A 971,938-nucleotide genomic window follows, 5' to 3' on the forward strand; every position below is an offset into this window, starting at 1 on the left:
TAAATATATCTCGTGTGTTTAGTACCTAAGCTGTATAATTACCGTTAGAGCGAAATAGACATATCTCTTGTTTCTTTCGCAATTGGCGATGTAGGTAGTACATCTCTGTCGTGCTATTCATGTTACATTTAACCAGGGTATACACTAGAGTACAGGTGCAGCACTATAATGTCTAGACTAGACCATATGTAAAGTAATTACTCTATAACTTTCATACTAATGATTATTACAAGGTCGTCACAAAACTTGTAATAATCATTTACAATTACATTTACGTGTTTATTACTCATTTATTAGCTATTAAGTATATTACTCTTTTTAATGGAAAATGCTTGTGGTGCTTCTATTTCAAAGGACCTGTGGCCCATTAATGAAGCTGAAACACGTTTTTATCAGATTGTTTACGAGTCAAAGCCACTCGGTTGCAGAGTATCTTACTTTTACTGTACTCCAAATATAGATTAGCGACGAACCGAGAAAAACAAAGAGAAACCCAAAACGGGAGCTGTCATGAGCACAGGTGGATTTGGAGAACAATTTTCACCTAATATTGACTCTATAAGTTTTACACCAACCGTATGTGAACCAATATAGAGTTTATTTTAAGGTTTCTACTTTCAAATGTAGCTGTAAATATAGCTTTGTTACGGTATAAGTTTAGTTTACTCAAAGTCAAGCAAATGTTTGTGAAGAGAAGGCAAACAGTCATGTAATCTGAGCAATGTTGGACTTGGCAGATTATCTTATTCACAGGGAGATGGGCCGGAAATGTAAATACTTATAGTGCCACTAGGACAGGAGGGTTTTTTTTTAATAATATTCTATTTTAATGGAGTAAATTTTACTGGGGATCCAAGTTAAGGAAACACGTTACGTGAAAAGCGTTAAAGGAACAGGTACAATGTAAATCGCATCTATTATTTATTGGCCGATCAGTTGCATTTTATTGATATATAGTAAACACATTTTATTTTATATAGCTTTTTATTTTTTATAAGGTCACAACTAGATGGTTCCCTCCAATTACCGTATAAACACGTTTCAAGGATTTCAGACGTGACTACGCATAGTTTTATGTCAGTTTAGTATTCCATGCTTCGCTTTGAAATAACATTCGTTAATGATCCTCTTTGTTTTCATAAATATCTGTTACTTATGTAACTGTTCCGTACTTGAGATAAGTACTTACTTGAATTGTTTTAGAACACGTAATTAAGTATAAATGATGGCATTGAAGAAGTATGAAATGGAATAATGGATAATGGCTAGGCATGGTCTGGTTGCTAAATATACGTACTTACGTTGTTAATTCTGGAACACAAAACTTAAGTTTAATTTAACTTTATCGTTGTAAAAAATAGTGCTAGAAAGAAGTAAAGTAAAGCTAGTTTTAAAGCTGGCAAAGTAAATAAAAATTACTTCTCTTTCTTCCCGAATCGTCATCAATGTCCAAGACAGTCTTAAGCTTGAAGATCGCACAAAAACTGAAAAGATGATGAGACGGAGTTTGCCTAGTTAGAATTCAACAAACTAAAAACATAAATTATTAATATCCTTTTATAAAACAGCATTCTAAGAATCTTACAATTCCACTTCATCATAAACCTACGCTTTTTCATCGTATCGTCAAGTCACCTGTCTATCTACACCTCACTCATCCATTTTAAAGCGAAGTACAAATTACTTTTTTGGTCTTCAACCCGACAAAGTTATGTAGGTGATTAATCATTAATTCTTATCATCGGCGGGTATCGGGATGCAGGCACGAGTGTCTTGCTCGTGTTTTTGTGTCGTTGCAATGTGCGTAGGTAGTTGGGTACTTGGTCCGGCTGCTTATCATTGCGGCCAGGTTGATGTCATATGGATCACGTTGATGTGCCATTCCCGTGAATATTCCCAGAGTGAACAGTAAAAAGGCGCAAAAGTTATGTAAAAAAGCGCTTTATTGCGCCTTTAGGCAGATAGGATCAGAGTACAAGAAAAAACAATTTGGAAATAAAAGAGCAGCCTATTATTAAAGAGTTTTTACAACAGGACATACCGAACTTGGAAACATTCCCGAGAACGGCACATCTCTATTCGTGACTACATTATGATGGACGTACCTATATGAGTTGGGTGGATAACCTGTCATCATACAGTTCATCACATTTATTCGAAGATAAAGATAAATAAAGCTACAGGTCTGTCTTTAACATGTTGTTCTGCCATCTCTAATATGAATTAATATGAGCATGAATTGAAATGTACTTATGTGTTCCCACAAAGTGCGTAGGCCATTTTGTTCAAGTGGGCGGAGATGCCCGTGCATTGTGAAGCAGTTGGGATAATGAAACGTTTTAATTAAGAGGTGAAACGTAAGCGGATTGCATGCAGCCAACATAATAAGGGAGTACAGAGTATGGAGAGATGCAGACAAGATCCAGTTAGATGTATTCTGTGTGCCTACACTCTTTTGTTTTAACATAAGAAAGAAATGTTAGTGTAGGTATATGGTGGGTAATTGAACTAATTCGTAAGTAAATGGGGATGGTAATATACACTATTGATAAGTATTCTTAGTTGTGTTTTAGCACAATCCCGGAAGTCTGTAATCATCTTATTAATACAGTTTTAGGTTGAACTTTATTTTATGATTACTTACAGAACCTGTTCGCTTGGTAAATGTACCTAGGTCTATTTCTATCGCATTGGAATATTATCGAGTATAATTTATAAAGAGTTCTTTCACATAACTCAACATCGGATTAGGGTTAATCACAGGAAGCTAAAATGTGGCTAGATAACGAATGTTGTATTGTAAGTTTCCTGGCTTAGAGCCGTCTTCCTTTCAATGATTGGAGCATAATTTTTTCCTCGGCTTTCGTATTGCCACAATAATTTACGGCTCATTCGATTTGAGAACTAATAAAATATTCATAAGGCGATAAAATCTCTATTCTGAGAAGAAATAAAACGTAGAATTGCCGTGTCGCATCGACATGTCGCCTATAACTGGCACCCTGGGCCTGTTTTTGATATTTAATTTGTATTTTTTAATATACAGGTTGGTAGCCGAAGACTTTTATAATCACACCTAGTCTGTAAAATGATGATTGTAATAATAATAATAATGTTACAGATCATAGAATTGTATTGGTGAGGAAGTGTCACCGCTACTAATTGGCTAAGCAGTATTGTAATATAATACTAATCATAAATTTAACATTACAGGCGAACACATCCAGTAAGGGAGCACCTTTATATTCGTGGAATTATACTTTGGCCAGCATTGCCAATGGCTCATAACCGATGCTATTAATATTTGCTTCAGGTATTTAACTAATTTAATAAAGTCGAAAAGGACAACCATAAAAACGACTGTACAAAAAAAATATGGTCATATTTTTTTCTACCGCCGCATACCTACCTAACTATTCCCAATACCTACCTACTTACTTATTAAAAACTATGACAGTTCCAACTAGCAGTTATTCGTTGGAGCTACTTCTGAGAAGCCGGAGTGAGGTGTCGACGGCGACTGGCTCGATACAGGGTGATTGATGATACACTTATGGTGCCCTGTATTACACAATAAGAACACGAACTCACGAATAATGTTGTAATAAACTTGTCGATAAAATTGATCTACTCGCTTGGAGATAAAACGTATACTTATACCTACCCATACATACAGGTATTACCTACGTATTTATTTACAAAAAATTAAGATCGATCTTCTACTGAGTCAAATCGTATAGATGCATGTGAGTTTTTTATATGATTACCCCACTAAATGCACCTTACTTATCATATCTATTTACATTTTCTGTATAATTTCGGGTCAGTAGTTTTCGTCTACCTACTTTAATAGGCCTATACGTTAACACGTCTATATTTTTAAAATCACACTGGATATAATCTTATCGGCAACGAGATGCGGAGAGGAAATAAAAAACGTGAGAATAATATAAATTAAGAGTGGTCGTTCCCCCTTCCCCTCCTCGTCTGTCGATAATTGAGACGTCAATTTTTTCCAAAGCCGCTTCGGCTTGGGACGCGTCTTTCCAAACTGTGTTCTATTATCCTTCTCTGCAGCCATATATAGTTTGATGCCAGATAAAGTATACGTGAGAACAGCGACAGGATGTTATAATATGTTACGGTGGATGATAAAATGTCTAATCACACTCACTCACTAGTTAGGTACACATTTTTAGTTACCTACCTAGATTGGCGATGACTATGCACCATACTACAAAGCTTTGATTAGGTAGCGACATCTTCGATTAATTAGGATAACATACCTACCTATTTCCTATCGAAGGATAACATATTTTGCTTAATTTATATGAAACCCCTGATAAATCACATTTTTATTAGTTCGTTAGTTTTTCATATAGGTACGACTCTTTAATGCGTATACTCAGATCAGCCTGATCAAACCCTACATGCTTTCAGAACACTTTGAGACCATGTTACACTATAACCCTCCAACGCTTTTTGAATATTTATAACGTGAGCGGTCCGTAATTTAAGTTTGCCTCTCTTTATCTGAGAGGCTTTATCTAACCCGCTCCGGCGATTAATGTGGATTCCATCATGTTCTATTAAACAACAAAACACCATTCGGGAACCAAACTTGTTACAACGTTTGGTAGTTAACTGGTAAATGTTTGGAACGGTTCGGTACGGTTAATCCTACTCCTTGGCTCGCCATAAGAGATATAGGTACCACTCTCAAGTTCCCTTGTATAGTTAATAAGTTACCAAAAGTTGATAGCACTGAATATAATATGGAGTAGGCAGAGACACGCAAAATATAACCAAATGACTTAGTAAGTAGGTACCTACATACGGCCAGTCTTATCTAAGTTTACTCAAGTCTAATTTATGATCTGTATTTATGCACTATAGCCCAAGACCTAGGTACCTAAGTAGGTATATAGATTTAGAATTATGTGAACTTTTAAGTTAGGCTATTGTTCAATCACTGGTTTTCAGTCTTGAACCTATGATGCAAAGATGTTCACAGCTTTACAGCGTTTATAAACTTTTCTTTTCTCATTGTAAAATAAATCACACTCACATATTTTTTCTAAAGGTTGAGCTTCAAAAACCGTAGTGGATCTTAATCGCGATTTATACCTACAATACAATCGACGGCAGGTAACTCGACCGAACGACCATTTGTATTGAGCCATCCATCGGTCCTTAGCTCGTGAATAGATGACATTTATTATGAAAAAACCCTTACATTAATTTCGTGTACAATTTAGACGTCAATCAGGCTCTGTGTAGCCAGCTTTTGTTGCATTTCCATGGTGTTTTGTTCAATGCGCATGCGACTATTCCCCGCGACGCTATAGTCATTTTTCATTTATACTAAAACTTTGGCTTTGTATTGCAAACGATCCGTAAAATTATTGCTCCTGGTTACTGAAGTTGTGCATTATATTAACATGAACTGAAGAGTAAGATTGGTCAGATTGGTACTTACCTATAATAATCAATTTAACTTAATTATCTTATTAAATTGGTAATTTAGGTACGATATCGAAAATATGTAGGTAAGTAGGTACCTAGGTTGATACTTATCGAAAAAATAAATCTGTAGCGAATGTACTGCTAAATGTGCTGTAGCTAGCTGGTGAAGGTAGTGAGCCGATAAATGAACCACATTAAGTAGGTACTTAAGGTACCTGCTTTTAGTTTTGTTACTTAATAATAGGTAGCTACGTTACTGTATGTTACAGTCGTAATCCGAAGCCGGCGGCTCCGTGCTGCGGAAGGCACGTTAAGCCGCTGGTCCCGGTTCCTACTTACTGATGTAAGTACGTAGTCGTCACATGTGTCATGTCAGGGGCCTTTGTTGGCGGCTCAGTAATAACCCTGACACCAGGGTTTCTGAGGTTGGTAATCCACTTCACAACCCACACGATAGAAGAAGAGTCGTAATGTCTAGGTACAGCGAACCACAAGTACCTAATCAGAAGTCTGATCCAAGGTAGGTTACAATCCATTAGGTATGTTAAAGGGACCCAATCCTTCTACCGGTTTTTGGGGAGTCTTCCTCAACACAACAAACTTTTTCTTTGCAATAAGTTAGTTGAACTAATAAGTTTATTGTAGTGGTTTTCACTAACAAAGTTGCGTTGGTCTAACAGAAAGCTCGGTGTGAGATGTGGGTGCATAATTCAGCTTGCGATGGATGTACCTCTGATTTTTTTTATTTCAGTGCGATTCTACACATATTTGATAACAAATAAAACTTAACCTAGGTATTTTAAAGTACATGCGTGAGTAGGCATCAAATACGATCGAAACTTATTGAGATATTTAAGATGTGATGTCGACTGAAATAATAAGTAGGCACCGAAATTATATAAATATACACCAAAATGATATAATTAAGATAAATGGTGTCCCTTAGTTAGGGTTTCGTACTACGTTAGGTTCGATTATACATTCCTATATCAATAGTTTAATTTTTAAGATAGTTTGTTGTTGCTCGTTTCTCACATTTTATAGAGAGAAAGAAGTACAGAAATAAGAGTTAGACAGAAGGTTATTTGATGTATTTCAATCACCTAAAAATGGTTTTGGAAAACTATGACATCAACCCGAGGAAAAATAAATAGCACCACAGAACTGACTAAAACGGCCCTTAACAACAATGCGAAACTATGATTCAAAATTAGACACACACAAGTTTGTAACAAATCTGTACGGCGTCGTCTGTATATTTTTTGGGGAACGTAGCGTGAAAAGTCCCTCATCTGACATTGCATTACTGAGCATTACTGCGAAGTTTCAAAAACCTTTTAGTTTTTGCGTAAAAGAGTAGGTAACAAATTAGTTCTAACAGCGCCATCTAGTGTTGAATACTATAACTTTTGTAAAAGAAGAACTTCCTCTTCGGAAAATCCATAGACAATAGCCTCAACGACCTTAGATAGAACACGCATGGTATTATAAATAATAACATACTAGAGTTCGGGCCACGATCCACGACCGGGGGCGCTAGCGTCGCGTCGCATCTCTGTTAAATCTGCATTACGTTAGGATGATTTTGGTGCTAATTCCTGTAAATACCATCTAATTTTATTTTAAGTTATATCTGTCATTTTCTTATATATAATCGACAAGCATAAAATTTATGGAACACACGTCAATTTTAAGCACAAATCTAAACCAACCGTCTAAAAATTTTACATCCGTCAATTACCCGACACAGTTAAGTACACAGCACGTCAAACGGATTGCATACCAGCGACGTACCTTTTGATTCGCCCGGGTTATTCATTCATTTACTCATTCTTCCTAAAATTAAGAGTTGTGAATCATCCGTCCGTACAAAATAGTGTTCGTCTAACTCAATTTGAATGGTGTAATGAACGCTTATGAAGTATGAATTGATAACAATTTCTACCAAAGGATGGCGGTATGAGATTTTAGAATTTAATTTATAGTCATTTTTAAGTGTCTTGCAAATCTATTTATATTTTTTACTCTGTTACAACCTATAGACAAGGTGACAACTTTGACTTTGACATAAAGAAAAGAAATGACATGTCAAGATTTTGACAGTGAATTTTTCAGTTTTATTTATCCAGAATTTTATTACGGAAAAGTGAACTGTGACCTTAAATTACGTTCAATTGTTATCAAAATAACAATTATAAGATCGCTGTGAAGTATCACCGGTAGTTGATTATAAATATCATAAAAAATATAGTTTACGACATCCAGCCAACAGTATGTTGTTGATTGCTTTTACCGTAATTGGCTTATCAAATTTATTTTCTAGCAATCCTATTGACCTAAAATAGTGTATATTTTGCGTTTGTACTCTAACTATGATAATATCTTATCTCTTACAATGATTTAATTTTATTGTTTTCGTCACCATTACTTTCTGCGCTTTCGTTTACATCTTGATCTAATATCTTATTGGTCTTAGAAGCAGTCATTTAAAGTAGCTAGTGTTCCGGTTGTGCTATCATAGCAATTTGGCATGTTTAGCATCCATGTCCTCTGTGGTTGACATTTTGCTAGAGGTTAAGTCAGTGGGCAATAACATTATGGTGTAACTTTCTCTTTCAGATCACATTACATAAAATGTGAATGGAGTAAAGCGACAGGCATAGCACGTGAGATCCAGTCGAGTTTAGTTGTGACCTAGCTTAACCAACTACAAAGAGATGAGTAATGCAGCTGGACCGATTGTGAATAATTTGCCACCTGGAGTGAATCCTGACAATAACTTGATACCTGGTGGTCCTATCATACCACCAAACATGAACCGAAATAGGAATAATAACCAGAATCCATTATTTAATGTACGGGAAAGGTTATTCCATGCATTATTTTTCAAGTTTGCTGTGGCATATGCACGAACTTTCCCAAGGCCAGTGCGAAGGTTCTTTGAATTCCTTGTACTTTTGAAGGCATTGATTGCATTCTTTGTGCTAGCATACATACACATAGCATTTTCAAGAACACCAACAACATGTTTGAATCATGTAAAAGAGTCATGGCCGAGGGATGGCATACTGAGGGTGGAAATATTAAGGAATCCAGCTCATGACTACTCTATAGAACAAAGTTACGCTAAGGAAAGGAAATTGAAAAAAGATAAAGATGAATTAAACTCTATGATTAGTATGTTAGCTACTGAAGGGTAAGAAATTGTTATGTATTGACTTTTTTAATATCAGCAAAGTCTATTAGGGACATTCTATAAGTGACTGTCTTAATATGGTGCTAAATGATTGATACACTTCATATCTTTTTAAAAGCTTCATTAACCTTTATATAGCTTTTACACACTTTTAAATGATAATTTAAAAGATAATTAATATACATACAAGTAATTTTATTTGTTTGTCTTATGTATTTTTTTCTTGTTTATAAATATTAGTTCTAGGTTACATTGATATATAACAGGTTAATGTTTTTATATTTTTTTTAAGTTTTTTGAAAAAAAAAAAACTTCATTAAACTGTTCTATAAATGAATTATTATTTGCATTCCAGATTTATAAATATAGAATCGTCTACTATTAAAGAGGAGGATGCTGAAGAGGATGAATATATCCGCGATGGCACTGACTACGGCAACATTACAAGGGTCCTTGACGACATAGAGACTGGCAAGGTTGTAGAGACACCTTACCTGGAGAGTGTAAGCAAGAAAACACAACCATCTCCTGGAGAAGAAGAGACTGACTTGAATGCAACAATAGTTGTATCTGGAGATTTGGTAGAGCCATCATCTTCCATATGGGAAGGCATCATGGGACTTGTCGAAGATATGGACAGGGATGCGAAATTAACTGATGTGAGTATGAATATTCTTTCAAATAAATTAAGTAGCTTGTGCTTTCTACATCCTACTCCAACTGTGTTGTTGATTCCCAAGTTTTTATAAGTTTGGGAATCTGGGGGCTTTGTAGGTATGTCATTAAAGTGTAATAATAAAGAAAACATACTTTAAAAGTGTCTAACTCATAGAAAAGACAAAAATTCCGCAACCTTTTTATGTAAAGCATTACACACGTATATAGTACATGAGGTATGCAAATTACAGTAAATATCTTTGCATATTCGTTGTGTGGTTTGATCTACATACAATGACGCATATAATATGGCCATTAAAATATGCCATATACTATGTAATGCTAGAAATTAGTAGATTTTTTGTTTTCTGTTTATTTCTTACATACGTATGTAAAATACGTATATATGTATATAAAATTACGCCAGCAATCCTCGATGGGGTGGGCAGACGCACAAGTAAACAAAGACACCTTACAGCCATTGCTTGTTAATACTGTTGCTGTTTATTTATTAGATAGGTAGGTACATGAAAAAAAAGGTTGATTTATTGTTGGTGTTCATAAATCGGATTCCAGTCGAATTTTCGTCTCTGCTTAGTCCGAAGGGAAGTAAGCGTGAGCTTGTGTGTGTTAGAGAGGTGTGGAATTCAATGGTATCTATATTAAGTAGCTATAACTATGCAAAATATTTATAAAATATTTTTTTGGTTTCAGGAATCTGTGGATGAAACAGCAGTGACTGAGGGAAAAGGTATGTTAATTGTTTATTTTATTATTATAATGTGTTTGATATGTTATCAGTGATATTTTTCTGATATAGTTTCTGTGGGGATTCTTTTTCTAAAATGTTGGCTATAAATTAAAAGCCTTTCGATTTGATAGACCAAAAAGGGTATATTGTTAATGCACATCAAATTATGTAAACTAAGATAAGCTGTAAACTGATTGGGGTAGTCAAATATCAAATCATAACTAAATACCCACGCCTCACCACTTTCTGTTAGACCAACGTGATAGGTGGTGAAATGTTGTTCCCTATAACTTTTACATTATGTTCAGTTAATAAGCCACCTTGAACTTACCCTAATTGGATTGACTGCTCTAAAACGACTGTAGGAAGGTAACAAGTAAGACTTTCTTCAACCTATAATAAAGGTCTTGCTTAGTGGGATCAGTTCCCTTATACCCTTATCGGTTTGTGAGTTTATTATATTGTTAAATAATAATAATAATTTCGTCTAATTATCAATAACATTTGCCTTTTTGTAATCATAAAGTATTTATAAAACGATTATCATTAAGAAAAGGATATAGGCATACATTACATTTTAGTAAGATAAAAAGACAAGTTTCATAAAGGTAAGGTCTACCTACCACCTACATTTATTATGTTTATGCAGTTTATTCAATTTTGCACTTTCTGTGAGAACTTCTCACTACAAATGTCAACAAAATTTTATTATTAACATAATAAACATACAATGGGATAATCAAAAATTTGCAGTATAACTTAATTAAAACAAACAATAATTATAGCTATGGTTCGGAAGTAAAACTAAGACTTATGCAAGTGTTCATCATCCCTGGCTTTGTCGCACCACAAAGTTCTTATTATAGAGAGATGCTGCGGGAACATAGCTGGTGGGACCGAAATATGTACAAAACGAACTGTATTTCTGAGGCAACGATCGTATTATAAAACTTTCCACGTCATTCATTGCTTCTTTGGTATCGTGCAACCACCAATAGCGCTTGTGTTACTCCGCAATAAACGGCGGGTTAAGCGACGTAGCAGTCTAGCCAGTAACGTCTTGGTGCGATCTATTCACACGCCGAAGTGAGTTAACAGGCGCCTTGTGGACTCATGAAATTCAGTGCTGAGGGCATATCTCCTTTATTTCTGTGGGTCGCATTATGGACGCGAAAACGTGTCTTGAGCGATTGTAGAACGTTTTTTACATAATCGAATATACGCTATAGTTTTGCAACATTACATAAAATCTGTTTACTGTTTTGGGTAGAACCAAAAGTGCGATTAATTGTAAGACGCATATGCTTCGTGTAAGTTGCAATTTATAAATGTTCTCTGGCGGCTATTAGCTGCATGACGCATGATGCCAAATACGATAAACTAAATGCCATTTTGATGTGTCGCGTAGCGAAAAAACGTTCACACACAATGCCAAATACGCATAATGCCAAATAAGATAACCAAGCGAAGAAATAAAAAAAAGCAATATTTTTTTAAGTTGATCCTGTTATATTTCAGATGATGATTACATCCTTGAGTATTCATTGGAGTACGGCTTCCTCCGTTTGTCACCGAACGCGCGGCTCCGTCTCAAGATCCCCGTGAAGATAGTCACGTTGGACCCTCAGAAAGACGCCTGCTTCGGAGACCCATTCTCCAGATTTGTCCTCGACGAGTTCCTGGGCTATGACGACTTGCTCATGGCGTCTATAAAGAGCTTGGCTGAGCAGGAGGATAATAAGGGATACTTGAGGTGAATGAACTGTTATATTTATTTCTCGTTTTAAGACATTGACATTTCAATGAAATGAACGAAAGTTTTCTTGACACAACCAAGTTGTCTTCTGGTGACGTGGGGCTTGTTCTCCCCAAATAAAGTATAAACACGCCATAAAGTATATACTTTATTCGTATTTCTACTGATACACCAAAACCCTTTGGCTGAACGACGCTTGATAGTGAAAATCACGCTTATTTGGAAAATATCATTCGAATGTGGTTTTTATTAACATGACCTCGCAACAGATAAGCAAGTTTCAATTCGGTAAAACTTTTTACCCTGAATGAAATTAATGAAGGAAATATTATTATAATTTTCAAAAAGACGGTTACATAGCTTTGACTATAAGGCAACGTTATTCCATGACCACGACTTCGTGAGGATGGTGCGATCGTAGAGATGTTGGCGTAATTGAACAAAAACACGAGTGTATCCGAAATTTCACTTTCACATTATTACATAATACGACATGACTACAGTCCACTTCACACTGTATAATGCGACTTGTTTTTGTTATAAGTACTTAATGTTTATATATAACACAAGAAAAGTTGCGTGTCCTTAAATCGGTGACGTAAACGTTGCCGCTTGTGGTATAATTTATAGCAGTGCAGATTTCATTACTCTTTAACATAACATATGCTCACGACTATATTCTAATTTGGGGTAGTCAGAGGTTCATCGCTAGATGAACTAAGTACCTATCCATAGTAGGTAATTAATATTCCGAATAGACACTAATAATGTTAATTAACGTCGAATGAATGATAAATAGCCTAAATGGGGTAATGGATGGTAAATGGAAGCTAAATGGGAGCCCAATTTCATCTTTCGCAGACTGTCAAGAAATGATATAGAACTTACCAGTTCACTTCCTTTGTGGTTATTTTAATCACAGATAAAGTTAACTAAGCCCAGTCTTCTATTTATGAATATACGAAACACTTTATTGCACTCTTAAACAACACAATACATACAGGAGAAAGTTGCAAAAGGCAGCCTAATAACTGACAATCTCTGTTAGGCCATCCCAATGACGTAGAGATAATATTATGTTTCTTGAAGATTCGTGGAACACCTCAATAAGGATTATGTCATTGTTCCAGAAATGTGATCACGGGAGAACATTATCGCTTCGTGTCGATGCAGACTGCGCGCACTTCCTACTTCGCGGCGTTCTTCATCATGCTAGTCTTTGTAAGTAGCCATCCATTTTTTATTATTCAAGTCATTTTCAAATTTAACACAGACTCCGTGGTCTACTGGTTAGAGCCGGGCTCACGATCTGGAGATCCGGGTTGAACTCCCTATGGGGACATTGTCAAAATCACTTTATGTTCTTTGTTTGGTAAGGACATTGATGGCTTGAATCACTTGATTGTCCGAAAAAGTAAGATGGTTTCGTGCTTCGGAGGGCACGTTAAGCCGTTGGTCCCGGCTATTAGCCGTTGGTCCCGGCTATTAACCGTAAAAAACACCTCCACCAACACGCAGTAGAGCAGCGTGGTGCAGTATGCTCCATATCCTCTCCGGTTGATTGAGGGAAGGCCTGTGCAGTGGGACGTATGTAGCCTACATACGTTTATGTTATGTTTATTTTCCAATTGACTCGAATCAAATAATTGTCTGTTGAGACGCGGAGCGCTGGGTGTTCTCGCTCGGGAGAACACCCAGCGCTCCCAATGTGTTCGGGTAAATAATGAATGTTATCTGAAGAAAACTTACAGCAACTCACGTCAAAAAAGAATTTAATAATTTGTTTTCTATTGATTTTTTCTGTGTGCGTTATTACCATACATTATGTCCCCTTGTTATGTACACCGTCACCACCTAGCGGTGAGTAGCAATTCATAGTTTTGGGTATTCAGCGATTAATTCGTTCTTTGGCAAAATAAATATTCTTAAATCGCCATCTATCGGCGAGTAGCGAAACTTCGCGCTATGAGATTTCGGGTTCACGGGAAGAAGTCATATTTACTCAAGACCGTTTCAGGTTCAATAAAAGATCAGTAGATGTCATGTTTTAAACAAATGGAAAAATATATTATAAAAAATTATAAAGTCGTATCCAAGTGAAAAAAGGCGAGATGGTTGTTTCATGGTTTCATGAATCATATCACCTATAAAATTTGGCGTAATGCAGAAGTTTATACATTTTGTGGTGTGTTTGCAATTTAAGGCCATTAGAATTTTGAATATTAAACTCGCTGCTCAATGTCTATATAAGTAGTACTTACCTACCTTTTTCGAACTAAATCTATAACGGCGATGGTATTACAGATCAATTAATAGGTAACGTGCGAGGCGCGGTCCCTCGCCACTAAAATCAGGGCTCTCCCCGAGTTACAGTTATAGCCCTTTTACAGCCCTTTCAAACTTTATTGCGGCTCCAAATTCCACCGCGCCGTCTACCCAGCTTGCTAACAGCACCTTATGTTTGTTTTACAAAACTCCTTGGGCAAATACTTGTATGTGTGAGCTGTCAAAAGTTGTCTAAACAATTTGCCCAGTCTGCAAGCTTCTGGACGTCTGCTATTTTGTTGCAAGAGTTTTCCCGTTGAAAATTGCGGTGTTGCAAGATAATTATCTAAGTTGGCAACACTGTTTAATTAAAATTGAACATTAATATTGTTGAGGTTGTTATAGCCTGAGATTCTATATTGATGCATATTTGCCGTCGTCATCAATTCATGGTGACGCGATCCGCCATCATATGTGTTACTAGACTAATCCTATATCCCGTCAGGAGCCAGAGATATTGCATTAATCAATTGTCAAACGCGCGCATATTGCCTAACATATCTCCGGTTTCATACGCCATTCGCTGTCAAAGCTCAAAGTGAATTGAGGAATTCTGCCACCGGGAACTATTTATTATACCCCGAAGCCTTTGTTTTCCGAAATGCATGATCATTAATACGTTGAAATAAAGTTAGAATTTATTGTTTGCATGATATTTATTTTTTGAATAATATAGGTATTTTCCCTTTTATAAATGGTGCGGGTTAAAAAAAAACTATTATTTTATTCAATCATACTCGTAATATATCGTGGAAATTGATCATTTGAACGATATTTGATACGAATTATGAAATTAATTAAATCCTTATACACCTTCGGTATAGTGTTTCCTAATCTAAAGGTAATAATTAGGTGTTAACTGCGACTCACACAAACAGCCGTACGCAGTAGTTTATGTAAGTAGATTTTTTAACTATACCAAGTATTTAAAGTAGATAAATGTGAATATTTTTGCTATTTTATTCGCCAAAACTAGTCTCGGATGAATTTAAAAAATGATTTAAGTCGAGTAGGTAGAATTGTCAAACTCGGATCTGGAAGGTTTTTCGACTTTTGTGCCTAACCGTAACCAAAGCAATATTTGATTGATGATTTAAAAATAATTCTTATAAGCTCTAACCTAACCTAAAGCTAGTCACTGGTTACCAGGAATTCTTTCCCGTAAATACATAAATACGTGTAATAAGTTAAACTTGCGTTGGTAGTGCTTCATCAAGCCAACTTGTAAGTATGGCCAACTCGAACAGTTTCGTAATTCGACATTCGAACTTGAGTGGATGGAAACAATAAGTGTTTGTCGGGGCTTGATCGATTACCGCCGCCCGATAATAAAAGCAAGGGATCACTTATTACCCTACAACTCTGGCCATTTTGTATCGTGTAACTAAGCCTAGGTAACTTATTTATGAGTTATATACTGTTTTTTCTGAAATTCATCCCAAAATTAGAATTTGCATTATTAAATAAAAAGTTTGATAAGCTCTTTTATAGAAGCTACAATATCCGAAAATTAGGAAAATAAAACTACTTCTTATGAAAATACAGTAATTTAAAATTAGGTTATTAATTAAAATGGTAAACTACAGTATATTTGCAAGAAGAAATAGTGAATAACATTTCAAGGTATAGGAATACAGGTAAATTATGTCTTTCTGTATAATATTATACGTTGAATATCTATCTCGTCACGTAGGTCAGCTGGAAGAAATCTCTTTGTTTAGAGAAATCCTTGTGTCTGTTATATAATGTATAAATAAAAGATAATAAAAAAATATATAATGATTTTTCAACAAAGGCAGATGACCGAGCCAATAAAATTTCGATTTGCCGACGGACTCAAAATCTTATTTATATGTTAGTTAGTATATTCTTTTTTGTTTTTATTATTGGTATTGGATATACGAGGCAATGAACGTAAACTAGTCAAAGATAATATAATATAATGAAAGATATTTCAACCAACATTGCAATTTCTATATTGAGCGATAATAATGTAATTTTATTGTATTAGCTAACTGTATGCACTGCGAACGACATTATCACCCTTCGGCAAAATGATTGATACGATTAGGGGTGCATGGAATAAACTTCTCAAAAGGATGTTTCTTTTCTTAAATATTTTTATTAATATACCAGAATATATAACAATTGCTCTGCTAGAATGTCATCATTGTTTGTAAGAATAGTACGAACTATTAGATACTTGAGGGTGGGGTTTTAGAACATATGCAACTATAGTGACGAGTTAGAAGATAATTCAACTCGGAAGTTTTTAGCATAGCCGTCATCATCTCCCTAGCATTATCCCGTTTTTCACAAAGTCCGCTTACCTAACCTAAAGATTTGACAGGTCCGGTTTTGACAGACGCGACTGCCTGTCTGAAAACCAGCCCAATACAGGTTAGGTCACATACCCCCGAAAATGCATTTCTCGGAAATGTGCGTTTCCTCACGATGTTTTACTTCACCGCTGAGCACGTGATAATCATTTATGGTGTAAACTTGAATTCGAAAACAAATTGGGCAAGCGTTCTACCAACTGGGCTACCACGCCTCAGTTTTGAGCCTGTATAGAATTAAAAAACAAAGAAATCTTGTACATATCTACCTGTGTCGCATGTGTCCTATATCATTTAAATCTTTAATTACACAATACCCTTAAAAATGCGGTTGAATTGCCGACCTAATATGGTTAAACATAAACACGTTCGACTAAACTTTAGTCTTGCAAATAAAACGTGTTAAAAGCGTATTATCAGCTCTTGGTTAGCTTAAGGCGACATCAAAGTGGTCCTCGTAGTGGCTTTTAATATTAAGAGCGGTGTATCGACCGGTCGGCCGTTAGTTTACGGGCACGTAAAAACTAACTCCCGCCGTCGGGGATTACGCACGGCCCATTGCGTTGGATTGCAACGCACGGGTGCTTGCTACAAGCCTCCTAGGCAGGCCCCTAGTTTAGGTTAGTGTCGCTTATTCTCATCTAACGTATGCAAGCTGCATAAACTGTTTAACTTAATAATAATCAGTCATGAAGCCGTTGAATACAATTAATTTGCAAAAGGCACTATTGCGAGTTAATATGAAGAAAACTTAATTTAACGTAGCAATATCTTATGGTTCATATTTTTGATAAGGAACTTTCTTTGCAGTATATTCGTGTGCTCTAGGAAAGGATGACGCACATATTGTATAAAAATGGCATAATCCCAAGAGAATTATACTCGCTCCTTGTTCGAGAGGTTTTTAACAGTGTAGTCTACGTCTTATGCTCCAGCATCGTCACAATTTTCAAAGCTCATATCCAAAGCTAAAAAAAAAAGTTAGTTTCCTGCTTCCTGAACGCAGCTGTCAACTAATGTCATTACGGTTTTTGTGCACCGGCGCGTTATTTCGCCTCCTTAAATAAACTAATTGAAAACCAATATTTAATACAAAAACATGATTGATATAGTGCGAAAAATCTGTTACTTACATAATCAAGTGCTTTTTTCTCTAAAAAAGCTAGAAACAGTACCAAAGAAAAAATGTGGATGACGACGAGCGTAAGTTCTTTTTGATAAAACAAAATGTGGATTAAACTGGTAAGTCTTAACATTATCCATCTACTAAAACAAGAGAAGATATAATTATGATCAATTCCATTTAATTCCTTTTATTGTCGAAAACAAATTACTTTTTTTTGAGGTTATAATTTTATAATCCTAACATTCGAAGAAGTAACTTAAGTTGGTACTTATTACTAATAAAAGTAACTAGTTTTATTAACATAAATAATAATATTAAAATTGTATCGTGTTCGTGTTATAACAGTGATTTAAAAGTTATACTTTATTCCGATGTTGATGTTGTTTAAATTCGCCTTATATAAGGCAGGCAAAGATCTGAAGACTATACAGTCTTGACTTTAGTAATTTAATATTCGAAAATCACGATCAAAATAGGCCTAAGCCTTGTCTTCAGTCCCTGATTGCCGCGTTTTTATTTTCATCTGTCAAAAAAAAAAAATATTTTTTTTTTGTTTCTTTTTGTAATTCGTGTTCTTGGCTTATGTTGCGGTTGATAACTTACTATCAGCGAATGAAATGAGCAGTTTTATTATTTAAAACAAAGAGAACCAGTGAAATATAACCGCAGAATGGCATAGAAAAGTAAATAATTAACTCGGAAATAATTTGACAAGTTCAGATAATTAGATGACAGAAGCACTTCATGTTTACCCTGTTCATCAAGAAGTACCCATGACACAGTAGTACTCGATATCACAGAGGTCATCTACACCATTGGTAGACAAGATACATAACTTATTCAAGATACTCGTAACACTTAAAACATTTAGAGAATTATAATTGGTTTACTACAAGATAACCATACTTAAAAATGATATTATATATATTATAACAGTACATAATCCCTTCTCACAGTCTCTGTTAAGTGGTGTTAATAATGTTATCTTCTCCGAATGATACTTACAATATAAGATGATGATAATATACCCTAACAATAAAAACAGAAAGAGTGTTAAGAGAGTACAGGCAAAAGATAGCCTTATTATAGTAAGCAATTTCTTCCAAATTACTCTAATCTTATTATAATTCAAGCTTCCAACGTATGGGTGATGATTATTGGTACCAACCTAACCAACAAGAGAACACCACTTGGAGAGTCACCTAGTTAAGCACTAGTAGTGAACTGTCTGACTAGAGAATAGACAGACTATTTGTTTCCTTTTAGAGCTATCACAATAGAGGATAGACAATGGACTTGATGTATCAACCCTATTAACATAAAAATCAACCACTAAGACTGTTGCAAAGCGCAAATATACCTATGCCTTATTTTAATACCTGGAGCTATCATTTAGCGGATGGACAGTGGACTTGATGGTACCAACTTAATGTACATAAGAGCTATCACTAGGAAGTTTGCCATTGCTAAGCGCTAATATACCTATTTTACATTTCCATACCTAGAGCTATCACTTAGAGGATAGACAATGGACTTAAAGGCACAATGCACATAAGAGCTACCATTAGGAAGGTCGCCATTGATATAAGCGCTAATATACCTATTTGTCATTTCCATACCTAGAGCTATCACTTAGAGGATAGACAATATACTTGAAGGTATCAATGTAATGAACATAAGAGCTACCACTAGGAAGGTCGCCACTGACAAGCGCTAACATACCTATTTCTCATTTCCATACTTAGAGCTATCACTTAGAGGATAGACAATGGACTTGATGGTATCAACCTAATTAACAAAAGATCTACCACCAGGAAGGTCGCCATTGCCAAGCGCTAATATACCTATTTATCATTTCCATGCCTAGAGCTATCACTTAGAGGATAGACAATGGACTCGAAGGTATCAACACAATGAATGTAAGAGCTACCACTAAGAAAGTCGCCATTGACAAGCGCTAACATACCTATTTCTCATTTCCATACTTAGAGCTATCACTTAGAGGATAGACAATGGACTTGATGGTATGAACCCTATTAACATAAGAGCTACCACGATTATGGTCGGCATTGGCAAGCGCTATATACCTATTTCTCATTTTCATACTTAGAGCTATCACTTATAGGATAGACAATGGACTTGATGGTATCAACTCAAATAACATAAAGCTACCACTACAAGTATCGCCTTTTGCTAAACGCTAGTAGATAGCTAGAACATAGACCAACTATTTTTTATACTTTTATTTCCATGTTTGGTTTGTCACTTGAGGAATCGAAGATAAACCATTGAATTGTCGGGGCTTACCTACCCATGTTGAAACTCAAGATTAGACTAATGCTGAGAAACAATAGACTATTATGTCAAATTGATTATTATAAAATAATGAGAGTACAAATTCTAAAGAAATAACCGACAATTCAAAACCTAAAAGCCTCTGTTCTATTAATCAACCTCATCATCACAGGCCTTTACATCTTTATCAGATGATTCAACTGTGCTAGAAATCAAAGTATTAATAGTATGTAATGTCAGAGATTACTTTCAAAAGAGATAACTGTACACAAGACATGGTTAGAGAATACTGCTATTAAATTCTTTCAACCAACATCATAAAATTCAAATAACACATAAATAATAATAAATAACATTGCCCGAAGAGTGAGTAAACGAGATAGCAACAGGATCTGTGGAACAGAGACTACAGTATCAGCAGGCAGCCCCACAGCCAACAGCATGAACAGAAAGCCCACAAGGAACAGTATCAGCAGGCCGCCCCACAGCCAGCAATAAAAGCAGTGATGCAACCAGTCATGATCAGCAGTGCCATAACCAGCAGTACCAGCAGCCCTACAGCCAGCAGTAGTAGCAGAGCTACAACCAGATGTATTAGCAGTCTCACAGCCATTAGTATCAACAGTGGCCCAGGCAGCAAGGCCGTTTAAGAATGAGGAGGAAGAATTCCCTATAAAGTTATAATGGGAAAATTTGCACAAGCAAATACTTTCATGATATTTACTTTTTAAAAATTCTGGTAAAATTAATTCCGAATGTCTATCACTAAAAGTTTTAGCATTATCATTAAGACATGGGATTCAAATCCTGTCTTTGTTAATCAGGAATAACAATACTAATCTCAGTATAAATTGAGGTACCTACCTGATAATATTATAACTTCAATGAAAATTTCCTTCAAGTATTACATTCGAAATTGTAAAATATTGATACCTAGTTCGGTTAGATAGAATAGTTGCCCTTTTTATTATTAACTCATAGGTGAAAAGGAAGGAAAAATAGTTCATTATTAACATATAACTTACATCACCATTAGCGTTTTCTCTAAATTATGTTGTTGTAGATTTATTATATTGTTGCTGATCAGCCCAAAACACAGTTTACAATTAATATAAAAATTACAACAATAATGTCCCTCCACTTAATCAATCGGAACCAAACTGCAGTGGAGAAGTAACAATAATATTTTCATGATAAATATATATTTATCCTATTTTTCCAGTAAATAATAGGACGTTACTATTACTGTCCTAAAAACAAATTCAATAATTATTACACTAAAGAGATAGCTGCGTAAACAATGTTACGTGTGTTAATGTGTTGTGTGTACGTTGTTCTATCATCTGATTGGTGGGTGAAAGGTTGCATAGAGGAATAGGAAAAATTCCACAACAAGTTATATTTATTATTACCACATAAATGTTATTACCAAGCCCATATGGTCGATATTAGGTAATACACAATAACGTGGGCTCAGGTAATCTATTTTAATAAAAACAAAATCTTAATTATTCCGAAGATAATTATCACACAAGTACGTAATGTAAATGCACTTCCCCTCTTTATACTTTCAGCCTCATTTAATAATATCTTATAATAAAGAGGAAAGTTTAGTTCAGTGGTTCTGAATATTTTAAGGAAAAAGGTCATTTGAATAAATGTATCGAAATTCTTACTTGCACTTATATTTGTATTTTCTCTAATCAATTTGACATGTTGTCTTAGGATTCATTTAACTACTCAATGTCGACAACAATTGCCAACTTAGCACAGGATGTTACAATCAATCTTGTGTCTGGGTGCCCTCGTCATTACCCGTTCTTCTTTATGTATTTCTTCTTCTTTTATGTATGTAAACAAATAATGTGTAACTTTGATAATTATTGTAGCCCTTGGTGTGCCAATGAAAAATGAGTGTTATACTATATGATGAAGTCTCACAGTCCTTTCGACTATAACTATCGTTGTTGTTCAAGAGCTTCGGAAATGTGCTCTATGGTGAGGTCCCTGTGAGGCTCTTATAGCCAATCTTGATGTTGAGCTCCATCAGAAATTTGTTCTTGTGTAGTTCTTTTGTTGTGAAATTGATAGTAATGTGAAATAGGTATTTAATGTACTTGCTCAACTTCAACTTTATTATTTAGAACTATGTATCTATTCTAGTACAGTATAGTATAACCATATATAACATACATAATATCGATTCCATTCTTGAGAACTGGTGAAACTTGTTTAGCGAACAGTTATTAAATTCTTATTGTTTTTTACATGATAATATCAAAACGTTTGGTGGAACGCCGCGCTGAGTTTATCAGGAGACGGCTGTGCCTCTGACTGCCTTTATTGGGATTAAAGTCATGGGCAGCTTAATTAGCTTTTGTGATAACAATGTATGTACTTTATTCATTAATGAATAATCATATTATTGGTACTCGTTTCAATTTAAATGTTTCATTCCCAACTAAACTTTGAACATCTACGTACACTGTTAAAAACCTCTCGAACAAGGAGCGAGTATAATTATGAGATTAAACGAACTTACCTGTAAGTGAAGTTCTATCTCAATTATACGAAGCTCCTTGTTCGAGAGGACTCCCTCCCTTCAATTTTAATATCCCGCCCTAAAGCTTCCACAGGTGATGGAGTTGTCCATGAAACATGCTTTAAACATAATGACATTAGTTGACAGCTGTGTTCAGGAAGCGGGAAACTAACTTTTTTTTTTAGCTTTGGATATGAGCTTTGAAAATTGTGACGATGCTGGAGCATAAGACGTAGACTACACTGTTAAAAACCTCTCGAACAAGGAGCTTCGTATAATTGAGATAGAACTTCACTTACAGGTAAGTTCGTTTAATCTCATAATTATTTTAACGGCATCAACGCCTCCAAATCTGTCGCTGAAAATAAGTTTTACTCGGTCGTTTCTTATATTGCGCAGATTTCTCTTAGACAAACTACATAAATCAGTTGGCCGGATAATTTGAGGGCGACGTTGTTCTTGGTGTTTGAAATGAAAGCGTGTGAGGTTGTGTAGGTTAGGTAGGGTGACTGGCGTCGGTACAGCCGCTATCAATCTTTTCGCCACATCATTTGATCCCCGCGCGCTCGCCGCGATTGAATTTCATTAACGAAACGCTTAGTGCAGATTGAATCCATTTAAGTAACAGTGCGATCGGCCCTCTAAATGTACCTATGCAATAACTGTTACGGGAAAGGCACGGAATTTTCAATTTTAGGTGTACCTTTGCGGCTTACGGTGTAACTGCATTTTCTGAGTGGATTCAATTGGTCAGAGTATTTTTTGTTGGTTGTAGGTAATTTGATTTGAATGTCACCTGAAACAAAAACAAGGGCAGTATCATGAACATCAATTTGGTACATCATAATGTAATCGTCCCAACTTCTTTCTAATAATTTAATTTTCTAATAATTTGTAGCTCTATCTCCGTCTCTAGTCTACTAATAATAAGTTGAAACATGTATGTAAACTATGAGGTAATAATTATTTTTTCATCAGCAACCCTTCGTCGTAGCAAGAAGTATTGTTCTGATGTTGAATATTTTGTTACAGACCGTCTCCATATCGATGTTGCTGCGCTACGCACATCACCAGATATTTGTTTTCATTGGTAAGTACTTTACTTTTACTTACAGTTTTTGAATCATTTTTTGGAACAATTTATTGTATATCGTTGCCGGTGCTCGTGTCTCCTAAAGACATGACGTCTTTTTGTTTTCTCGGTACACATACATTGAAATTTTGTGTTGTTGGAATGAATTCAGTGAAAAATTCTCGAGTCGTGAGCCGGCTCAGCGGCAATCTCTTTGTAATAACAATAATTGCGAACAGCGCCCGCGGCCGCCCCACCCCGCCCTACCCGCGCCTCTTCGCTACTGAAAAATAAAAATAATATAACGGGTCGGATTTACCTAGCGCTCCCCCCCTTTGATCCGTCGACAATTAGCCAGATAGAGATAATTTGTTTCTTTCCCTATTTACTCGGTGCCGGCACTTGGCTTAGTGTTTCAATTCGATGATTGTTTTGAATTCTTTTTTCCTGGAGAAATGAAAAATAACAAATTTTCCCGCTCCAGCTATTATTAAGTTTTGTTGGAGATTTCGGATGAGCTCGGATTATCTGGGTGCTTTTTATGAAATGGAACATTGGTGTTAACAAGTAGTGTAGCGTCTGGAAGCCGGCATTGCGGAGTGCGAAGCGTAAATTGATATCGAGGAAAGGTGACTGCGCTTGCACTAATGAGCTTGTTATTGATATCCGGGATTCACGTGAGACTGAGCAGCGCTAGTCGGATCTTGTATTAGCAATATCTCAGGTTGCTGCTTCGCTTTAACAACTTCCAATATTGCTACATCCGTCGGTTGACATTTTGTCAAAGGTCATAATAATGTTTTCGTATCAATTAACTGAGACTAAATAAGCTATTTGAGTGTTAATAAGAGCCACTAAGAGCCTTAAAAGTAGTTTAAAAAAGTAATAAAAAATAAAAATATTTTTTATGGATCATCGTCACTAATTTTGACGATTATATGTACACGTGCAAAGCTTACAGGAACCTAAAGTGAAGAAGAACAACATAACGAAATCTGCTACAAGCTATTAATATATTAAGCTTGGTAAACTAAAAATTTAAACAATTTAATCCTATGGAAAGAGATTCCTATTTTAAGAGAGGAAGGGGTAGCCCTAGGAGAATATTTGGGAAACAAAAGAGAAGGTGCAGGTCGGGTCGCATCAGCAGGTGAAGAATTTTGCGGTAAGGAGAGAGGAATGGCGATTACTCCACTGATAAGAGCTCTTAAATAATGAGAGATAGAATCCTATGGATACCGTCAGGTTATGTAACCGGACCCAGACATAGGCGAACACGTTAAACGCTAGGGAAATGATACGGGGCTATTGAAATGTAACAATGTTCTAGTAAATATCCTTATAATAATGTACTTCTCTTTGGTCGGGCTCACAAATCGAACCAAATTTGTATCGCGTGGAAAGCAGCTCTTAGCCCGAGTTTGTAGAATAAACTATTCAACTCACAATATCGGATGAGGGCGCGTCTCTTCAATAGGATCCGTTTGGTCTCTATGACGACTCATCCCTCTTGGAGATATTGAAAAATGTACCAACAAACAGGTAAATGCCCGGAAAATTCTATATAATCCTTTCGTTTTGGATTTTAGAGTTCAGCTGTGTATACAAGGACTAAGTAATCGCTTCATCCGCGTGGTTATTACCACAGCGAGAGGTGTTTAGCATCACTAACACTATCAACTATAGTTAGGAATTGCTGTTCACTTAATAAAACATTTCACATTACAAAACAGCTTCCCCCAATGTAAAATAAATAGTATTTTAAATAATAATAACATACGAATGCCATCCTTCGTTTTCGGTTGTTGATTAAATTGCCGTAAAGTACCGAACGAATATTTAAATAAGAGAATTACGGAACCCTTTTTCTACAAAAAAACCTTGTATTTCGTCGGTTTTAATCCGACGCCTATTATAACGGACGCTTCATCGTGGTATTTGAATATTATTTTGGAAAACATTTTAGCGAAGACGAAAACGTTTTGGAATGTTTCAGTATTTTTCTTTTGTTCCCATTCACCTGCGGGCCGGCGGAGCGGGCAGACGAGGTGGATTACCCATTGTACACAGCCGTATTGAACCTACGACCACGCGCCAATGTCCCAAATACACACGCGTTGTTTTGTTCTCCGCCAAGAATTGATCTATTTCCTCGCATTCGCAAACACGTAAACATACTTTCATATCACATACATACATAAACAGCCTATATTCGTCGCACTGCTGGGCACAGGCCCCCCCCTCAATCAACCGGAGGGAGTATGGAGCATACTCCACCACGCTGCTCCAATGCGGGTTGGTGGAGGTGTTTTTACGGCTAACAGCCGGGCCCAACGTCTTAACGTGCCCTCCGAAGCACGGAATCATCTTACTTTTTCGGACAATCAGGTGATTCAAGCCTGAAAAGTCCTTACCAAACAAAGGACAGTCTCACAAAGTGATTTTGTCGATCCCGGACCTCCAGATTGTGAGCCTAACGCTCTAACCACTAGACCACGGAGGCTGTTACATATCACAACGACATATTTTTATCATATGTATTTTATTTTACATATTTAGATGACTTTTAAAACAACCATAATGTTTAAAACTTCTGCAAGCCGGCTGCATTACCGACCCAACTAATTATGCTTGAATTTTGACATACAGATTCAATCTTTTATTTTTATGGTACATAGGGAAGCAAGGTATTGCTTGATTCGCTCTAAAATAAGCGTGTGATATTGATGTTTTTACCAATATCAATATCACACGCTTATTTTAGTGCGAATCAAGCCAGTCATCGCATTATTATTGCAATACAGTTCAAAAGAACCGCGCACTGGACCGCCAGGCACGCGGCTAATTAATTAGTTCCATTATTTTATTATTTCCAAATAATAATCATCAAAATTGTTCGCCTGGTAAACTGACAACCGCAGATTTAATTGGGCCAGCTTCATAATTGTGCGATGTGTTGCAACATATTTGCTAACAAAAGAGTTCTGTGAAGTGTACATTCAAAGTCAATAACAGAAATTAATCAGATTTTGGAATTTATTGGTACTGAATCTCGTGAATTGCATTAAAGTAACTTTGCTATTTAAAGCTACCTTTTGCCGATCAATCATCCTTCAGACGGGAGGCATGAGAAATGTTAAATTTAATTACAGGAACGTTATTCCAATGAAAGTCGTAAAGTCGATTGGTTTTCAAGTAGCGAAACCCCGCGGAATCAATCGCGCGGGCGAGTGATCACTAAATGATGGCACTTGTGGTGTTTCCTTCGATTTACTCAATTAGACCGTTTGATGCCATCCAATGCGCACCTAATTAATTTTCCTCTTTGAAATAGCTGGACAGATTGAAAGTTAACTTTATGTAAGTTATATTTTTTACATAATAAATCTTTTCGTTTCATAGAGCGTAGGTGTTACTTAGCCTTTTGAATGTGTTTTTATAACAGTTTTCCGCTAAGTATAATGTGTACATAGACTCGGTACCCTGCCGTTGCCTATGATACTTACCGATTGCTTAGCATAACTCCATATAAGCAGATTGGGAGCAGTGGTGTAAAGCTTTTGTTAGTACTCATTCTTTTCCGTGGATAAAGCGTGTAAAGGTATGAAATATTGTGATTCCAACATCCTTGTTAAACTAAAGGGAACGCCTGACGCCAGCAGTCAATTCTCGTAAAACATCTTAAGAATTATTCTCTCATCTGCCTCACTAACCTTAATTAATACCTACTAAGAGGTTTTCATAGAGTAACCCGGAAAAAAGGCTTCGGCATTTGCATAATTAAATATCGGAATTAACTCCGCGATCCCGGCGAAATAATTAACCGTTCAACAATGGAGCTCCAAGGTATTTCTTTCTCAATCTTTCTTTTTGATTCCAAGTATTTTATACAGATGTTTATACTATGAAAAGGTAAATCCTTCGTGTCGCTAATGGATGTTAAGATAAACAAGATTGTTTTTCACGATTTTATAACAAATGTTTATTTTTTCAAATGACTGCTAAACAAAATGTTTTTTTTTTACTAGAACTAAAGATGAAGGTATATTTTTTCTATCCAAAGGTACGTTTAAGGTGGTTGTCACGACCTTAGCCAAGAATAAACTGTTTTTGAATATTTTCTCAAACAAGATTGGATATTCCATCATTACTAAAAGAACTTTCTTTAAGATAAAACGATCGTGTAGTGGTGCGGCAACGGCCGATAACAACAAGAATAGTTAGTTTTCTAATCGTTCCATAAAATCAGAATAGTAGATATAAATTCTAAATAATGCTTCTCCGTTTGTGACGTAATGGCATTAAATCCTCGCAGCCACTGAATGCGGTCGACTTTTGGTTAATTAGCCCTTAATTCGCGTACACCAAGTGCGGCTTACTTCGGATCTCGTTACTTTTGTAATGAAAACCTCTCGTGAATTTTTAAACAAAAAACAAGAAGCCATGCTCTAGATAAAAATATAAAAACGCTACGTACCTAGGCAATAATCTCATACATTACGAGTAAGTCTTTTTTAATTTGAATTCTTAGATCGCATATACCAAAATCCGTGTATGATCACTATTCAGTACACAACTTCTAATTATATCAATAAAATCTAATAAGAAGTTTTGAACTGTATTAAAGTAAAAATCCAACAGTGGATAAATGTTGTCTTTTGATACGATGTAGAAATGCTAAGTTCATCTTCTTAGGAACGCGGGCGTACTTATTTTTGAAAACCAGTTGAAAGCTGCACTATTCCCGAGCTTTTTAAGATAATATTTCATTTGAATAGAAGGTCGTAAGCTAGTAATTTATACAGGTATAAGATTGGCTATTAATTTTTTAACGTAGAAAATATTGACGTCAGGTAGATTTAAAAAAAATGACAATAGCACATTTTTCTCTATGTTCATAAAAGTTCTAAAGGGTTCACTCTAGAACTATCGATTAAGTAATAAACTATACAGAAGAAAGTTCTAGAGTGAATACCCTAGAATTCACTAGGTTTCCATCTTAGGTTGCTCTTTACCAGTAGAAGTACAAATTTTAAACTCTCAATTCAGAATAATTACAGCAGATAACTCATTAGCTCATTACTTTGCTTTAATTTATGACTCACAATAAATCTTGAGTACTAAATCTATAATTTTTTTAATCGATAGATGAAATTCGCCGCTGCATTACCGAATGAAAATGAAATCAGTCGATTTCTATAATAAATTGGGGCCGTAAGCTAATAATCATGCTCACTCCTCTGCAGTGTAGTCCATTTATGAACTAATACCTGCACGCTTTCGCCCTTCTTGTTAGTAGCTGTATTTCTTTTTCGATGACATATAATGCGCATCGAAATGTTCAAGCTATATAGGAAATATACAAGTTACATAGTAAATGTACTATGTACTGCAGCGACTGTAATTTGGAATGGTGTCGCGACGTCGTTTGTCGCGCATCGGTTGCACGGCTTCCGCGCCACCCACCTCGCTTCCAGACAAAATTGCTCCGCTGACTCCTTTAGTGAAGTTGCTCCGGTTGCTCCGCTTGCTTCGTAACTGCATTGATGAAACGACGTGCACCCTATTTATTGACGACTCCATTTCCATGAAACCTCATGGATAAATGTTATTTTACACGAGTTCCTTTTTGATAAAACGTGTTAGAAATGTGATGTAAAGATGTTCAATATATTATGGCACAGGACACGACTGTCGACTTTCTTTGCTTGCGCCTCGTTCGTAGGTCTCCTTGGAGATCGTAAATTTGTGTTATGCTATAAACATATCTTAAGTTTATTTATTAAAACAAGAGCTTTTCTTTTTAGTAGACTCTGAAATCTTTTAAGTATTCAATTTGTATATTTTTTGATCCTTTAAGGAGATTAATTTGGCAATTTGATCAATTATTTCGCTCTTAATTTGAGTGTAATTTTCCATAGCAATAGGGTATTAGACGGTATCGAGGCGAAAAACGAAAATAAGCAGATAATAATGATGTGCCGACGTCAATAAAATCTGACTTCTCCGCGCCCGGCCAATTCATGTGACAGGGGTCTTAACAAATTGATCATTCTAATTTTGTTTATGACTTTACTGTACAGCCATTTCGCGATTATTGTATTTTTATTGTGTAAGAAATCGTATGTAGTGTAAGAGTTAAGGTCGGAATAGGAATTCCAATAGTTCAAAAATAAACTTAGGTAGTAGCAAAGTTAATTTTTTCTCACGGTACCTAGGCGAGCGTGGGAGATCGCTCGGGGACTGCTCATTTTTCCTCTTATTTCTCGTATTTCCACCTAATTAGGACAAGCGAGCGGTTACACCCGGCCCCGCCTGCCCTCGCTGCGCTAACAACCATTTGGAGCACGGTTTAATGCCAATTACCTGCGCACTCTATTGTTTTTAGCGTCAAGTATCCGGCAACAGCGCGCCAGACGCGGCGCCGAGAGCGATTTATTCGAGACGCTTCAAAACAAATCCCCTTCAAAAGGCTTACCTTTATTAGCAATACTAGGTACTTGCTTTATTTTAAAGCGTAATCATTCCCTTTCGAAATATTGCCTTTTTAAAAGCGCTGCACATGAAAAATTGTTCAAGAAGCAAGGCATATTGCACAATTTTTAATATCGGCGTCCTCTTTCGCTACCAATACTTTACGGTAATATGAATCCGGGCAGCAGTAAATCGCAGAAAGTACGCAACGTAACGGCAACGAGCAAAGCGACGGGAAAAATTAATTTCTTGTGATGAATGATGAACGATGACGTTGCAATTTACAGTTCACTGGAAACTATACGTTATCACGACGAATCTCACATTGAAAAGATAAGGGGTTTTTTGCCACTAACATAGTATGTATATAAGTTTATACTGTTACTAACAATTATGGACACATGGCCTGAAATAAAATTATTGATTTGATTTAATTCGATTCGTAGGCAGCCTCTACTTATAGTTAGCTGTTTGTGATACAGGCGCTTTGTCCTATTTTTATTTATTGTATAGATATCATCAAAGCAAGTAGAAACAACTTCTTTCGTAGGATTCGTTTTAGGACGCCGCACGTCAACCCCTTTATTCACTTAGGCGACATCAAAAGATGTGGCGACAGAGAGCGAGGGCGCCTACATTCGATACGGAAACTGTACCGGGATTATCCCATCGTAAGCAAACAACCGTCCACAAAGCCCTTGTGAACTGAGAGCACACGTGAACTATGCTAACGAAAAGACGGTAAAACCTTTATCTTATTACGGATCTGTTCGGCTGTTCGTGTACTTGTGACGCGCGCGACGTGGCACTTCGCTCTCAATCCCATTTATACTTGCGCTTTTTCGGACATACAGAGCGAGGCTTGAAAAACATTAAGCTCTTTTTATTTTTAACTCTTAACACGTTTTAAACCAGACTTGAACATTCGAGTGCAGTATCCGAGGTGTTAGACAGCGGAATGGATAAACTATATATTTTTAAAGGTTTCCGTTGTCGGCTCGTAAAGAATGATCCGACGTCTCGGGCGACACCATTACTTCTCGTGGCGCATGAAAAATTCATACAGCCGCCGTTTGATCGCGTTAACGTGCGGTGTCGTCGCGCGCGCACGCCTCCAGGGGGCGCTAAGCACGGCTTATGGCACACACCTCGGCAACATGTGCCAACCACTCGCCGTAACGCTCATTTTAAATTAAATTTATCTGTAGTGCCAACGCTAGTATTTATCCCCATGACTATAATAGCTACTGTTAAAAATAAATGTATTTTTGTTACAGTGGACCTCCTGCAAATGCTAGAATTCAACGTCACCGTTTCCTTCCCAGCAGCGCCTTTGCTCACAGTTATTTTGGCACTAGTCGGTAAGTCATATTAACGAACACGAAATTCTTTTAAAACTAGCATTTCTTACTAGGGAAACTGTTTAAAGCCATACTAATATTAGTATTCCGTCAGAGAGAAGTCTCGTAATTTTAGCGAGTCGGGTCGTACAAACATACCGCATGAATGATGGGGCGTTGAGCACTCGGCGCGAAGAGTTCTTGTGGCGGCGAAGTCGACTTGTCACGTCTCAGAATGTTCTCGCTTAGCGCCGTCGTGAACTCACTACTTCTGGATATGCAATTTGACTATTCGCAGACGCTGTAATGAAATGCAGTAGGAAATGGCACCTGAATTTCGTTCGGTTATGTCTAAAACTTCCTTTTATAGTATAGATCGAGGCATGAATATTGCAAAGTTAATTGAGTTTGTTATTTTGTTGCTTGGTTCCATTTTCATCATCTCAAGGTCTGTCCCATTTTGGGAGCTATTCGAGCTCCCCCATTCAGCCAATCTGTCACGCGTATCGGATTTATTTATGAATCACTCCAGTAACGGGTGACGGTTGGGTAATTTTTATGTAGCGAAATTTCACGTCTCGCGTCTTGATGGCGTTAGTAGGTCGGTCGATTCAACAAGTAAGTCGGGCGCGGTGCCTGTTGCGTGGAGGGGGGCGGGGCGCCTGTTGCGCCTGGCAGACGCCGCCGCCCACCAGGACCGCCCGACCAGGGGTACTTGGACCTACTTCTGACCCACTTCCACGAAATTCTGTTTTTCTTCGAATCGACTGGCGGCATCGCACGCTAAAGGCTTGCGAGGTTTCCTTTATATTTACTAGTCTATGTATAGAAGCAATAACTGTTACAATATACTTATCCAAGACAGACTTGCAGTCGCTGAACGCACTTCGTCGATCGTTCTTTGTCGACGTCTGACATTATGCACTCACTATGTTTGGCAAGCGACCGACTTCACTAAAGACAGATGGCGATCATTAACAATGGCATTTGTCCGTCTAACTTCTAGTATAATACATAGACAAGTACTTTTTTTAATAAGATGACGGCGACGGTCGATGACCCCACCATGCTTGGCGTCCTCAAATTGTGCCATTCCCTACGATGTCGCTATCATTTGACAGAATCAAGTTGACATCACTTTGTTTGCCTGTTTTCTCTAACGATTTGTTTATCGTTCTCTTCACCAAACAAAAACAAAACTGATGTTACGGTTGTATTCCAAACACATGTAATCAGATCTTTTTGCCATTTCTTAGACTAATTGATGTTTAATGTCTATGATGTTTAGCAGTAAACATTAGCATTTAGCTTCTCAGAAAATATCAGTTATATTAAACAAAAAATGATTGGCTTTAGGACGACAATGGACTGGAATCGATAATAACGACGGAAACTTCACAATGATTTATTCAATTCTCTGTTCTTGTAAGCAGGGCAGTGAAATTCTGCCCTGCTGAATGTAAACAAGCAAGAGCTTCACTGTGTCTCTCGATAAACAATACCAAAGTAAGAGAGCGAATGAGGTACAAACAGGTTGAGTTTCTAAATGCCGGAGGATGATGGGGGCTGTCTGATTGCGTTCAACAATTTATCGCAGTAACACTGGCAACTTATTCAATTCTATTTGTATGATGAAAGCTCGGGATAATATCTTTTTGATTTGCCGATAAGTTAATACTCATAAATTCTGAATATTCAATTCTTTGTTTTGAATCTAATCAAGAAAATTTTACTGTAGAACAAATTAATGCTTACTGGGAATTGGCAGGTTTTATTGATTTACTTTACAGAAAATATATTTTCTATAATCATCTTTGTATTTGCTTTGCGAGCAAATTTTCTCTTTTGCAAATTATTTTTCTTTTGCAACTTCTGCTTTATTTCTGTGCTGCCTCTTTATTAAATAGAGAAGGGAAACGTCTATAATAAACTGCTGTCATGGTTTGCAAGTTGAAGTACGAATTTCTGTTGGCCGACTCAATTATTGTTACGAGGCAGCTTGGAAATTCTAATCTTGAAGTTGTGCGGGCACGTGTGCCTGTACCCGCATTGCATATCGTCTGATTAATATCGCACGAGTCCTGTGGCTTCGCACAACTTTCGAATCCAACCACTACATATCGTCGTGAAAATACCTTCCATTCTACGTTTCTGTCAGCGTGTGTGTACGTGTATGTATTGGAACTTGTGAGGTCACCCAACCTTTGTTTGCGAGGTGCGGCCATAAATAAAGCACAATGGTGCTCTATGTCGAGGCTCTATGTGGATGGAGACAAGCATCATTATTGATTTTAATACGTACACCTAGTAATAAAATGATCGTGTTCTATTTTCAATGAAGACACGACCTATTAACACTTTTAAGTCGCACATGAAACTAATAATTAGGTATAATAATATTATTTAATTGAAGACTGTTTAAATCATTTATTTCGAGTAGGTTTTTAAATTTCAATCTGGCTTACAAGATGTATCGTGGCGTCGTTGCTGAAACTTGAAAAATGTCTACCCAAGAGATTACATCCAATCCGTTCTCGGCCATGAGAGGTTTGGCATAGGTATTTAAAAATGTATGTGTGTTATCTATAAAATTTCTCTAGCACGTTAGGACCAGACTATCATCTCTGGGTATACTGCACACTGCATTATTATGACGTTTTTATCAAGAATGTATTTATTTGCCGTGAAAAGTCTCTGAGATTGCTTTCCTATTGGCCAAGCTTTTTTTAATCTTAGAATAAGTGCATTTGTGCTAGCTAACTAGTGAGTAGAAGGGTACATTGAACTAAAGGACTAAAGGATGTATTGTAATGTATTTTAGTGTGAAAATACATCTGTGTGATTGTCATTTTCTCTTATTTCATATGACGTGACGTGAAACCTTACCCTCGTCTTCGCTTGTCCCAACGTTTACAACGCTATAAGTTTTAACAGTAGCTCACAATGAGTATGCATGGCGTGCTTTCCACTAAGTCAACGAGGGACCTCCCAAAGTAAAACAAATCTGAGCCGCTCGGGGCATGCAGGCGTTTTTGACGCGGAAAACAATAACGTAACATAAAGGTGACGCGACGGGATAGGCCCACCCAGCTGCTCTTGTGTTTTTGTTGGCATCGCAACACGTTTTCCGCGAGCACGTACGCCAACATGTACGCCGAATACTAATGCCGGCGACCGTACCCCCACCAAAGTAAAGTTGCAGTGGGGAAACTCAGTATACACAGTGTGCGACGCACCTACGTCTATAGTTAGCAAGAAGTCTTTATGGTCCTGAATATCGTAGTGTAAAATAGCGATCACCACGAGGTTATGAGCCTCTGTCTGAATGTGCATATATATGGAGTTGCCTCACTGAACTGCAATCCGTTGTTTATACGAAGTGTTTCAACTGTATATCTCTACACTATATACAGAGCGAGCCCGAAAATTGGATTCGCATCGCATGTTGTGCACACCGTATTAACGTCTGGTCGTCCGAAACAATGCCCAATCAGGTGGAGTGCGCACCTATGCGCTTCGATATTGATATATCGGAAGCCAGATTTCAATCAGGGCCATTGTAGTGGAAACGAAAATAGATTTTTAAAAGTAATTTTATTACGGTGCTTTTTACAGTTACTTTATGTCCCTGCGGTTGTAAATGTAGAAGTTATTTTACAGTGGGTCAGATCGCACACACTGCATTGTCCATCGATCTTTTGTTAATTTATGTAGTAGTAAGTGACACGGCAAGCCTTATACGGTGGCTGGGTTCATTGAATGACATGACTTTACATTTTTACAGACCATATCCATCAAACATTCATCGAGTTTTTTCGGGACCTTGTTTATTCAAGGCAATGCAAAATTAATCAAAAGAAAAAGCAGAAATATTTGGTTTTTGTTTTGACATTGAAAACATTTCTTTATGATGACGTGCAACAATAAAGATAAATAAATATTTAGAAAACGAACATAAAAAACGGTTTTTTACGGCGTGGTGCCTAGCTGTTCTGCCCACTAACCGCACGCAGCTAAGACCATGATGAACGTTAGCTTTGACCATGGCGCCGCACACGCATGGATGGCTGGTAAATGTTTGAGGCGAAGTGCCGCAGCCAATCTTAAGGTATTGTTATCCAATAAAGTGTCTAAGTGAAGGAAGACCGTGAAGCCATGCTCCTGACTCGGACTTTACGGCCTCTGTCGCTTCATTCAAAAGGTGTGAACTAATGTCCTAAGACATCCCACTATCTTTGGATTTCCGGGTGCTTAGGTAAATTCGTTTGAGGACATAAACCGACCACGCATTTGTGTTCACCGACCTATGCGACCAGAAAATATCGTTAATAGTACAAGGCATGGAGAGGATGGTACCGAAGTTAATTACATAAGAATAGAAAGGATGCTGATATAATCATACCAATCTACAACATGAGGAATTATCAAATTCGAGCCGTTTTTGAGGGCAATTCGGGGTCTAATTCTTACCAAGAATATATTTGATAATATTTTATTGGCATGTGTAAATGTTTAGTGTATATTATGGCGGATGCGGCGCGTGACGAATTATAATCTGTGAGTCGGGATAATCCCCGCGCACCGGCGCACGGCATGAATCCACGCTGTTTGTACTATGCACCGCGCCCGTGTTTTAGGCTCGACCATTTCGTTTCAAACCTTTTTATACCTGGTTTTAAACGACTTTCAAAAGTGCTTTTAATACATCACATTTGTATTTATTGTTTAAAATGCGTTCATTTTTTAAATCACTATGTAAGTGATCATACCTGTTTTCAAAAACTTAGAGATTCTGATCCATTTCAGCACTGAATTATATTATCACAAGCCTAATGGTTTAAAATATGATTCTGCTTGGGACTTAAACATTTTCTGCACTTATATTTTACAAAGTCACGACATTTTTAATACATTAAACCTAAAAATAAAGTCGTTAATGAGCGCCCACTTAAAATGTGCCTGTTGAAGCAAATTCCCGTTTAGTATCGATATTGTTGAATATCGAGACGATCGGTTATTAATTTGCAAAACGCTGGACGGTCGTCTCTGAGCTCTTAAGCTGGGTACTAGCGAGTTGACAATGGAGGCGGACAGACTGGATTACCCACCCTTGGACACCGGGCGCGAAGCGACTACGCGAGAGAATTGTTTCTTTAATATATATTTTGTGATTTATTACGCATCTTTTGTGCTGTTAACATAGCATAGTATCACGTGTGTATCTCCGAAGAGCTAGGCAGAGGTATATACTTATACATGCACGCTTCGCCACCGACGTTACAGTCCCTTGCTATAGGGGGCGAGTCTAGTTATCCTTTACTTCTTATCACCACCACCATTACCATTATTATTGTGATGTGATAAAAAGTAAAGGATAACAAGAACGGAAAGATGACGGTAACAAAATTACTTAATAACAAAGGACATATTTGTTGTTCAATAAAACAACTCAAGAGACAACAGTGCCCTTGATGAATCTAAATTGAACGAATACACTGCCCTGATGTGTCTAGCATATTGGCTAATCGCTACTCGCGCACAGTCGGTCAAACGCGTTATGTGTTCTACGTCTACAAATGGGGATTTAATTTGCCGTATCCGTAAACACAGTGTACGGAAATTCGTTTGCCGGCACTCGCCACCAAGAAGGGGTCATCGGTTTAATTTTTTTTCTTTTTGACACCTGTCCTTAGCTCCCAGTTCTGTTGTTCTTGTTGACACGGAATAATATTATCCGATATCGTTTGCATTTATTAATTGTTTTTAATTCTTTCTCATTGTAAGATTTCCGTAATTTAAACAGTGTTTTGTTTAATGGTAACCTTTCCATAGCTTAGAATTCGTAAAAAGTATTTTTTAAATAGAAGATAGCTTAAATCCGTCTATAAAATTAACTGTATCTATGAGCCCCTAATATAAATAGAACATTATCGCTTAATTAAATTCTGCGCTATGCACCCAGGAAAATAAACGTTCTGTTTTCTTCTAAAATCTCATTCAAAGCTACGTTTCTTTGCGACATGAGACATGACTTGATTTAAAAGTTTACTGACCTTTAAGCTGAAACTGTTTAGAGTGTGTCATCGCTAATTATGTCTAACTAACCGGCGGTGGCGTGTCGGGACGTAAAACAATAGACTCGGGTTGGGATGACGGTGCGACGCGGCCATACGAGCCGCCGATGACGTCGCATTAAAATGAAATCCATACTGGGATGATTGATGAGCTGCAAACACCGCACCCGACTCATTCAATTTGCTGTCATCGCTACCATACACTGCACTTCTGTTATTATAAGCTCCTGTATTTTTTCGGGTGGTTGCTGCGGTTCTGTTTTTACCCGACTTCATCATCTCCCCAGCGTTATCCCGTTTTCACAGGGTCCTAATTTACAGGGACCTAACTTGAAGATTTGACAGGTCCGGTTTTTTACCGAAGCGACTGCCTGTCTGACCTTCCAACCATTTGTTGGGTATATGTGGGCTCACTATGTTTTCCTTCACCGCTGAACACGTGATAAACGTGCGCGAGGAAGGGCGCCTACGAGGTGGTCTGACATCGTGAAGAAGACGGTGGGCGGCAGCATACAGAGGGCGGTCCACGCAGCATATAGCCGTACCGAGTGGAAAGCCATAACCTGTGGTCGCGATCCTCAGCAGTGAGGGAACGACGAAGAAGAAGAAGAAGAACACGTGATAATAATTTATGATTCAAACATAAATTCGAAATACTTCGAATTTTTACCCGAATTCGGTGGAGCAAAAAGAGAGGGTTGTGTGTTTGAACGCTATGTATTGCATACATAGCGAAAAACGAAACGAACGAAAACGAAAACTTTGAGGGTGATTCAATCATGATTCTGAATTATCAAGAGTTTACATCGCAAAAAAATAATAAATAAAAAAGCACTAAAATTTTCATGAATTTTCCGATAGGAAATTCCACTTGATATCAACTCTGAATCTTGGTCTGAGTAATTCCCCTCAGTATTTGTGGCGGTGTCACTAACACCCTGTATGTATGTGTCACTACTTCTACTTACCACCTTATTTGTTAAATTCTGACAAGTGGTTTAGAAGTTAGGTTGGAACAGACGTGCCTACACACATACATACATACATAACGGTCAAACACATTACCCTCCTTTTTGCTTCGCCGCAGTCGGGTAAAAACACGTCATCCTACACGAACATGATGACATAAAGCTTCCTTCGGTTAACGGATATTGAGGGAATATGCACCTCCATCCTGCATGCACTGACAAATGACAGGCGTCACGTTACGAAGCCAATATGTAGGTGACGCTAGCAGCATCGTTACGTAACAGGGACGACCTAAATGTAACCCTATGCCTAGCCGTTAGTACGGTTTATCACTGTCCTAATATATCGATGATACTTGTCATGATTCGACCATGTAAGACCTAGTATGGTAGATCACTCAATGAAAAGTAACGAATACTGGGATCCAATACAATCCAGGCTGTAAAAAACACTTTCAAAGATTCTAACAATGGTTAAGGTTTCAATTTTGACTCTCACCGGCTAGTGAGGTAAACTAAACCAAGCATCCTTTCATATTATCACCATCTTCTCCTTAGCGTTATCCCGCTTACCTAACATGAAGATTTGACATGTCCGATTTTTTATAAAAGTGACTGAATCCCTGCTGTCTGTCTGTATCCGTTCAGATTATGTTAAAAAAGTCCACTTACTAAACTTTAATGTAGAAAAAAATCAAGTTTTTTGTATAAAAACTGAAACCGTCGGAAAAATAACGCTCTTAAAAGTATGATACATGAAAATAATCTACTCTAAACAGCGCTTTCGAGTTTTAGTTTTGAAACTTATTTTTTTATTTTAATATATATGGTGTCGAATAGCAGAAAAATGTTGAGGTTGCTTTGACATTAATTATTTATTTAACTCAAATAACCGAGGAGCATGCAGTACTATACCTTAATCGAAGAATAAATATAATATTGTACCAAACTATTTCGAGAATTTCTTCGTCTTTGCCTGGCAGAAGCCCGCATTAAGCAGCTCTGAGCTATAAAATTAATTATGTAACGTTTTCATTTTATTTATTTTCTTATGAATGCTATAGTGTAACTTTTAATAATTCAACATATCTAGTAATAAGAAAGAATCCGAAAGAGATAGTTACTCGTGCGTCGCAATTTCGCAAAGTAGCTAATATTCCATGAATACAGCTGACATGTTCCAAGATATCGTTTTTCTAGTTACTTATAAGTTAAATGTCTAAAGTTTGTAATAAGAGTTAGAGCTAGGCAACAACTCACCGGCAACAAGTTTTAAGAAGTTCGCCTCGTTTGTCTGATTCTTCTACCGTTCGCTACCCGGCGTCGAGTGCCATCGATACTTTTATTATTTCCTTAAGGACTTAGTGCAATCAAGTTTGAAACTTGTTCCTCATAATAGAACTGTTGTGTAATTTTCTTAGCGCTCGAAATGTTTGTCTGTTAAGACTTATTCGTAACGTCGTTACTTAAATAATTGTGCTATTGAAATGAGATTTTCCCCAGAAGGTAACGTTTGCTTTCTTAAATAGTGCTTCTACAAAAGTTCCCTTTTTGGCGATTTCCTTTCGAACGATGATGCTGAAAAAATTGTAGCCAACTTCGACGCCAGATGAAGTTTCGGTGGAAATTTCAAATCGGAACTTCAACTAAATCTCGTCTATTATTAATCCACACCCGATAGGAACTCCTCCAGACGTTGGGTTTTATCTGAGATGGAAACTGAAACTTTGCCCGTACGTACTTTCCCTGAATTTAATTGAGAAAACTTCATTTTTACCCCGCCATACTAGAATACTTTAAGAGATTAGTGACTATCCATTTGTAAAACGAATTTTAAAATTCCATTTCGATATTAATTGATTATCAATCGTAAATTGAAATGTTTAAATACTGAATTGATAAAATCACTGTGATGGAATTCTGAATGCACATATTATGAAGACAAAACGCATTATACTTTATTACTGTCAGGAAGTAATGGATACGACAATTTTATTACCAAAATGAACTCGCCATTGCACCGGCAAATAAATTTGGGGCCTTATAGCTATAAACTTTTAGGGCTATAATTGTTTACGAGTCCCTTTTTTGTTGAAATGAAACGCCGTAAAATGGGAAGAAGGGTCGAAAGATAGCGTTGTCGGATAGTTTTAAATTTGAAATTGATTCTGGTGAATTTAGACGAACTTATTTTCAGTATAGGTGATATTAATTTCGTACTAATTATACCCATAATTAACTATTTACCAGTGCGAATCGTGCGAATTTTAGAGAAAATAATTTGTTGGTAGCAGTCTGCTACGATCGGCTACGGCACGTAGCAATATACTACGAAAGACGTGTAGTACTTTTGATATTAACAAAAATAAACCTTTTTCTACACAGATTGAAATCCGTAAACGATATAGTATAGATTTAGTACGGGCATTAGGGTGGTTGGTAACGTCCGGCGGACTCACGTTCCGAGGTGTAAAACGCCGATTGCGTCCGACTCAATCTTACTAAGTGAATTACTTTGCCCGGCGACCATCTTGCTCTCGCCAGGGGACCATTGATGGAGAACTACAGTTTCTTTCTAATCACCATCAGCGCTATTGGATTTCGTATTTCGAATGCTGGTTTAGATGAATCGGTGTTTATTTCGGTATAATCACAAAATTGTATTTTTTATTTTAATGTCTTGCTTGCGTAGCAAATGATTTAATGCTTTGGTGCTTTATTTTGCTCGAGTTTTTTTCATTCAAATAAATAGGATAATTATATTAATTCAATTTTACGTATTTTCATGTTGAATATAAGTTTATGTTCACTTTACTTTTAAATTAGCTTTTATCCATTTCGTTTTAATACTGCTTCTCTGATTACTTTCCCGAGTCACAGTTGCGGCTGCAAATCAAAATCGGGGGATTATTCAGTGTCACTAACACGGTTATCGGCGTCGAAATAATCTCGTGGCCTGTAATCTGACACGCGGCAGTAAACCGAGCCTCGGGGCCAACCACTCTGGACCAATCACAGAAATCCGAGTAAAATCCTAGTTTCGAAAATGTGCCTCAATTGGAGATCCGACATTTGCTGTTTCATTAGTTTCGTCAGTAATATATATGTAGGTGGCATAATCGTATGAAAATGTTCTTTGCCTTGTTATTAAGTCTAGTATTTTAACATTGATACCTATACACGCGATAAGCTAATTTAATTTCTCAACATAATTTCATAATGCTAGTGTATACAGAATAATTATTACAGAAGTTAACAAAGAGTTGGGACGCTTAATCTGGAAATTCTTCTAGTATAACAAGGAAGCGTGTTTCCGATTAAGCCGTCCGACGGCCAACAGGGCAATAACGGGGCTTTATGATAAAGTTAATTAGATAGAACATTCGTTCCCCCGAGCAAGTATACAGATGAGACGCTGCACAGTCTCTTGAAAAACGCAAAAGAAAATGGAAACGAAAATCAACGGAGCAGCTTTCCGCCACTCAGGTGTGTAATCAAGTTTAATTCAAAAGTGCAACAGGTTTTACAAACGTTAAAACTTCTCAGCTAGATTACATTTCTTTTAATATAGTTTCGTTGTGCAAATGGTAATCTCAAACGTGGCTAATTTCGTTAACGTTTTGTTTTATAAAAATGTACGTAAAAGTTTGGTAATCTGAAGTAAGTTTTGCGTTCGTATAACATTCCATAAGCGCATAAGTTAGGAGAACCCGTGACCGCAGGACAGGCCACACACGAGTTTAGCGACTCATTTCAGAGTTGGCGAAGAACGGACGAGATGCCGAACGCGCCCCGAGGTATAATTAGTTCCGCGATTGCCCGGACGCTGGTCGACGGCGAAACTCAAACAAAACACCCATATCGACTAAGCGGCTGCTTGTTCGAGACACCACTTATAACTTATATCTTTATACCACTTTTTATTACATTTTACACACAATCCTGCAAAATCAAATGATAGCACCATAGTGAAGATAGGTATTAATATATGTTCACAGTCGGCAAGTTTATCTAAAATCTGAAGAATCTATAGTCCTATGCAAATTAAATGTATTATTGAAACATGCTAACTATTTATTATATTTAACAATTAATTATTAACTAACTTTCTACATTGAAATTTAAACATCGCAACGATACAAGCGGCACGCTGGGTGAAATAAAACGACGTTATCGTTGTAGAGCGGCCCAATTAGGGTTCAAAGCTTATAAGTGGGGCAGCGGTATCGAAGTATTAAGCCAGTTTGTGTAAATTGGCAACATCCGCCACGGTCCGGAAGCGACAAGCGCCGAACAAGTTTGATTATATGATGACAGACTCATGACGCGGAATTTTATTCATGTTGTGCTCTTTTAGCGACTAGTAGTGTAGGAGGTACTGAAGTAAGTATATAGTGAATAGGCGTGAACCACCTTAGGCCATATCTTTACTTACCATAAGGTGAGATAGTGGTAACACGTGAAACTAATTGAGATAATAAAATTATATTTATTTTTACTTATGCGAGTCTTTTATTTAGTCAGTTATTATATGCAGTTATAATAACAAATATGTATTACTTTGTTTTTGTGCAAAAGTATTTGTGTTTCATTATTGGTTGGTATAAATAGGATCGCTGTGTTGAAACCTGTCGTAGTTTAAATCGAATCGAGCGATATTGCTTGCATTCCTCTCCCAGGTGGGTTCAGTTGTTTTTCATTTCGAAATGCATACCCTAGATTACTTTCATTCTTTTATGAAGCCAATACAACTTTGTTGTCACATCGAATTGTGTCCAGTAAAAGTTGCCGCAGATAATATATTTGAGTTGTGTTCCATACTCTGGTTTTTCCATTTGTGAAATTATTTTCCTTTGCTGCCACTACGTATTGGTATTTGTATTGAAATGGTTAATATATTATTACAAAACATAATATCAAACAATATTTATATTCAATAAATGTGTCTAGGATAAATAATAAAAATATCTGAGAATAAACTAGATATATCCTTAATAATCTTAACATTTCTGTTCTCCGCTTGCAAGTACCTACATTTTTGTCTAGTGTGTTCGTTTCGAAACTACGTAATATTCAAAATCCACTATCTGTTTCTCAATACCAAACATACAAATGCAAGCGAATGAAACCGTCCGTGAAACACGTAGTCTGTTCATACACGACATATCGGATGCAATACGTATGCACCTTGCTATTGCGAGCTGAGCCGTCGAGGGCGTTCCCTACATTTCTCGCGTATCTGTTTCCACGTCGGATGCTGTTCAATTGTACGTACCATTCTGCGTTGCACTACAAGATAACCTTCTTATTCGTCTGTCAAGCTCACATGTAATATAAATTTGTATTTTAATGTATTTTTTGTTTAACGAATATCTTTTGCTACGTTGTGACGTAGCAGATTTAAGGTAGAAGTCCGTGCTACGAATAACTACGAACATCCAAGAGCGTAGAAAGGGTATAGCGAGGTAAGGAAGACGAAATGGCCCCCATGGCCCATGACGGAATTATCATTTGTACTGGTATTGGCACTCTAAAAGAATACGAAATGTAAGGTCGTTGACCCCTGACCTTGACCTGTCTTTGAGATATTCGAGAAAGTTCGTACGCGCGCCGAGTTTTTTCAAAATTTTTTTTCCGAAAAACTATAAAAGCTAGAAGTATGGGACCAATTGCGTATAATTAGGGATACTTTGAAAAATATTCTGAATTTTTTTCAGAGTTCTGGTGAAATGACAACTGTGCAAAATAATTAAACAAAATATAAATATATTTTTTTAGTACTGTTCTATTATGTTTACCGCGCCAAAAAAAATATATAATACTCTTTGATTTATATACTTACACCACACAAAAACTGATTAAAATCAAAGAGGCGCTTCTTGAGTAATTATGAATTTACTTAGTGTGCGTACGGCTGGTAGGAACTAATTAAAGAGGTCGTTTTTAGATTAATTATTATAATTACATGTTAAACATAATTTTAATCATCATCATCACTGTTTTCATTTATTACAACATTGACTGCATCATTTAAAAATATTTTCGACAGAATTTCAGCAGGACGTAAAATGCGAGATAGATATCTCGCATGAGCTAAGTAATATAATTATTACACTTGCGGCATATGAAAATCGACTTGCGAAAATCGTATTTTGGGCAAAAGAAAACCCATTTATGCAAACCGTTTACAATTTGTACTACGAACTAGAGTTTTAAGTTTAGCATCCTGTAGCACTTTCTTCATAATAGTGGCATCATTTTCCGTACCATAAATTGGCCCAGCAAAATCAACTATAAACCCGTTCGTAGTACAGATTGTAAACAGTTTGCATAAATGGGTTTTCTTTTGCCCAAAATACGATTTTCGCAAGTCGATTTTCATATATCGCAAGTGTAATAATTATATTATTTAGCTCATGCGAGATATCTATCTCGCATTTTACGTCCTGCTGAAATTCTGTCGAAAATATTTTCAAATGATGCAATCAATGTTGTAATAAATGAAAATAGTGATGATGATGATTAAAATTCTGTTTAACATGTAATTATAATAATTAATCTAAAAACGACCTCTTTAATTAGTTCCTACCAGCCGTACGCACACTAAGTAAATTCATAATTACTCAAGAAGCGCCTCTTTGATTTTGATCAGTTTTTGTGTGGTGTAAGTATATAAATCAAAGAGTATTATATATTTTTTTTGGCGCGGTAAACATAATAGAACAGTACTAAAAAAATATATTTATATTTTGTTTAATTATTTTGCACAGTTGTCATTTCACCAGAACTCTGAAAAAAATTCAGAATATTTTTCAAAGTATCCCTAATTATACGCAATTGGTCCCATCCTTCTAGCTTTTATAGTTTTTCGGAAAAAAAAATTTGAAAAAACTCGGCGCGCGTACGAACTTTCTCGAATATCTCAAAGACAGGTCAAGGTCAGGGGTCAACGACCTTGCATTTCGTATTCTTTTAGAGTGCCAATACCAATACAAATGATAATTCCGTCATGGGCCATGGGGGCCATTTCGTCTTCCTTACCTCGCTATACCCTTTCGTTGCACTATGAACCTTTGTATAATTTTCCGTATATTATACCTATAAAGTATCTTAAAAATAAAATCTACAGTTTTTTACCAGTAATCTAGGGTTATTTACGTTAAAATTATTTCGCTGCAGCGAATTTTACTCAAATTCGTTTACCGCTGCCAGCTGAGAACGCCTGGAAGTGTGAGAATATTGAATTAGTGGTCGGATTTTGCATTTTTTTCTAGCTGGGAGACAAAAAAAGGCTTGCCGGCGCCCGGCGGACGCTGAATCAATTACGTTACGTTGACGCGGCGGAGGTAATTCGATCCGTCGGCAAATGTTGATTCGACCGCGGGGCACGTCCGGCACAGGCCCGTGACACAGGCCCGCCTCACTGATCCACTTTCGCCATTAGCCGCTAAAAATGTCCCTAATTAAATCACCTGGGGGCGCCATTAACCGAAATCAATATAACGTCCCTCATGTATGAAACGTGGAGTGTACGATTTTTTGTACCAGCCATTTACTTCGGAGAAACATCTATCCACGTGTTGACATCAAAAACATTAAAAGCTTGAACAAAATGTGTCCATTTTGTCGTTGGAATATATCCGTTGTATGGACATGTGGATAAAAAGCCGCTCAATGTCGAAATACGTTACAGTGTGTTGTGTGCACTTAATGCTATCAAACACATTGCAGGACATGACATGTTCATTTACTTGTCATGGTTTATGGAGCCTATGAAAGCCTCTGGGAGGATATTATGTACAGTCATGAGCAATATAATTTACCCACTTTAGAACCCTGTCGCATTAACATACCTGTTTTACATTTAGTGATACTTTCAGTTCCATTGACAATTTGTTGTTCAGTTGTGTATTGTTGTCACATTTTTTTTTAATACATTTCGTCGGTCGAATAACGAAAAGGCGTAACCAACAAGATGACGATATTGAGTTTTACATATATACACCACTGCATTGAAAAACATCCCTTTCATAATGTAACAAAAGACTTGAATTCCTTTCCTACGATGCAATAATTGCAATAGCGAAGAGCGGTATGTTACATCTTTATACTTCAAAAATTTTTTTCACGTATAGTTGTATGCAGTTACGACTATCAAATTTTACTCATCAGGCGGTCGAAAGTTCAGATATGTCTATTTTATACTAAAGGACGAGTGGCACGAACACACATTATGGCTAGTAATATTTTTTTTTTATATTTGAAATCAATTATTTATATAATTCCTTGTTCCAATATTAAATTATTTATTATAACTTAGTATTTGACAAGAGGTTCCTTAAATGAAGTAGAGATGAAATTGTGAGGATTGAGTCATTTCAATTCTTAGTAGGTCTATGTAGTAATTAATTTTATTATTTAAAATCGGATAATTATTTTACATCGATCATCCTCTCATCGATTCATATACTATGCAACATTCTGTCGGGAAATATGTTTCTCACAGAACCAGCTGTTGGCAGGATTTTACCCGAGCGGCAAAGCGGATTATCGAAATTAACCTCTTCAACGACTAATGATTAACTTCGCTTCCACTCCAGTATCAGGGGTTCGATACCCGCCTCTTAAAAGTATCTCCTTGTTACCTGAAATGTTTCATTATTCAAGGAATTAGCTCGGCATTTAGAGAATTGTGTTGATGTACTACAGTTTTCGATAATTGTAATTTGTCTGTGTTTTATTGGGTTATTGCCTTATTCAAAAATATATTAATAAGTAAATAGCAATAAACAGAGAACTATGAAATAATCAGTTCCAATTACTTTTTCAAAAAGTTCATAATATCTTAATAGAATATCGTGGTATAAACTTTTAATTTGGAATGAATCGGGAATTGTGTAGGAGTAAGTGTTATGCTTTTAAAGTCTACGAGTTTAAAAATCCGTCGAACATGTTTCCCAGTTCAAGTAAGGATCTATCTACTTTTGTACGGTTTAATATTTCGTGTAGACTTTTCGAGAATTTACCAAAGTGCACGTTATAAATTTAGGGAAGGGCCTCTTCGGCTCTACACCAAGAGGCTTACAAGGGTTATATCCTAAAAGCTCGGAATCTGCCTATTTGGAGCAATTAGCAATTTAACACAAATGGACCGTGGGTGTTGATTTTCTTGGATAAAACACATGGTAAATATTTTACGGTAAACAATATATTTTCTACATATTAATAGTATAGAAGTATGGTATGACTGGCAGTTCTGACAGAAGTGCGCTTACATGGAGGGTAGGTCAAAATGTCTAAGTATGATGCTACGTGTATGTTGATGAAAATAATGAGAGAAATATACTTTATGTGAAAATCGGACATTTATACGTACAAGTATCCAAATCACATGTAGATATAGGTACAAAACACTTTACGTAAATGTTTTAATTATTCGTAATTTTAAGTGACAAATTGTATAAATTATTAAGTGATTAGAAACAATAAATTATCTCTTTACGTAAATATGCATATTATAGATATCTTATCCGTCTAGTTTCATCGGAAAAGCTTACCTACTTTAGGTATTTACGTTACTTTGACTACCTCTACCCATTTACTGGTGCATATTTCTACTCATCATAATATATTATTATTAGATATTCTTCCAATGTTGGTTGATATTTTTCCAATGTTCTCATTTAATAAGGTGGTTTGATAAACTCTGTAATCTTCGAGAGTGGTCTAGCGTTGCAGGTTGCATAGATTTGGGTGCCATCAGTTTGGATTAGGGCTACCCTATATAGCCTTTCTGTGTTAATACTGTTTTCATGCTGAAGTCCAGTTTATTATTATATCCGGTAAACAGAGAGATTTAATACATTACATTAGTAAGTAATTTCCAGATTTGTGAGTTTCAAAGAACAGTATATGTCCTTGGTAAGTATCTTCTATCGTCGTCTGCAACGCCACTTATAATTTAATACAACAATTGTGGTGTTGACTATTGTACGTTATTCAGAATCAATCTACTAATTAAGTAAATAGTGCACCATAAGTTAGCCACTGTTAATAAAAAAAAAAACAATCTCTTCAAAACGCGTAAGATGTATAATTAAATATTAAAAAGTACTGTAAACACTTATTAATTAGATCAATTTTATTTGACAAAATGCATACCCCCTGCTCGCCAAGAGCAAGACTCGCCCCCTATTACATGAGACTTTAACATAGCTGCCGAGGAGTGGGTGTTCTAGACACCTCTGTCTACCCCTTCGGGAAGCAGGTGTGATGCTATATTGGGTGTTATACCTGTAGGGTAAGATTTCTTATTACGTCATCACTGCCTAATTCTCGAGAAAATCACTTATCTACTCGTATTTATCATTTAGGATTAGCGTTACCCGCTGACAAACATTACGTAACGCAACTAATAGGCCGTGACGTTGATCTCATTCATTAGGTACTGCTGAGCTAGTGGCCTCTAATAATGCACCTGTTATCGCATCGCCCTATTTAATGCCCGAACATTTCGCAACATGGAATTTCTACGCAAGAGGACAGCAACCCTACCCGTGTGCTAATCTTCAGCACAATAGGCTTTATTAACATGCATACGCCCCGTCCGATACAAATTGCCGATGAGTCGCCGTATGAGGCGACAGCAACTAGCCGTCTACAATGTCGCCTTCAGTTGCTGAGTTTGCATAAACCTTAGGAAGACAATTCCAATTTGATTTTGGTGCTTGTCATACTTGTTAATGGTAACTCGTAGATACTGTAGAATAGTATTCTCAACAGGCGCGACGCTGTGAGACTTTGCCGAGTGTATTCGGTCTTCTCTACAAATTATACCACATGATGTTCTCCAAATGGGAGTCGATCATAATATAAATACAGACTTACTTTTTTGCTCTCTGTTTAAAAAGTCAGACCCACACTATAATATTTTACTTTCGACAAACGTCGTGTTATATTAACTTATCTTATTATAGACGCTATTCAAAATAAATGTGCTTTGTTGTCGCGTATTGAACGTGAAGTCGTAAGGTTTCCGTGTAATAGTTACGTGAATGGGTTAAAAATATCATAAGGCTGCCGAAAGTTTCACATATCGAAAGCAATTAAATTTGTAATGCCATCATAGAGTGTTACTAAGAACGAGACGGGCTTCCTTAAATATTATATTGTATCAAGCAGTTCTGAAAGCGAACAAAGAAGTTGGTATACTCTACCGGGAAGGTTTCAATTACTTTGTATTGCGGTTTCATATAAAGAGTATCGAATTTCATTATGTAATGAAAACATCGCGTCAAAGGTAGTGTTTAAAAAGCTCGCGTGCTTTATAAAATTGATTAACAGGAGTGCTCGACCTGGAGGTCGAGGACGAGTGGCAGGTAGAATATGAAAGTATTTGAAATTGGTATATTATTTGAATTGACGTTCTTTATTTTGCTTTCCGTCGTACTATAAAAAGGCCGTCTATGTATTGAGAAAACAGAAAGCCCGTTCAGTGCCTCTTACAATGTTTTACTGCTTTTACGAACCTGTACAGGTCGCACTAAGGTTTAATTTTACGCGTGCTAGTCATTGAATCACCCTTAAGATCTGGATCATTAAGTGGGTAAATGGTTAATGAAAATAGAATGAGCACTAAACATCGAAGCGGAATTTTGCCAGTCACCTAGCCGTCGTTAAATGTTGTTATCGTCGCGATTAAGTAACAAAACAAGTGGAGTGGAGGAGCGGAGCGGGTCGCGGGCGGGCCGCGGGGCGTCGCGAATAATAATCTCAGTTTACGACGGCAGCCGAGTGAATCAATAAAAACACTAATAATGCACAGGCGTAATCCGGATCGTGCAACGGCGCGATTACCGACACTAACGAGCTCGTAAAGACGGATCTCCAATGCACGGCTCAGCCGAAACAGCGCCGCGGGGCACCTCGCCATCTCACTTTGCACCCTGAACATGAACATTCACTTCCACTATTTTTCTTGCAAAACATAAAATATAATATAATATAATATATAATAAAAAAATATAATAATAATAATATATAATCTAATATTCAATCATGTTTTTTTTCATTATAAATTAATCCGCAGCATAGAAAAAAAAATTATAAACCTGAGGGACAACAAAATAAAAACGTATTATTATCCAGTAGGATTTTCCAAACTGATTGTTCTTTGAAAGTGAAAAATCTACTTTAACTAATTGAGATCTATTGTTTGATGTTAGCTTAAGAGATTAGTGAAGAAAGAAGCACTGACCAATTTTAGTCTCGCAACGCAAAGCTGTTAACACCTTTTGTTGCTCAGGGAAAAGCAAACAGCGAACAAAGTCGACTATCAGATTTTTCTAAACCCTAAAATGGCGGGCAAGATCCATTATTCTCAATTTGCGCCAAGTTCAAGGAAGCGCGGACGCCTGCAGACTCGGCGGGTGTCCCCCTTGATTAAACCGGCGAAGTAAGAAGTAACAATTTGTGTGCATTTCCCAGTCCGCGTCGGGTTTATGTAGACTCCTGGATTGCACTTGAGCTCACTAGATTCTCTCACGTTTACAATCTTTACCGCCGCTACGTTCTTATACCTCTGTTTTAAGTCCTCTCTAGTTGACTGATTAAAATGGTTATTACATTTAAACCCGTCTTTATTTGATGCAGATAATTATGACAAATTGTTATGTCCGTCTACGTTTGCAGATTAAGGTTACTAATTTGTCACTTCTTTACCTAGACAATCCTATTCGCTAGAATTTATTTTATTGAGTGTGTGATCCGGCGTATATCTGTCAGTGGCATAGCTACGACCGAAGTGAACTGAACTGAACTGACCACCTGCAGCCATTGTGTGTCGTTGACAACCCACCGTAACTCTGCCTGTCACCTGTCCATTGGTTCCTATGCATTTTTCTTTTACTTCACGCTTTGAATTTGAACTTATAAGTTCGTAATTCTGACAAAATATTTTTTACAACATTGAGTCAGCAAAAAACATCGATTCTCCTTCCGTATCAAATATTCATTGAGCTTTAATGTATTTATTTTTGAATTTCGCGTTAATATACATTGATTTACTTGGCGCTCGCGTATCTGGGCATGTTTATTAAATTTCAATCATTGTACGTCGGTCGGAGTCTGCGCGCGTGCTTGGTGGCGATGTTCGGTGATCTTCGCCCGTCCCGGAATTAAAATTAATAGCGGAGGAGGGCACGTCGTGGACGGCCCGGTACGGGTAATTTGTTTACTCGTCTCGCTCCGGATTACGTCGCATGCTGCTCTGAATAGGTAACCGGCAGTGACTTTACTACTTTACTACCTCTCTCTTCATCGAGCCTCGCTTCTCTCAATGTCGATAACATTCAACAAAATCAAGAGGCTTTTATGACGTCCACCCAGGTACTTAGATTCGTCTAAGGTTGTAATTTAAATAACTTCTATTCCTGTGCAGCACAGAAACCTTTCAATCTAGTTTCAGAAATACCTTGCACTCAATAACTTTTCTATGCTCTACTTTTTGCCTTGTAAGTATTAAGCGTACCTGCCATTTATATGGACTCTTATAATGACGTCAAACTCCGTGCGCCTTTCGTTCATAGAAATAATTCAATACGCTACGAAAGCTGATAAATTTCATCAGTTCCTCTGAAACGAATTGCATGATATACATTAATATTAATTCGAGAGACTCAATTAGATATGGTCTGGGTCCAATTCAACTTGAACGAAGTTTGACGCCCGTGGCTATGTGTACCATACGTGATACCTATCCATGTCATTAGACGTGACCGTACAAGGGGGTATAATTCAAAGAGCGAGTTAATTGAGCGAACATGGTTATGAATGACGCAGTTAAACGTCGCCGGAGTTGGGTCGCTGGCGTCGGACTTCCGAACAGACTCTAACGTGTTTATAGTATCACAGGCATCCTCATCAAAATGCTAATAAGGAGGGCCCAGTCGCCGGCCGGACACCCCGAGTCGTATTGAGTTATTATACTCGCTATATTCGCACGCCTATATGATTCAATTCATAAGTCTGTATTACAGGGATTTCTTTACTATAATCCATAAAGAATTTGAAAATAATTTTCCTCAAAAGGTAGTTACCAACAGTCAATCATTCAAGTTCAGTGACTGGGCTACCGTAGGCATTCGCAAAAGTAGAAATACTCTTTATTCTTTATATGAGGAAAAAACGTATACACACACTGATAGTTTTAAAAGCTACGTCAAAAATTATTCTAAAATATTTCGAAGAGTGTGTTATACAGCCAAACAGATGCATATTAGTAGTAAAATAAAGACCGCGGATAATAAAATAAAGGCAGTTTGGCAAGTAATAAATAGTGAAACAAAGGCTTCGAAACCGCGTGAATTAGAATACAATATAGAATCGGGCACTGGGTTAGTTAAACAAGATAAAGATGTAGCTGAAGTTTTTGATAAATTCTTTACGAACATCCCTGTAAAAACTACAGAATCTCTCAGGTCCTCTCCTGTTCAAGCTGATATATTGTTGAAAAGTAATGTTACTGCTTGCACTGAATTATTTGATTTTAAACGCGTTGATCCGAGTAGTATTGTTAAAGTATTCAAACAGCTGAAACTTAAAACCTCGAAAGATTTATGGGGATTGTCTGTCAAATTGATGAGCTCTGTTATTGATATCTTAGCACCATATCTAGCATACATTTTTAATATGAGTGTTGAAAATGGCACTTTTCCAAATTTAATGAAAATCAGTAAAGTTATACCTCTTTTTAAATCGGGCACAAAATCAGACCCCACCAATTATAGACCGGTTTCTATTCTACCAGTACTTAGTAAAATTTTCGAGAAAATTATTCTCGACCAACTGCTATGTCATTTTAATTTAAATAACTTACTTCACAGCCAGCAGTTTGGTTTTACTAAGGGTCGGTCTACAACAGACGCGAGTGTCACATTTGTTCGACACATTTTCGATGCTTGGGAGGAGTCGCAGAATGCCGTAGGAGTATTCTGTGACTTGTCTAAGGCGTTCGACTGCGTGGATCACGAGACCTTGCTTTTGAAATTGAGGCACTATGGACTAAATAATGGAGCTCTCAGTTTGTTAAATTCATATCTAGGTGATAGGATACAAAAGGTACAAATCAATAGTACAACTTCTTCGGGCTCTCATGTTCAAATGGGAGTTCCTCAAGGATCCATTTTGGGGCCGTTTCTTTTTTTAGTGTACATAAATGATTTACCTTATGTAGTACAGAACCAAGCTGACATTGTACTGTTCGCGGATGACACTTCTCTTATATTTAAAATCGATAGAAAGTTAGAGGAACTTGACGAAGCAAACAGCGCTGTGTCGCAGGTTCTGAGCTGGTTTACAGTAAATAACCTAGTTCTAAATGCTAAGAAAACGAAGTGTATTAAATTTGCTCTACCAAACGTAAAGAAAGTAAATAATAACATTAAAATTAACGACGAGAATTTAGATTTTGTTGAACACACCGTTTTCTTAGGAATTACTGTAGATTCAAAACTTCAATGGGGCCCACATATTGTATCACTAGCGGGCAAGCTAAGTTCAGCAGCATATGCCGTCAGAAGAATCCGACAACTCACAGATGTACCCACTGCTAGACTTGTCTACTTCAGCTACTTCCACAGCGTAATGTCTTACGGTATTTTATTGTGGGGTCGAGCCGCTGATGTAGAAACTATTTTCATCATTCAAAAAAGGGCAGTTCGCGCTATTTATAATCTGCGTTGTCGGGACTCTTTAAGGGAGCTGTTTAAAGAAATAAATATACTGACGGTCGCAAGTCAATATATTTATGAAAACATTATGTATGTGCGTAAGAATGTATCTCTCCTTCCGAGAAACTGTGAAAGGCATACTTACAATACAAGGAATAAAAATAAAATTGTTGTTCAAAATTCTAGATTAAGTAAATTAAATTCATCTTTTTTGGGGTTATGTATACGTTTTTACAATAAAATACCAGATAATATTTTAAATTTGTCAGAGAATAAATTTAAAGCTCACGTGAAGCTTACTTTATGTAAAAAAGCTTATTATAAGATTAATGATTACCTAAATGATAAACATGTCTGGTATTAAATGTGTTCCTCTAGTTATTAAATAACTTGTAATGTACCCTCATTGATTTAAAAGATGTGTTGCTGTTGCAGTTTCTTGTCATTTCTTCTCCTCAGCCATAACACCTTGCGAAATGACGTAAATTCAAAATGTTACATTGACCTTCAACAAGTTTATCCATGATAATTACGTTGAATAAATGATTCTGATTCTGATTCTGATTCTGTCGGTGTTATACTACAGATCAATTGCTTTACGACTACGAATTTCTGTAACTGTCTAACAACGAATCAGTTATTTTATGTATGACTTTGTTGTTCGCCTTATGAAATATCCGAGCGACACACAGATGGATTAGCACACATAGACGAATTCGAGAATTCATCCCAGATATAGATCTCACTACGATGCTCGTATCTCAGTGATCCTCTACTTGAACTTCGAGCGACGGTAGTTAATTTAGTCACAAGACACAGGTTGTATTCTTGTTAACACTTCTTAGTAAAGGAGCAGACTGCTCAGCTGCACTGGGGCATGTAAATTCGGCGCTAGATTACAGCATTCAAAGATCGGGGGTGGCGGGAATCATTCGCCGCTGCATGTCGTCGGTTAATAAGCTCCGGGCGAGTCTCGGATTTCGGTCGTTAGCGCGTAATTGTCGACACCTAATTAGTCCGACACTCGAGGACGGGGCTCCAGTGTCGCTTCATGCATGACCCGCGATATTTAATGCGCGATGTGAGCTGCCCTTGGGCTGCACTCGGCGGCTGAATGAAATACAGCTTGCAAGCGCCGCTAGAGTACCTTTATTACAACTTTCTTGCAGCAACGATTATAATTCAAATGCTCGGAAACCTCTTTGTTTTCACAAACGTTCGATATTTAATAAATTCTTTATTTTTGTTTATCCCAATCTTGAAATTCAGTATTTATTCAGACAACATAATGGCAAAGTATTTCCATTGACTGTTTATTCGACATTATTTGCTTAGGCGATATCGAATAATTCTTACACAGTGATGTGCCGTTCCTGGGAATATTCTTAAAATGGGAATGTACCCTTTGTAAAAAACGCTTTGACACTGGCTGCTTTCCTTATTCGTATTGTTATTTCTTGTACTCCGGCCTTATCTGCCTAAAGAATAGGTAATAAAGAATAAGCCTTTTACTACCGGGAACGTTCCACGTCACTGTTCTTACATAAATAAAGTATTTTATGTCGTTATGTTTTCGGCAGGTATGGAGGCAATAATGTCTGAGTTCTTCAACGATACGACGACAGCGTTCTACATCATCCTGATCGTGTGGATCGCAGACCAGTACGACGCTATCTGTTGTCATACTTCCATCGCTAAAAGACATTGGTTAAGGTAAGTCCTTATTTTATTCATATCCATCAACTTGCAGAATATGATCTACTTTCGTTTTTCGACTACAAAGCACGTTTTAATATGGTCACGTATACAATTTCAAAGAAAAAAAAAATGAAAATTCAATATTACTTACCTGTAGCAGACCTATCAAAGCTTGTAACTTTCGTGGAAAAAACTGAATACGTACAAAAAATGTTTTACCTCTTCCTTTTTGATGCGAACAGCAAAGGACTAGAACTGACTCTGTCGTGTGTTTTTCAAACTCTTTATAAGTAATCTGGGAATCTTCAAGGCTAGAGTCAATAGACATTTGCTAGGTACGCGTGATCCATCCTAGACCACATCGTCACTTACCATCAGGTGAGATTGAGGTCAAACCAGAGCATATTTAAAAAAAAAACCGCATATTGTATGAATTTAAACAAAAATATGTTTGTACCAATTAGGTAGCGGTAGAGTGCATCAGAACCGAGTGGGGAAATTAATTTGTTTATTGAAACCGTGGCCGGCAGTCATTTTGACAAACCACCAACACGGATACCTGATATTTTAGTATTTTGCTGATATTTTTCCGGTGAGCCCATTTTACATTCATTTATACTTACCGACATTTTCCACGAAAATACTGTCACATTGAAATTCGAATTATGCGATCTGTTCACCTCTGTTCCTGGTACTCAGTGTAATCCAGTAAGCTAATTTTGGCTAATCGTGACGTAACTGGGTGTTGTACATTTGAAACCCCGTAACCTGTTTCGGGCTGAACAGGTCCGTCGTCTAACGTCCAGGGTCGGCAATTGTTATCGCCGCATAATAAGCGTCCACATGTTATAGTGAAAAGGCAGTAGGAACATTCGCTAGAATATGAATTGAAGAATTTATTGACACCTATACTATGTCGTGTAGAGTTGCCTATTTGATGAAACTCCAATAACGCAGTTCACTATACCACGGGAGATGTCTGCAAACGTTTTTACACACACAGAGAATTACTGTAAAATACCGTATATGTACTACAACTCAACCGTGGATATTTTTATTTGTTACTTATACATCAAGTTAGTCTGAAAATCTGGGTTTATTTTCAGTTCCGTGTAATCCGTGTGTGTGTGTGTGTGTGTGTGTGTGTGTGTGTGTGTGTAGTTCATGTGTTCCGTGTTATGTGTGTGTTTCGTGTGTGTACTGATAATAATGTGAAACATAGATTGGTATATTTTCTGACTTTAGGAGTCTTTCCGATTTTTGAACTTTATCATACGTGCTGTTAATAAAAGCTGACAATCAATTCGGTCGTTGACTTCGATTGATCCTGAGTGTCTCTACTGTAGTATCTACCCTGTGGCCACTATTGACACTGACAGACATGAAATGGTCTCCACAAATTGTACTCGCATACGTCGGTGACATAAAACTGTTTATTTTATATTTTTCCTTCGTGTTTGTTTTCAGCTCATTATTTTGTGACATGTTTGATGTGTCTGTTTAAATAACGACTGAGTTTCCTTCTCTTAAATATTCGACAGTTATATTATGCATGTCGTAATGTTATTTGTAATTACACTAAGAACAAATTAAAGTAGAAAATTTACTTCCTATATTATATTAATTTCCTAACAAAATATTTAAAAAAAATTGAAAGTTTGTGATTGTACGCAATTCAACATTTATCCACTATCCTGTTTTAGAACAAAAATGATGGCTAGGAAAGTGTTAAAAACAATGTCAACCAAATGTCCTATAATGCCCTAATGTTTAAAAAACCTTTTACTGTATTTAGAACCGAATCGAGTAAACCAACGGCTCACTTTGTTTTTCCGGCTGGTCCGTCGCGCGTGTGCCTCCTTAATCAAAAGGCGTCCGAGCACGAAGCAATTTGGCTGGTCGTCCGTACGGGCAATAAGGAGTGAGCGCTATTAAAACAAGCGCAAATAAAGCAAATTGAAACCGGCACTCCCCCCGCGGGGTAGTTCCCCACCCCTCCGGCCGCAAGCCCCCGTAAAAACAACGCACCGCCGTCTCGAGACCCCCGCTTCGTTTAAGTGCCACATATATTTTAACTATCGATTGTTGTCTGTAAGGACATATTAAATAGTCGGTGCTACCTTTCTAGCGGAACTTCGAGAGGTCTTCCTTCAATTTTGTGGGTAAGTAAGACAAGAAAATGAAGTTGAGACTGCATATGAAATAGATCTTAGTGGTGACTATAAAACTCGTTGTTTTCACGTTAGTAATTATTTTTTCATACTAGTAGGCTAGTTTCCAACAAGTCAAATCAGTTACTTTTTACTAAAGTCAAAACACGAAATTACTATGGAATTTGTATGAAAAAGCAACCTGTTACGTCATAGAAAAACGTGACAAAATGTCGCACTTATTTTTACATTTTTCTTTATTAAAATTTATAAAAAGTTAAATAGAAATAAGAAAACACTTTTTTCTACCTTTATTTAATAATCAGAATTTCATAATTAATCTTTTACCTAGGAAACTACCCAGTTGTCCCATTGGTTTTTTAATGCTGAATTCTTATTTATGAAGTTTATTTATCAGGATAAAATACAAAACAAACAGATGAAGGCAAGACACTGACTAGTGTTTAATTGTTTGCATCCAATTTTTCGCGATCAATTTATTGAAGGAAACATTCTGTATACTCTATGAAGAATACAATTATAGAGTTTAAATCAAAATTGGAAAATAGAAACAACTATTGTTAGGACAATCAAGCGCTCAAATTATATTAATAGAAAACTAGGTTAAATTATTAAAAAAAAAACAAATAACGGCAGAACAAAAGCGGAATCAAATAATATATTATTTTATCGCACAATGACATTCATTAGTGAAAATACTATTAAATTCACCTACTGGCTGTTTTTTTAAGTTATAATTAACATGGTATAAAATATTACTGCAATTTAAAAAAAAAAACATTTATGAATTAAATCATTAGAAATAATAAACTCACATTTTAGGCGATCCTCGTACTTGCTAAACCTAACCAAAGTTACAGTCTGACCTACACAATGTTAATTAATAGGTATGTGTATTTTGCGGCGGCTTGTGGTTTTGCGGAGGTCCGTTCTTAACACTTTTAGAATGTGTTAATAAGTATGGGACGGTGTTTGCAAAGGGCTGACCATCGAACTGGCATGAGCGACCATAGACTTAAAGACATTGGCACTTAAATTAGTCGTAATATACAGAAATACAACATATTTTTGTCATGTATCTTTTGGACTTGACAAATAAAATATAACGCTAACTTCTAGAGACTATACAATACAAAAGGGCGGTAGAGACGAAAAAAAATACTGTACGTGTAATATTTAGAGGTGCTTCTTACGCAGTACACGCAGTCGGGTTTTGCTATTTTTTAATAATAAAACTGTTATATCTCCACTACTACACAAGACGCAAACCCATTTTCGGGCGAATATAGCATACAGATTTTACTACCACATGTAAGCATTACGGAAATGAACTGACGGACTACAGTGGCGGTAATCGTACTCTTTTTCAATCACCAAATTTTCATTGTTACTAAAGACAGTTGCAAACGCAAATTACATACTTAGATGAAAATTAGATAGCTTAGGGCAAATATAGACGTTACAACCAGATATACCTAAGCATTACGGAGATGTCGGCCAACATCCCGAGCTCTATGGCTGCGGTCGTCGCCGGGTTGTGCGGTCATGCCAAATCGGCGGCCGCATGACGAGCGGCTCCCCGCATAAATCTCCGCGACCGCCAATTAAGGCCCGCCCCGACAGTTTGTCTACGACGCTGTGTTGATTGCTTCCCGCGACACACTCCACGGAGAGATCGATAACCGATGACCACCGATGTTTTCGTCTTGAAAGGCCCGTGTTGCGTTATTGGGAATTCTGGGGGTTTAATTATTATACAGGATATCAAAAAATATATAAATAATATTACTTATTGCAATTGTGTCTAGAAAATAACTTATCGGGTTGCCTACAGCATATACGCCGGCGTGGGTTGCCTGCAGCGTATGTCGTATTAGTCAGGTGTGAACCCTTACCTATTTGAACGAGGGACTATCCAGCCTACGTTCCCAAAAAAATATATAGATGACGCTGTACAGAGTTGCCTTCGTTTAACCTTTAAATTTCATGGATAACATATATGCATCTTTTATCTTTGTTTTGGGTATAAATGATGACTCTTGTTACTACACCCAGGAACAACACATCTTCCACCCATTATTATTCTGATCAAAATAAAGAGAAGCAATATAGGTAGCAACATAATTCTATACATGTCTGATCCAAATATCAAACAACAATTATTTTTATATATGCCTCTGTCATTACATTGTATTTTTGAATAATTATGTACCCGAGCAATAAGAAAATAGGTAATTATCATTAAATCTGTACAACGCAACATCATCTATAACGTAGCTTGGAAAGTCCCTCATTCCATGGTACCTTCGTCATAATGGTATCTAATACTCATGTATTTAGATAGATAGATAACATCTTTATTTAGGTTACATTGACTTCTTAATATTAAAATTTGAACATATTTGAAATGTAAGACTTAAAACTAAAAATGAATTTACGAATACTATTTTGTTTGTATCTATGATTGCTTCCGTTGACTCAGATTGATTCAGCTCAAAAAATGAGATATGAGCAGATAACAATTCGGCTGAGAGATAAATCAATCGTTCAGTTATTCCTTTTTTTTGGATTTTAAGAACATGGACGATCGTTCTTCTGTGAATAAGAATTAAGAAAACTTTGCATGCCAAGCTACATGTTGAGTATGTACCTACTTGTCTTACGTCGCCATTTTATTCTAGAAAGAATGTAGAATTATATATTTACTTGCTCTTCTATTATTTGCCGCATCTATCAACCCTGTTTACCGTCACCGTCATAAAAAAAGGCGTTTTCAGTGTAAGTAATGATAATCCAAAGCGTGTAATGTGTGCGCGATTTATTTATAAGCTTGGCGCGGGAGTTGACGCCGCGTCGTTAGGGGCGCGCTTCTCGTGTGTCATTTTAAGGATGTGCCAAATTGAAGGCTCCGGCGGGCGTCATCCAGAGGGGTGGCTGATTTATGCCCCGGGCCCCTGCGCCTCGATCGCTGGTTTATTCACTCGCCGAGGTCAGTTTTCTTATATGTACGTGCCCTAATAACGTCGCCCTTATTATGAACCCAGCGAAAATAGCACCCCGATAATCCCGGGGTAATTTCTTAATATTATCCCCGGCGATATTTTGATATCACTCGTAAAAGGCGAGACATTCTTTGCTTAGCCGCAAAACGTACAAGTGTAGTATTTATGGTGTCCGATGAAGTTAGGAAAATAATTTAGAAATAGGAACTAAAGATTGTTTCTTTTTCTGCTATTTATTTTCAAAATAACTTGTTCTAGTCGAAACCTGCATTTAAAATAGACATAGGTACATGACATAAAGGCGAGTCAGTACCAGCAATTTAGGGTAGTTGCTTACAAGGACGCCTGTCGCGGCAGTAAACCTCGTGTCCGAGTTTGTAGCTGAACTCATTGTGAGCACATCTCGCCTCGTTGACGTTATGATAGTTTTATATCCAGTACACGCCCATGGTTTCAATTGTTGCGAATGTCTGCAATAAATTCATCTAACCCTTTATTTTGTCTGTGGTAATTGCAGTAAGCTAAGCTAAGTTTTTAAAACTATTACACTATAATCCAATAAATAACATAAGATAACGCTTGCTTTACGTATGGGTGGGTGAGATTCTTGGATTACTACCTTCTAAGATTCTTATGTACTGCCATATAACTCTCCTTACTTCTTCGAATGTCTAAAATGCATAAAAAAGTCTACCAGCTAGCCTAACCATGACGACGCCTCGTTATTGGAGAAGTACCTCCTTTACCTTATGTAAAGTTATTACAAGGAATAAATGAATATGAATAGTGTGTTTTCCACGATTTCAATGACCAAACAATAATCCATAGAAAAATATGTAATAACGCACATGGAGAACAAAATCATCCATCAGGCACACGTCACTGACATGGTAATTTATGTCACATCCGCCATCTGTGCAACTCTAAAAACTATTTATTCTAAACATTACTAAATTCTCTTCACGATTTACGTGACTAAATCGTGGTGATCAGCAAAGACAGACTGGCAGGAGCCCGTGACAATCTCGACTGTCGCTTGTTCAGCGGAGCGAGCGGCCAATGCGCGCTGACGGCTGCTACCACTCGTTAATTACGCCTGACCGAATGAGCGCTCCCATATAAGCCAACACAGGTGTGTGTGTGTTAAAGTACGCGACAAGTCTCGTTCGAGTACCTGGAGAGTGTGGAATATTGAAAGCTGATAGTGACCAACAATAAATAATATTGCTAATAGAACTCCACGAAACTTTGAATCGTCTAAATATATGTATATTCACTGAAAAGACTACAAACATAAATATATGTATCCCTTACAGTAGCGGAAAAACAAGATGACACTACTCCTGAAAAGAGATACGAGTACCTACCTACTTGTTGAATACTTCCACCTACACCTAAGAATAAAGATTCCCATTTCAAGACATTTGCTCACAATTCGGCAACAAGTGTTTAAACAGTTTCGCTCTAACTTCATTTGGCAGCGTTCCCGTTGCAAATCTGTTGATAATATATGTATAAGTAATTGTATATAAAACAATTTTCCATTGTCCACGCCATCGTGACTCCGGCAATAAATTTTGTACGGGTAGCTTAACTTCCTAAATTCTTCAATTAACGGCTCCCAGAACACCATGTAAATGAAGGCGAGTATCGTCGTGGGTACTGCCATACTGCCATGAACTGGTGGCAAGAGCGATTAGTCGCGAGCACGACGCCCTGGCGCCGGGGCTGGCGCCTTGTGGCGACACAGCCTCATTTGCATCTCGACATTGCGTCGAGTCAAAAGACCGAAATTGCTTTCACGGCCGAAGACTTAGAAGCGAGATATATGGTTTGTTAATAGAAACTGCGCGCAGTAGTTTCTTAATTCCCTTGTACTATTATATCTATTGTTGTCTTTAGTATATCTAACTATGATATATTTATGTTTCATGGTTTGTATCGCTTTCTTATTCTGCAAAAATAATAATAATTATTATTATTTTCCAATGTCCACGGATTCTAAACTTCTTTATAGCAATGTAGATACATTATGTAACACTAGTAATTAGTGCCTTCTAATTTTGATCCCAAAAGTAAAACAAAAAACAAACAAATATCCAATGTCCCTTCTAGAAACACGGTAAACCGTTGACTTGTTGGTAGCTTAGTAATTACCTAGTTTGAGTAAGGAGTACTCGTAAGACATCAGTGAGCGGGATCACTTTACCAAACATCGGTGCGAAATTGTTTAACAGAGCAATTACATTAGGTAACGTAATCGTCGACCAGCCTAATGAAGTTAAGGGTATCTGTCGTCGGATCAGCGCGGCTACGCCCTCAATTAAAATCTCATTATGGTCGATGTGCCATAGAGTTGACGATGTAACGAGATGTGGCCTACTGGATCTGAATATTTCTTAAATAGGATGGCACTCTCACTCCAGTGTAAATGTAATAAACATGAGGTTGTCAAAAATCTACGGATAAAATCTGAAGCAGACCACTTATAATATAATAACAATCTGTATGGGTAAAACAATACTTACCGTTTTTATTGTGAACGTATAATTCTAAAATAATATTTTGAACTCATGTACGAACCTCACGTTCTTTATGTTCTTAGTTGAAAATACTCCTTTCAAAATATTCAAAACCTTCTATCACAATCCAAACTCTAGATAGCGTGACCGTTTACATTAAAAGACAGACTCGTTTACTCATTACGTCATTAAATCTTCCAAGGACCCAAAAACATTGGCTTCGCCACCTGATCCATTTAGTTTTGTCCTTAATGCAGCCTGGAACGGAATCATTCATCATTTCTGCCTGTTATTTATAAAACAATATAAAAAATAATATAAATATTTGACATTGTTTTGACTAAAGTTTTTTTTATTAATATCATAAATAGGTTTGGTTTATGTTTGCCAATCATAATCATCACTTTCGAATCATTCAAAGTTAATTTGTTACTACGTATAATTTACTACTTTAGCGTAGTGTCGACTCATCATCACTAATTTAAGAGCTCTTGTCGTGTAGCATTCTTCTCCATGCTACTTTTTAGGGAAAAATAAGGCAGTGGTTTCCCTCTTGCCTTCTGCCCCGCAGTACTCTGTCTGACGCGTGTGGGATGGCGCCCAGAGCCGTACTAGGACTCCTGTTTTCCCCCTTTTGAATACTACTGACAGTTACTGCTGTCCTCTGTCAGGTTTCACGTTATCATCCCTGTGACTTGCCCCTTCCGTCCTGCATTGCTGTACCGTTGCCCATCTCCGCCTCTGCAACCGTTAAGGTCTTCACCCGTATCCCTGGACAAGGGTTCTACGTTATACCCCGTAGCTCTGGGTCCCTACCCGAACTCAGCCACCACTTCACTCCGGCCTACTGAAGTAAGATGCGCCCCACCCCCGCAAAGGAGATGACTGTTCCCCCTGGGGCCGGATCAATGGTCTTGTATGAAACTAAAACCAAACATGTGTAGACTACTAGACTATAGAGAATCCCGAACATTACAGTCGTATCTATATTTAGTTTATATTTTTTCTTTCAATACTTGACGAGGATAATTTTGTAGGAGGGAATAGTAAGTGTAGTTTTGCCCCATTTCACAGTTGTACATGAGGTATACCGGCTTGGTGGGACCGAGGGTCGTCATAAAGAAGGCGGCCAAACACACAGCGCAAACACAGGCGCGCCGCACCTCGCCCGCTAAATAAACACGACTTGACCGATCATCTTTTACATGCCCTAGCCATATTTTATGTAAGAAATTGGAACAAGATACCTTAGCTATATTGCACGTCGTTTACTTGTGTACATCTGGAGAATAACGACAACTTACCCTATAAGTAAATATATTACTTCTGAAGTTCAATTGCTTTTTGTAAAAAAAACAAACACTTCGAAACACTAACACCCGATTTGGATTCTCAAGTATTAAAAAAAACATTATCGAGACAATATGCACCGCCTCACTAAACTTGGAGCGTCGCCTTTAAACATTGAAGAGTATCTGTGCAGACAGTTGGGTTCGTGATCGTTGTTTTAGTTTCGTCGCCGTCGATGTTGTCGATTATGAAAATGTCGTGTCAGTGCGCCGTGAGGCGGCGCGGCGACGCGCGTACGCAATGCTAATGATATACAAATGAAGCAAGACATTCTGCCACCACACTCGATAAACACTAAACTAACAAAACATGCATTTTAGATCAACATGCATACGTAAGTTTAATTTATGAATAATATGGTAATCGATGTGACAGTAGCTCACAGTAGCGACAAATAAAGAAGTTGTTGTTTTCCACTAAAAGGGCCTACAAAATTGTGTGCTGCAAACAAAATAATTTAAACTATTAGACGCTTGTCTATATATTAGCAGTAAAACCGGAATTGGACATGGTCCGTAAACTATTGTTTGATATTAGAAAATGTAAATTACCTACCCGAAATATCTATAACACACAAATCATTACGTCTAATGGTTTTCAAAACGAGACGTAATACTCACATATTTTCATATTAATCTTTTACACGTGAATATTGTTATTTGAAGTACCTACTTTTTATGTTGTACGTAATATCAAATGGATACTATAAGTTTCTCGAACAAAATTATATAAAATACATTCGTGGAATATTAAAATATCATGTATATTACTTGTAATAAATACCAATAGTACAAGAATTGTAAATATAGCTCCTGCTACATATGCGTACCTATAAAAGTTATTTAATTTTACTCAACCCTGTATCTACGACTAGCGTAGCTGCTACGCCGTAGACGCACTGGTAGTTGAATATATCGTTATGTGACGGTATTTTTGTTATCACTTGGAAATTTCGACCATAATTATCTAATCCATTTGGGTACCTGTATATTGTAATAAAATAAAACATTTCTTTTTTATTATTTCATACGTGCTCACAAAAAAATCGGTATTAATAAAATAATACAATGTTGTTACATGCTTTTTTCCCAATGTTAACGTCTTCAATGCTAGTGAATTATTGTTTGATTTGGTAATTTGTTCAGATCATAAACTACTTAATGATGAAAAATAAAATACCAACTTTATAAGATGTGTTATTATGTCTTCTGTGGAGTATCTGGGGAGGTCGTGTCATCTCGGTCGGGTGGTCTGAGCGACGTCCAAAATGCGTGAATACCGCTGCGGTGACGTCCGTTTTTCGTTAGGGATTAGAAGGGACATGGTGTCAAAATAAGTACGAACAGTAGCAAGAATGAGATTCCATACAAAATAAGAATAATTGCCAAGCGTTCTTGTAGCATTTTGAACAAATATTATTCGTTTCCACAAAAGTATGACATGCAATGCCCGGTTTTGTTTGAGCACTTTACTTTTTGTTACAAATTGATTTACTAGCCAGTAAAAAAAAAAAACTATTCGATATCTCGTAAGTGAGCGAATTTTCCGGTGACCTTTTCAAGTAAGTATACATTTTTTTGGTATGTTTGTGTCTGCACACTCGTATAAAAACCGTGTATTTTATATAATATTCAGAGCAGGCAAAATGTTTAGTATGTCTTAGATTGTCTAGTGCTTGCGCCGCTCCGGGTGTGCAATTTTTCACGGTATTTGCGAGGGTGGCCGAGGCTCAATACCCTATGATTTCATTATTTGCTTTCAATCAGCATTGTGAGCTGGCAACACTGCCCCGCCTCCACCACCGCGCTCGTGGACCGGCCAGCCGAGCGAATTTTTGTTTGGTTTCGTTTTCGGATGTTGTTTGTTGTTCACTTCTATTTTAATAATTTCCGAACACTTTCGCAATCTTTCCCCTTTAAATTACGTACTATTTTATATTTTTTACTGGCCTCGATATTTTGAAATAACGAAGCAGAAATATAAATTCAATAATAATCCACAAGTTATGGTGGAATATTGGATATGAATATGATAATATTGTGTGCGTTCATGCGAGATACAATTCTTGACAATATTGCTACCGCTACAAACATGTGCTTAGGAAAATATTAAGTGCGAACTCCGTCTTACATGTAATAAAATATCATCTCTCAATCTTATTTGAAAAGTTATAAACTTTTGTATTAGGAGTAAGTATTACTCCGCTATAACTTGTATAAACCTAAGTTCTATATTAGTTAAACTTTATTCCAGTCTTGTTTTAATAAAATTAACCGTTCTGCTACATTCAGCACAATATCTAAGTCTGCTTGTAAATATATTTTTGTAGAATTTAAAATTTAGCTTTATGATAGATATTCCGAAGATTCCGAAAATACTCACTTAGCAATTTCGTAATAAAATATCGTCTTGTATGTACGTTTCCAATATTCAGAATATGATGTCGCATCCAGACACATTCTCATACTTCGACACTAAACGTAGCGTCCCCAAGAATCCTGTCAATATTCCCGCTTCGCGGTACGTGAGTTTCTTTTAACGAAATGTAATTGTATAACTTTATAAAAATGAGTGTTCAAATAACGTAATTGTTTGTATTGTATGCCGAAAACCACTTCACAGTAAAATATAAAAAAACCTAGTATACTGGCACAGAAATGGAGCAAGAAGGTTGGATCGTTTTGATGTCGTTGCCGCAACCACTTGCCAAAGTTGAAAGGCGAAGCCCTATGAAAACGCAATTGGAAAGAATCCATGCAAAGTGGTCGCCTTTTTTGCTCTTTCAAACAAAATTTGAGTACCTACTCGGTTCTATGTACGCGGGGTCATTGCGAAATTATTTGAAATCTATGTTAGCGAATTCATAGGATTCAACACTTCAAATGTTCCCAACATGACTCCAATAGTTAATTTATATAAACGAGTGAGTATCTTTTTATAACTAAGTAGCATAAAAATAAAAATACTTATGTCGTTTGGAAGTCATATCATTACGTCACATCATCAAATATGGCTGCGATTCCGTGAAACTTATTATGTCTGATTGCTAATATTCCAATTTTTGAAGACTTGCTTGCAACATATTTTAATCATCGGCTTAAATTCTCCTCATTCGATATGTTTTCTTATTCATTTCATTTATGCATGTTTGGTATAAATACGTTATAAAATATTAAACAGAATACGCTTCAGTCTGAAGCGCAAATCGTAGTTTATATTATGTTACAAAAGATTTTTAAAAACAATTTTCATACCTAATTATAAGATAATGTTATTTATATCTTTAAGTAAAAGAAACGAACATAAGTTTATTCTTTGCATGGTATGACAACTGATTGACATAAACGATGATCGCTGATAGCATCTTCTCCATTATTTCCGACACATTTTACAGGTCTAGACAAACGTAATTGCTTACTTTTGTTTATATAGACGACAATCTCGACGTACAATCTACAGAGGGACCAGTATGCATAAAGCCGGACTATCGGAAAGCAGGACTATTATCGGGGAGGCAAGCAATTGTTGCCGTTTAAGGATCGGGAGTCGCTTGCGGTACCGCGGTTATCGTTTAGCGTTATGTTCGACGACAAGGAAAAGCTCTCCGGTGCCTCCCGCAGGGTGCCAAAGTGCTCAAAAGTAGCACTCTTCGATATAAATACTTCGGCACCTTATTTTTAGTATTAGTATATTCGGCCGGCATTATGATGTTGGACATTGACCTCATTTGTGTGTAGTTTTCTCTTATTAGGAGTGGCGTGAGTATTCTTTAAATGAGAAAGGAACATAACATAGCATTTGACGGTATGACTATAGCATCGCTCTTTCTACATCAATGGACTTTGATAGAGTCGTGTTAATGGTAGAAATACAAAAAAATCGCAGCCGAGTATCTGAAACATCAACACAAAACCCAAAATTAACGCTAGATACTGTATATCATACATCTCCACAGTATACCCTGTTGAGATTTATCTTAAGGGGTTTCTTTTAAAGTTTCCCTGCAAGCTTGGTGAGGGTAGTTTCGGTGTACAAACAATAACACTGTGGCGCCCGGGGCACTCTCTGTTTGTGTTTTCCATTTAGGAGCCATCGTGGCTTCATTTCTGTACTTAAAGGCATCTGATTTCCGGAACGTTAGATTAAGACTACAGGGTAATACTCGCCAACTCTTATTACTTTTCAAGTCATTGGTGTAATGTGATAAGTTGAGCTTGTTTTTAATATCTACTAAACGTTTATTGTACTTGTAACGATCATAATCGCGAGGGATAGAGCAAAATTTAGTTTAGTTTAACTAGGGTTGAATAATGATAATTTAAATTCATACGCGTCGAATTAAGAACCTTTTTCAACACGAGTCTCGAGCTGAACCTCGACTTAAAAATTAAGTCTGTTAATTTGAATGTCACCTATTTATATCAGCCACACGTTGAACCGTATCCTTTGTTATAATTTTACAATAAAGGATTAAATCAATACACGTGAGCTAACATCGATAAGTAGGTAATAAATACGCTTCATTTTCCCACATCGTCGATGAAGGCACACATAACAGTTATTAGCTAGGATGTCGCCAGTAGATTGGTCGGTGAATGAAACGCAGCGGGCGCTGTGCGTCACGCGGCACGCGGCAGCACCGGCCCGGCGGACGCCCGCCGCGCGCCGCCGTGGCGCCGCCCCCCACCAGCGATCATTGCTTGCCATTATCCCGCCCGTATTAAGCCACTTAGCTCAATCATGATTAATGTTTTACCGAACCCGACCCGAGGCAAATAGAAAAGTTATTTACTCAGAGTCGTAATTAGGCATTCACGTCGAGTCGTCGCACTGCGGGCTGCCTCCGCGTTGTCGCCCAGACCGTCTGTCTGCGTGAGCTCTTTCCGCTCCTATCATCTAGGCAAACATCAATGTGGTATTTAATCACGTACAGAGCACAGCAGTTTTGTTTGCTATTTTTTCGCCGTCTCTGACAGAAAGTACTTGAGTATAAATATACTTGCGAATAATTCATCCGACGACGTACTCATTGCTTCTTTCACTGCAGTGTTTTTATATTACCAATTATTTTGCAAGTTTGTATCGATATTTCGTTGAATACCATGAATTGTTTTAGCTAATTTTATTTGATTTGTAAACTGCTCCTTCAAAACATAACATATTTTCGATATCAGGACTAGATCAAAAGACATTAGTGCACTGATAGTTAGGGGAACTTTGATTATGGCTATTCCGCTGAATAACATCACAGTCTAGCAGCGTATTCACCTCAATTATACTCAACTCATTATAGGTATGTGTGATAGTGGCCCCGAATCCTGCAGACACCTCCTAATTTTACTTTACCTGTCATTTTCTTAATCGCCGAAAAGGAAAGGGACGGACGATTGACAGCTCTAATTTTAGAAAGAATGAGTAAATTAATGAATAACCCGGGCGAATAAAATAGGCATCTTGCTGGTATGCAAACCGTTTGACTTGTGTCGGGTTATTGGCCGATGTAAAATTTTTAGACGGTTGTTTTAGATTTCTGCTTAAAATTGACCTGTCTTCCATAAATTTTATGCTTGTCGATTACCCGTCACTTTCCTTTTCGGCGGATAAGAAAATGACAGGTATAACTTAAAATAAAATTGGATGGTGTTTACAGGAATTAGTACCAGTGTAAGACTAGGGTACCTACTAGTAACAACCCACGATTTTTACGATTTTGTCGTCATTAGCATATTTCGTAAGCTTTACTGGTGTAGCTCTTAAGCTCTATTCTGCTGAAAGCTCTTTTGTAGTCAATATCTATTTTAATACTCGTATCCTACCCGGCCCGAGTGATTAGACAGAGTTTAATCTGTGATGTTAATGGACCTAAAGTAAAAACATTTAAATAGTGTTTTTATGTGGGTAGATTTCTTTATTATCAGTTTATATTCTAAGTATAGTTATTTCAAAGATTTCATTAAGGTGATTCGTTTTCCATACAAAAGTTGATGCAGTGCTACAGGAAAACGGATAGAGGAATATTGTTATAAAACCGATAAATAGTAATATTTTGGTGTATTATTTTCGCAAACTAACAAAAATTTAGGGTCCGAATACGAGAAGTACCATATTTCAGACCCTCAATTTTGATCAATTCTACATTTGTAGTGGTGCAGATTACAGTGTATTTGCTGAGCGTGTAGTGGTGTCAATGTTAGTGTGTGTGCGTGATAGTTTTTTTTTTCTCTAAAGGCTTTGACTACTAACTTGACAAGTGTAATAGAATGTCAGTGACAATTTATAAAGAGATTTTGTATGAATAAATAAAAAACTAAAAATATTACAATCTGAGAAAAGGAATATTGGAAAAATATTTTTGTTTTAACGCATATTTTTTAAACATTTTTAAATAATGGGTAACAAGTACCGTGTTTTAAAAGAGGACATATATTATAATAAAAAATCAATACATAAAATGACATGGCTGTATGGGCATAGTTCCCTTTGCCTTACCCTTCGGGGAAAACCAAATCAAAAAAAAGTTGTTGCATTTGCCGGCCTAAATAGTAGTCATTTATAATTAATTGTTTTTCCATCCAACATACAGATTTATTTATATTCTCTTTGCCGCGGACTTTTTGGTGGGACCGGGAACGGGAAGGTTGCTTTCTTCATTGAATAATCTAAATAATCAATACGAAGTGGTGTTTTGTGGTTAATGATCACATTAAGTTAGTCGGAAAACATTCCCGATAGTAGATAGGTAGTTGAAATCGGAATATTCAATAAACAAAGTGTACCTATCTATTTTCGCTTTGCGCCAACAAGCCGCTTACTTCGTTTGGGGTTTGGAGTAAGAGTCTGTGTGGGGGCTTAGGTTTCATCATTTCATTAATCATCATCAAGAAAAAAAAAACACAAGACATGGCTGTATGGGCATAGTTCCCTTTGCCTTGCCCTTTGGGAAAAAAAAATAAGATACATTTTGAAATTCTTATGTATAATAAACAAACATCACAGACATCATGACAGATCTAAAACTAACGAAAATCTTTTTTCTTTTTTCTATTTGACTTATTTATGAATTTTAATCAAGAAAACGTGATAATAAGTTCGACAGCAACCAGTTCAGGTCCCCGAAACAACCCATTTCAGGCCGCGTATATATGGAAATACTACTTCAACACGTCCCAGCCTCGTCATTTTTTAACGTCCTCGTTAAAAAAAACGTCCTAACCTGAACTAATTAACCTAACAATAAACACCACGCGTAAATATAAGTCCAGAAATGCGCTGCAAGTCGTCTGGACTGGGCGCGAAAACAACATAAAATTCGATTAGCTGCTAAGTGTCCCGCATGCTATCACCAGCTGTCACTGACATACGTATGAAGTCCTGCGGATTTTATTGGAACTAAATGACAAGTCATAATAATTATATGCGGATACTGCGACATCAGCGCCGTGCTTGCGGGACGTCCTGAAGCGCTATTACATCTTTCAAACGCGATGCGTCAAAGTTTGAACCGACGCAATTTAGGAAAAATGTACCTTATTATTACTGTACTGTGATCGTTATTTGTAAAATCATACAATACATATACACAATTCTTTATACACAATATAATTATTATGACATATTGTGGACTTTCCGGTAGACCTACAAAAATGGAACAATTCAACCATACGTTGTTTTGTTATATCTCAATGGGCTCAGGCAGCGTTTTCGCCGAAAGCTCCAAGTCGGCTATATTTGTAACGATAATTATGTTTGATATTCATCATCATTTTTGAACCATTTTATAAAAAAAAAATACTTGTATAAATTATATACCCTAAAGCACGCCCATGAATCACTCTACTCATTGGTGAAAACCGTATGAAAATCCGTTCAGTAGTTTTTTAGTTAGCCGCATGTTCACTGATGCGATTAATGCCTGTTAGAATTTTACAAAATAAAAAATACGGAAATTACGGAAGGTACTTTAGTGCAAAGTACATTATTGTATAATTATAATATTACTGGTAAAAGTGATACTTTTTGAAAATTCCGTAACAAATAAACGGGTTCGCCAAATTCAATTGTAAAAAAAAATACAAAAAGTAAAAACAATTAAAACATGCACTTGGGTTTGAACCGTGAAACTTAAGAATGGCGGCGACTGCTTTACCAAATGCGCCATTTAGAAGTTAGAAGTAGACTTCAAATTATGCATCTCTTTTAATAGCTAACCCAGTTCGCATGTGTGTGTGACAGCTTCGTGTTTGTACACAAATTGAAATGACACCAACTTTTGATGCAATGTTTTAATATGATATCTGCAGTAAATACTTCAAAATTGTAGCTTAACTTAAAGATAATGTATGTAAGATTTCGCCACCTAACGTTTCACTGGGTCAGAACTCAACACTAAACGAATAAATGGAAAAAAATACGAAAAATGCAGAAGTAACGCCATCTGCTGACGCAGCGTTACCTAGCTGACTGACACGCATCACCTTAACGGCCTACGAACGAGTGTTGTTGCTATAATGATAATGATGATATTTTCTTCAAAGGTGTTTTTGCCCGCCTTAACGTTATTAAATGCTAATTTCTTATTTATTTTCTTATTTACTTATTAAAGGCTTAGGAAAATAAAGTTTTAGTAACTCGCTAATGACGGCGAATAATCGGATTTTTATAAAATAACATTTGTTTTTTAAAGAATGTTTTATTTTCTACATTTTCACGATGTTATTCTAATGCTTCGTTTCCAATTATAGTTGTTTAGAAATCTTTTCCAATTAATTGTTTTTTTCAACGGAATAAATGAAATAAACAAGTTGATTTAAAAAGACTTTTAAAATTGAAGCTTTAGAAAATAAGCTGCCGTTTCGAGAAGAGCAGCCCGTGTCGTTATTGATGTTATTTTAATATCATGTATTCAGGAATAAAATATTTTGCGAGAAATGAATTTTCATGTAACTACGAATGATAAAATGCGCTGAATTTTAATTTCGATATACACAGTTATGATAGTTGGTCAGAGTAATGAATGTTTTGCAAATAAAAGTGCTGGCGATATTACATATTGCCTGGCTGAAATTATGTTGACATCGCGTATTGATTCGTAAGTATACTTTTTCATGTAAGTACAGGAGGGCCCAGAAGTTGACTTCCAAAAAGAAAAGCTACCAGAAACACCCCCATGTAGTAAATATTTTTTAACCAAGTATCTGAAGTCACGTTAGCCATTCAATGCGACGAAGCATGTTTAGTAAATTGTGGTAACATGAATGATAAATGATTTAATATTTATTGTTATTAAGTAAAAGAGAGTTAAAAGCTATTGCAAAACGCATATTTAATTAGAGTGGCGATTGTACCTGAACATTGGTACAATATGACATTGTTTACGTAGTGGGCCGTCGCCGTCCGGGGCACGCCGCGGCAGCCGGTGCCTCGTTGAATTCACGTCACGAACACGGCCGTTTTGTTTGCGCTTCCACTCGCTTTAATACGTAATTTGTTGTGAATGCCGCGAAATTGGCACACTGACAGCTGGCTGCAATTGAAAACGTATCCACCGGTACAATCGCTCGCATCTTCCGGACCTCTGTTTTGACGGGTGCTTACAATTCGTAAACAGGAATGTACACGATTATTTCTATAGAAAAGGACGTCGTCTAAGGAGGCAATTTTCCGTAGATATTGTACCTATGTAAAATCTCGCGTTGCGTATTTGTACAAATAATAATATCAATAGTATTTTTTGCTAAAATCCGAGATCTTTAGGTGTTTATTATAGCATAAGCTCTGGACTGGGTTTATAGTTACTTTTATTTAATCTACTTTTATCGTTAGACCAAGTATAAATTCTTTGTGAACCGCCTAACACGTGTTTTACTGTGCCGCTATAAAACTGGTCTTAAAACACGAGCGGACATAACGCTACCTATATCACGTGAATCCACTAAAAGAGCTGACATATTTTTTGATAGACTGCTCGTAACAGAGCACCGTGGAGGTCACTACACTTGATAATAATATCGCAGACGGGCCCTTTTGTGCGGCCCCGGCTCGGAAGTAGCAATTTTTCCATGACATCCGGCCCCCCGGCGCGCTGTCCCCGCCACGCTCCTCCCTGCCTGCCTGCCTGCCCGACGACGACGGAACGCTGCATAAAAATGCTCCAACTTACAATCCCGCTAAGAGACACCCTACACCCGGTCCTCAATGATCAGCAAACGTTTTTAATTTTAGAACATTTTCTTTTTTTAAAGATGACAAGCTACCAGAAGAAAATCTGCAGTCCCACTTGTTAAAAGACTCCTCATATACGCTTTTAAAGTCATATTAGTATTTGATGAGAAATAACAACTTTGGGTGTTTCTAGACTTCCTTTTCTCTTTAGAAAAATATTTTCAATTTTTATACTAAAACTATAATCCAATCAGCCCATGATGTACTCATATGTTTCGACTGAATCTACAAAATAAAAATAATATATCGTGTGTCATGATTACCTCCCACTTCCATGTGTAAGTACCTACTTTTATTAAAAAATATACATCTGTTTCTAGGTATGTCGCGTATATGTATAGTGATGATGATGATATTTAAACGATAGTTTCTATAAAAACTATTTAAAGGATTTAAACTTAATAATAGTTTTATTCATTATCGACTGACCTTTATCTTATTATTATTGTAAGAAAAGTGTGTCAGGATCAAAGCAAATGGAATTCCATAGTGTCTACTTACCCCGGTAGGTAATAGGCGTGGGTCTCTGTATGAATGTATGTATTCTAAGGGAAATAATTACCTGCTTTAACCTTGCTCACTTCAACTTTTAACAACCCCCATAAAGAAAATATATTCTTTTTATAATTAATGTTAACAGAAAGCTCTCGCGTCTTCATTAAGTATTTTTGCAGTAAAACAACTCTAATGCATTTATCGGAATTAGCTTTGTTCGCATCTTATCCTATCGATCTCAACTTACGTTGGATTTTTTAATGTAATTTACAATATTTTGCTGGTTTTCAATAAAAAGACGCGGCCTTTTGTCTCTTTTGTTTATTCCTGCAGTAGCCTTTGACAAGGTAATGTGATTTGGCATTTATTAAAAATATCCATTATTTTTATTTATTTATTTAAAAGTTTATTGTACCCAGAATAGGATTAAAAATTTTGGAAAAACCCACGACGGTAAAAATATCATCGAAAAAGAATAAAATAAATTGCTATTATAAATTGAAGAGGCGTTTCGAATAATATTGACTCTAAACTCTAATATTGTGGCGCCCCCTAGTGAGTTACAGACATGACACCTGTCTAATAACATGAACTCATTAAACACAAACCCGTTATTGAAAACCGCATCAAAATCGGATTATTAGTTTAGAAGATAATTAATAACATTTCTTTGCACAAACGCACACACAAACATCTCTCACCCTAAACGCATATACCTGCTCCGTTCCGTCGTGGGTAAATAAAAAAAGCGACCAAATGCGAATCGGACTCGCCCATGGAAGGTTCCGTAGCAGCAAGTATCATAATATTAACTAAAGTTCTTGTAGTTCCTTGTAACTTTCATTGATGTTTGAATATTATGTACTTTTTTTTAAGTTAAGTTATTGATTGGATGGATCTCGCACAGGATCGGCTATTGTGGAAGGATCCATAGGTACGCCAAAAATTATTGTTCTTTTTACTATTTTTGTGTAAAAATATTAATGCGGTTCACAGAATACATCTACTTACCAAGTTTCAACAGTATAGCTTTTATAGTTTCGTAAAAAAGTGACTGTGGCATACGGACGGACAGACAGACATGACGAATCCATAAGGGTTCCGTATATGTATATATATATATATATATATATATATATATATATATAATCAATATATTATATTAAATAAACAATAACATGTTTATATCATAATCATAATTTATATGGAAATTATTTTTTCTTTGAGAAACATTTGTTTATTATTTCTTTTCGATCCAACTTCGACTCACTAACCAAAGAACTAAAACACCCCTTTACCACCATTTAGAATTCCCCAAAAGTACTTTCGATTAATTTCGTTTGTTCGACAGCTCGTTTTAATAATTTACCCGAAATTCGAACAATTCTTTGTCTGTAAGTGTCTGTATCTTCAAAATATATTATCGGCTTTCTGTAGGTGCTTTAAGGTGCAAGTTGATGTTTAGAGCGTACAGTTTAAGCCCTTTCTGTCCAAGTGGTCCCGTTTTAGCGAGGGCCGGGCCAGTGGTGCAAATAAACGTACTTACTGTTAAATAACTCTCAATTGATGGACAAATTATTTCCAGTTCCTTCCAGCATTTGTTACGGGCCGTACCACTGTAGCGAATATACGTCTCAAGCAATTTAACTCAATTATCGTAATTGGTATTCAGTTACGATTTCATTGTTTTAAAAATATTTTCTAAATAACCTGACACGAAAACTAAACTTTGGTGACAATATTCCAAATAAGGTATATGAAGAGGCTACGACCTCGTTAGTGTCATAATAATATATGGAAATATAATGGAGACACATTTTGATATGTTTGAAGACGTTGGACAGGGTAAGGCCGCGACAGATGTAGTGTAGTCATGGTAATGCCCCGCGTCCTCTCGTCTCTTATTAAGCTCCTCTCAAACAATATGCCGCAAATTGAGTTAAGTCACTAATAATGGTATCGCGGTAGCAGAGGGCTCGCCGCCCATTGAGGACGCAGGCAATCTTTCCGCACCCTCCCTAGACTCTATTACCTTTTATTCGATTTGGCGAGATTAATAGCTACGACGTGTGTACGTAGCCGCAAACGTTACGTTATTTCACCCAAACACTGATTGCGTTTTTGTCCACGAAGTCTTATAATGACCCGTTTGTGAGTTTATAGAAAGGGGTTTAGAAATGTACAGAAGTTTGAAGGAGAAGCCAAAATAGCGTCAAGTTTATGTAAGAGGTTGCGGGCCCGGCGGGCGCTCACATGCGGCTTCCGCGTACCACTCCCCAGCGGAGCCGCGCGCCCCGCGCTCTATGATTTCAATTATTGTTTGACGTCGTTATTTCTCTTGTGTTTATTTGGGCCGCGTTTCTCCATTTTTTACTTTACCCTTCTTTCCCTCGTATTTGCCACACAAACACGGTGTGGAGGTGCGCCACCGCTGAGTCTCGGAAACTGATATGTTTGGCACGCCGCGTTTGAGATGTTTGAACAAGCCGCGGCTACCAGCCGAATCGAATTGAGTGCACCCATCTTGAGGACCTGTCTATACTCTACTTGCCTTCAGATGGTTGCGCCATTTCGCAAACGTTACGCAACATTAAGTACACCTATATTTACTATTCGATTACGTCACGTACAGCAGCCACTATCACGCGCAAGACAGGTTCGGATGGCACGTTAAGCCGTTGGTCTCGGGCTACCAGCTCAAACACCTCCACTAACCAGCAGTCGAGCAGCTTAGTGGAGTATGCTCCATACCCTCTCCGGTTGATGGGGAGGCCTTGGCCGGGTACAGCAGTGGGACGTAAATAGGCCATTTATATTATGTTATGTTACTTACACGTAACGACCGCGGTGGTTCAGTGGTTGAGCTCAATGCCTACGATCCGGAGTTCTCGAGTTCGAATTTCGGTGGGGACACATAGTTTGGATAGGGCATTACTTACAGGCTGTTCCAGCCAGATTACCCGAAAGTAAGATGATCTGTAAAATGTCTTTATTTAACAAAATATACATTGTAACATTACAACTTAGTGTACATTTATCCTAAGTGTACGAGACCTAGCGAAAATAGTTTGCAGGCTATATAAATCTTTACTTTAAAAAAAATAAATAGAGGATAACGACTAATTATTTACGTATGTAACAAGTAAATAGGTATGTTTAATTAGCAAATCTCGCTGGCCTCTAGCGGCTCAATAGTAACCTCGACACCAGCGATTAGGTCGATCATTGGTCTCACAACCCACCCGAGAGAAGAAGAATTTACACGTAAACTGCTAAATATCTAATCTCAATGTACTTATTTCAAATTCTCCAATCTTTTTAAGTCTTTGAAAGTGAACCTATCCTTTATCCAACCTTTTGTATCTATTTTCTGACATGTCTTGTTTTCAGACATGACATGAATGTCATTGTGTGCCAGCAGCCATAGTGTCGGTTGCGGTGATGGCGCATATCATATAATACTGATCTATAGTTTATTTATTAGTGTCGAGTTACTGGCTAGCGTCGGCCGTCCGTCGCGTCCTTTGTGCCATTGTGTGTGACATTGAGAACTTAATGGACCACCCTCACACCGCCCCGTGATAACCCGAGCTTTGCCTTTATGTACCTGTGTCGGGGGATAAATGAATATCAAGGGCACGTGTCACTTGGGACGGGAAAGCAGGTGATATGTTACAAAGCTTGCCGTTGATGTCCCATTGTGGTGTACTATAGTGTCTTGAGTTTTCAATTAATGGCTTCTAATGGCGGCGTGAGTAGCCGTTTTCATGTGTCTGTCATTTCTTACAAATCAGTAGGTGGTATCCATTATCCTTATATTAATACTGTATTGTATATAAAAGAAAATGTTTTGTATAAAGTAGACTAAGTGCATAAAAATTGCAGCAAAGAGTGACACTTTGAGTGAGACAAGATATATGCGGCGCTGCAACAAGCATGACTCACCCACGTCTCTGGTTGCGAAACTACCCGCACCTGTGGCCCAAGCGAAACATGCTAAATTAACTCTTAACTTCCAACGTTTAGGTCTTATCTTTCCGTGCATTTGTGGTCAAAATCCCAGACAATCTTAAGTTGCAACAAAGATCACTTTTGTGCAAAACATGGTCGCTATATTTCAGTGCTTTCTAAGAAATAACAATGCGCCCGAGCGATGAAAGCACTATAGCGGTAAACTAGAACGGCGTAAGTAATGCTTCATGATGGTGGATGTAGCTATGCACTATATTGTTGTTGTTTATAATCATAGAACATTTTCAGATCAGTATTTTTTTCTTACAAATAATCTTGCTCTTTAAGCAGTGTAGACTAAGAGAAAATCGAAGAATATTGCTGCTCGTTAGAAACGGAATGCGTGTAGGATGCTCATAAGCTGTTCAGACAGAATAAAAAAATATATCACGAAGAGCGTACTTGAAAAGAAATATTTTCCTCTTTGAGATTCTTTCGTGGGCGTGACGCTTAAATTTTGATATTTGAACATATTCTCACAATAAGTGGGGGCAAAGTTGCACAGAAGTTGCGGACAATAGAGCGGACAGAGCTCATAAGCCCTCGCAGGTGGCTCAACTTTCACACAATACGGTATAAGCGACAAATATTGGGGATGTGAGAAATGCAACGTGCCCAAGCAAATTCTCTTTTATTTTCCAAACAATCGAATAAAAGTTTATATTTCTGCGGTTGGCGAAATCACGTGGTAAACACGGAAACGTTGTTTCAAACATTTTTCCACTTATTTTAAGCCGGTAAAAAATTGTGACTTTGGAATGTTTTCAAGAAATGAGTATTAATATTAAAAAAAAAAACAGGCCTCACGTTACGTGGGACTCTTCCAACTATGATCGTATTACCTGCGCGATGTTTACGCACGGATTTCAAATTTACCGTTGATTTGTTTTTATTTGGAGTGGTAATATCGAATATTCTGATACCTGAATTATCTAAGGCAGGGGAAAATATTATGATAACCGGTAGGCAACATAAACGATCCTGCGAACACAATACCTGGTTGAACGGTGAAAGTAAACAAGCATCGTGTTTCATTTCATTAGCGGCTGACTTATGTTCATTCGCTTCATTAGTGTAGACATTAATAAGATTAAATTATTTGCATATTATCACGGTGGCTATGCAGTCCGAGTTAGTAGTTATTTCATTTTTTTTCAAATAAGTGAAATCACAAATTAATGGAATTGCCCGTAATAAAAGCCTCGGGCGTTTTGTTCTACCAAAGTTATTTATCCAAAAGAAATAATAATGGATTTAAAGTATGATTATAGATATGAACCTATTCTGATTTAAACGGGGGGTGTGAACGAAGTGATAGTAAGCAGCTTATTATTGAATTTAAAACTTGACGCTCCGAAGACAAAGAAATGTAAAAACGGATGCCGAGGAAATAGCTGAAATTTCTCAAACGAGAGTTTGGGGGTGGCCTCAAGACTGGTGGCGGGGAGTATCCGGTGTCCGCTCCGGGGCGCTTCGTCCGGGAAATAATGCCATTTCCGATGAGGGCCCGCGGGGCGTGTCGACAACGAGATTAGGGAAAAAAGACGGGAATTTAATAACACCACCGACACACGTCTTACGGCAAATAAACAGCCGGTCGGGTCCCTCGACAAGGACGCTGCGACGACGCGCCGCGCCGTGCGTTCACGTGGGTTGCGCGCCTACAACACTCGAAACGATCACATGTCGAAACGATCAATAATTTAGCCGTGTAATTGAGTTCTGTCTTAGAAGGGGCTTGTGTTTGACGTGCATACTACGAAGACTACTTAATAATAAGACTGAGTACTTCAGTGCATTTATGTTACTTGTTATGTTCACTAACAAATGCAAGTTATTATGAAGTATCCATGATCCATGATCTTTATCCTCAAACGTGGTCCTCTTCTACAACTAACAAACCAGAGTCGGCCAACTGGTGCCGGAATAATCATTCTTATCGGAGCCTAGTCGTCAAACAGCCGGACTATTGTAAAAAAAAAGCGAAGCACAGACTAAGATTAGACTAATAACTTACTGATTTAATTGAATTATTACAATCTTTAAAAAATGATTTAAAATTACGTACTTTCCGAACGACCTTGGAGTTGCCAATTAATTTACTTAATCAAATTGTATGTTTACTATAAAAATGACAATATTTTTTTACACCTTATGTATTATTTAGTTTATTATTCTTTTCGGAAAGGGCTGTAGTATAAAGCAGTACCTAGTTACTTATAACTACAAGATATTTCTTCTTTAATTCATTAATCTGCGAGTGATGTCAACGACTTCTCGATTGAGGTTTTAATACGTGGCAATATTAAAAGTCTCTCCGCATCGTTTTAAAATTTGCCTCGAACCGCGTGATATTACGTGGCGGTTCAAAAAGCGGAAACGCTCTAAAAACGTTTCGTGATCGCGCCGCACGTGACCGTACTGGTCCTGCTCTTTAACTGCTAAGAATTGCCATTCAAAAGTTAATATTCCCGCTGAATGCCATTTCGATTTAGCCGCTGAGTTCTTCCCGTCTACCTTCAAACTGTTTCTAAGCGGCTAAAAGCTGAAAGGTCAAAGTCACAGCAAAATTCAACAGGCACTCCTTAGACAACGACAAATTGCTCCGACTCACGCCTTAAGTATGATCATTAATATCAGTAGTTTATAATATATATCCTTTTCAATTTATACTAATTAGGGCTGAATATAAGGACGTATATTGTTTTCGGATTGTATTTATAATAATCATAGAAATCTCAAGTTAGAATTTTAAAACACAATTGAATCGAAGCAAACCTTTGCAATCCACTACCAGAAATAAACGTCAATGAAAAATTTAAGACTTGGGACTCGACAAAAATGTTGAAAAGTTAAAAGGTTTCTTGTCGGAGTTGTGGAGGGTTTATCGCAAAACAACTCAGTGGTATCGAGTCGGCAATCCGCGGCGATCCAGAACTGTCGGCTAAACTTTGCCCTCGGTTGGAAATAGACCGGAGCAACCCTCTGCCAACTTCGCAATATCTTTGTACTTGGCTTCCTTGACAAACCTAGCGGAAGCTTTAGCACTTGTCTTCTTGGACCGGAATTGCGGTTGTTACGTTACAATTGTTGCCAAATGATGTCTCTGCTCACAAAGAATATTATTATTATTATTAATATTAAATTATTATTATATTCCTAAAACATTTCATTAATACCAGTTTAAGACTCTAAACAATGCCATCGAATACATTTTTATCTCATTGTTGCTATTCCTATTTGTACCTAGCAAGCAAATAAATAGGAAGCTTTTATTCAAATCTTAAAATAGACCGGAGCAACCCTCTGCCAACTTCGCAATATCTTTGTACTTGGCTTCCTTGACAAACCTAGCGGAAGCTTTAGCACTTGTCTTCTTGGACCGGAATTGCGATTGTTACGTTACAATTGTTGCCAAATGATGTCTCTGCTCACAAAGAATATTATTATTATTATTAATATTAAATTATTATTATATTCCTAAAACATTTCATTAATACCAGTTTAAGACTCTAAACAATGCCATCGAATACATTTTTATCTCATTGTTGCTATTCCTATTTGTACCTAGCAAGCAAATAAATAGGAAGCTTTTATTCAAATCTTAAAGGAAGACCGTACCGCGGGGAAATTATCAAGCATGTTTTGGATGCTCTGCGTTTGCCCTATACTTTTCGTCGTCAGTCTTTTGTTTATAAACATATTTCATTTTAACGTTAAGTATTATTATTGACTTGTTTTAATTCATATCGTCGAGATAAGCGTACCGTAGAACGGTTCCTTTGTAAGAAGCCGAACCCTATAAAGTTCGAATTGTTTTCCCAAAGACTATGTAGAAAAGTTTGCAGATAAACCTAAACGAATTCATAATTTAAAACCAAGCAATTTCCTGCAGTGGTACTGGAACTATACTAAGATTAGGGCTTCAGGGCGAAGTTGGGCGACAGGAGCAAGTTTGTGTGTTGAACCGCATTTGTCGGATCCGATCGCAACTTCCACCCTCGATTAGCATCGACACCAACTTGTGCCGTTCACTGCCTCGGTATCCGGATTTCTCATTCATAGCATGCAGAGTAGGAGGGGCGCGACTGTTGCCGCTTGCGCTTTGTGATCAATTCCAAGATTAATTTGGTGACGTGAATACGTTTTAAGTGAGGAGATCGTACGTGTCTTTAAATCATGACAAGATAGTAATAAAATCGTATTATATTAAGGGTTGTATACATAAGGCCCCGACTAGACTTCTAATACCTGATACCATTTTGAAATTGGCCAACTTTATAACTCTTCGCAGAGGAATTTTCGTAGTCGGATGTTAATAAAGTGAGATGCGTTATTGCCGAAGCGGGTTAGTTGTGAGTTATTGGATAGTTGGTATTGTCGCAGTGGCGAGTGGCGGTGCGGCGTCCGCGGAATTTCATTTCGTTAGTGGTGGGCCGGGGTTGCGGATGCCTGCGGTCTGAGCCCTGCCAGCAGCGGCTCCATTGCCTCGCTTTGTCTTCTACTCATATGCAACGTGACATTGAAATGAGCACATTAATGTGTCACTAGCAACCTTCAATGCTCATCTAATCCATATGCCCTTAAAATTTAACTATAGCTATACATAGAATACACGGGTCCATGATATTATAAGTAGGCAGTTATTTGTTGTATTGAACACATATATCGATACTATCGCGGAAAGTGTAATTTTTGAGAGGTTCTCAAAGAAATAACTCTCATAAGTTTAAGGCATGTAGCCTTTTGCTCTATCCTTATTTCTGTATAACATCATAATTATAGGAAGGTAGCGCGTAAAGAAATTACGTAGAGATGTATAAATTATGATTCTAACGTCATAAGGTTTTCTAAGCATAAAAAAGCGTAGATAAGTGAGTTCAGAAAATGCAATTTGTGTTAAAAGGCAGCCTACGCAATCATCCTTTTACATTTTTCAGGAACCCATTAGACGCTAAGGTAAATCATGAAGTATTCACAAGGCTTAATATCGAATGCGTTGTTTGGCAAGAATGCATCATAATCCACTTGTTTAACATGTTTGATGTTAATGAAAACATGAGAATTAAATGAAGTTTAGATTTGAATTTAAAGGGATTGTTTCCCGGAAGCTAATAAATAATATTGAAGCCGGTGTGTCGCATGCGGCGTGCGACACGATGGAGCCGCCTCGAGCCGGCAGCGGCTCGCAGCTGCTCTTCGTAATATTGTGTTATACTTTATCGAATTTGCATGTTTTTACTGAATAACATTCCTTTGGCGCAGTCGAGATCAAAGGCCGAGGCGAAAGTGATTTCGCACTGAGTTAGTTCAACAAGATTCAGTTTCGCCTCTCCCCCTATCTGGCTTCTGAATAATTTTGATGTAATAAGGAAAATTGTAAATGGGCATTCGACTTTTGATATTTTATACAAGCCCGCGCCTCCGTTCTGTTTATAAGTACGTTATTTTAATGATGTGAATCGCTCCACGTGACTTACTTTATCCTAGCTCTACTTTCATAGGGTTAAATTGCTTTCAGACTACAAGACTGACGTTCTTTGTTAAAGACTCCTTTAACTTGCTCTTTTTCTTATATAATTTTTCATCTTACTTTTTACGCTGGCACATTTTTAGCATGAAGTAGAGGAAACTTTGTATTACCGTAAACCTACTTTGCGAAGGGAAGATAATACGATTATGAATACTGAAAGTAAATTGAGCGACGCGTAAGTGTCCGAGACTTGTGACGTCATTTACATCTTCCATTACTGCGAGCCGGGGACTATAAAATATTTATGGACAAAATAACATTAAGAAAACGCCGCTTGTTTCTCCTTACATGTATGTTTAATGCTTACGTAATCTGGTTGTTTGATGTCGTTGGAAGAGAACGCCTGGCCGGCTGGCAAGCCGCTTAGCACCGGACAGAAGAATCGTCCTCACCCCCTCTTTAAATTATTCCGGAAGCGATCTGCCCGTGAAATTGTTACTTAAGAACCTTAAGAACTTAATCGACGCATCTCTCTCTTTGTCTTTGTAAGACGTTTTCGCAAAGAACATTTTATTGGATTCGGTGTTTACTGTGTCCTTTTGCTTGTTATTTTGTTTTTTATATTGTTTCGCTAAAGTGTTTTTAAGACTATGTAAAATACAACACCATGCATTATTCAGATAACAATTAATTTGTAACGTAAATACGTGTATCATAGCGTAAATAACACTTTGACTTTTAATCTCGTATCTACTTTGGAAAAAGCTAATTTTATATATTTTTAAATAACTTCATCGATCGTTTAAATATGTTGACATGTTTTAATACGCTACGGTTGCGATTAATCTCGAGCAAGTAATTAGTAGCCGTATTAACATGGTAATCGCGGCTGCCGTCACGTCGCACTCACTCCATGTGACTCTAATTATAACTTTAAATGACCTAATATTTGATATACCACTCCGTTAATTGCGGTTCTCACCTCTAGTAAACTTATACTCGCGATGCATCATATTAGCGGTTATATTTAATAAAAAAAATATATATTGCATTATTGTATAGGTACTTTTGACAGGTAACGGTTGCCAATTATTTGCTAAGCGCTCATTATAATATCTCCAATGAAAAGAAGGAATTAGGTGCGCAACTTCACCAAATTCCCCTAATAAACCGTCTCGGGCGCCAACAAAGGACGACCTACACAAAAAGGCATCTTCTTACATCGTCGGCACAACACCAAGAAAAATGTGTATTTCAGTGAATATCGATTTCAAATAAAATTGCAACCTTTTCAGATAACGAGGTGACATTTCCCCTTTTCCGGGGCCCGTTTGTCGCCTTCGTCGCACATTGGGAATTTATCCACCGAAATAAGCAGATAACGAACGTAATGGTAGAAGCGGGGAATATAGGATGCCAGCAATTGGCTGCGGCGACGATTGAGTGACGAGCTTACACAGCGACGACGGTGCTCTTTTCAAGACTTGCATTGGCAACACTCTATGGATCATTACTGCGGTGTTATAATTGATTCTCGGCTGTCTGATACATCTCCTCACGATGAATTCAACTTAAGTATTTTTGAGCACATACATAATTATATAAGGTCAGGTCTATTTCCCGTCGTTGACATATTTGGATCATACGAGTAGATAGCTTATATCACGTGGTTTCCAGAATTTTTGTTCGGTTAATGGCAATACGCTCGCCCCCTTACATGGAACTTAAACATGTTGGCGAGGCGTTGGTGTATATTTATTATACACCTCTGCTTACCTACCCCTTCGGAAATGCAGGCGCGACGCTATGTTATGTTCATTTTGGATATTCACGTTTTAGGAATTAAATTCTAATTTAATACTTTCTGTATCAGTTTAAACAAGCATCGCCAAAAGACACATTCAATGTGATAACCCATTATTATCTTCCTGATAGGTGCCTAAAGTGTAGTTTTGTGTAGCCCAGTAAAATGTTAGTTTGATATAAAGCTTCTAGTCTAATAATCGCCCTATTCAAAATCTGCTATGAACATACATTGCACAATCATCATCATCATCCTCCCTCTACGAACAGCTTCTAGCGAGGGGCAAGCATCATATTACAACATAAGTAAAGACATATTACCCGATATCTTGGAAGTGAAGGCGAGTTCAATAAGCTACCAATAACGTCCGGCCATCGCGGCGAGACTGGATACTTGTTGCGCCGGCACTATGTGGTAACAAGATAGCTTCTGCTATTTTATGGCGCTCTCCAGCTTACAGCCGATGTTTATCTTCTCACAGAGTGTTTTCTGCAAACGAGACACTTGTACTGGTGGTAGTGTGGATTATTTTTAGCGCTCCTCGTCTATCAAACTGATGGTGTCGTTGACAATTTGATTTGTCAATTCGAAGTTAACCTTACAAAAACAACTAAATACCTATACATACATTTCCTTAGGGTTATCCTGTATTCACGGACTCGCTTACGTAACCAAAATATTTGTCTAGTCCGGTGACAATGGAGTATACTTATTTTTATACATGTACCTATTTGTGTTATTGTCCTCAGGTTCTTCTACTTGTACCACTTCTCGTTCTACGCGTACCACTACCGCTTCAACGGCCAGTACAGCAGCCTCGCCCTGGTCACCTCATGGCTGTTCATTCAGGTCTGTATAACTCTTTACATATATTAACATAAACATAAATAGTTTATACACGTCCCATTGCTGGGCACAGGCCTCCCCTCAATCAACCGGTGGGAGAGCGTACTCTACCATGATGCGCCATCGCGGATTACTTTATTCATTTATTAAGGATCTAGGTATATTTAATGAATATCAAACGCGCTAGACATGTGCTAATACTGTTTTATAGCATCTTGTTATTTACCGTGTGCCCACGGCTTAACGTGCCTTCCTAAGCACGGATCATATCTTACTTTCGGACAATCAGGTGATTAGGCTGTAATGTCCTAACCATACTAGGGATCACAAAGTAATTTTCCCGTGGAAGAGGCAGACCTTCAAGGCGACGGGTCGATGACATCCAGAGCTATGCAGGCCACAATTATTGTATGCTAAGGTCGCATGACACCAGAAGTGGAGAAGAGGAGAAGAGGCCTATTACCAAAGCCGGATAGATGACGGGCCACAATGAAGATGATAATTACCTACTAGTTGAGCTAATGTAACTTGCACTGTAACAGAAGTTGTTTGCCCTTGACATGCATTTGAGCGGCAATATTCAATTTAGCTGAAAAACCCGTCATTTTAAGCCGAACGACCAGGAGTGCGTGCGGATTGTTTTATTGCTGACTTGTGGCTCTGCCTAGCTCGAAAGTGATACGAGCGTGATTATATGCATTCATGTATATGTTATTTAGTCAAACGACGATGTATGTCTGAATTGACTTGTCTATCCTAGGTTTGACCAACGCTTTCGGCAAACCCCGAAAATCCCGAAATAGATTCTTATTTTCGCTTTTGACTGATGTATTTTTAGACAATCCTAGGTGTACCTACATACGATTTGTAGTTAAACGCCAGAAGTAAAATAATTCGTTTCGGCTTTAACTGAGTATATCCTAGATGTGACTAAACTGAGGTTGTCAACGACTTATTCGTTACTAGCGCTCATCACGAATGTGGTCTTATGGTGATTTAAATCGCACAACGAAATATGCGAATGTTACAATTCTCATCACTTTTTATTGCATTTGATTTCTTGCCAGACTTGAGCAATGACTAGTCTAACCTAGGAGCGACAGACCTTCGGTCTGTGACTATAAAGCCAGGTGTATATTTTGCCAAAATTATTCTGATAAATATTTTTAATTTTCACTAACCCGGGACTGAATGTGAAGCAATCATCGCTGCACGTGGCTTACCAGATAAATAACTATTCGATTCTTTAATTTACTTTTCTTACAGCATTACTTGCATAGAGAAAATATAATATAAGGTTATATCTATTTTCGTATCAACAGTGGCTACAAGTTGTCTTTGATTACTTGTGGCTCTGCCCACCCCATTTGGGATTACGGGCGTGAGTTTATGTATGTGTGTGTGTGTGTATCTATTTTAAATCTAAACGTTATACTATGTTAAGTTTCAATTACACTGTCCTATCCCGGTGCGCTATAAACAATGTTATAATTAACCCCTGAATACTTAGGCTGTAGTGTACCCCGCGGGTGGGTCAGCTGCCTACAATATTCCATTTGCCTGTGTCACCGACCATACCTACATCATAGCACCGCATACGGCATTATGATAACTCATTACAAGTGTATTTAACATGTGTAGGCTGTGTATATGTCCGGTACTCCGGTCTTTGATGTCGGTCATTCTGCCCGGGGCGGGTGACTCGCTGTACTCTTGATAAACTGTTTGTTTAAAGCGATATTAGCTCAGCCATACCACTGTTATTAATACTCGCCACTCGACACTCTGCTGCCCGAAACTATACGCTGTTGCCGACAAATTGTATGCGTGCATGAAATCTAACACGAATAGTGAGCCGTGCTAAACATAGATAATACTAAAATTTATGTACTTATACTTACGTCATCATAACGTAAAAAGTGCTCAACCTAGTTGCCGCTACTGCTCTGCTTGGCTGCATAGATAAATGAAATTGTCAACAACTTTCGGCATTCGTTTAAAACTAAGCAGGTAGCATTTATTTCGTTCCCCCATTATCTATTATCTCTTTTGGAAAACATGTAAAAATCATCCAGACAACGAAAAGTGTGCTGCAGACGTTTTAACTCATTAAAAAAAATGAAAGAAGAAGAAGCAATTTACTATATAGCCCCGTTCAGTTAATGAGGTGAAGCTTATAACCCTATACGATGCAAAACTTATAATAACTATATGTATTCAAGCGCCTAAGGGCAACATTTTAACGACGTCCTAAAGCTATCATAGTGGATCCTTGGGCTCTTGAAATATTATCTTACGGATCGGACAGCGAAAAAATAGCATGTTGTAATAAAAGGCGAGGACGACAGCGGTACAATGGTACACAGGGTCACGAGACGGCGACCGCTGGGATTCGTACGTAGTACGTAGTGATTTCACGCACTTAATTTATCTTCCCGATTTTTTTGAGGAGCTCGGTGGCGCAGCGGTAAACGCGCTCGGTCTGCGATTGTTGAAGTTAAGCTACTTTCGCAAAGGCCGGTCATAGGTTGGGTGACCACAAAAAAAAAGTTTTCATCTCGAGCTCCTCCGTGCTTCGGAAGGCACGTTAAGTCGTTGGTCCCGGCTGCATTAGCAGTCGTTAATAACCATCAATCCGCACTGGGCCCGCGTGGTGGTTTAAGGTCCGATCCCCTGTCCATCCATAGGGAAGACCCGTGCCCCAGCAGTGGGGATGTTAATGGGCTGGTGATGATGATGATGAATTTATCTTCACTGTACAGCTCCAATTCAAAAAATATCTTTATTCGGTGAGTAACATAGTTATACTTTGAATCGTTAGTTTTTGAATATTTTTAGTTAAAGGTCTTATCCGCCTAAAACTACTGCAGCTTCTCTACAGCAAAGCCGAGGTTGAAGTAGTTGACGTCATTACATAGACCCACTGAGTATTCAGAAAAATCCTGAATTAGTATTGAATTGCCAGAAATTAAATTAAAACCATTTACTTCGGAATTTAAATAAAAAGAAAATATATACGTATATCATAAGAATTTCGATTAAAATAATATCTGTTAGAAAAACTTTAATGCACTTGAAATATAATGAATCTAAATTCCGTCGACTTTTACTCATGCCTACGTTTTCATTTCGAGTATTCTTAAAACCACATGCGTGAAGATATTATTATTATTTTCCAGCTAAAGGAAAGCTTCTTAGGAGGGGCCCCGTCCGCGAGCATTTGTCAAAGAATCACGTCCCCATAGGTTATTGTGACGAGTCGTGACGGGTGTCACCTCACAAAACTCAAGTTTAATGCCGTAATCATAACACATAATATAACACAGCATTGTGCGCGAGGCCTTTTCGAAATCATAACTGGACAATATTTTTAATTTATTTTACTTATAACGATATCATTTTATCAGTTCGTAAAAGCTTGAAGACTTCTTTAACACGTCTACCAAAAATAAAAAAATTACGTATGAACCTTACGGCATAATATCATATATTTTTTAAATGCGTACAATCTCAAAGTATATGTAATTTTAATAGATCATTATGAAATGATAATAATATATTGAGGTAGAGTTATACCTGGTAACTACCACACTCCGTGCTAGAGGATCCCACAAAATAATACCTGAAATCAAATCATATCAAATCCTATTCGTCATACATGCTACTGTTGAAGTCCTTACGTATTATGATAGGAAATATAGTTGCTACATTATATATCTCTAAAATAGCGAATCAATATAGCAATATATCTGAGTGGAGGCAAATTCGCTGGCTCGCCAAACATGCGCGGAATGCGCCGCCTCGTCCCTCCAGTTGCCGTTCGCTATCCTATCACCCAGCTTCGGTTGTTGGTTTTTCAATTTATCACATTTTAGGTTCTAAGTATGTAATAAATTTTAGGAACTTTAGGTACTGTTATTTATTTTTTGGTTTGGGACCTGTGTGCCTAACTTGACTAATAATAATAAATAGTTGTAATATACAACCATGTTTTTAAAGTAGTATATCTACTGAACCATTTTAACAATGCAAAGTTATTTTTGCAAAATTGGGTTATGAATCTCTACACTTAGTTGCAGAGTTTATCATACGTATTTTTCACAATCCGCGATCCCAAACATAAAGTAGTACCAAAATATTATAATTATGGTTCCTTCGTTAACACATTACTAGTTTGCGTTATTTTTAGTTATATTAGAAAGTAAAACCTTTCCCCAACCATTATTCGTCTCTAATACGAAAGGCACAAAATGGTATAGCAAGGAAAATCGAATGCGCTTAACACGAAGACGGAGGCGTTGAGTAGGCTCTGCAGGATTACAGCAGAGGGCTGGGGAACGTGGACCCCTCCGGAATGCAAAGTGGGGGCTTATCTTATAATCATCGAGCGTGTCAACTTATTAATAAAAATCATATTTCACGAGGCCGGGGCAGGACGCGGCGCGCATACCATCACCACTCGCCACTCACTCGTCACATTAATTCTGACTCGACTCTACGCTTTGAACGAGTCGGCTAAATTAATCACTAAATTTTGTCTACGTTTCTTCAATTTGCCAATAGATTTTATATGGATATCGCAATTTTTGTGAAGCAGAGTAAGGAGTAAAACATACTCTTCCTAGGTCTCTTTCAGTTAATGAGTTATAATTTCAGTTTTGCGCGTATAACACTGTTTATGTTATTCACAATATTATTATGCATTAATTGTACTATTACGATTGATTAAATCCCTCTAAAACCGGTTATGATTTCAGGATTGTTATAATAGTTACCAAGCTCACTAAGTAAAACGGGAAACTTAAGGGTGCAGTATTAGTAAAGATTTAATAGCCGTTAGTTGAGCTAATTTCTGTCAAGTCCTAAATCAACAGCAAGAACCCGGCGTGATGGAAGCGCGGTATAGTGTAGTAATCTTCCAGATCTCTTGCAAATTATACCTAAACTAAGTCAAACACACTGAGCAGCTTACTTTGTGGTTACGTAGTTTCATGCAGAGTATACAAACGGCTTCAGCGCGGGTAATACGCTTATACATATGCAAATATATCATTAAACTATCTCAAAATGAATATTTCGATGCTGCAAAATGTAAAATCTATTGAGTTATACTTACTTCTTTTCTTTGACTTCAGAACTTTAATGTTTTCGTATCTAATTTGCTAAAATAAAATACGTAGTACTTTGTGTCTGTCGGGGGATTAGTTAAATGAAAGGGGAGTTTATTTTGAAAAAATGTCATTCCGTCCTTCGAGCACACTGCGCTGTTTTTTCTTTGCATTTTAAATCAAAATAACTTTGTTTTCGTCAGAGTTTTCTACCGTCTTTCGCATAATCAACGCGCCGACCGTAAAGTGTTCAAGACAATTTTGCGGGCAGAAATGTTATCACGACAAAGAGTTGCCGAGTCTTTGAAGTGTTGAGTCGGTTCTCTAGCAGCGTTTCACCCTGCAGTTTGCGGCTCCACTCGCGAGTCCCCTCGACTTCATAAAGTGTACATCCAACTCGCATAAGAGGCAACAGACTGGTCTGGTCTAAACTGAAAAATATCGCGAAACTCACGGACCGCTAATGAACCATTTTCATAATAAATAGCATTTGTTTAACCGTTTACTTTTTAGAATTTATATCGTTGTACCTACCTATATACTGTTTTATCATTCTCAGATCGCCCGAGGTAAAAAGTCGAAGGTTTTTTTTTTTAAATCTATACAACGAAGTCCCAACATAATCTGCTACAAACGATCTGCAAAATTGATTAAAAAGGTCCCGGTTTTTATTCACGTACCTATCTAACAGGCGCGCGGTAAATCTCAAAGCGACTGATTTTAATGGACGTATAAAAGGGCATCATCTCTGTCCATTAAATACCTTTTAAACGTTTGATCCTTTTTTGTATTTGCCATGACGATGATCCGCGAACAGATTGGGGCAGTACCGCGCCGGCTAATTAAGGCCATACTGCGGAACTTGGCGCACCCTACACCCACTCTACACTGACACCGCCGTTATGTTATACTGACAAACCTTTAAACCCGTGATCATACCTATTAATACACAACGGCGTTCATATTCCACCGCAATGTTTTATAACATCCAATTATAATTTCAAACTTATTCCGAGTTCGATACAGCGACATGAGGCGAGCTCAAAATGGATGATCAAAATTCTTTCAATTATCCGGGCAGAGCGCACGGCGCGAATAATAAATCATGAAGGTGTCGCAACTTGTCGTCGCCGGCAACCCGTTACACCCCGCCGACGACAGGAAAAAATCAAAACGAGGGATCAGAAAATATAATTTCAAATAAAAGTTGAGTCGGGAGCGGTCACAAGTTTCTTAATTAAAACTTACGTCTGACGTCGCGAGGGGAGGGAACTTTGACCCAGAAATAAATAAATAAAGAAGGTACCCACCCTGTCACGAGTCGCTCATTTATTTGTCTAAAGGAGTTTTGCTCCGTTCGACGGACGTATCTCGTAATCTGAACGTCTGTGCCCGCCGCCGCTATTAGTAGCTTATCTCGTTACCGTATATTTATTGCCACACGTTTCTATAAACCCCCAACAATGCCACGTATTTCGGTGGGTTGCAAACATTTCGTGTGGAATAGCTAATGTGCAAGGTATTTGTTTGTTGCAGCATTCCATGTTATACTTCTTCCACCACTACGAGCTTCCAGTGATACTACAGCAGGCGCAGCTGCAACAGCTGCTGCTGCGCACGCACCACGGCATGGGCGGCATGGTGGGACTGGCGGGTATCGCGGCCATGGCCAGCGGCGCGGCCTACCACGACGCGCCCGGCACAGCCACGCAGGCCACGCCGCCCACTACGCAGTCCACCACGCAGACTGTCCACAACACCGCCCAGTCTACCACGCAAACTTCACCTTCCGTCTCCACAGTACAAACCAACACCACTCACACCGGTGACGTAGCGCCCGTCCGGTCTACGCCTCCCGAAACGATCGCTACGGGAACCAACACGTCGACCGAGAACGAGGAGCGAGTCGCCGACAACAGTCTAGTTGGTAACGCCGACAAGAACGTCAGCGCTAGCGGCGATAATATTAGAATAGAGGAGATAGCCAGGAAGAATTCCAATATGGAGGTGAAGGTCGTGCATTGCAGTAACTCTGCTAATGTCGGCGACAAGAAGCGCGCTCCAAGTAGCGGCAGCAGCGTGGTGGTGTCGGCGAGCGAGGCGGCGGCGGCGGAAGGCCTGGACCGGCGACGGCGCGAGCTGGCCGACGAGGACCCGCCGCTGCACGACGCCTCGCCTGAGGCTGATGACTTAGACTAGTAACGACTATTATCCTATTTTTTGCATTAAATTATTTAGTTCGGAATCTATTTCAGCTTTTGTGAATAAAATATCGTATTTTAACTAATATCGTGTAGATTTATAAATCTCGGCGATTGCTAATAACAACAGTGTCCTCTCAATATTTACCTGTCACAATTCACAAACAAGAAGTAAATGTAGGTTCGATTTGAAGCCGGTCACCCGGGACGGTCTCGTGTTTTTGTAGGTAACGTTCGGAATGGTGATTGTAGTGTGTAAGACTATGTGCTGCCATTACAGCAAACATGTAAATATTTAGATATCGATAAATATTTATTAGGATTTATGTGTTAATATCGAATTTGTAATTTGTTACTTTAATATGCTTAGTGAATGTCTGGAGGTGGCGTACTCTTTTCAGTGATTTAGTTTATTGCAATAAAATATTTTCGTTCCCATCTGACTATTACTCATGTCTCCTATTTAGTGTGTATATATGACATAATATATTTTTCATATATATAATATTTTAACCCTATAAGGAATGCAAGCTAAAGTTATAACGAGGATCATGACAATTTTGATTTCATACGGTGAAATATTATTCAGCTGTTTCTGGTACCTACTTGCCTAAGCATTTTTCAGAAAGTACCAACAGTACTTGTAGTTGGAAAACTCGTGGAAAACACTTATTCTAAAGGATAGAAATTCTCAATAGAAGAAATATATTTCAGACCACTTATACCTAAAAGGGAATGAAGGAAAAAGAAAAAACATTACATTATTTTCATACATTTATTGTTTTTTTTTTTTATAATACTTTGTGATGTTTTGAATATTGCGGCATCGGAATCTGAAACAAAATCAAAGGTTATAAAACTATGCAAAATTACTCAACATGAAAGAGTTGCGCGTTACGTGATTGCAAGATATATATTAAAAGGTATTGTAAATTCCACTTCAATCTGCTGGGCCGTCATGAATAAACAAAAATGACAGTTAATTGGCGAGTTGGCGTCAGAAACGTCCAAAATAATATTAAAATTAAATCAATGGCATATTCGTTTCTGATGCCGTTGATGTTATTGCCTCACTTTAATTATTTTGCCTTCTCAACATCAACATTTCGGAATATTAATTAAAAATTGCTTATAATACCTAACTAAAATTATTATACAGATACATTCCATAGTTTTGTCTAAGTTGAGAAACTCGATTGATTGTCTGTTACTAGCTTCGCATGTGGTCTACGTAAGTAGATAAAATATCTGTGTATACTCTGATATTGAAAGTTGTTTTCAACAAATCTTATTTTAGCTTAATCCCTGTTCGGAAAACGCGTAACGGATTCGAACCCCGGTTCGGACTGTAAACCACTGAATTCGACTTTATAAGTTTGAATTCATGTTTGGTTTCCAGGATTTTAATGGCAATAGCCTCGCCCCTACCTGGAGCTTAAAAATAGGTGATGTTCGGCTCTTGATATGTGTGGAGTAGATGGTGAGAGGTCGAGGGTTCTACTTCCAAGTGCAAAACACCAGTTTGTTCCTTGTCACTATTTATTTACATTTTTATAATTGTTAAATACACTACCCGGGAGGCGTCGGCGTTATTGCCATGTAAAAATATTCTTATAAATATTTTATACTTGTGTTGCCGGTTTTTACAGAAGCGACTGCCTGTCTGACCTTCCTTCGAAGGGTCAACCAGCCCAATACAGGTTAGGTCACATACCTCCGAAAATGTATTTCTCGGGAATGTGGGTTTCCTCACGATGTTTCCCGCACATGACAATCATAATTTATGATCCAAACATGAATTCGAAAACAAATTCGACAATCGTTGGTTTGACAAGAGGCCTGTGCTGGATTCGAACCTGCGACATCAAAGTGAGAGGCAAGCGTTCTACGAACTGGGCTACCACGGTTGCGCTCCGCACGTTTAGCTGACTATAGATAATCTGCATAAATGGCCTACAAGCGCAGTAATTAACAAAAACTACAAATTACACATTTACGTAACTAGTGCATTTAAGAATAAACCAAATATTTTTTCATCAATTTCAATACTGTTTTTGTCTATTTTCGTTTCTATGAAAAACTGTTCGTATCCTTTAAACAATTTGATACTAACAAAGTTTTCATGTGAAACGACTGTTTTGTCTAGACAAAGCTATTGATTGATGCGTTAGTATGGTTCATCCTTGATATTAAGTGTTGCTAACTACAGTATTACATATTACTTGGCCCTTATAGGCCGTTGTCCGCAGTAGGGCACAAGTCGCTATGTACGCATGTTTCGCGGCTTGTACCGAGCACATGTATCCGCCGGTTGATTGGTGGGAGCTCTCGCAACTCACGTCGATATCATGTGCCGATACAAATGTGCCCTAGTACAGACTAGGCTTAAAACAAACGTAATTAAGTGAAATGGTTGGTGCTGTGACATCTCGTGTCTGATGTGTCCTCGCCGCCTTGATGAGTTTTTCCTTGTCAGCTACGTGTATTCTCAAGCAATAACATCTCGTAATGTGTGTTAATTCCCCAAGAATACGCGTGACCTCCAAGTAAGATGGTCTTCGTCTTCTTTCTTCCAGTCTTCTGTGCTCAGAGCAATAACTAGCATCGTCTAATTACTCTTCTGAGGCTGAAACACGTAGATACAACACGCCACTGCCTAAATGTTATTGTTAAATACCATCCGTCAAATCTATAAATGTAAGACGGAAAATGCAAAATTCGTCAGATGGTATTTTTTAGATAGTGGTACACTGCATCTACTTAGCTACTCTACATCACATTGATTTGGTAAATGTTAACTTAGGCGCTTCTAACTATAGGTTCGAAACTTAGGCGTAAGTAGATACGTCTGCTCAAAGTATATTGGGCAATGAACTAGTCTACTACTTTTAAACTTCATGGCATTAAGTGGAAGTATTATGTCACTCTCGTTACCGCCTGTACATATATAATTAAATTGACATAAGTAGATCAAGGTGAGTGGTCTGATTGCAATGATAAGAGATTATGCTAACATAAAAAAGATCTAATTTGATGATTATATTTTGTAAAGGTTCTTAGTTATACTGTACAAATTCGCCGCAGATAAGAATTGCTTCGATAAATACGTATCACTTATAATTCTGTTCAGGATTCACAAATAAAAATGGAGCTGTCACAGGAAATCCTTGTCATATTATTTCCCGCATGTGGAGCTTGGCCCGTGAAATATCAGGAAAAGAATTCAATATTAGTTGTACTTATCTTGTGTGATGGTGACCCCGATAGAGTGGCAAGAAGGGCAGAGGACTAATCGCCGGGGCGCGTGCGGCGGCACGCTCGCGGCCCGCTGGCCGGTAATCCGGCGCCCGGACCCACGGCCTGCGCCGGATACCACCGGATTTAGCTGGAACGAAACAGACGCACCGCTGATTGTCGAGATTAAACCAGCCTACGGGAAAGAGATTTGTCTCCCTCACGTCGCAGACATATATCCCTCCACTCCTCCATTGTCAGTGACGCTGACGTAAATATGGACAGGAAACCTTTGTGATATCATATTTAGTACCTATTCAACCTTTGCATGTCTTAAGCTCTTAAGCCGTTTTCAATGGAAACTTCAGACAGGTATGTGCATAAAGAGTTTTCTTTATCAAAGATAATACATATAGGTAAGTGTGCCGATTCCGATAAAAGGTACATTGTACCTATTGAATACAACAAATGGTATCCAATAGGTACAATGTATCTTTTACTCAGTATCTTTGCGTCTAAGCTTTTCTAGGCTCTCAAAATAATGTCGCTAAACCTCTTACAAAAGGCGTATAGGAGTTTTATAGCTAAAGAAAAGGTTCTGTAACACCTATTCAAGGGGTATTTGTACGGGGCGCGATCTTTAACCGACAATCGGATATCAAACGCTCACCCGACAGAGGTTTTATCCGGTCCCGTTATCTGCGGCGGCCTCTTTGATCCGCGGCCCTCTTTGAAGTTGCACGCGCCCTTTGTAGCCGCCGCCGCCCTCCGCAACCTGCACAGACGATTAAGATACTCTGAAGACTGACACTATTAGTAAGAACACAACGGGTAGAATAGAACACAGTGGAACATACACAAATCGTACATAACGTTTCGTTATAAGTACCACACAACAATAACGTTTCAGTACCTTCCGCCGGCGTGGTCGACGATTTCCCTCAATCAGGGCTTATCGCTATCGACCCACTAGGGTCGATTAATTCTTTCAAATATTTTCCCTCTCAAACGACGCGACGCCTTGAGCCGAGGTTCGCGCCCAATTTGTACCGAGTGAGAGCCTTCAGCGCTCCCATTTGTCCGGCCAAGTAGTTAATGCCATCTGCGGCAAATCTACAATAAGTCAAATCGAAAAAAATATTTCATTACCTACCTATTCATAAACAATAATATATTTTCTATTGGCAAAACAGTTGATTGAAACTTATAATTATTTGTTAAAAGAACGCACGAAATTACCACTATTTAGTTATGCTACTTTTTAAATAAGTTCGAATAACTAAAACCTACATAAAAAGTATATATTTTGTCTATTTTTGGTGTTAGCATTAATTTCTGGAAAAAATATATTAGTACTTTACACTTTTTCATTTTAAAGCTATCACATTCATTAAAATATCAACTTACCTAACCTATGTTACCCGGACCATAATAACGAATAATCGATACCTCATTAATTTAATATTTGGCTAAACCTGTAGCCCTTCCTTTTGGCTTTGCCTTATAAAAATCTGTGATATAGGTATCCCTAAATAAGTAGTTATCCGTAAAAATGCCCGACTGTTTAAAATTCTTCTAGATTGTACCTAAATACCTCGACAAAGAGAGCATAGCTTTAAAATATTTTAAAATTCAGCACTTCGCACAGTTAAAAAACCTTTTAAAGTGCCGGATGCGACGGGCTGTGAAACGTTAAATCGTTTTACATCCGACTCTGCTCACTTTTAAGCAGTGCAAAAAACGTCTGCTTCATAAATATGAACGACAATTAGTTATATAGAAACTTGGAAACCTAGTTGGCCACCTGTTGAACGGGGTATGCTGCTTCCAGACCATTTAGGCTAGTTTAGTGCACTAGTTTTAACATACTAGCAAGTTATAACATAAAATTGCCCTTCTCGGTCGCTTTATCGAGGTTATTCAATGTGGCTTCTCTGTTTTGTGATCTTACTTTCGTAGTTTCTTTTCTTTTTTGACATCACTTATCGTAGACTTGCCACATAAGCTTGTATTTGTAAATTACGTATATGAGGAATCAGATTTCACTCAAAGGTACACGTCCTCATCCGTTATATTCATATAGGCCATTAAAATTCCCTGCCATAAACCCAGTCCGCGAACGCACGCGCCTTTTCGAAAAAGTTAGTTTTTAAAAACGTGTCAAATTCTATTGAACCTGATAATTTACATTAAAATCCATTGAAAGGTGCCTCAGCAGGTTCCAGAGTATCCAGATACGGAAATCCCGTGAGTACCTATCTACCTTTCCCTTAGTCAGTATTTCCCTTAATCACAACAACACATCTTAGTGTACACAAAAGCGTAAGTCTTATATCAATAGCTTGTCTGAAAACATAGTTTTATTTTGGTGACTATCTTACAAAATATTAATTAGTTATACGTTCACCCTAGGCAGAAATTATAAATGGTTGTAACCATGCATACAGATGTAGCTATGCGGTATGTTGGTCATACCGCCACCGACCTGTAACATTTACCTACATTACGACACCCAGATTTCATTCCTATTTTACATAACAGAAACTGAACTCAGGCGCATGTTGAATAAAGCTCAAAATACCGTTCCTAGCTTACTAGGTCCCCCTGAGCTTCACCGGACATGTTTCACAGGATTTTGCAAATGTAGATTTAAATTCCACACCCGCAAAGTTCAGCTTCCACTACTAGGTATAATCTGAAATATTCTCTCAAACCACGGTTTATTCGAACGATGCGTTTTACTGCACCGACCGTCCCGTATGTTAATAATCGTACTACCATTGTATTGGATTTTATTGTTCAAAGTAAAATATTATGTATGACATGCAACAGCATGTTTTCATTGCCTGATAAATAATCTGTCGCTTTTATAAAATCCTTAACGCTTGAATTGTAATATGAAGTAGTGACAATTAGCAATAAGAGACGTTTTACGAGTTCTTAAGTAACTGAACTAAAAATGTTTTTACGATTGCTACGTAGCTACTACGGAACTGCAACGTTACACGTTACGATTCGTAGCTTCCCGCTACGTCGGAGATATACCTGTCATCAGCAGGTTATGTGCTAAATTCAGTCATATTGTGTATTTCGTATTGATTTCAAGGCAGCTTCCCCACTGTTTCCCAGAGACTCAATAAAGCTCATTGAAACTGGGCTACGCACGTAGGCTCACACAATATTAATCGCTCAAAAATTGGTTCAAAAGCTTTGAGTTTCCAAAGAGCCATCCCCCGATTTTACGCGCTATTATAACTGAAAGCTTTTCCCATTCGGCCGCTTACAATTCGTCCTGAGGCGTGCGCTCGCCACAAAAGCAAAATTAATTTTAAAATACACCAAAAGAAATTAACTTTCAGTCCGCGATGGGGAAAGGTGAAAGTTTCAAACGAGGGAACACTCGGAACGACTTAAAAATAATAAAGCAGACGTAAATGTGGTCGCCGAGGGACAATCCCATATTTCTGTGAAGTTTCTTTGGGAGACGTTAAGAGACATGCGGTGGTGTACCCCCGCCTTCGCAATAAATTGCCCCGTATTATGTTCAGCTGTAAATGTGACAATTCAGAATTAAACGAGATGTTATGAAATTGAATTTGTAGCAACAAAAGTTTGCTCGAGCGAGTACTTAAGAATTCCGTAATGTATTAAGTGATAATCTTGTGAGAAATTAAGTTTTTAATGCGTTTAGGATTGTCTAAAACAAGTAGTGGCTATAGAGCGCGAATTATATTCTCTTTGCGCGTACCTATATCAATCATGTGAAAGCCTGTTATAATAAATAGCATCCGAACATTTCTCAAGCTAAGCAGGATGCATCCAGGTTTAATTTTCCATCGCAGCCGCCAGCCGGCTCCCCGCGGAGCGCTTAAGCAGTCTGGGACATTACAGACTAATTTTTATATGCCTTTTTTCAGAGGCAAGGATAATCGAACTGCCAATCTCGACGGCGAACAAAGAAGCCTCGAACATTGAAACTAAGAACTTTAATAAATCTCTATCGGGTGGTGTCTAATTATGACGACGAATATTGTTTTAGATGTGCGCTTTAGTGGAGATTACTGTCTCCGACCAATATTCTAAGTCATCTAAGTATTTTGATGAAATCTAAAGTATTCTAGATAAGCACTTGGTTATTTAGGTATATTGAAACAGTTTAATCTTTGCCCTATGTACTCCTCTTATGGAAACCTCAGCAAAAACTTCAGATGACTTTGAGCAGAAATATGCATAATGGCGGACAAAAGCAGCGGCGGGCGCGGGCGCAGGTGGCCGCGGCGTTCAAGACAGGTAATTAATATGGTAATGAACCGCGAGACAGAACGGGCAAGACGCGAGGCACTGTGGGAACAACGGGACTACTGATGGGAATAAAACAAGGGTGGTTGTATTAACTGGTTCGTTTTTTGATGTAAGTGTCTTGTGTTTTTTTTTTTTATTGAGAGCTTTGTGAGGTTGTTTTTATGAGCTGAGTGAGAGTCATAGACATAAGAGCAGCATCGTGTTTGGTTAACTATTTTACCTATGTTTTCAAAATAATTTTATTCAAATTCAACTTTTTTGATATTTGATTTTTGATATTTGACTTAGAAGCTAGCACAGAATTGGGGGACCATTTCGATGAAAACAAACCTCCTTATTTTAAAAGCATGCGCGGAGTATAGTTTGTTTCATGAACTATATCATAATGGGAGTATGATTTATAATAATATAATAATAAGTATTTTTATTTCAAAAATAACACAAACGAACAATTACAATAGCAGTTGATCGTACAGAGTTTTGATACAGATAGTGATTCTCTGTCCCCCAAACTAGGAAAACCTGTATTTTGGGGGGTCAGCGAATCCGGAAAGTTATAGTGCTAAGGTACAGACCAAGGCTTATTATAATAATTATAAAATATAGCAGCATACGGAGTAAGAAACGGTAATATGTTTAGTCTGTGAAGTCTGTAGTCTGTATCATTTTTGACTGCACATCACTGTACCTAGCGTAACAAATTTAACAACATAAGTTTAACAAATGGATTATGATACTAGCAGCAACATAGATAGTTTGCGCGGATCATTAATCAAACTTGATTTAAATAAGCTAGCGACATGTGATTTGAAGCTGAAAACAGGAGTCGTGGGCGGGCCGCCGCCACAGCGCGACATCAAAGAGTCGAGAGGGTTGCGTACGGTCGCCGGCACAAATACCAACCGCTCCATACGCGAAATCCTACCAAAGTCTTTGCCTCAAAGTCGATACTTGCGTGTGCCACCGTATCCGGCAAGATAGCTTGAGCGCACAGCCGAAATAATCCGTAACTTTAAATGAATTCGTTAATTACACTAGTGTTGATTCGGTAAGAAACATACCCGGGGGAGCGCGCAGCAATTACCTATCAACAAATTAAACCGTTCGTAAGGCCTCACTATATCGGCTTACAAGAATTTTGATAATATTGTACGGAAATTATTTATGTAGGTACACGTGTAGGGTTAAAGTTTCACGCCAGGATTACTGCTCTTTTAAACTGCGAAATCTCAACGCATTTTCCTGTATAAAATACGTAATTTTCCAGTTTTATGGCTGATTGTACATGTCTCCATTCAAGATTTATGTAAAAGTGACGTGTTAAAGCAGTCCCAGGAGTAAAACGGTTTAACCCAATTCCATGATTACATGTAGAACTAGTTACACGGCCGTTGATAAATTAATTTTATGTAATGAAGTCGTAGAACACATTTCTGATGAGGAAATTCGATCTTAATTATATCGTGAAGTGTAACTAGTAGCGATCCCTAAAGTTTTAATTATGACTTCTAATCAATTGGAGTTAATTAGGTATAGGTATTATACGATAGTTTTGCGTACACTTTCGTTTAGATTTGCATAATGATCAAGTAGAAAAAAAGCGTTATAATTTATCTACCTACTTATATATTTTTTTTGCATTGACATAAGTTTTTTTATTATAAAAAGAAACTAAATACGATTGTCAAATTATGCTTCACATTGAAATACCTACCTACACGTAATACTGTCCACACCAGCTACTCGATCCACTGTAATCCCGATTAATAAGAATATCGGCGAGTGAGTGAGTGAGTCAGTGAGTGATATCCTCGCGCCCGTAATCTGCAGCGTGTTTGCTCTCATAACCGACTTCAAACATAATTACGAGTATCTCCCTCGATTTGGCCAAAAATTGACGATCCTCTGGGACGCGATAGCGAGACAAATTTCTTGAGCCAACACCGCGCCGATATTAGGGTCATTGTTTGGTTATCTCATTATCGGCTTATTGATTCCATCAGTCGTTCATTAATACGCTCTTTCGGTGATATTCTGTTTACTCGGAGTCTGCTATTACAGACAAAATGTTATTAAGAATATTATTATAGTATTATACGAGTAATTAGTCAATCATTATAGAAATGACTTTTCATACAGTTAAGTAACGTATCGATTCAGTTGTCACGGATGGCGTTTTATTCAGTATTGTTACTACTCGGGGGTATAAAGGCATCTTGTATAAAAGCATCTTGATTAAGGCCAGCTTGCTATATTTAAATAGCGGAAAGCGTATGTGGTGTTGAATACAATTCGCTTAACACGTTAGCACGTGGCCCAGACATGTGTAAGTCAGACGGGCGCTACCGCCAGCCGCGCCGCCCGCGCCCGCGCCGCCCGCACTTCCAATATCATTATCGTGTTATCTAGCTCCTTACATTAAGTAAAACGACGGCGTGCGTGAATATTGAACACTATGCAATTTCACGCGGCTTCGTCGCCGTTAGTGGCGATAAACGAGAAATATGTGCGTCGCGGCCTCCGCGCACCGCCGCTTGAATACCAAGTGCCCAACTACAAATTATTTTAAAACTTTTCCCTTTTTCCAACTCGTTAAGGCTATGCTTTTCCTTTCTCCGGCTACAAGCAAAGATAATCATCGCATCTATAAAAGAATATTGCGCACATAATCTTTCAGTCTTTACTGAGCTCGTAGCTGCGTTACGAATGGTGTAGCTGTTGTGCTACGAGCGCTACGAGTACGCCTAAAAGCGAAGTACCTACCTATGTAGATGAAAATTCAGTTCTATTCAATCACGAAGCGCATTTGATGCCTAAATGATACCATGAAAGTTAATTTTCCTTAATTTTCCCAATTGATGTGTTACCTGATGTTAAATTAAATTAATGAAATAACATTACCTACCGAGCCCGGCCGCGTAATGTGCCCTTTGCACGGTGTGATGACACGAGCTAATAATAATTTTAAAGAACCTGTCTTCTGAAATTAAACAAGAGGATGCCTTAGCGCGTAATCCATCAGTAAACGTCACTCCGGAGAGATCAGCCGGCAAATTTTAATTCTGGCTGAAACTCTTAGGGTGCCGTCTATTGCGAGGCGAACTTAATGTTTCGCGTGACTCGAATACTGAGATATCATTTTAATTTTAGCCCCTTCCGCTATCTGAGGTGTCTCCGCGCACTCCAGACTTTACATATTTTTGAGAGAATAAATCTTGTTTGATGAAAAAAAAATTAGCTATAAACAGAGCTGCTTAATGGAAATTTGTCTTTAGTATTCAAAGACGTTAAATTAAGAGACGGTGCGGGTTTGGAAAAGCGATGGATAACGCAATAACATTATGTGAATCGAATGGGAAATTACGGAAAATCGAAGCACGGGAATTTTAATGTGTCGACCCTGAACCAATACACGTGTTACTGTAGCAACCAGAAATCAACCAAGAATTATAACTTTGTTTAGAAATTATAATTCTGTACGTTGGAATTTCCGAAACCCAGAACTTCTGGTTCTGCCCAGTAGGAGCCCCTTATCCTTTTTAGTCAACGAATCAAAGGACTCGGCACCAAAATTTGTTACAATTTTATTATTCAATTATGTCGGCGGCGAGCAATATGCCAGCGCGAAAATGACACCGCACCGCCCCCCTCCCGCGGCCCCCGCTAAGCCCCGCATTTAAGGCTCGATGCCGCATCTCAGCCGGATAATAAACATGATGGTTAAGAAGATTACTTTATAGTGCAAACTTGTTCATGAATGAACCAAAATAAACGGCGGTGTGCGGTGTTGCAGCGGTGGCGGCAGCGGTGTGCGGCGCGCCTAATTAAATTTGGATAGTCGGAAAGTTTAAACCGTCAAGTTTGTATGCAGGTGCTCGTAATCTCGTTCCCATGGACATATGACTGCTCGAGTAATTCCTGTCGGAAACATTAGTTTGCTGTTTCGGCAAGTTAGTACTGTAGATTGCTGACTAACTTGTGTTTCGCAACGTAGTGGCTATTTAGAGGTACGAGTGACGTTATGTGCCGCAGGGGGATGTTTTGAAAAGCAGTGTCTTAGTGCGATTGGCGGCGCGCGTGCTAAGTGGATTGGAGAGGGACCTCATCTGTTCGCCGTCAGAGTCGGGGGGGGCGACACCCCGCCCGCTTGCGAATTGCGTTAAATAAAGTCAAATTGAGCAATAAAGGCTGGCTCCCCGCAATAATGCAATAGAATCGCGGTCCTCCGCCTCTATACACTAATTTACACTCGTGTAGGTGCGCCTTTAGTTCATTGGAGTTGCTCTATTACATTACTTTAACACGTGGTGTGACGCTGGCCAATGTGGACGGACATTTAAAATTACATTGTGCAATACTGTTGTAATGCCAACTTATTTGCTTTGTTTTCTTCTGTTTAAGCTTCTGAGACCAAATGTGTCTGAATGTAGTCTTAATAAGGTACGATGACTGTACGCGGTTTAGCGGATTATTTACAAGAACGCATGTATAGGTTGATACCTATGCATGAAGTTTAAAAAAAACCTTTTTGTAACGTAACAAAATAAATAGGCACCAACTGAATATTTCTCAAATCAGCAGAAGCAGTTTGAGGCCGTTAAAGCTGGAAATATTGTGGGATAAATGCACAAAATTGTACATTTAATAAGTGAAAACGAAGTTAAGCAGGCGAGGAGGGAAAGTTTGTTGTTATGAAACGGTTGTTTAAGCCAAGAAATCATCGCTGCCATTACACGGCAGGGCTGCTCACTCACTTCTTTAAAATGTATACTAAACTTAATGCTTTTCTTCATTTTGTGGAGTAGATAACAAGGAGACAAGAATGGAGGTTAATTTAGATACTAACTCTTCTACATTTTGAGCTTTAGCTGCAGTGTTACATGAAAGCACACCAAGTATTTAGTTTTAGAAGTGAATAAAAAAGTGTGTGTGTGTGTGTGTGGGGAGTGTGGCTTGACTTGTCTAGCCTGTGGCTATAACAATAGTTATATTTATTTCCCTACCTCTCTGACAGCCTGGTACATTCATAATAACAAAGCACGTAAAAATAACCTACTCTACAATTTTCAATTATCACTAATTTATTGCCATAAATCACTAGAAGCGGTGCGGTAACCCTGTAGTATACAAATAACCTGAAGAAATAACCCTTCCACGGCGGTAGGCCGCGCATCTTGTGTTCTCCGCAGATTCGGCCTCTAGGTTTAAAATTCAATTTATATCAATTTACCGTAATCAGTGGGGGGTTAGCGCAAGAATACGCGTCGGCCTTTAAACCTCGCAACTTTATGATATTAGGGAAATGAGCATTGTACCACACTTGCCAATTCTATTAGCTTTTATTTGATGCCAGTGTTTTTCTCGAATAAACGACTTGGTTTAAAAAAAGCGTCGTGGTGGTGAAATGTTTGGTATATTTAATTAGGGAGGATGATAATATCGTTGAATGTATTATGCAGTTCTCTATTTGATTAAACGATATAAGGAGCAGAAAAAAATGCAAAGCTGAAAACTCGTTGGTACCGTGATAGAGTCAATATAGCTTTATTTCGTGTATGTAGTTACTTGCGACCATTTTGTCTTGTTTCTATTTTGATAGGTAGTTTATGTGAGGTGTTAAATACTCCGTTGCCACTCTGTCAGCTGTTCCCTAAACGATTTCCCAACAAATATTCGCCGCACACCGATTTGGAGAACCAAATCCTGCGATCGCGCCCACGAAGACGTCACTTGTCACAATAAACATTCAAATAACTCGCACTCGCTCCCTGTTGTCTTTTTAAAAACGTTTTTAATATTCCTCGGCCGTCTTTGCGCGCTCTATGGCAATTTCGCCTTGTTTTAAAGCAGACAAATTGAGCTTTTTTGTTTATACAAGTTGAGAGCAGTTGGAGCGTGGGTAATCTCTTTTACGTTTGTTGGATTTGAGACTGCTCAGAGAGTATTCTTTTTCATTCGTTTCGTCAACGCTTCCTACTGTTTGTCCACGTTATTCGCTTGTTTTGCGAGAAGAAGGAATTCCTCACGGGCGGGCGCGCGCTCACTATGCGTGTAAATTTTTAAGCTCGGTAATGTTTCTTGCGTTCTTTTGCTGAGTTCTCCGGTTCTATTCAAATAATTGTTTGCAGTTGTCAGCGACGAGCGTTATTTGCTGTATCTTCGCAGACAAAGGTGCCGAGTTCGTACATTTCTTTTTGTGTTTGTCCTTTTCAGTTCACGTTGTTCAAGATGCCCTTTAATCTTATCTGTAATTTGTAGTTGTAACGATCCATAGACGAGGTAATTGCAAGGGTGTTTACAATCAGAATATAACGTTACAAACCATTATTACGTATTCAAATCAATAGATATCACACGCGCAGCAAACCGTTTCAATTACCGCTCGAGCTCACAATTAGCCGTGTGAATGGTGAAGTTAGTAATAATATGCGAGTGCTGGTAATTTAAGGCGCAGCCGGGGCATTAACATGACAAGGCGGCCTTAACAAGGCAACCATGAGACGTAAACAAATAGCTAATTTGGAGTGTCGCACTCGAGCACGCGTATTGAATACCCACGTATCAGGCTTACTGGCAATTTTGGTTTAAATTGAAATTCGTTACTGAAATTATCTTCGGAATTAAAATATTACACATATATATCCAGACGTACTACATGTGTTTGTTTTGCACATTTCTGACGACGGTTATTTCGCAACAAATATAATTCCAAGACAGGTACGCCGACCGCAATAATAAACGTGTAACGCTGCAGTATACGAACCACCTTTTATATTAATTAATTTGAAATATTCCACCGACAATTATTATTACCTTCAACATTTCACAGTAAAAGGTTTGTGTTTGAACACGGAATTCCGAACGGTGCGGTTGGAAAGAACTTAGCCCGAAGCTTTCATTTGAATTTGCCAGTGATAAAAACAACTGAAAATAATTCATAAAAGTGAGCGAAATAAAAGTTCACAATAGCAAAGACAAACGCGGGCCCGCGGCAGACAGACCAAATTATCTTTTTGCCCGTCTTTGCTCTTTAAGAATTCTCTTTAAATTGTGTTTTGGTTTTGGCCTTTTTCTGGGCACTGTCCTTTGGCCGGTCGCAGCGCTCTGCATTAATAACGCAGCCAATCTAGAGTGTTTGTCTTCTATGATTTTACAGTATGAACGAGTAAATAGAGTGGACAATTACATCCCAACAACAATATTACTGTCTCATCTTTACATAACTTATGCTACATATTGTATTTCAACTAGACTCAAAAACGTACAATGTTACAAAATCTAATTCATGATTATTCCTGTCCTGGTTATACTTTAAGCTTTTTGGGTTTTTCTGACTTACGTATTACAAAACAAAATGAGTGCCTACTTCGCTTTATTGTGCAACGAAAAACTGTCTTGGAATTTCCACTCCATCTTCCTTTCCATCACTGTCGTGCAACGTTCGCAAGTTAAAATCTGAAAATTGTGATATAAACAATAGATGAGCGTGAACCCTTAGCTGCAAGGGTCGTGTTATCAGCCGCCACCACTCGCGGTACGTTCCGCCCATTGCGCACCAATATTGCTCCTATTATTTTTATTTTATTCCTACACATACCGTAACAACGTCGGTACTATACGTACAAGAATATTCCTTTACACTTGCTTGGGTTTTAATGTCCGATTCCGATTGGAAAGGGGCGGAATGACATCTGAAACGTTCAGTTAAAGCGTAGTTTCTGTTTATGTGGTAAGATAACTTTGTAGCTCCGTTTATTCCTTTTTTGTTATAGTTGTAGATGAAAGCTACTGTTGATAAGACTAGGAAAGAGACACTAAAGGTCTTGTTTTAAATATTGCTGCTTACATATTGACATTTACCCCTTTTACCTACTTATTTCGAGTCATAAAAACTGAAATGGACGAGGGTTGGGTAGAAATACTTAAAACATGGTTATTGCTTATTCTATCAAGTTGAATTAAACTGTAAAATATGTAAATACATAGTACACAATTTGAGCTCCTCAATTCACACATACCTTAAATTTCATATCAATGTGCCAGAAAAGTTCTATAATTCTAACAATATAAAATTAAGCCAGTTTGAAGTTTAGTACAGACCGGGTTATGAGGTAGAACATATTTCTAACTTTATCGGTAGATAATGGCGAGTATAATCTTATCTTTAACCTTATGAAAGACTAGTTATACGATATTAAGGTACTTATAAATAGCGTAAAGATGTACTTATATATGAGATATAACGTGAGTCGTAACATAACACGCTGTTAGCAGGCATACGCGGGCTCCTCCTAGGGGCCCGTAAAAAAGTAATAAAAACCGAATAAATCCGGAACCCTCGCAGTGTCGCGTCTCCTATTATTATTATGTACACCGAAATATTACGCCAACATCCAGCCCCCGTGTTGGGAAACTAATTTGAAGTATTTTTTCGTGATCATCCCACAAGATGTATTACCGGGAAATGTTGGCAAGGCGAGCAATAGTGGAGGAAGATTGATACTCGGCGGAGTCTACATCAACTCATTTTACAGGGGATTGAAATTTTTATAATAGAATACGCATTTTGTTATGAGGTGCCTAAATTGAAAAGTGTTTGAAGCTTAACTTACAATATAATTAATTAAAGCTCCTTTATTCAGACTAAGTAATTACATTATATTTTCAGTTAATACGAGTATGCTAGCTTCACCACATCTTCACCATGTGTCGATCGACAAGGTCGCCAGTCCATCTACGCGGAGGGTATGTTTACCGTTAAAATGATATTCTTTTTTAATTCAAGTTGTTTATGATAACTCTACGACGTTAAAAACCTATTAAAAGCCTTTTAACGCTTAAAGTTCAAAGGTCTTTTCAGGGGGTACTTAACAGAAAATATATTCTTAATCTTTTTATATATTTTTGATTATTATATATTCACTTAAGAATACTTTATCCCGTTCCACGTGTAAAGTTGAAAAACGTTTTCCAAACGTTTCGTCACTATCGCTTGGCGGCCCGAAAATAAAGTACCCACAGCATAAAGATACGCGAGCTAATAAAGTTCTTACCAGATTAACGATCGGCTTATTGCATAATATATAAGCGAAACAAATCCGCTCTGTAGGTAAACTAAGCGAATCCCTTTTACGGCATCGTCGGGAGCAATCGAGTTGTATTTAAATTTGTTCATAAATAGATAATAAAGGGTGGCGCGTGCGGTTCCTAAACTGCTTTATTCGATAAAGATTGCCGAGCGACGGCGAAGTTGGAAGATACCTGCGACTAACGTATGCGCTGTATTTACTGACGGCAAATATTCCGAAAGTCTGTTTGAAGATTAAAATGGTATGATGTAAAAACGTCATAATACTGGTATACAACCGATAGTACACTGTTTTTCAAAGAAAGAACTAACAAAGAGGGATACGCTTACGAATGTTTTGTTCGTATTTCCTTCTCATGTGCAGTATTGGTTTCATGTAACTGAAGAGAAAATTCAGAGTTACTTAATGAAAACTATTCAAATCAGTTTTATAAATGATACCCAGTTTTTTGTTAAAACCAAGCCTTTATTGAATTTATCAAGTCTCGTGCAGAATTCAATATTTTGTGAAATTAATTAATCAGAGTGCATCCTCAAAAAGACCGAAAGAGGGCCAGCAAACATTTTTGTGATAAACGAGTATTTATGTCGGTCGCGGTATTGTGTTTCACAACTCTTGGAAGCAGACAATTTTATTTTCCGCCTTTTGGGTAATCAATAGGGGAGGCCCGACGACGGCCCGCCATCGAACAGCGGTGCCCTAGAGCCGGATGTTTTAAAATTTATCCCCCATATTTTGAAGGACATTCTCATAATTCATTAGTGTCTAAGTAAATGACGTCAATTTAGATAAAATCGGAAAGGATACTGTACCCTTTTTGGCTAATAAAATACTCAGAAATCTAACAAATCCCCACATAAAATATATTAAATTAACAATTTATATTTATATTATATAAAAAAATAAAGAAATAATATTAAATTACCTATTTATTTATAAATTAAATTCTGTATGTTTTTAAATAAATCATTCTTTAATGTATTCAGTAGTCAAAAAACATATTACCTATATAATAACTCCATAACAAGGGGTGCATATTCAAGGCTAAGATAGCCAAAGTAATCAGAAAACGATGGATCAAAACTTTCGTATGGAGTATAGCCCTCTATGGATGTGAAACTTGGACACTGACACAAAAAGACAGATAGAGACTCGAGGCCTTTGAAATGTGGTGTAGGAGGAGGATGGAAAGAATAAGTTGGACTGAAAGGGTTAGGTACTAATGAGGAAGTGCTAGAAAGGGTATAGAAGCAAATATAGAGAGTTATTGAGGACAGAAGACGCAAGATGATTGGACACTTAATAAGACACGACGGATTTATTAAAAACATCATAGAAGGGCAGCTACAAGGAAAGAGAGGAAGGGGAAGACCAAGAAGAGCTTACATGGAACAGATTAAAGGGAAAGTGAACGTTGTGTCTTATAAGAAATGAATGAATTGGTCTTTGATAGACAAGAATGGTCCACCAACCCGCAGTGGAGCAGCGTGGTCTTATGCTCGATACCCCCTCCGGTTGATTGAGGGGAGGCTTGTGCCCAGCAGTGGGACGTATATAAGCAGTTTATGTTTATGTAGACAAGAATGGAGAATGCAACACCAACAAGAGCGTGGCTCTTAAATCATTATCAGCCGTACGACGCCCACTGCTGGGCATAGGCCTCCCCCAAGGATCTCCACGACGATCGGTCCCGCGCTGCCCGCATCCAGCGGCTTCCCGCGACCTTCACCAGATCGTCGGCTCTTAAATAAATGTTAATATAGTAACTATGTGTTGTGTGTTAAAAGTAACCTAATTTCTTTTTTTATATTTAAAGCTTGTTTAGAATAAAAATATTTTCTTAAATGTCGACTCCACTGATGTCGTTGTCGTTGTTAGTAGAATCTAATATTCATTCCCGTGATAGGTAGATATTTATGTTGAATAAGCTGAGCCTTATACACGGACTTGTGGACATAATCTCAACGATGTTTCCAATTGATTTGTTTTGTCGATCATAATATTTCTTTCAAGCAAATAATATGATTTGTAAATAAAGGATACTTACCACGAATTTTCTCCTTTTAGAAAGGACTGAGTATTCGTGAGATTTGCTCCGATTGACAGTTTGTTTGTAACTAAATTCGTATAGTAAGTTTCATCGACTAAGCTTAGAGGATATGTAGAACTGACGATTTGAACTATTGACATAATTCCTAGTATTTCAGTGGTCTCTTAATTTTCGAAGGTTTCGAAACGTTCAAATCACTTTTCCCAACACCATCAATTATAATAATGAAATATCTGCTACATTTCTGAAAACTATACCCCAGTATGGAGCCGTGGTAGCCTAGTTGTTAGAAAGCTTGCCTCTCACTTTGAGGTCGCAGGTTCGAATCCAGCACAGGCCTAAATCAATTAATATCTAATTTGTTTTCGAATTCATGTTTGGATCATAAATGATTATCACGTGCTCAGCGGTGAAGGAAAACATCGTGAAGAAACCCATATTTACGAGAAATGCATTCGGAGGTATGTCACCTAACCTATATTGGGCTGGTTTTCCCTTCGCGGGTTGGAAGGTCAGACAAATAGTCGCTTCTGTAAAAATCCGGACCTGTCAAATCTTCAGGTTAGGTAAGCGGACCCTGTGAAAAACGGTATAATGTTAGAGAGATGACGACTTCTGAAAACTATACATACATAGTAAGATATCAGATATCGATCTTGATAACGTAACGTGACTTTGGGGGTGCAGCAGTTTGTTTCAAGAGCATGATCGAGTCAAATAGATTGCACTTCAAACTCGCTACTGTCTACCACGGGGACACTCGATGGCTTTCCGATGTCTAATGTGCACGAAGTAAATTCTACTTTTTTATTCTTTATGCCTACTTTGACCAGGGTGCCACAGTATAGGGAAATCATTTTGACTCATAAGCATGACTCACGGCCTCCGTGGTCCAGTGGTTGAGCGTTAGGCTCACGATCCGGACGTACCGGGTTCGAATCCTCATGGCAGCATATCACAAAAATCACTTTGTGATCCCTAGTATGTTTAGAACATTGCAGGCTGATTACGTGATTGTCCGAAAGTAAGACGATCCATGCTTCGGAAGGCACGTTAAGCCGTTGGTCCCGGTTACTACTTACTGATGTAAGTACGTAGTCGTTACATGATTCATGTCAGGGGCCTTTGGCGGCTCAATATTAGACTCCACAAGTTAAATCTACGAAGTAGGTACTAATTAAAAAAATCCTATTAACCTGTCCAATCAATTGTTTATTTATTTATTTAATGGATCATAGCTATGCACATTATAACATTTAGTTACATAATTAAACTAAATAAAGCAGTACTAATGTGCCAATCACAAGTGAACACAACATTCATCATAAAGAATTGTTAAACAGAATTATCTACTAAACACGCCAGTAGCAAATAAAGTCTTGAACACAACTAACGAACAAACCCGACCTTATTGTTCCATAGTTCAGCAGGTATCGCAGCAAATAAAAGCGGGTAGTTTGTAATTAATACAACAGCAATCGCTAATGAGTCGCTATAAAGTCATTCGGCTGACGACGGCGGCCCCATCAACACCATTCTGTCTATTCATTCATGCTATTAGCATATCAAGTTTACTGTTTTATACACTTGGCAAATTGTATAAAGATACATGCAGATTGGTAGCATTTATAATATATATGTTTGTTTTATAATAATCTTTTTGATTATCTACGTACAGTATTTTGATGTTTTTTTAGATTATTTTCAGTTCCAGACTTTTGCGACGGAAGATTCCACTTGATATTAACTCAGAATGATGATTTGAATCATCCCTTCAGGATTCGTCACGATCTCACTGACACCCTGTATAAACCGACGGACAATAATGACTATCTATTGAAAGATAGCGGTAAGCTATTTACTTACTTATGTATCTTTTGTTATATTCCATGTTGAAATGGATAAATAAATAACAAAGTGTAAAGTGACAAAAAGGGCCTGTGTTAATAGACATCTTCTTTATGAAACTAACCAATAACGGGTTAGTCTCAGATCCAACTTAGAGCCCATAATTTATTGATCTTTTCAGTCTTTGTGAGTGTCCCTAAAATGTGCTTTAACGTCATAAATACTTAACAACAAACGCACTAAATGATCAATGTTATTAGGAGCTTAAGGTGCAATTTGCAGTAGCAGCGCTGACCGAAGAGTAGATGACATAATTATGGGCGTGGACGCGGATCAGAACTGAGTAAATGGATTAGCTGATAACTTAGTTCCAAGTAACAAACAGAAAATTTGTTAAAAGTGACAAATTGCTTCATTACTTAAGCACTATTTTGTTATAGAGCATTATATAGACCTGTAGGATGGACTCGCTGCGCATTTTATTATTAGATTACAAATGGTTGATTACATTAAATAGAAGTTAAAATTGATGTATACCGACTTTATATTTATTACTATCACTCAAAGTACGTGATGGTTTAAGTTACACCACTTGCAGTTATATTTCAATAACCGAGCAAAATATACATTTTTACATGTCAAAATTATTTTTTTTAGTCCCATTCCGAGAAAATACTGGGAAAAACATGCACCTGTTAACACAACACGCAAAAGACTTGAAAAACGATAAAGAATATGATAAAAAGCCATAAACGCTGCAGTACACTGTTTTAAAAGACAAATAGTTTTAATAAAAGCGCTCGCGTGGCTCACCGCGCCTCGTCCGACATTTAAGTGCTAATTTAATTAATTGTCCTATTTCCCCACATGCCCCCCTGCCCTGCAACGGCCATATTTTTCACTTACATCAACACACCACAAATTGGTGCCGTTATTACTGAAGCTTCCCTTGGAATGTTATAGAGTAACTCGGTTGAGAATGAGGTCCAATCTTGTTGCACCGGTCCTTGAACTCAGCTACGGTTATGTACATATTAGGAATTTAATATTTAAGTAATAAGAATTTACAGTTTAATTATAAAAAAAAATCTGTTAAACATTTGTTTAACTGAGTCTCCACCGGACTTTGTATTCTTAATCTTCAAGGAAAAATTTTATTATTATAGGGCTGCTGCGATACAGGGTAAGCCCTAGTGCCTTTTATTTGGTAAATAAATAACTTTTACTTATACTTTTTTTACATGTAACTTAACAGGTTTAACGCATACTAGAGTAAAGTTACTAATAAAGCTCCACTAATATTAGTAACTATGTACTTAATTTTAGCTTGGACTTATTAAAAGAAATATAATATGAAATCAGAAAATCCTCCCTCTCGTAAGCGTTCATATTGAACTAATTTGCGAAAATTTTGAAGAAACGCTATAATGGATGTCACCTGTACTCCTACAACTTTGCCAATTTAACTTTATTTTATCGTTGCCAGAATAACTTTTTGGAAGTTTATCGTTAAATATTGTGTAGGAAATGAAAAAACAAGATAACTGATTATTTAAGAATTGTATTGGAGGGGTGCGGGCGCGCGAGGGGAGGTCGACAAGAGGCGTCGTGAAAGAGATCCGCCTCGGGCCGGATTATTGAATTATCAACAAAACATCGCACGGCTCACAGCCCGCTCTCCTCTAATTACTTTCTCTCCCGTATCATCTCAAATCTGATGAGATTTGATGAGTAATCGATCGCGTCTTAATTGCGGACGACTCAATTTGTAACGTCAATAAAAACTCGATGCGTTTTGAGTACGCGATCACGTTGTAAGGGTTGAGCATATAAATTAACAGTGTTTGGTTAGGTCAACGAACTTTGTCGATGTGATGTCACGTAATAAAATATACGTAGGTACGTACGTATATTTTATTTTTAAGTGAAATAAAAAGTCAAAGATAGAATACTTGTATAAGTACTTAATATAAAGCTGTAGATTCTAGCTCGAAATAAAGCAGCAGGTAAAATGTTATAATATGTATGCGTTTAGTGCACATGTTACGTAATTTCTAAGTTACTTTACTCATATGCATGTGCTACTAATGAAGCCACGTGCGAGGAAATAAAGTACACGAGCGCATTTCCTCCTAATTAACAGCAATTATGTTGGGAGGAACACAATAAAAAAACATGTAGAACACGAACTCCTCTCACCGCACGCACGCAACAGAATGGGAGTATTAAAAACAGACAAGCATTAAACAGAGGGCTCACTGGGATTTTCCGGGGAGTGTTTTTAAGCGATTCCCGACGGAGCGGACGATCGGATATATACGTTCGGCAAATTAAAAGCAGGCCATGCGAACCGGCATTGTGGAGAGCACAACCCGCCGCCGGCTGCCGGCCTACCAGGCACATTTGTTGTTGCGATTTGTCTGCACGGTGAGACACAAATGGCGCAAGCAGGGTTAAGCTCTTTGTTAATCGAACGCCGATACGATATCCCGACTGTTTAGAAATGTTTCAAGCGTCTGAGATTTCAATATTTATAAATGCAGAACTCACTGTAACACTGCTAGTAAAGAAAAGATTGAAATAATTGTGATAATCATTACTGACGTGGTACAGATATATCCGATACACATAAAATGGAACACAGTTTTTATTTCAAGAAATATAGAAACACGTAGGTGTTTAGGAACAAATTACATCACTCTGAAGGAAATCTTCACGAAATCCTAAGCAAGGTAACAAGGCAACACGACTTCACTTTTTACATGCTGAAATATTTAAACGGTGAAGTTGCTGAGGGTGGGGCTAGGGGGCACTCGTGTGAGAAATAGCTCTGAATATCTTGCGACTATCCGAGGGATTCTTGCCCCTATTTCCACGGGATCGCGTCGAAATGACAACAGATTTAGGGAAAGCGTGAAGCGAGGTGTAAAATGTATCCGAGCGCGTTACGCCTCCGTATATGACATTCTTCGCACCTACTCGTACCATAAATGTAAGCGAGAGCCGATTCCGTAATCTTCCTTTTATTAAAAAGTTGTCGAGCCGAGGAAACGCGCCGGAACATTTCTTTATGTGTATACGGCCACTTCGTATAGCCACTTATTTTCCCCTTACGGGCTTCCAACTGATTTTACTGTAACCGCGAATCTTGAATATAGAGGCTTAACCCGCTTTGTTTTAGTAAGCAGTTTCCGAATAACAAGTAGGTATGACTTTACGACATTTATTTCTTTGTATGTACTCTTCTTCTTATCGTGTGGGTTGTGAGGTGGAATACCAGCCTCATCAACCCTGGTGTCAGGGTTATGATTGAGCCGCCAAAGGTACTTATTGATAATGTTTGTATTGAATTTGTAACAGGAAGATAATTCGTAATTCTCTTATGATGAATCATACATAACGATTGACTCACTACGAGTATTTTGAAATGCAAATGAGTTTTATTTTAAATGGACCCCTAAATTTGAAATCAACTAACTGACTTAAATAACAATGCCCCACATAACATTTTTATTCCACAAAAAAACGACAGCTTTTAGAAAAATAAACGGCAAATCCATTGTAAAATTATTCAGTATGAAACGAGGCTGAAAATCTTTCAGATTTGCATCCATTCATTCGTTGCCAACGACTTGGCGTTTGTTTGAATATGTGATTTCCTATGCAGAGCGAACATTTTATTTTCAATTGAAATTCCAACAAGTTTAAAGTGGTAATATCCTTCTTGACGGTCGCGTCTGCCGTTACATTTTACCGAGTTCTATTATAAATCAAGAAACAACAAACTCTAAAAAACTAAAAAATATATAGTTCAGGTTACCGTACCTATACCTAACCATATCTACTACATAATATAGACTGCACATGACTCTCAACTAAATCCGTTTTATATCTTCTTTTAAAAAATGGCTTATCGTAGTCTTGTAGTCGCATGTTACGACTTTCGTAGCAAACTCCAGCGTAGCTCTTCGCCTAACACGTGTAAGAGATATAATATATTTTTCACTCGTCACGTAGTGTAATATATGTCATAAGATTTTAAACTATTTAATAATATATCTTATCTAGCCTATAGTGTCCCACTGCTGGGCAATGGCCTCCCTCCATTTCTTCCAGGACTCTAAAATAAAATATCATATTATTTATTATATTGGCCCCGATTCCTGCCCACATCGTAATTTTATTTTAAGTTATAGCTATCATTTTCTTATCCGCCGAAAAGGAAAGGGACGGATGATTGACAACTGTTATTTTAAAATGAATGAATAACCCGGGCGATTAATATACACATCTCGCAGATTTGCAACCCATTTGACGTGTGTTGTTAATTATGTCGGATTATTGCCCAATATAACATTTTGGAAGGGTTTTTTAAATTTCTCCTAAAATTGACTCGATCCCATAAATTTTATGCTTGTCGATTACACCTCCTACTTTAAATAAAATTATATGACGTGTACAGGAATCAGCAACATTGTTATATTATTTTATATTTAATATAATATATTTTTTTTATATTTCCTGTATGTGCAATATTTGTTATGTTATCTGTTATTTTTAAACGTCGAATTTTATTCGAATAGTACAAAAATAAACGACTCGAAATTGTAAAAGAGGTGAATAACTCCTATTCAAAAAGAAAGAACGGTAAAGGGGAGGACTGCAAAGAACCACGACACTTGTAATTGGCTTTGTAATCCGAACGGCTCCAAGTTGGCTACAAACCCCTAATTAAAAATTGCCTATTCCATTGTTCCTTCGGTTAATAAAGGGGTTTGGTAATTTTATAACTCCATATTTTTGTGCTTAGCTGTAAAATAACTTGTATACAATATTAATTATTGTACATAATTGTAGGTTTGGAGTTTATGAAGGTTGCGTCATTACTATCTGTGCCATAATACTTTGTCCGAATACTTTATTTCTTTTTTGATGGTTGTCGAATTATCACGTGCTCAGCGGTGAAGAAAAACATCGTGAGAAAACCCACATTCGCGAGAAATGCATTCGGAGGTATGTGACCTAACCTGTATTGGGCTGGTTTTCCCTTCGCGGGTTGGAAGATCAGACAGGCAGTCGCTTCTGTAAAAAACTAGACCTGTCAAGTCTCCAGGTTGGGTAAGCGGACCCTGTGAAAAACGGGATAATGCTAGGGCGATGATGATGACTACTAATATCCTTACTTTTTATATTATGTCATTTTTTAACCATATAAGTAAATGTCAGTGTTATTTCTATGTACTTAGATACCTACTTATTAAGTAAACTTTTACTGAATTCACTTGGAATTAACTACTAAATGTATTTGTACCAATCTATTTTGTTACTACTATAAAGTTAGGGTAGTCCTTGTTTAATAAAAACAAATGACATTAGTAATGCTAGGGAGGTGATGATAATACTTTATCCGTCTCTATGTACCCACCCTGACAATACGGCTCAACACCTATCACGTTAGTCTAACAGGAAGCTCGGTCAGGTTCAGGTCAGGTACTTAGATCATCTTGCGATGGATGCACTTCTGATTAGCTCAATTGTGATATAGACGTTAGCTTATGTTATGTTGTTATTTTGTGTGTCGATGTAACAATTTATTTCAATATTTTTATATTAAAATATTCAATATCGAAAACCGTATCGTAAAGCATTCATGTGGACATCGTGTCTACACTTGACCGCGGATATCAAAATACGAAAAATTAATTCATATTTTGAAAACAGCCGAACGGCGGAGGGCCCCGCCGCCGTCCCGCTGGGTCCCGCTATCGCCGCGCGGACGGGACGTCCCGTATCGCAGCCTCAATAGCCACAATCAGACCTCAACCCTCATTTAAATATCAAAACAACCCCGCTGAACCCGCAACATAACACAAACAAATTAATTCGAATAATCAACCCTAATAAATAGGGATCTGTTTACCCCATAAAGAATAAATGTTATAATAATTGGGGCAAGAGGCTACAATTTACAGTTTTGAATTCTAAATTGTCGGAAGGGTGAATTAATTTTCGGATGAATTTCAAGAAACAACGCTGTAATAACACAATGAAAAGTTTGCGGTGTACTAACAAGCCGAATTCAATACTTTAATTTGATGGATTTCCAATTTTAAGCTATCTCAAATAATATAAATTGAAGCCACGAGAACGGGAGATCGTAAAAAGAATATACTTACATTTATTTAGTAAACATAGTGTAAAGTCAACCGAGGGAGGGGTGAACAAAGCGGAGGTGTCAAGATTAACCGCCGTCTGAGGCGGCTGCATGAAATACTCTAAAATTGTTCACAGGCTATAAAACTGCACAAAGCCTTTTCAATTAAAACTTTCAATGGCGTCCTGGCGCTAATTATGGCGCGGGCAGGGTGCGGGCCGGCGACATCTATCTATTGCTATAAGGCAATGCGGTAACCGCGCGGCGGCGGCGCGGCACAGTGTGCGGCACGGACGCGCCCGCTCCCCTCTGTCCTCGCCTAAGTGAATTCCGTTAATTAAACCATAAAAACTTCGATAAATTAAGATCCCAGCCAATTCCCCTCTCTAATACAGTCCTGTTTCCAAGATTTCAGATGCAAATGACATCGATACAGCCGGGCGCGACATAAATTTGTTTCGGCCGCGTTGCCCCTCTACATTTGTCTGCGGCTTCGTTTAATTTTACTTATTGCTTAATAACACTTTTGTTACTTCGTAGATAATCGACTATAATGCAATGAACTCGTTTAAAATAATGCCTTGCTTGTTAAATTAACAGTAATAATCGGTGGAGGGAATAAGTATATAACTGTAGAAATCCGTTATTTTATCGTCAGAAATCTTTTTTCTATTTTGGGTACACTTACTGTATTCACCGGTGTCGATCGGGAATGTTATTTGATAGTAAGTGACGATATGGTCTAAGATGGAGTCCGCTAATTAAGCAAAATGCATCACTCTAGCCGTCTAGCCTACAGCTCAAGTTCAAATACACAATTGAAAACTTAGCAATAACTACTTCGCGAAACACCGAAAAATTATCTGATTTTCAGGTCACGATATGATAATGCCCGAAACGGTGTCATCAAATCGCCCGGCGCCGCACGAAACACATGCGTTAATTACAGTCCTGTAAGCAATAAGCTTCAGATATACGATAAGGCGCGCCCCACCAACTTGTATGGAAAATTTCATTAGTAAAATTCGAGGTTAACAGCTTGTGTGTTTTAGGTAATTGGTCCGTGCGCGAGCGGCGCCCGGCCCGGCTTATGGTACAGGTTTTTGTATAAACTACGCTCGTCAATTAATGTCAAATCGGTATATATTTAACAACACATGCGCTGTATCGATTACACTTATGACTGTAGTAACATTAATTTGTAATTCTTCTTTTGAATTAGGGAGAGAAGAGAAAGCTTCTTCTTTATTCAAGATATGTCATGCCCACAGAGTTCATCAGGTAAGTACTAAGGTCAGTTATCTGGCTCTATCTGGTAAACACTATTTAAAAAATTATTGAAGTAGCATTCATGCATATATTGCATAGGCCCGTGCCAGTTAAGAACAGTTATTTAAGTCCACATCTCTATATAAATACACTTACCCAATGAATTCTAAACACATGGAAAATGTAATACTTACCTACTTAAAATAATTTAATATTACGCTCTTCGTAAAACGTCGTAAGATTTCAGGGCCCATGCACAAGTGTCACATTTCATCAAAGTACTTACGTAATTACAAATTCATCGCTAAACGACCAACAACGGAGACAAATGTCTCTGGCTTTTACGTACAAGGCTGAGCCCTATCGTACCCCAGCGTACCCTGTTGAAATGCAAATGGTACGAGTTGGCTCGCCTTCCCTGCATTTGCAATCCACCAGTTTTTTACGTAACTTATTGTCTAAGCTTATGCCCATTGTACCTTTCATAGTACTTGTTCTTTTCATAGCTTTGCATGCATGACTTCATAAACCTGATATAAATAGCCTTTTCCTGACTGTTGCTGCTGCTGGGCACAGGCCTCGCGTCAATCAACCGGAGGGGATCATTAATTAATATTTCCAGAAAATCCCAGGGAATGAGTTAAAACAAGCACAATTTGTTTCTTAAAATGGTCTAAATTACCATAAAAAATTAAACATTTTTCCATAGGTACCCAGTAAATCGATTATTCGACACCACCACTGCACAACCCATGTTCTATTTACTTAAATAATTATCATCTGCTCGAAATATTGCTTGAGAATACACATAGCAAAGTACAAATAAATAAAATTCATTATTGAGGTGCGGAGATCCATAGAGTGCGTACCATCAGCATCGTGAATGCGGCATCAACGACAAGACTAAACAGACAAGTTAAATAATATTGTAACTATTAAATAAGCTGATATATATAAATAGGTATCTATTAACTTTGCTTTGAATTTAGTTCACATCTGTTTTTATATTGAAATAGCTTCGTAAATCAGATCTGAAATTTCATTAATAATGCAACTTTTGAAAACATGAATATAAAGACACACTGATATGGCGAAGATAAGTATTTCTCATTTCTTTCACCCAACTTTTTTAAAAAGAATTCGAATTTAGAAAGTACCTAGCTATGAATAGGTGTTGTCCCACAAAAGCTGCTTATAGAAAAGTTAAACGTCCGCAAAAAATAAGCTCAAACGCTCACAGTGTATGAAACAGTTATTCAGCTCCGAGTTGAAAAGCTTTCTCAAACAGAACTTTCTGGAGTTGAGAGCAAATCTCCCCGCAGAACATCTGTCGTCAAAACCCAACATTTTCTGCCAATAAAATCTTTTTCGAGCACATTTATTCCCTTTTTAGAGCGCATTTATTCGCTTTGAGCTCCAAGTCAACAGGTGGCTCCTTTTATCAATGTGAATGTAATTGCCGTTGGAGCATTTTGAGAAACCTCTGGGTCAGCTACTCTGTGCATAGAGTGAAGCAGCTGCAAGAGGATGGTTGGTATTAACTCAATCTTTGTCAAAGATTAAAGCGTTAATAGAAGCGAGTCGAAGCAAGTTACATCAGGCAAAAATCTCGACAGGACCTAGAGCGTTTCAAAGGACGTGGTACGTAATGCTCACTTCAGCCCACGTACATTGTGAAAGCCAGTGTGAGCCGATGTCAATCAACAGAGCTGGGAGCCGGAGAGCGAAGGTAGTGCGTTATCTGTCGAAAGTCAGTCCGGTGCAGTGTTCAATAATCCCTCGACAGACACGCGATGAATATAGATTGAGTTACGAAGCCAATTCCGAACTTTCGGAACTCAGATTTAGATTTACCCAAAGAGTTTATTGGGGTGAGCAAATCACTGCAATACTGGATCAATTCAGTTCCATTTTCGGGCGTTCGTCTTTTTAAAATATTTTACCTAACTAAACAATTGTATAATTCTCTACCTATATAATCTTTTATGTCTTCAGAAGACAACGAAACAAAAAGTACTTATTGAAAATAAAAAAATGCAAGAGAATTCCACAGCAGTTCCACAATTCCGGTACGTAATCTCTGTCTTGTCGAAATGTGGAAGTTTCCCGTCGGTGGCAGCGCGGTGGCGGCGCGGTGGCGGCGGCGGCGGGCGAAGCGTCAAGATTTAAGTAGTTTACGCCAAGTCCGCCTTGTTTGGTCCACAGAACTGCTAACTCGATCCTCCACGCTCACTTTATGCCAACTTCCTAGCCACTATTTTCGCCACCGGAAAATATTTATTATTTCTCCTCAAAGCAACAAGTTGGGATTTGGCTTTTGTTTCAGTTTAAAAGGTTTTCAGACTTTCTTTATATTATATCAAGTTTGTGGTTGATGTAGTTTGTCTGTGTAGTTTTACTTTACTGAAGATATTCGAAATTATGCCTTAGCATATTACTCATATTTCGAATAAAGCCTCTGAAGGATCTTTCAAGCTGTAGCAATATGCTGGCGAAAAGATTGTAAGGGGCGCGACTCAATGACTCAACCCCATTGCGGTGTAAAACGAGCATTAAACTGAATCATGTTCTACAAAATGGAGAAGGAAGGTTTTTGCTACTACATAAGTACAATCAATAGAGGAATACAATATATTATTCAAGAAGAAGTAAGTACCTGCTGGATAATTTACAGGTGGAATATGCCTATTAACCTTTGAGGTGAACAAAGTATTTACTGTTTATCACTCCAATGACTGTTTATTGCAGTCTTTTTTAAAAAATAATATATTGAAAACGTCTCATGTGAATGTCTGCGGGTGTGTGATATTGCAGATTGATTGTGCGGCGGAGACGGGACTCAATCTGCACCGCGGAGTAAAACGGCCATTAAACGGCACATCGTCTGCATGCTGTGTGGTACAAGGTAAGAAAAGAATGAATTCTGTCATTGATTTTGCGTACAATTCAAGCAAAATAAATAATTAATACGGTGAATTAAGGATTCAACAATTTCAATTACCGAATGTGAGTTACTATATGTATTTCATTCGAAGCTGGAAATTCTCATAAAATCACGTGTCCAGAAAATTCAGGTTGGTAGGACCCAAAAACAGGTTTTCTGAAGAGGTATTTTTCCTTCTCAATCTACTAAGTGTTGTTTTACAATCTTTTTTGTAAGTGTGTATTTATCTTATTGCATCGCCGCGATTATTATTTTTAATTCAAGTAGTGTATTTCACCCTAAGGTTGCCTGGATGAAATGGCCTAAAAAAAGTGTGAAGTGTTTTTTCTGTAGGAGTCCGAAACTGAAATTCGAATGTCAGTTGTTCGATGAATGATTATTCGACTGAAATTAGAGTGATTGTGCAATAAAGAGTTTTGTATTGTAGTGTACTTTGGAGTTTATAATATTACATCCAGTTATACCTTGGACCACCAGCAAGCAGGTGTTATTATCCCAATAATAATACGATCGTTCGCCGTTCGGTTTGCATAACGCCCCGTGCCATACGGCGGAGGTTAGCCGATATTTGAAAACTTGCAAAGTGACTCAATGCATGAGATTCTCAACTCTGTTGAAACGAGCTTACAACTTTAGGACGGTGTGTCGAACATGCTTGCACGGGATCAAGGTAATATGAGTAACTTTTACCTTTCGGATGAATTTGTACGTAAATGACTTCAGTTCTAGCTTTTGTTGTTGGAGATTAGTCTGCGGTCTATTTTACATGTAGTTCTAATTTTTTTTTTCCCAACGTAGGTATTAAGTTCTAGCTACGACTTCGTAATTTTGGTGTTTTAATTAAAAGTTTCTGGTAAGTATTAAAATTGTAAAATAACCGATTTTTCGTAACTTTTAAAACATGATATCTACTACATTATAACATGTCTCATAATTGTTATGGATGTTATTAACTAAAAAACTAGTAAACCTCTCAACTTTATATCTGAAAGTTTCAAGACAGCCGCAAACTCGATACTCGTTATCTGCAAGGTACTTCTATTTTCAGCAGGTAAAATCCACAAACTCTCGTTCAGACAGGTTTTGCTGAACAAATAGAGGTGTTATAGAAAGACACGATGGTTACAACGTGATTCGACTTTCGCGAGAAACGGAAACCACCGTAGTTGTTACCTACGCGACAAGCACTCGCTACTCGACTTAAACGAGTACTTTCGTTGCCGACTGTACACGTAAGGCTAAAAGGCAGACGGTAAAAACAAAAGAAACAAGAAACTGACTTGGTCGATTTATTCTCCATTTATTTGACAGTTTATTGGAGTATGAGAAGTTTTATTTTTATGGGCGATGTGCTAGTAAAAACTAGCTAGGTATGTGGAACATTTTAAATAATAACATGCAAATATTTTATTGTTTATTAACAAAACATAAATTGGACATGTAAAGTAGTATCAACGAAATAAAACGTCCAAACTACTTATATATAAACCTTAGTAAGTATATTAATATCTCATAACTTGTTTCAGACTGTAAATCTATGATTATACTTAGTACTTATAATCGAAATGCATATCAGAACCCTACTGACAGAATGTGTGATTTCTGTTTACTACCTGTTTCTATTATAACTAAGTAAGCACCTAAGTAGTAAAGATTTATTTTATGCACTTTGAATCTTCTTCTATCACGTGGGTTGTGAGGTGAAGGACCTACCTCATCAACCCTGGAGTCCGGGTTGACGTACTTTGAATGTGTAAATGAGAAAGCGAAACCTGTCTTGTTTTAGCGACGGTTGTAAACCAATGTATAAATAAATAAAACATATTTATTTAATATAGATAAAAGACATTATATACAGGGTGTAACGGAACGGGGGTATCAACCCGAAGTGTGCCTACTCTGTCACTATCTACAAATCACATGCGAGAGTATTGGCCGCCTAAATTCATATTTGCATTAGTTATGAGCAATTGAATTCCAGGTCTTCATGTAATAAATTCAAATTTGCACAACACTACGTAGCAATCAGCTGTTCAAGGTATTTAACTTTTGAGTGAACAGCTACCACCTCTTTTATTTATGCCTGCCCTAGTAAAGGGTAAACGTGCCAGTGATGGCCATATTAATCAATATTTTTTAAATTGTTTTGTTTCATCCTTGTGAGGCCAAGATTTCCAGACACAATAGTTAAAAAAACAATGGGCATTGGTCCCGGTTACTGCTTACTGATGTAATAAGTAGTCGTTACATGAGCCATGTCAGGGGCATTTGGCGGCTCAATAATAACCCTCGCACCAGGATTGACGAGGTTGGTTATCCACCTCACAACCAATAGGATAGAACAAGATGTGAACATACATAAATCACGGCTTTATCCCTAATGGACCAGACAGAGCTACAAGTAATTACACATATCTAATATCACACTTACTGCGCTACTGAGATGGGCAGAGTCACTTTGTTGTACAAGTTTTGTCCAAAAATGTACATTAATAGTTGATAAAGAAATGTACTTTACAATGCATCTCGTCTCCTTGTGTAGTATGCTTTATTTTATGATTACGTAATATCAGGCTCCCTTAACACCGTCATCCAGGTCAAATGGGCATCACACTAGCGGCGAATGCGTTCATGGCTAGCTAGGTACGGGACAGTTTCATTAGAATACTTTCAGAGTTTTGCAGGCCCTAAACAACTACTACTACTCATACACAGTTACCACCAATCACTGACTAAGGTGTGCAAATACTAACACCTCACTTTACAATGGATCAAAGGACACAGTGATTCAAGAGGTAACGACGCGGCGGACGAGTTGGCCAGAAGGGGAACGGGAGGTAACAGCCATCGGTCCGGAACCGATATTGCCGATCTCATTCGGACAGGTCCGCTCGCTGCTACGAACGAGAGCAGCCAACAAACACACCTTTTTTTGACGTGACTTATCGAAGTTTTGCCGCAAATGACATTAACTACTTGGCCGGACAAATGGGGAGCGCTGAAGGCTCTCACCCGGTACAACGTTTAAGACAACAGGCCTGAGGGTGCCCAGTTGGGCGCGAACCTCGGCTCAGGGCGTCGTCTGAGAGGAAAAATATTTGAAAGAATTAAACGACCCTAGTAAGTCGATAGCGATAAGCGCTGATTGAGGGAATTCGTCGACCACGCCGGCGGTGTCGGTATCGGGGTCCTGAAATGTTTGTTGTCGCGAGCTGATTGGCTGATTCTATGGCTAGAGTAATCGGGTCGTCGGGATCGTATTACATACTTCGGACGCCGATGCTATTCAGTACCGTTCCTAAGCGGGATGTATTCGGAAGCCGCAACTACCAGGGGATTTGGTTGGTGCGGAGCAGAATCAAAAAAACGAATTTGAGCCATTGGGCAATGGTTGGCAGACTTAGGTCAATGTGCAGATTTTCATTGCGATGGAACCACGAACGATTTTGTATTTCCTGTAGACGGTGGATTTGAGAGAGACTCGCGTGAGCGAAAACTACCCCTGCATAGGTCATGATCGGACGGATGCAAGTCGTGTAGATTCCAAAGGGATAATTTACTACGCTTGTTAAGGAGACAATGAACACGGCCCATTACAAACGTGGCGCGATCGCGCACACGTTTGATATGGGCCTTGAAAGTAAGACGTCTATCTAAGACTACGCCGAGATATTTGACTTGCTCCTCCCAAGGGATCGGCTTGCCAGACATCTTGATGACTTAAGTTGACAGCGTGACCGTGACGTATTATAATAGCCCTTTGAAAAGTACACCGCTGCACTTTTCTCCGGGTTTACCTTGATTCTCCATTTGCGAAACTACTTGCCCAAGGCATTGGCGCGTTGGAGAATTCCGGTCATCATAACTCGACCACGGCACGAAGAATAGATGGCTGTATCATCCGCAAATAAAGCTAGTTCGGTATTAGGGTATTTGGGAATGTACAAACACACCAGACTATGAACCACCGTAAATAAATGCAGGCAGGCTAAGATGGCACTACCCAACATCAATAGTTGTCTCTCCAAAAGAATTCTAAATGTGAAGAGGTCTCCACTAATACAGGTAACAGCTGCAGGTAGCAGGTGTAGCTGTGTGGTCACGGTGATATCAACAAACATCTGTTTACACTAGGTGTCACCGACAAGCCCCTGTGCAGAACCTGCATGGACGAGACAGCGGCCCATGTGCTACTGGAGTGTGAAGGAGCCGCCAACTACCGGGTCCGGCACCTTGGCCAGACGGGGTGCCTCCCTGAGGCGACCGGCAACGTCAGAGGCTTCTTAGAATTCCTTGGGGATTTACAACATAGTAAAAGCAAAATAAATTTCTCAAGTACCGTTGTGACTGCCTACCCCTTAGTGATACGGGCGTGATATTATGTTAGTATGTTCTGATTACTTATGGCTCTGCCCACCCCATTAGGGATACGAGCAGCTGCAAGTGATTGTGTATCTTATTAACGAGACATTAATGTTACGTTTACAACATAGTAAAGACAAAATCAATTTCTCAAGTAAAGTACCTACCTAACATAACTTTACTTTTACTATGACATGGTAAAAGTAATCTTAAAATAAGTACTTTCGTACAATACAATAATACTTTATTGCGTACAAGGAATTAAAAACACATAACAGTATTTTTTTAAATCTTTCTATCGTGTGGGTTGTGAGGTGGATTACCAACCTCATCAACCCTGGTGTCAGGGTAACTATTGAGCCGCCAGAGGCCCCTGACATGACTCATGTAATAACTACTTTCTTACATGAGTAAGTAGTCACCGGGACCAACCGTGCCTTCCGAAGCACGGAATTGCAAATTGCATTGGGACAGTTAATGGGATTTATACCCTGTACCAGGATGCCAGGGCTCGCGAATAGAAAAAGGCACGCTAGTGTTTCAAACTATCGATAGTTCGGTATCGATTATCGATCATAATCATTTTCAACTACGATTTTGATTGGTAGAAATAAAAAAATAGCTTTTCAAAAAATCTAAATCCATGGACTTTTGAGTTATTGAAATTCAGTTTAGACAATCAGCCCACTCAAAATAACCATACTATCGGAGTGTAGCAATACTACTGACTGAGGGCAAAATTATCGATAGTTTGTTATTAATCCGCAACGATACTATCGATTGTATTGCACTTAGGTAATAAAATCGAAAATGTTCCCACTTTCCGAGTTATCAATAGTCTTGCTATCGATCGACTCTCGGTCGGGATAGATTATCGATAGACATTTTTTGATCGGCAAGCCCTAGTGCACCCGAAATTCAAAATGGCGGTGCTGTTAAGGGGAAGTTATCATTAACCATGATAAAATTTTTTTTTTTTTTTGTATTTTTTTTCCTTCCTAAATTGTAGTCGTGTATTATCCAACAGTGAACAATAACATCACGCCTTTTTCCCATTGGAGTAGGCAGAGACTGCGGAATTTCACTTACCACTACACGCTCGTATCGCTACATGCCCGTACCAAACATACATACATAATATCACGCCTTTATCTCTTATGGGGCAGACAGAGCCACAAGTAATCATAACATAGGTACATAAATAATTATCATGCTCGTACCGCTAATGGGATGTTCTTGTGACTCTGCCCACCCCATTAGGGATACGGGCAGAGTGATAGTATGTCTTATTATTGACAGATTAATTTCGCCTTCTGCTATTGCGCGGGATATTTGCGAAGAAACGTGGCAATTCTGTGTTAGTGCCAGAGTGTGAGCGCGGGTGATCCTTATTAGATAAACGACTTTTTTACTTTTCTAGGTTCAAAGTAAAATACGTACCTACTTTCATAAAATACAATACATTCATTCATTCATTCAAACAATACCATAAAAATATTTTATTGCGCACAAAGAAATAACACACCCTTAAGTACCAGGATACTAGCATTCCAAAAGAGATAGAAACATGCACACGAAAGTAAACTGTCAAATTATTTGTCAGTGCTTGTTTACTATCTGTGGAGTGAAGTTCGAAATTTGGATTTGTTGTGATAACTGTGATCAGTGATAGTTCGAGGTGTCTTTGAGTAATGTAGGTTATTATGAAATGATGATGTGTGTGGGTGCCGGCGATGGCAACTTAAGTGAAGCACGGAACTTGTATCAGCGATTCATAGAAGGTAGACCAGCTGATGAAGCCAGGCAACTGCCTTCACTGCATTGCTTCAGGAAAATGGTCAATCGCCTACTGCATTTAACGGGCTCTTTCCACGCGTCATCCGAGACTGGCCGCTCGGCGACCCGTGATCCGGAGTTTGAAGAAGCCGTACTAGCCGTGCAGCCAACCCAAGGACTACCACGCGAACCTTACCACATGCAACGTACGCCCGAGCTAATTCCTGCTGATTATTTACCTCGTGTGGCATTCTGAGAATGGTACCGAGTTCAAGTGGAAAGCTCACCAGACTTTGCTTCGAAAGTGTTGTGGACAGATGAAGCGGCAGGTCTGTGCATCGAACGGGGATGACGACATTTCGAACCTTTCTTGTAAAACGTAAGTCTAATTATTAATTACCTACCTACTTACCCACACTTTCACACTTTTTTTCCTATTTACTATTAAATTAAATACCTTACCTAAACAAGTAGGTAATTTTAACTTATTTTACACGTCATAAAATAATGTGAGAATAGTTGTCAAAGCAAAATGACTCCAATTATTAGATGCTTTAGTGTCATTCTTGTTTGTTACAGTCGCCGACGTGCCGCCGACTCGGATTGTTCCAATCGGCCGCCGACTCCTTTTGACGTTGCCGCCAAAGCCGCCGCCCGCTCGAATTTCGTACCTATCGCGGCCGTGCGAGCGCCGCGAGTACCAGGCGACCAGGACGCGCTAGGAGATTTGTGTAGTGCCAATATTTGAGTGGATTAAGAACAGTGACCTCAATAGTGCTGTGCCGTGTTTTTTACATGCTGGAAATATTAAAATATTTTTTTAACTGAAATTGAAAAAAATATCAAAAGTGTTTTTTTTTAATTGAAATTTTGCAGATAAGATCTACATAAGGTATAGTTTTGTCCCCTTTCGGCTTGATACCCCCCTTCCGTTACACCCTGTATAATATAAAAACCTCTGACTAACCCATTTGAGATGTAATCGTGACCTTATGTTCAATATAAAATAGTAAGCAATAACATTCGTAGCCATATGACTGCGTTTAATACCAGTAGTTCTGTTAATTCAGACAAATAAGCGTTGTAACTTAATACAGCCCGCTTGCGTTCCATCCCAGACAAATATTTTTCCATTCCCACACCGACCCTCGAAACGGTGGATTAAGCGAGTTGTGTTCCAACGTTCGATGCTTTGTTTTGTTATTCACCGCCACTACGCTTTGTTCGTTACGTTACTTTGTAAATTACTGCATTTTAATAAGCCTATTGATTAAAATTGAAGTGAGTAATAAATGTAGTAGTATGCAGATTTTATTTCCAAGACGATGGCGAAAGAGATTATATATTGAAGATTATTTTCATATTTTTGTGATCTAAATATTTATATAGTGAACCTCTGTAAGCTAGGCCGAGGTTAAAATTTTCCCTCGTGCCTACTCACGGAACTACTCGTACCAGTTCCGTCTGAAGTAGCCATCCAAAACTATTTTTGAGGAGTGCATTAGCCAGCTTCACAAAGCGGGCACATATCGATCAGCAAACAGTCCTCAGCCGCAAGAAGTATCCAGGTGTCCCCCGCAAACACCCCGCCCCCCGCCGCCCCGCGGCCCGGGCACTCCCGCGCCGTTCGCCCCGGGGCCTACATCAAAATGACGACGGAAATCCCATATTGCCTACATCGGGGACGGAAGCACGATTTTATAAGTTAAGGGATTTGTGTCAATATTTTACTAGGATAGCGGATGGCTACCCCGCTACGCAGTTACACCGTACATTATTCCCCGGCCCGACTACGGGCTCGCCCTACCGAGATCATATCGAAAAGTTTATTAATTTAAGACGACTCCCTGAAATGTTAACAGAGTAGCACATTTGTTAATCGTTGTCGAGTTTCCAGCAAATTGTTAAGCAAGTATTTTTGTTAGGCCTTCTTGTTCGAAATTCATAAGTAAGTGTATCTTGATTTATGGAATACATTTTAACGGTTTACGCTTCACGTCTTTTGGAAGAAAAATACGGCAACATGATCGGAGTGAGATAAAGTTTGTGGGAGAAGTTGTGTCGGAATGTTTGGATAGCTGCGATATGCGAGCCACCTCCACGCCGAAATAAGGAAAACGATGAGCAGAAAATACAGCAATTCCACCGTTTAATTCTGCTCAGCTGAAAGTTTCTATTACTTTTTCAACAACTTCTGTCTAGAACTCAGCCTTATTACTTGTACCGTCGTAATTTTTTGGAGTATAATTTGAGTAGTAAACAAAAAGAACACGGTAAAACGATGTGCCAGATTAGCATTATTTAAACCTGCGCTGCTCTTGAGTTTCGGGAAAACATTACACATGCCTACTTGCCTATAACTGTAATCCATCTAAGAAAACACTTAAGTACAATCTAAAAATCAGTATATCTCAATTACGTGTAATCCACCTGAAACGCTCGAGTTTAAGTATTTACGTGCATGTACGTAAACACGGGGGTGCCGGTTAATTAAATATGTCGGCGTTTGTAAGACAAAGAAATTGAGGCCGCCGCCGCCGGCGACGCTGCGCTGTGGTGAGGTACGGACTATACAGGACGATGCATCCACTTGAGGTATTTTAAAATCAGCCGTATTATGTTAAACAACGCGACTGACATGTCGAACAATTTTTACCATATCATAAAAGTAATTAAATGCCACGCACAGAGCCGTTTCAAAGTCTAGCAAGACGGGTTGTATAGTTGTAAGTAACAGTGCCTTATAGTGAAAACCAACTGTCTTCTTCTTCTTGTCGTTTCGATGGCATTCAGATTTTTCCAGTCCAGTATTTTGCCACCTGGACAACACGAATGGAGCCTTCCCAAGCGACGTACTGATTTCCTTGCTACGTCCGGCGCACCCTGGGCAATCCGCGGATTGGCTAATCCTTTCACCAAGATGGCAATCCAGAGTCACCCTGTCAGTCCACTCTCGAAGCCGGATTTGCGCATCATCTCGATTAACATCGAAGGTTTCTCGCGAGACAAGTCGGAGATACGCTCCGAATTGTGCCGTAGTACACAATGTGACATTTTATGAAGCGTTGAGACCCACCGAGATGCCAATCAATCCCGGCCCTACATTCCAGGACTGACGCTTGTCGACGAGATCTGTCAACCAACTGTCATACATTTCTGAACAATCACATTATGACGAGATTATCTCCAACAAAACCTCGATTATTTCAATTAATTTCAATCCAATGGATAGATTTCTTGATTTTTCAAAAACGCGCTTATGTGGTTTTCCCCATAAAGCGACGATACTTATCGTTGATAAATAATACTCATAAACCAACTGTATAACATTTATAAAATAATAACAAATTCCACATAGACACTGGAGTTTAAGCTACAATTTGCACCGTTATGCTTGCACCCAAACAACAATCACCCTGTACATTTGCTTGGAGTTGGAACAAAGTTAACTTCGCTGCCACCGACAACACCATTGAAAGCCCGTGAGGAACGAGTATTTTGTGGTGCTAAGATGGGACAAACTTGACGCGGACGAACTTGTAGTAGCGGTTGTACCTAATTGAAAATATGTTGTATTTTTAGGCTTTGGAATTAAGCGTTTACTCTCACTTAGTACTTATAACGTAAGTGGTAAAGATAATTAATACCTATTTTTGATAACTTATTTCAGTTAGAAACTTACTTCAGTTTATTTAAAGGTATTGTTGCCTGAAATCGGTAACATAACGAAGTTAAATTCGGTGCCACTGACAACACCATTGTAAGCCGTTGGAGAATGAGCATAAGCAGTACTGAAGCGGGACAGATTTCTCTATGAGTTTAGTTTATTTTTAATATTTAATTTGTCTTTTTTAAATTTGTATTTTTTACATACTTAATCAGAAAGTTATCATGGATAAACTTGTTGCAGGTCAATGTAACATTTCTGAATTTACATCATTTCGCAAGGTGTTATGGCTGAGGAGAAAAAATGTCAAGAAACTGCAACAGCAACACATCTTTTAAATCAATGAGGGTACATTACAAGTTATTTAATAACTAGAGGAACACATTCAATACCAGACATTTTTATAATTTAGGTAATCATTAAGTAATCATATTTTGCAGTCACTTTTAAATCACAGTCCGCAGTTATTCTTAAATAAACTCTTTTTAACTAAACCTCGCTCCTCTAACCATTTTATAATTCCTATGCGGCAGGCTTACTTCTTAAATTATTCTCCAAAAGATTTTCTAATTTGCTCTCTCGTCTCAGACTGCTTTTACGCGAAGCAGGAACCGCAGCCACGAACACATGCGGTGGGAACGCTTCACATAACGACCTATTATAGGCCCACAGACGTACCCCTAGAGTACCTTTTACCCGTTTGCCTTTTGAGAACTTGTCAGGGCAAAATACGCCCTTACACTTATTAATACGGTTCCTATAAGAATTTGACAGGGATATAGAGTATTCACCCCGCGTGTGTCCTCTGGGTAATGTTTCGTAATAGGCAGAGCCGTGATTTTGCCAAAGGTAACAAAATTGGGTGCGTTAGCGGGTAATTTCTACGGGAAACAAAAATTATTCGCGCGCGTCGATGCGCTGACTATAATTATCGAGTATTTTTTGTAATTAAATAACTGTAACAGTAGAACGAACATGTTTTAGTAGTACTTACTTACACATTGTATAAGTTGTGTTTTGGCGCCACCAGACGACTTTATGTATTATGGGCGTAATTTACTTACAGTCTAGGTCTTCTCAACAATAGGCAATTGTTCTGTATGCTAAGTTAGTCATATTTAACAAGAGTAAAAGTTGGACTATCAAAAGCTCGAAATTTAGCACGTACTTACTTTTTTATTATTAAAGATAAAGATCTTTTATAATAATCCGGGTTAATAGATTTTTCTTACTTACTTACTTACTATTATTCCTCGATTAATTTCTAATAAGCTGTTCTATGCTTCAGAAGGCACGTTAAGCCGTTACACGTAAGTACGTAGTCGTTACATGAACTACGTCAGGGTTGCTGCGTTTGGTAATCCACCTCACAACCCACACGGTAGGAGAATAATATATTATTCTTATATTAAACCAAACTGACTTTCACTAAAAGTACTTTTGGCTTTAAAGCCATATTTGATTAAAACTTGCCTAAGTAATAAAATATTATATTTTTAATGAAATCTTCTTAATAAATGAATATTGGTTTGCTTCGATTTTTTATTAAAAAAATATATTAAATATTCTTACTTTGATTCTTGATAATGAAATGAAGCGGAGGATATTAATTTGCATGTCCATAGAGATCTAATTAAGACGAGGAGTGTCCGTTCGTATGTAGCCGTCATCAAAGGACCGGGATTTGACAAGCTAAAGATAAAAGAAGATGTAGACCGTTTTATTATGAAACATTTATTTCTCGTGAAAATCTTGTTTAGTTTCATTTTTCGATCGAAATTAAGTTACGCAACTTCTACTTAGACCGCGGATGGGTGATTGTCATTTAGGTTAACTAGAATCAGGTGATTTCTGGTATCTATTAAAAATGTGACCATTGATAAACTTACTAATTCAGCGTATAATAGATACGTTTGAAAGAAAATACCGACAGTTTTGTAGACGTCATTACAAAAACTGTACCTTCGTTGGAAGTGAAGTGAAGACATAGCGTGAGTGTTTGCATCACATTAACGAAGACCACTCCATTTCGTGTTACCTAACGTCCCTACAAAAAAGGAAAGTCTCATTCCACAAGTGGGTAAGGTTGGTAAAAAAGTGTACGTTATAATTTAAAAATTCACAATTTAATTACATTATGTGCGGTCGGAACCCTCCAAGTCTCACTTTGGTTCCGTGACCCAATTTTACGGGACCTTATTTTGCTCACTTAATTTGCCTTATTCGTGTTTGCTCTGCGAATGAAGAACCTTTGCCGCGGAGAAATTTTATTTTTCTTTTGCGCAAAACTTAATTGAGTGGGGGAGCGCAGTGGGACCACGCGTCGCGATTTTTGAGATGTCTCGTCGTTATATTCCTGAATAAGACTGTCACGATATTACGCACTAGTGACTGTATGGGTCTCGTTATAAAAGGGTCCTCTTCTTCTATCGTGTGGGTTGTGAGGTGGATTACCAACCTCAGCAACCCTGGTGTCAGGGTTATTATTGAGCCGCTAAAGGACCATAACATGGCTCATGTAACGATTACTCACTTACATCAGTAAGTAGTAACCGGGGCCAACGGTTTAACGTGCCTTCCGAAGCACGGATCATCTTCCAAAAGGGTAATAATACTACAATACGATATCAAAACGAAGGCACTCTTATTTACCGTAAGAATGATTACCATTAAAACATGGTCGTAGTAAAGCAAGGACAATCCAGCGGCATTGCACCGCGTTCCGGACGAACCCAATACCTCTATAAACATTTATTGTCGCTCTACATCTCACTAACTTCACTTTTACACAGTTTTATGTCCGAAAAATTTACGCGAGGAACGTTGGTCTGGCTTTATTGCGGGACAGGAATGCTGCGGCAACGTCCCGTAATTGAATGTAATTTCGTTAGCTTCTTTCGTTTACAGCACTAAAATAAAATTTTACGTCTTATTTATTGTCATGTCTCAAGCAACAATATGTTGGATGTTTTCTCTCATGTGAGTGCAGTAATAAAAATAATTCTTATATCTAATAAACTCTGGCAATCACTACGTGGTTTAAATGCGTATGAAATAGAAGCTTCTGTTTAAAGCACATTTTATCACCAATAAAAACTGAATTGAGCTCTTCAGTTCCATCGGACTGACAACGTTTTCGTACAGCTGCCAGGAGAATCCCAAAAGTATGATTAAGGATATCTTACGTGAAAAGCTTTTAACGTACGGGATCGTTAAGTAAATATGTTTCCTTACCCATCCCACTATTTCTCTGTAACATTTAAAAAAAAATAAGTATTCTAAAATATTTTTCCTATATCAGTCCTCTAGGTACCTAAGTACTATATTCAATGAGGAAATGCAAAATGTACTTGAATACTTTCCCAGATCAAAAATAAATTACGACATATTAATTATAAAATTACTACAAGTCAAAAACATATAAAAATATTATTTTTCTATTTCATTTCACGATATATTCACGACTTCTAATTAAGGAAAAAAATCACATCATATGTAGGTACGTTTTTAAACAAATTCCATAACAATTTCTTGTTTTGACGTTATCATAATTGACTAAATGGAAATAACCCAATTACCTACATTAAAATGAATCTTCCCATTTGTTTACATTACACGAGTACCTAGGTACATGTAGGTAGGTACCATTCTTCAATACCTGTGAACAATTTATTTGCTGACGGTGTTTAATTAATTAAAACGTCACGAAACCTTATGGAAATGCACAAACCCAATCCAATTAGTAGTTTAAAAAGTAAATGAGACGATTGTACCGTGGCTGGGGAGTTATTGGAACTCAATCCAATCTTCTGATCATGGTATGGTACAATTGTGGACTTATCTATTAACTTTAAAGATATAGGTAAGTACAAAATAGGAAAACTTATTCATTTCAAACAAGTTGTAGAAACTTTTCGAGGTATATTTAGTCTTTTAATTTCTTATCTAACTAAGTGGGTTTCTAATAAGATTATTACATCTCGCGAGCTATGTTTAAGTCCCTTGTAATACGAGCCTATTCGTATTTCCGTTAATTCATAAAACATTCATTAATTTAGTCATTTGCACAAATTGTATGTCCCCATAACGTTTCATCATAACCATCATTAGGGCTTCGGTAGGTTAGTAGCACATACCACTGATATCTTACTAACATATCTGTTGGTTTTTGATAAAGTGATTTATGTCTTATGCTTAATAAGAAACCTTGCAAACCAGTTTTGCCAAAATTGCAGATCCGTCTTCTGTTTATATGTAAAGTTCATGATTCCCGGAAAAGTAGGGAATCAATAACTTATTATTATGAACTTTACTCTCATACATCAAGTACTGGGCGTCCAGTAATAATGCATTTAACATGCGCCATTCGTCATGAAAATGTAAACGAACGCCCGAATTTAAAATTGAACGTTATTCGATTACATTATTATACGGTGATTTTGTGAGATTGGAAATTAACTACTTATTTACTTGAAATTGATTTTATTATTTTTACTGAAATCTCGTCTCGCAATATAATAAGGTATGGTTCCGTAAATATTTAAATAGATGCAGGGCGTTAGTGACATCGTAAATCGTTACGTTATAGTTATCGAACTTTGAGGGATGATTCAGACCATATTTCTGAGTTGATATCAAGTGGAATATTCCGTCGCAAAAGTATAGAATTGAAAATAATTTAAAAAAAAAACATGAATTTTGTGACGGAATATTCCACTTGATATCAACTCAGAATCATGGTCTGAATCATCCTCCTTGGTATTCGTTACAATATACGTATACGAAGTATACAGAAGTAGGTATACTTTATCGGGCAAAACGGACACGAGATTACAGAGTATAAATAAATTATGAAAGACATTAAATATAACCTCTCATAGCACTCTTATCTCGTTTAAAATAAACTAATTACCCTTCTCTAATAACCTAAGCAATTAGGCAGTAGACAGCAGCGCATAGACACGTGGCAGATTGCAATGGTACTAATGTAGCGTTTAATTTCCGTTATACCTACCTATCTAGACTATACCTACGTAGACGACAGGAATGTGAAATGTGGCCGCATTGCTAAACAGACCTTCATAACTTAGTCATATAATAGATATAGGTATATCTACACTACACGCGCTTTAATGTTTTGATACTTACAGCAGGAATACAGCAAATCCTAACTAATTGGTCGTACAAAAACTATTTTATTTGTTAGTAAGTTCAGATTATTGTTTATTATTATTATTTGAATCTGATTTAACCTAAGAAAACATATCATCTCCCTATCGTTATTCCGTTTTTCACAGGGTCCACTTACCTAACCTGAAGATTTGACAGATCCGGTTATTTCGAGAATTCGGAAACAAGTGCGACAAACAAACAAAGTGAGAGACAGGCGTTTTACCAACTGGGCTACCATGACTCTTGTAACCTAACTCTTGTGCCCTTATGACCTACGGTACGAAGACATAATTAAACTCAAATGACAAATGACTGATATTCGAATTTAACCTAAAATAAACGCATTAATGTTCTCTAAACATACACTTCGTTTCAAGCTCACTCTAATAATATAGAGTAACATCACACTTTCCCCTAACTTCTCAGTTCATAACTTGACCACGACCTTCCGGCCCGTAAACTTAGATAGAAAAAATAGGCGACAATAAAAATGTCATATAAGAAAAAACATACTCGTGAAGAATAGTACGTGTGTACGAGTGTACGCTATTCAGAAGTCGACGGTGATATTTCATCGTTATTATTTCGTCTTACGGTGGCTCTTCGAGGGTTGTCATGGCAACGTCAGGATTTGCCGAAAATGCGACGCGCAGCATACAGATTAGAGCTGCGTGTAAAGTAGCAGGAACAGGGGGATAGTAGCTCAAGGTCACTGATATGAATAGAATGTAGATATTTGTCAAACATATAAGCGAATCATGCAAAAGATTGATATTTTAGTCCTCGTCTGTTTATAGTGGTAGCAAGTATTTACACGAGTTAAACTTCAACGTTGTACTCGCTCCTACTGATATAACTGTAATTAATTCAGTATTCGAAAATATGTTGCTTTTTCAGTGTCTAGTAATGTATCCAGCAGCATTGGCTTTGACCAAGTTCAGTTGAGAGTGGTTAATAAGCCTTAATATTGCTATTTAGTATTTCACAAGAACTCCTAAATAAAATAGATGACTGGGTCATAGATAAATTATAAAATGCTAATTTAGAAATAGAAGTTAGTCTAAGATGATCAAAAATCAACCCCATTCTCTGTTTTGACTTATTTACAATTTTTTATTTAGAATTGGGTAATAATAAGTAATAATACCCACGACAACGTTTATCGATGACGTCATCGCTTTGTATTCTCGTGCAACTGCCACAAAAGTATCTAAAGTGATATGTCAATGTTCTCATCTAGTGACAGAAGTCATAAGAAACTAATTTTCATTCAAAACTTAAAGCGTATGTTCTTTCCTTTTAGGGGTGGTATTAATAAACTAATCTCAGCTTGGAGACTACCCTCAAGAACGGTTCTCTATTTTTACGCATATTTTTTATGTAATAATTTACCATGGCATAATGTTACTTGTCCTATTATTAGTTACGCATAGTATTAATTTGTCATAACTTTTTAAGCATAATTTTGCATACATATAAGCATAAGTATTATAAGCATAAAAACTATACTCCGAATAAGAAACGTTTTGGCACAACTTTGAACATTTCCGAAACTTACTTTTTCCTTGGCTGCATTTGGTTCATGATTGTGACTTTTTATATTTTTTGACTCTATTTCATGCTGTTAGTGATCATTCAGTATACTTTTCGTGTGTAAGATAAACATGCTGGTGGCGTAGGGGTGGCCCAAGGGCCACCCCCGCCGCACCCTAACCCACTACTGTTATGCCTTGTAAAAATTATGACAAAACACTATTATTCTCAAAAACAATTATTGATACCTATTTATATGCGAATCAAATTTATACCAACAAATATTAGTCCAAAAATAAGTTATACCTAACAAACCAGTATTCTTAGATGTTATTATGGGAAAGTACTATTATGCTTAAAAACGTTATGCGAAAAGGATTATGATAATTAAAATTATGACAAAACCATTTATGCATTTTAAGAGAATTCCCTCAAGAACATGTTAATGTGACAATTCTTATATAAAACAGGGAATTTAGCATGCCCTTGAGGGCAGTCTCAGCTGAGATTCGTTTATTAATACCACCCTATATTATGATGACAGAAAACGAACCATTAAAATTTTCAGTAGTAAAACAATAGTACTAAGTGACAAAATGGTCGCCCCTCTAGAGATTGTCCTTTATTCTGGCTTGGTGTTCCCAGCAACATTCCACTCGTGAAATTTGTTCACTAGGTAAATAGTTTAACTTGTAACGTAACTTGTACTCATTGTGTTGTTCTACTCAATTAAAAAAAGTTTCCAACTAGTCAAATTACTTAATATTCCTAAACGTTCGCTTCAAAAAGAAGAAATTACTATGGAATTTGTATGAAAAAGCAACCCGTGACGTCGACAGAATGTCGCACTTATTATTACATTTTTATTTAAAAAAAAAAAAAATATTTTTGTCATCTTTAGATCTATCTGTCTTTATTTATTAATCAGAATTATATAATTTATATTCTATGGTCTAGGAAACTAACCAATTTAAGTATAATTACTACGATAAGAGAAGACTGCGACCGGTATCGCGCTGTAACACGTGATAAAAAAATATCGTTGTAAAAAAAAAAAACAATATATAAATACGTATTTTTTTTATATATAAGAAGATACCACAGACTAACTGTGGCTGTAGAACGTAGTTTTTAGTCTGAATAACTTCGAGAACATCGAAAATAATTTCTAAATATTATATTAATGGTTATATTTGCCAGAAAAAAGTAATTTATTATCAAAATATTAGTCGTTTGCCTAGATTTAATATTGTTTATTTTTTCTACAAATATAAGTCAATACAGTTATATAATATAAGTGTCACTAAGCTATCATATTAACCTTGCATTACAACTATAGTAGTAAATAAACTACTATATATAGTATAATAATAAGGTATACCTTTTTATACTATTTCATAATTACATTATGTTTCTCATAAGAACGATATAATTTTGCCCATACAAAAATAACACTAGAAAATCTCAGAAAATGTTAAAAGCGTTAATATGAGGTGTATTTTTAACGTGAGTATTTGAGTCACTAAATAATCTTTGTATCAACCTTTACACTTAAATATGTTTCAACTTATAATGAGCTGTACGCAAAATCTAATTCTAAAAACCTCCACCAACAACAGTTTCCGAGGCAGTGTCGTAAGTAAGTAGGAGAAGCTTCCAGTGTCTACGAACAAAAACCGTCTCGCCCCGGGCTCTTCTTAAATCTCAATTAAGGTTGAAACCGTGTCCCGGCCGTAGCCTCACGTACTGAATTAAATTAATGGCTTCACATATTGCAACTGTACCGCCACAGGAACCCCAACAATTAATTGCTCTTTTTTTCTCCTATTCTCTTCCAGGTTAAATGTTTTATTAGCGCCATTGTGTTTGTTTATTTAGATGTAAGTGGCCTACCGCCGGAATTGCTCCTTTGTTTAGTCATTGGGCTCTGTATTTGTTAAGGTGGGCGCGTATTATCAAGCTATTCTCCTGTTGTTGAATTAATTTGCCATTTTTAAGTAAAAATAGTTTTAATTATTATTTTTATAAAACGAAACAAAGGAAGTCGTCTTATAATAAGAAAACATTAGTAGGACAAAAGTACAACGTCTACAAAATTGTTTTCTCCAATTTTTCACCGGCTGATGTTCACAGCCGCGGGCGGTTTGTATCCAAGTCAAGAAAAACATCTTCATCTCAAACATACTTTCAACCACAACGCAGTATATATAGCTACGTCAAGAAACTTCGAAAAACAGGACATTGAAAATGCTTTAAATTTTAAAACAGTACCTACATAAGTAAAGTTATTTTAAAACCACTTCATCGTTCGGGATGAAATTCACGGCAAAATATACTGAATTCTTATAAGTAATATGATATTTGAATTAAAATATTTCCAACAATATCGCGGTTAAAAATTCACCATGTAACACCGGGGAGGCCTTGTCAATTAATAAATAAAGTGTATACTTTTCCGGATGCGCAATGAGGAGGTTATTATAAAACAAACTTAATATTTTATTCTAAAAGCAAAGATCCATACAAGGCGCTTAATATCTTTACGACTTCATACAAAATTCGTTGTATCTAATTCTGGGCTTATCTTGCCATCTGTAATCTCGTTCGCCCTTGCTTACTGCCGTGGAGATACCTCAAATACCTCCCTCTCCCGCGCCTTGGCCCGCGCCCTCTCTCGAGCCTCCCCTCAAGGGCTCTCAACTCGAGTTCTTACCCGAAGTTCATAATACCCTATTAGTGGCGCACGACCATCGAACATGTTGATTTGTGTAGTTGGCTTATTGGGCCAGGGGTAGACACAGTAAAATCTATATTTTGACATTTCTTCAGTTAGGTAACATACTTTTACGTAGACCCTAATGTTAGTAGTTAAATATTCAAATAGACTCAACTCTCGCGGTAAGTGCAAGGATAAAGGGGTGGCCTGAACTACGAGTTACTAGAAGAGAATTTGAAGTTACAGTGAGAATTGAAGTTCCAAGATAGATATCACATTACAGGATACCGGCCTATCGCCCTTAGGTCAACAAAATCTATCTAGTTGGAGAGGGTATAGTAGTCCCTTTGGGTATAGTAGACTTCTAGTGAACGTCAGGACCGCCTGTGTAGTAAGGTCTTTTTATGTAAAATATCTTGCTTAGACCTTTGACATACAGATTATTGGTGGTGGTAGTCTAGACTAAAAGTCCGCCTGCATCAGATTCTAAGTGCTAAGATCCAGAATATCTTCTGAAGTACAGCTGTTTCAAGATTTGCTGCCATAGAAACAATTAAGCCACAATTAGTTGGAGATTTTTATTGTTGGAGGTCTTATTATTTTGACGTGAACCCCGATGATATTTCATTAGATGTTGCGTGCATTCTGAAGTACAAATGCATATTAAATATTTTCATATGTTTCAGAATGAAAGTTGTAGCCATTAACGAGATATAGAATTACACCGGTGGTTCTGACGTCAGGATGGCCGGTGTATGAGACATACCATTTAGCTCTCAAAGCTTTTAAGTAGGTACATATTTCAATTGTTTTAGTTCATTTCAGCACAAAATCTGTACAATCTTTCTGATATGCGATATTACACAGGCGGTCCTGACGTTTTCGACTTCTATACAACAGGTTTGGAAGGACAAGGACCCAAACGCATTCTACTTAAAACATTTATTTACTTCCAATCCATAAAAGAAGTTTAAAATAGAACACTGAGTGCAAAAAAAGAATACCCTAAGTTCATCTATAAAAGAGTCGCGTCATGTTCTTATATTGTTCGTATATTTCGTTATTTACAGAGTTAGAATCACAGCGATAATACGAAGGTATATTGAGTCCCATGGGGACCCGGCGTCGGATTCACTGGAGCGAATAATAAATCTGTTGACAATCTTTAATTCGCTCGCTTCGCCAGATCGCGGTGCTCTTAATAAAAATGACTCTCCCCCAGTGGAACACCCCCTTAATTCAGCTGTGTATTTAACTCCTTAGATACAATCTTTATGGTAGACATACCATAAAGATTGTATCTAAGGAGTTAAATACCCCACAAGTTCTGTATTATATTGAAGTAGCGAGACTTCATAATTACGAAGGGTATTGAGCAAGTCGTTGGACAATCACGAAGGTCTTTGAAAACGGCTCGCTTATTGATCCTGTAAATATTAATCACAGGATTTAAAGCGCTTATAGTAGGAGCATAGCTGTATTTGTAATTATTTGTGATGACATTTCAAAACAAGTTCGCTTTAAATCCTACCGGTGTTTGCCAGGATAAATTGCGCAATAAAAGGCCACTAGTTGCTTTTACAAGCGGCGTTGAAGCCAAACTATTTGTTAAAGCGGCGAGTGAGGTAATAACATCGTATAAAACGCAGAGAGCAGTAAAATGCACGTGTACCTCAGTCGACGGCTGGTTCCCGAATGACGGCGTCCGGTGCAAATTGTAGCCTACGCGTACCAAATGTGGGTAGTCGGACAACCCAAATTACGCCAAATGGGAGCGCTCTAATTTGTGTGTGACGATTGTGACTGAGAGAAATGGGCCTCTTATTTCCATTTAGTGAGGATTGTCCTTGGTTATTTATAAGATGCTGGTTACATTTCTTGTTGCTTACGTAGATAGTTACTTATAAAAGTCAGTTCAAGTTACTAAAAACTAATGTTTGTTTAATGGAGTCAATGAAGGGGTTTTACTGCTAACTTGCCAGAATATACACTACTATGACACAAGTTTGACGCAAATAGGTATTATAGTCGTTTTACAAGGTAAGAAAAAAAGACATTTAATAAAACCCCCCCTAAATTTGAACTTTTTGAGATTTTTATTATTTAACTGTCTTTCTAGTTCCTTCCGAATATTGTCTTATGTATTTTCGTTTTTTTTACAGAATCAGGACAAAAAGACGTTGAAAAAAGTTACAAGTGTAAGTATGAAGCCCTCTTAATTTTTCACTTTCAGATTTCTGTATTAAGTGATGTAATATCCGCTATAGTAATGCATATTGTATGCAAATTTCAACTAGGTATCAAATATGGTTCAAAAGATACAGCCTTTTAAAAGTTGAACTTTGTGCCCTCTAACAGACGAACGGAGAGACGCAAAAGCAGTAGGGATACTAATCGGAAGTCGTCTCTGTACAGAACCAGAAAAGTACTTCAAATTCATTTTTCGTTTGAATAAAAAAAAACAATATTTTTTCGTCGTCATCATCGAATCAATCAATCATCGAATTATTTATTTGTTCCATTCAAGATGTTTCTAAATGATACAAAAAAATACCCCTACAAAAGAAAAAAAATCGTCATAATCGGACCTGTCCCTCGCAAATAAGATGTTAGTTAGGAAGCTCCGGCTTTATTGACTCCACTAGTTACATCGTTTTACATCTATGTTACGTTACTTAGGTAGTCCCACACTAATTAATATTTTCATTAGGGACTTGTTTGTAATTTCCTTTCCGTTCGCTTAATGAGACTATAAATACAATGCTAACCAATAATGCTGACCAATATTTGTGTTCAGTACGATGAAAACTGAAAGGGAAGCCAAAATATAGAGAGCACTGTGATCATTAGCAGCCGGGATCTCCCTGGCTAAGCCTGCATGCAATGGTACATTAGGAATCGGTACAGTACTGTACTATGGATTTGGACCTACTTGTACTGCAACATGCGATGTATTGTATTGCCATCACAAAGTGATTTGAACTTAATGTAGGCGCAGTAGTGTATTTCAAAACGTTAGGATTAAATATGGTCATAAAACGTTCTCAATGATATAAAATTAAATTAAATTAAAAATAGATAAATAGTTAAATTATAAATAGATACGACAAATAATATGCTTTAAAATTTAGATGAAACACTCAGCTTTGCTACAAGTTCATTCCGCTACTATGTTAGAGCTACACTCTTATGTCTGTGCACTCCATCCCAGGTTCTTTATTATTAAACGCTGTTTGTCTTCGTTCGAAAATTTAATAAAATTCACCACACAGACTCCTTTGGGAATCACCGGGAACTGGATAACGTCTTAAAATGTGAAAGTTTTTAGACGGAGAGGTGCGGTCCCGGCAGACCGACATATGGAAGGGTTTTCTAGTTATCTTCGTCCAAAGTTATAAGGCTCTGCACCCCTTCGACCCCAATAAACAAAGAGCGTAGACTTGCTGACGAATCAACAGACAGGATTAAAATAAAACTATACTTTTAAATATAACAAATACTTACCCAGTTGCTACCTTGTGTAACTGTAATTCGCAGACATAAATTAAGTCTAAACTTCAAATATTATTTTGTTCTATTTAATCTACACATCAAGTCAAAATATTTACTTAAAAACATCCAAAAGTTATTACCGTCAGATTTAAGCTTAAAACACAAATTCAACTTGAAAGAGCAACCGTACATCCTCTGAGCCACTTTGGCTAAACAACTTTAGCTTGCATATTAAATTTTGTAGACAAATATAGTTTTCTGTGCTCTGTGGCGTATGTGGGATGTCGTTGAGCTTGGGGTTGGCGTATTTATTATTTATTTGGGAATTCTCGCGCCGCGCCGCCCGGCCGACGGCGTTCGTTGCCGCTCTAGAATTATGGATAAATAACTCATCTTCGACATATTGACTCGGCACACTCGGCATCCTCTCGACACACACCGGCAAATAAAGACACGTATCCTTTCGGGAATTGCACCGATACACGTAGTTTGCGACTGTTGTTCGACTGTGTTCAGTTTTGCCCGTATTGGAATTGGATAGACGTGAGCGAAACAAGTTAATCATCCTTTAGGGTGTCGAATGGATGTTTACTATGAAAATAAGGTTACTTACTTACTTCAAAATTTAATCATGATAATAATTATATAAAATTTTATAGCTAAGTAGACGAAGACCATCTTGGTAATATTATTATTTTATTTACACCACTTACATAAAAAAATGAATCAAAATAATATGTTTTTACTTCGTCGATGTTATCACTTACCAGAACGCTCCAAAGTCCTGAAACCGCATCGTGGCAACTGGCAACCCAACAAAAATGATCGGAAGCAATCAGAACACAGAATGCGGTATAAACTCCCGCCGTTTATTATTCAGCAAGAACGGCTACTTTCACCGAAACGCCGATTTCAATAACAGACGATTTCATTGAATAGAGTTACCTCATAACATTTTTATTGTACAATAAGAGTTTTTCCGACAGGGGAGCGTAAACGGGCGATATTGCTTATATATCGAACGATTGTTCGTATCGTATCGAGACGCTACTCTATCGAGCATCGAGAGCTCGGTTTTGCGGGGAAATGATTCCACTTGTTTCGGTTGCCGGGGTTTTGCATCGCATTGAGAATCATCGACTATCTTTACGAGGGTTGTAAAACGTCGCCCATTTTTCGTTGGTTTTCTTCACTTGTAATCTTTAAACATATACTTAGGTATTGGCTAAAAATAAGTTACAATAGATTTAAAGGGTAGTGCTGGACCGTGTAACTCAATTTATCGCTTCTTTGCCTCTCATATTTGCCCGACACCTAAAATTCTTAACTTATTTAGAGGTAAGCGCGTTTTTCTCCGCGTCGTCACTATAGGTACCTATTTGTTTGTATACTCTTTATTGCTTTAAAATACGAAGAAAATTTACATATAATTTATCGTTAGATAAAGCATAGGCGAGCTCATCCCTAATTGGGATATCACGCAATAAATGAGTTGATATCTATGAATTACAAGTAAACTAAATGTATACTTATTACTAATATTACTAAATACGTATATAGACTACTTATTAATAAATTACATAAATAAGTATATTACAAGATAAGTAACCTATTTATGAACGAACACTTCTTTATGTGCTCCGATTTTTGCCAATGGAAAATAACGAGACAGAAAAGATAATTTATGTAAAAGGTACTCCAAATATAAATTATAAATCCTATTTATTAATTTGTTGTGTTCAGTGTACTATAGCCACTGTTATGGTGCCTACACGCGTGTCGGTCGTTCAAGCTAAGTGACTTAGAAACTCGGTGGAAACTACGCTTATTGGCCGCGAGGGGAACGACCTCATCTCATACTATAGACCCTCGATCATATCTTATGGGTTATTACTTGAGTTCTACTATGTAGTTACTTACATTTTTAGTCGTTTAGTCCGATAAATACGTACCTATTGTTGCGGAACAAGGTTTTATTATAATCTGAACGTAGATAATGTTAATACATTGTGTATGAAAAAACGTTCGATATCAACAAATTTAGTTTAGTTCGTCCCAGATTAAATCGTCCGAATTCACGTAAAAGCATCTTAAAAACTTGTTGAACGCGATCACAAACAACTCATTAACCATTTAAGGTTTAATTCTGTCTACAAAGTGTTAACCGTAAAAACCTCCTAAAAATGGGCGTAAACTTTTATTTCTGAGATTAGAGAGGATGCGCTGCTATCGGGCACTAAACGGGGGATAAACAGAATACTGCGCGGGATCGGATTTGGGATGTTCCGTGAATTTTCTTTTGTGGAGCATAGTAAGTGTTAGTACTCTGCAAAGGCGTGTAAAGTAGTAGATTACTATTAATCAATAGTAGGTTCAGCTTTTATTATACTAAAGATTTGTTTCGAGTTAGCCTAACTAAACCACTATATATCTTATCTTATCTAGCCTAAAGTGTTCCACTGCTGGGCAGGATTCTCTCTCCGGTGCTTCCTCCGGCCGGCCTAATGAAACCACTATTAAATTATTATAGTAAATAAAATATTATTATAGTGGTTTATGATTATAATTTGAAAGAAATATCGTGAGGAAACCCACATTCACAAGAAATGAATTTTCGGAGTTATGTGACCTAACGTGTATTAGGCTGGTTTTCTCTTCACGGGTTGGAAAGTCAGACAGGCAGTCGCTTCTGTAAAAAACCGGATGTGTCAAATCCTACAGGTTAGGTAAGTGGACCCTGTGAAAAACGGGATAATGCTAGAGAGATGATGATGATTATAATAATAATTTTGTATTATGTTCAATTTTCTCCTTTGTTGTATGAGAGAGAGTCGTTTCCAAAGCAGTCTCTGTTTCTCTTCAAGCGAGCCTGTAAACTATTTTCCATGTCAGCAAAAGTGCGCATTTATGAACTGGTGAGTTTTACGAGTTATAGCAGTTGCCAGATCTCGCCATAAAGCATCTGAGTTCAGGTGATAAAGTGCCCGCGGTTGGTAAACTCTGGCTTTAACGAGCCCTCCTTTGAATTATTTCAGGGCATTTAAAAACCAGTGGTAGTGCAGATTGCCCCTTGCACTTTTATAGCTTACAACGCAAGCACATTCCCTTTTTATTTATGTTGGTACGATTGTTTCCAGCTGGTTTTTGAATCTACCTATAATATGTATTTGTGTTTTTGTTCGAGACTATGAAATTATTTTCATAGGTATTTAAATATATTTTTCTATTTATTAAATATCTAGTACGTTTAGTTTTTCATTAAACACAAAATTTTATTAAGAAAGTACTTACACTTGTAATGCTTGATAAAGTAGATTTACATTTTAATGTCAAATATATGGCTCGAGTATTTAAATTAAAAATAATCACCGACAACATTACAGCTTTTATTAATTTTGAAAACGAGTTTATTTAATATCGTACAACATTTCATTTTTGCCATTTAGGATCCACTCGAGTTTCATCTAATACCAATTTTAAATATTGGCCGTCGTCGGACGGAGCTTGGGGACCCACGGCTGCCGATTTCCGGCGTACGAACTCCATTTCCGGTTTCATACGATGTCCGGACACAATCTGTGTATCCCACGTTACTGCTCCAATGCTAACAGAAAGACAATTTTGAGACGAGACAGCTATTGAAATGGAAAAATATTTTTGAATGCTCAGTTGAGCATACCTATCTATTTCAAATTAATACTGGTTCCGCCATAACCAGCGTCCACGACACTCCCAGATGAATTTCAAATTGATTTTGTACCAATAAGTTGCCTTTGGGTTGGTGGAGGTGTTTTTACGGCTAATAGCCGGGACCAACGGCTTAACGTGCCTTCCGAAGCACGGAATCATCTTACTTGCGTGGTGGAGTATGCTCCATACCCCCTCCGGTTGATTGAGGGGAGGCCTGTGCCCAGCAGTGGGACGTATATAGGCAGTTTATGTTTATGTAAGTTGCCTTTAAAAAAAGGCTCGTATACATACTGAAATTTAAAAAAACAACGTAACAAAATATAATATCATGTTTTGTATCCCTGAATGGGTAGACAGAGTATATTGTACAATCACTCCTCGCCAGATATGTTTAAGTCCCATGTAATAAGGGGCGATCCGGGCACAAATCCTGGAAACCTCGTGATATCAAATAAGATTTTTAGTTAAGAGACTTTTTGTAATTATTTCTTTTTTTATTTTGGTGCAATAAAGTGTATTTGTATTGTATTGTATTGTATCAATTATCTATATTATGATCCAAACATGAAATTAAATTCAAAAATCGGAGCCGTGGTTTAGAGCTCGAGCCGGGATTAAAAGCCGTGACACTACGATGTTTAAAAAAAAAAATATTATTAAATATAAATTAATAGATAAGTAATTCAAAAAAGAACTCTCATACTATCTATTGGCAACATCTAACAAATATTTTTTTTGACTTATTTTAACGTGGTCAACTCAAAGTCGCTGTTTTTTTTACCATCCTCTCACCAGGCAGTGCACAACAACATCTGTATGCGACACTAGCGGTTTAGGTTCGCGGGTAGTATAAAAATAAAACTATATTTTTAAGTTAATTAATCACATGCAGTTATTGTATCAACATGACATTTTAAACAAAAAAAACAATCTACAAATCGTCTCACGCACTTTACCCTGAAGCAAACCCCGGACAGTTCATACAAAAAACCTCGTTTTACACAGACACTACACATTGACGTTATTGTACACGCGCATCTGTGTGTGTGATGTCCGCCTATACCATACATACATAAACTGCCTATATACGTCCCGCTGCTGGGCACAGGCCTCTCCTCAATCAACCGGAGGGGGTATGGAGCATACTCCACCACGCTGCTCCACTGCGGGTTGGTGGAGGTGTTTTTACGGCTAATAGCCGGGACCAACGGCTTAACGTGCCCTCCGAAGCACGGAATCATCTTACTTTTTCGGACAATCAGGTGATTCAAGCCTGAAAAGTCCTTACCAAACAAAGGACAGTCTCACAAAGTGATTTCGACAATGTCCCCATCGGGAATCGAACCCGGACCTCCAGATCGTGAGCCTAACGGTCTAACCACTAGACCAAGGAGGCTGTTACCGCCTATACCATTGAAGACTAAAGTAAGACCGGGGATGAGGTAAACTTAGCATAGCCGCTGTTGGGGAGCGGAGAGTTGCCGTTCTATACGTAGTATTATTTCTTATTCTATGCCTGAAGCTAATATTTCTTAGAAAAAAGGAGATGTCATCAAATGTCATGGCGGAATAGATTGTCGTGCCTATTGACTATGTCCTCGAGCACATTTTATTGTTCGAGACCCGCGGTTAGTTGTACCCCAGTTTACTCCAGTTTTAGGGCAAAATGGATTGTCCGCGTACACGCATTATTGAAAGCGGACATGCTTCACATTTTTACGAAGGACTTATTCAAGATGCCTTTCTTATTTATTATTTTATTTAGTAATTGGGTATCCTTTTTTAACAAAAGATCATAAGATTTAGGTTTCTATTTTAAGCAAGCAACCGTGGGTGGGGTAAACAACCTTATTTTGAAGATCCGGTATATGCCAACGTTTTTAATATACCTACATACCAAGCATACATTCATTTCCTTTGTGCAATGTGAGATACGTGCATTTCATAAAGTCCCGTCTGCCATATATCCATAAGATCTCTATCAGTCTGGTAGAAACACAAAGTCACCAATAAGACGACCCGCAGCACACACGCACATACAAATTATGAATGATTAAAATATTAGATAATAAAAAGATTACCAATAATAGAATTAATAGTAAACCCTTTTGCAAAGAAACTGACCATTAAAGATTTTTTCCCTTTTTAAATATTTAAGTAATTATAAAAAAAAATCTTAAATAAGGAAGATCCGTATTATTTCTTTCGTAGTATGATTTGTTAGTATAACTACGTGTGTAACGATGTTTTATGTTTCCTTGTGACATGAACCAACAACAAAAAAGGGATCGTATGAATAGGGTGTGTCTACTGTAAGGTTTCCTTGTTTATTTAAGAGTACGAGTAGAAGTATAAATGCAATGTGTATTTACCATTTTCGCCTACGAATACCTCGGTATTTTATTTTCTTAGCAATTATTTATATTAGAATTGTCAAGCAACGTTCAGTCAGTGACTGAATTATTAATATGTCAACCAATAATTGAAGGCTTAGCTTACCCATCAAACTTATACGTTTGTAAGTGATAGATACCGATAATCCAGGTCAACCGAACGCGCTATTTGAATTTTCAGTTTTGTATAGAATTGTAATCACTATTACAGAACCGATAAGGTCGAGAATAAGAAGTCTTGAGATATGCGTTCAGCTTTAGGGCGTGTTGACAACTCTGTCTACTGGACTTACTAAGCTAGCTAACTATCTAAGTACTTAGCTGAAATATGTACACTGCTATTGGATTGAACCAGGGTAGTGAGATTTGCTCTATAATTCGCAGGTAGACCATTTAGTTTATATGGTGGGATGACTAGGTGCGACTTAGATATATCTTATTCACATCACTAATTTAAGCGCCACTCTCTTGTCGGTGTAGCATTCTACATACATACATAAACTCACGCCTATTTCCCACCGGGGTAAGCAGAGACTATAGAATTCCATTTGCTGCGGTATATAAAGCGAAAGTTGATGGTAGGGCTGGCAGAGGAAGACCGAGAAGGACTTACATTGACCAAATTGGAGATGCTCTTAGAAAAGGTTTAATACGATCTACTCTGAAGCGGCGTGCGTGTATGAAGCGATTGATGAATGTGAAGGAAGCAAGAGAAGTGTGTAGCATTCTACATGCTACTTTTTAAGGAAAAATAGGGGCAGTGGTTTCCCTCTTGCCTTCCGCTCCGCAGTACTCTGTCTGACGCGAGTGGGTTGCCGCCCAGAGTAGTCACTTTCAAAGCCGTACTAGGACTCCTGTCCTCCGCTTCTGAACAGTACTGACAGTTACTGCTGCCCTCTGTCAGGTTCCAGGTTATAGTCCCTGTGACTTGCCCCTTTCGTCCTGCATTGCCGTACCGATGCGATGGCTCCCATCTCCGCCTCTGCAACCGTTGAGGTCTTTTTATTATTTATAAGTAATATAATAAGACTAGGTTTTCGCTTGCGATTTTGTCCGCGTGGATTTTCAGTATCGCTTTAAGTAGCTTTATTAAATAAAATACCCAATGACCGTCGCGTATGCGCAAATTTTCATACATATCGGTCTAGCGGTTAAGACGTGAAAACATAACAGATAGACAATAGTGACTCTCGCATCTATAATATGAATCTATAATATAATTATCAGTTCATTTTCTTTTGAAATAATTCGTTTAACAGTATTAATAAGCAATACACAGGTTTACGAGTGTTCCATATTTCAGTGTGACGTCATTGAAGAGAAAATCAATAAGCCGATATGGATATCGCGAGTGCGAACGCTAAAGTGAAAGAGGGTGCGATTTCACATGAATGTTGATATGGAAGGTGAAAATATTTCGTTCATTAATTACTTTTAGCTATTGTTATACTGTTGAAGACTAAATAAGTTATTTTTAATAATACACAAGTGTGGTTCCCGCATTGAATAGACATAATGCTCCGTATACTCTCCGATGTAAAGGGGCATTTTGTCCCCATATTCACACATACATTCATAAGATCATGCCTATTTTCTGTTGGGGTAGGCAGAGAAGACCGATCCCCACAGTGGAACGTTAAATGATTTAAGTTAAGTATATCAACATTTATTAAGCGAACCCCACATCCAAACTCAAAGATCCTATTGCACCATAATCTGGAAGTCCAAAACGGCTCATCATCACTAATTTAAGAGCCACGCTCTTGTCGGTGTAGTATTCTCTATAAAAAAGCCTACATTGAAGCAATTCGTCTAATTTGACATTGGCGTATATAAAAGTAAATAATAATAATGCTTTTTAGATGAATTGCATGCATATTAAACCCCCCTGAATTCGCAGAACCCTATCGGAGCGTCCCACCCAAACGCAAAACTAAAGTGACCTCCCCATTCCTCCTAGTCCCGCAATAACGTTCCCGATACCAAACCGATCAATCATCGTCCGATCATGATGTTTTGTGAACTCTTTCATTTATCTAATGAGTTTGCCGATCGCGCCCCGCTGGCAAACAGGGCGAGTCGACATTCTTGATGAATTAAACGACTGGAGAAGTGGGCGTCATGCTACTGCTTATTGAGAAAATGTTGACACCAAGTATCGGGTGTCGTCGAAGTTCTAATTCGGATTATTGGCTTGACGACATTTTAGAACAGAATTGTGTGTACCTTACTTACTAATGATTCTTTGTTATTGATACTTCAGCTAAGTAACATTACGTTACGTGTGTTCATCATCACCAGCCCATTAACGTCCCCACTGCTGGGGCACGGGCCTTCCCTATGGATGGATAGGGAGATCGGGCCTTAAACCACCACGCGGGCCCAGTGCGGATTGATGGTTATTAACGACTGCTAATGCAGCCGGGACCAACGGCTTAACGTGCCTTCCGAAGCACGGAGGAGCTCGAGATGAAAACTTTTTTTTGTGGTCACCCATCCTATGACCGGCCTTTGCGAAAGTTGCTTAACTTCAACAATCGCAGACCGAGCGCGTTTACCGCTGCGCCACCGAGCTCCTACGCCACGTTACGTGTGTTAATTTACCTAATTAAATATACTTATAATCTAATGAGTGAGACTTAAGTGGGCAACTTTTCAGCTGAAGAATTTATTTTGGTAACAACGAAAGCTACCTTATCCAGTTAGAGACATTTAGGTAGGTTACACATTAAATGAAACGAGACGAGATACTAAAAACGGTTCTGGGATTGAGGTTACAAAGTGCAGCGGAGTAATCATCCTTCAGGCTTAATGTAGGTTTCGGCTTAACCAGGTCTGAAACGCGTTGGCTTAATCCACTTAGAATAACAACGGAGCTAACGTCTGGAACCGCTCTTATTGTTTTGTGTACCGGGATCTTATTCCGATTTATATTGCGGTGGGGAGTCTCCTTAAATGATGATGTTTTAAAATGTTCAAATAAGATCGTGACAGTTTTGATCGGGGAACTTTCCATTCATATCTTGTCAACTGCATCATTTAGCATAGAAACGAAAAACATTTTTACTTTTTTGTTGGGGATTTATAAATATTTATTACTATTTACGGATATAAGCAAGTAATCGTTACATGAGCCATGTCAGGGGCCTTTGGCGTGTCAATCATAACCCTGACACCAGAGTTGATGATGCTGGTATTCCACCAAGTACAAGTCCAGTTAACAAACACCCTTTTTATTGTACTTACCTAAATCCTACGGGCTACTAAGTTCTGAATCTCATTATGACTGCGCTTTCAGTTTTCAATCCTCATAATGAACTCAGACAAAAGTGCCTGACGAAATTCGCAATGCAATGTTTGTTAAACGAAATCTCGACAGGATTTCAGCGAAATTAGTTTAAAGCGCTTTCCAGTTAAAGTTTGATGTCCCTCGGGTGGGAATCGTTTTGGAGCTTCAGACTCACATCCTGAGTCGAGAACATTCCAAACTTCCCGCACAAGTTTTAAGAGTCAATCCCAGTTTAAATTATCTACCTGCCCAGTGATTTTAAGCGGGTATTGTGCTTGAAAAGTTGATGCATTTAACGTACGTCGGCGTGATCTTATTATTTCATAAGCTGTGTGTTTTCTGCTCTTGTGACGTACTGATGAACTATCTGCACGTCGAACATAAAGCACTGACTAAACGATGAGAAAACCGTATTTAGGATTTAATATATTCAGTTGCGTATGCGCAGCTTTGCCCCTATGGATTTATATTAATGTTTGCGCTCTTTAAACACTTCAACAAAAAACTATTGTTACTAAAACTCCGTAATTCAATCCATATTAAAATCACCTTACAAGAAACTATAATTTACGTATTTTGCTGTCAATTAGTATAATATTCCGAGCAGTGTTGCAGACATTTTACAAGCAGCGAGTGAGCGATCGCTACATCGCACGTCCAACTTCGGAGCCCGGTGTTCATTAGAAGTTAGACTTATATGAATTTTCAACTTCGCCACGTAATGAACACTAAAAGGAGGCAAGTTTTGAACGCTTCAAATTTTAATACCGCCGCGCCGCGGTAAACGGACAACGGCAAGGGTGCAGGCAGCTACGTCTAGTTCAAACTCACTTTAATTACATCTTAATAGCAATTCGCGGTGAATTTAGATTATTTTGAATATATACTACCACTAGTATGGATTACCTACTATGTTACTGTTCCATAACATAAGCTTACATTTCTTTTATCCTGGGTAACATTTTAATGCCATTACCTACCTATAAGTTCCTTAGTATAAAATTCTTCAAACCCTATCTTGTCCACATAAGTATATCGTTTTGTTCACTGATATTTTTACTTGTCTCCGAGTTTTTCTTGTCTGTTATTTATTAATAAGTACCTATCTTCATATGTCTATATACATATATCTATATCTAACTGCTTTATATTTTCTTTTATTTCATTCTCTTTTAGGTTACTCAAATCTATATGTTACATACTTATCATCTGTATTCTACTATAGGTATCCTCCGTGTCCGTTCAGTTTCATGCAGAAGAAGAATTTTGATCTGCTTTCAGCCACACCCACTATACACCCACACCTCGCATATACTATACCTTTGCCTAGCCCCTCGGGGATATGTTAACTATATTATTTATAAAACTTTTTAACACCATATCTATGTTTCTACCCTTGTGACTGTGGAACCCTAATAGCCGTTCTGATCTTAAGTTTATATAGATAGCTTATTGGCTCTTTATGCTTGAGGGCAGACTTCCAATATCCGTTCCAGCTGAACTTTATTCAAAATGAGGTCCAGTTCATTGTTTGCCTGCCTCTTGACTTCTTAACTAGGGTGTTAGATCACAGTACTTACAAAAAACGTCAATTTCTCTTTTTTGTAGGCTAATGAGAAGATACTTATTACTTACACATTCTTCTTGTCCTTACAATTATACTTATTTGCTAAATACTGAACTTACTTATTTATACAATTTCCTTAAATAGCTTTACTACCATTTCCAAAATGATGAACTTTATTTTTGGGTTTGGGCTGATAACTAGTGATAACATCATACTGTCCACCATAACCTGTTGTATATCGAGGGTGGCTGACCACTTGTCTTAAAGATGACTTGTGGCTTGTGGGACTTGTGGGTAGGTAGAGACCTACCCTGATAGGAGCGTAGGCGTGACTTTATGTATGTAGGTTCTTAATAACTTTATTTTTTATTTATCTGCGTTTGAAAGTGGGGCAAAATCCACTTAAAAATGCCACATCGAAGCAATTTATCTAAAACACAATATTACTATTTGATATTTGTGTGAATTGCGCACTTACTTTTTATGTGCAAATATGAAATTGCAATATTGCTTCCTTTGATGAATTGCTTCGATGTGGCATTTTTAACCCCCCGTTTTATTTTTCTAATATTCATTATTATTAATCCACGGATATTACGCCAGTCTGAAACGCAGATAAAGAAATAAATGTAAATAAATTAATTAATTAACCACCCTCCCCCCTCTTTAAACCCCCCCCCCCCCCGGTCCAACAATGGCGAGAACGTGTAGGGTGTAGGTAGCGATCCCCGACCTTGAATGCGTCTTAAAATTCGATACCGACTTACTTTGTTCTACATATTTCTTACTTTAATTTGCGAATGATGATGGCAGCTCAGTTTCTGTAAATCTTCCCTTCTTCTATTCAAAAGTTATTATTACTACCACCTACTATCACGTTGGTAACAAAGCTCAGCGAGGTGTGGGTACTTAGTTCCTCTTGTGATACACGTACCTCTGACTATCCCAATTGGGAAATATTCGTGAGTTTATGTTATAATCATTTTTTTTATCATTTGATTTTATTACTACTGACTGATGTAAGTACGTAGTCGTTACATGACTCATGTCATGGGCCTTTGGCGGCTCAATAGTAACCCTGACACCATGGTTGATGAGATTGGTAATCCACCTAACAACCCACACGATAGAAGAAGATTTGATGTTATAGAACATTGATGCTCTCAAATTATTATTTCTTTATTTATTATATTTCTTTGTGTTCAATGTGAAACTATCAAAAGTTGTTTTAAATTAAGTACTTATTTTATTTTTTCATTCTTCAACCGTCTAGGTACTTATCTACGTTTAATTATTACTATAAATGGTTTTTTTTATATCCACTTGGTTTTCCGTCGCTAGGCCTAACCGCTCCACCTTACCTCTGCCCAAGAATGTGATACCTATTGTTACATAGAAAATAATCGATCGGACTAATCACTATGCTAATGAACGTCACAACGTTTTTTTTAATATGTAATGTGAACAATGACATTGTAATTTAATTTATTATTATTTCATAATTAATGTACTTAATTCGTCGCTGACGTCGCAAACAGACGTATCTGCAATTTTTTGCTAAAATAATTTGTATCTTATTGACATGACAATTGCAAATGGTGCAAATCAGATTCGCCAAAAATTTCAGATACGTCTGTTTGCGACGTCAGCGACGAATTATTGACATTTAAATTATCAATTTTATTTTATTTTACTATTTGTTGGTATGTTATACTTTAAATAACTAAAAATGTAGACCAATTGTTAAATGCTGACCAACTGCAGACTGTAATACCATTTTTACCATACCATTACAAACCATTACCAATACCATTTTTATTTTATTTTATTATTTTTTTATACCATTTTTATTGCGAATAAATGATTATGAATTATGAACACTGACTTCCGTACTTTGAAGGGTCTGAATTCTTACTGCGCTATTGTAAAATTTGGTCTTTAATTAAATACTTATTACTTACTAATTGTACTGAACTAGTCATCCTGTCTAATAGTAACTGAATGTTCATTTTCTACACGCTTTAAAAAATGCGAATATAAATTTAAATATTAGGCAATAGATCAACAAGCAGTGTGCATGTGGGTGGATACGTTTGCACACCCGCATCCGTGTTATCGGTAGGTAGTGATACACGGCGCTTGCTAATGAGAACGATCGATAATACGGTCACCATAAGACCGGGACAGTCCTGCCGGGTCTACATGACAACCGCGCCGCGCGCGGTGCGAATTATATCGAGCGCTTAGACCAATAAAAGATACGAATGCTATCTACGTATATGGATGTCAAACGGCTATTGGTCGAAGAGCTTTTTGTCATGGAGGTTGTTATGCAGGCCCGGCTGGTGTTTACCAAAATCTGGCGACGTATAAACGGCAAAATATATTAAAAAGATCAAAAACGTTACCAGACCAACGTTTTTTTTTTGAAAATTTATATGCTCACTTTGGTTCATTGTCAGAAAGAAAATTAAACATCAGTTAAGTATAATTGTGTTGTGAATAAAAATATAGACTAATTTTATTGAAAGTTATTTGTTTCATACCCCGTTTAGGAACGTCAAAATTAAATAAAAACTACAAATTAAAATAACCACCTACCTGTCTACTTAACTTTATTTACAATCCGTTTTTTTTTAATTTAGTGAACGTAATTTAAAAATATATTGGTCCCAAAACCCATAACGAACATGGAAACAATATCCATATACGCTTACTTATCACCACTCCAAACCAGAGTTATGAAAAGTGTCCCTTCATCACTGGATTAATATAAAAATGGCCGCCCTTATCAGATAATGCACTATATTGCCCCGGATAACATAAAAGTCCTATAAAAACCGCCTAAAAATTCAAAAGATAAATATGTAAGATATACGAAGCTTTTTTGTTCGCAAACCGAAATTTCAAATCATTCATCGAGCAAAATTTAAACGTGTCTAAGAATAAACTATACTAACCTACCCTTAAAATTCTAAGGGAAACTATAGAAGAAATAACAAACGCATAACTTCTTTATTTGCCAACTATATAAACATACTAACTTAATTAACATCTACTTATACTTCAAAATACTACGAACTACGTTGACGGCTACGAATTCTATTTATATCCATGCAGCTGCAAAACTATTTTCTAACCTTGAATTTTATAAAAAATAAGTTTGTCTGATTTTTTCCTAGAACGCATTACATTACATTGACCAAATTGGGGATGTCATAGAAAAGGTTTAGGGTTTAGGGTTACTCAGAACTGGCGTACGTTTATGAAACGATTGATGAAGTGTCAGCATCGAAGCAAATGGAATTCCATAGTCTCTGCTTACACCGGTGGGAAATAGGCGTGAGTTTAAGTATGTAAGTATGTCTGAACTTTTCTCCGGTAGTACATACAGAAAAGAAAATCCGTTCCGAGACTTTCAAAATAGGTAAACGAAATTAAGCAATTTATTGAAATAAAAAATGGGATCGAAAATTCGTTTAACTAATCCGATGTTGTTTAAACCCCAAAACTCGACGTACGGCCTCAAAGTTAATTAATAATGAAAGTTGCGTTTTCGTCAAGATGCTGCTAAGAATCCCCATCATCAATCTCGCCACCCCAACCCTCGTGAAATATTAACCCACTGATCTAAATGAAAAGCCTCTAGTGGTCCTGTCGTTTAAAATGCGATATCCGCCACGTGAAATTTAATACGCAATCCCGTGTACTACTTACTACCTAATTTTGCAGCTGAAATATTTAAAAAGGGTCGTTTAAAAGTTATTTAAAAGAACATGCATTTTTATATCCTATTTATCTGAGGTGTAAATCCGACAAAAATATTATTTTAAAATCTGTTTAAAGCTAAATCTAGTTTTACTTCAATTCACTTTATATCCGAAAATATCATGAGTGGATAAACGACCTTGAAAATAATATATTCGCGAATTTCTGGTTCTTTTATATCAAAACCCGGACGAATGAGGACTTTAAAAACGTTCCAGGACCCCATTGTTCAAGGAAACAGACAATTTAATTATCATAATAACAATTTATGATCAATTTCCGGGACCCGATGAACTTCGAAGATAATTTTCCTATATTTTTCCTGTTGCGTTGCTTGCAAAAATGCAATATTTCTAACAATATAGCTACTGAAACGAGCATGAATTTAATATCATAAGTCCCCAGGGAGTAATTAGTGCGGAAGCTGTTTCTTGGCTGTTTATTAGAAGTTAATAGAATTGGTAAAAGCGGGTGTCTCCCGCGCCTGGCTCGCCCGCTGCAACCTGTTGCCGACGGAACGCCTTCCGCCCATAGCCCGCCGCTCGCCTTCTACTACGTCCTCTTCCTCCTCACGCTCCGACCTCCAACCTTCTATTCTCTACTTATTTCTAATTTTACAAACTAATACTCACCTCATTCACAAATCTCCCGGCAGCATCAGCAATAGCAGCAGCATTTTTTAATACACAAAATGAATTACAGAAAAACAATCGTAACGGATTTTTAATTTTTTAAATATTTTGCAGAAAACAACTCAAAAATACGAACTCACTATAGAAAAAAAATTGCGACCAGAAATTAAAATAAAAGAAGAAACGAAGGAGTAAAAACGGTAATATTTGTGCGCGCGTGCGGCGGCCGTTAGCGAGTTAGAGTTTGGTGGTTTTATCAGGACGAGGAGTAGAGGAGCTAGGGAGGAGAGAGGTCAGGACCGGTGCCGCCGCCGCGGCTGACTGCGGAGTGGCAGCGGGCCGACCGACCACGGGCCCCACCCCTGGCGCACGCGCGCTGATCTTCTTCCACAGCGCATGACCGACATCCTACCGAAAAGTGGAAAAGTGACTCCTCCGTAGTAGATACACCATTATATATTAAATAAATATTGTATCGTAATAGATGCTAGCTCGAGTACATAATTTTGACTCAGTCGAAGATTTTCATACCCAATTTGAAACATATCTGCCAGAGAGTTTGCAAAGTGACACCACTACTGTGATTCCCCCCTTGTTTCGCTCTGTTTATGAATTCAGCCACCCGACGGGAACTTACATTTAAAGTGAATGAGACGAGAATAAAACGAGAAAGGAGTAATTAATCAAAACAGTTTGCTATATTTTTTATCATTGGCTATAGCATTGTAAAGCTCTCTGATTCCGCTGAAGTATCCTAATCGTAGAGAGGACTCGTATCCGCGGGGTAGTTGCTGGAACTTGGTCATGATGCGTTTGTCCTCCCCGAGGAACACGCGCATCTCGTACGCAAGCGGAGTGCCCACGTCGTACGCATAGTCCACGCTGTGACCGCAATGAGGCTTACTTTCAGTTTCATAAATACTGTGATTGAGAAACAGTTGTACACCTCCGGCTCTCTGATTAACTTTCCCCGCAACATCGCCAGCCACTTTAGTGATGTACGCGTTATTAGGAACACTATTCTGCGTGTAGGCATGTGGGTACAGAATGGCATGACCATCGCGACGAATAGATAGATACAGTTTCATATCTTTCTTATAGCGTGAAATGATGTTCTTTATAAAAATGGTCTCGTTTTCGGAAGCGCCACTCGGGCCTGGATAAATCTGTGAGAAGCCGCTCTCCACTCTCTCACATGAAGACCACTGGTATTCGAAATTCCGAGTGATATCCACGCCGTAACTGAATCCGTCGTCTGAAGGTCTTACGTTCTTTCGCCACGGTATGTTAGCCTGCAATGAAAAAGGGCAAAATAAAAAGTAATTTTTAATTAAATTTGATATTAGAACAAGTATAATAAAAATCGTCTCACATATCTACTGTACTCCATGCCGTCAGGGTTGGTAGACGGCAGAATGACCCACTTGACCTTCATTATCATGTCGTTGTTCTCCTCACACGCGACCAGCTGTTCTATAATGAATAGTGCCAGCCCTACTGAGTCTATACCGGCCATTTGGCCAGCGTCTATCAGTATCACGCTTTTTTCATCTTCATTTTTTTTATCCTTCAGTGGGATATTAAGGACAACCTGTTTAACAGTTTAATTTATTTAGTTTTTTAAGAGTAAAAATGCGATAGCAAAGTTGTATGGTGTGGGCTGGCCATTGTCTAGAAATAATTTGAGGCCTTCCAAGCTCTCTAAAAAATCTCATTTATTGCAGTTCTTCTATTTGACGATTATTATTTACTAGATTAAGAATAATATATAGAACGTTTTACCTCATAAAGATGTCGCCCTTCATAACTCAAAGCGTCTTCAAAAACGGATATAACATTCGGACAAAACTGTTTAATTGCTTTTAAAAATATCATTACCTGAAAATATAAGCAATCCATGGATGATCTTTGCACGGTATTATTAATATTATATATATATCAATCAATATGTAATTACGTGTGAACTGACTGTGTAAGTGTTTCATTCTGGGAGGCTAAAAACGCACATTGAGGCAATTCATCTAGTAAAGCAAAATTACCATTCGAAGTTTATTGACATAGCGCAAATGTCCAATTGCAGTAAGTATAGCTATTTTAGATGAATTGCTTCAATATGTTTGTTGTCGCGAGCTGATTCGCCGCTTATATGGCTAGAGAGCGCGGAGATATCATTGAATATGAACTAGTATCGTATCGTATAAGGGCTCTATCTCACTAGGATACTATGGTGGCGCTACCAACAAATTGTATGCAGCTGACAGCAGACACCGGGACCTATTTCATAAAACCTACAATTGTAAATTACAACATCACTTTTGCTTACAATTTGTTGGTGGCGCGATGGCGTGTTACTGATATATAATCCTTAGTTGTTGATGTTTGATGGTTAAGAATGCTTTTTTGGTATGTTGGTTTTTTCTACTGGCTATATAGCTAAGTTGCTTTAACACCTTGAGACTAAAATGAAGTTCAGTAGCTTACAGTGCTCACTCCGATACTAGCGTCTTCTACACACGCCTCTTCGTCCCGATCTTGGAGGGTGTCCAGCATATCTTGGTAACAAGTTCTTAGGGTTTTACACCTGAAAAGATTGAATCCTAATATAATTTTGCCTCGGATGGCGATCTCCCCGCAACAAAACTACATTAATACAATGCATACAGGTGTTTAGATTTGCGAAAACCTTGACTCGGAGTGTTGCAGGATAGAATTCGTTGAATTAAAACAATAGTTATCAGCGATAAAGCTCGAATATGTATAGTCATGAGCAATATAATGTACCCCTTTAGGACCCTGTCGCACTAACATATTAGACATTTAGTGAGACTTACAGTTCAATTTGTCAAAAAAGTTAATGTGACATGGTACCAAAGTGTATACATATTAATGCTCGTGACAGTAGGTAGAGTATCAAGGAAGTAAACCGCGCTCATTACGAGTACTTTGTAAATAAGCATAAAATAAAATAATGATTTCATACCCGCACATTGTTTGGTGACTGTTATGAAGTAACACTAAAAAGAGACAATAAAATTAATTATTATTTTTTCATAATTACGTTCTAAACTACTGATAAGAATAAAAAAGGCGGACCTGTAAAAATAAACAAATATAAAAAAGTATACATCTTCCGCTTTAAAATGTTGTTACAAGGTGCATTTATTACTTAGTTTTTTGAAAACCTGTAAGAATAAACCAAATAATAATAAAAGTCGTAAAAAAATATGAAAAATAATCATAACTTGTAACAGTATTGGCAAAATAAAACAAGTTTATCGTTTGGATTTTTTATTTCACATAAAACTAAAAAGTTATCGTTGTAGATTCCTTAACAATGTTAATGTTCAGACTTGTCATTTTCTTCTTTGTCTGCTTCATCAGATTCTGAGTCCCTTTTTGCCCTGAGTGGGCCTTTACCGTATTCTCTTCTGATCTCGGTAGCAAAAGCTCGGAACCCATCGTACAGTGTCGGCAAGGTCTTCTTGAGCTCTTCTTCGGGGTAAATAAATTCATAGCCATCGGTGAGCTCCATGGTGTATGAGTACGGTATGCCCATTCCACCGAATGCGAAGTCGTCACTGCCTCCAGCTGCCTCGTACCACTTGCCAGCACTCAGCACTTTGAACGGCAGTCCACCAGCATCCGCGACCGCCTTAGACACAATCTTCGCAAGCCTGTCTAACTTCCTCCACCGCTTGGGCAGCCGGTCCCTAGTATACCCCCACGGATACACGAGATATTGGCCATAAGAGTGCAAAGAAAGGTACAACTTTATCCTGTCTCTGTATTCCAACATGATTCTCTTAACAATTATAGTTTCTGGTTCTGAAAACGGTCTGGGACCAGCGTAAGTTTCCTTATCGCACGGATTGTGGGACACTCCGCTCACACCCCATTTAAATCCATAATTTCTGTTGCCATCGACACCGAAGCATCCCCCCTCCATGGCTGACATAGTCTTCCTCCACATTCGATTCTGTAAAAAATATCATATATTTAACAATGAAACTAAACAGGGTTCTTAGGTAAGTTGTAATCTCGATCGATGCGGGGACGATGGTATTAGATAGATGTCAATTCGCACGCTTCGCTTCCTCCTTTTTATTATTCTAACATAATATCCGCCGTCTATAATGGTCAAGGTGACCTAATAATCTTCTTCTTCTATCGTGTGGGTTATGAGGTGAATAATATTATTGAGCTAAAGGCCTAATAATAAAATAATAATAATAGTGTTCTTTTCAGTATCATGCGAAGACTGATTGTCGTTGTGTGTGTTGTATGTTGTTGTGTTTGCAGAAACAGTTTTTTGGAATGAATTAGGTGTCTGAATAGAGGACAAAATGTACACTTATGGCATGATAAGTCTGTGTTAATACTAGTGACAATATAAATATACATAACCTAGGTAATCAAACAGCTCACCGCGAAGTGAGCCCTGACCAAACGTGCCCATGATGGTCGCTGCGTCGTGTTACCCCTCTGGACTACCGGGGAAATTCTCTGACAGAGGAAATATCCTGATGGAAGATTGCCTCCTCTTTTATAATAAGAATAGTTTATTTTAATAGTCTATATTTTAAAATTTCAACCCTTTCGATCTTTCGGTGAAATTTGTATTCCGGTCTTCCCCACATTATCTACGGTATAAATAAGGGTACTTCTGAAAGTATTTTACTACTCACCGCAGAACTGGCCCTGGTGTATTCGTAGCCATCGGGATTAGCGCACGGCAGGATGTACCAGTCCACCCCATTCAGCTCACTCCGTGCAGATGGATCGGTCACAAACCGGTGGATTAAATATATCGCCATCGCAGGCGCCACCCATTCTCGAGCGTGGATGCCTGCCGTCATACAAATAATAGATTAACGCTATTGCTCACAAAACATACGAATATCATACATGGCTGTGTCAGATGGCTTCATTTAAAAAAAAAACTAATCGCAGTAACGTTAATATAGAACTTATTAACATAAAACTGGTGGCAGTAAGTGGAGATGACAATAATAAAAATAATATATTACTTATAATAGGTATTACCTGCGTCAATAAATATGATGGGGTTGCCAGCTTCGTGATTGCTGGATATCTTGACCAGCCTCATCTTCCGACCCTGATAGCTGCTGCCCACCTCTTGAATACGGATCTCCTTTGGATACTGCTTAGCTAGGCCCAGAATTATGTCTTGTATCTGAGAAAACAAAATTGTATTTGAATTAATTAAGTTTTTATGACTAGATTTCTACTCGTATGAAGTATTTTTCCGCCTCCCTTTTCATTTTCTATGGGGTGATATCCAGGATAAAGCCCATCCTGTGTTCTTCCTTCGGTCTCAAACTATTTACATTACAAGTATTAAATTTCATCTAATTCAGTTCAGCGGTTTAAGTGTAAAAAGGTTTTAGACAGAGTTTCTTTCGCATTTATAATATTCGTATGAATTTGCATCAGACGCCATTCGTTGCCGGGCGATAACTTTGCCTTTAACATTTAGAAATTTTCGTTTTTTGGGGTTATTTCAAATATGGGTCTAAAATACAATTTAGCATGCACTAGCAAAACCACCTAACTTAATTTAATTTTCGACGAAATATTGGCCCCAATTCCTGCTCACAGACAACATGCATGCAGAGTTATAAAAAAAAAACCAAAAGTAACTGCTAAGTTCATTAGTGAATATAATTATGTTACTTAAAAAGGTTATTAAATAAAAGACGTCTAATAAACAGTTCAATTAATAATAGGGGTAATAGAGTTAACAATCTTCTCTTTTGAATCTTTTTTCAGATATACCTAACACTCAATTTTGGAATCTAGTGTGTTTAGTTCAAAATCTAGTGTGTAAATTGCCTAGATGGGCTGGTTAGGTACTTGTACAAAGAACAAAGACAAAAGCGAAAGTGGTTACAAGGTGGTTTCTAGCGACCATATGTTCTAGGTTGTTACGTAAAATCATAGGGTAGTCACACATAAACTATCTACATAATTATACGTACCTAGTACATGCCATTCTTTGCAACCACTCTTGGTATAAGTTATGATGAGCTATATCGGAATGAGTATCAGCCCGTTGCCTTTATTTCACCAATTTTTTTTTGACGTCATTTATTGACGTCATTTTTATTGACGTAAATTTGCCTCGGAGAGTATATTTTCTCAGTCTCTCACCCAGCACAAAAAACAAGCTGATCTTAACACAAAAGAAGGACACAGATCATAATATACTAGACACGCATACATCTGTGTTTCTAGTACTCTATGGTCTGTGACAGTGTGCTCCTATAAAGGCTATGATCATTTGTATACTTACAGTAGCATGTGAGTGGTAATTAAACGCTGGATTCGAGTTCATTGTTCTTCTCCGAGGGGTCCGCTCTAGATCCACGAACTTCCTGAAATAGTCAAATAATATATTTCTTCTAGACTTTAAATAAAATAGTGGGTTTCCAAGTTTTGACAAAACATGCAACTGCCCTGTCATTTTTTTTTGTAAATTTGTCACGGAGAACTTTCTCTACATAGCTGGATTTATTTCGTTGTGAAGCACAACCCACATACGTATATAATTATGTTTTTTGACATAACTTATCGTATGTCTTTTCAAATGGCATTAACTTCTTGGCCGGACAAATGGAGAGCGTTGAGGGCTCTCATATAGTTAAACTGTTCCATAGAACATAAATTATATAAATAGGGCCTCCTGCCCTAATTGTGAGTTCATCACGTTGCGCGTGAATTGGAGAAAAAAACCAAAACTAAACAGTAATTCAAAGAAATAACTATGTAGTGATACATCAAATTTTCAAATTACTGAATTTTATAATAACATTTTATGTTTTTTTAAAGATTGTCTAGTAGGCGTGTGAAACGTTCGTTAGGTATGTACAACTTGACGATTCAAAGTGTAACTGTGTTGCCTACTGAATAAAAATATTTTTTTAATTTGAATGATAAACACAAAAAACATGTAATGTTATGCTGCTATATCATGCCACGGCATAAACATTCATGGCATTAACGTGGTAGCGGGCTGGTAATCCACAATTCTTCTGACTAATGTTAGAATAGAATAGAATCAGTCGGCTTTCGACCGATACCTACATCAGTATGCTAATGAACGACACAGCACTGGCTTTTGCACTTTGACAGATATTTGATGCTAATGTAAATCTTTATCTATATATTAATCAATCTTACCTCCCATAATTTCTTTCCTTCACTTCTAGTCGTAATAAGTGCGTCAGTGCGAAATCCTTTAGGAGGTGAAGTTTGTCTGGAGGAACAAGTACGTCCATACTATCATTCACTCCTCGACTGCGTTTCAATACCTCCACTCCTTCGGGGTCATTGAACTTTAGAATTGACGTCATCTGCGCCTCATTTTGGGGATACAAACGGAGAAGAGTGTGACTGGAAATAAAAATAAAAAATAAAATTGTAGTGTTAAAAAATAGATACCTTTTAGGTATATTTGCTTTCAGCGTTTTTCAAACCGACTTACTTGTCATATCGGTCCGCAATACAGCCTCTTAATAGCCCAAAGATACCTGCAAAAGACATTCCAATATTACATTAAGGTCAAACTCTATGATAGCAGTTTCTTCGATGTCTTACACGGTACCTAAATACATTGATAAAACACAATACCATGCAAATATCATTTCGACTTATTTTTAAAGTTCAACAATTTTAAATATTTAGTACCACTTCCTATTTTGTAAAAAATATGTGCATAAAATTAATTAAGCGCTACAGTTTGATATATCAATTTATCATTTTCTTTCGCCTGCACAATTTCTATAAATTTTGAAAGGTCACCAAGCATCAGATCGTCCATGACGCTCTGAAAGGAACGACATATTGTGTCGGCTAAAATATCATCATCATCATCAGCCCATTAACGTCCCCACTGCTAGGGTACGGGCCTTTCCTATGGATGGATAGGGAGATCGGGCCTAAAAAAAAGTTTTCGTCTCGAGCTCCTCCGTGCTTCAGAAGGCACGTTAAACCGTTGGTCCCGGCTGCATTAGCAGTCGTTAATAACCATCAATCCGCACTCGGCCTGCGTGACGGTTTAAGGCCCGGCTAAAATATGCTTGGAAGAAATTTGTTCCTAGCACTGATGACATAAGAGTCTTTTCTTCATTGTCCAATAATAGCATGGTCGCACCAGCAACCTATTTCTTCGCCCTCGTTGTTTACAATACAACTATACCTCCCTTCCAATTTGAGTTGGTCACGTCTCCAGAACGTTTTATTTGCGTGGAACGATTCTTTAATTTGTAACGACATTTATCGTGTTTCTCTTCCCTCAAGTAATTGAGCTGCTAGGGAACCAATCCGGCTTCTGGTAGGCCAATTTCGCAGCAATTGATGTCATTAGGCCGCCCTTTGACGCCTGAATCCCCGATCATTTTAATTTAATAGAAGTATGGTAAGTACGCTTGGTGCGGCTAAGGGTTCTATATACAATAAATACTTGACTGTCATAATATACTTCTATGTACTTGTGTATAATGACTTTTAATTACTTAACTACCGACCTCTGTGGTCCAGCGGTTGAGCATTGAAATCACGATCCGGAGGCCCCGGGTTCGAATTCCGGTGGGGACATACCACAAAAATCACTTTTGTGATCCCTAGTTTGGTTAGGACATTACAGGCTGATCACCTGATTGTCCGAAAGTAAGATGATCCGTGCTTCGGAAGGCACGTTAAACCGTTGGTCCTGGTAACTATTTACTGATGTAAGTGCCTTTGACTGCTCAATCATAACCCTGACACCAGGGTTGATGAGTGTGGTATGCCACCTCACTCCCCACACGATAAGAAGAAGATTACTTAACTGGTTGGTTTTTAAATGTATAAAACCTCTTAACATAAACACAAAAAACATGTAATGTTATGCTGCTATATCATGCCACGGCATAAACATTCATGGCATTAACGTGGTAGCGGGCTGGTGATCCACAATGTCTTATGACTAATGTTAGAATAGAATAGAATCAGTCGGCTTTCGACCGATACCTACGTCAGTATGCTAATGAACGGCACAGCACTGGCTTTTGCACTTTGACAGATATTTGAAGCTAATGTAAATCTTTATCTATATATTAATTATTCTCTATTTGTATACTATCATAGTATGTAACTACATGATGATGATGATGATGATGATGATGTCCTCCCAGACGTATCCGTCGACGGCGACACCCTTAGCTAGTGTTAGCCTGGGCTCTTGCATGGGCGCGGGCGTGACTAGCAAAACCAAATTTAGTTTTGAAAGTCCTGTTGCAAGAAGCACAATAGAGAGTCCCATTTGAGTTATAAGTGTAGTGGTAGGAGGGCTTGGGTCGAGTTTTTCGGATCTGGCGTTTGGCGTCAAGATCATCAAGACGGGTTCGTTCAAAGTTTTTTAATCCCGATTCGACAGCAGATCGCCAGTCCGATCTCTGAGTGGCAAGCTTCTCCCACGATTCACTAGACGTGCCAATAGCAGTCAGATGACGTAACATAAGTATCATTTAAGATATTATAGTTAACTAATTGTACTGAATTAGACGTTCTGTTTTATACTACTTAGGAAGGTATGGCTCTGCCCTGCCCGGCTTATAAATTATTTCTTGTAGATATGTTTACGTTTCATTCTTTATTTCAATATTCGCTCGAAGTAGCCCTAAACGCGAATGTTTTTTCTCTGGCAATAAGCTGCACTGGCAAGGAGGGAAATTAAAGCGGAGTGAAAGTAGACAACTTTGATCCAGGCGCAGACGCCAATAGACGGAGATAAATTCAAATTACATTTGTAAGACTGCCTCCAAATTAAGAGAATTGCTGTAGAAAACTATATTTTGCTGTAATGTATACCTATTTTACCTACTTATCTGAGGCTAAAGAAAATAATACCTACTCAATGAAAATTAATAACATCTAATTAGGTATAATATACTTTTTTTCTTTTCTAAAAAAGTAATTTGTAAATGTTTTCTACACTCAGCTGAACTCGGTCCTCGGCCCACTAATCAATGAGCTTTGGATCTAAAAAGGCCAGATTGAAGCAATTTAGCTAAAAAGTAATAATGCATTTTGACGTTGTGCATATTTGAAGTAAGAACGCAATCTCAACAAGTGTCAAATAGCAATACAGATTGCTTTTTTAGACGAATTGCTTCTATGTGGCCATTTTAACGCCCCTCGGCTGTACGGTTCATCATAAATGTAATCTTTCTCAGGATTTATATTCTTCTTCTTCTATCGTATGGGTTGTGAGGTGGATTACCCCATCAACCGTGGTGTCAGGGTTACTATTGAGCCGCCAAAGGCCCCTGACATGGCTCATGTAACGACTACTAACTTACATCAGTAAGCAGTAACAGGGACCAACGGACTTTATATTTTGTAGATTTAGAAATATAAAAACCGTTTTTTATATCTTTTTTCTGGCATTTTCATTATCTACGTAAGTTATAGGTATAAGGATTATCATGGTCCTCAGTTATCTAATGTATAAAATTGTGCTAGGAACAAAAAGTATCCGAGATTTGAAAACTATAAAATTATTTTGTATCGAAGTAATGTGGCGTGAGAGTGCGCATTGTCGAATTAACTGCAACGGATTGCATTTGTCGTGTCGTGCGTGTATTAGGTATGCGCATTATTTATTGATTATTAACTTGATAGATATCAGACCAGTATAAAATAGAAACTACCTTAATCTTCTCCTCTTCTTATCGTGTGGGTTGTGAGGTGGGCTACCTGCCTCATCAACCCTGGTGTCAGGGTTATGATTGAGCCGCCAAAGGCCCCTGACATGGCTCATGTAACGATTACTCACTTACATCAGTAAATAGTAACCGGGACCAACGGCTTAACGTGCCTACCTTACCGTATCCGTTGCCATATCTACCTTAATTACCATGGCAACTATTTTTTTACACAAAACTTTATTTATTTTTTAATTTTCTACAGAGTTGATTTTTTATTCGCTTGATTGAGAGGAGGCCTGTACCCATAAATGGGGCGTACCTATAAAGGCTATTTATGTTTATGTATTCTTATAGATACAGTTCCAATATAGCATCAGGCATATATATCCCCAAAGGGGTAGGCAGAGCAGGAAAGTATACACAATACACGCCCTCCTCTCCAGTTATGTTAAGTCCCATTGCATTAACCGGCCACCAATCCTAACGTTTATCCTATGAATGAAGTTTTTTGCAACTTAATCAATTATCGTAACATAATTCAATTACGTACCTACCTATTCGTATTTACATAACATAACATAACAAATATTTTTATTGCGCGCACCAAAATACAAGATACAGAAACAAAAGAGAACTAAGAGCAATAGACTGCGTTATTGCTAAGTAGAAATCTCTTCCAGGCAACCTTTGGAAATTTTTTACCCATAAATAGCTAGCTATAATTATTAACCAACTTACCTAACACAATCAGGAAACGCGCCATCACTCGCACTTTTCAAATTATAGCTATCACTGCAATTATTATGAACAATTAATCGCTGTTTTATTAATAATTAAAATTAATGAGTTTTCGAATGTTCGTTTACGCGCACGTGTTTTGCGCACGTTTTGTACGCGCAAGTTGGGCCGGTGATGCGCGCTCACTGGCGGCCCAATGCGCGGCCTGCGCGCAAGCCTGCGCGGTATTGCCAACTTTCTTTTCAAAACTATCTGTTCTTGTCTGTATAGTTGATTTTATTTACACATAAAAAATGCCTACCCAACTGTCTCATAGGCATCACATATTCCATACTTCTCTTTTATCTAAAGACTGATAAAAGCAAGTTCAGTACCTACCTAGTTACGGATTATGTGCATAAGATTTATCCTTCCAGCAGACTTGAGAAAATGTGAATGAGAAATTGTGTTTATCAACAATCATAAGTGAACCAGCATAATATATGAGTATTAAGTACGTGTGATAATTATGATTATGATAATTAACTCCACCAATCCGCAGTTTTACATTGTGGTATGCAGCATACCGTATGCTCCATACGCTCTCCAACCCATAAGGGTAGTCCTGTGCACAGCAATAGGACATATACATACATTCTATACGCGGCCCACTGCTGGGCACAGGCCTCCCCTCAATCAACCGGAGGGGGTATGGAGCATACTCCACCACATTGCTCCACTGCGGGTTGGTGGAGGTATTTGGGCTAGTAGTCCGGGACCAACGGACATAAACGGAACGGAATAGGACATATAAAAGTTGTATAATATGTTAGGTAGTTATGTGAATTGGGGAGGTTTAGTAGGAACACTCATGCGCTAGCAACACCAGCGTCTGCGCAACCGGGACACGAGGAAATCTTTACAAGCGTAACGGTACACGTTCACCCTAATTACAAGGACGGTCGTAAATTACCACAAAACTTGCCTTTAATGAGCACTTTCAAGGGCGTTTCTTATTGAGGCTAATTAATTGTGGTCAGTTGGAAATATGAACGACAATCGGAAATGCGATTCGCGTGTTAATATTTGTGTTTCGATGATCAGATTTTTTTACAAATTCAGGAATTTTGCTTTGGTGACATTAAATACCTAGTTTAAGGAGACAGAACAGTGAAAGAGGATATAAAAAAATAAATTGCTATACCAATCTAACACAAAACATAGGTAGGTGTTATAAGCTTACCGAGAAATTGAAGTAGGTTGTTTTTTTTATTTAAAAATAAATAAACATCCTACACTTAAATCGATTCCATCCAATAAAATTTAAATCTCACTTTTAATTTATTTCTGGAACTTTCCCCGACTGTGACTAAATCCCGATTATAGCGACCAACCGGAGCATATCATTCGATTTTCTGTCCAACGTATTTGCCCCACATACGACGTGTGTTCATGTGACATATAGAAAACAAGTCCTGCCGGCTAATTGATTCGAGATCAGGTTTAATGAACCCTAATGAACCGTAGTGCGCAGTCGCCCACGCGACATAACGGACCTCGGTATTGTCATCTCACAAATAATAAACGAGTTCAATAGATCTGTTATAGAAAACATGTTACCGAGCAGTTGCTTGACTTGATGGCTGGCGTAGATACGTTGAAAGTGTTAAAACGGTGCGGTATAATAGAAGAACAATCATCTAGCAGTTGCGTACTTGACGCTAGGACTAAACCATCTCTGGATGTCAAATTGGGCTCTTAGCGATAATGCCGCCTTTGCCCACCTTAGAATAAGTCTATCCTGTAAATGTTTTGTAAATTTGTGTGCAATAAAGTGTTGTTATTATTATTTATGCCGTTTCCATATCTCGGGCTTATGGAGTCCCGAACTTTCGGAAGGCGTGCGGGGGGCCGAAGCCAACATGTAGAGGCCCCTTAAGACAATTTACTCTAAATGTTGTGTGACACCAACCACCAATTATTATTATTATTATTAGGTTTTGCCTTGTGGAGTCCGTAATATTGATACGATTATACTGTTTTGTTGACAATATGCATTTCTTATGTGGGTACTTACTTGGTATTGTGTCCTTTATAGGGAATTTCGTGTCATAACTTTCTGGAGCCTGCGACTTTCAATTCTATCACCGAACAGACAAGCTACAATCACACTTGTTTACACTACACAAAGGCAACACTACATCACATCACAACAATATAGCATTAAGAACAAACGGTATATTGATGTTAAAGGATTCTCGTTTTATATATTATGGCATTCTTTTCACATATTATTCGTTCGCTTTTGTCTCTTTGTCCTCTTATGGATAATGTTACCCGTTATGTTATATTAGCCCAAATTCTTGAATAAGGATGGTTCGTAAACGCAAGTAGGTATCAAAACGGGACATTTACTTTCTTTATTCTCGCTTTATAACTTGTTTTGTATGCAAAACTAGTCGAACCTGACATATTTGCAGGCAAGCGCATTAGAACACAATAACAATACAAGAGTGCGATGTCCATTGCAGACTTTCTAAATACAATAAATACCAGCCAAAGATCTGAACTTGTAAGGTACACCTAAACTAATGTGTTTATAGTTTCCATCATATTAGCGAGCTTTCTCATGACGCGATTTAATTCGTGCGATATCCGTATAATATAAATGTCGATTTGAGTACAGAGTAGATGGCAAACTTTTAATAAATTGACAAAACTTATAAAAAAGTACATACATATACAGTTTTGGAGCCAATTGTCGTAATTTCTGTGCATTATATTATGTATTTGCATATTTTTGTAACTTGTATTTTATTATAAGACTATGGTTTTAAATTGTCATGTAAAATTATAAAAGTAAATAAATAAATAAATACATTAACTTAATTCCGATAATAGTAGGTTGTTTTCCTCAGGTACAATTTTTTTCTTCATACATTATCATGTACTTACCTACTTAATTAACATATTTTTCGGGAAGCCCACCCGGTCAAAATGCCCTCAACCCCTCTTAATTTCTACTTTTAATAGATCTGATTACGTAACCTTAATCATGTGGTGGCAGTGTCGATGTATCCTGCAATAGAGCACATACCTAGTAAACTACCAACGGACTGCTTCCAAGAGTGAAAAATCAGCAGGCAGAAAGTAGTGGGACTCTGTGGGAGTAGATAAAATTACAGCCCCCATTATATACCACCGTAGTAAAAGCAACCAATTAATAAACATGACATAAACAGCCTATATACGTCCCACTGCTAGGCACGGGGCTCCCCTCAGTCTACTGGAGGGGGAATGGAACATACTCCACCGCGCTGGGGGGTTAAAATTACCATATCGAAGCAATTCATCTAAGAACGCAATATTGCAATTTGACATTTGCGCATATCGACGGTAAAAAGCAATCCTGCTGTAAACCACACCTTGGCCAAAATTTTTTTATTTTTGATTCGGAATCAGAAAAAAAATCTGCGTCGAATGGTCCTATTCCCATGGCTCTACGACCTCTAGAAATTTCTGTACAGCATTGGGATTTTGCTTATTTTTCCAAAAAGACAACTGAATATTTGCTGTAAATAGCATTAAAAACGGCATTTTTCTGTGATATGTCTTTTACACCAATTTTGCTTTTGCAAATAATTTGATCTTTGTAGTTACAGCACTATTTAATGGTGAACAGTGCGGGTTACTGCATAATTGCATAACACATTTAAGTAACGTACTGTGTTTGCTACATTTATAAGACAATAATCTGGTGATCGGCGTTGTTTACTACATTTTAAACAAGTATGATATTACAGACAATGACAACTTACGCCAATTTAAAAACATCGTTATTTACTGGTCATGCGCATTTACCGCCATTATAATACGCGCTCGCGCGTATATGACCGCGGGTTACCGCGTCGCTCACTTACTCCGCGACAGTCGGGAAGGAGTGACATATTTGCTGTAACTATATTTCGCTACCAATATGGAGTCATTTTTTTAACTATTTATTATTACTTATACGAGTGGGTCACGGGATTGTCCATTTGGAGTTGGTCTAATCCTTATTTCTGCCACTAGCGAGGTCGAGCCCACCGGGTGGTTACCCGTTGGGGGAGCGCACGTCAGCTTGTGGCGATGGTCGAGTCCGGTGTTGGAGGGCTGCTCCGTCATATTGCTCGGTCTGAAGAAGGTGGACGCTTTGGGGCGACGACTGTTAACTACCACTTGGTAACGTCACTCACCCTCGAAGGTGACCACAATACTAACTATTCAGCGAAGAGTAGTAGATGTGGACAGCCTTATTTCAGTCGTTGGCAGTCCAATGGAGATGGTCAATACCACCACTGAACTGGATTAGTAGTGAGGTTAAGCCTCTCACTATAATAGGCACCGGGTCTATCTTGCTTCGGTTGGCGTCCAGGTTATCGTAGAGTAGCTGGATAGTCTGCTCCAGCATCTCCAGCTTATTCACTGTAGGAAGTAATGTCTCCGCTTGGTCTTCTTCTCCTATGGAGGGGCGGCGACCACTGTTGTTGTTGCGGTTGGTGTTAGTCGTGGTGGTTCGGAATCAGGCAGACAGGGCAGGTTTTGCCTTCTCGCGTGAGTGTTTCGACACAGGTCGGTTTATGCCCATCTGGACGGTTGCCGCTGCCATGTGCCAGTTCGCTGGGATGCTTCGCGACGGTAGCTGCTGCTGTGGGTTTCGAGGCTCTTGCACTCGTTGATGGCGTAGTGCCCTCCATTCGTGTTGCCATCTCGCGCATCTTTACCGGGCAGGATGAGCTGTTAGCCGGGTGAAGTCCGCTGCAGTTGCAACAGGTAGCCGGTTCCTCACGGGAAGGCATGCAGTCTTTCGCCGCATGGCTCTTACCGCATCGCACGCAGGCTATGGGACGATGACAGTTGTGGCTGCTGTGCCGGAATTATTGGCAGTGGTGGCACTGTGGCGCTTGGGTCTTCTCTATGCTTTGACTTTTATACCGGGCATGCATATAGGAGTTCGGAGGTTTCGTAGATCTTTTGGAACCCCAGTGTTTGCCGGATCTCCACGAAGAAGATGCAACCAGGCTTGCCTGTGCGGGCCTGGATGGACCGGATATACTCCTGTTCGTAGCCTCAGTTCTTCAGCTCCTCCTCGAGTTTTGCGATGTCGGTATCCTCCGGTAATTCGCGGGTCGCCAGTTTCAGCGAATGTTCCATCGGGGGTGTGTACGTGAACCAAAAGAGTCCAGTGTCTTTCTCCAGGTTGGTGACGTAACGCTGGTAAAGCCTGAACTCCTCATCGGTTTTCGCCAGGAAGCGTACTCTTTTGCCGTACGGATGCGCGAATATGGCCTAACTTATCCCACACCTGTCGGAAGTGGTGCATCTAATTGGGCAGATGATCCACCACTGTGGGCGGAACCTTCTTGCTCGCAAATGCGAGCAGTGGTTGCAAACTCACCGGAGCGAGAGCGGGCGCAGGCGTGGGCGTCATCCGCAGGGATGGATATGGAGGCGCATGTGGGGGTGAGCCAGGGGTAGTGTAAACCGCCGCGTATGAACGCGGTCCATGTCCAAAGAGGGCATGGAGAAACTGGAGATCGGTATAGTTTTTGGTGCGTTGACTACCGTTCTGGCGGTGTTGTTATCCTCTTATTCCCGACATGTTCTGCTCTAGGGAGTTGGGGTAGGGGCAGTGGAAAAGGGGATGGCCGAAGATCTCCGCCAGCGAAGTATGGCGTGGACGTCGTATTTGTTGTGCGGCAAGTTGCGGCTCGAGGCAACGGCTGGCGCCATAGGGATGCGTGAGCGAACAAATGTGCGCGTTCGTTCCTTTGTCACGCCTGCCATTGGGAGAGCCATGCTTCGACCTTAACGTCCTAGCTCCTAGGCATGGCAGGACTGTACCGGTACGAAGCTTAGCGGGCCGTCCCACAGAGCACTAGCTACCACCCCCTTCCCGGTGAGACTCGCCGGTTTAGGAGCGGTAACGGTGGTATCGTTTGTCACCGCGCAAGGGAGTACTTTAAAATACACCTCCTACTTCACGCCTCAGGTCGCAGAGTGGGTAGCGGCAGAAAAAGGTTAGCTTCCGAGTACCTTCAAAGCTTTAAGTACAGCGGCTAATCTGCCTAACTGGGCACCCTCAGGCCTGTTGTCTTATATTTTGTACCGGGTACGAGCCCTCAGCGCCCCCTATTTTTCTAGCCAAGTAAATAATGCCTTTTGCGGCAAATCTACAAAAGTATTTTCTTCAATAGATACCTAGGTAGGAGTAGTGTATAATGTTTTTGATCTCACAATTTACCTGTTAAATAGTATAGCACGCTACAGGTAGTATTTCCCGTGCTTTAAGCGGTCGGAGTACACTATTGTTGCTTAGGTGTATACAAGATGGTAATTTTTAATTTCATAATTTAGCTATTTATTAGTGGGTTTATGTTCTTTAACATTTTAAAATGACTTCATATAAATGTCATTCCATACTTACATCATTTTAATTTTATTATCATTTCACAACTTCTGTTAGTTAAGACAATTAAGTGCACCAGCTAACACAGACTTATGACATTTACATCAAAATTGCTATATAGGAATAGTTATTATAAGTGAATTACAGCAATTTTGCGTATAAATAAAGTACTTGATTTTGAGTGGCCCATACATTTACCTGCTTCATTTACAGCAACTTTGTGTAACAGAAAAAAAAGTGCGATTGCTGTAACCCACACAAACATAGGCTTAAATTAACTTCTAGTAAGTTTTAGGTATTTGACTTGATAGATAATCAAAAAATACATTTTGGTTCTAAAAATCATATTTATAGGCGTAATAGTTTAGGAGATATGATTTTTTTTCAAATTTTTCAAAAGTTTTTGGGCTCTGGTGAACATTTTGCATTTTGTGGGTTACAGCAGGATTGCTTTTTACCGTCGATATAGAAGTAAGTGCGCAATGCAAACAAATGTCAAATAGCAATATTGCTTTCTTAGATGAATTGCTTCGAAGTGGCCATTTTAACCCCCCTGATCTACTGCGGGTTGGTGGTAGTGAAGTAATAAAAACAATGTTTTTTCTATATAAAACATAATTTTAATCATTTTCGTTGTTTTTAACAGTGGTCCTGTAGATATGGTCGAATATAACGTCAAGGACCATCTGCCAAACCTCTGTCAGTGCCAAATTCTGTTCACGTTTATCAGGCGGGTTCATGACGTTGTTGTCATACAGCTGCATTACCAACTCCAATGCGTAAGGGATTCCATACACCTGTACACAAGATATAACTTTGAACGTAATATCCTTGTAAGATTTTATTTGTGTTATTACAAAGCGATGCCTAAGATAAACTAGTTTAAAATAATAATCCGCGCCACGAAAGAAGTCGACGGATTTTATTTATTTATTTGTACACAATAGAACACAGAAAGAAACACACAAAGAAATCAGACAGTACAGTGTTTTGTTTTTTTTTTTTTTTGTTCTGTTTTGGCATTCCCATCACAAGTGTCATCCGATTACTTTTAGGGAAGCCCCTGTAACTTGTTTGTTATAGATTTACAGAAATAAAACTCTTTTTATTTTATTTATTTTTATTTACCAACTTTTTTTATTCTATGTGTTCTCGCAATAAATTGATTTGATTTGATTTTTGACAAGTTGTAATTCAATGCAGAATCTGCGGCAGTAGTGCCGCCGCCGCGGGACTTCTTTCGTAGGACAGACTATAGTTGAAACCTAGATTATCTTTTAGACATCGTTTTGTAATAAAAATGTATATAATTAACGCTAGGAAAATTATGGGATTCCGTAGGAAGTGAACTCTTAGGATAGATTGGCAAACGTACACGGCTTTAGGCAACCTACAGCTATTGCTGTCCACCAACTTACCCCTCATTATCACAGGCCTTTACATCTTGATCAAATGATTTGTACAGTGTTCCTGTAGCAACGTCTTTTATGACTGAAAAGTCCAATACGGGACGCGGGGAGGAACTTACCCCTAAATCAATTTTTTCAGATGTTCATTTACTAACCACTAATAATACAACTATATACTTCAAGGTTGACTGGATGAGATTGCTACTAAGCAATGAGGCCGCCTATTGTATTCTTTCTATTTCTCTTTCGTTTTGTGTTTTCCTGTTTGTGCAATAAAGTATTTGTTATGTTATATTTATTTACTAAAAAAACCACATACCGAGGACGCGTAGTCCACGCTGGTACCAGCTACCAACCCGTACCAATTATAAAGAGTATCCACAGTAACAGAAAGAACCTTGAAGCTCGCGTTCCTCAGGGCTTCGTCAATCTCGCCCCTCAGGTCTATGTACTTATCATCATCTGACTGCGATTCCGTATATCCCTTAGGATATAGAACTGCGTCGCCCTAGGAACACGAATAGGTAGTTTAGCTTTATAGATAAGCCTGGTAGAAATTATAAACAACATCGCCATATTTTATAACAATCACCATTAAGTTTATAACGCGGTAGCGCACCCATGATACAATGTTGATAATAAGTAGAAACTACTTCGATCTATTAGGATTGATAATCGTCTATAGTCAAGTAGCTATTTCTTTTAAACTGTGGAAAATTCTGTAAAGGTATAATTTCCATGGCGCTCAATATAATTCAGTTTACCATAATCATTTTTGGCACATTTTGTAATAATAAAATCTTCAATTTAAAAGATGCTCAAATTTAGTAATGCATTCAACTTACCTTAAAACTGGATCCTTCGAATGTACCACTATGAACGTGGAAGTACCCAACAATTTTGTGTCCATAATGATGGAAAACCTCACGGATAGCTTGGGTCTCGAGCTCAGAGAAGGGCGTTGGTCCTGGATACTGCCCGTTGCAGGAATTCACACTGCGACTTACATTCCAAGCCACGTCGAAATTGCGGTCTAGGGCCACCCCCGGGCAAGCCTTTTGTGGAGACATATTCTTATTCCAGTAAGATTTCTAAAACAAATACCAATTTTTAACTTGTCATCAGATCAACTTTTGCACGGAAGCTACTCCAGATAACCTCGATGCGACGAATTGCAGCAAATCTTGGGGTCAACTATATTCATTGCTCAAGAACAACAAAAATGCATTCATCTGGTTATCATGACAATGATGTCATTAAAATCGACTAAAAGATAATCTCCCTTCCAGTACAAAACCAAAAGCTGGCAACCTATCATCACAGGGGTAACTACATCATATTATCCGTATTGGGACTACAATATCAAGTGCAACGGCTTAAGATTTTAAAACGAGTTGTGGCTTTATCCACATTTCTGAAACTGAATATTAAATAAAAAAGCACAAAACCTGTTGAATTGCCGCTACGCCGTCAGGATTTGCCATTGGTATTAAAAATATGTCGAATGAGTCCAAATTCTCCACATAATACGATACTAACGTTTCAAACTGTTTTGTTTGTCTCAAGCACGGAAGTTTGTTCCAACCCATCACACTGAGACCATGTACAATAAATATTATCTTTTTTTCTGGACCCTCATCCGCATACTTTTTATCATCACTAGCTCTAAAGTGAGCACCACTTCGGAAATATTTCTTTTCCTTCATTTTCCACATTATTATGTCACGATATTCCGTAGTACGACCAATATTTTCTTGGACTATGGAAGCATTATTGTTTCTTTTTGCAATACAAATTAATTGCCGAGCTATCTGAAAGGATACATAAATTATGAGTATGTTTTTTTCTGTTTATGTACTTCTAATTATATAATTATGGCTGCATTTTACTTACGCTGTGTGGGCTGAGATTCGGTAGATCATTTGGTCCAAGTGGCTTTATCTGCACTGCGGACCTAAACATAAACATAGTTAACGCTATACAAAAAGCAAATTGTATTATAGTATAAATAAACAATACTTAATTATTCCGGCACTATAGGATCCCTTTTTGACTTTCAATGAAAACAGCCACCTGTGTCTACATTTATAACAGTGGCAGAATCGCGGGACTGCTACCAGTGTTTGGTCGGAAATCGCCACACGGTTACGATAAGTATGCAAGGAAGAAGTGGAGCAATGCGACAGTTGCAGATGTCGATATTTTTTTGGTTTGGTTTGGTTGATGTGGTCAGTAGCCTGTTTGCGCCGACACAAAGTCTTTCTTAAGTAATTTACTTAAGTACTTCTTATTTTCTTTATTTCGTTAGAGATGGTATATTTTTTAAAGATTCAAAAATAAACAATTCCAAAATTAAGATTATATTACTTACTATTTTTGCAGTTTACTTACTTGCCTTTTTTGTTTTCGGAATTTCTTAAACTGTAATGATAACAATTAAGTATTACTTATTATTGACATAATAAATAAATTAGAGAAGAACAGTAAGTACTTAAGTATTGCACTGTTTAGAAAATTAATCACGTTGTGGTTGGCTTAGTTAGAGATGGACCGTGGTTGTTAAGTTCCACGAGTATGTGTAAATAGATATTTGATTTGAGTATGATGTGAGATATTTTGTAATTTCTGTAAAAAACTCTGGCAACAATCTGCTGAATTTTGACATCTTTCCTATTAAGTAACCAATATAGTATAAAATCGTACTTACATACTATCTTTAAACTTGTGTTTGTCCACTTCTTGACTTTCTGCCTCAGAATCTTCAGTTTCTGTCGCATAGTCATGAGCTATCTGGTAGTCCTGCATGCCTGTTGTAAATCGACTATGATGTTTTTCTTTTTTATGTTTAGCTTTAGCTGTTACTTTTATATCGTGATGTACGTGGCCATGCTTTTTAGTTGTTTTGTGTTTACTATCAACTGAACCCTTTTTTTCTTCGTTGTAAGTGGGATCACGTGCGATTTTCTTAATAAAACCGCGTTTAATATGTCCTATTTCTTTATCAGTTGGTCTATTGCGACCCGATTCACCACCTCCTTTCTTATGAATTGGCTTATTACGACTAGGTCCACGCCCTTCATCAATATCTACAACTTGTTTACCGTGACCGGGTTCTCGTCTATCTTCCATGTCAGAAATCATTCCACCGCGGCCAGGTCCATCTTTACCGTGTGACCCTGCAAACGGTCGACCATGACTTGTTGTACGTTTTTCTCCCATATATGTATATGGTCGACCGTTATGGATTCTTTCAATTCCTGGTGTAGGTCTACTACGACCAGGTTTACGTTTTTCATCTATATCTTCTATACGTCCACCACGGCCAGGCAATTCGTCTGTGTCTTTTATCGGTCGACCGTGACCACGTTTTTCATACCGTTTTTCATCTCTATCATCTATTCGTCCGCTAATTCCAGGGCCGTCGTCTCTGTTTTTTGTCGGTCTACCATAACCAGGTTTCCGTTTTTCATTTATGTCATCTATTCGCCCGCTACGCCCAGGTCTATTTTCTGTGCCTTTTATAGATCTACCATGATCTGGTTTACGTCTTTCTTCTATATCATCTATTCGTTCGCTACGTCCAGGTCGATCGTTTGTGTCTTTTATCAGTCTACCGTAACCAGGTTTGCGATTTTCTTCTATGTCATCTATGCGTCCGCTACGTCCAGATCCACCGCCTGTGTCTTTTATCGGTCTACCGTCATCAGGCTCACGTTTTTGATCCATATCATCTACCCGTCCACCACGGCCTGATTTATGGATTCCATCTTTATTCAAACGCTCGTGATCAGAGGGCCAAGTTTCCTGCTGACCTACAGTCACACGCCCATGACCAGCTGGGCGAAAATATTCTTTACTTTTCATTTGCTTACCTCGACCGTGTCGATCATCTTCTTTACTATCGTATCGTGTTTTAGTAACACGACCGAGACGAAAACGATCTTTTGCCATTGGTTTGCCACGACCGATGCGAGCATCTTGCTTATCTGAGAAAGGTCGACCATAGTCAAAGAAATACTTATCTTCTATATTATCATTTTTAGGTCGTCCACGATCTCGGTTCCTATCATCTTCAATAGGTTTTTGTCTTATAGATGTGCCACGCGTTTGTTTATTATTTTCTCCACGTGAATCTTTTTTATTCCTTGTCGGACTTCCATAATCTATATCTTGTCCACGTCCTGGCATATCTAGCGCCTTATCGTCGTAGTAATCACGATTTCGCCCCTGTTCGTTATATCGGTTGTGTTCATTTCTCTCATATACTTTCTTGTTCTTGCTAGGGATATCTCTGTTTCTGTCTCTATCTCTTCCATATTCTTCCCGATAGTTTGCTCTAGCAACTAGTTCCTTATTATCTTTGCCACTACGTTGGCGTACAAATTCCGTTTCCTGGCGAGGTTTTGAATCTTTCATGGATTTAATATCTGCCGTTTTATAGTCGCCTGCGAAAAGGCTACAACAAATGAGAAAAAGTATAAAAACTTGTTAAATACATAATAAATACTGAAGATAGTTTTAATATCTTATGGTTTTTAGTTTAAATTTAATTTCGCATATTCAAGTATTCGGACTTGTCAAGATTTTAGTTAATGAAATGAAAAATTCAGTATTGTAGGTTGTTAAAAACATCTAGTTCATTTGATCGTAATATTGCCAATAGATGTAAAATCCAGATACGTATACTTTATTTATTTTGTTGTTTAAACTATATCTACAGATTGGATGACGTACTTATCGCCATCTCTGGAGTAAGGTATCTTAAGGTATTCGACCCCCGGTTCGTGTCTTCTGCCAGGCATCTCTTCCGAGTGGGCTAACAATTTCACTCGATTAGTCGGCATAGAGTTTTCATCTCGTGTCCTAGGAAAATTATATTAAGTATATTAGTAGTTAAAAGTAATCCTCGTCATCATCTACTTATATTAAGTGCCCCTTTTTATTTCGGGGTCCGCTTACCTAAGCTAAAATTAACAAAAGCGACTGCAATCGACTGGAAGTCATTTTATAATAAACATTCTCTTCTTATAACACGAAATACCAGATTGTGTGTATGTGGCTTTCCACATTATGTTGTCCTTTATCGTTTAGCTCGTGATACCAATTTATGATGATATAGGGCTCAGAAATCAAAAAATATTTATGGATAAACCTGTAGAAGGTAAATTTTACATTCTTTGAATTTGCGTCATTTCACAAGGTGTTATGGCTGAGGAGAAGAAATTGCAACAGGAACACATTTACATTACAAGTTATTTAATACTTAGAAGAACATAATTTTACTACCAGGCATTTCTATCATTTAGGTAATTATTAATCTTATAATAAGCTTTTTTACATAAGGTAGGATAAATATGCATTATTATTATAAATATCGTCTGGTATTTTATTGTAAAATCGTATATATAACGCCAAAAAGGATGAAATTACTTATTCTACAATATTTCATTGCAGTTTCTCAAAAGGAGACATACATTTTTACGTACATACATAATGTTTTCATGAATATTTGACTTGCAACAGTCAGTAAGTATATTAATTTCTTTTAACAGCTTCCTCAGAGAGTTCCGACAACGTAGATTATAAATATCCCGACCGCTCAACTCGGTATTTGGACTGCAACCTTCAGAGTTAGGTACATTATCCAATACGAACTTGTGCCATACGGTCCTATCTAAGAAAGCTCAAAGAATTAACATTAAATTTTCGCCAAATAGGTAAATAGGCAGGAAACCTTTAGCCTCGGTATAAACTTACCAGAACTTAGGATCTCTTTCCCTGAAAATGTGAACATATGATTTTCAATAAAATCGGTCCTTATCAGAATTTTGTAAATTAACAGAACTAATATCGGCCTTATCTGTTCCGTGATACTTCCATATAAAACTGAAAATGCTGACAAAAAAATCCCTATCTGCTTTCACCTTTGTTATCTATGCACATAGACCGTCATTATTTTTATAATTCATCTTGCATATAAAAACGGATATATTAAAAAAATAGATATATTATTATCAGCCAGCCACTGGTCATGGCTCAAGATTATCTTCCTTTATTTTCGTAGACTAAGAACGGGACGTCAATCCTACCTCATCGGGTAACATAGCGATTCATCTAGAAAGTTTTTAAGTTAAATATCCACATAATAACTAGAACTACTGAATGGCACAAGTTGCATTTGGCAATTTTTTTTAATCCATCCTAATATTAGGCCGGCTTGTATCAATGGTCGACTCGTGAAAGTGGCAGTATTGAGAGAGGCAACCCTGTATATTTCGGCACGTCCCCATTAAATACTATAAAATGTTGCTACCCGATGAAATAATGACGTCATCTATATTGTTTTTGAAGAACGTAGCCTGGATGGTCCTTCATTTAAATATAACCAAAAAATGTAGTTTTGCTCGCCGTAGAATCAAAGAGCAAAAGTGCAGTCACTGAGCCCAGCGAATCATTTGTAAACAGTGGTGAAATTACGAATTATTAGTTATCATAATTATAAAATATATGTTTTTGTAGGTATTTTTGGTCTATTACAGGTCTTATGTTCAACCAGTTAATTTATTACTTTGCAAGAAACTGGTTGGACTTTTGCATCTTATCGTACAATTTTTTTTGTGTCTAAAAAAATGCTTTAGGCTACGCCTTGGCAACCTGGCCACGTATTATAAGTAACTTTTTAATATGCAACATAACAGCAACAGTCGGGGTTGCATACGGCCCGCTTTTAGCCTATCGTCGAAGATAGCTATTTTAACGTATGAGCTGAGTATATCAATTCAAAATCAAACTCAACTCAAAAATATGCTAAGTAATTAATATAATAGTAACTAGTTATCTTTCAAGGACTTACCAAAACTTAAGATCATCCTTACATTTTACTGAAATAAAAGGAAGTAGTCATATAAACGATACAACAGTAATTAATTATTAACTAATTACTTGCTTTCTGTTATCTTTCTTTTTGACAAAATTTGTGGTGGGTGCCTAGTCTTTTGGTTTTTTTTTAATAAACCTTGTTAGTAGTTGATTACTTTAATATTTGAAAATAAAATATATTTAAACTATACTATAAAATATACTATACATAAATAAATATACTAAGATAGTTTGCTTTAGGATATGATGGGATACCATTTTAAATCAGAGTTTTGTAACAAAGTGTTAACATAGACAAATTATATGAAAACGTAACCTTGAGGATAGTCAGTTGTCAGGAAGAATATTATAGATTTGTGCAGCAAAATATTACACAACTAAAGTAACTTTGAATATAATTATTAAAAACATTGAAAATCCCTTACCAAATTCTTTGTAGCTTACTATAAGAAGTAGTGATACAAAATATGACTTGGATAATACTTTTGAAAACATTTTGTCATCTGTAAGTTCTTAACCTAAATTAATTTTACACAAAAGTCGTAAAGTAAGTCAAAACACATTGTTTCACATAGTACCAACGCGTAGCTATATTAAAGTTTTATTTTTATATCATAAATATGAAAATCAATAATCACCAAAGTATGTTTTTATGTAAAAAAACATTTCATAAACTTGAAATACTTGTAATCGAAATCATATTTATGTTCGTACTACCTTTATCGTAAAAATACATAGATCCATCCATTGGCGCTGAACAGATTTGCCTTCGTTTAACCTTCTAATTTCATGGACAACAGACATAAGCATCTTTTATCTTTGTTTTTGGGTACAAATTATGAGCTTTGTTCGCTGCTTGTTTGTCGCTTTGTTTGTTTGATCTTCCGCCTATCACTATTCTGATCAAAATAAAGTGAAGCAATATAAATGATCTATTAAATATCAAGCTACAATTATTTTTATATATGCCCGTCTGGTTAGTGTAATATAATGTACCCCGAGCAATGAGAAAATAAATAATTAACACGTTAAATCTGAACAAGCCATGTATTTTTTAGGGCAGCATATGACGCGTCTATTGGTCGAAGTTGCGGGGCGCGTGTGACGCTGTTGTCGTGCAGACCCCGCAAGCAGTTTTGCAGCACTCCAGCCTTAGCATATACATTACATTCTAAGTTTTCATCTCTGGCCAATCAAGTAACGGAAATCAATAAAACACAATTCACAAGTATAACATTTATTGTGGGCTACCGGTCGTTAGCATCGGCGGCTTTGACCGAAGCTCTATACATGTTCACGAATATAACATCTATGATCCGTCGCCACACTTCCGTCAGAACAATTTCCTTCTCTCCTCTCGTGTTTTCATATTGCTGCATAACCAACTCCATTGCGTATGGTATACCATATACCTAGAACAAAGAAAAAAGCAATTTACTTTATGCTAATAAAAAAGCCGGTCAAGTGCCAGTCGGACTCGCGCGCCGATGGTTCCGCATAAACTATTGTAAATTAATAACGATAATACCTATTCATATAGAAAGAAAGAAAGTAAAGTTTATTACATAGGGATACCATAGAAACAAATATAAAACATAACACGGAACATAACTAACAATTAGAACACACAATAAAAAGAACTTACACAAGAGAGTACAAATTTATAAATAGACAGTAAACATTAAGGAAAATTGTAATTGAGTGTATGGACTGGTCATGAATGGTGGTGGTGTCCTTTATAAAAGGGCCTCAGTCAGCATAAGCCGCGGCGCGAGCCACGACGCTGGCATTCTGTGGACCCTGTGGAGGCACGGAAATCGTGTCTCCCACAAATACAACATCGACTATGAATACATCCTATAATATTTACTTAAACCATACAATAAGGAATAATAATACGCCTTAAACTATGGCAGTGTAGCTACAAATACATGGAAGAAACACTACAATAATACTTACAAAATAATGCATATAAAATAATACGATAATTAAAAAGATAGATCTCTACGGGATGCTTTGGTTTTGCCGTTGAAAAATTGTTATCTGCATACATCGACATAGGTCGGTGTTAGTTTACCATCTGCAAATAAGTTTGTATTCGCAAAAATACTTATTTTTGGAAAGGATTTTTTACTTCTGCTGCAAGACCTTCCTCCTTGCAAACTTCATGATTCTAGCTCTATGAGAACTGCTTTATAGGTTTGTATTCCCCTGTGAAATTTCGGAAAATAAGGCTATAATGTCCGTCGGGTAAATTTGGGTTGCATTAATTTAGAAACATCAGATTTTTTACAGCTTCAGTGGATTGAAGACATACATTATTAAAATCCTACTACATATGAATAATAATTTTAACTGGATATCTCCACACTTTCCCGCGAAAATGGGTCTTAACAGACAGACTGATGGACAACAAAGAGACCCTATATGGGTTCTTTTTTCCTTTTGAATCACAAAATCCTAAAAATAAGTTAAAATAACTCGACTTACGGCGAAATCGTGTTCTAAAATATATGGAATATTTGCAAATATTACCGTTGCGGCGTAGTCCACACTTGTCCCTGTAACCTTCCCGTACCAGCTGTACAATGTATCCACAGTGACCGAAAACACTTTGAAACTGGCATTCTTCATGGCCTCGTCTATCTCACCCCTCAGGTCTATATATTTGTCGTCGTCTGACTGGGATTCTGTGAAACCTCTTGGATACAAAACGGCTTCACCCTAAGGCAGTAAGAAAAAAAATGGATATATATATAAATAAAAAATAGCGATGTAATAAGTACTAGATTGAAGACAACTTGAAGAATTTTCTGGTACCGGTAATCGGGTAAAGGTTTATTTATCCCTTCTTTACCTAAAACCACCCTATGATAGTTGAGCTGATAGATAATTGTCAATAACAAAGAATTTAGTTTAAGATAAAATATTTTACTGACATCGGCATGATAATTATTTAAGAACCTATATAGTCTTCCAATGAAAAACTCAAAAATCGATTTTTTTTTCACCCCACACGCCGAGTTCCCCTTATGTGTAGACGTCACTAACCCTGAGGTTGCTCGAACACCAACATACGATGGATAATTAACAGAAGACAAATAAACCTAATGGTCGCTGGATATGAATACCTAAAGGTAGGCCCTAATATTGGGCCTTCTTTTATATACATTACATTTTGAACAGTAAGTATACTATGATAATAATGTAAGCAGATTAATAGTTTTAGATGTTTGGATATCTTACCCAAAGATTTAGGATTTTAGCGCGTCTATGATTTTATTTTATTAAAAAAATACCTTAAAATTGTCTGCATAATACGTGCCGCCATGCACGTGGAAATACGCGATGATCTTGTGGCTATACTTGTGAAAGGTGTCGCGGACAGCCTGGGTCTCGATCTCGGAGAAGGGGCTGTCTCCGGGAAAGAGCTGGTTGCAGGAGCTGTAGACGTGGCTGTCGTTCCAAGCCACATCGAAGTTGCGGTCCAGCGCCACGCCCGGACACGCGCTCTGAGGCGACATGTTCTTATTCCACGCTGCATCCATAGCCTAAGGTTTATACAGATTTTATTTGACGGCTTACTTAAATTATAAGAGCCAGAACTCCACCAAAGAGGAGATCGAGGAAATCTGTTTCGCTATTAACACGTGATATGTTCTACTGGTTGTAACGACACGTCTCTTCTCCGCTTTGGTGGAGTCTGGCCCTTAAAAATAACTTCAAAACCTTCAAAACTGTTGATAAAAAACTTCAATAATATAATATGTATAGGTATTACCAGGTGCTCGGTGGCGCAGCGGTAAACGCGCTCGGTCTGCGATTGTTGAAGTTAAGCAACTTTCGCAAAGGCCGGTCATAGGATGGGTGACCACAAAAAAAAGTTTTCATCTCGAGCTCCTCTGTGCTTCGGAAGGCACGTTAAGCCGTTGGTCCCGGCTGCATTAGCAGTCGTTAATAACCACCAATCCGCACTGGGCCCGCGTGGTGGTTTAAGGCCCGATCTCCCTATCCATCCATAGGGAAGGCCCGTGCCCCAGCAGTGGGGACGTTAATGGGCTGGTAATGATGATGATGAGGTATTACCGACTGTTGTATTATCGATAATGGATAACCTTGATTGTTTAATTTATTACTTACATACACATAACATAAGCACACGACTATAACCCAATTCTTGTGGTAGTCAGTGGTACATTCACCAGAAGATGAACTAAGTATCCACACCTCACCGAGCTTTCTATTAGACCAACGTGATAGGTGGTGAGCCGTAAACATATATGGTACGTACAATCTGTATTGCATATTAACAGTACCCTAACAAAGTAGCTACGCTTACGAATTCAATGATCGGTCAATTCAATGATATTAAGTAATTAAGGTCTAGTGAATTGTTTCACGTTTAATATATTTTATCTGCGCTATTAACCGACTTAAGTAGGGACTGACAGAACTACTTAATGGCACAAAAAATCCCAGTAGTGTTAACAGAACTGTACTACAGATCTAGTGGGAGTGAAGGAACTTTACAAACCACACGAAAGAAAGAAATACCTTAATATAGCAGATATTTGAGTCACTACGTACCGCCATTGGGTGTTTAGTTACCCCGTCAGGATTGGCCATAGGCATCAAGAAGATATCAAACTTGTCCAAATGTTTGAAGTAATATGAAGTCAATGTTGAGAACTCGTCTAATTGGCTTAGACAAGGTATTCCTTTAAAACTCATCACAGAGAGTCCATGGACTATAAAAACTATCTTTTTCTCCGGTACTTCATCCATGTACTTGGTCTTTTCTGATCGGAAGTACTTGCTGTCACTCGCTGCCGTCGCTCGCAGCATGATAATGTCATTATATTCTACAGTACGGCCCAACACTTCCATAGTTATGTTCACATCGTCAAAATTCGGTATGAAATGTTCTTGTAATATATTCTGTAACTACAATGATTCACAATTTTATTAAGTTAGGCTATACATATATTGTAGAATACATAAATATATTTGATTTGGTTAAGGATCACAACCCACCAAGACGTCAAAGCCACATCGCCAGCAGTAGTAACCCGTCGTCAAGATTTCATATAGCAATGTACTCACAACGTTTTGGCAAGTTGACGACTCTTTTGCATAAAGTCATTTAAATATAATTAGTTTGGTGACGTCCAAGGCGTCTCAGTGAGTCATGGCCCTTATTTTAAATTATATAATAGCAAACAGTTGTTCTAGTTTAGCCTATATTGTCCCACTGCTGGGCAAAGGCCTTTCTTTTATCCTTCCACCTTACACGGTTTTCGTAGAACTGCCACCAACTTGTCCGACAGGCATAAGGGTCGTCACTATTCGTCGCACCATCTTTTGTGGGGATACCTCGTTTCCGATATATATGCGATACCCACTGACCCACCACATTAGCCTACCGCCTTTGGCTCATATTTAGACAATCCTCCTTGTCGTATCCGACAACGGTAATCTCAGTCTCTTCTATCATGCGCTCGAATGTGACTGGCAAAGCCGAACTTTGTTTTAAATACCCAATCATAGAGACAGAATAGCTGTCTATCCAAGTTAAAAGTGCAGCTATGGATGGGTTTGGGTCGAATCTTGCATGTTTGGCGTTTTTTGTCGTGCTCTTTCGCTTGGCTACCCCTGTTTTCACACAGTAAAGCTACTCAGCTCTTAGAACAGCTAGGTCCTCCCAGCGTTCAGTGGAGATGTCGCAGGCGATTAGGTCTTAGCTCACATGGCTTACATGACCCACCTATCTATGACGGTCTAGGAACGTAGGGTAGAATTTCGCACTCAGTCCAATATTTTACGTTCATAGCTCTCTGGCAAACCTGAGTAAATAGATGAATAACTGTGTATGGAACTTTTCGGTGAGTAACCAAGTTCGAGCATCGTTTAGGACAGATATTTTGCTTTTCAAAAGACATTGCGTTGCATTTATGAAAGGAAAATGCATCTTTTTACAATAATTATGAAGAAATTGAGTAGGATAGGAGGTACAGGAAGTATAAGATATACTTACACCATAAGGACGGAGTGGTATGTCCTTACGAGTACTGAAAAGTAAAAGGAGAAAGATTTATAAATGGGTTTTGAAAGGTAACCAGAGCCCGCACAACACAGACCCCCTGGTAGTTGCGGCTTCGCATCAGGAACGGTCCTAAATAATATCGGCGCTCCCTATTTGTCTAACCTAGTAGTTCATGCCATCTGAGGCAAACCTACAAAAAGTCACGTAGAAAAAGTACCTAAGCATACCTACAGAATGGATCTGCTGGGGAGTATGCTACGTACGTACTAGATACTTACCTACATTAAACCACATTGTCTGCAACTGAAATGAGAGTGGTGGCCCCGCGACACCGCGAAAAATGTTTGACTATAAAATCAATTAGGTACTAATATTAGGGTACCCATTGGTTGCAGCTTTCCTGAGTTACCAATTATAATAACAAACAGTTATCAAGCGCGTTCGGGCATACATTAACGTTCCTGAATAACCCATGCGGATCATATTGACATCTCGATTACATGTAACTATATTGTACGGTAGGGATATTTTAACACGAGGGATCATGTTTACCTGCTGCTTGTACTTCCCGTAGCTCCTGATGCCGTCGTTGTCGTCGACTCATCGGCCTGCTGAGCTAATTGCACCGGTTGTCGCCTCGACGGCCTGTTAAGAACAAAAACTCATAATTACTTCTTTAAATGACCTTTATCGTGTTATACGTACAGTCTTGAACAACCATTATTTTCAAAGTTTTTAAATAAACATAAATAACATTTCTTAAATTTTTAATCTTGGGCTATGGCCGAAGGATGCCAGAAAAAGACCTTCGGAAGTCGGTCAAACACTACTACAAACGTATTAGTTATACGAGAAGGCGATATTCGAAATACACTAAAAGCAACTTTCTTACTTGAGTCCTTTGTATTCCTTTTTATTCCTGAAGGCCTTGTTGAAAGCATTCCTTAATTTAGGGAACTGGCGGGATTCGTTGTAGATTTCTGAATTATCTTTGAATAGATCGAGGGATTTCTCATTACGTTTTTTCTTTAGCTTTGAACTCTGAACGCGGTTGGGCTGCTTTCGAAGGCTTCGGCTACGTTCTTCATCTTCCTGTTCCGAAGAAGCATGTGGTCTGCGGTTCCTTAAATAAGCTTTTCATATTAATATAAAACTCTTCATTTATCGTTTACAATAATTACATAGGGATAAGCTAGTTACGTTACGCTACGTATGACACGGTTCGTAAACACATAATAAAAAGGCAGTGCTGTTCATTAGCAAGCAACGTAAACAACTACAGGCATTTGGTATGTTCGTTATCACAGTGTGAATATAGTTATACGGAAAGATACATTATACAAATTGATGGGAAATTGTAAAAAATAGGGAAAATCTAAAAGTGCATTGTATGCAGGACAACTGACGCGTTATAGTGTTGATATAAAATAGTAGTTACAACTAACTTTTTCACTTTTCTTTCCTTCTTTTGCGTAGTATTGGTCGGCGTGAAATTAAAACTCCTTCGTAGTATGTCTCGGAGGAAATGTTCCACGACGATATGCGCGTCCTCGAGTCTGAAGTCGTATACCTTGCGACTACGGCGCGGGTCATCAGTGTCTACTGTGTATGCAGGCTCCTGAGCACCTGCGTCTGTAGTCGACGCCTTCTTCTCATATTTTGGTTCTCGTTCCCTGAAAACGGTTAAATAAAAACAAATCAAATGCACTTAATTGCACAGAACTTAATTTTAACAAGCAGACATAATACACTGATGCAGTACAATCGGTTAAACAGTGTAGATACAGTTTCTTGAACTTATTATATTTTAAATAATATAACAACTTGAATCCTCTTGCGGCCAATAGGTTACAAATAAGTAAAAAAAAAAAAAGTCTTGCGGCCAATAGGTTACAAATAAGTAACTTAGCCTTAACTCCAGTTTTTCAATTTGCGAATTTTAGCTTTTTTTTGACGTGACTTATTGTAGATTTGCCGCAGATGGCATTAACTACTTGGCCAGACAAATGGGGACCGAATTTTAGCATACGTTCACTCACCAGTATGGTAAATCATCTTTTGGACTACCTTTTACTGAAAATAAAAATATGCTTATCAGTAAACTGAAGGACAATTACAATTAATTCCCACCATGCGGGGTTGATCCAGTCAACATTGGAAGAGATCTCTTTCAGAGATAAATCCACCCTATACTATTTATGTGGCCTGTTTATATGGCCTTTGGTTTTGTTTTCATACAAGCCCATTAACCCGGCCCCAGGGGGGACAGAGCCACCTTCTCTGCCCTCCACTAGGGCAATGCCTGTTCGGCGCGTCCTTGCCGCGGGGGTGCGCGCCGCTTACTTCAGTAAGCCGGAGTGAGATGGTGGCTGAGTTCGGATAGGGACTCAGACCTACGGGGTATAACGTAGAACCCTTGCCCAGGGATACGGGTGAAGACTTCAACGGTTGCAGAGGCGGATGTGGGAGCCATTGTTACGGCAATGCAGGACGGAAGGGGCGCGTCACAGGGACTGTAACCTGGAACCTGACAGAGGGCAGCAGTAACTGTCAGTACTATACAGAGGCGGAGGACAGGAGTCCTCGTATGGCTTTGAAATAGACTACTCTGGGCGCCATCCCACTCGCGTCAGACAGAGTACTGCGAGATGGAAGGCAAGATGGAAACCACTGCTCTATTTTTCCCAAAAAAGTAGCATGGAGAATGCTCACCGACATGGGCCTGGCTCTTAAATTAGTGATGATGATGACTATATTTTATGTGTACATTAAAAAAATACGTCATATTATTTTATCGTAATGAGATTGGTATGTGACCTAACTGGTATTGGGTTGGTTTTCCCTATGCGAGTTAATTGTAAGGTCAAACAGGCAGTCGCTTCTATAAAAAACCGAACCTGACAAATCTTCGGATTTGCTAACCGGACCCTGTGAAAAACAGAATAACGCTGAGATGATTTGATGGATATAGTTTTGCACGGCCATTTTATCAAATTACCAACCTATGTTGTGGTCGGGAAGTTGAGCGTTGGACTCACGATCCGGAGGTTCCGGTTCAAATCCCGGTAGTAACATATCTCAATAAATACTTTGTGAGCCCTAGTTTGGTAAGGACATTCTGATCACCCGCTTATCCGAAAGTAAGATGGTCCGTGCTTCGGAAGCGGTTACTCCACGGTTAATACTTACTGATGTAAGTACGTAGTTGATTCATGAGCCACATCACGGAGCCTTTGGCGGCGCAATAGTAACTCTGACACTAGGGTTGATGAGGTTGGTCATTCACCCCATAACCCACACGATAGAAAAAGACCAACCCATGGATAAATAACAAAAATATGTACCTTCGTTTATTTCACACACATACGCAATCAAAAGTATAAAACATGCACTATATAAAAACCCATATTTGTACATAATACTAAATTAAAATATCTACTTATATAATTTTGGAAAACTAAAACTACTCGTATATGTACTCTGTGTCGGGTTTTACAACATTTTCAAGACCGAGATTTTATAGTATAGTTTGAGAACTAAATTTATTTTTTTATGAAGGCAGTGTATAATGGAAACATTTCAATCTTATGGTAGTTTCAACCAAATTGAACTGGAAAATAATAAATATTCATATTTACATGAAAAAGTACGAATTTGACTTTCTTATCCTATATATGTATATATGGTTGATTTGATTATTATCCTACTTTTGGTGGTAAACCAACTAATGTAGTTAGTAAGGTGATCCGTGCTTCGGAGGGCTTGTTAAGCAGTCGGTCCCGGCTACTATTTACTTAAGTAAATATGTAGTCGCTTCAATAGCCATGTCGGCAATAGTAATTCTGACACCAGATGATGAATCAAACGCACGACAGAAGAAGGTAGCGAACGTATTTTAGAAAGTAAGTATTTAAATGCAAAAAAAATGTGGGTAACAAAACTAAGCTTCATTATGTTATAATGGTGGAATTTTCGCTACGAATCTATGTAAGTACCCAGGAGGGTTCCTGGGTGCATTGCAATAGAAAAAAACTCGGACGGGACTTGAACCCGAAGCTCTTGTCAAGCCGGGACGAGCTTATTAACCATTACACCGTCGGGTCCTCCTCCTGCGCTAGCGAAATTGCTAATATTAGTAAGTAAGTAATAAAATATTAGATTGCGCATCATCGAAAAAGAAAACAGACATTTCAGTCAGATTTTTTTTCGATTTTACTTTTTCTTTGTTACTTTATTAAATTTTCCTAAATAAAAGACTAAACTAACATAGTTTTTTCATGCTCCTGTCTAAGGGCGCGCCTTTAAATCTTGACCGGGAGGACATTAAAATTTTCACGAGGTCTTAAAAACGTTGTTTTACTGTTTAGGGCCATTACTAAGAGGTCTACGTACAGTACAGGAGTAAGCCAATGATTTAATGCAGAAATGTATCGCTATTTGGCTATTTATTTGGCTATCTATAGATTCGTCAGGGAGCAATTTTTAGCCACTAATTATTTCAGGCGTAGGCTAAAACTAGACTAAACTCCTCCTCCCCTTATTTATTGGAGGCGTAGACTGTCTGATTTCTTTGTATAACAAATACTTTATTGGGCACACAGGAAAAGTGTATAATTATTTTTTCTGTCGTAATTGTGTACAAATAAATAAAAAATATCAATTACTTTCAATTAATTTATTTATTTTAAAATTATTAAAAAGTCTTAGTCCAAAAATAACCCGCCGATTACTGGTGTGACTTTATGTATGTGGGTATGATTGTGTACTTTTACGTTTGTGACGTCGAGCAGAGATATATCAGCTATTACATTTGATCATGAACTGCTTATTACACACATACGGTCATGAGTACTAATATGTATACACTTTGAAACCATGTCACATTAAGTTTTTTGACAAACTAAACCGTAAGTCTCATTAAATGTCAAATATGATAGTGCGACAGGGTTCTAAAGTGGATACATAATATTGCTCATGACTGTACATACATACATAAACTAACGTACCAGTGACCACTGACAGAGTTAACATAGTTAATTATAGTTATTTACAATCGCTCACTCTTATAGTGTACACTGTTTGCTAGCCGTCGTAAAGGCTTCAAAGATTTACACCAAACACAAAAAAACTGTTAGTGGGATCTGGCTCAATCTTCTAAGGCCTAAGCTGTAAATCGAAGGTTCTAAAACTGCTCTACAATGACCCCTTCATCACTGTCGTTAGTTCCATATATCAATTGTTATGTTTTAATACTAAACTTTAAAATTGGAAATTAGAAGGTTTGGATTAAATATGTACTTAATTTAAAAACCAACCTAACATTCCCTTCTTAATCTTAGTCACTATATCGTTTTTTACACCACATCTCTGTCTTATCACACTGTTTCTCACTCTATCACTCAACTTCACACCGCAGATGCTACGCAAAGACCTCATTTCTACGGTATTAATCCTACTTTCATGCTTCTTCTGCCATAACCAACATGTCATATGTCAGGATCGAAGCAAATGGTATTCTATAGTCTCTGCTTACCCCGGTGGGAAATAGGCGTGAGTTATATATATAATAGAGAGAATTTAGAAACACCGGTACCAGACCAATGAGTTATATTGTGTTTTATATTGTGTTTTACTTATATTATGTTTTATGTTTATTTTTATTTTTTTTAAAGAACGTCTAGGGCCCTGTGCCGAGGTTTTTCTTGCAGCTTCTTTTCCCCGGCTATACAGGTTGTGAGAAGCTGCAGTAGTTTTAGGCGGATGAGACGTTGGTTATGTAAAATTGACGATTCAAAGTGTAACTATGTTACCTACTGAATAAAGATATTTTTGAATTTGAATAAAAAATTTGAATATACATTTATCTTAAGTGCACTAACACAGTTGGCTCGAACATTATAGACGGCGATACACATTGTTTTAAGTTTACGCGGTTATTATGTGTTTTAATTATGGCGATACACCTATCACGTTGGTCTTGGTCTTACAGGAAGCTCGGTGAGGTGTGGGTACTTAGTTTACCCTTCGATGAATGTACCTCTGACTACTCCAATCATCATGTATTCGTGAGCTTATGTCATGAGCAATATCATGTACCCACTTTAGAACCATGTCGCACTATCATATTTGACATTTAATAAGAGTTACAGTTTAATTTGACAAAAAAGTTAATGTGACATGGTTTCAAAGGGTATACATATTAGTACTCGTGACCGCATGTTATGTTTCATTTTATTGGTAGCACGACTGAGGTGCCGCCATCATGTTATCCTATTGAGATATTACAACCCTGAATAGCAATTTACCACAATCTAAAAAATATTACAGCTACCAGACAGTTCATCAGCAAATGTTGGAACAGGTCCTTAGCGTTTACCTTTACGAAAGTATACAAGTATACTTTTAGAAACTTAAACTCATACAAGTGCTTGACCCCTCTTTGTAACAAAAACGCTTTTCAACTTCACGAACGCGTTGCGGACTGTAAAAGTATTTTTGTTTATTTAGTCGTTAATTTAATGAGAACAAAACAGCAAGATTGTAGGGCTGTCGGAACAATAGTGGCAACATAGTATATTTTACTGTGGATTTACAACGTGCTAAACCCAACCACCACAACGCAGTCACGAAACATTATTGACTTAAAGCAAGTACAACACTCAAAACTGTTACGTAAGTACTTACTTTAATTTTGACAACCTTTGTTTGTGATTGTTAAAAAAATCTTCAGGGTTTTCTATGGCTGACTTTGCAAAATGGTAATTGCTATCTTAATGACTACAAATTATATGCCAGATCAAATCAGATTCGCCAAAAATTTCAGATACATCTGTTTGTGACGACGGCGACGATTTGTGCTTTTAATTTCAGAACGTTTATTACAATTAAAAGATTGAGCAAAACTGTTTATTGGAATTCCCATTGTTTAACTTTTGTGCCAGTAAAACTGGGCCTTATTCAAATTCAAAATATCCTTATTCAGTAGGTAACATATCTAGTTACACTTTGTATCGTCAATTTTTACATAAATGACGTCTCATCCGCCTAAAACTACTGCAGCTTCTCACAAACTGTACAGCCGAGGAAAAGAAGCTGCAAGAAATATCTAATCACAGGGCCCTACACATTCTTTAAAAAAACTTTCACACATAGAATAGGCATATAATTACTCAATATAATAAATATATCACCTATTTCCAACTTCATTAATTCACCATCGATTATTATTCATGGACATTCGCTATGGGTTTTTATTTTTTGATCAGAGTCTGTTCCATCAGAAGAAACGCCACTGGGCTATCTCCATCACCATCAACTTCTGTTAACAATAAAACGAGTGCATCAAGCCCGGTTTAATGAGTTAGAAAGCATAAAACACACGAATGACACAATTATTATCATAAACTGCACAAACTGCCCCTGACTGCAATAACTCAAAATATTACACAATTAAGTCCCAAACGCGTTTGCGGCCTACTGCGTTTTAATTCTATTGTTAGGGTTGCGCAGTTGACGCCGAAAAGCTCGCAATGAGTGAGAGAATATAATATTATGTGAGAGAGAGAATTCTAAAATGGTCATAAAATTAAACCGTTATCGATGTGTGGTGTTTCTTTTTGATGCATCTTGTTTTAGGTTTTCCTTAGATGGCTGACTTAGCTAGATTAATGGATGAATGACTATTTAATTACATTCATATATCGGACACCGTAATTATATTGAGACTTATATTCAATTCAACAAATTAGTACTTTGATAAAATCTTCCTTCGATATTATACATAAGTAATCTCATATTAACACAGGTACTACAAGTATAAGCCATGTCAGGAACCTTGGGCGGCTCAATAGTAACTCTGACGACTGGGTTGTTAAGGTTGGTCATTGTCTTAGCGTGGATACGCTAGAGAAGAAGATGAAGAACACAGATACCTACGTGAAACTAAGAATTAATATTTTTTTTGGTCCTAAATAGGGACTTAATAGCTAGAATATATACGCGGTCAAAAAATGTGCAATGCGTGAGGAACCTTCTAATTTAAAACAGAAATACAGCTTGACATTTTTTTCCCTTTCACAAAGAGAGTTTATTTTCATAACTGATAATAAATGTCAAGTCATTGCAGTAATAAAGTAATGGAGCATTTCACCCTTCCGACGGTCTGTCGCCGGCCGCCGCTGAACCATAGAATAAGGAATAACGCTCTACGTATTTTGCATAAAACAGATGGACGGTTCTGCTGCTAAGGTACTTCTACTAGATATAACTATGTAGATATAATATTTTTTAATGTACTTATTGATGTTCTATAGAAACATAAAGAGCTTACCTAAGATATAATCGTATAGGTACATTATAAGTCGACATAAACCCGACGGAAATCTATTGCTTTTTATGACAAAAACCGACTTTTAGGTATTTCTGTCTATGAATAATTACTTTAATATGTTAATAAATAGTTAATGAATTTCTTTTTATTATATAATATATATTTATTGATTAAAAAAAATAATTAGAGACATTCTAGCAAATCGAAAAATATATGCCGAAATGAAATGAAATATGAAAAATATATGTAACATAACATTATGTTATTTTTTATACATAAGTAAATGTCATTTTTTTGTAGATAAGTACCTACTTATTTAGTATTTTTTTACTGAGTTCACTTGGAATTAACTACCAAATGTATTTCTACCAATCTATTTTGTTACTATCATAAAGTTAGGGTAGGTAGTCCTTGTTTAATAAAAACAAATGACAGGAGTATGACACAATTATCACATCATCGTGTTGTCGTTAAATGTTTACCCTATTTGACCGTTAAGTAGAATTAAAAAAAAAAATATTTATTTTTACTTATAGTGTTCATTAAGTCCTTAGTTTTTATATTGATACAAGGGTAAAAGCGTTAAGCGTGTTCTGCATACCGTGGGTACGTAACTTTTACATTATTATTGTTTGGTGAATATAGGTAAGATTAAAAAACCTGCTTAAAATTTCAACAAAATATAAATTTATGGACTAAAATTTAAGTTATACTCGATACCTACAGATAAAAATTAAAGGAACTGGTCATATTTCGCACCGTCAGTCGGACAAATGGTGTGAAAACAAAATAAAACCGAAAAACAGTGTCCAATGAAGCGATGTGGAAGGTTTACGGGCAGGCGATCCAATCTGCTAACAAGATGGCGTGAACTAAATCTCTCGAGGCACTCCGGCGATTCCGATAAATTGTCAGTTTTGCTATCTACGCGAGGATGGCGCGACAATTTAGACGCTTTCCTGCAGTAAGCACTGAAGAGAGAATCCTGGAAGAATAGAGGGAGGCCTTTGCCCAACAGTCCTTAGGCCACATCGAAGCAATTCATCTATAAAGCAATATTGCATTTTAACATTTTTTGGTATTACACACTTACTTTCATATTGCTTTTTAGATATATCGCTTCGATGTGGCCTTTTTAACCCCCAATACCTATGTACAATCAAAGAGCATAAGTTCAGTCATTGAGCCCAGCGAATTATTTGTAAACAGTAGTGAAATTATGAACCATTAGTTGTCATAATTATACAATTTATGTTTTTGTAGGTGTTTTTGGTCTATTACAGAAACGTTATGTAACCAGGAGGTCTTAAGTGTAACCAGTTAATTTATTACTTTGCAAGAAACTGATTGGACTTTTGCAGCTTATCGTACCTTATATAAGTAGGTTAATAGCATTAGGCTTGCCTCTTATTATATGGGAATTAAATATAGCTAGCGAGGAGTGGGTGTATTTACTATACACCCCTGTTTACCCCTATAGAGGTGCAGGCGTGATGCTATGTTATATTATAAGTTGGTCCACGTCGAGTAATATCTTTCCGGCTAAGCAATTAATACCATCTGAGGCAAACCTACAATAAAACACATCAATACATACATACATTCATAAACTCACGCCTATTTCCCACCGGGGTAAGCAGAGACTATAGAAGTCCATTTGTTTCGATTCTGATACACTTCTCTTGATTCTTCCACATTCATTAATCGCTGAATACGCGCACGCCGGTTCAGAGTACATCGTACTAAACCTAAAACATGTCAAATAAAACGAATATTACCAAGTCGTAGTAGGTAAGTAAAATTATTAATAATAATTCATCATAATTTAGGTAGGAAGTTGCTTAATAATATGCTAAGAGTGGCTGCAAGATGTCCCTTGACAACTTATGTGTCGGCCATCGAATTTGTCGTCTGGTGTTATAATACAATACAATACAAAGACTCTCTAACTAAGTACATGGCAAATGGCGGCCTTATCGCTTAGAGCGATTTCTTCCAGACAACCATAAGGTGAGGGAAAATGTAAACATTGAGATTGCGGGTACAAACTGTATGAACAACTTACCAATAAATACATGCAAATAGATATATAACATAGATACAAATATATATAGCTAACCTATATACCTATATATATACCTACTTATATAAATAGTATGTGTTCTGGTGGCTTGTGGTTCTGACCACATATGTAAGGGTAAAGTCTGTGATGCTTGCTTTTTTATGTGTTTATTTATTTGTGTATATCCATGGGATAACAAACAATTAAGAAGTATATATGGTATGTTAACAAACGTAAGTAATTATGACAATTGTTCAAAAAATGTTGTCTGAAGGTCCTGGGTTCGAATCCAGATGCGCACATATCACAAAAATCACTTTGTGGTCCCTAGTTTGGTTAGGACATTACAGGCTGGTCACCTGATTGTCCGAAAGTTAGACGATCCGTGCTTCGGAAGGCACATTAAGCCGTTGATTCCGGTTACTACTTACTGATGTATGTACGTAGTCGTTACATGAGTAGTGTCAGGGGCCTATGGTGGCTCAATAGTAACCCTGACACCAGGGTTGATGACGTTGGAAATCCACTCACAACCCACACGACAGAAGAAGATGGAATGTATTTGAAATGTATTTTTAATTTAGATAGATAGATAGATAGATAGATAGAATCTTTATTTAGGTATAAGACGTTACATAAATTTCTTAATATTAAAAATTTGAACATAAGTATATGAAATGTAAGACTTAAAACTAAAAAGGGTACTCGCTCGGCTAATGTCGTATCGACCCACATGAGGGACAATACGACGCCGATTTTCAGCCAGACCCCTAAAAAATAATACAAAAAACTTAAACTAATAACAAATCAATTATCAACAACAGACTCTGTGCTATTAAAATAAAAACATTATGCGTACTGTTCATATACCTTATTTAAGTAATTTTGAGTTGTTTGTTTGCAGATAGATGTGTGTCTAAGAGCGCTGAGTGTGTATGTTATGTATGTGTGTATGTGTGAGTATGTGTGTTACCAACTAGCCCTACGATAACATCTTGGGATCGGGTGTATAGAGCCCACTAGGTGATCAGCGTGTGATATTGTAAATGTATAAATGCAGACCTGTATAAACTACAGGACCACATTCATACACCAAAAGAAGTAAAGACAAGATTAGGGTTAGGTAGGATATCTAAAACAGCAGAAACACATCAGCAGCATCATTCACCTGTGCAGTAAAAATAAACTTTCCTAACTTTTTCTTGAAAGTGCCAATAGAACATTCTAGAGAACGTAAAGGTGGAGGGATCGTGTTCCACACTTTTGCTGCTGTGTAATAGTAATTTGTGTCTAATAACAAATATAAGTAAGTAATTAGGATATTTTAACATTTTCAACATAAGTAGTAGGTACGTGTACAATCAACCACATTATCCACCTATTAAGTTTAAGCTTTAATATCAAATCATTTAATTTGTTTAATTGCATTGGTAAAGTTCATAATATATTAATTTGCCAATTACAATGCATGCTTCAGATAATCCAGCGGTAGAGACTTATTAAATCATTTTAATGGATAGTGTACAAAACGGATTTTCAGAGAAACTAATGTACCTATTACTCTTAATATTCTGCAAACTCACGCCCGTGTCCCTAATGAGGTGGGCAGAATCATAAGTAATCAAAGACAACTTGCAGCCATTGTCGATACGAAGTCCTAAGATGAAGCTTATGGTGATAAGAGATGCAGTGGCGACCCTAGGGCGGTGCGAACGCACTGGACGCCGTTTTAGGGGGGGCGCCAAAATCAGCCAAGACAGGACCACCCTGGCTGGCAGCCCCAGACCTACAGGGGAGTAACTGGATTGGGCACACCTACCCACATTTAATGGGTGGCTGTGAACGACATTTTTAAAAGATTTAAATAGGGATATTTCGATGGCCGTAAGTTAATCTAAAAAAGCTGTATTTTGAGTGACGCCACCACCACCTACATATTTTGCTAGGACCGCCACTGAAGGGATGTACCTATCGCCCATATCAATTGTCCATCACGTTATAAAGAACACAACCCCTCTCGGATTTTACGACATACTCTGGACGGCAAGCTGAATATGCTTTTATATATATTTAAAATAAAAACAAACAATGTCGTAATGCTTTTCGTGACGAATATAGACAGACAAGAGTCAACTACATACATACATAAACTCACGCCCGTAATCCCTAATGGGGTGGGCAGAGCCACAAGTAATCAAAGACAACTTGCAGCCACTGTTGATACGATGTCGTAAGCTGGATATGATGAACTTTATGGTGACAAGGGATCAGCCTATCGCCCGTAACATTAGTTCATCATGTTAGAGGACACAATCCCTCTGTCGGAAAAGTCAACTATTATAACTGAAATCAATAAATTAAAGTAAATTGAATACTGAGCAAACGTTCTGCAAGAAATGTACGTGAGAGTTAAGAACTGGTCGATAATATTACCATAAGACACAACCAGTTACAATGGTAGGGTCGAGAGCCCTTACCTCACATTTCAGTATAGTGTTGAGCTTGAGACAATACCTAGTAAAAATACAGTATGAAAAAAGAATGCAATCTAAATTGGGTCGTGTTCTAGGTTCAATATAAATTATGAAATTCAAATTACTAAATAAAAACAGATGTAAAACTCACCAAAAACATTATATTTTATTTAACTTATTTAAGAATTTTAATCAAGACAAACGTAATAATAAGTGCGCCATTTTATCACGCTTTTCTATGACGTCACAGTGTGCTTTTTCATACCAATTGTTTTGATGTGTTGACGTTCAGTAAAAAGTAACTGATTTGACTAGTTGGAAACAAGCCTATTAGGTATTATTATAGCATTTAACACTTTTGTTTAAGTTCTATTCCAAGTGATTATGATGAAACGTGGTGTTTGTTAAGTTATATAGATAGGTACATTTTGAAGAGGAAATCGTCTCTCAGTTGACTTTTATGTATGTGGAATAGGAATAATAATGACCTGGGGGGTTAAAAAGACCACATAAAAACAATTCATCTAAAAACCAATATTGCTATTTGACAATTGCGCATGTCAAGAAATGTCATATAGCGAAATTGCTTTTTAGATGAATCGCTTAGTGGCCTTTTTAATTCCCCCTGAACGCGTTGTATGTTGTATGTTATATAATTGTTCTTTCGTCTCTTTTTCTGCGCGCCATAAATGTCAATACAATATTGAAAAAGACAAAAAAATGTCTTGTAAGAATTTACAGATACGTTTTCTATTACTATACAGGCCGCCGCCGTCCGAATCTGCCTGAATAGTATGAACCGTACTCTAACATGTAGAGTATGGTTACCTAAAATACTATTTACCGGCGTCCAACTCTAGTGTTGGTGTTCGAAACAATCTCATTTTCGCTGTCAATTACATTAGAAATCTCACTCGGGGTTGAATTTACATACGTGCACTCGTGTTGATTGCTGCGGTTCGGATGACCGCGAGCGCTTGAAGAGTGCTACGAGAGTGCTCCAAAAGTGCCATGAGAGTGCCATAGAGGTCCGAGGGAGCGGAGCCCGGCACTTTCCACTGCAACAGGAGGGTAGATAAGAATAACGTGAAATGTACATCGCGGGCTATCGAGTATTGAATGATGTATGATGCGTAGGGAAGTAGGTAGGTATGTGCTTTGTGATTAGAAAAGTTTGGATCAAGTAGGCCGATTTAATGATATTTTATGATGTTGGTAATGTCTAATGTAATTTCTAGACGATAAAGTAGGTATCGGGTGTAAAACAAGTTAATCACTTGCATATTCCCGATTAATAAAATGAACAAGCGATTGCAATTTTTTTAAATAAGATTTACTATACATATATTTTGTTGAGATTTGATGGCCTGCCTATCTATTCCAGTGGGATTCAACAATGGATTATGTTGGGTTGCCTACAGAATTTAGTAGATATGTATACATTGAGATATGTTTAGTATTAGTATATTTAGTAATATTACTAATGTATTTTTACATAGATTATGATGATGTACTTATGTTATATTATCTATCAATTTAGTAAAGTACCTACTTACCCAACAACGTTAGGTACCTACTTAGGTATTTAAAGCAGGTATTTACTTTAATTTTACACATATTCTTATAAAACTTAAAATGTTCGGAGCGAATACATTGCAGTGTAAACAATATCCGAGGATGTATCTTATCCATCGTTTTTCATCCCCAGACCGGCTTGCTAATCGTTCAGACTATTAAAACTTTAATACTTTAATCTTAGGGTGGAATCTCATAGAACTCCATGGAGATAAGTCATTTCGTATGCAAGTTGAAATAATAGCGTGTCAAAAACAGCAATGGAGTGACGAGAATTCTTTCCGACTCCTTGGCTTTATTTAACTGTGCATGTTTTAACATTAATTGTAAGTTTTCCACTCGGATACCTCGCCGACGACTTGATGCAAATGTTATTCTGTCAAAACGATTTGCTGTTAAATTCATGGAAGATAAATCGTGTTGAATTTGAACGGGCAATTTGGTTTTGTGTTGTTATTTAGTTTATGCTAATAAATTGCTGGTTCCGACTGAATTCGACTTTATGAGTTTGAATTCGTGTTCATATAATTTTATATCATGTGGTTTCCAGGACTTGTGACCGGTTAATGACAGTATGCTGATTTCTTTTACATGGGACTTGAACATAACTGGCAGGGAGTGGATGTAATGTAAAATTTGACGATTCAAAGTGTAACTATGTTACCTACTGAATAAAGATATTTTTGAATTTGAATTTGAATTGAATTTGCTTATGCCTACCCCTTCTGGGATACAAACGTGACGCTATGCTTTGTTATTAAGTACTTACTGGTATAAAAGGCGAACTTAATAAACTAAACGGATTGCTGACAGGAGAATACCTTTGGATTATGTATGTTCAAACGTGTGATAACAATTTACTGTGTTCTAGGCAAAGTCTACGGCAAAAGAACTTTACATCCAAGGCATTTTTATAAACGACAAGGCCATGTTTTTCGATGCTAAACATAGTAGAAATTACTACGTACTTACTTACTTGACTGTAAACAGATAGAAAATAAAACTGAATTTAATAAAATAGAATAACATTTTCTATACATTTTTTATTACATTTAACATTATTAAACTATTTTAATTTACTTACTTTTATTATAATTAAATAATTATTTCTCTTCTTATACTAATTTGAATGTTAAATTAATGTCATACCAATTACTATTTACTTACCTACATTTCTTAATATAATAGTAAGATAAAATATTTATTGCATTCCTGATGTCTTTTCTTAGTAAGTACTTATTAATAAAAACTAAATAGGATATAAACGGGATTAACGTTAGAGCTATGTTTACCTACCTATTTATAGATGTATCGGTGGTGTAACAGTGTCCCCTCTGTCGGGTTTAGGGTTCAGTAGGTGAGCCATGTGACCGCGTCACGTGCGGGACCCGCGTGCCCGTGACGTCATCACTTGCCTTCGCCGATAATACACGCATTCTATGAATATCTTGTTTGTAACTGACCATAAGTAATTATTGTGTTTTAGGTAAGCATTGATATTGCAATATACATAATATTTAGCATATCCGGTTATTTAAAAAAATGCACATCCTATATCTATTATGTTTTATTTGGGCGTAAATCCTCATAATTCTTTATAATACTCGTAATTAAATAGCTTTATTGAAGACAGGTGACAATGACATAAGTGACAATGTTTTTACTTTTATTTTAGCAATTCTTTGAATTCTCTTTGACATCGTAAAACAATCATTCTCTACAATAGTTAGGTACCTACCTAGTTACCTACCTACTATGTTTCTTGCACTTACACGTTGGTATCTACTACGCTAGATGGTACGTACTTGCATTCGCATTTACCATTTTATTTTTATTCCTTCAAATCGTTATTTCGAGTCCGTAATTCGAATGGATACGAATCAACGAGATGCCACAACTCTACAAACCCACTTTGTAGATAAAATCTGACTGCGGACGGACTGACGGGTTGTTAGCGTTCTACTATGGGAAATTCAGCATATGCCACTGCTTTCATAACCAACGACAACGATATTTAGTATAAAAAGTTATATTATATAATTAACACCAGTAAGAAATATATAATGTAAAAACCAGAATATAAGTATTGTCGTAGGCAAATTAGGTACTAACTTGTTAAAAATAGACTTTAGATAATGAGCGGATATTTTTATAATTTCACCTAGGTAAAAAAATAAAACTACCTAAGTAAGGTATCTAAGTAATACTTATTAGGTGTATCGTAAATAAGTAAAAGTTCAATTTGTCTAAAAAAAACATTTTGATATCGACGGTTAAGACCGTAGTCTTGAAACTGAAATCTCAGAACGACTATTCGAAATAATTATTTGAACTTTGATTTGAGTTTATTAGCCCCATCTTTTGATAGTTATAAAAAATAATTAGTGTTTTTTATGCTAGTGACATCTATTATCTAATAGATTTATTAATTGATTCAGCGCCATCTTACGTGTATTTAGTGTACTTTAACAGTGATATCTATTGGCGAGTAGCATTACTAATTCATACAGCGCCATCTAGTGTAACTTTTATTATATTTCAAACGTACGCTAGATGGCGCTGCAAACGGTGAATTGTTTATGAGAATTGAAAAACAGATGGCGCTGTTGTTTTATTACAATGTTGCCATGAAAAATAAATATCAGTGTCAGAGGGAGTGGCTGATTGGACGAGGCCGAGAGAAATTGACAGAACAGAACGCTTTTTTTGGGACGAGAACGAGATCGCCGGGCAAAGTTGCCCGTGGGTTGTTGTGGACTGGATTTATATCAGAGTGTTGATGTGTAGTGTTTTGTTTATGAATTAAATCTGTTTTTATTTAGTTATTTTCGTTCTATATCAACATCGAAACAAACGAAGCTCAAGGTAAGCAAGTCTTATCTGTGTTTATTTTAATGAGTACAATGCCCATCTGATTCATGACTTAGGCGATCACTCATGTGAAAATTATGCAGTTTTACGTCCAATGATGGACAAAGCTGTCTTTAATTTATACAGAATATCACGCAGACGTGAATTTATCTATATCTTAGTTTAAGAATTGTTTAGATTTCCATTCAAAACAAAACGCCTACGTAGACTCTGAAGTAAACACTAACACTAATGAAGTCACCGAACTGATAAAATTGTTTATTTTACGAATATCAATACCTTTGAAGACGATTTATTCATTCCAGAACAAACATCTCAAGTATTTCGTAAACGAAATGCATCATCTGACTGGCTAAAAACTACTAAGTATTATTATACCTACTATAATATCACCTACTTACTCCACTATAATATAAATAAATAATACTATATTATCTACTATAATAAACTACAATATGCATTCAACGACATTCCAACACAATGTATATTGTTTACGGAATAAATAAAATTGGTGCATTCATAATATCTATTTTTTTTTAATAATACACAAATCTATCGTTAGCATAATTAAAGTCTCAAAAAAGGCATTTTATATTATATAGGACTACTTGGAGAAAATATCTAACAACACAAAACCACAAACAACATAAGCAACACAAAAAGCAACAAATGAAAATAACAAATGAATATTTCTGATACTTAGGTATCTAATTTAATTGTCATTACAGGTAATTCATATTGAACACTAGTATCCCCTTATCAACAATACTATAAGCAATACAATAGGTACCTATTCAATAGATTGTACCTATTATGCTGCACATAAGTATGTACATTAACTTCTGAAAATCTTCAAAAATAAGCACTTTTAGCCTGCATTTTCTACTCAATTTATCATTCCGTGCTGTCCTGTGGGCAATAAACTATTAAATCAAAATGGAAAATTATTCCTATTCTAATCTTATCATCGGTGGCAACAAGAGTATTTTATAATTTAAGGTCTAATAGGTACTTAAATTATAAAATATTTCTCCTGTTTATAATGTGATGAATTTATGAATCTTAATTGTCGGCAAACTTATAAAGATCTTCTACCTCTCACATCTACTACTTCTTCGATCTACTTCCCACAACTATTACCATTGACATCCTAAAATGGACATATGTAAATGTAATTCAACATACATGTAATGTAGCAACATGGCAGCTAATTAGTCCATCACATTAAAGTGTTCCTCTAGTTTACCTTCTAAATTTTATTTTATTGCTTGGGATGATAAGAAAAGCTATTTGAGCATCCTAAACGTTGCTTTTTGTTGAGACATGTCCTGTTGAGTACACTGAAATATAAAATTTTACATTTGCCACATTAAAAATTGCCCAGGGCCTTTATATAGTGCCAATCTCCATTTTTTATTCAAATTCCAAAACATATTAGGTGTCCGTTTAATGTTGTCATTATCACACTTATGAATTGTAGGTGTAACTGCAAATAGATAATTAATTTTTCAGAGTAAAGAATGCACCCAAGAATCATGTCTGAAAATTTCCTAATAAAAGTTCTTTAAACAATAACTCCTTCTATATCTCTCCTCTCTAACAATAATAATATAGTATTGAGTAACTGTTACGCCAGAGTTAGACCGATGACTCAAGGCTGCCTAGAGTATTATTTTAGTACCCTAGCTCTAGTCCTAACAGTCACGCACACGCGAGGTCGACGACCTCACCTGGAATCTAAAATTATTGCACGCCATGTGTTCAAATGTCAATGCTCCGAAATGGGGCGCAAAAATATTTCCAAACGGCTTAAAAATGGAGCAAACGTATTAATTTTCTTTGCCGACAATAATTGCTAAATTCCAACTAAAAAACGCTGCGAGAAATACCTAGTTGAAATTGCGTATCACAGGCGACGTTACGAAGCTTAAAATGGTTTTTGCCCAATAGCCCATGACAAAACAACAATCAGTTAAATCTATTGTTGTTACTGTAATATGGGAACAATGATATTGAAAAATTACGTAATAGATTGTCGTTTCGATTCTCAATCGTTATTCATTTATATTGCATTGTTGTAATTTGTAGTACAATAACGCACCTACATACTTAGACGATTCTATAATAACCAGATTTTAATATTTTTTGCGTTTTTAATAAGTTTTTCTAAACCTGTGCTACTCTTGTAGGTAGGTACTTATTGAAAAAGTGCTGTATAATTAATTAGTTTTCATTAATACACTCAATCTAAACGCACACTTAAGTGGTCTCCAGGCCTGTACTCAACTAGCCCCATCCTCTGTAGAGACAAGTATTCATTCATTTTACTACTCTCTGTTTCTGTACCTCGTTCTCTTCGCAGCTGTGCAACTGGGATTTTTTTTATGAAACACGTGCTGGTAAATAATTCAATCAAAGTCGGACACTAACATTAGTTACATGTAGCAATTAGGTACATCCCACTATATTATATCTCAAGCATTACCAAGACCAGCCTACGTCCCTTATTTAATTACGAAGCAGGCAATAGTATCGATTGCATGCATTACGTTTGTCTGTGTCTCGTCTCGTTTGAAAGCGCGACCCAGATCTTTTCATTTGCATAGTTAGTGTACGCGTATACCTGCCCAGAAAGCCCACGCTTTCATTAAATCTGCTGCCGTTTATGGAATTAAAAGGCTGCATTCGTTTTTATTTCATATATCGTCGCGTTAGAGTGAAACCCACTTAAGCTCCGTTTTGAAAAAACACATTCTGGTGTGATTTTCTTCAACAAAACCTCGATTTCATTCAATTAATTTCATTCCAGGTAAAAATTAATTACTAATTAGGTACAGTCATGAGCAATATAATGTACCCACTTTAGGACTCTGTCGCACTAACATTTGACATTTAGTGAGACTTACAGTTCAATTTGTCAAAAAAGTTAATGTGAAATGGTACCAAAGTGTATACATGTTAATGCTCCTGACCTTACTTGGATTGAAACTGACGTGTGCTAATCCGTGGTTTAACCAAAAATCACATCCGAATGTGATTTTGCAAAAAGGCGCTTATATGGTTTTCACTATAAGGCGACCATATTTATAGCATATTTGTATTGGTATATGCGACTATTTACTTATTAATTAGTACGCAGCCATTACATAAGGCATGACAGTCTCGGACGGCTAAATAATAACTCTGGCACCAGGGTTGATGAGATCGGTTATCCACCTTACAACCCAAACATGATAATGGTGGTGAGATATTTTAGGTTGCTGTCATTTCGGTATTCATGTTCAGATATAACTATGATGAACTATTTAGTGACATGATAGCATTCCATCGCCTATTCTTCTTCTATCGTGTGGGTTGAGGTGGAATACCAACCTCATCACCCCTGGTGTCAGGGTTACTATTGAGCCGCCAAAGGCCCCTGACATGGTTCATGTAACGACTACCTACTTACATCAGTAAGTAGTAACCGGGGCCTATTAATAGGTCCATCATAACGATTCCATCTACAAACTTAACTTTTAATACCTCAGTACTTTTCGTCCCTGGTCATACACGGAACTAACTTGATAGTTCTCAACAAAAACTTATATATAATATACGACAGCAAGCAGGCCTATGAAGTGTCACCTGATAGTTGTTATGCTCTACATTATGCTGGTATCACATTACCACGATGTCATGTTTACGCAACTTGTATATTCATACGCACGCGATTCCACATACATAAACTGTTATTATGCCGACATGGATTTGGATAGGCAAATCCACATATCGAGAAAGCTATCTCCAGGCACATTCGGTGTTTATAACATAAGCTTATGACTAAATCATATCATTTAAACGTTATTTAAAGAAAGTTTACAAGATCTATGTTTTTTTCTTTTTTAAATTTTATTTTCAATTATTGTTCTTTTTAATTTGTTAACTTTAGTTTCTACTTTTTATTATCAGTGTTGTGTGCGTCTATAATTGGCAGGCATACTGGAACTTTTCCTATATGTATTTTATTTTGTGTGTTTGTGTATATACTGCAGTTGAGGCACCATAATAAATAAATAAATCCTAATTGGAGTAGTCAGAGGTACATCCATCGCAAGATGAACTAAGTACCCACACCTCGCCGAGCTTTCTGTTAGACCAACGTGATAGGTGGTGAGCCGTATTGCCGTCATTACGGTCGAGCCAACTGTAAATGTGTCGCGGGTTGGAGCTTTATGCTTTTAGGTGTTTTATGTACTTGTGTACATCAAAAATTATAGCAAACAACAGAAATTATACAGTACGGTACCGTGGCCTACGTATGACACTTTTTACCATACTTAGGATGAAATTCGGTATGCTCCATTCCGGTCAAGTAGTTAATGATGTTTGAGGCAAATTTACAATAAGTCCCGTCAAAAAATCCATAGTCCATTCATACTCGACTTCTAGCAAGACAGAATGACGATTGAAGAATACAAATTTACTTTATTACGTATCACAAGAAACAATTTAAGCGTGTACAAGATGGAATACTGTACATTTGGCAGCCTTATTGCCTTACAGCAATTTCCTCCAGTGGTGGGAAGTATTGAGAGAAGAAAGTTTTCCTTTTTGTCGTAGTTGCAGACCGTGGCAAAGAATTTATGATATAAATAAATTCTTTACCAAACCAATCATCCTCACATCGGACAATGAATCCACCGGTCGTTGATATTCAGCTATGTTCATTTTTTGCTCTACATTGCATAGCGGTTTCGTTTTTTGCTTTTAGCGTAAGGCGCAACGCGAGCTACCCAGTATTGACCATTCGCTTTTCAATAGCAAGTGTAAAAAGTCCGCTTAAAGAAATGAATGGCGTTGGAAGTATACTTTAGAAATTCATAAACAGATGTGAAAACTTACAGTGCAGCATTTAGCGAACATACACTTGCATACTTAATGAACTGACGCCTAATTCCAAGAGAATTCCATTTTCTTCGATCATAACACAGTTGTCTTGCTTCCTCCACATTTTGCGAAACGCGAAAAAAATTGTAATATTATGGATAAATAAAATACTTCATATAATTATGGTGGTTGCCCAGTTGTTAGAACGCTTGCTTCTCACTTTGAGGTCGCAGGTTCGAATCCGAATACAACACAGGCCTAACCAATGATTTTCGAATTTGTCGAATTCATGTTTGGATCATAAATAATTATCACCGCTGAATGGTGAAGGAACACATTGTGAGGAAACCCACATTCCCGAGAAATGCATTTTCAGAGGCCTAACCTAACCTAACCTGTATTGGGCTGGTTTTCCCTTCGCGGGGTCGAAGGTCAGACAGGCAGCTTCTGTAAAAAAATGGACCTGTCAAATCTTCAGGTCCTAACCTAAGCGGACCCTGTGAAAAACGGGATAATGCTAAGGAGATGATGGCTCATATTTTGATGATGATGATGATTCATATTTTCGTCTATTGGCGTTTTGAATGAGTTATATAAATATAGGTACCCTCCTGAGGCCCACATTTCCAGCCACAATAGTAACTAATGGGGTTTGGATTTTTAAAGGAATTTAGGCCTTAAGACTATAATACAAAGTAAAGTAAGTAGAACATTATATTTAACATATATAAGATTAATTATTGTGTCACTATAGGCGGTTTTATTTACGTCCTGTCTGAGCGTGGCTAGTTCAAAGCTTACAGCATCATTAGTTGCGGTAGGTGACTCAGCTTACCTTCGGTGTTGAAGTCGAATCACCCATCCTATGTAGACATAAGTAGGGGAGTATATTATGTGAAAATAGAGGTGTTTTGTGCCTTTACCACCATCTTACATCCTCCGAGATTTCATACTTCTTTAAGTACATCATTAGACTTTAAATTTTTCTAAGACTATTTCGACCTAGGCATAGCTTTCCTATCGAAGTTTCTCTACTGTCAATCTGTTCCACGTTCATTGAATCTGGTCTAAACATATACGTATAGCGATCTTAAGTATAACAAACAATACGCATTCTGTCTGAGCTCCACAAAGAGTCAAAAGAATGAAGGTACGTTGGCCTGACAAAACCGTCAAAAAAGAATGTTTGAAAAGAATTATTTCGAGTTGGCTGCGACCGATAGTGACGTCACTCGTGTCTTTTATTCCTTTTCTAACTTGGACATAAAAGATGCAACGCCTATCTTTGGCGTGTCCGCTTGCCGTTTTGTACAATGTTCGGAGCAGGCTGTGAAAATTACACAGGAAATTGAGGAAACCAACTTTGTACTTACTGTTTAAAAAAAAAATTGAGCTTTGTTAATAGTTTTCTGTTACTAACATAATATGGACTAGTTTCCGAAATAAATATTTTGAATTTGAATTTTGAATAGAATCGACCTCGCTTTTTCTATATTTTGTTGTATTAAGAAAGTAAGTGCCACACACGTATTTCGACCGATTTAACATTTCTTGAGTACCTTCCTGGTCTCTAGGTGAGTCCTGTAAGTAGGCCAGCCAAATACTCTGCATTCAGCATGTCGCTACATCTATTTACATCGCGCTTTAAACAAAGATTTGGGGTCAACATACGCTCTACTTATTCGGAATGGAGTGGCGGCCAATCCTGCGGCCATCCCACTCGTTCGCATTGTCATCCAGCGGGCATTGTAGCCAATAAAGTGATTAATTCAGGCCATATGTGTTCCGCCGATCCATTCCGAATTAGGGCCACTCTTCACTAGGGTTGGCCGCTTGGCCACAAACGGCGCGGTGCCGCGATGTGACGTCACCACTCATTTGTACCGGGACCCCTCATCTGTCAGCCGATTGTGTTTGTCAATGTGATTGACTAATACCGTGACAGATGCTTTGTTCTGATTTTAATTTTACTAACAATGCCGGCTGCATTTAGAACGTTATGTTTGTAAGTTGACTTGTTTGTAAGTTATAGAAATTAAAAGTTATAGAAAATAAAACCAGACTAATGATACTAACTTTACGTTGACAGGTGCATTTCCAAAAAATATTTTTGTTGGATAAAATAAAAATAATAAGCCTGGATATCTACAGTTTATACCTGCAGTAGTTTTAGGTGGATGACAGGATTTCAGAGGTTCGACAACAAAATATATTTATTAAAATTGACTATTAAAACTGTAGCTGTTACTTTTGATTGAAATCTTTAATTGGATAAATATATTTTTTAGTTTGAGTATACGTTACTCTACAGTAGTTATGAAACATACCACACTGCTCCACTGCGGGTTGGTGGAGGTGTTGCATTGTGGAATATAAAGATTAAAAATGACAACCGAGACAAGATATACAAAAGAAGCCACGTATTTTAAAGTAAATGTCACCGTGCCCTAATATAACCTAAGTAGATTTTTGCTTGTGCATGTATAGATATCAGGAATATGTAAAGTAGATGGGAATCAACTTTCTAAGGGCATATTCAGATCCCCGGCCCGACAGTTGGCACAGTACAATAACCAATTTTCCATCCTTAAGGGCCAATAAGTTGCGATGTACGCTAGTAGATGTGTGTCACTTCAAACGGTTATATTACATTATAAATACATACACATACATAAACTCACGCGTATTTCCTACCGGGGTAAGCAGAGACACACATAACACATTATAACAAGCTAATATACCACTTGCAATGAGCAGCATTGATCTCTGAAAACTGATCACAACCCTAACTGCATTACGGAGTTTCGCCATCTAGCCATTTGGCAATTGAGTCTCGGATTGGATGCTTTATGATTACTCAGTGCAGCATGTATGATGATTGGTGGGTTTTACGACGCAGACAGAACAAATCAATTCTCCTCTTCCCGTATTACTCCGTGTTTTACGAGTCAGAAGCCATTTCGCACCAGGGCCAGTATTACAACTGGTACTGAAACAACCGTTTTTAAAGATCAAAGATAACCAACTCCATGGTTCGTGCATATAAACTTACTTCAAAGTGGTGCTTTCTGCTAGTATTATTAGCCTAAGGACATGCACTTCGAAAAACTTTTAAACAGCCAACCTTAAAATATTTACTTACCAAGAACTTCCGTAAGCCATATTTTATCAATACTTGATTACTTTCTTATCTCACCTACGTACTCATATGTTTACAAACAATATATTAAAGGAATGACACCTCATATTATTACAAGGTGAACTTTCACCAAACGATTTAAACAGTCTCGGCAGCGCAGTCCTACAAAAGATCTCCAATAACATATTCATTAAGTGACCGACTAAATATTATGATAACTGTCATGAGCCCTCTTCGGGGAACGTGTTATTCTCACATTAAGTTATCTTCAAGCAAGGTCAACGACCCGTAGGGCTTCGGGTAAGCCGCGTGCGCTTGCGTCTGTCATAGATTAAATCAGCTGTTGGATGATCTCGACGCTAAAATAGCTAAGTCATGACATAATGCGTAATAAAAACTGTTTGTTCGTGCTGCCTGTGTTTAGTTTAAAATGTACATTTAATTGACAAATACAACAGTTTAACCTTGTACATGACGTTTAATTAGGCGCTTGACACACGCACTTGGGACACAAGTAGGTGAAATTTTACTCCGCGTGCGGAAATAAATCCGCGTGACACTAAATCTCTTACTCTGTTTATCGTATTCATAATTTGACTGATTCTTAAAACTTAACTACTAAAATGTGTGTCAAAGTCAATATAGAAACTAGCCTCTTGATGCTTCAAACAAACTTGAACATCGTCTTGAAGTGCTCCTAATCTTTGACGCAGCGACCCACGTGCATTTCACCCACGCAGACCAGATTCTACCTAGCAAGTTACAACATAATGTACAATTTCCGTTTAAAATCCCATAACTACATTCTCTAATCTCCAGTCATACGGACCCTCGATTTCTCTAAAATTAAAAAGTAAACGTGACTCCTGTTTATATTTTTACATTTCCCACATTTTGGTGTATGTTGTTATTTCCGATTCTCTTACAAAACTAATCTTATATGTCCATTTAAAAAACCGTTGTGGCGAATCAATTCGAACTCATCTCTAATCTAACCTACATCTACTTCGTTATTTTTTATTAGTATTCTAATCAAACCCATATACTTAGCAGTATACATAAAATATATCGCCACAAAGATCTTCAAGACAATAAAAAGCTACTTAAATATCGAGGTTGTCTAGACGCATCGTAAATTAATCAAATACCATTACTTAGAAGATCGTACCAATTGTAATCATCGCTCTCCTTTAATAAACATGTCATGGGACACATTCATTCATTACGAATGAGTATTTGTCAACGCATATTGCCTCCATCTGGGTCCGAGAGAAGTATTACAATAATAATTGTTTTTTGTATTATTTTCATTCATATGTTGAAATAAAAGGGCCTTGTTGGCTCACTGATCAGATTTTCTGGTGGCGAACTCAAAGTGGTTCTTGTAATACTTCGGCGTCTGTCTGACAACGCACCATTTCTGTTTATCTATTAATTACAGACAGGAGCACCTAGCTCTAAATCTACTGTTACAGAGGTTTGAGTTTTAAATACCATCTCTATCATAAATAGTTGGCTCTCAATACTCCCAATACATGATGAGAAGTTACTAAGCCGTCGTATAATTACATAACATGTTAGACGCAATATGATTCTTTAGTCGATTCGGTGACACGTTTAGAATAATAAGCAGCACGCATGATACATTTCTAGATCGACTGTTTAGTTCCAGACCACGCGCTGAATCTAAAACAAAAGACTTAAAAACAAATTGTCTTATAAGTTATAAATTATAATACAAAGTCCGATTATTTATGTTTTGATAAATCAACAAGGCAGATAACAAATAATCATATTTCACTTATTAAAATTCCGAGATGTTTCACTAACGGTTCCAAAATTCAAAATGATGAATCTTTATTAGCATTTAACAGGGCTATTTTAATATATGTTTAAATTAACAGAATATAGTTAAATCAGGGTTATATCAACAATATAATTTGATGATTACATTTCATCATAGTAACAGCTGAGCTGGATCTGGGCCAATATAATAAAATACGTGTTAACCAGGCACGTGTGAAATCAATAGCATGTTTCCATTTAGATAGTAAAAGCAATGTAGCCGTTACTCGTTACATCGATACCCATATGCTACACGACAGGAAATAGAGGTTTGTGACTTCGTAACTACTGCAGCTTGGAAGGTGTCAATAGGAATTCAATAACCCCATAAAATTAATACGATTGTTCTTTATTTATAATATTTGAAGCTGCATCTTATAGATTAAGTTATATATTTACTTTGTTTGCTACTTATCTGGTGACTTCCTGAAAGTCACTTTTAAGTAATATAGATACACTTTATTGCTGTAACAGCACTGCAACTGTTATACCTTTTACCGCACCTATCGCCTTAACCACATGTAGACCAGCCAACATATAATATCGAGATTCATATTTCGACGCCGCATCGCATGAGTGTTACCCCTTACCTGAGAATAATGAATAATATATTATATAATTACGTATAGAATACTACATCTCCCCCCGCACCAATTCGTATCAGGCTCCGACCTCACCTCACCCCCTATGGGTGATACTTTAGCCTTAAACGCAAGCCTAAGTAGCAAGGAGTAAAACCCGAAAACTGTTCACTCGCATATTCGCGTTAGGCAGCACACGATAAGAATGTTTTTTTTTTGAAGGTGTATCTGGGGTGTGTTAGTACTTAGCTACGAAACATGAGCAATTAGTATAGTACAATTTTTGTAAGAATCTGTAGTTCTCAGAGTACATTTCTCAGTTTCCTTCCTCTCACACACTCCCATTTGAACAAATTTATTGCGGGTCGGCGTGGAGTGTAATGCTAGTAATCCAGTATTTCTGTAGCTAGCTTTCCTAGAACATCCAAATGTCTGACAGAATAATTGTTTGAATACAGTAATGCGTCTTTCGAGGCATGTTTACTCAAAAACATTATAATTTACATATAACAACAGTCTCCTGAAGACCGTTGTAGAGAGGTTGTCCTTAAATAAGAAATTGATTACAGATTAAAATTGATTAGGTACAGCAACCAATCACTCTTAGACACCTATTCAAAATAGCATGTGTCTGTTCTATAAAATAACCATTATCGATAAACCTCAAGACATTACAAACAATTTGTTATTACTAAAATATACAAAATAACTGAAGTTATCCCACATTGCAATGACGTGGGCAAACTGGATGACGTTCACCAGGCAATGTGCAACCGTGTTGCTAAATTGCTACATTTCCATTGAATACAACAAGATCAATCAACAAGCTAAGTTCTCTAAAACCAAGTGGGCATAAACAAATAATATTTTAGTTAAACACCGAAAGACTTCTTTCGATACTTCTACGATGGGATCACTTGGACTAAGTACAAGTACACATTTTGTGTCTTGACTAGCATCTGGTGCCGTCTTAGCCCAGTTCGGAAGTTCGCATCTCAGCATGGGCCTCTAAACCATTGATTTTCCAATTCGTGTTTGGATCATAAATGATTATCACGTGCTCAGCGGTGCAGGAAACAATCGTGAAGAAACCCATACTCCCAATGCGATTCGGAGGAATGTGACTCTTGTTGGCGTGGTTATTTTTTGGCGGGTAGCGGTTGGAAGGCAGACAGGCAGTTGCTTCTATAAAAAACCGGACCTGTCAAATGGTTAAGCAAGCGGACCCTGTGAAAACGGTATATGATGATGGTCAACTTGACGAAGTAACGGTAAATCTTTATTTAAAAATCGTTTGCAGAATTAGTAAAATCCAAATCTCGTCTAGGAAGGAAGTAATTTCTTAAAGGAAACGGTCACATTAGCAATATTAAATCGCTTCGGAAATCAGCATTCGAGAATTATTCGTCACCAGGCGCTTGTATCCTGTCAGAACAGCCACTCGCAATACAATGAGCAAATTAATTCTTGCATTTTTAGTCGTAAGCTCCGACAACGTATGCGTCTGTCATTCGAAATCATTTCGTATGGAACCCGAGGTGGAAGGCTTTATAAATTCAGCATGCAAATAAAGCAGGCGCCAATTCCGTCCCAAATATGTGCGCAAACAATTAATTTCATTACATACAGTGACTAGACTTGAATCGCTCTCATCATTTAAGTTTCATGACGAGAATTTTAGTACCGCGACCGAGGCAGCATTCTCTCCTTCAATTTGTTTTTATTCTCTTTGATATTTCTCCGCTCTGTTAGGTCTGTTAAATCATGTAAACTTACCTAATAATTCAGATAACACTACATTTTCGACAATTCGTTTCTTATTTCTTAGTGTTTTATCTTTCATGTGTATAAAGGTTTTAATAATATAAATGGGTTGTCTGGCTTAACTCTTGATTTGTCACTGTCGTTACTTATTTCCTTTTCTTAATTAACTTCACTCATGTGTGTTTGACACTTGGTACCTCTTTTAGTCCGTCACCAACTTATTGTTACTGTCAGAGATTGTTCAACACAAACAGAAACCGTTTATTTAGTATCGTATAGGTACAAGTATTCGAAGCTAAAGAAATAGCGTAGAGGCGATTTCAACTTGACTTTTTAATTAGTAGATAAAATTAGATCATTCATTCATCACCAGAAGCGCTCAGTTTTTATTTTATTTATTTTTTTCTCACAAATAAAACATTCGGCTAATACAATAATATGGCAGCCATCTGTTCCCAATGTATCTAAGCCAAGTGTAATAAACGTAATGTCAGACTTTTGAAGAATCGCTCTTGAATATAGGTTAGTTTTATTTTCGGGTGAAGCCGATAATATTTTTCAACGTAATATATTCAACCCGTTTTGCGTATTTGTAATGATATATGGTCGGAAAATATTTGTAAAGGATACAGCTGTGGCTTTTACGCGATTGTGTAGTTTTAAAGCTCTTAACAAACATTTGAGGCCACACGCACTGTTCGTGAGTCAGTGGGTGATTGGCGCTACCATAAGTTTACCACCATATTAACAGTTTTATTAGTGTCCATTGACTTGTCACTCCTTGATTGATGTTCAGTCCAAGTAGGTACCTATAAAACGAATTCATATCAAAGAATGTATGTTCAGAATTTAAATTGCTCTTAACTATAGTGCCATATGGCCAATGTTTAAGAGCGCACGCAACCAATTTAAGCTCAGAGACGCCTTTTGCCTTTTGTGGAAATAAAATACTGCTGGTTGTACGAGGACCTGTGATGCATAAAGATTTCTTACTTGTTTTTGGTTCTTAAAGATCGTCATTATCATAACGTAACATAACATAACAAATACTTTATTGCACAAACAGGAAAAAACAAAATACAAAACAAAAGAGAAATAGAATTAGTACAATCATCAGTTTTAGGTATATAGTTTCGAAAAGGTTGTTTTACTTCTCATTCACATAGGTACTACTAGTCTGTTGACTCCATCTTAAAAAGTAAAGTCTCTGAAATTTCATACATGTGGAGGATTTTTACCTATAGGCACTACAGAAACTACCCACTTACCTACTTTACCACCACCTATCACGTTGGTCTAATAGAAAGCACGGTGTGGTGTGGGTACTTAGTTCATCTTGCGATGGATGTACCTTTGACTCAGTTGGGATATAATTGTGAACTTATGTTAGGTACTAAATTAAGTAACTGGCTTCAAACTACAAGACGATTTGACGTATTATATTAGTTCACGCCCACGGTATATGGATGCCGATAGAAGCTGAAATCGCTGCGAATAGAACACTCGAAGGAAACTTTTTTGATTAGTCGACATGCGAACCTCACCTTACGTGATACGTGACGGAGCTCAACACGGATTACATATTACAATAGAACGCGCGTTCATTCTGATTCAGGTTTTTTTTGCAGCGCAAACGGTATTCTATACGGTTTTTAATTAAACATATATGAGACATAGAATATTGATAAATGCTACTAAATTAATTACTGTACTTACTTACTTTTGTGTCAATCCACGAGTTTTCTTATGTCTAAAATAACAAAGTTTTGGAAAGCTAGTAACTTTTATCAATCTACAAATTCTGAACTTCTTAATCTACGGTTATCAACTAAATAACTGAGCGAAGAGCAAGGATTAAACGGATGCCAGTTATAATCCAACAGTGACTTAAGTTATCACGCAATGTAAAGCGGGGCTGAAACTAATTCGAGCATTTGTTGCTAACACGTAACTTACTGAAGCCAAACACCATGGGCGGCTCCCCTACACTTATTATGTCAAGATCCTTATCGTTGCCGCGGTGGAGATTCATAAAGTTAATTTCGCCGTCGCGTGCGCAAACAACGCCGCGCTCTGCCCTACATACACTAGATAGCTGCAAAGATATAGATAGCAATCTCATCAACGCTTCGACGAAACCAAACAAAGGCAAAGACCTAGTTTCGAGACCATCTATCATTAGAAACATGTGACAGGATGTGTCGATCATATTATAAAAACAGTCAGTCAGTGTAACGAGCTTGTCTAATGAAAAGAAACCTAACCGAAAATATCGGGCTTCTAAAGAACGCACAGAATTCAACATTGAAGACTCGTGGAGAGTCCTTCAAACGGATCGTATAACATAGCGTGTCAAGCTTAACTTCATTTGTTTCTTTATGTACTTTAGTCGATTAATTACTGAAGTGTCACACGGATTAGGATCAGGATTTATTCAAAAGCAATTAGGCGGCTTTTTATCACTTACTAAACAGTTAAGTGACGACATTAATCCGGTTTTACTCGAATAAATGTTGCGCGGATTGATTGGAAATGAAAGTATGAGGACACCAAAAAGGGTTAAATGAAAGATGTCTCGACTCGTTTCTGGTCAAGTCACATCCACGTTGGAATTTGCCATAAGAAATATCTAATTTCGCAAACCGGGACACCCGCTTAATGAGGGACGCAATTATGAGCGCCGGCCTCTTATCCCGATGGAGATCAAAGCCGGCCCCACCCGTTCAAAGCTTATCTCTAACTTCAATGATCATATTCAACTTTAAACTGTGTTAATGCTACTCTACGTTCGAAGGCCCTACCATTAAGTAGAGATATTGGAGAATAGGTAATAAACGTTGCCAAGTGGCAGTTATTCAGCTCACGAATACTCGATCAAATATTCAGCTGAACATTGCGTAATATGTAAGATTATTCGGGGTGGATCTACCCTCGTGAACTCTTCCATTTTCATCCCGGGACGTACTAAAATGTGTTCTCTCGACCCTCTGCATCATTTATAATCATAACTCCTCAGCGAGCACTTTTAACTTCGCACCTCGAGCACTCGCCTGATATGAGGAAAAGGAAAACATTTTTGAAAGCTCTTTGTGTTTGTTTCTTTTGAATCCGTCTTAAATCTCCAGTGGTGTTTATTTGTTCACTACTTCAGTTATCGCAATTAAACTAATGCCCTAAAGCTGTGTTCATGGTTGTTAGATACGGCTTTTATTTTCGCGCTATAGTACTAACCTACTTTGTCATGATTCTATTCTCGGTGTCGATCCAATATAACTTTTATTGGCCGGTCGATGAGCGTGCGTGGGTCAAACGTGAATGCCGAAGGTCTTCCCTGTATCATAATGGGTTAACGCTATACTGGGTAGCTATAGGGTTAACATTCCCTGCTCTTTGAGTTATGCCGCCCGCTCGTCACTAAAATGATTACGACGAATTACTTTTCCAAGAAAAAACTTGCATCCTGTTGCGACATTTTTCATATTTTTCCTTTTACTAAAATAAAGGAAACATTTCGCCTATTTTTACATACCTAATAATGTTTCCCTTTCGACTTTAATGATTCCGCGTTTATATCCATAATGGTATATAATAACATACTCCAAATAATACAATGTAATAATGGCAAGGCAAACTCCAAAGACTATGAAAACCAAAGGATGAAGAAGTATAACATACTAAATAATGAAGTAGGTAGTACATTTTCTGTCATGTAAATTTATTTACTTCAATATTGGTGAACAGGCATTTATTTTACCTTCAAGATTTGTTTGCTCATCAATCTTGCTAGATGTTACCAGTTACCGTTTACTGCTAAACAAATGTTGCCGATAACTTACCGCAGCATTAATGAAATTCCCAGGCGTTTGATTAAAACTGTCCGAATTCGCCGGCCCGGAAACCAGTTGGGAAATTCGAATTATTTCGCGGCGCTGTATTAACCACGATATGAATGAAATTAATTATCAATTACCAAATGACTATTAGCGTGTGAAATATTAATTTAATTATGCGGTTTCCGATTCTAGTCCGATAATAATTTAAACCACGACACGATACTGAGAGAATTGTTATTACACTTACATTTTGTGTCTCGATCCAGAGTTATTCCGTGTGTAGGCAGTTTGTCTTGTCGGAGGTCTTATCACTGTGTGTGATCTTACGTGTTGCAGAGTTTATGTAACTGGGATTTTAGGATTTCATGTAACACACCTAAGGGATTACCTTAGTGGATCATGCTTCTTACTTTCATGTGTGTGTATTTGTCATGTTCACAGAGATAACAGTTTGTATTTCCTATCCTTATAATCTACATAACTAGTATACTTATATTTGAAAACAATGGTCGTTTGTGCCGTAAGTTTTGTTTTGAGATCATTCGATTACTATACAATTAACATACAATATAGGTAAAGTTGTTGTGACATTGCGATGTGACATCGTCTGTGTCATTGCTTCGACTAATCGATGGTTGCTTATAAAAAAATGTTTTTCTATTGTTACAGGTCAATTATCTACAATTTTTTTACTAAGAGGTAAGAATATTTAAATTAGACAACTAATTTTCAAGAAACAGATCTTTTTTCTTTTTTAACACGTTACTAATGAGTATCTTTGTTTGACGAAAAATGTCGCGCTGATAATAAAATCTGTCAATAAACGCACATTTAGGAACACGATCAATACTATCTGTGACGAGCTGAGACATATATAATAAACAGTACCTCAACAAATAACTACTTATTTATTATAACAAGAAAAATAAGGAAGATCCCATTATTATTGAGGATAAATTATATCCAGGAAAAAAGGAAAATAAAATCCGTTACTGATTGATTACATATAGATATCAAACTAAACGGAACCCAAACAGTGTATATTTGTCTGTTGATTTCGACGCCTCCCGGTTGCTTTTAACCTCCAAAATCTACGTAGAGCAGTGGCATTTAATTATGTATCAATAGGATCTTGGTCTCAAGACACTCGTTAATAATTCACACCTCCTTCTCTAACCAGGAACGTAGCTAGGTGACCAAGGGCCGCGGATCTTAATCAATATAACATGATGTAGCGCTACACAGTAGGTTTGAGAAGCCGAATAAGTATCACTGTGCTAATAAGCAGAACGTTCTTGGATTGTATAGAAAATAGTTCTAGAAACCTGTGATATTCACTTTCGTCGGTTAGGGGGTTCGAATGTGTGGATAGAAGACCATGGAGCTGATTGAGGCCCCCGCTGAGTTTATAGGCCCCAGGGCGCTACTTCGATAGCGCCCCGGGCGAGCGAGCTTCGTCTCCGGAAAGCGCCCCATATTAGGCTTTCACCAAAGTAATACGTACAAACATTCCGACTCATGGGGAATAGTTCAGACGTAACCGTCTTGGGAATTCATTATACTTAGCGGAGCTTTAAACGTGGGTAGATAGAATTTTAGGAGCATTCACAATGTAATGAGAAATGCAATTGAAGAGCTTCCTTGAGAAATAGTATTTTCCTACCCCGTGGAGATATTTTCTTTAGCTTTCGATACCAATTACGGTGTATCTAACCTAACCTACGTGGGCCAAAGGAATTGCGATAAGGTTAATTGCGAGGCAAAAGGTTTTAAATTCTTTTAATTAATATTCCTTTCCGCATAATATTTGTTTATGTTGTCAGTATTTATCCTGTTTAGAAAGTCTATTAACGTGAACATTGTTTACCGGGGCCTGGCATGTTGGCGATGCTCCCGTGTCTTCGCAGGCGAATATTCCGGGGACCGGGGCTCACGGAGAATTTATATCAAATACAGGTCGTGCTACGGCAACCTAATTCATTAAAGCGTAAATATTTTACATAGTTACCTACATCTAGATACTTTGTTTATTTATACCTACATCAAGCTAGATTGATGAGCCTGAAAGAAAGTACTTTATTGTAAACATTCTCACGTTGGAGACGTTTGTACAACTTTAGGCGAATAATTTTTCAGAAGCGTTCTTGGCGGAGTATTTCCAGGAATCCCACATATTTCTTGACAAGTGAAAATGATATTCAGACGGCATCCAGCGCGTTTACGTCTACGTTCTCGACACTCGTCTCTATTAACGTGTTACATAACTTAATAAAATTGCCTTTGTACAGTGAAATTAAACGCTACGATGCCTTCTGCTCGCATATCGCTAACAGGATAAGATTCTTGAGACGGGAGTAGTAATTTAATGTCTCTGCTCCACATCTCCGTTTTAATCACAGCTCTGTTAAAGTGATTATCCATATTTTTTTAAATATTGGGCGTCTGAGGAGCTCGGTGGCGCAGCGGTAAACGCGCTCGGTCTGCGATTGTTGAAGTTAAGCAACTTTCGCAAAGGCCGGTCATAGGATGGGTGACCACAAAAAAAATGTTTTCATCTCGAGCTCCTCCGTGCTTCGGAAGGCACGTTAAGCCGTTGGTCCCGGCTGCATTAGCAGTCGTTAATAACCACAAATCCGCATTGGGCCCGCGTGGTGGTTTAAGGCCCGATCTCCCTATCCATCCATAGGGAAGGCCCGTGCCCCAGCAGTGGGAACGTTAATGGGCTGATAGTGATGAGTGATGTGTAGTCTAGTCTGCTTAAAGTAACCGGTGAGGATATAATGCCTAAATCCCGCTAAGCCAATGCGACGGCACAGACTCGCTCGAACGTTTTGCGTTGATCCTGTAAGTTGCAGTCGGACGTGTACTATTACTTAGCGGATATTGAACCCGTCGTCCTGAATACGTAAAACCGGAGATCATGTCATACAGAATAATTTACAAAACCACTACAGCAAAAACAAGGGATTTCTTCCGCTCGAGCCACGTAATACTTTAACAAGTTTTAATCCGAAACTGGGAACTCGATACCTATAATTTTGTTGGAAAACATTGGAACAACTCTTTAACAGAGCTTACGTGATTTAAAGTACAATTTACCTGGCAGTTGTGAACTGATGCGAAGTTGCCTTTTGCCTTTGCCCTCCACGCCACGCGCCCCCGCCGCGGGTTCGCCCGTATCTAATGGACGGTGAAAAGAGAATTTCCTTGATGCCTCAATTTTTGGAATTTCCCTGCTTAACAAGTCAGAAGAGGAACTTAACCAAATTGCCCCCGTCTTTGACAAAAAGAAAACCGAGAAAATTACAATTTTGAATCATTAGAACAGAAAATTGTCTGTCGATTTAACATAGGAGCAATGTTGATTAATTAAATTGTTGATTAAGTGAACAGAACCTTTTTTATTATGAATCGACAATATCGACATCTTGAGAACATTTTACTTAATATGCATATTCATTTCCTAATGACATTTCCATATACATTACACAGCGTTTAATGTACTTAGGTACAAACCTACATCTGTGTTCCGCTTTTTACTTTTAAGGTAAATGTTTTTTTAATAAATCCCTTATGAATAAACTTGTATGAATTACGTAAACACAAAAGTGAAAGTAAATCGTGTTTCTTTATCATACATTTCGTTTATTTAGATGCAAATGCTTAGATAAACCTACGTCCCACTACTGGGCATAGATACATACATAGGGTATGGAGCATTGTATCTAAGTACGACAGTGACTGGTGAGGATAAAACACAAAAATAAAAAATACAACTGGGTAGTTAAGATAGTAAGGATAATATTTCGCGGTATCCAGCCTCTGCAAACAACAGCCGCTGCCATGTCGGCGCCGGAAGCGCACGCGCCTGTCTGCAAGCTCGGTCCAATAATGTCAATCGATCAACGTCTCGCTCGCCACCGGAAAGCAACCGACATCACAGCATAAGTAATACTTGAATCAAATATTATTAGTAATCGGATACTTAGATAAAACATATTCAAAAAGCTTCTAATTTATTCATAAAGTTCAATATCAAAGGATAAAAATAGACAATGGTACAGACGGACACAAACTTAACGTTTGACAGCTCTTAAATTCGTGCCGTCCTTCACACAAAATAAGTGCAAGAAAGAGATAGAGCTAATTTTAGTCCTGTCAAATCAAGATGGTTGCCGAATCGGCAACAATTTTGAATAGACATGGCAACTCTTTGACGAAGTACGCAAAAAATATTTCTCATAAAAATGTTTCCAAAGACATCTTACATTCTTATCGGACCGAAACTTCGGAAAATCTAGAACACAAATTTTCTTTTAAAAACTTTCAGCTTTGAAGAGAACGTTTGCTTTTGTAGATAAACATTGTAGCGCTTATAGACAGTGTAGTTGCTTATAGAATCAAAACAAGATAAGGTGTTCGAGCACGAAGGACTCTGGAGACTTGACATTGATACGCAGGCCGACGGGTGAGCTGCGACCCCACTCGCCAGCCAGATAAGGGCAGTGCGTGCCACTTCGCTATAAACAAGTCTGATAAACCAACGACTGCACATATTACCATTAAAATATGGCCTGCCGTCTTCATTAACAAACAAAAAACCTTTCCTTCTAACTAAGCAATCCTACCACTTAACGCAATGAACGTATTTAAAAACAATACAACTCGAAGTATGTATCCAGCTATCCAACATTAATTTTCCTCGACATCGAAAGCCTATAAAGTTTATTTTACGTGTAACAATATTTCAGCCCGCGGCAGTAACTTCACATACCACCACTCGAAACTCTCACGTAAAAATCAATTTAACGACACTCCACGGGTATTACTTTGATCACTAGATAAAACCGACTATTCAAATTTAACTAACCTAATCGTAAACTTCACTTATCTCGACTGCTAGTACACCGATCTGGACTAATAAACGCATCGAGTGATGCGTTCCCTTTCTTTTGAAACAGGAGAGAGTAAGATGGTAGTATGGGAGTGGTGTGTTTTTATCCAGTAAATGGTTGAGTCCTTATAGCTCGCCGCTTGCTCGTTAAGAGCGTGCTCTTGCTTCCATTTTAGGTGTCGGCGGCGTCAGCGGCCGCTTGAGGACCAAATAAGGACAATCTAGTGCTACTTCACTATCTCTGTAGACTAACGATTACATACAAACGATGCTATAACTACTTGGTATTGTGTTCCTGACTCAGATCACGCGTCGAATAAAAAGCAGCTTCTGGTTATTGGATGAGCAATTAATTTGCTTAAGTTGTGAGTGACTAAGCGTCAAATTTAGGTGCACATTGCGTTTCATTTATAAACAGAGTAAAACGGCACACAACGGCTCCTGCGGGTTGGCTACTGACTGACTCAGAGTTTATTTCGAGCGGCTTTGATGCGCTAATGCGGGTTTGCGCACTCATGCGCACGCTACGGTACACGGCGCGAATGAATGCGACGCACTAGCTTTGACATCTCGTGAAATGTGATCGATCAGAACTGATGCCTACACACACGCGATAATCGTAATCAAAACACGCACGCGGCTTTTTTAATCATAGAGGGTTCTGTTAATAAACATATAATGTCTAATTCAGTAGCGATTATCGTGAAATCGAGAAGTCTTTAACCGATAGATTATTAGTAACATTGTAACTACAATTTGTTGCAAAAAAGCATTGTTTCGGTGTCATTAAAAAAAGTACTTAGGTACCTATTTATAGTATCTATAGACTGGTTTTTCCATTATTTATTTTTATTACTTTATACACGCTCGTTAATTTTTGAAATATTCTTATAATTCTTAAAGACGTCCGTGGTTTATTATTCCTTATTACAATCGACGTCTCCCTGCCTTTTCATCAAACCGACAACAAACATCAAGTAATTGTCGTCGGTTTTCTAATCCTGCAAACGTTGGCTACTAATGGGTAGTAGAATGCGTCGGCGAGTGGTAATTAAAGCAATTGCAGAGCATTGGCCATCGACTGCGCGTGAGTTAATCATAACATCATCGGGTAATCAATTTGATCAGAGGTCGTTCACATCGAGTAGTACGCAAACCAAGGTAGAGGCCAAGTTTAATCCGCGATTTGTGAATGGATTAAGCGTATTTGGTCCTGTTGCTTGAATGGAATTATGGCATTTTTACATTCAACTTTTAGCTAAATAGGTCTGAAGAGTACGAGTGGTTCAGAGATAGGTCGTCTGCCGCCAGGGAGACGCTAGAATCTAGGGAATCCCGGTGGACTTATAACTTTGAATTCGTTTCCGGATTTATGTATAGATCATAAACATAATATATTGCTTTGAATGCGTAGGTATCTGGAGAAACAAATAAATTTACCCCCGACCCGTAGAGCGGCTTGGCGATTCAGTGTAGATATGCTGGTGGGGCATAGCAAAGACATAGACTATCGTTATGGTTATTGGTTATGTTGCTCTACTTTATTGCGACATCTAAAACATGCAAGAATTTCAAGCGATTAGAATCTGATCCTATTATACAATTAAGCAGAATTTGTGAACAAGAGAATGTGAGCGTTGTAATATAAGTATCCAATCCAACTACTAACCGACCGAATACAAAGCTAACGGTCGAACTAATTATACCGCCGCGATGCGGGCGCGATGTTTCAGTATTACCCCACTTAGATGTGACTAATGACTGCTCTCCGCTCATCTCAGACGTAATACGTAAGTTCCGAACGTCCACAGATAATGGTAATTATACTAATCATTGTTACACTACACTAATTTACATACCCGCAAAGTTTTAATTGTTAGCTGTCTTGATCTGGCACAGAGTTACTAATGCTCTACTCTTTAATGGCTATGCTGGGCTTTAGGGAATCTAACGGTAAGAGGTAGGAGTAGCAAGACATTTAATTATGCTTCGCCTACACGAATGTTAAGTTAGATGTTAGATATAATGAAAGATGTTTTCACAGGTACTCGCCTGAGGTAATAAATACCATTGCAACAGTTTACGGGTTCTATAACCATAGATAATGCTGCCGATTTGGATAACCACCACCTTAATTTTGTCTTACTTTGACAGGACTATAACTAGGTCTCTTTCTTGTACTTAATGCAAGTGAAGGACAACATTAGTCTAAAGCTGTTAAACTAAAATAGGGTTATGTCCGTAAGAATAGGCATCAATGTAAGATCCGCTCCTATTGTTAAAATATGCCAAACTCTCTCACATGAGTTACAGGTGAAAGATATAAGAGAACCAATCAGCTGCTTTGATCACGCAACACGACAAGAAATCCACCAACTAAACCCCAAATCCACTAACCTAGCACTACTAAACAATGTGTACTTATGGGAACAATTAGTCACGCTAGCATCATTTATCAGCACACATTTTCTGATATTTTCCACCCAACTAGTCTTGAATGACCAGACAAAAACAAGACAGTAAAGTTCAACCTAAAGCGGTCAGCGACCAATTTGAGTCAGACTCTCCGACCAACTTTTCAATTGATGGACTGTTATAAACTGAAGCTAACTCGCGAACTAATTTGAGACTTAGCGTTTTCCTGGTCAGCTGAACGATCGATGGCCTCATGACTCTTGTGCTATAGTTACATTTTAGAAGAAACTGCAGTTATTTTCAAAAATATATTGAAGTTTATTATTTATTTGGAAACTTAAATAAATGTTTTCGGGGCTACAAATGCATCTACTAACACGGTTTTAACTAGTTAGTTATTGGTTACTGAAGTTTTCAGATTTAGCAAACAATTGATGTTTAAACTAGTATTTCAAATCAGGATAAGGAATCTGTTCTTCCTATATTTAGTTGTTGAGGGAAATTATAATAGTTTAATGGAAGATGTAAAAATATATCCGGGACAATTACCATCCTTACTTGGTTGACATACCACTAATCCGCACCAAGCGCTTCGCTTCATCTTTCATAATGCGCACAGCCAAGGAATGGAATGGGCTGCCGGCGTTGGTGTTTCCTGTATCTTATAACCTGGGGTCTTTTAAATCACGGGTGAATAGGCATTTTCTAGGTAAGCTCGTTCCAACGTCGATCTCTTCTTCTCCTCGTGGAAGTCAAGAGCAAACCCATCTTAATTAAAAAAAAAAACAATATAACTTACCTAAATATAAACACATTTTCCGATTATCTGAAATCTACTTAATTTAAAAAAATATATATGTATTATTAATTTACCTATTCAGAAAATTATTCCGAGCGAGATCCGTATAAAACGATAAGTACTCTACGATTCACCTAATCACCCAACGTGTAAATCCTGAGAAAAGACTGCAAGTTAAGAAGTATCTGGGTCGCGCTGATTGCAAGCCCACAGCCTCATCAACGCTCCTTTGTCTTCTTCCCTCCGCCCAACTTTGATCGGCGCTATTTGCTCCTCCGGTCGAACCCCTGACAATGACAAAGTATCCTGATTATAATAATGTAATTTATTACTTAAAACTCTTTGGAATTACTGTGGTAATTCAAGTTAAGTAGGTACAATTCATGCTCCGGTATTTCAGTGAGATTGAAAGCTGTCGAAAAAAATTTGAAAGGGGAATCAAAATATGTAAGTATAATGTTCCATGTTGTCTATCATACTAGGCATGGCTAGACAAGGTTAATAGCATCATGTATATTCTTCTTCTATCGTGTGTTCATCACCAGCTTTAGTGTCAAGATTAATTTAGCCGCTAAAGGCCCGTCGTATGTGACGATAATTTATACCTACTTAAATAAATCTTTACTGGTATCAAATTATTGTGTTAATCTTACATTACAAACACCAATAAAAACAAGATACCTAATTGAAGCGACAATAAACCGACTTAAATGTCAAATAAAAAGTAAGAAATGAAATATAGTTAGAATCCAAATTCTGAAGCGAGCGCAAATGCAATTGATAACCTCTTTTTGAAGTCGGTCAAAATAACTTATTCAGCTTATACTTTTTTTGTTTTTGGCTCCTACAGACTTAATAACATGATTATCGTATTAAGACATGGAGTGACAAAGTGGATTTAAATATTTGAAATATATTTACGTCATAAATATCTTCAGCAAAGCAATTATTTTCATATTATTTAATAAATTATTCAGAATTAGTCTTTGTCGCCGTACCTACTTCGTTTGCCTTCTATACATAATTATATAATTATTTTGATCTAGAATGAAGAAGTTTAAAGGCAATTATAACACTGAGGTATTGTTAGTAAAATCACTTTGTGATCCCTAGTTTGGTTAAGACATTACAGGCTGATCACCTGGTTGTCCGACAGTAAGGTGATCTGTGCTTCTGAAGGCACGTTAAGCTGTTGGTCCCGGTTACTACTTACTGATGTAAGTATGTAGTCGTTACATGAGCCATGTCAGGGGGCCTTTGGCGGCTCAATAATAACCCCGACACCAGGGTTGATGAGGTTGGTAATCCACTTCATAACCCATACTATTCGGATTGCATTTCGGTAAGTGTGCTCTGGAATTGCACAAACTGATTCCAGCTGCACGTTTCCACCATCGGACGACACCACGCAGGGAGGGATTTCATCCTTCGAACCGCTAGATTAGCTTCCTCTTTTCGATTACCCGTCCCTTTCCGGATGGCGGATAATAAAATGACAGGTATACCACCTCATCACCCACACGATAAGATAAAGAAAAAGTGAAATATTATTCATATAAATGAATAACATTCTGGAACTGATAATAAGATTATGGCCGATATAGCTCCTTAGCTTTTCAGGAAAAGCGTTTACGTAAATCTCCCTTCTAGGCCCTAAAGTACCCTGTCTGTAACACAGACAACAAATCACCAAACGACGTATAATCAGCAATTGCATTTCTTAATGAATCCCGCGACTGTTCACTGTCTAGCCTGCCATTGTCAGTGTGGCTTGAAAAATGTCCCGCCATCATTTGCATACAATAACCGGCTGTGAATGGCTCGGCTTGAACGTGCCGCGTATCGCCACCCTACACGGAATTACACATTTTACTTTAAAGTCACGTGACGATTTCCCACACATTGTGTTCCAACACTCGCTCCAAGCAGCGGAAGGAAAGAATTTAATTTGCTTGAAGCGAACGGATGGAAATGAAATTTTTTGGAGTACTTTTATACATACAACTCTACTCCGTAATGCTCGTTTTGTAACGCCCGGGAAGTTATTGCTTTTGCATAGTTCCGACATCTCTGGAAATTGAACTAAAAGAATTAATCAAACCTATGAATACTGCGGGGTCGTGCGCTGCGGTGAAATTTTATGTTACTATTTTACATATTGCATGTATCAAAGCAAAACCGTCTTTATGGCCGGAAGCAATAACAAATAATAACTGCAGAGCTGAATTATTTAATATTGAATGTCACAATGAATGAAGCAATCACCGGCGCTAATGTAGACACGACTTCACAGCTTGATGCATGTGAAAAGGCCGGCAAGTTAGAATAATAACACATTCAAACTTGCACAATACCGTTATTTTGCGCAGCCTGGACGTCTCGGGTTGCGATCCGGCCACCAACCGCCCAGCCACCCGGCACATACTGGCACTGAACTAATAAAACAACCTCAACACAACTAACAAACGTTTAAAACTTTTCTGCGTAGACCCTGAAAGTTAGACTTTAATAAAAAACAAAAAGTAAACGTATAAATATAACTTGAGATTTATGCAGCTTGCTTTTATAAGTAGGTATACAAGATGCAGGATAAACAACATACTTCACATTATAAAGCGCTAACGTGCAAACGTAAAGTGCAAACTCTATGCGCAGCTTTACGAAATTTAATTTTGTGCACCTGTGTACCTACTTTAAATTAAACCGGTACCAAACTTTGACAGACTCTTGCGATAATTCTGTGTTTCTGAAACTTTGCACTTTGCATGAAGTGTTACGTAACACTCAAGGGTATAGATCCATTCAGTATAAGAAAGTGTTCTATCGGCTAACGAAGTAGCTCCGAAGTTTGAAGACATTAGAGAATACCAAAGAACCACCATTGATTGCAACACTTTGCAGGGGAGAATACCCGCTGATCCACTCGGATGAGCACTCAATTACCTAAGTTCGGGTGGATCGGATATCAGTGTTCCGTAGCCATTGTTGCCGAGCTCCTAATCCCGCAATGTTCTTGTTATTATCTCTCCACGCCCTGAGGCACGCGTCGAAATGTTTGGAACTTAACATGTCCCGTTTTCATAAAACGAATCTAATTTCATTAGACGTCTTTTATGCTCGTTTTGAGTGTGGAATTTATGGAGAAAACGTAATATACGAGGATTAAACTCTCCTTATTTAGTTGGTATATTATTATTTCCATATGAAGTCATAAGTGTAGAAATCTTACATAAAATCTCCTAGGAAAAATTTGTAGTATATAGAAACATTTCGTGCAAGCTCTCACAACATGTGGGTTCCCATCAATGTATACCGAAAATAATATTTCAATGTTATCGCGTCAGTAGATTTTCATGGTCGAATGGACAAAAGGATTCGGTCTTTGTTCCTTGTTTTACATGGAACATTTTCCAACGAATCTTTTCTGTCGATGTTTGCAAGATGAAGCAAAATATTCAATATTCTAGTTCTACACGAAACTATGCATAATTACCGACCGCCAAGTTGGGCGTTTGCGTAACTATGCAAACTTTAAAGTTCCGGGTCTCATGTGTTCACAAGTGATTCATTTTAAAATAATTGTTTCTCGGATCAATTCACTTTCGCTAATGCAGAGCTGCGCTTCAGCGCAGTGACAGTGATGAATCGAAGCCATATAGACACTGTCTAGATAAGGCTAATTTATTGCCACGTGTGTGCACTGCAACGGTAATGAGATCTCGATTGCGGTGTCGAATACAACGCTGAAATGTAGGTACCAAATAATACACTTCTCATCAAAAAAATCGAAACACCGTGCAAGTTTACGTTTTGTCAGGATTATCAGAAAAATGTGTACATTTAGGAATAATTGTTAAATGTCGTTTAATAGTGAGTAATATGAGCTTATCAAATCTTAATGTTAATGTTCTAAATTTAAATGAATTTTTCATAGGTTTCGTATTTTGTTAAATGAGTCATTTTTATTCCGTATGGAGTATAAAGGAAATGGATAAAACAACACACGTAAATGAAAAAAAAAGCTAAAAAACGTTTATTTAATAACTTGTATTCCCTCCCCGAGCTCTAATTACTGCTTCCATACGGTTCTTCATCGATCGGATGAGAGTCACGATCACATGCTGTGGTATATTGTCCCATTCCTCTTGGATTGCATCTTGCAGCTGGCTAAGTGTTTCTGGGGCAGGATCTCTTGCTCGAATTCGTCTCTTTAATTCATCCCACAGATGTTCAATGGGATTCATGTCCGGGCTTCTTGCTGGCCATTCCATAATAGAGATATCGACTTCGTTAAGATAATCTCGTACGACGCCCGCGGTGTGAGCCCTAGCATTGTCGTGCATGAATATGAAGCCGTTGCCAATAAAATGTGCATAGGGCATCACATGAGGCTCGAGACACTCTTCGACGTACCGATGACAGTTTAGTGCAAGCAGACGTTGCCCAGACACGAAAGCAAGCTCTGTCTTACCGTCGGCGCTGATTCCTCCCCAAACCGTCCACGAACCGCCACCATAGCTGACCTTTTCTTCAATGCAGCATTATGCATAGCGTTCTCCGTCTCTTCTGTAGACCTTGTTCCTTCCGTCGTTACCATACAGCATAATTTTACACTCATCAGAAAAGAGAACTTTGCTCCACTGTAGTATGACCAATTTAGGTGCTCACGTGCAAAGTTAAGGCGCGCTCTTCGATGGTCTGCAGTTAATTTCGGCCCATTTGCTGGCTTATGCGGTACCAGTCCACGATCCTTCAACCTTCTTCTAATTGTAGAGTCACTTACAGCCACCCTTCGTACAACACGAAGCCGCTGCTGCAGTTGAAAAGCGTTAAGGCGTCGATTTCTTAAAGAAGTTGTTACAATAAATCGATCATCTCGCTCAGAAGTGACCCGATTCCTGCCAGATCCTGAACGGCGCGTGAACAAACCAGTCTCCCGATAACGTTTATAGACTCTATGAACAGATGACAGGCTTAGATGCAGTCTTGCAGCCACAACACGCTGACTAAGGCCAGAATCCAGCAATGCCACAACTTGGGCGGCTTCTGTGGGCGAAGTATCCATACGTTTTAGAAAAAAAACCTTTTTTCAGACGTCCCAAAGTCACAGTATTGAAATAAAAAACAAAAAGTTTAAGGATAGGCGCCAATTTTTAGTTTTTAAACGCTAAATGTACTCCAACCCTAAACACACATTTGTCTCAAAACAGTGATTCATTTCGTTTATAAGATAAACAAATGAAATTCTAATTTTGAATTTAGAATTTTCGCTTATTACTGTAATGGCCAAACTGCCAGCTATACATTTATGTATTTTTTTTCATCGTATGAATTCTTTTTTGTGTTAAATTCGGACAGAAACAATGAAAACGGAAGTGTTTCGATTTTTTTGATGAGAAGTGTATGTGTCATGGCCCCATGCTAGATGCATGTGTCATTAAATTTCTACATAATTACTTACAAACAACAGCGAAGATCTCTTCTTAATATAAAAAAACCACAGTCATTCATAGATTTTATATTTATAACATCCACCACGTGCTTAGGGAAACAAAGATAAAATTAAGCAAGTTTTCCGTGTGTCCATGCGAACGACTATGTCCTGTCCATGGGTTCAAATCCCACCCGACTTAGACTTTTCCATTTAATTTTCTCTTTGTCATTAAAACTTGTTTACAGAAACTATCCTCTTGGGATCTTGCAGTTGTGTCTGTTGAATCCCCGCTTGAAATTCAAAACTTGAGACTAAAGCAATCGGACAATAACAAGAGAGCTCCACCACTGCGCATAGGGATTGAGGCTTGATTCAAGCATTGTCTCGATTTGAACAGTCGCTATCCAATCACAGCATGATAGTCCTAGCTCATCGATCCCCCTTGGGACATTCCCTCACTGAACCCATTTAATCTGCAAATAGGTAGAGACATCAATCGAACTTTGAATATATTTAATTTTTCTAGGTAATTGAAAATGTACCTACCTATATTTCACTTCATAGACAAAATGTCTTGGTTCTTACATAATATATCCAAACCGTCACTACATTGTCTACTATTCTGATTGACTTTTTTACCTTTAATCTTTTTCACGTTTACAAAACAAATCCATTTTGTTGGCAAAGTCAAACAAACAAATTGTTATCAAACATTTTTCGGTCTTCTGGAAAATTTCCCACTAATATAAACATTATTATATTATATCCTGCGACAATACGAATTCATTTTGTTTCATCCACAAGGCACTGAAAAGGAATGTCGACGAGATTGACAAGGCAAATAGATTGACGAAGCGATTGTTAATACCTATTTATGTGTTCTATATATAGGTCGACATGAAACGGATGATGACCCTACGGCTCATTTGCTGAAGTGTCGTGGTGACACTAATGACTAGTTTTCAGGATCTGTCTCAAAGAGCGGTAACACATCAGACATAAGTTTTGATTCTACTTAGTGAACTGTTAATAGCGTGACTGCATTAATTAGCAGTAAATAGTTCTAATTCGTTATTATTAACAAGTAATTAACAGCAGACCGCTCTACACTATCTTCCTATATACAGTGATTTATGGTCAACGGATATCTTTTACTGCAACGGTTCCATTAAGGCCAGTCCATTTTAAAACTGTGCCTGTGTTTTATCGAGTTGCCCTTCAAAGCTCAGCTTAGCTTACAATAAATCTTAGACTAATTGTCGCGTAGTGTCTGTAATAAGATTCTTTTGAAAATCACGTCGGAATGTAAACAGTTGTGCGGTGGTGGCCATGGTTATCGATAACCTCGTTGACATATTAACGAGATGTTGAAACGGATCGGTAAGTGCAGCTGACGAGAGACATGGGCCAGGGGTTTCTGGTCTATTTCTGGACGAGACGTTGACCTGCAGCTATCTGCATCTCGTGGTGATGCATCAAGGCTATTAATTTAACCGAATTTATAACTTTAGATTCTTGCATCCGCGCTATAAAAGGTTTTCTTTAACGCGAAGCAGTGCTGCGCTTAGCCGGCATACATAAGGAAGCTTAGCAACATCGTATCGACAAGTTTAAACCGCAGACTGTCTTAAAATAGTAATCTGCTCAACTAGTCTCAAGAAATGTGATTCCGGGATAATAGTACTTGAAGGTATTTTGTATTCGTAAATGAAGAAAATGTCATAATATTGTGTTTCCTTATCTCATTACTGTTGTGACCAATACTCATGAATCATCATACTTACCTAATTCGTAATTTGTCTATGTAAAATAGCTACTTCGTTTGAAAACAGTCTGTTGTGGGCAAACTAATGGTGTGGTTTTGTCGAAATGTGCTCCGTCATTGAATGAGCTACCTGAATAGTTTGTATCGTGAAATTTCCCTAAAGAGCCAGGTTAACTTCACCCGACCAAGAATTTCCGTAACAATTCTATTTTATCAGGCATGTTATTTGTGAGCGTTACAAATAAAATGTCTTTATACAAAGAGTTTCATCACGTGCCGTCAAGGGTCGCCGGTTGAGGCCCTTGTTTACCTATTGTTTGGGTAAAATGTGTTTCATCTACAATTGTTTGCGGGACGATTTATGACTGCGAGTCGGCCCTATATTCTTTTACTCTAGACTTCTATTAGTGTTTTTTACTTGCAAGCACTTAGCTCCTTAAAACGTAATTCCAATCTCTCAGAAAATATATTTGCATACCGAATGGTTATGATTTCAGTGTTTCCGTTCAGAGTTTCGACGAATCATATCTGCGTATTTAAAATGAGCCGGCAACATTTAGAAAGGCCCAGTTTATTCTTACTTTGTAGGCGCTGGGGTCGTCCGCTTTCGTCCGCACGAGTATTGATTTACCTCGCGGGGAAGAAGTTTCTGTTATTACAACAGTATCTACTTGAATATTAAACGTGAAATAATATCTACTACAACGCATTATCAATTCAAAATTATTCATTTATTTTTGAAGGTTTTTTTACTAGTGCTTCTGGAAAGAAATAGGTACCTACTTATACACCCTATCATGTTTATTTACATTCATTATACATGACGTAACTATCACCTACGTATATTTTGTCGTAAATTGATACAAAGTATTGATAAGTAGCTTCCTTCGCTTCGGTTGTCGACTTGATTGGAAAACTTTCTCCTCGTAAAGTTAAACCCCTAATTTGACAGCTAGCATTTTGTGTTAAGACTTTTGTCCATTTCCCGTTTCGTAGTATATTTAATTTTATAAAGTATGTTCCTCAATGTTTTTTTCCTAGAAACTTCGTGGCAAAACTTACAGCTCACGAACGGAATTAAAGAAAAAACCGACTAATTTTCGTCCGTTCGCTTTGATCTCAAAGACGTGAAGGGACGTCTGCTTTGAAGCGTTCCCCGTAGTTTGCAAGCATCATTTCTGTCTGCACATTTGATATTTAAAAAATTCGCTCCTCTTTTCCCCACTTTTCTCAATGGTAAAGCTGGAACACCCGAGGCGTCAACCATCTGTGTGTCAACCTCATTAAATTGAATCTCATTGTTGGAGTGGTCGTCGGGTTCTGTTACTTGGGTCGACGTTCTGTCAAGCAGTCCCCGTAATTGAATCTTAATGGTAAACTTGAAGCGCTGATTCTCAGTCGTGTCTTGAAATTCACCGTTTACCGGTCGTCGTCATTGTATACTTAGAACATTACAAACGTAATTTTGGCGTTGTAAGTTGTTTAAAATTTTCCCCGGATTAAAGTTCCAATATTTACGATTAAACACTGGTTGGTTCCGTAACTATCGTAGGAATAATGAATTTGAAATAATCAATTAAATATTGGATTCGGTACTTTAGCCTACTATTTTGAAACGGTAATCTAAAAGTCACACCTGCTGAGTCAAACGGTACTTGGGATATGCCGTCTTATACCAGCATTGCGCAAGTGCTGTATTTCATTTCTGTGGTTAGCGCAGAGACAATATGCATATGTGACTCGGATTACGAAACAAACTTACGACTGGAAGAGTCTAATTGGAAAATGTTGAAAATAGCAATTTAAAGTCTTAACAGGAAAATATTCATTAGTCTACCGACCCGAATTTATGCAGTAGGTAATAATTATAAACGCCGCTTTATCAACGCTGGATATAGTTATGTAATTAAATTGTAAATGACCTCTGATGATTGTTTTTTCAATCAAATCAAATATACTTTATTGCACAGAACTACATTTAAACAATCAGACATAACACATGAATACAGTACAATTTGGGCGGCCTTATTGCTCTAGAGCAATTTCTTCCAGGCAACCAGCAAAAGGAAATAAACATTTACAAACTTGGATGCGGGATGGTGTAACAAAAAATAAATACCTAACAGTAAAACTAAAGTTAACATAATAAATACTCTATACTATACGTACATACTATATTAATAAAATTTTTTTCATATATTCCCAAGCTCAAGTCACGTAATATTTCACAAAACAAACTTATTAAGGTGTAACAATAGGCGTGGCAGCAGAAACTCCCAAATGCTACGATTTTGCTGCGATATCTAATTCATAAGATATTCACGAGACAAAATAAAGGACAGACAGTGATGTATAGGTGAAATAGATACAAGATATTTTCCAGTGATAATAATTCCTCGTCTTTAAGCGTACCACGACCAGCTCCCACCAAACACTATTAGATTACGCGTGAACAAAACAATGAGATGTAATTTCAGTTCTGACCGCAACATTCACAACCTGCTGTACCCCACTAATAAAGTTGTAAACATTAAAACCTGCCTTTGTGGCTTAACGTTTATGAAAACCTTTGTAAGAAAAGTTACACGGCTATGATAATTTCGTCCCCTTTCTTTTTAAGTAGTTGGTAAATTTTTCATTACAAAATATTTCGTCATAAGCTTCTTGTGTGTAGTTAAACTGTCTCCTGCTTTACCGTTCTCTATTTATGGTATCAAAGTTTGTTTTTTTAAGACAGGTATCATCTCATATTGAACTGGTACTTTAATATATGGTTGGAATCGTATTAGTTCATCATCCAAAATGCAATATTTCTTGTTTGCGTCGCCTAAATCTCCGAGTTGATAATGAAAAGCTCCGTCGCGTCGCCTCGGCTCGCCTGATAATTTGACTTCAAAGCCGTCTCGGATGCCCGTTTGTTATTTTCAGTAATCACAGAGCTACGAATAATACATAGTTCTCTCCTGTGTACGTTAAACAAGTTTTCTGACAGTTAATATTTCTTCTTTTCACATAAAGCTTTTTCTTACCATGTACTTACAGGGTAAATTTGCGTTATTACATTCATACATTTATAATCTTCCCAGCAATACATTCAAATCGGGGCTTAAACGTATAATGCGACGTTTGGCTTTCCCATTTTCTAATGCGTATAATATAGCACGTTGTTATTATGTTGAAAAAATCTTTAGCGAGGTTTTTTCGTTCATGCGTCGGCTGTGGATGGTCGCCCGCAGTCGCGTGACTCCGCTTAACTTCCTTTTCAAGAAAATTCTATAAGAAGACGCCGATGCCCATAAATCAACTTTAGTGTACCTACACGTTGTTTATTTTCGCCATCATAAGTCTTGGCGAAAATACATGAAAACTATTTCTCATTTTCTTGGGCTTTCGGCTTTATAACATCGTTAAGTCCTATGACCGTAACAGTTTTCTCTATTGTTATTAACAGCTTTTCCTATTATTTACGGACATTAAAAGAACACAACAAGACTTTATGTTGTAAGGTGAACTTTAATGTCTAATCTTAGAAGGGAAACTTTCTGTTTCGAAACTTAAAACAAAAGGCTCTTGAACACCTCGTAGTTTTAAATTCTGAAAAAGGTGGCAAATCATCAATTCGCAAACTCGCCTTTCTTACTTTATTTATTTTAATGAATTGGTTACGTACGATGGGCGGTTACGACTTCTTAAGTAAGATTTTGGTCTCCAATAATCTCAATCCCTGCCTAATTAAGATGCTATTTGAGCAACTAATAAAAATGTGTAAAAGATTTAACTAATTGACAGCAAAAGATACTTCCCTTAGATAAGAGACCCGAAATTAAAGGGAATCCTAATGACATCGTATATTTCATGCGATGGTCCCAGCAGCTGTGAGGTGATTAATGGTATTCCAGACGACGCGTCGACCTGAAATAAGTGGAATTGTGAGGTCTCCTGACGTGAAACAACATGTAAAGGTGACGTCACGGTTCTCGCTCATGCGAAATGGTAATCGCCGAGCAAATCATGAAATATGATCAGTGCGAAAATGTACAGTAGGTCAAGGCTCCTTCTGAGGAAAATACGCAATTGGTCTTGTAAGAAATACTTGAACTGTTTGTTCGGTGGATAATTTTGCTGTAAAACCAAAACAGATGAGCCTAGCTAGGCACCTAAACAGTACAGCATAATATTATGTATAAAAATATCTCACAGGCTAATTAAGAATGTTAGATTCACGTGGACGTGGCAGATAGTCATTGTTTACTTTATCACGGTATCAGTCACACCGTCTATTTTAGAATCCGCCGTCGCTTGTCGCTCCGCTTCACTTCCAGCCGCGCGGACAATCGCCCATAAATTTCTACAATAATAATTGTAGGTACATCACCGTGCAGAGAGAACTCGTTAAAGAAAAAGTCCTTTTGTTGCTTGTTAACGCAAACTCTTATGTAAACCTTCATTCATGAGGAAAGGAGGACTCGTAATAATGTTTTTTTTTTTTTTTTCATATTATTCTTTTCTTGTTCCTTGTCTGTTTCTTTTCATCGTTGTAATAATACGCTCCTACCACACGTGCGGTTCTTTGGAATAAAATTAATTTTGTTAAATGTCTGTCTGCTACAATCATTAGATAATGAAAGACGAAAGTCTCTAATGTATTTGCCTAAGGTAATTAGTAGACTGCTACTAAATGTTATACAAACTGAGAACGTACAATCGTTGTTTAACTTTCCTTTACGTTTAAAATGAAATTGAAACTTGGCTCTCCTGAGACTAAAAGCTAACTTACAAATCTTTGAACGAGTAATGAAAGTAGGAGAATTGAAAATGGCATTCTCTATAGACTGTAGTAGAATCACGGTGAAGCTTGCGTGTAACTACTGCAGCAAGATTAAAACGTGAGGGGATTATCTTCACGCTGAACTAACATGAAAGATGGCACCTAGTTAGCGGCAGGTGTTGCGAAACAGTGATAAATTTCTTGTAGAGACGGTAAGTAGCACGCAGCGCTAAGTTGGAGGTAACAATGGCACGCATAGCTGGTAATAAGTAAGGAGGATTATCAGCTGATCCCATGGGGCTGATGCACGGCGCGAGCGGGGGGTCGGCGACGAGCCCGCTGCAGTTGGTCGGCGTGCTTCGCCGAGTGCGCACGTTCGCGTCGCGTTGTGCTTTCGCCACCCGGCTTCCACTTGTGACTTATGTGAACTTTTAATTGGAAAATAGTGCTTCTTCTAAGTGATCAAGTGTTGCTACCCCCAAAATTCTGTGACTTCATTGTGTCTTCAAGAACTTCTGCAATCTGTTGTATTGACACTGGTTCAAGGTATTTGAACTCGCATGTTTAAAATGTAAAGATAGTACTCTTTATCTTGTAACTTTGTAGGTAAAATGATTTAGTTGCTTAAGTTTTAATAACTTGATTTTATAATTTGCTTCGAGAACTCTTGAACAATTTTAATAAAATGAAAGTGAAATTTATTGGCTCATTACCGAATTTTGTTATTAGCATCAGGTTTATTATTAAGTGTGACTAACTGCATCGGGTGGATAGACCCATGTCGTTTTTCAATCACACAGTAGATTAAATTTGACGCTTTAATATTTATAGCTTACATAATATCTTTAAAGAGGGTTGATGTAAAGACGGCTATTGATTCGGTACCCTAATAAAAATCGCATACTGCCCTTCATATATCGAGGGTAACGCCAGCCGCCTCAGGGTGGATTTGAGAGGAAGATCAGTCAATCTGACGGATGTAATTCATAACTTACTAGCGGGCTGCTTGTAAATGTTATAGGTATTACATGCAGGTATCTACCTCCTTGTCCTATATAAATAAATACATTATTTGGGGTAAATATACTTAGAGCGCCTATGTAAAGCGTGACGACAGATGATTGATTGATGATAATGATTTCGATTGCGCCAGTTTACTGTGACAACAAGGCAATATTTTGGAAAGAATACTAAAAGAGTCTTTAAAAAGAGTGCCCGTAAACAACATGACTATTAACAATTAGTGTACTGGTAGTACAGTTAACATAGCTGTTAAATATACATTTAAATATACCTACCTATAATGCGTTTAAATTTGTAAAATTCAAAATCTCAAATGGGTTTAGTTTGTCGTTTAAGTAGGTAGGTTACAATAGGTAAATATCGAGGCAATTTCAATAGTGACAGTAAATATCTAACAGTCAGAGTTTTACATACATATGAAACCTTGTCCAAATGGAAATTACTTAAATGTAAATAATAAAACTGCTCATCAGCCAACCTTGCAGCTCAGTTTACTTCAAACTGATGACTCATGAAGACGTGACTTTCAATCGCTTCTTATGTAGGTACTTCCTATTTGAAATGATGTCAAAGACACAATTTCCAATAGTCGTTCAATGCTAGAAAGCATACCTACAAAACACCCATCACTTTTCGAAATGAGATCCATAACTGTCAAATAAATCAATAATTTGCGAAGGTGTAGGCATAAAGCCATAAACTTAAATATTTAACTAATCGTTTACCTTGCGTAAGTATTTAAAATATGATCCTATAAATCGTTTACGTTTGACATCCCGATTAATAAACTTAATTTATATTTTTTTACTCGAGGTCATTGCCCCTTAAATCTTCCTCCTCATCCGGTATTAGCGACATGCATAGTTAGAAAACTGCGTTGCCATGACAACATCTACGACACGCAATACCGTCATGCGCTAGCGCACAACACCAATACTCTGCATTAGGCAAACCACAACAATACATTGCATCAACTTTGTCAATCCGTGTAAATAAGACATTTCGATAGAGCTTAGATGAAACATTAGTGAATATTAGAGTAGGTAAGCAACCGATAAAAGGTCACCAAAGCATTATTTTCAATTTAGATGAATAGAAAAAATAAATAAAATCAACGTAAACATCACATAAAACGAAAATATTACAGAAAAGTTCAGACACAATTACTTGTGGTCGAATAAAAACATTTCTTGAAACATTGCTCTCGAGACACTGTCGACAAATGACTGTCGTTGCAGCGATCTACTGCACATTTTTATGGAGAAACGTTTCTAAGTCCCTTCACAATTCTTATAAGCAGAAATTGATACTTTTTGTAACACACTAATTGCTGTGCCATGCTCACAACGTGGTTAAGATACACGACAGCTTTAATTACCTATCTCTTAATATCCATCTTAGTTCCATGAATCACCTTTTTTGCCACTGGTTTCACTTCATGCCGCATTCCGTTTTACCAATATTTATGAAACTGATATTTTGTACGACGTATTTGTGTTTTCCTCAGAAGAATATAAGTATGAAGCCAAAGTATTTGAACAAATCCTTCAGAAGCGAGGCTTACTAAAGAGTCGGCAGTGATCGAAAACTTTCTTTGATCATTTCAATTCCAAAAAAACGACTTATCATTTTGTCCAAATTTTACTTATCCTCATTTGAATTTGCACACACTTAACTTGTCACGGGCAGTTTTGCTAGTGTAATGAATGACAATAGTGCCGTTCCAAACAGCGTAATGAAGGATTAACCCTGATCCGTCCCTTTGAGCATTTAAGAGAGTGACTTGCGATCTTCAAAATGGGCAATTAATTTGGGCAACGACGCCACTCATCAAGATCGAGGATATGGCCCATCTGTTTGCCGTCTGAGCAGCAGTGGTTTAATTTCAGGCGATGTAACGTCACGTCAATCTATCCGAGCGTGAAATCAATAGCAGCTCGGAGATCGCGGCACGCATCCCGCGGTATCGATTGTTCCCGGCTAAATATTCTATTTTATTTGGAGGCAGGTGGCCTCGTTTGTTTATTCACGGTCTAACACGCTACAAAGGATTCTCCGATTCCCCAGCGCTCGCCGTCTGTTTATCGGCGTAATGTTTATCGACAATTTCCCTAAACGACGCTAGAAACCATTTGTTCTAACGTATTTTATGTATCACAGTTATTATTGTTATTTATCTACGAATGTAGCAGTTCTTGTTAAAGCTCTTATTTTTATTTTTGTTTTAATTGATTGGGAGCTGTGTTTGTTTAATTGACTTTTACCTTTATCTTACGCGATAAATTGGGACAATATTGAAACAAGAACGCATGAAATAAAACAATACTTTATAAACAATTACGTATGTCTCAGTAATCTATTTTGCTAACGAAGGGAATATGCATCAATGAGAGCGACAAGCATACATTTTGAATGCGATTACGTGTAAGGAAGTTGTTCCGCAATTCTACATACAAGCCGTGTTATCCCAACTAAGCAAGTTAGCACGCGGTAAGCGCATTACCTCAGGGAGTGCGACCGAGTTGCTAATTACTTGTGAAATTTCCAACTTACAAGGCTTACAATCCCAAAGGAGATTGAGTAAAGTATTCAATGATAATGTGAAAGCAACATGCTTTAAACTGTCGATGTAAAAGGACAGGTATTACCTAATAGGTAACTTGGTCGCGGTTGCTAAAAAAATATGGTGTTATTTTTTTTCTCTCAAAACACGAAAGGCAAAATTGTCGACTTGGTGATTAATATTATGTTACACTTAATCGTACTTAGTGGTTACATAGTTTATAGTTAATGAGAGTTGATTGGACTCGTAAAAGAATGCGTGGAAAGAACGCATTACTTTAGAACGATCACAGTCATGGTGGTGGTATTTTAAACCAAAAAAAGTTTACAACCACTGTAACAGCGTATCCATATTAATTTGGGAACATATTTCGGGCGTAATGAAAGCGTACATTTAGAATTATTGCGAAATCTTTGTTATTGTACATAGGTAACATGACCTTATCACGATATGAAATTAAAAGCGCTGTTTTTTTTTATAATTAGAATTCTTATCAGGATATTATTTTCTTAATTAATTAAACAGTGGAACAAATTTTACCAAAAATGTTGCTATGATTATTGTGTTTTATTTAAGTATTCTGTTTAGTTTGGCTAGTTACAACAAGTAGGTACAACTTTTATAAAAACCGCTAAATAAAAGAAAAAGAAATATTCAAAAGTCAATAAAGTACCTTTTAATTAGATCCGTGTATCTTTAAACCTCCTAAAGCCGATATTTCCAGGATTTTAAAAGGACATTCAGTCTTACGATTTTAAGTTACAGTGTCGATTCCTTAAAATTTTCGTTGGGCTAAGCGAATGACCTGTAACAGGCTGAACGGAGTATTTAACTACTTATAACGAAGCGTGTACGTGAAGATAATAGTACTAGGAGCTGCACCTAAGCACGAACTAACCCGATTAACCCCTGACCGGGCAATTATATTTAACTTTATTCGCTATGCACCTCGTGTTAAGGTAATCGGACAATCGGCCGTTAGCGTGTTAACTTGTCAAGCCCCCGGATAATAAGATCACCATTCAGCTAACAAATTGTGGACTCAGGAACATTTGATACGTTGGCTCTTCGAACACTACTACTACTTCGAAAGCTCTATAAGATTATCTCTTACTTTAATACCTAATAAAAAAAATACTTACTTATCGAAAGCACATATTAATATTGAATAAAGTAATCAAGATAAATAATCATATTGGGTAGAGTATGATGTCTAAATAAAATCAACATGGTGTTGTGTATACCTAATGTTCACTGTATGAAACAAAACTAAGCAAGTATAATTGAATGCAACATCCTGAAAGTTCTCAATATTCTCATGGATTAAATTTCGATTATAATAGTTCAGAACTCGTACACACTGGATGCTAAGAGCAATTATGACGCTACCACAAGTTATAAGTTTCAGAGACTTCTTAAAGAACAATTATAAAACTCTCACTTATATTAACCTATATTCTGCATGAAGAGTAGATATTTCTCCTTGAAATTTTAGTGGATTAAAGGAGAGAAAAGTGCCTTTTTTGCGCGCGGCAAAAGGGCAAAAGCATCGTTATCCGTCGAGACTATTCAGCCGACGCCTGCCGTCCAAAGGAGGTCACTCGGTGGAGGAGTGGCTCACTGTGCAGCAATGCATTTTGCACAGTGGATCGCAAGTCACAGTTCAGTCACACCGGTTGCCGTCGCCGGTGCGTGACGCGCATGCTGATACGGAGACGGCATTCAGCATTGATGCCGATTTCTGATTGTCGATAGTCCATTTCTACAAATAATCTTGATACAATCACGATGAAATAGAAAGCTGAATGTTTCCCAGTATCACACTTTTCTGCCACGATTCTGCGGGAATGAAATTGAAAATATGTTTTCCCTAATTAGAAAACGTTAATTTTAAAACAAAAAAAACGTGGTCAGTATTAAAACTATGTGTTAGGTTAAATTAACATGCCCAGCAGGTACCATTTATCCTCTCACGTACAGTACAGACATAAAAAACTCGTTAGGTTAATTACCAGAAAGTTTTATTTTTCCATCAACTTTCCATAGAAACAGGCATTCTACATCTGAGTCTTATTTGGTAATCTCTAGATGTCCAAGACTCACAAAAATATTCTTCCAGCAAGACTTCCTGTTTATGATAATGTCCCTGCAAAATATTTATGAAAATACAAACAGATGCTGCAGCTAAAAACAACTGTAATCAAATATGCAGAAACCACGACCTTTGGTATCGTATAAGCGAAAATCGATAAAACGAAAATAACCAAAATCGGAAATAAATGGAGCAGATATGGGGGAGCAAAGAGGCTATTATTTTGAGGAATAGTCAAACCATTGTTCGCCTCGAAGCAACAAGAATTTGAGTCAGAGTTTAACAAGCACTGAACAAAATTTACTGTCAGTCTTGTTTCTCTCGTACGTGCCCATAGAGACTCGTTCGTTACTGAGCGTAACCGTTCATCATACAATATACTATACTGTACCTACGTATATCTTTGTCCTAATTGAAGATTAAAGCCGACGTTACTTTCGTCACGAGATATTCATTCCCATTCTGTCAATCAAATCGACAATCGGTAGTGGTTTAATTTTACGCGCGGTTCAAATTACCATGACATTGGCAAAAATCTCAAATATCAAAGTCGAGAAGTTATCACCTTGGAAATACACGAATACAGGTCTATATTCGTCAATTAATACGTGCATAGAAATATTACCTCAACTGTCTTTACTCATAGCAACAGCTATATTATTAGGAACGACTATTTGCCCCGATGTTTGTCAAACATCGATGACACATTTTATTGTAATGCATGTAATCAGTAGAGGCATGATGCAACTACAAGTAGTCACGTTACGGCGGCAACCATCTGTTATAGTCGTATCAATCAATATAATAGGAAAGGGCGACATCTCTATAACGTCGTTGCCTCACAAAAATGGTCGATTGCGTAACTCCATCTCAGCGTGGCGACAATTGGCCGGCCTAGATGACATCACCCATGCCCTCATACAGCGGCGATATAGCCATCAGATCGATGGTAAAACTTCGGCAATGTATTAATTTAGCCCACTCCCCTGGGTAATGTTCTACGCCCTAGTAAGCTTACCTAATGGACTGCTACATTTTTCTGTGCATTATAAACGAGAAACAAGCTGAGGTGTTTGGGATCGCAATATTTTGTAACAACGACGCCTTTGTTTTACATTGAATGTTTCTTACACACCTATAGAAGGTATCAAGTAGCTATGTATACTTAGGTATAAAGATTTCCTTTGACGATATAGCGAGATGGATATAAAGACTGATAGAGCATAGATTTCTAGAACATCAATTTCCGTGCAATATCGCTTTCTACGATTCTCGAAAGTAGGTTAAATTCTGGTTTAGGTATCTAGCTTTATTATTGACTATAACCGTAAAAATGAGCATCGGGCGACCGCTAAGTGCCTCACACTTCAGCTATAACATCCCCTATTTTCGATTCCTTTAAATTGGCCCTTAAATTAATTTCGGGTAACAGCTGTGCTATCGATTTACGAGCCAATTAAGCCAATTTAAAGAAAAATAGATTGCCACACTCTCACACGTTTACACTTATAAACTTTTATTTGTTTGTTTCGTTTTAAAAAAATAATTGCTTCTGCTTACGTTTTAAGTGTAGTTAGGTTAACTAACCCCAACTGGTAGATGATGTATGATATCATAGAAATGAAGAAACGCTCTAACGAAATATCGCAATATTGCTATTGAAGAAGTGGTGGGACTTCCAAGTTTGGATTTCCACTTGGCTTAAAATAGGTACATTATTTTTCGTAATGTTTTCGCTTCATAGTTTGTTTGTTTTATCTCGTAAGTTATTAGGTTATCTAAGTCCTGAGAATAGACAAAGTGATTCACTTGATCACACTCATTAAGTCCAATGAGGTCATGTTGAACCATTGACCTTGAATTACAACTATTACAAGGCACGTGATGATGTTTACTTTATCCATTTCGATGAGCACAGCTTTGTGAATCCATGTCTTTTAATATTTAATACCAACGGTACCCGAGAAAGTTTAATGTTACAGGCAGTGTTTAAACATGTAAGTACAGTGGAAACTAAGAATAATGTTCCATAAATTTGAGTGCGAAAAACGTTTAACATAATTTTATGAATATTTATTCACGCGAAAACTGCAAACCAAAGGTAATTGCGAAAGTTTCGAATGAATATGCGAGAAGCTTTTAACCGTTAGTTGACTGCGGGCGGGAGCGATAAGCGAAGTTGTAACTGCACGGGTTCGACAAGAGCTATGACATTCCACCCTCCCGCGATCCTCCCCCCGCGGACCTGCACTTTGCACCTAGGATCTGTTGCAGTGAAGACATACTGAGAGGTCAGCTATGGGCAAAACATACAGCTTTACTGCGCTGTAGGTAACAAACCAACATCTGCAGGTTACATTCGAGCTGGGCAGTAGGCCAAAAACATAGAACTATGCACAGACAATACCAAGGATGTGCAGAAGTAATACATCTGTGCATCGAGCAAGATGGAAGAAATAAATACTTTAATCCGACAAATCTTTCTTCATCGCATTTTCACGAAATTACTATATTCCGACTTCCGTTCACTTTCATAACGCATGCAAACCACATGTATTCATCCAAACGTATAATTAAAACTATCGCAGCGCTGCACGACCACTGCATTATTTGCTGTCTAAACAATATTTGCCTAATGTTTTTCTTGGAACTTATCCAGCAAGTTAAATCTCCCTTGACAGTCGGTTGAGTTGAATAAATTTTCTTATTTTCATATACATGAACGTCGCGGCAAACGATGTATCAATAGTTGTTTAAAAAGCGTTTTCAGAGCTTAGCGACGTTTCCACGAAAAGTTACATCATATGTTTGCCCTTGTTAAATGTACGAGTATTCAAACGAACTTGTAAAAGGTGACGCGATTCAATTAATCTTCATTTCAATTTTCACGCTGGTGTCATAAATTAATAACTTTAGTGGGTCACGCCACGCGTCATTTCAAATAGAACGAGTATGGGTCTCGCATACTGGCGATCGTTTTATATTTCACATTCCCATTGTTCCATTCACAAGTGGGTCAGTCCTGGATTGAATCAGGATAAAGTTACTGGCGACGGATGCTGCGCTGCAGACGCCCGCGGACGAAGTTAAAATTCAATAGACTGGAAAATAAAATCTGTTGTTTCAACTCCAGCGAGTAGAAAAGCACTAGGTTGCCAGTTCAGGACTAAATCAAGGACGAACTATGCATGTATTCACTTCCTGTTACAAGGAAAGTTAAATACGCTTCGAATAGAATGAAAATAAAAACTGTTACATTGGCAAGCTTTCCCATTGTTTCTAGTCTAGTGTGAAACTGTATGGTACAAGTGGGTCAGGAATTCAGGATTGAATCAAGGATAAAGTTTCCCGAGGACGGATGCTGCACCGTGTAGCGGTTGAAAATGTTGAAATCCAACGCGGACAAAGTTAGAATAAATATTTTCGCCGCAGTCAATGTAAAAACTAGTTTGTATTCATGCCCGTTTATTTATCGAAAACTGTCGCGCACATGTTGAAACTAAATAAACAGTTGAAATAAACACTTCAAATCCAATCAGCATGCCACAACAACATGCCTATTACTACTATTTTATAATTACTACTATTTTTGACATATAACTTAATTTATTGACTCACTTTAATAGCGATCTTGATTAGCGAGTGTTAAAGGATATATCTGGAATAATTGGAACAATTCAATGGTGAAACACGCTATGAATTTTCATGAAGCATTGTAATTTGTTGCGATGGCTCATTAACATGCAATCCCTTTTCTTTCAGGTCAAAGTTCCAGGGACGCCGTCCGAAGCGGCTCTATAAACTTAAAACAAGTGAGTATTAAACAAACTACTACGTGTCATAAAATCTTCAAACATCAGCTATTTCGACAAGTTTTATATCAGCTTATTGTTCAATGGCATCAGGTCTTAATAGGTTTTAAATGGAAAGTTCTTTATTTCTAGTTTATATTCGAACTTGTCTATGTTGTAGGAATTTCCTATTTGGTTCAGCTATTCCGGACTAGCAAAATTCTTGTTCAACTCTATTGTTCAGTTTGTCGTTTTCGATTGTCGCCAGCAGATGCTGCTCGCTCTATAGAAATGATGGTACTGCTCCATACTGTAGATATGGACTCGACATAAACTTACAGGTATCTTGTATCTTTGTGGTCTCACCAGCTCGCAGCGCCACCCAGACGTGAATTGTAAAACACCCACTCACGTTTTATGTTCGCGCCGCTCCAATATAGTATACCGTTTGTCATCTCTCACGACGTCTGGCCATAATGTCCGATATCAGGGCAATATCCGTCGTAATGTGCCTTCTATTGCGCTAACCATATCTGCTGTTCCTGAATTGCTGCCAACTTTACTGACATTCATATCCATAGAAATGTTTGAAGTTAGGTACATTTTAAACTAAATGACTCTAGTTTTGGTAAATCGTAATCTAGTTTGTTTTGCAAATTGTCCAATTATTTCGTATATTTTATCTGTTATGGTTCAAATGTGAGCAAGACGTACTTTTTATCTAGAAATTATTTTTTTAAATTAAAATTATCACTTGCTTCGCTTGCTCCACAAAAATATAGAGTTAAGGTTCACAGATAAAGTTAGTAGGTAGGTTGTTCATTATAAAAATCTTGGATTTTTCTGTGTTTTCATCTGAAATCTTTAACTACAAACTACTCCAAATAATAGCTGTTCAAAACCAACATTCATACTCCTTTACACATGAAGAGCTTCCCAAATATGAGAGTGGATTACACTTCACTCGGGCACTAAATTATTATGTTATACTCGTCCAAGTTCGTCTCAGGTAGGGGAAGCGTCTGCATAGTGCGACAATAAGGGGCTTCGGTTTAGTGCGTCTAGACGACGCAGGCGTCGCTCCTCGTAAATCACACCCTCTGTTTTACCACTCCGCAGTATAGCGGAACTAAAGTGTCCTGAAGTATTCGCAATGGAACAATATTTCGAGTCAGTCTAAAGGAACGATTTAATTGTCAGACATGACCGATTCGGTTAGCAATACCTATTCTAAAAATATTTAAATGCACTGCTTATAGTAAGCTAAAAATAAAATTGTTTAAGAACAAGGTATGCGGATAAACGTAGAGCAATAACGAAGTTATAACCGCTTCGTGAGCCTGGAAGCTACGTCTGTTTAAGGTGTGCTGTGGGAGACTACAGACGTATAATTAGATAGTCTAGTCAGAAGTCTAGACGAGAAAAAAATTCTAGGAGCAGGAAGAGCAAAGTGCAGTTCTCAAGTACCATTTTCTGCAAGCTCAAGAAATGTAGTTACGTATTCAACGCGCGTAGCAGGTAGACGATATTTCAGTGAATATGCATCATATAATCGATTGGAAGACAGACAAATAAATTCGGCGAATGGGTCTGCCTGGGGGAGGTGCGTTCGGCCCAGTGTAAATCACTGACTGCAGCCGGCCACACTATATCGATGTAATATCGCCCCTGAGGATGCGGTGCAAACCATAAACGGACAATCGACAACAACCCAATGAGATCACCTGCAGATAAGAATACTTTATTGCCATTTTCGGAACCGACATCTAAATTCCTCGAAACCATTGTAGCTTTTTAGTTTACTGTCCTTGGCTTAAAAACAAATGGCTGCGGCTAGACAAAGGGAGATAGCCAATAAAATTGCAGAGTGTACACAAGGTCTATTTCAAAGAATTGCGTATACGCAGCTGTCCAGTTGAAATGATGTCACATGCTTGTTTTTGTCATGTGGCGTCAATGGTTCTGTACACATGCTTATTTCCTTTTGTGTAATTGTATATTAATTTTGTAGAAGGTGAATAGCACCGGTCTATTAGGTATTTATACTGTATTTAATGGATGTTTTATTTATTACTTTGCTACTAATGGAAACTGATAAGAAGAAGAATGGAAACTGTCATTCTGAACCTGTATAATATCCATTTATTTCCTAAAGTTTTTGTAAAAGCAATATCTTTTAATAAATTCATTCTGTGTATTCTTTTAACACGACCCGTGTCTGCATAGCGTCCGCCAAAATGCCAGTCGGTGTGGCCCTGCACTGCACATGTTATTGTACGCGAGTGGCGATGGCGGAAACGTTTTTACTCTTTTTACTCTCTCTCTACCCTCCCTCGTACTGCGATTTGCTGAGAGTTCAGCCAAAATGGGGTTCAGAGTAAACGGAATAAGCCATAAAGAACCTTCTTTAAAAGGGTAAAATCTTAGCAGAGGGAAAGATCTCACTATTATTCAGCTTGTATCCTTTTTGAAGAAAGAATTTGCAACTTTCTTGTAGTTTTTTGTTGTTTGTTGTACCCTATAAGTTCATGTATTGTTTATCAGTTATATACGGGTGGGAGCTCATGAGAATTGCCACTTGGCTCGCGTTGTCTCCGATCTCCGAGTTGTTCAGTTGTTTCTTCAGTCGGCAACACAAGCCTGATATATTCATGATATCGACAGTGCGGAGTGTAGCTTGGGACGACGTTACTGCGGAAGTTTGTGTTTTATGTTTACTTTAAATCCCTAGCCTGTCTATCCTACTTTCGTGGCATTATTCCGCCATAGCGTAAATATTTATTTATGTATCATTTTACTGCGCGTTGTTAGTCTTCTTCGTTCGTTGTTAGTCTTCAGTTCGATGTTCCCGTTAATTTAACACCGCCTGTCTGCATATATCAGTGTACTAGAAAGTCAAAACCACGCAAAGTGAAGTAAAACAATAACATTAACATGATATATTGGCATTTGATGTGTATCGGCCTGTTACGCGATTAAATAAGCCATATATTTTTTGTTCGGTAATGCGGATACAATATTATGCTTTCCGACAATAGCTCAGTCATAAAGCCAGGGGTAGGCAACGCAACGGTGATAATTTACGAGTCGCCCATAAACCACGCGTGCTGCGGGAATCAGCCATTCCGAGGCTGTCGTAAAAAGCACCAGAGTCAGGTAATTACGCGAGACTAAGACATGTACAAGGTCAACAACATCACATACTTTGACTTTCCTAATGGTTTCCCCAAGTAATTTCCTTAGTAACACTAAGTAGCCTAATTGCTATTCGGTTAGAAATTAAGCTTGGGAACCTTCAGCATAAAAGGACATGGTATATTATATCTAATTATGAAATTTTGAATAGGAAGTGACACAGATATTCTTCACGTGGATGTCGTATAAGTTTTAGAAGATGGTTAGCATCTTTCTGTAAAGAAATTCCATCTTCTTAGTTAAATCACCAAAGTGACTGTCACAAAGGTCCTTATAACAAAATCGTTGTAATCTTCAAAGTAAAAATACAGGCCGTAAATAAAAGGCAAAGGAAAATTTATGTTTTAAATTGTATATTCTGTAAAACACAGTGAAATCATTTAATCAACCTCTGCAGGAACTAGGTATATCACGGACGTGATACCTATAGGCTCGTGTCTATTTGAAGGAAACCATACAACAGTGTAAAACTGTGCAAACAATCGTCCCACAGACGATAGACGAGTCACCGTCACTATGAAGCTATTGTCTTGGGGTTGGTAATCTAATTTAGGTCTTTCAAAACTTAATGTTCTGGTTTTAGTAAAAAAAAAGTACATATCTAAACTCGGGATCTAGTCTCTTTTCAGATGCAAAGCTGCAAGTAATCAAGTTTTCTCTTGTCCACACTTAGTATTAAATTGTATGCTATCAGGCATAGTTGCATTGGGTATTAATACTATAAGTTCCAACTCGTTAAATAAGTCAGGGAGTAGAAGTCACGAACAGTGTCACTTGTGTATGTCCTTGTAAACCTGTTTACGAAAGAGTACTGTATAAAAAAAAAAATTATAATAACGCGTATAAACACTGTTTTTGTAATGATAAGTATTTTGTAATGTATAACTATCTTTCTTAGGAGGAGAGTGTTATTAAAAATAAAAGGAAGTATGCATTTACAAAACACCCGAGAACATCTTGAAATCAGTTCAACATTAATCTTCAGTGGCATCCTTTCGAACGGTAACCACAACCATCTCGTTTCGGAAACGCGCGCATCTGTCCAAATGTGTCCATTTGAAACCGCGTCATAACGGTACGATAGTGGGAGAGCAATAAAGATGGATTTAATGGACATCTCCGCGTCTTCAGTTCAGACCCTTGTGGGCTCGTTTGTAAGTGATATGGTTCTTTCTGTTGCTAATACAACATAAAGGTAGTTGAAAAAAACGTTAAAAGAGTTTATAAGATAATGATATGTTAAATTTTGTACTAGTAGAATGTTGTGATAACTATGACTTTTCATTCTGTTGACATTTCTTTTACTGTTGTAGGTACATACATATTGATTGACGTTTCGGCTGACTTAGTAGCACTTTTCTACATTTTTCTCTACATTACGGTAATGTCCAGCTGGCCTAATCCCTGCATTTGCTCCGGCAAATATATTGCAACGCCCAATATTTACACCTTGTATGTAATTTGTTCGTCCTGTGAAAACCAAGGTTAGAGTCTTTCCACGTTTTTATAATTTCTTTCCATACATACATACATAAAATCACGCCTATTTCCTACTGAGCTAAGCAGAACCTATGGAATACCATTTGCTTCGATCCTGACACACTTATCTTGCTTCCATCCCAATCAATCAACTTCAATTCGATTCTTTTCTTTCCATTTCTATAGAATAAGCAATACAAAACACAAAGTAAATCACTGCCCCAAAACACTAAACTTTATTATACGCATAACCCTTAAAACTACATGAAAACTCGTAAATAGTGAGAAATTGAAATACGGCACGTGCCTGACTAGTTACGACGACTGTAATCAAAAGGTGTTTTGTCACAAACACTAAACTCCAAATATCATTTAACGACCTATCTGCTGTCACCAACATGATTTACCACAACGTCACCTGCATGGTTTTTCACCCCACATGAGAAAACAACGGACTTTTTTGTTTTTTTACCCTCATATTGCTTTAGGCTAGGGAGATGACCGAAAAAAACAATTGATTATCATATTTTTACGATAACAATATTATCTGTGGTGTGCCGTAACTAAATAGACAAATAAAGGAGTTTTATTAAGCATGAAATCGTATTTTGACAGATGCGCCCGGTGTACATCGGTTTTAAATTATTTTATGGTTCATTAAAAATAAAACATGCATCGTAAAAGAATGCTTCCGATTTCTTTTTTACTGATTTAACCGAAATTTTCGGAAACAATTGAGAAATTACTGGTAGGGTCGCACTATGTGACGTTTAGTTCTTAACCCCGATACGAGGTATGAAAACCTTTTTAATTTACTTACGTACCTACCTACATCAGAAAAAGTCTAGACATTTTACGAAACGACGCAAAACGATTCGTGAAAACTTCCAAATGGCGACAAGAGGCCTAACATGTTAACGAATGCATGGAATCGATTCCTCCGATATTAGCTGCCTGGGTGGGCCATATCGATGACTACGGTACGGCAACAAACAAACATACGTGAATATTTATAGCACCTCGGTACGGAGAACTATGACATTGTGATGCACACATGCATTCGAGCACGTGACTTCCGCTGTCGAAATAGATCGACGTCTGCGCCGCTCGTATGCGCCCGAGTTCAAACTTCTCAAGTTGCGCTCGAAGTTGTGTTGCTATGCTACTGTAATAACACCTCGTGACAAATCTGAAAGGCGCATTCTGCTTTCATAACAATCAATCTTAGGTCAATGTTCACTGGGTTACCACAACCCACCCGTTTTTAAACTTGATGAAAACACCCCAAGTTTAGTCATGCATAAGTTTCCAAAAAAATATACTTTTACAGTTTCTTTAAAAAAAAGCACCATTGGAAAAGAGTCACCAAACATCCCTTTCAAAGCTTCTTAGAAATCAAATATCTACTTCCAAATAACTATCTAAAACCTCTTTTCAAACAGATAACTTTTCATCACATCCCATTTCATCCGGTTCAGTGAATCCGAAAAATTTTACGTCACTCGTAGCGGATTTCGAGGAAGCGATTCGAGTTGCAGTCGCCGAAAAGTCTCTTAGGAACTAAATCCTTTACCGAAGCGACGTGGAAAATAGCGACAAGTAATATTTCTGAGAAAATTATTCATGGATGAGCGACTTACGTAAATATCATTGAAAATGTATTCTGCATTTTCGGCGCAATTTACCTTCCTTAGTACACTGAGTCTGTGAAAAACCCTTACACAATTCCTTTTTATATATTGTAAGGATTTTCTATGAGGTTTTTACGGAACAGATTTTCAGCAGAAAAATATCGTAACTTTACTTTTTTTCAAAAATGTAACTGCAAAAGAAATACAAATAGCCTAATCCAAATCCAGAGGGATTTGCATTACTCGATTGCCCTCATCTCTCACCGCCAGACTAACAAAATTAAATCAGACTACCACTAAGCTACCTAATTGCAGCGGCGACTAAATGAGATAGTGTTCCTAAACTGAGTTTTCGGAAGTAAAATTCAATCAGATAGTCGGGTCGTGAATTATTCAGGTTATGACGGGCCTGATTACCAGCTGACCTAAATTACTCTGCGCGGAATGTAGTACCCCTTACCTCCGCGCCCCGCTCCCCGCACCGTGGCGCCATCGTGACATTCCCTCATACACCGCGAAAATGTTAAAACTTACATACCTATATGCCTTATTCATATTCCTAAATAGGGCGGACAAAAACTAACGATCGACCACAACCACAAAAACTAACTTGCTGCACTTTAATACCTACTTATAAGATAAACTACGTTAGACCGTACAAAAACAATGTACATGCATGTAACGATCATATCATATTATATTTTCAAATATGTGTATAAAGTAACTATGTGTCGCCTCTTTAATTGGCATAGTTATCGTCAATCAAATGGAAAGGTGCCAAGAGTGGCAACCCGGAACAGAATGATTGGATTTAATCACATATCCCCTATTCAGCTCTTTGACGTGTGGCAGAAGTCAGAATGGAAAATCAAGTATCATAAGCTATCTATCATCAACAACTAGGTATTAAAATTAGGAGAAAACGAAACGCGAAAACATCCAGTTAATCTGATCTGTAGTACGTAGTAAATAATACAAAGTTAGATGAGTAATCTTAACAAGTAAAACTTGTTTGATAAACTGTGCGTTACATCACAACTTTTTGATTAAAATCACAAATCTTGCCTAAAAGCTTCTGATTTACTTGTAATGGCTGCCCTAAGCACATTCCTCGTTAATAATAAGTACCTCGGAACATAATGTAGGTATGCTGACGTAATTTTACTTGATTGTTGTGTGTTGAAACCATAATAGGTTTGTTTCGAAGTTACTTATCTACTATATACTTCATTTTAAAAGAATTATTCCCCTCCGGAGGGGCCCACCCAAGTTTCCAAATAATGTTTTTCGATTATAACCTCTCCCCTAAGATTGAGTGGTCGTCTTTGTAATTTTCCTTATTTATCTCAGCAAATATTGAATGTAAACAAAATATACGAGTACCAACATAATCACGTTAATAATAAGTCAATATCTGTTTACAACATTGATGCATAGTCTGGATTCGGGAATGGATATTTGTGCTTACTCTATCGAGGTTGTTATGTTACATATATTATGTACGTATACTATCACATATATCTGCACCAAGAATTTAAGAAACTGTGTGTAGCGTGATTGGTTTTTACCAAAGCTAATTACGAAGGATATAAACGCGCCCTTCCTTTAGTAAAAGCAGTGCGTCTGACATTCAAATTCATTCAATTATGTGACCGAATTCGCAGACAGCTGTAATGTAATAAACTTTCAACGTTAATGCAGGGCGCCAATTTAGCTGAGAGCTGTACAGCTGTACATAAACATTCCTAACAGCCACTAAAAGCAGTAAAAGCAAAGTCCAACTTTACAAATTTCACGTCTGATTCGAGTGAGAGCTATTTTGTGAATTGACGCGACATATATACAGCAGTAGGTATATACGTGTGCGAGATTTTGTCGGGGGAAAGATCCATTGTGCTAACCCTCTTAGCCGTCCCCCTGTTAAACCAAGGGTAAGCCGGAGTGGTTGGCTGCCTCCAACAAAACTTGCGGCTCGAGTGCTCACAGAATAAACTGTTTTGAGGGAAAATAACTGTACTTTTATTTTATCTCCGGATGTGTCTTAAAAAAATGAGGAAAAGTTCAGACCGTTTAGCCCTAGTCTAAAGAGACGTGGCGCCTGGAGGCTGATAATAATCCTTGCTACCTGTTTTATCCTGGTACAAAGTTTCATTGTTTAGTTATTCGTTAGGTCTTCTTTTTTATATATTCAGTTTGTTTCACGCCGTAAAACTTGAATTATTTTATAGCTTGCTATAATAAAAGTTGATTTGTTCAAGCTCGTATGACTCAGTCGTGCTCCACCATACATTTAAACGCTAATAAGTTTGTTTTATGTGATATTGGCACTCGTGCCGCTGGGAAAGTTAACCTTTTGTCGATAACAATGATTTACGTACATAATTCCATGAACTGTCTTTAAACAACTGTGTTGATATCTCGTTTAATTCTAAAGATTCTATCACATTCAGTAAGCGCAATTACTCGAACAGAGCAATAAGTTATCTTGACTTGGGTGTAAAATATTACATTGTTCACCTTTTTCCTTAGTTGCTCTTCCGGAAAATACCTAATTCAATCAAGTAATTTCTTTCCGTTGCTCTTAAATGAAGAAATAGCTGCTCAGGACGTGCTGGGCTTTTGCGTTCTCTTGGCGAAGTAAATCTAACTCAGGTTGCTTTAAACGTAGCATATTTTTACCGTTTTAATCTTTTCACTAAGCTTCGTACAGGGGAGTTTATTAAAGTACCGAGTTGTTGAGTACACGAAACACTAATTTCGTAACGCCCATGTTTATCTGAAGCACGTCCCGACTCCTAAATGTTTCTGCGTCTTTTTGAAAATAATTGGAGTGGCCGTTAGTTACGCCGTCATTTGGGGAATAATGTAAATCATTTTGACGACTTGTTTGTACATACTTCGTTTTTATATGTATCAATGTAGGATCTCCCTCATTAAAATGTGTAGGCATCTAGCTCGATTCGGTCCTTTGATCCTTTTTCGTCTGCCCTTCTATCATCCATTTTCTTTTTCAATATTTTTCAAGTTTACGGTGTATTTGTCACGAATCAAAATTCTTCATATAATAACGGCAATCATTTTTACCATGACTCATGAGAATTATACCTCCAAACCCCACAGCGAGTGGAAATCAATTCAATGGCTCTCTTAGCTTGGCGGCTATTACCCAAATTGCGTTGTTTGTATCTTTTATTGATCCGCGGAACGTTATACTTGGGTACTTGTACTCAAAACAAAAGTTTTGTCTTGTTTCGAAGTTCCTAAGTATGTGTGGGTCATGTCATTATGACAGCGGTATCGCAATAAGAAGACGAAGAAAGAAATGATAGAAAGAGAGAATGCGACACGAATTACGCCCCTGACATCTGACAATCGGTCTCTTCTTGAACCCATGGGAGTCACCTCCATCTTATCCCATAGACGTAAATTATATTGAACATTCCCACAAATAGCATTGCAGGTTCAAGTGGCCACATTATCCTAAAAGGAATGTAAGAGAATTCCCTGAAGTGGTTTCGCGACAGCATGCTAAGGAAGGCGGGGAGCGTTCAAAAGCTCATTCTATTTGCGTCTGATCATTATGCGCTAGCACGCGCCTTTAACTGTGTAACAGTACCCGAGTCGTTTCCGTTTACCGATGCCGATGCTATGCCGCCTCTTTCGAACGCCTTCTTTATTAAACCCATTGTAGACAATATTTTCAAAGTGAGATTTCGGTCGGAGTTCACTAATTTGGGCATTTAAAAGCCACGCGCGAGCCAAATTAAGGAATCGAGACTTTTCTGGCAACAACCGCTGTTTTTAGCACGTGCACGGTTTACGAGCGCAACTCGATACCAAAGCAACTTGTGCCTTTAATGATGTTGCTTTCCTCTAAGTAAAATAAATTAAGTAAAGTCACTTCTGTGTCACCGGGAGCATCCAGACTATAAAGAATTATCCGGGACTATGCGGAATTTCACGTAATCTAGACTTATTTATGTCATATTTTAGGTGTAACTAAACCAGTCTTTATATGCAAACCTCAAAACATACATGTTTGCGTGGCTCTAATTTTATTGACATGATGTTTCTTTTTTGTGTAGATGAGCAGGAGGAGTTTATGAGAGCGGTTTGCGCGACGCATGCGCGGGGTGTGGGGAACGATGGTGCGCGAGCGGCTGGCGGCGTGTGCGCTGCTGCTGCTGTGTCCACTGGCGCTCAGCCGGCACGATGACGACTTCGCTTTCGACAACAGCGAGGAATTTCAGGTACGACCTACACTTTTCATTAGCTAGTGTCAGATATAATAGAATCGATCGACTTGACATCGACTGATATCATCAGCATCTTTTCCAACGACATCTCACTATGCTAATGAACGTCACAACACTTTCTGCAGTACTTTGACAGATCTAATTCTTAGGTACTGCACATTGAGGCTATTGTAAAATGTTATCTTTATTGAAATATAATCACTAATCGTTCTGTTTAACACTAGCGACCTCAGGCATTACCAGTTCGTAAACATGACTATTATTATTATTATTTATTTATTTATTTTGAGGAAGACTTACGGCCATATACATTTTCAACATAATAACCAGACAATAACTAAAGGCTAATTACAAGTCTCCACCTAATAGTGGCTAAGTTATTTACCCTTTTACAATTATAAAAATCAAGAAGTAAGTAAATAGGTTAAAGCATGTTAAGTAAGGTAGGTACAAACATTTGACGTTCTCAAACTAGGGCTAATAACTATGTACTGTGTAAGTCCATAGGTCAGCTGGAAGATATAAGCTTGCCTGTACTGTTTTCTATGTATGTTACTGTGGTCTTTACTATTGTGTACAAATAAATAATAATAAAAAGTATTTTGATAATAAGGAAGATGCGAGCAATCTTCCTAGGCGTTTATGCCGTTTTTATTCTGGGCTGCACTTAGTTAACCTGAAGTTATATCGTGGTAATTACTTAGTTAGGGTATCCCACCCTTTTTTAAAGGGGATTTGTGTGCTTTATGAGCTTGGTAACATCCATTTATCCTAATCTATTATCTCCCTTAATGTACTGTTTAATTTTTGTCACAAGCTTTACTGTACTTTCATGTACTTTTCCCAAAATATAACCATGGCTAAAATTTGTAGGAAAAATAAATCTCACAAAACAGTTCGGAGGTGTCTGTCGAAAGTGTCAAATAAGAAACACTTATCAACAGGTGAATGAATAAAAATAAAACTCATTTCTATTTTCCGCAGGTGGAACTGACAGCGAATCATTCAGAAATAGCAAAAAATGGCCTAAGAAGGTTATGGGGTGTGCCTGACACGTCGGCCTATGTGGGACACCTCTTCCGAATGGAAATCCCTAAAGAAGCGTTCTCCGGAAAAGTGCAAACTTATAAGGTACTACAATTTACATAATGACCCGGTTTTTCGGCGTTCCCAATCCCGCATGTGATAGTATAAGTTTCACGAGTCCTCACATTTGATTCTCAAGCAATTTTCTCTTCAATATCAGCGGCTTTACATACAAATGTAGGTGCATTACTATCTCGCGTTGGGATTCACATAGTTCACTTCACAAAATTGTACTGTAGGACTGAATTTGCAAATTTCAAGTCTTCTTCTGTCGTGTGGGTTGTGAGGTTGACACCAACCTCACTCTGGTGTCGGGGTTATCATTGAGCCGCCAAAGGCCCCTGACATATTTAAATAAGTAGAGACTGCTGTGTTAATTTTATTACTAATTTATAGATGCTATGTACACTGTAATTGTCATATATAGGTATAAGTCTTAATTTTAGTAATTGTATTACTTGTGAATGTTTTTAGTTGTACTCAATAAATAAAAAAATAAATAAAATAAATAGACATGACTCAAAGACTACGTATTTACACCAGTAAGCAGTAACCGGGACCAACGGCTTAACGTGCCTTCCGAAGCACGGATCATCTTACTTTTGGACAATCAGGTGATCACAAAGTGATTTGTCCCCACCGGGACTCGAACCCAAGGCCTCCGGATCGTGAGCCCAATGCTCAACTGCTGGACCACCGAGACCGTTAATTCAAAGTGAATTCGATAAAGAAGATAAAGTTTTCAGGAAAGTTTTGATTTCTTTTATTATTCAATGGTTTTAGGTCTGAATAAGCTACATATATCGAAAAAAGACATATGATCATTTCTGTCCAAACCAAAAGCATCAATAACCTACGCTTCGCCAGTCTGCAAACAAATGCAGACCGAATTGACTCTTAAAAGCGAAAACAAACAGTAAATCAATTTATCCGCGTCAAAATTTAATAAAAGTCACCTCTACGTGTTGCTATCGAGCTTAATAACGGCAGTTGGTATGAAATATTACTTCGGTATAAAACTAAAAGGGTTTTTACCCGTCCATTAGGCATTTCTTAGCCTAGGGCAGTGATACACCTAGTTGACGTCACGCGACATCAAAGAGGCGGGCTGGCAATTAATATGAGTGACAGAATCGGACCGGGGGACTCAAGAATGAAGTGTAGTAGCTTGAAACTCATGTAATGGCGAAATCACATTACATGCTGGACTTTTAAGATTGCGCTTATAATTTTTGTTACGGTCAAATCGTTTAACGGATCTTCTCTTTGAACGTAAAATGTCAATAGGAAGGAAGCAAAAGCGTAAAGAATTTGATATAATGTAGTTTCGCCCCAAAAGCCAAAGTTTTGAACACGCGAACATGACCGTTCAATACTTGATATTCTGGAGCTTTCGATCCCAGTTTGTGAGAATAAACGAAACGAATTCACTATTAGACCTTATTTGTTTTGTCAAATGCGCTGGTGATTACTGTGGGCAACTTTGATTATTTTTTAGTTCCTTAGAACTCAAATCCCCAGAAATACCTTGAGCGACACATACTACATACATACATATAGATAGAAGATGACGTAACATTTGACATGGATATTTGTTATACTTCTTATCACAGAGCAACACGGGCCTCTGCGGACCGGACTTCTTACATACATAAATTAGAATAGAATTTTACTCCTAAAACTGAAGGTTACAGTAGTAAGTATAAACTACTCGTAAGAATAACAATTCAAGAATAGTAGCTGATACTGAACAGGGAAATGTAACCGACTCAGCATACTGTTGCGAAGACTGTACTAGTACAACATATCAAGAGTATGATAGGTATGAGTATAGTATGGTAGGAGTAACAAGTGCCATCTCTTAGCAACACTGATGTTCTATCAGTTACAACGTTGTCGCGATTTGATACGTTATTCTAAGTTCTAAGGTAGATATGATACACGGTATGGTGACCAGCACGTGGCCAATATAAAGATCCATCATGTTAGAGACTACAGAAACCCTCTGTCCTTTTTACATACCCAAAAAGATAAGTAGTTGAAGGCGTTCTACGTTATGTTTGCTCTCAATCCGGCATTTGAATTAGAACTAGTTCCATTTATAAAAGTAGAAATCTTGGTGAGTAGTCGGTGCCTAGTTCATATTGCGATGCATGTTCCCCAATTGGGATATATATAGTCGTGAACTTATATATTTACTTCTACTTCTTATACTACATATATGATTTTCGTGTCAGGTTCGAAGCGAAGACGGCAGACGGACACCGAGCTGGCTGGCGGTAGACTCTCGGCACGGGCTGATCAGCGGCATACCCCAACATGAGGACCTGGGCGCGCACACCTTCACGGTCACCGCCCACGGGCGCACACATGGGCTCACCGCCACTGACTCCTTCACCATCGAGGTGAGAGAATATAGTTTACTGTGCGGTCACGAATACTACTATAAAGTGTATACACTTCAAAGTGTATACACTTTGAAACCATGTCACATTAACTTTTTGATCAATTAAACCGTAAGTCTCATTAAATGTCAAATATGATAGTGCGACAGGGTTCTAAAGTGGGTACATGATATTGCTCACGACTGTACATGAGGAACTGGCTTTTATATTTTATAATTTAAGATTAAAGAATGCTTCCCAATCCTTCTCTCTCGCTCTCGTGTGTAACGTTTTCTTGTCTCTTTCTGTCTTAGTTTAAGTTAAAAATGTTACAAAGTGATGAGCTTAGAACAAGCAGACATATACAAACTCATTTCTGCGAATCTATAATTTACTACTTCGTATTGACAGTGGCTGCAAGTTGTTATCGGCGTCCGAAGGACGTAATATACGATCCCGACGACCCGATTACTCTAGCCATAGAGGCAGCCAATCAGCTCGCGACACCAAACACTTCAGGACCCCGATACCGACCCCGCCGGCGTGGTCGACGATTTCCCTCATTCAGCGCTTATCGCTATCGACCCACTAGGGTCGATTAATTCTTTCAAATATTTTTCCTCTCAGACGACGCCCTGAGCCGAGGTTCGCGCCCAACTGGGCACCCTCAGGCCTGTTGTCTTAAACGTTGTACCGGGTGAGAGCCTTCAGCGCTCCCCATTTGTCCGGCCAAGTAGTTAATGCCATCTGCGGCAAATCTACAATAAGTCACGTCAAAAAAAAAAAAGCTGCAAGTTGTCTTGTGGCTCTACCCAACCCATTACTGATTGCGTGCTTGAGTATATGTATATATTGTATGTATAATTGAATATTAAATGTTACTACTTACTTCTACATCGGATGCAAAGTCTACACATTACTATTTTAGGATTGAAACACTTCAGAAAACCAAACAAAGTCGTAATGTTATAAAAGCTTGGACAAAAATAAATTCCAAAGCAATTCATTCGCTGTCAAGTGTTCGCTTAATATATCTGGAGTGTAGAGGAAATGCCACGACAACAGCGACTAGACGACGCCGTGCGTGATGCACCGTCCACATTCCTACACGAACGCCTGTCTGTCTAGCCCTACCTACTCTGTGCGAAATTATATAGAAAATGGTACCATTGCATGTATTTTTTATGGTGATAGGGAACGACAAATTGCATATACACGACGAATTAAATGTCGGCATTTATATAATTATGTATATTATATGCGACACCTCGTTTGAGCGATAGACTACAGCCCACATGCTACACTCGTAAATATAATCTTATTGGACTATAATGAACCAGTCATCAAAACTGAAAATGTAGAAGAATACATTTTTCTTACTACTAATAATAAGTTTTAAATGCGTTCCAAAAGTTAGTCTTTTTCGGACCGCATTCCCCCACACCAGCAAATCCCCATAGACAGTCCATCATGTTGACAGAGGACACAATCACATCTGAAAGCATTCCATATTTAATTTACTTCCAGACCATCATAGAAGCTATTTAAATTGTATATTGGTGCTGCACACGTCAGACGGGTGAGATGCCTATTTGATTCGCTCGGGTTATCATTCATTCACTCATTCATTTTAAAATCAACAGTTGTCAATCATCCGCTCCTTTCCTTTTCGACGGATATGAAAATGACGGGTATAACTTAAGATAAAACCAAGAAAATCGCAAGATGGAAATCACAGCCCTGTTTTCCGTGAAAGGGTAGCATGGAGAATGCTACATCGACAAGAGTGTGTGTGGCTCTTAAATTAGTGATAATGAACTTAAACGTATTATTAGGAGGTGTCCGCAGAAATCGGGGCCATTGTGTTATTATTATTCAACAAAGCAATTCCATACTTGCAGGTGAAGAAAGCTGATGAGAAGCCTCACTCAAAGTACGGGAGCTGCAAAAGTGGGGAGAACAGGCTGGTGTTGACCATCCTGGTGGACGGGAACTTCCACCAGATCGCGCCCCGACAGAGGATACGAGCGCTCATGGAACTCGCCAACTTCATGGCTTTAGATGGGGTGAGAAAACCTTCCTTTAAAAAAAAATACTTTATTTAGCGCACAGGCCACATAGTGCAGAAACAAACAAAAACTTCGGAGTTTTTTGAACCATCAGCCATATTTGAACATAACAAAAATCTTGCCAGCCTGCTTAAAATGTTATTTGCCCCACCACGGGCTGGTTCTCAAAAAATATCCTTTAAGACGAAGCGACGTCCGGAGTCGAGGTTCGCGCCTAAACCTCACGCAGGCCTGTTGTCTTAAATTTTGCACCGGCTGAGATGAGAGCCCTGAGCGATGTCCATTTTTCCTAGTAGTGAATGCCATTCGAGGCAAATAGAATTTATCTTTTTGTCTACAATATAGTATGCGAAAGATTTTTGTGACGTAGTCACGTATTAAACTTAAACAGTACAAAAACTTGTGTCATTGCAGGATGAGTTCTGGATGGAGCCTTACAAGGCGGATGCTGCGCGTACGCAGACCGTGCTGATGAGCGGCGCCGGCACCACGCAGCGCAGACGCGGCGACGCCACCAGCGCCATCTATCTCAACGTTCGTATACTAAACGTATTTACAATATAATAGAATCTACATGTTGTCACACATGATACGGTTAACACTTTCAATCTTTATAAGGGCATTTACACATAGCGATAAGTCGCGAGACCATAGGAGTACAGACGAGATGACGCATTAGATATTAGAAAAGCGAGCCCTTATGAGATTTGTCTACTGTCTCGTGAGGGTCGTAACGTCAATCTAATACGATGAGGAACAATCCTAGTGTTGATATTATACCATATTTTTATTGAAAAATGATTATTGTTACTTTGAATAAATAAATAAAAATAAGATCTTTCAGTCATTCGAGGCTTGTATCACCCGTGCGAATTTACGAGACCCTGTGCGAATTCGCGTCGATAGTATAGCATGTCTAGTTAATTCGCGTCATTATTATACAGCGGTAAATGCGGAAATTAATTAAGTGGCGCCTGAGTTCCCGCACAATAAATATGCGGATGGCGCCTATGGCTGCCGCTATGTTCTAATTGAGACAGTTGCCTTAAACTCCTACTAAGATAAATCAATGTGTATTTTTAGAGTGAAAGTAAGTGTTTTGCTACAGAGGCATGATAAGTTTTCGCTAAAAACAATTGCGTCCAGATCACCAATTTCAGAGCCACCACTGGTGTATTACGCTTAGAACAATTGTCAATTTAAAGAGCTTCATATTTCAAATTCATGTGGGAAACGGAACGTAATGGAGTGAAAGAGAGGTGCGATGCGTGGGAGAGGGGATAGAAGAGGAATGGCGGTGAGACGAGTGTGTGAAGTTAACTAGAAAATACCTTTTTTTCATTTGCCCCATCCTTCAAATTTGGGGGCTCGTCCGGGATTTTCCTTTGTCCCGTCCCGTTGAACAGGTTCTCTACCAGTTCAACCTGTATATAAAGAAAAACTTAACAATGTTCTGAAACAAACCGTCTTCATGTGTAAAGGCTCCGAGTGTAACACTTTCTCAGAGACCTATTTATTCGTCCGGTCGCATGACGCGACAATTGCCGGTTACACGCCAGTAATGTCTAGCCTGTCGTTCATAGAGAAAAATGTTAACGATACACTTCAATAATATATGCGATTTTCCAAGAACGAAACGATTTGAGTCACGAAAATTGTTTAATTGTACAACAGATTTTATGAAGAAACATTGTGCAGGTTTAAAATCAGATTTGCTTTTTTGTGAATCGTGTTAGCGTATAACCCAGCGAATCAACAACATACCTCGCGTCAAGGCGGTTGCTTACTAGCTAGGTATTTAGTTGATTTGCTGGCGTGTTATATCGTAAAAGATCACGGATTTTTCAAACGGATGACTATAAATATCGGCGATATAAGTTAATACTTGTAACCGTTCACCTCAATACTTACACGAGCTACATAATAACGCGCATATTTCCTACTGGACACACCACTTTCTCTTAGGTTTAAAGATACTTCATTCTCATTAGAGACGCAACATAAAGTGACTTACATCCGAGAAAAAGTCTAAATAATTACAAATGTTCACTCGTACATCAGTGGAGTAAAATTAAATAATAGATAGATATGCGTATTCAAAAAAATTACAAATCGTTTTCATACAAAATCGGATGTTTAATATACTTCTAACTTGATTCTCACTTTTCCGTTTCAAAAATGGAACTTTGTCTTCCAGGTGGGCTGCGGCGAGAAAATGTGGACGCGGCATAAAGTGCTGGTATCAGGTCTGCGGGAGCAGTCTCGAGATGGGACGCTGGCACACACTGTACGCCTGCCCGTGCTGGGCTGGCGGCTCGTGTCTCTCAAGCCGCTGCCGAGGGCCAAGCGACAGGTAACAAGTTCGACTCCGACTCGGTAATGAAACTCCTCTACCCGTCACCTTCTTCCACTGACAAAAACTGACTGATAGAGAGAGAGAGATCTAAGAGAGATCCTTTCATTGCGACAAACATAACATATGCAACAAAAGGGTAGGAATGTGTCATCATCATCAATTTAAGAGCCACGCTCTTGTCGGTGCAGCATTTTCCATGCTACTTTTTTAGGGAAAAATACGGCAGTAGTTTCCCTCTTGCCTTCCGCCCCGCAGTGTTCTGTCTGACACAAGTGGGATGTCGCCCATAGTGAACAGGCATGTGTATAGTACGTATATTATATATACCCACTCCTCGCCAGCTGTTTAAGTTCCATGTAACATAGGGGAGTCTATTGCCGTTAAGGGCACAAATCCTGGAAACCACGTGATGTCCAATACAGTGGTTTATTTCGTCGGTAACATGTTTTCGTATGTGTATTCTCCAGTCGCCCCTGGACGACGGGTCGGGCACGTACGACACGTACGACGGCGAGGACGACGGCGGCGACTACAGCGGCTACGAGGACGACGACGATGAAGACGACTACGGGCGCATCGATATCGCCGAGCCTGATCCAGTGAGTACTTACACCTCCCTTCACCATTTTTACCCGACAGTATGTATAGGGTTATGTTTTTTGTATACGGTAATTTCTAACTGGATAAATGGCATAATTACATTATGTTCGAACATCCGTACGCGAATTGTAATCCATTCGCCATTTTTATCCGACTGCTCTAGAAAGAGGGTTGTGTTTTTTTCTGTATACAGTAAATTTGTAACTGAAACTATGTATAAATGGCATTTTGTTCGAATATACGAACGCGTTTTGAAAGCCGAATTGTAATCCTTCCTTCGCCATTTTTTATCCGACTGCACTAGAAAGAGGGTTATGTTTTTGTATACGCAGTCAGGCTAATGTATAATTGAAACTATAAATGGCATTTTGTTGGAACGTACGAACGCGTTTTGAAAATCGAATTAGAATCCCGGAATCGGCTACCGGCCAGTAACTTGACGTGTTATGCCACAGTAACGTTCCATTTTATCAGTTACTAATATAATAACGGCCTGATAGTTTATCCAGAACTTATCCGGCAGTATAGAAAATAAATTCTTAGAGAAAACAACTCGTTTTTTCTAAGCTAGAGTGAATAGATAGACAGTTACCTACTAGGTATATGTGTATGTATGCCATCTTAGATCAAAACTTCGCTTACCATCAGGTGTGGTTGGAGGAAGCGCTTAGACTAAAGAATTAATTCTAAATTTCCTAGCTCTAAAAGAAAGGCTGAACTTGAGCTCAAAAGTATGTTAAAACCGTTCGAATGAGTAACGCAATTTCCAATATCGTTTGACTATCTTTAACATTTTTATGACCCTGATTTTGCCAATATTCGATAAATTGTCTGCTTTTGTAAAACACAAGTCTATATTTCGCTCAAACCAATTTAAAACCACCGTCTTTGATGTATACAAAATTGCAGCCTATTCCAATGCTTCCTAACTGTGTTTTCGCGTGTAAAAAAGCCATGGAATCGACATTGCTTTAGATGTTATTACTTTAACAAAGATTTGTTGTTCGTGACACAATCTGCGTTTTATATAATCGGAACAATAATAATAAAGAGATTATTACTCTCGTTGTGTGTTATTAAGTTATTAATAACTGCTCTCAGTGGCTTTTGACATGCTTTTTTGTAAAACAAATGGAAGGCTAAGATAAAATATAATAAGTAACAAATTATCGTCATCATTATAATTAAGTCATCAGCGTTGGTCATCATTGGAGCTAATTCCTGTAAACACCATATAATTTTGTTTTAAATTTTATCTGTCATTTTCTTATCCGCCGAAAAGGAAAGGGACGGGTAATTGACAAGCATACAATTTATGGAACACACGTCAATTTTAAGCACAAATCTCAAAAAAAAAAATGCATTAAATTTTGGCTAATAACCCGACAGAATTAGGTAAGTAGACACACGTCAAACGGTTTGCATACCAGCGAGATACCTTTTTGAATCGGGTTATTCATTAATTTACTCATTCTTCCCAAAGTTAAGAGCTATCAATCATCCGTCCCTTTCCTTTTCGGCGGATAAGAAAATGACAGGTATAACTTAAAGTAAAATTAGAAGGTGTCTGCAGGAATCGGGGCCAGTATCCATATAACTGTCATTCCAATCTTTCCTGGTATGAACTGTCATCAATGTCCTGTTATCTAGTACCTATCTTAATCACTTGTTCATTGGAAAATTACAACAAACAACAATGATTAGTTATTCGTTTTCAAAACAGGAAATAAAATAAATATTAAGGTCAAATCGAATAATAAAACTTAATTCTTAAAGGGAAGTTTGGCCCTGTGACTATCCTATGATGCTATGTCGTTCTTTGGTCCACCCACCATATTAAATTATTCTTACAATCATTTGTAATACGAGTTACCCATATGGCTTTTGTTGTCTTTCCTTATCGTATTGATTAATACGCAGTTGTAATGTGTGTATTCATTGAAATGCGTTTCCGAGGTACGTGACCTAACCTGTATTGGGCTGGTTTTCCCTTCGCGGGTTGGAAGGTCAGACAACTAGTCGCTTCTGTAAAAAACCGGACCTGTCAAATCTTCAGGTTAGGTAAGCGGACCCTGTGAAAACGGGATAATGCTAGGGAGATGATGATTGATTACTAAGCAGTATGTTGTGAACCTGGGCAAGGTACTGAAAGGTGTTCTAAACAAAAAGGTTCCAATTTATATTTCTGGCTTTCGGACCAATTGTAAACTACACAATTTTGACTACATATTATTTTCATCTAATAAGTTAACAAATAATACAAAATGTCAAAAGTTATAGTTATTGATACACCTTAGTACATGTGAAAAGGTTTAAACTTATTTTTTGATTTGATCTTAAGTTTCAAAAAAATATTCCACAATGAAAATAGTAGGTACATAATATGGTATAACGGTAAATTTTCCAATGAACAGTTAGTGTGTCCATCAATAGGAATGCATACCTGCACCTATTTGTCACGTCATGCATAGAGCATCCGTAGGGAAACCACATATAGCATGGAATGTTGTACGAACTCTATCCTACACTACTATACTGAATTATAATTCAGCGGGTGATGTTACCTTATTTACCTATCAATTACTTTTCCCAATTGGCTAAAAACTATCGGTATTTTTATTCGGACTCATTCCAAATTTTATAATTCATTCATTCATTACATTAACATTCACTCGTGGACGCCATTCAACTACCATACATTCACATCCATACCTCAAATATGGAGTTTATTTATATTTTAAACTTTCTATTGGTGTGAGCTTTGCTTGTGGTTATCTAACGGGACTTTTTTAGCTTCGCGTTCTTAAACTATTAATCATGATTTATTTAAAATAATCTCATTGCATATGCAAATATTGTGCCCCTCTAACAAAGTACAGTAACCACGTGCAAGGCTCGCAGGGTATGTACAATGGGTGGCAGAACTAACCTAGTGTGTATGTCTGGGCACGCGCTGCCAGGTGGAGCCCACCCCCGCCACCGAACCCCCCCACCCCCACCGCCACCACCACGGCGCCGCCGTTCCCACCCCCGCCACCGCCGGCTCCAGCGCGCCACACACCACCACCGACGTATTTCAGACCGAGACCACCGCCGCGACGACTTCCACCACTACAACTACCACACCGCCTCCCACTTTACCCCCGGTCCCCCCCACCCTGCCCCCAACAACTCCTCCCCCATCCCCGTCTCCGACCCCGCCGACGGTCCCTGATACCCCCCCGGCCCCCACCACCGAGGAACCGACCACAGCAGAGGAAACCACTCCCGAGCCCGCCTCTACTAATACGGTTACCACGGAGGTTTGTCGTAACCCGCTCTCGTGCTTGCGTCCTGTGTTGTATACAGTTGGTCAACTCAACATCTTTAGTTACAGAGTAACACTATTTTGCACGCGTTCTATTTTCAAAATGTCGAATGAATTTGAACTTTTTATAGTACACACAACTTATGGACACATTTCAAAAATAGTCTCCAATACTAAGGGTCACATAAGTTACTTAGTGGTAAGTACCACAAGTCGCCGAGAAGTAAATACACAGAAACATTTTATCCAATTTGAAATAGGATTTGTAAGTTCTACATTGTTTTGTTACATTCACTTCAAACAATTTCTACTACTAAGATTCTGAGTTCGCCTACTGATCGATGTTGGTTTACGTTGCATGTGATTGTAGTGAGCGATCTGTCGCATGTTCCTATTTAAAAAAAAGCTATAATGTGTAAATATTCCGTATTTTATTAAAATCCCATATATTTAGTCAATAGATGTGTTGTCCGTCGATACTTCGGCAACTGGCATTGTAATGTTTTATTCCTTCGTATTTAGGTTGTATTTTGTTTACGATGATTGGTTTGGATATTTATCTGTTTAATGATATGAATATGTACCTAGAATACCTACGTCTATGATACTTTATTTGAAATATGCATTTTGATTTAGAAAATTTTCGCATGTCATGTCTAGTGCTAGAGCATGGTTTGATCCTGAATTTCTTGTCAACTATTCTGTCCAACAAGTTTCACTATTCTTAAATGGTTGGTGTTTCATAGGATGACAAGGTGCAAATAACGCCGTTCTCTGAGTCAGCATCAGAAGCTAGTAGTGTCAACTTGACACACTTGCCTCTGCCGGTGAACCCTCGTCGCATCGCCGGCCACGGACCCATAGACATTGTGCCGGAGGAACCTACGACAGAGCCCGAGATGGTACGTACGTTCGATGTATGGAAACTTCTAAGCTACACCAAAGCCGTACTATATGTATTGTGGTTTATGCTCCTTTATAAAGTCTATAGTAACCACCTACCTTTATAAGGTGTCTAACAAAAAGGTTATTCTTTTTCTGTTTCGGGGCTCCGACACCTAACCTAAAGATATCAAAAACATTAAAAATCAAATATATTATAAAGGTATCAGTTTTTTTTTAAACAAGGGACCATCTCTAACGTTACAGCTCAACAAATTCGGGGCAATCACTGTTACATAAACACGGAGAAATGTTTAGAAAGCAATTCCCAGAAATATTTCTTTATATGTACGTCTAACTGCTCCTTTAATAATGCTCCATTGCGGGTAGTTGTATTATTTTATTTTAAATATAGAACATAAACTATCAACACATACCCCACGGCTTTAGTATAGCATCCATCTAACCTAACCTGTCATCAACTGATTACTTACTGGTAGACTATAGTCTAATGTCAAGTGTGTGGGTTTGGTATACTTACCCGGGGTAGAATAGAGGCCTTACATCACGCCCCATAGAATAATTGTAATTTTTATAACTAATATATAGACGTAAAGACAATGTTTTGACAATCTTTGATATCCCTTGTGAACATACCGACTTGAAAAATTAAAAATATTCTATATTGTATGTGATAATAACAGGTGATGAAGATGATTCAGATCCGTATATTCCAGGTTTTGGTCTACACATTTCCACCCTTAAAAATACGAGAAAATAGTCTATGTGACTATCATAAGCATAGATGGACCATAACAATACCAATGTCTTTTATGGTTAATGAATATGTGATGTTACTAATTTAAATACTTGTACATACTGACTTGTAAATACATTGTAAAGATTGGGTTAAGTATCTTTGCATCTCATCCAGCTTGCAAAAGATTACGAAAAACGACAGTGACAGTAATAAAAATGTATGGAATTGACATCTCACCTTATGTCAATCTCGTAATTTTTTTGGAATTTAAGGTATGGAATTGACATGTCACCTTATGTCAAACTCATACATTTTTTGGAATTTAATGTATGGAATTGACATGTAACCTTATGTCAATCCCATACATTTTTTACCAAATGTCACTGTTGCTTTTTGTAATCGTTTGCAACTTAGCTAACCAAGTCTTGTACATACTACAGTTGTAACTTTGACTTTCTACAATTTTATTTTCCAATGGGAAAGGCAACTTCAATTTAAAAAAAATATTTACTATACACTTGCGCTGAAATTACATAAAAAATGCTATTAGCCAATAAGAGTGTCGACTTTTTGACAACTTGTTGCTCGACAGAAAAACACTTGCTACATTTTACACGAGAATAAAACTCAATGAAGTTACATTTAATTACATATATATAAAATCGTCACAACCCGTTGCCATCCCAACTCTGTACAATACCTTACCTTACTCCTTATACTTTGAACAAACAAAACTGTACTTGTCTTTACGTCGTCTACCCATCACTTCACATTGTGTGAGCGTCCGCATGGCACTTTCAGCAGACCGTTATAATACAAGCATCCAACGAAATCCCTCCATCGCCTTCGTCGCCCGAACCGCCCACGCCTCCCCCTACAACCGCCGAGACTATCCCGTCGGCGACCACGATGGACGTGCCGATTGTGACCACGCCGACGCCGGTGACCATTCCTACTACCGCGCCACCACCGCCGACCACAGTCGTAACTGTTCCTACCACAGTGCCCGCTACTGTGCCCGTAACGGATAGCACTGTTGAGGAAGTCACGCAGCAGGTTTGTGATTGCATCGGCTGGGGAAAGTGGCTATTGTTTTGTGTTTGCAACATTCGAAACAAATGACTACAGTTACGCCATGTTTGTTCTCTTGCCAGTGATGTTCTATTTGCGCGCGTATTAGCGGCAACTTTCCTACTATGGCGAGGTACCCGTTTCACGTATTATAATAGTTATTTCATGGTAACGCACAGTATAAAACGCGAAAATTCAAGGTCTATGAGTAACTAACTAGTGAAAGGCACTTCCACGTACTGTCACTCTGTGACAAGATACATGTGATACCACGTGATAATATGACATGGCGTTTAATCGCAGATCTACTAATAATTATTATATCCACTTAATACTCGATTAAAAATTCGATCGCTTTGTTCTCATGACCAATGTCAATATATTTATGAACACAGAAAAAGTTAAATCAGGAATAAAGAAAAACTACTACAATTAATAGAGAGATACAATAAAACTTCACTATGTTGCAAATACAAAAGTGATTTATGACTAAATAAACATTTGAATACAACAATTTGTAACACTTTCTTCGCCGATGTAAAAAGTAAATATAAAAGTTACTCTTGATCACTGTAAAATCAGTATTGCACAAGGAATGGTTAGCACAAACATTTCTATAAATAAAAACTCTTATATTATGTCTGATCAAGCGCAACTTTGTTCCATACACACACTTACATTTCTGGTACATGGGTGTGGATCATGTTTCAAACATTCAACTTCTAAACTTCTTTATCTAACTGTATGAGAATGACAGAATGACGGTTTTGGATTTGGAAACATTTGGCCTGAATATTTTGGTTTAATTAACTAACAATAACATTTTTCAAAATTCAAAATTATGAACGACCATACAAAAACTTGGTAAAATACCTATTAAAAAATTTAATTAACTGATATTTTTTCAGAAGTGATATGTAATGATAATGTCATTGGATTTAATTTAATACATTGAACTCAGTACTACATCAATAATTATATAGTATTATGTCAATTTGATAGTATAGCTTGTTTCAATATCAAGCATCCGTCTCTTACGACAATCTAAATAAGCTATAATTTGTTTACAACACAATACAGAGTCACGCAATCTTTTAAAAGGGACCACAACTATCATTCGCAACTATATTTACAGGAAACAGCGGCTTCAACGGAACGTACAAGCACCATATTCGGTCGCACCACAGAAACTGTCACATTTGCTATGCCTGTCAACCAGCCACCGACTTTGAAACATCACATGAAGAAACTCGCCATCACTGCTGGCAAGGCCTTCAGGTAACACATCTGGTTCCGTTGATAATAGTGATTTTGCCTCTGCTGGACCTAGGCCTCATCTCATCAAAAATACAAGATTGCTAAACTTCGAGCTGGCTCTTCAATATCAGTGGTGGTTCACGCAACGACTTCAATATCAAGTTCACTCATAAATCATCAGCTTACCGGATTCAGTTTTTAGCTATACTTTTCGTATGAAGTGCTTAAGAGATTATCATAATACTGAGAGGAATGATTCAATGGCTGACCTGATTGATTGTATTTTCTTTGTTGTGCCTAATTTTATTGTATTATTTCTGCAGATATATAATCCCAGCGGACCTGTTTACGGATCCTGAAGATGGAAGTAACCTGACGTTCACTATGTACGAGGCGGAAAATGTTCCGCTCAGCCGCGACTCCTGGATACAGTTCATACCTAGCAACAGAGAGGTGTATGGCTTGTAAGTATACAGTTATATGTCGTCTACATTTATATATCTTGCCCAGTAATGATGATGGTAATGTCCTGCGCGGCGTGTCCGTCATCGGCTCCCTGAAGGTAGTGCCTTTATTTGGCACGGATGTGACTCCCAAACCCAAACTTTGGCTTCGAGATGCGGTTACAGTTTAAAAGGTTTTGTCGTCAGGTGCGACAATAACATATACAAAAACATAATTATCTTTACGCATTCCTTCTGTCAGAACAGTCTTTGACACAATTTTCACTGTGTTTCATGTAACCAACCAGTCTTTAATGACCTTTCAGGCCACTAGAGGCTCACGTATCTCGCTGGAACTTCATCGTTGAAGCTGTAGACAGCGAGGGTCTCTCAGCACGGGGCCCACTAGACATCACAGTCCAACAGCACAAGAGCGGACGCACTATCAACCACCAGTTCGTCATGCAATTCAAACTCAACAAGGAATACCAGAATACCATCGGTTGGCAGATCAGAGTGCTGGAAGGCATTGTCAATCTATTCAGATACACTGATATGGAGAAGCTAACAGTGCTCAATGCGACGCAGAATGGAGATATGTGCGAGTTCGTGTGGACCAATGATACGCTGCCGAAGGACGTATGCCCTATATATGAGATCCAAAGGCTTATGACGGTATGGCTCTACTTAATATAATTCACCTAGTGTGTCAGCTGATTTAAGGAGACTGAATGGAAAACAAAATGCAGTACATGAAAAATATGCTCTATACAAATCTGTCTGACATTGTTCTACAAAGCTCTACCAGATTAGGTTTCACTTAGCTACAAGCTGATAGTACTATACACGAAAGTCATCATAACACTGAATTCACTTCACCCCAATGCTTCCATAATTATTCAGAATTAACACTTCTCAAAATTTCAGATAATGCTATCAGAGACAGAACCGGACACACCATCCATGGGTCTGATCAAGGTGATGTCTCCGGAGCTATCCGTCAAGTCCGTGTCAGTGCGAGGCATGACCCATTGCGCGCCCGCCCCCCCTGCCACTAAGTCACCCGACACGTACCCACCCGTGGCACGAAACCAGGTCGATATCATCACGCCTGTTGTTGGACATCTGCTCGTCTACAAAGTGCCTGAGGTAAGCTTTTCTGTGCGTGCAAGCGTACAAATACTTGGGAGATAAAGCGAACCACGGATGCCAAAGGATCTTATCGCAAATGGTCTAGAATACAATTGAGGAGCGTCAGAACAAAAACCGATAAATCACATTTGAGTCTTTTGTGAGAAAATGTAAAAATATGGCCAAGTTCATGGTTTTGTAATTTAGAGTTAAACGAAATTTATCAATTTATAGGTGTTAGCATCACTGTTTGGAAGCCTAAATTCTACATTTTGTGACCGTAGTACCTGTACAGTTATTAAAATAAAATAAATGGATATATCGGTTATTGACTAAGCCAACTGGATATATCGGTTTTTGATAAAACATTGTAGGATATATCGTTTTTTGATAAAATACTGTAGGATATACCGGTATTTGATAAAAGGCTGGTAGAATTATAAGAGCTTGATGAAATTCGGCTGGACATGTATTAGTGTTTCTTAAGTGAGATTAGGTCGTTTCCAATCAAACAACGTTATTCAAAATCACATCATACTAGGGATAGGGATTTATCGGTACTTGTTCGAACTGCCATCGCTGTTTAGTACGATCTGTGTAATTATCGGTTTATGTTCAGATCCGGGTATTTCACGGACAGTTTTCGAGCGGAGTTAGCACTTTTTGACCAGGTCACATTTACCACAGAGCAAATTATGTACGAGAACAACCAATTGGCATCATAAAAAAGAAAAAAGTCAAAATGTGATTTACCGGTTTTTGTTCCGACGCTCCTCAATTGTAAGTAAGAGGGGAAATTAGGTTTACCCTAAGGTAAATTGGGCTTCTCCTAAAACTAAAGCAGATTATCTACGGAGCAAAAAGCATCTATTTATTCAAGCTTATCGCTTAACACTATATGTTACAGTCAAGCACGTTATACCGTGTAAGGGCATCGCGAGGCGCTATGTGATTGCTTAACAACGCGTTTCATATCCTCAGAGTACTTTATACCTATCTAATCCCCTGTACAATTCCTTCCAGGACACGTTCTTCGATCCAGAAGACGGTGACACTCGCAACCTGAAGCTGTCTCTCCGGTACAGCGATAGCTCCGAAATCCCTGAAGGTCACTGGCTGCAGTTTGACGCCAAGAACCAAGAGTTTTACGGGCTACCCGCCCCTAGCGATGAGGGCTCTATCAATTATCAACTGGTAAATACAGATATATTTTATACCAAGCTAATGAAATGACTATTGAAGACAGAATTTATGGGAAGGTAGCTTTATGTGCCCTCCAAATTCTGGAGGAGCTATAAACAAAACTTATCAGCATTAAACGACTAAATTATCAATTTTAATTATTTTATGGCCTATTTATTTCCATTAAACAAACCTTATTGAATCTCCTTCTACATGCACAACCCCATTTCCAGAAATAATAATTTACATAAGTAGCCATGCATCCACTTTACTTGTGCAACTGTAGTGCACAAAAAAATTGAGTAAGCCGCATATTCTGCCTGTAACACTCTCCTTCTTACAATTACCCCAAAAATAATTCTAGATCGCAGAAGACTCGAGCCAGAAGACGGCCTACGACAGTTTGATGGTGGACGTGGTACGAGCGCCGACGATCCGACCGACTGTAGAGTTCCAAATGACTATGGAGTACCCATTCCCGATGCTCGCTTACAATGCGAACAACAAGAGGAAGGTGGTCGAGAAGCTCGCTGCACTATTCGGTCAAACCAAGACTGATAACATCAGGATTCAGAGCATCACTGATAGTCCTACTACTATTATTTGGTAAGTGTTAATTAGGAAATTGTTACTCAAAACCACCGGACAAAAGTTTCTAAAACAATACGTAGACTTGTAATTTCAGCGTCGTGGCTCGCGCCGCGGCTTATGCAGAGTGAGGCCCTTTTATAAAGGACACCACCACCATCGTTGACCAGTCCATACACTCAATTATTTGTATTTCTCGTGTATGTTGTTTTTATTATGTGTTTTGTTTGATTGTAAGTTTTGTGTTACTCCGTGTTTTAAATTTTAAATTATATATTTGTTTTGTATTTGTTACTGTGGTGTCCCTTTATAATAAACGTTTATTTCTTTCTTTCTTAATTTCAAGCTAAAAATGAACGCTAAATCCTATGTAAAAGATAAATTATGAAATTCTGAATACTGAATAAGTGACGAAAAACATTTTCTTTTTTTCTATTTAACTTATTTATGACTTTTAATCAGGAATAATAAGTCCTACATTTTAGCACGTTTTTCTATGACGTCACAGTGCGCTTTTTCATACAAATTCCATATTAATTTCGTGTTTTGACGTTTAGTCTTCTTCTACCGTGTGGGTTGTGAAGTGGATTACCAACCCCATCAACCCTGGTGTCAGGATTATTATTGAGTCGCTATAAGCCCCTGACATAACTCATGTAACGACTACGTACATACATCAGTAAGTAGTAACCGGGACCAACGGTTTAACGTGTCTTCCGAAGCACGGATCATCTTACTTTTGGATAATCAGGTGATCAGCCTGTAATGTCCTAACCAAACTAGGGATCACAAAGAATTTTTTGTGATTTGTCCCACTGGAAATCGAACCCGGGACCTGCAACTGGTTAACTGTGCCATCGCTTTTGGCGATTTCTTTCAAACTTGTCGTAACCCCAAACCCACCTTCACCGCAGGTACAACACAAGCCTGCCAATGGATCGGTGTCCGAAGCGAGAGATAGAAGAGCTGCGTCGCATGATCATTGCGGACGAGCGAGGTTCGCAAGGAGGCGCGCTCAAGGAGAACGTCGACCATGTCTTCGACAAAGACTTCAAAGTCATGTCCATTAGGCTGATCCCGCTAGGCTTGTGTGCCGACCAGAACACCAAGATTATGAACAAGGTATGTGCGTGTGAAGAGGCATTTATAATTAAAACACATACTATCAGTACATCGCTAACACGAAAGAGACGAAAGATATGTCACTCCCCCACATTATCAGGCTAGCAAGGCATGGAATCATTGTTCGGTACTTCTGGCGCTTTCAAAGAGTTTTTGCTTCTCCTTAGCTCCACTACCATTTCATTTGGGTGATTTTCCAACCAGTCTTTGTAATTTAAAACATTACTTTTGATTTCTCCCTTGACCGTTTTTATTACACAACAATTATTTATATATTTTAGTTTGAATGTAAGTACCATATAGGTACCTACCTATGTCTTGATATGATAGTATGACGATTCCTCAGGTGTACGTACAAACCTTTCTGGTTTTTGTTACACTTTTTTGTTTCTGTTTTTGTAATGTTTGCAGAAATAATAAATAAAGCAATATAGCATTAGTAATCAGAATAAATGCCGAGATACATTAAAAAAATAGAAGCACTATACACAACTTACTAACACTTCTAGTTAGCTTACTTCGCACCATATCGATAATAATGTATACATATAACCCATTATATAGCCGATACCAGGCATATTCCAATCTCGATTGCGACAGGTGCAGATAATCTTGAGATAAAAAACTCTCAATTCGGTCCGATAACTGAACGCTGATAGACCGGTCTATTGCACAAGCTATCATTAGTGCACTATTATAGAATATTACTGCATACTTTTGACTTTTCTAAACCTCTGGCTTGACATTTTTATGTGTGAGTAAAAGAAAATATAATTCAAGTATTTACAAAATTGTATTTAGTACTTTTTCGTGTCATTTGTAAATATCACCGATCGACTTTATACTAATAATAATAAACGGTGGTTACGACGTGAACGAAACGACAGGAAAAATAAAATAATATAATTGTTTTTTACCTTATTAAATTTTTCATATGACGCACCGACCCGTTTGTAATTATACACTATGTGTAAAGTGCGTGAACCTTTAAAAGTGACTATTGGAATTACTTAAAAGATGAGTTATTAGTGTATCTTCAAGTGATTTTGAACCAACACAGTTGGCTATCGACCATTCAGAGCGCGATACAGTTCACCTGGTCTAAGAAACGCGGGTACCTACTAAACCATCATGCGATGATGTACCTACCCAAGTGCAGAATTCAATTGTGAGCGTATATTTATTTGTATATAACATTAACTCACGAGCTATAACCATACTTGGGGTAGTCAGAGGTACAACCATCGCACTAACTAACACTAGATGGTCTAAATGTGATATTATAATGAATTCGCTTTATTGTTTCCTCTTTACAGGCCCCTCCAATACAGATGAGCCCACCCAACACCCAAGCGCCAAAGGGCGCATCATGGGCCGTGCTAGGCAACTCGGAGTACATCGTCGTGTTCATCATCCCCGCCGTAGTCATCGTGTGCATGATTGTAGTCGCTGGGATCATCGCGTATGTCTTGTACAGGAAGCGGAGGACCGGTGAGTGATTGCAGCTGATTGTGAATAGTTGCTCATCTACCAGGGAAAGTTTACTAACACTTAAATATTAGGGGTTATAGGCGTATTATAATGCCTCGCACTTCTTTTGAAGACAAATAATAGTGTCTTCTGCGAGGCGTTTTACAGTGACCGAAATCCAGTGAAAGTGAAATGTGTGTAACAAAAGTTTAATTAGTCACGTCTAAACATAATAAAGTTTTATTAAAGAACAGATACAGTGAGTTTAAAAAAGAAATGGTCTCGTTAATTAATTTGCAGTGACTTGTTTAGTTGTCGTAGACGTTTTGTAGTACTTTTATTATTGTAACTAACAGACATTTTAATTGTGTAGGCTGTTGCCGGACGCATAATGAGTCAAATACTTGACACAAACCTCAAAAAGGTGATCTGATAAATGTGGTATTTTCATGTTAGAACCAAAGTGCGCTTACACTGATGTTCACAAACGTTTCGAACTTAAAAAGATTGTTTGGATGCCTTTTAAAGCATTTAAAAAATAATTTGATACAGGTGCCTGATCCTGGTAGACACAAGCTTAATTTCAATTCAGTTTGACAATTCAAAAACAAGTTCTATCTCTTTATGTACTTGTCGTAAGTAAAAGACGGCAATATTTTGAAAACGGAAAATAAAGTTTTTGTTTTAGTTTTTGTTTACCAGAATTAGCACCATATTCTAGCTAAGCTGAAAGTTTTAATATGTTCTTATTTGTTTGAAGAGAGTACTCGATATGCCTGTTTTAAATTATTGAAAACAACTTGCTTTTGTCATATAACAAATGTAAGATTTTCTACCTATGTTTGGAAACTTTGTTGAACACCCGTATGGGCGCACTTTTACGCACTATTCTGCTTGCAAAATTATACTTAAGCCATTTATTGTTAATGTAGCCTTTGGCATTGTAAATACACTTGATGTCACAGAATACTATTCATGTTTGAATAAGCTAAATCACAAAATTATAGGTTGAGTTAGCTGATTCAAGAGTAAAATGCAAATCTTTGGAGAACGTCACCCGCTGTATAGTAAACTCTACATTGTATTCACGTATTCGCTAAAGTTTCCGCTACAGATCATTGTATTTTGTTAATTTTTTGTATATTTATGTTTGTCAGTCATACTCAGCTTCTGACTAAGACTTAAATAATAATAATCCTACACGAACCCCGGTTCCCGATTGTCTTTGGGTGCACTCCCATAGTGCATATAGGGATAATCGCCGGTTGTTGTCACACCACATTTAGATTAAACTGTCTTAAGGGGCCTCTACGTGTTGGCTTCGGCCCCACGCACGCCTTCCAAAAGTCCGGGACTCCATAGGCCCGAGATATGGAAACGACATACAAATAATAATAAAAAAGTTTATTCAGGTAAAACCTTCGGCACAGATATACATTTACAACATTAAAATATACACACATGCATATTTAGTTGGAACACATAAAGGTATATGGGTGGGTGACTTATGGGTGACTTCTGGATTAGGATCTATGTTGTTCTTAAGAAAAAGCCTAATCGAAATATAGTATATTTCGCTAGAATATTTTTTTTCTAGGCAACTACGTATATTATTGACGGCTCAGAAATAGCTCTGACTAGAGTTTCTGAGGGCGTCTTCAGACTTACCACGCACACGAAAAGAATAGTTAATAAAATCTTTAATTATCTTATATTTTTTTTTAATATATTCAGTATTGTAAGTATATCGTGTTTTGCATAAAACAAAAGAAGCTTGAGTATGACGTCATAACTCCCTATCAATACTCAACATCATTTGACTTAGCAGGTAAAATGAGCGTGGGTGACGAAGAGGAGCGGCAAGCGTTCCGGTCTAAGGGCATCCCGGTGATATTCCAAGACGAGCTGGAGGAGCGCGGGGACTCGGAGCCTGTCCACAAGAGCCCTGTTATTATGCGGGAAGAGAAGCCGCCTCTGCTGCCGCCCGCGCCTGACTACAGGTAGGTCGTATATATACCAACACTACCCTTTGCTCGCAGCTTCCCACGCGTTAATTTCAGGGTAAACACCCCTTTCCTAATGTACCAATTTTAGCTTTCTACGTTACAAATTGGAAAGTCCCATATAAAATTTCACCACCTCTTCGAATGGGTTGGGGCCGATTTCAAATATATTTTGATCAGCTATTTCAAAAGAGAGGGGTTAAAAAAGCCACACCGAAGCAATTCCTCTAAAAGGCAATATTGCTATTTGACATAGCGCACTTACTTTTATACGCGCAAACGTGTTCAATATGCGAAAATGGCTTCATCCCCTCTGTTCTTTGTCTTTATATACATTCACAGCCTTGACAGAATCTTGATGCTGTTTATAATAGGGGACTTTCCAGGCTGCGTTCCTCATAAACAATATAGATGGCGCTGTACAGATTTTCCTTCGTTTTACCTTCTATTTTCATGGATAAAAGAGATAACAGACATATGCATCTTTTATCTTTGTTTTTGGGTATCAATGTTGACCCTTGTTATTACATTCAGGCACAATTACATCTTCCACCCATTATTATTCTAATCAAAATAAAGAGAAGCAATCTAAGTAGCAACATAATCAAAATATATAAAAGGAGAAACTGACTGACTGACATATCAACGCACAGCCTAAACGGCTAAACGTAGGCACTTGAAATTTGGAAGGGACGTAACTTAAGTACCGTAGAGGTGCACTAAGAAAGGAATTACCGGAATTCCCACGGGAACGGGAATTAGCGGCAAAAATCCTTCCACGCGGACGAAGTCGCGGGCAAAAGCTAGTTCTACATATAATCTGATCCAAATATCAAGTAATAATTAATTTTATTCATGCCTCTGCTATTTACATTGTGAGCAATGAGAAAATAGGTAATTTTCATGAAATGAAATGAAAATTTATTGTCATAAATGTCGTAAGTATATCGATGGAAATGAAGCTTGTAGCGCTCAGCACATTTAGTCATATTGTGACATACAATAATAACTACTTACATAAAGTACTGAAAAATATTACAAAAATACTTATCTATATAGAAAAAGCCTATTTATAACCTGAAAAACTCACTTAAGCTATAAAACTGCTTTCCCTTTAACCAGTTTTTGAGTTGGGATCGAAACTTTAGGTGGGGTAGCTCTTTAATATGGGACGGAATGGCGTTATATATTCTCACACATAGAATGTCAATTTTTATAATAAACTGTAGTTCTAGGAGTAAACTCCTGTCTTAGTTTATTTGGATTCTGAGAATTAGCCCATGGATCTCCCCTGATGTCTTAAACAAATCTTTGTGTGTGTGTGCGAGGAGCTCGGTGGCGCAGCGGTAAACGCGCTCGGTCTACGATTGTTGAAGTAAAGCAACTTTCGCAAAGGCCGGTCATAGGATGGGTGACCACAAAAAAAAAAGTTTTCATCTCGAGCTCCTCCGTGCTTCGGAAGGCACGTAAAGCCGTTGGTCCCGGCTGCATTAGCAGTCGTTAATAACCACCAATCCGCAGTGGGCCAGCGTGGTGGTTTAAGGCCCGATCTCCCTATCCATCCATAGGGAAGGCCCGTGCCCCAGCAGTGGGGACGTTAATGGGCTGGTGATGTGTGATGTGTGTGCAAAGACTGTACAACGCAATCTATTTTGTTTTTGGGGAACGTAGCTTGGAACTTGGAACTTATTCATTGCTGACGATGTAATTACCCGCAGGTCCAGCGGCGAGGACGCGCCGTACCGGCCGCCGCCGCCCTTCGCCGCGTCGCGCACCCCCCCGCGGCCCAAGGCCACGCCCACTTACAGGAAACCGCCGCCGTACGTGCCGCCTTAAGACAACACTGCCTCATATATTAAGCTATAGTTCATAGTCAGTCCCCTACGATACCCTTACGACCGTCATTAGTTCGTAATAAGTCACTACGAAAATCCTCAGGATACCAGCTTAGAGCCATTTATTTCCAAACGAATGAACTTTGAAAGTGTTTAACTTTGGAAATCGGTTGTATGATATGGCTCTAAGCGCGAAGACAAATTTTCCGTTTTCATCGCGCTTGTCTAGCGTAAAAATAGGTTGTGAAGGAGAAGTTATACTATTATTTCAATTTTCATTTAATCCTGAGGGTTTTTAAGCTGACTCTTCCGTACAGCGCCAGTGTTAGCGCTAAGTGATATGGAAACTTATGGAAAACTACAACGCATAGAAATGATAATTGTTTAAACTATTGGTAAGGGTTGGTGTTTGTAATGAACTTTAGGCAACTTCGCGAATCACTAGTCGTCCCATGTAACTTTCATTTTTATCCAATATTTACTTAATTTACTAAACCATTTATTCTAATTTTCATCGGCTTCGAATTACTTTTTTTTTAATTTCGCCGAAATATAAAATAAGCATTTACATAACGAAAGTTATGAAAGAAATGCATTTATTAAATTTAATAAGGGAACCTCGTTGAAACAAGGAATTGTTCACAGTTACAATGTGACTACGAATTTCTTATAGTTAACTAGCATGTGAGAAATAGTTGTAACATGGTATGTTATGGTGTTTCAATTATGTAAAAACTGGAGACTTCACAATAATATAGTTGTATCTAGTATTGTTGAAGTAGATAAAAGTTACATTAGATATTAGAGTAAGGCGGAGCGTAACGATTCATTTTTATACGAAAAGATGCGTTCAGATATGACCCTATCATATTTTGCGGCTATCACGAAAGCCTTCACATACGAATGAGCTCAAAATAATGCAGCTATTAATGCAACTAATATTTACGGCTCATGTTTCAACGCATCTCGACCATAATGCATTTCTACCATTAACGAAATGTCTACGAATGTAATAATGTTGGCAATACTGTCAATTATAAACAGTCTTATTTATTTACTAACGAATATAATAAAGGTGTTTGGCTAAACGCGTGCCATTGTTTCAAAAGATTGTTATCTAATAATGTAATTTAAATACACATATCGGAAATGTAACGTTTTAGCCTTTAGCGTAGATCTTCCATACACGATGTATCTTTAAGTAGCGAGTGTGTGAGACATTGGAGTTATTTAGTATAGGTGCTATGAACAAGGCGCCGACCTGTATGTGGCCCTGTTTACACGCAGGCGAGTAACTTGAGCAGCTATTGAGTTGTGAATAGTACTAAATACTTAAATTAGTAATAAAAAAATAATTTAATCCGGGTACAGGTACTTATCAATTTGAAATATTAAAACTGCTATTGCTAAAGAATAGTTCATGTTGAGCTTAACGCCCATACGAATTCTGGGACCGCGATATTTATGTGTGGGACTTGTGCTGCGTGTAAACAAGCCGGAAAATACGCTATTGCATGGATTGGATACTAGACATGTACACTATTACATTGATTGTAACAAATTATACAACTGACTCTAGTTCTAGGCTACGAATAGATATTTTTAAGAATGAAATATCATTTTGTACTTGTCTAAATATTACCATAGGTGTTAAGGTTAACAAATTGTGTAAACTATAGGGACTTGAACGAAATGAGCTATATATAATAACTTTTTCCTTTGGATGTATTTTTTTCTACAGTTTACTCATTTAGAATTTTGCATTTATAGATCTTTTTAGTGTTATTACTATACAATTTATAGAACCACTTGTAAAATGTTTATTTTCCTTCTTGGCAGTTTTGTTCGTAATAAGTACTTAAGTCCAATGTGAACCGAACCATTACTTCATTTTGCGAGACTTATTTTTTATTTAAATATATACTTTCATTAAAATGCGCACATAATTTATGTAATTAATGAGCTTTTATTTTTAAATTAAATAAAATGGTCTAGTGTATTTTCCTTGTTTTATTTCATATCTTATTTTTCAACCCGCAGTGGAGCAGCGTGGTGGAGTATGCTCCATACCCTCTCCGGTTGATTGAGAGGAGGCCTGTGCCCAGCAGTGGGACGTAATAGGCTATTTATGTTATATATGTTATGTCTTATTTTTCGATAATTTAAGACCAAGGTCTCCTCTCTCCTACTTTTGCTCTGCCCTCCAGCTACTGAGTATCTACTCAAAAAGTGTTTGATATGAATATACCTAGTGGTGAAAATAATAGGGTCTCACCTTCCCACACCTCGCCCCACAAGACATACGACAAAACTAGAAGAGACCCCTATCGTGCTTTTGAGTCTAAACACGGTAAGTCACAGCAGGGCCAATCAAGATAAGTCTTTTTTTTAAAGGTGCAGAAGAAGAAAAAACGAACCATAGTTTATTTAGCGAAAGTATAGTAAGTACCATGCATTCTTTTTACTACTATTAGTAGTATTAGTATAGGTACTACTATTAATCATCTTCGCTCCGTATCATTCTGCAAGCATATCGCGCGAGGTGGACGGTGAACCTGTTTTCTGGCTATGTTTATATTGTTAGCCAGCCCGGAAAGGAACAAGGATGGTAATATTTTTTTTGTAACATATGTACTTACCTTAATTTTTTTTTTGTTTTGGTTTTCCCCGAAGGGTAAGGCAAAGGAAACTATGCCCATACAGCCATGTCTGACGTATTTTTTTTCTTGATGATTAATGAAATGATGAAAGGTGATGATGATGAAACCTAAGCCCCCACCCTCGGAGTAGACTCCTACTCCGAACCCCAAACGAATTAACTCAAAAGTCCGCATAAACTTTTGAGCTATGAAGCGGCTTCCCGGCACGAAGCGAAAATAGGCAGATACACTTTGTTTATTGAATACTCCAATATAATAACACTCGCGAATGTCTTCCGACTAACTTAATGCGATCATTAACCACAAAACACCACTTTGTATTAATTATTTAGATTACTCAATGAAGAAAGCAACTGTCCCGTTCCCGTTTCCCGCCGAAAAGCCGTACTTACCTTAATTTCTAAATGTAGATCAAATTGTCAGTGATGCGATTTTTGAGACACCTTTTTAGCGCTATAAATATCTAGCAATCACGCCTAGTTTATCAACATGAAATGTATCTCTCTTTAACTACTGTAGATTGGTAGAAATAGATATATTCTATTTCTCTTGCACAGTTCGTCCATTACTATATTAATTTTGATCAATCTCAAAGCTGTCAAAACTGTCAAATAATATGCGAAAGAAAGTTGGAGAAAAAAAAAAAAAAAAAAAAAACAAAAAAAAAAAAAAAAAGGCGCGGGAAAATACGGACGTGTTTTAAATTTGCATTTAAATAATATTTCGGAAAATTTGTATAATACTGTATATATTTATAAAAATAGGATTACAATTAACTTAATTCTATAGTGTAAATATAAAAGTTTGAGTGAAGATGGGGAAAGGCGCAAAAAAACGTAAAAAGAAAATTGATTCTGAGGAGGCCGGGTCTGATAGTTCGGCAGACTATAATTCAATGAAGTCATTTGAAGTAGAACCTCCAAAGGATAAGTATGAAGTCTTCAAGATTCCTGATTATGTTCGATATTATCCAGAAGATGGCGGCAACTTTGAATATGTTGTCTTCATGGAAAGTACGAAGCCTGAGCAACCTCTGGGTGCTCGAGATATGATGTCCCTTGCAAATTCCCTGAAAAGATACAATAAAGGAGTGAAACAGCTGCAAAGAATAAATAAATTTAAAATTGGAGTCATATTTGAGCGGCCCGGCCTGGCGAACGCTGCTCTAACAAATAAAAAATTTTTGGATTCGCATAATCTGAAAGCGTCGATACCAGCGTCCTCAAGTGAGGTCACTGGTGTAATAACTCACGTGCCTACAGACCTCTCTAATGAACAAATATATTCTGCATTGACATCAACCAAAAACATTGTCACTATTCGAAGATTTATGAGGCGTGTCAAAAACGATTTTGGAGAGTTCAATTTAGAGCCAACAAAGACTGTATCCATAACTTTTTCATGCCCAAATTTACCCGAAAGTGTTGACCTCAACAGCTGGCGGTTCGAGCTTCGTCCGTATATTCCACCAGTTAAACAATGCTTGAAGTGTTTGCGGTATGGACATATCGCAAAGTTTTGTAAAAATGCTGAACGCTGCTCCATCTGCGGTGAGTCTCACAATTTTAAAGTTTGCACCAAGCTACCCAAGGATGCTTCTTGTTGTCACTGCAAAGGAAATCATATAGCTATATCATCTCAATGTCCAGTCAAAAAAGAACAAATAGAATTAAACAAACAGAAAGTGGAGACCAGATCGTATGCCTCTATAATTAACCAGAAGTCCTTCCCTCCGTTGAAGCAACATCCAACTGACCTCCTAGCATCTTTACTTAACTCAGATCAAATACTAAACATGGTTGTGGAATCAGTGGTGAAGCTGGTTGCTATGCACAAAAATAGTGAGGCATCAATTTGCTCACAAAGTATTAAGGACACGCTCTTGGATACTATAAAGAGAAACAAGAAATCTCAATAGTTTATTCTTTCTTTTCTTTTTATTATGGATTATTTAAACATAATTAGTTGGAATGCTCAGAGTTTGACTGCTCATAAAAATTTACTAGTTCATTTTTTGAAAGAGAAAGAAATTGATTTAGCTCTGATTTGTGAAACTTGGTTAAAACCTCATATTAATTTTAATATTAAAGGATATAACATTGTAAGATTAGATTCTGGTAGTCGTCACAATGGCGTAGCCATTTTAATTCATAATAGTTTACAGTTTGACAAAATAAACACTTCTTTTGACGATTCTTTACAAAATATAGCTGTACGATTGAAATATGGCAATAAGGAAATTTCTTTTGTTTCTATATATAGTCCTGGCAGTAATCCTTTATTTTCTAAAGTAAAGTTCGATAATTTAATCAGTAATATACCTGGTCCCATGCTGATTGCTGGTGATTTTAACGCACTGCACACAGCATGGGGTTGTAGTGCCATTAATGCACGTGGTCGTGGCATTCTTGAAAGCATTAGTGACAATGATTTAGTTTTATTAAATGATGGCGAATTGACTACAGTTGGCTCAAGCAGTTGGCAGAGGAATGCTCTTGATCTTGTAATGGTTTCTTCATCACTGGCACTTAATTGTGAGTGGTCAGTTCACAATGATCCGCTTGGCAGTTATCATTTACCTGTAATAACAAAGATTGAATTTAGTGATAACAGTTATTCTGATATACATTATCTTACATCTCCCACTCATTTTGATTTTCGTCTAGTAGATTGGGTAAAGTACAGTCATAATTTAGAGATTTTGTTGCAGAATTTTTACTATGATGATTCAGATCCTTTAAAATGTTACTCAGATTTGTTACTATTGTTGGATCTTGCATTGCATCATTCTGTCACAGCTAGTAGGAAGTCTACACAATCAGTTTTTACATACAAAACTCCTCAATCCAGATCTCGTAGGAAATATGTTCCACTGCCTTGGTGGAACAGTAATTGTACCAAAGCTGTGGAGGATTCTAAGGCCGCATATATAGAATTTAAAAATAGTCTGTCAGAGGAAAGTTTCCTTAATTTTAAAAAGATGCAAGCAATTAAAAAACTTGTTTTAAAAAAAGAAAAAAATTCAAGCTGGCTTTCTTTGTGTGAGACATTCAATCGTTGTACTCCCATATCTAGAATATGGAGATTTGTTAAAAAATTTAAAGGTTGTTCTGCTCCATATAAAAATGTCTACACTGATTGGTTACATGACTTTTTGAGAAAATATACTCCTGATACTGTTGAGGCCCCTTTAAAATATGACCCTATTTACAATGAATGTAACAGTCAATATCTAGTGAAACCCTTTAGTTTACAAGAGTTTAAAACTGCAGTTCTTTCACGACGCGATACAGCTTATGGCCTTGATGGTATTCCATATAAGATGTTAAAAAACACAACAGATAAATCTAAGGGAATAATTCTACAAATATATAATTTACTTTGGTCTAGTTCAGTTATACCTTTGGATTGGAAAAAAGATTGTTTGATTCCTGTATTAAAACCAAATAAAGATAAAACTAAGGCTAATTCTTATAGACCAATTGCTTTAACTTCCTGTTTAGGAAAAATTTTCGAACAATTAATAAAGCAGAGGCTCGAATTTCATATTGAAAAAAATAACATTTTACCTTCAAATCAGTTTGGCTTTCGTAGGGGCAAATCTTGTAGAGAGAGTATAGCTCATCTTCAGCTTGATATTTTTGACTCACTTAAAAAAGGTGATATTCTGATTGGTGTTTTCTTTGATATCATTGGTGCTTTCAATAATGTTAATCATCATATTCTTTCTTGTGAACTCTTTTCTCTCGGTATACCTGAAAAAATTGTAAGTTGGGTTTTTAATTTTTTGCATGGTCGTGAAGTATATGTGAAGTCTAATAATAAATTAATAGGTCCACGTTTTTCTTATAAAGGTGTGTGTCAGGGTGGTATCCTATCACCTCTGTTGTATATATTGTACATACATAAACTGAATAGCATATTAGGAATACAAGTGAGCAACTTGCAATTTGCTGATGATTTAGTTATATATTTTGCTGGGTCTGATATCCAGCATGTATCATCTGTTATTAACTCTGCTCTTGATAAACTAAAAAAATATTTTGGTTACTTAAATCTTGATATAAGCCCCGAAAAATCAAAAGTTGTGGTTTTTGGTGAGTGTGATTCTGATGTTGACGTTATATACAATAATGTTAGTCTGCCAATTGAAAATGAAGTTAAATTTTTAGGAATAATCTTTACTAAAAATCTTTCCTGGAATAGGTATGTTGAATCTGTGTTGGGTAGAGCATTTCAAGGCTATAACATCTTGAAGTCTTTATCAAGTATTGATCCAAAAATCTTGTTAATGCTGTATAAATCAATAGTGAGAAGTCACTTTGAATATGGTTTTTTGAGTTTTGCTTCTGATCCTAAATTGGTACATAAGTTAGATGTTTTACAAAATCATAATTTGCGATGTATTACAGGAGCAATGAGAACTACTCCAATTAATTCCTTGCAAATAGAATGCAACATTCCACCTCTATCACTCAGGTTTAAGTTTTTAAAGTTCAAGTTCATGATAAAATTATCTTCAATGCCTTCTCATCCTTTATTTAAAAAAATTGATTTTTATCATAGATTGCATTGTCCATCTAATCTCTCTAAAGTACCGTATGTGTTTCATGACTTCTCTAACATGATTGAATACAGGCAACAGCATACAATATATCAAACTAATAATAGTTGGATCTGTTATACTGGACAGTATGAGAGCAATTTTTACAATATTAACATCCTTATTGATACTGACTTAAAATGCAAAGAAGAGGTGTACGAGCAGATAAGTAAATTTCCTTCACACAAGCAGATATACACAGATGGGTCTAAAACTGATAATAGTACTTCTATGGCCATATACATACCTAGTCGAAAATATAGCCAAGGTGTTAAGCTTCCAGAACAGATGAGCATATTTACTGCAGAATGCCTAGCTATTTTTGCTGCACTTCAATTTATTGAACATAATATTCGTGAATCCAAACTTTGGCTTATCTTAACAGACAGTATGAGTAGTCTGCGTGCTCTTCAAAATTGCAAATTTAACTCAAATTCCAACTACGTTTTGCATGATATTAAACAATTATATTATAAATTGAGCACTCAGAGCGACATCAATATAACTTTAATGTGGATTCCTTCTCACATTGGTGTAGCTGGAAATGAAAATGCCGATACTTTGGCTAGAGCAATTTCAAATTTTTCAAACGACTCAAATGTCAATGCAACAACCAGGAATGTTGCTATACCTCACACTGATTTACTTCCATACTTAAAACATAAATTGATGCTGGACTGGATGCAGAATTGGGAGGAAACTCTCAAAACTAAAGGACAGTGGTATGCCAAAATTAATAAAATAATTAGTCGCCCGTGGTTCACAAGATCAACATATCTTCATGAGAAAAGATTTTATAGTATCATGTCACGTCTAAGATTTGGACACTGCCGATTTAAATCACATTTATGTAGAATGAACATCATTTCATCACCGAAATGCTCAGCATGTAATACAGATCAAGATCAGACCCTTAATCACATATTTTTTGAATGCCCAGCTTTTAGTATTCAGCGATTGATTCTGGTTGACAGATTATTGCATATTTATGGAACATCAGAAAGCATCCCGCGCGACATTCAAGACGTTTTGGCAAATATTGCAACATACAGGGACTTGTATGCTTTTATAATATCTTCTGAAGTGGAGTTATAAAGGGGATTTGTATACTTTTCTTGGATATAAGAAATTTGGATATGTCATTTTTATTACAAAGGATTTGAATTGAAAACATGGATTGAACATAATAGAACACGGATTGTACACGGATATTAACATGAAGAAGACGTGGCTTCGGCCTTGAATATTTTAGATAAGACACTTTTATAAAGGACTTGAAATAAAGAACATTGAGAAATACTCACACAAGACGTGGCTTCGGCCTTATTAAGATTTGGACATGACAAAAAAATACATTAGACGACGGCTGCACGGCTTTGCCTTTGCCTTTCCCCAAAGGGATAAAAAAGTTAAAAAAAAAAAAAAAGAAAGTTGGAACGAAAGATTGTTTTTATTATTTTTAGAAATAAATATTAATTTACAATCTGTTTTAGGTGTTCTAGTGACTAGTATTTCAAAATGGAAGCTGTAACATCTGAGACACAAAATAACAGTGAACTTGGAAATAAAAAACCCAAAACTAAGTTCAATTTGAAAAAGCTTCGTATATCTTTGAAATATCGACCTGAAATTCTAAAGCTTGTGCTCAAAATGAGACAGTGCATAAAAAACAAAAATGTTCTACTTAAGAAATTTAAAAAACAGTTGAAAGTAATGGTAAGCAACATAAAATTCTAACCTCAAAATCTGTTGTTGTTTTTATTAATCTTTCTATAATTTACAAAATCCTAAATGCATTTCAGGAATCATCTAAAGAGAAAGAATCTGATTCCAAAACGAAACCTTTAAGTAAACCCAAATTGAAAAACGCTTCTTCACAAACTGAGATATTGTTACCAACTGACGTTAAAGAGGCTCAAGTAAATAAAGAAAAAGTTAAAACTCCAGAAGGGAAAGATTCAGAAGCTGGGTGGAGCTCCAATGGAAATGAAGAAGGAAAGAGTATAGCCGACCAGGTGAAGGAGGCCGCACAGAGTGCGTTACAGCAGACAGGCATGGTGTACGTAGAGTCTGCTGGCATGTACTATGACTATAAAACTGGGTACTATTATAATACTGTGAGTTTGTATTTATTTATGTTTGTCCCTTCTGTTTTGCTGTCTGTAGAAGAATAGCCTCCTGTCCATTATCAGTCTACTACAAAATGATTACTATTTACTTAGACACATAATATATGACAACTTATTGTAAGATATGTTTCGGACTTACAATTGTAAGAATAAAAAATAGTAGAAACAAAATTGCTATCATCAAAGTGGGAATTTTGGTTTTTTTTTTTTTTTCATTACATTCATTTCTAGTAATTATTTTTTTATCTTCAATTCCATTCCTTCTAAACAAACTTAGTTTTGCATTTCTATTTTCCAGGAACTAGGTTTATACTACCACACAGATACAGGGTGTTATTACTACTACAATGAAGATAAGAAAGAATTTGCCTTCCACTCATACCCTGACAGGAATGCCGCTGCTACCAACCCATCTCTTGAAGCTCATGAGAAGAGGAAAGCCAGGAAACTAAAGAAGGTTATTTACATGAATATTAAAAAAATAGTTAGAAATTAAAAAAAATATAAATAAACAATGAACTTCATGTTCAATTGTTGCCTAACTATGGGCCATTTAAAAGTATGTTTTATGGTAGCTTTAAAGCCATAATTATGTCATAGCCATTAGTGGCTTCATATCCTAAAGGGCTTTGTATGCAAAAGTAGTCTGTTCAATCTACTGACGTTTTCATTTGACCCAAGCCATTAATCAAACCAATCAGAATTCTAAAATATAATCAAATTCTAATGAATAAATAATATCTTTTCAGGTCCAGAAAACTGAGGAAGACATAGACAGTCTCACGAAAAACCTTTCTCAGGTCTCACTCCGAGGCCAAACCGCCTTAGGTAATTACTATTATACGATGTTACTCCCCAATACCAAACCTCTAAATGTATATTACAGGGAGACGACGAAGCAAGCAAGCCTAAGAGAAGAAAGAAGACCGACAGAAAGAAGAACATGAAAGTGGAGGTTAGCAAAGAAAAAAGTGCTGAAAATGACCCAGAGTCATTGGAAACAGAAACATCTAAAGAGACAGTGTCAAGTGTTCAAAAAGATGAAGAAATCACGGAGAATGGTACACAGGAGTTAGAAGATGGGGAATGCAGTGAGACTGAAAGTGAAGAAGAGAAATCTGATGGAGAAGAATCAATTGCTAGCACTGCCACTCTTAGTGACGAGGGTAAATTGACTATTAACCTGTGATAATGGTGTCAATTCTGACAATCATACTTATTTACCCATCTCCGATCCCAAGAATAACACAATTTCTATACCTCCAACAAAGTTATCTAATGTTGGGTGCAGTCAGTCATTGGAGGGGTGATGATTTAGGAACTTTAATTTCGGATTTGTGCTTTTTCCACCCTTAGTAGCCGTAGCATGTTACCTGTCTCTTGGATTCTATTGACACATAAGCTCACTACTATATCCCAAATGGGGTAGTCAGAGGTACATCCATCGCAAGATGAACTTAGAACCCACACGTTACCAAGCTTTCTGTTGTTGTCTATTGGCTACGCGATAAATAAACTAATGGATAATAATTAAAACACATAATAACGGGTTCTTACCAGGGATATGAGACTCCCGATAAAATAATGGATAATAAAATAATTTATTCATTTACGGCGTCTCACGCGAAATGCGGGCCACATGTTTCGACTGCATGTTATAAATATTATCTTTCCTTTAAAAATCCACACAAAAAATATCATTTAATGGTTCTAATTATAAAGGTTACCTAAGACATGTCGTGTTTCAGACAGCGTCGCCAAACACCACCCACCGTGCATGCGGATTATAGTGCGAGAGACTAAACTACCCAAGTTGAAAGTGGGTAGTCTGTTCGTTATTACCAAGGATGGTGGCACCATAGGCAGAGAAGGAGACCATCACACCGTCCTTATTAGGGACACTAATGTATCTAGGGTGAGTGGCATAATTTCGTAAAATGGCACAATTTCAATTTCAGTGTGATTTGTAGTAGGTAATAATTTTATCATGGGATGGCATTATTAGCTTATGTTATTTATTTATTATGTACTACTACATCATACATTTAAAACATTAACAACTAAGACAATCACTAAAATTAAGACATATAAATATGACAATTACAGTGTACATAGCATCTACAAATTATTAAATTAGTTACCAAAGCAGTCTTTACTTATCTTTAACTGACAAACAAGAATAAAATATGGAATTAAAGTAGAATAAAATAATATGTTACGTTGAATTTGTGGTAAATCATTGTAATGTAAATGACCCCTAATGTCATGGCCTTTGATTATGAAACCAGGTCTCAGAATAACGAGCACACTTTAGTATAGGTTTATACTACCACACCCACCTACCTACTCGGGGAATGCACCCAATAAACATTCATATAAACCTATACACTGGGTTTTGGGTTTTTACTCGCGTGGATTACCGCACGGATTCCGCGTCGCGAATTATATTGAGGACTTCAACCAATAGCCGTGCGACGTTTATCCACATAGATAACATTCGGTGCGTCTATTGGTTGAAGCTATATTATACTCGATATTATACGCGTCAGAACCCGTGTCACGGGCGCAGCGTCTGTTAATCAAACCCCGTATGCCAAACTGCCAGAGCTGAAGTACATTTTATCTGCGAACGACGCCGATTTAGCCAAGTACTTCTGACTTATACCTGTCACTTTCTAATTCACCGAAAAGGAAAGAGATGGGACATCGAGAGTCTTAACATAATCTAGTGCAATTCGTTTCAGAATCACCTGGACATACGATACGACATGGACAAGAGAATGTATATGGTGACCGACCTGGGATCTAAGAACGGAACTATGCTCAATGGTATACAGATGTCTGGGAGTCAAGTCGTCAGTCCGCCCATGGAGGTAAATTTACGTGTATAAAAATGGGATCTAAACAAATAGATAATTCAGAAAATAAGCTATTGGTCTTGTCTTAAGGTGTGAGTACCGAGATGACGACTGACAGAAATGAATGGAAGAGGATGTTGTGTTGTACATGTTGTGCCGACCCCACCTTGAGTGGGATCGGCTTTTTTTTCTTTTTTGACGTGACTTATTGTAGATTTGCCGCAAATGGCATTAACTACTCGGCCGGACAAATGGGGAGCGCTGAAGGCTCTCACCCGGTACAACGTTAAATAGGATCTAATTAAGGTGTGAGTACCGAGATGACAACTGACAGAAATGAATGAAAGAGAAATACCTCTTGTGCCAACCCCACCTTGAATGGGATCGGCGAGGATAAGGACAGGAGGATGATGATGATGTTGTCTTGTCTTTTACTTTAATATGTTACATATCAGAAATAATAATTAGCCATATTACAGTCCTTTGGCAGGTCAATGATAACTGTCATCAGGGTTATAGTTTCTTTCACACAAGAAGGAAAATAAGCGCGTGTGCGTGCGTGCGTGCGTGCGTGCGTGTGTGTGTGTGTGTGTGTGTGTGTGTGTGTGTACGTGTGTGTACTATAAAGTCTTCTCTTTTATTATAGGTTCTGCACGGCAGCACGATACAGCTGGGAGAAACCAAACTCCTATGTCACATCCACGCGGGCAACGACACGTGCGGACACTGCGAGCCGGGACTCATTATGGAAAGTAAGTCTATTGTAACATAACATAACCGGCTTCAATGCGGTCCACTACATATAACACAGGTGTTAACGCCTAGTATGTGTGTGTGTCCTCTACGTGTAACACAGACCACGCACCCGACGAGAGCGAGCCCACTTTCCCGCTGCCTTCGCAATTATATCCTAGATAACCTACCTACCTATGGAACCTATATGCAATTGTCAATTAAACTCCGAAATGAGAATTTCGGTGTCCGCCCCCGACTGCTAAAGGTCTCCACGGCAAATTTTAACTAAGAATCACGTAACAAATAGAATGAGTGTTACGTTTGACCACGTTTATTGATTACGTCACCGTTTTGCATTCTCATACATACGCCGTATAATAAATGAACCGTTTGACGTTAGGGAAAATGTATCCCATTTGATATAATATTAACAGGTTCGCTGTGTATGAATCCCGACGACCCGATTACTGTACTCATAGAGGCAGCCAATCAGCTCGCGACACCAAACACTTCAGGACCCCGTTACCGACCCCGCCGGCGTGGTCGACGATTTTCCTCAATCAGCGCTTATCGCTATCGACCCACTAGGGTCGATTAATTCTTTCAAATATTTTCCCTCTCAGGCGACGCCCTGAGCCGAGGTTCGCGCTCAACCGGGCACACTCAGGCCTGTTGTCTTAAACGTTGTACCAGGTGAGAGCCTTCAGCGCTCCCCATTTGTCCGGCCAAGTAGTTAATGCCATCTGCGGCAAATCTACAATAAGTCACGTCAAAAAAAAGCTATGTATGAACCTCTAAGCTAAGCAAGCTAAGCTAAGCTAAATAAGCTGTGTGTGTGTGTGTGTGTGTGTGTGTGTGTGTGTGTACCTATCTATCTATCTACTCAGCCTGTATCCACTCACTGCTGGGCATAGGCCTCCTCTCTTTCACGCCATCCTTTCCGGTCCTGTGCATGTCGCATCCATTGCTTTCCGGCATGCCTCACAATGTCATCCGACCACCGGGCTGGTTGTCTGCCTCGATATCGCATACCATCCCTCATCAACCATATGTGGGGCAATTAATTTGAAACTCATACACATTGAAATGGGGCACATTTTTTCTTCGTAGTGGGTCTAACATTGCACGTGAGGGGTTGAGATCTTATTTTCAGTTACACAGTGAACGAGTTAAAATATAGTAGACTGAATGAGTCATTTGACTCATTATTCAGTCTACTTTATTTAGTAAACCAAATATACATTAGTATTAGTATTAATATCTAGTAAGTTAGATATCATCATCATTGGCCTTATACGTCTGTTTCAGACGATTTATGACGTCATTGCCTCGAAAAAATGCACTGTTAGATATAGTCAAATTAGATACCGCCCTGTTGTAGCTATATCTCATTTGACTATGTCTAGCCTACTAGATACTTTTACGATAATGGGTTATTGTATGTTCCTTCCCCAACAGCTCAAGAGAAGGAGAAAGCGGCGTACACACGGACATGCGACGTGAAGAAGCAATATGACCTCGAGCTAGCTCGTCTCAAGAACAAATACAGACCGGAGCCGCTGATGATAGAGGAAGGCACCTATAACGACCGCGCCAAGGCACGCAGGGAGGCAGTCGGCTCCTCCCACCACTCCGAGAAGACCGTCACTGCTGACGTTGACACGTTAGTATACAAATATCATCATCTTCCTGGCATTATCCTGTTTTTCAAACCTAACCTAACCTAACCTAACCTGAAGATTTAACAGGTCCGGTTTTTTACAAAAGCGACTGCCTGTCTGATCTTCCAACCCGCGAAGGGAAAAAACAGGAGGGGTAACATACCTCCGAAAATGCATTTCTCGAGAATGTGGGTTTCGTTACGATGTTTTCCTTCACCGCTGAGCACGTGATAATCATTTATGATCCAAACGAGAATTCGACAACCATTGGTTTGGGCCTGTGCTGGATTCGAACCTGCACCCTCAAAGTTAGAGGCAAGCGTTCTACCAACTGAGCTACCACGACTCACGTTAGTAAACAAATAATTAAATATAATAATAATATAAGCTCAGGATTATATTCCTAATTTGGGTAGTTAAGAGAACACTGTCGCATGATGAATTATGTACCCGTATATGACTACTGATACTATTGTCTATAACCATCAAGCGGCATGGCCATTCGACTCATAGACAAAACGTACACTGTCTATATAGACAGCATACCGCGTGTCGAAAAAAATCGTTATTTTAGCTTAGCGTGTACCTCGTTCCTGGTAAATTGCAGCGTTTTTAACCAGCTTTAGTTATTTCCGCAATACCTGAATTGTTTGGTTGTACTGTATTGTACACTTCTCCCTTATTTATCGCATATACGCTTATACATACATACATAAAGACATGCCTATTTCCCACCGGGGTAACCTGAGACTATGGAATTCCATTTGCTTCGATCCTGGCATACTTCTCTTGCTTCCTCCAAACTCATCAATCGTTTCATACACGCACGCCGGTTCAGGGTAGATCGTACTGAAACTTTTCTAAGGACATCTCCAATTTGGTCAATGTATGTCCATTTAGGTCTTCTCGCCAGCCCTACCACCAACCTATATGCGCTTATATGTTTCTTTTTGAGTCTCTGGACTAAATAGGGTTGGAGAATGTGTTGTAGTAATTAAATAATGTATTTTTTCTTGGCTAAATCATCGTCTTGCAACTAATATTTTATTTTTGCTTATATGTACCATTGTATGTATATATCTATAGTATGTGTATAATATATATATTTAGTATATATGACTGTGTATGTATATATAAAATGTGTCTATTATTTTATTTTACTTATTTGCGCGCTACACTGCAGCTGTACAAATGTACCATGTCCTTTGCCGAAGGTTGTCTGGAAGAGATCGCTCTTAGCGATAAGGCCGCCTTTGCCCACCTTAGAATAAGTTTATCCTGTAAATGTTTTGTGAATTTGTGTGCAATAAAGTGTTTTGTTATTATTATTAATATACGTTTGGCAGGCATATAACAACGGAGAACAAGGGCTTCAAGCTGTTAGAGAAGATGGGCTGGTCGAAGGGCGAGGGACTCGGGAAGGACAACCAGGGCGGCACTGAACCTGTGAGTACTCTATTATAGCTATATCATTTTAATAGGCTCTGCAGGGCAACCGCGTCTCGCGTGCCGCTAATTATATCAAAGGTTTCAACCAATAGATGCAGCGAATGTTATCTACATGGATAGACGTCGTTGGCCTATTGGTCAAAGCCTTCGTTATAATGCGCGCCGCGCGCAGCCCAGTCGCCGTGCCGCGATAGCAGATGTATATGCTTTTCGCGACGATCGAAATGAACACACTGAAGATTTCATAAGATTCCAGAGATGTGTGATATACGTATATTATGGAAAATGAATCTTTTTCGATGGTTAATACGTATTTTCAAGGAAGCGAGTTGTTCAAAGTCTCTGATCATAAGCCATGAAAACCTTTAATTATATTTTCAAAACTATAGCTATTAATTACCTATACAGTTTGTATGCTACTACAAAATAATTAATACAGTGTTATGAAAAATTAAATGGAAATTAGTCATCTCTAAAGATGCGAGCGATAAAGAACTTCAAATTAAAATACTGCATCTCATTACAACGCTGAAAGTCACATTAAAAGACTTCTAAATTACCAGATAAGACAAATATGCATTTAACGAATAGCAACCGAAACCACGGGCGGTCCCTAGTTAGAATACAGTCGTTAGTCATCGGACATTGTTGTGAAAAACTGCAAAATGAATTATATCTCCATTTGGTTTTTGACGTGACTAATTAGTTCAGACCAAATACATCTTTAACCTTGCCACAGAATCGTAAAACTTGAAATGGCTAAGTTAGATACCGGGCCTGACGGTTCCGCAGTCTCAAATTGGTTATAATTATTGTAAAAGATTCCAACAAATTCAGAATGAAATGAGATAGCAAATCATAATTATATACATATCATATACGCTTGAAGTTTTTAGAATACGGCTCACCACCTATCACGTTGGTCTAACAGAAAATTCGGTGAGGTGTGGGTAAATAGTTCATTTTGCGATAGATAGGTTCTCCTTGACTACCCCGATTGGGATATAGTCGTGAGCTTGTTATGTTTTTTTTAAACCTTTTTTTATATACAAAAACCCTTACATCTGATGCTTAGGAAAATGACTAGTTATTAGAATCAGAGCTCATTAATTAATTGACTACAAAAATAATCCCAACCAAAGGTGAAAAAAGACAGGAAGAAGAGTAAAATTACAAATTATTTGAATGTAAAATTAAAAATATTTCACCTACTACCCACGGGTCCCTAAAATGCATATTTTTGTACATTTTGTGCAATAAGTGCAGTCTGTAGGTCAGGCGGGCGCGCGCCTACCTGCCATTTAAAACAATTTGCGCACTTGTTCTTTTTTAATTTTGCCAGACGCGCATTAGACGGGCATTCCGATATTAGCAGCCAGACTGCGGTGACGTCATACGCGCTATGGAATTATACTTATATGCAAACTGAAATTCTATGCACGATGTTTTTTCTATTAAAAGTGTTTTACACCTTAAAATTGTGAACGATTCTTCTCATAATCGGCGCCTTCAGATGGACTAAGCAAGAAAGAGTTGGTAAATGTTCCTATATATTGAGGTTTAAATTAAACGATGACAGCCCTATTTCATTGTACCTTATCAAAATATGTTCGCGACATCACGTAACTAAAAATAGTGTGATAACTAAAAATATTATGATTGGGACGAGTAATGCGATTCCCACCATTCTGCATCGCTCTAGCACTAAATGGTAGGTACTTCATAAACACTTCAAAAGGTACTCCAAAATCGTCACCTTGTGAATCACAAAATTCCAAAATACGCCATTCCTACAATGAGTTTCATATAAATAAAATAAATCTCACATTTTATTTTGCAACGATATAAATGATTTATTTTATAACAAAGTCTTATCGCATTCTCGAGACAAAACAAGGGATATCTCTAAATTAAATAAGCTTAATATAATCAGTCATTTGTCACACTTTATTAATGTTCTAAGACCCACGGGTGGTTCGGACTGGGTCCAATGTGGTGCTGTTTTGGATGTCCTTTTTGGATAAAGCCTCGTATCCACTAGGCAACAATTAGCGCGCACCACGTAACGCTCAACATGTATGGCAACATTGCACAACAGCGCGATGTTGCCTGCTGAAGTGCAACATGTCGCGCGGCTTGTTGTTTGTTTAGAGAGCATCGTTAGTTGAGCATTAATTGTTGTCGAGTGGAGACATGACACGCAAGAATACAAGTTTCTCTGGCGACATGTTGTGGGCGACAGACGTATATTAGAAGCGTAGACAGACAACGTTGCTAAACAAAAGTACCACTTTAACTTTCAACATGTTGGGCAACATGTCGCGCGCCAAATGTTGCCAAGTGGAAAAATGACTTAAACTTTATAGCTCTCACTATCCATCGCAGTGTTTTCGTCTGTTACATTTTCCGCTAATTGTTAAATACTCTATTATGATACCTATCCAACACGAAAGACGTAGAACACAAACATCATAATATATTAAATTAAATAAATTTAATAAACATTTATTAGCAGGCATATACCCATAAATGAAAACTCCTTACTAAATACGTTCCTTGCATGACTCACATTTTGTTTTCCCAAAAGGGCTTTAGATATTCGCGGTAAGGACATTTGTCATCAATCATTTGAACAAGGACTTCGGCTAATAAGACCATTTGCATTCAACCTGGCTTCGTATAAATATATAAATCAGATGGAATTGCACCGGTCGGAATCAAAAGCAACATTGTTGCATCGACTGTGTCCGTTGCTTCATACCTAGTTATCATGCGTAGCCCTCTGTGGGACGTTAATATTTTTGGGGAAGATATATCTAGTAATATGTATCTATTAACCCCTTACCGCATGCGAAGCCATTTATGGCCTCTAAACTTTATGATTTTTTTTCTATATAAAGTAAACATCGAAATAAAATAAAATAAACTTTATAATAATTAGTGTTCTATTGTGAAGCAAAACATATTTTTTTGTCTACGGTAAGTCATAAATGTTAAAAGTATTTGAAGTTATAATGCAAGGCGCCCGGCAAGTGAAATGCAACAAGTGCAGTGAAGTTTTGATCAATGAAAAATAATAGTTTATCGACGTTTCAGATCTTCAGTAAAAATAGTTATATGCTCATTGTATCTTCGACCATACCAACAGTAAGTTTTTTTGTATGTGCATTTATATTTATTTGATTTATGACCTTTTGTAAAATCCATATATGGCTTGGTATGCGTTCCCGCTAAATTGCTGTCTTGTCATATCTGGCTTTATATGCACTCAAAGGTATACAAATGCAAAAAAGCTTTTTATCATTTCTTCAGATATGGACTGTGCACGGTTTTTATGGTTCTTCAAAGCATGTAAATCCTATCCCTGGTGATGGTTTTTTGAGTGAAGATGAGCTTGTTTCCGATTCTGACTGGAGTACGAACTTACTACGTCACGTTCCCCAATAAAAAAGCATGTTATGTAAACAGCGACAGTTACATGGCACTGTTTGATTTAAAGCTTGCAGTTTCAGAACATATGCGCAAGACAGGGACACCCAGCCAGCCTTCTTAGTACGCCGATAACGTCAAGAGCTGGAACTCCGTCTAGTCGAGCTGAAACTCCAAATAGCATGCCAATAAACCTCGAAAAGCACCAACCAGGTATCAAGATCTGCCATTGACTTCTATATGCACTGACGGTGTCGATCATTTTTCTATTTGGGTAAAAAATCAACGTCAATTATATCAATTCTGCTCAAAGCTACGTAGATATACCAAATTGTGAAAAGTGCGTAGTTTTTTTATGCTACAATGACAAGCGCAATTGTTTTAGAGATTTCCACAAAATGTAAACGCTACGCATACGAAGCCATATATGGCCCATACGATTTTTGCTTAAACACATACGAAGCCAAATATGGCTCTTTAATTTATTTTTATAAATAATAACTATAAAAAATATTGTCTTGTATTTTTTTTCAAATAATAGATAAATAAACACATTTTCGCAAAAAAAAATTTTTTTATTTACAATCTTCATAATTCATGCAATAAGGGGTTAAATGAATAAATAAATTTGACCATATCTATTGGCAAGTTGTCTTCTGACGACTTGCGGTTCTGCTCATCCTAACAGAATATTTGGGCGTGAATTATAGGTTTCTCTATCATCATCCGAATTTTCCTTTCATTTGACATCATTGATGACGACGCGATAGAGTGAAACTCAAATATGTATAAAAAGAAAATTTCGGTTTTCAACAGTAGGTAATTGTCATTTATTTTCCGTACAATAAGGAATAAAGCAACCTATTATGCGGTCAGACAGTCGGCCGCTACTGTATTGTACAAAAAATAACTCAAACGGATAAGTGTTTTTCGTTTATTTGACCGGCAATCTTCGTTGTTTATCGCTTGAGGTTTCTGTTTCGTTTTTTGCAAGTCTGCCGCGATATTATTTATATTACACCCGGCTTTGTAAGACATTGTTTTTTAAGGTAGCATATCCAACATGAAAGAGCAAAACGTGAATGAGTTTTGTCGCAGACAAATGGAAATAGCGCCATGCCATCAAACTTCCCTCATTCGGCGCTTATCGCTATCGACCCACTAGGGTCGATTAATTCTTTCAAATATTTTTCCTCTCAGACGACGCCCTGAGCCGAGGTTCGCGCCCAACTGGGCACCCTCAGGCCTGTTGTCTTAAACGTTGTACCGGGTGAGAGCCTTCAGCGCTCCCCATTTGTCCGGCCAAGTAGTTAATGCCATCTGCGGCAAATCTACAATAAGTCACGTCAAAAAAAAATGCCATCAAACTAGGAACTCTCCAATCCAATAAATTATTTTAAGATGTACTTATGTTCAATATGTCTTGTAATCAAGTAAGTATTAGTTGTTGTGTTAGATAGTTAAACTTCTTATTTCAGTCGCTAAAAGTCGGTGAAGCATGGGTACTTAGTTCACCTTGAGGTGGATGTAAGGTGACGAGTAATAATATGTAATAATATGTATACACTTTGAAACCATGTCACATTATATTTTTTGACAAATTAAACCGTAAATCTTATGAAATGTCAAATATGAGGGTGCGAAAAGATTTGCTCATGACTGTACCTCTAACTAGACTAGCCCTAGCTGAAATACTTTTAATGCCTAAAACCTAATTTATACGTACATGGATTCTGAATTCTACCACAAGAAGCAATTATGAGTAAAAACAAATAAGTTTATACCATTTACATTTAAGAAAAAGAAATCCTATTTTTTTATTTAATCTTAACAATAAATTAAGGCCATAATAATTTTTAATGCAGGTACGTTATTTATTATTTAATTATCTGCGGTACTAAATTTTTATGTCCAAACAGGTTGGAAATAATATTATTATAGCTAATTTGCTATGTTAATTATACTTGTAATTCGTTCACAGGGTGAGATAGTCGTAAAACTAGATTTTTTTGGGCGATTACATTTTATTCATGTTTATTTTTAAGTTATTTATTGAACAGTGTTTGATATAATAAAAATAATTAAGTAATAACATATAAGTTACTACATAGGCAACTATAATCAACTTTTATCGGGTATTAATGTTTCATTAATGGTTACAAGTATGGGTCAATAAATTCATAATCATCCAGAGAGATCCAGAGAGTGGATATGCTTCAAACAATTTAGAAAACAATGAATTAATTATGAAATAAATAATTGTGAGTAGTGGAATACAGGCTCCGAAATAATTAATAAACAAAAATATGATATCCATATCTTTCGCCGAAGGTTGTCTGGAAGAGATGGCTCTTAGCGATAAGGCCGCCTTTGCCCACCTTAGAATATGTTTATCCTGTAAATGTTTTGTGAATTTGTGTGCAATAAAGTGTTTTATTTTTATTATTATTATATTATAATGAAAATCGTTTGGTTTTGTTTGTTCGCTTCGTATATTATGTGTTGTGGTTGTGTCATGCAAATGGAATTCCATAGTACCTGCTTACCACGTTGGGAAAACGTAAGTTTATGTTATGTATGAAAATTCGTTTATTTTGAATGAAGCAGCCTACATAAGCGGCATTGGAGGCGTAGCCGTTGACATTATCATTTCCCTAACGTTATCCCATGTTTCACGAGGTCCGCTTACCCATTCTGAGAGGTCCAGTTTTTTACTATTATATCACTGAAAAGCGTTCAAAAGGTGTTGCTGAGGTGCAATTGTATCACGTGGCTTTAAAGCAGCGCCAAAAGCATTTTCTTAGGCACTCTTGGGATATGAAACATTGAAGTGATGAAACGTTTAGTGTTGTAGGTAACCCACATGTATTACCGTTATTGGTTCCGAGGCAATTTAGCCATTTGTCGGTTGTCGGTACATGCAACATGCACTGTACTGCCGAAGGCTCAGCGCTCTAGCTCAGACACACATTGTTGTATCTTGAAATTAATATTTTTCAAGTCAACTTATACTCCAAGGCAAATATATACAGGCAAATATATGTTGGTGACATCGTAACGAAAACTTTAAGCGATGATTCAGGCCATGATTTTGAGTTGATATCGAGTGGAATTTTCCGTCGCAAAAGTATGGAACGGAAAATAATTTAAAAATACACTAAAATTTCATGAATTTTCCGACAGGAAAATCCACTTGATATGTACTCAGAATCATGGTCTGAATCATCCCCCTCAGTATTCGTTACGGTGTCACTAACACCCATACCTACTTGCATGGCTACCTGTATGTACTCGTATGGGGTGTAAGTGACATCGTAACGAATACTGAGTGGGTAGATTCAGCTTATTATTCTGAGTTAATATCAAGTGGAATTTTCCACCGCAAAAATATACTTTATTACCTATTGAAATTCTATAGATTTGAAAATAATTTAAAAAACTAAAAAAGAACATGAATTTTGCGACGGAAAAGTCCACTGGATATTAACTTACAATCATGGTCTGAATCATCACCTTCAGTATTCGTTACGATGTCACTAAAACCCTCCTAGCCAATTTCGGCTACAGCGACTACTGCTTTTCATGGTAACTCCTTTGTTAGGAGCTTTGCTGGACTGCTCTCTAGTGTGCCCTGATATAGCACATTGGCTACACGTTATGACACCGTTGATGTTATAGACAATGCCTGTAGACGGTTTAGCCTTAACAGCTTCGCGCCTTTATCAAGGTCGGACCTTCTCTCCTCTTCAAAATCAGCCACTTTCTGTGTGAATCCGGCGTCTCCACTCAGAACGGTTCATAGCTTGGCGTTCCCATTGAGAAGGGTCAATATGACATATTTTCATGTGTGTTTTCTGAACATCCTTAGGAACGAAGAAACTGGCCACCTTGTTTCCGCTTGCCGTTCAGGAGTTCAGAAAAAAAGATGCGCTTCGCTACCCTCGTATGTGGCATACGTGAGATATGTCCTCACCACCGTTTCATTGTGCGCAATAACACCAATATGTCATTTTGCGCTTGAGCTTTTTTTCCAGATGTTTTTTTTGTATTGAGGCGTTTCACCTAAGTGTGAAACAAGAAAAGAAAAACTTAAAATGTGTCATTCGTATAATGCCCAGAAACTTGCTTTAATGTATGGTATTTCTCAAAACGACATCAAATATTCATAGGCCGCCATGTACTTAGATAAGTAAGTGTAACTGATCATTTATTTTAGTGCAATAAAGTATATTTGTAAGTGTAATTTCAGTCGCAAATAATCTTCACAAACAACGGATATCTGTAGCTGCAACTTGCATTACATTTCAAAGACAGCGTTCAAAGAGCATCAGGAATACAGTGACACGCAATCCGCTGCCAAGAATCGCCTTTGATTAAACCGTTTCGGAATATATTAATCTGTACATACATCATTTGACGGGCAACGGGCAGAAACATTGTTGCACGCGGCTCTTTGCACGTCGTAAGTCATCTTCGTACGAGATACGTGACCGTATTATCCCGTATTATACCGGATTACACGTTATTACTGTATTTACATTGATTACCGTCGTAATTTTCCGTAGGTTAATGTTGGTAGTGATTCAATCGGATATTCGTGATTTATGGTCGACGTAAACGGTTTGCGACTACCTATCTACATTAAGTGCGCGAATTTGCATAGGAGCGACAACTCGTAATAAAGTTTTTAAAATTACGTTGGTGACCATTTCTTATAAACGATCTTATAAACATCAAATATATTTTTTTCTTTACATGCTTCTTTTAATTGTTAGTTCAATATGTAAATGACTGATAAACTTTACGGCTTCACTTGAAGCAAAAATCTACTTTATTATTTAAAGTTATCATTACGAGAAAAAGAAAATTCGTTCTAATCGGAAACCATCAAATCGCGTGTGGTATACCAATCACCTGTCTTTATAAAAACTAAGACCATAGCACAACAGGGGGACTAAAATGGCCACATCGAAGCAATTCATCTAAGAAAGCAATATTGCAATTTGACATTTGCGCATAATTGCGCAATGCAAACAAATGTCAAATAGCAATATTGCTTTCTTAGATGAATTGCTTCAATGTGGCCATTGTAACCCCCCAGCTCTGCAAATCCATCGACTCAATGATCAAGTTACCATCAGCTTTCCCTTTGCAAAGAAAGCTTGTCTCTTTGTACATGTCAGTGAGATTGTCAGTCATGCATTCTTGCACTGGTAATGCATCGAGCCGATGAGTGAGCATGTTTTTCTGCGTATTGTCAGTACTTCGTTATCTTTGTCATTTTTAGGGTTACATATCCAAAGGGTACACCCCTAACGATGTCGTTGTTTGTCGTCAACTGTCCTTCGATTGCACGTTATGGTTGAGCTACAACACTGAGCACAGGTCTTCTCTCAGTCAACTAGAGAAGGTATGCAGCAGCTATCTATACCTTCCGAAGCACGGAAAACGCAGGTACTAGCGGTTACTGCTTACTGATGTAAGTATGTAGTCGTTACATGAGCCATGTCAGGGGCTTTTGGCGGCTCAATAATAACCCTGACACCAGGGTTGATGAGGTTGGTGATTCGCCTCACAACCCACACGATAGAAGAGTACCTGTAGACCGGGATGGCGAAGACATCTCATAAAAAAAACGTTTAGCAGTAGCATAAATGAACCATCCATATTATATTGATGCATATATCGCGTGGCGCACGACATGCGGGTATTATTCTGCGGCTGCAGCCGATGGTAACAGGGATAAAAATATATGGGATTGACATATCACCTTATGTCGATGCCATATGATTTTACCGACTTCTTAGCACTGTCACTGTCGATCGTACAACTTGGTTAAGGCCCTTGTTCTACTAAGAAGTTATCAGCCCAATGCTTACAATACATCCATCATACGAGACAAAACAGAAATGTTTTCTATCACAATCCGGCCAGCATCAGTCCGTCTGTCCTCGGCTGCGTATTCCCAAACACCTGTCCAAGTGTTGTGTCAACAGTGGACGGGTAGACACCACACTCGAGTGACAGTGGCACGTAGCAGGGAATGCAATTATGCTAATATGTGCACCTCACTCCAATACTCATTCATGTTTGCACTTGACGTTGTGAGCGAGAACGGAATGAGTTTTTCGTTGCTAAAATTTATAGTTTCGCAAAATTGCAAATTATGCCGAATATTAAACACTTTTGTATAAAACCACTAAGCACTGCCCAAGTAAAACAATATAGTATAATAGCTATTTAATAGCTGCATAATGGTCATAACCATTAAACAGCCATTATTCTGCTATTGTGTTTCTTGGGGGGTCTTCTTCTGTAGGTATTCATTGCAGCTCAATGTTCTATTATATAATACAGCAGCTTTAAATCCTTTAGAAATTTAAGCCAAAATTAAACACCAAAATACACTGTTATAAAACAAATAAAATTACTAATGATCTTTTGGAGTATGAAAAGTGGTCTGTCGGACCACGAAAAGGACTTTATTTTTACAAAAAAATCCTTTAACGTCCCACACGGAGGTACAATAAACTTTATTTTAGGACTCAAAAGCAAGTCTTAAAATCACCCCTTTTTACTTTTATTCCAAAGCCGCACCGAAAGGCTCGAAATTAAATAATAATTTTGGGTAAAGTTAGCATCAATCTGCGACGTAGTACCTCAAGTTATTAGCCTATAAAATGCCGACATAAAGTAATCGCACACTCGAGTCATTTTAACGGCTTATAATGTTAATCTCGGCCTAAAAAATGCAATGCCTAAAAAAGGAACAACGACGTGAGAATTTAGTTCATTAATTATATAGTATTGTTGTACTTAAACTAACACCTGTTTTCATATACGATATGTAAAAACATAAGTAATGTGTAAATATAAATGAGAAACGGCATTGCTCCTGTCTGCTTAAACACAAAAAAAAAATCATAAGAATCTCATAAACAAAGAGCGGAGTACCTACTGCTTTATAAATATCGGATTAACCAAAGCAGGTGCACCATTTCTCTCGCCTGATAAATCTGTTTTTCCCGCCGAGTATACTTCGCTGCAACAATGTTGCATTGTAACCGGAGTGCGTTTGCAAATCGCCTGTCCGCCCCGCTCACGTCACAGCTGCACGAACGTCCCCTTTGGCCCCCGACTGGATTCTACTGTAAAGGACTTTGCACAGTTCGCTAATAAACCGCTTATAGGTCTGAACATAAAACGTAAATACACGTACTGAACGTAAGGCGATCATGAAGTCAACTGATACTCTCTTCGTCAGATATTCGCTTTAGAATCTGTGAACAATATAAACATTTTGAATATTTCACGGTGTCATCACATCATTATGTATGTCTTAACGTTTGACCATTTATGACTGCGCTATAAACTCGTGCCTGTAATCCAAAATGGGGTGGAGAATTGCACCCATTTTTGGTCATTACAAAAAATAAAGATAAAAAATAAAGATGTTTAAATAAAGATTATATCTATCTATCTATCTATTACGATTCAAAAGGTAGAATGTAGAATGTTGGAGGTAGACAGGATGTAATGCTATAGCCTAACTGGGTAGGTATGTCTTTCTCGACATGATGAGCTCAAGATAGCCGGCATATAACATTCAAAGATTTCTAAATATTTACGGAATAGTGTAAGTAGGTTTACATTATTTACTTGACAGTCTTCCAAAGATGAAATGATTTCGTTTGATGTTGTGTATGTTAGTGCGAACAACTGACAAAGTAAGCGTGTCTCAATCATTGTAAAAAGAGCGGCTATAGTATCCCGTGTGCGCGATCCTTACATTGCATTCACTACGTCTTCAGGTGTCCAGCTTTTAATTCGCCATTCACGTATCAAGGTTTTGTTGCTTTTCCACTCCACTGGCAAGCAATCGAGTCAGAGCCCTAATCATTCAAGACGGTTTCTATGGGAATGTATCTCTGAACTATTGCAATGAAACGAATGGGTGTTACCTCCGCGGGATATTCGCACTTTGTTAGGGTTGGTCGTGTTCGTTGAAATTAAAATTCATAGGTAAGAGACGCGAAGATACCATAGAGACTTCAAAATATAGTTCCCGAAAATAGTCCTCTTCCTTCTTCCTAACTTTTATAAAACCATTGATATTGTAGTACGGAATACATTTCCATGAATTTTTGTATGAAAGGCTCCACTCCAAAGGTTTACCGGATGAGACCCCTCAACGCTCCACATTTGTCTGGTCAAATTGTTAGTGTCATGTGCTGCAAATCTACAATAAGTCACGTTCATTATATTAGTGAGTACAGTGTATTTACAGTGGTAAATGGAGAAACCAGCACTCGACAGGTCCCTATGTACTAGTACCTGCACAGATAGTGATCATAGGTGCCAACTCAAAATTGCAAACAGATATCTAATAAGCAATTCACAACGGGACATCCTAGTCTTGGCAGGTTTATCTCCAATAGAAACTGCAAATTACTGCCCGAATAATAAACATATTAAACTGTCGACAACTGCAGCACGGTTACAGCATTAGACTGTTATTCTAATACCAATAATAAAAAGCCAAAGGAACGGTGATACGGCCGTGTAGCAGGTAGCTATACTCACTATAACCTTAGTAAAATATTACCTTTGCCAGTGTTAACAGTTAAACCCGACAGTCGCATTCATAGTAGCGGGATTATCGTGCTCTTAATCGAGACGATTTATTCGCAACAGAACATTGAATGTAGGTACGATTCAATGCTTTGTTTTTCTGCAACAATGTTGCAGTTTACAAATGGGATCTCTTTATAAATTGACTGTTTTCGAACTTGTACGCGATCGGAATAAGATGTGGATTGTTACAGATTCTTAATGTATTGCATTTAGACGTAAACAATAATAAAATGGACGGATTACTGGAAGGAATAGTGATTGGTTTTAGTAAAAAAAATAACGATATTTTTGAACTAAATTAAAAAACATCTAACATGCAAGCGTCGAAATATTAAGAGTCTCATATCCCTGATATTAACGCGGCAAGAACCCGGCATTATGTGTTTCATTTTTGTTTGTGTTATGTTTATTTTTGGACAAAGGTATATATAAGGTAGCTTTTGTCAAGCACTGAGAAATATACTATGACGTATATAACTTGCATCTCAGGAATTTCACTTAGAGTGTTTAGATAAATTAATCTTACCGAATTACGTTTTGATTTAGTATATAAGCAGGCCATATTTCCCATTGGGCACTCTAGGCAAGTGCCCAGGACACGGCGATTGACAGGACGCCCCTGTCTCCTGGCAAATACCCTATTGATAAAAGTTGAGTAAATCAAGAATATTGCTTCGTTTTGCCTGTTTTAATAAAATAGTTTTTTGTTAAAGGCATTGGCTGTGATAGGGCTATCATTCTAATGTGGCCAGGCAATGGAACCTATTGCAGAATAGGTTAAAGACGGTTCTGTATATAAACAGTTTCACTTTCTACGACCGACCGGCGACCCTTATAAAAAGTTATAAGTAATTTTAACTTATCGCGTTACTAATGTTAGTACTTAATAGGCTTCAACATTTTCATAATAGTGATACTTATGCGGTGTAATTTATACGGTTTAATGTGCCGTGAACGGTGCTCAAAGACACTTTGTGGTCTGCGGTCTATCGGTCACACATCACACTAAGCCCAATTCGGTGTCCGATTATTATGAATCGTCGTGATTGCTCCAACAGATTTATACTTTGAAAACTTTGTAACGCAATTTCAAAGATGAACTTGAATGCCTGTTATTGACACGCCACTGACTTCTTTCACACGCCAAACACGACGGTTGCTAGTCGTGTTTGGCGTGTCAAAGAAGTCGATACAAGTAATAACATGATAAACTCTTTGTAATATTTATTTCTTGAACGTAATAAACGTTCGAGTTTGCTAAAGTAACATAGAACAATCTAAATAAATTTGGCCCTGAAAACGCAAAGGGAAATGTCCCAAAAATCAGAATCGATTACGACGCGTCCTCAAAAGGCAGGTATACGTGTACGTTAATTAAAATAAAATTAGCAAGCGACTGCGGCGGGGGCGGCCGGTTTGCCCGGCAGTGCCAACCCGCCAACCGCCAACCCGCCAACTCGCCACGCCACTCGCGGCCAGACACAATGCGAAATTACCCGCCAGACGGGATCAGACAGACTGACCACACCCGCGAGCCAAGCGCAGGGGTGCCAGGGGAGAAATATTAAAACTAATTCATTAAAAAAAGCGAAATTGCAAATTGATTGCGATGAAAATTAAATAATAAATTGTGTTCCTGGGATGGCCAGAAGTACTTATTTAAAATAAAGTTTGATTGTATGAGATTCACAATGGTAACAATATAAAAAGGCAGCCCTACACAATCCTGCAATGCACACTGTTTAATTATTTCATCATTCAGCAGATGCATTTCATTTCGAGTTCGATGCACTCGGTCGTATTGTGATTTTTGACGTTAAAATGTAGGACCAAAAGTACAATTCACGGTATTTTATGTTTTATATTACATGCTACTACAATTATATGAGTAGCGTTATCGAAAAATCAAAAACATGTAGCTAATTCAACGACGTCTTAGATATGAGACATAATTCCGTAGTTGATAGCAAATTCTGGTCATAAATGCATATGAGAACTTCTAAATTAACCTGCCTCACGCAACAGTGATTGATAAATTAAAATACATGAGCTTGGAAGATAATCTTAATATTCTCTTAGTATAACTAAGTTCTCCGACAGATATTAAAACATATTCTAAAACTTAAAGCGTTAAAGTAGAACAAAATCACGCATCGCTTGCTCACAAAAGACGATCGTATAGCCGTCTTCACTTGGAATGTTGTCACCTTCACCTTTTACTGAACGTTCATAAAATAATGCAAAACATATTCCATTATCGATTTTATACGAATGTAATTTTGCGATTTTAAATGCGGCCTATTCGGGTTCGTTTGGAGGGTCTTTCCGCTATAAACCGAGGATGCGGTGTCTGTTGTGCGCTAAATGTGTCCAGACCACTTAAATCGAATCTTTACGGTTATCTTTATCGACACAATTGGATGACGGGCTCTGGACAAGGGAGGGCCTCAAATTCGGTAGGCCTTTACTGTTGTGGGTCTTATTATTAAATCTGAAAATTGTATTAAATTCGATAGGTGACTCTCCGCTCGGCACCAGATCGGGGTAGCCTAGTTTTACCGCAGAAAGCTGTAAGGTTTAAAATTGTATTCTATTATAATTATCTTGTAGTATCTGGAGGGACTTTCCAGACTACGATTCTAAAAAAAAACAAACTAGATGACGCTGCACAGTTTTTCGTTCGTTTAACCTTCTAATTTCATGGATAACAGACATATATATATATATGTGTGTTTTAACTTTGTTTTTGGGTATAAATGATGACGAGAAGCTATCAAGCAACAATGATATTTATTTATGCTTGTGCCATTACTTTGTATTTTGGAATAGTTATGTACCCGAGTAATGAAAAAATTGGTAATTTTAATATCACGTTAAAGTTGTACAACGCCATCTATATTGTTTTTGGTGAACGTAGCCTGGAAAGTTTCTCACCGGATTGTGTATCCCTCTCTTTGCCACGCTTAAAATACTTAAGATCCCTGATTATAGTTTACTAAGTACAACCCTGTCTACGGAGTCAAATGTATAAACAAACACAAGTTCAAGTGTGTAATCGGCGAGACACGATTCAGAATAACCTAGACATTTATTGTGCCAACATTATTACAATTAATATTTAGCTTTTCCAATAACGCATATAAAATTCCAGTTCCTTGCGCTTTTAACGCGTTTTTGTTTTAAATGGTAATGGTGCTGGAATTTCAGATATAAAAAAAATACGAACACAATTTATAAACCGAAAAGTTATTGTAATATAGGTACCTAAATCTTAAACCTTTTGAAGTATAAGTAGGCATACCAACGTCAAATGGAATTGCAATAGTTTCCCCGTCATAGCATTTAAATTTAATTTTCTCATTTAAGCTTAAGATTATCGCTTAAAATGAATCCAAAGAATGACATACTAAAACGTTGTTATATAGACGAATACATCACATGCAACAGATGCTGAATATTTGCATCGTCATAGCAATCAACCGGTGCAACGGAGCAATATTTGCATGTTCGTCACCAGGTACATGTTTCTCTGACAGCGATATAGCGTTGAACTTTGCAACCTATTAGCATCGTGTACCACTGAGGGCTTCGATCATTAGTCGCAGGGAACGTGATCTACGTACGTTTATAGATTAAGCGCTGCTCGGCCACAGCCTGCACACTTCATACAAAACACCTCGTTTCACACTACACGCGCATCTGTCTGTGTGACGTCTGACGCCCCTACGATTGAAGACTAAAGTAAGACCCTTTAACCTAGCTCAGCCGCTGGTGGGGAGAGGAGAGTTGCCGTTCTATACGTAGTATTATTCCTTATTCTATGACTCGACTCGATAGAGTCGCACCGTGCGCGGTACAGTTGTCGTGCTGCGAGGGTCGGTGAATTAATTTGTGGTTCCGCAGGCCCAGTTTTACTCGTAGCCCAGTGAGTGGCGCTTTTTTTTAGTACTTATCAAGTTAAAAAAACAGTCATTGCTTATGGGTGACCGTTTAGTACGTTAATTTCGAGTTCCTTTGTGCTTTTTAGGGCATGCATGGTCGTCTATTGACTATTTACAAATACTAACAGCAGCGAGTTCGTTGGTTAAATGTGTGCATTGGTTAATTTAACCTTGCTGAGGTCGGTAATTGATCTCACAGTCCACACGAGAGAAGAATTTAGCTCTTGTTACTTCGTAGCTATCCGTAGATAACCACCTTAACACTATGAGAATTCTTTATCGTTTTATCGCTGCTACCCGTCAATCAGACACCGTGTACACGTTTATTTGTCTCCAACGTACAGAGCAAGTGCAGTGGTCATAAACCGACATAACTAGGGGACGGCGATTCGTATGCAGATGCAGAGACAACCTGCATTACCGTAAACTCTAATGATTGTGCTGACTCGTTGTTTATGTGACACAAAAGTTGTGATTTTAAAATGCTTTGAAGTAAACTTATATGTCAATAAAAGAAAAAATAATAATAATAAAAAGTTTATTCAGGTAAAATGTACGACACACATATACATTTACAACATTAAAATATACACACATTGACATTAATATTTAGTTGGTAAAACATAAAGGTATATGGATGCCGCAGTTCACCAAAAAGGAAAGCAGAAACAAAACAATAAAAGAAAGAAATATTACACAAAGAAGAAGGATCTATAAGTGAGTAGAAGAAGTAAGAAGTAGAATAGTGGTAGTAGTAGTAGTAGTAGTAAGAAGTTAGTCTAGGTACAAAAACTCCCTCATGTTATACGCGAGTCAGACTATTGACTATAATTTGTCTCAAATGTATGATGTACTGTATTCATACCTTGTCTGGTGCACCTTGCCAGTCCGGCACCTGCGATATTTTTATCACGGTAGAGAGCACATCATCCCTATGTCGACACGTTTTAGAGAAACACCATTAGTCTTTAGGTTTTTGGTGGACGAAAGCGGCTTTATCGCTTAAGGTTTTTCTTCTCTGATCATCCTTAAAACGTAGACACTCACGTCTTATAACATCCGGAAAATGTTCAACAACAAGACATTCTCTCATTATGAATGTAGCCCCTATTATTATCACGGACGTGTAAGCGACTAGAGATTGGAGCCATCCTACGTTTTATTGTAAACAACAAGCAATAAAAATCCCAGTTATGGCAGAAAACACATTCGTAATACGAATCAAAAGAGATTATTGGCCAGGTGACCTGACCACTGCAACTATGCGCCGCAATTACAGTTACAATCGTACTAATTATGGTTCATAAGGTTCCGAAGCGCGCAATACTTGGTCGGTTTATGTTTCCAAACTACCAATCTAAAGTACGGAGGAATGCACTAAATTTTTATTGTCCTACTTAAATGTAGGGTGAACTACATGGGGCTGCAAGAATATTAGTAATACTGCTCGCTAGATGTGATTTCGTATGTGTAGGGAGTGTTGCTTCAATATAAATAATCGTCCACCTTCTCAAGAGGAGTTCAAATCCCGTCCGAGTCGGATTTTTTCTACATAAATGTAGGAAGAAACATCATCATGTCATTATGAATATCGCCAGCGTTTATGTTACCTAACACCTGCGTCTGTATCAGTAACAGAAGATTTAAGCAGTACAAAGTTTTGCTCTAAAGCGACATTTTTTCCATAGAAGACCCGCCAAAGCAAATCATGAATAGAAAATGATGCCTTCCTTTGCGCGGACAAAAGAAGGCATAATTTGTGTGTCACGTGCACTATCTGTTTATAATTCATGCACATAGTAACCGAATAACTTCAGACATAGTAAATAGAAAACAGTAGGTACACTCCATACAATACCACACACTCACTTTGGTAGCACAAGCAACGCTCATCTACACCTAGCGTACTCACACGAAAGTCCCGCGGATTCTATCAAAACTGAATACTTATTAAAGTAATCGTTCTATGTTGGATTGGGTGCGAATAAAGTCATACAACACATTCATCCCTTTTTTATTATATTATGCATGATAGACCACTATACACGTGTAGGTACCTACAGTTCTATTTTAACTATGCTTCAGGCATTTTGCTCACGCTAAACAAAAAACAAGAAATGTATGCAACAAATTAACGCACCTGTGTATTTACATTATGAGTACATATTTACAGTCCGTAGTTCACGAAATATGGTCACAATCATCTTTCGTTTACTTTAAAAATTATTAATGCTAAAAATCCTTTTAAGGAATAATATAAAATTTTATTGTTAAAAACAAGAAATCAGGAGAAGGCATCGCAAAGTTGCGCAGTTGAGACGTTATCATCGAGGCTACAGTGCTACAATGCACTGATGACTGATGACTGTCGCGGTAGATACCATCAGCATAGAATAGACAGTAACACTACGTATAGAAGGGACACTCCGCCCTGCGATAAGAGCTTGGAATACCTTCAACATCTCCCACTTTAGTCTATTTAAGCCGTTAAGGAGTAAGGGCGCGCCCGCAGACTGTCTGTCTCGCTCGCACGCACGGGGTACGGCGACACACACTGCATCTGTGTAGTGTTTGTATAAGAACGAGATTTTTGAATGGAGTGTCTGGGCTGTGCCATCAGCCCGTATCGGTGGGGGGAACAGAGTGGCCCTTCTATGCGTATTATTGTTTATCCTATGCCATCAGACCCGCTGATGTATTCCCACGACGTCTAATTTAAATTGCCGAGCATGCATCAGCGGTATCTAAAGTGAGGATCGTTGCTCGTCAACTTGTCATCGCCGGCCCATAAAGTGATGAATCTTAGGAACGTTTTTGAACGCACATACCTACATAAAAATCTTATATCCCTTAGCTCGTACTCGGACATACAAATGTATTTTAAGTGAAGAACTTAATTAAGCCGCGAAAGCTACATTGATAGATCGCTTATCCAGTAGACGTTAGAAATAGTATATTATTTCTTCCCTTAAATTACGAATATAACGCCTTTCAAACGGTTTGAGAGTACAAATACCTACATACGGCATCAGAATTATGCTACACAAGTCGAAAATCATTACAAATACGCAGACAAATATAATATTTAGTAAATTCGCGTCGTAAACGCATTTGTCGACGGGGGCTATCTTAACTACGTATCGGTAAGCTGCGCGTTACGACCGTCCGGTTGTCACCGTCCCTAATGCCCATATTAAGACGGCCACTAAACGTTTTAAAACGACCATGCAAAGTCAGGGCCGGGGAGATGTAAAAATTACGACTACAAAGTCGTAATTCTATATATAGATTTTTAGCTAATTGTATTTTTATAACCGAACTCCAAATTCGCTAATTTAATATTAAAATCGGATCTTGTCGTTGTTCCCCGCAGTCGTAAACATTTCCATTTAATATTGGACAACAATATTCCGCAAGGAAGTCAAAATCAAATTCTTTACTACGTCGTACACTATTATTTATTTATATAATTTTCAAAGTTATATTGATTGGTGGAACAGCCTCCGTGGTCTAGTGGTTAGAGCGTTGGACGCCCTGGGTTCATGTTCCATCCGATGGGGGACATAGTCTAAATCACTTTGCGAGACTTTGTTTTGTAAGGACATTCCTGGCTTGAATCACCAGATTGACCGAAAAAGTCAAATGAATTCATGCTTCGGAAGGTAAGTTCAACCGTTGGTCCCGGCTATTAGCTATAAAACACCTTCACCAATTTGGAATGAAGCAGCGTGGTGGGGTATGCTCCATACCCGCTCATTGAGGGTAAACCTGTGCTTATGTTGTATGTAGCTCAAATACCAACCAGAATCTTAATACACTACAATATATTTATTCATTACATAAACAATACACATTATCATTTTAATCAGGAAATCCGAGGAATCCTAATATTCCATTGATTGCTAGTGTTTTACTTCTGAGGGGTTAAAATTCACACATTTGACATTTGTTGACATTGCGCACTTATTTTTACATGCGCAAATGTCAATTTCAATATTGCTTTTTAGACCCCTTGTCTGAAAAAGAACTTGCTAAGTATGTCGACTTTCTAAGGTTCGTTGTCGGTCAACCCGTGACCGTCTGAATCACATAAGGCACCTTTAAAGTGTTTGCTTTCTCAAGTATTCTTGCGAATTGGGCCCAAAAGGGCTTACATATTATATTGCGTGGCGAATTCGCAGAATTTTGTCTGTGCATTTTAAATTTTTGCGCCGTATGCGTAAGTTAAACTCAACACTATTAGTTATTCTACGCTCGAACACAGTTTTTGTCAAATTTATTATTTCGTTAGTAAGTTTCCAGAATTTTGCTCAGTTGAACAGTTATAAAATAGTCCTTTTATTAATACATATTTTTTAAGATCTCTAGCTCAATTAATAGAACTTCATTGTCGTTAGAATTACTTACTAAACAAATATTTACTAGGCAAATTGAAGGCGTTGAAACTATAAAAAGCATTGTTTTTTTTGTAGGTGCACCTTAGGTTTTTATATATGTGTTTAAATTTTTATAATCATATAAAACATCATTATATTCGGCTCTCATACTTCATTCGTTTCTTCTATTGCCATATTATGATGATGTGATCGCAAACTTGAGTTAGCACGCAGATTTCTGACATACCCATTCATTAACTAGAATGAATAGTCCAATTTTATCTTAAGTGCGGTTTTCACTTACACTGTTGGCTCGACCATTATAGACGGCGATACGGCTCACCAGCTATTGGTCTAACAGGAAGCTCGGTGAGATGTGGGTACTTAGTTAATCTTGCAATGAAGGCACCTCTCACTACCCCAATCGGGGTACAGTTATGTATGAATAGAAATAATGTATATACATCACTGTCCACGTCACATTATTTCTCGTATGTTTATTTTTAAAGTAAATTTGTCTGGACCATTCTTAAACAATTTACTAGACAATTGTAGAGTTCCTGTAGCATTATTCATCGCTAAATTGTTACCGACAATCACGTACGAAGAAAAACAAAGTCTATACATTTTCTAGGTGGCATTGAGCGTGCCAAATTTAGAGTTGTTTTGACCCGTGTCATCGCTCCTTAGAATAACACTAGACGTTACACGTGGTTGTGCTTGTTATTTTAATCGTTTTCGTATAAAGTAAATGCAACCCGATTTTCTTCGAGTAAAAATATATTTAAGGTTATTTTCTTCATACACGTTTAGACAAATAGATCACTTCAAATTACATCCCTCTCGTGATCTAAACCACTGAATTCGACTTTGAGTTTTAAAAATTGATATCGCGTGGTTTCCAAGATTCGTGCCCGGTAAATGGCAATAGGCTCGCCCTTGAACATGGGACATAGATATAGATAGCGAGGAGACTTATTTCCTATACACCTTTGTCGACAAACAGTGGATTTAGGCGTGCATGATATTACGTTGCGTTGTGATGTTACGAACACGTCGAGACAAACAAATGAAGCAACATATATAGACGCCGCCAGTCGCACAGCACAGGAAATCTGCACTTCCGCTGTCTAGTGTCTAGGATGTTCACCTGGCGACCACGTTTATTGTATTGTCTTCGTTATTGTCGCGCCGTGAAGCCTCCGTAATGAGGGCTAGTCCTAGACAGGCGTATAATAATATGTTGTTGACGTTTTAAGTAGGATCACGATCACTTATCACACTTTAGAACCTTGTCGTATTAACGTATTTGGCATTTAGCGAAGACTTGATTCAATTTATTAAGTGATTAAAATACGATAAAGTTCTACAGCACGCCCATGCGTACATAGATACATAAAGTTACGCACATTACCCATAATTTATCAATAGGATATTTAAAACGAACTGAGATGGGTATGGCGAACTATATGGTGGTGTTCATCCTTTTGGATTTTTCAGTGTAAAGTTCTTACTTGGAACTAACGACCGTGTTCCAGCTTTGAATTCTTGGCATAAAAAATCGTTATGAATTGTATTTCTAAATATTCCATTTTTCATATATGAAGCTGTAATTTAGAGCTTCATTAAGAACTCATTTTCTTCATGTTTACATACTTAATATAATAATTAGACATATTTTAAATAAAATACTGTAACTTCCCTCGAAGTGACGACTCGAAGGTACCTTAGGGCGCCATCGTAAGCTGATATTTCCATTAGATTTTTTATAATTAACCGACTTATTTGTATGCATACTTAGATAGGCAATCTAATAATGATGCCTGTCCATCGTTTCTGGTCTAGTAGTTCTAAAATAGGGTTGCTAGAAGTACGAAACGATTCAAAAAGAGCATCAGTAGATTCGTACCGCGGTTCGAACCGCTTGCGGTCCGATACGACTAAAGAGACCATGTTAAAATATTTTATTTGAATTTCGCGCCCGAATTTCAACTCACATTTGACTTTCGTTTTTTTTTTTGTTCTCTTCTCTCTACATATCTACGACAGTTATGCGAGTGTTTAAAATATAATTACAAGACTTTATTTGTTAAAAATATCAGTTTGTTTTTAGATCCAATCAGAAGACAACGACCTTATGGTGATAGATGATCAGCCTATCATCTATCACCATAAGTGTGACCTGTACCTATGAGGTTAACCTGTTTAAATAGTCTAGTATATTAGCAAGGTCCCAATCTGTCTGTCGATTTTTACGACAAACCCGGGAAGGTATAGACAACAAACCGTTTTTTCATCATAAATAGAGTTATTCTCTTCTATCGTGTGGTTTGTGAGGTGAATTACCAACCTCGTCAACCCTCGTGTCAGGGTTACTATAAATAGAGTTGTTTGATTTATTTGTCAAACCAGGACAAGGGAGATTTAGTGATTGGGAAACAACTATGTACACTAGGACATGTCTCTTGTAGATACTGAGTTTTTGGCAGCCCTAACGTCCTTAAGTACAAGGTAAAGTTCTCTTGCACTTTTTACGCACAGGTTGTAATTTTTGAATCGCCTGCAACCATTCCTAGACGGTTGATTGAATTGAAATGCAATATAAATGCGTCTGGTTACGGTGCAATGATGGATAGAAGATAATATGGACTTAGGTACTTAGGCCGTACTTGTTGAAGTAAATTAATTCGTTATATGCTTTCAATTTATATTTATGAATTAGATGTTATGTTGTGAATGTTTTAGTTTATTTTTCTTTATTTTATTAGTAATTGTGTACGATCGAAGGACGGATCATCTTACTTTCCGTCAATCAGGTGATCAGCCTACAATGCCCTAACCAAATTAGAGATCACGAAGTAATTTCTGTGTTGATATCCCTAGCGAGACTCGAGGTCGGGCCCTCCGGATTGTGAGCCCGAGGCTCAGCCACTGGAACACAAAGGCCCTTGTAATGAATGCAACATATTATTTTCAGGTACCTCTGCTCAGCAACGAAGGTAAGGCAGGTCTGGGGACTCCCGGCTCGGTAGGAGCGCCGTCTGCGCCGGCTCCCAAGCCCCGCAGCACTCTCGGGCCAGCCACACTGCGACTGGCTGCGCGATCAAAACTCCTCAAACCTCCGGCCAAGGCCTTCCAAGATATGGAGGATGAAGAGGAGGAATGACGAATTTTAAATTGTGTAATATAATACTTTTTGAGTATAATATTGATAGAAATATAAATAACTGGGTAATGCATTTTTAAGTTGCTACCACTACCCAGAGCTGCAATGTTTGTAAACATTCGCACGTCCGCATAGACTGATTTTTGTTATATTGTGCTATAGTTCTCTTCTTCTCTCGTGGGTTGCGATTTGGATTACCAACCTCAGCAACTTTGGTGTCAGGGTTATTCGTCAAAGGCCCTTGACTGGGCTCATGTAACGAATACTTACCTACATCAGTAAGTAGAGGCCGGGACCAACTGCTTCACATGCCTTCCGAACCACGGATCTTAATTTTAGACAATCGAGTGATCAGCCTGTAATATTATAAAGTAGGGATTAGCAAAGCTATTTTTGTGGATTGTTCCTACCGGAATTCGAACTCACGACCTCCGGATCCGGATTTACTGTAGTACAGACAGATGATATTATTTATTAGTAAGTTACTAAGTTATCATGTTTAGTTTCTTAGGATATTATGTTTTTAGGTACATAATGGCCCCCATTCCTGCAGACAACTCCTAATTTTACTTTAAGTTATACCTGTCATTTTCTTATCCGTCGATAAGGAAAGGGACGGATGATTGACAGCTCTTAATTTTAGGAAGAATGAGTAAATGAATGAATAACCCGGGCGATTCAAAAAGGTATCTCGCTGGTATGCAAACCGTTTGACGTGTGCTGTCAACATAATTCTGTCGGGTTATTTAGGCAATGCAAAATTTTTATAGGGTTGTTTTAGATTTGTGCTTATAACGTGTGTTTCATATATTTTATGTTAGTCGATTACCCGTCCCTTTCCTTTTTGGCGGATAAGAAAATGACAGATATAACTTAAAATAAAAATTACATGGTGTTTACAGGAATTAGCACCAACGCTATAATGTTATTTGTTCATAGTTCCATTATTTAAAGAGCATTTTCGTATGTCTTCGACATTTTCTAAACGATTTATAAATATAAAATAACATGTACATAGGTAGGTAATTTAGCATTATATTATAATATATTTTACCAAAAGCCTTAAACGCTTACAAGTGGTATTTAGTGGGTTTTACTTAATGTAATTTTAATTGTAAATTAAAGGTTTATTGTACAGTTATAATTATGCTTAATGCACAGAATTAAACATGAAGATTCTAATGTTCATTTTGTTTTCTTGTTGTAATACGCCATTTATTTAATTTGGAAAATTATTACTCGTTTGGCCTTGCACAAAAAGAAAAAAATATTCCGCCGTAAAAACACCCGCCAACCCGCAGTGGAGCAGCGTGGTGGAGTATGCTCCATACCCTCTCCGGTTGATTGAGAGGAGGCCTGTGCCCAGCAGTGGGACGTATATAGGCTATTTATGTTATGTAAACTTTTTCTGTAAAATAGGTATAAACTTTCTTATTTAATTATACATAAGTACTTAAAACATTTATTCAATTGTAAGCACATGGACAGTCATTCCTCATCTGTTAGCTATTACTAGAACGCGTACACTTATTATTTTACTTTTAAAGTAAATAATACTTATTCTACGAACTGCCGTCATAGTTGCACATCTACATTACATGAAATTACCACGTTTTGTCTCGGGCACGTATTTAGAAGGACTCAGGGATCATATTGAAGATAAATTTAGTGGTTGCCATAGAATAAACATTATAGTAGGTACTAAGTAGGTTTAGAAGACACTCCGCCCCGCACCGATACGAGTTTGATTCCTCCCAGGAAAAGTAGCCACAAGAAAAACGTTTGCACAGACGTTCTTAAAATTATACATAAAAAAATGAATACAATTTTAGTAATTTGGCTGCATAATATTGATTCCCGGGCGGTTATTAACGTGTATGCTTTTAAATAGTCATTACTACCCTTATAGGTAATAACCTTTTTTACAAAGTTTCGGAATCGATGCATTCTTTGAATTTTCTTTACTCGGTCCAGCGCAGAGAGAAGTTCAAGAAGTAAATCAATTTATTTATCCCAGCATAAGCGAAGAACTGGATCCGTGCCCTGCATAATCAAGGTAAATACTAATTGACCACGATTCCCATACAAAGCACAACCACTTTCCTACTTGTTTCTACGAATGGTTCGTGCAACGTGCAACTATTAAGCTGGTTTATAATAATTCTCGATTGAGGAAACCGAACATTAGAGTAAGCTGCATAATACCAGGTAAAGGCAATCATTGATCTAACATGTGATGTGAACGGAGCGAATGATGAAGTTACACCGGCCATTCGTAGAAACTGTAGGTACATTAATCGAGACGCGATGGGGTAAGAAGCATAAGCGTTTGTGTTTACGTTTCGAACCGAAGTGAATTCGAATTCTAATTATTGTTCTGTTCTGGAATGTGTAAAATAAATTCAAAATAAGCAACTTTCAGCTGTGCAACCAATGTAACGCATGGAACCAATGAAAAATAGAAAACCCATTTTGGGTTGGAGCACAGGTATCGAGTATGTTTCATTCATCTTATGAAAAATACCACATTTTAGGTGCTTATAAGTACCTACTTAGGAAGCCGTAATAAAATTAAAGTCACTTCAGTTTTAAATGATTTTGTAAGTACCTATAGGTACAGAAATTAAATATGTAGGTGTTGTGATAATTACGATCATCATTTCGAAAAAATTGCTATAGCTAGTTCCTTTCCATAACGAAAGCGTAGAGTGCACTATGTAGTTATAAATATCCGACAATCCGCAGGATTCTATGCCGCAGGGGTGCCATAACTAGACGCACGTAATTTTCATAATAAAAATATTAAAAAGCTACTTTGTAATTTTGCATTTCATAGATATTGTTATTGATCACGAAGGAAATATAAATTATACATTTGGCATTCATTTGTAGATATGCACTGCACAGATGTAAATGGTAGACATAGGAATGTATAATCAACGGTTAAAGTTAAATATATCGGGGATATGCTAATATTCAGCGCGTAGGTATATTTATACAATAAATATAAGATAGTATGCAACATGTGCAAAAATATAGAGACTGTCAGATAAACTAAGGTAAACGGACCTATAAGTAGTTATTAGATACCTAGTTTATGTCTATGTTTTATCAGCACTTTATGAAAAGGAACCGCACCGCGCCCGCAAAAAAAACTGAATACGGCTTGAAAAATTAAAACAACAAAGTTTCTGAGCCGAAAAGCATTTCCTCAAAAAAGTGTTTGCGTGATTGTTTAAAATAACGGGATGGCATACAGGTCGCGTGCCGGGTGTCGGTGTCGAGTGCCGCATGAGGCTAGACCATAGGTTCCCAACGTGTGGGTGACAACTCACAAAATAGAATGCCCAGATTGTTTTAAAGTTGGACATTGATTACGACGGGAAGACAACAGATGGATTAAGGCGGTTACGGAATGGTGACCGAGGGATGGTATGCGATACCAAGGCATACCACCAGCCCGATGATCGGATGACATTGTGAGGTACGCCGGAAAGCAGTGGAGGAGACTTGCGCAGGGCCGGAATGGATGGCGTGAAAGAGAGGACGCCTCTTCCCAGCAGTGGGTGGATACAGGCTGAGTAAATAGATTTAGATAATCGAATACCTAATTCATATTATAAAACAAATCATAATCTAATTCGTATTATACTCGATTGAGAAATCGATTTGTGGTATGTATTTTATGACATGACAACACTGAGAAATACCACTATTTACAAGTAAAAAGTGTTGGATAAGCATAATATTATGGAGAATTATCGGTAAGTCTTTTTACATCGTTTTTCTGATTCAAAATGGTTATGACAATATATCCCTATAGGTACACTTTAATTGCTCTCATTTCATTTAAACTCAGAAATAGTATAGGGGACATAATTATGCAATATTCCAAATGTCACTAAGTATTATAATAGGTCTTATTTTCACTGTTATAGAGATTAAGTACTTAAAATAGTGGGTATATACCCACGAATGCGCGAAAAATGGAAAAAAATATATATCATTCTTGCAATTCATTCAGAAAAGTCTAGAAATTTAAATATTCTGGCCAATTTAAGGTTGAGAACCTATGGTCTAGACTCTGCCTCGTATGAGCTTGATTGCGACGGAAGTCGACTATGATGGCCACCAGCACGCACCTAGCACTCGTTAATTATATGCACAATTAACTATATTTCGCTTGCTATTTACCTGACTTTTATTTATACTTACTGTTTTCTTATTAGAATGTAAGTAAGTGTCTAGAAATTATTTTGCATTATCTTGTAGTAGGTAAGTAGTTTTTGTATTAGATATATGATGACCTAGGGGTCTATATTGTTGCAATTCATCTAAAAAAGCGATAAGTATTGCATTTTAACAGCCTCCGTGGTATAGTGGTTAGAGCGTTAGGCTCAAGATCTGGAGGTCCGGGTTCGATTCCCGATGGGGACATTGTCGAAATCACTTTGTGAGACTGTCCTTTGTTTGGTAAGGACTTTTCAGGCTTGAATCACCTGATTGTCCGAAAAAGTAAGATGATTCCGTGCTTCGGAAGGCACGTTAAGCCGTTGGTCCCGGCTATTAGCCGTAAAAACACCTCCACCAACCCGCAGTGGAGCACCCAAGTAGCATTGGCGAGTCTAAAAAGGGGATATTAGATATCTAATAGAATGCGATTTGATTGTCTACCTCTAGAGTAAAATATCCCTCAAGTTATCTTCAAGAACGCTTATAGATAGCCTCTAGCCAAGTGGGCACAACCTTGTAGCTATTCATAAGAAGGAGTTAAGAACGCACGAATAGATAGAGTTAAGAGTTGAAAATTTTCAAAGTCTAAAGGCGTACTTCTAGAGTCTTTCTAAACTGTTTATAGACCACAATGTGCACTAGTAGATAGTCTATAGATAATGTTAAGAGCTAAACAGAAATCTTTGCATGTGAAGTTTTAAGACCAAATTTTCTTAACATTAACAGCTTTAAGATAATTTTTATTTGAAATAGACAACGATTCATAATGGCGCAGATCTCACAAGAGTAAAAGTTAATATTACAACATGGCGTTACAAATTTCTAAATTCCTATTTATTTACCGCTTATACGGGCTGATACTGTCACCTAGACATGAAAAACCTAATGCGGATGAAAGTCTCTCGTGGAATTTGTGTAAAACTCTCTTAAAATAAGAGCGCCCGCTTTAAATGTAATATTTAATTAATAATTTACCAAATAAAAAAATATTTTGTAAAAATAATATTTTTTAAATTAGATTTAAATGCTTTAACCATTTATTTCATTCATAATATAGTATTTTAAAACGTGTAGAATGATTTATTAGACATAATTTATTCATAAAAACACGAATAAATAGTTCGTTATAATAATGTAAAAACGTATCAAGCAATAAAAATGGCGTCTAGTTAAAATTGTCTAGAAAATCGATTCCTTTAGAACAAACATTCTAAAGAATTATCTGTAGTATGGCTCTAGATAATGACAAGACTATTTGTACTTGTTACATACTAAACTTACTAGTCGAAGAAAAAACAGGTTTATGAGTGATTTAAGATTGCCTATAAACTGTCATTTTTGTATACTGTTTTATCTTCTCGGAGTATTTCTAGACATTCATCAGAGAACTGTATTTTTTACGTTGTGAACAATTATGGATGGAATTGTGCAGAAGCAATCGATTGCATTAATTGACGAGGGAAAGTAAAATATTTTTATTTGTATACAATGCGAAATATAATCTTAAGTCATTTAGATCTTTCGTTAAATTCAGTCTAGTATGGTTTAAAGAAGGCGATAAAATGTATGAGTGGTATTACATCTATCCAAAAATGCTCAGACGATATCCTCTTGTATATAAACATAGTTACTTACTTTGTTTTTAACTTCCGTGGAGACACTTCGTGCGTAACCTTGTGATATTAGCGTCAAAACGATATTGAATTCTCTTTTATAAATAAACCTACCATTTGTAACATTTTTCAAATTTTTGTGTTCATTATCCACCTTAGGATTTTGTATCCTAAGTGGCTGCAAATAGTTTCTTGATTTGTAGTTCTGCCTACCCCTTCAGGGAATACGGGCGTGAGTTTATGTATGTATGTATTTTAATATATTTTTTTTATTTAAATATAAAAAAATTTAATGATAGACGTTCTGTACGTTTTTCTACCTCTTAGGTGAATTTTATTATTGGACTTACTTGCAATATTAAAGATTCCTAGAGTTTTAGTTTTTTTCAAATCTAGCATATTTCTTTTTTTTTATTGGTAAGTATATAATGACGATGACACAGGTCCGTTATTTTCTCCTGATATTATTCATTTTGCAAAATAGAACTCGCTATTGCAAAATAGAATTCACTTTTATCCGTGCGGCGACGGAGAAAGAATACGATTGTCGCCGCCCCCCTCTTCCCGTGGGTGTCGTAAGAGTTGACTAAGGGTAATTCCAAACATAACACCTCTTTTAGCTGGTGGTAGACCCCGCCACCTGGTTAGCTACCACCCTCCCGCCGGAGCCAGGCGCCAAGCCACTTGCTGCGTTCCGTCTGTGCGCGGGAGTACCAGTGCTTTTGGGGGATGTAAGGGTATCAGTTGTGTTGCTTAGAACCGATTTGGTTCCTTAAGCGACGTCAGGCCGGGAAGCTCCCTCTGGAGGGTAGTGGGATTCGAGGCACGGTCTTGCCGGTGGCCGACCGCAGGTAGTTGGGGGCCCTGTGGTATTCCGTCAATCAGCACACGACCCTAAAATGATTTGTGACCGCAGTGCAGTAATAATAAGGTCGCTTTTTCTAAACTTCATTTTTGTGCATTTCTTTTGTCTATGGTGGTTTGTCCATGGCAATCCGTCAATCAGCATACGACCCTACAAATACCAATAACAATCTCAGTGAAGTAATAATAAAGTCGATTTTTGTTTGAATAAAAGTCATGATTGACAAATGAGTTTTAAATTTAAATTGGTGGATATATCGTGGCCATATCATAGAATTGATCATTTCATGAAATGATCGACCATTTCATGAAATGGTCGTATTTCATGAAATAGAACAACATTCGTTGGCCACATCATGATGTGGTTTGGCCAGATCAATGAACACAAAACGTTTAACGATATGACCAACTAAATGCATGATTACCTCATGATATGGCCAAACGTTAGCGATCATATCGTAAAATAGTAACATTATCCACCGGTAGTGGCGCTGGTGTCGCTTTGTTTATGTTTTGCATAATGGCGGCGGACAATAATTATTCTTGTGTGAACGCGAATAATACGAATAATAATGAGCAAATACAAGATAAAAGTGCATTGAAGCAATGTTTTGACACTAAGGTGAAAAGAAAAACTCGTATTAACAGTAGACAGCAACTTTATTTTTAGGTTATATGGCAAATAATGAAGGTCGAGTGACTACGCTACGTAAATCAATGGACTATTATTGGATTTCAAAATAATGATATAATTAAAACTGCGAATGAAGAGATATTAATTTTAAAAAAGAAAAATATAGACAATCCTACTGTCCGTAAAGTTTCTTTTTTTGACGTGACTTATTGTAGATTTGCCGCAGATGGCATTAACTACTTGAAACGGGATTCTATTAAAACGCATAAATGTTTTTGTCATAATTTAAATTATCATAATCCTTTTTTTATAATTTTTACAAGGCATAACGGTAGGTTAGGGTGCGGCGGGGGTGGCCCTTGGGCCACCCCTACGCCGCCAGTATGTTTATCTTACACACGAAAAGTATACTGAATGATGACCAATGGCATGAAATAGTGTCAAAAAATATGACGACGACTTCAAAGCGAGATGCAGTTACGGCGTATATGTCAACTACATCAACACTCCGTTAATCGAAAATGACTTTTTAATTTTTATTTGACTTTTAAACATTTTTGTACTTTGTACTAGAGTAATACATTATTTCCTACCTTATTTCGCGTTTTTATTACACCACTTATCATGGACACCCTACATTAATGATATGGCCAAACGTGGATGGAAATATCATTAAACGCTGACGTTTAAACGATATGGTCAGTTGAAGTTGGCCATTTCATGAAATACGACCATTTCATGAAATGGTCAATTCTATGATCTGGCCACGACAGATAGATTAATACTCCTCTTACAGGTATAAGTGGCAAATCGCTTCACCAGCCCCCTCCATCTCAAATGCACCACCACAAAGATCACCTTTATACTCGGCGCTGCGTCAATTTGTACACATCCATTAATAATTGTTATGTCATCACGATCTAAGAAATTAACACATCCAAGGTCCTCTAAGACCTCTCAGTCGGTCCAAAGCATTTAATCTCTCGCCTCTTGAACTATATCTTGAGTATGAGGCAATATATCGGCTGAACGCTCACGTCAGGACCAGCTGGGAACCCCAAAAAATGAGATCGTGATCTTTAATTTTTTACTGTCTCCGTTGCATAAAGCCAATCGATCTAGTAAAATTGCACTTAGTTATGCTATTGTTAGGCAAATAAACACTGGAAACACTGTTTCACTAGCAAATTTTTAGAATAACTATAACATATCTATAAAAGTACTTTATTTAGACTTTAGTGTCTCTCTAAAACAAAGATAAGAGTACCACTAGCTAAAATTGAATATTTGTAGAAAGTTATATCTTAAAATATACCATCTTATCTATAAAATATCTTGAAAATAGGTTCCTCTAGGCTTTATTCATTACTTATAGATAATATTGTCTTAAGATAATCGTCATACCTAGAAATGTACTTAAAATAAGTGCTCTATAGAGCAAATTATCTAAAAATAATCAAATATTAGTGAATATACTCTATAAGAATACTAATACTTTATAGAAGCCATCTGTAGAAAGCCCTTGTCTAGAAATAAACCACGAATAGACTATCAATAGATAATTTAGTTTTAAGCCTCCAGACCGATGCTACTTGGGCAGCGTGGTGGAGTATGCTCCATACCCCCTCCGGTTGATTGAGGGGAGGCCTGTGCCCAGCAGTGGGACGTATATAGGCAGTTTATGTTATGTATTGCATTTTGACATATAAAAGTAAGTGAGCAATGTCAACAAATGTCAAATATCATTAAATGGCAGAGCCATAAGTGTTCCAGAAGACAATTTGCAGCCAGTTTTGTTACGAAGTTCTAAGGATACGACGAATTGTGGCCCAATGGTCGTTACACAGGACACCATCTCCCGGTCGGTTATACACAGCTGAAAGCGTTTATTTTTAATTTGCTCCCAGTCCAGCACAGAGATAAATTAAAAATTATCTTATAGTTTTCAATTAGCTATCGAGTAGGCACTTGGACTCGTTTCCTTCCATTGATTATAAATTCTAAGTTAGAAAGGGTTTTTATACCCTGCTCTCGATAAGAGTGTTCGATATATCCAGGCATATTTATTCAGTTTGGTTGTAACTGCATCCGTTATCTGGACGCAGACAATCGTAAACATCGATTTTTATTTCCCACAGACTGTGCCGATATATGCAACGTTTATTTAATTGTATTTTCGTTTAAGGAAAGGTTATCTTAGGTTAAGTCTGGGAATGTTTCCTCGAATACTTTAGTCATTTGATGACTGTCGATTTGAAACGGGGATATTATTAGGTCACCTTGGCATTCAAAAAGTTAAATATACCTACTTTTTACGAGTTCCGGATTTCAGAGGTGATTTTGTGGAAGTCAAACAGGTCAAACGCCATGATTCACGTATAAATTCCTAGATTCTGGAAATGATTTAGGAAATGGTTAGTCATAAGACTAGGGAATGTTAACATTCTTTAGAGATCAGTTTTAAAAACTATCGACCTTTTGCTAAATTGTCGTAAAACAAGATAGCCCGGAGCCAGTACGCATGGCTCGTCGTAATCTACGGAGTAGTTATTTGTCTGAAATGGTTTGTCAGATTTCTGCAATAATCAAAAGCTCGAGATAATCAAACACAAACGATGAGCAACTGGCTATTCAATTAATCATCGCTAACCCTTTGACGTGAATTTGTCATTGCCTCTTGCCTGCTGCACAAAAAGCACTAAATACTTCAACCTAGCAGTCCATCCATTCATCATCGTTCCAGGTTTCCCGATGCTTTCCGCGTGAGTGAAAGTCCTGAGTGACCTCGCGGCAGGTGGCGCCGGCATTAGTTATGCGTCTGCGGCGAATGTGCTGTCTGCGCCGCTTCCTGTGCACCCCACCCTCCCCGCGCCTACCCTGACCATAGCCACCTGAAATTAAACAGACTAACCAAACCCAAGCATTTGCGAGAAAAAATATTTTTTGGGTCGAAAGTAGAACCGTTTTGTAAATATAGCATTTGAAGTATCTACTTAGTTTTTGCAAAGATAAACTGACGTATCATACATACCGTAGGTCTAAAGACACCTTGCAATAACTACAGATTCTTTGTATTGATATGTGTTTGTCCAGTAACAATTACCCTTCGTTAATGAAATGGAAGTTTTTTAATTTTGTTTACTTTGGCTTTTCTACAGTCGAAATTTAAAAACTGTACCTATGCATCAGATAAAAACAGTGACTCATCCGAGACAGACTCATTCACAAACTGGAAGTTTACATGACGTCATAACAAACCCGCGGGAAAGTAAGAAAAAGTTGATGCGTTTTTAAAACAGACTAAACATACAGGGCCGTAGTTAGAATCAGCGTCTTATTACATCCGACAGCGGGTTATGAAACTTATAAAGCTAGCCGTTAGAGGCGACAACCTTAAATTTTTATGCATTTTGCAACCTTAAATTCATATTAAAAAGCTACGTATTATTGTCAATTTTATGCTTGGGGGTAGTACATACTTTTATAAGTTTATTTTACACAACCTTGGTTGTCAACCGTTTTTCAATTTCCTCGACTGTAAGTACTCTAAACTTTGATATCTCGTGTTGGGATTCATGTGGACACCCGTAGACTAATTTAAATGTTATTAATACACTTCCATTTTACTTTAATACACCATTGGCAATTTAATTATCAGGGAGACGCATAAAAAAAAGTTTTAATATAAATCCGATGGTAGGTTGCCGTGACACTTTTTTGAGAATCAACCCTACATGCTGCGGCAAAGTTCAACACGTTTATTGCAAGTATATTTTTGAGCAGTAATAAAAGTTTATTCAAACAAATGTAGACGACGCTTTTCGGTAGTCAAATCGTGTTCCAGGATCTGGGAAGCTGATGGAAAATCATGACGTAAATCCGCTGTTAGTTGCGAGTAACAATTTGTCACACAAGAACGGTGCGGCGCGGCGCGGCGCCGCCCCACAGCGTATCAACGCAACGCATTGATTGATGTTTAGTTGTGTTACCGCCCATTTCGCATCCAATAAGTCTACGGATATCCACATGAATTTCAATTGGGGTAGTCAGAGGTAATGTTGGTGTAATTTGTGTTACCTTTGTGAAGGGAAAATAAAGATTTTTATTTTATTTTTTTAGAGGTCCATCACAAGATGAACTAAGTACCCACACCTCACCGAACTTACTGTTTAACTTAGTGATAGGACATGAATCATTTATGGGAAAATTTCGCCATTTATAATAGGCACTGACCAATGAATCTCTGGACCTCGCAACGGATCTGGTTCTAAAGTAATCAAGCTAAATTTAGCAACAGCCAAACAATGTTTCAGGAAGGACGCGACCCGACACCCACTGCTGCAGACGTCCTGTAATACCTACGTTAATACATACGTTGTAATGTTAGTGGTTCGCAGATTGATGGAAGAACTTAGATAGGTTATACCTGCTCAGGTAGATACATGAAGAATGATAGATTCACCGCGTCTTCGGTGAAATTTGAATACTTGACACATTTAGGTCTTCGTAACCAAAATAGCTGCAAAATCTTGCAGTAGTAGATGTGCTATTCTAAGTTCTCCTACTCCTCCATGCTTGAAAGGGCTTTATCTCTATAATTTTGCCTTCAAAATAGGTAAAATGTATTCTTTGATGGCTTCAACAGGTGTCCTTGAAAGGCTGTAAAACGCATCCCCCGGGAACATGTCTGCGTAGTGACCTTGAACCTGCCCTCCAACTTATTTCACGGTCATTTTGGATTTAGTTGGCTTCAGACATAAGCTTTAGAAACTGCTTTGAGTCTACATAGTTTTGTTATATTTTTATCATAAAGTTCTTTCTGTGGTGTAACTTCATGCATGCTCGAAACCCTATTGGGTTAGTCAGAGCCAAAAGTCAATTTGCAGCTACGTTTGGTACAGGAGTCCTAAATAAAAATGTCCGTTGGTGTTATGATTTGTTGACGATACCAGCCTAATGGTTCACTCAAGCTCTTCGAGCACGAGTACCTTAACATAGCATTAAACCTGTAACCCCAAAGAGATAGGCAGAGGTGTATATACCCATGCGGCACCTATGTTTAAGTTCCACGTAATAGGAGACGAGCCTATTGCCAGTAACCCGGCACAAATTATAACAAGGATTCAAAGTCTTACAGTCAAATTCAGTGGTTTTGAACTCTAGCAAGGATTCGAACTCGTAACACTACGATATAAGTCACACGTACTCCGAACAAGGATATCACGGATTTTATATTATTAGTCCGTCTACCTACGTATTGGCCCCGATTACTGCAGACACCTCCTAATTTTACTTTAAGTTATACCTGTCATTTTCTTATCCGCCGAAAAAGAAAGGGACGGGTAATCGACAAGCATAAAATTTATGGAACACACGTCAATTATTTACCTATCAAGTAAGGCGGATCATTAAATAACGCTCTAAGAAGTGCAGGGTGGATGCAGACGCAATACAAAGGTAGGTAAGGCGAAGGTTGTCTGTAAACCGCGGCCTTGACGTCACACCTGTTGTCATTCCTACCACTTCACCGCACCGACTACTACATTGTATTCTGATGAGATAATGTAGTCTAATGCTCAGACACTCCATACAAAAATCGCGTTCTTAACGTGACTTACCCAGTGCGTGCGAGAGAGACGTACCGCTCGCGGTTCCTTACTTCTTCATCATCATCTTTTCATTTAAGAGCCACGCTCTTTTCGGTGTAGCATTCTCCGTACTTGTCTATGAAAGGCCAATTCTTTCAGTTCCTTATAAGACACGAAGTTCACCTTCTCTTTAATCTGTTCCATGTAAGCTTTTCTTGGTCTTCGCCTTTTTATCAGCTTAAATATACTGACTAACATATAAAAAGGAAAAAAAAAATATCAAAATAAGTCATTACGGACCCAATAGATCGCAATTTACTTATTCCTGGTGGCTCATACACCTTTTTATTAAATTACCTAAACAGCCTATAAGTGTACGTACCACTGCTGGGGATAGACCTTCCTACCTGGGGATAGAGGGGGGGAAGGGTGGGGGGGTTATGGAGCATTCATTAACTGTCTGAGAACTGATATTAGGCAGCTAAATTACTCAATTGTATACCAATATTTTATGTTTTATGTTTATTTTTATTTTTTTAAAGAACGTCTAGGGCCCTGTGCCGAGGTTTTTCTTGCAGCTTCTTTTCCCTGGCTATACAGGTTGTGAGAAGCTGCAGTAGTTTTAGGCGGATGAGACGTTCGTTATGTAAAATTGACGATTCAAAGTGTAACTATGTTACCTACTGAATAAAGATATTTTTGAATTTGAATCTTTACCAGGCTACTCCACTGCGGGTTGGTGGAGGATTTTTTTTATAATAACTAGGCTGTATAATTAGGCTTAAGTGTACAAGTGCAGGGTCAATACACGTGGACTTCACAGGTCAACCCGAGATTCGAAATTTAAACAACGCTCTTCTAGCCACCACTTAACATTGATGTATAATGTTAGTATAGCTAACTAAATTCATACAAATTCATATATATATATATATATATATATATATATATATACCGTCAATTATAATCTCGTGGATACACTACCTACCTACCTATATTAATACCATAATATTCAATTCCACACATGGGTAGTTCTCAAGCAATGTGTCATGCATGTCATAGTCCCAGACGTGTGCTATACCAGCTATATCTAAGTGTCGCAATCAAACGTCTTTGTTTGTGTTCCGTCTAGGCCTATGCCCGGACAATACAGTCATTTGAGAATCTTACCACGGATACCAGAATAATTCACACGGTCGGTGCTAGATACGACACTAGTTTGTAGATTTGTTGACTGCGATAGCTATAAAAACCCAGTAGATATGTAGTTAGGCCAAGGTTAAAAACAATCTAACGAGTCATAACGTTCTATCTAAAAATCACTTATGTAGACTGGATCTATTGGGATGACGAACGTGAGCAGTAATGTTTAATTCGGAATAAGTTCCTACCCGGAAACGTCCCCGGCAGTAAAAAGGCGCAAATCTTAATGTAAAAACAACCTTATTATCAAACCTTTACGCAGATGAGACCAGAGTACAAGAAAGAACAATTTGATAAAGTTGTAGAAGTAAGTAGTTGTTGTAGAAGTAAAGTTGTAGTTGTAAACTCTTTAATACTAAAGAGTTTGTGGTTACTACTAAAGAGTTTTTACAACGGGACATTCAGGGGAACGCCACATCAGTGAACGTAAGTATCTGTAAGTGACATCGTAACGAAACCTGAGGGATGATACAGCCAATGATCCTGAATTGATATCAAGTAGAAATTTCCGGCGCAAAAGTACGAAACTGAAAATATTATAATTAAAAAAAAACAGTACATGAATTTTCAATCAACTCAGAATCGTGATCTGAATCATCCCCCTCAATAATTGTTACGATGTCACTAACACCCATATGTGTTTGTATGGCTACTTGTATGTACTTGTACGGGGTGTAAGTGACATCGTAACGGATACTGAGGGGGGATGATTCAGCTCATTATTCTAAGTTAATATCAAGTGGAATTTTCCATCGCAAAAGTATAGCATTGAAAATAATTAAAAAAATTCTAAAAAAAATGAATTTTGCGACGGAAAATTCCACTTGTTATTAACTTAGAATCATTGTCTGAATCATCCCCCTCAATATTCGTTACGATGCCACTCCACCCTGCATATCTACATAGAATCTATATTGGTGTATGTCTTTCATGACTGTAAATCCTATGAAACGTTCCTTTCAGTACCTTCTGACGCATCAAATACGTCTAAATATCCCGAACTACATTTAGCTGCAAAATAAATAGTTACTTACCTTATTAAGGACAACAAATCCTTAGAAGTGTCAGCTCTTGACTAATTTGCAAATAAATTATTATTTTTGTAACTAAAAGTAGAAAAATGATGATTTTGTAAAAAAATGATCGTGCATGTAGATTAATTAAAAAAAATAATTCAAAAATATCTTTATTCAGTAGGTAACATAGTTACACTTTGAATCGTCAATTTTTACATAACGAACGTCTCATCCGCCTAAACTTGTATGCATTACGTGTTATGACGTGTAAAAAGTAAAAAAAAAAAATAATGTCTGTAAATGATCTTTCCTTCGCGGAAAACTACTTAGTACCTATTTATGACACCAGGTCAGTCCGATGTTTGAAGAAGTCATGTCAGATAAAGATAGTATTACAGTAGTTAAAATAAGTCCAACAGTGGTTGTGAGCCTCCATGCAAATAACTACGAGTAGCACGTAGGTTAGTATTCCAATAGCGGCAAGCCATATGTCAGTTGAAGGGTCTTTTAATGTCTTGTCTCTGTGGTGTCTCTTCTGGAAGAACTGTACTCTAGAAGTTATTCTGGATTTTGGTTTCTTGCTAAATTCCGGTCTACACCATCAATAGCGATAAAATCAAAAATGTATTTCTTCAGTAGATAACATAGTTACACTTTGAATCGTGATTTTTACATAAGGAACGTGTCACCGTACTTTTATAAAAAAAAAATACTTTTGATAAGTCTTTTGATATAGACTTACAAGTCTCTGTGGTGGATCTTCTGGAATAGCTGTACTTTAAGAGTTAGGTATTCTGGATTTTGCTAACTTGCTAAATTCTGGTCTAGATTACCAATAGCGTCGAGCCATGTGGTGGCAGCAGACCGCACCATATGGAAAGACGTCCTGCAAGCACTCTTCACACCCTCGCTGTACTTCTACAGCAATTCACTTCCAGTAGTAATAAGAGCGTGTCATCGCTTATGCGGCCTGGGTCGAACCAGACGTGCACTTAGCATGTTCTGCCGGCCGAAACGTGAGTCCGCAAATCGCAGCGGCCGTCTAGACGGAGCCGACCGACTGCTCGACCGCCACTCGTAAACCACGCCAACGTTTTTATAGCCTGGCTTTTTTGATGTCTTGTTGATATGAATGTAGCGTTTATGATGACGGCGATATTTCTCACCCATCACGTTAGTCTAACAGAAAGCTCGGTGAGGGGTAAGTACTTAGTTCATTGTGCGATGGATGTACCTCTGACTGCCTCAATTGGGATATAGTCGTGAGTTATGTTTTGTTAAGAGGCTGTAGTCATTTTGAGACATTTTTATTGTATCATCCCCGTCACTTTCACTCTATTTTTTTTTGACGTGACGTATTGTTGATTTGCCGCAGATGGCCGGAAAGACTCTAGGCTGTGCTCTATTTTTCTTACCAAAAGTATTGGATCTGAAGAACTAATGAGGTCAATTGGAGAAACTTAACAATTGTCACCCACAATATATATTTTTGACTTATTGTAACTTTTACCTCAGGCTTTAGCTACCTGGCCCGGCAAATGGCAGCGCTGAAGGCTCTCACCCGGTGCCCACAATAGGTACTTATAAATAAAATGTCGACAATTTTTTTGACACTATCCACTTGATACTTACAAAATTTACGAGTCAAAATCACGGGGTCAGCAGGCGGACCTGCCCCAATGGACTCTACTTGGACGTCAGGTATCTAAAACGAACTTAAAATAAATCATTTTATCATTCGCTGTCTCGTCCGCTCTTGCGTCCACGTGTAGACCACGCCACGGTTTTTGTGACCACGCAAAAGTCACGTTGCAGCCTTCGTCTTATTTGACCACAGAAAAAGACGATCTGTCCTGACCTGACGCAGTAATAGCGAATTGTCTGTGTAGTGCGCGCTGTATGCTTGCATCAATTCAAGATTACTTGTAGGAAGAACACGTTTTCTTATTGAGTGTATGTATAATAGTTTGAATGAAATGGATACTACATACGATATGGGGTTGATCTCAGGTTGTCTAAGTAGAGTTCTTCTATCACGGGTTAAAAGGTGGGTTACCAAACCTCAGCAATCTTGGTGTTAGGGTTATTATTAAACCGCGAAAGGCCCCTGACATGGCTCATGTAACTACTACGTACTTACATCAGTAAGTAGTAACCGGGACGTGCTTAACGTGCCTTCCGAAGCACGGATCATTTTACTTTCGGACAATCGGGTGATCAGCCTGTAATATCCTAACCAATCCAGGGCTCACAAAGTGATTTTTGTAATAATAATATGTCCCCACCAGGATTCGAACCCAGGATCTCCGGATCGTGAATCCAACGCTTGAACCACGGAGGCCGTTGGTTTAACTTTAAGAGAATAATAGTTAAAGGTATATTTCCCCACTAGCTGCTAAACTCTCTGATAGCCTATCTGCCGTATAAAATGTCTAAAAGCAAGAAACATTTCGAACTATTGTTCATGCTAAGTCTCCTCTTGATTACAATAGCAATTGGACTCACTAGAAGAAAAGCGTACAATAAAATTCTATATATTACGGCCGGCCCCTAAACAAAGTCGGCCCGTGCAAGCTATTACAGTAGCGTATTAGATATGCCCAAAGCAAATTACATGTTCACATATTAGTATATCTCACTTAGCACGTGCACCTTTAGACAGATAGCAGACATTAGCCCAGTCTAGGCCAATACTTAACACCACGACGAGCACTAAAATGCTAACATTAGATCATGCGCGATAGACGTTTTATTAGATTTTTTTATATATCTCAACCTTCAATTATTTGTACTGGAAAGTATCGGCGCCCGAAGGACGTAATATACGATCCCTACGACCCGATTACTCTAGCCATAGAGACGGGCAATCAGCTTGCGACAACAAACACTTCAAAACTCTGATTCACCCGCCGGCATGGTCGACGATTTCCCTTAATCAGCGCTTATCGCTATCGCCAGAGTCGTTTAAATCTTTCAAATATAATCCTCTCAGACGACGCCCTGAGCCGAGGTTCGCGCTCAACTTGGGTCCCTCAGGGCTGTCTTAAATTCGGTGCCAGGTGAGAGCCCTCAGCGATTCTCATATGTCCAACCAAATCTACAATATTTAAAACACATAATAAAAAAAATCAGAGATATGACAGTACGATCCATGATCAGGGCACTTGCAACAGTATTGAAATATTAGGAGTCTCATTATCCTGGTTTCAACGCGGTATGAATCCGGTATTGTTTTAACTAGGATATAACCTGGGACAATGTATAAATCTACAATAATTCAAGTCAAAAAAAGTCTTCAATTATTACTTTGACTGCGAGAGTTTGTGCCTTAAAAGATAAGCTTGTGTATCTCAATTAATTACAGAGATTGCGATGATTATAAGCAGGACTGGAAGCGTATAAAACACCGAACTCGTTCAACGAAAAACCCACAGAGAGATGGCGTCCTTTCTAATTATGATGACCATCATATCCATCTTGGAACTTCCAATCAAAAGTGGCTGCAAGTTGTCTTAATTTCTTCCTGCTCTCTTATAATGTATACCTTCCTCAACTGCAGATTTGCAAAGCAACACCTACACCCAAAAAAACAAGCAAAAGAATGCTATAACTAAATTGACTTTCGAAGCGGAATTCGACCGTCAAAACACAAACAAGTTTGCGTTATCCAGCCGCGTATCACTTTTATTAATACCACGTAGGATTTACAAGCGAATCCACTTGGTTGTCAAAACAAAATCTGCATATTATCGCGGTGGCTCCCGCGCTACGCATGTCGGCATTAGAATGTAAACAGAGACGGACTGGGGCGATAGAGTGTAAACAGAGCCGGAGTCAGTCAAGAGTAGAAAAACACGCTGACGTGGAGGCGGCGCATAAAAAGTGGCGCAGACGCGGATGTGCGCCACGTTGCGCAGGGTTGCCACACAAAGAAATATCTAAAAGCTATTGCATGAAGTCTTTTAAAATATACCTACTTACAATTTCTGACATAAAGGTTCAAATGGTAACAAAATGCAGACCAACATATAAGTTAGTAATAACGATACTGCCATATAATGTATATTTAAGACTAGGTATGGGTATAACTTTTACTTAATAAACGTTATAAGGTTTAGACGATGTGGTGTGGGTTCCAAAACCGAACATTCGATTGTTACTGGCTCCATATTCATTTCGGCAAATTCTTCGCCAATTTTCGTAATAAAAATATTAAGCAAACATTCTATTTGCCAACCCTACCTAGCGTCCCGCGCCTGAGACGTAAAAACTCGCTGCATCCACTCCCGCGCAGCGCGGGTAACTCCGACGATATCGTCTGGTAATTCTGGTATACTTATTTATTTTATATAAGTACTTATATATTCGGTGCCCAAACGTGGCCGTTTACTGAGACTCACAAGTCCAAACTCACGGTTTGTCTAAGAGAAATGGAGCGCAGCAAATTGAACGTAAAATGCTTTGATCAGGTTAGAACCTTGTACGCACAGTTGTATGGGCAATAATAATAAATGATAATACTACGAAAAGACAACGGTACGGTTATCGAAAAGACTGGATAGAGCTCGCACAGAACCGGGATACTTGGAAAGACATGGGGAGGCCTTTGCTCAGCAGTGGGATCATACAGGCTAATAATAATAATAAATAATACTACGTATAGAAGTGACACTCTTTGCCCCGCACCAAAACTAGCTCGGAGCGAGCTTGATTTACTCCACCCCCGATGGTTACCACTTATAGTCATATCATATTTATTATTGCGTTCCACATGGTAAAGTGCTGGCAAGTAACACGTGCTAGATCCGGATTGGGAACAGCACACTTGGGCCTCACTAGTTTGCGAAATGACAGTTGACACCTGGAACTTTATTTTCAGGTGTCAACTACATACATTTCGTTGGTGGCGCCACTGTGTTGCCGTCACTACCGGTGCCAAGACCACCACTATGGTTGTTGGTTGCGCAACCACAAGACACCAGGTCAGATGGCCTTTATACTTATATACATCAAAACGTATGCAGTAAGGTGGCAGTAAATGATCCTTTTTCTTATTTACCTACTGGAATTATTTACCGGGTGAGAGCCCTCAGCGCAAAATTCAAAAATTTTTTTTTTCAAAATTGGCTTACAAAGTTAGCGCTTTTTGAACGTCAAACAAAATTAAATTACATATTATGTAACTAGCTGTAAAACTACTACCACATCGGAATCTGTAACGCTGAGGGAAAGACGTGGCCAGAAAACCTCCCAGCACAGGGCCCTAGTCCTACTGTTTCATGTTTTCCTTTCTTTTCTTTTCGCTTCCCATTTATCCGGCCAAGTAAGTAGTTAATGCCATTTACGGTAATCTATGGAATTGTAAGATACATAATGTTACAACGAACCGTATAAAGAGAACATATTGGTACTTATGTAGTTAAACATTATCTTCAAAGTCATTGAAGCTATTGATTTAAACATTCGCATAAAGATAAATTGCATCTGCAATTAACTCGTCTCATGTTATATTTTTGTTCTAACAATCCTAGTTGGCTGATTGATTTTCTGATAAAAACACTTACGTAAATCTGACTAACAACTCGTCTAGACTTGAAACATGTTCAGACATAATATAAATAAAAGAAGACAAAGTGTGTAACGCATCAGACATATAGACTGCAATGTCATCTTAAGGCGTCTTGAACTCAATCAACTGATCGAGCATTTTCGCTGCATGAGTTCATACAGCTTAGTTCAACAGAGGGCTTGAGTCCTGTGTAACATGAAGGACTGTTACAAAGGGCTGGGGTAATCCCCAGTCCATATACCTGACAGGCACACCTAATACCTGAAGATCCCTGTCCTATCCACCACGTCATATCCCTCTTAGGACTTCGTATCAAAATGGCAGCACGTTATCTTCTGATTACTCGACGCTCTGCCCAACCCATTAGGGATTTTGGACGTGAGTTTATGTGTATATATGTCACCGTAAAATTGTAAATAACGTTAGATTATAATCTATCTCGCGAGATTGTGAACTGTCGAATAATTATGAATCGTATCATATTGCTTACAATTTAACGTATTATTTTTCGGTAGATTATAATTTATCGAAGTGAAACCGTCAAATTGTGATACGAAACGCACCTCGCGTGCTATACCATAGAGTTACAAAACTATTAGAGATTAGAGTGAGCATAATGTTAATTTGGGATTCTCTTAAAATGCATAAATGTTTTTGTCATAATTTTAATTATCATAATCCTTTTTGCATAACGTTTTTTAGCATAATAGTTTTACTTTCCCATAATAACATCTAGGAATACTGGTTTGTTAGGTATAACTTATTTTTGGGATTAATAAATAGATATCCATAATTCTTTTTTAGAATAATAGTGTTTTGTCATAATTTTTACAAGGCATAACAGTAGGTTAGGGTGCGGCGGGGGTGGCCCTTGGGCCACCCCTATGCCGCCAGCATGTTTATCTTACACACGAAAAGTATACTGAATGATACGTTTCAGATTTTTTAATTTTGATACATTTTTTCTTACCATGTGATGTCAGAATTATTGATTACTTACTAAATAATTAATAAATACGTACTTGATTTCACAATCTTGAAGAGCATTTATTTTATTTGACTGACACCTGTGTTTTATTCCTAACTCTATGGACACAGAACGGTCTACTGTAAGGCCGACCAATCAGGGACAGCCGTCGGACAGTTGACAATTTGACAATTGTAAGATTGTGATTTAACAGTTTTACTTCGATAGATTATAATCTGACGAATAATAATACGTTAAATTGTAAGCAGTATATTACGTTTCACAATTTTTCGACAGTTCACAATCTCGCGAGATAGATTATAATCTAACGTTATTTACAATTTTACGGTGACATATACATAAACTACACAGTACTTAGTATATTCTGCTAATACTAATCATCATATCCTATTAACGATTCGCAACCGGACGCGGCGTTTTCCCCTTCAGAACCTCTCTATTTGGGCTAATTCTCTGACACCTAACTTTGGGCTAATTCTCTGACACCTCATTGAAAACGTCCCGAGTGAAGCTTGGGCTCTTGAAAGGACCCCTTATGTTAACAACCTTTGAAATATCTAAATATCTGTCTTCACCGATATAATCAGAATAATATCCGCAAATGGTTCGGCTTAAGTCGAATATGCCGAGAATCAGTCAAGTCATACTGAAACCAGATTGCGAATGTCAGGAAGGATAATCGCTTGCCATTAGGGCAGGTCGAAATCGGTAATCACAAACATACCTCAACAGCCAAAGCAAAAAGCTGAGTCCAAAAGAATTATCAAAAAAATGCAAGTGGAATTGACTCAATAACAAACCTATAAATAAGTATATTCGTATGCATTCCAGCAAAGTCGCTAATTTAGAATTTTCGTACACAAAAGTAACGCATTTTTATGACATTTGTTTTATTTCAATCGACTACTCCAGACAGTCATTCGATTTAAGCAAACACCCAGACTTTATAAAAATTTAGACTTGTTTTTACAACTTTTTATTTTTGTAATTAAAGCACATAATAACGGGTTCTTACCGCGTTTAAATGGGGATTCATATCCCCATTAAATAAAAAGGGAGTCTCATGACTCCCTTTTTATTTTTGTCCTTTTGACCTAATGTTGATTAGCAATGTTCGTTTTTTCGAACACACCCTCAAACGTACTGGTAAACATTTAAAAAAACTTATAAATATACGTATAACATGACAGAAAGCAGCATTAGTAGGAATATTTTGTTTATGTTCCCTCCTCATATACCAACCATTTATGCCTATGTCATCCTACCTAAGTCATCCTAACATCACTACACGTTGACACACATTGGGTACCTACTTGATTTTTTAATTTGGAGTCGCGTGACAAGTTTTAAATCGCCTCGTGTGGAAGCGCTGTAAATTGGCACAGCAACCAAGAGTTTGTAAACAAGGTCTCGCGGGTTTCCACGAGTCTCGTCTTCGGGGAAGCTGCTAACAAACATATCAGGTGACGTCTGGGCCGCGGCCACTGCAGACCGCTTGTGCTCGGTCGCCACGAGTATGTCACGATTACAGGAACCGCTTACTAAAGCAGTAGACCCAACAAACCGACACAGACATTGCGACTCTATAACGAGAAACGAGAGACTCTTCGTGACAGTCGCTCGCTGATCAGATATTATCGACGCGTGTAGGTAGGTGCGTGCTCAACCTACAATTACATACTTTTTTATTATGTCCATAGATTCTAAACATCTCATTATCGTTACCATCAAATTGGACACCTGTTACAATCTCCAATTACATGATTACGCGGCACGTGTCGAATCAACTTATTGGGAACCGGATATAATTTCCTTTTTGTTGCCAACCGGCTGTACAAAAACACAACCTTCCCAATCTGAAGCACGCGCAAAAAAATAACAAAACATCGAATTAAAAATTAGGGCAAATCCTTGTCATTAATTAAATTTGCACATAACTCGTGGAGCGAACACTTCGCACCGCCAGAACACATTATACTATATGATTATTCGGCTCATAAATTACTATAACAATCATTTTGTTTTCATTTATTGGCTCTGGCTAATCTATTTCTTCATTTTCGTTATTTATTAGCTACGAAATCGGCGCCCGGGGGTCCAATTTCGGAACATTACCTACTGAGTTATGGAGGCAAAAAGTGGTCGATTTACATAATATTGTCGAGTTAGTTATGCGGATACTAAGGAGCTTTAAGGATGCTTTAAAGGTTTTCCGAAGTCTATGCGAAATTTATGTAGACAATATTACACATTCCACTTAGGGTATGGTGGCTCTATTCTTTTATTTACATTTTATCATTCAAAATGCAATCGGATGTTTTATTTTTTCTATTTTTATTCTATTAAGTGGTCATAATCATATTTTGACAGAAAAAAACTTTCATCCGCCCTTGGTTACCCTAAATTATGAGACATGAGACCTAATAATGCGCTTGTAAGCGTCATTATATTTTTTTCCAGAATGCTCCAATTCATATAGAATGCATCATCGTACAAAAACAGCTACCATACGGAAGCTGACTGTACTTGTCAGCATCAACAGAGTAACTGATCAGCTAAGCAGAGGAATTCGGGCAAAAAGTTGGCTGTCGGTCCACTGATGACTAAGAGCTGGAAAATTATTGGCTTGGGTCATAAAAGGTAGCTGATGTGTGATGATGCATACATACCTACTATACACCACTACCTACACCTTCGGGGATACAGGCGTGATGACATGTTGTTATAACATATGCTCACGACTATATTCCCGATTGGGGTAGTCAGAGGTATGATCACGAGAAGAAGTATGGTCACGAGCATTAATATGTATACACTTTGGTACCATGTCATATTAACTTTTTTGACAAATTGAACTGTAACTCTCACTAAATGTCAAATATGTTAGTGCGACAGAGTCCTAAAGTGGGTACATTATATTGCTCATGACTGTACATTCATCGTGTGATGCAATGCGATCTACACGAGCTCATTCCACCATCCCCCTTTTATCTTCGGACTTCCAGACGTACGGCCGGGTACCATCCCTATTTGGTTGATATCCCAACTATTCGCACAAAGCGCTTCGCATCGTCCTTCATTAGCGCACTGCTAAGGAGTAGAATTCTCTGCCGTCTTCTGTATTTCCGAATGCATATAACCCGGGTGATTTCAAGGTCGGAGTGAACAGGCACCTTCTGGGCGAGCTCGCTCCATCTTAGGCCTCGTCAATGCCTTCGGGCATCGGGCAGTCTGGGGCCAAGAGCAAACCCATCAAAGGTAAAAAAAAGATCAACTAACTAAATATTCACGCTTCACCGAGCGCGTTATTATGTTAGTGTTTATTGTGGCCACACTTCTGTAAAATGGTTATGATTCGTCCACCACCGCCACATGACTGTACGACCAATATTTTGTATTTTATTATTATTTTTCTGTTTCTTTTACGTTTTTGTTAATAATTGTGATTCAATTATTAACAATTAATTAATTAGTTAATTATTATTATATATTTTCCCTTACTGTGTTTTTATTGTTACTGTGGTGTCCTCTAATAATAAATACTTTCTTTCTTTCTTTTCTTCTTTCTATTTAAGGAGGAAAGTGCTTTTGGGGTTAAATTAGTGAAGCACGTGAGAGGTGCTTCACAGACAACTGACGCTCGTAATTACCTCAGCGGTGGATAGGGTTACAAGTCACCATGGTTGCGTTATTAAGAGGCCACATTAAAGCAACAATACTACTTGACATTTGTTGACATTGCGCTCTTACCTTTATATGAAAAATAGATGCATATTTACATCCCCTGAAGACAACGTGCAACCACAGTTGCTACTCGTATTGACGTTTTAAATTGATTTATTTATTTATGTTTATTAAGAAACAAACGGTCATTTACATGAAAGTGTTACATTATGGTAATTAGCTTAGTCCTATAGTTTCCTTAATTAATTATAATTAACAACAATGTGGTCTGTAACTTAAATTGGTATGTTGTTTGGATACTACTTCCATTTTAATTTATCTAGGGTAGTTTACTTATTTATTATTTACATATTTATGATTAACCATTATGGTGACGTGATCTTATGTCTGTGTACATTATGGTTACAGATTACCAGCCCATCGCCGATGTAACCAGAAATAACGTAGCCTTAGGAAACGGTAAAATATTTCTTTACAAATACAAAGTTATGCAACAGATCAGATTTGTTGTTCAAGGTAAACAACACAGAACAATTAGGTCTAACGATTTATAATCCAGCACCGATAGTTAATACTTATAGTAAATTGTTCTGTCCTGTCTAGAGTAACTGATATTTAGGTACTATTTTGGACATACTCTTTATTTATAAGTATATTTTTTAAACTGAGCAAAACAGCAATAACATGAGCTCGTGACTATACTCCCAATTGGGGTAGTCAGAGGTACAAAATCGCATAATAAACTAAGTACTCACGCTTCACCTGTTTTTTTTTGACGTGACTTATTGTAGATTTGCCGCAGATGGCATTAACTATTTGGCCGGAATTAACTACTTAGCCGGACCACGCTTCACCTAGCTTTCGATTACACTTTAGTTAAATTATACTTGCTTACCTATTTCAAATTCTTAAAGTGCAAAATTAAATCCTAAGAACAAACCCTAAATATAACTTTAAACATCCTTTATAAGCTCGTAAATCTTTTAAAAAACAAACATGTCAAACAATAAATAGTGATTGCAAAATAATTAGCGAGTGCCTCACGAGACAGATGGCAAAAAATGGTGGAAAATGTCCGAAATTAGTGTTCAAATTGCGGGTCTAAGGCCGCAGCGAAGTAAACACTGGAATTTGTCGTCGGTCTAGACGTGATGACATAATGATCGTCTGCGCGCGCGAACAGACGCCGCCGCCGCCCGCGCACTGCTCCTTGCATGTGCACATACAATGTAATAAAAAAATATATGACGTTATTATAATTTTTATAAGTATACATATTTGTACATGCGCTCACTCGACTCTTGCCCGTGATCTAGAGATCACACACACAACAGCAACAACAGAACAGCACACAACAGAACACAACTCAACAATAACACACACACAGAACAGCTTGGACAGTGTTACACGCAAACAGAATACCTACTGCAAGTACTTTCGACACAGTCCTAAATGTTCTAATATAAATATAATGAACCGTACCTATGTAGGTGCGAAATTATAAATATTGGGGCTTTCTTTGTAAATCGGAAGGGAAAAGCGTTTACAAAAAAAGCTTAAGGTAAAAAGAAACAGTGTTCACTTCTGATTCGTTTTATTAACACTTTAAGAGATTTCATTGTAAATAACATATATTATATGAGGAGCTCGGTGGCGCAGTGGTTAACGCACTCGGTCTGCGATTGTTGAAGTTAAGCGACTTTCGCAAAGGCCGGTAATAGGATGGGTGACCACAAAAAAAAAAGTTTTCATCTCGAGCTCCTCCGTGCTTCGGAAGGCACGTTAAGTCGTTGGTCCCGGCTGCAGTCGTTAATAACCACCAATCCGCACTGGGCCCGCGTGGTGGTTTAAGGCCCGATCTCCCTATCCATCCATAGGGAAGGCCCGTGCCCCAGCAATGGGGACTTTAATAGGCTGGTGATGATATATAAATAACTTATATATACTCTTCTGTTTTAATGGTATTCCTCTATAAAAAAAAAGTTCTTTATATTTAAGAATAATTTGTTCCCGGAATCGAACCAAAGATTGAATTGAAGAGCTTAATCACTAAACCGCAGCATTTATCAGCTCAAAAAAGACAAGTGTCGTGACAAATTGGGTAGAGGTACCTGTATTAATTATGTTTTTTTTATAATTTTAGTTTTACTTCAAAGATCACATTTAGTTATGGCCAATAATAACAATCAACAACTTTGAGGTACAGAAGTGTATTTACATATTAGGTAGGTATATAAGTCTTCTTCTTCTGTCGTGTGGGTTGTGAGGTAGGTTACTAACCCCATCAACCCTGGTGTCAGGGTTACTATTGAGCCGCTAAAGTCCCCCGACATCAGTAAGTAGTAACTGGGACCAATGGCTTCACGTGCCTTCTGAAGCACGGATCATCTTACTTTCGGACAATTAGGTGATCCGCATGTAATGTCCTAACCAAACTAGATATCACTAAGTGATTTCAGTGATGTGTCCCCGTCGGGATTTGATCCCGGGACCTCCGGATCGTGAGCCCAACGCTCAAACCACTAGACGACTGAGGCCGGTACATAAGTAACATTATTTTTTTAATAATTACCTACACGTATATATATACATTTTCCCATGCCCCTAATGGGGTGGGCACAAGTAATCAAAGACTTGCAGCCACTTTTTTTTATTCTTTTATGGAGGATTTTTTCTTACAAGAAAATGTCATTCTCATATTGATACAAAATTGACATAAATAACAATTAATTTGGTAGCCTCCTATCCAATCCCTTTTTAAGAATTTTAACTAAATCTCGTGCTTTCTCGCTCAGCAGAGAAGAGAGGAGGCTATTACATATTCCAATCTCGTAAAGGATATTATATTTAACAAAAAAGTCCCGTCTTTCAGCATTATTACCCACTAGCCACTTTTTACACGAAGATGGATATGATGAGCCTCATGGTGGAACCCATAACACTTATCCATCATGTGGACAAAATCCCTCTGTCGGATTTTACGACATGCCCGAAAGACAAGCAACTGAAGATGTTCTATGTTTTTTATTCGGTCCTACTCCAGCATAGAAGCTCATAAGCCCGTTTTGTGTAATAATTTTGTGTGATAATCATGGACTCAAATGTGATATTAATACCAGCGCCATAGTTAACACCACGACTTGTGCTGAGTGAGTCCCTTTTATTTCATGACGTCAACCACCACCTTATGATCATTTCGACGATTCAATTCAATTCATTCAGAACATATTAATAAAAAAGTAATATTGTCATTTCCTATAAAAATGTACGGTTAATCGAATTTTCAAAGCAGAACCACAAAATATTAGAAAACATCAAATAAATACCATTAACTATATATGATATTATGGTAGTGGGCTAAGCTCTTTTTCCGCATTGGTGGTATATGCCATTATGCGTGTCAAACTATATAACATTCAAACATATAACAGTCAAACTATAAACTATATAACATTAATTGTCGCTCTTCAACCAGTTAGGTTAGGTTTTATAATAAATATGTATATCTACTAAGTACATCATTTAATTATGCGAAATATTTATCTGGTCGATTTTTTGTTTATATCGTTTAAAATTCCATGACGTGTCTCATAAATTGTTCAATAAAATATTAGATATAGTTTCATTTCAAACCCGCCGACCTAAGTACGGGTAGGTATTAGGTATCTACATTCTAGAACTAGGAATGCTGCTTAACCCTAGACTGGTTCTAGCACTAGTCTGGATAGAAAGCAGTTCTCATTGACATTCAAGTAATTTACAAAAATTGCAGCAAATTGCGTTTAAAGAAACTCAACTTCGAACGAGTTTCGAGAACAGAGTATGTGAAAGCTAGCGTACTTACTCGTAATTAAGTTTAAGGGTTTAAATTAAACGAATGTAATGACAACTTGATGTTGGTATGCTTTGCTTATTTTTATACATATAGATAAAAGTAAAGTAATTTATGTATGCGGTCTTTTTTACCTTTATCATAATTATGTATATTTCTCTCACTTTTCGTCCACATTGTTCCCTTTAAGCTACCAGTAGGTACTATTACGTATTCTATGATTTTAGTTAGATAGAATTTAGCAAGCCTTTATACAATAGTTAATTCAGATACCCACTTAAAAGGAGAATTCTAATCCTAAGCAAACATCATAGACAAAAACTTATAGTATAATCTCACACCTATAACGCATTAGTCTCCAACACAAATTGTGACGCAAATTTTTATATTTATTATTATAATTAGTATGACTGTCGAATGCCCTTGTCTAATTTGTGGGAATGAGTGAATGTCAACGGAAATCACTGGATGATTTATAGTCGTGCGCCGGCGACGCTCGCAAATAAATCAACGCGCAGATATCAATCGGTATATTAATTTTAATATGAATGATATCGAGTATCCGGTCGTTTGATAAAACTGACGCTGCAGCGTTGGAACGAAGAACTAACGAGATCTAATGAGGTGAGGTAAGTCGTTATATTTATTTAATAACTGGAATATGTCAGTCTTTAACTGCATAGAAAGCTCGATGCTACGGCGAAACTGGCAAAACTAAGCTCAAGAAAAGTATTTGAAAATAGAATACCATATAAGATTTAGGCTCGCCCCCTATTACACGGGACCGCGGAGTGGATATTATATACTATACACCTCTGCCTACCTCTTTCGGGGATACAGGCGTGATGCTATACGATCCTTTTAATTTAAAGCCCCCATCATCTGTCTGAATATACCGTACACAACATTGCAACATGGCTGCCTGCATTTATCAATCATAGTAACCTAACCCAACACAAGTATAACCTTTAATCTCCAATAAGATTACTAAAGCTTTCCAAATGCTATAGGATTAGCCGTAATACAGGTATAATCGTGTCTCTGCACAGTTCGTTCAGAAATAGCACGACGAGGTAAACAAGTGCTATGTAAAGTCGCCGATTCGACCAAATTCTTGGCATCGCGCGCGCGCCGCCCGCTCGCATATTTGAACCGTAAGATCCTGGGCAAACTTACCGACATGCAGGTTTATGTGCCGTTATTTGGGGAAATTATGTTAAAAGATTTTGTTGCGTATTGAATAAGCGTAACATTGTAATTTATGAGTAGACTAAACAAAAGTCACCAGACTGAAAACAGAAAGTATTTTATAACTACGCACGCAGAGCAGACCCTTGTTATGTCGACATATCTTTAGACAGACAAAAAACAAGTATTATGAAATACAATAACTGACACGTTCAGATTGTACAGAGTAGCTCTGCAGCAAAGAATATTTGATTTCTTCTTTACTTCTTGGACCTTGAACGCAAAACTGCGATTTTCTTGTTTCTATTTAACCAAATGAGTCTATTTTGAGCCTTATATAAAGGCAAGTTGTTCAGTCGGAATCGGGCTTAAGCCCAGACTTAAGAGTCTTGGAATTTGTTAATAGGCGATATAGTTGGTGAATGTGAGTGCAGTGAGCGGCACACGCCCGTGCGCTTGCGGCGACGGGAACTAATGTGCCTTTCCTATGAGAAAAGCGCACTATTTTATCCTATACTTAGGCTGCGTTTCCATTGACGCGTAGTTGGACGGAGAGGAGCGGAGATGTGCGGATTTGACCAATCACAGCGTTCGAGAGAGCGAAAAACGAAGACGCTCTGTCACTCTCTCCCTCACGGTGATTGGTCGATTCCTGCACATCTCCGCTCCTCTCCGCACAACTCCGCGTCAATGGAAACGCAGCTTTACTTGAAAAAGCAGTTAAGTTTTATACTTATGTTTGAGCCTGCATACAAACGCGCCTACGTAGAAACTCAAAAATGGTAGACTATCTAAATTGCATACAATAGACACGAATTGAAAAAAGTCACTTTTATCATTGGTACGTGTCGCCGGCTTTCTTGTTAATAATTTAAAAAACAATAGTGAGTCACTAAAATACGATTTCCAACAACTATTTCTCTTAGTTTTATCCAGAAATAGGTATGTAAAAGTTTCCAGGATATAGTAACCAAACAGCTATCATCTAATGTATTATATATTCATATCTATATACAATACGCAACACATACGTTTATTCATTCAGACTAAGGCACTTGTCCCACCGCCGATTATGAGCGGCAAGTGATTGGAGCTAGAATCTGTGTAGATACTAGTTGGACAGCAGTGAGAACCGAGTGTGTGATGTGTATCTGATGGTTTTATCGTTAGGCCATGAGCGAGTGCTCCAGTGCGACGGGCGAAGGATCCCGCATAGAGTAATAAAATGACCACTGATTGGTCTCTCGGCGTTAGTTTTAAATGCGAGGCAAGAATCGCTTCAAAAACTCTTGTTGATGCGACAAAATAGTGGAGAGAGAACTATATTGGTCTCTTTTACTGACACGCGATCTATAGGTGTCTTTTGTTCGTTTCTTGAGGGAGAAAATAGTCGAAAGCAAATAGCTTCCTCGTCGGCAGTGAGACAAGTACCTTAGTCACTAGTGTAATTTTAGACCTGTCTGGTGATTCAAGAAAACACGTATTTATTCATACGTGGGCTTTTCTGACATTAAATTACATTGTACTATTTTACAACACGCTCCCGGACATCATACCCACACACGGCCGTAATCCCTATTGCGGTGGGCAGAGCTACATGACATCAGAACAACTAGTGGCTACTGTTGGCAGTAGCATTCAAAGACACATATCATTAACCCTGTGGCGACTGGTTTACAATAAACCCAACACATTCGACTGGACTTATGTCCAGTCTTGTGTTAGATATTATTATCTCAGTCAATCTACTTCTCTGACACGCTTATAACAAGTATCTGAACGCATTTTACGCTTTTCATTTATTCCCAAGCCCAGTACAGGTTGGAAGGTCAGACAGGCAGTCGCTTCTGTAAAAAACCAGACCTGTCAAATCTTAAGGTTAGGTAAGTGGACCCCGTGCAAACGGGATGACGCCTCTAGAGAGGTGATGATGGTGAGTAGTAGGGATTCTGCGAACTCGATTCATAAAGATTTCCGCTCATTAATTAGGTCATGAGTTGTCCGTATTCACGAATGCAATCCCACGTGCACTCCACAATGGGTTAGGTTTTTACTTCGTCATCGAGTAAAAAATGACATTTGTGTTAACGAGGTCGGTCGCGTGGCTATCTGTCATCTGTCAGCATTTACAACCTAATGACGGTTGTCAGTTGTAACAAATGGATTGTTGCATTGAAAAAAACTGATTTTCTTTTTGGTATTTTTTTTGCGAATGAATGGATGGTTCTTCAACTACCGTCAACTCAAAAATATCATAGAATCTGTCAGTAGTCTTTTTGCAAATATCCAGTTATAACCTGCGTGTGTTCTAATTGGATTGTGAGACTGGGCCCTTAAGTAAGTAACTACTTACTTAAATATTTGCAAAACCATGAGATTCTACATAAGATATTTTTGCGTTAACTGGTGTTCGAAGAGCACCTGATTAAGTTTATTTTAAGATATATTCAATTTTTGTAATCGCATCCCTGTAGCTCCGAATATTTCCTCTCAGAAATTTTCCTGAACTGTCGTTCACACCCCACTACAAAACGCGTATCTGACACAACCCTCAGACAGGCTGTCTTATTTAAACTTTTTCTACTTTCACAGTCAATTTCAATAATACCTAAGAATGAAAATACTATCTACTTACCTGTAAGAAAAGTCATTCCGAAAGTTTTTATATTATTTAGGTTATTATACATCGCTATGGGGTTCTCCGTCATACAAAAGACATCAACGAGCTCAATATTTTTTAAGTTTTTTTCTATATTTTGAGGATTATACTTTTTGTCGTTTATTGACAGAATTCTAAGTTGATGTGATTTTTCGCATATTCAGACTTCTCATTCTTAACGGGGAGAGCACAGGCACGAGTTATCAATAAGACAGGAAATAATTTATGACTTACTTACAATAAATCGGTAAGGATACAGGCTTCATCATGGCCCAGTGGTTGAGCATTGGGCTCACGAACCGGAGGGCCTGCCATAAAAATGACTTTCTTCTTCTATCGTGTGGGTTGTGAGGTGTATTACTAACCTCATCAACCAAAAAAAATAAAAAACAAAAATGACTTTGTGATCTCTAGTTTGGATATTGCATGCTGATCCCCTATTTGTCCAAAAGTAAGATAATCCGTGCTTCGGAGGGCACGTCGTTCCCGGCTACTATTTACTTAAGTAAGTATGTACTATGTAGTCGTTACATAAGCTATGTCAGGGGCCTTTGGTGGCTGAATAGTAACCCTGACACGTGCCTTGATGACACCACAGAAGAAGACCATAGGCTTCAGTCCTGAACTATAATAATTCATAATAATTATTATGATGGATACTAACTCTATCACCATTCACGAAGTATCGCGAATGGTCCAACTCTCTCAATAGTAATTGAAAATTTTGAAGAAGACATTTACAGCTACATTTGGTATTGAAGTTCATTGTGTATGTAAGAGTTGGATCACCACGTGGTTTCCCCTATTACCTATATGGTCATATTATTATAAAAACGACCTCCGTGGTCCAGTGGTTGAGCGTTGGGCTCACGATCCGGAGGTCCCGGGTTCGATTCCCGGTGGGGACATATTATCACAAAAATTACTTTGTGGTCCCTAGTTTGGTTAGGACATTACAGGCTGATCACCTGATTGTCCGAAAGTAAGACGATCCGTGCTTCGGAAGGCACGTTAAGCCGTTGGTCCCGGTTACTACTTACTGATGTAAGTACGTAGTCGTTATTATGAGTCATGTCAGGGGCCTATGGCGGTTCAATAGTAACCCTGACACCAGGGTTGATGAGGTTGGTAATTCACCTCACAACCCACACGATAGAAGAAGATTAATAATAATTTATTTATTTATTCAAGTAAAAAAACTCATTTGGTTAGTATATCTTACTCTATGTTAGTAAACAGTACAAATCAGAATTATAGATATTGGGTATGTAAGTCACCCCTGCCCCACCCCACCAGATATTGGTACGGTAAATAGCTTCACGCCTGTTTCCCCGACAGGGCTGGCAGACATGTATAGTACATCCACTCCTTGCCAGCTATGTTTGAGTCCCATGTAATAGAGGATGAACCCATTACTATCAACCCGGCACACACCCTGGAAACCACGTATTTAATATCGATTACCTGGGGGGTTAAAAAAGCCACATAGGTAGTTGCAATTCATCTAAGAAAACAATATTGCTATTTGACATTTGTTTGAGGATACTTTTGAGGATCCCGATACAGACCCCGCCGGCGTGGTCGACGATTTCCCTCAATCAGCGCTTATCGGTATCGACCTACTAGAGTCGATTAATTCTTTCAAATTATTTTTTCTCTCAGACGACGCCCTGAGCCGAGGTTCGCGCCCAACTGGGCACCCTCAGGCCTGTTGTCTTAAACGTTGTACCGGGTGAGAGCCTTCAGCGCTCCCCATCTGTCTGGCCAAGTAGTAAATGCCATCTGCGGTAAATCTACAATAAGTCACGTCAAAAAAAAACAAAAGCACTTACTTTTTATATGCGCAAATGTCAAATTGTATTATTGCTTTTTTAGATGAATTGCTTCGACGTGGCCTTTTTAACCCCCCTGGTTATGAATTCAAACACATAAAGTCTAATTCAGTGGGATTCGAACCAGGGACACTGCGATGTAACTGGTATGCATTCTCCGAACAGGGTTATCATCGATTTTTGGCAACTTTTACGTAGAGGAAAACGGTTTTCAACGTTCGTCCTTGAACGGTGATGAGGCGTGTTGCGACCACGTGAGTTCATTGCCCCGTGCTATGATTAAGACGATTATCTCGGATAATTCGGTTACTATACTCGGCCACCGCTTCATTATCTGTTACTCAATACATTTTTAATAAAATCTGCACGCCGCGACTCGTGTATTGAGATAAATGAATGATTGCATGTTAAATGCTTTATTTGGAGTTAGTGGAAATGAAAGCTTAACTGAGTTTTTATTTAAATCGGGCAATAAAAACCCAAGCCAAGCCTATACAATATACTTTAACCTAATAATACTTACATAAAATATTAGTGTCGATGCTGGCATACAAAATGTGAGGGTTCCGTTATCTTAAAAATTGGAGAACCCCTAAACTAATATGTTGTCTAAATTTATCACCTACTCTCGACGAGGCTTTTTCTTTGCCCAATCCTACTTTTTATGTCATTTAAGCTTTACCACAGCCTCCGTGGTCTAGTGGTTAGAGCGTTAGACACACGATCTGGAGGTTCGGGTTCGATTCCCGATGGGGACATTGTCGAAATCACTTTGTGAGACTGTCCTTTGTTTGGTAAGGACTTTTCAGGCTTGAATCACCCGATTGTCCGAAAAAGTAAGATGATTCCGTGCTTCGGAGGGCACGTTAAGCCGTTGGTCCCGGCTATTAGCCGTAAAAACACCTCCACGTGGAGTATGCTCCATACCCCCTCCGGTTGATTGAGGGGAGGCCTGTGCCCAGCAGTGGGACGTATATAGGCAGTTTATGTTATGTTAAGCTTTACCAATGTAGAAGTCGACTAAGGGATCGTTCTGGCTAATGTGATGGATAAATTACTACAATATCGGTGGATTAGTAAATTTAAGCAATCAACCTCAATTGATTTGTGATGACTATGCATATTCCATAAAGGACTACGGGCCTTTTTAAGATCAAATGCTCAATGTGGCAGTTTAGACCCCAGTTTGTGTGTGTTATGATAGCACGGAACAGAGATAATAATAAGGTATTTTTTGTTGTATTGTTGGTAGTGTGTAAGCGTAGGGCGCGCGCGGGGTGCTGGCGATGGTGCGTCTGCGGCGCGCATTCCGCGGAGGCGGAAGGCCGCGTGCGCGGCGCGGTCGTCGACATGGCTCGCGAGGTGCACTTGCAACGCGCGCCCGCGCCGCCCCGCGCCGCGCCTCGGCCTTGCGCCTGCGCTGACCAGACCGCGTTGCCATCTCGTCTCACTACACACCCGATAGTCACGTTCGCCGGTCATTACAATATTACGCGCCATGTGCTCATAAAAACACGGCTCGAGTGTGATATATTGAAAAGTACACACATAAAACTGAAGTGCGTTTAATTCGGTTGCTTTTTAAAGTGGAAAGTTGGAAATTGGAGTAGTTAGTTAGATGTTCGGAAGGTCCGGGCACGCGGTTCAGTCCGCGCCAACTCGCCGGTAGGACAAGACGGATGGTGGCGGGAGTCCGGGCGGCGCGCGGCGGGCGACTTGTTGCGCTGTGGTCGCGTGTGCGGGTATGCGCGCACGTGCGGCGGCGGCGCGCGGTGGCGCGGCACAGTCCCGCGGCGGCCGGCGACGAGCGCACACCGCCTCCGCCGCACGTGCCACCGCCGCCCGCGCCGGCATGCGACGCTAGCCGGAGCATGCGGTTGCCGCTGCTGCCGCTGATCGTGCTGCCGCTCGTGCTCGCGCGCCCGGCAGCAGGTAACACCACCGGTGATCTCTACTCCACTGTGACCCCCCAACACTCCAGAGCCACCAAGTACAGGTTACCCCTTTGCCCCCTTGCATTAACGTGTGCACGCTTTTCTTCAAGTTCGGTAAGTTTATGAGTTCGGCCGAGTCACGCCATCCGAGGTATATTTCAAGTAAGAAAACATTGCAATTTATTTATTATTAAATTAACCGTTAGTTACCACCCGCTAGTAACGTGGATGAGGGTTTCCCGCGGTTTTCATTTGTTTCTTAACTGAGAATTGAGTAAATCGTGAAAAGTAAGTTTGCTCTTCGCTAATATTTACCAGCACTTCAAAAGTTTCTTTCGAGCGTGAACTTATGTTGAAAGTTTTTGTTAAGTATATTTTGAAGATAAATTTGTTATTTTTAATCACTAGTGATTTAAATATCGAGTTAGATACCAAACGTTTATTATTAAGTGTACTTAATCTTAAAGTATAAAAATATTTCTAATTATTCACGTGAACATGCGTGCGTGTGCATATATTTTATTTATATATATATATATATATATATATATATATATATATATATATATATATATAAAATAAAGGACAGCATAAAAATATATAGAAAGCAATACTATAAAGCAATTACGTTTAAAAAACAACTATTAATTGTTATTTTCTTAATTGTTATATATATATATATATATATATATATAAACTTTTTCTCTCTTTTTTTTTCTTTTTAACTCTTTTTTTTATTACTTATATATTTTATTTAGATATAGAAAATACTTTATTGTATACTTACTTATTAATTAATTATTCACCTAACAGTTCGAACCCAGTAAAGTATTCTTATTGTAGATTTGCCGTATATGGCATTAACTACTTGGCCGAACAAACAGTACGCCTTCTCGCAAGCCTACATCATAAAATAACAACAGCACATGAGTCAACGACAATTTACTACTCATTACAATAAGAGCAAAAAATTAGTTAAAAAAACTGCCTATAAGAAAAACCAGGACATTGTTTATTTAAAAAATGAGTGTGATTCCATATGACATGATATGACTCTTAAAGTCAAGATTCGAAATATAAAAACTAGAATTAAAACCTCTTCCTTTTTTAAATCGCATAAAAAGTTGTAAGTGTATTTAAACTTCCACTTGATTATATAATAATAATTCCCTAATATACCCATGCGTGGACAGGGCTAAAAAAATAAACTTAGAACTTTCTTAGAATGTTCCATGCCTATCATCCTTGACATGTTGACTAGGAAACCACGTTCTCTTTTTAACGTGATGGGCGGGCGCACTAATAATTTGCCATTATCAAGTTCTTTTTGGCGGGCTGGGCGGGCGCACTAATAATTTGCCATTATCAAGTTCTTTTTTCCTTTTTTGTTGACCTGACGTATTGTAAATTTGCCGCAAAAGGTATTAACTACCTGGTTGGACAAACGGAGAGCGCTGAGGACTCTCCTCCGGTAATTATAAAGTTCAATCTTTGGACAACAATACTAAAAGTAAAAGTTTTTATTTGCCTGCCCCCATAGAGACAACGGGGTTGAATTTACACGTTTTCTTATTGATGTTTGATACAGGTAGGTACCATATTATAATAATATATAACACGTTAAAATATTTGCAAATTAAGTCGAATAATGACCTCAATCTGAATAAAATGCAAAAGATCATATTCAGTTATTTTTTGTAAGTACCTACAAAAACTAAAATTGGAGATAGTATTAGAAGGTACAAAGCATATCCTTAAATGACCTTACTGCTCACTGTGGGGACTCTACGCTAATATACAGTCACAAACATGACGAACCTGAACACTGTATACTGTATACAGTGTGTGTCCGTGTACTGTCATAAATACGAGTTACTTTTTAAAATCATATTGTCAATCACTGTCCAAAACCTTCTTCTATTTAGTGTGGCTATCCGGGATAAAAAAAAATATGGCCCATTTTCATTTTCTCCGTGAAATCTTTTAAATCACATTAAAAATAACGTTTATTTTCACATAAGTATAATAGAAACGATTAATACTTATTATGTACCAGATAAGTAAGTAGGTACTTAGAATAATATTTTCCAGTTAAGTGTATAAATATGTTCTTTAAGTAGTTTTTTTGGGTAGTTCCTTTTCATCGTTGAGCTATTTCGGTATGTAGTAGTAAGAATAGCGTAGCTACCACCGTACTGCGTAATATCTGAGTTTATCCAACCACAAGAACTGAGAATTATAGCTACGGCTCACTTCTGGATACTAGACTTGACTAAACAAGAGTTTAGCGAAATTAGCGTAACTCAGATAAAGGGAAAATGTTGCAACTTAAAAACTCAATAAAATTCTGGACACCCACAGATTAATAGCTGGTAAAATGATCTTGTTGGATATTATTTTAGTGTCTCTCATTTACTTAGTATTTTTTCTACCAGAAACAAGTTGAAATCATTTATTGAATCTACTCACTTATCAGTTAGGTATGCGATTGTCTATTTTAATTTCTGACCAAGTAATCACTGTCACGTAAAAAAAACTATTTTTATAAAATAGTACTTTAGGACCTCATGTAAAGTTTTTATTTCTTTTGTCGTTCTTATATTTGAACGGAAGATATACTGCATACTTAATCAAAAGTACTATACTACTGTACTATACTACTACTCTCTGTTCTGTACTATACTCTTATTTTAACTATAATTTGAGTTACGCAGTTTTATCGCAGAACAAAAACAATGTATGGCCCAATTCATGTTTGAATAATTCGCTCATAAAGTAGGCTAGTTAGGGCTAGACCGGTCGCCACCACAAGTGAAATTAACGACATTTAACGCCTACTTGCAACTATTTAATTTCCCATTTAACTAAATAACGTAGTATCCCTGTCTGAACAACATCCGGTCGCTTGCCTGTGCGCACTATTAAGTGTTGCCCTACGACATAATAGTTTACGTTTCCAACTGTTTATTTAAATAGCTTCGACGACTGGTTAATGTCAATGGTTGCAGCTCGTTTCTCTTTTTATACGGCAATAAGTAAGTACTTAGTATTTTTTAATACGAGTACGTGTTCATGTTTCTCTTTTGAATTCAGAAGCTACATTGTCAAGTTCTTGCACTACATACTAATAGTATATATCGCTTTTTGTCATGGCTAATTTGCAGAATACATAGCCAAACAGGGCTATGTATCTCGTATCTTTACACAGTTAGTCATATGTTTTTCTTCTCCTTCTTCTATACAAAGAGAACACGGTGCGTACTCTACAACTAGTCAGTGAAGGTGTCTGGCTCTAGCTATGTATTATCTACCTCATATCTTCGTCAGACGTAGTCCTAATTATAAAACTTCAAGTTCCTTCAAACAGTCATAAAATTTATTAGGTATAATAAAATATACCGTTTAAGAGCTAATTAGCTGGTTGGCCGAAATTTGCATTCCTGAGAATCCTTTTTAACAAAACTATCATTCGGTGTTTTTGTCACGCTCCATTTGAATTTATTTTACTAGGTAGATTCTGTGAGATACAAAATTAATTGTTTTTATGTATATTATTATGTTAAGTACCTATTTTTAAAAAAGGAATTAGGGTTTATAGGGAATAAATACCAAAGCCACTGCACCACCGCTAAATTGTCCTTTCTAAAGTTTCATTATACTTGGTTATGAAAGGAAGTTATATGAAATGTTTCTTCACACTCGACTTGTAGGTATTTTTTTTTCGATTGATTATTTCGTTATATCAAAAATAAATTAATAGTGCTAGCTCATAATAGCTGTATGAAAAGAGTACTCGATTATTGTTGGAGTTGTTTTGGAGTGTGCAAAATTAGCATGTGTAAATAAATATGAAAGAGTTGTCTGGAGCGGGCGCGCGGTCACCCGCGACGGACCGCGGGCACCTGCGGGCTAGGGGGCCACGCCACACCCCGGGTTTTACCGATATCGATAAAATAATAAATCATAACATAAACTCACGACTACACGATTATCACAGTCAGACGTACATCAGTCAGTTAGTACCCACGCCTCACCGAGCTTTCTGTTAGACCAACGTGATAGGTGGTGAGTTGTATCGCCGTCTATAATGGTTGAGCCAACTGTGTTAGTGAAAAATGCAAATTAATAATTTATCAGTGCAAGACCGGGGTTCGAACCGGCGCTTATGAGAAGCAAGTCGGAGAACCACAGGACCACGTGACTATAAATCGATAATATTATCTAAAAACCAGTGCCAAATTAGTAATACTGAAAAGTAAATGCAGCGAGGGCTAGAATTGCTAGATTTTTATTTTTATTTGACGTGACTTATTGTAGATTTGCCGCAGATGGCATTAACTACTTGGCCGGACAGATGGGGAGCGCTGAAGGCTCTCACCCGGTACAACGTTTAAGACAACAGGCCTGAGGGTGCCCAGTTGGGCGCGAACCTCGGCTCAGGGCGTCGTCTGAGAGGAAAAATATTTGAAAGAATTAATCGACCCTAGTGGGTCGATAGCGATAAGCGCTGAATGAGGGAGCTAGAATTGCTAGAAGACTCTACGTAAATGTATGCGTTTACTACAAATAAACGCAACGAGGTTTCTTCTATGAACTCATGCTATTTATTTTAGAACCGCGTATATCTAAACTAAAATAACATAATATGTACTTTACGTATTGGCTTTCTAAAAGTTGTAGTTTCTGTGTACTCCAAAAAGACCTTTTTTTGACGTGACTTATTGTAGATTTTCCGCAGATGGCATTAACTACTTGGCCGGACAAATGGGGAGCGCTGAAGGCTCTCACCAGATATTAAAAAGACCCATTTCCTACTTAAACGACTGTGGATTATCCTAAGAAACTTTTATATTTCACTATTTAACTTTGCATTTTCTTGTCACTTATTCATAATTGGCTAATCATGTTGTCATAGTAGTTGCTAATGTTTGTAAAAACAATTATTAATTAAGTAGGTAAAAATAAAAATCAAAGTTAAGCGCCAAGATTAAGGCTCCCCCGTATGTGTGTGCAAAAATATGTTTTTGCAGAGCATTCACATGGGAACAGCATCGTTGTCAACAACACTTTCTCAAAATGTATTTATTCCGTTACCACCGCCTGTCAATTCTAACAGAAGTATAATTTATAGCTATTACCGTATTGTCTCGCGGGTTAAATTACTCTTTACGAATTCCGAGACGCCGCCATTCTCGAATGTTAAGTCTGCTGGGAGGCTCTGGTGTTTTCCAATATGCACATTACGTCGCTAGTAACGGCTTATAGCTTTGCAATGGACACGTTCGTCTGCATGCCAAGTGCCGATTCCTGGTGATCGCCCCCTTTGAATTATGCGTACACGCACGCATTCAATCGCCTCGCGAGATTTATGCCCGTCCCGCCCGCTCGCCACATACAAATGTTTCCTTGAATTTTGACGTGACAAGTTCGTCTACCCGGTGGTAGAAAATAGAGGTACAAATAAGATACATTTTTGTGTCTCTTATTTAACGATTTGCTTAGAGCTTTTGAACTTTAAAAGAGCTTTTTTTTTTTCAATTTGGAAAATGTTTTTTAATGTCGACGTCGCCTTGATATCGATAATGGGTGCATCTCTAAAGTGAATGCACGGCCGAGGTGCACCGCGGTGCATCAGCGAAACATGAGCTATTGTTTGAGAGCATCCAAAACTTTTCAACGAATGCTTCAATTTTTAACGGTGTGCGATTTTATAATAATCTTTTCTCAAGCCTTTGTACGCCTACTCCGAAGGTTCTTTTTTTCCATCTGAGCCCACTTGCTACTGTGATTAATTTTAAAATCATCTGCAATAACAAATGGAATTCACATTTAATATGAACATTTTATTATCAACAATAAGTAATTATAAATTAATTTATGAAAAATAAGTCGTCCATGAATCAAAATAAGACAAATTAACAAAATTGGCAAGAACAACATTTGTGTATTTCTTTAAGAAACAAGAATGTCGCGTGATGTCGTGGCGCCGGACTTTGCAGGGGACAAATTTTGATACATTTCTTGTGAAATTCATCAGAGTTGACGAGCGTTCTGGCAAGCCTTCAGGAATCCATGCTTCGATCTCGGATCCACACCGTATCACCGGCTGACGCATTGGTATTTGTTGAAATTAAAATATTTTCCTACCTATTCATATTTTCGTATTATTTCGTAATTGCGCACGTCATTTTCCTTAAAAACGACGAAGAGTTACATTTCAAATATTTTCCTCATTAAATCTTGTTTTTACAGTAAGCAATCTAAAACTGTAAGTACCCGGATAATTTATGTAGAGTTAAATCAAGGAGGCCAGACAGTTAGTTACCCGTGGACGCGTAATATCAATAACGCGGCTAGACGGAGGGTTAGAATATTATGCAAAACACTGTCATTATACTCCAGGCACCTGCTAGCCGTCCTTCAGCGCCCCACAAACTGAAACTAGGTCGCCTGAAGGCACAGCCTGCCAGACAATCACAATTTTAAATTAGCCCTAACTTCTAGCCGAGACAGAATTTTAAATGCAGTTAGGCCCTATTAACTACTCCCTTGGCAACTGACTTGAGATTTTATTAGGCCCGTCTGATAAGTTTGTACGTTGTTAAACACAGTAGCGGTATGAGCTATAAACTTTACTAGCGCACTTGGTAAAACTTTCTTGAATTCGTGGAAGAGGCTTTCAACTAAGTTTACCTTAACTCTGCGACTCTACATTTTAAACTTTTCTTGCGCTGAATTCTTTTTTAAAAACAAAATATCTTAAAATACTTCCAAATCACAGGAACGCGCCGAAAAACAAAATTAATCAAACGTACAGTTCAAATATTGAAAGGAAATCCTCAATTTCTTAACATCTGAGAGTAATTGTTTATGTTCTAGAAAATTCATGCCAAACGATTCTGTCCATCCGGCGTGTTCATCCGTTTCAGAACGGTGCAGTTGCCAAGAATTTGTCTCATCAAACTTTACTCGTCAAATACGTCAATGTGGACGGTTGAAGGTGTTCCGCTGATGACGGACGGAAGCATGTTGGTATAATTGGCGAGACAGAATTAGAGCCTCTATTCTGAACCATTCACGTGGCCACATATATTGGGAGTGCCCCGAATCAAACACCAAACTATTTCAGTCAATGTCCGCTCTTGACTCTTTAAACCGCATTGTTTGTTTTTCTTCGAGTTACACGCGACTCTTATATTAGCTGTTCGAAGTTCGAAATGACAATATTGTGTAAATATAACGTTAACGTGTGAGACATAAAACGATTGATTAAATTAAACTTCATATCTATAAGACTGATTTTTTGTTTTGCATTTGATAGTTTTCTTCGCTTTGTACATATTTTTTTCAATTACACATATAATTCATAATAAGTAAATATATTCAGATATAGCAATAAAACAGTAACATTTCTAAGATACTCCAAACGGTTTCGTATTCTTTTATTCAATTTATAATTCCGCCGCTGCGCAGGGTTGCATACTGGGCATATTACTATTCCTAATATTTCAAAGTTGACCCACCTCGTCACGTCAAAGCAACGGTAAAGTTCAAAAACAATTATATTTTCACAAAACGCAGTGCCAAGTTTGCAATGTGTTCAAAATAAATAAAGAGTCACGAATTGTCTTTAGAAGGTGTAACCGTTTATATTGGACGCAGTTTAGGAAAATTCCTATTTTTGTGAACTCGATAATAAACATGGAGGCGTGACTGAAACTGTTTATTATAATGTGTTCACCGTATTTAACAACTCTAATTTTAATATAGGCAGGTACCCAATGACTTACGACGACGTTGACGTTTTCTGATTAAACATAACAGCTTAGAATATTGACATAGGAATTGAGGTATTATATAGGTATGTATAGAGTCTTAATGGTGACAAATGGCAAATATACTTAAAATATAATTAATTAAATGTAGAATTACTAAGGAAGGAAGAACACACAAGGATAATGACGTAGACAGACCCGCGATATAAAACGTTAAAACGATGAGTTTTTGTTAGGAGACGTCAGAGGTATGTGTGGACGCAGATCCGCGTTCCAGGCAGGCGCCATACTAGTGACGAGGTTTTTTTAAGGATAGGCGTAGCGTACGAGTGATGTCAATGGCCTCATAACTCAGTAAGTGACGTGTTATCAACGACCCGTTTATACATGCGCATGTCGCGACTCTACTAGAGCCGTATGCTAATTTTCTACAAGAAAATTGTAGAGGTATTGCTTTCGCGTTATTTTATTTCTGGGACGTTATGATTCTGACTAAATTGTATACTTACTTACTAAAGTATTTTCACTGCAATCCAAAGTCGATTCGAGATTCGTTACTATGAGTATAAATAGATTATACTAAACTCTTTATACTAGGTATTCGATAAACGTAAAAAAACCTAACTCAACAAAAACTTAAGTCTTAAAATCGTGTTCCGAAACTGGCTTGCCGGAATCCGTTGCATACGGAAAGAATTCCAAAAAAGGCTGCCTGATTCGTTAAAAATAGAACATGTAGATTAGCAAATTCCTGCATAAGTAGGTGGAGAACTAATGTTGAGGCTAGATGTTCAGATATCTAACCGGTGGCATGTGGACCACAGGTGGTCCGTGACAGCATATATGTGCCCCGCAAATTCATCAATGATCAAAATCAGGAACGCTTAATCGCACTTATCTACTTTAAAATTGTCTGATCAAGATTTTTTGCAAAGAATCCTTAAGTATTAATCATCATCACAAATTTAAGAGCCACGCTCTTGTCGGTGTAGCAGTCTCCATGCTACTTTTTAGGGAAGTATTAATACTTATCTGTAATATACTTTGATTACTTACTTATATGAATAATTTCTTGCTGTCTTGTATTGAGAACAACCTAATCATGTTTATTACCGCTAACAGTTGGTGGTCCAGTCCAGGGCAAGACAGCAATAATATTCCAATGGAACCTCATATCACTAAAAGGTTAAGATCCGCTGAGTTATAGGCATGTCGGACGCAGGCGCGTCACTCGCATTGAAAAATAGTGTCTGCCGTTTGTCTAGCCGCGCGCAGACTAGTGACTCACGCGCAGGAATCCGGCCGAATACGGTGCGCTTGCAGGGTTGCCGAGCGAATGTGCAATGCTGCAAAGGTTGAATTTGGTATTAACCAAGTACCTATCGACTATTGAAAGAAATATAGAAGGAACATTCATTATTTTAGGACGCTACAAACGATCCTACATCAAATCTCGCGAACAACAGTAGTTCGGAGTGTTGCTCAAGTATTCTTTACTTTCGGAAGAATTTCTGATTGACTTTTGATATCTGGCGCCAAAAGAAACGAACGTATGACAAATTGACATTCGTTGTACAATCAATAAGTACATCCTTGCAAAAAATAAGTAGTGCCGACTACTTGCTAGTCTTAATCCGACTCGATCTGTCTGTTCTATATAATATTATAAGGATGCCTTCTTGGGAACAAAAATTGTTCTGGAGTAATACAGTTGACATCCTTTACATCTGCAATCGGGATTTTTCAAAACATCTGGATTTTTGATGCGTATTTTATATTGTTTTAATAGTTCCAAAAATCCATAACGTCTTGTAACGTTCTGCGAAATGTTTTAATGTTAAGCCATGTGCCATGTGTATGTATGTATGTATGTGTGTGTGTGTGTGTGTGTGTGTGTGTGTGTTGTGCCATGTTGTGTTATGTTTGTGTTGTTGGTCATGCGCCTTTGATTCTGATTACAGAATAAATTGGATGTTTACTACCATAAACTAGACAGACAGACTAATTTACGACTCTTAATTGTGAGATCTTTAAATAGTTACTTACATTTTTATACAAACTGCGCAATCGTGGATTGCATTGACAAAAACATTTGATAGCTAAATAATTCTGTATGTAAGTATTTTCAAAAATTTACGATTAATACCTAACGATTTTACAGACTCGGAACTGATTTTTAAAATTAAAAATTATTTTTGTATTTGAACCCATAACAGACGCACCAAACACCGTCTCAAAAAATAACTTTTTAAACTTACTCGTGATGCGCGCGCTAAGGCGCGATAGCACATTATTGTTTTAGGTATTAATGTATTTTTTTATTTACTTATTTAAATCAGGCAACACAATACGACAATGCCTTAACCAATAATACATAAAAAATATAACATTAAATTATGCATATTTCTTCTTGTGCAGCTTCTGTAGTGCACGTCGTTCACCTACCCACCGTCGTCTCAGTATCTAGGCTGGTCCCTTCATATTACACTCTCCATATTTTTTCCACGAGGCAATTCAGGCTCTAATTGAGGGTATTCCACTCGTCGACAGACGGATTTGGCTAACAAAAATGTTTAGTCTCTTTAGCTATTTATTTTTCTTATTATTTTCTTTTTTCTCAAATATTTTTTTTATTTATATTACGGTTTAGGTACATAATGGTGCTAATTCCCATAAATACCATCTAATTTTATTTTGCTCATTCTTCCTAAAATTAAGAGCGAATCATCCGTCCTTTTCGACGGATATGAAAATGACGGATATAAGTTAAAATAAAATTAGGCGGTGTCTGCTGGAATCGGGGCCATTTATGTGCTTAGACTCTAGAGCCCAGTTTTTTGTTTCACTGTCTTTTATTCCCCAGCCGGCTGCAGCTGAAAATCAGCGTCATAGTCTAGCTGTAGCTAGGCCGTGACATTTGCTGAGCTGAAGCCGTTTCGGCATTATGTATAATAATTATTAAGTAATTTAATTAAGTAAGTACCTAAATATTATATTAATTAATGTTAAGTATGCCGAATAAATATTTTTTTTTGTTTCTTTCTTTCAAAAATGTATATATTTTGCTATCTGAAAACGTGGTATGCGACAGCGTGGTAATGAAATTGATTTCACTCAACTATCTGGACGCCTTGCTACGATGGGTTATTACTATTGTTTACTGATCTTAATATTGATAATTTCTTCATAAAACAGTGTATTGACGTCTCGTTAGTAAGTAATGCTTTCCCCGTTATTTCTTTTGGTTAGTATTACTTCGAATTATTATTTTTAATAGTTTTAAATGTAAGTAAGTAGGTATCTGTCTATATTTGATATGAACTATCAGCTGGGGTTTTGCATGAATCAGCAGATATCCTACTCATACAGGGTGTTAGTGACATCGTTACTTCGGCCAAGTAGTTAATGCCAACTGCGGCAAATCTACAATAAGTCACGTCAAAAAAAAAGTGACATCGTAACGAAAACTTTGAGTGATGATTCAGATCATAATTCTAAGTTGATATGACCGGTACATGCTCGGAGGTCTTTCCAGCACTCATTCTTGACACCTCTTTGACACCTTACAAAACCCCTCCATTCCCTTCTTCTCTCTCTGGGGCGAGAGAACACACCGCAGCTTCGTCTTTGGCTTTTTTCTGATGTGATCCCTCTTTGTTTGTGCAGCCGGGATCTGCTGGACGGGTATGGAGCGCGGCGGGCGCTGTAGCTCGGTGGCGGCGCTGCGCGTGGGCCGCGCCGAGTGCTGCGCCGGCGCACGCGCCGCGCCCGCCGCCTGGAGCCCGCGCGACCTAGACAGCGGCGAGATATTCTTCTACAAGGCGCTCTCCGGGGGTGTACCTTGTACTGCTTGTGCTGGTCAGTACTTATACATGCCTACATGCATATAACAAACGGCCTCCATAGTCTAGTGGTTAGAGCGTTGAGCTTGCCATTTGGAGATCCGGGTTCGATTCCCGATGGAGACATTGTCGAAATCACTCTGTGAGACTGTCCTTGGTTTGGTAAGGACTTTGCAGTGTAAAATCACTCAATCAATAGCCGTGCTTCGGAAGGCACGTTAAGCCTTTGGTCCCAGTTACTACTTACTGATGTAAGTATGTAGTCTTTACATGAGTCACGTCGGAGGTTTTTGGCGACTCAATAGTGACCCTGACACAGGTTGAGGTTGGTAATCCACCTCACAACCCACACGATAGAAGAAGACTACTGAAAAACAAACAAAACCCAACTACAATGCTCCACTCGCAATAGGCAGATGCACATACTTACTCGTATTTTTATTGAAGCGTCTAGACTGGTAGGTACTACTATAACACGTAATTGCGCCTATATTAGCTTCAATTGAGCGAGGTAAACAATTCCACTCGAATTCATTCGCCAAGTGCACACTAGCTTATCCATTGTTTTAATACAAAATTAGGACGCCGAGTGCATTGCCCGATAGGTACCTAGATAAACAGCTCAATTCACTTGCAAGAAACAGTTTGGCATCGGTACAAGAATGCGGTATAAATGTAAAATCTTGTACAAATGAATGTATATTGTATGCGTGTTACCTCAGTCAACGTTACGTTAATGAATATTTTGAATGAGAATATTTTAATAAAAGACAAGTCACAAATACAAATAAAAATAGGTGGTATATTACAATATGGAGGAACTCGGTGGCGCAGCGGTAAACGCGCTCGGTCTACAATTGTTGAAGTTAAGCAACTTTCGCAAAGGCCGGTCATAGGACGGGTGACCACAAAAAAAAACATCTCGAGCTCCTCCGCGCTTCGGAAGGCACGTTAAGCCGTTGGTCCCGGCTGCATTAGCAGTCGTTGATAACCGCCAAACCGCACTGGGCCCGTGTGGTGGTTTAAGGCCCGATCTCCCTATCCATCCACAGGGAAGGCCCGTGCCCCAGCAGTGGGGACGTTAATGGGCTGGTGATGTGATGTGATTACAATATATTAAAATTCGTAATATAGATGAGACGGCTCTGGCTATCTCCAGCGCGGTATTCGTAAACACGATCATGAGCTATGCCACAAGTAGGTAAAACCAATCAATTGGGTATTTGACAGGGTCAAAGATAAATTATAAAATGCCAATCTAGAAATAGAAGCCAATCTACGATGTTCAAAAATCAATCTCATTTTAATTTCTGAATTATTTTCGAATTTCAATTACGAATTAAATAACAATGAGTAGATGGTATTTCCATACAAACTCCGAAGAAAACTTCCGTTATCACGTTTCGTAAAAAGTATCTCATTTGACTAGGTTGTCAAGTAGCATTATTAAATAACTAACTGTTAAAAACATAGAAGACGTTTAGCTGCATGTCTTCCAGGGCATGTTGTAAACAAAATCCGTCAGAGAAATAACTACAATAATCTCAAAATAACGTTTATGAGTTTTAATTCGTATTTGAATCATAAATAATGAATATCACGTGGTTACAAGATTTTAAGCCCGGTTTATGGCAAAAGGCTCGCCCTTATTACATGGGACTGAAACACAGCTGGCGAGGTGTGGGTGTGTAGGTATACTATACATATCTACCATCTCTGATTACAGGCGTGGTGCTATGTTATCACGTTCACTGTGCAACTTGAAAATTCTATGTCAACTCCTCACGTGCAATGTTATTTTTCGATAAACACATTGGAATGTATGTACATAGACACACTAAAGGAAGAAAACATGTGCCCCATTGTACATGCACGTAGGTATGAGTTTCAAATTGATTGCCTCATGTGGTTCATACACAGTGAACGTGTTAGTTATAGTACCTAATCTATATCTTTATACAAACTCCATAATCTCACACAGCAGTGTATCTATAAAGGTCCAGTTACAAGCTATCCCGCTAATGGCCTGATCGATCGAAAGCAGTCCACTAATGCATCTGCCATTTCTCTCACATCTCGCGATGTTGGAGATATTACTCTAGATAAGCTTTTGAGAGCCTAGGAGAAGCTTGTTCCACTGATGCTTCAGCTTATAAAAATGGTAGATAATTTGCTAGCTCTCTAGCGAGTCGATGGAGTAGATCGTAGCCCCTCGGAGGTAGTATTCGGTCGACGAGTATTTTATTCATTATCAAAATGCGATTTCGTTGAATACCACTACATTGAAAAAAATATTAAGTAAATTATATTCACATTCGATGTACTTTGTGAGTACGTGACCTAACCTGTATTGGGCTGGTTTCCCCTTCGCGGCTTGGAAGGGCAGGCAGGCAGTCGCTTCTATAAAAAACCGAACCTGTCAAATCTTCAGGTTAGATTTGTAATGGAATAGCACTGGAAAGATGATGATGACTCGGTGTACTTACATAACCTAGTGTGTATGATAGATTTTCCCATATGTATACGCATGTTGAGGAGCTCGGTGGCGCAGCGGTTAACACGCTCGGTCTGCGATTGTTGAAGTTAAGCAACTTTCGCAAAGGCCGGTCATTGGATGGGTGACCACAAAAAAAAGTTTTCATCTCGAGCTCCTCCGTGCTTCGGAAGGCACGTTAAGCCGTTGGTCCCGGCTGCATTAGCAGTCGTTAATAACCATCAATCCGCACTGGCCCCGCGTGATGGTTTAAGGCCCGATCTCCCTATCCATCCATAGGGAAGGCTCGTGCCCCAGCAGTGGGGACGTTAATGGGCTTATGATGATGATTATATGCATCAATTGTATGCCATTTGGATGATCAATAGGTCCTAAGTCTACGAATCCGTATTATGACTTTGTTTCCCCCATTTTTTAAGTTCTTACATTGTTAGACCCATCTAATATTATGTATTTATGTCAGCATAGGCTGACCGCCTATGCTTACAAATTGGATACGTCCAGCCGCACTGATACTGCCATGTTTAAGGAACTACAGTCCTAGATTTTTTTTCACTTTGTAAAGTCCGTTTCTTTCAGCCGTTGCTTACACTGACGCATAGGTATCTACTACACCCTTCCCCACTGCTCACTGAAGCAACCCGATCTAAAGAAAAGTACCATTTGAACTCTTCTTCTCTTCAACAGAATCATGTGCAGGCGTGTCCTGTGGTACGGGACGCCGTTGCGTGGTGCGGGGCGGGCGCGCGCGATGCGTGTGCGCAGCGAGCTGCCGCCGCGCCGGCGCTGTCTGCGGCTCCGACGGCAAGACCTACCGCTCGCTGTGTCGACTCCGGCGCCGCGCGTGTCGACGCCCCGCCAAACACCTGAGCTTGGACTACCCTGGACCGTGTCGAGGTAAGATTGATCTCTACAGCCATTGGATAACATGATCAGAAGCGGTGATAAGTTTTACTATAGTAACGTATCTATACGTCGATGGTGGAAGTGATAAGATAGTAGAATAGAATAGTACCATTGAACTAAAATGGAATCTTGATTTCGCTGATGATCCTGTGTTGAAAATACACGATTTTTGTTTTTGAATCAATTATACAGGAGTTGTTATCCCTGGAAATGATGATGTGTTGACCATTTCGGGTTATCTCGGTAGCGAAGCCAATCACTACATTAGTGGTAAGCAGAAAACGGCATACTTTTCTCCAACTAGCATAAATTATAAAAAAAATACAATTTAGATAAGTATTTTTGAAGATCGCGATAATAATAGTATGAAAACTTAAGAGGACTGCCGAGCTACCGGCGCCGGCGCCGGTGTAGTGGTGCTGTTTTATTGCGATCATTACGGATGCATTAGTTTGAATGGACACAGAGTATAAACAGCTCAAAATTAAATACTAAAATACACCTGGCGTGTTAAATAATAAAAGTGAATTCTAGCATTCACTGTAATAACAGTCTCAGACGGAAACTACCAACCAGCCTAGTATCACAATAGCAGTAAGTACTTCAAAAGCTACAGGTAGCTATTCCAAAGCTGAGTAATTATCTTTAAAGCTGCTAAACAGCTACTGTACTATTCTTCCACTAAGGGTCAGGGAGCTTAAACGTGCCGTTTACAATGTTACAACAATTTAAGTAATATAAAAATACAATTTTAAGTCAGAAATTATCTACCTAGGTCAAATAGGTAGTATGGATTGATTCTGTTGCTCCAAATTCTAACTTAACCACGACCAATATTAAAAAAAGAAACAAGCGATGATTTAGGTATTAGTTAGCCAAGCAAAGATTAATCGAATTTTTGAATATTGGATTCAATTTTGCTTAACTCAAATACCGAAACAAATATTCGCCGCTTGTTTATTTTTGATTGGTAAGATGGTTTTTTGAAAGTAGGCCGTATTATAAGTATCCAACACAGCATCGACTGACATAAAATAGGAATATTTTCTATAGTTATCACATGCCCAGCTTGATCGAAAACGGAGAGTAGAAGAGCTAATACGAGTAATTCGTCATGTCATAAACATCTAAGTATAACCAAGATTGATGGACGGTGCGGTTAGCATGGCAACAACTAGTATGTCTAATAGACGCACCTAGCAACCGTCTAGTGCAACTTGCAATATAAAGGCGCGTTTAAGACCCATCAAAGTTATACTGACTCATTACTGAACCGCTGAAGCTTGACTGTGGGTAACTGCGAGACGCCACGCGTGTCGCGTACAAAGTTTTAGCTTGGGGATTTTGACAATATTACTCATACATATAATCATCATCATCATCATCATCAGCCCATTAACGTACTCACTGCTGGGGCACGGGCCTTCCCTATGGATGGATAGGGAGATCGGGCCTTAAACCATCACGCGGGCCCAGTGCGGTTTGATGGTTATTAACGACTGCTAATGCAGCCGGGACCAACGGCTTAACGTGCCTTCCGAAGCACGGAGGAGCTCGAGATGAATTTTTTTGTGGTCACCCATCCTATGACCGGCCTTTGCGAAAGTTGCTTAACTTCAACAATCGCAGCCCGAGCGCGTTTACCGCTGCGCCACAAAATTTCGCATGAACAGGAGGGGGACCCGGTGGTGTAATGGTTAACGCGCTCGTCCCAGCTTGACAGAAGCTGCGGGTTCAAGTCCGGTCCGAGTCAGATTATTTCGATTTATTAATTTTATCTTTGTGAATATTACACATGCTTCAAAATTATTTCCATTGCAAGATAGACACGATCTGTTTTCGTACACGATGTCCTATAAACCCTATCAAGGTGGGTAGAGTCAAAGGTAAGATTTTGACAACATTAGAGCGGCTTCAAAATCATTTTTATTTCCAATGTAATAATAATATAAAGTACTGGACTCTATAGGCCCGCGATATGGGGACTACATACAAATAATAATAATAACCCAAGTATCCCACTCCAGTAACCCCCAACCCAATAGCCCAGTTCCCTTTGTTTCCATAATCTGCAATGTACACACGAACCGGGGATTGTCTTTGGGTGCACTCCCATAGTGCATACAGGGTAGTGTCACAACTAATTTAGATTAGTGTCTGAAGGCCTCTACGTGTTGGCTTCGGCCCCACGTACACCTTCCAAAAGTCCGGGACTCTATAGTCCCGAGATATGGAAACGACATACAAATAATAATATAGCTTTATTTCAGAAAAAAAACCATTATTGAACCTTAACCAAACCTTGAAACCGAAAGTTCAATAAGGACTTCAAAATTAAGTATATTCTGAGGTGAAGAAGCGGCGCAAGTACCTCTTTGCTTTGTTTATGGATCTGGATTATACATACAATAGTACCTACACTATTTATAGATGAAAAATGATACATCTGTTCACCTTCAAAAGTTTAACTTTTTTGAAAGAAATTGTATAAGCAACTCTACATTGCATTATGCGATGCGATCAAGCGACATTTTAGGAGATTCTAAGATTTTTATTTGGTCCCAATTTTTTTATTTAGTTCCGTTCTTCATGATCAATCTTTACATCCACTCACAGAACTGACACATAGAACCCATGAAACCACTTACTTAATCTAAAATAATGACACGTACTTAGGAAGTGTGGCAGTGACAACAAAAATATTCATTTTTTTTATGGAATACTGTAAACATAACTTGAAAAATCTATCTAAGTACATTTATTTGTATCTAGACCTGGCACGCGGTGCAATTTTTTGTGTACCTTCTTGCTATTATCTAAACAGCAATAAATAATAGCGTCCTTTGCGCATACGCAGTCATGCCCATGTAACTACTTATAACAAAATCCACAAATGGAGTAAAGTTAATAAAAACAACATTCACCCTGGCTATTGATAGGTACTCCTTACGAAAGTTTAAAACTCTGACTCATAAACAAGCGTAATCCTACATTTATATCAGATCAAACACCCAAGTACAGTAAACACATTTCTTAGAAATCAGAAATCAGAAATCAGAATCATTTATTCAACGTAATTATCATGGATAAACTTGTTGAAGGTCAATGTAACATTTTTGAATTTACGTCATTTCGCAAGGTGTTATGGCTGAGGAGAAGAAATGACAAGAAACTGCAACAGCAACACATCTTTTAAAAACCAATGAGGATATACATTACAAGTTATTTAATAACTAGAGGAACACATTCAATACCAGACATTTTTATCATTTAGGTAGTCATTAATCTTATAATAAGCTTTTTTACATAAAGTAAGCTTCACGTGAGCTTTAAATTTATTTTCTGACAAATTTAAAATATTATCTGGTATTTTATTGTAAAAACGTATACATAACCCCAAAAAAGATGAATTTAATTTACTTAATCTAGAATTTTGAATAGCAATTTTATGTTTATTTCTTGTATTGTAAGTATGCCTTTCACAGTTTCTCGGAAGGAGAGATAAGTTTTTACGTACATACATAATGTTTTCATATATATATTGACTTGCGACCGTCAGTATATTTATTTCTTTAAACAGCTCCCTCAAAGAGTCCCGACAACGCAGCTTATAAATAGCGCGAACTGCTCTTTTTTGAATGATGAAAATAGTTTCTACATCAGCGGCTCGACCCCACAGCAAAATACCGTAAGACATTATGCTGTGGAAGTAGCTGAAGTAGACAAGTCTAGCAGTGGGTACATCTGTGAGTTGTCGGATCCTTCTGACGGCATATGCTGCTGAACTTAGCTTGCCCGCTAGTGATACAATATGTGGGCCCCATTGAAGTTTTGAATCTACAGTAATTCCTAAGAAAACTGTGTGTTCAACAAAATCTAGTTTCTCGTCGTTAATTTTAATGTTATTATTTACTTTCTTTACGTTTGGTAGAACAAATTTAATACACTTCGTTTTCTTAGCATTTAGAACTAGGTTATTTACTGTAAACCAACTTAGAACCTGCGACACAGCGCTGTTTGCTTCGTCAAATTCCTCTAACTTTCTGTCGATTTTAAATATAAGAGAAGTGTCATCCGCGAACAGCACAATGTCAGCTTGGTTCTGTACTACATAAGGTAAATCATTTATGTACACTAAAAAAAGAAACGGACCCAAAATGGATCCTTGAGGAACTCCCATTTGAACATGAGAGCCCGAAGAAGTTGTACTATTGATTTGTACCTTTTGTATCCTACCACCTAGATATGAATTTAGCAAACTGAGAGCTCCATTATTTAGTCCATAGTGCCTCAATTTCAAAAGCAAGGTCTCGTGATCCACGCAGTCGAACGCCTTAGATAAGTCACAGAATACTCCTACGGCATTCTGCGACTTCTCCCAAGCATCGAAAATGTGTCGAACAAATGTCACACTCGCGTCTGTTGTAGACCGACCCTTAGTAAAACCAAACTGCTGGCTGTGGAGTAAGTTATTTAAATTAAAATGACATAGCAGTTGGTCGAGAATAATTTTCTCGAAAATTTTACTAAGTACTGGTAGAATAGAAACCGGTCTATAATTCGTGGGGTCTGATTTTGTGCCCGATTTAAAAAGAGGTATAACTTTACTGATTTTCATTAAATTTGGAAAAGTGCCATTTTCAACACTCATATTAAAGATGTAAGCTAGATATGGTGCTAAGATATCAATAACAGAGCTCATCAATTTGACAGACAATCCCCATAAATCTTTCGAGGTTTTAAGTTTCAGCTGTTTGAATACTTTAATAATACTACTCGGATCAACGCGTTTAAAATCAAATAATTCAGTGCAAGCAGTAACATTACTTTTTAATAATATATCAGCTTGAACAGGAGAGGACCTGAGAGATTCTGTAGTTTTTACAGGGATGTTCGTGAAGAATTTATCAAAAACTTCAGCTACATCTTTATCTTGTTTTACTAACCCAGTGCCCGATTCTATATTGTATTCTAATTCACGCGGTTTAGAAGCCTTTGTTTCACTATTTATTACTTGCCAAACTGCCTTTATTTTATTATCCGCGGTCTTTATTTTACTACTAATATGCATCTGTTTGGCTGTATAACACACTCTTCGAAATATTTTAGAATAATTTTTGACGTAGCTTTTGAAACTATCAGCGTGTGTATACGTTTTTTCCTCATATAAAGAATAAAGAGTATTTCTACTTTTGCGAATGCCTACGGTAGCCCAGTCACTGAACTTGAATGATTGACTGTTGGTAACTACCTTTTGAGGAAAATTATTTTCAAATTCTTTATGGATAATAGTGAAGAAATCCCTGTAAAAATCGTCAGGATTGTCTGTATCAAAGTTTGGACAAGGTAAGTTACTAATAAGACTATTTCGATATTTCTCTATCCGATTATCAGTGATGGGTCGAGTACTAAATTTAATTTTTTGCACATTTTTAAGTACTGGAAAACTAACCAACTGCCCACTGTGATCAGACTTAAAACAGTTAAGGATACTGTTATCTTGGAAATCACAATTGCAAAAAATGTTATCTAAACATGAGGCAGTTGTTTCTGTAATTCTAGTTGGCTCCATAAATATATTAACAAGGTTAAAAGATGTAAACAAACTTAGAAATCTAGTTGTAATTGAATCTACTTCATATAAATCAACGTTAAAATCTCCACACACTATAATAGATTTATTACTTTTGGATATGACCTTCAGTACATTTTCCATCACTGATTCAAAAACTGTGAAGTTAGCACTGTATGGGGGTCTGTATACGGCCACAACAATATGTTTCTCTGTTTCTATACATGAAATCTCCATAGTGCCCTCTATCGAAAGTCCAGTAATATCTTTGCGTTCTTTATATTTTAAACTATTTCTGATAAAAATAAGGGAGCCACCACGTATTTTGATCTTTCGACAGAAAGCGCTAGCCAAATGATAATTTTCAAAACCGAATAACAATTCATAATCCTTAAACCAATGCTCAGTAATACATAAAATGTCAATAAAAAATGTCTCTAAAAATAATTCTATGTCCAATTCTTTGCCAGAGAAGCCTTGAATATTTTGGTGAACTAGTTTTAATATTTCAAGCTTCTCTTTTGTCTTATTGTCTAGTTTAAAGATGAAGTACCATTCGTGGTACATGGCTGACTACCGTCAATAAAAGGTTTTGTACTGTAGAAGACAGTACAGTCAATAAGTTTACTGCCTGGTCTGGCAGAAATGTCTGTAATATAAAAAACTAGTACTGAACATATAATTTTTTTAAAGTACTTAGATAGATATATTCTATCTGTCGTTATTAAACAATTTTGAATAAACTTATTCAAATCTAAATAAATAATATTACTGTGATGACAGGTTCTGTTGTAAAGGTGTTGGTTGAGAGAAAATATATAATTATTTTCCTTTTTTTTTTTCTTTACTACTTTCTTACTTATTAAAAGTCTCGTAACCGCCTTCGAGGACCTCGAGCAACGTTCAGAATAGGCAATTCTCGAGCGAATCACTTTGCCAAACAGTCGAGAACAATTGTCCATTGAAGTTGTCCGGGACTTGGTTTCGTTCCCGTATTAATCCCGGTCCCGTACCGTAATGGCGGACACTCCCCTGCTATCGCGGCTAGTAAATTGCCGGTTCCTAGAAAGCTGGTACATCTCTATTGAGATCGGGACTCAATAATGGTTCATTGCGATGCACGATACGTCTGGGCGAACGACGCCTCGGGTGCATGCATGTGAATGAATGCACGCGCAACTATCGGTTCGCATTAGACTTTGACACGATCTGTTTTCGTACGCGACGTCTTATAAATCCTATCGAGGTGGGTCGAGTCGAAGGTAAGAATAGCTTTGGTACCTACTTTATTGTTATACTTAAAGATCTTTTGTGATGCTACGGAATTAACTCGTTTTGGGATTTGCATCATACGAAGTATCATTATCATCAGCCCATTAACGTCCTCACTGCTGGGGCACGGGCTTTCCCTATGGACGGACAGGGAGATCGGGACTTAAACCATCACGCGGGCCCAGTGCGGATTGATGGTTATTAACGACTGCCAATGCAGCCGGGACCTACGCCTTAACGTGCCTTCCAAAACACGGAGAAGCTCGAGATGAAAACCTTTTTTTTGTAGTCACCCATCCTATGACCGGCGTTTGCAAAACTTGCTTAACTTCAATAATCGCAGACCGAGCGCGTTTTCAGCTACGCCACCGAGCTCCTCAACTCGGGTACATAATTATTCCAAAATACAAAATAATTACGAAGTGTATGCCATTGCTTTCTTGGAAATAGGTACTTATAGGTTTTACGCATTTAACAGACATATTTCTTTCAGCCATTGCAACATATTGCGCAATAAATCAGTCAAAACGAATAAGTATAACCTACCTTGTCACCTACGCCTTCTAGACCGATGTAAGATAAGCTGCAAAAGTCCAATCAGTTTCTTGCAAAGTAATAAATTAACTGGATGCACTTAAGACCTCCTCATGTCGTTTCTGTAATAGACCAAAACCACCTACAAAAACATAAATTTCATAATTATGTCAACTAATGGTTTATAATTTCACCACTGTTTACAAATAATTCACTGGGCTCAGTGACTGAACTTTTGCTCTTCGTTTGTACCTGTACCTAGCTAATTCAGATACTTCTAGAAGAATCATTCGATATAACGATTAAACGCACAAAAAGTTTGTCGTAAACGTTACCTCGTAAATATCATAGCTAAGTATCGAGAACCGGAGGTAACGCTTCGTTGCCCGTACGACTACGCACAGTCGACTTTTGTTTTTTGCGAGTAGGAGAACCCCGGGGCAAAATAATTGTAGTAGTAGAATACAGGTAAATTGAACCGATGCAACTCTGTTTATACTTCATACCGTAAGTACTTACCTACCTAATGATCCAGCATTTCTTGTTTCTTCACTGGGAAATATATGATATTTATGCGTCCAACTCGTTTTTATGGAATAAGGTGTTTATTTGTGTTCCCATAAAAGTAAACACGGGATAGTAGAATTGGCAGGTAAATATGCATGTTTATTTGTTGTTAAACTGTACAGTTTTATTACTTAAGTGTGAAATTACTTGTACGTAGTAAATTTATTTTTGAGTCTGACTTACTTACCTACAACATCACAGATTTAAAACATTATCGATACTAAACGACAGAATATGCATCGGTTTATAAAAGTTGAAGTTACTTTTTGGTACCTATACATACACATATATGTGTAACACAGTTTATTATATTAAGTACATTTCAGAAGGTGGATGTCCGAGACGATAGCAACAAACATGTCACATTAAAACTTTTTCTGGTCCAAACCAAGCAGAACAAAACAAATTAAAAATAAAGTAAAATAATGACTTCCCGAATCAATTTTCTTGCAATTACTCCCGAAAGAACGTCGCGGAGGCAGGCAAACCTGTGTTTATGGGCCGGTGCGCGGGCGCAAGATGTCATCGGCAAGAATGGCGCAATTACAGGAACCGGCCGCACCGTTACCGCGCGCAACTCAATGGAAACGTAAAAATATCGCCCACCAGTTTTGTACTCGGCGATTGAACTGGACTTGCAGACTGACTAGTTTAGTATACACACCTACTTGTATGCTATCGTGATCGTGAGCTACAAACTCGTACACTGTGGATAGGAGTTGTACAAAAACAAACAACATCGTAGAATCGCAGTTGGCGTGGATATAGACGTGTGACAGTTTATTAGCATGCTGCGTGCTTTGGAAGACGTCTACATCTCTCGGTCTAGGTTATTAACATACCTGTAGTAGGTATAAGCTATAAGTAGGTAGATACATGTGGAATACAAGCTTCTGAACAGAACACTTGAGGAGCTCGGTGGCGGAGGAGCTCGGTGGCGCAGCGGTAAACGCGCTCAGTCTGCGATTGTTGAAGTTAAGCAACTTTTGCAAAGGCCAGTCTTAGGATGGGTGACCACAAAAAAAATAAAAAGTTTTCATCTCGAGCTCCTCCGTGCTTCGGAAGGCACGTTAAGGCTGCATTAGCAGTCGTTAATAACCACCAATCCGCACTGGGCCCGCGTGATGGTTTAAGGCCCGTTCTCCCTATCCATCCATAGGGAAGGCCCGTGCCCCAGCAGTGGGGACGTTAATGGGCTGATGATGAACAGAACAATTAAAAGAAAACATAAAACACTTATCATAAAACCACTGATCATCCCATCGGTCTTTGCTTTATTATTCCTTGCCTTTAATAGAGCTTCGGCATCACATTCTCATTTTGGTAATAAAAAAAAATATGTTTGAATTTGAGTAGGTAGGAATAGTAATAAATTATATAGGTAACCTAAAACCCAAACTGTAAATTGCACGAAATTTCGGGGTCAACTCCTTCGAATTTTACGACTTTTGCGCGCGCGCGTCGCCAGTAATTCTCTCAATAATGTTACTGCGCAGCATAATATTCTAAATACTTATCTACTTATAGGTTGTTTTTGTTGTATGTTTGGATCAAAATGTGTGTTTTCCTTTCCTTTATAATTATACTGCTTTCTGAGAGCTATTTTTGTATTGGAGAGCCAAACAAAACACATACAAAAGTGTAGATAGGTAAGTAAGGAGGTATAGGTACGTATCATATTTTTCAGTGAAATTATAATCAGCTTTAAATTTTACTAATGTTTTAATGTTTTTAATGTGTGTTATGTAAGATGATCCTTGCTCCGGAAGGCACGTTAATCCGTTGGTCCCGGTTACTACTTACTGCTGTAAGTGAGTAATCGTTACATGAGCCATGTCCGGGGCCTTTGGCGGCTCAATAACAACACTGACGCCAGGGTTGATGAGGTTGGTAATTCATCTCACAACCCACACGATAGAAGAGGAATGTTTCACATCAGTACAAGTACTAAATATAATTTAAACTAGAGGATATTATTTTTATAAATCTTTAAAACGTATTCAAAATGTTTAAACATTAAAAATAACAATATATATTAAGTATAATACTTATGAAACAAATAAAAGAGAAGGTGCAGGTCGTGTCGTATCGGGAGGTGAAGGTTTTGGCGGGAAGAAGAGAGGAATGGCGATTACTCTACCGACAAGAGCGCAGCTCTTAAATAGAGAGAGAGATAATACTTATATTAAATATTATGTAATATTAAATAGATCACAATGAAAAGGCTAGTGAATCGCTACAAATATCTCGCGTTTTCTATTCTGCGTCTGTTATTTTACTGCTCCTCTAACGAAGTCTTTACAAACTCCCAGTTGTTAATGTAAGTAGGTATTCCAGTTTCGTTATCATAGCCCTGCTGACGTTGTATCACGCCGTGCAGACGCGACACCGCTGGCGGCCCGATTCTAGACCTGATAAATTCCTGTAATCTTACCTTCTTAGGCAGGTACGTACTCAGAATATGGGGTTTGGGTGACGAAATTGGTAGCTGTTTCTGAATAGATAGTGCACTTTTCTGCATCCAAAAATCTTTTTCCACTTTTAGAAGGCTCTGCGGGATGCCGGAGATGATTTACAGCGAAAGGCAGGACCGCGCTCTCCGAAGCATGTACTCATTTTAGTTTTTCGGACAAACAGGCAATATCATTACCAAACAAAAAACAGTCTTACAAAGTGATTTCGACTCTCCCCATCGGGAATCGAAACCGGAGTTCCAGGTCATGAACCCAACGCTCTAACATCTCCACGGAGGCTGTTAATTACTTACGTTGAATATGTTTGTTAAATGATTTTGAATTTCATTAAGACAGTTAGCTCGGCGCGTTCACTTCATAACGTTGATCTAAAAGAAAGCTCGATGACGTGTGGGTACTTAGTTCATCTTATGATGGATGCACCTCTGACTACTCTAATTGGGATACAATCGTGAACTTATGTTATGCTATGTTTTGAATTTAATTTCTTCCCCATATCTAGGGCTGATGGAGCTCCTACAACGACCCCTGAGCGTAGAATAAGGAATAATACTACGTATATATCGGCACATCTCCGCCCCCCACCAGCGGCTGGGCTAGGTTTACCTCACCTCCCTTAGTCTTACTTTAGTCTTTGATCGTATAGGCATCAGACGTCGCACACACAGATTGGATGCTAACGTGAATGTGCGTGTGATAACGTGAATGAAACGCGCGTGGATGATAACGTGAATGTAGTGTCTATATAAAACGAGGATTTTTGTATGAAGTGTCCGGAGTGTGACGTATGGTATGTACATCTTCTTCTATCGTGTGGGTTGTGAGGTGAATTACCAACCTCATCAACCCTGATGTCAGGTTTACTATTGAGCCGCCAAAGGCCCCTGACATGACTCATATAACGACTACGTACTTACATCAGTAAGTAGTAACCGGGACCAACGGCTTAACGTGCCTTCCGAAGCACGGATCGTCTTACTTTCAGATAATCAGGTGATCAGCCTGTAATGTCCTAACCAAACTAGGGACCACAAAGTAATTTTTGTGACATGTCCACACCAGGAATCGAACCCAGGACCTCCGGATCGTGAGCCCAACGCTCAACCACTGGACCACGGAGGCCGTTATGTACATAGACCACCTCTGTACCGTTATCCCGTTTTCACGGCTTCACAAACAGCTCCGGTAAACACCCCGGGATATACGATAATGTCAATGTATGGTGTCTGTGTAAAACGAGGTGTTTTGTATGAAGTGTCCCGTGTGCGCCCTGAGACCGCCCCTGTGCTCGCCTGGTCCACTTGATCGCCGTCTAGACTGAGCTAACTAGCACTACTGAGCTGCCAGCTCGAGTGCCCGACAAAATAATTAATTAAACTATGAACGGAACAATGTAACGATTGATCGTCGTGCACTCGCTGCTCTTACATTTTTAATTAATATCATACAAGAAACTCGTTTTTTTAGAGTTGATTCAACATGAGTTGGGCTAAGCAACTCGAACGAAATTAATGAAACAAAAATTCATTTTTTTACATCAAATTTTAATTGTTTTTTCACTGTTGCGGTTTGTTGTTTTTTCATTGGCACGTCGTGTGTGCCACTTTTCATTTTTAAATGAAATACTTAACACAAATATCAGTATTGTGTGGTGACGAATATTTGAAAGAATCAATCGACCCTAGCCGATCGATAGCGATAAGCGCTGAATGAGAATTAACTGTGGAGATTTTTTGTTAGCACATAGTTAAGCAATCAGTTTTATACACTAATGTTATTTGTCTGTAAATCTTCCTAAAAAAATAAATAAATGAGGGAAATCGTCGACCACGCCGGCGGAGTTGGTATCGGGGTTTGCTTTCCGGCGTACCTCACAATGTCATACGACCATCGGGCTGGTGGTCTGCCTCGTTGAGTGTTTGTTGAGTTGTAACCTACTTAGATATATATCTGAGATAAGTATCTAGGTAGGTAATATGAATTGCCTATTCTATGCCTATGAATCAGAAGCTTTACAAAAAAGGTTATTATAAAGTTAGTGATTATTTAGAAGATATGAATGCATGGGATTAACTGTCTGAGAACTGATATTAGGCAGCTAAATTACTCAATTGTATATCAATATTTTATGTTTATTTTTATTTTTTTTAAAGAACGTCTAGGGCCCTGTGCCGAGGTTTTTCTTGCAGCTTCTTTTCCCCGGCTATACAGGTTGTGAGAAGCTGCAGTAGTTTTAGGCGGATGAGACGTTCGTTATGTAAAAATTGACGATTCAAAGTGTAACTATGTTACCTACTGAATAAAGATATTTTTGAATTTGAATTTGAATTTGAACTTTCTACCTGCATAGAAACACCATTCTATCGCAGACACTGTAATCCGAACCATTAGAGTGCGAAAACCATTCGATATTTACAATCTCTGTCAGTCTAATTTCCAACTATTATATTGCAGTGTCGCATTCCCAGCGCCACTGTCGCCATTAAGTACTGGTCAATGTTAATAAACTCAGTCTCCGCTAGCTATTTGTATCATATTATAATTTCAAAACATACTTCTGTTTTAGACAAAAGATAAAACTCATTCGGCTGTTTAACTTCCTCAAAGTGCTCAACATAATAACGACCTACTTACATAAACAGCCTGTATACATCCCACTACTGTATATACTCCACCACGCTGCTCCACTGCGGCTTGGTGGAGGTGTTTTTACGGCTAATAGCCGGGACCAACGGCTTAACGTGCCCTCCGAAGCACGGAATCATTTACTTTTTCGGACAATCAGGTGATTCAAGCCTTGAAAAGTCCTTACCAAACAAAGGACAGTCTCACAAAGTGATTTCGACAATGTCCCCATCGGGAATCGAATCCGAGCCTAACGCTCTAACCACTAGACCACGGAGGCTGTGGATGAACTACTTAATTAAAACAAGTAATACCGGGTTCTTACCTCGTTAAAATCAGGGATATGAGACTCCCGATAAACAATGTATAATAATGAACTATCGATATGGGCCATAAATTAGCATAACTTAGTCATGACATTAGTTTACCGTGCATAAATGGGAATGTCATCATCAGGACTCGCGGCTCGACGTCCCCCAACTTTCTTTATTTTAGGCTTCGGCACACCAAAAGCTGGTTAAAAGCAGAGAAGCTCAGAAGGAGAGCAGGTCAAAAGCAGCGCTTATAATTCCGACTATTCTTTTTATTGGATATATTATAGTACTAAACGCTCGACCCGCTCAAAGTTGACTCGCCTATTATAGACGGCGATACGGCTCACCACCTATCACATAACAGAAAACTCAGTGAGGTGTGGGTACTTAGGTCATCTTATGATGGATGCACCTCTGACTACCCTAATTGGTATACAATCGTGAGCTTATGTTTTGAATTTAATTTCTTCACCTTATCTAGAAATAATCTGGGGATCTTAGAACGCTACCCATGAGCATAGAATAAGGAATAATACTACGTATAGATCGGCTCCTCTCCGCTCCCCCCAGCGTCTGAGCTAGGTTTACCTCACCACTCCACCCCCCTTCCTTGGTCTTACTTTAGTCTCCAATCGAATGGGCGTCATTGCGATAGACCCCAATTAGGATATAGTCGTGAGCTTAACTAACGACTAAATTAACCACTGGCCACATATGAAAAAACAACCAGATACGTTTGAATGTGATTTCGGGCATCTTTATCATCTCTTCGTCTTTAAATGCAGTGATGTGCATTAAAAAGGCGCAAAACTTATGTTAAAAGAGCTTTATTACCTAACTTTAGTTTAGTTCTTTACTTTTTTTAGTTAGTAGTCGTCACATGAGCCATGTCAGGGCCTTTGGCGGCTTAATAGTAACCCTGACACCAGGGTTGATGGGGTTGGTAATCCACCTCACAACCCACACGATAGAAGACCTAACTTTTAGGCAGAAAAGACCAGAGTACAAGAGATCAGTTTGAAAAAGAAAAGCAGCCAGTGTACGGTAACGAATACTAATATGTATATACACTATGAAACCATTTCACATTAACTGTTTTGTCAAATTGAACCGTGAGTCTCACTAAATGTCAAATATGATAGTGCGACAGGGTTCTAAAGTGGGTACATGATATCGCTCATGACTGTACTTATTATTAAACAGTTTTTACAACGGGAACATTCCGGAGAAAGGCATATCACTGTTTAAGTAGTACGCAGGAATCGAGTTCCACTAGCTGACATAAACGTACCTACCTACTTACAATGAGCTCAGATGAAACTATTACGTGTTTATACGTAGCCTGTCGTTAATTTAATACATCCAATCAACGCAAACTACCAATTATCTTAAAGAATATGAACTGTAAATCGGTGCCTATACACTTAAGACTAGCAATAGTAAACTCGTTCGTGACTGCCCACCACCATCATCCATCACCGCGATGTACGTTCCCATTGAGGGACCAAATCAGAATTTTGAGTTTATGTGTGCGTCTGAGTGGAAGTTATGAAACTATTGTAATACAGAGTGTTAGTAACATCGTAACGAATACTAAGGGGTGATTCTGAGTTAATATCAAGTGGAATTTTCCGTCGCAAAAATATGGAACTGAAAATAATTTAGAAAAAAAAACAAAGTTTTCGTTCATAAGTTATAAGTGTCTACTTTTACAAGCTAGAGCTTGGAATCTTTTTAAATTGTTTCTGAATTATTCCAATAAAGTCTGACGCACTGACAATGGGAACGCACATTCACCACGATGAATTATCCCATGATTGATTGCACATGCACTAATGTCGCACGTCGCATACAACCTCTACAATTACTCCACCAGTTAGCTCCATTAAGTATTCAACTATGATTGAGCATTCGCGGGATTAATGGCTTATTGATGGTCGCTAAGTTCTCCAGCGTGGCTTGGACTACGGGGCCAGCCATTTTGTATTTTGCTGCAAATAATCTGTCTTGTAAGGAACTTGCCGCGTTTATTATCGATTTGAAATGTTCTAGGAATTTAGTAAATTATGGTTAGTAGGTAGTTAGAATCAGAATATTACTAACCACCGAGTAAACTTTTATGCTTATTTCTTTTACAATTAGTGTCGTAATTAAGGACAAGTGCAAATTTAAGCAGACTTTGAATTGAATAGCCTTCAATTCCGAATCGAATTTCCTAAAATAGTTCTGATCAAGTTTATAAAAATATTGAAGTTTTGCCACAAAAATCTAAATCAATGCATTGAAAGGTTCTACCTGTGGTTTTGTTACCGTCTTATACTTGGTCCTTGCTCTTATACGACGAAATATAACGTAAGTAAACTACCAACTACTTATACAAAACACTGTCTAACTTTTGTCGACAGTGGGTAGTTGCGAAGGCGTGCGCTGCGGCGGCGACAAGCGCTGCGTATTGGATGCGGAGCTGGGCGCGCACTGCGTGCGGTGCGGCGCGTGCAGCGTGGCGGGCGCGCCCGTGTGCGCCGTGGACGGCCGCACCTACGCCGGCGCATGCGCGCTGCGGCGGGCCGCCTGCGAGCGCGGGAAGGCGCTGCCGCTTGCGTACAGGGGGCCTTGCATAGGTGGGTATTATACATTTCTGACTTCAAGTTGTATCCGAAGTCTGAGCTCATTAGAGCCACCCGGCACCTATCCCGCACTGCCTCGTCGCACGGCGCCCACTCGTTGTCGACAGGTGAGGCACGGGTGGACGCTGGGTTATCACCAGCAAAAGTAGTGACATGATTATTGTAGGATAGAACTATAGTTCTTGTAGCATAGTGCGTAAGACAACATGACACAAAGTTAAAAAGATCTGGTGCGAAAGAGACAGATAAAGGAATTCAACAACCCATGTGAAATAATTTGCCAAGGGATGTTTGACAGCAATTTGCCCTCCTTGCGTAGCAAACGCGACGTGCGCGACGATATCGTGCGGCGCGGGCCAGCGCTGCGCGTCGGGCGGCGCGAGCGGCGCGCGCTGCGTGTCGTGCGGCGCGTGCGGCGGAGGCGCGCGGCGCGCGCTGTGCGGCTCGGACGCGCGCACCTACCCCTCGTGGTGCCGCCTGCAGCGCGCCGCCTGCCACGCCGGCCGCGTCGTCGACCCCATGCACCCCGGCCCGTGCACAGGTAACCTATGGCACACCCCGGACAGTTCATACAAAAAACCTCGTTTTACACAGACACTACATACACATTGACCTTATAGTACAACACGCATTTGTATGTGACGTCTGACACCCATACGATCGAAGACTAAAGTAAGACCGACCGGGGGTGAGGTAAACCTAGGTCAGCCACTGGTGGGGAGTGGAGTTGCCATTCTTCTATACGTTGTATTATTCCTTATTCTATGCCTATGTCTTAGCTGTAATTTCACTTGATTTGCGCGCGTATGGATGTTGTCACGTGTGATGTTGACCACATTTACAAGTTTATTTACAATTCAGATTAAATTAGCAACACAATTTTATTTCTGGATATTCAAATTAATACGCACGTTTGCATTACATATTGTACGTAAGTACTCACTTCAAAACGCCGTAGGTACTTGCATTGTTGTCTACATTACAGTACAGTACAAAATTGCGAAACCAGATTAAAATTCAGAAATACATTGACCCACATGTCACTCAGTTCATTTAGATGCAGTACTTTGTGCAACGTGTTATCTGCATCTTAAAGCCTATTTTGTTATTCAGAAAGACCTATTCATGCATTATCAGCGACAGATTGGAAATAATACGGTTTCCTCTGGTTCAAAAGGCGATCATTGGTGCTAATTCCTGTAAATACCATCTAATTTTATTTTAGGTTATATCTGTCATTTTCTTATCCGCCGAAAAGGAAAGGGACGGGTAATCGACAAGCATAAAATTTATGGAACACACGTCAATTTTAAGCACAAATCTAAAACAACCGTCTAAAAATTCGCCCGGGTTATTCATTTATTTACTCATTCTTCCTAAAATTAAAAGCTGTCAATCATCCGTCCCTTTCCTTTTCGGCGGATAAGAAAATGACAGGTATAACTTAAAGTAAAATTAAGAGATGTCTGCAGGAATCGGGGCCATTGTGTGGATATGCGTTGCAATTTGTACAATGCACGTATAGACCGCGCACGCAATCTTAAGCGACAAGGGTCAAATATTTTAGCATCGGCTTACCGTGCCAATGTAGGCCATGGTCGTACCTACTATTGTAAATAGGTAGGTAGTAATGTGTGCGCCTCCGCCGGGATATGTTTGAGCTCATCGGCGTCAATAAGTATAAAATAATTAGCCATAGACGCCGCCACCGCTAATAAAACTAGATGTCTAACACCGCCGCCCGTCACAGCCGTCCTTTGAACATGCATTGAGTTTTACAATTTATCTTCTATAGACATCAGTGTACGGCGTCCGTGGCCCAATGATTGAGCGTTGTGCTCACGTTTCGGAGGTCCCGGGTTCGAATCCCGATGGGGACAAATCACAAAAATCTATTTATGATCCCTAGTTTGGTTAGGACATTACAGGCTAATAACCTGATTGTCCAAAACGTAAAAAGATCCGTGCTTCGGAAGGCACGTTAAGCCGTTGGTCCCGGTTATTACTTACTGATGTAAGTACGTACCTAGTCGTTACATGAGTCATGTCAGGGGCCTATGGCGGCTCAGTAATGACCCTGACACCAGGGTTGATGGGGTTGGTAATTCACCTTACAATCCACACGATAGAAGAAGTGTATTTTGTTTGAAAGTTATAAGTATGTCATTTCAGTAAGTCATAGGCATAGAAAAAATCGTCTTAGATCTAAATTAATTGAAAAACTATATAACTCTTTTCAGGGAGCAAAAACATAACGGACAATAGTGTGACTGGTGAGAGAAGTGTGGAGGAGGCTCGCGTACTATGAGATTGCAGTGAGTCTCAGCTGATCGACTGCTGCTGATTGCCAGATCTCACCACCACACCTTCAAGAACTGCAGGAACTTCAAAGCAGTCTCAGCCTCAAGCCATAAGCCGAGTCACAGTGAATATCTAAAAAGTCGACTGGAGTTGTACCCAGTGCTTTTGAAGAAAAACTTTGGGTTTGACTTTTAAGTCGGTTAATTTGAAAGTCTGTGCTGTAGGGGTGTTATTCTCTAGACAGCTCCGGCGATAGTTATACACGATATGTAGAGACACATATATAGTTGATTGAACTATATAAAAAGCTATACCAACTGCAGTTAGACCTCAACAGACTTCCGTCACAATCGGCTGTCGCCGGACCTTGTATAGAGTCGGACACCCTGTTCGAAGCGAACGCTTCTCAAGTCAACTACGTGCCAGGTTCCTTCAAATTCATTAAATTCGTAGGTATTTCTATTGTAGATTAGGTAAATTTACTGAACCTGAAGCACTTTTCAAACTTTGTAGATAAATAATAATTCTATAGTCTTTAATAATTAACACTTACATTATTAAATTTGAGCACCAAATCGTACTTAATATTTAGTCAAAATGTTATACATAGGGACTGTAGGTAGCACAATATTTGGAACTTAGGTACTTCTATTTTAGAAAAATTGGAATTTCCGTCTTGTTGAAAGTCGCTACTTGAAAAAAGCTTGTAGGATGAAATGGATAACACTTTCATCGGACTGACATAATTGTTCTTAAATAAATTAACTCTTAGTATTTTAAGACTTAAATAATTTTACTTCACGAAATGTGGTTTTAACGCTTAATGCAATATTTATTATTAAGTTATGAAATATGAAGTTTAGTGCAATAATTTTATTGAAAATTGTATGAAATTTATGTTTACTTGTTTGTTTTGTTTATTATTTACGAATCGAATATCGCAGAGATCTTCAAAAGTGTAATTCGAATATTGAATGTTTAAAATGTTATGAATACGCTTTCAGTATTATGTGCATGTAATATTATTAGAATATTCTTATTTTCGAAACGTTTTACATTGGAAATTAGGTGATTTTTATAGACTGTAGATTTTAAAAAGTAATTTATTGTTACTTTTAAATTATTTCCAAAATGTTTCCATGGTTTATTTTGTGCGTATGCGACGAGTACATGTATAATTTGTGGTGTATCCATGTGAAGGTGATGCGACTCGAGCGAGTCTCTCTTGACGTCCTGCTTAGCTTTAAATAGTTTAAAGTTTCGTAACTGTCTTTAATTCGCGAGTCCACATTTGTCGTTACTGCGTTGGATTTATGACTCCTGATATTGAGGTTACATGCTTGTTGGATTCGGTACATTCCTGGAAACGTTTGACATGTAGTATTTATACAGCGCTCTAAAACCTATTGTGCTGATGTTATGGCCCATTTTACAACATTTGGTACGGACGCAACCCTGACTCATATGCTCATAGTCTGTTGTAGTTTATATATTTATGTGCGTTTCCAATAATATAATATCAAGGCTAGCATTTTATACCTACCACAGTAACGACAAATGTATCGAATAGAACAAGAATGGAATACCTATTATTTTGGTAGTAGTCGACGACAACGCGGTTTACTCTATTTGGTTTCAAAAACCAATAAATAATAGTTACGCATGATTTGCAAGGCAAGCAAAGCACATCAATAGCCTCACAAAGAGTAGAAAATTTAAATTACAGTAGCTACAATCATAAAATGGCAATTTCTTTTCATAATTTTTCATTGGTCTGGAAATTATTCTAAATTCAAGTGATTGGTCAATGTATAACAGTGTTGCCAATTAAGGAAAAAGCTTCTATTTTGTATGAAGATTTTGCTTTACCGTTTATTGGCAGACGAAGAATGTATATTTTGTTTAAATGTGGACTCAACTAATGTAACGTGTAACTAGGCTCTCGTCAATTACTTCCTAGTGCTAATCGAGTTGTTACTGTATCTTACTATAAACTATACTATACTAAATTGTTGTAGTTGAACTCATTGCGACACTAGATGATGTATAATATATTGTCCTTGTTTCTTCATAAATATTTTACACTGATTTTTGTCTTTTTAATCAATACCTACAAGTAGAAAGGATTACGTAACCAAAACATTCATCTTATACTCAAAGCAATTTAACAATTAAAATATATTACATATTAATATAAAACATAAACAGCCTATATACATCCCACTGCTAGGCACAAGCCTCCCCTTAATTAGCCGGAAGGGCTATGGAGCGTACTCCACCACGCATATAAAAATAATAAAAAAATATAAAAAATGCTAAACTATAATGTAAATATGAAGTTAAGTCCGACATAAATGTGTTGATTTTAATAAAACAGTTTGTCGATACTGAATTGCTATATTTCCACAAAATTCGAACCCAAGTCAGCTCTACAAAACAAGCTATTACTTGCAGGAATGTCTTATTATATTATAATATAACAAAATTGATACAAAATTAAGCGAATAGGTATAATATATTTACAAGGGAAAAATATTTACTTGCTATTAAGTTTTACAAGTTCACTCATAGTTTTGGCAGGCCACTTATATTCTAGTAAATTATACTAAAGCATAATAGTTATAGCCCAAGGGTAATTACTTAATGATACTACTACTGTTCCGTACATTGATTTATCAACCCAAGAAACCAAGGCAAATTTTGACTTAACACTGAAATCTATCTATATTATAATCATCAGTATTACCTTGAAGAGACAAAGTTTCAGTAAAGATAATTTCCTTACGTGAAGTCTCTATACTAACTGATAGGAACATGCTTTTTATCATTCGGTTGATGATATTTTCGAAGGGAGAAAAGAGGAGTAAGCTGTATGCTAAATACTAAGTGAGGTTTCATGAAATATTCACCTCAAGGGTTATTATTATAGGTCAGAAATTCAGTGCCACATTTATCTAATTTTTGATGGTAGTACATAATATAGAGTTGATATTACCGCCATACCTGACATTTAAATTAACAAAAAAATATTAGTTCTGTACAACATATTTTCGTTAGACAGTAGTATATTTTAGTGCAAAAAATCTTTTTACAATTTCAAAATTAGATACTTATATATCAGCAATAACATTAGCGCGATGTGACAAGTAGACTTAGCAAACCGATAGTAATATTCACAAAATTATTACAAATAAAATTAAGTCCTGTATAAACTGCTCAGCACCGGTTCCCGCTCAAATTGAGCTTGGTTTCCCAATGCTTGATAAGTAGCACAAAATTAACAGCAAAAGAAACATGTTTGTCTGTTGATTAGTATACATAAGTTTGCACCTACAATAAATACAAATGTCCGGCACAAATTGATACGCGAATGCACAAAAATCTATGCACTTGAGCGAAATCGAAGTTTCGGTATGTAAGAATTACTATGAGATATTATCATTGAACGTCCAGCTAGGATTTGCTGATCTAGACAATACAGTTGTATAGAAATCAATACAAAGCAAAATTAACGCTATGTCCGATTCTATTCCGCTCAAGGGGGCATAGCTTTAAACCAGTGACACTTTAGACGCGTTTTTGTACAAATTCGACTGGTACGTAAACGTACAAGTTTACAACCAACTCGCACTCAGTATCCGCACTCCCCTTAGTACTTGCCAGGTTGCGATTTTGCTGCGTGCTTGTACGTGTACGCACGGATCGAATTCATACGACGTACGAACGCGTACAAAGTGAGATCGGCATTAGATTTCATTAATAAGTTTATTATGAGTAAACAAGCAAATTTGTATTCACACCTTAGACCTTTATCCGAAGAAAATGTTGTCTATTTCCGTTCAGCGCGTCTGTATAGTGGTCCGTGTAAAGAGTTCCACAGTAAGTGCGCTGAGGAACACGGGGATCGACCGGTGTTGGTGCAAGTGTAGTTCGACCAGCTCGTCTAGAGTGCTCGAGTAGTCTGTGTGCACCATCTCTATACCGTCGTCGCATAGAGTGAATGTTAGGTACTCTTCTACTGACTCCGCGTACATACTTGATATCCTGCAAACATAATTTATTATAAGTGCATAGATAGACGACCTCCGTGGTCCAGTGGTTGAGCGTTGGGCTCACGATCCGGACGTCCTGGGTTCGATTCCCGGTGGGGATATATCACAAAAATTACTTTGTGGTCACTAGTTTGGTTAGGACATTACAGGCTGATCACCTGATTGTCCGAAAGTAAGATGATCCGTGCTTCGGAAGGCACGTTAAGCCGTTCATCTCAGTTACTACTTACTGATATAAGTAAGTAGTCGATGCATGAGCCATGTCAGGGGCCTTTGGCGGCTCAATAGTACCCTGACACCAGTGTTGATGAGGTTGGTACTCCGCCTCACAACCCATACGATAGAAGAAGAGAAGTGCATAGATTATTTTCGCGTTTTTTTTTTTCAAGATAATAACGACAGATATATATAAGTGGTCATTTAAAATTCAGTGAGATCGTGGTTACTTTTGGAGAACCCAAACCTAAAATAAAACATCAAAAATAATACTAACTCACCTATAATTTTTATGCCCAGTCCTATCTATTTTATAACCTAACAGCATGTAGCAGACATCTCTGTACTCCTGTGCAGATGATGTAAATTCTTCTTTCATTCTGAAAAAAACAGTCACAATTGAGAATCCCATGCACAAGTCTTCCATAGGAATCACAATGTCCTTTACATCTGTATGTTGAAGGGTTAAAAGGCCACATTGAAGCTATATTGAAATTTGCAATTTGTGCATATAGAAGTGCACAAGCAATGTCAACACTTGTCAAATAGCAATATTGTTTTTTTACATGAATTGCTTCAATGTGACCTTTTTCACAGCCTCCCCACAGTCTCCGTGGTCTAGTGGTTAACGCGGTAGACTCACGGTCTGGAGGTCCTGGTTTGATTCCCGATGGGGACATTGTCGAAATTACTTTATGAGACTGTCCTTTGTTTGGATCTGGGATTTGGATTTGGGTTGAATCACCTGATTGTCCGAAAAAGTGAAGTGTGATTACGTGTTTCGGAGGGCACGTTTAGCCGTAAAACACCTCCATCAACCTGCTGTGGAGCAGCGTGGTGGAGTATACTCCATACTCCCTCCGGTTGATTGAGGAGAAGCCTGTGCCCAGCAGTGGGACGCATTGTAGGCTGCTTATGTGTGTGTTATGGCTTTTATTTACCCAGGAGGGTTGAAAAGGCCTTACCTCAGTCAACCAGAATAGGTATGGGGAGTTACTCCACCGCGTTACTTCACTGTGGGTTAGCAGAGACATTTGAAATACTTACCGTTGAAGACGTTTGATCATCTCGGCCGATACAATGTGTAAGAGGCCTATTTTCAATAGCAGTGACCACCAAAATTATATAACTCACCTCTGCAGCTTGATGCGGCTGTTCTCGAGTTGTTGCCGCAACTGTTGCGTCTCTTCAGGGCACGTCTGTGCCCCACCCTCGCGCAGCGCTGCCTTCAGTCTTTTTATCTATAACACACAATAATGCCTTGTTTACACGTACCCAGTAAACAGCGCGAGACAGTACACTCGATGCGTATTGGGTAGTATCCTAGGTCAAAGATAAATCATGAAATTCTGATTACTAAATAAAGACAGATCTAAAACTGACGAAAAACATTTTCTTTTCTTCTATTAACTTATGTATGAACTTTACTTATTTCAATAAAGAAAAACTAATAATAACTTCGACATTTTATCACGTTTTTCTATGAAGCCACAGTGCGGTTTGTTATACAAATTCTATAGTAATTTCGGGTTTTGAAGCTTAGTAAACCACCAACCCGCAGTGGAGCAGCGTAGGTGAGTATGCTCCATACCCCCTCCGGTTGATTGAGGGGAGGCCTGTGCCCAGCAGTGGGACGTATATAAGCTGTGTATGTTATGTTATGAAGCTTAGTAAAAAGTAACTGATTTGACTAATCCAGCCTATTGCCTTGTTTTATCACGTGTGTAAAGCGTTTATGAGCATTTTCAAAAATAAGTGTACCTCCCATTTTCACGTTGTCCCTTGTGTTTGAAGTCTAATAACTAGTAAAATTTACTTCTAGCTAATTATTTTAATTATTGAGATACATTAAATATATTCTAAACTAATTAAATTCTAACAAAATTTTCATGGTTATGAGGAATTATTTAAATAAAATGTAAATTTCAAATCACTAAGTATTAGATTTTGCCGTGTCCCCCACTCAAACTGATAAATGTTTGAAGAGATTCTTAAAACTTTTTGTACTAGGGTATCATTTGATGTTTGGTATTGGTTGAAGTTTTCTAAAGGTTCTCTCATTTCCAGTAGTTTATAATTTAAATCTTGTGCTTATTTAAATATAGTTCAATTTTTTCAAAAGTCTTAAAAAGTGTACCGACCGGACATGTCGGGTTTGTCACGACTAAAACTGCCTATTGAAATTATTTACGGTAGCTATATTCGTTTTAAAATGGCAAAATTATCCTTAATTTACCGGTCGCCATTTAAAAAAAGACTAGTGACAAAATATATTTCGTGACGCGAGACGTGTTTTCTGGTATTCCACGGCCGTCAAAATTTTATCTGTCGGGTTTGAGACGATATAAAATCAGATTCAGGTGAGTTATATTTTATTAATTTATTCAGAAGATGAACTATATTATAATGCAAAATTATTTACATTTGGTGACAAGATTAGGTATTTTTTTTCCTTTTAAATATCGGTTTGAATAAAAAATGGGAACAGAGCGTCACGTCAGTTTTGCGACATTTTTCCCTGTGACCTACAGGCTGACTAGTAAAGTCGCAAAACCGACACTATAAAGCTGAGACTACATACTGAAAAGGTTTAAATTTTTTAGGCTTAACAATGCCACTAACTAGTGCAGAACGGTCTCGGAGATATAGAGAAAAATTGAAAAAAGAAAATCCCGAGAAATTAAACGCCCAAAGGTTAAAAAAATTACAAAGAATAAAATCGAAGAAGAAAAAAATATCTGAAATGAATGAAGAAGAAGCTGAAAAAAGAAGACAAGTTTGTTATTTGTTAAACAAGGTAATCTTGATTTTCAAAAAGACTGTTCCCATTAAGAATTGATAATTATTTGATTAAAAACTTAAAATTTGTGTAAGTATATCTTTTATTTTATTCACTTACATTTTTGGGTTCGGTTTTCTCCTGTGTGAGCCCACCCTTAGAAAAATTCGTATGTCAGTTTTGCGACAGTCCCTCATTTTGCGACGAAGAAATTCTTACATTTTTCTAATTTTCAATATGGAGAGTTGCTAATAATTTCTATTATTTATTAAAATGATTTTAATATTCGGTATCACAATAATTACTTTGTTTATTAAACTAATATTCGAAATTAAATCGTAAATATAATGGTTGCCTTGGTATCAGCTGTGACAAAACCGAACGAAAAACTAGCATATTTCGTGTTTTATAGATTTTATGACTATGTATATATTTTTTTCATAAAATATCTTTGGTAATCTTCATAACACAACTAAAATCATATTTATATCTTTCTTATAGTTACAGACCAATTATTTTTTAAGATAGTCGCAAAACTGACATTTTTTTCGCCCGTCGCCCTATAATTTAATAATTTTTCGTAAAATAGATTAATCTGTTAACAATTTCACATAATTTCATAAACTATCGCGTATCTTAATAATATCTAAATCAAAATATCTCCAACAATGTCATATTTTTAATTATAGCTAAAATTCAGACGTAGTACACTTAATTTTGAAAACGCTCTTATACGCACCGTGTACTCAGCCGAGTGCATTGTCGCGGTTTAGGGGTCAACCACATCTGTCAGCACCTCATGGGAGTTTACTATGCTTCTATCCTTTTCTGTTGCGTAGAACCGTCATTTGCTAGAGCGAGAGCGACCGCACGCTATCGCTTCATCGATTGTGCCGCGCACTCTCTCTAGCAAATGACTGTACTAAGTAACAGAAAAGGATAGGCAACAACCCTAACTCGACACGTGTAATCAAGTCATACGATCGATATATTCAAAGACGTTACTGTTATGTGAGGCTATTCTCCTATCTTGTGATTATATTTGTGATAATAATTTAATGCCGAAAAACAAAATTATTGCTATTTTTAAAACTCAGGTACGGCGGTGAACGGTAATATCGACTCTATATTATGTACTACCAGCAAGTTTAGGTAAATATGCTACCGAATTTTAAACCTATATTTATCAGTAAGTCACCTCTTCTTGAGCTGCTTCTAGATCCATTTGCACCTGTTTCTGCGCCGCTGCAGCTGGGTTGTCCGTTAAATGTAACACCTGGAACAACCATGTTTACAATAGGTACTTGGTGCTTAAAGTAGAAGAAATAGAAAATGAAATGGAATAAAACATATAGAAGATTAAAAGTGTTTTATTTTCTTTTGCACTAATTTAAGCCGTTAAGCCGTTGGTCCCGGCTATTAGCCGTAAAAACACCTCCACCAACCCGCAGTGGAGCAGCGTGGTGGAGTATGCTCCATACCCCCTCCAGTTGATTGAGGGGAGGCCTGTGCCCAGCAGTGGGACGTGTATAGGCTGTTTATGTTATGTTTATGTTGCACTAATTTTCGAATTTTAGTACCTACGTCGTTTGACCTCTTTTATTGATGACGTCATACGTTACGTAATTTCCATACTAACTCCAAAGAAAATTTCTCTCTGTCTAGTAGTCTATAACAGCTCACCGGTGGTAAGTTGATGGATATTGCTAAATATTGCAGACTTGCAAAAAGCTTAATATTTTCTAATGCACAGCTTTTGTTCACCTTAGTCCCTATGCCCGCGGTGAGTTTCTCCATGTGCGCCTGCAGACTGTCTCGTTGTACACGTAGCTTCTGTGCGTCACGCTTCGCCGCCTCAGCTTCTTCGCGCCACTTCGTGACTTCTCCGCGGAGCTTCTCCAATGCTGGAATTACATTATCAACGTTATGCAAATGCAAATTATTACATGTCACTACAGTCCTGTGGTACAACGGCTTGCTTCTCAATCGAGGAGCCCCGGTTCGAACCCCGGTACCGAACTAGCACTAACGAGTTATTAATTCAAAAAAATTCAAAAATTCAAAAATATTTATTTTTCAAAATTGGCTTACAAAGTTAGCGCTTTTTGAACGTCAAACATAATTAAATTACATATTGGCCCCGATTCCTGCAGACACCGCCTAATTTTATTTTAAGTTATATCCGTCATTTTCATCTCCGTCGAAAAGGAAAGGGACGGATGATTCACAGCTCTTAATTTTAGGAAGAATGAGTAAATGAATGAATAACCCGGGCGAATCAAAAGGTACCTCACTGGTATGCAATCCGTTTGACGTGCTGTCTACTTAACTGTGACGGGTTATTGACGGATGTAAAATTTTTAGACGGTTGGTTTAGATTTGTGCTTAAAATTGACGTGTGTTCCATTAATTTTATGCTTGTCGATTACCCGTCCCTTTCCTTTTCGGCGGATAAGAAAATGACAGATATAACTTAAAATTAAATTAGATGGTATTTACAGGAATTAGCACCATTATGTAACTAGCTGTAAAACTACTAATTTATCTTAAGTGCAATTTTCACTAATACAGATGGCCCGATAGTAGCATTATAGACGGCTATGCGGCTCACCACATATCACGTTGGTCTAACAGAAAGCTCGGTGAGGTGTACTCACACCTCTTAGTTTACCTTGCGATGTATGTATCTCTACTACCCCAATTGGGGTATAGATGTAAGCTTGTGTTCTGTTAAACGTAAATTGTAATATTTTGTCTATTTATTTCAGCCACACACGCACGCTCGCACAGGCGCACGTACGTACGCACGCACTCAAGCTCGCACTCCCACACGTACGTACGCATGCACACCCGCACGCACGCACACTCGCTCGCAAGCACGCTCACGTTCACGCACGGCCCGTACCTTGCGTGTGCGCGTGCTGGTCGTGGTGCTGCAGCAGGTCGCGGTACCCCTGCAGCGACTTCTCCAGCTGCTCCACGCGCGCCGCCAGCAGCGCCGCCGAGCCCGCGCCCGCCTCGCCGCACAGCGTCACTGTCAGCTCCTTCTCGTAGCAGTCTAGCTGTTGCCTGCAACATTGTAAAATAATAATACGTATGTCATCAATCGCGTCCACTTGAGCAGAAACTGACGTGCGAATACGCCATAGACTTCTAGAATAGTAACATGCCATATGTCCTTAGCTGCACTGCGGACAATGCCTTAGCACTTTTTACGGCGCTGATAAACGTTAACGAAACCCATTCTGCGACTGGTATTGAAACTTCTGAGCTTTTGGAAGCCAACAATTGCACGCATAATGGAGCATTTAAGAGTCTTGATTTGAGTAAGTGATATAACAACATGATTATAATATGCTAGAAAAATACACACGGCTCGCACCCAGCTACTGCGGTAAAGACAAAAATGTACAGATAGTCAACTCACCTATAACTATCTCGCTCTCTCGTGACGAGCAACAACCGCTTCTGCAGCCGGTGAATTAGACTCTCCTGGTTCTTGCGCACTGTCATCAGTTCGTTCAACTTGCTGGTCGCCTTGTCACGTTCATACTTCAGAGTTGCCACTTCCTGGGAAAAACAAGATATAACAATATTTTATTGATTAGGCTAATTTTGGCATGTTTTTTATAGACAGAACTCTCAAATCTTGATTTTTAATTTAGTCGTATGGTCAATATTCGGTGGTCAGTTGGTTGCTCCGTGCCGCGTCCAGTGTGCTATCCGAGGTTAAAAGTTCTAGCCCCCATAGCACCAATGGATCCAATAGAATTGCTTTATTTATCGCGTAGTCAATAGCGTTGGTCCATATACCGCAACGCGTGCAATATGCGGGCAACATTCTACTGGCGGTGTAGGAGCTATAATAACCTAATCGCGAAAATTGCGAGCGCTGTACCACGACTTCGAGGGAACTGACGTAGGAGAATGCGAGTTCGAATAATGTTCACGATAGACAGATACAGAGTGTTCAATTATAAAGGCAATGTATGTGGCTCATATACTGCCAGTTCATGCATCAGTTATCTCAAGTTGTATAAACTAGGTCTGTGTTTGTGACGGACGGCTTCTCAATGTATAGAAGAAATTCTAAAGTCGTCACATGATTAGAAATTAATATAGAAGAACATACCTCAGTGAGTTGCGCGAACTGCGTCTGTGTTTGTGACGTGGAGGCGGCGGCAGTCAGTTGGCTGCTCAATGCCGTATCCAGTGTCGAAGACAGTGAGCGAGCGTTCTCGACGCCGTGCGCCCGCGCCGCGCTCATCCATTCTTCTAGTGACGACTCTAGGGTCGCTATTTTAACCTGTAAATAAGGTTATGCGTTAAAGATGGCTGATTTAATTATTAATGGCTAAGTAATCCCCCAGATCCCTGATCTATTTTGGACAAGCGAAATAGTAAATTACACACGGTTTCAGTCTCGTAAGGAACATACCCCACCACGACACTCCACTGTGGGATGGTACAGAAACCACCAAGACAGATAATACGTGGCTCATGTAAAGACATAGAATAGGCTAATTTCCAACTACTCAAATCTTTTTACTAAACGTCATAACGCGTAGCACTTATTATTACTTTTTTTTTATTAAAATTTAAATAGAAAAAGAAAACCTTTTGTGTCACTTTTAGATCTGTCTTTATTTAGTAATCAGAACTTCATAATTTATCTTTGACCTAGGAAACTATCCTTCTTCTATCTTCTTCTTCTATTGTGTGGGTTGTGAAGTGGATTGCCAACCTCATCAACCCTGGTGTCAGGGTTACTATTGAGCCGCCAAAGGCCCCTGACATGACTCATATAACGACTACGTATCAGTAAGTAGTAACCGGGACCAACGGCTTAACGTGCCTTCCGAAGCACCGATCGTCTTACTTTCGGACAATCAGGTGATCAGCCTGTAATGTCCTAACCAAACTAGGGATCACAAAGTGATTTTTGTGATATGTCCCCACCGGGAATCGAACCCGGGACCTCCGAATCGTGAGCCCACCGCTCAACCACTGGACCACGGAGGCCGCCGAAACTATCCTATTCTGGTATCATAGAATAACGGTAACTCTCCGCTCCGCACCAATTCATATCGGGCACCAGTCTCTACTTCTCTGGGTCTTACTTTAAAGAGTAAAGGAGAGGGCGCGCGGTCTGTGTCTCGCCCCCACTTACGCATTAGACGGCACACGGTGCCTTCCGAAGCAAGGAATCATCATTCTTTCAGACAATCAGCCTGCAATTTACTATAGTAACCAAACAAGGAACGATCTCACAAAGTGATTTCTGACATATCCCCAATGGGTATCGACCCACTTGTTGACGGAGAATATTTCGTACCTTTGCCTCGTGCAGCTCGTTGGCCACCGGTTGCAGCGCGTCTACCCTGGCAGTGAGCTGGTGCACTTGTTCCTCAAGCAGTAGCTTGTTACACACGGCGTCGCGGAGAGACCGCTCCGTGGCGCGCAGCCGAGCCACTTCCTTCTCTAACTCCGCCATGTTGCTCAAACGTTTCTGAGCCGTCTGTAATAAATAGTTAGGATAAATCTGGTCCGGTCGCAATTTGACGGACTATGACGACCAATTTTCACCCAGTGAGCGTACTCTCATAACACTTGGGAAAGTCGGAATTATTCGTGTGTCTTAGGATTAGGACATATTCAAATTAGTACAAAAACGCACCCAAAGAGCATCAAACTTAAAGTTTGAGTCGTAAAAAGACGCCTTTGGAGGAATGGGACATTATTATATTATGGTTATGGCCTATTAGCTAAGAAAAAAATGGTTATTTTTAACATAATTACTACTGGTCATTCTGCATATTTGGCCAAACTCGCGCCTAATACTCTATTTCCTGCATATGTCCAATCAATTAAAAACATACCTTAGCCTGTGTCTGCCAGTCCTTATACGAGTCTCTTTCGTACTCCAGCTCTTTGAGCTTGCTGGTGACCTGCTGCAACTCAAAGGTCGTCTTTTCCAACTGCGTGCGGAGTGAAGAACATTGCTCCGCGCGAGATGTTTGCTTCGCTACTTCATTCTTAAGCATCTCCACTTCGGATTGCGCGCCTTCAAGAGCCTAGGAAAAAGGATTATGTAGTAGGACATAAGTAGTAAGAGAAAAACCCAGGAGGCGAAGTTTGGTGCCTGTAGAAAATGTTACATTGCCTCAAAAAGAAAATAAAATTCCCAAAAATATAGGAACAAAGTATTTCCGTCAATTGCTAAATGCCACCAAGAATTGAGAACTTTTCTCAAATAAAGAGCGGATATACAAACAAGTAAGTTCAGGCCAAATAATTCACTGCAATGAGCAACTAATTACTTTCAGGCTTTCTGGCAGGAATTCACTACTAACCAATTCAGTACCGTACTTGATTTACTCCCCACTCGATCTCCCAAATGGCCATAAGCCGTTAAGGAGTAATGGAGCAGTCGCGGACTATGTCTCGCTCGCTTACGCGGTAAGGCAGCATACAGTAAGAATGAGATTTTTGTATTGAGCCACACTTCTCTCTCTACATACCTGTAGCAACTCATCCATATCCTTCTTCATCTCAGAGAGCTGGTCCTTATTGCTGACATTGGCCTCCAGCAGCTTATCTTTCAAATCCGCTATTTGCTTGTGGAGATCACTCTTCTCAACCTCCCAGCGAGTCTTGGCTTCTTTGTGCTCTTGTACAGCCTACAATTTTCTTAATTAATTAGGTACATAAGAGAACATTGGCCCCGATTCCTGCAGACATCTCTTAATTTTACTTTAAGTTATACCTGTCATTTTCTTATCCGCCGAAAAGGAAAGGGACGGATGATTGACAGCTCTTAATTTTAGGAAGAATGAGTAAATAAATGAATAACCCGGGCGAATTTTTAGACGGTTGTTTTAGATTTGTGCTTAAAATTGACGTGTGTTCCATAAATTTTATGCTTGTCGATTACCCGTCCCTTTCCTTTTCGGCGGATAAGAAAATGACAGATATAACCTAAAATAAAATTAGATGGTATTTACAGGAATTAGCACCATTATATAATTAATTAATATATTATATTATATATTTAATTTTGCAATTATTGCTTATAATATTTATTATGCCATTATGCATGTATTGAGAATCTACGTAATATTTGTACTCCGCAAGGCAAACATGAAGAATGTTTAATGTGAACACTGTATTTATATTACTCATGTTTAAGCAAATAAATTATCTTTCTTTCTTTTAATTTAGGTTACCAACTAATGTATCATCCAGCTTAGGTACACGCTTGTTTGAGTCTTCTTAGGGGAATATGTATAACAGTATACAGCTAACAGCAAAAACTGCATAGAGATTTCTTCAGTGGCTTACATACATGGATTAACTCCAAAGTACTCCAAACTGTCTTTTATACTATGTTCTGAACAATATTTTCCCATACCAATCCAAAATGGTAAAAATATAAGATGTTAGAACCTTGAAAAGTCATGTATAATACCAGATCATTAATAAAATACCCTGATGAGTCTACCTATTCTACAAAAAGTAACAATAAATCCCACAGGGAACATTCCACATGTGTATAATTCTAAACATAAATCTTTTTTTTTTAATACCATATTAAACTCCTCTTTCAACTCCTGCTCACGTCTCCTGATGAGCTGCAATCGGTCTTCCATCTCAGACAATGCTCGTTCATCTCTCTTGTGCTGCTCTTGCAGAGACACCTTCTCTTCTTCAAATAATATCTGCATCTCTTTACGAATGGTATGTTGGTGGTTCACACGGGCCTCTAGTTTTGTTATCTGTAGAGTATAACAATATTATAACGTAACATAAGCTCACATCTATATCCTAATGAGGTAGTCAGAGGTACATCCTTCGTAAGACGAAGTAAATACCCACACCTCACCAAGCTTCCTACTTGACCAATGTGATTGTTGGTGACCCGTCTATAATGGTTGAGTCAACTGTGTTAGGGTATAATATTACAACTTATAATTTGTTTTTTAATAGGCTATGATTAATAATAGGCAGTAAATAAACTACACAGATAATATTATTAATGTGTCAATCTATACAGCCAGGTTTATTAATTTAGACATATTGAACATAATACAACTGTTTTGATATGATATGTAAACATACCATCATATCAAAACAGGTAATAGATATAAAGTATATCATAATCTATCTTCCTTTAAACCAAGAATGACTCAATAGAAAATACTTTGGAAAATCAAACAAAATGTACCTAACTTTTTAGTACAAAACAATGTAATAACTTGAATAAGTATGGTAATAGTTACGTCTGTACAACTATACCTGAGCTTTAGCAGCAATTAAGTCAATTTTGAGCCTCTTGGCCTCCCAAGGCGACGGCGGCGCCGTGACCGAGCCGCTAGAGTCCGTCCGTGCTCGCTTCTCAGGCGTTGCATTGTCACCCGCGCCAAGACTTGACTTACGCTTACCCATTGACAAGAGGTTAGAAAGACCTACAATTATAAAACATCTTACTACAACCAAATCTCATTATATTAAAGATGAGGATACAATGTTTAAATCATTACCTTCTTTAATAGATTGATTACTATCCGAAAAATTCAGTTTCGTCGACGCCGACAACTTGTCTTTCGGCGGGTCAGTGTTTATAACCCGCCGGAACGGCTCCAAAACGTCGTTAAATAAAGACATATCACCTTCTTTAGCCATTTTAATTGCAAATAACTATGTTTAAACTATAAATTGATGCAAAATTCGACAAAATGCATGTTAAAGACTCAGGCCGAAGAAAAGCGTATTCAATCAGTTTTTTTTTTATCTAGCTGTCAAAAACGCGTTTCGTTTCGTATTAATATAGGTACCTTCCTTCAAGAATCTCAAAATCATGATTTTATTATTTTCTCTGCACCTGCGCGCTGCGGTTTGATAGGATTTTAAAAAATACTGAAGTTTTGTTTAAACACACCTATTCTTTACTTATTTAGACTAATCTGAACCGAAGAGGGCCGTGCATGCGTTGCTCTTATTAATTTTAGGGTAAATGGCCTATATGATGTTACAGTTGTACCTTTTTTGATAGTAATGAATCTTTCTGGGTTTGGTAAATCTATAATGAATAATAGGTAGGTTAAGTATATTTAAAAAAATAATGTTCTTGTTCAGTGTTTAATATTTACAGCGAATATAATTAAAATATAAATAATTATAATTATTTTTAAGACACATTTTTTTATTCTTCCATACTGATGTTCTCCTCGAGAGTTGTAACTCCTGTTCCAGAAGATTGCTCTACTCTGCTAGATATCAAACTTAAAATAGCCGAGCAAACAGCTAAAATTGCACTAGCTACTGCTGCCCACCATAGAGTAGGGTGATGGAATAAACACGCTCCGTCTTTTCCCAGATATGCGCAAGTAAAATCTGAAAAGAGAGATAGGTTTAATGATTAAACTTGACATACGTTAATTTTACTGTAGATACAATGGCACATAATGTTGGAGACAATAAGTGGAGTTTTACGACATGCCTTCTAAGAACAAACATTTATATTTTTTTACTTCCAGACATTCCTAGTCCAGCAGAGAAGTAATATAAAAATATTATTATTTCAAATTAGCAATAAACAATTACGAATTAAATAGATAGATAATTAAATGTACTTAACACAAAATTGATCAGATAATCTTATCTACTTACGGCTAATGAGCATGTAAATGAAGTGGCCCAAGACGTTCGCAAGCACTGATACCATTGCAAGTGCTACACCTATTGCTATTGGTTTATCCCATTGAGGTACTGCTCGAAGTATCACCATGCCTTGCATTAATATTGCCGCCGCTGAAAAACAAAATCACCTATAATCAACCATTTTAAATGCTTCATAGAACACATTTATCATATTGATAATTGGTATTATTATTCGCTGATATTATTATTAACAATACATACCACCGACAGCTACCGTTACGGTATAAATTAGTTGATATATTGAAAATATACTCCGACAAGACAGCAGACTGCAACTACCACGGACAACTCGCTCAGCTCCACAGGTACAGTTCTGGAAGAGCCTAAATAACATAATTTTAGAAGCCTGTAAAATGACATTATGGAAAAATATCATTTATTGGTAAATAAAACAAACAACAACTTACAAGAATCCGTTAATGTCTTCATAGCCATGACAACCAGCATTGCATGGTGAAAAGTAAGTTGTACCAGTATCTAAAACACAAACTGGCGTGAAGCCGTAATTTGTCGAATCGCACCTGAAAAGAATAAAACCTTGATAAACCTACTTCTAGATAACATTGTTTTTGAAATACATAAGACAAGGATAAGGATGTGTGGAATAAGGACAGGAGGATGATATTGATGTTTTCGAAATGCATAATAGACATATTTTATCATCACTAAAGTTGTACCCGCAATCTCGGCTGCATTGCGGCTGTTGCCATTTCCCATCATTCATGTCAGCAATATCATCGATTGGACACTGCAGTCCAGCTATTACACTGAAGAATATAGCAACGAATATAGCAACCACGCCACCCACTCTCGCAGCTGTATTTGCTTTCACGCCATCTCTGCGGCGGTCGGAGAAACGGACCCTGAAAATCTAACAAAGCGTTAAAATTACATGCTCTACTATACCTCTACATATTACAACGAAGGTTATCGGTATACAGAAGTAAAGAGTGATTCCATTTATAAGCCTGTCTAAATAAAACTATGAATTTTAGACTCTTGAAAAACTTACCATAACAAAGAAGATTACGACTAAAGCTCGGAAAAGATCACTGATTGCTCGTGATGTCCGTAGATCATTATATACACTCTCGATATGGAAACGAGCCTAAAAAGGAAAGTTTATTTACAAAAATGATATATATTTAAATAATAGTTCCATATTTGAAAAAGTTTATATACAATACCTGAACGTAGGCTCTATCGTAATAAATGAAGCCAAAGAGACCCGCGTTGAGACAAGCCAATGCTCCTACTTGTATATTGAAGACTTTATTTTTCATTACACGAACCAGAGAAGGGATAAATCCTGAAATAGTAAAGTAAGCATAAATATAGGTTTGTAAAACAATGACCCTGTTAATTTTATTAAATTCTCACAGTACAAAGAATATTACTTATATCTTCGGTTGTTTCTATTTCTTTGTAATCCGGCATCTTCTTCGGGAAAAGCGTAAACTGCACTGCAAAGATAAGGGTGAGCAACGATAACGCTAAATGCGCTACCCACCAATCATCCCGCACAGCTCCAGGTCTCAGCCAATTAGGACCGCTCAAACCCAAAGATAATCTGATAGATATCAAAATACCTGAAAAAAGTATCAAAAAATAAAAAAATGAAGTAGATTCAAAATCGAATAGGTGAAATATCTATTTGATCTTGTTGAAAATTAATTGATTACCATAGAAATAGGTTCCGTTATGTGGTTCGTGGTCATCTAGATATGTCAGCCCGTGAGCCCATACACTGATCATACTTAAAGAGGACATAACGACTGTTAAAATAAGCGCAGTTATCCTATATGGTTTGGCGTCATCTTTTGTTTCACTAAGTGGATTTGTGTACGCGGAAATTGGACTCCCATCGCAGAGTTCTGAAAAGATTCTTGAGATTTATATTAAGATAAACTATAATAAATAAATGTTAATTTGCGAAATAAACCAAAGTAACGAACCAACAGTAGGTGGTGTAGCTTCTTTGTATGGAAATGCTAGTACTAACAATCCACATATTGCTGTAACTGCTAAACACCCCGCGAGCGCAAGATTTCTTCGACCTCTACCTGACCAGGCTAAGACACCTCCGAGAATATACTCAATAATCGCTGTACCCACTATTACCCAGTCTGAAATCAATAAACATTATGTATATTTATTTTTATATTGCACATTTTTTATCATATGCTACTCTATTACCTTAAAAAAATAATTTATTTACCTTCAACACGTGCCTGTATATATCCTGTGCCGGCATCTCGTCGCAACAGTAACATAGCATTACTTTCCAATAATATAATCACCAGCAATGAACCTTGCAGGCACAAATCAAACCTCTTGAGTGTGAGCACATATTTACGCAAGAAATACCAGAATTTGTGGAAAACTGTAAAAGTAAAATCATAAATTCCTTTTTTTACTAATTAAAAAAAAAGCAGTTGAAGCTGGGACAAAAATCTGTAACCTGTAGGTTGGTTATTTACTATTCACTACGCAGTTCATAATATTTTATGCTTAGACGTCAGTAACTAAAATATTTGCAAACTGAGTTCTAGCTTACATCTCTGTTAGCCCTTATAGAAATCACGGGCGTGAATATAAATCATCATCATTTGCAGACGATTCTAAATAATTCGGAGATACCTATTTAAAACTGGTATAATTGTATTTAATGTTTCTATTCGTGTTTGTAATACACAGCTGTACAAAAATAAAACTATTTTTTAAATAAAAAGAATAGGTAATAAAATATATCTTACCAGTCTTTCCTTGTACTGCAGAAGTCATTTTACGTAGGTATTTTAAGAGATGGATAATTTTACAATATTAATGTCAACTACAGATATAATATCTACGGTAGTTAATCCTTTAAGTAAATAATGCATTAAGTAAATAAACAAGTCACCCACGAAGTAAAATCCATGTTATTTAGGTGACAGATCCAGTATCGACTGTAAGCTACTAATCTATCGCAAATATGTATGTATCGGTTTTTATCTTCTTATCTATTACCTACATATACGCAAAATTACCACGGCTAACTAAAAAGTTCCGATCATCTATCTATCGATTGTAACATTGTTTTTTATCAAAAATAAGACAAAGTTCTATCTAGATTAATTATTTGTTACTATCTAAATTCTAAAACTAATCAATTATGATGCTTTGATTATATACGCAAATCTTAATATTTCTTATACGATGGCTACTCAGGAATTTAGGATGGCTATTTATATCATCCGTTATGACTATGGTTATTCGCATTAGTGATAATTAAATTACGATAGTAAATAGGGTCATTTACCCTATAGGTATTCCAAAGTTATGCCAAAGCCAAGTTATGGCAAAGTTATAAGAAAATAATTACGCTATGTTGGCTAATGTGACAACTACTGTGTGTCGTTCGTTTTGCTCAATGGATTGACGTATGTATGGTATGTTACTATAGTAACACGACCCAAAAATATCTCTTGAACAGAAGACTTGGCTGAATCGACATTGCTTCGCCTCAAGCCTCGCCTACTTGTTGCTCAAGAAAAAACAGAAAAAAATATTAAGAAAAAAGTTTTTGAGGTTTTTTAAAATACGTAAGACATGGCTGTATGTGTATGGGCATAGTTCCCTTTGCCTTACCCTTCGGGGAAAACAAAAAAAAAAGTTTTTGAGGTTAGTTTTGTTTGTTTTGATTAAGAATTATTTAAAATCATCTTTATTTATTATTTCTGCATAATTATTCATTTCTAAAGAGATTTTTTAAATTAATTATTAACTTATAAATCGTATTACTTTTTAGAATCAAAATAAGTAAACAACCTCACAACATGGAAGTGGATTCAACACAAAATGAATATTTCACCAGTTACGAGGATTTAGAGGTATTGACAATACTGACATTCACTATATACATTTTAAATTAATTATTATTTTTATAGATCAAACTTGTAAGTTATAGTGTATGTAACCATGAACTAACCTAACTTTGTTTATCAATTGAAACTAAAAAGTTTTATAACATATTTGTACCGTCGTTATAGCACTGAACTTTTATACTTTAAATATGGTCATACGGCTAACGTAGTTGGTATGTACAATTTTTCAGGTCCACAGGTTAATGTTGGAAGACCACCCCAGGACCGAAGCCTACAAAAATGCTATATTCGCTAATAAGGCATATTTAAAAGATAAAATAGTGATGGATGTTGGATGTGGAACAGGGATTCTGTCAATATTCTGTGCACAAGCTGGAGCTAAAAAAGTTTATGCCGTGGAAGCAAGTAACCTGGCCAATTTAGCTAAGGAGGTTGTTAAAGAAAATAACTTTGAGAATGTCATTGAGGTAGGTTTGAGAAGAGTGAAATTTTAACTAAGAAACCTTTTAATTAAAATATGTAACAGGCATATTATCTGAGTGAAAAGAGAATCACCAAATACTTGTATAATACATCATATCAATAAACATTTCAGGTAATCCACAGTAGGGTGGAAGATGTAGTTCTACCGGGCAACATCAAAGTTGATGCAATAGTTTCTGAGTGGATGGGTTTCTATCTCTTCCACGAGGGTATGCTTGATTCTGTGTTCGTAGCAAGAGACAAATTCCTTAAAGAGGATGGCAGGATGTTCCCAGAGACTGCCACGGTTTATATAGCTCCATGTAGGTGAGATATATCAGTAAATTATGTGACTACTTAACACAGAATGTCCTTTAAACATGTAAGATTTTCCGTAGTTTTTTTTTTGAGAATAAACTGTTGTGAACACAAGCAATACCAAAAATGGTGGCATTGCACCTAGATTTCATGTTGTATGGTGCATTCAAATATTACAAAAAATCCTGCACTTGGAACTCTGCCAGTGCTGTTTTGTTTTGAGCTTCACTGATAATGAAGAAACGTTTTGCTTTATACCTATTATGTTTTTTTTTTACTTTTCAGTATACCATCACTCTACAAATCCTGGGATGACATGTATGGGGTAAAGATGTCAACATTTGCGAACCATCTTAGGTCTAGTAAGAGTAACAAGCCAGAAATCTTGGTTGTGGAGCCTCAAGATATTCTAGGCCCAGAGGAAGCACTGTGCTGGATTGACCTGAGGCAGTTCCACTCTGAAGATGTAAATCATTTTGAAATTGAACATGTTGTGGGTTAGTGTTGTTGTTAATATTTTAGAAAAGCTTAGTTTTATTGCAGCAACCTAGTTAGGTGGCTAAGATTACATACTGTACTTTACTTTTGCTTATGCACACCCTGCAGGGATTATGGGCGTAAGTTAACGATATTTATTCGTTTACAATACAATTACTTTCAAATCTGGATATTTACAGTGAAGTGAAAACTTCTAACATATTAGTCTTTTCTGCAAATAACCATAAGTTTCAGATTTAATAAAAACTTTACAGACGGAAGGACAAAAAAACCCTAAAAAGAGAATAATTCACTTCCTTTTTCAGCTGCCAAGAAAAAGGGCGCGTATCAAGGCCTGTGCCTGTGGTTCGACTGTGTCTTCCCAGACGTGGTAGCTGATGACAATTATATATCTCTGTCTACTGGCCCGAGAGACCCACCCACACATTGGAAGCAAACTGTCATAGTTCTGCCGCAGGAACAAGAGGTGGAGGTTGATGAACCTATCGCCTTCAAACTGGATATGACTAGGGATACAAATAGTGGAAGAAGGTATGTAGTTAACTAATAGTTCTATACCTTGTTTCTGCAAGGTGAAATTCTTTCACATTTCATTACCAATGACTTCATTATAGCTTGAGCCTTTTAAAATATTTCTCTGGGTATTTTTATGACGTAGCTGGCGATGGGAGGGTGTTCTTCAGGGATACAGGAATGATGCTTTGTTTGTATTTCTATGTAACCAACCAAGGACAGGCTCATTGCTAACACAGCCAGCCAGAGCTAGATAAGGCAAAAAAGGCACATGGTTTTCTGTTCCACAAAAGTGGAGATAAGCGGAGATACGCAGAAGTGCCCTATCACTGTGAGATAGACAGCGATAGTCTTCTCTCTCGCACGCTGTGATTGGTCGATTCTGTGTCTCTACTACTCTCTGCTTTGACGGTAACCCTCCTACCCGTTTACATTAAACACAAAAATGTCTGGATTTTTCAAATAATAAATAATTTCAAAAACATACAATTATTTCCAGATACAATCTCCAACTAGAGATGCTCGATCCAGAAGCCATTACCCACCCAATAGGCTGTTCATGCCACTTGACAAAATGTATCCTGATCAACGAATACATGAAGAATCATCCAGAACAACACGGTGACAGCGCTGCTGTAAATAATTGTATCATAGAAGAAGATGTTATTGATGATGATGATGGTTGAATAAAAGTCATTTTGTTTCTTGTAAACAGTTGTTTTATTTCAGTTAAGAACAAGTACAAAATGCAGCATCAACAGATTAGATATTTTTAAATGTGTGCATCCTGTGTGTTATAGTGAACAGTGATTCGTTGAATAGACGTGTGTCGGACCAAATTATTTGACCAGTTAGTTCCGCCCATAACCAACAGATGGCGCGCAAAGTATTGAACGCAGTCGTGAAACCCGCAAGCCCAATTTGCACAGCGCGACGCCTATATTATATTATACGTACAACTTCCAACATGAGACTAGAGGATCGTCGATCCCCTTACCATTTGTAGCTAGCGGGGTATTATGCTCTGTTCGGTACCCCGAAAACATTATTTGGCGGCACACAGCACACCCAAGACGTATTATAGACTTATTGTTTGAAGTATGCGTATTGCGTATGCCTTTCTCTTTCTCGTTAATGCGCTTCTGTTTTTGGTACCGCCTGTATCTTGCTGCGGATATTTGTTATTTGTATAGATACACTTCTCATCAAAAAAATCGAAACACTTCCGTTTTCATTGTTTCTGTCCGAATTTAACACAAAAAAGAATTCATACGATGAAAAAAAATACATAAATGTATAGCTGGCAGTTTGGCCATTACAGTAATAAGCGAAAATTCTAAATTCAAAATTAGAATTTCATTTGTTTATCTTATAAACGAAATGAATCACTGTTTTGAGACAAATGTGTGTTTAGGGTTGGAGTACATTTAGCGTTTAAAAACTAAAAATTGGCGCCTATCCTTAAACTTTTTGTTTTTTATTTCAATACTGTGACTTTGGGACGTCTGAAAAAAGGTTTTTTTCTAAAACGTATGGATACTTCGCCCACAGGAGCCGCCCAAGTTGTGGCATTGCTGGATTCTGGCCTTAGTCAGCGTGTTGTGGCTGCAAGACTGCATCTAAGCCTGTCATCTGTTCATAGAGTCTATAAACGTTATCGGGAGACTGGTTTGTTCACGCGCCGTTCAGGATCTGGCAGGAATCGGGTCACTTCTGAGCGAGATGATCGATTTATTGTAACAACTTCTTTAAGAAATCGACGCCTTAACGCTTTTCAACTGCAGCAGCGGCTTCGTGTTGTACGAAGGGTGGCTGTAAGTGACTCTACAATTAGAAGAAGGTTGAAGGATCGTGGACTGGTACCGCATAAGCCAGCAAATAGGCCGAAATTAACTGCAGACCATCGAAGAGCGCGCCTTAACTTTGCACGTGAGCACCTAAATTGGTCATACCTACAGAACCGCCACCATAGCTGACCTTTTCTTCAATGCAGCATTGTGCATAGCGTTCTCCGTCTCTTCTGTAGACCTTGTTCCTTCCGTCGTTACCATACAGCATAATTTTACACTCATCAGAAAAGAGAACTTTGCTCCACTGTAGGTATGACCAATTTAGGTGCTCACGTGCAAAGTTAAGGCGCGCTCTTCGATGGTCTGCAGTTAATTTCGGCCCATTTGCTGGCTTATGCGGTACCAGTCCACGATCCTTCAACCTTCTTCTAATTGTAGAGTCACTTACAGCCACCCTTCGTACAACACGAAGCCGCTGCTGCAGTTGAAAAGCGTTAAGGCGTCGATTTCTTAAAGAAGTTGTTACAATAAATCGATCATCTCGCTCAGAAGTGACCCGATTCCTGCCAGATCCTGAACGGCGCGTGAACAAACTAGTCTCCCGATAACGTTTATAGACTCTATGAACAGATGACAGGCTTAGATGCAGTCTTGCAGCCACAACACGCTGACTAAGGCCAGAATCCAGCAATGCCACAACTTGGGCGGCTTCTGTGGGCGAAGTATCCATACGTTTTAGAAAAAAAACCTTTTTTCAGACGTCCCAAAGTTACAGTATTGAAATAAAAAACAAAAAGTTTAAGGATAGGCGCCAATTTTTAGTTTTTAAACGCTAAATGTACTCCAACTCTAAACACACATTTGTCTCAAAACAGTGATTCATTTCGTTTATAAGATAAACAAATGAAATTCTAATTTTGAATTTAGAATTTTCGCTTATTACTGTAATGGCCAAACTGCCAGCTATACATTTATGTATTTTTTTTCATCGTATGAATTCTTTTTTGTGTTAAATTCAGACAGAAACAATGAAAACGGAAGTGTTTCGATTTTTTTGATGAGAAGTGTATTACGTTAAGCAGTACAATAGAGAAATTAATAAGTTAGCTAGTCAGGGAGAAAATCTTGTGCATTAGACACCCGGCTGATAAACAGGATTTTAATAAAGCTGCAGCAGAGCTTTAACATCTTCTAATTGATACCGAAAACAATACGCTGGATGTACACTTCCAAAATTTATCACCCTCGGCTACTGTTTAAAACGAATACTCGCTATGGAAAACCGTAAAATCTCGTAAAAAATCCCCAATCAACTCAGCATTTAATTTTTTTTTATTATTGAATAAAAAAAAAATTCAATGCCACACCACAAAACTGGCTGAATTACAAAAGCTTCCTCCTTCATTACTTATCCTCAATCTTCCTTCAATACCGAAGCATGTTAGTAACTGACTGTGTTAGTTGAGCCTCGCCGCTGAGCCACCGGTTGTAGTCCAGTCTCATCAGCAAGCGCGCCAGGTACACGCCGCACGGACGGTCGCGAAGGGACACCAGGAGTTGCATCAACTGCTTCACTAGCTTGTTGAATCTGGAATGTAGGAAGATCTATATGTACTTAGGAACAGATATGAAATCGATGTAATACAAAAACCTTACGTGTCTACTAGACAAATATCAATTATGGGTCTCAAAGATCAAATCTCAAAAAAGAAATTCCGCCTGCACTTTTTTAATGGTCTTCACTCGTAACATGTAACGCGCATATCGCGCGCGGTGCAATCAATGAAAAATGAGCCAATAGACTTGGTTTATTTATCGCATAACCAATATAGATTGGTTCATTTATCGCATCGCGCGCGATATGCGAGTAGCATGTTACGGGGATTGCAGCCGTAATAGACCGCATAACGCGAGCAACGCGATTATGCGATAAACAAGTATTTTATTAGTCACTTTATCGCATCAAGCGCGATATGCGTGCAGCAAGCAACTAATGTTGGGTTTCTTTTTAACCAACTTCGAAAAAGAAGGAGGTTATCAATTTGACCCGTATCTTTTATTTATCCGTATCACTTCAGAATATAGATACTAACATTATAATCGACAAAATATTTTTTTTTAGGTTTGATTAGACAGACTTTACAATTGGTTATTATTAGAATCTGAAATTGACTCAACCAGTTATAATTACTAAAATTCGTACCTATCAGAGTATCCTCGTATATAGTAATTTTCGGCTTCCTTATCGGAAGCAACCTCCCTCATGCTGCAGAAGGAGTGGCACAGTTTGATGAGCTCCATGATGTTGCAGAACACAGGGTTGTTGATTGAGTCCGTCTCTGAGTAGTCGCTCTCTCCAGACTGCAGGTAACCACATAAGAGAGAATGTTCATAGTAACTTCAAAGTTTATGGTAAACAGCCTGTATTCGATCCCTTATTGATCAAAATACAGAATGAGTAACTGCGGTTTCAACTTTTTTTAAATTTCTGAGGTCCCGGGTCCCTTTGTGATCCCTAGTTTGGTTAGGATATTACAGGCTGATCACCTGATTGTCCGATAGTAAGACGTTCCGTGTTTCGGAAGGCACGTTAAGCCGTTGGTCCCGGTTACTACATACTGACGTAAATACGAAGTCGTTACATGAGTCACGTCAGGGGCCTTTGGCGGCTCAATAATAACCCAGACACCAGGGTTGATGAGGTTGGTCATCCACCTCACAACCCACACGATAGAAGAAGATTAGGAACTACCAATTTAATAGATCATCATCAAACTCACCGAAGAAGAGGTAACCGTCAAGAACGACTGACTAAGCACATCCGCCAAGAACTCTGCGTGTGCTTTCTTAAGTTTCTCGAAGTCGTTGGTCTTGTTGACCGCGTCCATGAATCTCGAGAAGTTTGTCTCGAGCACGTCGGCTTGCATGTAATGCTGTAGGTTGTCCATCAGGAACATCAACTTGTTGTGGAGTTGGCACATTGAGAAACTAAAAACAGATTAATTATTTTTATATAAAATATTAAATATAGCTTAATACGTATGTACGTATTAAAAATAATTAATCTGTTTACATAAACTCACGCCCGTGGGGTGGGCAGAGCCACAAGCAATCAAAGACAACTTGCAGCCACTGTTGATACGGTGTCGTGAGCTGGATATGATAAACCTTATGGTGATAAGGGATCAGCCTATCGCCGTACTTAATACGTCATGGTTATTAATAAGTGGAAAAAAATAATAATCATATCCTGAAAATATAATAAATGTCGCCTAAGAAGAGTACATCACATTCAGAACTTCGATACTAAATTGTCTGCTACGGGGTTTACATGGATATGCTATCACGCGCGGCGCGCTACGTAGTTACCATTCTATGGGTGCGCGATAGCGTAACCCGTGCAACGCCCTTAACGCAATAAGTGTTACGGGTGCGAGTTGTATCTAAGACAATAAAAAAAACCCACAAACCTGGTAGACTGTTTATAAGTCATCCACAGCATATGAAGATCGTGCTGAGTCTTCTTAATCCGGAGCAGTAGGCGGAACATGTCGTTATATCGCGCTAGCACTTCCGGGGTGAACAGCAGGTGTAGGGGCCACTTGAAGTCGTACTTCAGGATTATACTAGACCAGCCGTCGGCCACTGTAAGGATGGAAGAATGCTTTTATGTGACGTAACTTATTGTACATTTGCCTCGGATGGCATTCGCTAAGAAAGGGGAATGCTGAGGGCTCTCACTGGATATATTTGAGACAACAGGCCTGGTGCCCAGTCCAGGTGGGTGCAAAGTCGGCTTACAGTCGTAAGACCGAATGTTATTTTGAAATCTAAACCCCATTGTTTAACTATTGTTTGGGCCGCAATAGGTTAAGGCGTCGTCTGAAACGAAGAGAAGTGAGCCAATATGGGCGGAAGAATGCTTGCTGCCGTACCTGAACGATGAAGCTGGCAAGCTTCACCGCTGAGCACGTGATAATCATTTATGATCCAAACATCAATTCGGAAACAAATTCGAGAATCATTGGTTTAGACCTGAGCTGGATTCAAAGTGAGAGGGAAGCGTTCTAGCAACAGGGCTACCACGTCACGGCTTCTAAAGTATAAAATTAAAAATGTTGCAAAAGAATCACCTATGCTGCTGTCTTCCTCAGCGGTGGAATTCAATGAGATGTTGGGCTTGACGTACGGGAGTTCGAAGCTGAACTTCTCAATGTCCGCATTGTTGGCGAGAAACACAGCTCGCGCCGCCAGCTGGAACGCGTGGTTCATGTCTGAAAACAAATATAGAAGCATAGACTTCTTCAAGGCAATTTCTTCCAGGCAACCACTACCAGGAATCGGCCATAAAAACTTGCAGACGGTAAGGTATGTACGGTCACGAGCAATAATATGTATACACTTTGGTACCATGTCACACTAACTTTTTTGACAAATTGAACTGTAAGTCTCACTAAATTTCAAATATGTTAGTGCGACAGAGTCCTAAAGTGGGTACATTATATTGCTCATGACTGTACAACAAAAACACTACAATAAACTCACGACCCAATTCTTAAGGAGATGTCACGTACATAAAATATAATAGAATAGAAACAGTTTATTATAATTATATTATAAATTACATCTTTTGTCTCTTTCGTACTAAGCTGCCGTAAACCGTTTAGAGGGGATTGCCGCGCCGGCGCGGCGGGCGTCGCGTGACTCCCAGTCCACACTGCCGCAACCGACCCCGGGGTCGGCGCGCCGAGCATTGTCACACCCCGGACACTCCATACAAAACTCTTAGCCTATTAATATTCAATATTCTTTATTTGCATACACGCATACACAACATACATACACATAGACGCAACGCAAATGATGTTATAGATATATTTTTATTATCACTGCTGATAATGACCAGTCATTCACTGAATGTCATCTGCGTACCCATAGTTACCGGGAATCAACAACAGATCTTTACTGTGCAGCAGGAGAGAACGGGCACTTGAAGGACTCCGGCGTTAAAACCAAGAAGATCGAACGAGCAGACATGGAATAAGTCACGGGTCTAAATATCGAGCAACGTAGCAAGAGCTTCGCCCTATACCTCTAGTCCCAGTCCGTGCGGTAGGCTTGTCCAGTATATGCGCGGTAAGTCTTAGTAGTTCTAGGAAAAGTTCGCCGCGGCCCAGCAGGTAGAAGTCTTTCATCAGCTTCAACTCGTGGATCAGATGTGCCTCCTCCACCGCTACTGTCCAGAGATGCTGCAAATACAAGAATGGTATCATTATGAGGGCATAGGGGCCTAACATGGGCGGATCCAGTGGGGGGTATGGGAGTCGTCCGCCCCCTCCTCCTGGGTGACAGGTTGGGTCATGGGTGGCCATTGCAACTTTATCTAATTCTTTACGGAGATAAAAGCTGGGTCCGCTCCTGGAGCCTAAAGATGTATGGGCACTTCGGAATCGGAGCGCACGGTGGCAGGATTTTGAAGGACTTGTCTAATTGCGTTCACTAATATGGATCGACAAATCCGCGCTTGGCGTCGTCTTGGTTTTGTAGTCATATATACATAGTTATATTGCGGAACACTTTAAAAAGAAACATTTATAGCAATCAAGACAATCGGCCATAACTTGGTATAATCTTATCCCTTATATTTTGCTTCCTACTACAGCAGTCCCTCAATCAGAGAGAGAGAGAGAGAGAGAGAAAACGTTTATTCAAACAAACAGCACACAAAACAAAAGCATAACATTAAAATAACACTTATAGGCTATAAACATTTACCAAAAGAAAAGAAATAAAATAAAATTAATAACAAAAGTGTTGTGTGAGATAGTGCGCATTTATTTGAAAAGGTAAAAACGACTCAGCATGTGTTTGCCCCAAAGGGAAGCAAACGCTGATTTTCAGTCGCACCTACATCATTCGACAAATCCCGGGGAAGCAGCTATAGATACAGTTAGATACATAGGTATAATAATATGTTGGTTTGAATATGTAAATAATTAACTTAAACGTACAAACTGGATAAACTAAATAATATATATTATATATATAGCTAATTATGATACTTTATTTTATAATATTTCATACTTTTATAGATATGTATTATTATATACTTATATAGTTATTCAACGAACAATGCATAACAACAAAATATATGTCTATATTTATTTATTTTTAAACATACAAATATGTAGGTTTTTTTTTAATTCTAAAAACAGGCCAGTTTCATTGTATAGTATAAATAAAAAACTTCGAAAGAATAATAAGTTCATTAATAATATGTTTTTTTATAATTGTAATTGTAACCCATTCCTAGAGTCCTAGGCCATCAGGGCAACATTTGCTTTTTGAGCAGAAAGACTTTTAATATTTGTTTGAAACAAACAGAACCCATGGAAGGTTTACGAAGTGGTGGAGGAAGATCATTCCAGCATTTAGTGGCCTGATGGCGAAAACTCCCCTCGAATGCTCTTGTTTTGTGGAAAGGTGTTACAAGGAGGAAAGTATTTACGTACCTAGAGTTAAACCTGAAAGATTTCCATGTGATTTTATCAAATAGGTATGGAGGCTTTTTATTCTTTATCACAGACAGAACTAACGAGGCCAAGTGAAGATTTCTTCTATCTAGATATCACATAGCAGGGTAGGGATTAGAGCATACTCCAACACGCTATATGTCTGATATCAATTTACTTTTCCTATGTAGCACATAAACAGCCTTTATACGTCCCACTGCTAGGCACAGGCCTCAGATCAATCAACCGAAGGAGGTATGGAGCATACTCCACCAAGCTACTCCACTGCGGGTTGGAGGGATGCGGGTTATTTTTCTTAATTTGTTAATTCATATTCAATTTATAAGCTTTGTACATTACCTTGGTGACACATTCCTTGATCTCTCTGACCACAACTCTTAAGTGGCAGACCTCCAATGTCTCAGGGGTCTTTAACTTTTGTAATTTTTCATGAAACTCTGCTTCCTTTTCTTCCCATATCGTGAATCTGTAATAGATGTTTAAACACGAATTATAGAATACTACTTAAGTGGATCGATAGGCCACTTGCGATTGAGTATTCAGCACACGTAGTATCAACGTAGGGTCGACAAATTGGTGTAATTATTTATTTTTAACCATATGGTGTTACAGGGTTCTCGAGGAGTAAAAGAATAATCGGGTACAAAATTACAATCCGCTGCCATTTACGGCGTCAGAACGAGAGAGCGAGGGTAGGCGAAAAGGCCTGAGAGGCCGTGCATTCAATCGCCATTCGTTTTTTTTTTGTTTTGTTCAAAACACTATACAGCCTTGTTACAAGTAATTTAACATAATTTACTTGAAGAACTTATTAATACATTTACCTCCTAGAATCCGTACCAATTTTCTGTAATGGCAACATAGATTTGTTGAGAAAACTGCTACTTCTCTTCACTTTGCGTGGGTCGAAACCAAACAGTATGACAGTCTTGCCAATGAACAATATCTCTTGAGCTAACGACAGAGGCATGAAGTATGGTATCATGTTTGGGTTTATGTTGTATCCACATTCTATTGATGTGTCTTGCAACTGAAATATAAAGATTCTTTAAGATTCATTTTTTTTTCTTTAAATATTTTTTAAGTTAAATAACTTTTTGCATTGGTGTCTACTTGATTTATTATTTAACCTTAAGTGGCCCCGATTCCTGCAAACACTTTATTTTATTTTAAGTTATACCTGTCATTTTCTTATCCGCCGAACGGGAATGGGATGGACGAGTTAATTTTAAAATAAATGAGTGAATGAATAACTCGGGCGAATAAAACAGGCAACTCGGTGATATGCACCCCATTACACGTGCGCTGTCGGTTTACTAGCCAATGTAAAATTTTGAGAGGGTTGTTTAAATTTATGCCTAAAATTTACGTGTGTTCCATAAATTTTATGCCTGTCAAGTACGCGTCCCCTTCCTTTTCGGCGGATAAGAAAATGACAGGTATAATTTAAAATAAAATTGGATGGTGTCTACTGGAATCGGCACTAATCAATATATGTGTATTTATAATTTGAAAAGTGGACCCAAGCCTTCCTACCCTTATAATTCAACTGGAAATGTCTATTCTGCTTCTTGCAACAGAACTTTTAAAACCAAGTTCGGTTTTGCTAGTCACGTTCGCGTCTATGGACCAAGGCTAACATGAATAGGCTAGCTAATTTATTTTATTCTTATTCTTATTCTTAAGGGTGTCGCCGTCGACAGATGCCTCACATCACTATCTGTTTATCACCGGAAATGGGTTTTTGCTTATCAATGTGCTAATTTACGGACATTCTTTGTTAACTAGTTACCAATTTTATGATACTCCCGCGCCATGGGGAGCCGTGGTAGCCCAATTGGAAGAACGCTTGACTCTCACAGTAAGCTCGCAGGTTCGAATCCAGTACAGGCCTAAACCTATGATTTTTCGAAATTGTTTATCGAATTCATGTTTGTTCATTATCAGCACTGAATGAAAACATGAAGAAACCCACATACCCGAGAAATGCGTTTCGGAAGCATGTGACCTAACCTAAGTATATGGGCTGGTATTCCCTTCGCGGGTTGGTCAAACAGGTTGTCACTTCTGTAAAACCGGACCTGTCAAATCTTCCGGTTAGGAAAGCGGACCCCGTGAAAACAGGATAATGCTTGGAAGGTGATGATATACTTATAAATACATAGTATACTCACAGTGGATACAAGTGATTTTTCACAAGTATTAGTAGTAGAAGGCGATGATATCAAAGTGTCAGAGCCACTCTTCTTTATGTTGAATATGAAGAACTCTTCATAAGGATCTTTCAATTCTCCATACAGTAACCAAGTGCACAGCTGGTTTATGAATACTTTATTGATGTAACAGAATATTCTGGAATACAAAACATTCTAGAGTATACTAAAAAACAAAATATTTTTAAGATTTCTTACCTATATCACACCTACACACTTCATACAAACAACCTTGTTTTACACAGACACCACACATTGACGTTATCGTACACACGCATCTGTGTGTGTGACGTCTGACGCCATATGATTCAAGTCTAAAATATATTCGAGGGAGGGTGTAGTACCTAGGAACCCTAGTCAGGTGGGGCCTGTGTCCAGCAGTGAAACAAATATATGTTATGTTACATTAGAAGTATTATCTGGCTATAGATTTAATGCCAAACAAGTATTACATTTGGATGAAAATAGAAACTTACTTAACAATATTCTTATGCACCATTTCATTCCCGTTCAATATGTACTGGTGAATCAAGCTCAGTATTTGACAGCCATCAAGTCTTCTTTCTTTAATAGTAATGATAATTCTATTCAACGTATTGAATAGTCCTCTGTACTTCTCAACATAACTGTATATGAATGATAGTGTGTAGTTGTGATTGCCAATGACCAGAGCTTCAACCTCTACTAAGGTCTTCTTGTAAGACTGGAGCACTTCGGCCATGCCTTCGCTCAAAGCTTGCGTATAGAGACCGTTTGATCTAGTAGTGGATCCTGAAATAAATAATACCAGTGTTAGTACTGTCTAAGTGAAACTGGATTGGTGTTAGACAACTTGGATCTCACCACATAAACTCATACATACCACATAAACAAATAAATAAGTAAAGAAATACCAGTAGAATTTAAATATATTATAATTGAGGCACATTTATACAAAAATTGACTTAAGGCTTGAATTTTATAACTTTAAAATATAATAATATCTACTGTTGGTATACCTATTTAAATAAATAAATAAATAAAATTATTGTAGTGCTATAAGCACAATATTTTTTTTATTTATTATATTTGAATCTATTCTTGTTTCAAATTTTTTATTGCAAACAAATACAATATGGTAACAAACCTGACTTTATCTTCCGAGCATGAAAACCAGTAGTTGCTATGAAGTTTTGTATTTTGTGATGGGCTTTGCCAACTTCACAAATCCTAGCGTATACTTCCGCATCACCCTGGTTTGTGTATGCATCAGTGTTAGTTTGCTAAAAATATAATATCAATCACCATCAATGTACTTAGTTAATGCTGTTAGAATTTAAAAAAAACTGAAGGTTGTAGACATCAAATGAATTATCAGAAACGGTTAAAATTTATAAGTTAAAGATTTATATGTTTTACATAAGAAAATATGTAACTATGTAAATAAATAAAAGATGAATTATGATGCATGTATAATTTCAGAAGAATTTTTAATGAGAAATTATAAGTCCAGCCGCAGAATTATTATTTGGCCACGTGTTCAAACTTCTCATTTAATAAAAAAGCAACGGGAAAATGAGATAGCCTCTAATAAACTAATTCGTCTTTTTTATAATGCCAACTAAATATTGTATAGAATGCATCAAAAATGGATCAACTGTTATTTTTATTTGTCCTTCTGATTTATACCTTGCCACGAAATTTACTAACTCAGCCACGGATTTTACAACTCATCACCATTTTACGTTTTACAGCTTCAATACAAGCTCCTCTATTTTTAATAATTCAAGCTTCAATAGACAACATCATATATCATTACTTAGCACGTAAAATAATAATTCATATTCGTTTGTCGTGAAAATTGCCACTGCACGATTTGGCGGGAGTGCGAGAGATGACAGCGACTGGCCATTTGCACCAATCAGAGAGCGCCATTCGATTCATGTGCAGACGAGTGCCTACCTCCCGTGTTTGTTTTGTTTATTGTTGTTCGCGCGTGTCGGCGTAATTAAATTGATGTTTTCGATAAGTATTAATTAATTATGACGTCTAAAAGTGAAAACGAAGTGCCTATGTACTGTTCTGAAGCTGAGAAGAAATTTAAGCATTTTGATGAATATAAAAAAGTGTTTTTTTCATTTTGGAAAGTAACACTACCAAAAAATCCGACTGACTGGATCACTGGTTGCTGTGAATGTCCGGACTTTTATCGCAAATACATCTGTAAGCATGTGGTAGGCCTTGCAATCAGACTGAAATTCGTAACGCCACCATTAGAGGCTAAGGCACAACCGCTTGGAATGAAAAGAAAGCGTGGAAGGCCAACTAAAGCGCGAGCAGCGTTAATTATTCAATAATGTTTTTTTTCTACTTTTAATTACATAACTGTACGTTTTCATTATGGTATTTTAATAATAAGTACACAGATTTTTAAATAAAAAAGTATTTAATTTTGTTTTCCCCCAATAGCGTCTAGGTACTTGAAATTAGTGGCTTTAATATAGAATTTGATGAAAATTTTAGGTAAACTTGAGGATCAATTAATTTAGGATGTATTACATTTTAAACATATTGAGTTATAAAATTTGAAGCTAATAGAATTACTATTTTGATGCAGTATATTAATATTTTAGAAGTTAGCTACTCGAATGCATGCCACAAATTTAGATGCTAAAAAATAACCACCATGTTGAGTTATATTTAGAGTGGCTTACTTAGGAGATAACTATTGGCTAAGATAATATTATTTAGACGCGCGTTGATTGTGGCTGTCTTAGTAATTTAGAAGGCAAATTCGATTTTCAGATGCGAATAATGCTATTAAATAGAAGCTTGTTTAATTACTACCCATTTTTAATTTAATTAAATATAACAATACTAATAGTCGAAACGCAAAATTTATCTAAATTCGGGCGTAAATTAATCAGGATAGTTTTAAAAACAAATCCGGCTTTACCTGTGTGGATTGAGTGCAATCCCAAAGGACCAGTAGAGCATCGTGTATCATTCCGAAATGGCAGAAATGTAACAATAACAATACAAATCAAGGTGGAAAATCAATTTGTAGTGTAGAACTCAAAAAACGTAAAATAATAATACATTTCGACTTTTTTATGTCTGTTGATTGGTTGAATGAACACAACTTCCTCCAGTCCAGTAGCTGTCAATGTCAAATTCTGTGTCAATTTGACATTAGCTACCATTCGTTCAAACTTAAAAAACATCTTTTGGTTGTCTTTTGGGTACAACACTACCCGAAGCTAGTACTTGGTCTTTGAGGGTCTTTGACCCGAAGGTATAAAGAAAATGTTACAAATTACTTTATTAATTTTTAAGTAAAATAGTATTCCTACAAAGTTTTATAACCGATTTCAAAAAAGTGGAGGATCTCAATCCATTGAGATTTTTTTTATATTTAGTAAATCGATTATGACATCGATTTACTCTCGTGCATCTTTTCTTACTTCAAATCAGACCCGAGATATATTTTATCTGTGAATGAAATGAACGGAATGAATTTCCTGCGCCTACGCTTCGCTTACAGCTATCGCTCGAATCTAGGCTTTCTATTGGTTGGTTTTTTGTTGATAGGGCTAGTTCTGACGGCTTGTTTTGTCTTCACACGTCTAGAGCACGGTACATATTCTCAACTTGTCTAGTTTGAACTACAACTATCATCTGTTCTCAGGGTCCGGAAAGGCCGATCATTGTTTTATTTTGCGATGCAGCGTTTTTATGAATGGTTTTGACAATGGCTGAAGCTTGTAGACTATCAAGTCAGTTCAATAAGGAAAAGAATACTACTGTGATCAGTCAAGATGAAAACTTTTGTATATTCAATGTTTTGTGTGTGTTTGTATCATTAATAACAATTCTTGCTGATTTGACCACAGGTGCGTATCTACTTGTTCTACCTTGTTTTTTTTTTTATTAGGGCTTGTTCAGCCAGTATGTATATAGTAATGCAAAGTAACGGACACAGGAACATTCATACGTTATATTTATATTTTAAAGTGAATAACTTTATTGAATGATATAAACTTAAATTTCATGGGAAATAATTGTGTTGGCCTTTATTTTCAGATATACTGGTTTTTGCTGAATATTGTAAACACGGCTACGTGTATTGGGCATTAGCTACCCTTGTTTTCATTCTTACTCCTAATATTTTAATCAATGTTTTCTCTATGAGATGGTTTATTATTGATAAGAAAAATAGATTAAGACATTGGATTACTCATGGGTGCCTTTTTGGTTTATTAGAAAGGTATGTCAAATATATAACATTACGCTTATTGATGTATATTACGCTTACTGTTCCGTTTATGTTTTTTTATTTATTTTAGATACGTACTATTCCTAAGAAAAGTATTTGCCTGTCAAAATTTGGAAGCAGTGAAAACACAGAAGTTAATAACTCAACGAAATGACTTGAGTTTGTTGCATTTTTTATATATTTTCACGGGGACTATACCACAAATCATTTTACAGACCTATGCTATACTAATATTAGAAGAAAACTATTATACAAAAGGTAAATTAAAAACACGAATTATTTTTATAATGTATAAAAATTAAATAATACTTAAATATGTCTTTATTTTCAGTTTTTGCGTTAACAGCGGCGAATGCTTCTGTACTTTGGGGATGTGCGTGTTACATATACAGTATTATGGCGTTTTCTAATGATAGTTTTCAATGGATCTCATATTTACTTCGACTAACATGGCATTTTGGAATGTTAGTCGCAAGAATGTCAGGAATCCTGTTATTCACTGTAATTTTTGGCATTTGGACATTGCTGCCCTTAGGTATGACTATTCATTTGTTTACAGAAAGTCTATGTTGAGAAGAAATCTTATGTTTAAATAATAATTTTAAGACTAATTAAAAATTTGTTTTAGGGTTACATTGGACTGCAATGACCTTTTGGATTATAATACAAAACACAACATTTTGTCCAAACAAATTAGAAGAAACTTTATATAATGTTGTTATGGGATTTGTGTACTGTTTTTGTTACATAAATCTCCGAGAAGGCCACACACGATATCGCTTGTTGATGTTTTATACATTAATGGTGACACAAAATTTTGGAAGTTTATTTTTATATGTCCTAATTTCTGACCTAGAACGTCAACGAAAATCTTGGTCCATAGCGGCTACAGTGTGTATAATTGCTGGGACTTTACTTGGTAAGTTAAGTTTTCAGTTCGCTTGTTTTTATTGTTATTTAAACAATACTAATTATATTTACATATTTTTACAGGCATGTGTTCAATGCTCCTGTATTATAGATATTTCCACTCGAAAGGACCGATTCCATGGAAAGCAGATCATGAAGATGTTGAATTGAATAACAAAGTTACAGAGAAAATATCGCAGAATAAGAACAACGGTTTAAAGCATGTTAGGTCTTTCAAGAGTACGCACAAAGATGAAGTAGTTGAAATAAGTTCCAGGTAAAGTTTAATTCCCTTATTATTTAAATAGTAATGGAACTAACTATCTACGTAAATTATTTTACAGAGATTTCAAATTTATCTTTTGCTGTCTTTTTTCAGAAGTGGAAACTCTGAAAGTGTAAAACAAAATGAAAATGAAACTACTGACAAGAAGTTTTTGTTGGATCATTTAATTGCTAGATCAGGGTCTCCAACATTCACATCTGCGCCAGTAGGAAATTTAAGCATGGACGCGTCGAGCATAGAATTATATACTGTAGAAAATACGCCTCAATCTTTAGCTATACCACCAAAACCTAACAAGAAAATTACTATATGTTCGCCCACGGAATTAAATTTAAAGCTATCTTCATTAGAAACATTGGAAAGTTCCATCGACAAAATTACTTCAAATAACATGAATATTCAGAAAAGGCGTGGAATATGTTCTTCAGATGAATTACGGGAAGACTTTAATACCTTGAGCCTCGAAGCATGTAATGTGATCAACGAAGCATTCAGTAAATCTCTAAAAACTGACCGCAGTTCTGAAATAAGTCATGATACTGATGGGTCCAATAAGAAAACTTCATCCGATTCCATTGACATGGATTTAGATTTAAGTTTTAGTGATATTAATAGTTCCGATATTAACACTTTCAATGAAAACATAGTGCAAAAGTTGTGCTTAAGTGCATTAAAAAACATTAAAGTTGGAAATCAAGACGCAGATATCGAAAATATTCAAAGAATTGCTTTGGATATACTTAAAGAAATGTACGCCAAAAAAGACAAAAACAAGAGGAGTGGACATGCCGGATCACTAACATCAAAACGTGATTTAGACACTCCTACTGAAATTTTGTCTGTCCATGATTATGAAAATATTTGCGCTGTTAACATTGCAAGAGAAGCGTGGGGATTAAGATCTTGGAATGGATATTGTGACATAGAGAATTGGCTCCACGATGGAAGTGTTGTAAGGGATAGAAGACGTGACACTTTAACTTCAGCTAGTACGGAAGTAAGTAGCTGTGTATCTCAAGATTTGAAAAGTGCAATATTGTCTGCCCCTCCTTTTCCTAAGAAAGCTCCTACATATTCGAATGTTTTTATCAAATTCGATAAGAGCAATCATGAAGATTATGTGAATACATCAAGTTGCCATTCAAACGATGAAACTTTTCTAGCCAAACCCTGCATGATCGATACTGGCAAAGATCCCAGCCAATTAGAACCCATTATGGAGGAATTAGATGATTTAGGCGACATAGACCCAGCAAACAAAAAAAGACTGAATTCGGAAAGTTCACTTGTTGCAACTATCGATGAAATAAGAAAAGCAACGGTTACAAACTCTCCAAGAAATTTGTATCATAGGACGCGTATGTGGGATTCTCCTCAGTTTAACGCCTCTGTAAAAATGGAATGCAACTTGAAACGCGCTCTTTGGAAGGAGCCATCTAAGTTTGATTCCAGCAACATTATGGAGTCATTGCCGGAAAAAGAAAACATTTTGAATGTCCATAGTTCAAAATTTGCTCCAAGTAAGAATGAAATGAATTTCTTAGATTCTTCTGGTCCTTTAGATTTAGATAACGCTGAAAGTATCCTAAGCAGCAGTAAGAATACCAGAAGACGTCTTAAATCAAACAACAGTGCTGGACGGGCTCAACTGAAAAAGAATAATCACCATAGGTCAGAACATCATTTGCAAGATTTATCTAACAAAGACATCGATTTTTTATGGCAATTAGTTTCCGAGAACTCTTTGCCATTCAGTTCAACTGAGGATCTTTCAGCAAGTCGAATAACATCGTCATTACAATCTCTTATTCAGAAAGATACAGCTGCTACCATGGTAAACACGCCATCCTCTAAAGTGACGAATATAAAAAAAACAACTAAGAATAGACCAAGGCGAAAATTTTCCCTTCTCAGAGAAAGGTTTGAACCGAAAACAAATTTACATTCTGATGAAGAAATTTTATTTCACTGTAGCACTGACAGTATACTAAATCAGACTGATGCTAATTTACTAAAACTGAAAAATGATTTTGAAACAAAAAATGATTCGGACGTAGTGCCTCGCCCGCCAGATACTAACATATCACCCTATAAAATTAATAAGAATTGTGAATTTTCACCAACCTGTGATTCTTCACTTTCTAAAAACATAAAAGAGAAACGAAGTATTTTTATGAAGCAAGTCTTAAGCCCACCAAAATTTAATACGAAATTAAGGTATAAAGTGTAGGTGATAACTTTCAGTGCATTTATATATATATTGCTATATATCGAATATTGCTGGATTTTGTTCCTCACTCGTCGTCGCCATAGTCGAGAGATTTACAGATATAATAGTTAATAAATGGTGTTTGGATTTTAAAAGAACATAGTACAGTCTTACGACTATAATGAAAAAAAAAAATGTATTTGAATAATTAACCTGTGTAGTGTAGTTTAAGTTACGAAGTCACTGCATAATGGATCTCATCACCAGAGTAGTCACTATTTTTTATATTGTGATTAGATTTTTTTCCAAAATATTCAAAAATGGTTTCCTACCTAATTTGCATTTTTGTATATTATAGTTTTACAGCTTTTTAAAAAGACAATATCAAGCCATCTTTTAAGTACTTATATCCTATTAATTTTAATGAACATTATTTTATAAGTTCAAGATTGTATTTGGAGATGTCTCATGTCATAATCTGTGATGTATATTGTGCCTTTATTCAGCCAGTATCAATTAGCTCTTAAGTTTTTTGGCGATATGAACGTAATAGTATAAATAAATAAAATTTTGCTTTTATTATGTTTTATTTTATTCTGTGCCCACGTCACTTTTATCTTTATAAATAAAAAAATATTTTTTTATTAAATAAAATATATTTTTATAACAATATATAATACTTAAAACTACTACAATAATTTATATATGGCGAATTCCAAGTTATTATTACTTACGGCTAATGCTATAGGTATAAGGCATAATTTAAGCATTCAGAATGCATCAAATAAATAAATCTTATGTTTATATATCACATCGCTATAACAAAAAAATGATAAAATGCTGCATTTCATCAGTCTCGATTTAGTTATATTTTTTTATCTACAATTAATTGTCCCGTCAAAATAAATAAATAACATGAAAAAACAAATACACCAATTAAATGTTATTTCAATACCAATTATAAAATTTCAGTTTTTGTTTTTAACTAATATAATTATGTTATACGGGCACGTCCGGTCTTTTCTCACTAAAGAAAAACTATGTTTAAAATATAATGAATCAAGAAAATACATAGGGTAGATAAGTTAATTATTATTATTACTGATAAGCTCGTAGTTTAAAGGTCTGTAGTCATAACATTTGTAAGCATGCGGATACGGTGTCCATTACAAGTCTTACAAAGAATATGATCATCAAGAGGGTAACATCCTCGACCTTCTGCTTCTGAAGATAACAGCATGCCACAATCTTCACAGCGGTAGCATTTGACATGAAAACTTCGATCTAAAGCAACTACTCTGACAGTTTCTTCTTCTCCTTCTTCTGGCATTATAGGTAGATTACAAACGCAGCATCGAGGAGCAAATTTTTTGTGAAAATCTTCAATACAGTGAATTTGATTCATGGCATCAACTGTAAAAGGTATGCCATCCAGGCTTATACCACATGCAACACAAGTGAAGCATGCAGGGTGATATGGTTTGCCAGTAGCTCGTAAAATTCGGTCCAGTATTGGTTCATCGCACACTGAGCATTTTTCAAGAGTTTCATAGTAATCAGCTTCACAGTACGGTTGTCCTTCAACGGCATAGAAGGGTTTGCCTTGTAAATTCGCGTTACAACGATGACAGCAGAAACACTTAACATGGTACATGTTTCCCATTGCTGTACATCCTGAGCTTTCTCCCACAACTTTTTCGTTGCATTTGATACAAATTCCAAACACGTCTAAATCTTGACTGTCAGATATGGACTGAACTAGAAGATTAGTTAGAGCATCAACTTCCTCTTCTTTAGGTAGTGGTGATTTACCAGAAGCTTGCAAATTGTTGGCATAGTTGTGGAGAGAATTGTTAGTGTGAGTTGACATATTACTGTGTGGGCGTGGATTAATAGGCTCGTAGAGCGATTCATATGTTGAAGCTTGTGATGTTCCATATTCTGGAAATTCATTTTGATAGATATGAGGATATGGAGGTCTATCTTGATTGTAATTCAGGTTGGCTGTGGCTCGGGCTAACTCACTATAATTCGAACTTACAGGCGAAGGCGGCGGCAAATATTCTTCATTATTGTGATTGGGGTCAAAAGCTTTTGCAATATGAAGTGTAGACGGAGGCGGCGGGGGTGGTGGCGGTGGTAAGTTGTCCTCGGGAATGCAGTATGATGGTATATTACTGTATGTTGAATTATAAGTTATAGTTGGCGTCTTTTGAATTTGTTTCATAGAATGGCTTGGGATAGATGCATGCAAATGACTCACGTTTGCATAGTCTTGACTTGGGTGTATATGGTTAGAATGAGTGTAATTGTATGCTGGAGGATTATTGTTGAATACTGGAGTTATTTTGGCTGAATATGAGGGTTCGCGAACCGTATTGACCATAGCACTATGAGGAACTTGCGGCTGAGCCTTCTTTTTAGGCGGTACGGCTGGTGGTATCTTCTTAATACGACCGGTTGAATTCAAATGCTTGGACATTTGTAAATCTGCTAATTGCTTTTCCAAAGCATCGACGTTGTCAAGACGAGACATTTTAAAGATAAAATACACTAGTGACCTGATTACATCGATTCTCGATATAAACACAAAATAATTGAATTCAAATACAATAACTTTGTAGCCTTACTTGATTTCCAATTTTAAATTTGTAACACTCGTTGTACAAGTAAAAATATAAAACTAAATCACAATTTTAATCACAATTAACTTGCTCGTCTGCTTGCTGCGTCAGTCAATGAAAATGACATATGCATTTTGGTATTTTATCGCTACGTTCTTAAAATATAACAACAACAACGTGCAACATAAAAAAGTCGATGTTTTCAGTGTATTTATTCACTCCCTTTAAATTGATTAAAGAGTGAATGATTTTCTGCACATCACTATTGTCTGTTTGGTTCTTTTTATCTACTGAAGATTAAGATCAAATGACTATGCTGCCTAGTTAGTTATTACTTAGTGCCCGACTGATCTTTAAATGTGTGATTGGTGTGAAAAGAAAAAAGAAACAGTATTTTACAAAAACTGTATGAATTCCATTCCGTAGCATGCTACGGTAGCATGCGGTTGTATGAGTTAAAATATTTTTGCCGCAACATTTAATTTATAAAAATAAATATAAAAGAATGAATGAACGAAATGAACAAATCAAACGAAAGCGAAAATTGAGCGAAAAGAATTGAAGTTGTTGAGTTGAGCGTGTGTTGTGTTTTGGCTTATTTTATGTTTAATATTATAACAATAAAATAATAAACTATTGCTATCAAAATGGCTATGCAATGCCAACTATGGATGGGCAGTGTAAGTATGATACTGTATTATTTTATCGTCCAAGCCAATAGCCATTTGTACAAGGAGTTTACTTCTCTTTACCCGATTACTTATCGTCGTAACATGAATATGTTTTGATTTTTTATATCCAGAACCAACTTTCATGCTTTTTCCAGTATCTTACGTGTTTATAAAGCCTATAATGTGGATCTAAGTCAGTGGCATGTCTTACGTATCACCCCGTCAACCTAACCATTTTGCCATTTTTTGTGTCAACTTTCAGTTGGAGCCAAATATGACGGAAAGCTTCATAATGGCAGCATTCCACCGCTTGGGGCAGCGGCCACTTGCAGTGAAGGTGATGCGGAACAAATTCACCGGAGAGCCTGCTGGATATGCCTTTGTACATTTTCAGGTGAGCCCCGTACATACAATAATTGTATTTGCTATTTTGATTTTGCCCTAGAAGTCCGAACAGATCGAATTACAGATTGTGTTATTTTAAAAGCCTCCGTTATGATAGTAATCATTTTCAAATTCCAGACTGACGAAGAAGCAATAGACTCTATGCATAAATTGAACGGCAAACCCATCCCAGGCACATTCCCAGTGGTACGATTCAGACTAAACACAGCATCAAGAGAGGCTCGAGCTAACATGCAGCAGGAGAGAGAGTTCTCTGTATGGGTCGGAGATTTAAGTCCAGACGTAGATGACTATTCACTGTACAGAATTTTCGCATCCAAGTATAATTCTATTAAGACTGCAAAAGGTACTTTATTTGCTTAACTGAATGATTTATTGTATTTATTTATAGTGTTCATATAATTTATAAATCATATTTGCATGTTACTTCCACAGGTTACTTAGTAGTAACCTGTGGAAGTAATAATAAGATAATGTAGTCATTATCTTGCTCTTTTCGAATGTAAATAATTGATCAGTATGAACCAGGGATACTTTTGCTTATAAATGTTAATTCTTGAATAGTAACTTAGTAAAACTGTGTTTCAGTTATTCTGGACAGCTCTGGTTATACAAAAGGCTATGGTTTTGTAAGATTTGGCAACGAAGAGGAACAGCGTAATGCTCTATATGCAATGAATGGGTACACAGGCCTGGGTACTAAGCCCCTTAAGATATGTACAGCTGTTCCAAAGCCAAAGGGTGTTCAGGCAGCGCAAGGCGCAGCAGGAGCTGCTGCTGCAGGCACTGGGGCTCCATACAGCAATGGGACGGTATGCAAATGTATTACATTATTTATAACTGTTTTGACTGGTAATGACAGAGTTTAAATTATAAAGGTTATTTGATAGGTGTAGGTTAGAGTAAAAAAGTATCTAATGTGTATACTATGCTAAAAGCATGCTAAAGTTGCATAAAAACTATAGAATACTGAAATCACTTCTCATAATAATGGGTTTTATAGAACCAGCTGAGCAAAATACATTTGTATCATAATTTAGGTCAGTGTTTGATAATACCCAATATTTTTGATCCTAATATATTTGTTAATGCAAAATTTGCAACATTCTTATTATAAATTAAAAAATTATGAATCAATATATTTCATAAATAGTTTTCAGTTACAAATATGAAAAAGTTACAGTTACATTTAAAAGTTGAATGATTAGTGATAGGGAATTAATAGGTACCAGTTTTCAATGTAATTTTTTATTTTATCAGTTCCACACCAGCATTCAGTGTTCGCTAAGTGTTTTTGCTGCTTTTAAATGTAACTTCCAACAAATAGACAGCTTTTGATAACAGAAGCCAAAGGCTTTCGATGTCTAAACATAATATTGACTTGAGTATGATAAACCATTAGCTATGTTTTCGCTTGCTAGCTCATCGAATTGGCTGAAGAAAGTTCCGTGCTCATAATTAGAAGTGTCTAAACACAATTGTGATGCATTGCTCGTGCAGTAAAAGACTTTGTAAAGCTTCGCTAGACTGTATAGTTAGCTACATCATCGCATCGTCAAGATAGCCTGCTTGTCACTAGAAAAGTATAGTGTTATTGACGAGCAGTTGTGATTATAGGAGTACAACCAATATTATGATCCGTCAGCCTATTGGCAAAATTACTCAGCGTGGTCTGGCTACTATGGGCAGGGCGACCAGGCCGCCGCGACGCCTGCGCCGGCGCCGGTCGACCCCGCGCAAACCGCCGCCGTCAAAGCGCAAAGCGATGATCTCGCGCTCGTTGGTAAGTTGGCTATTGTATGCATAGTTTAGATATGTGTTTGTTTTTAATAGCCCTTCAAGCACTTTCAATAGCAATTTAGGTTCAAGGACGAAAGCAACCATTTTCAATCTCGCAATGTGTCTTTAGAGGGGTATCTAACATGCTTCTTCATAGTGACCAGGATTTGGTGAGTTTGAATGTGTGTATTGATTCTACATATTTATATTATAATTTCAGTCTAATATCTGTATCTATAATATTATTATTACTTTTTATTCCTACATTTATAAGTATTACACCTATTGTAAAATATGATTCTAGTCTTTATTGCAGGATGCTTTCTAGACTTTCTACTTCAGTATAATTTTATCTTTCTTACATTAATAAGGTGGCTAGTGGAAAACAGGACTGCAGCGATACAGACTTGGGTATTTATATGTGATGGCAACCACAACCATTTGCCATCAAGCAACGCCTGTATGTCTCTGACCTAATACTGGAAAAAATAGGTATCCATTTATAGGTGTTTGTAGAGACATACAATATCACATGATGGTAAATGGTCCTGCAAATAACGACCACAGTTCAGTATTTAAAGCACATAGTAACGGGTTCTTACCGCGTTTAAATGGGGATATGAGACTCCCGATATTTCGACACTGTTGCAAGTGCCATGATGCCCGTAGAAAATTATGGATCTACCTACTCCACTCCAATCTCATCAGTCATCCCGTGATCATGGCACTTGCAACAGTGTCGAAATATCGGGAGTCTCATATCCCCATTTAAACGCGGTAAGAACCCGTTATTATGTGCTTTAATTATGATAATAACCGCGTAAACTTAAAACACAGTTCAGTAATAATTATATTTTTTGTTTGAATTGTAAGTCATGTCATAATTGACGAAATGTCGCTCTAAGACAGTCGACGATGGTAACGGCCTCCGCGGTCCAGTGGTTGAGCGTTGAGCTCACGATCCGGAGGTCCTGGGTTCGAATCCCGGTGGGGACATATCACAAAAATCACTTTATGATCCCTAGTTTGGTTAGGACATTACATGCTGATCACCTGGTGTCCGAAAGTAAGATGATCCGTGCTTCGGAAGGCACGTTAAGCCGTTGGTCCCGGTTACTATTTACTGATGTAAGTACGTGGTCGTTACATGAGGCATGTCAGGCGACTTTGGCGGCTCAATAGTAATTCTGAAACCAGGGTTGATGAGGTTGGTAATCCACCTCACAACCCACACGATAGAAGAAGAAGAAGGAGTATGGTAGAACATGCACCACGCACAGTCTACTGTTTTAATGAGTACAGGCAGGGAGAAGGGCTGCTAACAAACAATTGATACGTCTATCATGTTCCAGAGGACATTATCTCTTAGTCAACATTTAGAATGATAAGCAATTGGACGCATTCTATTTTCTTTACTCGCAGCGCAAACCATCAGACACTCAATACAAAAATCTTGTTCTTACCGCTTTATTATGCGAGTGTGAGGGAGACAGAAGCCGCGCGCGCTCGTTAACTCCTTAATGCCTTACGACTTAAATAGACTAAAGATGTAAATTAAACTTGATGCGAGAGTTCGTATACGTACGGGGCGGAGCGTCCCTTTTACTCTATGCTCTCAGTTCAGCATCCGGGTGACAACCCTCAGCGCTCTCCATTTGCCCGGCCAAGTAGTTAATGCCGTCTGTGGCAAATCTACAATAAGTCATGTCAAAAAAGAACAGTCCCGCAAATAAACTCTAAAAATAATCTGTTATATATTTCCAGAACACAAGAAGTCTATAGACGTGGATGCCTTGAACCAGGAGTTTCTGGAGCCAGAATTGTCACTGTGGGACGCGCTAGAAGCCTCACAGTGGTTCCCCCACGAGGTGGTCGAAGCCCACTGACGTCCCGCACGCAAAAGGAAAGTTGACTACGGCGGGTATATGTATGAGAGTAGCAGTGATAGCGGCGAGAATAATCCACACGATTACACTTGAAATATTTTACAAAGCCATGTATATGGACTATTTAGGAAGCCATGATTTTTTATCATGTTTAATAGAAACTAGTAACAGGGTAGTTTCCAACCAGTCAAATCAGTTACTTTTTACTAAACGTCATAACACAAAATTACTATGGAATTTGTATAAAATAGCACACTGTGACGTCATAGAAAAATATGTAAATAGCAAAAAGAAATTGGGATCTGTCTTTATTTGGTAATCAGAATTGCGTAATTACTTTTATCTTTGACCTAGGAAACTGCCCAATTATTATAACGTGTGAATTGAAACATAATGTGTTAAAATAAGGTCTTTGGTATGACAAAAACATTTCATAGTATTAAATGATTTTGAGTACAGCGTAGGACAATTCGAACTTCTCACAAATGTCGTCTAATATAAAAATAATAAATGTTTGTATCGCTTCGCCGCGAATACTCTGTTGATTTATTGACTCTAAGATTAATTATATTTGTTATACGAAATATAATTTTTAAACCAGTAATATTTTAGGTTTTATTTTTTCTACATTGCCCATATATTCGCTATAGGGAATCGAATCCGGACCTCCAGATCGTGAACCTAACGCTTTAACCACTCGACCACAGAGGCTGTTTGCTGAATGCTCGCTGAAGGAGCAACATTATTGTCTATTAGGGGTTAGATAAATAAAAGCAATTCTCCTCCTAGTTTATATTCATAATTCATTCATACATTAAAGTAAAATACATTTCATAAAATTATGTGTACTTGTGATAAAAAACATAATATATAAAGGTAACTAAAAATGCAATACAGGGCTAGCTGAAACGGACACACGGTGCAGTGTGATTCTTTTTATTTGTATATTGAATCATTAGATTTGCCTGTGATTTTTAACAGGGTTTTGTTGATCGCGTGCCACGTCGATTAGCAGCTGCCATATTTACTGTAACTTAAAGACACAGGTCGCTGTGATATAATGCATGAATAAGGCCTGCGTAGCCCCTACCTTTAAAAAAATATCGTTTCTGGGGGGTTAAGAAGGTCACATTGAAGCAATTCATCTAAAAAACATGGCAATTTGACATTTGCGCATATAAAAGTAAGTGCGCGATGCAAACAATGTCAAATGGCAATATTGCTTTTTTTAGTGAATTGCTTATATGTGACCTTTTAACCCCCCTGTTTGCAGTATCATTAACGTGTTATTCCAGAAAGCGGTTACACGTTCAAGCGTTCTGTGTAAGTTACGTTGCCTGCAGTGTGGGGTATGTCTATGTATAATCCGTGTATAAGTTCCAGTATGACCATGCGCAGTGACAAATTATTGGGTCTCAATCGAAGTGCGGTATGGGGGTCGCGAGGGGCAGCGCGTAACCATGACAACCAGGAACACCACCCGAATGAACGACCGCCATTTTTGTTCAAGTTGTACTCTACGGATTATTGTGCGGTTAAATTCCGATACAACGCGTGACCGCATTCTATCTGAACAAGCCCTTAGTCTTCACTAATTTTGATCAAGTACATTTAGTGACAATAATATGGATGTTTATATGCCTAGTGAGATCAGCTGTCATAAGAACAGCTAAGTAATTTTTTCGTAATATAATTTTGATATTTAGAATTTACATATGTTGCATAATGGCAGCCATTATAGCTCCGCATGGCGAGTTGGTTCTTAATACTATTGTAGCACAGCTTTTACTTGAAAGGGTAAATATAATTCTGCTATGAAAAAAAAAACCTTAAAATATTAACAATCTACCTAAAATATTAACAAGAATATGAGTAATAACTTATAATAAATTACATACATAGGTACATTCAGACAGAGTCACGCCCTTATTCCCTAATAGGGTGGGTACACCCACAGAAGACAATTACAATCACATTTGTTAGAAAGTCCCAGGGTGGACATGATCAGCGAATCGCCCATAATAATGGTCCATCATGGTAGAATGGTCAAAATTCCTCAGTCGGTTTTGACGACATGTCCGGGAAGACTAACAGCTAAACGCATTCTATTGTTTTTATTCGCCTCCAGTCCAGCATAGAAGCACATTTTTTTCTTTCTAAAGAGGTGTTATGGAATATGAACTGTGTCTTTGCCTCTTGGCAGGGCTCGGATTGACCTGTATAACACTAGGGGTGGTCGATCTACTGTCGTGACTGGCTACGCTACTGGGTGACGTCAGCTGAGGTGAAGAGGTCGTCGACCTCGTACTCTTAGGCGTCCCTTTCTTCATATACCCCACGACAGAGTTCAAGAACATAGGCGGCAACGCTATTGGTGTCAACTTCTCGGCACCGTGAGCTATATACGTTTGGAGAATCGTCTTCGAAGGCGATGCGGGGTCGTTGACCCTTAGCACGACCAATGAACCGTTCTCTATGTTGGAAGGTACTCCAGCGACTTCGTTCAAGCAGACCTGTTTGGTTTGAGATATTTGCGGTGGTTCTAATCTGGATATGGTGGCCATGCTGCCCGAGTCAGACTTGTTGTGTTGTGGAGTTTTATTGCCTATTAAAGTGAGCGTGGCGTAAGGCGACGGCGGCGGCAGCTGCTTCCCGGAGTCGCCGTCACTGGGCAGCTTGGGTTTCTTCAGTTTGTCTATCTTTGATTTCTTCACGGCCGCGCGGGTACTCAACGCGCGTTCCACGATATCGTCTGCCGTCATCTCAACGTTGCCGGAGTTGCGATAAGCAGACGTTTCAATGGCTTTGGCGCCTCTACCTGTAATAAGAAAGATAATTTTCGGTACATAATTGCATTGGAGATAGACCATCAAACCAAGAAGTTTCGGGTTCCATTCCCAGTCGGATCAAAAAGGACGCGAGTTTTTATGAACTGACAAATTGGGTGATTCTCCACCATCCGACAGAGGACCAACCAATCAAGGTAGATAGATATTTAAGCTGTGTATTGTTTGTATGTAGAGTACTATGCCGTGACGTGCACAGGAAGGCACAGAAGCGACTAGTCCTCGTCCAAAACTGGGACCAAGTTCCAGTTTTTTTTTTTAATACCCTTATCATTTATGACGTAAGGACGAGATGACATCGAAATCTGCTAGGGGTGTACTCGTCCCAAGAGACCTCCGGAATAAACAGATGATGATTAGTATAGATTGTTACGTAAAATACTTACTAGTCCTTATCCGCATTTCCCTTACAGCTCGGATCCTCTCCCGTTCGGCCTTCTTACCCTCCAGCAAGCGTTGCCTGGCGGTCTCCGCGCGCTTCGCGGCGTCCTCTCTTTCTTTAGCGAACTCCTCTTGAAGTCTGCTCACGTCCCAAGCGGTGGCAGAGCGTAATGCTTTGTCCACTTGCCCGCCGTTGAGACGTTCTTCTTTTTTGAACTGAAAAATAAAAAATATTTTCAATTTTTTACTGCGACCTGTAAGATCTATTGTGATCGCCGCCTTATGCTACAATTCACTTGTTGCACACCCGCCTATGCACTAAAAGTATTCCTGCGCAGATGACTGCTTCATCATTATTATCCCATCTACCCTGTCTATACAGGGTGTTAGTGACACTACTTGTGGTGATGACTCGGCAGTTGATTTTCCGTTGAAAAATTAATTAAAATTTTAGTATTTTTAACTATTTTGCGATGGAAAATTCCACTTGATATCAACTCGGAATCATGGTCCAAATAATCCCTCATATTTTCGGTATGGTGTCACTAACACCCTGTATAGGGCAGATGGGATAATGATGATGATGAAGCAGTCAGTGTTCCTTTAGGGGTTAATACCATTCACCCAGTCATCTGCCCTATTATACCTTCAAGTAGAGGTCGCGGCGCGTGCGGTCGGGGAACAGCGGCGCCATCAAGGAGAAGTCCGTCCCGATGGCCCCGAGCGCGCGATAGAAGCGCACCGTCTCCGCCGCGCTCCACTCGGCCGTGCGCGCCGCCCGCGTGTAGCGCCCGCCGCCCGCGCCCGCCCACGAGCCCTCGCGGACCACCGACGACACTTTGCGGTTCGCGTCCGATTGTTTTATCACCTGAAAGTAGAAAAAAAATCAAGTTAAAATATTTATTTATTGAAGGCATTGGTGCTAATTCCTGTAAATACCATCTAATTTTATTTTAAGTTATATCTGTCATTTTCTTATCCGCCGAAAAGGAAAGGGACGGGTAATCGACAAGCATAAAATTTATGGAACACACGTCAATTTTAAGCACAAATCTAAACCAACCGTCTAAAAATTTTACATCAGTCAATAACCCGACACATTCATTTACTCATTCTTCCTAAAATTAAGAGCTGTGAATCATCCGTCCCTTTCCTTTTCGACGGATATGAAAATGACGGATATAACTTAAAATAAAATTAGGCGGTGTCTCCAGGAATCGGGGCCATTATAAATCTAGACAAAGTCCCTTACGCGCGTTGGATATTTCGACAACAGAGGAGTTAAAAAGCAATTCATATTATAAAAACCAATATTGCAATTTGACATTTGCGCACATGTCAAATTGCATTATTGGAACTTACAAAAGTGTTTGTTTAGATGAATTGCATAGATGTGGCCTTTTTAACCTCCCAGATCATAATAGTCTTTAGAAGTTTAGTAACAAGCTTAGAGTTGAATTATTAAGGTATGGAATATAAAATAACATAGATAAATTATGTGCAGTGAACCCCGTGGTTGAATGCTGTGCCAGTGCACAGCATTATAATAATATGTTTATACTAGTGATGTGCTGGATCGTTAAAAATTTATATCCGCGAATACGGATCTGAATACGGATATTTAGTGTAAAGATCCGCGGATACGGATCCGGATCTTTATTTTCTTCGATATTATTCGATTGGTGTCGGCACCCGCGACCTTGAAACGATAGTTGACATCTTCGCTCGTCGCAATATCAGGCAAGGCAAGACACGTTTTAACTTGCATTGCGCGGGTAGTACTTTTGTTTTGGTTATGGTAAAACAATCTGAATGCAATTTAGTTATAGTTTTTTTATTTAATAATTCTACTTAATCACCTGAAAAAGATCCGTAAAAGATCTGCGTGAAAAGTACCGGACACGGATACGGATTTTTCTTTTATCTCGGATATCCGCGGATACGGATATTTTACACTTAATTTAAAATTATAAAATTGACGTCCTTGGAATGTTGGAGATACCAATTTAATGGTAACACAGTGGTAGCGCTTACGTCATCAAAGGGCAATGCCGGCTTGTCATAGGATTGAGCATACCTGGTCTACTTATACCAAATCAAATCAATAACTTTATTTCAGACCATGTGTCCATAATTGTTAGTAACAGTATAAGAACTTACATACATACTATGTTAGTGGCAAAAAACAATAATATAATATACCATGGTGAGTGTTATAAAAAAAAATCCGTATTACATGAGACTTACCAAGCTACTCTCATCGAGTATGATCTCGCCGTTCGGCCCGAGTTTGATCTGCGGCACGGGCGCGGCAGCGGGCGGGTCGTCCCCCTTCTCTTCGCTCGGCGGAGGCTTGGCGTTCCTTTCCGCTTCCTCTTTTGCATTAGCTTCTTTTGCGTTGATTTCGTCTTGGTCTGGACTGGAATATTTAAAAAGAAGTTTGATAGATTTTCAGTCATAAAGTATAATAAAAGTTTCTGTTTCTCCACCAACCGGCAGTGGGGCAGCGTGGTGGAACCCCCATACCCCCTCCGATTGATTGAGGGAAGCCAGTACCCAGCAGTGGGACATATAGGCTGTTTATGTTATGTTAAAAGTTTCTGAACAGCTCAAAATCATGTAACTAAAAACTTGAAACTACTTTTTATTTATAAAGTAGACAAGTGAAAGAGGATACACGTGGCGAAACCGGGGGAGTACCAGAGGTCCAAGGTTGGATCCCGGTCGGGTTAACTTTAGAAAACAGAATTTTCTGAATTGATTTATATCTGGGTATATCTCCAACCCGCAGTAGGGCGTGGTGGAGTATGCTACGTACCCCCTTTTATGAGGAAGCCCATGCTCTGCAGTTGGCGGTGTACGGTCACGAGCACTAATGTGTATACACTTTGAAACCATGTCATATTAACTTTTTTGACAAATTAAATCGTAAGTCTCATCCAATGTCAAATATGATAGTGCGATATAGTTCTAAAGTGGCTACATGATATTGCTCATGACTGTACAGACCTCTGTTACCTTCCATCTTTACATTTGATAAATACTTACAAAATTAAAAAATATCAGTGTTACCTACTGAATAAAGATGTCAAATAGCAATATTGCTTTTTCAGATGAATTGCTTCGACGTTGCCTTTTTATCCCCCCCAGACCTCTGTTATCCTTCATATTTGACAAATGAGTTGTGAACTTACATGATTGGATTGGTGGTGGGATTGTAGAATATCAGGTCGTACATGGTGAGGGCGTTCCGTTTAACTTCCTTCCGTCGCCACCACGTGCGGCGACTCATATCTTGACGGCGGGTCCTGAAATTAATGATAAATTATTCATTTGTTGGTTTTGGCGGCGAGGGTGTGCTGCCGCCAAAGGATGTTTTCGGGGTACCAAACAGAGCATAGTACTCCGCTAGCCACATGTTGGTAGTGTGACTAGGGATCGATGATTCAACGGTGTTGTGTTGGAAGTTGTATATATGCGTCTTGCTGTGTAAACTTCGATATCGCGTTCCACGACTGGTTGAAGACTGCATTATTGAATGTGGCGCCATCTGTTGCATGTGGGCGGAACTAGCTGGCCAACTAGTTGGGTCCGCCACAGGTTTAACAGAAAGCTCCGTGAGGTGTGGGTACTTGGTTCTGACTTTCCCAATCAAAAAGTCGTGAGCTTATGTTCTCATACTAATAATCCCTAACGGGCTGGGCATAGCCACTGATCCATCAAGTTAGGATACAATCCATTCCCAATGCGTTTTTATTCGCTTCCAGTCCAGGCTGGCCAGCTTTTTCGTAAAGTAAGGAGGTGGACATACTTAGAGAAATGTTTCTCCTTGACCGGCGATGTGGCTGTGGGTAGATGTGTCGCTATCTGGCTGACACTGGAACAAACAGAGTCGTTCCTATTGCGGTGCACCTCCCTGCAAAAAAATTAATGAATGATGAATGTTTGGCACATGAACTATAATGGCCCTAACTCCTGCAGACACCTCCTGATTCTCTTTTAAGTTATACCTGTCTTTTTCTTCTCCGCCGAAACAGGTTTACAGGTTCGGCTGTCTCGTTCGGTATAGTAAAAATCTTGCTTAGAAAATGTACTCGCCTATTAGGTACGGAGGAGTGCAAGGTGCTATGCGAGGTGTGAGAGTCGTGGCGCTGTCGCGGCGGCGCAGGAGTCGCTGCGCCGCTGTGGAGCAACGCGCGTCGGCTCTCATCCTCTGACTCGCTCGCACTGCCCTGGAATGTATGCTTAAAAGTTATAGGACTACTTTAAAAAGAAAAAAACTTAAGAGCTGTGGGTTCAGCCATAATTCTTCGAACCTTTTTTTCTTCGCGAGTTATTCTTAAGCATGTGCAAGTCCTGTACAAATGAAAAATAAGTACCTATAGTACACTTTTTACTACGGCGAAGAAAAAAGGAAGGTTTGTGTTCGATCGCTTAGCATGTATGTAAATTATTATGTATGTAAATGTGATCTAATCAGAATATGACAAGTGAGGTGTCACTAGAAGGGTCTTGAATGTCCGGTGGTTATAGGCTATGTGACGTGACACTGAATTCAATGTGGCTCCCTCTAGTAGACAAACAAATTTATGCGTAGTCGGGTTTTAGTTTTAAAATGATTATATTATTTTTTATTACATGTAATACCAATAAAAATGATTACCAAAAATGTAGCAACTTCAATTTAAAACAAGCGGATGGTTTGGTACAATGCAACTTATTTGTCTTGCTCAACATGTACAGTCATGAGCAATATAATGTACCCACTTTAGGACTCTGTCGCACTAACATATTTGACATTTAGTGAGACTTACAGTTCAGTTTGTCAAAAAAGTTAATATGACATGGTACCAAAGTGTATACATATTAATGCTCGTGACCGTATTTGTAATATTTGAACAAGTGATAAAGACAATTGCATGTTGATTGAGTAGTGAGACATATATAGACTGTTTGTTAAACCTTGATTATGTAATTACACAAATGAAGTAACACAAACACGTCCATATTTAGATTATATGATTAAGAATATTAATACAAAAATACAGCTTTAAGATGTATGAAAGTGAATTTATTCTTTGTATGCAGAGGGGTTAACTTAAAGCAGTAAACTTTAAAGTCTGTCAGAACGGGATGGAAAGGAATATGCCGAGTGTAAAACTGCGAGACAAGTGGACCCTGTCGAAAATAAGAGACGTAACAAAAGTCGCAGATGTGACGAAAACAATAAGGATGATGACTAGAATGATGACATGATGAGGTCTAGAATAAAAAAGTGGACTAAAGACATCACAGAATGGTAGCCTAGAGACGGTAAAAGGCGAAAAGGGAGACTAAACAAAAGGGGGGAAGACGATCTACCACATGGTTGGAGAAGGTCAACAGGCGACAGACAGATGTGGCGCAATAAGGAGGAGGCCTATGTCCTAGGACAGCCCGACATATAATTAAACATATAAATAATTAAGTAATAAAGTAAAGCTATGTAATAATGTTGGTGAATATAGGCTATTTTTATTTATTATGCAGAGGGGTTAGATATTAAGATGTGTAATTGTTTATTTTTCAATATATTTTTAATATTTTATAATTTCAATGAATTTAGCACTTGCTTGCTTGATTGATACAGACTAAGGGTGGTATTAATAAACTAATCTCAGCGTCGAGACTGCCCTCAAGATCATATCAATGTGACAGTTCTTATATAAAAACAGGGACTTAAGCATGATCTTGAGGGCAGTCTCAGCTGAGATTAGTTTAAGTATTTTTTTATATATAAAACATATTTTATATTCACCTGAATACTATTTCTTCTATGTGGAGCAAGTCTTGGTGCAGGTCGAAGCTTAGGCCGAACTTTACTTGGTGATGGCAAAGGCACGATTGGGTCAAATGATACTTCAGCACACTCGGAGATGATCTCGTTCTTCAACAAGTCTATGGGCTTCGGAGCACTCTTGGTGGTTTGTAGTGGGACTATACCATCCATCACTGTTTCATCTGTCAGGCTCTCGGGTACACTCGGGACGCTATAGTCTAGGGGTAATGATGTTTTTACTTATTAGGTATTTATAGATTGCATCTGCCATCTGCACTGGTTGTTGATGCAATAGGGGATAAAACATTACATATTATTAATACCAATTATCAGTATTTATTTAATATGAGTAATAAAATGATAATTGATTAAATAATAAAAAATAATTATTTATTAATTAATGTTATTTTATTAATATTTAATTTATTTATTATTATTAATTTAATAGGGAGTAGTGTGAACGGTATGTTTAATTAAGTAACTTCTTGAGCCTGCTTTGCTAATCTCAACAATTAGTTAGCTTATCTATTCAACATCAAATCAAATATACTTTATTGTACATAAACAAAACATACAAACAATTATAGAACAGCAACAGTACAAATGGGCAGCCTGATTGCTCTGAAGCAATTTCTTCCAGGCAACCATTACCAGAAATCAGCTATAAAAAAAACTGAGATGATGGAAACTTGATGTCCTATAGTCCTCATTGACGATTACTTCCACATAATATCCCAGGTAGGCTGAAAACCAGTGCTGGATGGTACCAAAGCTTGATTCTATTACAACAAAAGCAGAGTCATTTAGTTTTGTCCGTATTCCTATTATATTTAATTGGTTCGTAGAGAAAAATGTAAACTGTTACTGGCAATAAATTTATTTTATTTTTATTCCTATAGTTTGTGCAACAGCCCTGATATTGACTCTGACAAGGGACTTATGGACATGTAAATTATTTTTAAGGTAAAAAGATAACTCACCATCAGGTATGTCATTTTTCTTTTCTCTATGTGGAGTGGCATTGACTTTTTCATTATACTGACTTGTATTTGATGTTGTGTTCTTGGTGCTGTCGTCTTGAGCAGTTGGTATTTGGTGAAAGGCTGGTTTTTGGACATTTTCATTACTATATACAGGTTTAGGGGATGGTGGGATACCAGGTGAGGCTATTCGTCTTCTATCGGGACTGTTTCTCGGAGGAGGTGACGCGAAAACACTCTTAACACCAGATACTGATGTTATTACAGGGACTTTCTCTGACCTAGGTGTATTTACACTATTACCTACTTCTAAAGTGGGTACTACGATTATAGGTGAAGGCACTTTATCAGGTACAGTCTTTAACACTGAATTTATAGGTACAAGTGCTGGAGGAGTCCGTGTGGTATTATTTTTCACTTTAGGCGAACCTTTTTCATCAATTTTCGCAATATGACTTATGGGTGTTTTCGGGCTTTTCAGGGCCTTCTCGACAGTGTCTTTGGAACCATTCTGCTTGCTTTTTCCATCAGCATTTTCGAGATTTTTTCTCCTCGGTGGAAGTGCAGCTACCGCCTTTATTCGAGCTCGTCTCGTAGACATGATGAAGGTTTACACTATTTGTAACTTTTTATCTGAATAGTTATTCGTCACAAGAGCGTTTCTTTATACATTTGATACGTAACAGCACAAGCAAACATTAATCGTTTCATGAGTACATGAACATGTCCATGCTCTCCATATACACTACAAAAGGCTGACAAAAGGTGACAAGTGCATTTTATTTTTACAGTTCCGGGTTTTGACAATTTGTCAAAATGAAGTAACGATTATACACGTTCCTGTTCCTCTAAGCTATGATTTGCCGCAGTTTACATGACTGATAATTTACTTTTGACACTTAAGGAGAAAATATTCCTACTCGACCCTAGATGGCGTTGAATTTACTAAGAAGATATTTCTAAGAGATAGATGGCAGTAGTAATTCCTTTACTCTGTTTAATTGACATAGCTATTGCAATGACAGACACAAGTCATAATCCTTATCGGGGTGGACAGAGCCACAAGTCATGCCACCAGTAGAAAGCTTGTTGGTTGGTTGGTAAATGAACTCCTACTTAAGAGGGATAATAATATAATGAATCGTATGGTGACAGGTGACAGACTAGTCTAGCCTATAACCTTAGTTCATCATGATGGTGACTCCGGCCCACGGAGGTTCGGGTTGCTCTATGGCTGGGGAGGATATGTTACTATCGGAATGATAAGCAGTTCAGTCTTGAATGGTTTTTCTACACTCTCACTTAAGTCACGCTTTTACTCTTGGACTTTGGTCGTCCGAGCCTCTTTAATACCCGAAGAAGAGTATACTTGTCACCTTTTGTAGTGTATTTGGAGAGCATGAACTTGGTTCATACATCTCCAGTCGTTAAAGGAAGGTATAGAGAGCGATATTCAATGTTAGCAGGGTTAAGTTATAAAAACAACTATACAGTTTTCTTCATTCTTTAATGCATTTTCTCTAATTTTTTTTGACAGCGATGAGCACTTTTGGTGAAAATAGATACCAGAAATCAGTATAATTATGTAATAAATAACAGTCCAGATCTAAAATAAAACTCGTTTCATATATGATTTTCACTTACATCCAGTAGATCAACTTCATTAAAAATAGATCTCTTCTATAAAATTTATATAATTTACAAAAAGCAGTAATGTTAGATAAAACAATGGTAAATAAATGCTTCTGGGAATTAAAACGCAGTTTATATTTTCTCTTTGTAGATAAATTGACAGATAGTCACTCTGCTAAGATTCAATTTGTATAAATATCTTACGAGTATAAAGTATCTATTGGTGTTAGTCGCCAAAACTGAGAACTAGGCTGCGTCCTACGAATAAGCTACTGCATATTGGTTCGTCGTTCATTAACTATATTTTGGCTAAAAAGTCAACATTTGCAAAACCATCTTTACAAATTGTCATGACACTATAAGAATTAGTCAACGATGATCGTGCCAAGAGTGTGTCGGCGGCGGTCTCGGCGGGAGGCACTCGCTTGGATATGTCGCTTCATTTACACTAGTGCACACCTCAATACAACCACGAAGCGATTCGCAAACATTTTCTAACGCAACCGACTAAACTTCTTACAGCAAAAGGTCTAAACACGACCACTTTTCAAGAGTTATAGCGTACAATACTCGTTCAAATATCTAACTTTTATACAGCAGCTCATCGAAATTCATTAAAAAATGTTTAGCGGTGTAAAAAAGTTATGAAGCTGCAGATGATCCCGCAATGTCGAACTCTTGAACAGTTGTCGCGTTAGATACTCCGTTTGACTTTTGAGAAAACCATAGAAAATAGAAAGAAGACGAAGAAGCGTGTACACATGCGTAGTTACTCGTAGAGTAGGACTACGGCCGCCGCCGAGCTCGCGCCGCTGACTGCGCCGGCGCCGTCCGCGCTGCGGGGCCGCGACGTCGCTCGCGTGCTCGCCAGTGACGTCACAACACACCAACTGACCAAGCAACACAGCAACCACAGTCCCACAGAGCTGGCGCGTGCTGCGCTATCACAAAACGTAATTCGTCCGAATTTGTTAACGTTCCGGCCTACTTACTCCTACGAAATGATCGCTATCGACAATAAATTATTTTTCACCTACAATTAAAACAAGGTATGAAGTGTTTAGTGCATCAAGAACTGAGACGTGTCGTCCGTCTCGCTTAATTGACTGGACCGCTCGAACGAACGCCCGTTGCCTCCGCGGTCCGCGCGGCGCCGGCGTGGGGCGGGCAACAATGTGCAATCACTACGCTGCTACTAGTAAGAAAACAAAGTTCAATAGGGTGGGAACTGTACATCGACTGGTCGAGGCACTCATAACGATACGCTGCCCGGCCCCGCGTCAGCGCCCGCCGGACGAGGCCTAACACTTCGACGAAACAAATCGCGCTAACGCGAATCCTCGACATTACAATATTTACAAAGAAACTCTCAAAAGATTCGAAGCGCTACTGTTCACCTCTACTTAGGAAACCGAGAGAATTGAATTGTTTGCGCTAATTATGTCAAATACCGGTAGATATGACTACTTATAATTAAAATGAAGAAAGCAACCGCGTGCTATTGGAATCGCGCGTGAGGCTCTCCAGTTGTGCGTCGCTTGTGCAGTCCGGGGCGCGCGCGGCCGCCGAGTTGGTCGCCTGAGGCCGCGCGCGCCCGCTCTAGGTACGCCTTACACGATCCAACTTTTATACAACATTATAAACAACTTCAATATAACACGTCCGAATCGTGTTTCAGGAACGTTTATTTAATACATCTCGAACGTTCGTAGTATCTACGATCGAATATTCCGCATCAACAATAGAGGACATACGCCAACAAAGCATAAAATAGTGATATCTTTACATTTTCAGTCTAGTCTATATAATTATTTTTTTCTTTTTTTATGGCAAGGTATCTCTATAAAGATTCAATAGTATCATTCTTCAATATATAACAGGTATATCTATACAATCGAGATACGTCGCGTATTCGATTCCTCACAGCGTCAATGATATAAAATTTAACCTAAATTATAACACAGGAGAATTAAGTATAAGATCACAAAATGAGATTCAGCGGGCGGCGCGGTGCGTGCGCGCCCGGCGAAGTCGCAGCTATGATACGTGTCTACGCTACAACTAGCGAGGCGGCGCGCGCTTCGCACTAAGCCTAGTATTGCTATCGAGGGCCGGCCGCGCGGCGCGGCCTAGCACAGGGTGCGACGTCAGGGCGCGATGCCGGCATCCGACTTGTGGAAGGCAGCGCCGCCGGCGAGCGCGGGCGCCGCCGAGCTGAAGTCGTGCTCGGATTTGGGCCGCGGCAGCGCCGCCGCCACGCCAAGCCCCGGCAGCGCCACCCCCGCCATGCGGCACGAAGCGGCCTGCAGCGGCTGCAGCGCCAGCCCCAGCGAGCGCTCCGACAGCCGCGCCACGCTGTCGTCAGACAGGCTCACGTGCTCCGCCTCGGCCGCCAGCGCGTTCACCACCGCGTTGATCGTGTTGCCTTCCGACGTCGTGTCGTCTTCCCGGTGCGCCACCAGGTTCGGGTTCTTGCCGATCTTGTTGAGCCGCTCGGCGGCGACGCTCTCCATGGTACGCCGCATCAGCGGATATTGGTCGAGTACCGCGTTGAAGTGGTCTACGGACAGCGAGAACAGGTTGCAGTAGGTTTCGGCGCGGACGGAGGCGACTCGTCTCGCGTTTGTCAGTAGACAGATCTCGCCGAAGTAGGACCCGTCTGACAGGCTAGTCGCTACTTCCCCGTTCGCCATAACGATATCCACGATGCCTTCTTGAATGAAGTACATTTTGTTACCGATGGTTCCTTCTTTAATGATGATATCGCCTGAACAGAAGAAACATGAATTTAGTTTCAAATACATTAAGAAATAAATAATTTGAAGAGTTATAACAGAGTGAAAAATATAAAGAGGAAGGCGAACTACAAGAATGAATTAGAGATGAAAATAGGAAGTAAAAAAGAACATCACCCGAGAATACACGCAAGACTAAAGTTAAAACATCAGGAGAAAGGTAAGAGTGTAAGTAATAAGAAGTAGTAAGAAGTATAATATATAATTTCAGAACCTGGCTGGAAGACTTCATATCGTAACTTGGTAACAACGTCTGAAACGAAGTTGGAGTCGGCATTTGCGAAGAACGGTACGGAGGCGACGAGCGATCGGCAGTTGTAGTTGATGACGTCTTCTCGAAGCTTCTCGCTGAGCTCGCCGAGAATCACCTCCTCGTCGAAGAACTTGCCCTGGTACCGGTGCTCGAAGTATTCTGTGATCCGTTGCCGCATCTCCCGCGGCAGCTTGCGGTATGCCATGTACTCTTCTACTTGTTTCACCTGGAATTTTTAAGAGTCCAATCAATATTTTGTAAAGAAATCAACGGTCCCAAAGCTTCCTAGTTTCATCCAGAGCGTGACGCCAATCAGGCAACAAACAAAAGATTATTAATGTCGTGACAGAGGCGGAACCATTAGAACTAGAAATGACCCAAAGACAAAGCTTACATTAAAAAGCGAATCAAACCATGCTCTCCACAATCAAGGGCTGTTAGAAAATTACCCAATTGAGCCTCCGAAAACATCTGATTCCGAAAATAAAACAATATTATATACTTTCTTTCAAGTAAACGTCGATGGCTCCATATCCATAAAAATGTTAGTGGGATGGAAAGTAAACTGTTATGAACACCAGATTTTTGGGATGGTCCCTAGTTGTTATTGAGTGATATGTGAGTTAGTATAGACAAATAATGATGATCACGATAACGTGAATATGATAATGCCTAAAATATTTATAAACCGTTAGAATTTGTGACAAGTTTCAGGTACCTAAATAGTTGCTCTATAATATATACTATCGGCAGTGTTTGGTGTTTCCCAGTAAATTAAACCAAATACTGTGCAGTTGTAAAACGTCCAAACTTTATTTTATATCTGTACAACAACGACACACGTACACACATTCACTCTATACTCACGTCTAATCTCTGAAACAGGCAATGATTGGCTTTAGTGGACACACTGGATGGATCATGCTTATAAATGCAAAATGTTAGATATTAAATATTATTAAAAGTGACTTGAGGTCAAAAAATCATCTACAATTTTACATTGACAAGTTCTCACACTCAATAGTATTAGAACTAGGTGTTCATAACGGTTTGCGATTCCATAATAGAGCACAGGATGGAAGACGTTCAAGCAGAGTGTCCACCAAGAAGTTGTGGATGCGGCATTATTATAAGCAGAATACTTAATAAGTAATGGGGTCGTATAAGAAATCACCCTAAGTGCTTCAAATACTATTCTTTTCATAAACCAAACCCATTCGTCATAAAAGCGTTGTTAATTGTTAGTTTTTCAGTATCATCTCGTATTTTATTAATGTTATAAGTATTTAATAATAGTAATCATTTCGTAACTTGAAAATCACGAGAAACTTCTTGGTAGAAAATCCGACGCGTTATTTAGAAACGTAACAACATGATCCAGGACTTTAAATTACCTTTTCTCGATATTGTCTGCGGGAAGAATCTAGGGACTGGATGAGGTTGGTGGCGTGTCCAAGGAACAGAGCGTAGCACGTGGCACCCGATATCATGGAGAGCATCGTGAGCCACATGTCGGTGAGCGACTGCGGCGGAAAGCGGCCGTAACCGATGCACAGCATGTGTGACATCGCCTTGAACAGCGCCCACGAGTACTGCTCCAACCAAAAGGCCTCCTGTAACCACGTCAAATTAGCAAATTGAAAACATCGCAACAGTACTATTTTCTATCTCAAATAAGGGACGATTACAAGAACACAAAATGGCTTTCTCTACAATGGCTTTGAGCATGCAAATATGTAGTTGCTTGTACCAAACTAAACAATGATGATTATCATAACAATCTTTTGCAATCCGCTGCTGAATATCAGACCTTATTTGCATGTTACCGCAGGAATTTCTCGACTGCTAGCTGCTGTTAATCTCCTGAATTCATTCAAGTTGCGATTCAAAAAAATTGTGGTGCTATTCTATTCTGGCACCACAAGAATAAAATACCGACCTGTAGTTCATTTATGGCAACCCAGGAGTTAGGAGGGAATCCTTGCAGCATAGGAACGAGGAATTGAAGACAACCGGACCAGTGCCCGATTAGCAACATCATGCAGATCAGGTTGAATATCCGCATAAACACCGAGGCCATGTTGAGGAACTGCGAAAAAAACGAAAGAGATTAGTATTGGACCGGGAGGAGACGTTTCGTCTCTAAAGGAAGCCGTGCGGATTGCGCGCGACAAGGACGCTCGAGGTCAAGCATCGCATGATTCTCTACCGATGGATTCGTAAGTAGTGAGAAATTAAGTATGAACGCGTGAAACGATTTGTCGAGCGAGCATGCGTGGAGGGCGACGCGGTGGAGTGTCGCGCGGCCGCGGCCGCCGCGCGGTCGCGAGACTCTCCCCGCGCGCGTCTGCCCGCGAATCCGCGCGGCCGCCGGCTGAACAGGGGCAGTACAGAAACGCCAAAGAAAGAGAGGAAGCCAAGCGTACGCAGCGGTCTATAGGACGCCCGGCGGTGCCGGCAGCATGCTAAGCGGGCGAACGAGCACATGCGCGCCGGCTCGTGCCGACCCTGGTTACCTTGAAGATCAGATTGCTTTTGGTGTGACCCTTCTTTTTGGCAACGTCGGAGCTGAGGCGTCCCCTCCGTTCCGTGCGCTTTTTTTGAAGATTCTGCAAGATCTAGAAAACAAGCGAGAAACACGAGATAGTAGGAAGAGAGCCAGGCGCGCCCGGAAGAGCGCAAGGGGCGGCAGACGGAGGTCTCGCGGGTGGGGCACACGGGGGCGCGTGCAGGCGGGTGCGGGCACACACAGGATGCACTAACACCGAGACGAACGAACGCGGGCTAAGCCCCTACTCCTACGCTATGCTAGTGCGCGAGCGCGACGCATGCGGCGGCACCTGCGAGGCGAGGTCGCGCGAGCCTGCGCCGGCGTCCCCAGGTGCGACGCGCGGCTGCGGCGTGGGGCTCATCTGCACACAACAGCGTCACTGCGAGTCGCGCCACCACCCGTACTCCACTTCTCACTGACTCTCCGCTCCGCAGCGTCGACCTCGACTCACGGCCGCGGACTACCGACGCCGGTCTCTACTCAAAGTTATTGGAACCGAGTCTTCTCGCGCGCGATTTGAATTTAATTTCTTTTACGATTCATGATGTTTATTTTAGCCCACAAAACACGAATCAAATCAAAACAAAGCTTTTTATAAGCTCAGTCTCTTATTTTTCATGGGTTGTACGCACGAAGAACATTATTTCGATTCTAAGAAGTGCTACGGCTACGAGCTACTGAAAATTGTAGATGAATGCAACAGTCAAGTGGGTGTCGCGATATATGTCAGTATCTGGGATTTGAATTTGAACGAGTTAATGTAACGGTTGGCGCTAGTATGGTGATATTTGTGGCATTTGTTCGGCGTCAGCTTTTAAATTCTCGGTAAAAGATCTAAAGGCTCGAAAAAGCGGCAAAATAATAGTGAACAATTGGGCAAATTAAATATCATGTAGGCGTGTGACGGTTCGGGTCGACGGTAGTCGCGGCGGACGCGGCGCGGCGCATAGAGAAGAGAAAGAGAGAGACAGAGTCAGATCAGACGTCACGGATGAGCGTGCTCAGGCAGAAAGAAGCTTGCAGAGAAGCAGTAGAGAAGTGCAGAGCGGGACGTGGAGCTGACATACAGTGGGTGGGAATGGTATAATACAGGATTACAACAAACTCCATTATATACGTCTTAGGACCACTACTCGCTAGAACAATTTTAATTCATCATTATTATTCAATTATTTCTTAGGTGTAATAGTTACCAATCTACAGTATAATATTTATAATTTTCATATATTTTTTTTATAATTAAGTCCAATATTATTTAGTCAGTAGAGTTAAGTTAGGTAATGTCTTGTTAGTAGATGTATGCGTTATGTTGTTAGAGCCGTGTTAGTCCTCGAGGAGGTTGTCCTTTACTGTGTGGTTAGTAGAGATGATGGCTTACATATACTTCCTCCCATTGTGAGACGTATCGGACGAGCCTGGAGAGTCGCAGCAACCGCACCAGCGAGAGAAGCTTGGCTAGCCGCAGTATCCGCAACGCTCGCCCCGCGTGCAGAATTTGAAAGCTCTCACTAAAATCCTGCCAACACGAAACAACGTCTTAGAACCAACACCGCACCGCCCGATGCTCACTTCTCTCGAGCATCAGCACAGCACAGCGATGTTGTTTATACAGTCGAAGTGAGACATGCACTTGCTGACATTGAAAAAGACGAGTATCAGCCAAAGAAAAGTGCCGAAGCGAGCATAAACATGTTATAATTATGTTTTCTTTTGTTAATTTACATTCTCCTGTATCCAGTGGGCCTAAATTGTTAATCAGTGAAAGCTCAAAAATGTAGAGGGATCTCAGATAATATTGCTTGTGGTATTATCATAATCAAGCTCGTTGCTCTTTCAAAATACTCAAAATTATTCATATTGCTGGTTAGTGTGATTTCTTATCAATAATTAAAAGGCTAAAATTATATAAAATATTACAATCTGGTCGTGTTGTATTAAATAATTAGTTTCAAACAAAAAGTAACCCATGGTGCGTGTTACGAAATTTCTAAACATCGAGCAAAATGTGTCGTGTTCAGAAGTAGAGGTGTGCGTGTTAATGGGAAGCATATTTAAAACATGCTGTGAAATAGAAAGTCAAAATATAAAAATATTAAATAGGAGATTAAAATTAGAAGACGTGCAGACCAAATAGAACGGTTAAATAAAGATTTAGGAGACAAATCCTTAAAAAGAGGTTGTAAATTGGATTACCAACTAAGTGCATCAGAGTTTAGGACAGTCTGTGCAAAGAGTTGGAAAGTGCTGATTAGAGAGTTTATCATTATAAAACATTCAGAAGAGGGTTCAGTACCCCATACGATTATAGTCAATGTTGGTTTAGAATGAAACGCCGATAGTGGCGAAGAAAATAATCATTGAGGAATCATATGGGTTACCAATGATTCAAAAGGTGCGTGAAATTGGAAGAACGTGCTCAAAATTATAAATAAATGAGTAAGACATGGTATTGAAAATGGATCTAAAGTGCTCCACTCAAACCTTTACAATGTTCTTAGACCTTAAACATAAGACTAAACACACGATGACGCGTTGACGTTCTCGTGGCGTTGGGTAAGAGTCACAATGAGAAACAAAAGATCAAAGTAACAACAAAATTTTGCTATACAAAATAAAGTAACACCCAAGCTGAAACAGAATCAACAACATAAAAGAGAGATTTAAAACTAGTAATAGAACAACACGGCCAAATTGCAACGTACGTTTACCTGGTTGAAGATCAAGAATATATAATCTAGTGGTATACTAGAGATGAGGTCAAGGAAGAACCATGTCCTCAAATAGTGTTTCGCTATTAACTTGGGATCTAATATCACTTGTTCTGCATTATCTTGCTGCATAATTCCTGGAAAGAATACAAAACACAGCTATTGCAATGAAGTAAATAAAGCTAATTACCTAAATGACGAAAAAGTGACTTTCTATTATTCTATCAATCGTTGATATTAATTACATCTCTTGAACCTATAATACATATATGAATGACCATAGAAACTAAGTGACTGTAAATGCCATTTAAGAGCATACATAATACAAAACTTATAAAAACAGTCAAAGTTGCTGGAGTACAATACAAATTGATAAAGGATGGATAAAGAAAAGTTTATGGATATATTACCTGTTCTAAAATTAACAACGATATCTATAAGGAATATTGTGTCGGAGAGACAGTTGAAGGCAATCCAGCGTGTGCTGAGGTCGTCGTTGAAGAAGGAGATGGCGACCGGCAGGATGATGAGGTTGGCTACTAGTAATAGCAGCATGCAGAGGTCCCAGTAGAATCTGCAAGGAAAGAAATTCGAACGTTACAATTTGAGGAAAACTAGATAGCAAACTTCAGAACCGACGATACGCAAGAATTGGTACAGGTTATAACAATAGTCAATCTATTGGTTAAATTATTAGGCTTATGAGGTACACGTTGGCAGAAAAGGAATAGTTTCGTATCAATAGACATTTCTCGATAAATCTTCCGGCAATAGTAGGTACCTACTATTGAGTTTATGTTGCTCTAAGGTAGATACTATTAAAATCCTCCGGTCTTATAACTTACTCCAGAAACATCAGAATAACGATACTTTACAGACACATCAATTACACAACTCATAATTCACATGTTGGCATATTCTCTGAACACAAGACTGAAGTATTTGGTACATTCATCACATGGCGTGTTTTACTTCAGTTAGGCAAACTTCTACCAGTGACGCCAACTTCGTCGTTCGAGACGTCAAGAACCTATTATTCATAGTTAGCTAAAGTTTTAAGAAATTCCTGCAGTGCTATACGCAACTTTTCCGCTGCATTTATTTTAAGTTTCCGAATTTAATGTCGGATTTCAAAAGCGGCTGTTATATCCTTTAGTTTAAGATGCTGTATAAGATTGTTGGATTGAAAAAACAGGTAGCAATAATTTTACGAAGAAGCCAATGTGGTTTCAAGAAACAATGTAATACATTTTATCTTTTATATTTTTCATTGAATCTTTGCGGCACAACTTGCTTGATATAATTTAATGGTGCCTAAGTATTCGTTCTTGAAGGACGATTAACCATTTGTTAGTCCAGAGGAAAACTGGCTCATAATGAATATTATAATCGGATCCATCACACTATTGACGGAAACAACAAACCGATAATGTTAAATGGACATCATTCGAGGGAAGCAGAGTAGTAAGATCATCAAAGTAGACAAACAGGTAAACACAAATCACGAGATAATTGGAGAGGACAGGTGAGTAAGCGGCGATACAATTGCAGCCGTGGGCAGAAGTGCACAATATGCAATTACCCCATACAATCATACAGTGGCGATAGAGACGGCAATTGCGCGTGAAATGACCTCATCTGGCGTTTAATCCGCGCAAGCGACACACCTGCTACTCCTACTGTAGGAACGTTGATTTTTTTAAGGAAAACTTGAGTGGAGCCTGGCGTTTTTCATAATTTAATATTTTTTTTCTTAAATTTATAAAAAGTTTTTACTTTAGAAAACTAAATAAAGAAACCACTATGACCTCTAACGTTAAGTTTGGTTCAATACCCTGGATTTCATTGGAGCAAATTTAAAATTGCTTAAAAATTTTCACTGAACTTCGTCGACTTTAAGTTTTGTGATAGCAGCTTTAGACTTCAAAGAGCATCTTTCTACAATGCCTGAGATGTTGAACTTCAGAAAAGTCAAGCAGTCGCCGTGTAGGATAATAATTCTATTCAGGATTTCTGAACAACAGGGCATGGGAAGAAAGAGTAATAACACTCATTTCCTAAAAGAAGACGAAAATTATACACAATGTCTTAACTTGTCGTGACAGGACACGCGAAAGGTCCCAGCAGGATTATTTATTTGAAACCTGGATTTGATTAAATAAATGACACTTTAGCATACTACAAATATTTTTCTTACAAAATGTACAGTTTCAAAAAACTAGTTTTTTTAAACTAAGTAAGTAAACAAGTTTTAGTACCTATTTTAAGTGCACTGAATTGTAAAAAAAGAAATCTTGATCTTGCCCCAAAATTCAAAGTCTACATTCTCGAAAGATATAAAGTGATTGCTTATCTACTGCGGAAACAATGTTATTGTTTTATTATATTGGCCAGTTGAAGCAACAACATTGTTAACTTGATCCCAAAAATACATTTCACTTCAAACAAAATTGGTGTTCCACATGTTTGTGTTTGCTCGTATGAACTACTTTATCAACGTATATTTTTGTAAACATCCCAAATGTGTCGTACTTGCGTATTGCTTTTGTAGGCTAAGGCACACCACAATATCTGGGACTTGGAGCAGCTGGAACCCAAATGAAATTTAAATGAATCCCGTAGGAACAGTTTCGCAAACACCTTAGAGGTCAAACGTGGAATTTGTTGGTGAGGGGAAAGCTATAAAAATGTCTATTAATATAGTATGAGGTTAAATCTTGCGTGAACAATTTGTTTGGAAAGCTTAAGGGACAAAAATTGTAATATTGAGACCGGTAGAGTTGTCAATTTCCGTTTCTCATTCAAACATGAATTGTTACCAAAAATTCACATTTTTTTTGATATTCCATATTTTATACTTAAATAAAAGGGTGAAAGAGGTTGTATATTAAATTGTAGTTTTCCATCAAAATTATTTACAATGACAACACTAAACTATCACTAAAACGTAGCGGTGTCGTAACAAATGCATACGAATGCCAAAATATGAACGTTGGCACAAACCTGGCTGTGCCATTAAGTGAGGAAATGTGCTAAGTTGATGTCGCGGCCTAAGATTACGGCCAAATGTTCCCGAATGTTCCATCTGCCACCTTATTGCTAAGCTTAATGCAATTTTTATTTCGACATCTGCAGGGTGCGATTCTGGGGCCGCCATGTTACCTTTGTTAGTCAAATGTTTTTCGCGGATCATTATTTATTGTGTCGTGAACACTGAAAGTTAAATACCAGCTGGCGTAAAGTTTAATAAGTGTTTAAAGCAAGGCATTAAATGCTTGACTTACATTGAACCGTCTCATATTAAACTAACAAGGTTTCTTACTACACCACATTTGAACCTACAATGTTATAATACCCACTTTACTCCTTTCCGGTAAGACCGTTACTCAATTTACGCCCCTTTGTAACAATTTCTTTACATTGTTAGCTTCTATAGAGGCGTTAAGTAAAAGCTGCCGAGTTCTCCTAAGCTTTAATTTATTTTACTGAAGGTCTGGTTGGAAATCTCACACGTTTTACGACGACGGATGTAGTAAAAAAAACAGACGTGAGAGCTGTATTTTCAGGTTGCGACGAGGAGAACTTTTAGTCTAGTATTTGTTACAGCATATCTACATGTTGCATTGTCTAAAGTGATGCTCAGACAAGCAACAATAAAGAGTAATATTGATAAAAATATAACAACAGACCTGACAATAACAAATAACAATAGACATAAATCTATATGTCTGTATCACTTCAGTTACTTTTACAAATCTGATGACGTTATCAGAAAAATTCGGCGTGTATTAACACTGGATGGGATCCGAATTTTTAAGATGAACATAACAAAAATCAACCTTCTCTGTTATGTGATAGTGATTATACTTCCAAATAAAGCTGATAATTTGACTACTTTCAGCATATACACGAAGAACTATAAGCACAGACTAATAGCAGTAGGTACCAAGAAAGCTTGAAATAGCATAGACGTAAAATTCGAAGATAAAGTAGCAAGCGTTTCAGTAGTATTATTTATATAGCTACATGGTTCCCGTTTCATGGACAACCATAAATTGTGTTTTAACTGGTGATTGGTTATTAATAGGCTTCCCACACCCACATAAACCGTGGGTTGTGTATGGGTATTTCAAGTTACTCCCCGACGTCAATTTAATATGGGACACGTCGTTTTGACACCGAATGGACACGTCATTTGACGTCATTTACAAGTCATTTGACGTAGTAATCTACTGAAGCAAGAACATTTTGGAAGGAAAATCAAGTATATATTTATCTCTGTGAGGAAATTTCAGGAAACAATAAATCTAATGTCAGGCGAAATCTGTGTGAATTGCACTGTAATTTCTTATGTACTTAACTCATGTCATGTTTAAGGGATGTACCACAAAACTAATAAAATCTACAACATTCGTTTAGAATTCTGAAATTCTGAACTAAGTACATTAACCACCAGCCAAAAAAATTCATAATTTAAAATCTCTAATTAGAAAAATATAAAAAACGATTGAAAAAACAAACGAACATTGAAATGAAAACAGAAGTATTTAAAATCGTTCTGAATTTAAAGTAATAATTACGCAAAGCTGTTCAAAGGTGAAATGCTGCCAGTCTTTTGGGCATTTTTCCTCGGTGTGATGCTTTGGAGGAGTTTTTATATTATTCTATGTTTGTGGATTTTAATAAATAATGATTACGCAAATCAAATAACAAGTGTTGAAATTATGTTATTACTAACATTATCATCAATACCTGTTTTCTCTAAGAAACTTTAGTATCAATGCGTAGGATCACTACGAATGCTTCACACTCGCCCATTTACCCTCCCTCTAGGTATAAAATATAGCACCACTAAACCATGTCTCTAAGACGTCGTATAGACCAGAAGTTATAGCTCTTAGATACCAAATAATGAAAGAAAGGATTTAAACGTTACCACTTCACTGGGTTAGTTTTCTGATAGAGAAGCTTAGAGAAATGTTAATGGATCATCCAACTCTTTATGGCGCGCGTTATAATGAAATAATGAGTTTCCGTTTTTAATATCTATGACAATACTGAATTGTCTAATTATCGATTAGGAGTTTCTGATAAAATTCACGAGAGATTCGGCCAAGATTTGGGTGTAAATTCTGCAAATGGCGTTATTCAGGCTTAGGTTTGTTTAATAACTGTCTACCTAGAACTTTAAACTAGCAAGGGTGCAAGAGTAAAATAGGGTGGTAAATGATAACCTACTTTTTGAAGTCGGTTAAAAGACTAAACAAAAAGTGAATGCCGTAATTTTTTGTAAAGGTCGACACGAGACTCACGTGATCCATCGTTTAAGCGTTCCTTGCTTTAATTAACCCTAATTCAATCAACCTATGTATTTTGATTCGCTCGTCAATTTGTGACGCAATGAAGGAGTACCCAAAAATAGTTCCAGACATTGACCCTTTCATCAAAACAGAACTAACCTAACCTATCCATAAACATCCCCGTAGCATTATCCTATTGTCATATCTTCAGGTTAGGTAAGCGGACCCTGTGAAAAACGAGATAATGCGGGAGATGATGGGTTGCGATATGATACGAGTATGGTACCTATGGATGACGTTGTTAATTATAAGACTAATGACCGAAAACGAAGTGTACTCGTAGAAGCAGTCTCAGCAGTCTTAAAGGAATTCAACTGATCTAAAAGAAATATTATCTTTCTGATTGTGCAGATATCCAATGTCAATAAAGTCATCCCGAATACTTAAATATTACATTGAAAGCAATTATTATTATTACTATTGCGTATAGCAGACAAAAATTAAATATCCTGCGTGGATCATATATCCAGGTTAAGCTCCACCAACCAAGTCTCTGCCGCATGCGTCACAATTGAAAGTAATGGAAAGGTACACTACTTAATACGCATAATTAATTAAAACACCTTTCAAAGCTCATCCCTCAATAATAGAAACAAAAGGAAAGATTAACGAGCGCATCACGTGACAGAGCCTTAATCTGGGCATTAGGAGCCTGATTGCTGGAGGGTTTTCTTTGGAGCTTGAAAGCTTTGATTTTATGAGATTTCCGTAGAATTTTATTGTCCTTTTAAGGTCAAATTCAGGAAAAAAAATCTTTTTGGCTGACAACGTATAATAGATCAGATCGCAATAAATATTTTTGTATTTTTTGTATTTGTATTTTGGTCAATACAAGTATGTCGACAAAGGACGATGATTCAAAACGTTGCTCTCCACCAACAGATCAGATATCAATATCTCATTCGAAGCGTCTTTACAAGTCCATAAATATTTTTGTTTTATAGCGACTTTCTCAAAATAGGTTTAGTCGGAATTTGGGTTTTTAAGTATGAGTTTGAGAGCCTCTTGGTATATCATTGTTACAACTATCTCATTCAAGGCGTCTTAATAAGTTGATATTTTTGTTTAGTCGGAATTCGCGACTTTAAATATGATAGCAATATTGCTTAGATTAATTGGCCTTTTTAGGCCCTCAGATAATAATGCTAATCCTTTTCATGTCAATTCTATGCATCCCTTCACACTTCTGCTTTCGCTAAAATCAAAATCTAACTTGTTGCGCAAACCTTTTTCACAAATTAGGTAGTATTAAGGTTGTATCGTCTGCATTCTCACTATCCATCAGAAAGGTCGCGGTTAAGGTTGATAGGTTAAGAAAAAAAAGTACTTTTAGCTTCCGTTCTTGGCCCATTTTCCACACGCAGTTGATTACAACCATTAAACCTAGCGGAATTTTTAACACGGCTTCGAGAGGTCGTATCCTGGGTCATTTCAGAACTCGTTAAACCAAATGGTCCATCAAGTAATGATGGCGACGTGATAGCTTATTTGTGGATCCAACAGACTATAAATATGTGCTTTCTGGATTATTACTGGGACACTGCTGGAGTAGTTTATATGATAACCTAGTCAAATTATATAGTTTTCGAAACGTCAATATGGTTAATTATTATGGTGTTTGTATGAAAATACTCCCTATCCATCCATAGGGAAGGCCCGTGCCCCAGCAGTGGGGACGTTAATGGGCTGATGATGATGATGATGAAAATACTATACGGTGACTTCATTCTCTTTCCCTTTTACGTAATGTGTAGGTAATTGGAAATCGTAAATAAGTCAAAACGAAAGGATTTTCGATCGTCTTAGACTAATGATTTTGAGTGAGTCCTACTTATTTGTACATGGTTTGTCCGGAAAAACCTGAACGGCAAACTCCAAGCGTTTGTTGATAAAGGTTTACGGCAAATAATAAAACTATTAAAACAGGTATTGGATCTTCTGGCCTAAAACTATTACAAACACAGAACTGTGGACAGCACAGAACTGTAGACAGCACAGAACTGGGCGATTGATCATGTCATTAGAAGACCACCCGTCCTGACGAGCTCTAACCTGGTGTGCGTGTGGAAAAAACAAAAGGGGGCGGCCCTAAGAGACATGGCGACTCTCGGTTGACCGGGATTTAAAAACTCTCGGCATGTCCTGGGAGCAAGCTACAGAGGCTACAAAAGATAGCGAGGAGTGGAAATCTGTTATTCGAGCCCTACATCCCAACATAAAATGATTAGAAGAAGAAGAAGACTTATTTCAAGGTAGGGTTTTATAATTATTCTATGACCCACTTATTTACCCATTGTTGGTAGGGCCTCTTTTTCTTCTTTTGTTGCGGTTGGTATATAATAACTTTTGGTGCGTAACTATCACGGTCGAAGGGTTCGCCAATCTGTGAGAAATTTCTTTACTACACTAGTACTATAATTGTGTGCTATATCAAGACTATATAGTATAATTAGAGCTCGGATCTACAAGACAAGAGTCTTGCACCCCTAGGCAGAACTGTAGCTTACTGAAGACGCTGTTTATGATAAATGAAGATATGATTGAAATCAAACAAGCCATTAATGTATTGCCGTCCACTGTTACCTTTTTCTCTAGAATGAAACACTTTCTTCCTGTAAATGATGGAAGGGACGCATGCGTGGAATGAACAGTAGCATCCGTTTCAATTGTACCAGATATACTTACCAAGAATATGTTACGTGATGACCAAAGGTTGAAATTATGATGATGATCATTATTATCCTTCTAGTTACGACTAGTAATGACTTTATATCTAAACCTATTACGTATAGCATAAATCTGTAAACCCAAAAGTGCCTCAGTTTATGTTGGTATTGTGTTTTGTACTTCTACATTCTTATTAAAATCTTTTTATTTTTCTGCTTGTCTTTTAGATTTGATATATTTATCTTCGGTTGTCGTTATTTTATACGTAGTTTTACATTCAAAGTTTATTATATATTTAACGAGGCAGTGCGGGTGTTGTATCGCGTGGGATTTTGACTGCGATTATTTTCTACATTACAATATTATTATTATAATCCCTGTCAGCAATTCAGAGCTTGTCTAACATCATCTTTCACGGTAATTGGATCGTTACGCCCTCGTATAATTTAAATTGTCTAAAATAATGGAATTCTTGATTCTATGGCAATTAATCTGCCACCTAAACTAACAAAAGCACAAATATTTGGAACCTTTGCCCAGAAAAATCAGCAGCGCAAAGAGTCTTTCAAATATAATTTTCTCGTTTCGTTTCGAACGTTTTATTGGAGGGAAGCATGTGCTTCCTTGCTTCAAAAGCCTTTGGCCCAGGGCTACTTGCCCCAACACCTCCACCAAACAGAGGAGCAGCGTGGTGGAGTATGCTGTATACGCATCCGGTTGAATGACCCGGGAGCCCTGTGTCCAGCACAGTGGACATGGGCTGTTTATGTATAGAGATATTAGTCTATTTATCAAGTTTGATTAAATTCACAAGTAAAGTCAACGGTCGAGTTACAATAGGAACAATTTTCAAGCCTGACTTTATGTTCGCGGAAATTGCAGATATTGATTAATCTCATTGCCTATTCATCTGGAAACTGTATGCAGTTTATTACTGATCAATATTGTACAGATGTTTTCATGACAATTATGTCTGTGAGTGATCAATGGAACTGTTTTTTAAGTATCATGAGTTTTTATTACGTTTCGAATGTTTGGATCTTTTCATCATGATAATTAATTTAAGAGCCACGCTCTTGTCGGTGTAGCATTCTCCATTCTTGTCTGTTAAGGACCAATTCTTTGACTTCCTTATAAGACACGACGTTCGCCTTCGCTTTAATTTGTTCCATGTAAGCTCTTCTTGATCTTCCCCTTCCTCTCGTTTTTGTCCTCCTTTTTGGACCCCTTAGTGATTCAAATATTAGAATTGAAGTCCATTTACGACCTACTTGGCTTGATGGTTGAGCGTTTGCTCGAGATTTGTAGGTCCCGGGTTTGAAGCCCGGTGGGACATACCTATTACAAAAATCACTTTGTGATTCCCAGTTTGATTAAGACATTTCAGTAATTAAATAAGATGATTCGTGTTTCGTAGGGCACGTTAAGCAGACGGTTCCAGCTAGTATTTATTTTAAGTAAATTATGTAATCGTGATATGAGCCATGTAAGGCCTTTGGCGATTCAATTACCTATAACCCTAAAACCAGGGTTGATAAGGTCATTGCTGTCACAGCCCACAGAGAAAAGAAGAAGTTCAAGTTTAAAACATAAAGTTGAATACAAAGCAAAGGAAAAGGTTTTTCATTTCTACGACATTATAAGGGGGGTATTAATTATTATGAATTCATTTAAATTATACCCCGAGTACATTTTCTAATCATTTTAAATTAGATATAAGGCCAAAGTGGAGAGTCGTGTATGTTGCGCGCTTTGGGAAATATTAGGCGGCGGATATATTATAGCAACAAATTGACATTAAATATAAGTTAGAAAAAAAGTTCGCTTGCGAAACTGTGTTAGGTATTTTTTTTGACGTGACTTGTTTCAGATAGCTTTAACTACTTGGCCGGGTAAGTACAATACGGCAAAAAGCAATCGTCTGAGAGGACAGTTTTTTCAATTCCATTATAACAAAACTCTGTGAGCTGACAGCTATAAGCGCTGAATGAGGGAAATCGTCCACCACGCCGGGGCGGTATCGAAGTCCTGAAGTGCCTGTTTCTGCGAGCTGATTTGCTGCGTCTATGGCTAGAGTAATCAGATCTTCAGAATGGTATACTATGTGTCCTTGGGGAACCGGTATTTTTCAATATCGTCCCTAAGCGGGATGCATTCAAAAGCCCAATCTACCAAGGGACTTGGGTGGTGCTGAGCAGAATTAGAGAAACGTTTAGAAGCTAACTTGTTATATTGGGTACCAAAAGTACCTTTTGAATTTTTGCCCTGGCCTTTTTTGGTGAGCTGCGACACCCATATACCTTTCTGTTTTCCAACTAAATATTAATGTGTGTATATTTTAATGTTGTAAATGTATATGTGTGTCGTAGGTTTTACCTAAGTAAATAACCTCTTTTATTATTATCATTTTTAACGTATAGTTCATCTCTTCTTTCGGAGAGTATTTACCAGAGACACTATTATTACTATTTAATCACAAGTAAGCTAATAATAATTACTCCAATATTGTGGTTAATAGGTAGCTAAATATCGAACTATCAACCGATGCTACCATTTGAGCCGCGTAAACAAATGTTGGATTGACGTCAATAATGCAATACATGTGGTGGCAATAAACATAATACGGACATCCGGGTCGAATTATATCCAGACAAGCGTGCAGTGATAATGTGTGCATGTGCGCTCACCCATAAGGTTGCATTTATAATGCAATTACATTTGATAATGTGTAGGTATAGTTTACACGTCATTATTATTTATTACACAATATTGCTCTATGTACAATAAATCAAATCAGGGATTAAGGTTTTGTAACTTCTATGGCTACTGTACGTACTTGTACGGTCACGAGCATTAATATGTATACACTTTGGTACCATGACAAATTGAACTGTAAGTCTCACTAAATGTCAATTATGTAAGCGCGACAGAGTCCTAAAGTGGGTACATTATATTGCTCATGACTGTACACGGCACCGACACCGTAACGAATACTGAGGGGGATGATCAGCGCAGTATTCTGAGTTAATATTAGGTGAAAACAGTCATCGCAAAAATATAGAATTCTTCTCTTCTATCTACACGATAGAAGTGAGGTGGACTATCAACCCTACCAACCCTGGTGGTCAGGGTTATTACTGAGCTGCCGTAGGTTGCTGACATGACTCATGTAACGACTTCGTACTTACATCAGTAAGTAATAACCGGGACTAACGGTTTAACGTGCCTTCCGAAGGACCATCTTACTTTCTTCTTTTGGAGTATAAAATTGAAAATAGTTTAAAAAATACCATAAAATATGAAATGCGACTAATAATAAACGACGGAAAAATCCACTTGATATTAATTCAAAATCATGGTCTGATTCTTATACTTCAATTACTTACACTTCAAAATGTTTCACTTACCATCTCGAAAAGTAGGTTATGCAGCGTGGAGGAACCACTTTCCACTTTTATTTATCATAAAAGATTTTATAAAAGCCCTATTGATGTATAATATTTTGATATAAAAATTGCAAAAGCATTTCATAAATTACCTCTAACCAACTTTGTTGTTAACTCACTCGTTTGCAGTCGGAAAGGCAATTTTAATTTTAGCTTTTCTGACGTGAAACACAATTTCAGAGAAAGCCTAAACGAATGGTCTCGTTTCCCAGCTAAATGCATTAATACGTCAAACGAATACAAAGTTAAAACGTGTCCAAGGCCCTATTAAGGCAGATGCTCCACCGCCAGCTTTTTCTATTTTTAACGTGACTTGTACGTATGCCACAAATGGCACTAACTACTAGGCCGGACAAATGGGGATCACTAAGGGCTTTCACCAGGTACAAAATTTAAGACAACGGTTGTGTCCACTGCTAGTGAGATTCGAAAGAAATTGGGGGAATGTCACAGTCGCGGAAGTCAAAATCATTCATGTCACAGCAAAACTATCATAGAATCTATTGTGTTTTTGCAAATATCTAGTTACATACATATATACACATAACAAAGAAAAAGAAAACACCTAGGTGGGCCTATTTCTAAAAGAGAGAGACAGACACCCTGCATGGTGGGAAATATTATGTGGTTTAGGAGGTCAGGCAGGGTAAGGTACACTGCCTGACAGAAGCTGACGGACAGAAGAAAATACCGGTATATACCAGTATATATTTCTTGATTTTAGTAGACTACGTCTTTGTGAATTATAAACAGAGTTAATTCGGTTCGGACTCCTATTAGTGGTATTAGGCTGGATGAACTCGTCGGCTATGCGAAATGGACTTGGTGCAAATATTATGCTAATAATTCATTTGTTCAATTCCGTGCTTGCTTTTGCTTAGGTAATTAACTAATGGAAGAAGTAGGCATTTACATTTTGCTTCGCTTGTACATTCTCTAGTTGGTAAACATAAAGGGTGTGCTACTTAATCAAATCAAACGAATACTTCTTTTACAAATAAAAAGTTTGTAGAGACAAACTTTATTTCTTGAAGAAGTATTGGTTAACATAGTACCAATTTTTATACTGCACTAGAAAGAGCAATAGAAAAATTGGTACTATGTTAATAGAATTAAAACGATGTGTATTGCTTACTTTAGTACAGTGTTTAGTGACGGGAAACCTTTCCCTCATTCATGCTTATCGCTAACGACACTTGTCGATTAATTCTTTCAAATATTCTTCCTCTCAGACGACGCCCTGAGCCGAGGTTCACGCCCTTAGGCCTGTTTTCTTAAATTTTGTACCGGGTGAGAGCCCTCAGCGCTCCCCATTGGTCCGGCCAAGTAGTTAATGCCATCTGCGGCAAATCTACAATAAGTCACGTCAATAAAATAAAAAGACGAAAGACCTCGCAAAGGTGGCTCTTTTTTTTCCGCCACATACTTTATCACGATTTCAGTTCGCTCGAATAGCTAACATAGAGAGTTTGTGAGAGTAAACAGCGGGTGGCTTCCCTTTGCCAAGCACTCACTTAGCCCAGGTGAGGTTCTGAGCTTGTTGAGTTTGCTTGCTCAAAGCTCTGTCTGAGTAAACATTGCTCAAACTTGAATACCATACGCTCACACTGAGCCACTTGAGACTAGGCCTTTACTCTCTCTCGTTATTCTGTTTCAAAGATTGTTTTTGACTTTTTAAGGGTAATGGATAAGGGTAAGTTTCTTGTTTCTTGTTTCTTGTTTCTTGTTATAAGCTCATGCCTATCTCTCACCGGGGTAAGCAGAGACTATGGAATTCCAAATGTTTTTTTTTGTTTTTATAGCACTTATCCGTACTTAGGCACGAGCTAGCTTAGGTGTTGCGGGTCCAAGTCCCGTCCGAGTCAGATTTCTTTTTCTATTTAAATTTTCTAAGTATGGAATTCCATTTGCTTTAATCCTGCTTCCTCCACACTTTTCTTGCTTCCTCCACATTTAGCAATCGTTTCATACGCGCACGCCGGTTCAGAGTAGATCGCACTAAACCTTTTTTAAGGACATCATCAATTTGGTCAATGTACGTCCTTCTAGGTCTACCTCTGCCAGCCCTACCATCAAACTTCGCTTTATATACCTTTTTCGTAATTTATTATTTGTAATAAAATAGAATATACCCCTCCGGTTGATTAAGCGGAGGCCTGTGCCCAACAGTGGGATGTACATAGACTGTTATGTATGTGTGTGTGTAATAAAACACTTACAAATTGTTACCTTAAGGGACTCGATTAATTATTTCAAATATTTTATTTATTTATTCATCTAATAATTACAACTATAAGTTACCATACAGGTATATGCTATTCTTCCTCTCACTAGTCTACACGACGCCCTGGGCTAAGGTTCACGCCCAACTGGGCACCCTCAGGCCTGTTATATTAAAATTTGTACCGGGCCAAAACCCTTAGCGCTCCCCATTTGGCCGGCCAAGTAGTTAATGCCATGCGGCAAATCTATAATAAGTCACGTCAAAAAAAAAAACTTCTACCAAAGTAGCTACCTAAGTGGCTGTGGTTCAGGACAAATATCACTGATGCTGTTGTATGAAACATTTGTATCGGCAATACTATAAGTACTTACCACCATTTGCCATGTACTTAGTTAAGAGTCTTTTTGTAATTATTTCATTTTTATTATGGTGCAATAAAGTGTACTTATTTGTATTGTATTATATTGTACTTACAATATTGTACTACAATCTACATATACAATGTTATAGTTCTCATGTTTTTACGTATTCTCATCCTGTGTTTCATTGTTCGACTGAATTGAGTTAGAAATGTGATCTGGGGAATGTTATGTCTCCATTCAGTGTCTAGACACAACTATATTCAGCTAACCACACATTGGTGCTGATACCAATACACACCGTCTAATTTTATTTTAAGTTATAGCTGTCATTTTCTTATCCGCTGCAAAGGAAAGTGAGGGGTAATCGACAGGCATAAAATTTATGGAACACACGTCAATTCTAAGCTCAAATCTAAAACAACCGTCTAAAAATTTTACATTGGCCAATAACCCGACAGAATTAAGTTGACAGCACACTACAAACGTGTTAAATACCAGCAAGATGCCTATTTTAATCGCCCAGGATATTCATTCTTTCACTCATTCATTTTAAAATTAAAAGTTGTCAAGCATTCATCTCTTTCCTTTTCGGCGGACAACAAAATGACAGGTATAACTTAAAATAAAATTAGGAGGTGTATGCAGGAATCGGGGCCATTAAGTAATTTAAATTTCGAATCTTCGCATGGCGTTCGTGTGAGACACTTTGTGGGGGTATCATACCGAGGGCATTTCTTAAACTGAAACTTAAAAATATCTTTATTGAGCAGGTAACGGAACATTGTTATCACACTTTTAATAGTATTTTTTTATATAGATATACTTACTGTTTGTTTTATTGATAGATTTGAGTGCGTTTGGCCACGATCCAGACTAGTTTTAAGCAGCGACGTGGTCTAAGGTGGAGCACGCTAACTCAAATAGTGCCTATTCACTATTGCCTTGAAAATCCCCAAATTATAAGTACCAGGAAACAATGACGCAGGCAGAGATTTCCATTCTTTAGCAGTTCGCATAAAGAAGGAGGAAACGAATCTAGCGAAGAGGAGGACAACTGGACTACAGGGGCCGTTACGTTCTGTTATATGGATTTTGAGATTTCGGTTTTAAAAAAAAAACTATTTTGAATTAAACTAAAAATTATATTTTACTTTGAATTTGGAATTGAAATACAGATTTGGAAAAAACATAAATTAGGATAGAGTTGTGTACCGCGTGGTGGATGGGATCAGACTAACTAGATTGCGTGGGAAGAGGAGGCTAGGAGAATAAGATGCTGACTATTACAATTTAGATGAAATACAGAATTAGTGGTTTTTGGGTAAAGGTAAGCATTTCTACTAGCAATTGCATTCTATAACAGTTCGTACCACAGTTACTTGACTGTACATTACATGTATACTGTTACAACTGTCATCTAGCAGTGAATAATAACCGGTTGTAAAGCCACAAATTGTAGTCTGAGATCATCCGGATAGGAGTCACTTTAGCCTCGAAACAGCACAACTAGAGCTCTCGGGAAGCAATGTCATGCCGGATCACATTAGCATGCGAATCCGATCCCTTGTCTGAATTAGGCATTATACGTCGAACCTATAGCTTACATACTTAGGTATCCAAGCTTAGCATTCCCCAAGTCTCTAAGGTAAACTTGCTTAGAAGCTATTTGGTATCACAATATATTGCTTTAGGTTCATCTAGGTTTACTATATTAACCCTGATCCCAGGGGCAGTTTAAATTTCCGACGGAGCAACAGATATACGTATACATTCAACTACACATAGTAGATAGTATCTAAATAAGTCTGAAAACGTCACTCATTTTCATCTCATTGTAGTAATAGATTTTTAAGTTTTGTCAAAAAGTTTGTTTGCGTCCTTTGAGGTTTTAGTCTGGAATTGAATCGACCATAGTTGTTTTAGGGAATTCAACTCAAGGATTATTCGTCCCACAGGTCATAGTAACAAGAGAGATATGCCCTCAGCTATATTACTAAATTACAAAAGTCCGCATGTAGCCTGTTAAGTCATGTAGGCGTGTGAAGCGGCCCCACCAAGACAGGTCTTGCTGGATATCTACATCGATTTATCTACCGTTTATTGCGTATTAAGACAACCGCTAATTGTAGTTGCGCTAAATCAAAGAAGCATTGAATGACGTAGAAAGTTTAAAATGCGATTGTTGCCTCATATAAATGATTGTTTTATGCATGTTTCGGTCTAACCGGCTATGCTCCCGCGGCATCTCATCATAAGAACTCTGTCATTCAGCCTCTTCTGGGTACAAGTTTTCTTAACAAGTGAGTGTTAAGATTGGAAAGTTACAAAAGGGTTGCCTGCATTCAATAGGAGATATTTTTACTAATATCTTGGAAAAATTAAGCTTAATGGAAATCCTGAAATCGACGCGGCCAAAACCTAATTAAATAATTTTAAAAAAGGCCAGTGAAATAAAATAAAATTTCCATGAGGATCAAATTTGACCATGGCGAAAAATGTTACTTTCAATATTTTGCTTGTAGCATTTGAGTTAGAATGTCAAAGCAAGTAACCCTGACCTTTGCCTATCAGACCCGGAATGTTCAAACGATGACAAATTGTCGCTATTTCTGTGAGGAATGATATTCATACCTTCGATATTAGGGACGAATCTGGGGTCGAATGATGTCACCTTAGCGCGAATAGTTATTGTATCGAGCGCATTAAGTATTGTAAATAAGTAACCATAAGTGACTGTGTAAGTAGGTAGGTACCTATTGAATTATCTTCAGTATGAGAAACATCTACATATATCTATTATTGATTTTGCCATAAAATTTTGCATTTTCTATGGTTATTATAGCCAATTTACATTTTATTTCTTCCTTATGATTACCGATAAAGAAAGATAATATAAAATGCCAATAAAATTATGGCGTTGTAAAAACTCTTTATTAATACATTGGCTGTTTTGTGATATGACTTTCATCTAACCTTTTGTTTTTTTTTAAATTGTTCCATTTTTCACTCTTACACTATCTGCCTAGGCTAGGTAATAAAGCTCTCTTTAGCATTATATTTCGTATCCGTTGTGCTTGATAAAGTATTCATCTATCTATCTATGTTCTGCCTTATCTATACCTTTCTTTGTCTGTGGATCATCCACAAATGGGCGTGGAGATAATCCACAGCCCTCTCAGGAAACAATAACATTATTGTTAGTCATGTCATGTGACACATACACTGTGTCCTGTCATACATGCTTTCGATCACCTTTGATAAATTGGGTCAATGTCTCCCTACAGTAGTGAATCCGTGATAGCCTTTTTGGAGAATACGTGACTTATATCTTAGTGTCGTTAGGGCTCTAAACCACTGCATTCAACTTTAAGAGATTGGGTTCATGTTAGAGATATTTGTGCGTGTTTTTATGCACGGTTAATGACAATAGGCTCGCCTCCTATTAAATCGAATTATATAAATATTTATATAATTAATTACTCATATATTATTATATTTGTTTTCTGTAGCCTAATTAATGTCCCACTGCTGGGCAAAGGCCTCCCCCTTCTCTTTCCAACCCTCTCTGTCCATTACGCATAATATATATTTTACTTTTTAATTATCTGTATTTTAAATTTTAATACAAATTATATCTGTATAATTTAGTTATCTACTACTAAACGATTACGTTGTCTTACACTGCAAATGTTGTGTGCACCTAATTGGCTTATGTAACAGTTTAATTCCTGATGTAACTTTTATTTTATTTAATGTTTTATTATATAAGCTGTTGGTGTACCTTTTTTATAAATAAATACACCTTTGCCTACCCTTTCGGGATACAGGCGTGCTGATATTAGTCTTCCTACAGTTTTGTAGGTATACCTATGTCATACACAACTTACGAAAGGCATCCCTAAAGCTGAATGCGCATCAATATTATTCCGAATCGTACGCATAACATAACGTTACGTAAGCTCACGAATATGTCCCAATTGGGGTAGTCAGAGGTACATCAATCGCAAGATGAACTAAGTACCAACACCTCACCGAGCTTTCTGTTAGACCAACGTGATAGGTGGTGACCCGTATCGCCGTCTACAATGATAGGAGTTACTGTATTGATATCAGTTAGTATTTAATGAACATTTGTTTTTCCCGTGTAAGAGTATAAGAGGTAGAGAAACCAGGAGCACACCCTGGACCCTTCATACAAACAATCTCGTTTATACAGACGCCACACATTGACGTTATCGTACACGCGCATCTTTGTGTGTGACGTCTTACGCCGTACGATTCAAAACTAAACTAAGTTCGAGGGGGGGGGGGTGAGGTAAACTTAGCTCAGACGCTGGCGGGGAGCGGGAAGTTGCCATTCTATACGTAGTATTATTCCTTGTTCTATGCCAGGAGTCAGGTATGGAAATGAAGTCACGAATCCTACCTGAAACGTTTAGCATAATCGGACAACGGCTGCCAGTGACATTTTGTGTACTCTAGTTCGTTTAAAGCTGAACGTAATACCTGTAGCAGAATTTAAATCATTCCGTTTAGGTGATTTCAATCGTTCATAGTTCATTAGAGAGCCGTGGTAGCCCAGTTGGTAGAACGCTTGCCTCTCACTTTGAGGTCGCAGGTTCGAATCCAGCATAGGCCTAAAGCAATGATTGTCGAATTTGTTCCTCTGATTACCCCAATTGGGATATAGTCATGAGCTTATGTTATGTAATCTTTCGATCAAATCAAATATAGCATTCGAAGCGTTTCATTTACAAAAATATTTCAGTAGATGATATGGATGATCCGTAGGGGTCATATTTCTTTGAGGCACTGACATTCCTCTGCGTTGTGGGTCGGTCAATAGTTTGACCTTGGGTCACATCTTCACTTACTATCAGGTAAGTATCTGGTCAAACTCAAACCCCTTAATTAAAAGAAAGTGGGATTTCGCCGACGACCGCGGCCCCAATGCATCTTTTGTACGGGGTTGACAGATGTCAACAAGTTCGCGTCGAGTACCTACAGTGTGGATGTAACCTTAGAGGATAAAAAGAAGCTAGGCTAGTTTAGTAATGAACACTTACGTTCAGATGTCTTTGCAGACTAAAGCCAATGAATTAGACATTAGTTAGAGTTGTCTAAGACGACAAAGTGAGATAATTCACCTAGACTAGACCCTACTGTTTTATTCAACAAGCTTTCTGGTTTGTGACCTTGGATTGTGTTGTACACGTGTGTTTAGAACGCGCGAATTGATTTAGTATTAATCGGTAGAATTGTATGCTCGCTTCACAGAGCAGGAGAGGTAGATTTCTGTTTGAATAGAACGGCTATGAGACGCCGAAAATTTTACCACACTTTCAAAAGTTTATAAACGTAAAAAGAATTAGATCCCTAGTTTGGTTAGGACATTACTGGCTGATCACCAGATTGTCCGAAAGTAAGATGATTCGTGATTCGGAAGGCACGTTAAGCCGTTGGTCCCGCTTACTACGTAAGTAGTTGTCACATGGGCCATGTCAGGGGACTTTGGCAGCTCAATAGTCACCCTGACACCAGGGTTGGCAAACATTTAAGAACGCAATTAGAAATTGAAGTGCCCGGGATCTGAACTTGGGACCTCGGTTTGGTGGCTGCTTTACACCACAGAAGGCAAACATCATTTTAATAAAATTCAACATCAGTAGAAGTCAGCGTTCGACAATGGCTGTTGAGTTTCGGCGCGGGCGCTAGTGTCATCAAGTCGTGGAGTGTGCTCGGAGCGGCAGAGTGCATGATCAAAGGAATGCTGCTCTTGGAAATAACTACTGCGTGTACTTGACGGCGGGAGATTTTTTAACGTGAGTTATTTTACACTAGATTTCCTCTTCATATCATAAAAAAGACCTTTATAAGTATATAAGTGGGAAAAAAGACGTGATTGCCCAGTTGGAACGCTTGCCTCTAACTTTGAGGTCGCAGGTTCAAATCCAGCAGAAATAGTTATCACGTGTTCAGCGGTGAAGAAACCAAAACATCGTAAGGAAACCCAGATTCCCGAGAAATGTATTTTCGTAGGTATGTGACCTAACCTGTATTGGGCTGGTTTTCCCTTCGTGATTTGGAAGGTCAGACAGGCAGTCGCTTCTGTAAAAAACCGGATCTGTCAAATCTTCAGGTTAGGTAAGCGGACCCTGTGAAAAACGAGATAATGCTAGGGAGGTGATGACCTGTATATATAGACATCACTGCATCTTGCTGCTATGTAACTACAACTGTGTACCCTTAGGCAAGTTACCTAAAAATTTAAACCAAGAGAGAATCCTAGGTCATATCCATTTGTTCCGCTAAGTAGAGCATACCGTCTGAAGTGATCAGTGCTTTTTTTGACGTAACTTATTGAAGATTTGCCGCAACTTGGCCGGACAAATTGGGAGCGGTGAGGGCTCTCAACATTTAACATAACGGGCCTGTGCCCAGTTGACCGCAAACCTCGGCTCAGGGCGTCGTCTGACAGGATAATATTCGAAATTAATCGACCGTAGCGGGTCGATAGCGATAAGTGCTGAATGAGGGAAGATTCGTTCTAAAATTGGTTAAGTATATTAGAAGAAAAACAACCACGATAAAAATACATAGGTGTGCGTCAATTTGAGAACCTCCTCCATTTTTGAAGACGATTTTTTTTCGAAGATTGTTTTTGAAAAATTATAAAAATCATTCCCCGCAGCCATCGACAAACCGGATCTAGGATGTTAACAATTACACTACTCGCTCCTCCATCCAATCCATAAAATAATTTAAATGCAACCTGAAACAATGTGACCAGATTTCCATCTCTATTTTACACGAAATACAAATCATTCCAGCTTGAAGCATCACTGGTATGAGACATCTTCTTATTGCTCGTATATTTTCACAAGTAGTTCTATTTTACGTGTCACAGTGGAAAAGATTACGTCGAAATTCTATTACGGACAATGTTAACTGTGATACAATGTTGAATTATGGTTCTCTTCGTTTAACATTTTTAATTTTTTAGCTACAATCTTGGCTTCATTATAATTTGTTCGTTACAATGTTATATAGCATAACTTGCTTGCATGGTCAGGACGAAAAGATATGCCTGGAACATTCCACGGTGCATATTGTACATTACATAGTTCTATCACGTTGGTCTAACAGAAAGCTCGGTGAAGCGTGGGTACGTAGTTCATCTTGTGATTGATGTACCCCTTACTACCCCAATTGAGATATAGGCGTTCTTCTCTTCTATGTTATGTCTTTGATCCAGTAAAACTTAGTGAAACGCGGGTCTTATTCATCATGCGACCTCTGTCTACCCCACTAGGGAATAAAGGCGTATTAAGCTTTTTTTATATGACAATAATGTATCCAACCCGCAGTGGGGCAGCGTGGTAGTGCATACCCCCTCCGGTTGATTGAGTGGAGGCCTGTGCCCAGCAGTGGGACGTTGATAGGTTATTTATGTTATGTTAGGTACTAAGTTTGTATGAAGCCTGAGTACTCGTAGGTGCCTTTTCCTTGAAACGCCTTTTCCCACTTTATTTGCTTTCAGAAATATAAAACGTCTGCAAAGAGCACTAGGAACGCGCAGCAGTTTATATTATACCTAGGAATTTAAATGTGAAACCTACTGAATTGATGTTGTAAGAAATGGCGTGGTGACATTCTTCTAGCTAAAGAATAATGAAATTATTTTCAAAAGAGTTTAGTGAAGCCAGTGAATTTGAATGGAACCATAGAATAAACAATAATACTAGTATGTACAGAAGAGACAGTCTCCGCCCCGCACTGATACCTACTAGCTTAGGTCTACCATGATTTACCTCACCCCCCGACCATAGAATAAAGAGTAATACGAACGGCAACTCTCCGCTCCCCACCAGCGGCTGAGCTAGGTTTACCTCACCTCGGTCTTACTTTACTCTTCGATCGTAGGGGCGTCAGACAGACGTCACATACACAGATGCGCGTGTACGATAACGTCAATGTGTAGTGTCTGTGTAAAACGAGTTGTTTTGTATGAAGTGTACCGGTGTGTCCCGACGGGGTACGGTGTAAAGCGGCAAACACTAAGAACGAGATTTTTGTATGGAGTGTGCTGTGTGACATTCTCAGTGTTTCCTAACGTAAGTTTTGGTCTTTGTCTAAAACCGTGAAAAGTTATAACAAGGAGGGGTGGGGAAAATTAGAGTCGACGTCGGCAGCATCGAGAGGCTTCGAGGAGGGAGGAGGACCTCTCGTACGGACCTCCGGGCACCTGTACGTGTCTATGGGCTGGTCGAGACCTGCCATTGTTCTGTGGAACCTTTTTGAAAGTAATTGAGACAAGCATGATGGGTGCTCTTTTGTTTTGGTCTTAGATATTTTAACAAGGAAAAAATAGTGTTGAAATGCAACAATGGGTTGCTTTATCACCAAAAGAGAGTGATTGAGAGTACTTGAAGTTACAGCGAACATTCGCCACTTTCATTTACCAACGCCTTTCCCAACCAAAGCCAAGGAACATAAGACAATTTACAGCCACATTTTGTGTTGACAGATATGTGCTACCTTTTACGCCACATGACTATGTGGCACCCAAAGTATGTGGTCAAGCAAACCTATTTATGCATTCTCGAGGGTAATTCTGATAAGATTTTTGTCTTGACACAAAATTGGTGTTAACTAGAAGCATTTTGCACTTCGTTGTGAATACTTTCAGCATGAAATTGTCGCTAGTTTCGTGACTCCCATTTTAGTGTGAAGCTGATAATTAACGGAGTGCCATTGAACGGTTTCATAGAAATATGTGGGTCATTTGATTGACAATGGGCTTTATTTGGGGCAAAATCCTGTTTATTCTAGCTTACGAAAGATTCCATGTAAGTAAGCAGAAGTAAATAAATAATCGAGTTATTCACTCGTAAACACGTGTAGATAAAATGATTAATGCTTTACCAATAAATGTATATAATAATGATAAATATATACTTAAATACATCAAAACATGCTCATCGGATTAGTAGACCTCACATCAATTTCACATTCAAAAATATCTTTATTCAGTAGTTAACACACTTACACTTTAAATCGTCATTTTTTACTTAAAGAACGTCTCATTCACCTAAAAGTACTATGGTTTCTCACAACCTGTATAGCCGGGGAAAAGAAGCTGCAAGAAAAACGTCGGCACAGGGCCCTAGTTTTGGTATTGCTATTCAAAACTAAATAAGTTGAAGACATGGCTAAAACATGAAAGCTGGGATGATAAGTAACGTGATATGCGTTAAACTTATATTTCGAAACAGCAAGAAAATCCTTGTCACTCTTTATCTTTCTTTATTCATCATATACCTATTTATATTACGTATATAGGTATGTACAGTTCTACACATCTTCACTCTATTTATAAAGGTACGAAGATGTAAACCCCCATACCATGGTGTTATTTTCGTACCATGGGAAATCACAAGTCATGTGACCATGGAGGTTGTAAATCATGAGAATTTATTAGCCATCAAGTAGTAAGAATGACAAATTGTTTTGTGCCTGCATATCAAGTTTACAATATAGGTACTTATTGTATTGTTTTTGCAATAAAGGGAAAATATACAATAAGGTAAATTGGAAGTATACACATAAAAATATTGGTTAACTAGTATTGATGATGATGAGTTTTTTGTGTTGGCTCGACCATTATACACGGTGATACGGCTCATCACCTATCACGTCGGCTCAACAGAAAGCTCGGTGAGGTGTTCATCTTGCGATGGATGAACCACTACCTACCTTAATTGTGATATAGTCGTGAGCTTATGTTATGTTTATGTAACCTTCTTTGAAAAGAAGTGAATTTATTTTATTAATAATATTAATTTTATTTTATTTATTAGGACATTAATAATTTTAATTTTATTTGATTTTATATAATTTAATTTTAAGTTTAATAATGGAATCTAATCTAATGTACTTATAATTATGGATATTAATCTGAAATAAATAATTTGAATTGAATTTTCAACATCTTTGAGAAGTAGTATGGAGTTTCAGTGAACAATAAACTGTATAGTGCAATAAAGGGTCACGGGCGCACACAGGGGGTCCCCAAGACCTCGCCCTGGGCGACAGGTTGGGTCATGGGTGGCGACTACAATTTCGTGTAATTCTCTACGGAGACCTGGTTACCTCCTCCCCTTATCGGATCCGCTCCTACGAAGAGGTTTTCTCTGCTATAATAGTCAGTAAGGAACTAAGAACACACGAGAATTCAGAAGTGCATGGAAACCACCTACATCCCCAAGATACGAAGAGAAAGACCACGAAGAGCTTACACGGGACAGGTTAAACAGAAGGCGAACGTCGTGTTTTATAAGGAAGTTACAGAATTGGCTCTTGATAGACAAAAATGGAGAATGCTACACCGACAAGAGCGTGGCTCTTATATCATGATGATGATGAAAGCCACAAGTCGTAACAAGATTTATTTACTTTAACGTCAGTTTCCATTACGAAATTACATTCGTAACTTTATTCATACCTACTTACATTAATACTTTTTAAATTCCTTTTTTAAAAGGCTATTTAAAAGCTGATATCGCGTGCAATTCGTCAGAGGTTTAGCGTAAATAACAATTACATTAAATGGAGTGGCATCTACATATAAAATGCGTTTCGTGTGTGTCGCTGGATAATTTATATAATCGCGTTTATGGAGCTTTCTGCGATAAGCGAGAGAAATGGCGGAATAAACGGTTCATAGAGGAAGATCACGCTTGTAGGAGTCATTAGATTTGACTCTACATTATGTTAAGTACTGGTTAAACTCATACTATCTGTAGCGGCATAATAGATTTTTGTCTTTATAATGGAAAAGTGAAGTTAGCTTATATAGTTAGCTATATCTTCAAAAGCTCATTTTATGGGAGGAACAAGAACAAAAATGTGTAAATTGTTCATAAACCCATTCATTTAGCATTCATTTAGCATGGGATAATCTGAAGACAAGACACAATTATTGTTGTCCTGTCCCATTTTATCTATTAAGATATAACAATATAGGCATAAAACATAACGGTCTCCGTGGTCCAGTGGTTGAGCGTTGTGCTCACGATCCGGAGGTCCCGGGTACGGATCCCGGTGAGGACAAATCACAAAAAACACTTTGTGATCCCTAGTTTTGGTTAGGAGATAACAGGTTGATCACTTGATTGTCCGAAAGTAAGATGATCCATACTTCGGAAGGCACGTTAAGCCGTTGGTCCCGGTTATTACTTACTGATGTAAGTACGTAGTCGTTACATATTATGAGTTATGTCAAGGGCCTACGGCGGCTTATTAATAACCCTGACACCAGGGTTGATGGGGTTGGTAATCCAGCGCACAATCCACATGATAGAAAAAGAAGTTATAAAACCTCGACATCAAAGTATCAGCTCCCGTTTTCTACTTCGCAACTTAATTTTGGAACCAGCACTTCTTGTTACTCAAGTCCAAGTAAATGTTTGTCCTATTGAGTGCAAAAATATTTTCTTTCGCCCGGCGACTGCAGGCGCAGTTGAAAAATGAATCGAGTCTGGAAGTTTATCTTGGCACGTTGGCATGGACAGATTGTTTACTATGGTACGATAGATCTAGTACGGTAAACAGAATTACTGTCTGGAGTTTTGAGTTAAGAAGCTTAAAATACTATTATAGGTGTTATGTTTAGAATCCTACTAAGTTCCTTTCAGTTTGCTACACAGTTTTAATTGTATTGTCGTAGAAACATATAGGTACATTAAAGTAGGTTTATTAATTGAAAAAGTATATTCAATTCTGAAAACTTACTGCAAATAAAAAGCTTTCCGTTGTTATACTTAGTTTATACCTATGGACATATTGACTGCCATATGACAGAAATATGCAGTAACTTCTATGTTGAGTAAGTACTTTAATATTTAGTCACTATTAAATAAATAATATATATTTATTTATTCATTAACTTATTAATTTCATTAATATCGTACAAAAGTACCAGGAGTCCATAAACGAAATAGAATATACCAATAGATACATTCGAAGTTCGAACGAAGTAAAGTGTTAAAGGAACATTCCTCATGTTGTTGCACAGACGAGTCGGTCGTAAAATGTGCGGGGAATGCATAATGTTATAGTACCTACACTACTTGTACTGCAAGAGGAATGTGGTGTAGTGGTACCTCGATTTTATTTCTTCCTTTACATTTCTATTGCCCTAGTAGTAGTTGCCCTAGTAGTTGTCAATCAGAAGTCGTTGTGTTTTTACGGTCTTGTGGATATGTTATGTATGAATACTTGGATAAGTAAATACAATAGACTGAGATTAGATTATGAGGTAGTTACAAATAGGTAAGGTACATAATTCAAATTCATATAATGTAATAATGTGGGGAAATTAATAACTGTACCATAATGTAATTTAAACTATGCGACGGATACCAACATAAAATATAATAATACACACGACAATACGGGTCTGTAGCGAGCTCGATTTTTCATTTTCGCTTGTACATCTCTGCTAGCTTAGTACTTGTTCAAGCTTGCGACTGCAAAATTGGACGAGCGAACGGAACAAGAAAGTTGAGAGTAGTGTTCAAAATATAATTATTTATTTCTAGACGTCTTGAGATTTGTCTTCCATGGTTGTGTAGGGGTAATCAGTATCAAGTTGTTATAGGTATCTATTTATTTATTCAAATGTTATTTTTTTAATTGTTTTATTCTGTTAGATTGAGCAATGAACTGTATATTACAGATCGGTTTGATTAAGAGTTCCTGACAATTATTATATGATTTCCACACCAATTTCAATAGTAAATTTTAGCAACAATTTTGTGTATCTATCGTTAGAGGTTTACCGTAGTTTTAAATGGAGGTTTAGTCATGAATTGCATTTGATTGGTGATGGGGCGTTTGGGTAAATTTTCCTGTGATTGTCCTGGTAAGTACCTTAAATAGCATAAATCTTTTCGCTTGAAATCTTAATATTACCGCACCGTATATTCTTACCCCCAGAGACTCCACCTTCGAGTAGTCGGCCTCTTCTACCGGCCTTACTGCAAAGATAACTTATATCGCTCCAGCGCGCACGGCTGCTGATTTATAACTGTTTACTCGAGATTTTTATCTTGCAAGGAAAGTCGAATTCAATCGCCTTCTTAATTCACAACACAAGGTGGTGAAGGTCTTTCTTTGGTGGTTGAAAGGTGGTTTATTGTTACTGGCTTGAGGTAAAATTGATTGATTCATTATATAAATAAAATAATATAATCCTCGATCGAACGACACGGGTTTGATTCTCATTCGCGTCGATTTAAATGAAATTATTTTTTATTTGTAAATTGTATTTTCATCCCTATTCATTCTGCCCTTACCACACTAACCTAACTACTAAAACGTACGCATGTTTCTATGTAGTATATTACTTATATGTACTTATACTATGTATATCATCATCATCATCACTAATTAGCATTCTTGATGCTACTTTTTAGAGAAAAATAGGGCAGTGGTTTCCTTCTTGCCATCCGGCCCGCAGTACTCTGCCTGATGCGAGTGGGATGGCGCCCAGAGTAGTCTATTTCAAAGCCGTACTGGGACTCCTATTCTCCGCCTCTGAATAGTACTGACAGTTACTGCTGCCCTCTGTCAGGTTCCAGGTTACAGTCCTTGTGACGCGCCCCTTCCGTCCTGCATTGCCATACCGATGGCTCCCATCTCCGCCTCTGCAACCGTTGAGGTCTTCACCCGTATCCCTGGACAAGGGTGCTACGTTATACCCCGTAGGTGTGGATCCCTATCCGAATTTGGCTACCAAACACTGAACAATGGCATATCATGTTAAAAGTATTTTGTAACAATCACGCGTTTCACGAGTGGGTTAGAGACCGTGTTACATTGCATTTTTTCATCTTATAATGCTTAATATGGGACAATATTTTATTGTCGTAAATACCTACTAACTATAAAAAATCTGTGAACTGTCTATATATATATATATATATATTACGAGCTAGGTCTTAGCCAAGTTGAAAACGATTACGATACACGATAGTGCTAAGGAATGATGGTATAATAAGTACTAGGTATATATTTTTAACACTGTCACTGTAATTTTTCGTAATCCGCTCCGATATTGAATGTGAACGTGAGCTGTATCTAGGCAAGTTTGTAGATCTTTACGATCTTTTCTTCACGGCTAAAATATATTATTCAGGCTGCATGTTAGATAAGCATAGACCAAAATGGTTAAAAAAATATTCAAAAGTTCCATTGTTTTAGTCATTTAATATGCAGCACACAAAAACCAATTCGGAAAATTCCCCATACGTTGTCATAGCAATAAACTGCTCCCCAGACCCGAAGTAAAGTGATAAAAAATGTATTCATCGAATCGTTACTCAATATTATCAAATCCATCGATTTCTTCCTAATTCGAATTCTGAACGAGTACGTTCGAAAAGTTACATATTCTGTCATCATTCTTCATGTGGTTGAATCGTTGAATCTAATTCATATTCCGAATATGTACTGCGTACTGATATAGTAAATGCCTGTGCTTAAGTGATGTAAGTGCGAAAATAAGTAAAGAGTTATGCTTCAAAACGCATTTGTACACTTTCTTACTTACATTACGCTAAAGTCCATCAACGAAGAATAATTTCGTGAATAAATAGAAATAAGCTTTTATGGTTAAATATACATATTATTATTGAAGGCTAGATCATAATAGGTTCGAGTACCGTCAGTTTAACCAATAAGTATTAAAAGCTTTACAGTTGAACGGTGGCCAATCACAGCTTAGCATTGACCAATCACAGCTCTTCCCTCCGGCCCCAAATCCGCTTATATTTGAGCTGTTTGAGCCGTTCCAAATGAGCACTGATGTAAACCGATTCAATAGCCAGTAGTTTCGAACAAGTTTGAATATTTTATTCCAAATTTTTTCAAAATTATTTGTTTTATTTTTCAAGGCGCGAGTCGGATTACATAATTCTTTTAAATAAACATTAATTTAAGTATTTTGATTATAATATACGAACGTTGTAACAAAAAGTGAATAAATAGGTAAGTATTTAATACCTAGGAACTATTTCATTTGCTTACGTACTAAAACGGTTGCGCTGAGCATGCATGCACACGTATTTATCCAAAGAGGACATAAATAGACGAAAACTTTCAGTTGTTTTAGGCTAAAAAACCACAGGCGTTTGTGCAATGTTCAACTTTGTACAACAAAACTAAGTACTAACTGCAGGTAATTTTGTCTACAATTTGCTTTACCTGGAACTGTGTTTGTTTGACTTTGCCAACGTGAATATTTACGAACAAAAGAATTTTAATTTTTGAGAATGCATGCCTGTGTTACAAATAACTGGCACTGACACAGCGAAAAATAATTAAAATCGCCCGAAAAATAGAGAAGAAAAAGATTTTTATTCTTAAATTCAATTAAGTATATAGCGGCGTGGGGTGCTTTTTTCCAGAAGTTAAGGCCAGTTCTCAATTTAGTTATCATGAGTAATGGTTAAAAACTTTTTATGATTTTATTTAAGTACTTATACGATTTCGGTTCAACAGAAAATCTTTAAAATAAAATGAATAAGTAATTTTCTTATCGAAACTCTTTGCTATGCCAATGACCATTATCAGATGCCACAGATAATATTTCACGAAGGGAGGAAAAATATAAAGCAGGGTTTCATTCAACAAAGTTCTATAAATCAGCAACAATATTTTCCCTCGGCATTACACTTCCTTATAGCTACCTATATTTTTCACTAAGCTTGATCCTAGGACCCGCCGTTTTATAGCTAACGGAGATAGGCGAGTTTAATATGTTTTAAAATTTGTCATAAAACCAGATTGAGTTTAAAATTGTTTGGTTGTCATTTTATGTTTACGGGGTCGGGTGCGAATTTATTTCTGCCTGCGTTTATGGAGCTTGGTTTGTAATTTATGAAACTGTCAAACTAAGTTTTTGTAGTCGTTTTGTTATTAGAACAATTAGTTTTTTTACTTGTATCAGTGTATCATTATTAGTGGTATCGAAAGTGGCTTCGCATTGTCCTCTGATTACTTGTGGTTCTGCCCTCTTTTAGATTACGGGCTTGAATTGTATTTAGTGTGTGTATATGAAATTGTATGTGCATCTTTAATTATTTACATGAATGCTCGGTATTACTCATTTCATAAAGGTTAAGAATTATTTATATAGTGATACGACGATACGGCTCACTATCATGAGAAAACTCGGTTAAGCGATGAATAGCCGTAAGCTTATATGTATTACTTGTATTATATTTGATATTTTTTTCTCTCTCTATTCAACCGTATAATTAAGCAGGGCGACTTATTAAAGATTAATTCTTTCCTCTGTACTGGTAGGTATTTGGCTGACCTCAGTTTTGCATCACAAACGACCCTCGAGGGAGAGTTGCAGCGTCAATATTTAACAGACCTAGCAGTTACGAGAGCGGTGACCTTAGCCCTTTATACGTGTTTCATTCAGTCTTTAAACGCATATAGAATGCATTGACAACGTTCTGGAAGCAAAGAAATCTATTTGTGTTGGCAATTTCAAAAAAGGAACATCACGTCACTTTTTAAGAAAAGAAACGTTTTGGCGGGTGTTTATTATAGAGTTAGTTAACATTTGTAATATTCGGATTTCAAGTTTCATACAGAAATCTTCGGACGGCTCGGTCTGTTGCATAAGTACCTAAAATAGCTTGCGAGGCGTGGGTGTACTATACACCCCTGCTTACCCGTTCGGGGCTACAAGCGTGATGTTAGTTATGTTATGTTCTATTCCAATGTTTTGAAAGAATACCGCGACTATTTCAGGTTAAATCACTCTCAGGCCTATAAGATGATGAATTGATGAAATAAAACCGCAAGCTTAGCTTTAGGGTTATTTTTTTAATCCGTAGTACCTATATTTAAGACTTTTATCCTGTACGACCGAGAAACTCAGTTGCAAGAAAATCACACTTTAACTATTATGAACAAAACAAGGTTGCTTTCATACGTTGATTCACCTGGCGACAAAAGGGATTCATATAAATCAGCCCTTGCCAAGTATCCTAAGATAACAGAAATCGTAGCTAACTAATATATATCTATCTCTGTTCCCCTTGTGTAAGTTCCGCTTGGATGGACAAAGCGGGGAGATAAACTAGATATCTGTAGTGGCATTGGACGTATTTAATTAAAACTTTGCGAGGATGCCCCATTAAGACGGCACCAATGGACCAGCATTGACTTCCAAGACAAAGAGTTAACTAACCGGAATAACCTTTGTACAGATAGGAATATGAAATATAGTTCTATGACAGTGTTTCCAGGAGGGACTTTTCAATCGGCGTTCTCCAAAAACACGATAGATGGCGTTGTTAATAATTTCATGGATAACAGACATATTATGCATCTTTTATCTTTGTTTTTAGGTATAATTGATGATCTTTCTTTTTTCACTAAGGTACAATTATAACTTTTACCCATTATTATTCTGGTAAAAATAAAGTTTTTGAATAACTATGTACCCCAGCAATGAGAAAATAGGTCATTATTACGTTAAAAGTGAACAACGCCATCTATCGTGTGTTTGAGGAACGTCGGCGTCGATTGGAAAGTCCCTCATTGGAGTTTTTCACGTATGAAGTATATAAAAGTCATTGATCTTGTATTATTTAAGTACTTATAGATATAGAAGAATAACGATAGAAGGTAAGTTTATACACTTACTAGCTTTTGTCCCTGGCTTTGCTAGCGTTAAATTCGGGGTAACACGTCCCCTTACCTAATGTACTTACGAATTTTTAGCTTCTTACCTTGAACACTGCGAAAAGTCTCATACAAAATTTCACCCCCTCTTTGAAGGGGGCAGATTTCCTAAAAAAATTATGCACAATTATTTTTTTAGTTACAAATAGTCCGCATACAAATTTTTAGCTTTTCGCCTTTTAGGGGAGTGGGGAGTTGGAAAGAGACAAAAAGTAGCCTATGTCACTCTCCATCCCTTCAACTAAGTATAAAATCACGACAATTCGTTGCTCCGTTTTGCCATGAAAGACGGACAAACAAACAGACAGACACACATACATTTCACATTTTTACTTATCCCATTTATCTTTCTGCAGTTATCTTAGTTCGGTCCTGTAAGTTTAGCCTTAAATTGTATAATACTATATTATACATAATCAAACCTTTTTGCCTTATTTTCTTTAATATTATTTTTATTTTATTTTTCTTTTTTTTTTTTTGGCACGTTAAGCCGTTGGTCCCGGCTATTAGCCGTAAAAACACCTCCACCAACCCGCAGTGGAGCAGCGTGGTGGAGTATGCTCCATACCCCCTCCGGTTGATTGAGGGGAGGCCTGTGCCCAGCAGTGGGACGTATATATGCAGTTTATGTTATGTATTTTTTTTCTATAGCAAACCGGCGAGTTGAACTTTGATGAGATTGGTGGAAGCGATGGTATTTCAGGACCGTAGTAGAATTCCGTGGTTTCTGCCTACACCATCCTCTCATTAGCGCATTAAGAAATGCATAGTCATACTTACATTTGTTTTGTAACTTTAGTAAAATTAAAAATCGTGTGGTAAATCTAGCTTCGGCACCGATACGAATGAATTAGTGCTGGGTGCAGTGTCTATTCTATAATGAAGTATTGTTCTTTATTCTATGGTTGGATAATCATAATGGTGACAGGTTACTAGCTCGAGCGCTAAAAAGGAAATTTAGGGCTTCTTCGTTTGGGTTAAAGTTAAATTTCTACTTATCTAAGGCATATAACCCCAAACTAGGGACACAGTAATTATACTTACTACTCTATAAATACTGACTTCATACCAAAAGTGTTGTTAGAGTTACCAAACTTCGGACTATCTTGAACAACCTCTTAGAAACTGCTCAAAGCGTCAAGTCCTGGCCTATATAAGTTATAAATGTAGTGCATTAGTTAGGACTATATAATTAATCACCAGTATTTCATCTTAGTGGGTACCTACGTGTAATGTAACCTTACAAGAACACTTCATTATGTATAAAGACACTGATGACTATTATATACCTACTGCCATTGGGATAATAACTATGATAAGTAAAAATTACGTTTTACCCGAAATAATTCCTTTATTCTTAATCATTATCGATCAAGCAAGCAAACATAGCTTTTATTATAACACACTTTCTTATAACAAAATACAGTGCAATTTGTATACGAGAAATTGAAGTAAAATCAAATTCAGGTAATAATCCCAACGAACTTCTGCAATTAGAATTAAGCCACGGACTCTTTCCGCATTTAGACCGTAGAGCTGCTATTTATAACGTACAATCGTAAAGATAGCTATCTTACACACGAGTTTTACTTCAGTAGCACAGGTTATGCAAGAAAGGTAAGGCGGTAGTGTAGTATAGAACAGAAGCCGAGGTCGTTACAAAGGTCGATACGAAAGTCTGCAATATTCAATATGAGGGTCCGCCACGGCACGGCTGAAGCGTACTTTTGGTTTTGTTTGCTCCTCTACTTTGTACGTAATTGTCTATAGTCGAAGTAGAACCATTGAAAGGTAATTGTTTATTTATTTATTTATTTGTTCAGTGTTTATTGTTGTTCAGGTTTTTTGTATAAAAGGATAATGAGAAAGTTTAATAGACTTGAATCTGGAGGAAGCACAGAGTAGGATAAGGACAGGAGGACGATGAATGTGGAGGAAGCAAGAGAGAAGAAGTCGTACTATTGAAAGGTAATTGATGTTCAGGTTTTTTTGTATAAAAGGATAATGATAGATTTGAATGTGGAGGAAGCACAGAGTGGGATAGGTAAGGGCAGGAGGACGATAAATGTGGAGGAAGCAAGAGAGATATGTCAGGATCGACGCAAATGGAATTACTCTTTGCTTACGCCGGCGGGAAATAAGCATGAATTTATATATGTAGGAATGGTAGGCTGAATGAAACGGAACGTTAAGGTATGTGAAAGATAGAGTGATGAGTGAGCGAGAAAGAAGAGTGGATTGCGGAATGATAGGAATGGCGGTCGGTTGTTATTTTTAAGTCAAACATGTAAAATTAATAAAACCTAAAAATAAACGAGTTAGTACAGAAATATAATCGTTTTCCGTAATGCCCCGTCTTACACATATATGTGTATTTTGAATCTGACAATACTAAAATCAAAAATGCTACTTTTGTACTAAATCTAGCTACGTCGTCGTTACATTATTTTTGTCATTCTTCTTCGGAAACAAAGTAAGAAGCTTTCTTTTCTTCTTTATTTCTTATTCTTTAAATATTATTTTCTTCTTTTTTCAAAAATAGAAATCAATTGACAACATTTCAAAATTTCGACCTATCATCATTATCAAGACCTTACTCGGACATCTATATGCTTGGTTGAATCACGAATTTGACTGTAACAGATCAAACGGTTCTCAATAAATTATATTCCCATAACAATACCGCAGCAGTAAAACAATGTCGATCTATTGTATGTACCTCACAATTTAAATAAATTACAACATAAAACAAACATGTAAGTACCTTTAAATGAGACAAAACGTGTACAATTATGGAAAATCACTAGTGTTGAAACCGCAAACAGTATAACATATGTAAAGAATGTAATTTTAATTGTGCCATTACGAGGTACAACATGAGCGGGTGATGCATCATGCATTCATTGTTTACGATGCAGGTCAAAACATCGATAGTGTAGTACCGACATTGCTGATGGTCTGAGAGCTTAGTTTGAAACCTGCTGTGTTGGTCACTGTCACTGTCGATTGTCATGACGGATCCGCAATGGCCGTAGAAGTTTTGTATCGGTATATCTATTCGCTATCTCCAAGTAATTTTCGACGGTCCGTCATTCTCGGATTCGGATTGCATAAAAATCGGGTGTAATGCAATAGCGCCCATAGGATTATTGATGAGCCGCCGAATGATTAAGTTTAATTGACAGCACTTGGGCCTTGAGCGGCTCAATAATAATCCTGACACCGGGGTGGATGAGATATTGGTAATTATTACAATCCACACGATAGAAGAATAGAGACTGCACTGATATTGGATCTACAATTTAAATAATTTCTTATTTTATCTTACTAGAAGGTGTCAGGATCTTAGCAAATGGAATTCCATAGTTTCTTGCTTATCATTTTGGGAAATAGGCATGACTTTATGTATGTATGTCTTTAGAAACACAAATCATTCAAGCGCGGTAAATATTCACCAAGACACACATAGTGACACGTGTGTCATTTTAAGCAATCTGCTTACTCATAATAAGGAAGGAAGGCACCAATTTCTACACCGCCGGTGGTCAGCATGAGCATGACATATATCGCCTTAAATTTGAACATCCTTACTGATACAAATTGATATGCCTTACTGCTAAAGTGGTCAAATCATAATCGTAATATGACGTATTCATATGAGCTGTATTTTATATTTTTTTATTTAATGAATATAAAAAACCGGACATGTCAAATCTTCTGTTTAGGTTAGGTTAGGAGACGTACGGAAATGATTATTTATTTAATGGATCAATTACAGCTGTGCTCATTATAACATTACTATGTTAAAAACATAATTAAGCTAAGTAGTGACAGTACTAATGTTTAAGTCAATTATAAGTGAACACAACATTCATCATAAGGGTGTAGCATCTCACTCCTAAGGTTACAATACACATGTCCCGATAGATTTGATACTTTCCGAATTAAGTTATTAAAAAATGATATACTTGCATAATTGTTTGAGGTTTTACGTTGTTATTAGAAAGAAAGAAAGAAACATTTATAATAAAGGGACAATCATAATTAAAACACATAATCCGGGTTCTTACCGTGTCAAATTGTGGATGGTTGTTAAATTATGGATCTACCTACTCCACTCCAATTTCATCAGTCGTCCCGTGATCACGGCACTTGCAACAGTGTTGAAATATCGAGAGTCTCATATCCCTGATTAACGCGGTAAGAACCCGGTATTATTGGTTTTAATTACTTACATAATTGCTTGCTTAACGAGGGACTTTCTAGGCTACGGTCCTCAAAAATAATAGATGGTGCTGTATAGTTTTTCCTTCGTTTAACCTTCTAATAACATGCATAACAGACATATGCATCTTTTATCTTTGTTTTTGGGTATCAATGGTGTGCCTTGTTATTACTCCCAGGCACAATTACATCTTCCTCACATTACTATTCTAATCAAAATAAAGAGAAGCAATATAATTCTATACATAATCTAATCCACATGTCAAGCATCAATTATTTTAATATATTCTTCTGCCATTTACATTGTATTTTTGAATAATTATGTAAGTAGGTACCCGAGCAATGAGAAAATAGGTAATTTTCATATTAAAACTGTATATCGCCATATTTTTGGGGAACGTAGCCTGGAAAGTCCCGGAAAGTCATTGCTGATTATTCCGGTGGAAAATATAATATGTGAGTTCCATCATCACTAATTTAAGAAAAAAATCAAATCAATCAAAATCAAAAATGTATATTTATAAATTCAGTCGTACATTAGTTTATTGGAGTTTCCTTTTAAGCAACAAATTGCCTGTGTTAGGAAAAACTCCGCTCTTCCAGTGTTTGTTATTATAAATAAAGAAATATTGTAACGCCAAAGAAATTTAAACAAAACAATAAAAATAAAATAAAAGAACATAAACAATAGAAGTAAAATTTGTGTATGTGTGTGTGTGTGTGTGTGTGTGTGCGTGCGTGTGTGTGCGTGTGTGTGTTTGTGTGTGTTTGTGTTTTAATATGACAAATACATAATATTACTAAATTAAATTAAGAGCCACGCTCTTGTCGGTGTAGCATTGTCCATTCTTGTCTATCAAAAGTAAAGTCCTTCACTTCGTTATAAGACACGACGACGACGCGCGCCGTGGGTGTCATACGTGGGTCTACATAACATAACATAAACAGCCTATATACGTCCCACTCACTGCTGGGCACAGGCCTCCCCTCAATCAACCGGAGGGGGTATGGAGCATACTGGTGAGACTGTTCATTGTTTGGTAAGGACTTTTCATACTTGAATCACCTGATTGTCCGAAAAAGTAAGATGATTCCATGCTTTCCCGGCTATTAGCCGTAAAAAACACCTCCACCAACCCGCATTGGAGCAGCGTGGTGGAGTTTACATAATTATAATTAAATATATCTCTCTCAGAAATCAAATTAAAATACGACTATTGCTACAAAGTATTGTTTCGGTCAACGGGCTGTAAAGACGTAAGTTACGTACCTACTGCTTTATTGTATTACATTATTGCAATCATTAGTCACATCCATGGTCATGTAAAATGATGCTTGTTTGCTATGAGTAAGGGTTAATAAGAAACAATAAACTGTGCACTTTTTATGATCAACAATAAAGGCTTCAGCACATCAAAAGCAGATGCAAAGTACCCAGTCAAGTAGTTTATATATTTAAAAACCGAAAACGATATTTAGTGTCATGATCACTCATATTTTAAAAGAAGTTTAATTATCTGCAAGTAGATATCTCAATATCTAACATGAATATTAACTAGATTAAAGTTAAAAGTTGCGAAACGATGGAATTTATGAATGAATGAATGAATGAATAATAATTTATTTCGGATTTGAAATCCATAGATGTTAGTAAGTACAAAGTAACTTAAACCTAATGTTAGTAACAGGTACATAAAACAAACAAAACCAACAAAAATAAAATATGATAAATTTATCAGACCCGATTTTACCGGCGGACACCATATCCCGGCTTGACTGGTATAATATGGAGGTCCGTCCAGTATGCCCATATTGGGCAATCAGGTCTGTCACACAACACCTTCAGGACTATACTGGGGCTCCCGCGCACACGCCGCATTATTGAGGCAACTCTCTTCCGCACAATAGCATGAAAGCCATCTGTGTGTGCCTCGGCAAACATGCCTGATGCGCTACAGAATCTCGGAAATCAGAATCTAATTTATATGGACTATTAATTTATCTGCACTTTTATCGTTCATGCAAATGGGCCTATAGTTTTAAAGTATTTTAATGGTTTAAAATATTATTAAATAGAATTAAGATACATTATTTATAATTGTAAATGTTATACAACTAATTAATTAATTTAAAAAGCAAGTAAACAGAAAAGGCGGGAACGGAAGTGAGAATTACGCGGCGAAGAAAACAAATGAAGAACGGGGTTGGATTGGTTCCCCGACTTTTTTAAGAGACGTTGGTTGTGAAAAGAATTACGATGGAAATTAATAAATAGTCGATAAAGTCACCCAATTACAGTGTTTTCTTGAAAAAACAAAGTGTAAAAGAACGAAGGGACCAGCGATTGTCATTGGTAAGATAAATCAATGTCATTCCCGTATCCTCCCGCTAATAAATTTTATCGCTGAACAAATTGATAATGGCAAAAAATATTCTTCTTTAGGCACCTGCACCTAGTCAGCTATGTCAAGAAATGTAGAGTTTGCGTATCAAAACCTGCAAATACTCTAACAGGGACTAATAAAAGCTACATCAGAGAAATTCATCAATGACAGTATTGCTTTTGGACATTACTCGGCATTGCACACTTATTGCAATATTGTAGGTAGTAACGTTGATACAGACCTATAAGCCTGATATCCCATATTTATAAAATATTTATAAAAGCAATACAAAACCGCATCACAAGTTTTCTTGACCTCCATCAACCTCCCGAACAGGCCGGCTTCCGCCCAAACTTTTCCACCACCGACCACCTCCATAGCTTAAACCAAATAATAGAAAAGTTTTCTGAGTACCATCTTCCCCTTTACCTGGCCTTTGTCGACTACGCTAAGGCGTTTGACAGTGTCTCACATGCCGCGATATTTTCCGCCATGCTCAATCAAAACATTGACCCAACTTATGTCAAACTCCTCAACATTATTTACAACAATAGCACGGCCGCCATAAAGCTACAAGACACGGGGTCTCCGTTCAATGTCAATAGAGGAGTGAAACAAGGCGACCCGTTATCTCCTAAACTATTTACCGCCACCTTGGAGGAAATTTTCCGAAAACTGCAGCCAGCCTGGATGTCTAAGGGTATAGACGTGGGCGGCAAGAAACTCACCAACCTAAGATTTGCAGATGACATCGTCCTGTTCTCCACTTCAGCCAAAGAGCTCGAGATTATGCTGGACGAGCTAAACGAGGCGAGCCTTGAGGTTGGACTTAAGATGAATCGATCAAAAACACAAATTATGACCAACAGCACTAAGTTAAAAATAGAATTGGATGGGCAAATATTGCACTATGTTGACGAGTATATCTACCTGGGTCAGATAACGTCCTTCGAAAACAGGCAAGACAAAGAAGTGGAAAGACGCATTCAAAATGCCTGGAAGAGTTTCTGGTCCATGAAGGAGCTAATGAAAGGTGACCTCCCGATATGTCTCAAGCGGAAACTCATTGACATGTGCATATTGCCTATCCTCACCTATGGTGCGCAAACATGGTCCCTGACCAAACATCAAAAGTCCAGACTCAAGGTTTGCCAGCGAGCTATGGAGCGTAGTATATTAGGTGTTAAACTGATCGATCGCGTTAGAAACACGACACTGCGCTCCAAAACTCAAGTGGCAGATGTCGGAGAAAAATCCGCTAAACTGAAGTGGGAATGGGCGGGACATGTCTGCCGTATGCATCCGGAAAAGTGGGCCAAAATTACAACTGATTGGGCCCCACAGGGTCGTCGACGTCGAGGTAGACCACGACGACGGTGGAGGGACGAGCTGGACGCCTTCCGGCACACCTGGCGGAACGATGCCCGGGACAGGGAGGGTTGGAAAGAGAAGGGGGAGGCCTTTGCCCAGCAGTGGGACATTGATTAGGCTACAGAAAAAAAAAAAAAAAACGTTGATAAAAATACGTTTTAGATCTTTTCAGGAGTAAAACTTGCGACTTGCAGTTATTGTTGGTTGGCATAAATGTATCAAAACTGTTGCATGCAACCAGTACTATTCGGTTGTCGTTGTGTGACGCGGTAAAAATATAGCTTTCTACTCGCTCTTCGCTCGCAGTAGAACAATTATCTTCATCGGCAATTAGTTTGTCGTTACGTTGCAGATAAAATGAATTGGTTTAAATAAACAATTCAATTATTAGATTGATTGATTGAGGAGTGTATTTTAATTGCGCACTTACGTACATACAAAATACTCACGCCTATTCCCACCGGGATAAGCAGAGACTATGGAATTTCCATGACCATTTCCGTCGATCCTGACACACTTTTGCTTCCTCCTTCATCAATCGTTGCATTTATTTATTTATAAAAGAACAAGTGTCGTGTGCAACTTGAATAATTTCATATTACTATGCTTACAGGAAGGTGGTTAATTATATTTTTTCACTTCGATGTAATTTTGTTTTATTTACCTTATACGTACACGTATATTAGCCAAATCACAAATGATTATGGTGTCATAAGGTGATAAGTCGATCACATATATCACTGTCATTATTATAATTATTTGAGAATAGAGATGAGAGAGAATAGAGATGATGTAGCCCGAATGGCCACTGCGACCTAGCAAGATCCGTTGTGACTAAGTCCCTTTATTTAAAAATCCTCCTATAGACTGATACGTTCGATTAGATTTAGAGTCTTTTTGGATCCTCCCAATCATAAAGCAAATACTTTTAAAGAACATCATCTCCCTACCATTATCCCGTTTTTCACAGGGTCCGCTTACCTAACCTGAAGGTTTGACACGTCCGGTTTTTTACAGAAGCGACTGCCTGTCTGCGCTTCCAACCCGCGAAGGGAAATCCAGCCCAATACAGGTTAGGTCACATAACTCCGTAAATGTATTTCTCGGGAATGTGGGTTTCCTCATGATGTTTTCCTTCACCGCTGAACACGTGATAATCATTTTATGATCCAAACGTGAATTCGAAAAGACACAACTAGGCCTTTGCTGGATTCGAATCTGCAACCTCAAAGTGAGAGAGCAAGCGTTCTACCAACTGGGCTATGTATTCTTGTTTATGTATGTATGTTTAATAAACTCGATTACGCACGATCGAGTATCGAATATTACAGGTGGCTAATATTGACTTACCGCTCCGGACGTACGTCGAACTCCGGATATTACCAGAATAACGTTAGATTGACTCATAGGTTAAGGCGGCTATTTGAATCTCCTTCTTTGCTAGTCCGGGAGTGAATAAAAACACATAAACTTCGTTCATCTGTTTACCTGCCCGAGTATGTTGTAAGTACCCATCTTCTATTATGTGGGTTATGAGGTGGATTCCCAACCTCGTGAACCCTGGTGTCGAGCCTTATTATTGGGCCGACAAAGGCACCTGACATGGCTCATGTAACGACTACCTACATAGGTAGTTATATCAGCAAGTAGCAACCGGGACCAACAGCTAAATTGCCTTCCAAAACACGGAATCATTTTACTCTTCCAGGCAACCAAGTGATTCCACAACCACACGATAGAAGATGGGTACTTACAACATACTCGGGCAGATTAATAGCTGAAAGAGGTTTATGTGTTTCTATTGACTCCTGGACTAGCAAAGAAGCAGAAAGCCCGAGCCGAAATTCGAACCCGAGACACTAGAATGTAAGTCACGCGTTCTCTGAACACGGATTCAATACTAGGAACGTTTGTGTGACTAATTGTCCGAATTGATCTTGACACAGACAAAGTGGGACGAGGCTCTCGGGTTTTCTGGGACTTAGACCTGACTCATAAAAATAACATCAACATACTACGCTTATGTGTAATTACTAATCCATAACATTATTGGCATAGTATTGGCACAACTAGTGAATGCTTGTGGTTTCGTATCCAAGTAGGCACATTATTAATAATCTGCTCTGTGTTTTCTCTGGAACTGTGCAACTTAGTTGTTCAGTTCGGAATTCTATAGAAATGTAAAGTGGTTTAATATGGTTTACTATTGAGTAGTTGGATCGGTGGGAAGAATTGCACATATTGAGTTCCGATCGGAACAACTAGTTGATCCGTTTAGTTGGTCGGAGTGGAAAAAGGGGCATAAAAGCATAAATAGTTAACTGTGCCTACGTGCACTACTGGCATACTACCGGCCACAATTTAAGTGTATGTCTAAGTTTATGTGTAAGTTTTTTGTGTAGTAAGTTCATGATACTTACACTTCATTTAAATTGAAAATCTAGCCTTTGGACTAATTCGTAACTTAATTATATGTGCACGCTAAGCTCAGCACGTGATAATCATTTACGAGCCTAATATTAATTCGAAAATCATAGACAAGCTAGTCAAATGAGACACTTTTTACGAAGCGTCAAAACCAAAGTTGTCTTTGGAGTCTCTATGGAAATACTGTCCTGTGACGTCATCAAAAAAAAGTGGTCAAACGTCGTACTCAATATTACTAAAATTCGATTGCTTTTTGATTTAACTTTGATCCAGTCATATACCCTATTGGCTCAGGCGCGTGCTGGGTTTTGAACCTGAGACCTCAAAGAGTCAAGGGTTGTTCCAACTGAGCTACCATTAAAATCTTTATTTATAATGTTTAATGTTACTGCTTTATATGTTGGTTTACTGTTTGCTACTCTGTACGAATTACGGCTAAAGTTTATACCAATTATGTATGTACCTATTAAAACATTCTTGCATACGGAACATCTAATCAGTGTTTAAATCAGCAATGGTTATTGTTTTATGGCATAATACATTAATTTGAATAGATGGAGCCGAGATTATTGATAAGTAGGTACACTCGCACCTTTGAACTTGATATAATGTTGGCTCAGTGGAAACTTATACAATAAAGATTGATTTAGACAGAGTGGACGTTGCTATAAGTTTATTGAGATCGATGGGCAGCCCTGACTCTATGTATTTGTCACAATCACTGTCGACAGTTTGGTTTCAAGTAATAAGTATAATCTTTATAGTTTATAGTTAGAGAACCGAAGACGAAATATGATTGGCCACCTGATACGACATAATTCGTTTATAAAAAATCATCATAGAAGGACAAATTTTAGGAAAGAGTGGAAGGCAATACCGTAGTGACTTGCTAATGCTGACGACATCTTGCAATAGGCAATAGCTTAGGCGGCCTCTATCGAAGAGGTGTCTATTTTTTCTTGTTATTGTCACTCAGATCAGGTTTAGGAAGCAATATAAAAAAAATCGGTAAGATACTTTTGGATAGGGTATAAGGCACGAAACTAGAACTTAGCTACTGAAAAAAACAAACGCTACAGATGTAAATTGACTATAATTTGCTTACACCAACCTTTTTTTTGTTTCTTTTTTATGTTTCGGATTCTGGAAAAGATCCTCTTTAAAATGATATAACATTATGATACATAATAATTCATTTAGACTTAGTTATTCAGCAACAAATCTGGAGTCGATTGTAGTCCCCCACTGTATTTTATTACATTTTTAGCCAGGACAAACATGGCCGTGGAAAAAGAACCCCGGGACAGAATCTGATAGAACTTTGCCAGAATCATTCGTTACATATAAGTCTTATCACAGGAGTTTCTTGGACCAAGGTTCATACAAATGTGCCCATTGTCATTTCGTATTTTGACGTTTAGTAAAAAGTAACTGATTTGACTAGTTACAAACTATACTTTTACTATGCCTTGCAGAGTTCATAATGTCACCTGTAATACATTGTGGAATGAAGTATCTTTACAAATTACATTCAATAAAGTTATTAAGATACTTACACGCAGACGAAGTAGCGTGTGGCCTTTTAGTTCATAATAAAGTTTTTATTTTACAGAGTTCGCCGAGAACTAAAGAACTTTTTTTTTTGACGTGAATTATTGTAAACTTGCCGCAGATGGCATTAACTACTTGGCCGGACAAATGGGGAGCGCTGAAGGCTCACCCGATACAACGTTTAAGACAACAGGCCTGAGTGTGCTCAGTTGGGCGCGAACCTCGGCTCAGGGCGTCGTCTGAGAGGAAGAATATTTGAATGAGTTAATGAACCCTAGTGGATCGATAGCGACAAGCGCTGATTGAGGGAAACCTAGAGAACTATAACTAATTAAGAATGTAGTACTTACTTAGTATTTTCTCGGGATCTTGTCGCACATTGTGTCGCATGATTGGATCCGCATTGTGCACGCCGGGTGTTTATAAACTTAGCCGATACCCGGCAAAGGAAACCGAACGATAAACTAGCCGTGTTATATTATTGTATCGCTTTAGAAATCCATCTACGGTTTGTGATTTAAAAGGACCGCGCAAAGGTCGAGTATTGTTCGTGTCGCATGTCGTGTGCCCAGCCAAGTAGAATAGTAAGGCAAAGTAGTGAGTTCTATTCGAAGCTAATATATAAATATACAGGGTGTTGATGCCTCCTCAGCCATAACACCTTGCGAAATGACGTAAATTCAAAAATGTTACATTGACCTTCAACAAGTTTATCTACGATAATTACGTTGAATAAATGACTCTGATTCCTGATTTCTGATGATTGAGACCATGATTATGAGTTGATTTCAAGTTGAATTTACCGTTGCAAAACTATGGAACTGAAAGTAATTTAAAAAACACTAAAATTTACATGATTTTTCCGCCAGGAAATTCTTCTTGTTATCAACTCAGAATCATGGTCTGAATCATCCCCCTCAGTATTTGTTACTCTGTCACTAACACCCATATGTACCTACTTGTATGGCTACATGTATGTAGGTACTTGCCCGCCGTGTAAGTGACATCGTAACAAATACTCAGAGGGATGATTCAGCTCATTATTCTGAGTTAATATTATGTCGAATTTTCCATCGCAAAAATGTAGAATTGAAAATAATTAAGAAAAACTAAAATAAAATAATAAATTTTGCGACGGAAAATTCCACTTGATATTTACTCGGGATCATGGTCTGAATCAGCCCCCTCAGTATTCGTCATGATGTCACTAACATCCTGTAAGTATACATATAGTATGAACTAGGTACTTATGAATTTAAAAACCACTTCCTTATTCAATTTTCAAAATGCCTGTGTAATTCAGTAGCGTCCGTATACATGAGCTTTATTGTCCAAACCAGCATGTGGGACTGGCGCAGCCGTGTTTTCTGAGTCGTTTAACAATGTCGATGAATAATTTATAATCGATATGTATACGCCCGTGGCCATATTTCGCAAGTTCACGATATGCGAAAACATGTTTTTAAGGGTTGTATGCAAAGTAGAACACGAGTTCCGATTTAAAAATGAAAGCGTAAGTGAGTATTCTATATTAAACCCTTCAATCATCTATCCATCAACACACGACAACTCGGAATATGTCGCGATACAGAAAGTCTTGATCAGAAAGTAGCTATATACGTCCCACTGCTCCACACAGGCCTCCTCTCAATCAACCAAGCATCGGACAATGCAGGATTGAATCATCTGATGGTCCGAAAAAGATGATTCCGTGCATCCAATGGCATGTTAAGCAGTTGCTGTAGACACACCTCCACCAATCCGCAATGAAGCAGCGTGTTGGAGTATGCTCCATACTCCCTCCGGTTGATTGAAGCGAGATATTTAACATACCTATCGTCGCAGACGTCGCTAACTGACGTATCTGAAATTTTTAGCGAATCTGTTTTGCATCTTGTTTTATTGTCCATAAGACACAAATTATTTTAGCAAAAAATGCAGACACGTCAGTTTGCAAAGTCAGCCACGGTATGTTGAAAATTTCGCCTTGTCCCAATGCATAGACCAAACTAATGTTATAGCGGAATCAATTTCGCAGGTGCAACGAGCTATATAATGCGCAATACTAGGCGGATGCGGAGCCTGTTATTGCATGGTTCAATCCAGAGAACACCAGTCAAAGATTAAGGAAATATAGTTAGGATACTTTGTTATATTCCAGTTAAGGTATATTATTATAGTCTTTTTGGACATGATTTATAGTACCGGTATCAACTTCTTCGCTCAACGAATGGGGAGCGCTGTGGGTTATCACCCGATACAAAATTTCAGACAATCAGGCCTGAGGGTTTCCAGATAGTTCCGTAACTGTAGACCTGTTGATTTAATGTAAAACAATATAGGTAGTAACTTGTCTAAAAAGTAAATTAAGGAAATCAAAGCGAATTAAGTCAGGACCATACCAAAATCGGTCGCAGAGTTCAGTCCATGATAGTCGCGCGAGTTTGCAAAACGAACAGGTCATGATGACAGTACCACAGAATAGTTACATTATCATTGACCATAGTTTATTGGCGTGGGTTTCCTACAGACGCATGCAATGGTAAAAGTCCCGATTTGGGGCAGCATCGCCTGAGAGCCTTTTTTCAGATAAATTAATGTAGATTTTCTTCAGATCATTTCTTCAATAGACGCATCACTGACAGCTTCTCTAAAAGTTCTGAAGGTTCTCAATTAGCTTATGATATTAGCGGCGTTAAGCATCTAAGTAGAAGCCATACACATACAAACCGTTGATAAGACAGATTCCAGGAAGATAGCCTACCGACCTATGATTGTTCTATGAAACTAACAATATGCCCTTTCCGAGTTCACCATTACGGCTATTGTTACCATTGTTAGTCATTATATAGACATGGCACAATGAGACAGGAGATAGACTCATTTGAAGGTTGGTAGTTTGGTTAGCAGTTATATTTTGGCAAATTTTTGCAAGAGTTCGAAATAGATGTTTGGAAAATTACTATCGAACAATGTTCAATACTCTGCTACTAATGGGGAATAGTATTTGATTACCGTTTGGAAGACGGTCTCCTGCATATTTTTTTAAAGTAAAAATATCTTTAAATTCCATAGGAGTTTTGGCAAATAGCTGATAGCAATATCAGCGTAAGTATTTCAGACATCACTTTATTTTGAATGTAGTTTTTGCACGTTCGTACACGCGAACACGCCAGCCTCACAGCAACAGTGTTAAGCAGAAACACTCTTATTAAAACGGATTAATCATCAGTTGCCCTTCCTACGTCATCCTCCGCTGCTTTAATGCAGTGGACAATTTACAATATATAATATGAGTGCATTGTTTAAATATCCTTACCCTTAAACGTTCAATTGACAGTCATTTCGTAAGCCACACATGCCAATGTCATCGCTGACTGTAATCCTTGATACCAGGATTGCTCTAATGTAACCGGTAATATCTACTTCCAATGCACGGGATTGACGTGCAAATGCCGGGTGCCTGATTGTTTCCTCTATAGATCTGAGACCTTCTTTAAACGTTTGAAGGTCATCTTATGCACTTTCTGGTACCTAAAATATATTTTTTAATTCATTATTACCCTTTGTCAAATTTATAGTCTTCTGTTTCGAAATGAATAATTTCGTCGATTTTGTTTAGGTACGTCTTTCAAGTTTCAGTATTAGTTCAAATATTGTAAGCTATTATTATACTTTCAAATAAAAATGGATTACACGACAGTGAATCAAAATGTTTTTTTTATAAACATTAAGTATACAATAAAAAATTCTTTATTGCACACAAAAGAAATCTATTACATAAACTAATGTAGCAATTATTATTTCACTGTGTGCCGTTCGTGCACGCACGTTTTTTTCGTTTAGTATCTACCATTACTAACTAGTGTAGTGACCTTTGAAAGACGTTTCAAAGTTTATTTTGGTCTAATTAAACATCAACATGAACTCTCAAAACAATTTGATTGAAGCTTATTGAGTTACGTAACATTACACGAGTGATGACAAACTGAGTTTCAATTGCTTGGTGGCCTATAACTTGAAATTCAATATAACATGTAAAACAACAACATTCCATGCGACTGCAACAACAACACTAAGGGTGGTATTAATAAACTAAACTCAGCTTCGAGACTGTCCTCAAGATCATGTCAATGTGACAGTTCTCATATAAAAACAGGGACTTGAGCACGATCTTGAGGGCAGTCTCAGCTGAGATTAGTTTATTAATACCACCCTAAAGGTGGATGAGACGTTCGTCATGTAAAAATTGACGATTCAAAGTGTAAGTATGTTACCAACTATAATTCAACGGCCTCTGTGGTCCAGTGGTTGAGCGTTGGACTCACGACCTAGAGGCCCCGAGTTCCAATCCCGGGGACATATCACAAAAATCTCCCTAGTTTGATTAGGACATTACAGGCTGATCACCTGATTGTCCGAAAGTAAGATGATCCGTGCTTCGAAAGGCACGTTAAGGCATTGATCCCGGTTACTATTTACTGATGTAAGTGAGTAAACGTTACATGACCTACGTCAGGGGCTTTGACGGTTCAATCATAACCCTGACACAAATGTTGATGAGGCTGATATTCCACCTCACAACCCACACGATGAGTAGAGGACTATTTTTGAACTTGAATTTGCATGACATAAACAAAGAGGCATATCAGACGGCCTTTACTGTAGTACAGTAGCGATTGCTTCCAGTAAATCTTTAGATTCGAGATTCAAATTAACAATGGCTAGAGGCGAACGTAAGCTAAACAAACACACAGTTCACAAAATCGCAACCGTCTATTATGAAGCCGTATGCGCACGGAATGAATGACTTCGTATTGTCCGGTCATTACGCCGTCGGACTATTGTTCCACCAATAAGCTACAATAGCTTTTGATGAACATCGTTGCTTTGTTGATTTTATTAATGGCTACATGCGCGTACAAGAATGCTCCGTGATTTCTGTTTGTCAATACGCGTGTGTGGTAAACTCCGTAAACTTAAGGAAAATAAAAGAGGTTATATAACGTTTTGGCTTTTAAATACGAGGTCATTTCGGAGGAAAGTTTTTGCGGAAAATAGGACCTGCTATATTTTGATGGTATTCACTGTTCGTATTAGGTTTTGATTGGTACTCAACAAAATTGTACAACCTAATTAAACAAAATTACAAATTGAAAATAAATAACGCATATTTTCATAAAACTACTGTTGAAGCTGAAGCTTTGTCAACATCAGAATCTGTGTTAAGAGCAGCTTGAAATAAAGGTCAAAGTTCTGAGGCCGACCCAAAAAGCTAAGTACGTTCTTAGCTTATTGTCTTGTACCATGACGAAAAAAAAGTTAAGTAGCGATTAAAAATAAAAAAGCACTACTTGTTGTTTAAACAGAATGTGATCCTTCATATACATATACTCAAGATGGAATGCTGCTATAGGTATAGGGTTATTATTTATCCACCACTAATAATTTCAAGGATGGATACAATAATGGCCCAGATTCCTGCAGACACCTCCTAATTTTAAGTTATACCCGTCATTTTCTTATTCGCCGAAAAGGAAAGGGACGGATAATTGACAACTGTTAATTTTAGAATTAAGGAATAACCCGAGCGAATAAAATTGGCATCTCACTCTTATGCAATCCGTTTGACGTTTGGTATCAATTTAGTTCTGTCGGGTTATTGGCCAATATACTCGTAAAAATTTTAGAAGCGATTTTTAAATTTCTGCCTAAAATTGACGTGTATTCCATAAATTTTATGCCTGTCGATTACCCGTCCCATTTCTTTTCGAAATTGACAAGTACTTATAACTTAAAATAAATTTAGGTGTGTACCGGAATCAGCACCAATATATTACTAATGTTAAGAATTCTGGACAAAATTGTTCCAGAAGTCATTTAAATATACATGATGTCAAATATTTCTGTTATATACATTCCCAAGTAAACGAATTGAAACCTTAGGTTCCAATTCGTTTTCGCAGTCGAGCAATTCACTTCTGGCTAGGAACCTAGCTAACAGATAATTCCATTCCGATACATCTAATAATCGAATCCGCGGTATCGATATTGACCGGATCGACTTTGTATTTTATCTAATCGAGAATCTCAGGCGCGGAAGCTGTCAGTTGGGATGTTACTCGTAGATAAATCGCTGTTGAACTGCGCTCGCTGTCCGAGAAATTATCATAATGTCTCTAGTTCTCTGTCAGTTGATTATGATTATGTATATCTGGGAAACTCTAGCTGTATCGATTGGCCCTTGATTGGTTCTATGACAGATTACCATAGAGTTTTCACAGTTCGTCTTACGAGTTTTATCCGATCTTACACAACATCCTCTGTTACACAATACTACTTTGATGTTAAAATAAAAACTATGTACTTAGTAGTACTTTACGATATTATTACCTTTCAATGTTCATTAATATCAAAATAATACCGCAACGTAGCAAAACTTTCGTTTTTATCGTCATAATCCGAAGCTCATTAACCACTAAATTGCAAATGAATTGGCACAGCTACAAGAAATTTGTAATTGGAAATTAGTGATTGCTAATTTATTATTCGCGGTGAGATTAGCCGAGTAATGCAGGCCTGAAACTTGGCGCCCAGCATGGGGCCGACGCTATTAAATTTTAAAGCCTCGATTTATTGTTTGGGATTTAAATACTCTTTGGCTAAGTCGTTATTGCATTTTTGAATAGATGTATTATCGCAAAACGTCTTGGTTAACTTCTTTGAGGTAAAAATGTTGAAAGCTAAGTTGACTGATAAACATGCTATTGTATAAAACTTGATCGAGAAATGACACTATCGTATTTAGTATTGCATATTTATGTCGAAAATGTATTAACTACTAATATTAAATAGGTACATATAACAGTTTTATTTCTTGGTTGGTACAAATATCAGAGGTGCTTACATAGAAGAATGTAATGAATATATGAAATAAAATATTATGGTAAAAATTGTATTATTTTAAATTGAACTATTGTACGAAGTTTTATTGAAACCACTGTCAATAAAACGAGGGAGTGAAATATTGTATCCATCTGTGTCGCATGTGGGCGGATGTAGGAGGAACATAAATCTGCAAACATATATTTTGAGTTTCTCTTATTGCAATTACCAGTTGAGACAATAACACATTTACACATCAGTGCTTTCTACAGTGCCTTACTAGATTCTTCGACGGATGTATCCTGATTTATTTGACTACATATACAAGGATCTTTCTATCTTACGACTATAAATACAACGGTATCATGAGTCTCGGCTGACCAACCAACTTTGCATTAGTCTTCTAGTACAGTCATGAGCAATATCATGTACCCACTTTAGAACCCTGTCGCACTATCATATTTGACATTTAATGAGACTTACGGTTTAATTTGGCAAAAAAAGTTAATGTGACATGGTTCCAAAATGTATACATATTAGTTCTCGTGACCGTACGTAAGGAATATTGAATTTTCAACTATTCTAAGTATTATAATTGACTACATTATCTTCTTATCTACAAGTGTTACGGTTAATTCAGTTTCACATCATATTGGTACTTTTTTACTATGAAGCTTAATAAATTCTTATTCGCTTTAAAAGTCCAAATATATTTTTAAAGTTGTAAAATTTAAACGAAGGATACCTAATTGCAAAATAAAGACGACGAGAAAAAGAACTCAACGATATTTTAAAAGCTGCTTTCTAATAGTAACTTAAATATTCGCACTTAAAAAAGATATAAATTTTCTTCTTCGGAATATGGATGAAAGAGTATAAGAGAGAGGTCACGCTGAGGCGTCGGTTCCGGCGAACCTGCCTGTGCAAATTCATTATTTTGCATTTAAATTCAAATTTGATTAAATAACTTTTGAATTTAGGTACTTTTGACAATTTAATGTTTCCGTGAAATATCACTTTCTCTGTGACTGTACTGCAGAAGATTGTACTCAAAATAAAATTGTAGAGTAAATTTTGAGAATGTAAGTACCTAACCGTTCATATTGTTTTCAATATGTACCTTACTACCGGCACCCAAAAGACAAACAAACATCAATCCCAAATAAAAACAATTTGTAATCAAACAAGTTAACTAGATCGAATTGAGACAGGGCATTTAAACTGGAACGTGATATCGTATTACTATACCTACACGAGTGCGAAATAGGTAGTCAAAGTAGAGATTGGTGTAATATAAAACCTGTGTGAGGCCATAACTGCGTATAGAGGAATGATTGTGGAAACATAATCGTTTGTAGTCGACAATGAGCTATCACATGTGTTATTACTCTAACACTCCTTTGTATTGCAGCACGCTTCGGTGAACAAAATGATCAACCGATGACTAAACGCTAACGTCAAACGGATAAAGATACTCGTGGATTTGAATGGCCTGGATACAGATTTAAAGTGGATTTTCTGCATATTTCATTTTTGCTTTAGGCTTTGCCTATTGTGGTAGAACATAAAGATGCTGTATTATTATCTTAAAGACCGAATTAAGTAACTATGTTTATGCAAACAACTAATGATTGGTAGGTTTGGGTGTCGTTTGTTATTGCAAGAATGGTAATAACATTCTGGAATATAATTGGATCTTGGTAGCTTGAGAGTGTTTCAGCTTTGATAGAAGTATTAGTATATTTCGCAGTATTTATCTTATGAAAATTCGTAAGAAAGTTGTTGGAAACAATGAAAATTGCTTTTCAACATTGCTTAATTGCATTTGAAATATTTGAAATGCGTTAGATCCACATTTGATTTGACTACCTTACAATTCAGACAAGTCAAGGCCAAGACCAGAACAGGACATAAATAATTCCAACAACCAACGACCTTAGACACACGAAGTGAAATGTAAAATCAAGTATTCAAATGTTAGATGTAAACTAGGAGGCAAAGTGGTACACAAATTACACTTTGCTTTCATATTTCATGACGCCTACGAGGTGGGTACCCCTACCCACCTCGTAGGCACTAAAGGAACTAAATTATGAATTTGAAAGTGCTACCGTTGCAAGTGCACTCTTTGAAAAATTCATGCGCGAGTATGAACTCATATGCCTCACGAAATTCATTTGCATCGGTAACTTGTTTTGCTCTTTCCTGGCTTGAAATTGAGCTTAATGATATTTGTAAAACAAATTACTTACTTACCTAGAAACAAGTATCTTATTGGATAAGAAATGTTTAAGGTTCTCTATTTTTACGCATTAATTTTTATGTAATAATTTACCATGGCATAATGTTACTTGTCCTATTATTAGTTACTGAGGGCCACCCCCGCCGGACCCTAACCTACTGTTATGCCTTGTAAAAATTATGACAAAACACTATTATTCTAAAAAAAGAATTATGGATACCTATTTATATGCGAATCAAATTTATACCAACAAATATTAGTCCAAAAATAAGTTATACCTAACAAACCAGTATTCTTAGATGTTATTATGGGAAAGTACTATTATGCTTAAAAACGTTATGCGAAAAGGATTATGATAATTAAAATTATGACAAAACCATTTATGCATTTTAAAAGAATCCCAATGTTTAAACGTAGGCAAGCTTTTATTGTTGATGATGTTCACAAGACGTTTGCAGTTGCGAGGGTTATACGACACGCTGGAAGGTTAACTTACTTGAACACGGAATTCTTTCTTAAATATGACATTATTACTGTAATGCACTGCCAAATAAAAAAAATACGAATCGATAGAAATAAGAATGTTCTTGAATATGTTTGTGTTTTTCTTTATTTTCTGTCAATCTAGGAATCGAGTTTTATTTGATGTCACGTAACGCAATTCACAAAAAAATCCAACATGTGTCGATTCCAGCGGATAAAAATTTATTTTAGTACAACAGTTATAAAATTTGTGCCGACCTTCCATAACGATGATTGCAAAAAAGAGATAGATATATTATAATTTTAGAATTTCAAAATGATATATATAAGTTTGTGTCTATCAGAATCGGCTGCTGTGTCTTACTGTTAAAATATACACCTTATAAACTTATTTTGAACATAAGTACTTTCTCTAACCCGTCCTATTACATTATGAAACACACACATCTTTCTTTACTGCGGTAGTTTATCCAACATAAACGGGCAAATATTTAGTTCCAACGTGGGAATTCAATTCCGCAAAAAATAACATAAACTTTTAGTGCCAGCGTTGTCGCTTCGGAAACTAATACAGCGGGCGACAATAAACTGCGGTCTCTGAATATGACGTATTGTGTTCGCACTAAACTCTGGAATTCAGGAATGCTTGTTGAAAATAATATCTTCAAAAGATGTTATAGGTATTCAAGAGTTCCTATTCCTCATAAAACTGTCTTAGATAATTGAGTAAAATGTGAAATCTTAGGTATCCAGTGTCTAAGGATTGTATGACGCATGAATTATCGACTATGCGATTGAGAAATATTCTTTAAATTGAGTCTTTTAGCATAGTTATGGCTACCTATTGCAGCGTAATTTTGCTGCAGCGCAATCTTTTTGCGTATCAAGTTTTCTTTTTCTGGCTTTTTGGACGTATGCTATATTTAAAATTTGAAATATGAATTTGTCTCCATGGTTTGTTTGTTTGTTTCTTGACATTTGAGAGATATTCTTTGTGGCTGACTATTGGTTTTCTTGTATTTTATCTGGAAAATCTAATTTTATGTTCTGTATGTGTTTTTTAAATGTGCTGTTTAAATTGTGAAACGTAAAACGTAATTTCTGGTGATATAATTATAGTATTTCATTTTCCCTGGTAAGTTCGTGTTGGTTTGCTCTTCTTTCTTCTTTTTCTTTGATTCCTCTTTTCAATTTTATTATTTATCGTTGTAGATAAGGGAAATCCCCTTGGGTTTTGGTTTTTACCTGGAGCTACATCGTGTGCGAAGCCGCCCCATCCCCACGGATCCTATATATGATTCGAGTTGCGACTGCGAAGTCGCTACGATCGCTCCGACTCTGCGGTTCCTGTCACTTGCCGTTACCCGTTTCCTGACCCGAAGCTGTATCGCTTCAACGGTCCCTACGAGACGGACGGATCGACGGAATAACTACGGCTGCGAAGAACCAAATTGCTTTTGTGTTCCTTTTTATATTCCTGAACCTTTTTTTAAATATTATTTCCGCTATTTGTGAATATATATTTAGGAAGCCTTTTCAAAATTCTTAAAGCCCCGCGCGGCATCGTTTCTGAGATTGGTATTCCATTTGGCATAATCTTTAAAAAACTTTCGTTGATCAACGGAGGTAGGTGAGGTTCGATTTCTTTTTTTAACTGTTGTTACCTTTTAACTATGTTCATGTTAATTTATAATAATTTAAATTACTTAAAACTGCATTTCCCATTAAATTTATTTAATTGCTAGCGACTCCTCTTCTTTATCGCTACACTATCTATAATTATTAGCCTTTGATTCTGCCAAGCTAACGTGCGCAGAGTGGAACGCAACATTTTTGAGAGACTTTATGGCAGACATTAGTAGTCTGAAGACGATAAATCCCCCAAAGTTATATAACCGTTCATTTGGCACTTTTACCGCAAAAGATCCCTTGCATATCTTGACATTTAGATACAAGGTGACTCACTTACGAATGTGGGTATTTGGTAAATAGAGCTAGCACTTTATGGTATTTAATGCGATGCGCTTCTTGCGTGACAACTCTCTGAATTTACGACTGCCACTTTACATAGCTTTTTCGTCACGTAAACAAATACTTGTACTAAACATTTCCCTAGTGGTCACAGAGCCACATTTGGCTCTTTTGGGAAAACTAGAATCGTTACTCGTATGTGTGCATTTCCTGACATTGCGTGACTCTATGTCATAGGAATTGACACGTCGCAATTGCGTGCATGCAATGCATATTTGTTTATGTTTTAATCATAGAAATTGTCTATAAAAATCTAATACAGCGGGCGACAATAAACTGCGGTCTCTGAATATGACGTATTGTGTTCGCACTAAACTCTGGAATTCAGGAATGCTTGTTGAAAATAATATCTTCAAAAGATGTTATAGGTATTCAAGAGTTCCTATTCCTCATAAAACTGTCTTAGATAATTGAGTAAAATGTGAAATCTTAGGTATCCAGTGTCTAAGGATTGTATGACGCATGAATTATCGACTATGCGATTGAGAAATATTCTTTAAATTGAGTCTTTTAGCATAGTTATGGCTACCTATTGCAGCGTAATTTTGCTGCAGCGCAATCTTTTTGCGTATCAAGTTTTCTTTTTCTGGCTTTTTGGACGTATGCTATATTTAAAATTTGAAATATGAATTTGTCTCCATGGTTTGTTTGTTTGTTTCTTGACATTTGAGAGATATTCTTTGTGGCTGACTATTGGTTTTCTTGTATTTTATCTGGAAAATCTAATTTTATGTTCTGTATGTGTTTTTTAAATGTGCTGTTTAAATTGTGAAACGTAAAACGTAATTTCTGGTGATATAATTATAGTATTTCATTTTCCCTGGTAAGTTCGTGTTGGTTTGCTCTTCTTTCTTCTTTTTCTTTGATTCCTCTTTTCAATTTTATTATTTATCGTTGTAGATAAGGGAAATCCCCTTGGGTTTTGGTTTTTACCTGGAGCTACATCGTGTGCGAAGCCGCCCCATCCCCACGGATCCTATATATGATTCGAGTTGCGACTGCGAAGTCGCTACGATCGCTCCGACTCTGCGGTTCCTGTCACTTGCCGTTACCCGTTTCCTGACCCGAAGCTGTATCGCTTCAACGGTCCCTACGAGACGGACGGATCGACGGAATAACTACGGCTGCGAAGAACCAAATTGCTTTTGTGTTCCTTTTTATATTCCTGAACCTTTTTTTAAATATTATTTCCGCTATTTGTGAATATATATTTAGGAAGCCTTTTCAAAATTCTTAAAGCCCCGCGCGGCATCGTTTCTGAGATTGGTATTCCATTTGGCATAATCTTTAAAAAACTTTCGTTGATCAACGGAGGTAGGTGAGGTTCGATTTCTTTTTTTAACTGTTGTTACCTTTTAACTATGTTCATGTTAATTTATAATAATTTAAATTACTTAAAACTGCATTTCCCATTAAATTTATTTAATTGCTAGCGACTCCTCTTCTTTATCGCTACACTATCTATAATTATTAGCCTTTGATTCTGCCAAGCTAACGTGCGCAGAGTGGAACGCAACATTTTTGAGAGACTTTATGGCAGACATTAGTAGTCTGAAGACGATAAATCCCCCAAAGTTATATAACCGTTCATTTGGCACTTTTACCGCAAAAGATCCCTTGCATATCTTGACATTTAGATACAAGGTGACTCACTTACGAATGTGGGTATTTGGTAAATAGAGCTAGCACTTTATGGTATTTAATGCGATGCGCTTCTTGCGTGACAACTCTCTGAATTTACGACTGCCACTTTACATAGCTTTTTCGTCACGTAAACAAATACTTGTACTAAACATTTCCCTAGTGGTCACAGAGCCACATTTGGCTCTTTTGGGAAAACTAGAATCGTTACTCGTATGTGTGCATTTCCTGACATTGCGTGACTCTATGTCATAGGAATTGACACGTCGCAATTGCGTGCATGCAATGCATATTTGTTTATGTTTTAATCATAGAAATTGTCTATAAAAATCTATCATGATGTAACAGAATCAATAAAATGTTTTGGTATAAAAATGTTTTTTTATCTTGTAAGTCTATCTACACAATTAAAATACGAAACTTTTACAAGATCTTTTTATTAATTCCATTAGAATAAACACAAATATTATGGTATTGTTAAACTTTCGTATTCTGCTTCATCTGTCCAGAGTCGCAATGTCTAAGGTATATGCCAAGCTGTATTACTCATGTCAGAACAGCAGCAAGGTCTGCATGACAACCGCGTCGCATGACGCGCGCGGCGCGAATAATATCGAGGGCTTCGACCAATAGCCTTTAGACGTCTATCTACGTGGATAGCATTCGCTGCGTTTATTGGTTGACGCCTTTGATATAGAACGATTTATTCTAAGACTCACCTGAAACTACTGCACGGATGTATGACCCAGTGACCCGCCGCCTTCTGTCGGATGCGCTCTTTCATCAGTGCTTTCTTGGATCCGAAGAGCTTCATGGCGAGCTTGTTGTCCGTGGGTTGGAAGAGGGCCTGTAGTTGGTTGCGCAGGAAGCCCTGCTTGGCGTCGGTGGCCGGGGGCGCAGGCTCCACGGGCGTGCCGTACAGCGAGACATCGTCCAGCCCTCCGAAGTGGACCTTGCCAGTGCCACTGCCCTGCTTCAGCGACATGTCGGCGTCGCCTGGAATAGAAAGTCCTGGTTTATTATGGGCTTCATTAGAATCTACAGACGATCCCTCAACTGGACACCCTCAGGTCTGTTTTCTTAAAGTTTGTACCCGGTGAGAGCCATCAGCGGTCCCCATTTGTCCGGCCAAGTAGTGAACGCCATATGTGGCGAATCTACAATAAATCACCAAAAATGGACTATCCTCTAAAGTTTCTAAAGTATTCTCTAGAGAATCGTTTGCATTACACGTTGATCATTTGCACTTTAGACTTATTAAATCCAAAATTATGTTAGTACTTTAAATTGATGTACAGCAATATGGTTTCCGATTAAATTTCTTGTGTTTGCATTTTTTTGTATTGAGGATCATATTTTGCAAAATTCATGCATTTCATATACTAGTAGAGACGGCTTTGGGTCTTTGTAAAAGGAGGTATGTACTTTAACGGAATATACTTTTTATTATAGAATACGTAATCTAGTTTCTACTTTACAAGTACTTTGTAGCGGAATGTTACAGTCATCAGCTCACAAATTAAGTAGTTTGTCTAGAGTTGGCGTTAGCGGCATTAATTTGACGGGGAACTTCGAACATCAAACTGGTGGAAACTAGATGTTTCGGGTAATATTTTCAGTCGCATTTACACAGTCTCCGGGGTTTTGTGGTTAGATTATGCAAAGTGAATTAAGTATGTTCCTGGATGATACTCAGAGAAACTTTTTTGAAGAAAATAAGTTAATGATAAATATACTTATGTCTATTATAACAAGTTTTCCTTCTCCCTAATCTCCAAAAAGCTAGAGGGATACTTTGTTGGGTACGCTCTTTTACCTATGCTCAAAGATCGATTAAAACCAAGGGATGGGTATAGAGCTCTTTTTATGAATGTAATTGTATTTTTCCGGAACGAATTTAGCCCTACACATACGTTGACCACATGGATGTCATATGAAATGGAAACATCAGTGTTTCTAACAACGAAAGGATTGGTTCGTCCAGTGGAACAGAGTCACTTAGTGCCATATTATGTGAACCTATTTGAATGCGAATTATTGCAAAATGTAGAAGAATTGACATTCACACGATTTGGAACAATACGAATAACCACAGCGAATGAAATCGCTATGATTTAGATTTGAAAATGGCGTACATTTTAAGTTTAGCTGTGTTAAGGGAGAATCCCCGAATGTAGTAGAAAAAAAAAATCAGGTTAAGAAATCGTCACTAAAGTAAAATAATTCCTTTTGGCTGATTCCTATAAATAAAACGATACCAACTCAGAACAATGGTCTGAATCATCCCCCTCAGTATTCGTTACGGTGTCACCAACACCCATACGTACTTGTACGGGGTGTAAGTAACATCGTAACGAAGGGGGATGATTCGGCTCATTATTCTGAGTTAATATTAAGTCGAATTTTACATCGCAAAAGTACAGAATTGAAAATAATTCATAAAAAACAAAAAAATCGTAAATTTAGCGACGGCAAATTCCACTTGATATTAACTTAGAATCATGACCGGTATCATTCCTCTCAGTGTTCGTTACAATGTCACTAACAACCTGTGTGTAAGTAAGTATGAGTGACGTATGTATGTATTATAAAGTTACCATTGATAGTAATACAAACTACTACTCTTGTATGATGATATTATGTATGTATGTATTTCAGAAATCAATAGTTATGAGAGCGCGGGCGAGGCCATCGGTTCACAGGCCGAGTGTTATTGTTCCCAGTGATCCGCGCGCTGGCGCATACGATTTGTAAGAGCCGATACTAACTTAAAGCCATCGAGTATTTGTTTCAAATTACTTAGTTCTTTTAGAGACTCTGTCATTTAGGGAGAAATAATGAAAAAATATTATCGCAATAATTTATAAAGCTGATATAGGTAACTGGTAGACTAAAAAAGTAACGGCCTAAGCGAAAATACCGTGATCAAATTCAGAATGTTTCTAAGAATACTAAACCGGTTCGCACATGAAGAATTTCATGAGATTTATTATTCCACATATTAATAACATATGCGTTTTTATTTGAATTACTGGACGTTATGACACAAATGGCAAAACAGTGTGATGGGACAAAGATTGGAAGCCGGCACAACACAAAATACTACATAATTATTTACAATTACTAGTGAGATTGACAGTTCGGCAACGCAGAAAACGGCGTGGCAATGCATAGAATTTCGTCCAAATAATATTCTAAGAATAATATATAAAATGAAAAGCCATATTATCTATCTAGTAAAACCTCACACAATCGGTGGACTACAAATGGACGTCGCAGCAGAGGCAGGGCGAAAAGAAGATGGAAAGACGATTTGGATGCATTTGAAGGGAACTGGCTAAACATCTGCCTGGATAAGGAATTGTGGAAAAGGACAGAGGAGGCCTTTTCTCAGCAGTGGGACACGATAGGCTAGGGAAAAAAATAGTTACGCGCTTAGAAGTCTCTTTAGATTCCCTACTACATTACGAACTGTCAAACTTTCAAACCTCTTATTCACGATACAACTTTTGATACTTTTTTAGTATTAAGTATCGTGTGAGATATGTTACCGGCCTCTACTTGTCATAATTCACGCCACAAACTATTTATGTTATTATTACTTCAAGATTGACTCATAAATAGAGTGAGTTATTTAAATATTTCCTGTTTATTCAAGTCTCAATACTAATGCAGTAGTTAGGTGCTCATATCTGCTGTTATTCTGACATTAGGTATCGGAAGTAGGAATTAGCTTAACATACCTATTATGTATAATATCAAATCCTTGGCCTTTGTCTAAGTTGTATTAGCATACCTACATAAACAACCTATATAAGTCCCACTGCTGGGCACAGGACTCCTCTCAATCAACCGGAGGGCGTATGGTTTTTAGCATATCCTCGGATTTCCAGACACAATGGGATTTGGATTTTAAAGAGGCAGGCTGGACTTTTCGACCGTATATATCTTATGAGAATATTAAAAAAAAATGTTTGACTGACATTATTGACATAACATTATTAAACAGCCCTTTTTGACCATATGTCTTATGAGAATATAAAAATAAAATGTTTGAATGACATAAATTAGGAAATTCTGATTACTAAATTAAGATAGATCTAAAACTGTCCAAAAACGTTTTGTTTTCTAGTTAACTTATATTTTAATTCTAATCAAGAAAAACGCAGTATTATGCGCGATATTTTATCCCGTTTTTATATGACGCCACAGTGTGATTTTTATACAAATTCCATAAGTACCTAGTATTTTCGTAGTTTCGTCCCCCTATTACACGGGACTTAACATAGCTAGCGAGGAGTGAGTGTATATACACCTCTGCCTACTCCTTTAGAGATCCAGGCGTAATACTGTTATGTTATTCGTTTTGTAATGAGGTGGAATATATCTGTTTATAAGATCTTTTATTTTGTGTTGGCGTAGTATCCTCAATTTTGCGACACTCAATGCGTCATCGCAGTGCAATATCGTAATAAAGAGTTCTCGGAACTCCGCGAACAATCTGTGTTAACTCTACAGAGTTAACTCTGTAATTTTAAGGAGTTCTTTTTTGTCTCTAAAACGGGAAGTTTGGATGTGTTACTTAAATTTGCGGGTTTATAAGTCACAAGCGCGGTCGTCTTCAGTACGTTCATTACAGCTGATAAAACAAACGATTAAACAATGAGCCAATAGCACTTCATTGATTCAAGTGGCGTCAACAGTGTAACTAGAGACCGCTATTCAACTCCGTTTATACTCCTACACACTTATATGTCTGTGGTATTACCTACTCCATTTTTTTATAGTCTGACTAACAAGTTCTCTTCTATATTGCCTCTGTCGCATGATTCTTTCTTCTAATAAATACTTAGGTTTACACCTCTAAGCAATGCCATCTGTCTATGAATGAGGCCTATGATGCCATCTGAGGACTTATCTTAGACTTAAATGTTTGCAATTACCGGTATTCATCAAATTCAAAACTATATCCAATTTAGAACCTTAAAGTTTTTATTATATAGTATGTGTAATAATGTATATGTATGTAAAACACCGTATTTTATCAGAAAAACCGAAAAACGTTGTTTGGAATTCAAAAAAAGAAACATAATAAATGAAAACGAGTAATTAATGCCGAAAGACATTAGTTACTACTCCAAACGGTGGAACCACGAAACTTTGCGACTGATAAAATGACACTTTTTTTTCTATCTGTCAAGAATGAAACAGTCATCATTCACAAGGTTTATGAGTAATTAGTATTAATTTCGAAGTAGTTTTCGTAGTATTATGTATGTAGTATGTTTCTATATACATAATTACTGATTTATCTATACGAAACGGCCTCTGTGGTCCAGTGGTTGAGCGTTGGACTCACGCCGGTGGCCCCGGGTTCGAATCCCGGTGGGGACATATCACAAAAATCACTTTATGATCCCTAGTTTGGTGATACATTACAAGCTGTCAGGATTAATATCATACACAGACAAACATTAAACGAGCGGCCTCTGTGGTCCAGTGGTTAAACTCTCGATACGGAGGTCCTAGGTTCGTACCCCGGAAGGGGACATACCTCAAAAATAACTTTGCTATCCCTAGTTCGGTTAGGAAATTGCAAGTTCATCACCGGATTGTCCGAAAGTAATATGATTCGTATTTCGGAAGGCACGTCAAGCCGTTGGTCCCGGTTACTATTTACTGATGTAAGTGAGTAATCGTTACATGTGCCATGTCAGGGGCCTTTGGCGGCTCAATCATAACCCTGAGGGTTGGTGCCACCGGTATTTCACCTCACAATCCACACGATAAGAAGAAGAATGATTTATCTATTACTAATGAATCTATTAACATACACTAGTGTGTATTCATTAGTATGGGGTGGCTATTTATATCTTCTTAGTACTACCTAAGTAGTAATAACTTAAGTAGTAGAACTTGCATTGATACGAAGAGCTATGATGGATATCATGAACCTTTTGAACTTTATGGTGTCAAAGCGTTACTATTGACATGGCTCATGTAGCTAAGTACGTAAGTACTCATTGGCTTATCAGTAAGTATGTAGTAATCGAGACCAATGGCTTAACGTGCTTTCCGAAGCACGGATCATTTTACTTTTGGAGGTAAAGGTAATGAGCTTGCCATTTCCTAACCGAACTAGGGATCGCAAAGTTATTTTCGAGGTATGTCCCCTTCCGGGGTACGAACCTAGGACCTCCGTATCGAGAGTTTAACCACTGGACCACAGAGGCCGCTCGTTTAATGTTTGTCTGTGTATGATATTAATCCTGACAGCTTTCTAATTTGTTTTCCCCATCATGCAATTACCAAAAGAAAAAAGTGACGTAACAACTGCGGAACGAATCAAAATGTTTAATTAAATCAACATCTGTTTGAGTCGTGCTGAAAGCAGTTGTTTCTTAGATATTAATCTATTTCAGTATCGGTACAACTTTAATTAAATGTCCAGTTTCATCGGTAGAAATATTGAAACAATCCATTGCTTGTGATTAATTGTAGTATTGTTTTAGGTGTGTATGTTGGAGCAATAAATAAAGTAATAAAAGTAAAATCTATCGAGAGAGGGCTCTCTCTCCCTCTCTCTTGTCTATTAGAATAGACATACCATCTAATTTTATTTTAAGTTATATTTGTCATTTTCTTATCCGCTGAAAAGGAAAGGGACTGGTAATCGACAAGCATAAAATTTATGGAACACACGTCAATTTTAAGCACAAATCTAAAACAACCGTCTAAAAATTTTACATTGGCCAATAACCCTACAGAATTAAGTTGACAGTACACGTCAAACGGTTTGCATACCAGCGATACACCTTTTTGTTTCGCCCGGGTTATTCATTCATTTACTCATTCTTCCTAAAATTAAGAGCTGTCAATCATCCGTCCCTTTCCTTTTCGGCGGATAAGAAAATGACAGGTATAACTTAAAGTAAAATTAGGTGTCTGCAGGAATCGGAGCCAATTTTCTAAGATTACTATATCGTCAGAACAATACTAGCAGTCACTTATGGTACAGACACTCATCATCGCCCTAGCGTTACCTCGCTTTTCACAGGGCCCGCTTACCTAACTTGAAGATTTGACAGCTCCAGATTTTTACAGAAGCGACTACTATTGACTTAACATTTCACACGAATCCGAAATCAATACTGTTAAAGTAATATGAGCTAATAAAATACACATCATTATTAGGTAAATGGACTTGTTTTGAATGAAAAATAGAGCAATTTTACAATATTGTTTGCTTGCGAAATTTCGCATATAGACTTGATGGTTTATCTAGCTATTTTGTGACAAAAAGTTATCATTTTCCGGTTTTGTGCTCAAACCTTGATGTTTGCGGTTGATGTCACAGTATAGTGTCATACACGCACGTGGCACTGTGTACGCCATAGATACAGTAGCTGTAACAGTGGAGCAACTACATTTCACAAATGCTTTTTATCTGTGAAAGTCAGAAAGATAAACTTGATGCTATAATTTAGGTGGGTAGCGCCACAAGTTGTAGAGAGAGAGTAAGAGTCGTATAGACGCATTTTATGTGGAGGAAACATTAATATTTCTAAGTTCATGTTCTGTGTTCATAAATACTTTTTAGGAAAAAAGAAAGAATTTTATAATTATAGTCATTCGGAGTACGAACCCCAATAACCGGCCACTTTGGCGATCTTATTGCCCTTGCTAAGGAATTTTATCTATGAATTATGCCTAAGTCCTGTTGATAAGGATATTTCACGCAGACGGACTTACCCCATTAGACGCCATAAAATGCGTGTTGACATTCGAATATATTGTGTGTGTCGTGCAGTTAAATTATCAAATTTCGTCTCTTGCTGACACACTGGTGTAGACATGTATCTATCGTCAGATCACTAACGAGTATGGTGCACGCATCAATTGAACAGATTAGGTTTACGAGATGCTGGATTCTACTCCCACTCCCACTAGTGGTGATAACAATCAGACTTCCGTGTTTTAGTTAAAAGGCTGATCGTTTGACTTTGGTCGGTAGTGTTGTTTTACTCGTCTAATTGAATATATACAGAAATAAGCCTGATTCAGACATAGCCGAGAAAGTTAAGCAGGCGGGAAGGGCGCGAGATTTTGCACGCCGCGGATCTCCGTTTTCCTGCTTTTTCGTTTCATTATTTGCTGCCAATCCAAAACTTATCTAGCAGTAGTACTGCAACAAAAAGTTCACTAACACGTATAGGAATAGGCCCTTGTTGTATTTCAGTAGCTGAGCGTCGGCTAGACATCTCCTCCACTAAACCCAGGGTTAAGGATTGGATGCTCATTATTCTAATTCTCATTATTATTATAAAAATAACGTACTAAACTTGTATCTTCTTCAAGTCTTGTTGTCTTGTACTTGTAAGTATTATTGATTGATTGATTAATTGTATTTTTACTATAAGAGACTCCCCAAAATAGCGTCTTTCGAGGGTTGTCGTCGTGCTAGCTTCTGTGCGACGTCTACGCGACGTCGACGCCGCGGCGACGCGACGCCAGCGCTGGTCGGTTGCCGAATGCGCGCACGCTTGGCGTTCGGCAGCCGGCCAGCGCTGGTGTCAGCGTCGCGTAAACGTTGCGCAGACGCTGGTACGACGACGACACTCGAAAGACGCTATTGTGGGGAGTCTCAAATATATCCCGTCGTACGTTATAAATATAAGTTTGAATAAATTATAATATCAATTAATACACAATAAATAAGTACCTATATAAGTAATGTAATTTATTTCTCATTTATGCTGTCGACTCTGCAGATAAAAATCATTGCATTGATTTGTGTAAGTAGTAGTTATTGCAAATGTCACGGTCAATTTTATTGACGAGTGATCGGTATCAATGTAATAACTATTGATCGGAAATAGAAGACATAACTAACTGCACACTAACAGTACGCTTGCAGTTAGTAGCATAAGACACCATCTAGTTTTATTTTAAGTTATAACTGTCATTTTGTTATCCGCCGAAAAGAAAAGGGACGGGTAATCGACATGCATAAAATTTATGGAGCACACGTCAATTTTAAGCAGAAAAAAAAATAAAACCCGCCCAAAATGTTATATTGGCCAATAACCCAATAGAATTTAGTTGACAGCACACGTCAAATGGGTTGCAAAGCATAATCAGCCAGATGCCTATTTTATTCGCCCGGGTCATTCCCTTTAAAATTAACAATTGTCAATCTACCGTCCTATTCCTTTGCGGCAGATAAGATAAGATTTGTTTTGTATATTGTGTGCAATAAAGTATATTTGATTTGATTTGATTTGATAAGATAAGATAATGAACTTGAAATAAAATTAGGAGGGGTCAGAGGGGTCTGCAGGAATCGGGGCCATTATATATAAAATAATTGCAGTCGGTATTCAGACATAAGGTGACATGTCAATCTCATATTTTTTATCACTGTCACTGTCGATTGTTATAATCATTTGTAACTTGGTTAAGGCCCCTGTTATATCGATTGCACACTGGATGCAGGCTAGCTATACCTACTTATAATGCGGTTATAATTGTTTTCTACGGCAGTTGGATAACAGTTAGTTTAAAGTTTGTGTGTAATGATAAGTTCGATGTATAACGAGGTAAACTATTTTTAACGGGTCGTCAAGTAATTAAATGTTAAATAAGGTAACAATTACCTTATTAGATAGTTTTCCCGATATATCGGCCGCGTTGCAGCAATCGCGGCCGTGGTCACGGGAGAAGTGGCACGCGAGTGGTTGTCATTGTGAAGGTGTTATAACTACCCTCAATTCACTACTATTTTTGTCGGTTGTGCGTGAATCTTAAAAGTGACGTAACGAGTTAAGATTGTGGTCAAAGACTACGTTACATACAAGATAACGCTTATTTGAATTTAGGGTATGCATTGACTACGGAGTTGCACCTATTAAGATCGTGACACAACACTTTCGCTTCTTTCACTCTCAATAAAATCTTCAGACGGACTAGCCGGCTTCGAGTACAGTTGACCAGACGCTTTTTATTAAAACAGAGCGGTTAAAATGGCCACATAGAAGAAATTCATCTAAGAAAGCAATATTGCTATTTGATATTTGTTTGCTTTACGCACTTACTTTTATATGCGCAAATGTCAAATTGCAATATTGCTTTCTTAGATGAATTACTTCGATGTGGTCTTTTAACCCTTCAGGACGATTTAAATATCTCCAGATATATAAGTAAAGTATTTGTCAGAGAATAAATTTAAAGCTCACGTGAAGCTTACTTTATGTAAAAAAGCTTATTATAAGATTAATGATTACCTAAATGATAAAAATGTCTGGTATTGAATGTGTTCCTCTAGTTATTAAATAACTTGTAATGTGTACCATTGGTTTTTAAAAGATGTGTTGCTGTTGCAGTTTCTTGTCATTTCTTCTCCTCAGCCATAACCTCCTAAGACCGAATGTTCTTTATAAATCCAAACCCCATTGTACTATTGTGTCATAAATCTCGGTCTTAAGAGGATAACACCTTGCGAAATGACGTAAATTCAAAAATGTAACATGGACCTTCAACAAGTTTATCCGTGATAATTACGTTGAATAAATGATTCTGATTTCTGATTTCTAAAGTAATACGCTCCTGCCGGGTCTGCACGACAACCGCGCCGCGCGTGGCGCGAACTATATTGAGCGTTTCGACCAATAGCCGTTTGACATCCATCTAAGTAGATAGCATTCGTATCGTTTATTGGTCCAAGCGCTCGATATAATGCAGACTCGGCTGCGCAACTCACCTTTAGGCATTTCTTCCGAATGACAACACAATCCAAAGCTAGTTACAGACACAAGGTCCCATATGGCACGGCATGCAGTTCTTTGGTCATATCACAAACAAAAACACCAAACACAACAAAAAAACAGCACAAAGAATTTATTTATATCTACATTTGTTTTCTCAAGTTATTTCTAATGACTATGATTGACTATTTTGGCTTCTAACGGCTGAAAAAGAAAGATTATTTCGCCTTTTTATTTTGGTACAGAGGATATCCTGTCTGTCTATTTTCGTTACGGCTCAAGTATGGTTTGTGGCGCAGCCGTGGTGGCGACATGGTATCATAGTGAGATATGGTCCTTTGTGTGGGAAAGGAATTAAACTCGCAGGTCGAGTAGTTAGCCATAGTTATTTTATGTTTTTTATTATACTAATACCGTTTATTACTAGGCCAGATTCTATTCGAATATAAAGCTTTTCAAATAATTCTGTTAAGTACCTACATTGTAAATTGGTCGGACGTTATCGCATAATGGAAATGATTGTATGAATAAGGAGATAAACGCTTTTTCACTTATATCGCACCCGATATTATTTATCTTGGGGTGATATATATTCCATAGCATAGAGACAGGAAATATCTGTCAGTTGCATATTATCAAATACATTAAGCTGAGCACACAATGGGTGGTTATTAAAAAAAAACTGTTTTATCAGTCATCTGTATCCACGGATATTTTATATGATGAGTTACGAGAATTTTGTTGAGTACAGGGGGGTTAAAATCACATCGAACCAATAGTGCTTTTTCACATTCGTCGGCACCGCGCACTTACTTTTATATGCGCAAATATCAAACCCAATATTGCTTTTTAGATGAATTGCTTCGAAACAATATTTCAATTTGACATTTGCGCATACCAAAGTGAGTGCGCTATGTAACAAAAGTCAAATAGCAATATTGTTTTTAAATGAATTGCCTTAATGTGGTGTTTTAATCCTTCCTGTGACGCGATAACAGGTACAAAAAACAACCTATAGATTGTCCATCGCTATCCAGCGTGGAAACGCGGCTAGTTTGATGGGCACCTTTGCGCCGGGAATGACACGAGGTGGATTATTTGAACATGACGCACGTGCACATAGACGTTAATTCACTGATGTTGGATTAATTTAAAATTCATTTAATTATCATTTTTTATCTATGTGTAATTAGACTAAGTTTTTATAGTTATTTATGAATTTTAATAAAGAATTTGAATTAAAGTAATAAATAAGTCACCTATAGATTTAAGAAGAGTATTTTCTAATCTTTTTTCTTTATACACTTCTCATCAAAAAAATCGAAACACCTTGCAAGTTTACGTTTTGTCAGGTTTATCAGAAAAATGTGTACATTTAGGAATAAATGTTAAATGTCGTTTAATAGTGAGTAATATGAGCTTATCAAATCTTAATGTTAATGTTCTAAATTTAAATGAATTTTTCATAGGTTTCGTATTTTGTTAAATGAGTCATTTTTATTCCGTATGGAGTATAAAGGAAATGGATAAAACAACACACGTAAATGAAAAAAAAAGCTAAAAAACGTTTATTTAATAACTTGTATTCCCTCCCCGAGCTCTAATTACTGCTTCCATACGGTTCTTTATCGATCGGATGAGAGTCACGATCACATGCTGTGGTATATTGTCCCATTCCTCTTGGATTGCATCTTGCAGCTGGCTAAGTGTTTCTGGGGCAGGATCTCTTGCTCGAATTCGTCTCTTTAATTCATCCCACAGATGTTCAATGGGATTCATGTCCGGGCTTCTTGCTGGCCATTCCATAATAGAGATATCGACTTCGTTGATAATCTCGTACGACGCCCGCGGTGTGAGCCCTAGCATTGTCGTGCATGAATATGAAGCCGTTGCCAATAAAATGTGCATAGGGCATCACATGAGGCTCGAGACACTCTTCGACGTACCGATGACAGTTTAGTGCAGGCAGACGTGGCCCAGACACGAAAGCAAGCTCTGTCTTACCGTCGGCGCTGATTCCTCCCCAAACCGTCCACGAACCGCCACCATAGCTGACCTTTTCTTCAATGCAGCATTGTGCATAGCGTTCTCCGTCTCTTCCGTAGACCTTGTTCCTTCCGTCGTTACCATACAGCATAATTTTACACTCATCAGAAAAGAGAACTTTGCTCCACTGTAGGTATGACCAATTTAGGTGCTCACGTGCAAAGTTAAGGCGCGCTCTTCGATGGTCTGCAGTTAATTTCGGCTCATTTGCTGGCTTATGCGGTACCAGTTCACGATCCTTCAACCTTCTTCTAATTGTAGAGTCACTTACAGCCACCCTTCGTACAACACGAAGCCGCTGCTGCAGTTGAAAAGCGTTAAGGCGTCGATTTCTTAAAGAAGTTGTTACAATAAATCGATCATCTCGCTCAGAAGTGACCCGATTCCTGCCAGATCCTGAACGGCGCGTGAACAAACCAGTCTCCCGATAACGTTTATAGACTCTATGAACAGATGACAGGCTTAGATGCAGTCTTGCAGCCACAACACGCTGACTAAGGCCAGAATCCAGCAATGCCACAACTTGGGCGGCTTCTGTGGGCGAAGTATCCATACGTTTTAGAAAAAAAACCTTTTTTCAGACGTCCCAAAGTCACAGTATTGAAATAAAAAATAAAAAGTTTAAGGATAGGCGCCATTTTTTAGTTTTTAAACGCTAAATGTACTCCAACCCTAAACACACATTTGTCTCAAAACAGTGATTCATTTCGTTTATAAGATAAACAAATGAAATTCTAATTTTGAATTTAGAATTTTCGCTTATTACTGTAATGGCCAAACTGCCAGCTATACATTTGTACCTCCCACCGATCCTCCTCTTCCACAGGTTACTGAGGAAGAGGTACTAGGTATCATCAAAAGATTTCATACCCGAAAAGCCCCTGGCTCAGACGGTATCACGAATCGTGTCCTTAAAAACTTCGGTGCTCCCCTCATCTGCTTACTAACGGCAATATTCAACGTCGCCATGAGCAACTGCGTCTTTCCACAGCAGTGGAAAGAAGCAATTGTAATTGGTATACCAAAGCCTGGGAAACCTAAAAACGAACCTTCCAGTTACCGCCCTATAAGTCTCCTCAACACCATGGGGAAGATTTATGAGCGGCTCATATTTGCTAGATTACGGGACTACGCCGAATCCAATAGTCTTATTCCACCAGAGCAGTTTGGTTTTAGAACCAAACACTCCTGCGTTCAACAAGTGCACCGTATTGTTGAACATATCTCCAGTAGATTAAACTTAAAAAAACCTGTCGCTACGGGAGCGCTCTTCTTCGATGTGGCGAAAGCGTTCGACAAAGTCTGGCACAACGGCTTGATCTACAAGCTTTATTCACTGGGAGTGCCAGACCGTCTCGTGCACATCATACGAGACTTCCTCTCAAATCGAACCTTTCGCTACCGCGTAGAAGGGACGCTCTCGTCACCGCACCCGATACATGCCGGAGTCCCACAAGGCTCCGTCCTCTCCCCTTTACTATTTTCATTGTATACTAGTGACATTCCCAAATCCCCTAATACCGAATTAGCTTTATTTGCGGATGATACAGCCATCTATTCTTCGTGCCGTGGTCGAGTTATGATGACCGGAATCCTCCAACGCGCGGCCAATGCCTTGGGCAAGTGGTTTCGCAAATGGAGAATCGAGGTAAACCCGGAGAAAAGTGCAGCGGTGTACTTTTCAAAGGGCTATTATAACACGCCACGGTCACGCCGTCAACTTAAAATCATTAAGATGTTTGGCAAGCCGATCCCTTGGGAGGAGCAAGTCAAATATCTCGGCGTAGTCTTAGATAGACGTCTTACTTTCAAGGCCCATATCAAACGTGTGCGCGATCGCGCCGCGTTTGTAATGGGCCGTCTCCACTGTCTTCTTAACAAGCGAAGTAAATTGTCCCTTAGGAATAAGGTGAAAATCTACACGACTTGCATCCGTCCGATCATGACCTATGCAGGGGTAGTTTTCGCTCATGCGAGTCCCTCTCAAATCCACCGTCTACAGGTAATACAAAATCGTTTCATGCGGAAAGCCACGGGAGCTCCGTGGTTCCTTCGCAATGAAAATCTGCACATTGACCTAGGTTTGCCAACCATTGCCCAGTGGCTCAAATTAGCTTCCAAACGTTTTTTCGATTCTGCTCCGCACCACCCAAATCCCCTGGTAGTTGCGGCTTCCGAATACATCCCGCTTAGGGACGGTACTGAAAAGTATCGGCGTCCGAAGGACGTAATATACGATCCCGACGACCCGATTACCCTAGCCATAGAGGCAGCCAATCAGCTCGCGACACCAAACACTTCAGGACCCCGATACCGACCCCGCCGGCGTGGTCGACGATTTCCCTCATTCAGCGCTTATCGCTATCGACCCACTAGGGTCGATTAATTCTTTCAAATATTTTTCCTCTCAGACGACGCCCTGAGCCGAGGTTCGCGCCCAACTGGGCACCCTCAGGCCGGTTGTCTTAAACGTTGTACCGGGTGAGAGCCTTCAGCGCTCCCCATTTGTCCGGCCAAGTAGTTAATGCCATCTGCGGCAAATCTACATTAAGTCACGTCAAAAAAAAAAAAAAAAAAAAAAAAAAAAAAAAAAAAAAAAAAAAAAAAAAAGCTATACATTTATGTATTTTTTTTCATCGTATGAATTCTTTTTTGTGTTAAATTCGGACAGAAACAATGAAAACGGAAGTGTTTCGATTTTTTTGATGAGAAGTGTATATTTTTAAATCCTTAGGGTTAATAGACTACTCTGGGCGCCATCCCACTCGCGTCAGACAGAGTACTGCGGAGCGGACACAAGAGGCAAACCACTCCCCTGTTTTTCCCTAAAAAAGTAGCATGGAGAATGCTACACCGACAAGAGCGTGGCTCTTAAATTAGTGATAATGAGGTTTAAAAAGTGTTCAACAAATAAGGCCAAATCCATCCTAACGTCTAGACTGCAACTTTAAAACAAGACTTCTTCTATCGTGTGGGTTGTGAGGTGGATTACCAACCTAATCAACCCTGGTATCAGGGTTACTATTGAGCCGCCAAAGGCCCTTGACATGGCTCACCTTGACTTACTTAAATCAGTAAGTAGTAACCGGGACCAAGGACTTAACGAGCCTTCCGAAGCACGGATCATCTTACTTTCGGAGAATCAGGTGATCAGCCTGTTATGTCCTAACCAAACTAGGGATCACAAAGTGATATAGCTCTATGTCCGGGATTTGAACCCGGAACCTCCGGGTCGTGAGCCCGGTGCTCATACCACTGAACCACGGAGGCTGTTTTTAAAACAATAGGTATAGGTGCACTTGCAGGCTCAACAAGCGTCTCGTTTAAAATAATACCCGTTACCCCCCTCAGTTAAGGTGCAATTTGACAGGCGTAAGTGTAAAATGTGTCCGAGAATAGAAGTGAAGACGTCCGACAATTACTGGCCAATTGAGACAAAAGGATAATGTTTGGTCGCCGTGTCAAGGTTAGAACAGCCAATTGCAAATAAAATTGACATGCTAGATTTATGAATATGGCGGTATCAGGGTAACCACTAATGGATTCAAACATTCCTGAAAATTGGACCTTGGTCATCTAACACATGTATGGACGAAAGTCTGAAGCATCCTACATAAGCGCATTACTATATTCCAATTAGGGTAGTCAGAGGTACATCCTTCGCGAGATGAAGTAAGTACCCACACCTCACCGAGCTTTCTGCAAGACCAACGTAATAGGTAGTGAGCCGTATCGCCGTCTATAATGGTGTCTATACTGTCTTACGAGTAGATAAGTTAATAACTCATTGGTGCGAGTCCGATAATGGGTTCGAACCGGCGCTCCTCGTTTGAGAAACCAACCGGTGCATCACAGGACCACAGTAACTTATCCCAAAAAGTCGGCATTCAGCTAGTAAATAATTTGTACTGCCTTCTTAATTGTATGCAACATTGACCATCAATAGTATGTATGCAAATGGTCGCTCTTCTGAAGATTTGACAGGTCCGGTTTTTTACAGAAGCGACTGCGTCTGACCTTCCAACCTGCGAAGGGAAAACCAGCTCAATACAGGGTAGTTCACATACCTCCGAAAATGCATTTCTCGGGAATGTGGGTTTCCTCACGATGTTTTCCTTCACCGCCGAGCACATGATAATCATTTATGATCCAAACATGAATTCGAAAACAAATTCCACAATCATTGGTTTAGGCCTGTGCTGGATTCGAACTTGCGACCTCAAAGTGAGAGGCAAGCGTTCTACCAACTGAGCTACCACGGAGGTACAGTGTTACTTATAATATTATTATATACCAACACGAAAACTAACAATTCCCATGCGTAACATAAAAAAAATACAGCTTTGTGCAAATATTAATCGAACCGGCATCAAAATACAAACCTGTTCTGAATTTCCAACGCTATTTCAATATACTTTATTTACGTTTCGTATATAGGGGCAGAGTAAGTACATAATATATATTTTACCTTGTATAGCATACAAGTAAAAACTTATAGAATAGGTACCTAGTTTATGTATTGGCCGGAACATGATTATAGGAGTCGGCATATAATGCAAGTGTGCCGATCACAGTAGCCTGCTGCTGGGGCCGATTACTTAGTACCTAGCCCTTCTGATATCTCCCTGCCTGCATATAGATATTCACCTTTCGCTTAAATGACTCTCACTGTGAGATTGAATAGAATAGAATAGAAATAGTTTATTATAAAAGGACCCCACAAACAAAAAAAAGACAACAATTTCCACTAAAATAATTACAAAAAAGCAAGACGGATGTTTGTCGAAATGATCATAAGGTGGTGGTGGACGTCCTGAGATAAAAGGGTCTCACTCAGCACAAATCGCGGCGTGAACCAGGACGCTGATATTATACTCGCTCCTTGTTCGAGAGGTTTTTAACAGTGTAGTCTACGTCTTATGCTCCAGCATCGTCACAATTTTCAAAGCTCATATCCAAAGCTAAAAAAAAAGTTAGTTTCCCGCTTCCGAGCGCACCTGTCAACTAATGTCATTACGGTTTTTGTGCACCGGCGCGTCACTTCGCCTCCGTAAATAAACTAATTGAAAACCAATATTTAATACAAAAACATGATTGATATAGTGCGAAAAATCTGTTACTTACATAATCAAGTGCTTTTTTCTCTAAAAAAGCTAGAAACAGTACCAAAGAAAAAATGTGGATGACGACGAGCGTAAGTTCTTTTTGATAAAACAAAATGTGGATTAAACTGGTAAGTCTTAACATTATCCATCTACTAAAACAAGAGAAGATATAATTATGATCAATTCAATTTAATTCCTTTTATTGTCGAAAACAAATTACTTTTTTTGAGGTTATAATTTATAATCCTAACATTCGAAGAAGTAACTTAAGTTGGTACTTATTACTAATAAAAGTAACTAGTTTTATTAACATAAATAATAATATTAAAATTGTATCGTGTTATAACAGTGATTTAAAAGTTATACTTTATTCCGATGTTGATGTTGTTTAAATTCGCCTTATATAAGGCAGGCAAAGATCTGAGGACTATACAGTCTTGACTTTAGTAATTTAATATTCGAAAATCACGATCAAAATAGGCCTAAGCCTTGTCTTCAGTCCCTGATTGCCGCGTTTTTATTTTCAACTGTCAAAAAATTTTTTATTGTTTCTTTTTGTAATTCGTGTTCTTGGCTTATGTTGCGGTTGATAACTTACTATCAGCGAATGAAATGAGCAGTTTTATTATAAAACAAAGAGAACCAGTGAAATATAACCGCAGAATGGCATAGAAAAGTAAATAATTAACTCGGAAATAATTTGACAAGTTCAGATAATTAGATGACAGAAGCACTTCATGTTTACCCTGTTCATCAAGAAGTACCCATGACACAGTAGTACTCGATATCACAGAGGTCATCTACATCATTGGTAGACAAGATACATAACTTATTCAAGATAACACTTAAAACATTTAGAGAATTATAATTGGTTTACTACAGGATAACCATCCTTAAAAATGATATTATATATATCGAGGGTTGAAAGCCAAATGGGTTTAAGCGACATTTTGGGCGAAACTGACTTATATATATATTCGGAATCAGCGATTTTTTCCGCGTCGACTGATCTTGGTTTCAGATCAATCGAAGCTACTTTTTGGCGCTTCAACCAATTAGCACTTTGGGTACATTTTTAAAAACCCGTGTTTCAACCGACAAAAAAATGCACAAGATTCTGGGCGGGTGGCAAATCAGTCGTATTCCGGGATATGAGTCGGTCACATAAGCTGTTATGTCTTTTCATTTTCATGATTTGAAGTCTGTTAAAGCGTTTTCCCTGACAGTGTTTTGTTATAGATAAGTCGGTTAAATCATTTGTCCTTAGACGAAACGAAAATAGATTTGGCGCTTAAATCTTTTTGCTTTAATCCAGATTTTATAAATATTGTCGCTTCAACCGTTTTGCCTTCGACAGTTTAAAAGTAAAATTGGCACTTGAACTGTTTTGCCTTTACCGAAAATATTCATAGAATTTGACTTCAGCTATTTATGCTACATTTTTTTAATTTTTTTGTCGTATAAAACAACTATCATTTTCTTTTGAAAGGACTTAAAACGTTTTTCCAAAACAAAAAAGAAATAATGTTAACATTTCAGTCATCGCAATTTTGTATGAAACCTTGTGCCCGCATCACTTCAACATATCAAAATAAGTATGGGCAGGTCCTGGTTGGGCGGTTCACACAGCTAAAAATTACGATTGGGAAGACCGGGAGTGTGCGTGTCATCATGTCACCCAAGCCGTATCCGTTGATAGTGACTTCTATTTGTGTCTATCCCAAGTCGTTGTTGTGGTAGACTTTGACGTGGCTAGCGGAACCGAACTTCGAATTGAAGATCTGGTAACATGGCATACAATCAAGCTGGCCAGCCGAGTTTACCGTGTAATTGTAGGAAGGTTTCCGTTGAGTTTTCCGTATTTGGCGTCTTGGACTAAGATTTTCGAGGACTATATCACGCGCTATTCCAGGTTCAGACACACTCATCCCAACTATCAGTTGGCATGTTGAAAGCCACATGTTTGCGCTTGAGTACGTCTTTGTACCGCAGGTATTGTCCACCTTGTTTACAGTTCCTTCTAGACACCTCGAAATAGAAAACCTTTCTGTCATCCATTCGCATGACGTGACCGTACCATCGTAGGTGATGTTTTATGATGAGAGCTTCTATTCCGAATATGCCAGAACGACGTAATACTTCTGTTATTGGAAAACCATCTTGCCGCTTTATGCGAAGGATGGACCTTAGACATTTAAAGTGTTACGTATCAAGTACGCCGCTGAGACTTTGTACACTAATATTTTAAGTTTTCCAAAGGCTGCAACCGCACCTGTTATCCGGGCTGGCAACTTCGATGACTTTGGAGTCATTTCATATTTGAGAACCCAAATATTTTAATTTTGAAACTTCCTCCAGCTCAGCGCCATTTAAAGCAACATTGAAAGAAGCTACATCCCCGAAGCATCCTCTGGATGGTTATTTTAAAAGGGTTTTGCACAAAACTATAAATATTCTGGTGTATGACTTAATTGAATCGGCCATTCCTCGGCCAGTTTGGTTAACTGACGCATAGATGTGAGACGTGAGAGATCAAAAATGATCTTATTCATTTTAGCCTTAATTTCAATTAAGCTATAAATAACAATTCCACAGACTATCCCACTTATGCGTGATACAGAAGCGATATATAAAGAAAATAGACTAAGAACCATGGCTCCATGTGTTATGACATAGCCTTGTTTCGCGCCGTAGGTAACGACGAATAGCTCTGAAAAGTTCTGAAAGTTCTGTTCTGAAATCAAACTGTCGTCATCATGTCGTCATGATATTGTCGTATCAGGATAAGTCATAACTTTTCAGGACAATCTGTTTTCTTTAGAGCAATCCACAAGCCGCGTGAAGCCTCACGCAGCACATAACAAAGGCCGATGTTGTTCAAGCCTTTTGGCCTGAATCTGTTTAATAACAAAACCGTACCCCCATATCTCTGTCCGGACAAAATCATCATTGGGTTTCCGGAAGTACCATTTCTGCATCACGGGATAGAATAACGTTAAGGCTAAAATTTAATATCGATCGCCATCGACTCGCAAAGAGGAAGAAGGCTAAAATCATTCCAGCAGCTGACTCCCATATCTTCAGGATGAGTTTGTATAACCAGTTATTAATGTGTAGGCATTTATACAGTTCAGATGGTATTTTTGATGTGTTGGTATTCGTCATCCTTTTTAGCGCGGTAAGAAGTTCTTCAAAGGTCGGGGGTGCCGCTAGATCTTAAGCGAAACCCCCGACCTTGTTGTAAGAAACTCGACCGATATGTTGTAACAAACAAGTCACTATTGGGATTTAAGACATCGTTAAAATGTGTCCAAAGCGCTGCTAATAAGTCTTTCTGATCAGTGAGGCGTTGGGTCTTTTCCTTGTTGTAGATTGAAACTCTCTTCAAAGTTTGTGGCCGAAAACAGTCTTGAAGCTGTCGAAAATCTACCGGAACTGGATTGATAGGAATCAGCATAGAGCTGAATTTCACAAGCTTATTCCACCTGGCATTTGTTTTTGAGACATATGGTGACAGAAAAGCCCGCCTGTAGTTCCCCACGAGCTGATTTTCACGTTAGAACCATCGCACCAATCTTAGTTTTGCGGTCTGGTTTACCAACCAATAACTTCGGTAGAGCAGAGCACAGCTATAAAAATGCTCGGCAAAGGAACACCATCTATTTATTATTATTATCATCTATATTATCTCATCGACAGATGTGTCTGCTGCGATTTCCGACGTATCTCGGCTTTAAAAGCATGATCGAGTTCTGTTATTGTTTGTCAACTTCGACGGTATCTTATGGCCAGCTCGAAGTGGAGGTTTTAGGCGCAAATGTAACAGAAATTTTGATCAAACAAGTCGCTGATCTATCCACCCCTGGCCGCCTCTTAATATGAGAGCAATCACTGCAGTCTGTCCTAGTACCGCGTACCATCTAGTAGGAGCCAGTGCTTGGAACTTGCATCCAGCCACGTGGTCTTAAATTTTTCATATAAAATTTTTCATACAGTAAATCGGAATTTAAATTTTTCATACAGTAAATCGGAAACAGGTTGTGATAGTGAGATTAAACTCAGCACAGAGTATAAGCATATTAAGTCTTTTTCAAAGCTATTTGTTTCTTTTATTGCCCGCATTCAGTTGGTGACAGTCATCTGTCATCCGCCATCATACGCGGTTTACCATATACTTAAAAAGTTGAATTAAGCATGTGTAACAATATTTATGGTTATATTCTAGATCCTGTTTCTTAATTAAATCGATTTACTCATTATATCCGCCGTGATTTTTCCTAATATTGTAAGGTACAAATATCTGTAAATGCCTTGCCCGACTAAAATCTCTCCCAGGAAAAACGGCTAAAGGACCGACTTTATTTCCGATCTTACTAATATTTGGATTTCATACAATTGAAATTAGTAGCGGATGGTCACTTAAGATATTTTCCTTCCCTGTCATATAACCTTTTATGGAGGTTAAGCTGATTTGCCTCTAGTCTTCTTTTTTTAAGAAGTCGTTTAACTCATTTAGCTTTAGTCAAACTAATAAGTGAGAGGTCTCTTAAAGCATTTTGCTTTTAGCCAATATTTGGCTCTAGTGGATATCAACCGTTTTTCCTTCAACTGTAATTTAGTTCAATTGAGCCATTTTGTATTAAGCGACTTCTAAAATCTATAACTGATGTGTTTTTCGAACCAAATAAATACAAAATTGTGCAACGTTTAATTCAAAATAATTCTTAGCATTTTGAACACTTTTGATTCAGTAGTTTTTTTTATATGAATTTTTTTCGAAAAAATAAAACTTTAAATGGCTCTCCTGTAAAGTTCACAAAATGTCGCTTAAACCCATTTGCCTTTCAACCCTCGATATTATAACAGTACATAATCCCTTCTCACAGTCTCTGTTAAGTGGTGTTAATAATGTTATCTTCTCCGAATGATACTTACAATATAAGATGATGATAATATACCCTAACAATAAAAACAGAAAGAGTGTTAAGAGAGTACAGGCAAAAGATAGCCTTATTATAGTAAGCAATTTCTTCCAAATTACTCTAATCTTATTATAATTCAAGCTTCCAACGTATGGGTGATGATTATTGGTACCAACCTAACCAACAAGAGAACACCACTTGGAGAGTCACCTAGTTAAGCACTAGTAGTGAACTGTCTGACTAGAGAATAGACAGACTATTTGTTTCCTTTTAGAGCTATCACAATAGAGGATAGACAATGGACTTGATGTATCAACCCTATTAACATAAAAATCAACCACTAAGACTGTTGCAAAGCGCAAATATACCTATGCCTTATTTTAATACCTAGAGCTATCATTTAGCGGATGGACAGTGGACTTGATGGTACCAACTTAATGTACATAAGAGCTATCACTAGGAAGTTTGCCATTGCTAAGCGCTAATATACCTATTTTACATTTCCATACCTAGAGCTATCACTTAGAGGATAGACAATGGACTTAAAGGCACAATGCACATAAGAGCTACCACTAGGAAGGTCGCCACTGACAAGCGTTAACATACCTATTTGTCATTTCCATACCTAGAGATATCACTTAGAGGATAGACAATATACTTGAAGGTATCAATGTAATGAACATAAGAGTTACCACTAGGAAGGTCGCCACTGACAAGCGCTAACATACCTATTTCTCATTTCCATACTTAGAGCTATCACTTAGAGGATAGACAATGGACTTGATGGTATCAACCTAATTAACAAAAGATCTAGCACCAGGAAGGTCGCCATTGCCAAGCGCTAATATACCTATTTATCATTTCCATGCCTAGAGCTATCACTTAGAGGATAGACAATGGACTTGAAGGTATCAACACAATGAATGTAAGAGCTACCACTAAGAAAGTCGCCATTGACAAGCGCTAACATACCTATTTCTCATTTCCATACTTAGAGCTATCACTTAGAGGATAGACAATGGACTTGATGGTATGAACCCTATTAACATAAGAGCTACCACGATTATGGTCGGCATTGGCAAGCGCTATATACCTATTTCTCATTTCCATACTTAGAGCTATCACTTAGAGGATAGACAATGGACTTTATGGTATGAACCCTATTAATATAAGAGCTACCACGATTATGGTCGGCATTAGCAAGCGCTATATACCTATTTCTCATTTCCATACTTAGAGCTATCACTTAGAGGATAGACAATGGACTTTATGGTATGAACCCTATTAATATAAGAGCTACCACGATTATGGTCGGTATTAGCAAGCGCTATATACCTATTTCTCATTTCCATACCTAGAGCTATCACTTAGAGGATAGAAAATGGACTTGATGGTATCAACTCAAATAACATAAAGCTACCACTACAAGTATCGCCTTTTGCTAAACGCTAGTAGATAGCAAGAACATAGACCAACTATTTTTATACTTTTATTTCCATGTTTAGTTTGTCACTTGAGGAATCGAAGATAAACCATTGAATTGTCGGGGCTTACCTACCCATGTTGAAACTCAAGATTAGACTAATGCTGAGAAACAATAGACTATTATGTCAAATTGATTATTATAAAATGATGAGAGTACAAATTCTGAAGAAATAACCGACAATTCAAAACCTAAAAGCCTCTGTTCTATTAATCAACCTCATCATCACAGGCCTTTACATCTTTATCAGATGATTCAACTGTGCTAGAAATCAAAGTATTAATAGTATGTAATGTCAGAGATTACTTTCAAAAGAGATAACTGTACACAAGACATGGTTAGAGAATACTGCTATTAAATTCTTTCAACCAACATCATAAAATTCAAATAGCACATAAATAATAATGAATAACATTGCCCGAAGAGTGAGTAAACGAGATAGCAACAGGATCTGTGGAACAGAGACAACAGTATCAGCAGGCAGCCCCACAGCCAACAGCATGAACAGAAAGACCACAAGGAACAGTATCAGCAGGCCGCCCCACAGCCAGCAATAAAAGCAGTGATGCAACCAGTCATGATCAGCAGTGCCATAACCAGCAGTACCAGCAGCCCTACAGCCAGCCCAGACAGGTAGCAGAGCTACAACCAGATGTATTAGCAGTCCCACAGCCATTAGTATCAACAGTGGCCCAGGCAGCAAGGCCGTTTAAGAATAGTACCTCATGAGGAGGAAGAATTCCCTATAAAGTTATAATGGGAAAATTTGTACAAGCAAATATACCTACCTTTATGATATTTACTTTTTCAAAATTCTGGTAAAATTAATTCCGAATGTCTATCACTAAAAGTTTTAGCATTATCATTAAGACATGGGATTCAAATCCTGTCTTTGTTAATCAGGAATAACAATACTAATCTCAGTATAAATTGAGGTACCTACCTGATAATATTATAACTTCAATGAAAATTTCCTTCAAGTATTACATTCGAAATTGTAAAATATTGATACCTAGTTCGGTTAGATAGAATAGTTCCCCTTTTTATTATTAACTCATAGGTGAAAAGGAAGGAAAAATAGTTCATTATTAACATATAACTTACATCACCATTAGCGTTTTCTCTAAATTATGTTGTTGTAGATTTATTATGTTGTTGCTGATCAGCCCAAAACACAGTTTACAATTAATATAAAAATTACAACAATAATGTCCCTCCACTTAATCAATCGGAACCAAACTGCAGTGGAGAAGTAACAATAATATTTTCATGATAAATATATGTTTATCCTATTTTTCCAGTAAATAATAGGACGTTACTATTACTGTCCTAAAAACAAATTGAATGAAAGAGATAGCTGCGTAAACAATGTTATGTGTGTTAATGTGTTGTGTGTACGTTGTTCTATCATCTGATTGGTGGGTGAAAGGTTGCATAGAGGAATAGGAAAAAAATCCACAACAAGTTTTATTTATTATTACCACATAAAAAATTATACTAAATGTTATTACCAAGCCCATATGGTCGATATTAGGTAATACACAATAACGTGGGCTCAGGTAATCTATTTTAATAAAAACAAAATCTTAATTATTCCGAAGATAATTATCACACAAGTACATAATGTAAATGCACTTCCCCTCTTTATACTTTCAGCCTCATTTAACAATATCTTATAATAAAGAGGAAAGTTTAGTTCAGTGGTTCTGAATATTTTAATGAAAAAGGTCATTTGAATAAATGTATCGAAATTCTTACTTGCACTTATATTTGTATTTTCTCTAATCAATTTGACATGTTGTCTTAGGATTCATTTAACTACTCAATGTCGACAACAATTGCCAACTTAGCACAGGATGTTACAATCAATCTTGTGTCTGGGTGCCCTCGTCATTACCCGTTCTTCTTTATGTATTTCTTCTTCTTTTATGTATGTAAACAAATAATGTGTAACTTTGATAATTATTGTAGCCCTTGGTGTGCCAATGAAAAATGAGTGTTATACTATATGATGAAGTCTCACAGTCCTTTCGACTATAACTATCGTTGTTGTTCAAGAGCTTCGGAAATGTGCTCTATGGTGAGGTCCCTGTGAGGCTCTTATAGCCAATCTTGATGTTGAGCTCCATCAGAAATTTATTCTTGTGTAGTTATTTTGTTGTGAAATTGATAGTAATGTGAAATAGGTATTTAATGTACTTGCTCAACTTCAACTTTATTATTTAGAACTATGTATCTATTCTAGTACAGTATAGTATAACCATATATAACATACATAATATCGATTCCATTCTTGAGAACTGGTGAAACTTGTTTAGCGAACAGTTATTATTCTTATTGTTTTTTACATGATAATATCAAAACGTTTGGTGGAACGCAGCGCTGAGTTTATCAGGAGACGGCTGTGCCTCTGACTGCCTTTATTGGGATTAAAGTCATGGGCAGCTTAATTAGCTTTTGTGATAACAATGTATGTACTTTATTCATTAATGAATAATCATATTATTGGTACTCGTTTCAATTTAAATGTTTCATTCCCAACTAAACTTTGAACATCTACACTGTTAAAAACCTCTCGAACAAGGAGCGAGTATAATTATGAGATTAAACGAACTTACCTGTAAGTGAAGTTCTATCTCAATTATACGAAGCTCCTTGTTCGAGAGGACTCCCTCCCTTCAATTTTAATATCCCGCCCTAAAGCTTCCACAGGTGATGGAGTTGTCCATGAAACATGCTTTAAACATAATGACATTAGTTGACAGCTGCGTTCAGGAAGCGGGAAACTAACTTTTTTTTTTAGCTTTGGATATGAGCTTTGAAAATTGTGACGATGCTGGAGCATAAGACGTAGACTACACTGTTAAAAACCTCTCGAACAAGGAGCTTCGTATAATTGAGATAGAACTTCACTTACAGGTAAGTTCGTTTAATCTCATAATTATGTGGACCCTATTGGGTGACGCACGAACATCGTGTTCCATAAACATGTGTTCAGGTTCGAAACCTAGCACGGCGCTAAAGCAATGGTTTTCGAATTCGTGTTTGGAATATAAGGAAACCATCGAGAGGAAACCCCCCTTCACGTGAATTGCGTTTCGGAAGCATGTGACCTAAGCTGTATTGGGCTGTTTTTTACTTAGTGGATTGGGTCAAACAGTCAGCTTCTCTAAAATCCGGACCTGTTAAATCTTCAGGTTAGGTAAGTGGACCCCGTAGAACCGGAGTGACGGATAACAGACTGTCAAAATTTAAAGGTACAGTTAAATTATAACTGTGTGTACTTATTGTCACAAAATAAGATATTAAGTCTTAATATTTAACCATAAAAAGAACATATTGTCAGTACCTATTTTTTTTCTGACTGGAAAGTTCTTAATTTAACAAACGATTCCGAGAGTTGTTTTACGAGCGTTCATAATTTGTGCAGTATATTTTAAAAGTAACTTTGTAAAGTTTTGAATGGAATTTTTGCACCTATGCAATATTTACTGGCATTAAATCTTTAATTCTAAGAATCGTAGAAAGTCGCAACGAAAGAGAGAGTGACAGCTGTTTATGCGGGTAGGTATTACCTACCAAAAGATTATGCAACTGCTAATTTCAAAAAACATACAGAGTCTCAAATAAGGATATTCAAAGGGTACATGTAGTTAATTTGTTACGATAAAACTCGTATCGGCTAAACGCTCTTGCGCATAAAAAATCATGAAAACGAACTATTGAATACTCACTTTCTCTGGCAAGTCCGCATGTGTACTTCCTCAACTTGTAAAACAAGTAGTTAGTGAACCTCGCACAACACATATTGAATGAGTTTTAAAAGCGACAGATTAAAAAAATACAGATGGTAATGTCATTTTGATGAGTTAGCTGCGCGACGCGGGCGTGTGTGGGCGCACGGACGTTCGATCCTCACACATAGCACGGAACAATTGAGAGCTAGGCCTGATTGAACTTACGATACAGCGACCCGCCCCGAAATGTGCACCACTCACTGAACTCAACGACTCTACCATTCATCGCCCGCTCGCTTTTTTTACATCTGACCGTCAAACCATCACTGTCACATGTGGTATTATTATTTGTGTTCACTGTCCAACTCGAACACGTGTTTGTGTTTCGATATTTGGTTCAAAAGTCCCCACACATGTTCACTCCAACAATACGCAGTATTGTTGCGAGCAGCCAAGCGGCCGGGCCCGCTCCGCGTTATGCACTGATATATTTCTGCTACGACTACCAATTAATGTCAATGACTGACGAAACAAAACAGATCAGTGTTTCTCAGTCAATAATTGCCTGTACAGAGGTATAACTAGTTGTGTACGATGGCATTTATGGCTCTTTGTTATTATAATTGTAGGTGCTGTGATGGTTACTGCAACGTGAATGAATAAGCACGGAAGAAAATTGAACGGATTAATTGATATTTCGTCAGTAAAGTGTTTGTAAAGTTGCTAAAACAATAACAAGAAATGTCTGTAATTATTCCGGCAATTAAAGTGTACATCATTAATTAAAAATATTAATGTTTCCGATTTTATTAGTTTATTCGTAAATGAATAAATTCATCGTTTCTGACATAGGAAATAATAAACCAAAGTTGCAAGTTCTGTTGTTGTTTTGAGTGACGGTGCCCATCCGAGAAATTCCCAGGGCCAGGATTATTGTAATGAATAACTTGGTCTTGTTTGTCGAAACCATTACAATTTACAATATTAGTTTATTATCATTCTTTCAATTGGATGCCCCCGGTACCGACTCCGCCGGCGTGGTCAACGATTTCCCTCATTCAGCGCTTATCGCTATCGACCCACTAGGGTCGATTAATTCTTGTAAATATTCTTCCTCTCAGACGACGCCCTGAGCCGAGGTCGCGCCCAACTGGGCACCCTCAGGCCTGTTGTCTTAAATTTTGTATCGGGTGAGAGCCCTCAGCGCTCCCCATTTGTCCGGCCATCTGCGGCAAATCTACAAAAGTCAAGCCAAAAGAAAAAAACAAAAAAAAATGTTTGTTATGCGCGAGGGGAATTACGAAAGTAACTGATTGTCAAAAACATTTGACTAAGAAGTTAATCAGTTTTGAGTGCGAAGGAATGATGCTTTTTCCTGCTTTTAAACTTGCCTTGGATTATATACTTGACCGGAAAAAAGATAATCATGCGCCTAGTATGGATAATGGTCAACAGTACGGTGATAGCTGATCAGCCCATTGCGCATTGATAGTTCATCGTGTTATATTTTTTTTATTGTAGATTTGCCGCAGATGGCATTAAATACTTGGCGGACAAATGGGGAGCGCTGAAGGCTCTCACCCGGTACAACGTTTAAGACAACAGGCCTGAGGGTGCCCAGTTGGGCGCGAACCTCGACTCACGTCTGAGAGGAAAATATTTCAAAGAATCAATCGACCCTAGTGCGTCGATAGCGATAAGCGCTGATTGAGGGAAATCGTCGACAACGCCGGCGGGGTCGGTATCGGGGTCTTGAAGTGTTTGGTGTCGCGAGCTGATTGGCTGCCTCTATGGCTGGAGATCGTGTTACAAAGGACATAAACCCTTTGTCGGATTTAACGATATGTTCAGTAATATAAAGATGGTTATAAAAACTATTTACTATAGAAGTGGATAAAACGAACGGAGCGATTTATTAAACGGTCCTTTATTTAACTTATACGTAATTAAAAAGGACGGTTCGAAATTATCTTTCTAGTTTTTCAAGCGTGAAAAAGTCGAGGGAACAATTGACAGTTGCGAAATATTATGAATTAAGCGTTTATTTTTCTGAATATTATAATTATCTGTCACTTGCATTACTTGTGATAAACTTGAGGTTAGCCAAAATTTAAATTAAGTTGGTCTGAAAAATGATGATAATTATAACTTATAAGTATTTGGTAATAGCATATTATAGCCCATTGGTAATTATAACACGTACTTATAAGATTTTTAACAAAAAGCATGAGTATTTGACCACGTTTTTTCTCTTCTCTTCTATCATGGTGGTATGTGAGGTGGACTATCCCCATCCACCCTGGTCACGCCGTTGCGTAAAAGGCCCCTGATATGACTCATGGAACGACTTACATCGAACAACCAGAAAGCACCACGTTTATTTATGACGTCTAAGGTTCACAAAGTGATTTTTGTGATTTGTCCCCACCGGAATTCGAACACTGGACCTCCGGATCGTGAGCACAACGCTCAGCCACTGGAAAACGGAGCCAGTATATCCAACAGTAAGTTTTGCGTAATGGTTAACAATGGGTTGAATCATACGGTCACCGCACCGTGAGAAGTTTTCTTTAGTCAAACAGGTAAATAATAGTTTAATCCCATATCACTTGTAGGTGTAAGTAATTATCTTTTATCTGCAAACAGTGTACTTATTAATATTTTGCTTCTACAGTTAAAATAATGTTAGTGGATAAGAGTGAAAAAAAAAAACAAAAAATAATATACAGGGTGTTAGTGACATAATAACAAAAACTTTGAGGGATGATTCAGACCATGATTCTGCGTTGACATCAAGTGGAATTTTCCGTCGCAAAAGTATAGAATTTTCACAAACACCCTGTATAATTAAAACACATAGTAACGGGTTCTTACCGCGTTTAAATGGAGATGGAACAATGTATAAACAACCCTGTATAATATAATAACATAATTAAGTATGTTATACAATATATATTTTATACTAATTAATGTCTATTATAACCAAAGGTTGCCTGACAGAGATTGCTACTTAGAAAAAAGGCCGTCTCTTGTACTTATTGGTACTCTTCATTTCACTTTTTTATGTGACTTATTGTTGTGTGTTGAGAATTTTGTTAGAGGTATACGACCCGAAGCAAACCGATACCCGCCGCATCTCTAGTAAGGTATATCATGAAACCTCCCTATTTATAAATATATTACTTATATGAGAAAATATGGAGAGAACAGAAAGATGCTAATTGTCGTCGTAAAGTGCAAATAATGTTTAAGATACTAATTGTCTAATCATAATTATGAATAGGTAATTGTTTCTGTGTTTTACGAGCAAATCGACGTCCAAACAAGTAATAAAACATTTGCTGCTGGGGCACGGGCCTTCCCCATGGATGGATAGGGAGATCGGGCCTTAAACCACCACACGGCCCCAGTGCGGATTGGTGGTTATTAACGACTGCTAATGCAGCCGGGACCAACGGCTTAACGTGCCTTCCGAAGCACGGAGGAGCTCGAGATGAAAATTTTTTTTTTGTGGTCACCCATCCTATGACCGGTCTTTGCGAAAGTTGCTTTACTTCAACAATCGCAGACCGAGCGCGTTTACCGCTGCGCCACCGAGCTCCTCAGTAAAACATTTATAACCTGCTAATCCAAGGATAAATTACTCCATAATCGATAGGTAAATGAATAGAAATATAAGTACCAATGAATCTGCAACATCGCGCATCGTTTAAATCTTACGATTATGGTTCCTATTCCTAGTAGTGTTGTACTGGCTTTTACCGACTAATCGACTAGTCGTTCACGACTGGGTTCCGATTGCCGACTAGGCTATTTGGTCAATGGTAAAAATGTGGTAAGAATACATACTATTTTTAATCGATTATAGTCGCTTATTTTTCTATAAACCTTATGTCGACTATTCAACAATTTATAGCTAGTCGATTTACCGTAACGACTAGCCGGGACATCTCTATTATTAGTCATTGTATGCATCGCAAATCAATAAACAATGGAGCGTTAAGTGTATGCAGTAACTTATTGAATGGCTTTACTTTTATGTACAATTATCTACTACAAGAATTATCACTAATTATTACTTCTGTCACTTGCAATATCGGTCAATTATGTCTTGCCTTGTCGTGCTAATGTCAAGGTTGTTTTGGTTTGCTACGACTGAGAAGTAAGTAGATTATGTATGGTTTTGTTTGTGAAATGTACGGTCACGAGCATTAATATGTATTTTATGTATACACTTTGGTACCATGCTACATTAACTTTTTTGACAAATTGAACTGTAAGTCTCACTAAATGTCAAATATGTTAGTGCGATAGAGTCCCCAAGGTGGGAATGTATCCACGCAATATAATGATATTGCTCATGACTGTACACGCTCTTTTAGGATGATTCCAACCGCTACGTTACATACCTGTCATATATTTCAATACGATTAATAGAAAAGTGACGAGAAATTGTCGGCCTAAAAAACAAGTGAACGCAAATTTGATCTTGTTCTTAAAAGTAAAAGTAATAACATGGGTTATATCAGCTTTAAAATCAGTCGTTTCCTTTCCTTTCCGGCGTTTGAATTTGGAACAGCAATAAGTATTCGCAGAAGTGAAATCCAGCCAAGTAGTTAAAGCCATTTGCGGCAAATCTACAATAAGTCACGTCAAAAAAAAAAAAAAAAGTAGTGAAAAAATTGCGTGTGGTGAAGTCCCATTCCCTTTCTGTCGATGAGAGGATTCCTTTGTTGGGCAGTGCTATGTTTATAAATATGCTGTTTATTAATGATATAAATAAAATATAAATACAATAATATTTTAAAAACCATTATCAAAACTTCAATAGTGTTTGTCAAACATACCCCCCATCATTATTCTCTACATGCTAAACATTTATTATGTTATAAAAGGGCAATTAATCCTCGTTACCTGCCCGGTGTTATTCTTACAAACATATTCAGTATTAAGGTGGTGACTGGGCAAACTGCTCTATTGTGGCCTGCCCACATCTCCCTAATGAATGAGGCATTAAGTCTGACAAAGGTCACCATTAATGAACGATACACCTCTTTGTAGACATAATTAGGTTTGGTTTCTCTATGTCGTCCGCTTCACCGTTACATTGAAAGAGAGCTTTTTACCAAATTTTGTTTTGCCTTATTTAAAAACGACCTGCGGGTTTCCTAAATGCGAACAGTAATTTACGAATCAAAGTAAACGGTTGTCATTATACTTTGATTCTTCATCATCAGCCCATTAACGTCCCCACTGCTGGGGCACGGGCCTTCCTTATGGATGGATAGGGAGATCGGGCCTTAAACCATCACGCGGGCCCAGTGCGGATTGATGGTTATTAACGACTGCCAATGCAGCCGGGACCAACGGCTTAACGTGCCTTCCGAAGCACGGAGGAGCTCGTGATGAAAACTTTTTTTTTGTGGTCACCCATCCGGCCTTTGCGAAAGTTGCTTTACTTCAACAATCGCAGACCGAGCGCGTTAACCGCTGCCACCGAGCTCCTCTGATTCTTAAATTACTATAAGTACAGTAAACATGACATAACATATGCTCATACATAGTATAAACAGCCTATATACGTCCCACTGTTGGGCACAGGCCTCCCCTCAATCAACCGGTGGGGGTAGTAACAAGTGACGATGTGGTCGTAACATAAGCTCATTGCAAGTAATGTCCTAACCAAACTAGGGACCACAAAGTAATTTTTGTGGTATGTTCCCACCGGGAATCGAACCTGGGACTTCCGGATCGTGGGCCGAACGCTCGTTCCCACCCTGAATTATAAACATAAGTGTATTTAAAGCATTTCTCAGCTACTGGATGAACCAGACTTTAATTTTGCTGTGCTTTTGTTTGAAGATTTCTGTACCTTTTTTTACATGTGTTATTATAATATATTGGAATTGTTCTACGTTTTAGAAATCCCCTCTCTTGACCTATTGCCTATATTGCTTAACAGTCAAACAGCTTTTAAACTGGGAGTCTTCAAGGCTAGAGTGAATAGGCATTTGCTAGGTAACCGTGATCCACCAAAGACTACAACGTTACTTACAATCGGGACAGATTGCGGTCAAACGCAACCTATTTTATTTAAAAAAAATAAATAAAAAAAGTAAACAGTCAACTGCTTGTTTTTGTTACATATTTAATTTAACAGTGTTCATAAAAAGGTGACAGTTAAATTGTCGCATGACGCTATAGTTTCAATAATAGAGTTCTTTTGATTTGTCCTTGATCAATTAACTGGTTGTAAACTGAATAATCAAGTTATTAATGTAATTATTGTTCTGCTAAGTACTTTGTTGTTAAGAAGTTACCTTGCAATACCGGATGGGCAAAGGGGGATGCGAAATGGGGTGGCATATAAATAAGTATAAATTACGATGGATAGTCCAATCGGTATTGACATACGGTGATAAGGCGCACCTCCTATCACAATGGTCTAACAGAAAGCTCGGTGAGGTGTGGGTACTTAGTTCACCTTGCGATGGGTGTACCTCTGACTTCCCCAATTGGGATATAACGGATAACGGCCTCCGTGGTCCAGTGGTTGAGCGTTGGGTTCACGATCCGGAGGTCCCGGGTTCGAATCCCGGTAGGGACATATCACATAAATCACTTTGTGATCCCTAGTTTGGTTAGGGCATTACAGGCTGATCACCTGGTTGTCCGAAAGTAAGATGATCCGTGCTTCGAACGGCACGTTAAGCCGTTGGTCCCGATTACTATTTACTGATGTGAGTGAGTAATCGTTGCATGAGGCATGTCAGGGGCCTTTGGCGGCTCAATCATGACCCTGACACCAGGGTTGATGAGGCTGGTATTTCACCTCACAATCCACACGATAAGAAGAAGAAGACGCAGTAAAAGTATAGTTATGTATATGTACATCAATGCACTAAACAGTCTCAGTAAATATTACCAGCGCATGGAAAGTATGTGTTCAACACATTCGCCAGATATCTACGCAACGTTTATTTAACCTTTGTGGAATTGTACCATATTATGTAATGTCTGAATTCTTATTTTGATAAAGTTTTTGACTGTAATTTATGGGTTTTGTATGCTTGAAAATAAATGATTTACTTACTATTATAATATTATTGTTACGGCATAGCAGTCAATTATTATGAAAAGGTATTTGATGATTGAAATTCGTTACACTGTTTCATACTTAATACGTTAGGCATCATGACAACAGTAGATTTCAAACTTGCGCTTACGAGAATTCGCATAGCGTTGAGTTAACTTGTGTAGGAAGGACTCGATCCGCGAGTCATTTTATACTGGATTTACGTATTTAAAATGAATTTGTATGTTTATTATTCGGTCGTCAAATGGAAAATAAAATTTTAAAAAGTTACATCGTTCCACACAGATTTGTCAAATATTTCTATGTCAAAAGTCGTTAGGTATAATGAAACTGGAAGTATGAGCTGTGTTGGACGCTGTACGGATAATAATATATTTGTGTTTCTGTTCTGTCCACTGTGCAATGAATTATTTAATAAATAAATAAATAAACAGATAATATGTGGACGTGGATGCAAATTGTATCAGTTTCTACAATACTTAGTTGTTGTTGATGTTTACTGTGATGTAATAAACATGTTAAAATAAAATAAACCTATATATTTACGTCGTAAGATACGAACATTATCATTACTTAATCGGAAGGAAGGAACCTTGCGCGGGCGCAACCTTGGCCTTTCGATTCGGCAATATTTATCAGTCGTGGCCCGTCGTGGGAATGACCGTAACGGTACCGGCCACAGATCAAAGATCAACTCGACTTCGCAAACGAGGATAAAGTATTTGCGTATTGGTGGCCTGTAATAAAAATATAATAAGACTAAAAATATTACTAACAACCTCCGTCGTCTAGAGGTTAAAGCGTTGGGCTTACGATCTGGAAGTCTAAGTTCGATTCCCGAAACGAACATTGTCGAAATCACTTTGTGAGACTGTCCTTTGTATGGATATCTTTTTGATTGATTTATTTTTTGACGTGACTTATTGTAGATTTGCCGCAAATGGCATTAACTACTGGGTCGGACAAATGGAGAGCGCTGAGGGCTCTCAAAAGAAAGATGGTATGTTAAACCTTTGGTCCAAGGCTACTATGTTATGTATGTTGAATCATTATGTTGATTTCTGACTAGAAATACTAAGTACTAGCAACACATAGTATTTAAATATATTTCGTAACGTGATTAGATTTGCTACCAATTGATTAATGGTGCCATAAAATTGTCAACATGCATCGCGCGACGGTGAACTGTTTAAAATTGTGAATGTGGGGAAATTATACATACTGCCATGGTTCTTAAATAGTACTTATATTACTTGTAAGTTAGGGTGCTTCTTGTTTTTTCAAAGAATTTTTACTTAACATAAACACGGAATCACGCGTGGATCCCGAAGGCAAAGGTGTATAATGGTGCTAATTTCTGAAGACACCATCTAATTTTATTTTAAGTTATATCTGTCATTTTCTTATCCGCCGAAAAGGAAAGGGACGGGTAATCGACAAGCATAACATTTATGGAATACACGTCAATTTTAGAAAAAAAATAATAAACCCTCCCAAAATTTTATAATGGCCGATAACCCGACAGAATTAAGTTGAGAGCACATGTGAAACGGATTGCATAACAGCGAGATACCTATAATTCTCCCGAGTTATTCATTCATTTTAAAATTAACAGTTGCCAATCTCCCGTCCCTTTCCTTTTCGGTGGATAAGAAAATGACGGGTATAAGTAACTTAAAATAAAATTAGGAGGTGTCTGCGGGAATCGGGGCCGATGTTATCCTAAAAGTCATTTACGCACCAAATGTACTCTATTCACTCTATTCAGAGAGAAGCTTAAGCAAGTAAGCCGTTTAAATATTCAAAGATTACAACACCTTATCATTTGTTGGATGACCTGGGCTTATAACTTGGCGCAACTTTGCTGTTCCCCGGGGACTTTGTAATAATAAAGTTATTATTAGCTGGATAAGTAGAGCAACTTATCATGTGTACGGGGTTTTGGAAATTGAGTTATTAAAGTGTTGCGATTGTGAGCGATCAATAATGAAGTGTAAGAGAGTGTGAGGACCAATGTATGTGTGAGAGAGCGTATGTGTGAGAGGGTGTGTGTGTGAGTGTGTGTGTGTGAGAGAGCGTATGTGTGAGAGGGTGTATGTGTGAGTGTGTGTGTGTGTGAGAGCGTGTGTGTGTAAATGTGACACGCGTTAATTTTTTACAGCTACACTAGTTAACTACTACATAGTAAAAATGTATAATATAAAATAATGCATTTATTGTATATAGTGTGGGTTAATTAAATATAAGTACTTAGGCTCTTAAATAATCAAATTCCTTGATGAATTAAGCTTGACGACTACCACAAACAAGATTACGTTTTAAAACCAATAACAATTTATAAAAAATCAACTAAGATTCGCCCATTGTGGCCGATACAAAAGGAAAACGTCAATAAATGAACTGTGGGCTGAAATGATTCAGTCACTCAACATTCAAAAGGTGAATGAAAAAGTGATCTTTACAAAATGTAGGTATTTATAGATACATAAATCACTCCAAGTAGACAAGTTAATGCTGATAATAAATAATGGTACTTAATGTGAAAAGTAACTTATTTACTTGTCAAAATGTTACCAATAGAATACTTAAGTGTATACGTTTTTATACGTAGTGATGGACTGATCAATAAAATACGCAGACAGCAAAAATGCGACCTTCTTCTATCGTGTGGATTGTGAGGTGGATTGCCAACCCCATCAACCCTGGTGACAGGGTTATTACTGAGCCGCCATAGGCCCCTGACATGACTCATGTAACGACTACGTACTTACATCAGTAAGTAATAACCGGGACCAACAGCTTAACGTGCCATCCGAAGCACGAATCATCTTACGTTTTGGACAATCAGGTGATCAGCCTGTGATGTCCTAACCAAACTAGGGATCACAAAGTGATTTTTGTGATTTGTCCCCACTGGGATTCGAACCTGGGACCTCCGGATTGTGAGCACAACGCTTAATCACTGGACCACGGAGGCCGTAAAATACGATAATGATACTGTTGCTGATTTCAGCAGACACCTCCTAATTTTATTTTAAGTTATACCCACTAACCCACTTATACCTGTCACTTTCTTATCCCCTGAAAAAGATAGGGACAGGTAGTCAACAGGATTAAACTTGATAGAATACACGTTATTTTTAGGCAGCAAACCTTAAACAACCCTTTTGAAATTTTACGTTTAGGAACGCTGATTTTAAAATTAACGTTCATTCGTTGATTATAAAATTAACGTTTGTCAATCATCCGTCCTTTTCGTTTCGGCGGATTATAAATTGCCGGAATTAGCACTAATATATATTCCATGACGCTTAATACAATCCTTAAGTCAGATGATCCGTGCTACGGAAGGCACGTTAAGCCGTTGGTCCCGGTTGCTACTTACTGATGTAAGTCAGGGGTCTTTGGCGGCTCAATAATAACCAGGGTCGATGGGTAATCCACCTCATAGCTCATAAGATAAAAAAGAGAAAAAGTAAATTTTAAAGTGCCGTAAATAATTGTGTGAAAAGTTATGGCTTACCTAATGTGATTGAGTATGTACGAGCTACCACTTCACACAATAATGCTTCTCACAATTCATAATTGAGCGTGGAAGATGCGGTAACATTCGTATACTTAATATTTTACCATAATAAAGAGATAGTTAGCAAAACAATACACGTAAGTATTGTATTGAATGTGTATGAATCAATCGTGAGCAAAACAATGCGACAACTTTGTGAATTTGCTATTTAAACTTAAATTGTTAGTGAGAAGAGACCACCGTCAACGAATGAGGTGGCATTATGGACTCAATTTGTTCTTTTCGGGGTGGGCAGAGTCACAAGTCACTAGAGACATTTAACTTGCAAACACACTAGGAGATAGATACGTATGAATCATATACAATTGTATATAGATCACAATTACAATATTTATCCTCCTAAGACCGAATGTTCTTTATAAATCCAAACCCCATTGTTTAACTATTGTGTCTGGAAATCTCTTTCTTAAGAGGATATAATCTAGGTTACATTCTACTAGTAAAATGATTTGGTATCATTCATTACACATTAAAAACAAAATAAAAAAATAATAAAAAATGAATACAATTGAGTAATAAAGAAGTCATTCTTAAATATTAAAATAAAATTATGAGTTAAATGAAATAAATTCGTTATAACTATAGAACGTAGGTATGCTCAAGAAGCCAGCGTTTGAGTCGAGACTTAATATAGGTTACAAATACAATCATAATATATAAGTTACAAACATATAGGTATATGTTATAATTATATGCAGGTTACTAATCCATCGCTCTTGTAGATAGTCCATCATGTTGGTTACGACATACCTAATGTGAAAGAAGATCCTTTATTCTATGTGTTATTCAATAAAAACATGCTGGAGTTTTATTCTCTCTCTTTATTTAAGAGCTGCTCTCTTGTCGGTGGAGTAATCGCCATTCCTCTTTTCTTCCCGCCAAATCTCCCTTATACGACACGACTTGCATCTTCTCTTTTATTTGTTTCATAAATGTTCTCCTAGGTCTACCCTTTCCTCTCTTTCCTTCAATTTATCCTTCTATGATGTTCTTTATAAATGAATCGTGTCGTATCAGATGGCCAATCTTATTCCCTCTCCGGTTCTCTATAGACTTTATTATGGTATTTTTAGCAGATTTGTCAGCGTTTCTCTTTTACCGAATTAATAATTGTCTACATAATAATAAACCTCCAATACGGTATTAAATACATGTCTAGTCCTATTATACGCAATGCACAAAAAAAATCCCTCCAACATTGTCCTCACGATATCCATACACAATAGTTAGTTAGTGGAGCGACGTTTAGCCACAGAGGGCTTCTGGACTTGACATGCTAATCTCGTTTGTTTAACATGGCCCTCTTAATTCGACACAGATTGAGGAGGGCATTCTGCCAAGCTGACATAGAAGGGATATTTTGCTAGATATGGTATATAAAGGTCTGTTTGAATCGATCAATCGCTGATTAAAGGTACCTGTTGACTGTTTGCTTTGGGTTGGAGCTTTGGATTATGTTGCTGTTACAGTTGTATAAACAATTGTAGTTGTATCTCTATTTAAAATAGTCTCTAAATTGCCTTTAATATGGTGACATTTAAGTTCTACTGCATCTCAAATTGCGTAGCCACTTTACCGGCTATGCATATTTTTACCGACTTCTAAAAAGGAGGGGGTTTTATGTTTGTTCGGGGATAACTTCGACTTTTATGAACCGATTTTGATGATTCTTTTTTTGTTCGAAAGGAGATATTCCTAAGGTGGACTCACGATAAGGAAGTCAATGTCTGATGATGGCAGACCAGAGAAATCGAGGGGAATTTTCATAAATCGTTTTTAGTTTTAAGTGTGAAGTCGGTTTTTTTTGGATTGCAATTTTACTACTTTTGGTTAGATAATGCATACAAAAGTGTTTTTTTGATAAATAGAAGATCATACTAAAGTTTTTAGTTTTCCTGTGCATGATAATCAACATTTTTTCCCCTGCAGGTTATAATGCACAAGACGACCTTTTAATATACTATAACGGAGCTCCATGTGCCGTAAAGTTTGCGAATGAGTGAAGTGCAAGAATGTTACTACAGCACTAGTGAATACCTTAATGATACTGATGTTACAATTTGAAAAGCTTCCTTCTCTCTTTTTTAAACTTCTATTTTGTTGTGCCCGAAAGGGTCATATGTAACTTACAAACTTGTACACCATCATAGTATGAAAATAAAGAATATTGAATAGTGAAGTATGAACTATCTGCTCATACTTGTGTGGCACGCGCTTCGCGCTCACTTGATCCTTCCAACCACTTTCTTCTATTCCGTGGTATATAGATTTTAGAGCTTCTAAGTTGAAAATCCTTATTCGGTTAGGTAGTTTCAAGAAATTGAAGCAACCGGATAAATGAGCTGGGAAAAGGAACAATAACAAGTAGAAGGTACCTAAGTAAGTTCTCTCAAATTCACAATTCCACAAAATCTGTGAAGACAAACTTATTCCTTTGAAATTAAAATACGCAGCTAAAAAATGATAACTTTCATCAAGTTCTTACGGTACCTAGGAAAAATAAGAGGAGTTATTAAATTAGTGCTGAGAGTGAGCCATTATGAATCTATGGAAAGTTTTATAGACTTGGTCTGAGCTGAAAAAAGTACCTAGTATTTTTTTAACAGTAAGTAGTCATTGAAGAAACGTAGCTGAAAAGCTACTTATCATAAAAGCAGTAAAATCTACTAGGTTATATTTTAATTTTCAATAATAATTTTGATGAATTAATTCATGACCTGGGGTTCCCAGGTATTATTATGGTTTTTTTTTTCAAATAAATCTCCTGGTTCTGCCCACCCTCTGAACTCTGAAGAATGAGTTACAAAAAAGTAAGCAGCCATCGGTTGAAAAAAGGCAGTTTTGATTGAAAATATGTTTTTTTTTTAAAGTTTTCTTCTTTCCATCTTTCATTTTTTCACCTAACTTACCTATATTAGGTACTTACTTATATTAGTTATATTATCAAAGGCCGCAATTTGTTTGCCTTTTAAATTTCGAATACCAAATGACATTGTATTCAAGATCAAGGTTCCACTAACGCGTGATGATGAAGAGACAATTGACAGTCCGCGGCAACAGCCATAGATTAAAAATATCTGCCTTGTTGTGCGGACGGAACGAAAGACGTCCGTCAAAATTCTCCACGTTTGTCAGCTGATTTACAATATAATGACTTATAATGGCCACTGCCGAAAGTGATGACGTGGTTACAAGAAACAATTACTGACTACAGATTTGCCATGACAATAAGTTGGTACTATTCAGAAAATATTACAAAACGAATACTAAACATAATACAAGGTTTAAAATATAGTCCGCGCCACGTCACGAAAGAAGTCCCGCGGCGATAGTGTCGGAAATTCTGCATAGAATTATTATGACTTCTCAACGTCGACAAAAAGCAATCCTGGTTTGGGGTGGGGGGGCATTGGGTGTCCAACTATCTCCATTACCCGTCCGTAAAAGACGGACAAAACAGACATACACACACATACACCATGGATTGTACATCGATATCTAAGCATGTAATAGAACACGGAAATTGGGACTCTAAAAACGTCACTTGAGATGAATTTATGGAAATTAACTTTTGGGAGGGGACGGAAGAATGTAATAAAATATAAGTTTTTAAGTCGGGTACTTATTCTTCTTATCTATAATATTTATCTCCTTAGTTTTCTTGTAGAAGCGCAACAAAGTACTCTATTAATAGTCTAGTACGAAATTAGGTTAAACTCTAATTTATTCTAGACATTTGTCAAACAAATGGATACGAGCCAGACGTCGCAGTATTGTCATACTTGTAGTATTCATTATTATTAGTGTATAGTATCACTTACGCTTCTGAGCGGTTATTTTCAACATTTTTCTAAAGTGCAGGAGGTGAAAATTGATTATGAATGAAGAACTTAGTACTAGGCTTGTATAATCCATTGAGCGAACATATTTATTCTCAAGTAAGTATACAAATAAAACTGATAGTACTACAGCTAAGCTTGTAACTATTTTAAAAATAATTATTTTAGTCTTCAACAAAGGTTTGATCGACTGAAAAGTGACATAAAATTGATATTTGTATAATATGACCTCTCTACTTATAACAATGTGCATTGTCATTGCCTTGAGTCATAAGTACAAAAAATATAATATATAATATCAGGTAAATATATTATCTGGATGGTTAATTTGATCGGAGCGGGAAACACCGTCCTCAGCAAATAAGGTACCAGTGTTATACAATTCTATATTTTAAAGTCTGCATGAGATATAATCTGTCTGTCCTTGAAAACAGAAAACAGTCTGGAGTCAGATATATTTGTTAAACATTAGATGGAATCATGGATGTGATCTTAAACATCGATAAAACGGTGCAGAACGCACGACACAACGCTCTTATCCACTCGTATTTAAACTTGGGAGTAAGTATAGTATACAAGGTGTTAGTGCCATCGTAACGAATACTGAGGGGAATGATTCAGACCATGATTCTGACTTGATATCAAATGTAATTACCTGTCGGTATTTTTTATGTGGAGCTCGGTGGCGCAGCGGCAAACGCGCTCGGTCTGCGATTGTTGAAGTTAAGCAACTTTCGCAAAGGCCGGTCATAGGATAGGTGACCACAAAAAAAAAGTTTTCATCTCGAGCTCCTCCGTGCTTCGGAAGGCACGTTAAGCCGTTGGCCCCGGCTGCATTAGCAGTCGTTAATAATCATCAATCCGCACTGGGCCCGCGTGATGGTTTAAGGGCCGATCTCCCTATCCATCCATAGGTAAGGCCCGTGCCCCAGCAGTGGGGACGTTAATGGGCTGATGATGATGATGATTTTTTATGAATTAAAATTTTAGTGTTTTAATTTAATTATTTTCAGTTCCATTCTTTTGCGACGGAAAATTCCACTTGATATAAATCAGAATCATGGTCTGAATCATCCCTCAATTTTCGTTACGATGTCACTACCCTGTATAAACTTAAAAAAAATTACCGAGTCAGTTTCCTCAGCACTCCCTATTTGTCCGACCAAGTAGTGAATACGATCTCAGGCAAGCAAAATGATGTAATAAGAAATATTGTAGTTAGGTTTTCCTTTCATTAATAGCGAATGCAATAAGTGCCATATATCCATGTCCATAAATCGACGAAAATTAACATCGTGAAGTCGCATTGAGATCATAAAAAATATATAATTTATAACTCTCCCTTCCCCCCGCTTTTCCTTAAAATTTAACGAAATATTTCCTTATCTTGTTTGCATTGATCATGAGAGGAAAACCTGGCGTAAGGATAATTATGGTACTTAATCAAAATAAATCGAGGGAGAATATTTAAGTTCTCCACATCATCAGGAAGGAAGGACATTTAAGTGTTATCTACATCATTTTCTTTTTTAAGGAAATAAAAATATGTTCTTTCAGTTTTAAAAGGGTAGTTTCCAACTAGTCAAATCACTTACTTTTTATTAAACGTCAAGACAGGAAATTACTACAGAATTTGTATGAAAAAGCAACCTGTGACGTCATAGAAAAACGCGACATAATGTCGCACTTATTTTTTTGTTAATTAAAATTCATAAATAAGTTTAATAGAAAAAAGAAAACGTTTAGTCAATTTGGCCATGACGACAAGTATCCGATACTGACAGTAACACATTCATTCACAATCTCCACCAACCCGCAGTGGAGCAGCGTGGTGGAGTATGCTCCATACCCCCTTTGGTTGATTGAGGGGAGGCCTGTGCCCAGCAGTGGGACGTATATAGGCAGTTTATGTAATCACTGGATGTAACCGAAGTGCATCTAAGATAAAAAAAAAGACACCGATGTGACGATAAATTAAGGAAGTTTAAAGAATACCTTCTCATTCAACCCATAATGATTTAATGAACTTGAAATTTTAGATAATATCAGCCAGTTCACTTTGTAATTGTACGTGTATATTACGAAGGCAAACATCAACATTACTGACCAACATTATACACCAACACCAACATTATCTAGACACGCGGTCGCGTGTCAGCCAAGTTCAAGGAACAGAACTGGCGAGCCGCACCGTGTGTAATATTACACGAACCATTTGGAGCCACTTTTGACCCCCTCATAAATCAAAAACTATCTCACATAAACGTATCAAATTTGGCTTATATATTGAGACTAACGAGATACATATGTGTTCTAAATTTCATAAGCTTATCTCAAACGGTTATTTAGATATTAATGTCCAAAAATCCTCATTTTTATCATTGACTGACTGACTGACTGACCTATAGATCAAAATTCTAGCCCAGTTCCAGATGACCTAGAGAGTTAAAATTTGGCATGCAGATAGGTAGTTAGATGAATACAAAGGAAAAAATATAAAACTGACAATTTTTAAATATTTAGATTCTATTATGAACGCTTAACTAAAATACCTAATGAAGAATGTTACTAAGTATGCCAAATCGCTTGAAATGATGTCTCAGTAAAGTCTGTATGTATACAAATACACTGGTTTTTGTTGTAGTCAAAAATACTTAGAAGTTTTGATTTTATAGGCACTCAAAGTTTCGAAAAATACCGAGTCCCGCTAACAGTCACTTGACCGCTTGTGACGTCGCAACGCGCCGCGCGAGCCGCGGCCCGCATAGTAGGTATTAAGTCGCCAGCACTTATAGTAAGTAGCTTGCGCAGCATTTTGTTGTTTTCGTCCTAAAAAAAATAGTAAATATTATTCGATTAATAAAATGGATAAAGGATTCGAAAAAGGGCAATCGGATAATAATAATATAATATAATTTTTATAAATCTACCAAAGAATTATTATGTTCGATCGTTAGTTTCTACCAACAATCCGAATTTTCGGAATTATAAAATAAGAACTGACAAATACTTGTAGTTTTAGAACTTGCGAAGGCTATAATTCATATATCAAAACTAGCCAAGACAGACCTTAGGCTACAATACATTATCTTATGTTATAAAAAGATATTTTATGTTATACTGTTACTTATAAATAAATTCAGGACTGACCATTGAACTTGGCACCCATTTAGATCTCACTTCTTTTGTCGTTGAAGTCAACAACCAAAGCATTTATTATTGTATTGAACTTGGCTGTCATTTCACATTTATGTTTTTGATTGGATATAACTTTACTTAAATCAAAGAAATGTATAGGCCAAGACCGTTTAATATTTATCATTGAAATCATCACGAGTACGTTATTGAAGATTCGTTTACTAAGGTAAAAAAAAAGAAAAAAGGAAAATGTTACCGTCATTAGAGTTTGATTCCCTCGACATCAAGAGTGACCGCAAGGTGTCTTTTCACATCTTAGGCCTTTATCCACCTCGACATGGATTGCGGACATACGGTCTTACCCATTCAGTAGGGACAGCACGTTGGGAACGTTCTCGACAGTAAAATGGCGCAAAACTTATGTAAAAAGAGCTATAAACTTATCTTTAAACAGATAAGACCAGAGTACAAGAAAGAACAATTTAAAAAAGAAAAGCAGCCAGTGTCCTTGCTATTAAAGAGTTTTTACAACGGGAACAATCCCACTTTGGGAACATTCCCGGGAACGGCATATCACTGTGTATATTGGTGCTAATTCCTGTAAATACCATCTAATTTTATTTTAAGTTATATCTGTCATCTTCTTATCCGCCGAAAAGGAAAGGGACGGGTAATCGACAAGCATAAAATTTATGGAACACACGTCAATTTTAAGCACAAATCTAAACCAACCGTCTAAAACTTTTTCATCACTCAATAACCCGACACAGTTAAGTAGACAGCACGTCAAACGGATTGCATACCAACGACGTACCTTTTTGATTCGCCCGGGTTATTCATTCATTTACTCATTCTTCCTAAAATTAAGAGCTGTGAATCATCCGTCCCTTTCCTTTTCGACGGATATGAAAATGACGGATATAACTTAAAATAAAATTAGGCGGTGTCTGCAGGAATCGGGGCCGTTATGTTACTATTCCGTCTTACCAATAAAAAGCAAATAAGCGGTGAACGTGTGTTGAATCCAAATAACATATATTTCGATCGAACTTTGCTTGGCTATCAAATACACAGTCATGTTCACCGCTTGTTTATTTTTTATTATTAAACCTTATCAGGGGGTAAAAAGGCCACATTGAAGCAATTAACCTAAAAAAGCAACATTTTTTACATGCGCAAATGTCTAATTGCAATATTGCTTTTTAGATGAATTGCTTTGATGTTGCCTTTTTGGATGCATAATATAATATTTTTTGTTTTTGCTTCAGGTTCTTGCTAGTACTTATAAGCTTGCACATGCCTACAGTTAACTACCAAAACGTTGTTATGGATGTTAGAATCATAACCTAGCACGATATTTACAAACTCTGGCGTTCGTTCTGCATAAAATGTTAGCGATTTTCCTAATTGCGGCATTTACTAAGTAAACGCGTTCAACTTGTTCATTAAAAAAAAAAAAAAATTAAATGAGATTGTGGTAAAATATAATATTTATAAACCAGTTAAAATTATTTTGCGTCTTTCGTAATATGAAATACAGCTTCTCTTTAAAATATGAAATCTGAGTTTGCCTGATAATCACGCAATCAATCAATCCTGCTTGGCAATGCTTTTGCGTGAACGCTTTCATATATCGCCATATGTTTGAAATTACCGCGCGAGCACATGTCTACCCGTTAGAGTAACCTTTGTCATCACTACAAGTTTAATAATACTGTCGACTCCCCGAGGATACACCTTCATACAAATATCATTGGGTAAATAATCGTTGGGCGACCGCACACCCACGAGTGTGATCGAAGTAATACAAACTCTCAATGCTAGGACATTAGGGACGTTTTATAAATAATAACCTGGAATCTGATAGTAGTGCGTATATTAATACGTCTGTAAGACATAAACATAAACAGCCTTACGTTCCTCTTGGGCACAGGCATCCTCTTAATCAACCGGAGGGGTATGGACCATACTTAGGTGATTCTGTAGTGAGGTGAGGTGATTCCAAATAAAGAAGAGTCTCACAAAGTAATTTCGACATTACCCCCACTGAGAATCGAACGTGGACCTTAAGTTAATATTTTAATATGGTAAGGCAGAAGCCTTACCCAATCGCCCATGTTTAATAGGGTGTAAATTACTTGAGCACAATATAGCGACCAAGTAAAACCAACCTAAAAATCCAAAGCACTAAATATTTGTGTAGGCCAAAAGGGCCACATTTGTCATAACATCTGTAAAGAAAGGCTGGTAGTCGATGACTCGAAACAAATCCCTTTAGGGATGTGCTATATTTAGAGAATTGATGTGTTCGATTCATTGAACTGAACTTAATCTCAATCATTTTGCGGAAACGTGTCAAGGATCAGGTTATGTATAAGCTATTAATGCAAATACTAAAATAAAATAAATTTATATTATTATTCGCAAAAAGAATGTTCTATAAACTATAAATAAATAAACGCACACTTGTCAGTCATGGTATAATCACCAGAGCGAGTAGCAATCTCACTATTGTTAACGAGGAGTTCATTTACATATCTAAATACGTTAAAATGTTACATAAAAACAACTTTCTGTTTATTTTAAATGTCAGTAATTTATTGCTACAAAAACCTGTAATAATAAATATTTTGAAGTACCTAGTTCCGGTCAAGTAGTGAATGGCGTCTGAGGCAAATCTATATATATATGTAAACAAGAACTTTCTAGAAAATACGTCAAAATACGTACCTAAAAATTGTTCAAAAGGCGTTATTGTAAGTGATAAAACTGTACAAACATGCCTTTCTGTTATAATAAAATACAGTATTCTTCAATTAAAATGTACTTTAGTTCGACTCAGTGAATTAAAGCCCTTGTAACTTCCCATCCCTACTTTAGTTTTTCTTACATTCAACGGTCGAGAGAAAAACATTCCCTCGAATCCATTGCCAGATGTGGTTCATTCTATCGGTTGGTTTTTGTGCACCCTAATGAAAGATCGACATTCATTCCATTCGACCATTTGCTACCACTATAAGTAGGTACAGATGTTCTATAATATACACATAGGAGGAGATATATAATATAAGCACAGAAGTTTTATAAGAATGGAGATTGAGGAGCTCGGTGGCGCGAAGAGCTCGGTGGCGCAGCGGTAAACGCGCTCGGTCTGCGATTGTTGAAGTTAAGCAACTTTCGCAAAGGCCGGTAATAGGATGGGTGACCACAGAAAAAAAAAGTTTTCATCTCGAGCTCCTCCGTGCTTCGGAAGGCACGTTAAGTCGTTAGTCCCGGCTGCATTAGCAGTCGTTAATAACCACCAATCCGCACTGGGCCCGCGTGGTGGTTTAAGGCCCGATCTCCCTATCCATCCGTAGGGAAGGCCCGTGCCCCAGCAGTGTGGACGTTAATGGGCTGGTGATGATGGAGATGGAGAACTTACGATCTTAATATCTATCGGGGGAGGCAGAGCCAAGAGTATCTGGAGTCACTCTTGGTATTCAAGTTGTTAACGTATACAGGGTGTTAGTGACGTCGTAACGAAAACTTTGAGGGATGATTGAGACCATGATTCTGAGATGATATGAAGTAGAATTTTCCGTCGCAAAAGTATGGAACAAAAAATAATAAAAAGAAAAACAAAAATTTTCATGAATTTTCCGACGGAAAATTCCACTTGATATCAACTCAGAATCATGGTCTGAATCATCCCCCTCAGTATTTGTTACGATGTCACTAACACCCATACCTACTTGTATGGGTACAGTATGTACTTGTGCGGGGTGTAAGTGACATCGTAACGAATACTGAGGGGGATGAAACAGCTGATTATTCTGAGTTAATATCAAGTGGAATTTTTCATCGCAAAAGTATAGAATTTAACATAATTTAAAAAAACTAAAAAAAAATCATGAATTTTGCGACGGAAAATTCCACTTGATATCAACTCAGAATCATGGTCTGAATCGTCCCCCTCAGTATTCGTTACGATGTCACTTACACCCCGTATAATGAAGCAGTATTAGTAGTTTTACCGTGATGGTGTGGTTATTTACCGTGGTAGCCCAAAAAGAAAAGCAACCAGTGTCTTTACAATTAAAGAGTTTTTACAACGGGAACATTCCCGCTTTGGGAGCTGCATACATTTTGATGGTAGTGCGACTATGGTTCCCTAGCGTTATCCCGATTTTCACATGGTCCACTTTACCTAACCTGAAGATTTGACAGGTCCGGTTTTTCACAGAAACGGCTGCCTGTCTGACCTCCAAACCCGAAAGGAAACTAGCATTATGACAAGTTCGGTGTAGATCACATAATAACTCCGAAACACATTACTCAGCTATGTGGTTTTCCTTACAATGTCTTCCTTCACCGCTGAGCACATAATAATCATTTCAGATCTAAATATAATTGTAAAAGCATTCTTCTTCTTATGTGTGGGTTGTGAGGTGGAATACCAACCTCATCAACTCTGGTGTCAGGGTTATTACTGAGCCGCCAAAGGCCCCTGACATGGTTTATGTAACGACTACATACTTACATCAGTAAGTAGTAACCGGGACCAATGGATAATGTGCCTGCCGAAGCACGGATCATTTTACTTTCGGACAGTCAGTTGATCAACCAAACTAGGGATCATAAAGTGAAGGGAAAACCATTAAAAAGACCCGTGTCGGATTTGAACCTGCGACCTCACAATGAGAGTCGAGCGTTTTACCAACTAGACTACCCCACGGGTCCTGTGATAATCAGCTGAAAGATTGCAAAGGTTTTTCTTTAGTATCAGTTTAGCAGAGAGGTAAGATAGGATAAAAAGACGTTCCAGACTATGATCTATAAGACAGATCGCGCTGCTCAGACTTAACGTGATAATTACCTATTTTCTCATGGCTTAGGGTACATAATTATTCAAAAATATACTGTAGTGGCAGAGGATAAAAGTAATTGTTGCTTGAGATTTGGATCTGATACTTATAGAATTATGATGATATGTATATTCCTTCACTTTGTTTTGATCAGTATAATAAAGGATGATAGATGTGTTGTACAAGGGTCATCATTTACACCCAAAAATAAAGATAAAAGTTGCTTATGTCTGTTAAGTATCCAGGAAATTAGAAGGTTAAACGAAGGCAAATCTAGACAGCGCTATCTACGTATATTATTGCTTTGGGGAACGTAGCTATGATTGTTTCTAAGTGAAGTTCGTTTTACGTTTTATTTACTGACGAAATATAAAGGTCTCTGTTTAAAACTATAATTATGAACCGAGTAATAAATAATGATAACTCTCTGAAATGAGTACGCGGGGTAATTGCATTCTTATAGGTAGCTACGTAGGTATATTGCGTAGATATTTACTCCAATTTCAATATTAATCAGTCATTGTAAAAAGGGAAAATAAGCTTGTATACAAAAAAGTGACTATTGATTTAAAGAGTCGTGGTGGCCCAGTTGGAAGAACGCTTGACTCTCATTATGTGGTTGCAGGTTCGAACCCCAGCACGGGCCTAAACCAATTATTTTTACGTGCTCAGCGGTGAAGAAAAATTCAAATTCAAAAATATCTTTATTCAGTAGGTAATATAGTTACACTTTGAATCGTGATTTTTTAAATAACGAACGTCTCCTCCGCCTAAAACTACTGCAGCTTCTCACAACCTGTCTATACAGGGGAAAAGAAGCTGCAAGAAAAATCTCGGCACAGGGCCCTAGACGTTCTTAAAAAAAATAAACATAAAATATTGTCATACAATTGAGTAACATCGTGAGGAAACCCACATTCCCGAGAAATGCGTTACGGAGGATGTGACCTAACTTGTATTGGGCTGGTTTTCCTTTCGCGAGTTTGACGGTCGGACAGGCAGTCGCTTCTGTAAAAACTAGGCCTGTCAAATTGCCAGGTTAGGTATGCGGATCCTGTGAGAAACGGGATACGAACGCTACGCGAGATAGAAACGCTAGGAAGATGACGATGACCATTGCTTTAATGACGATGATTATATTAATCGATTTAAGAATACACGTATCTCTTACTGATTTAAGCAAAAAGTAATAGAAAATATTACTTGTAAGTAAGTACCTATCATAAAAATATAATATTGATGTACATCACAGGAGATTATCTGACACAATATGTTACATTCATTTAATAATTATAGTATTTAGTATATGCATAAAACGAAGGTAGGTAGGTATTTGGCAACAGTATTGAGTCGCGAATGATAAGACGGTGAAACATAAAAATACATTCGTTTAAATTAATATAAAAGTTAAAAAAAAATGTTTGAAACGTCCCTACCTGATGGATATACCTATTGAATGAAAGCACAATAAACACAAGCTGAACACACTATAAATATCAATCACAAATCTTACTTGGGGAATATTCCGCGGTCCTCCTAATAAACCTCATTGGTACTCGCATAGTTCTCCGCACAAGTTTACATATGGCAACACCAAAACGCTTCACATATTCCATTTTCCATGCTTTCCAACTGGCCAACTCCGGCGCACGCAAGAAATCTGACACCGATCGACGGCGGCGAGCGCTGCACTGGTCGATACACACGGCATGCTTACGATACGGCGAAAATAATACTGAGAAATAAGGCACTCGATTTAAAGTTTATCGTCAATAACGCATTATACCTATTATGACGGAGAATACATTAAAATACTATTAAAGTTGAGGTAAGCACGAGTTCTTATTGCGGGAGTCGATACCAATTTACCGGTTTTATATATACGAGAAATATTCCATTTAGTGTTTGTCATTAGGTAAATATGATTATGTATGACTAATTGTGCTGGTTAAGTGTTAAATCTGTAACCTCTGGTGGTTTTAATAGAAAGTCAATATTTTAACGAATTTATAGCGGATTTACGACCTTTGTGTTGTAATGACTGGGTTAGGTTACCTTGACCACCAAAGCAGAGAGAGAAAGGTCGCGGGTTCGATTCCTGGTCAAGTGAATTTAATACAATGATGATGATCAACTGTCTATATACGTAACACAGACAGTTGATGTTATAAAAATATATACGCAATTACTTATAGTGTTATGCTTAATATGACTTTCATAGTTATTAATATAGGTAAATGTCGGGCATTTTAGTATAACCTTTAGTCTGTGGCAGCGCTGTCAAAAAATTACCCCCCTGTCTGTGGAAGCCATTCCAAAATTTTTACGAGTTTCGCCAGCATTCAGCTTATGATGTAAATTTCACTTTTTGTGCATGGAACGTTATAATAAAGCGATTGATTACTAAAGCTAGATATATTTCCTTGTTTATAAACAATAACACAAGCCTCGAAATTATTTGTAAATAAAATACGAGCTGCTTGAATACGAAGTTTGATCAAAAATTCACTTGCACCAATATTATGCAGTCAATTATTGTTTGTGCCAAAAGTCATAGTCAAAATCAAAGGATATGACCATAAACTAGAAAAATAGAGCTTTGTAAAGACATATCACACTACATACTTTTATCGCTTTATATTGATCAATTTTATGAAAATAATATGACGAAAAATTTTGGAATGGCAAAAAAATCGGTCAGTAATATCTGCGCTTGTGTGAGTGTATTTCGTCATTCAGTCGTCTGTGTACGATAAGGATCCTGACTCGGTTCTTGAACAGTCGTCTGTGTATGATACGGATCCTGACTTGGTTGTTGAACAGTCGTCTGTGTATGACACGGATCCTGACTCGTTTGTTGAACGGTAGTCTGTGTATGATTAGGATCCTGACACATACATAGGATGTTTTATTTTTGTTCAGGTAAGGTGTGAAAATGAAATATGTCTAATAGGTATTTTTTTTATTATTTAGATATCACTTTAGTTAGATTGAGAGATAGATATCTACATGTTAAATCATTTATTCATATACAATCAAAAACAACTGTTCTTATTATGGTTTATATGACCAAAATATTATTCTTATAAGAGCCGTATTATCACTAATAAGGGTGCAGTGATCCTTGTGGCGTCGCCTGGAAAGATAAGAGGCCGTGAAGTTGACGGAGCTGAAGGATTTGTTAAATCCATTTTATCTAAAAAAAAAAACAAAAAGTTAGTAAAAGATCATCCTGTAAGTTGTATTTCAGAAATAACGGTTTTGCCATAGTAAATTTGAAAACATGTGTACGTACACAGTGTCGGCCATTTTTACTTGCGTGTGTGTGTGTGCATTTTTTAGTGATGGTTTCAATAATTTACGTTTTGGTAAATATTTATGAATTATTCATACAAAGCAATTTGATATTCAGAATCTCCATAAAATTTCCTTCAAAATAATATAAAATATGAGGTATATAAACAAGGCGTAAGTTTAGAATAACTCAAAGAAAAACACGAAAAGTTATTTGAGATCTGTAGGTTACTTTTGAACTAATATGATTCGTAAGTGAATCACTTTGAGAACTTATAATTTATAAAAATTGACACTACAATACATATAAAATAATAAAATTGAACATTTACTTACCTTTTTTAACAATTTTCAGCTTATTTTTCACTTTTAGTATTCACTTTTGGTAGTTGAAGTATCACTGGTCGAGACGGAATTTCAACCGATTTTTCTAGCGGAACTATTGAACATTTCATCCGAATGATGATTGTCTATGATAGATCATTTATTCAATTTTGTTCAAAACACAACATTATACCTTTTGCGATAGAATTAGAGTGGATAATTACGTAAAAATAGGTACCAGTCCTATGGGTCAGGATCCTAATCACAAACATACGAGAGGGATAGTCAGGATCCTTATCACACACAGACCAAAGGTTAAGGCCAGTGGTTGTGTTTATGTTAATAATAATGATTCGGTTTATCGTTCATAATTATCACTTGTTTACAATTACAAGTTTATCACGGCTACAAAAGTTACAAGTAAATTATTATCGGCCCGAATTATTTATTTATAAAAGGTAGGTTTTAAATATATGAACTACATTTACACGATAATTGATATAAAACTAAAAATAAGCTAATTATTTTTATAATAATGGATATAAATTCACGCTAGTAATCCCCAATGGGGCTGGTAGATACAAAATCCTAATATGGTTAAGAACCGTATAGTGACAGGTTAGATGGGCCTATTCTGTAACTCGGTTGACAACTGCGACCTGTCATTTATCTAAAATAAAACTCACTGTGTAACTGAAAATTAGATATCAACCCCTCACGTGCAATCTTATTTTTTGATAAACACATTAGAATGTATGTATTTATAGACACACTATGGCCACACCCCGGACACTTCATACAAACAACCTCGTTTTACACAGACACTACACATTGACATTATCTTACACGCGCGTCTGTGTGTGTGACGTCTGACACCATACGGTTGAAGTCTAAACTATAATAGAGGGGGGGGGGGGGGGTGAGGTAAATCTAGCTCATACGCTGGTGGGGAGCGGGGAGTTGCCGTTCTATACGTAGTATTATTCCTTATTCTATGCTATGGCAAGACAAAATGTGCCCCACATATGGGACATGTACGTATGACTTTCAAATATGTTGCCTCATATGTGGTTCATACACAGTGAACGCAAATAAGATAAACTTATCGAAGTTCAATGTTAGAAAAGATAGCAATGTAATGTCGACTTTCTACTGATAATATTATAATGAAAAAAAAAAAATAGTTTTATCTTTGATAGATCTCAGTTTTAACCGCGTTACAAAATAGGCCTACAACTCCAATGGTCCATCAGGTGATAGAACACAATCCCACTGTCGGTTTTTACGACATATCTGAGAAGTTAAACAGCTGAACGCGTTCTATGTTTTTTTTTAAATCTCTCCCACTTCATGTAACCATGTAACTCTAATAGGCTTTTGATTTGTTAAGTTTATCACCAAAAAACACATTTTCGATAGGAAAAGCAGTTACAAATTTGGACAGAACTAATGAGATTAATCACCCAAATTGTATTGTATACCATAGGATGTCATTTCACAATTAGTGAGACCACAAAACCAGCTCATTATCGCATTCGGTCAACCTGCGCTGATGTTATTTGCAGCATCTACTGAATTCGTTGCAAATCTACAAATTGTGTTTATTTTTAGTACAGTAGTTATGGTGTTTTTTGGTTAAAAATAGTACAGATCTGAACATCCAATTATTAATAGGTGTCGACGTAAAAATAGAACCGAATTTGATTATACAATTTTATTGTTTTTTTTTTTTAATCTTTTACATGAGGGCTTTTAACAAAATTTGTTATGCCAGCCCTGTTGTTAGATAAGTACTTACTACTGGGTAAAAATAGAATCACATTCTAAAAATAAGCACTATGGCTTTTGTCTATCTTGTGTGGTGAGTAATAAATAAACTACATACATACCAAAAACCCACGCTTATTACCGACCGGGGTAAGCAGAGACTATGGAATTCCATTTTGATTTCATCCCACCATAGGTTTTTGGCTTGCTTCCCCGACATTTGTACATACTAATAAGTTATTTAATTATCAATAATAAAGGTTTTGTAATAGTACACCTACGTAGTTATAGTTTCAGATCCTAAATATTTTACGCGCTGTTGTGTAGGTTTTTTGCATAAGTAATAATGTTATTTATCAGCAGTTAAAAAAATAATACCAAGTATTTCACTGTCGATAAAGCTGTGTGAATATGCGGGATTGGCGTTGAGTTCACTTTTTGTCGAACCATAGTATCTGGCTTAAAATAGAGAATGGGCGAATCGGATTTCTCTTTCCAATAATGATATAAATCATTGACTTACATAAGATCATCGATATATATATGGGATATATATATATATGTATATAAGTTCCATGAATAGTCAAGCCAAGTGATGCCAACGTGTGGGTACTTAGTTCATCGTGCGGTGAATGTACCTCTGACTACCCTAATTGGAAATATAGTCGTGAGCTTACGTAGTGTATGTCACTATCTCAGGTCAATGCTATACAAATGATTACAAGTAGGTAATATTCTTGGGGGCTAGCTAAGTTGCGAACGAATTCGAAAAGCAACAGTGTAAAAAATGTTAGTCTTTTTTACACTGGTTGACATAAGGTGACATGACACTCACTGTTTGCAACTTGGCTAAGGCCTCTTGTAACTTGTCATGTCGACCAGTGATAACCAGTATCAATCAATTTAAATAATGTATGTGGACCGTTTACGGTACGGCAATGCAGGACGGAAGGGGCAAGTCACTGGGTCTGTAACCTGGAACTTGACAGAGAGTAGTAGTAACTGTCAGTACTATTCAGAGGCGGAGGACAGGAGTCCTAGTATGGCTTTGAAATCTATCCCACTCGCGCCAGATAGAGTACTGCAGGGAAAGCAAGACGGAAACCACTGCTAATTTTTTCCCTAAAAAAGTAGCATGGAGAATGCTACACCGACAAGAGCGTGGCTGTTAAATTAGTAATGATGTAGATCGCTTGGCATAACATAAAGAATTGGCGATTCGCCCTTCTAATTCACACGCTCAGATAAATCATCGAGGCATGTAAAATTATATGCTGCGATTAACACGGCCGACAGATAATTTATATTCTCCACTGAATTGGCATTATTTTAATGGGTTTTAAATCAAGCATCATAGTTTTTGTCGATATAAATCTAGGTCGCAAGGTCGATCAGCTGACGATTGATTTTGTTCGTTGAACTATCGAATTGGATTTGGTAATGCACTTTTACTTTGTCAATGTTTGTTACTTACTCGTTTATTATCTGTGTGAAAGTAAATCATTGACAGGTTAGTCTATTTTACCAGCTAATATAAGTCAATTTGATACAATTGAAAGCAGAACTACTTCTTGGCACACAGGAAAACAACGATACAGATGTTAAGAATTGGCAGCCTTATTGCTAAAGAAGCAACCTGTTCATGCAACTTTTGGGGCAGAACCATAATATATTGAAACAAAAACATGCCTTCAAGGAAATATAAAAAGTAGAGTAATACAAAAGTAGAGAACTAATTTTTTTGAGCAGGATGGCGTGTTACTTTACCATGGTTGTTGGACAAGGACTCGTCCTTGCTCGGTTTATTCTCAAATAATTTGTTCCATCTCTTTAGATATCTCTATAGCTGGCGGTATTCAAAATATATTTAAAGAAACAATGTTAATTTAAAAAAATACTTCTACATTATGAGAGGATTAGAAAATATAGATACTGGTTGAAAAGAACAGCCTCCGTGGTCTAGTGGTTAGAGCGTTAGGCTCACGATCTGGAGGTCCGGGTTCGATTCCCGATGGGGACATTGTCGAAATCACTTTGTGAGACTGTCCTTTGTTTGGTAAGGACTTTTCAGGCTTGAATCACCTGATTGTCCGAAAAAGTAAGTTGATTCCGTGCTTCGGAGGGCACGTTAAGCCGTTGGTCCCGGCTATTAGCCGTAAAAACACCTCCACCAATCCGCAGTGGAGCAGCGTGGTGGAGTATGCTCCATACCCTCTCCGGTTGATTGAGAGGAGGCCTGTGCCCAGCAGTGGGACGTATATAAGCTATTTATGTGTATTTATGTTATGTATGGTTGAGAAGATGCGGTAGTTTTACGGGTTCGATAAGAATATTTATTTATAAAAACAGTTGATTCAAATTGTAACTCTGTTACCAACTGAATAAAGATTATGTTTGAGTTTAAAATGCCAGTCCGATTCGTCTAAGGTCGGTACACGTGCATGGATTATATTGCAATAACTTATGTCTGTTTAATTTGATTAAAAATCTGTTTTAACTTTAAAAATATTTCAAACAGCTTATAAAAAAAATCGGTGATTGTGAAATTAGTAACTAATTTATTTTCATTCTTGAATAATGTGAAGTTTCATAGATGTATGATGCAATGAATACCGTATTTCCGGCCAAGTAGTTAATGCCATCTGCGGCAAATCTGCAATAAGTCACATTAAAAAAAATACAGTATTGAATACACACACTTCTTGAGTTACTACTCACTAGTCGCACAGATTGCGAGATTTTTCCTAATTGTCACGCATAGCGTTCATACCGCGACAATTAGTTCGTGTATCTAATGTGGTGGTATCGTTAATTTGTTTAATAAACATGAATTAGTGTTGTTGCACGGAGCCACGTGACGTATGTCGTATATCACCAATGTCAAGAACACTCAAGTGTAACCAATACGCGTGTACGGATTACACCAATTGAGTACAACTAGATCCCACTGGTGCGATGGACGAGCAAACGTCAGCGTCCTAACCTAACAAATAAATTGTACCGAATCGTTTTTAGATCAGCCGTAATCTAAAAACAATCGCGGGCGATTTTATTTACCTTGACGATCGACGGTTTCGTAAATAGACGGAATAAAATTCAGTTCCAAATATAATTCTGTTAGATGGCAAAATTACTGGAGGTATTAGGTAAATATAGGTGCGACGTCACAGGCGATTTTAATGTGAAGCCGTAGATAAAAAGTCCCGGGTATCTTTATCATAAATGGGTGAATGATGTTAAAGAGTGACAGAGAAGAAGATTCACAATGAAACAATGAATGCAGAATGATCTGGACGCAAAAGTTGAGACACGGATTCGCAATAAATGCATACTGATCTTTGAACTTCAATTTGAAGATAACGCTATTATCTTCAGACATTTTGACCTAGCTTGTTGATAACTTTACACTACAATAAATAATAATATGTAAGTAGTGTGAAGTTATCGAGACATATTTGTAAACGCATTTGAAATAAAGAACAAGGCTACGACGTGGACAAGAGATTTGTCTTTGACTTTGTCTAGCGAAGCTCCATAAAGGCAAATTGTAGCACTGAATTTCAAGCTGTGCCATCTGATGTTGAGTGTATAACTTTAGCCGACTCAGCAACAAACGACAATTTATTGCAATCTTCTTTAGAGTGTCAGTATATTAAAATGCAGTGTATTGAAATTGCTCCATACCCCCTCCGGTAGATGGAGAGGAAGCCTGTGCCTAGCAGTGAGACGTGTATAGGCTGTTTATGTATGTATATGTGTGTGTTGAAATTGTAAAAGTTTGGAGATGTTTTTAGAAAAGGTTCAGTACGATCTATTCTGAACCGGCGAGCGTGTATGAAACGATTGATAAATTTGGAGGAAGCAAAAGAAGTCTGTCAGGATCGAAGCAAATGGAATCCCATAGTGCTTATCCCAGTGGGAAATAGGCGTGAGTTTACATGTATGTACGTAAGTTTAAAGATTCAAATATTTTCAGTGTCATAGTAAAGAACGGATACATAAGCAGAAAACCATCGTTAAACTAGAAAAACAAATTATTTCCAATTACGCCGATTTCATGCGTTTTACGGTTACGGACTGGCTTTGGCATTTCAATTGTTTGTGACGTAAACACTTCTGTCGTTGTCCACATTTCGTCTACAACTATCAACAGCCGGCCAGAAGACTATTTGTGATGGTAATTAGACAAGCAATGTCGCGACGTCAAAAGTATTCGTGAATTGTAAATTAGCGACACTTAATTTCAATAACTTCAATGTGTTATGTATTAGTATAGGTAGCAACTTGCAAGTACATTTATGTCAATATTGTTTTTTTTTATATTTCTAATGATGCTCATTGTTTTTAACACATTATTTATATTACGAACCTGCAAAGGAGCAGCGTAGCGAACACACACCATACCTCTCGTGAGTGGAGGCTTGAGCCATAGTGGGCCATAGATGTTCATAGGAAAACCATTAGAAACATAATTATTAAATATAATTATGTTAAATGAAAAAATGCCTACAATTTAGATTAAGATAAATCCGACCAAAGAACAACCTCAAATTATATTTTTCTTAGCTTAGTTCATGCGAAAGAGAAATGTCATTATGCAGAGCAAGTTACGGGTAAATATTGTATAAAATTATGCTGGGGTAAATTTGGGATTCTCGAGATGCCGCCCCTTCACTCGTCCTTCCGCCCATACTGAATTTTTTTCATGCATTCACTCGTTACTATAGGGATAGCTTCTTTTTTTTTTTTTTTGACGTGATTTATTGTAGATTTGCCGCAGATGGCATTTACTACTTGGCCGGACAAATGGGGAGCGCTGAAGGCTCTCACCCGGAAAGGGATAGCTTCAGAGTCAAGGGATTTATAGAAATAAAATCCAGTATTTCAGCAATTCAAAACTTTCATCTTTAACAAACACTTGCTCGGACGATCAAATACTGACTGACTTGCCCGACCGGTACACGAGTATCGTCAAAAGTGGAAAGATCAAGTAACTATCGTAATTATAATGTAGTGTTGTATAATCACAAATATAATAATGTTATTAACAAACAATAAATTAATAAGAATTTGCGAATATAATTGTGTTGATTTTATCTCTGAATATAAAGTATTAGATATTAAAAATACGATTTATTATTCCATCTAGTCACAGATCACAACGAAGTCTAATTAATTGTTATATTTTATTAAGTGACTATTTTAATGATTTTATATAATTATTAATTGTGTCGTTGATTACTATTAAGCTTACATTACTTATTCATAAAATCACGGCTGTTTTGAATGTTTGAAACAATATTGTTGGTTTATACTTAATTTGTACACCATATTTATACAATTTGTAACGATATTCTACAAAAGATTTTTTAATTTAGTCATGATGTGATCCATTTTCCGAGTTATGTGACCTAACCTGTACTGGGCTGATTTTCCCTTCGCGGGCTGGAAGGTCAGACAGGCAGTCGCTTCTGTAAAAACCGGACCTGTTAAATCTTCAGGTTAGGTAAGCGGACATAGATGATGAGTCACTATGATGTAGGGTGTATTTAGCTGTTGCTGTATTTATCTATTGTAAATAATCATTAATAAATTCCACAGCTATTTAAGAAAGCTCTCGTTAAAGCTTTTCGCAAGGCCTTCATTATTATACTTTTCCGTCCAATAAGTTCCGAAAAATATTTGACAACGTAAAATATTGAAATATTTCAAAGTCAGTATTTATTTTGGCAATGGTATTGTGCACAATGCCCCTATTTGGCACCCGGGGAGCACGGTACTATCAAATTTAACCCAGTTAACATTCGGATCAACTTTTATGCAACAATGTATGGTAGACTTATAAAATTTATAAACTGATTCCTCTTATAACAACAAACTCATTAGCCCATAAATACATATTATGTGATAACGTCATCCTCACTTGAGCCGCATGAAAATAAACGTGAATTAATTAATAAAAAAACACGAAGAAATTACCTAGTGTCTGTTCCCTTCAAAGAAATAGTTTGTTTTCATTTATATGACACCGGTATCGCATTGTTAGACCCGATGACAAGCATGCCCAGACGTACGTACAACAATTAAAAGCTTTGACACTTTGAAGTACGAACTGAAGAATGGAGTGGTCCGGTTTCCTTCATTGCCACTGGTTTTTGTACTTTTTGTCACAGCACTATTGTCGGGTTCGCGAGCTTTATGTGTAGGGGTTGCGCGGTGGCGGCATGTCGTGCCGCGCTGCCGGGTGGCTGAGGACTGCACGGCACGCGACGAGCCGCGCGGCACGCTCGGCCATGCGCGCCACTGCCGCTTCTGATCATACACTACTCTGTACCCCGTTGTCATGGTCAGTGTTAAACTTAGTTCTTGGCTCGTCGCTTGTTCCTGTCCCCAAATTAGTACCCTGTGTCCTTTATCACTTTGATGGGTTATATTCTTTAAGAAATTGCCATATATATATATGCTACCTAAGTACGCTACGCATATAACATAAATAATGCAAGATTTTACGACTTGCTCGCGGTATAAAAATAATGTTTCAAAATAAATCACGGGCCATAAAGTGTACATTTCATTATGTAGATGATGTACTTAGTAAATGAACTATACCCAGTTGAAATTAATTTAATAAGAATAAGAATAATTTATTATTAAAAGAAAATACTTTCTTAACCTTTGTATTTTGGCCAATCCATAGGTACGTAGGAAAATAAAAAGGCCCTATATTTATCCGATTCATTCCCGAATTATTTATGCTTTGTCCCTACAGTATTTGGATTATTCATGTGGAATGACACCTGTCTCCTTCCGCCTTGTTTACTTTGAAAGGGATAGCTAAGGAATGCTAGTGTCTGAATGTTTAAACGGACAGGGCAGGGTCGGAGTGAGAATTTGCGATGAACTAGACGCTTTTCACACTATTGAAATTCCAAGATCTTGAATTTCGTTCATTAATTGACTTACTTATCAAAGTCTATTGCTTAAAGCGATTTCTTCCAGGCAATCTGTATTGGCAGTCCTTTTTATTTCCAATTTAAACGCCCCGTACCGGATAAATAAATTGATATAGATGTGATAAATACCCCGATACCGGACTTGTACGGTCATGAGTACTAATATGTATACACTTTGAAACCATGTCACATTAACTTTTTTGACAAATCAAACCATAAGTCTCATTAAATGTCAATTATGATAATGCGACAGGGTTCTAAAGTGAGTACATGATATTACTCATGACTGTACCAATGAGTTTTTAATTTATCTTAAGTGCAGTTTTCACTCACACAGTAAGCTCGACCATAAAACAGGGTGTTAGTGACATCGTAACGAAAACTTTGAGGGAAGATTCAGACCATTATTCTGAGTTAATATCAAGTGGAATTTGCTATCGCAAATGTATAGAATTGAAAATAATTTAAATAAACTAAAAACGGATCATGAATTTTGCGACGGATAATTCTACTTGATATTAACTCGGAATCATGGTCTGAATCATCCCCTTCAGTATTCGTTACGATATCACTAACACCCTGTATACAATACGGCTCACCAGCTACCACGTTGGCCTAAGGCCGGGTTTCCACTGACGCGGAGATGGGCGGAGAAGAGCGGAGATCTGCGGATTTGACCAATCACAGCGTCCGAGAGAGCGAAAAACGAAGACGCTCTGTCACTCTCTCCCTCACGGCGATTGGTCGATTCCTGCACATCTCCGCTCATCTCCACATAGCTCCGCGTTTATGGAAATGCAGCCTAACAGAAAGCCCGGTGAGTGTGGGTAGGTACTTAGTTCATCTTGAGAGTGTGTGTGTTGCTTGAGCTTATGCAGTATTGTTCCTTATTCTATGCTTAAGTTATGCTTAATATATTATTTGTAAGTAAGTACAATGGATTTTCACTCCATTACAGAGTGTCCAGCCTTGAAGCGTCTCTGGACCGCAGTTTGGCGTCAACCGTACAAGTTTAATGCGGCTGCCTTAATTGTAGTAGGAAATGGGTTTCATATCCGCGTGTTTTGGCGAATCATCGCTCTTAACATTTTGTTTGTAGACGAGATTACACAAGTTTTATGCATAGCGTAATATATGACATAAGACAGCATCACGCCCGTATCCCCAAAGGGGTAGCCAGAGGTGTGGGTGAGCTGTGAGTATGTACATACACCGGAGAGGGTGTTCAAGCCCCATGTAAGGGTCGATCCTATAGCCATTAACCGGGCTCAAATCTTGGGAACCACGTAATATCAATTATCTATGTAAACATGAATTCAAACTCACCAAGTGGAATTCAGTAGTTATAGAGCCTAAGTTAGGATTCAATCCCGTGTCACCACGATGTAAGTCACGCCTTCTCCGAATAGGGGGGGGGGGGGGTTAAAAAGGCCACACCAAAGCAAATTTGTCTAAAAAAGCAATATTGCTATTTGACATTTGTTTGCATTGCGCACTCACTTTTATATGCGTAAATATCAAATAGGCTAGTTTCCAACTAGTCAAAGTTTTTTCTAAACGTCAGAATTTGTATAAAAAAGCACATTGTGACGTCATAGAAAAACGTGATAAAGTGTCGAACTTATTATTACGTTTCTCTTGATTAAAATCAAGCAAAACCAGAGGAAGACCGAGAAGGACTTACGATGACCAAATTGGAGATGTCCTTAGAAAAGGTTTAATACGATCTACTCTGAACCGGCGTGCGTGTATGAAGCGATTGATGAATGTGGAGGAAGCAAGAGAAGTGTGTCAGGATCGAAGCAAATGGAATTCTATAGTCTCCCCCGAATTCTATAGTTACCCCGGTGGGAAATAGGCGTGAGTTTATGTATGTATGTATGTCTTGATTAAAATTCATAAATAAGTTAAATAGAATAAAGAAAATGTTTTTCGTTAGGTTTTAATCTGTCTTTATTTAGTAATCAGAATTTCATAATTTATCTTGAACCTAGTACACGACCCAATTACAATATTGATTATGTGGCCTTAGGGTTATCACAGATTATACATTGTCAGGGACTATTCTTGCCTCAATTATGACACCAGGATTGATGAGGTCGGTTCAAAGGAACTCACAACCCACACGAAAAGAAATAAAAGGAGGGACTTTCCAGTATTGACTACAGTTTGTCTTTTGCTTTTGGATTTGCCTCAACATCACATTTTTTTTGAATATTTTTTTATTTATGCCAATCTTACCCAATAGTTTGCATACGTAAACTTCACTATTCGGAAGAATTTCAGAAAAAGAATTTCTTGTTTCGTACTTTTTAGAGCGTAATTTTTCCGCAGTCGGGTTTTTGTTTTTAAACTTTTTTTTTTACTGAGGTTACTGAAAGTCCACGCAACACACTAGGTTACTGTGTGTGTAAGAGCTATTTATGTATGTATGATTGTGAATACTTATGACTTTTCAAACCGAAAAGGAAAATAAATTAACTTTCGGATCTGCTTATCCTACTTTATGCTACGAATATGTATTACCACCTCCATTTAATTTATGCAAAAGAAAAATATACTTTGTGTTTATTTATGTGGCACGTGTATTCGGGATGAGTTTGAGCGACTGTTGTTCAGGGTTCAAAATGAAATTGAGAAGCCTTGTACGTCATACAGTCTGGTGGGAATTGAAAAAGTATTACCAAGCACAAACGTAACTGCTCTCTACAGTGTGAAAGAATACAAAATGCGGTTTTCCCTTGAGATTTGTTTACGTGAGTCATATCTGGCTGATCACGTTTATTTATATTGTATAGAACAAAATATAAACTGTGAGGGAATGTTCAAATAAAGACGTTTTATAAACAAAAGTCAATGATCATATTATAGTTGTATGTGAAAAGGGATTTGCTTACATTAGTTTGCCGTCGTGTTATGAAATTAGTTAATGACTCAGTCGCTAAGGGAAGTACCGTCAATTACCCACAACATCATTGCCAGCAATACGAAATTAACCGCTTTATTACATAACGATAACAAAAAATTCGCGCCACGAAAGAGGTCCACGGATTTTTATGGGACTAAGTAAATTCTATGCAGAATTTGCGAAAGTAGAACCGAACTGACAGTTACAGAACAAAAATATCAAACAAAACAAAAATTAAATAAAACTAAAACAAATAAACAAAACTCAAAATAAAATAAATTGTGTACAATTAACACTTAAACTAAACCATAATTAAAAAGTCCGCCTCCAATCGTACCTGGTGCAAATGTACCCATAATGCTGGCTGCGTTTCCGTGTTGAACAGCCAGCAATATGCGTTGCACCAGGTACGATTCTGAGCGGGGATCCGCACCACCGAATCGAACTTAAATTAAAATTAGATGGTTTTTACAGGAATTAGCACAATTGGCCCTAATTTTTTATTCGCCGAAAAGGAAAGAGACGGATGATCGACAGGCATAAAATTTATTGAACACAGGTTAATTTTAGAGTGTATACTGGATTCAGCGCCATTATCTTTAGTCTTCGACTTGTAAGTCGATAAACGTTCTAGCAGAATGTTGTCTGAAAACTGTGTGTTTTTACATGTATTGTTAAGAATTTAAGAGCAAGAATTTCTTAGAAAGAAGTGAATAATTTTACGGGGGGAAAACCACAGATTGACGCGGATAAAGCTGACCAAATTAAACAGAGGTAAACCCACCGACATCTACTTAAGTATATGACTCAAATGTACTTAGAATATACATATATGTACATAGTAAATTTGGTAAAGTTTGATTATGGAAGATAAAATAAAGTGATAGTTCAATGCATTCCTTACAAGGTGTTCATTGTATTGCGATAAAATACTTGAATAAAGCAAAATTAAACTAGCGGCATGCTATGGTGTCCGTCATGACGTCAAATTTCGTATTAAGCAATTAATAACTACGTTAAAGGAGAATATAGCTCTATTTTAATATATTCATTAAGTTTCGTATTAATTTACTTATTGACGGAGTGAATTTCCGTACTTTATGATGTCAAAACGGCCAGCATAACGTGCCGCTATTTAACCTACGCGTTCCTGGACACAGATCACGTGTCTAAGTCTATCTTCCATTCATAATAGCGACAATTGAAATCGGGACGTCTGGCCCGTAGACATTCTGTTTCGGGACGTGTTAAGTGTCTAGTCTACATTGAGTAGAAGTGGTTGAACTAACGGAAGACTGGTTACTATTAAGGTAAAGAGGGATAATGAATAAGCAGAAAATAGATCCGTATTTAGCGTACACGTGCTTGTTTTCACATTGTTGTCTTTGTGTAGCAAAATACCCGTATTTTCTCTTCTTGTCCTACTTTCATAATTAGTGGAACTTGGAACAGCGATTTATTACGCTAGTATTGTGCGGACACAATAATTCTTGTGCTTTCTGTTGTGCTACATTTGCAAACTTCCCGATAAACCACAAGTTGTTCTGGAATCGTATATTTTTAGGCCTCCAGAGATTCAGCGAAGACGTGACTTTAATTTGCAATGGTTCTAACATTTACTCAGGTTTAGGTATAAACTAAAGTAAACTTCATAATATTTCAATGTCTTTCCGTAATTTACTAAGAAGCCGAGGAACCGTCTTGTGATTAATGTTTCATGAAAAAAATGTCTCTGACTACGTTTGCTGACTTTTTATACTTGCTCGTGGAATGTTCAAGAGTGTTTACTTAATTTTTATTTCATATTAAGACTTTATTTATGTAGATAAGTACAGTGCAGTTATACAATGAATATAGTATCAAAACCGCTTGCTTTTGCACTTCTTGGTTGAGTGTTTTAGTAATTTAACCAAGTAAATGATTTTATGGACTGGGCCGGACACGTTTTTTAGATGCATCCGGAGGGCCGTTACCCACTGGATACCTCAGGGCGGGCAAAGAAGTCGAGGAAGACCGCGTAAAAGATGTTGTAACGACCTCAATGCTTATCGGAAGGATCGGCCGGAGATCGCGCAAAGTCGAGAGGACTGGAAAAATCAAGGTGAGGCTTTTGCCCAGCAGTGGGATCGAATAGGCTAAATAAGATAAGATAAGAAATGATTTTATTGGACATCGCATAGACAGGGGACAATTTTTCGGGTCTGATAAGTGTAGTGCAGTCCGCCGGCGAGTGCGGCAGCTGCTACTACAGTGTAGTCTGGAACATTCTACTGACCTAGCAGCAGCGTCTCGTCATCGAGTGCGGTGACGAGCGAGTCGGTGCAGCAGGTGTTGGTGTTGTCGATGGAGATGCGCACGGATGCGCAGTCCGCCGGCGAGTGCGGCAGCTGCTCCGCCGACTGCGCCGCCACGCGCCCGTTGGCCAGCCGCAGCGACGCCGTGCGCCCCCCCGTGCCAGTCGCCGCGCCGCCTCCACCATCTTCGCATCTGGTGGCAAGGGAGAATGTTCCATTAGATCAACTGTCCTGTAATGCAAAGCGGCGCAAATAAAAACTCTCGTCGAGTGACTGCTGTGAATGTATATCATAACATTCCTTCATCAAGCTACATTAAGTGCATCCTGGGTACGCAAAAAAGTAGTGATTTTTTTTACCATAGCAACAGCAAATACTTATTATACTTCATCAATACAAATTAGGGAAGAAGAACCACTGTAATGAAACCCTGATCATTTTAATCTTTCTTTAAAATGATTAGGGTTTTTGTGTTCATGAACACCATTCTCTTCACGGTGGTCAAGTTCTGAAAAGAACGGTTGGTGGTCGGTGATGTAAAGTTCTTTTGATAGGTGGCGTAGTATATACATAGCTATACACTCCTAGGTAATATACAAGGCAATATACTCCTATTGTGGGCCGATAAGCAACTTAACATGGGTCTATAAAAGGTGAAAAGTTATTAAATAAAAGTATTGGAACTGAACTAGTGGCCCCGATCCCTGCAGACACCTCCTAATTTTATTTTAAGTTATACCCGTAATTTTCTTATTCGCCGGAAAGGAAAGGGATGGATGATTGACAACTGTTAATTTTAGATTGAAAAAATAACCCGGGCAAATAAAATAGGCATCTCTCTCATATGTGTGCTGACAACTTAATTCTGTCAGGTTATGGGCCAATATAAAATTTTGTTTTTTTTTTTTTTCTGTAAAAACCGGACCTGTCAAGTCTTCAGGTTAGATAAGCGGACCTTGTGAAAAACTTGGTAATGCTAGGGAGATGATGATACAATTTTGGAAGGGTTTTTTTAAATTTATGCCTAAAATTGACGTGTGTTCCATAAATGTTATGCTTGTCGATTACCCGTCCCTTTCCTTTTCGGCGGATGAGAAAATTACAGGTGTAACTTAAAATAAAGTTAGTTGGTGTGTATTGGAATCAGCACCAATGAATAAGTACACTAAACATGTAGTTATACATATACGTGGAATAAACGTGGCTGTTACAATAATTATCAATGAAGCGGCAACAGCATTTGTATTCGCTCCACAAAATAATATCGTTTTTTTAATTCTTGACAAACAATTACTATTTTGGCACGGAATTTCCATTATTTCCAAATTCGGTAAAAAGTAACCAATTAACCCATTCAAATCATTATGCGTGCAAACCACAGAGTAAACCATGTTTTTTCCTTGAATCTGTAATGTTTCATAATCTCAGTTAGTCATAGTCTCACCTCACATCGAGGAGATGTGATGGATCAATGCGATATCGAATGCGACATTTGCACGTGCCTAATGAATGTCCAAGGTTTTCTAATTCGATTACTGACATTATAAACAATAATGACACATAATTAAACCGCCTAAAACCTGTTTAAAGCTTATAAGTAGCATAGAAAGACGGTAATTTCGCGAGGTCGGGGAACGGGACTTTTTATTACAAGTGCGTCTTGCCGCGATAAAATAAGTGAACACGTGTATATAATGGCCCCGATTCCTGCAGACACCGCCTAATTTTATTTTAAGTTATATCCGTCATTTTTATATCCGTCGAAAAGGAAAGGGACGGATGATTCACAGCTCTTAATTTTAGGAAGAATGAGTAAATGAATGAATAACCCGGGCGAATCAAAAGGTACGTCGCTGGTATGCAATCCGTTTGACGTGCTGTCTACTTAACTGTGTCGGGTTATTGACGGATGTAAAATTTTTAGACGGTTGGTTTAGATTTGTGCTTAAAATTGACGTGTGTTCCATAAATTTTATGCTTGTGGATTACCCGTCCCTTTCCTTTTCGGCGGATAAGAAAATGACAGATATAACTTAAAATAAAATTAGATGGTATTTACAGGAATTAGCACCATTAAGTACTTAATTTACTTTTTTGTAATATTCTAGAACATTTCAAAATAATCCACTGTGTGCATAAGTCGACTTAGTCATCGGACTTCTTGATTTGTATTTTTTTCAGTTACGATTGAACAGGCAAGAAATCTTTCTAGTCAATTAATTGATTGATTGATATTTTTTACGAAAATCAAATGACTAGATAAGTCAAATCTGGCGAAAACAATTTCATATGGAATTTATACTTGTATAGAAAGAAATACGTGGGAAATCGAATGCAAAAAACGTGGTCAAACGTACTTCTTTCAGTTACAAAACAAAAATCAGATTGAATTTTAATTCATCTGAGAATTACACTTGATATTAACTCAGAATCATGGTCTGAATCATCCTGTTCAGTATTCGTTATGATGTCACTAACACCTTGTATAGGCGATGGCTTATGTTATGTGACATTCAATACTATTATTCCTTCGAAAACAATGACAACCGAGATTTTACCCTTATAGATAAAGGCTTTTTCCCGGCTTTAGTCAGGCTTTATCCGGAAAGGTAAGGTTAGGTAAGGCGATGTTAAGGTAAAGCTGGGTCAAAGTGTTCTCACATGTACGCAATCAATAAAAAAAACATTTGAAGTTACTGAATTGAACGAAAGGCACTTGGCTGGTAGTTTCAATTTAAGAGGATAAATGTTTCTTTGAGCATGAGTGGGTAAAGATGAGCCAGAATAGCCTCCGTGGTCTAGTGGTTAGAGCATTGGGCTCACAATTTGGAGGTCCAGGTTCAATTCCCGATGGGGATGCTGTCGAAAATCACTTTATAAAACTGTGCTTTGTTTGGGATAGGACATTGCTGGCTGAATCACCTGGTTGTCTGATAAAAAAAGTTGATTCCGTGTTTCGGAAGGATTATAATTCCATTTAAAACTGAAAATGTTGGCAGTGCGTACGATGCAGAACAATTTGGATTTGCTGACACCTTTAAGATGAATATGACGTACCATGCGGTGACAGGTGTTTACCCATCGTCCGTATATAATGATAGTCCATCGTGGAACGGACACAATCTTTCTGTCGGATTTAACGACATTTTTTACAAAAGCGACTGCCTGTCTGAAAACCAGCCCAATAATTCACATACCTCCGAAAATGCATTTCTCGGGATTGTAGGTTTTCTCACGATGATTTCCTTCACCGCTGAGCACGTGATAACCGTCTATGATCCAAACATAAATTCGAAAACAAATTCGACATACATTGGTTTAGGCCTGTATCTGATTCGACCCTGCGACCTCAAAGTGAGAGGCAAGCGTTCTACCATCTGGGTTACCACGGCTCCCAAATAATAAGCAGCGGTATACGTTGTATATATTTTTATTCGCTCCGAGTCCCGGATTAAGGAGAACAGCTTTTTGTGTTTAATCATGTTGTTCTGACCCAAAGCCTGATTACACATTTTTGTAATTTGCCTGAGGCAAAGGCTGAACAAGAATTTATTTTGGCAACAATATATTTTGATTTAATTAGCAAGAGACTGCTATTGTCTCCCGAATCGTTGTTACTTCCCTTGATATATTATACAGGGTGTTAGTGACGTCGCTAACGAAAACTTTGAGGGATGATTAAGTCCATGATTCTGAGATGATATGAAGTAGAATTTTCCGTCGCAAAAGTATGGATCAGAAAATAATAAAAAGAAAAATTAAAAGAAAAATTTTCATAAATTTTCCGACGGAAAATTCCACTTGATATCAACTCGATACTATAATACTTACTTCTGTATTTTTATAACACCACAATTTGTACGAACACATGGTTGCAATAAAACATTTCTATTTCTATGGTCTGAATCATCCCCCTCAGTATTTGTTACGGTGTCACTAACACCCATACCTACTTGTATGGGTACAGTATGTACTTGTGCGGGGTATAAGTGACATCGTAACGAATACTGAGGGGGATGAAACAGCTGATTATTCTGAGTTAATATCAAGTGGAATTTATTATCGCAAAAGTATAGAATTGAAAATAATTAAAAAAAACTAAAAACCAATCATGAATTTTGCGACGGAAAATTCCACTTGATATCAACTCAGGATAATGGTCTGAATCATCCCCCTCAGTATTCGTTACGATGTTGTCACGTACACCCCGTATATTTGAGACTAGAAAGTAGAAAAGTTAAGCTACAATAAGAAATAAGTATCATAAAAATAGTCTATAAACCTACTCGTATACGTCCCACTGCTGAGCAAAGGTCTCCCCTCCATAAACCGGAGGGGATATGGAGCATAGTCCACCACGCTAGCCCAGTGCAGGTCAGTATAATAATAAACTAAATGTCGAATAATCCATTATGGATTGTTATTATATGAGTTTATTATTAATTTATTATTTTTTATTAATAAACTCAATTATGGATTCAATCCATAATGGATTATTTGACATTTAGTTTATTTAGGGCTTAGAAAATAAAATTGATTATTAATGGACATGCATTCGATTACCTGACAACACTAGTACTTAGTTTATACGATGGATGTACTTCTGACTGCCACAATTGGGATATCGTCTTGAGCTTATTACAAGAAGGGATTTTTATAAATTCTTCTTGCACGTCGTCTCTGTCCCTTCGACGTAGGGAAAGTCGCGGGCAATAGCTAGTGCGAACCTAAAATACATTTGCTAACTTATAAGTAAATAGTGGTAACATTTGACCTCTGTATTGCAGACTACGCTACGATAATAAGTTCATGGAAAGCCGATTACTTACTGACGATCATTCTATATTCAATTATATTATGATATGATATCGAAATATTTCCTTATGACAGTGGAAAGCCCCTAATTCAATAAGGAAATGTCTTTAAGGAAATTATGTTTTATAAGACTATGATATAATTCCTTTTGGGCTGTATATTATACATCTTAATGGTCACCCGTAATATATTAATTGATATTCTAACGTATGGGTTGTGAGAACAATGATTTTCAATCAATCCTGAAAAGAAATTATTGAGTCGCCCAAGACCCTTGACATGGTTCATGTTATAAATAGTTACTGAAGAAAATAGAAGTGCTCTGCCTTCCATAGTATAGATCATTATAGCTTTTTTGTTGGGTGGTTTCTTGTTTTTTGTGTGATATTTTAACCAATCTAGGGATCACGAAGTGATTTTTTGTGATAATAATGTCTCTCCATGGAAATTGCATTCGGGACTTCCAGATCAAGCGCTCAACCAAGCGCTCTAACCACTAGAACACAGACTACCAAAGACCACATTATTGATGTTATTAAAATACTTAATAATACAGAAATCTATAAAAAAGTAAGATTTTCTACTAAACCTATACAAACTATACTAAACCTTTAAATAAGTGAGTATATATAATCTGATAAATCTGAGTAACGACTGAAAATAAACCTTTTATACTCAACACTTCCGTCTACGGTCGTTAAGAAAGCGTTTAAAAAAATAGCCGAAACCCTGTAGGATTTACTCACATTTGCGAATATAAAAAAGCCATTGCTGAAAAATTTTACGCAAATAAACATTCAAACGACGCAGTAATTTTTTGCTATAATTTGTAAACGATAATTGCATACTTTGCTTTTATATATTCTTACATTTAGGCCACGGGCACGTATAAACCTTCAGAAGTGTGAATTTGCGGGAGTTGTAAAATCCTTACTTTTATATTATTGGATAATTAGTATTAAGGAATTAGAATAAGAGGACAGAAAGGAATAAGAATAAATATTATTAACGAATGAAATATTATTATTTATGTAAGTAAGTACGAGTAAGTACATTTCATAATAATGATGACAGAATACACTTTTTTGATTTAGTCAAAAATATTTAAGGTAAGTACTTACTTAAAAAAAAAACCTACAAAAGCAGGTTTTGCGTTGGGCAGAACTAAAACTTTACCACATACATCTTGCAACCATTCTTGTTATTGAAGTTTGAAGCGTCATTGGTGACTACTTTCTGTGAATCTCATTAAAAATTGAAGGTCTTCTAAATTTTTGTTCAACAAAATACGGTTTTAATTGAATTCGAAATTTAAATTTGGAATTAGGCTTTACCAGTTAAGTTGCCTTTGCCTGCCCGAATGCTAGCAAATCGGAAATAAAAATTGAATTTGGAACATTTGGAAATCAAATTGTAAAATGACATAATTTTTTAAAGTTCTTCAATTTTTTGGTGAAAGGTATTTTTGTTGTGGCTGGCAGGATGTAAAACATTATATTTGCAAAATATTGTTTTTTATCCGAACGATTACGTTAGTTCCGCAATATTGAACCAATACCAGCCAGTTTCACAACGATCGGCGTTTAATGTTCTCGGAACCGAGATCAGCCACATGCCACTTTCCGGAACTCATCCCGCGCCTAGGTTCCCCAGAATGCCTAGAATTCCTAGAATTTCAGCTTGTTCAACGGAAATTTTAAACTGCTGTTGTCAGCAACATCGGTTTAAAACTTAACTCAGTGGTTCTCAAACTTTTTCGGTTCATGACGCAAATTCGTGTATGTGAATATACACGGTTAGTATACATTTTAGCATAAGCTAGAACACCGATACAAGTATAGTTGAAATAGAGTAAAATTAATCTAATGAGGTAGGCAATAAATGAGATAAACATTCACGTTGCTAGTACGCGACTAATTTAAAGGCGCTAATTTAATTAAGAATTTTAAATTATTATTTCTTTTTTATTATTATTATTTTTTCAATTGGATTTTTGTTTTTTTTTTTGAGAATTTGAATTAGAAATCAGAACTTTCCGAACACTCTTTTTACGGCGCACCAGGCCACCTAGGGTATAGGTTATTTTACTGCAGGGCCCTCTTTGAGAACCTCTGCCCTAATTGGTTTTGCTTCCCAGAGGATGCGGACAGAAAGTTTTAAGCTGATTCTAAGCAGAAACCTTTCAGTGGAATTGATCACGTTTGTCTGTTTTGTGAATACAAAGTCGACTCTCATATGATACGGGAGTAGAATGCTGCAGCATAATCCATTACGCTGTTAGATTAGACCGGTCTGCGGATTTGTATTTTAGCATCCCACTGTTCTGTAGGGTACCTATCGGAGTGGCGTTTTTTTAGCTTTTTTACGGAAGCGGTTTGGTGGGATTTGTAAGCTTTATAGTGATGTATATTCCGAAAAAAAGATGCCTAAAATAATGCCTAGTGAAAATTTGTGCCGGAAAGCACGTTAAGTCATTGGTCCCGGTTACTATTTACTGATGTAAGTGAGTAATCGTTACATGAGCCATGTCAGGGGCCGTTGGCTCAATCATAACTCTGACACCCGGGTTGATAAGGTTGGTATTCCACTTCACAACCCACACGATAGAAAGGAGATTTGTGATAGCCGCGTTCGGAGAAAGCATCGTGGTGTCACGGCTTCGAATACCGGCTCTAAGATTATTCAAAAATATTTAAAAAAATATATATCGTTTTTGCATATTGCGGAAAAAGCACAGAGAGAAACAAAAGTCAATACCACTGTTCGGGGTTCACACAATAGAGCAAATAAAAAGTTTTTAATTATATATTTTAAAAAATGAATTGAGTCTTTTTGGTTGCCCTTGTGTAGTTAGGCTTATTAACGGAAATATATAAGATAGAACAAGTGTCTCAAACAAACCACTGAGTTTGATTTCATGTTTGGATCATAGCTAACTTATATCACGTGGTTTCCAGGGTTTGTGTCCGATTCGCCCCCTATTACATGGGACTAAGTCACAGGTGGTCTGCCTGCCCCTTCACGATAAAGAGGGGTGTATCTCATGAGAGTGATTTGTATGATAACATAAATAACACAAATATACATACAGCAGCAGAGACTGACACACTTCTGTTGCTTCCTCCACATTCATCAATCGTTTTATACACGCACGTCGGTTCAGATCAGAGTAGATCGTACTGAACCTTTTCTAAAGACATCATAAAATAAAAATATAAATGTAAAAACTAAAACACGACTATATATTTCATATGTTTTAGAGCGCAATTACTCCGTAGTTGGCCCAGCTCTGAACTCATGCACAGAACCCCAGAATTTCATGTTTCAGTTTCCCAGAAGCGACCTGATAGCAGGAACAAATAAGAACCTTGTTCGTCTCGCTCGTAGCTCGCATTATTCATTGGAGCTTACCGCTGGAAACTCCCGGGAGGAGCTATCTACCTTGTAATATTTCACACTTTACTCCTGCTTTTAATAGCTTTGGAACATGTGGAGAATCCACAGACGGGCCAATGGTTTTTGTATAGCGGAGGCAAAGGTCAATCGGGAGGAAACTTGAGGTCAGGTATTATCTAAAGAAAGAAAGAAAAGAAGGAAACATTTATCACTTCCGGACACCACAGACACAGACAGGTACATTACATTCAACACAGGACAGAAACCACACAGAAATCAATACACAGAAAAAAAAACCAAGATCAAAAATCATCACTACCCCACTACCCACACCCACCACACCACTATCTCACTTTACTTTTCTGTAAGTACCTATTAGAGGCGTATGTACGATACCTGGTAACGACATGCAGTTGACCGAAAACCTTCAGATATTGACGTGGTTATGGGAGCAAAGACTGTTAAAGATCGGGAAAAATAAAAGTATTCAATGGGGGATAGCAAGATTACAAGAAAAAGAAAAAAGTATGTCCAAGCTATATATTACATTTTTTGGATTACATTGGCTTCGTAAGTATTCATGAAACAAAATAAATTCATGTTGTGTTGTGTTATGTGTTTTTCAGCAACACTGAAAATATATGTAAGTATATTATACCTACTTATACCTAATTTACATTGGAATTTTGTATTTCAGAAACACATGATCAAATATAACTATTACTTACAATATTTATGTTACCATTATTTTGCATTGTAATTAGGGCCTTCTAACACGTGACTAATTTAGTTAAAACAAATGACGATAAAATTTTATTTACATAACAGCCTTTACACGTTCTACTATCGGGTGTTAGGGTAAATGTTCCTGTTGTAGTAACTTGTTAATAGTAAGGACACTGGCTGAATTTTTTTTAATTATCTTTCTTGTACTCTGCTCCTGTCTGCCTAAAGGCTACAAAATAAAGCTCTTTTTACATTACTTTTGAGTCTTTTTACTGCCGGGAATGTTCCTAAGATATTTAGGAGCTTCGAAAAATAGACATAACTCATTTATCTACGTAGAAATCGTTCGCTGCGTCCATTGGTTAAAGGCTCGCGTCGTTGTCGCGCCTACGTAGATAGCGAGCGCAGCGGCCGCTGACCCAAAACAAAACATAACAAATAACAACCCATACATCCATTTATTGAGGACATTCTCCACCACCATATAATTATTTCGACCAACATATTTTTAACCGACTTCAAAAAAGGTGGTATCAATTTGACGCGTATGTATGTAATATTGGAATTTTACAATATTACTTATTTATATAAATATTTTATTCAAAGGACGACCTCTCATAATAAATTATCATTATTTAAAAACACATTTCTGTACTATTAAGTCTTTAAAGCCATGAAAACTGCAGAATTAATTAACCGTTGTATTCAAATACGACATATTTGACCCTCTTGGGGTTAACGTAACAGTTTTCCACCAAACTTTGTTTATTTAGAACACAAACAACGCGATTGCGTTCGTAATAATTTGATTACGCCATAAAATGTTAAAACAAAAAGTTACCGTCACATTTCGAGTAGAATGACCCTTTTAAACAATGAAGTGTCGTTGGAAATAATTATGGTATTGTTGGATTCGTCCCGAGGGATTGTTGAAGGCAGTTTGACTGTTCATAGTGGGTTTCAAGGCCATTCGCAGCTTGAGAACCCTCCAGGGAGACTGATACCGCGCAACATGACGTATTGCCTCTCTAACGAGGTAGACCGAGTTACCTTCAGACTATCACAAATTTAGCAAGACCCCTCGCAACCGCTTCCCTGAACAAAATCCAAACCCCTAATCGACCACCAGAGGTCAACCGAACTGGTCACGGTAGAAAATGGACGTTTATACAAATTGTATAATGCGCTCAAATTGCTGTGCCGTAGATTCGTATTTTTATATCTCGCGGTGCGGTTTTAATTGAAAAAAATTTTAGCCATTGTAAAAGTGTATTTAGTTAGCGCTAATTCGCTCAGTTGTTTGTTGGTTTGTTTGGTCATTACAATAAAGAGAAAGCATTTTCGGAGATTATTAATTTGGTTAGGTACCTATAAACGGAATTTTCAGTCGACTCTATTATTTACTGATTAAAGTGCTGAGTCCTCTAAGGGCGCTTACAGACGGACGACGTTGAAACGACGCCCTTGTTATAATAATATATTATACAGGGTGTTAGTGACATCGTAACAAATACTGAGGGGGATGATTCAGACCATGATTCTGAGTTAATATCCAGTGGAATTTTCCGTCGCAAAATTCATGACGTCTTTTTTGTGCTTTTTTACATCATTTTCAATTCTTTACTTTTGATAATGTTACATACACCCCCTGTACAAGTACATACAAATAGCCATACAAGTGCATATGGGTGTTAGCGACAACGAAAAAAGTTAAAAAGGCCACATCAAAGCAATTCACGTAAAAAAGCAATATTGCAATTAGACATTTGCGCATATAAAATTAAATGCGCAATGCAATAAAATGTCGAATAGCAATATTGCTTTTGTAGTTGAATTGCTTTGATGCTGGCATTTTTAACCCCCCAGGCACCTGTATAAAATGTTTATTACCCACTCAAACGCTTTACGCAAATCCACCGTCTGTTATATCCTTTTAACTGTACATTTCTATCTCAATTAGCACGTCGTTTCACCTGTCAGAGGTACCCGGGTGGGCAGGGTAAATTGTCCTAATTTACAACAGTCGCTGCGGTTGTCCGACAGTGTACTATCTTTGTATATATCTTAGGTAATAGCCATTAATATAGTATACATTTTCCTAACGATTAGCCCGGTAACACTTACATTATACCTTCTTGTTTAACTTCTTTAACTTAACTGTACCTTGTACCTAAGGTTGCCTGGAAGAAATTGCTGCACTTGAGTACTTACTGATGTAAGTACGTAGTCGTCACATGAGTCATAATCACAGGCCTTTGGCGGGTCAATAATAACCATGACACCAGGTTTGCCCCTCATAACCCACACGATAGAAGAAATAGGTGGAGTTCTGTGGTCTCTGCCTATTGCAACGGGAATTAGCCTTATAATATAATATATATGTATATATGTTTAATTTATTCTTTAATTTATAATACCTTATAATATATATACATAAATGTATATATATTATAAGGCCTATTTCCCGCCTACGGGTATACTAAAAGGTTGCGGTGTAGTAACCATTAGATTATATATATGTCGTGGCCAGATCGAAAAATTGATCATTTCATGATATGGTCGACCATTTCATGAAATGGTCATATTTCATGAAATGGCCAACATAAGTTGACCATATCGTTGAAACGTCAACGTTTAATGATATTTCAATCAACGTTTGGCCATATCGTTAATGTAGGCGGTGTCCATGCTATGTGGTGCAATAAAATTGCGAATAGTCGATTAATTTCTTAGGTTCAATATTATGTACCTATTCGATATGGAAAATTGAACAATAACATTGATTCATCGATTATAATATAATCGACACCAGCGCCACTATCGGTGGATAATGTTACTAATTTTACGATATGATTGCCAACGTTTGGCCATATCATGAAGTAATCATGCATTTAGTTGCTCAAATCGTTAAACGTTTCGTGTTCATTGATCTGGCCAAACTACATCATGATGTGGCCAACGAATGATATTCTATTTCATGAAATATGACCATTTCATACTTAAATGATCGAGCACATCATGAAATGATCAATTCTATGATCTGGCCACGACATATATATGTTGTTGTTGCTATTTGTTGTTGTGTGTGCTTCTTCTAAAGATAATGGCTACTACATCTAGCACCTGCGCAATGTAGATTATAGAATAAACTAGCTTTTGCCCGTGACTTCGTCCGCGTGGCGTGTTATAAAAGAGAGATCTTTGTGAGTGGGGAAGTGCATGTCAAATTTCAAGCATCTAACTTATGCAGTTTAGATTTTTTCATACAAATGTTTTTTCCCGCTAACTCCCGTTCCCGTGGGAATTTTGCAATATTCTGTTGCAACTAAGCTTTAAGTTTACTATGGTACCTGCATGCCAAATTTCAAGCGTCTAACTTAAGCGGTTTAGATTTTTCATACAAAAGGATTTTCCCGCTAATTCCCGTTCCTATGGGAATTCCGGGAATTCCTTTCTTAGTGCACCTATACGGTACCTAAGCTACGTACGTCCCTTCCAAATTCAAAATTTCAAGTGCCTACGTTTAGCCGTTTAGGCTGTGCGTTGATATGTCAGTCAGTCAGTTTCTCCTTTTATACTCGTATATTTTATATATTTAATTCTCATCAGTCATCCCGTGATCATGGCACTTGCAACAGTGTCGAAATATCGGGAGTCTCATATCCCCATTTGAACGCGGTAAGAACCCGTTATTATGTGTTTTAATTATATTTAAGAAGAAGATTGATAAATTCATAGCCATATTATATTAAAAAAAAAAAACAATCATAATGCTCAATTCTTAGATAGCCATCAGTTTTACCTGTTGGTAAACCCATAAAACAAAAGATATAATTTTACAGAGAGGAAAAATTCAATGAGGGACTATCCACTACGTTACGCTACGTTCCCCAATCATCATCATATAAATGGCGTTGTCCAGATTTACTACACTGACACGTAATAACTACCTATTTTCTCATTACTCGGGTACATAATTATTCAAAAATATAATATAATGTAATGGCAGAAGCATATATAAAAATAATTGTTGCTTGATATTTGGATCAGATTATGCATAGATGTATGTTGCTACCTATGTTGCTTCTCTTTATATTGATCATAATAATAATGGGTGGAAGATGTAATTGTACCTGGGTGTAATAAAAAGGGTCATCATTTATACCCAAAAACAAAGGTAAAAGATCTGTTATTTATGAAATTAGAAAGAAAGAAAGAAAGAAACGTTTATTATAAAGGGACACCACAGTAACAAATACAAAACAAATAACAAATATATAATTTAAAACACGGAGTAACACACAACTTACAATTAAACAAAACACATAATAAAAACAGCATACACGAGAAATACAAATAATTGAGTGTATGGACTGGTCAACGATGGTGGTGGTGTCCTTTATAAAAGGGCCTCACTCAGCATAAGCCGCGGCGCGAGCCACGCTGGTATTCTGTGGACCCTGCTAAGTGAGGCACGGAAGCCGTGTCTCCCACAAGTACAACTTGAATGAATACATAATAATATTTACTTATACTATGAAAACAAAGTAGTTTTCAAAAACATATATTAAAAGCGTGTGCGAATTAGAAGGTGAAATGAAGAAAAAAAAAATACACCGCCATCTATATTTTTTTGGGGGAACTTAACCTGGTAAGTGACTTACCGTAAGTCCCTCATTTTATGTTAAATTAATGCCATCTCGCCGCAAGAATTTCAACCGAGGTGACCGAGATGACATTACAGGCTGATCACCCGATTGTCCGAAAATATGTTGATCAGTGCTAACGCACGTTAAGCCGTTGGTCCCGGTTACTAATTACTGATGTGAGTTAGGACCCCGATACCGATCCCGCCGGCGTGGTCGACGATTTCCCTCAATCAGCGCTTATCGCTATCGACCCACTAGGGTCGATTAATTCTTTCAAATATTTTTCTTCTCAGACGACGCCCTGAGCCGAGGTTCGCGCCCAACTGGGCACCCTCAGACCTGTTGTCTTAAACGTTGTACCGGGTGAGAGCCTTCAGCGCTCCCCATTTGTCCAGCCAAGTAGTTAATGCCATCTGTGGAAAATCTACAATAAGCCACTTCAAAAAGAAAAACTGATGTGAGTACGTAGTCGTTACATGAGTCATGCCAGGGAAATTGGCGGCTCAATAATAACCCTAGGGTTGCTGAGGTTGGTCAATGGTCATCCACCGCACAACCCGCGCGACAGAATATTTATTCTCATCCTGATCATTCACAGGCATTATAGGCACACAGAATCATCATAATACGTCATTGGCATAATATTGGGTAATTAGGCAAACTGCATGTGGCTGTGACGGATCGTATGCGCTGGGGATTGATGTGGGGGGTGGGAGGAGGAATTTATATCAAACATCCGATCAATAAACATTTGCATAACATGTTTATTGAATTGATTGAATTAGATTCGTATTGCGCTACTTGTTAGTTGCGCTAGTTGTTAACCCTTTCACGAGCAGAGCATGGGTCATTGATGGTTCATAATAGGTAGTATGACACCTTGGAATCGGAACGTCATTAGACGTTCTGTCCTTGAAAGTGTTAATATTATCAACAATCCGAATGATTGATAAACATAGTTTAATAAATAATCTATTGGCAATTATTATTTTTTTATTAAGATAAACAGGTAAACCCCGCTGGCGCGATGGAAGATTTCCCTCATTCGATTGGTCCCAGTTACTACTTACTCATGTAGGTAAGTGAGAAATCGTTACATGAGCCATGACAGGGACATATTATGTCTCCACCAGGATTCGAACCCGGGACCTCCAGAATGTGAGCCCAACGCTCAACCAATCATCATCAACCATATTAACTGGTCCACAGAGGCCGTTAAAGCTTGACTAAAGCAAATGTTTGATAGGTAAGTAATTAATTAATGGTAGTTGTCGTCATTGATTGGTTAACAATTACATATCAATTGCACAATTTAAATAGCACTCACTGTGAACGGATCTTGATAGGTACGTAATTAATAATTTGAAGTTGTCGTCGTTGATTGGTTCACAATTGCACAACTTTGAACAGCACTCACTGTGAACGGATCTGGTGAACCACTTCCAGCCTTCCAAATCCCCATTAGGCATGATTAAACGTGACACGCGATGCGCAAATTATTCTAACCCCCATCTCTTAATTTAATTATATACACGCTCCCAATAAATTAACTGTATTAAGATTCGTCTTTGAAAGCTTTCCGTTTTCACATAAGTACGCGAATATGATTTATTTATGATTTGAAAATACGCGTGAATATCTTTTTTGAACGTGACTTATTATAAGTTTGCCTCAGATGAAGTAAACTTGGCTGGAGCTGTGTAGCTCAGTTGGTAGAACGCTTGCCTCTCACTTTGAGGTCGCAGGTTCGAATCCAACACTGGCCTAAACTTTTAAATTTGTTTTCGAATTCATGTTTGGGTCATAAATGATTATCACGTGCTCAGCGGCGAAGGAAAACATCGTGAGGTTAAACAAGTTAACACCATCTTCAGCATTATCCCGATTTTCACAGGGTTCGCTTATCTAACCTGAAGTTTTGACAGGTCTGGTTCCAACCCGCGAAGGGAAAACCAGCCCAATACAGATTAGGTAACTCCCAAACAACAACAAAACAAACAATCAAAATAAACCCAAAAAAAAACAAATAAAAAACAAAAATGAATCATACCTCCGAAAATGCATTTCTCGGGAGTGTGGGTAAAACGTATATAAATATCATCAATTCAATCACTTTTGCTTTTGAATTAAATTTCTAATTCAATTTGACTACATACCTTGAATGCCAAAGCAAACCTCTTCAATTTCAATTGAATTCGGGTGTTCCTCTATAAAAATCGTTGAAACTTTCTTTCCTAATACCTATATTAGGAAGGAAGGCCCTAGCCTATTTTACAACGTTTATTTCCAGGAAGGTTTGAAACTCAGCCAAACATTTAACACGGCATATTGAATCTCTTTGGCAACTGTTTGCTCTAGTAGAAGTTCAAGTGGCTTCCTTCCTTCATTCATTCTTAGGACTCAAACACCATATTATGTTTTTATAAGCTGTGTCTTGTGACTTGTAATTTAATCAACCCTGATTACGGGAATTAGTTGTATACCTGTGTACAGTCATGAGTAATATAATGTACCCACTTTAGGACTCTGTCGCACTAACATATTTATTTAACATTTAGTGCGACTTACAGTTCAATATGTCAAAAAGTTAATGTGACATGGTACCAAAGTGTATACATATTAATGCTCGTGACCGTACGAGGTAGATTGACATTAACTCAGAATCATGAGCCGAATCATCCACCTCAATATTCGTTACGATGTCACTTTTACCATGTACAAGTACGTAAAGGTAGCCATACTGGTAAGTATTGGGTTTTAGTGTCACTGTAACGAAAACTTTTGGGGGTGATTCAGACCATGATTCTGAGTTGATAGCAAGTGGAATTTCCTGTCAACTCAGATACATAGGCTGAATCTCGTAAACCTCTCGTGAATCTCGTAACGATGTGACTAACACCCTGTATGCCTGTCTGTCTCTCTGTTTAGTTTTTGACTTGTAGATTTGAGTTGATGAAAATCACTACCGCTCAGATCTGGTAACATTCATTAAGTATAAAAACGCAAAAAGGAACACTACATAAGAAGGAAAGACATACTTTGTCATAATCATAACCGATCAAATCAAATCAAATATACTTTATTGCACAGAATTATTTTTTAAGAAGAATATAATAAACTGCCTATATACGTCCCACTGCTGGGCACAGGCCTCCCCTCAATCAACCGGAGGGGGTATGGAGTATACTCCACCACGCTGCTCCACTGCGGGTTGGTCGAGGTGTTTTTACGGCTAATAGCCGGGACCAACGGCTTAACGTGCCCTCCGAAGCACGGAATTATCTTACTTTTTCGGACAATCAGGTGATTCAAGCCTGAAAAGTCTTTACCAAACAAAGCTAGGAAGGTGTCACAAAATGATTTCGACAATGTCCCCATCGGGAATCGAACCCGGACCTCCAGATCGTGAGCCTAAACCTCTAGACCACGGAGGCTGTTATATTAAGAAGAATAAGAATAAAATAAATTTATTGCCTGTAACAATTTACATTTGCTATAAGAACTAGGTAATTGTGATTATTACGAATACGGGCAAATTGTTGGCAAAAATTTCAACAATCAGAATTAACACATGAATACAGTACAATTTGGTACCGATGTATCATGGCTTTATATAACATAATCAACATTCCATCTTTCTTGGCTTCTAACATCCAACATAATAGATTATTTCTTTCACTAAATATTCAAACTTGACCGCGAGCGTTCCATCATGGCCGACACCTCATTTAATACCTCTCCACCACCGTTTGCTAACAAAAGCTCAGCTCGATACAAGTCGGTTGAAAAGCTGATAGATAATCTAACCCTGGATATTCACGCTAGTCGCTAGGTCACGTGAGGTCATGGACAAAGTATACCTGGCTATACAGATGTAGGTATAAGAGAGCTTCCTCACGGCGCGGTACTTCATATTGCGCCGCGATGTCGAAGCAAGTGGAGCTCGGTGGCGCAGCGGTAAACGCGCTCGGTCTGCGATTGTTGAAGTTAAGCAACTTTCGCAAAGGCCGGTCATAGGATGGGTGACCACAAAAAAAAGTTTTCATCTCGAGCTCCTCCGTGCTTCGGAAGGCATGTTAAGCCGTTGGTCCCGGCTGCATTAGCAGTCGTTAATAATAACCATCAATCCGCACTGGGCCCGCGTGATGGTTTAAGGCCCGATCTCCCTATCCATCCATAAGGAAGGCCCGTGCCCCAGCAGTGGAGACGTTAATGGGCTGATCATGTTGATGATGATGATGATGATCGAAGCAAGTCACCATTTGAGTTTCTGAGTAGATTCTATGACAACCTAAATTATTATACTTTTATTTTGCAAACTGACAATGAATATACCTATGAAATAATGAGTTATGACGTCATCAAACTTTTGTTACAAGTGGTCTCATTGGTAACCTGAAAATCGGACATCGATGCGATATCCGATCGCATCATGAGGAAAGTTCCATGTAGGCAAGTGTACCTAGCTATCGACGTCGATGACTTTCGCAAACAACTGGTGTTACGTCACGATTGCCGCAGAGTGAATAAGACAGCAGATCCAACCTCCCTTGGCCCGATTCTGACGTGCAAAGGTCGCGTGTGCTCCCTAGAGTATGAAATTGCGAATTTTGATACTTTATTACTTAGTGCAACTTGTCTGTGGTATAGTTGCAAGGTTGTTGGATATGTGGTGAATTCTTAATATTTCTAGGTGACATAAAATATCCTATAAACAAGGTCCGATAACATTCTTATGATTTTTCTTCTAACCAATGGCTCGTTGAGACGTGACACTATAATTTTCTAAAAGTTATTTTTTCTTTGATTGGAAGAGGAAAGGTACAGTACTCTACTATCAGCTTCCTATTTATGAAATAAGTAGGTTTTATCCTGAAATAACTGGCCATCTAAATATCTATAACTTAGCTTAACAGCAGTTTATTTTCATACATTTTCAAGACTCCGTATGAGGCCGTTCTAAACAGTCTATTGTAAAGTATGTAAGTAGGTTATAAACTTAAATGTAGAGAAAATAGGCCGCGGCCTACAAAAGAGGTCCCTATACACTGTTAGTATTGGCACCAGTGTACTAGTAAACTGAAGCTTTAGAAAAGTAGTAGCAAAAGTGAATCGGGCCAAAATGGAGGCTCTGTCTCGTAGTTTGTAGTGTGTTTCAGTTTTAGTACCTGCGCGATCGAGGCTCCGAGCTTGGAGTTTGTCGTGACGTCTGTATTGAACATTACGTGTGTGATAGCTATTAGATGGGCAAGTTAGCATGATTGTGGGACCCTCTACATTCTTAGATCAATATTTATGCAATACTACCTTTCTACTTTCCACTCGCGATTTTGGACTTCAGTAACCGCGCGCGCCACGTTTTTCCATTCTCTTAAAAGTTGATTTTCAGGATTAAAATTTCTGTTTCTTAGGTCTCAAACTATTTTTATGACAAATTTTATCTAAATTGGTTCGGCGGTAACAGACACAGAGTTGGTTTCGCATTAATCGTAGTACTTTGGATTTTTATCTTGTAATGAAAACTTGTATATTTCATTTTAAAAACTTCGTATCTTTGTGCTTTTAGGTACAAATACAAAAAGCTGCCTGTTTTCACTTACCTACTTTATCTCATCTAATGTTTTCATTATCATCATTAATTGAAGAGCCACGGTCTTGTCGGTGTAGCATCCTCCATGCTTTTTTTAGGGAAAAATAGGGTAGTGGTAAAATGTTTTAGGTAACTTTAATTAATATACGATAATAAACAGTGAATCAACTTGTAGACAAGCTGATAGCACCTCGGCTGTGGTTGACTGAGATTTTGTACCGTGATTTATTTCCCTCTTATACGTACGATTTAAAAGAGCCAGAGCTTCTAAATCGTTGACTCGGCAGAAATGTTTGCTTTTACACATAATTTCTTTCATTACACGTTTGAAAGGTTTTTTAAAAGGTACATTAAAAAGACGGCGTGCCAAGTAAATGTGTTTGACGTATAATTTATTTGGTAGATCATGGTAGAGCTTAGCATTTCGGTAAATTAAATTCGGCATTCAGGGAAAATAATTAATTATAATTGTTTGTAAATTTAAGCACTGTTCTTTTTCAATTAAGCTTAAAATATTGTTAAAACTTGATAATACAAAAAAGCTTTACCATAAAAGTGCCTAAATTTCCATCTAGCGGCGAGTAGCTGTACTTTTAGCAGTGCCATCTAACGGTCACTCACCAGTACCATTGTGTTGTGTTGCTTACGTAAAATATGTCCGCGCGGCGCTACTATCGCTTTGTTGCCCGAAAGCCTGAAAGCTCGGGCTGAAAGAGTATCTCAGCTGTTTTCATCTCAATGAAATGTGGATGTACGTAGATAGTATAAACATGTTTTTAATATATGAAGTTGAGATGTTTGTCCGTTCCATTTTACAATTATTTTAATACTAAAAGCGTTTTTAATTAAATTAAAAGTTGAAACGTGTTATTCTTACAACGGTAAAATAATTTAATCCAACTTAAAAAAGAAGAAGGCTACAGAACCTCCTGATATTTTAAAAAAACTTTTTTTTCTCTCCCGCCCGCGTACTAGTATTTAAATTGTGGTGTCACGAGAGAGAGAGAGAGAGAGAGAGAGAGAGAAAAATCTCTCATAGCACTACTAGTAGTGCCTAAGTAAAAAAAGGAATATAAATGTGTTCGACAAATGAAATCTTTGCCTAAGTTCTGTGGATTAGGTTATAATAACAGGTAGCTAGTAGCTTTTGTTATTGTTTTGGGTTTAATTGATAGATTAATAGGTTAGTAGATATGGATGTAAATTTGTCCGAAATAAAGTATATTTTATTTTATTTTATTTATTTTTAATAGAAAATGCGCTATTACTCGAGATTGATAGTAGGTATAAATGAGCATACCTCCATAGCACAGAGGAGATAGAAATAATTGTACAGCTGCTGTACGCTGCTTTACTTTGTTCCTTTATTTCTCCTTTCATACTAAGTGTCTTTTCGCAATCGGTACCTTTCTATGGTTTAATAGATATCTACGATATAACAGAACTCCAACCAGAATTCTATACGACTTTCCTCTTCAGTGGAGTTCACATATATACTCGTGTCACAGGTGAGGTCACTGACCTTTTAATGGGCGATGTTCGACGTTCGATCCTTTCCCTACATACAGGGTGTTAGTGACATCGTAACGAATGCTCAGGGGGATGATTCAGACCATGATTCTGAGTTGATATCAGGTGGAATTTCATGTCGGAAAATTCATGAAAATTTTGGTGTTTTTAATTATTTTCCGTTCCATACTTTTCCGACGGAAAATTCCACTTTATATCAACTCAGAATCATGCCCTGAATCATTTCTCAAAGTTTTCGTTACGATGTCACTAACAACCTGTATATATGTTCAATGGTCCTCGCTTCATTAGTTTAGTTCTTATGACGCTGCTCACTTGAACGATTTCTTTATAAAGTTTTGTATGACCAGAATCTTTGTCTTCTATGTAATCGAACTTGTTATTTATTCAGTGACTTATTAGAACCTACTATATACAGTCACGAACGAAAATGCCTTCAGTAGACAGATGAGTGCCTCCTAGACAGTGTATAAATCATCTGGACAAGATGTATGAGGCCTGATCAATGGTAATAGGCTTAAACACAGCTGGCGGGGAGTTGGTGTACAGTAAATATTATACACCATTGACCATTGTAATGAAAGTAAGTCCCTGGGGGAGACAGAGTCATCTTCTCTGCCCTCCACTGGGGAAATTCCTGTTCGCTGCGTCCTTGCCGCGGTGGTGGGCGCCTCTTACTTTAATACGCCGGAATGTGACGGTGGCTGAGTTCTGATAGGGACCCAGATCTTTGGGGTATAACGTAGAACCCTTGCACTTGGATACGGGTGAAGACCTCAATGGTTGCAGAGGCGGAGATCGGAGCCATCGTTAAGGCCATGCAGGACGGAACTGTATTCTGGAACCTGACAGAGGGCAGCAGTAACTGTCAGTACTCAGTCAGGGGGGTAGGAGTTCTAGTACGTCTTTGAAATATACTACTCTGGGCGCCATCCCACTTGCGTCAGACAGAGTACTGCAAGGCGGAAGGCAAGAGGGAAATCACTGTCCTATTTTTCTGTAACAAGTAGCATGGAGAATGCTACGCCGATAAGAGCGTGGCTCTTACATTAGTGATGTGATGAACATCAAGACACTATATTATTGTCCAATCATCCAATAAACTAACGAAAAAAAATAGTTCTCAACTAAGTAGGTAGCAATTTTCCCACCTGAATTTTTATCAAATGGCCCAAATGCGATGGAGTGGCGTTTCAAGAGGTCAAGGATGAACATTAGTAAAGGTTGGGTTGTCATGGCTATATCTGGTAATCTGTGTTGTGGTCGTTAGGTATGTGAGGGTTAGGGTCGAATACTAGGGGTGAAGAAAGGAGGGTCTACGAATGACATGCCTGCAACATATCACCGTCGTATAGAGAAAACGCATTAAGCGCTTTTTGAAAAATGACATTGTGACGTGATTTTGATCAACAAACCTCAATTTCTGTTAATTAGTTTAAAAAATTGAGACTGCAATTTATATCTGGATTGAAACAAGCGCTCTATTCGCATCTGTATGTGAGTTTTCAAAAGGGTGCTTAGGGGTTTTCTCCTAAGTAGGCGATCTTCTTCTCTTCTTCTAGAAAGAAAAGAAAGCGGTGATAAAAGAATATTTGTTTCGTTCAGGGCATTCTGGGAGTGCAATTGGTGATTTTTTTCACTATGATGCCGAGTCAAACCCTAAGAGAACAAGCGTTCTAAGAAGAATAGAAAAGAAGATTACGTTCTGACCGCAGAGAGTTTTACTTCTATTTGACTTTTTTATTATTTTGATGCTAAGGACTCTTTTTTTTCGTGTAGGTTGTAAGACCAATGACCGACCTCAACAACCCTGGCCTATAACTAAGGACTAGAAGCAGAAGAAGGCGTCGTCTTCTTCGCACAGAGGTTGTCTTCTGTGATGTAATAATTGAGCATCTCGATCGCAAATCAAAGTGTTCGGAATTCGTTTCGCGATAAGGAAAATTTAATTTAAAAGTAAGTGTTATAAATGAAAAAGAGGAGCTCGGTGGCGCAGCGGTAAACGCGCTCGGTCTGCGATAGTTGAAGTAAAGCAACTTTCGCAAAGGCCGGTCATAGGATGGGTGACCACAAAAAAAAATTTTCATCTCGAGCTCCTCCGTGCTTCAGAAGGCACGTTAAGCCGTTGGTCCCGGCTGCATTAGCAGTCGTTAATAACCATCAATCCGCATTGGGCCCGCGTGATGGTTTAAAGCCCGATCTCCCTATCCATCCATAGGGAAGGCCCGTGCCCCAGCAGTGGGGACGTTAATGGGCTGATGATGATGTTATAAATGAGCATAGGGGCTCCGGTTGATTGAGGGGAGGCCTGCGCCCAGCAGTGGGACGTATATAGGCTGTTGATGTTGATGTATGATGTTATAAATGAAGTTCTTCGAGTTTATAGGTACCTACCATTTAGTTCTTTTAGGCGTGTTATGTACCTACGTAAAAGAACTAAAATTTAAAAAAGACAGGAGGGTTTTTAGAAGACTAATGAATTCATACTAAAAGGTAACAGCCAAGGGGTCGCCGTGATAGGGCTTTAAACGTTTCACTTACAGAGATAAGGGTATGTTTTCACCCTTTGTGTTATTCATAACGACCCTAAATTATTCTAAAAGTCGCTTATAACCAAAAAATAATAGGTAGTAGAACAGAAAGATTTTTACTTAACAAACTGAAGTTTGGTCTTGGCTTCTTCCCTCATTCAGCGCTTATCGCTATCGACCCACTAGGGTCGATTAATTCTTTCAAATATTTTCCTCTCAGACGACGCCCTGAGCCGAGGTTCGCGCCCAACTGGGCACCCTCAGGCCTGTTGTCTTAAACGTTGTACCGGGTGAGAGCCTTCAGCGCTCCCCATTTGGCCGGCCAAGTAGTTAATGCCATCTGCGGCAAATCTACAATAAGTCACGTCAAAAAAAAAAAGGTCTTGGCTTCTAGGTAAGTAGTGGACAGTGATAGTAGTAATATTATTATTTAGGTATACTTTATAAGATAATAATAGGTTTACGGTGGTGATTCCAGAACACACCATCTAAGTTTAAGTTATAGTAAGTAATTTTCTTTTACAATGAAAAGGAAAGGGTCGGGTAATCGACAGGCAAAAAAAAAATTAACCTACGTAAATTTTAGGTAGAAATTAAAAATAAACAAAATTAAATTGACAGCACATGTGAAACGGATTGCATATGAGCTTTGCAAGAATATAAGAGCGAGATGTCTATTTTATATAAAAGTTTCTCATTCATTCACTCGTTCATTTTAAAATTAACATTAACGTTCCTTTTTCGCCGATAAGAAAATGACAGGTATAATTTAAAATAAAATTAGGAGATGTCTGCAGGAATCGGAGCCATTATTTTGTTTAAACAGCTGAGCCTTGATAGTCCAATTGGAAGAACGCTTGACTCTTGCTGCAAGGTCGTAGAGTTCGAATTCCAGTGGTTTAGGCCCGTCTAAACTCAACGGTGGAGGAAAACTTCGTGAGAAAATCCACATTACCGAGAAATGAGTTTTGGAGGTGACCTAACCTGTATTGGGCTGGTGGTTTACCCCTTCGCGGTTTGGAATTCTGTAACAAACTGGACTTGTCAAATCTACAGGTTAGGTAAGCGGACCCTGTAAAAATGAGATAACGCCCGACGATTGTTTTAAACAGTTAATAAAGGAAAAAAACTAGAGATTTATGGCATAAATCTCTAGTTATCTTTTAAACTAACTTTAAAGCTTTACAAGGATATTTAGCCGTCTCTCCATCATATTTGGTGGTTGATATTACCTTTACCTTTTTTTTGTCGTGAGTTATTGTAGATTTGCCGTAATATATGCCAATCACTACTTGGCCAGACAAATGGGGAGTCGTGCCAAGAGAGTTCAGAATGGAGAACTCACCCAGTCACTATATACCGCCGGGGTATCATATTTATACCAATGCACCTAGGCATATAGGCATAAAGAACGTCTAGGGCCCTGTGCCGAGGTTTTTCTTGCAGCTTCTTTTCCCCGGCTATACAGGTTGTGAGAAGCTGTAGTAGTTTTAGGCGGATGAGACGTTCGTTATGTAAAATTGACGATTCAAAGTGTAACTATGTTACCTACTGAATAAAGATATTTTTGAATTTGAATTTGAATTTGTATAGTAGGTTCCTCTGTTACCGTTGTTGGTATACACAGGTTGTCTGTACGAAAACCTCATTACACGAATTATCTCTGAGAGAATCTCCAAGCCAGGCCGCTCCATACTTGAATACGTCCTCATCTGGCTATTCATTACATTAAAAAAGTATTCACGGTTGACATAGCCTCATTTCATTTGATAACAACTCGCCAAGCGAAATTCAGGTGCTACTTAGTAAAATTAATTTGCGAAAAGCCTTGACTTGGCTACTTTGTGCCTACACAGTAAATTAATAATAATGTTTAAATTTTATGTCGAGCTTTTACTACGCCCCGTTTCAAATTTGTTTTAGTTTTAGAATTTGCTTACTATGTAAGCAGTTCGACTCGTGAAATTATTAACATAACGATAAATATTGCACAAGTCAAGCAAAAAAATGATCAAAATATCAATTAAATTGCAAAAAAAGCGTTAAAGATGGTGATACGACCTCAATGCTTATGGTATGGGTCGGAGATCGCGGAACATTGCGAGGAGTGGAAAAATCAAGGGGAGGCCTTTGCCCAGCAGTGGGATCTAATAGGCTAGATGAGATAAGAAATATTACACAGGGATTGTGTCACTTCTAACAAAATACAATAATTGTTATGGGCGATAGGCTGATCTCTTGCCACCATAACCTCGTAAGGCCGAGATTTCCAGACACAATAGTTAAACAATAGGGTTTGGATTTTAAAAGAACATTCGGTCTTATGACTATAAGGTTCATCAGATCCATATTATGACCACAAAACATAAAAAAAAATAAAAAAATAAACAGCCTATATACGTCCTACATATGGGCACAGGCCTCCCCTCAATCAACCAGAGGGGGGTATGGAGCATACTCCACCACGCAGCTCCACTTCGGATTGGTGGAGGTGTTTTAACGACTCACGACGGTTATGACTACACGTATCAAAATGGGCTGGAAGTTGTCTTTGATTACTTGTGGCCCTGCCCATCCCATTAGGGATTATGGGCGTGAGTTTATGGTTTAATTTATCTACCATTAGAAACCAAGAGTACATCTACAGATACTTTCAACATTTACCATAACGACAGCCATGTTTCGCCACATACGAGTAGGTATAAAAGTTTGATGGGGCCCCTTAAAAAACCTCTTCCGTTTAAAGAGAAAAACGAAGAATTACAGGCCGTATAAATACGATGAAAGTAGACACACAATGTACTGAAATTAGGGTCGAGACTCGGTTTGTAGGCCATTAAGTAGACGGCTCTGCAGTCACGGATCTAGGTGAAGTATCGAAAATGATTATCAGTACCTATAACCTCCTAAGGCCGAGATTTCCAGACAACAGTGAAATAATGGGGTTTGGATTCTAAAACTTTAAATTTATGTAAGTACGGTTCAACATTATGATTATCACGTTGCATTGAAGGATAAACCTGATAAAACCCACTGCATTTTGGAGGTATGTGACCTGACCTAACCTATATATATAGTAGAGCTGGTTTTCCTTTGGGTTGGAAGGGCAGACAGGCAGTCACTTCCGTAAAAAACCGGACCTGTCAAATCGTGATTTAAGTAAGCGGACCTTGTGAGAAACGGGATAATGCTAGAGAAATGATAATGTACGATTCAAAAATGGCGTCAAGTTGTCTTTTGAGTATTTTTTTTAAGAATAAGAATGAAATAATTTTATGATGGGTGGTGGAGTAAAATTAAAATGACCCGTAATGTTCAAAGTTTCCTTATATATTCTTTAAAAAATATAATAATACAGAGCACAACCTCGCTTCTAATGTCTAACCGCCGCCATCTTCCTTCCCCTTCCTCTCTCTCCCTCTCACATCCCCTCACGACACGTTCATAAACTTCACCTCATACACATCACGTTCATAATAATATTTCATTCCCACATTTTATTTGTGGTGCATGGTGCAACTTTTTGTCAATAGACCTAAGTCCGTCTCATGTGAGAGGCCGTAATTGGGAGGGTTTTGTGCCTCTGAGCCTGTTTATGATACTTTTTATGTCAACCCGCTCGTTTGGAAGTAAGTATACGTCAAATAGACGTGTTATTGCAACTATGTAGGTTTGTAGGTAATGGATAAAATTTATGTGTAAAGAAAATGCTGCTTAACGATTAAGTACTTTTAAAAGACCATTGCATATGTAGTTAATATGCTTTAATACATACAAAAGTATATATCATTTGTAAACTATTATATTTTATTTATAAATTGATGATTCAGACCATGATTCTTAGTTGATATCAAGTGAATGGTGGTGGTGGAATGGTTTTCAATTTTCAATCAATCAATAATACTTTATTGCACAACGACATATACAAAGGACATAAACATACGAATAAAAACATAAGTACAATAGAACAATCACAAACAACAACAACACAACAACAACAACAACACAAACAACAATTTTATACTTTTGCGGTGGAAAATTCCACTTGATATTAAATCTGAAGTCTGAAAATTCTGATATCATGACCTAAATCTTCCTTCTCAGTATTCAGTACGGTATTACTAGCACCGTGTATACTGCCCATATATTAAAATTTGTTAAATGCATACCATGCATGGTCGAATCTTTCATTATTGTTTTGCATTGCATCCTTCGTACGTCGTAAAAGTAGATTTATTGTCTAACGAGATGGGAGACATGTAGATGATGGTCTAACAACAATAAGTTATGTAAACACCATCTTATGTAATTTTAAATTATACCTGTCATGTTCTTATCCGCCGAAAAGGAAAGGGACGGGTAATCTATGGGCAGAGATTTAAAAAAACCATCATCAAAAAAAAAAATACTGTATGGTCATAGTTCTGATTGCCTTGCCCTTCGGGGAAAATCAAAACAAAAAAAAAATGTCTCTGCCCCCTATGGGCAGGAGTTTAAACCGAGAAAAATGGTCAACGCAACGATCCAACGTATTATCCTCCTCCCCGGACCTCGGATTAAAACTGTCGACTTAAGCCACTGAAGTGTATATAACATTTAAGCGACACGACTATTAAGTAGATGGCATTCAACCGAAGGTGAGTTCAAGCGATCAGATTCGCAGAATGTCTAAATATAACTCGTTCAATACTGCGGCGGCGCTGCGTCTGTAGTTTCTACTGTCGATCGACCCTCGATTAATATTTTATTACAACTTGTATATTGTTTTTTCTTTCGATATGATAGTTTCTATATACAAACATACATAAACTCACGCCTATTTCCCACCAGGGTAAGCAAAGACTATAGAATTCGATTTGCTTTGACCCTGACACACTTCTCTTGCTTCTTCCGCATTCATCAATCGATTCATACACGCACGCCGGAGTCGATGGTACTAAGCCTTTCCTTATTCTTCATCGTGTGGATTGTGAGGTGGATTACTAACCTCATCCACCCTGGTCTTCTTCTATAGTGTGGGTTGTGAGGTGGGGTACCAACCTCACGAAGGTTTCAGGGTTACTATTGAGCCGCCAAACGCCCCTAACATGGCTCACATAACGACTACTTACATCAGTAAGTAGTAACCAGGACCAACGGTTTAACGTGCCTTCCGAAGCACGGGTCATCTTAACCCACCCTGGATCCACCCTGCTGTTAAGGGTTATTATTAAGCCGCCAAAAACCTCTGTCATGGCTGACTAAACGACTAGTAATCGACATGTAGTCACCGGGAGTAATGAGAATATAGGCAATTGTCACGTTAAATCTCGACAGCGCCATCTATATTCTGTTTGGGGAACGTAGCCTGGATAGTGCCTCATTGTAACAACTTATACATAAATAGCCTATATACATCCCACTGCTGGGCACAGGCCTCCCCTGAATCAACCGCAGGAGGTATGGAGCATACTCCACCACGCTGCTCCATGCGGGTTGGTGGAGGTGTTTTTACGGCTAATAGCCGGGACCAACGGCTTAACGTGCCCTCCGAAGCACGGAATCATCTTACTTTTCCGGACAATCAGCTGAATCAAGCCTGAAAAGTCCTTACCAAACAAAGGACAGTCTCACAAAGTGATTTCGACAATGTCCCCATCGGGAATCGAACCCGGACCTCCAGATCGTGAGCCTAACGCTCTAACCACTAGACCACCGAGGGTGTTTTGTCTGAACTTACAAATAATCGGCCAAAACAAACCGGGTTCCTTTATAAGTGGATTAAACCCGTGGGCGTCGCGGTCGCTTCGTTTAGCAAGCCCAACCTACGCTCGTGTCTTCCGAAGCTATATTCTGATAGACTATGTTATATATACCTTACCGTACATTGACCAAATTGCAGATGTCCTTAGGAAAGGTTCAGTACGATCTACTCTGAACCGGCGTGCGTGTATAAAACGATTGATGAATGTGGAGGAAACAAGAGAAGTGTGTCAGGAGCGAAGCAAATGGAATTCCATAGTCTCTGCTTACCCCGTTGGGAAATATTTGACATTTGTTTGCATTGCGCACTTTTATATGCGCAAATGTCAAATTGCAGTATTGCTTTCTTAGATGAATAACTTCGATGCGGCCATTTTAACCCCCCAGTACTAAACTTTAAAATGTCGAGCGAAACCAGAGCTACTAACGTTAGTAGACAATAGTCAATCAACGTGAACCGTACACCGTAGAACGACACCGTAACAATAGCCTGTCTCGTATCGATTACACAGTAACCAATACGATGCTTGTTATACAAATTAGTGTTGTTTGTATACTTCTGGCATTTATTTTTAACACGTTGACAGCCCAGTGATCCATATGCGGATCATGACGGGCTAACTCCATACGTCCGTGACCCATACATGGGTCACTAAGAAACGACCACGTACGCACTAAGGGCGGGTGATCCTCTTATTATTTACGTTTTTAAATGGACGTATATATGCGGGACTTACAAGGAAGTCAAAACATTTTGTATGGGAACTGTCAACGTGTTAATAAAGGGATGAGTACACTGAAACGTAACATGTATGAATAGGAAAAATGTGCTTTAGTAAAGTAATTTTATTTACTGTATTCCGCATTTGGGACTGAGCACACTAGTGCAGTTCGTGCTTGAACATAAGTACTCACTTACCCTGACAATGCATTAGTACCTGTACCTGTTTAGGTTTAGTGATGTTTGTAAAACAATCTATGTGTAATTTATGAAGTTTTTAAAGAAAATAAAAAAAATTAAAATAAAAAAAGTAAGTGTATAAGTACTTACTTATGTTAGTGGTTAGAACGATGGGCTCACTATCTAAAAGTCCGAGTTCGATTTCCGATGGGGATTGTCGAAATCACTTTGTAGGCTTGAATCATCTGAATATCCGATAAAGTAAGAGGATTCCGCTTCATAACCGCTTTGAATGAATCTGGGGTACCTATATGGGGTATATATGTACCTATATAGGTACGACATATCTAGGATTGTTTGTCTAGACATACAACGGTAATCATGTTTCAGTAGATAAGCATAATATAAAATATCAATAGTGTCTGCAAGTTGTCTTCTTTTGCTTGAGGCACTGCTCACTCCATTAGGTAGTACTGGCGTAGTATGTATATAACATATACCTTACCTTTTTTGTCTATTCAGTTGATATAATATAGTGCGACAACAACATAGTAGCGGCCAGTCGGCGTGGCGCCATTTGTGTCGGTAGGTATTTATATTACCGAGAGGCGGTTAGGTACTAATGAAACGATACATGCTGTCGATAAATAGGTGATATAGCTTAGTTTGTTTATCTCATATGCAGATGGACTGGATCGATTTCTGATTATCTTGTTATCTGAACTTTTTGGTTGTTACTTTGCTTGTTCTTTCTTAAAACGTTTATCAGCACATAATTACTTTACATGTAAGTATATATTATAATCATTCATGGGCCACCATATATAAACTCACGCCCGTAATCCCAAATGGGGTGGGCAGAGCCACAAGTAATCAAAGACAACTTGCAGCCACTGTTGATACGAAGTCCTAAGATGGATAAATAAAAAAAATAAAAAAAAAAAAAATAAAAAAAAAAATAAATTAAATTAAATCACTGAAATGTAATATAATGATTGTATGCTGTATGTTATTATTATTTGTTATTACTTTCAACGGGTTCATAGCACTGCGTCTAAAAATAACAGCTACTGAAATAACAAAAATGATTACGATTCGTGACACGGAAGCAATTAACGAATCGATTCCGCCTTCCATTTTCTATCGGGGTCAATTTACTCTAGTGGTTCCAAGTCTTATCCGTCTAGGTAAATAATTACATATATACTTAATTACAAATACATTTCATAAAAAGCGATTGCCTTCCAGTGGTTTCAACCACAATCTTTATCAAGCTGCAATAGGGTAGCATTTTGGAGTACGCTCCGAACATCCTCTGACTAATTGAGTGGATGCCTGTACCCAGCAGTGGGATGTACGTATAAGCTGCTAATGCTAAAATAATAATATGTATAATTATAGTAATAATTTAAATAAATAATCATGAGTTGGTAAGGTATTTATTAAGTAAGAATTGAGACACGATTAATGAAACTTTAGGCGTCTCGATTAAGAAACATTAAGCTTATGAAACTTTTGTCTTTTAATCTAGCGATGTTCAAATCACAAGTTATCAGTCAACATTCTGCGGCTCCCTTTAAGCGATAATCATCTCCCTAGCATTATTCCGTTTTTCACAGGGTCCGCTTAGCTAACCTGTCTGAGACTGCCTCACCTTCCACCCCACGAAGGGAAAGCCAGCCCTATACAGGTACGGTCACGAGTACTAATATTTATATGAAACCATGTCACATTAACTTTTTTGTTAAATTAAACCGTGAGTCTCATTAAATGTCAAATATGATAGTGCGACAGGGTGTTAAAGTGGGTACATGACATTGCTCGTGACTGTACTATTTTAAACGATTTTAAAGATATACGAACGGTACGGTTTTAGATAGGTACGATTTTTGGTGGTGTGGTGGCACTCAGATTGGCCGAAGTAAAGATAACCTGTTCAGGTGGGTTTTCTTAACGGATCGGTCCTGAGCTGCGTGTGTGGTGTTACGCCACAGACTATGGCTTATCTTGCCCCGCGTGCCCTGATACCTGTACGCGAGAGGATCTGATGAATGCCACCGAAAATGCTGTCCGAGTGGCAAAATACTGGGCTGAAAAAATCTGAATGCCATCGAAACGACAAGAAAGCGTAATTAAGCGTTCTTTTGTTTTGTATTTTGTTTTTTCCTGTTTGTGCAATAAAATATTTGTTATGTTATGTTATGTTATGTTAAGCGTAAATCAATTTAATTTTAAGCATATTGACATTTATATTGACTCACCTTATTTTATAATTTTGACATCGTATTTAGTTAAGCGTACCTAGTCAAATTAATTTTAATCATATTCACATTTATATTGACTCACATTATTTTAATATCTAATTGAAATTGTAATTTAAATATAACACAACGTGATAATGCGGCGAGTGTAATGGGGACCTTTGCGCCTGGAATAAAAATACAGGGTTTTTGGCAGGTAATGATGTATCTGGGGCCTAAGACCAGTGACAGACCAGTGATATTGATAAAAGTATTACAATTTAGGATTGACATGTCTCCTTATGTTAATTACAAAATATTTTTTTCACTATCAGATTTGGATGTCATAATAGTTTGTAGCTTAAAAAAAGGTTATTATAAGGTAAGGTAAGGTTGGGTGAGGTACTTCACCTCTGTAGTACCTAAAACGCATTTTTCTTTGTTAAAACGGACGCCGTGCTCTGCGGCGCACTGCAGTACTGCCTCGAGCCGCGCATCGTGCTGCTCTCGTGTGTCCCCGTAAATTAGCAAGTCATCCACGAAAACCTCTACCCCCTCCATAGAAAAGGTTTTATACATCGCATTGTGGAAAACCTCAGATGCGGAACAAATACCGAACGGTAGTCTCAAAAATTTGTATCTGCCAAAGGGTGTAGCAAAGGTACATAATCTCGAACTTGGCTCATCCAGAACGACCATAAAAAATGCTTTGCTAGCATCTAAATGGGAAAAATATTTAGCACCCGATAAATTGGCTGAAATCTCGTCTAAGGTCGGCAGCTGGAAGTGACTTCTTTTAATTGCTTTGTTTAGATGTTGTGGGTCAATGCATAGACGTAGTTGGCCATTAGGTTTTTCGACTAATACTATACTCGATACCCAGTCGGTAGGTTCGTCCACTCTTTCTATTATTTGCATTTTTTGTAGACGATCCAGTTCCTCCTGTAGCTTTGGTCTCAATTTAATTGGTATTTTTCTAGACGTCCTTACAACTGGAGGAACTGACTCGTCTAAAGTAAATCTATGCACACCCGGTAAACGGCCAATGCCCTCAAATACATTTTTATATTTTTCTAACAAAGAATTGTATTGTTTTTTATCCACAATCTCATTGACTCTTATTATTAAATTTAGATCTGTACAAACTTCTCTTGACAACAAATTGTTACATTTCAAGTTTAACACAAAAACTTTCTTTTCCACATGCTTATTATGATAACTCATGTGTGCAACGAAATAACCGGCCACCGGCAAAACAGTTTTGCTAACTTCACGTAGTACAGTACCTGTTTGTTTCAACTCACGACGGTCGAACCCTGCCGCTTCATAGCTCGCAAGCGACATGACGCATGCATCGGCACCGCAGTCCAGTTTGAATGTTATCGGGACGCCGTTGACTATAATTTTTTCGTTCCAACCTTTATCGTCCACCGAGTTTATTTCAATGCCGTTCACTACAAACTCCTCGCACTCACTCATTTCATCGGATACGTGATGCACATCCCTAATATAGCCGGATTTACAACACTTCGCGAAATGTCCCACTTTATTACAGCGATAGCATGACACATTGTATGCCGGGCACTCGTTACGGGCATGTATACCGTCGCAGTACCAGCACCTACGTCGTCGATCACCGGTCGACGGGCCTGCGGAATTCCTCGGCCTCTGTCGGTGGTGCAGAGGCCGGCGCCCGCGTCCAGCGCCGGGCCCGCTGCCGCCGCTGTCGCCGGGGCCGCGCGGTCCGCCGCTCACACGTTCGATGTCGGCGGAGGGCGCGGCAGCCGCGACACTCGTACCTCCTCGCACGCAGTTCGCCTGCTCGGTCGCCGCCTCGGCCGCTCGACACCATGATATTGCGTCATCCAATTCTAAATCTTTTTTCCGCAACATACTCTCTCTCAGATGACCGTTCTTGATACCTCTTATTATCTGTGTTAAAATAAGGCTGTCCCGTAACGTTCCGAACTCGCACGACTTACTTTTAACTTTGAGTACAGCTAAGTACTTCTCGAAATCTTCTGTTGTTTGATATGACTCGAAGAAAAGGTGTCGCTGGAAATTCACATTCTTCTGTGGATCGCATCTTTCAGTAAACTTTTTGCATAATATATCATAGTCATATTTTTCCTTTTCTTGTATGTCGAGCTCCTCGAATATTTCACGCCCGGTTTTCCCAATTACATGTAGAAATAGTGCACACTTTTCGCGACCCGACGAATATTCACGTCCCGATGCTATTAAATACCAATCAAACGTTTTTTTCCAATCACGCCAATTGTCCGCAACATTACCGGTCTCGCGCATGGGCGGTGGTTGTTCGATTGCCGTAAATTGCGTAACAGTATGTTTTGTTTTTTGTGCCTCTGTCATTTTCGCGTGTTATTTGTCGTATTTTTCACTATGTAAACGTCTAAACCACACCTGACACCATGTTGTGTTTGTAAATGAAACGCTCAGTGTGAGTACTCCAAGACAACTGATTTATTATGACCGACCTCCTACCCACATTCATAATTCTAAATAACATGTACGAGTACCTTCATGCATATACAACACATGCATGCATGGGATTAACTGTATGGAAACTGATATTAGGCAGCCAATTTACTAAATTGAATAACAACATTTCATGTTTCTTTTTTAAAAGAAGGTCTAGGGCCCTGTGCCGTGGTTTTCTTGCAGCTTCTTTTCCCCCGCTATACAGGTTGAGAGAAGCTGTAGTAGTTTTAGGCAGGTGAGACGTTGGTTGTGACGATTCAAAGTTTAATTTTTTTTATTTGAATTTGACTTATCTAAGTCCCCTGCTATGTGTAACCATACCAACCAACTGTAAAACCATAATTGTGTCAGATAACGATTCCTTTTTGAGACTGTCCTTAGTTTGGTAAAGACATTGCGGCTTGAATCACCTGATTGTCCGAAAAAGCTATATGATTCCGTGTTTCGGAGGGCACGTGAAACTGTTGGTTCCGGCTTTTATCCGTAAAACACCTCCATTAACCTGTAGTGGAGCAGCGTGGTGGAGTATGCTCCATACCCCCTACGGTTGATTGAGGAGAGGCCTGTGCCCAGCAGTGGAACGTATATAGGCAGTTTAAGTATGTTTATGTTATTTTCCTTTATATTGATGACGTTGCAAATAACAGTTATTCTGAAAATAAGTAGATAAATATTCTATTTAATATTCCGTTTGTGTTTCTAAGGAGCAATCGTAGTCGCTTTGAAGTCGTCGGGACAGATTTATAGTCGGCAAACAATCCAATGGGTAATCCCGTTTGTCAGTAGGATTGCAATCCCAGGAGGCGGGATTTGGTGGGATTTGCGGTTTGATGCTCTGCAATTGGTATTGTTACCGCATTATTACCAATTCACTTAGTGCTTGCTGTTGAGGCTAGACAGTTGATTGTTTGTAGAATATAATATTATGTACTAGTGGACCCAGCAGAGCTTGCTAGGTACAGTTGTGAATCTCAACCATACATGAACTTAACATTGCTATGTTTAACAGACTTAACATACCTATGAAATTACACCACCACCATCGTTGACCAGTCCATACACTCAATTATTTGTATTTCTCGTGTATGTTGTTTTTATTATGTGTTTTGATTGTAAGTTATGTGTTACTCCGTGTTTTGTATTACATATTTGTTTTATATTTGTTACTGTGGTGTCCCTTTATAATAAACGTTTCTTTCTTTCTTTCTTTCTTTCAAATTGTCATGGCAAAAGACAAACAACAAAAACCTGCCACACAGATATGCACTGTGTGACAGATATGTATCTGTGTGATTATCCTACTTCTTCACTTACCTAATAATAATAATAATAAAAGTTTATTCAGGTAAAACCTACGACACACATATACATTTACAACATCAAAATATACACACATTAATATACCTTGTTTACTCGCACTAATCTATCCAACACCAAATCCTTCCTTCCTTTGTCCTTGTTTACTATGGTTGCCTGGAAGAAATCGCTGCATGAGCAATAAGGCCGCCTATTGTGCCTTTCTGTATCTTGTGTTCGTTGTGCTCAATAAAGTATTTTATCTATTTATCCACTTAATTTTTTTCAGACTTTACAGCCATTTAAAAAGCTGCCACAGAAACGCTGTTTGAATCATCTGATAAAGATGTGAGATTATGATGATATTTTTATTGTACCTACCTAAAATATAACGATAGAGTTACGGTGCTCAGTAAAACCTGTCGATAAGTTTATGAGACACCGTATTTTTGTTGTTAAATGTTACATTGTTACTTTGAATAAATTAGCAAAAAAAATCATGAATTCAATCTTTTAAAGTCGATTTCAGTGCTTTACACTCCTAGCCTAGCCTAGTTGGGCGGAAGGCAAGAGGGAAACCACTGCCATATTTTTCCCTAAAAAAGTAGCATAGAGAGTTAGGAGAATGATACACCGACAAGAGCGTGGCTCTTAAATTAGTGATGATAATGATGACAGTCGTAGCCGGGATTTGAACTCGCGATCGTACGGTGAAAGTCTCGCGTGCTCCGTACAGACATATCACGGATTCATTCGCACCGAAGTTTAAAATTTATAAAACAAAACACTACAGCGGGAAAGTGCTCGTCAGTTTACACTTTCACAAGTCGCGTGTGACCTCGCCGTAGGTAATCACTAAATCAATATTGAGACCTTAGCGAAATATTGCCCCATGTGCCTGTAATATTTTCCAAGTCCGCTTAGAATACTAAGTGGCTATAAACCCGCAAAGAAACGAAGCCTCAGACTCGAGGCTCTTCGGCTAATTAAAGCGATAAATGGAAATACCGACCTTAAAGTATTCAGTAGAATGTTGCTATTTCCCTGTAGTAGTTATGACGATTGAAGAAAATATACTGCGGAAATTGGTTGGATATTTTTGACTAGAACTTCTATGACACTGCGAGTAAAGATCATGCATACATATCGCCACTTTCTACTGAAAACGTAAGCGTAATATTCTAGACATGCGCGTAGAAACGCCAGGTTATTATGGCAATGTACCAATACATTAAGAGGAAGTTATTATAATCTGTGCCAATCTAGAGGGTGTATTGTGTAAAAGTTTTGCTGAATCATAAATATATTGAATTCATACAATATTAAAGTATCTATTAAATCTAATAAATCGTTAACTTCTAATTTAAGCTTTTGATTCTCAAAGCGAATGACGTGGGTATGTAAGGTTCTATGTAACTAAATTAAGACTCGGAATGAACGAACGTAGTCCCGCTACGGCGTAGCGCTTGCTACGTGGGTGGCCTACGAACGCGTTACGAACGCCGAGAAAACGTTCTTTCCATTCACCGCTAGTTCTATACAGAGCTAGAACTTTCCAGAATATATTTTAGCTGCTAACATTATTTAGATTTTATACGATAAAGTCGGTGTACCTACTACGGCGATGTTATAGGTAAATTGCTTTTCAATGTTCTATAGAATGGTGTTTCATAAAATATGTAATATCTTCAGATTTTCCCTCTGAAAGTGATGAGAGTAATTTTTTGTAGTTAAAAAGTTTATGAGGTTGGCGTTTTACATGGACAAAAATGATGCCATATTTAAATTGAAGAATTCACCTTACTTATTTGTTAAACTTTATTTCGCCTAATTGGTCTTTCAAAAGTTCACGATTACTTTACATAACTTAAAATGAAACTACCTATTGGAAAACTTTCTTTTATAAGAGCGAGCATGAATTCTGATCGCGTGCACCGATTTTAAGAATTTAAGCTTTTGTTGAGAAATAACGTAAAGTCTGTGAATACTGAATGTTGACTTTGGAAGCCAATTTTTATGTGTCTAGAGCAGTTTGCGTTTAGTGACAAAGTTAAGTATAAAACTAACATTGAAACAGAATAAGTACCTATAGTATGTAGCCAATTTTCCACATTTGAAAATCAAGTATTTTTAAATATCTACTTTTTTCTCATTGTTTCATTGTTTCCTTTTGTGCTGTCCTAAGTGCCCTAACACCTGCACTATTAAATACCTTTACGAAGCCACTGACAATGCCGTAAGCGTGGCCAATTATTGGTCAGCAAAAATTTAGTATCGATCGCCATCGACTCGCAAAGAAGAAGATTGTTTCAATGCACTTAAAACTCGTCCATTACAAACTATTTTTACAAGCCTAAGCTTTTACACTTTATTACGTTACGTTTAATACATACATAAACTCATGCCTATATCCCACCGGGGTTAGCAGGAACTAATTAATTTCATACACTATACTACTCATACTTATGTGTTTTATATTTAAGTGAACGGACAATGGCTAGAGTGAATAGGCAATTGCTGGGTAAGCGTGATCCACCCTAGACCACATCGTCACTTACCATCAGATGAGATTGTCGTACAACGCAAGCCTATATTATTTAAAAAACGAAATAGTACACATAATAAAATATCTACTTATTTAATACTTAGTATGTATTTAAAGGATTAAAAGATTATTTAGATTTGGTTACTGAAATGCAAATACTAAACAACGTAGATTACAAGAAAGAGTATAACATTGTATATATTATGTACCAAGGCCTCGAGCGATGTAGCCAATGTAATACGAAATAAAAACCGAAGTAGATATAAATTATCTACATCCAGCAATTCCTCTATGATAGACCTTTGATAAAAATAGGAGGCTATTGATGTAATCATTGTTATTTTTATCGCGGAGCGAGCGAGTCCGTCGCGTGGGTAGAAACGTGTCCCAACTTGTAATAAGCTCTGTCACCCTCTTACAATGTGTTGTCTCTTTTGTACCTATGATTTGTATTTTAAAGAGGGACTTTCCAGGCTACAATACAATACAAAAACGCATTATCTTCTTCTATCGTGTGGGTTGTGAGGTGGAGTACCAACCTCATCAACCCTGGTGTCAGGGTTACTATTGAGCCGCCAAACGCCCCTGACATGACTCATTTCCAACGGCTTAACGTGCTTTCCGAAGCACGGATAATCTTACTTTCAGATACTCAGGTGATAAGCCTTTAATGTCGTAACCAAAGTAGGGACCACAAAGTAATGTTTGTGATATGTCCCCACCGGGAATCGAACCCAGGACCTACGGATCGTGAGCCCCACACTAAACCACTGGTCCACAGAGGTCGTTAATGCTTAATTGCACTTATAAACACAACACTAAAAACAATTAAACCTCAAGATAATATTGGTTCAATGTTGCTGAGATTGGTAATCCACCTCACAACCCACACGATAGAAGATGAAGAACAATTACAGAAGTGACAAGAGAAGCACAATCACGCGATCTTATTGCTAAATAGCAATAAGTACAGTGGGTAGGAGTAGTGGGTAGACAGAAGAGAGAGAGAGAGAGAGAAATAGGAAGAGGGATGGAGAACGACATGGTGAGAGTTGCTGAACGGTTTTTCATTTTCTCGAATTCGAATATTATATTATATATCTGGGGGGTTAAAAATTTGACAAGGCTAATGCTTTGATAGACATAATTGTCTATTTGACATTTGCGCATATAAAAGTGAGTGTGTACAAACAAATGTCAAATAGCAATATTGCTGTTATAGATGAATTGCTTCGATGTGGCCTTTTTAAACCCTCTGTGCTGTTAAAACATTTAAGATAATATAATGGGTTATGAAGACAGTTCAGTTATTATTTTCCCGCTCCTACCCATATGTAATAGCATTATGGCAATATTACGGCGCTACAAATTCCTAACGACTCCACAACATAGCCGTATCATAAAAATTACACTGTTATTTACTATTGTAAACCAAAAAGCATACTACAGCAGGGTTATTTTTAGATGACGAACTAATTTTATTTAAAAGTGATAGAAATAACTTTTATTGTGGTTATACTTTTACAATCAAAACAAAGGTAAAACATGGCCGATAAAGCATAGAGAATATAAATCGACTCATCGACACGTGACAGTTCCTGGGGAGACGTCAAACAGACTCGAAAATCCGAGTCGAATACACATCTAACAATCAAGCAATTAAAAAAAAATAAGTATAAACTATAATATAACATAAACAGGCCCACTTTCAATTGCCCACTCAAATTCAATTGACACAGGCCTCCCCTCAATCAACCGGAGGGGGTATGGAGCATACTCCACCACGCTGCTCCATTGCGGGTTGGTGGAGGCTTAACGAGGTTTCCGAATCACGAAGTATAAAGTATTGTGATAATTATTTATTTAAAAGGGTTCAACAATTAATATATATTTATTAGGCACATATAACGATAAAGTTCTGTTTGCTAACACTATATTACATTTTACTCAAACAATGTTTTATTCAAATCGACGCATGTTCACTCTATTCACTAAACTACTATAAACAGAATTGTATTTGTATATGTCTGTAAGTATGTTTGTTTGTAAATACAGTTGTTTACCTCACAGTAAGCCGAACCAAATCACTTAAGCGATATGGATTAACAATATAAGGGATTCCATCAGGAATGATTAATTCCATGAATGGCAAAATCTTGTAATGTCATTCATTTCGGGTACATCGTGGAAGTTGACTACAGAATCAAGTCACGGTTATCTATAAAATGATTACTAAGTTCCTCTTTGTAGGACATAATTTCGTAACCTGACGCTATAAACAAAATTCGCCATAAATATATTTATCTTTAGGTAACTTGAAGGGTGGTTTAAATCTCTTGGGTTATCTTGACATTATTGCGAAGATAGTAACAACAACTGTAATAATTTATTTTTTCTTTTGTTTAAGTACATAATTCTGATTATTAAAAATTGAATTTAAAGGAATTTATCGAAAGTAAAATAACTTATAAAAAGGTGTGTATGCCAGAGACGCCAAAGAGATAATTTAGAATTTTATAAGATATCATAGCATCATGCGTGTATCCCCAAAGAGGTAGGTTGAAATGTACATATATACACCCACTTCTCGCCATCTATGTTATAGGGCAAGACCACTAGTCCTGGAAACCACGTGATATCAATTATCTATTGTTCCAAACATGAATTCAATTAAGTCGAATTCATTGGATTGGAGCACGACCTGGGAATAATTTTATTATGATAATTATTCCATAATGTAATCGGTCAGAACATTTAAATGTATAATTTAATTTTATTTTAAACGAAATTTTACGATATTTTGCATTTTCGTGACGTTTTCCATGGGGTAACACCACTAAAGCATTCCGTGGTACGAAGGGCCCTGGTCCCGGCTTTTAGCCATAGAAAACACCTCCACCAACCTGTAGGAAAGCTGCGTGTTGGAGTATGCTCCAAACCCCTCCGGTTAAGTAATTGCATAGAGGCCTGTGCCTAGCAGTGGGACGTATATGGGCTGTTTATGTTATGAACGTTAAAAAAATTATATTGTACCAAAGTGTCCCAGGTTGATTTAAGATATGTTGGAGGATGTAACATTGCTTTGGCAAACCCATTATCGAAAAAGGCCAAAGCACTTTATAAATTGGTCAATATAGGCGTAAACTTAAGATTAATAATGTAATTTGTTTTTAGTACTCATTTTTGTTGCCTTATAGAGCGACATAGTTTCTGTTTGTGACTAAGCTCTTAAATAAAGATAAAAAAAAAAGTGTCCCAGGTTAGTTTCTTTGTAAACATGAAAAATACATTTATTTTAAATCAGTTTCAGATTTTGATTACGTCGCCTAATGGACAGCTATGTATAACATATTAACAATTAATATATTTATATGCAAAAAATACGTAATAAAAGAAGTATGTATAAACTTAATAAGAATTCTCATTATCACTATGCGTATAAAATGAAAAGTGAATGTGACGTGACGTCATCTAGTGACACTAACATAGTTTATAACGTAAGAGAATTTCATTTCATGTTCTACGTGGTTCGAGAATAAGTCATTGCTAAGACGTCTAGAATGTACTAAATTAAAATTCACGACGACAAAGCTTCCTATGGGAGACGGTGACCTTTGCTTTTGAATTAAAATATGAACTACTTTGATTTTTTATAAATGTACTACCTATACCGAGAGTGGGTGGCTATTTTAACTACTTCAGTTGTTAAGAAAGTCATAGGAAAATCAATCAGCTTTACTATTTGTCTATTAGCGAGAATATCGCAGAAAGAAAGACTTATAACATAAATCAAAATAGCCGGTTTATCCATTTAAAGGACTGAAAGCATAGTGTGAGTAATAGTCCGAGTGATAGTAAGTAAGCATTAATTTCTCTTTTTTTGTTTCCGAGTGCACGCAAAAGTATACACTTAAGCCTTATTGTCTTTAAATTGTGAGTGACATAAAAGCGATGGCGTATTCTGCAATATCCATTATCATTGGTTAAATTCAAAAATCTTTCGGCTTTCATTCACGACAAATTATCCATAGTACACAAATAATATGTCTTAATTTACCTGTAAAGTTCAGTTTAGAAATCTAGCAGATATATTACACTACTAGGTAATATACTAGATTACTACTTTGTTGTAAATATGTATATACAACATTGATGGGTCGCATAATCAATCAGTAATGGCCGACTGTTACAGATAACCGTCTAAACGTTAGCTATTACGATACTCTGCTATTATCCTATAATTATCTCTATCAACGCAAGGACAGAGACGATTCTTGAATAATACATAAAGCTGAATGCATAGAATGTTTATGAGGGAGTTGTCAAACTTATCGATGTGAAACTTAAGCTGGTTAACAAGACTTTTATGTCAAAGAAATAGGGGTGTTTATCGATCCACTGTGATATAGCTGGCTCATTTTGAATGTTTGTAGTTACTAATTACTTAATGTATGTTATTTATACGTTTTCCCGTTTTTTCGGTAACAAGTGATATGTTGAAATGTTTATTTATAAGTATAATTATTCGTTATCTGAAATCTAAACAAATATACTATAAATACTTAATAAAAATGTCCTACTTATTTATAGTGGTTATATATTTAGGGGTGGGTTAAGGCCCCGCTAGGGTGACCGCTTAAAATTATCAACCTTATCAAAGTTAAGTTTCCAAAACCATGACGTAATCACAGATAAAATCGTTTCTAATTCACGCGATACACAAATTAATAAATTTCACTTTCATGAGCAAATACACAGTAAAACAATTCATAAATAACATATAATAGGTATATAATGTTTGTGGCAGACATTGATCTCAATCTAGAACACTGACTACAAAAGCTTCGATTTTCATGATTGGTACGCTCACTCTATTGCACACGATTGAACGCAAGTTATATTGACTGAGCGCTGAATGTAGTACTAATATCAATCGTAAGCAATAGCATGTATGGTAGGCTGTACAAGTACAACAAAAGCGCAAAATAAAACAACGTTTCGTGACAACATTTATTGTGAAGTTCATATAATACGATGCAAACAGCTGACTGGCCGCAAACTCCGGGAAATGTGGGGGCTGAAGGCAATACGAAGCGCAGCTGGGAAGCGGCTAAACAAACTTAATGCGCGGCTCAAAATAGATCGGGCTGGACGCCCGGTTAGCTTATTTTGCCGTTCCCGCCGGCTTTGTGAGTCGTGGCTTTCATTTTTGTGAAAGTAAAATTTGCGAAGAGGCTTTTTAATTTTGAGTGTAGTGTTTCATTTTTGTGCACATTAAGTGCTATGTTGCTCAGTAAAGTCGAAAATCAAGTCAGTTTCATGAAGGAGAAAGAAGTGATCGAACTTAAAGATAGCTTAAGACAACACATAATATAAACAAAACAAAGACAGACACAGTGAGAGCGTAACAAAAGCTTGCAAGGCAGACAGTGAAGAAAGAGAAGAGACGTACAGATGGTTGGTCTGTTCATGGTCATTGGCGTCTTGTGCGGGCTGCGAGCCGGACCGGCGGAGGCGCCAGATGGCGTGCCGCGCCGCCACCAGGCGTGCGAAGCCGTGCCGCGCCACGCTGCGGCTACACGCGCATGCCGCGCGATCAACAAGTACCCGACACGACCCACGCGCGCGCCCACGGCGCCCACTCGCCCGGGAACAGGGAACGGACAAAGGAACACCCTCGCTCAACAAGTGACAGGAAGGACGAGTCAAGCGGCGGCCAAGACCCGGGATACCGACTCCGTTACTACTCACTACCAATTGACTAACACTACGAGCAAAAAGCTAGCCTAAATATCACAACCGAATATCACATTAAGCGGTGGCAAGCGAAGCTTCGTGGACGGCGGCTTACGTAACGCTAACTTATGTTAAAACTACGCGTGTAAACGTGCAAAAAAGTTATTGATCACAGAAAGAAGCCTTAACACTATGAGATTTTAATGTTCTTGAGGGTGTTATGTAACGGAGCCGTTGTGGAGGTTGGAAGGACGGCGCAGGGACATGCGCGCGGTTGAGGGGCCGGGCGAGCACTGCCGCGCGCCGCCCCGCCCGCGCCCTCGGCCCCGCGACGCCCGGCGGCGGCCGGTGACATAACCTCCAAACCAAACCGAGACTCCTTCGACATTAGCCCATCTGCCAGAGGTTCCCATATCGAACTAAGACCACAGCGAACAACAGAAGTCTCCCGACGTTTCTGTTATTTACTTACGGGACGTCACGCGTCGTGTTTTATGGGTTCATTTACCTATGCCACAGATCATATAATACTAACGTACAGATGCCTCACGTCATACAACGAAACTGTGCCGTTCTAACTCGGGCAATTCTTCGGGCTATTTTTAGTTCTAATAAATGACCACTAGATGCCGCTAAAACGCCCTTTTTTTAGCGGCATCTAGTGGTCATTTATTGATGGGATCGAACGAATCGAGCGACATCTAGTGAAATTTCAGCTTACTGAGTGCAAGTCATTGTAAGCACAATATATTACTTAGAGTAAAATTAAGATAATAGATGGCGCAAACGGATTTTTTTTTCTCAACGTTGACATGTTAGTATTATAATCTGTGACAATGATCTGTGACATTGTCAAGGTGACAGTTGTTAGTTGACATACGATTATTTCTGATGTTTGGTGGTCTTCATTTTGTATTGGCAAAAATATATCTCCAACTCCTGTAAGTATCTAATTAGTTACTAAAACTGGAAGATACTTAATTAAAAACATAGCTAAGGTCCTACCTAGAACGCAATCGTCCCTTATCATTCCGGGCGTTTCGTAAAACCGACTGAGGAGAACCTTTATAAAAGACAAGTCTTTTCTAGCATGATGAATCATTACATTGGACCACCGGTTAAGCACCTGAGGACTTTGTATAAAGTGCTTCCAAATTAGTCTCTGCTTAATCGTGGCTCTGCCCAGCCTAATCGGGATTACAGCCGTGAGTATAAGTATGTATGTAGTAGATACTTTTTTTGTGTAGCTGTCACCTATCTATGGTACAAATCATAATATACTGTTTGTTGAAAAAAGTTAAATAAGTCTAGTTAGGCAGTGAGCGTGTTGTGAATTTAAGCCTGTAACTTATTTCAGATCTCTAAAGACGATGATAACCATTGTGAAGAATGACATGCAAAGGCTATTAGAACCACATATCAACAATTTTCTGACCATGACCAAGTGATGAATATGATAAAAGTCTACCTCATGAAAGCCACACTACTTTTCAAAGAAAAATATTTTCTTTGGAGTTGTAGGTATTATAGTGAAAACTTAATCTTGACTTCTGTTCTGCATAAATGAGAATCGCACTATGCCAGGTATGTATGCTTAAATTATTATCCCATTAACCCATTTCTTTTAGCCCGAATATCTAAATGTTCAATAAAGTAGATAAATTTCAAACTCATCGGATTACATGCGTAATAGGTCATCCATGTGTCTAAATGTAAAAAATAGAACCTACTATTACTACTCCATTCCACGAATCTACTCATTGGTATAAGAGAGTATTAACTCACACTTACTCTCCTTAAGTCTCCTTCTCAGGGCGGACAGAGCAGAGTTTTGGCACACAAGGTGTATATACATTGCAATATACCTACTATTATTATATAGTCACTATTACTCTAATATAAAATAGGTCATAATGGTACACTTGTTTGCATCTCAAACGATGAACACCAGTTCAAACCCTGGTACCGGACTTGCATTAATTTATTTTAAACAGTTCACATCTAGCACAGTTGGCTCGACCATTATAGGTAGCGATACGGCCTATCATTAGCCCAACAGAAAGCTTGTGAGGTGCGTGTGCTCAGTTCATCTTGTGATGAATGTTACTTTGACTACCTCAATGGGATGCAAGATCTTGCTTATGTTATGTTATTATATTATCTGTGATACATAACACAACACAACACACACACACACAACACAACAGCACAACGTAACAGCCTCCGTGGTCTAGCGGTTAAAGCGTTAGGCTCACGATCTGGAGGTCCGGGTTCGATTCCCGATGGGGACATTGTCGAAATCACTTTGTGAGACTGTCCTTTGTTTGGTAAGGACTTTTCAGGCTTGAATCACCTGATTGTCCGAAAAAGTAAGATGATTCCGTGCTTCGGAGGGCACGATAAGCCGTTGGTCCCGGCTATTAGCCGTAAAAACACCTCCACCAACCCGCATTGGAGCAGCGTGGTGGAGTATGCTCCATACCCCCTCCGGTTGATTGAGGGGAGGCCTGTGCCCAGCAGTGGGACGTATATAGGCCGTTTATGTTTATGTGATACATAGATAAACTAATGCCTATAATACCTGATGGGTGGTAGAAATGTTTTGTTCTGAATATCATTGCCGATCAAAATTAATGTGCTCTTTTAATAACTATTATATTTTCATTTGTAGGTAACATAATGTAGCGAGTACCCTGGTTGAGTCAAGATAATATAAAATAAGTGGAAAGATAATGTGGCCCAAGTAGTAAAGGAAAGGATGTGCAAACAGCCGAATGTGAATCTGGCAATAATGTGCCTGTTTAAATGAGTTTTAGTTGAGTACCAAATAGTTACCTAGGTTTTCCTGGGAAAAACACTGATCCAGCCTTTCTGATTCAACTGAGTTTTTGTATGGTTTTGAATAAATAACTAAACAATAGAAATGTGTCTTTTTTATTTTACTATCCCCTTTCCATTACATAGATAGGTATCATTTAAAGTAACTATAAATAATTAATTGTTCATTACAACAAATATATTATATACAAATACATAGTATTAGTTTATGATAATTAAGATACCTACTTGATTATTAAAATTATCAAATTTAATGAAGTTGGATTTTTTTTAATGACTAGAATGAAAATACAATAAATATTCAATTAAACTACTTCTTTAATTCAAAAGGTATTACATTTTGTTTTTGTTAGATACAATACTAATTTCTTTTTTAATACTTTGCATTTTGACGTGTCTTCAGTAATTGACAACCGTCTTCTCTTCGGCGTGTTAAACTGGTATGCTACTGCTGGCGGCTCCACGAGCTCTTCAAGTTCGCAGTCGCGAAGCCGTTTATTTTTGTACACCTTTTTCGGTGTCAGTACTTAAAAAGTACCTGATGAACCTAAAAAGAAAAATTGTATTAAATAATGTCGTGAATCTTATTTTCTTGTCGTGGGTGGAATACCAGCCTAATCAACCCTAGTGTCAGGGTTATGATTGAGTCGCCAAAGGCCCCAAAAGGTGAATGTAAAGCAAAGTTGTTGGAGGTAACATACCTAACGTAAAGGAAGAAAAGGGCAATTATAACATTCATTAAAGTAGGTAGGTAACTAACGTATTAACGTAGCCATTTTATAAATATTAAATAAAATGTGTATGATAAGTGATTCCTAAAAGATAGACATAGTTAGGTACTTATAAAATTCCACAATACATTGTTTTGTTATATCTCAAAACCATTAGGCAGCTTTTTCGATGAAAGCTCCCACTAGTCTTGATTTTTTTCGGACATAGATTGAACATCAGCGCTCAAAAAGTGGGACGCAAAGTTACTGTTAATATAGCGACGTGAGTGACAGTATTTCTCCGCGGTGCGCGATTAGGCGCCGAACTGGCAACATGCGAAGTGCGTGGTAAAAAGTTGCAAATATAGAAGCTCAAAGAAAAAAATATATAACACTTCTTATAAGTCATGACATTGGTGCTAATTCCTACCTACCTATAAAATGTATGACGAAATCGTGGGTCGCCCACCAATGAACTATTTATTATAACACTGCCCGATCCCGATGCCCGAGCCCGCGATCTCGAGTAATCTCGACGCATCGCGTTTGGGTAGTTTAATAACCGCTATAATATATACCTATAAGCCCTGTAAGCGCGGTGCACTGTTTTGTACAAGATTGTAAACAACTACGTCTCAATTACGTGTGTCGAGCAACTATAGACTTTATGTCATTATAAAGATAAGATCCATTCTGGCTTGTTGCGTTGCGCGAGGTCACGTGTTATTACGATTGTAGGTAGGCAGGTACCTACCTACTGGCTGAGTCGCGCAAACGCAAATGATAGGTCCGATGCGATGCGATGCGTAGTAGGTATGTAGGTAAATCTGCCTATATGTTTGTTACCTCTTCAGACTTAAACAAATGGTTACGTTATGGTAGGTTACATTACCTACGCATCTACGACAATCGCCGTCTGCGTAAAGTTGAAAGCGAAAAGCTACTTTTTCTACCTATAGCTACCTAACTTACCTATTAGGGTATTAAGTAGGTATTATAGATAGTAGGTAGGTATCTTGGTATAGGTACAATAAAGTCGTAAATTTCTGTTTTCATAATATTTTACGTCTTTAATTATGAGATTAAACGAACTTACCTGTAAGTGAAGTTCTATCTCAATTATACGAAGCTCCTTGTTCGAGAGGTTTTTAACAGTGTAGTCTACGTCTTATGCTCCAGCATCGTCACAATTTTCAAAGCTCATATCCAAAGCTAAAAAAAAAAGTTAGTTTCCCGCTTCCGAGCGCACCTGTCAACTAATGTCATTATGTTTAAAGCATGTTTCATGGACAACTCCATCACCTGTGGAAGCTTTAGGGCGGGATATTAAAATTGAAGGGAGGGAGTCCTCTCGAACAAGGAGCTTCGTATAATTGAGATAGAACTTCACTTACAGGTAAGTTCGTTTAATCTCATAATTATACTCGCTCCTTGTTCGAGAGGTTTTTAACAGTGTAGATGTTCAAAGTTTAGTTGGGAATGAAACATTTAAATTGAAACGAGTACCAATAATATGATTATTCATTAATGAATAAAGTACATACATTGTTATCACAAAAGCTAATTAAGCTGCCCATGACTTTAATCCCAATAAAGGCAGTCAGAGGCACAGCCGTCTCCTGATAAACTCAGCGCGGCGTTCCACCAAACGTTTTGATATTATCATGTAAAAAACAATAAGAATAATAACTGTTCGCTAAAAAAGTTTCACCAGTTCTCAAGAATGGAATCGATATTATGTATGTTATATATGGTTATACTATACTGTACTAGAATAGATACATAGTTCTAAATAATAAAGTTGAAGTTGAGCAAGTACATTAAATACCTATTTCACATTACTATCAATTTCACAACAAAATAACTACACAAGAACAAATTTCTGATGGAGCTCAACATCAAGATTGGCTATAATAGCCTCACAGGGACCTCACCATAGAGCACATTTCCGAAGCTCTTGAACAACAACGATAGTTATAGTCGAAAGGACTGTGAGACTTCATCATATAGTATAACACTCATTTTTCATTGGCACACCAAGGGCTACAATAATTATCAAAGTTACACATTATTTGTTTACATACATAAAAGAAGAAGAAATACATAAAGAAGAACGGGTAATGACGAGGGCACCCAGACACAAGATTGATTGTAACATCCTGTGCTAAGTTGGCAATTGTTGTCGACATTGAGTAGTTAAATGAATCCTAAGACAACATGTCAAATTGATTAGAAAAAATACAAATATAAGTGCAAGTAAGAATTTCGATACATTTATTCAAATGACCTTTTTCATTAAAATATTCAGAACCACTGAACTAAACTTTCCTCTTTATTATAAGATATTGTTAAATGAGGCTGAAAGTATAAAGAGGGGAAGTGCATTTACATTATGTACTTGTGTGATAATTATCTTCGGAATAATTAAGATTTTGTTTTTATTAAAATAGATTACCTGAGCCCACGTTATTGTGTATTACCTAATATCGACCATATGGGCTTGGTAATAACATTTAGTATAATTTTTTATGTGGTAATAATAAATAAAACTTGTTGTGGAATTTTTTCCTATTCCTCTATGCAACCTTTCACCCACCAATCAGATGATAGAACAACGTACACACAACACATTAACACACATAACATTGTTAACGCAGCTATCTCTTTAGTGTAATAATTATTGAATTTGTTTTTAGGACAGTAATAGTAACGTCCTATTATTTACTGGAAAAATAGGGTAAACATATATTTATCATGAAAATATTATTGTTACTTCTCCACTGCAGTTTGGTTCCGATTGATTAAGTGGAGGGACATTATTGTTGTAATTTTTATATTAATTGTAAACTGTGTTTTGGGCTGATCAGCAACAACATAATAAATCTACAACAACATAATTTAGAGAAAACGCTAATGGTGATGTAAGTTATATGTTAATAATGAACTATTTTTCCTTCCTTTTCACCTATGAGTTAATAATAAAAAGGGGAACTATTCTATCTAACCGAACTAGGTATCAATATTTTACAATTTCGAATGTAATACTTGAAGGCAATTTTCATTGAAGTTATAATATTATCAGGTAGGTACCTCAATTTATACTGAGATTAGTATTGTTATTCCTGATTAACAAAGACAGGATTTGAATCCCATGTCTTAATGATAATGCTAAAAGTTTTAGTGATAGAGATTCGGAATTAATTTTACCAGAATTTTGAAAAAGTAAATATCATAAAGGTAGGTATATTTGCTTGTGCAAATTTTCCCATTATAACTTTATAGGGAATTCTTCCTCCTCATGAGGTACTATTCTTAAACGGCCTTGCTGCCTGGGCCATTGTTGATACTAATGGCTGTGAGACTGCTAATACATCTGGCTGTAGGGCTGCTGGTACTGCTGGTTATGGCACTGCTGATCATGACTGGTTGCATCACTGCTTTTATTGCTGGCTGTGGGGCGGCCTGCTGATACTGTTCCTTGTGGGCTTTCTGTTCATGCTATTGGCTGTGGGGCTGCCTGCTGATACTGTTGTCTCTGTTCCACAGATCCTGTTGCTATCTCGTTTACTCACTCTTCGGGCAATGTTATTCATTATTATTTATGTGCTATTTGAATTTTATGATGTTGGTTGAAAGAATTTAATAGCAGTATTCTCTAACCATGTCTTGTGTACAGTTATCTCTTTTGAAAGTAATCTCTGACATTACATACTATTAATACTTTGATTTCTAGCACAGTTGAATCATCTGATAAAGATGTAAAGGCCTGTGATGATGAGGTTGATTAATAGAACAGAGGCTTTTAGGTTTTGAATTGTCGGTTATTTCTTCAGAATTTGTACTCTCATTATTTTATAATAATCAATTTGACATAATAGTCTATTGTTTCTCAGCATTAGTCTAATCTTGAGTTTCAACATGGGTAGGTAAGCCCCGACAATTCAATGGTTTATCTTCGATTCCTCAAGTGACAAACCAAACATGGAAATAAAAGTATAAAAATAGTTGGTCTATGTTCTTGCTTTCTACTAGCGTTTAGCAAAAGGCGATACTTGTAGTGGTAGCTTTATGTTATTTGAGTTGATACCATCAAGTCCATTGTCTATCCTCTAAGTGATAGCTCTAGGTATGGAAATGAGAAATAGGTATATAGCGCTTGCTAATACCGACCATAATCGTGGTAGCTCTTATATTAATAGGGTTCATACCATAAAGTCCATTGTCTATCCTCTAAGTGATAGCTCTAAGTATGGAAATGAGAAATAGGTATATAGCGCTTGCTAATGCCGACCATAATCGTGGTAGCTCTTATATTAATAGGGTTCATACCATAAAGTCCATTGTCTATCCTCTAAGTGATAGCTCTAAGTATGGAAATGAGAAATAGGTATATAGCGCTTGCCAATGCCGACCATAATCGTGGTAGCTCTTATGTTAATAGGGTTCATACCATCAAGTCCATTGTCTATCCTCTAAGTGATAGCTCTAAGTATGGAAATGAGAAATAGGTATGTTAGCGCTTGTCAATGGCGACTTTCTTAGTGGTAGCTCTTACATTCATTGTGTTGATACCTTCAAGTCCATTGTCTATCCTCTAAGTGATAGCTCTAGGCATGGAAATGATAAATAGGTATATTAGCGCTTGGCAATGGCGACCTTCCTGGTGCTAGATCTTTTGTTAATTAGGTTGATACCATCAAGTCCATTGTCTATCCTCTAAGTGATAGCTCTAAGTATGGAAATGAGAAATAGGTATGTTAGCGCTTGTCAGTGGCGACCTTCCTAGTGGTAACTCTTATGTTCATTACATTGATACCTTCAAGTATATTGTCTATCCTCTAAGTGATAGCTCTAGGTATGGAAATGACAAATAGGTATATTAGCGCTTATCAATGGCGACCTTCCTAATGGTAGCTCTTATGTGCATTGTGCCTTTAAGTCCATTGTCTATCCTCTAAGTGATAGCTCTAGGTATGGAAATGTAAAATAGGTATATTAGCGCTTAGCAATGGCAAACTTCCTAGTGATAGCTCTTATGTACATTAAGTTGGTACCATCAAGTCCACTGTCCATCCGCTAAATGATAGCTCTAGGTATTAAAATAAGGCATAGGTATATTTGCGCTTTGCAACAGTCTTAGTGGTTGATTTTTATGTTAATAGGGTTGATACATCAAGTCCATTGTCTATCCTCTATTGTGATAGCTCTAAAAGGAAACAAATAGTCTGTCTATTCTCTAGTCAGACAGTTCACTACTAGTGCTTAACTAGGTGACTCTCCAAGTGGTGTTCTCTTGTTGGTTAGGTTGGTACCAATAATCATCACCCATACGTTGGAAGCTTGAATTATAATAAGATTAGAGTAATTTGGAAGAAATTGCTTACTATAATAAGGCTATCTTTTGCCTGTACTCTCTTAACACTCTTTCTGTTTTTATTGTTAGGGTATATTATCATCATCTTATATTGTAAGTATCATTCGGAGAAGATAACATTATTAACACCACTTAACAGAGACTGTGAGAAGGGATTATGTACTGTTATAATATATATAATATCATTTTTAAGTATGGTTATCCTGTAGTAAACCAATTATAATTCTCTAAATGTTTTAAGTGTTATCTTGAATAAGTTATGTATCTTGTCTACCAATGGTGTAGATGACCTCTGTGATATCGAGTACTACTGTGTCATGGGTACTTCTTGATGAACAGGGTAAACATGAAGTGCTTCTGTCATCTAATTATCTGAACTTGTCAAATTATTTCCGAGTTAATTATTTACTTTTCTATGCCATTCTGCGGTTATATTTCACTGGTTCTCTTTGTTTTATAATAAAACTGCTCATTTCATTCGCTGATAGTACGTTATCAACCGCAACATAAGCAAAGAACACGAATTACAAAAAGAAACAAAAAAAAATTTTTTTTTTTTGACAGATGGAAATAAAAACGCGGCAATCAGGGACTGAAGACAAGGCTTAGGCCTATTTTGATCGTGATTTTCGAATATTAAATTACTAAAGTCAAGACTGTATAGTCCTCAGATCTTTGCCTGCCTTATATAAGGCGAATTTAAACAACATCAACATCGGAATAAAGTATAACTTTTAAATCACTGTTATAACACGATACAATTTTAATATTATTATTTATGTTAATAAAACTAGTTACTTTTATTAGTAATAAGTACCAACTTAAGTTACTTCTTCGAATGTTAGGATTATAAATTATAACCTCAAAAAAAGTAATTTGTTTTCGACAATAAAAGGAATTAAATTGAATTGATCATAATTATATCTTCTCTTGTTTTAGTAGATGGATAATGTTAAGACTTACCAGTTTAATCCACATTTTGTTTTATCAAAAAGAACTTACGCTCGTCGTCATCCACATTTTTTCTTTGGTACTGTTTCTAGCTTTTTTAGAGAAAAAAGCACTTGATTATGTAAGTAACAGATTTTTCGCACTATATCAATCATGTTTTTGTATTAAATATTGGTTTTCAATTAGTTTATTTACGGAGGCGAAGTGACGCGCCGGTGCACAAAAACCGTAATGACATTAGTTGACAGGTGCGCTCGGAAGCGGGAAACTAACTTTTTTTTTTAGCTTTGGATATGAGCTTTGAAAATTGTGACGATGCTGGAGCATAAGACGTAGACTACACTGTTAAAAACCTCTCGAACAAGGAGCGAGTATAATTATTTTAAACCCTACAATTTATGTTAATACGGCTTTATTATAGTTTAGTTACTGAAAATGGTTCGGAATCGAGACGTCTATAGGCACCTATCGAACCTAACTATCATCACAGCCCGGACACTTCATACAAACAACCTATCCCCTACTTTAAACATTTAACTAGGTAGGTAGGTACCTACATTAACTTGTCTACATCTAAGTAGTAGGTAAGTTGTAATTAGCTAGGTACCTAACATTTCAAAAAACTCAAGGTCGGTAGGTATCATTCACGTAATAACTCACTATCACTATACTAAAACCCAATATTATGTAGATATTCAAGCAATAGGTACCTAAACTGCAATAAAAATTTGATTGTATTTGTATTAATTCGGTGGTAGGTAAGTACCTACCTACCCAATTGTAGGTAATAACTTGACAAATTAATTGTGCTTACCTGGTGAGGAAGTGCTTGAGCGATTTTGAAGGTCTTGAGTCTGATATGGTTCTGGAACTGCACTTCTCTGGAGTCTTTTTCTATGACCAGTCTCATTTCGTACATACTTGATATTGAAATGGTCAATGCATAAATACCTTGACCGCAAATTTTCTGCAGGCAAGTGGGCAATGTTCATATTACCTACAAGAAAAGAATATAATGTTCAATAAAACATAAATAGCCTATAGATGTTCCACTGCTGGTTCATCTCTACCCTCTACCCTCAAATAACAGGAGGTAATCGTTTTGGTGGTAGCCCGGACCAACTATATAATTTCTGAAGCAAAGCTTACGCTTACTTTTTCGGACAAATAAGTGACTTAGTCCGCATTGTCATAACTAAACAAAGATTAATGGTTGGATCTTGGTAGTGGTTGCCTGGAAGAAATTGCTTAAACAGGCCTCCCATTTGTACTGTAGTAGGTATGTTGCATAAATTTTTGTATGTTCTAACTGTTTGTGATCATTAAAAATATTTGATTTGTGATGAATAATCTCACAAAGTAATTTTGATAATATCAGGAACAGTATCCGGACCTCCAGATCATAAGCCTAATGTTCTAATCAATAATACACAGAGGCAGAATCCACTAATACAGCAACTTTTGACATGTCTTATTAAGTTCTTGTAGGTACCTACCTATACATAATGTATGTATAGATTGGTACCTGCTGAAAGGTGGTCAAGCGTGAGCGAGACCAAGATACTAGGTATACTTCATTTGGGTTCCTGGCTTCTGTACACAGTCCCGATGTGTGAAATTGGTATAAAACTGTAGGTTTGGTAGATAGTAATTTATCTTAGGTATCTATTAAGACTGTATAAGAAGAAATAAATTAATGTTTTATTTTTATTTATTTTCAACTTAAATTAAAAGTAAATGTGTAAGTAGATATCTGGGGGGTCAAAATGGCTACATCAAAGCAATTCATCTAGGCTACATCAAAGCAATTCATCTAAGAAAGCAATATTGCTATTTGACATTTGTTTGCATCGCACACTTACTTTTATATTATGCACAAATGTGAAACTGCAATATTGCTTACTTAGATGAATTGCTTCAATGTGGGTATTTTAACCGCCCTGGTCTATAAACTGTTCAATAAAACAGTCCAAAATTCAGAAATAATTATGTACTTGATTGACTTTTTTTAACTTTTGTCTCTTTTATTCCACAGTTCACTTGGAAATATAAATGCATCACATACAGTATTGGCATATAGTAGGTACTTTACAAGTTTTTGACTATTCGTGCTTTAGTAGTTATAGCAATTGGTTCAGAATCTGGAGGCCCTGAGTTCCCAGTAAGAATATGTTAAAAATCACTAATTAAGATTTTCAAGTTTGATTAGTATATCTATATGCCATGCTAAATTACCCAAAAGTTAATTTAATAATTCCAAATTGACATTGAGCACAATACCTAATTATATTATGTTCTTCAGACAGAAAAAACTGTTCTACTGCTCTAAACTGTTGATCTCAGCTTGATTTTAAGTATTACATTAATTATGGTAAACTAAATGGTGACAAATGATAAACCGATTATCAAAATAATAGTCTAGCAAATAGGGGGAGTGGCAATAACTTTACCACCATGTTAAGTAGGTATTTCTTTTTATTTTATTCCAGTCTTGATTGTCATTGATTCTTTCAAATTGTTTGTTTGATAACTTTTTGCAGTTTAATATTAAAAATAAATAAAAGTAAACGTTTAACTACTTACCGCAATTCTCAAGCCATACTTTTAGGCGGTTGACGTCATTCCACGGAAAACGGAACATTGACTTCTGTTCCGAAGAATTTGTACAATTATAATAAGAACAATTGTCTGCAGGCATTTTTTATAACCACTGTTCCTGTGTCGCTACGTGAAAGCAGGTTTCATGAAGCCAAATCAAAGTCCGATTTCAGTCCAGGGTCAGTTTGTAAATCACAATACACAAAACGTAGAAGGCGCGTTCGACTCGGAATTCAAACGAACGAAAACAAACATTTTCAAAGGTAGGTAAGTACTATACGTTATTTGAAAGTTGCGTTTTTTTTGTTCTAAAATTTAGTTTCTAATGATATCTATAGGTGGTTATATTATTTTTAAAATTTGATATTGTGGCCCCGATTCCTGCAGACACCGCCTAATTTTATTTTAAGTTATATCCGTCATTTTCATATCCGTCGAAAAGGAAAGGGACGGATGATTCACAGCTCTTAATTTTAGGAAGAATGAGTAAATGAACGTGTCAGGTTATTGACTGATGTAAAATTTTTAGACGGTTGGTTTAGATTTGTGCTTAAAATTGACGTGTGTTCCATAAATTTTATGCTTGTCGATTACCCGTCCCTTTCCTTTTCGGCGGATAAGAAAATGACAGATATAACTTAAAATAAAATTAGATGGTATTTACAGGAATTAGCACCTGTATCTTCCATAATTATTACAACGGAATTACAACTAAACATTTAATAAATTCAATAAAAATGTATTTTGCAAATAAACACAAACTTTTAAAAACGTAATATTTTATTATCTGTGGCAAAGCTAGATCGATGTTGCAATAATTAACGATAGATGGCGCAACTTTAAGCGACCTTCTTACACACAGTTATAGATGGCGTTGATTAAAACTAGATCGTTCAACCCCTCAACAAGCTCCATACTCGACGTAGTTCCGACGTAAATCCGCTAGAGTAACCACTAAATTTAAAAATATAAAAATCTCCATTAAATGCCAATATCTTTGATTAACTTTTGGTTGGAGTATAACTTTTAAATTATAAAACATAATTTTAGTGCCTATTTATCGATTATTGGCTTTTAAAGAAACTTTAATTACAAATCGGTACTATTAGCGTCATCTATTGAATTTTTTTTGAACAATGTTTCCTAATGTTCGCGATGAGAACCCATGCCTATGCCAAGCTTACATATCGTGTCGAAGGCAAAGCGTTCTTTGGTATTTTTCCCTTTTAAATTGCGCTTTGGATTAAGGCCAAAGCGAATTCTGAGCTACGAAAATAGCCAAGGCCACTTAGGGACCCTGAACACCCTATTAAATAACCTAAGTGTAAATGAAAATGCTCGGCTGACCTTGAAAGTTTTCATTGAAAGCTGTTTTCAGGACTTTTGTAATAACACGCTAAGTTTTCGAGGTGATTTAATGTATCACTTGAAGCGAGAATTACTATATACTGTACGTAAATATATAAAATAATGGGTGTACCGCAAATCACATATATATCATAAAAATCATTTTGAAATTACAGGCTGTTCACCTAATTGTCCGAAAGTAAGATAATCCGTGCTTCGGAAGGCACATTAAGCCGTTGGTCTCGGTTACTACTTACTGGTAGTGGTAACATGAACCATGTCAGAGGCCTTGGCGGTTCAATAGCAACCCTGACACCAGGGTTGATGGGGTTGGTAATCCACCTGACAACCCATACGATAGAAGAAGAAGACCTGTATTTTATAACATTACGAGTCTTTGAGTTCAACTGCAAGATTTCCAAATCTGAGCGTCCCCGATCAATACCGTCTTGCACGTGTTATTCATTCATAATTTGGCTAACAAATAAGGTCTCCTTTGCCAATACTTGTGTCTAGAAATTCAATATCAACATAGCTTTAATACATTCTCAGGTGCACATTATTTGCCAACAACACAATAGTCTTTTACTAAACGTCTAAACACGAAATGACTATGGAATTTGTTTGAAAAGCAACATGTGACGTCATAGAAAAACAAAATATCGCACTTATTGAAACTTTTAAATATGTTAAATAGAAAAGTAGAAAACGATTTTTGTCACCTTTAGATCTATCTTTATTTAGTAATCAGAATTTTATAATTTGTTTTGTATGTGGGCAGAGCCACACATAACTCGGGTGCTTTCAAGGCCAGAGTGAACAGACACCTTCTGGGCGAGCTCCGTCTTAGGCCTCGTCAATGCCTTGGGGCCGAGAACAAACCCATCAAAGGTAAAAAATATATTATTATTATACAGGGTGTTAGTGACATCGTAACGAATACTCAGATGGATGATTCAGACCATGATTCTGAGTTAATATCCAGTGGAATTTTCCGTCGCAAAATCCATGTTATCTTTTTAGTTTTTTTAAATTATTTTCAATTCTATACTTTTGCGATGGAAAATTCTACTTGATATTAACTCAGAACAATCAGCTGAATCATCCCTCAAAGTTTTCGTTACGATGTCACTAACACCCTGTATATAATCAATCAGACGACATCTTGTATCTACTTATGACAAAAGAACCTCAGATAACAACACGTATCGACTCAGGACTAAGCATATCCCAATTGGGGTAGTCAGAGGTACATCCATCGTAAGATGAACTAAGCACGCACACCTCACCGAGCTTACTGTTAGACCAACATGAGCCGTTTCCCAAACCACAAATCCTTCAAAATATAACAGACTGTTACCATATTTAGGGAAATACAGAAAGATGGACGCAAAAAATTATAATATCCTATCTATGAGGATAACGAGCTGAGAATAAAAATCGCATCAACTCCCAACCGGTAGGCCTTTCACTTTTTTTGACGTGACTTATTGTACGTTGCCTCAGACGGAATTTACTACTTGGCCGGACAAATAGGGAGTGCTGAGGACTCTGTGACCTTTCTCTCTTCTTTCTTTTGGAACAGAGCGTATTCTGGATTTCCAGAACAGAAATTTGAACTAAAATTGCTGAAATAATATTTTTAAGCTGAAATAAATTTTTCAAGCGCACAATTTAAGTTTATGAATCTCAGTAGTTTAATGATGCTTGGATAATGTTTCATGTGTTCCGCACTATGAGTTATTTATAATACAAGAAGACCTGTATTTTATAACATTACGAGTCTTTGAGTTCAACTGCAAGATTTCCAAATCTGAGCGTCCCCGTCCCGTCCCATTCATATCCCGTTTTTCACAGGGTCCGCTTAACTAACCTGAATACCGGTCCGGTTTTTTACAGAAGCGACTGCCTGTCTGACCTTACAATCCGCGAAGGGAAAACCAGCCCAATACAGGTTAGGTCACATACCATAACTATATTAAGACATCATATTGTTATTCTCATTTTTTATTTAACGGTCTTCAATCCACAATGTGGTTGAGAGTTCTACTCTCGATCCGGAGGTTCTGTTGCCGTTGCTGACACATCACAAAAATGACTTTGTGATCCCTAGTTTGATTAGAATGTTAAAGGTGATCACCCTATTATCCGAAAGTAAGATGATCCGTGCATCGGAAGGCACGTTAAGCCTTTAATCCCGGTTACTACATACTGATGTGTACGTAGTAGTTGCATGAGCTTTTGGTGGCTTAATAACTTTGATACCAGGTTTTCTGAGGTTGGTCATCCACCTCACAACCGACACGATAGAACTAGAAAAAATATTACACTCGTTTCTAAATTCATTGTAAACCCTCTCTAAAATCTAGTCTTTGGAAAAGAAGCTTGTTATGCATACTTCATTTGATACTAAAGTCAATTCGTTACGGAAAGCGACTTCTTTACTGTGTAAATACGCTCTCAGTGGGCTGAAAGTTTGAAAGAGTGAAAAGGGTAATTTAGTAGCGCCATCTAGCGGCGACCTGCGACTCTCAGTGCAACTTTAGTTTCGTTCATGCGGCGACGTCGTATCGTATCTTTACTCGGCAGGTAGACAGGCCGATGTAGGCCGGTTAATCTGCAATATCGGAGGCTATACAAACCTTCGGTGGAAGGGCGCGCTGCCCTTGAACACTGCCCTTTGTGGAACACAAAAGAAAATGCCTTCTTTGTAGCTAACGCAGGCAACAATCGTCTTTAGATTTACGTAGATATTGTTTTTAGAGGACGGCGGGCCCACTCTAAATGTTACAAGGGCGTTTTTGAATAGCGAGTTTTGGGTGTAGTGTCTACTTGACTGTATTTTTTCCGTGATGTAATGAGCCTTTTGAGAAATATATTTTTGGGACAAGGTTTTTGCCCCATTTTAATCGTTTAACAGATACCCGTTTTATATTTAGTCATAATAATTTTATTAATCTTTCATCTTAAATATTTAAATAGTAAATAAAAAATGAATACTAAAATACACTTGTAATAATATAATTATAAATACTAAGTTGTTATTGTAACGGCAAATAGCAGAACTAAAATATAACTAAGAAGCTTTCGTGAGCTTACGTTTTTGCTTCCCACTACTCCACAACAGATGGCGCTGTTACTGCTGTCTGAAAATTTGTCGTACGAATAATTGTTTTTTATATTTGACTATGCTGTTTAGTGACTTTAGTAACTTTAGACTTTATAACTATTTAATATTAACTCAATTATCCTTACAAACATGTGAAATATTCATGAGAAATATAAATAATAATGAAATCTCGCGTAAATTATAGTTTACATCTTAATTAACCTAGCGAATGTAACCAAAGTAATTACCAAACAGCCTTTCATATAAACCAAAACAACTTTCATTATCATTTTTAAACGCAAAGTCAATTAATAAAGATTAAGAACGTTAACTTTTAAATGTTTGTCGTTGTTTAAAACAAGGATGCTTAGGGGCTGGCAACATTCAGGCACCGTAAACCGTTGGCATTCCTACAGCAGATAGGCTGTAATATAAATATTTAGACGTGAATTATAAAACACTTATCGCGAGCCACTTCACACAGTCCGTTAAGCCGTAATAACTTTTTCCCGCAATTTCGGACCTGCTTATTAAATTATGTTACACAATTTCTACCCTTGTTTTGTTTCGCCTTACGACCTGAAAATGAGGGGTAATCATAAAATGAGTTATGCTGCTTATCAAAGGAAACTTCAAGGAAAACATGCCATACGGTCGAAATTTATTTCAATATTGTATCTCTCCTGCCCCATTTTAAAATCCAAGTTATAGAGAGCCTATTGCGCTGCGTTTTCTTTCGACCAAGTAGTAAAAGTCAACATCATCGCGTCCAAGCCGTGTCCGGCGACGGCGACTCCTAAATGTCTATCCCAGGGATAGGGAGGGATAGTAAAAGTATCTAGTAATAATAAACAAAAATATTAGGTTACTTGACAACCTAGTCAAATGAGACACTTTTTACGTAACCTAAAAACGAAAAATTTTTCTTTGCAGTTTGTATGGATATACTGTCCTGTGACGTCATCAATAAAAGCGGTCAAACGTCGCACTCTTTATTACTTAATTCATAAATAAAACTCGAAAATAAGTCGAAAAGTAAAATGAGATTGATTTTTGATCTTCTTAGACTGGCTTTCATTTCTAGATTAGCAATTTTTTTTTGACCCGGTCTAATACCCTATTAATTCACTCCTTATCACATGGGATTTAAATATAGCTGGCGAGGACTGGGTGTGTAATTAGAGACTTCTGTCTCTTCGGGGATAAAGGCGTGGTGCTTTATTATGTTATGCTGTTATATATTCGTCTAGAAACTTCAATTTCATACTGTCTGTCCAGTCTGTAGCAGCCAGGGCGTGTAGGTAGAGCGCAGGTTACAGTTTACAAGTTTCAGTTCAATGTAGCAAGCGATTATGGTTCAACAGCTCTCATAACAATATAAATAGCACCATTCTCTGCATAAAGGGGTAAAGGTTTTATAGCGCAGTTAAGCTGTTGTGAAGCTCAGTGTACCGGCTTATCGTTAAATGCATTTTGTTAAGGCTATATGGTCTGTAAAGTAATATTTAAAAGATTTTTTTTGTACTTGTAAATAGCGGATAACCTCACCTCAATGACAGCATTGAAGTCCTGTGTCACCAGTTTGCTCCTCAAACGGGGAGCGCCAGTTCTTACCCCGGTACCAGACTTTCGTCAATGAGTTATTAATTTATCTTCACAAATATAGTTGATCAATCTTGTGCAGCCGTGGTAGCCCAGTTGGTAGAACGCTTGCCTTTCACTTTGAGGTCGCAGGTTCGAATCCAGCACAGGCTAAACCAATGATTATCGAATTTGTTTCCGAATTCATGTTTGGATCATAAATGATTATCACGTGCTCAGCGGCGAAGGAAAACATAGGGAAGCCACATTCCCAAGAAATGCATTTTCAGAGGTATGTGATCTAACTTGTATTGAGCTGGTTTTCCCTTCGCGGTTTAGAAGGTGAGACAGGCAGTCGCCTCTGTGAAAAACCGGACCTGGCAAACCTTCAGGTTAGGTAAGCGGACCCTGTGAAAAATCGGGATAATGCCAGGATGATGATGAGTTGATCAATCTACTCCACTATTTTATCCGGCGATACTGCTTATAGCGTTGCTTTAACAAGAAGCTTGATGAGGCGTGGTGTTTAGTTCATCTTGCGATGGACGTACCAGTGACTAGACCAATTGGGAATATCGTGACTGTTATGAATTGCAATGGTTTTTTTTTGACGTGACTTATTGTAGATTTGCCGCAGATGGCATTAACTACTTGGCCGGACAAATGGGGAGCGCTGAAGGCTCTCACCCGATACAACGTTTAAGACAACAGGCCTGAGGGTGCCCAGTTGGGCGCGAACCTCGGCTCAGGGCGTCGTCTGAGAGGAAAAATATTTGAAAGAATTAATCGACCCTAGTGGGTCGATAGCGATAAAAATTGCAATGGCAATATTGTTTGTAATTTGTTATACGTCGAAATTAGAAGGTTAAACGAAGGAAAATCTTTTGTTCTTCAAGAACGTAGCATGCAAAGTTCCACATTACGTACTTTATACGTACGTTTTTTTAAAGCTCATTTGTAGAAGCCATCTTTCCTACCTGACCCTATCAATTTAACAAACATAAATACATAGAACGCAAATGTAAGTATTAAACTATTACCAAAATAAATAATGTTACCTTATAGTTTTAACTTATGAAATTCAAACTATTCATTGGTTTGTATAAGTTGAACATACCGGGAATGTTATTAATTGTGTTTCTGCCAAAACTTTCATATTGTTAGGTACAGTTATATTATTTAGGTTTGCATTTTTCTTTAATAAGAAACATAAAAACGTTACTTAAATAGAAAGAAGAGAACATTTATTAATCATCTTTAGATTTGTCTTTATTTTGTAACCCATAATTTATCTTTGACCTAGGAAACTAGCCAATTATGCTTAAGTTACCTAGATTGATTACATTCCATTCAATTCTCAATTGCAATTTTTGTATTCGTATTACGATCGTATTATTCACAGATTGCCTCTAACAGTAGACACAATGATCCATTTAGAACAGTTTGCCCTTAGACGGAGTTCGCGCCGCTGATTCGAAAGGGTTCCTAACAATAGGTTCCTTTCTTTACATTGGGCCAACGCCATCAATTTACTCTGACGTCGAAAACAATGGACAAAAAGCCTTCAGCTTTTAGATGAAATGATTGATCTTCTTCTTATCGTGTGGATTGTGAGGTGGAATACCAGCCTCATCAGCCCTGGTGTCAGGGTTATTATTGAGCCGCCAAAGGCCCCTGACATGACTCATGTAACGAGTAAGTAGTAACCGAGACCTACGGATTAACGTGCCTTTCGAAGCACGGATCATCTTACTTTCGGACAATCAGCCTGTAATGTCTTAACCAAACTAGAGATCACAGAGTGATTTTTGTGATATGTCCTCACCGGGATTCAAACCCGGGGCCTCCGGATCGTGAGTCCAATGCTCAACCACTGGACCACCGAGGCCAGTTAAAAAATGTTTGATGACCTAAGGATTTCATCTCGGCAGGATATGTGACATTGGTTTGATTGGAAGATGTCTGGTTTCTTTTTATGTGTGACGAGTAGTTTTTGTTTATAACGTTATAGACCTCGGTGCTGATGGGGCTGCCGCGGCGTTCTAGCGAGTCAGGGATGTTCGCTGAGGCGCGGGTCGACTGCTTCTACACCACAATGCGTAAAAGATGCACATTATTGCACATCACTGACTCGTAGGATCCGCGCCAGCCCCAACAGTATCCTGAGCATGACTGTAAGTAAGCTGGACTGTCCGTACATGACTCATTGCTCCATGAGTCACTTGTACTTGTAGTTGTGTGTGTATTGTGTATCTATGTAATACTAATATTAGTGAGTAAGAAATCATTGTTACTAACAACCTGGGTCCAAGTTACCCGTAATAAAAAATATTTTATTTATTAAAATTACATAGTTTTGGCTGTCCGTCTATCATGGACATATCATGGACATGGATTATATCGCGTTATGCAGTCTGTCTGTCCTTCAAAGTTAAATTTCAATATAAATAATGTCAATTTTCACCGAAATCGGTTCCGCGGCTTACACATGAAGAGAAAACAGACTGAGATTATTTTGGCTTTTATAAAATTAGTAATAATGACGATTTCTGTAGTGCAGTGGTTGAGCGTTGGGCTGACGAACCGGAAGTCCTGAGGTCAGACAGTGAAGACATACCTGTCGCAAAAAACACTTTTTCATCCCCATCCCCAATTTGGTTACGACATTGCAGGCTGATCAATAAATGAAATGAAATGAAAAATGTTTTTATTACCAGAAAACAATACAAATGAGGCACATAAAATAGGATGAGTACTTATATTAAAATATATCCAAATGAACAGAGGTTCCCAAACTAGGCGGAGCCTGTATCTTGGGAAACCGTAAAAAATGGGTACATCTGATGTTGGCGCATAGTTTGCCAAAAGAAACTTAAAATTAAACTTGCATCTAAGGGTGTGTGTTACGTAGCAATATGAATGTGTGAGTATACGAGTTTAGTGTATGCGAGTCTAATTGTAGAAGTAATCATAGCGATAAATGATGTGAATTGTTTTACAATATGATCATTACGTCACATTATGATCGTTTTGTGCATATTTAGGTCCCATCGGCTCTACTCCCACGGCATCTCTTTATTATTATCTCGCTGTGAATACCCACGCGCTCGTGTTTAACTTTCCGGAGAAATCATGATTTAAATATAAGGGGAAAGAGTGAGGGGACTTTGAGAGGTTTCTCTCAAGTACTCTCAATGGCGGGTGTTCGATACCAGATTTTTCCACTACATTCTATTTAGCTTGTGGAGGTTTAAGCCGTGGGTGGAACCGAGGGAGGGGAGGGGTTTCATGGGGGTCATACACCAGTTCAATACAGGTTAGGTCACATACCATGTGAATGAATGTGGGTTTCCTCACGTTGTTTACCTTCACCGCTGAGCACTTGAAAATCATTTATAATCCAAACATGTATTCGAAAACAAATTCGACAATCATTGGTTTAGGCCTGTGCTGAATTCGAACCCTCGACCTCAAAGTGAGAGGCGAGTTCTACCAACTAGGCTACCGCGGCTCTCAAAATAAACTACTAAGAAAAAACCACGAAGACTAAGGTACTAAGGTTAGGTATTAGGTTACTTATGATATTAATTTTAAGAAACACTTTTCCTTTTTTTGTAGTTACTTATTGTACATTTGTCGCAGATGGCATTAACTACCTGTCCGGACAAATGGGGAGCGTTGAGGGCTCTCATCCGGTACAAAATTTAAGACAACAGGCCCAATTGTGCGCGAACCTCGGCTCAGGGCGTTGTCTGAGAGGAAGAATATTTGAAAGAATTAATCGACCCTAGTGGGTCGATAACGATAAGCGCTGAATGAGGAAAATCGTTGACCACGCCGGCGGGGTCGGTATCTAGGTTCTGTAGTGTTTGGAGTCGCGAGCTGATTGGCCGCCTCTGTGGCTAGAGTAACCGGGTAAACTTTTTCTAGGATTTTTGATTTCCTAGAATTTTACGCATATAGAGTATGAGCGATGACTTCAACTCTACATTAATCAGCCAATCTAATTATAACGTCCAATAATAATACGAAAAACACACGTGAGATAATAATGTTTATGATTCCGATATTGGTAACTGCCGAGGGACTGACTCCTGGAGATTATTCTGAGCCTTAAGAGGTTTAGTAACCGGGACCAATGGCTTAACGTGCCTTCCGAAGCACGGATCATCTTACTTTCGGACAATCAGCCTGTAATGTCCTAACTAAACTTGGGATCACAAAGTAATTTTTGTGATATGTCCCCACCGGGATTCGAACCCGGGGCCTCCGGATCGTGAGAGGAATTTTACGCATATAGAGTATGAGCGATGACTTCAACTGTACATTAATCAGCCAATCTAATTATAACGTACAATAATAACACGAAAAACACACGTAAGATAATAATGTTTACTACCGAGGGACTCACGGCCGATAAGTCTGAAAATTATTCTGAGCCTTAAGAGGTTTCCGGCTTACGTAACTTAATAAGTAGCTTCTTAATAAACTCCGTACTTACTCATAAGACGCGTGATATTTCTCACGACTATAAATACGTAGATATACAGATTACACCCTCAAAGTTTACGATGTTAGTGGCATCGTAACAAAAACTTTGAGGGTGATTCAGATCGTGATTCGGAGTCGATATCAAGTGGAATTTTCCGTCGCAAAAGTATGGAACCGAAATTAATTAAATAAACACAAAAATTTTCATGAATATTCCGACAGGAAATTCCACTTGATATCAACTCAGAATCATGGTCTGAATCATCCCCCTCAGTATTCGTTACGGTGTCACTAACACCCGTACCTACTTGTATAGCTACATGTATGTACTTGTACGGGGTGTCAGTGACATCATAACGAATACTAACAGGAATGATCCAGCTCATTATTCTAAGTTGATATGAAGTGGAATTTTCCGTCGCAAAATGTTTTTTTTTTTATTTATTTTTTTATTATTTTCAATTACTTACATACTTTTGCAATGGAAAATTCCACTTGATATTAACTTAGAATAATGAGCTGGATCATTCCTGTTAGTATTCGTTACGATGTCACTTATGCACATTATACAAGTACATACAGGTAGCCATACAAGTAGGTACGGGTGTTAGGGACATCGTAACGAATACTGAGGGGGATGATTCAGACCATGATTCTGAGTTGATATCAAGTGGAATTTCCTGTCGGAAAATTCATAAAAATTTTAGTGTTTATTTAATTACGTAATTTCAGTTTTAATTTCAATTCCATACTTTCGCAACGGAAAATTCGACTTGATATCAACTCCGAATCACGATCTGAATCACCTTCAAAGTTTTTATTACGATGTCACTAACATCGTAAACTTTGAGGGTGTAACCTGTACAAGTAGATATCTAGATAGATAGATAGACAAAATATAGTCCGCGCCTCGCATTAACTACTTGGCCGGACCTATATACCCAGCATACACACAAATTGCCCCTAAGAACTCGCTCGGGTCCCCGTGTCACACCTCAAGCAAACACAAGTAAACGAAGCCTGTAGTGTCGAGAGGGGAGAGAGCTCTCGTGTGCTCTAATTAGAGCCGACACGTCAGCAAATACTCGAGACACTTCTACTCAATTATATTACAATCTGTTTACAGTTCATGGTGTCAGAGCGACGACAAGTGTTCTTATGTCTCGTTTTTAAGTGTGTCGTTTTTAACTTAGAAATCGAGTGAGGTTAAAATTTGCCTTCTACCAACTTGTAGCTATCTTCTATCGTATGGGTTGTGAGGTGGAGTACCACTTCATCAACGCTGGTATCAGGGTTACTATTGAGCCGCCAAAGGCCCCAGACATGGCTTACATAACGTCTACTTACTTACAACAGTAAGTAGTAACCGGGACCAACGGCTTAATGTGCCTTCCGAAGCACGGACCGTCTTACTTTCGGACATTCAGGTGACCAGCTTGTTATGTCCTAACCAAACTAGGGATCACAAAGTGATTTTTGTGATATGTCTCCATCGGGATTCGAACCAAGGACCCGGATCGTGAGCCCAACGCTCAACCACTGGACCACGGAGGCCGTTAGGAAGCTTGTAGCTATGTCATCTGGCGTGAGTTACATTTGGGAGGCTAAAAAGTCGTTTTATAAGCAATTTTTCTACTTGTCTATTCATCTAATTGACGTCAACATCATCCTTCTGCCCTTATCCCACTCTAGGTGAGGTCGGCACAACATGTATTCCCCATCCATACATTCCTGTCACTCGTCATCTCGGTACTCACCTTTCACACACATATCCATCCTTCTTTCACAGTTCCTTAGGTCATCCCTAACCCCTGTATATATCCACATTAATACTCATAACTTTCCCCGTTATATGCCTCTCATCCCGCCTCCTCGTATGTCCATACCATGCCAACCTTTTGTTGTTGTTTGACTTAATATGCCTACAATAGAACATACGTCGATTACCCGTTCGTTTCGTCAGATAACAAAATTACAGGTTAGATGGTGTAAACTGGAATCACCACCATTTTCTGTTCATCCTTTAAAGATTTTCGAGGCTCTAATTACTGTAAGTGGAACTAAGTATTTCGGAGCCCCAGGAGACTTCTGAGTGTTCTCGCATAGCCTACTACGATTCATAATGAAGTCGGCGGTTAAAGCCGTCCTAGCGAGACGTGGCAAAGCGTGGCGAAACGTTGGAAGACGTGGCGAAGTGCGATAAGACGTCGCGAACGCCACGGATTTGATTTCACATCGCTCCGAAGTTGGCCGCTTTTCAAATCTCGAAACTTCTGTATTTTCTTCGAGAAGTTTCAGCTTCTGTGGCCTAAATAGCTGTAAAACTCCCTTTCGTACGCACAGCACGTATTTTAAAAATAAAATCGAAGTACATTCTTATACTGGCAATCACGTCAAATTGTTTTGACAAGAAATGCTTATTGTTAACGAAGCTTGATTGAATTTTGTATCTAAATACAATCTACATAATGTTACACACAAAATATCGTAGATCGGGTTAAATCCTTAACTAACAAAGTCTAATGTCTGAAGACTTATAATTAAGTAGGTATATTTTGTGTACATTTTATCCGATGCATGTTTAATATAGAAAATAGCTTTCGCCTTTTTCTTGCCTAGTAATTCGCAATAAATTTCATATTTAAATGAGCAGAGTTTTAAGCAGCGGTGAATAAACATCGGTTCAAAATAATATGTTCTGGCTCTAATTGGACGGAAAGCAATTCAAAGTTATTCGGCTGACCCCTTCTCATTCAATGAGGTTTTCTTCTTAAGCTTTGTAGGCACCTAGCTAATAAATATATAAAGGTACCTACCGATTACCGTTCTGAAAATATATGATGATTAAGGGTAATTTAATAGATTGATTGACTTCAGACTTTTATTCCCTCGAATGTGTACTTATTAAAGGTGTATTAATGGCATTTGAAATTCAAACCACACGTGATGAGCAATTAGGTACTTTCTTCGGCCTCCGTGGTCCAGTGGTTGAGCGTTGGACTCACGATCCGGAGGTCCTGGGTTCGATTCCCAGTGGGGACATATCACAAAAATTACTTTGTGGTCCCTAGTTTGGTTAGGACATTACAGGCTGATCACCTGATTGTCCGAAAGTAAGACGATCCGTGCTTCGGAAGGCACGTTAAGCCGTTGGTCCCGGTTACTACTTACTGTGTAAGTACGTAGTCGTTATAAATGAGTCATGTCAGGGGCCTTTGGCGGCTCAATAGTAACCCTGACACCAGGGTTGATGAGGTTAGTAATTCGCCTCAAAACCCACACGATAGAAGAAGAAGAAGGTACTTTCTTGACTGAGGTCAATGGTTAATAATAGACACGTATTGATCAAACTTTGAATCCAAAGCAAATAATTATAATGCGCCTCGTCGAGGTAACGTCCGACCCTAGAGTTGGCAGTTATTTGCCCAAAGAGTCAGTATGGCGGTGCAGAGAGGCAACTGGCCAGTATTCTGGGGACTTTGCCTCGATGTGGAGAGCTGGAGGACATTTTTTACTTATAAAAGAAATTATTTTTAATATTGTGTGTGTTATTACCGTAGCGAAAAAGGCTGCCTGCTTGAAATGGGACTGGGCTGGATATGTTGCCCGAATGCCCGATGACCTCTGGGTCAAAAAAACTACAGAGTGGGTTCCTGCAAATGCTGTCAGACGTCGGGGAAGCCCACGAAAAAGATGGCGCGCCGAGTTAGACCGCTTCTCGAAACGGTGGCACGATCAAGCTGGGGACAGGGAGGAGTGGAAGAAAGGAAGAGAGGCCTTTGCCCTGCAGTGAGACATTGAGGGCTACTAATAATAACAGTGTGTTATTACAATTGTAGTTGAATGGAATATATCTGTTTAAATTTATTTTTAATTTGTGTCCAATAAAAAACGTGATAATGAAAATGTTAAACATTTAAATACGTAAAAATACGTACGTAAATAGATTTATATAATAGGTAATTTTTCGTTGTTTGGTGTTCATTGCATCTAGCAATTACACTATGGTATCTAGCCATTATCCTAATTATTACTTGATGTGTTTTCCTGAACAATAACATACTTATTTCTTCGCAATACATATAAGACCTCTCCACAGTTTTTCACCATAGCGACTTCGAACTGTACAAAAGGGTTTTAACTAACTTTACTAAAACTAGGACAGTGGCATGTGTATGACTTAGTTTAAAACGCTACAGAGTAAAAACAGTTTAAAACTTGCTTAGAAAACATGTTTTCTTTTACAAACATACTTTATTTCTTTCCTTATGTATTAATAGCATTATTATTATTGAGCTAAGAATATTTAAAATGTTAAAATAACACACTTAGAATACTTATTTTACATACAATCACACTTCTTGTTGAGCTGGGCACGAAAAACAAAAAAATATTATATATTATACAACATCTCCATAAACCTAGAAGTTGCCTAGAAGATATTTCTACGTAGTAGTTATAGTAGCTTATGGTGCTCTTTTAAGAGTGCAATAAATCATTTTGGTATTTTATTGTAGAATAAATATTTGAATGTGGAGTTTGCATCTTTGAAAATAAAATTACGTTTCATAAACGATGCGAACATTGAAAAACAATAGCCATTTTATTTGTTTGCAGTAGTATTTGTGGAGTGTTAGACCAATTAAATCGAAACAGTTTGTGTTCTGTTCCAGGTCGGCATTGATTCAATCGGGGTCGCTTCAAAGAGGCCGCCCGGCGCACCTGCCGCCTTTACCCGGACCTAACTTTATGGATGAGCTTAAAAAAATAAAGAAAATTTTAGCGTATAGGTATTTTTTTATTAGTAAACTGCCTAGACACTGTAACAAACGTCATTATTACAGTTCTTGAAGCTGCGTGGGTAGATTATTATATAAACACAGTCTATACATTTTCTTCCTACTATTTCATTCGAATTGTATTTAGTAGTACGCATAAAAGTTAGAAGTTTTTTAAATAAAAAAATATACTTAATCTAATCTAACACCTGTACTATTAAAGACCTTTACGAAGCCACTGACAATGCTGTAAGCGTGGCCAATTATTGGTCAGCAAAAATTTAGTTTCGATCGCCATCGACTCGCAAAGAAGAAGATCTAATCTAGCCTACAAGATTCGACTTTTTGTACTTATATGGGATTGGGCTGAGCGGTGGGCGCGGATCGTCCGGTATTGGGTGCCTCATCTCATGACGGGTAAATGCGTCGTGGTAGACCTCGAAAGAGATGGCGTGACGACTTGGACGCTTGCCGGAGGGACTGGCCGAAGTGCGCACAGAACTACGAAAACTGAAAATAAAAAAAATATGAAGAAAAAGAATAACATCTAATTCTTTGTCGTCACCTTCAATATTGAGGGTCCCTTTGACCCTCCGTCTGTAGCCGCCCTATATTTCAACAATGTTATGGAATCGTTTTCGACTCAACGAAAGAGGCCAATAAGTTCGCGATAGATACTCGTATAAGTAAGTATTTAGAGAAATCAAATAGCTGTCCCGTGTTTCTTTTTTTTATTGAATATTGGTATTTACGTACGTAACCGGGAAAGAAAGACTTTCACTGCGAGGTCGGAAGTTTGAATCCCAGCACAAGCCTAAATCAACGATTTTCAAATGCTTCACGTCACGTCCTCTGCGGTGAAGGAAAACATCGTGAGGAAACCCACATCCTGACAAATTGCGTTTTGAAGGTATGTGACCTAACCTGTATTTGAAAGGTTTTCCCTTCACGGGTTGGTAGGTCAGACAGGCAGTCGCTTCTGTAGTAAATGAACCAGCCCTGTCAAATCTTCAGGTTAGGTAAGCGGACCCTGTGAAAAACGGGATACGAGTAATGCTAGGGAGATGAGGAGTAATAGAATTATAGAAAGTGCGTAGGAGGGAACGTACAGTCTCTTTAGAACCCTGTCGCACTATCATATTTGACATTTAATGAGACTTAAGGTTTCATTTTACAAAAAAGTTAATATGACAGGGTTTCAAAGTGTATACATGTTAGTGCTTGTGACCGTACCACGGCTCAGGGCATTGACCGAGACAAGTACGTTCTATGAAAATGGTCTTTTGAACCATACTAGCGAGGATGGTTTCCGAGACTTGAAGGGTTTACTTTTCCAGGCTGATTGCCCTCTCAGGCTAATAATTAAGTAAGTCAGGACCAATTCCAAGAACCAAGGATACGCATTCAATTTTATTATTTTAATGAATTGACCTTACCGGAATTCAATGCCGAATCGTACCTCTGGTTTATTGGCTACGACTGTAGTATATTTAAATAGAGAAAAAAATAAAATAAAAGGATTCTAAACATGGTGAACACCGCATTATTATGCCTCTTCTCTTCTATGAGATAATAAATTATCGCCCACTTTATTAAAACCTATAATTTATAAGTATCCAAGACTTTTATAGTCTAGAAAAAGAATTCCACTATTATGGCGCGGAAGGCAATTAAAATTAAGACTACCTGAGTGAGTTTCAGTCATAAGTATATATTTTTATTCAATATCTACTTCATTTATATTAGCATGAGAATATCTTTAGTAGGTACTACTTTAGTTCAAACAGTTAATAAAGTGAAGCAGTTCAGTCAAGATGAGCATTTTACATCACATGATGAGCATTTGATATCACGTGCTATTTAGGATTTGTGTGCGGTTAATGGCAATAGGATCTTTTTTTTTGACGTGACTTATTAGATTAGATTTGCCGCAGATGGCATTAACTACTTGGCCGGACAAATGGGGAGCGCTGAAGGCTCTCACCCGGTACAACGTTTAAGACAACAGGCCTGAGGGTGCCCACGCGAAACTCGGCTCAGGGCGTCGTTTGAGAGGAAAAATATTTGAAAGAATTAATCGACCCTAGTGGGTCGATAGCGATAAGCGCTGATTGAGGGAAATCGTCGACCACGCCAGCGGGGTCGGTATCGGGGTCCTGAAGCAATAGGATCGCCCACTATTATATACAGGGTGTTAGTGACGTCGTAACGAATACTGAGGGGGGTGATTGAGCTCAATATTGTGAGTTAATATCAAGTGAAAATGTTATTATGTTATTAACACAGAATCATGATCTGGATCATCCCCTTTAGTATTCGGTAAAATGTCACTAACACCCTGTATAATATGTTATTCTAACACGGGGCGATCGATCGGGAGTGAATGATAGGTGAGGGGGGAGGAAGCTTAAGCGACGAGGAGTGGTCGTACCTATATGCTATACACGTTTACTTACCCCTTTGGGGATATAGGCGTGGTGCTGTTGTGTTGTAAGATGAGCATTTCGAATTCCTATGTTTTGGAAAGGATTATACCTAAGTGGTTATTGCTATTTTAACTCGATTAAGTATTAGCTCCTTGGCCAATTAACTGTAAAACAACATTTAAGACAACGGCCTCCGTGGTCCAGTGGTTGAGCGTTGGGCTCACGATCCGGAGGTCCTGGGTTCGATTCCCGGTGGGGACATATCACAAAAAAAAATACTTTGTGGCCTCTAGTTTGGTTAGGACATTACATGCTGATCACCCGATTGTCCGAAAGTAAGACGATCCGTGCTTCGGAAGGCATGTTAAGCCGTTACTGATGTAAGTACGTAGTCGTTATATGAGTCATGTCAGGGGCCTTTGGCGGCTCAATAGTAACCCTTGACACCAGGGTTGATGAGGTTGGTACTCCACCTCACAACCCACACGAGAGAAGAAGAACTGGATTAAGTATTAGCTCCTTGGCCAATCAACGGTAAAACAACATTCCTGTAATGGATAATAATGTAGCATGTTGTGTAGTATAAGGGACGTATCTGCCTCCGCGGTCCAGTGGTTCAGTGCTGCGATCCGAAGGTCCCGGATTCGAATCCCAGTGGGGACATATCACAACAATCACATTGTGATCCCTAGTTTAGTTAGGACATTACAGGCTAGCACCTATTTGTCCAAAAGTAAGATGATCCGTGCTTCGGAAGGCACGTTAAGCCGTTGGTCCCGGTTACTACTTACTGATGTAAATTAATAGACGTATGAGCCATGTTAGGTGCCTTTGGCGGCTCAATAGTAACCCTGACATCAGGGTTGATGGGGTTGGTAATCCACCTGGCAACCCACACGATAGAAGAAGAAGAACACGACTATTGTATAATGTGCCCGCTACAAACTACGTGAAATATAGTGACATAATACATCATCATCATCATCATCAGCCCATTAACGTCCCCACTGCTGGGGCACGGGCCTTCCCTATGGATGGATAGGGAGATCGGGCCTTAAACCATCACGCGGGCCCAGAGCGGATTGATGGTTATTAACGACTGCTAATGCAGCCGGGACCAATGGCTTAACGTGCCTTCCGAAGCACGGAGGAGCTCGAGATGAAAACTTTTTTTTTTTGTGGTCACCCATCCTATGACCGGCCTTTGCGAAAGTTGCTTTACTCCAACAATCGCAGACCGAGCGCGTTAACCGCTGCGCCACCGAGCTCCTCAATACATTGACACACTACAGTGACATAATACATTGGCATGTAATAAAGTTTGAAAAGTATTTGATGCCGGAAAAGGTTTCTAGCAATTGATGACATGCCCTTATTGCTGCCTTAACCATTCGTCAATCCCTCTGGCCTATCCAAGTAACTTATGTATGGCTGCGATTGACCGCTCAGAGATGTTACACTGTTATTGGACGATTTGTATTGATTCTCGGCTTGTGATAGATAAATGATATTTCTCGCCATAAGACGTAGAATATAGACGTAGATGTGTGATGTGTGTGTGTGGGTCTGTGTGTGTGATGTGTGTGTGTATAAACCGCTTGCAGCTGAAAATCAGCGTCGTAGTCTTGCTACTGCTTGGCCGTGACATTAGCTCAGCTGAAGCCGTTTCGGCATTAAGTATAATAATTATTAAGTAATTTAATTACTTAAGGTTATGTTAATTAATGTTATGCCGAAGGTCAGGTCAGGTTGTCAGGTTATTGAACATATAGTATATTTAATCTTAAGAAATCTGGTCGGTACATGTTTATCGCTTTTTAATTGATAGTATATATAGTAGTTTCCAGATGATATATGACACTATAAATACATGGCGACGCCACATTTTCGAGAAATGCATTTTTGGAAGTATATAACCTACCTGCGACCTGTGTGTGTGGTAGTGTGTGTGTAGTCGTTACATGAGTCATGTCAGCGGCCTTTGGCGGCTCAATAGTAACCCTGACACCAGGGTTGATGAGGTTGGTATTCCACCTCACAATCCACACGTTAAGAAGAAGAATAGTATGTGACCTAACCTGTATCGGGCTGGTTTTCCCTTCGCAGCTTGGAAGGTCACACAGGTAGTCGCTTCTGTAAAAAATCGGACCTGGCAAATCTTCAGGTTAGGTAAGCGGACACGGGATAATGCTAGGGAGATGACTACTTGGCCGGACAAATGGGGAGCGCTCAGGGCTTGTCCCAGCGTAACACATTCCGAAACGACATTCATAGTAAGTGACAAGTAATTTCTTAGCATTTTTGTTCTTGAGGAAAAGAACATTTTTCTTTAAGCTTGGAAAATTATTGCTCATCTGCCTAACTTAACTAGAATTTCTAGTCCGTTCTTAACAGGTTTATTTCTTAGTTTGACGACAACTGAATGAATTAACATTATTATTCCATAGCAACACCTCTCCCTTTGATCATTCAAATGCTTTCAGACGCATTTAAGGGAAGAGCCTCTTCTATAATTGATTTTTTGACACTTTTACTTCTACAAAAAAAAAACTATACCTATCAAATCAACAACAACAGCCTCCGTGGTCTAGTGGTCAGTACTTTAGGCTTACGATCTGGAGGCCCGGGTTCGATTCCCGACGGGGACATTGTGGACATCATTTTGTGAGACTGTCCTTTATTTAGTAAGGACATTGAATCACCTGATTGTCCGAAAAAGTAAGTTAAGCAGTTGCTCCCGGCTATTAGCCGTAAAACACCTCCCAGGCCAATACGCAATCCGTAGTGGAGTATGCTCTATACCCCATTCGGTTGATTGAGGGGAGTCCTATGCCCTACAGTGGGACGTACATGGGTTATTTATGTTTGTTATGTTATAATGTTTAATAATATTTTATCTTCGGCACGAGGGTCTTCAAGGGTCTAGCAGTCTTGTATTTCTTTTTAATAAAATTGTTATACAGTTTAGTAATTTGGCTGCCTAATATCAGTTCCCAGACAGCTAATTCCATGCATTCATATTTTTTAGATAGTCATCATGTCATATCATCATAGATAATCACTAATCTTATAATAGCTTTTTTTACAAAGTTTCTGTTTAATTACTGTCTTAAAATTGTTCATTACTAAATTCTGAATGTCAATAGGAATCTTATTGTAAAAACGTATACATTGCCCCTTAAAATATACTTATAGTGATTTTACGCAGTCAACTCACATGTAAGGCAAGTTTATGCTTATTCTGGGTATTAAAAATATGCCGATTTTTTAATTTAAGTACTTCTAATTGACGTCTTGGCGTCCTTCATTTAGAAATTGTCGTCCCAATTTGTAAATCGCCCGAATGGCTCGCTTTTGCAGACCAAAAATGATGTTGACATCTGCAGCATGACTCCACGGCAAGATACCGTACGACATTAGGCTGTGGAAGTAGGCAAAGTATAGTTCCCCTTACGCTCAAATATTATTCATACAAGAAACTGTAATAATGCTTTAATATTTATAGAAGAAATTCTTCCTTTGGGCCCAGTGAAAGGAGGAAAACGATGTTATTCCCTGAAGAATAAAAGTAGAGGATTCTCGAAGAGTTACATAATAAGACTCTCGCTTATTTTAAGGATTTCTTTTCCGGAACCCAATACAGCCCTTTTATCACACTTCATCCTGATATAAGCGCAAACACGCGTACCTATTTAACCATCATACCTATCTGCATATTTGTAAAATGTTCTTTGCGGAATAAATCTTGGATTGAAAACCGTCGCTAGAGACTAAAAATCTTGTAAAGAAAATATATTTTATAAAATTTTATTTGAGTATCTGCGGATACGGAACGGATAAAAAGTGTCTCGAAATCGTTCAAGTAATAAAAAGTACTTAAAAATCGACTTCATAATTTGTCCAATAAAAAGTGAAGAATTATATTTTGTTGAATACAATTTCAGAATCTAAATTCTGAAGTCGGCGCAACTAGCAACCTTAATTACCTGTAAATCTTCCACCGTGGCTACTTTACCCATGACATTATTATTTTTTGTTTGGGTGGAACATGAATTTCGACCGTCTTTCTATTTTCTAAACTAAAATATTTACAGGAAATTTAGTATGCAATAAAGTGTTCATTAATTTCTTTGACTGGGCACAGGCGTCCTGCCTATCGAGCTGTTTAGACTCAATAATTATGTGAATAAGTAGACGTTAGGCCTGTGATCTGAGTTCATACCGAACGGCCTGTGATGACACCTAACGACTAATTTAATATCCATTCGTAGAATAAAATGTTCCAAATCATACAAAATTTGGTTATTCCATTTTTAAACATTTAGTCAAAATGATATTTATTATTTATTGTTCAAAACGAAAGTTTACTTTTGAGATTTGTGAGCATTGCGCACTTACTTTTATATGCGTAAATGTCAAATTGCTGTTTTAGATGATTGCTTCGATGTGGCCTTTTGAACCCCCCTGGAAATACTGTCCTGTGTCGTCATCAATAAAATCGTTGAAACGTCGTACTAATTGTTACTTAATACATAAATATAAAATTCAAAAATAATCACCCCGTTTCCCGTCGATTTCACCTCTTTGTAATACTATTTATCAAACCAGAGCCCCGAATACGCAGTTCGATTGTTCACAGCAGCTTAAAAGAAGCTGTAATCCAGGGCGAATGTAAAAAAACGAAATCGTTGCCTAATAGTGAAATCCAGGTAAGCGCCTTTTTAAAAACCTCCATTTCTTTTAATTCCGGATAAAAATTTAAGCCTAGCTGTATCTGAAGCAATATCTAAAGCAATATTTGGAGTGAAACTAGCTGATTTTGTTAACAAAAATGACATCCGAATGTGGTTTTCAAAAAGACTTACATGGTGTTCACTATAACAAAGTTTTGTAGCCAAAGCTTTGTTTTGTAATCCATACAGCAGCCATTTTGTGAGGAATTTGTGTTTTAAGAGGGGTATCAAAAGGGTATTATTATTGGGGAGTGTCTACACGTCTTATTGTCTTTTTGGGTTGAAAGAGAGGGTAAAAACTTTGTAATATCTTACGGCTGCTAGTTTCGGGTCATAATGTGGATTCATCATCATCAGCCCATTAACGTCCCCACTGCTGAGGCACGGGCCTTCCCTATGGATGGATAGGTTCGATCGGGCCTTAAACCATCACGCGGGCCCAGTGCGGAGTGATGGTTATTAACGAATGCTAATGCAGCCGGGACCAACGTCTTAACGTGCCTTCCGAAGCACGGAGGAGCTCGAGATGAAAACTTTTTTTTTGTGGTCACCCATCCTATGACCGGCCTTTGCGAAAGTTGCTTAACTTCAACAATCGCAGACCGAGCGCGTTTACCGCTGCGCCACCGAGCTCCTCATAATAAGATAATGTGGATTAAACTAGTTTAATTTTGAGTTTTTTCATTGTTATGAGAAACGTATTTTTTCTTCTACCCATCCTGTTTATTTGTCAAGTTCACTTGTCCTTTTCTGTTGTTAACACTTCACAATCCGTGATACATGTTCCACGACTAGAAACTGAAAGTGGAGTGTGTTTCTGATGGTAACAGTAACAAATAGTGTGTGGATTAGCTAAGTTATGACGCAACAAAGCACTATTTATCACCATCAAAAACACGCTCGGATCTTGACGAACCGGTTATACGCGGTTTGCATGAGTTATTCTGTCGCGCAGAACGCGATAAATATTATAAACTTCGGCTATTATATTCCTTGAATACTGCATACGAAGATAAACGTCGTCCGTCTGCAGGTCGTAGCTCGCGATGTACGTCATATTGCTTTTTTTTTTGACGTGACTTATTGTAGATTTGCCACAGATGGCATAACTACTTGGCCGGACAAATGGGGAGCGCTGAAGGCTCTCACCCGGTACAACATTTAAGACAACAGGCCTGAGGGTGCCCAGTTGGGCGCGAACTTCGGCTCAGGGCGTCGTCTGAGAGGAAAAATATTTGAAAGAATTAATTGACCCTGGTGGGTCGATAGCGATAAGCGCTGAATTAGGGAGATCGTCAACCACGCCGGCGGGGTCGGTATCGGGGTCCTATGTCACATTGCGCGTGATGTGTAGGCCATACGGCAGGGCCTGAATAAATACTGGTTGCGTGCTTGTTGCGTGCCAAACGCCATTTTGTCTCCAGTATTATTTGTCAAATGCAACGTGTCAGTTTGTAGCCTTGCTGTTTGTAATGCCACTAAAATTTTATTTATGTCTTTATAGCGCTAAATTTATGCTTTTTTTTAAGTTTTTGTAGAACACGCATTTAATATTTACTGTGTTTGGCCGTTTTTGTCGTGTGGTATACGAATAAAAAAAATAGTGTTGCTTACATTAATCCTAACAGTCTATGTTCGTCCCACTGCTGGGCACATACTTTCGCTCAATCAGTCGGAGGCTTGTATGGAGCATACTCCACCACGCTGCTCCACTGCGGGTTACTAGTACATAGATTTGTTTGTAGTATTACATTATGTAGGCATGTTTAATTTTTTTGCGATTTAAATTTAGATTTGGTTATTACCCTGACTCCAGATTTGCTGACGTTGGCCATCCACCTCACAACCCACACGATTGTAGTAATAATACCTAGTAAAGAAAATGCTTCAAATTTAAATATCTTACCACTACCGTAGATACAACGGTTGATACAAAAATGCGGCGAAAACTTGGCGCTTGTTTAGCTATACATTCATACATTCAATAAAATCGTGTCAAATTAAGATACTTGTTACGTATATTAGCGCGTGGTGCTTCGTAACGGGGTCGGGTGGCTGAGACTCGGTTTGACGGGGAGTACTTGTTTTAGACTAAAATAATAATTTTGGTGGATTTTACTGCGAAAATTAAAATGTTTATACTATAATAACATGCACAATGTCATTAGTTATTAGAAATATGATGTTCCATCCTTCTTTTTTCACTGTGACGCACTTCCCTGTGTTGCCAGTTCGGCAGCTAAAGTATTATCAACGTCGCTAAATTAACAGTAACTTGGCGTCCTACTTTTTGAGCGTTGATGTTCATTCTACGGTAGTAGTAAATCTATGATATAGGTGCCTAAATATTACGTCACAATACCTTAATATTACGTCACAGGTAAACTAGAACAAAGAAGCTAGTGACGGAAACAAAATTACGTGCAACATAACATAACCTCGCCGCTCGAGCTCGCGTGACGGAGGTGTTTACGTTGCGACGCCGCAACGAAACCACGTGGGATTGACAATAAATATTATTACACCAAACCTACCACGTCAAGCCCCCAGAGAATCACTCGTATTTTGCTTCGTAATTTTCATTTCGTGTCGGTAACTGTGGATTTTCAGTGTTATGAAATTCAGAATTGTTCGATTACTCAGCGACAGTTGAGAGAGTTCATGGTGACAAGTTATTTAGAGGCTGCTTTTGCAAGTTGCTGATGAATTGTCTGATAAACTTGCTGATAAAATTATACCGGCTAGTTTACCAGGTAGATAAATACTTGGCATGACAGTAATGCCTATTCATTTTATTCTTATTCTTCTATTTTTCATTGGTTTAGACAATTCTACTTACAGTCTTTATACATGCTTGCCAGTGTAGAGTACCTAATTTTTAAAGAGAGCCTTTCTTTAAAATATTGATTTTTGTTTTAATTTATTTCTTATTATGGTACCTGCACAATTTTTTATTACACAAGTTAGTTATCAAGAGCCGCTATAATCGACTATAATCGATGTTATAATTTAATGGCTTTAGAATAAACATTACTTCTACCTGTTATCCGATAAGATTAAGATTATTAAAGATAAAGGACTGTAAAAATCAAGGGGAGGCCTTTGCCCAGCAGTGGGATCGAATAGGCTAAATAAGATAAGATAAGCCTACCTATTATAATAAATTGTCTTCTGACAGCCTGACAGTCTGCCCACCCTGCACAGGTGAAGAGACTTAACCTCTTGCTACATTATGGAAATATTTTTTCATCCAAACAGATTTTTTACCCAAATAGCAACACTGAAAAAAAAATACCTACATCACACAGAAGAAAGAGCCGAAAATTGTATAAAAGGCTAAAATACTTATCAGGAAATTTACTACCTTTTGAATGAATAATGAGAATATTATATTACCACGTTTTAGAACCTTAAGAAAATGAAGTTGGCCTTGATACAATATTATTTTTGTTGTACCTATACTTATACAGTTTGTTAGTGACATTGTAATGAAAACTTTGAGAGATGTTTCGGACAATGATTCTGAGTTGTAGTGAGTGGAATTTATCGTCGCAAAAGTATGGAACAGAAAATAACTTAAACAAACAATAAAATTTTCATAATTTTTACGGTAGGAAATTCCACTTGATATCAAATCGGAATCATCAATCATCCGTCACTAACACTATACGTACTTGTACGGGGCGAAGTGACATCGTACCGAATACTGAGGAGGACGATTTGGCTCATTAATCTGAGTTAATATCAAGTAGAATGTTCCATCGCAAAAGTGAAAAATTAAAAATTATTTGAAAAATCCGAAAAATAAAGAGTTTTCGACGTAAAATTCCACTTGTCTATCTTATGAAAAAAAAAACAATAAATTATATTTTTGTTATAACGCAATCGTATTCAGAATTTTAAAAAGAACTCAATTTAGCCAACTTATTATGATTATTACGGTAATGAGAATTTTGAGATATTTCATTGCCATAAAAATAACTGTCAGAAATAGCCTGTCATAATACATAAATATGAATATATTTTTAGGTGTATGAAATGATTGATGAAAGTGGAGCAAGCAAAAGAAGTGTGTCAGGATCGAAATAAATGGAATTCCACTGTCTCTGCTTACTCCGGTGGGAAATTTCTTAAGTAGGTATTTGTCTTGTGTTCATAGCTGGATTATAGATATATTTTTTTTTACTTATTGTAGATTTGCCACAGATGGCTTTAACTACTTGGCTGGACAAATGGGGAGCGCTGAAGGCTCTCACCCGGTACAACGTTTAAGACAACAGGCCTGAGGGTGCCTAGTTGGGCGCGAACCTCGGCTCAGGGCGTCGTCTGAGAGGAAAAATATTTGAAAGAATTAATTGACCCTAGCGGGTCGATAGCGATAAGCGCTGATTGAGGGAAATCGTTGACCACGCCGGCGGGGTCGGGTCAATGAGAATTTATATCATATGGTTTCCAGGATTTGCGCATTGCATAGCTTGCGAGGAGTTTATATGATGTACTAAACACCGCTGCCTACCTCTACGGGGATACACGCGTGTTGCTATCTAATGTTAGTAAAATTTAGGGCTCCTGCCAGACTGACACGTTATCCTATCACACCTTTCTGTTCACCCGAACGTAGAACGGTACTTGGTTCGAATTCTCCGCTTGCACGCATGATAAAATCTTATAACATCCCATTTTCGCATGTTGACATCTTTTCATACTCGTACTCTCCCTCATGATTTAAGACAAATATTTTCAAACATTTGAAACCGTTGCTGAATGTTTTCTTCTTTACTTTATTATTTACATATTTATATATTTTAATTAATTAAGACAGGGATAAGTGGAAAGAGCTGGAGGAGGCCTTTGTCAAAAGACAAATGGACGAAGAACATAATTAAACTCATTTTTTTAAATAATAAGTACAAGCTTGTTACAATTAGTTCATAATAAAGGCTATATCTATCTACCTATCTATCTATATATTTTAAAGTTTATATCAAATACAGGGTGTTAGTGACATCGTAACGAATACTTTGAGGGATGATTCAGGCCATGATTCTGAGTTGATATCAAGTGGCATTTTCCGTCGCAAAAGTATGGAACGGAAAATAATTTAAAAAAATAAAAAATTTCATGAATTTTCCGACAAAAAATTCCACTTGATATCAACTCAGAATCATGGTCTGAATCATCCCCTTCAGTATTCGTTACGGTGTCAATAACGCCCATACCTAATTGTATGGCTACTTGTATGTACTTGTACAGGGTGTAAGTGACATCGTAACGAATACTGAGGGGGCTGATTCAGCTCATTATTTTAAGTTAATATCAAATAGAATTTTCGATCGCAAAAGTATAGAATTGAAAATAATTTAAAAAAACTAAAAACATATCATGAATTTTGCGACGGAAAATTCCACTTGATATTAACTCAGAATCATGGTCTGAATCATCCCCCTCGGTATTCGTTACGATGTCACTTACACCCTGTATACATTATATAAGTTAGATATTCAATATTATAATATGCATGATGTATTTACCTATAATTAGTTAAACATTAAGTTCATTACGTTGGTAAGTTAAATAAAGAAATAAATAGTAAGTATGTACGATGTGGACAGATCTTAGATATGAACATTTCATGATGTGTTCGACCATTTCATGAAATAGTCATATTTCATGAAATAGCCAACTTCAGTTAATCATATCGTTGAAACGTCAACGTTTAATGATATATCAATCAGCGAGTGGCCATATCGTTAATGTAGCGGTTTCCATGTTATGTGGTGTAGTAAAAATGCGAATAGTCGATTAATTTCTTAAGTGCAAAATGATGTACCTATTCGATATTGAAAATTGTACAATTAAGTACATTGATTCATCGATTATAATATGAATCAAGTTTTAAATACGTATATAATCGACACCAGCACCACTACCGGTGGATAACGTTACTAATTTTACGATAAGATTATCAACGTTTGGCCATATCATGAAGTAGTCACGCATTTAGTTGCTCATGTCGTTAAACGTTTTGTATTCATTGATCTGGCCAAACTACATCATGATGTGGCCAAACAGTGATATTCTATTTCATGAAATATGACCAAATCATGAAATTAGATCTGGCCACGACATACACACACACTATTCGCCAGCTATATCAGATAAATCAAGCTTATTTGTTAATTAAGTACTTTGAATTAAATTCCAAATTCAAAAATATAAAAAAATATATATTTTAAAAACCCGTCTATTTACAAAGAGAGTTATTAGAATTATTATTTTCAGCTTATTAAGTCTGCTTAAAGGAGGAGGAGGAGTATGCGGAAAAACGGAAAATAATTCATAGCAATATGAAACCGCATTTATATTCCCAGCTTCCATTAAGTGTAAGGTAATTACACCAACAATGGAAAGGAACGTTTTGTGAATAGAAGGAATATTTCTTTGCATTGTCTAACCCTGTTTACGAGAGGGGCGGGAGTGGGAGTTAAATATAGATTAGGCAATTAGGTACATTAGTGGGACTAAGTGGTATTTAGGAAGGTGTGAATCTTGATATTTCCTTAAGTACACAGGGTCGGAGTGTAGACTCGCTACATAGAATAAAGAGTAATACTACGCATTGAATGGTAACTCTCCGCCCCGCGCCTATTCTTATAGGGCGCCGACCTCACCCCCTCTAGGTCTTGTAGCCGTAAACCGTTAAGGCGGAAAGGTTGGATTCGCTCGCACTTATGCTTTGTGTGGTACAGTCATGAGCAATATATTGTACCCACTTTAGTACTCTGTCGCACTAACATATTTGACATTTAGTGAGACTTACAGTTCAATTTGTCAAAAAAGTTAATGTGACATGGTACCAAAGTGTACACATATTAATGCTCGTGACCGTACACGGTAAGAACGAAATTCTTATAGGCAGTGTCCGAGCTGTGCCCACAGACTCGTTTATAAAGACATGGCGTGCAAGTACAAATAATACGCTAAAATATGATATTCCAAGTTGTGATGATTTTTTAACAAGAAGGCAGAAATAACATTCTAGGACAGTGTGTGTGACCCTCTGACGACCAAGCGTTCTGTCATCCTTGGAGGAACCTAATGACTTTAGAGGACACTACACTACTTAGTGGCCCTGATTCCTACAGACACTTCCTAATTTTATTTTAAATTATACCTGTCATTTTCTTCTCCACCGAAAACGAAAGGGACGGATGATTGACAGTTGTTAATTTTAAAATGAACGAGGAAATGAATGAATTATCCGTGCGAATCAAAAATAGGTATCTCGCTGGTATGCAAACCGTTTGACGTGTGCTGTCAACTTAATTCTGTCGGATTATTGGCCAATGTAAAATTTTTAGAGGGTCATTTTAGATTTGTAAAATTGACGTGTTTTCCATAAAATTTAAGCCTGTGGAATTCTCAGAAACAGAACCAGAATCATTTATTCAACGTCGTAATAAAGTTGTTGAAGATTAATGTAACATTTTTGAATCAACGTCATTTCGCAAGGTGTTATGGCTGAGGAGAAGAAAAGAGAAGAAACTGCAACAGCAACACATCTTTTAAATCAATGAGGGTACATATACATTACAAGTTATTTAATAACTAGAGGAAAACATTTAATACCAGACATTATTATCATTTAGGTAATCACATGAGCTTCTTTCTTTTCAGCGGATAAGAAAATGACAGGAAAAAAATAGATGGAGTGTATATAAATTAGCACCAGTGGGGGCTTAGAGGTGAACTGTAGACAAAGATGGCGATCACAATAGATCTTATTGGTTGCAGAGATAGAGTGCATGGAGGAAGACCTGCAAAGCCTCCAGCGCCAAGCATTCAGCAGCAAATGTAAATAAGGACTTCTCCCATTCAAATAAATACAAACGCTGGGGATTAAAATTGTGTAATTAAGTTTGATACACACAGAGTCGGGAAAACGGGACAAGCGTTGTGAGATTGTCCCAATTTTCCAACTTTGTGTACAGCAAGCATTAATCATAAAACGCCAACAGTTTGCTAAACTGAAACTTTAGTGATAGGTAATCAAAACTACTTGTAATAAACTAAGTGAAAACAATAAAATATACCTACTTACCTCAATTTAAATACATCAATGTTCAAACACAATTTCGGATTTTTAACTGAGGATCATAACTACGTGATATCATTTATCTATGATCCAAACAGGAATTAAGTAAGTAAAAAAAACTTTTTTTCCTCTACAAAAATACATAGTAATATTTGTAGAGGCTGGAGCCTAAACTAGGATACTCTGTGTTTTAGGACTCCAGGCCCCACCTCCAGAAAGTAATGAATGAAAGAATGAATAAGAATTTATTTCGGATTTGAAATCCATAGATGCTCAAGAGAAAATAACAAAATATAAAAAAAAACTCATAACGTAGAATAACTTACTGAGAATAATGTTGTTTACAGTACTTTTCTCTGATGAAAATGTGGTAGCCAAGTCGGAATAACGCTTGACTCTCTCTGGGGGGTGGCAGGTTCGAATCGCAACACGGGCCTAAAGTCTAAACCAATGATTTGCGAGTATATTTTCTAGTTCATGTCTGGATCTTAAATGTTTAACACGTGGTCATCGGTGAAGGAAAATATCGTGAGGAAACCCACATTCTGAAATGCGCTGCGAGATTATGTGACCTGTATTAAGCTGGTTTTCCCTTCGCAGGTTGGAAGGTCAGACAGGCAGTCGCTCTTGTAAAAAACCGAAGCTGTTAAATCTTCAAGTTAGGTAGGCGGACCTAACGGTAGGACAGAAGTGACGGTAGGGAAATAGATAGTATTTTTCCCTTTTCAAATTCAAATAACATTTTCTTTTTAAAAGACAATTTATAGTTGCCTACTCATACCTACTGCAAAGCTGTGAGCAGTTTAAAAGAGCTGTAGAGATTCAAGTGTAGAGCTCTTTCCGTGTGTGGAGCCGAGTCCTTCATACGGCAAGCGATATATGCAATACTAGATTCGCGGTTTGTAGGGTCAATAAGTGTTTGTGTCTTGTTTTATAAAGTAACATTCGTACACATTAACTTACGTCAGTAATCCTTAATAGACATGGCACATCCACAAGTAATCCGAAGACAACTTAGCTACAGCCACTCTGGATACAAAGTACCAACATGATAATATTATTAGGATATCGTAGAAGTAACATAGCTCACGACTAAATTCCAATTGGGGTAAACAGAGGTACATCGAAAGATGAACTAAGTACCCACACCTCGCCGAGCTTTCTGTTAGACCAACGTGATAGATGGTGAGCCGTATCGCTGTCTATAATAGTCAAGGTAACCGTGTTAGTGAAGATAAATTTATAACTCATTAAAATAGAATAGAATAACTAAACTCATTAAAATTATTATGGCTTGTCAATTAGTGTCATTAAATTCGTCAACTTCTTTCGTGGCGAGGATTATTATTTTAAACCTAGTTTATCTTTAGTCTTCATTTTGTTATAACACTGATTATATATTTTTTTAAGAGGATGCGGGCCATATCTCTATATACGTATACGATAAAACGACGTGTGATAAAACGTGGTGGTGGTGGGTGAGTGGTTGTGGGTGAGTGATGGTGGGTGTGTGGTGTGGATGAGTGGGTGAGTGTGGGTGGGTGGGGTGGTGAGTGTGGTGGGGTGGTGGGTGGTGAGTGATAGTGTGGTGGTGAGTGGTGAGTGACATATATAGTGAGTGATAGTGTGTGAGTGACATATACCACTCATTATGGTGTACTAGTGCGATAAGACTTATTAGAATAGCTCTATTTATTGAAGTTATTGGGAAATACAGATTTAGAGTCAGAGTTATATTCTTACGCTTAGAATTGTACTCGTTCCTATTTTCTAACACTTCATCAATCATAAACGACCGTTCGAATGGACATGGTTAGTACAGTCAGGGTTAGTAATTTCATGATATAAATGTCTGGTTGTAAAAGTGTTTGGCTTTAAAATTTTGGTTCTGTGCGTGCGACTGTACATACATGAAAATGAAGTTATTATGCATAATCATATATACATCTTCTTTCTGAAGTGACTTATTGTAAGATAGCCTTCTTCTATCGTGTGGGTTGTGAGGTGAATTACCAACCTCATCGACCCTGATGTCAGGGTTATTATTGAGCCGCCAAAGGCCCCTGATATGGTTCATGTAACGACTACTTACATCAGTAAGTAGTAACCTGGAGCAACGGCTTGACTTGCAATCCGTAGCACGGATCATCTTACTTTTTTAACAATCAGCCTGTAATGTCATAACCAAACTAGGGATCACAAAGTGATTTTTGTGTGAAAGTGATTCCCCACCAGGATTCAAACCCGGGACCTCCGGATCGTGAGCCCAACGTTTAATCACTGGACCACGGAGGCCGTTAATGTTAACGACAAGTAGTCAAGCAATGCCAACCGAGACAAATCTTCTATAAAACTCGACAAAAAGAAAGAAATCTGCGTATCTGGAATATAAACTCACTGCGGGCGATATTAATAGGGCGGTTTCAAAGAGCCAAGTGGAAATATTTAATGAACAACATTACGGATTTTAAACGGGTAAAATCCTTGCAAATTAAATAAAATATCAATATCAATTTTGTTACTGCGCCGCTCCTTTTTTGTTCATTGAACAAAATATTATAATTATTATTTTGTATAAAGACCTATTGCGGAAAAGGATGAGTTAGTTACCGTTGTTAGTATTAAAAAATATAATTATGACTATTCAACTTTTACTTACGTACATACATACATAAACTCACGCCCGTAATCCCTAATGGGGTGAGCAGAGCCACCAGTCAAAGACAACTTGCAGCCACTGTTGATACGATGTCGTAAGCTGGATATGATAAACTTTATAGTGATAAGGGATCAGCCTGTCGCCCATAACATTAGTCCATCATGTATGTTATGTTGATGTGATGTTTTACTTATGTACTAACTGCGTATTTGCCTCAGACCAGAATAAATACCGTTATGGATCCTTTTCTGAATCAATAAGCTTTTTGTGAACATTTCGTTTAGTTAATCCATAGATACAATTAAGTATTATACTATGTCTATTACCTTTTAATTAATATAAAAATGTATTTTTTTTAAAACTGTTTAGGTGTTACTCAATTTTGGATGAAAATACTACAGTAGTATTAGCTAGGTGGCGACTCCTCCGAATAACAGCACCACTTCATAGATTGTAAAGAGTGGTGTTTCATCCACGGATGAAATACATCTGCGGATGAGCTATCACCCAAGTCTACCGTTGGACCGACTTGAAGAAAAAATGCACATAATTACATATTATATACGGCGATACGGCTCACCACCTATCACGTTGGTCTAACAGAAAGCTCGGTGACGTGTAGGTACATAGTTCATCTTAAGATGGATGTAGGTACGATAAGGTGCAAAAATCCAATGTCTTGCAAAGTAATAAATTAACTGGTTGCATTAAATTTAAGACCTCCTGGTTACATGTCGTTTCTGTAATAGACCAAAAACACCTACAAAAACATATTTTTTGTAATTATAACAACTAATGATTCATAATTTTCACCACTGTTTATGAATAATTTGCTGTGCTCAGTTACTGCAATTTTGCTTTTTGATTGTACCACTGACTACCCCAATTAGAATATAGCCGTAAGCTTATGTCATGTAAATATTTAAGTATATCAAGGTTACGAACTCTGCAAGCGGACATCAAGTGCTTTTCAGGCATTTAATCTACTTTGTGATCCCTAGTTTGGTTAGGACATTACAGGCTGATCACTTGATTGTCCAAAAAGTAAGATGATCCGTGCTTAGGAAGGTACGTTAAGCCGTTGGTCCCGGTTACTACTTACTGATGTAAGTAAGCAGTCGTTACATGAGCCATGTCAGGGGCCTTTGGCGGAATAGTAACCTTGACACCAGGGTCGATGAGGCTGGTAATTCGCCTCACAACTCACACGATAGAAGATTTACTTACCACACTAACCGCGGATGAAGTTAGTCACGTAAATTGCTGAATACCCGTTATATCATGCAGTGAAAACTGAAACGTTGATAGTACAATATAGTTAACACATGTACGTTGACTAGCCTGGTTGCATCCCGACATCTGCTTGCAGTTAACGATCATAACTTGTCCAATGTGGTCGTGTGGTGAGTTGGCTGCTTGGCGGCTAGATAGTTCCCATTTAGGGTGAAAATTCACTGAAGCTGAGCGGAGCGGAGCGGAACGGAGACCAGCGAAGATCGAGTAACTTCGCGAGAGAGCATTTATTTTACTTTCTTTTATTATAGTTTATTTGGGAAACAAACATACATAAACTCACGCCCGTAATCCCAAATGGGGTGGGCAGAGTCACAAGTAATCAAAGACAACTTGCAGCCACTGTTGATACGAAGTCCTAAGATGGATATGATGAACCTTATGGTGATAAGGGATCAGCCTATCGCCCATAACATTAGTCCATCATGTTAGAGGACGCAATCCCTCTGTCGGTTTTTACAACATGCCCGGGAAGACAAGCAGCTGAACGTGTTCTATGTTTTTTATTTATGTTGTTGGGAAACAAACAATTGTTTTATAACAGATTTGAATAATTAGAACGGGATTGGTTGACTCCACACGTCACTGCTCCGCTTCACTTAGAACGTACCCTTAGCTTGTTATGTGAATATACAATATATTTTTTTAATTTTCAAAAAAATATGAGCAAATTATTTCGTCAACTGAACGTAAGCCGACTGCAACAAGTTTAAATAGAATACGAACAAGAAATAGTCGGCGCGCAATCCCCTTTACCTACTCCTTATCGACTTACGGCTATTTAAGACCAAAATATGACCCAGCGGGGGTGCGATTGGCGCCCTATACGAATTGGTGCGGGGCGTTACCGCATATACATGATTATATAGTGTTATTGAAATGTACCTACCCATAGTGTTGACTGCGTGTAGAGATATGAAATTAGTGTGAAGTGAATTAGGTACTCTGGGTGTTGTGATTTTAAATAAACTGATAATGACACGAAGGAGGAAGACGAACTCGGTGGCGCCGCGGTAAACGCGCTCGGTCTGCGATTGTTGAAGTTAAGCAACTTTCGCAAAGGCCGGTCATAGAATGGGTGACCACAAAAAAAAGTTTTCATCTCGAGCTCCTCCGTGCTTCGGAAGGCACGTTAAGCCGTTGGTCCCGGCTGCATTAGCAGTCGTTAATAACCATCAATCCGCACTGGGCTCGCGTTATGGTTTAAGGCCCGATCTCCCTATCCATCCATAGGGAAGGCCCGTGCCCCAGCAGTGGGGACGATAATGGGCTGATGATGATGATAATGATGATAATGACACAGTCCGCGCGCTTCTTCTTTCTCTTTAGCGGCCACTTAAAACTAAAGTATGACCCAGAGGGGGTGAGGTAGGCGCCCCATACGAATTGGTGGGGGGTGGAGCGTTACCTTCTATACGTAGTTACATAATTATTATTGGCATTGAAATGTGAAGTGAATTAGGCACTCTGAGTGTTGTTATTTTTAAATAAACTGATAATTATGTATTGATTAGATGAACTCTATGTTTCTCTTTACTCGATCTCTCACTCTAACCACAATAAAAAAGTTTTCATCTCGAGCTCCTCCGTGCTTCGGAAGGCACGTTAAGCCGTTGGTCCCGGCTGCATTAGCAGTCGTTAATAACCATCAATCCGCACTGGGCCTGCGTGGTTGTTTAAGGCCCGATCTTAAACTAATCTCAGCTTCGAGACTGCCCTCAAGATCGTGTCAATGTGACAGTTCTCATATAAAAACATAGACTTGGGCATGATCTTGAGGGCAGTCTCAGCTGAGATTCGTATATTAATACCACCCTGACGACTTGAGATCTCTGATGATGAGCGGCCCGTTACCCCTGAGCCTGATATCCGATATTTATTATAATAGCTTTAAGCCAGCCTATACGACCCCTTATCGTAGTGACAGTGCGCCATATGGCAGAGGCTGGAACTTCGCCACACCACAACGCTGCAGCTCAGCGAAACAAGCCATGTCTTTTATTTTATTCCATAATTACATTTAACTTTGTGACACGGAGACAGTTACTGATGCTAGTAGCCTGTTGTTTACGTTCGCCGCTTTTGTACAACGCAACCTGTGTTTCTATGATTTATGTTTTTAGTTGAAGATAAGCGAGGGAAAGGTTCTGTTTGTTTGTGTAAACAGCGATTATTATCTCAATGTTCTTTTAGAGGTTTCTTCAAATAGGTGACGTTATTTTTTGTAATACAAGTTGTATAATGTCTTCCGAGTTTGATTTGTATTTTTTTTGGCATTTTATGAACTTGTAGAGAGCTATATCTCGTGTCTTAGTGAGATATGACACCAAGGTTGCGCCACTATGACCTAGTGAGAGTAGTTATGTCATATGCAGCAAATCTACAATTCAAATCAACTGACAATCGCAAAGGTACGTTTAAAACAACGCAGGTAGCTATTCAAAAAGTTTCAGCGAAAACTTTTACGCTCGTGAATACAATTACTCTACAAAATACATGTACATTTACGCAGTCACTGACAAACACAGGTCTACATTTTATAACACTCGTCATGTCAAGCAGACGGCACATCAACGGTAACAGTATATTTTTTACCCTCCAGAACATACGACTGCGAATTGCGCAAAAATGTTTCGCCTGATATGCCTACACACGTAAAATTTATACCGAGTTTGTCTCATGAATTCTAACTGCATACAAAATGATTATAACAGCTCGTTGTGTGACGACTGTGCCACGATTCTACTATGCTTGTCACTGAGTTTATAATAACACCTGGGTGTTAACTGATTGCCTAGAGACTCGTGGTAATTTGTATGAAAATAAAATTGAGCCACGCATTGGTTGCAATTTGTATGAAAATGGAATGGCCTCAGGCCTATTGTCTAAAATGTTTATACCAGTTAACGCCATTAGAGGCAAACCTAGAATAAGTCACGCCATAAATAAAAGTAACAAAAATTCGCGAGGCGATATAAGATAAATTAAACGCGTTTCGTTTCGATAATTTTGGAATGATGTCTTATAGTTCGTACATCAAGGATAAATGTAGTATTAATGTCACACATATTTATATATAATATAAACGAATACTTTCGTTTCGAAGTGCCTTACCGCCAGCAGTAATTAATGCTGTCTGGAGGAAAATAAGATATACCCATTTTTTTTTTAATACTTATTACTATAAATATGTGTGACATTAATATTACATTTATCCTTGATGTACGAACTATATAAGTACTTCAAAAGATTCGCACTTCTCTTAATGTAATTCGTGGAAACAGATATGACGTACTTTATTGACTCTACGTATTCGTGGTGTTCCCTATGTACTATCTAGTCTAGACTTTTTTAAACTATTATCAACACATATTTTTTTCCATCAGTTGTAAATGGAGACACCCCTGCTTGATGAGCGTAATAAATGAGGAGCTGACATTTACAGTCTTCTTCTTCTTATCGTGTGGGTTGTGAGGTGGAATATCAACCTCATCAATCGTAATCACCACCTACTTGCCGCTAAGACTGGACAAAATACTGTAGAGGCTGATATCTGCACACGGAAATGGCGGTGGATTGGTCATGTCATTAGAAGACCTATGGAACATCCGTACTGGCGAGCTCTGACCTGGTGTGCGCGTGGAAAATGCAAAGGGGCGGCCCAAAGAGACCTAGCGACACTCGTTGGAAACTCTCGGCAAGTCATGGGACCAAGCTACAGATGGGAGCAAACCACAAAAGACCGCGAGAAGTGGAAATGTATTGTTCGAGCTCTACATCCCAGCAAGGGATAATAGGATTAGAAGAAGAGAGAAGAAGAAACGCCTTCTTTCTGCATTCTACTCGCAATCGTGCTACAAAACTATCCCCAGCCACAGTTTAAAATAACGTTACTTTTACATTAGCAATAGTTGAGAGCGAGACCTTTGTTTGTCTTACTTGGAAACTTCATGTAATTTTACTCATTTTACTGTTTCAGCTAGCCCATTCCTCTATTGGTTTTAAAGTAATGTTAAAATAATTGTTAGCTTTTCTCCGCCGAATTCGTCCACATGGACTTCTGTTATCATAAAAGAAAGAATAAATACTAGCTAATGATTCAAATTCCGGTGGGGACATATCACGAAAATCACTTTGTGATCCCTAGTTTGGTTAGAACGTTAAAGTCTATCCTGATTGTCCGAAAGTAAGATGATCCAAGCTTCGGAAGGTATGTTAAACCGTTGGTCCCGGTTACTTACTGGTACCGGGTCGTGGTAGTAGTCTTTACGTGAGCCATGTCAGAGGCCTTTGGCGAGCCAGTTCAGTTTCTAAAGCAATCGGATCAAGAAGTGAAAAAGTGACAGTAAGGAAAAGTGGAAGTGAAGTACGATGTTTTAAGTAGTGTAAAGTGCAGTATCAAGCGCAGTGTTAGTACAGTGCCAGTGTCGTGTTTCGTGCTGTGTTCGAGTGTCGCGAAATAAAGTGAAGTGACGGTGTTATATAGTGAATAAAAATTCGTTTCTCCTTGGACTCAGTGAGTTTCCTTCCAATCCCGAAACCCACTTCCGTAACAATAGTAATAAACAAGAAATCAAAGCACTCCGTTTGTACGGAGTGCAACACTCTTAGTACACAATGTGAGGTATAGTTCGTCCTACCTGGTACAATATTCATGGAATACCAGGGTACACTCTCAAACCTAGATTAAGCGAACGGTCCCAATTTAGTCATGAACAGATCTTGTACGAGAAGCTAACCACATAGCCGTAACTAGTAATCGATATGACAACACTAGTCGTAGTTGATACTACTCTAGATGCTAATTCTATAGTGGAATGTGTTTGCACTGTTATTGTCTGTTTGCAATTGTTTAGAAATGTGTAAGTACACTTATTAGGGTTCTAATAACCCTTATGCTTAATGCACTAAGAGCCGGGAAAGCGGCGCGGGATTTTTGTGCAGTTTATTTATATCCGTGTAAAACGTAACATGATTAGAATTACAGCAGGACAGAGATATAATTATGTACAGTCATGAGCAATATCATGTACCCACTTTAGAACCCTGTCGCACTATAATATTTGACATTTAATGAGACTTACGGTTTAATTTGTCAAAAATGTTAATGTAACATGGTTTCAAAGTGTATACATATTAATACTTGTGACCTTACATTGCTTAGTGCGATAGAGATTAGATATACCTAAGCATGTATGTTTCGCGCAAACGGTGTACAGCTTAGTACGAAAGAGACAAAAAATACATAATGTTTTGTAGTATAGGGTTTGTATTATACAGGGATACAGGGTATAATACAAATCCCGGGTCACTGCCCGCTTGTCCCGCTTACTCGTTTTATGGCGTGAGAAAGAGTAAATCATTCTTCTACCTAGGGTATTTACGACCTATAAGTACCTGGATCCACTTTTTAATTTATCTCTTTCATGAATTATTAAAAACAAATATTATAATGAGAACCGACAGAAACATATGGACCTATTAATAAAGTAAAGCTTAAATGCAAGGTCTGCATGCCAACCGCGCCGCGCACTACGCGTATTATATCGAGGGTTTCGACCAATAGATGTAGCGAATGGTATCTACGTAAATAGACGTCGTTACGACTATTGGTCGAAACACTCGATATAATTGCTATTTAGCAATACGGCCGCCGACTGTGCTTCTCTTGTCACTTTTGTAATTGTTTTTTAATGTTGTGTTTATATGAGCAATAACGCGTTTATATATTGTATTGGAATTCGCGGCACGCGCGGCGCGGATGCCGTGCAGATCCAGCAGTAGGTAACAGAAGAAAACTGAGGGTAGGTTATCCCTAAGGCTCGGTGGACTGGGGAGCACTTGAGGGGATAGATTTACGACATTGTACAGGCAAATTGAACGCCTAGCGAGCACTACCAAGTAGATATATACCTAACTAGAGCACAAGATGTTGCTACACCTACAAAGAAAAAAAGCTTTTTGGGACTTCATTTGCTACTAGTTACTGTATAAGTAATAACAACACAGCATCACGCTTGCATCCCCAAAGAGAGTAAGCAGAGGTGTAGTGTAAAGATATAGTTACATAATAAAAACATAAACAGCCTAAATACGTCCCACTGCTGGGCACAGACCTCCCCTCAATCAACCGGAGGGGGTATATATGTAGATAAAGATAGAGATATGGGTAAAGATATAGTTACTAACTAAAATAAGAATTTAACTAGTCAATAGACATCTCTTCTGGACGGAGGGTAGTTACCTACACTCTTGAATCCACAATTTCAGATCCATAATTTTGATACAGAAAATTCCTTTTGATATCAACTAAAAATCATGGTCAAAAATCATTCGTAAAAGTTTTCGTTACGATGTCACTAACACCCTTTATATGTATAGGCGTGATGCAGTGTATAATTTCACATTAATGATCCTGAAAGGGTTTGGCTCACTTGATACGCACGCAAGTTTATGTTTGCCTACGCAAATTAATTTACCAAACTTCATACAGAGGATGTACCATGACAGTTAATTAAAGTTTGGGTGCACCAGCTTGATGTAAACTCGATATTGCTCTTGAGACAATACACTGTGCGTAATTGACTCATTTGTGTAATTGGTTTATTTCAATGAACGGAGAATATCTATATATATACAGGGTGTTAGTGACATCGTAACGAATACTGAGGGGGATGATTCGGACCATAATTCTGTGTTAAAATCAAGTAGAATATATATATATATATATATATATATATATTAACCGTATTATAAATTAACCGTTGTTCGTGTCTCTCGCTAAAACTCGAGTAGGTACGGCTTGGACGATTTGGCTGAGTTTGGTTTTGACATGTTTGTCGTAGTCCAGAGAAGGTTTAAACGGTGAGAAAATGTGGAAAATGGTGATACGAAGTTCACCGGGTCATCTAGTAATAATTTAAATATAGAATGAGGGACTTTCAACGCCATCTATATTGTTTTTGAGGAAAAACGTCTGAATTCTAGTTGATACACAAATGGAAAATACGCTTATAATGTTTGTTTCTTAAAGCTAAAAGTAGTAAAAGGGAAAATGTTCAATAAGCCAAAAGATAAAACAAATATTATGTTGCTCTTATTATATAAGAACTTAATTCTTATCAACAATGTTGAAGGGCTTGCTTCGAACGATATTTAGTACAAGGAGAAAGTGCAAGGAATCCCACAAGACTCCCACTAAACTTAAGTAGAACATGCCTGAAGGCTTTCAGGTGGGCGCGAACATTGATGAGGAAAAAAGAAACATCTTCGGCGCCTGTTAGAGAAGTTAAGAACGTTTTACTTAGAAATAATAAACGTGGACGTAAACAAATAAATAAAAATCTGTATATTCTCAAAAAAAAATCTAAAAGTTAGGTAGTGACAAATTATGGTTTTCTCCGTAATAAGTATTTCTGATCCCAGTTTAAAACTACATACAGTCAGAAAACTTAGAAAGCAAAACCTGTTTTATGTTCTACTTGAAATATATCTTTCCGTATGACAGGTTTATAAAAGGTTATGTGAAGCGTACGGGACTAAAAATAAGAGAGATATTTCACAAAATCACTGGTGACAAATTTACTCCTTCCGCTGTCGTACACTTAAGCCACATAACGTCGGCCCTTTCTTTTCAAACAGGCCACCCTAGCCGGCCATTTTTGCAGTGACAGCCCTAATCCTAGTGGTGGCCACTTGCATATTCAGTTATCGGGCGTTCCCGTTGGCCCCGTGCCAAATTGGCCAACCACCCACCAAGGCATGGCGTATGTGCGAGTGTATTAGTGCATAATTGTTCACCGGGCGAATAATCGAAACGCGACGTCCGAGTCGTGTTGCTCTTTTTGGGGAGCCGTGAGGTGTGTGATTGTGTTTTGTTTCTTTTTTGGGCTTCGATTTTTAATACGTTTTTTGGGCTTCGGATTTTAAATGGTATTTCAAAAAGCATTTTCGACGATAGACAGGTCTTGCCGTTAAAAAAAAAACAAGCGGTGAACGTGTGACTTTAACTGTTTGACAGTCAAGCACCGTTCAATCGGATTATTTGATAATTGGATTCTTTTCTTGACATATTTACCGCTTGTTTAGTCTTATTGGTAAGACCGTTCTTCTTCTTTGTATTATAGTAGATTCTAACTTCTCTTTACATCGTTTGTGGAAAAACTAGAAACTAAACGTTCTATTTGTATCCACAATAAATTAATTTATAAATATTCTGTTAATTCTAGAAGGTATTCGTAGGCTGTTCCTAAGTGAAAGAAAAAGAAAAGGAGAAAAGTAAATAAATAGCCAGTGATGTATTCAATACCCAACCCTCATAAGTACAAATAAATGAACTTAATCTAGAAATAATTACCCAATATCCACAGTAGCATCTCGGACTTACCTGGGAACAAAGCAAAAAATATTACATACATTTCGTATGAACATTTGTGTTATATTTACAAAAGACAAATGGTGTACAATAGACAGAACTACAATAAGACAATGGCGTTTCCCCTTAGAACTTGCGAAAAAAGGAATAATCGTCGCAAAATGCCCGACCTGCTGAAGAGCCATCGATACTTCACTATAGATAGCTTGGAAAGCAAAATGTTGTAACTTAAAAGTAATAAAAGTTTACGAGAAAAGTGAACATGGTCGGTAATGAGTGACAGAGGCAATTTGTCTATCGGATGGGTACTAACGTAGGTTACCAAACTGTTCTTGAATGTGTTCCTCTAGTTATTAAATAACTCAAAATTCAAATTCAAAATTCAAAAATATCTTTATTCAGTAGGTAACATAGTTACACTTTGAATCCTCATTATATAACTTGTAATGTATACCTTCATTGGTTTTTAAAAGATGTGTTGCTGTTGCAGTTTCTCATTTCTTCTCCTCAGCCATAACACCTTTCGAAATGACGTAAAATCAAAAATGTTACATTGACCTTTATTTAACAAGTTTATCCATGATAATTACGATGAATAAGTTATTCTAATTTCTGTTTCTGATTTCTTCTGTGTAAATAGTCCATAATGTTGGAGAGAGCTTAGCAGGCTTAAGTGGTTGATTTCATAACTTCTTGTATATCTATTCTTCTTTTAACTTAGCCAATCCTTACTAATAACAGTGTTCAAAGAAGTTTTTGTCTAGTGGAGTATCATCGATTTTCTGAACGGCAAATAAGTATTACCAACCGCTTTTTAGTGAAAACCTCGTAAGCTAGATATAATATTTTTTTTTTTTTTGTTAATTGGTGCCCCGTAACCTGCCATACAGTTTTCGTTAAACAAAATATGTTTTTTTTAAGGTTTTACACAAAGTTTTGTGTTCGTAAAATACATTTGACGGATTGTAAAAGTGATTTCTCTCATTCTATCCGTTCCAGTAATGTATAGTGAGCTAATTATGTATTATTATAATATATATTAAAACTTAATTTAATTATTAACGGCTTAATAATAGGTCGAATTTTGTCCGGCGTTTTTTTCTCATCAACTTGCCGTCGAGAACATACGCGGGTAGCCCTCATTTTTTTGCAATTGTGGTCATCCGTCCCCAGAGTAATTACGCATTCAGTTGCTCGACATACACCAAAGCTAAAGGACGTGTCTATTTTCGCCTTTGCGAGTGAAGAACGACGATCTGTCGGGATTTAGGTTTTGTAACAGTTAGGTTATAATTGTCCTGTGTTCCTTAATTTTTAAATACATTATTTTATATTTAAGTAAATATGTAAAATACATTCCTTAAACAGCCTATTTTTAGCTGGCTTTTATGCAGCTCAGTATAATAAAGCGTTTTGGAGAAATATTTTTAACAGATAAAAAAAACAAAAAATTACCTGGAATAAAATTAACAGAATGAAATCGAGGTTTTGGTGAAGAAAATCAATCATTTTAAGGCAAGAATAAGCTATCAAATCCGTCAGAATCACGAAAATTGTCATAACGCTGTTCGTAATAATATGAAAGTATACAGAGTCAGAGTAGACAGTAACAAAATTCTAACCACATATAATAATTTTAACATTTTACCAAAAGTTTCCTTATACAGGGTGGCCCACAAGTTCATGTGTCTTTGAGCACCTTTAACAACGTTAGAAAGTAGCAGCTACATTGTATGAGAATGTCAAATTTTCCTTCAAATCTGTTTGTCTTGCAACCTTTGAGGGCTAATTACTTAGTTTTTTGCCCGTATTAAGGGTACTTTTTTTGGATGTTTCTAGAAGCCTATTAAATGGAGCAGTTTTTAGAAATACTTTTAGGGTCCATGACAATCTCATGTGTTTATTATCCTTCGGCGAAGTATTAACAACTGTAACAATTTTGGTCGAATTCTCACTTTGACTTCCGATAACTTTTTTTTTATACTTAATTTGACTTTGATTTATCTTTGATTGAGCGGTACATAGCCTTAGGCATAGTTGTGAAGTAAAATAAAATAATTATTAAGAAAGGGATAGCGACAAAATGATTATTTCTGAAGTAAGGTAGAAAATCTAGAAAAAGGTACAAAATGGGTCATATCTCCTAAACCGTAAATAATTGCTGAACATACATGGGGGTATTTCTGGTAGCTAATGAGCCCCTCTATCTAATTTTTCATTTTGATCCTGAACTTCTGGGCCACCCTGTATGACGCTACGTGTCGTTCAGTTCATAAACTTCTTAAGGTTCAAGTTTAAGAACGACTGTAAGTACAGTTCGTAAGTTACTCGTTTGGCGTGCGAGTCGACATAATAGTCGCGACTAACGACGCTCGGCGGCCTCATTAAGAGAGGCAATGCGGCTACGGAATATTATCAACTTGCTGACAGATCTCACAACTGCTTGGTTTGGTTTACTGGAGTAAACTGTAGCACCATAGTACTTATTCAACGGATTGATAGAGAAACAACTAAACCAAACCCCGGACATTACATATAATCGACTCAAGTCGCGGTTACACGCGCGTAAGGGTAAGTAACCTACAAGGGTCTATGCTTTATACTTATAGAATTTATACACATAATTCCATCATATAACAGAGGGCAGCAGTAACTGTCAGTACTATTCAGAGGTGGAGGACAGGAGTCCTAGTATGGCTTTGTAATAGACTACTCTGGGCGCCATCCCACTTGCGTCAGACAGAGTACTGCGGGGAGGAAGGCAAGAGAGAAACCACTGTCCTATTTTGCCCTAAAAAAAGTTGCATGGAAAATGCTGCACCGACAAGAGCGTGGCTTTTAAACTGATGATGATGATGACCATCATATCTAGTCACTATTACGAGATAGCGTATCATCACTTACTTGACTTGACTTGTATTGATTTGATATGGTATCTGATGATCTGTGGCTATAAACTTATCATCTTCTTAGCGTTATCCCGTTTTCACAGGGTCCGCTTACCTAACCTGAAGATTCGACAGGTCCAGTTTTTTACAGAAGCGACTGTCTGTCTGACCTGCCAACCCGAAGTGAAAACCTGAGAAATACAGGTTAGGTCACATACCTCTGAAACGCATTTCTCTGGAATGTGGGTTTCTTCACGATATTTTGTAGTTACTTAACCCGATGGAGATTATGTATGAGTGAGGTATCTGGTAACTCTAATAAAGAAAGACGTCTGTGGTAACTCTAATATTATTATCCAACGGTACTCCCAGCTTGTAAGAAACCATAACTTCCTACAAGAAACGTGTCACACGTGATATTTTAAAGCTAACCATCTGACTGAATATGTCATAATGTCAATATCGGCGTTGAAATAACCAAGGTCTTGTGAAATAGAAGGAATCCAATGCATTTCATATCACGGTAGGTTGCTTCTGATGCTTTTAGTTCGAATCTTCGAACATTATTCATTCATGATCGTCTGTCGTCTGACTGAATGAATAGCATTGGTGAATTTGTAAGAACATTCACTCACGTAATCATCGCATCATTTAGGTTTTGGAACGGAAAATTGAACTATTTTTGTTTAGTGTTTCGTCGAGTCGAAATAGAGTAGGTATTTACTGGTTTTATTTATGAAGAAAACAAAGTCAATGCGTTGCATTACAACTTCTTTTGTTTGAGACTTTTTCAAATATGGAATATATTTTTCCGTCACTGTCACAAAACAAAACATTTTTAGATGTTGCACAAAAAATAAACGTCACACTTATTTTTTTATTATTAAATGGAGTGAAAACGTAAAGGATAAATAATTATATTAACGAAAACAATTGTCCCTCCGTTGTCATAACAAAAACACTTACTTTGTACTAATTTTAAAGAAATTAAGGATGGCAGTGTCTGTGCTAATCGCGCGCAAGATGGAAGGCATCCGGTTCCGGTCGCCGATAACGGACATTAAGCTAACATTACTCTTTTTGTTTGCGTTCGAAAATTAAAATAGAAACAAGGGAACGGTTAAATGTAGAGGGTAGTTTAGAAAACGTGTTGTTTTGAGATATTTAAAATCGTTGAAGTTAGTGGATTTTTTGTTTTTAATTTACGCTGTTGTTAAGATTACTGTGAAACGACTAGAGGCCACATCGAAGCAATTCATCTTAGAAAACAATATTGCAATTTGACATTTGTTTGCATTGCGCACTTAATTTTATATGCGCAAATGTGAAATTGCGTTATTGTTTTTTTAGATGAATTGCTTCGATGTGGCCTTTTTAGCCCCTCAGATGTCTTGAGTTTTCCTCTTTTACTGACGATTATGTATACGTACAGTTGTTTAGCATAGAATAAAGAATAATACTATGTATAGAAAGGACGCTCTCCACACCGCACCAATTCAATCGATACCAAGCCATATTTATGTGATATTTAATACAGGGTTTTAGTGACATCGCGCATCGTACCGACTACAGAGGGGGATGATTCAAACCATGATTCTGAGATACTTAATATTAATACGATTAAAAATTCTACTTGATATTAACTCAGAATAATGAGCTGAATCACCCCCCTCAACATTAGTTACGATGTCACATACATCTCGTACAAGTACGTACAGGTTGTCACTTACACCCCGTACAAGTACGTACAGGTAGCCATAGAAGTGCGCATTGGTGTTAGTGATACCGTAACAAATACTGAGGGGGATGATTCAGACTATGATTCTGAGTTGAAAACAAGTGGAATTTCCTGTCGGAAAATTCATGAAAATTTTAGTGTTTTTTAAACTATTTTCAGTTCCATACTTTTGCGACGGAAAATTCCACTTGATATCAACTCAGTATCATGGTCTGAATCATCCCTTAAAGTTTTCGTTACGATGTCACTAACACCCTGTTTAATAGTGAACAGAATTGAATACATATCAATCGTATAAGTTTGTCACGTATTGCATACATTCATCATCGGGTGTGAAGTTCAAATGAAATGCCGCTGACGTCATTGCACGTCATTATTTTTGTTCGTGTCGAAACGATCGTGCAATAATTGGCGGAATGTAATGGCTATCGTTCATCATGTGTGTGACAGAATAATTTTGTTTCATATTTATTTATTTATATTGCAATGATACGGCCATAAAAATATGTACTGCAGTTATGTGTAGAGGCGCACCTCGGACACTTCATACAAACAACCTCGTTTTACACAGACGCTACACATTGACATTATCGTTTACGCGCATCTGTGTGTGTGACGTCGGACACCATACAATTCAAGACCTAAACTATGTTCGAGGGGGTGAGGTAAACCTAGCTCAGACGCTGGTGGGGAGCGGAGAGTTGCCTTTCTATACGTAGTATTATTCCTTATTTTATATGCTTTCAGTGTAGAATATCGATTATCATATTCTATATATAAAAATATATACGCAAGTAAGTAAGTACCTACATAAAGTAATTATTTCTACCAGACACCTTTATGCAAATACAAACAGCGTTTTGTTAATCTGGCGAGCCAATATTAAATTTGCCAACACAAACTGTGCAATGTTGCAAAATGTAATTCGATTTCATTCGTTAACTCTTTTTTTAATATTCCGATTTAGTTTCAGGTTTTGATCGGATAAAAAATATTGTATTACAACGTACGAACGAAATTTGAATTACGCTTAGTTTGTTACCTACCCACCCTTTCTTTACCCTTTTTATACCTTTGGACTACAACAAAATAATCCGTTGAGAAACGTAGGTATGAATAACGTGCTAGCCAGGATGATGTGATGATGCGCCTAAAGAAGTCACATTCATTCACAAAGAAGCCCAAATATAGGCGGCAGCGCTGTTGAGTGTTCCTAAATTTTTACACTTCTCCATACCGGCTAAAATTCCTGATAAACATAAACAGCCTATGTACGTCCCACTCCTGGGCGCAGGCCTCCCCTCAATCAACCGGAGGGGCTACGGAGCATACTCCACCACGCTGGTCCAATGCGGGTTGTTGGAGGTGTTTTTACGGCTAATAGCCGGGACCAACGGCTTAACGTGCCCTCCGAAGCACGGAATCATCTTAATTTTTCGGACAATCAGGCCATTCGACAATGTCCCCATCGGGAATCGAACCCGGACCTCCAGATCGTGAGCCTAACGGTCTAACCACTAGAGCACGGAGGCTGTTTAAATTAAATTACAATAATTTTGTTTAAATTACAATAAAATGTGGAGCAACGTAGAGTGTATCCTGTCCTGCCTGTGAGTTATGAAAAAGAATAGCAACCAGTTGGAAAAAGGCAACTTTGATTGAAAATAAGTTTTTCTAAATTTTCTTCTTTGTGATCTTTAGGGAATAATAACACTATTATTTTGCAGTTAAACGCTGCGCAAAGGGTTTTAGTGTAAAAATATAACCAGAACAATATATTTGTTAACTTAAAAAGCATAGGGAACTGTCAAAATTTAAGAAAACTCAACAGTAGCGACACCTCGTGGGAAAAATGGGCAGATTTTATATTTTTTGCGATATCGAAGTACATGCCCCTACATAGATTAGAAAATCTTGAACACTTATCTACCAGAGCAAATTCAGAAATCAGAATCATTTATTAAACGTAATATATCATGGATAAACTTGTTGAAGGTCGATGTAACATTTTTGAATTTACGTCATTTCGCAAGGTGTTATGGCTGAGCAGAAGAAATGACAAGAAACTGCAAGGAAAACACATCTTTTAAAAACCAATGAGGGTATACATCTATACAAGTTATTTAATAACTAGAGGAACACATTCAATACCAGACATTTTTATTCGAAAATCGAATATGTCGTCTACCTACACGATCAAGTAAACTGAAGCGTTCTCTACCTTTTTTATAACTCAGTGTTACTTGTCTCTTATATCCAAATGACTACTCATCAGCCCATTAACGTCCCCACTACTGGGACACGGGCCTTCCCTATGGATGGATAGGGAGATCGGGTCTTAAATCATCACGCGGGCCCAGTGCGGATTGATGGTTATTAACGACTGCTAATGCAGTCGGGACCAACGGCTTAACGTGCCTTCCGAAGCACGGAGGAGCTCAGGAAGAAAACTTTTTTTGTGGTCATCCATCCTATGGCCGGCCTTTGCGAAAGTTGCTTAACTTCAACAATCGCAGACCGAGCGCGTTTACCGCTGCGCCACCGAGCTCCTCCTGCGCCACCGAGCTCCTCGTCTACTAAATAAAATGACTACTAAATACTAAATACTTATAAATATAATAAGTAGGTAAATACTATGTTTGTTAATTGACAATTTTTACTTTACCCCGTTTGTTTAGAATCGAGAATTTCATTATTATAAGCGTTCAGAGCTTATTGACAGAACACCGCCGCACGATTCACTATCGCACATAAACGAAATTTGTTTGCCTCCAAGTGTAACAGAAATTTCATCTGCTAATTTCATGTTTGTTTCGTTCCCCCAAAGTATAATTAGCGAGACGTATAAGCTCGTATAATCTCGAGCACAAGACACCTGAAGCACCTCAAAATAACAAGCACCGCTTTATACACTAATCTTACGACTTTGAGATAAATATGCGGAACCGAGGACAAACAGAAAAGAATATTAATTGTGTCCGTCAGAATCGCCAGTCTTCTTCTCCTATCGTGTGGGTTGTGAAGTGGAGTACCAACCTCATCAACCCTGGTGTCAGGGTTACTATTGAGCCGCCAAAGGCCCCTGACATGGCCCATATAACGACTACTTACATAAATCAGTAAGTAACCGTGAGCAACGGCTTAACGTGCCTTCCGAAGCACGAATCATCTTACTTTCGGACAATCAGGTGATCAGCCTGTAATGTCCTAACCAAACTTGGGATCATACAGTGAGTTTTTGTGATATGTCCCCACCGGGATTCGAACCCGGGACTTTCGGATTGTGAGCCCAACGCTCTACCACTGGACGACAGACGCCGTATGCAATGAAGGAAAGTGAGGCGTTCAGTGATAGAGTTGAATCCTAAATTGAGAATTATGTAGAACTACATAAAACGTACATAATATATAAAGTCACATCTGAGTTGCCATCCGACTATACAGACCGAACCTTATGTAAGTACTCATAAAGACACCCCGCACCATAATATCTGCTATTCATCAGGTACTTATACAGCAGCTATATCACTCATTTGAAAAGAGCATTTTGTAACCACATACAATTTCAGTTTTTCACCATAAAGAAAAAGTCTTAAAACATAGGTGCAGAAGCGGTAAACCTATTTTATTTTTCTATGTAAACTTAAGTTATTTACACTCGTAAGCAGCCTCAAAACAAAACCGCCAGGGTTGAATCAGTGGACCCTTGAGTCCTTGGGGCGAGTAAAAATTGTCATGTGGTCGACCGTCGACGGCTGAGCACCACTCACACTGTACCGGGTAAAATATACCCGGGTGAAATGTACCCGAGTGGCCGGTCAAATGGACATTCACACCTTGAGTACCTACGCTTAAATAAAGGTCTTTTTAAATGGTGAATTTTGTGATGGACAGAAAAATAACATTTATTTATTTTACGTTCGACTTATCCATACGGAGAATAGGGTAGTTTCCAACTAGTCAAACAGCCTCCGTGGTCTAACAGCCGTGGTCTAGTGGTTAGAGCGTTAGGCTCACGATCTGGAGGTCCGGGTTCGATTCCCGATGGGGACATTGTCGAAATCACTTTGTGAGACTGTCCTTTGTTTGGTAAGGACTTTCCAGGCTTGAATCACCTGATTGTCCGAAAAAGTAAGAAGATTCCGTGCTTCGGAGGGCACGTTAAGCCGTTGGTCCCGGCTATTAGCCGTAAAATCACCTCCACCAACCCGCATTGGAGCAGCGTGGTGGAGTATGCTCCGTACCCCCTACGGTTGATTGAGGGGAGGCCTGTGCCCAGCAGTGGGACGTATATAGGCTGTTTATGTATGTATGTATTATTAAAAATTTTCTTCATTAAAATTGATAAAATATACGTTAAATAGAAAAAAGAAAACGTTTTTTGTCACCTTATGATTTGTTTTTATCTTTAGGTAGTAATCAGAATTTCATAATTTATCTTTTGTATAGAAAACTATCCAATTTAGAGAATAATACTTAAAGTTTTTAATTTATCTGCAGGTAAGTAAATAATGTAAAGAAAGATTTTTAAACTCTTCCTAGTTAAGCAGGCAGTTTTATTAAAAAGTTTGTTGTCAAAGAAAAATAAATTATAAAAGGCAGAATATTGTCCAAATTAAGCGAAAAAATGGTCATTCACGCTTTGAATAAACACAAAGCAAGGGTGTCTTAACTTCCATTTAGAAGTAGGGACTCCATCTGAACTTTATTTGAATTTATAAACAACCTTAATCCTCATTTTGTCGCTCTTTTTTCTTCATATTATCTTTTATTACAAAATCTAAATTAATTACAGGACAATATTTCGAAGTGGCAAATTAAAATAACATTAAACAATTGGGTCGTGTACTAACTAGTTCATGACAAATTATGATACTCTGGTTACTAAATAAAGACAGATCTAAAACTAACTAAAAACATTTTCTTTTTTCTATTTAACTATATATTATATTATGTTATTATTTATGAATATTAATCAAGAAAAACGTAATAATAAGTCCGACATTTTATCACGTTTTCCTGACATCAATTCCATAGTATTTTTTAGTAAAAAGTAACTGATTTGACTAGTTGGAAACTAGCCTATTACTTACGTAACGAATAGTAATGTACGTCCCATTATTGGGCAACTGGCCTGGGCTATCATACCTACTCAATCACACTGTTCTACTTCAGAGTGATTGAGATACAAAAAACAAAATTATCTCTAATAATAGGTAGTACAGTTATGAGCAATTTAATGTACCCGCTCTATATTTGTCATTTAGTGAGACTTACAGTTCAGTTTGACAAAAAAAGTTAATGTGACATGATACCAAAGTGTATATGTCACCGTAAAATTGTAAATAACGTTAGATTATAATCTATCGATTTGAATCTCGCGAGATTGTGAACTGTCGAATAATTATGAATCGTATCATATTGCTTACAATTTAACGTATTATTTTTCGGTAGATTATAATTTATCGAAGTGAAACCGTCAAATTGTGATACGAAACGCACCTCGCGTGCTATACCATAGAGTTACAAAACTATTAGAGTGAGCATAATGTTAATTTGGGATTCTCTTAAAATGCATAAATGTTTTTGTCATAATTTTAATTATCATAATCCTTTTTGCATAACGTTTTTTAGCATAATAGTTTTACTTTCCCATAATAACATCTAGGAATACTGGTTTGTTAGGTATAACTTATTTTTGGGATTAATAAATAGATATCCATAATTCTTTTTTAGAATAATAGTGTTTTGTCATAATTTTTACAAGGCATAACAGTAGGTTAGGGTGCGGCGGGGGTGGCCCTTGGGCCACCCCTATGCCGCCAACATGTTTATCTTACACACGAAAAGTATACTGAATGATACGTTTCAGATTTTTTAATTTTGATACATTTTTTCTTACCATGTGATGTCAGAATTATTGATTACTTACTAAATAATTAATAAATACGTACTTGATTTCACAATCTTGAAGAGCATTTATTTTATTTGACTGACACCTGTGTTTTATTCCTAACTCTATGGATACAGAACGGTCTACTGTAAGGCCGACCAATCAGGGACAGCCGTCGGACAGTTGACAATTGTAAGATTGTGATTTAACAGTTTTACTTCGATGGATTATAATCTGACGAATAATAATACGTTAAATTGTAAGCAGTATATTACGTTTCACAATTTTTCGACAGTTCACAATCTCGCGAGATAGATTATAATCTAACGTTATTTACAATTTTACGGTGACATATACATATTAATGTGAGACGATCGTGTCGACGACACGTCGTTGGCGTTGGCCTGTAAACGCCCTTACTAGACAGATCGTATTAAGATGAGCATGTATTATATGTACTTATTTTAAAATCTTACTAAAAACCTTTCACTAGGGAAAAATAATAACCAAAAAAATATAGATGCCCAACAGGGCAACACTATGGTAATACTTACGTCATCAATGGGTTAGCAATGGCGGTTTGTCATAGGATTGAGCATATCTGGTCTTCTTATACTGTGGTGTGTACAGGAATTAGCACCATTATTATTATTATATTAAAGATATACTTACTTAAATAAGTATTGTTTAAAACCATATACAGCCATTGTATTGTAAAGTAAATGTTTACAGTATGATAGACTGAAGCGTCGCGTCGTGTGGTGTACCTATCAATTGCGTTCGCCGTTCAATTGACTTTTTCCAAGCGACACGGACGGCGTGTTTAATCTGTGTTAGCGTGCAAACACATGTCATGAATTGCCATGGCAAATAGTTTCATTGACTGGCGCTTCTACTTTACGTAGTTAGTAGTAGCAGTCTACCTCAGTCGGGTCTGCATGACAACCGCGTCGCGCGCGGCGCGAGTACATTTGACCAATCAATGATACAAATGCTATCTGCGTAGATGGACGTTAAACGGCTATTGGTCGAAGGCCTCGATATAATTCGCGCCGCGCGCGGTGCGGTTGCCGTGCAAAGCCTACTGGAAGGTGTTTGATAACTTAAAAAAAATACAATTATATTTTTCGAACATTTTAAATAACTAAAATTATTTTTTGTATTTGTTCCCTTTCGACCATTTAAGGTTTAAGCTTAATAATTGTAAGTCTAAGACTACCTAGTCTTCGATAAATTATTCTTTTTATAAAATTGAAATATAATTACTTGTTATTTTTGTAGTATACTATTAGTTTTTATTTAGGTAATAACCTTGTAATAACAGAGCCTTTATTTGAACAGTTGTGAATTGTTAAAAAAATAATGATTTCCCTTTTTAAAAATTTCACGTTCATTTTTGCTGTTACAATATGCGGGTAGTTATACAATTACATAATATATAGTACTTATAATGATACAAATTCAAATGCAGTACTTAATTACATATGTCTGCATAAATACAGGATAAGAGAACATTTACTTACTAACAACCCATCTCGGAGCACAAAACAATAAATGTCTTTTTCAGTACAAACTAATTTCACTGGCAAAACGGAAGTAGCCCGCGCTTGGCGAGGCAAAAACTAAGCCCTGCCCTGACACAAACTAGCGCGAGGCTGTGAGGGAAACACTACAGCGGAAACCGAAGCCATATTTGGCATAGCTTTTATTGAACATAACACAAGCCAACGACTTTGTTCCAATGCGGTAGTCAGAGGTACATGCATCGTAAGATGAATTAAGTACCCACCTGTGATGTACCTTTCTCGGGAATATGGAAATGTCGCAAAGAGGGATTTTTGGGAATGTTCGGTAGTAAAAAGGCGTAAAACTTATGTAAAACAACACACATATATAAAACACATTCCCGAAAAATGCATTTTCGGAGGTATGTGACCTAACCTGTATTGGGTTTCCCTTCGCGGGTTGGGAGGTCAGACAGACAGTCGCTTTTGTAAAAAACCGGATGTGTCAAATCTTCAGGTTAGGTAAGCGGACCCTGTGAGAAACGGGATAATACTAAGGAGATGATAATGAAACTAAGAACATAATTTATCTTTATAAATTTACATACACATACGTACATAAACTCACGTCTATTTCCCACCGGGGTAATCAGAGGTTATAGAATTCCGTTTGCTTCGATTCTGACACACTTCTCTTGCTTCCTCCACATTCATCAATCGCTTCATACATGCACGCCGGTTCAGAGTAGAAATAAATAAACAAATAAAACTTTATAAATTTGGCGGGAAAAATCTAGATATATCTGGATTTTCTCGGTCTTGTTGCCGCGCTCACTCTCGCCTCTCCCTTGTGTCTATTTGCAGCCGTCTCCCCGCTTTCCCCTTTTCGCCCCTTTCACCCTGAGCTAGCAGGGTCTAGCGACCTTTGGTTGATATTTAGACAGCATTGTTGTGACAGAACCCCTGTATAACTAGCACATTCATGAGTATGTTAATTTATTAGCGGGGCAGGCTCAAAATCAGGCCACGGTCGAACTATTCGTAAGCTTTGAAGATAAAAGTCGCGATTAGTAGATTTGAAGGTTGTCGAAGCTATCCTTGTGTGCGACGTATATTCAAGTGGTTATTTCAAGTATGTATTTAACAGATACCTATTTAGCTATAATACATATTAAAATATACAAAAAAAAAACGAAAATATACACATAGCAAACAAGCTAACACTAAGGTGTTTTATACTCTTTATTGTTAAGTTTTTACTTATTATAAATACTTCAGACTGTTAAAATTCACTGTCTTCTCTATAGAAAATATTTATTACCAAATAAAAAATACAGTACAGTGTAGAGAAAGTACCTTAAAATATTTGCTCAATTTAGTAATAAAAGCGTACATAGATGAATGCATAGGTACCTACCGTACATATCTAGTACTTAAATCATTTTCACACACGTATTTATCTATCTCTACTATAAACATCAAACGACAGTCAAAGTATACGCTTCTGTTCCCAAATTGAGCTAATATTCTAAGGTACTTAGTTTAATTTCTGCACACTGTACTGTTTTTTATTTTCTGAAAACAGTGAATTTTAAAAGTCTGACCTACTTATAATAAGTAAGCACTGTATTTTTTAATTGATGATGAAAGCTGTAATTTCGAGTTATAAGAACCCTTACAAAGGAATGCTTATGTTTGAGTAGGTAATACAGGAACTGGCAACTTTGAGCTTTGCCATATTTCTTGTGTTAACCTCTTGAGGTGCAACCCTGGTTCTCGAGAACAACAATGTCGGAGAGCTTACAAAGTTCTTGCTTTTTGTTCTTTTTTTAGCATTTCTCTTTTGAGTTTTGTAGACGTTGAGTGAGGTGCTAATTTTTTGTTGTTTGCTTATTGGAAAGTGCATTTTTATAGTTTCGATATTTTAGATTGATTCGATAATGAAACGAGATTAATTTATTTAAAGATTTTAAAAGACGGACCCAAAAAATAATAGTGGATGAAGCTTAAAATTGTGATGGTAATGCTGAGAATACGTTTTAATTTGTTAAATAAGTTACCGAGACATGGTTCTAAAACATTACGGTAGTTTCCAACTAGTTAAATCAGTTATTTTTTATGGACTTTGTATGAAAAAGCAACGTAGGATGTCATTTATTATTACATATTTCTTTATTAAAATTCATAAAGAAGTTAAATAAAGAAAGGAAAACGTTTGTTGTCATCTTTAGATCTGTCTTTATTTAGTAATCAGATCCGACAGCAATTTTTTTTTTTGACGTGACTTATTGTAGATTTGCCGCAGATGGCATTAACTACTTGGGGAGCGCTGAAGGCTCTCACCCGGTAGTACAACGTTTAAGACAACAGGCCTGAGGGTGCCCAGTTGGGCGCGAACCTCGGCTCAGGGCGACGTCTGAGAGGAAAAATATTTGAAAGAATTAATCGACCCTAGTGGGTCGATAGCGATAAGCGCTGAATGAGGGAAATCGTCGACCACGCCGGCGGGGTCGGTATCGGGGTCCTGAAGTGTTTGGTGTCGCGAGCTGATTGGCTGCCTCGTAATCGGGTCGTCGGGATCGTATATTACGTCCTTCGGACGCCGATACTTTTCAGTACCGTCCCTAAGCGGGATGTATTCGGAAGCCGCAACTACCAGGGGATTTGGGTGGTGCGGAGCAGAATCGAAAAAACGTTTGGAAGCTAATTTGAGCCATTGGGCAATGGTTGGCAGACCTAGGTCAATGTGCAGATTTTCATTGCGAAGGAACCACGGAGCTCCCGTGGCTTTCCGCATGAAACGATTTTGTATTACCTGTAGACGGTGGATTTGAGAGGGACTCGCATGAGCGAAAACTACCCCTGCATAGGTCATGATCGGACGGATGCAAGTCGTGTAGATTTTCACCTTATTCCTAAGGGACAATTTACTTCGCTTGTTAAGGAGACAATGAAGACGGCCCATTACAAACGCGGCGCGATCGCGCACACGTTTGATATGGGCCTTGAAAGTAAGACGTCTATCTAAGACTACGCCGAGATATTTGACTTGCTCCTCCCAAGGGATCGGCTTGCCAAACATCTTAATGATTTTAAGTTGATGGCGTGACCGTGGCGTGTTATAATAGCCCTTTGAAAAGTACACCGCTGCACTTTTCTCCGGGTTTACCTCGATTCTCCATTTGCGGAACCACTTGCCCAAGGCATTGGCCGCGCGTTGGAGGATTCCGGTCATCATAACTCGACCACGGCACGAAGAATAGATGGCTGTATCATCCGCAAATAAAGCTAATTCGGTATTAGGGGATTTGGGAATGTCACTAGTATACAATGAAAATAGTAAAGGGGAGAGGACGGAGCCTTGTGGGACTCCGGCATGTATCGGGTGCGGTGACGAGAGCGTCCCTTCTACGCGGTAGCGAAAGGTTCGATTTGAGAGGAAGTCTCGTATGATGTGCACGAGACGGTCTGGCACTCCCAGTGAATAAAGCTTGTAGATCAAGCCGTTGTGCCAGACTTTGTCGAACGCTTTCGATCCGACAGCAATGAACACCCGTTTTTCTTTTTTGTAATTGTTTTGTGAAAATTTCAAATGATGTTATTGTCTTGTTTTTGTGTGTGGCGTCCTTTTATAATAAACGATTTCAATTTTAATCAGAATTTCATAATTTATCTTATTATCTGCCTCCGTGGTCCAGTGTTTGAGCGCTGGGCTCACGATCCGGAGACCCCGGGTTCGAATCTCAGTGGGGGCATATCACAAAAATCACTTTGTGATCCCTAGTTTGGTTAGGACATTACAGGCTGATCACCTGATTGTCCGAAAAGTAAGATGATCCGTGCTTCGGCAAGTTAAGTCGTTGGTCCCGGTACTTACTGATGTAAGTATGTAGTCAGGGGCCTTTGGCGGCTCAGTAATCCCTGACATCAGAGTTGATGAGGTTGGTATTGGACCTCACAACCCACACGATAAGAAGAAGAAGAATTTATCTTTGACCTAGGAAACTACTCATTTCTTAGACGTAACCGCGTCGTTAATCTAGATAGGTACGTATTAACCATAAATACATTTTCCTTCAATACCTACTGCCCTTTTCATGATACCTTGACATACTTTATTACCTCGCATGTTCTGTAAAACATCAATGGTACTTGAAAGTTTAACATTATATGCATTTATTTAAAATATGCTTTCAAATTCCATGCTTCGATAAAATGTTTCAGGTAACAAAGTAAAGGTAAATGTAGCGAAAATATTTACAAGTTACAAACTAGCGTCATAAAACCGATATTAAATATTGGAACCAAATAAAACCTGCCACAAAAAATGAGATACTCTTATTCAGTTCGTAACATAGTTACACTTTGAATCGTCAATTTTTACATATATTTCTTCGAACGTCTCATTCGCCTAAAGCTAAATTAACAAAATACAGGGTGTTAGTGACATCGTAACAAATACTGAGTGGGATTTTTCGGAGTTAATATCAAGTGGAATTTTCCGTCGCAAAAGTATAGAATTGAAAATAATTAAACAAAAATATAAAAAAAACAATAATTTTGCGAAGGAAAATTTCACTTGATATTAACTCTGAGTCATGGTCTCAATCATCCCTCAAAGTTTTTGTTACGATGTCACTAACACCCTGTATATAAATAGTACACGTTATTATTGGGGCACGTTAACCCGTTGGTCCCGACTATTAGCCGTGAAAACACCTCCACCAAGTCGCAGTGGAGCAGCGGGGAGGCATGTGCCCAGCAGTGGGTCGTATATAGTCTGTTTATGATTTAATATACAGGGTGGCCCAGAAGTTCAGGATCAAAATGAAAAATTAGATAGAGGGGCTCATTAGCTACCAGAAATACCCCCATGTATGTTCAGCAATTATTTACGGTTTAGGAGATATGCCCCATTTTGTACCTTTTTCTAGATTTTCTACCTTACTTCAGAAATAATCATTTTGTCGCTATCCCTTTCTTAATAATTATTTTATTTTACTTCACAACTATGCCTAAGGCTGTGTACCGCTTAATCAAAGATAAATCAAAGTCAAATCAAGTATAAAAAAAAAGTTATCGGAAGTCAAAGTGAGAATTTGACCAAAATTGTTACAGTTGTTAATACTTCGCCGAAGAATAATAAACACATTGAGATTGTCATGGACCATGAAAGTATTTCTAAAAACTGCTCCATTTAATAGGCTTTTAGAAACATCCAAAAAAAGTACCCTTAATAAGGGCATAAAACTAAGTAATTAGCCCTCAAAGATTGCAAGACAGACAGATTTGAAGGAAAATTTGACATTCTCATACAATGTAGCTGCTTCTTTCTAACGTTGTTAAAGGTGCTCAAAGACACATTTTCAATTAAAAGTAAATAAAAATCACGCTTATAATCGCTAACAGGGTAGACATAGCAAAAATCCGAAGACAAAACTTGCAGTCACTTTTCGTATTCGTATTTTAATGAAGGTACATAGATTTCAAGGAAAAAGTTATCCCCAAACACTGTTGGTGATTCATACTATTAGATACTAAAATAAAATGTGTCTTTGAGCACCTTTAACAACGTTAGAAAGTAGCAGCTACATTGTATGAGAATGTCAAATTTTCCTTCAAATCTGTCTGTCTTGCAACCTTTGAGGGCTAATTACTTAGTTTTTTGCCCGTATTAAGGGTACTTTTTTTGGATGTTTCTAAAAGCCTATTAAATGGAGCAGTTTTTAGAAATACTTTTAGGGTCCATGACAATCTCATGTGTTTATTATTCTTCGGCGAAGTATTAACAACTGTAACAATTTTGGTCGAATTCTCACTTTGACTTCCGATAACTTTTTTTTTATACTTAATTTGACTTTGATTTATCTTTGATTGAGCGGTACATAGCCTTAGGCATAGTTGTGAAGTAAAATAAAATAATTATTAAGAAAGGGATAGCGACAAAATGATTATTTCTGAAGTAAGGTAGAAAATCTAGAAAAAGGTACAAAATGGGTCATATCTCCTAAACCGTAAATAATTGCTGAACATACATGGGGGTGTTTCTGGTAGCTAATGAGCCCCTCTATCTAATTTTTCATTTTGATCCTGAACTTCTGGGCCACCCTGTATAAATATTAGTAATAATTATGTACCCATATAAAGGTAAGGAGTACTCTAAACCGGTGAGAATGCATGAAGTGTGAAGAAGCAAACGTGGTTTGTCAGGATCGTAGTAAGTGGAATTCCGTGGTCTGCCTACCCCAATGCGAAAAGGCGTGATCTTATGTATATGTAGATACCTATACAAAACCAACGACTTTCGCCCCAACAATCCAACTAAGTACCTAAGCATTAGCTACAATGGTGCAGACATCATAACGATTAAGGTTACTACGGCTACTAGTGGTCACAGGAAGCCGGACATTATACAGGGAGCAGTATAGGTAAGTGAGGAAGCCACGTTATCTTGTGTCCTTATTTGTAATGTACATCCTTCTGACTCACTTTGTCAGCGAACAGTCCAAACCGCTGAAGTGAGAAATCTTGCAAATAACTTCCTTTTGTAAAGTAGATAGAAGTAGAGAGAGATTCTTTCAAATATAATCCTCACACACGATGTACTAAGACGCGTTATCGCCCAACTGTGGTCTCAGGCATGTTGCTTTAAATTTCGTGCCGGTTGAGAGCCGTTAGTACTCCCCATATCCAGCTAATGAGACCTTTTTTTGACGTGACTTATTGTATATTTGCCGCAGATACCATTCATTACTTGGCCGGACAAATGGGGAGCGCTGAAGGCTCTCACACGGTAGAACGTTTAAGACAACAGGCCTGAGGGTACCTAGTTTGGCGCGAACCTCGGCTCAGGGCGTCGTCTGAGAGGAAAAATATTTGAAAGAAGTAATCGACCCTAGTGGGTGGGAGTCGATAGCGATTAGCGCTGATTGAGGGAACCTAATAAGATCGAATGCCCTCAATATGTACGTTACATGCTAACCACTAAGCCAGCTGCATCGACGTTCTTCTTGAGGTAGCCGTATGTAATTAGTGAATGCCATTCAAGGCAAAACAACGATATATTAAGATAAAAACATACTAAGCAGTAGTTTATACATAGCTCACAAGTTACTCGTACAAATAGATTGTGGGCCCAGGAAGAATTAGACTTCGTGATGAGAGTATAGGTAAGTGAGAAAGCCACCTCATCGAGAGGAGGTAGTAAGGGTGTACTTAAGGAAGTGCTCATGCAGACTAACCATTAAGTCGCAACGTTCAATGGCGTCAAATCACGGAATTGAAGTATAAACGATTGTACTGTCCCTAGTTTAAAAGTCCCCTTTAAAGCCAACCCTATTACGGCCAGGGCTAGGCAGCAAAGTGTTAAAAGGGCATCAAGATTATATCAGAATAAATTAAAATGGCCATAAACAAGGAAACATACTTAATGAGTATTAACAGCACGAACATTATTTTTTTTCAGTGACCATGAACAGAACTACATGTACATGTGTTGCGACATGCAAACCGCTCAGTTAAAAATGGAATGTTTCTATCATCTCCCTAGTGTTATTACGTTTTCACTTGTCTTTTTCTGGGTCAGCTTAAACCTAATATAAAGATTTGACAGGCCCGGTTTTGACCTTCCACCAAAGGGAAAATCAGTCTCGATCCCTCTTTTTAATAAAATCGTGGGAAGTAATATATATAATACATTGTTTACATAAACATGAATCTACTTATATGATACCTATACACCCTATTGTTTGATTATATTTATCTTATATACTTATACTGTTAGATAGAACAGAATCGATCAGCGTAATCTTGACCGATACATCACTATGCTAATGAACGTCACAACACTGGCTTCTGTAGTTTAAAGATCTAAGTCCTACCGCGTAACGAAGTTATTGTTAAACAATACACATCTCCTTTTCTCAAGGAGATCAAGGATAGATATAAGTTTATCGTTATCAAGCTGTAGTGCTCTCCACAGAATTAAGTCTTAACTTACAAGCCGATACGGATCTCAGTTCAATTGTCGGTACATCCTCTTGGCGGCAAATCTAGTTAGCACTGCTTTTAGATGAGATTGCCAACTTTACAGACACTACGAGTTTCTTTTCTTTTCTTTTTGCACACACAGCACGTTAGTGTCTTTAAGTGAAAATGTTGTTCCCATACATATACATGAACTTACGACTACTTTTATCCTAAGGGGATAATCAGAATTATATACATCGCAAGATGAATTTTAGTACCCCGTCACCTAGCTTGCTATTTGACCAATATATGTGATAGGTGGCGCACCATATCGCAGTCCATAATGGTCGACTCATTGTTGAAAGTCCAGTACAGAGGTTCGAACTGGCGTCCGATTGAGAAGCAAGCCCGTATACCACAGGACCACAGTGGATACGATACGATAGTGTCATATAGGTAAATAGCTGCTATTTTGCCTCCAATGTGACCGGGTTTTCACAAAAAGTTTGGCTTTGCCAGTCACATTCGAGCGCACGAGAGAAGAGACTGAGGTCGCCGTTGTCGGATACGACAAGGATGACTATTTATATATATATATATATATATATAGGTAAATACGATTAATATTATCAATACGAAAGTAACTCGGTTTGTCTGTAGACATTTCATACATACTGCACCGATTTGGATATAAATAAACGCGTTCCCTCAGGAATTTTCATTTCTAATCAGCGGGACTTTTGGTTTAAGTATCATATTATAATGGCCTTATAAATGGTACATTTTTTAAAGATGGTCTATATATAAGGTTAGGTCCACATTTTTAGTTATTGGGCGATGCAGTACCATCGGTATCCATATGAAGAATTGTCCTTATAAGACTCTCTCTCTCTTTATTTAAGAGCTGCGCTCTTGTCGTTGGAGTAATCGCCATTCCTCTCTTCTTCCCGCCAAATCCTTCACCTCCTGATACGACACACAACCTGCACCTTTTCTTTTATTTGTTTCATAAATGTTCTCCTAGGTCTTTCTCACCCCTTCCTCTCTTCCGTTCAATTTTTCCTTCTATGACGTTTGTTATAAATGAATCGTGTCGTATCAGGTGGCCAATCATAACTTATAAGACACTATACTTAATATAGTTCCCGTAGTCCCCGCATGAACGTATTTATAATTTGTGCCTCTCCGCTTCGCAAATGTCCGGCAAACTAACGAATACCGTTCGAGGCTTTACAGTACTGCAGCATGATGGGTGGCGATGGAGTCCCGACATGCCAGCAGAGTAGCAGGAGAGTAGGATGAGTAGTAATAGCGAAGAAAACAGTAAACACCAACAGGAATACACATTTTATTAACCCCCGACGCTAAAACGATGGGGTGTTATAAGTTTGACGTGTCTGTGTGTGTGTAAATGTGTATGTGTCTGTCTGTGGCATCGTAGCTCCCAAACGGATGATCCGATTTTATTGCGGTTTTTTTGTTTGATAGGTATATCAGTCGTGGAGTGTTCTTAGCTATGTTTGGTGGAAATCGGTTCAGGTCTTCAAGGTCATCAGGTCGTTTGTTAGTTTGTTAGGTGTGATAGGAATGTTACACGCTCAGTTTGCTTGCAAGCATATGTGGGATCTGGCATTTGAACCATTAATGTCTTCTAGAACCACTTAGTTGGTCTTCTGTTAGCGTACTTTATTTGTGGTCGGGGTTTTTTAAAATTTTTAAGTTTTTTAATTAGCACTTCACAAAAAAGAACTTAACGAAATTATAACGAAGCTATATAAAGAATTTATGATCACAATTAGAGTTAGTGGGCACGGCCAGAGTTAAGCAGTACAGATGTTGCTCTTATCAAGGTCGGGGATGCAATGCGTCATCGTAGAATGAAAGTAATTGTGGCATGGAATGAGAATTTCGAAATTTAAAATGATTGACGGTAAGAAGGAAAGGCCAATATGTGCAGAGTTTATACTCTGCTACAGAAAGTCACGTTAAAAAAGTTTGCAGGTTACACAGCTGTATCAAGTATTCAGCAAGCCGACATTGACTGATGTTCGGTCGAAGAGGCCTTCCGAACATACCGCACTCCAGCTGCGTTGAGTGAAAAAATATGTTAGTTTTTCAGGTGCAAACCTGATGATTGAGGGCGTAACTTTATGTATGTGCTAATGTAGTCTTCTTCTCTTCTTCTATCGTATGGATGAGGTGAATTACCAATCTCATCAACCCTGGTGTCAGGGTTGATAGCTCATATAACGATTACTCACTTACATCAATAAGTAATAACCAGGACCAACGCGTTAACGTGCCTTCCGAAGCACGGATCATCTTATTTTCGGACAATCATGTGATCAGCCTGAAATGTCCTAGCCAAACTAGGGATCACAAACTGATTTCTGTGATATGTCCCCACCGGGATTCTCGCCTCTACTGCCGGACGCCCTCAGTGGTCGACTGGTTGAGTAATACACCATAAAGTGTTTTTGTGATATGTCCCCACTGGGATTCGAACCCAGGACCTCCAGATCGTGAGCTCAACGCTCAACCACTGGGCCACAGAGGCCGTTGGCTAAAGTAGTAGTAATACTCAAGATATAACATCTTTGTTTCATAACGGTCTCTGACTCTTGATATCAGAGTAATTTTAAGAATGAAATAGACTTGCAATAGCTGTAGTTGAAACTGCGAAAAACGTCGTACTTATTACAAAACAAAAACAAACAGTAAGTACATCGTGACGTCACTCGGTTGACGAGGAAACAATCCACAGCCGTGCCTTCCACATCCGCGCCCAACATTATTTTTCTTCATTCCACCGCGTCTTCATTCGCATTTATCTCCCTATACCTGTCCCTTTCGCACTTACACACAGACTGGGGAATTAAAACAGCCCTCTCGCTCTGTCTGATTCACTAAACGATGAAACGTAGAAAGTTCCACATTTTTTTTTGCAAATTGAGGCTCACGCCGCACGCCGAGATTTAGATAGAGACATTTAGACATTGTGCTGTAAGGAAAATGCCTTTGGAAAATTTCAAAATGATGAGAATGTAATACGAGCGTACGAGGATTTTTTTTAACATTTACTTATCTTTTATTTGAATGTATTTTAAGAAAGACTCATCATCATCATCATCAGCCCATTAACGTCCCCACTGTTGGGGCACGGGCCGTCCCTATGGATGGATAGGGAGAACGGGCCTTAAACCACCACGCGGGCCCAGTGCGGATTGATGGTTATTAACGACTGCTAATGCAGCCGGGACCAACGGCTTAACGTGCCTTCCGAAGCACGGAGAAGCTCGAGATGAAAACTTTTTTTTATTTTGTGGTCATCCTATGACCGGCCTTTGCGAAAGTTGCTTAACTTCAACAATCGCAGACCGAGCGCGTTTACCGCTGCGCCACCGAACTCCTCAAAAAAAAAATAAGAAAAACTACACGATTATTAAGAAAGACTACTCGTTTAATTTTACGCCAAACGGCCAAAAATACATGAAATCGAAAAGTGCAAATATAGTGCCCACGCGGAGATTTGCTAAGTGATATCCATTTATCGAGGACGTCACCACCACCATGAATGTGGCGTCCAATATGGAAATAAATATTTTCTTTCTTTCTTTTTTTCTTTATTTCTTAATATATTGGTCTTATTGAGCATCTGATCTTTGTTTTCTTTTTGTCATTGTGTTAAAGTTTTAAGTTTGATGTTGTGGCGTCTTTTATAATAAATATTATCTGTCTTTCTTTATTATTCGATCAAAAAAGTAACAGTAAGTACACGTAGTTACTAGTTACGAACATTTGTTATTGGAAATACTTTTTAGCATTTAACTGCAACTAACCTCACGTTACAAAATTTCCTAACCATACCGTGTATACACGTTTTGGGGTTCAAACTAGTTATTGTAGTTTTAGGCGGAAGAGACGTTCGTTATCTAAAAATTGACGATTCAAAGTATAACTATGTTACCTACTGAATAAAGATATTTTTGAATTTGAATTGCCCACATCTGTAACTTTTTATTTTCTCATGGCATGATTGTTACCTGTTGTGTGTTACTTTTAAATACACATACATAAATTCACGCCTATTTCCCACCGGGAAAGAAGCATGAAAGTAGGATCTATGCCGTAGAAATGAGGTCTTTGCGTAACATCTGCGGTGTGAAGTTGAGTGATAGAGTGAGAAACAGTGTGATAAGACAGAGATGTGGTGTAAAAGACGATATAGTGACTAGGATTGAGAAGGGAATGTTAGGTTGGTTTGGACACGTAGAGCGGATGAAGGATAATAGAATTGCAAAAGCGGTATATAAAGCGAAAGTTGATGATAGGGCTGGCAGAGGAAGACCGAGAAAGACTTACGATGACCAATTTGGAGATGTCCTTAGAAAATGTTCAATACGATCTACTCTGAACCGGCGTGCGTGTATGAAGCGATTGATGAATGTGGAGGAAGCAAGAGAAGTGTGTCAGGATCGAAGCAAATGGAATTCTATAGTCTCTGCTTACCCCGGTACTTTTAAATAAATAAAAATAAATAAATAGGGTTGGGAAAGGAATTGTTTTTATCAACAAGAAAGATAAACAAGTAGATATACGTGTTCTCTCACCCCTTTATTCAATGACACCTGTTCAGTCAAATGGAGTGTGTCCAAAACCAGAGCGAAACACATCCGCATGGAGGAACTGACCGTGCCGATCAAACAGCTGTGCGCGTCACTGCACACAACCATCGAACAAGGAATTAAGATAAAACACATAATACCGGGTTCTTACCGCGTTAAAACCAAAGATATGAGACTACGATATTTCAACATTGTTGCAAGTATCATCACGGGATGACTTATGAACTTGGAGTGGGGTAGGTAGATATACATTATAATTTTCTAATGTAACACGGTAAGAAAAGAACCCAGTATTATGTGTTTTAATTACGATAACAACCTAAACTAAACAAAAAAGAAAGAACATATTTGTTATTAGAGGACACAGTTACAATACAATAACAAAACAAATAAATAATATCATTTTAAGTTGTCATGTTGTCATTTTCTTATCCGCCGAAAAGGAAAGGGGCGGGTAATCGACAGGCATACAATTTATGGAACACACGTTAATTTTATGCAGAAATTTTAAAAAAACCCTCCCCAATTTGTATATTGGCCACGATATAATGTTTAATTAAGTTGACAGCACACGTCAACTAAACTTCACTTTCTATTGCCGAGTTTTTAATGACAGTCTACAAAAAATAATGATTATAAAGTAAGCCATAAAGTATAAGTACTTAGATATCATTTTAAAGGAAAAAGGTATCCAGAGTTAGAAAATAAAAGAAAACAATGTGACAAATCTTGTAAATCTGATTAATGGTTTTCGAAATTAACCCGAGAACGAACATCATTTTATACTATCCGCCTTAATTTTATTAGCAGTCACGTGTGTTACATTGCAAGGCAAAGGCTTCTCTCCATTTCTTCCACTCGTCCCTGTTCAAAGTCTAGATTTTTTCCAAATGCCCCAATACAACCAATCTAATTGTACATATGGGCATTTCTACGGAAGGGTCTATTTTTTCTCAATTCGGTGCCGAAATTGAAATTAGGCTTTTATGAATATTTTAATAACAAATATTGAACTATATTTCATCTTGAATCTAATGATGCAATTGGGACCAGATTTGGTGAAGTGGTTTATGAGAAAAGTTAATCACCGAATTGGACAACCACCGAATTGAGAAAATGAAACACCGATTTGAGAAGCGGCTCAGCGAATTGAGAAAATGAATCACGGAATTGAGAAATAAGCCAGCGAACTTAGAGATGTTGCTAGTTATTATAGAAATTATGCAATGAATGACCAATAATGATGTGGTATGGACATCTGATGACGAGGAATGGAAGTCATATTAGATGGTATGTGGTGAGTATGAATGTGCATGATGGACATAGGGGGTAGGAGACGACCGAAAAAGGTGTGGATTGGATTGCGTGAGGACGGATATGTGTATGAAAGGTGAATGAAACAAATGAATATCGTAAAAAAGGAAAATTTTCCCCACGAAGGGAAGAAAATGATATATTTCATGTCTTGCCTAGTCTTGACCATGTGACATTATACCTTCCTCACTTCCCTTTGACATGCGTAGTTCCAAGCGTTAATCTCCCTTGCGTTCGAGTAGAGGTATCAACGCTGGCGGAGGAAATACCCAAGCTAGGTCGAAGTCCCATGTTTCTGTTTATTTTGCAAAATAAATGATTTGATTTGATTTGATTTGATTTGCTGAATGCATCTATGAAAATAGCACCTTTGTCCCTCACATCTCAGGCCACATAAATCGGAACTATTTTCGAATGAAAAGTTGCGAAAAGATCTATCTGAAGAATTCCCCACTTTTTGAATAGAAAGTTCGTCACTCGATCCGACAGATGCCAGTCCGCTAGAGATTTCTGCCGCTAGAGGCTATCGGCAATCTCGTTAAAAACACCCAGAATGTAATAAGCAAAAATTTATATTATGTTCCTTTGAGCAAGTTCCAGAAGTTTTGCTACTAGGTCTGTTAAGAGACTGGAACTTGTTCCCCCTGATTCCTTATATAGGACACTAGGACACAACCGTTTTGTTGTCGGACTGAATAATGACTCGTCGTTTTCGTAGTTGGGGTAACGTCATCTGAAATGCTCGGTATACTGCATACAGCTCTTTGCGATTTATATGCCACAAGGTTTGGCTCTTCTCCCAAACTCCGCTGATTAGAGACTCGTTGACATGAGCACCCCATCCGTTGTCTGAAGCATCTGTTGTGATAAATACTGTGTCCTGATATATGAAAATTGTTCGTCCTTTGTGAAGGTGTTCCAACCACCAAGAACATTCCTGTAGAGCTTTTGTCGGTATTAGAAATTTCCGTGTTTTCTGGTGTTGAGGAAGACAATTGGCTGCACGTTGAAGATGTCTGAAATGTAATCTTCCTAGAGGGACCGTGAAAGATGCAAAGCTCAATTTCCCTACAAGACTTTTTCCTGTGACCCAATTCCAGGTTCCTGATTTCAATACTTCCATAAGGATACTTGTTAAGTTGTCTATTCTGCTGTCCGGTAAAAAGGTTCTATTTTTCTCTGCGTCCCACATTATCCCCAAGTAGTCTAGACAATGGGTTGGTGGGCTCAGAGATTTATTTCTGTTTATTTTCCATCCAAGCTTCTCCAGATAATTTACCACGTATAAGGTGTCTTCCTCTAACTGGTCTTTCTGTTGATTGGCTAAGAGAAAATTGTCGAGGTAAACTATCACTCTTATCCCCTTTTCCCTTAGCCGTGCAGCGATGCAATTGATACCCTTGCAAATGTGAGCGGTGCAGTCGATAGGCCGAAAGGTAGGCAAGTAAACTGAAGTTTTCTGTATGTAAGATGTACTATTGTCAAGAATTTTCTGTCTTTATAACTTTATATCTATTTTAATGTAGCATGGTATTCATCTTGTGGCAAGATAGCATTTCTTCTCTGCTCAATAGCTTCTACCTTGCGACCGCATACATATTGTAGGACATCATCCGATATATTTTTAAAACCTGAGTTTGATCCCAAAAATGCATCCTTAAGATCCTGTTTCAGAGTAGGATGTTTGGTTCAAAGTTCCTTCATAGTATTCTCGTTGCAATAACAAGCCGTGTAAAGTCGTCCCGAAACCGGTTTCCTGCTTTATCAAAAAATCAGCTGTGGTGTTTGACGAGTTAAACTTCTTTAAGCAAGGGTTAACTCAAAAGGCGTGAAAGACGAATAACGAATCTGCTTTTATGCTAGTTCACCCAACCTCAAGCACTTGATTCCCTCAAGGATCTTGTTCCTTAGTCATGGAAGCGAAATCAAAATCTTCTACTTACATCTTCTTCAGGTAATAGATCCGGAGCTTTCCAGGTGAATGATTTCGTTGTATCCTCCTCAAGACATCCTTCGTGCGAACGACATTCATCGTCTGAAGTATTATCGAGCCTCTTTAAGATGTTGGAAAGCATGTCCTTCATCTCACTAAAGTTCTGTTCTAATTTATCGACCCTGGACAATTTCTTTGACTTCGATGATGAAGACCGAACTGTAGATAGATCGTCTGTATCTTCACTATCTGTTAACTCCTTAGACGCATCCTTACGGCTTAAAAGCAGTGGTTTTAATTCAGCGAGTGAAGCCACTATCAGCTCATTTAGCACAGCTGATCCTCTGATTCTTGAACTGATTTAAAGTGTGCAAATTATGAGACCTACACAAAAGGGTCATTCCAGTATTTTAATTTTCATATCCCGGTAGGTCTTCTCCGGGAAGGATGTACATTCTGGGCAAAATGGTCTTGCAAGCTCGACTGTCGGGAGAGCGAATCTAATTTTGTTCAGAATAAGCGGGTCCAAGTTTGGGCCTAAGAGGTCTTGTCTCGTGTGAGGAATGACTTTCCACTGGAGCCATCCCTCCGGCAAATATGTTCTGGCCAACTGCTTTATTTGATTTTTTGATTGAATTATTACATCTAATATTAATAATGTTCTCAGAATAATAATAACCTAACCCTCTCCCTAACCTACTCCTTCGAGGTAACAGGCGTGATGCCATTTGTTATGTAAACAATATCAAATCTCAATTCGATGCAAGTAATTCTCAATTCGATGCCCCATTTTCCAGGGAATTGAGACCCATCGAATTGAGAAAATATCACATTTTATCGATTATCTAGTAAAGTTATCAATTAAATCAATTAATACAAAACATACAGTCAGATATCACCTAAATACTTTATTAATTTAGCACATATATTATGAAATACTTCATAAACAAAATTAATATCTTCCACCGATTTTAGAATTGACACTACCCCAAAAAAAACGAACGATTTCGACCCTTCAAAAAACTCTCCTCTATGCAGCAGTCCGCCCATCCACACATCTCGGGCACTCGGGCGCACCTGGCTCTCCACGGGAACCGGGTAGTGATGATAGTATTGCGCGTAGTTAGTGATGTAAGTTGACAAAACTTAATTTCACCGAATTGAGACACATGCTGGCTTCAAAATTAAAATATGACATTGTACTAAAACTAAAGGGTTCACAATAAACACAATTACGTATTTAGCTTTATTAACTATCCCTTGTTCTGTGAACGTTAAAATTATGTTCTGGAAACTAGTATTTTAAAAGTTTTGTAGCAATAACGAGTCAATTCTGGAATGGCTTCATGTCATTTTAAGCCAAATTCTGCCCGTTTTCAAACTTCGGGTTTTTTTTTTGATGCTTTTATAAATCTTTACGGGCTTCTAAACTACTCTCCACCAAGCCAAGAGTTCTATAAATACGTGAGTATTTTTTCCAAGTACGTAATTAGATGCTACAGGTACTTTTTTCACTGGAATCACTCAATCGGCCCTTCCCGTAGAAATGCCCATATACGTATATATTGCAGACAAACTGTTTAATCAGTTTTGCAGGGCATTGACAAATTGTATATTTAAGATTAAGCTTTAATAAATAAATAAATAATCATTATAATTATCTAAAATTCAAATAGCAACAGTTTGTTAAACCCAAATCTCTTTTTGCGTTGTTCTCAGCCCAAAGATTTTAATTTCAGGTCATGCAATTACTTAGTCCGCTGAGACGTTTCTTTTAAGAAGCGTTCAATTAAAAAGTATTTAATTTAGTTTTATACAGTCTCTACCCCACACGGTTCCACTTAGAGACTATTTAGTCTCATTACGTCTTTCAGAAAATCTTTTGATGCGCTAGTCTTGTTTTAGAGCTCAAAGACTTGCAGCTTTTTGCATTTTAAATATTATGATTGTGTAGTAGGTATAAAAAACTTGTTCATTATGGTGGCTCAAGGCCTCCGTGGTTCAGTGGTTGAGTGTTAGGCTCACGATCCGACAGTCGCGGGCTCGAATCCTGGTGGGCACACATAACAAAAATCACTTTTTGATCCATAGTTTGGTTAGATCATTACATGCTGATCACCTGATTGACCAAAAAGTTAGATGATCCGGGCTTCGGAAGGCACTTTAAGCCTTTGTTTCCGGTTACTATGAGCCATGTCCTTTGGCGGCTCAATAATAACCCTGACACCAGGGTTGATGAGGTTATTAATTCACCTCATAACCCACACGATACAAGCAGAAGATTATTGTGGGTTATAAGGTCAATGACCGAGCTCATCAACCCTGGTGTCTTACCACTGTATTTGACTTTGTGAGTATGACTTCGTATTTGGGTCATAGATATAACGTGATTTTCGGGGTTTGTGTCATGTTAAGGGCAAAAGGCTCGCCCCCTTTTAAATGGACTTGTAACATGTGGGTTATAAGTATATTACCTCTACCAACTCCTTTGGAAATACAGACGTTATGTCAGAGTTATTACGAACGGCTCCTGACATGCCTCATGTACGACTGCAAAGGGGTAAACTGCAATACAGTTTTAGCCGTTGGTCCCGGTTACTATTTACCGTTGTACTAAGTGAGTAATCGTTACGTGAGCCATGTCAGGGGCCTTTGGCGGCTCAATAAAATTATAACCCTGACACCAGCGTTGATGGGGTTGGTATTCTACCTCACAACCCACACGATGAGAAGAAGTTTTAGTATGATACTTAGATTATCAAACATGCCCTTTGTAAATAAACACATGGCAACACCGGATTTAGCGCAGTGGATGTTGCCCACGCAAAAACCGATACCTGCACAATAAGCACTAACGACGCGACGAGAGGGTAAAATACGGAAATTATCACTTGAATAGGTGCACTTCGTGCTGTGAATATTGTGATGTTTCATGTAACTCATTTTACACAGTTTTATCTCTTGGTCTTTTGGAAGGGGTTTTCTGACAAATAAGCCGGATATATCTGTCAGTACTTATTATTATTAAAGATTTCATCTCGAGCTCCTCCGTGCTTCGGAAGGCACGTTAAGCCGTTGGTCCCGGCTGCATTAGCAGTCGTTAATAACCATCAATCCGCACTGGGCCCGCGTGATGGTTTAATGCCCGATCTCCCTATCCATCCATAGGGAAGGCCCGTGACCCAGCAGTGGGGACGTTAATGGGCTCATGATGATGACGACTTATTATAGAAGGCCACACTGTGGTTTACCTTTACTTGTGGAGTTCGAATCCCGATAGCGGACTTGCACCAACGAATTATTAATTTATCTTAAACTGTGCAGATTTCACTAACACAGTTGGCTCGACCATTATCGACGACGATACGGCTCACCACTTCTCACGTTGGTCTGACAGAAAACTCGGTGAGGTATGGGTACTTAGTTCATCTTGCGATTAACTTACCTCTGAATACCCCAATTGGAATATGGTCGTGAGCCTAATTTATGTATTATAGAAGAATGACATATTAATAAGTACTTATTATATATAGAAGGTTCACTAATAAGCTTAGTTTGCAGTATTTCTGCGTCCTAATTTCCAATTAATAAGATTAGACATTCAATCATGCAAAATATTTTCTTTGTGGAGTTTTTGGTGTAGAATAATTATAGATAGAACTCTAATAATTTGATGAATCTACCTTTAGTTCTTCATTTGATTGAACACAGATAACTTACTGCTATCTATTTGCAGAAAGAGCTTAATTTATTTATGAATTTACATAATTATGGCAGAAGCAATTTGTTGAATTTTAGAAACACTTCTTAAGCTTCATACACGATTTTGAATGGGTACTCTAGTATTCCCTGATGAAGCATTGTTTGGTTATTATCATAATGAAAACTCGGATTACAGGGTTCTTACCGCGTTAAAATCAGGGATATAAGACTCCCGATATTTCAATTTCCCTGATGCAAGTGCCATGATCACGGGTCATCCCCGATTTTAACGCGGGGTCTTATTTCTCTGATTTTAACGCGGTAAGAACCCTGTAATCCGTGTTTTAATTCCATGATGACGGTTTAGATTCTATATTTTTATTTATTTATTTGTACACAATAGCACAGACAATATGAACTTAAAATATACAGTAAGTACAGGAGCTTTGATTTTTTGACAATATTGTATGTCCTTCATGATAATAGTTATATTCTATATTGATTTTTGCGTATTAAACGTTTATAAGTGTGATTACTTAATTGATCTATTACTAGTAGTTACTTCCTTTTGTCCTTGAAATAGCAATAGAAAATATCGTACCAACTTCAATGAAAGTGAGAAATAAATGTTCTTAACTCTATGTCGAACTAATAACATTGCATAACATACATGAAGATTGTGTGATTGTCTGAAAGTAAACGATCCGTGCTTTGGTCCCGGCTACTATTTACTTGAGTAAGTATGTAACAGTTACATGAGTCATGACAGGGCCTTTTGTGGCTTAATAGTAACCCTGACACCAGGGGTGATGTAACCTTACAATCTCCTCAAAGAAGGAGACATTATATAAACAACCTATATACGCCCCACTGCGTCTGGCTTCAGCCAGGGGGATATTAGGTACAGCACTTACTCCACCACACTACTCCTCTGCGAGTTAGTGTAGTTGGACTGGCCAACTCAGGCTTGGTTTAACGACTATTAACATTTAACACTACATCAAATAGCCGCATTATGAATGACTATACAAGTCTTTGAAAAGTTGCAAACAAAAACCGGTATAGAAAAACGGTCGCGTCTGCACTATAATTCGCGAAACCGGCTGTTAATCGATGTGTTCGAGTACTGAGAGGGAAAGCCGTAATTAAGGAAGAGGGGGGTAATAGATGGCCTCCGGTACAGTTTTCTTGAAGGACCGGTCTGACTGCCAGCGAGGAACAATTCGACGAAAAGCGATTGTCTCGTTCATTGAACTAGAGTGTTAGGACCCTCTTTTTTTTTTGACGTGACTTATAGTAGATTTGCCGCAGGTGGCATTAACTATTGGCCGGACAAATAAGGAGCGCTGAAGGCTCTCACCCGGTACAACGTTTAAGACAACAGGCCTGAGGGTGCCCGGTTGGGCGCGAACCTCGGCTCAGGGCGTCGTCTGGGAGGAAAAATATTTGAAGGAGCTCGAGATGAAAACTTTTTTTTTGTGGTCACCCATCCTATGACCGGCCTTTGCGAAAGTTGCTTAACTTCAGCAATCGCAGACCGAGCGCATTTACCGCTGCGCCACCGAGCTCCTCCGAGTCTGAAGTTACGTCCTCTTTTTGTTCCAAATAAACCTGTACAAAACTTTTTTTACATCTAGTTTACATCAATCAGTTAAAGGTAAATAGAGACTGCTTTGTTCATTTTATTACTAATTTGTAGATGCTATGTACACTGTAATTGTCATATATTATATAAGTCTTAATTTTAGTAATTGTCTTAGTTATTAATGTTTTATATATTATGATGTAGTAGTACTTAATAAATAAATAAAATAAAAATCTATACTTAAAGGTTGCCTGGAAGAGATTGCTACTTAGCAATAAGGCCGCCTATTGTACTCATTCTATTTCTCTTTTGTTTTTTTCCTGTTAGTGCAATAAAGTATTTGTTACGTCATGTTGTTATATTATCGCTTACACTGGGACACTCCCATCGTCCGGTAATTTCGGTTACGCAGCAAATGGCGGGAGTTACTCGTGCTTAATCTCGGTTCGGACGTTGTCGCCAACCGTGGTAAATAGAAACCCTCAAAGTGTCTTGGACGTGTAACTGCAAACTTCGGGGTTTACTTTAATAATTTTTCTCGTTTGTTCGCGAAAGTTACAACGCCTCCGGCTTGTTTAATTTATTTTTCTATTGGTGGCTATACATTATAAAAGTTTGAAGCCGGTAGCGGCCAGTGTCAACCTTTTTTAATGCCAAAAATTAAAAAAAACTTGTTTTGTTCAAGCTATTGCATCTTGCAAAAGTTAGCGAAAAGAGGGACGGGATGTGTAAGATCTTTCCAAGCACTTTCCAGCACCTTGACAAAACCATAAAATGATTAAATAACAATGTTCATATGTGCTTCTTCAGAGCAATAAGCCCGCCCATTTGTACTGTTGCTAAATGTTTGTATGTTTTGTTTGTGTAAAGTATATTTGATTTTATAGCAAGAAAAATCCATATAAGAATACTACCTAGAACACCAGTAACTGATGTACGAATATTATGCGACAGGTTCACTTTACAGTCATAGGCGTCGCACCTATACATTTTTTATCGTTCTAATATGGGTGAGAGTCAGAATGGCCGGTCACTTAGCGTATTTTAAGTTGAAATTGTAATCGTACCTACCGGTTATCCTGACGTCAGGATGGCCAGTCACTTTTAAATACGATTTTATTTCAAAAATACATTGAAAATTAACATCTACTGATAGGCAGTGACCGTCACTAATAGTGAATCAATGAATAAGCACCGTTTGGTCTCAAAATACGAGTGACCGGCCATTTTGACCCTCACGAATAATCGCTGTCATCATCATCACCAGCCCATTGACGTCCCCACTGCTGGGGCACGGGCCTTCCCTATGGATGGATAGGGAGATCGGGCCTTAAACCACCACGCGGGCCCAGTGCGGATTGGTGGTTATTAACGACTGCTAATGCAGCCGGGACCAACGGCTTAACGTGCCTTCCGAAGCACGGAGGAGTTCGAGATGAAAACTTTTTTTTTGTGGTCACCCATCCTATGACCGGCCTTTGCGAAAGTTGCTTAACTTCAACAATCGCAGACCGAGCGCGTTAACCGCTGCGCCACCGAGCTCCTCAATAATCGCTGTAAGAGAATATTATCACTAATATCACTGACCTTACTTAGTTTATCACTTTAATTCGACTGTCACCCATCCCATTCAAACGGAACTGTCACTACCATCACATGAATCACCGACCCATTACGTCATAGCTTTCAACTTTACAAGCCGGATTACTACCCAGTTCAAATCCTCGAGTGTCCGTTAGATTTATAAAGTGGACACCATTTGTTTTATCGTCTAGTTTATGGTTGCATTCAGTTACTACGAGCAGCTTAGCTTGACCGAGACAACTTGAATTTCTTGATGAATTTTAACCTAGCTGAAAGTAGGTAAGTAAGTAGATATTATGCATTCATACAAACGCTTCGTTTTACACAGACAGTACACATTGATGTTATATACACGCACATCTGCGTGTGTATGTGTGGGGGGGACCTAGCTCAGCCGCTGGTGGGGAGCGGACAGTTGTCATTCTACGTCAAGCCACTCGACGTAAAGAGACTCGCCGTAGCGGGAATCGACGTTCCGGAAGTCGCTGTTATAGGGTAGTTTCCAACATTTTACTAAACGTCTTTTTTTTGACGTGACTTATTGTAGATTTGCCGCAGATGGCATTAACTACTTGGCCGGACAAAATTTACTAAACGTCAAAACACGGAATTACTATGGAATTTGTATGAAAAAGCAACCTGTGACGTCATAGAAAAATGTGACAAAATGTCGCACTTATTATATTTTTCTTTAAAATAAGTTATATAGAAAAAAGAAAACGTTTCTTGTCAGCTTTAGATCTGTCTTTATTTAGTAATCAGAATTTCATAACTTATCTTCGACCTAAGAAACTACACAATTCGTATGTAGATTAGTCAAACACACAATCATTTAGTACTAATTACTATACAATGTACTATCACTGTCTACTAATCTGCTGTACCAAAAGTCAAATCGGCAAATAACAAAAAGTATAGTAGTAAGTGTATATGAAAATGGAGGCGATTACTCCACCGACAAGAGCGCAGCTTTTAAATAAAGAGAGAGAGAGAGAGAGAGAAAGTATACATATAAAGCGATCAAGCTATGAGTTGTCATGTTTTCCGCGGTTGTTCGACTTCATCGCTCGTCTGAGTCATGTCGGGTTCGCCGAGTGTTCCATCAATTGCCGGTGTAAATTGGATTGGACAGTTATCCCCACCATTTATTTTGTGGTTGCTATGACTCGCTATCATGGATATACGTCCAATCGTTGTCGGATGTTTGGGACGAGACCACAATCTGATTTCATGATAATGTGAACCACTAGTTAACAGCTTAATGATTCATCTTTGCAACCAGAGATTTATTGCGTTTTATGTTTAAATAGAGTGCTTCTTTCCAATTAACTATGAGGTTCATGGCGAGTTATTTTTGGGGTCAAAAACATTAGGACGCGTATACTCTCTACCTATTTCTCTATTGTTCGTGTAACTTTCTTATTCAAGTAGGTACGTCAATGTACATAGGGGAGAGCGGGGCTGAAAGTGCCGATTTTGACAAATCCCTAAATAAATCAGGTAATACGAACGCGACGGTTAATAGTTTAGTCTATCTTAGGTGAAATTTAATTTAGATTTTAAATTTATACGCAGTATATGTGCTTTTTGAATAGCTTTACGTAGATAATTATATTTTTCTACACTTGTTCGCCGGCAAGTCGCTTCATTATCTATCTGCTTGGGTACTTAAATATACTAGCTTTGATATTTTAAAATACAAATACCATCCTGTTTTGCGGATATCATTTGATCGGGTGGTTTAGTGGTTCAGAAGGGCAGCAAATAATAAATCCGTGATCGCAGTGAGGCTTTTACTAGCAGACTGACAGTGAAGTTATAATTACAAAAGTGCTTAGAGCTAGCTTATCTCTATACTTATCTCTATCTATGTTTATAGTTGTTATGTGCTACGCTACACTATTATACAAAACAGTAATTTAAATTTGCACGCCAATTATTATGAACAATAGTTACGTTCATAAACGGATGTTGCGGTGTGATACAACCGACTTAAATACAATATCAGAGAATTCCATTCAGCTTTTCACATTCCCAAAATGTGATTACTAATTCCATTGATCATGTCCAGGTTTGCGTTTGCGGTAAGACTCAACCAATTTTACTGAAATACCTACTGTTCTGTTTACAATGGAAATCAAATACAAACATACTGATGCTTAAATCCTATTGCGGTAGGAATCCCACCTAAATAGACGATTTATTAGCCACTTAAACAGACCCTATGCCTTTCTTTTCGGCCACATCCATCATCCATGAACGAATCACACCATTTTTTACATGCATAATTTTGCCGCATAAGGCATTAAATACTTGGCCGAACAAATGCGAAGCGCTGAGGGTTCTCACCTGGTACAAAATTTAAGACAACAGGCCTAGCTGAAGGTGCCCAGTAGGGCAAGAACCTCTGCTTAGGGCTTCGTTTAAAAGGATTATATTTGAAACAAATTAATGGATCCTAGTAGACTTTTAGCGAAGCACTGGTACCGGGTACCTGAAATTTTTGTTATCGCGAGCTGATTGGCCGCCCATATATTATGGCTATAGTAATGGAGTCGTGAGGATCGTACATTTAATGGCGATCCCCAACAATCGTCATCTCCCTAGCATTATCCCGTTTTTCACAGGGTCCGCTTACCTAACCTGAAGATTTGATAGGTCCGGTTTTTTACAGAAGCGACTGCCTGTCTAACCCTCCAACCCGCGACGGGAAAACCAGCCCAATACAGGTCAGGTCACATATCTCCAAAAATGCATTTCTCGGGAATGTGGGTTTCCTCACGATGTTTTCCTTCACTGCTGAGCACGTGATAATCATTTATGATCCAAACATGAATCCGAAAACCAATTCGACAATCATTGGTTTAGGCTTGTGATGGATTCGAACCTGGGAGCTCAAAGTGAGAGGCAAGCGTTCTACCAACTGGGTTACCACGGCTTCTCAACTCAAGGCATTCACCAGCAATAAACCATCATAATACAGACAAGCAATTCATATCTTAAATGAATTTATCGTCAACGATGTACTACTGTGCATTAAATTTTTATCGGTTGTAGCCTAGTCACAACGTGGGGTGATCAGCGGTACTACGGTCATAAAAATTAACTTTACGATGTCCCACGAATATTGGGCAGGGATGTATCCAGATGTGGGCTCTGGCGGTGTAAATATGAGAATTTTACGATTTTGTTCTATAGCAAGTTACGTTATTAAGCTAATCATAATACATTGTTTTAAGTTTACGCGGTTATTATCATAATTGAAGCACATAATAATGGGTTCATATCCCCATTTAAACGCGGTTAGAACCCGTTATTATGTGCTTCAATTATGCTAATCATAATGTTATTTAGCTGTTAAGTTATGATGTATGTAAGTAATCGTTACATTAACCATATCCTCAGTGTTCCATCTCACACGATAGAAGAGAAGATTAAGATTACCTGCAGCACTGAGCTTTCAAGAATCACTTTTCAGGTGGAATAACGTTCATTAAATCGGTCACTGACGTCAAAATAAAACTGTACGTAAAAAGAATCGCAATAAATACCCGGTACAAAAATAATAAAACAGTACCCAGAACGCTTCCCTTACACAACCCTCGCTTTCCCAAGCAATAGCTCAATCGATTTCTTCTCTCACAGGGTAATCCTGCAAAATCTAAGCCGGCCACAACTCTTGTAACCCCCCTCCAAAAACTGGCGTCGCGCCGTTTTCGTATCCATGAATGGCGGGGCTATAAACCCAGTCGAACGCGCCAGCTGGTTTAATTACCCAACGCAATGATGTGGCTGACAAATTGCTGACAAGGGAACGATGCGGTACTGTTTGTTCTCGATAGTAATTAATTGACTTTCACTCGACTGTTTCCTCCGACTTCCTTCGATTGACAAACCCAGCTATGATTCTGACGCTTTATGAGGGTTGTTTGTTGTGAACAGTCAATAGCTGAATGGGTTTATTGAGCGTGAGCGCTGTGTTTGGAAATTGGGTTTCGATTGGAATTGTCTTTTGCGTGTTTATTAGGAAATGTAAAGTAAGTAGGTTATGAGAGTAGCGCGAAGATTAGATCAATGACCTGTATACGTCTCACTGCTAGGCACAGACCTCTCCTCAATCAACCGGCGGGGGTATAGAGCATACTGTCCACACTGCTCCAGTGCGGGTTGGTTGAGGTGTTTTGGTCTACTAGCCCCGGTCGAACAGCTTAAATATTTATAATAACATTGCTTTTTCTCTTCACTCTAAAATTATAAGGTTTTGTTATATGAACTTAAAAGTACTTATTGTCTTTGACAATTTAACAAAATAATATGATGTTTTTTGAACCTGCACCGGTATTACCAGAAAAAAAAACATTTGCCATCCAACATAGGTAATCGATTCCATGAATGATTCAGGGCGTAATTTGCAAATCGCACTTGGAATTCATGAATTCGAACATGTGCAGAATACCACGTGCGATCAAATTGTGGCCCCGTTTGGAAACACGTGTGCGTTCAAATTGTGGACCCGTTTCGAATACCACATTTAGGGCCTCAATTTGGTGCGAAGCGCGGCCGGCAAACGGCGCGGAGCTGTAGCTATGAATGATTGATTGGCTCGGCGCGGTAGGATTATGTATAAGTACCTGCGGAATATTTAAAAAATACAATAGAAAAGAAAATTCGAATTGTGATGATTTTTAGTCTTATGTTTTTGTATGGAAGCGTATTAAATTGAACCAGGTTTGCCACCTTTCTATGTATATTCAAACACATTGGTCACCAAAAAATAGACTCACGTTTTGATGCCGATCTTTCGGGAAAATAACTCGCATCTACACTAAATGATTCTAGACCTTTGCTTTTAAAATACCTACCTATACCGCAACACATATAATGGTTTTTGTAGACTGAGCTATTCCCAAGCGCCCAGCAAGTCGATTTCTTTGTCTACCAGTACTTATAGTTTGTCGTCAGACGTCCTTGGCCGTTCCTCACTATAGTACTTTTTCTTTCGATGCTACATGAATTTTCCATGCTATTGTATATTTGCCGTATATGGCATTAACTTACGACACGTCTGATAGAGCGAAGTGGAAGAGAAGTACGAAGAAAGCCAAGGAGAGAGAGAGAGAGAGAGAGATGGCATTAGCTACTTGGCCGGCCAGATACTTCATGCCATACGCAAGCGTTATATGTATACTGAAAATCACCACGCTCCTAGCTGTCTGGCTGGAGTAGTAGAAGTAGCCATTCATTTAGGTTTATATTTATTGAGCATTATTTTATTTTACGAGCAACTTACTTGATCGTTTCCCTTAAATTAAACACGTGTTCAAGCAGTGCATGATAAAATGAGATTAAATACAAGATTTTTACATTTAAAAGAAATATGTATTCAGTGTATGCTCGTGCGTTATAATCGTCGTTGTAAAGTTCCCCCACAGAACTGAGGACACGTGAAACGCGCAATGAATGTCATGTTAGGCGGAATTTACTCGTACATAAGAAGCTCAATTTTATGCTCCGCACGTTTGCATAATAATGCTGAAATTTTGTTATTTCTCCTGCTTTTAAATACACTTTATACATATATAACTAAGGTAGTTCTTTATATAAGTTTAGATATACCAAACTACATCGCATATTAAACAATAGTAATAGGTACAACAACATAAAAAATCCCAAAATAACCAAAAAATTGAGACATCTATTTATTTTTCAATATTAAACTCTATTTAATATAATATTGCACTATATTTAAAATAAGACTTAAAAAATGGCTTATCGAGCAGGCATTCTATAGTTTTGACGACCTGTAATTGATAATATATTCGAATGTAATTGAATTCCGTAATAATATTTAAAATAAATTGAATTTAATTGGATTTTGTACTAAATCAATGGAATATTGGGATCGAGTACTAAGAGTTAGGTACGGTAAAAGCCCCTACAAAGCCACTAATTGGCCCTAATAATACCTTTAAAAGTCTGTGTTCTTACGTCAGTGCCGTGACTATGCTCCTTTGTATTAAAATAAATATTTCTTATGGGCTTGTTTGGAGAACGCATGGTTCACCATACATGTAGTGTCATGGGGTCAAATTCCCGCTCGGCCTCTAAATTCGATCATAGATAATTGATATCACAAGGTTTCTAGGATTTATGCCCGGTTAATGGCAATAGGCTCGTCCCCCATTACATGGGCCTTAAACGTAGCTGGCGAGGAGGTGTATCTATACATCTTTGCCTGCCCCTCCATGTGACGCCATGTTTTATATTTCTGATAAACAAACGGAAAACTTCTTTTTCCGTCTTCAATTCGTATCCAACAATCCTTGAAAGAATATTACAGTATTTTTCACAGTATTTTCAAGTATTCTTCTCGGAACATTCTGTGGACAGACGTACGAACTACGCCACGTCACCTCCAACTTCACGTTATAAAGTTACTCCACCGTTACCCCACTGTGTTCTTATTGGATATTGTTTGCTTCACGCCGGGAGCAAACTCTGTAGTCTTCATTGGTACCTACTGGTCTTACGTTTATGTGTGCTTGGTATATAATGGATACTTATTCTATCATGTAGGTTGTGAGATGGATTACCAACCCCATCAACCCTGGTTTCAGGGTTATTATTGAGCCGCCATAGGCCCCTGACATGACTCAAGTTATTTATTTTTTTATTTATTTATTCATTACAAAAGATATTATAAAATTCTTACATTACGATACTGAAACCCATAATGGGTTTAAGATGTGTCAAATTCACGTCAGGCAGTACAGGTATAAATTAACACTTAACACAATAAATTTAAGGTTGAAAACGTAATATAGGTACAATACGAATGTATGCGCGGGTAGTAACAACTCGGTAATCAATCGGTTTGGGGGAGGCCTATGCCCAGCAGTGGGCGTCGTACGGCTGCTGATGATGATGATGAATCAATCGGTTACCGAGTAACCGGTTCCGAGTCCGGATCCGTTTGTAAGTAACCGGGACCAACTGCTTAACAAACCTTCCGAAGCACGGATCATTTTACTTTTGGACAATCAGGTGAACGGATACTTCGAGCGTAAGTATAAGGTAGTTGCAGTTTTCAATTCCCCTTTTTAGATGGTTTCGATGTGTTGATTCGGGGAAAACAAAATAATGTAAATAATAAGCTGCTCATTTCGGACTTGCGTAAGGGATTGTAACTTTTCAGATGCATCTTAATCACAAGTATATTTGTGCGCAAATGTGTTTTAACAAAAAAGCCAATAGCCATAATTATATTTCTTGTTTCCCTATGTCGTGGCGTGCACGAGTGATCACCTATTCAAATTCAAATATACTTTATTGTACTGAACTAAAAGAAAATAGTTATAACAGAGACTCAACTAGGTACACACCTATTTATTTATCAAATATCAACAGTCAGGCTGAACATGTTCGTCAAATCAAATCAAATCTTCACTGCACACAAACAAAACATACAAACATTTTTAAATCATTTAGCAACAGTATAAATGTTCATGAAATGTTGTTTGTATGTTGTTCGTCTATCGAGTTAGTCTACATAGCAGTTCCAAGCTCCGCCGTATAAAGTTACCAAACTGTCACCCTAGTTTTACTTCTTATTAGTTTGTTTGTAGGTTTGTCCTATACAACTATTCAGTGTTAGTCTTTGAATGTAATTTGTACGAGATATACGTATATAAATTTTGAATACGTATTGAAAGTACGAAAAAGAGAGGAAGGGGTAGACCTAGGATAACATTTATGAAACAAATAAAAGAGAAGGTGCAGGTCGTGTCGTATCGGGAGGTGAAGGTTTTGGCGGGAAGAAGAGAGGAATGGCGATTACTCCACCGACAAGAGCGCAGCTCTTAAATAGAGAGAGAGATTGAAAGTACGGATCGATCCTAGTCGCTCGAGATTCTTGATTATATAGAATAGCTTGAATGTTGATGTGAATTATCTTAAGTGCAGTTTTCACTAACAAAGTTGTCTCGACCATTGCCGACGACTCACCAGACATCATGCAGATCTAACAGAAAGCTCGGTAGGATTGGGTACTAAGTTCATCATGCGATGGATGGACCTCTGCTTACCCTAATTAGATTATAGGGTGAGCTTATTAACATAAGCATGTTATATGTTTAAATGTAGCTTAATTAGTTATCCCTTTGTTTGTTTGTATGCTATATAGAGAACAAAATGGAATTTCACTGATGAGGTAGATACTACTAAGGCTCGTCATCTTCATTGTACTTCACAAGACTAGAATCATAAGTCATCAGAAGATAAAGCCTCTTCGAGGACTCTATAGCTGCGCCACCAGCGGGAAGTTATTCAGGATCCTCTTAACCTTTACACATACAACGGCATACATTTTGTTTAAGGAGCTATCTCACCTGGTGGTAAGTGACGATGTGGTCTAGGGATCACGCTTACCTAGCATCTTATCTAGCCTTGAAGACTCCCAGATTATAACGAGTTGGAAAAACAAACGACGGCAGGAAGTTTCAGTCCTTTGCTGTTCGCATCAAAAAGGAAGAGGCAAAACGTTTAGTGCGGAATAGTGGTATATCCACAGCAAATTTATCCCTTAGTAAACAGCTAGTTAGTGTGCAGTAGGTTAGGGCGGGTTATCATGTTTGCAGCCGCGGGCTAAGGGAATTCCTAAGCAGGTCAACCACTTACCGCCCCGATGTTTACCTAGTGTTCGAGCTGGTATGCACAGGGAGGCATCCAGGACAGGTTAAAACGTTTATTACACATAAACTTATGCCTGTAAACCGTAATGGGAAAGCCATAAGTAATCTTGTCTGTCACTTCTTATCTTACCTTATTTAGCCTATTCAATCTCACTGCTGGGCAAAGGCCTCCCCTTGATTATTCCACACCTTTCGACTTTGCGCGATCTCCGGCTAATCACTCCGATGAGCATTGAGGTCGTCACACCATCAAAAAAAGATGGTCTGTCACAACATATGCTCACTACTACATCCCGAGATATGAACTACTGTTAGAAAAGAATCGATCTACCTAATATAGACTGATACATTACTACTATGCTAATAAACGTTACAACATCTAGCTTACGTACTTTGACAGATCTAATTTTTACCACGCATTGAGACGATTGTAAAATGTTATCTTATTGAAATATAATCAATACTTGTATTGAACTGGTCGTTCTGTTTAATGAAACCCACACCTGATCGAGCTTTCTGTTAGACCAACGTAATAGTCTAATAATAATAAATATACTTACTAACTAAATATATTAACAGAAAGCTCGGTGAGGTTTGGGTACTTAGTTCATCTTGCGATGGGTGTACCTCTAACCCAATTGGAATATAGTTATGAGTAATAAATATTAAGAGTACGTTAGTATTATATGATCTGTGATTAAGAGTGTAATAAATATTATAATTATATTCTTCTCTTCTATCATGTAGGTTGTGAGGTGGATTACCAACCTCATCAACCCTCGTATCAGGGTTACTACTGAGTCGCCAAAGGCCCTTGACATGACTCATGTAACGACTAAGTACATACTTACATCAGTAAGTAGTAACCAGGACCAACGGCTTCATGTGCCTTCCGAAACACAGGTCGTCGTAATATATATATTGAGCACACATGACAAAGTACAGATTCAAGCAAAAATGAAGACGGGCACAATAGGCCTTAATTCTCCCGATAAAACTATCCCAAATCCATATCTGTGTAAATATAAGATTAGTCTGGTGGCTGGGTGTATGACAGGCGGGTACACACGCTACATTGAGTTAAGCCATTTGCCAGCCTATGCTAATTTATGCAATATTGGTTTGTTTGTGTGTAACTAGGAATCATATATGTGTTCTACGGTGTACAATTCCCAGCAGTCATTTGATGTTGTGTTCAATGGAGGCTCGTGTCACGTAACTTATTTGGCTGTTGATTATAAACAATTTATCGATTTGGTTTACTAATTCGTGATAGCCCTGTTCGGAGAATGTGTGACATGCATCGCAGTGTCCCTGGTTCGATCGCAGTGTCAGCTCGGGCTCTAAACCACTGAATTCAAATTTATGAGTTTGAAATCATGTCTGAATTGATATAATTGGGTCGTGTACTAGGTTCAAAATAAATTATGAAATTCTGATTACTAAATAAAGACAGATTTTCTTTTCTCTATTTAACTTATTTATGAATTTTAATCTAGAAAAACGTAGCAATAAGTCCGACATTTTACGGACCGGAACGGAAGGCGATTGGGGCAACCACCGTTCTACACGCCCTATCTATGGAGTAATGAAGGCTATTACTCCACCGACAAGAGCGCAGTTCTTAAATGAAGAAAGAGAAAGAGGCGAGAAAACCATAGTACCACAGTTTGGAATTAGCTGAATGTTTCATAGAGTTGCACGTCTGTCGAGTCGTCTCGACTGCCAGAGTCTAAATAACTAATGTAGCCGCCACTTCCGGACGCCGGCTGAAAATGTACAATGAATGGGCTGAGCTTCCCTCGTTTTTATATAACAAATTTAATTTTAACAAATTATTCTCTTGCCTTTCACATTTTGAATGGCATTTGTGGGGAATTTATGACACAAGTCACACAATTTCTACGTACTACAGTTTTCGTAGTGGGTAAAGAGAGTCGAATTGTTAATTTATCAGTGCAGGTTTTTGTTGACCTCAGGTATTGTAGACTTTCTTTGTACTCGTATACGTACCTATACCTAAGTGTCAACTGATCACCTGATTGTTCAAAAGTAAGATGATCCGTGCTTCGGAAGGCACGTTAAGCCGTTGGCGCTGGCTATTAATTACTAATGTAAGTACGTAGTCCTTACATAAGTCATGTCAGGGGCTTTTGGCGGCTCATTAGTAACCCTGACACCAGGATTGATGGGGTTGGTAATCCCCCTCACAATTCATACGATAGAAGAAGTGTTAACTGGATGATAGAAGAAAATAAAACAATCAATATAGGTACTTATACTTTTCAAGAAACTCTACATTTGTTACGATTCTGAACAGTTAGACCGAACACGTTCATGTTACCGAAATATGAATTTATTTATAAACACAAATATTTATTACCACGAAAATAGATGACACACAATGTATTTCAAAGATTGTCAACTGTTTACCCGACTATTAAAGATGGATATTTATCTACAAAAAGCTTATTAACGCGAAACCAGGGAGACTTTCCGCAGTACATTATTTTTACACGTTCGCGCTCGCTTCACGAACCATTTTTAAAATATTCAACAAATGCCTCGATCTGGGAATACACCGAATTTGACTCAACGATACCAAGGTCCGTCCCTACAGTGACCTTATCTTCACTCCTCGCCGAAAAAGTACGGTAATATTATAACGAAGCATTTTGAGTTAGCGCTTCTGAAATAGGTATATCCGAACATTGAAAATAAGTACAGCGGAATAATTTTTGTACAAAAATTCGTCAACAATCTTATCTTCTTCGGAAAAAGAAATTTAAGGAGGGTGAACCTGATAATTGGGTAGTTTTCTAGGTCAAAGATAAATTCTGAAATTCTGATTACTGATTAAAGACAAATCTAAAGGTGACAACAAACGTTTTTATTTCCATTTAATTAACTTATTTATGAATTTTAATAAAGAAAAATGTAACAAAGAGTGCGACATTTCGTCACGTTTGTCTATGACGTCACAGGTTGCTTTTTCATACAAATTCAATAGTAATTCCGTGCTTTGATGTTTAGTAAAACCCTCAATCAGCACTTATCACTATCGACCCACTAGGGTCAATAGCGCCACTAGGGTAATTCTTTCAAATATTCTGCCTCTCAGACGACGCCCTGAGCCGAGGTTCGCACCCAACTGGGCACCCTCAAGCCTGTTGTCTTAAATTTTGTACCGGGTGAGAGCCCTCGCCGCTCCCTATTTGTCCGGCGAAGTAGTTAAATGCCATCCGCGGCAAATCTACAATAAGTCACGTCAAAAAAAGACGTTTAGTATAAAGTAACTGATTTGACTAGTTGGAAACTAGCCTATTGTACTTGTGAGCCGTGGTAGTTCAGTTGGAAGAACTTTAAACTCTCACTGTATTAATCCGCACCTAAACAATGTTTTCATGTATGTATTCATGTTTAGATTATACATTATTATTATGAGCTTAGCTACCTATTAAACTAAAAAACGACTCGATTAGCTGTGACTTTACCGATCGTCTTACAAGATTAAGGCACACAATTAATATAGTAATTATCGAGCAGGCAGGACCTATTTTCTTCCCTGTTAGCTATGAAAACAAATCAACTAATGACTTAAAATAATTGATTAATTAAGTGTCAGCCTGCCGAAACTCGGGACGACATTGCGCTGAATAGAATTTTGTTGATTTTTAGGATACCGTAACGGCACTCTATTACCACACCCCGGACACTTCATAGAAAACACCTCGTTTTACACAGATACTACACATTGAAGTTATCACACACGCGCTTCTTCGTGTGTGACGTCTGATGCACATACGATTGAAGAAAAAGTAAGACCAAGGGGGACTGAGGTAAACCTAGCTCAGCTAGCGAGTTGCCGTTCTATACGTAGTATTATTCCTTATTCTATGCTATTTTAATAAGCCTATAAGTATAGGTAGCCATTTGAGATTTTCACAGATTATGTTTTATTATGGCGAATTGAGGAACTCGGTGGCGCAGCGGTAAACGCGCTCGGTCTGCGATTGTTGAAGTTAAGCAACTTTCGCAAAGGCCGGTCATAGGATGGGTGACCACAAAAAAAAGTTTTCATCTCGAGCTCCTCCGTGCTTCGGAAGGCACGTTAAGCCGTTGGTCCCGGCTGCATTAGCAGTCGTTAATAACCACCAATCCGCACTGGGCCCGCGTGGTGGTTTAAAGCCCGATCTCCCTATCCATCCATAGGGAAGGCCCGTGCCCCAGCAGTGGGGACGTTAATTGGCGAATTTATCAAAAAAATAATAAACTACAAAAATAAAGTTATAAAGACCCGTAGCAGAAATGTGTTTATAAGTGTGTTTCATTAAACTCTTATTCATCTCATTAAGTAGTGGACAAAGCCCGTATTATGAAGTTCCGTTAATTTTGCCACGGATAGGTTTGGACGATTATAGAGGTATAAACTTTGTAGTAGTTTATAAGTTACCTGAATGTTGTACTTTATGCATTCAGTGCCGGAATTCTAAACAAATAGAAGATGAAGAATTGAAGGAAACTGGCCAAGTAGTTAATGTCATTTGTAGCAAATAAGTCGCTACAATAAGTTAGGTAAGTACGTCAAAAAAAAAGAATTGAACGAAAGTCATTGTGTCCACTGAATCACGGAAAAGTGTGCCGTTTTTTCACAAAATTACAAAGAATATTATTATCATTATTATGACAATGAGACAGAAATCTTAATTACGAGCAATGTTCAAGGACAACCTTTTCAATGCCCTTAATTATGCCACGGTTAGAATCTGTTATCTGTTTTACAGAGAAAAAAAAAAATAGGTATTTTTTATTTCTCAAGATACAACTAAAACGATAAATATCTAGTAAATAAGCGTCTTCCAATTTAGGCTACGGCTATGTAGTGAATAATATCATAATGTCCGACCTTGATATAACGCGCGAACGGGCTAAACCATATATTACAAAAGAATAATTGGACGCAGCCTACGCCAACAAAAGCAGCCTTATTGCTAAGATACTATTTTTTCCAGCGCTAGGAATATTATTTTAACGAAAAGAAAACTGAATAGGTAATCTAGACTATCAAATAAAACCGTAACACATAAAATGCGCATCAATTGATACTGCCAAACCTAAAGTTAATTGATTCGAATTCAAAACCCCAAAACGTAAGTAAATTGATTGAGTGCCATTTTATTCTACCCTCTCATTTGCAGCCGCATTTTTATCCCTGGAAGTGACGGGATCCTTGCAAAAAAAAATATTTCCTCGTGACAGCGAGAAAAATCGTAATCGTCAACAATTTTTAGGTGCTGTCATTTCAAATTTGTACAATTGAATTATTCGGCTTCAGTGGACAAAGGCTCGAACAAATGTTCCAAGGCTTCAAAGAAAAAGAAAGCAACCAAGAAATATTCATTAAATTCTGTTTCAAAAGTGATTTTCGCTACAGTTTTGTTTGAATGCTTGAGGATATTTCCGCATGGATCGCGTTCCTTTGGTTCAGGAGGGGGTTTCAAATCGTCTTATTGACTAAGTAATAGGTAAATAAATTACGCTAGTTTTCATGGCTGCTCTTTTTTTTTCGTTCTTAGGTAGGTAGGTAGGCATTGTATTAACTCGTTAACAAGCAAAATTTACCGATGCACTAAAAGTTATTTTATTATTTGCGAGTAAGTAATTACTTAACGTCAAAAATCATATTTTTAATTAAGCTTTTCTACCAGTCAAAATAAGCTAAAAATAATTAACTCTCTAAATTGCTTAAAAATAATTTAATTGGATGCTTCCAACAGTCTGCTTTCAATTAAGATTATTAACACGAAAGTTCCATTATAATGTGCGGCTTTTGTATTATAGCATCAAATATAGGTATTATAGTACTAAGAAAAATTGGATTATTTTTCAGGCAAGATTTCTTTTGACTCAACTTGTTACATTAGTCGGGGTATTACCTGCCTACCCCGGTGGTAAATAGGCGTGACTTTATGTGTATTATATTAAATGTAGTTTTAAGCTGGAGTATGGGAACGAATAAATAAATATAACACGTCTCTATTTACCCCCCATATCGTATCGTTCTCGAACCTATCTTCAAGTAAGAGTAAGTAAGTAAGTAAGTCAAGAGTAAGTCCGCTTACCTAACCTGAAGATTTGACAGGTCCGTTTTTTTACAGAAGCGACTGCCAGTCTGACATTGCAAACTGCGAAGGGAAAACCAGCCCAATACCATAACTATCTTCATAAACATAAACGTTATATACCAATGTGGAGGAAGCAAGAGAAGTGTGTCAGAATCCTAGCAAATTGCAAATTATCCCGGTGGGAAACAGGCGTGAGTTTATGTACTTATTACTGATGATGAAAAAACAAATTCGACTCAAGAACTGAAGGAATCCAGTAAGGGTCAGGCAAAACTGGCCTCTCGGACAAGCCTTGAAATCTCCCGTCCAATCGATCAGCCCTCAATCGCAGCTGACTGCCATCTCAAATCTCTCGATGTAATCTCAACTAGAAAGAAACTCTCTGGGACGGATGACAATTTTTGTACTTTTTCTTCTCGAAGAATTATTTTTTGCTGCTAAGTTGTGTTTGCAAGAAATGCTATGGTGAAGGGGATATATTGTTACGTATGAAAATGTTCCCGCATTAAAAATGCGCAAATGTTATGTAAAAAGAGCTCTATTACCAATTCTTTAAGCAGATAGGATCAGAGTATAAAAAAGAACAATTTGAAAAAAATATATAACTAAGTTTAAAAACTAAAACTCAACTACGCAAAAATCACGCTCTAAAAAATATGAAACAGGAAAATAGGTATATTTCTCTGAAATTGTTCCGAATACTGATATATAGAAGATAACAAGTTTGCCTAGATAACTGACCATTAAAAAAACTTGCAATAACTTGAATTTTGAGGCTGCTCCTTCACCTGCGAGTGAAAACTTACAAAAGAAATCAAATGTTACAAAAGCGAGCATTACACCCAGTCGAGAACCGAGCGTTACTGCGCAACTTTGTACGCAGCATTCGCTTGTACAATGTCATGCTCGGAATCTCATGCTCGCAGATGAAGGAACACCCTAAGATGTATATGTATATGGTAAATTATAATCATGTGTGTATTAAAGGCTTTCGGCTGCGCTTCGGGTTTCAAAGTATACCCTCATTGGTTTGTAGTCATCATCAATTTAAGAGCCACACTCTTGTCGGTGTAGCATTTTCCATTCCAGTCTATCAAAGGCCAATTCTTTGACTTCCCTATAAGACACGACGTTAACCTTTTCTTTGATCTGTTCCATGTAAGCTCTTCTTGGTCTTCCCCTTCCTCTCTTTCCTTCTAGCTTTCCTACTATGATGTTTTTAATAAATTCGTCATCTTGCCTCTTCTGTCCTCAATAATTCTTAGTATTTGTCTTTTTTCCCTTACTCTTACTAGCACTTCCTCATTTGTAACCCTTTCCCTTCTTTGGTTCCCTTTCTTTGGTTTGTAGTACACACTAAAATTTATGTTTAGTATTATGGCAACACCGCGTTTCTTTTTCTACCTTTTTAATATCATGGCGATGGGGTGTTGTTTTGTTTTCCTTATGTTAATTTAAAATAATTACAGTCCATTTCTAAATTCAAGCATGTGTTTACATTCACATAACACCAAAGACGCACTGTTGGTACCTAATCGTTCACTTTCTTTTGTTGGTGAACTATTATTGCCTACTAGCTACTGCAAATATTGCAAAAACAGGTAGATAGTTCAACGGCCGACATCTAAATCTAAACATAACTCACAGATGTCACTATAACTTACCATATCCATAAATCAAAGAAATCGATAATCCAATTAACACCTCCGTCTCAATTATCGACTAGACAAACAAACTAGTGAGGTAGTTCCAACAGTTCCTGGTTCACGGAATTCCCGGGTTTAATGAACCCTTGAGATCCCTGGGTAAATAAAACCGGGAGTTCCTGGGGCCTATTACAGCCAGGAGTTCCCAAATAACTTCAGGCGGGCATTTCCCGAGACATATCAGTTTCGTTCCACTCTTGAACTGCAAACTTCATACATGACATAACTTTGATAAGTTATAAGTTTTGTACATTGGCAACACAAGCCAAACAGGATTTACGTGGAAGAAAGGAGAGTTCGATAGTTTGAGAAGAATATAAAAGGTAAATATACAAATACAACTAAAACCGTAAGCTGTCACATGCACAACCACAATGTCAAGTTGAAAGAAAAAAAATGCAGTCGCATTTGACATTGGAGTATTATGATATTGGCCTCGATTCCTGCAAACACCGCCTAATTTTATTTTAAGTTATATCCGTCATTTTCATATCCGTCGAAAAGGAAAGGGACGGATGATTCACAGCTTTTAATTTTAGGAAGAATGAGTAAATGAATAAATAACCCGGGCGAATCAAAAAGGTACGTCGCTGGTATGCAATCCGTTTGACGTGCTGTCTACTTAACTGTGTCGGGTTATTGACGGATGAAAAATTCTTAGACGGTTGGTTTAGATTTGTGCATAAAATTGACGTGTGTTCCATAAATTTTATGCTTGTCGATTACCCGTCCCTTTCCTTTTCGGCGGATAAGAAAATGACAGATATAACTTAAAATAAAATTAGATGGTATTTACAGGAATTAGCACCATTACCAGATTATATCCGATATCGACTAATCCAGCCTAGTTCTAATCACTGTACAAACTTACATAAGTACTATTACAGTCAAACAACACAATGTATACATAAGGTCACGCTTATTTCCGATTGGGGTAGGCCACGGAATTCCACTTACTACGATTCCGACACACCATTTTCGCTTCCTCCATTCTTTTTGACTTTGATGAGAATCAAAATCTTCATGCTCAGCTTAGATTAAGTACTTTTGTCCTGGATTTTCTATAAAACATCCTGGATTTGATCTCCTAGTTTCCGGCCAAGTAGTTAATGCTATATGCGGCAAATCTGCATTAAAAAACATAAACATAGACAGTCTATATTCGTCCCACTGCTGGGCACAGGCCTCCCCTCAATCAACCGGAGGTGGTATGGAGCATACTCCACCACGCTGCTCCAATGCGGGTTGGTGGAGGTGTTTTTACGGCTAATAGCCGGGACCAACAGCTTAACGTGCCTTCCGAAACACGGAATCATCTTACTTTTTCGGACAATCAGGTGATTTAAGCCTGAAAAGTCCTTACCAAACAAAGGACAGTCTCACAAAGTGATTTCGACAATGTCCCCATCGGGAATCGAACCCGGACCTCCAGATCGTGAGCCTAACGTTCTAACCACTAGACCACGGAGGTTGTCTACAATAAGTCACGTCAAAAAAAAGATCTCCTAGATACATACATACATAAACTCACGCCTATTCCCCACCGGGGTAAGCTGAGACTATGGAATTCCATTTGCTTCGATCCTGACACACTTCTCTTGCTTCCCCCACATTCATGTCCTAGATATGTCCAACAAAATAACGAATAATAAATCACAAGCATGTATTATCTAGATTACTAACAGACGTAGCTGTGAGCATAAGAGCGCGTTTAATTACATCGTGTACAATTCCAGTATGCATAAAGCCTAAAATCTGCCTTAATGCCTGGATGTTTGTTGACGAGCATACGAATTGTGGTGGATTAACAATGTTCGTGGTACAGACATAACTGTCTGCCACTGAAACTACTGTTTACGTGCTGTCTTATAATGTATATTATTATTATTGTATTTAACCAGTATTTGATCTTGAAGAAAACTTTTGCTTTTGAAAAACATATGCTGAGTTTAAACTTTAAAAAGGGACTTGGAACTACTGCGCAAAAATCCAAAACATTTGCGGTGCTATTACAAAACGAAACAAAAAGTGAATGAATAATTGGTAATTTTATTAAAAAAAAAAAACAAAAGGACTAGGCATCCACCACAGGCTTCGTCAAAGAACAACCCTTATCAGCAATAAGCTACGTCAACGTTACTCAAAAAACGTGTACTTTAGGTCCTTATTTCGTCTTTTTGCTGTTTACATAAATAGAAAAATGCACTGCATCTACCAACATTCATGCTCTTACAGAACCAGGTAAAGAGATTTACTTCCGCGTCAGATTGAATATAAAAATAAAGTGGGCAATTTTTCATCTGTCGGCAAAATGACATGGTGTTCACCTAAGCGGGGGTGCTTTGTGGAAATGAACTCTAAACATTGTGCATGGGAACTTAGGAGACATGGAAAAATATCGAAATGGGACTACTTCAATTGCTATTGGGAATGAATACTTTATAGTAGTTTAAGTATTGATATTTATATAAGTATTAGAACAATTATATGTGTATTATTATTATGTAGTTTATGTACTCGTAAGCGTGTCTATCTTTGTATTTATTTTTATACGTACAAGTATTCCCATGCTGCACTATCCCGCTATATTATTATAATATTAAATATATCCTATACTTAAAGGTTGCGTGGAAGAGATTGCTACTTAGCAATAAGGCCGCCAATACAAAACAAAAGAGAAATAGAATGAGTATTGTACTCACTCTCTTTTGTTTTGTTTTTTTGTATTTTCCTGTTTGTGAAATAAAGTATTTGTTATGTTATGTTTATTTGACGTGATTATTTATTTCCTCTTCAACAAAGCCGGAAAGCTGTTTCAAATACTTGTTTCTCGTTGGTTCTAGTAATGGAACATTCTAGTATGACCACCAAGAAACGGGGTTGTAGGTACCTTATGGTATAGAATAGCAATAGTTTATTATAAAAGAGCGCCGCACACAAAAACAAGACAATAACATCATACCAAATTTTCACAAAACAATTACAAAAACCAATTTCAAATTCAAATTCAATTTCAGTAATAAAAATTCTTAGCATTTGAAGACATCAATAATGGTAATACTATAATAATAATAATAAAGATTTATTTTAAGGTGTTAGTAATTACAATCTTATTCTATTGTTAGTAAACATACAACATTTTAAAATAAGTACAATTAAAAAATTACTATGATGACGTCAGGTTCGCTTAAAAATGATGATTAAGTAAGTAGTAGTAAGCATCATAATATATCTATCTTAGGACTCCTTTTCTAGTTGTACATTCTCGTGGTTTGGTACTATTGGTTAATTGATTTCAACGAGTTTTCACTGCAGTAATAGACGTAACACCTACCCTAGCTTACAAGTTAGAAGCAGAAGCGTATGTATTCGATCGATATTCAACCGTGAGTGAATCACAGTGGAAGTATGGAGCAACTTAGAAATATCAGCAGTCTGGCGTTCGGCCAGCAACCAACGGACCGGGCCCTACTTTATGAGGGAATTCGCTTTTTATTTCCAGTGAAAGTTGAACAATTCCACATTCTGGAGCAATGCATTCAGATGCTTTAACGGTCCACTGTTTTTACTACTGCTACAATACTCGTATGATTTTATGCTCATACTTGTAGCTTCATCGACATTCTGAAACGAACTTTTTGACATACACATACATACATAAACCCACGCCTATTTCCCATTGGGGTAAGCAGAGACTATGGAATTTCATTTGCTTCGATCCTGACATACTTCTCTTGCTTCCTCCACATTCATCAACAATTTTTTTTGGTGTGATTTATTTCATTTATTTATATCGGACACATATTTCCATATTTAAATCCATATTTGTGTTAGTACTTATTACATATAACTATATTTTATACACAAAGTCATCAAATCAAATCAAATATACTTTATTGCACAGAACTACATTTAAACAATCAGACATAACACATGAATAAGTACAGTACAATTTGGGCGGCCTTAAAGTCATCATTCATCAATAAATATAAAAGAAAATAAGTCCAAAATATATCAATATACTATTGTAGGTGTGCTCAGATAGCTTTAACTGCTTGGCCGGAGAAATAGAGAGCGCTAAAGGGTCTCACCCGGTACAAAATTTAAGACAACCCCAAGTGACTTTAAAAGAGCGAGCAATACTTATTATGTCTTAGAATCGTCTTTTTCGTAAAAGTTCTGAGGTCGATGACCAACGTCGCCATACCGCGTGTCTGGGTTATTATAAAGATAAAGGAAACCTTGGCTTATGTAACAACTAAATATGTATTTGCTTAAGTAAATGGCTTACTTTAATGTACCTTGTTGTGTGTGAATCTTATGAGATGCAGTAGTTCTTAGACGAATTGTGATTTTCCCGCAAAGGATTACGAGTGTGTAGGAAACGGAAGTGCCCATACAGGGTGATAGTGACATCGTATCGAAAACTTTAAGGAATGATTCAGACCATGATTCTGAGTTGACATCAAGAGGAATTTTCCGTCGGAAAATTGTGGAACTGATAATTATTTTAACATAATTTCATGCATTTTCCGACAGAAAATTCTACTTAATATCACCTCAAAATCATGGTCTGAATCATCCCCCTAAGTACTTATTCGTTACGGTGTTACTAACTCTAAGTGCAACGTAGACTGATATTTAATGACTATAGATATTACGTATAGACGGAGACAACATAACATCCTTTATGGTGGTACCCTTATCTTCTGTGACCTAATTATGTTAAATTGTACTCAGATATTATCTACATAATCAATACTGCTTATAATAAACTGGCAATGTGAATACATTAATATTATTTGCATTATAATGCAAACTACAGACTGCATATATTTATGCGTACATCACCCTAGGCCATCTTTCATTTACGAAACGGTTTTTTTACTTTTCGAACGCCGGAACGCAGATTTTAACCAGACACAATGTAAAATCTATTGCAGATGAGAGGTTAAACACTAGAGTTTCCGACTAGTCAAATCAGTTACTTTTTACTAAACGTCAAAAACACAATTATTATAGAATTTGTATGAAAAAGGGACAATGTGACGTCATAGAAAAACGTAATCAAATGTCGGACTTATTATTACGTTTCTCTTATACATAAATAAGTTACGAGTACTTAAATAGAGAAACAAAATGATTGTCGTTAGTTTTAGAACTGCCCTTTATTTAGTACTTAATCAGAATTTCATAATTTATCTTGAACCTAGTCACGAACCAATTTACACAATTGGGTTGTAGATCGGTTTTTTATAGGTTACCTAAAAGTTAGTCACTTTTTCACGCCACATCGACACAAACAACTATTTATTTATTATTTATGTATTTATTTACATTTCACGACTTTAGGCCAGGCGCGCCTGGACTTACAATACAGAAGCGCCAATGCGCCGTGAAACTTTCAATATAAACAATAATTAAACGTATGAAACTTACGTGTAAACAATATAAAAACATATTTAATTTTCACTATCGAAATAATGCTACTAAGTTATATTAAAAAAATAACTAAAAAATAAAATAACTATGTTAATAGTCACTGTGTTCCTGTGGTTCACGGGCTTGCTTATCAAACGGGGAGCGACGCGACGGTTTGAACCTAGATTCCGGACTTGCAGCAAAGAGTTATCAATTCAGTCATCGCTCACCACCTATGCGTATCACGTTGGTCTAACAAGCTCAGTGAAGTGTAGGTACTTAGTTCATCTTGCGATGGATGCACCTGACTTTGACTACCCCAATTGGAATATAGGATTGCATGAGTTTATGTTATGTATGTGTTGTCATGTTAACAGGTATTTATTTCTCGTAGATATTAAAATATTCAACAGGAAGTGTTCCGTTACACGAGTCGCTTTATTTGCCGTCAATTTGTTTAAGAAAATCTAAATACGCTGAAGCAATTACCGCTTTCAAAGGCATGTCATCTTAAGAAAAGCCATGTCGATAAACAAATTTTATTCAGCGCGCAAACTCGGCTTTACCTTCGCAAACAATAATAAGATTTGCATTTTTATGCAAAGGCTTCACTTGCCCGTTTTCTTTTCTCTTTATACTATAAGGAACAATCTAGAGGTGTATGGATAATGTACTTTATTCATTTCCAATTTCCACTTCTTTGTAATGATTTCGTTTCGTTTTTACCCGCCTGCGCTAGGAAGGTATTTTTTTTTTGTTTTATTTCGTCGGGATTTAGAAGCATTCTTTATTTGGTCGCATTATTCGAAGCGGGGAGTCAAAATGGTCCTTACAATAATTGAACTGCTGACAAAGTACCTACTTAACATGTTCAAAATATCAAACTTACAAATCAAACAAAATTCGGAGTCAGAGATTTTCATAACTAAGTAGCTACAACATTATTTTTAATTAGATATTGCTTTTGAGAAGAACAAAGGGCATACCTAACGTAGGGCGCTCTGTTTAAATATTTACAGAAAAGTAACTTTTTTGAAAATGAAATACTCAAGTATTACCACACAAACTTTTACCATCATGAACTCAAAACCTCACTAAGGGCAAATTCACACGTCTTCAGATATTTGTTGATATTTACGACGACAAACATATTATTTAACTATATAACATAATGACAAAGATAAGCTCACTACTATATCCCGTTGGGATAGTCAGAGGTACATCCATCGCAAGATGAACTAAGTACCCACACCGCACCGACCTTTCTGTTACTATACAAGATAACATGAATAGCCTATGTTATACGTTCCACTACTGGGTACAGACCTCCCCTCAATCAACCGGAGGGGATTGACATACTTAATTGTCAATTTATTTAAGTCTTCAACTATCGTTTGGATTGTGAGGTGGATTACCAACTCCATCAATCCTGGTGTCATGGTTACTATTGCACCGCCAAAGGCTCCTGACATGGCTCATGTAACAACTACTAATTTGCATCAGTAAGTAGTAACCGGGAAGACCGGGTTAACGTCTCTTCCGAAGCACGGATCATCTTATTTTCGGACAATCAGGTGATCAGCCTGTAATGTCCTAACCAAACTAGGGATCACAAAGTGATTTTCGTGATATGTCCCCACCGGGATTTGAACCCGGGACATCCGGATCGTGAGCCGAATGCTCAAACCACTGGACCACGGCGGCCGTTATTTAAGTATAGGTACTACAGATTATATAAAAATAATACTAATAAGTAACAATTATCTAGAAAAAAATCATTTTAAATTAATATTTTCTAAAAAAATAATCTTTAAATTAGTGAAAGCCGAAAAGCTCTTCCGCGGAGACAATGCAATCTAAATTAATTCCAGCGCTAAACTCCTCTTAATTTATGCAACCGTGTCAAGTTATTCCACGAAATATTAATTAAATGCAATTCCCGTATCAAAGTCAAGTGGTGGGTGATTAAAAAGTAAAAATTGGGTGGTATTTCCCTCGGTCGGTAGATAAGATGTTTTGGCGGTGGGCCAACTCACGGCATCTGGGGCGTTCGATACTCACTCCGGTTTTCACTTTACTGTTTTTTATTACAAATGATAACCGTAACGGTTTTATCACGACCCGTAGTATTGGCTGTAAACAGACTTCTGCATATATTACGCTGTGCCAATAAAATATGAGATTTCGAGTGCAGACCCGGTTTTTGATGGCATGCCACGTGACCTAATATCGAGATTTCATCATCTCCCTAGATCCCGTTTTCCACAGGGTTCGCTTACCTAACCTGAAGATTTGACAGGTCAGGTTTTTTACAGAAGCGACTGTCTGACCTTCCAACCCGCGACGGGAAAACCAGCCCAATACAGGTTAGATCACGTACATCCGAAAATGCATTTTTCGGGAATGTGAGTTTCCTCACGATGTTTTCCATCACCGCTGAGAACGTGATAGGTAATCATTTATGAACCAAACATGATTTCGAAAAAAAATTCGTCAATCCAAAAAAAAAATTCTATTGGTTTAGGTCTGTGCTGGATTCGAAACAGCGACCCAAAAGAGGGATAAGCGTTCTACCAACTGGGCTACCACGGCTCTCATAGCGAGATTTCAATTACTAAAATTCAGTGCAATCTGTTGTATTGTATTGATAATATGTGATTTTCTTTATGATGGAAGTGACAAAATAATACTTACCCTATACTTAGATGATTCACTCATACACTAAACGTTTGTAAAATGTTATCTTATTGAAATGTAACCAATAATTGTACTGAACCAGTTGTACTGTTTGATAGTATTAACTTACCTACATGCCTATTCACTCTGGATGAAGAGAAAATCAAAAGCGATCTCTAGCTTATGTTATTAAAATATACAAGTATTGATTATTACTATGCGAAATTTTGGCAGAGGCCCAGCCGCTCCGGTAAACCTATTAGAGTGATGTAAATGAGCTCCATTACACTAGCATAACAACGTACAAGTACTATCCGACAGAATTCAGAAGGGCCATCCAACGTACTAGTTGTAATATTCAAACGCTGACATTCGGACTTCATTAATGTTTCGCCAATGGACGGAGAACAAGACTACTTACTGCCTCGATTCTAGAAATGGATTTCTTATTTCGTGCCCTACAGTTTTAGAATAACATTCGAGTCTCAAACACAGGTAGCATTTAAATAGGAGAAAGGTATTTTTGCTGTTGACTACTGTGAATAGATATAAAGCGGCTCTATTTTTATTGAGGTTTATGAATGACCAAGTAAAACGAATGCTTCTTCTCCAAAACTAAGTGACAATTTAAATTTTCTGGTATGTAATATGTACCAAAGTGATGAAAAATCCCTATTACAGTCTACAAATAGACCGCATCATACCGTATATACCGGAATAGGTGACTCATTAAATATCTTTCCCAATAATGTTAAAACAGAATTGATGGACTTAATATCGACTAATACTTCACTATCCTAATGAACGTCACAACACTAGCTTACGTACTTTGACAGATCTAATTCTTATCCCGCATTGAGACGATTGTAAAATTTATTTATTTATTTATTTAAAATAATGGCCCCGATTCCTGCAGACACCGCCTAATTTTATTTTAAGTTATATCCGTCATTTTCATATCCGTCGAAAAGGAAAGGGACGGATGATTCACAGCTCTTAATTTTAGGAAGAATGAGTAAATTAATGTGTCGGGTTATTGACTGACGTAAAATTTTTAGACGGTTGGTTTAGATTTGTGCTTAAAATTGACGTGTGTTCCATAAATTTTATGCTTGTCGATTACCCGTCCCTTTCCTTTTCGGCGGATAAGAAAATGACAGATATAACTTAAAATAAAATTAGATGGTATTTACAGGAATTAGCACCATTATCTTACTGAAATATACTAATTATACTGAACTGGACGTTCTGTTTAATAATACCAACTTAAAACTTAGTTTCATGGATGGTTTGGGACCATAATATACAGAGTGTTAGTGACATCGTAACGAAAACTTTGATCCGATGATTCAGACCATGATTCTGAGTTTATATCAAGTGGAATTTTCCGTCGCAAAATTATGAAACAGAAAATAATAACACACAAAAAAATATATTTAAGTCTGAATCACCCCCCTCAGTATTCGTTACAATGGCACTAACATCATGTAGGTAATGGTGCCAATTCTAGCAAACAAAGCTTAATTTTATTTTAGTCTGACAGCTATACAAATATTGCCGTCGTACTCTTAAGACAAGTGTAAGACAGAGATAAAGCTAGTATTAGAACTGTCAAATATGAATTAATATTAAATTTCTTTCGTCAGAGAGTTTAAAAACGCCACATCGAATCAATTTATCGTAAAAAAGCAACATATCTATTTGAAATTTATTTGCATTGTTTATTTACTTTGATATGCGCAAATGTCAAATTGCAATAATGGTTTTTAGATGAATTGTTTAATTGTGGCCTTTTTAACCCCCAGGAATCAGCACAAAATAACATAAAAAGTGTAATAAAGCATCACGCCTGTATCCCTGAAGGGGTAGGCAGATGTGTATAGTATAATTATACACCCACTTCTCACCAGCATGGTATGTGTTTAGTATTGAAATAACCGCTGACTGAACACCAGGGGGGTTAAAATGTCCACATCGAAGCAATTCATCTAAGAAAGCAATATTGCTATTTGACAGTAGTTTGCATTGCGCACTTACTTTTATATGCCCAAATGTCAAACTGCAATATTGCTTTCTTAAATAAATTGCTTCGATGTCGCCATTTTACCCCTCAGTAATGCAATGGAGTGATACACATGCGCGTATCTAAAGTTAAAAAAATATAAGAAATACTTTTTCCAATTTAGTCTTGATTCGTCAATAAAATTATTTATACGTACATAGTTCCGTGGGTAAAGTATATTTGTATTGTATTGTAACCCTCGTCGATGATTCTCGAGGGTCCCAATCCGAAACTTTGCATTGTGCAAACAGAATTCTTTATAATAAGACCTTTTCCTCTTCCAACCAGGAAAAAAGTTCGGAATTCAAAACATGTAAATGTTCTCGCAGATGCATGTTTTCGAAGTAATTACTTTCTTAAAAAGTAAAAGTGATTTTCCGTGGGGTAGGAAATGTATACAAAAACAAGGATGAAAAATATATTAATACACTGGTTATATACCTACAATTTACAAATGAGAATTTGAATAAGTAATGCATCTTCTCTTTATCAACTCTGGTGGCAGATTTTCTATTGAGCCGCCATAGACCCCTAGATCTCATGTAACAACTACATACTTAGTAAGTTACTTCGAACAATAGTAGCCGAAACCGGCCGCTTAACGCGTCGCCTGGATAACCTGGATTCGAACCCGAGACCACCAAATCGCGAGACCAGCGTTCAACCACTGGACCACGGACGCCGTTTATTCATACAAGTAATACTGGTAGTAAAAAAAATATGTTGCTGGCATAAAATTCGGACAGAAGCCCTTTAAACCTTCAAATGTAAACAACGTAATACTAAGTGGTTTAAAGCGACATTCTCACAAAACTAACGGGAATGACCAATCTTGTCGACCACAGTATAAAGCTTAATATACACAGAGGTGTTACCGTGCCCCCGAGCTGGAGTTACCGGACTTTTTGGAGTTACCGTTCGGTACGTAGTATTATCCAATCTCATCAGTCATCCCGTGATCATGGCACTTGCAACAGTGTCGAAATACCGGGAGTCTCATATCCCTGCTTTAAACGCCGTAAGCACACTAAGAACCCGTTATTATGTGTTTTAATTATGATAATAAACGCGTAAACTTAAAACAATGTACGTAGTATTTATTATTCTTTATTCTATGTTCGTATACTAAATCACCGCATAACATCGAAAACGTCGCGAGGAAACCCACATTCTCGAGAAATGCGTTTTCGGAGGTATGTGACCTAACCTGTATTGGGCTGGTTTTCCCTTCGCGGGTTGGAAGGTCCGACAAGCAGCCGCTGCTGTAAAAGGACCTGGCAAATCTTCTGGTTAGGTAGACGGACTGTGAAAAAACGAGATAATGCTAGGGGCTTGCATACAAAATCACCGCCACAACGCTTCTGGTGCCGCTTCTGTGTGCATTGCTTTTAACTGTACACTCATGAGCATCATCCTGTACCCACTTTAGAACCCTATCGCACTAACATATTTGACAATTAGTGAGACTTACAGTTCAATTTGTCAAAAAAGTTAATGTGACATGATACCAAAGTGTATACATACAGCTCGTGACCGTACCTACTGACTCACCATCTCACTGGGTTGATACCCAACTCCCCGTAATAAAAAGTCCCCTCATCATTTATTTACACAGTAATCTGGCATTTCATAAACGCATCGTATGCTTAGTACTCGCGAGTGATGCGATACTATAACCGTTAACTTTTGCGAGCGGTCACGGGCGTGCACTTTGCAAAAAGAAAAATATCGTTTTCATTCGCCGGACCATGAATATTTAGAAGCCATACGTGGCGACCCGCACTCATTGAATTCGTTCACAATATCGGGCAAATATGAGGACTCAAATGAAGGTCAAGTTAATAAGTTTTGTAAAAGCGGAAGCATGAACGATATCAACTCGGATCCTGAGCAATCGCACAAACGTGGTAGAGCTTGGCACTTTGACTAGCCCTAAGCTTCGCGCCCAACCGGGCACCCTCAGGCCTGTTGTCTTAGGGTGGTATTAATAAACTAATCTCAGCTGAGACTGCCCTCAAGATCATGCTCAAGTCCCTGTTTTTATATAAGAACTGTCACATTGACATGATCTTGAGAGTAGTCTCAAAGCTGAGATTAGTTTATTAATACCACCCTTAAACGTTGTACCGGGTGAGAGCTTCCAGCGCTCCCCATTTGTCCGGCCAAGTAGTTAATGCCATCTGCGGCAAATCAACGATAAGTGACGTCAAAAAAAACTATCCCGAAGTCTTAAGCAACTCTTGCGCTTGTTGTGAACGTTTACAGAACTTTACGCGCGTGTGACTTGTAGAGCGCGTAGGTCCCTAATCACTTGCAAACTGCATTAGAGCGTAAAATTATACGATCGTTCGTTCGTTCGATTTATCCTGTGCAGTTTTCCCTAACACCACCACCACTAGTCTTTACCATTATTGACATTACGGCTCACCACCTATCACGTTGATCTAACTTCTTCTTCTTCTATTGGTAGATTGTGACGAGGATTACCAACCTCATCAACCCTGGTGTCAGGGTTATTACTGAGCCGCCATAGGTCCCTGACATGATGCGCAACGACTACGTACTTACATCAGTAAGTAATAACGGGGACCAACGGCTTAACGTGCCTTCCGAAGCACGGATCATCTTACTTTTGCACAATCAGGTGATCAGTCTGTAATATCCTAACCACCGTGATTTTTGTGATTTGTCCCCACCGGGACTTGAATCCGGGACCTCCGGATCGTGAGTCGGACGCTCAAACCACTGGACCACGGAGGCGGTCTAACAGAAAGCTCGGTGAGACGTGGGTACTTAGTTCATCTACTGATGGATGTACCTCTCCCCTAATGGGAGTACTTAGTGAGCTTATGTTGTGTTTGTAATAATGTAATATTTTACATTGAACGTCTTAGTCTGCACGGGGCCTAAGAATGACTCAGGCAGAATAACCTTAATGAACGTAAACCACAACAACTTATTAACTTATGGTTGCTGAACTTTGAACAGGCCAAGGTTTTCCCTTCCTAGACATAATCCTAAGCTTAACGTGCATTCATTCACCTTTTCCTTTTTTAAGGCAAGTACTTACCATGATTTAAAGCTGTTGGTGTACCAACGAATGAAAATATTTCCAAAATTAAAAATACTGCTAACAGCTACACCTTTTTTTATAAATAAATAAATAAAACAGTCGTTTTTCGCATGGAAATATTTTCATTCTTTTACGAATGAAATATTTATTTCAGATATTTATACATATTTGCCGCAAATGGTATTAACTACTTGGTCGGACAAATGGGAAGCGCTGAGGGCTCACATCCGGTAACAATTTTTTTACTAAGACTCTTAAATCATAAGCACAATGGTGAAAACAAGTCTAAAAGCAAATGGGTTTTGGACAAAAAACGTAATAAAATTTCCCGCTGAAATTCGAAACGTATTTTCCGTATTACTTGCCCGCAAATAAAATTCTTGTACCGGATAAGGATTTTTGCCATAAAGGTTTCATATTACCGGAGTGAAATACTGCGATTTTTTCTTTAAATTTTTGTTCTTTTGCTTTTTCTTTTTGTGTCAATTCTATCTACTCTAACACCCAAGATGTTCCACTCGACTCGGCCTCAACTGAGCATTTTGGTATTATAAGTTGATTTTAGAGAAAAATAGGGCAATGGTTTCCCTTGCTTTCCGCCCCGCAATACTCTGTCTGACGCGAGTGGGATAGCGCACAGAGTAGTCTATTTCTGCCGTACTAGGACTCCTGTCTTCCTTCTCTGAAGAATACTGACAGTCACTGCTGCCCTCTGTCAGGTTACAGTCTCATGGTAAAATAGCATGGGGAATGCCACACCGACGAGAGCGTGGCTCTTAAATAGAATAGAATAGAAATATTTTATTATAAAAGGGCGCCACACACACCAAAAAAGACAACAACATCATATCAAATTTCCACTAAAACAATTACAAGAAGCAAGACGGATGTTTGTCGAAATGATCATAAGGTGGTGGTGGACGTGGGGAATTAGTGATGATGGAGTTGATTTACGTCGACTTGAAGACTTTATTCAGTAATGTCGAGCATATCATACTGCCAACATAATAATACGAAATGAATGACGTCAAGCCTTGTTAGAGTAAAGTCGAGTTGAGATTGATGCACCATCTAAGAATTCCGATTATGAGGTGAGTTCGAGGAAGAGTTTGAGGTCAACGAAGAAAGGACTCGATGAAGGTTGGAATTAATATCAGAAACCGGGTATTAGTATTTAATTTAGAACAAGTACTTCACCAAAAACTCATTAACAACGACATTTACACTTCCATTTTTAAATTTCTTTACAGAAAATAATGCCGTTTGAATTGTATATGAAAGAGGTGTTTGTGTTTTTTCGTAATGATGCTCAAACAGGAATCGTCCGATTTTTTGCCCCAAAAAATAACCTGAACAAACACTGAACAAAGGGTTGCTTTTATGAATTCGTAATCTCTTTAAATGTGTCGGGACTTTTTCATTATTTTAAAAACATTACGTACATTTCGTTAACATCAAATTCGGAACTAAAAACGCCTCCTAAAAATATTTTGATGAAGAAATATTCAATTATAAAAGAATTGGCTGAACTGGAACAGATTAGAAAAAAATGAAATATAAAACAAACATTTTTTTTACTTACATATCTTATTCAAAATATATCTTAGCTTTAAGTTAACTTTGTATAAGTACGTAAACTCCACTCCCACAGTCTAACCGAGAAATTAGTTTCGTGGGGTTTCAATTGTAACAAACTTTTGTATCCTTTCAACAAATAAACATTAATTTATTTTATAAAATATGAGGCTGTATGACTTAGTACGTTTGCCGATCCTATAGATGAATTGTAACAACAACAAAGCAACAGCCAGTATTACGAACAATCAATTTTATATTTCCCTTGTAAATTTCCTTCGACGGAAACTTATGTTCCAGAAGCCTTTGAAAATCGTGCTTTAATAACAGAACAAAAGGATTTTGAAATTTGAGAACATAGAGATCTTGACATTGCGGAAATGTATAGGCGAGGTCGTTCTATTTAATGCAAACAACGGATAACTTGTATTTCACCTGTTATTTAAGTGCAAAAAAGGTTTCTTCGAGTCGCGAAACCGTGATCGAGCGCTCGACAAGACGTCCTCTTAACCTCCGCCGAATAACCACTTCTGTCCCTTTCTTTCTTACAGCTTTTGATATCTCACCATCTTGGTCTAACTCTCGGGCGACCCTTCTCCACCTGTTTAATTTGGGGGCGAATTACGTGTAAGGAGCATGTTTTTACGTATGATTTAACATTTAAAGATGATTCGTTTAGCTCTGGAAAGTACTAAAGTTTACCGTGATAAATATCGCCGGAGAATTTGTTTGCAACAATTTTTTGTTTTTACATATTCGCATATTCATATTTAAATACATTTTATTACTCGCAGTCGTTACGTGAGCCATGTCAGGGGCCTTTGGCGGCTCAATAGTAACCCTGACACCAGGGTGGATGAGGTTGGTACTCCACCTCACTACACGATAGAAGAAGAAACAAAAAAAAGAAAAAAAAAAAAAGAAAAAAAGATACAAAAAAAAAAAAAGAAAAGAAGAAAAGAAAAAGAAAAAAAAAAAGAAGAAAAAAAGATACATATTGCTCAGTGTTTAAAAGACATTATACTATATCTTAGTACCTAACCACGATAAAATTACACTACCTTCTAATTTGACGCCAAAAGTTTCAGTTTTTGCATGTAACAAAATGTAGCCCCTTTCCACCCATACAACGAAATGTTAGTCAAAAATTGCTTCTATGCTGTTCTGGGAGCAAATAAAAAACATAGAAAACGTTCAGCTGCTTGTCTTCCCGGGCATGTCGTAAAAACCGACAGAGGGATTGTGTCCTCTAACATGATGGACTAATGTTATGGGCGATAGGCTGATCCCTTATCACCGTAAGGTTCATCATATCCATCTTAGGACTTCGTATCAACAGTGGCTGCAAGTTGTCTTTGATTACTTGTGGCTCTGCCCACCCCATTTGGGATTACGGGCGTGAGTTTATGTATGTATGTATGTAATCGCAATCGTAATGCCAGTAATAAAGAGGTGAGTATCTGTGAACGGATTTGTTTACTGCTAACACGGGGCTAACTCGAGAATACTAAATAATAGTCTTCTCACGTGTGGGTTGAGAGGTGGATTACCAACCTCATCAACCCTGGTGTCAATCCTGGTGGCTGGTGGTGTGGTGGGCCCTGATGTCTGGTGTGGTGTGTAAATAATGTTAATTTACAAATTTCAACCATATTAAATTCAGAAAAATCGCTGACGGTTTTTTGTACAACATTTAAATTAAGTTAGTATACAACAAAACTTAAATGATAATGCGTTCTATCTGGAATTATGTCAACTACACGTAAGAAGGAAATTTGACCCGAGATAAGATCACGGCTTATCCAATATACGGAGTTGGGTCGGAGGGAAACCGTTTTGTGAAAGGTGCGAGCATTTCTGTCGGCATTACAAGAACAGATTCCTAACAAGAATTTGCACAAGAAAAACTTAAACAATATATTTCTTTATTTACATTTTCCCCAATTTGACCGGTCAGGTACCTAAATAGTATAAACTTAACCAGCCAGCAATTATGTTTGAGGTTCCAGAGAGATCCGTTTTAGATCCAATATCAAAATAGGTAGGCTTACAAAACACAAAATATCAACTAAGTACTTCCAGAATATATTATTTTCATCATCATTAAAAGTTCCTAGTACCTACCCACTGGCTTCATATTTACGTGCCTGTATTATATCGTTGTACGGTTAGGGCAACAATAGAAAGCTGTTTTTGTCTTATTATATATTTATTTTTTATTTATGATCGTGAGAAGTGGAAATCTGTTATTCGAGCTCTACATACTAACAGGGGATAAAAGGATTAGAAGAAGAAGAAGAAGATATATCTTATTTACCTCGGACAGCATTCGTTACTTGGCCTGTCTTATATGGAGAGTGTGGAGACCAACCAACCGTATTTCAGGAGTATTGTCTAGAATTATATATACACACACACACACACACGCACGCACGCACGCTCGCACGCACGCACGCATGCACTCACACACACACACACACACTAGACACTGGAGTGTCTTATGTACTTGCCCTATTTGATATGTTTATTTTGTGCAATGAAGTCTTTTGTATTGTATTGTACAAGGTGGTCCGGAATATTTAAGAGAAAACTTTATAAACCCTATAAAACTTTTTCTTCCGCAATATCGAACAGAATCGTCTTCATAATGTTCTTGTAGTTTCTTGAGTATTATCATCCCACGTGCAAGCGTAACACGGGTCAGGAAAAGAACCAATACTTTTTTAATTTTTCTCTAATAACAAGAAACAGAAAAATAACAAATAAAATATTTATCATTACAGAACCCCACAACAACCACTGCCACACACCTACTTATTAATACTACCTACTACATTTTACTGCTCAAAACTGATCCGAATTTAATATACGCTAAATCATCATCTCCCTAGCATTATCCGTTTTCACAGAAGCGACTGCCTGTCTGACCTCCCAACCCGCGAAAGGAAAACCAGCCCAATACAGGTTAGGTCACATACCTCCGAAATTTGCATCTTTCGGGAACATTCCCGAAAATCACGTGAGTTTCCTCGCGATATTATCCTTCATTGCTGAACATGTGATAATCGTTTATGATCCAAACATGAATTCGAAAACATATTCGATAATCATTGGTTTAGGCTGGTGCTGGATTCGAACCTGCGACCCCAAGTCCGACCAAAAGTGAGAGGCAAGCGTTCTACCAATTGGGCAACCACGGCTCACGAATTTGATACACGCTAAATACGCTGGGCATAACGTGTTCATGGACATAAAGGTAAAAAAAGAATGAAACCTCGTAATTTATAAAAAGTAGAACATTATTAATATCATTATTCTTCGTTCAAAACTGACCGGAGTTCAAACGCTGCGTACTATTTGTCACGAGACGACCCAGTTTCGTAAATCCTAAAAAATATCGCGAGGGAAGTGTGTGCTACAGCACTTGAGCAAAAATAGCAGCATTTATTTCTGCCTCGATGAAGGGCCTAACAACGTCAAAACGTCGGCGAGCACGTGAGCAGAAACTTAATGCCCCCTGCTCTACCCCCTCAGACAACATCACGAAGAATATTAAATGTATACAACAGCTAGTCATACTGAGCCAGACTCGATATGAAAGAATTATAATGTATCATAACATAGCTCTAGGAGCTCGGTGGCGCAGCGGTAAACGCGCTCGGTCTGCGATTGTTGAAGTTAAGCAACTTTCGCAAAGGCCGGTCATAGGATGGGTGACCACAAAAAAAAAGTTTTCATCTCGATCTCCTCCGTGCTTCGGAAGGCACGTTAAGCCGTTGGTCTCGGCTGCATTAGCAGTCGTTAATAACCATCAATCCGCACTGGGCCCGCGTGGTGGTTTAAGGCCCGATCTCCCTATCCATCCATAGGGAAGGCCCGTGCCCCAGCAGTGGGGACGTTAATGGGCTGGTGATGATGATGATAACATTGCGTCACGCCTGTACCAGGGATAGATAAAGTTGTTGTGTTGCGTGTGTTGTTGTTGTGTGTTGCAAAATAAACTACTACCAATATTACAAACCTATTCAGTGAAGTGTCAATACTTCTTATTGAAGCAATTGAACAGTTTTACCGACGTTAATAAAGTAAGATGATCCGTGCTCCGGAAGGCACGTTAAGCCGTTGGTCCCGGTTACTACTTACTGATGTAAGTAAGTAGTCGTTACATGAGTGACGTCAGGGGCCTTTGGCGGCTCAATAGTAACCCTGGTACCAGGGTTGATGAGGTTGGTAATCCACCTCACAACCCACACGAGAGAAGAAGACCGACATTAATTTAGCACTTCCCTGTAAAAATCACATAATATCCATCCGGTACATCCATCGCAAGGCGAAATGTAAGTAAGTACCAACACCTCACCGAGCATTCTGGTAATAATCCTAGAGTTTATATTACGTAAAACTGTGTCGCGTATGCATCCTTCCGTCAGTCGCCTTCACGTGAGCTAGCCAAATGTGAAACTACGCCGAATAACGAAATGGGACTCTGGTTTTCAACAAATGGATTTAAGGTTACGAAACAGTGCCTACGGACCGTCGGCGAATCACTGAATGCGGCCCTAGCTCGTATCTCAACAAGAACCTCAGATAGGAACTATTTCTAGACGCATATCAGCTTTCAGACTATTCTGGTACAAGAGGTATTGCCATTATCAATGACGTCATCTTAGTGTCTGGTTGAGATTAGCCCCGGTAATTGTAGCCCATTTCATTCAAACTGACTGAGAGCTATGTTTGGGTCGAAGGAAATAACGTTTAATATCTACTATCTACGGGGTAGAACCCTTGCTCAGGGTACGGGTGAAGACCTCAACGGTTGCAGAGGCGAAGATGGGAGCCATTGGTACGGCAATGCAGGACGGAAGGGGCAAGACACAGGGACTGTAACCTGGAACCTGACAGAGGGCAGCAGTAACTGTCAGTACTATTCAGAGGCGGAGGACAGGAGTCCTGGTATGGCTTTGTAATAGACTACTCTGGGCGCTTGCGTCAGACAGAGTACTGCGGGGCGGAAGGCAAGAGGGAAACCACTGTCCTATTTTTCCCTAAAAAACTAGCATGGAAAATGATGTACCGACAAGAGCGTGGCTCTTAAATTGATGATGATGATGATCTATCTACTCCACTGCTGGGTGTAGGCTTCCTCTTCACGCCATCCTTTCCGGTCCTGTGCATGTCTCATCCATTTCTTTACGACGTACCTCACAATGTCATCCGACCATTAGGCTGGTGGTCTGCCTCGATAACTTCTAGATTGCTATGTATTCTGTATATCTATAGTCTTTCCAGATTTATTTTTAGAAAGCCACGATTGATGTCTTGTTTATACGAGTAAACCTAATATAATGACATTAAAAATAGTTGTCTAATTTGACTTGAATTAGGTTTTGTAATTTTATATCGGGTGACATTCATTTCAATTATTATAATTACTTAACTAAATGAAAATAGACTTTAGAAGCTTGGAAATTAAAGCTAGGCTTCTCCTTCAAATATCAAGTAGGTCGTTCATTCCCGCTTCGTGATCGGATTAAATAATCACTAAGGTCCTGTGGTTCAGCGGCGTGCTTCTCAAACGAGGAGCACCGGTTCGTACCACGGTACTGGACTTGCTTCAATGCGTTATTAATTTATCTTCAATGCAGTTTTCACTAACACAGTAGGCTCGACCATGATAGATGGCGATACGGTTCACCACCTTCCACGTTGGTCTAACAGAAAACTCGGTGAGGTGTGGGTACTTAGTTCATCTTGCGATGGATGTACCTCTGACTACCCCAATTGGGATATAGTCGTGAGCTTACGTTATGTGGATTATGTAATATATTCCAGATATCTCGATTTATGCTCATACTGGAATTTGTCCTTAGGGATTTCAAGATAAGCTATACCAATAACTGGAACCACACCCTCAGTTGCCTCACTCCATTGATAATTTCCAATCAACTATTATAGTCTACGGCAAAACTACCGGCAATCTGCATAGCAGGGGAGAAATAGCAATTTTCCTCTGACGTCATATCGTGTGACGTCACGACCTTGGCGGCAGCCCAACTGACACAACCTGGCTTGGCGACCAGTCGATATTCCGGTGACCATGCGCTTGTAAGGCTGAACTTGAAACAAACTAAGTATTAGTTATTCTGATATCTCCAATAATATTTTAGACAAAGTTTCAAATTCAAATTGATGATGATGATCATCAATTTAAGAGCCACGCTCTTGTCGGTGTAGCATTTTCCATTCCAGTCTAACAAAGGCCAATTCCTTGACTTCCCTACAAGACACGACGTTAACCTTTTCTTTAATCTGTTCCATGTAAGATCTTCTTGGTCTTCCCATTCTTCCAAAAGAAAAGAAATATATAGATAGATAGATAAATACTTTATCGAGCACACCGGACACTAGATACGGAAATAAAGACAACAGATACAGAAAAGCACAACGGGCAATAGATAAATTATATAGTCAAACAGAGACTTAACTAGTACATAGCAAATGGCTACCTTATCGCATTAAAGATTAGGTGTGGTTATAGATTGATTCATGTCATTGAATCAGAGATCAGATAAGCAATTTTAAAATACGACTTTAGGTATCATAATTTAAGACCAAAAAAAAACAGACGGAAGATGACGGAAGCCAAGCAGTTTAAAAACTCCGATAAATAAAGCTTGATGGAGAAGGTATATTCCATAACCCAAAAAAGAGTATTTCTGACTCGCACTAGGACGTAGGTTTTCCTTTGTTTTAATGTTAAACGTATCATTTGGTCTGCCAAGAAATTGAACACTGCACAACAGATTCTAAAATAAGTCACATCTAAAAAAGGACCAAAACCAAATGTATTAAGCTTTTATGGTTAGTTGTATCAAATCAATAAGCGCAACTATATCTACCGGTTCCTTACTAGAACACGAGCCCATTGTGCTATAAATAGACGCAATTGTATCGTAAATATATTCTAGTCTAGAACGACAGTTTCGGCGGACAACAATGTCTCAAGGGCAAAGAATCGATTAATGTGGCTAGTAGTATAATCGTTTACTCACAAAATTCTTCTAGTCACCCCACCTAAGTGATGAAATTGACAAGTAAATAGGCTAGTTTCCAAGTAGTCAAATCAGTTGCTTTTTACTAAACGTCTAAACACGAAATTTCGTATGAAAAAAGCACACTGTGACGTCTTAGAAAAACGTGATAAAATGTCAGACTTATTATTACGTTTTTTCTTGAATTATAAATAAATTAAATAGAAGAAAGTGATTTTCTTTAGTTTTAGACTTGTGTTTATTTAGTCATCAGAATTTCATAATTGATTTTTTTTAAGTAACTAAAATATAAACCTACCTACATCTAAAATTATAACGTACTTATAAATTAAACACTAAGTTACATTTGTTAACTTAAATTTCTAAATTAAATGTTATCTTTATTTTTTTATTTTTTTTCTAAACTAAGAGTCTCAATTATCTGTAAAACTGTAGCTACCTAGCCTTAAGGGAAGTTGCAGATCATTCCCAACACAAGTATTACTTACCGGGGACACCTGTTCAATAATTGTAACTGATTTACAGAAATAATTTCATTTTTATTTATTTATTTTGAACCTAGTACACGATCCAATTGTAATACATAAACATAAATAGCCAAAATACGTCGCATTGCTGTCAAAAATGCCTTGGCCAATGAATCGGGTAACCTGTGTAAACTTTTATTTGTTTGACTACACGGCCAAAACCAGTCTATAAATAAACTGCCTCAGATAGTACGACGAGAAAGGTCATTTTTCATTCTTCCATCCTATCTAAATGGTACCGTTCGTTTAGAAAACAAAATAGTACGTTTGAACGGAATCTGAACGTAGTTTGAAAGTTTTGTACAATCGAGTCGATTGCGAATCTTTATTACTTTCACTTCGTCTTTGTTTCATCATTTCGAAAATTCATGGAATGTCCTCAATATCTTACGACAAGATGTACTTTTCTCATTTAGATGCTTATCGTAGGATATCATAGCCTATTTGTATGGATAAGTCATTCAGTAGGACTACTATGCTTTGTAGTGAGTGGGCATTCTGCAAAATCATTCAACATAGACTGGCATACACTGTAATATTAAGACTAAAGCTTATGTTCATGATGTTTATATATTGATAAGTACTCAATTCTCAAATATTTATTGTATTCCATGTAGTACAATGGGGTGTTAAACATATAAACATAGGCACTAAAACATGAGCCCTGGTGGGCACAGCAACGTTGAAGGAAAGAGAGGAAGTGTGTATTCGAAATAAAACTTATCATTTAAAAATTCGTCTGCAGTGTAATAGCTCTTTTTAATCCAATATAATTAATTTATTTTTTGATACTTTTTTATTTTTATCTCTTTTTTTTGACTAATACCTTATAACACGACATGCTATTATCATAAAGAAGATAAATGTTACGGCATGCGCCCAAAGTGTACCCTACGGTATACCACAATATGATTCCAGTTTGAGAAACTTTCACGTTTTACTCCTACTCTTTCAAGCAATCAAAGCAAAGGGGTTTTGCCAAGTTTGGAAGTCATATTTTGAAACGAAGTTATATACAGTACAGTCACCTACATAGCTAATCCGCATTCATCGATCTTTGAATAAACCTGGGGGGTTAAAATAGCCACATCGAAGCAATTCATCTAAGAAACCAATATTGCTATTTGACAGTTGTTTGCATTGCGCACTTACTTTTATATACGCAAATGTCAAATTACAATATCAGCTGATTATCCGAAAGTAAGATGATTCGTGCTTCGAAAGGCACGTTAAGCCGCTGGTCCAGGTTACTACTTACTAATGTAAGTATGTAGTCGTTACATCAGCCATGTCAGGGCCTTTGGCGGCTCAGTAATAACCCTGACGCCAGGGCTGATGAGGTTGGTAATTCACCAAAAAACCCACCCGATAGAAGAACAAATTATAATAACTTAAAAATATAGAAAAATAATAATTGTCTACTCAATAAATACGCGTTAAATTCGCCTCGAATCAAATTCGCTTTAACTGAAATTAAATATGATAATAATATCCACATAAATTCCAGAGGCATTTCGTGTCATTGACCTTTTTTGGCTTTATTTACACCGATCCGATCGTAAGATAGATTATTACGCTAACTCTTAACTCTTTTAAACTTTGCCAAAAACAGAACTATTATGATCACTATACTTGTTTTAAGGATTTTGTTCACGTAACACTTTTGCTTACGTATATAAACTTATATAGTACTTATCTACGTACAATTAAAACATATTTAACTTTGTGACTCAGTATCTGGAACACAGTAATGCTCTTATAAACATATAGTAGCGACGAACCCCCGGAAATACATTCCCGGCGGTTTGGAATCCACTTGCGGCCAACCAGGCGACCGGGCAACCGGGCGACCGGGTAACCGGGCAAACAGCAACCCTTATACTACGTAGACCTTTCAAACGGATTCTCAACTCGGATTCTAAAGCTGCTAGCCTACAGTGATGCACGGCCCCTGTCAACCACGCTACACACGTGCACTCACATCCTTTTTTTTTATTACTGTATATTCGTGGTCTCTACTTACCCCAACGGGAAATAGGCGTAATCTTATATATGTACGTATATGTAGATTTCGTTCTCATGGTTCCCTAATTCGCATTAATGTAAGGATATATTTTAATCCATAAAAAATATATGAAGAGAAAGTGCGAATTGTATCTACGGCTTCAAGCAATAAGCGTTTAAAGTTTATCTACGTAGATAGCATTCGCTACGTTTATTGGTCGAAACCCTCAATATAATTCTCGTTTGTCATGCAGACCCCACAGGAATCACTTAGGGCGGTATTAATAAACTAATCTCAGCTTTGAGACTGCTCTCAAGATCATGTCAATGTGACAGTTCTTATATAAAACAGGAACTTGAGCATTATCATGAGGGCAGTCTCAGCTGAGATTAGTTTATTAATACCACCCTTGGACACCATGACTGTGCTAATACGCACGTGACGAATTATACTCGCTCCTTGTTCGAGAGGTTTTTAACAGTGTAGTCTACGTCTTATGCTCCAGCATCGTCACAATTTTCAAAGCTCATATCCAAAGCTAAAAAAAAAAAAGTTAGTTTCCCGCTTCCTGAACGCAGCTGTCAACTAATGTCATTACGGTTTTTGTGCACCGGCGCGTCACTTCGCCTCCGTAAATAAACTTATTGAAAACTAATATTTAATACAAAAATATGATTGATATAGTGCGAAAAATCTGTTACTTACATAATCAAGTGCTTTTTTCTCTAAAAAAGCTAGAAACAGTACCAAAGAAAAAATGTGGATGACGACGAGCGTAAGTTCTTTTAGATAAAACAAAATGTGGATTAAACTGGTAAGTCTTAACATTATCCATCTACTAAAACAAAAGAAGATATAATTATGATCAATTCAATTTAATTCCTTTTATTGTCGAAAACAAATTACTTTTTTGAGGTTATAATTTTATAATCCTAACATTCAAAGAAGTAACTTAAGTTGGTACTTATTACTAATAAAAGTAACTAGTTTTATTAACAGAAATAATAATAATATTAAAATTGTATCGTGTTCGTGTTATAACAGTGATTTAAAAGTTATACTTTATTCCGATGTTGATGTTGTTTAAATTCGCCTTATATAAGGCAGGCAAAGATCTGAGGACTATACAGTCTTGACTTTAGTAATTTAATATTCGAAAATCACTTCAGTCCCTGATTGCCGCGTTTTTATTTTCATCTGTCAAAAAAAAAAAAAAACAATTTTGTTTCTTTTTGTAATTCGTGTTCTTGGCTTATGTTGCGGTTGATAACTTACTATCAGCGAATGAAATGAGCAGTTTTATTATAAAACAAAGAGAACCAGTGAAATATAACCGCAGAATGGCATAGAAAAGTAAATAATTAACTCGGAAATAATTTGACAAGTTCAGATAATTAGATGACAGAAGCACTTCATGTTTACCCTGTTCATCAAGAAGTACCTATGACACAGTAGTACTAGATATCACAGAGGTCATCTACACCATTGGTAGACAAGATACATAACTTATTCAAGATAACACTTAAAACATTTAGAGGATTATAATTGGTTTACTACAAGATAACCATACTTAAAAATGATATTATATATATTATAACAGTACATAATCCCTTCTCACAGTCTCTGTTAAGTGGTGTTAATAATGTTATCTTCTCCGAATGATACTTACAATATAAGATGATGATAATATACCCTAACAATAAAAACAGAAAGAGTGTTAAGAGAGTACAGGCAAAAGATAGCCTTATTATAGTAAGCAATTTCTTCCAAATTACTCTAATCTTATTATAATTCAAGCTTCCAACGTATGGGTGATGATTATTGGTACCAACCTAACCAACAAGAGAACACCACTTGGAGAGTCACCTAGTTAAGCACTAGTAGTGAACTGTCTGACTAGAGAATAGACAGACTATTTGTTTCCTTTTAGAGCTATCACAATAGAGGATAGACAATGGACTTGATGTATCAACCCTATTAACATGAAAATCAACCACTAAGACTGTTGCAAAGCGCAAATATACCTATGCCTTATTTTAATACCTACAGCTATCATTTAGCGGATGGACAGTGGATTTGATGGTACCAAATTAATGTACATAAGAGCTATCACTAGGAAGTTTGCCATTGCTAAGCGCTAATATACCTATTTTATATTTCCATACCTAGAGCTATCACTTAGAGGATAGACAATGGACTTAAAGGCACAATGCACATAAGAGCTACCATTAGGAAGGTCGCCATTGATAAGCGCTAATATACCTATTTGTCATTTCCATACCTAGAGCTATCACTTAGAGGATAGACAATATACTTGAAGGTATCAATGCAATGAACATAAGAGCTACCACTAGGAAGGTCGCCACTGACAAGCGCTAACATACCTATTTCTCATTTCCATACTTAGAGCTATCACTTAGAGGATAGACAATGGACTTGATGGTATCAACCTAATTAACAAAAGATCTACCACCAGGAAGGTCGCCATTGCCAAGCGCTAATATACCTATTTATCATTTCCATGCCTAGAGCTATCACTTAGAGGATAGACAATGGACTTGAAGGTATCAACACAATGAATGTAAGAGCTACCACTAAGAAAGTCGCCATTGACAAGCGCTAACATACCTATTTGTCATTTCCATACTTAGAGCTATCACGTAGAGGATAGACAATGGACTTGATGGTATGAACCCTATTAACATAAGAGCTACCACGATTATGGTCGGCATTGGCAAGCTTTATATACCTATTTCTCATTTCCATACTTAGAGCTATCACTTAGAGGATAGACAATGGACTATATGGTATGAACCCTATTAATATAAGAGCTACCACGATTATGGTCGGCATTGGCAAGCGCTATATACCTATTTCTCATTTCCATACCTAGAGCTATCACTTAGAGGATAGACAATGGACTTGATGGTATCAACTCAAACAACATAAAGCTACCACTACAAGTATCGCCTTTTGCTAAACGCTAGTAGATAGCTAGAACATAGACCAACTATTTTTTATACTTTTATTTCCATGTTTCGTTTGTCACTTGAGGAATCGAAGATAAACCATTGAATTATCGGGGCTTACCTACCCATGTTGAAACTCAAGATTAGACTAATGCTGAGAAACAATAGACTATTATGTCAAATTGATTATTATAAAATAATGAGAGTACAAATTCTGAAGAAATAACCGACAATTCAAAACCTAAAAGCCTCTGTTCTATTAATCAACCTCAACTGTGCTAGAAATCAAAGTATTAATAGTATGTAATGTCAGAGATTACTTTCAAAAGAGATAACTGTACACAAGACATGGTTAGAGAATACTGCTATTAAATTCTTTCAACCAACATCATAAAATTCAAATAGCACATAAATAATAATGAATAACATTGCCCGAAGAGTGAGTAAAGATAGCAACAGGATCTGTGGAACAGAGACAACAGTATCAGCAGGCAGCCCCACAGCCAACAGCATGAACAGAAAGCCCACAAGGAACAGTATCAGCAGGCCGCCCCACAGCCAGCAATAAAAGCAGTGATGCAACCAGTCATGATCAGCAGTGCCATAACCAGCAGTACCAGCAGCCCTACAGCCAGCAGTAGTAGCAGAGCTACAACCAGATGTATTAGCAGTCTCACAGCCATTAGTATCAACAGTGGCCCAGGCAGCAAGGCCGTTTAAGAATAGTACCTGATGAGGAGGAAGAATTCCCTATAAAGTTATAATGGGAAAATTTGCACAAGCAAATATACCTACCTTTATGATATTTACTTTTTCAAAATTCTGGTAAAATTAATTCCGAATGTCTATCACTAAAAGTTTTAGCATTATCATTAAGACATGGGATTCAAATCCTGTCTTTGTTAATCAGGAATAACAATACTAATCTCAGTATAAATTGAGGTACCTACCTGATAATATTATAACTTCAATGAAAATCTCCTTCAAGTATTACATTCGAAATTGTAAAATTTTGATACCTAGTTCGGTTAGATAGAATAGTTGCCCTTTTTATTATTAACTCATAGGTGAAAAGGAAGGAAAAATAGTTCATTAGTAACATATAACTTACATCACCATTAGCGTTTTCTCTAAATTATGTTGTTGTAGATTTATTAAGTTGTTGCTGATCAGCCCAAAACACAGTTTACAATTAATATAAAAATTACAACAATAATGTCCCTCCACTTAATCAATCGGAACCAAACTGCAGTGGAGAAGTAACAATAATATTTTCATGATAAATATATGTTTATCCTATTTTTCGGTTAGTGTTGTAACGTAAATCAGGCAGGTCCCTTCACTAAATAACCTGACATATTAAATCTTCAGGATGGGTACGAGAAGTGAATCCCTGTGCAAACAACAGGATCATGTTAAGTTAGGTTAAAGGAAAGGATGATTTTTACGAACGATGATAATATACCTACACGACCGATAATTAATAAATTAATGTTATCCTTATATGTAACTGCATACCTAAGGGTAAAATATGTTTTATTCATTTATTTATTTTTTCCAGTAAATAATAGGACGTTACTATTACTGTCCTAAAAACAAATTCAATAATTATTACACTAAAGAGTTACGTGTGTTAATGTGTTGTGTGTACGTTGTTCTATCATCTGATTGGTGGGTGAAAGGTTGCATAGAGGAATAGGAAAAAATCCACAACAAGTTATATTTATTATTACCACATAAAAAAATATACTAAATATTATTACCAAGCCCATATGATCGATATTAGGTAATACACAATAACGTGGGCTCAGGTAATCTATTTTAATAAAAACAAAATCTTAATTATTACGAAGATAATTATCACACAAGTACATAATGTAAATGCACTTCCCCTCTTTATACTTTCAGCCTCATTTAACAATATCTTATAATAAAGAGGAAAGTTTAGTTCAGTGGTTCTGAATATTTTAATGAAAAAGGTCATTTGAATAAATGTATCGAAATTCTTACTTGCACTTATATTTGTATTTTCTCTAATCAATTTGACATGTTGTCTTAGGATTCATTTAACTACTCAATGTCGACAACAATTGCCAACTTAGCACAGGATGTTACAATCAATCTTGTGTCTGGGTGCCCTCGTCATTACCCTTTCTTCTTTATGTATTTCTTCTTATTTTATGTATGTAAACAAATAATGTGTAACTTTGATAATTATTGTAGCCCTTGGTGTGCCAATGAAAAATGAGTGTTATACTATATGATGAAGTCTCACAGTCCTTTCGACTATAACTATCGTTGTTGTTCAAGAGCTTCGGAAATGTGCTCTATGGTGAGGTCCCTGTGAGGCTCTTATAGCCAATCTTGATGTTGAGCTCCATCAGAAATTTGTTCTTGTGTAGTTCTTTTGTTGTGAAATTGATAGTAATGTGAAATAGGTATTTAATGTACTTGCTCAACTTCAACTTTATTATTTAGAACTATGTATCTATTCTAGTACAGTATAGTATAACCATATATAACATACTAATATCGATTCCATTCTTGAGAATTGGTGAAACTTTGTTTAGCGAACAGTTATTATTCTTATTGTTTTTTACATGATAATATCAAAACGTTTGGTGGAACGCCGCGCTGAGTTTATCAGGCGACGGCTGTGCCTCTGACTGCCTTTATTGGGATTAAAGTCATGGGCAGCTTAATTAGCTTTTGTGATAACAATGTACTTTATTCATTAATGAATAATCATATTATTGGTACTCGTTTCAATTTAAATGTTTCATTCCCAACTAAACTTTGAACATCTACACTGTTAAAAACCTCTCGAACAAGGAGCGAGTATAATTATGAGATTAAACGAACTTACCTGTAAGTGAAGTTCTATCTCAATTATACGAAGCTCCTTGTTCGAGAGGACTCCCTCCCTTCAATTTTAATATCCCGCCCTAAAGCTTCCACAGGTGATGGAGTTGTCCATGAAACATGCTTTAAACATAATGACATTAGTTGACAGCTGCGTTCAGGAAGCGGGAAACTAACTTTTTTTTTTAGCTTTGGATATGAGCTTTGAAAATTGTGACGATGCTGGAGCATAAGACGTAGACTACACTGTTAAAAACCTCTCGAACAAGGAGCTTCGTATAATTGAGATAGAACTTCACTTACAGGTAAGTTCGTTTAATCTCATAATTCTATAACAAGCATAGCAAGTGATACGTACGCCGCAATATATGACTGGACCTATAGTCACAGATCAGAACAGACTGCTAAACCCATTTAACTGTACAAAGCTGCTACGCCGTAGACGCCGGAACCAACCGAGTGCTACGAATCTCTACGTAACACCAGAATGCTTTGTTAAGATTGTAAATAAATATGCATTATAAAACGAATTACTAACAATTTCCTGCTTATATTTTTTTCCTTTTTAAAAAAAGTATTGTTTCCACAAATGCTTGTTACCTTTTGATCCGAAAACACAATAAGCAATGAATTACTTATCAAATAAAACGCTACGTTCATTTTGTTGGTAACTTTCCCCATCGTAAGTCGCGAACGAGGGCGTAAGTTATGAAATTACTTTTGTGAAAATCTCCTTGCGATAACACTTCCCCATATAAGTAGGTTGAGCTTCAATCGGCAATTGTTTTTTCTATACGTAGCTCTAGCATTTATACATAGTTAGATCGACGGATTACAATGATGCAATCTATTCAAGAATTTATAATAAAGTATTCTGTGTTCCGTGTTGAGGAGCTCGGTGGCGCAGCGGTAAACGCGCTCGGTCTGCGACTGTTGAAGTTAAGCAACTTTCGCAAAGGCCGGGCATAGGATGGGTTACCACAAAAAAAAACATCTCGAGCTCTTCCGTGCTTCGGAAGGCACGTTAATCCGTTGGTCCCGGCTGCATTAGAAGTCGTTAATAACCATCAATCCGCACTGGGCCGGCGTGATGGTTTAAGGCCCGATCTTATCCATCCATAGGGAAGGCCCGTGCCCTAGCAGTGGGGACGTTAATGGACTGATGATGATGATGATTCTGTGCGCAGTGGGAAGATCACAATACATGTAACTATAATACTTTATATTTACATAAAATAGATCCACGCCTGTATCCCCGAATGGGTAAACAGAGCTCTATAGTAGGTACCTATACCCACTCCTCCCCAGCTATGTTCAAGCCCCATGTATCAGGGGCGAGGCTATTGACATTAACCTTTCTTTTTCAGCGGATAAGAAAATGACAGGCATAACTTAAAATAACCGTTCACACGGTTCACCGTTCTACACGCCCTATCTATGGAGTAATGAAGGCGATTACTCCACCGACAAGAGCGCAGCTCTTAAATAAAGAGAGAGAGAACTTAAAATAAAATTAGATGGCGTCTGCAGGAATTATCACCATTGAAAATGTATTATTAGCTTCCTACATATTTATTTCCGTCTATTTGTTTGAAAAAATAGATAACAAATAAGATTGATCTTATTTACGCTAAAGAATGCTGAAGGTTTGCGGAAATGTCGCGAAGAAACTATACAATATGTTGTGGTTGACATTCATTAGCGACAACCAAGTAACCTTTGTACTTGACATTAAGTTGTCTACTCCTACTCAGACTCCGTACATTTCAGTTCCATTTAAGGTTTTGAGGCGCCAAGGCTGTACCTGTGGTTGGGGGTCCCATTTGCTTTTATTTTTATCACAAGATTTGAGAGCGTTTGACCACGAACCGCCTCCGTGGTCCAGTGGTTGAGCTTTGGGCTCACGATCCGGAGATCCCAGGTTCGAATACCGATGGGGACGTATCACAAAAATCACTTTGTTATCCCTAGTTAGGACATTAAAGGCTGATCACCTGATTGTTCGAAAGTAAGATGATCGGACGGCACGTTAAGCCGTTGATCCCGGTTACTACTTACTGATATAAGTATGTAGTCGTTAAATGAGTCATGTCAGGGGCTTTTGGTGGCTCAATAATAACCCTGACACCAAGATTGATGAGGCTGGTATTCCACCTCACAAATCCACGCGACAAGGAGAAGAGGAAGAAGACCGCGAGCCTGGTCTAAAGTAGACCACATCTAAGGCGAAGCACGCAAACTCAAATAGTGCCAAATCACTCTTGCCTTGGTAATCTTAGGATGGTATTAATAAACTAATCTCAGCTTCGAGACTGCCCTCAAGATTATGTCAATGTGACAGTTCTCATATAAAAACAGAGACTTGAGCATGATCTTGAGGGCAGTCTCAGCTGAGATTCGTTTATTAATACCACCCTTAGTTCTTATACCAACTTTGACATGTTGGAAGTATTTTTTTGAATAAGGAAGCATGTATGTTTTAGTTGATTATTAAGTATTGTTATTTAGTAGGTCTAGTAGGTAGTCTGAAAGTGCCTACACAGTCACAGAATTTCCCAATTCATCGGAGGGTCATGTCGACGCAAATTTCCATACATTAAGCGACTATTATCGACGCTAATTCTAATCGCTATGCCGACTTCGAGAAATAGATCAAATCCCGACTCAATTTCAAAGCCGCGGAGTTCTATTATCGCATGTTCCGTGACGCTTTGTGGTTCTACGCTGTGGATTTAGGTGCGGTAATTGAATATTCACATCCCGATGGTTGCCGTTCAACGTTCTCATCGCTTTTATATCCAACTACCTTCAATGTCCCATACAACCCATATTGAACGTGTAGAAATCGCGAGACTTGGCAACTGATATGGAAATATAGAGCGACTTCATCTCGTCACAGGGAATATTATACAGAGTAATGTCCTAAGTAATTCAGTACGACAGCACTTTCGCCTTGGCGTTAGTCCAAAGGCATTAGTTCGCCTTTACACCTAGAGATAAGAAATGCTTCGTAGGTAAACTGTAATATAGAGTAGCTTTTGAACACCTAACAGTCACATGTATAAGTTGGTTACCTGACCTAATAGAGACCATTCATAATATAGTACATCAATATAAGTTTTGTTACAAAAGAAGCATTTATAATAGTGTGTACTCACGTGTTGTTGGCGGAGGAGAGCCGCCGGTGTAGGCTGCGCAGCGACATGGCGTACCCCTAGCAGGGCGGGCTGCCGCTGCCCTTCCCGCGCGGCCGGCGCAGCGCGCGCGCACCGAAGAAGGCACCCTCCTCGTTGCAGGACTGCGAGCGCTGCGAGGCCAACATGCCGGCCGCGCGGCCCAGCGCGTGCAGCGGCCGCACGCGCGCGCGCCTGCCCCACCCGCACCCGCCCACCACCTCAATCTTGGCGGCCACCCGCGCTCGCGCCCGCGCCCGCGCCCGTGTACGCGCCCGCGCCCGCGCCTGCGCCACCCGCGCGCGTAACGCACTCACGCCCGCGCCACGCACACACGTGCCACACGCGCGTCGCTCGCGCGCATCGAGCGCCCGCGACACGTTCGCGACTCCGCTCCGCTTTCCGCTGTCCGCTCCGCTCGCGCGCCGGTACTCACGGTCCGACACACACACACCGACCGCTTGGCACTTGTGTACACTAAACTACCTTACCGAGCTAACTAACGCGTAATTGATAGTATCGATTCCAGGCGCTTCGTCGTTTGCTTGATTTGTATCGTATTTGACTAATTTATTAATTAATTATTGTTGTGAGGTTAGCTCGCGCCTCCGGTCCGAGTGTCTGAAACAAATTAGAATTTGTAATTAGATTACAGAATCGTTTTACGACGAGAACGAATCGAAAGGAAATTGGAATTGAGCGACCCCGGTTCACGTACAACCTAATCGATTCAGGTGCGTGAACTAATGATGAAAGGTAACCTTTGCCGGAAGAGGGATCATTATTAAAATATTTATCACGATGCGAATTCATAGAGTAGACGTGTTCGCACATTCTCGTAATTAAATATACCTACTCAAATGAGTCATAAGTTAATTGTGTCACGGAATGATTTTTGTTTTGGATGTAATTAAGAGTGTGTGGGCGGAGCAAGTTTTAATGAAACGGTCAGCGGGCCGCGGCCGGAGCCGGAGCTCCGACCCAGTTAATCCTTTGAAAGCTTCTAATCTCCACACTTCGACGTACGAAACAAGCGCGGAACAGATTTTTTGCATTGTGCTGGAGACCTCCAGAAATAGGTCAAGTGTAATTGAGACAAATGACAGAAAGCAACCTGCCGCCTCTCACGAAACTTCCGAAGAACAAAGGTACAAAATATTTTTGCGGAAAAGTGTTTCAAAGTTCTCGTCATCGTGTGAGATAAAATGGGAAGAAAAGTACTCGCGAACGGGATTCGCACACGTTCCCCGCTCCCTGGAAGAAATCTTTGCCAAGTTGATAAAATCGAAACCTTTGCTCTCGCATTCAATTCTTAGATTCAACGTTCCATCCTTTTCGTTTTCATGTGAACCTAGGTAATCCTCAATTGTAAAGTGCAATGTTATTTTTGGATATAAACACATTGGAGTTTATGTAAAAAAGAAAAAAAACAATCTGAAAAGCCTCTTTTCCCTAGTGCCCCACATATGGGGCATGCACGTAGTAGTAAATGTATTTGCCTCATATCTGGTTCATACATAGTGAACGTGTTAACATTGTATCTACTTGAGCTCCCTTATGAAAAATATCAAATCGTCGTGATCGGACCACTTTCTCAAAGAACAGGCTTACCTGTTATCATATTTTACATAATTTCATCCAAGTAGCGGGAACACTGCGCAGAGATTAGCGATTACGTCGCTGAATTTTCCATTAAAAGTTGATCCAGCCAACTCAATATTATTTCTCGTACTTTGCCCGCCGCGGGTGCTACCATACGGGCTTACGGGCGAGGCTTTCCCAGTTTCTTTTTTTTAAATTCAGCTTGCTTTTTCAAATAAGGACAATGTTCTTTAAAAGTATAGTAGCCATGGTAGCCCAGTTGGTAGAACGCTTGCCTCTCACTTTGACTGTCGAATTTGTTTTCGAATTCATGTTTGGATCATAAATGATTATCACGTGCTCAGCGGTGAAGGAAAACATTGTGAGGAAATCCACATTCCCGTGAAATGCATTTTCGGAGGTATGTGACCTAACCTGTATTGGGCTGGTTTTCCCTTTAAAGGTCAGACAGGCAGTCGCTTTTGTAAAAAAGCGGACCTGTCCGGGAGATTCGCAAGGAACAGTCCGGTGAGCCCGAGAACGTTTAGCCGGCTAAGCCGTTCCCCAGGGTAGGCCGCGAGGAGGTAGTTCTTGAGCAATTCCCACGGAAAGTCGAACCATCACCTACATACGCCATACTGTGAATGCGGTCACCCGGATCAAACCCTATCTCACAAAGTGAACGAGTGCCCTCTACACCGGTTCCCAGGTGGCATAGTCGAGCTGAATTGTGTGACGACTGCGGCAGAGACTTGGTTCAGATATTAGATCCACGTAGTATTATTTTTGCCATACGCAATATAATAATAATTTGCTTTAAAAGAACATAACACAAACAGCCTATACGTCCCACTGCTTGGCACAGTCCTTCTCTAAATCAACCAGAGGGGGTATGAAGCATATTCCATCACGCTGCTCCTCTGCGGGTTGGTGGACGTGTTTTTACGGCTAATAGCCGGGACCAACGGCTTTGTAATAATTATTTTTCCATCACTTCCCATTAATATTGAGCTCAGTACAAATATGTATCAATATACCTATGAAAAATCGAGGAGCTCGGTGGCGCAGCGGTAAACGCGCTCGGTCTGCGATTGTTGAAGTTAAGCAACTTTCGCAAAGGCCGGTCATAGGATGGGTGACCACAAAAAAAAAGTTTTCATCTCGAACTCCTCCGTGCTTCGGAAGGCACGTTAAGGCGTTGGTCCCGGCTTCATTAGCAGTCGTTAATAACCACCAATCCGTACTGGGCCCGCGTGGTGGTATCCGCACTGGGTCCTATCCATCCATAGGGAAGGCCCGTGCCCCAGCAGTGGGGACGTTAATGGGCTGGTGATGATGACCTATGAATTTACAATAAAAAAACAGACTGAGAGTCCGAAACTAGCTCTTCTTCTTCCGGTATCCATACAATCTCCTTCAAATTAAAATAGGTAAAATAAAACTATCGTATTACTACGTTGTAAGATAAATACTCGTATACTAAGTGGGGTTTTAAACGTTACTAAAGAATCGACTACAATTTACTTCCGCGGCACTAGACGCAGTGGTAAATGAGAGCCATCAGTAAAAAATACTTACTTTCAGAGACCACCTTTGTTACTCGAAATAGGAATAATTTTCCATCCGTTCCACCGCCGTCGAAATACAAACGTGAAATGAAAGGTTGCAAAATATTAAAAACTGTTCTCTCGAAACTGTGACTGAGCCAATTTAGTGAGATCTCGGAAAATACGAACAAAAAGTTGATTTCTTCTGCGTTTCGTTTGGTTGGCGTGAGCTTGGTTGGATGAGGGATGGCTCGCAGTGAATTAGGTATGATTTAGCTATATCTGTATAATGCGATAGTCGCAAAGTTGGGAGTGAGTGTGACAGGATGCCACAACGAATATAGCTGGCAAGTGGTCGCGGAACTCCCGACATTATTGCATTAAACTCTGCCTGTTTTATGAGCCTGAAACTGAGCTTTAGGATTTATTTAAACGGCAAATGTTCCGAGCGTTTTGGAAGCAGTTAACTGTTTTATAAGTAATTATTATTATGATTCATTTTATTGCCTCATATTATTGTTACTGTGTTTCTCTTAATTTGAATTTGAATGAAATAAAAGATTTTCGCTTTTTATTTTTTGATAGATGAAAACACAATTGTTTTGATCAATAGCATTCTAACTGATATAATCAGTGTATGTTTAGATAGATTTTATAATAAATATTTAAATAAGGTCACGACTATGTTTTGATTATATAACACACAACTACTCAGAAAGGATAACTTCTTAAAAATGTATTTCTATTATTTCTATTTCTATAAGTAACGTACTTACCAGAGGGAAGCACCAACAGTCAGTACTATTCTGAAGCGGAGGACAGGAGTCCTAGTACGGCTTTGAAATAGACTACTCTGGGCGCCATCCCAATCGCGCCAGGCAGAGTACTGCGGGGCGGAAGGCAAGAGGGAAACCACTATCCTATTTTTTCCAAAATACTACACCGATAAGAGCGTGGCTCTTAAATTAGTGATGTGATGAAGTAATATTTAATATAGACCACAAGATTTGTGAAGAACGTTGTCGATTGTCTTCCCGGAAATGTCGGGGAATCCGACAGAGTGTTGTCTTTCTAACGCGATAGGCGATAGGCTGACTTCTCACATTGCATCTTCTTGGCATTGTCACCATAATGCCATCTCAGCACTTATTATCAACAATGGCTGCAAGTTGTCTTCGATTACTTGTGTTTCCACCCCATTAGGGATTACGGGCGTGAGTTTATGTAAGTCTGAAGAAATAGAAATAAATTCATCGTAACCCCTCTCGGTTCTATCTGCCTGTAAAATATATTATGCAAACCAACGAAGACATCACGCCAGAGTGAGGTATATGAGTGAGTAATCGTCCCCCCGGTTCGTTTCCCGTGTCCGTACGAACCCCAGCGGTGTTGAAATTAGCATTTACCGTCATGACCGTACCGGATACCTCACTCATCGCATTAGCAAGTCACGGGGTTACTTGTAACTACACTGTAATTTAATACCCGGGATGTCATCAATGCCTTCTACTTCACGAGAATGAGGGACTTTTTACGGCCTCTGTGGTCCAGTGGTTGAGCGTTGGACTCACGATCCGGAGGCCCCGGGTTCGAATCCCGGTGAGGGCATATCATAAAAATCACTTTGTGATCCCTAGTTTGGTTAGGACATTACAGGCTGATCACCTGATTGTCCGAAAGTAAGATGATCCGTGCTTCGGAAGGCACGTTAAGCCGTTGGTCCCGGTTACTATTTACTGATGTAAGTGAGTAATCGTTACGTGAGCCATGTCAGGGGCCTTTGGCGGCTCAATTATAACCCTGACACCAGGGTCGATGAGGTTGGTATTCTACCTCATAACCCACACGATAAGAAGAGAAGAAGAGGGACTTTCCAGGCCACGTTCTTTTAAAATAATACAGATGGCGCTGTCGAGATTTGACGTGATAATTACCTATTTTCTCCTTACACGGATAATTACATAATTATTGAAAAATACAATGGTGCTAATTCCTGTAAATACCATCCAATTTTATTTTAAGTTATATCTGTCATTTTCTTATCCGCCGAAAAGGAAAGGGACGGGTAAGCGACAAGCATAAAATTTATGGAACACACGTCAATTTTAAGCACAAATCTAAACCAACCGTCGAAAAATTTTACATCCGTCAATAACCCGACACAGTTAAGTAGACAGCACGTCAAACGGATGAAACGGATTGCATACCAGCGACGTACCTTTTTGATTCGCCCGGGTTATTCATTCATTTACTCATTCTTCCTAAAATTACACAGCTCTTAAGCTGTGAATCATCCGTCCCTTTCCTTTTCGACGGATATGAAAATGACGGATATAACTTAAAATAAAATTAGGCGGTGTCTGCAGGAATCGGGGCCAATGTGATAGCAAAAACATATATAAAAACAATTGATGCTTAATTTTGATTTTATGTTTAATTCAAGTTAACTATTTTCAATTTTTATTTTTGTTTTTCTATTTTGTTATTTTCTCTTGACCATTACTTTCTGGAGGTGGAGGCCTGGAGTCCTAAAACACAGGGTATCCTAGTTTAGGCTCCAGCCTCTACAAATATTGTATTTTTGTATGTATTTATGTATCCATGTGTTTTTGTAGAGGAAATAAAGATTTTACTTGCTTACTTACTTACTATACTTGATTTTTGGATCATTATTATGTTATAGAATTATGTTGCTACCTATTTTGCTTCTCTTCATTTTGATCAGAATAATAATGGGTGGCAAATGTAATTGTGCCTGGGGGTAATAAAAAGGGGTCATTGTTTCTACCCAAAAACAAAGATAACAGACATATGTAATGTCTGTTATTTAGAAGGTTAAACGAAGGAAAATCTTTACATCGTCATCTATATTGCTTTAACACGTTCAACGCCACGCAAAACCGTTGGTTGTTTCAATCAAGCGATGGGGGACACGGGTGAGCCAAACTGTACTGATGGGTCAACGGGGGTCACCCGTGAACCAATAGAGGGTTTCGATTTAAACACGATTTACAGGCTACAACGCAGCGATTTCACGTAAAACTGTTAGAAGAAAGTTAAGTGAATGAGTATTCTCTCTTGGCCCACCTGTGGGCCGTGTGGCATTGAACGTGTTAAAGAACGTAGACTGGAAAGTTCCTCATTAAGTGTTTTATCTACGTACATACAAAACCAAAAGAGAATGGATATAATAGAACTATTTGAAACTGTAATAAAACAATTAGCGATTTTCGTGTACATCATCATCAGCCCATTAACGTCCCCACTGCTGGGGCACGGGCCTTCCCTATGGATGGACAGGGAGATCTGGCCTTATACCACCACGCGGGCCCACTGCGAATTGGTGGTTATTAACGACTGCTAATGCAACCGGGACCAACGGCTTAACGTGCCTTCCGAAGCACGGAGGAGCTCGAGATGAAAACTTTTTTTTGTGGTCACCCATCCTATGACCGGCCTTCGCGAAAGTTGCTTAACTTCAACAATCGCAGACCGAGCACGTTTACCGCTGCGCCACCGAGCTCCTCAACTTTCTTTCGTGTACACTAGTAATTAATTTAGTTATCCGTGAAATTAAATATTCGCTGTATGATTGCTCTACGTAATATCTTGTCATCGAACTGAGTTTTATAAAACGATATTCAGTTTGGATGACATTTTATCAATGCAGCTATTGGTTTACGATCTCTTTGCGCTCCCCATTTGTTCGGCCAAGTGATTAATGCCGTCAGAGGTAAATTTAAGAAAGACAAAGAGTTGAGAAATGTGGTGTTGGAGGAGGATGGAATAAGTTGAACAATAAGGATTATTAATAAGGAAGTGCTAGAAATAGTAATAGAAAGGAGACACATTTTGAGAGTTTGGGCACTTGATAAGACAGGACTAATTTATTAAAAACCTCATGGAAGGGAAGACGGATGGAAAGAGAGGACGGGGAAGACCAGAAAAGCTTACATAGAAAAAATAAAGAGAAGGCTAACGCCTGGCCTTTGATAGACAAGAATGGAGAATGCTACACAGACAAGAGCGTGGCACTAAAATTAACAATGGTAAGAGGTAAATATACAATTAAGTGACGTCACAGAAACCGTATTGCCTGTCAGGCTAGAAAGCAATTCGAAATTTATTTGAGTAAGTAAAGATCCTACACTATAGACACAGTATAATAATACCAGTATTGTAACCCAATCACCAAGTCAGACCCGTCAGTGCTCCTTATTTGAACGCCCACGTTGCAAATCTAGGGTAAGTCACGCAAAAAAGGTCGCATCTCGAAAATACCCAACGACGTAACCGTTTTTGAAATCACATTCGAAATTATTTTAAATTGCGTGTGCCTCTTAAAATTAATTGCGCGCAACCAAAAAAAGCTTCGTACAAAGCGCGTATTTCGCACTCGAGTGAGGTTGGAGCCTCCGAAGCTTGGAGGTAAATCACTGATTCAAATAAGGGTCTATGATTGATTCGCGGGCCGCGGGCCGCGTTGATTAATGACTCTCACGACAACACTAAAATGAACCATAACCTCAGGGAACTTTCCTTACATGATAACTTATTTTAGTGAGGGCTGAGTGTGGAATTTCTCTGTTATAATAATAAAAATAAAATAATAATAATAATATCATTTATTTCAGATTTAAAATCCATACATTAAAATAGATACCACAAACATAAAATAGTAAAAAATAAATACAAATTCGAATTACTAATTAAACAATTTAAATAAAATAAAATAAAAAATAAATTAATTCATATTAAAAACAAATCAATTAGTAAAAGTGAAGTTACCAGTGGTTCTATGTGATATGGTGGCCTATCCACACCACCACGTAGTCATGTGGTGGCGGTGATATTATTCCTGACACTTTTTTTATGACAATAAAAACTATAACTGATTATTCCGCTTTACTAGAGCTTGTTAAACAAAATATGTTAAGGAATATTTTTACATAGGTATCTATTGCAAGAGTTTTTTTTAGAATTTGTCAATTTTCAATACCGGGTTTCGTCAAACGGTTTCGTCGTTTGTGATATGTGATACGTTTGTGATGTACGGCATAGAGGACCCATCCTGACTGGCGTGTTATTCGCAATTTTGAAAGATGTCAATTGACAGTGTCGATGGCGTCGTGCGAGCATAATGTTGTTTTCTATCCACCTTTCCCCTTTTTATATATAATAATATCACATCACCAGCCCATTAACGTCCCCACTGCTGGGGCACGGGCCTTCCCTATGGATGGATAGGGAGATCGGGCCTTAAACCACCACGCGGGCCCACTGCGGATTGGTGGTTAATATATAATAATATACGTTATATCAATAAGAAGTTGCAGGTTAAAGTGACACTACATCTTTGATTCATAACACCGGCACTATAGCTATCGGTTATTTTTTCATAGAAAACTAACTTCAAGAGAACAGTGCTATTTAGAACCAAGAATTCTCCGCCTATCTGGACTTGACGTTCCATATGTCCTTCCCGCCAAGTTACATCCATAGAGACCGTCGAAATATGAAAAGTTAAAACGCTTTCTCGATTTGTCTCAGAGATTTGGAATTGGATACGATATCTCATCAATACGCCGTGAACGCAATAAAACTTGACACAATTTTAAAGAGCTAGCAAGTTGGCCTGTAGGGTTACCACTATAAAGGTAGGTAATACATTAATATTTCGACCTACATAAACCGTCTATAAATGTCCCACTGCTGGGCATAGGCCTCCCCTCAATCAACCGGAGAGGGTATGAACCATACTCCACCGCGCTGCTCAGGTGTGTTACGACTATCAGCCGGGACCACCGATTAACGCGTCCTCTGAAGTACAGACTATACACTCAACTAGATAAAACAAAGTACAGTCTAAAAAAGTGATTTCGACAATGAAATTTCCCCATAGGGAATCGAACCCGGACCTCCAGATCGAAAGCCTAAAGCTCTAACCACTAGACCACTGTGGATGTTATTTCGACCTACACTTGTATGGAATTCATATGTCTAGACGGTATTTTTTAATTGTAATCTTCAACTGGTTGAAGTGAAGTGCCGTACGTGCGTTCGAAAATAGAACACAAATCAACATAACTCTTCAACAGGCACATCCATCACAAGATGAACTAAGTACCCGCGCTTCAGCGAACTCTCTGTTTGTATTAGTGAAAATCGCAGTTAATAGATTATTTTTCAAGACTTTGACTTGGCAAATATTGAGTAGTACTTTCGGTACCAGATACTTATAAGGCACGTAAACAGATCTTATAATCGGCCAGTATAATGGGCACCTTTGAACCAGGTACGCGAGGCGGTATTTTAGACTGACCTGCAGTGTTTGTGTAATAATTTGAAATGATTTAATTATTCGTAATTTTAATTTTAAGTGACAAATTCTATTTCTAATGCTATAAATAAATAATATTTTATTCATGAATTAAGTAACAATGAACAGATCTTTATCTATCAGTGATAAACCATAACTATAGTTGCGACTTTCAGTTCACATAACACAGTAATGAATCCGAAAAAGTCATAGAATAGCAGGACAATAGCAGGCGTCATAACTCCCAAGACGGTAACCCTAGCGGGCACCTTATCGATTTTTCGCTAAGTCTATTTTCGCTGTTCTCGTCTTGTCCTAAATACGTGGCATTGTACATGGATCGTGGCTTGAGGGCATTGTGTCACCATCAACATCTTGCACTTCCAGAAATTGCATTGTATTCACCAGTATTCGGTATACCTACGACCGACAAGATAGGGATTTCGGATATCACGGGGAGATAGGTAGTAAGTATTAAAGAAAACGAGCAGGGGAGTTAAAAAGGCCTCACTGAAGCTATTCATCTAAAAAAGAAAACAATATTGCAATTTGACATTTGCGGATATAAAAGTAAGAGCGCAATGTACGAGTACGCAAATGTCGAATAGCAATATTGCTTTTTTAGATGAATTGCTTCGATGTTGCCTTTTAACCCCCCCAGTTCAGTGCATTTATTGATTATATTTCAATAAAGATAACATTTTACAATTGCATGGTAAGAATTAAATATGCCAAAATACGTCGGCTAGTATCGTGTCATAGGCATAGTGATGTGTCAGTCGAGATTAGGTCGATCGATTATATTCTATCTAATAAAGTTTATAACGTACTTATATTTAATTACAGTTCAATTCTGTAATTAAATATGTCTGAAACTACTTAGAAGACACACTCAGTTTATAGTTTAAAAAAAGAACGCACTGTAATTTATAACGTTTAAAAAGAAAAACAAAATTTACAGACGAACTTTCATCATAATGGCAAAACTTAAGGTGATTCGTTTTCCATACAAAAGTTGATGCAGTGCTACAGGAAAACGGATAGAGGAATATTGTTATAAAACCGATAAATAGTAATATTTTGGTGTATTATTTTCGCAAACTAACAAAAATTTAGGGTCCGAATACGAGAAGTACCATTTTTCAGACCCTCAATTTTGATCAATTCTACATTTGTAGTGGTGCAGATTACAGTGTATTTGCTGAACGTGTAGAGGTGTCAATGTTAGTTTGTGTGCGTGATAGTTTTTTTTTTCTAAAGGCTTTGACTACTTGACAAGTGTAATAGAATGTCAGTGACAATTTATAAAGAGATTTTGTATGAAGAGAATAAATATAAATAAAAAACTAAAAATACTACAATCTGAGAAAAGGAATATTGGAAAAATATTTTTGTAATAACGTATATTATATAAACATTTTTAAATAATGAGTAAGTACCGTGTTTTAAAAGAGGACATATATTATAATAAAAAATCAATACATAAAATGAAATGGCTGTATGGGCATAGTTCCCTTTGCCTTACCCTTCGGGGAAAACCAAATCAAAAAAGAAGTTGTTGCATTTGCCGGCCTAAATAGTAGTCATTTATAATTAATTGTTTTTCCATCCAACATACAGATTTATTTATATTCTCTTTGCCGCGGACTTTTTGGTGGGACCGGGAACGGGAAGGTTGCTTTCTTCATTGAATAATCTAAATAATCAATACGAAGTGGTGTTTTGTGGTTAATGATCACATTAGTCGGAAAACATTCCCGATAGTATTATTAAATCGGAATATTCAATAAACAAAGTGTACCTATCTATTTTCGCTTTGCGCCAACAAGCCGCTTACTTCGTTTGGGGTTCGGAGTAGGAGTCTGCTCCGAGGGTGGGGGCTTAGGTTTCATCATTTCATTAATCATCATCAAGAAAAAAAACACAAGACATGGCTGTATGGGCATAGTTCCCTTTGCCTTGCCCTTTGGGAAAAAAAATAAGATAAATTTTGAAATTCTTATGTATAATAAACAAACATCACAGACATCATGACAGATCTAAAACTAAATAAAATCTTTTTTCTTTTTTCTATTTGACTTATTTATGAATTTTAATCAAGAAAACGTGATAATAAGTTCGACAGCAACCAGTTCAGGTCCCCGAAACAGCCCATTTCAGGCCGCGTATATATGGAAATACTACTTCAATACGTCCCAGCCTCGTCTTTTTTTAACGTCCTCGTTATAAAAAGACGTCCTAACCTGAACTAACTAACCTAACAATAAACACCACGCGTAAATATATGTCCAGAAGTGCGCTGTGAGTCGTCTGGACTGGGCGCGAAAACAACATAGAATTCGATTAGCTGCTAAGTGTCCCGCATGCTATCACCAGCTGTCACTGACATACGTATGAAGTCCCGCGGATTTTATTGGAACTAAATGACAAGTCATAATAATTATATGCGGATACTGCGACATCAGCGCCGTGCTTGCGGGACGTCCTGAAGCGCTATTACATCTTTCAAACGCGATGCGACAAAGTTTGAACCTACGCAATTTAGGAAAAATCTACCTTATTATTACTGTACTGTGATCGTTATTTGTAAAATCATACAATACATATACACAATTCTTTATACACAATATAATTATTATGACATATTGTGGACTTTTCGGTATACCTACAAAAAAGGAACAATTCAACCATACGTTGTTTTGTTATATCTCAATGGACTCAGGCAGCGTTTTCGCCGAAAGCTCCAAGTCGGCTATATTTGTAACGATAATTATGTTTGACATTCATCATCATTTTTGAACCATTTTATAAAAAAAAAAATATACTTGTATAAATTATAAACCCTAAAGCACGCCCATGAATCACTCTACTCATTGGTGAAAACCGTATGAAAATCCGTTCAGTAGTTTTTTAGTTAGCCGCATGTTCACTGATGCGATTAATGCCTGTTAGAATTTTACAAAATAAAAAATACGGAAATTACGGAAGGTACTTTAGTGCAAAGTAAATTATTGTATACTTAATTATAATATTATTGGTAAAAGTGATACTTTTTGAAAATTCCGTAACAAATAGACGGGTTCGCCAAATTCAATTGTAAAAAAAAATACAAAAAGTAAAAACAATTAAAACATGCAGTTGGGTTTGAACCGTGAACCTTAAGAATGGCGGCTACTGCTTTACCAAATGCGCCATTTAGAAGTTAGAAGTAGACTTCAAATTATGCATCTCTTTTAATAGCTAACCTAGTTCGCATGTGTGTGTGACAGCTTCGTGTTTGTACACAAATTGAAATGACACCAACTTTTGATGCAATGTTTCAATATGATATCTTCAGTAAATACTTCAAAATTGTAGCTTAACTTAAAGATAATGTATGTAATATTTCGCCACCTAACATTTCACTGGGTCAGAACTCAACACTAAACGAATAAATGGAAAAAAATACGAAAACTGCAGAAGTAACGCCATCTACTGACGCAGCGTTACCTAGCTGACTGAAAGGCATCACCAAGAATTTAGCTTATTCATTTTAATATAGTTACGCAACGAAACTTCTGATACATCTAGGTACGACATGATCGGAATTGTACGAATATTCTTCTTTTAAATGCAGATATTTTACTGGGTCAAAGATACAACACACATGTTAATCTATAATTAGAAGCCAGTCTAAGATGATAACAAATCAATCTCTTTTTGACTTATTTTCGAAATTAAACGTGCGTTGGTTGACCGCTTTTATTGATGACGTCACACGGATAGTATTTCCGTTCAAATTCAATAGAACATTTTTGTTTTTAACGTTTTTAAAAAAGTATCTAATTGGAGTAAGTTGTACTTTTGCTAGTGTGTCAACACATGACGAAGCCTACCTGAAAGGCTTCGCTTTCACACCACTGTTCCTCCCCCGACTCACGTTTTATTTGTGTAAAATGTGCCAAAATGTGCCATGCTGCTATTGGCTTCATAACTCACAAGAGATCCTGCAGCAAAACGTGACAGCTACACAGCCACTGTTACCATCATCTGCCAAGATGTTGTGATCAATGATGATGATGACTCACTGATTAGTGAGGTGTGGGTACTTAGTTCATCTTGCGGTGAATGTATCTCTGCTTTACCCAATTGCCGAGAGCTTATATTATGTTAAAATAGCCACACATACGTATTCTAACCGTAACGCTTGAAAACAGTGTCACACATAATCAACTAAACCAGTCCGTGGCTCCATTCATAAGAGAACGTGCACCAACTTTTCCATTTCAACTTGTGCAATAAAGTTTATTGAGTAAGCAGGGTGAGTCCGCACTCCACGAATATAGACTTACCCTATCTCCCTAGCGTTATCCCGTTTTGACATGGTCTGCTTACCTAACCTGAAGATCTGGTTTTTTACAGAAGCGACAGCCTATCTGACCTTCTAACCCGCTAAAAGAAACCAATCCAATACAGGTTAGGATAGATACCACTGAAACGCATTTCTCAGGAATGTGTGATTCCTCACGATGTATTCCTTCATCGCTGAGCATGGGATATATACTAAAGATCCAAACATGAATTCGAACCTGTGACCTCACAGTGAGAGTCAAGCATACTTCCGAATGAGCTACCACGGCGGCCAAATATAGACTTGCCAATCTTCTTCTCCTTATCGTGTGGGTTGTGAGGTAGAATACCAACCTCATCAACCCTGGTATCAGAGTTATTATTGAGCCGCCAAAGACCCCTAACATGGCTCATGTAACGACTACTTACTTCGGTAAATAGTAGCCGGGACCAACGGCTTAACGTGACTTTCGAAGTACGGACTTTTCGGACAATCAGGTGATCAGCATGTAATGTCCTAACCAAACTAGAGATCACAAAGCGATTTTTGTGACATGTCCCCACTGGGATTCGAACTCGGGGCCTCCGGATCGTGAGCCCAACGCTCAACCACTAGACCACGGTGGCCGTCAGAAGTCAGGAGGAGACTTACCAGTTATAAATAACTTAGCTTTTGTATCATTCCGACAACCCTGCATTGAAAGGAAGATATAACTCTAACTGGAAATCTCACGACCATGTATGTACACATGGTCTGGTTTGTTCACGTACAATACAATGCAATGTTCTGGGTAACAGAAATCACCGCCTAACTTTGTGGCTTCACTACACAGGTTTACATTCGCCTTTAAATTCCTTTATCCTATTGTGGGGGAATTGACGCCAGACAATGTAAGCAACATAGTTTTAACCATTCACAGTGAAATTTTGTAATGTATACTTCGATATCACGCTTCAGAAACTGTATGGAACATCTCACAGGACTGTAAGCGCCTTATCACAAAACTAACAGTAAATATTAAAGGTTAACGACCTCCATGGTCCAGTGGTTGAGCATAGACTCACGATGCGGAGGTCCCGGTCCCGAATCCCGGTGGGGAAATACCACAAAAATTACTTTGTGATCCCTAGTTTGGTTAGGACATTACAAGCTGATCACCTGATTGTACGAAAGTAACATGAACAATGCTTCAGAAGATATATTAAGACGTTGGTCCCTGCTACTACTTACTGATACATGAGCCATGTCTGCCTTTGGCGGGTCAATAATAACCCTGACACCAGAGTTGATGAGGTTGGTAATCCACCTCACAACCCCATGTGGGTTATAGAAGAAGATACCAGGTTTAAATTAATAGTCCACCCCACTAAAGAAGTCTCGTAGCCGCGGCGCTAGTGCCGCAGATTCTGCATAAAATGATTATAACTTTTTAATTAGTTCTATTAAAATTATAGCGGAATTCTTTCGTGGCGCGGAGTGTGGCTTTAAACCTGCTGTTATCTTTACTCTTTGTTTTGTAAAAAGCCAGACGTGTGACGTGGGTGTATCAAACGATCGATGAATGTGGAGGAAGCAAGATAAGTGTGTCAGGATCGCAGCAAAAATAATCTGCTAAGGGCTCCCACACTAGTGATGTTCCGAATATCCGTATCCGTATCCGCGGATATCCGAGATAAAAGAAAAATCCGTATCCGTATCCGTGTCCGTTACTTTTCACGCGGATCTTTTACGGATCTTTTTCAGGTGATTAAGTAGAATTATTAAATAAAAATCTATAAAATTCCACTCAGATTGTTTTTATTTCTTAAAATCAAATATTTGGCACCTTTATATTGCAAAAATTTAGATAGATAGATCTTATAATGAAAGCAAGATAAAATATCACTTTTATAACAATGAAATAACTAAAACTTTAATATATTTTTTTAAGGAAATAAAGATCCGTATCCGTATCCGCGGATCTTTACACTAAATATCCGTATTCAGATCCGTATCCGCGGATATACATTTTTAACGATCCGGCACATCACTATCCCACACATAAACACGATACGACGTCGCGTCGTGAAAATCTACGTCACGACATGACACGACGTCGTAACGTGTCTATGCACGATACGACGTCGTGTCGTTAGAAACTCACGATGCAATCCTACGCAGTTGTTATTAGCAATTACAAATAGCAGTAGTTTTAGGCGGATGAGACGTTCGTTATGTAAAAATTGACGATTCAAAGTGTACCCGTGTTACCTACTGAATAAAGATATTTTTTAATTTTGATTTTTTTTTTTTGATTCAAGGATGACGGATGATGAAATGGGTGGATCCAGTATCTTCTGAGTATCTTTCTTTTCTTTCTTTGTCTTCTTATTAACAGCAGAAGCAGAATGCGTATAGTGCGTTCCATTTTTCTACTAACATCACCCCAACTGTATCGACGGCATCGCGCCGTGCGTGGCACGTTACGATGTCGTGTTATTTTACGATGCTCATCGTAGATTTCCACGACACGACGTCGTATCGTGAAACGACGCCGCGTCGTTTTACGACGCGACATCGTATCGTATTTATATGTGGGACCCCTTACCACGGGGTAAGCAGAGACAATGGAATTCCTTTTGATTTTTTGAGAGGCGTGAGTTTATGTAAGTATATGTGTGTATGTATTTTTTTTATATAATTAAGGATGCAAACGAGCAGATGGATCGTCCTACAATATAAGGCAAAATGTTCTCGGCAACGAGACACGTAAACTAAAGATAAATATTACATCCCGAGCCAATACAGTTACTTGGAACCAAGTTCCATGTTTCCTCGTATTCTTATGACGTCACACTACCTCTTTCGTATTACCATAACAATGCGGAGACACTTTGCACAATGCGTATAGGTATTTGGGACTCCGTGATAAATGTGGATTGTAATGAATTGGAATGTTATCAGGTCTGCCGCATTCCATGTGAGGATGTCACAGTTACAAAAACCAGAATGAGCCGAGATACATTTTTTATTATTTTTACGCATAAAGGCCGCGATATCAGGACTGATGATGTCGGTCAATGACCTCACACAAAATCCATAACAGTGAGAAGTAAATACCTGGTGTCCTATATGACAAGTTTTACCTAGTTTAGGCACCAGCCTCTTCTCAAAAATTGTATACACAAACCAAATGTCTTTGGTTATGGATTCTTTTTTGTAGAGGAAATAAACTTTTTACTTACTTACTTAAATGATCAATAAATTAGGTACTATAACATAACACAAGCTCATGACTGTATTCCGAAATGGAGTAAGTAGTTAGATATTCTTGGATAGATAAATTAAGCAGGTAAGTACCTTCACCTCACCAAGCTTTTAGTTAGCGCAACTTAGTAGGTGGTGAACCATGTCACCCGTATAATGGTCAAGGCAACTGTGTCAGTGAAAATAAAGTATAATAAAATATCTCAATAAGGATGCTTATTGAAGGGAAACGCTAACTTTATGGACCAAAAAGTTGGTCCACTACCTGTCGCCATGTTATTCATCCATATTCATTTTTGGACTTCGAATAAGATCCGTCACGAGCATTAAACCTTGTCACTTTAACTTTTTGGACACATTGAACTGTAAGCCTCACTAAATGTCAAATATGTTAATACGACAGAGTCTAATAGAGTCATTTGTACCTACCGTCCAATCGTTCTTGGATTGCAAGCGAGAGTTTACGTATGTTTTGTACGTACGGTCACGAGCATTAATATGTATACACTTTGGTACCATGTCACATTAACTTTTTTGACAAATTGAACTGTAAGTCTCACTAAATGTCAAATATGTTAGTGCGACAAAGTCCTAAAGTGGATACATTATATTGCTCATGACTGTACGTGTTGTAATTTGTGAATACTTAAATCTCTTAATAACGATGTTTATAAAGGGACGCATTGAATAGCCATAAGAAGGCAGAGAGGTGGGTATTGCATTACACTTAGAGGCAAAGGCTCAAGAGGTTCGCGGCCAGTAAGTGTCAAAACAAACCAAACTGTGAGCAAACAGCCTGGGGTCCCCCGGGCCTTAGAGAGTTCATATTTCAAACAATAACGACGAACCCAGGGCGTAAGGTCTTAAGGGATTCCAACTCTGAAAGTTCAAACTATTCTCCTTGCAACGCCAGAAGAGCATTTTAGTTTTAGAAAGATTTAGCTATCGTGTTGGCCCAGATGGGAGAACGCGTGACTTGCGTCTTAAGATCATGGGTTCGATTCCCAGATATGGTTCTAAACCACTGAAGCCGAATTTGGTAACGGATTCATATTTGGATCATGCTTAACGGCGACAGAAAACATTCAAATACCCAAAAGAAAGCTGCAGGTAGATACTTATTTATAAATATAGATAGTCTAGACACGCGGTAGCGTGTCAAGCCAAGTTCAAGAAACAGAACTGGCAAGCCGCACCGTGTGTGTGAAAACTAGCCAAGACAGACCTTAGGCTACAATACATTATCTTATGTTATAAGAAGATATGATATGTTATACTGTTACTTATAAATAAATTTCAGGACTGACCATTGAACTTGGCACCCATTTCGATCTCACTTCTTTTGTCGTTGAAGTCAACAACCAAGGCATTTATCATAATATTGAACTTGGCTCTCATTTCACATTTATGTTTTTGATTGGTAGTTATATAAGGCGAAGCCAAAGGTCTTGAAATTACCTATTTTATTCCCATGAATTTGAATTATTTCTACTACATTCGTAAAAAAATAAATCCCCTTATTTTTTTCTATAAATAAGAAGAGAAGTTTGAATCCTAGAGTAGATTACGAAGTATAATTTACAAGGCAGTTTTAACTTTCAAAGTTTCGTCATATATTATTCAAGCATTACGGGAGATTAGACCAAATAATTACTGCGCTAGAGAGGGGTATGCTAAACACTTCGGAGATTAGCGTGGGATTCGATACTAATTAGTTAATCAGTTTTGACAGACTCGTTTCAGCGAAGTCGAGGTGTTGCCTTGAGATTGTAATTTTTAATATCATAGGGGAAAGCAACCCAAGGGTGGCTTCAATATCCCATATTTACTTGTTTATTATAGTGCAAACAAATACAAATGGAACTTAGTACTACCTACTGCTTCTAGAAAGATTCCGGCCAAATAGTTTAACAATGCAATTTGCGTAAAATCTACAAATAGTTACGTCACGTCAAAAAAAAAATAAAGAACAAAATTTAAAAAATATCAATCTATTTGTACGATAGACTGATAACCTGTTACTGTACACCATAATATAAAAAGTTGGCCCAGAGGTTCAAGTTCAAAATGCACAAAATATCCTAAACCGGAGATAGTGTCTGAACATACATGGGGGTGTTTCTGGTAGCCAATGAGCCCCTCTATCTAATTTTTAATTTTGAACGTGAACCTTTGGGCCATCCTGTATATCTTAAATCATAATGTCTCGGCAAACAGCCTCCGTAGTCCAGTATGATCAAAGTGAAAATTAAATCTAAAAAAATCTTTTTTCAAATCTCGGACGGTACTTGAACACACACATATAACTGTAGACTTATCGGTCCAAGTAATATTAGTACTCAATATGTAATATAGATGGCCCTGACGTCGGCTTAATGACGATAGATAAAAAAAAAGAAAAAAAAGAAAGATCTAAAGAATTTCTCATGGACAAGAGGAAGACCCGGTGGTGTAACGGTTAACACGCTCGTCCCGGCTTAACAAGAGCTGGGGGTTAAAGTCTAATCAAATCAAATATACTTTATTGCACAGAACTAAAGTCAGATTTTTTCGATTTAATTTTCTCTTAGTAAATTTTCTTAAACACGAGTAAGTGCTATGAAAACAAATATCATTATGTATGATCCTCTCATATCATATTAGCGCTCCTCTTTACTTTAGCCAAAATCAGCCAAATAGTATCATAATTACTTACTAGTATAGTCGAAGCAAATGTAAAATAAGTCAAGTCTAAGCTTGCGCAGCGAATATATATAAATGAGATTATATAAAGATATATCTATCTTATTACTGAAACCTGAAAAAATACAGCGTCAAGGGACACTAGAAAATCTAGCAATATCCGTTGTGTATCGAGCGCAGGAAATTGATTATGGAAGAACATTTACACCATTTTCTCATTTTACTTTAAATATTTATCCCGTTAAAACGTTTAATCCGTTTCCACGGGTTTCCTCTTACCTATATTCCTAAATAATAAATATAGCTTGAATAATTTCACAGCTGTCTCTCGCACGTCTTTTTCTGACTAGGCTGTGTACTATTATGTCTGTCCCGTTTTCATTCTAATCAGGCCACACTTGTGGACAAAACAATCGAACCGCCGTTGTTGCCGGGCATTTGGAAAAATACTCTGCTCTACGCAAATTACGTATTATTTGTCATATTGTTTTCTTTTATTTTCTGACTTGGATACCATCCCCTTTAAAATGATACTTGCACATCCTGATTTTTTTTTTAGTCAGTGAAAAAGGAACTGGGTTGGGCTGGTTTTCCCTTCGTGGGTTGGAAGGTTCAACAGGGCAGTCGCTTGTATAAAAAAACCGGACCTGTCAAATCTTCAGGTTAGGTAAGCGGACCCCGTGAAAACAGGATGACGCTGGGGAGATGCTGATGAAAAAGAACCCGGTGACAGAACCTTCATTGATTTTTGTCCACCAGCGTATTTTAACGGGGTATAACTTGAAGTGTTGACAGGTCCGGTTACAGAAGTGTCAATCATTAAACCTAAGGAAAAAACAACCCCGTTAGGTATAATATCAGATTATTCCATGTGTTAATTAGGTGCAATGATAATTCAGAACGGTACAGTTATTTTGGATTTCCTACATGTAATTTTACAACCAACTAACAGCCTCCGTGGTCACTAGACCACGATTATGACCCTCCATAATATGGAGGTCCGAGTTCAATTCCCGATGGTGATATTGTCGAAATCACTTTGTGAGACTGTCCTTTGTTTGGTAAGGACATTGCAGGCTTGAATCACTTGATTGATCGAAAAAGTAAGATGATTCACATTAAGCCGTTGGTCCCGGCTACTAGCCGTAAAACGCCTCCACCAAACCGCAGTGGAGGAGTGTGATGGAGTATGCTCTATCCCCCTTCGGTTGACTGAGAGCAGGCCTCTGCCTAGCGATGGTGGGATGGGATGTATATAGGCTGTATATGTTATGTTTTGTTATATTTTACCATATACCAGTTAGCACACAACAAATGTAACCTAACTGATAGACAGCATAGATTGAAAGCATTTTATTGACCGTAGAATATTTCAAACTAAAACTTTCAACTAACTACGCGGAATTCAAAACTGTACATGTTTCGAATTTCAATATCACTTCCACCAAATATTTGAAAACTATTTTTTATAAACGTTCGTGAAAATGGGACATTCAACGCAATAGTTTGAGTCGCTTGTACTCCGATTTTCAATTAGATTTTTGTTTTAGCTCAGATAGAGCTTTTAAAATAATACTCTCAAAGTTAATAGAGGCAACAGTTTTGCAAGAACTTATACAAAATTCAAACGACTTTTAATACGCGTTGTACACGGAATGTCTATTCTACAAAACTGCACCTACAAAAGAAAAAACCATCAAAATCGGACATGTTCCTGGCAAGTTACAAGTGAAACCCTTCATTGACCCCACTACTAATGACAAATTTAAACTTACTACCTTTGTCCCAAAAGTACATCGGTAAAATAATCTACAATTTAGCTAAGGCCTTTGTACTTATTACATACATACATACATAAGATCACGCCTATGTCCCACTGGTGTAAACAGAGACGTACAAACTGACGATGTTCTTAGAAAAGGTTCAGTACGATCTGCTCTGGGCCGGCGTGCGTATATAAAACGATTGATGAATGTGGAGGAAACAAGAGAAGTATGTCAGGATCGGAGCAAATAGAATTCCGTAGTCTCTGCTTACTACTTTTTTTTACAGAAATAACAATATCTAATTAAACACAGAAGGCTTTGGATATAGTACGCAAAGCATAGCTTTGTACAATTCTAAAAAATAAATCATCCCGGTGCTCTAGAGGGAAAAAGAGAGAATAAACCAGAAAAAAACACAAAACAATAGCCCGTGTAATCAGTGGATATCGAGCAGAGTGGATCGGAAGTATAACTACACCTGAGAACAATTACAGTTTACGATTCGCACTGCTCCGGGCAATCACTTGTTATCGCCAAATGTGCCATTAAATTATCCTTACTGTAGCGGATCGGCCACTATGCTACTAAGTGAATTGTTACACTTTTTTTGACTACTGTATTCAACATCATTATCTCCCTAGTATTATCCCATTTTTCACAGGGTCCACTATTATTATATTAGTCGAGGTAGTCTCTGCTTACCCCGTTGAGAAATTGGCGTGACTTTGTGTGTATTATATTAAATATAATTCTACGCTGGAGTACGGGAGCGAATAAATAAATAGAACACCCTCGACCACAGTCGGGGGGTAGGTAGAGACGTGTTCATATCGAATCGTTCTCGAACCTATCTTCATGAACATCATTTCCCTCGCGTTATCCCGTTTTTCACAAGGTCCATTTACCTAACCTCAAGATTTGACAGGTCCGGTTTGTTACAGAAGCGACTGCCTGTCTGACCTTCCGACCCGCGAAGGGAAATCCAGCTCAATACAGGTTAGGTCACATCCATCTGAAAATGCATTTCTCGGGAATGTGGGTTTTCTCACGATGGTTTCCTTATTATTATTATTATTATTCCTTATTATTAGTATTATTCCTTACTATATGCCTGAGCCCAGCAATATAACGTATCATATAATACTGGTAATCCGTCACGAACTTAGTTCTAGATGTTTATGTCCAAGTCAAATCTGTAGTTTTTTACTCTATGGCTGGGCAGTAAGAAATGTTCTCGATACAGTACAAAAAAATCAAAAAAAATCAAAAGTGTTTTATTGCAATTGTACAGTCCAAAAAAACTACTAGTACTACTATTACTATTATTCTAAGTACTAGTAGTACTATTTTGTATTGTATCGAGAATATTCAAATTTGTATTGAATATTACAAAATAGTATATATAGTAATATGTATATATTTACAAAATAGTATTGTATCGAGTAACTGTACGCCAATTATTTAAATACATACACATACATACATACATAAACTCACGCCCGTAATCCCTAATGGGGTGGGCAGAGCCACAAGTAATCAAAGACAACTTGCAGCCACTGTTGATACGAAGTCCAAAGATGGATATGATGAACCTTATGGTGATAAGGGATCAGCCTATCGCCCATAACATTAGTCCATCATGTTAGAGGACACAATCCCTCTGTCGGTTTTTACGACATGCCCGGGAAGAGAAGCAGCTGAACGTGTTCTATGTTTTTTATATGCTCCCAGAACAGCATAGAAGCAATTATTTAAATCTGCTTCTATAAATCTGCTTTTTTTCTACGTTGCTATCGAAGGATTTTCTAATTTAATTATATAAGGCACATAAATAGCTCTAACTTCAATGAGCGTAAACGTTTGTTTTAAATTGTGTGTTGAATGATAAATTATTGCATTAAATTTATACTCGTATAAAATAAAACGTGCATTTTTTTGAATGAATACCTCCGTGATGAATAACTTCTAAACTGAGTATATTCCAACAGAGGGGCAACTAGGTAAGTTATAGGTGGTAATATTGTAGTTGGCGGGTAAATAATGTGTACGGAAAACGCAGGTGTTGGCTACAATAAAATTGTGTTAGCACGAAATGCATTTACCAAAGTTATAATAACAAATCTTCAACTTATATGATATTATCTTCATTCATTTTTTAAAAACGGCAATAAAAAAGTTCTCAAGAAATTCGTCAGAATAGAACAACGTGGTACAGTCATGAGCCATATCATGTACCTACTTTAGTACCCTGTCGCACTATCATAATTGACATTTAGTGAGACTTATGGTTTAATTTGTCAAAAAAGTTAATGTGACATGGTTTCAAAGTGTATACTGCAAGAATCGGCATACATGTATAATAATTACACACACACACACACACACACACACACACATGCAATCATACTGAAGGTGTTTTTAAATATCCTATTTTACGTTCCACAAACATAGACCTAGTATAACAAATAGACAAGCAATCTCTGTAAAAAAGTGTCCGCGGCGCATCTTGTCATAAGTGACAGTGTGTAACGACACTACGGTCACGAGTACTAATATGTATTCACTTTGAAACTATGTCACATTTACTTTTTTTGACAAATTAAACCGTAAGTCTCCTTAAATGTCAGATATGATAGTGCGACAGGGTTCTAAAGTGGGTACATGATATTGCTCCTGAATGTACAGCCGATATTGCACTTTATTTGAACAGCCATAATAATCTTAATTTGAGGGAATGAACTTATACTATCTATATAATTTAATAAATAGGTATTTACAACACGGTTTGAACGCTTTTTTAGTTAAAACTCCTTGGCGAATGTGAGTCTATTTGTTTATAGTATGTCAGTCAGTGCCCACAAATAATACATATTCATATTTATTTATATTTTATTTATTCGTAGTCGTTACGTGAGCCATGTCAGGGGCATTTGGCGCCTCAATAGTAACCCTGACACCAGGGTTGATGAGGTTGGTACTCCACCTCACTACACGATAGAAGAAAAGAAGATACCATATTGCTCAGTATTTAAAAGACATTATACTATATCTTAGTACCTAACCACAATAAAATTACACTACCTTCTAATTTGACGCCAAAAGTTTCAGTTTTTGCATGTAACAAAATGTAGCCCTTTTCCACCCATACAACGAAATGTTAGTCAAAACTTTGTTGGGCTCGGCCGTCACTAATCTCTGTACGAAACGGCATTAGTGTTCATGCAAATGTCAGAAGCACAACCCTCCCTCTTTACCTACGTCACAAGCAGTATACACGCACAAGTCTAATAGGTTCGCACAGACGACCATACTGTAATGTATATGTCACCGTAAAATTGTAAATAACGTTAGATTATAATCTATCGATTTGAATCTCGCGAGATTATGAACTGTCGAATAATTATGAATCGTATCATATTGCTTACAATTTAACGTATTATTTTTCGGTAGATTATAATTTATCGAAGTGAAACCGTCAAATTGTGATACGAAACGCACCTCGCGTGCTATACCATAGAGTTACAAAACTATTAGAGTGAGCATAATGTTAATTTGGGATTCTCTTAATCATAAATCACAATCTCGCGAGATAGATTATATTCTAACGTTATTTACAATTTTACGGTGACATATATACAGATTTTTAACTTTTATCGTAATTTTATTACATTTGGTTTCGAATATGTTATAGGCTGATCCCTTATCACGATAAGGTTTATCATAACCAGCTTCCGACATCGTATCAACAGTGGCTGCAAGTTGTCTTTGATTACTTGTGGCTCTGCCCACCCCATTAGGGATTACGGGCGTGAGTTTATGTATGTATGTTGGTTTAGAATCCGCGACAACCCTGTTCGGAGAATGCGTTACTTACATCCTAATAACACGGCTTCGATTCCTGGCTCCGGTTTTAAACAACTGAATTCGACTTTCTAAGAATGAATGAATGAATTTTTGGATCATACACAATTGATGTCACGTGGGTTTCAAGATTTGTGGCGTGTTCATGATAATAGGCTTGCTCGCTGGAGTTAAACTTAGCTGGCGAGGAGTGAGTGTATAGTGTGTGCGTGTGTGTGTGTTGTGTGTGCGAGAGAGAGAGAGAGGAGTGTGTGTGTATGTGTTTTTTATACTATATATACTTTACACCTCTGCCTACCCCTTCAGGAATACAAGCATGATGGTATTCTAACCTGCGACACTGCCTATTCATATACCTCGTCCAACACCGTCGCATGTCCTCCTGGATGATTAATGACATCCTCTCCGCGACTCCTCACTACATCTCGTGTCAAGTCCCATGGGCCAGGACATTTTCAACATTAAACCGAAGAATTAAAGATTACTACGAAGGACTTTAGAAAACGAGCGCAAATTATGATTCCATTGTAGGAACGGGTTGATGATCGTCTGTTGGTTTTTTACCAGTTTTTGCATAACTAATGATTGTTATTATAAACAGCTTTATGGCAATTTGTTTTAGGTCGGATATAAATAACCGTTGATCGCCTTGGGATATTTTTAGCAAATTATTATCGCCTATAAATAGCATTGCTTTAGCGTGAAGAAACAATACGGCACCCAAAAAGAACCTATTCTTTGAAGTCGGTTTTGATACCACAAGTGCGAACCGGGAAAAGAGAGACACAACTCCATGATCATTTTTGCAAAAGCGTATCTCTGTATCGTGTCCGTTTCCACGGAATCCACTTACCTACTCGTAACCTGAAGATTTGAAAGGTCCGATTTTTTTTTATAAGCAACCTTCCAAGCCCTAAAGGAAAAACCAGCCCGATACAGGTTAGGTCACATACCTCCCAAACTTATAATAATGTATTTATGTATCATAAATTTTATTATTATTATTTATTTATTTTTTATTTTTTTTATTTATTTTTTTATTATTGTATTGTTTGAATAAATTGATTTTTAATATTTGTTTTAAGCTTTATAAATAGGTTTGTATTGTAGATTTGGCATTAACTACGAGGCCAGACAAATGAGGATCGTTGAGGGTTCTCACCCGGTACAAAATTTAAGACAACAGGCCTGAGGGTGCGACCTTCTGTTCAGGGCGTCGGCGTCGTCTGAGACGATATTTGAAAGAATTAATCGACCCTAGTCAACTGATAGCGGTAAGTCCTGAATGAGGGAAATTGTCGGCCATGCCGGCGGGGTCGTTACGGGGTCTTTAATTAAAGTAAAGCGGCTGAGTGATGAGGAGAACCAGATACTTTTAAGCATCTTAACAGACCAAGGTTACTTCTAATTAGATTTACATATTACCTATATATTACTATGTAAGGGTAAGAACTATGTTTTTAAAGTATTCGCATAACACTTTGGTTAAAAAGCCACATGGCAACAAAGACTTACAATTACCTAGAATAAATGAAAAAAAAAACAATGAAAGGAACGTAAACGGCACAACGGAGTTACTTATTATTATTATCTGCCTAAAAGCTAGGTAATAAAGCTATTTTTACGTGACGTAACTTTTTGTTGGATTACGTTACAATTCAAAGCGTGAACAAGAGCAAATTCTATTTTAATTGTTTTTTGAAATATCGAGTATTTCAACTAGGTACTTATTAGTCACTAAAGCGTTATAACGTTACAAAATGTTGTTACAGGAGGTTACTACACACGAACTGAACATAATAGTTAATATTAAATGAATTTACATTCATTTTCATTTTCAGTATTACTCCAGAACTTTTTATTTTATACTTTTTTCGCGTAATTTTTCACAGCAGCAAGCCATTTGTTAGACTTTTAAAAAATGAAATAGCAGCAAAGAACTGAAGAGAGAGCATCGAACGTGAGTTTTGTAACGAGCGCGCGTCTCTCCAAATTGGCAGGGTGTGTACCAAAGAACTACTAGACGAACTAGAAAGACCAAAAACTAGACAATTAGGTACTTCAAAACTACAGTGAACTAAAAATTCTTAAGAAATTAAACATAGAAGCATTGGTGAGACCATAGGTGAATTAAGATCTCGAATTGATGCTTCTGTCTCAATACCTCGCAGAAATATTACTGGTTTACTTTCTATAAGAAATAAAAAGTGTCTCGGATTCGTATTTTATACTATTTTCAGACTTATAGCTTTTGTATATAAGGATCTGATTTGACAAAGATACCTCTCAAACTTATCACAAATTAAGATAAACAAAAGACAGTCGACTTTAAGTAGGTACTTCGCAAGTAGCATTCTTTACTTTTTAAATAATGTTGCCATTTGTCGCGTTTCAAAACCGGCCAACTATTAAATACCGCATCTAGTTTGGCTATTTAGTCTACACACACAAACAAGTGGGTAAAATCAATCCCTGTCAGAACAGGGCCCGGCTACTAAGTGCCTTAATTCCGCCCTTCCAAGTATCCTTTTTTCCCGGGGCCACGACGGAAATTACATTCTTGGAACGGTTAAATTAGCCAAAATGATATCGTGAGACCGTCTTAATACGTTATTATATTACCTACATAAGGATTGACCTGAGGAAATATTTATTGATAACTGGCAGGCTATATCATGAGAATGATTTGTACAAAAACATGGATGAACTTTATAAAGCGTGTTTTGCGTAGTTTTTATGGTGTAGTTATTAAGTGACATGGCATTTTAGAGTACTTTTTTTATTGATGGAATCGAATGGTTTATGAAGTCCTTGTCTATTGGCAACTTGATATAAAAATGCTAATAATGCGCCACTGAAACATTGTAGTTGGCAGGTAAATAATGTGTACGGAAAACGCAGATGTTGGCTACAATAAAATTGTATTAGCGCGAAATGCATTTACCAAAGTTATAATAACAAATCTTCGGGTACTGGCCGGGTGTTACGAGGCGTAAGTGCTGCCTCGCCGATCGCCGGTCACTCGTATTTTGTCGGCGTATTTTAAGTTATTCAAGGGAAGAGAGGAAGGGGTAGACCTAGGAGAACATTTATGAAACAAATAAAAGAGAAGGTGCAGGTCGTGTCGTATCAGGAGGTGAAGGTTTTGGCGGGAAGAAGAGAGGAATGGCGATTACTCCACCGACAAGAGCGCAGCTCTTAAATAGAGAGAGAGAGATTTTAAGTTGACATGGTACTCAATAAGTGCTGCTCACCTGTACCATTCGCAGCGAGCGAGATAATATCATTATTATGTTACACCGTGTGCCAAAATCCGTTTTTATGCTCGCTGCGAGCGCCTTGTTCCCCTGTACTGACTGCACGTACGTTGCTGTGTAACACGTTACGTATCGCCTCGTAACAGACAGTACCCACGTTAATACTCGAATCTCTAAATTACGTTTACTGTTATTACATTACAAGTGAATGCAGCGCAGAGGTTGCAAATTGTATGTACGCTTAGTTCTCCTAATGCTGGCATTTATAACATTACATCACAGCCGAAAGCTCGCTAGAAACAAGGCTAAATAACATAAGGATTTTTTGTAATAGAAGCATGAAATAAATATACTTAATAAACTTTTAACAGTACTACTATATGTATATTATTATATGCACATATAAGGAAATATTGATTGAATAAAATAATTATATAAAACTCCTGCATAAACCGCATATTAAATAAAGCCATTGATCATACCATTCAGTTCTTTTAAATATCAATCAGCGTTCCAAAGATGCTGTTAAAATCTCATACAACATCAACAAAGCAGTAAAATATAGTTTATGATGGATCAGCGTAACCCATCTCCAGATACGATCTCGGAATTTTTCCCCCACTAGAAATCAATATCTCAGATCTCGTACGTCTATTCTATACACAATCTTTTCTCCAGAAAACTTCGTGAGAAAATAGCAAGTTTAAAATTAGAATTCAGCACGAGCTGAAAATGGAAGGTATCTTACAGTGCACGTTCGTGTTTTGGGTTTGTTTTAGATCAAAATTACAAAATACGTACTACATAAATTCACTCACAAAATTCCCTAATGAGGTCGGCAGAAACACAACTAATCAAAAGACAACTTGCAGCCAGTGTTTTTCTTTTTTATTGTAGTAATTTTCATGTGGCAAACATAATACTGAAGAGGCAATTGATAAAGTCAGAAGTAAATATTAATTATTAATAAGTAAAATACCGGATACATGTGTCAACAAAACTAAGAGCTCATGACTGACAAATCATATTATTACTTGTTTACTGCCTTTATTGGCACCTGATATATTTCACACACACGCGACCCGTTCGCAGCTCTACCCTCACTCTTTAAGAGCTAGTTCACACTAGACGTTAGGCGTGCGTTGGTAGCTTACCTACACACACTTTGCACGGAATTCGATTAGCGTCAGCAATCAGTGCTCATTCTTCAATTAAACCAGCGTACTTCTATTCTACAAGAAAGCTCGCATGGCAATTCACAACAGAATGGTCCTTCTCAAATTCTCACAAAGCGCACCTAAACATGACGTAGGTAGGTAGGTACTTATTGTTTTTTTTTTATGTTGTGTTCATGTGTATTAAAACGTTTTGTTTTGTATTGTATTGTAGGTACATCATAAAATATGTAAACAGCATACACTGCGTCATCTATTGGTCAATGATAACGTTATTCGTAGCGTCTCCTTTACCGTTCCAGCCTTCACAGCACGGCAACCGCGCCGCGCGATGCGCAAATTATATCGAAAGCTTTGACCAATAGCCGTATGATGTCTATCTACTTAAATAGCATTCGCTGCGTCTATTGGTCGAAACACTCGGTATAATTCGGGCCGCGCGCGCCGTGTTTGCCGTACAGAACCTACAGAAGCGTATGTGTATATAGTATAGATATAAATAGATATATATATACATAATTCTTACGTTTTTTCATTCGTAAAGCAAGCGTTGCCAAAACGCGCGAATCACCTATATGTACTGACTCTAATCCACCAACAATGCGAACTTATTGAACGGTTGACATCTTCATGTAATAAATCATCGCTTCTAAACATGTCTTGGTATTCAAACTTCCGTACAAAGACAGCCTCACGTTTCGCGATATTACTGGCATTCACAACACTGACTACTGTGGCAAATATACCATATCCTCGAATCTATAAAACGGGAATCGAAGGACGTACCAAACGACTTGAAAAGCGATAAATATGATTTCATGTTCGGTTATTGAGAAATTTGAAGAGTACTTCGACACGCTGAATGAGCACAAAGTAAATTCACGCCCGCAATTTCTAATGGTTTAGACAGAGCCATTAGAAGACAACTTGCAGCCACTTTTGATAGGAAGTCCTAATCAATCAATCGTCCAATACAATGATACATAACGTTAGAAAGAACACAATTCCTGTGTCAATTTCTACGCCGCGTCAACAAAATTATCACTAAGTATTTTAATAATAACATACTTACTCCTAGTATTTATCAAAGTATTTATCTTCAACAAGTTTGATTAAATTTAAAATTTGAATTATTAAAAACCTAAAAACACCCATTGTAAAATGTATATTACTTACTCGTAGAGTATTCGTAACTATCATTTTTCTGATAATCCTTACGAAATCTTTCGATTGAACAATTCGATTGTTTTGATGAGAAGTTGATGAAGTAGGTTATACTTTGGATAATGAAGATAATGAAGTGCCCCCTGATGTATAATCTGTCAAAAGTTAAATTTGGAACCTAATTAGTCTCATGAATGACACACACGTTATTAAAGGACCATTCAACTCCACCTCGACACTTTATGAGACTTCGGGCATTCAACAATTTGCTATTTTGCTTGCATGTTTATTTGGGTGCAGTGATGTGCCAGTAAAAAGACGTAAGAATTATATAAAAAAAGAGTGCTACTTAGCAATAAAGCCGCCTATTGTACTTATTCTATTTCTCTTTTGTTTTGTATTTTGTTTTTTTTCCTGTTTGTGCAATAAAGTATTTGTTATGTTATGTTGTTAAAAAAAGAACTTTATTGCCTAATTTTTTAAGCAGGATCAGAGTGTTTGAGTGCTGGAAATAACAATTTAAAAACAAAGCAGCTAATGAATGTCCTTGCTATTGAAAAGTTTTACAGCAGGCACATCACTGTTTTGGTGTAATCGTGAGATTCAGAGACAGAGGTCTGTTTGTTCTGTGTCACCACAGATCATATTTGATAAGAACTCTGTGAACCTCATCATCCCGCCGCAGAGCAGCGTAACGCGATGGTAACTGTGCGCTGTCTCCTTTGATTAAAGAAGGCTTGCTCTGAACTCGGCTGTCTTCTTCTTATCGTGTGGGTAAAAGGGGGCGAGGCTATTGTAACATGACACAAATCCCGAAAATAATGCAATATAAATTATCCATATATAAATTCATACTCACAAAGTCGAATACAGTGGTAGGACACCAGGGTTGATGAGCTCGGCCATCGACCTTATAACCCACAGTAATCTTCTTCTTCTATCGTGTGATGAGGCGAATTACTAACCTCATCAACCCTGGTGTCAGGGTTCTTATTGAGCCGCCAAAGGCCCCTGACATGACTCATGTAACGACTACATATTTACATCAGTAAGTACTGACTGGGACCAACGGCTTAACGTGCCTTCGGAAGCACGGATCATCTTACTTTCGGACAATCAAGTGATCAGCCTGTAATGTCCTGACCAAACTAGGGATCACTAAGTGATTTTTGTGACATGTCTCCACCGGGATTCGAACCCGGGGCTTCCGGATCGTGAGCCCAACGGTCAACCACTGGACCACGGGGGTCGTTACTCGGCTGTTCTCCGCTGAGATAGGCAAAGATCACGAAATTTCACTTACTAAAATCCTGATACCACACTCTCATCAAAATCTTTCTACTTCTATCTTCTTTATAGGTTATGCATTATTAGACAGAATGACTAATTCAGTACAATGTGTTTATATTTCAACAAAGATAACATTTTACAATTTTATTTTATTAGCTTCAACGCGTGGTCCGAATTAGATCTGTCAAAATACGGAAGCCAGTGCTGTGACGTTCATTAGCATAGAGATGTACTAGTCGAGATTAGGCCAATCGATTCTTTTCTGTCTAACAATAGACAGTAACAGATCACATACGTAGGTATACCGATGCTTAAACTCAATTAGTCCTTAGAGGGAATATAAATGAGTATTGTGTTCATACAGCAAACTACATTTCAATACAATATGAATGCCGCACTGTTCGTTAATTCCTTCGATAACCAGAGCTAGAGACTAAATCCATGGCTGGTAAGGTGGTCAGTGCAACACAAATCTATACATAATCACAGCATGAAATAAGAAGGCCACCAACCTGACTGCGGCTGCGCCGGGCTCCAAACCACGGGACCGAGATACCTATACCGCCGACAGTTCCTTGTTGTATTCACCAACTTAACACTCAGCTGAGTTGAATTAGGTATTGTCCAACATTAATAACACAATTTCCGATAGATTAAACAGTTTCTTCACAATAAATTCACAGCAAACAAATTATCCGTGGTGAACCCCGTGGTCGGCGCGAACAGAGTGACGCCATATTGGTTTCGACCAATAGCGTGGAATGCCGCGGCTCGCATAAGTCGAGGCGGCAGATTCAAATTTCAGCCATGAGTATAGTTTGCGTGCACATAATCCTCCCCCCCGAACCAAGGCCTGCCTTGGTTATCAACCAACCAAACCTATGGTAACCTACAAAGCTTCGACACGGACCGAAGCAGAATTCCGTTCCCTGTCCTAACTTCTGCTACGCGCGTAACCGAATCCGAACCAGGTAAAAGACGCAAAATACGAGCGTGTTTCCACTTTAGAGGAGGATAGTTGTCCTCCTTAATCAAAACTAAATCACCGACCTTAGGAGCTTCAGAATGCGAAGTCCATTTTGTACGTTGTTGTAACGTATGTAAGTATTCATCACGCCACCTAGACCAAAAATGCTGAGTAAGTTTTTGAACTTGGTGAAACCGTGACAACCGACAAATATTTACTTCCTCGAACGGACGTTCAGGCAATGCTACCAGAGGTTGACCGATAATAAAATGTCCGGGTGTTAATACTTCCAAATCCGAAGGATCCGCACTCAAAGGGCAAAGCGGGCGAGAATTCAAAACCGCTTCCACCTTGGTAAAAAATGTGGTTAACTCTTCAAAAGTAAGCCGTCTCTCACCTAGAACTCTATTCATGTGAGTCTTTGCAGACTTAACTGCCGCTTCAAATAGTCCACCCATATTTGGACTACTTGGTGGGTTAAAAAGCCAAGTAATATTACTTTTTACTAACTCACGTTCTAAATCCGCATGATGACCCTTTAAATATACATAAAGATCTTTTAGATATTTATTTGTCCCGACGTAGTTTGTTCCACAATCGGATCGCATCAAAGACGGTATTCCTCTCCGCGATGTAAACCGAGTAAAAGCCGCAACAAATGCCTCAACCGACAACTCCGAGACCACCTCTAAATGCACTGCCTTAGTGCTCAGGCAAACAAAAATACAGAGATAGCATTTTAATAACCGAGCATTTCGTAAAGAACTGCTTTTTATCATAAACGGTCCGGCAAAATCAGTACCGACACCTTCAAATGCACGAGAACACCTAACACGATCAGGAGGCAAGTCCGCCATAAAAGGCTGGTCTAAACGAGGCTTAGCCTTAAAGCATTGCACGCACCGAAACGTGACAGTCCGTGTCAACCGACGAACAGAAAGTATCCAGTAAGTCCGAGATAAAATGGCCGATAACGCATTGGAACCGACGTGACAATAAGTTTTGTGGTAATATTCCACCAAAAGTAACGTAAATCTATGTTTACTTGAAAGTAAAATAGGATGACGAGCTGAATAGGGTAAACCCGAATGTCGAATACGCCCTCCAACACGAATCACTCCGTCACTATCCAAAAACAAGTTTAATTTCCTTAAAGAATCTCGTATAGGTTTCCCTAACCTTAATGCCGAGATATGTTCATTAAAATCTGAATCCTGAACCGACCGAATTAAATAATTTAACGCACTACGACGTTCCGAAACCGAAATATTTTTACCGAAATTACGACGACACCTTTGCCGACAATTTTTAATAAACCGAAAAACATATGCCGTGACATTAACTAACTTGTCGAACGAGCTATACCGACCGAATAACAAATCTAAAGTTTCATTACCGACAACGATATTAGTAACGTGTTTCGCACGTAGTCCAGGTAAATCCATAGGAACTTCAGTCCTATCACTAGGCCAAAGCTCACGTGGTTGACAAAGCCACTCCGAACCCCACCATAGAGGGTGCTCCACAAGTTGAGCCGCGGAGGCTCCCCTAGATCCAATATCTGCACAGTTCAACCCACTTGAAACATGTCTCCACTGAATTGGTAAGTTGGCATTTTTAATCTGAGAAACTCTGTTGCCTTGAAAAACTTCTAATTTGTGTGGGGGTGTCTTTAACCACGCCAACACGATGGTACTATCACACCAACCAATAACTTCCGAAAATTCAATAGAAAGCTCACTCAACGCAGAGAAAACGTGATGTAGGAGAGAAACAAGAAGTACTGCGCCACTGAGTTCTAACTGTGGTATAGTCATTTTGCTTTTTAGGGGGGCAACCCGAGACTTAGCTATCACTAACCGAACCGAAACTTCTCCGTGAATATTCTCCGACCGTAAGTAAACTGCAGCCGCGTATCCCAACGACGACCCATCGCAAAAACCGTGCAAAGAATAACTGACGTCATTAACAGACTTCAAGCACCGTGGAATTGAAATTCTCTGTAAATTCGGTAGATCCGAAACAAGATCATTCCACTTCTTAACCAAGTGTTCAGGGGCTGGAGCGTCCCACTCCACATTCTTAGCTCCGTCACTGAGCAGCTCTTGTAATAACAGTTTGGCTCGAAAAACCACCGGACATATCCATCCCAACGGATCAAAAAGTCTAGCCAAGGAAGAAAGTATACTGCGCCGAGTAACTGGCGACTGTTCCGAAGGTAAATTATTTACCCTGTACGTAAACGCATCCGATGAAGGGTTCCACTGAATTCCTAAGACCTTAATAAAACCGAAAGTGTCTTTATCCTCAAAACAACGAGGTGTCTCGCAGAAATCCTCAGGAAAATCAGCGAGGAGCCGAGGTTCATTCGACGACCACTTTCGCAGCTCATAACCTGCCGTCTTCATCAGCTGTATCAACTCGTCTCTAATTTCCTGTGCTTCCTCAACCGTGTCTGCGCCTCCATTAAGATCATCAACATAAGAATTATTTATCAGTAACTTCGCAGCCCTGGGAAAACGTTCCTGCTCATCAGCAGCCAACTGGTGCAAGCAACGTATCGCTACAAAAGGACTCGACTTAAGACCGTAAGTATTTGTAGTAAGTTCAAAAATCTGAATGGGATCAGCTGGACTTTCCCGCCATAAAATCAATTGATACCTACGATCCTGGGGATGGATCCAGGTCATCCGAAACATCATCTTTACATCAGTGGTAAACACCACCCGAGGTAAACGGAAATTTAAAATAATTTTAGTTATATCGTTTTGTAACCTTTCTCCCGAATACAAACAGTCGTTAAGACTAACCCCAGTAGTTGTCTTAACACTACCGTCGAAAACAACCCGAATCTTATCCGTATCACCAGACGTTTTAAAAACACCATGGTGCGCTAAAAAGTAATGTTCCTGTTCCGAATTAATATCAAACTCCGAAAGTTGCATATGTTTTAAATGAATATATTCCCGAATAAATTGAACATATTTTTCTTTGAACTTAGGCTGAACCCGCATTCGCCTTTCCAAAGCCATAAACCGCCGAATAGCAAACTGCGTGGAATCACCCAACTCCGCGTGATTAGGTATCAATGGCAACCGAACCATATATTTACCATCCGAACACCGAATAACCGAACCCGAAAATAACCGCTCACAATCAACATCGCAAGGATCCCTAATTTTAACATTGGGCGGCTCCTCCGACTTCCAGAACCGCTCAACCGCGTCCACCAATGAGACACCCGAAAAAACATCAATATTCCGATTCCGACAAACAACATTATTATTATTATAATTGCCCCGTAATGGCCCGAAAATAGCAAAATCAAATATTGTATCAATGGCATAAGGTCCACCCGGCCGTAAAGTGACCTTATTCCCTTCTACAATTTCACCGAGAATATCACAACCGAAAATAATATCGACCTTCGATAAATGTCCGAAACCATCATCCGAAATACGTAAATTATCCGAAATACCGAGCCGACTAGCCACATAAGTGGTAGGAGTTTTCAAAACAACCGCATTAACCGATAAAAAAATATTATTTCTTTCCGACCGAAAATTAATAGTAACAATATAATTACTATTCGAAGCGTGAGTGCCACCTACACCCAACAAAGGAGTCACAGAGTAATGTTTTTTCAAACCGAGTGAATTAACAAAATCGCTACGAACAACCGAAACCTGTGAACCGAAATCTAATAATGCCCTTGCCTTAACAAGCTCCCCATTACCCGATAAAACATTAACAATAACTGTAGGTAAAATAACATTATCTTGTAAAGTAGGCATAGAAGAAACATTACTCTGCGCTAATTGCTATTCCGATTGAACAGAATAACCCGACGGCAGCGCGTGACCGACAACTGCCGCGCTATCCGCGCCCGAACAACAAGCGAAACCGCCCGGCCTCACGTCGTGCGCCTGACCGGGGTGGCCAGACATCACAGTATGCACCATACGCTCGTTACGGGTGCTCTGATTAAAGTTTTTATTATATGAATTATTATTTTGAACGTGTGCACCTTTTGCCGTCCGAGCACTAGGCTGCATATCTAACGTACATATTAATGTATGGTGACCGAGGTTACCACACCGACCGCAAGGAACATGACGGTTACAAGAAGACGCCGAGTGTTGGCCGAAGCATTTGAAGCAAAGCCCATTATTGCGTATCCACATTCTACGCTCACCAGAAGACCCGTTTTTAAATTTATAACAAATGTCAATATCATGACCCGCGATTGAGCAAAACGCGCACCTATGTTTAGCGTCCGTGCTGTACGGAGCTACCGAAACCGAATTAATATTTTTTGTTTTGGGAACCTCAGAATTAATGCAACCTGTAGTCGTTGTTTCAAGCAAACTACACTCATTTTGTAAAAATGTCGTTAAATTTTCAAATGTTGGTAAATCACACCTTAATCCGCCGTACTTTTGTTCGAACCGAGTCCTAATGTCAATAGGCAATTTAGACAAACTGATATGCACAAGCATATAACACCAGCTGTCCACAGGTAGACCTAATCCTTTCAAAGCCCGAGTCGACTCCAGTAACGGGTTCAAAATACTCGTACGCAACGTATTAACCTTTTTCAATACCGGAATATTCAAAATACGCGATATATGCGTGTCCGCGAGCAAGCGTTTGTTGTCATACCGTGCTTTCAGAAGCTCCAAAGCCGTATCAAGAGATGAATCCACCATAGGCAAGTGTTGTAACATTGACCTTGGTTCCTTTTGCAAATGAGAGAACAGGTAATGAAACTTCTCGGTTTTTGAAATGTCTGTACGAGACGACACTAGCGAATTATACAAACTTATAAAACTGCACCATGTAAATAAGTCACCATCAAACGTTTGCAAATTAATTTGCGGTAGGCGAGCAAACGGCGCACTAGTGGTAGGTATGTAAGTACCCTGTGAGTGTGGATGCTCCGTAGCCTTGGCTTCCAACTTGTCATATTGTAAAGTTGCGCATTTATATTGTTCGTCGTACTTTGCAACTACTTCCGAATCGGTTACAACCTCCAATAAACATTCATAGGCCTCCGTTAAGTTATCAAAATGAGAAGTTAACTTACGTAACCGCGCTAATTTTACACTTGAGCTAAACTCCGATGAATCAATCATATCAATTGTATTTAAAAACCAATCGCATTCTATTTTGAATTTTACTTCAAACTTTTTCGCCATGTTGAATTACCTATTTTATTCAACAACGAAATAGGTACCTACACAAAAATAGAAAGTGGCGCGACACAACCGAAAAAAACCGAAATACGCCGAAAATACAAATCTGTACCTATAAGTACACCCGAAATAAGATAAAATAAATCCGAAATATTGTTATTTTAACCGAAATAACACCGAGAAAATTGTTTAGAACCGAAACCGAGCAGAGGTCAGTGACCGAAACCGAAAAAACCGAAATACACCGAAAATACAAATCTGCACCTATAAGTACAACCGAAATAAGATAAAATAAACCCGAAGTATTGTTATTTTAACCGAAATAACACCGAGAAAACTGTTTAGAACCGAACCGAGCAGAGGTCAGTGACCGAAACCGAAAAATCCGAAATACGCCGAAAATACGTATATGTACCTATAAGTACAACCAAAATAAGCTAAAATAAACCCGAAATATTAGTATTTTAACCGAAAAACCACTAAGAAAACTGTTTTTAATAGGTAAATACCGATAAATAAAACCGACCGACCGAATGTCACGTGACCTACCATCCGAGCGACAAAGGACCAAAATATGTTCGTTAATTCCTTCGATAACCAGAGCTAGAGACTAAATCCATGGCTGGTAAGGTGGTCAGTGCAACACAAATCTATACATAATCACAGCATGAAATAAGAAGGCCACCAACCTGACTGCTGCTGCGCCGGGCTCCAAACCACGGGACCGAGATACCTATACCGCCGACAGTTCCTTGTTGTATTCACCAACTTAACACTCAGCTGAGTTGAATTAGGTATTGTCCAACATTAATAACACAATTTCCGATAGATTAAACAGTTTCTTCACAATAAATTCACAGCAAACAAATTATCCGTGGTGAACCCCGTGGTCGGCGCGAACAGAGTGACGCCATATTGGTTTCGACCAATAGCGTGGAATGCCGCGGCTCGCATAAGTCGAGGCGGCAGATTCAAATTTCAGCCATGAGTATAGTTTGCGTGCACATAATCCTCCCCCCCGAACCAAGGCCTGCCTTGGTTATCAACCAACCAAACCTATGGTAACCTACAAAGCTTCGACACGGACCGAAGCAGAATTCCGTTCCCTGTCCTAACTTCTGCTACGCGCGTAACCGAATCCGAACCAGGTAAAAGACGCAAAATACGAGCGTGTTTCCACTTTAGAGGAGGATAGTTGTCCTCCTTAATCAAAACTAAATCACCGACCTTAGGAGCTTCAGAATGCGAAGTCCATTTTGTACGTTGTTGTAACGTATGTAAGTATTCATCACGCCACCTAGACCAAAAATGCTGAGTAAGTTTTTGAACTTGGTGAAACCGTGACAACCGACAAATATTTACTTCCTCGAACGGACGTTCAGGCAATGCTACCAGAGGTTGACCGATAATAAAATGTCCGGGTGTTAATACTTCCAAATCCGAAGGATCCGCACTCAAAGGGCAAAGCGGGCGAGAATTCAAAACCGCTTCCACCTTGGTAAAAAATGTGGTTAACTCTTCAAAAGTAAGCCGTCTCTCACCTAGAACTCTATTCATGTGAGTCTTTGCAGACTTAACTGCCGCTTCAAATAGTCCACCCATATTTGGACTACTTGGTGGGTTAAAAAGCCAAGTAATATTACTTTTTACTAACTCACGTTCTAAATCCGCATGATGACCCTTTAAATATACATAAAGATCTTTTAGATATTTATTTGTCCCGACGTAGTTTGTTCCACAATCGGATCGCATCAAAGACGGTATTCCTCTCCGCGATGTAAACCGAGTAAAAGCCGCAACAAATGCCTCAACCGACAACTCCGAGACCACCTCTAAATGCACTGCCTTAGTGCTCAGGCAAACAAAAATACAGAGATAGCATTTTAATAACCGAGCATTTCGTAAAGAACTGCTTTTTATCATAAACGGTCCGGCAAAATCAGTACCGACACCTTCAAATGCACGAGAACACCTAACACGATCAGGAGGCAAGTCCGCCATAAAAGGCTGGTCTAAACGAGGCTTAGCCTTAAAGCATTGCACGCACCGAAACGTGACAGTCCGTGTCAACCGACGAACAGAAAGTATCCAGTAAGTCCGAGATAAAATGGCCGATAACGCATTGGAACCGACGTGACAATAAGTTTTGTGGTAATATTCCACCAAAAGTAACGTAAATCTATGTTTACTTGAAAGTAAAATAGGATGACGAGCTGAATAGGGTAAACCCGAATGTCGAATACGCCCTCCAACACGAATCACTCCGTCACTATCCAAAAACAAGTTTAATTTCCTTAAAGAATCTCGTATAGGTTTCCCTAACCTTAATGCCGAGATATGTTCATTAAAATCTGAATCCTGAACCGACCGAATTAAATAATTTAACGCACTACGACGTTCCGAAACCGAAATATTTTTACCGAAATTACGACGACACCTTTGCCGACAATTTTTAATAAACCGAAAAACATATGCCGTGACATTAACTAACTTGTCGAACGAGCTATACCGACCGAATAACAAATCTAAAGTTTCATTACCGACAACGATATTAGTAACGTGTTTCGCACGTAGTCCAGGTAAATCCATAGGAACTTCAGTCCTATCACTAGGCCAAAGCTCACGTGGTTGACAAAGCCACTCCGAACCCCACCATAGAGGGTGCTCCACAAGTTGAGCCGCGGAGGCTCCCCTAGATCCAATATCTGCACAGTTCAACCCACTTGAAACATGTCTCCACTGAATTGGTAAGTTGGCATTTTTAATCTGAGAAACTCTGTTGCCTTGAAAAACTTCTAATTTGTGTGGGGGTGTCTTTAACCACGCCAACACGATGGTACTATCACACCAACCAATAACTTCCGAAAATTCAATAGAAAGCTCACTCAACGCAGAGAAAACGTGATGTAGGAGAGAAACAAGAAGTACTGCGCCACTGAGTTCTAACTGTGGTATAGTCATTTTGCTTTTTAGGGGGGCAACCCGAGACTTAGCTATCACTAACCGAACCGAAACTTCTCCGTGAATATTCTCCGACCGTAAGTAAACTGCAGCCGCGTATCCCAACGACGACCCATCGCAAAAACCGTGCAAAGAATAACTGACGTCATTAACAGACTTCAAGCACCGTGGAATTGAAATTCTCTGTAAATTCGGTAGATCCGAAACAAGATCATTCCACTTCTTAACCAAGTGTTCAGGGGCTGGAGCGTCCCACTCCACATTCTTAGCTCCGTCACTGAGCAGCTCTTGTAATAACAGTTTGGCTCGAAAAACCACCGGACATATCCATCCCAACGGATCAAAAAGTCTAGCCAAGGAAGAAAGTATACTGCGCCGAGTAACTGGCGACTGTTCCGAAGGTAAATTATTTACCCTGTACGTAAACGCATCCGATGAAGGGTTCCACTGAATTCCTAAGACCTTAATAAAACCGAAAGTGTCTTTATCCTCAAAACAACGAGGTGTCTCGCAGAAATCCTCAGGAAAATCAGCGAGGAGCCGAGGTTCATTCGACGACCACTTTCGCAGCTCATAACCTGCCGTCTTCATCAGCTGTATCAACTCGTCTCTAATTTCCTGTGCTTCCTCAACCGTGTCTGCGCCTCCATTAAGATCATCAACATAAGAATTATTTATCAGTAACTTCGCAGCCCTGGGAAAACGTTCCTGCTCATCAGCAGCCAACTGGTGCAAGCAACGTATCGCTACAAAAGGACTCGACTTAAGACCGTAAGTATTTGTAGTAAGTTCAAAAATCTGAATGGGATCAGCTGGACTTTCCCGCCATAAAATCAATTGATACCTACGATCCTGGGGATGGATCCAGGTCATCCGAAACATCATCTTTACATCAGTGGTAAACACCACCCGAGGTAAACGGAAATTTAAAATAATTTTAGTTATATCGTTTTGTAACCTTTCTCCCGAATACAAACAGTCGTTAAGACTAACCCCAGTAGTTGTCTTAACACTACCGTCGAAAACAACCCGAATCTTATCCGTATCACCAGACGTTTTAAAAACACCATGGTGCGCTAAAAAGTAATGTTCCTGTTCCGAATTAATATCAAACTCCGAAAGTTGCATATGTTTTAAATGAATATATTCCCGAATAAATTGAACATATTTTTCTTTGAACTTAGGCTGAACCCGCATTCGCCTTTCCAAAGCCATAAACCGCCGAATAGCAAACTGCGTGGAATCACCCAACTCCGCGTGATTAGGTATCAATGGCAACCGAACCATATATTTACCATCCGAACACCGAATAACCGAACCCGAAAATAACCGCTCACAATCAACATCGCAAGGATCCCTAATTTTAACATTGGGCGGCTCCTCCGACTTCCAGAACCGCTCAACCGCGTCCACCAATGAGACACCCGAAAAAACATCAATATTCCGATTCCGACAAACAACATTATTATTATTATAATTGCCCCGTAATGGCCCGAAAATAGCAAAATCAAATATTGTATCAATGGCATAAGGTCCACCCGGCCGTAAAGTGACCTTATTCCCTTCTACAATTTCACCGAGAATATCACAACCGAAAATAATATCGACCTTCGATAAATGTCCGAAACCATCATCCGAAATACGTAAATTATCCGAAATACCGAGCCGACTAGCCACATAAGTGGTAGGAGTTTTCAAAACAACCGCATTAACCGATAAAAAAATATTATTTCTTTCCGACCGAAAATTAATAGTAACAATATAATTACTATTCGAAGCGTGAGTGCCACCTACACCCAACAAAGGAGTCACAGAGTAATGTTTTTTCAAACCGAGTGAATTAACAAAATCGCTACGAACAACCGAAACCTGTGAACCGAAATCTAATAATGCCCTTGCCTTAACAAGCTCCCCATTACCCGATAAAACATTAACAATAACTGTAGGTAAAATAACATTATCTTGTAAAGTAGGCATAGAAGAAACATTACTCTGCGCTAATTGCTATTCCGATTGAACAGAATAACCCGACGGCAGCGCGTGACCGACAACTGCCGCGCTATCCGCGCCCGAACAACAAGCGAAACCGCCCGGCCTCACGTCGTGCGCCTGACCGGGGTGGCCAGACATCACAGTATGCACCATACGCTCGTTACGGGTGCTCTGATTAAAGTTTTTATTATATGAATTATTATTTTGAACGTGTGCACCTTTTGCCGTCCGAGCACTAGGCTGCATATCTAACGTACATATTAATGTATGGTGACCGAGGTTACCACACCGACCGCAAGGAACATGACGGTTACAAGAAGACGCCGAGTGTTGGCCGAAGCATTTGAAGCAAAGCCCATTATTGCGTATCCACATTCTACGCTCACCAGAAGACCCGTTTTTAAATTTATAACAAATGTCAATATCATGACCCGCGATTGAGCAAAACGCGCACCTATGTTTAGCGTCCGTGCTGTACGGAGCTACCGAAACCGAATTAATATTTTTTGTTTTGGGAACCTCAGAATTAATGCAACCTGTAGTCGTTGTTTCAAGCAACTCATTTTGTAAAAATGTCGTTAAATTTTCAAATGTTGGTAAATCACACCTTAATCCGCCGTACTTTTGTTCGAACCGAGTCCTAATGTCAATAGGCAATTTAGACAAACTGATATGCACAAGCATATAACACCAGCTGTCCACAGGTAGACCTAATCCTTTCAAAGCCCGAGTCGACTCCAGTAACGGGTTCAAAATACTCGTACGCAACGTATTAACCTTTTTCAATACCGGAATATTCAAAATACGCGATATATGCGTGTCCGCGAGCAAGCGTTTGTTGTCATACCGTGCTTTCAGAAGCTCCAAAGCCGTATCAAGAGATGAATCCACCATAGGCAAGTGTTGTAACATTGACCTTGGTTCCTTTTGCAAATGAGAGAACAGGTAATGAAACTTCTCGGTTTTTGAAATGTCTGTACGAGACGACACTAGCGAATTATACAAACTTATAAAACTGCACCATGTAAATAAGTCACCATCAAACGTTTGCAAATTAATTTGCGGTAGGCGAGCAAACGGCGCACTAGTGGTAGGTATGTAAGTACCCTGTGAGTGTGGATGCTCCGTAGCCTTGGCTTCCAACTTGTCATATTGTAAAGTTGCGCATTTATATTGTTCGTCGTACTTTGCAACTACTTCCGAATCGGTTACAACCTCCAATAAACATTCATAGGCCTCCGTTAAGTTATCAAAATGAGAAGTTAACTTACGTAACCGCGCTAATTTTACACTTGAGCTAAACTCCGATGAATCAATCATATCAATTGTATTTAAAAACCAATCGCATTCTATTTTGAATTTTACTTCAAACTTTTTCGCCATGTTGAATTACCTATTTTATTCAACAACGAAATAGGTACCTACACAAAAATAGAAAGTGGCGCGACACAACCGAAAAAAACCGAAATACGCCGAAAATACAAATCTGTACCTATAAGTACACCCGAAATAAGATAAAATAAATCCGAAATATTGTTATTTTAACCGAAATAACACCGAGAAAATTGTTTAGAACCGAAACCGAGCAGAGGTCAGTGACCGAAACCGAAAAAACCGAAATACACCGAAAATACAAATCTGCACCTATAAGTACAACCGAAATAAGATAAAATAAACCCGAAGTATTGTTATTTTAACCGAAATAACACCGAGAAAACTGTTTAGAACCGAACCGAGCAGAGGTCAGTGACCGAAACCGAAAAATCCGAAATACGCCGAAAATACGTATATGTACCTATAAGTACAACCAAAATAAGCTAAAATAAACCCGAAATATTAGTATTTTAACCGAAAAACCACTAAGAAAACTGTTTTTAATAGGTAAATACCGATAAATAAAACCGACCGACCGAATGTCACGTGACCTACCATCCGAGCGACAAAGGACCAAAATATGTTCGTTAATTCCTTCGATAACCAGAGCTAGAGACTAAATCCATGGCTGGTAAGGTGGTCAGTGCAACACAAATCTATACATAATCACAGCATGAAATAAGAAGGCCACCAACCTGACTGCTGCTGCGCCGGGCTCCAAACCACGGGACCGAGATACCTATACCGCCGACAGTTCCTTGTTGTATTCACCAACTTAACACTCAGCTGAGTTGAATTAGGTATTGTCCAACATTAATAACACAATTTCCGATAGATTAAACAGTTTCTTCACAATAAATTCACAGCAAACAAATTATCCGTGGTGAACCCCGTGGTCGGCGCGAACAGAGTGACGCCATATTGGTTTCGACCAATAGCGTGGAATGCCGCGGCTCGCATAAGTCGAGGCGGCAGATTCAAATTTCAGCCATGAGTATAGTTTGCGTGCACACGCACAATCAAATCATTATACTTATCTAATTGCGAATGGAAAGGGTATATATATATATGTCGTGGCCAAATCTTAGAATTGATCTTTTCATGATGTGCTCGATCATTTCACGAAATGGTCATATTTCATGAAATAGAATATCATTCGTTGGCCACATCGTGATGTAGTTTGGCCAGATCAATGAACACAAAACATTAAACGATATGAGCAACTAAATACATGATTACTTTATGATATGGCCAAACGTTAACAATCGTATCATAAAATTAGTAATATTATCCACTGGTACTGGCGCTGGTGTCGATTATATTTAAAACTTGATTGATATTATAATCGATGAATCAATGTAATTGGACAATTTTCCGTATCGATTACGTAAATAATTTTTAACTTAAGAAATGAATCGACTATTCGTATTTTATTACACCACATGGCATAGACACCACTACATTAAGGATATGGCCAAATGTTGATTGAAATATCATTAAACGTTGACGTTTCAAAGATATGGTCAACTTAAGTTGGCTGGATATATGACCATTGGAAATATGACCATTTCAAGAAATGGTCGAACACATCATGAAATGATCAATTCTACGATCTGGCCACGACTCCTCATCAGCTATATTCATGTCCCATGTAACAGAGAGCCTATTGCCATAAACCGGACACAAATCCTGGAAACCACGTGATATTATATTCAAATTCAAAAATATCTTTATTCAGTAGGTAACATAGTTTCACTTTGAGTCGTCAATTTTTACATAACGAACGTCTCATCCGCCTAAAACTACTGCAACTTCTCACAACCTATATAGCCGGGGAAAAGAAGCTGCAAGAAAAACCTCGGCACAGGGCCCTAGACGTTCTTTTAAAAAAATAAAAGTAAACATAAAATATTGGTATACAATTGAATAATTTAGCTGCCTAATATCAGTTCTCAGACAGTTAATCCCATGCATTCATATCTTCTAAATAATCACTAACTTTATAATAACCTTTTTTGTAAAGTTTTTGTTTAACTACTGTCTTAAAACAGTTGAAAGGCAAATTCTGAATGTCAATGGGAATCTTATTGTAAAAACGTATACATTGCCCCTTAAATGTAGTATCTTATGTATCAATATCAAAATAATTATCTATGATCCAAAGGTGAATTCAAACTGTTAAAGTTAATTTTAATCTGTACCTATTTTATGCAAAACAACTTCTTAGCTCTGACTAATCCCTTGCTAAAGGTGGAATAAGAAAATAGGTGCACTTGATAGGGATTCATGATAATTTGATACGACAAACACTGCTTTTATCTTTTTTTAAATGCATAATATACCTCTTCATCTAAGACCTATCATCATCTCCCAAGCGTTATTTCGCTTTCACGGGGGCCGCTTACCTTACCTGAAGATTTGATAGGTCAGGTTTTTGTACAGAAGCTACTGCCTGTCTGACCTTCCAACTTACGAAAAGAAAAAAGGTTAGGTCATCATACCTCCGAAACGCATTTTTCGGCATTTTAAGTTTTCCCACGATGTTTTCCTTCACCGCTGAGCACGCGATCATTATTTCTGTTCCAAACATGAATTCGAAAATCATTAATTTAGGCTCGTGCTGGGATGTGAACCTGCGACCTATAAATGAAAGTCAAGCGTTCTTCCAACTGGCCTACCACGGCTTTACTAGATTACCTAGGTATATAATTATACTAATAAAAAGATACGAGTAAAGACCCTACTTTTAATTATACCACTAGTTACCATAACGACATTAACTTTATCACTGAATTCTAATCAATCGCTATTTATAACGCTATTCGATTATATGATTACTAGCGACCCGCCCCGGCTTCGTTCAGGTGCAATGCTGAGGAAAAAATGAAATTATTTACGACATCACATTAAAAAGCTCAAAAATAACAGTATTTCTCCACTATTTAATGGATGGTATTATACATAATATAAACCTTTCTCTTGAATCACTCTATCTATTAAAAAACCGCATCAAAATCCGTTTCGTAGTTTTAAAGATTTAAGCGTACCTGGGGAGTATTGCTTTTGTTCTATATTATTACATTAGCTAGCAATAAATATTATTGCTATAACATAATAGTACACAGATCACACCAGAGATTAAAGTCCAACCTCACACCCGGCACCGTTGTAGTCTCGCTTTGTTTTTGACGTTAAGTAAAAACAAAGTTGACGACAAAAGCAACGGAAACACACAATATTTTCTGCTTATTTGCACACTTGCAATAACATTATATTGTTAGCAATATATTGTTTATTGTAGCAGTGTAAAACATTACTTTTTACTCCTCAAATTAGACATAAATAACATAATACAGACATACACATAGCATTCCGTTATGTAGGTACTTATTGTTGTTTACTAAGTAAAATAATTATTATAGGTATTTTCTATTTTTCTTGGAATAGTTACTGCTGCCTTTCCTTTATTATTTCAGATTCTGTCTAGTATGGCTCCCTGCAGCAAAAAGGAATTAGAACAAAAACTGAAGCAAGCCCTTCTTGAACTACAGGCATCTCAAGAGGAATGCAAGAAGCTTCTAGAAGAACATGAAGAGAGTGAGGCAGAAGTAATAAATATAAATAATAGAATACTGTTTTTAAAGAACGAGCTCACTGAGTTAGATGGTCGGTATAAGGACTTACAGGAGCAACGGGACCACTTACAATCCGTGATCAACTCACAGGAGGAATGTCAAAACAACCATGAGGCTGCTCTAAATCGTATCAGAGAACTAGAGCAACAGGTTACTGTAGCCTATAATACAATAAAAGCTCATGAGGACCAACATTCTACCAATGAGTCACAACAAACTTTGGCATTATACAATGAGTTAGTCCATGAAAAAAATTGCCAAAATAATGAGTCCATGACCATAGATCTCACTTCAATGAGCGATAAATATAGTGATGATGATGAAGGTTATGAAAAAAATATAAATTACGACAAGAAAATTGTGAGCTCCAACGCCAATTAGCCCGAATACAGCAACTATATGACAATGCACAGAAGGAAATTGTCGAACACATCAAGGCAACAGAGTCCCTGGTAATTAACACGGAACGGCTTGAGTCTCTGGTGCACGACCGAAACCTGGAGCTGGAAACACTACGCGCCAAAACAAGCAGCGAGTCTAGAGAGGATTTGCAGCGCGGGGGGCTGGTCGTAGATTCTGGAGCCTCACCGTCCACCAGCGCCGCGTGTACCACGCGCCGCGAGACCGCGCCGCGAGGTACCACGCCCCGTAGGGCTGTGAGACGCAACGCCGCGCCGCCCAGTGCTGCGTCGCCTTGTGCTGCGCCGGCCAGGGCCAAATCACGCAGGGTTACAACACGCAGAGCCGCGCCGCCCATCGCCGCGTCGCCTATTGCTGCGCCGGCCAGGGCTGCATCGCGTAGGGCTGCGACACGCAGAGCCGCGCCGCCCAGTGCCGCGTCGCCTAGTGCTGCGCCGGCCAGGGCCGCATCGCGTAGGGTTGCGACACGCAGAGCCGCGCCGCCCAGTGTCGCGTCGCCTAGTGCTGCGTCGGCAAAGGCCACGCCGCGTAGGGCTGCGTCACGCAGAGCAGCGAAATGCAGTGCCGTGCTCCCCGCCGGTGCGCCGCTGGCCGCAGTGATGTGCGACACCGCACCGCCCAACAACGAGCCGCCGTGTGCCGCGCTGCCAAGTGTCGCGCCGGCCGGCGATGTGCCGCCGGGAGCCGAGCCGCGGAGGGTCGGAGCTCGCGGAGCCTCGAGGCGCGGGGCGTCAGCGACAGTGCCACCGCCCGCGGCGCCCGCGCCCGCTGCGCCGACAGGTGGGGCGCTGCAAGGGCCCGAAAAGGTCGCGACCGCATTGCCAAACATCGTCGCGCCCCAGAAAGACTGTGTCCCACGTCTAGCGAAAAAGACTGTTGTGTTCTCGGACGATATAGGCATAGGTTTAGGACTACTTCTAAAAAACTCTTTTGATCATGACATTATTAATGTGTGCATGCCTGGCGCGTCATATTCGCAAATCATCACAAAATTATTCCAGTGTAAATATGATGCAAACACTACCGTTATTCTTTTAGTAGGCAATAGTACAGGGCTCACAAAAGAGCAATTGACTAGGTATCATAGGTCACTAATGACTGTTGAGTGTGGAAACTTAATTATTTGTTCTTTTCCATACTCAAATACATTAGCTAGTGAGGAAAATAATTATATATTTTCTCTCAACCAACACCTTTATAACAGAACCTGTCATCATAGTAATATTATTTATTTAGATTTGAATAAGTTTATTCGAAATTGTATAATAACGACAGATAGAATATATCTATCTAAGTACTTTAAAAAAATTATATGTTCAGTACTAGTTTTTTATATTACAGACACTTCTGCCAGACCAGGCAGTAAACTTATTGACTGTACTGTCTTTTACAGTACAAAACTTTTTATTGACGGTAGTCAGCCATGTACCACGAATGGTACTTCATCTTTAAACTAGACAATAAGACAAAAGAGAAGCTTGGAATATTAAAACTAGTTCACCAAAATATTCAAGGCTTCTCTGGCAAAGAATTAGACGTAGAATTATTTTTAGAGACATTTTTTATTGACATTTTATGTATTACAGAGCATTGGTTGAAGGATTATGAATTGTTATTCGGTTTTAAAAATTATCATTTCGCTAGCGCTTTCTGTCGAAAGATCAAATTACGTGGTGGCTCCCTTATTTTTATCAGAAATAGTTTAAAATATAAAGAACGCAAAGATATTACTGGACTTTCGATAGAGGGCACTATGGAGATTTCATGTATAGAAACAGAGAAACATATTGTTGTAGCCGTATACAGACCCCCATACAGTGTTAACTTCACAGTTTTTGAATCAGTGATGGAAAATGTACTGAAGGTCATATCTAAAAGTAATAAAGCCATTATAGTGTGTGGAGATTTTAACGTTGATTTATATGAAGTAGATTCAATTACAACTAGATTTCTAAGTTTGTTTACATCTTTTAACCTTGTTAATATATTTATGGAGCCAACTAGAATTACAGAAACAACTGCCTCATGTTTAGATAACGTTTTTTGCAATTGTGACTTTCAAGACAACAGTATCCTTAACTGTTTTAAGTCAGATCACAGTGGGCAGCTGGTCAGTTTTCCAGTACTTAAAAATGTTCAGAAAATTAAATTTCGTACACGACCCATCACTGATACTCGGATAGAGAAATATCGAAATAGTCTTATAAGTAACTTACCTTGTCCAAACTTTGATACAGACAATCCTGACGATTTTTACAGGGATTTCTTTACTATTATCCATAAAGAATTTGAAAATAATTTTCCTCAAAAGGTAGTTACCAACAGTCAATCATTCAAGTTCAGTGACTGGGCTACCGTAGGCATTCGCAAAAGTAGAAATACTCTTTATTCTTTATATGAGGAAAAAACGTATACACACACTGATAGTTTTAAAAGCTACGTCAAAAATTATTCTAAAATATTTCGAAAAGTGTGTTATACAGCCAAACAGATGCATATTAGTAGTAAAATAAAGACCGCGGATAATAAAATAAAGGCAGTTTGGCAAGTAATAAATAGCGAAACAAAGGCTTCGAAACCGCGTGAATTAGAATATAATATAGAATCGAGCACTGGGTTAGTTAAACAAGATAAAGATGTAGCTGAAGTTTTTGATAAATTCTTTACGAACATCCCTGTAAAAACTACAGAATCTCTCAGGTCCTCTCCTGTTCAAGCTGATATATTGTTGAAAAGTAATGTTACTGCTTGCACTGAATTATTTGATTTTAAACGCGTTGATCCGAGTAGTATTGTTAAAGTATTCAAACAGCTGAAACTTAAAACCTCGAAAGATTTATGGGGATTGTCTGTAAAATTGATGAGCTCTGTTATTGATATCTTAGCACCATATCTAGCTTACATTTTTAATATGAGTGTTGAAAATAGCACTTTTCCAAATTTAATGAAAATCAGTAAAGTTATACCTCTTTTTAAATCGGGCACAAAATCAGACCCCACGAATTATAGACCGGTTTCTATTCTACCAGTACTTAGTAAAATTTTCGAGAAAATTATTCTCGACCAACTGCTATGTCATTTTAATTTAAATAACTTACTTCACAGCCAGCAGTTTGGTTTTACTAAGGGTCGGTCTACAACAGACGCGAGTGTCACATTTGTTCGACACATTTTCGATGCTTGGGAGAAGTCGCAGAATGCCGTAGGAGTATTCTGTGACTTGTCTAAGGCATTCGACTGCGTGGATCACGAGACCTTGCTTTTGAAATTGAGGCACTATGGATTAAATAATGGAGCTCTCAGTTTGTTAAATTCATATCTAGGTGATAGGATACAAAAGGTACAAATCAATAGTACGACTTCTTCGGGCTCTCATGTTCAAATGGGAGTTCCTCAAGGATCCATTTTGGGGCCGTTCCTTTTTTTAGTGTACATAAATGATTTACCTTATGTAGTACAGAACCAAGCTGACATTGTACTGTTCGCGGATGATACTTCTCTTATATTTAAAATCGATAGAAAGTTAGAGGAACTTGACGAAGCAAACAGCGCTGTGTCGCAGGTTCTAAGCTGGTTTACAGTAAATAACCTAGTTCTAAATGCTAAGAAAACGAAGTGTATTAAATTTGTTCTACCAAACGTAAAGAAAGTAAATAATAACATTAAAATTAACGACGAGAAACTAGATTTTGTTGAACACACCGTTTTCTTAGGAATTACTGTAGATTCAAAACTTCAATGGGGCCCACATATTGTATCACTAGCGGGCAAGCTAAGTTCAGCAGCATATGCCGTCAGAAGAATCCGACAACTCACAGATGTACCCACTGCTAGACTTGTCTACTTCAGCTACTTCCACAGCATAATGTCTTACGGTATTTTATTGTGGGGTCGAGCCGCTGATGTAGAAACTATTTTCATTATTCAAAAAAGGGCAGTTCGCGCTATTTATAATCTGCGTTGTCGGGACTCTTTAAGGGAGCTGTTTAAAGAAATAAATATACTGACGGTCGCAAGTCAATATATTTATGAAAACATTATGTATGTGCGTAAAAATGTATCTCTCCTTCCGAGAAACTGTGAAAGGCATACTTACAATACAAGGAATAAAAATAAAATTGTTGTTCAAAATTCTAGATTAAGTAAATTAAATTCATCTTTTTTGGGGTTATGTATACGTTTTTACAATAAAATACCAGATAATATTTTAAATTTGTCAGAGAACAAATTTAAAGCTCACGTGAAGCTTACTTTATGTAAAAAAGCCTATTATAAGATTAATGATTACCTAAATGATAAAAATGTCTGGTATTGAATGTGTTCCTCTAGTTATTAAATAACTTGTAATGTACCCTCATTGATTTAAAAGATGTGTTGCTGTTGCAGTTTCTTGTCATTTCTTCTCCTCAGCCATAACACCTTGCGAAATGACGTAAATTCAAAAATGTTACATTGACCTTCAACAAGTTTATCCATGATAATTACGTTGAATAAATGATTCTGATTCTGATTCTGATTCTTATAGGGACAGAAAAAGCGACTTTGTTTTATACTATGTAGTGATACTGTAATGAGGATAAAAACTGCCTATTTCTCCCGTCAGGTGTCGCTACTGTTGAGTGTTCTTATTTTGACGGTTCCCCATACTATTTGAGTAAACAAACATATCGGTGTGGTTATCCTATAACCCTTATAGCAATTTACCACGAATTTTAGCTGGACAGTATAGAAAACTGGCAAAATTTTGTAACACTCAGCAGTGCTGCCGTGTACATTTGAGCTTCTAATTTTTATCTTCATTAAGAAACCTAAAACGTATGCTGCTAGCTGTTTGTCTTCCCGGAAATGTCGTAAAACCCGACAGGTTGTGTTCATTCCATCATTATGGATCATGACCTAAGTTAGGAGCTGACTACGGTTTATGGTATCAATCTTGTGATTTCATGTCAAAAATGGCTGCAAGTTATCATTCGATTTCTTGTGACTCTGCCCATCCAACTAGGGATAACGGATTTGAGTTTATTTATATATGTTTACATACTGGATTTATATTGGATTCATCAATTATTTTAACCTAACTGATACCGTATTATTAACCGAATTGAAAGCCTTTCATTAAACGTAGAATATTTGAAACTAAAACTTTAATTACTACACGGAATGCAAAACTGTGTATGTTTCAAATTTATATATCTCTTCCACCATATATTTGAAAAGTAAAAGTAATGTTTAAAAACGTTCATTAAAATATGGGACATACATCGCTATAGTTTGAATCCCTTGTACGGTCACGAGCATTAATATGTATACACTTTGGTACCATGTCACATTAACTTTTTTGACAAATTGAACTGTGAGTCTCACTAAATATCAAATATGTTAGTGCGACAGAGTCCTAAAGTGGGTACATTATATTGCTCATGACTGTACCTACTCCCATTTTCAAACAGATTTTCGTTATAGTTTATATAGATATTTAGAATAATACTCTCTTGGTTATAGAGGCAGTTTTGCAAAAAAATAAACAAAATCAAACGACTTTGAATACGCGTTGTACATGTCTATTCTTTATGCCTAGCAGAGGGACAGATATACTATTACTGTGTTTTTATGTTATACTTAGCATAGCAAGTTTATCAAAAATAGTACCATAGCAAAAAGTACAAAAAAAACTAGCTGCCATTAACAGGTTAATAGTTACTTTGCCCTGTCCTTGAGGTTCTAAATACAGAGCCTTAGCCACCAAGAAAACATTGTGCTCTTATTTTCCAAATACTTCCAAATTCCATTGTATACTTTTCTTTACAAATCTGTATATTAAATTGCTATAAAAGATACACTGCTTTTTATTCGCTATCCAAGTAGGAACAATCATAGGACGTGTCTTTTCATGAAAATGTTTTTCTTGAGAGGAGGAATAAAGGCTGGATGATGATTCAACGATTTCTTTATTTTGTACATTCAATGTTATACCGTTAATAATACTTTAGCCGTGGTAGCCAAGTTGGTAGAACGCTTCTCTCTCACTTTGAAGTCGCAGGTTCGAATCCAATACAGGCCTAAACCAATGATTGTCGAATTTGTTTTTGAATTCGTTATCCTAGTATACTATGGTTGTACCACCATGCGATAGATCCCTTATACTAATGCTGAACATTATTTGGGTATTATAGTATTTTTAAATTATTTTTATTAATTTATTATTGTCGTGAATTAGAATTTGAATTCAGAACTAATTTTTTTACCAATATTGTTATGTTGTTCACGTGGAAATCGTATTCTTAATCCAAATTCTGATACACGATAAATGAATACTAATTTACATGGACGTGGAAATTGGCATTTATTTGATAACTGCGGAGGCACATTAAGAAAAACGATAACTGCGAAAAACGATAACTGCGGAGGCACATTAAGAAACTACTGCACTTCTGTATGGACACCTAGTTCATCTTGACTACCCCAATTGGGATATAGTCATAAGCTTATGTTAAATGTGAAATATAAGTAAATAGGATCACTGTAACACGAAAAAACTAAAATGTATGCCAGTTTTAGTTTGACTAATTCTTTTCCTTCGTTCGTTGGTCTTTGGTACCGAAAATATAGTATCCAATGACATATCGAAAAAATATCCAAGTATAAAAAGTAGATAAAGGTCTCCGCTCACTGTCGCCCGCAGTGGCCACCTATAGTGATAAATGGTCACGCTTCTTGACACATTTTTTGCGTCAAGATAAAATTCACTTAGAAAAAATGAATTCTACGACCAGAATAACAGGAGTTAGGTACTAAGAACCAAAAATTACTAACATTAAACTGTAGGTATTTAAAAACACTATTTAAAAATAATAACACTATTGTAAATAACACAAGCACATAAGACGTATTCTTGGCAGTATATTCTTTAAGTTTATTCTTCTGAGCATGAGTGCTCAGTTCATTTTGCGAATGTACCTCTGCCTAGCCTATTTGGAAATATGTGTGAGCTTAGGTTGTTATTCTTTCTGCCTACCCCACAAAACACCACAACAATACCTTCTAGGCTCCATCTTAGGCGTCGTCAATGCCTTCGAGCAAGTCTGGAGCCAAGAGCAAACCCATCAAAGGTAAAAAAGTGTCAATATGAAGATAAATTGTTCAGGATTCCAACTACGCCCTCAACTTCCCAGAGTACGCTGAAGCACAAAGCTCCAGAAGACAACTTGAATGGGCAGCCACTTGGTATACTCGTAGAAGTTCACAGATGGATATAATTATAATGCAACTAACTAGGCAAAATTAATAGGAAATAGTCTCCAGAACCCATATGTCAACATTTACACGTCTCAGCGACAATTCCGATAGAAATCGTGACGTTTCACACCGCCGGCACTGTGAATTACCACGTTACGAAGCCGTAACTGGAACTTGAAAACAGATAGATAGTTTATTGTATTGGAGAGCCGTGGTAGTCCATTTGGAAGTACGTAGGTACTTAGGTGGAAGTATGCCGCACAGGCTTTAACCAATGATTTTCGAATTTGTTTACGACTTCATGTTTGGATAATATCTAACTATAACGCGCTCAACGGTAAAGAAAAAACACCGTTAGGAAACCTCATCATCATCAGCCGTACGACGCCCACTGCTGGGCATAGGCCTCCCCCAAGGATCTCCACGACGATCGGTCCCGCGCTGCCCGCATCCAACGGCTTCCCGCGACCTTCACCAGATCGTCGGTCCACCTTGTAGCGGGCCTACCCACTGAGCGTCGTCCGACACGTAGTCGCCATTCCAGAACCCTTCCGCCCCAGCGGCCATCGGTTCTCCTCGCTATGTGTCCTGCCCACTGCCACTTCAGCTTTGCAATTCTCCGAGCTATGTCGGTGCCTTTAGTTCTCCTGCGGATCTCCTCATTTCTGATTCGAAACGATTCTGAGGAAACCTACATCCCCGAAAACTGTGTTTTTCAGGTATGTGACTTAACCTGTAATGGGTTTTCCCTTCTGGCTGTAAGGTCAGACACTTCTATAAAAAAACCGTACCTACCGTACGTAGGTTCAGGTAAGCGGACCATGTAAAAACAAGATAACGCGAGGGAGGAAATGATAATCTTATTTTCTAGTTGACTTTTATAAAGAGGCCGCTTTTTCACTCCCAGTCCTGTAGAGAAGTGAAATAAACTTAAGGATTAATTAAAAGTCGGATCAATTTATTGCAATTGCTTCCATTCATGAACACCTTACGTTCATTCATTGCCGGATAACACATTAATTTGATTTACTTTAATTGAATATGGGTAGAGCTTGCGCCATGAAATATTTCAGTTGAAAATGTATTGTACAGCACTTGAAACTACCAGTAGGGATTTGGACAGAGAAATTATAATTCGAAATGTAAAAGTCATTTCCAAAATGATTGGAAGATGTTGATAAATTTTCACTAAATCTAATGTACTTACATTAGATTTAGTTTATAAAATCTGTTTTGGGACGATATCAAGAGTGGCTGCGAGATTGTCTCATTGATGACTTGCGACTCTGTCCACCCCGCTTCATGTATGTATGTGTGTATTTTGTATAAGACGAAAGCATAATGATAAATAGCTGATGTTAAAACATTCACTTTTGTAGCCTACGATGATTAAATGTTTACTTATCTACCTACCCTTGAATTAATGAACAAGCCACGTAATTGGGTAAAAAAGCAAGCTTTTCCCCATACAATTCCGATACGAAATAAACATAAATATTTCTCAATTGATTACAATCCCACACAATGCGATTCTCATAATCCGAGTCCCTATCCTTCGGAGTTCGGACGGACGAATTCCTTACAGCCGTCCCTCCAATTACCCACAAGCCATCCTTTCTTCCAAATTACATAACCATTTATGTACAGGGACTACCTTACCTAAATTACCTTCCTTATTACCGTTAAAGTGTCCGATACGTTTTTCCCGATCGAATAACGCTCTTATTGTATAGTCGAGAAATTCACACATAATTTAATATTTTATACCATTAAATCATTTCTAATGACAAAGCCTTGAATTTAAAAAAAGACGTGAAAAACGTTGAGTAAGTTATTTAGCGCAAGTTGGTTAGCTACCGAATTCCAGGTTAAAAACGTTCCTAACGTCTTGCTCCCTTTATGTTATGTTGTTGCGAGACAATGTGACACCATGTGAATGACCATTGAAGCACTGAATGTACGTAAAATTTAAGTTGTAGTGTTGCAAACAAAACTTGACCGCGGAGTTAAATTGGCAATGTTCCCGGAGGAAACATTTGGCACGCGGCGAGCGACATTCCTGGCGCGTGCGGCCGGCTCGCGGCCCGTACGTCCTGGATACCGCCGCACGACCAGGACCCGTTACATAACGCACCTGCTTGCCGCCGATACACTCACCACACCGGTACTTACTGCATCGATTATGTCACCTCTCAGCTGACGATTGCACAACATACGATTATATCGGTTAGCATCGACACTCAACAAAGCAACGCAAACGCGTGGAGCGCGCGGGGTCGATCGTGGGAGGAAGGGGCCGGAGGCTGCGGACTCACCGTGCGGATGGTTACATAAGTCGCAGGCCGGGAACGAGGACACGTGTAGCCCCTCTGGGGCTTGAGGCGCGACTGCCGGCCGCTCGGGCGCCGCCCCGCGCCCATGAGCCACGCGGGGCGCCGCCGCCGCTTTCCACCCAAACGCGATTAAAGCCTTCACGTGTGCGGCTCACAGCTTAAATGCGAGGCTAATAAACTGTACCTATCTGCGGCTTTTTGGCGGGAGGCGGGAACGGGACAGTTGCTTTCTTCATTGAATGATCTAAATAATTAATACGAAGTGGTGTTTTGTGGTTAATGATCGCATTAAGTTAGTCGGAAGACATTCGCGAGTGTTATTATATTGAAGTATTCAATAAACAAAGTGTATCTGCCTATTTTCGCTTCGTGTCAGGAAGCCGCTTCATAACTCAAAAGTTTATGCGGACTTTTGAGTTAATTCGTTTGGGGTTCGGAGTAGGAGTCTACTCCGAGGGTGGGGGCTTAGGTTTCATCATCATCACCTTTCATCATTTCATTAATCATCAAGAAAAAAAATACGTCAGACATGGCTGTATGGGCATAGTTCCCTTTGCCTTACCCTTCGGGGAAAACCAAACAAAAAAAAAAAAATGTACCTATCTGCGCGCCAATTCGACAATTAAGTACGCCTCCTCTATGACAATTAGGTTCTTAATATTATACCGAAATTGTACGTGTTACCTGTTACGGTTCCGACTGTGATAAAATATAGCATAGAGATTATACTTCACCCTTCTAAAACAAGAGCTTTACGTTGGAGAGTTAATTGACTAGTTAAGTATGTAAAGTTTGCTCTGGAGTATTCTCGAGTCTACATTAGCATAAGCACCATTAGGAGGAGCCGAGGGCTCGCCGCTAACTTTATGGTGATTGAAATGGCCAATCGCACTCTGTAGTGGTTGATATCGATCACATTAACAAACGGGAATAAAAGCTCCGATCGTCGTTACATTGCTATAGCCGCCGCACTGGGTCAACTTGGGGCAACTTCAGAATACATTTTCGCGAATGAAATACGACATATTTTGGCAATATAAGGGCGCAATCCGTAGTTGACGGAATGGTCTATAATGGTCGCAATTCAGCGACAGACACAAATGACAAGTACGTAGAATGGATGAATCACGCGATACCATTGGAATGCCGACGTTTGAAAGATGGCTTCGCATAATCGAAGTCGAAGATAGCAATTTCTACGGTAACTTACAAAAACTTGCAGTAAAGTAGAAGGAAATAAAACAATTGAAAACTATAGCGTATAATCATTAATGTACCGTGCAAATATGATCCCGAACGTCTGTCGTCTAGAGTCTAAACCAACTTGACGATATGATTATGAAATTTATGAAGTTACCTGTCTACAATTCATAACATCATTAGGTCCCATGAGGCTAATTTTGTAGTCATACGTGCAGTCATGAGCAATATCATGTACCCACTTTAAAACCCTGTCGCGCTGTCATATTTGACATTTAATGAGACTTACGGTTTAATTTGTCAAAAAAGTTAAATGTGACATGATTTCAAAATGTATACATATTGGTACTCGTGATCGTAAACTTTATCTTCTGATGTTTTGTCATATTCTGCTTCGAAAGATAAATTTAAAACGGCTGACTGATGTTTCGATTCTTCTAACGGATGTTCGTTTTTAAATTGATAGAAATTATGTTAACCTGCGATGATAAACGGCCGAAAAAGCACAAATTGATAATAGAAGATATGAAACATACGTACCTACTTACACGAGCGGTAACAACACTGAATTTACATAATTTTGAACGTCCTACAACAAAGTCTTAAGGCGGCGTGGCGCCACGCGGTTGGAAAAGCAACTTACGTCTGATTCATTTTTTTTTGTTTTTAAGTTGACATACGATGATGGTGCGTTTTGTTGCCTTGTAAAGGGGTATAAAGGGGAATATGGAGTGTTTTCAACGCGTAACAACGGCCATTAGTTCGATTTATTTAGGCGTCATTTTTTCTCATAGTCTAACATAACATCAGCTCAGCACTATATACTAATTGGGGTAGTCAGAGGTACAATCAAAGAACAAAAGTTGAGTCACTGACGGTTATTTTAGATTTCTGTTTACATTTGACGTGTGTTCCATAAATTTTATGCCTGACGATTTCCCGTCCCTTTCTTTTTCAGCGACTAAGAAAATGATAGATTAGATGCAGGAATTAGCACCAATATTATACTGCGTAAACAACCTAGGGTACGTACTTACGTACCCTACCTACGGATACGGATACGTACCTACGTATCGTGGGTTGTTGGTAGGTAGGTAGTAGGTACCTACCAACAAACCTTTTAGAGTTGAAATAGGAAGGGAGCATACCACAAAAAGCTTCTCGTTTTAGATAGTGTTAGAAAAGAATCGATCGACCTTATATTGACTCAAGAAGAACAAGAGCTGATACGCTCAAACAACTGGACCACAGAGGCCGTTACACTGCAACAGCAACATATCTTTTAAATCAATATAGATATACCTACAATACAGGTTATTTAATAATTAGAGGAACTCATTTAATACCCGGCATTTTTATAATTAAGGTAAATAAACATTAATCTTATAATAAGCTTTTTTACATAAAGTATTCACATGAGCTATAATTTATTTTCTGACAAATTCAAAATACCGTCTGCTATTTTATAAAACGTATACATAACCCCAAAAAAGATGATTTTTTCTAAGTCTAAGATAGAATTTTGGATAGAATTTCAAGTGGATTCAGAATATAAGAAAAACTATTTTAAATAAGGTGGTGAATTTAATATCAACTCTATATTATTTACTACCATTAAGTTTAGGTAAAATGAAACCGAATAGTATTCATTACACCCGTCTTAAGTCAGTACCAAGTAAAACTTACGGGAACTAAAACAGAATCAATTCTGACGAAAATCAGTAAATGGTCACCCATCCAATAACTGCCCGTACCCTAGGGTGACCTATCTTTGTTTGTCCGATTCTCTACAAGCAAGAACTGTCTCACAAATATTCGGTATCAACGAATATTACATAACATAACAGCCATAATAGGCTAGCCATAGCTTCCTAAATAAATTAGTTTAACGATTGGAAGGGTCTTTTACTCTGAATGTTGCGTGTTTGATTCCCGCTATATATACTTCTGAATAAAATAATCGAATAAGTATCATTAACATAATGATTTGTCGCTATGAGTTCGGTTCGAGAGGAAAAAGAATTACGTATCTTCCAGGATTTTTTTTTCATTTCAGCGCCATCTAGCGTCGAGTAGCAAAACTATAATAACTGTCTTCTGTTAGTTTTTACGCTATCGTTACGTAAACAACACGTAACATTCTAATACTGCCATCTGTCAATCACTGTGATGAACTTGCTACATAACAGTCTGAAATGTTTAGGTTCGTGTAGCACCGAAAAAGTTTCGTAACGTGGAACGTGACTCTTTCAAAATTAAAAGCTGCTAGGTATCTGTTTGAACGATGAGCTGATAATCTGTGCCCATGTGGTCACCATAAAATCTATCTTAGAACGAATATCACCCACTTTGTACTAGATGACCCTTGTTATTACACCCAGGCTCAAAACATCGTCCACCTATTATAATTCTGATCAAAACAAAGAGAAGCAATAAAGGTAGCAACATAATTCTATACATCTTTACGACCCAGATCCGATATTTTTGAATAATTACGTACCTACCCGAGTAATGAGAAAATAGGTAATTATCACGTTAAATCTCGACAGCGACATCTATATTATTTCCGGGGAAGTTAGCCTGGAGAGTCCCTCATTTGACATATCAGCTTATATAAGTGCACAACGTAAACAAATGTCAAATAGCAATATGCAATATATTGCTTTTATGATGAATTGCTTTAATATAGATGTGGTGTAAAAAAACGATATACTTAGTGACTAAGATTAAAAAAGGAATGTTAAGTATACAAGTTTTATTATATTTTCAAATTATCTGTAATACTTTACATTGAAATTAGACCAAACTGACTTTATTTTCTAAAACAATTTGCCCAATAAATTTACACGATACTGTGCTTAGTTGGTTTGGACCCGTGGAGCGGATGAAGGATAATAGAATTACGAAAGCAGTACATAAAGCGAAGGTGGTGGTAGGGCTGGCGGAGAAACACCTAGAAGGACTTCCTTAGAAAAGGTTCAGTACGATCTAGTCCGAACCGGCGTGCATGTATGAAGCGATTGATGAATGTGAAGGAAGCAAGAGAAATATGTCAGGATCGAAGCAATTGGAATTTCATAGGCTCTGCTTACCCCAGTGGGCAATAGGCGAGAGTTTATGTATGTATGTATGTTTAATATACAATGTGGCCTTTTTAAACCCCCAGACAAAACAGAATTATTTGATAAATAAAACGCCTTATTGACTGTGAATACACTTTATATTAAGATGAAGATGACAGTCAGACTGTCCATACACTCATAATACAATTATATCATTACAACATTATACTTAATACGTACACATTGTTATTTTGACACAGTAAATTCTTTTCCAATCCTCACAACTCCCTATATAAAAATAATTGAAGACAATATTCATATACATAATACACTAATTTAAAAGAATTGAATTCGATAAAAGTAAATGACTATATGTTTTGCCAATATCAGTCTTAATTTTAAAAAGATCTTAATTAAAAAGTACATGAAGATTTTATAGATAAATATTATAAAAATATAGAAAATGCTATAGGTAGTATAACGTATAAGTAGTGTATAAACCTATATAAAAGAAGAAAAATACAAATTGCTTTGTTTAGATTTCTTATTAAAATTAATTGACACAAAATACTTGTCTCACTCTCACAAATACCTTTTCTAAACTTTAAACACTCGCTGTCAACATTTTACAAAATCAATTAAATAATAATTACAATTACGACCAATTACAATTACTATAATTACGCAAGCTCTTTAGTAGATATAGGTTTATCGTACATTATATTAAAGATTTTATCTTCAGGCCTAAATTGAAAAGACAAAAATTGATAGTTTACAATAGGGTAGTTTCGAACTAATTAAATCAGTTAATCTTTACTAAGTGTCAAAACACGAAATTACTATTGAGTTTGTATGAAAAAGCAACCTGTGTTGTCATAGAAAAACGTGATAAAATTTCGCACTTATTATTACATTTTTGCTTATTAAAATTCATAAATAAGTTCGCGTTTAGATCTGTCTTTACTTAGTAATCAGAGTTTCATAATGTATCTTTGACCTAGGAGACTACCCAATTGTCAATTGATTTTGCAAAACGTTTTCAATTATAATTAATTTAGAATATACCTATACATAACATAAATTGCATATGTACGTCCCATTGCTGGGCAGAGGTCTCTTCTCACAGCTACCTTAAGTTAACCGGAAGGGGTATGGGTATGGAACATCCACCACGTTATTTAGAACATCGTAATAATTAAACCTTAAGACTAAAGTGTACCCTAATTAAAACACATAATAACGGGTTCTTACCGCGTTTAAATGGGGATATGAGACTCCCGATATTTCGACACTGTTGCAAGTGCCATGATCACGGGATGACTGATGAGATTGGAGTGGAGTAGGTAGATCCATAATTTTCTACGGGCAGACATATCTGTCTACCCTCTTTCTTTGCCGCTTGTTTATGTTTTTGATATCGGAATGTTCGGAACCATCTGAACTCGCACCAAACTCACTACGACAAACCGCACTCACTGTGTCCTCACGTTTTTTCACCACATTAGGCCGTTTCAAGCTTTTTACAACACCTACTACTGGATTCCACATGGTCGTTATTATGTGTTTTAATTATGATAATAACCGCGTAAACTTAAAACAATGTATAAAGTGTACCCTATTTAGAACCGCAAAATTACCTTTAAAGGTAAAAAGTATCATAGTAGGATCATTATGTACAGAGGATTGTGAGCTAATTTGTTTAGTAATTCCGCAAAACACATCAAGGGGTTAAAAAGGTTACATCGAAGCAATTCATCTAAAACAGGCCACATTGTTGGAATTCAACTAAGAAAGTAATTTTGTCATTTGACATTGGTTTGCATTGCACACTTACTTTTGGTTATATGCGCAAATGTCAAACTGCAATATTGCTTCCTTAGATGAATTACTTCGATGTGGCCATTTTAACCCCCCTGAAGCTTATAACAATGGCAGGAACTTTAGCTGAATTATGTTTCTAATTAACATTCAGTGACTTTATTACCATACAACTGCCCATCATGGCGCCAAAAAAGGACTGTTTACATACAATGAACTATCATTTTACTGTTATTAAACCCACACATTAATATAGTTTATAATGTAACAAAAGAAACCACATTTTGATAGCATAAAAGTAAATATCGGACACAAAACAATAAAAAGATAAACTGGTTTTTGAACTGTTTGTGTCTAAAAGAAATTAAAAAAAAATACATTATTGGGACTCCTTATAAATAAGCGGGGGGGGGGGGGGGGGACAATAACAAACTAACCTAACGAATGATAATGATAATACGTGATTATTTTATCTTTAGGCTCCCGTTAGGCCTGTTAGATACGCTATCTATGTAGACAAACAAACACAGTGACAGTTACCTACCTTTAAAATAAACTTCGTTCGTTCCCCGCAATATTTGTCGCATCGTGCAAATTGCATAATCCGTGTAGCCTTCGCGGTACTGCATCCCAAACCACAGGCGTGAATTTTTATCGCGGATTTCGACCAATAGCATGCACTTCGGTTGCCACGCAAGCCCCGCTGAGAATGATGACGAAAGCGAACGAGAAAGATTTATTCCAGCTTTTAATGTTAAATCACATGATATAAAAACATAGCATCATGCCTTTAGTCCTGAAGAAGTAGGCAGAGGTGTATAATATACACTTACACCCACTCCTCGTCAGCTATATTTAATTCCCATGTAATAGGGGATGAACCTATCATTAACCGGGCATAAATCTTAGAAACCATGACATCAATTATATTTGTTCCAAATATGAATTCAAACTCAAAAGTCGAAATTGAAACATCAAGATTAATTAGCTTAGTTCAGGATTTGTGTATATACACACACTCATTTGTACCGAGTCTTTCATCGGGGGTGGCATTATCAGTCCCTGATAAAACCCTCTGTAATAACATAACATAAACAGCCTATATACGTCCCACTGCTGGGCACAGGCCTCCCTTCAATCAACCGGAGGGGGTATGGAGCATACTCCACCACGCTGCTCCACTGCGGGTTGGTGGAGGTGTTTTTACGGCTAATAGCCGGGACCAACGGCTTAACGTGCCTTCCGAAGCACGGAATCATCTTCATTATTCGGACAATCAGGTGATTCAAGCCTGAAAAGTCCTTACCAAACAAAGGACAGTCTCACAAAGTGATTTCGACAATGTCCCCATCGGGAATCGAACCCGGACCTCCAGATCGTGAGCCTAACGCTCTAACCACTAGACCACGGAGGCTGTTCTGTGCTCTGTAATAATAAAAAGATAAAAAAAAAAAGATTCGGCCGAGGTAATAAATAGAATTACATCTTCACATCTGCGACGAGCCTAACATCATTACGAACACATTTACTTACGGACACAACAGAATAAGTTATAAAGAAAGGTGGGCGGTGTAGGCAGCCCTCTTTTCGGTGACGAAGTCGGTACTCGGTGGTATCTGGACGTTTGTACGGGAATGACCAACTCTAGGACTGAAGCATCGTCATCTTCATCGGAAGCTGTCAGTTCTACTTCGTAAAGTGGGGGGGAGCTGTTGCGATCTGGCTCCAAAGAGTTTCCATAAAAAGAGTTCTTGCGCCGCATCGGGATCATCATGTCTGAACCGTCACTGTTTGCGTCGTCCATATCTTTCTGGAATTTTTGATATTTATCTATTAATCAGAACGTAATCACTACATTCACTATCTAATCACTACGTTTACAAAAAAAAAATGATAACAATGAGAACAAATAAGTTTCAGAAATTAAAACCTGCTGGCTTAAAAAGTTGTCACTGAAAAGTGCGATTGTTTTTAACGTCATATCCTTAAATTCTTACCTACATACATAATAGACCACAAAAACTAAAACCCTCCTTTTGACTTTTCCGTAGTCGGGTAAAATTTTGTAAAGCTACTTTTTTATGAACACGCTTGACTAAACTTTCAAGAAAAAACTACTTTATTGAACCAAAATAAAAGAAAATAGTGGCTTAACCAAGGTATTTTTTATTTTGTTTTTTATTCAAAGAAATGAAACAAAAATTAAACAAGATAACATATCGCGTCTGTTCATAATTATGGTAGAAAATACTTACCATGACGTCGTTTTTCTTCGGAATTCTAACCCATGGTGGCTTCACCACCAACTCCTCGTCGCTGCCACTTTCGTCACTGAACTGTAATAGAACCATAACCATTTGAAATAAAAACAACATAATATAAGCTCATAATATAAGCTTGTGTTTTAACGTAGAATTATCACGTGACAATTTATGAAATTATTCACTCGTCTTGGTGGGGGCACTCCCGTGCCCCCACATTGTTATTCATATCGCGCGGAAAATGTCTTTAATGAAACATCACGTTATTTTAGGATTAATATATTTTTTTAAATAATACCTAACCTTAGGTAGGTTAGGTCACCAACCATTTTTTTTTACAATGTATAAATGTAAAAAAAATAATCCTTAAATAACGTGATGTTTAATTAAAGACATTTTCCGCGCGATATACCAATGTATAGCAATCTTATTGATGATTGCTATCATATTATTAGTAGTAGTAGTAGGCTGAGGTGTAGGCCATCTACGGGATCCACAGGTGGCGGATAGTGGAACGGCCATCAGATATGATGGTTAGCTGCGAATATAAAAATAAGCAGTCCCCGACCAAACAGCGACAGGATTAGCAGAACGTAGTGGGTAGCTCACTGGGACGGGCTAACCTATAACATGCTACTTAGGTTCTATGACGATCTTGTTGTCACAAGATAGCGAGTAGGTTCTATGACGATCTTGTTGTCACAAGATAGCGAGTAGGTTCTATGACGATCTTGTGACGCCGCTACTTCAAAAGCGCACCCCTGATGCCGGGCAGCAGCGGTATCAGTACTGGTTGGAGGCCGAGGAAATGGATTCTGGTAGGGCTCTAACTAGAGAACATCACCGATTGAGAAATTGGTCGGTGTGCTGCGGAACGGAAGGCGTTTCTACACGCCCTATCTATGGAGTAATGAAGGCCATTACTCCACCCACAAGAGCGCAGCTCTTAAATAAAGAGAGAGAGAGAGAGAGAGAGAGATCATATTATTATATTTGAATTTGGGAGAGGGAAATTGGGAATTTCAATTGTACAACGGGTCCAACTATCAGCTTGTGTGACGTCATCGAGAGTACTCACGTGGTGGTGGTGCGGGCAGCGGTCAGCGTCGCTGTCGATGCCGCTGTCCTCCCGCTCAGAGTCTAGCGGGACAAGCTCGTCCCGCCCGCGGTGGTGCGCTCCCGCCAGGTTGTCAGCTTTATTTCCAACTCTTATACCCGAATGACCCTGAAAAGGAAACAAATTCCACTGTACCGACGTCTGTGTTATCACCATTTGCAGTTTTTTCATCCCACTGATTGTGCCTTCTCGGTACAAATCTTCAGAAAGAAATGTTATACCAATCTAATATTACTTAAACACTAAAAGGTGACGAAGGTGACCTTTTCTTTCCTCTGCAGGATTAAGTATCCTGTGATGGAATCATATCGAATCCTCTACTTAAGGGAAGACTTAGGTACGATACGCAACCGTCGTCTAAGCTTTTCCCCTAAGCCTTTAATAAATACTTACAAACATTAAGTTACATCGAGGTCATGCCAGGACCTCAAGGTCGACACAGAAACACATTAACACACCTGCATTAATCAAAAATCGAAACAAAAGTACTTAAATTAAACGCCAAACTTTAATTTAACAAAAGCCACTATTAAATCGATATGCAACTTTCACATCGCTATTTCATTTTCAAACCCTATCGATGCAAATATGATATGCGAAAGCACTTAACTGATTGGATTTATAAATAGAATTCTTATTTGAGACGCCTTTACGTCGTTTCACCGTGAGATGATCACTAAATATTTTTTAAGACAGACAGGTTTTAGTTAAGACAGATAATATTTAAGTCAGAGTGAGAAAACCTTACCAAAATGGGGAAATTGATATGTTACTGCAAAGGTAAGGGCCGGCAGGACTCTACACGTCACAAGCTACAGTGTCTACTCCAGATGAGCTACGGAGAGAGGGGGGCGCCCCTCTCGTGTCACCATGGCAACGGGACCCTGCGCGCGCAGTACACCCCCTATCAAAATTTTGACAAATTTATTTACGAATTTGTCAAACTTTGCCAAGAAGAACATTATCAGATAACTTTGTATTTAATATAGAGTCATAACTTTATGGAGTAATTGGACTAAGTTTTACGAAAAGCAATGCCTCCGAAAAAGGTATGATTACATTATTTTCGTAATAATTTAACTACACAAACATTTTACCAAATTTACAGATGAAAAGACTATATTTAACTCAGCACAATTTTTCTATTTACACTTACAATACGTTTACACCACACTTACTTACTGCGATATAGATTTTATCTTTAATAGCAATGTTGTAATTTGAGCATGATTGTCTAAAGTAACGTATCTTTTGTCTACTTTTATGTAACTGGTCTTTTGTCGACACACATCGATCAAACATGCACTACCTTCTAGAAAAATACTCAGTAGTTATAGATTAGACACGACACTCTTACCTAACAAATAAATTCATGAATTGGTACTTACATTTTTCTATTTGCAAATAAACATTGTAGTATAATTTAAATCTCAAATGAATTTGCTATATAAATTATACTTCATGCGCTGTCGTCGACTTGTCTAGAGCCTTATCTGTTTGGACGAAAGCTTACCTTACGTGATAGTTATCTAACTTAACAATCTCTACGTAATCTCACCCATTATTCAGTCTAAACTTAGCGCTAGATTCATATCTACTACTGAATATATAAAATTAAAACCAATCGATTCATTACAATCAATACAATACGTAATCAATAGTATCTCAGTACTTTATCTACGTAGGTACAATACATAGATACTATTAAAAGTAACACATTCCAATCTACACAATAACGACAAAAACTTAATGAAGAACTTTCCAGACTACGTTCCTGCAAAACAATATAGATGGCGCTGTACAGATTTTTCTTCGTTTAACTTCTAATTTCAAGGATATCAGACATACTTATATATCTTTTATCTTTCAGAATCAGAATCAGAATCATTTATTCAACGTAATTATCATGGATAAACTTGTTGAAGGTCAATGTAACATTTTTGAATTTACGTCATTTCGCAAGGTGTTATGGCTGAGGAGAAGAAATGACAAGAAACTGCAACAGCAACACATCTTTTAAATCAATGAGGGTACATTACAAGTTATTTAATAACTAGAGGAACACATTCAATACCAGACATTTTTATCATTTAGGTAATCATTAATCTTATAATAGGCTTTTTTACATAAAGTAAGCTTCACGTGAGCTTTAAATTTGTTCTCTGACAAATTTAAAATATTATCTGGTATTTTATTGTAAAAACGTATACATAACCCCAAAAAAGATGAATTTAATTTACTTAATCTAGAATTTTGAACAACAATTTTATTTTTATTCCTTGTATTGTAAGTATGCCTTTCACAGTTTCTCGGAAGGAGAGATACATTTTTACGCACATACATAATGTTTTCATAAATATATTGATTTGCGACCGTCAGTATATTTATTTCTTTAAACAGCTCCCTTAAAGAGTCCCGACAACGCAGATTATAAATAGCGCGAACTGCCCTTTTGTTTTTGGGTATAAATTATGACCCTTTTTACAAAAGGAACAATTAAATCATATTTCCACCTATGATTATTCTGATCAAAATGAAGAGATGCAATTCAAATTCAAATTCAAAAATATCTTTATTCAGTAGGTAACATAGTTACACTTTGAATCGTCAATTTTTACATAACGAACTTCTCATTCGCCTAAAACTACTGCAGCTTCTCACAACCTGTATAGCCGGGGAAAAGAAGCTGCAAGAAAAACCTCGGCACAGGGCCCTAGACGTTCTTTAAAAAAATAAAAATAAACATAAAATATTGATAAACAATTGAGTAATTTAGCTGCCTAATATCAGGCAGCAACATAATTCTCTACATGATGTGTTCGAAATATCAATCATCAATTATTTTTATATATACTTCTGCCATTATATGGTATTTTGGAATAATTATGTATTTACTCGAGTAATGAGAAAATAGGTAATTATCACATTAAATATGTACAACGCCATCTATAATATTGTCTTTGGTGACCGTAGCCTGGAAAATCCCTCGTTCAAGCGTTCAATGTTGACTAAAAAAACCTGTTCTATAGACAAGACCGCCTTTTGTTACACAATTCAAATTGTACTTTATTTGTTATCTAATGCTGAACACATTTTAATGAAGTTTGTGCAACCTGATTTAGCAACATAGCCCGCAAAGGGCTAAGCCTAGATTACCAGACATCTGGAGAAATAAAGCCCAGGAGAAAACTCTGGGACAACTCCTTCTAAAGCGACTTCGAGTGAGTACACATCATCGCTTGATAGCGTCGTGTTGTGTCTGTCATTGTACATACGTCCTCGATATATGTTTTGTCCTTGTCCAAACCCCGCGGTGTCGACCAATAGGCGCAGTGTGCGATGTCGTAGATAAATGCCGCACGGCTATTGGTCGATGCCGCGCTATTTGTCGCGTCGCGTGAATTATTCTTCATTATGTGTATAAATCCGGATACAAACATTGCGAGGCATATGCCCCGCGCGCTGTACGCCGCATGTTTTGTTTTGTGTTATACGTGCGTAGCACATGATTCGCCACGAATAGAGGCGTGCGGCGCATGGCGTGTGGGCATATGCCTCACAATGTGTGTATCCACCTTAAATCGCATTGTCTGTACAGGGTCCATGTTGTGTTGTGTTCGTCCGACTTTTAGCATGGCGTCTGATAGACAGTTCTGATTTATTAGTTCTCGATGTTTTGGTCTATTTGTAAAACGATTGCCCCCCTAAACAATCAAATTTCAATTCTCTTGTAAACTGTGCAAACTGTTAGTTTTAGTACATTTCATACATTCCCCATAAAAATAACCTCACGATGCAAAATGTCATTAACTAATAAATTGACAATGTAAGGGTGAAATTGGGAACATTCGAAAAAATAGGGAATGTCTAACTGAGATAATTCTACCCCGCCTATCTACTTCCATTAATTAAACCCTTCTCTATCACGATATAGAAGTCTTATCATCGTATCACATTGCAATATTAATTATTAATATAAGTACATACCTGTAGTCTGGCCCACAGACGTAAATAAGTGGGGGAGATATCAGAAGGTTACATTATACCTACATGTTTGTCTGAATCGAGCTCATCAAAGAGAACTTCTAAATAGTCTAGTAGAGATCTTCTAATTGGGCGGCAGATTAACTAGTCCACAATAATAAAGCTTGTATCCAATGCAATAAGTAATTTAGGGTGGTATTAATAAACTAATCTCAGCTGAGACTGCCCTCTTTTTATTGTATGAACGAACTTACAATAAGATTCCGGTTCTTGAAGTCTTATCACGAGTGTGTCCTAAAGCAATCAAGTTTAAGATTGAGTGTCAATCTGAATTGGAAATTCGAGGTAATTTACGAACTTGAAATGAACTACCTATATCGGAATGAGTAGGTACCAAGCTCGCTTTTAGAATGACAGTAAGCCTCCTGAATACAGCAAAACTTTTATTATATATTACTTATTGGAAATACTAGATCAATATAATATAGTGCCTACGATACAACGTAGTTCAGGATATTACATTTTAATGTAGGCGCTTCCGTCGTCGAGCGGGTCGGACGTATTATTATCGACTGGCTCTACGCTACTAGGTACCTACCTAGCTTCCGCTCTTTGGTACAGTCTATTCTGAACCGGCGTAGGTACATGTTTGCAACGATTGAGGAATGTGAGGACGTGGAGGAAGCAAGAGATGTATGTTAGGATCTAAGCAAATGTAGTTCCATAGTCTCTACTTACCCCGGTGGGAAATAGGCGTGGGTTTATGCATGTGTAATGTCTCAGCTTGGTAGTAGAAAAGGTCTAAATCTAGTTAACCATAAATCTCTACTTAAAAACGTATTATTTGCCCATTTCTTAATTAGCTCAACAAAGGAGATCATCGGCTCTCCATACTTTGGCCGGCCCAAATTCGAAAGTGCCGGCCAGAGAAAAAAAATGTATCGAACCTTTCGAGTACATTGCTGTGAACATTTTTTACTATGACACCAAACGTGTATGACCATTAGTTTGGCTTTAATTGGATTTTAAAAATCTCGATTTTTCATACATTTTGTAAAAAAAAATATTATGTCCGTTGGGAATAAAAGGGATACAGGCGTATTACAAAGGACCGTTAGAACATTTATTAGTATGGCGCCAAACTTCTATGACCATTACTTTGACGTTTATTGGACTTTCCGTTTTGGTTAATATGTTAAAATGCCGGCCATCGAATTAAATACGTCAAATCTGTCTAATAGTTGCTTTTCAATATTTTTTGATATGACACCAAATATCTATGACCATTATTTTGAATTTTAATTGGAATTTACGTTTTAGTTCAAATGTGAAAAGTGCCGACCACCAAAAATACCATGTTGAGAGTATCGAGTAGATGCCTGTTAACATTTTTTTCTATAGCGCCATACGTGTATGACTATTAGTTTGCCTTTTATTGTATTTTAAAAATCTTGATTTCTTTTTTGTTTTGTTTAAAAATAAAGTGCTTTAGGCAAAACTTGCGGTACGGTGGATTACAAAGGACCTTTAGAACATTTAATAATCTAGCGCAAAACATTTTTGACCATTATTTTGACTTTTATTCGTCTCTCTTTCCGTTTTGGTTCAAATGGGAAAATGTCAACCAGCGAAACGAAATAAGTCAAATCTTTTGGTAAACGACTTGAAACGTATTTTTTACTATATTACCAAATATCGACTTTGGCTTTTAATAGACTTTTTAAATAAATCTTTTTTTATATACATTTTAACAATGGCAATAAGCAGAGCTTTCCCTATGACTAGTTATTAGTCAGATAAATACTTTGTGTTGTTGTTTTGTGTGTTGTTAGGTGAACTTCTATATTAATACTATCTGATTTTAGATATGACGTTGGCTGTAGTTTTTGCATTCGACTCAACGTTACGGCCTAAGTTTAGGTCGAATTATGGTATTGATTCATCTTGACCGTAGATGGTTACCACCCTCCAAAGATAAGCTTGCGATATAGTGACGAAACTCGTATTTAGGCATGACGTCTGAAGTAGCTGTTAGGGAAGACAGGAGTCGGGCAGTTGTACTTTGCATGTATGCCGATCACAATGTCCTGGTGCTACTCAGCCGACATAGCATCGTACCTCACTTTTCTTAAAAAAAAATAAGGTTCTAAAGCGTGTATCACCATCAGGTGAGATAGTGGTCAAACGAAAACCTATTTTTGATTAATAAAAATGTGTCCAAAGACGACCACGATATTACGCCTTTACCTACATTATCGCCAGATAAAACTTTTTTCGCCAAAGTGTAGTATCTATGAAAACTCCAGATTTTTGAGAAATCTAATTGAGTTCAAAATAGTGGTCATAGACGTTTAATGTCATAGTAATAAACATTCTGACGATCCTTTAAATAACGCGCCTGTCATATTTTATTTTATAACAAAATAAATCAAGAATCGAGATTTTAAAAATCCAACAACAGCCAAACTAATGGTCATACACGTTTATTGTCATAGTGAATAATGTTTACAGGTATCTTCTCGATAGTTTTTACATGTGTTTTTCCTGACCGGCACTTTTCACTTAGAAACTAAAACGTAAAGTCCAATAAAAGCCAAAATAATGGTCATAGACGTTTGGTGCCATAATAATAAATGGTCAAAGGGATAAGTTTTAACGGGATATACCAATATTGTTTCTTGGCCGGCACTTCACATTTTCACCAAAATGTATGAAAAATACAAGTTTATTTTTTAATTCGAATAAAAACAGAAATATCGGCGCCACGGCTTTGGTGCCATAGTAATAAATGCTCAGATGGATAAGTTCTAAGGATATATACCATTATTGTTACTTGGCCGGCACTTTACATTTTCACCAAAAATGTATGAAAAATACAGTTCTTTTAATTCGAATAAAACCGAAGATATTGACCCTACTGCTTTGGTGCCATAGTAATAAATACTCAGACGGATAAGATCTAACGGAATATAGCAAAATTATTTTTTGGCCGGCACTTTGACTTCTGGGCCGAAATCCGATGATCTCCTTTAATGAGAAGAACTACCTACTTATCTTCTTAAAAATTTTCGAATGTTACCATTTCACTTGGTTCAGTGGTCCATTGTGTGTGTTGTCGATATGTGTTGTGTCCGTCTAATATTGTACATATATTATTGTCATTGTGTCGTCCGATTCTAGATGGTATCAACTATAGCTACTCGTATCTACCGTTTAACCGTCCATCTCAATTGTATTCATAATAATATAATACTTATTTCCTCTACTCGTATGCGCAATAAACTACATGAAGAAATATACATTATGTAAATGTGGGGAAGACCGTCTGGGCTAGAAGACCGTCTAGTGCCAATAACTTCTGATTTCGAATACCTAGCGCCTTACGACTCTATCGATAAAATCATCCCTAAAGAGCTAGTCCGAGCTAAAAATCATTGATGGCACTAGTATGATTAGTTTGGACAATGGCCCCGATTCCTGCAGACACGTCCTAATATTACATAAAGTTATATATCTGTCTTTTTCTTATCCGCCGAAAAGGAAAGTGACGGATGATTGACAGCTCTTAATTTTAGGAAGAATGACTAAATGAATGAATAAACCGGGCGAATTAAAAAGGTTTGACGTGTGCTGTCAACTTAATTCTGTCGGGTTATTAGCCAATGTAAGATTTTTATAGGGCTGTTTTAGATTTGTGCTTAAAATTGACGTTTGTTCTATAAATTTTATGCTTGTCGATTATGCCTTTCCTTTTCGGCGGATAAGAAAATGACAGATATAACTTAAAATAAAATTAGATGGTGTCTACAGGAATTAGCACCAATATCGGTCCTGCAATTTCTTTTACCATTTCGTGCTATAGAATGCTGTGGCCAGTGGCGGATATATAATATATAAGTATATCTATACTACGCTACGCTATACCTATAGGACTCCAAAGAAATAGTTTTTCCTTGTTTCAAGTAACGCTTCCATTTTGAAAGAGCGTATTTTTATTAAAAATATATTTTTGTTATATTTATCACAGTAAAACACACAACTCAATTCGGGTATTAATATTCATAGCGTAATGCGTCAAAGCACGCCCTCTGACCAGGTTACACTGCTTGTTTACGAAAACTGTTTACTACGTCATTGACTTTCGAGATGTCATTGATTTTTCTAGACAGAAATCCACGTAGTATAATTTGTTGTAACTACGCAGTGCTAGTGGGTACTGTCGTACTGGGTTATGAATCTAAGATGTAGAGTCGCTTTAACTTGTTTATTGTTAAGTTAAATAGAAGAAAGAAAAAGATTTTCTTTAGTTTTAGACCTGTCTTTATTTAGTATTAATCAGGATTTCATAATTTATTTTGAACCTAGTAGGTACACGACCCAATAGTGGTATTGCCTATATATAGGCTCCCCGTAAATAATGGATCAAACGGAAGTAAAAGATAGCTCCCTTAATTATCTAAAAATAAAATGATAAGATTCATTTTTTAATCTTAGGGTTGCCAACTTTTTACTTTTAAGATTTTTTCCCTTTAGCTTTTTAAAATGCTGATACAATGAGAATAAAAACTGCCTATTTCTCCCATCAGGTGTAGCTACTGTTGAGTGTTCTTAAATTTTAACAGTTCCCCTGTTTGAGTAAACAAACATTATTGTTTTGGTAATATTTCTACACTATAATCCTTTGCGCAGCGTTTAATTAACTGAAAAATCACAATGTTATATTTAAGTACTCCCTAAAGACCGGAAAGAAGAAAACTTCACGATTGAAAACTGCTTTTTTCCAACTGCAGTTGGCTTTTATATATCATGATGGCTTTTATTTTCCATAACCCATCCTTCAAACGGAATACACTCCTGCTCAAAATTGTATAGCAATTTATCACTAATTTTAGCTGGACAGTATGGAGAACTGTCAAAATTTAGGAATATTCAACAGTGCTGTCGTGTACATTTGAGTTTATATCCTCATTGATGACGTTTATGTATTTTTTGGCAACCCCAAGGGTTTTTTTTATTCGATATTTTTATTTTAGATAACCTCGTCATTTTCCGTTCAATAATAATAAATAAGTCATTGAAACATACCTGTTTTGTACTTTTTATTTTAACAAATATTACCACTGGAGCACTTTGACTCTCTTCATTTGTTCCACATAATTATCTACTAAACCCGCTTGAATAATTAATGTATTGAAATTTAAAGAAAGACATCGGAAGAATCGGAAGGTTCAACGTCCAATAACATAATGGATATCTCACGTAAACACGGAACCGTATAACCGATTCTGTGTGCGGAAATCATTATCAAACGGTTTATTATCACGAATGATCACGATAAAGTTTATCAGGATCGTATTGTTACTGTATTCTTCCATCGATCGGGAGTTATAGCTACGATATCTATACCATTCAATACCAATCACGCAATTGACTGCAGACAGGGAATCGTAAAATTCTTTTATTTCTAACTGATTCATACCGCATGTTTGTTTCTATTTCTGGAAGCGAATAAAAATATATACATATTGCGCCTTAAAATTATACCTCTAGCTTCTACGCTGGATTGTAGCTAATAAAAAACAGGGGGGTTAAAATGGCCATGAAGAAATAGATAATCGGTTTGGATATATTTGGTTGAATATAATGAATATAAGGAGCGGGAAAATAAAACGGCGTCGTTCTTGCTACTCCATTTTGTTTCTATTCTTTTATGATAAAATATGTGGCCAGCTAGCTAAATTGTTACACACCGTTTTCGCTAGATGGCGCTTGTCTGTGACAGGCCACATCGAAGCAATTCATCTAAGAAAACAATTGCTATTTGACAGTTGTTTGCATTGCGCACTTACTTTTATATGCGCAAATGTCAAATGCAATATTGGTTTCTTAGATGAATTGCTTCGATGTCGCCATTTTAACCCCTCAGAACACGTTCAGCTGGTTGCTTCCCGGGCATCTTATAAAATCTAATAAGACAGAAGGGTGGAATTTTATTATGGGCAATAGACTGATTCCTTCTCATCATACTATCCATCGTAGGACTACGAAGTCCTACTGTTGATACGAATCAACAGTGGCTGCAAGTTGTCTTTGATTGCTTGTGGCTCTGCCTACTCCATTATGGGTTGCGGGCGTGAATATATGTTTCAATGTTTGTATTCGTTATGTAGGTACTTACAAAAATATATCGTGGTTAAGGGTTTAGCAGCAGAACAATGTTACGCTCTTAGTTGATAATGACAAAGTCATGTTATATCTGATGAAAATTCAGCGCTATAATTGCCTCTATGACCGTGAAATATAGACATGTATATTTTTGCATGGAACTGAAGAATTTTGAATCTTGACGCCAGCGTTTGAGTTTTTATTTTTTTTATTCTTGCTCATTGCTGTAGGCTATCTAAGTAATTATTAAGCTCTCCCTTAGGTCTGAAACTATCTATAAGTATACCAAATTTAATTCAAACTGGTTCAGCGGTGTAAGCGTGAAAAGGTAACAATCTGACAGAGTTACTTTCGTATTTATAATATTGTTAGGGATATTATGTGGATTACTAGTAGCTCTGCCAACGTCATTAGGGACTAAAGGCGCGATATATAAAAATTCAGTCTTATTGTTCTGAAACAATATATAAGTATATTTATTTTTTTCAATTTTAAGCTTATGTAAGGATATGATGTACTTACCAGTTTTGTAGACCATGACGAAACACAGCTTGATACTGACTGTAGGTAGGTTAATATTAGCTCTATTGAGAGACTCGTAAATCCTAAGTGGCACGAGTGGAGGCTACAATGCTTGTAGTATAATAAAATTGATGGCAATCACACTCCCATCACAATACTCTATATTGCTTCGAAGGTTAGATCTAGATCTGTATATCTCTTTTAACACGTTGGCAGTCCAGTGACCCATTGCGGATCATGACGGGCTAGCTCCATACGTCCGTGACCCATACATGGGTCACTTCTTAGTGACCACGTACAGTAATGAGCAATATAATGTACCCACTTTAGGACTCTGTCGCACTAACATATTTGACATTTAGTGAGACTTACAATTCAATTTGTCAAAAAAGTTAATGTGACATGGTACCAAAGTGTATACATATTAATGCTCGTGACCGTACGCACTAAGGGCGGGTGCTCCATTTATTATTTACGTTTTTAACTGGACGTATATATGCGGGACTTACAAGGAAGTCAACACATTTTGTATGGGAACTGTCAACGTGTTAAGTAGGATAACACTTCACTATTTTGGTCATCGTATGTTCTACACGATACAAGGAATTAGAATAGCATTTTAATTTTATGATTCCAAACTTTTTATCATTAACTTTATTCGTCATAAATGTTGAAACCTTGTCTAGATGAAATGTTTATACAGATAAACACTGTCAGTTGATGATTTCATGACATGAAAACAAGATAAGTCTCCTCAAGCAGCTCGTCAAGCTACTGAATTTTAAATTAAGTAAATGAGCCCGGTTTAAAACTTGAACGTCAACCTTGACTACACAAGAGGGCCCTGTCTTGGCAAACATCGATCAAAATTTACATATTCACAGACACTTCCAACTGCAAGGCAAACGTAGCACCAACTGAAGACAAGTTTGTATTTTTTAATGCAAATATAATCATGACAGACGACAAATACCGCGATTATAACCAGAGCCGGGCCTAGTAACGAAACAAACAGAATACCAGAGTCGAATAATATTTAAACAAGTTATCAGGAAAGATAAAGACTTTTGGAACTGCGCTATTTCCCTTGAAACTTACTACAGAACCGAGGATTTTCAAAAAGATAATTAAACGACGACCGCATGTTATATTTAACCAAAGTCAAACACATGCGACGTAGCAATTTAGTATTAAATAACTCGACTATTTCATTGTATTTCCATATGGTATATACATATTTTGTACGTCTTTACATCGAAGTGCTTTCAGACAACATCCATATTCAATATTCAACATCGTATCGATAATCTTCTAAATGTCCAGTATTTTGGCCTCTGAAAACTTTGACTCCACACCCATTGCTGCAATCTATCCGCGTGCTCTAAACGCGCTTTCCTCTTGTTCTTGCTTTTGTCTCGTCTGGTTGATAAGGACGAAGGTGGTAGTTTCTCGAATATTAATTGAATGTGGTTACCTAAGATCGCCCCTGTGTGCTAGTTTTAATGTATTGTCGCACGATCCGTACCATCCCTGTACAAGCTTACACCAGCCACGGGCTAATTAGAATTTGGTGACACGCCCACGGAGAAATTTGCAAAAGTTTGTACAGGCGGCAGCTAAAACGAACGCTCTTTGTTTCTTAAATTAAATTATACATTATCAAGATTTTCTGTATCAGGCAAATTGTTTAAAAAAATGTTTATTTTCCAAAATTAAAGGTTGACACCAGAGCTACTAACGTCTCAAACCTTGAGGTATAAAGTAGCTGGAATGTGTAGAACTTACATATAAAAGTAGATGATGAATGAACTTTAAAACTACAATCAGTTGTCGACACATCGGAAACCTATCATCTATAGCGCATGCCATGCTTTCTATGTCTTCCATAAGCCTAAATAGAATCTAAAATAGGAATATATCATTTTATAATTTCCACAAAAAATCATCAACATTTGCGAAGCCATCTCTACATTGCTAGTGCTAGAAACTATGCAGTGTTGTTTGTTACGTGCCTAAGTAATGTTGTGCGGAAGTGAACATAATCGTTAGTCGCTTCTGTTGATGCAACCCTGGTAGTCGAGTTTGCATATTCAGCAACCGCGGTAATAAACTTGAATAACAATAAAATGTCGTTTGAAAGCGAAACCGACGTAAGTACCACTGAAATATTAAAGTAACGACATTCTTGTTCGTGATTAAGAAAAGATATTAGCCACAAATTAAAAGCACAATAAAAATAACTTAGTTTGGTAAGGCACGCGAACTCAAATCGTTTATTTACGCTTTTTACGCTTCCTAAAAATGCTACAAATTATTTATAGGCGGGTTACATGATCCCGTTCAATAAAGAGTTGGCTGGGGTATGCTAATGTCTTGTATTTAGAAATTCGTAGGACAGTTTGTGAAGTGGATTTGCTTGAGACGTACCTAAGCTTGTGTGCTTGCTTGTTAAAATGTTGAAGGCTATGATCAAACGTGTGCTTAACCCAGACGAAGAGAGGGCGCTTCTTGCTAAAGCTGTACACTGCCTAGATGTACGTGTGCATGATCAGAGCATCGTCTATTGAGGTTTTCTACCGCATCCTCAATTTGATAAAATTGTTTTAAATAAAAAAGTACTTATATACCTACAGATGAATTGGATTCGAATAAAGAATCTTAAACTTTAAAAAAGACTGATTGTTCTTTGGTACTTTTTGATGTGTAGACAAGCGGTCGAAAATCTCACAAACTTTTTCAAAGCCTTCAAGATGACTAAAATAGTGAATGTTGTATTTAGCAAAAGCAAGAGGCCAGCAAGTCGCGAGGGAACATCGCCGATGATGACCTGGACTGGCTCAAGCCGAGAGCCCTCATCAAGCCGGATGACCAGGAAGAAGTCCCTGAGGCCGTGAGTTCTTTACTTCATAGTTTTTGTAATAAGCTTTAAATCACTTTGTGAGATTATTCTTTGTTTAGTATGGAAATTTGTAGGCTGAATCGCCGCATTTCAGAATCATTCTAGCCGTAAAGATCTCCACCAACACGCACTGAAGCACCGTGGTAGAGTATGTTCTATACTCCCTCCGGTTTATTGTGCGATACAGCAGTGGCACGTATAGGTGTTAGTGACACCGTAACGAATACTGAGGGAGATGATTCAGACCATGATTCTGAGTTCATATCAAGTAGAATTTCCTGTCGGAAAATTCATGATCGTTTAAGTGATTTTTTATAATTAAGTATTTCAGTTCTATACTTTTGCGACAGAAAATACCATTTGATATAAACTCAGAATCAGGGTCTCAATCACACTCAAAGTTTTCGTTACGAGATGTCACTAACACCCTGTACACACGGTCACGAGCATTACTAATATGTATACACTTTGGTACCATGTCACATTAACTTTTTTGACAAATTGAACTGTAAGTCTCACTAAATGTCAAATATGTTAGTGCGACAGAGTCCTAAAGTGGGTACATTATATTGCTCATGACTGTACAGGTGTTTATGTTTATTGTAACAATAAGAGGAGAAAAATCACACGCGTATGACGTCATCAATAAACATGGTCAAACGTCGTACTCTTGTTACACAATTAAAATTCAAATTCAAAAATATCTTTATTCAGTAGGTAACATAGAACAGTTACACTTTGAATCGTCAGTTTTTACATAACGAACGTCTCATCCGCCTAAAACTACTGCAGCTTCTCACAACCTATATAGCCGGGGAAAAGAAGCTGCAAGAAAAACCACGGCACAGGGCCCTAGACGTTCTTTAAAAAAAATAAACATAAAATATTGTTATACATTTGAGTAATTTAGCTGCCTAATATCAATTCTCAGACAGTTAATCCCATGCATTCATATCTTCTAAATAATCACTAACTTTATAAGAACCGTTTTTGTAAAGTTTTTATTTAACTACTGTCTTAAAACAGTTGAAAGGCAAATTCTGAATGTCAATGGGAATCTTATTCGTAAAATTCGTAAATTAGTCAATAATAAAAATAAGATTATTTTTAATCATTTAAGTTAGCTTCTATTTTTAGATTCTTTGACCAGTTTAGCCCATTATACTAATGACCAATGAATCATTAAATTGTTGTTATATTTACTTCTGACAGGATCTGGAAGAAGAGGTCGGTCGTATTCTATCTTCACACAACGCCCAGTGGGTGGCAGACGAGGTGGCATACCACTACGGCAAAGGGCAGTTCGTGGTGAAGCCGAAGCCTACGTACGGGAAAGCGTACCCGCTGTGGACCTTCCAGGGAACTGCTATAAGGAAGGACTCGGATGAAGCGAAAGCACAAATCGCTGCTGGATACGGTCAGTATCAGTGCCTCGCCAAGTCCAGCAAAAACAATGGCGCATCGTGCCATCCTATTCTTGATAGTTTATATTCATGTATAAGTACATACAGGGTGTTAGTGACATCGTAACGAATACTGAGCGGAATGACTCCGACCATGATTCTTAGTTAATATCAAGTAGAATTTCCGTCGCATAATTCATGACTTTTTTGTGATTTTTTTTACATTATTTTCAAATCTATACTTTTACGATGGGAATTTCTATTTGATATTTACTCAGAATAATGAGCTGAATCAGTATTTGTTATCATGTCTCTTACACCCCGTACAAGTACGGTAACCATACAAGTACGTATGGGTGTCAATGACACCGTAACGGATATTGAGGGGGATGTTTCAGACCACGATCCTGAGTTTTTACCAAATGGAATTTCCTGTCGGAAAATTCATAAAGAATATAGTGTTTTTTTGTTATTTACAGTTCCATACTTTTGCGACGGAAAACTCCACTTGATATCAACGCAACATCTTGATCTGAATCATCCCTCAAAGTTTTCGTTACGATGTCCCTGACATAAATACATAGTCCAGAGGCGATTAGATCCAGGATGTTTTAAAGAATGATCAGGTTAAGAGCATGCTTGAAGTCTTTGATGAGAGTGGACGATGCGAAAGTGGTTCTGTTACATTATTTTCACTTCAATGAAGTGATGTGATATTATATAATAATTAGATTATTTAATTTTATTGCCTCAAGGTCGTCCATACCTACTAAAGTAGATACCTACATATCAGTTGTTTGCATTAAGTAATATAATATCACGTTGGTCTAACAGAAAGCTTGGTGAAGTGTGGGTACTTAGTTAATGTTCCAACACCTCAATTGGAATAATGTTGTGAGCTTATGGTTATATTGTTATATTTATCATAAACTAGATGACCCGACGAACTTCGTATCATCCTTTTCCATATTTTATCACCGTTTAAACTTTCCCTGGATTTCCACGAATATTTCAAGACTAAAATTAGCAGCCGTTGACGAGTTTTAGCGAAGCTAAAGAACAGCAATTTATTTTTATATAAATAATATATCTGCAGGTATGGTAAGCTTCGATGACGCTGGTCCGAAGCGAGTGAAGGTGAAGAAGTCAGCAGCTGAAGATGAAGAAGAGGAAGACGAACCGGAACCGGAGCCACAGCCGCCGGCTGAGGAAGCCAAACCTGAGGGTACAGTGAATCAATACGTCTAAACTATGACTATTTAAAATAGCCATAACGAGTATTCGTATATACGGTCTATTCGTCACGCCATTGGCCTCGTATATAAATAAATAGACTACTAATCTCTGTAACATAAAAAAGTGTCCGCGCAGCGCATGTTTTTTTTTTCTTAGGGTTTGGCTTCGCGCGGCTTGCGCATTTGCCACAAACAAAGTTAGGGAAACGGATTAGAAGGAAAAACAAGGAACGTAATTTGGAAAAGGATCAGAAATTGACACTAAGCGACGGCGCGTCGCGTCGTGACCAATGATGTGCCGTTCCCGAGAATGTTCCCACTTCGGGAATGTTCCGTAGTCCGGTAGTAAAAAGGCGCAAAACTTATTTAAAAAAGCTTTATTACATAACCTTAAAGCAAATAAGACTGAATACAAGAAAGAACAATTTGAAAAATAAAGAAAAAATACATTAAATAAAAAAAAAATATATTTATAAATTTTAAATTAAGTATCATTTCTTGCTAAGTAATAAATTTGAAAAAGAAAAGCAGCTAGTGACACTAAGAAGTTTTTATAACACTGGTCGTGAACGTCAGCTGTGTTTCCGTTAGGGGATTGAGCGGTCAACGATACAAGCTATCCTAGCTAAAATAAATAATTTAATGAAAAAATAAATAACTTGCGTTAATATCGACGCAAGTTTCAGTTTTCAAGCTATGGCGCGTCAAAGTTATAAAATTCACCCCGTTCCATACTACTTACTTGAACGCGACCGCATTAATAACTTTGTCCATCACCCATTATACTGTTCATCATTTATTATTCTAGAACACAATCCAGTCTGTTTTTACGACAAGCCTGGGAAGATAAGTAACTGAAAGCGTTTCATGTTGTTCATACGCTCCCTAAGCAAATTATTGTTGAATTAGAAATGCTAACCATATTAAAAAGGTTAATCTTATAATTGACAACATTTCAAATTTTTAAGCCGTGGTTTTTTTGTGCTATTTCGAAAGTACTTGTTTAAATAGAAGACACGTATTTTTTCTTTTCAAGATTTTTCCACTAGAAGTTACAAAAAATATTTTTTGAAAATTGGATTCTGCCATTGACAGAATGAAGGCAGTATAATGTAATGTACCTTTGCATGCGTATTTAAAACAAGTCGCAAACAAAGTGTCATGTTATGTATGACATTTACTTTTTTTATAATTTTTATGTAAAGGTCTGAACTTATTATGCCTTCCTCTTCTGACCTCGTGGATTTTTCAATATATTTCTATTATTACTGAATTAAAAAATCTGAAAAAATGTGTTTTGTGTAAATCATAGAAATATCTCGAAATGGTTTTCGATTTAAGGCACCTTAGTAAAAATGAAATGTTGTCAATTGTTGTAATGTAATGCAGAGGTGGTAGAAGAAGCGGCACCAGCTAAGGAGGAGGCGCCGCCTCCGACGGGGGAGCAGGCCGAGGTCGCAGAGGGGGAGGCCAAGGGCGAAGGGGGTGAAGAGGCCGAACCAGAACAGAGTAAGTCGAGATTTTACTTAAAAACCTGCATTTTTTTTCTGTAGCCTAATGAATGTCCCACTGCTGGGCAAAGACCTCCCCTTCTCTTTCCAACCCTCCCTGTCTTGGGCATCGCTCTGCCAAGTGTGCCGGAAGGCGTCCAGGTCGTCCTTCCACCATAGTCGTGGTCTGCCTCGACGTCGACGACCAATCAGATGTAATTTTAATACCTACCTAAGGTAAAATTAAAAGTTTCAATCCCTACAAATATCAAAATTAACAGCAACACCGTGTAACTGTTTTGTTTATGGTGTAAATAAATTCCTATCTTCTCTTTTTGAAATGATTAAATTAACAGCCTCCGTGGTCTAGTGGTTAGAGCGTTCGGCTCACGATCTGGAGGTCCGGGTTCGATTCCCGATGGGGACATTGTCGAAATCACTTTGTGAGACTGTCCTTTGTTTTGTAAGGACTTTTCAGGCTTGAATCACCTGATTGTCCGAAAAAGTAAGATGATTCCGTGCTTCGGAGGGCACGTTAAGCCGTTGCCGCGGCTATTAGCCGTAAAAACACATCCACCAACCCGCAGTGGAGCAGCGTGGTGGAGTATGCTCCATACCCCCTCCGGTTGATTGAGGGGAGGCCTGTGCCCAGCAGTGGGACGTATATAGGCTGTTTATGTATGTATGGCATTAGTGGAAAAAGTAGTCACTGTAGTCCTGTGGTTCACCGACTTGCTGCTCAAACTGGAAGCGCCGGTTCGAACCCCGAAACTGAACTTGCATCAAACAGAAAGCTCGGAGAGGTGTGGATACTTAGTTCATCTTGCGATTGATGTACCGGACTACCCGGATTGGGATATACCTATACGAAAAACTTTTTTTTTTTTTTTTAAATAAACTTATTTATGAATTGTAAATAAGAAAAAACGTAGTTAATAATGAATCAAAAAAAAATTCAAAAATATTTATTTTTTAAAAATTGGCTTACAAAGTTAGCGCTTTTTGAACGTCAAAAAATTAAATTACATATTATGTAACTAGCTGTAAAACTACTATCACATCGGAATCTGTAACGCTGAGGGAAAGACGTTCCGAAAATCCGACATGTTATCACGTTTATCTATGACGTCACAGGTTGCTTTTTCATACAAATTCCATAGTAGTTTCTTGTTTTGACTCCTTTGACGATTAGTAAAAAGTAATTGATGATTAGTTGGGAAGCCTAATGATATTCTATGTTGCAGAGGAAGCGGAATTAGGGGATCTTGGTGGTGAAGAAGTCCTGGACATCAAACCCAGGATCAAAAAGCTGGCGAACCAGTTCAACTTCTGCGAACGGGCCGCGCTCACCTATAACAATCCTAAAAGAGTTGGTATTATTTAAATAGATACATAAACTCACGCCTATTTCGGTCGTTGTGTGACATCTGACGCCTTGTGATTGAAGGCTAAAGTAAGACCGAGAGGGGGTGAAGTAAATCTAGCTCAGCCGCTGGTGCGGAGCGGAGAGTTGCTACGTACGTTGTTGTTACGTACTATTATTTCTTATTCTACGCTCTCAATCCAACGGAGAAATAAATGAGTATTCAAGCTAATGTATACTTTATTGTACACTATAGTCCGTGGACACACAAACAGTGCCTCCGCCTCGTGCCACGTACGGGGCCACTGCCCTGCAGTGCATCATCTTCGACTATTACCAAGAGGACTACGCGAAGAAGCTCAAGGAAAAGGAAGACGAGAAACCAAAACGGGTAAGTGTTATTTTGCTTGCGGAGTTTTAATCGTTAAAGAAAATGATTGTGTTAGAGCAGTGTTTTCCAAACTGTGGGTCGTGGCCCACCAGTGGGTCGCGAGCGAATATGGAGCGGGCTCTGTCTGTAGATCTACACACCAACTAACAGAGCCAACACTTTGTTAAAAAGGTGAGTGGTCCGCCTCATAACCCACACGATAGAATAAGACTACTTCGATCATAAACCTCGCATATCAAATGTACAACCAAACTCTGCAAAAAAAATTGTCGAACTGAACTTGTACTATCTACATAAATAGGTACATATAGGGAAGTAGGTGTAGTAATGAATAGTACATAGATCGAAATAATTTCGTATGGACAGGAGGAGGACCTGGTGGCGTAATGATTAACACGCTCGTCTCGATTTGACAAGAGCTGCGGGTACAAGTCCCATCGAAGTTGGAATTTTTTCGATTCAATTTTCTCTTTGTGAGTTTTCCTAAACACGGGTCTCTCGAGTAGAGTAATCGCCATTTTCATTACTCCATAGATAGGGCGTGCAGAACGGTGGTTGCACCAATCACACGGGGAAGTGCTATAAATAACAAAAATCATTTATATTTACAGTTGCGCAAGAAGTCGACAAAACACATAAAGTCGGAACAGCAGATACACGATGAACAGTTGGCACAGCGCATCCGTGAGGCGTGGACCATCCTGGAGCGACTCGTCAACCAGAACATCTACGATGACATCGGTATAACATTTTTTTTTTTCACGTGACTTATTGTGGATTTGCCGCAGATGCCATTAACTACTTGGCCGGACAAATGGGGAGCGCTGAGGGCTCGACTCGAACGAATACCGAGGGGGATGATTCAAACCATGATTCTGAGTTGATGTCGAGTGGAATTTCTCTAAAAAATCATGAAAGTTCAATCAGAATCATGATCTGATTCGTCCCTCAAAGTTTTTGTTACGATGTCACTAACACCCTGTTGGTAGGGTTGCTATTACGATATCTATGTGTGAAATTAAAAAATAATAATATGTAATAATGTAACGTGCAATGTAATGTAATGTGTGTAATGTATTTTTCCCTAAAAAAGTAGCATGGAAATGCTGCACCGACAAGAGCGCGTGGCTCTTAAAATTGATGATGATGATGAAGTAAATTCTATTTGTATCACAGCTCAAGACTATCGTTACTGGGATGATCCGTCAGACGAGTTCCGCGAGGGTATGGGCTCCCTGCTCCCGTTGTGGAAGTTCCAGTTTGACCCCATGCGAGTGCACGCGGTCTGCGACGCGCAGTGGAACCCTCACTACCAGGACCTATTCGCTGTCGGTTTCGGCTCTTGTTAGTACAGATCTCTTTTTCTTCTATCGTGTGGATTGTTAGTACTATATCTACCCTGGTATCAGGGTTATTATTGAGCCGCCAAATACCCCTGACATGGCTTATCTAACAACTACGTACTTACATCAGTAAGTAGTAACCAGGACCATCGGCTTTCGTGACTTTCCGTATCACTTTCATCTTTCAAACTGATTTTTGAAATAGTCATTTTTGTAATGCATTCGAACTCTGGACCACCTGATCCGGAACCTCCAAACCCTTTATCGCGAAATGATTTTAATTATGACTAGCCAAGTTATTCAATTCTCGGAAATCTACACCAACTTCAAATTTACCAGAATTTTTGACTGATGAAAATACTCTTTTTCTAGTGGACTTTACCGCCCAAGCCAAGGAGGGTTGCCTGTGCCTGTTCAGCATCAAGAATCCAGCCTACCCCGAGTACGCGGTCTTCACCGACTCTCCAGTCATCAGCCTAGACGTTTACACTGAGACACCTTATCTTATTTGCATTGGTAAGGATTCTTTTTTCTTTTTCACGTGACTTATTCGGACAAATTGACCTCGGACCTCGGTAAGCAAAGCACATGTAGTAAGTACATAGATTCACACAAAAGCTTACAGCTGCAATCCCTTTTATCGCGTGGGTTGTGAGGTGGGTATCAGGGATGCTATTCAGCCCAAAATTTCAAACCAAATGTCTAAACCGTTAATCGGTTTAGATGAAAATTGGCACATAGGTATGTAGATTGAGATCCAGCAGCCCCCGATACCGACCCCGCCGGCGTGGTCGACGATTTCCCTCATTCAGCGCTTATCGCTATCGACCTACTAGGGTCGATTAATTCTTTCAAATATTTTTCCTCTCAGACGACGCCCTGAGCCGAGGTTCGCGCACAACTGGGCACCCTCAGGCCTGTTGTCTTAAACGTTGTACCGGGTGAGAGCCTTCAGCGCTCCCCATTTGTCCGGCCAAGTAGTTAATGCCATCTGCGGCAAATCTACAATAAGTCACGTCAAAAAAAAAATGAGACCCAGCAGCAGAGTTACCGAGCAGGCAGACTCCGCGATAAACGCCGCGGCTTTTTACGATTTAATCTTTTCCAATCGTTAGGTTTGCAAAACACTTATTTAACAAGTTTTGATATTTGATTACTATGATAAGTGGGTTTTGGAAATTGAACACCATTAGAATATACTATTACCTACTTGTCTTCTAAACTTCTAATACACTATACCAATCTAGCAAAATTTCTACTTGAAACCGAATACTTTTAAGTTACAAGGTAATTAAATCATTTTATCTTGGATGCTAATTTGATAGGCGTTGAATCCTTATGATTGTCTAAGTAATTACGCCTTTGGATCGAGTTTGAATGAGAGACTTTCCAATCGGCGTTCCCCAAATACACGATAGATGCCGTTGTTAAGTTTTTTCTTCGTTTAAACTTCCAATTTAATGCATAACAGACATATGCATCTTTTATCTCTGTTTATGGGTATAATCATCACCAGCCCATTAACGTCCCCACAGCTGGGGCACGGGCCTTCCCTATGGATGGATAGGGAGATCGGGCCTTAAACCACCACGCGGGCCCAGTGCGGACTGGTGGTTATTAACGACTGCTAATGCAGCCGGGACCAACGGCTTAACGTGCCTTCCGAAGCACGGAGGAGCTCGAGATGAAATTTTTTTTTTTGTGGTCACCCATCCTATGACCGGCCTTTGCGAAAGTTGCTTAACTTCAACAATCGCAGACCGAGCGCGTTTACCGCTGCGCCACCGAGCTCCTCAATCCTTATGGGTATAAACGATGACACTTTTTATTACACCAAGGTACAATTACAACTTCCACCCATTATTATTCTGATCAAAATAAAGAGAAGCAATATACTTAGGGTGGTATTAATAAACTAATCTCAGCTTCGAGACTGATCGTTTCAATGTGACAGTTCTTATATAAAAACAGGGACTTGAGCATGATCTTGAGGGCAGTCTCAGCTGAGATTAGTTTATTAATACCACCCCTATATTGCTATGTACCTGCATAGCAACATCATTCTATACATAATGTGATCCAAATATCAAGCAACAATTATAATTAAAACACATAATAACGGGTTCTTACCGCGTTTAAATGGGGATATGAGACTCCCGATATTTCGACACTGTTGCAAGTGCCATGATCACGGGATGACTGATGAGATTGGAGTCTCATATCCCCATTTAAACGCGGTAAGAACCCGTTATTATGTGTTTTAATTATGATAATAACCGCGTAAACTTAAAACAATGTTTAAGCAACAATTAGTTTTATATATGCTTCTGCCATTACATTACATTTTTGAATAATTATGTACCCCAGCAATAAGATAATAGGTAATTACCACGTTAAAAGTGCACAACGCCATCTGTCGTGTGTTTGGGGAACGTCGATTGGAAAGTCCCTTATTTATTTATTTATTATTATTACAAGTTCTTATAGCTAATTTACACCACTATCCAAAACAGACCCAAAAGAGCGTGTTAACGCGATAAATTGTTTTTAATGCAGTGTTACAGTAGCAACCCAAAAAGACCGAAGCCTGTGATAGGGTTAGCTACAAATTTCGTCTTAAAACAATGACATAAATATTCAGTAGGTAGACAGCGCGGCGTAATTTTAATACAAAAAAAAAAACTTAAAATAGATATTAGGGTGAATTGCAAAAGCGAAAAAAAAACTTGTCTTGGCTGAGAACGGTAGTGCAAAGTTCTGCTAAATGATTTTGAATATTTTTTCTGGGTAAAGTAAGTAGTCCTCTACTTTGGCAAAAAAAATCATTCAGTTTCAGCAACTGTAACACGCTGAAAAAATTTTTTAAAGTGTCATTTTATCATTTCGGTAGCTTGTCCGTAACCCATTATCGCTTATAAAATGTCTTGCTCTACAATTATTTTCTATTATTGGGATTTAAATTGATAGAATTTCGTTAAATTATTAAATAATCTAACAACAAAAACTATTTCTGTCTGTTTACCTTCCTTCTCATACATTTGACAGGCAGTTAAATTTTGTCCGAAAAAAAGTTATCATTTCAGAGGACAGTAAGTTTTGGTAGAATAACTCCGTCAACATTGTTTCTATGACACCTCCTTACCTGCCAACACCTCGCATTGGTTCGGCTCGACCGCTAGACGTGAACATACCCGTCACAGCGTGTAATGGTTTCCCGCCAAAAAAAGAAATTTATCATTTCGGTGATAGGGGGACAAAAAAAAATCAGTAAAAAATCATTTCGGTAGCCATTATAACTCGTGTTAGATTAGTTCAATTTATTTCATATTGATGTGTTAAATCGGCTGCAAGTACTGTTTTGTTTGAGAAGTGTCGATTTTTCGATAGTTATTTAATTTCACAGTTTATACAAAAATAACCTGTTTTTTATCATCTCGGTGTTATCATTCCGGTGGATTCGGTGGACTGAAATGCCAATAACAGTCCATGGGAATGATAAGTAACACTGAAATGATAAAACCGTTAAGTTTTAGAGATCCGTGTGTTAAATTTTAGTTTCGAATTAGGTATTGTTTTAAGAGCCTTTTTAACAGTTCTGTGGAGCTATTTTATTTTTCCTCGAGATGATCTCATGGTTTTCCAAAACCATTTTGGGTGATTGGAAAACGTCATATAACCTTCTATCAAACTCCTCTTTCTGCTTTTCTCGGTAACCTTGAATACCCAGACTTATCCGTTCTTTAGATCCTGGTGGACACTGGCCTGGATAAAATAGTTTACACCAGTGTCTACCGATCGCACAGCGGTAACTCTGAGACAAGCAGGTTATTCACCTACCTCAGTAGGACAGTGGAGTTGGCACGGCGGAGGTATCTTTCAGCGCAACTTGTTCTTCTCCGGGACTCCAACGCCCACCAGCAAGAGTGGTTGTTCCCATTCCAGAAGACCAACCATGCTGGCAAAGAGGCGCAAGCTTTTGCCATGTGTGGCAAAATCTCTCACATCTGGTGAATTGCGTTACAAAGATACCTGACGTTGCTAACTATAGCGCCAACTGCTTGGACCTTTTGCTGATAACTGATCCGGACCAATATCAATCTCTATCAGTGACTTCCCCCTTGGGAATATCCGACCATTGTCTGGTGAGATATGTGTCTGTATATTCCCCACCTAATTCTAGCCCCAGAGGATCGAGGCAAATATGGCGACACACGCTAGCAGATTGGGATGAGATGCGGCACTTCTTCGCATCCTATCCTTGGCGTGAGGTTTGATTTTCTTCAAAAGACTCTACGAGCTGCGGAGATGCCATATTAGTTGTCAGGCAATGGAATACTCTATCCCATTTTCTGACATATCATCTGACGATAAGGCTCGCTCATGGTACATCGCGGAGTATGCTAGTGCAGAAGCTCTAATATGCCTCCTAACATGCGGGCTCTGAAAAGTTCCCTGAATACCGCTGCAAAGTCTTGCAAGAAGACAATGCGCAGGGCACGTTTCGACAATATTGGCCAAATTGATGCCAAACTGACTGAGCTGGTAGTAAAATCTTTTAGCCGCTAGTCAAATCGGTCGAAGCAAACTTCTGCCGTATAAAAATGCTTCGCACACTAGACGTAAATAAGGTCAGTAGTCCTGATGATATCCCAGCAATAGTACTGCGGAACTGTGCACCTGAATAGTCTCCTACTGACACGCCTCTACCTGCTCTCTCTGGGTTCAGGACAATTCCCGAAACCATGGAACCTTGCCAATGTGCAATGTATGCCCAAAAAAGGCACTCGTACCAACCCTGCTAACTACCGCCCCATCTCGGTACAACCGCCGCTAATCCTGAACAACCGCCTCCTGGCGTACCTTGAAGCCAACAATTTACTCGGAGATAGGTCAACTGATGTTCTTCTTGTGTATGCTACACGCTTATGGAGTGAGGCAATCTAGAATCAAGGCGAGGATCTTGTTGTGTCCCTTGATATATTCAGGATCCCTTCTAGCCTATGTAATTGGATAGATAGGGATAGATTGATTCGGGTAGTAGTTGATGGGTGCTTGTCTGATCTACATGCTATTAATGCCGGACTCCCTCAGGGATCTGTTCTCTCCGCCACGTTTTTTCTATCAATGATCTGCTGATTATGTCCGGTATCTTTAAGCATGCAGACGATAGCACAGTGACGGAGAGATACATGTCCAATGCACGCGTAAGCACCAGAGATGATAATGCCCTCAGAGAGGATCTTGTGAATCGTGTGAAACTGCCCCTTAAGTCCGTCTCAGACTGAGATGACAACAAGTAGGTTGGACTCAACGCTTCCATGACCCAGGCGTATCTGTTCACCGCAAAACGGAGTCCTTTCCTCCTGACTGGGACTTTCCGGAGTGAATTACCTAATCTCGAGCTCTTGGGTATGGATATAACTTCCAACTCGTTATAATCTAGGAGACTTGAAGACTAGGGTGAATAGGCATTTGCTAGGTAAGTGTGATCCACCCTAGACCACATCGTCATTTACCATCAGGTGAGATTGTGATTCTACGTGAACCTATATTATTTAAAAAAAATGTAGGTAAGTAATAAAGAAGCAATGACAATAGCCACAAAAAAGACATATTGACAATAAGCATCATCCCCCTAGCATGATCCCGATTTTTCACAGGGTCCGCTTACCTAACTTGAAGATTTGACAGGTCCAATATTTTACAGAAGCGACTGCCTGTCTCACCTTCCAACCCACGAAGGGGAAACCAGCCCAATACACATTAGGTCGCATACCTCCGAAAATGGAATTTTCGGGAATGTGGGTTTCCTCACGATGTTTTTCTTCACCGCTGAGCATGTGACAATCATTTCTGATCTAAACATGAACCTGCGACCTCAAAGTGAGAGGCAAGCGTTCTACCAACTAGGCTATTAAACTATTTTTTATTTAGTAAGTATTGAACTATTTATCTAAGAATGTATAAATCGATCTCCACCAACCCGCAGTGGAGCAGCGTGATGGAGTATGCTCCATACCCTCCCCCCCCCCCCCCCGGTTAATTGAGAGTAGGCCTGTGCCCAGCAGTGGGACGTATATAGGCTATTTATGTATAAATCGAACTTCACTTTGTACGGAACCCTAGCTAAGCAGCACAATTTTTCTTGACTGTATCATTTCCGTGGGTTAATTTCATTTCAGTGGACTCATTATCATTTCAGTGTACATTTATATCATTTCGGTGTACATTTATATCATTTCAGTGGGTACTTATCATTTCAGTGGACTCATAAAAATTCAATTTTAAATATCTCAGTAAGTTTCGATCGTATTTGATGCCCACTCACGCACATAATTCAAAATAGGTTAAAGTTTTATTTGTCGTCAAATATGTGAAGAAAAGTATTAAAATAAAAAATCTCACCGAAATGATAAAAAAATGAGACTTGTTGAAATTCACCCAATTTAAAGGATTAGTAATTAATTTAAGATTATGTAGTTAGTAACTAATGCTAAAGTTAGTAACAACATTGTAAACAAATTATTTTAAAAGCTCAGAGTAAGCATACATAAAATCATCTAAATCCATGTTTAATATAGAAACTGTTTTAGTTTAAAGTTGATGTTCTTAACATTATACGGCTACGAGTCATTGAAGCACTGAACTAAATTAATATGTTTCAGGACAATACGATGGTAATGTGTGCGTGTACAATGCTCAACTGTCATTCGAATCCTCGTACCAGTACAAATCTGACTCCGTGAGGGATAAACACAGCAATATTGTTTGGGAGGTGAGTACATTAGTCATTGTGCCGTAGTAATAAGAAGGGGTTGCAAATCCTTGAAATAAAACGTGAACTAGACACGACGAACTTTTCCTGGTACCGTGGATGGTGCAGATTCCCTCTTGCCTTCCGCCCCGCAGTACTCTGTCTGACGCAAGTGGGATGCGCCCAGAGTAGTGGAGGGAAACCCCTATTTTTCCCTAATAAAGTAACATGGAGAGTATTGAAACATGCTGCACCGACAAGAGCGTGGCTCTTAAATTGATGATGATGGTGCAGATTAACTGCCTTTTGACTTAATAGGCTAGTTTCCAACTAATCAAATCAATTCCTTTTTACTAAACGTCAAACACGAAATTACTAAGGAATTTGTATGAAAAACGCACTTATTATTACGTTTTTCTTTATTAAAATACATAAATAAGTTAAATAGAAAAAAGAAAACGTTTTTTCTCAGTTTTACATTTGTATGTATTTAGTAATCATCAGAATTTCATAATTTATCTTTGACCTAGGAAACTACCCAATTCTCGCGCTTTTTTTTTCATTTGACTGAATTGCCGCGCCGAGGCGATCACTTTCTATGCACACTGAAAAAATAGCTTTATTACCATTCATCATCATCATCAGCCCATTACCGTCCCCACTGCTGGGGCACGGGCGTTCCCTATGGATGGGTAGGGAGATCGGGCCTTAAACCATCACGCGGGCCTAGTGCGGATACCATATTACCATTATGACAAAGTTAATTATTGTTCTACAAAGACAACTCGACTGCACGGGACTAGATGTCCCGACGCCCAGAGCCGTGTTTAAATGATTGCAACACTTTACCTATGAGAATTATATACCTAAATATAAAGTAATTAAGTTATTAGCCCTCGCCTGTGCTTCTTGTCTGCACTTACTCTTTTTCAGCTGGGGCAAGTGGACTGTAGGGTTGCTTGTAGGTTTCGAGCTGTCTTCACTACAAAATAAACACCTTGGTACTTGAAAGAGCACTTTTATTTGCCGTAAGACGCGGAGCAATACAGAGCATAATAGTACAGACACGAATGTTAACAGGTAGTGACGTCACCCAAAAATCTAAGTTTGTATTTTTTAAATATACTGTGTTGGTATTGCCAACACCCTTAACCGCAGTATCTTAAAACAAGCGAATACCTATAGATAAATGATTACAACTATTGCATCAGGTACGCTGGGGCCCGCGTCTTATCGACGGCGAAGCATCATTCTTCTCCATATCTGGCGACGGGCGCGTGGTCCAGTGGGCCGTGATGCCAGGAGAGCTGCAAGCTACCACCATAATCACCTTACAGTCGGATGTGCCGCCCGTACCAGGCCCGGACGGGACTCTCATCAATGTTAACAGTAAGACGGTTTATATGATACCGTTGCTTAAATACAGATTTGTTTTTGCTGGGACTGAAGAAAACCCGCGGTACAAGTGAAGAATTAGTTTATTGGTCAATCGTTTAAGGTAAAAAAGACTTAATAAAAACAAGTAAATAAACAAAAATAAAACTAGCAATGATGTATGCCGTTTCCAGTCGGAATCTTATTGGAATTTGCGGGTTCGCAACTAGCGGGCCTTGCGCGCATTAACTCGGCCAATCGCTGTCGCGCGCTACGTCGCCGTTCCTCGCGTCGCTCCCCGCGCCAACCCCCGCCGCGACCCCCGCAGATTGTGACTTGCAACAACTCTCGCATTATCTTCAGCCGCGAACTCATTTTCTCTGCTGTCCTTACCAGATACCATAGAACAAGAAATAATACTACGTACGATACAGAATGGTCCTAAACTTTATAATGTTGCTGATGATAGATACCGCGTAGTTCAATGAGGGACTTTCCAGGCTATGTTCATCAAAAACAATATAGATAGATAGTGCTGTAAGTACATATTTTTGAGGAGCTCGGTGGCGCAGCGGTAAACGCGCTCGGTCTGCGATTGTTGAAGTTAAGCAACTTTCGCAAAGGTCGGTCATAGGATGGGTGACCACAAAAAAAAGTTTTCATCTCGAGCTCCTCCGTGCTTCGGAAGGCACGTAAAGCCGTTGGTCCCGGCTGCATTAGCAGTCGTTAATAACCACCAATCCGCAGTGGGCCCGCGTGGTGGTTTAAGGCCCGATCTCCCTATCCATCCATAGGGAAGGCCCGTGCCCCAGCAGTGGGGACGTTAATGGGCTGGTGATGTGTGATGTGACCTTCTAATTGATCTTTTCTGTATGTGGTAACTTATAAAATGGCTATTAGTTTATATTCAGTTATTATTATCAGCCTGACAAAGGCCTCCCCCATGTCTTTCCAAGTATCCCGGTTCTGTGCGAGCTCTATCCAGTCTTTTCGATAACCGTCGAGATCATCGCGCCATCGTTTCCGGGGTCTACCACGTCTACGGTGTCCGTCCTGTGGTACCCAGTGCGTGATGATCTTTGCCCACCGTTGCGGATGCATGCAGATATATTCGATCCGGATATATTCAGTTACTATTTAATAATTATTAATACTGTCATCATCATCATCACCAGCCCATTAACCTATGGATGGATAGGGACATCGGGCCTTAAACCACTACGCGGGCCCAGTGCGGTTTGGTGGTTATTAACGACTGCTAATGCAACCGGGACCAACGGCTTAACGTGCCCTCCGAAGCACGGAGGAGCTGCATTTTTTTTGTGATCACCCATCCTATGACTGGCCTTTGCGAAAATTGCTTAACTTCAACAATCGCAGACCGTTTACCGCAGCGCCACCGAGCTCCTCATTCTTCCTTCCTATTAATTAATACTGTAAGTTACCCGAAAAAAATAAAATAAAATAATTTCATGGATAACAGACATACTTATTTTATGCATCTTTTACCTTTGTTTTTGGTTGTAAATGTTGATTCTTTTTATTACAACATCTTCCACCCATTACGAGTATATTACCTATTCTGATCAAAAAATCTTTATTTAAGCAATATACTTAGGTAGGAACGTAATTCTATACATAATGTAATCCAAAAATCCAAATATCAAGCAACAATTATTTTTATAAATGCTTCTGCTAGGTTGCGGCAGCTGCTTCTGCTTCCACCCAGAGAAGCCAGACATCTTCATGGTAGGCACGGAGGACGGCATGATCCACACCTGCTCACTCAAGTACAACAAGAACTACGTACACTCCATCAAGGGGCACCACATGCCCGTCTACAGGATCAGCTACAACAATTACAACAACAGCATCTTCGCGTCCTGCTCCGGGGACTGGAGGGTCAAGATATGGGAAGACGGCAGGGAGTGAGTATAGACCTGACTTTACGCGACTGCGGCGAAACAAAATAAACAAGCACGAGATTAAACAAGATAGCATTTGAACTATTATTTATCCAAACATTACTACTTTTTTATTTTTACTTTTTTACGGCCTCCGTGGTCTAGTGGTTAGAGCGTTAAGCTCACGATCTGGAGGTCCGGGTTCGATTCCCGATGGGGACATTGTCGAAATCACTTTGTGAGACTGTCCTTTGTTTGGTAAGGACTTTTCAAGCTTGAATCACCTGATTTTCCGAAAAAGTAAGATGATTCCGTGCTTAGGAGGGCACGTTAAGCTGTTGGTCCCGGCTATTAGCCGTAAAAACACCTCTACCAACCCGCATTGGAGCCGCGTGGCGGAGTATGCTCCATATACCCCCTCCGGTTGATGGAGGGGAGGCCTACCCAGCAATGGGACGTATATAGGCTGTTTATGTAATGAAGTTGTAGCACTAAAATAATGGATATTTCTAACCCATAGTGAGCCTCTATTCATGTTTGAGCTGGGATCCCCTGTCGGGGACGTCAAATGGGCGCCGTATTCCAGCACTGTCTTCGCTGCATGCACGGCTGATGGAAAGGTAGGTAACAAAAAGAAACAACGAACTCTTCCATATAAATAAATTAGCTTTCAGCCTGCGACTTCGACCGCGTTTTCTTCGGTTATGGTGTTGGTACTTATCGTAGAATATAGGTCACATCACTAATTTAAGAGCCACACTCTTATCGGTGTAGCATTCTCCGTGCTACTTTTTGAAGGGAAAAATAGGGCAGTGATTTCCCTCTTGTCTTTCGCCCCGCAGTACTCTGTCTGACACGAGTAGGATGGTTAGAATACAGGTGCTTAGATAAAAAAATAGATAAAATAAAATATTATATTTTCAAGAGTATTGAAAATAAACGGCTTTTGTTTTGATCGTAGTAACTTACTACTCTTAATTCTTGAACATGAGTTCAAACTTCACGCAAACAAATATCGCATTCAATTTATAGTCTTCAGCAAAAATTAAACGCCTGCAATAATATAATGTGCAACAAACCTCCCTCTTACGTACGAGCTTTTGCTATTAACATTTGAAAGTTCTCCATTTTCTATTTTGCTACGTAAGAATAATAATAATCCTAAAAACTATAAAATCTTGTCCCAATCAGGTGTACGTGTACGACTTGAACGTCAATAAATATCGCCCGATCTGTGTGCAAGCAGTTGTCTCAAAGAAAACCAAGAAACTCACTCGGATCGATTTCAACAAACGGCTGCCCGTCATCGTTTGTGGAGACACTAAGTAAGTATCAAACAATGTTATCTATCGTCTGTTTTTATGTCAAAAGTGTACAAAAGTACTTATTTACCAAACCCGCTCAATAACCGTACCCGAAGCTATGACGTCATCCCAAGTCTACAGCTGACGCCTGTTGAATGTATACCTCTATTTCGTCTGGCCACACGTAGCCTCCATAGCTCAGGGGTTAGAGCACTGGTCTTGTAAACCAGGGGTCGAGAGTTCAAATCTCTCTGGGGGCAATAAGATTTCTTTTTGTAGTTTCTTTTTGTATTATTATAATGTTGATAAAATAATAATGTCATTTTAATGCAATGTTTTAGGGGAACAAGTCATGTTTTGAAATTATCACCAAATCTGCGAGTCATGTGCAAAGCGCCTAAGAAACAACAAGGATTGGACCAGCGAACTTTGCAGGTACAGATATTAATAAAATAATAATTAAAATTATTTATTTAACGAGGATAAAGAAATTTATTTATAAATAAAAATATTGGTTCTCATAATAAAATAAACCAAAATTAATTAGTTTTACAATGGATTGCAAATTAATTTTGATATTCTTATGCATGATATTCCAGATAATAAAGTTGGATAAACTGCTAACTCTCGTACGAGACCCGCCCTTCACACCCGGCGTTGTCGACGAGAAATTCGAGGATGATTAATTTTTTTTCTTTACAAGTTTTTCGAACAAAGAATAATGCATAATGCCTATTCTTCTTTACCACATTTATACCACCGATTTACTCTTAATTATTTATTAGAATTAAAAATAAAACGCTATCATATTTATTACATCGCATTATTATTATTCTAATAAAGCTCAAAAAAATAATAAACTCAAAATCAAAATGTTTTACATTTATTATTGAATTTTAATTATTGCTTATTCAGTTACATTGTTCAGAAATATAATAATTTTAAATGCATTTCTTTCAAGATTGTAGCGTGAAGGTAACAATAATATTACGCCATTTTTATAAACTCTCGAAACAAAACAACGCCGTTCAAAACAGCTTCCAATCAATATAATTACATTACAATATTACGAGACTAGTCCTTTTTAAATATATTGAGATCTTCAAAACTTTAAAATTACATTTATAAGCGATTAAATACTCATGAAATACGCGCGAAAATGTATTCACAAATTCCTTACTTTACATGTTAGTAGCCTGCACTTAAAAGCCAATGTTGGTAAACTAGTAACAAATAATAAAATATCTACATACACTACTTTGGAAAACTTATTCTAGTCTAAATTACAAGACACGTTCAAAAACTTATATCTACTGAGACTTATTATTTATTCGTAGACTGAGAGTGAGTTTCTGCGCACCGCCGGAAGTCAATATCATAGTGTCACCGTAAAAATATCCAAGAATCGCTTGTCTTTTTGAAAATAGACAATAGTTAGAAAATATGTAAGTTGGAAACTTACATAAGATCCAAGTATATTTAAAAAAAAATTAAGCGATAAGGCCGCCAGATTGTACTGTATCTTTCGTCCATGTGCGTAAAACTTGTTTTGTATGTTGTGTGCAATTAGTATATTTGTATTTTGTATATTTGCAAAAAAAAACTAGATTCTAGGATATTTTGCGGTGACCGGTAGATCTTCCAACACCGATGGTTGACCTCATTACCGTTAACGGAAAAATATCTTACGATCTCTGGTCTGGTCTTTTTGCAAATATCCAGTTAAAACTTACGGAAGTTGACGACATACATAAGTTCTAACTGGATATTTGCAAAACGACAAAAGATTGTAGGATATATTTGCGTTCACGGTAATGTTATTCAGTGGCGGCTCCAGCAAAATATTGAGATGGTGCGAGACCTCACAGTGGTGGCCCTCAAAATACAGTTTTTTTTTTTTTCGATTACTTTACGGTTACGGCCACTCATTAAATGTATGAGTTTTATTTGGCCGGTAAGAGGTCTAATTTACAGGGCAGGTGTGCCCAATCCAGTTACTCCCCTGTAGATCCGGGGCTGCCAGCTAGGGTGGTCCTGTCTTGGCTGATTTTGCCCAAAAAAACCGCTCGCATCGCCATAGCAATGTTTGTTTTTTTTTGGGCTGCCACTGATGTTGATAAAGAAGTACTCCGACACTAATGATGTTGACGTCCCGTGCTCTGAAACTCGCCCTTATATTAATTGCTTTATATTAAAAACTGCTAAAACTCGAACCGTGTAATGGCAAACAAAGCCAGCCTGCTGGTGTCTAAAATATATCTAAAAGCCTCCTTTATCTGACTAGAATATAACTTGAACTTGTTTATCAAACCACAAATGCATAAAATTAGAAACCAAAGCAACTTACGAGGTCCTAAGAGTCATACCGATAAAACTGATCAAGAAACTATTATTTCAGTGACAAACGTCTATCAATTTTTAGTTATAGGCGACAGGTTAGCTCATGGGTGGACACTGCAATTATCTAATTCTCTACGGAGATTTGTCTGCTTATGGATAGAGCAGCTTGGGTCCGATCTTGTCGCAGCGCTCGACGGCCGACGCTCCCAGTTTGAGGTCAAGGAAGGCGCGAGCGTCGTTCGGTGCCGGCGCCTCGCGACCTGCGAATTGTATCTGAAAAAGATAAACATTGATTTAGACAAGCATCTTGGACCGAAACAGATGGCGCAGGTGATTCAACATAACGAGAGATTCGCGATACGAAAATGGCACGGGACCATCTGCCACTAACTTCACCTTCAGAGCGTGTGGTATTCCTTGTCGCTCTCGCATTGATTTATAGTCGTGAAAAAAGTGGCTCGTAAACACTGTTAAAATCATCTGGAAAAGATGTAGGTATAATTTTTGTCATTTTTTTTTGTTTATCATTATTTTCTTGCGTATAGTTTGGTGTGTGGCTTGATTGATGTTGGTTGTTTGCGATATTTGTGACCCCCAAGCAAACTCACTTTTATTTAAACCAAGAATCCGAGGGGATAGGGAGAATTGGGTAGTTTCCTAGGTCAAAGATAAATTATGAAAGTCTGATTACTAAATAAAGACAGATATTATCTAAGTTCTTTTTTCTATTTAACTTATTTAGGAATAAAAATGTAATAATAAGTGCGACATTTTATCACGTTCTTCTATAACGTCCCAAGTTGCTTTTTCATACAAATTCCATAGTAATTTCGTGTTTTGACATTTAGTAAAAAGTAACCGATTTGACTAGTTGGAAACTACCCTATTTTTTTATCACGCCAATGGCAATGACTAAACAGGATTTTGACACTTTTCTACTATTAATACCTTAACCGCTTTCAATCCTTGCTGCTCTGAGAGTAAAAAAACTTACCTGCGCAAGCGGATGCAAATGCCTCTCAGGAAACTCGCGTTGATGCGCCAGCACCCAGTCTGCGGGGTACATGGTACCATTCCTGGCCGCGAATGGTAGCACTAAGACGTAGATTCGGTTGGTAGCGGAGTAAGCGACGCGGTAGTAATGTCCTTTAGTGGCTCGTTCCCAGACGAAGCCGTCCGTGTCGGCCCCGCCGCGCTGCAGCCAGGTTACGCGGGATACGTCAGAGGCGTGGATGCCTATCTCGACGTATTCTGCCCAAGGGAGTAGGTCACCACTGCAATACATTACATAACTTAATTACTAAGGTAGTCAGGGAATTTTCGTGTTTTAAAAATTCCTTAATAGGTTTTTTTTTCAAATTGTTCTTTTTGTACTCTGATCCTATCTGCCTTGAGTCCTTGAGGCTAGGTAATAGATAGATATATCTATAATTATATAAATTTATAGATATTGTTAACAATATCTGTACAGGTATAGGTATGCCCAATACAATATTGTAACATAAATGCGATTCAATATTTTATAAAACAAAGCATAGATAACATCCACTAAAATAGTTTAGAGACCGAACTTAATCTGAATTAGGCTTGTAAGTCGACTTCATAATTACGTTCGACTATATCATTAATATAGCACAAGGCCCTAGTGACAGGAGCACAGTCCCCAATATTCGTTCTCGAGGGCAACACCTGGGACATTTGCGGCCTCCCCGCCTTGGTCTCTAACGTCGCGTCTCTAGGCACTTTCAAGTGTAACGCGTCAAGTATCTGAGGGTTACGAATCATTCCTCTAAATATCTTAAAGACATATAAAACCAAAGCCGGATTTTGTCTAATATATGTATAGGCAACTGACCGTATAACAGCGCCTAGTAGTGACGTGGTCTCGAGCCAGCAACGCGCGCCGGCCTGCAACAACGCGCGCAACACATGGCCCGCCGCGCGCCGCATGTTGCGGCGACAGCACGGGGGCGTGTTACGGCCGGAGAGGATGTAAGATGGAGTGCCTTGTACTGCTGGGAAGCAGCGCTGTAAAGATTGTATATCCTAATAGTTAGACCACCTATTGATTGCCACCTAACAATCATGGTCTACATAGTAAGATTCATGTGTACTAAATCTACTTAGGTAACATAAGTTACGCAGTGCTCAGATGTACTTGCAAAATTTCACTATTTTTATTGTTAGGTAAAAAATAATGGTACAGGCAACAGTACACCCACAAACATTTGTCTCAATGCCAAGTTTTCACAGTACATCACAATGTTGACTTGTATTTTTTACTACACTATAAACTATTAACAAAATGATTAATGTTATTTAAGACCAAATTGATAAAAGGTACAGTGAACCATGCATCTAATCCTGTCTTCACTTGAATAAGGGAACATTACTGTAGTAATGTTGATGAATGTAAATGCCTGACTTGGTTACAGGCTACATGCCATTATTTTGGATAATTCATAATTATCTTAAAATCAAAAGCTATGCTCACCTGTGTTTCCCTCTTACATCCAAACCACTGCACCCTGCCATCTTCCCTAACCACAGCCTTCACCCCGAGTTGCTTGTACAGGGCCACTCGGTGATCCCGCATATGACGGGATGCCTTCTGTTTGGCCGCCGGTGACTTGAGGACACTCCGTCCTATACCCAACTTACTGTCCAATATTTGTACCTAAAATGTAACAATAAAAAATTAAAAGAATTTATTTAACTTCCTAAAACTAAGTAAAAAAATCTAAGTTTAAGAAAAACATTATAAAATGGAATATTTCATTTTTAAGCACAGTCTTTATTTAATTACAATTTAAAATATAGCCAATTGAAACAATACCCCAAATAACAGTGTATAATTTCAGTTTATTTACCTTCACATTTTTCACCACAGATTGTAGATAGAGTGCCTCAGGAAAGGGAAGTGTAAATGGGTCAGGCAATGTATGTAATAGTGCCGTCCTCAACAAAAGTGCATGTTGCCCGTGCACAGCATCACAAAGCTTGCCCGATACATCCTTACTGTACTGCAAGGTCCAGTCTTCATACTTCCACTTAACTTGCTGGCATATAAGGCGAGAGCTGCCTACTCCTATAGCTATAGCGTGAGTTGGATAAGTCGTGATGGCCGCCGCCGCCGCCTGCAGCGTTCGGCGCACCGCTCGGGTAGCATCAGGTACAAACAGCACAAATTCAGTCGATACATACGAAAGAGGCTTCAATTCCCGCGGCGAAGCGTTTAGTCGCAATTCCAAAGACACTACCTTCACGTTACGAAGCGTTTCGTTTGAGGCGGAAAATGGGAATGGAGGATACGGAGTGCTTTCAGACACGACCACCACGGGCATGTTAGGGAAGGCAGAAACGAACGACTGCACACTATCTGCGACGTCATTATCAAATTCCTCGAATTGACGAAACACAACAGTCAACAATTTAGATACGTGGCGAGACGGGCGAGGGTGCACGTTTGAAGACACAGTCGCTGGATTTTCTGGATAAATTCTATATTGAGGAAACAAATAAGCGAATACGGAAACAATCGCTATAATGGTCAAAATTACATAGAGTTTGAATGTTAGACGGCAACGGAGAAAACGATAGAGCATTATTTTCATTCATAAAGTAAATCATTTCATTGATAATTTTATTTTTAACACAATAATCGAACAATTCGACAAAACAACGCGCGCGCACAACATTCAAAAAAATTGACAGGTGGTGACATTACATTTTTCTTTTTTTGTTGCCATTTCTGATAGTTTTAGCTGTTGTTGTATTCGTCAGCTCGCTTGGTCATCATCGGTGAATAATGAAATGAACAAAAAAAAACCTGTACAACCAAGGTAAAAACAAATTCTTCACATAATTATTTTGACTTTTCATAATCTCATTTGTCCACCCGTCCACCCGCTAAACTCACCGACTTATTTACAAACGAGGCCTAGCTCAGCAAAATCTAGTTTTTTTGCGATAGTAACATTGTTTGCTACGTCAGTTTTTACATTCGTCAAAATCACGATTTTTGGTTTTCTGTTTAGCAAAAATTATAAAAGAATCGAGAAAAAATGGACGAAAATAAAGACTTTGAACCACTGGAACCATCACTAAGGAATGTAGTTGACCAGACCACCCTGCGATGGATTTTCGTGGGCGGAAAAGGCGGCGTTGGCAAAACAACATGCAGGTAACATAGCATGTGATTTTACAGTAATTTTCGTGTAAATTGCTACTAATTATCAAAGAAGTAATGTTTAAAAATGCCGTTACAGTTGCAGCTTGGCGGTTCAACTCTCCAAGGTCCGAGAATCAGTTCTTATTATATCCACTGATCCGGCGCATAACATTTCTGATGCCTTTGACCAGAAATTTTCTAAGGTACCTAGATACCCTAATTTACTTCCTTTGCCATACAACTTTCGTGTATTCCAATTTCCGTCAATCGCATAACTGGTTTAGGTATGTCACAATCCAATTTGATTCTTACAAAGATCTAATTTTATTTCAGGTGCCAACTAAAGTGAAGGGCTTCGACAACCTATTTGCCATGGAAATTGACCCTAATGTTGGTCTCAATGAGCTTCCAGAGGAATACTTTGAGGGGGAGACAGAGGCAATGCGATTAGGTAAAGGAGTCATGCAAGAAATTGTAGGAGCCTTCCCCGGTATTGATGAGGCTATGAGCTATGCAGAGGTGAGATGGAACTTCAGTCTTATATGAATTATCATCTTTGAAAATAATCTATAATAACTTAGTGACTCATAACTTTAATAGCAAGTCATTGTAGCATTTCTTTAAATTTCTTGTGTCATATCTACTGGTACATGTGGTAGAAGGAAGTTTTAGAATGGGCAGAGCCATAAGGTGCAATATTACAAATAACAATCCTACTTATTGATCTTTTTTTCGTGCTCATTTCAAATCAAATCAAATATACTTTATTGCACAGAACTAAAATTTCAACAATCAGACATAACACATGAAAACAGTACAATTTGGGCGGCCTTATTGCTCTAGAGCAATTTCTTCCAGGCAACCACCAAAAGGAAACAAACATTTGCAAACAACTTGGATGCGGGACATCAACCAACCAACCTATTATTTAAATTCAAATCAACAATTTATTTCACACAATTTCTAAATTCATAATTTATAATATTAATGTTAAACATATAATAACAGTTGAATCTGTTTCTGTACAAAGGCAATAAACTGATTTGAAATTCTATTCACAAATCTAAAAATCAATACTTTTCGACAGGTCATGAAATTGGTGAAAGGCATGAACTTCAGTGCCGTCGTGTTTGACACAGCTCCAACAGGACACACGCTGCGTCTGCTCTCATTCCCGCAGGTTGTAGAGAAGGGTCTGGGTAAACTGATGCGCTTGAAGTCAAAGGTAATATTGTCTCCCTCTTTTCTGCCTTCAATGTCTTTTTACTGCACTTTGCTTATAGTAACTTCTGCAATAACTAGAAACCGATTAATTAATAATCATAATGAATAAATAATATGGCAGGAAAATTACCTTTTTTACTAAACAGTTTTTTTTAGTTATTTGAAAGAAAGAAAGAAACATTTATTACTTCTGGACACCACAGACACAGATAGACAGGTACATTACATTCAACACAGGACAGAAACCACACGGAAATCAATACACAGAAAAAAAGAAACCAATATCAAAAATAATTAACAAAAAAAAAGAGAAACAAACCAAAACAACAACCACCACCAATACAATTACATAGTACCTAAAAAAAGTTGAAATGTAAATATAATGTTGAGTCTATAGTCTCCTTGTCAATTACCTTATTAATTCCCACTACTTTAGCAGTTTATAATACCTACAGACTGATTTGAACTCTGTAATCATTTAGGAATTGTTACCTTTGTCAAGTATTGTAAATTATGATCATATAGGTAAATCTATTTTTTTACTTCCAGGTGGCTCCATTCATAAACCAAGTGGCAACTCTATTTGGGCTGGCAGAGTTCAACTCAGACATGTTCAGCAGCAAAATGGATGAGATGCTCTCAGTCATCAGACAAGTAAACGCACAGTTCAAGGACCCGAATCAGACAACCTTTGTGTGCGTGTGCATTGCGGAGTTCCTCTCATTGTACGAGACCGAGCGTCTAGTACAAGAGCTCACACGATGCGGTATCGACACGCACAACATTATCGTAAACCAGTTGCTCATGCGCACTTCGGCGCCTTGTGAGCTTTGCGCCGCGCGGCACAAGGTCCAAGAGAAGTATCTAGAACAAATCGCCGATCTTTACGAGGACTTCCACGTCACTAAGCTCCCTCTGCTAGACAAAGAGGTCCGAGGCGCCGATGCCGTCAACTCTTTCTCCGAACATCTTCTCAAGCCCTACGATCCGACGAAGCCGTCGTCGTAAACTCTCTGCTTGATGTGGTTGGCTCTATGGTTGTCAATTTGTGGGTATGGAAATTCTTCATCCAACTGCTGCTGGTAATAACTCAGTGAAGGTGCTAAATGTCTCAGGCTTGTATGACATCCCTTGGCTGTGTGACTAATTCCATTTAGTAATTTTGATAGTAATAGTCACATTTTTAGAAACTGTTCTGTTTATGAAATGGTGGTCGATCACAAATGATTGTATAGTTATTCCAAAGTGATTACATAAATGTAATATATTTCATGAAGTCTTTTAATTAAATAAAACTTATTGTATGCTATAAATACTTTATTTAAAATCATAGAAAATTTAAAATACCTACTTTACAATTTGTAATAATTTATTATCTAATGACTTTTAATATTTATAATGAACTTGAAATGCATAAACATTATATTTATTGCTATAACACGTAAGGCATGATTTATATAAAACAATACTGCATTGGTATGTATTACGATTATGACTGGAGTATTATACCTTAATGTCTTGGTCGTTATTTTAATTTCAATCATAGTATTTTTTTTAATATATACAATATTGTATAAAAAGTAAGAATAAACAACAAAGTAGTGCTGTGCACGTGATAGTCGAACTGGTTATGGACCCTACAACAAATAGTTGGTATAAAACTGAAAAGTGCCAAAAAATAGAAGTTCTTCCTATTTCTATGGAAAACGCATGTTACGCCTAGGATGTATATTTTTTAATTTCTGATATCGTTTATTTGTACACGATGATTGTAAGCAACCACTTACAATACTCTATAAAGCATAACATTAACTATAATTTCAAGTAAAATTCAACATGTTTCAATATAACAATATAAAAGCCTGCACTGGCAGTGTTTGTTCATTTCATACCAAACAAGTCTATCAGTATAAATTACTTTGGATAGACATCACTCAAAAGTCAAAACTCGACACACAAGAGACCTTATAACTTGATAAGATAATTTATCGATATTCTTCTGTTTATTTTGAGCTGCAAAAATAAGCGCATCGATTGTACTCTTAGGCTACGTTCACACGGCGTTATATTTCCCGTATAACGTATAAGACATTTTATCGAATTTAGCAGTAGCAATATAAAAACATTGTTCACACGGAGTCTTGAATGGAATGCGGAAATATAAAACCTAGTTTACGTCATAGTGGAAATGTAATGCCGTGGTCAGCCGTGTTGCTCTATGTCTACTGTTGTCGACAGGAACGGATCCAGCTTTTGTTGTCAGAGGATGGAGGGGGGGAATCCACCCGTTCACAGGCAACCTATCTCCGTACAGAATTAAGATAAAATTGCAGTGCCCACCCAAGACCCACTCTGTCACCCTGTCGGTCCCTCCGTGACAGGTCATGACCCTCACGCCCATGGTTGCCAATAGCTCATTTAGATCAATAATATTGTCACAAAGCAATACTATTCTAATTATTGCAAGGACTATCGAGCTATCGACAACCATTAGTCTTCCTTCATGTATCGATAGTAAGCAACGGTACTTTATGCAAATACCGTTGAAAGCAAAATATCCACTTGAGTATAGTGTATTGAGTATGCATGTATAAGATCTCTTCACACCGAGTTACACAACCAATAGCAAAACCCGTAAATCACAACACAAATATGAACGTTCCATCGCGAACAACAAATTACAATATGTAACATTCGCACTAGTCTCACTTGTACTTTAAAAAAACGCTAAAATATCAACAGTCCGTCAAAGCGACATTGTAAATCGACAAGTTTACACTTAGCTTATATACTCACAAAATGCATCATAAACATAAGCACAGTATATCCCAATGGGGTAGTCAGAGGTACCCTTTATTCTCACTAGTTCGATTCATTAGTTCGATCGTCGAACTATTGAGAATTATTTTTCTCATTGCATCCCTAAATGCATCCACAATAAATACATCCTGCAAGATCTGAAGCTACAAACTGTGAAGCAAGAAACCGCTACCCGTAGCCAAAACTACCAGAAAAAACTAACTTGTCATGTCAACTCTCTGGCTGCTGACTTATCGGGGTCCGGAAGTATTGTTTACACAAGACTTAAGAGAAACAGTGTTTCATCTTTAATAAACAGATTTCCTGCTGAAAAGTGAGACCGATCAGTGGATCATTTCTCACAGTTACAAAGACCAAATACAGGAGAAACCAAACAAAGAAGCAGCTAAATGTCCATGATGACAGATTGCTGTGTTGAGCAGGATACATAAAAGAGAAAAAAAAAAAGTTCGATCGTCGAACTAGTGAGAATATCCATCGTAGGATGAATTAAGTACCCATACCTCACAGTTTTCCATACAAAACACCAATGATAAAGGAACACTTACGTGGAAAATGGGTTTGAAGCAAGTTTTTTTTTCTGTTTTTCACAACTATTTTTGATGTACAAACTTGATTTCATCATCATCCCCCTAGCATTATCCTGTTTTTCACAGGGTCCGCTTACCTAACCTGAATCTTTGACAGGTCCGATTTTTTACAGAAGCGACTACCTATCTGACCTTTCAACATTAGATTTCGTCAAAACATGAGAAAAATATTATTCAAACTAAAGAATAAGGTAAACTTGTCGATTTTCAATAGTATTTACATCAAGCCAGAGTAAAATGGAGGAAGCACTCAATCGTAAACTAGTTAAATAAGCGTCGAGCTTCTAAAATGAGTCATATTTTGTGAAGCTAGACAGTTGACATTAGTCAATTCTAAAATTATAGGTGTTTTTTTTTAACTCTGAATGGTGCCAATTCGGGCAACCGTCAACTTAATTTGACAGGACTAAAACTAGCTCCATCTCTTTCTTGTACTTATTGTAAGTGAAGGACGGCACTAGTTTAAAAGCTGTCAAACTAATTAAGTTTGTGTCTGCCAAAACTGGCACCATTGTCGATCGAATGATCGAAGTTTGCGGTATATATCGCGTCTATGTAGACAGTCTGTGCCATGCAGTCCTCTGCTGAGTTGACCCAACAGCAATTATACATAAACGGCCTGGAGTCCCACAGGCCTCTCAATCAACTTATTACACTCTAGCCTTGCAAACTCTAAGATTATGTCTTGATAACACAGACTGCTTCGTTCGACCGCCCATGGTATAAGAAAATCAGGTATGCTCGAAACTGACAGCTAACATTTCAAGGTCAGCCCAGCTGTCGTCATCCCGCCCTGTATTGCCATTTCGTAATAAATAAATTACCCACGACCAATGTTTTTATATTTACTTTGCAATGAAATTTTGAACTTTTAGTAAATTATTTATTTACAGTTCAATTTTTTTTATATATGAGACAAGTAATAGTAATTAAATACATTAGTCAGTAAATTCATTTTAATTTTCAATAATAAAATTTACATCCTTGCAATGTTGGAGATACCATTTTAATGGCAACACTTACGTCATCAAAGGGCTATCAATGGCGGCTTGCCATAGGATCGAGCATTCCTGGTTTTCTTATATCATGCGACCGCCTATATACCGAATAAAAACATCAACTAAACAATTTGTCCCCTCCATCCCCCCTGCGCCCCCATCAGTGACTGCGTCAGTGTCAACTGCTGCGGTGGTCGGCGGGCAGCTGGTGCGCCGCCAGCGCCGCGCCCAGCACGCAGCCCAGCAGCGCGGCCGCGCACGCGCCGCACTCGAACAGCAGCTTCGGGGTGAACACGCCCCAGATCATCAGGTGCCGGCAGTGGATTGTTGCTGATATCGCGCACGCGAACACCTGCAAAAATGACAAGTTGAAACCAGGGATTTTATGGATATGAAATTTCGGATACGGATTTAAGACTTCTTTATACTTTTAAGATTCAGCATGTAACCTTAAAATGTACCCAATATTCTTTTATTTGAAATAAACAGTTTTAATTTTTTTTTTTTTAAGAATGATTATTATACCGGATATTAAATTATTTCAGATTATCCGTTAGTGTTAATGTTAAAGTGGTTTTATTTATAACTATAAGTTATATTATATGACGACAAAAGAAGAAATAAGAAACAATGCCCGCGGCTTCTGTCTCGGCACTGGCAGCGGCCAGCCGATCAAAACAACTCCCTGGTTGCTCCCGAACATCCCTGGTTGAAACGTACGTCAGCTAGGTATAGTCTGATCCATTGAAGTGGTCAGGGTGGGGTAGCTGCCCCTCTAGTGGTTTGGTTTGCTCATGGTTAGTAGTGCGCAAGCGCGCGCCAGCATTCCACTGTCCCGATCGCCTCTTCGCCGCATTTAGTCGCATACCGCATTATATCGCTCTAGAAAATGTCGGTCCTGGCTATTGCTGCCTAAGGCAGTTTTAAAAAGTAAGAAAGGGGAAATCTTTGGTGCGACCGACAGGTCGGTGAGAGGATTTTGTTAAAATATAAGGTGTAAAGATATTTAATAAGGAGTAAAGATATTTAAAATATCCCGTGTTATTTCTATATCCCACAATTTAGTCTAGTCTCGTTATCGATTGTTGAAACAAGAAAAACATTAGTATCGATAGTATTGCTGTGCTCGGCAACGCACCAGCGCAGTCAGAACCATTTGACTGACTGAAAAGGACAGAAGCATAGGAAATTGCGATGCGGTGCGGCCAGATGTAGTTCAAACCTTAAGTAACTCACCCTGACAACGAAGCAGAGCGCGAACTTGAGGCACAGCGTGAAGACAGCGGCGAGCTGCGTGCGCGCACCCAGCTGCGAGCGGCCGCATAGCACCAGCAGCGGCACCGCCGCGCCGAACATCAGCGGCATGCCTGCACACATGTTGCTTGGTATAGAATAATACCACGTAAAGAACGGCAACTTTCCGCTCCCCACCAGCGGCTGAGCTAGGTTTACCTCACCCCCTCGTTCTGAGAGTGTATGGTCTCAGAAGGATATATGTAATATTAAATACTGGGTGTTAGTAATAACGTACGTAACGAATACTGAGGGGAATGATTCAGCTCATGGTTCCGAGTTAATATCATGCGGTATTTTCCGTCGCAATTTTTTTTAACTCTTATATTTTTGTGATGAAAAATTATGCTTGATAAAAACTCGTGAAAATTTTAGTGTTTTTATTTTAAATTATTTTCAGTTCCATACTTTCGTGACGGAAAATTCTATTTGATATCAACACGGAATCATCCCTCAAAGCTTTCCTTATGATGTTACTAACACCCTGTACATCTAATAGTAGTTAAAGCTGACTAACACAACTTACCAAAGAGATCAAGGAACACCAGAGACCCGGTGACGTAGGGGGCCACATTGAATGGCGAGTCTGGTAAGTAGTGGGGGTCTCCGGCGTGGAAGGCGGGGGACCAGCGCACGTGGCCCAGTGTCGCGTGGTGGCCCATGCCGTAGAACTGGTAAGACGCTAGTAACGCCCACAGGCAAGCCACGCTTGAACTGCACCGAGTTGATATTGCTGTAAGGAGGTTGGTTAGATTTTTAAGTTGAAATATTTCTATTGGCAAAGGGCTCACGAATACATGGAAGTAACACTATATTCTGACTGCAATATAGAGTCATTGTAATCGGCTATTCTATAAAGTTACACAAGTATTTTTATAAGGTGACCTTCAAAATGTATTTTTTATAGCTATTTGATAAGACACCTCAATGAAAGTTACTTACAATAATATAGTAGTACATTTTAGTTGGGTATTATAAAATATACTTACAGAATTTAATTGTTCCGTCACTCTTCAAGGAGGACACCATGTTGAGCGCCAGGAACGCTGACACCAGCGCAAGCGCCGCCGCCGGTGCAAACGAGGCTCCGAGCACCAGCGTGTTCGCTATGTACAACAGCAGGCCGCACGCTATCAGCGGTAACGTCGGACCGCTCCTATCCTTCCGCCAAAGAAGGGCGAACATCGCCGCCAACACCAGCCAAGCGCCCCGAGCCAACAGTCGCGAACGAGCAGGCGAACCCAACGAGCCCCAACCAACGGCCCAATGCGCGCAAGCAAACAATCCAGCCAACACAATACCATGCCCGCGCCAGCCAATATGCCGTCTGGCTACCGCCACGACCGCGGCCATTGACCCCAGAGCCAGTACTAGCGCCAGTCTCGAAGCCTGCCCACTATTCACCCCGCCCCCCGAAGTCCAACAATCTCCTTGCTCTTCTCTACAACCCCTATACAGCCGCGAGAGTCCCAGAATAATACCGCATCCCACCCATATAACTAACGCCTTCACTGTCCCCACATTCCACGCCATAAGTGCTAACACAGTCAGAGTCAGATACGAGAGACCCGCACCCTCTTCAATAACGTAGCTATTTGATGCTAACACAGCGGCCGAGCCAACAAGAGCCGCTCGCGAAAACCGCTCATAAAATAGAGATCTTCCTTCGTACCACCTCTGACTAATACCATCCCAATGCATTATTATTAATGTACATATCACTGCGCCGGACACTAAACCGGTGCTTAATATTACAGCATGTTCTAAATCTTCAATAATCTCCATATAATAACCAGTATAACAAAGTCCTACACATACAGCCATTGATATATATCCTGTAGGAACGAAGGAGCTGGCGAAAACGCTTGGCAGACGCTCCATGGGAAGGCCTTCAGTGATCAGCCAGTTAAAGAAGATGGCCAATAGAAGGAGCAACAATGCTCTAAGCATGGAAAGGGAATCGAATTCTACCCAAACTTCACGAAAAACGCTGCGTATATTGTCAATGAGTATTCTGAAACAAAAAAGAACTCGATTAAACACAGCGCCGACAAATTAAATGTTCTGGAAATAAAAGCTAATGGTGAAAAACGCCATAAAATACTACTAGCGATAAGAGTGATAAAAACTAATACATTCTGTAGGTAACATAGTTACATTTTGAATCGTAATTTTTACATAATGACTGTCTCATCCTAAAACTACTGCTGCTTCTGACAACCTGCATGGCCGGTGAAAAGAGGCTGCAAGAAATACCTCGGCAAAGGGCCTTAGACATTCTCAAAAATAAAATAAAAAATTAATATCATTGGCAATCATTTTTACACATTTTGCTGGCTGTGAATCAGATCTTACCTAACTTCAGATACATAGTTGTTGAGGTCATCAGGTGTCTGTACTCCCGACGATTTACTAAGTTGGTCCCTAGTAGCGTTAATTAATTGAGCGAGCTTCTCCAGAGGAATTTGTTGAGATTCTTCTCCATAACGCACGAGGTAGTTTGTTATCTGGAAATAATCACAATTCTGATAATGATATCATACTCTATACTCTTATCAATATACATAATCTAGGAGGTATATATGTCACTTGTGCATTCACACTACGGTTTTTATATTAGTCAGTTAATTTATTGTGAGGGTCTAAACAGGCCACATTGAAGCATTTCATCTAAAAAGCAATATTGCAATTTGACATTTAAGTAATTAAAAGTAATTGGCCAATGTCAACAAATGTCAAATAGCAATATTGCTGTTTTGGATGAATAGCTTCAATATTACATGGAATAAAAAATAAATGAATAAATTTTGTCCCTACTTAATATTATCAAACACACTGAGAATTTTAGACATATAAACAGATTTAGGTGTGGTAAATTGTTGTATAGGCAGACAGAAAAAATACGCGAAAGTACAATCCAATATAAACGTCAAAAAATACAAATATGTCTTGGTAAAATCAAAGAGCAATAATTAATATACATATTAATATAAACCTCACCTGTTTCAAATTATTGGTAACAAGCAGAAGTGTTTCAGTGGACGGCATAGCTGGCAGGATTGGAAAGAGGAGGTTGCCTAGCGACGGCGCGGGCGGAGGCCTGCCTAGGGCTGCGCTCACTGTCGGTGCCAGGTCTGTCTGCTGTACCTCCTTGCCTGTTTCTATGTCTGCCTCATTCCCTCCCAGACCTAGCCCTCTGTACGCAAACAGTCCAGCTGTTCTCTCTGCCCGGCTTTCCCCTCCGTGGTCACCTGATAACATCAAAAATTCTTGATCAAACTTATTCAATTTATTGTGTGTAATAGCCTAAATTGACATGCACACACAGGCCTACTTAAATAAACATTCTATAGCTTATTTAGCAAATTGTTAACAAGAAACAATAGATTGCTTTATTGGCACAAAAGTATCGAAACTTACAGAAAAAACTGTACATAACCAATTTATATTATATCAGTAAAGTTATTCTAATATAGCTAGATAAAGATAATTTAATAATACACCCAATATTATAATAAGAACAATACTATTATAACCAAAACACTATGCTTTAGAATCACACACAACAGCAGCAAAAATTACTCGAGCACAAACAAAACAAAACTGACGAATATTCAACATATTGCACGCACAATAAAACTTCTACGATCAAGCAATACTATAATACCTACCACTTGAATCTTTCCATTCTTGTGAGTCTAAAACAATGTGAAAAATACTGTTTTTACTAAGTTACTATATTTATACTTAAAATATTGTTAATACACTAGTTATTTGTGTTAATATAGACATAAATATATTTATCAGTTTTGCAAAAGATACATTTACAGGGACAAGTGACTATATAAATATTTTAGTAAGAAGGAAGATACTTTTTACTGATTAAGTAACGGTTAAAAAGGCTAATAATAATAACTAATGGTTTCCTATAATGAAAATGACTTACCAGAGTCTGTCATTCCATGGTCACCGACTACATACAGTAGTACGTCAGGAGGCAATATCTTCAGTATCTTTTGTAGTCTGTTGTTGGTTTCGTTGAGTTTCCGTGCCATCTCAGGGTGGTTGGGACCGTACCTGTGCCCAGCGTGGTCAACCCCCAAGTAGTGTGCAACAAGGAGGTCCCAATCATCTTTCTTTAATTCGTCATAAATTTTCGAGTCCACTTCTGAAAATTTGTAATAGTAATATAATAGCAAGATTTATAACGACATAATTTTGAATTCTTATTATGGGACAGGACACATGGTGAGGTCTAAAATAAAAGTGGAATAAAGACATCATAATGGCGCCCCAGAGATGGCAAAAGACGAAGAGGGAGTCCAAATAAATGGTAGGGAGATGATCTACCACAAAGTTGGGAGAAAGTCAACATGCAACAGACAGGAGTGGCACAATAAGGAGGAGGCCTATGTCCTAGTACTATTATATATTGCATATTTATTATTATATTATTATTATATATTGCAGACTTTCAGTATAAAATCTAATAGACAATCAAGATTCTAACACAGTTGTCATAAAGATAAAAAATACACATTTTATTGTTATCTATAACATAATTAAAGTGAGCATAAGGACCTATCTGATCAGATAAGTATAATACCTAAGTCAACGGTGTCAAGATCCCATGTGTGGAAGGAGTACTGAGCATGTGACCGCAACCACTTCCCAGGCATCAAACGGGACCATGTGTCATCTCCTAAAAGGACAGCACGCCCACCACTTTTTGTAACCTGAAATTTTTTAACAAGTTTTGTAAAAGTTTAGTAAGTAAAACAGCATCAAGAATTGTTACAGTGTTTATGACTCATGAACACTCAAGATAATTAAATAGGATAGCCAATTTACCTGGTCAATGATATTATCTTCCTGCAACTCCATTGCTGCGAAATTGGAGCTGGCGTCGATGAACGTCGGGAGCGATCCGGTGACGAGCGCCTTCACGCGCTGCAGCGTGGTGGTGGGCGGGTCCGCCATGAACCGGAACAAGCGGGTGCGCTCCGGCCAGCGCGCCAGCGTCTCCCGCAGCACCGGCAGCTTGTTCTGATAATGCAATGGTTTCTCCAGCCCCTCATCGTAGTCCGTAAAATCATACCGCAGCGCATCCACCAGCACAAACAGAACTCTATGCCGAGTAGGCGCGCACACCACTGGCACTCCAGGGTTCGCCAAAATACGACGAATCTTCACATCATTCGTGCAACTCGAATAATACGTTGAATTTCCTATTTCCCGACCATCACAGTTGAACTTATTCAGTGGCACGCACTCTGAAACATCGCTCAACGTCTTTCGAGACAACAAGAAACCATGACCGAACATAAGAATAGCTGATAAAATTAAATAAGAAAACCACACTAGGTACAAAATAAAATTCCATTTTTCTCTCATGATCGACGATCTTTCTTAGCGTTTTTGTCAAGAAATCATCGATTTTTCTCTTTATATAGAAAACGCGAAAAATAACGACCGACCGCAAAACATTTTCCTACTGTAAATTTTTTACTGTGCAAATGACAGGATTGACAGCAGAATTTTTTTTTTTTTTTGTTTTCGCCGTAGGGTAAGGCAAAGGGAACTATGCCCATACAGCCATGTCTTACGTATTTTTTTCTTGATGATTAATGAAATGATGAAAGGTGATGAATGATGAGCATAGTTCCCTTTGCCTTACCCTTCGGGGAAAACCAAAACAAAAAAAAAAAAAAAAAGTGATGAATGATGATGATGAAACCTAAGCCCCCAGCCTCGGAGTACACTCCTACTCCGAACCCCAAACGATTTTTTTTTTCGATTTGCCCATTCCGGCAGGCAAATGGAACTTAGCCCACACAGCCTGATCTTTTGACTGCTGTCGTCACTGTCGTCATTTGGTCGTCATCAAGGAACTGTCAAAAATTGATCAAAAAGATTGTCATTTTACTTTTTGCGCTAATTTTTCTGGTTTATATACTTAGAAATTTAGCTTCTAGTGAATGTTGCAAAAGGAAAAACTACAAAAAAAATCAAAATCTGTTTGTTTGTCTGGGCCCTTAATTTCATTTCTAAACGATTGATAAGTTGTCAGAATATTGTCAAAAATGTCAAACAAATTATGCTGTCTGAAGTCTGAAGCTTAGGTCTGAAGCTGTAATGTTAACTTTCTACTCGTGATATTTATTTAACTTTCATTGTTTTCTCGTTCTTTTTTCTTGTGAATTCACTTCTTATCTACTAAACTAAAAAATGTAATGCAATATATTTATAGACTATTTTAACCTTATCCAGTTTGACTCAATGTTATCCTGAAACTGAAAAAGAACCACTGCAAGGTTGTGGATAGCATGTGTATGAAGAAGCAGCAAACATGTCTTTGCCCTCGAAAGTTAATAAGGAAAACTTTCGCCTCCTCGACTTGTCGAGTGACGAAGACTCCGAAGACTTGCAGCTAGAAATAATTCCAAGTAGAAAAAAGAAAGTGACTAGGTACCATAGTAATTTTATTATATATTTAACGGTTGCGTGTGTTGTTTTATGGTTTAACTGTAGTCATTACATTACATGTTTATGTACCAAAAAATAGACGAACAAACACCACTCATAATCCTTTTGTTTCTTTATTTGTTTTTCTTACTTTTGTTATATTTTCAGGAGAGAACGTAATAGAGGTCCAACAGCTAAAGTATCAGAGCCTAACATAGGAGCGGAGGTCCAATGTGCACTCCGCTGGGCAGTGCGGGGCACCCTTCTTCTGTGGTTGCTCATGTTGACCTGGATATGTGCTGCATTGTACGATCAGGTGTCTACCATGCGCTTAGACATAAGCAAAGGTTAGTACCTACCAATAATATAGTCTACATATGTCCCAATACTGGGCACTTATCTCCTCAAGTGCACTAACAAAACTTTTTTGTTTATAATAATGTTTTGGTTCAAGTTGCATTACATAGGTACATTACAAATTTTATACTTTTCATATTGTATCTCAGAAATCAGAATCATTTATTCAACATAATTATCATGGATAAACTTGTTGAAAGTCAATGTAACATTTTTGAATTTACGTCATTTCGCAAGATGTTATGGCTGAGGAGAAGAAATGACAAGAAACAGCAACACATCTTTTAGAACCAATGAGGGTATACATTACAAGTTATTTAATAACTAGAGGAACACATTCAATACCAGACATTTTTATCATTTAGGTAGTCATTAATTTTATAATAAGCTTTTTTACATAAAGTAAGTTCTATCTGTTCTTGTCATCCATAAATAATAAAATTAATAAAAAAATATACAGAAACAGCCTATATACGTCCCACTGCTGGGCACAGGCCTCCCCTCAATCAACCGGAGGGTGAATAAAAAAATATATTTTTATTTATTTACTGTTTTTGCAAACAAGTGGTTTTCATGAAAAAGATTTTTTTACTGATACTTTATCTTGCACTTATCTTTTCTTGTTATTTTACTATCTTTTTTTGCTTATCTTACTTGGGGCAGTGTGGGTAGTTAATTAATCTTGGTTTGGCATCTTGGATGTACAGATGTACCTATATCCAAGATGAGTTCAGATGAGCTTATGTTTATGTTATCCTGCACACATGACCTATTTTAATATGATCATACACTATTCTTCTGTTGTGTGGTTTGTGATGCCTAGGAATTTCATTATTCATTAAAACTGGGTGTTCAAATGTGCGATCAATCATTTTAATGTACGATTAAATAAATATTTATCTCACTGCTTTTTATATAGTGTAATGAATGATGTCTTGTCATGAGAGAAAATAATTGGTAACAATGCAAAAAAATAGATGAAAGAAAAAAAAAATACAATGAGAGAAAAATGTTTTGTTCAATGAACACTGGGAATTTTACTATCTACAATACATGTGTATGATATAGTGTGCATATCTTAAAATTGCATACATAAAATGCACTCTCACAATAAGTATTGATTAAGGTTGTTAAACTATACACAGAGTCACAAATCTACAACTTCTCAGAAGAAACGGGCAACTCGAAAGGAGAATGCGCACCTGGACGCGCCGCATGATCCGCACGAGCCGCACGCGCCGAAGTCATTGCATTTTGCCTTCAAATGCTGGTCGTCCGGCGTTACATACGATTCCAGAGGTTTATAAAATACGATGACTTAGGCGCATGCGACTCCTGCGGCACGTCTAGGCACCTTCAATTAGCATCAGTTTATCAACCTATCATCTATTATTCAGTTCTTTACATAAAACTCATATTCAAGTAGGTAGATTCATAAACTAGACAGGTACCTACTTATAATACATACATAGATAAACTCACACCTATTTCCCACCGGGGTAAGCAGAGACTATGGAATTCCATTTGCTTCGATCCTGACACACTTCTGTTGCTTCCTCCACATTCATCAATCGGTTCACGCACGCCGGTCCAAAGTAGATCGTTCTAAACCTTTTCTAAGGACATCTCCAATGCCCTTCCTCCAATGTCCTTCTAGGTCTTCCTCTACCAGCCCTACAATGAACCTTCGCTTTATATACTGCTTTAGTAATCCTATTATCCTTCATCCGCTTTACGTGTCCAAACCAACTTAACATTCCCTTCTCAATCTTAATCACTATATCCTATCTACTTAGAATAAAAACCATAAATATGATCTATCAACAAAGTTCCAAATCTTAACCTTATTGCATCTCCTCCCTCGCGATATTAGTTTAATATTAAATTAAGCTAAAATTTCCCGGGGGTACGAATTCCGGTGTCAATTACGTCGGAGCCAAGTAGCGTAGATTAAGTAGTTAACGATATATTGCATAGTTTGGTTCCGTGACGCTACCGAACTCGGGCGGTTTACCACGTCAATGCCTTCAATTTATATCTGAGAGATAAAATTATAGCTAGAAGAGTTTCAAGCTATAGATTTAAGAAAGAAAGAAAATATATTTATTCGACAAAACATAAATTATTTATTCTTAATGTAAATTACTTACTTAGAGGTAAATTACTTAATAGAATAGAATAGAATATGTTTATTTATCAAAAAACTTAAACATGTATACATTACTAGCGGACCCCGCACTAGGGAAACCCAGTATCGCGGAGGTCCTGAACATTTGTTATTACCAAACACTTTTAAATAAATCGGCGAGCTAGCCTTTCTAATTAATAATTATTATACTTAATACCGAAACGGCTTCATCTCAGCAAATGTCTAGCTGTAGCTAGGTCGGACTCTTGGGTTTCTTTACCTTTAAGTACTTTAATATCACAAGGAGAGGCATATATCCGCCTGGTTAAGTGTTATAGTCTGTGCACTGAATATGAAGGTAGACATTATTTCTACCGCAACAAGATATAATTTTAAACCTCTTGTACACGTCACATAAGCCAGTTTTAATTTCCAATAATAATCAAATCTAATACAGTAATGTAGTATTTAAAAAGGTAATTATGAAAGATAACTCTACTTGATATTATCTTTGATATAAGTATCTACCAGATACAAAAGTAATACAAATAATTAACAATTTATAATCTATACGGTCATTACTTATATCATTTAAAAGTTGTTTGAATTTGGAACAATCTAGAATGAATAATATGATTAATGAATAATGAAGAACACGCGTAGCATCAGTCACTCTGACGATTTGGCGGTAATTAGTAGCCATTGCTATCATTATGTTAGCGTCTCTTTCATCCAGCTTTTTTACATATAAAATGTATATCCATCGTAAGATCACCACACACCTCACCGAGCTTTCTGTTAGACCAACATGTTGGGTGAGGAGCCATATCGCCGTCTGTAATAGTCTAGCGAACTTAGTAAAAACTGCACTTAAAGGTGCTGATAGACTTGATTGACTTGACTTGCATTCATTTGTAATGAGCATTTGTGCGAATGTTACAATTACAGCTGTGTAGTCAACGTTTTGACCTAGGACGTAATCGTGGTAATAGAATGATTATTGCCTGGTGTTATTGTCTTGCTCTATGTTGTTCTCACAGTCATATTAACTATTAACCTTCTTCGTTAAATACAGATAGAATAATTTCACAGCAAAACTGAAAGATATACAGCCGACTACGAGACTTACGTATCAGGAAAAAGACGTATACGAACAGTTGTCAAATTAAATAACGAAATATGTAACCTAACTTTGTCTGCTTACTCTAATAGACACATGGTTACAGTTCAGATTCATATTGCATGAAATAGTACATTAAATATGTTAAAATCGATTTGTAACGAAAGTGAAATTCAACTGGCGCACCTTTGATATAACCTGATTAAAATGGAATCCCGATCAAGACCAGCTTTTACGTGGCCTATAGGAAATATGAAAATTATTTATCAGAATTATCTAAACCATCACCTTAATCGCATCCAGCAACTCTATACCCGCAGGGGCGATACACGCATGCCCAATACGCCCGTGTGACGTCACAGCCGTCAGTCTCTGCCCCACCGCCTCGGGGACCCGTAGCTCTACCTGCTCTCATTCAAAACATTCTATTTTCAAGTCAATTTAGTTCTCTTTTCCTCTCGAACGACGCGGTTGTGTATTTGTCGGTCAATAAAGCCAAAGGCTGTTTGGTCCCAGTGTGTATTTTTTTAAAAAGGTGTTTTATAAGTCCAGGTATTCGCGTGTTCTTTATTGTTGGGTGGAACTTACCTTATTGGTTTGGTGCGGTTATTTTACTTACAATATTCAGTCTTTAAGGTCTCTATAGGTCTTTACTTTATATTGTTAAATGTAATCTCGCGTTAATTTTGCCGCATACCTAATATATAAAATGTCAATCGTACTGAAACCGCTATAGATAACTTCAATGGTTTCCATGCATCTTTATCATATTGATAACTTATAAATTGCGTATAATATTTCGCCAAATAAGTTTTGTAGTCATTGTTTAGCTGTAATTCCTGTAAGTGACATGACAATACGCTATTACAATAAATAATTCGTACGTTTTACAAAGGTCATTTGCAGTTGGCGTGGTGTCGCATGTGTACGCGCATGCGTCGTGTCCATTCACTGCGTTTCCCTCGTAGGTCGATAATACGTGCTCGTGCCGTGACCACATGCATCACGTCTTATCTTATCACCATCATTGTACGCGGTATCTATTAAACAGGTCACTATAAAGTACCTTTTGTTAGCCGGTAGGGAAGTGCTCATGATAAAAGACCTTTCATTTGGCGCGAACGATGTGAGTCGAGATGCCTTGCGCGATACACCGGTTGACCTAGTTTTGTAGTTATCATTTTGTGTTGTGGTGTGACGGAATTTATAGTTAAGCCATCGGATTTTTGTTAAGCAATATGTGTCATATAGAATCGCCTATAGTTAGGTACATAACAAATTCACGACTATGATCCCAATGCGTCTAGTCAAACCTCAACTTATTTTACATTATGTATTTAAATTTATTGTTATGTAGTAAATGTAAAACACGCGCTAAAAAGTTATTAAAAAGACAAGAAACCATTAAAAATAAATTGTACTGTCTTCCTGCTGCAAATAGGTATTTATCGGCATTTAAATCAACACAATTAGTAAATAGAGTCGAGTTATTTAAAATACTTCCACTCACCTACCTACCTATAACGTACTTCTGTAGCCTATCGAGACGTAATAGGATAGTTTCCAACTGGCACAATCAGTTACCTTTTTACTAAACGTTAAAACAGGATTTTACTACGGAATTTGTATGAAAAAAAAAGTAACCTTGACGTCTTAGAAACACGTGTTAAAATGTCGCACTTGTTATTATAACATTTTTCTCTATTAAACATAAAAAAAGTTAAATAGAAAAAAGAAAACTTTTTGTCACCTTTAAATCTGTCATTATTTATATTTGACCTAGGAAACTACCTAATTTAAAAACCTATATTTTATTTTGGCTTTGAAGGATGTGCTAAAATTATAACAAAGATCCGGAAACATGATTTTTTATAATGCATTTATTATTGTTTTATATTATGTATTCTTATTTATTCTTTTTATCGAACAAAGACAAAGAATTACGTGAGAAATACGCTTTATATAGAACAATTTTATAATACAATAGCTTTATTATAATTACATGTATACTAGCAGGTAGAAACCTATCATCGTTAGGTGATTATACCGACCGGTGAGCAGTGGTAATCAGTTTATATTATCATAGTAAACAACCTGGATTCCATAATAGTATTAAACACAAAATAGGTCGAAAGTCGCGGGGGGGTTAGTTCGCGGGATACATACATACATAATCTCACGCCTGTAATCCCTAATGAGGTGGGCAGAGTTACAAGTAATCAAAGACCACTTGCAGCCACTATACTCAATAATCAGGGAATATTTAATTGTAAATGTAAATGGATGATTAATTGCCTGTGCCCAGCAGTGGGACGTATATAGGCTGATCTACTTCTATCGTGTGGGTTGTTAGGTGGAGTACCAACCTTATCAACCCCGGTAATCTACGGTCATTACTTATAATATCATTTAAAAGTTGTTTGAATTTGGAACAATCTAGAATTAATAATATGATTAATGAATAATCTTCTATCGTGTGGGTGGTGAGGTTAATGACTAACCCCATCAACCCTGGTGTCAGGGTTACTATTGAGCCGCCAAAGGCCCCTGACATGGCTCATGTAACGGCTACTTACTTACATCAGTAAGTAACGTTTAGACTGTTTATGCTTATGTAAATACAAGTGGGTAACTACATAATGTGTAATATACATTTCTATACAACACTATGGGAAAGGAAGACTACAGAATGGGTGCCATATGTCAAAAGGCGTCGTGGTCGAATAGAAAAAAATGGCGTGACGAGTTGGATGGTTACTTGATATCTTGGACAGAGAGAGCCCAAGATCGGGAGGAGTGGAGGAAAGGGAGAGTGGCCTTTGCCTGCAGTGGGATGCGATGATGTGGGGTAGTAATAATAACTTAAAACTGCAAGACCTTCCCTTCCCGAGGTGTATGAGCTAACCTGGTAATGGACTGTTTTTCCCTTCGCGGGTAGGTAGGTCAGATAGGGGGCTGTCGCGTCCTTAAAAAAATCTGTCAAATCTTCTGGTAAGCGGACCCTGTGAGAAACGGGTTAACGTTAGAGAGATGGTCATTTGCCTAAGCTTCATAAAATCCCACAAAATACTATGGGAAGTGGCTTCTTAACACAAATGTGATCGAAAAACGTTAACATTCATAGATTTCGCGGGATTTTTTTTACAAAAAAGTGAAAGAAATAAGCGCCTGAATATTTTATCACTGGTCATCATAATAGATAGAATATACTGCTATGTCTGATAGTTTAATATCTAGATGCGTCATAGGGTACAAACCAACATTGGAAAATTGTCTTGTATATTTATAAACAAGTTATGGCAATCATGTTATTGGATTTTGAAACTATATTATATGAAACTACACACTTCCTAAGCACTCTACTAATGAAAAACACCTACCTACACATCTACACCATTAAACTTTACCACCATCAACCTAAGAATTGTTTACCGTAAACAAAATCAATAATTCTCGGAACTAACAGACACAATAAAAAGTTTGTGACTCACACCTTCGGATTCTGTTGATGTCCTCGTCACGTACGCCATCCAAAACCTGATGTCTGATGAAAAAGTTAAAGCCCTCACCGCCGCCTCTTGGACTGTTGTTATTTGTTTTCTAAATGTTTGTATGTTCTTTTTTGTGCAATAAAGTAGGTAGGTATATTTGTTTATGAAAGAGTAAAAAAGACAGCTCTTAAATTCGTGCCGTCCTTCAACGCACAAGAAAGAGACGCAGCTACTTTTAGTCCTGTCAAATTAAGTTGGTTGTTGCCCATGCACCATAAAATAATCTTAGTTACAATAGCAATGCGTTCAGGACGTCGACATCCACAGTGTTTAAACTTACATTGGTACATGACATAGACCCCGGTTATCCCGACAAATTTCGTGTCTAGACACATTTTAAAACCATGCTAAAAAAGTTCAATAAATTTCTTTGATTTCTGTTGTTACCTTTGTACCAATTTCCCGCTCAACCGGTTCAGGGGAAAGGACAGACAAACCTTTACCTTCGCAGTTATAAAATTAAAGTATACGTAAACAAAAACATAATATTATGTTTACAACAATTTCTCAGCCAAACCCTTTATTATATAAAAAAAATATATGTATTATGGTAACATTCGTTATAATCATTCACGCTCTCTTCCATTTTCAATTTCTATCGACTTAACACGTTTTCTGTAATAATTTGCTAAGAATAAATAATATTTAAACATGAGATTGCACTCAAAAACCCTTTTATTTATGTTTTTCATTGATAACATTAGGAAGTTCATACCCAAGGGCTTCGCTGTCAAGAGCAATGCGAGAGAACTTGAGCCAATGTCGACGTGTTACTGACCTTAATGGTCGTTTTATTACGACTTGTTATCATTATTATACCTGTTCTTCGGAACCTTCGAAACGTTAGATCAGTCACGTACACGGATCCTAGTTCACCTTTAATGACCACTAGTAATTAGATAGTCATCACGTGCCCGATCTAGAGCACCTTGCTCGGTATGTCTGTGTACTCTGTCGCAATGTCAGTGTTTGCAATTTTATAGCAATGTCGCGGGTTTAGTGCTCGCTCTATTTTATTCACCTGTTTGTTTGAGTCAATAAACGCCTCACCAACATTCGTGGTCTAGTGGTTAGTTAGAGCATTAGGCGCACGATCTGGAGGTCCGGGCGATAGAGACATTATCGAAATCACTTCGGTAGACTGTCCTTTATTTGGTTCGATGTTCCGAACCACCTCCGGTTGATTGAGGGGAGGCAGCAATGGGACGTATACAAGCTTTTTATGTTATGTAAATGCTCCACTATTGGTCTAGTATTACTCGTACTCCCTGAATATTGACACTTACCACGGATAGGGTTTCTCGAGTTGACCCTAATACTAGTCAAATTAAATATAAGTAATTTATTACAAACAAACAGTACATACAATATTCAACATATAAATACAGTATAAATAGGAGGCCTTATTGCTCTGAAGCAAACACTTCCAGGAATAGGGCATAAATACTTGGATGGGGTACGATGCAACGTAAACGGTTGTAGACAGTTAACACAGATAGATACATTATTAGTATATAGATACACCATATTAATACATATTAATTATTATAATAAAAATTAAATGCTTTAGTAGGGTCAAGTAACACCTTATTTTAAATGCGTAAACACTTTCACTTTTGAACCCTATTATCTAGGCAAGAATACCTATCTGTAACCGGTAAAGTTCATCTTCAGCACAGACTCATAATATGACATTGGATCTTCCTTCGTCATAAATTTTGATTACACCTCAATAAATGTCACAGCGCATTACATCATTGATAAAGAGTATGGAAATAGTTTCTCCGTCACAAACAATACAGTGCAATCTCTCGCGGAGACCAGACCGATTGCAATTCTTTGACCTTATTGACCGAGTTAAAATAATATTCTCTACTTCTAGATTAGTCATTTAGGCGTGTAACATAACGTGTGCTTATTTACTGTTTACAAGCGCTCATTCGTTAACCTGACGTCAAGCGGAGCGCACGTGTTGTGAACGATTAGTGTTATAATATAACTTTATAAGGCTGTGAAGTGAGAAGTGCGGATGCGTGCGCGGTAGCAACGAATGATGGAGAGTGCGGTGCACGCGGCAGTGCCGCTGCGAGTTGGAAAGAAGATGCGCAAGCGACGGGAGTTGGACGCGTTGGTCGGGGGCGCGGGTGCGCGGGCTGGGCGGCTCCTATCAGCTTCTAGTGATGAAGGGGAGCCATGGGCGCGCCGCACCACGCGCCGCCGCCGCACGCGGCCCTTCGTCCGCCTGGCCGCTTGCCTAGCTCTCTGCGTATGCGTCGTCTCCGCTGCCACCGTGCTATGGCTCTTCGTCGATGTCCGGCGACAAATCGTCTCTCTAAGAAGTGAAATGGACAGAGGTTCGTTTACTAAACATTATCCTATTTTAGTGTTGTCTGATGCTAGGTATGTATTATCCGCGACAATTACAACATAACATAGCATAGGCTCTCGACTTTATCCCAACTGGGGTAGTCAGAGGTACATCTATCGCAAGATGAACTAAGTAACCCACACCTCACCGAGCTTTCTGTTAGACCAACGCGATAGGTGGTGATAATAAATCTACCATATAACCCAACCTGTTATTGTTTTGTTATATTATTGCTGTTTTAATTCTTACATAGGCCCTGATCCCTGCATACACATCCAAAATTTTTTTAAAGGATTTTTAAACTTCTACCTAAAATTGACTTATGTTCCATAAGCTTTATGCCTGTCGATTACCCGTCTCTTTCCTTTTCGGCGGATAAGATAATGACAGGTATAACTTAAATTCTACATTAAATAAGACGGTGTGTACTGTAATCAGCACCATTGTCAAGAAAAAAACTGGATAGCATAATGTAATTGTACGAGCACACTCGTCACATATGTAACCGTATACTATGCAAGCGTCTGCGTATCGACATTATTGTGTGTGAATAAACGCCACTCGGCAGCTACGTTGAATTTTCTTTCTATCAGCTGACATTTAAGTAACATTTTATCTTTTTTTTCTGTAGCTTAATTAATGTCCCACTGCTGGGCAAAGGCCTCCCCTTCTTTTTCCAACCCTCCCTGTCTTGGTCATCGTTCCGCCACATGTGCCGGAAGGCGTCCAGCTCGTCCCTCCACCGTCGTCGTGGCTTGACGTCGACGACCCTTTGGGGACCAATCAATACAAACAGTAATAACAACATATATACTTGACTTACGGTTTGACTTACATACATATATAGTTTGGACACACCCCAACAGTAATGAATACCTTAGTTATCTATTGTTTACGTTCGATGTGTCAAATGTATCTATTTATAACTTTCGTATTACTATCGTCTTAAAGCTTTTAAAACGTGGAGTAATCACACTGGGTAATCGAATACCACGGCTGATAGAAACAAAACAATAAGTAAACAAACATAAATGAAATTATATTCTCATCATCATTCTCCTGCCCTTATCCCACTCTTATATGTGTCCGGCAGAACAAGTTTTCCCCCTCCTCCCATTGCTGTATTTCCATGGATTATTTATGTAGTTATAAATTATTTAGATTTGTACGTTACGCATGTATTATGTACAGTCTTTACAGACTTTAGAACCCTGTCGCACTATCATATTCGACATTTAATGAGACTTACGGTTTAATTTTTCAAAAAGGTTAATGTGACATGGTTTCAAAGTGTATACATATTAGTACTCGTGGCCGTACATACTGTAAGTACGCAGTATTTATGATTCAAATTTTTATTTTGAGACAATGTACAGTCATGACATGAGTAATACCATGTACCCACTATAGAACCCTGTCGCACTATGATATTTTGACATTTAATGAGACTTTCGGTTTAATTTGAAAAATAAAAGTTAATGTGACATGGTATCAAAGTGTATACATATTAGTACTCGTGACCGAACATACTGTAAGTACGCAGTATTTATGATTCAACTTTTTTATGACGATGTACCTCCCCTGGTCTCATTTTACTCTTTGCATCATACGTCTATTGTTCAAGAAATAACAATATAGAGGTAGGTACCTATCTAAATCTAACGCCTACACTCCATTTGTCACGCTCATAATTAAGATAACTTTTCATTTTACGTTATCTGTCTAGTTCATCGAATTATAATACGTTTAAAATATTTTCGTATTTTAATCATATTGCCGATGCTGGCAGACAAAATTTTATTTAGCACCTTTAACAACGTTAGAAAGAAGCAGCTACATTGTATGAGAATGACAAATTTTCCTTCAAATCTGTCTGTCTTGCAATCTTTGAGGGCTAATTACTTAGTTTTGTGCCCTTATTAATGGTACTTTTTTTTGATGTTTCTAAAAGCCTATTAAATGGAGCAGTTTTTAGAAATACTTTTAGGGTCTATGACAATATCATGTGTATATTATTCTGCGGCGAAGTTTTAACAACTGTAACAATTTTGGTCGAATTCTCACTATGATTTCCAATAACTTTTTTTTTATCTTTGACTTGACTGTTTTCATTTTTTCATCTAGCGGTACATATCCTTAGGCATAGTTATGAAGTTAAATAAAAGAATTATTAAGCAAGAGATAGCTACAAAATGATGATTTCTGAAGTAAGGTAGAAAATCTAGAAAAAGTTACAAAATGGGTCATATCTCCTAAACCGTAAATAATCGCTGAACATACATGGGGGGTGTTTCTGGAAGCTAATGAGCCCCTCTATCTATTTTTTCATTTTGAACGTGAACTTCTGGGCCACCCTGTAAAATATATATCTATTAGTACTCGTGACCGTACATAACTGAAGATCAGAAAATAACAAATCATCAAAATAATATGCTAGCGCTTCACAGTTATTACGTCATGTGTTATCATATCATGTACCTACGTTTTGCGTAGGTAGCTGTTATCAACACTATAATCGTTCATGATTCGTTAAATATTAGCTTTACTAGTTAATACTTTAGCGGCACGTAATGTCCATAAGTACTAGGTATAGTTTAGTAGTAAATAACGTATGTTTTCTTAAATACTTATGCATGTACAACCTCGTTTTACACAGACACTACACATTGACGTTGTACACGCGCGACTGTGTGTGTGACTTGACGCCGTACGATTCAAGTCTAAACTAATTCCGAGGGGTGGTGCGGGGGAGGGGTTAAACCTAGCTCAGACGGTGGTGGGCGGAGGGTTGCCGTTCTATTATTCCTTATATGGTCCTACATATATCTACAGTTTATTTAAAATCCTTGTGGGAAAACTCGGGGCACAGAATAAAGAACAATACTAATTAGGATAAAATGATAGAACAGTAACTCCCCAACTTCAACTTCAACTTTATGGTTGTATGGCAACCGGTCGTCATAGAGTAGACAGTAACTCCCCGTGTCGCAATTTATAACCGCAAATGTCAAATTGAAATATTGCTATTTTGGATGCATTTTAATCCTTTAAGGCCACACAGGGAGGCTTATTGCCTTAATTTTTCTTCTAGGTGAGAGCGCTCCCGTGTTATACAATACACTCGGACTCATTTAGAAATGTCATCCATACTTTTTAAAATTTATTTACATCTTTTTTAATGTTGTTTTGAGTAGAATATCAATCCCCCCAATGTCCCAAAATTTACGAAATCTCGTCTAGTTCATAAAAAAAAATGTAAACTTAGGATGACTAAAAACGATGAAAACTGCTTGTTTGTGATAGTGAGGTTAATATAAAATATTTTTTGAAAGAAAACAATTAGGTACCTTTATTTTACAATATTACTAACTAAAAAATTAAGCTTTCTTTGGAAATCTTAATAAAAAAAGTATAACTCAAGGATATTCGCCCAATCTCGTTAATATGGAATGGGATCTCGTCATGTTATGTAGCTTCGGGATTGATCCCGAAAAATTATACGAGATCCCGCGAGATCGGGATTGTATTCCCTAGTTTTGAGGCATACAACATCAAAAAACCAGGACTGGTTTGTCTCGATGGGCACGTGGCAATTTGAAAGCATAAGTGCCTCATTTCTCAATTTTTAATATGAGTCTAGTCTACAGTCGACATCATGCGCGTTAATTACCACCTATTGTATTGATACAATTCGTTGTGGGTTCGAGAATGTTCGATCGTTGATTTTCAATCATTCTAATGCGTATCAATAAGTGGGACATGTTTTTGAATTTAGAATACATTTCAGCTTCTCAGAAAATCAAAACTGCCATTACAAAGAAGTGGTAAAAATAAAATCAATCATTTAGTAGAGGATTCATAGTTTTGTCAAACAGTTGGTATCACATGATGCGCTAGAAACAAGCACGCGAAAATTTGCCGTCATAGTTACTTTTATCCAAAGTAACATATTAAACGTCAATACTTTTATCCATCGATATCTAAGTACTATGTTATCAGTGTATGATTCATGACATGTTTTAAATGCTGAAGAATAGAATATGTTTCATTTATTTTATGGACAGAAGCCCTTATTATCTTTTATACAAAGTGTGTATTTTATTTCTTATTTATTATTCATCTAATTGGGTCCGTGTGTTGCTAACCCGGTGTGTTTTGAACCCGGGGTGTACTAACCCGATTTTCAACTAATACATTTTATCGCACTAAAACGAAATCGGGTTAGTATACCCCGGGTTCAAAACACACCAAGTTAGCAACACACGGACCCATCTAATTCAACTAACAGTGACGTCATAATACCAGTTTTTCCGGTCATTAGATAGATTAGCAAATCAAATATAATACGGTACATTCGCTAGCAGCCAAATTGACTCTCCTTCACATGTTAAAACCCACATCAAAAATAAAACACAATTATCTCTCTCTCTCTTTATTTAAGAGCTGCGCTCTTGTCGGTGGAGTAATCACCTTCAATACTCCATAGATAGGGCGTGTAGAACGGTGGTTGCCCCAATCGCCTTCCGTTAAAACACAATTATACTTAATGAAAAACTGAACTTTCAGTTTTACAGTTCCAGACACTATTACTGAGTCATCAGTCATCCATCACTGAATAAATCGATTCAGTAAAATAACAACGTCACGACTACATCCCAATTGAGGTAGTCAGAGGTACCTAAACTAAGTACCCACGCCTCACCGAGTTTTTTGTTAGACCAACGAGATGTCCCCTAAGCCAACGTGATAGGTGGTGAGCCGTATCGCCGTCTGTACCTGATCGTGAAGCAAACTGTGTTAGTGAAAACTGCACTTGATATAAATTAATAACTCATTGGTGTAAGTCCGGTACCGGTTCGAATTGGTGGTCCCCGTTTGAGAAGAAAGTAGCTGAACCACAATGACTGAGTGAGGGAAAAGTCGTCAGTGTCATTCAAATCTTTTTTAATAAAAAATGAACACGAGCGCAACAACAATGTATTCAAATAGTCTCTAATCACTAAAAGGTTTACAACCCTCTGCCTTAGAGTATAACACCAGCTCGCTGACAAAAGTGCAGAGCTGAAGTTGCATAGACAATAACACAGTCGCTCCGGGAATGACCTGAATGTGCAAGTTCTGTGACCTAGTTCTAGCTGACCTCATCACCCTCCAGTCCTCTCGTAAAACATTAACGCCCTCTCAGAGGAAACATCTCAAGAATGCTCGTTTCGTAACAATTCCAACCGTTTAATGCTGAAGCGAATATTTCCACGCCCTTTGGAGGAATAGTTACTTTGAGACGGAAGTTCGTTATTGCGTTCAGTTCTGATTATAGTTACCTATTTAGTTGTATTTGTGTAATTAATTGTTCTTGCTACCTATATTATGATCAAGTTTTGTATTTTCGCATAGGTACAATGATTAAATCCGTACATAACTATCCCAAATACGTCCCACTGCTGGGCACAGGCTTCCCCTCATTCAACCGGAGGGGGTAGTTGTATACTCCATTACGCTGCTCCACTGCGGTTTTTTTACGACTAATAGCCGGTACCAACGGCTTAACGTAGTCTTCGAAGCACGGAATCATCTTACTTTTTTGGAAAATCAGGTGATTCAAGCCTGGAATGTCTTTGCCAAACAAAGGACAAAGGGGAATCGGACCTCCATATCGTGAGCCCAACGCTCTAACCACTAGACCACGTAGGCTTTTTGATGAATTCATTGATAAAAGAAGATTGATTGATCAACCGTCACAATGATCCTTAACTATTTTTTTCCCTGTACTGTGATTTTCATGGTCTTTTTTTTCATAGACCTCTATAATCACCCATATTCTAGTTCAAATAAGATTATTAACTTGTTGCTCTGCCAAGCCTACAACCCATCGATCAATCTAGACTTCTAAAAACTGTAATTTCCATTGCCAACAGTATCAACAAGCAGCGACAGTGTAGGTGACGCGCTGCAGATATGCCACACGGCGGCCAAAGAGTTGAGGAACAACGCGACCAACCTCAGTCTTCGGTTGGAGAAATTAGAGAAGGAGCATCTAGAGCTGGCGAAGCGGGTGGAGAAGGCAGTAGGGGACCTGGCCGCGGTCACGGGGCAGCTGGCCGCGGCGCCCGAGTTAAGAGAGACACCGCAGAGGTTGGACAACCTGCAACGGGCCGTTGCTGAGCTTGGATCGCAGGTTAGCTTTCTTCTTCCATCACTTGGGATAAGGCCAACAACCTACCGCGCTAATCTTGCTGTCATGGTTATCATCACGTCGTCAGACACTCTGCTACTATATCTTAAGTAAATAGTTTTACTACTACTGTATCTACTACTGTAACTACTGTATCTTAAGTAAATAGGTTTACTTAAGATACAGTAGCCCCGGCTACTAAGTCGGGGTCATTGGCTCAACGATCAGATATTACGGCAGCCCTCAGTAGCCGGTTGGAGAAATTTGAGAAACGGCATCGCGAAGCGGGTGGGGCATTTGGCTGACATTAAAAGTCTTCAGCGAATTGCCACCAATCTATGCGGCAAACATTGATACCGTATCCAGATACATTGCTTACAAATATCTACGTCTAACGAGTGTGTATCTAACCATAAACTTACTTACCCGTAGACCGAAGAAAACTACAGGAGTTGACTGCAACTGTTTAATTTAGTATCTATCTTTTTAAAATCTACTAATTTCCAAAACCCCCAGATCAACGGCTTTGATGGCGCAATAAACTCGGCGCGCAAGCAAGCCGTGACAGCAGCGACGGGAGTAGAAGAAGTGAAGACGCTGGTTCATCAGCTGGAGGCTCGTACCAACGAGACCATTGCCAACGTGTCGGCCAACAGCAGACGCGACGACGAGATCAAACAGCAGCTCGCTGCCGTCAACTCCACGCTGCAAGGGACCCTGGACACGCTCAGGACTAGGATAGATGAGATGAATGTAAGTGTTTCTTTTGCATCTCACTCACTCGAGTGGAGAAGATTGAGTAGGAAAGCGGACCCTTCCTGATACTAGGCTAAGAAAACACTATGCAGGTAGTAGTAGCCTCTGGGTAGAGGAAAAAGTAGATTCTGTTAAATGGCGGGTACGAAGACATTGATGAGAGTAGGTGGATCGAAAGTAGTTTGTCGGGAGCTGGATCGTAGCAAGTGGAATACCATGGTCTTTGTCTACCCCAATGAGAAACAGGACAACGGCAGACGTGATGACGTGTTCAAACAGCAGCTCGCCGCTGTCAAGTCCACTCTGCAAGGGACTCTGAACTCGTTTTGAACTAAGATAGATGTACGTGAGCTTTCTCACTCACTCCCTCTCACTTCATCATCATCAGCCCATTAACGTCCCCACTGCTGGGGCACGGGGCTTCCCTATGGATGGATAGGGAGATCGGGCCTTAAACCATCACGCGGGCCCAGTGCGGATTGATGGTTATTAACGACTGCTAATGCAGCCGAGACCAACGGCTTAACGTGCCTTCCGAAGCACGGAGGAACTCGAGATGAAAATGTTTTTTTTTTGGTCACCATCCTATGACCGGCCTTTGCAAAAGTTGCTTAACTTCAACAATCGCAGACCGAGCGCGTTTACCGCTGCGCCACCGAGCTCCTCAAACTCCCCCCCCCCCCCCTCCCCCCCCCTCTCCCCACCCCCCCCCCCCTCTCACCCCCTCACTTACTAACAGTGATATACCGTTCCCGGGAATGACACAACATAAAAGCACATAGTCACACCATAAAAGAGAATTACTAAATTCATGGTTCATGATTCTTGTGTCATGTAACGAAGTGTATGCCATCGCAATGACAATTTTAGGCTTTATTACAGTTATTATATACTTGATTATATATCACTTACGACCGTCGTGGCTAAAGACGTCGCCGAGATTGTGGCTATAACCACGCCCCGGACACTTCATACAAAACACCTCGTTTGACACAGACACTACACGTTGACATTATCGTACACGCGCATCTACACAGATGCGATGCGATGTGTGACGTCTGACGCCCATACGATTGAAGACTAAAAGTAAGACTGAGGCGGTGAGGTAAACCTAGCTCAGCCGCTGGCGGGAAGCGGAGAGTTGCCGTTCTATACGCAGTATTATTCCTTATTATATGACAACAATAAGCATCTACGTCATAAACAAATGATAGTCTACTGGGCATACTAATTCTGCAAAACACTTAACATAAACATAATATCAGGCCTGTATCTCTGAAGGGGTAGACAGAGATGTATATACACACCCACTCCTCGCCAGCTGTGTCTATGTCCCACTGAATAGGGGGTGAACCTATTGCCATTATGTGTGCAATAAAAAATCATCATCATCATCAGCCCATTAACGTCCCCACTGCTGGGGCACGGGCCTTCCCTATGGATCGGGAGAGATCGGGCCATAAACCATCACGCGGGCCCAGTGCGGATTGATGGTTATTAACGACTGCTGCCTACGACGTGCCTTCTGAAGCACGGAGGAGCTCGAGATGTTTTTTTTTGTGGCAATAAAAATATTTGTACCTATTTATTTACAGAAGCCAACAAACACGGTGGCGCCCTCGACGGCCGCCCCCGCCGCCACCAGCCCCACTCCGGCTCCCACCTCCGCACCTAGCACCCCCACGCTGCCGCCAGGTGAGGATATACCACTTCTAAACCAGTTTCCAACTAGTCAAATCATCTACTTTTTGCTAAACGTCAAAACAAGAAATTACTATGGACCTGCAGGAATTTTTATATTGATCCCAACTTTGGCTGTTTTTCTACTTCACCATGGAACAACCTCCTTTTTTTAAGTCTGCTAAAACAGTGAAAAAGCGTCATGTTAAGTATTTTTTTAATGTTTATATTTTATTATTTGCCTCTTAGCCTATTGAGAAAGAACTACAAGATTACTATAAGATTAACTATATTTTTGGACAATGGAAATATTAAATAAAATTCTAAAACATATAAGTTATCAGAACGAAGGACAGATCATTATCGATAAAAAAAGAAGAACGACCCATAATTAAAAGCAGAGGTTTCTGCTTTGCATTAACGAGATCGTCGAAATAAATAGAAAAAATATATATTATAAAAATTATAACTATAAATTAAGTTCTTAAAGTGTCCTACCTACCTCACAAGAGACAAAAACGCATCCTTTTGACCGCAATTTACTTTGTGGCAGCATATCTTTACTTTTTTTTTTTGGGATGTCCCTCTTAATTTATTGACAATTTAAACACCTCGCCAAACAGGTTAGGCTTGATTTTTAACAAAAACCAAGGTTATTTTATGAAGACCTCGTTTATTGACCTTTTTTATTTCATATGTTATTTATTACATTTAAAACAAATATAATTAGCATAATAAAATATATTTTTTATATTATTTACTGATGATGCAGTATGATTTTTATACTCCCATTTATCAAAATGGAGGTCCTACCCTACCATCACTTATAAAAGACAGTCTAATCGTATGACGTAAATTATACTAGGCTTTTACATAAGCTCAGGACTATTTCCCGATTGGGGTAGTCAGAGGTACATCCATCGCAAGATGAACTAAATCAAATATAATACAGTACATTCGCGAGCAGCCAAATCGACCGAATCGATCGAACTTCACATATTGAAACACACATAAAAAATAAAAGACTGATAAAATTGAAAGATTGAAATTTCAGTTTTACAGTTATCAGTCATTCACTGAATAAATCGATTCAGTAACATAACATAACCTCACGACTACATCCCAATTGGGGTAGTCAGCTCAAGGAGCTTTCTGTTAGACCAACGTGTAGGGGGTGAGCCGTATCGCCGTCTATAATAGTCGAGCCAACAATAAATCAGAATCATTTATTCAACGTATTTATCATGGATAAACTTGTTGAAGGTCAATGTAACATTTTTGAATCTACGTCATTTCGCAAGGTATTATGGCTGAGGAGAAGAAATGACAAGAAACTGCAACAGCAACACATCTTTTAAAAAACAATGAGGGTATACATTACAAGTTATTTAATAACTAAAGGAACGCATTCAATACCAGACATTTTTATCATTTAGGTAGTCATTAATCTTATAATAAGCTTTTTTATATAAAGTAAGCTTCACATGAGCTTTAAATTTATTTTGTGACAGATTTAAAATATTATCTGGTATTTTATTGTAAAAACGTATACATACAACTGTGTTTAAATTAATTGAATAATTTATTGGTGCAACTCCGGCACGGGAGCACTCCCCGATTGAGAAGCAGTAGGACTAGGGCCCTGTGCTGGGAGGTTTTCTCGCCACGTCTTTCCCTCAGCGTTACAGATTCCGATGTGTTAGTAGTTTTACAGCTAGTTACATAATGGCCCCGATTCCTGCAGACACCGCCTAATTTTATTTTAAGTTATATCCGTCATTTTCATATCCGTCGAAAAGGGAAGGGTCGGATGATTCACAGCTCTTAATTTTAGGAAGAATAAGTAAATGAATGAATAACCCGGGCGAATCAAAAGGTACGTTGCTGGTATGCAATCCGTTTGACGTGCTGTCTACTTAACCGTGTCGGGTTATTGACGGATGTAAAATTTTTAGACGGTTGGTTTAGATTTGTGCTTAAAATTGACGTGTGTTCCATAAATTTTATGCTTGTCGATTACCCGTCCCTTTCCTTTTCGGTGGATAAGAAAATGACAGATATAACTTAAAATAAAATTTGATGGTATTTACAGGAATTAGCACCAATATGTAATTAAATTTTTTGACGTTCAAAAAGCGCTATTGAAAACCAATATTGAAAAATAAATATTTTTGAATTTTGAAGCAAGCCAGTGTACCACAGGCCCATAGTGACTGTTTTTACAAGGCTTTAACAAAAAAAAATATACTCGAGTATTTACGTCATGAGAATATTGACGTCGTTTTTATTGGCCTCACCTTGTGTACGTTCGGTTACCATTTCCCGTACCTATAAACATACCGTAGCATTGACATTGGCCGGCGGCCTTGTAAACTTGTAAGGTAATATGTACTACTAGAGACTACTACGTACTTCGATTGATGTAATTTACCATTCAAAGTCATGGTCAGTATTGAAATCTCTACATTTCTCTTTAATTCCGAAACTAAAAAGGTCACGTTGATACAAATAACTGAAACTGGAGACTTGATCTAAAATAAACATATTTTTTTAATAACCCAGGTATTCAAAACCCGAAACGGGATCCTGGCTATGGTGATGTAAAATCCCGGGATCGGGGGGTTAAAAAGGCCACATTGAAGCAATTCATCTACAAAGCAAAACAAAAAGTACACGCAAAGCGCGTAAGTGCGTGTCGAATAGCAATATTGCTTTTTAAATGAATTGCGTCAATGTGGCTGACAAGCATTTTATAAACACCCCCCCCCCCTTGAATTTAAATTGACAATTCCGGAATTTAGAATACCTACGTTGAAAAAAATGTTTTTTTTAAAGTCCCCAATTCCAGCTTTGTTCTATTAGCAATCGTCGGAATGATTATTTTATTTTAATTTTTGTATTTTATTTATATTCAAGTCTTGTTCCCGTTCTTAATATTTATTGAAATAGGGTTGGCACCTATATTACGGCGTACTACTCGTAGAATTTTATTTATTTATTAAAAGATTGAGTGCGTTTGACCACGATCCAGCTTGGCTTTATAGACAAGATAATTATACTGTTGAACTCGATAAACTAGTATTATTAAATAATCTGTAAATGTATGACACACAGGAATCCATGCAATGTGGTTTAATTGTCGTTATTTTACATGTAAATGTGCAAAGAAACTGATTTGCGTCACTGCGATTCGAAGTATTTCTGTATAAAACACTGATTTACAAACAAAAACATACACATTCATAGACATATATTATTACAAATATTATGTCTAGAATATATAAAAATGTTTCGGAATAGAATACTTCCCACTCCAGTCTTCTTTCAACATCTATATTAATCTCGATCCTAAAGTGAAAGTAACTGGTAATTACGAGTACTTACAATAAGTTGCCTGGAGTTGTGATTTCAGCGAATCATAATGAAAATAACAATTACTGTATCCCCGAACGGGTAGGCAGAGGTGTATGATATACACCTTCTCCTTGCCAGCTTGTTTATAGAGGGCGAGCACCGCGAGCATGGAATAGAAGATAGATAATTAAAACACACATAATAACGGGTTCTTACCGCGTTTTATATCGAGAGTCTCATATCCCTATTTAAAACGCGGTAAGAACCCGTTATTATGTGTCAAATTATGATAATAACCGCGTAAACTTAAAACAAGGTAGAAGAAAGATGTTGAAAGGGGGCGCGAAATAGTTTATACTTCAACTTTGCACTCAACGCATCCGCAAACTTTACGACGCACGGAGCTCCGCTATAGTATATTAAAGGGTCGTCTTTGCATTATAACTTTCAGGGCAAAAAGTCAAATATCGATTCTCATGCAAGGAAATCCCTCCTTAGTATGATAGGATATTTATATAAAAAAAGGAAAATTGCTCCATAACACATACATTGCCGGAAAAGTGGCTGTAGAATTAAGGAAGCAGTTGAGCTGTCGTAGTTATCTGTTTACAGGAGTAGTAGTAAAAGAGAATGGGGTTAGACTGGCGACAGCGGTTCTCATGCCAAATGCGCGTTCGGGCATTTCCAACCTCTCTCTTTTATTCCGTGGGGATGAGCCAATTGCCATTAGCCAGGCACAAAAAAAATGTTAAGGGGAGTTGCTTCGGTGATAATTTCATAGTTTTTCTTCTTGTTTCAGGTCCGCCAGCGAAGCCAAACGTCTTGCAGTGAAGGAAAAAATATTCCTAAACTATCAAATTAATTCGGTATGGATTGCTCACAATGATCTCCATCACGTCCACCAGACAAATACGCAAATGTAGACGATTACGAAAGTAAGAAATGGAAACCCTCCAGTTGTATAAGGGTAGTGACATATTGGCATATTTTTACCAAGACTTAGCTGTGAAGGAGCCATATTAGGACAAGCCCTAATAAGGGCATTTTTTATAGTTGTGAATGTTCTTTACACAATCGAGTTGTTTGTGTTCTCACATTTTTGTATTCTAAGCAATTTCATTGTTTTGTGTTCTTAGGTCGAACCAAAATCGGGGATTTACTTATTAGGTAAAAACATAACAATAAAAACAACACCAGCTTATTATAAATAGAATACCTCTTCCAGCGCGCCAAACTGAGGCAGAGCGCCCAAAATGCTGGCAGCGTTTCCCCTCTGAACTGGCAGACCTATTCTCTGCGCAAAAAAGCTGCCAGCTCTGGGATCGCCAGTTGCCTCAATGAGACGCGCCGAAACTCAAAAACGAACTAATTATCTTAATAATATTTATTATTATTTTTACTTTTTTAATTGTCTTATTAGGAACGTGTACATACTAGTCTAAATCATCCAAGATGTATCGCAATTATCGTTTAATGGTTTACCAAAACTTGTCAATGCAAGGACGAAATGCCAACAAAATTATCGCGTATTCCCTTTTTTCGTTCGATCAAAGTTTGTGTCTAAAATATTTGGTGGATATTCAAGAACATTATTTTTAAAATGAACAAATGGGTTCCTTCATTTTCGATATTAATTAATGTGGTATATGGAATTTATTATCAACAATTTCAAGTTCAAGTAATGTGACAATTTGAAGATTTTTATCTTTATATAATTCAGTAAGTTTGGTCTTTTCCGTCGCCATATTTGCTCGATATAAATTATATTAATTATGATATAATTTGTATAGTATAATTACACGTCATTTAACGTGCAAATTGTGACGTAATTTAATGCAGTTTTTAGCATTTAAACGCAGTAAAAAAGACAGAAAAATCACTTAGTGACAAAATATGATAGATATTATGATTGTTAGCTGAAGGTAGGGTAACCAAAGCCCTGTGACAAGTATTTAACTATTTTGTGGCCATCATAAATTAAAACATTTTTATGCCTTTGAAGTAATTGGCGTTGTGTAACATTGGCACATCGTATTTTCCTTAAAAAATATTTTCTTCAATTGCCCTTACAATTCACAAACTTATTTGTAGAATTTCCGTCGAGTTTCTAAGTATTTTTCTTAAGTATTATTATATTTTTGTTTTGTTTTCTGCTTTATTGGAATTCGACGAACACACAACAGTAAAGTTGGTCATCCATTTGAGCTATCGGAGCAGACTGAGCGTACAGAGCTTACGACGAGTTGGTATTTGAAATTTGCGAATTTAGGAATGAGGATAAAAACGGCCTATTCCTCCCTTCAGGTGTCGCTACTGTTGAGTCTTCTTAAATGATAGTTCCCTATAATATTTGAGTAAGCAAAGATATATTTTTTGTTATATTTTTACCTTTGCGCAGCGTTTAACTGCAAGAGCATTGTGTTATATTTATTCCCTAAAGATCAGAAAGAAGAAAACTTAGAAAAAAAAATCCATCCGAACTGCCTTTTTCCAACTGCTGGCTGTTTTTCTTTTTCGTAACTCTTCCTTCAGAGGAGATACTCTCCACGTTGCACCAAATTTTATAGCGATTTATTACGAATTTTAGCTGGACAGTATGGAGAACTGACAAAATTTAGGAACACTCTCTCAGCTGCCGCCTACATTTGGGCTTTTAGTTTTGATCCGAGTGATAAGTTGCCATAGCAACATCCAGCGCGGATTTCTCGATCTAGGGGTATAGTTCTAAAATAATACAAATTAAGGCATACTAACGCTCCATCGACTCCGATGCCGCTCAAGGTGACAAGCAACTTTAAAATGATGTCCACCGGATGAATAACATTGCCAGGAAAGTGAGACGCGACAGCAACAAGTGAGAACTCACTATACCAATGTAAATAAATTAAATGTAATTTAATTATAACTTACTATGAGCGTAGAGGCACACAGGACGCGTCAAAGAAACTAAAGTAAATTTCTAGTCGTTTATTCGGCCGTTGAATGCGATTTTTGAGTCAAGAATTGGGTAGTTTCCTAGGTCAAAGATAAATTATGAAATTCAGATTACCAAATAAAGGCAGCTCCTAAGGTGACAGAAAACGTTTTCTTTTTTCTAGTTAACTTATTTATGAATTTTAATAAAGAAAAATGTAATAATAAGTGCGACATTTTTCACGTTTTTCTATGACGTCACAGGTTGCTTTTTCATACATATTCCATAGTCATTTTGTTTCGTAAAAAGTAACTGATTTGACAAGTTGGAAACTACCCTATTTTGCGTGGCTTGGAGTTATTAAAGTTTTGGACTACCAAGTCTATAGGCTGGATAAAGTATTAGGATTTGTTCACAAGTCTCCGTGTCTCTGACGCGTGCTGTCTGAGGCGTGGGCGCACCGCGCGTAACGATGTTGTCAATAAGAGTGTGTTTTATTACTTGTAATAAATTATTGTTAAAAGATCAATTATTATTACACACTGCTTTGTTTCATTTATTCCATAGACCTCGTATAAGAAATAGACAACCTATCTCTGTGAGTGGCCGCGGCGTATCTTGTCACGAGCAACGGCGTGTAACGACACTGCACAATCGATATTGCACTTTATTTGAATAGCCATAAAATCCTTGTTCATCACTCTGTCATTCCATGCAAGAATAAAATATAGTACAGATTATAAATATATATTTTATTTGTTTGTTCAGTACAAGATTTTTTTATTAACTTCCGAGATAAAACAATTTAGATTCTCAAGTAACAAACAATAACGAAGACAACTGGTTCATACTTATACCTAAGTAATCAAAATATTACTTAAAAAAAATAATTCAGCGAAAATACAATTTTACAGAGTTTGTTTTTTTAAGAGAAAAAGAGTTTTTTTTGCAAGAGAAGTGTCTCAGGATCGAAGCGAATAGAATTCTATAGTCTCTGCTTACCCCGGTGGGAAATAGGCGCGAGTTTATGTATGTATGTTATTTTTTTTAAAACCTTGATTCGTAGCAAAGAAAATTATTATTCTTCTCTTGAAATCACGTCCTAATTACATAAATAATACTTAATCATAATTGCCAAAATGATGAAAAAAAAACTAGATCAATCTTCATTTCTTCCTTTTTACTTTCACTTCTCATTGTTTTCACTAAAACGTATGTTCTTAGCTTCTCTACTTCACAAGTCCAATATCCTTTCCTACGGTAGCGAACGCGTCAACTGCACGCTTCACGTCCTCAGGGGTGTGGGCAGCGCTGAGCTGAACCCTCACACGAGCTGCTCCCTTCGGTACCACAGGGTAGCTGAACGCTACCACGTAGATACCACGCTCTGAAAGAAGTAGAATTGAGATTAAGTTTGCACATAGATGAAATTCGCAATCCTCATACGAAATAATCATTACTCTGCCGGCACGTCGGGATGCCATCCTCACTACCCAGCGTGCCGCAAGTTTGAGTTTAATATGTTTTCTTGTTATTTCAAAAACTACTTATACTACAATTGAGAACTAACTTCCACTAGATTTGCTTCCTCGTCCATTATGGAAAATTGCTAAAGAATGGATAATGGATAGTTACTGACGTCCTGTCTGTCTGTTCGAACCCCGGTACTGGATTTTCCGGATAAATTAAGTGCAGTTTTCACTAACACTGTTGGCTCGACTATTATAGACGGCTATACGGCTCACCACCTATCACGAATCACGATGTTCTAACAGAAAACTCGGTAAAGCATGAGTGCTTAGTTCATCTTGTGATGGATGTACCTCTGACTACCCCAATTGGGATATAGTCGTAAGAAAAGAATGGAATTCTCTCCCTGCGGTATGTTCCCCGATAGTATCAACTGTTGAAATACCCTAATTTAAATTGTATGTGTTTGAGTTTAACAACCGCGGCGTCCTCACCGACTAAGACAGAGCAGGTGGGATGCTAGGCGGACTAGCCGGACTGACAGTGAATGCCATTGATTGACAGTGAATGCCACTAGCGAGTTTTAACAGCCGCAGCGTCCTCACCGACTAAGACAGACCAGGTGGGATGCTAGGCGGACTAGCCGGATTGACAGTGAATGCCATTGATTGACAGTGAATGGCACTAGAAAGTTTTAATAGCCGCGGCGTCCTCACCGACTAAGGCAGAGCAGGTGGGATGCTAGGCGGACTAGCCATGTGCAGGCTCAGGGAACTAAGTAGTAGTTGCACACTTGAAGCAGAATGTAAACGCTTGCAGCTTACCTTCTTTTTCTTCTATCGTATGGGTTGTGAGGTGGGTTACCAACCCCGTCAACCCTGGTGTCAGGGTTACTATTGAACCGCCAAAGGCCCCTGACATGGCTCATGTAGCTACTTTACTTATGCAAGTTAGTAGTAACCGGGACCAATGGCTTAACGTGCTTTCCGAAGCACGGATCATCTTACTTTCGGACAATCAGGTGATTACAAAGTGATTTTCGTGATATGTCCCCACCGGGATTTGAACCCGGGACCTACGGATCGTGAGCCACGATCCCCACCAAACCCACGGAGACTGCCTACCTAGCATGCCACTAGCCAACTCCACAGCTAATGGCGCCTCCACCATGACAGGGCAGATGGGATGCTGGTCCCCGCTGACAGTAAGGCCGGCTGACTGTAGTCCCTCGCGGAACGCCCTCGTGTTGTCCTGCAGACGCTGCCGGAGCTCACTGCTGCGGTCTACCAGCTCTAGAGACTGGAATCAAGGTTGCATGTGAAGAAAGTATATAGGTGCATAATGCACAAAAATAACCAGATGGGTTAAAAAAGCCACATCAAAGCAATTCATTTAAAAAAGCAATTTACTTAATGGACATTTGCTCTTTTAAAAGCGCAATGCAAACAAATGTCAAATACCAATATTGCTTTTTTAGATGAATTGCTTCGATGTGGTCTTTTAACCCCTTGTACATTTTTAATTCTACTGTCTTTTTCATTTATCTCAGTCATTCCAACCCTTTTCACATGTATCTTTTATCACTCATCTTTTTCTTTGTAAGAATTTAAGTTAAGTACCTACTTAATTTTTTTATCTCTGCTGTTTGACGGAGCACGGTTAAGAGATAGGTAAATAATGTCTTTCGCGACCAAAACCGGTTTTGAACTATAAATAAAAACTATTTCTTTTTATTATTTTTTTTACTTTTGCGTCTGTCGGTACTAGACATGAAAAAGAGTGCTTCCGTTAAACCAGTTGCGTGGTATTAGTTAAGTACGTAATAATGGTGCTGCTACTGCTAAATAGGAGCTTCAATGATCACGATGAGTCGCATGCTGACACGCGATGCCTTCCAAATTGCACGGAAGTAGCATTTATAACAGACAAACGCTTCTGTCAAATAAAAAAATACTTAAGCAAGTACCTTTCCTTTGGGTGACCATGAAATGAAATATATTTATTCGTTCTAGAGTATATAATTATGATAGGAGATTTGATATGACACACCCGGAGCCTCTACGTACACAAATCTTATACTCACCGTGTGTCACCTTACCGCGTAAGTGCAAGAAATCCGCGCGTGAAATAATTTGATTAGAGTTTAAGCATAGAATAAGGAATAAAGAACGGCAACTCTGCTCCCCACCAGCGGCTGAGCTAGGTTTACCTCACCCCCCTCGGTCTTAATAGAACAACGTGACAAAATGTCGCCTATTATTACTTTTTTTATTTCGTAAAATTCATAAATAAGTTTAAAAGAAAATATTATTGTCACTTTTAGATATGTTTTTATTTAGTAATCCGGGGTCCTGGGTGTGGTTGAAGGTTAATTTTTCTGTGGGTTCTTTTCATTTTCATGTTCATTTTGTATCTAAGCATACCTTCAGAGAAGCAGCAACGACTGGAGGCGGCGGGGCGTTGGAGAACAGATACGGTCTTGAGACGTTCCTCAGTAAAGTGACTAGTTCCCTCGGCCCAGTGGTGTACCCGCCCGCGGCCCCGCTCACTGCCTTGCCGAGTGTAGAGCAGATGATGTCTGCTGCGCCCGGCACACCGCAATACTCTTCTGTGCCCCTGGTAAGATGATATTAGCTTTTAAAGTTTTTAATAATTATTAACAAAAAATAAATTAATTAAAATTTAAGATTTTCTTTCTTTTTTTATCTATCTATCTATTAAGTACTTATATAAAATCAGAATAAAATGAATTATGTACAGAAATAAACTATTTTAGTATTAAATCAATGAAAAAGGTTAAGGTAATTTATCAAAAGTGATATTTAGTGCGCTATACCATACAGTTACTTATTATACTTAATGATGTATTTCAGTCAAGGTGAACTTAGGTAAGCGATTACATTTTCCTTAAGCAAATTGCTTCTTTTATTTAAAATGCAAACCTTGGAGAAATTGTAATAACTCATAAAGGCGCAAAGGCGCTACTGGTTGACATCAATGTCAAGTGTAACAAGTAGTAATACAAAGCTATTGAGTCATACTTACGTATGTACAGGGTGTTAGTGACATCGTAACGAATACTGAGGAGGATGATTCAGACTATGATCCTGAGTTAATATTAAATGGGACTTTCCGTCGCAAAAATAATGTTTGTTTTTGTTTTTTATTTTAATTATTTTCAATTCTATACTTTTTGGGAATACTCATGGAATAGCCATACAAGTGCAGATACAGGGTGTTAGTGACATCGTAACGAATACTCAGGGGGATGATTCAGACCATTATTCTGAGTTATTATCAGGTGGAATTTTTCGTCGCAAAATTCATGATTTTTTTTAGTTTTTTAACATTGTTTTCAATTCTATACTTTTGCGACGAAAAATTCCACTTGATATCATCTCAGAATCATGGCCTCAATCACCCCTCAAAGTTTTTGTTACGATGTCACTAACACCCTGTATATAAGTGTTAGTAAAGAATACTGAGGGGGTTGATTCAGACCACATTCTGAGTTGATAACAAGTGGAATTTCCTCTCAAAAATTTATGAAAATATATATTTTTTAAATTATTTTCAATTCCATAGTTATGCGACCATTGATAACAACTCAGAATAATAATTATGGTCTGAATCACCCATCATAATTTTCGTTACATTGTCACTAACACCCTGTATAGTTACTATGTACCACGTATCAGTAAATATTGTATTTATTTCCACCCTAGTCAAATGAGATACATTTTATCGACTTTTTAAGAATCGTCTGTTCTAGTGACGTCATCAATAAACAAATTCGACAATTAGTCTCAAAAGACAAGTGAGATTACATAAGATTACTAAATCTTTTAAGGGGCAATGTATACGTTTTTACAATAAGATTCCCATTGACATTCAGAATTTGCCTTTCAACTGTTTTAAGACAGTAGTTAAACAAAAACTTTACAAAAAAGGTTATTATAAAGTTAGTGATTATTTAGAAGATATGAATGCATGGGATTAACTGTCTGAGAACTGATATAAGGCAGCTAAATTACTCAATTGTATACCAATATTTTATGTTTATTTTTATTTTTTTAAAAAACGTCTAGGGCCCTGTGCCGAGGTTTTTCTTGCAGCTTCTTTTCCCCGGCTATACAGGTTGTGAGAAGCTGCAGTAGTTTTAGGCGGATGAGACGTTCGTTATGTAAAAATTGACGATTCAAAGTGTAACTATGTTACCTACTGAATAAAGATATTTTTGAATTTGAATTTGAATTTGAGACTGACTTTAGATAGTCTCAGATTGGCTTCTATTTCTAGTTTAGCATTTTATCATTTATCTTTTATATAGTAAGATACCCTATGTTCTGGACAATCAAAATATGTGCTGAAGAGTGGGAAAAACATACTCATAAGCTCACGACTATATACCAATTGGGGTAGTTAGAGGTACATCCATCGCAAGATGAGCTAAGTACCCACACCACACCGAGCTTTCTATTAGACGAAATCACGACAAAAATATAGCCGTCTATAATAATATTCGAGCCAAATGTGAAGTACGTAAGTAGTGAAAACTGCACTTAAAAAAGATATATAAATAACTCATTAATGCCAGTCGAGTACCAGGATGTGTGCTGGAAAGTAGAAAAAAAATACCTATTCACCGGTTATGACAAGGCACTTCTCATATTTCAGTATAAAGTGACAACTTCACAAGTCGGTTACCGGCCAGTCTCCCCAAAGAATCCAGTAGCATGGCTGTCGTCCACAGCCAACAGCGCTCGGTACTTATCGGCCAGGGTCCGCAGCCCCTTCAGCGGGGCCACCGTGCCGTCCATTGAGAATACTCCGTCAGTCACGATCAGCTTGATGCGGGCCTCGCTGTGAGCTAGCAGGTGCTCGAGTTCTGAAAAGGTGAGGATAGTCCTTTACTTACAAACTATATCAATGGAGACAAACAGTTGCATTTCATTTGTATAACTGTCCGATACTATCTAATGTGAAACGTGATCTATTCCTTAAAATTCAACTACTTACATGCTAATCATAGCAAGCAGCCCCCAATTCTTATCCCTCTCTAAGTGAGGTACAAGCACAACTAGGGAATGTAATCCCTATCTCGCGAGATCTCGTCTGATTTTTCAGGATTACCTAATCCCGAAGCATATGACGAGATCCCGTTCGAGATTGATGGGATTGGGCGAATCTCCTTGTGTTAGGTACCTAAGTATACCTTTTGTTTTGATTGTTGATTTCCAAAGAAAAAATAATTATTTAAGTAGTTAGTAATATTGAAGAATAAGTTTTTGTTTTCTTTCAAAAAACATTTTTTTTTAAATTATCTTCACTATCACAAACAAACAGTTTTCATCCTTTTTAGCCATCAAAACTTAACACTTTATTATGAACTAGACGAGATCCCGAAAAATTCGGGATCTCGCGGAATTGATATTTCCAATCCCGCGGAATCTCGAATTTGAGATCTCGAGTCGGGATTGCATTCTCTAGGCACAACATCATCCTCTCTGTCAGTTGTCATGTCAGTATTCACACCTTACACACATACGTATATATTATCTTTGTTCACACAATCCATTCACACTTTTTAGGTCGTCCGCTAACTTTATATATCCATCCACATTCATACTCATCCCTTTCCTCGTAAGTAATATGCTTTTCATCCCTCCTCATTAAACGCCCATACCATACTAACCTGCTGCTCCTGAAGCATATACCTAAGAGTAAAAAAGGAACCTACCACAGATGTGGACCCGCCAAAAGGTGTCAAATGGACCGCCCAACACCACAAGTGACTGCATTTAATCGAGCGAACATGTATCTCTTCTAACAAGGTTTTACTTTCGATAATCATAAGCAAAACGCTTCACTGATACGGAGACAATTTAGAATTTCCTATTTTGATCCAATTTAGAGTTGTGATAGACACTACATAACACACTAAATACACATAACATAAATAGCCTATATACGTCCCACTGCTGGGCACAGGCCTCCTCTCAATCAACCGGAGAGGGTATGGAGCATACTCCACCACGCTGCTCCACTGCGGGTTGGTGGAGGTGTTTTTACGGCTAATAGCCGGAACCAACGGCTTAACGTGCCCTCCGAAGCACGGAATCAACTTACTTTTTCGGACAATCAGGTGATTCAAGCCTGAAAAGTCCTTACCAAACAAAGGACAGTCTCACAAACTGATTTCGACAATGTGCCCATCGGGAATCGAACCCGGACCTCCAGATCGTGAGCCTAACGCTCTTACCACTAGACCACGGAGGCTGTTAACACTAGACACTAAATACTAAACGAATATCACGTTAGTTTCGTAACAAAATATTATTATGCACAAAAACACTTAAGACGGTTCTTACCGTTCAAATCTCTATGCGGATACCGGAACTTTTGCGCCTTGCACAACCGAATGCCGTCAATGATGGAAGCATGGTTGAGGGTGTCTGAGAACACCGCGTCTTCTGGCGTCAGCATTGACTCAAACAGGCCAGCATTCGCGTCGAAACATGAGCCATACAGAATAGCATCTTCTCGCCCGTGGAACTCTGCTATGCGATTTTCTAGATCCTGCAATAAAATAAAATGTTTCCAGTCATTATTTACTTAAGTATTGTTAGCGACTCCAGCTACATAATTGTTTAATATAACATAACTGTACACCTTTGCCCATACCTCCGGCCATGTATTTTATGCCATATGCATCAAACCTCCATTAAGTAAGACAGGAGGAGTGCTGACGTGCATTGAATGCGGTCGTACATTTAATGCTAAGATCGGATATGTCAGTCACTTGAGAGCACACGAACGACGCTCTCATTTAGTTGTCGAGTCACTGTGGCCGAATACGGTCAGGAAGGATTGATTGGTTGAAGTAAGACACGCTAAAGAAATTTTGTTTTTTTGGTCTTACGGTTCCGCAAACATTGACAGGCCTGAGGGTACCCAATTGGGCGCGAATCTCGGCTCAGGGCGTCCTCTGAAAGTATTATAATTATTAGAAAGAATTCCCCCGATAAGTACCCCGATAGCGATAACCGCTGAATGAGGAATCGTAAGTAGGTAAACAAACATTATGAAACAAACCTTATGTATTGACTGCGTGCCGCATATAAAGCGAACTGAACTCAAACCAGCTCCATACTTTTTCAAGCCTTCTCTGGCGGCCTCTACCACTTCTGGATGATTCTGATTACATACAAAAGAAACATTATTATCTTCTAATCGGAGATATTCAATAATACATAACATAACATAAACAGCCTATATAACAACTGCATCATCACCAAACACAACATTGGTAAGTCAATTATAATCTGTTACCCGCAACTTACATAATATAAACAGCCTATATACGACCCACTGCTGGGCACAGGCCTCCCCTCAATCAACCGAAGGGGATATGGAGCATACTCCACCACGCTGCTCCAATGCGGGTTGGTGGAGGTGTTTTTACGGCTAATAGCCGGGATCAACGGCTCATCAATTTTCGGACAATCAGGTGATTCAAGCCTGAAAAGTCCTTACCAAACAAAGGACAATCTCACAAAGTGATTTCGACAATGTCCCCATCGGGAATCGAACCCGGACCTCCAGATCGTGAGCGTAACGCTCTAACCACTAGACCACGGAGGCTGTTAATTCAATAATATTTATAAATATTTAGTATTTATTACTTACAGATAATCCTAAATAATTATTTGCGCAGAAATTCAGGAACTCTCCTTTTGCGCCTTGCACCGTCACCTAAAACAAATTTGATTAAATAACTATTTACTTACCATACCTTGTACCTACATACATTACTTACATATTAACCTAACTTATAGTAAACGATTCAATAAATATTTATTTAATATTTGAGAGACCAATAGCTCTTAAAAACTATAGCAAAAAAATCTTACTTAAAAATAAACCAATGATAGGTTTTCACCTAAGTATATAATAAAATATGCAGGGTGTTAGTGACATTAGTAATATGTAGCCTATACCCATGTTTATGAGTTGAGCATAATTTTCAACTACCTACCTTAAGTAGGTAAGTAATTTCATTCTACACAGTTTATTTACGATTCAGATATCTTTGAAAAGGCTGCAAAATCTTGCGCCAGAAGATAGGCGTGATTTTTGTATGCACAAATGTCAAATAGCCATATTGCATTTTAAGGCGAATATTGCTTCAATGTGGCCTTTTTAGACTCCCATTTAAAACAGTATGATTTTTTTTATGTAACTAAGTATAAAAATTTTGTCGTATGCTGTACAAAATTATGAAAAATTCTATATGTTTTTGTTAACGCCCCGGTATCAAGGCGCCATATGTTTACATTTGTATTCAGCACCACACCGAATACACAAACACTAGCTAAAACATCCGCGCCCGTATGTGATATTATCGTTGCCATGTGAATAAATAAATAGTTTATAATTTACTCCAGCACGGTGGGACATTATACGGGCGCGGTGGATCATCTGAATCTGTCACCATTCGGTTCTCCAAAAGAATACACCCGTAACTAAGGCCCGTATTAATAAACCAATCTCAAGTTCCGAGTGTCGCAATCAATCAACCAATCGCCTTAGTGAGTAACGGATGGCGCGAAAATACTAGTAGTGGTAAATAATTATTAAGGTTACAATAACTCAGAAAATCATATATCTATCTCAGGAATTCGTAAATATGGCATCAAGTTTTCTTCTTAATACTTCTATACTGTCCACCCCATAAAGCATCACAGGTGTGCATGTTTATAAAATAGAGAGAAAGTAAGTAATTGCCAATTACGTTCTGGCTACGCCTCTGTAGTTTGAAAGAAAAGAATGCACATAAATGACTCTACATTGCTATCCACCTTCCTAGTATTATAAGTTAGATAGTTTTCTAGGTCAAAAGTAAATTATGGAAGTCTAATTACTTACTAAATTAAAAAAAAAGACAGATCTAAATTTGACAAAAAACGTTTTCTTTTTTCTATTTAAGTAAGTAAGTAACTTATAAATTTATGAATTTTAATAAAGAAAAATGTAATAATAAGTGCGACATTTTGTCACGTTTTCACATTGCTTTTTCATACAAATTCCATAGTAATTTCGTGTTTTGACGTTTAGTAAAAAGTAATTAATTTGATTAGTTGGAAACTACCCTATTATAATAAAAGAATTAATAAGTAAGTTTAAACTTGTAAGTTTGTTAAAAAACATATAAATCTATTCTCTCCGGTAAATACTATAAAAAGAAATAATCGCACTGAAAACAAATTACAAACCCAATTCTCAAAATTAAACCTAGTAACGGAAGGCCCCCATTGTATGACAATTAAAATCTACAATAGTATTCCAAATGCTATGAAAAAAACAGAAAATTTAAAGTCTTTTATAAAACAATTAAAATTATTCTTACTAAACAAAAGTTATTATAATATTGAAGAGTTTTTTAATGATAGATAGATTGTTGGATAAGGTGCTTAGGTAAGTATATAATTATGTATTGTATATTTCCTTGAGTTCTTTATTTAATTTGTATAGTTTTAAATATTGTATTGTATAGTTTTAAGTTAATAAATAATATAATGTAATAATTATATTATTATGTAATAATTTTGTAAGTGTATAATGATTTTGTTACCTACCTTTAACTTGTTTAATTCATAATTAACTATGTTACTTACTAATATTTTTTATAATGAAGCTGCTGTCACCTCTTACGTTGCTGTGCCCTTGCAGGGCGTCACATGTACCTAACACCATGTAACACCTAACTACTTGTGACTTTGCAATGATTAAATGAATATGAATAGATTTGGCGAATGTATGTTATTTGTGATTTTCCAATGTAATTTGTAATTTTATAAGTAATGTCATTTTCTGACTTATGACAACTGTATTGTATAAACAGTAATCGTCTAAAATATGATACTGACGTGTCACCTTATGTGAATCAAATAAAGGAGATCATCGGCTTTCCATACTTTCGCCGGCCCAAATTTGAAAGTGCCGGCCAGAGAAAAAAAATGTGTCGAACCTTTCAAGTAGATCGCTCTGAACATTTTTTACTATGACACCAAACGTGTATGACCATTAGTTTGACTTTAATTGGATTTTAAAAATCTCGATTTTTCATACATTTTGTAAAAAAAAATATTATGTCCGTTGGGAAAAAGAGGTATACAGGTGTATTACAAAAGACCGTTAGAACATTTATTAGTATGGCGCCAAACTTCTATGACCATTATTTAGACATTTATTGGACTTTCCGTTTTCGTTAATATGTTAAAATGCCGGCCATCGAAAAAAATACGTCAAATCTGTCTAATAGTAGCTTCTCAATATTTTTTAATATGACACCAAACATCTATGACCATTATTTTGACTTTTATTGGAATTTACATTTTACTCCAAATGTGAAAAGTGCCGACTAGCAAAAATACCATGTTGAAAGTATCGAGTAGATGCCTGTTAACATTTTTTTATATAGCGCCAAACGTGTATGACCATTAGTTTGCCTTTTATTGTATTTTAAAAATCTTAATTTCTTATTTATTTTGTTTAAAAATAAAGTGCTTTGGGCAAAAATTGCGGTACGGCGGATTACAAAGGACCTTTAGAACATTTAATAATCTGGCGCGAAACATTTTTGACCATTATTATGACTTTTATTCGTCTCTTTTTCCGTTTTGGTTCAAGTAGGAAAATGTCAGCCAGCGAAATAAAATAAGTGAAATCTTTTGGTAAACGACTTGAAACGTATTTTTTTACTGTATTACCAAATGTCGACTTTGGCGTTTATTGGACTTTTAAAAAAATCTTTTTTATATACATTTTAACAATGACAACAAGCAGAGCCTTCCCAATGATTAGTTATTAGTCAGATAAATACTTTGTGTTTTTGTTTTGTGTGTTGTTAGGTGAACTATATTAATACTATCTGATTTTAGATACGACGTTGGCTGTAGTTTTTGCATTCGACTCAACGTTACGGCCTAAGTTTAGGTTGAATTATGGTATTGATTCATCTCGACCGTAGGTGGTTACCACCCTCCAAAGATAAGCTTGTCATCTAGTGACGAAACTCGTATTTTGGCATGACGTCTGAAGTAGCTGTTGGGGAAGACAGGAGTCGGTCAGTTGTACTTTGCATGTATGCCGATCACAATGTCCTCGTGCTACTTGGCCGATATAGCATAGTACCTCACTTTTCTTAAAAAAAAAATAAGCTTCCAAAGCGTGTATCACCATCAGGTGAGATAGTGGTCAAACGAAAACCTATTTTTGATTTATAAAAATGTGTCCAAAGACGACCACGATATTACGCCTTTGCCTGCATTATCGCCAGACAAAACTTTTTTCGCCAAAGTGTAGGTATGTATGAAAACTCCAGGTTTTTGAGAAATCTAATTGAGTTCAAAATAGTGTTCATAGACGTTTAATGTCATAATAATAAACATTCTGACGATCCTTTAAATAACGCGCCTGTCATATTTTATTTTATCAAAATAAATCAAAAATCGAGATTTAAAAAATCCAACAACAGTCAAACTAATGGTCATACACGATTATTGTCATAGTGAATAATGTTTACAGGTATCTTCTCGATAGTTTTGACATGTGTTCTTTGCTGACCGGCACTTTTCACATAGAAACTAAAACGTAAAGTCCAATAAAAGCCAAAATAATGGTCATAGACGTTTGGTGCCATAATAATAAATGGTCAAATGGATAAGTTTTAACGGGATATATCAATATTGTTTCTTGGCCGGCACTTCACATTTTCACCAAAATGTATGAAAAATACAAGTTTTTTTTAATTCGAATAAAACCGAAAATATTGACGCTACAGCTTTGGTGCCATAGTAATAAATGCTGAGACGGATAAGTTCTAAGGATATATACCATTTTTGTTACTTGGCCGTCACTTTACATTTTCACCAAAAATGTATGAAAAATACAGTTTTTTAATTCGAATAAAACCGAAGATATTCACCCTACAGCTTTGGTGCCATAGTAATAAATACTCAGACGGATAAGATCTAACGGAATATAGCAAAAATATTTTTTGGCCGGCACTTTGACTTCTGGGCCGAAATCCGATGATCTCCTTTGCTTGATTACATTATAATTTTTTGTAATCGTTTGCAACTTGGCTAAGGCCCCAGGTTCTCTCTTCTCTTCTTCTAATCCTTTTATCCCCTGTTGGGATGTAGGGATTTTCACTTCTCACATGCCTAGAGTTTTGATTCCCAGCCCAGGTTTCTTTGCGTGCGCGTTGTTTGAGGCCACATGTTATTGTAGCATTATTATCATACATGACTCTGTTTCTAAAGCTAATAGTTATCTCTACTTTCTGCCTACATCCATCATACCTTCCTATCCTGAGGAGATGTGATGATCCTCTCATGTTTCCAAGTCTTAGCCTTCTTGATATCTTGCAGTCTGTCTTCTAGAACTTCTCTCAGTTTAGTCACTCCTGCGCGCTCCTTCCTTGCTTCACTAAACTGGCGAGCTTGAGATCCATTGTAAACTGAAAAATATTTGCTTTTGAGATTGAAAATAATCACTTAATAAGATATCAGAAAACTGCATAACTGTGCGGACTATTGTACGAGATAAGAGAACCTATAAAGTAACTAAGTACGGTAGGTAGGTATATAACCTACGTACCTACTTAGGTAGGTATACTTCCTGAAAAGTATTATAATTGTTGTAACTTGTAACTAAAGCATACAAAGTATTATCAACAGTATAGTGTTATTCTATTTTGGAATTCCAAAGGCTTGTGTAGCCAGTGTATTATGTTAGATATAGGTAGGTATAAGTACGCACTACTTCATCAGTTGGAAAACGTATTAAGCAATTAAATACCTAGTAAGTGGTTATATTTATTTGAAATATGATTTTCATTTTATAAAAACTTTTGCAACATAAAACAGCACAGGTATTTTACCGCACCGCAAATCGGTCGTTCTCTATAAACAAGTTTGTAATTTTGTCAAGGCTGTCTCAAGAGGCACTGAAAGAAAATCATGCAACAGCAATCAACATAACAACATTACGTAACATTCGCATTATCACACTGCTATATTACAGCTAAATAAATCTATATATGTACGTATATATAGTCGTAGGTAGGTACTTATTGAAACTTACACCCGTAATAGACTCGATTCTATTATTTTATCAATGTCCCATATAAAATATGAACATAAGTAAACAATTACTACTCATGGAAAGTATAGTAAGTAGGTATAACTAACACAGATTACATTACATTATGGTTCGTATTATCCTTGTAATGCAACGTAGCTTAGGTAGGTGGGTATAATCACTTCAAAAATATTTGTTTAAACTTTGTAATTTAAATGTTAAGACCACTAACAGGCATTAAGGATACCTCTTTAAAAGGATCCGAACGAAAGGTCAAGCGAGACCGGCGTATTAAGTTGAGACAAACACTTGGATAAAAACAAGTTTATAACTTTTCCACTGATAATTTTCAAAGAGCGCGTATTAAGTGTAAATAATCACTTATTTACGGAAAATTCTTTACATAAAAGGCGGGTAATAAAAAGAAAGAAAATGTTTGCAAAAATAAAGAAAATCGTTTACCTGTGCGCAGGAGTTGCGAGCGGAGCGCCATCGCGTCGAATGGGGGCGCGGCGCGGTGCCGCGCGTACACCGGCTGTTAGACCAGTCACGCAGGTTTCTGTTTACGAACTACTTTGTTTTCGTTCACAATCGCGCATTGAATTTGAATCATGCGATCGTTACTGACTAGTATAAACTCTTTACAAGACGAAATAAGGACTAGAGTTCTACATATATGTAGAGCACAATAAAAGAACGGGATGCATTTTGTTTTGAATCTTTGAGTTGGGTACCATATTAGACAGCAGCGTAATGACCTTGCGAAAGTTACTCACTTTCATCGATGATGTAATCCAAATACAAGACATTCGTCTGCCAATATAGGTACACAGTTGGTCCCCTTCGTCCACGTTGGTAACTAGATTTACCTAACCAGTTACGAGAAAAGGTCTTTCTTTCGCTGTTTTGTAACTAAATACCTACCTAGTTGTGGAAGAAGAATTATTTTTCCAGTTCCGTAGATATTTAAATTTCCATTTATGTAATATCTACATACCTATAAGTAGATAGGGGTGTTAGCTGGGTGCACACGGGGTAGTGTTTGCCATTATAACGAAAACTTTGAGGGTTGATTCAGCTCATTCTTCTGAGATTACTGAGTTCTGATCTGAGAGAGAGATCTGAGAGGATCACATTTGAAAGAATCAATCGACCCTAGTGGGCGATAGAGAAAAGCGCAGAGAAAGGGAAAGCGGCGTAATTTTAAGGGGTCCTCTTACCTAAGCTGAAAATAAGACAGCCTTGATAGCGAGCGAAATCCAAATATGTAATTTAAGGTAACATTGTTTAAACAGAAATAAAATACATCACTATTAATATAATATTTTATTATTTAAAGTTAAACAATAGTTCTATTACTTTTTATTTATTGTTAATTTGATTATTATGGCCACAACTCGAGATTCAAAACTTATAACTAATTAAGTAAGTAGATACCGTAGGTACTTCATTAATTTACTCTGCTGCAACAACTGTAGCAGACCTTCGTATTTGACACCATAATCTGAAACAAAGAAATCGTATATTACTTGTGCATTAAATATAACATAATACCCACTAAGTAGCTACTTCTAAGAACTCCTGACACGGTCGAAAGACAAATAATTGATATCACGTGGATTCCCAGATTTGTACTGGGTGCATTTCTTCGAGGCAATGACGCCATAAATCGTCTGAAACAGACGTATAAGGCCAATGATGATGATGATGATGACCGGGTAATGGTAATAGGTATCTATAACTAAACTAAACTAAAACCATATGTAATGGGTTCGAAATAATAGAATCCCAAGACATAAACTTAAACACGACTTTTAGCTTTGATTTCACGTTTAGATCATAAACAATTGATATCACATGGTTTTCAGAATTTGTGCCTGGTTAACAGACTACACTGGCGAGAAGTGGGTGTTATAGTACTATGCACCTTTGCTTACCCCATCGGGAATACTTCTTCTATAGTGTAGGTTGTGAGGTGAATTACCAACCTCATCAACCCTGGTGTCAGGGTTATTATTGAGCCGCCAAAGGCCCCTGACATGGCTCATGTAACGACTACTTACTTACATCAGTAAGTAGTAACCGGGACAAACGGCTTAACGTGACTTTCGAAGCACGGATCATCTTACTTTTTGGACAATCAGGTGATCAGCCTGTGATGTCCTAACCAAACTAGGAAATACAAATAGATTTTTGTGACATGTCCCCACCACTGGACCACAGAGGCCGTTCTCGAAGGACGGGAATACTTGTTGTCGGTTATACTTGTTATGCTATCATAATGATGTTATGCAATTTTACGGAAGACTCGACAGAAGCCCTCCTAAAACTATACGTTTAATTCTGCTGGCCAGTTATTCTGTGCGCCATGTGGCCGAACCTTCAAATAGAAGTTCGGTTTTGCTAGCCACATTAGAGCGTATCATAACAACGACCTGGGATAGACATTTAGGAGTCGCCGTCGCCGGACACGGCTTGGACGCGATGATGATGATGATGATGATGCAATTTTACCTCATAGTGAAATAGTAGATGATCTCAACAAGACTAAGGAAGGAGAAGCCCATGAACAGCCCCATGATACCGCCGCAGTTGGCGAGGAAGTCCACGCCGCCGTACAGCTCCGAGCGGCGCAGTGACGTGAACAACTCCTCGGCGAAGTAGACCACCAGCCCTGACGGTAGCCTCCTGGATGACGGACAAAATACAGAGGACTTCAATAGGTCACTGAAGACTCGTGGCTTGAGTTGACCATTACAGAGCGAGTATGGCTTAACATCTGGCCTATACCATATCACGTTGGTATAAGAAAAAGCTCAGTGAAGCAGGGATACCTACTCAATTCTTGCTTTTGCAATGGCTCATTATTAGAATACCTTTTGTCAGTCAAATTAAATAGCCTATATAATAAAGTACATATTAACACAGTAGTTAAACAAAAACTTTACAAAAAAGGTTACTTATGTATGTTATGTGTGTTATGTTTTGTGTATTTGTGTGCAATAAAGTGTTTTTATTATTATTATTATTGTTACTTATTATAAAATTAAGTGATTATTTAGAAGATATGAATGCATGGGATTACTGTCTGAGAACTGATATTAGGCAGCTAAATTATTCAATTGTATACCAATATTTTGTGTTTCTTTTATTTTTTTAAAGAACGTCTAGGGCCCTGTGCCGAGGTTTTTCTTGCAGCTTCTTTTCCCCGGCTATACAGGTTGTGAGAAGCTGCAGTAGTTTTAGGCGGATGAGACGTTCGTTATGTAAAAATTGACGATTCAAAGTGTAACTATGTTACCTACTGAATAACGATATTTTTGAATTTGAGATAGCCAACATTAAGAAAATATATCATCACTAATTTAAGAGCCACGCCCTTATCGGTGTAGCAACCTCCATACTAACGTACTTTTTAGGCAAAAATAGAGCAGTGGTTTCTCTCTTGCCTTCTGCCCAAGAAAATATATGCGCCACCGAAATTAATAAGTTTGGGGCATTTGAATAACATCCTCCTCGGGCTTCAAACACAAACTTCCAGATCGTTGGTGGAGCGATCAAACCACTAGACCATTAGAGCATAACATTTTTTTTTTTGACGTGACTTATTGTAGTTTTGCCGCAGATGGCATTAACTACTTAGCCGGAGAAATGGGGAGCGCTGAAGGCTTTCACCCGGTACAACGTTTAAGAAAACAGGCCTGAGGGTGGCGCGAACCTCGGCTCAGGGCGTCGTTTGAGAATAGAACATATTGAGTTTGAAATTGAGTAGAAAGCATAGGTAACAATGAAGGTACATCTTTTGCAAGATGAACTACTTAAGTACCGTCACCAATCTTTCTGTTAGACCATCGTGGACCAGATAGGTGTTGAGGCGTTAGAGACTGTTATTTAATTACTTTTTCGTATTTCGGTACTGATTATGGGGTGCGAGTGGGCGCCGTTTTAGGGTGGGCAAAACCCTGGTCCTGTTTTGGTTGAGCCTGGCAGCCCCGGCTCTACAGGGGAGTAACTGAATTGAGCACACCTGTCCTGTGAATTAGACCTCTTAGCAGCCACATAAAACTCATTCATTTAATGGGTGGCCGTAAATTTACGAAAAAAAATGTATTTTGAGGAGCGCCACTGTAAGGTCTCGCACCACCGAAATACTTTGCTAGGGCCGCCACTTATATGTATAAGATTGGCCGGAGAAATAGGTAGCGCCGAGGGCTCTCATCTGGTGAAAATTTAATGGTAGTAGGTACTCACGATTCATTAGCAATATCAGGGTTAGGATTCCTCCTGTAAGTGGTGAGGTCGTACACCGCCTGGGACACCTCAGCGTCATACTTCAACTCGGTGCAAGCTTGCAGACAGTCGCATTGGTGGACTTCCTCCTTCGACTCCGGTTTTAACGAGGACTTGGATAGCGAGAGCTCCTCTGTGAAATAATAATTAATTAATTAAGTTTATTGTTCGGTAACGCGGGAGCATGGCCAATGGGAACGAATATTATAGTGTTAGTGACATCGTAACGATAAGTTTGAAGGTTGATTCAGACCATGATTCTGAGTTGATATCAAGTGGAATTTTCCGTAGCAAAAGTACAATAACTTGTACTGAAAATAATTTAAAAAAGCACTAAAATTTTCATGAGTTTTCAGATTGGAAATTCCGCTTGATATCAACTCAGAATCATGGTCTGAATCATCCCCCCAGTATTCGTTACGGTGTCACTAACACTCATACGTACTTGTATGGACACCTGTACGTACTTGTAAGGAGTGTAAGTGACATCGTAACAAATACTGGGAGCGATGATTCAGCTGATTTTTCTTAGTTAATATCAAGTGGAATTTTTCATTGGCTGAATCATCCCCTCAGTATTCGTTACGATGTCACTAACACCCTGTATGAGACGACGACCGTATCATAAAACTTTCCACATCATTCAATGTCTTGGTGCGCCGTGTGATCATCTAATTTAGTCAACAATCAAACATGAATTCAAAAACAAATTCGTAAATCATTGTTTGGGCCCATACTGGGATTAGAGCCTGCGACCTCACAGTGAGAGTAAAGCGTTCTTCCAACTGCGCTACCACGGCTCTATTGCTCACGGATATTTTTTTATTTAGCTCTTTCAGCAGGTCATCATCATCAGCCCATTAACGTCCCCACTGCTGGGGCACGGGCCTTCCCTATGGATGGATAGGGAGATCGGGCCTTAAACCATCACGCGGGCCCAGTGCGGATTGATGGTTATTAACGACTGCTAATGCAGCCGGGACCAACGGCTTAACGTGCCTTCCGAAGCACGGAGGAGCTCGAGATGAAAACTTTTTTTTGTGATCACCCATTCTATGACCGGCCTTAGCGAAAGTTGCTTAACTTCAACAATCGCAGACCGAGCGCGTTTACCGCTGCGCCACCGAGCTCCTTTAGCAGATACCTTATTTACTTAAATTACTTTTTACTGAAATTCAAGAACTTACCTAAAGCTTGAATTATGCAACTCTTTTTGCCACCGCCGCATACTTTCGTCTCCGGGCCATCTGTGAAATAAATTATAAACAAAAACATAAGTATTGGTCCTGATTCCCGTAGACACCATCAAAAGGAAAGGGACGGGTAATCGACAGGCATAAAATTTATAGAACACACGTCAATTTTATATTGGCCCTCTCCCATTTTTTATATTGGCCAATAACCCGACAGAATTAAGTTGACAGCACACATCAAACGGGTTGCATACCAGTGAGATGCCTATTTTATTCGCCCCGGTTATTCATCCATTTTAAAATTAACACTTGTCAATCATACTTATAAGTAACTTAAAAAAAAAAATTAGGACGTGTCTGCAGGAAATCCGCAGGGCCACTGTCCTACTGCTGACAAAAGGCGTCTCTTTCTTTTCTCCACCCTTCATAGGCAGGCATCAAGTGCATAAATTCATAAAAAATCTGGTAAGTATGTATTTTCTTCTTATATCTGACCCCTTCTGACCTACCTACACGACATACCTACATAACATAACTCAATATACATAGACAATTAGGTACGTCCCGCTGCTGAGATGGAGTATTGTGCAGGCAGATGTCGAGCCACCGAACTGCCCAAAAAAGAAAAAGGCAAGTACCTACACGGAATGCAATTAATATTTAACATCACATAAAGGCACTCTATTAACCCAATTAGTAATGTATGACCCACGTCTATTAGTTAATTAAACGAAGGTCGATTAGCAATTAATCAACATGGTAGTTGCCCTTTTTATATCATTTTATTATGGGCAAAGCACGTAAATGGAATTACAGTGTTATACAAATTACTGCCCCATTGGGCAGAAAGCAAGAGGGAAACCACTGCTCTATTTTTCCTTAGAAAGTAGCATGGAAAGGAATTCTACACCGACAAGTGCGTAGCTCTTTTAGTGATGATGATACAAAAATTACTATTTTGTAATTTCCTTGTAAGAATGGCTTTCGTAAACACACTTCGGTACAATGCAGTGCAATTATAAAGTGTGTAGTGTATTGGTCTCAATATAATTATATAAATAAATATCGGCTCGTTGCCACACACTACGTCTTCACTCCACCCCCGTACATACCCGTACGTTTACTTTTTAATTGTGGCCACCGCGTAGTGCATTGCCCGAGACGACAGAATATATATGTGAATCGATTATATCGATTCAAGTATTTTATAATATATTACATATGCCTGCAGTGGGACACTGAGTGTTACTAATAATAATAATTACATATTTATTTATATATTTAATTATACCTACGTGTATTACAATAAGATGTGTTTATGTACTTATTTAAACACTACATCCCTTCCTTGTTTTGACAAACCTTTATTTTAATCAACTATTCATTCCTAGTTTGTATTAATATTGAGCCATAATATAATAAAAGTCTCCTCAATAAATCTTTTAACCAAATCGTTAGAAGTTTAATTATGAAATAACATTTTTTAGCATCTTGTCCATTACTGCCCTTAAACTTTCTTCAACTGGACAATGGAATGTTACCTTTAATTTGCTGCCCTGTTTCATTGTTCAGTAGTTCAAGGTTTCCATCTTTTTTTTATTCTACAGCAGGGTAGTTGGCTCGTACCTAATTCAAGCAACTCCTGTCTTCGACATCCACCTATTTTGGTTTTGTGTCGCATCATCGCATGTCGTCTTTTGTCGGCATAGTCTTTCCCTTTCTCTTTATGTTCTTTGTTATTATTTTTTTTGTTTCCAGGTCTTTGTAGTTATTACGCGTCACATATATCTCTGCAGGTGTTTTGTCGGTAACGGTGTTCGGTGTGTTATAAATAATAATTTAGGGACGCTTTTCAATTAAGTTTCTCCCAGTTAGTGCCTACTTTCTATGATATTTTTGTTCCTTCCAGGTTTTTGTCGCGGTATAGCCTTATTGTTGTTAAATTCGGTTGGTACTTATCCATTTGCCAATAAAATTTACCAACATTAAGAAACTTTGATTTTCTGCAATCGCTTTAATAATAATATGTTCTTTAATTCAGACATCACAGGGTCCATATTTCGACATACCAAAAAAATCATTGTCATAATTAAGCTTTAATTTACAATAAGAAATTAAAAAACTATAAAAAAATTAAATTAAATACAGAGAGAGAGAGAGAGACCACTCTCTTACGTATTATGGCATGAAATCAATTCAATCATCAATTAATTTCATGAATTTTCTGCTTTGAGTTGTAGAGAATCTTGGATAGAAAACATAGGTACATTTGTTATTTATATTTGTTTAATAAGTTTGTTTTAAGTGCAATAAAGAGATTTATGTTGTATTGTATATTTTTCTAAAGTTTTTTTTTCTTTCTTCAGAGAGCTCATGTCCAAGAAATTTCACTTTTCAGGCCGATAAATATTTTTCTTTCCCAATAGCACCACAAGTTTTCTGTTCTTTTTTAAAGTATTTTTATTTAATATTTCATAGGTATGTATACTTAGGTTGTAACGATATCAACCTCTCTGATTAACATCGGTCCTGGCACCAACTTCATGTCCTGGCTAGATGCCTCGCTGATAACACACTTTCAAAATTTCCATACCCTTCGAATTTGGTGTTTCACCGTCACTTCCCTAACACCTCCCGTTGTTTTGGATCATTTGTTGATATGCCACAGCTATCGGCATGCGAGTTCTGTTCCAGTTAACTGTACAAGTGCATATTCATGTTTGTCCATTTACCGACCTCAGGATATTTAATCATCAACCCATATGGGGTAGGTGCACCTCAAGCCATATCCCCCCTATCAGAACCTCTCATCCACCATCGTTCAAGAGCTGTTAGGAAGGTCCAAGTTTTACGAGTTTACAATAGTTTATTATATTTAGTTAGAGAGGGTTCAAATAACAAATCAAGCTTCATTGAATGGTTAAGGTATTTATTATATGGATCTTTCTAGCCTTAAATAAATAGTTTATTATTATCAATTTGTTTGCAACTAGACTTCATGTTGGATGTTCCTTCATTATTACTTGTTTCTCAAATTTTCCCTCTTTTTAGATTCTACATCTGCGTCAATTTTCCTATTTTTCGTGTTGGTCTCGTCTTACATTAGTTGCGGAAGTGTCCACTTAAGTATCCCACATTTTTAGCATATTGTTCCTGTCGCGGGACGTGTTATGTCTCGAGCAATGTGTCTCTTGCTTCCACATCTTTCACACTCTTGTTCCAATTATTGTCAGATTTGACTGTACTGTATTTGAAGTTAAGTATCTTATTGACAACCTGTGTCTGTATTTTTGAAATCTACTATCTGTCGTTCAACAGCTTTTGAATGTATTTATTATTCGCATTCGCTGCAAGTACAACCTTGTGTTAACTTATTTCCTCACCTAAGGTTTTCTTCCGTAACTCATCCGAAGCACCTTTTTTTTCCATGTTTGTGAATACACTCTTGCTACCTTATGATTCCCGTTTGCGAGGAGTCGAAAAATATTATGAACTTCGTAGACTTTGCTTTAGAGTCAAATATTCATTCACCGTTTTATAGAAATATTGAAAACGTCTTCCCCATAAGCAGCGACATAAGCTCCCGGAATATTGTTGAATATGTATTGTAGTTCATGTCCTCTAAAATGCAACAAGCAAGGTCTCTTTTTAACTGTTGTATCAATGCCAGCTGCTTCAATAAAATATTCAAATCCTTCTTCCATCGCTATTATCTAACAGCGACAAACCAATCACCAAACAACCATCACCTTCACCTTTACAATATATATATATTTTTATAACATAAGCTCACGACTACATCTCAACCGGAGCAGTCAAAGACACATCCATCGCAAGACGAACCAAGCACCCACACCTCACCAAGCCCTCAGTCAGACCAACGTGATAAGTGAGCCATACCGCCGCACACAACGGTCGAGCCAACCGTCCCAGCGAAAACCACACTCAAGACAAACCAATTACCCACCAGTACAAGTCCGGCACCGAGGATCAGACCCTCGCTCCCCGACTGAGAAGCAACATGTCGTACCACAGGACCACAGTGTATTTTTTTCTATCGTTTAGATTGCCATGCTGTAAGCAATCATTTCTCTTGAAATCGCACACAGTATTCATGCCTCACTCAGCAGAGTCCACATAATACCAGGGTCGTGGTTCACGCCGCGACCTATGCTGATTTAGACCCTTTTATTTCAATGAACATACTTTTATGCCCTTTTATTACTATTTTGTGAAAACTTCAAATGACGTCACTGTCCTGCTCCTAGGCGTGTCGCCCCCTTGTAGTACACAATTTTTTGTTCTGTTCTATTCATTTGGATGCATGGACCATTGAAATGGACCACCCAACTCGCACGACCAACGACAACTGATTTCTTTATTTAAGGCATGGTCGATCACCACCATATTGCCAATTAAGGCATGATCCAAAACTATCAAGTCGCCATTTAAGGCATGGCCAAAGACCACCAAGTCGCCATTTAAGGCATGGTCAAAGACCACCAAGTCGCCATTTAAGGCATGGTCAAAGACCACCATATCGCCATTTAAGGCATGGTCAAAGACCACCGTAACGCCATTTAAGGCATGGTCAAAGACCACCAAGTCGCCATTTAAGGCATGGTCAAAGACCACCATATCGCCATTTAAGGCATGGTCAAAGACCACCATATCGCCATTTAAGGCATGGTCAAAGACCACCAAGTCGCCATTTAAGGCATGGTCAAAGACCACCATGTCGCCATTTAAGGCATGGTCAAAGACCACCATATCGCCATTTAAGGCATGGTCAAAGACCACCAAGTCGCCATTTAAGGCATGGTCAAAGACCACCATATCGCCATTTAAGGCATGGTCAAAGACCACCATATCGCCATTTAAGGCATGGTCAAAGACCACCAAGTCGCCATTTAAGGCATGGTCAAAGACCACCATATCGCCATTTAAGGCATGGTCAAAGACCACCATATCGCCATTTAAGGCATGGTCAAAGACCACCACTAGATCACAATTTGTTTTGCAGAATTTCTTTTATATATTTTGTTAATTGTAAATGACAAAATATATAAAAGAAATAATAAACTATTTCTATTCTATTTAAATGCCGAATAATAAAAAAAACAATCCTTTTTTTTAAGGTAAGTATCTAGTTTTAAAAGGATTTGATAATAAATTAAATTTACAACGTTCATATAATAAAGTCACAGTCGTTTAACAATTAAAAAAAACAAATAAAAATGTTTAAAAATAACTTCATCAAATAATTTAAATATTTAGCCATCGACTCTGAAACCAGGCCAAAAATATATTTTTCGATTATTTGAATATCGCATTGACAACACTAGTTACCAATAAATTAAAAAATAATAACTTGGCGGGTTTTCGCGATATTCCTTCGCGATAATCCTTATGAGGATTACTTATTTACATTACTACAAATGATAAGAAAACTATTTAGTTACATCATAATTGATTCTTCTGGACTTTTTTACTTATCAAAAGATGATAGTCTGTCCGTTCCTGCTCGCGTTCAAACATCCCGCCGCTGAACAATTTTCTAATACATACAGTTGCAGTTCTTAATGTTATTCCCTTTCCTTTTAAACAAAACAGATACTCACCTCCTCGTCGCCAAAATATGTAGTGTATTGGTCTCAATATAATTATATAAATAAATATCGGCTCGTTGCCACACACTACGTCTTCACTCCACCCCCGTACATACCCGTACGTTTACTTTTTAATTGTGGCCACCGCGTAGTGCATTGCCCGAGACGACAGAATATATATGTGAATCGATTATATCGATTCAAGTATTTTATAATATATTACATATGCCTGCAGTGGGACACTGAGTGTTACTAATAATAATAATAATAATTACATATTCATTTGTATATTTAATTATACCTACGTGTATTACAATAAGATGTGTTTATGTACTTATGTAAACACTACAAAGTGGAACAAAACTTGTTAACCGAGTATGTGGTTTCTAAGTCGGTGTTATAATACCTACCATATAGTTTTTTTTTTTAAATATCATCACAAATAGGTACGGAAACGTTTGTTTTGAAGATCAAGGTTTAATTCAAAGCCATGGATTAAACAAGAAACTTATTTATGTAGATGTGACTTATTGTAAGTTATTTTTGTCTCGATTGCATTTATTATTTGATTGAACTAATGAGGAACGCTCTGTTTTATTAGGTATTTTACATAAAACACTATAATTCTTCTGGCGTCATCTGGTTGCCAATTAATGTACTGCTGGATGAAATTCTTCGTTGTATCTACACGACAATGGTTTAACAGAAAACTCGGTGAGGTGTAGGTACTTAGTTCATCTTGCGATGGATGTACTTCCGACTGTCCCAATTGGGATATCTGGTAGTATGCTTATGATATATTATAACAAGGGCCAACCTTGTCATAACGTAACAAATAAGCTCACGCTCAATAAACTCACCTTTGGTGTAAATCATAGTACAAAGTGATAATTTTGCATTTTTACTATTCTAAGGATAGTTGTTTTCTATTTTTAAGTTAGCATAAAATATTAAGTTAGTCATCTATAGTGTAAAGGGTTCATGCCCGCCCCAATTGTGTTAGATACACACATAATTTTACTGTGGCAACACACATTCTCTTTGATCTTAATTTTTAACATGTAACAGTGTCAGTCTCGAATAAACCCAATTTAAAATTACTTAAAGGTGACTTCTCATTTATTGAACACAACAAAATGATAAAAAGACCGGCAAATGCAAGATTTCTGAAAACCCAAAGCAATAGTTATAAAACTTACGAGGCATATACAGAGGCACACAGTCGCACCGCCTCGCAGTGTGGTTGGAAGAACACTCCAGCTCGCAGTTCCTCTGGGTATAAGTCCGGAAGAAGCGGAGGTACCTTTCCTCCGGAAAGTAACACTGACGCCTGAAAACGATATTTTTAGACTTCATTTTAAAAACGCGTGTGACAAAAAACAGAATGGTTTATGCCTATTTTATGTCGTATTTAACTCCTGGCTCTTGGGTGTGTTAGGTTCCCACGTACAATGACCGGTACCTCTTTTTTATTTACTTATAAATAAAATTATATACATGTACACATTAATACTATAGCCAAACTACAATAGTTTACTTGCGCGGAGGATAGTGCCTCAGCCCCTCTGAAGTGTCCATGACTCTAGGGGTGATAGCCGCGGCGGATTGAAATTTGATGGGTAGACGGAAGAAGTTCTGGCCCATGTTTGGTAACTCTGCCGGGTTGTGGAGCCAGATCTACAGAATAAGAATTATACAAATACAACAAAATACATGAATGTTTCGGAAGGCACGTTAAGCCGTTGGTCCCGGCTGCATTAGAAGTCGTTAATAACCATCAATCCACACTGGGCCCGCGTGATGGTTTAAGGCCCGTTCTCCCTACTCGTATCCCGTGAAGGCCCGTGCCCCTGCAGTGGGGACGTTAATGGGCTGATGATGATGATGATGATGACATGAATGTTAGAAACAGTAGTCGCTCACGACGACTATTAATTATATTTTATTTATTTATTCAGGGTGCCGCCATCAATCTTTAATCATTTAAGACATCAGACCTGAAGGTGTCCAGTTGGGCGCGCCCCTCGGTTCAGAGCGTCGCTTGAGAGAATTTATATTATACTTAATAATCAATCGAACGTAAAGTCGGCCGTAGCGATGAGCGCTGAAAGAGGAAAAACTTCTGAAGTGTTTGTTGTCGCGTGCTGATTGGCCGCCTATACGGCTAGAGTTATCGGGTCATCAGGATCGTATATTATAGTCCTTTGGGAGCTGTTTTTTTTTATTACCGTCCCTAATTGGGATGTATTCGGAAGCCGTTACTACCAGGGGACTTAGGTGCAGAGCAGAACTGAACGAGAGAGATATACTGATATATCTGTACGAACAAAAACAAAGTACAAACTCACTTTAAATCCTTGCACGGGTCCTCGGCAAACTTGATCCAAATCTCGAATGTCCGTCAGTAGAATAACCTCGAACTCCACACCTCCATAACTCTACAACATACAAACATTATTTACTGTTTAATATACTTACTTAGGTATAAGTGTTTTCTGTGACCTATTCTTTCCGCCTCAAAGTTGCAACATTCCACGGTCAGAAATATTGTCTATTTCAGTTTTCTGTTCTTATCTACTAAATATTAAGCTAGACCACCGGAAGATACACAGAATATTTTGTCTATTTGCAAATATCCGGTTCGAACTTATATACAGATAGGGAATGCAATCCCGATCTCGCGAGATCTCGTCTTAGTTTTCAAAATCAATCCCGAAGCATAACATGACGACATTCCGTTCGAGATTGACGGGATTGGGCGAATCTCCTTAAGCTATACTTTTTGTTTTGATTATGCTGCTTCCAAAGAAAACCTAATTATTTAGTTAGTAATATTAAAGAATAAAGGTTTGTTTTCTTTCAAAAGATATTTTGTTTTGTTTTGTTTTGTTCTAACCCCACTATCACAAACAAGCAGTTATCATCGTTTTCAGTCATCTCGAAAATTTCGGGATCTCGCGAGATTGATATGTCCAATCCCGCGGGATCTCGAATTTGCAATCTCGAGTCAGGATTGCATTCCCTATGTACAGAGGTAAGATACCATCACGCTACGGTGCAAAATGCATGTTTAAACTCACCGGACCTCTTAGAGGGTAGGTGTTGACGGAAGCGTCTTGAGGATATCCCCTTTCTAAAGTCCATTCGCTTCTGTTATGTCCTGCTACGTGATAATAATCCTTGTGAAGACTGGAAAGTAAATATAAGGTATAAATATTACTACTCGTATTTATGGCCTAGTAGTTAATGCCAGGAAAATCAAGAAAGACACGCCAAAAAATTATCTACTCGTATAACTGCTTTTTCTTGTAAAGAATCCCGTAGATACCGAACATAACCAGGCGAAGTCGTGGTAAAACGTGAACCTATTGCCAACGTGTTTATACGACAGCAGACAGGTTCCTTAGTCATAGTAGTAGTCAAAGTAGTCATAAAGGTTTTGAAGAGAAGTACACCAGGAAACTAAGGTGACTGAACAAATACAAATACGCTTCTTTGCTAAAAAATAACCATTTTTTACGTGTCAAAACTAACTACCGACATAATACTCATTGTATTATGTCGGTAGTTAGTTTTGACACGTAGAGCAGATGAAGAATATTCCTAATAATAACTTTACGAAAGCAGTATATAAAGCGAAGGCTGGGGGCTGGCAGAGAACATGTCCTTAAAAAAGGTTCAGTACGATCTACTCTGAACCGGCGAGCGTGCAAGAGAGGTGGGTAGAAGCAAATAGAATTCCATAGTCTCAACTTACCCTGGTGGAAAATAGGCGTGGTTATATAATACAGGATGTTTACAAATATATTAATGTATTAAATTGTAAACAACAACATTCAACGCCAGTTGTCTATGGAGAAGTTCTATATTATATAAAACTGGCTTTGCGAATGGCCTATTTGCCTGGCAGTGGATTCGGATAGGCAAAAATAACATAAGTAGGTACTTCTCCATTCGGAACATCTCTTCAGCGGAGAGCATGTTGAAGGTGAAGCAGTAGCCGTCCTTGGTGAGCGTGTGGGTGAACATCTGTGGACACGTCAGGTTATCCCACAGGCACGCTAGGAACACCTCGTCTAGGGTTGGCGCCAGCTGCAATCAATACCAGATTCTTTGCTCTTTTTGTTGGTTTTTTATTTAACTGGAGCTGAGGGCCTAGCGAAGTTGTAATGTTCCTATTTCTACATTCATTAATGTACTTATATATTTTTTTATTCTATGACTAAACTATGGTCAACCTAGCTCAGACGCTGGTGGGGAGCGGAAAGTTGCCGTTCTATACGTAGTATTATTCGTTATTCTATGCTTATATACTTAGCCCGAGTGAATCATAAGACCGAATGTTCTTTTAAAATCCAAATCCCCTTGTTTAACTATTCCATACATACATACTTAAACTCACGCTTATTTCCCACCGGGGTAAGCAGAGAGTAACTATTGTGTATTGTTTATTGTGTTATTTTAACTATTGTGTCCGGAAATGTCGGACTTTAAGAAACCTCCTAATAAGTACATGAACCAACGAAAGGTGTTCATACTCGTACGCTTTGAGATAATAAGAGCCTATTTCTCTATCTAGTCAAGCTGTTAAGGGTAGTAGAGGCAAAAATCTATAGAGTAAACGTGTATACATATATGATACATTCTGGGTTCCCGTTTTGTCCATAATGTCAGATTTTGGTATGAGATGCGGTCTAGTAAACTTACGTGAATTTTCTGTATCGCTCTAACATAGATGGTAACTACCGTCTATATCAACGTAATGTCAATGATAAGGATCAACTGAACATTGTAATCACCTCCTAACTATTGGTTATTATCGAATGTCCAAAGGGCCATGATATCGCTTTTTTAAAGTAGTAGTTACGTAGTGCTCGCTTGTCAGGCATGCATGTAATAAATTGCCCACTGTTTATAAAAGACGGACTTCAAAAATAAAGGTTTGGCAAAAAATAAGTCGAGGTCAAAAAGATATACAGTCGGATTTATACAGTCGAGGTCAAAAGGATATACAGTCGGATTTATACAGTCGAGGTCAAAAGGATATAGTGTTTTTTGTTTCCTTAAAATTAGTCAATAAAGGATTAAGAACACATTACAAAGCAAGAGCTGTGGTGTTTAAAAGGTCAGATTAAAGCAATTCGCTTAAAAAAGCAATATTGCTACTTCTTGATATTGCGCGCTTACTTTTATATGCGCAAATGTCCAATTGCAATATTGTTTTTTAGATGAATTGCTCTGAAAAATGTAAGGACCCTAAACACCGTGTGTCATGGTTTATATTTGTACATACTCTCAAAAATGGGTAGGTACGGTCACGAGTACTAATATGTATTATACATTTTTATACCATGTCACATTAACTTTTTTGACAAATTGACCCATAAGTCACATTAAATGTCAAATATGTTAGTGCGACAGGGTTCTAAAGTGGGTACATGATATTGCTCATGACTGTACATATATCTATAAGTGCATGTATATATGTCCACTCTAACCACATCACCATAATATTATACAAATAATTGTTGTTTGTAACAAATATTTCCTCTCACTTAAGTAGGCAGTTACTCCCTTAATTGCAATGTCATTAGAAACCTATAAACCTTTGCTCAATTCAGGAATTCACGTTCCTTTTGCATATTTTGTCATTATACAAAGAAATGCGCGACGTTCAACGAATTTAATGCCACATTGATAAAAAACATTGATATTTTTAACAATTCTCCTCGATGCTACAAAAATAAAGTGCTAAATCACTTTGGTTCTCCTCATAAGCATTTAAATGTATTTACATTTATATTTCGATGATATTGGTTATAATATATATTTAATTTATTATTTATATAGTGTATACCTATAGTTTGGTTTGTTTAGTTTAGTTTATATACCTGGAACCTGACAGAGCGCAGCAGTACTATTCAGAGGCGAAGGACAGGAGTTTAAGTACGGCTTTGAAATAGACTACTCGCGTCAGACAGAGTAGGTACTACTAAGAGGGAAGGCACTGCCCTATTTTTCCCTAAAAAAGTAGTGTGGAGCATTCTCCACACTACAAACACCCACCCTTACACCCTTATTATGTTTATAATGTTGTCTGTAAAAGTTTATGTATTGTTGTATGTGTACTTAAATAAATAAATAAACTTCTTGAAACTCACCCTCTGTAGAGTTTTGATAGCGCTCACATTGGCAAAATCTGGACCATCACTTCGATCGTTGTTACATAACAACAACATGTCGTAATAAGTTTGCAAACTGTAAAAAACAGAACCTATTTATATGAGTAAGTACCTTTATTTAGAAACTCTTAAAAACAGCTTGATTAGTATAACAGCAGCGCCTTGGGCACAGCGACTTATACTTATTATTATTCTGATTACTCTAGCCATAGATGCAGCCAATCAGCTCGCGACACCAATCACTTCAGGACCCCGATACCGACCCCGCCGGCGTGGTCGACGATTTCCCTCAATCAGCGCTTATCGCTATCGGCCCACTAGGGTCGATTAATTCTTTCAAATATTTTTCCTCTCAGACGACGCCCTGAGCCGAGGGTCGCGCCCAACTGGGCACCCTCAATGTTGTACCGGGTGAGAGCCTTCAGCGCTCCCCATTTGACCGGCCAAGTAGTTAATGCCATCTGCGGCAAGTCACGTCCAAAAGCAAACCTCATTTAGGTCCCAATAATATATCTCATAAGTATGTCCGCAAAACCAAACATGACGTTCGTCTTCTCTGCAATTAAATTCTTGATCTTCTCCTATGTGCCCAGCTAATGTTAATAGGCTTGCCCACTATACGAGGAGTGGATGCACTATACACCTCTGCCTACCCCATTAGAGATATAGGGGTGATATGACATTATTATATAAAACTGAATTTCTTCACTTTGAATAAACTAAATAAGTGCCCCAAAAACAGTAAGATTGTGGTGAGACCTAAATAAAACTAAATACTTACTCTTCAGGACTGATGGTCGTAGGATCAGCCCATCGATCGAAAGATGCTTTGGTAAAGTTAAACACTCTCTGTCGAGGCTTTGTCTCGCTGCACAAGGTTACAGCTGGGAAAGGAATCTGAAATATGAATATAAAACTATATAATCATCACCTTAGCATTATCCCGTTTTTCACAGGGTCCGCTTAAACCTGAAGATTTGACAGGTCCGGTTTTTTACAGAAGCGACTGCTTGTCTGACCTTCCAATTTATAGACCTTAAATCACATACTTACCTCCGAAAATGCATTTCTCTAGAATGTGGGTTTCCTTACGAAGTTTTCCTTCACCGCTGAACGCGTGATAATAATTTATGATTCAAACATGAGTTCGAAAAACAAATTCGACAATTATTGGTTTAGGCCTGTGCTGGATTCGAACCAGCGACCTCAGAGTGAGAGGCAAGCGTTCTAACGACTGGGCTACCAGAAAAATAATATAAAAATATATAATATAATTAAATGTAAATACCTATAGACCAGAATTCAACATTAAGTAAAGAAGTCTTTTTAAATTGAAATTAAAATGAATCCAACAAGTTAATAATGATAACTTCGATAAATCGAGACTTTTTGTGATACATCTAACCATCACCGCATATTTCGGAAAAACTAGTTTTTGAGTAAAAACAAGATATGATACAAGCGCTTAGTTGTCCTACCATTATCATACAAGCTACGTTGCAGAAAGTCTAATAGGAGCAGGCGTCGTGCTAACTCGTATGGATTTTTTTGGAAACTTTATCCATTACCCACCGTCCATGAAAATGTTAAAGATGAAGATCCTGCAATGATGACAGGGGGCTTAAAATGGCCACATCGAAGCAATTCATCTAAGAAAGCAATATTGCTATTTGACATTTGTTTGCATTGCGCACATACTTTTATATGCGCAAATGTCAAATTGCAACATTGCTTTCTTAGATGAATTGCTTCTATGTGTATCTAAGAAAGCAATATTGGTATTAAATAGCAATATGTGTCAAGTTTTGACATTTGTTTGCATTGCGCACTTACTTTTATATACGCAAATGTCACATTGCAACATTGCTTTCTTAGATGAATTGCTTCGATGTGGCCATTTTAACACCTCAGATGGGTGAATGGTAAAACAAACACGTCAAAGTTCATACATGCCACACGGAGTTGGAGGTGTCAGCGAAGGAGACGATGACCGGCGTCTCGTCCCATTTGACCCACACCTTGTGGATGAAGATGGCGCATACCACCACGCTGGTTATCACCATCACCACCCACCATAACCTGCGATTTGAAATATACAAAAAAAAACTTTATTTGTAGAAAACCAATACACTATTATAGGTCTCTACTAATGTCTATAGTCTCTGCTTACCTCGATGGGAAATAGGCGTGAGTTTATGTTTGAAATATAACTCCTTACAATTTTCACGATTGTCTTTCTTCCTGAAAAGTACTTCCCAGTGTCCTCAGAAATGTTAAAAAAAATAAAAATTTCGATCATCGGAGACCCCTTGAATGTTATAGGTTAGTTCTAGAATTTGAATAGAATAATAATTTATTACTTAGATAAAACACAACATAAAATGTGTGTATGTGTGTGAGAAGTGTATCAGGATCGAAGCAAATGGAATTCTATAGTCGCTACTTACCCCGGTGGGAAATAGGCGTGAGTTTATGTATGTATGTATAAAATGTGATAAGTACAGTAGTTGTTTTTCATTTGTTATAGAACAGAACTTCGAATAATGCTTGAGAAGAAACGGCGCAACCATCTTCGATTTCAGTTTTCATTAGGTACTTACCTATAAGTAGTTGCCAATATTTGACAACTGGGCACCCTTAGGCCTGTTGTCTTAAATTTTGTACCGGGTGAGAACCCTCAGCGCTCCCCATTTGTCCGGCCAAGTAGTTAATGCCATTAGCGGCAAATAAACAATAAGTCACGTCAAAAAAAATGGCTTTCTATTTGCCAAATTTTAACTAATAGGGATGCCCGGTAAGTATAGTTAGAAATTAAAAAATTATGCCAAAACAAGACAAGAAACAAAATATTTATTTACTTATATCTTATATAAAAACCGTGATTATAAGTTATGTTGGCCTAGGTAAGTTTTATTATTCAAAGCTAATAAAGCACATTTAGGATCTCTAAATTCTTCAACCGGATATTACTCTCATGGTCAGCACAAAAAACAAATACAGACACCTACTTACATAAAAAGCAGCTGATGGAAAAATGTTTTGTAACCAACGAAAAATCAAATCAATAAAACTCAAAATCTTCTTTTTCTTTTTATAGTCCGTCTTCACGACTTTAAGATCCGTGATCGCGAGACTTAAATCGTAGAATCATGGGTTCTCAACCCGGCACGACCTCTGTACAACTGAATTTTGAGTTTCATAGATATGGCGTTGTCTCTAGGAATTGCGCCCGCATGTAAATAGGTTCACCCCATAATACGTAATAGGTATAACTTGAAACACAGTTGGCGAGGCGTGGATGTATATCTATACACCTCTGCCTACCCCTTTGGGATACATGCGTGATGCTCAGATGTAGTATTAAGTAAGAAGTTGTAAACAAGAGGTAAACTGAAATAGATAATAATATTTCTGATCGTGGATTTTTTTTACCTTTGATGGGTTTGCTCTTGGCCCCGGACTTGCCCGAAGGCCTAAGATGGAGCTGGCCCTTTTTTTTTTTTTTTACGTGACTTATTGTAGATTTGCCGCAGATGGCATTAACTACTTGGCCGGACAAATGGGGAGCGCTGAAGGCTCTCACCCGGAGCTGGCCCAGAAGGTGTCTGATCACTCTGATCTTGAAAGCACCAGGTTTATATGCATTCGAAAATACAGAAGACGGCAGAGAATTCCACTCCTTAGCAGTGCGCATAATGAAGGACGAAAGGTAATCTTTCAACTTTGAGGCAGAATCAGGTACTTACTAATTAGTAAGTAGGTCATGATCAATGCTCTACTGCATATAAAAAAGTAGCGTAACATGTCTCTAGGTAAGTATATCTCCATAAAAAGCAATAGAGACCAGTAGCGAGCGATCTGGGGGATTAAAAAGGCCACATTGAATCAATTAATCTAAAAAGCAATATTGCTATTTAACATTTGCGCATATAAAAATACCTAAGTGCGCAATGTCAATATTATTGTTTACTTATATTTAAAGTTTCACGGCGCATTGGCGCCTCTGCACTGTAAAGTCGTGAAATGTAAATAAATAAATAAATAGCAGTAGTGCTCTTGGAGGAATTGCATTGATGTAGCCTTTTTAACCTCCAGTTCGCTGGCTGCTGGTGTCTATCGTTTTTTATAGAGATAGGGACTAAGTAACTGCGTAAAGAATACCCCCCCCCCCTGTTGTTACGGCCCTCGAAAGCATTCGATACTTCGCTTGTGAGCTTTAAATGTACATTACCTTTCCACCCACGTGTACTGATCATCCAGGATATACCGGAACCCATGGAGCGTGGTGTTCGACATGAACTCCCGCAGGTTGTCACGAAAGGGTCGAGGCGTTTTCCTCAGCTTGGGCGCCTCTTTCTCTTGCAAATGAAGTTTCTGGGGCTCATTCGGCCCCTGCAGCTGGTAGCCTTTCGGCGACATGTGACTGTGTGGAGTGGTGTTTATGTTAATACAATACAGAGTGTTAGTGACATCGTACTCAGAGGGATGATTCTGAGTTAATATCAAGTGGAATTTTCCGTCGCAAAAATCGTGATTTCTTTTTAGTTTTTTTTATTAAGTATTTACAAATCTAAACTTTTGCGATGGAAAATTCCACTTGATATTAACTCAGAATAAAAAAGTCATCCCCCTCATTATTCGTCACGATGCAATGTCACTTACACCCCGTACAAATACATACAGTAGCCATACAAGTAGGTATGGGTGTTAGGGACACCGTAATTAATACTGAGGGGGATGATTCAAACCATGATTCTGAGTTGATATCAAGTGGAAAATTCATGATGTAGTGTTTTTTTTAAATTATAACTAATAATAAAGTGTTTATTTTAAACGTAATCGAGACAAAATACCTACACACTCATACATAGAACCCCAGTAAGTAATATCGTGCGGTTTTACCGATTGATAAACTTAGATATTTAATTATTTTTAGAAGTACTTACTTAGGTACTTACTAATTATATTTTGCACAAGTCCGATGCTTTGCAACTCAACGTTCCATTAAAAAAGTTTTTATAACACTCACCTAAAGTCTTCAGTCATGTTTGATGACAATTCTAATCTCACGCACTATACACTGAACAGTTTTTTGTATATGTATTCATCTATTTGTCTTTTTTTTAAATATTTGGACTGATATTTCACACAACCAAACACTCAATGCTCCGGCGGCCTTTTTCACATAAGGTCTTTAGACTCCGACTTTTTGAGGCGAACTAAACAACCGGTTAGGTTACTCCTCTTTTTAAATGAATACTGAACATTTACCCTTTGTTTTTTAATATTTATTACGCAATCGCGCCTTTGGGAAATAAAGCTATAGACGTAATGTATGGACTAAGTGAGTGATAGACAGGGAAATGGCGCTTTTAACGTTTACGTGATAGTAATTAACTAAAATAACAGCTCTATTTAAAATAATAATTAAATAAATACCGTGTTACTTGACACTTATCAATTTACTGAGTACCTAAACATTTTGAGCTAAAACACATAGAGCCTGGCGGTCTAGAATGCTTTTTGATATTTGTTACATGTCTGGCGCCTTTAGCAGCTCAAGTTTCTTTGGTTGGAATCCAACTCATAAAACACACGATGGAAGAAGATTTGTTATTCACCCTTTACGCAAACGCGCAAATCTCAAATTGCAATATTACTTTTTAGGTGAATAGGCAAATCAGTTACTTTATACTAAACGTCAAAACACGATAATACTATGGAATTTGTTTGAAGAGCACACTATGACGTCATAAAAGAATGTGATAAAATGTCGGACATATCATTAAGTATGTTTTTCTTGATTAAATTCATAAATAAGTTAAATTCATTATAATTATTACCAAAACGGTGTGCTCACGTGCCCTCACTGTGCGCGGGAGTTCATTGTAAAGATAGGCTATATTTTAAACCATCTTCGGGCGCATCAGCGTCGTGCCGACTAGGAGTCAAAGTGGTCGCCATGGCCGAAATCGGTCGGAGAGATCATCATCATCATCATCAAATAGAAAAAAGAAAATATTTTTCAATAGGTAGTTTTAGATCAGACTTTATCTGAGTTTCAGTTCTAAGTATGGGCAACCCCCAAAATGTATTGTTTTTATTTCTATTTTCGGGTGAAAATATTAATGTGGTTCACAGAATACATCTACTTAGATGTGTTGGTAAGTACTTAAGTACCAAGTTTCAACAGTACTTATAGCTCTTATAGTTTCGGAAAAAAGTGGCTGTTACATACGGACGGACAGACGGACGGACGGACAGATAGACATGGTTAAAGAGAATTTATTTCTTATTTCCAACATATTCAATGTCATTTACATAAGAAACAAAGTACTTACATTTGTATATGTTGGGTTTTGGGCTAATAATCTAACTACAAGCTCCTCCCTCCTTCAACGCGTGAAATTACCATTCAAATTTCGCGCACCTGACGCGGGAGCCGCGCGGTTCTCAAATCCGCCGCAACGCGTCGCCACCGTCAGCTTGGAAAAAACTATCGCCGGCCGCGGTTCGCGCTCCCGCTGATTAATTGAAGAAAATTACTGTTCTTGTGTTAATTGTGACAATAATACCCTGGATTGAAGTGCCTCGCTCCCGGGACAAAACGTGAGTGGAGTGAGCCTTTTATTTTTTGTCTAGCCCTTTTATATTGAAAAGGTAGATAAACGCCATTGGTCCTTCGAGCCGGATTTACCAGCTTATTAGACCAGGTTATTATAACATAACATTACACAGTACAATACATATTCATTTTCTAACATTATAGATTACACAAAGCTTTATTTCGAGTCTAAAGTTTGTGATTTCAATCTAATTTTAAAAGGGAAAATTTTCTTATTTATTTCGTGAGTGAGCGTCAGTTCCAAATTCAAAATGTCGGTCGCGTCGGCGGAATCAGTTATAGACGTGGAAGAATTGTTGAGACCACATCAAGCTCAAAAAGAAGTAGATTTCATGCGTATTCAATCTTTATATGAAATCGCTAAAACTGTTGATACGAATCCTTCTATTCTAACCGAATTCGAGATCCGCCTTCGAGAAATACATCAATGTCGAGATACCTTTCAAAAAGCTGTAATTGAAATAAACAAGTTGAATTTAGAATATAAACCTACTTACAAAACAAATTATCAAGAATTAAAAAGTTTTGACCAGTTATATTTCTATATTTTGAGTGTAGCTGAGAATCGATGCGCGGAAAGAAAAAATATCAACAATGTACTAGTTAAACTTGAAGGCGGTGATTCGCGTTGTGTGAAGCCCAAGTTGCCTAAACTTGATCTATTTCATTTTGACAGTAAATTGGAGAACTGGCAAACGTTTTACGATACATTTTTCAGCTTAATACATTCTAATAAGGATATCAGTAACATTGAAAAGTATTATTACTTGTTGTCCGCAGTTAGTGGGCCAGCACAGACTCTAGTAAAGAGTATGCCTATCACAGCGGATAACTATCCGATCATATGGAGTTTATTAGTAAAACGATACGAAAATAAGCGTGTTTTGGCCACCAATTACTTAGATAAAATGTTCAACTTCAAGCCATTGCAAACCGAATCAGCCGTCGGCTTAAATGCATTTTTACAAACATTTCAAGAATGTGTGAAAGCTCTGAATGTGCTTAATTTACCAGATTTATCTGGATTTCTTTTGTTCTATATTTCTTTACGTAACTTGGATGCGACCACGCGCCGTGAATTCGAGCAGAGCGTAGAACAGGACGATATGCCTACGTATACACAGTTGATTACGTTCGTGGAAAAACATGTTCGAGTTTTAGAAATGTCTGATTCTAAAACACAAACGAATAAAGCCACTTTTCAAAAACAAACGAGTACTAATTCCGTGGCAAACGCGAGTAGGTTCATTTCGAAACCGGGAAATAATTCAAATAAACAATCTCAAAAACCGTGTCTTTCTGCAGTCAGTGTCGACATACAAAAGGAGTCTAATAATAAGAATAACGTAAAATCAAAACAATGTTTGTATTGTGCCAAACCACATTCGATTTACAAGTGTTATCAATACGCGGATTTGACACCTGCGCAGCGGCTAGCTAAGGTCAATGAACTCCGTCTATGCGAAAATTGTTTACGCGATAGTCATTCATTGAGAGATTGCACTTCGAAGATTCGTTGTACTTTATGTAAACAAATGCATCATCACACACTGCATTTAGACTCGAGTGAGACTCAAAAGGAGACGGCAAGTCAGGCTGTGCGTATTCCATCCGATCAGGTCGTTGCCCTGACATGTACTTCCAACTCCACCGTTGTACTTGGCACTGCGGTTGTGCAGGTTGCCGATGGTTTCGGGCATTATCACTCGGTGCGTGCGGTGATTGATAGCGGAGCTATGTCGAGTTATATGACAAGCGCGTGTGCTCAGCGGTTAGGGTTGCCTCGACGTAAATGCACGTTTGAACCTGTCGGTTTAGGTGGCGCTTCGGTGCAAAATTTCGGTGTAGTTACAGCCTCTATTAAACCACGAAATTCTTCCGGGCCTATCCTAAAATCGGAAACGGTGATTGTGCCTGAAATTACCGGCAACCTACCTACCATGACTTTATCAAGCAAAGTCATTAGCGAGTTTCAAAATTTACAGTTAGCGGACCCTGGTTATTACACTACTGCGCCAGTCGACATGTTGTTAGCTAGCGATCTGTTTCCGTATATCTACGACGGACGAAATATACTGCCTCGCGAACCTGGTTTACCCGTCGCGATGCATTCTATTTTCGGTTACATAATTACCGGACAGACATTTCTAGATGACAACCCTAGTGTCAGACAAGAGTCATGCAATTTGTTAGCAACATGTAACAATATCGAGAAAATTATGACTTCGTTTTGGGAGATTGAAAACATCGAGTGCGACTTGCCGCGGAACCCGGACGACGAGTGTGTCGAACAATTGTTTTCTAAAGAATACAGTCGTGATAATACAGGTCGGTATGTAGTGAAATACCCATTTAAACCCGAATTCGAGCTTGGGGAGTCCCGCGCGCAAGCCGAACGTCGTTTAATTAATTTAGAAACTAAATTGAATCGTCTCCCTGAAATGAAAAAAGAATATCACGCATTTTTGTCCGAATATGAAAGTATGGGTCACATGACATGCTTAGGCGAGTTAGGTACAGTCGAGTCGAAATACATTATTCCACACTTTTGTATTTTGCGACCATCAAGCACTAGCACGAAACTTCGTGTCGTGTTTGATGCCTCCAGTGCTACCACCAATGGGAATTCCTTGAACTCGGTATTATATACGGGACCTAAGCTTCAAGCGGACATTAATGAGGTCTTAATCGGTTTCCGGTTGCACGAGATTTGTTTATCAAGTGATATACGTAAAATGTTTCGAATGATTATGATCGATGAAACTCAACGCGACTTTCAACATATTTTGTGGCGGTTTTCTCAAGATCAACCTATCAAAGTTTACGAACTCAACACTGTAACGTATGGTGTTGCTAGCAGTCCTTACCTGGCCATCCGTGTGCTGCATCAGCTCGCTGACGACGAAGGAAGCAGGTATCCGCTCGGCGCTAGTGTGCTGAGGAAGGGGTACTACGTCGACGATCTTTTATGGTCTGTAGCCACAGTGGATGAAGCTATTCAATTACAGGACGAAATTATTGCCTTGTTAAAAGCAGGTGGATTCGATCTTAGCAAATGGTCCAGCAATTGCCCGCAGCTTTTACAGCGCGTACCAGTCGATCATCGTGAGACACACGTCGAATTCCAGGACGACAAGGATCTGTCAATTAAAGTCTTAGGGTTGCAGTGGATGCCAGCTGAAGATGTCTTCTCCTTTACCATCAGTCCTCCTTCTGACAGGGTTACCAAACGTAGTGTGCTATCTCAGATAGGCCGTCAGTATGACCCTCTGGGCTTCGTAGCTCCCTGTGTCTTCTTTGCAAAATGCATTATGCAGAAACTCTGGCTTCAAGAACTAGATTGGGACGACAGTCTTCCCCCTGAACTGGAGACTGAGTGGCTGAAATATGTGTCGGAGCTTAAACTTTTATCAAAATTCAGACACGAGCGACAGGTGACTGTGTCACAACATTCCTATTATCAAATTCTAGGATTTAGTGATGCTTCAATCTTAGGTTATGCGGCTGCAGTATACTTGCGCTCACTCAATGATGCTGGAGACGTCAAGGTCAGTCTTGTGGTAGCAAAGTCTAGAGTTGCTCCTACAAGGACTAGGTCTATCCCGCGGCTTGAGTTACAGGGTGCGCTTTTATTAGCTCAACTGGTCGATTACACTAAATCCATCTTGTGTCAGCGAATACCTGTTCACGAGACTTTTCTGTTTACTGACTCCACCGTCGTGCTGGCGTGGTTGAATACGCCCACGTACAAACTTCAGACGTACGTCGCTACTCGCGTTTCAAAAGTTCTTGATCTCTCGCCAGTCGAAGGATGGTATCACGTGGAGGGTGCATGCAACCCCGCGGATGTTTGTTCCCGTGGCGCGCTTCCTTCTGCTCTTCTTTCTATGCCAGAGTGGTTGAGTGGTCCGCAGTGGGCTTATGCAGCACAGTCGGAGTGGCCAGTTAAAGCTATGGACCAATTCAAATCTAAAGTCGTCCCTGAACTTAAAAATGTAACTCTGTTTCAGTCGTCGCAACAAACAAACGTTATTACAGATACAAACATTGTATTCGATTTGACAGAAAAATATTCTAGTTTCGTTAAACTTCAAAGCGTAATCGCTCGATGTTATCAATTTTTTCATAATTGTCGTACTGAAAAGTCAAAGCGTAATACCGGTTGCCCTTGTTTATCGGACTTTAATAAAGCACATGACGTCATTTTAAAATGTGTTCAACATCATCACTTTTCTAACGACATAGTCGCAATACAAAAAGATAATTGCTGTAGTCAACCTTTGAGAAAGCTTAGCCCATTCGTCGATCCCCTTGGTTTTCTCAGAGTGGGGGGCCGGTTGAGTCAGTCAACCTTGCCTTATCAAAAGAAACATCCATTAGTTCTTCCAAAAAAAGGAAACTTTACCAAAATATTAATAAACTATTTTCATAAAATATACTTACATGTCGGCCCTCGCTCGCTTCAAAGTTTGCTTAACCAGAAGTACTGGATCATTTCAGCTCGCAGCATAATTCGATCCGTGGTTTCTCAATGTATTTCGTGTTTCAAAGTTAAACCCACGATCTTGCAGCCTGCAATGGGTAACTTGCCCAGGTTCAGATGCGAAGATATCCATGTCTTTCACACCGTTGGTGTCGACATAGGCGGACCTTTTTTTGCTAAGGAAAGTAATCGTCGTAATGCGAAGGTTTTCAAAGCATACTTATGTGTATTCGTATGTTTTTCAACACGTGCTGTACATCTTGAAGTACTTACTTCGCTTTCCACAGAGTGCTTTCTGGCGGCTTTCGATCGATTCACAGCTCGTCGTGGTCTATGTCACACTGTCGTGTCTGACAATGGTACCAACTTTGTGTCAGCAGGAAAACAACTCGCTGAAGTTACGCAGTTTTTCAAACAAAATTCTGATCAAATATTGAACGAACTGACTAGTCGTAAGGTACTCTGGCGGTATAATCCCCCAGCTGGTTCTCATTTCGGTGGCATGTACGAGAGTGCTATTAAGTCTGCCAAGCAACATTTGAAGCGAGTGACAGGTGGCAGAGCTCTTACCTTTGAAGAGCTAGGCACGCTCTTTGCTAGAGTCGAGGCTGTGCTTAACTCTCGACCCTTATGCGGCTTGTCCACCGATCCTAGTGAGTTTGAAGCGTTGTCGCCAGGACATTTTCTCATTGGTCGCGAATTACTTGCCGTTCCTGAATACGATATGTCGGATAAACCTGTACATCATCTTACGCGATGGCAGTTGGTGCAGCAGGCTTCGCAGCAGTTTTGGAAGTTGTGGCGAAAAGAGTACCTACACACCTTACAGCAACGGCAAAAGTGGCTCAACAAGTCTCGTGACCTTCGTATAGGCGAACTAGTTCTTATTCATTCCGAAGCCCCTCCGTTGCAGTGGCATCTCGGACGAGTGACTCAGCTCCACCCCGGTCCCGACGGGATAGTGCGTGTAGTCAAAGTTCGCACCCGCACGGGTGAGTTCACCCGGCCGGTCGTGAAGCTTAGTCCGCTCCCTACGGATTCGGACGCTAACTCTCATTAGTTTTCACATTACCTCATTAAAATTGTTGTCATAGATCGCAATGCGTTCAAGTAGTCTTGATTTATGACAACTTACTTTAGCTTTATTTATTAGACTATAAATAGCTTAAACATTCAAAACACTTAACAATAATTCAAACATCATACAACATATCAAATTACTTTTTCAATACATCCATACAGTCCACTTTTACATCATATTCAACCATTCCTGGTTTAGTAACTTGGTGAATCCGGTCGATTCACGGTGGGGGTTAAAATGTTGGGTTTTGGGCTAATAATCTAACTACAAGCTCCTCCCTCCTTCAACGCGTGAAATTACCATTCAAATTTCGCGCACCTGACGCGGGAGCCGCGCGGTTCTCAAATCCGCCGCAACGCGTCGCCACCGTCAGCTTGGAAAAAACTATCGCCGGCCGCGGTTCGCGCTCCCGCTGATTAATTGAAGAAAATTACTGTTCTTGTGTTAATTGTGACAATAATACCCTGGATTGAAGTGCCTCGCTCCCGGGACAAAACGTGAGTGGAGTGAGCCTTTTATTTTTTGTCTAGCCCTTTTATATTGAAAAGGTAGATAAACGCCAGTATACATACATATAAGTTCATACTTCGCCTAATATTCTTACACATATGCATTTCCTTCACGCACTTCCACACATACAGAGGCTGGTCCGCAGAACCAAGCACCACACTTTCAAAATTATGATAACACTTTAAGTAGGTACTTACACAAGATATATTTTAGAAATAAAACGGGATTTGAAAAAGAGTTTCATTTTGTATTACTACGTAGGTATAGTTCAAAGAAATGTCTCAAGATCCGCTATAGAAAGTTTTTAATTGTAAATCTCTTACTTTCATAGTTTAGAAATAAGTGCAATTCTAAAATAAAAATAACTGGACATGACGAATCCATAAGAGTTCCGTTTTTGCCATTTGGCTACGGAACCCTAAAAAGGAATGAAAAAGGCTCTTCAGGGTCGAACTTTGAAACCGACGACACTCGAAGCTATACACACACATTTTCTCTATTCGGGCTATTGTCTTGTCTTCGGAGGTCCGTCAGTCAGTGAAGCAGGCCACACACCACACGGGTAGAACGAAAGTTCTGATGGGTGTCAGGACGATACCAATAATTGTGGAAGGTAACACATAACATAACATAAACAGCCTATATACGTCTTACTGCTGGGCACAGACCTCGCCACAATCAACCGGAGAGGGTATGCAGCATACTCTACCACGCTGCTCCAATGCGGGTTGGTGGAGGTGTCTTTTACGGCGAATAACTGCGGCTGAAGCACGGAATCATCTTACTTTTTCGAACAATCAGGTGATTCAAGCCTGCAATGTCCTTAGCAAACAAAAGCCAGTCTTACAAAGTGATTTCGACAAT

General features: G+C 37.9%; 23 protein-coding genes, 1 long non-coding RNA gene and 1 other non-coding gene across 50 annotated transcripts; 12 read left to right on the forward strand and 13 right to left on the reverse strand.

Annotated features, from left to right (window-relative positions):
• Positions 1-7,528: 7,528 nt before the first annotated feature.
• LOC126374670 (membralin) lies at positions 7,529-95,447 on the forward strand. 2 transcript variants are annotated; one of them, XM_050021382.1, is made up of 11 exons: positions 7,529-7,685; positions 8,086-8,662; positions 9,018-9,321; positions 10,034-10,070; positions 11,589-11,823; positions 12,957-13,047; positions 23,486-23,543; positions 31,277-31,360; positions 55,690-55,822; positions 87,606-87,705; positions 94,347-95,447. In XM_050021382.1, the coding sequence occupies exons 2-11, from the start codon at positions 8,184-8,186 to the stop codon at positions 95,007-95,009; spliced, it is 2,184 nt and encodes a 727-aa protein (XP_049877339.1). In that variant the 5' UTR covers positions 7,529-7,685; positions 8,086-8,183; the 3' UTR covers positions 95,010-95,447. The 2 variants fall into 2 exon arrangements, with proteins under 2 accessions (XP_049877339.1, XP_049877338.1); XM_050021381.1 differs by having other exon boundaries at positions 7,530-7,737.
• Positions 95,448-164,641: 69,194 nt separating this feature from the next.
• LOC126374627 (zinc carboxypeptidase A 1-like) lies at positions 164,642-166,946 on the reverse strand. The gene is made up of 5 exons (XM_050021316.1): positions 166,939-166,946; positions 166,440-166,539; positions 165,741-165,836; positions 165,331-165,549; positions 164,642-165,250 (listed from the first exon to the last, which is right to left on the reverse strand). Exons 1-5 carry the CDS (start codon positions 166,944-166,946, stop codon positions 164,642-164,644), a joined length of 1,032 nt encoding a protein of 343 aa, XP_049877273.1.
• A 283-nt stretch (positions 166,947-167,229) lies between these two features.
• Positions 167,230-175,604, reverse strand: LOC126374683 (carboxypeptidase B-like). The gene is made up of 7 exons (XM_050021399.1): positions 175,406-175,604; positions 171,463-171,508; positions 171,159-171,371; positions 170,272-170,353; positions 169,002-169,152; positions 168,644-168,804; positions 167,230-167,934 (listed from the first exon to the last, which is right to left on the reverse strand). Exons 1-7 carry the CDS (start codon positions 175,428-175,430, stop codon positions 167,296-167,298), a joined length of 1,317 nt encoding a protein of 438 aa, XP_049877356.1. The 5' UTR covers positions 175,431-175,604; the 3' UTR covers positions 167,230-167,295.
• Positions 175,605-213,259: 37,655 nt separating this feature from the next.
• Positions 213,260-297,155, forward strand: LOC126374662 (dystroglycan 1). Of its 11 annotated transcripts, XM_050021353.1 has the most exons (22): positions 213,260-213,468; positions 230,175-230,204; positions 259,021-259,070; positions 269,440-269,604; positions 270,595-270,741; positions 272,934-273,101; positions 274,982-275,146; positions 275,564-275,683; positions 277,347-277,502; positions 277,973-278,104; positions 282,159-282,314; positions 283,856-284,110; positions 285,261-285,403; positions 285,706-285,846; positions 286,152-286,500; positions 286,753-286,974; positions 287,980-288,150; positions 288,503-288,744; positions 289,641-289,848; positions 291,165-291,339; positions 293,144-293,318; positions 295,040-297,155. In XM_050021353.1, exons 4-22 carry the CDS (start codon positions 269,479-269,481, stop codon positions 295,155-295,157), a joined length of 3,369 nt encoding a protein of 1,122 aa, XP_049877310.1. In that variant the 5' UTR covers positions 213,260-213,468; positions 230,175-230,204; positions 259,021-259,070; positions 269,440-269,478; the 3' UTR covers positions 295,158-297,155. The 11 variants fall into 11 exon arrangements, with proteins under 11 accessions (XP_049877310.1, XP_049877315.1, XP_049877311.1 ...); XM_050021358.1 differs by lacking the exon at positions 259,021-259,070; XM_050021354.1 differs by lacking the exon at positions 230,175-230,204.
• Positions 297,156-303,840: 6,685 nt separating this feature from the next.
• LOC126374673 (angiogenic factor with G patch and FHA domains 1-like) lies at positions 303,841-335,983 on the forward strand. 2 transcript variants are annotated; one of them, XM_050021385.1, is made up of 11 exons: positions 303,841-304,135; positions 304,222-304,536; positions 304,847-305,005; positions 305,298-305,348; positions 305,435-305,714; positions 306,297-306,463; positions 307,293-307,421; positions 308,053-308,158; positions 309,600-309,804; positions 311,149-311,248; positions 334,609-335,983. In XM_050021385.1, the coding sequence occupies exons 1-11, from the start codon at positions 303,938-303,940 to the stop codon at positions 334,795-334,797; spliced, it is 1,899 nt and encodes a 632-aa protein (XP_049877342.1). In that variant the 5' UTR covers positions 303,841-303,937; the 3' UTR covers positions 334,798-335,983. The 2 variants fall into 2 exon arrangements, with proteins under 2 accessions (XP_049877342.1, XP_049877343.1); XM_050021386.1 differs by lacking the exon at positions 305,435-305,714 and having other exon boundaries at positions 305,298-305,376.
• A 35,134-nt stretch (positions 335,984-371,117) lies between these two features.
• LOC126374686 (follistatin-A) lies at positions 371,118-407,025 on the forward strand. Its single transcript, XM_050021401.1, has 6 exons — positions 371,118-371,632; positions 383,076-383,267; positions 386,433-386,642; positions 402,415-402,630; positions 402,956-403,177; positions 404,877-407,025. The coding sequence occupies exons 1-6, from the start codon at positions 371,380-371,382 to the stop codon at positions 404,942-404,944; spliced, it is 1,161 nt and encodes a 386-aa protein (XP_049877358.1). The 5' UTR covers positions 371,118-371,379; the 3' UTR covers positions 404,945-407,025.
• A 408-nt stretch (positions 407,026-407,433) lies between these two features.
• LOC126374671 (mitotic spindle assembly checkpoint protein MAD1) lies at positions 407,434-420,783 on the reverse strand. Its single transcript, XM_050021383.1, has 14 exons — positions 420,525-420,783; positions 420,280-420,449; positions 419,571-419,759; positions 418,506-418,664; positions 417,864-418,058; positions 417,320-417,502; positions 416,117-416,290; positions 415,412-415,554; positions 414,890-415,053; positions 413,749-413,888; positions 413,183-413,260; positions 410,340-410,446; positions 409,487-409,585; positions 407,434-408,981 (listed from the first exon to the last, which is right to left on the reverse strand). The coding sequence occupies exons 1-14, from the start codon at positions 420,664-420,666 to the stop codon at positions 408,777-408,779; spliced, it is 2,148 nt and encodes a 715-aa protein (XP_049877340.1). The 5' UTR covers positions 420,667-420,783; the 3' UTR covers positions 407,434-408,776.
• A 323-nt stretch (positions 420,784-421,106) lies between these two features.
• Positions 421,107-424,821, reverse strand: LOC126374674 (solute carrier organic anion transporter family member 2B1-like). Its single transcript, XM_050021387.1, has 12 exons — positions 424,461-424,821; positions 423,923-424,087; positions 423,660-423,830; positions 423,387-423,578; positions 423,102-423,293; positions 422,892-423,013; positions 422,717-422,812; positions 422,382-422,575; positions 422,112-422,225; positions 421,906-422,027; positions 421,654-421,794; positions 421,107-421,377 (listed from the first exon to the last, which is right to left on the reverse strand). The coding sequence occupies exons 1-12, from the start codon at positions 424,486-424,488 to the stop codon at positions 421,187-421,189; spliced, it is 1,728 nt and encodes a 575-aa protein (XP_049877344.1). The 5' UTR covers positions 424,489-424,821; the 3' UTR covers positions 421,107-421,186.
• A 444-nt stretch (positions 424,822-425,265) lies between these two features.
• LOC126374687 (protein arginine N-methyltransferase 6) lies at positions 425,266-428,073 on the forward strand. 2 transcript variants are annotated; one of them, XM_050021404.1, is made up of 7 exons: positions 425,266-425,274; positions 425,495-425,576; positions 425,801-426,037; positions 426,166-426,359; positions 426,636-426,847; positions 427,154-427,379; positions 427,861-428,073. In XM_050021404.1, the coding sequence occupies exons 2-7, from the start codon at positions 425,523-425,525 to the stop codon at positions 428,045-428,047; spliced, it is 1,110 nt and encodes a 369-aa protein (XP_049877361.1). In that variant the 5' UTR covers positions 425,266-425,274; positions 425,495-425,522; the 3' UTR covers positions 428,048-428,073. The 2 variants fall into 2 exon arrangements, with proteins under 2 accessions (XP_049877361.1, XP_049877359.1); XM_050021402.1 differs by lacking the exon at positions 425,266-425,274 and adding an exon at positions 425,349-425,367.
• Positions 428,074-430,496: 2,423 nt separating this feature from the next.
• Positions 430,497-441,009, reverse strand: LOC126374672 (gamma-tubulin complex component 4). The gene is made up of 12 exons (XM_050021384.1): positions 440,833-441,009; positions 439,024-439,159; positions 438,374-438,668; positions 437,859-438,036; positions 436,509-436,714; positions 436,024-436,150; positions 434,244-434,400; positions 433,285-433,425; positions 432,622-432,796; positions 431,932-432,139; positions 431,355-431,512; positions 430,497-430,739 (listed from the first exon to the last, which is right to left on the reverse strand). The coding sequence occupies exons 1-12, from the start codon at positions 440,881-440,883 to the stop codon at positions 430,577-430,579; spliced, it is 1,995 nt and encodes a 664-aa protein (XP_049877341.1). The 5' UTR covers positions 440,884-441,009; the 3' UTR covers positions 430,497-430,576.
• Positions 441,010-441,419: 410 nt separating this feature from the next.
• On the forward strand, positions 441,420-446,134 carry LOC126374663 (uncharacterized). The gene is made up of 7 exons (XM_050021364.1): positions 441,420-441,769; positions 441,960-442,143; positions 442,223-442,410; positions 442,484-442,687; positions 442,781-443,071; positions 443,146-443,338; positions 443,441-446,134. Exons 1-7 carry the CDS (start codon positions 441,616-441,618, stop codon positions 445,575-445,577), a joined length of 3,351 nt encoding a protein of 1,116 aa, XP_049877321.1. The 5' UTR covers positions 441,420-441,615; the 3' UTR covers positions 445,578-446,134.
• A 117-nt stretch (positions 446,135-446,251) lies between these two features.
• On the reverse strand, positions 446,252-448,318 carry LOC126374680 (lipoma-preferred partner homolog). The gene has a single exon (XM_050021395.1). It carries the CDS (start codon positions 448,090-448,092, stop codon positions 446,674-446,676), a length of 1,419 nt encoding a protein of 472 aa, XP_049877352.1. The 5' UTR covers positions 448,093-448,318; the 3' UTR covers positions 446,252-446,673.
• A 381-nt stretch (positions 448,319-448,699) lies between these two features.
• LOC126374691 (tRNA selenocysteine 1-associated protein 1) lies at positions 448,700-453,525 on the forward strand. The gene is made up of 6 exons (XM_050021409.1): positions 448,700-448,860; positions 449,114-449,245; positions 449,374-449,602; positions 449,845-450,068; positions 450,874-451,039; positions 452,800-453,525. The coding sequence occupies exons 1-6, from the start codon at positions 448,828-448,830 to the stop codon at positions 452,919-452,921; spliced, it is 906 nt and encodes a 301-aa protein (XP_049877366.1). The 5' UTR covers positions 448,700-448,827; the 3' UTR covers positions 452,922-453,525.
• Positions 453,526-454,175: 650 nt separating this feature from the next.
• LOC126374668 (uncharacterized) lies at positions 454,176-463,692 on the reverse strand. Its single transcript, XM_050021370.1, has 9 exons — positions 462,947-463,692; positions 461,946-462,184; positions 460,247-460,380; positions 459,960-460,064; positions 459,343-459,456; positions 458,396-458,567; positions 456,795-457,016; positions 456,154-456,364; positions 454,176-455,739 (listed from the first exon to the last, which is right to left on the reverse strand). The coding sequence occupies exons 1-9, from the start codon at positions 463,545-463,547 to the stop codon at positions 455,078-455,080; spliced, it is 2,460 nt and encodes an 819-aa protein (XP_049877327.1). The 5' UTR covers positions 463,548-463,692; the 3' UTR covers positions 454,176-455,077.
• Positions 463,693-464,436: 744 nt separating this feature from the next.
• On the reverse strand, positions 464,437-782,308 carry LOC126374669 (potassium/sodium hyperpolarization-activated cyclic nucleotide-gated channel 2). 9 transcript variants are annotated; one of them, XM_050021372.1, is made up of 11 exons: positions 782,247-782,308; positions 598,036-598,247; positions 530,672-530,948; positions 473,296-473,459; positions 472,886-473,022; positions 471,556-471,693; positions 470,143-470,244; positions 469,566-469,715; positions 469,021-469,239; positions 467,588-467,852; positions 464,437-467,345 (listed from the first exon to the last, which is right to left on the reverse strand). In XM_050021372.1, the coding sequence occupies exons 1-11, from the start codon at positions 782,291-782,293 to the stop codon at positions 466,726-466,728; spliced, it is 2,331 nt and encodes a 776-aa protein (XP_049877329.1). In that variant the 5' UTR covers positions 782,294-782,308; the 3' UTR covers positions 464,437-466,725. The 9 variants fall into 9 exon arrangements, with proteins under 9 accessions (XP_049877329.1, XP_049877328.1, XP_049877334.1 ...); XM_050021371.1 differs by having other exon boundaries at positions 472,880-473,022; XM_050021377.1 differs by lacking the exons at positions 598,036-598,247; positions 782,247-782,308 and adding exons at positions 540,712-540,919; positions 591,879-592,165 and having other exon boundaries at positions 472,880-473,022.
• Positions 513,643-901,127, reverse strand: LOC126374664 (GPI ethanolamine phosphate transferase 3). Of its 4 annotated transcripts, none has more exons than XR_007567470.1 (11): positions 900,469-901,127; positions 900,224-900,353; positions 899,564-899,785; positions 899,289-899,315; positions 898,618-898,868; positions 897,973-898,124; positions 896,607-897,631; positions 896,144-896,350; positions 895,561-895,691; positions 893,404-894,676; positions 513,643-513,673 (listed from the first exon to the last, which is right to left on the reverse strand). XR_007567470.1 is itself a non-coding variant. In XM_050021365.1 (10 exons), exons 1-10 carry the CDS (start codon positions 901,009-901,011, stop codon positions 894,503-894,505), a joined length of 2,862 nt encoding a protein of 953 aa, XP_049877322.1. In that variant the 5' UTR covers positions 901,012-901,127; the 3' UTR covers positions 892,049-894,502. The 4 variants fall into 4 exon arrangements, 2 of the variants coding, with proteins under 2 accessions (XP_049877322.1, XP_049877323.1); XR_007567469.1 differs by lacking the exon at positions 513,643-513,673 and adding an exon at positions 734,943-734,983; XM_050021365.1 differs by lacking the exon at positions 513,643-513,673 and having other exon boundaries at positions 892,049-894,676.
• Positions 643,036-645,193, forward strand: LOC126374695 (uncharacterized). The gene is made up of 3 exons (XR_007567471.1): positions 643,036-643,194; positions 643,611-643,837; positions 644,925-645,193. It is a non-coding gene; the product is annotated as an uncharacterized LOC126374695 (long non-coding RNA).
• On the reverse strand, positions 818,645-827,405 carry LOC126374682 (uncharacterized). Its single transcript, XM_050021398.1, has 2 exons — positions 827,239-827,405; positions 818,645-821,056 (listed from the first exon to the last, which is right to left on the reverse strand). Exon 2 carries the CDS (start codon positions 820,642-820,644, stop codon positions 819,268-819,270), a length of 1,377 nt encoding a protein of 458 aa, XP_049877355.1. The 5' UTR covers positions 820,645-821,056; positions 827,239-827,405; the 3' UTR covers positions 818,645-819,267.
• On the forward strand, positions 863,175-882,911 carry LOC126374628 (dynein intermediate chain 2, ciliary). Its single transcript, XM_050021317.1, has 17 exons — positions 863,175-863,255; positions 863,501-863,611; positions 864,833-865,037; positions 866,120-866,248; positions 867,648-867,767; positions 868,993-869,117; positions 869,368-869,502; positions 870,114-870,243; positions 870,679-870,846; positions 871,218-871,361; positions 877,511-877,620; positions 878,811-878,988; positions 880,673-880,901; positions 881,398-881,497; positions 882,069-882,202; positions 882,523-882,616; positions 882,781-882,911. Exons 1-17 carry the CDS (start codon positions 863,175-863,177, stop codon positions 882,865-882,867), a joined length of 2,280 nt encoding a protein of 759 aa, XP_049877274.1. The 3' UTR covers positions 882,868-882,911.
• On the forward strand, positions 882,369-882,441 carry Trnat-ugu (transfer RNA threonine (anticodon UGU)). The gene has a single exon. It is a non-coding gene; the product is annotated as a tRNA-Thr (tRNA).
• LOC126374678 (ribitol 5-phosphate transferase FKRP) lies at positions 882,895-888,214 on the reverse strand. Its single transcript, XM_050021390.1, has 5 exons — positions 887,392-888,214; positions 887,016-887,198; positions 886,377-886,549; positions 885,516-885,795; positions 882,895-884,794 (listed from the first exon to the last, which is right to left on the reverse strand). Exons 1-5 carry the CDS (start codon positions 888,133-888,135, stop codon positions 884,672-884,674), a joined length of 1,503 nt encoding a protein of 500 aa, XP_049877347.1. The 5' UTR covers positions 888,136-888,214; the 3' UTR covers positions 882,895-884,671.
• Positions 888,500-891,188, forward strand: LOC126374689 (ATPase ASNA1 homolog). The gene is made up of 5 exons (XM_050021406.1): positions 888,500-888,704; positions 888,790-888,895; positions 889,026-889,211; positions 889,780-889,917; positions 890,466-891,188. Exons 1-5 carry the CDS (start codon positions 888,586-888,588, stop codon positions 890,922-890,924), a joined length of 1,008 nt encoding a protein of 335 aa, XP_049877363.1. The 5' UTR covers positions 888,500-888,585; the 3' UTR covers positions 890,925-891,188.
• Positions 901,128-901,722: 595 nt separating the features above from the next.
• On the forward strand, positions 901,723-927,024 carry LOC126374690 (translation initiation factor IF-2). Of its 2 annotated transcripts, XM_050021408.1 has the most exons (6): positions 901,723-902,085; positions 902,251-902,429; positions 917,522-917,781; positions 918,295-918,531; positions 920,130-920,229; positions 924,368-927,024. In XM_050021408.1, the coding sequence occupies exons 1-6, from the start codon at positions 901,967-901,969 to the stop codon at positions 924,397-924,399; spliced, it is 927 nt and encodes a 308-aa protein (XP_049877365.1). In that variant the 5' UTR covers positions 901,723-901,966; the 3' UTR covers positions 924,400-927,024. The 2 variants fall into 2 exon arrangements, with proteins under 2 accessions (XP_049877365.1, XP_049877364.1); XM_050021407.1 differs by lacking the exons at positions 901,723-902,085; positions 902,251-902,429 and adding an exon at positions 910,930-911,592.
• A 204-nt stretch (positions 927,025-927,228) lies between these two features.
• On the reverse strand, positions 927,229-941,674 carry LOC126374685 (2-amino-3-ketobutyrate coenzyme A ligase, mitochondrial). The gene is made up of 9 exons (XM_050021400.1): positions 941,564-941,674; positions 940,321-940,478; positions 935,642-935,707; positions 935,048-935,149; positions 934,324-934,531; positions 932,660-932,840; positions 930,376-930,568; positions 929,077-929,251; positions 927,229-927,869 (listed from the first exon to the last, which is right to left on the reverse strand). The coding sequence occupies exons 1-9, from the start codon at positions 941,592-941,594 to the stop codon at positions 927,712-927,714; spliced, it is 1,272 nt and encodes a 423-aa protein (XP_049877357.1). The 5' UTR covers positions 941,595-941,674; the 3' UTR covers positions 927,229-927,711.
• An 817-nt stretch (positions 941,675-942,491) lies between these two features.
• LOC126374676 (pickpocket protein 28-like) lies at positions 942,492-963,596 on the reverse strand. Its single transcript, XM_050021388.1, has 14 exons — positions 963,405-963,596; positions 962,607-962,798; positions 960,325-960,454; positions 959,157-959,272; positions 958,355-958,451; positions 956,140-956,285; positions 955,274-955,382; positions 954,542-954,631; positions 953,731-953,870; positions 953,393-953,523; positions 946,579-946,638; positions 945,353-945,524; positions 943,616-943,789; positions 942,492-942,605 (listed from the first exon to the last, which is right to left on the reverse strand). Exons 1-14 carry the CDS (start codon positions 963,419-963,421, stop codon positions 942,557-942,559), a joined length of 1,623 nt encoding a protein of 540 aa, XP_049877345.1. The 5' UTR covers positions 963,422-963,596; the 3' UTR covers positions 942,492-942,556.
• Positions 963,597-971,938: the final 8,342 nt, after the last annotated feature.

This window comes from Pectinophora gossypiella, chromosome 17 (genome assembly GCF_024362695.1).
Source record: "Pectinophora gossypiella chromosome 17, ilPecGoss1.1, whole genome shotgun sequence".
Taxonomy (NCBI): Eukaryota; Metazoa; Arthropoda; class Insecta; order Lepidoptera; family Gelechiidae; genus Pectinophora; species Pectinophora gossypiella.

Bases quoted from the DNA above. Each gene is read 5' to 3' on its own strand.
- LOC126374670 (XM_050021382.1), top strand. From the start codon at position 8,184: ATGAGTAATGCAGCTGGACCGATTGTGAATAATTTGCCACCTGGAGTG. The intron at 11,824-12,956 runs GTGAATGAACTG...TCATTGTTCCAG, and splicing joins GATAATAAGGGATACTTGAG to AAATGTGATCACGGGAGAAC. The intron at 23,544-31,276 runs GTAAGTACTTTA...TTTTTGTTACAG, and splicing joins CCAGATATTTGTTTTCATTG to TGGACCTCCTGCAAATGCTA.
- LOC126374627 (XM_050021316.1), bottom strand. The intron at 165,550-165,740 runs GTAAAACGTTCT...ACTGTTAAACAG, and splicing joins AAGGGCGACATCTTTATGAG to GTTGTCCTTAATATCCCACT. The intron at 165,251-165,330 runs GTGAGACGATTT...TTTTCATTGCAG, and splicing joins GCATGGAGTACAGTAGATAT to GCTAACATACCGTGGCGAAA.
- LOC126374683 (XM_050021399.1), bottom strand. From the start codon at position 175,430: ATGGCGCGTTTCCTGATTGTGTTAG. The intron at 170,354-171,158 runs GTAAGATTGATT...TGACTATTTCAG, and splicing joins AAGGAAAGAAATTATGGGAG to GAAGTTCGTGGATCTAGAGC. The intron at 168,805-169,001 runs GTAATACCTATT...GTATGACGGCAG, and splicing joins CATCATATTTATTGACGCAG to GCATCCACGCTCGAGAATGG.
- LOC126374662 (XM_050021353.1), top strand. From the start codon at position 269,479: ATGCGCGGGGTGTGGGGAACGATGGTGCGCGAGCGGCTGGCGGCGTGT. The intron at 278,105-282,158 runs GTGAGTACTTAC...GGTGTTTCATAG, and splicing joins ATATCGCCGAGCCTGATCCA to GATGACAAGGTGCAAATAAC. The intron at 293,319-295,039 runs GTAGGTCGTATA...AATTACCCGCAG, and splicing joins CCGCCCGCGCCTGACTACAG to GTCCAGCGGCGAGGACGCGC.
- LOC126374673 (XM_050021385.1), top strand. From the start codon at position 303,938: ATGGAAGCTGTAACATCTGAGACACAAAATAACAGTGAACTTGGAAAT. The intron at 304,136-304,221 runs GTAAGCAACATA...AATGCATTTCAG, and splicing joins AAAAACAGTTGAAAGTAATG to GAATCATCTAAAGAGAAAGA. The intron at 307,422-308,052 runs GTAAATTTACGT...CTTTTATTATAG, and splicing joins TCGTCAGTCCGCCCATGGAG to GTTCTGCACGGCAGCACGAT.
- LOC126374686 (XM_050021401.1), top strand. From the start codon at position 371,380: ATGGTGGCGGGAGTCCGGGCGGCGCGCGGCGGGCGACTTGTTGCGCTG. The intron at 383,268-386,432 runs GTCAGTACTTAT...TCTCTTCAACAG, and splicing joins ACCTTGTACTGCTTGTGCTG to AATCATGTGCAGGCGTGTCC. The intron at 402,631-402,955 runs GTGGGTATTATA...CTCCTTGCGTAG, and splicing joins GTACAGGGGGCCTTGCATAG to CAAACGCGACGTGCGCGACG.
- LOC126374671 (XM_050021383.1), bottom strand. From the start codon at position 420,666: ATGGCTAAAGAAGGTGATATGTCTTTATTTAACGACGTTTTGGAGCCG. The intron at 419,760-420,279 runs GTATAGTTGTAC...TATACTCTACAG, and splicing joins TAATTGCTGCTAAAGCTCAG to ATAACAAAACTAGAGGCCCG. The intron at 408,982-409,486 runs GTGAGTTAGTAT...TTATGTTTGCAG, and splicing joins ACTGGGCATAAAAATTATAG to GATATCAAGTATGTACGCGG.
- LOC126374674 (XM_050021387.1), bottom strand. From the start codon at position 424,488: ATGACTTCTGCAGTACAAGGAAAGACTG. The intron at 423,579-423,659 runs GTTCGTTACTTT...GAATCTTTTCAG, and splicing joins AGCTACACCACCTACTGTTG to AACTCTGCGATGGGAGTCCA. The intron at 423,014-423,101 runs GTAATATTCTTT...TTACTATTTCAG, and splicing joins AGAAACAACCGAAGATATAA to GATTTATCCCTTCTCTGGTT.
- LOC126374687 (XM_050021404.1), top strand. From the start codon at position 425,523: ATGGAAGTGGATTCAACACAAAATGAATATTTCACCAGTTACGAGGAT. The intron at 426,360-426,635 runs GTGAGATATATC...TTTACTTTTCAG, and splicing joins GTTTATATAGCTCCATGTAG to TATACCATCACTCTACAAAT. The intron at 426,848-427,153 runs GTTAGTGTTGTT...TTCCTTTTTCAG, and splicing joins TGAAATTGAACATGTTGTGG to CTGCCAAGAAAAAGGGCGCG.
- LOC126374672 (XM_050021384.1), bottom strand. From the start codon at position 440,883: ATGATACACGATGCTCTACTGGTCCTTTGGGATTGCACTCAATCCACA. The intron at 436,715-437,858 runs GTGAGTATACTA...TTTATATTTCAG, and splicing joins AAAAATCACTTGTATCCACT to TTGCAAGACACATCAATAGA. The intron at 431,513-431,931 runs GTGAGTTTGATG...GGTTACCTGCAG, and splicing joins TGACGGTTACCTCTTCTTCG to TCTGGAGAGAGCGACTACTC.
- LOC126374663 (XM_050021364.1), top strand. From the start codon at position 441,616: ATGGTTTTGACAATGGCTGAAGCTTGTAGACTATCAAGTCAGTTCAAT. The intron at 442,411-442,483 runs GTAAATTAAAAA...CTTTATTTTCAG, and splicing joins AGAAAACTATTATACAAAAG to TTTTTGCGTTAACAGCGGCG. The intron at 442,688-442,780 runs GTATGACTATTC...AATTTGTTTTAG, and splicing joins TTGGACATTGCTGCCCTTAG to GGTTACATTGGACTGCAATG.
- LOC126374680 (XM_050021395.1), bottom strand. From the start codon at position 448,092: ATGTCTCGTCTTGACAACGTCGATGCTTTGGAAAAGCAATTAGCAGAT.
- LOC126374691 (XM_050021409.1), top strand. From the start codon at position 448,828: ATGGCTATGCAATGCCAACTATGGATGGGCAGT. The intron at 448,861-449,113 runs GTAAGTATGATA...GTCAACTTTCAG, and splicing joins GCCAACTATGGATGGGCAGT to TTGGAGCCAAATATGACGGA. The intron at 451,040-452,799 runs GTAAGTTGGCTA...ATATATTTCCAG, and splicing joins CGATGATCTCGCGCTCGTTG to AACACAAGAAGTCTATAGAC.
- LOC126374668 (XM_050021370.1), bottom strand. From the start codon at position 463,547: ATGTCTACGAGACGAGCTCGAATAAAGGCGGTAGCTGCACTTCCACCG. The intron at 462,185-462,946 runs GTGAGTTATCTT...CATTACCCCTAG, and splicing joins GAAAAATGACATACCTGATG to ACTATAGCGTCCCGAGTGTA. The intron at 459,457-459,959 runs GTATGTCCACCT...CATTAATTTCAG, and splicing joins AAGGAGAAACATTTCTCTAA to GACCCGCCGTCAAGATATGA.
- LOC126374669 (XM_050021371.1), bottom strand. From the start codon at position 782,293: ATGTCGCTGCGCAGCCTACACCGGCGGCTCTCCTCCGCCAACAACAC. The intron at 473,460-530,671 runs GTGAGTCTTAGA...CTTTCCTTGCAG, and splicing joins CATCCGTGCAGTAGTTTCAG to ATTCTACTGGGACCTCTGCA. The intron at 470,245-471,555 runs GTAAGCCATCAT...CTTGTTTTCTAG, and splicing joins CACAATGGGAGGAAGTATAT to ATCTTGCAGAATCTTCAAAA.
- LOC126374682 (XM_050021398.1), bottom strand. From the start codon at position 820,644: ATGGCGAAAAAGTTTGAAGTAAAATTCAAAATAGAATGCGATTGGTTT.
- LOC126374628 (XM_050021317.1), top strand. From the start codon at position 863,175: ATGTTGAAGGCTATGATCAAACGTGTGCTTAACCCAGACGAAGAGAGG. The intron at 869,118-869,367 runs GTTGGTATTATT...TGTACACTATAG, and splicing joins CCTATAACAATCCTAAAAGA to TCCGTGGACACACAAACAGT. The intron at 870,244-870,678 runs GTATAACATTTT...TTTGTATCACAG, and splicing joins GAACATCTACGATGACATCG to CTCAAGACTATCGTTACTGG.
- LOC126374678 (XM_050021390.1), bottom strand. From the start codon at position 888,135: ATGAAAATAATGCTCTATCGTTTTCTCCGTTGCCGTCTAACATTCAAA. The intron at 886,550-887,015 runs GTGAGCATAGCT...CAATCTTTACAG, and splicing joins GATGTAAGAGGGAAACACAG to CGCTGCTTCCCAGCAGTACA. The intron at 885,796-886,376 runs GTCAGTTGCCTA...AATGTATTGCAG, and splicing joins CTACTAGGCGCTGTTATACG to TGGTGACCTACTCCCTTGGG.
- LOC126374689 (XM_050021406.1), top strand. From the start codon at position 888,586: ATGGACGAAAATAAAGACTTTGAACCACTGGAACCATCACTAAGGAAT. The intron at 888,896-889,025 runs GTACCTAGATAC...ATTTTATTTCAG, and splicing joins TTGACCAGAAATTTTCTAAG to GTGCCAACTAAAGTGAAGGG. The intron at 889,918-890,465 runs GTAATATTGTCT...TTTTACTTCCAG, and splicing joins TGATGCGCTTGAAGTCAAAG to GTGGCTCCATTCATAAACCA.
- LOC126374664 (XM_050021365.1), bottom strand. From the start codon at position 901,011: ATGAGAGAAAAATGGAATTTTATTTTGTACCTAGTGTGGTTTTCTTAT. The intron at 898,125-898,617 runs GTGAGGTTTATA...GATTATTTCCAG, and splicing joins TTACCAATAATTTGAAACAG to ATAACAAACTACCTCGTGCG. The intron at 894,677-895,560 runs GTGAGTTACTTA...TCATTTTTGCAG, and splicing joins CGCTCTGCTTCGTTGTCAGG to GTGTTCGCGTGCGCGATATC.
- LOC126374690 (XM_050021407.1), top strand. From the start codon at position 911,289: ATGATGGAGAGTGCGGTGCACGCGGCAGTGCCGCTGCGAGTTGGAAAG. The intron at 911,593-917,521 runs GTTCGTTTACTA...CATTGCCAACAG, and splicing joins AAGAAGTGAAATGGACAGAG to TATCAACAAGCAGCGACAGT. The intron at 920,230-924,367 runs GTGAGGATATAC...TTCTTGTTTCAG, and splicing joins CACCCCCACGCTGCCGCCAG to GTCCGCCAGCGAAGCCAAAC.
- LOC126374685 (XM_050021400.1), bottom strand. From the start codon at position 941,594: ATGGCGCTCCGCTCGCAACTCCTGCGCACAG. The intron at 935,150-935,641 runs GTAAGTAATAAA...GTATGTAATCAG, and splicing joins ATAATTATTTAGGATTATCT to AATCATCCAGAAGTGGTAGA. The intron at 929,252-930,375 runs GTATGCTTAGAT...CCTTGATTCCAG, and splicing joins TCGTTGCTGCTTCTCTGAAG to TCTCTAGAGCTGGTAGACCG.
- LOC126374676 (XM_050021388.1), bottom strand. The intron at 958,452-959,156 runs GTAAGTATTTAG...TGTTTTTTACAG, and splicing joins ACGACCATCAGTCCTGAAGA to TTTGCAAACTTATTACGACA. The intron at 953,871-954,541 runs GTGAGTTTGTAC...CTTATTCTGTAG, and splicing joins GACCCGTGCAAGGATTTAAA to ATCTGGCTCCACAACCCGGC.